We start from the raw sequence: 1089127 nt of genomic DNA, 5'->3' as shown, positions 1-1089127 counted from the left end.
AATTAACAAGCCTCTCCCACCTGCTACATGGCAGGCTTTCCTCCCCCTCTCCGACGACACAACTGAGCTCAAAGTAATTTACAAGCCTCTCCCACCCGCTCCTCCCTCTCCCTTACATGGCAGCCTTTCCTCCCCCTCTCCTACGACACAACCGAGCTCGAACAAATTTACAAGCATGAATCGAAAGAGTACTTTTCATTAGTCCAATAACGTGCCTTCCGCCGTAAATGTTTTTTGCCACTCTGACAATTATACCTGCAATTAGACGTTTTTTTAGAAAACAAATTAGTCTTCTCTGCTAAAAATGTTGCGACACGCTCAAAGGCACTTCTCCCCCTCCCTTCCACAGAGCCATCCGGATTTATTAATACGATTCACAAAGACAAATAAATATAGTCTCTCCCACCCGCTCCTCCCTCTCCATTTACAAGCTGAATTTTAAAGTTTGGACACTACCTGAAAGTATTATTACAGTGCTTGACACTGTACGAAACTTGCCACTCTGACTGCCCATTAGGTGTCATCCGGCTTTGCACTGATTCAGTTCCACCACAGATGTAACTGCTAGAGCCACTTATAAGCTCCAACAATGCACGCTGATGTTAGTTTCTTTCTGAGCATCATGGGCACCCTCCCCCTCTCCGACGACACAACTGAGCTCAAAGTAATTTACAAGCCTCTCCCACCCGCTCCTCCCTCTCCCTTACATGGCAGCCTTTCCTCCCCCTCTCCTACGACACAACTGAGCTCGAACAAATTTACAAGCATGAATCAAAAGAGTACTTTTCATTAGTGCAATAACGTGCCTTCCGCCGTAAATGTTTTTTGCCACTCTGACAATTATACCTGCAATTAGATGTTTTTTTAGAAAACAAATTAGAGTCTTCTCTGCTAAAAATGTTGCGACACGCTCGGAGGCACTTCTCCCCCTCCCTTCCACAGAGCCATCCGGATTTATTAATACGATTCACAAAGACAAATAAATATAGTTGTTTTGCCTTGCAGCACTTCATACAGTGCTCGTGGACACACAATTCACTTTAATTAGTATTTCTTGGTCTAGGTACACTTTATAAACTGTTTGTATTTTCTCGTCCATGGGGGAAGGATTAGTAAGTGCCACACACACTTTTTTTTCATTCAGTACGTATACATTTAACGTCAGCAGGCAATGAAAGCTGGCCTCGCATGGCAGTCTTTCCTCCCCCTCTCTCACACGCTCCTCCCCCTCCCTTACTGCACGGAAGAGTTCTGTGACAGAACAGACAACAGGCGCCACTGAGATTGAAACCAGACCGAGCCTTCTGTCTTCCTCAAACAGCATACCTTATTTTAGCAACAGGACGCCGTATCCTGCAGAGCGATTTCTTTGATGAAAACGCCCACAGACGAATTCACACTCAAAGATCTACATTTCACTAACATCCACCTAGCTGTCTGTAGGTCACTGGCGCCACCTAAATTAACATACGAAACTAGATGAAAGAACGCAACAATTGACAGGATCAACCGACTGGCATCAAAACAAAAACAAGCATTTGCAATGCAATAGGTCTCGCATTTTCAAAAGTGTAAGCTATTGGCATTGTTCATGACAATGCCTTTATCTATTTTATAAAACAAACACATAAATAAATGCCATTATCATTTACAATGCCAAGAGCTAGTGTTGCATTATTATTAGCAATACCAACTGCTCACACTTTTATAATGCGAGACCTATTGCATTGCATTGCAAATGCTTGTTTTACGGTTTGCTCAGTGGTAACACAAAAGGATGGCTCTCCCCTGCAGAATGTGGTGAGGTGCCCCTGTGTTTCGCATATCTCACAGATATTCATTGAGTCTGGGCTTAAAGGAGCCCCTTGAAGTGTTTAGGGCCTCCCTACGATACATGCGTTACCCCAATCGTCTGCTGAACCGTTTTTTTTAACTATTGATTATCCTGATATTAAAACAATACATTTCCTTTAGCAAACTCAAATCCATGCAGTCTTCAAAACTTGCAAAACACTTACAGTGTGTCTTTCCAAGTTAAAAACTGTCCCAGTTTGCAAACAGGCCAATTTTTAGGTCATGCCTGCGTCAGCGCATATGCTCTCTCTTGCAAGACTATGGGCCTGATTTCGATGTTGGTCGGAAAGCCATGGCCGCTGGCCGGAGCCTTTCCGACCGACATCATCGGTTTGAACACCGACCTCTGTATTACAATGACAGCGGTCGGAGTTCAAACCAGCTGGGGAATTTGACTCAGTTCCGATGGGCTCCCATCGGCCAGTCAGAAGGGCCTCATAATCTCTAACGTACGGTGTTTCCGCCGTCGGGATTAGGATGGCACTTTCCGACGGCGGTTCTGTTGTATATAGATCTCAAGACACTTCTTATTAGTTACATGTAGGTTTATTGTGAGACACAGCTGAGCGCACACCTCGCCAGCTGACCAGACATCAACTGACAAGAGTGGAACTCTCAAACAGTACAAGGTAGAATGCACACAGGTATACTACAGGTTCGATGTCGGCCGATATGGAACTGTGTAGTACTGGGTGTAGAATGTGGTTGCTGTTGTTTCCTCGGCATCATTCTCTTCCAGGGATTCTGGTGTACTATGGAATGAGGTCAGGCTATGGAAGGTAATGGTTTGAAGGACAGGTGGATTCAGACAACGATTTGTGTTGGCTGAGGAGGTCCCTTTCTACTGTGTAGCTACAAATAAATATCTTCAACTTACCTACCCTCACCGATGTCGTTATTACTACAGTTTTCTTGGTTGCTTTGTAGCCAGGTCTACCCGGCAACATCGTGACCCCCACACGTGCGAAGACCTTCAAGCTGCTGCTGTTTTGCCTCATCTTGCCTCTGAGTCCGGAGACTCCTCTTGCTGCTTGACGAACCCTGTTCTGAAAATTTTGGTTGCTAATGTCTAGTCCCTTCCGCTGTGCAGCAGTTGCGGAGGTGTGCCGATCTCAGCAAGCCGTCTTCCCCACTTTTACAGTGCACCGCAGTGCGTTCTTTTCTTCTTATGGTTTCCGCGCACTGATCTTCCTTGGGCTGGGAACTTTGTAGATTTATCAGCTTATTTTCTAGATTTCCTGGCTCGCTGTGGGAGGGTCAGCAATGACGTCACCAGGACAAGCCGTTGGCCTACGTCCTTGCTTCCCTGCAGCGTTACCCTAGCAATGTCTGCAACGTCTAGTATCTGCCGGTCGTCAAGCCGTACTCTTCACGCAGACAGTGTTACTTCGTTACCAAGGCACCCGCACACTGTGCCAGGCTCTAGGGTGTGTCCAGAGTTGCACAAACGCTGTACAGCGCTCTTACTTGCAAAGGATAATCAAACGTATATTTGGAAATACGTTTGTAACCCTGGTCCGCTTACTGAAGTGCACCATCTGTCTGCACAGCCTTCATTTCCAAGCGGATTACGGTGATTCGCACACCTATTTTATTTTCTCTTCTCCCAAGATTGTATTGTGAAGGATTTGTTACCTTCCTCCACTTTCTACAGTGTGGATGGCGGTGATTCAGACACCTTTCTCTTTAAGTCTTGTGTCAGTATTGGGTTCAAACGTTTCAAGATATTTATTTGAAGCTACACGGTAGACAGCGACGCTAGAGCACAGCGTGCAATAGGCAGAGTCATTCAACCCTTCAGCCGAAATGTTTTGCCTACTCGACTTCACCAAGTGGCAAAGTGCAGGAAATAGGAGAGTTCAGTTCAAGGAAATCAGAGTTCAGTCCAACAGTATGTCAGGCATATCGAAAATTTTCAAAGATAGCTGGCCACAGTCCATTTCGGTCAAAATCTATGGTCTATCCATGGGGTGATCATTACCTTACCCAAATGATCCGGTAATTATACGTAATACCATTGTCCGATGTTCATCATTTTACCAAAAATTAAATTTCAATCCTCCTCGGAACTAGGAAATCCATTTGTTTATTATCATGTCCGTTTCCAAGCTCTCTCTTCTGAGCTTGCTGCATAACTAGAGAAAAGAAACTTTAGCGAAAGTTCTCACAGTGGGTAGGGAAGTCATGTCAGTATATTCTAGTCTTATTTCAAGGAAATGAAGAAAAATGCATTTAAGGCGTATTTGAAAGCCTGCTAAACCATTACTATTTACTGAAAGGTGTCAAACATTTTATTGAATAAAGATGATTATATTTCTCTTGCGATTATACTGTTCATAGAAATTAATATGCAAACACCATTTTATATTCTAATCAAGCATTAACTCATACGCAAATCTTCTATAAATAAAACAGCACATTTTCTCTTAACATTGGAAATTGCAGGTTTTTTCATGACAGTGCTGACACGTGAGCAGAAATCATTTTATTCATTTTCAGCTTAGGTTAACCCATTTGTCTATTAAATGATCACTTTATTCTAGCACATTGTCATTTTGTTAACAAGGCTATATCATTACGTCACATATTATGGCATTTATAGGTTTTTATAGTACATTATTGATCGTGAATTCATTAACATAGTTAGTTTCTCTGTCTCTCATTAATAATCTTCATCTCCAACTGATTTGCGACCGTACTGCATGTTTTTACGATGTATGTTGAACTCTTGTGTGTTTTACGAGCCACACTGTTAGTCATGTCTCTTAAGTATGCATTAGTATCAAACTATCCAATGAGCAGGAATTGATTGAGACAAATCGTACTTAGATAATTACGCTACATCAAGGGCATTGGTGGAATCTCAGTAAAATTGTCAAAGTAAAAACGAGGAAGGTGGGTGAGTCTGGTGGCGTTGGGGGTGATTCTGTACCCAATCACAGTGGTAATGATGAGGGAAGCTGTGTGTTCAATGGAAATGTTCTCAGGAGGAGCTCGAGAACCAGTTACTCCTAGTAGATTTCGTGAAAAGTTTTGTATTCACTATGTATTTGCATTTTTATATTGGGTTTCTTTTCTTTATTTTTGTTTGAGAAGAAAGAAGGCTATGTAGTACTGGGAGTATAATGTGGTTGCTCTTGTTTCCTTGGCATCATTCTCTCCCAGGGCTTCTAGTGTTTCTATGGAATGAGGTCAGGCTGTGGAATGTAATTGTTTGAAGGATGGGCAGATTCAAACGGTTTGTGTTGGATGAGGAAGTCTCTGTCTACTGTGTAGCTACAAATAAATATCTTCCACTTACCTACCCTCTCTGGTGTCATCATTACTACAAACTGCTGTCGGAAAGTCTCTTTTTGGGGCCTCTAGCAGAGCCCACTTCCTCCCTGGCCCTCGGGTTGGGGCCCTGTAGTCCAACTGAAACTGCACAGTGAAGTGCCTGCCACACTGTGCAGGGATTCACACAATTTCCCATTTCTCAATGGGAGCTTGTGCTGCGGGCGGTTTCCATATTGAAATGGGAGTTTACAACCACAATTAATCAATTTATCAATCAGGGGCTTTTATAGCGTGGCTACTCACCAGCGGGTGTCTCAAGGCGTTGTGGGTGGGCAGTTGCTGGTCACACTGGGTGGAGGATCATTCGAAGAGCCAGGTCTTAAGGTCCTTCTTAAAGTGGGTCAGTGATGCGGATTGTCTGAGGTGGAGGGGCAGGGTGTTCCCAGTCTTGGTGGCGAGGTAGGAGAACAAACTTCCTCTGGTTCTGGTCTTGTGGATCCTGGGGACGGAGGGTAGGCAAGTTAGGCGGAGCGAAGTTGTCTGGCGGGTACTTGGAATGTGAGGCGGAGGTTCAGGTATGCTGGTCCTTTGTTGTGTAGAGCTTTGTAGGCTTGAGTGAGGAGGTTGAAGGTGATTATCTTGTTGACTGGGAGCCAGTGAAGTTGTGGGAGGTGTTGCATGATATGCCTGCAGCGGGGGATGTCAAGGACCAGTCTGGCTGCGGTGTTTTGAATGTTCTGTAGTTTCTTGAGCTGTTTCTGGCTGACGCTGGCGTAGAGTGCATTGTCGTAGTCAAGTCTGCTGGTGATGAGTGCGTGGGTGACCGGCTTTCTGGATTCTGTGGGGATCCAACTGAGTGTCTTTTGAAGCAGGCGGAGCGTGTGGAAGAGGAAACTGTGTTGATTTGGCAGTTCATTGTGAGCGATGAGTCAAGTATGATGCTGAGGTTGCGTGTGTGGTCCGTCAGGGTAGGGGGGATCCCGGAGCCGCTGGCCACCCGGAGTCGTCCCAGGCTGATGGGGTGGGCCCCAGGATGAGAACTTCGACTTGTCCAAGTTGAGCTTGAGGCAGCTGTCTTTCTTCCAGGTAGCAATGGCCTTCATTCCACTGTGGAAGTTGGTTCTGGTGGTTGTGAGTTTGTTGGTGAGAGAGAGGATCAGCTAGGTGTCGTTGGCATAGGAGAAGATGTTGAGTCAGTGTCTTTTGACGATGGCTGCGATGGGGGCCATGTAGATGTTGAAGAGGATGGGGCTCAGGGAGTAACCCTGGGGCACTCCACAGCTGGTCTCTGTGGGTTCTGAGAGGAACTGTGGTAGTCTAACTCGCTGAGTCTGGCCGGTGAGGAAGGAGTGGTTCCAGCACAGTGCTTTGTCGCGGATGCCAGCTTCGTGGAGTCTCGTGATTAGGGTGCAGTGAGAGACGTGTCGAAGGCGGCCGAGAGGTCTAGTAGGATGAGGGCTGCTGTCTCGCCCCGGTCGAAGAGGGAGCGGATGTCAACGGTGGTGGCGAGGAGTGCAGTTTCCGGGTTGTGGCTTTTTCAGGACTCAGATTGGGAGGTGTCCAGGATGTGGTTCACTTCGATGAACTCAGGGAGTTGGACATTGATGGCCTTCTTGATGACATTGACTGGGAAGGGGAGGAGGGAGAGAGATCTGAAGTTCTTGAGGTCTGTCGGGTTTGAGGACAACTTCTTCAGCCAGGGGTTGATCTCGGCGTGTTTCCAGTCGTCGAGATAGGTGAGGGTTTCGAAGGAGCAGTTGATGGGGCAGCAAAGCTGTTGATGGCGGAGGCTGCGCTGTGGAAGATGTGGTATGGGCAAGGATCCGTCGGTGCTCCTGAGTGGATGATCTTCATAGTCTTGAGTGTGTCCTCTTTTGTGAGCGGTGTCCAGCGGAGCAGGGTCTGCTGGGGTGTGGTGTAGTTGTGTGCGATGGTGGCGGGTGTAGAGGCCAGGTCTAGGGTGTCAAAGCTGTCGTAGATCTTCCTGATCTTGTGGTGGATGAAGGTGCTGGGTTTGTTGCAGAGGTCTTGGGAGGGAGGAACATCTGTGGTCTCGCTGTTGAGCTTGGCAAACTCCTTGACGATGGCGAAGAGTTCTTTGTTGTTATGTGCGTTGGCGTTGATTCTGTCTTGGAGGGACATTTTCTTTGTGTTTTTGAGGAGGAGGTGGTGTGCGTTGATGGTGGATTTGAAGGTTGTGTGAGTTTCTGGGGTTTTGTTGTTCCTCCATCTCTTCTCGAGTCATCTGCAGGTGCGTCTGGACTCATGAAGAGCGGGAGAGAACCAGCCGACTTTCTTGGAGTGTTGCTTGCCTAGCATTTTCTTGAGGGGTGCCAGAGTGTTGGTGCAGTTGGAGATCCATCGGTGGAGATTGCGTGCTGCAGTCTTGGCATCCGTTGGCATTGGCGGAGTGGTTTGCTGAGGGAGTTGACGAGAAGTTCTTCAGTGGCCTTCATCCAGCTGCAACGGGGGTCTGGCGATGAGGGTGGTGGTTTACGGTAGGCGTGGCGAAGGCGAGATGCACGCAGTGTTGGTCGGTCCAGGAGAGTTCAGTGGTGTGGTTGTAGCTGATGTTCCACCTGGCAGAGAAGACGGGGTCAATTGTGTGTCCTGCTGTGTTGCTGCTTTTGTCCGATATTGGCGAGGTTCTCCAGAAGAGAGGCGGTGTTCTGGTTACTAGGATTGTCCATTTCGAAGTTGAGGTCTCCTAGTAGGATGATATCAATGGATGCGAGAGCCTGGGGTGAGATGAGGTCTACAATGGCGTCGGTGAAGTGCGGTCGGGGGCCGGGGAGCCTGTAGACGAGGGTGCCGTGGAGGGTAGTGTTGAGGTTGGTCCGGATCTGGAAGTGGAGGTGTTCCATGGTCATTGTTAGAGTTTGTGGTCAGTCAGAGTGTGCTCTTGTGGACAATGTTGATGCCTCCTGAGAGGTCAGGGCAGTCCTTGCGGGTGATTTTGTGGCCGTCCGGGATGGCGATGTCTGGTCCGGAGCAGGGGTTAGTCCAGGTTTCTGTGATGAAAGCAATGTCAGGAGAGGTCACGTCGAGGAGGTCCCAGATTTCTGTGGCGTGTTTGTGGAGGGACCGCACATTGAGGATGCAGTTGAGCCAGACGTGTGCACTGTTGGTTTGCTGAGCGACGAACGGAGCTCGAGTGTTGGCGTGGGTGAAGGTGTGGTTGCAGTTTGGGCAGGCGAAGGGTCCATGGGTCTCCTTCGGTGATGCTAGATGGCAGTCAGGGTGGCGTCCAGGGTTGAAGGCGAGATGGGTGCTGGGGTCGTAGCTGTGGAATATCCGAGAAGCAGGGTTCCTGGCACTGGGCACAGTCCAGGCATGGACGTGCGCAGAACGGGTTTGCCTATGGCACATGCGTGGCGCGCCCGCACAGTGGCTGCCATGAAGTAGTGCTGTGGGGGGTCTGAACAGCTGGGAGGCGGGAAAACGTGGGAGCTGTAAGGGACACTGGAGGGGGGTGAGACCACGGTGGGATGGCAGGGGCGACGAGGGAGAAAAAAACAGAAGGAAAAGGAAAGAAACAAGGCAGAGGCAGAAATAAAAAAAGAGAGAGAAACACAGAAAAGAGTCAGAAAAAGCAGAGAGACAGAAGGGCAGTCAAGCAGCAGAGCGGTGATGCTCTACTACTGGACCACCAAGCGCAAGCATGAGCCTGCGGGTGGAGGAGGGCCTCGAACTCCTGACTGCTGGGTCAGCAGCAGCAGATTGGGACAGAAGAAGCAACCAGACGGTGCTGCACTGTGGAAGGAGCAAGTCCATTGAAGGATTGTGAACTGCAGCAGCATGTGCGGTCGCATCGTAATGAGGTGTACAGAACCGCCAACCTAGGGTTGGGCGATTCTCACACCAAAACGGTGTTGGACATTGAAATCAGGCCCTTAGTGTACACAACAAGGGGTTTGCAGCTCGCCCATTGATTACCATTCAGCGGCACTATCAGAACTATACAAGTACAGTAATTATCCTAAGCACCATGTGTCTATGGTATCCTTATTATAAGCGCACACAGTAAAAATAATGCTTGAATTCCGGACAAAAAGTATGAGGTAATCACTAAATAAGAAATAAGCACAGCCACAGACAGATATTGTAATAGGAGCTGAACAGTCCACACAATACGGAACTTAATTCCAAAGTGGCCGTAAAACGACAACAATCACTAATTTAGTAACAATTGAATGTATGGTGCTGCTCTTTCTCTCTGCATGATTTTTATTGCAATTTAAAACATATGGACATGGCATGAGGTTGTCAACCGTTTGTGATTCAATTTTTGTATACATTCATGTCTTAAAACTATTTGTGATGTCACTCGTTTTTATACTAATGAATTTTCTTTCCTCGGATGGGGTATTGAGATTATTTTTTTATGTAATATTTTTTTTATTGTGGTTCTGTTTTGGGTGTATTGTTGTGTCTTTTTTCTGGACATAAATTGTATTTTGTTTATTTTAGTCACAGTCCTGAAGAAGTTCCATAATGCTAAAGGAACAAATCCGCTGGCTGTAATGCTTGTGTACGAAGAAAAATAAAGAAGAAAATAAAATGTATTGATACTTTTCATGCTTTTCTGCTTTACATTGGAGTGTGCTCTTCTCTAATTTGATTCGTGAATTGCTTCTGCTTAGCTTTGCAGAAGTACTCTTGGCAGCTGAATACCGGGAGAATGAGCACTTCACTTTGGGGCTTACAAAAGGACTAATTTGGGGTGTGCCATTGGTTTTGGGGGTCTTACATGGTAAGTGTCTAGTGGAGTGTTATGTGGGGTAAAATGTGGTGTTGGGACTATGGCAGTTGGAGGAGGAGAATGAGGACTGGAGAGATATAGATTGGAGTGCCCTGCAATAGCTCCTTAGGAAATAAAGAAACTTTCCTGAAACTTGTGGTGTGCCCTCTACAAAGTGGCAACAAATTGTTAGTACCAGAGGAGCAAGTGAACCACACTGTGCTGCTGCGGTTGGAGATAATTGAAGTTGGAAATTACCTTTTGATAGCGTTAATGGCCACAAAATGTTGTTGGTATTGTATGCCTGTGTGACTTGCCGTAGATTTATTCCAATACGTTTCAATGCTCTGTTTCTTCCAAGTGGTAACTCTGTTTGATGCTTGAGTGGTTTAGCCATATGGAGTGCGTTTGTGCCATTACTTGATATGTGCACTGCAGCCCTGCCAAGTTTCACAGGTCCATGCGTGATGTGCTGCTTCAGTCTAGTGTTTTTCTTTAAATTTTGGGAATTGTACTCTTGTTTAATTTCTACTATAACTCCCAGACTTCTGGAAAAAAAACCTGGACTGGAGCAGCTTATCACCAATGGACTTAGGAAACTTTGTCAGCTATGATGCTGGAAGGGCCACAGAGCCCGCATAAGTGTGTGCGTGAGAAATGTCCTTGCCAGTCAATAGCCACAGCGTTATAAAAGGATTCGATGCATATCAAGTGGGGTCAGTAAACGTGACGTTACATGGCGGTCATCTAGTAAGTAATGTTATGGTTTAAATCTGTTTTATTATCACAACCTCAGTACAGAATGATGTGCACATTGCACATCTTTAGTGTTAGAAGAAATCTCTATAAGCATCAGTACAAGCGTGACTTACAATCCGCAAAGACGGAAAAAGAAAGAACAACAAAACCCCCCAGTAACGTCCCTCCCCCCTCACTTGTACCAATGGCTGTATGTTGTAACGCCCTGAACGTCTCAGGATCGTTTAACAGACACGACAATGAGGACGCAACCACTTGTGAAGGGTTAGTTCTTTTAATGAAGGCAAATAAAATACAAAGAACAAACAAAAGTTATAGTCACTGGAATCCTCCAGGCTAAGTACGTTACCAGCCCACAGCACGGATGGTCCTAACCGTCCTCTGCATATACGCCGATCCCGGCGTATGCCAACAGAGGGCAGAAATGAAATGGCCGACAATGCCAATCGGTAGGCTGTGAGGGGCACGAAGAGTGTTGGGGAGAATCGAGGAGTCAGGGAAACACCCAGCCGGGGTCTCTACCTGAAGGGAGCAGCCGCTCAACCTCTTCCTCAGACTGCACCGGGACGCGGAGTCACCTCCTGGTGATGCGTCACCGATACCCCAATCACAAGCAAGAAGACTGAACCGAGAGCAGCCGCTCGATCGATCCTGTGGACTTCCGAGTCTGTAACGCGGCAAACACCTCCTGGTGTGCGTTACAGCTGGCAGTCCCTGTGTCTCTGGTCGGGCTGGGAGTTACGACTCCAACCAGCAAAAGCGCCACTGCGCTTGGACTCAGCCGAGTCAAAAAGCGAAGCTCAATGGTTGACCGGTAGAGCTTCCGGGTCCTTCACAGGTGACGATGGGGCAAGACACGGCCCAGGGAGTAACGACTCGACCTACCTCCGTTCTTGCCTTACTGGAGCACCACTCCGGAACACTGCTCTTCACGAAGCAGGTACGTCGGTGTAAACACAATATCCGACAGCCTTGTACCTCCCGGTTCCTCCCTTTATAGGGCGTGTTTTCCTTGAGTTATGTAACAGCTCTCCTGTTTACATAAGGGCGTGTTTCCCTTGAGTTATGTAACAGCTCTCCTGTTTACATAAGGGCGTGTTTCCCTTGAGTTATGTAACAGCTCTCCTGTTTACATAAGGGCGTGTTTCCCTTGAGTTATGTAACAGCTCTCCTGTTTACATAAGGGCGTGTTTCCCTTGTATGACAGGAATTCTTGACATATGTGCAGTGATCAGTGTCTCGGGTTCTGAGTAAGGGTCATTCATTGGGTGCCCTCTTTTCTTTCATCTTGGGCTGAGTCTGCGAGTCTTAATGATCGCAAGTAGCGGGGGCATGTCAGCTCTCTAAATTCTTGGGATAGCACAGCTAAAAAGGGTCAACATGTGGTTTTGAATGTGTATCCCCAGGCTGTGAGCATAAGGGTAAGTTTCTCCAGCCCCAGAATGCCCCACTGACGATGCAGACATCCCAGTTGTGTCGGTGTGGTGGCTGATCCCCAGAGCGACAGGATGGTCTAATGAGCAGCCCCCAGCGCAATACCTATTTTACGTCCTCTGCGGGATGCGAGGTGGTAGGTTAGTGGATCAGGGAGACCCACTAACCTACCCGCTCGCATAGATGGAAATCTAGGTAGCTGAGTTAAGGACCAAGTCCCAGAATGAGGTTATCTTTGGACAGTCCCAGAGTATGTGAGTAAGCATGCCATTCGCCCCAAAATGACGCCAGCACTCGTCGCTATGAGCTGAATTACCCCGGTGGAGCCTTACTGGGGTTAGGTACCAGTATGATGTGATTTTCATGGCTGTTTCCGTACCATCTGTATTTTAGGCAGTGTGTTCTCTGTGGTAGATGTCTTGCCACTCCTTCTGGGAGAGCTGGCATCCCAGTTCTGCTTTCCAGCGGTGTTGGGCTGGGCATTTTTCCTCAGTTTGTGTGAGTTGGAGAAGAACATACAGTTCTGAAAGGAGTCGTTTGTCTGAGTGTTTGCCTAAAAGCCATTTCTCATATGGGGTCAATGTTCACTCTGCCCTGCTTTGCATTGATGGGTGCAGTAGCCAGTGCCTAATTTGAAGATATCAGAACCGTTCATCCTCGGGGATGGTAAGTAATGTTATTACAGTTTGTGAAACCTTCATTTTCCAAATTTTGTTTAAAATAGTAAATGTATGACAGTGTGGCTTCTTCATACACCACAAGGTCAATGCAGTGACATTTTATTGCTGGATTTATGAGAAGTAAAGTCTTGGATTCTATATCTTGTAAGGTTAGGAAATCACCTATTCTCACTTTCTCAGTTCTCTTGGATTAAGTTATCGATTCTTTTTGTAACTTGCGTTTGCTGGGACACTTTCTTTTAATTCCTCCTGGATCATTATTAACTCCTGCTTACCATGCCAAAATTACTATGGTGAGTGAACTAGTCCACATTCCTTGGTGAAGAGATGACACTGCACAAACATGAGCGGGCAGAAATTTACAATTTTTCCTCCGTTTTCTAACATTCTGGTGCAGAACCTCGAATGCATTGGGAGTAGTAGAAAGGTTATTCTATTAATTACTTGTTGACAATAGTTGAACATGGTAGTATGTCCCCAGATCAATGAAAATTATTGGATTACTTTCTTTGGGCCCTCTGGGTTTATGTGTGTAGAATCAATCACCTAGGGCTGCTGCTTCTGGTTATTTATTCAATGCAACCATTAAAGATTTTGTTAACTATTTTGTGCCTTAGGTCTACATTGTGAATATTGGTTTCACATTTGTACATTGGTAGCAATCAAAAATGTACTATTGATGACTATATGTCAGCATTGAAGAAATTGGTGGTGGATTGCAAGTTTGAGGGGTTGCAAGAAGAGCTGATTGGGGATAAAGTGGTAATGTATGGTTGTGATCCAAGAGCGTCTTTGATTTAATTGGAATTCATCACTGGATGCAGTTTAAGCAGTAGTACATAAGGCTGGAATTTCAGAGATGTGTGCTAATGCATTAAAGAAAGAAGTTAAGGATGATGAGTTGTAGGAAAGGTGAATAGTGGTGCACCTATGAAGTTGTTTATTAGACAAAATAGGAATAAAGAAGATTCTAAAGACAATCTCAGGTGTGATGGTAAAGAACACTTAGCTTAAAGTAAATCATTTTATGCTGTTAAGCAGAAATGTGGTGTATGTAGGGTGGTTAGATATTTTGCAGAGGTGTGTAGAAAACAGAAGGTTAAGTGTCTGGAAAGTGTGAAGGAGGAGAAATGTTTTTCAGATGACGGAAATGGTGCAGATTCAAGTTTGGTTAAAAGTATGGATGAAATTTGGTGTTGAGATTAGGTGTGAGAGCCAGAGTGCTGGATCAGCATACAAGTGGAGGTCAAAATCTTTGCTTATTACGTTTCTCTGTATACCACAGTAAATGAAGAAGTGTGGAAGGACCAGTTCATAGGTAAGGTAGGTGTTAAACATTTACCTTCGGATAGAAGTCCTGAAAGTAACACTGATGATGAAAACAACGGGAAACAGCCTTTACCACGAAGGCTTTTCTACGGTTACGTTTACAATGGTACACTTACCTCGTAAACGTCTTTACAACGGGTATTGCTTCCATGAACGTCTTTACCACGCAAGCAACGTCTTCACGGAACGTCTTCTTCCTCATCCGATTCAGTCCTTTTTTAGTGTCGGCGAAGACGTGAGAAAAAGGCAAAAAAAAGAAAAAAGGGGGCTTGGGGGGGTCTCCCTTCCCCCCCAAAAAAATGCGTGGTAAAGGAATAATCGAGGTAAAGGATATGCGTAGAAAAATCATTCCGTTGTAACGCATGCGTGGTAAAGGCATGCGTTGCAACGGAATGCGTAGTAACGACATATATTCGAAAACAACATGCTAGGTTTTAGAATTTCTTTATTCAAATTTACAAAATAGGTGTGCTTGTGGAAAATTATATATGGCAAGAACGAGACCATCTATTATGGGTTGGAGTGATCAAAGGAACTTACACATAATTTTGGATCCAACAGTAAGGGTCAGGTAATTTTGGTGGGTAATGGAATAGAACTGGGTAAATCCATGTGTAAGAAATTTCCTGATGCGTTTGTTGATGGAATTTGTACTTTGAAACGACTTGAACATAAAATCCGTTTAAAAGATAAAGCTTGTCCAAAGGTTCATGGTCTTTGAAACATACCTATGGTACTAAAGGATGAAGTGAAGGAAGAGCTGGAGAAGCTAGTTGCATCCAGAATGATAGAATCTGTTAAAGGTTCGGATTGGATTTTTCCTTTGGTAGGGGCTAAATGGAGCAACTGGAAAATAAGACTATGTATCAACATTAGTCATCTGAACAATAATATCATCATTAATAATTTTCCCTTACCTAGAATTAATAAAATTGTGTCATTTGTAAAGGATGCCAATTAGTCTTCAATGATAGATCTAGCATCAGCTTACAACCAGGTTACTTTGGTTCCATAATCCATGACTGCTTTCATTGCACCTTTTTTAAAATATTTTATTTCTCTTTCCATGAAACATAAGATAAGCCAACAAGTAACCAGGGTCACACTATCCTCCACTTTCCCCCTGCCCTCTCTTTTTTGGGGTCACACCATACAGTCGTAACACAGCCAGGCACCTCATTGCACCTTTTGGATGTTTCCAATTTAGAAATAAAATTCCTTTTGGATTAGCATCAGCTGCTGTAGTCGTACAAGGATTGGTGGTTTAATCTCTTTGGCAAACAGGGCATTATGTTCTTTCAAGATGATTATCTTATTTTCGGGTAGGACAGAGATGGGCATGATGACACAATTTACAGGTGTGATCTTAATTTGCTACATGAGAGCAGGATCATCCCATAAACACTGTCGCTCAGCCCATGGCACTCTCCTCATATTTGATTGTGGATTAGACCTTCATATAGGAAGACCAGAAGGACATAGAGTAAATTAAATCACACCTATGTGAACTATGGAGTTGCCTCCTCACTGTGTTTACTGAGCTACCGCCAAAGAGCAGCGTATTGTGCTTTTGGGTGCAATAGGTTGGGATGAAGAGTATGAGCGAGTGAAGAAAAAGGATGTTATCTCACCAGTGTGAGTGTGAGCCACTAGTACAAAGAGAGTGAGCTGCATAGTGATCGTTTATGTTTACTGTCAAATGAGCAATTTCACCAGGTGTTCCAGAGAGGACCTGTCTTTCATCATTCTTCACTCTGTTGCACCTGAGTGACTGTAAATAACCTGCCAGGTTGTGTGAGTGATTCTGATTGGAAATATATATAATGGAAGGTTTTCCGTGACAACAATTAGAATGAAGGTACACTGACTGCATTCATCATGGCCCTTCCATTCCCACAGTACATTTTACATCCAGACTATGGAGTATTTCTGCCCCTGGACACATTGGAGTTAATCAGGCTGAGACAGCAGGAGAGCCGCCTGAAGATGCATAGATTGCAGCAATGAGCGAAGTACAGCTGCAATATTTTCACCATAAAAAACATTTCCTCATTAAAGTCTCCCGTGAAGATTGTTTTTTTCAGATTAGGCTATTTTCACCAGTGCCAAGATCATTGATTTAATTTTCTACAAAAGATAGTTTTCTAGCATTGCACCCTTGTGGGACAGATATCAGACAGCTTGTATGCCACTCAACGGTGGATGTCCGCAAACTATGGGAAACTAAATCCGAACAAAAGTAAAGTCCTTCTAGCTTCACCAGAAATTCAGTTGGAGTCTATACATTTGTCCATAATGCTCACCCCAAGCCCTCCTTCCCAAAGTAGCCAGAAGTGTGCAGAACCTTGGTATCTATATAAAATCCAATCTTGTGCTTGAGTTACGTTTCTTACATAGTCACATAGTCAAAAGCTGTCTTTTTTTCACTCGAAGACTCTGCATAAAATAATGTCACTTTAAGATTGTAAAATTTAAAATACCAGTTGTTAATGCTTTCATTTAATCCCACATAGATTAGTGGAACACTGTTTTACTGGCAGTGCCCAAATAACAGGTCCCTTTGGTGCAACTCATTCAGAAAGGAACATCAAGCTTGTTTATACCCTAAGAAAACTTAGCAATCCTGACTACTTGAGTAACAAAATTCCCCATACATGTACCAGTCAGGCTTCTCTGCTGGCAAAACAAATACCTCCTCCGAATTCCCAGAGTATGCACTATCCCATATGGGGGACAAATCCTTTAATGTTGCTGCAACTAAAATCTGAAACACTCTTCTGTATAATCTGCGTATTCTTCCCTTCATTACTTCAATTTAGGAAATCACTCAAAACGTACTTATTATACTTATAACATCTACACCGATCTATGCAGTATCTTCAAATGATCCTATTACTGTTTTTATTGTTATCCACTAAGAAACTTCAGTAGTTCTTTGCTGTACAAATAAACATTAACATAATGGAGACACAGATTTGTCATCTATTTTTAATCTACTTTGGGGTAACAATCGAACTGTAAGATAACAGTGAAAGAGTTTTACTTACATTTCAGGTTACCCCCTAAATGAAAGTTGAACTTGGTGATGCTGGTGCTATATCAAGAATGTGTTCTACGTTGGTATGCCTGCTCAAAATTGCTCCATGCACCTGTTTTTGCTGCAGCGCATACAAGGAAAAACAGAGCAGTGGTCGCTTCTTCTTCTTTCTATGCTTTACTATGTGCAGCTCAAACACTAATTCGTAGCTTTTCTGGTAATTGAACATTTTTGATTCAGCAAATGGGTGATGAATATGTCTATGATGTGTGTCTTGACCCTTCTGTAAGAGGATGTGGCCAGAGGCATGCTTTTCAGAGCATCACAATGTAAACTAAGAAAAGGAGTGTTGGGTGCAGTGATTTTCAGGAGAACATTGATTCTGGAGGCATCCCAATGCAAATGGTCCTAGCTGCCACATTTCTTGATATGTGAACTTTCAGAAAGAAAAGCTCATTTCTGCTCTCAGTGAAGTAGGATGACATCATGGAGCTGTCACTTACTCTAGACTGAAACCCTGCTCAAAGTTCAGATACAAACCTGCTGGCCCCTACATATCAACATGCAGGGAAAAGGGAGCCAAAGCCATGCTACGTGACCCCTGCTCCTGATGCAGCGCGGCTATTATAAAAACCTTTCCTTGCGACACCAATCCAGAAAACACTTACACTATTTGTTCATCGGTGAGGAACATGACACCGAAACACACATTCACTCGGTTTTCTGGATCAGTGATAAGTAGACGAACTGCAAGACATACGGGGTACCTTGTTAATATTTTTACCTAAATAATAACTATATACATTATATACATTTGATTTTGGAATTGTCATTTCTAAACATCAAGGTACTCCGCTGTTTCGGTCGATGGACCAACTAGTAGGAATCAGTTGATGGCGATTAAGTCCAGCTCAATCACAATTTAAAACCTTTTAACAATTATTTTTTTTTTTTTTTTTTTTTTTTGATAAACTTCTTTTTATTGTGTTTTGCGGCATAAAGAACAATATCAAGAATAATATACAGCAGTCCAGTGAACAAGGCATCAGTACCTGCAATCAGGAAAGCATCAACAGGCAATTGCAAAAACCCTCCCGTCCCCTCCCATCCTCCGTCCCCACCCTCTGCGCTCCCACCCTTCAAAACAGGCCCCCCAACCATTTCCCCCATATCTTGCGGAATTTTTTTGGGCAGCCCCGTGCAGCGTATAGCGACCGCTCCTGGGCCGCACACCAATCCACCCCTCTACTCCAGGTAGCCACTCTGGGCGGGTCTGGCTGTGACCACACTGCCGCTATATCTCTCTTAGCCACCATAAGGGCAGTGGTGAGGAAGTACTTCTCATTACGGGACCCGTCCATCCCGTCCATGATGCCCAGCAGGGCCATTCTAGGCTCGTGGGGGACCTCCCAACCCAGGACCTCCGCTAGTTCGGCTTCGATCGCTGCCCAGTAGTCCTCCAGACGGGGACAAGACCTCACCATGTGGAAAAAGTCCGCCGGAACCACCCCACAGCGAGTGCAGGAGGCGTCCACGCGGAGGCCCGCACGATACAGGCGGTCCGGGGTCAGATAGGCAGTGTGGAGGTAATAGAGTTGGATAAGCCGCAGCCTAGCGGAGGTGGTAAGCGACCGAGGGCCCATAAGGGCGTCCCTCCAGTCCGCCTCATCCAGGGGTCCCACCCAAGCCTCCCATCGCTGTTTTAGCCCGCTCCAGTCCACCGGTGTATTGTTTTTTTTTTTTTTTTTTTTTTTTTGGAAAACCTTTATTTAACAGTATGTGCAGACAAATACGGGCCTACAACCCTCAGGCCGGCCTCGACAAAAAGGGCACATCAGCAAGCAATTATACGATTCAGCAGCATATCAATACAAGCACGAATAGACCAGATTACGTTATACACAATTGTGCCGCCGAGCGCCAGGATGATGAGGTTTAAGTTTTATAAAGTTTTGAAATAAGTCCCTAGCGACAGGTCTGGAAGGATCCGAATCAGAGCAATGCAGTTAGGACTATAGTGGGCAACGATCATCAGAAGAGTCAGCAAGCATTATCCGTAAGGTAATCAATCGCACTCAATAAAATCAGGATAGAAAAGAAGCATATCACATGACGATCCCCAAGCACTACCCACAAGTTCCCAATCCTCCCCTCGACCCAAGAAATAAGAAAGGAAAGAACAAACGCGAAAGGTAAAGAGTAGAAAGGGAGAAGAGAAAGAGAGAAAAGAAAGAAAGAAAAAGGAGGCCCATAGAAAAAAAAAAAAACAACAAGGAAATATACCCCCCACCCTACACGCATGCAGAGGCTACGGCCTACCCCCCCTAGCAGTGTGTCTGTCGCCCCAAAAGAGTACCCGAAATGTAGGAGAAGAGAAAGAGAAGAAAAAGAAGAAGAATGTCACGGTTGATCGGAGGAGGGCCAAGGATCTATTCAATACAAGCAAAATCGTTACCCGCGGTCACCCAACCCCAGGCCCCTACCTAACACCCTGCTACATGTACCTCCAACAGTCACAAGTCCCAGTCCCAGCCATATACGTATCAATGTGCAACAAGAAAAACCCCCTTCCTCAGCCTTGGCCCCTTCGAATCTGCAGTCCAACAGAGTCCAATTGCAGTACAGCCAACCTGGACGGGATGGGCCACCATGGAGTCCGTTGCAGCAATCGAGGGGTAAGAGACAAGTCAAACTGGAGCGAAGCTCGATAGTAAAGGACCACAGAATGCGCCACTGCTATGCGGTGGCTAGCACAACAGGGAGCAGGACGATGCATAAATCCCAGAGTAGCGGCCGACCGATGTACAGGAAGCAAGTCCAGGAGGACGCTCAGAGACGTGGCATCAAAGGACAAAGGAGATGGGCAAAACGGCGGCTGAGGCACAAGCTCCGGCCATACCAAGGGAGCAGGATTGTCAGACTCCTCCAGGGCAGAGCCGAGGAGTACCGCAGCGGGCACTGGGACACGTCCCCCCGTCACCGCCACATACCTCAACTCGAGTGATCCACCGACAGTCGACTGAAGACGTGGCTTAACATGCCGCACTGGAGAGTCATCATGGCCAGCTGAAAAAGTCCGATCAAACCGGTCCTCCAAACCAGTGGCAGAGTCGCGGAAGGCCAACCACAGGTCCTCCAGTGCTGCCAGGATGTCGCGAAGCCCCAGCGGTGGATCAAGGATGGAGGGTGCTGTTGCTTCCGCCATCTTAGGCAAGCAACCATCGAGCGCCCCGGGAAGCAAGCCCCCCCCACCAACCATCGGTATCTGGAAGGTGACAAGCTCTCTGCGGGGCCCCGGTGGTGCAGGAAACGTGGAGGCAGCCGGTCGTGGAAAGGCTTCAAGGACAGGGGAATCTGTGGTGCAGGGAAACCCACCGGCGAGACCAGGGCTTCCGATGCGGAAGATGGCGTCCGCTGCTGTAGGCTGCAACAAAGAAGCGATCCGGGCCCTCTCCCAGCTGGGCCGGGATACAGTGTACGGGAGCTGGATACAATGTTGCGAGCGGGGCGCGCTGGGCAGCCGAGCATGAAAAAGGCTGCTGTGAGAATCCCAGCGCCGCGCTCCAGGTCCGGTGTACCGGCTCCTCCCTCTCCACAGCGGCCGCTGCTATCGTTGTCGCCGCCGGCCGTCCCCACTAAACAATGGCCCGGCCGCGACCGCTTGGAAGGCCGGAATGGAAACCGGGGCCCAACTCCGCCGGGGCAGCTCCGTTTTCGACCGGAGTCAAAGTATCGTGGTCAGGGACGTGGCGCAGGTAAGCGTAGGGCTCGGAGGCGCAGGATTCTTGCCAGGATATCGACGAAGGGCGAAAGGGTCGGCGGAGCCGAAGAGCTAGGCGGCCATCTCGGCTGCAGGCTAGGCTCCTCCTCCCCCCTTTTAACAATTATTGATCATAACTTTCATTCTAATAACCACAGACTCAGTTTTGAGTTAGCATGAAATTTTATCTAGATTCATTGAATAAATTGAATAAGTAAAGTTGTATTAGACAAATATTAGACAAATATTCTAGACATTATTTTCGTAAAGATTGAATAGAAATGGAAAATACTCATTACCCTTGGCCTTAGGGCGATGATGACGAGAATGATTCACCAGAACATGAATCGAAGATCACAGCATAGGTTCCCAATACTGACTGACTGTCCACTAATCTCCTCGGACGTAATCCCTCCCGAGACAGAATCCTGCGACGGTCTCGTTCCTTTTCCCCATCAACATTCGAAGTCCAAAATTAACAAAGTATTTTTCAGCATCAGAAGGAAAAATCGTCTCAACAGACTCAACAGACAGCGTGTCGTGTTGAATAGATCGATGTAAAATAAGCGTTGCCACATCATTGTAAGCACAAGCTCTTTTATACCCTGTGCACTAACTTACCATACCCAAAATTGAAACCTTTTAGGGGCTACATTCATTCTGATTGGTTCATTGGAGGGGTGGTGATGGTCACCTCATTGTCCTCCTTGCTCGAACTGGTTTTGCAAACAATCAATGCATACAATAGTTCTCGTGAATCATCAGGTCCAAATGTACTTTAACTTTGTTAATATATTTGCAACATTATTCAACAGTCATGAATTAGTTCATCTTCTGGAGTTCAAGTCTCCCATCCGTTCCCATGCATTCATGCTGAACTCTTGGTACAACTCTTGTTTTAGGTCAGACTGGCTTTGGCATGTCTCACTCTGGGCATAGGCCACACACTCGTGACTGGAACTTCCACTCTTCTCATGCCCGGGGGCCATCTTTATTCGGCGCATGCAATCACGTCTCTCTGCAGCAGCCATTTTTCAGGCGAGGCCTAGCAGGCCCGAACGGAACTAATATGAAAAGAGCATAGCAGAAATTAGACATAGAAAATAAGCCCTTCTGTTTACCACCCACCATTCTAATCACCCGTGTTAGGTGTTACCTAGCATAAGCGACATTTAAAGCCATTTTACTTACCATCTGCATTCTTTGCCACAATATAATTTTACTACAAACGAAATACATGCAATTTACTTCTACTTTCTACATGATTCACAAACATATGTTAATTTAATTTCACATTTGTAAACAAATTAGATTTTTGGTAATGCCGGTTAGTTTCCCGCGTGTAGTGTCTAATTAGAGGTACATTTGTTGATTAATACATGCATTCAAACAGTTAGTATTTATTTTTTTTTTTTTTTTAAAAAACCTTTATTCGTGCATCTTAAAAGAACAAATACGGGCCTACAACCGTCAGGCCGGCCACGATACAATGAAGCACCGATACCCACATTAAATCCCCCGTGCGTCAACAGTCAGGATTAACAACAAGTTATGGATCACATACTGGAGATATCTTTGACACCCGGGAAAGGAGAAGTGAAGGTTAATTTTAAGTTTTTTAGATAATTTTATCAAGAAAAAGGTCAATGAAGGATAGGAACAAAGGAGATTCGAGTCCGCAAGATAGCATCACCACACGGGAGAGCAGCAACAGCAGTAAGAACAACAATTGAAGTAAAAACTCAAACAGTGAGGCGGTGCAGAAATATAAAAGGATAGTCACATAAGCAAGTACGCACCCCTCCGGAGCCGCCCCCACTCGATCCACCCCACACCCGGACCCCGAATCGAAGAAAGTAGAACGCAGGGACATAAAGGAAAAAAGGCCCATAGAACTAATTAAGAACAGAGTATTACCCCCCCACCCTACACCAATGCGGAGGCTACGGCCTACCCCCCCCCCAGCATAGTGCCTGTCGCCCAATGAACCCGAAATATAGAGGAGAAAGAAAGTAGGAATAGAGGAAAGAAAGTAAGAAAACAGAAAAGAAGGCGGGGAGGAGCCCACGTGACACCAGAGCGCCCCAAACCATAAGCCAATCATGGCCCCCACACACTGAGAGCCCACTACGCCAAAAAACGGCATGCGAAGATACCATGGCACCACAGTGTAAGCGAAGGGATACAAGTCGCAACAGTGCGCGCATAACATACATACAGTTCCAGTCCCAGGCCAGCCCGTCCATAAACCATGGCAATAGAAATCAGTCTAGCCCTGGCCCGATCGCGGGCTTGGGATTAAACCAGCCCCTGCATGAAGGCCCCGTGTCCCGAGCAAACAAAAGCAAGATGGTCGCTTGTGAAAGGATGGTGAAGTAGGATCACGAAATGGCCGCCGCCCATCGATTAAGGTCCCTCTTTGCACCACATAAAATCCAAACCTGGCAAGTAAGGTACAGGAGTTCCACAAAAAGTCAGCAGTGGGCCACCGCGGACGGTTCCTCGAAGCCGTTAGGCATCTCTCAACAGGATAGTCCAGTGGACGCGGTGAGGCAGGCAACAATGAAGCAGGCAGCCATGACCAGGGGGACAAAGCATCCGCAGTTGAGGTGCAGAGCGGTGTACCCTGGGCGCCGGGAGCGCCAGGTGAAGGCACCAGTGTAACACAGTCACACACCGCCGTTGCGTCCCCGCAGGCGGACAAAAGCACCGGGAGACCCACGCCCTGTAGATGGCACACAGTGCGCTCACGACCCGCGGCCGACAGTATGGGGTCAAACCGCTCACTCAGCGCCTGCAGGCCAGCGCACATCTGTAGTTGGAAGTCCCGCAGGGCAGCCAGAACGGAGCCGCATGTAGGCGGAGGCTGGGCCCCCACAGCGGCAGCAATCCGGGACGGCACCGTGGAGCTGGTGTCCGGAAGAGGGGGGGCGAAGTGGGCAGCGGGCGAGACCAGAGTGTCGCCCCCCAGCCGCAAGCAGGCACTAAACGCCATGTTTTGCCGCTATACGGTGCAATGGCCGGGGGGGGGGTCGTAGCAAGGAGTCAATTCCCCTCAGGTCTACGCCACAACGGGAAAGGCCAACAGTCGCTTCTATTCTCGCAGGTTCCCTCCGCCGCTGGCTAAGCAATAGGTGAAGGGGGCAGCTGCCTCCCACAGCGCGGTCCTCAGAGCGGGGCAGGGGACCCGCCGCACCGGGGCCCACCCCACAGCTCCAGCCCGTCCGGCACAGGGTGGAGAAGGTGTCCGGCCGTACCTCTCCGGGCTCGTCCGGCAACGATCCGTGGTGCGAGGTGAAATCGGGACCGCGGGGCTCAGGTTAGCGCTAGCTGGTCAGGCAACTGCGGAGCTTCCAGGGGGCCAGCAAAGGCCGTAATGGCGCAGGGTTTCAGTGCAGAGGACAAAAGCACCCAGAACTCGGGCATCCGGGCGGGCTGAGACTCCGGGAAAGCGGCAGCGCGGTCAGCGCGTCTTCGCACACGTTGCACCTCGAAAATCGGCGAGGATGGGCATCAGGATAGTAGTCCGAGGCCACGGACCGACGGAGCCGGGCGCTCAAGCGTCTGCTCCGGTCGCCATCTTGGCTCCTCCCCAACAGTTAGTATTTTTGAAGTTAGGAGGTCATTAATTTGGTAGGGGTACAAATAATTTTTGTATTTCCCCTGCTCCATCAATTCCCCCCTTTGGTGATTTTTAATATCACCACAAAAACCATCTCTACCAATTTATCAGAAAGCATGTTTCTTGTCCTTTTTAGTTTGTTAGCTCAAACAATTGTATTCTTCACATTCTGTCTCTTAGACTTGTTGTACATTTTCTTTTTAAATTCTTCTAATTCAATCTCTCCCATTTCTCGTTCTCTTTGTTTATTTTCTCATTTTGTCTTTTTACTTTATTTTCTCATTTTGTCTTTTTCTAATACGTACACATGCTAATCTCAGCATCAATGTCATTAATATTACTATTGTCACTGGTATTAGTATTTTCCCAACTAATGAACTACCTATTTCTGCAAACCATTTCTTTACTGAGGAAAAACTCTTACCAAGTTTCTCCAAAGCACCATCAACTTCCAGTGGGATAATTTCTTTATGCAATTTAGCAATATTCTTTATATACCTTTGTTTATTCAGACTTTTATCAGGAATGTAAGTGCAACAGTGTTGTACCTTTAGCATTCCACAGACTCCTCCCTCTTTTGCCATAAGAATATCAAGAGCAAGTCGATTTTGCATCACCATAGCTCTCATTGCAACCATCTCGGTATATACCATTAAGAACCCTCCAGCAGTATTCGTTGATAAACGATCTACTATTGTTGACAATTTCCGAATCTTATATGCATTAAAAGATATACCAACTACTGGTATCAATGCTCCAAAAATGTCACCTATTATCTCTGAGAAACTTTCCCTTCTTCTACGTGTTAGTGGTTTACCTATCTCGTGAGTTCCTTTAGCTCCTCTATCTACATGAAATATCTTTGGAAAGACCAGGCCTAGATAACATGTTCCGTACCAATGGTCCAGCAACCTATAATAAGCTTTGTTCCCACAAATAAAATAGATCCCTGGGAATACTGGATCTTTTCCTCCTTTAAATCCCCATCCCCCTATAATTCTGTATGTATCTCGGCATTCACTATCACACAAAATAGTTGTCATACATAGTGTTATCTCTACGAATGCACAATTTTCCTTGTTGTGGCAAATCTAATCCTATTGCTACATTGGTTTCACTTTTATCATAACTTCCTTCCTCAAAGCCCCAAAGTGGTGTTTTCATCTTTTCTCCTGTTACTTTTCTTTTCTTTGAAACTTAACTCTTCTATCCTCTACCATGTCTAAAAATACTTTTTCTTCTTTCCTTAATCTACAAGTAAGATTGTGTCTAAATGCGTAGTCTGATGTTAATTCTTTTGTTACTAAGAAAAAATCTCCAAAAACTTTACCAGGCTTCACCTTGTTTAGTCCAGGAACTACAGAAATTTTAGCAAAAACAGCATCCATATCAGTATAATAATATTCTAATTTGCCTGTCTTATAAAATAAACTAGCCAACACACTGCAAGTTATTCCATACGTCAAAGGAAGGTGATGATATGTTACATCCTTTGTCACAGACGCAGGTAACTGCATACAGACATAACAATCCCTAACATCCATTGTCTCTACATATTCATATAAAAGCTTTGTAAAAACATTCTTAGAAAAATCATTTATTGACCTGTCTCTATGAGACTCAGTATTATCTATCAGTGTTGCAGTATCCTTTGTGTTATGTGCCTTATCACTATTTGTTTTATTGTTCATCCCAGACATATTCTCTGCAGTTAGTCTAAGTGGAATAATTATTGCTAACTAAGCATCAGTAAACCTGTACAGTAAAAACACATTCTACACCTAGATCTTCTATTTTCATTCTCTGCCATGGTAAACTATAATCTAAGATATGTACAGAAAAATGTATCTCTCCACACTCGGAAAATATGGCCTTCGAACCAACTGCCCTTAGCGTACTGTTTGGTCCTTCAAAATTTTCTTTGATTTTGTCAGTTTGTCTTTATTCTGGTTTCTTCAGTCTCTTCAGGATGGGCACAGTTCACTCTCACCCTCCTGCTTACAATTTTCGTTTGGGTTCTCTTGACTGCTATCCACCTCTTCGATGTCAGGCAATGCTATGTAAGTCCATTCAGGTGATTTGTATTTCAGATTAGGTCTTTTTACTCTTTTCTGTCTTTGCAATTGTCCTTTATTCAGATTTATTTGATTCCTTTGACTCGTTATTTCATTCACTTGTTCTTCCTTGTCTTTGTTCAAATTTATTATTTTATATCTCAGCCTTTTACTCTCGTCGAGCCAATTGTCTCCTTTTCTTGGCCTTTTTAGTTCAGTCTCTGTTTCTTCTCGTTCCACTTTCCAAGCTCTCTTTCTTGGTCCTCTCCTTTGTCTTATTTCTTCTTCACTTTCTTCTGATTCTGTTTCAGATCTCACTTCACCTTCTTTAACTTTGAACTTTATGATCTCTGATTCGCCGTCTGATTTTAGAGTTTCAATTACTTCTGAAGGGATTTCCCCAAAACTTGTACTTGGTTGTTCAACATCACTGTGAATTATTTCTGTCTCTCCTGTTTCAATATCAATTGTCTGTCTTTCAAAGTCTTCTGTTTGCTTTTCAATGTCCTCAGTTTGTCTTTCACCAAATTCAGATTGTTCTGCTTCAGATGTCGCACTGGTGTCTGATATTTCCAGATTTCGACTTACAGGTCGATATTCAGGATCTGGAACTCTGACTGCTTCAGTTTGTGCTTCAGATGCCAAACTGGTGTCTGATATTTCCAGATGTCGACTTACAGGTCGATCTCCAGGATCTGGAACTTTGATTGTATGGCTGGCATGAATCCAATTTTTCACACCTGCACACTTTACTGCTGTGGTAGTCACCAAGATCACCTGACATGGTTTATCCCAGCGAGGAACCAAGCAATTTCTTCTTCTGTGGACTTTTATGCAAACCCAGTCTCCCGGACTCAGATCATAAGCTGGGTTTCTCTCAAGAGTGATCGCATCCGGTCCAACTTGATGAAACACAGAATGCACCACGTCAGCCAATACTTTGCAATAGTCCAGAATAAGATCATCAGTTATAGTCAGCAGTTTGTTGACAGGTACGAATGCTTGTCTCATAACTCGTCCCATTATTATTTCATGAGGACTCAAACTTGTTTTTCTGTCTGGTACACTCCTCATGCTCATGAGCACAAGTGGTAGGGCATCTGGCCATTTGAGTCCTGTGTCTAGACACATTTTCCCTAGCCTATTCTTGATTGTGCCATTTACTTGCTCAACCACCCCAGAAGCATCTGGTCTTTAGGCACAATGCAGCTTTTATTGAATGTCTAATGCTTTACATATCAGCTGGATAACTTAATTTTGGAAATGACTTCCTCTATCTGTTTCTATCGTTACCGGAAAACCATATCTAGGAATAAATTCTCTCAGTAGGAGTTTTGCTACAGTAGCTCCATCATTCCTTCTTGTCGGATATGCTTCCACCCAACGAGAAAACAAAGAGACAACCACCAGGACATACCTCAGTCTGTTACTCGGGGCATTTCAATGAAATCTAGTTGCATTCTGGTAAAAGGACCTCCTTCACGTCCTATTGTTCCCAAACTCACTACTGTTTTCCTTCCAGGATTCAACTGTTGACATATAAGACATCTTTGACAAAGGTTTTCAGCTATAGCCCTACATTTTGGGTTGTACCAAGTCTGTTTAAAAAGTCTGATCATTGCATCTCTACCTATGTGTGCCTGTCCATGGTACATCTGTGCCATGTTAGAGATCATGCTATCAGACATAACTGGTCTTTCATCCTTGTAAACCCAAACTTCATCTTCCTCTCTTCGTCTACAGCCTGATTTCATCCATATCTCTTTTTCCTCATCACTTGCTTCTTCCTGCAATTCTCTCACTTCTTCCCACGTTTCAATTATGTTAGTAAACATCAAAGGACATGAAACATGTTCTTTTTCACTCCTCCGATTCATTGAGGTCATATGTCTGGCAACATTTTTAGCTATTTTGTCAGCAAATTTGTTGTCTTCTGTAATGTAATCATCTCCATTCTTGTGTGCAGCACATTTTACTACCGCAATCTGTTTAGGCAGCTGTATAGCCTCAAGCAACATTTTTACAAACTCACCATTCCTAATTGGAGATCCTGAAGAAGTCATGAATCCCCTCTGGGACCAGATCTGTCCAAAATCATGTACCACTCCGAAGCCATACTGGCTATCCGTGATTACAGTGATTCGGATATTTCTTCCCAGTTTGCAAGCTCGAATCAGAGCAATCAGCTAAGCAACTTGGGCTGAACGTATTCCTCTCAAACAAGATGCTTCCATTATGTCTGCCACTGTACATACAGCATACGCAGCACTTAAAATTCCTTCTTTCGTTCTCAAACACGATCCGACCACAAACATCACATAATCTGATTCTTCAACCAATCATTCCGAGAAACGTTCTCACCTCTCTATGTGTCATTGGGGCTCTCATTCCTTTAATAACCCTGATGTCAGGGCGGGGCTTTGTGCAGAATTCAAGTACATCCAAGCAATTGTGATCAACGTCATCTTTGACCTCTGCGTTTACTGCATCAGGAAATAAAGTGGAAGGATTCACACTTATGCATCTCACAATCGTTACATTGTCTGCACCCAAAATCACCTTCTCATATCTGGTTAGTCAGCTATGTGTCATGAATTGGGTCTTTGTTATGGTTAGAAGGATTTCAACTGAATGTGGGACATATACCTTTAAAGGATATCCCATCACAATGCCTTCACTCTGTTCCAGACCCACACAAGTGGCTGCTACTGCTTTTAGACATTCAGGCAATGCTTTTGCTACTGGGTCCAAAACAGCTGAAAAATATGCTATTGGCCGTCTCATTATTCCATGCCTTTGTACTAGTACCGAAAGTGCACATCCGTCTCTTTCGCTACAATACAACTCAAATTATTTTTCATAATCTGGCATTCCAAATGCTAGGGCTTCACACTACCTGTTTTTCAGTTGCTCGAAAGCTTCCATCTCTTCCTCATTCAACGTAATTGGATCTTTTACATCACTTTTATTAATCGCTGTAAAGGTTTTGAAATCAATGAAAATCTATTTATCCACCAACCATTCCGAGAAACATTCTCACCTCTCTCTGTGTCATTGGGGCTCTCATTCCTTTAATAATCCTGATTCTTTCTGTTGTTACTTTTCTCATCCCTTTTTCAATCTTATGACCTAAATACTGTACTTCTTGTTGACAGAACTGCAGCTTAGATAGGGTCACCTCACGTCCTCCTTCTGCCAAATGATTCAACAATGCGATTGTGTCAGTAATAATGCCTCTTTGGTCCTTGATGCCACCAATAGGTCATCAATATACTGGACCATAACAGATTCCTCAGGCATTTTCAAACTTTCTAGAGATTTCTTCAGAATCTGATTAAAAATGGAAGGACTTTCAGTATACCCTTGAGGAATTCGGCACCATACCAAAATACGCCCGCCAAACTGGAAGGCAAATAATGGCTGGCTGTCCGGGTGTAATGGAATGGAAAAGAATGCATGCCATAAATCAATAACTGTGTACCATTCTGCATCATGAGGAATTTGATACAATATTACAGCAGAGTTTGGTACAGTTGGAACAACAATTTTATTCACCTTTCTCAGGTCCTGTACTATCCTATAGGTTCCATTAGGCTTTTTCAATCCCGTTATAGGTGAATTACATGGGCTACTCATTATTTCTCTCAGAATCCCTTGTTCAATCATTTTATCAATCACTGGTGTTATTCCTTCAATAATTTCTGGCGTTAATTTGTGCTGTGGAATATTCGGGTAACTTGCTTCTTCTTTTACAGTAATTTTTACAGGATCAATTCCTTTCATTAGACCTATATCTTCACCCGTAAAATCCCATACATCAGTCTTCACTATTCCTTTCAATTCAGTAGAGATGTTCTCTGCATCAAACACAGGGAATGTATCACATTTTTCTGGTTCAAGTGCTGACATAGTCATTTTATACAGAACATCATCATCTGATGTCTGAAAAGCAATACCATCTGGGGTACAGTAGATGGTGCAGTTCATTTTACAAAGTATATTGCGTCCAAGTAAATTTACGGGACTGCTATCGCACACTACAAAACGGTTCATATCTTTAAAGGGACCAATTTCCACCTCTACTGGTTGTGTAAGAGGGGTTTTAATTTGTCTGTTGGAGACACCTACGACCTGGATGAATTCTCCTGAGAGAGGAAGGTTTGAAATTTCAACTGATCTTACAGTAGAACGGGTAGCACCAGTGTCCACAAGGAAAGTACCATTTACACCATTCACCTTTCCATCCACAAATGGACTTGACTGATCTATCTCTAGAGTTGCGCCAAGTACGCACTCTGCTTCTTCTCCTAGGCACCGTCATAAGCTTTCATCCGAATCATGTCCATCCGGTCGTAGCCAATATTGTGAAACAGCAGCTGCGCGCGGCAATTTTGTTACCTGCTCTCCACCGTAGAATCCTGCCTCTGCACTGTATCTTTGAATATTTACACTGTTTGGGAGAGGTGGCTGCGGCACCTGACTCTGTTGAGTAACTACCTGTTGCTGTGGCGGTTGTTGATAACCCACCTCATCCTGCACCTTTGGATTTAATGATTTAATGATTTATTCTCGGTATTAACTTTTGGAGGTAATTTACACTTGTTTTTCAATGCCCTAATTTTCCGCAATCATGACATGGCCATTTCTTTTTGGCTTCTTCTATATTTATCTGACCTTTTCATTTACCAATGTTTGGTTTCATTTTGGTCTGCCCAGCTTCATTAATCTGGTTAATTATCTGGGCTTCTTGCTGTTTTGCAACCTTCACCTGTGCCCACATTGCCTTTTCTTTGAGCTTACGTTGTCTGGCCTCAATGTCATCACTACAATATTTTGCATACCTTAGTACCTCATCCACTGTACTAGACTGCCAATACAACATATGCTGCTTAATCATTTCACTTATCTCAGGTCTCAAACCATACACAAATTGATATACAAAATGACTCATGTCCTTTTCACTCAGATTCTCATATCTAGAATACTGTTTATGGTTTAAATGTGTTTATTGATTATCAAACAAAGTTACGTGCACCTAGCCGCTAACATACTTTGCTATGAGATAACCGCTAAACAGGTCATTATCATGATCCATGTAATCAGAGTGTGCATAGCTGAGTAACCACTTTGGTCGAACAGAACTCTTGAATGTAAAGAAAACAGAAACACAGGCCCCAAAAAACTCCCACTCCCCCTATCTCCAGCCCTCCTCCCCAATGCTCCGCGTCTTCCCTGAAGCCCCGTCGAACTTCTAATGCCCACCAGCCTAAGATATCGGGGGCACGTGACTTCCCTAAATTCAGAGGCCAAGAGCGACAAGAAGGGCTGCCATTTTTTCCATACCCAAGACATACCACAAACGATGTAATCACCCTGTGAAGGTCGGTAGTTGGGGTATACGCCAGTGAGTGAGTATGTTTTGTATAGCTGACCCTAGCGCAATGGCCATCAGCCGGCCCTTACGTGAACGCAATGGATAGGCCAGGGGATTGGGCAGTCCTAAGATTACATGGGAAGCGCGGTATCTCCATCTCGAAGTGTTTGTCTACTTCATCCAACACCTGCATCCAGTAGGATTGGAGATGTGTGCATTCCCACAGTACATGAACTAGACTGCCCACTTGGCCACAACCCCTCCAGCACGTCGCCTGTCGAGAGCGATCCATCGCGTGTAAGAGCTCCTGGGTGTAGTACCAGTATGTCACAATCTTCGTAAGAGTCTCCGTGAGCCCCATGTGGTATGCAGAATGCCACGCCCTGTAATATATGCCCTCCCATTCTTTATGACTCAGTGTTCTTCTCAGCTCCCTTTCCCACCGGTTTCTGCTAGAGCTATATGAGTGTTTGTATTTAATCTGCAATTGTTTATAGAGATCGGAGATGAGGTATTCGTCTGATGTGCGTGTGATGAGCCATCGCTCATAGGGGGAGAGGCGCCTCTCCACCCCGGAGCGAACCTGTGGCTGGAGCGCCCTGTGTCTCACCTGCATATACCGCAACCTCTCCGTCTCCGGCAGCCCAATGTCTCTCCGCATCTGGGCGAACGAGTGTACCCCCCCCCCTACCCATAAACATGACAAAGGGACCGGCAGCCCGCAGCTCTCCAACTCGCAAAGGCGGCGTCCTCCAGTCCAGGGGTGAAGTCGGGATTGCCTATCAATGAGGTAAGCGGAGACGGGAAGGATGTGAGTTCGTGCGTGAGGTTAGTGGCGTCCCAAACTTCAAGAGGGACCGCGTAATATAAGAGGCATAAAGGTTAGGAGGCCTGTGGTGTTTGCGTAAGAAAGGAATTTCTTGCAAAGGTCGTGCCGCTATCGCTTGGTCTTGAAACAACCAATGTTTCTCTGATTCCCATCTACTCCATTCCACTAGATATCTCAGTTGGGCTGCTTGAAAGTAGAGTCCTAGATCTGGAACCCCGAGTCCCCCGCTTCCGGTGCTAATACCACCAGCGCTTGCCGCATTCGTGGCTTCCGCCCGTTCCATTTAAACCGGGACAGATCTGACTGCATCGTTCGAATCCATCCAACAGGCGGACGGAGAGGTATAGTGCAAAAGAGATAGAGAATCTGTGGGAGAATGGTCATCTTGACCGCTGTAACCCTACCCAACCAAGAGAGGGGATAGTGCCGCCACCTGTCGAGTTCCCGGCGGATTCTGTCGCACAACAGTGTATAGTTCGTGTAAACCACTTTAGAGAGTGATGGGGCCAGTTGAATCCCTAGATACGGTATTGCGTCTGTCGCCCAACGAATGCGAAGTCGGGTGTGCAAATGATCTCGGGTGGGGCGAGATAACGATAAGTCCAGGGCTAAGGATTTCCCTGCATTCACTTTGAACCTGGCAGCCTGAGCAAAAGCATCCAATTCCGACCAGCACGCTGGGAGAGCGGACATTGGATAAGATAACGATAATAATACGTCATCCGCGTTAGACTGATTGTGTGGACGAAGCCCCCGAACCGTATCCCCGTGATCTCCGGGTTTTGTCGCAGCCTCTGAGCCAGGGCTTCCATGTAAAGGGCAAAGAGGAGGGGAGACAGCGGACACCCCTGCCTCGTGCCCCTCTCGATGTAGAAGCGAGAGGATGTGTAGCCGTTCACCCTGACTGCAGCTGTGGGGAATATTTAACAATTAAGGACATGCGTGCGGAACCGGTCGCCTATTCCTGCCCTCTCCAATACCTGTTCCAAAAATGGCCAGTGGACGCGGTCGAACGCCTTTTCAGCGTCGATAGCCAGCATCATAAATCCCCCCGGGACCCGAGTAGCCTTTTCAATAAGATGCAAAATCCGCTTCGTGTTGTCTGCCGTTTGTCATTCGGGGATGAAGCCAGCTTGGTCCGGGTCCGTGAGGCCCGGCATATGAGGGCTGAGGCGGGCGGCTAGTATCACTGTGTATAGTTTAAAAATCTATGTTAAGGAGGGAAATTGGGCGGTAAGATCCGCAGTGCGAGCAATCTTTCCCGGGTTTGGGAATTACTGCTATCAAAGCCTCTAAGTGGGTGCCTGGGATAGCTCCCTGAGTAGCAAAGGAGTTAAACAACCGGGTAAGAATCGGAGCTAACAGGGGACAAAATTGCTTATAGAAGATAGCGGGAAAGCCGTCAAGACCAGGGGCCTTCCCCAGTTTGAGACGAGAAATGGCGGACACTACCTCCTCCAGTTGAATGCTTCTATCTAGATGGTCGGCCTGCGCCGTCGACAGAGCCGGCAGTGTGACGGAGTCTAAGAGAGCCGTCCCATCAGAACGGTCCAAGGTGGCCTCCGCGTACAAAGTTGCATAAAAATCTCGGAATGCCTCTGCGATATCCCTATCCTCCGTTGCTTCTGTGCCGTCCTCCCGAGAGATCATTTTAACTCCCTGTCTTTGACGAACCTCTCTAAGCTTATGGGCCAATAGGCGCCCACACCTGTCCCCACCCGCATAGTAGGCGTGTCGCAGCCTCAATGCCGCAAACTCTGCCCTGTCTTGGTCGAGTGCCGTTAGCTGTTGGCGAACGGCCTTGAGTTGCCGCCATATTCTCGGAGCTCCCGTCCGCTGATGCATCCGTTCAAGTTCCCGGACCTGTTGTGTAAGCTCTTCCCTTTTGCACCCTTGCTCCCTATTGTCCGCCGCCGAGATCAAGATGAACTCCCCCCCTAAGAACTGCCTTGAGCGCTGCCCATTGCGTGGCTAGTGTAGTGTCTGGGTTTTCATTATGTTTGAGATAGTCATGAATGTGGCGCTGGATGCGTTTAACCACCTCTTCCTGATGCAGGAGAGCGTCTCTAAGATGCCACGCCCTGGGTGGACGCGACGTGGGCGTGAGGGTGAAAATCGCAGTCACCGGAGCATGATCTGATAAGGATGCCACTCCTATGTCGGCTGCTGTCGAGAGCGCCCGTGCCGATGCAGATACTAAGAAATGGTCTAGTCTGGCGTAGGTCTTATGCGCATTAGAATAAAAGGAGTATTCTCTGTCTCGAGGATGCATGCTGGGCCATAGATCGCATAGCCCCAAGTCCTGCAGGCGCGCAAGCCCCTCTGCAGAAATTGCCCCGGCCTGATGCGAGCGCTGGCTGGATCTATCCTGAGCATTATCGGAAACCAAATTGAGGTCCCCCCCAAGGATGACATTGCGATCAGGTGTAGCCGTGGCCTCTGTAAGTGTAGAATGTAAGAATCGCTCGGAACCCTCATTCGGGGCGTACAAGGAGCTAATCCTGAACGGCACTCCCCCGAGGGCAAAGCGGTTTGTCAGTAGGCGCCCCCTGATCTCAGCCACTTTATGCAGAACTTCCCCCCGAAACCGCTGTGCCACTAGAATCGCCACCCCTGCTGTTTTAGTAGGCCCGGAGGAGAAGAACTGCGTGGGAAACTTCCGGGACTTAAGACGATGGCAATCAAGCGCTAATAGGTGGGTTTCCTGCAGCAGGCAAAGATCTGCGTGGGAATTTTCTAAGCATGATAGGACAGCCCTACGTTTAACTGGGTTGTTAAGACCCCGGACGTTCAGGGTCAGTATCTTAAGTGTGGTGGGTGGCATGGTATGTGTCGCATGGGAGACACTGCAACTGTGAAGCGTTGTGTATTGAGCATCCGGTGTGTAAATGAATCAGAGACACGGGGGCGCAGGGGGTCGCACTAACCCTAAAGGAAAGGTGGACGCGGAGCACTAATCTCCCTCCCTCACCCACCCCAAAAAACCCCAACAAAAAAAAAGAGTACCGTAATAACTGGGAACATATAGTCCATCACTCGTCTGTGATTGGTGAAAAGTCATTGGGGTGTGTCCACCAACAGTGGAAGGAAGCCCCCCTCCCGCCAAAGATCTGGATATAAGGAAAGAAGTCTCTCAGGTACCGTGCGTAACCGGGTCAGCCAATATTAGAACCAGAAAAGTTCGTGGACACAGCTTCCAGCGCCGATAGTCGGCCCTTCGTGATCTCCGCCGCTGGTGGTTTCTTGAGACGGCATTTACAACCCTGTTGACGCCATCGAGGCCCAGCATTCTCTGTTCCTGTCGTGGAGGTCCCCTCACCTCCCTCCTCATCTGGGAGGTCCACCCCTAACAATTTGCTGGCCTTAGACAGAGAGCGCAACTGGTAGAGCTTGTCATCCTTACGAAACACCAAGCGGAAGGGGTGACCCCAGCTGTAGGGAATGTTATTGTGTTGGAGGTGTGTCATAATGGGTTTGCATAGGCGCCTTTTTTGCAGCGTGAGAGCGGATAAGTCCTGGTACAGCACCGGTTTGTGTTCGCGAAACTGAAAGGGGTGTAAACTACGTGCTTTTTGCATTATCAACTCTTTAGTGCGGTAGTCCTGCACGCACACTAGAATGTCCGATGGGGGGCCTGACGGTGCTCTAGGGGTCCCACCCTATGCACCCGATCTATCCCCAAGTCCGTGTCCAAAGGTCGGTCCAGGATGTGGTTGAAGAGCTCACTCGCATAGGTGAAAATTTCCCTTGAGGTGTCATCCGCCTTCACTCCCCTGATTTGGATGTTGTGGCGACGGGAGCGATTTTCAAGGTCCTCAAGGTGGACCTGAAGGTCCACCTTCTGATCGTGCAGTCGAATGATCTCCTGCTGTAGATTCGCTATTTCCTCATCCCTTCCATCGCTCTTGCCCTCTAGATCTGCAACCCTCTCCCCGATGCCATCCATGTCGCGGTGGACCTCTTTGAGCTCAGACGTGAACTCCTGCTTGAAGGTTTGGATATCATCCCGCAATGCGACAAACATCGACTCCAGAAAGGCCTTTGTTGATGGGCTACGATCCCCCGGCCCCCGGCGTCCCCCGCCCGAGCCCCCGGAGTCCGCAGCAGCGGCCATCTGTCCGTCCGAGGTCTTGGAGAACAGATCTTTAATAGTTTTGTCCTGCCGCTTCCTGGAGGTGGACATCGCGCTTCCCACAGGTCCCCAGGAGTGTCGTGCGGAGGCCCTATCCCTTTTTCACCAGTCCTCCGTCGGGGAACAGGACCCGGCCGATTTCTGGAAGGTAGCATAGGGCCCAAAGTCTCTGCCTCCGTGCTCAGCTGCTCCAGCGTTCTCAGCCACCTGTGGCGCTCCTGCCCCTGGACCCCGCAGGCGTGTTGTATGCCTTGAATGCGCCTCTGCCCCCGCTCGATCCGTCTGCGACCTCAGGCTGCCTCCGCGCCACCAATGCGAGTGTCAATCTCCTTGTCCCCTCTGGCACTCGGTTCTGCACTTTTATTATTGACAGGCACTCTGCCTGCCCGTCATGCCCCTGGCTCGCCAGTCCATGTTCTCCTTTGTGCGGCGGGGGCCCAGCGCGGCGCCACAATCCCAGGGGTCCGCCGGACTGCGGAGCCCAGACGTCCAGAGGCCCCGCACAGCCGCGAACGGGCCCCAGGTGATTACACCGGTACCAGGGAGGGGGAGTATAGCACACGACAGGCCTCGGGCCTCCGCTGCCCCATTCCCGGCTCGGCTCCCTCAAACAGTAGGTCCCTCTCTGGGCCGCTCGTCCTTGCACCCGCTGTATCCTGCTTTGTCGTGGTCAATGCCTCAGGCCGCGCTCGACTCCGGCAGCGAGGGCCAAACTCAGCTCTCCAGAATCAATGGGCCGCCAGACCGCAAGCCCTAGGCCCCCAAAGTCCCCGCGCCGATCAACACCAGGCCCCGGACAAGGGCGCCGCCGCCGGGGGCGGGGGGGGAGCATGCAACTAGCCCCCGCACACCGCTGTCTCCGTCCCGATTCGGCTCTCACCGGGTGTGATTCGCTCCCCTGCGCTGCCTGTCTTCGCAGCCTTCCGCACTTCTCTCCGCCTCGTCTTCTGCCTCGGTGCAGGGGGGGGGCGCAACTCCGAGCTCCGCAGTCCCCTGCCAATGCGTCGGATCTGGGCCCAGGCCCCGCAGCCCGCAACGGGCCTCCTGCTACTCCACCCCGGCTCCAGCGCCGCTCCCGGCTTTTCAAGATGGCGGCCGGGTCGCCGGCTCCCAGGGACCCTCACCTCCTTCACAGCCGCTACTCTTGGGGATCACCGTCGTTCACCTTCCGACCCAGGCGCAAGAGGCATCCGTCGCGGCTCCACAGACCTCCGGTGCTCCTGACGGGTCTGGCCTCTCCTGCGCGGTCTCAGCACCGCCGTACGCCGCCTCCCGTCACCTGAGCCGAAAACCGCCCTCAGCCGCCGAACTCCTCACCGCTGCAGGCATTTCGGGTCCCGGGACTCTGGGGAAGGCAGTTCGGGTACCGTCGATGCTAATGACGGCCTGGCGGCCGGTGCTAAATCCGACCTCGGCGGGAGCTCCGGAGCAGGACGACTGCTCAGTCCGCCATCTTGGCTCCGCGCCTAGAATACTGTTTAAAAACTAGAAGCAACCTTTCATAATAAGCGTGCACAGACTCCTTAGGTTCCTGAGTTGTTCTATCGATCTTTACCCAATCTGTTTTTTTCGGAGGAATCTTATTTTTCAAAAATGTGATTGCCTGCTCATATTTTTTTGTTGTTACCTCTGGACCTGGGGCTCCTGTTTTTGCGTCTCTAGAATATTCTTCCTTTGGCCAATCAATTGTGATTTTACATTCTGTCCACAAATCAGCAGGTACAACAATCTCAAACAATTCATCCAAATCTTCCCACAATACTTTTGAAACCTTTACAAACCTTTCCACTTGTCTGTACCATTCTACAGGCTTTTCACTCAATCTTGGAAAATCATTTGTAAATGACAATATATCCTGTCTAGACCATGGGACATCTACATAACCTCCTCCTGGAATTTCTCTCATCGGACATTCTACTACTGTTGGTTCTTTTTCTTTTACTGGGAAAGCTAATGTTGCTTTATCAGCCGTAACTTCTTTTCTCCTTATCCAGCTACTTCTAGATCTGTCTACATGTCCCCATTTTCTCAGTAACACAATTAGTTCTTTTATCTGTGTTAACCATCCTGAAGTTTTCAGATTTTTTATATCTTTCTCACTAAAATCTACTCTGTAAGGTTTCTGTAATCCTCTAACTTTTGCAAAATCTATTCCCATTTAATTTGCCGTTTCTTCCAATTTTTCATGCAAATTCTTAGCTCTCCAAGTAATACTTTTACACATAAACATTAATTCATCATCCTGATATGTTTTTAACCGATCTGTACCAATAGTTCCTAGAATCAGTTCTTCCTTTTTTTTTTTTTTAAATAATTTTTTATTTTCATCATCACAAATGACATATAAGTACTACAATGCAAAAGAAAAAAACCTAGAAAGAAAATTTAACATCACCTTAGTAATAGATCAAAAAGAACATAGAAAATTGCAAGGAGAAGGAGAGCCACAGTCATAAGTAAATCAAACAGGACCATGTAAACAAGGTTTCATATAGTGCTTAAATAATATAGAATTATATAATCAAAAAGACATAGGTCGCCACAATACTTCAAATTTAGCTAAAGAGCGAATTCCCCTCGCCTTCGCTAGGGCGGCCTCTAAGCCGTAGATTTCCTTAATTATGACCCAACAATCCTCAACCAGCGGAGGTGTGGGAGAAATCCATACCCTGGCTATAGTTAATCTAGCAGAAGCCATCAAAATTGAAAAAAGACATGCCATATCTGGATTATTCTCCCTATATCCCAGCATAATTTCTAAATCAGTAAGTGGTTGATCCATCCCAAGTTTAGACTGTAAGAGTTGTTCCATTTTCTTCCAAAAAGCCGTCAGAACTGGGCATGATATAAACATGTGTAATAAATTAGCAGCATATAATCCACATTTAGGACAGTGTTTTTTTATCACCCACCACATTTCCTTGGGCCCATTTAGCTATTTTAGCCGGGGTATAATACAACATACAAACAGTACGTAATTGCTGAAGTTGCAATTTAACAGAATAGACCGATTTTTTCAAATTCCCTAATGCTTATTTGATCATACTGGGTGAAACCACTATACCCAAAGTTTGACTCCAGCATTCGGCTAATTTTTTACTACCATCTAATTTAAAACCATGTATATGTGTATACATCAGCCCTATTAGAGATTTAGTCTTTCTTCCATATATACAATCCCAAACATTTGATTCCATAGCCACAGTTATCCTTAGATTTGAAGTCAAATAGTTTCTTACTTGCAAATATTTAAAGTAAGAATGTGATGGCAAGTTATAAATTAAACACAAATTTTCAAAAGATTTGATTCCTTTCTCACTATATATCTCGCCCAGACATGCAATTCCATACTTAGCCCAAGATTTACCAGCCTGATCCTGAAAAACCTCGGGAAAAAGAGGATTCCCCCACAATGGGCATTTGTTATGAAATAGTGATAGTTTACACTTAGAAGACATATCTCTCCAAACATATGCAGTATCCCTCACAGTTTTAAACTTGACTCTTTTAAAATAATTAGGGTCGTTTATTCCATATAAAAACATGTCCTGTTGATTACCTAAAATAAACTTAAAGAATGAATCCGTCTGGTCCAAACCCAACAAACAGCGAAAACGTCCTGTGAATGAGGCCCAAAAATATATTTTGAAGTCCGGGAAGCCTAGTCCACCTTGTTCGTATGACGATTTGAGTAGCTCAATTGCCCTCCTAGGTTTCTTATAGCCCCATATGAAGCTGCTACAGATACCCTCAAGTTTTTTAAAATAAGTATTAGAAATTTTCAAAGGTATTGAACGAAAAAGATATAAAAATTTAGGAAGTATTTTCATTTTAATTAAGTTACATCTGCCAAGTAGACCTAAAGGAAGCCTATGCCAGATTCTAAACAACTTAGTAATTGCCTGTAGGAGTGGTACATAATTAAGATCGATAATCTGATTCACTTTAGCTGTTATCTTTACCCCTAGATAGGTCACGGTTGTATATGCCCCGGAAATAGATTTATGTATCCCGGCTGTAGTGAGCACCTGAGTTTTATTAACATTTAATTTATACCCTGAGACATTCCCATATTTCTCTGCTTCTTGCTTAATCCTCATCACAGCCTCACTTGGATTAGTTGCGTAAACCGCTATATCGTCGGCATATGCTGTAAGTTTGAGTTTGAAAGTGCCTGATACCAGCGGATTAATGTGCGGACAAGATTGTAAAGTACGTAAAAATGGCTCTATATATGAAGCAAAAAGTAGTGGAGACAAAGGGCAGCCCTGTCTAGTCCCACATAGAATCCTAAAAGGTGCTGATCGGGATCCCATATAGGAAAGATTCGCTTGTGGATTACAATATAGAGCCTGTATACAAGATTGAAACTGCGTGCCTATACCGATCTTAGATAGCACTGCCCATAAAAACTCCCACCTCACACGATCAAACGCTTTTTCGGCGTCTAATAAAATCATTCCAAAATCAATTTTCTTTTGCTCTGCGTAGTCGAATGCTCCAATAGCCATATTCACGTGAGCGGTGGTATCCCTCCCTGCTATAAATCCATGTTGTCTTTCAGAAACTACATCCGGCATAAACGGAGCTAGACGGGTTGCCAAGATCTTTGAGAATATTTTTGCGTCTGCATTAATAAGAGAAATTGGCCTGTATGACCCACATTCAGTTGGTATTTTATCCTTTTTTTAAAAAAACACAATCTGTGTCTGGTTCCATGAGGTCGGTACTGTTCCACTGACAGCTACAGATTGTATTACACTAGTAAGGGGTAGAAGCAAGGTCTTCTTAAAGGTTCTATAAAATTCCAGCGGCAGTGAATCAGTGCCAGTAGCTTTCCCAATAGGCAATGTTAATAATGCTGCCTCTACCTCATCCAGCGAAACCATTTCATCCAAAGTAACAACTTTCTCACTATCTGCCACTGGAAGTTCACTATTAATAGTGTAACTTAATATCTCATCTTGATTAGAGGGCCATGTAAGAGAATAAAGCTGTTGGTAAAATAACAGAAATTGCTCCAAGATATCTGAAGCTTCAGTATACATTAGCCCGTTTACCCCTTTAATAGAGTTAATTTTAGTTTTCGCTTTTGTTTCTGCAGTCTGATATGCCAGTATGTGTCCTATATGCTCCCCATATTCATATTTTTCTAAACGATGCTTACAATAATTAACAGCCATTTTACCCTTTAGAAGCTGTTTGACTGAGATTCTTGCGTCGATTAATAAAGAAGACATCCTATCCTGGGCCATTAAATCCTTTTTTTTAACTGCTTCTACATGTTGATTCTCCAAATCTCGCAATTTATATACCAAAGTCTCCATCTCTCTTTTTCGTTTTTTATTCTGTAAGAAGATATATTTTTGTGTAATACCACGAACATACGCCTTCATAGTATCCCACACAATTACTGGAGATGCAGATCCAGCATTTGTTTTGAAGAATTCCTCCAATTGATGAGTGGTATGTACCAAATATTCGTTATCCTTCAGCAAGTATCTAGGAAAAGAAAATGGCCTAAGTTCTTTTTTCTCGTTTTTAACCCGAAAAGAAAAAATTATGGGGTTATGGTCAGAGGTTACCCGAGGGCAGATTTCCATTTTTGATGTAAAAAGCAGACTATCAGAAACAAAAACCATATCGATCCTAGAATATGATTTGTGAGGGGCCGAATAATAAGTGTAGCCCGGTATTGAAGGATATATATATCTCCAAGCATCTTTAATAGACTGAAGTCTTATCATTTGTAGAATTGCTCCGCGAGTTTTACGCATTCTTAAATTAGTACTTTTCCCAGTGGAGTCTATACTATAATCTATGGGACAATTAAAATCCCCCATAACCAGTTTTTCCCCCTCCCAATTTAGCAGTTCTAAATTAAGAAACTCAAAAATAGAGGGGTCATCCACATTACAGCCATATACAGCACAAATCACATATTTTTTCCCCCATATATCGAGCTGAGCTAACACCCAGCGCCCCCATTGATCAGCCTGCTTTTTAATCACTGTGCAATTAAACCTTTTATCTTTTAAGATAGCCACCCCCTTTATAGATACAGTTTGGGTACTGCAAATAATAATATCAAGTCCTAAATGCATCAATAAATTTCGGTCCTTATAGGCCAAATGTGTTTCTGTAAGAACAGCAAATTGAGGCTGATAGATTCGAAGCTCTTCCCGGACTAACCGTCGTTTAGTTGTACTATTAAGGCCGGCCACATTACATACCAGACAATTAATCCAATTCATGATGGGCTTCTAAATTTTTGAATGAGCCCTCCTCCTTCTATTACCATCAACATAATATCTACTATTTTTGATCTATTATTTCGTCCATTGATCAGTACCGAAAACCTTAAGAAGACTGAAAAAAACCTTCCTTTTTTAATGCCATAGTGCCATAGTGATGATGATTCCCCCCCCCCCAATTCAACCCCATCCTCCCTCCCTTGTCCTTTGAGAACAGCATCAACATCTAAGAGTGACAACTCACCCTGTCTCTTAGAAGAACCCTCCCCCCCTAGAAGCACCTGCCGCTGGAAAGGCAGCCTTTCAGAGCAGCAGCGTAGATGGTCAACCCACCCCCTTTTATTACAACCTCCTTTAACCTCCTTTAACCCCTTCTTTCCTTAAGTTTTTTTCCCTTTGTTTCCCTTTTTTTTTCTTTTCCCTTCTTCCCCTTTCCCCTTTTCTTTTTTTTCTTTTCCTTTTTTCCTTTCCCTTCCCCCTTTTTCCCCCTTTTTCTGTTTTTCCACCTTTTTGCCTTTTTTTCAATCTAAAGTGTTAACTGATACTTTAACAACAGGAAAGAGGAAGAGAAAATATAGAAAGGGCCAACGCCCCAGGTAATAATCCAAGTGATAGTCCGACATTGACATTTGACATTCTTCACAAATTCAATTCAGTTAGCTTCAGAATTCAAAAAAAAAAAAAAGGAAAAGAAAAAAGAGATGATATAAACCCTGGAACCCCCGGACTATTCTCTAAGCATTAAGCCCCCAAACTATCTTTGTTCAGCAGCTTCTGCTTGCCACTTAGCCACTGCCAAGCCCGTTTCCTTTTCTTCCAAGAAAATGTAGGTATGGCTGCCCTTAAGTACTTTTAAACGTGCAGGCTCTTGTAAAAAAGCTTGGGCTCCCAGAACTTTTATAGGGTCTATGAATTGACGTAGTCTCCAGCGTCTGTCCATTGTAGCCTTACTAAGATCCGATCTTACAAAAAAAGTAAATGAATCTATTGATATTGGAGTGTTAGGTCGTGCTTTTGCTGCCACTGCCTGTCTCAATAGATAATTCCCCAAGTAGATCAGAAAAGGACGAGGGTATTGCCCTCCCTTATTTTTCTGTGTTAATGGTAGCCTATGGACCCTTTGAAGTTGGGAGTCCCAATCCCAATCAGAGAGGTCCGGAAAAGCTTTTTGGAATAGTTTAACCATGAACCCCCTCGGGTCCGCCCCCTCCGCTCCTTCTGAAATACCAAATAGCCTCAGGTTTTGTCGTCGCTGGCGATTTTCCATGTCTTCCAGTTTGATCTGCATGCCTGAGATCTGTTCCTCATGTTTTTTAGTAGAAACATCTGTGAGCGCTGTTAATTCCTCAGTAGCTAGAACTCTCTGTTGCAATTCTGAGATATCTCGAGTTAATCCGCCAAGTTTATCCGCCATTTCCTGCAATGATTGTCGCATTCTGCTATTGTCTTCTCGAGCCTGAGTGTAATGTATTTGCGCCTCTTGTCTTTGCTCAGTTAAAGACTGTAGTATCAGGCATAATGTTGGTGTCATCGCCTGAGTAGCCTGGACTTCAGCTGAAGGATGAGCATCACCATGTGTCGAGGTTGTAAATTGTGACCGCCCCAATAACCCTTGCTCAGAACTAACTTCTTTTGCTGCAGTCGCAGAATTAGGCTTCGGCGTATTATCGTCAGAAGGGCTAGTACCCGAGAGTCGCAATGCCATATTCCTCACTCCCCCTTTTGCTTGCACCCATTTCCGAAGAGGGCTGTTGTCAGAAATAGCTTTCCCTGGTAAGAGCACGAGGGGTATATGTTTTTTAATTTATTTTTACTTTTCCCTTTATTTTTCTTTCCAATTGATGATTTGCCCGTCATCTGATCCGTTGGCTCCTCAACATCGTCAAATGAACCAGAGTCATTACCTCCGCTTTCTTCCTCCACTTCCTCCACTTCCTGCAAAGTACTGTCTATTGTACTATGAATTTTCGCCGCTAAATGAGCCAAGTCTCTACTAGACGTATTAAGGGGGTTCACACACTCAGCTATATCTGACGACTTTTCCTCAGCTCTCCTGAGCACACTGGCAGGCTCCCCCAGCGCTGTGTATTCCGCCAAACGACCGCCCTCATCTGCCACACCACTCGCACCACCCGTATTTTCAGAGCAATCACTATTAGGTGACATCGAAGCTATATCCCCGGAGAGAGCACTCCCTGCTTCGGTAGTAGCCGTGGTACAGTCAGATATTGCCATCAGTAAAGCTTCTGTAACATTGTTACCAGGGAGGTACTTGCCTGTTAGAAGCTCTGGCACTTTCCCGGTTTGTAGCAGTTGTGAGAGCGGCTTGCTGGTTGTTATGCCCGTCCTCTCCTTTTCCTTTACGCTTGCAGCACCAGCACCGGATAATCCTGTCTCTCCACCGATAGCGTTCCTGCCGGTTCGGGTGTTCCTCGGCGTGGTTTTGGGCGGCGCCATCTCTCCCCTGCTCGCAGGTAACGACGTGTTGAGCACGGCCAGACCCGACCAGTAGAGCGCTGAGCGGCCGGATGAGCGCCGCAAGGAGATCCGACAAGTTACAGGCAGCCGTCCATATGCCCTCCGCGCTGACTCCGCAAGGAAAAACCGCCACATCCGCTCAGTAAGTAGAGTCTCTTCTCTTTTTCCCTCTCCGCGTCTCTTAACCTCGCTCGGAGGTTACATCGTATGCGCTATGAATGAGGGTACAGGGAGACCATCAGCCTGCTGCTCTCCATGGCGGCTTCAATCCGCCATCTTGGTTCTCCTCCCACCCAGAATCAGTTCTTCCATGTCTATTTTTTTATGTTTGAAAGCTTTATTAAAGAATTGACAACAAAAGGAAGATATCAGCAAACATTGCAATAATACAGAATCCAATGAGAAAACTTAATACTGCTGATATCACTGTTAGAAACCCACAAAGCATTTTAAGAGATTTTAAACATTGAGGGAGACAAAAGAAGGGATAGGATAAGGGAGGAAAAGAGGGGAAAGGGGAGGGGAAGATATAAAGAAATAATATAGACCATTCATTATCTAATAAATACGGCATATATTCAAACTATATAAATCAGCGATGCAAAATTACCATCATAAACAAACAATAGTATTAAATAAACCTATACGGGATAACAAAAGGAGAGAGTTCAAGACATTCAAGGGGGCCTAAAATTTTCTGCATTGAGACGTATGGGTTTCTTTAGGGCCAAGCAGTCCAGATACGTGGTGAGAGGCAACCAGAAAAGATCAACATTACGAACAGGTTTGCAAGTGGAGGCAAAGGAGACATCCAGTCTGTGAAAATGACATAAAGAATTCCACCAGCCTTGTAGGGAAATAGAAGTTAGAGATTTCCAGTTGGAAGAAATGTGTTGGAAGGCAAGAGCAAGCGCTAGGTCAAAGAGACCGTGTAGATGAACGGGTAGGTTCAAAGGTTCAGAGAGGCTACCCAAAAAGAGAAAAGAGTTTGTAAAAGAGGAAGGGAGAGAGAAGATACGGGAGAGGCGTGACCACACTTTCCCCCAGAAGGTAGAAACGACTGGGCACAGAAAAAACATGTGGAAAAGGTCGGCATCAGAGGAGCCACAAGACCAGCATTTAGAGTCAGAGGAGGGGGAAAAACGGGATAAAGAAAGGGGAGAGAGGTAGAGTCTGTGATACAGATAAAATAAGGATTGAGTAAGAGAAGCAGAGCGAGAAATTTTTAAAGATCTGGACCACAGCTTATCCCAAAGAACAATCGGCCAAGTACTACAAAAATCTGTTTCCCAAGAAAGCTCCACTTTAGTTTTGACGCGATTAGGATTAGGAGCTATAAAAGATTTATAGATGAGAGATGCTTTAGGGAGTGTAGCAAGAATACTTAGAAGGGGAGGGGGAGGTGACGGTGATGCTGTAGAGGGGAGAGAATAATAACGATCTAGGATAATTGCCATGAGGGTTGTGAATTTCCGCAAAAAGGAGCGAGGGCATCGAAATAAAAGTTGAAATTGGGGAAAAGAGCAAGGGGATATGCCATCAAAAAGTTGGTTGACCCACAATACGCCCTTTACCCTCCACGATCTCCAAAAAATGGGTCTATTTTTTAGAAGAATAAGAGAGTTATACCAGATAGGAGAATTCAAAAAGGACGTACGTGTGACCACGGAGGGAAGAACCAAAGGATTTAAAAGAGAGGAGGTATGTTTGAATAGGGGACAGAGAGAGTAGGGATTCCTGGCAGAGAATCGTACCACCTCAGCAAAGGAGAAGGGTAGTAGTAAAGAGTGTTCAATGAGAAGCCAAAGGAGCGAGAAAGGAGAAAGAGTTGATGAGATCCATCTCGAAGCCTGACGTAAAGAAAAGGATCTGTGATAAAGACGGAAATCAGGAAAGTTAACTCCACCATTAGATTTGGGCTTACGGAGGGTGGCAAGAGAAATTCTGGATTTCTTATCTTTCCAAAGAAATCGAGAAAGAAGAGAATCGATTTTTTTAGAGTAAAATGTAGGGATATGAACCGGTAACATAGAAAAGGTATAAATTAGAATAGGAGCAATCATCATTTTAATTGAATCCAATCGACCCCACCAGGAAAGAAAGAGGGGATTCCAGGCTGAGAGTGATTGATCAATCCTGGAAATAACTGCCGACATATTTAATTTGACCGAGGATGAGATGGAGTTGGAAAACAAAATGCCAAGGTACTTAATCTTGGAGCTACTCCAGGCGAAACCAGTAGCAGAGAAAAGATGGGGGAGACAGGATGAGGTGAGAGGGAGAATTTCAGTTTTGTCCGAATTGATCTTATAACCTGAAACCAAAGAGAAAGAATTAAACTCGGACAGCAAGGGGGGTACGGAGGATTCAGGATCAGAAATAAACAATAAGATATCGTCCGCATAGGCAGAAAGTTTCAATTGATTAGAACCATATGGGAAACCAGAAATGGAAGTATTATTGCGAATGGAGGATAAAAAGGGTTCAAGAGATAAGACAAAAAGGAGTGGGGAGAGAGGACAACCTTGACGAACACCCCTCTGAAGATTAAAAGATGGAGAAAGTTGTCCATTCACAAGTACCGAAGCCTTGGGAGCAGAATATAGGAGAGAGATAAGGGATATAAATTTGGGACCAAAGCCATGCCATCGCAATGAAGCAAACAAAAAAGACCAGTCAACCCTGTCAAAGGCCTTCTCTGCGTCAACAGAGATAGCAGCAAGAGGGGTTGAGAGTGAGGGAGCCTTATTTAGGACATTAAGAAAAAGGCGAGAGTTGTCCGAAGTAAGCCTGCCCTTAACGAAGCCACATTGCTCTTTGCCAATGAGGTGAGGCATAAGGGGGTCTAGGCGCATTGCAAGTAATTTGGCAAAGATTTTGTAGTCTACATTGACTAACGAAATCGGTCGGTAATTTTTACAAAATTGATGATCGCGACCTTCCTTGGGAATCAGACAAATGGTGGCATCTTGAAAAGTGCCTTCTGCCTTGCCGGATGAGCAAAATGATTGAAAGAGGGTTAAAAGTTTAGGCAGTAAAATGTCTGAAAAATGCAAATAAAATTCCACAGGAAAGCCGTCAGGGCCAGGGGTTTTGCCTTTAGTAAGGGATGTCAAGGCTGCAGAGAGTTCATGTAGTGAAAGATCGAGGTCAAGATCCGGAAAATTGAGGTGAGAATTAGATGGTTTAGGGAGATTGTCAAAATAGCTCTGAATAAGAGAAGGAGTGGGAGGGCATTCTGGGGTGTAAAGGTTCTGGTAAAACAATTGAAACTGCTCAAGGATTTCTTTGTCTTTGTGGAGAAGGGTGCCAACGGAAGAATATATAGAGTCTATAAGAGTGCGTTCCTTACGGGATTTAAGATAATTGGCCAAGAGCTTACCAGATTTATTGCGACCTCCGTAATACCTTGCACTACTGCGGAGAAGAACCGAAGAAGCATTGTCAGTAGTTAATTTGTTGAATTCCAATTTAGCTCGCAGAAGATCCGGTGACATAAATTTGTCAGAAGATGTGTAGAACTGATGCTCCAGGAATTTTATATGGGCCAAGGAAGATTTCAGCTTTTGAGTAAACTGTTTTTTCTTCCGGGAGACAAAGTCAATGATGAATCCCCTCGCAGAGGCTTTAAAGGAATCCCACAAAGTGTGGGAAGAAATACTAGGATCCGAATTAAGAGAAAAGAATTCTTCCACAAAAGAGCGAAAAGAGGAAGAAAAGTTGGGATCAGTAAGAAGTGCACTATTAAAGCGCCATCGGGAGGGTTTAGGATGTGGTGGGAGTAGGTCAAAATCTGTTACGATGGGAGCGTGGTCCGAGATAACAATAGGTTCAATGGAAGAAGACAGAACATTCTGAGATAAAGATTTAAAGAGGAAAATATAGTCAAGGCGAGAAAAAGATGAGTGAGGAGGAGAGAAAAAGGAATAGTCCAATGTGTCAGGATGTGTGAGACGCCAAGAATCAATAAGGTGTGATTGTGAAATAGTATTAAGGAATTGTTTGTGGGGTTTGTGCGGTGTGAAACGGACTGTGGATTTACGGTCAAGGAACGGGTCAACAATCTGGTTGCAATCACCACCAAGAATAAATGATACATCCTTATATTGAATACATTTCTTTGTAATTAAAGGCCAAAAAGAACAATCTGCTTGTACAGGCCCATAGACATTGAAAACAGTCAAAGGAATAGAGTTCAGCAGTAATCTGGCTAGTATCCAACGACCTTCAGAGTCCGTCTCCTGGGACAGAACCGTACATTTAAGTCTTTTATGACAGAGGATAGCGACTCCATTCTTTTTATTGTCAGAGGGTGAAAATAAAACTGTACCCACCCAACTTCTTTTTAACTTCAGAGATTCAACATCATTAAGGTGGGTTTCTTGCAAAAGAGCTATATCTGGGTTATAGGAAGCCAAATGGGACAGAACTCTCTGCCGCTTAATAGGGTTAATGAAACCTTTTACATTCCAGGTAACAACTTTGAATTAACAAATAACATAAAATCAAATAGGACAGAAAAAGTGAAAAAGAGAGGGCATGCGCAAAAGACAAGCCGAAAAAGAGAAAACTTTGAGAAATATCGATAAGGTAGGTTGAAAAAGGAAGGAGAGGGATAAAAAGAAATAAAGGAGAATCGAAATTGATCAACCAATAAAGGGGAGAGAAAAGGAGAAAGGAAGCGGGAAAGGAAAGCGAATACAAGGAGAGACAGCACATATCCCAAAGGGATGACTGAAGAAAACATACCTGAGGGGAGTACGAAATAGGACAACGGGGAAATGGCGACACTCAACGAGACAGATCCCCCAAAACGGGAGACCAGGCCAGATCGCACCGGAACAAGGAACATAACCGAAGAGCCAGGTGAAGAGGCAGTCGGTCCATCTAGATAAATGAATAAAGAGTGTGTAACATTTGAGAATAAGAAAAGACACTATGACAACCAAAGGGTAAAAAAACCAAGAGCGATACATAGAGGAAAGAACTGAGGAAGCAAGAAGCAAAGAAATCAAAAAGGAATGATGAAGGACACTAACAAAATACAATTATTAAACAAAGGATAGAGGGAGATGAAAATTAGATACTAAGGAGTAAGAAAGTATATTATAATCAATACGAAAAGACTAATAAATGGAGAGAAACAAAGACAGGGACAAAAATGGATGACCTATAAGGGAAGCAAAAGTTAGACATTTCAAGTAATCTGAAAGTGTAAAAAACAATTGAACAATCAGCCACAAGAAGAGGAAGAGGTCTCCGTAGCAGAATTAGAACGGATATGAATGAAATTTTTGAGTTCAACAGGATCCTGGAAAGTCCAAGTCTGATTCTGGTGCGTAACTTTGAAAGTGCATGGGTGGAATAAACCATATCTAGCACCAAGAGACCTCAAAGGAGCTCGTAGAGACAAAAATTCCTTCCGACGAGAGGCAGTAGCATGTGAAACATCTTGGGAGAGATACACTCTCTGACCCAACCAGGAGATCTGACGCTTGGCCCTGGCCGCTGAGAGAACAGAGAGAAGATCTGTGAACTTCAAAAAAAGGATAATGACTCCCCTCGGCTTGGTTGATGTGGACGAGCGAGGACCAAGTCTATGCGCTCTCTGAATATTGAGGGAAGTAGTGGACGGCATGTCCAATAGCTTCGGGAGAAAGGAGGAGAAAAAGAGCACAGAATCGTCCCCTTCTAAAGATTCCGGTAAACCATAAATACGAAGGTTATTCCTCCTGTTTCTATTTTCCAATTCCTCCGTATGCTGTTGAAGCGCCAAAACAGATTTTTCCAAGGAGGAGACCCTCTGGGAAGTAGATTGAAGATCCGAAATCTGTTGCTCCACAGATGTAACTCTGGTGTCCATGGACGACCATTTCTCCTCAAGAAACTGCATCTTACTGTTGGTTTCCTCCACAAATGGCCGAAGGGCACGAATTTCCTCAAAAAGCATCTCCATGGAAACAGGGGATGGTGACTTCTCGGAAGAAGAGGCATCTTGTTTGAGACGCTTAGAAGATGTTGCTGACGGAGGCGAGGATTTGTTTAAAGGCGGCTGTGTTGAGGAGGAGCGAGGGAGAGCTACTCCCGCCATTGGGGCTGCCTTGGGAGGAGAGTCCGCCGTTGAGTGAGGTGAAGAAGTCACCACAGGAGAGTTCCCCAAAGGAGTAAAGACACATTTTGGGTTACGTAACTTGCCCATAGAAGCCAATCGGAAATGACCAGCAGCAAGGAAGAGAGCGATTATAAGGTAAGATCAAAAAGTGAAGGTATTCAGTCACATATAAGATGAAGCAGTAACCATAGGAGAGCTTGTGGAGTGAATAAAGAAATGTTCCGGGAGACAGTCCAGAATAAACAGAGACAGGCCAATGCCGGACTATGCAAAAATGAAGAGTGCAGGGTCAGTGACCAACCAGGCCAAGGACGCTCCCATCAGAGGCAGAAACATAGTATGGAAGTCCTCATCAGAGGTTACCTCATTCCAGTAGCGTGAAGCAGCACAAGCAGTAAGGTAGTCATATGGCAAGGCAGTGTCCAATAAAGAGGATGAATCGGCATTCAGGAGGTGCAGGACCCTAAAAAAGGGCAGTGTGAAGTAAATGGAGGCAAGCCAGCAGCAAGAACGAGCATCGCGCCTCAGACAAACAAAATGGCGGCCGCTCTCTGAGGAGAGAACGAACGCGGTGAAAAAAGAGGCAGCCCGGTCTTAAAAATGTGTCAAAAAGCGCTCACCAGAAGCGCGCTGCATTCCCACATCAAAAACCGATGTTCATGATGTTAAAATCCTCCACGGAGAAGAACCGGCAAAGAAGAAAAGCTCCGGTGCATCGGAGGTCCCGCGTCAGGCGGCCATCTTGCTCGGCGTCGTGGCCACGCCCCCTTCCATGTCTATTTTTAATCTAACTACATCCAAAGGTTGTGGTTCTGTATCTCTCTTCTGCAAATTCTTGACCCACTCATTTAATTTTCCGCTGTTGGACCCACAGGGGTCGTATTTAAATCTACTCTATTCACTCTTTTCTCTGGTGTTTCAGTTGCTGATTCAGCTCCCATGGGAAATGTATTGATTGGACTCTGATTTATTGTTAAATCCATAGGTGGAGTTAATCTAACCAAATCTTTTGTCTCCCTAACTTCAGGATAAATCTTTTCTCATACTTTTTGCATACTGGAATTTAAGGGAATCGTTAAGGAATGTTCATCAATCTTTTGATTTTCAAATACTGATATCACTGGACCTATAGTTACTGGCACAGTTACAGCTTCTACGTTCTTTGTCAATTCTTTTATCTTTTCAGCCAATTCTTTTGTTGTTCTTGCTAGTTCAGACGCATTATGATTATCAGGTTCTACAGTCTGTGGTATTTTCTGTCTATTGAATGGACTATTGATTTCAGAAATTCGTTCTGGGTTTTGATTCATCACAGTTTCCATTAGCGGTGCATATGGTGTCACCACCGCAGAAGCCTGTTGATATGGAGGGGGTCTTTTATTTAATATGTCCCCCAGCAACTCATCATCTGTATCACTGGCTCCATACCCACACCTTTCTGGTACTGGATGCTCCTTTTTCTCTGTACACTTTTTCCCTATTACTTCTTCAGCTGTTCTAGCAGGAAACATATCATATTAGCGTACCGCCATCGTCTCATCCTGTCTTCATGACTCAAACCCCATACTCTTCCATGAACATAACTATCATCCCTTATACCTCTGTGTCTCTCTCTTTCATACATCTCATCTTCCCATTCACCTAGGGCTTCAAACTGAATCAGTCTAGGTCTAGGGTCAAGATTCATCAATTTGTTTCTCTAATTTTGTAGTGTAGCTGTGCTAAATGAACTAGTTTCTGGAAACGCCAATACTCCATAATTTTGAGTATTTTTTGCCCAATTTCCCAACCAAATACAAGTATGATAACCATATTTCGTTATCATGTAAGATGTTGGTGTTTTTGGTGGAGGAAGCACTTCTCTCTTTCTTGTTACAATCCTTTTATCTTTCTTAAAAAGGTTCTTGAATTTCGTAAACCATGAAGGTTTCTCTATCTCTCGTCCATCCTAATAAGCCATATTTCACAATTATTTGCCGAAGCGAATTCACACAACTCTCCTTTAATCTGCTTGACTAGTCTGTCCTATCCCATCGCGAATCACACTAACACACCAATCGGAAAGCTTTACGTCACTCTCACACTGACCTATTCCAGCGCGAATTACACTAACGCACCAATCAGAAAGCTCTTTGTACTTCTGCGACTGTCCAATCCCAGCGCGACTCACACCAGCGTACCAATCAGAAAGCTCTTCGTACTTACGCAACTGACCAATCCCAGCGCGGTTCTTGTTAACGTGAGCCCTACTCCTGCTTCTGCTGACCCCTCCTTTACAAAATTATCGGCTGTTTTATAACTCGTTGATTTAACAACATTGGTTAATTATGACATAAAACACATTACCATTGTGCGTTACTCTAAACAAAAGAGATAGTTTATTCAAACATTCAAGAATACTGTTTCGTTCGATAAGTGTAGCACTTTCCTCTACTTTACCCTTCTCTCAAGCAAGAGGTAAACCTGTTTCTCTGGGGATAAAACACATGTGGAGACTATACTGCTCCTGAGAATTAAGGCCAAAGTTTCACAAGAAAACCTGTTGCTATGTCACTCAACGCAATTCACACATGAATTTCCCTAACATAACACAGTCCTGTGTTATCACCAAATTGAAATTAGACAACGCACAATTCCATGTGACTTCTCTTGTCACACATATCCACTTCCTACTTCCCGGAAGCTTCAAAATTCCACCTACATATAACATAACACAAACTCAACATGGAGTGTTAAATATAGAAATTAATAATCAATAATCCCCTAAACTGACCTATAGAAACCATAACGTGCTACCAAGAAAACTGATGCAGCGCGGCTATTATAAAACCCTTTCCTTACAACACCAACCCAGAAAACCCTTACACCATTTGTTCATCGGTTGGGCCCATGACACCGAAACACACATTCACTCAGTTTTCTGGATCAGTGATAAGTAGACGAACTGCAAGACATACAGGGGTACCTTGTTAATATTTTACCTAAATAATAACTATATACATTATATACATTTGATTTTGGAATTGTCGGTTCTAAGCATCAAGGTACTCCGCTATTTCGGTCGATGGACCAACTAGTAGGAATCAGTTGATGGCGATTAAGTCCAGCTCAATCACAATTTAAAACCTTTTCAAAATTATTGATCATAACTTTAATTCTAATAACCACAGACTCAGTTTTGAGTTAGCATGACATTTTATCTAGATTCATTGAATAAACTGAATAAGTAATGTTTTATTAGACAAATATTTTAGACATTATTTTGTAAGCATTGAAGTAAAGATTGAACAGAAATGGAAAATACTCATTACCCTTGGCCTTAGGGTGATGACGAGAATGATTCACCAGAACATGAATCGAAGATCACAGGATAGGTTCCCAATACTGACTGACTGTCCCTCTAACCTTCTCGGACTTAATCCCTCCCGAGATAGGATTCCGCGACGGCCTCGTTCCTTTTCCTCATTAACATTCGAAGTCCAAAATTAACAAAGTCTTTTTCAGCATCAGAAAGAAAAATCGTCACAACAGACAGCGTGTCGTGTTGAATAGATCGATGTAGAATAAGAGTTGCCACATCATTGTAAGCACAAGCTCTTTTATACCCTTTACACTAACTTGCTATACCCAAAATTGAAACCTTTTAGGGGCTACATTCATTCTGATTGGTCCATTGGAAGGGTGGTGATGGTCACCTCATTGTCCTCCTTGCTCGAACTGGTTTTGCAAACAATCAATGCATACAATAGTTCTCGTGATTCATCAGTTCCAAATGTACTTTAACTTTGTTAATTTATTTGCAACATTATTCGACAGTCATGAATTAGTTCATCTTCTGGAGTTCGAGTCTCCCATCCGTTCCCATGCATTCATGCTGAACTCTTGGCACAACTCTTGTTTTAGGTCAGACTGGCCTTGACATCTCTCACTCCGGCATAGGCCACACATTCGTGACTGGAACTTCCACTCTGCTCATGCGCGGGGGCCATCTTTATTCAGCGCACGCAATCACGTCTCTCTGCAGCAGCCATTTTTCAGGCAAGGCAAAGCAGGCCCGAACTGAACTAATATGAAAACAACATAGCAGAAATTTGACATAGAAAATAAGCCCTTCCGTTTACCACCCACCATTCTAATGACCCGTGTTAGGTGTTACCTAGCATAAGCGACATTTAAAGCCATTTTACTTACCATCTGCATTCTTTGCCACAATATAATTTTACTGTAAACGAAATACATGCAATTTACTTCTACTTTCTACATGAATCACAAACCTATGTTAATTTAATTTCACATTTGTAACTAAATTAGATTTTTGCAATGCCGGTTAGTTTTCCGTGTGTAGTGTCTAATTAAAGGTGCATTTGTTGATTAATACATGCATTCAAACAGTTAGTATTTTTAAAGTTATGAGGTCATTAATTTCGTAGGGGTACAAACATTTTTTGTATTTCCCCTGCTCCATCACTCCCGAAGTGAGAATGAAAGTAAATGCTGGGGGTCCAAGGACTTGTAGATGGTCACATGGGCATATTAATAATTGCATAGAGGTAGGGATTGCACTTGTATTACACCAAAGGGAACCAAAGCTGTAAAATTGCAGTAAAATCCTATGTTTTCTGGTTTTTACTGAAATGAAATATTCCCTTCAGTGGTGTTTTATTATTAATGGATGTGTTTTTACTGAACAAGACCCCTGAGGGTTTCAACATTCTTTAACTAATTCAGAGTTCTGGTGTCGGGTCTCACTCCTGCGAGAACGCTTCTCAGGATCAGTGCGATGCAAAATATGGTCCACCGCTTGACATCCCCAATTCCGCTTACCACAAAGGTTCGGAGTTTTAGGATGATCAAGCGAGAGGAAGGGTATTGGGAATGGAACAACAAGGAGAGAGATCTGCAAGAAAATAGAAAGAATTATAAACACAGTAATCCTAAATCTTTCGCAATGTGATATTATGGAGTGGCTATGATCAATACCTATCATCATGCAGTACACTCTTCCAGGGGTAGTGGACAACCATCTGTGTGATACATGTGGCAAAGGATTGCGCTCACATGGCTGTAAACCTGAACTAAAAAAATAACAAAAAATGTGAGTCACCCCACAGACATTCTTCTCATGACTCATAAATACATTTTTTGGCCATACATACTGGAACTGGCATACATACCTCAAAGACAAGTCATCTACTTCTTACGCCAGAAATAAAGGATAATATGCTCCTATTTTGGTTGATGGAAATACTCATTCTCAAACACAAGTAAAATGGATGTTATTTTAGCACAATAAGAACCGTTGAGGTCAGACGTAGACCAGTTGCTGAATAACAATGTACTTCAAAAAGTTTTTCTTTTTAAATACATATACAAATAAAGTTTTCTAAGAGGGCATAAAACCCTTTCTTGATGAAACGAAAATGTCTTGCACATGCTCTCATCAACACAAAGCGTTACAACAAACAAATGATGGACGGAATGCTGACAATGCAGACATTCTCCCCCAGTCAAGAGATCTGGGTTAAATCCATCGTTCTTTTGCCCACTACACCACCCCAGTTTAGACATGGCCATATGCAAATCAGTCTTGACCCTGTGCCTCATGGGAACAGTCCAGCCCGAACTGCCAAGCCATGTCTTCCCTGGACCGGAATCAAGCATCCTAGGACCGGTTTCTGGCTATCAGCCATCATCAGCCAGGATAGCTTGACTCCAGTGGCGTAGTGAGCACGGGTCCCACGTCTGGTAATACCCATCCCACTTAGGGCAAAAAGCGTTACAACAAACAAATGATGGACGGAATGCTGACAATGCAGACATTCTCTCCCAGTCAAGAGATCTGGGTTAAATCCATCGTTCTTTTGCCCACTACACCACCCCAGTTTAGACATGGCCATATGCAAATCAGTCTTGACCCTGTGCCTCATGGGAACAGTCAAGCCCGAACTGCCAAGCCATGTCTTCCCTGGACCGGAATCAAGCATCCTAGGACCGGTTTCTGGCTATCAGCCATCATCAGCCAGGATAGCTTGACTCCAGTGGCGTAGTGAGCACGGGTCCCACGTCTGGGAATACCCATCCCACTTAGGGCAAAAAGCGTTACAACAAACAAATGATGGACGGAATGCTGACAATGCAGACATTCTCCCCCAGTCAAGAGATCTGGGTTAAATCCATCGTTCTTTTGCCCACTACACCACCCCAGTTTAGACATGGCCATATGCAAACCAGTCTTGACCCTGTGCCTCATGGGAACAGTCCAGCCCGAACTGCCAAGCCATGTCTTCCCTGGACCGGAATCAAGCATCCTAGGACCGGTTTCTGGCTATCAGCCATCATCAGCCAGGATAGCTTGACTCCAGTGGCGTAGTGAGCATGGGTCCCACGTCTGGGAATACCCATCCCACTTAGGGCAAAAAGCGTTATAACAAACAAATGATGGACGGAATGCTGACAATGCAGACATTCTCCCCCTGTCAAGAGATCTGGGTTAAATCCATCGTTCTTTTGCCCACTACACCACCCCAGTTTAGACATGGCCATATGCAAACCAGTCTTGACCCTGTGCCTCATGGGAACAGTCCAGCCCGAACTGCCAAGCCATGTCTTCCCTGGACCGGAATCAAGCATCCTAGGACCGGTTTCTGGCTATCAGCCATCATCAGCCAGGATAGCTTGACTCCAGTGGCGTAGTGAGCACGGGTCCCACGTCTGGGAATACCCATCCCACTTAGGGCAAAAAGCGTTACAACAAACAAATGATGGACGGAATGCTGACAATGCAGACATTCTCTCCCAGTCAAGAGATCTGGGTTAAATCCATCGTTCTTTTGCCCACTACACCACCCCAGTTTAGACATGGCCATATGCAAATCAGTCTTGACCCTGTGCCTCATGGGAACAGTCAAGCCCGAACTGCCAAGCCATGTCTTCCCTGGACCGGAATCAAGCATCCTAGGACCGGTTTCTGGCTATCAGCCATCATCAGCCAGGATAGCTTGACTCCAGTGGCGTAGTGAGCACGGGTCCCACGTCTGGGAATACCCATCCCACTTAGGGCAAAAAGCGTTACAACAAACAAATGATGGACGGAATGCTGACAATGCAGACATTCTCCCCCAGTCAAGAGATCTGGGTTAAATCCATCGTTCTTTTGCCCACTACACCACCCCAGTTTAGACATGGCCATATGCAAACCAGTCTTGACCCTGTGCCTCATGGGAACAGTCCAGCCCGAACTGCCAAGCCATGTCTTCCCTGGACCGGAATCAAGCATCCTAGGACCGGTTTCTGGCTATCAGCCATCATCAGCCAGGATAGCTTGACTCCAGTGGCGTAGTGAGCATGGGTCCCACGTCTGGGAATACCCATCCCACTTAGGGCAAAAAGCGTTACAACAAACAAATGATGGACGGAATGCTGACAATGCAGACATTCTCCCCCTGTCAAGAGATCTGGGTTAAATCCATCGTTCTTTTGCCCACTACACCACCCCAGTTTAGACATGGCCATATGCAAATCAGTCTTGACCCTGTGCCTCATGGGAACAGTCCAGCCCGAACTGCCAAGCCATGTCTTCCCTGGACCGGAATCAAGCATCCTAGGACCGGTTTCTGGCTATCAGCCATCATCAGCCAGGATAGCTTGACTCCAGTGGCGTAGTGAGCACGGGTCCCACGTCTGGGAATACCCATCCCACTTAGGGCAAAAAGCGTTACAACAAACAAATGATGGACGGAATGCTGACAATGCAGACATTCTCCCCCAGTCAAGAGATCTGGGTTAAATCCATCATTCTTTTGCCCACTACACCACCCCAGTTTAGACATGGCCATATGCAAATCAGTCTTGACCCTGTGCCTCATGGGAACAGTCCAGCCCGAACTGCCAAGCCATGTCTTCCCTGGACCGGAATCAAGCATCCTAGGACCGGTTTCTGGCTATCAGCCATCATCAGCCAGGATAGCTTGACTCCAGTGGCGTAGTGAGCACGGGTCCCACGTCTGGGAATACCCATCCCACTTAGGGCAAAAAGCGTTACAACACTGGAGTCAAGCTATCCTGGCTGATGACGGCTGATAGCCAGAAACCGGTCCTAGGATGCTTGATTCTGGTCCAGGGAAGACATGGCTTGGCAGTTCGGGCTGGACTGTTCCCATGAGGCACAGGGTCAAGACTGATTTGCATATGGCCATGTCTAAACTGGGGTGGCGTAGTGGGCAAAAGAACAATGGATTTAACCCAGATCTCTTGACTGGGGGAGAATGTCTGCATTGTCAGCATTCCGTCCATCATTTGTTTGTTGTAACGCTTTTCGCCCTAAGTGGGATGGGTATTCCCAGACGTGGGACCCGTGCTCACTACGCCACTGGAGTCAAGCTATCCTGGCTGATGACGGCTGATAGCCAGAAACCGGTCCTAGGATGCTTGATTCTGGTCCAGGGAAGACATGGCTTGGCAGTTCGGGCTGGACTGTTCCCATGAGGCACAGGGTCAAGACTGATTTGCATATGGCCATGTCTAAACTGGGGTGGCGTAGTGGGCAAAAGAACGATGGATTTAACCCAGATCTCTTGACTGGGGGAGAATGTCTGCATTGTCAGCATTCCGTCCATCATTTGTTTGTTGTAACACTTTTCGCCCTAAGTGGGATGGGTATTCCCAGACGTGGGACCCGTGCTCACTACGCCACTGGAGTCAAGCTATCCTGGCTGATGACGGCTGATAGCCAGAAACCGGTCCTAGGATGCTTGATTCTGGTCCAGGGAAGACATGGCTTGGCAGTTCGGGCTGGACTGTTCCCATGAGGCACAGGGTCAAGACTGATTTGCATATGGCCATGTCTAAACTGGGGTGGCGTAGTAGGCAAAAGAACGATGGATTTAACCCAGATCTCTTGACTGGGGGAGAATGTCTGCATTGTCAGCATTCCGTCCATCATTTGTTTGTTGTAACGCTTTTCGCCCTAAGTGGGATGGGTATTCCCAGACGTGGGACCCGTGCTCACTACGCCACTGGAGTCAAGCTATCCTGGCTGATGACGGCTGATAGCCAGAAATCGGTCCTAGGATGCTTGATTCTGGTCCAGGGAAGACATGGCTTGGCAGTTCGGGCTGGACTGTTCCCATGAGGCACAGGGTCAAGACTGATTTGCATATGGCCATGTCTAAACTGGGGTGGCGTAGTGGGCAAAAGAACGATGGATTTAACCCAGATCTCTTGACTGGGGGAGAATGTCTGCATTGTCAGCATTCCGTCCATCATTTGTTTGTTGTAACGCTTTTCGCCCTAAGTGGGATGGGTATTCCCAGACGTGGGACCCGTGCTCACTACGCCACTGGAGTCAAGCTATCCTGGCTGATGACGGCTGATAGCCAGAAACCGGTCCTAGGATGCTTGATTCTGGTCCAGGGAAGACATGGCTTGGCAGTTCGGGCTGGACTGTTCCCATGAGGCACAGGGTCAAGACTGATTTGCATATGGCCATGTCTAAACTGGGGTGGCGTAGTGGGCAAAAGAACGATGGATTTAACCCAGATCTCTTGACTGGGGGAGAATGTCTGCATTGTCAGCATTCCGTCCATCATTTGTTTGTTGTAACGCTTTTCGCCCTAAGTGGGATGGGTATTCCCAGACGTGGGACCCGTGCACACTACGCCACTGGAGTCAAGCTATCCTGGCTGATGACGGCTGATAGCCAGAAACCGGTCCTAGGATGCTTGATTCTGGTCCAGGGAAGACATGGCTTGGCAGTTCGGGCTGGACTGTTCCCATGAGGCACAGGGTCAAGACTGATTTGCATATGGCCATGTCTAAACTGGGGTGGCGTAGTGGGCAAAAGAACGATGGATTTAACCCAGATCTCTTGACTGGGGGAGAATGTCTGCATTGTCAGCATTCCGTCCATCATTTGTTTGTTGTAACGCTTTTCGCCCTAAGTGGGATGGGTATTCCCAGACGTGGGACCCGTGCTCACTACGCCACTGGAGTCAAGCTATCCTGGCTGATGACGGCTGATAGCCAGAAACCGGTCCTAGGATGCTTGATTCTGGTCCAGGGAAGACATGGCTTGGCAGTTCGGGCTGGACTGTTCCCATGAGGCACAGGGTCAAGACTGATTTGCATATGGCCATGTCTAAACTGGGGTGGCGTAGTGGGCAAAAGAACTATGGATTTAACCCAGATCTCTTGACTGGGGGAGAATGTCTGCATTGTCAGCATTCCGTCCATCATTTGTTTGTCGTAACGCTTTTCGCCCTAAGTGGGATGGGTATTCCCAGACGTGGGACCCGTGCTCACTACGCCACTGGAGTCAAGCTATCCTGGCTGATGACGGCTGATAGCCAGAAACCGGTCCTAGGATGCTTGATTCTGGTCCAGGGAAGACATGGCTTGGCAGTTCGGGCTGGTCTGTTCCCATGAGGCACAGGGTCAAGACTGATTTGCATATGGCCATGTCTGAACTGGGGTGGCGTAGTGGGCAAAAGAACGATGGATTTAACCCAGATCTCTTGACTGGGGGAGAATGTCTGCATTGTCAGCATTCCGTCCATCATTTGTTTGTTGTAACGCTCATCAACACAAAGCATTTCTCACTGTGGAATCTGGAGAGTCTTACCAAGACAATGTGGCACATGCAAATTCTTACGAATTGTCAAAGTACAACATGTTGGCAGGCTTCAAATGAAGGTAAAAACGATAATCTTAAATGCTGATCCGAGCCCTGACCTGGATAATGCGTTGCGCGCAAGCATGCACTGTGAAAACATGAAGCCCTTCGTCCAGCGAGCTTCAAAAGATATGCAAGAAACACCTTAGCACCTTTCTTAAGTAGCTGTGCGCTTTACAAATGTATTGTATTGTATAAGTGTGTCCTCTTTACTTGTGTCCTTCCACTTCTCACTTTTACGTAACTACGTATTTCTTTTTGCTTAAGAACACCACAACAGTGCATGTGTTTCCAGATATCTCATCTTCCTCATGTGCTTCTCTGCCCTGCTCTATGTTGCTCTCACTTGCCTGTCTGTTTTTCTCCCCCTCCAAGCTTTTCGCTCTTGTTTATTTTTGTTTAAGCATTCCACAAGTGCATATGTTTTTCAGCTGTCTCCCTTGTGTGCTTCTTTGCCACCAACACATTGTGTTGCTCTCTCATATGATCATGCTTCTTCTCTCCCCCTTGTGCTGATCTCTCTCATCCGTGTGCTTCTCTCCCTCACTCCTTGCTCTGGATTACTCTTTCTTTTCCTTGTGCTTCTGTGGTGTTCTTTCCCTCTTGTTCTACTACCCCGTACTCTGTCTGGTGCTTTTCCCCTTCCCTTGCCACACACGCTCCTTCATTACCCCAAACCCTGACACCTGCGGTCCTTTAAAAAAAAAAAAGTGCACTTTTGTAATAAAATATCTTAATTTTTTTTTATTAACTCATCCAAGTGGAGTCTGCCTGCATGAATCGGTGAATAAACCATCAAGCAGATAGTGCCTACAACATTCCCCTTGGCATTCTGACACATGCAGGCGTCAGTGGAATGACGTGACCGCCACCACTTCTTTTTTTTAATATTTTGACTATGCTGCACACCGTCCCAAAACTGTACAGCACCGCCAAAAGCAATTGGCAAAGCAAATACGTCCCAAATATGAGACCTACTGACTTTGCTAATGCCTATTTATTGTGCACCCTGTAGTTTTGCAGTTCAACAATGACTTGCAATTGCTGGTTGTCTATGAAAGTGGCAGTGGGGCTCATAGACATCCTTTAGGGGTTGCCAGGGGTCGCAGCGTGACCCCTGGCTTGTCCCTTGCGACCCCAGGCACTGGCTTTGCGACCCCTGGCATCAGAGGCAGCAGAATACATAGAGAACGAAAAAAGGGTTTGCGTAAAGGTTCAGGACAGACATGTGCCTAGAACTTTCTCTACTGATATATTTATTAATGCATGATGAACATCAATATTGATTTAATCTGCATGCCTTAGTACTGTGATTGCAAGGTGCACTGCTACAAATGATGCTGCTGCAAATGTATACTTACACCTCTACCATGTGGACCACAGTAGAGGTGTAATAAAGCACAAGGTGTGAGTATTTGGAGACCAGGGTACAATGCAAACACTGATGGGTGCATTGGAATAGTTCAGTAGTTGACACTGGTCAGAGGCGCAACTAGAGTCAAAATTAGGAGGGGGGGCTACTAAAAATGTCGGGGGTGCTGATTCTTCCAGTAATTTGCACAGGAGAGACGCAGGGGCTCTAAGTGAACATTTAACAAAGCCTCATTAGCAAGTAAATGGTCTTTTAAAGACCTGTGAAATACTTGGGTGCGGCTGTATGTGTTCCCCGGGAAGCTGTCTCAGCCGGGCTGGCACACACGACGGGGGGAGGGGCTGAAGCCCTTTGAGCCCAATGGGCATTGCGCGCTTGGCACTGGTGGACTAATGTTTAACGAATGCCAGGATCGTGGCATATTTTGAGGACTTTCTTGGTCACTAAATAGCGGGAAATTTAAAATAGGCTTAAATTATAACACCTCTCTGAATGTCTCAATGCTGTGAATTAAATGTATGATGTAAGCACACAGGGTCGACTCATCCGTTTGAGTTGAGGAGAGTCATCCCTCAAGCCCTAGAGCTGAAAAATAAAACAGTAATAAAGTTTTATATTTCAGCAAACTGTCCTGAACTAAGAGTAAATGTAAATGTAAATGTGTAAATGTAAATGTTGTAGACTTGTAAAGCGCACAGCTGCCCCAGCAACGGGGCGTCCCGGCGCTGTAGACCGCTGGGGAACCCGTCCTGGCTATCCCTGTGAGATGGTCCCTTTCTGGGTATCTCCAAGGTGAAACCAGGCATCCCCGGCGTCTGTGGGGGGCCGTTGTAGAGATGAGGCAAGCTTAATGCCCAGAGTTGCCGAGTGTGTTCCTGGTTAGAGTAGGTACCGAAGCGAGAATTATCGAGTCCGTTTTGACCCTGGTCCAGAGTCAGTACTAGGCGGGGCCAGCACTGCCAAGTGGCAGCAGCAGGGAGCCATGTGCTTTAAAACAAGCATGTCTCTTTGGCCGGCTGTCCTGGGACAGCCAGCAAGACATGCACATTTTGAAGCTCTCCAACCTAGCTGTCATAGACAGTTGGGTTAGAGAAACCTCAGGCCTCCAGTGTTCTTAGGAGCACGGGAGAGCCTATTCTATCCAATCCTGGCACTGCTTTCATTCTGTGAAAGCAGCGCCAGGATTGGGTAGTGCAGTTTCCTGCATCAGGGGCTTCCTGGAAGACACCCGAGGGAGGAGGACGTCGCGTTAGGTTTTAGTGAATTAATTTTATTATTTTTTGTGCCCCTCCCACCAAAACCACCCTCACAAACCTGCCGCCACTGTAAACGCAATTTATTGTGTCTGGCATATGATACTTGTACCCGGATGTTTGATGCATTCTGGCCATTTCGTGCATTGTATCGCATTTGGAGATAGTAATTGGGCTGAGCCTACAACTGGGCATACAATAGTTAATCCAAGACATTTAAGATTTCACCTAGGTATGCCATGTTCTTATCCGGCATTTAATGTTCTACTTGGGCACATGATAACTTCGAGAATGTTACTTCTGGGCCTGACTTGGCTATGCATGTTCTCCTACTTTATCTTTGCTTCTCAAGCTATTTTCAAGTGGGGGCTTAAACTATTCCTATGTCTGTTTTAACAACTTTTTGTTATTTCATTTTGAATTGATCTTAAATCTATTGTAGGTTTTTGTCAGGGATTTCCCTTTTCTGATGCCAGCAGGGACAACTGATGATGGACGGAGTGCTGAAACTTTTCAACCACTCACCCCCAGTCACAGATCTGGGTTTAATCCATTGTTCTTTTGCTCAATATGCCAATCCAGTTTAGACCCAGCCATATGCAAATCAGTCTTGACCCTGTTCCTCAGAACAGTCCAGCCCGAACTGCCAAACCAGGTCCTTCCAGGACCAGAAACAAGAATCCTGGGACCGGTTTTGGGCTATTACCCCTCATCAGCCAGGCTAGCTTGAATCCAGTGGCACAGCGAGCAAGAGACCCTTGTACCCACAGGCTATTCTATACTTAGAAATGACAGAATTGACAAAGTTGGGGGAGGTGTTGCAGTCATCTTTAGAAACTCCCTTCAACTTAAGGCTCTTCCTAACAGCTCCTTCCACACTTTTGAATGCCTATCTCTTGAGCTTCAATTGCACCACCGCTCACCTCTCAGATTCCATGTTATTTACCACCCGCCTGGTAGCAGCCCTTCGTTTATGGAGGAACTCACGGACTGCATCAGCGACCAATACTCGCAAAGTGACAATCAGATCTTCGTGGGTGACTTCAATGTCCACTGGGGCTCGCCTCAAGACACCTATGCAAATTTGCTGGCCACCTTCCTCTCTGCAAGCGATCTTATCCAACACTGCACTGAAACAACACACTCTAAGGGCTCAACCCTGGACCTTGTTATTTCTAAAGCAGGCTTGCTGACCATCGCTACTCCTATTCATGTAGACTGGTCTGACCACCTCCGCATCCCATTCTCTCTTCACCTATCACACTCTATAACTCTTGGCCAGCCTAAGAGGGCTACTTCCTGGTTCCGTGACACTAAAAATATTGACCTCAGTACCCTCTGTGATTCTGCTTTGCTATCACTTCCAAGGCTAGACCCGGACCTAGATGTTAACGAACTCACCTCCCAATGCCTCACAGTCCTTGCAGTCGAAATCAATAATGTCGCTCCTCTCCAAAGCAAAAAGAAAAGGCCCACTCCCTCAGCACCTTGGTTCAATAAATCCCTCTATGAAGAAAGGAAGTACCTAAGAGTCCTTGAGAAACAATGGAGACAAGCGCCCTCCACCGAAAATGTGGCCACGCTTCGTTCAGCAAGATCCAAGTACCACAAGCACATCTTCCTTGGAAAAGCGTCGCATTTCAAATCCCTCCTTGACTCAGCCAAAAATAGACCCAAAAAACTATTCAACCTCATCGAGAACCCAAACAGCTCTCCCCCAACCTCCAAATTGGAGGATTCCACAAAGGGAGCAGCGGAATTCGCTATATTCTTTGACAAAAAGGTGAAATCACTTGTAGATCAGGTAATTCATCCTACCCCTACAGAGGAGCGCAAATCCTTAACCATTTGGCAAAACTTTGACCCCATCTCTGATGATGCCCTCCTTAAATGGATCCTCGATACAAAGCCCTCTAACCATTCTCTTGACCCCATCCCTAGTGCCATTGTCATTGACTTCTATACCCATTCTCTTTCCTATTGGACCACTCTGGTCAACCTCTCCCTCAGTCAAGGCTCCCTTCCTGTTTCCTTCAAAACTGGGCAGGTCAGCCCACTGCTTAAAAAACCCACCGCTGATGCGAACGACCTCAACAACTACCGTCCCATCACTAACCTACCCTTTCTTGCGAAAATCACAGAAAAATGTGTAGCGAAACAACTCTCTCACCATATCAAGGACAATGATCTTCTTGACAATTTCCAATCCGGCTTCATTCAAAACTGCAGCACTGAAACAGCCCTGCTGCTAGTGATTGATGACGCGCTGCGGATACTCGATTCAGGGGAGTCTTGTCTTCTAATTCTTCTTGACCTTTCTGCAGCCTTTGACACTGTCAATCACAACACTCTCCTTAACACTCTTCAACAGAGAATGGGCATGGAGGGCACTGTGCTTAAATGGTTTGCCTCCTTCCTCTCTGATAGATCCCAAATGATCAAAATGGCGAACAGTCTTTCATCTCCTTTAGCGGTCGGTCAAGGTGTTCCTCAAGGCTCTATACTTGCACCCACACTGTTCAATCTCTATTTAGAACCGTTGGGAAATCTCCTAAGTAAATCCGGGATCCACTATCATCTATATGCGGACGACACTCAAAACTACCTTAAGGTGGCCTCCTCTCACGATCTCTCCTTCCTAAGCTCTACTCTCAACTCCATACAAACCTGGATGTTAACTCATCAACTGATCCTGAATCCCTCCAAAACTGAATTCCTCCTCCTCTCCTCCTCACTTTCTCCTCCCCCAGTGAAATCATGGATGGATCAGATTCATCTACTGAACAATAAACCCATCATTGTCGAGAGCGCAAAATCCCTTGGTGCCATACTCGACAAAAAAACTCAATCTACTCTCCCACATTGATTCCATTGCAAAGTCTGCTCGATACCAACTGCGCCTTCTTTGGGGGATTCGTCGCTTCTTCCCGGAGCACGACCTTAAAACCCTGGTCCAATCGCTGGTTCTCTCCAGATTGGACTGCTGCAATTCTCTTCTTACTGGCCTCCCCAAATCGCACCTGTCCCCCCTGAAGTCTGTTCTCCATTCAGCAGCTCGTTTCATATATGGGGCCAAAAGAAGCGACCACATCACACCCATTTTATCCACCCTCCGTTGGCTTCCCATAGAGGCAAGATCTATCTACAAGACTGCCTGTATCACCCACAAAGCCTTGCACTCCTCCTCCCCTCGCTACCTGGCGAATAAACGGAAACTCTCTGGAGGCTCCAGAACATCACGTAATGCAGAAAATGTATTGCTTGAACCTCCCACTTTCAAGAAGGAAAGATCGATGGCCCAATCCTTTTCAGGCAACGCGGTGAGAATCTGGAACTCACTTCCGCCTCAGCTCCGGACCACCACCTCTTCCCAGGCCTTCAAAACTGACCTCATAGCTCTCCTCCTTCAAAGACACTTCCAAATTTAATTCAAGCCCTCTATTTTCTGAAGGAAGTCCTTCCATTATAGGAAATTCTGTTCTCCATGCCTATAGAAGTGCCTTCCCAGTGTGTTTTTGTGTTTTGAGTGTCTGCCATTTAGTGCAGTATCATACCTCTACTTGTACTTTGTACTCTTTTGTAACATGCACATATGTCACCTTTCCTTTTGTAACGTAGCGTTTGCTACCTCTTGTATGTTTTTTTGCTTGTGATACATGCACAACGGCCACCACTGCCTCATGGAACGTAACCTTTGTTTTAGTGTTTTGAGTGTCTTCAATTTATTGCAATTTTTTACCTCTACCTGTACTTTGTATGCTCTTGTAACCTGCACACGTCACTTTTTCCTTTTGTAACGTATTGTGTGCTACCTCTTGTATTTTGTTTGCTCTTGATAATTGCACAATTGTCACTATTGCCTCATGTAACGTAACGTTTTATTTTGCAACATGCTCACTTGTAATTTTTCTCCTTATGTATCATTACTGTTCCTATTGTGAAGCGCTCTGACACCTTCGGGTAAAGTCCACGCTATATAAAAACGCATTAAATAAAATAAATTAAAATAAAATAAACGTCTGGGTTTACCCTTGACCACTTAGGGCGAACAAAGCAAACACAACACGATGATGGACGGAGTGCTGAAACTAGGAACAACGGTCACATGAAGTAATGCCTGTGATGTCAACAGATTGAAAAATGTGTGATGTCACATCCTGTGATGTCATCAGTGTCAAAGGGCATGTGATGTCACTTCTGTTACCCTCTGACATTTTGATTAATTATACTTGGGAAACGAACAAGGGGAGCGAATCAAGTGTTTTTCTTTGGCAGCACTTGAGGTGCTATCAAAGATATCCTGCTGTATATCCCTTAGTGATCTGACGTTACTGCCAGCACATCCACTCCAAAGATAGTTCTAGCACCAATGGCGAGTGGCGCACAGCTGACATGTTTTTCGGTATTTATACAGTGTTGTCTGTGTTGAGCATAATCTTGTCCTTCTTAACACGAAGTGTTTCAGACAATGCCTTTGACTCTTCTGCCCCCTGGTGGATTGTCACAGAATTCAAAATTAAAACCTCCAGTCCAGTATAATGAACAAGGAAATCGGTTGTGCTGATACTGCTGTTCAACAAGTGCTGACAAATCCAAAACAGGAGCGAGCCGGAGCCAGACAGCGCACGGGGGCGGCGGTAACGGGGGCCATCCTGCACTGGAGCGGTGGGGACTGACCCAAAAATAATTTTAACAAGTATTTAAAGACAATGCTAGTATGGACTTCGTTTTAGTATCCTCAAAATGCAGTGGACTGATACTAGCGGTTCCCTTTAATCCAAGAGAAAAAGCCAGCTGAACCACAGTATCTATTGGCTGAAAAGTCCCAGAGCGCCTGTGTATGGATGTATGTGTGGTGTGTGATGACGTGCTCCCACCAGACCGATAAAGCTGTCTGTACAGTACCTAAAAAAGGGTGAGGGACCAGGGTGTAGCCTTACGGCTAGAGCTGCCGACCTTGAAGCGGGGAAGCAGGCTTGAGCCTCGGCGTCGGCTCAACATCCTGTGATTCTTTACCCAAAAACCTTTTCCACCCATTCATACATGCAAACATTCATCCATACAAAGCCTCAGGTAAGTCTGTGCAAAGACATTTGTAGGGTCCCAACGACTTTTTGTTCAAAGCCCAAAACTATTAATTTGGGTTCCATTTTTAGGTCTCGCCTGAGCCCGCGCGCATGCGCTGCTAGGCAAGGCTTCTAGTAAGGGCTTTTCAACTCGCACCACACGCTCGTGCGTGTGCTTTTTTTCCCATCACATCTATTGGCCATTGCGTGCGTCTTTCTAAGAAAGACAGCACGCAATTGGCAAAAGGTGAGTGCATGTCCCGCCTTCTCTCTGGCCTGGCCTAGGCTGCTCAGGAGCGAGCGTGTCTTTCCTCCCTCGTCATGGCTCATTAAGCACAGCGTGCACTTTCAGCTCCAAACGCAGTCGCTTTCACTTTCGCGTACCGCGCTTGTTTTATTTATTTATTTACTAGAGCGCCATAATGCCTGTCTGCACAGAACACCCCTTCCACTTTCCAAACATCAACCAGAGCGATGCCGTGGCTTGTTCACTTCATCTCACCACTTACTTTTTTCTCCTCTCCCTGCCTTCGCTCCATCCCATCTGCCACTGTCTTTCGCTCCCTTTCTTTTCTCTACTCTCCGCATCTTCCCCCGTCATCGTTTCACTGTCCCTCTCAGAGGTATTTCTCCTATTGTTTGTCTGCACTGTCATGGATTAGCTCCTGCTTCCTTTCTGTCCAGCATGGACCATTCTACCCTCAGTACCTCTGCTCTCCTCTGCCTTTTTCCCTTTCTCCCACTATCCCGATTTTCCTCCCCTCTCCTGTTCCATTGCTTTCCTTCTCCTTTCCTCAGTTTCTGTCACTCTTTTATTTTTCTCTCTCTCCTTTCGTGCTTCTGTCCCTGGCATCCTCTCTCTACCGCTTTGCCTCTCTCCCCTCCCCTGGTCTACGCCAGGCCCTCATTTCATGTTATGCTTGTGTGAAAGTGGCGGAGCGCCTCCGTGCACGTGCTGTGACTGCATAAAGCATTCCATGTATATCACACGATCAATCGACAGGCGAAATACCAATACAAAGCACTGCTTGCCAGGTAACCGGGTCTGTACCCTGCTGGGCTGCCAGGGAGCTCGAGCTTCAGCCACGCAGGAAACGGAGCGGCATTCCAGGGCTGCCGTCACCCGATAAGGCTGAGCAGGGCGTGCACCGGAAGGGGCCAGCGACGGCCGAGGGGCTTGGTGAAAGGTCGACAAACCATTTGTAAAACTGGCTTTATGTCTTGTCGCTGAACAGCCCAATGAGTCTGCTGGGGAGGTCCGGGATCTGCTTAAGTGGGCGCTGTTCTCCACGGTGACTGAAGGAGATGGTTTCATGAAAGCTGAACTGGTTACAGCTTCTAGAGGCAGTAAGGTAGCCCAGTGGGTGGAACGCTCGCTGCTGCTAGACTTTCGCAGGCACACATGCTACAGGGGTGCAGTCACCTCTGGCGTTAACGTTGCCACCACGCTCATTAGAGAATAGAATGCATCGTATCTGCACTAACCTTAGAGAAAATAGTGTACACCTGTGCTGGGACAGGAATGTACCCTGCATGAGGTACAATTGTGTCCACTGCTCTGTAATCCCAAACTGCACACCAGCGATCCTGTTTTTTTAAAACATTTTTGGTAATGCCACATACTAGTATCCTGTGGGCGTGTGTTGACCTAGCCCTGATCTTTTGACAATGGTAAGTTCTGGACCTAGTCCTGAACCAGGAGGGATGCACCAAACACACTCTCACAGTGACTCACGGGACTGCCAACCCTAATACGGGTTTCATGCGTGGAACGCGGTGGTGGCAGAGTATCATGGTTGGTGAATTATAGTGGTGGGCTGATGCTGGCTCTCGCGTATTTTGAGGCGGCCGGTGGGGCTTGGCAGCCCCCGCTCTCGCCGCCTATCGTTGCTGTGGTATCTGGTGCCTCTGTGTATGGAGCCGGGAAGACCTCACTGACCTTATGTAACACAGCCCCTTATCTGGGTGTGCGTCACCCCTCCGTGCAATGCAACCATTAAACACGGGATACTCACACATATGCTGATATCTTCACTGCCCAGAACTCCACTTTTTAGATCACTGTTGTTAGTGCACATCTCACTGAGCTGTTTGACTTTGGTTTGCATTAACTGCCAGGTATTACGCAGAGATTGTGATTGTGCACGCTCATGGGTCGCAGGTACCATAGATCATTGCAGCAAGCACTGAACCCTCTATCGAACCGGTTATTGAGATTACAGCCTTTAATAACCAGGTCTCTCTCCCACCCTCATCCACACAAACACACACTCTGCTGCAAGTCCATTAGTTTACTGAGCCGCCTTAGGATTGTGTCAGACCTTTGACGAACGGCTTGCATACAGACCCTCGTAGCAGGTGCATTAGCCCTTTGAGCTGTCTTTGAGGCTGTTGTTTACTGGGCGCACCATGATAGACGCTCTACTCAATGCAACATAACTACACTCCATATAATACCACACAGTGCCACATAATTATATGCTACATAATTACACTGCACTAAATGCAACATACACACCACACAATACCACTCAGTGCCACATAATTATATGCTACATAATTACACTACACTCAATGCAACATACACACCAAATAATACCACTCAGTGCCACATAATTACACACCACATAATTACACTCTACTCAATGCAACATAAATACACTCCATATAATACCACTCAGTGCCACATAATTGCATGGCACATATTTACACTCTACTCAATTCAACATAAATAGACTCAACATAATACCACTCAGTACCACATAATTACACGTCACATAATTACACTCTATTCAATGCAACATAAAAACACTCCACATAATACCACTGTGGCACATAATTATCCGCCACATAATTACACTCTACTCAATGCAACAAATACACCCCACATACCACTCAGTTGCACATAATTACACTCTACTCAATGCAACATACACTCCACATATTACCACTCAGTGCCACATAATTACATGACATATAATAACATTCTACTCAATGCAACATAAATACACTCCATATAATACCACTCAGTGCTACATCATTACATGGCACATATTTACACTCTACTCAATGCAACATAAATAGACTCAACATAATACCACTCAGTACCACATAATTACACGTCACATAATTACGCACTATTCAATGCAACATAAATACACTCCACATAATACCACTGTGGCACATAATTAGACGCCACATAATTACACTCTACTCAATAAAACATAAATACACTCCACAAAATACCACTCAGTACGACATATTTACACGCCACATAATTACACTCTACTCAATGCAATATAAATACACTCCACATACCACTCAGTACCACATAATTACACGCCACATAATTACTCTCTACTCAATGCAACATAAATTCACTCCACATAATACCACTCAGGGCCAGATAATTACACGCCACATATTTGCACTCTACTCAATGCAACATAAAGACACTCCACATAAATGCACTCTACACCACATACCACCAATCACCATAAATGCACTCCACACCATGACACAATTTCACTAAGCATAATTTCACTCAACACCACAGTTCCAGGCCACACAATTCAACTCCATACATTTCCAATACATACCGCATAACTACACACCAAACAACATATTTCAGCTCCACAATCCACAACGTACCTCCAATCCACAGCATATAGTGTCACCACCTGAGCACCAAACATCATTCACCACCACCATTGTGCATCAGTGCACCACCTAAGCATCACGTCAGACTGCCCTTGGAATCTGGCATCTGTTGATTCTCCGCTAGTGTCCGTCCGCTGCTCGTGTTCTAATTAAATTACTGTTTTCCAAACTCCACTCTCCCGTTATTTATGTCCCGCTCCCCCATAACAATTTTTTTTATAACAAACAAGCATGAGAACAGGCAGGAAAAGTTGCCAGCAGTGCAAGTACAAAAAAACTAGAAGACATTTTTTATGTTAAAATCTTTTTTTAATCAGGTTTTTCAGTTGTATATAATGTCGTCTTCATTTGTATAAAGGTAACAAAAATGCTTAACACTTTTTATTATTACTTTTCAACATAATGCACAGCAGCCACAATGCTCTACTACATAGCCAAAAGTTCTGGCTAAACACATAAGGTCCCAAAGGCGAGACCTATTGGCTATGCCAATGCTTGTTTGTTTTACCATCACATGTATTTTATTAAGGAGTAAGGCCTATATTAATGGAAATGTTTGTCTTTCATCTACTATATGAACAGTGTACATTTGTGTGAAAAGTGAAAAGCAAGATTTGAAAGCCCATTAACATGCCATGTCTCAGCATGCTGTAAAGTTTCAATATTTTTTGTGGTTCCAAAAATTATAACCCAGTTGTCATTCTAATAGAACAAATCCTCTAATTTGTAATGGGTTTCTAGTATGTTTCTTTGTGTTATTTTTTAGAATCTTTGGGTGGTTTTCTCATGTTCGTTTCTTGCATTGCAGAACAGACGAGACAGTACCAACCAGAAAGTACACAGGTCTGTGCGGAAAAGGCTGCGTCAATGGAACTGATATGCATCACATTATACAAAAGCCTTTACCAAACTCGTATGGACTACGTGCAACCCTACTAAACAGATAATAATCTTGCCCGAAACTACCATACTTACATTTCCCATGAACCTTCTAACATTGAAACTTCCCATCCCCCATTACACAAATTCCCCCAGGTGCTACCTGTCCTGTGTCAATTCCCCTCCCCTGTTCACGGTCTTTGCTCTTTCAAAAGTGAATCTCTTTCAATTCAAATACCCAGCACCCTACTCCACGAGCCAGTCCTCCTGGTCTGTGGACCAACTGTTTCTCAAAGCTAGTGAATACCTGAACCTACCAGCCAGAAAAACCCTCCACGGAGGAATGTTTCTCCCCCAAACCCTAGCAACCATCCAAATTCCCTGCCACCTAGCACCACACATCTTCCTTCAGCAACACAGCTAGGTTTTCCTTTAGTTCCAACAAACAAAATGTAATTGCCATAAAAGATAGGTGCATACTGTCTTCCCAAAAACACTCATATATATGCCTCAGTAATAAGTAAAACACTGTCATTATGCTCTTTACCATATAGCAGGCCTTAACAATGGCCTAAGGTGTCCTTGCCTCAGGCACACCCTTTGTGGTTTGAGCTTCGTCAAGACTACAATGGTAAGGGCCCACACAACTTTCACCTCCCCAATGCCCCTCTTCATCTCTTTCAATGGTGCAGTGCCCTTCAACTGAATGCAATCGTTCTCACTGTGGTCAATCACTAAGATGTCGGGACACCATCTCCCTCTAAGGAAGTCCGTTAACATTGGGAGAAGTTGACCCCACCGTATCCAGACCTCTTTTATCGGCTCTTCCGGAAATCTGCTCTATTCCACTCTGTCGCTGCCCCAATCCTAAATGAATGCATACTAAACTCCCTTGCTTGCAAACCCAACTTTGCGTCCCCTCAACGCAAAACCCTAAAAAGCTGAAAACAGGACATACGGGTACCATCAGCACATGTGCCAGAAACTAAACCCATCTCCAAAAAATGATGCTAGCATCAGACGAGACAAATCAAATCTATTTACAGACCCACAGCTAAACCTCCTCCCTTTGATAGGTTTTCGATTGTTTAAGCCACACCTCAGTCACATCCACTTTTACCACCACGTCTTGCCCCAACAGACCAACGCCTCCAGCCCATCCCAATAATTTTTAAACCCTGGTGCTTCGCAATGTGCTTTGTTGTAAGGCTCACTTTTTTCACCATTAGCAGTCTTGCACTTTTGTTGCTTGCCCTTCCCTTTTCTTTTCTTGTTTGTGCTCTTTTTCTTGACTTATAAAGCTGCCCCCAAAAGGGCTTCCAAGACCTGGAGGACTCGGCTACTCTTAGACAGCGAACAGGCATGTGCACTTAAAAGAGCCTGGTCTTGAGCTGTGTATGGAAGATCTCTACACATGGGCTGAGATGCAGGTGGTGAGGAAGGTTGTGCCATAATTTAGGCCCAACACCCTAAAGAAACACCTCTCCCGTCTCACCTGTTTGATCTGGGGAAATAATACCAGCCTCAGAGTGGAAGATTGTAAGTTTCTAGGTAGATAATATGGCTGAATAAGGTGCCTCAGGTTGCACAGACCGGCCTTGGCCCAGGCCATGTAAATAAAACAAAGAACTTTAAATTGGGCGTGTTTCTCTATAGATAGCCGATGCAGGTCGCGGAGCTGTGGTGAAACCCATTTGTGTTGGGAATGTGGCCCAGAAGTTGAGCTACCACATTCTGGATTCAAATCAAATCAAAATTGACTTTATTTCGGATATATTGCAGTCCATAAAAGTACACAACTTTAAACAATTCATATTAAAAACATCACAATAGTTACAAAGTCAATCTAAGTTACATACAACACATATGTTTCTAAAAAGAGTGCATAGACAAAATCAGTACAAGAAGAGTGCAAGTAGTGCCTACATACAGAAAAAGTGCATTAGTGCATTGGGCTGGAGAGGATTCACCGTTACTCATCTAAACATTTTCTTAATCTCAAGGTTAGTTTTAAAAATTCTAGCACCTGGAGGACACTATCAGAGTGCAGCAGCTGTAAGTACATAAGGGCTGGTCTAATTTGTTTAAAATTTAATTTCTTTAAGAGAGTAACAAGATACCGCCTACGGGGATATTCATAAAATGTACATAAAAATATAAAATGCAGCATATCCTGTGGAGACTTCCCTTCGCAGCCACAGGGAGCTGCAGGTTTCTTAAAAATATCCGACTTGGGTCTAATTAAAAGATGATGAAAGATGTTAAACCTGAATCGAGTCAGCAAAAATTTCTCATGGGAGGTAAAGGAGCATGTTAGGTACATTTCCATAGAATCACAAGTTCTCAACATAATATACTTTCTAACATTGGATTTCGAAAGCTCAACTTCATCTCTTAGGGCATTACAATCCAAGAAAAAAGCTCTCTTAATTGCTGCAACATCACCCTTAACTATATCCCTCGGGTTATCAAACAGGTTCAGGCGACCAAGCTTCAAAAATTGGGACTTCAAATATTTAAGCCAAGGTACACACATTGCATGATCGAGTGATACAAGATCTTCCACTATCATGTGTGTTAAAGGAATTTCATCACTTAACCATAATTTTACCCAGCATAACAGTGGTTTCAATCCAACTATGTCGGATAAGTGCAGGCAACCAAGTTCTTCATGTACAGCTAAATTCGGTGTGCTGCTTGGGACACATAACAGACGCTTTAAGAAATTATTTTCAACTATTTGTAGTTGTTCGCCATTTATGTAGCCCCAAATCTCACTTCCGTATACTGCAGTGGCTATGGATTTAGTGTTGTATAATTTCATCATAGCCACAATTGGCTTTTTCCCCAATTTAGAGGCAAAGTTGAAGATGGAGGCATTTACTCTAGTCATTTCCCCCTTCTTCTTGGCCAAATGTGGGGCCCAGCTAAGCTTCGTGTCAAATAAAACACCCAAATATGAGAACGTCTGGGTGATGGGGATCAGAACATCATTCAGTTTAAAATTGAACTTCTTTTTAGATTGACGGCCAACATGCATTATATAGGATTTAGAGTTGTTGACCATAAGGTCCCTGTCAGACATGAAATTATTAAAAGCATTCAAAAGTGCCTGGAGACCTAATTCTGTTCGTGAAATTAAAACCGCATCGTCGGCATATAAAGGTAAAGGAATACCCCTCGCACCAGCTCTAGGACAATCTGATTTTACCTCTTGTAATTCAGCCTCTAAATCATTTATATAAAAATTAAAAAGAAAAGGGGCCAGGATACACCCCTGACGTACTCCTTTATTAATACTAAAACTTCCAGTTGTTTCCCCAGTCGAAGAGAACCTCACATTGGCTCTTGTGTCATTATGCAGATCCGCTAGGAACTCCACGATCCCCCTATCAATACCTTTATCCTTCATGGTCTGCCACAGCCTCCCTCTGTTAACACAGTCGAAGGCTGAGGACAGATCCATGAAGGCAAGGTGAATTGCTCCTTTCTGTACAACAGTATATTTATTCAGAATAAGAAACAGGTTGAGACACTGAGTTATGGTAGAGCGCCCTTTACAAAAGCCATATTGAGAAGTCGACATGATATTATTTCATTCGTCCAACTTATTAGGCGTTGAAGTATAACTCTCCCCAAGATCTTAACCATTGAATCGATTAGGGATATTGGTCGATAACAAAGAGCACTTCCCCTATCTCCCTTCTTAAAAACAGGAACTATAGTTGACAGTCTCCACGTTCCCGGACAACCCACTATGGCCGCAGCATTAAATACAGCAACCAGAATGGGAGCCCAGAAAGCTGGATCAGATTTGTAAAGATCCGGTGGTATTCCGTCAGGACCTGGTGCTTTATTTGCAGTGAGACCCATTATGGCAGCCAAGACCTCACTTTTGTCAAAAATAATGATGCTGTCCCTATCATAGGGGGCAGCAGCCATAGTTCCAGAACCCTCAGAATAGTACAAACTTTTAAAATGACTTTCCCATTCCTCTTTGGTTATGTAACAAACAAGTTCATCTCCAGGGTCCTCGGACAAAAAAGGTTTCTTAACCAGGGCCCAGAATTTGGTACTGCTATTGAGGGTGGAGGGATCAAGCAGTTCCTCCCAGGCCTCTTTCCTCAGAGACTCCTTGCGGGCAACAGTAATAGCCTTATATTCCTTTCTACAGAGTTTTACGACCTCCCGATTCCTCGGGGAGGCTGACAGTGCAAGCCTCAGTTTGCGAGCAGCTATAGTGCAGTTGTGGCTAAACCATCTCGGGCCTATATTAACCTGAGTTTTATTAGGGACCGATAAAAACGCTGCCACCTTCTCCGAAATCTTTTGATAAGCCTCTAGAACCAGCCTAGGTTCACCCCCCCATTGGTACAGACTATGATATCCTCTGCACACCCTACAGAGATGTTCTTATAGAGGATATCCGCAGAGACCATAGACCATTTTAGCCGCCTCCTCCCATCTGTTGTGCGCAATCTACCTTGATTGATGATCTTATTACCTTTTTTTAACCAGGGACATTTTAAACAGATTGTTAGAGGGTTATGGTCACTGAATTCGCTAGGAACAATGCAGAAAGAATCTACAAAAGTTTGCATCGTCCGCGAAACAAGTATGTGGTCTATAAAGGTACCCCTTCCATGCCCCTTAAAGGTAGGGGTATCAAAGCAATATAGAGGGTCCTTTAATGACATAGCCAGAGAGAGGTCATAGTCATTCAGTATGTCGTTGCACATTTCCCCCTCCTTAGTGTGCTCCATATGGAGACAATCCGCACGTTCACAAGTCATTTCTGGTAAACACTTGTGCAATGGGTCTATACAAGGATGCAGATTAAAATCCCCCATAATCATAAGGTTATGGCCCACATTTTTCATAAAATTAGAGACAAAAGAATTTAATATATGAATGTGATTCCTGCCAGCACTAACATAAGCAGCATTGTAAAAATTCACCAGGCCCACAAGGACATTACCTCCAGATAGAGTTAAACCCATTACACCTGTATATTGTGCTTCAATTCTTCGTACTTCACAGGGTATTAGTATGGAAACAAAAATTACAAGACCCCCCTTGGGCCTACCCCGCAAAGATGGCAAGGCTGGCACAAAGAAGGCCTTATACCCTTCTAAGAAGAGGTTACAGCCCAGCTCCCAGGTCTCCTGTAAACAAACAATTGAAAATTGCTTAATGTAAGTCACCCAATTTGCATCAGACATTTTGGCCGCAAGACCAGCAATATTCCAAGAGACAGCAAGACATCCTGGCATTTTGACCACCTGGTTATCTGAGTTTATCAATTCACCTGTTGCCCTAATATCCTGAGCCGCAGGTGCCCCCCGTCAATCACACAGCTCAAGACCGGATAGCACTTCATACCTATTCTGTGTGATTAAGTTCGACCCACGTTGATAGTGTCCAGCACTGGGGCTCCTGTTATAGGTTTCAGTGGGTCCACCTGACCCACAGGGATTAGTGATATTATAAAGGAATTGAGTCTCTTGCACAGGAGTATAAGGTTCAAACCCCCGCCTGGTTAAACTCTGTAGTGGTGAAGGTTTGCACAAGAGCGCATAAAAGTAACCCAGGGGGCGTACACAGATACTGTTCATATTATATACCAGTGCAGAAGCTCTCAGAAGAACAGTTGCCACATGCTGGGGGTGTTTGAAATTTACAACTATACAATCCCCAGACCCAGATTTTTTAGACGGCCCCACCCAGTTTACACGCCTTACTGTCATTATCTGGTCAAAGTATGAAATGGGGAAACCACAGTTTTTGTTGAGCCATGACACTGTCTTATTTATCAAAGAGGTTTGAGATTCATCAAAAGGAGATGCAGGATGAGTGCCACAGGGGGGGGCACATTAGTCAGTACTACCACAAACGGAGCACAGTCTGGTGGTAAATTAAGATAGCGGTTGTGCCTCGGGGGTCTGGGAGCTCTACTGGTTTGGGGGTTCGTAGATGGTTGTTGCTGCAAAGCAGTTGCCACAGGAATATCCGGTCGAATAGATGTTACAGATCCTGGGGCCACTGCAACAACAATATCCCCCCTCCCCTCATTACGTGTATCATTAACTTCAGCAATTTCTCTCCCTTTCCCCCCAGAGTGTACATTTCCACTAGATGTTACAATCTTCTGTGACAATAACAGACCACCCAGCCTTGTCACTTCCTTGACTAGGTTATCTATCTTAATGGTTAATGGTTGAATAAGCTCCTCCATTTTTGCTGTTAACGAAACTTCTAAGTTTTTTATGAGTGAAGCAAGCAAATCAGGATTTAAATTTGCTCCATTACCATTATCATTGGTGCCCGTGAATACAAAAGGGGTTGTTATAGCAGGAGTGATGATTGCCTTGCCATCCTTTTTTTTAGACTTAGAATTGTTGTATTTCCCATTCTCCCTTTGAGACAGTGTTCTACAAGTTCTCAAATGTCTGATTTCAGGTTGGGTCTCATTCAGCACACCAATGTCTGAACTTAACGGTGCCCGTGAGTCAGGATGAACCTCCACATTCACTAAAATGGGCGCTGGGGGGTCAGTAGAGATGACATCACTCGTGTTAATTTCACAGTCTTGGATCTGACTAATGGGGAGGTTTTCAGATAGTGTTTCCCCAATCACAGTGCCTTTCCCCAGAGATGCACGTCTATCATTATTAATCTGATTTACTTTCCTAACCAGGAAATTGTCTAGGGTTGCAGGGCCCACCATCACTTTATCAGTTTTGGATTTAGGCATTTATAAGCAGTAGTAAAGTTAAACTTCCACGCAGGTACCCTAAAGTCTAATCACTCACAAAACAACAAACACGAATAACATACAGATAATGTTTAAAATGTCTTACACGCTCATAGCTCGTTAGAGGTCCGAAAGGGGCAATATAAAGTTCCTGGCCCAGTCCAGTCTCCTCAGGCCTCTGAGGGCCACAGAGGGCCCGCCCTTTGCCCGGGCTTAGCCCGGCACGTCCCGCGCTCGTCCCGCGACGCGGTCCTCAGCCGGTCTTATGCGCGCCTCCTGGCGAGGCGCTGCGTTCACTGAGTGCGCCGCCGCTGGTGCTGCCGGGAGATGGAGTCCCGGTGCGGCGACGCTGACTCTGGCTCCGTATGACTCTTGGCGGTGGCGGTGGCGGTAGCGGTAATGGCGTGGACCGGGTTCAACCAGCTGTCCAGGTAGGTTTTTTTGCAGCTCCCCCCCGCTCTGCCGCCCTCAGCCGGTCTTATGCGCGCCTCCTGGCGCAGACGCTACGTTCACTGAGTGCGCCGCCGCTGGTGCTGCCGGGAGATGGAGTCCCGGTGCGGCGACGCTGACTCTGGCTCCGTATGACTCTTGGCGGTGGCGGTAGTGGTAATGGCGTGGACCGGGTTCAACCAGCTGTCCAGGTAGGTTTTTTTACAGCTCCCCCCCTGCTCCCCTGGATTATTTTTGGGTTTGTTCAACGATGCCTTTGCAATACCAATGTTCAGCACTTTCCTATAGTCCATTAACATTTTCTGAAGGCCTGGACTATGGTCATTTGGGTGCATGGTGGAAGGGTCCATAGGATTGCCTGATACTGTCTGGGTTAGTCACAATCCATGCTCTTGAGCAAGGGGAAAGTCTAATATCATGTGGTTGTCATTCCCCTGAACTTCTACTGAAACCTGTGGACTTAACCTTGCTACTGGGAAGCACGTACCATCATGTTTGTGCAATGTAGAAGAGGTTACAGCCCAGCTCCCAGGTCTCCTGTAAACAAACAATTGAAAATTGCTTAATGTAAGTCACCCAATTTGCATCAGACATTTTGGCCGCAAGACCAGCAATATTCCAAGAGACAGCAAGACATCCTGGCATTTTGACCACCTGGTTATCTGAGTTTATCAATTCACCTGTAGCCCTAATATCCTGAGCCGCAGGTGCCCCCCGTCAATCACACAGCTCAAGACCGGATAGCACTTCATACCTATTCTGTGTGATTAAGTTCGACCCACGTTGATAGTGTCCAGCACTGGGGCTCCTGTTATAGGTTTCAGTGGGTCCACCTGACCCACAGGGATTAGTGATATTATAAAGGAATTGAGTCTCTTGCACAGGAGTATAAGGTTCAAACCCCCGCCTGGTTAAACTCTGTAGTGGTGAAGGTTTGCACAAGCGCGCATAAAAGTAACCCAGGGGGCATACACAGATACTGTTCATATTATATACCAGTGCAGAAGCTCTCAGAAGAACAGTTGCCACATGCTGGGGGTGTTTGAAATTTACAACTATACAATCCCCAGACCCAGATTTTTTAGACGGCCCCACCCAGTTTACACGCCTTACTGTCATTATCTGGTCAAAGTATGAAATGGGGAAACCACAGTTTTTGTTGAGCCATGACACTGTCTTGCCGCCCTCAGCCGGTCTTATGCGCGCCTCCTGGCGCAGACGCTACGTTCACTGAGTGCGCCGCCGCTGGTGCTGCCGGGAGATGGAGTCCCGGTGCGGCGACGCTGACTCTGGCTCCGTATGACTCTTGGCGGTGGCGGTAGTGGTAATGGCGTGGACCGGGTTCAACCAGCTGTCCAGGTAGGTTTTTTTACAGCTCCCCCCCTGCTCCCCTGGATTATTTTTGGGTTTGTTCAACAATGCCTTTGCAATACCAATGTTCAGCACTTTCCTATAGTCCATTAACATTTTCTGAAGGCCTGGACTATGGTCATTTGGGTGCATGGTGGAAGGGTCCATAGGATTGCCTGATACTGTCTGGGTTAGTCACAATCCATGCTCTTGAGCAAGGGGAAAGTCTAATATCATGTGGTTGTCATTCCCCTGAACTTCTACTGAAACCTGTGGACTTAACCTTGCTACTGGGAAGCACGTACCATCATGTTTGTGCAATGTACCTGGCAATGCCCCACCAATGAGGGTCCGCAGAAGTGGTGTTATCTCTCTCTTCCCTTTCTGCCCTTTGCCGCCCCTTTGAGGTTGTAGTGGTGAACTTGACTCAACAGCACTCAGCAACCTACCTTCTACCAGACAGGATTGGAGGAGTATTGTCTGAAGCCTCTTTCGACTCATCTTTTTTGTTTTTATTTTAATACTTCTTTATTGGCATTTTACATATTACATCAACTATTTCCATTCACGACCATACAGTAGGATGTATTACATCATATACTTATCATTCCCCATTTAACATTTTGATAAATTAGAAAAGTGTATTTTAATATCTCCTATGCCAAACCGTTGTATATAACAAAGGATACCATCAGAACCCCTTAACTATTCAAACTCCTTCCACCCCACCCTCCCAACACTGTGTCACATTTCCAGCATCACCTTCTTTCTGGTTTCACCATCTGTCTTTTCCTTATTAATATGTCTTTGTCTACCTGGTGTCTATTTTGGTCTTCTTGTGTGCAAATCCATGATAAGAGGGACTGTTCATGGTCAGTGTTGTTGCTGGCGTTTGCAAGTCCTTTATATCTGTTAACGTAGTTGCCCATGCCCGGAGGTCGTCCTCTAGTTTGTCGTCCCGCCTAACCGCCTTTATTCGTATTGCTTCTGCCGTTGCCCATTCACATATATCCTTTAGCCACATCCTAAGATGCGGAGGATTTGGTCTCATTGACGATATAGCAATACATCATTTAGCTAACACAAGCCCTGGCATTACAAATTTCCTACTCAGTTTTTTATTTTTGGGGGTAGGTAGTAGACCCAGCAGCACCTCACGTATTCCTTTGGGCACGTTCCATCCTGTGGCCTCCTTTATTTTTTCTAATATTTCCGTCCAAAACGGAGATATGATTGGGCATGACCATATCATATGCTAAAAGTCAGCTTCTGCAATTCTACATCGGGGACATCTATCCGACCGAGTCGGGAGGATTCTACTTAGTGTTTTTGGGGGTGAGGTATGTTTGGTGTATAAAGTTATACTGGATCAGTTTAAACCATACATTTGAGTTTATCGCTTTGACCCCTTCATGGACTTTAATCCAATCCTCTTCAGTCCTGTTTCAAATCATTTTGCTTCCTGCCACTTCCTGCTAGCCCAACAAGCGAGACATGGATTCAGACTTTAGTCCACTTCAAACTAATGTTTCAACCATTACCAACATTCGAGAAGATCTTAAAATAGCCCAACAAGAAAGGTCTTAACTTTTAAGCAAAACCTTGAAGTTATACAATGATCCTGATACATCAGCTTTATCAAATACCACAGTGGCATCATGCAGTCTTGTGGACTGTTACTGCTGGTGTTTCCACGAACTTGAATATCCCCTCTCCTCAAATAATGGGAACTGGAGTCCTAACCCTGCCAGAGAATTATGCAGGGACCCTGTAAACTCAAAAAATTTCTACTGCATTGTAAATTACACTCTGTGAATTATTCTCAGTTATTTCAAACTAATTCAGCAAAAGTGATGTTTTTGTTATTACATTTAATACATTGAGCATTGGCTAGAGCTACACCTCTACGTAGCAATAATATTACGTTATCAGCCAACTTGCACCAATATTTTGGATACATTTGGAAAGACAGTATATTTGGAGGATCTGTCCTTAAGACAAGGTTCTTGACATATCATTCCATACATAAGCAATATCCAGCAATTATGGTCCAGGTCTAATTGGACTGACGACTGCCTCCTTTTATATTGGGTTAAGGGAGGAACTAAAGGATGTTCTTGTTTTAGTGTTTAACCGCCCTCCAAGAACAGATCATCTGAATAATCTTACCTTAAAAATTGAGGCTCCAAAAAAGGCAGTCTAGAAAGAAAAAGATGGAGTTCTTTCCTTTGGAGTGAGGCTCTTCCAGCCAATCTTCTAAAGGCACGGAGGAAAAGGAAGAACCAATTCAAACTGGATTGGTACAAAATACATTTTACTTACAAGAAAAAAAGAAAATAATTATTATTTATATTGCTGGAGAAAGGAACATTGAGTCTGGAATTGTCTCCAGCTGCAGGAAAACTAGAAAGCTAACCTATAACCAGCAAACCCAAGGTGACCGTATCTTCTTTCAAATAGTTTCCTACGAAACACACTCATTTCAACCCTTAAAGTGTAGATAAATGTCCCAGACAAAGGTACGACCTTGATTGTCAGCGGGGACTTAGGATGCTTCATTAATCAAAGATTTTGCCAAGTTCTCAGCCTGTCGTTAAGAGCAAAGACAGTTGCTGAAGCATTACAAGGTATTAATGGAAAACTTTTAATATCAATCAGTTTGTGCTGGGAAACAAAACAATTGCTTATGGTATTAGAAATGGGCCTGAAGAGTCACTTACCTTTGGTATAATAGCTACTCCTATGTTTCCAATCGTTCTAAGCACTTCATAGTTAAGAACTTGCAATCATCAAACCCACAAAATGTGATAGGCGGAATCCTTGTAACTTGATTACAAGTGTAACCACTGGCAATTACTTGGGGTAGCATGTCAACCTATATTTTTTTTGTCCACCATGCCACCTCAGTGTCAAGCGACAAGTTCTGCCCACTTGGCTAGAGAGTGCAGTCGGGTTAATTGCGCGGACTGCGGGCAGACCCGTTGCTTACCTGTGGTGGTGTTCAGCCACATGAGGAGTCCCTGAAGCTTGGGGGCATGGCAGCTGCCTGGGGAATCTCCTTCCCACTCCGTCATTAAGGAGGTCGCTAGAACTGCTGCATCACCTTTTTGATGCGCACGAGGACGCCAGCTTGAAATCTTATTGTAGCCCAATCTATGATGGCACCCTAAATTGCAACTATCCATCTAAAATGGCGGGGAATTTATTCTTGTTTTTCATCTTCGTCCTGGGTAATTTGCACTCTAACTATTTCTGTTTGGGTAGCTATTTTCTTTGTGATTTCCCTATGCTGATTCCTTGTCTATCAGATTCCTTGGTGTTGCTCCAGAGTTTGGTTCCTCCTGCTGTGAGGTTTATGCCTCTGCTTTTTCCCTTCTCAGCAGCGATTTCTTTCCAGGGCATTTGACAGCTTCTGTATTTTTCTTCACCTGTCAGTACAGTGACTACAGAAAAGAATCTCCATTTCCTCGGGGCCAAGTCCTTGAAAATGCAAAGACTTCCACTGCATCTAGTTCTTTACACCCATATATAGGCAAATTCTTCTTGGTCCTTCTTCAGTAGAAGCAGTCCAGCTCCAACTGTCAAACCAAGTCCTCTCTGAAACTGAACACAAGGAACCCAAAACCTGTTTCCATCTGATTGGGCCTCTTTAGTCATGTGTATCTTGGTTCCGCTAATACATTGAGCAAGGGATCCATGTCTGGGCATACCCATGGCCACTTAGGGCAGTGCATCAAACACACAAAAGGTGATGGGAGTAATGCTTGCAATAAGTCTAACCTCAGGCTGATGATTTTTATTCTTCTCTTGATTTTCTCATGACATCATATGTAGATCTATAAATCTTCGTAATTTTATTATGGAACACCGAAAGGACTGGGTATGCTGCCTAGGTACCGCTAGCCGAATTTGCTTGCAATAAATCATTACAGATTGTTTTCAGTTTCTCATCATTGTATTGCACATATTGGCTTCATCCGAGACTCTGGCTAGAATCATTTGAAACTGTAGAATTACCACTAGTCAAGTCTTTATTTTTTGATTTAATATTTTAGTGTCTGTTACAGTAAAAAGGTAAAAGCAGAATACAAGGAATGATAGACGTAGGTCATACCACCAAACTGTCAAGTGCGAGGAAGGGATTGGTTGTCAACTACACATGTATTAATTTCTAGAACCGATCCAAATGTGCACCGTGTTTTATAGGCCATATTTCAGATGGTAAGGAAGATTGGTCAGGCAACAGTACAAATAACATTGTCTTCCAAATGGAAGATACATCCAGTTTTTCATGTCTCCAGGGTGCAAAAGGCAAGAAAAGTTGCATGATCACAACCTCCCTTTAATGTACAAGTAGAAGGACACTCAGAGTATGAAATTGAAGCCATACTACATACTCCAGATACAGGTGAGGACCATTGGAGTATTTGATATCTTGGAAGGCATAATACCTATCAGAGGGATCTTGGGAAAAAACTTCATTTGAGCATGCACTGCATTGAATCAAAAGATTCCATAAGACTTTCCCTAAAAAGCCAGTATCTAGTGATAAGGGAGGGAATTTTTGATGGGGGTCATTGTTGAGAATCAGAAATTAGTGTAATGAATTAGTGAGAAGGACTAGTGCACAAGAGGACATTGTATTGTATTGTAATAAATACAGAGACAACAACAAACAAGGTCAGTTTGGAGAAGATGGAGGATGGGCCTCTCAGAGCTGAGACCAAGAAGGGATGACTGGCCTTACATATAATCCACTCTCCCAGGTCACAGATTTTGGCAGGTGCTTCAAGGTGACTTTATATATCAGCAGTCAGAATTACCTGTTGTCCCACAACGTGCTTTGTTGTAAGAGTCCCGCTCTGCTCCACTCCACCGTTAACACTCCCACTCTTTTGTTGTGTTTGCCCTTCCCTTGTGTTTACTCTCTTTTTTTAAGTGTTTCCTCCTGAATGCTGCGTGTTCCACCTTCATTGTGTTACCTTGATATCTCCTGTGCTTCTGAATCGCAGATGGTTTCCTGGGTCTGGGTCAGTCACGACTTGTGCTCTGGCTCATAGGATAATTCTGATATCATTTGAGATCATATGGTTATGATTCCCCTTGAACAACTACTAAAACCTGTATTCTGTTTCTTAAAGACTTTACCCCATTCTGGAAAGTATGTGCCTTCTTACTGGAGCAACTGTGCAATTCATGTGATGACATCCCACATATGCGAGTCTACAGCAGTGGTGTTATCCCTCTCTCTCTCCTGCTTCCCCCATTTTCCCTCTTTGAGGTTGTGGCGCTCTGCAACCTACCTCCCAAGGGACTAGGGATTGACTCGAATTTGTAGCCTGCCTCTAATGATCTTGCTTCCACCCACGTCCTGACATCAACAACACCCCAAAACATAATCTGTACCTTCGAAAAGACATTAATATACTTAAATAATGCACTTTTCTTTCTAGAAATTTCTCACAGTTGTAGGTGATGACGTATGTCAAACATGTTGCAGTCCAACTGCTAATTGTGATCAGTACCATAGGTTGCCTGGATACCTCGTAGCCATCTTCTTTTGCAACAGCTTAAATACTCTACATATTCCTCTTACCACACTCTCTTTTTTGTCACCACCATTAAATACACGTCTAGTTGTTTTGTAACCCTCATACATGGTATATATGATAAATTTATGTTAACTATATACTATATCCAACACCTATGGACTTCCAAGTTTTCCATGAAGAAATTCCTCCATCATCCTTGTTCCCCTTCCCTTTCTTACCCATACTTGGGTTCAGCGTACACTCCTTCCAGTTGCCGACACATTTGTGTCACATTGGACTTCTTTATGAATCCTGTAATCCACCAGACCATTTCTCCCTGTTTGTGCATTGCATCCCCTTCCGGCCAATCAAATGCTCTTCCCGCCATCTACACTTGTCACCACCATCAGATCTACTGCAACATGCCTCCACAATCTTACCTTTCTCTTCTGTAACTCACCCATGTCTTCATAGTCCAACAGTGTATAATGTTTCTGCTCCTTGTCCCAGCCACTTATACCCAGTTAACCCCATAACCCTTATGACCATCAGAAAGGGAAAAATGACTGTTCATGGGGTGTGGTGCTCCGACCAGCTCCCATCCTCAAGATACGGATCCCTCGCAGTTTTAAAGCTAGATGCTCTGGACCATACACTTGCTTTGGTCCTAAGACCCTGAGCCTCACAGGACTTTCCTGCCTTCTTCACACTGCTGTTGTATGCCTTCATTGTCCTGGTACAAGTGCCGTAAACTGCGCCACCTTATCCATCTGGGCCCCATCGTACCCGTTATCTGCACGTATATTTAACCCTACTTCCTCCTCTGGTCAAACTCATCTGCCTTACCTGTGCACTATCTGTACTGTCTGCATTTGCTTTCCAGCTGCCCAGTCCTAAAACTCTAAGGATTCAGCCATGGAAACACTGCCTAGAGTGCCTCCCATGCTCTCCCACCCAAGTTAGGCACATTATTATATTCAGTTCAATGTAGCATTTAATCATTTTTGGCTATTATTCTCACACTACAATTTTTCTTATAGTATAGTAGGCATTTCTTAGTTGTGGTTTCACCTGTGTCTTTTATTTGGAAAAGGAATTGCATCTACACAACATAGTTTTTTTGCTCTTTTTGATAAGTTAAATGAACTGTTTAATTTTTTATTTTTTAGGTTATGCTCACTGTAGAAAATTTAAAAATGGCATTTCAAATCGTCCTTTTCCTGTTTAGAATGGTATGGAAATGTGTATGATCTGCGTGTATGCGAAACCAAACTCTGCTTGCCTCTTTAATACGACTGGTGGCACTATGAGCTTTAGAGAGAGACACTGGGCTTGACTCACAACGATTGGTGGTGAGTAGGAGTGGGTTGCCCTTGACTGGCTTGCACATCAGTTTTTGAAACTTTGGAACTCTTTGTCCTAAAATTCACTAACCAGATTTAGAGGGCTTCTCAAAACCTGATCCTTTGAACAAGCTTTTTTGTCCCTTATTTGATTAAACAAAGCACCTAGAGTCCTAAGCTTAACAATTGCAGATTAACACTACATTTATTTCTAGATGTCAGACGGGAAGGTTTCCTTCCACTCGCTCTATGAACAATCACAATAGTACACAGACCAGGTAAACCGAATGAGCATTGCTGCTCTTTCAGTCCAATGCCACTGATAAAAATCGAATCCGAGGTGGTGACCAAGATGCACTAAAAGGTGGCCCACCCAGCGGCCCACCCCAAGCAAAAATGTGTATGCCACAAAGACCAACACTACTTAACCTCAGCAGGCGATCTGTTTAGAAAACTCATGTAAAGGCTTCAGAACCAATAGTCATACAAGCATTAACATGGAGAAAGCATGTGAATTCTCAGTTGCTGTTTATACTAGTTCTAAGATGTGGATTTGTCTTTGGTAAGTACTAATCTTAGGTAAGTCTGCTTTACAACAACCCACTAACAAGTGTAACATTAAAGGTGCCTTAGTCCACACTTTGCACTACAATACAAGACAAGAATACCACATGTCTCCTCTGCTCTTTGCAGTGACCATTGGACCAATGGCCTATTGGATCAAACAAGGCATATTTGTCAGAGGCAGCACTATTCAAGCACCTGTGATGGACATATACATTTATCTGTTGCTGATATACTGCTTTATGCACAGACACACACTCAACTGTAAATAGACTGCTTTACATTATTAAAATATTTGGCAAACATTATATATATATATGCAAAAGTGGGTGAGACAAGGTTATGATGTGGGAACTGTAAGACGCTATTGACATAGCTTGCACTTAGCATTGTGCCCTAGGTTTGGAATCCAGGACAAGTGAAACGTCTGGGGTTAAGGGAGGGAGAGTCTGACAATATATTACCATAATTATGGTACAGCAAAATCAGTGTCCACATTGAGCTCATATGGATAGGGAACCCTACTCCGGTAACCATGCTTCAAGGAATTCAATGTTTTGAACATGGGTATTGGGGCCACAGTGCTCGAATTTGCCCAAAAAAACAATCAAAGGAACCTGTGGAAATAGGATTCATAAGAAATCATGATAATAACGGAATATCCTGTTTAAGTACCTTTGTTATCAAATAGGAAGCAGACGCAGCCCCTCGTGAATACAGGCTGTATGTAAACAGTCATAAAAGGGCATTTGGTGCAGCACACTCAGATGGAGAAAGACCCCGGTGTAGATTACTTATATAAATGGCGGCCAGAGTAATTATCCTACTGCCTCTATAACCCTTTAAAGAGGCAATCAATTGATAAGAGCAAAAGTGGGCATAAATCCTAGCTTTTAAGAGAATTCTTTTGTGGCACACACCATCTGCACTGTAAGCAATGCCTCATTAACATGTTGGATGAGGGGAAGAGGTGGCTGCAAGAAGCCCCATATTCCAGAGTGGATATTCTGTTACCCCCAACATGACAAAAGAAAATACGTAGAGGAAGAACAAACGAGAAAGGGAAAGAAAATGAGCACTTCTACATTATACATAAACTAAAATCTATGTGTGATTTGGAAGCAGGATGGAAGGGAGACACACACCTGCAATCAGAGCTACAGGAAGATCCAGCGCTAAAAGAGGGTCTTCAAAAGACATCAAAAAAGTATAATCCCAATCAAATCTTACTCTTAATGGAAAATGGGTTACTCTATCGAAAAATATCTGCTACTAACAAGAATCATATCAAAAGCAGGTATTTTATTTAGCACACATCTATTTAGCAAAGGACACTTTGAGAGAGGAAAAATAGGGCAGGCAATCCTAGAAAGACAAGGGATTTTTGTCCACATAAAACAGCATTGTGGGGAATGCCCAATCTACCAATAAATTAATCCACATTAATTAAGGAACACATAAACATTAGGCAAATTCTTAGAGCACCACACCAATCTTTACGAATTATTGGAATACACTTACAGAAGGTAGGAATAGATATAGTGGGTTTATTAATTCCCTCTACACGAGGATTCAAATACTTTTTTTTAATTGTGGAGTACTCAATTAGGTACATTCAAGCGATACCCGTACTAAATACTACAACTAGAAAGTAACCAGTGGTATGATAGAAGTCTTTTTGCAAACAGGGTTCCCTGTGGAAATCCTTATAGATCAGTGTACTCCATTTGTTCCGAACTTTATGAAACATCTTTGTAAATTAATTCATAAACTCAGAATGCTGGCTTATTATCTGAAATTAGATAGTTTATAGTTTATATAGTTTATAAAGCGCGTGAATCACCCCCGAAGGGGTCTCTCAGCGCTGGCCACTGAGGTATTATCATTCCGAGAAGAGAGTGGTCTTAAGAAACTTTCTGAACCCGAGATAGTCGGAACATTGTCTGAGCGGACGGGGTAGTTGGTTCCATACCAAAGGAGCTTGGTAGGAAAAAGATCTGCCACCCAAACGCGTTCTCTTAATCCTCGGGACGAGTAGCAGCGATTTGACCTCAGATCACGGTTTGGGATATACAAATGAAGCCTTTCAGTCAGGTAGGGGGGGCCAGGACCCCACAGTGCTTTGTGGGTCAGGCAACAGAGTTTGAACTTGACTTGGCTTGCTGTAGTGTTATAACGCCACAATCAAACCCATATCGAAAAGCTGGAGCAGAATTCTTCATTCGGCTTGTTCACCTTGAGCAATCATGTACAATCCTTTACTGGTTGTTCCCTATTCGAGTTGTTGTCTGAGAGTAGATGTCTAACTTTATTAAATATGGCTAGGAAGCAGCGGATGCAGCAATCTAACACAGAGAAGTTCCTATTAAAGTATGATTTTCAGTGAAAGAAAAATATCAAAAACCACACGCATATAGCGAGAAATTATGGAGAAAGTCCAAAGTAAGCAACAACAGTGTTATAATCAAGGGGCTAAACTAAAAATAGTTCAGGCTAATGATTGGGTATTATTATTACCCTTCCATTACAATAAAATGCTGTTCAAATGGCGAGGTCCCAACAGAGCAATAAAAAGAATAGTGGAGGTAATTTATCAAGCGGAATTTTCCCAAAAACCTAAATAAATGTAAATATGTCAATTTATTGAAACAACGGGAAGGCCCGTAAACACATTATCCGGACTTACAATACCCCATTACTGTACTGAAAACCTGCGGTAGTGAGTCCTAAGATTTAGTGCCCACAGAGGCAGAGTGCAAAATAAGTTTGGTAACAGCCAAGTTTTGATTTCCACTTCCCAGAAGCAAGGAACATTTCAAATATCTTCTAATTTTAAACCTTTAAATCTAGACACATTGAAAGTCAAGCAGCAGGCATTTGATAAGAAGCCTTAAAAGAGTTTTCCAGTATGTCGGCCTATCTCATCATGTGTGCATGGTGCCTCAAAACAATCTTGGAACATGCATAACCAATTGGAAGTTCCAATGACATCCTTTTACCACTGAAAGACATAGGTAATGCAGGACCAGTGGCTTCTCTAAATACTGAAGGAAAAATGAAAGATGCCATAATCAAAACATTTAGCAGAAATAGAAGCAGAATTTGGGAGCAATAGTTCATGAGTTTAGATATTATTTAACGCACCTGATAAATAACGATACCATAGGGTACATTATTTATCGAGTGAGATAAATACCTGTTACGAGTTCGTGATGAGTAACACATGGATTTCACAGTTTAGCGCACCAAAATCTGCATGATATGGTAAATACTGTACACTTTTCCCCGTTAAATTTCAGCGCATTTGACCTGCTGAAATTTAACAAAGGTTCATTTATTTAACACATTCCATAGCTATCGGTTGCTTTAAATACTTTTAAGCTCATAATTCCACCCATGTGCAAACCGGGGTTTATGCATAGGTCGGAATTAACTGACCCACTCATAATCAGGTCCCTAGTCTATTTAATATTTTCAATCTGACTGAGTTTCTCTTGATGGACACATTTCATTTTGGTCATGCCACTTGCTGACATGAGTAGATCTCCAAGATGCTTAGTTCCATATTTCAATCAAACAAGAACCTAATTTTTACCTAATGTTTGCAATCAGAGATATAATTATCAGCCCAGATGCCTTCACTACTGTGGCTTGCTCTCACTCCCCAGAGTTTTCACAATGACGGTCTATCTTCATCTTCAAGGGATCCATCATTACACATACTTAAAATATTGCCCAAGTGAATCTCCCTCTGGTAGTATAATTAATTTGGTATTTTCCTTTAGCCAGAAAACTTGGTCCCATCTGAGAGGCATCAGTTTATAGGAGATGTGATAGACTTCTCTGTGAGTGAGGCTAGCCTTTGTATCACCAGGGAGGATAAACATCCTAAAGCAGGCAGAGCTGCATTTCTCCATCCTCCCTGTTGCCTGGCCTTTTTTCTGAACTCTTGGGTCTAATGGGCTTGGGCATTCATGTGGCATCCTTGGCTCAAGTGCATGTTCTGAATACTCTATGGTCTCTCGACAACATTCTTACCTTCTTCAGAGGAAGAGGAATTAAAGTACACCTCCTTAACTGACTGCAACATACCCCACATGAATTGAAAATTAATTAGAAGGTCTTACTACACATCTTCAAGATCCAGGGGTTTTCGGGGATAGGCCTGTTCAGCATTAAAACAGCTCACAGTGTCTAGAATTCGGATTGTGTCTAAGGTTTGGGGTAAATTCCATAGAATATGCTCTTCTAGATTAGTCAGGGAATTTTCTTTATGCATCTCCACCACTTCTCCAATTTCTGGTTATTCTGAAATGCAAGGTCCATGCTAATTCTGATACTCCAGGTTTATCCATGCCAATATGGCTTATGGAATTTCATCTCCTTTTAAGTACAACTTCCTGTTGCTTCTTTATGTCATGGATCTTCTTGCGCTGAAGGGTAGCCGATTCTTTTGCCCTCCCTTTCATCTTTAAACTTGAGAGCCTGGAATATAAACAACAAGCATACACACATTTAGGGGTATCATTAAAGTTATGATATGTGCAGTTAAGAATTACTCAACATGGAGGCAACATGAAAGGAAGTTCCTGAACTGTTGTTGATGGGCCTGAAAGAAGTTTCTGCAGGTATCATTAAATTGTAATCTGGTCATGGCCTTGCTTAACAATAAGACATTTGAGCATGTGGCCTATTGTAATATATAACTTATTGACATGGAAGGGGGCTTTTTGCTTGATATGACGTCCGACAAAAGAACTCCTGTGCTCCAGTCTTTTTCAGAAGAACCTTACATCGTCTCACACAATTACATGCTTATTCTCTTTATAGAACCTTCCTTTTTCTGAAAGTTCTAAAAGAATCACATATAAATCAACACATTTTCCTCCCACTCTTTCAACCAAGATCCCTTGCGAGGTCCAGAGTTTTAGCTTCAAAGGACAAAACACTCAAGGGCAGAGTCACATAGTGAAGATTCCGTACATATAGATTCCCGCAGAAGTCTGGATGTGAATCTCCACCTAGATGCAGTTCTGCAACTCCAGGCACACATATGTATATATATGCCTGTAGTAGGAGTATGTGTCTCACCCGTCTTACATGAGGGGTAGGGACACATACAACTTTAAAGATGACTGTAAAGTTACTTCTATTAGATCTCGAGTGACAAATTAACAACTTCAGTAGATGCAGATCTAGGATCTTTTATTTGATAAGAATCATAATTAGCAAATACCTTTTAGAAAAAATATATGCAAATGTATATTACACCTACATCTACAATAACAATAATGATACCCTGTCCCAACAATCATGCTCACACATAGACACATTAAAAAATAAAGGTCCCTTGTCACAGATAGGCCCTGAACAGTGAACAATCCATTTTTACAGAATTTAAATACCCACAGGTCAGGACCAGAGGACCAATTTAAAAGACACTGACACACATTTTGGTGGTTCAGTATCACTTTAGGCCACCTTCATCAGGACAAACAACTACAATAACAGATGCTGAAAATAGTGAGAGTTTGACATGTATTATGAGGGATCCTCAAAATACACAAGGAACAATAACCATTCATATTACACAACATTTTTAAGGCAATGTTCATAAACAATAAAAGACTGCAGCTCATCTATAGTTTATATAGCTGAATGAATCAATAGAATTTCAGAAGATATGAATATTTTTATAGCTAGGTGGTTGTAAAGAGCAACCAGTGCCAATACAGTGTAAAGAACCATGCTACTTAACCACTGTGAAAAGTGACCAGAGTAGGTATAAGTGAAGATCCAAAGAGGATCTTTATATGACTCCTGCTAACCATTAAATCCACAAACGTTCCTGTTCGAGGGAAATTATATATTGTTTGCCACTATACATACCACTGTCTCGCCTCACATGAATGTCTGCCTCTAACTGATCTCATCGTCTCGGGAGCTGCTTCAACCACTGCATAGCATGGACATGTTCCTTCACCCAAATTACATGCGTATTGTGATACTTTAATAGTCTGTATGTGTCTCTCTCCACAGCTGAAAATTCGGCTAATATGGATAAATTCGAAAATCAGTAACCAGGGGAACCGGGGATCGAACCCGTGGTTCTGTAGTTCGCAAATAAGACTTAAAAACTACGAAAATGGCGGCCGAAAACGATCGAAACTCGGTCTGAACAAACCGGTGTGCCCAGGAGGAAGTTTACAATATTAAAAGAAAAGGGGACAGTGTTATAAATAAATCAGAAATAATAACAGTCACCAGCTTAAAATTCGGCAAACAGGAGGACCCGGGATCGAACCCATGGACCTGTAGTCCTTAAAGGATTGATGCAAAAAACTACTAAAATGGCGCCGATAGACGGCTACCTTAATTGAATGTTAAATACCAATGTGGCAGGTAATGGGCATCCAATTAAGTATGCCTAGGGGTATTTAAAGCCTGCACAAACGACTGCATTCACCAGTTGCGGTGGAAGCAGGACGTTGTGACAAGCAGGCTCGCCGACTTTTAAAGGTAAGGACCGCTTTGGTGCAAACTAGATGGATAGAAGACTTGAGTAAGCAGTGGGCACTCGAATGTATGTAGAGTGAGGGAGAGAATCTTTTCTCCTATGCAGGATTCCAAGAATGAAATCCTAGGAAAGGGGGAAAGTTGTGGTACTCCTTTTCTGAAGACCATAGTCTATCAGCTTGCATTACGTGACAATGAGAGTAGAGGTCATACTTGTAATTAGCAAATTTGACAAAATCTGGGGAATGCGATAAGAAGATTCTTCTATGCGAGGATCTAAATAAAACCTCCTCCAATATGACTTTTAATACACAGGTTGGGAGTAAAAGTAAAAACACCCCCAAGAAAACCTACAGTGTGGCTGACAGCGCTTAAAGAAAAGAAGACAGCGTTGTCAAGATTCAGGCTGCCACAAGATATTGCAGGCTCTAACTGGTATGTACTGAACCCCTTTCTAATTTAGAAGGAGTAGGAGATAGGTAGATGTCTAAAGCCATGATCTATGGATAACTGTACACTTAAATTGAACGTCATGCTATTCCGGTACAGGTATCAGGACACCACTTGAAAAGGTGCAGGGAAGGACAGCCTGAACTTAAACATTAGGCGAAAAACCTATTGGTAGGTATATGGATGTATTTGTTGAGAATAAACACCAGTGCCATGACATCATTATTTGAAGTATATAGCATTATCTATGTACCTTACAGGCACAGCTAAACAACTGAATACAGGCGGTGCATATCGAAAGACGTACCTGCTTTAAGACACCATTGAACATGTGTCAACGTGACTTTTTAAAAGTAAGTGTTTTGCTTAAGAGCATGAGAATAGTCTAATAGGCTCAAAAAGTATGGTGAAATAACTCCATGCTCTTTTGGTAGAATTCTATGACTCCACTGACTATGATGCAAGTGGTCTAAAATCACAAAAGTTGAGAGGTGATAAAGTCGTCCTGAACACCCACAGAAGGACTTCAACCCCTACACTTAAAGTAAGGGCAGACAACATGTAATAGTGACATTAACAGCATAGCCCAGAACTAGAATCAACTCTCCATAGGGAAATGGTATTAATTATATGCATTCTCTTTTTTAGAAAGAAGAACAAAACTTTGGTTTTAAATTCTCGTCCATCCTGAGGAAGGTGCTACTATTGTAACCTATGCACCGAAACGCGTCGACAGTGGGACTTTTTAAAGCATATGAAATGTATTTGTGTAGTATTTAATTTGCAATTTTGAAAGTACATGATTTGAACTGTGTGTGACTCTGAGATAGATACCGTAATACGGAATTGTTAGATAGCATATATAAGATTGTACCAGAGCACCCAATCAGAGTATATATTGAATGCAATTTTAAAATATGATTTTATTGAATATAAGTGTTTTCCTATGAAAAATAAATTTTGAGAGTAACAAAAAGTATATTCTAGTCTGGAGTAATAATATTTGTCCAGTGTCACAGTCAAAAATCAAAGGTTATTAAGCTAAATGTGTAGGCCTCATGGTCCCCAACTAAAAGAGTAATACACAGAAAGGAATCTTTTTTGATAAATATCTGACACCCAGTCCTTTCTGGTCCCTGGGAAACTCTCTTTTTTGAGATTGATCTCTTTCCACAGTTACAATCCTGTAAAATGTAAGTTATAGTTCAGAATTTCATGCTTGGAATGTTTCTTTTCTTTAGTTCTGTCTAATATAATTGGTTCATTTTATGTTCAAGTTATGTTCTAAATTCTGAGCCTGTTACTCACTCACTCTTGGATATGATATGCACTGTGTAGGTGCGCCTAATAAATAATTTATTTTATTCATTTCAAGCTCATAATACTACCACCTTTTGGTGACAAGTAGTTGAACCCCCACTGACACCTTCATCCTTGGGGGTGCACTGCATTTCTCTCAGCTACAAATTGAATTTTTCTTACCATGCTTAAGTCAAGAGGTATGATCGTTAGTGGACTGAAGAGAGCATTCCTCTCCACTTCTCTTTATTGGATTGGATTTGCAGCCTTTGGATCTATCCAATGTTTGTGCCAAGATGTTGGGTTTGTGAGGAACATTTATATGCACAATCATTTTGAGGTACAACCTGTCATAGTGAGTCTTCCAGCAGCTGTGTCACAACGCACCGCCATCTTCACAGATAGTTATGTATTGCTTGTAGCACCTATTTTGGTGCTACTCACTGCCATTATTCCTTCACGTATCAATGTCTCAACGTATCGCCATCTCAAGGGACATTGCACTGATTGCAGCATCAATTATAGTGCAGCTGAACACTGTGAGGCCTCTGGCATCAATGTGACAATGTGCTGCCATCTTTGTAGATGCATTACTATACATGCTGAATGGTAACCAGTGCTGTTTCTACATGTTTCAAGGATAGTTTGGAGGACGCATAGATATTTGTTAAGCTCATGATTTGGTACGAACTCATGAGTTTACAGTGCTTTCTAAGGGGCAATTCTGTGTCAGGGCTTGAGGCTCAGATTATACTTCACTCTATTTACTGTATAAATTAACAGCAGCCAATTAGAACAATACAAAAGAAACTACATAACCCATGAACCACCAGTCCATAAGTAGTCACATGAACCAATCACTGATTAACCCAGTTGTTAGACTTGGCATCTTTTGGCGTGTTTCCCCTGAGTTTTTGCTTTCTGACCTCCTGGTTTTGACTCTGTTTTTGCTAGTGTAATGATTCTGCGCACTTTCCTCACTGCTGTCCAGTGGTAAAGTGCAAGTGCTCCTGTTATAAAATGTGTTATGGATTGGTGTTTCCATGATTGGCCTATTTGATTTACGTGTCGGTCCCTAGTAAAGCGCACTGCGAATGCCAGGGCCTATAAATCAAATGCTGTTGGTGGGCTGCAGCACTGGATTGTGCCACCCACGCAAACAGCCCGTAAAGTGTAACTCTGGCCTGCCATTGCAGAGCCTGTGCACAGTCTGGGGCTGCCATGTCGACTTGGCAAGTGCACACACTTGCCAGTCCCTAAACCTTCCCTTTTCTACATGTTAGTCACACCTAAGGTAGGCCCATGGTACCCCTGTGAGCAGGGTGCATTGTATGTGAAAGGTAGGACATGCCCTGGTGTGTGTGGCATGTCCTTATAGTGAATCACAGCATATTTCACTTTTCAATATTGCAAGGCTACTTGTTCCCCATAGGCCAGAATGGGCAGTTTGATTATAACATCCTATAATCCTTACTGACCCAGGGAACATGGTAGAAATTTAACTTTAGTATGCCTGAACTCAGAATGATAAAAGACATCTTTTAGTGTAGATGGTTTTAAGATTCTGTGTTTGAAAATACCACTTTTAAGAAAATAGGTATTTTCTTACCTAACCTTCCAGCCTGCGTCTGCTAGCTTGTGTATTGTCTGTCTGGTTTGTGAGTGACAGGGGCTGGGGGAGACTCCAGGAGACATGGTGAGTCAGCACAGGGCTGAATAGACCTATCTGCACATAGATGGGTGGGAGGAGTGGGACCTGGGTCTGAATAGGGCTGTGCCTGTCTACCACAATGCTGGCTCCACCTCCTGTGGTGCATCTGATGACCCTGGCCTACACTGACAAAGGAAGAAGGTGCACACTAGCAGAAAGCACCCAGAACTGGTTTGAACTAGATACAGTATCCTCTGCCTTCAGAGGACAAAGGATTTGCTAGTATAAATATAGGGGCCCAAACCCCAAGACTTTAGAACTCGCTGAAATCAAGGAACCTGCCAAGAAGAAGAGCTGGAAGAGCTGCCAGGAGGAGTACTGCTCCTTTGCTGTGTTGTCGCTCTTTTGGGTTGGCTTGCAGCTGCTGCTTCTGCCTTGGGCAGTGAAAGGACTGGACTGAACTTTCTCTACTTGTGCTGAGTATCTCCAAGGGCCTGAAATCGAGCTGGCCTCCTGTTCAGAAGTCTCAGGAACTGCAAGGACTTCACCAACCTCTGGGTACCGCTTCTGGAACCGTTGTTTCAGTTGCCACAGAGAAGGGAACCGCGACCGACTCTCTCACCGACTCCGTTGCTGGCCCTGTGTCCTGAGGGCATCGCAGACCGCACCGTCCACATATTGCACCGCAACCCTGGTCTCACCGATGACGACGACCGCCGCCATGCACCCTGACCTGTGGACACTGTAGCCGGCACCGCCTCGCTTCACTTCGCCAGCCTGGTCTCACCGACACGGTCGCCACTAGCTCAACAACCGTGACCGCCTCGTCCCGCACAGCCGTCTGGGTTGACCAATGCCAATTCCCGCCAACCGGCTCTGTCGCCTGCATCGCAACCTGCCAGCACCGCATCGATCATCGTCTCACCCTGCACCCCATGCCTTGGTTTCACCGACGCCGTCTGGACGATCGTCACCAAGCCGCTGCCTGCACCGCATCGAGAGGACACCGCGCCCTGCATCGCTTCCACTTTGCATCGCAACCTGCCAACACCGCATCGAGCACCGTCTCACGCTACACCGCACGCCTTGGTCTCACCGAGCCGCTGCCTGCACCGCATCGAGAGGACACCGCGCCCTGCACCGGTTTAACTTTGCACTGCAACTGTGACAGACGCCACGACCGGCTCGCACCTCTGTGTAAGCCGCAATAAGAAAGGTACTGTTACCGAGTCTGTTCACACTGTTGCTGGCCCGTACCGACGCGGTCAGCTGGAACTGCGAGACTCAGTTGTTTTCAGCATCGCGGTAGGTTTGGACCGAGCTACCGACTCGTACGAACTGTGTTTTAAACGTATTTTTGCAATTTAAAGACATCTTGTGAACTATCTATTTTTAAAGTACTGTATTGTTAATTTTTACTCGTATTTGGTCTTGTCTTAAGTCTATAAAAATATTAGATATTTTCCTAAACTGGTGTGGTGTCCTTTTGTAGTGCTTACACTGTATTACTGTTGGTTATGTGCAAATGCTTTACACACTGCCTCTAAGATAAGCCTGACTGCTCGTGCCAAGCTACCAAGGTGGTGAGCAGGGGTTATTTTAGGAGGGTAACTCCCTTATCCTGACTAGGAAGAAGAGTCCCTATTTGGACAAAGGTGCAAGCTCTTGCCAACTAGAGACCCCCATTTCGAACAACAGTCCTTTAAGATCAGGAGCCTCCATTTAAGAACCCTCTTTCTTTGCTGCTACGCAGCCAGTTTAGTGCTGCATTTTTTTGGGGGTAGTTTATACTATATAATAATTTGTCCGTTGACTGTTGCAGGGTGAGTGAGTGCCTCCCTCTTGGGATGTGACGTCCACACTGCTCTGTTGCAGTGAATAATAACACTGATTTAAATTACTATTAACTAAGCGGGAGTGTCTCCATCTCAGGACGCGTTGCCCGACCTCACAGAACATCTGATATGTCAATGATTGCCCGATTGAGGGGAGATCGACCTAGCCCCTAAGTGTAATCCTTGATTTTTCCTTTTAGGGGGAGTGCGTCTGTCTCCCAGCCCAGCAGTCTCCTCCGTGGGCTTCCTTCTGTGTGGAGCAGGAGTAGGAGCGGGTTGTGGCAGTCAGATCCAACAGCCGCAGTCCCATTTCTGGGTAGGGCACAAGCGCGCATGCACAACCAGCGGCGCTTCACATTTGAACATGGCGGCAAAGGAATTTGAAGCATCTAGCGGTGTGTCACTCCGCTAGTGGCTCATTCTTTGTCAGATTTCGGTCCATGTGTGCCCATCTTAACAGTGATTGACTCCCTTCATGCCCTGGTGCATCTGAGTGTGCCCAGAGTTGTAACATTTTTCACTGGCTCTCCCTAGAGTGCTCTACAAGTGACTCCACGTTTTATCACATATTATTCGCCTGCTGGGGTTCTGCATTCCCCCTGACAGTAGCCCATGGCTACCCTGATTGCGGCACTTCGCTGCCGGCTTGACAGCATACAGTGCACTATGGCCCAAAGGAGCCTTTTGAGGATGCCGGATATTATCAGAAGCACACACAGGCCTCCTTAGAGAAGAACGTCATCAAAGCCTTGAATAGCAGTGTCCAGTTATCTGTTGACAAGCCCTGGCCAGGGCTCTGGGCCCCCTCAGTCACCAGTTTAAGAGCTTCGCTCGTCATTAGGGTTGTCTCCCCCCTCTCACACCTGCAAGAGATTTACAGGTCCCTCTTGGCAAGCCTAGTAATGGAAAGGATAAGCCTAATTGATGGGTGCATACAGAGGTCTTTGAGAAGCTGTCTACGACAGTCAAGAAGGACCATGGTTATAGTGCCACTCAACCCTGTGATATGGATGACTCCCTTTATCCTTCTGGCCTGACGGATTTGGTCTCTTCGATCGCTGACCCCGGTGATAGCAATGAGGAAGATGCTCCTGGTCCGCCCCTCGGCATTACATTCCAACACCCCTAAGATACTAACCTTCAATCTAGGGGATATCATTCACCGTCGGTCCTCTAGCTGGACCCCTCCCCAGGAGTTTGCTGACTGTGTTCAGGAACACACCAGGCAAGGTTTTGACAAGGATGTGAGCACCAAGTTGTACTCTGAATGCCCTAGGCACGACCTAGTGGGGAAAGTCATGGAAGCACCAGATGTTGATCCCACTATGGTAACTTTTATGAAAAAATGGGCCAAATACCCATGGAAAGGACTGGATTGAGCCTGGCGTAACGGCCAGGACAAGCCCCTGGACGTCACAGGGCAATTTACAAAGATTCTGGAGCTGGCATTTTAAGCTAAGGAATACAACACACCCATTGATCCAGATCTCCTTGTTGGGTAGGCACACCCTGCAGTCTGCCAGCTGGGAAACGCCAATGTGGCCATCTCCTCCGAGCGCTGGCATTCCATCTTGATGTGAATCGACCCGTAGTAGAATGAGTTGGCTTCTTCAGAGGCAGGGTCAGTGCACAAGGCCTCCTCTTTGGTGGTCCTTTCGTTAAGGATTTGGCAAAATTCACAGCAACCTTCATCTCCATTGACAAGGCCCAATTGTCCCTGTAGAAGGTTTTCCTCAGCACTCTTTTTTGCAGGGCCCGATGATTTGGGGGCCGATCGTCAGGCCGTAGCTACTACCAGGGTCCCAAGCGAGATTTTTCTTACCGTGGACAGGGCCAGTCAGCTGACAATACGTTTTATCCCACCCGAGCAGGTGGGGGTGACAACGTTTCTGCAAGATTTAATTGGAAGCTACGGCTTATTAAGTGTAAGAAGGTAACTCCAATGTTATCCTATGGGAGTGGTAGGCCTTGTAGTAGTGAAAAACGAAGTTATGAGTTTTTCGCTACCAGGACATTTAAAATTAAAAGTACAATGTTTTCAATACACTGCACACTGTCCTCTGGACTGTTTAGAGCCTACCTTAGGGGTAATGCATATGAATCAAAAAGGAGGGATTGAGCCTGGCATATTGTTTACTTGGCAAGGTTGAAATGGCAGTTTAAAACTGCACACACAGGGTTTAATGGCATGCCTGAGACAAGTTTAAAGGGCTACTTAAGTGTGTGGCACAATCAGTGCTGCAGGCCTCTAGTAGCATTTAATTTACAGGGAGTACCACTTTACTAGGGACTTACAGGTAAAATAAATGGGCCAATTGGATGTACTTGAGCACTGGTTAGCAGTGGTAAAGTGTGCAGAGCCTGAAAGCCAGCAAAACCGAAGTCAGTAGAACTGGTGGATTGAAGGGAAAGTGTTAGGAGAGAACTACGCCATGGATCCAGGTCAAGAAGATACTTATATAAGAGACCAATTAATTATTCATTGTTCGAATAAGAAAATACCAAAACAACTACTGCATCATCACATTCCATCTTTATTCAAAACAATTTTGAATAAAGTGTTGAATATACAGTTGTTTTTTTTCAAGATAGTAATGTTGATAATTTGGGGGAACTCAAAAACTTTGGTCACTTGCTCACCTGCTGAGGGAATCTCCTGCTGCCACGCCATTTCAGCGTTGCTGTCGCGGTTTCTGGGCCTCCTCTTGCTGTTTCTCTCCCCCGCCGCCGCCACTGCATCTTGCGGCCGAGAGCGGGGGGAGACTACAGCCCCCAGGCACCCCTGCGGCCGCTGACGCCGCCAACGCGCCCGTAGGCGCTTAAAAGATCGCGGCTCCCTCGGGGGAGCGGGGAACTCAAAAACTTTGGTCACTTGCTCACCTGCTGAGGGAATCTCCTGCTGCCACGCCATTTCAGCGTTGCTGTCGCTGTTTCTGGGCCTCCTCTTGCTGTTTCTCTCCCCCGCCGCCGCCACTGCATCTTGCGGCCGAGAGCGGGGGGAGACTACAGCCCCCAGGCTATCTCGAGGTCCACTTGACCATAGACGATCATCGTTGGGCCCGATAGCTTTGGTCCCCTCCCCAGTGCGATCATTGAACTCATCTGCCCCCGCCCCTTCCCCCCTGGACCACCCTCGTGTGGCCGCCTTAAGAGCTAGTATAGATGGGTTAGAAATATTGACAGCTGCGGCACTCCATGCTGAAAACAATTTGGCCCCTGATCTAATGGCAAATGAGACAACTGTTTCCCCGTTGCCTTTGGCTAATCCTCCTACTCACTTGATGCTGCCCCCACCTTCGGCCCTTGTGGTGCAGGCAGAAATACACTCAGTCCCAACTAAAAGGAAAAGAGTGCCTACCCCACGGAAAGGCAGACTGGCCAAAGACCATAAGAGACCTAGGTGGGTTGGCGTCAGGACGGGTGGTTTACGTAAGGCAGTAGGGCGGGATCCCAGCCCGCTACAGGGAGAGAAGGGGGAGGGCACATCTGGGGGGCCAGTGGCTAGTGTCTGCGAAGAACAGTCTGGTGGCCTTGTAGTGTCCTCGCCCCCAGAGTCTCTCCTAATGGAAAATATGGAGAAAATTATGAAATCCCTACTCCTCCCGGTGTTAGATAAAATCAGGGGGCTATCAGAGCGGGTGGACAAAATGGAGCAGGCAACTCTAGACAACTTTTTCTCCCTAAAATCATTTATTAAATTGCATTTAAGAATTAGGGAGGATGGGCTGGGGGGGGGGAATTGACAGCAGGGAGACCCCCATAGTCCAACAAGGAATAGCTACTACAGCAGGCATTAAGCCAGCTGTACCTGAGGTGACTGATGGTAATTTACATTCTACCGTTATGGCTGTAGGGATAGCAAGGAAACCTGGACTACCAGCACTAAAGTCTGCAGAGAAATTAAAGCCCCCTAAGGCTGTTAATAACACCATAGGTAAAAGGTCGGCATGTGCCACAGCTCCTGGCACCCATGACAAAGTAAACTCTACCACCTCAGCCGCCATCCCAGCAGCCCCTTGCACATCTGAGACTTTAACTCCTAAATCAGCCAATTCTGTAAAGACCTATGCACAGCAGGCAGGTGAGGGTCTTAAGGGTGGGAGGGTCCACAATGTTAATCTCCCCCCTGACTGTCAGCCCTACGTAGTCGTACTGACTGGGGTGCCCGTGCTTAGCCCGGGTAAGCGTGAGACATTTGCTGAATTGCACAATAAGACTCTATTTTGGCTTAAAGAAAATAGACCCTTGCCCAAATTTTGGGAGGGACGGATCATTCACGTAAGGAGAGTTGGCTGGATTGGTACAAAGCAAAAAACTATAAGTGGGGATTGCATTATAGTAAACTTTGAGGATCTAAGGGTTGTTAGTTTTGTATGCAGTGGACCTGTGAGGGAGCATAGCCCAACAGGCAGCGGGGGAACAATTGGTATCCACGATCTTAGCTATTTTAATCCTCCTAATTTGTCAGCGAGGCCAGCTGGAACCCTTATGTGGGAAGATTGGGATGGCAGACAGATTCGTGGAAGCCTTTCCCAATTTAGCCTACCTGGTAATACCCCTTGTCAGCCGCATGGTCGTTTCTGGCAAGGTTATTGACATGCAATTTGTCCAATACAGGAGATCGACAACGCGGACCCCGGGGAGAGATTAGCTAGCAGCTTAATATTTGGAGAGGAGTTGGTAGGGGTGCCCACTAGTACCCTTTTTCCACCAAGTAACCCTAGGGGGCATTCACCGGTGGCTTCATCCGAAGCACTCGCGCCATCACTGCTTAGCAGGGAGTTAGTTGAGGGGGACACTTTAATCCCGGATGCTGTGGCGTTGCCTATTATTCAGACGGCCACTGCCATTGCTAATGCCCCTCTCGTAAGCGAATCAGCAATGGGGCAGGGAGGGGCTGGCAGTGTGTCTTTGAAGGTAGCCAGTTGGAACATAGCGGGTCTTGCACGAAACATATGCATACCAGACTGGAATGTATTTATAGAACCGTTTGGGATCTGCTTGTTCCAGGAAACCTGGTGCCTGGAACCTCTACATAAGATGGGTTATACCACCTACTTTGTTCCTGCCATACGACCAAGTGGAGGGAAGGGGCATCCCTCGGGAGGGCTACTAATTTGGGTAAGCATCTCCCTGCGGTACTCCGTTAAATGTACAGCTACTAAGTCCCCTGACCTCCAGAGGTTATCAGTGAGAGGGCTACGTGGAGGGAGAGTGCTTGAAATTTTTAATATATATGTCAGAGGCACACGGGGCGGCTTGTCCAACCTGTCCTTAACTGGCATTGATGAGGAACTCAGAAATTGTAGCGCTGATTCCCTCGTCATGCTAGCGGGCGACTTCAACTGCACATTCGAACCCTTACTGCGGACGATGTGCTAGGCACCAGAGACGACGATGCAAGGAGAGGTATTCCACCGCTACAGATTACGCCAATTAGAAGATGGACCCAAAGTGCCATTGACCTTAATGCCCTTTGTTTGGAGCATGGCCTAAGAGCAGCTAATGGCAGATCGAATTCAGATCAATTGGGGGCCTATACGTTCAACAGAGTAGGGCATTCCTCACGGATTGACTACATTCTGCTGAACTATCGTTTGTGGGCTTACATGTTAGATATGGTGGTTTTGCCGTCCATCGACAGTGACCACAATCTTTTGTCTCTGTCTCTGTCCCCTCTGTGGACGGGAGGCTCCCTACCTCCAATTCCCCACGTGTGGAGAACAGCACATGAAGTGTGTCCCTCCAACGATGGTAGGCGCCTGGAATGGAAGAACATTGTTGGCAATGAGGGAAAGATCTCGGAGGTAAAATCCATAATGGTTAATGTCATCCCCCGATTAGATTCCCCCTCAATTAGTGCGCAGGAGGTACCCACACTGTTTGCCCAAACTATGAACGCACTAGGTGAACTGTTCTTAGTCCACAATGTGGGAAGAAGGGCTCATAAAAGAGGCGCTATGAAGGGCACTCCTGGGTGGTTTTCACCTGCTTGTCGCGACGCCAAAGGGGAGTTAATAAAGGCGGTGAAATCCAAGAATGGAGCCCTGATAAGCGCTGCTAGGGGCAATTACAGGAGGGCTATATCTAGAGCAAAGGTAGAATGGGAGAACCAGTTTTGGTATGACCTGAAGGCTGCAAGCTTAAGGAAAGATCCGAAGGGTTTCTGGGACCTTCTAAGAGATAGGGACAAACCCGTGGACACAATGCTATCATGTAACATACCGGAGGATGCGTGGTTTGACCACTTTTCCCAGCTCTACACAATGCTCCCGGATAAGGGGGTAAGTTTGTTAGAACAGTATCCCTTAGTACCCTGTGAGCTTAATGATGAGCTCCTGTTCACAGTCAAGGAAGTGGTAGGAGCGATTAAATGCCTTGTCCCCAATAAAGCAGCGGGTCCGGATGGCGTATCAGGGGACTTGCTACGCATTAACCCGGAGGAGTGGGGAAAACTTATTGCTGCCCTATTGAATGCTAGTTTTGATGGGGCAACCCTCCCGGCCTCATGGAAGGGTGCTGAGGTCGTCCCGATCTTTAAAAAAGGGAGTCGGAACGACCCTGCCAATTATCGCCCCATAAGCCTCTTAGACTCTTCGCAGAAGGTGGCGGGAAAGGTGGTTTTGGGCAGAGTACTGCAGTGGGTCGAGGAAAAGGGCATTCTTTCTGACTTCCAGGCCGGCTTTAGATCGGGTATGGGGACGATAGAGCAATCTTTCCGGCTTATGATGCTGTATTGGAAGGTGGTCGTTCTGGGCAAAGGCAGTCTGTATCTCGCTTTTATAGACCTGCGGACTGCCTTTGACCTGGTCCCACGCACCCAACTCTGGAGTGTGCTCGAGGAACTAGGTATCCCATCATACCTATTAAACTTGTTAATTAAATTACATGCTGACAGTTTCGCACAGATCAGGTGGGGTAATCAGGGACAAAAAACAGCACGAATACCTGTAAATAGAGGGGTACGCCAGGGATGTGTTCTAGCCCCCACTCTGTTCTCATTGTATGTTAATGGAGTGGTGGAGCACCTGCTGTAACACCCTGCAGATGCACCATCCCTGGCTGGCAGAAGAATACCTACCCTCCTATTTGCAGATGATACCCTCCTGATCTCCAAGACCCCGGTAGGCCTGCAGAGTTTGTTAACTAGCTTTAAATCTTTTTGTGATGCAAGGGGGTTAGTTATTAACACAGGGAAAACTAAGTACTTGGTTCTTAACCCCCCGAAAAAGTTAGCTAAACCACCGACCTTAGATTCTGTTCCCCTCGAGAGGGTCACGGAGTTCGACTACCTTGGTATTCGCCTCTGTGACTCTATGAGTTGGAAATGTCACCACCAAAAGATGCTGCTGACCCACAAGAGGGTGGTGGGTGCCCTTCTTAAGGAACAACGTGCCTCAACCATCAAACCCATTGCCCCTATTAGACATCTACAGGGCTAGGGGTGTTAGTGCAGCACTTTATGGAGCTGAACTCTGGGGGGTACATAATGTGGATCAGTTATCCCGCTCAGAAAGCAAATTCCACAAAGACCTAATGGGGCTCCCCTATAGTACCCCAACCCTTCCACTGCTCTTAGATATGGGTACTCGGGCAATCAGTGATCAGGCCAGGCTCCGTCCTCTCCTTTTTATGGGCGCGAATCTGAAGAGTTCCAGAAATGTCAAGTTATGCGGAAGGCTTAACTGCTGGCTTGGCTCTGCCAGGCTGGCCAAAGATTTGTTGGTTGAGGGAAGTCAAGCGCCTTCTCGGCAATCTTGGCCTAGGCGACGCTTGGAACAATAAAACTGCCCCCCCAAAATCTGTTCTAAAGAAGATATATTGGAGATGGGTAGCCGATGGTAGAAGTAGTAATGCCAATTTGTGCAGGACTACCTTGGATTTCCTCTTGGTAAAGGATGTGTCTTACTGCGAACCATATTTGGATATTATCACAAACCGCAGGGACAGGGCTCTATATTTCCAATTTAGGGTAGGTCTACTTCCCGTTGGAGAATTGACCTCTAGGTGGAAGGCTCCGGCCCAAACAATTTCCTCCTGCCCTTTTTGTGAAAATAGAACAGAATCTGTTCCTCACATGTTCTTTGAATGTCCGGCTTATGTAGTTCCTCGTAGCAGATGGTTAAAACCACTCTGCAGAGAACTTGGAACTAGACACTACAAAGAGGCCCTACGCATACTGAAAAATGACCCACGGCCCCTCTTTGCTTGTGGCTTAGCAAAGTTCTTAGGATGGGCTTGGCGTATTAGATCAATCAGGCTTTTGTATCTTGTTTAATCTGTATTTTTAACTGTTTTTATCTAATTTATTGGGGCCACTTGTAGTATGAAATGTATGTTTATTTTTCTATGTATTGGCCTCTTTTTTCTTTTTATTGTTCATTAGTCTATGTACTGCTTTTTAAGATATTCATTATATCGAAATAAAGCTGATTGATTGGATAATTTGGTCCCAGAAGTTGCTTCAGTATCGACCAAGCATATTACTAACAAAAGAAAGTTTGTGAGGCAAAAGCACACTTTTTCACAATTGTCATATAATCTAAAACAGTGTGTAATTGTGTTGGGTCAGAAAATCACTCATCTCAATTTAAGCCATGTCCTACCAAGGGTAAAGAATGTTTTAAGTGTGGACAGATTGGTCAATTCAGGAATGTTTATATGACTAATTTTAATAGAAGTTCAAGAGTCTAAAAGCAATGACCAAATTGTTGAAAAAAATATTGTTTTATGTATGTCAAATGTGGTACAATCTTCTGATGAAAGTATAAGTTTGAATGTACTCTCAGAAATATCATCACATTAATACTGAACAGTTTGGTGACTTGGTTCAAATGGTGGATGTAGCTTCAGAAGATTGTATGGTTGGTGTGACTACAATTCAGGATAATAAGGAAGTGGGGGTTTAAACAAATTCAGTGTTTCAATGTTTGGCATTGATGAAGGACTCTATGTTCCATCTCTGCGATATGGTAGGCATATAGAGGTCACAATAGACTCTGAGCCTCCATTCAGTATTTTTCCAGATACTTATTTTTATAAGAATTGGGTTAACAAAAGACCTGAACCTAATGATTTTAGAGTGTTTGCTTTTGGTAAAAAAATAGATTTCTATGATTGGTTACTTTATTTCTGATATTAGTTTACATCACAGATCTATTTTATGTTAAGTGTATGTGGCAATTGACGGTCAACATGTTATAGGTTGGAGACATCATGGTAAGCTAAGTATGTCTTTTAATCCTAATGTTAAAACCCTATGTACATCACAGATGATGAATATATTGTTAAAGGATTGGCACACATAGATGATCAGTTGGAAAGTCACAAAGCTTTATTTCGGGATGAGTTAGGTAAGGTTGTTTGTTTTTCACTTCAGATTTGGCTTAAACACAATGCTTGTCCCATAAAACACAAACTCAGACATGTTCCTCTTTCCGTCAGAAGTGAGTTGACTATGATGCTTAGAGATATATGTAAGGAAGGTATTATTGAATCAGTTGATGCTGCTGAATGGATTTCTCCCATTGTTTTAGTTAGGAAGAAAACTGGCAAATTAAGAATGTGTTTTGATCTTAGGTCTGTTAACAAACAGATCTTTGTTGATTGTTATCCCCTTACACACCTACAGGACATTTTTGCAAAGTTGGATGGTGCTAAATTCTTTTAATTTGAAGTCAGCTTATCTTCAAATTGAATTGACTGCGGATTCTTCTAAAATCATCTATTTTATTACACCTAACATACCATTTATATATCCCAGAATGCTGTTCAGTCTGGCATCTGCTGCATCGGTGTATCAGAAACATATGTTATGTCTTTTTGGGGACATTGATGGGGTAGTTACATTTCAGGACGGTATCCTGAAGTACACTGATTCCCTTGAAAATCATTATTAACTTTTAGATAAAGTATTATCTATTGTAGGTGAAAAAGGTATGACTGTTCAACTTGACTAATGTATTTTTTTGCATAGGCGTTAGAGTACCTCGGTCATATAATTTCAGAAAAAAGCATTTCACAGAAGAAAGATTTATTAAAATCAATTGAGTCCATCCAGGCTCCAAATGACAGAGACCAAACTCAGATCCCTTTTAGGAATGTGTGCGTGTTATTCCAAATTTGTTAAATATTTCAGCGATATTGCACTACCCTTACAAATGTTATTGAAAAAAGGAACCAAGTATGTATGGCAACAGAAATAAGAAGATGCTTTGGCGATTTTGAAATTTTAAATAATTACTTCATCTCCCTAGTCTGTGTTTTCTCATACAGCACATTATGTGGTAACAGTGGATGCCAGTGCTACTGGTTTAGGTGCTGTTTTGAGTTCAGCTTAATGGGAACATGGAATGTACCATTGCCTTTGAATGGTACAAGTAAAGCCTCCTGTAGAGTGGTTAGGACACTTGCCAAACTACATAAATACAATTTTAAAGTCACATATTCACCGAATCCACCAAATGTTAGAGCAGACTGCTTGTATTGATTGTCAGAATATCAAGAAAATAGTTATGATTCAAACAACATAGAAGAATGTGTCATAGGATCTGTTGATAATGTTATCATGTCAGTTGCACACAGCAGAACTTTGGAAAATCAAAGATCAGTTACCTATAGAGAATTATATTGTAAAGGAAGGACAATGTTTAATACCACCTAGTGGCATTAGATCTTGTATCATTTCAGTTGCCCATTTGGGATGTATATGACAATCGTCTCTATTAAAAAAAATGCTAGATTTATTTTGGTGACATTTTATGGATGCAGATATTGTCAACTTTGTGGAACATTGTCTTTTATGTCAAAATTCAGATAAAGTCTTGAAAAACTAACAACTGATCAGGATAAAGAAACATTTCTGGAAAAACCTTGGAAAGATTTTGCCATAGATTTGTTGGGTCCATCTGACAGTTTTGTTCTCTGTAGATTTTTTGCCTTAGTCAATATTGATTATTTATTCAAGTGGGTGGAACTCAAATAATTTTCCACGCTTAACACAGATGTAGTTATTGAATTCTTACAAGAGTATTTCTATCACACTAGACAATAGTGTTCAGTTTATGACAAGTCAAATCGTTCTTCTACAAATAGTGTTCAGTTTACATCATTAACGTTATAAACGGATTTTGCTGAGTTAGGTATTAAACATTTATGCACAACTTTGTATGCCCTCAACATGAATGGTTTAGTGGAAAAGTTCAATAAAATAATTGTTGAAGGAGTTCAACTTGCCATTAAGTTCAGGTGTGATGTAAGGTAACATATTTCTGATTTGATTTGGTATTATCACTGCATTCCTCATTCCACTTATGGTTGTTGTCCCTTCATGCTGTTAAAAGGAAGGAAACCAAGATAGGGTTTAAATCCCAACTGGATGACATTTATTCTAGGGCAAGGGCATCCAACATGCATGGTTTAGTGGAAAGGTTCACTAAAATAATTATTGAAAGAGTTCAACTTGCAATTAAGTCCAGGATTGATGTAAGGAAACATACTTCTGATTTAATTTGGTCTTATCATTACACTCCTCATGCCACTAATGTTTTTTGTCCCTTTATGCTGTTAAAAGGAAGGAAACCAAGATAGGGTTTGAATCCCAGCTGGCGTGCTGGATATGTTTACAAGCTATGTATGAAGTACATTTATTCTAAGGCAAGGGCAAATATTAATTCTCAGGAAAAGTCAGTTGATCTTGTCTCAAGAGTTAATCAAGTCAGATTCATAGACTCCCCAGGGCCTAAACTGGGCCCGTCTTTACCCGCCATAGGCTGGAACAGGCCAGGTTGGGCCACCCCTCTTAGTCCCTGGTTTAGGACATTTTAGCAGCGTGTAGACTTTTACATTTTCTTGTACAGACAGAGTCTTCTGCCTTTTCCTAGGCTTACACCTTTTTATACGTCATGTTCTAATCTCTTCCTCCCATTCTGCTATATTGTTCTACCCTCCTTTATTATACAACAAAAAATAATAATTTATTTCACCTGAGGGCTTTGCATGGGGGTCTTTAGGGAAGAGAAAGTTACCTGGGAGGAAGGATTCTGAGAATGCTTCTGACAGAACAATAATGCCAACCATACTACTCTGGACTCTTTCCTGGTGATGGAGCAGGATTTTCGTAATTAAACCTGCTTGGATTATACCTCCTACTGAGTGAAAATTATTAACAAGAGTTGTGAATTTAACAGAGAAAAATTAACACGGGTTATTTAGAAAGAGAATCTGAGAAATGTGCAGGAAAATGACAATTGTGTTTTTGTAGGCCACAGACGACTTCTGCACGAGAGACAGCAGAGAAATAATACTGCAAGGTTTGAGTTTTCATGTGCAACGTGAATGAAACATGTTAATAAAAGAGTTATATAGAATAATTGTTGAAAATGTTTGTGTTTATATTAGAATAATAGAAGACTAAAATGAAATAATGAAATGGAGCTTTTTATGTGAACAAATAACTGAGTCTGTTTATTTCCCCAAGAGAAAACTGCACGCTTTACAGAGAAGGCCTCAAACCACTTTTAGGATTCATTTGATTTTTAAACATGGGCTGCAGAAAAAATTATTTTGTCCTTCGTTATGATTGTTGTGTTCTTTTCTTGTCTACGTGGCTGGAATATCAGTGGAACTTCCTACTGTCCGAGGAAATGTTTAGTTTTGTGGATAACTGCTCTAGTAAAATGTAGGGTATGTTTCGAAGATGTGCGCGAGCCTAGGAAGGAGAATATTGGATGTCCTCTGCTGAAGGACTATGATGACCGAATGGCTCTAAACAAAAAACATTTGAGAGCAAGGTGCGACGGAAGAGGTGTGACTGAACACCCTAACTGTGAATTGCTTGGACTTTTGATACTAAGTAGGTATGGACTTTAACATTTATGGCATAACTATTAGAGTTAGAATCTAGGTTTTACGTGGGCTTGAGCTGAGGCTGCGAGGGTGTGCATCTTCGTGTCAGCTGTTTCCTGTATGGAGAGAGCTGTGTTGCTGTTTCCTTCAGCTCCTTTTATGACTGCTGCTGTCTGATCCTGACTCTTTAACTTTAATCCTCATAATCTTTGTCAGGTTGCCCCAGCTTTCCCTTCTGCTGGAGGGTTAGCTCTTAGCACGCTGTGCTATAGTTTCTTTAGGTTCGTATGATACTTTGAAATTGCATTGATCTTGTTATAATGTCTTTTGTCTCTCTTCCTATCCACTCACTCATGCTCGTTAAATGAGATGTTATTGTGTATTACTTTGCTTCCACTTGTGTGATGAACTGTGATTCTGTGCTGTGATACTGTACCTTTGTTTGACCATTTCATATGCTTTCAAAGAAATAGATAAAGCTAAATGAATAGTTAAACTGAGTCTGTCATTATTGATGATTGTGATTAATGAGATTTGTACATTGTGATGTATAGTTGGTTTGTAGAATATTCCCTTTGTTGTAGGTCCTCATAAGGGGGTTGTTATCCATCTTATCAGTTGTCAGTCCATGATAACTCACAAAAGGTTCATCTGAAGACCAGTTATAGGTATGGGCTAAATTTAGTTTCATAAGGAGAAAAGATTAGTAGTTATTACATTGGTTACGTGTAATGAATATATACTTACCCCACGTTTTCCGCTGCATCACTGGCAAGAGCAGTCGAGGTCATCTCTAAAGAGATTGAACTCAAGGAGAGGTGTTTATCCCTGGACTGGGCTTGGGGGAACGTCCTAATACCTCTCTCCCTTCTTTAGAGCATTCAGGCAACCCACAATGTGCTGGTCCCAGTGACTCCCGGGCTATCCACTGAACTTCTCCAAAGGGATTCATGTCTGAGAAGCCCCAGGGCCATTCACTTCTGTTGTTCCCAGTGGCCATTTTAATGAGACAGTTGCTTCGTGTGAGAGCGAGAATGGTCTATGCCCCGTGCACAGAGAGAGACACAATTTAGAATTCTCTCGGTGTTGCACATCAATCTGGTTCCCCTCTGCTTTCTGTCGCTGGTGACTTTAATTTTAACTGGGAGGAAATGTTAGATAAATTCAAAGTCACTATTGTTGCTTGTTTAACCCCCCTTGAGGAAAGGATGAAGAGCTTAGAGAGCTGTGTCTCGACCCTAACAAGACAATATGATGGGGCAAGGCTTACCTTAGTTGCAGGCTCAGCAGGTTCTTCTGGCTCTGCCGGAGTTGCAGAGTCCGAGGGCTTTGTGGGCCTGTGCCTGTGCCTGTTATTGCTTGTTTGCCCAGTGCAGCAGCGTGACCACCCCCTGCTAGCAAAGATCTTATTGTCAATAATCCACCAGTTCATCAAGCCCACCCAGCTAAGGCAGTTTTGAGGGCATCGAGTGGGTTAAACGGTTCACTGTGGGGGGCTGAGGGTCAGGGTACCCTCTTCGCTTGAGGAGCTGCAGGCTCTGACAAGTTGGACAAGGCCAAATTTCCACGCTTGAACCGTCCTCCTGATTGTTGTCCACATGTTGCAGTAATGACAGGAGTGCGGTCACTTCCTGTGGATACTGAGGAATCATTTACCCAACTTAAGAACAAGGTGTGTTATTGGCAAGACAAAAACTCAAACTTTAATATTGAAGAGTATAATGACAATATCTTTGTACGGAGGGTAGGATGGATCGGCCCTACACCAACAAATCTGGAAGTAAACTGCATGCATAGTTATTAACTGTAAGCATCCGGATCTAGCTCAAAGTTTAATCTCAAGTAGCAGAAGCAATAATTTGTGGGCTGGTCTCAACAATGTTCTCCCTTTAGGGTTCTTCTATAGCTTCTTTCAGCCTAGGTCAAAGTCTGGTATTTTGCGTTTTTCATAGGTGGCTGGTGGGCTTGTGAGATCTCTGATTCCCACCTGCATTGATTCTTTCCTTTGATGGATTTGGAAGCTAATGACTGACTTGATTTAGATCTTCTTCCTCGTAGAAGTCAACTAAGCTATCAATGGCCTGTCCTATCCTCATTGGCCTTTCCTCTGAAGATTTGGTCTCGATTAAAGGACCAGCTACAAATCTGATCAGTTGGAATCGTCTTGGTTGGATTTTGTCACCAAATGAATCATTATCCTACGAGAGACTAGGGGCCAGATGTACTAAGGTGAGTGTTTGCGATTACCAAATAGCGAATTTTTGTGATTCGCTATTTGATAATTGCAAACAGCAATGTACAAATGTGTGTTTAACATATATTATGATTCCCAATAGGTCGCAAATAGACCTACCTCATTAATATTGATGTGGTAGGTCTCGGTTTGTGACCCATTGGGAATCGCAAAAATCGCAGGGATGGTGGCCTGTTGGGGTCAGCAGACCACCATGTTTGTGATTTCTTTTTAATAAAGCATTTTTTTTAAATGCAGCCCATTTTCCTTAAAGAAAAATGGGATGCATTTCAAAAAGAAAACCAAAATGTTTTCTTTTTTGAAGTATAGGTATTGGCCCGTGGGACCAATGCCTGGTCTTAAAAATGTTTTGCCAAACATTACTAAATGGAAAGAGGCCCCTTGGGGACCCCTTACCATATGCAAATGGGTTACCACTTACTTGAAGTAGGTGATAAAATGCAAATAATTTTGCAACAGCATTTCGTTTGCAAAACATTCACACATACCTCTGCAATTTGGTATTAGGAAGGAACACCCAAAGACGTGCCTTCCTATAAATGAACAGCAAACCCAATTTACAAATCAGTAATAGGTTTCCGAATCACAAATTGGACCTTTGTACATTAAAAATGCTTTTTTGTGGTCGCAAACGGCCCACTTCTGCGAATCGATCCCCTTGCAACCTCAAAAAAGCTGTTGTACATCTGGCCCTTGGTCCGTAGAGGAAACTGTGTGGGATGCATTTGAAAACTATTCAGTCCCTGCTGTTGCTTTTTTAGGCCAGGGAGCTAGGGGTGGTCTAACCACCCTTTTTAGTATCTCAGTGCTCTACAGAGTCACCCCAATTGTATGTAAGCATGGGGAGATACAGATTTTTTGGATTGTGTTAACTAACAAATTACAATTTTTCCTTGTTAATTTTTACAATGCAATCTTTAATGTAGGATGTCAGTTGATATTTTGTTTAAGGTACACTCAGTTTTAAAATCGACATCTTTAAGCTTTTTAAACTATTTGTATGTGATTGAGTGATTTTAACACCAAGCTTGACTGAAATTTCACAATCTACAATCCTTTTGTGACAGCCAATAATTTACCATGTACCCAGGCTAATCATAAGGGTCTGGAGCTGCTTTATAGTTTACGTAATTTTGGGTTATTTAACATAGTGGAAAGCATGGGAGATCTACATAAGCAGCCTCCTACGTTTGTTGGATGGGGCACATGTTCAGTCATTGACTAGATCTTCATTTTCAAGATCATGGAACCTTTTGCCATCTCAGGAAGGGTGACTGAAAGTACCTTCAGTGACAATAATCCACTTCAGTTTATTCTTAACATACCCGATTGCATCCAACCATCAGTTACTTCTATTTATGCTCAAGTGTCATCTGTGCTGTTAAGTTGCAGTACCTCTTGCAGTTTGACAAACTATGCCTCTCCACCGTTTCAAACGTATGCGTTCCAGCTGTCATTTCTCTTATATTGCAGCACCTAGGGACAATCAGCCTTAGAAGTAATAATACAATCTTTATTAGTGTGATTACTTAAAACCATTGCAGAACTAAAATAGTAGTATCGAATTATCCATGTTAAAAGAACCATGGTTAAAACCTTTACACTAATAAAACAGTGGTAGTCAAATTTTCCAGATGAAAGTTCATGGTTAAATACCAGATTTTGCAGTTTATTTTTGCAGAAGAGAAGTTCTGACATTAAAAGGGTTAGTTAGAATCAAAGAGTCAGAGGCTACAGGGCTATAAGAACCGATATTAATAACAATGTGCAAAGCCCGCAATGTACTAATCTTTCTCCTTAGGCAGCACGTTCGGGGGCAGCGGACTATGGAATGGAACTCCCAACAGCCTAAGCGGGCAATGTGTAAAGTCAGCAGCGGGTAAGATGGCTCTCTTGAGCACTGGAGCAGTAGTAGCTTGACATTTAGTTGCCTGTTATGAGAGCCCAGTTGGCCAACTAGGTACTGGTGTTTAGTATTTTTTCCGCTTTGGCCATAAACTGGACAAGGCAGCAGGTCAACTGAACATCTCCGCCTTCGAAGCATGTTTTCACTGCCTGCCTGCATGTTCTTATCCCCTTAATCTTTAGGGCAGGTTTTAACAGGAGTCTACGTTCCTTTTTTAGTCTCCTGCATATGCACAGTAAATGTATGACAACCTCTCTTGATTTTCCACATAGTCAACAGTTGGTTGTTGTCTTTGGTCGTTTCCATGGAGGCAGATGGAGCAGTGATGGAAGAATGCACAGACGCAGGTGAAGATATTTTTCCTTTGTCGCTTTTGTAAAACCTGCTCCTAAGTAAGGTTGAGGGGAGGCGTTAGAATAACTCTGTAGGACAAACCAACCGTGTTCCCTTTCTTTTAGTACAGCTTTATCCTTCACTAGAGACACCATTTTAACTGTTTTGTTTACAATTTGTTTGAAGCTTTTGTAGGTCATGGCGCCTCCCAAAGATTTCGTAGGCCCAGACGATCTATTGATTCTTGCAGATAGATCATGGCTGCGCTGTCTTTTTTTAACTTGAGCTCCTTCCAACGATGCGCATTCAGAGTCCGAGGTTCCGCTATCTTGATTTTTTGTCAGCATTTGGCAAAGGTACCTTTGCGTGCTATTTGTTGCATCTGCAGGCCAAATTCTAATCTTATTTGTGACGGCGACGTATATTTAGGTAAGTTAAATATTATTCTCAAGGCCCTTGCTACCGTGCCATCCAGTGTGCCTGCGTCTCTTCCTCGTAAGCATTCGCTCCTGTAAGTGATGGTTGGAATAAGCTTTGCTTTGATCACCTGTAGCAAAGGTGTGAGGCTTGGGCCAGTTGTTTTGAGTTTGATATTTTTTAATGCAACCACCGTTGCGTTACCACTTCTTACTATGGCTTATTTTTGTGCCAAAAACGTACATATGTTGTCCATTATAACGCCCAGGTATTTGTACTCTTCAACTGTTTTCAGCAGGAGTCCTCCCATTTGCCAGCGATATCTGTGTGCATTCTTTTTTCCGTTTAACCACATCACTTTAGATTTGTCTAGGTTTATACGTAATCCGTTGGCAATAGAAAAAGTATGCATGGTGTCTATTAAGTGTTTTTGAACAAGATCATCGGCATAAAGTAAGTTTGAAAGGATAAGTCCTCCCATCTCTGGAGCGTGGGAGTTGCAACAACTCAGCCGAAAAGTCTGACATAAAAAGATTAAACAAGGTTGGGCCCAAAACGCAGCCTTGTTTCAACCCGTTCTTTTTTGGTATCTTTCTGGATAGACGGTCACCGGTTCCCAACTTTATTTGGACCCAAGTATCAGTATGTAGGAGGATCAACTGAGTCAGGAGAGCAGGTTGGATTTTTCTTTAGGATAATTTGTTCCATAATTTCTTCCTGTCAATGTTATCAAATGCAGATAAATAGTCAATGAAGCAAACAAAAAGTGGCAGGTTGGCATCTTTAACTGCATCTATCAGAAGAGATAAGGCGAGAATGTTAGTTGCTGTTCCTGTGGTTTTGCGCTATCCCGTTTGATTGAGGGGGATTATTGCCATTTCGGTCACCCAGTCTGTGAGTTCTTCCAACAGAAGACCAGCATAGTATTTGGCATCATTATCTATTAAGGAAACCCACCTATAGTTCTTTGCTTCATTCCTGTTGCCTTTCCTATGAATTGGGGAAATAATTGACCCCTTCCAGGAATCTGGTATTCTTTCCACTTCAAGAATCTGTTTGAAAAGTGGTGGTAATGCTGCTGCTAGTCAGGGTCTTGCTTGTACAAGATTGGGGGGGGGGGGGGGGGGGGGGGGGCGCCGGGGCCCGGTGCCCCCTCAGCCCTGCCTTTCACTATCCTGGTGGTAATCTGTTTGGCAATGGGTGCAAAGCGTGCAATTGCCAACTGTTTTTCCAAATCGGATAAGTTGCTCCCGGACATGTGTCCAGAACTCTGCTCTTTGTGCGTGGTATCAGCTGGTTCTGTGTTGAAGTGATCCCAGAGATAGTTGGCCCAGGCTTCTTCCGTGAAATGTGAATTGATACCAGCTTGGGTTCTGTAGGCTATTCACTGTGCGCCAGAATCTTGTACTGTTATTTGTTTTTGATTCATGCAGAAGTTTGGCCCACAGCTTATCTTCTGTATCCTTCTTTGATTGCCAGATGAGTCTCTTCTCGCTGATTTTTAGATTCCTTAGTACATTTTGGGTGTTGTCGCCTGGGCCTGTTTGACAGAGCTTCCGTTATGATCTATTTATTGCTTTCTTGAGATGCCTAAGACACGTCTTTTGCATAATTGAAAGTTGATTACATCTCGTGCTTTGTGGCACAAGGGTGATCCTTCGTTGTAGGCTTAGTCCTGTTGTTGAGCGAGACTCCTCTCTTGTTTTGTGTGCTTTGCCGAGTTTCTTGGTTAAGTTTTCGCAGAAAATTAACATGCTTTTGTTGGTCGCTTTGTTTTCTAATACCAGGGTAGAGTTGCGAAAGTATGATCTATTGTTATGCTACATGATGCATTACGAAAGGTCGCCGCCGGAGGGCAGTCCTCCGGGTAGCGTCCATTTAGTGCAACAAGGATCAGATGTTCCAGGTTCTTTAAAAGTTCTTTTGCTAACCTGTTTTGTTTGCCCCATTTACAGTCTTCTTGATGTGGTATGTTTCATGCTGAAAATTGTTCTTCCAATAGTTGATCCCTATCTGGTGACCCAAAGGGTGCATGCTAAAGTCGCCTGTTGCAATCAGATTTGGAGTGGACTGTCTGAAAGTATCCTCGTTATTTCGGATCCCAGGAGTTTCGCTCCACTTTTTTTATCCCGTGGGTGGAGGTATATTACTTGTTGGTTAATGTTGTCTCCTCCTAAGTCCATGTTAATTGCTTGGATGGCATTTGTTGATGTAGCTTTAGTATCCAGTTCCTTAATTGTGTTTATACTCTTGATTGAGGTGTAGATTATGAGACCTCATTTTAGATGCCCACAATAGCGCTTCTGACAGCCGGAGATGGTATGTTTTGTAACCTTGTAAGTGGTGCGGTTGGTCTAGCCAGGTCTCTTGTAAAAGGATGAGGTCAAAATTTTAAAAATACAACAGCAGCTGTGTGATTTTATTTCCCAGTCCATTTATGTTCCAAGAACATAATCGTAGCTGAGGGATAACTGTTGCATATTGTTTCACTCCCTACCAGGTGTTCTTGCTCCTTAGATTAATTGTTCTAGCTATCCAGATCCAGTCATCTGTTCTGGTGATTCCCCTTGATCGCAGACGACTCCAGTCTTTTGTCTCCGTCTGTGATGCCGAGGGACTGCGTGCCACTTTAAGCACAGATTGTATCTTCCTCGTGTTGTGCATGTGCATCAGCCCGCAGATTTCCTGCTCTTGCTGATTTCGAAGCAGGGGCTCTGATTGGCTATTTTTTATAGGGTCTTAATTGAATCTACCAGGCATTTAATTGGTGTTCCTCATTCATAATTCTCTTCGCTATTTTCAGTGTGGGCCAGGTTGTCTTTGTTACCTCTTGGTCAGACCGATGTTTGAGCTCCTTGAACTCAATGGACTCCAGGTTATGTGATCTTATATCAGCCAAGTTGCTGATTGATGTTAGTAATCGCAGAATAGTCCCTATATCACCCCGGCCTTTGGACATATACTCAGGGACGAGCAAGATGGTGCAGGTCTTAAGATCCTCCTGGCCGCGGTAGCTTGGGATGGTTGATAAAGCTGCCAGTTCGTCCTAATTAGGAGGGCTCATTTCTGTAGATATTTATGGCAATTCAGTCCTTAAAGTGATTGAGCTGCTATAGATGACTCAGTTTTTGATCTCTTCCATTTGTTTGGGGGTATTGTCGGCCTGGCAGTCTTCCTCCTTTTTTCTCCAGGCTTTATGCACTCAACGGTCACTCGAGCCGGCTGGCTGGAAGGAGTTTCAGTAATCTGGGATTGTGTGTTGTTGGTAGGGTTGTTGGTGCCCGGGTCGACCTCGCTGATGGACTTTCGTCAGTTGGGGACTCCATGCCAGTTTGAAAATATACCATTATGTTGCTGTTCCTGTTCCTCCCCTGCCTCGTCTGTTTCTGGCAATGTTTTATTTCATGCAGTTTCTTGCCTGCTTCTTCTTCTCCGTCGGGCCATCCTGATGGGCTATAGTCTCTAATGACTGCTTGTTCTTTCGCTTGTTGTTGTAAGGCACCGGTGGACTCTAAGTCTCTGATGCCTAAGCTTGCTTCAGGCTGGACCTTTAAACTTTGTTCAAGACCTGTGCCTGCTCCTGCACCATAGGCCTTTTTGCTGGTATATTCCAATGTCTTGCCGGTGGCCTGGACCAGCGTCCCGTTACTTTTTAGGGGCTCATTAAAAAATGATTGCACCTTGTACAATTGAGATGTAGCTCTTGTGATGTTAGATGTTGATCCTATAGCGTCCTTTTCTTCACTGGGGGGGCACACTGCATTGTTTGTTGCCTTTTTTATATCAGAGAGAAGCTCCCCCATCGTGGCAGGTAGAGTTGAGAGTTTGTCAATGATGGTGAAGCAACATGACTGGGTTATTTGTGCCTCTACTTGGGCCCTCTTAAACATGTTGCTCATATCAGATAGTTTGCCATCAATCATCGCAGCTACGGGTAGGCATGTCGTTTTGAAGTGAGGGTGCAGCTTTGACGACTGTGTGACTACAAGTGCCCCTCCCCTCCCGTGAAAAGCTCAAGGGGCCTTAGTTAGGCACCTAACATATTATTTAAAAGAGATATACTGACTGGGTATTGTATTCATGCATGTCATTATGCACATTCCACCTTGATATTTATCAGGGAGACAAAATAGGTTATTTAGGAGTGGTCAAATGGATCAACCACTTTGGTCCTAAAGAAAAGCCTTAGGGGAAGGCTTGAAACATGTAGACCAGGGAGAAAATCACCCAATATAGTGTATTTTTCTCCTCTACCCCTTTCAATAATACCAGCCACAGGAATTAATAAAGTGTAGGTTCCACGTAGCCAGGTATTTTTTAACTCACAGTATTTACTTGACCCTTCCACTCTCACAGTAGAACATAGTAATCACTTCATAAAAGTGCTCCCATGTCTTTGTCAGTCGTAGCGCGCCTCGTCCGGCAGCGGGCGGGAAGAACCCAATGATGAAGCATGCAACCAAGGGACCTTTTGGAGGGTGAGGGTTATTTTAGGAAAACTCATCGTTTTCCCTGACTAGAACTAAGCAACTACTGGAAGGATAGCCATTTTGTCACATACGGGTGGACTTTCTTTGTTTCTCTCATGTAAGATAGGCAGCTGAATCCACAGCGAACCAAACCTCTGTCTCCCCCCTTCTGTTTGTTTTTGAGATAATTGAATAACCATTTTATTTGAGTGATACTGCATTGCTTTTATTGATTGTTTAATAGCGATGACCATAGACTTTCTGTACCTGATGGCATTTCCTTGGCATTCCTGTCCAACCCCAGAAAAGAGGTAGTAATATCCGATGATGAAGTCAGTGAGTGCGATTCAGTCATTTCATTAATGGACTTTCCAATAAGGGAACCAGTAATTGAAACCTCAAAAAGAACCACACCCGGTAGTTCGAAAGAAAAAGGGTCTATGGTATCTACAAGAACCAGAAGCACAACAGCGGTCACTCCAGAAGATTTAGAAAGGTGGGCACAGGGAATAGAAGAGCGAAGCTCACCTCCAAAGATCTTAGATATTTACAGATTGAAAGTGGAATTGGAAGAGATGATAGCTGGAAATGTGGGAATAGAAAGGTTGAATCATTACAATGAAGAAGAGTTGTTGTTTATATGTAGGAGTATAACCAGAAATGCAAAATTGTTTCACGAGAAATTGACAGAGCTTGCTTCAGAGATTGGAGTAGATATAGGGAGATCGAAATTGTTACAGAAACCATATCGAGTGGAGTTTACTGACAAGGATTTAGAGAATATGAATGCATGAAGTTACAGGTAAAAGAGTTAATGAATATTTTGCAAAAGTGGGGAAACATTGACAAGTGGAAAACTAGGTGGACAAGAGAGAAGGAGGAAGCACAATCAAAGGAAGCATCATCTACATTCTTACTAAAAGAATCAGAAAAGACAGAAAGATTGTTTCTCATGAGAGAGGTTCCTGGAGGTGGATATGTTCACGTTCCATGGATTAGACAGGATATTTTGTCATTTACAAATGTTTACCCTAGGTTGAGAGAAAAGCCCGTTGAGTGGTTAAACAGGCTGAGAGATTTGTGAAGGTTTCAAAGGTTCTGTTGAAGGATCTGGATGGGTTGTTTGATATTGTGGTACCAGCTGATTTATGGACAGAATGTAAGATTACGGTTGATTGGCCAAATGAAGAATATTCAAGAGATTCCAAAACAGGAGCACCCTCAGATGAGGTGATGAAGAAATATCACCATGTAATTACTATTCTGAAATCGAAAATCCCTCCTAAAAAGACAGATTGGGTAAAGATAGATAGAACAACAAAAGAGCTAAATGAGTCTGTGCATGCATATTATTAGCGGTTATTGCAGGTGTTTAGGGAGTACAGTGGTTTTGAGAAAATTGGTGATAAGGATATGGAACATTTTGTGTATAGGTTTGTGTATGGTCTGAAACCGGAGATTAGTCAGATGATTCAACAGCACATGTTGTGCTGGCAAAGCAAGAAGATAGACGAGATTTTGAAATATGCCACAAATTGCGGAGACGATGTTGAGGTAAAGCATAGAAAGCTAAAAGAGAAAATTATGTGGGCACAAGTGAAATTGGCAGAACAGCAGGAAAATAAGTTGAACAGTCAGACTGATAGTCAGGTGAAAGCGCAGAATCAGAATGATCATGCGGCAAATGGTGGTAAATTAAGAGGATGAATGAATAGAGAGGAAGCGAAGAAGAAGATTCCTTGTCATGCGTGCGGAAAGCTTGGACATTGGAACAACGAGTGTAAGAGTATTCAGAATAAGAATGGGCCAAATCAAAATTTAAATCCACAGACGCAGAATGAGGTGATTATGAATCAGCCGCAGCAGGTAGTCACTCCACTGTATCAGGTGCCACCAGCTCCTATGCCCAACTTTGTGAACCCTCAAAGACACAGTGTGAACACCAGATTTCACAGAGAAGGTGGTAAGAAAAATCCTGTGGTTACACAATATTTTTTACAGAACAATGCTGATGAGATGGACTATGCGCAATGATGGTGCCTGAGGGGGGAGGAGGAGGAGTGCGTGCTTGGCGCATCCTTGCCGATAGATCAGTCAGGTCCATTTATTGACGAGAAAGTGGAAGGTAGTGATATCACTTTTCTATTGGAAACTGGTGCTACCCGGTCTACTGTGACAACAGCAGACATCCCAAAACTACCCCTCTCGGGAGAATCAATCCAAGTTGTAGGAGTGTCAAATCAACAGATTAGAACCCCGATCACAAAACCAATGGAAGTACATATCGGGAATTTTAAAGACATGCACCGGTTTGTAGTTTGTGATTCCAGTCCAGTAAATCTATTAGATAGAGATCTATTGTGCAAGATGAATTGCACGATCTACTGCACACCGGCTGGTATTACTTTTCAGACCCCTGATGAAGATGTTATATATAAAATGATGCTTGCTAAGCAAGGTACTGAGGTAGATGAGATGTATTCATTGATGACTAAAAATGAATTACCAGAAGAATTAAGAGCAACTGTGAATCCAGTGTGGGATTTTACAGGAAAAGAGATTGGGCTGATGTCAAATGTAGATCCAGTGAAAGTAACAGTGAAAGAAGGTGCAGTTTATCCAAACACCCAACAGTACAAAATGAGTCCAGAAGTAAAAGCAGGAGTTGCTCCAGAAATTGACCGAATGATTAAACAAGGCATTTTAAAAGAAATAAGGAGTAGTCCTTGTAATTCGCCCATAATGGGACTTAAAAAGCCTAGCGGAAAATACAGGATAGTGCAGGATCTGAGAAAGATCAACAAAATTGTAGTGCCTTCTTGCCCCGTAGTGCCAAAACCAGCAGTGATTCTTTATCAGATACCCTGAAATGCAGGCTGGTTTACAGTAATTGATTTATGCCAAGTATTTTTGTCTATTCCTTTGCACCCAGACAGCCAATATTTATTCGCATTTAGGTTCGAAGACTGTGTCTTGGCATGGTGCTGAGTTCCTCAAGGGTATACAGAGAGCCCCTCGATTTTTTATCAAATTCTGAAAAAAGGTCTAGAGAAATTGGTCATGCCCAGAAATTCACTCCTGGTACAGTATATTGATGACCTACTAGTGGCATCAAAATCACAATAAGATTGTGTCACTGACATGATTGCATTACTGAATCATTTGGCCGACGGAGAACACAAGGTGTCTCCAGAAAAATCGCAGTTTTGTCAACAAAAAGTTAGATATTTAGGCCAACAAATAGAAAGAGGAGTTAGAAAAGTGACCCCAGAAAGAATAAAAATAATAAAAGAAATGCAACTACATCTGACACAAAGGGAGGTGAGAATGTTTCTCGGAGTAGTTGGGTACTGTAGGCAGTGGATTACTGGGTTTTCCCTGCTGGCAGAACCCCTGATTCAGTTAACCCGGAAAAGAGAGAACTACCCGATTGTCTGGGACGATGTGTGTGTGGAAGCGTTTGTGAAATTGCAAGATTGTCTGTGTAAGGCCCCTGCCTTAGGCATGCCTGATTATACAAAATAATTTGCACTGTTCTGTTGTGAGAGAGAAAATTGTGCACTTTCAATGTTGGCTCAAAGACATGGATTAAGCCGACGTCCAGTAGCATATTTTTCTGCTACTTTGGATCCCGTGGCTTCAGCTTTACCTGGCTGCTTAAAAGCAGTAGCTGCTACTTGTATGAGTCTGGAGCAAAGCGAATCGATTGTGATGGGACATCCTGTCGAAGTTTACGTCCCACATTCAGTTGAGATTCTTTTAACAAGAACTCGAACACAGCACCTTACCCCTAGTCGGATGACTAAGTATGAAAGAGTGATTCTGGGAGCAGAAAATGTGACAGTAATACGATGTACAATGATGAATCCTGCCACATTATTGCCAGACCCATGTTGTGAAGAAGTGAAAGATGAAGTGGATCATGATTGTGTAGATGTGACTGATATGTGTACCAAGCCCCGTCCCGATATAAAAGAAGAGCCCCTGAAAGAGCCAGATCATGAACTATTTGTAGATGGCTCATGCATGAGAACAGAGGGAGGAGGACTCAGTGCAGCGTACGCTGGATGTAAAGTATCGGGGGTCATAAAAGCATCCTGTTTACTGGTAGTCAAGTCTGCACAAGTAGCCAAATTGGTGGCTTTAAGAAACGCATGCAAAATTGGGAACAATTGGAGAATAGCCATATATACGGATAGTCAATATGATTTCGGGGTTGTGCACGACTTCGGCCAGCTCTGGATGCAGAGGGGATTTCTGACTTCTTCAGGATCTCCTATTAGAAATGGCAAAAATGTAAAAGAGTTGTTGGAAGCAATACAATTGTCGAAAGAAATAGCAGAGGTCAAGTGTGCTGCTCACCAGTCAGGAAATGACTATGTGGCGGCAGGTAACAGATATGCTGACCAAATAGCTCAATATTGTGCAAGAAATAACAGGGCACTGACCAGAAAAATTGAAACAAATGAAATCAGCTGCCAACTTATTTTTTTCTCACCTCTAGAGACATGGGATGAGGTTAGACAGTTGCAGGATGAAGTTGAGGCAAATTAAAAGGAAATCTGGATGAAATCAGGTTGTGATAGGAGGGCAGAAGATGATGTATGGGTATACACAGATGGCAGACCAGTTATGCCAGACTGCCTACTCTCTCAAATGGCAAGAATGTATCATGGAGACACACATGTTGGTAGGGACACAATGATTAGGCTATTCAGACAATTGGTACAATCCAAAGTTCAGGGTAGTCGCAGAGAGCCTTTGCCAGAGATGCTTAATTTGTCAGCAGCAGAATCCAGGCAGGAAGACAATGGTCAGTTGGGGAAAAATTGAAAAGGCAGAGGGACCATTCACGAGACTACAGCTTGATTTCATAGAGTTGCCTCCGAGCAATGGAATGAAGTATGTACTTGTCATAGTGTGTTTGTTTTCACGATGGGTGGAGGTATATCCCACTAGGAGAAATGACAGTCTCACAGTTGCTAAGTTACTGTTGAGGGAATTGATTCCTCGTTTCGGTTTCCCAGTCACTTTGGAATCAGATAGAGGACCTCAGTTTAATAATGAGATAATTCTATTAATCTGTGAAGCATTCAATATTGAACAGAAATTGCACTGTGCATACCGCCCAGAGGCTTCTGGAGTGGTTAAGCAACTAAATGGCACAATCAAGTCAAGGGTAGGTAAAGTGTGTGCATCAACATCACTGAAATGGCCAGATGCATTGCCTCTTATGTTGATGGGACTCCGAAGTATTCCTGACAGAAAACCAGGATTGAGTCCCCATGAAATACTTATTGGAAGGGCAATGAGACAAGCATTTATTCCTGGACATAAATTGATGAGTATAACTGATGATCTGGTATTGAACTATTGCAAAGGATTGGCTGACCTAGTGCGTCCGGTCTCTCACCAGGTTGGAGAAGACGCAGTTACCAGGCAGCCAGCACAGGCGCATGATTTGAATCCTGGAGACTGGGTGGTAGTGAAGAAACACGCCAGAAAGTCGTGCCTAGCACCCAGGGGGGATAAACCACATCAAGTCATACTGGTCACTACAACAGCAGTGAAGTGTGCAGGTTAACCCAATTGGATTCACGCTAGCCAAACCAAAAGAGTTCCAGGCCCTACTGAAGAAGAATAGCAACTGAGTGAACCAGTTGACACAGCTAAAGGTTGTGAAGTTGAAGAATCTAGGGTGACAGATTCTGAAGCAATAGACGAGGAACAACCGAGCACATGTCAGGAGGGTTGGATACCAGAGATTGACATACCTGAGGTTATTATTCAAACAAGAAGCAGAACCAGATTAGGGAGACAGGAAAATAGTGAGGACCAGATAGGTGTAGAAGAATACGCTCAGGAAGAAGTGAACAAAGCTACTCGAGACCCTGAGCAGGACCAGACAGGGAAAGAAGAACATACTCAGGCAATGGCAAACAGACCTACACAAAGACCTGAGCAGGGACAGACAGGAAAAGAAGAACACGTTCAGGCAGAAGAAGACCCAATTGCAGTAAGACCTGAACATAACCAGTTGGATAAGAAGAACAAGTTCAGGCAGAAGAAGAAGATGAAATTGAAATAAGACCTGAACAGGACCAGTTAGGAGAAGAAGAACAGGTTCAGGCGGACGAAATAACAAATATAAGACCTGAACAGGAACAGTCAGAGAGTGATTCAGAACAAGAACAGATTGTGCCTAGACATACTGAAAATAAAAGAGCCTCAGGAAAAGACGAAGAAGGTGAATGTGCAGTTCAAGTTAAAAGGGTCAGAAAAGGTGATAACTGGCTGAGTGGAGTCAAAAGATTGAGATACTATCTGAGACAAACAAACGAAAGACCAGAGCAGGTGAATGAGGTTACTAGTCAAACTCAGTCTAAACAGTCAACTGAGAAACACACGAAGAAGCCCAAGACTGAGAATTTTGAACAATAAATACAAGGCTCCTGAGTGGACCTATGTAATTTTAAAAGAGTTTGAAAATTTAGATTCAATTGAGGAATTAATCAGAAGAAGTAGATGCTGTACAGATTGATGAAAGAAAAGTGAGACCACCTTAGAAATAAGAGCTTAAAATTCCCAAGTGAAGAAAGAAAGAGGAGAAAATATCTTCCCAGATTAAAATGGCGAAAAATTAATTCACTGAGCGACCGAAACGAAGTTTAACACGGAGATATTGTAGAGCTTGCATATGTAGTATTCTATTAGTGATCTCGGTATGGTTATTTCTAGCAGTGGCAGTACCTTTATTAATGATATCAAATAAGAAAAATGATACACTTACTAATGAGAAGACAGCTACAATAAAAGGAGATAGAGTAGAATTAGAAGCAGCAGATGAGGCAGATTTTTATCACACAGTATCAGATAATGACACGTCTTTAAATGTTTTAACAAAATTCCTATTTCAATATGTAGATACAATGGAGTTTAGTGATTGTTATGTCTATATGAAATTACCAGCGTCAGTATCAGAAGGAGTTACATATCACCATTTACCATTAACATATGGTAGATCATGTAGCGTTTTAGCCAGTCTGTTTTATGCCACGTGAAAACTTCAGTATTATTATTCAAACTTAGATGTAGTGTTTTCAGAGCTTCCTATTTGAAAGAATATGAATCCAGTACTTAATAGTCAAGATGCACAGTTTATGGGTGGATTTTTATTAACAATGAAGTCAAAAGGTATAGTGAAGGCACACAAGAATAATTTAACATGTATATTGCGTGAAGAAGAGAAAGTGTTTTTGAACTTTAGTTGAGAAACGGAGACAGGATTTCCAAAAGAAAGCTGCTGAACAGAAAACCCATATACCGCCATGGGCTGAGAAAGAGGGGAATTATGCATCTGCCAAAGCTCATGCAGCGATGTCCCTGGACTCTATGAAGAAAGGGAAAACCTGCCTCCATAGATGAAAGACAGATTATAATAACGTATTTATTGGTTCCAGTGACTGTGAACATAGCTTCCTAATTTTGGGAGGTTGGAGATTAAAAGGGGGAACAGATCCAGTATTTCCTGGGGTTTACTACGTCTGTGGGAATAATGATTACTATAAGTTGCCTGCACGGTGGTACGGAAGCTGCTATTTTGGGATTGTATTTCCGAAAATGTACTATGTAAAGAGAATCACTGGAAACAATGAAAAAACGAATGGACTAACACGAAGAAAGAGAGCTAGTTTTTCTGAAATAGTAGGGGACATATTTGGTGTATTGATACCTTCAGTGGGAGTCATTCTAAATTCACATAGAATTTGTCAATTGTCAACAGTAATTGATCGTCTCCCGACAGATACTGCTGGGGCTTTCTTGATGATAAATACAGAGACGGGTGCAATTAGGTCTATGGTTTTACAAAATTGACTTGTGCTTGATATTTTATTAGCAAAAGAGGGCGGAGTCTGTAGAATGCTGAACGTTCAACATTGTTGAACTTACATTCCTGACAAAAGTAAGGAAATTAGAGGGTATATTAAGAATATTACGAAACGTAATGAAAATTTGAAACCACTGGAGGTTGACAGTGTATGGGAAAGACTAACAAAGAGTATTTCTTCAATAGGGACCTGGTTTACTGATTTAGAGGAAAGTATTTTAGGTCAAATAATTCTTCCATTAGTTAGTATAGTGATGATAGTTTTAGCTAATGATTTGTTGTAAATGCTGCAGAAACAAAGGAAAGGTAAGAAAATATGAAGTTAATGGAAAAGGAAAGTGAAGAAAGAGGGAATACGAGGAGATCCAAATGGAGGAAATGAAAGGAAGGATATACAAAAAGATGGAAGATTTAGAAGATAAATATGAAATTAAGAAAGAAAAAAGAAGAAATTGAAAATGAGAAATACTGAAAGTTGGCATCTGGTTAGGGATGGATAATTTTGTGATGGTTAAAAAATGCCATCAGAGAGGGGATTGATGGAGCAAGGACTCGTAGAAAAGAGACTTGCTCGTAAGCAATTTGGTTGTTTAGCTCACTAACATGTTATTAATTATGTTTTGTGAATAACTAATACGCACCACATAAATACGCGGGTTAGTGAAGCTTGCCTATGTGTTTACTGACGCTAATAACATGAACGAAGGACTAAAATTGCTTTAACGGGGAAATCCTTACTGCACATTCGTCAACTGCATCTAGGCAATATGACGAGTTAATGCTTGGAGGGAAATGAGCAGAAGGCACTAAAATGGAGTCTTGAAGACTCGCGTGCATGGCACCTGCTGAGCTGAAACAAAACGAACTATTTTAATAATTGCTAATGCGGGGAAAGTATTAATAAGTAAAGGGGAATAGAGTAGAGATGGGTCGTATACAGTGAAATCATTTATTTTTTAAAGTAACATTTGTCTTTCTGACTTTATCACTAGTGCGCATTTGGGCCTCTCGTGTATAACTGAAGTAAGCTGAGTCATGTGACAGCTCCGCATGTGTACTGAAAGTAAACCCCGAATGATGAGTCGGAGTTTAAACCAAAGCCAAGGTCGCAAATTGTCCTAGCCTGAGAACGGACTGTGAAAAGTTCAACGGAATGGGCCTACATATTAGATTTTTAACAAATGTTGCAGATGAAATGTGAATGCTGGTGAGAAATTAAATTCTGAATAAAAATTAAGGGGATGGGTGTGTGAACAATGGTTTAATTGAATAAAGTGACATGTAAGCATGGTGTGATGATCTTCCCCCTTGCCTGACCAATTAGATTTAGAATTTTTACGATATTGAAACTTTAGTGGGTGGTACATGAAGAACGAAAGGTATAATTGAGGTAGTTTTAGTTAGGTAGTAGAGAAGATTTGCTGAATGCTGCAGAGCTCGGGATGCTGTTGGTGTAGCGGGTGATGCTGATGCTAGGAGAGATGCTGTGAGATGCTGATGAAGAGCCGAATGTAGAACTCTCTATCCTAATTTAATTGGGTTAGATAAGAAGATCTCGGAAGAATCTCGAGGAGGCAGAGAGTGTCAGAGAGGGGTGCGACGCAACCGTCGGTATTAGAGAGGTCATCTATCCTGTCCTGAATCCTGTCCTGAAGTCTTTGTCACCTGATCTTTCCCGGGGGACCCTTACCAGCCCTTTGGCCAGGGGGTTGGTTTTCACACCATTCTTGGTAATTATATTTTCGCGATATTTGCAGATGCTCTTTTCTCTCTGTCCTTTCCTTTTCAGAGCATTGATCATTGCATGAGTCCAAAGTATGTGTTTGATGAATAATTAATTGAATTTTCTCTCCTAAGAATGATGGTGAATGCACTGTGTATTTGAGATGGTTCACATGAATTTGATTTAGATAAAGGTTTTAAAACTTCCCTGTGGTTATGTACTTTAAATGAATAAGATAGAGTTAGTGTTAATCTTCACCATCAACTAGTTCAACTAATGGTCCATCGACCAAAGGAAATAACTTTTTGATCAGTGAAAGGTTAGTTAAGAGTAGGAAATAACGAATCTTGAATTGTGGAAAATCATAAACTTTGACTCCAGCGGTTTACTCAAATTGCGTGTGTATATGGGCCCAGGTGAGTATATGGTAGTGGAGTATCTGTTGTTGGTACACCGCTGGATCAGCAATACTGTCCAGAGCCAGCAGAGGAGGTGGGTGGAGGCGTGCTCTATGCTGGTGCTTGCGCTGGTGCCTGAGTGGAGCAATACAATGTGGTGCAGAGCAAGGGTAGAGAGCCGACTGTAGCTGTAGCTGTGGCTGTCTGACTGTGAATGTGCAGCTGTGCAGCGTGATGACGTGAGGGAAGACAGGGAGGCGAGGTGCAAATACAGGTATCTGCCTCAGGCCTCCCTCTGTGCTCCAGATTGCTTACCTCCTGAGGCGAGCCTCCGACTTCTCCGACCTCTCCGCCTCCACCTCTGTGACCCCCACAGTAAATCTACTCAGCCGCCGCTGTCTTTTTCCATATTGCCGGATTGCGGTGGGGCAGCAAAGTCCTGGCCCCCCCTTCTCGCCCTATCGTCACCCTTGCAGCATGCTGGCCTTTCACGACCGATTACAAACGAACGGTTGCCGCAGCAGCATTTCCCCGCAACCGTGAGTTCCACTGTACCGCATTTGTGCCACGCCCACTGAAACTCCGCTTTACTGTCACTCTCAATTGGCCCTCGCTGTGTTCAGTCAATGAAGCTAATCAGTACAAGGTAATTCCTACTCCTAGCCGCAAATAGAAGCACTGGACAACTTTACTGCCCGCCAACAAACGTCCTCATTGGGCAGTCTTTGAGATTGCAGGTCCCCAAGAACAAGTAAAAGTCCATGAATGCTGGTTCAGGCTACCCATGACTCACCTCCACCCATGCCCAACTATGCAGGTACCCCCTACTCCTCCATCCCACCCATGTGCAACTTCGTTTTTCTCATCATCTTCTCATGGAGGAAATCCCAGATGAGGCAGAATTGCCTTCCGCAGAACAAACTCCATCCCAAAACCTCTCCGGTGTCAATTGTCAATGTGGGGGACAGCAAGTTGGTTGTGTCAGATAGCTGCACATGCATGTGGGGTAGGTGGGTAGGCATGGGCAAAATTTGCCCTCTGAAAGGATGAGTTCCTTGAACAGCAGTACTCTGTATATTGTTATATCAGTGTAATGGGGGAGGGGGGCTTATGCAACATTTCCACTCACCTGGGGAGCATTGCACCCTAAAACTAAGACATCCCAAAGTTGATAGGGAAACATACCCAAGTTTTGGAGGACATAAACAAAAGGTTCTCGGACCTCATTAAGTTAGGTCGGTAACATTTCTGGGTGTCCAGGGAGGAGGAACTCATACAGACCTCCGCTCACAGAGACCTGTCTAAAGCCACACGTTTATGTCAGATGCCTTTGACAACTAGTGATCAAAACCACCTGTAGGGCACACTACATCAATAAGCCCACCAGCCTCTGGTGCACAACCTCATCCTCTATCCAGTGCGGGCCCAGTGTTGCATAGCCGGAGACGTGGACGACATTCCCAAGGGTATGAGTACCCACCACTACTCCTATAAATACTGCAATCTCCATTGAAACACCCATCACCCATTCACACATGCTAGCACCCTACACATGTGCCAGCCCATGCCACTAATGTAAATGTGTGTTGATACCTTCCTTGCACTCACATAAAAACTTAAAAGAAATTGCAGCTACTTATCTGGTGCTTCGTATTACATATTTACCTGTATCTAAAAATGGGTGCATATTACTACTGTAATTTAATATGTGAACCAATCTTGGTCATGCGCTGTATTCAATCAGGTAATCAAACACTCATTCATCAACAGACACGCTCACACAGAATGCACACAAATGAAAACAAACAGACTCAAGTTAGATTTATAAAATGTTTTTACATAGAAAAGATTAGAAACAAATGTGATATCTAAGGCCTAAATAGAGGGGAGTAGATGGTAGGAGTTGGGTGAAAACTATCAATGAGGAGGGGATAACTAAAATAGTCTCTTGTCCAGGAAGGGTAAATAAACTTGGCGGTGGGGAGGGGAAAAGCAGGATAAAAGTTAGGTTAGTAGGGAAACTTCTCTCTATACAATGTTCAAAGGGGAAATGTATGGAAGCAAACGTCCAAATGAAAAGTCCCACAATATGCCTAAATGTCCCAAATCAAAGTAATTGAAACAAAAAAGTACTAACAAGTCCAAATGAAAGATAAAGACAGTCCCTCAACACACATAGAGTATGGTCTGAATCCTGGGTTGGGGTCTGGAGGACAGGAGGTAGCGGGTGAGTAAAAACTGTCCATGAGGAGGGAATAACTAAAATAGTCCCCTAGGATAAATTGACTTGGAGGTGGAGGGGCAAAGATAAAGTTTTGGCTAGAAGGGAAAAGTCTATATACAATGTCCAAAGGGGGCATGCATGGAAATAAAAGTCCAAAATGAAAAGCCCTAAAATGTGTCTAAATGTCCCAAAGTAATTAGTTCAAACTTGCCCAAATTAAGGATAAAGTCAGTCCCTCAACACGGACAGGGTATCATTGTCTGAGTCCTGGGTTGGGGCCGGAACTCCTAGTCATCCTTTATGTCAAACGTGAGCATCACCTTTACCGCTTCCAAGGGCTTAGACTTGGTGGTTTGCAGAGCAAGACCTGATAACTCCTGAGTACATGGAAATACTGGTTAAATGGATGGGGCCGTCATGGTAGACGAACGGACTGACAGTGACACCGGGTGGGGAAGAGTGGGTGAAGCAGGGAAGACAGGGAAAAAGTTTAAGAAGGTATTCTGGACTGCCTGGCAATATTTCAGGGTTTGTGAGTGCTGCACCCTCTACCCAGAGAACTGGGACAGTCTTGCTAGTCAGTGTGCAACTCCACCCACATTCAAACTCTTGGATTGAGAGTGTGTCACCTTCCAGGTGGGCACACTGTCATGTCATTGAAGTCCACCCCCTCCTTCTCCGTGGTGTTATCCTCCAGTGCCCACCGTGTCTCTGGGATGTGTCTTTGGCTGTCCCCCGGGTTCTGTGGCTCCCATCCTAGGTCTTGATTGCAGCTGCAGAGGATTAGTCAGAAGTAGGTCTTCTGCAGGATGTTCTTTTGCAGTGCGTTAAGCCGTGGGTGCCTGTTGTGTGTCTGGGTGTACTTGTCAAGGGTAGTCTGGGCATTGACCTGAACCCGGAGGAGTTACTCCCAGTGTTTGTGACATTACCAGACACTGCGGGTGTAATGCTCACTGCATTGCAGTGTCTGGTAATGTTCTCTCAGATGCCCAGGTGGGCATTCTTCACCAGCTGGGTATCTCGCTTTAAATAAAACTGCAGATATTTCTGAAGGATCCGCGCCCTGATCACCTCAATTTCATCCTGGATGAAGTTGGGGCCCTCTAGCTTTTATGTTCAGCCATTTTGAGGGCACCAGAACGAAAAGCAGAAGCAGGATGGAGAAGGATTGTCATTCCCTTCGAGGGTGGCTCATGAATAGCTGTTTCTCTAGTTCCACAATGGACCTTCCAATAGGCCACAATTGGGCTTAGAACTCCTCCTAGGCTGTTAAGCTCTAAGTAGCATAGACATAACATTTTGAAAAAAGTTGGAGAATAAGTAAACCTGGAGTAGCGGGTGTCACCTTAACAGGAGTTGTTGCTAGAAGTGCTGGAAGTGTAACTCTGAATCATGTAGACCTATATAGACGTATATTTACATGTGGGCAGTGTACAACTAATATTTGATGATTTTGATAACAACTGTTGTGTTTTTATTTTAGAATGTGGTAAGAAGTGGCATTTTACTTCAAAATGTACTGGCTGTTTTGAGTGTTGTGTGTGTTTTTGGAAATTGCAATGTGAGATAATGTAGCTAAGACTGTGTGTGTAGTTATGAGTGACGTCAGATGTGTTATTTGCATTTTTAGGAATGTTCTACAAATGTACATATTTTGGAACATAAGTGCATCTATACTGTTTGCATTTTTTAAATGATTTATGTAGCGTCTGTAGAGTGTAATTTATATTGGACCAATTATTTTTTAATAGTGATTTCTTTTTTTTATTTGGTTTCTATGCATGTCTGCAATGTGGCAATGAGGCTCCTTCGAGACTCCATGCCTTTTCCACTAGAGCAACGGTTACACTATTGTCCTTTGAAAGACGAACACTCATCAGAGACAGATGCAGGGTAGCAAAACTGCATAATTCCCTGGGTGCTTCTTCTAGGAAATATGTGTTTTGGCCACAAAGGGCTATGTGACTTGCTCCACTGAAGCCAAGAGGGCATATGTTGTCTTCCCCCTACTAGCACGTGAATCTGAAAATCATTTTCCTACCCAGATAAGAAGGAGGGAGAGCTGGACTACAATGCAAGGGAAATTATACACACGATGATTCAGTACTCTTACTCATTCCACACCAGGCTTCACCTTCTACATAGAAAAACATGTAGAAACAAGGGGCCCTGATGTATGTACAAGCAGGTCACAAATAGGGCTGCAAATTGTGGACTAACTTCTCTGCTCTGGTCGCCATTTTGGTATGTGACTTGTGTACTAATAGATTACATCGCAAATTGGACATTCAGAGAGGGTTAAAAAAACAACATGCCTAGTGAATGTTAATTAGTCAGGTCGCTATTTGCATGCCCCGTGATTGGTTATGAACACAGGGACACCAAGAGACAACAGACCTTCATCCCCCTTTTCACAATTTCAAAGCCTTTTTTTTAAGTAGCCTGTGCCCCTTGAGGACAAGGCCTGATTTTCGAAAAAATGTTTAGGAGCCCCACCAATATGCTTTTCAAAGGAGTTATCCTAAAGGGACAGCTTGCCTTTGCAAATCATACACCAACCCAACTCGAGAGGCATTCACAGCCACATGTAAGTATTAGAAATATGCAGCTATTACCTTTCATGTCTCCTCCTAATTGTGAGTAAGTCTCAGAACTAACTATTCTAGCAGGAAATGGATGCTAAATATATTTTAGAAAGTCTAAAATCACATTCTCTAGTGTAATATTTCTGAGCTATGGATTATTGGGTGAAGCCAGAATTTCTAGTGAAACCACTTGTTGATGCATGTGTTTTCAGAAAAAGATTGGATGACTGCCCATGCTGACATTTTGGTACGTTTGCAAGCAGGCCTTATAGATTAAAAATCCATGCACTCAAGGGACAGTAAAAGTTACAAGAGCAATAGAGTTTTTCCCATAGATGCTCCTAGAGAGCACAAGATTTAAAGTTTGGGATGTCCCCTTGGGATCAACTGCCCTGCAAACTGATCCTACAAATTCAAAATACAAAGGAACTTGGGAGATAAAAATAGAAAAACTGTCAGGAAGAGCACAGCTGCACAGTTACTTGATGACTTTCGTCCTCACACCCTCGCCCACGAGACCTTACATGACACAGACCCGAGTATGGTTCCCAAACCTTTTACACTAAACCGCTCAACCAGGCACCTAAAGCAAGCCACCCAAAACTGCCCCTCGGTATTACCTTCGAGGTACAGAGTGATCAGGGTGAGCTGAATCAAAGCTACTCTAATGCCTCTACATTTGCCTTTCTGCCTTAAGGCAAGCATCCAAAGATTCCACAAAAATTCAAAGCTGCACTTTCGCTGGGCTTTTGGGCATGAATAACTGTCAGTTCTGTTGGTTTCTTGCTACTCTCCAATGCCCTTATTCGTCCTGACGCCGGAATTATCCATTGATTACACCACTTCTTTAATCAATAGTATATAAGCAGATGCGCTGAGTGTAATATGCTATTTATTACCATTGTTGAGTACGGGGAGGGGCCATGACTTACAAGAGGCGAAGGCTCGAGGGGAGTCATGATACTTGTTTTCTTCCTGCGGCGCTGTACATGTTAATATATTGTTAATGTCATGGCATTTTTCCTGTGCATTTGTTTTTTCTAAAGAAATTTACCAAAAACCAGGATGCAAGGGGTTAAATATGTGTAGAAATGTAAAATCACACTGACAAAATAGGTCAACTATTAGAAAAGTTCTTTCTCTATGTCAAATTATTGTTACATGTAATCTGTGAGGCAGAAAAAAAGTGTTTTTCTCTTTTCTAATACACTTACAGAGCGGAAGCAAACTGAATAGGTCACGTCTCTCCTTATGGTAACGATCGCTTGAGGGCGGCGTTGTTTAAATCATTTTCTATCTCGTCTCCAACCGGCTGGTGGAGTGTGCACGAGATAACTTCGTTTGTACATACCACAACCTCCTGGTGTAGGTCTACCAGCTCCTCAAAATTAGAACCAATTAGGATCCTAATCCACTTACCTCCCAGGATCCCTGGCATTTACTCCTTTAGGCTGTCAACACTTGTTTCCCTACCCCCCATTCCTGGTGAAGACCCGCCTCTGACGCATATTAAGCTGCGCTTCCGCCTAGGGTCGAAACGTCGATGTTGCAGTCACACTAGTCCATGCAGCTTCCCTGACCCCAATAGAAAGTCACATTTGGGTCATGTATTCATGCTTTAAGGAATGGACAGTACAACATAATTGTTTTTCGTTTTATATGTTACCTATTTGAATAATATATGTATAGCACTTTTTTCACGTATCACCACAAGTCACCTTTCTTGCACTGCAATCCCTTTAGTGCCTTGTATTGCCATGTATTGTATTGTTTTATTGACAGCCATATTCATTAATATGTGTACATAATACTCATACAATGCAATTGTCATTTTTGAACAAAAAATACTTTGTCTTTGTGGTGTGTTCCATGTATCCCAATCTGGTTCTTGAATAGTGTTGTTGAACCATTTTTTTTAATAATATGTATGTAATGTTTTGAACATACATTAAACAAAGGAATTGTTACTCTCCCGACAGAACCACTTCTTTACATATCATACATACCCAAGTTCCGAGGGACACAGGGTTACTCCATTATTGCTAATGGTACTCCAATAATAAACGTGAAATCTAAGGGCCTGATTTAGATCTTGGTGGTACTACCACCGTTCCGCCACAGCAGCAGTCCCAAGTACTCTGTCAAGTTGAGGGCGCTCCACCCGCCGTATTTAGATGTATGCCGGCTGACTCTCCGTCCATGTTCACTGACGCAGTGTTCTCAAATGCCAGTGAATAGTACTCCGTCGCCGGCAGGGTGGCAGGATTGCGGCGAGCCAATTTAGATTTCCCAGTTGTGCTGGCGGTGTCCCAGCGGCGGGTTGCTGACGGGGTGAATCCATCGCGGGACGCAGTCAGCCATGGACTATTTCTGTGACTGTAGCCTGGATTCATTTTGCTTTTCCTACTACTTGTTCATTCTCTCTCTTTTCTAAATTTGATTGGGTTGGGTAAATACAATCAGTAAATTTTATAATTTCATAATGCCAGGACACAAAAATCTCCGTTTTACTGAGGGAGAATTGTCTGTCATGGTGGATGAAATCATAAGAGTAGAGCCACAATTGTTTGGAGACCACGTTCAAAATATCCCCCTATCTCAGACAAGGCAAATGTGGGCCATAAAAGTCGAAAGAGTGAATGCTGCAGCAAACAACCTCGCATACTGGAAGGAATTAGGAAGAGGTGGAATGACTTGCAGGGGAGAGTGCGTGGTCTCCAAGCTTCACCCGGAGGCCCAGAGGACTGGTGGTGCTTCTCCCAGGCCCCCCTTACAACTCATGCCCTAGGAGGTCTTGCAGATCCTACATCCTGAACGCTTGACAGGAATCCCTGGTGGAGTGGAGACTGGTAAGTTACACTTTTCAATGTGTCACCAAACCTAAAATATCCTGTTTTCTTTCAAGTTAGCTGTTGCTAATGTGTTCTGCACAATTTATTTCGCATAGAAACCTAAATATATCAGTGTTTGGCTTGTTTGTTTGAGTGTATTGAGTTTTATTTATGGTAACTGGTTTCAATGGTTTCACATGATGTTATGGTGCTTGTAAGTGTTTGTACTCCGAATAACATATGTGTTTCAGATAGTAAATGTCTGTTCGCTTTCTAAAGTAGATTTACACAAGGTATGTTCAAGTCACAATTTTGCAAGTGTTGTGAATGTTTCAATGAAATAGCTACAACTACCATGATGCCTTGTTTCAGTTTTGTGATAATAATATTGCCATCTCATTTTGTTTAGTATCCCTTTTCGATCATATTTTTACATATGGTAAAGTGTCATTTATTGATCAATCTCTATTAAATGCTCTCTTTTGGAAATTGTTTGTTTTGAATTTTGTACGTTGTCCTTTTCTTGTAATGTGATTGAATTGATGTCATTAGCTTCACAAATCAACGTTTGTCGAGCTTTAAAATTTAAGCTTGCAAAATTGTATGCTGAATAAAGTGGCCTATGTGAAAACTGAACTCTACACTGTTTATATGATGCCTAATGCTAAACATCTTTCTAAGTATAAATGCCTGTTTTTTAGCCTGCTAGGCCTCGGAATATTAAAGTTCACATTTTTCCACTCTACTTTGTTGGGTTCAATGGTTGGTATATTTTATATATACTTATTTATCTTTTTTAATTTCAGGACATCTTCTTACCTGTTTATTTGAAGTAGCTTTGTATGAAACATAAACTGATTGTGTAATTACGTATATTTCTATTGAAAGGTCTAATAATTATATTAAATTCCTTCTCCCTTTTAGGTTGCTACATTTTATTTGCTTATAACCCATTGGGTGTATAATTCACACTTTTACTAAATATTTTATTTGTCACAATCACTATAGGTCCAACAGCCAGAGCTCATGTTCAAAATCTCCACTCCTGAGAAGTCCAGATGAAGCGGAGCTGCCTGGTCCATCTGGTCTGCCAGGCCAGATTGCTCCATTAAGCCTCCCTTGGTACACACCTACACCTCCCACCCCAGCTGTTACAACACTTCAGCAGATAGATACCTTCACTTCCTGTGTCCAAAGCAACACAACACCCATCTTGTGCCTCCCCAGTCCTGGTTGATGGTGAGACAACACCACCACCACCTTCATTTCAACCAAGATCCAGTGGGACGGTGTACACTGGCTTAAGGCCACAGGTTAGTTGGTGTAGGGGTCGTGGGAGGGATCCTGTGGGCCAGCATAGTGGCCACTGGGGTCACTGTCTCCCAGGCCACCATCATCCAAGTCTTGGGAGCCTTCTATCAGCCCTAAGACATGATGAGCCAGGTCCTTAAAGAGCTCCAGGACATGAAGCAGTTTCAGAGGGAGCACAAAACTCAGATGGAAAATCTGAACTCCAATTTAGGCTCCATAACTGGGGTGCTGCTGGACATTTACCCCCATATGTGCAGGGCTTTTCTAGCACCATCTTCCCCTTACTGTGGCCCAAATAGATCTGGGCCTACTACATCTGCCTCAGCCATGGAAAGGAAGGCCCTGTCACAAGAGGCAACACCTGCACCCACCTCAGTCTCTGCAACTGTGGTTCTACCATCCACCCGCAAGAGCACACGTTCAACCGGACCTCCAGGAGGGGATAGTAAGACGCCCACCATCAGCAAGAGACGCCACACCTAATTTCCTCCAGTGTGTGGTCTATTTTCTGGTCAAATTTTCCTTTCTGAGGCCAGTTGCATTTTGGTCATTGGTCTGCAAACAATGTAGGCTTTAAACTTATGGTTTCATTCACCATGACTGACTTTTTCTTTTTTTGTTTGCTATTTTGGTTGACCTCCACTCTTACTTTATTTGCTTTTGTATAATAAAAGAAAAAAACTAAAAATTCAAAGACTGGTATTTTAGTTATTTTCTATATTCTATTGTTTTTCCCTCCATCATATATTTCAAAATGTAAACAACCAAAGTATTGTCTATTCATAAATGAATTGCAAGTAGGTAATGTTACTCACTACTTTCTACCATGACTACAAAATACAGATACCACAAACTCCTAAAATAGCATTTCATTCAATTAACAGAGTGTTCTGTCCAATTTATATTGAACATAACAAACCATACATAACACAAATACCATTTTTACATTTGCAGTTTCACATCTTGCCACCAGGGAAGAGGGGGGTAGAATATAAATATTCAGATTCAATAGACAAAATATTAATGTATTATTGCATGAGCTGGAGACAGATATTCTGCCTCACAATAGGAACTGTACAACAATAACACCAATAGTCATAAATCCTGGCAGAACTCATTTTTGACATTGATGACATACGTCAACATATTCATACACTTAATACAAATTGTGCATTTGGCCAGTGTGAAGAGGGATGACTATGCTTTTGGTTGACTACCACGTTGTTAGAGCAAATCAAGCAGCACATATTGGCTTGGTGCCATCATTCAACAGGAAATAAAGTCTAATGCTATCTAAAACACTTCTATTCAATTACTGTGCAGGTTGTCTCAGTACAAGATATGTACACACAATGTCTATGTGTGTCTTCCACAGAAACAAACCATGGTCGCTTTGTACTTTAAAACAGCACCATTTAACTGAAAATGTCACAATTTTGAAATGTCCAAATTAAGATGACATGGTGAAGCTACATAAATAAAGATTAAAACGAAAAGATGAGTAATGAAACATTATAAAAAAAAGACACATTACAAAGTCATGCTTTCCAAATACCAATCCAAGTTAAACAATGAAAATGAACACAAAAGTCAATGTCTCCAAACTTTGATCAACAAAGACTTGTGGCCTGGATTTCCCAGAACTTGCCCTTCCTAAAAAAAAGTCCAGCACATACTTTAATACCCATTACAGCAATAGTTGGTTTTACAGGTATTGTAATAATATGTAAAGAGATACTTAAACTCATGTGAAGAAGTTGTCAGTGACATCCTGACGTAAGTCAACTCCTTCCTCCTCACTATTATCATCTTCATTTGGCATTTCAGGATCTTCCCCCGGTGGCTCTTCATTGTCTCCATCCTCTGCAATCTAGGGGATGTTCCTTCACAGGGCTATGTTATGCAGCAGGCCATGGTGATTTGGCACACCTTATCGGGTGAGTAGAGGAGGGCTCCACCATTCTTGTCCAGACAACAAAACCTTACCTTTAAGAGCCTGAAAGCCAGCTCCACTGGCCTCTGTGTTCTTCAATGGTCCTCAGTGAAGCGGACTTCCCCTGGCATTGTTGGATTCTTCAGTGGTGCCAACAACCATGGTGAGTTAGGATAAGCTGAGTCTCCTAAATGGAAAAAAAGAAATGATCCAAGATATGTAACAACATTTCAGATGATTCACCTTGAAATTACCCAAAACAATATTATGTCAGATTGTACTTACCAACAAGATAGGGCCTCTCAGGTCTAAGTTTTAACATTTGCAGCTGTATGCTGCTATTCCGTAATACAAAGCAATCATGGGCTGATCCGGGGAATCACGCACAGATGATTGTGATGTACAAATCAGTTAAGCAGACAACTTGTACATTGATTGAATGGAAGTGCTTCCAGTTCCGGTAGACTTGTTCTCTGGAGTATGATGGCACAAAGGCAATAGGTGTGCCATCAATTGCTCCAACCACATGTTGTAGGTGACCCAAAGAATAGAAATTGCCCTTCTTATTCACAAAATCTTCATGTCGTGGAACCTGGATGAAGCTGGTGATGTGTCTCCCAATGATGAAAGAGCCTCTTGTAGCACACCACTGAAAGTAGGTTTTGACATTACACCAGATACTGTCACAGTGTATTGGAATGATCCTGTCCCCACAAAATGAAGAACTGCCATGAGTTTGACAATAGGTATAGTAGATGTGGGAATCTGTTGTGAGGCCGAAGATCTGGCTCCAGCTGGTGACATAAATCCAGTATTGTTTGCCTATTCAATTTGATTATTTTGATAATGTCCCATTCTTCCATGGTGGCAAGGTCTGGAAATGGGTGGTACAATTGATGTTGTCATGTCTTCTCTCCCCGGTTTCAAATGTCTACATTGAAGAATTGTGAACATATTTTCACAATGTCCATGTAATTTTTTTTTTTATTATTGACACAAATGTAATATTGTGCTAAAAAGATATGTGGTTTCCTAACATATTTAAATCTAACATTTATTTTATTGTAATTTCTACATCCCAAATGCAGTTTTTTAGCTGTCTATATTTTAAATCTGAAAGAGTGTGTAAAAAATATATTACTAATGTATTATTTACACATCCAAATATTTATAAGATGGTTTTCTGAAAAAGTACCATCAACGGGGGTGTACAGAACACCATGTAAATATTGCATTTAACCACAGTAACGCACTACATATATATATTTGTTCAATACATGAGTGTCAACCCGCCCACCATTTTCAGTGGTGGTGACGCACTTAACAGTCACAAACACACTATTGACCATCTAAAATGGCAGTCGCCTGACCTCACTGTCAGGGCATTTGTAATCAGACATCTGCGGTAGAAGTCGACTGCGTAGTGGGAGTTCAACTCCGCGACAGACGCAGCCATAGGGCAACATGTGTGAAAGCAACATATGAAGGCCAATGGCTGTGTCCGTCTCCGCTGAAGACCGCTTAATCCCATTGTCTTATTTATCTACATGAAAATTGCTGAATAAAATCTGTTTTAAAAAAAAAATGAAAACCTTCACTCGGTGCACAAATATTATCCTTCCAGTGATTGCTACCAGTGTTCCCAAGAAAAAATTAATGTCTTCAGGGAAAATGATAAGTTTTCTTAAAATAACCCTCACCAACCAAAAAGTCCTTTGGTGGCAATCTTCATCATCGGGTTCTTCCCGCGCTGCTGCAAGCTGGGGCGTGCTACGACCAACGGAGACGTGGGAGCATTTTTTGTGAGATAATTCTATGTGATGTTGTGAGATTGGAAGGGTCAAAAAGAGTAGTGAGTCTAAAAAATACCTGGCTACACGGAACCTATACTTTATTGGTAGCCCTGGTCAACCTTTTTTCCCATTTCAATTGACGTTCTGCTTCTTTCCAGGCTTCTATTACTCCTCTTGTTGCTGGTAATAGGCCCTGTATCCCCCCTCCGTATACATAATATAGGTGAGCGTGTTTTCGAAATTGGAGTCTCTCTAGGGCATATATGGGGTGGTCTTCGGGTGCATGTCCCCATTGGTTAAGTACTGTGAGGTGAGCAGCCCGATAGTATGCCCGGATATCTGGTAACGCTATTCCCCCATTATATTGACTGAGTTGTAATGTCTTGAGTGCTACTCGGGGGTCCCCTCCATCCCACAGTAATGTTCGGACTTGGTCATTTATTGCCCGAAAAATTGCCTCCAGGATCTTGTGGTACATATTTTGAAGAATATATAGGAGCTTTGGCAGTGTGATCATTTTGTACATGGTGGCCCTTTCGAGTAATGTCAATGGGAGGCGCCGCCATCTGGCCACGTCCTCCCAGATTTCTACCAGGGCACGTTGAATATTATGAGTGAGGCAATCGTTGTCAATAATGGAGATAAACAGACCTAGATATTTAAAGCCCTCAGCTGCAATTGGAAGACACAGCGGTATAAGTTGTGTGTCAGCAGGGCCACCAATGGGGTATATGCTGGATTTCCCCCAGTTGATGTTATATCCAGCTCATTTGCCATATTCCGTGACTAATTCATTCATTCATTCACTCATTATTATCTTTATTCGGATATGCATTATCAATAAAAGTACAAACATTAATCATAATCACATACATAGTCCTAAAAACTCATCATTAAAACTAATCAGTTAAAATATTACTAAATTATCCATAACTTGATATCATTCAAATGAATGTATGACGTTACAACGCAAACATTTACAACGCATGCCTTTACAACGTAGTTTTTACATCGCAACATCCATTACAACGCATGATTTTACATCGCATGTCATCACAACGCATTTTTAGAAACTACATTTACAACACATTCCATTACATCGCATTATACCATTAAAAACGCATACCATTACAATGCATAGCATTATAGTGCAATTATAGTAAGTGTTTGATATTGTAAGGGTAAAAAATACTATTCCTACTCCAGCGAGTGCAACAGTAGGGTAAGTGTTGGATATTGTATGGGTAAAAATTATTATTCTCACTCCAGTGAGTGCAACAGTAGGGTAAGTGTTGAATAGTGTAAGGGTAAAATCTATGCGTTGTAATGGACTCTGTTGTAGTGACAAGTGTTGTAGTGACATGCGTTGCAGTGACATGCGATGTAATGGCTGCGTTGTAATGGCATGCGATGTAATTGATGTTGCGTTGTGGGAAACGTGTAATATTTTACTTGGCATAAGCGACAGCCATTTTGGCTGTGGTGTCCATTTGAGTTTCTTTCGTAATTCTTTCGTCTTTTCCCTCTTCCTGTGCTATCTATTTTAGTTGACGTACAGCTAAAAGCAATGTACGTGCTGAGAGTTTGTAGCTGCCAGTACATCTGTTAACTGTCAATCATTTACTGCTGCCATAAGAACTCCTGCTCCCCGTTCCACTTTGCTGACCAAGTGGTTATTCATCTGCCCTTGTTGGCTGAAAACTATTTCAAAAACTTGTCCTTCCTATTTCTGTTCACATGCTCACACTGCAGAACACTTGTATGAAACTCCCTGTGTTCTGTGACTTCAGTGTACTACCTCAGGCAGCACTTCAGAGTGCTGTGTGGATGTGGTCCCACTCATGAGTGATTAATAAACTTGTTATTTATTCCGAACTCCAGTGCTGGTCTCTGCTTTGTTGGTCTTTGAACCCATGGACAAAAGGGTGACCCTGCACCAGTGTACCCCTAAAACAAGCAATTTGCAATAGGTCTCGCATTTGCAAGATTTTGAGCTCTTGGCGCTGTAAATGGCAATGCCTTTTATTTATGTTTAAATAACTGCAAAAATAGGGGACATTGTCATTTACAATGCCAATAGGTCGGAGTTTCGAAAGTGCGAGACCTATATATATGCATTGCAAATGCTTGTTTATGTTGTGAAGCAGGCTAGTGTGCAGACCACCTCCTTTTCACCTCCAGCTGTAGTGCTTAAATTTCCCCAGCGTGACTCGAAACAACACGAGGAAAAGTACAGACAGCTCCTCTGCAGGACTTTCTGCAAATGCCTCCGTAATAAAGAGGAGCATCGCTGCTACCACCGCTGTCCTAAGCTGGCCATGGCAAGGTTGAGCTGCTGCCAGTAATGGACCTCCATACCGACTCACCACACTGTGGGTATCAGGGGTGCGGGCTTACAAGCCACACTTACAAGTGACAGGGCAGATCGGACTTCTAACTGCCCTAAATCTCTGGCCACTCAGCTGTAGGGTGCCCCAGCCGGAATGCACAGCTGTACTCTCTGCAGGGGCCGGGGATGGCGTGAGGGTTCTGATGCGGACAGAAGATCAAGGAAGCAAAGCGACAACAAACAGGACAGACTAATGGATCCCACTGGCTGGCAGGCAGCAGTCAGATGCTGGAAATGAGACCGACAGGCCTTAGGAAGAGGTGGACGGCGGTCGGACAGAAAGACAGACTACAGGTTTTAGAACCGAATTACCCCATCATTATTCACTTTATTTCTGCAGCTCCTTCTAAACTCCCCCCTCCCCCTGATTCACAAATATTTGGCTGCGAATAGGTATGACTTGTACTCTTGCAGTCCTGATTTACAACTGCATTTCAGGAGGAAGCCATTAGTTCTTTTGGTTTGCATCTGTTTGAAGCCTCAAGTACTCCAAGAGTACCCAACAGCAAATCTTTGTACTATAACCCCTTACAAGAAAGGGAATCTTCTGTTCTTCAACTCTAATGGTGTAATATTATGTGCGAGTAAACCCATTTACAGGTGTAGACTCATGTTTTAGGAATTTCCATTCACTAAAATTCACTCTTTCTGCAGTTCAACTTAGGGTCTCAAACAAATTTGTAAACTGGGTCCTCACTGTCATTTAAGTGCAAAAATGAAAATGAAAAAACAAAGAAAAAAAAGTCTTTAATTTGAAATGACGTTTACGATCAATGCTGACATTAAAAAAAAATCAATCCAACATTTTGTAGAGAAATGTGATTTATTGTGATTTTTCAAAATGTTACACCAGACCGCCAATGCTGCGAGTGTGAAAGTGAAGAAGTCATAAACAGAAACAACAAAAAAATGCAGCCTCATGGTCATCTGCAAAGACTTAAAGCAGCCTTAAGATTCGCCACCACACCATTCACAAGCCCACACGACAAGGGTGTGTTCGCATGAGACTAAAGGAGGAAGACCTAAATAATGTGCAGTCCGTGAAACAATGGGCGACTGCACAAGGGAGGGTCACGGGAAAGGTTGGCCAATAACCAGATTAGGAAGCAGACAGCATGGCACTGTTTTAAGGTTCCTATGCTAATAAAAACATGTGCTCTCTTCTTTATATGTTAATTTAAACCCTTATACAAGCGCTATATCGACTGCACAAAGCGGCATATGTAACGTGAACCACCACGTATCGCTGCCGCGTTTATGTTATTTTAATTCACAATGTGTAAACGGCCCCCAAGAGAAAGAAAACTCTATAAATGGAGGCTATGCAAATTATGTTTTCTTGCATAGGCTCGCCGCCCGCCCCCCTCACCACATCCTGCTTGTTGTTAGCAAGCACTGAAAACACTTCTGCCTGCAGCTTATGAGGCACCATCTCTGCGATGTTTTGTTTAACTAAATAAACATGCAGAAAAACAAATGTAAATAGAGTAACTCTGGGCATGTTATCGGGGGAGGCGCTGAGGTGCAGACGACACTCGGCGCCTTGCTGGGCACTACGGATGCACGCATGCTTTACCTGCTGTGCATTACTCAGTGCACCACCCATGAATACTCCAGGGGACACTGTCACAGCACACAGCCCTCCAGCAACAGACACCACAGATCGAAGCACACAGAGCACCACGCGCACATATCCCTGGGACTGCTAAACCAGCATACAGAGCATATGAGGGCTCTCGTGAAGACATTTCTTATCAGCTTGTTAAATAAACAAGCTGATAAGAAATGTCTTCACAACAGACGCAAAGCAGGTGAACCAGTCCGGCTCGGAGACAAAGGGCATGAACAGAAAACCCTAATTTCCAATGGCAGGCCACCGTTTACCATAAACAGTGACGCCGGCCAATGGAAATGTGGGGCGGGGCTTAAAGCCCTTTTCTGAAAGTCCTCTCCTACAAAATCTCTCGCTAAGGCGTTGCAGGGCTCTGCCCTGCAACACACGCAAAACCTAAAAAGGGGTAAATTTCCACAGTTAGCGCCCGACTCGTGGGGCCTCATTGGAGACGCGACCGTCCGAAGGAGTGGTCTTGACGGAGGATTGGAATTTTGCTGAGGAAGCGCACTGCACGAGGAGACCTTTGTCTTTGCAGGCCGACGTGACTTTTCCGGTTTTCCCGATTTGACCCTCCAGGTGGTATCCGGTCTCAACTGGGGTTTTCTTTGGCGTAATTTTGGAGAGACCATTAGGTTGACCGGAGATCAGCAGTCTTCTGTTTGGGAAGGTCGCTAAAGCGGCACTCTTGATTTGTTAAGCCTGGGCTTTTTGTTTGAATTTGTTATTTATTTTTGCAAAAATTGAAGGCAGGTAATGTGGAGATTTTTCTCCTTTTTAGGTATTTTTAGTAGTAATATTTTACATATATTTATGAAACATGCCTGTTCTCAGCACACTTCGTAAATGGTGTTTCTGCTCTTGTGGTACCAAAACTAGTTTAGAACAAAGTCAGCCGGCTCCCCCAGAGGGGACGCCTAATCGAGATATGTATGTCAAATATGGTATTTCTTCCTTAATGTACGGTCCACTGTGGAACGAATATACAAAAAAAGATTCTGATCTACAATGGCCAGTGAATGGGTCATTTGATTTTGAAAAGGTTCAATATGTAGAGCAGTGTTTATTTAAAAGAAAAAGTAGACAGGATATGTTTGATTGTGTGCATATGTGGGAGAAAGAAGTGTGAGAGAGAGCAAAAAAAGCAGAAACTATAGCAGAAATAGAACAACGAAAAACGATACATCAAAAAGCGCTAGAATAAAAAAATAAAGAAAAGAAGGAAAAAACAGAAAAAGAAGATAGAGAACGTGGATTAGAGATAAATGCCAGTATCCTATTAGGCGACCTCTCTATTCCCTACTTGATACATCTAAGGATGATTGCATCCTATTAGATCGTCCCCCACCCCGTATAAATTTCCCACTCCAAGTGCCCCCGTTGAGGTTTCTGACGACGAGCATTTGTCTTCAGATGACAAAGAACAAGATAAACAAGATGGGCGACAGACTCGCTCTACTTTGACTAGAGCAGAAAAAGATACATTGAAAAAGGATGCTAGGGAGGAGTCTCGTCGATCTCACGTGGCATCGCTCATTGTAACTATTGTTCAACAGTGGAACAGTGCAGAGCAATTTTATTTTATAGAAAAATGTGTTTGGGAGGTAATATTTGATTATAGACAAATTTCTCAGGAACTAGAGCCAGCTGATATAAATACTGATTACAAACGATTAACAGAGGGGACTTTTCCTTTTTCAAACCTATCTGATATAATTAGACGAGTGGTTAAAATACGAGACGCAACATTACGTTTACGAAAGGAGCAAGAATTAGCTAGAAAACAGAGAGGTATGGAAGCAGTTTAATCTCAAGCACAGAATGGAGATGCTCCGGAGGAAGAGGCTGCACCCAGTAGTACTACAGTTACTGTAAAACATATGCGTGAAGCTGTACCCCTGTATGTTCCTCCTAAGGGTGCGGGAACAAATGATAATAAAACTTCAAATGATGCAAAGGGATATTTTATATATAATTGGGTTTACACACCTTGGAGTAGAGCTGATGTGATGGCTCTTAAAGCTGCTTTGCCCGACCCCCGGAAAATCCTGCTGCCTTCTATGAGGAGGTAGAAGGAGCCATTAGCTCCTGCACTATGACCTTGCCAGATATTGATATGTTCTTTGGGCTTTTTTGCCTCCTGATATGTGGAGAACAATACGTAAAATAGATGACAATGTAGCATATGGTGATACCTGGGAACATGTAGAACAAATAGATGCGGAAGGGGAGCCTGCGCAGAAACCTCAGAAGGAGATATTAGATCTTCCTAAAGCTATTGTGACTAAGTTAAAGACTCTCATACCCCCTAAGAAAATAGATTGGACTACGTTAGAGTCCTATAAATCGAAAACAGATGATTCAGATTCTCACTTCTTTTCAAGGTTTGAGGAAACATTCCATGATTTTAGTGGTCAGTCATTGGCCGATGATACAGGTAAGCATTTGTTTGTTGATAAATTTGTCGCTAATATGTTACCGGAAATAGCTAGCCGCTTAAAGGACAGCGAGAGTTCTTGGACCACGTCTTCCCCAGTTTCCCTTTTGACTATGGCCAAATATTATGAGCGGCAGGAACAGGAAGCAAAAGGCAGGAAGGATAAGAAGGTTAAGGAATTAAAGACAAAAGTTATGTTGGCTCAAATATATGGTCCATAGTTTAGGGGAGGTGGAAGAGGCGGACGTGCAATGTATACACCTGGATCACCCCCTCTCCCTCGAGCAAATTTGTCCCCTAATCAGTGTGCTTATTGTAAAGAAACTGGGCATTGGCGTTCTGAGTGCCCTCTTTTGCGAGGTCAGCAGTATCAGCAGGGAAGGGATAGTATGAGAGGACGCCCAGGTAATTCAGGAAACAGAGGTGGTATGGATGCTGGTCCCAGGTTTGAGGCAGTTGAACAAGGACCAAATTACTCTAATACTTTTGATAGACGAAATCAATATCAAATGTCTGATTGTTCTGCTGATGTCCTTGCGGATTACGATTATGCATAGGGATGCCTAGGATGGGGTAAGGAACCGGTTGAAGTGGCAGTAGATCAAATGGGTCCTTATATTGACGCAAACGTCTTAGGATCTACTGATCGGTTTCTGGTTGATACAGGGGCTACTCGTAGTGCTCTGTCTAAGACACTGGTTCCTAGGGCTCCCCTGTCTGGCACAATGATAACGTCGATAGGATTCGATGGGACACCTACACCTAGCCCACTTTCACAGCCACTTAAATTCAGGCTTGATAACTCACTGCAGCATGTCCATTTTTGCTTTCACCTACTACACCTGACAATATTGTGGGTATCGATATGCTTAAATATTTTCGTGCCACAATATGTTGTTCTCCGGAAGGTGTGCGTGTTATCTTGAATGACAATTATCCAATGGTTGAGAGATCTTGTCTTATCAATGAGGATGTCGCTCTGGCATCCTTACCCAGTACTTTGTGGGCTAAATCAGATACTGATGTGGGGCAAATGTTTATTCCACCTGTACATGTTTAAGTAAAGGAGAGTGTCTCATTGCCTCGACTGACCAATATAAAATTTCCCAGGAAGGTGAAGAAGCATTGGCACACATTGTTCAGGATTTGATTAAAGTGGGGGTAGTGGAAGAGGTTCCCTATAACACTTGCAATAGCCCTATCCTTCCTATTTTGAAAAAAGACACTGACACTAAAATCTACAGATTCATTATTGATTTGCGAGAAGTTAACAAAATTGTGGTGCCCCAATATCCAGTAGTTTCTGATATCACTACACTTCTCACTATGGTCCCTCCTACTGTCACTACATTTTCGGTGATCGATTTGAAGATTGCTTTCTTCTTGATACCCATTCACCCTGACAGCCGTTATTTGTTCGGGTTCACCCTGAAAAATAGATCATATTGGTTCTGTAGAGCTCCACAGGGCTATACAGAGTCCCAGCATTTACAGTCAGGCATTAAAAAGGCAGCTTGATTCCTTTCCTGTACCCAAAGGGGTGGCTCTTATCCAATACGTTGATGACATCTTGTTAGCTGCAGATACCCCTGAGCAGTGTGAAGAAGAAACACTGTTATTGTTATCATTTCTTGCCTCTCACAATCACAAAGTCTTGCAAAAGAAATTGCAATTTTGTAGACAGCAGGTTACCTATTTAGGTCACCTCCTGTTTAAGGAGGGACGTACACTTACACCAGACCGCAATGAGACTATTTTCGACACTCCTGTGCCCCATACGCAGAAGGATGTTCGTGCACTGATTGGCCTCACTTCTTTTTGTAGGCAGTGGATCCCTAGTTTTTCACACATTATTAAACCTTTGTTTGCCCTTTTGACTAAAGACACTCTGATGTCCCTCCCATGGACTACTGAATGTCAGAATGCCTTCCAACAGTTATGCCAAGCTCTTTGCTCTGCACCAGTATTAGGAACTCCAGACTACACTAAGACTTTCACACTCTATGTCCACGAGAGGGAAGGTTGTGCCCTGTCGGTTTTAACACAAACACACGGTGATAAGCAACGTCCTTGTGCATATTTCTCAGCTGTCCTTGACCCAGTCGCCCGTGCGCTGCCTGGATGTCTCTGAGCAGTGGCAGCAACGGCTGTATCAATACGTCAGAGTGAAGGAATAGTTTTATCACATAAACTGCTTGTGTTAGTACCTCATTCTGTTGATGCTTTGCTAAATCAAACGAAAAAACAGCATTTGACTAGTGCTCGCTTGACAGAATAGGAATTGACACTTTTGGCCCCTCATATTACATTGAAAAGATGTTTGACACTAAACCCTTTCACATTGTTGCCATTTCCATCTACTTACCCACAGTCACAAGAGTCACATGATTGTATATTCCTTACTGAAGAGCAAACAAAAGGCCGCATTGACCAACAAGATACACCTCTCTCTAGTGTTGATGGGGAGTTATGGGTTGACGGCTCGTGTCTAAAATTGCCTGATGGCACCACATCTGCTGCCTATGCGATTACAACACTTCAGACAGTAGTTGAAACAGCTCGCATCCCACAGAAGTCAGCCCAAGCGGCCAAATTGATTGCACTAACGAGAGCGTGTGAGCTTAGTACAGACTTAACATTTTTACCGACAGCCAATACGCTTTCGGGGTGGCACACAATTTTGGTCACTTATGGAAAGAAAGGGGCTTTCTCACCTCACATGGAACACATATAGTGCATGGAGAATTAGTACATAATCTCCTTACTGCCCTAACCTATCCTAAGAAAGTGGCAATTGTTAAGTGTAGTGCACAGAAGAAAGTGACTGATAAAATAGGAGCAGGTAATGCCTTTGCAGAGCACACAGCTCGTGAAACCACAATGCAGCGAAGTACCACATCTATGTATGTAGTGAAGTCACAAGCTGAATGTTGGCATGAAGGCAGGCAAGAGGTGCTGGACATGCAACGATCTGGTTCCGCTGATAAATTAGACCAATGGTCTAAGGAGGGAGCACTGGATGATGAGGGCTGCTGGAGGAATAAAGATATGACCAAATGGAAGTTACCCACAGCTAACTTATACACCATGATTGACATGGCACATGGGCCGGCACATGTTGGTGCATCCTCAATGGCGAAACAACTCATGCAAGTTTGGGATCATCCTGATATTGCCGGCACTCCTAAAAAGATGGTCCAGTCTTGTTTGGTCTGTCTTCAGTATAATCCTGGAAAAGGAACACGAACTCCAACAGGAGGGTTTGCGACACCAACTGCACCTTTTGAGGTCCTGCAAATGGACTACATTCAGTTTGAGCTGTGTAATAACTTAAAATATGTCTTGGTAGTGATTTGTGCCTTCAGTAAATGGGTGTGGGTGTATGCTACAAAGGATAATACAGCTCTCACATCAGCGAAAGTTCTCCTAAAAGAATTCTTCCCTCGATTCGGTATTTGTCAGGTATTATGGCGTGACAACAGACCTCATTTCATTGGGCAAGTTGTCGAATATGTCATGAAAGGTTTGGGGAGTAAGCTGAAATTTCATGCAGCTTTTCATCCACAATCAGCAGGCTTGGTGGAGAGTTATAACTCCACCCTGAAATTGAAATTGACTAAAATACAGGCTTCCACGTCTTTGAAATGGCCTGATAACCTGCCCCTAGCACTACTTTCTATCTGATCAATACTACATACACGATCTGGCCATACGCCATAAGAGATTGTGTTTGGCAGGCCTATGAATATTTGGGCAATCCCTAAGCCTCGCCCTATACATGATGTATCCCATGTGTTGATGAGTGACTATTTGTCCCAGTTAACTGACAGCTTGTACGGTACGGGAAGCCCTTCCAGACAGGTCGCAGGGTGATGGCCATGATCTGCGACCTGGCGACTTTGTCTTGACAAAGTCGTATCAATGAACCAGTTCCCTGGCACCCTGTTGGCGTGGACCAGAGCAAGTCCTCTTGGCTACCAGAACTGCGGTACGAGTGACTAACCGGAAGAATTGGGTGCATGCTACCCACTGTCGTAAAGTTCCGTATGCCCTTGTGAGCTCAGCTGTGCTGACAGATCACCGCGACATCCTGGTAACAGAGAGAGGACAAGCTGTCTCACCTGAAAGACCTGAGGAAGTCTTCCTGGACCACACGATCCCTGGTACATCTAGATATCTGCTTCGATCCAGGAAGAAAGACCTTTCAGCGCAGAAAAAAACTGTTTGAGCCACTGTCCTGGGTGGTTAAAGACTGACTACAAAGGGGGGTAGCTTATTAGCGACTACTCATCTCAATGTTAGTGAAGAAACCAACGCCTGCCCAGGACCTTGGGGCACCATCTGTTTTGCTGTTTACCAACGAAATGAACATGCCGGAGGAGAAGAAATCGAATGCTGCAAAAGTCTGTCATAAAACATGATGCTCGCTATTGGACTCACTTTGACTGTTGTCATCTTTGCTGTCATAATGTGGGTTGTAGAGGAAGTAGCTCCGGCTCAAAACTTACTGACTGATACTACTCCTGTCCCCACCGAACATTATTATTTTACTCTTCCCTATCATGAAAGAAAACACAGAATGTCGTACCTCAATAACACTTTCATACAAATGTTCCATCATACTCATAATGCTACGAACACTACCAACTGCTGGGTATGCGGAACGATGCCAGCGCATCAGAAGGGAGGAACACCTTTCATTCCCTTGCTATTCTCGCATAATGGCTCCTGTAGAGCCTGGTTCGCACTGTTGTGGTCTTCTGAAATTGCTAATATCACTCTAGCTGATGTAGGAGGACTTAATGCAAAGCTTAATAAAGTTTGTTACCCCGATGAGGAAGGGGACCCACAAGCCAAAGGAACTGTATAGAAAATGGAGGAGTATCGCAGAGGAAATTCCTCCGCATGTTATGTTTTTCTCAACACTCGAACGGCCAAGGGTAACGGGCCTTTTGTCAGCGCTGTTACTAGAGCCCGAGCAAATCTTTGTGTGCGCAGTTTTGGTAGTATCCCAGTGGGAAAAAGTGACTGTACCACAGTATTGAACATTACTGGAACGAATAATAGCAGTTTTCTATCCTCACACAACACTTATTTCATTTGTGGGAGTAAAGGCTACAATCATTTACCAATTGGATGGTCCGGAACATGGCAGGTGTCCTTCTTGCTTCCTCCTGTGTTTCAAGCACCTGCATCTTATCATAAAGATCAAAAACTGTTTAATGACATTTCCTTGAACCGATTCAAAAGAACTATAAATAATGATGAAGTGGATCAAACTGACACTGCATTACAGCAATATGTTGACTTTAATTTGGGACTCTTTTTCTTTGTTGGTGCGGCTTTAAATAGCAGGAAAATCAGGCGTTTAACCCGTGTAGTAGAGGCTGTGACTAATCAGGCAGCAATGGCGCTTGGAAATATTACAGAAGAACTCCAAATTACGAGAATTGTGACTTTGCAAAACCGAATGGTGCTAGACGTGGTTCTAGCTGGTGGAGCATATTGCATTATCGGTAGTAGTTGTTGTGTCTTTATCCCTGACCACGCCCCTTCTGTTTATGATGCCATTTCCAAAATGCATAAAATAGCCACTGAGATACATCAAGATTCAAGATTCAGGAACATGGACTTGGGCTGGATGGTTCTGGAGCGTATTGTCTGTATGGGGATTGAAAATACCATCGGCCTTGTTCATAATTATAGCTATTCTCTTCTTTTATTGTTTATGTATCCAATGCTGGCCAATGCTTTGTTCCCTCTGTATTTTCACTAGTACTACTTGTCTACCATCTAAAACAAATGTCTAAAATGTAAATGCCCATTTAGCAATAGACCGAGAAGTCAGCGATATGATGCTGAGTGATATCCATGATATTTATCGTACCCCTTTTTTAGCATAAGAAAATGTCTTAGCTTATGCCAAAAGGGCGTCTGTGGAAAACGTGTAATATTTTACTTGGCATAAGCGACAGCCATTTTGGCTGGGGTGTCCATTTAAGTTTCCTTCATAATTCTTTCGTCTTTTCACTCTGCCTGTGCTATCTATTTTAGTTGACTTCCTGACTCAGCTAAAAGCAATGTACGTGCGAAGAGTTTGTAGCTGCCAGTACATCTGTTAACTGTCAATCATTCCCTGCTGCCATAAGCACTCCTGCTCCCACTTTGCTGACCAAGTGGTTATTCATCTGCCCTTGTTGGCTGAAAACTATTTAAAAAACGTGTCCTTCCTATTTCTGTTCAAATGCTTACACTGCAGAAAACCTGTATAAAAAGCCCTGTGTTCTGTGACTTCAGTGTACTATCTCAGGCAGCACTTGAGAGTGCTGTGTGGATGTGGTCCCACTCATGAGTGATTAATAAACTTGTTATTTATTCCCAACTCCAGTGCTGATCTCTGCTTTGTTGGTCTTTGAACCCATGGAAAAAAGGGTGACCCTGCACTAGTGTACCCCTAAAAAAAGGGGTACATTTCCACAGCGTTGTAATGACTGCATTGTAAAGGTAGTGTGATGTAATGACTGCGTTGTAAAGGTTGTTTCCCCTTCATATACAATAGGGAGTGTTATGACCGGACTGGCAATGTATAGTAGGATATCATCTGCATAGAGGGAGAGTCGTTCCTTCCTCGTCTGCCCTTCCTCATCCTGAAATCCCTTCAGTGCCGGGTGTGCTCTGATTAGGCAGGCCAATGGTTCAAGAACCAGTGCAAAAAGCAGAGGAGACAGTGGGCAACCCTGTCTGGTCCCCCGTTGGATGGGAAAGGTCGCTGATTTGACTCCATAGACCTTAATTCTGGCATTAGAGTGTGTGTACAATATATCTACCCACGACCGTAAGTTACTCCAGAACTCGGTTTTTAACAGCACGTGTCTCATGAAAGGCCAGTGAACTGTATCAAATGCCTTTTCGGTGTCAAGCGATAGGAGTGTCCAAGGCCTTCCTCCTCTTTTAGCCGTGTTCATCCAGTTTGCCAGTCTACGCAAATTAAGGCATGTGGAACGTTTGGGCATAAAGCCTGACTGATCCTTGTGAATCAATGATGTGATAATCGTCAACAGTCGCGTGGCAAATATAGAAGCCAAGATCTTAGTCTCGATGTTTAGAAGCGAGATGTGACGGTAGGAACCACAGTCTTCTGGGGCTTCACCAGGTTTTGGTATGACCATCATCATGGCCTGACAAAGATCCGGGGATAGCGTTCCCTCCTCTTTGGCCGCCTGAAGCATTCGTAAGATGTATGGGGCCAGCAGACTATTATTCAGTTTGAAAAATTCTCTAGGTAGCCCGTTGGGACCCGGGGTTTTCCCTGATTTTTGTTTGGCTATAGCTGCCTGTACCTCTTCAAGAGTGAACTCTGCTTCTAGGGCGTCTGTGTCTTCCTGACAGAGGGTGGGCATTTCAATTTCACTAAGATAACTGCTTATATCACCCTCGTCAGCTGTTGTCTTTGCCTGATATAGGTTGGTATAATAACGCTCTAACTGCCTAAGCGAGATCGCCTCGTTTTCAGGGGTAGTATTGTGTTCTAGGTCAAGAAGTTGGCCTTCCAAGGTTTTGCTATTGTATCCTGCAGCCTAACTCGAATAACTGCCTTGTAGGCCTCCCAAAGGGTGACCACGAAGGAGACTGAGCCGTCATTCTCTTGAAAGAACAGCTTGGTTTCTTGTTTAATAACCTCCATCACTGCCTCATCACGGAGCTCCCATGTACTCAGCCGCCATTCTGATAGTGCTCTACGTGCAGTCCCTTCTACACGTAACCTTAACAGTGAGTGATCAGAAATACCTCTAGCCAAGTACTCTACTTCATCTACTGTCCATATTTCCCCCGCTGGAGCGAATAAGTAGTCAACCCTAAAAAAGATCTTATGTGCCCCCGAGTAATAGGAGTAGGTACGTTCTAGTGTATGGTGCCTACGCCACCAATCTATTAGCCCCATTGACCTCACAAATTCAGCCAGCTGGGTATGGACACGGGTCCCCGCTGTAGTTTTGGACCGGTCACGACTCTGGTCTACGACAGCATTAAAATTTCCGCCGATAACGTGAGTCGGGGTAACCGAGTCCAACAATATCTTAGCACGGTTCACGGAGGGCATGGATAGCCCAGGAGTCTGGGCAGATATGAACATTAAGGACGATTGTGAATTGGTGCGGAGCAATCATTGAAATGGCTCCTCTTCTGAGGGGGTCGGGGGTCGGTGGGAGACAAGCAAAGTGGATGTGATGACCAGTGATGACCTGTCTGTTTGGTTGTTCTTGTTTTGTGATAAGAAAAATGCAAATAAAAATAATACAAAAAAAAGAAAAAACAATATCTTAGCAACTGCGCCTAGCGTTTGGGATTGCAGTCTTGGCAGAGCATATCCATTAACTAGAGTGATATCCGTCTGTCCCTGAACAGCGGCATATGTACCGTAGAGATCTATCCAGGATTTAATTATACGAAAAGACAAGGTTTTCCTGATCAGGATAGCCACCCCACCGGCCCCAGGTGAAAATCGGGTGTGTGCCAGTGTGACATATGTCCCCCTACTTGCCGCGGAGATGGGTTTCTTGTAGGAGGACATCGGGCCTGATCCTCTTAATATACTGATTAACTAAACCTCTCTTAATTTTGCTACCCAAACCGTTGACATTCCATGTCATAACTGTATAAGGTAAGTCAGCCATTGTGTGTGTGTTTGGTGTTGACACTGTAGCAGTCGACCTCTTTCCCTCCACTCCCCCATTCCACCTTTCCTAGTCCCTTATCTTGAGATGCCCTGCTACTGTCTAACTTAAAAACAAATTGAATCTTTAAACTAACAATGTCCCTCCCCAAAACTGAACTCCCACCCCACTTTCTCCCGCACTGTACGCCCATCCCCTGAAGTGTCAACGTGACAACTCTGCGTATGTGTCAATAGAGAAGTCCGTCGATCCCACCCCTCACCTCCGCCCTAACTTTAAATATCGATCAAACCACTAAAGGATATACAGAGACAGAGAGAAATGTGTTCGGTCTCTCTATAACTAGGCCCATCTTGTTGCAATTGAGGATCATTGTCCTTCCCCTGAATCTCGACTCCCGACTCCTCCGCGTTGTTGATGGCCTTAAGTAATGGGTGATCACTATCCGTGTCAACCAGGGAATCTTTGTCGGAATGAACCGTCTGTGCACTGTCTCCCTGGTTTGAGTCTCCGTCTGTGTCTCTGGTCTGTTTAGACCCATCTGCATCTCATACATTATTGCGCATTATGCATCATCATGCCTTCATTCAAAATGCATGATGTTACACTTTCAAGAGTGGATTTTCAACACCCTCCTCCTTTGTCAGACACTTCCCCCACCTTCTTTGTATGCACTGTCCCACCACGCTTAGACTCTTCAGCAAACATGGTGCCTCAAAAGCACATCAAAATTAAAGGCGTTATAAAGTAGTGTGCCTAATTGGGAATCTTGTGTGGAACAACATATCTTACCAGTAACCAACATCTCATTTAACATCCAGAATGCCTAAATGTATGAATGCCTGCTTTACAAATGCAGATGTTACATTCCAAATTAAAATATGACTCCATCAATCACTGCTCCTCAAGCAAAACTTTCCACAATTCAAAATCGATGCACTTCATCCATGATAATCTCTTAAATGCACTCTACACAGTGACATTTCCATTTAGTGGATTCCAAGACTTACAATGCAAGTGAATCTTTTCCGTAGCACATCTCCTAATCACGCATTTCAAGACACTCTTATGTGTGAATGGCCTCACTAGCACATGACAGTGCCTTAAATTACTTAAGCACAGTATGTGTGCTGTTAAATAGAGATGGGCAAATCAACAAACTATCAGGGGCGGGCAGTGGCTTGAGGATACCGTACACGAGCCCTGCAAATAATTACCAAGTAAATGATGCCACAAACATGTTAGAATATGATGAGGTGTTCTAAATTCAAAAAGGTGTAAGTCGTTAATACACCAATAGACCATAGAAGGCAGGAGAGAGGGGCCCGTGCATGAAAATGGAGTGCAGGGAGCAGACCAGGAGCAGCAATCTGACCAGGTGGGGCAGGCGGGATAGGTACTGGAAGCATACCATGGAAGGTTACATGGAGACTATCATGACATACACACAGACAACGAAAGGAAAGTGGGAGGGGATCAGAGACAACAAGCTGTCCACAAAGGGCAGGTGGAAGGGGCTGTGGCAGCACAGAAGACCATGCATGGCGAGCAGGAGGATAAGTGGCAGCATAATGGCAGGCAAGAGGGAGGTGGCAGGGCCATGCACAAAGGACCATGGAGGTCAAAAAACTCACTGAAAAAAACAAAGGTTAAAATGACGTTATAGTTAGAAATTGTAAAAATATCTAACAGTACATTAAAAAATCCTTAGAAATTCACTGAAAAGAATAAAGGATAAAGGGATTTTATAATTAGGTGACAATGTCATGTAAAACGTACCATTATAAACTAACAAAACAACTGAAATTCACTCCAAAATAACGATTACTTGCAATCTCACCATGCACTGCTTCTGCCCTGGCATATTAAATCACTCATAACATTCAATGACTACATTTAGAACATCCCTAATCACATCTCAAATGCTCGCACATATGACCTAAGTATCTCACCAGATATTAGCGATGAATCTCTTTGCTATCTTACTCCTACATATCAACTAAACCCTCTACTGCTTACCTTCACAGTCCTCTAATTTCATGTACTTTATAAAGCAGTTTTTTTTAAACCCACCAAATGCTCCATAGCGATGCCTGCACGGCATGCACTCTTGTTGCTACATATAATTCTGTTATTACCCCACTAGGATAGGTTTGTGCAATATAAACACCTAAAATAAACTAAGCGCATTGCGTTACCACCCAACTAAGTACCCGAAAAATCAACTTTTACATTTATTTGTTTTAAACTGCCAAAAAGATATTGGCAACAAGGAGAACATGGCAGTACATCTTTTACATTTAATTGGTTGCAAAGTCTGCATTTTAAAATATCTTATGGGGTTAAGATACCTGCTGCCAACTAAGTCTCAGGGGATAATAATAATGGTAAGAAAGGATAACATATTTGCTGGAAAGATCTGTGTTTTGTCTAGTCCCAGTTTTGAATCTAAGTAGCATAGAGGGTTAATATGTCTCCTGCAAAGCTAATTATGTAACATACAGATGACAGATTTTTATTTTATGTAGATGGGTAAGTGGGATTCTGATTTTAATACAAAGATCCTTTTTTTACTTGCAGTTCATAAATTGTAGTCCTTTTAATAAAACACAGTGAGCTATGAAGGGCATGTGACTACCACACGTGGTAACCCTCACTGTCTTATCTAACACATCATGTACATTGATTTACACACAGAATTTATTGTCAATGTACGTGTGATGTAAGGCGCTCTGACACCCAGCATTGGGATGAGCAGCGCTATAAAACAAATTCGTTGGTTACCCCTGCATATACCCCACACAAAAAAGCAGGGAAGACAGTCTGGTGCCCTATAATTGTACCTTCATTAAACTCCGGCGGGCGACAGCAATTCCTGAATCTATACATGATACATTTAGGATGCGGCGCGCATGGTGTGATGATCGTGTGTGCAACATGCGGTGGGTGAGGTCTGTGTGTAAGGTGCGCAGGTCAGAGAAGACGTTCAGCTCAGTTGTTCCTGCATCTAAGTCGGAGAGATGTGTGGTGGCGTAGGTGCTCTCCTTCTATCTGCCTTCTATGGCAGTGCTGGTGTGATGAGGAGTAAATATGAGGCTACAATGCATGAGCAGGCAATGCAACATGGCGTGGTCTTAGGAGGGCACAGCAAATCTGTGCAAGATCACGAACCATCAAGATGTGTTTTTAGTTGAACTTGACATGCATGAGACACAACTTGCTGCCCCCCTGCAGCTGTGATCTCCATTACACATCTGCGAGGGAAGAGGTGCACTGTCACCTTACATCACAAGGAAGAGGCCGGTGCCGGGTAAAGTTGGGTGTGTGGGGGCCGGGATGGTGTAGGCCTGGAGGAGCGAGAGTGAGAGGAACTTGGAAGGGAGGCTTGGACAGGCACTAATTTAAGGGAGAGGAGCATGTTCCCGAGAGGGCAGCATTGTGTGAGGGAAATATGCTAGGGTCGGGAAAGTGAGAGTTCTCAGTGTGAGGTCGAGGAAGGAGTGCGTGTGTGACAGGTAAGCGGGAGTAGTGTGAGGAATGAGCTAGTCTGTGGGGAAAGAGCTACACGTCACCGTGAATCAAAATGAAGAGACGAGTGTGAGGTGAAGTTGGGTGGGGGTCCGGGACGGTGTAGGCATGGGGGCGAGAGTGGAGAGTGGAGTGAGCAGCATGAGTGAGGAAGGGAGGAACGCTTGACAGGCACTATTTTAAGGAGGAGCGCACGTGCCGGAGATGGCACAGTGTGTGTGAGGGAAATACAGTTACTGCGGGGATTCAGGGAAAGCAAGAGGCAGGATCCATGAAGTTACTAGCAGGCAGGCGCAGCAGGTATTTCCTTCCCAGTGGTGTGTTGGCTACTCTAGTAGATAAATGTTACTAGGTGTTAGACTGTTCCCTACTCCCTACATGTTAACACACTTACTTACTGAATTTGTGCTTGCTCGTAGGGGGTTTGCCGCAGCTGAGCCCACACATGTCTGTTATAATCGCTGTATATAGCTCCTGTTCTTCCCCCACCCCTTTCCTCCCAAGCTGCAGTGGTCTCTCCCATGAGAGAGAAGCAACTTAGAATGTTGGCAGTTTGAGGCGTTTGGCACCAGCTGCTCTGACGAGCTGAAGATGTTTATTGCTGACTTCTGAATAAAGCTTTTGACTTTCTTTCCGCATCTTTGTTATTTCATTTGGTGACGAGGATGGGATGGTGTGAAAGGGACAGCGCAACATCTTCACCCTGTTGAAATTCGTCTTGCCAGAGGTGTACGATTAACGGTGAGATTGTGTTGGAGTCCATTTACCAGCACACATAAGGGGATTTCCCTCCATTCTGGTTTGTTGTGCATGTGAGGTAATTTAGATGCATTTTCCAGCATATCCCGGAGCGAGCGTGAATTAAGGGGCAAGCACAGATTGAGATAAACTGCAGGACTGTTGATGGTCCATCAACGAAACTATTTGTGTCCGTGTACCCACTCAGGACCCTATTCCACAGAAACTGGAGCTGACTTAAAACTATTTTGGCAAACTTTCTGGGAAACGTTTATTATACTGAAAGTACATCCCTCAGCAAGGTGTCCTGCGCATTTAGCTGTCTGTCGCGGTATCGCGCTGAACGATCGTGCAGTTTTTGGATTTCAATTATTTATCGCGCCTGTACTGTCCCCAAGAGGCCTTTCAGCCAGTTCTACGCTGGTCAGCGTCAGGATATAAACTCAATTTACAGGAGACTTCAATCAAGATCAGCTCAGTTGTTCTTACCGTCATCCGGTGGCAGGGTGCATTGAGTAACGTTGAAGAGGAAGGATTTCCGCCTACCAGTTCATTCGCCTATGTGTTGAGGAGGCAGCACCAGGGTCTTCTATGTGAGAGACAGCAGAAAAGATCATAGGAGTCAAAAGGACTGTTCGTTTACATATTAGGGGAAATGTTGAAACTTTAGTATAACTGTGAGAAATTGCAGTATTCAATTTTTTTGTTAGTTTTTTTTTTTTCAAGTACAAATCATAGTCAATTCTCATACAAAGTTGTCACTTATACATATTTCGAACAGTTGTATACTGGTACATTTAAGTTTCAAATTATTGGAGTTATACAGGTAGCAGGCCGAGGGTAACTTCAATATGGCTGTAGCCAGCCTGAATCAGCCCCCACCATTTTTGAATGAGTTAGGAGAACCAGACATACCCTGGCTGAGATGGCTTAGAATATTGAAATCATATCCAATAGCAATAGGAGGATGCAATTTCTCTTCAGTAAGGAAACAACACATTCTTCTACATAATTTAGGGCTTCAAGGGAGGAAAATATATGAAGACATTACAGGAAGAGAACCTGATGAAGGCAATGAGGAAGATGTTACTGTGGAATGGAATAGAATGGAAGTACATTTATAGAGCGCGAATTGCTGCCAGGAGGCGTCCAAGCGCTTGAAGATAATAGAAGGAACCTAATAAGGTAACTGAAAGGGGATTAGTAGGGAAGATTGAAAAGGAAAGTTTTTAGCTTCTTTCGGAATGAGGAAAGGTTGGAGTTGGCTCTGAGATGCAGAGGGAGAGCATTCCAGGACTTAACTGCATTATAGGCGAACGTCCTGCCGCCTGTCCTGGTCTTTTTTATTCTAAGGGGTATAGCTAAGAAGGTTTGGCTAGAGCGGAGGTTTCTGGTGGGTATATAATGGGTGACTAGATCGCGGGTGATCAAAGGGCCCGTGTCCCAAATGGCCTAATGAGCAATGCACATGGCTTTAAATCGGATTCTTTGACGAATTGGCAACCAGTGAAGTTTGACCAGACCGGCCCTCACAGATTGACTGCGAGGAAGTTCGAGCAGTAGACGGGCCGCGCAGTTCTGCACTGTCTGAAGTCTGCGTAGGGTGTAGTCTGGGGCGCCGAGGTATAACACATTGTTAAAATCCAAGCGGGACTGTATCAGACCCTGTGTGACTACCTGCTTGGCTTCCATTGGGAGGAGGGGCAGGATTTTCTTAAGCATTTTAAGGAGGCCAAAGCAGGTTGCCGAAAGTTTAGTGGCTTGGGTCTTAAATGAAAGGGAACTGTCCAGCCATACCCCAAGGCTCTTGATGTTGTCCTTAGGTGCTGGGGGGGGGGGCTAGATCGAAGGGCCACAGGGAGTTGAAAAAAAGGGGGTCGGAGGGGCCCAGGAGCATCAGCTCCGTCTTGTCCCCATTCAGTTTAAGGCATGATGAGGACATCCAGTTTTTTACTTCTTTTAGGCAGTCTGTAAGTCCGCCTGACGTGGGTGGGTTGGCTGCCTGTGCCAGTGAGACCACCAGCTGCGTGTCGTCTGCGTAGGAGATGATCTTAATCCCAAAAGGGCGGACGACATCGGCCAGTGGCCTCATATAGATGTTGAAAAGAGCGGGACTTAGAGAGCAGCCCTGAGGGACTCCGCACCTCAATGGTCTGCTGGTGGACACGGCCTCACCGTCAAAGACTCGGAAGGATATGTCCTCCAGGAAGGATTTGAACCAGAGCCAAGCTTTGTTCTTAATTCCGAAGCTGGACAAACGGTGCAGCAAGGTGTCATGGCTGACCGTGTCGAAGGCTGCGCTGAGGTCAAGGAGGATCACTGCCACTGATCCTCCCTGATCTAGGATTTTTCTGGATTCCTCCGTGACCATGAGGAGGGCGGTCTCAGTCCCGTGTTTGGGTCTAAAGCCCGTCTGGGTGGCGTCTAACAATTGGGAATTTTCTAAGAAATTTACCAGATGGCAATTAATGTATTTTTCTAAGATTTTGCTCACCCACGGGAGCAGGGAGATGGGCCGATAATTGCTGAGGTCTAACGGGTCGAGATTGGGCTTTTTTAATAGTGCGCGAACCATGGCTTGTTTCCAGGCCGGAGGAACTGAGCCAGAAATGATCGAGGCGTTCAGTACATCCCTGATGATTGGAAGTGTAATTAGAGATGCTGACATTAAGATGTCTGGAGGGGCTGGATCTTCAGGGGAACCAGTTTTTACTTTCCGAGCTATGGCTTCCAAAGTGAGAAGATCCAGAAGAGGGAAGTGGTCCAGAATAGGATGGGACTGAAGGGGGGGGGGGTAGTTAAGACTGCGTTGGACTGAGCTAGGGAGGGGATATTGCTGGGGAGAAAAGTGGAGTAGATGTTATTGACTTTTTGATGGAAGAACTCAGCTACATCGTTGCAGTGAGTTGAGGATTTTGTATTGTGCAAACTAGAAGGGGGTTTGGTTAGTTTTTTTACAATCTGGAAAATTTCTTTGGGTTTTGATTTAGCTAGGAGAATTTTGTTGGAGAAATAAGTAGTCTGGGCGAGTTTGACTTCTGCTTTGTACTCGCTGATTGACTCTCGATAACCGATTTTGCTTCCTGGTGAGTAGTCTAAACGCCAGCGTCTTTCATTTTTTCTACACTGGCGTTTTTTGTCCCTGAGAGCCTCCGTCTACCAGGGAGCCGTTTTGTGGGAGCGTTTTAGCGTGATTTTGTTTTTAGGGAGGGTTTTTTCGAGAGTTTGCGTAATCCAGTCAGCATATGCCTGGTTGGCTAGGCCTGGGTCCTCATTGTAAAGAGGTTGATTGGTGGCAGTCGTCGACTGAGAAGCGGGACCAGGCTCGGGTGAATTTAGTGGTCAGTCCACTCGACAGAGACTTAAATGTGGTCCATGGGAAGGGCACCAGAAAATGATCTGTCCAGGGGAGCGGGGAAGGTGGGTCGGCTATGAAGTATGAGCAGTTGCTAAAAACCGGGTCCAATAAATGACCCTTGGCGTGGGTAGGGGTTTTGACGTATTGGGTGAGTTGCATCGCGGCTAGGTCATCTACCAGCGTGGTGACTACCTGATCTGATACAGAGTCAAAGTGAAGGTTAAGGTCACCTAGCAAAGTGAAGTTGGACGTGGTGCTAACGCGTTCTGCGACAATCTGAGGGAGAAGAAGGTGGAATTGCTTAAGGGGACCTGGGGGGCGGTAGATAAGTGTACCGGAGAAACAGTTATTCGGGGAAAGATCAATGCTAAAAGCAAGGCTCTCACAGTCGGGAATGGTTTCAGGAATAACACGGCATCGAAACTGTTCTTTATGGATAATTGCTAGGCCTCCACCTCTCCCATCAGGATGGTCCTGCCGAGTAATTTGGAGGCCAGGCGGGAGAGCGCTAACTAGGGCAGGATCGGAGTCTGTGGTAAGCCATGTTTCCGTCAGGAAAACTATGTCCGGAGAGAGTTCGTCTAATAACAGGGCAATTTCTGTCCTGTGTTTCCGCAGAGATCTGCAGTTTAACAGGAGCATATGATAATCGTGGGTTAGATCAGCTGTGGGCTTGGGTTTAAGAAGTGAATTACATTTAGGACATGTTTGTGGAATGTTTTCGGCTGAGAGGAGGTGCCGGGAGCAGTTCGTAGCAGGGGGCCTTAGGCTGTGAAGAATTTCGGCATTGTAGTACCTGAGCTCTGGTGTCTGAGGGATAGGGGGTACGGCCCTGTGCCCGGACTCGGCGCGGACGAGCGCAGACGAGCTTGCCTTAAGCGCGCCTCCAGCGTGCAATCGTCGCGCCCGCTGCGCTCGTCCGCTGCGCTTCCGGTAGATACACATGTATAAAGTGTAGGGGAAAGTACAGGGGGCGTGGCCTCAGAGTGGGCGTGTCCCTGTCTGGGCGTGAGTGATGGCGGGTGGAGTAGGTCAGCGATTTCCCTTACCAGCGCTCGTACCGCTGAGTGGGGGGATGCCTGCACACCGAGATCGTGTGACAGGAGAGAGGTGAGTGAATTTTTAAAAAAAAACAATTTCACAAGTTTAAAAAGTGCACAATGCGCTGTGTTCTGCCTACTCCCGGCTGTGCCTCAGGAGGTTCCGTAGTTATCTGACGCGCTCGTGATTCAGCGCGCTTTTTATGCTGGTTGCAGGGGGCGTGGCCTCAGAGTGGGCGTGTCCCTGTCTGGGCGTGAGTGATGGCGGGTGGAGTAGGTCGGCGATTTCCCTTACCAGCGCTCGTACCGCTGAGTGGGGGGATGCCTGCACACCGAGATCGTGTGACAGGAGAGAGGTGAGTGAATTTAAAAAAAAAAACAATTTCACAAGTTTAAAAAGCGCACAATGCGCTGTGTTCTGCCTACTCCCGGCTGTGCCTCAGGAGGTTCCGTAGTTATCTGACGCGCTCGTGATTCAGCGCGCTTTTTATGCTGGTTGCAGGGGGCGTGGCCTCAGAGTGGGCATGTCCCTGTCTGGGCGTGAGTGATGGCGGGTGGAGTAGGTCGGCGATTTCCCTTACCAGCGCTCGTACCGCTGAGTGGGGGGATGCCTGCACACCGAAATCGTGTGACAGGAGAGAGGTTAATGAATATTTAAAAAAAAACAATTTCACAAGTTTAAAAAGCGCACAATGCGCTGTGTTCTGCCTACTCCCGGCTGTGCCTCAGGAGGTTCCGTAGTTATCTGACGTGCTCGTGATTCAGCGTGCTTTTTATGCTGGTTGCAGGGGGCGTGGCCTCAGAGTGGGCGTGTCCCTGTCTGGGCGTGAGTGATGGCGGGTGGAGTAGGTCGGCGATTTCCCCCACCAGCGCTCATACCGCTGAGTGGGGCGATGCCTGCACACCGAGATCGTGTGACAGGAGAGAGGTGAGTGAATTTTAAAAAAAAAACAATTTCACGAGTTTAAAAAGCGCACAATGCGCTGTGTTCTGCCTACTCCCGGCTGTGCCTCAGGAGGTTCCGTAGTTATCTGACGCGCTGTGCAAGATGTATATGAATATATTTTGAGGAAATTAGAAGCACACTTTAAAGAAAAGATTAACGTGTTGCTAGAACGTCACAAATCCTTTAGGAGGGTTCAAAGAAAGGAGGAAAGAGTGTCCACCTATGTAGCAGTTTTAAGAGGTCTGCAACTTGTGATTTTGGCACACTTACAGACTCTTTAATAAGGGATCAGTTAGTCAGATGTACAAATGACCCGAAGATACAAGAGGAACGATTAACTGGGAACCCAGACCTTTCTGAACCAATTAATATAGCGAAAAGAGTAGAACATACACCTATATGTCTTAAGGAGATGAGATTAAGTAGTGTAACTCATAAAGAGAGAGAGAAAGTGAAGGTGCTTGCTGAGGAGGAATTTTTGTGTAAAATTAATGAAATAACCCCAAACATGAAAAAAATTACCTTGTTACAGATGTGGTAGTCAGAACTATTTGGCTAACAGTTTTAAATGTCCAGCAAGGTGTATAATTGGCAGGAAATGTAACAAAAGGGGTCAATTTGCCATGGTTTGCAGAGTTCAAGGTGACAAAGTACATATGGTTTCTGATTCTGAGGGCAAAGTGAAGGAAACAAAAGTATACATTTTTCAAGTAAAACTAGGAGTGGGTGATGAGAAAGTACAATACCCAACAGGTGATATTTGGCTTGATGGAGTATCTGTACAGGTTTATGGTGATTCATGTTCACCATATACCTTGATTGATAAGAAAACATTGGAAGAACATTTTTACAATGAAGGCTATGTATTGGAGGTACCTGACATTCAACCTGAGGGGTACAATAAGGAACCTATTCCTCTAGATGGAATGGTGAGAATGCGTATAACATTCAAGAACAGGCACACAGTAGGGCATGTTTACTATGCTGGAAACACCATAAAGAGTTGGGGATTACTTTAGAACACAACAATGTGGATCAGGAGTTGCTTGTGGAACAACCCATAGTGGGAAGGAATTTGTGTAAGGAATTTCCAGAAGTATTTTCCAACCAACAAGGAAAATTAAATAATTAAATGCACAAGATCACACTCAAGGAAGGTGCCATTCCAGTGATGCACAAAGCCAGATCAATCCCACTATTGATGAGGGAACCTTTAAAGCTAGAACTGCAGAAACTCATGAGTCAAGGGGTCATAGAAGAAACAGAAAGCTCTGAATGGTAGGCACCCATTGTTATCACAACAAAAGATGGAGGAAGGAACATTCAGCTTTGTGTGGATTTGAGGGATCTCAATGAAAATATTTGGGTGGAGAGACATCCCCTCCCAAGGATACATGAAATGCTGAGCACAATACAAAATGCCAGTCATTTTAGTGTACTTGACTCATCTTCGGCCTATCACCAGATCATTCTCCATCCTGAGTCACATATGTTAACAGCTTTCACAACCCCTTTTGGTAATTTCAAGGTCTTACGAATGCCCTTTGGGTTAGCTTTGGACGCTGCAGCCTTCCTGAAGATCATGCAACACATACTAAAAGACTGTGAGAAGACTATGTGCTTTCAGGATGATATTTTAATGTATGGTTTTAGTGAAGAGGAACACAATTGTAGAGTGAGCGATGTTTTGTCCAAGCTAAAAAATGCAGGTTTCACCACGAGAGAAAGTAAATGATAATTAGGTGTCATATCAGTAGATTACTTGGGGCAAACAATATCAGAAGAGGGTATCAAACCTAAAATAGATCAGGTAGAGTCAGTGTGCATGGCTCCCATACCTAATTACAAAGAAGAGATAAAATCATTCTTAGGTTTGGCACAGTACGTAGCCAAATACATAAGAAATGTTTCAGTTTTGGTTCAACCTCTTAAGGACTTATTGAAAAAGGTAACCCTTCCTGTGGAAGGGTGAGCATGATGCAACATTTTAAGAAATAAAGAAAGCTATTGTAAATCCAGCTCATATAGGGAACTTTCATGTTGATAGAGAAACCATACTGACAACAGCTGCAAGTAATACGGGTTTAGGAGCTACTCTTTCACAGAGAGTAGAGAATCAAGAGAAAATTGTGGCATTTGCCTCCAGGACCCTGGTAGGCTCTGAGGTCAATTATTCAACAGTGGGAAAAGAGGCGTAGGCGTGCTATTGGGCCATCAATCATTTTAAATCTTATTAGTGAGGTTTACCATTTTAACTAAGTACAGATCACAAACCTTTACTACCCTTGCTGTCTAAGAAAGAAATGGAAAAAAACACTCCCCGGATAGCTAAATGGGTGTTGGGACTCCAGGGTTTCATTTACAAATTGCATATGTTCCAGGTATCAAACACTGTGCTGCAGATTTTCTGTCAAGGTCCCTAGGGGAAAGATTAGAAGAGTCCAGAGAAAATGAAGGTACAATATTGGAATTTACAGTTCCAGCTACTATAAAAACAGAGTGGGAAACACAGATGGACAGAGTCCTCACTCTTAAAGTGGTTAGAGAGTCCATTGTGGGGTGATGGCCCCCCAGGAGTAAAGAATTATCAAAAGAGTTACAACCTTTTTGGAATGTAAGAGAAGAATTATCTCTAGAAGGAAACATAATCTTAAGAACAGGAAAGATTGTATCACTTTTGGGTCACGAGAAAAAATAATTAATTTAGCCCATGAGGGACATTTGGGGACGAATCTCACCAAATCCAAGCTAAGAGCAGATTATTGGTTTCCCTACATGGACCACTTAGTGGAGGAAAAAGTCAAAGCTTGCCATGCCTGCAGTTTAAGTGATAAAACCAAGAGTCTAAGAAGGACTCCCCTTATTCCGATTGAGGTACCCAATGTCCCGTGGAATAAGTTGGGCTTGGATATTGCAGGACCCATCCGAGGACTATACATACAGGATAAATATGTATTAGTTCTCATTGATTACTATCCCCACTGGATTACCTCAAAGTTAATTAACATGGTCACAACCAAGACCATCAAAAACCTATTAACTGAGGTGTTTTCCAGGGAAGGTATTCCAGTTACTTTGATCACAGACAATAGGGTTCAGTTTGTTTCGGAGGAAATTAGGAACTTCCTAAAAGACTTATCCATTACACATGTTTGCACACCTTGTATTGTCCCAGGGCCAATGGGAGGGTGGAAAGAGCCAATAGAATGATTAAACAATCCATTCAGTTGGCGGTAGCCTCTTGTAAACCCCTAGAAGAAACCGTAAAAAACATGTTGTGGTCTTATCACACCACTCCAAATTTGATACCGGGTTTGTCTCCATTTGAGATGCTGAGGGGCAGGAAAGCAGGTACAAAATTGTTCCCACATTGGCTCTGTGAAAGTAAGGGTATTTCGATCAATACAGAAGAAGTTGGGGAAAAAGTGAGTAGACAACAAGCCTTGTATAAAAACAGATATGACAAGAAATGGGGGGCAAAGAGGAAAGATTGGAAAATAGGGAAATGGGTTCTAGTCTGAAAGCCCACAATGTATGTGGAAGGAGGGATACATTTTACAAACTTGAGAAAATCAAGGAAGTCAAAAACAATGTGGTAATCCTTGAAAATGGGAAACTGTGGCGCATGGATAGGCTTACCAGTTGTCCTATCAACATGCTCCCATTGGAGGTAGCTGAGATGGTTGTAGGTAAAGCCCCACTGAGTGGCGATCCAAGAGTAAGAGTAAAAAGACAACTTCATCCTTCAGGTTGGTACAAAGATTTCATGATGATTTAGTTTTGCAATATTATTTTGTATTTCTTTAATTTTTTTATTATTCAGTTTTTCAATAAAGAGAAACAATGACAAATAGACATTAATTCAAAGCAATTAACAAACACAAAATACAACACAGGAGAGGTCATAAAGGGGGTTGATGGGGAGGCGGGGTAGATGGGGAAGCCCTCTATTGGTGCATATGATACATTGCATTCTATCAGCCGCGCTGGGGGTACATTATGTATGTCTCTCATGGTGGGACCCAGAGAGACTAAAGGGTACTTGGTCCACATGGGACACAATCGTTATAAGCAGGAACGTGTAAGGTGCTATGGCGTCTAAATGTCGGCTGGTGCTGGGAGGGTGTTGGGGAGGAACTTTCCAAGGCCCGTTGATCGTCAGAAGAGGGGGTTTGGGAGGGGTCCTGCATCTGTCGTAAATAGCAACGATAGACGTGCCATATGTCCTTTGGTCATGAGGCCGGGGGTTGGAGCGTAGCGTATATCTCGGTTTGCAAGCCACAATATGACATGCTGCGTATCCAACCTGTTTTTGTGGGGTAGTGTTTGGTTCCCCAGTGTACTGCTATTTCCCTTTTTGCCAGCATCAATGCTATGGTGACAAATCTATGGTAGCAAAGTTTAATGTTGCTGACCATCCCTAGCAAAGCTAACTTCGGCGAGGGAGGGGTGTGGCAATTATGTTGGCCATTGTCTGGAATACATCTATCCAGTATGTATTTATATGGGGGCATGTCCAGGTCATATGAGCAAAATCAGCCTCCGACGCTTGACATTTGGGGCAATGTGATGACTTAGTGGGGTCATATTTGGCCAACTGACATGGGGTGATGTATACTCTGTGTATGAATTTAAAATGAAGGAGTTTGTGTCTATGATTGGGGGACACAATCTGTACCTGGTCAAGAGAATAGGCCCATTCTTTATCAGTCAGCAAATAGCCCAAGTCTTCTTCCCATCGCCGCCTCACTCCCCTGTCTTGGACCTGCTTGAGTGCCATGCACACCCGGTACAATTTAGTAACCAGATGCGTTCCTTTCTTATCAGTTATAAGTAATGTAAGTGGCGTCAAATCCGTAGGCGGGGCTGGGATCGATGAGCGGAGTGCCCCAAGTAGTCTGGCAGCTATAAATGTATCCATGTATGTCAGTTCGGCGCGTGAGGATATATCCGACATGGTGAGTGCCCGACCGTTAGGAAATAGTGAGCCTAGGGTACATAATTCCAGTTTAGTTAGGGTGTGTTGTACCAGGGTCTCGGACGTTAGCATAAAAAAAGTGTTGTTTTGCAGTGGAATAGCCGTTGAGTACAGTAGTCTGCTACCCAGTAGTTTATTGAGTTTACGCCAAGCCCAAAATGTAGTAGAAAGGGGTTGAATGTCATGAGGATCCAGGGGTAAGCCCATTGGGAATATAGCTCCCAGATTATTTTATATTTCTTCTGTTTCTAGTATTAATAAGTGGGGGTTTCCCCTTTCTCTTCCCTGACCCCCCCTTTTTTTCTTCTTTCTTCTCCATTAATGCTCATATTGTTTTTACTCTCGCATCATATCTTCATTTGTTCCTTGCTCTTTTATTATAGAAGGTAGATGTGTTATAATCTATGCATATAGCTCCTGTTCTCCCCCCACCCCTTTCCTCCCTAGCTGCAGTGATCTCTCCCATGGAACTTTGAGAGAGAGGCAACTTAGAATGTTGGCAGTTTGAGGCGTTTGACACTGAGCTGCTCTGGCGAGCTGAAGATGTTTATTGCTTACTTCTGAATAAAGCTTTTGACTTTCTTTCCGCATTCTCGTTACTTCAACGTCACAAGTGGACGTCGACATGCACAGCACAGGGCGCACCACCACAAGGGCCTGACAGTCCGAGTCTCTGAGTTAGTAACACAGTGAAGTCATGGGCCACCCGGTCGAGGGTCTCTAGAGCAGCACTCTCAAAGTCTGTTGCCGCCATGGCCACATTGGTGGTCACACTTATTCATTCACTCAAAGAGGGAAGAGTAGAAGTATCAGTAAAAACACATGAGTGACGAGTCAGTCAGTGACAGTGTAGTGACGATGACGAATCCCGGTCCGCCAGTGCCGAGAGACCAGCGTGCACGTCATTGCTGCTTTTAAAGAGCACTGCGGGGTCTGGCCAAAAACTATTGCCAGGGCCGTCATTGATAGCGCGTGCATGTGCACTACATGATTGACAGCCATGTGACCCAAACAAACTGTACACCCACCGCAGCACTATGCTAGAGTGGCAATGTTCCGTGAACAGCAGCAGCAGGTGCACTTGCAGTTACACACACATGCTGCTGGCTTCAGCAGCACATGTGTATAGTAAATAATAGTCACTAACTCCATCCCAAAACTGTGTCATGTGTCCAATACTATCCAATTGTGTCCCAGCTATGCAGTGCGCTTCACGCTCATTCACCTCTGACCTCTCATGCATCGCGTGCCACTGACAGTGAATTGATAGGCATTAATGCATCATCATCTCCAGGGCTACCTGACTTGCTGCGCTGGCTGGTTGGCTACCATCCATGCCTGCCAGTGCACGATGAGTGTCAGCCCCACCTCAGCTACAAATGTACGCACAATGGGCTGATATACGCCCAGAAAATAGTCAACCGCCAGGTGTGGTTTTTTCCCGCACAAATTGGAAAAATGTCACCCATCTGTGCGGGAAATAGTCCAATCTTGCAACACTGATTACCCTTCAAGTCACCAGCTCGTCTTGTGTAACTCCTCCTGCTGGCCTCGCATGGGAGTGAAGTTGTGGTAGGACTAACACCTGGTGAATTGAGGGGTAGACGCTGAAGAAGGACTCATGTTTCAAGCTCTCTTCCAGATTAGAGGTAGGCATCTTTTGAACTGCATTCACTTATTGAAAAGCATCAAGTTTCGTTGTTGTCAAAGAAAACACGGACCACAAGTGTATTTGAAAGACTATGTAGAGAAATAATTTCTACTTATTGTTTTGCGACTTGTCTTTTTATGCACTATTGTATTAGTGGGAAATGTGAGTAGCGGAAATAATTTTACAGATTTGTTAGATTTTCTTTATACAGTAGCAGCTCCTATGCTAAGGCGGAGGAGCTTCGCCCCACTTTCGCCCCTCTGCTTTGCAGCAGTGTAAATGAAGGAAAAATAAAATGATAATAACTCAATGTTAATATCTTGTTTTCTTTTCCTACTGCGGCAGCTTGGTGGGGCCAGGCTAGGCTGCTCTGCTCCCAGAGCAGGGGAGGGATGGTAAGCACTCTGTAAGTGTGCATGAATGTTTGGCAGTACATCTTGGGCCGGCCAAAGAGACATGCACACTTTGTATGTTCTCCACCCAGGCTGCATTAGAGCCTGGGTGGAGAACATTCCCAGGTTTCCAGTCCCTGTTTGAGCGCTGAACACCGGTGCTCAGACCAATCACAATACTGCATTGCAGCGTTGTGATAGGCTTAGGGGAGCCTGGGTGCTTCCTGTTCTGGCCCATGTGGAGGAGAGAAGGAGGAGAGACATGGCGATAAGGTATGTTTTTTTTTTTACTTTTATTACTCCACCTTATCCCCCTGCCACCCCAGACCCATGCCGGCCACCCCTGCCTTTATACCCTTTATTTTTATGTCGATTGGTTCCTTTTTCTTGTTTATCATATATTACTATAAATTGAACACAAGTTGGTCGCACACTGCTCGTCACACCAGCAAGTTGCCCCAAAGGACTGTGGTGAATGTAGTGGCGACGGCGGGTACGCCTATGCCACGATGTGTAAAAAGAAAAAAGTATGTGTTGCATTTAGCCATCCCTGGACACGTGTTTCGAGGTAGTTGCCTCTCGTCAGCAGGGAGCAGGACAATGTAAAGGGGTGCCGAGTGGACTGCCAAAATGTAATTAAAACAGGTCAAATACCTCTCATGGCGCGCAGGTGCAGAACCAGGGCTCGTCAGCCCGATAGCTCACGGGAGCCGTAATAATTTGAACACAAGTTGGTCGCACACTGCTCGTCACACCAGCAAGTTGCCCCAAAGAACTGTGGTGAATGTAGTGGCGACGGCGGGTACGCCTATGCCACGATGTGTAAAAAGAAAAAAGTATATGTTGCATTTAGCCATCCCTGGACACGTGTTTCGAGGTAGTTGCCTCTCGTCAGCAGGGAGCAGGACAATGTAAAGGGGTGCCGAGTGGACTGCCAAAATGTAATTAAAACAGGTCAAATACCTCTCATGGCGCGCAGGTGCAGAACCAGGGCTCGTCAGCCCGATAGCTCACGGGAGCCGTAATAATTTGAACACAAGTTGGTCGCACACTGCTCGTCACACCAGCAAGTTGCCCCAAAGGACTGTGGTGAATGTAGTGGCGACGGCGGGTACGCCTATGCCACGATGTGTAAAAAGAAAAAAGTATGTGTTGCATTTAGCCATCCCTGGACACGTGTTTCGAGGTAGTTGCCTCTCGTCAGCAGGGCGCAAGACAGTGTAAAGGGGTGCCAAGTGGACTGCCAAAATGTAATTAAAACAGGTCACATACCTCTCATGGCGCGCAGGTGCAGAACCAGGGCTCGTCAGCCCGATAGCTCACGGGAGCCGTAATAATTTGAACACAAGTTGGTCGCACACTGCTCGTCACACCAGCACGTTGCCCCAAAGGACTGTGGTGAATGTAGTGGCGACGGCGGGTACGCCTATGCCACGATGTGTAAAAAGAAAAAAGTATGTGTTGCATTTAGCCATCCCTGGACAGGTGTTTCGAGGTAGTTGCCTCTCGTCAGCAGGGAGCAGGACAATGTAAAGGGGTGCCGAGTGGACTGCCAAAATGTAATTAAAACAGGTCAAATACCTCTCATGGCGCGCAGGTGCAGAACCAGGGCTCGTCAGCCCGATAGCTCACGGGAGCCGTAATAATTTGAACACAAGTTGGTCGCACACTGCTCGTCACACCAGCAAGTTGCCCCAAAGGACTGTGGTGAATGTAGTGGCGACGGCGGGTACGCCTCTGCCACGATGTGTAAAAAGAAAAAAGTATGTGTTGCATTTAGCCATCCCTGGACACGTGTTTCGAGGTAGTTGCCTCTCGTCAGCAGGGAGCAGGACAATGTAAAGGGGTGCCGAGTGGACTGCCAAAATGTAATTAAAACAGGTCAAATACCTCTCATGGCGCGCAGGTGCAGAACCAGGGCTCGTCAGCCCGATAGCTCACGGGAGCCGTAATAATTTGAACACAAGTTGGTCGCACACTGCTCGTCACACCAGCAAGTTGCCCCAAAGGACTGTGGTGAATGTAGTGGCGACGGCGGGTACGCCTATGCCACGATGTGTAAAAAGAAAAAAGTATGTGTTGCATTTAGCCATCCCTGGACACGTGTTTTGAGGTAGTTGCCTCTCGTCAGCAGGGAGCAGGACAATGTAAAGGGGTGCCGAGTGGACTGCCAAAATGTAATTAAAACAGGTCAAATACCTCTCATGGCGCGCAGGTGCAGAACCAGGGCTCGTCAGCCCGATAGCTCACGGGAGCCGTAAAAATTTGAACACAAGTTGGTCGCACACTGCTCGTCACACCAGCAAGTTGCCCCAAAGGACTGTGGTGAATGTAGTGGCGACGGCGGGTACGCCTATGCCACGATGTGTAAAAAGAAAAAAGTATGTGTTGCATTTAGCCATCCCTGGACACGTGTTTCGAGGTAGTTGCCTCTCGTCAGCAGGGAGCAGGACAATGTAAAGGGGTGCCGAGTGGACTGCCAAAATGTAATTAAAACAGGTCAAATACCTCTCATGGCGCGCAGGTGCAGAACCAGGGCTCGTCAGCCCGATAGCTCACGGGAGCCGTAATAATTTGAACACAAGTTGGTCGCACACTGCTCGTCACACCAGCAAGTTGCCCCAAAGGACTGTGGTGAATGCAGTGGTGACGGCGGGTACGCCTATGCCACGATGTGTAAAAAGAAAAAAGTATGTGTTGCATTTAGCCATCCCTGGACACGTGTTTCGAGGTAGTTGCCTCTCGTCAGCAGGGAGCAGGACAATGTAAAGGGGTGCCGAGTGGACTGCCAAAATGTAATTAAAAGAGGTCAAATACCTCTCATGGTGCGCAGGTGCAGAACCAGGGCTCGTCAGCCCGATAGCTCACGGGAGCCGTAATAATTTGAACACAAGTTGGTCGCACACTGCTCGTCACACCAGCAAGTTGCCCCAAAGGACTGTGGGGAATGTAGTGGCGACGGCGGGTACGCCTATGCCACGATGTGTAAAAAGAAAAAAGTATGTGTTGCATTTAGCCATCCCTGGACACGTGTTTCGAGGTAGTTGCCTCTCGTCAGCAGGGAGCAGGACAATGTAAAGGGGTGCCGAGTGGACTGCCAAAATGTCATTAAAACAGGTCAAATACCTCTCATGGCACGCAGGTGCAGAACCAGGGCTCGTCAGCCCGATAGCTCACGGGAGCCGTAATAATTTGAACACAAGTTGGTCGCACACTGCTCGTCACACCAGCAAGTTGCCCCAAAGGACTGTGGTGAATGTAGTGGCGACGGCGGGTACGCCTATGCCACGATGTGTAAAAAGAAAAAAGTATGTGTTGCATTTAGCCATCCCTGGACACGTGTTTCGAGGTAGTTGCCTCTCGTCAGCAGGGAGCAGGACAATGTAAAGGGGTGCCGAGTGGACTGCCAAAATGTAATTAAAACAGGTCAAATACCTCTCATGGCGCGCAGGTGCAGAACCAGGGCTCGTCAGCCCGATAGCTCACGGGAGCCGTAATAATTTGAACACAAGTTGGTCGCACACTGCTCGTCACACCAGCAAGTTGCCCCAAAGGACTGTGGTGAATGTAGTGGCGACGGCGGGTACGCCTCTGCCACGATGTGTAAAAAGAAAAAAGTATGTGTTGCATTTAGCCATCCCTGGACACGTGTTTCGAGGTAGTTGCCTCTCGTCAGCAGGGAGCAGGACAATGTAAAGGGGTGCCGAGTGGACTGCCAAAATGTAATTAAAACAGGTCAAATACCTCTCATGGCGCGCAGGTGCAGAACCAGGGCTCGTCAGCCCGATAGCTCACGGGAGCCGTAATAATTTGAACACAAGTTGGTCGCACACTGCTCGTCACACCAGCAAGTTGCCCCAAAGGACTGTGGTGAATGTAGTGGCGACGGCGGATACGCCTATGCCACGATGTGTAAAAAGAAAAAAGTATGTGTTGCATTTAGCCATCCCTGGACACGTGTTTTGAGGTAGTTGCCTCTCGTCAGCAGGGAGCAGGACAATGTAAAGGGGTGCCGAGTGGACTGCCAAAATGTAATTAAAACAGGTCAAATACCTCTCATGGCGCGCAGGTGCAGAACCAGGGCTCGTCAGCCCGATAGCTCACGGGAGCCGTAAAAATTTGAACACAAGTTGGTCGCACACTGCTCGTCACACCAGCAAGTTGCCCCAAAGGACTGTGGTGAATGTAGTGGCGACGGCGGGTACGCCTATGCCACGATGTGTAAAAAGAAAAAAGTATGTGTTGCATTTAGCCATCCCTGGACACGTGTTTCGAGGTAGTTGCCTCTCGTCAGCAGGGAGCAGGACAATGTAAAGGGGTGCCGAGTGGACTGCCAAAATGTAATTAAAACAGGTCAAATACCTCTCATGGCGCGCAGGTGCAGAACCAGGGCTCGTCAGCCCGATAGCTCACGGGAGCCGTAATAATTTGAACACAAGTTGGTCGCACACTGCTCGTCACACCAGCAAGTTGCCCCAAAGGACTGTGGTGAATGCAGTGGCGACGGCGGGTACGCCTATGCCACGATGTGTAAAAAGAAAAAAGTATGTGTTGCATTTAGCCATCCCTGGACACGTGTTTCGAGGTAGTTGCCTCTCGTCAGCAGGGAGCAGGACAATGTAAAGGGGTGCCGAGTGGACTGCCAAAATGTAATTAAAACAGGTCAAATACCTCTCATGGTGCGCAGGTGCAGAACCAGGGCTCGTCAGCCCGATAGCTCACGGGAGCCGTAATAATTTGAACACAAGTTGGTCGCACACTGCTCGTCACACCAGCAAGTTGCCCCAAAGGACTGTGGTGAATGTAGTGGCGACGGCGGGTACGCCTATGCCACGATGTGTAAAAAGAAAAAAGTATGTGTTGCATTTAGCCATCCCTGGACACGTGTTTCGAGGTAGTTGCCTCTCGTCAGCAGGGAGCAGGACAATGTAAAGGGGTGCCGAGTGGACTGCCAAAATGTCATTAAAACAGGTCAAATACCTCTCATGGCACGCAGGTGCAGAACCAGGGCTCGTCAGCCCGATAGCTCACGGGAGCCGTAATAATTTGAACACAAGTTGGTCGCACACTGCTCGTCACACCAGCAAGTTGCCCCAAAGGACTGTGGTGAATGTAATGGCGACGGCGGGTACGCCTATGCCACGATGTGTAAAAAGAAAAAAGTATGTGTTGCATTTAGCCATCCCTGGACACGTGTTTCGAGGTAGTTGCCTCTCGTCAGCAGGGAGCAGGACAATGTAAAGGGGTGCCGAGTGGACTGCCAAAATGTAATTAAAACAGGTCAAATACCTCTCATGGCGCGCAGGTGAAGAACCAGGGCTCGTCAGCCCGATAGCTCACGGGAGCCGTAATAATTTGAACACAAGTTGGTCGCACACTGCTCGTCACACCAGCAAGTTGCCCCAAAGGACTGTGGTGAATGTAGTGGCGACGGCGGGTACGCCTCTGCCACGATGTGTAAAAAGAAAAAAGTATGTGTTGCATTTAGCCATCCCTGGACACGTGTTTCGAGGTAGTTGCCTCTCGTCAGCAGGGAGCAGGACAATGTAAAGGGGTGCCGAGTGGACTGCCAAAATGTAATTAAAACAGGTCAAATACCTCTCATGGCGCGCAGGTGCAGAACCAGGGCTCGTCAGCCCGATAGCTCACGGGAGCCGTAATAATTTGAACACAAGTTGGTCGCACACTGCTCGTCACACCAGCAAGTTGCCCCAAAGGACTGTGGTGAATGTAGTGGCGACGGCGGGTACGCCTATGCCACGATGTGTAAAAAGAAAAAAGTATGTGTTGCATTTAGCCATCCCTGGACACGTGTTTTGAGGTAGTTGCCTCTCGTCAGCAGGGAGCAGGACAATGTAAAGGGGTGCCGAGTGGACTGCCAAAATGTAATTAAAACAGGTCAAATACCTCTCATGGCGCGCAGGTGCAGAACCAGGGCTCGTCAGCCCGATAGCTCACGGGAGCCGTAAAAATTTGAACACAAGTTGGTCGCACACTGCTCGTCACACCAGCAAGTTGCCCCAAAGGACTGTGGTGAATGTAGTGGCGACGGCGGGTACGCCTATGCCACGATGTGTAAAAAGAAAAAAGTATGTGTTGCATTTAGCCATCCCTGGACACGTGTTTCGAGGTAGTTGCCTCTCGTCAGCAGGGAGCAGGACAATGTAAAGGGGTGCCGAGTGGACTGCCAAAATGTAATTAAAACAGGTCAAATACCTCTCATGGCGCGCAGGTGCAGAACCAGGGCTCGTCAGCCCGATAGCTCACGGGAGCCGTAATAATTTGAACACAAGTTGGTCGCACACTGCTCGTCACACCAGCAAGTTGCCCCAAAGGACTGTGGTGAATGCAGTGGCGACGGCGGGTACGCCTATGCCACGATGTGTAAAAAGAAAAAAGTATGTGTTGCATTTAGCCATCCCTGGACACGTGTTTCGAGGTAGTTGCCTCTCGTCAGCAGGGAGCAGGACAATGTAAAGGGGTGCCGAGTGGACTGCCAAAATGCAATTAAAACAGGTCAAATACCTCTCATGGTGCGCAGGTGCAGAACCAGGGCTCGTCAGCCCGATAGCTCACGGGAGCCGTAATAATTTGAACACAAGTTGGTCGCACACTGCTCGTCACACCAGCAAGTTGCCCCAAAGGACTGTGGTGAATGTAGTGGCGACGGCGGGTACGCCTATGCCACGATGTGTAAAAAGAAAAAAGTATGTGTTGCATTTAGCCATCCCTGGACACGTGTTTCGAGGTAGTTGCCTCTCGTCAGCAGGGAGCAGGACAATGTAAAGGGGTGCCGAGTGGACTGCCAAAATGTCATTAAAACAGGTCAAATACCTCTCATGGCACGCAGGTGCAGAACCAGGGCTCGTCAGCCCGATAGCTCACGGGAGCCGTAATAATTTGAACACAAGTTGGTCGCACACTGCTCGTCACACCAGCAAGTTGCCCCAAAGGACTGTGGTGAATGTAGTGGCGACGGCGGGTACGCCTATGCCACGATGTGTAAAAAGAAAAAAGTATGTGTTGCATTTAGCCATCCCTGGACACGTGTTTCGAAGTAGTTGCCTCTCGTCAGCAGGGAGCAGGACAATGTAAAGGGGTGCCGAGTGGACTGCCAAAATGTAATTAAAACAGGTCAAATACCTCTCATGGCGCGCAGGTGCAGAACCAGGGCTCGTCAGCCTGATAGCTCACGGGAGCCGTAATAATTTGAACACAAGTTGGTCGCACACTGCTCGTCACACCAGCAAGTTGCCCAAAAGGACTGTGGTGAATGTAGTGGCGACGGCGGGTATGCCTATGCCACGATGTGTAAAAAGAAAAAAGTATGTGTTGCATTTAGCCATCCCTGGACACGTGTTTCGAGGTAGTTGCCTCTCGTCAGCAGGGAGCAGGACAATGTAAAGGGGTGCCGAGTGGACTGCCAAAATGTAATTAAAACAGGTCAAATACCTCTCATGGCGCGCAGGTGCAGAACCAGGGCTCGTCAGCCCGATAGCTCACGGGAGCCGTAATAATTTGAACACAAGTTGGTCGCACACTGCTCGTCACACCAGCAAGTTGCCCCAAAGGACTGTGGTGAATGTAGTGGCGACGGCGGGTACGCCTATGCCACGATGTGTAAAAAGAAAAAAGTATGTGTTGCTGTAGGAAGGTGGATATCTGACTATGGTTACCCCCAAATTTTTGCCTAGTGTCTAGCTGGTTTTTCGACTTAGTTGGCCTGAGATCCTGCCATTCAGGCTCTCAGGCTATCTGCTCTCTCTGTAAAATGGACTCCATGTACCCTAGGTACATACCCAATTGGTTGGATCACCCTGTCAGCCCCTGTACCAGTGTACACTAGGTACCCAGGGCATTGGTGTATCCAAGGCCTGCCAGGGGCTGAAGCATGTATTATGCCACCCCAGGCTTGGCCTAACAATCTGACACAACTGGCTGATCACTCAGCTGGGGTAAGTTGGTGTAATCACCTCTTACTTAGGTGTAGTATACCTATACCTAAACTTAAATGGGACACCTGGTAACCTATAAGTCACTCCTATGGCAGGCCTTAACAATCCTGAAGGCAGAGTGCTTGGTTCCATGTGAGATGGTGCTCTGGCATGAGCTGAGCCTGTCTGCAGTGGTCGGAACAACTTCCTTCTACTGTTTCCAGATATCGTCATACCATATACTCTTAAGTGCATTATGAACCTCGCGGTTAAATGCTATCTTTGGTTTGGCTTTATCAAAACATGTCGAGTAAGGTGTCATACGAATTGGAATACTAACCCCTCGCCAATTCTGGCGACGGGGTTAGCATTCCACCCTTCTAGAGGGACACGACATGTACAGTGCCTGAAACCCGGGTAAAATCAGACATAGCCTCAGCTCCACAAAATGGATGCTGCCACCACAGACACAAGTCTGCCCTCCTGCTGCTGGGAGTCCTTCCAGCTTGGGAGGTGTGGACAAAGGGTTTCCTGCCAGGGGAGGTGCATGCACCACCCCAGACAGGATTTTGTGTATTGGTCAGGTAGGGCTTGAAAGAAACCAGACATGCCTGTGGCTCACAAGGAGCCTCGGGGCATATGCCAGTTCAAACCGGTCCTGGGGCACACCAGTCCCGGGCCTGGGGCGAGCTGGACAAAGGATTGGGGGTGTAACCACCCCCCTTCCTGGTCCCACCCATAGGGAGGGACCTAGCAGGTAGTCCGGCCCCTAGAATCTGCTTAAAGGTAGGAGCTGTGTCCTAAGACTTCAGACATCCTGGAATCAACTTGAAACTAAGAAGAAGACGGGAACTTCGACATTCTGCTGCACAGAAGACTGAAGAAAATCTCCCCTGTGGTCAGGGAGTGACCACCTTGCTAACGCAAGCACCATCCAGCGCATCAACGTCTGCTTTGCCGCCGCCTCCCGCCGGAGCCCGAGCCCAGAGACTGACAAGACCTGGACCTCCAGACCTCTCACCGCCCGATCCACAGTCCCTGAAAAGAGGAGACCCGTGGAGGCACCGAGACACGTGGAGCCAGCCATCTTGGAACGACTACGACAAGCTGACAAGTGCAACAACCGAGGCTCCCTCCAAGTTGTGCTTTGGGTCCTGAGAAGCCCAACCCTCGAGCAGCATCTGCACCAAAGGTGAGCCCTCCAGCATCTCCACGATCTGCGTGGGGCCCTTCTGCATTTTGCCACTCGACGCGCCTAACCGGTTGCTGGCCCGCTGGCTAGTGGCCATCTTGGCGACGAAATCTACGACAAACACCGCTGGTCTGGTTGCTCTAGACTGGCCCTTGCTCCCCTCCAAAGGAGCAGTTCCTCTGACCTTGCTGGTCAGAACCATCAGCTTAAACTCCTTGCCTACAACAATTGCTTTTGCCAAGGCTTGTTTGCTTCGATCAAGTCGCCGACACCGCCGACAGCGAGAGCCTGCGTGGGACAGCTCGTGACTCGACTCCTGGACGTCGTCGACCTTCAGGGACCACGTGGCTGCAGAGTCAAGCTACACCTTCCTTCCTGTTTGCACCCGACATCGCCTGGTACCCACCTGGTGCCACGCTGGTCACTGGCTAGTGACTGTGAACACTGTCCCCTCTGCTTACAGGTCTTCAACATCTCCGATCCACTCTTGGATCCACTGCATCTCTTCCCGACCGACCGCCTGCAGCACTTTTGTCTACAGGCCCCACGGAACAGATAGAAGAAACCCGACGCACTTCGAGGCCTATGCACCCGCTTCCTGTGGGTGAGGTAAAGCTGGCACACCTGTGCCCAAGTGTAGTATTACATCTCTAGTGCCTGTGTTCCAAATCTTAAGTTCCTAGGTCATCCGGAAGATTCCTTTTGCAGTAACTTTGTACTTTTTACGCACCCATTGAAACCTATGGGAGCACGCGTGTGACTATTTGCTCTGCACACGCCACCCGTGGACCTCCTGGTCACTAACTGACGTTAGCTCCTTGTAGGCCCAGCGATTCTAGAGGCCCTAGGCCTTTTCCCTTTTCTGTTCGTGGTACTTATACCACTATTTTAGTATATGGTTCGAGTGGCCACCAGGGCCTATCCATATAAAGTGCAACTTCTGTGTATTCTGTGATAATCTTGTTTGACGATTTGTGCTCCTGTGCTCATAAAGAGACTAGGGGTTACTTTGAGAAATAAATACATATATATTTTGAATATATATCTGTGTGGTGTCCTTTCATTGGTATAAAAGGGGGTTACTATTGGTAAAACAGCTTGCTTAACACGCATCACGAGTTTAGCCTCAAAGACTGCTTAGCCTACGCTACCACTAGGGCAGCTAGTCCGAAAAGGTTGACTTACAACCACACCATAAGGGTTGCTTGGCATGGTACAAGGTGGTCACTAGAACTAGTGAACAGCATATACCAGGCCAACTTCTCACATTGGTGGCAGCGGTGGGATTTGAGCTTGCTGTGTTTTACCATTGTAATCTCTTGGTTACCAATTGAAAGATCACATAGTTACCTGTAGGTACATATAAAACAAGATTAGATATACATAAGTTCTACTGAACTTAGTTGTTGTAGAGCAAAGGGAGTAGCACACCCTGACTACAACTACTAGATAGGTTTAGTAGGTAAACACAAGTGTAGGTAGATTGCAACACATCCACCCACACTTAAGAGCAATGGCCGGGGCAGAGGGGTCCACTGTACCCATCTCTGTTGAGAGTGACCCCCAGAGGGCAACATCCAGCTTTGCTACCCTTAACCAGAATGAGCTCAGGCATTTGGCAACTCTTAGAGGCCTTAAACAGCCCAAGAACCCTACCTCTGCTGAGCTCAGAGAACTCTTACAAAATGATGAGAATCAGAGAGAACTCAGGAAAGCTTCCCAGTTAGCCCCCTTAGGGTCAGGAACAGGAGGCCCCCCTTCTGAAGATGCCACAGAGGTACCCCCTTTCAATAGTCACCCCTTAGATGGGATGCCTACCACAGAGGAAGAAAGTGATGGGGATACAGATGTGAGTGGGGATGAAGGGAGAACTAGCCCAGTGCCAAGTGTTATACTTGGCCCAGCTAAACTAAGGCTATTGGGGACTGACAGTGGGTTCACCCCATTGGATCTCCCCAGTGGACTTAACACAGGGCTTGGAAGGCAAAGGAATCGCTCAGGTGACTCCAATGCTTCCCATGGCTCTAGAGGCTCTCAAGGTCACTCCAGAAGGAGACTGACCACCCCTCAGAGGAGGGAACATGAGGCCAGAATGCAGGAAGCCCAGCTGAGGATCAGGAAGCAGGAGCTAGAAGTAGCCCTGATGGAAGAAAAACTGAGCAAGGCTAGGCAGCATAGAGAGAGTGGGTCTATACCCACTGGTGGCAGCAATGTCCCTAGGGACAAAGATAGGGTCTTTGACAATAGGAACCTGTCCAAGATTGTGCCCCCCTACAAAAGTGGGGATGACATCCACAAATGGATGACTGCTCTTGAGAGAGCCTGCAAAGTGCAGCAGGTTCCTGAAGACCAGTGGGCAGCAATCTTATGGCTCTCCTTTGAGGGGAGAGGCAGAGATAGACTCCTCACTGTTAGAGAAGAGGATGTCAGAAATTACAGAGTCCTGAAGAGTGTCCTAGTTGATGGGTTAGGCTTAACCACTGAACAGTACAGGTTAATGTTCAGAGACACCCAGAAGACACAGACTCAGGACTGGTCTGAATATGTGGAATGTGCCACTAAGGCTTTGGAGGGTTGGTTGCTGGGAAGTAAGGTGTCTGATTATACAGGATTGTACAATTTGATGATGAGAGAGCAGATTTTAAGTAATTGTCAAAACCAGCTTCTCCATCAACACCTGGTAGACTCAGATTTGACCTCTCCCCAAGAATTGGGAAAGAGGGCAGATAAATGGGTCAGGACCAGGATCAGGCCTAAAAACCAGGGTGGTGACCAAAAGAGACTAGGGGTTACTTTGAGAAATAAATACATATATATTTTGAATATATATCTGTGTGGTGTCCTTTCATTGGTATAAAAGGGGGTTACTATTGGTAAAACAGCTTGCTTAACACGCATCACGAGTTTAGCCTCAAAGACTGCTTAGCCTACGCTACCACTAGGGCAGCTAGTCCGAAAAGGTTGACTTACAACCACACCATAAGGGTTGCTTGGCATGGTACAAGGTGGTCACTAGAACTAGTGAACAGCATATACCAGGCCAACTTCTCACAGTTGCATTTAGCCATCCCTGGACACGTGTTTCGAGGTAGTTGCCTCTCGTCAGCAGGGAGCAGGACAATGTAAAGGGGTGCCGAGTGGACTGCCAAAATGTAATTAAAACAGGTCAAATACCTCTCATGGCGCGCAGGTGCAGAACCAGGGCTCGTCAGCCCGATAGCTCACGGGAGCCGTAATAATTTGAACACAAGTTGGTCGCACACTGCTCGTCACACCAGCAAGTTGCCCCCAAGGACTGTGGTGAATGTAGTGGCGACGGCGGGTATGCCTATGCCACGATGTGTAAAAAGAAAAAAGTATGTGTTGCATTTAGCCATCCCTGGACACGTGTTTCGAGGTAGTTGCCTCTCGTCAGCAGGGAGCAGGACAATGTAAAGGGGTGCCGAGTGGACTGCCAAAATGTAATTAAAACAGGTCAAATACCTCTCATGGCGCGCAGGTGCAGAACCAGGGCTCGTCAGCCCGATAGCTCACGGGAGCCGTAATAATTTGAACACAAGTTGGTCGCACACTGCTCGTCACCCCAGCAAGTTGCCCCAAAGGACTGTGGTGAATGTAGTGGCGACGGTGGGTACGCCTATGCCACGATGTGTAAAAAGAAAAAAGTATGTGTTGCATTTAGCCATCCCTGGACACGTGTTTCGAGGTAGTTGCCTCTCGTCAGCAGGGAGCAGGACAATGTAAAGGGGTGCCGAGTGGACTGCCAAAATGTAATTAAAACAGGTCAAATACCTCTCATGGCGCGCAGGTGTAGAACCAGGGCTCGTCAGCCCGATAGCTCACGGGAGCCGTAATAATTTGAACACAAGTTGGTCGCACACTGCTCGTCACACCAGCAAGTTGCCCCAAAGGACTGTGGTGAATGTAGTGGCGACGGCGGGTATGCCTATGCCACGATGTGTAAAAAGAAAAAAGTATGTGTTGCATTTAGCCATCCCTGGACACGTGTTTCGAGGTAGTTGCCTTTCGTCAGCAGGGAGCAGGACAATGTAAAGGGGTGCCGAGTGGACTGCCAAAATGTAATTAAAACAGGTCAAATACCTCTCATGGCGCGCAGGTGCAGAACCAGGGCTCGTCAGCCCGATAGCTCACGGGAGCCGTAATAATTTGAACACAAGTTGGTCGCACACTGCTCGTCACCCCAGCAAGTTGCCCCAAAGGACTGTGGTGAATGTAGTGGCGACGGCGGGTACGCCTATGCCACGATGTGTAAAAAGAAAAAAGTATGTGTTGCATTTAGCCATCCCTGGACACGTGTTTCGAGGTAGTTGCCTCTCGTCAGCAGGGAGCAGGACAATGTAAAGGGGTGCCGAGTGGACTGCCAAAATGTAATTAAAAGAGGTCAAATACCTCTCATGGCGCGCAGGTGCAGAACCAGGGCTCGTCAGCCCGATAGCTCACGGGAGCCGTAATAATTTGAACACAAGTTGGTCGCACACTGCTCGTCACACCAGCAAGTTGCCCCAAAGGACTGTGGTGAATGTAGTGGCGACGGCGGGTACGCCTATGCCACGATGTGTAAAAAGAAAAAAGTATGTGTTGCATTTAGCCATCCCTGGACACCTGTTTCGAGGTAGTTGCCTCTCGTCAGCAGGGAGCAGGACAATGTAAAGGGGTGCCAAGTGGACTGCCAAAATGTAATTAAAACAGGTCAAATACCTCTCATGGCGCGCAGGTGCAGAACCAGGGCTCGTCAGCCCGATAGCTCACGGGAGCCGTAATAATTTGAACACATGTTGGTCGCACACTGCTCGTCACACCAGCAAGTTGCCCCAAAGGACTGTGGTGAATGTAGTGGCGACGGCGGGTACGCCTATGCCACGATGTGTAAAAAGAAAAAAGTATGTGTTGCATTTAGCCATCCCTGGACACGTGTTTCGAGGTAGTTGCCTCTCGTCAGCAGGGAGCAGGACAATGTAAAGGGGTGCCGAGTGGACTGCCAAAATGTAATTAAAACAGGTCAAATACCTCTCATGGCGCGCAGGTGCAGAACCAGGGCTCGTCAGCCCGATAGCTCACGGGAGCCGTAATAATTTGAACACAAGTTGGTCGCACACTGCTCGTCACACCAGCAAGTTGCCCCAAAGGACTGTGGTGAATGTAGTGGCGACGGCGGGTACGCCTATGCCACGATGTGTAAAAAGAAAAAAGTATGTGTTGCATTTAGCCATCCCTGGACACGTGTTTCGAGGTAGTTGCCTCTCGTCAGCAGGGAGCAGGACAATGTAAAGGGGTGCCGAGTGGACTGCCAAAATGTAATTAAAACAGGTCAAATACCTCTCATGGCGCGCAGGTGCAGAACCAGGGCTCGTCAGCCCGATCGCTCACGGGAGCCGTAATAATTTGAACACAAGTTGGTCGCACACTGCTCGTCACACCAGCAAGTTGCCCCAAAGGACTGTGGTGAATGTAGTGGCGACGGCGGGTACGCCTATGCCACGATGTGTAAAAAGAAAAAAGTATGTGTTACATTTAGCCATCCCTGGACACGTGTTTCGAGGTAGTTGCCTCTCGTCAGCAGGGAGCAGGACAATGTAAAGGGGTGCCGAGTGGACTGCCAAAATGTAATTAAAACAGGTCAAATACCTCTCATGGCGCGCAGGTGAAGAACCAGGGCTCGTCAGCCCGATAGCTCACGGGAGCCGTAATAATTTGAACACAAGTTGGTCGCACACTGCTCGTCACACCAGCAAGTTGCCCCAAAGGACTGTGGTGAATGTAGTGGCGACGGCGGGTATGCCTATGCCACGATGTGTAAAAAGAAAAAAGTATGTGTTGCATTTAGCCATCCCTGGACACGTGTTTCGAGGTAGTTGCCTCTCGTCAGCAGGGAGCAGGACAATGTAAAGGGGTGCCGAGTGGACTGCCAAAATGTAATTAAAACAGGTCAAATACCTCTCATGGCGCGCAGGTGCAGAACCAGGGCTCGTCAGCCCGATAGCTCACGGGAGCCGTAATAATTTGAACACAAGTTGGTCGCACACTGCTCGTCACACCAGCAAGTTGCCCCAAAGGACTGTGGTGAATGTAGTGGCGACGGCGGGTACGCCTATGCCACGATGTGTAAAAAGAAAAAAGTATGTGTTGCATTTAGCCATCCCTGGACACGTGTTTCGAGGTAGTTGCCTCTCGTCAGCAGGGAGCAGGACAATGTAAAGGGGTGCCGAGTGGACTGCCAAAATGTAATTAAAACAGGTCAAATACCTCTCATGGCGCGCAGGTGCAGAACCAGGGCTCGTCAGCCCGATAGCTCACGGGAGCCGTAATAATTTGAACACAAGTTGGTCGCACACTGCTCGTCACACCAGCAAGTTGCCCAAAAGGACTGTGGTGAATGTAGTGGCGACGGCGGGTATGCCTATGCCACGATGTGTAAAAAGAAAAAAGTATGTGTTGCATTTAGCCATCCCTGGACACGTGTTTCGAGGTAGTTGCCTCTCGTCAGCAGGGAGCAGGACAATGTAAAGGGGTGCCGAGTGGACTGCCAAAATGTAATTAAAACAGGTCAAATACCTCTCATGGCGCGCAGGTGTAGAACCAGGGCTCGTCAGCCCGATAGCTCACGGGAGCCGTAATAATTTGAACACAAGTTGGTCGCACACTGCTCGTCACACCAGCAAGTTGCCCCAAAGGACTGTGGTGAATGTAGTGGCGACGGCGGGTACGCCTATGCCACGATGTGTAAAAAGAAAAAAGTATGTGTTGCATTTAGCCATCCCTGGACACGTGTTTCGAGGTAGTTGCCTCTCGTCAGCAGGGAGCAGGACAATGTAAAGGGGTGCCGAGTGGACTGCCAAAATGTAATTAAAACAGGTCAAATACCTCTCATGGCGCGCAGGTGCAGAACCAGGGCTCGTCAGCCCGATAGCTCACGGGAGCCGTAAAAATTTGAACACAAGTTGGTCGCACACTGCTCGTCACACCAGCAAGTTGCCCCAAAGGACTGTGGTGAATGTAGTGGCGACGGCGGGTATGCCTATGCCACGATGTGTAAAAAGAAAAAAGTATGTGTTGCATTTAGCCATCCCTGGACACGTGTTTCGAGGTAGTTGCCTCTCGTCAGCAGGGAGCAGGACAATGTAAAGGGGTGCCGAGTGGACTGCCAAAATGTAATTAAAACAGGTCAAATACCTCTCATGGCGCGCAGGTGCAGAACCAGGGCTCGTCAGCCCGATAGCTCACGGGAGCTGTAATAATTTGAACACAAGTTGGTCGCACACTGCTCGTCACCCCAGCAAGTTGCCCAGAAGGACTGTGGTGAATGTAGTGGCGACGGCGGGTACGCCTATGCCACGATGTGTAAAAAGAAAAAAGTATGTGTTGCATTTAGCCATCCCTGGACACGTGTTTCGAGGTAGTTGCCTCTCGTCAGCAGGGAGCAGGACAATGTAAAGGGGTGTCGAGTGGACTGCCAAAATGTAATTAAAACAGGTCAAATACCTCTCATGGCGCGCAGGTGCAGAACCAGGGCTCGTCAGCCCGATAGCTCACGGGAGCCGTAATAATTTGAACACAAGTTGGTCGCACACTGCTCGTCACACCAGCAAGTTGCCCCAAAGGACTGTGGTGAATGTAGTGGCGACGGCGGGTACGCCTGTGCCACGATGTGTAAAAAGAAAAAAGTATGTGTTGCATTTAGCCATCCCTGGACACGTGTTTCGAGGTAGTTGCCTCTCGTCAGCAGGGAGCAGGACAATGTAAAGGGGTGCCAAGTGGACTGCCAAAATGTAATTAAAACAGGTCAAATACCTCTCATGGCGCGCAGGTGCAGAACCAGGGCTCGTCAGCCCGATAGCTCACGGGAGCCGTAATAATTTGAACACATGTTGGTCGCACACTGCTCGTCACACCAGCAAGTTGCCCCAAAGGACTGTGGTGAATGTAGTGGCGACGGCGGGTACGCCTATGCCACGATGTGTAAAAAGAAAAAAGTATGTGTTGCATTTAGCCATCCCTGGACACGTGTTTCGAGGTAGTTGCCTCTCGTCAGCAGGGAGCAGGACAATGTAAAGGGGTGCCGAGTGGACTGCCAAAATGTAATTAAAACAGGTCAAATACCTCTCATGGCGCGCAGGTGCAGAACCAGGGCTCGTCAGCCCGATAGCTCACGGGAGCCGTAATAATTTGAACACAAGTTGGTCGCACACTGCTCGTCACACCAGCAAGTTGCCCCAAAGGACTGTGGTGAATGTAGTGGCGACGGCGGGTACGCCTATGCCACGATGTGTAAAAAGAAAAAAGTATGTGTTGCATTTAGCCATCCCTGGACACGTGTTTCGAGGTAGTTGCCTCTCGTCAGCAGGGAGCAGGACAATGTAAAGGGGTGCCAAGTGTACTGCCAAAATGTAATTAAAACAGGTCAAATACCTCTCATGGCGCGCAGGTGCAGAACCAGGGCTCGTCAGCCCGATAGCTCACGGGAGCCGTAATAATTTGAACACATGTTGGTCGCACACTGCTCGTCACACCAGCAAGTTGCCCCAAAGGACTGTGGTGAATGTAGTGGCGACGGCGGGTACGCCTATGCCACGATGTGTAAAAAGAAAAAAGTATGTGTTGCATTTAGCCATCCCTGGACACGTGTTTCGAGGTAGTTGCCTCTCGTCAGCAGGGAGCAGGACAATGTAAAGGGGTGCCGAGTGGACTGCCAAAATGTAATTAAAACAGGTCAAATACCTCTCATGGCGCGCAGGTGCAGAACCAGGGCTCGTCAGCCCGATAGCTCACGGGAGCCGTAATAATTTGAACACAAGTTGGTCGCACACTGCTCGTCACACCAGCAAGTTGCCCCAAAGGACTGTGGTGAATGTAGTGGCGACGGCGGGTACGCCTATGCCACGATGTGTAAAAAGAAAAAAGTATGTGTTGCATTTAGCCATCCCTGGACACGTGTTTCGAGGTAGTTGCCTCTCGTCAGCAGGGAGCAGGACAATGTAAAGGGGTGCCGAGTGGACTGCCAAAATGTAATTAAAACAGGTCAAATACCTCTCATGGCGCGCAGGTGCAGAACCAGGGCTCGTCAGCCCGATAGCTCACGGGAGCCGTAAAAATTTGAACACAAGTTGGTCGCACACTGCTCGTCACACCAGCAAGTTTCCCCAAAGGACTGTGGTGAATGTAGTGGCGACGGCGGGTACGCCTATGCCACGATGTGTAAAAAGAAAAAAGTATGTGTTGCATTTAGCCATCCCTGGACACGTGTTTCGAGGTAGTTGCCTCTCGTCAGCAGGGAGCAGGACAATGTAAAGGGGTGCCGAGTGGACTGCCAAAATGTAATTAAAACAGGTCAAATACCTCTCATGGCGTGCAGGTGCAGAACCAGGGCTCATCAGCCCGAAAGCTCACGGGAGCCGTAATAATTTGAACACAAGTTGGTCGCACACTGCTCGTCACACCAGCAAGTTGCCCCAAAGGACTGTGGTGAATGCAGTGGCGACGGCGGGTACGCCTATGCCACGATGTGTAAAAAGAAAAAAGTATGTGTTGCATTTAGCCATCCCTGGACACGTGTTTCGAGGTAGTTGCCTCTCGTCAGCAGGGAGCAGGACAATGTAAAGGGGTGCCGAGTGGACTGCCAAAATGTAATTAAAACAGGTCAAATACCTCTCATGGTGCGCAGGTGCAGAACCAGGGCTCGTCAGCCCGATAGCTCACGGGAGCCGAATAATTTGAACACAAGTTGGTCGCACACTGCTCGTCACACCAGCAAGTTGCCCCAAAGGACTGTGGTGAATGTAGTGGCGACGGCGGGTACGCCTATGCCACGATGTGTAAAAAGAAAAAAGTATGTGTTGCATTTAGCCATCCCTGGACACGTGTTTCGAGGTAGTTGCCTCTCGTCAGCAGGGAGCAGGACAATGTAAAGGGGTGCCGAGTGGACTGCCAAAATGTCATTAAAACAGGTCAAATACCTCTCATGGCACGCAGGTGCAGAACCAGGGCTCGTCAGCCCGATAGCTCACGGGAGCCGTAATAATTTGAACACAAGTTGGTCGCACACTGCTCGTCACACCAGCAAGTTGCCCCAAAGGACTGTGGTGAATGTAGTTGCGACGGCGGGTACGCCTATGCCACGATGTGTAAAAAGAAAAAAGTATGTGTTGCATTTAGCCATCCCTGGACACGTGTTTCGAGGTAGTTGCCTCTCGTCAGCAGGGAGCAGGACAATGTAAAGGGGTGCCGAGTGGACTGCCAAAATGTAATTAAAACAGGTCAAATACCTCTCATGGCGCGCAGGTGCAGAACCAGGGCTCGTCAGCCCGATAGCTCACGGGAGCCGTAATAATTTGAACACAAGTTGGTCGCACACTGCTCATCACACCAGCAAGTTGCCCCAAAGGACTGTGGTGAATGTAGTGGCGACGACGGGTACGCCTATGCCACGATGTGTAAAAAGAAAAAAGTATGTGTTGCATTTAGCCATCCCTGGACACGTGTTTTGAGGTAGTTGCCTCTCGTCAGCAGGGAGCAGGACAATGTAAAGGGGTGCCGAGTGGACTGCCAAAATGTAATTAAAACAGGTCAAATACCTCTCATGGCGCGCAGGTGCAGAACCAGGGCTCGTCAGCCCGATAGCTCACGGGAGCCGTAATAATTTGAACACAAGTTGGTCGCACACTGCTCGTCACACCAGCAAGTTGCCCAAAAGGACTGTGGTGAATGTAGTGGCGACGGCGGGTATGCCTATGCCACGATGTGTAAAAAGAAAAAAGTATGTGTTGCATTTAGCCATCCCTGGACACGTGTTTCGAGGTAGTTGCCTCTCGTCAGCAGGGTGCAGGACAATGTAAAGGGGTGCCGAGTGGACTGCCAAAATGTAATTAAAACAGGTCAAATACCTCTCATGGCGCGCAGGTGCAGAACCAGGGCTCGTCAGCCCGATAGCTCACGGGAGCCGTAATAATTTGAACACAAGTTGGTCGCACACTGCTCGTCACACCAGCAAGTTGCCCCAAAGGACTGTGGTGAATGTAGTGGCGACGGCAGGTACGCCTATGCCACGATGTGTAAAAAGAAAAAAGTATGTGTTGCATTTAGCCATCCCTGGACACGTGTTTCGAGGTAGTTGCCTCTCGTCAGCAGGGAGCAGGACAATGTAAAGGGGTGCCGAGTGGACTGCCAAAATGTAATTAAAACAGGTCAAATACCTCTCATGGCGCGCAGGTGCAGAACCAGGGCTCGTCAGCCCGATAGCTCACGGGAGCCGTAATAATTTGAACACAAGTTGGTCGCACACTGCTCGTCACACCAGCAAGTTGCCCCAAAGGACTGTGGTGAATGTAGTGGCGACGGCGGGTATGCCTATGCCACGATGTGTAAAAAGAAAAAAGTATGTGTTGCATTTAGCCATCCCTGGACACGTGTTTCGAGGTAGTTGCCTCTCGTCAGCAGGGAGCAGGACAATGTAAAGGGGTGCCGAGTGGACTGCCAAAATGTAATTAAAACAGGTCAAATACCTCTCATGGCGCGCAGGTGCAGAACCAGGGCTCGTCAGCCCGATAGCTCACGGGAGCCGTAATAATTTGAACACAAGTTGGTCGCACACTGCTCGTCACCCCAGCAAGTTGCCCCAAAGGACTGTGGTGAATGTAGTGGCGACGGCAGGTACGCCTATGCCACGATGTGTAAAAAGAAAAAAGTATGTGTTGCATTTAGCCATCCCTGGACACGTGTTTCGAGGTAGTTGCCTCTCGTCAGCAGGGAGCAGGACAATGTAAAGGGGTGCCGAGTGGACTGCCAAAATGTAATTAAAACAGGTCAAATACCTCTCATGGCGCGCAGGTGCAGAACCAGGGCTCGTCAGCCCGATAGCTCACGGGAGCCGTAATAATTTGAACACAAGTTGGTCGCACACTGCTCATCACACCAGCAAGTTGCCCCAAAGGACTGTGGTGAATGTAGTGGCGACGGCGGGTACGCCTATGCCACAATGTGTAAAAAGAAAAAAGTATGTGTTGCATTTAGCCATCCCTGGACACGTGTTTCGAGGTAGTTGCCTCTCGTCAGCAGGGAGCAGGACAATGTAAAGGGGTGCCGAGTAGACTGCCAAAATGTAATTAAAACAGGTCAAATACCTCTCATGGCGCGCAGGTGCAGAACCAGGGCTCGTCAGCCCGATAGCTCACGGGAGCCGTAATAATTTGAACACAAGTTGGTCGCACACTGCTCGTCACACCAGCAAGTTGCCCCAAAGGACTGTGGTGAATGTAGTGGCGACGGCGGGTACGCCTATGCCACGATGTGTAAAAAGAAAAAAGTATGTGTTGCATTTAGCCATCCCTGGACACGTGTTTCGAGGTAGTTGCCTCTCGTCAGCAGGGAGCAGGACAATGTAAAGGGGTGCCAAGTGGACTGCCAAAATGTAATTAAAACAGGTCAAATACCTCTCATGGCGCGCAGGTGCAGAACCAGGGCTCGTCAGCCCGATAGCTCACGGGAGCCGTAATAATTTGAACACATGTTGGTCGCACACTGCTCGTCACACCAGCAAGTTGCCCCAAAGGACTGTGGTGAATGTAGTGGCGACGGCGGGTACGCCTATGCCACGATGTGTAAAAAGAAAAAAGTATGTGTTGCATTTAGCCATCCCTGGACACGTGTTTCGAGGTAGTTGCCTCTCGTCAACAGGGAGCAGGACAATGTAAAGGGGTGCCGAGTGGACTGCCAAAATGTAATTAAAACAGGTCAAATACCTCTCATGGCGCGCAGGTGCAGAACCAGGGCTCGTCAGCCCGATAGCTCATGGGAGCCGTAATAATTTGAACACAAGTTGGTCGCACACTGCTCGTCACACCAGCAAGTTGCCCCAAAGGACTGTGGTGAATGTAGTGGCGACGGCGGGTATGCCTATGCCACGATGTGTAAAAAGAATAAAGTATGTGTTGCATTTAGCCATCCCTGGACACGTGTTTCGAGGTAGTTGCCTCTCGTCAGCAGGGAGCAGGACAATGTAAAGGGGTGCCGAGTGGACTGCCAAAATGTAATTAAAACAGGTCAAATACCTCTCATGGCGCGCAGGTGCAGAACCAGGGCTCGTCAGCCCGATAGCTCACGGGAGCTGTAATAATTTGAACACAAGTTGGTCGCACACTGCTCGTCACACCAGCAAGTTGCCCGAAAGGACTGTGGTGAATGTAGTGGCGACGGCGGGTACGCCTATGCCACGATGTGTAAAAAGAAAAAAGTATGTGTTACATTTAGCCATCCCTGGACACGTGTTTCGAGGTAGTTGCCTCTCGTCAGCAGGGAGCAGGACAATGTAAAGGGGTGCCGAGTGGACTGCCAAAATGTAATTAAAACAGGTCAAATACCTCTCATGGCGCGCAGGTGCAGAACCAGGGCTCGTCAGCCCGATAGCTCACGGGAGCCGTAATAATTTGAACACAAGTTGGTCGCACACTGCTCGTCACACCAGCAAGTTGCCCCAAAGGACTGTGGTGAATGTAGTGGCGACGGCGGGTACGCCTATGCCACGATGTGTAAAAAGAAAAAAGTATGTGTTGCATTCAGCCATCCCTGGACACGTGTTTCGAGGTAGTTGCCTCTCGTCAGCAGGGAGCAGGACAATGTAAAGGGGTGCCGAGTGGACTGCCAAAATGTAATTAAAACAGGTCAAATACCTCTCATGGCGCGCAGGTGCAGAACCAGGGCTCGTCAGCCCGATAGCTCACGGGAGCCGTAATAATTTGAACACAAGTTGGTCGCACACTGCTCGTCACACCAGCAAGTTGCCCCAAAGGACTGTGGTGAATGTAGTGGCGACGGCGGGTACGCCTATGCCACGATGTGTAATAAGAAAAAAGTATGTGTTGCATTTAGCCATCCCTGGACACGTGTTTCGAGGTAGTTGCCTCTCGTCAGCAGGGAGCAGGACAATGTAAAGGGGTGCCAAGTGTACTGCCAAAATGTAATTAAAACAGGTCAAATACCTCTCATGGCGCGCAGGTGCAGAACCAGGGCTCGTCAGCCCGATAGCTCATGGGAGCCGTAATAATTTGAACACATGTTGGTCGCACACTGCTCGTCACACCAGCAAGTTGCCCCAAAGGACTGTGGTGAATGTAGTGGCGACGGCGGGTACGCCTATGCCACGATGTGTAAAAAGAAAAAAGTATGTGTTGCATTTAGCCATCCCTGGACACGTGTTTCGAGGTAGTTGCCTCTCGTCAGCAGGGAGCAGGACAATGTAAAGGGGTGCCGAGTGGACTGCCAAAATGTAATTAAAACAGGTCAAATACCTCTCATGGCGCGCAGGTGCAGAACCAGGGCTCGTCAGCCCGATAGCTCACGGGAGCCGTAATAATTTGAACACAAGTTGGTCGCACACTGCTCGTCACACCAGCAAGTTGCCCCAAAGGACTGTGGTGAATGTAGTGGCGACGGCGGGTACGCCTATGCCACGATGTGTAAAAAGAAAAAAGTATGTGTTGCATTTAGCCATCCCTGGACACGTGTTTCGAGGTAGTTGCCTCTCGTCAGCAGGGAGCAGGACAATGTAAAGGGGTGCCGAGTGGACTGCCAAAATGTAATTAAAACAGGTCAAATACCTCTCATGGCGCGCAGGTGCAGAACCAGGGCTCGTCAGCCCGATAGCTCACGGGAGCCGTAAAAATTTGAACACAAGTTGGTCGCACACTGCTCGTCACACCAGCAAGTTTCCCCAAAGGACTGTGGTGAATGTAGTGGCGACGGCGGGTACGCCTATGCCACGATGTGTAAAAAGTAAAAAGTATGTGTTGCATTTAGCCATTTCTGGACACGTGTTTCGAGGTAGTTGCCTCTCGTCAGCAGGGAGCAGGACAATGTAAAGGGGTGCCGAGTGGACTGCCAAAATGTAATTAAAACAGGTCAAATACCTCTCATGGCGCGCAGGTGCAGAACCAGGGCTCGTCAGCCCGAAAGCTCACGGGAGCCGTAATAATTTGAACACAAGTTGGTCGCACACTGCTCGTCACACCAGCAAGTTGCCCCAAAGGACTGTGGTGAATGCAGTGGCGACGGCGGGTACGCCTATGCCACGATGTGTAAAAAGAAAAAAGTATGTGTTGCATTTAGCCATCCCTGGACACGTGTTTCGAGGTAGTTGCCTCTCGTCAGCAGGGAGCAGGACAATGTAAAGGGGTGCCGAGTGGACTGCCAAAATGTAATTAAAACAGGTCAAATACCTCTCATGGTGCGCAGGTGCAGAACCAGGGCTCGTCAGCCCGATAGCTCACGGGAGCCGAATAATTTGAACACAAGTTGGTCGCACACTGCTCGTCACACCAGCAAGTTGCCCCAAAGGACTGTGGTGAATGTAGTGGCGACGGCGGGTACGCCTATGCCACGATGTGTAAAAAGAAAAAAGTATGTGTTGCATTTAGCCATCCCTGGACACGTGTTTCGAGGTAGTTGCCTCTCGTCAGCAGGGAGCAGGACAATGTAAAGGGGTGCCGAGTGGACTGCCAAAATGTCATTAAAACAGGTCAAATACCTCTCATGGCACGCAGGTGCAGAACCAGGGCTCGTCAGCCCGATAGCTCACGGGAGCCGTAATAATTTGAACACAAGTTGGTCGCACACTGCTCGTCACACCAGCAAGTTGCCCCAAAGGACTATGGTGAATGTAGTGGCGACGGCGGGTACGCCTATGCCACGATGTGTAAAAAGAAAAAAGTATGTGTTGCATTTAGCCATCCCTGGACACGTGTTTCGAGGTAGTTGCCTCTCGTCAGCAGGGAGCAGGACAATGTAAAGGGGTGCCGAGTGGACTGCCAAAATGTAATTAAAACAGGTCAAATACCTCTCATGGCGCGCAGGTGCAGAACCAGGGCTCGTCAGCCCGATAGCTCACGGGAGCCGTAATAATTTGAACACAAGTTGGTCGCACACTGCTCATCACACCAGCAAGTTGCCCCAAAGGACTGTGGTGAATGTAGTGGCGACGACGGGTACGCCTATGCCACGATGTGTAAAAAGAAAAAAGTATGTGTTGCATTTAGCCATCCCTGGACACGTGTTTCGAGGTAGTTGCCTCTCGTCAGCAGGGAGCAGGACAATGTAAAGGGGTGCCGAGTGGACTGCCAAAATGTAATTAAAACAGGTCAAATACCTCTCATGGCGCGCAGGTGCAGAACCAGGGCTCGTCAGCCCGATAGCTCACGGGAGCCGTAATAATTTGAACAAAAGTTGGTCGCACACTGCTCGTCACACCAGCAAGTTGCCCCAAAGGACTGTGGTGAATGTAGTGGCGACGGCGGGTACGCCTATGCCACGATGTGTAAAAAGAAAAAAGTATGTGTTGCATTTAGCCATCCCTGGACACGTGTTTCGAGGTAGTTGCCTCTCGTCAGCAGGGAGCAGGACAATGTAAAGGGGTGCCAAGTGTACTGCCAAAATGTAATTAAAACAGGTCAAATACCTCTCATGGCGCGCAGGTGCAGAACCAGGGCTCGTCAGCCCGATAGCTCACGGGAGCCGTAATAATTTGAACACATGTTGGTCGCACACTGCTCGTCACACCAGCAAGTTGCCCCAAAGGACTGTGGTGAATGTAGTGGCGACGGCGGGTACGCCTATGCCACGATGTGTAAAAAGAAAAAAGTATGTGTTGCATTTAGCCATCCCTGGACACGTGTTTCGAGGTAGTTGCCTCTCGTCAGCAGGGAGCAGGACAATGTAAAGGGGTGCCGAGTGGACTGCCAAAATGTAATTAAAACAGGTCAAATACCTCTCATGGCGCGCAGGTGCAGAACCAGGGCTCGTTAGCCCGATAGCTCACGGGAGCCGTAATAATTTGAACACAAGTTGGTCGCACACTGCTCGTCACACCAGCAAGTTGCCCCAAAGGACTGTGGTGAATGTAGTGGCGACGGCGGGTACGCCTATGCCACGATGTGTAAAAAGAAAAAAGTATGTGTTGCATTTAGCCATCCCTGGACACGTGTTTCGAGGTAGTTGCCTCTCGTCAGCAGGGAGCAGGACAATGTAAAGGGGTGCCGAGTGGACTGCCAAAATGTAATTAAAACAGGTCAAATACCTCTCATGGCGCGCAGGTGCAGAACCAGGGCTCGTCAGCCCGATAGCTCACGGGAGCCGTAAAAATTTGAACACAAGTTGGTCGCACACTGCTCGTCACACCAGCAAGTTTCCCCAAAGGACTGTGGTGAATGTAGTGGCGACGGCGGGTACGCCTATGCCACGATGTGTAAAAAGTAAAAAGTATGTGTTGCATTTAGCCATCCCTGGACACGTGTTTCGAGGTAGTTGCCTCTCGTCAGCAGGGAGCAGGACAATGTAAAGGGGTGCCGAGTGGACTGCCAAAATGTAATTAAAACAGGTCAAATACCTCTCATGGCGCGCAGGTGCAGAACCAGGGCTCGTCAGCCCGAAAGCTCACGGGAGCCGTAATAATTTGAACACAAGTTGGTCGCACACTGCTCGTCACACCAGCAAGTTGCCCCAAAGGACTGTGGTGAATGCAGTGGCGACGGCGGGTACGCCTATGCCACGATGTGTAAAAAGAAAAAAGTATGTGTTGCATTTAGCCATCCCTGGACACGTGTTTCGAGGTAGTTGCCTCTCGTCAGCAGGGAGCAGGACAATGTAAAGGGGTGCCGAGTGGACTGCCAAAATGTAATTAAAACAGGTCAAATACCTCTCATGGTGCGCAGGTGCAGAACCAGGGCTCGTCAGCCCGATAGCTCACGGGAGCCGAATAATTTGAACACAAGTTGGTCGCACACTGCTCGTCACACCAGCAAGTTGCCCCAAAGGACTGTGGTGAATGTAGTGGCGACGGCGGGTACGCCTATGCCACGATGTGTAAAAAGAAAAAAGTATGTGTTGCATTTAGCCATCCCTGGACACGTGTTTCGAGGTAGTTGCCTCTCGTCAGCAGGGAGCAGGACAATGTAAAGGGGTGCCGAGTGGACTGCCAAAATGTCATTAAAACAGGTCAAATACCTCTCATGGCACGCAGGTGCAGAACCAGGGCTCGTCAGCCCGATAGCTCACGGGAGCCGTAATAATTTGAACACAAGTTGGTCGCACACTGCTCGTCACACCAGCAAGTTGCCCCAAAGGACTGTGGTGAATGTAGTGGCGACGGCGGGTACGCCTATGCCACGATGTGTAAAAAGAAAAAAGTATGTGTTGCATTTAGCCATCCCTGGACACGTGTTTCGAGGTAGTTGCCTCTCGTCAGCAGGGAGCAGGACAATGTAAAGGGGTGCCGAGTGGACTGCCAAAATGTAATTAAAACAGGTCAAATACCTCTCATGGCGCGCAGGTGCAGAACCAGGGCTCGTCAGCCCGATAGCTCACGGGAGCCGTAATAATTTGAACACAAGTTGGTCGCACACTGCTCATCACACCAGCAAGTTGCCCCAAAGGACTGTGGTGAATGTAGTGGCGACGACGGGTACGCCTATGCCACGATGTGTAAAAAGAAAAAAGTATGTGTTGCATTTAGCCATCCCTGGACACGTGTTTCGAGGTAGTTGCCTCTCGTCAGCAGGGAGCAGGACAATGTAAAGGGGTGCAGAGTGGACTGCCAAAATGTAATTAAAACAGGTCAAATACCTCTCATGGCGCGCAGGTGCAGAACCAGGGCTCGTCAGCCCGATAGCTCACGGGAGCCGTAATAATTTGAACACAAGTTGGTCGCACACTGCTCGTCACACCAGCAAGTTGCCCAAAAGGACTGTGGTGAATGTAGTGGCGACGGCGGGTATGCCTATGCCACGATGTGTAAAAAGAAAAAAGTATGTGTTGCATTTAGCCATCCCTGGACACGTGTTTCGAGGTAGTTGCCTCTCGTCAGCAGGGAGCAGGACAATGTAAAGGGGTGCAGAGTGGACTGCCAAAATGTAATTAAAACAGGTCAAATACCTCTCATGGCGCGCAGGTGCAGAACCAGGGCTCGTCAGCCCGATAGCTCACGGGAGCCGTAATAATTTGAACACAAGTTGGTCGCACACTGCTCGTCACCCCAGCAAGTTGCCCAGAAGGACTGTGGTGAATGTAGTGGCGACGGCGGGTACGCCTATGCCACGATGTGTAAAAAGAAAAAAGTATGTGTTGCATTTAGCCATCCCTGGACACGTGTTTCGAGGTAGTTGCCTCTCGTCAGCAGGACAATGTAAAGGGGTGTCGAGTGGACTGCCAAAATGTAATTAAAACAGGTCAAATACCTCTCATGGCGCGCAGGTGCAGAACCAGGGCTCGTCAGCCCGATAGCTCACGGGAGCCGTAATAATTTGAACACAAGTTGGTCGCACACTGCTCGTCACACCAGCAAGTTGCCCCAAAGGACTGTGGTGAATGTAGTGGCGACGGCGGGTACGCCTGTGCCACGATGTGTAAAAAGAAAAAAGTATGTGTTGCATTTAGCCATCCCTGGACACGTGTTTAGAGGTAGTTGCCTCTCGTCAGCAGGGAGCAGGACAATGTAAAGGGGTGCCAAGTGGACTGCCAAAATGTAATTAAAACAGGTCAAATACCTCTCATGGCGCGCAGGTGCAGAACCAGGGCTCGTCAGCCCGATAGCTCACGGGAGCCGTAATAATTTGAACACATGTTGGTCGCACACTGCTCGTCACACCAGCAAGTTGCCCCAAAGGACTGTGGTGAATGTAGTGGCGACGGCGGGTACGCCTATGCCACGATGTGTAAAAAGAAAAAAGTATGTGTTGCATTTAGCCATCCCTGGACACGTGTTTCGAGGTAGTTGCCTCTCGTCAGCAGGGAGCAGGACAATGTAAAGGGGTGCCGAATGGACTGCCAAAATGTAATTAAAACAGGTCAAATACCTCTCATGGCGCGCAGGTGCAGAACCAGGGCTCGTCAGCCCGATAGCTCACGGGAGCCGTAATAATTTGAACACAAGTTGGTCGCACACTGCTCGTCACACCAGCAAGTTGCCCCAAAGGACTGTGGTGAATGTGGTGGCGACGGCGGGTACGCCTATGCCACGATGTGTAAAAAGAAAAAAGTATGTGTTGCATTTAGCCATCCCTGGACACGTGTTTCGAGGTAGTTGCCTCTCGTCAGCAGGGAGCAGGACAATGTAAAGGGGTGCCAAGTGTACTGCCAAAATGTAATTAAAACAGGTCAAATACCTCTCATGGCGCGCAGGTGCAGAACCAGGGCTCGTCAGCCCGATAGCTCACGGGAGCCGTAATAATTTGAACACATGTTGGTCGCACACTGCTCGTCACACCAGCAAGTTGCCCCAAAGGACTGTGGTGAATGTAGTGGCGACGGCGGGTACGCCTATGCCACGATGTGTAAAAAGAAAAAAGTATGTGTTGCATTTAGCCATCCCTGGACACGTGTTTCGAGGTAGTTGCCTCTCGTCAGCAGGGAGCAGGACAATGTAAAGGGGTGCCGAGTGGACTGCCAAAATGTAATTAAAACAGGTCAAATACCTCTCATGGCGCGCAGGTGCAGAACCAGGGCTCGTCAGCCCGATAGCTCACGGGAGCCGTAATAATTTGAACACAAGTTGGTCGCACACTGCTCGTCACACCAGCAAGTTGCCCCAAAGGACTGTGGTGAATGTAGTGGCGACGGCGGGTACGCCTATGCCACGATGTGTAAAAAGAAAAAAGTATGTGTTGCATTTAGCCATCCCTGGACACGTGTTTCGAGGTAGTTGCCTCTCGTCAGCAGGGAGCAGGACAATGTAAAGGGGTGCCGAGTGGACTGCCAAAATGTAATTAAAACAGGTCAAATACCTCTCATGGCGCGCAGGTGCAGAACCAGGGCTCGTCAGCCCGATAGCTCACGGGAGCCGTAAAAATTTGAACACAAGTTGGTCGCACACTGCTCGTCACACCAGCAAGTTTCCCCAAAGGACTGTGGTGAATGTAGTGGCGACGGCGGGTACGCCTATGCCACGATGTGTAAAAAGAAAAAAGTATGTGTTGCATTTAGCCATCCCTGGACACGTGTTTCGAGGTAGTTGCCTCTCGTCAGCAGGGAGCAGGACAATGTAAAGGGGTGCCGAGTGGACTGCCAAAATGTAATTAAAACAGGTCAAATACCTCTCATGGCGTGCAGGTGCAGAACCAGGGCTCATCAGCCCGAAAGCTCCCGGGAGCCGTAATAATTTGAACACAAGTTGGTCGCACACTGCTCGTCACACCAGCAAGTTGCCCCAAAGGACTGTGGTGAATGCAGTGGCGACGGCGGGTACGCCTATGCCACGATGTGTAAAAAGAAAAAAGTATGTGTTGCATTTAGCCATCCCTGGACACGTGTTTCGAGGTAGTTGCCTCTCGTCAGCAGGGAGCAGGACAATGTAAAGGGGTGCCGAGTGGACTGCCAAAATGTAATTAAAACAGGTCAAATACCTCTCATGGTGCGCAGGTGCAGAACCAGGGCTCGTCAGCCCGATAGCTCACGGGAGCCGAATAATTTGAACACAAGTTGGTCGCACACTGCTCGTCACACCAGCAAGTTGCCCCAAAGGACTGTGGTGAATGTAGTGGCGACGGCGGGTACGCCTATGCCACGATGTGTAAAAAGAAAAAAGTATGTGTTGCATTTAGCCATCCCTGGACACGTGTTTCGAGGTAGTTGCCTCTCGTCAGCAGGGAGCAGGACAATGTAAAGGGGTGCCGAGTGGACTGCCAAAATGTCATTAAAACAGGTCAAATACCTCTCATGGCACGCAGGTGCAGAACCAGGGCTCGTCAGCCCGATAGCTCACGGGAGCCGTAATAATTTGAACACAAGTTGGTCGCACACTGCTCGTCACACCAGCAAGTTGCCCCAAAGGACTGTGGTGAATGTAGTTGCGACGGCGGGTACGCCTATGCCACGATGTGTAAAAAGAAAAAAGTATGTGTTGCATTTAGCCATCCCTGGACACGTGTTTCGAGGTAGTTGCCTCTCGTCAGCAGGGAGCAGGACAATGTAAAGGGGTGCCGAGTGGACTGCCAAAATGTAATTAAAACAGGTCAAATACCTCTCATGGCGCGCAGGTGCAGAACCAGGGCTCGTCAGCCCGATAGCTCACGGGAGCCGTAATAATTTGAACACAAGTTGGTCGCACACTGCTCATCACACCAGCAAGTTGCCCCAAAGGACTGTGGTGAATGTAGTGGCGACGACGGGTACGCCTATGCCACGATGTGTAAAAAGAAAAAAGTATGTGTTGCATTTAGCCATCCCTGGACACGTGTTTCGAGGTAGTTGCCTCTCGTCAGCAGGGAGCAGGACAATGTAAAGGGGTGCCGAGTGGACTGCCAAAATGTAATTAAAACAGGTCAAATACCTCTCATGGCGCGCAGGTGCAGAACCAGGGCTCGTCAGCCCGAAAGCTCACGGGAGCCGTAATAATTTGAACACAAGTTGGTCGCACACTGCTCGTCACACCAGCAAGTTGCCCCAAAGGACTGTGGTGAATGTAGTGGCGACGGCGGGTACGCCTATGCCACGATGTGTAAAAAGAAAAAAGTATGTGTTGCATTTAGCCATCCCTGGACACGTGTTTCGAGGTAGTTGCCTCTCGTCAGCAGGGAGCAGGACAATGTAAAGGGGTGCCGAGTGGACTGCCAAAATGTCATTAAAACAGGTCAAATACCTCTCATGGCACGCAGGTGCAGAACCAGGGCTCGTCAGCCCGATAGCTCACGGGAGCCGTAATAATTTGAACACAAGTTGGTCGCACACTGCTCGTCACACCAGCAAGTTGCCCCAAAGGACTGTGGTGAATGTAGTGGCGACGGCGGGTACGCCTATGCCACGATGTGTAAAAAGAAAAAAGTATGTGTTGCATTTAGCCATCCCTGGACACGTGTTTCGAGGTAGTTGCCTCTCGTCAGCAGGGAGCAGGACAATGTAAAGGGGTGCCGAGTGGACTGCCAAAATGTAATTAAAACAGGTCAAATACCTCTCATGGCGCGCAGGTGCAGAACCAGGGCTCGTCAGCCCGATAGCTCACGGGAGCCGTAATAATTTGAACACAAGTTGGTCGCACACTGCTCATCACACCAGCAAGTTGCCCCAAAGGACTGTGGTGAATGTAGTGGCGACGACGGGTACGCCTATGCCACGATGTGTAAAAAGAAAAAAGTATGTGTTGCATTTAGCCATCCCTGGACACGTGTTTCGAGGTAGTTGCCTCTCGTCAGCAGGGAGCAGGACAATGTAAAGGGGTGCAGAGTGGACTGCCAAAATGTAATTAAAACAGGTCAAATACCTCTCATGGCGCGCAGGTGCAGAACCAGGGCTCGTCAGCCCGATAGCTCACGGGAGCCGTAATAATTTGAACACAAGTTGGTCGCACACTGCTCGTCACCCCAGCAAGTTGCCCAGAAGGACTGTGGTGAATGTAGTGGCGACGGCGGGTACGCCTATGCCACGATGTGTAAAAAGAAAAAAGTATGTGTTGCATTTAGCCATCCCTGGACACGTGTTTCGAGGTAGTTGCCTCTCGTCAGCAGGGAGCAGGACAATGTAAAGGGGTGCAGAGTGGACTGCCAAAATGTAATTAAAACAGGTCAAATACCTCTCATGGCGCGCAGGTGCAGAACCAGGGCTCGTCAGCCCGATAGCTCACGGGAGCCGTAATAATTTGAACACAAGTTGGTCGCACACTGCTCGTCACACCAGCAAGTTTCCCCAAAGGACTGTGGTGAATGTAGTGGCGACGGCGGGTACGCCTATGCCACGATGTGTAAAAAGTAAAAAGTATGTGTTGCATTTAGCCATCCCTGGACACGTGTTTCGAGGTAGTTGCCTCTCGTCAGCAGGGAGCAGGACAATGTAAAGGGGTGCCGAGTGGACTGCCAAAATGTAATTAAAACAGGTCAAATACCTCTCATGGCGCGCAGGTGCAGAACCAGGGCTCGTCAGCCCGAAAGCTCACGGGAGCCGTAATAATTTGAACACAAGTTGGTCGCACACTGCTCGTCACACCAGCAAGTTGCCCCAAAGGACTGTGGTGAATGCAGTGGCGACGGCGGGTACGCCTATGCCACGATGTGTAAAAAGAAAAAAGTATGTGTTGCATTTAGCCATCCCTGGACACGTGTTTCGAGGTAGTTGCCTCTCGTCAGCAGGGAGCAGGACAATGTAAAGGGGTGCCGAGTGGACTGCCAAAATGTAATTAAAACAGGTCAAATACCTCTCATGGTGCGCAGGTGCAGAACCAGGGCTCGTCAGCCCGATAGCTCACGGGAGCCGAATAATTTGAACACAAGTTGGTCGCACACTGCTCGTCACACCAGCAAGTTGCCCCAAAGGACTGTGGTGAATGTAGTGGCGACGGCGGGTACGCCTATGCCACGATGTGTAAAAAGAAAAAAGTATGTGTTGCATTTAGCCATCCCTGGACACGTGTTTCGAGGTAGTTGCCTCTCGTCAGCAGGGAGCAGGACAATGTAAAGGGGTGCCGAGTGGACTGCCAAAATGTCATTAAAACAGGTCAAATACCTCTCATGGCACGCAGGTGCAGAACCAGGGCTCGTCAGCCCGATAGCTCACGGGAGCCGTAATAATTTGAACACAAGTTGGTCGCACACTGCTCGTCACACCAGCAAGTTGCCCCAAAGGACTGTGGTGAATGTAGTGGCGACGGCGGGTATGCCTATGCCACGATGTGTAAAAAGAAAAAAGTATGTGTTGCATTTAGCCATCCCTGGACACGTGTTTCGAGGTAGTTGCCTCTCGTCAGCAGGGAGCAGGACAATGTAAAGGGGTGCCGAGTGGACTGCCAAAATGTAATTAAAACAGGTCAAATACCTCTCATGGCGCGCAGGTGCAGAACCAGGGCTCGTCAGCCCGATAGCTCACGGGAGCCGTAATAATTTGAACACAAGTTGGTCGCACACTGCTCGTCACCCCAGCAAGTTGCCCCAAAGGACTGTGGTGAATGTAGTGGCGACGGCAGGTACGCCTATGCCACGATGTGTAAAAAGAAAAAAGTATGTGTTGCATTTAGCCATCCCTGGACACGTGTTTCGAGGTAGTTGCCTCTCGTCAGCAGGGAGCAGGACAATGTAAAGGGGTGCCGAGTGGACTGCCAAAATGTAATTAAAACAGGTCAAATACCTCTCATGGCGCGCAGGTGCAGAACCAGGGCTCGTCAGCCCGATAGCTCACGGGAGCCGTAATAATTTGAACACAAGTTGGTCGCACACTGCTCATCACACCAGCAAGTTGCCCCAAAGGACTGTGGTGAATGTAGTGGCGACGGCGGGTACGCCTATGCCACAATGTGTAAAAAGAAAAAAGTATGTGTTGCATTTAGCCATCCCTGGACACGTGTTTCGAGGTAGTTGCCTCTCGTCAGCAGGGAGCAGGACAATGTAAAGGGGTGCCGAGTAGACTGCCAAAATGTAATTAAAACAGGTCAAATACCTCTCATGGCGCGCAGGTGCAGAACCAGGGCTCGTCAGCCCGATAGCTCACGGGAGCCGTAATAATTTGAACACAAGTTGGTCGCACACTGCTCGTCACACCAGCAAGTTGCCCCAAAGGACTGTGGTGAATGTAGTGGCGACGGCGGGTACGCCTATGCCACGATGTGTAAAAAGAAAAAAGTATGTGTTGCATTTAGCCATCCCTGGACACGTGTTTCGAGGTAGTTGCCTCTCGTCAGCAGGGAGCAGGACAATGTAAAGGGGTGCCAAGTGGACTGCCAAAATGTAATTAAAACAGGTCAAATACCTCTCATGGCGCGCAGGTGCAGAACCAGGGCTCGTCAGCCCGATAGCTCACGGGAGCCGTAATAATTTGAACACATGTTGGTCGCACACTGCTCGTCACACCAGCAAGTTGCCCCAAAGGACTGTGGTGAATGTAGTGGCGACGGCGGGTACGCCTATGCCACGATGTGTAAAAAGAAAAAAGTATGTGTTGCATTTAGCCATCCCTGGACACGTGTTTCGAGGTAGTTGCCTCTCGTCAACAGGGAGCAGGACAATGTAAAGGGGTGCCGAGTGGACTGCCAAAATGTAATTAAAACAGGTCAAATACCTCTCATGGCGCGCAGGTGCAGAACCAGGGCTCGTCAGCCCGATAGCTCACGGGAGCCGTAATAATTTGAACACAAGTTGGTCGCACACTGCTCGTCACACCAGCAAGTTGCCCCAAAGGACTGTGGTGAATGTAGTGGCGACGGCGGGTATGCCTATGCCACGATGTGTAAAAAGAATAAAGTATGTGTTGCATTTAGCCATCCCTGGACACGTGTTTCGAGGTAGTTGCCTCTCGTCAGCAGGGAGCAGGACAATGTAAAGGGGTGCCGAGTGGACTGCCAAAATGTAATTAAAACAGGTCAAATACCTCTCATGGCGTGCAGGTGCAGAACCAGGGCTCGTCAGCCCGATAGCTCACGGGAGCTGTAATAATTTGAACACAAGTTGGTCGCACACTGCTCGTCACACCAGCAAGTTGCCCGAAAGGACTGTGGTGAATGTAGTGGCGACGGCGGGTACGCCTATGCCACGATGTGTAAAAAGAAAAAAGTATGTGTTACATTTACCCATCCCTGGACACGTGTTTCGAGGTAGTTGCCTCTCGTCAGCAGGGAGCAGGACAATGTAAAGGGGTGCCGAGTGGACTGCCAAAATGTAATTAAAACAGGTCAAATACCTCTCATGGCGCGCAGGTGCAGAACCAGGGCTCGTCAGCCCGATAGCTCACGGGAGCTGTAATAATTTGAACACAAGTTGGTCGCACACTGCTCGTCACACCAGCAAGTTGCCCCAAAGGACTGTGGTGAATGTAGTGGCGACGGCGGGTACGCCTATGCCACGATGTGTAAAAAGAAAAAAGTATGTGTTGCATTCAGCCATCCCTGGACACGTGTTTCGAGGTAGTTGCCTCTCGTCAGCAGGGAGCAGGACAATGTAAAGGGGTGCCGAGTGGACTGCCAAAATGTAATTAAAACAGGTCAAATACCTCTCATGGCGCGCAGGTGCAGAACCAGGGCTCGTCAGCCCGATAGCTCACGGGAGCCGTAATAATTTGAACACAAGTTGGTCGCACACTGCTCGTCACACCAGCAAGTTGCCCCAAAGGACTGTGGTGAATGTAGTGGCGACGGCGGGTACGCCTATGCCACGATGTGTAATAAGAAAAAAGTATGTGTTGCATTTAGCCATCCCTGGACACGTGTTTCGAGGTAGTTGCCTCTCGTCAGCAGGGAGCAGGACAATGTAAAGGGGTGCCAAGTGTACTGCCAAAATGTAATTAAAACAGGTCAAATACCTCTCATGGCGCGCAGGTGCAGAACCAGGGCTCGTCAGCCCGATAGCTCACGGGAGCCGTAATAATTTGAACACATGTTGGTCGCACACTGCTCGTCACACCAGCAAGTTGCCCCAAAGGACTGTGGTGAATGTAGTGGCGACGGCGGGTACGCCTATGCCACGATGTGTAAAAAGAAAAAAGTATGTGTTGCATTTAGCCATCCCTGGACACGTGTTTCGAGGTAGTTGCCTCTCGTCAGCAGGGAGCAGGACAATGTAAAGGGGTGCCGAGTGGACTGCCAAAATGTAATTAAAACAGGTCAAATACCTCTCATGGCGCGCAGGTGCAGAACCAGGGCTCGTCAGCCCGATAGCTCACGGGAGCCGTAATAATTTGAACACAAGTTGGTCGCACACTGCTCGTCACACCAGCAAGTTGCCCCAAAGGACTGTGGTGAATGTAGTGGCGACGGCGGGTACGCCTATGCCACGATGTGTAAAAAGAAAAAAGTATGTGTTGCATTTAGCCATCCCTGGACACGTGTTTCGAGGTAGTTGCCTCTCGTCAGCAGGGAGCAGGACAATGTAAAGGGGTGCCGAGTGGACTGCCAAAATGTAATTAAAACAGGTCAAATACCTCTCATGGCGCGCAGGTGCAGAACCAGGGCTCGTCAGCCCGATAGCTCACGGGAGCCGTAAAAATTTGAACACAAGTTGGTCGCACACTGCTCGTCACACCAGCAAGTTTCCCCAAAGGACTGTGGTGAATGTAGTGGCGACGGCGGGTACGCCTATGCCACGATGTGTAAAAAGTAAAAAGTATGTGTTGCATTTAGCCATCCCTGGACACGTGTTTCGAGGTAGTTGCCTCTCGTCAGCAGGGAGCAGGACAATGTAAAGGGGTGCCGAGTGGACTGCCAAAATGTAATTAAAACAGGTCAAATACCTCTCATGGCGCGCAGGTGCAGAACCAGGGCTCGTCAGCCCGAAAGCTCACGGGAGCCGTAATAATTTGAACACAAGTTGGTCGCACACTGCTCGTCACACCAGCAAGTTGCCCCAAAGGACTGTGGTGAATGCAGTGGCGACGGCGGGTACGCCTATGCCACGATGTGTAAAAAGAAAAAAGTATGTGTTGCATTTAGCCATCCCTGGACACGTGTTTCGAGGTAGTTGCCTCTCGTCAGCAGGGAGCAGGACAATGTAAAGGGGTGCCGAGTGGACTGCCAAAATGTAATTAAAACAGGTCAAATACCTCTCATGGCGCGCAGGTGCAGAACCAGGGCTCGTCAGCCCGATAGCTCACGGGAGCCGTAATAATTTGAACACAAGTTGGTCGCACACTGCTCATCACACCAGCAAGTTGCCCCAAAGGACTGTGGTGAATGTAGTGGCGACGACGGGTACGCCTATGCCACGATGTGTAAAAAGAAAAAAGTATGTGTTGCATTTAGCCATCCCTGGACACGTGTTTCGAGGTAGTTGCCTCTCGTCAGCAGGGAGCAGGACAATGTAAAGGGGTGCCGAGTGGACTGCCAAAATGTAATTAAAACAGGTCAAATACCTCTCATGGCGCGCAGGTGCAGAACCAGGGCTTGTCAGCCCGATAGCTCACGGGAGCCGTAATAATTTGAACACAAGTTGGTCGCACACTGCTCGTCACACCAGCAAGTTGCCCCAAAGGACTGTGGTGAATGTAGTGGCGACGGCGGGTACGCCTATGCCACGATGTGTAAAAAGAAAAAAGTATGTGTTGCATTTAGCCATCCCTGGACACGTGTTTCGAGGTAGTTGCCTCTCGTCAGCAGGGAGCAGGACAATGTAAAGGGGTGCCAAGTGTACTGCCAAAATGTAATTAAAACAGGTCAAATACCTCTCATGGCGCGCAGGTGCAGAACCAGGGCTCGTCAGCCCGATAGCTCACGGGAGCCGTAATAATTTGAACACATGTTGGTCGCACACTGCTCGTCACACCAGCAAGTTGCCCCAAAGGACTGTGGTGAATGTAGTGGCGACGGCGGGTACGCCTATGCCACGATGTGTAAAAAGAAAAAAGTATGTGTTGCATTTAGCCATCCCTGGACACGTGTTTCGAGGTAGTTGCCTCTCGTCAGCAGGGAGCAGGACAATGTAAAGGGGTGCCGAGTGGACTGCCAAAATGTAATTAAAACAGGTCAAATACCTCTCATGGCGCGCAGGTGCAGAACCAGGGCTCGTCAGCCCGATAGCTCACGGGAGCCGTAATAATTTGAACACAAGTTGGTCGCACACTGCTCGTCACACCAGCAAGTTGCCCCAAAGGACTGTGGTGAATGTAGTGGCGACGGCGGGTACGCCTATGCCACGATGTGTAAAAAGAAAAAAGTATGTGAAGCATTTAGCCATCCCTGGACACGTGTTTCGAGGTAGTTGCCTCTCGTCAGCAGGGAGCAGGACAATGTAAAGGGGTGCCGAGTGGACTGCCAAAATGTAATTAAAACAGGTCAAATACCTCTCATGGCGCGCAGGTGCAGAACCAGGGCTCGTCAGCCCGATAGCTCACGGGAGCCGTAAAAATTTGAACACAAGTTGGTCGCACACTGCTCGTCACACCAGCAAGTTTCCCCAAAGGACTGTGGTGAATGTAGTGGCGACGGCGGGTACGCCTATGCCACGATGTGTAAAAAGTAAAAAGTATGTGTTGCATTTAGCCATCCCTGGACACGTGTTTCGAGGTAGTTGCCTCTCGTCAGCAGGGAGCAGGACAATGTAAAGGGGTGCCGAGTGGACTGCCAAAATGTAATTAAAACAGGTCAAATACCTCTCATGGCGCGCAGGTGCAGAACCAGGGCTCGTCAGCCCGAAAGCTCACGGGAGCCGTAATAATTTGAACACAAGTTGGTCGCACACTGCTCGTCACACCAGCAAGTTGCCCCAAAGGACTGTGGTGAATGCAGTGGCGACGGCGGGTACGCCTATGCCACGATGTGTAAAAAGAAAAAAGTATGTGTTGCATTTAGCCATCCCTGGACACGTGTTTCGAGGTAGTTGCCTCTCGTCAGCAGGGAGCAGGACAATGTAAAGGGGTGCCGAGTGGACTGCCAAAATGTAATTAAAACAGGTCAAATACCTCTCATGGTGCGCAGGTGCAGAACCAGGGCTCGTCAGCCCGATAGCTCACGGGAGCCGAATAATTTGAACACAAGTTGGTCGCACACTGCTCGTCACACCAGCAAGTTGCCCCAAAGGACTGTGGTGAATGTAGTGGCGACGGCGGGTACGCCTATGCCACGATGTGTAAAAAGAAAAAAGTATGTGTTGCATTTAGCCATCCCTGGACACGTGTTTCGAGGTAGTTGCCTCTCGTCAGCAGGGAGCAGGACAATGTAAAGGGGTGCCGAGTGGACTGCCAAAATGTCATTAAAACAGGTCAAATACCTCTCATGGCACACAGGTGCAGAACCAGGGCTCGTCAGCCCGATAGCTCACGGGAGCCGTAATAATTTGAACACAAGTTGGTCGCACACTGCTCGTCACACCAGCAAGTTGCCCCAAAGGACTGTGGTGAATGTAGTGGCGACGGCGGGTACGCCTATGCCACGATGTGTAAAAAGAAAAAAGTATGTGTTGCATTTAGCCATCCCTGGACACGTGTTTCGAGGTAGTTGCCTCTCGTCAGCAGGGAGCAGGACAATGTAAAGGGGTGCCGAGTGGACTGCCAAAATAGTAATTAAAACAGGTCAAATACCTCTCATGGCGCGCAGGTGCAGAACCAGGGCTCGTCAGCCCGATAGCTCACGGGAGCCGTAATAATTTGAACACAAGTTGGTCGCACACTGCTCATCACACCAGCAAGTTGCCCCAAAGGACTGTGGTGAATGTAGTGGCGACGACGGGCACGCCTATGCCACGATGTGTAAAAAGAAAAAAGTATGTGTTGCATTTAGCCATCCCTGGACACGTGTTTCGAGGTAGTTGCCTCTCGTCAGCAGGGAGCAGGACAATGTAAAGGGGTGCCGAGTGGACTGCCAAAATGTAATTAAAACAGGTCAAATACCTCTCATGGCGCGCAGGTGCAGAACCAGGGCTCGTCAGCCCGATAGCTCACGGGAGCCGTAATAATTTGAACACAAGTTGGTCGCACACTGCTCGTCACACCAGCAAGTTGCCCAAAAGGACTGTGGTGAATGTAGTGGCGACGGCGGGTATGCCTATGCCACGATGTGTAAAAAGAAAAAAGTATGTGTTGCATTTAGCCATCCCTGGACACGTGTTTCGAGGTAGTTGCCTCTCGTCAGCAGGGAGCAGGACAATGTAAAGGGGTGCCGAGTGGACTGCCAAAATGTAATTAAAACAGGTCAAATACCTCTCATGGCGCGCAGGTGCAGAACCAGGGCTCGTCAGCCCGATAGCTCACGGGAGCCGTAATAATTTGAACACAAGTTGGTCGCACACTGCTTGTCACACCAGCAAGTTGCCCCAAAGGACTGTGGTGAATGTAGTGGCGACGGCAGGTACGCCTATGCCACGATGTGTAAAAAGAAAAAAGTATGTGTTGCATTTAGCCATCCCTGGACACGTGTTTCGAGGTAGTTGCCTCTCGTCAGCAGGGAGCAGGACAATGTAAAGGGGTGCCGAGTGGACTGCCAAAATGTAATTAAAACAGGTCAAATACCTCTCATGGCGCGCAGGTGCAGAACCAGGGCTCGTCAGCCCGATAGCTCACGGGAGCCGTAATAATTTGAACACAAGTTGGTCGCACACTGCTCGTCACACCAGCAAGTTGCCCCAAAGGACTGTGGTGAATGTAGTGGCGACGGCGGGTATGCCTATGCCACGATGTGTAAAAAGAAAAAAGTATGTGTTGCATTTAGCCATCCCTGGACACGTGTTTCGAGGTAGTTGCCTCTCGTCAGCAGGGAGCAGGACAATGTAAAGGGGTGCCGAGTGGACTGCCAAAATGTAATTAAAACAGGTCAAATACCTCTCATGGCGCGCAGGTGCCGAACCAGGGCTCGTCAGCCCGATAGCTCACGGGAGCCGTAATAATTTGAACACAAGTTGGTCGCACACTGCTCGTCACCCCAGCAAGTTGCCCCAAAGGACTGTGGTGAATGTAGTGGCGACGGCAGGTACGCCTATGCCACGATGTGTAAAAAGAAAAAAGTATGTGTTGCATTTAGCCATCCCTGGACACGTGTTTCGAGGTAGTTGCCTCTCGTCAGCAGGGAGCAGGACAATGTAAAGGGGTGCCGAGTGGACTGCCAAAATGTAATTAAAACAGGTCAAATACCTCTCATGGCGCGCAGGTGCAGAACCAGGGCTCGTCAGCCCGATAGCTCACGGGAGCCGTAATAATTTGAACACAAGTTGGTCGCACACTGCTCATCACACCAGCAAGTTGCCCCAAAGGACTGTGGTGAATGTAGTGGCGACGGCGGGTACGCCTATGCCACAATGTGTAAAAAGAAAAAAGTATGTGTTGCATTTAGCCATCCCTGGACACGTGTTTCGAGGTAGTTGCCTCTCGTCAGCAGGGAGCAGGACAATGTAAAGGGGTGCCGAGTGGACTGCCAAAATGTAATTAAAACAGGTCAAATACCTCTCATGGCGCGCAGGTGCAGAACCAGGGCTCGTCAGCCCGATAGCTCACGGGAGCCGTAATAATTTGAACACAAGTTGGTCGCACACTGCTCGTCACACCAGCAAGTTGCCCCAAAGGACTGTGGTGAATGTAGTGGCGACGGCGGGTACGCCTATGCCACGATGTGTAAAAAGAAAAAAGTATGTGTTGCATTTAGCCATCCCTGGACACGTGTTTCGAGGTAGTTGCCTCTCGTCAGCAGGGAGCAGGACAATGTAAAGGGGTGCCAAGTGGACTGCCAAAATGTAATTAAAACAGGTCAAATACCTCTCATGGCGCGCAGGTGCAGAACCAGGGCTCGTCAGCCCGATAGCTCACGGGAGCCGTAATAATTTGAACACATGTTGGTCGCACACTGCTCGTCACACCAGCAAGTTGCCCCAAAGGACTGTGGTGAATGTAGTGGCGACGGCGGGTACGCCTATGCCACGATGTGTAAAAAGAAAAAAGTATGTGTTGCATTTAGCCATCCCTGGACACGTGTTTCGAGGTAGTTGCCTCTCGTCAACAGGGAGCAGGACAATGTAAAGGGGTGCCGAGTGGACTGCCAAAATGTAATTAAAACAGGTCAAATACCTCTCATGGCGCGCAGGTGCAGAACCAGGGCTCGTCAGCCCGATAGCTCACGGGAGCCGTAATAATTTGAACACAAGTTGGTCGCACACTGCTCGTCACACCAGCAAGTTGCCCCAAAGGACTGTGGTGAATGTAGTGGCGACGGCGGGTATGCCTATGCCACGATGTGTAAAAAGAATAAAGTATGTGTTGCATTTAGCCATCCCTGGACACGTGTTTCGAGGTAGTTGCCTCTCGTCAGCAGGGAGCAGGACAATGTAAAGGGGTGCCGAGTGGACTGCCAAAATGTAATTAAAACAGGTCAAATACCTCTCATGGCGCGCAGGTGCAGAACCAGGGCTCGTCAGCCCGATAGCTCACGGGAGCTGTAATAATTTGAACACAAGTTGGTCGCACACTGCTCGTCACACCAGCAAGTTGCCCGAAAGGACCGTGGTGAATGTAGTGGCGACGGCGGGTACGCCTATGCCACGATGTGTAGAAAGAAAAAAGTATGTGTTACATTTAGCCATCCCTGGACACGTGTTTCGAGGTAGTTGCCTCTCGTCAGCAGGGAGCAGGACAATGTAAAGGGGTGCCGAGTGGACTGCCAAAATGTAATTAAAACAGGTCAAATACCTCTCATGGCGCGCAGGTGCAGAACCAGGGCTCGTCAGCCCGATAGCTCACGGGAGCCGTAATAATTTGAACACAAGTTGGTCGCACACTGCTCGTCACACCAGCAAGTTGCCCCAAAGGACTGTGGTGAATGTAGTGGCGACGGCGGGTACGCCTATGCCACGATGTGTAAAAAGAAAAAAGTATGTGTTGCATTTAGCCATCCCTGGACACGTGTTTCGAGGTAGTTGCCTCTCGTCAGCAGGGAGCAGGACAATGTAAAGGGGTGCCGAGTGGACTGCCAAAATGTAATTAAAACAGGTCAAATACCTCTCATGGCGCGCAGGTGCAGAACCAGGGCTCGTCAGCCCGATAGCTCACGGGAGCCGTAATAATTTGAACACAAGTTGGTCGCACACTGCTCGTCACACCAGCAAGTTGCCCCAAAGGACTGTGGTGAATGTAGTGGCGACGGCGGGTACGCCTATGCCACGATGTGTAAAAAGAAAAAAGTATGTGTTGCATTTAGCCATCCCTGGACACGTGTTTCGAGGTAGTTGCCTCTCGTCAGCAGGGAGCAGGACAATGTAAAGGGGTGCCAAGTGGACTGCCAAAATGTAATTAAAACAGGTCAAATACCTCTCATGGCGCGCAGGTGCAGAACCAGGGCTCGTCAGCCCGATAGCTCACGGGAGCCGTAATAATTTGAACACATGTTGGTCGCACACTGCTCGTCACACCAGCAAGTTGCCCCAAAGGACTGTGGTGAATGTAGTGGCGACGGCGGGTACGCCTATGCCACGATGTGTAAAAAGAAAAAAGTATGTGTTGCATTTAGCCATCCCTGGACACGTGTTTCGAGGTAGTTGCCTCTCGTCAACAGGGAGCAGGACAATGTAAAGGGGTGCCGAGTGGACTGCCAAAATGTAATTAAAACAGGTCAAATACCTCTCATGGCGCGCAGGTGCAGAACCAGGGCTCGTCAGCCCGATAGCTCACGGGAGCCGTAATAATTTGAACACAAGTTGGTCGCACACTGCTCGTCACACCAGCAAGTTGCCCCAAAGGACTGTGGTGAATGTAGTGGCGACGGCGGGTATGCCTATGCCACGATGTGTAAAAAGAATAAAGTATGTGTTGCATTTAGCCATCCCTGGACACGTGTTTCGAGGTAGTTGCCTCTCGTCAGCAGGGAGCAGGACAATGTAAAGGGGTGCCGAGTGGACTGCCAAAATGTAATTAAAACAGGTCAAATACCTCTCATGGCGCGCAGGTGCAGAACCAGGGCTCGTCAGCCCGATAGCTCACGGGAGCTGTAATAATTTGAACACAAGTTGGTCGCACACTGCTCGTCACACCAGCAAGTTGCCCGAAAGGACTGTGGTGAATGTAGTGGCGACGGCGGGTACGCCTATGCCACGATGTGTAAAAAGAAAAAAGTATGTGTTACATTTAGCCATCCCTGGACATGTGTTTCGAGGTAGTTGCCTCTCGTCAGCAGGGAGCAGGACAATGTAAAGGGGTGCCGAGTGGACTGCCAAAATGTAATTAAAACAGGTCAAATACCTCTCATGGCGCGCAGGTGCAGAACCAGGGCTCGTCAGCCCGATAGCTCACGGGAGCCGTAATAATTTGAACACAAGTTGGTCGCACACTGCTCGTCACACCAGCAAGTTGCCCCAAAGGACTGTGGTGAATGTAGTGGCGACGGCGGGTACGCCTATGCCACGATGTGTAAAAAGAAAAAAGTATGTGTTGCATTTAGCCATCCCTGGACACGTGTTTCGAGGTAGTTGCCTCTCGTCAGCAGGGAGCAGGACAATGTAAAGGGGTGCCGAGTGGACTGCCAAAATGTAATTAAAACAGGTCAAATACCTCTCATGGCGCGCAGGTGCAGAACCAGGGCTCGTCAGCCCGATAGCTCACGGGAGCCGTAATAATTTGAACACAAGTTGGTCGCACACTGCTCGTCACACCAGCAAGTTGCCCCAAAGGACTGTGGTGAATGTAGTGGCGACGGCGGGTACGCCTATGCCACGATGTGTAAAAAGAAAAAAGTATGTGTTGCATTTAGCCATCCCTGGACACGTGTTTCGAGGTAGTTGCCTCTCGTCAGCAGGGAGCAGGACAATGTAAAGGGGTGCCGAGTGGACTGCCAAAATGTAATTAAAACAGGTCAAATACCTCTCATGGCGCGCAGGTGCAGAACCAGGGCTCGTCAGCCCGATAGCTCACGGGAGCCGTAATAATTTGAACACAAGTTGGTCGCACACTGCTCGTCACACCAGCAAGTTGCCCAAAAGGACTGTGGTGAATGTAGTGGCGACGGCGGGTATGCCTATGCCACGATGTGTAAAAAGAAAAAAGTATGTGTTGCATTTAGTCATCCCTGGACACGTGTTTCGAGGTAGTTGCCTCTCGTCAGCAGGGAGCAGGACAATGTAAAGGGGTGCCGAGTGGACTGCCAAAATGTAATTAAAACAGGTCAAATACCTCTCATGGCGCGCAGGTGCAGAACCAGGGCTCGTCAGCCCGATAGCACACGGGAGCGGTAATAATTTGAACACAAGTTGGTCGCACACTGCTCGTCACACCAGCAAGTTGCCCCAAAGGACTGTGGTGATTGTAGTGGCGACGGCGGGTACGCCTATGCCACGATGTGTAAAAAGAAAAAAGTATATGTTGCATTTAGCCATCCCTGGACACGTGTTTCGGGGTAGTTGCCTCTCGTCAGCAGGGAGCAGGACAATGTAAAGGGGTGCCAAATGGACTGCCAAAATGTAATTAAAACAGGTCAAATACCTCTCATGGCGCGCAGGTGCAGAACCAGGGCTCGTCAGCCCGATAGCTCACGGGAGCCGTAATAATTTGAACACAAGTTGGTCGCACACTGCTCGTCACACCAGCAAGTTGCCCCAAAGGACTGTGGTGAATGTAGTGGCGACGGCGGGTATGCCTATGCCACGATGTGTAAAAAGAAAAAAGTATGTGTTGCATTTAGCCATCCCTGGACACGTGTTTCGAGGTAGTTGCCTCTCGTCAGCAGGGAGCAGGACAATGTAAAGGGGTGCCGAGTGGACTGCCAAAATGTAATTAAAACAGGTCAAATACCTCTCATGGCGCGCAGGTGCAGAACCAGGGCTCGTCAGCCCGATAGCTCACGGGAGCCGTAATAATTTGAACACAAGTTGGTCGCACACTGCTCGTCACCCCAGCAAGTTGCCCCAAAGGACTGTGGTGAATGTAGTGGCGACGGCGGGTACGCCTATGCCACGATGTGTAAAAAGAAAAAAGTATGTGTTGCATTTAGCCATCCCTGGACACGTGTTTCGAGGTAGTTGCCTCTCGTCAGCAGGGAGCAGGACAATGTAAAGGGGTGCCGAGTGGACTGCCAAAATGTAATTAAAACAGGTCAAATACCTCTCATGGCGCGCAGGTGCAGAACCAGGGCTCGTCAGCCCGATAGCTCACGGGAGCCGTAATAATTTGAACACAAGTTGGTCGCACACTGCTCGTCACACCAGCAAGTTGCCCCAAAGGACTGTGGTGAATGTAGTGGCGACGGCGGGTACGCCTATGCCACGATGTGTAAAAAGAAAAAAGTATGTGTTGCATTTAGCCATCCCTGGACACGTGTTTCGAGGTAGTTGCCTCTCGTCAGCAGGGAGCAGGACAATGTAAAGGGGTGCCAAGTGGACTGCCAAAATGTAATTAAAACAGGTCAAATACCTCTCATGGCGCGCAGGTGCAGAACCAGGGCTCGTCAGCCCGATAGCTCACGGGAGCCGTAATAATTTGAACACATGTTGGTCGCACACTGCTCGTCACACCAGCAAGTTGCCCCAAAGGACTGTGGTGAATGTAGTGGCGACGGCGGGTACGCCTATGCCACGATGTGTAAAAAGAAAAAAGTATGTGTTGCATTTAGCCATCCCTGGACACGTGTTTCGAGGTAGTTGCCTCTCGTCAGCAGGGAGCAGGACAATGTAAAGGGGTGCCAAGTGTACTGCCAAAATGTAATTAAAACAGGTCAAATACCTCTCATGGCGCGCAGGTGCAGAACCAGGGCTCGTCAGCCCGATAGCTCACGGGAGCCGTAATAATTTGAACACATGTTGGTCGCACACTGCTCGTCACACCAGCAAGTTGCCCCAAAGGACTGTGGTGAATGTAGTGGCGACGGCGGGTACGCCTATGCCACGATGTGTAAAAAGAAAAAAGTATGTGTTGCATTTAGCCATCCCTGGACACGTGTTTCGAGGTAGTTGCCTCTCGTCAGCAGGGAGCAGGACAATGTAAAGGGGTGCCGAGTGGACTGCCAAAATGTAATTAAAACAGGTCAAATACCTCTCATGGCGCGCAGGTGCAGAACCAGGGCTCGTCAGCCCGATAGCTCACGGGAGCCGTAATAATTTGAACACAAGTTGGTCGCACACTGCTCGTCACACCAGCAAGTTGCCCCAAAGGACTGTGGTGAATGTAGTGGCGACGGCGGGTATGCCTATGCCACGATGTGTAAAAAGAAAAAAGTATGTGTTGCATTTAGCCATCCCTGGACACGTGTTTCGAGGTAGTTGCCTCTCGTCAGCAGGGAGCAGGACAATGTAAAGGGGTGTCGAGTGGACTGCCAAAATGTAATTAAAACAGGTCAAATACCTCTCATGGCGCGCAGGTGCAGAACCAGGGCTCGTCAGCCCGATAGCTCACGGGAGCCGTAATAATTTGAACACAAGTTGGTCGCACACTGCTCGTCACACCAGCAAGTTGCCCCAAAGGACTGTGGTGAATGTAGTGGCGACGGCGGGTACGCCTATGCCACGATGTGTAAAAAGAAAAAAGTATGTGTTACATTTAGCCATCCCTGGACACGTGTTTCGAGGTAGTTGCCTCTCGTCAGCAGGGAGCAGGACAATGTAAAGGGATGCCGAGTGGACTGCCAAAATGTAATTAAAACAGGTCAAATACCTCTCATGGCGCGCAGGTGCAGAACCAGGGCTCGTCAGCCCGATAGCTCACGGGAGCCGTAATAATTTGAACACAAGTTGGTCGCACACTGCTCGTCACACCAGCAAGTTGCCCCAAAGGACTTTGGTGAATGTAGTGGCGACGGCGGGTACGCCTATGCCACGATGTGTAAAAAGAAAAAAGTATGTGTTGCATTTAGCCATCCCTGGACACGTGTTTCGAGGTAGTTGCCTCTCGTCAGCAGGGAGCAGGACAATGTAAAGGGGTGCCGAGTGGACTGCCAAAATGTAATTAAAACAGGTCAAATACCTCTCATGGCGCGCAGGTGCAGAACCAGGGCTCGTCAGCCCGATAGCTCACGGGAGCCGTAATAATTTGAACACAAGTTGGTCGCACACTGCTCGTCACACCAGGAAGTTGCCCCAAAGGACTGTGGTGAATGTAGTGGCGACGGCGGGTACGCCTATGCCACGATGTGTAAAAAGAAAAAAGTATGTGTTGCATTTAGCCATCCCTGGACACGTGTTTCGAGGTAGTTGCCTCTCGTCAGCAGGGAGCAGGACAATGTAAAGGGGTGCCGAGTGGACTGCCAAAATGTAATTAAAACAGGTCAAATACCTCTCATGGCGCGCAGGTGCAGAACCAGGGCTCGTCAGCCCGATAGCTCACGGGAGCCGTAATAATTTGAACACAAGTTGGTCGCACACTGCTCGTCACACCAGCAAGTTGCCCCAAAGGACTGTGGTGAATGTAGTGGCGACGGCGGGTACGCCTATGCCACGATGTGTAAAAAGAAAAAAGTATGTGTTGCATTTAGCCATCCCTGGACACGTGTTTCGAGGTAGTTGCCTCTCGTCAGCAGGGAGCAGGCAATGTAAAGGGGTGCCGAGTGGACTGCCAAAATGTAATTAAAACAGGTCAAATACCTCTCATGGCGCGCAGGTGCAGAACCAGGGCTCGTCAGCCCGATAGCTCACGGGAGCCGTAATAATTTGAACACAAGTTGGTCGCACACTGCTCGTCACACCAGCAAGTTGCCCCAAAGGACTGTGGTGAATGTAGTGGCGACGGCGGGTATGCCTATGCCACGATGTGTAAAAAGAAAAAAGTATGTGTTGCATTTAGCCATCCCTGGACACGTGTTTCGAGGTAGTTGCCTCTCGTCAGCAGGGAGCAGGACAATGTAAAGGGGTGCCGAGTGGACTGCCAAAATGTAATTAAAACAGGTCAAATACCTCTCATGGTGCGCAGGTGCAGAACCAGGGCTCGTCAGCACGATAGCTCACGGGAGCCGTAATAATTTGAACACAAGTTGGTCGCACACTGCTCGTCACCCCAGCAAGTTGCCCCAAAGGACTGTGGTGAATGTAGTGGCGACGGCGGGTACGCCTATGCCACGATGTGTAAAAAGAAAAAAGTATGTGTTGCATTTAGCCATCCCTGGACACGTGTTTCGAGGTAGTTGCCTCTCGTCAGCAGGGAGCAGGACAATGTAAAGGGGTGCCGAGTGGACTGCCAAAATGTAATTAAAACAGGTCAAATACCTCTCATGGCGCGCAGGTGCAGAACCAGGGCTCGTCAGCCCGATAGCTCACGGGAGCCGTAATAATTTGAACACAAGTTGGTCGCACACTGCTCGTCACACCAGCAAGTTGCCCCAAAGGACTGTGGTGAATGTAGTGGCGACGGCGGGTACGCCTATGCCACGATGTGTAAAAAGAAAAAAGTATGTGTTACATTTAGCCATCCCTGGACACGTGTTTCGAGGTAGTTGCCTCTCGTCAGCAGGGAAAAGGACAATGTAAAGGGGTGCCGAGTGGACTGCCAAAATGTAATTAAAACAGGTCAAATACCTCTCATGGCGCGCAGGTGCAGAACCAGGGCTCGTCAGCCCGATAGCTCACGGGAGCCGTAATAATTTGAACACAAGTTGGTCGCACACTGCTCGTCACACCAGGAAGTTGCCCCAAAGGACTGTGGTGAATGTAGTGGCGACGGCGGGTACGCCTATGCCACGATGTGTAAAAAGAAAAAAGTATGTGTTGCATTTAGCCATCCCTGGACACGTGTTTCGAGGTAGTTGCCTCTCGTCAGCAGGGAGCAGGACAATGTAAAGGGGTGCCGAGTGGACTGCCAAAATGTAATTAAAACAGGTCAAATACCTCTCATGGCGCGCAGGTGCAGAACCAGGGCTCGTCAGCCCGATAGCTCACGGGAGCCGTAATATTTTGAACACAAGTTGGTCGCACACTGCTCGTCACACCAGCAAGTTGCCCCAAAGGACTGTGGTGAATGTAGTGGCGACGGCGGGTACGCCTATGCCACGATGTGTAAAAAGAAAAAAGTATGTGTTGCATTTAGCCATCCCTGGACACGTGTTTCGAGGTAGTTGCCTCTCGTCAGCAGGGAGCAGGCAATGTAAAGGGGTGCCGAGTGGACTGCCAAAATGTAATTAAAACAGGTCAAATACCTCTCATGGCGCGCAGGTGCAGAACCAGGGCTCGTCAGCCCGATAGCTCACGGGAGCCGTAATAATTTGAACACAAGTTGGTCGCACACTGCTCGTCACACCAGCAAGTTGCCCCAAAGGACTGTGGTGAATGTAGTGGCGACGGCGGGTATGCCTATGCCACGATGTGTAAAAAGAAAAAAGTATGTGTTGCATTTAGCCATCCCTGGACACGTGTTTCGAGGTAGTTGCCTCTCGTCAGCAGGGAGCAGGACAATGTAAAGGGGTGCCGAGTGGACTGCCAAAATGTAATTAAAACAGGTCACATACCTCTCATGGCGCGCAGGTGCAGAACCAGGGCTCGTCAGCACGATAGCTCACGGGAGCCGTAATAATTTGAACACAAGTTGGTCGCACACTGCTCGTCACCCCAGCAAGTTGCCCCAAAGGACTGTGGTGAATGTAGTGGCGACGGCAGGTACGCCTATGCCACGATGTGTAAAAAGAAAAAAGTATGTGTTGCATTTAGCCATCCCTGGACACGTGTTTCGAGGTAGTTGCCTCTCGTCAGCAGGGAGCAGGACAATGTAAAGGGGTGCCGAGTGGACTGGCAAAATGTAATTAAAACAGGTCAAATACCTCTCATGGCGCGCAGGTGCAGAACCAGGGCTCGTCAGCCCGATAGCTCACGGGAGCCGTAATAATTTGAACACAAGTTGGTCGCACACTGCTCGTCACACCAGCAAGTTGCCCCAAAGGACTGTGGTGAATGTAGTGGCGACGGCGGGTACTCCTATGCCACGATGTGTAAAAAGAAAAAAGTATGTGTTACATTTAGCCATCCCTGGACACGTGTTTCGAGGTAGATGCCTCTCGTCAGCAGGGAGCAGGACAATGTAAAGGGGTGCCGAGTGGACTGCCAAAATGTAATTAAAACAGGTCAAATACCTCTCATGGCGCGCAGATGCAGAACCAGGGCTCGTCAGCCCGATAGCTCACGGGAGCCGTAATAATTTGAACACAAGTTGGTCGCACACTGCTCGTCACACCAGCAAGTTGCCCCAAAGGACTGTGGTGAATGTAGTGGTGACGGCGGGTACGCCTATGCCACGATGTGTAAAAAGAAAAAAGTATGTGTTGCATTTAGCCATCCCTGGACACGTGTTTCGAGGTAGTTGCCTCTCGTCAGCAGGGAGCAGGACAATGTAAAGGGGTGCCGAGTGGACTGCCAAAATGTAATTAAAACAGGTCAAATACCTCTCATGGCGCGCAGGTGCAGAACCAGGGCTCGTCAGCCCGATAGCTCACGGGAGCCGTAATAATTTGAACACAAGTTGGTCGCACACTGCTCGTCACACCAGCAAGTTGCCCCAAAGGACTGTGGTGAATGTAGTGGCGACGGCGGGTACGCCTATGCCACGATGTGTAAAAAGAAAAAAGTATGTGTTACATTTAGCCATCCCTGGACACGTGTTTCGAGGTAGTTGCCTCTCGTCAGCAGGGAGCAGGACAATGTGAAGGTGTGCCGAGTGGACTGCCAAAATGTAATTAAAACAGGTCAAATACCTCTCATGGCGCGCAGGTGCAGAACCAGGGCTCGTCAGCCCGATAGCTCACGGGAGCCGTAATAATTTGAACACAAGTTGGTCGCACACTGCTCGTCACACCAGGAAGTTGCCCCAAAGGACTGTGGTGAATGTAGTGGCGACGGCGGGTACGCCTATGCCACGATGTGTAAAAAGAAAAAAGTATGTGTTGCATTTAGCCATCCCTGGACACGTGTTTCGAGGTAGTTGCCTCTCGTCAGCAGGGAGCAGGACAATGTAAAGGGGTGCCGAGTGGACTGCCAAAATGTAATTAAAACAGGTCAAATACCTCTCATGGCGCGCAGGTGCAGAACCAGGGCTCGTCAGCCCGATAGCTCACGGGAGCCGTAATAATTTGAACACAAGTTGGTCGCACACTGCTCGTCACACCAGCAAGTTGCCCCAAAGGACTGTGGTGAATGTAGTGGCGACGGCGGGTACGCCTATGCCACGATGTGTAAAAAGAAAAAAGTATGTGTTGCATTTAGCCATCCCTGGACACGTGTTTCGAGGTAGTTGCCTCTCGTCAGCAGGGAGCAGGACAATGTAAAGGGGTGCCGAGACTCGGAGAGCTGACACCGACGGACGTTGAGCGGGGGAGCGGACTGGGCCGTGATCCCCGGGCTGTCCTGTGGCTCTCCCCAACCTGCGTCGCGCGACGTGCGGCCGACTGGCAGGGCGAGGACCCGACCGCCCTGGTCCGGCAGCTGAGACCTCGGGAGTCGTCGGAGAGGCGGAGACGGACGCCCCGGACGCACAAGCGGAGGGCTGTGGACCTACATGGGGTACGGGGAAGCGGATGCGGTGTCCCCCCCCCCCCTAGCTGGATTGCTACCTGGGCTCCTGGACCCCCTGGCAGAAGCGGCTGCCCACGCCGTGTGAGACCCTAGTCGCCCCTGGGGTTCGGGCCCGGAGGCCCCCCCGTGACACCTTTGACTCGGACGGCGGGGGTGACGGGCGTGCTGTTGTGGATTGCCCCCCCCCCCCTCTGGCTGACCTGGGGAGCAGCATTGGCCGTGGGGCCACCCTCGAGACGGGAAGCGACAGGGAAGCGCACTGGTGCTGCGCCCGGGTGGGCACTTGCGGACTTGGCGCCCCCCACCCCCCCTGCGCCATCGGAGCTGACCCAGGCCTGCGGAGAACTTGGAGGGATCGCCGTTTGTTCTCCCTAGCTGAAGATCTGTGACTTACTGCGGCGGCGCCCTACTCTGCTTCCCTCTGCCTGGTGGGAGTCCGACGTCTGGGCCGTGGACGTTCCGGTGAGTGACGGCGGCGACCTGGAGGAATAGACTGCGTGTCTGGTGCTGTGACCTGGCTGCGGGTGCTGGAGGGGCCACTGGGGCTGTCGTGCGGAGCAGTACGTCCTGCCGCCGCGGCCCTCCGGAGTATAGCCAACGTGAGTAGCAATCACCAGCAGTGGCCCCTGGGGCGCCCTCCCTGTCCCGGATAGCGACGAAACACGTGGAGGAGAGTGGTCTCACTGGCTCGAGCGGGGAGCGCCTCACTCTCACTCGGGCCTGAGGCGGCGGCCGGACACTGGGAGTGGCGCAGGCAGAGATATGACTCTGTGAACAGGATGGAGCTGTAGCTGGGGAGCGACCAGAGTGCGGAACTGCGACACGGGGTGGTCGGCGCCCCGGACATCTGCGAGTCGTGGTGGGGGTGCCCCGCAGTGCGGTCCCCCCAGGATCGGGACTTTGCCCCGGAGAGACGGGCGTGCGGCGGCCGCTGACCCTCAGCGTCGCCATGGGCAAAAGCGATAAATCCCAGCCCAAACTGTCTTTTGACCCCCGCAAGCCGAAGGGGCCCGACGAAGCACCACCGGCGCGGCCTCCAGATGGAGCGGCTGCGGAGAGCTCTATGTGCGCCGACATCAAGGCAATGCTGGCGGCAATGGAAAAAGGGCTGCAGGGCAGTCTGACCGCGATAGACACCAAGCTCGATGCGCTCACATACCGCATGGACCGCATGTCGGAAAGAGTGGATAAGAATGCTGAGCGGCTGGATTTGTCCGAACAGAGAATAACGCAGGTGGAGGAGGCGCAGACGTCGTGGGACTCGGACCGCAGGCAATTCAGTAAGCTGTTACAGGTCATTCAGGACAAGTCCGAAGACTTGGAGGCCCGTTCGAGGAGGTCAAACGTCCGCATCACCGGCGTGGCGGAATCGACGCACACCGGGCGAATGGAACTTTTCGTGGAAAAATTGCTGCGGGCATTGCTGGGAGAGGACGTGTTCTCCCCGATGTTTGTTGTCGAGAGAGCCCATCGTTCGTTGGGCCCTCGCCCCAAGCCTGGTGCGCCTGCAAGACCCATAATAGCAAAACTACTGAATTATAGAGATAGAGACACAGCCCTGCGAGTGGCGAGGGAAAAGGGGAAACTGCAATACGAAGGGATGGACATCTCCATCTATCCCGACTTCACGGCGAAGGTTCAAGAGGAGCGCAGGCAGTTCGCACCCTACAAAAAGCAACTCCGTGACTTGGGCCTAGACTATGCCATGTTATACCCGGCGAGGCTCCGCATCAACAGGCAGGGGCACTCGCACTTCTTCACGGACCCGAGGGAGCTGCAGCGATCTCTGAAGGAGTGGTCGAAGGAGCAACGGCGAGGGCAGCAGGACGGCGCGGCTGCCCGGGCGGATGCATCTGGCCTGGAGGAGCAGGACTAGATCGCTGGCGATGGCCGCTTGATACGCTCTGTCTCCTCGTGGAGGGCCGTTGCCCTGTCGTGGAGGTAGCCGCTTCCCTGGCGGTATCGCAGAGGCTGGAACATTGTTGTTGTGCAGGAGACGACGACCACCCCAGAGGACTCTGAGGCTGTGGCTGGGTGAGAACTTTCTGATGTATTTGGGGAGAGGCCCGGGTGCTGCGGCCCTGGACTTGGAGGGGAGGCGGGGGCAGGACCCTTTTCATGGTTTGGGCAAGGGCAGGATAGCCCTGCGGACTTAATATCTGCGGGACTCTGGTTGGAGTGGCGCCTGGACCTCATTGCACGGGCCGGTCTACGAGACAGATGGGTCATGGCCTAGATGGCAACTTGGGGGCGTTGGGAGGGTGCCTTGCAAGTTTAGATGGGAGGGGTGGCTCGCTGCTGCTGGGAGTGTTGGGGTCCCCCCCTTGCACTAATGGTGGGGAGACGATAATGACTCGAGCTGCACTGAGACTGGGGGCTTGGAAGTGGGGGCACGGCCATATGGTGGACAGTTGAGAGTTTTAGGGTAGCTGTTCGTCGGAAGCCCCTGCCCCAGTGCTGATAGCTTTCGTGGGCCCTCTGAGGGCTGGTTCGGGGATGGTTTTGTATGTTTGTTGCGGGGTAGGGAGGGGGGTGGGATTGGGGATCTGTCTGGCCAGGTTGGGGGTGGTCGGCTGTGGGTGGTGGGCTGGGAAGTTAGGGGGAAGTTCTGCCGTGGGGGCCTGTGATCTGCACTGTCTGTTGAGTGGCAAGCTTTTAGACTTACTGTTGTATGGCTGTTTCAGACTTTCTGGAATCGAGTGGTGGGAGGGGACTCCCACTTGGCCTGTGCGCAGCGGTGGTTGCTGTATGTTTCTGCCCGGATGACTGGAATAGGTGAACGGAAGGGGGACACCGGAGAGGGGGCCATTAGAGCACTGACGTGGAATGTCCGGGGGCTGAACGATCATCGCAAACTTAGGAAAGTTTTAAACTATCTCCACCGGCACCACATTGATCTGGCACTGCTTCAGGAGACTCACCTTCCTCTTACAAGTAGACTGTTAGCGGCGAAGGGGCTAGTGGGCACCAGCGCGGCGGCAGGCTTTACATCACATTCCAGAGGGGTGGTTACTTGGGTAAACCCACGATCGAACTTGCGGTTGACGTCGCTGACCTCCGACCCGGACGGGCGTTACTTAATAGCGAGGTGCACTGGTAATGGCCATGACTTGATCGTAGTCAATGTGTACGGCCCCAATTACGACTCCCCTGAGTTCTATGACACACTGGCGGCACAATGTAGGCTGCACGTGCACACAGGCATGGTATGGGGTGGTGACTTCAACTTCACATTCAATCCAGAGCTAGACCGCTCCTCGGGGCCGGCTCGCCGCCCGGCGACCGCCGCCCAACATATGAAGGCAGAATTAATCAGGCTGGACATGCTAGACATCTGGCGACATCGCCACCCTGGTAAAGGGGGATTCACGCATTATTCGGCATTCCACGACGTACATACAAGAATAGACTATTGGTTGGTGTCGCGGACACTGCTCGCGTGCGTCAAGGACTGCGAGGTGCTGCCGCGCACACTGTCGGACCACTCCCCTCTTCTGCTCGTACTGGCTACCCCGCACAGACGAGTGCCGCCGTTCACGTGGCGGCTGCCGCCTTACTCACTGCTGGATGACGTGTTCCGGGGGGAACTGGCGGACGAAATAGACTCGTACTTTGAGGTGAACGCAGGCTCGGTCCAGAGCTTCCAAACGGTGTGGGATTCGTTCAAGGCTTATATTCGCGGAGTTGCAATGACTAAGCATTCGGGCGTGCTTAAATCCATCCGGCGGCGCCTTGGGGCCCTGGAGATACAGATTGCGCAGCTGGAGGAGCATCAGGGGGCTTCGGCAGACCCCGAGGTGGCTGCGAGGCTGCAGAACTTGGTCACTGAGTTCAATAGTGAGGCGGACCGTGAGGTGCAACATATGGGGAAGTACGCCACGGCTCGCACTTATGGGGAGGGCGAGCGACCGGGATCCTTACTTGCGGCGATACTCCGTAGCTCTAGGCGACCCCTGGTAATAGACGAACTCGTCACAGCCTCGGGCGATGTGATCACAGATGAGGCGGGGATTACAGAAGAATTCAGGGCCTATTATGCGGGACTGTATAAATCTCAGTCCTCTAACATGGAAGAGGAGATAGACGACTACCTCAGCTACATCAAAATGCCGTTTTTGTCCAACTCGCGGCGGGAATTCCTGGCGCTGCCCATACAAAAGGATGAGATCTTGGAAGCTCTGGGAGGAATGAGAGCTGGCACTGCCCCGGGAGCGGACGGGCTTACGGTGGCCTTTTATAAGGCCTTCCAGGACCAGCTCCTCCCGCACCTCATGGCTCTTTTCGACGACATATGTCTTGAAGGCTGCATGCCTGACACGATGCGGGAGGCCCTGCTTGTCACAATTCTAAAACCTGGGAAGCCTTCCAACTTGTGCGGCTCCTATAGGCCTCTCTCCCTGATTAATGTCGATGCTAAGATATATGCAAAGGTGCTGGCCACGCGTTTGGCGCTTCTGGTGCCGGAGCTCGTGGCGCCGGAGCAGGCAGGATTTGTTCCATCCAGGAATCTTATGTACAATATCCGCATGGTCCTTGGAGTCATGCAGCATGTGCGCCCAGAGAGTAAGGCCATAGCACTTTTCCTAGATATGGAGAAAGCGTTTGACTCTGTGGAATGGCCGTTTATGGTGCGGGTGCTGAGGAAGCTTGGGCTGGGAGAACCCTTTCTGCAGATGCTTGGTGCTTTGTATTTCGGGCCCACTGCCCGGCTGCGCCTCGGCGACCGAGTCACGGAGCCGTTTGCAATCACTAGGGGGACCAGGCAGGGCTGCCCTCTCTCCCCGCTCCTCTACGCGCTAGTGGCGGAACCTTTAGCGTGCGCAATAAGAGAATACCACAGATTTGAGGGAATCAACTTTCCCTCCTATAAGATCGGTATTTCTACCTACGCGGACGACACGCTGCTGTACGTCCGAGACCCGGAGGAGAATCTCGCTTCCATCTTGCGGGAGGTGGTCCGGTTTGGGGCGCTGTCGGGCCTCAGGGTCAACTGGAACAAATCGCTAGCGTTCCCGTTGACTCCGGCTACATTGCAATTCCCTATGGAATACCCTTTGCAGTGGACAACGGACTCAATCCGCTACCTGGGAATTCGGCTGCATAGGGACCCGGAGGTCTTGCTGAGGGAAAACTATGGGGTAGCTTATTCAAAACTTGTAGACGAGGTGGAAGAGTGGAACAAGCTCCCTTTGTCGCTGATGGGCAGGATTGCCATCATGAAAATGATCGTCCTACCGCGATTTCTGTTCCTCTTTAACAACATCCCTATAGTGCTCCCCAGGTCTTTCTTTGCGCAGCTGACACAGACCCTTACCCGACTGGCCTGGGGTGGTAAACAACCTAGAGTCCAATGGAAAGTGCTTACACTGCCATACGAGATGGGGGGGCTTGGTGCTCCGGATCTGGAGAGCTACTACAGAGTGGCGCAGGCGTCCCATTTGCATACGTGGATACACGCCGAACCTGACGTACCGCATGTGTTGCTGGAGCGCTTGTTTGCGGATCCGCTCCCACTCCCAGCGACGGTCTTTCTACCCATGGATCGTAGGGTGGGTCTATTGGACTCGCTCGGAACTACTAACCATGCGTGGCACACGATTATGAGAAGGCAAGACCGTGACCTTTTATACTCTCCGTTGATGCCGGTGGAGTGGGCGGTTTGGCTCCCCCCTCTGAGGGAAGCGGGGGTGAAACGGGCACTGGGTGAGTTGGGAATCGTCAGGATGGCGGACCTGTTTCAGGATGGAGGGGCCAAGACGCTGGAGAGTGTGGCCTCGACTCACCCGGGGATCACGTTACTCCAGCGCTTTCAATTTCACAGGGTACGGGGCGCGCTGCTGTCTCTTTTGGGGCCTTCTGGTGAGGAACCCCCCGAAATCCCGGAGCTCTCCTATGTCATTAAAACTGCGGCGCCGTCCAAAATGGTCTCGACCCTCAAAAAACTAGGTGACCATCAAAGGGAGCACCAGTGTTCTGCAGCGCGGCGAGCCTGGCAGACGGATCTTGAAATGGACATTTCGGATGAGATGTGGAAGTACTGCTGCTCTAGCACCAAAAAGATTTCCTTGAATGGTCGACATCGATTAATACACTTTAAGTTTTTGCAGCGGGTCTACTACACCCCGGAAAGGCTGCATAGGTACGGGTTGCGCCCCACGGCGGATTGCGAGCGTTGCCATGTTCCCGTGGCTGACTTCCTACACATGGCCTGGCTTTGCCCAGGAGTTGCCCGGTTTTGGACGGCGGTGTTCCGGGAGTTGAGCCAGATCTTGGAAAAAGAGATCCCCCCAGATCCGGCCCTGGCATTGTTGGGCTACTCCAGGCCTCTTCCGCGGGCGCTGAGGCGCCTGACGGACATAGCGTTATTGATCGCGCGACGCGTCGTGGCGGCCTGCTGGATGAGAGGGCCGCTTCCTACTAAGAAATGATGGGTTAGCGATATGCTGTATTGCAGTACGCAGGCGGAAACGTACAGCGAACTGTTACCCCCTAGGAGTCGCCCCAAGAACTTCTGGGCGCTGTATAAAACATACATGACTGCCGGAGACCCTGAGGAGGTTGGTCAGGAGGAGACACAGCGCGAAGCCCCGGGGGCGTGCAGTGGGGAGGCGGGCGGAGTGCAACAAGAATAGGACTCTATTGCGGTGTGCATGTCAGTGAACCGCCGGTGACGGTGGCCGGGTTGCGGGAGGGGGGCTGGGGTGTCCTCTGTCTGCAGCGTGTGCTTCTCAGCAGTGTGCTTGCGGGACGGAAACGAGAACGGCAGGATTGGAATGGCCTGGAAGCAAGGAGCGCAGTGTCTGGTTGGAGTTCAGTGCCTGGGTTTGCGACAGCGTGTGCATGTAGAAACAATAAAGGAGGAGACAGTGGCATGGTGGCGGACGGGGGGGGGGTTGGGTGTTGAGATATGGTTCACGAAACCTCAGAGGTCTGATCACACTAGCGGCAGGTTGGCCATGCGGGGAAGTTAGACTACTGTGCAGGCTGGGGGCGAATACGTGTTTCACGCATCGGTAGTGATTCGGTCTGGTCTGCTTGATGTAGAATTGCAACGCCGCCGGTCCTCAGGGATGTCGGCTAAATGGCTGTGTGAGAGATACTGGACCGGTTCAGTAGAGCTCGTTGGAGCAACCCATTGTATTAGGAGCCTATGGCAGCCTGACACGGCTATTTACCATGTCTCAATAAAGGTTTTCCAAAAAAAAAAAAAAAAAAAATGTCCAATGGTGGCTTGACAATGCTGAGGACACAGATGTCTGTAACAGTCTGCTGCAAAGGAGGACGACAGATGGAAACACACCAAGCCAAAGCTGGAGTAGACTTGCACTAACCTCCTCAAACACAGTATGCTGTAGCGTGACTCCTTCTGTCTGCTTTGGATTTAAATAAATTAGGAAATTGTCAAAAAAAAAAAAAAAAGGTAGTTGCCTCTCGTCAGCAGGGAGCAGGACAATGTAAAGGGGTGCCGAGTGGACTGCCAAAATGTAATTAAAACAGGTCAAATACCTCTCATGGCGCGCAGGTGCAGAACCAGGGCTCGTCAGCCCGATAGCTCACGGGAGCCGTAATAATTTGAACACAAGTTGGTCGCACACTGCTCGTCACACCAGCAAGTTGCCCAAAAGGACTGTGGTGAATGTAGTGGCGACGGCGGGTATGCCTATGCCACGATGTGTAAAAAGAAAAAAGTATGTGTTGCATTTAGCCATCCCTGGACACGTGTTTCGAGGTAGTTGCCTCTCGTCAGCAGGGAGCAGGACAATGTAAAGGGGTGCCGAGTGGACTGCCAAAATGTAATTAAAACAGGTCAAATACCTCTCATGGCGCGCAGGTGCAGAACCAGGGCTCGTCAGCCCGATAGCTCAAGGGAGCCGTAATAATTTGAACACAAGTTGGTCGCACACTGCTCGTCACACCAGCAAGTTGCCCCAAAGGACTGTGGTGAATGTAGTGGCGACGGCGGGTACGCCTATGCCACGATGTGTAAAAAGAAAAAAGTATGTGTTGCATTTAGCCATCCCTGGACACGTGTTTCGAGGTAGTTGCCTCTCGTCAGCAGGGAGCAGGACAATGTAAAGGGGTGCCGAGTGGACTGCCAAAATGTAATTAAAACAGGTCAAATACCTCTCATGGCGCGCAGGTGCAGAACCAGGGCTCGTCAGCCCGATAGCTCACGGGAGCCGTAATTATTTGAACACAAGTTGGTCGCACACTGCTCGTCACACCAGCAAGTTGCCCCAAAGGACTGTGGTGAATGTAGTGGCGACGGCGGGTATGCCTATGCCACGATGTGTAAAAAGAAAAAAGTATGTGTTGCATTTAGCCATCCCTGGACACGTGTTTCGAGGTAGTTGCCTCTCGTCAGCAGGGAGCAGGACAATGTAAAGGGGTGCCGAGTGGACTGCCAAAATGTAATTAAAACAGGTCAAATACCTCTCATGGCGCGCAGGTGCAGAACCAGGGCTCGTCAGCCCGATAGCTCACGGGAGCCGTAATAATTTGAACACAAGTTGGTCGCACACTGCTCGTCACACCAGCAAGTTGCCCCAAAGGACTGTGGTGAATGTAGTGGCGACGGCGGGTACGCCTATGCCACGATGTGTAAAAAGAAAAAAGTATGTGTTGCATTTAGCCATCCCTGGACACGTGTTTCGAGGTAGTTGCCTCTCGTCAGCAGGGAGCAGGACAATGTAAAGGGGTGCCGGGTGGACTGCCAAAATGTAATTAAAACAGGTCAAATACCTCTCATGGCGCGCAGGTGCAGAACCAGGGCTCGTCAGCCCGATAGCTCACGGGAGCCGTAATAATTTGAACACAAGTTGGTCGCACACTGCTCGTCACACCAGCAAGTTGCCCCAAAGGACTGTGGTGAATGTAGTGGCGACGGCGGGTATGCCTATGCCACGATGTGTAAAAAGAAAAAAGTATGTGTTGCATTTAGCCATCCCTGGACACGTGTTTCGAGGTAGTTGCCTCTCGTCAGCAGGGAGCAGGACAATGTAAAGGGGTGCCGAGTGGACTGCCAAAATGTAATTAAAACAGGTCAAATACCTCTCATGGCGCGCAGGTGCAGAACCAGGGCTCGTCAGCCCGATAGCTCACGGGAGCCGTAATAATTTGAACACAAGTTGGTCGCACACTGCTCGTCACACCAGCAAGTTGCCCCAAAGGACTGTGGTGAATGTAGTGGCGACGGCGGGTACGCCTATGCCACGATGTGTAAAAAGAAAAAAGTATGTGTTGCATTTAGCCATCCCTGGACACGTGTTTCGAGGTAGTTGCCTCTCGTCAGCAGGGAGCAGGACAATGTAAAGGGGTGCCGAGTGGACTGCCAAAATGTAATTAAAACAGGTCAAATACCTCTCATGGCGCGCAGGTGCAGAACCAGGGCTCGTCAGCCCGATAGCTCACGGGAGCCGTAATAATTTGAACACAAGTTGGTCGCACACTGCTCGTCACACCAGCAAGTTGCCCCAAAGGACTGTGGTGAATGTAGTGGCGACGGCGGGTACGCCTCTGCCACGATGTGTAAAAAGAAAAAAGTATGTGTTGCATTTAGCCATCCTTGGACACGTGTTTCGAGGTAGTTGCCTCTCGGCAGCAGGGAGCAGGACAATGTAAAGGGGTGCCGAGTGGACTGCCAAAATAGAATTAAAACAGGTCAAATACCTCTCATGGCGCGCAGGTGCAGAACCAGGGCTCGTCAGCCCGATAGCTCACGGGAGCCGTAATAATTTGAACACAAGTTGGTCGCACACTGCTCGTCACACCAGCAAGTTGCCCCAAAGGACTGTGGTGAATGTAGTGGCAACGGCGGGTATGCCTATGCCACGATGTGTAAAAAGAAAAAAGTATGTGTTGCATTTAGCCATCCCTGGACACGTGTTTCGAGGTAGTTGCCTCTCGTCAGCAGGGAGCAGGACAATGTAAAGGTGTGCCGAGTGGACTGCCAAAATGTAATTAAAACAGGTCAAATACCTCTCATGGCGCGCAGGTGCAGAACCAGGGCTCGTCAGCCCGATAGCTCACGGGAGCCGTAATAATTTGAACACAAGTTGGTCGCACACTGCTCGTCACACCAGCAAGTTGCCCAAAAGGACTGTGGTGAATGTAGTGGCGACGGCGGGTATGCCTATGCCACGATGTGTAAAAAGAAAAAAGTATGTGTTGCATTTAGCCATTCCTGGACACGTGTTTCGAGGTAGTTGCCTCTCGTCAGCAGGGAGCAGGACAATGTAAAGGGGTGCCGAGTGGACTGCCAAAATGTAATTAAAACAGGTCAAATACCTCTCATGGCGCGCAGGTGCAGAACCAGGGCTCGTCAGCCCGATAGCTCACGGGAGCCGTAATAATTTGAACACAAGTTGGTCGCACACTGCTCGTCACACCAGCAAGTTGCCCCAAAGGACTGTGGTGAATGTAGTGGCGACGGCGGGTACGCCTATGCCACGATGTGTAAAAAGAAAAAAGTATGTGTTGCATTTAGCCATCCCTGGACACGTGTTTCGAGGTAGTTGCCTCTCGTCAGCAGGGAGCAGGACAATGTAAAGGGGTGCCGAGTGGACTGCCAAAATGTAATTAAAACAGGTCAAATACCTCTCATGGCGCGCAGGTGCAGAACCAGGGCTCGTCAGCCCGATAGCTCACGGGAGCCGTAATAATTTGAACACAAGTTGGTCGCACACTGCTCGTCACACCAGCAAGTTGCCCAAAAGGACTGTGGTGAATGTAGTGGCGACGGCGGGTATGCCTATGCCACGATGTGTAAAAAGAAAAAAGTATATGTTGCATTTAGCCATCCCTGGACACGTGTTTCGAGGTAGTTGCCTCTCGTCAGCAGGGAGCAGGACAATGTAAAGGGGTGCCGAGTGGACTGCCAAAATGTAATTAAAACAGGTCAAATACCTCTCATGGCGCGCAGGTGCAGAACCAGGGCTCGTCAGCCCGATAGCTCACGGGAGCCGTAATAATTTGAACACAAGTTGGTCGCACACTGCTCGTCACACCAGCAAGTTGCCCCAAAGGACTGTGGTGAATGTAGTGGCGACGGCGGGTACGCCTATGCCACGATGTGTAAAAAGAAAAAAGTATGTGTTGCATTTAGCCATCCCTGGACACGTGTTTCGAGGTAGTTGCCTCTCGTCAGCAGGGAGCAGGACAATGTAAAGGGGTGCCAAATGGACTGCCAAATGTAATTAAAACAGGTCAAATACCTCTCATGGCGCGCAGGTGCAGAACCAGGGCTCGTCAGCCCGATAGCTCACGGGAGCCGTAATAATTTGAACACAAGTTGGTCGCACACTGCTCGTCACACCAGCAAGTTGCCCCAAAGGACTGTGGTGAATGTAGTGGCGACAGGGGGTATGCCTATGCCACGATGTGTAAAAAGAAAAAAGTATGTGTTGCATTTAGCCATTCCTGGACACGTGTTTCGAGGTAGTTGCCTCTCGTCAGCAGGGAGCAGGACAATGTAAAGGGGTGCCGAGTGGACTGCCAAAATGTAATTAAAACAGGTCAAATACCTCTCATGGCGCGCAGGTGCAGAACCAGGGCTCGTCAGCCCGATAGCTCACGGGAGCCGTAATAATTTGAACACAAGTTGGTCGCACACTGCTCGTCACACCAGCAAGTTGCCCCAAAGGACTGTGGTGAATGTAGTGGCGACGGCGGGTACGCCTATGCCACGATGTGTAAAAAGAAAAAAATATGTGTTGCATTTAGCCATCCCTGGACACGTGTTTCGAGGTAGTTGCCTCTCGTCAGCAGGGAGCAGGACAATGTAAAGGGGTGCCGAGTGGACTGCCAAAATGTAATTAAAACAGGTCAAATACCTCTCATGGCGCGCAGGTGCAGAACCAGGGCTCGTCAGCCCGATAGCTCACGGGAGCCGTAATAATTTGAACACAAGTTGGTCGCACACTGCTCGTCACACCAGCAAGTTGCCCAAAAGGACTGTGGTGAATGTAGTGGCGACGGCGGGTATGCCTATGCCACGATGTGTAAAAAGAAAAAAGTATGTGTTGCATTTAGCCATTCCTGGACACGTGTTTCGAGGTAGTTGCCTCTCGTCAGCAGGGAGCAGGACAATGTAAAGGGGTGCCGAGTGGACTGCCAAAATGTAATTAAAACAGGTCAAATACCTCTCATGGCGCGCAGGTGCAGAACCAGGGCTCGTCAGCCCGATAGCTCACCGGAGCCGTAATAATTTGAACACAAGTTGGTCGCACACTGCTCGTCACACCAGCAAGTTGCCCCAAAGGACTGTGGTGAATGTAGTGGCGACGGCGGGTACGCCTATGCCACGATGTGTAAAAAGAAAAAAGTATGTGTTGCATTTAGCCATCCCTGGACACGTGTTTCGAGGTAGTTGCCTCTCGTCAGCAGGGAGCAGGACAATGTAAAGGGGTGCCAAATGGACTGCCAAATGTAATTAAAACAGGTCAAATACCTCTCATGGCGCGCAGGTGCAGAACCAGGGCTCGTCAGCCCGATAGCTCATGGGAGCCGTAATAATTTGAACACAAGTTGGTCGCACACTGCTCGTCACACCAGCAAGTTGCCCCAAAGGACTGTGGTGAATGTAGTGGCGACGGCGGGTACGCCTATGCCACGATGTGTAAAAAGAAAAAAGTATGTGTTGCATTTAGCCATCCCTGGACACGTGTTTCGAGGTAGTTGCCTCTCGTCAGCAGGGAGCAGGACAATGTAAAGGGGTGCCGAGTGGACTGCCAAAATGTAATTAAAACAGGTCAAATACCTCTCATGGCGCGCAGGTGCAGAACCAGGGCTCGTCAGCCCGATAGCTCACGGGAGCCGTAATAATTTGAACACAAGTTGGTCGCACACTGCTCGTCACACCAGCAAGTTGCCCAAAAGGACTGTGGTGAATGTAGTGGCGACGGCGGGTATGCCTATGCCACGATGTGTAAAAAGAAAAAAGTATGTGTTGCATTTAGCCATCCCTGGACACGTGTTTCGAGGTAGTTGCCTCTCGTCAGCAGGGAGCAGGACAATGTAAAGGGGTGCCGAGTGGACTGCCAAAATGTAATTAAAACAGGTCAAATACCTCTCATGGCGCGCAGGTGCAGAACCAGGGCTCGTCAGCCCGATAGCACATGGGAGCCGTAATAATTTGAACACAAGTTGGTCGCACACTGCTCGTCACACCAGCAAGTTGCCCCAAAGGATTGTGGTGAATGTAGTGGCGACGGCGGGTACGCCTATGCCACGATGTGTAAAAAGAAAAAAGTATATGTTGCATTTAGCCATCCCTGGACACGTGTTTCGAGGTAGTTGCCTCTCGTCAGCAGGGAGCAGGACAATGTAAAGGGGTGCCAAATGGACTGCCAAAATGTAATTAAAACAGGTCAAATACCTCTCATGGCGCGCAGGTGCAGAACCAGGGCTCGTCAGCCCGATAGCTCACGGGAGCCGTAATAATTTGAACACAAGTTGGTCGCACACTGCTCGTCACACCAGCAAGTTGCCCCAAAGGACTGTGGTGAATGTAGTGGCGACGGCGGGTATGCCTATGCCACGATGTGTAAAAAGAAAAAAGTATGTGTTGCATTTAGCCATCCCTGGACACGTGTTTCGAGGTAGTTGCCTCTCGTCAGCAGGGAGCAGGACAATGTAAAGGGGTGCCGAGTGGACTGCCAAAATGTAATTAAAACAGGTCAAATACCTCTCATGGCGCGCAGGTGCAGAACCAGGGCTCGTCAGCCCGATAGCTCACGGGAGCCGTAATAATTTGAACACAAGTTGGTCGCACACTGCTCGTCACCCCAGCAAGTTGCCCCAAAGGACTGTGGTGAATGTAGTGGCGACGGCGGGTACGCCTATGCCACGATGTGTAAAAAGAAAAAAGTATGTGTTGCATTTAGCCATCCCTGGACACGTGTTTCGAGGTAGTTGCCTCTCGTCAGCAGGGAGCAGGACAATGTAAAGGGGTGTCGAGTGGACTGCCAAAATGTAATTAAAACAGGTCAAATACCTCTCATGGCGCGCAGGTGCAGAACCAGGGCTCGTCAGCCCGATAGCTCACGGGAGCCGTAATAATTTGAACACAAGTTGGTCGCACACTGCTCGTCACACCAGCAAGTTGTCCCAAAGGACTGTGGTGAATGTAGTGGCGACGGCGGGTACGCCTATGCCACGATGTGTAAAAAGAAAAAAGTATGTGTTGCATTTAGCCATCCCTGGACACGTGTTTCGAGGTAGTTGCCTCTCGTCAGCAGGGAGCAGGACAATGTAAAGGGGTGCCGAGTGGACTGCCAAAATGTAATTAAAACAGGTCAAATACCTCTCATGGCGCGCAGGTGCAGAACCAGGGCTCGTCAGCCCGATAGCTCACGGGAGCCGTAATAATTTGAACACAAGTTGGTCGCACACTGCTCGTCACACCAGCAAGTTGCCCCAAAGGACTGTGGTGAATGTAGTGGCGACGGCGGGTACGCCTATGCCACGATGTGTAAAAAGAAAAAAGTATGTGTTGCATTTAGCCATCCCTGGACACGTGTTTCGAGGTAGTTGCCTCTCGTCAGCAGGGAGCAGGACAATGTAAAGGGGTGCCAAGTGGACTGCCAAAATGTAATTAAAACAGGTCAAATACCTCTCATGGCGCGCAGGTGCAGAACCAGGGCTCGTCAGCCCGATAGCTCACGGGAGCCGTAATAATTTGAACACATGTTGGTCGCACACTGCTCGTCACACCAGCAAGTTGCCCCAAAGGACTGTGGTGAATGTAGTGGCGACGGCGGGTACGCCTATGCCACGATGTGTAAAAAGAAAAAAGTATGTGTTGCATTTAGCCATCCCTGGACACGTGTTTCGAGGTAGTTGCCTCTCGTCAGCAGGGAGCAGGACAATGTAAAGGGGTGCCAAGTGTACTGCCAAAATGTAATTAAAACAGGTCAAATACCTCTCATGGCGCGCAGGTGCAGAACCAGGGCTCGTCAGCCCGATAGCTCACGGGAGCCGTAATAATTTGAACACATGTTGGTCGCACACTGCTCGTCACACCAGCAAGTTGCCCCAAAGGACTGTGGTGAATGTACTGGCGACGGCGGGTACGCCTATGCCACGATGTGTAAAAAGAAAAAAGTATGTGTTGCATTTAGCCATCCCTGGACACGTGTTTCGAGGTAGTTGCCTCTCGTCAGCAGGGAGCAGGACAATGTAAAGGGGTGCCGAGTGGACTGCCAAAATGTAATTAAAACAGGTCAAATACCTCTCATGGCGCGCAGGTGCAGAACCAGGGCTCGTCAGCCCGATAGCTCACGGGAGCCGTAATAATTTGAACACAAGTTGGTCGCACACTGCTCGTCACACCAGCAAGTTGCCCCAAAGGACTGTGGTGAATGTAGTGGCGACGGCGGGTATGCCTATGCCACGATGTGTAAAAAGAAAAAAGTATGTGTTGCATTTAGCCATCCCTGGACACGTGTTTCGAGGTAGTTGCCTCTCGTCAGCAGGGAGCAGGACAATGTAAAGGGGTGCCGAGTGGACTGCCAAAATGTAATTAAAACAGGTCAAATACCTCTCATGGCGCGCAGGTGCAGAACCAGGGCTCGTCAGCCCGATAGCTCACGGGAGCCGTAATAATTTGAACACAAGTTGGTCGCACACTGCTCGTCACACCAGCAAGTTGCCCCAAAGGACTGTGGTGAATGTAGTGGCGACGGCGGGTACGCCTATGCCACGATGTGTAAAAAGAAAAAAGTATGTGTTACATTTAGCCATCCCTGGACACGTGTTTCGAGGTAGTTGCCTCTCGTCAGCAGGGAGCAGGACAATGTAAAGGGGTGCCGAGTGGACTGCCAAAATGTAATTAAAACAGGTCAAATACCTCTCATGGCGCGCAGGTGCAGAACCAGGGCTCGTCAGCCCGATAGCTCACGGGAGCCGTAATAATTTGAACACAAGTTGGTCGCACACTGCTCGTCACACCAGCAAGTTGCCCCAAAGGACTGTGGTGAATGTAGTGGCGACGGCGGGTACGCCTATGCCACGATGTGTAAAAAGAAAAAAGTATGTGTTGCATTTAGCCATCCCTGGACACGTGTTTCGAGGTAGTTGCCTCTCGTCAGCAGGGAGCAGGACAATGTAAAGGGGTGCCGAGTGGACTGCCAAAATGTAATTAAAACAGGTCAAATACCTCTCATGGCGCGCAGGTGCAGAACCAGGGCTCGTCAGCCCGATAGCTCACGGGAGCCGTAATAATTTGAACACAAGTTGGTCGCACACTGCTCGTCACACCAGGAAGTTGCCCCAAAGGACTGTGGTGAATGTAGTGGCGACGGCGGGTACGCCTATGCCACGATGTGTAAAAAGAAAAAAGTATGTGTTGCATTTAGCCATCCCTGGACACGTGTTTCGAGGTAGTTGCCTCTCGTCAGCAGGGAGCAGGACAATGTAAAGGGGTGCCGAGTGGACTGCCAAAATGTAATTAAAACAGGTCAAATACCTCTCATGGCGCGCAGGTGCAGAACCAGGGCTCGTCAGCACGATAGCTCACGGGAGCCGTATTAATTTGAACACAAGTTGGTCGCACACTGCTCGTCACCCCAGCAAGTTGCCCCAAAGGACTGTGGTGAATGTAGTGGCGACGGCGGGTACGCCTATGCCACGATGTGTAAAAAGAAAAAAGTATGTGTTGCATTTAGCCATCCCTGGACACGTGTTTCGAGGTAGTTGCCTCTCGTCAGCAGGGAGCAGGACAATGTAAAGGGGTGCCGAGTGGACTGCCAAAATGTAATTAAAACAGGTCAAATACCTCTCATGGCGCGCAGGTGCAGAACCAGGGCTCGTCAGCCCGATAGCTCACGGGAGCCGTAATAATTTGAACACAAGTTGGTCGCACACTGCTCGTCACACCAGCAAGTTGCCCCAAAGGACTGTGGTGAATGTAGTGGCGACGGCGGGTACGCCTATGCCACGATGTGTAAAAAGAAAAAAGTATGTGTTACATTTAGCCATCCCTGGACACGTGTTTCGAGGTAGTTGCCTCTCGTCAGCAGGGAGCAGGACAATGTAAAGGGGTGCCGAGTGGACTGCCAAAATGTAATTAAAACAGGTCAAATACCTCTCATGGCGCGCAGGTGCAGAACCAGGGCTCGTCAGCCCGATAGCTCACGGGAGCCGTAATAATTTGAACACAAGTTGGTCGCACACTGCTCGTCACACCAGCAAGTTGCCCCAAAGGACTGTGGTGAATGTAGTGGCGACGGCGGGTACGCCTATGCCACGATGTGTAAAAGGAAAAAAGTATGTGTTGCATTTAGCCATCCCTGGACACGTGTTTCGAGGTAGTTGCCTCTCGTCAGCAGGGAGCAGGACAATGTAAAGGGGTGCCGAGTGGACTGCCAAAATGTAATTAAAACAGGTCAAATACCTCTCATGGCGCGCAGGTGCAGAACCAGGGCTCGTCAGCCCGATAGCTCACGGGAGCCGTAATAATTTGAACACAAGTTGGTCGCACACTGCTCGTCACACCAGCAAGTTGCCCCAAAGGACTGTGGTGAATGTAGTGGCGACGGCGGGTACGCCTATGCCACGATGTGTAAAAAGAAAAAAGTATGTGTTACATTTAGCCATCCCTGGACACGTGTTTCGAGGTAGTTGCCTCTCGTCAGCAGGGAGCAGGACAATGTAAAGGTGTGCCGAGTGGACTGCCAAAATGTAATTAAAACAGGTCAAATACCTCTCATGGCGCGCAGGTGCAGAACCAGGGCTCGTCAGCCCGATAGCTCACGGGAGCCGTAATAATTTGAACACAAGTTGGTCGCACACTGCTCGTCACACCAGGAAGTTGCCCCAAAGGACTGTGGTGAATGTAGTGGCGACGGCGGGTACGCCTATGCCACGATGTGTAAAAAGAAAAAAGTATGTGTTGCATTTAGCCATCCCTGGACACGTGTTTCGAGGTAGTTGCCTCTCGTCAGCAGGGAGCAGGACAATGTAAAGGGGTGCCGAGTGGACTGCCAAAATGTAATTAAAACAGGTCAAATACCTCTCATGGCGCGCAGGTGCAGAACCAGGGCTCGTCAGCCCGATAGCTCACGGGAGCCGTAATAATTTGAACACAAGTTGGTCGCACACTGCTCGTCACACCAGCAAGTTGCCCCAAAGGACTGTGGTGAATGTAGTGGCGACGGCGGGTACGCCTATGCCACGATGTGTAAAAAGAAAAAAGTATGTGTTGCATTTAGCCATCCCTGGACACGTGTTTCGAGGTAGTTGCCTCTCGTCAGCAGGGAGCAGGACAATGTAAAGGGGTGCCGAGACTCGGAGAGCTGACACCGACGGACGTTGAGCGGGGGAGCGGACTGGGCCGTGATCCCCGGGCTGTCCTGTGGCTCTCCCCAACCTGCGTCGCGCGACGTGCGGCCGACTGGCAGGGCGAGGACCCGACCGCCCTGGTCCGGCAGCTGAGACCTCGGGAGTCGGCGGAGAGGCGGAGACGGACGCCCCGGACGCACAAGCGGAGGGCTGTGGACCTACATGGGGTACGGGGAAGCGGATGCGGTGTCCCCCCCCCCCTAGCTGGATTGCTACCTGGGCTCCCGGACCCCCTGGCAGAAGCGGCTGCCCACGCCGTGTGAGACCCTAGTCGCCCCTGGGGTTCGGGCCCGGAGGCCCCCCCGTGACACCTTTGACTCGGACGGCGGGGGTGACGGGCGTGCTGGTGTGGATTCCCCCCCCCCCCCTCTGGCTGACCTGGCTGGGGAGCAGCGTTGGCCGTGGGGCCACCCTCGAGACGGGAAGCGACAGCGAAGCGCACTGGTGCTGCGCCCGGGTGGGCACTTGCGGACTTGGCGCCCCCCACCCCCACCCCCCCTGCGCCATCGGAGCTGACCCAGGCCTGCGGAGAACTTGGAGGGATCGCCGTTTGTTCTCCCTAGCTGAAGATCTGTGACTTACTGCGGCGGCGCCCTACTCTGCTTCCCTCTGCCTGGTGGGAGTCCGACGTCTGGGCCGTGGACGGTCCGGTGAGTGACGGCGGCGACCTGGAGGAATAGACTGCGTGTCTGGTGCTGTGACCTGGCTGCGGGTGCTGGAGGGGCCACTGGGGCTGTCGTGCGGAGCAGTACGGCCTGCCGCCGCGGCCCTCCGGAGTATAGCCAACGTGAGTAGCAATCACCAGCAGTGGCCCCTGGGGCGCCCTCCCTGTCCCGGATAGCGACGAAACACGTGGAGGAGAGTGGTCTCACTGGCTCGAGCGGGGAGTGCCTTACTCTCACTCGGGCCTGAGGCGGCGGCCGGACACTGGGAGTGGCGCAGGCAGAGATATGACTCTGTGAACAGGATGGAGCTGTAGCTGGGGAGCGACCAGAGTGCGGAACTGCGACACGGGGTGGTCGGCGCCCCGGACATCTGCGAGTCGTGGTGGGGGTGCCCCGCAGTGCGGTCCCCCCAGGATCGGGACTTTGCCCCGGAGAGACGGGCGTGCGGCGGCCGCTGACCCTCAGCGTCACCATGGGCAAAAGCGATAAATCCCAGCCCAAACTGTCTTTTGACCCCCGCAAGCCGAAGGGGCCCGACGAAGCACCACCGGCGCGGCCTCCAGATGGAGCGGCTGCGGAGAGCTCTATGTGCGCCGACATCAAGGCAATGCTGGCGGCAATGGAAAAAGGGCTGCAGGGCAGTCTGACCGCGATAGACACCAAGCTCGATGCGCTCACATACCGCATGGACCGCATGTCGGAAAGAGTGGATAAGAATGCTGAGCGGCTGGATTTGTCCGAACAGAGAATAACGCAGGTGGAGGAGGCGCAGACGTCGTGGGACTCGGACCGCAGGCAATTCAGTAAGCTGTTACAGGTCATTCAGGACAAGTCCGAAGACTTGGAGGCCCGTTCGAGGAGGTCAAACGTCCGCATCACCGGCGTGGCGGAATCGACGCACACCGGGCGAATGGAACTTTTCGTGGAAAAATTGCTGCGGGCATTGCTGGGAGAGGACGTGTTCTCCCCGATGTTTGTTGTCGAGAGAGCCCATCGTTCGTTGGGCCCTCGCCCCAAGCCTGGTGCGCCTGCAAGACCCATAATAGCAAAACTACTGAATTATAGAGATAGAGACACAGCCCTGCGAGTGGCGAGGGAAAAGGGGAAACTGCAATACGAAGGGATGGACATCTCCATCTATCCCGACTTCACGGCGAAGGTTCAAGAGGAGCGCAGGCAGTTCGCACCCTACAAAAAGCAACTCCGTGACTTGGGCCTAGACTATGCCATGTTATACCCGGCGAGGCTCCGCATCAACAGGCAGGGGCACTCGCACTTCTTCACGGACCCGAGGGAGCTGCAGCGATCTCTGAAGGAGTGGTCGAAGGAGCAACGGCGAGGGCAGCAGGACGGCGCGGCTGCCCGGGCGGATGCATCTGGCCTGGAGGAGCAGGACTAGATCGCTGGCGATGGCCGCTTGATACGCTCTGTCTCCTCGTGGAGGGCCGTTGCCCTGTCGTGGAGGTAGCCGCTTCCCTGGCGGTATCGCAGAGGCTGGAACATTGTTGTTGTGCAGGAGACGACGACCACCCCAGAGGACTCTGAGGCTGTGGCTGGGTGAGAACTTTCTGATGTATTTGGGGAGAGGCCCGGGTGCTGCGGCCCTGGACTTGGAGGGGAGGCGGGGGCAGGACCCTTTTCATGGTTTGGGCAAGGGCAGGATAGCCCTGCGGACTTAATATCTGCGGGACTCTGGTTGGAGTGGCGCCTGGACCTCATTGCACGGGCCGGTCTACGAGACAGATGGGTCATGGCCTAGACGGCAACTTGGGGGCGTTGGGAGGGTGCCTTGCAAGTTTAGATGGGAGGGGTGGCTCGCTGCTGCTGGGAGTGTTGGGGTCCCCCCCTTGCACTAATGGTGGGGAGACGATAATGACTCGAGCTGCACTGAGACTGGGGGCTTGGAAGTGGGGGCACGGCCATATGGTGGACAGTTGAGAGTTTTAGGGTAGCTGTTCGTCGGAAGCCCCTGCCCCAGTGCTGATAGCTTTCGTGGGCCCTCTGAGGGCTGGTTCGGGGATGGTTTTGTATGTTTGTTGCGGGGTAGGGAGGGGGGTGGGATTGGGGATCTGTCTGGCCAGGTTGGGGGTGGTCGGCTGTGGGTGGTGGGCTGGGAAGTTAGGGGGAAGTTCTGCCGTGGGGGCCTGTGATCTGCACTGTCTGTTGAGTGGCAAGCTTTTAGACTTACTGTTGTATGGCTGTTTCAGACTTTCTGGAATCGAGTGGTGGGAGGGGACTCCCACTTGGCCTGTGCGCAGCGGTGGTTGCTGTATGTTTCTGCCCGGATGACTGGAATAGGTGAACGGAAGGGGGACACCGGAGAGGGGGCCATTAGAGCACTGACGTGGAATGTCCGGGGGCTGAACGATCATCGCAAACTTAGGAAAGTTTTAAACTATCTCCACCGGCACCACATTGATCTGGCACTGCTTCAGGAGACTCACCTTCCTCTTACAAGTAGACTGTTAGCGGCGAAGGGGCTAGTGGGCACCAGCGCGGCGGCAGGCTTTACCTCACATTCCAGAGGGGTGGTTACTTGGGTAAACCCACGATCGAACTTGCGGTTGACGTCGCTGACCTCCGACCCGGACGGGCGTTACTTAATAGCGAGGTGCACTGGTAAGGGCCATGACTTGATCGTAGTCAATGTGTACAGCCCCAATTACGACTCCCCTGAGTTCTATGACACACTGGCGGCACAATGTAGGCTGCACGTGCACACAGGCATGGTATGGGGTGGTGACTTCAACTTCACATTCAATCCAGAGCTAGACCGCTCCTCGGGGCCGGCTCGCCGCCCGGCGACCGCCGCCCAACATATGAAGGCAGAATTAATCAGGCTGGACATGCTAGACATCTGGCGACATCGCCACCCTGGTAAAGGGGGATTCACGCATTATTCGGCATTCCACGACGTACATACAAGAATAGACTATTGGTTGGTGTCGCGGACACTGCTCGCGTGCGTCAAGGACTGCGAGGTGCTGCCGCGCACACTGTCGGACCACTCCCCTCTTCTGCTCGTACTGGCTACCCCGCACAGACGAGTGCCGCCGTTCACGTGGCGGCTGCCGCCTTACTCACTGCTGGATGACGTGTTCCGGGGGGAACTGGCGGACGAAATAGACTCGTGCTTTGAGGTGAACGCAGGCTCGGTCCAGAGCTTCCAAACGGTGTGGGATTCTGTCAAGAATTCCTGTCATACGAGGGGAGGAAAACGGTAACCAGCGAAAACGGACTACATCTCCCAGGATGCTTAGCGGTTGAGAGGTTATGTAAACAGGAGAGCTGTTACATAACTCAAGGGAAACACGCCCTTATGTAAACAGGAGAGCTGTTACATAACTCAAGGGAAACACGCCCTTATGTAAACAGGAGAGCTGTTACATAACTCAAGGGAAACACGCCCTTATGTAAACAGGAGAGCTGTTACATAACTCAAGGAAAACACGCCCTATAAAGGGAGGAACCGGGAGGTACAAGGCTGTCGGATATTGTGTTTACACCGACGTACCTGCTTCGTGAAGAGCAGTGTTCCGGAGTGGTGCTCCAGTAAGGCAAGAACGGAGGTAGGTCGAGTCGTTACTCCCTGGGCCGTGTCTTGCCCCATCGTCACCTGTGAAGGACCCGGAAGCTCTACCGGTCAACCATTGAGCTTCGCTTTTTGACTCGGCTGAGTCCAAGCGCAGTGGCGCTTTTGCTGGTTGGAGTCGTAACTCCCAGCCCGACCAGAGACACAGGGACTGCCAGCTGTAACGCACACCAGGAGGTGTTTGCCGCGTTACAGACTCGGAAATCCACAGGATCGATCGAGCGGCTGCTCTCGGTTCAGTCTTCTTGCTTGTGATTGGGGTATCGGTGACGCATCACCAGGAGGTGACTCCGCGTCCCGGTGCAGTCTGAGGAAGAGGTTGAGCGGCTGCTCCCTTCAGGTAGAGACCCCGGCTGGGTGTTTCCCTGACTCCTCGATTCTCCCCAACACTCTTCGTGCCCCTCACAGCCTACCGATTGGCATTGTCGGCCATTTCATTTCTGCCCTCTGTTGGCATACGCCGGGATCGGCGTATATGCAGAGGACGGTTAGGACCATCCGTGCTGTGGGCTGGTAACGTACTTAGCCTGGAGGATTCCAGTGACTATAACTTTTGTTTGTTCTTTGTATTTTATTTGCCTTCATTAAAAGAACTAACCCTTCACAAGTGGTTGCGTCCTCATTGTCGTGTCTGTTAAACGATCCTGAGACGTTCAGGGCGTTACAAAATATCCGACCTTAATAACACTAACTGTCTCCCGGTCGATAACAGACATGGCAACACTTGATGATGTGCTGGCTGCTTTAGCGGCCATGCAAGTTGAAGTGGCTGCCTCTAGGCAAGAAACAGCCGATGTAAAAGCCAGACTGGATGCTATCCAATTGGACCCGCTCACGCCCAGCACCTCCCTCACGAACCAGACCCCTGCGGTAGTAGTGGAAATGCCGGTAGCCATCCCCTTGGCAACACCAGAGAGGTACAGTGGGGATCCTAACACAGTGCAGGTATTCCTCACACAAGTGGCGCTACATTTATCGTGCAAACCAAAGGCGTTCCCCACGAGTCAGGCTCGTGTGGCTTTCCTTATATCCTATTTGGCTGGAAACGCGGCACAATGGGCCGTACCTCTGGTGAGCAGGGACGACCCCCTCTTATGTGATTGGGGTGCTTTTCGCGAGGAATTCCTGAAGGTATTCGACAGAAGGGCTGACTCGTACACGGCGGACCGTGAAATGCTTGAGTTGAGACAGGGATCCAACGACCTGGTGCAGTATCTCAACGCGTTCCGAAGGCTGGTTGCGGAAACCAAGTGGCCTGTTGCTAAACAGACGGCGCTCTTCCATCAAGGGCTGTGCGATGAGCTCAAGGACGCCGTGGCTCATATTGACCCTCAACCCAAGACATGTGAGGGCCTTATCAACCTGGTATTACGGCTGGAACATAGGCTAAGTGAAAGAAAGGGGGATCATGGGAGAAAAGGAAAATCCCTTCCATCCTATGTGACGGTGGGAAGTCCTGAAACTTCCACCGCATCCAAGGGAGAACCCATGGACATCAGCGCAATACGAGCGAGCCTCACAGCCACGGAGAAAGAGTCACGCCGTAAACAAGGATTGTGCCTATATTGTGGCAAAAAAGGCCACTACGTACGTGAATGCCCTGCCAAACCGAAGACGTCACGTTATCGGGCCAACCGGTCGGTAACAGCCGTGGTGGACATACCGGCGGAAAACTAGAGGACTCCAAGACCAGAGAAGGGGCATCTCGGAGTCACTCATCCATCCCTTCACTTTCCAACTCGGTCACTAAGGGACAACGACACCTGTTTATCACGGTGCACGTGGGAGTGCATGACCAGTGGATACCCGTTGTGGCCATGGTGGATTCAGGGGCCACTGGCATGTTTATGGACCACAACGAGGCATGCAGGCTAGGGCTAGTGCTTCTTCCCAAAGCAGTACCCGAAGACGTCTATGCGGTAGACGGAAGGCGATTGGTGACGGGGCCCATCGGACAGCACACGGGGGTCCTTCCGATGAGATATGGGAGGAACCATTTGGAACAAATCGATTTTAACATCATCCGAGCGCCCCAATATGGCGTCATATTGGGATTGCCATGGCTACAGAAACACAACCCCTTTGTGGATTGGCCAACACATCGCATCGAAATGACGTCACCGTATTGCATCCTGCATTGTGGAATAAGAACGGAATCCCTTGACGCAGATGAGAGCGGGAGTCAGACGGTGGCTACAGCGGCAGAAAAAGATGTGGCTCTCCCCCAGGCTTATCACAGTTTTGAGGATGTATTTGATGAGGTGAAGGCGGAAGTGCTACCACCACATAGACAGTTTGACTGCCAGATCGACCTGGTGCCAGGGGCCAGCGTTCCCAGCGGCAGGCTGTATGCCCTGACGGAGCCTGAAAACGTGCATCTCCGGGGGTACCTGGATAAACTCCTCAAGCTAGGATTCATCCGCCCGTCCAAGTCTCCGGCCGCCTCGCCACTCTTCTTCATCCCGAAGGCTAATGGGGAGCTGAGAGCCTGTGTGGACTTTAGGGCATTGAATGCGATAACCATAAAAAATCGGTACCCCTTGCCTCTCATCAGTGTACTTCTGGAACAGGTCAAGAAAGCTCGTATCTACACCAAGTTGGATTTGAAAGGGGCATACCATCTGGTGCGCATGAGGGACGGAGACGAGTGGAAGACCGCCTTTAAGACCAGGTTCGGCCTTTTTGAGTACCTCGTCATGCCGTTCGGTCTGTGCAACGCCCCGGCAGCCTTTCAGTACTTTTTGAATGAGGTATTCAGAGAGGAGTTGGATATCTACGTGGTCGTATATATCGACGACATCCTCATCTATTCGTCCAGTCTGGAGGAGCACGTACACCACGTCAAAGCTGTGCTCCAAAAGCTGAGGGAAAACATGCTGTTTTGTAAACTCAGCAAGTGTGACTTCCACGTCACATCCGTGGAATTCCTCGGAGTGATGCTGAGTCCAGAGGGACAGGAGATGGCAGAACGAAAGATCAAGGCGGTGAAAGAATGGCCGGTGCCCCAAAGCGTGAAGGACGTCCAAAGTTTCATTGGCTTCGCCAACTTTTACAGGCGGTTTATAGATGGATTTTGAGGAGTGGTGGCCCCAATCACACAGCTACTGAGGAAGTCCAAGGAGTTTGTCTGGTCCCCTGAAGCGAACAAAGCCTTTGAGGCCCTGAAAAGCGCCTTTGGTAAGGCGCCGGTGTTGGCTCACCCCGATCCGGATCTCCCCTACGTGGTGGAAGCGGACGCGTCGGATGTGGCGCTGGGGGCTATCTTGTCCCAACGCAACCACGACACAGGGGTGCTTCATCCCGTTGCGTACATGTCCCGCAAACTCAACGACGCCGAACGCAACTACCATATTGCGGAGAAGGAGCTTCTCGCAATCAAGGACGCCTTCACCGAATGGAGGCATTGGTTGATGGGGGCAAGACATGTGGTATCGGTGTACACGGACCATCGGAACCTACAGTTCATGACGGCCACTAGACACCTTTCTCCCAGGCAGCTGCGGTGGATGATCTTCTTTGCGGGGTTCAACTTCCGCATCACATATCGGCCGGGGACGGAAAACCGGAAGGCGGACGCCCTGTCCCGTCAATCTGCAGTTAAGGAACCATTGCCTGCAACCGAGCGTTCCATCATTTCCCCGAGGATGGTATTGGGGGTTATCCAACCGGATACTTTCCTGAGGGGAATAAAGAGAGGGATCAGGTCATTCGCATGGCGGAGGTGGCTCCTCAGTCACAGAGAATGGCAGCTGAAGGACGGGATACCCCTGAAGGGCAGGTGCCTATTGATACCCACGCCTAGGCTAAGGAAACAAGCATTCATCTGGTGCCATGACTCTCCATGCGCAGGTCATTTGGGCTTTGAAAAAACGGTGGCTAGCATGGGACGGCATTTCTGGTGGCCAACCATGAGAGTGGATGTCAGGAGGTGGGGACAGGAGTGTCCTACGTGTGCTACCATGAAGGCCGACCATGGCCGAACCCAAGGGCTCTTACATCCACTTCCGACCCCGGATAGACCATGGGATAGCATATCACTGGACTTCGTGGTGGGCCTACCGGTAGACCAGGGGATGACGGCAATACTGGTGGTGGTGGATTACTTGACGAAAATGGGGCACTTCATCCCCTGCAAGAGAGTCCCTACGGCCGGGGAATTGGCGTCACTACTCCTAAAGAATGTGGTACGACTGCATGGATTACCTGGGGTGATCGTGTCGGACCGGGGGTCGCAGTTTACTGCGCAATTCTGGAAGACTTGGTGCACTGCGCTGCATGTTAAGACCGCCCTGTCCACCAGCTACCACCCTCAAACGGACGGCCAAACCGAGCGCCTGAACCAAACGCTCAAACAGTATCTGCGATGTTTTGTGGACCAGGGCAGGGAAGAATGAGTCGACTTGCTATGGGTTGCAGAGATAGCCTATAACAACGCCACTCACAGCTCCACACAGTCATCTCCGTTCTATAGCAACTATGGCCAACATCCCAGGTTCTTGCCATTTCTACATCCGTTCAGAGAGGACAGGATTCCCGCCACAGCGGACAGGGTGGCACACATAAAAGACACGTTGATGCGCTCAAGGGCTGTCCTAATAGAGGCCAAGAGAAGATACAAGGCTGCGGCAGATAGGAAGAGAAGGCCCGGGCCACTGTACCGCACTGGAGACTACGTCTGGATATCCACAAGAAACATGAGGTTTCGAAAGAACAGTGTGTTCCATCCCAAGTACATGGGCCCCTATCGAATTACCAAGTGTATGGGTCCCGTGAACGTGAAGGTGTGCTTGCCCCAGTCATTGCGGATACACCCTGTCTTTCATGTATCATTGCTCAAACCAGCACCCTCCAAGCCGTCTGGGACACCTAGGCCGGTATGCGTGGAGTCGGAGGTGGAGTATGAAGTGTCGGGCATACGGGCGTCCAAATGGCGCAGGGGGAAGCTGTGGTACCTGGTTGCGTGGAAAGGCTATGGCCCGGAGGAGCATTCATGGGAACCGGCTGAAGGGGTTCATGCTCCGCGCTTGGTCTCCTTGTTCCATCGGCGTTTTCCTGCCAGCGCTGGACCCGTGGGGAGCCGCTGAGAGGGAGGATGTACTGTCAAGAATTCCTGTCATACGAGGGGAGGAAAACGGTAACCAGCGAAAATGGACTACATCTCCCAGGATGCTTAGCGGTTGAGAGGTTATGTAAACAGGAGAGCTGTTACATAACTCAAGGGAAACACGCCCTTATGTAAACAGGAGAGCTGTTACATAACTCAAGGGAAACACACCCTTATGTAAACAGGAGAGCTGTTACATAACTCAAGGGAAACACGCCCTTATGTAAACAGGAGAGCTGTTACATAACTCAAGGAAAACACGCCCTATAAAGGGAGGAACCGGGAGGTACAAGGCTGTCGGATATTGTGTTTACACCGACGTACCTGCTTCGTGAAGAGCAGTGTTCCGGAGTGGTGCTCCAGTAAGGCAAGAACGGAGGTAGGTCGAGTCGTTACTCCCTGGGCCGTGTCTTGCCCCATCGTCACCTGTGAAGGACCCGGAAGCTCTACCGGTCAACCATTGAGCTTCGCTTTTTGACTCGGCTGAGTCCAAGCGCAGTGGCGCTTTTGCTGGTTGGAGTCGTAACTCCCAGCCCGACCAGAGACACAGGGACTGCCAGCTGTAACGCACACCAGGAGGTGTTTGCCGCGTTACAGACTCGGAAATCCACAGGATCGATCGAGCGGCTGCTCTCGGTTCAGTCTTCTTGCTTGTGATTGGGGTATCGGTGACGCATCACCAGGAGGTGACTCCGCGTCCCGGTGCAGTCTGAGGAAGAGGTTGAGCGGCTGCTCCCTTCAGGTAGAGACCCCGGCTGGGTGTTTCCCTGACTCCTCGATTCTCCCCAACACTCTTCGTGCCCCTCACAGCCTACCGATTGGCATTGTCGGCCATTTCATTTCTGCCCTCTGTTGGCATACGCCGGGATCGGCGTATATGCAGAGGACGGTTAGGACCATCCGTGCTGTGGGCTGGTAACGTACTTAGCCTGGAGGATTCCAGTGACTATAACTTTTGTTTGTTCTTTGTATTTTATTTGCCTTCATTAAAAGAACTAACCCTTCACAAGTGGTTGCGTCCTCATTGTCGTGTCTGTTAAACGATCCTGAGACGTTCAGGGCGTTACAGATTCGTTCAAGGCTTATATTCGCGGAGTTGCAATGACTAAGCATTCGGGCGTGCTTAAATCCATCCGGCGGCGCCTTGGGGCCCTGGAGATACAGATTGCGCAGCTGGAGGAGCATCAGGGGGCTTCGGCAGACCCCGAGGTGGCTGCGAGGCTGCAGAACTTGGTCACTGAGTTCAACAGTGAGGCGGACCGTGAGGTGCAACATATGGGGAAGTACGCCACGGCTCGCACTTATGGGGAGGGCGAGCGACCGGGATCCTTACTTGCGGGGATACTCCGTAGCTCTAGGCGACCCCTGGTAATAGACGAACTCGTCACAGCCTCGGGCGATGTGATCACAGATGAGGCGGGGATTACAGAAGAATTCAGGGCCTATTATGCGGGACTGTATAAATCTCAGTCCTCTAACATGGAAGAGGAGATAGACGACTACCTCAGCTACATCAAAATGCCGTTTTTGTCCAACTCGCGGCGGGAATTCCTGGCGCTGCCCATACAAAAGGATGAGATCTTGGAAGCTCTGGGAGGAATGAGAGCTGGCACTGCCCCGGGAGCGGACGGGCTTACGGTGGCCTTTTATAAGGCCTTCCAGGACCAGCTCCTCCCGCACCTCATGGCTCTTTTCGACGACATATGTCTTGAAGGCTGCATGCCTGACACGATGCGGGAGGCCCTGCTTGTCACAATTCTAAAACCTGGGAAGCCTTCCAACTTGTGCGGCTCCTATAGGCCTCTCTCCCTGATTAATGTCGATGCTAAGATATATGCAAAGGTGCTGGCCACGCGTTTGGCGCTTCTGGTGCCGGAGCTCGTGGCGCCGGAGCAGGCAGGATTTGTTCCATCCAGGAATCTTACGTACAATATCCGCACGGTCCTTGGAGTCATGCAGCATGTGCGCCCAGAGAGTAAGGCCATAGCACTTTTCCTAGATATGGAGAAAGCGTTTGACTCTGTGGAATGGCCGTTTATGGTGCGGGTGCTGAGGAAGCTTGGGCTGGGAGAACCCTTTCTGCAGATGCTTGGTGCTTTGTATTTCGGGCCCACTGCCCGGCTGCGCCTCGGCGACCGAGTCACGGAGCGGTTTGCAATCACTAGGGGGACCAGGCAGGGCTGCCCTCTCTCCCCGCTCCTCTACGCGCTAGTGGCGGAACCTTTAGCGTGCGCAATAAGAGAATACCACAGATTTGAGGGAATCAACTTTCCCTCCTATAAGATCGGTATTTCTACCTACGCGGACGACACGCTGCTGTACGTCCGAGACCCGGAGGAGAATCTCGCTTTCATCTTGCGGGAGGTGGTCCGGTTTGGGGCGCTGTCGGGCCTCAGGGTCAACTGGAACAAATCGCTAGCGTTCCCGTTGACTCTGGCTACATTGCAATTCCCTATGGAATACCCTTTGCAGTGGACAACGGACTCAATCCGCTACCTGGGAATTCGGCTGCATAAGGACTCGGAGGTCTTGCTGAGGGAAAACTATGGGGTAGCTTATTCAAAACTTGTAGACGAGGTGGAAGAGTGGAACAAGCTCCCTTTGTCGCTGATGGGCAGGATTGCCATCATGAAAATGATCGTCCTACCGCGATTTCTGTTCCTCTTTAACAACATCCCTATAGTGCTCCCCAGGTCTTTCTTTGCGCAGCTGACACAGACCCTTACCCGACTGGCCTGGGGTGGTAAACAACCTAGAGTCCAATGGAAAGTGCTTACACTGCCATACGAGATGGGGGGGCTTGGTGCTCCGGATCTGGAGAGCTACTACAGAGTGGCGCAGGCGTCCCATTTGCATACGTGGATACACACCGAACCTGACGTACCGCATGTGTTGCTGGAGCGCTTGTTTACGGATCCGCTCCCACTCCCAGCGACAGTCTTTCTACCCATGGATCGTAGGGTGGGTCTATTGGACTTGCTCGGAACTACTAACCATGCGTGGCACACGATTATGAGAAGGCAAGACCGTGACCTTTTATACTCTCCGTTGATGCCGGTGGAGTGGGCGGTTTGGCTCCCCCCTCTGAGGGAAGCGGGGGTGAAACGGGCACTGGGTGAGTTGGGAATCGTCAGGATGGCGGACCTGTTTCAGGATGGAGGGGCCAAGACGCTGGAGAGTGTGGCCTCGACTCACCCGGGGATCACGTTACTCCAGCGCTTTCAATTTCACAGGGTACGGGGCGCGCTGCTGTCTCTTTTGGGGCCTTCTGGTGAGGAACCCCCCGAAATCCCGGAGCTCTCCTATGTCATTAAAACTGCGGCGCCGTCCAAAATGGTCTCGACCCTCAAAAAACTAGGTGACCAGCAAAGGGAGCACCAGTGTTCTGCAGCGCGGCGAGCCTGGCAGACGGATCTTGAAATGGACATTTCGGATGAGATGTGGAAGTACTGCTGCTCTAGCACCAAAAAGATTTCCTTGAATGGTCGACATCGATTAATACACTTTAAGTTTTTGCAGCGGGTCTACTACACCCCGGAAAGGCTGCATAGGTACGGGTTGCGCCCCACGGCGGATTGCGAGCGTTGCCATGTTCCCGTGGCTGACTTCCTACACATGGCCTGGCTTTGCCCAGGAGTTGCCCGGTTTTGGACGGCGGTGTTCCGGGAGTTGAGCCAGATCTTGGAAAAAGAGATCCCCCCAGATCCGGCCCTGGCATTGTTGGGCTACTCCAGGCCTCTTCCGCGGGCGCTGAGGCGCCTGACGGACATAGCGTTATTGATCGCGCGACGCGTCGTGGCGGCCTGCTGGATGAGAGGGCCGCTTCCTACTAAGAAACGATGGGTTAGCGATATGCTGTATTGCAGTACGCAGGCGGAAACGTACAGCGAACTGTTACCCCCTAGGAGTCGCCCCAAGAACTTCTGGGCGCTGTATAAAAAATACATGACTGCCGGAGACCCTGAGGAGGTTGGTCAGGAGGAGACACAGCGCGAAGCCCCGGGGGCGTGCAGTGGGGAGGCGGGCGGAGTGCAACAAGAATAGGACTCTATTGCGGTGTGCATGTCAGTGAACCGCCGGTGACGGTGGCCGGGTTGCGGGAGGGGGGCTGGGGTGTCCTCTGTCTGCAGCGTGTGCTTCTCAGCAGTGTGCTTGCGGGACGGAAACGAGAACGGCAGGATTGGAATGGCCTGGAAGCAAGGAGCGCAGTGTCTGGTTGGAGTTCAGTGCCTGGGTTTGCGACAGCGTGTGCATGTAGAAACAATAAAGGAGGAGACAGTGGCATGGTGGCGGACGGGGGGGGGGGGTTGGGTGTTGAGATATGGTTCACGAAACCTCAGAGGTCTGATCACACTAGCGGCAGGTTGGCCATGCGGGGAAGTTAGACTACTGTGCAGGCTGGGGGCGAATACGTGTTTCACGCATCGGTAGTGATTCGGTCTGGTCTGCTTGATGTAGAATTGCAACGCCGCCGGTCCTCAGGGATGTCGGCTAAATGGCTGTGTGAGAGATACTGGACCGGTTCAGTAGAGCTCGTTGGAGCAACCCATTGTATTAGGAGCCTATGGCAGCCTGACACGGCTATTTACCATGTCTCAATAAAGGTTTTCCAAAAAAAAAAAAAAAAAAAATGTCCAATGGTGGCTTGACAATGCTGAGGACACAGATGTCTGTAACAGTCTGCTGCAAAGGAGGACGACAGATGGAAACACACCAAGCCAAAGCTGGAGTAGACTTGCACTAACCTCCTCAAACACAGTATGCTGTAGCGTGACTCCTTCTGTCTGCTTTGGATTTAAATAAATGAAGAAATTGTCAAAAAAAAAAAAAGGTAGTTGCCTCTCGTCAGCAGGGAGCAGGACAATGTAAAGGGGTGCCGAGTGGACTGCCAAAATGTAATTAAAACAGGTCAAATACCTCTCATGGCGCGCAGGTGCAGAACCAGGGCTCGTCAGCCCGATAGCTCACGGGAGCCGTAATAATTTGAACACAAGTTGGTCGCACACTGCTCGTCACACCAGCAAGTTGCCCAAAAGGACTGTGGTGAATGTAGTGGCGACGGCGGGTATGCCTATGCCACGATGTGTAAAAAGAAAAAAGTATGTGTTGCATTTAGCAATCCCTGGACACGTGTTTCGAGGTAGTTGCCTCTCGTCAGCAGGGAGCAGGACAATGTAAAGGGGTGCCGAGTGGACTGCCAAAATGTAATTAAAACAGGTCAAATACCTCTCATGGCGCGCAGGTGCAGAACCAGGGCTCGTCAGCCCGATAGCTCACGGGAGCCGTAATAATTTGAACACAAGTTGGTCGCACACTGCTCGTCACACCAGCAAGTTGCCCCAAAGGACTGTGGTGAATGTAGTGGCGACGGCGGGTACGCCTATGCCACGATGTGTAAAAAGAAAAAAGTATGTGTTGCATTTAGCCATCCCTGGACACGTGTTTCGAGGTAGTTGCCTCTCGTCAGCAGGGAGCAGGACAATGTAAAGGGGTGCCGAGTGGACTGCCAAAATGTAATTAAAACAGGTCAAATACCTCTCATGGCGCGCAGGTGCAGAACCAGGGCTCGTCAGCCCGATAGCTCACGGGAGCCGTAATAATTTGAACACAAGTTGGTCGCACACTGCTCGTCACACCAGCAAGTTGCCCCAAAGGACTGTGGTGAATGTAGTGGCGACGGCGGGTATGCCTATGCCACGATGTGTAAAAAGAAAAAAGTATGTGTTGCATTTAGCCATCCCTGGACACGTGTTTCGAGGTAGTTGCCTCTCGTCAGCAGGGAGCAGGACAATGTAAAGGGGTGCCGAGTGGACTGCCAAAATGTAATTAAAACAGGTCAAATACTTCTCATGGCGCGCAGGTGCAGAACCAGGGCTCGTCAGCCCGATAGCTCACGGGAGCCGTAATAATTTGAACACAAGTTGGTCGCACACTGCTCGTCACCCCAGCAAGTTGCCCCAAAGGACTGTGGTGAATGTAGTGGCGACGGCGGGTACGCCTATGCCACGATGTGTAAAAAGAAAAAAGTATGTGTTGCATTTAGCCATCCCTGGACACGTGTTTCGAGGTAGTTGCCTCTCGTCAGCAGGGAGCAGGACAATGTAAAGGGGTGCCGAGTGGACTGCCAAAATGTAATTAAAACAGGTCAAATACCTCTCATGGCGCGCAGGTGCAGAACCAGGGCTCGTCAGCCCGATAGCTCACGGGAGCCGTAATAATTTGAACACAAGTTGGTCGCACACTGCTCGTCACACCAGCAAGTTGCCCCAAAGGACTGTGGTGAATGTAGTGGCGACGGCGGGTACGCCTATGCCACGATGTGTAAAAAGAAAAAAGTATGTGTTGCATTTAGCCATCCCTGGACACGTGTTTCGAGGTAGTTGCCTCTCGTCAGCAGGGAGCAGGACAATGTAAAGGGGTGCCAAGTGGACTGCCAAAATGTAATTAAAACAGGTCAAATACCTCTCATGGCGCGCAGGTGCAGAACCAGGGCTCGTCAGCCCGATAGCTCACGGGAGCCGTAATAATTTGAACACATGTTGGTCGCACACTGCTCGTCACACCAGCAAGTTGCCCCAAAGGACTGTGGTGAATGTAGTGGCGACGGCGGGTATGCCTATGCCACGATGTGTAAAAAGAAAAAAGTATGTGTTGCATTTAGCCATCCCTGGACACGTGTTTCGAGGTAGTTGCCTCTCGTCAACAGGGAGCAGGACAATGTAAAGGGGTGCCGAGTGGACTGCCAAAATGTAATTAAAACAGGTCAAATACCTCTCATGGCGCGCAGGTGCAGAACCAGGGCTCGTCAGCCCGATAGCTCACGGGAGCCGTAATAATTTGAACACAAGTTGGTCGCACACTGCTCGTCACACCAGCAAGTTGCCCCAAAGGACTGTGGTGAATGTAGTGGCGACGGCGGGTACGCCTATGCCACGATGTGTAAAAAGAAAAAAGTATGTGTTGCATTTAGCCATCCCTGGACACGTGTTTTGAGGTAGTTGCCTCTCGTCAGCAGGGAGCAGGACAATGTAAAGGGGTGCCGAGTGGACTGCCAAAATGTAATTAAAACAGGTCAAATACCTCTCATGGCGCGCAGGTGCAGAACCAGGGCTCGTCAGCCCGATAGCTCACGGGAGCCGTAATAATTTGAACACAAGTTGGTCGCACACTGCTCGTCACACCAGCAAGTTGCCCCAAAGGACTGTGGTGAATGTAGTGGCGACGGCGGGTACGCCTATGCCACGATGTGTAAAAAGAAAAAAGTATGTGTTGCATTTAGCCATCCCTGGACACGTGTTTCGAGGTAGTTGCCTCTCGTCAGCAGGGAGCAGGACAATGTAAAGGGGTGCCGAGTGGACTGCCAAAATGTAATTAAAACAGGTCAAATACCTCTCATGGCGCGCAGGTGCAGAACCAGGGCTCGTCAGCCCGATAGCTCACGGGAGCCGTAATATTTTGAACACAAGTTGGTCGCACACTGCTCGTCACACCAGCAAGTTGCCCCAAAGGACTGTGGTAAATGTAGTGGCGACGGCGGGTACGCCTATGCCACGATGTGTAAAAAGAAAAAAGTATGTGTTGCATTTAGCCATCCCTGGACACGTGTTTCGAGGTAGTTGCCTCTCGTCAGCAGGGAGCAGGACAATGTAAAGGGGTGCCGAGTGGACTGCCAAAATGTAATTAAAACAGGTCAAATACCTCTCATGGCGCGCAGGTGCAGAACCAGGGCTCGTCAGCCCGATAGCTCACGGGAGCCGTAATAATTTGAACACAAGTTGGTCGCACACTGCTCGTCACACCAGCAAGTTGCCCCAAAGGACTGTGGTGAATGTAGTGGCGACGGAGGGTACGCCTATGCCACGATGTGTAAAAAGAAAAAAGTATGTGTTGCATTTAGCCATCCCTGGACACGTGTTTCGAGGTAGTTGCCTCTCGTCAGCAGGGAGCAGGACAATGTAAAGGGGTGCCGAGTGGACTGCCAAAATGTAATTAAAACAGGTCAAATACCTCTCATGGCGCGCAGGTGCAGAACCAGGGCTCGTCAGCCCGATAGCTCACGGGAGCCGTAATAATTTGAACACAAGTTGGTCGCACACTGCTCGTCACACCAGCAAGTTGCCCAAAAGGACTGTGGTGAATGTAGTGGCGACGGCGGGTATGCCTATGCCACGATGTGTAAAAAGAAAAAAGTATGTGTTGCATTTAGCCATCCCTGGACACGTGTTTCGAGGTAGTTGCCTCTCGTCAGCAGGGAGCAGGACAATGTAAAGGGGTGCCGAGTGGACTGCCAAAATGTAATTAAAACAGGTCAAATACCTCTCATGGCGCGCAGGTGCAGAACCAGGGCTCGTCAGCCCGATAGCTCACGGGAGCCATAATAATTTGAACACAAGTTGGTCGCACACTGCTCGTCACACCAGCAAGTTGCCCCAAAGGACTGTGGTGAATGTAGTGGCGACGGAGGGTACGCCTATGCCACGATGTGTAAAAAGAAAAAAGTATGTGTTGCATTTAGCCATCCCTGGACACGTGTTTCGAGGTAGTTGCCTCTCGTCAGCAGGGAGCAGGACAATGTAAAGGGGTGCCAAATGGACTGCCAAAATGTAATTAAAACAGGTCAAATACCTCTCATGGCGCGCAGGTGCAGAACCAGGGCTCGTCAGCCCGATAGCTCACGGGAGCCGTAATAATTTGAACACAAGTTGGTCGCACACTGCTCGTCACACCAGCAAGTTGCCCCAAAGGACTGTGGTGAATGTAGTGGCGACGGCGGGTATGCCTATGCCACGATGTGTAAAAAGAAAAAAGTATGTGTTGCATTTAGCCATCCCTGGACACGTGTTTCGAGGTAGTTGCCTCTCGTCAGCAGGGAGCAGGACAATGTAAAGGGGTGCCGAGTGGACTGCCAAAATGTAATTAAAACAGGTCAAATACCTCTCATGGCGCGCAGGTGCAGAACCAGGGCTCGTCAGCCCGATAGCTCACGGGAGCCGTAATAATTTGAACACAAGTTGGTCGCACACTGCTCGTCACCCCAGCAAGTTGCCCCAAAGGACTGTGGTGAATGTAGTGGCGACGGCGGCTACGCCTATGCCACGATGTGTAAAAAGAAAAAAGTATGTGTTGCATTTAGCCATCCCTGGACACGTGTTTCGAGGTAGTTGCCTCTCGTCAGCAGGGAGCAGGACAATGTAAAGGGGTGTCGAGTGGACTGCCAAAATGTAATTAAAACAGGTCAAATACCTCTCATGGCGCGCAGGTGCAGAACCAGGGCTCGTCAGCCCGATAGCTCACAGGAGCCGTAATAATTTGAACACAAGTTGGTCGCACACTGCTCGTCACACCAGCAAGTTGCCCCAAAGGACTGTGGTGAATATAGTGGCGACGGCGGGTACGCCTATGCCACGATGTGTAAAAAGAAAAAAGTATGTGTTGCATTTAGCCATCCCTGGACACGTGTTTCGAGGTAGTTGCCTCTCGTCAGCAGGGAGCAGGACAATGTAAAGGGGTGCCGAGTGGACTGCCAAAATGTCATTAAAACAGGTCAAATACCTCTCATGGCGCGCAGGTGCAGAACCAGGGCTCGTCAGCCCGATAGCTCACGGGAGCCGTAATAATTTGAACACAAGTTGGTCGCACACTGCTCGTCACACCAGCAAGTTGCCCCAAAGGACTGTGGTGAATGTAGTGGCGACGGCGGGTACGCCTATGCCACGATGTGTAAAAAGAAAAAAGTATGTGTTGCATTTAGCCATCCCTGGGCACGTGTTTCGAGGTAGTTGCCTCTCGTCAGCAGGGAGCAGGACAATGTAAAGGGGTGCCGAGTGGACTGCCAAAATGTAATTAAAACAGGTCAAATACCTCTCATGGCGCGCAGGTGCAGAACCAGGGCTCGTCAGCCCGATAGCTCACGGGAGCCGTAATAATTTGAACACAAGTTGGTCGCACACTGCTCGTCACACCAGCAAGTTGCCCCAAAGGACTGTGGTGAATGTAGTGGCGACGGCGGGTATGCCTATGCCACGATGTGTAAAAAGAAAAAAGTATGTGTTGCATTTAGCCATCCCTGGACACGTGTTTTGAGGTAGTTGCCTCTCGTCAGCAGGGAGCAGGACAATGTAAAGGGGTGCCGAGTGGACTGCCAAAATGTAATTAAAACAGGTCAAATACCTCTCATGGCGCGCAGGTGCAGAACCAGGGCTCGTCAGCCCGATAGCTCACGGGAGCCGTAATAATTTGAACACAAGTTGGTCGCACACTGCTCGTCACACCAGCAAGTTGCCCAAAAGGACTGTGGTGAATGTAGTGGCGACGGCGGGTATGCCTATGCCACGATGTGTAAAAAGAAAAAAGTATGTGTTGCATTTAGCAATCCCTGGACACGTGTTTCGAGGTAGTTGCCTCTCGTCAGCAGGGAGCAGGACAATGTAAAGGGGTGCCGAGTGGACTGCCAAAATGTAATTAAAACAGGTCAAATACCTCTCATGGCGCGCAGGTGCAGAACCAGGGCTCGTCAGCCCGATAGCTCACGGGAGCCGTAATAATTTGAACACAAGTTGGTCGCACACTGCTCGTCACACCAGCAAGTTGCCCCAAAGGACTGTGGTGAATGTAGTGGCGACGGCGGGTACGCCTATGCCACGATGTGTAAAAAGAAAAAAGTATGTGTTGCATTTAGCCATCCCTGGACACGTGTTTCGAGGTAGTTGCCTCTCGTCAGCAGGGAGCAGGACAATGTAAAGGGGTGCCGAGTGGACTGCCAAAATGTAATTAAAACAGGTCAAATACCTCTCATGGCGCGCAGGTGCAGAACCAGGGCTCGTCAGCCCGATAGCTCACGGGAGCCGTAATAATTTGAACACAAGTTGGTCGCACACTGCTCGTCACACCAGCAAGTTGCCCCAAAGGACTGTGGTGAATGTAGTGGCGACGGCGGGTATGCCTATGCCACGATGTGTAAAAAGAAAAAAGTATGTGTTGCATTTAGCCATCCCTGGACACGTGTTTCGAGGTAGTTGCCTCTCGTCAGCAGGGAGCAGGACAATGTAAAGGGGTGCCGAGTGGACTGCCAAAATGTAATTAAAACAGGTCAAATACTTCTCATGGCGCGCAGGTGCAGAACCAGGGCTCGTCAGCCCGATAGCTCACGGGAGCCGTAATAATTTGAACACAAGTTGGTCGCACACTGCTCGTCACCCCAGCAAGTTGCCCCAAAGGACTGTGGTGAATGTAGTGGCGACGGCGGGTACGCCTATGCCACGATGTGTAAAAAGAAAAAAGTATGTGTTGCATTTAGCCATCCCTGGACACGTGTTTCGAGGTAGTTGCCTCTCGTCAGCAGGGAGCAGGACAATGTAAAGGGGTGCCGAGTGGACTGCCAAAATGTAATTAAAACAGGTCAAATACCTCTCATGGCGCGCAGGTGCAGAACCAGGGCTCGTCAGCCCGATAGCTCACGGGAGCCGTAATAATTTGAACACAAGTTGGTCGCACACTGCTCGTCACACCAGCAAGTTGCCCCAAAGGACTGTGGTGAATGTAGTGGCGACGGCGGGTACGCCTATGCCACGATGTGTAAAAAGAAAAAAGTATGTGTTGCATTTAGCCATCCCTGGACACGTGTTTCGAGGTAGTTGCCTCTCGTCAGCAGGGAGCAGGACAATGTAAAGGGGTGCCAAGTGGACTGCCAAAATGTAATTAAAACAGGTCAAATACCTCTCATGGCGCGCAGGTGCAGAACCAGGGCTCGTCAGCCCGATAGCTCACGGGAGCCGTAATAATTTGAACACATGTTGGTCGCACACTGCTCGTCACACCAGCAAGTTGCCCCAAAGGACTGTGGTGAATGTAGTGGCGACGGCGGGTATGCCTATGCCACGATGTGTAAAAAGAAAAAAGTATGTGTTGCATTTAGCCATCCCTGGACACGTGTTTCGAGGTAGTTGCCTCTCGTCAACAGGGAGCAGGACAATGTAAAGGGGTGCCGAGTGGACTGCCAAAATGTAATTAAAACAGGTCAAATACCTCTCATGGCGCGCAGGTGCAGAACCAGGGCTCGTCAGCCCGATAGCTCACGGGAGCCGTAATAATTTGAACACAAGTTGGTCGCACACTGCTCGTCACACCAGCAAGTTGCCCCAAAGGACTGTGGTGAATGTAGTGGCGACGGCGGGTACGCCTATGCCACGATGTGTAAAAAGAAAAAAGTATGTGTTGCATTTAGCCATCCCTGGACACGTGTTTTGAGGTAGTTGCCTCTCGTCAGCAGGGAGCAGGACAATGTAAAGGGGTGCCGAGTGGACTGCCAAAATGTAATTAAAACAGGTCAAATACCTCTCATGGCGCGCAGGTGCAGAACCAGGGCTCGTCAGCCCGATAGCTCACGGGAGCCGTGATAATTTGAACACAAGTTGGTCGCACACTGCTCGTCACACCAGCAAGTTGCCCCAAAGGACTGTGGTGAATGTAGTGGCGACGGCGGGTACGCCTATGCCACGATGTGTAAAAAGAAAAAAGTATGTGTTGCATTTAGCCATCCCTGGACACGTGTTTCGAGGTAGTTGCCTCTCGTCAGCAGGGAGCAGGACAATGTAAAGGGGTGCCGAGTGGACTGCCAAAATGTAATTAAAACAGGTCAAATACCTCTCATGGCGCGCAGGTGCAGAACCAGGGCTCGTCAGCCCGATAGCTCACGGGAGCCGTAATATTTTGAACACAAGTTGGTCGCACACTGCTCGTCACACCAGCAAGTTGCCCCAAAGGACTGTGGTAAATGTAGTGGCGACGGCGGGTACGCCTATGCCACGATGTGTAAAAAGAAAAAAGTATGTGTTGCATTTAGCCATCCCTGGACACGTGTTTCGAGGTAGTTGCCTCTCGTCAGCAGGGAGCAGGACAATGTAAAGGGGTGCCGAGTGGACTGCCAAAATGTAATTAAAACAGGTCAAATACCTCTCATGGCGCGCAGGTGCAGAACCAGGGCTCGTCAGCCCGATAGCTCACGGGAGCCGTAATAATTTGAACACAAGTTGGTCGCACACTGCTCGTCACACCAGCAAGTTGCCCCAAAGGACTGTGGTGAATGTAGTGGCGACGGAGGGTACGCCTATGCCACGATGTGTAAAAAGAAAAAAGTATGTGTTGCATTTAGCCATCCCTGGACACGTGTTTCGAGGTAGTTGCCTCTCGTCAGCAGGGAGCAGGACAATGTAAAGGGGTGCCGAGTGGACTGCCAAAATGTAATTAAAACAGGTCAAATACCTCTCATGGCGCGCAGGTGCAGAACCAGGGCTCGTCAGCCCGATAGCTCACGGGAGCCGTAATAATTTGAACACAAGTTGGTCGCACACTGCTCGTCACACCAGCAAGTTGCCCAAAAGGACTGTGGTGAATGTAGTGGCGACGGCGGGTATGCCTATGCCACGATGTGTAAAAAGAAAAAAGTATGTGTTGCATTTAGCCATCCCTGGACACGTGTTTCGAGGTAGTTGCCTCTCGTCAGCAGGGAGCAGGACAATGTAAAGGGGTGCCGAGTGGACTGCCAAAATGTAATTAAAACAGGTCAAATACCTCTCATGGCGCGCAGGTGCAGAACCAGGGCTCGTCAGCCCGATAGCTCACGGGAGCCATAATAATTTGAACACAAGTTGGTCGCACACTGCTCGTCACACCAGCAAGTTGCCCCAAAGGACTGTGGTGAATGTAGTGGCGACGGAGGGTACGCCTATGCCACGATGTGTAAAAAGAAAAAAGTATGTGTTGCATTTAGCCATCCCTGGACACGTGTTTCGAGGTAGTTGCCTCTCGTCAGCAGGGAGCAGGACAATGTAAAGGGGTGCCAAATGGACTGCCAAAATGTAATTAAAACAGGTCAAATACCTCTCATGGCGCGCAGGTGCAGAACCAGGGCTCGTCAGCCCGATAGCTCACGGGAGCCGTAATAATTTGAACACAAGTTGGTCGCACACTGCTCGTCACACCAGCAAGTTGCCCCAAAGGACTGTGGTGAATGTAGTGGCGACGGCGGGTATGCCTATGCCACGATGTGTAAAAAGAAAAAAGTATGTGTTGCATTTAGCCATCCCTGGACACGTGTTTCGAGGTAGTTGCCTCTCGTCAGCAGGGAGCAGGACAATGTAAAGGGGTGCCGAGTGGACTGCCAAAATGTAATTAAAACAGGTCAAATACCTCTCATGGCGCGCAGGTGCAGAACCAGGGCTCGTCAGCCCGATAGCTCACGGGAGCCGTAATAATTTGAACACAAGTTGGTCGCACACTGCTCGTCACCCCAGCAAGTTGCCCCAAAGGACTGTGGTGAATGTAGTGGCGACGGCGGGTACGCCTATGCCACGATGTGTAAAAAGAAAAAAGTATGTGTTGCATTTAGCCATCCCTGGACACGTGTTTCGAGGTAGTTGCCTCTCGTCAGCAGGGAGCAGGACAATGTAAAGGGGTGTCGAGTGGACTGCCAAAATGTAATTAAAACAGGTCAAATACCTCTCATGGCGCGCAGGTGCAGAACCAGGGCTCGTCAGCCCGATAGCTCACAGGAGCCGTAATAATTTGAACACAAGTTGGTCGCACACTGCTCGTCACACCAGCAAGTTGCCCCAAAGGACTGTGGTGAATATAGTGGCGACGGCGGGTACGCCTATGCCACGATGTGTAAAAAGAAAAAAGTATGTGTTGCATTTAGCCATCCCTGGACACGTGTTTCGAGGTAGTTGCCTCTCGTCAGCAGGGAGCAGGACAATGTAAAGGGGTGCCGAGTGGACTGCCAAAATGTCATTAAAACAGGTCAAATACCTCTCATGGCGCGCAGGTGCAGAACCAGGGCTCGTCAGCCCGATAGCTCACGGGAGCCGTAATAATTTGAACACAAGTTGGTCGCACACTGCTCGTCACACCAGCAAGTTGCCCCAAAGGACTGTGGTGAATGTAGTGGCGACGGCGGGTACGCCTATGCCACGATGTGTAAAAAGAAAAAAGTATGTGTTGCATTTAGCCATCCCTGGGCACGTGTTTCGAGGTAGTTGCCTCTCGTCAGCAGGGAGCAGGACAATGTAAAGGGGTGCCGAGTGGACTGCCAAAATGTAATTAAAACAGGTCAAATACCTCTCATGGCGCGCAGGTGCAGAACCAGGGCTCGTCAGCCCGATAGCTCACGGGAGCCGTAATAATTTGAACACAAGTTGGTCGCACACTGCTCGTCACACCAGCAAGTTGCCCCAAAGGACTGTGGTGAATGTAGTGGCGACGGCGGGTATGCCTATGCCACGATGTGTAAAAAGAAAAAAGTATGTGTTGCATTTAGCCATCCCTGGACACGTGTTTTGAGGTAGTTGCCTCTCGTCAGCAGGGAGCAGGACAATGTAAAGGGGTGCCGAGTGGACTGCCAAAATGTAATTAAAACAGGTCAAATACCTCTCATGGCGCGCAGGTGCAGAACCAGGGCTCGTCAGCCCGATAGCTCACGGGAGCCGTAATAATTTGAACACAAGTTGGTCGCACACTGCTCGTCACCCCAGCAAGTTGCCCCAAAGGACTGTGGTGAATGTAGTGGCGACGGCGGGTACGCCTATGCCACGATGTGTAAAAAGAAAAAAGTATGTGTTGCATTTAGCCATCCCTGGACACGTGTTTCGAGGTAGTTGCCTCTCGTCAGCAGGGAGCAGGACAATGTAAAGGGGTGCCGAGTGGACTGCCAAAATGTAATTAAAACAGGTCAAATACCTCTCATGGCGCGCAGGTGCAGAACCAGGGCTCGTCAGCCTGATAGCTCACGGGAGCCGTAATAATTTGAACACAAGTTGGTCGCACACTGCTCGTCACACCAGCAAGTTGCCCCAAAGGACTGTGGTGAATGTAGTGGCGACGGCGGGTACGCCTATGCCACGATGTGTAAAAAGAAAAAAGTATGTGTTACATTTAGCCATCCCTGGACACGTGTTTCGAGGTAGTTGCCTCTCGTCAGCAGGGAGCAGGACAATGTAAAGGGGTGCCGAGTGGACTGCCAAAATGTAATTAAAACAGGTCAAATACCTCTCATGGCGCGCAGGTGCAGAACCAGGGCTCGTCAGCCCGATAGCTCACGGGAGCCGTAATAATTTGAACACAAGTTGGTCGCACACTGCTCGTCACACCAGCAAGTTGCCCCAAAGGACTGTGGTGAATGTAGTGGCGACGGCGGGTACGCCTATGCCACGATGTGTAAAAAGAAAAAAGTATGTGTTGCATTTAGCCATCCCTGGACACGTGTTTCGAGGTAGTTGCCTCTCGTCAGCAGGGAGCAGGACAATGTAAAGGGGTGCCGAGTGGACTGCCAAAATGTAATTAAAACAGGTCAAATACCTCTCATGGCGCGCAGGTGCAGAACCAGGGCTCGTCAGCCCGATAGCTCACGGGAGCCGTAATAATTTGAACACAAGTTGGTCGCACACTGCTCGTCACACCAGCAAGTTGCCCCAAAGGACTGTGGTGAATGTAGTGGCGACGGCGGGTACGCCTATGCCACGATGTGTAAAAAGAAAAAAGTATGTGTTACATTTAGCCATCCCTGGACACGTGTTTCGAGGTAGTTGCCTCTCGTCAGCAGGGAGCAGGACAATGTAAAGGGGTGCCGAGTGGACTGCCAAAATGTAATTAAAACAGGTCAAATACCTCTCATGGCGCGCAGGTGCAGAACCAGGGCTCGTCAGCCCGATAGCTCACGGGAGCCGTAATAATTTGAACACAAGTTGGTCGCACACTGCTCGTCACACCAGCAAGTTGCCCCAAAGGACTGTGGTGAATGTAGTGGCGACGGCGGGTACGCCTATGCCACGATGTGTAAAAAGAAAAAAGTATGTGTTGCATTTAGCCATCCCTGGACACGTGTTTCGAGGTAGTTGCCTCTCGTCAGCAGGGAGCAGGACAATGTAAAGGGGTGCCGAGTGGACTGCCAAAATGTAATTAAAACAGGTCAAATACCTCTCATGGCGCGCAGGTGCAGAACCAGGGCTCGTCAGCCCGATAGCTCACGGGAGCCGTAATAATTTGAACACAAGTTGGTCGCACACTGCTCGTCACACCAGCAAGTTGCCCCAAAGGACTGTGGTGAATGTAGTGGCGACGGCGGGTACGCCTATGCCACGATGTGTAAAAAGAAAAAAGTATGTGTTGCATTTAGCCATCCCTGGACACGTGTTTCGAGGTAGTTGCCTCTCATCAGCAGGGAGCAGGACAATGTAAAGGGGTGCCGAGTGGACTGCCAAAATGTAATTAAAACAGGTCAAATACCTCTCATGGCGCGCAGGTGCAGAACCAGGGCTCGTCAGCCCGATAGCTCACGGGAGCCGTAATAATTTGAACACAAGTTGGTCGCACACTGCTCGTCACACCAGCAAGTTGCCCCAAAGGACTGTGGTGAATGTAGTGGCGACGGCGGGTACGCCTATGCCACGATGTGTAAAAAGAAAAAAGTATGTGTTGCATTTAGCCATCCCTGGACACGTGTTTCGAGGTAGTTGCCTCTCGTCAGCAGGGAGCAGGACAATGTAAAGGGGTGCCGAGTGGACTGCCAAAATGTAATTAAAACAGGTCAAATACCTCTCATGGCGCGCAGGTGCAGAACCAGGGCTCGTCAGCCCGATAGCTCACGGGAGCCGTAATAATTTGAACACAAGTTGGTCGCACACTGCTCGTCACACCAGCAAGTTGCCCCAAAGGACTGTGGTGAATGTAGTGGCGACGGCGGGTATGCCTATGCCACGATGTGTAAAAAGAAAAAAGTATGTGTTGCATTTAGCCATCCCTGGACACGTGTTTCGAGGTAGTTGCCTCTCGTCAGCAGGGAGCAGGACAATGTAAAGGGGTGCCGAGTGGACTGCCAAAATGTAATTAAAACAGGTCAAATACCTCTCATGGCGCGCAGGTGCAGAACCAGGGCTCGTCAGCCCGATAGCTCACGGGAGCCGTAATAATGTGAACACAAGTTGGTCGCACACTGCTCGTCACCCCAGCAAGTTGCCCCAAAGGACTGTGGTGAATGTAGTGGCGACGGCGGGTACGCCTATGCCACGATGTGTAAAAAGAAAAAAGTATGTGTTGCATTTAGCCATCCCTGGACACGTGTTTCGAGGTAGTTGCCTCTCGTCAGCAGGGAGCAGGACAATGTAAAGGGGTGCCGAGTGGACTGCCAAAATGTAATTAAAACAGGTCAAATACCTCTCATGGCGCGCAGGTGCAGAACCAGGGCTCGTCAGCCCGATAGCTCACGGGAGCCGTAATAATTTGAACACAAGTTGGTCGCACACTGCTCGTCACACCAGCAAGTTGCCCCAAAGGACTGTGGTGAATGTAGTGGCGACGGCGGGTATGCCTATGCCACGATGTGTAAAAAGAAAAAAGTATGTGTTGCATTTAGCCATCCCTGGACACGTGTTTCGAGGTAGTTGCCTCTCGTCAGCAGGGAGCAGGACAATGTAAAGGGGTGCCGAGTGGACTGCCAAAATGTAATTAAAACAGGTCAAATACCTCTCATGGCGCGCAGGTGCAGAACCAGGGCTCGTCAGCCCGATAGCTCACGGGAGCCGTAATAATGTGAACACAAGTTGGTCGCACACTGCTCGTCACCCCAGCAAGTTGCCCCAAAGGACTGTGGTGAATGTAGTGGCGACGGCGGGTACGCCTATGCCACGATGTGTAAAAAGAAAAAAGTATGTGTTGCATTTAGCCATCCCTGGACACGTGTTTCGAGGTAGTTGCCTCTCGTCAGCAGGGAGCAGGACAATGTAAAGGGGTGCCGAGTGGACTGCCAAAATGTAATTAAAACAGGTCAAATACCTCTCATGGCGCGCAGGTGCAGAACCAGGGCTCGTCAGCCCGATAGCTCACGGGAGCCGTAATAATTTGAACACAAGTTGGTCGCACACTGCTCGTCACACCAGCAAGTTGCCCCAAAGGACTGTGGTGAATGTAGTGGCGACGGCGGGTACGCCTATGCCACGATGTGTAAAAAGAAAAAAGTATGTGTTGCATTTAGCCATCCCTGGACACGTGTTTCGAGGTAGTTGCCTCTCGTCAGCAGGGAGCAGGACAATCTAAAGAGGTGCCGAGTGGACTGCCAAAATGTAATTAAAACAGGTCAAATACCTCTCATGGCGCGCAGGTGCAGAACCAGGGCTCGTCAGCCCGATAGCTCACGGGAGCCGTAATAATTTGAACACAAGTTGGTCGCACACTGCTCGTCACACCAGCAAGTTGCCCCAAAGGACTGTGGTGAATGTAGTGGCGACGGCGGGTACGCCTATGCCACGATGTGTAAAAAGAAAAAAGTATGTGTTGCATTTAGCCATCCCTGGACACGTGTTTCGAGGTAGTTGCCTCTCGTCAGCAGGGAGCAGGACAATGTAAAGGGGTGCCGAGTGGACTGCCAAAATGTAATTAAAACAGGTCAAATACCTCTCATGGCGCGCAGGTGCAGAACCAGGGCTCGTCAGCCCGATAGCTCACGGGAGCCGTAATAATTTGAACACAAGTTGGTCGCACACTGCTCGTCACACCAGCAAGTTGCCCAAAAGGACTGTGGTGAATGTAGTGGCGACGGCGGGTATGCCTATGCCACGATGTGTAAAAAGAAAAAAGTATGTGTTGCATTTAGCCATCCCTGGACACGTGTTTCGAGGTAGTTGCCTCTCGTCAGTAGGGAGCAGGACAATGTAAAGGGGTGCCGAGTGGACTGCCAAAATGTAATTAAAACAGGTCAAATACCTCTCATGGCGCGCAGGTGCAGAACCAGGGCTCGTCAGCCCGATAGCTCACGGGAGCCGTAATAATTTGAACACAAGTTGGTCGCACACTGCTCGTCACACCAGCAAGTTGCCCCAAAGGACTGTGGTGAATGTAGTGGCGACGGCGGGTACGCCTATGCCACGATGTGTAAAAAGAAAAAAGTATGTGTTGCATTTAGCCATCCCTGGACACGTGTTTCGAGGTAGTTGCCTCTCGTCAGCAGGGAGCAGGACAATGTAAAGGGGTGCCGAGTGGACTGCCAAAATGTAATTAAAACAGGTCAAATACCTCTCATGGCGCGCAGGTGCAGAACCAGGGCTCGTCAGCCCGATAGCTCACGGGAGCCGTAATAATTTGAACACAAGTTGGTCGCACACTGCTCGTCACACCAGCAAGTTGCCCCAAAGGACTGTGGTGAATGTAGTGGCGACAGCGCGTATGCCTATGCCACGATGTGTAAAAAGAAAAAAGTATGTGTTGCATTTAGCCATCCCTGGACACGTGTTTCGAGGTAGTTGCCTCTCGTCAGCAGGGAGCAGGACAATGTAAAGGGGTGTCGAGTGGACTGCCAAAATGTAATTAAAACAGGTCAAATACCTCTCATGGCGCGCAGGTGCAGAACCAGGGCTCGTTAGCCCGATAGCTCACGGGAGGCGTAATAATTTGAACACAAGTTGGTCGCACACTGCTCGTCACACCAGCAAGTTGCCCCAAAGGACTGTGGTGAATGTAGTGGCGACGGCGGGTACGCCTATGCCACGATGTGTAAAAAGAAAAAAGTATGTGTTGCATTTAGCCATCCCTGGACACGTGTTTCGAGGTAGTTGCCTCTCGTCAGCAGTGAGCAGAACAATGTAAAGGGGTGCCAAGTGGACTGCCAAAATGTAATTAAAACAGGTCAAATATCTCTCATGGCGCGCAGGTGCAGAACCAGGGCTCGTCAGCCCGATAGCTCACGGGAGCCGTAATAATTTGAACACATGTTGGTCGCACACTGCTCGTCACACCAGCAAGTTGCCCCAAAGGACTGTGGTGAATGTAGTGGCGACGGCGGGTACGCCTATGCCACGATGTGTAAAAATAAAAAAGTATGTGTTGCATTTAGCCATCCCTGGACACGTGTTTCGAGGTAGTTGCCTCTCGTCAGCAGGGAGCAGGACAATGTAAAGGGGTGCCGAGTGGACTGCCAAAATGTAATTAAAACAGGTCAAATACCTCTCATGGCGCGCAGGTGCAGAACCAGGGCTCGTCAGCCCGATAGCTCACGGGAGCCGTAATAATTTGAACACAAGTTGGTCGCACACTGCTCGTCACACCAGCAAGTTGCCCCAAAGGACTGTGGTGAATGTAGTGGCGACGGCGGGTACGCCTATGCCACGATGTGTAAAAAGAAAAAAGTATGTGTTGCATTTAGCCATCCCTGGACACGTGTTTCGAGGTAGTTGCCTCTCGTCAGCAGGGAGCAGGACAATGTAAAGGGGTGCCAAGTGTACTGCCAAAATGTAATTAAAACAGGTCAAATACCTCTCATGGCGCGCAGGTGCAGAACCAGGGCTCGTCAGCCCGATAGCTCACGGGAGCCGTAATAATTTGAACACATGTTGGTCGCACACTGCTCGTCACACCAGCAAGTTGCCCCAAAGGACTGTGGTGAATGTAGTGGCGACGGCGGGTACGCCTATGCCACGATGTGTAAAAAGAAAAAAGTATGTGTTGCATTTAGCCATCCCTGGACACGTGTTTCGAGGTAGTTGCCTCTCGTCAGCAGGGAGCAGGACAATGTAAAGGGGTGCCGAGTGGACTGCCAAAATGTAATTAAAACAGGTCAAATACCTCTCATGGCGCGCAGGTGCAGAACCAGGGCTCGTCAGCCCGATAGCTCACGGGAGCCGTAATAATTTGAACACAAGTTGGTCGCACACTGCTCGTCACACCAGCAAGTTGCCCCAAAGGACTGTGGTGAATGTAGTGGTGACGGCGGGTATGCCTATGCCACGATGTGTAAAAAGAAAAAAGTATGTGTTGCATTTAGCCATCCCTGGACACGTGTTTCGAGGTAGTTGCCTCTCGTCAGCAGGGAGCAGGACAATGTAAAGGGGTGCCGAGTGGACTGCCAAAATGTAATTAAAACAGGTCAAATACCTCTCATGGCGCGCAGGTGCAGAACCAGGGCTCGTCAGCCCGATAGCTCACGGGAGCCGTAATAATTTGAACACAAGTTGGTCGCACACTGCTCGTCACACCAGCAAGTTGCCCCAAAGGACTGTGGTGAATGTAGTGGCGACGGCGGGTACGCCTATGCCACGATGTGTAAAAAGAAAAAAGTATGTGTTGCATTTAGCCATCCCTGGACACGTGTTTCGAGGTAGTTGCCTCTCGTCAGCAGGGAGCAGGACAATGTAAAGGGGTGCCGAGTGGACTGCCAAAATGTAATTAAAACAGGTCAAATACCTCTCATGGCGCGCAGGTGCAGAACCAGGGCTCGTCAGCCCGATAGCTCACGGGAGCCGTAATAATTTGAACACAAGTTGGTCGCACACTGCTCGTCACACCAGCAAGTTGCCCCAAAGGACTGTGGTGAATGTAGTGGCGACGGCGGGTACGCCTATGCCATGATGTGTAAAAAGAAAAAAGTATGTGTTGCATTTAGCCATCCCTGGACACGTGTTTCGAGGTAGTTGCCTCTCGTCAGCAGGGAGCAGGACAATGTAAAGGGGTGCCGAGTGGACTGCCAAAATGTAATTAAAACAGGTCAAATACCTCTCATGGCGCGCAGGTGCAGAACCAGGGCTCGTCAGCCCGATAGCTCACGGGAGCCGTAATAATTTGAACACAAGTTGGTCGCACACTGCTCGTCACACCAGCAAGTTGCCCCAAAGGACTGTGGTGAATGTAGTGGCGACGGCGGGTACGCCTATGCCACGATGTGTAAAAAGAAAAAAGTATGTGTTGCATTTAGCCATCCCTGGACACGTGTTTCGAGGTAGTTGCCTCTCGTCAGCAGGGAGCAGGACAATGTAAAGGGGTGCCGAGTGGACTGCCAAAATGTAATTAAAACAGGTCAAATGCCTCTCATGGCGCGCAGGTGCAGAACCAGGGCTCGTCAGCCCGATAGCTCACGGGAGCCATAATAATTTGAACACAAGTTGGTCGCACACTGCTCGTCACACCAGCAAGTTGCCCCAAAGGACTGTGATGAATGTAGTGGCGACGGCGGGTACCCCTATGCCACGATGTGTAAAAAGAAAAAAGTATGTGTTGCATTTAGCCATCCCTGGACACGTGTTTCGAGGTAGTTGCCTCTCGTCAGCAGGGAGCAGGACAATGTAAAGGGGTGCCAAGTGGACTGCCAAAATGTAATTAAAACAGGTCAAATACCTCTCACGGCGCGCAGGTGCAGAACCAGGGCTCGTCAGCCCGATAGCTCACGGGAGCCGTAATAATTTGAACACAAGTTGGTCGCACACTGCTCGTCACACCAGCAAGTTGCCCCAAAGGACTGTGGTGAATGTAGTGGCGACGGCGGGTACGCCTATGCCACGATGTGTAAAAAGAAAAAAGTATGTGTTACATTTAGCCATCCCTGGACACGTGTTTCGAGGTAGTTGCCTCTCGTCAGCAGGGAGCAGGACAATGTAAAGGGGTGCCGAGTGGACTGCCAAAATGTAATTAAAACAGGTCAAATACCTCTCATGGCGCGCAGGTGCAGAACCAGGGCTCGTCAGCCCGATAGCTCACGGGAGCCGTAATAATTTGAACACAAGTTGGTCGCACACTGCTCGTCACACCAGCAAGTTGCCCCAAAGGACTGTGGTGAATGTAGTGGCGACGGCGGGTACGCCTATGCCACGATGTGTAAAAAGAAAAAAGTATGTGTTGCATTTAGCCATCCCTGGACACGTGTTTCGAGGTAGTTGCCTCTCGTCAGCAGGGAGCAGGACAATGTAAAGGGGTGCCGAGTGGACTGCCAAAATGTAATTAAAACAGGTCAAATACCTCTCATGGCGCGCAGGTGCAGAACCAGGGCTCGTCAGCCCGATAGCTCACGGGAGCCGTAATAATTTGAACACAAGTTGGTCGCACACTGCTCGTCACACCAGCAAGTTGCCCCAAAGGACTGTGGTGAATGTAGTGGCGACGGCGGGTACGCCTATGCCACGATGTGTAAAAAGAAAAAAATATGTGTTGCATTTAGCCATCCCTGGACACGTGTTTCGAGGTAGTTGCCTCTCGTCAGCAGGGAGCAGGACAATGTAAAGGGGTGCCGAGTGGACTGCCAAAATGTAATTAAAACAGGTCAAATACCTCTCATGGCGCGCAGGTGCAGAACCAGGGCTCGTCAGCCCGATAGCTCACGGGAGCCGTAATAATTTGAACACAAGTTGGTCGCACACTGCTCGTCACACCAGCAAGTTGCCCCAAAGGACTGTGGTGAATGTAGTGGCGACGGCGGGTACGCCTATGCCACGATGTGTAAAAAGAAAAAAGTATGTGTTGCATTTAGCCATCCCTGGACACGTGTTTCGAGGTAGTTGCCTCTCGTCAGCAGGGAGCAGGACAATGTAAAGGGGTGCCGAGTGGACTGCCAAAATGTAATTAAAACAGGTCAAATACCTCTCATGGCGCGCAGGTGCAGAACCAGGGCTCGTCAGCCCGATAGCTCACGGGAGCCGTAATAATTTGAACACAAGTTGGTCGCACTCTGCTCGTCACACCAGCAAGTTGCCCCAAAGGACTGTGGTGAATGTAGTGGCGACGGCGGGTATGCCTATGCCACGATGTGTAAAAAGAAAAAAGTATGTGTTGCATTTAGCCATCCCTGGACACGTGTTTCGAGGTAGTTGCCTCTCGTCAGCAGGGAGCAGGACAATGTAAAGGGGTGCCGAGTGGACTGCCAAAATGTAATTAAAACAGGTCAAATACCTCTCATGGCGCGCAGGTGCAGAACCAGGGCTCGTCAGCCCGATAGCTCACGGGAGCCGTAATAATTTGAACACAAGTTGGTCGCACACTGCTCGTCACCCCAGCAAGTTGCCCCAAAGGACTGTGGTGAATGTAGTGGCGACGGCGGGTACGCCTATGCCACGATGTGTAAAAAGAAAAAAGTATGTGTTGCATTTAGCCATCCCTGGACACGTGTTTCGAGGTAGTTGCCTCTCGTCAGCAGGGAGCAGGACAATGTAAAGGGGTGCCGAGTGGACTGCCAAAATGTAATTAAAACAGGTCAAATACCTCTCATGGCGCGCAGGTGCAGAACCAGGGCTCGTCAGCCTGATAGCTCACGGGAGCCGTAATAATTTGAACACAAGTTGGTTGCACACTGCTCGTCACACCAGCAAGTTGCCCCAAAGGACTGTGGTGAATGTAGTGGCGACGGCGGGTACGCCTATGCCACGATGTGTAAAAAGAAAAAAGTATGTGTTACATTTAGCCATCCCTGGACACGTGTTTCGAGGTAGTTGCCTCTCGTCAGCAGGGAGCAGGACAATGTAAAGGGGTGCCGAGTGGACTGCCAAAATGTAATTAAAACAGGTCAAATACCTCTCATGGCGCGCAGGTGCAGAACCAGGGCTCGTCAGCCCGATAGCTCACGGGAGCCGTAATAATTTGAACACAAGTTGGTCGCACACTGCTCGTCACACCAGCAAGTTGCCCCAAAGGACTGTGGTGAATGTAGTGGCGACGGCGGGTACGCCTATGCCACGATGTGTAAAAAGAAAAAAGTATGTGTTGCATTTAGCCATCCCTGGACACGTGTTTCGAGGTAGTTGCCTCTCGTCAGCAGGGAGCAGGACAATGTAAAGGGGTGCCGAGTGGACTGCCAAAATGTAATTAAAACAGGTCAAATACCTCTCATGGCGCGCAGGTGCAGAACCAGGGCTCGTCAGCCCGATAGCTCACAGGAGCCGTAATAATTTGAACACAAGTTGGTCGCACACTGCTCGTCACACCAGCAAGTTGCCCCAAAGGACTGTGGTGAATGTAGTGGCGACGGCGGGTACGCCTATGCCACGATGTGTAAAAAGAAAAAAGTATGTGTTGCATTTAGCCATCCCTGGACACGTGTTTCGAGGTAGTTGCCTCTCGTCAGCAGGGAGCAGGACAATGTAAAGGGGTGCCGAGTGGACTGCCAAAATGTAATTAAAACAGGTCAAATACCTCTCATGGCGCGCAGGTGCAGAACCAGGGCTCGTCAGCCCGATAGCTCACGGGAGCCGTAATAATATGAACACAAGTTGGTCGCACACTGCTCGTCACACCAGCAAGTTGCCCCAAAGGACTGTGGTGAATGTAGTGGCGACGGCGGGTACGCCTATGCCACGATGTGTAAAAAGAAAAAAGTATGTGTTACATTTAGCCATCCCTGGACACGTGTTTCGAGGTAGTTGCCTCTCGTCAGCAGGGAGCAGGACAATGTAAAGGGGTGCCGAGTGGACTGCCAAAATGTAATTAAAACAGGTCAAATACCTCTCATGGCGCGCAGGTGCAGAACCAGGGCTCGTCAGCCCGATAGCTCACGGGAGCCGTAATAATTTGAACACAAGTTGGTCGCACACTGCTCGCCACACCAGCAAGTTGCCCCAAAGGACTGTGGTGAATGTAGTGGCGACGGCGGGTACGCCTATGCCACGATGTGTAAAAAGAAAAAAGTATGTGTTGCATTTAGCCATCCCTGGACACGTGTTTCGAGGTAGTTGCCTCTCGTCAGCAGGGAGCAGGACAATGTAAAGGGGTGCCGAGTGGACTGCCAAAATGTAATTAAAACAGGTCAAATACCTCTCATGGCGCGCAGGTGCAGAACCAGGGCTCGTCAGCCCGATAGCTCACGGGAGCCGTAATAATTTGAACACAAGTTGGTCGCACACTGCTCGTCACACCAGCAAGTTGCCCCAAAGGACTGTGGTGAATGTAGTGGCGACGGCGGGTACGCCTATGCCACGATGTGTAAAAAGAAAAAAGTATGTGTTGCATTTAGCCATCCCTGGACACGTGTTTCGAGGTAGTTGCCTCTCGTCAGCAGGGAGCAGGACAATGTAAAGGGGTGCCGAGTGGACTGCCAAAATGTAATTAAAACAGGTCAAATACCTCTCATGGCGCGCAGGTGCAGAACCAGGGCTCGTCAGCCCGATAGCTCACGGGAGCCGTAATAATTTGAACACAAGTTGGTCGCACACTGCTCGTCACACCAGCAAGTTGCCCCAAAGGACTGTGGTGAATGTAGTGGCGACGGCGGGTACGCCTATGCCACGATGTGTAAAAAGAAAAAAGTATGTGTTGCATTTAGCCATCCCTGGACACGTGTTTCGAGGTAGTTGCCTCTCGTCAGCAGGGAGCAGGACAATGTAAAGGGGTGCCGAGTGGACTGCCAAAATGTAATTAAAACAGGTCAAATACCTCTCATGGCGCGCAGGTGCAGAACCAGGGCTCGTCAGCCCGATAGCTCACGGGAGCCGTAATAATTTGAACACAAGTTGGTCGCACACTGCTCGTCACACCAGCAAGTTGCCCCAAAGGACTGTGGTGAATGTAGTGGCGACGGCGGGTATGCCTATGCCACGATGTGTAAAAAGAAAAAAGTATGTGTTGCATTTAGCCATCCCTGGACACGTGTTTCGAGGTAGTTGCCTCTCGTCAGCAGGGAGCAGGACAATGTAAAGGGGTGCCGAGTGGACTGCCAAAATGTAATTAAAACAGGTCAAATACCTCTCATGGCGCGCAGGTGCAGAACCAGGGCTCGTCAGCCCGATAGCTCACGGGAGCCGTAATAATTTGAACACAAGTTGGTCGCACACTGCTCGTCACCCCAGCAAGTTGCCCCAAAGGACTGTGGTGAATGTAGTGGCGACGGCGGGTACGCCTATGCCACGATGTGTAAAAAGAAAAAAGTATGTGTTGCATTTAGCCATCCCTGGACACGTGTTTCGAGGTAGTTGCCTCTCGTCAGCAGGGAGCAGGACAATGTAAAGGGGTGCCGAGTGGACTGCCAAAATGTAATTAAAACAGGTCAAATACCTCTCATGGCGCGCAGGTGCAGAACCAGGGCTCGTCAGCCTGATAGCTCACGGGAGCCGTAATAATTTGAACACAAGTTGGTCGCACACTGCTCGTCACACCAGCAAGTTGCCCCAAAGGACTGTGGTGAATGTAGTGGCGACGGCGGGTACGCCTATGCCACGATGTGTAAAAAGAAAAAAGTATGTGTTACATTTAGCCATCCCTGGACACGTGTTTCGAGGTAGTTGCCTCTCGTCAGCAGGGAGCAGGACAATGTAAAGGGGTGCCGAGTGGACTGCCAAAATGTAAATAAAACAGGTCAAATACCTCTCATGGCGCGCAGGTGCAGAACCAGGGCTCGTCAGCCCGATAGCTCACGGGAGCCGTAATAATTTGAACACAAGTTGGTCGCACACTGCTCGTCACACCAGCAAGTTGCCCCAAAGGACTGTGGTGAATGTAGTGGCAACGGCGGGTACGCCTATGCCACGATGTGTAAAAAGAAAAAAGTATGTGTTGCATTTAGCCATCCCTGGACACGTGTTTCGAGGTAGTTGCCTCTCGTCAGCAGGGAGCAGGACAATGTCAAGGGGTGCCGAGTGGACTGCCAAAATGTAATTAAAACAGGTCAAATACCTCTCATGGCGCGCAGGTGCAGAACCAGGGCTCGTCAGCCCGATAGCTCACGGGAGCCGTAATAATTTGAACACAAGTTGGTCGCACACTGCTCGTCACACCAGCAAGTTGCCCCAAAGGACTGTGGTGAATTTAGTGGCGACGGCGGGTACGCCTATGCCACGATGTGTAAAAAGAAAAAAGTATGTGTTGCATTTAGCCATCCCTGGACACGTGTTTCGAGGTAGTTGCCTCTCGTCAGCAGGGAGCAGGACAATGTAAAGGGGTGCCGAGTGGACTGCCAAAATGTAATTAAAACAGGTCAAATACCTCTCATGGCGCGCAGGTGCAGAACCAGGGCTCGTCAGCCCGATAGCTCACGGGAGCCGTAATAATTTGAACACAAGTTGGTCGCACACTGCTCGTCACACCAGCAAGTTGCCCAAAAGGACTGTGGTGAATGTAGTGGCGACGGCGGGTACGCCTATGCCACGATGTGTAAAAAGAAAAAAGTATGTGTTGCATTTAGCCATCCCTGGACACGTGTTTCGAGGTAGTTGCCTCTCGTCAGTAGGGAGCAGGACAATGTAAAGGGGTGTCGAGTGGACTGCCAAAATGTAATTAAAACAGGTCAAATACCTCTCATGGCGCGCAGGTGCAGAACCAGGGCTCGTTAGCCCGATAGCTCACGGGAGGCGTAATAATTTGAACACAAGTTGGTCGCACACTGCTCGTCACACCAGCAAGTTGCCCCAAAGGACTGTGGTGAATGTAGTGGCGACGGCGGGTACGCCTATGCCACGATGTGTAAAAAGAAAAAAGTATGTGTTACATTTAGCCATCCCTGGACACGTGTTTCGAGGTAGTTGCCTCTCGTCAGCAGGGAGCAGGACAATGTAAAGGGGTGCCGAGTGGACTGCCAAAATGTAAATAAAACAGGTCAAATACCTCTCATGGCGCGCAGGTGCAGAACCAGGGCTCGTCAGCCCGATAGCTCACGGGAGCCGTAATAATTTGAACACAAGTTGGTCGCACACTGCTCGTCACACCAGCAAGTTGCCCCAAAGGACTGTGGTGAATGTAGTGGCGACGGCGGGTACGCCTATGCCACGATGTGTAAAAAGAAAAAAGTATGTGTTGCATTTAGCCATCCCTGGACACGTGTTTCGAGGTAGTTGCCTCTCGTCAGCAGGGAGCAGGACAATGTAAAGGGGTGCCGAGTGGACTGCCAAAATGTAATTAAAACAGGTCAAATACCTCTCATGGCGCGCAGGTGCAGAACCAGGGCTCGTCAGCCCGATAGCTCACGGGAGCCGTAATAATTTGAACACAAGTTGGTCGCACACTGCTCGTCACACCAGCAAGTTGCCCCAAAGGACTGTGGTGAATGTAGTGGCGACGGCGGGTACGCCTATGCCACGATGTGTAAAAAGAAAAAAGTATGTGTTACATTTAGCCATCCCTGGACACGTGTTTCGAGGTAGTTGCCTCTCGTCAGCAGGGAGCAGGACAATGTAAAGGGGTGCCGAGTGGACTGCCAAAATGTAAATAAAACAGGTCAAATACCTCTCATGGCGCGCAGGTGCAGAACCAGGGCTCGTCAGCCCGATAGCTCACGGGAGCCGTAATAATTTGAACACAAGTTGGTCGCACACTGCTCGTCACACCAGCAAGTTGCCCCAAAGGACTGTGGTGAATGTAGTGGCGACGGCGGGTACGCCTATGCCACGATGTGTAAAAAGAAAAAAGTATGTGTTGCATTTAGCCATCCCTGGACACGTGTTTCGAGGTAGTTGCCTCTCGTCAGCAGGGAGCAGGACAATCTAAAGAGGTGCCGAGTGGACTGCCAAAATGTAATTAAAACAGGTCAAATACCTCTCATGGCGCGCAGGTGCAGAACCAGGGCTCGTCAGCCCGATAGCTCACGGGAGCCGTAATAATTTGAACACAAGTTGGTCGCACACTGCTCGTCACACCAGCAAGTTGCCCCAAAGGACTGTGGTGAATGTAGTGGCGACGGCGGGTACGCCTATGCCACGATGTGTAAAAAGAAAAAAGTATGTGTTGCATTTAGCCATCCCTGGACACGTGTTTCGAGGTAGTTGCCTCTCGTCAGCAGGGAGCAGGACAATGTAAAGGGGTGCCGAGTGGACTGCCAAAATGTAATTAAAACAGGTCAAATACCTCTCATGGCGCGCAGGTGCAGAACCAGGGCTCGTCAGCCCGATAGCTCACGGGAGCCGTAATAATTTGAACACAAGTTGGTCGCACACTGCTCGTCACACCAGCAAGTTGCCCCAAAGGACTGTGGTGAATGTAGTGGCGACGGCGGGTATGCCTATGCCACGATGTGTAAAAAGAAAAAAGTATGTGTTGCATTTAGCCATCCCTGGACACGTGTTTCGAGGTAGTTGCCTCTCGTCAGCAGGGAGCAGGACAATGTAAAGGGGTGCCGAGTGGACTGCCAAAATGTAATTAAAACAGGTCAAATACCTCTCATGGCGCGCAGGTGCAGAACCAGGGCTCGTCAGCCCGATAGCTCACGGGAGCCGTAATAATTTGAACACAAGTTGGTCGCACACTGCTCGTCACCCCAGCAAGTTGCCCCAAAGGACTGTGGTGAATGTAGTGGCGACGGCGGGTACGCCTATGCCACGATGTGTAAAAAGAAAAAAGTATGTGTTGCATTTAGCCATCCCTGGACACGTGTTTCGAGGTAGTTGCCTCTCGTCAGCAGGGAGCAGGACAATGTAAAGGGGTGCCGAGTGGACTGCCAAAATGTAATTAAAACAGGTCAAATACCTCTCATGGCGCGCAGGTGCAGAACCAGGGCTCGTCAGCCTGATAGCTCACGGGAGCCGTAATAATTTGAACACAAGTTGGTCGCACACTGCTCGTCACACCAGCAAGTTGCCCCAAAGGACTGTGGTGAATGTAGTGGCGACGGCGGGTACGCCTATGCCACGATGTGTAAAAAGAAAAAAGTATGTGTTACATTTAGCCATCCCTGGACACGTGTTTCGAGGTAGTTGCCTCTCGTCAGCAGGGAGCAGGACAATGTAAAGGGGTGCCGAGTGGACTGCCAAAATGTAAATAAAACAGGTCAAATACCTCTCATGGCGCGCAGGTGCAGAACCAGGGCTCGTCAGCCCGATAGCTCACGGGAGCCGTAATAATTTGAACACAAGTTGGTCGCACACTGCTCGTCACACCAGCAAGTTGCCCCAAAGGACTGTGGTGAATGTAGTGGCGACAGCGGGTACGCCTATGCCACGATGTGTAAAAAGAAAAAAGTATGTGTTGCATTTAGCCATCCCTGGACACGTGTTTCGAGGTAGTTGCCTCTCGTCAGCAGGGAGCAGGACAATGTCAAGGGGTGCCGAGTGGACTGCCAAAATGTAATTAAAACAGGTCAAATACCTCTCATGGCGCGCAGGTGCAGAACCAGGGCTCGTCAGCCCGATAGCTCACGGGAGCCGTAATAATTTGAACACAAGTTGGTCGCACACTGCTCGTCACACCAGCAAGTTGCCCCAAAGGACTGTGGTGAATGTAGTGGCGACGGCGGGTACGCCTATGCCACGATGTGTAAAAAGAAAAAAGTATGTGTTGCATTTAGCCATCCCTGGACACGTGTTTCGAGGTAGTTGCCTCTCGTCAGCAGGGAGCAGGACAATGTAAAGGGGTGCCGAGTGGACTGCCAAAATGTAATTAAAACAGGTCAAATACCTCTCATGGCGCGCAGGTGCAGAACCAGGGCTCGTCAGCCCGATAGCTCACGGGAGCCGTAATAATTTGAACACAAGTTGGTCGCACACTGCTCGTCACACCAGCAAGTTGCCCAAAAGGACTGTGGTGAATGTAGTGGCGACGGCGGGTACGCCTATGCCACGATGTGTAAAAAGAAAAAAGTATGTGTTGCATTTAGCCATCCCTGGACACGTGTTTCGAGGTAGTTGCCTCTCGTCAGTAGGGAGCAGGACAATGTAAAGGGGTGTCGAGTGGACTGCCAAAATGTAATTAAAACAGGTCAAATACCTCTCATGGCGCGCAGGTGCAGAACCAGGGCTCGTTAGCCCGATAGCTCACGGGAGGCGTAATAATTTGAACACAAGTTGGTCGCACACTGCTCGTCACACCAGCAAGTTGCCCCAAAGGACTGTGGTGAATGTAGTGGCGACGGCGGGTACGCCTATGCCACGATGTGTAAAAAGAAAAAAGTATGTGTTACATTTAGCCATCCCTGGACACGTGTTTCGAGGTAGTTGCCTCTCGTCAGCAGGGAGCAGGACAATGTAAAGGGGTGCCGAGTGGACTGCCAAAATGTAAATAAAACAGGTCAAATACCTCTCATGGCGCGCAGGTGCAGAACCAGGGCTCGTCAGCCCGATAGCTCACGGGAGCCGTAATAATTTGAACACAAGTTGGTCGCACACTGCTCGTCACACCAGCAAGTTGCCCCAAAGGACTGTGGTGAATGTAGTGGCGACGGCGGGTACGCCTATGCCACGATGTGTAAAAAGAAAAAAGTATGTGTTGCATTTAGCCATCCCTGGACACGTGTTTCGAGGTAGTTGCCTCTCGTCAGCAGGGAGCAGGACAATGTAAAGGGGTGCCGAGTGGACTGCCAAAATGTAATTAAAACAGGTCAAATACCTCTCATGGCACGCAGGTGCAGAACCAGGGCTCGTCAGCCCGATAGCTCACGGGAGCCGTAATAATTTGAACACAAGTTGGTCGCACACTGCTCGTCACACCAGCAAGTTGCCCCAAAGGACTGTGGTGAATGTAGTGGCGACGGCGGGTACGCCTATGCCACGATGTGTAAAAAGAAAAAAGTATGTGTTACATTTAGCCATCCCTGGACACGTGTTTCGAGGTAGTCGCCTCTCGTCAGCAGGGAGCAGGACAATGTAAAGGGGTGCCGAGTGGACTGCCAAAATGTAAATAAAACAGGTCAAATACCTCTCATGGCGCGCAGGTGCAGAACCAGGGCTCGTCAGCCCGATAGCTCACGGGAGCCGTAATAATTTGAACACAAGTTGGTCGCACACTGCTCGTCACACCAGCAAGTTGCCCCAAAGGACTGTGGTGAATGTAGTGGCGACGGCGGGTACGCCTATGCCACGATGTGTAAAAAGAAAAAAGTATGTGTTGCATTTAGCCATCCCTGGACACGTGTTTCGAGGTAGTTGCCTCTCGTCAGCAGGGAGCAGGACAATCTAAAGAGGTGCCGAGTGGACTGCCAAAATGTAATTAAAACAGGTCAAATACCTCTCATGGCGCGCAGGTGCAGAACCAGGGCTCGTCAGCCCGATAGCTCACGGGAGCCGTAATAATTTGAACACAAGTTGGTCGCACACTGCTCGTCACACCAGCAAGTTGCCCCAAAGGACTGTGGTGAATGTAGTGGCGACGGCGGGTACGCCTATGCCACGATGTGTAAAAAGAAAAAAGTATGTGTTGCATTTAGCCATCCCTGGACACGTGTTTCGAGGTAGTTGCCTCTCGTCAGCAGGGAGCAGGACAATGTAAAGGGGTGCCGAGTGGACTGCCAAAATGTAATTAAAACAGGTCAAATACCTCTCATGGCGCGCAGGTGCAGAACCAGGGCTCGTCAGCCCGATAGCTCACGGGAGCCGTAATAATTTGAACACAAGTTGGTCGCACACTGCTCGTCACACCAGCAAGTTGCCCAAAAGGACTGTGGTGAATGTAGTGGCGACGGCGGGTATGCCTATGCCACGATGTGTAAAAAGAAAAAAGTATGTGTTGCATTTAGCCATCCCTGGACAGGTGTTTCGAGGTAGTTGCCTCTCGTCAGTAGGGAGCAGGACAATGTAAAGGGGTGCCGAGTGGACTGCCAAAATGTAATTAAAACAGGTCAAATACCTCTCATGGCGCGCAGGTGCAGAACCAGGGCTCGTCAGCCCGATAGCTCACGGGAGCCGTAATAATTTGAACACAAGTTGGTCGCACACTGCTCGTCACACCAGCAAGTTGCCCCAAAGGACTGTGGTGAATGTAGTGGCGACGGCGGGTACGCCTATGCCACGATGTGTAAAAAGAAAAAAGTATGTGTTGCATTTAGCCATCCCTGGACACGTGTTTCGAGGTAGTTGCCTCTCGTCAGCAGGGAGCAGGACAATGTAAAGGGGTGCCGAGTGGACTGCCAAAATGTAATTAAAACAGGTCAAATACCTCTCATGGCGCGCAGGTGCAGAACCAGGGCTCGTCAGCCCGATAGCTCACGGGAGCCGTAATAATTTGAACACAAGTTGGTCGCACACTGCTCGTCACACCAGCAAGTTGCCCCAAAGGACTGTGGTGAATGTAGTGGCGACGGCGGGTATGCCTATGCCACGATGTGTAAAAAGAAAAAAGTATGTGTTGCATTTAGCCATCCCTGGACACGTGTTTCGAGGTAGTTGCCTCTCGTCAGCAGGGAGCAGGACAATGTAAAGGGGTGTCGAGTGGACTGCCAAAATGTAATTAAAACAGGTCAAATACCTCTCATGGCGCGCAGGTGCAGAACCAGGGCTCGTTAGCCCGATAGCTCACGGGAGGCGTAATAATTTGAACACAAGTTGGTCGCACACTGCTCGTCACACCAGCAAGTTGCCCCAAAGGACTGTGGTGAATGTAGTGGCGACGGCGGGTACGCCTATGCCACGATGTGTAAAAAGAAAAAAGTATGTGTTGCATTTAGCCATCCCTGGACACGTGTTTCGAGGTAGTTGCCTCTCGTCAGCAGTGAGCAGAACAATGTAAAGGGGTGCCAAGTGGACTGCCAACATGTAATTAAAACAGGTCAAATATCTCTCATGGCGCGCAGGTGCAGAACCAGGGCTCGTCAGCCCGATAGCTCACGGGAGCCGTAATAATTTGAACACAAGTTGGTCGCACACTGCTCGTCACACCAGCAAGTTGCCCCAAAGGACTGTGGTGAATGTAGTGGCGACGGCGGGTACGCCTATGCCACGATGTGTAAAAAGAAAAAAGTATGTGTTGCATTTAGCCATCCCTGGACACGTGTTTCGAGGTAGTTGCCTCTCGTCAGCAGGGAGCAGGACAATGTAAAGGGGTGCCAAGTGTACTGCCAAAATGTAATTAAAACAGGTCAAATACCTCTCATGGCGCGCAGGTGCAGAACCAGGGCTCGTCAGCCCGATAGCTCACGGGAGCCGTAATAATTTGAACACATGTTGGTCGCACACTGCTCGTCACACCAGCAAGTTGCCCCAAAGGACTGTGGTGAATGTAGTGGCGACGGCGGGTACGCCTATGCCACGATGTGTAAAAAGAAAAAAGTATGTGTTGCATTTAGCCATCCCTGGACACGTGTTTCGAGGTAGTTGCCTCTCGTCAGCAGGGAGCAGGACAATGTAAAGGGGTGCCGAGTGGACTGCCAAAATGTAATTAAAACAGGTCAAATACCTCTCATGGCGCGCAGGTGCAGAACCAGGGCTCGTCAGCCCGATAGCTCACGGGAGCCGTAATAATTTGAACACAAGTTGGTCGCACACTGCTCGTCACACCAGCAAGTTGCCCCAAAGGACTGTGGTGAATGTAGTGGTGACGGCGGGTATGCCTATGCCACGATGTGTAAAAAGAAAAAAGTATGTGTTGCATTTAGCCATCCCTGGACACGTGTTTCGAGGTAGTTGCCTCTCGTCAGCAGGGAGCAGGACAATGTAAAGGGGTGCCGAGTGGACTGCCAAAATGTAATTAAAACAGGTCAAATACCTCTCATGGCGCGCAGGTGCAGAACCAGGGCTCGTCAGCCCGATAGCTCACGGGAGCCGTAATAATTTGAACACAAGTTGGTCGCACACTGCTCGTCACACCAGCAAGTTGCCCCAAAGGACTGTGGTGAATGTAGTGGCGACGGCGGGTACGCCTATGCCACGATGTGTAAAAAGAAAAAAGTATGTGTTGCATTTAGCCAACCCTGGACACGTGTTTCGAGGTAGTTGCCTCTCGTCAGCAGGGAGCAGGACAATGTAAAGGGGTGCCGAGTGGACTGCCAAAATGTAATTAAAACAGGTCAAATACCTCTCATGGCGCGCAGGTGCAGAACCAGGGCTCGTCAGCCCGATAGCTCACGGGAGCCGTAATAATTTGAACACAAGTTGGTCGCACACTGCTCGTCACACCAGCAAGTTGCCCCAAAGGACTGTGGTGAATGTAGTGGCGACGGCGGGTACGCCTATGCCATGATGTGTAAAAAGAAAAAAGTATGTGTTGCATTTAGCCATCCCTGGACACGTGTTTCGAGGTAGTTGCCTCTCGTCAGCAGGGAGCAGGACAATGTAAAGGGGTGCCGAGTGGACTGCCAAAATGTAATTAAAACAGGTCAAATACCTCTCATGGCGCGCAGGTGCAGAACCAGGGCTCGTCAGCCCGATAGCTCACGGGAGCCGTAATAATTTGAACACAAGTTGGTCGCACACTGCTCGTCACACCAGCAAGTTGCCCCAAAGGACTGTGGTGAATGTAGTGGCGACGGCGGGTACGCCTATGCCACGATGTGTAAAAAGAAAAAAGTATGTGTTGCATTTAGCCATCCCTGGACACGTGTTTCGAGGTAGTTGCCTCTCGTCAGCAGGGAGCAGGACAATGTAAAGGGGTGCCGAGTGGACTGCCAAAATGTAATTAAAACAGGTCAAATGCCTCTCATGGCGCGCAGGTGCAGAACCAGGGCTCGTCAGCCCGATAGCTCACGGGAGCCATAATAATTTGAACACAAGTTGGTCGCACACTGCTCGTCACACCAGCAAGTTGCCCCAAAGGACTGTGATGAATGTAGTGGCGACGGCGGGTACCCCTATGCCACGATGTGTAAAAAGAAAAAAGTATGTGTTGCATTTAGCCATCCCTGGACACGTGTTTTGAGGTAGTTGCCTCTCCTCAGCAGGGAGCAGGACAATGTAAAGGGGTGCCAAGTGGACTGCCAAAATGTAATTAAAACAGGTCAAATACCTCTCACGGCGCGCAGGTGCAGAACCAGGGCTCGTCAGCCCGATAGCTCACGGGAGCCGTAATAATTTGAACACAAGTTGGTCGCACACTGCTCGTCACACCAGCAAGTTGCCCCAAAGGACTGTGGTGAATGTAGTGGCGACGGCGGGTACGCCTATGCCACGATGTGTAAAAAGAAAAAAGTATGTGTTACATTTAGCCATCCCTGGACACGTGTTTCGAGGTAGTTGCCTCTCGTCAGCAGGGAGCAGGACAATGTAAAGGGGTGCCGAGTGGACTGCCAAAATGTAATTAAAACAGGTCAAATACCTCTCATGGCGCGCAGGTGCAGAACCAGGGCTCGTCAGCCCGATAGCTCACGGGAGCCGTAATAATTTGAACACAAGTTGGTCGCACACTGCTCGTCACACCAGCAAGTTGCCCCAAAGGACTGTGGTGAATGTAGTGGCGACGGCGGGTACGCCTATGCCACGATGTGTAAAAAGAAAAAAGTATGTGTTGCATTTAGCCATCCCTGGACACGTGTTTCGAGGTAGTTGCCTCTCGTCAGCAGGGAGCAGGACAATGTAAAGGGGTGCCGAGTGGACTGCCAAAATGTAATTAAAACAGGTCAAATACCTCTCATGGCGCGCAGGTGCAGAACCAGGGCTCGTCAGCCCGATAGCTCACGGGAGCCGTAATAATTTGAACACAAGTTGGTCGCACACTGCTCGTCACACCAGCAAGTTGCCCCAAAGGACTGTGGTGAATGTAGTGGCGACGGCGGGTACGCCTATGCCACGATGTGTAAAAAGAAAAAAATATGTGTTGCATTTAGCCATCCCTGGACACGTGTTTCGAGGTAGTTGCCTCTCGTCAGCAGGGAGCAGGACAATGTAAAGGGGTGCCGAGTGGACTGCCAAAATGTAATTAAAACAGGTCAAATACCTCTCATGGCGCGCAGGTGCAGAACCAGGGCTCGTCAGCCCGATAGCTCACGGGAGCCGTAATAATTTGAACACAAGTTGGTCGCACACTGCTCGTCACACCAGCAAGTTGCCCCAAAGGACTGTGGTGAATGTAGTGGCGACGGCGGGTACGCCTATGCCACGATGTGTAAAAAGAAAAAAGTATGTGTTGCATTTAGCCATCCCTGGACACGTGTTTCGAGGTAGTTGCCTCTCGTCAGCAGGGAGCAGGACAATGTAAAGGGGTGCCGAGTGGACTGCCAAAATGTAATTAAAACAGGTCAAATACCTCTCATGGCGCGCAGGTGCAGAACCAGGGCTCGTCAGCCCGATAGCTCACGGGAGCCGTAATAATTTGAACACAAGTTGGTCGCACACTGCTCGTCACACCAGCAAGTTGCCCCAAAGGACTGTGGTGAATGTAGTGGCGACGGCGGGTATGCCTATGCCACGATGTGTAAAAAGAAAAAAGTATGTGTTGCATTTAGCCATCCCTGGACACGTGTTTCGAGGTAGTTGCCTCTCGTCAGCAGGGAGCAGGACAATGTAAAGGGGTGCCGAGTGGACTGCCAAAATGTAATTAAAACAGGTCAAATACCTCTCATGGCGCGCAGGTACAGAACCAGGGCTCGTCAGCCCGATAGCTCACGGGAGCCGTAATAATTTGAACACAAGTTGGTCGCACACTGCTCGTCACCCCAGCAAGTTGCCCCATAGGACTGTGGTGAATGTAGTGGCGACGGCGGGTACGCCTATGCCACGATGTGTAAAAAGAAAAAAGTATGTGTTGCATTTAGCCATCCCTGGACACGTGTTTCGAGGTAGTTGCCTCTCGTCAGCAGGGAGCAGGACAATGTAAAGGGGTGCCGAGTGGACTGCCAAAATGTAATTAAAACAGGTCAAATACCTCTCATGGCGCGCAGGTGCAGAACCAGGGCTCGTCAGCCTGATAGCTCACGGGAGCCGTAATAATTTGAACACAAGTTGGTCGCACACTGCTCGTCACACCAGCAAGTTGCCCCAAAGGACTGTGGTGAATGTAGTGGCGACAGCGGGTACGCCTATGCCACGATGTGTAAAAAGAAAAAAGTATGTGTTACATTTAGCCATCCCTGGACACGTGTTTCGAGGTAGTTGCCTCTCGTCAGCAGGGAGCAGGACAATGTAAAGGGGTGCCGAGTGGACTGCCAAAATGTAATTAAAACAGGTCAAATACCTCTCATGGCGCGCAGGTGCAGAACCAGGGCTCGTCAGCCCGATAGCTCACGGGAGCCGTAATAATTTGAACACAAGTTGGTCGCACACTGCTCGTCACACCAGCAAGTTGCCCCAAAGGACTGTGGTGAATGTAGTGGCGACGGCGGGTACGCCTATGCCACGATGTGTAAAAAGAAAAAAGTATGTGTTGCATTTAGCCATCCCTGGACACGTGTTTCGAGGTAGTTGCCTCTCGTCAGCAGGGAGCAGGACAATGTAAAGGGGTGCCGAGTGGACTGCCAAAATGTAATTAAAACAGGTCAAATACCTCTCATGGCGCGCAGGTGCAGAACCAGGGCTCGTCAGCCCGATAGCTCACAGGAGCCGTAATAATTTGAACACAAGTTGGTCGCACACTGCTCGTCACACCAGCAAGTTGCCCCAAAGGACTGTGGTGAATGTAGTGGCGACGGCGGGTACGCCTATGCCACGATGTGTAAAAAGAAAAAAGTATGTGTTGCATTTAGCCATCCCTGGACACGTGTTTCGAGGTAGTTGCCTCTCGTCAGCAGGGAGCAGGACAATGTAAAGGGGTGCCGAGTGGACTGCCAAAATGTAATTAAAACAGGTCAAATACCTCTCATGGCGCGCAGGTGCAGAACCAGGGCTCGTCAGCCCGATAGCTCACGGGAGCCGTAATAATATGAACACAAGTTGGTCGCACACTGCTCGTCACACCAGCAAGTTGCCCCAAAGGACTGTGGTGAATGTAGTGGCGACGGCGGGTACGCCTATGCCACGATGTGTAAAAAGAAAAAAGTATGTGTTACATTTAGCCATCCCTGGACACGTGTTTCGAGGTAGTTGCCTCTCGTCAGCAGGGAGCAGGACAATGTAAAGGGGTGCCGAGTGGACTGCCAAAATGTAATTAAAACAGGTCAAATACCTCTCATGGCGCGCAGGTGCAGAACCAGGGCTCGTCAGCCCGATAGCTCACGGGAGCCGTAATAATTTGAACACAAGTTGGTCGCACACTGCTCGCCACACCAGCAAGTTGCCCCAAAGGACTGTGGTGAATGTAGTGGCGACGGCGGGTACGCCTATGCCACGATGTGTAAAAAGAAAAAAGTATGTGTTGCATTTAGCCATCCCTGGACACGTGTTTCGAGGTAGTTGCCTCTCGTCAGCAGGGAGCAGGACAATGTAAAGGGGTGCCGAGTGGACTGCCAAAATGTAATTAAAACAGGTCAAATACCTCTCATGGCGCGCAGGTGCAGAACCAGGGCTCGTCAGCCCGATAGCTCACGGGAGCCGTAATAATTTGAACACAAGTTGGTCGCACACTGCTCGTCACACCAGCAAGTTGCCCCAAAGGACTGTGGTGAATGTAGTGGCGACGGCGGGTACGCCTATGCCACGATGTGTAAAAAGAAAAAAGTATGTGTTGCATTTAGCCATCCCTGGACACGTGTTTCGAGGTAGTTGCCTCTCGTCAGCAGGGAGCAGGACAATGTAAAGGGGTGCCGAGTGGACTGCCAAAATGTAATTAAAACAGGTCAAATACCTCTCATGGCGCGCAGGTGCAGAACCAGGGCTCGTCAGCCCGATAGCTCACGGGAGCCGTAATAATTTGAACACAAGTTGGTCGCACACTGCTCGTCACACCAGCAAGTTGCCCCAAAGGACTGTGGTGAATGTAGTGGCGACGGCGGGTACGCCTATGCCACGATGTGTAAAAAGAAAAAAGTATGTGTTGCATTTAGCCATCCCTGGACACGTGTTTCGAGGTAGTTGCCTCTCGTCAGCAGGGAGCAGGACAATGTAAAGGGGTGCCGAGTGGACTGCCAAAATGTAATTAAAACAGGTCAAATACCTCTCATGGCGCGCAGGTGCAGAACCAGGGCTCGTCAGCCCGATAGCTCACGGGAGCCGTAATAATTTGAACACAAGTTGGTCGCACACTGCTCGTCACACCAGCAAGTTGCCCCAAAGGACTGTGGTGAATGTAGTGGCGACGGCGGGTATGCCTATGCCACGATGTGTAAAAAGAAAAAAGTATGTGTTGCATTTAGCCATCCCTGGACACGTGTTTCGAGGTAGTTGCCTCTCGTCAGCAGGGAGCAGGACAATGTAAAGGGGTGCCGAGTGGACTGCCAAAATGTAATTAAAACAGGTCAAATACCTCTCATGGCGCGCAGGTGCAGAACCAGGGCTCGTCAGCCCGATAGCTCACGGGAGCCGTAATAATTTGAACACAAGTTGGTCGCACACTGCTCGTCACCCCAGCAAGTTGCCCCAAAGGACTGTGGTGAATGTAGTGGCGACGGCGGGTACGCCTATGCCACGATGTGTAAAAAGAAAAAAGTATGTGTTGCATTTAGCCATCCCTGGACACGTGTTTCGAGGTAGTTGCCTCTCGTCAGCAGGGAGCAGGACAATGTAAAGGGGTGCCGAGTGGACTGCCAAAATGTAATTAAAACAGGTCAAATACCTCTCATGGCGCGCAGGTGCAGAACCAGGACTCGTCAGCCTGATAGCTCACGGGAGCCGTAATAATTTGAACACAAGTTGGTCGCACACTGCTCGTCACACCAGCAAGTTGCCCCAAAGGACTGTGGTGAATGTAGTGGCGACGGCGGGTACGCCTATGCCACGATGTGTAAAAAGAAAAAAGTATGTGTTACATTTAGCCATCCCTGGACACGTGTTTCGAGGTAGTTGCCTCTCGTCAGCAGGGAGCAGGACAATGTAAAGGGGTGCCGAGTGGACTGCCAAAATGTAAATAAAACAGGTCAAATACCTCTCATGGCGCGCAGGTGCAGAACCAGGGCTCGTCAGCCCGATAGCTCACGGGAGCAGTAATAATTTGAACACAAGTTGGTCGCACACTGCTCGTCACACCAGCAAGTTGCCCCAAAGGACTGTGGTGAATGTAGTGGCGACGGCGGGTACGCCTATGCCACGATGTGTAAAAAGAAAAAAGTATGTGTTGCATCTAGCCATCCCTGGACACGTGTTTCGAGGTAGTTGCCTCTCGTCAGCAGGGAGCAGGACAATGTAAAGGGGTGCCGAGTGGACTGCCAAAATGTAATTAAAACAGGTCAAATACCTCTCATGGCGCGCAGGTGCAGAACCAGGGCTCGTCAGCCCGATAGCTCACGGGAGCCGTAATAATTTGAACACAAGTTGGTCGCACACTGCTCGTCACACCAGCAAGTTGCCCCAAAGGACTGTGGTGAATGTAGTGGCGACGGCGGGTACGCCTATGCCACGATGTGTAAAAAGAAAAAAGTATGTGTTGCATTTAGCCATCCCTGGACACGTGTTTCGAGGTAGTTGCCTCTCGTCAGCAGGGAGCAGGACAATGTAAAGGGGTGCCGAGTGGACTGCCAAAATGTAATTAAAACAGGTCAAATACCTCTCATGGCGCGCAGGTGCAGAACCAGGGCTCGTCAGCCCGATAGCTCACGGGAGCCGTAATAATTTGAACACAAGTTGGTCGCACACTGCTCGTCACACCAGCAAGTTGCCCAAAAGGACTGTGGTGAATGTAGTGGCGACGGCGGGTATGCCTATGCCACGATGTGTAAAAAGAAAAAAGTATGTGTTGCATTTAGCCATCCCTGGACACGTGTTTCGAGGTAGTTGCCTCTCGTCAGTAGGGAGCAGGACAATGTAAAGGGGTGCCGAGTGGACTGCCAAAATGTAATTAAAACAGGTCAAATACCTCTCATGGCGCGCAGGTGCAGAACCAGGGCTCGTCAGCCCGATAGCTCACGGGAGCCGTAATAATTTGAACACAAGTTGGTCGCACACTGCTCGTCACACCAGCAAGTTGCCCCAAAGGACTGTGGTGAATGTAGTGGCAACGGCGGGTATGCCTATGCCACGATGTGTAAAAAGAAAAAAGTATGTGTTGCATTTAGCCATCCCTGGACACGTGTTTCGAGGTAGTTGCCTCTCGTCAGCAGGGAGCAGGACAATGTAAAGGGGTGTCGAGTGGACTGCCAAAATGTAATTAAAACAGGTCAAATACCTCTCATGGCGCGCAGGTGCAGAACCAGGGCTCGTTAGCCCGATAGCTCACGGGAGGCGTAATAATTTGAACACAAGTTGGTCGCACACTGCTCGTCACACCAGCAAGTTGCCCCAAAGGACTGTGGTGAATGTAGTGGCGACGGCGGGTACGCCTATGCCACGATGTGTAAAAAGAAAAAAGTATGTGTTACATTTAGCCATCCCTGGACACGTGTTTCGAGGTAGTTGCCTCTCGTCAGCAGGGAGCAGGACAATGTAAAGGGGTGCCGAGTGGACTGCCAAAATGTAAATAAAACAGGTCAAATACCTCTCATGGCGCGCAGGTGCAGAACCAGGGCTCGTCAGCCCGATAGCTCACGGGAGCCGTAATAATTTGAACACAAGTTGGTCGCACACTGCTCGTCACACCAGCAAGTTGCCCCAAAGGACTGTGGTGAATGTAGTGGCGACGGCGGGTACGCCTATGCCACGATGTGTAAAAAGAAAAAAGTATGTGTTGCATTTAGCCATCCCTGGACACGTGTTTCGAGGTAGTTGCCTCTCGTCAGCAGGGAGCAGGACAATGTAAAGGGGTGCCGAGTGGACTGCCAAAATGTAATTAAAACAGGTCAAATACCTCTCATGGCGCGCAGGTGCAGAACCAGGGCTCGTCAGCCCGATAGCTCACGGGAGCCGTAATAATTTGAACACAAGTTGGTCGCACACTGCTCGTCACACCAGCAAGTTGCCCCAAAGGACTGTGGTGAATGTAGTGGCGACGGCGGGTACGCCTATGCCACGATGTGTAAAAAGAAAAAAGTATGTGTTGCATTTAGCCATCCCTGGACACGTGTTTCGAGGTAGTTGCCTCTCGTCAGCAGGGAGCAGGACAATGTAAAGGGGTGCCGAGTGGACTGCCAAAATGTAATTAAAACAGGTCAAATACCTCTCATGGCGCGCAGGTGCAGAACCAGGGCTCGTCAGCCCGATAGCTCACGGGAGCCGTAATAATTTGAACACAAGTTGGTCGCACACTGCTCGTCACACCAGCAAGTTGCCCAAAAGGACTGTGGTGAATGTAGTGGCGACGGCGGGTATGCCTATGGCACGATGTGTAAAAAGAAAAAAGTATGTGTTGCATTTAGCCATCCCTGGACACGTGTTTCGAGGTAGTTGCCTCTCGTCAGTAGGGAGCAGGACAATGTAAAGGGGTGCCGAGTGGACTGCCAAAATGTAATTAAAACAGGTCAAATACCTCTCATGGCGCGCAGGTGCAGAACCAGGGCTCGTCAGCCCGATACCTCACGGGAGCCGTAATAATTTGAACACAAGTTGGTCGCACACTGCTCGTCACACCAGCAAGTTGCCCCAAAGGACTGTGGTGAATGTAGTGGCGACGGCGGGTACGCCTATGCCACGATGTGTAAAAAGAAAAAAGTATGTGTTGCATTTAGCCATCCCTGGACACGTGTTTCGAGGTAGTTGCCTCTCGTCAGCAGGGAGCAGGACAATGTAAAGGGGTGCCGAGTGGACTGCCAAAATGTAATTAAAACAGGTCAAATACCTCTCATGGCGCGCAGGTGCAGAACCAGGGCTCGTCAGCCCGATAGCTCACGGGAGCCGTAATAATTTGAACACAAGTTGGTCGCACACTGCTCGTCACACCAGCAAGTTGCCCCAAAGGACTGTGGTGAATGTAGTGGCGACGGCGGGTATGCCTATGCCACGATGTGTAAAAAGAAAAAAGTATGTGTTGCATTTAGCCATCCCTGGACACGTGTTTCGAGGTAGTTGCCTCTCGTCAGCAGGGAGCAGGACAATGTAAAGGGGTGTCGAGTGGACTGCCAAAATGTAATTAAAACAGGTCAAATACCTCTCATGGCGCGCAGGTGCAGAACCAGGGCTCGTTAGCCCGATAGCTCACGGGAGGCGTAATAATTTGAACACAAGTTGGTCGCACACTGCTCGTCACACCAGCAAGTTGCCCCAAAGGACTGTGGTGAATGTAGTGGCGACGGCGGGTACGCCTATGCCACGATGTGTAAAAAGAAAAAAGTATGTGTTGCATTTAGCCATCCCTGGACACGTGTTTCGAGGTAGTTGCCTCTCGTCAGCAGGGAGCAGAACAATGTAAAGGGGTGCCAAGTGGACTGCCAAAATGTAATTAAAACAGGTCAAATATCTCTCATGGCGCGCAGGTGCAGAACCAGGGCTCGTCAGCCCGATAGCTCACGGGAGCCGTAATAATTTGAACACAAGTTGGTCGCACACTGCTCGTCACACCAGCAAGTTGCCCCAAAGGACTGTGGTGAATGTAGTGGCGACGGCGGGTACGCCTATGCCACGATGTGTAAAAAGAAAAAAGTATGTGTTGCATTTAGCCATCCCTGGACACGTGTTTCGAGGTAGTTGCCTCTCGTCAGCAGGGAGCAGGACAATGTAAAGGGGTGCCAAGTGTACTGCCAAAATGTAATTAAAACAGGTCAAATACCTCTCATGGCGCGCAGGTGCAGAACCAGGGCTCGTCAGCCCGATAGCTCACGGGAGCCGTAATAATTTGAACACATGTTGGTCGCACACTGCTCGTCACACCAGCAAGTTGCCCCAAAGGACTGTGGTGAATGTAGTGGCGACGGCGGGTACGCCTATGCCACGATGTGTAAAAAGAAAAAAGTATGTGTTGCATTTAGCCATCCCTGGACACGTGTTTCGAGGTAGTTGCCTCTCGTCAGCAGGGAGCAGGACAATGTAAAGGGGTGCCGAGTGGACTGCCAAAATGTAATTAAAACAGGTCAAATACCTCTCATGGCGCGCAGGTGCAGAACCAGGGCTCGTCAGCCCGATAGCTCACGGGAGCCGTAATAATTTGAACACAAGTTGGTCGCACACTGCTCGTCACACCAGCAAGTTGCCCCAAAGGACTGTGGTGAATGTAGTGGCGATGGCGGGTACGCCTATGCCACGATGTGTAAAAAGAAAAAAGTATGTGTTGCATTTAGCCATCCCTGGACACGTGTTTCGAGGTAGTTGCCTCTCGTCAGCAGGGAGCAGGACAATGTAAAGGGGTGCCAAGTGGACTGCCAAAATGTAATTAAAACAGGTCAAATACCTCTCACGGCGCGCAGGTGCAGAACCAGGGCTCGTCAGCCCAATAGCTCACGGGAGCCGTAATAATTTGAACACATGTTGGTCGCACACTGCTCGTCACACCAGCAAGTTGCCCCAAAGGACTGTGGTGAATGTAGTGGCGACGGCGGGTATGCCTATGCCACGATGTGTAAAAAGAAAAAAGTATGTGTTGCATTTAGCCATCCCTGGACACGTGTTTCGAGGTAGTTGCCTCTCGTCAGCAGGGAGCAGGACAATGTAAAGGGGTGCCGAGTGGACTGCCAAAATGTAATTAAAACAGGTCAAATACCTCTCATGGCGCGCAGGTGCAGAACCAGGGCTCGTCAGCCCGATAGCTCACGGGAGCCGTAATAATTTGAACACAAGTTGGTCGCACACTGCTCGTCACACCAGCAAGTTGCCCCAAAGGACTGTGGTGAATGTAGTGGCGACGGCGGGTACGCCTATGCCACGATGTGTAAAAAGAAAAAAGTATGTGTTACATTTAGCCATCCCTGGACACGTGTTTCGAGGTAGTTGCCTCTCGTCAGCAGGAAGCAGGACAATGTAAAGGGGTGCCGAGTGGACTGCCAAAATGTAATTAAAACAGGTCAAATACCTCTCATGGCGCGCAGGTGCAGAACCAGGGCTCGTCAGCCCGATAGCTCACGGGAGCCGTAATAATTTGAACACAAGTTGGTCGCACACTGCTCGTCACACCAGCAAGTTGCCCCAAAGGACTGTGGTGAATGTAGTGGCGACGGCGGGTACGCCTATGCCACGATGTGTAAAAAGAAAAAAGTATGTGTTGCATTTAGCCATCCCTGGACACGTGTTTCGAGGTAGTTGCCTCTCGTCAGCAGGGAGCAGGACAATGTAAAGGGGTGCCGAGTGGACTGCCAAAATGTAATTAAAACAGGTCAAATACCTCTCATGGCGCGCAGGTGCAGAACCAGGGCTCGTCAGCCCGATAGCTCACGGGAGCCGTAATAATTTGAACACAAGTTGGTCGCACACTGCTCGTCACACCAGCAAGTTGCCCCAAAGGACTGTGGTGAATGTAGTGGCGACGGCGGGTACGCCTATGCCACGATGTGTAAAAAGAAAAAAGTATGTGTTGCATTTAGCCATCCCTGGACACGTGTTTCGAGGTAGTTGCCTCTCGTCAGCAGGGAGCAGGACAATGTAAAGGGGTGCCGAGTGGACTGCCAAAATGTAATTAAAACAGGTCAAATACCTCTCATGGCGCACAGGTGCAGAACCAGGGCTCGTCAGCCCGATAGCTCACGGGAGCCGTAATAATTTGAACACAAGTTGGTCGCACACTGCTCGTCACACCAGCAAGTTGCCCCAAAGGACTGTGGTGAATGTAGTGGCGACGGCGGGTACGCCTATGCCATGATGTGTAAAAAGAAAAAAGTATGTGTTGCATTTAGCCATCCCTGGACACGTGTTTCGAGGTAGTTGCCTCTCGTCAGCAGGGAGCAGGACAATGTAAAGGGGTGCCGAGTGGACTGCCAAAATGTAATTAAAACAGGTCAAATACCTCTCATGGCGCGCAGGTGCAGAACCAGGGCTCGTCAGCCCGATAGCTCACGGGAGCCGTAATAATTTGAACACAAGTTGGTCGCACACTGCTCGTCACACCAGCAAGTTGCCCCAAAGGACTGGGGTGAATGTAGTGGCGACGGCGGGTACGCCTATGCCACGATGTGTAAAAAGAAAAAAGTATGTGTTGCATTTAGCCATCCCTGGACACGTGTTTCGAGGTAGTTGCCTCTCGTCAGCAGGGAGCAGGACAATGTAAAGGGGTGCCGAGTGGACTGCCAAAATGTAATTAAAACAGGTCAAATACCTCTCAGGGCGCGCAGGTGCAGAACCAGGGCTCGTCAGCCCGATAGCTCACGGGAGCCGTAATAATTTGAACACAAGTTGGTCGCACACTGCTCGTCACACCAGCAAGTTGCCCCAAAGGACTGTGGTGAATGTAGTGGCGATGGCGGGTACGCCTATGCCACGATGTGTAAAAAGAAAAAAGTATGTGTTGCATTTAGCCATCCCTGGACACGTGTTTCGAGGTAGTTGCCTCTCGTCAGCAGGGAGCAGGACAATGTAAAGGGGTGCCAAGTGTACTGCCAAAATGTAATTAAAACAGGTCAAATACCTCTCATGGCGCGCAGGTGCAGAACCAGGGCTCGTCAGCCCGATAGCTCACGGGAGCCGTAATAATTTGAACACATGTTGGTCGCACACTGCTCGTCACACCAGCAAGTTGCCCCAAAGGACTGTGGTGAATGTAGTGGCGACGGCCGGTACGCCTATGCCACGATGTGTAAAAAGAAAAAAGTATGTGTTGCATTTAGCCATCCCTGGACACGTGTTTCGAGGTAGTTGCCTCTCGTCAGCAGGGAGCAGGACAATGTAAAGGGGTGCCGAGTGGACTGCCAAAATGTAATTAAAACAGGTCAAATACCTCTCATGGCGCGCAGGTGCAGAACCAGGGCTCGTCAGCCCGATAGCTCACGGGAGCCGTAATAATTTGAACACAAGTTGGTCGCACACTGCTCGTCACACCAGCAAGTTGCCCCAAAGGACTGTGGTGAATGTAGTGGCGACGGCGGGTATGCCTATGCCACGATGTGTAAAAAGAAAAAAGTATGTGTTGCATTTAGCCATCCCTGGACACGTGTTTCGAGGTAGTTGCCTCTCGTCAGCAGGGAGCAGGACAATGTAAAGGGGTGCCGAGTGGACTGCCAAAATGTAATTAAAACAGGTCAAATACCTCTCATGGCGCGCAGGTGCAGAACCAGGGCTCGTCAGCCCGATAGCTCACGGGAGCCGTAATAATTTGAACACAAGTTGGTCGCACACTGCTCGTCACACCAGCAAGTTGCCCCAAAGGACTGTGGTGAATGTAGTGGCGACGGCGGGTACGCCTATGCCACGATGTGTAAAAAGAAAAAAGTATGTGTTACATTTAGCCATCCCTGGACACGTGTTTCGAGGTAGTTGCCTCTCGTCAGCAGGAAGCAGGACAATGTAAAGGGGTGCCGAGTGGACTGCCAAAATGTAATTAAAACAGGTCAAATACCTCTCATGGCGCGCAGGTGCAGAACCAGGGCTCGTCAGCCCGATAGCTCACGGGAGCCGTAATAATTTGAACACAAGTTGGTCGCACACTGCTCGTCACACCAGCAAGTTGCCCCAAAGGACTGTGGTGAATGTAGTGGCGACGGCGGGTACGCCTATGCCACGATGTGTAAAAAGAAAAAAGTATGTGTTGCATTTAGCCATCCCTGGACACGTGTTTCGAGGTAGTTGCCTCTCGTCAGCAGGGAGCCGGACAATGTAAAGGGGTGCCGAGTGGACTGCCAAAATGTAATTAAAACAGGTCAAATACCTCTCATGGCGCGCAGGTGCAGAACCAGGGCTCCTCAGCCCGATAGCTCACGGGAGCCGTAATAATTTGAACACAAGTTGGTCGCACACTGCTCGTCACACCAGCAAGTTGCCCCAAAGGACTGTGGTGAATGTAGTGGCGACGGCGGGTACGCCTATGCCACGATGTGTAAAAAGAAAAAAGTATGTGTTGCATTTAGCCATCCCTGGACACGTGTTTCGAGGTAGTTGCCTCTCGTCAGCAGGGAGCAGGACAATGTAAAGGGGTGCCGAGTGGACTGCCAAAATGTAATTAAAACAGGTCAAATACCTCTCATGGCGCGCAGGTGCAGAACCAGGGCTCGTCAGCCCGATAGCTCACGGGAGCCGTAATAATTTGAACACAAGTTGGTCGCACACTGCTCGTCACACCAGCAAGTTGCCCCAAAGGACTGTGGTGAATGTAGTGGCGACGGCGGGTACGCCTATGCCACGATGTGTAAAAAGAAAAAAGTATGTGTTGCATTTAGCCATCCCTGGACACGTGTTTCGAGGTAGTTGCCTCTCGTCAGCAGGGAGCAGGACAATGTAAAGGGGTGCCGAGTGGACTGCCAAAATGTAATTAAAACAGGTCAAATACCTCTCATGGCGCGCAGGTGCAGAACCAGGGCTCGTCAGCCCGATAGCTCACGGGCGCCGTAATAATTTGAACACAAGTTGGTCGCACACTGCTCGTCACACCAGCAAGTTGCCCCAAAGGACTGTGGTGAATGTAGTGGCGACGGCGGGTATGCCTATGCCACGATGTGTAAAAAGAAAAAAGTATGTGTTGCATTTAGCCATCCCTGGACACGTGTTTCGAGGTAGTTGCCTCTCGTCAGCAGGGAGCAGGACAATGTAATGGGGTGCCGAGTGGACTGCCAAAATGTAATTAAAACAGGTCAAATACCTCTCATGGCGCGCAGGTGCAGAACCAGGGCTCGTCAGCCCGATAGCTCACGGGAGCCGTAATAATTTGAACACAAGTTGGTCGCACACTGCTCGTCACCCCAGCAAGTTGCCCCAAAGGACTGTGGTGAATGTAGTGGCGACGGCGGGTACGCCTATGCCACGATGTGTAAAAAGAAAAAAGTATGTGTTGCATTTAGCCATCCCTGGACACGTGTTTCGAGGTAGTTGCCTCTCGTCAGCAGGGAGCAGGACAATGTAAAGGGGTGCCGAGTCGACTGCCAAAATGTAATTAAAACAGGTCAAATACCTCTCATGGCGCGCAGGTGCAGAACCAGGGCTCGTCAGCCCGATAGCTCACGGGAGCCGTAATAATTTGAACACAAGTTGGTCGCACACTGCTCGTCACACCAGCAAGTTGCCCCAAAGGACTGTGGTGAATGTAGTGGCGACAGCGGGTACGCCTATGCCACGATGTGTAAAAAGAAAAAAGTATGTGTTGCATTTAGCCATCCCTGGACACGTGTTTCGAGGTAGTTGCCTCTCGTCAGCAGGGAGCAGGACAATGTAAAGGGGTGCCGAGTGGACTGCCAAAATGTAATTAAAACAGGTCAAATACCTCTCATGGCGCGCAGGTGCAGAACCAGGGCTCGTCAGCCCGATAGCTCACGGGAGCCGTAATAATTTGAACACAAGTTGGTCGCACACTGCTCGTCACACCAGCAAGTTGCCCCAAAGGACTGTGGTGAATGTAGTGGCGACGGCGGGTACGCCTATGCCACGATGTGTAAAAAGAAAAAAGTATGTGTTGCATTTAGCCATCCCTGGACACGTGTTTCGAGGTAGTTGCCTCTCGTCAGCAGGGAGCAGGACAATGTAAAGGGGTGCCGAGTGGACTGCCAAAATGTAATTAAAACAGGTCAAATACCTCTCATGGCGCGCAGGTGCAGAACCAGGGCTCGTCAGCCCGATAGCTCACGGGAGCCGTAATAATTTGAACACAAGTTGGTCGCACACTGCTCGTCACACCAGCAAGTTGCCCCAAAGGACTGTGGTGAATGTAGTGGCGACGGCGGGTATGCCTATGCCACGATGTGTAAAAAGAAAAAAGTATGTGTTGCATTTAGCCATCCCTGGACACGTGTTTCGAGGTAGTTGCCTCTCGTCAGCAGGGAGCAGGACAATGTAAAGGGGTGCCGAGTGGACTGCCAAAATGTAATTAAAACAGGTCAAATACCTCTCATGGCGCGCAGGTGCAGAACCAGGGCTCGTCAGCCCGATAGCTCACGGGAGCCGTAATAATTTGAACACAAGTTGGTCGCACACTGCTCGTCACCCCAGCAAGTTGCCCCAAAGGACTGTGGTGAATGTAGTGGCGACGGCGGGTACGCCTATGCCACGATGTGTAAAAAGAAAAAAGTATGTGTTGCATTTAGCCATCCCTGGACACGTGTTTCGAGGTAGTTGCCTCTCGTCAGCAGGGAGCAGGACAATGTAAAGGGGTGCCGAGTCGACTGCCAAAATGTAATTAAAACAGGTCAAATACCTCTCATGGCGCGCAGGTGCAGAACCAGGGCTCGTCAGCCCGATAGCTCACGGGAGCCGTAATAATTTGAACACAAGTTGGTCGCACACTGCTCGTCACACCAGCAAGTTGCCCCAAAGGACTGTGGTGAATGTAGTGGCGACAGCGGGTACGCCTATGCCACGATGTGTAAAAAGAAAAAAGTATGTGTTGCATTTAGCCATCCCTGGACACGTGTTTCGAGGTAGTTGCCTCTCGTCAGCAGGGAGCAGGACAATGTAAAGGGGTGCCGAGTGGACTGCCAAAATGTAATTAAAACAGGTCAAATACCTCTCATGGCGCGCAGGTGCAGAACCAGGGCTCGTCAGCCCGATAGCTCACGGGAGCCGTAATAATTTGAACACATGTTGGTCGCACACTGCTTGTCACACCAGCAAGTTGCCCCAAAGGACTGTGGTGAATGTAGTGGCGACGGCGGGTACGCCTATGCCACGATGTGTAAAAAGAAAAAAGTATGTGTTGCATTTAGCCATCCCTGGACACGTGTTTCGAGGTAGTTGCCTCTCATCAGCAGGGAGCAGGACAATGTAAAGGGGTGCCGAGTGGACTGCCAAAATGTAATTAAAACAGGTCAAATACCTCTCATGGCGCGCAGGTGCAGAACCAGGGCTCGTCAGCCCGATAGCTCACGGGAGCCGTAATAATTTGAACACAAGTTGGTCGCACACTGCTCGTCACACCAGCAAGTCGCCCCAAAGGACTGTGGTGAATGTAGTGGCGACGGCGGGTACGCCTATGCCACGATGTGTAAAAAGAAAAAAGTATGTGTTGCATTTAGCCATCCCTGGACACGTGTTTCGAGGTAGTTGCCTCTCGTCAGCAGGGAGCAGGACAATGTAAAGGGGTGCCAAGTGTACTGCCAAAATGTAATTAAAACAGGTCAAATACCTCTCATGGCGCGCAGGTGCAGAACCAGGGCTCGTCAGCCCGATAGCTCACGGGAGCCGTAATATTTGAACACATGTTGGTCGCACACTGCTCGTCACACCAGCAAGTTGCCCCAAAGGACTGTGGTGAATGTAGTGGCGACGGCGGGTACGCCTATGCCACGATGTGTAAAAAGAAAAAAGTATGTGTTGCATCTAGCCATCCCTGGACACGTGTTTCGAGGTAGTTGCCTCTCGTCAGCAGGGAGCAGGACAATGTAAAGGGGTGCCGAGTGGACTGCCAAAATGTAATTAAAACAGGTCAAATACCTCTCATGGCGCGCAGGTGCAGAACCAGGGCTCTTCAGCCCGATAGCTCACGGGAGCCGTAATAATTTGAACACAAGTTGGTCGCACACTGCTCGTCACACCAGCAAGTTGCCCCAAAGGACTGTGGTGAATGTAGTGGCGACGGCGGGTACGCCTATGCCACGATGTGTAAAAAGAAAAAAGTATGTGTTGCATTTAGCCATCCCTGGACACGTGTTTCGAGGTAGTTGCCTCTCGTCAGCAGGGAGCAGGACAATGTAAAGGGGTGCCGAGTGGACTGCCAAAATGTAATTAAAACAGGTCAAATACCTCTCATGGCGCGCAGGTGCAGAACCAGGGCTCGTCAGCCCGATAGCTCACGGGAGCCGTAATAATTTGAACACAAGTTGGTCGCACACTGCTCGTCACACCAGCAAGTTGCCCCAAAGGACTGTGGTGAATGTAGTGGCGACGGCGGGTATGCCTATGCCACGATGTGTAAAAAGAAAAAAGTATGTGTTGCATTTAGCCATCCCTGGACACGTGTTTCGAGGTAGTTGCCTCTCGTCAGCAGGGAGCAGGACAATGTAAAGGGGTGCCGAGTGGACTGCCAAAATGTAATTAAAACAGGTCAAATACCTCTCATGGCGCGCAGGTGCAGAACCAGGGCTCGTCAGCCCGATAGCTCACGGGAGCCGTAATAATTTGAACACAAGTTGGTCGCACACTGCTCGTCACCCCAGCAAGTTGCCCCAAAGGACTGTGGTGAATGTAGTGGCGACGGTGGGTACGCCTATGCCACGATGTGTAAAAAGAAAAAAGTATGTGTTGCATTTAGCCATCCCTGGACATGTGTTTCGAGGTAGTTGCCTCTCGTCAGCAGGGAGCAGGACAATGTAAAGGGGTGCCGAGTCGACTGCCAAAATGTAATTAAAACAGGTCAAATACCTCTCATGGCGCGCAGGTGCAGAACCAGGGCTCGTCAGCCCGATAGCTCACGGGAGCCGTAATAATTTGAACACAAGTTGGTCGCACACTGCTCGTCACACCAGCAAGTTGCCCCAAAGGACTGTGGTGAATGTAGTGGCGACAGCGGGTACGCCTATGCCACGATGTGTAAAAAGAAAAAAGTATGTGTTGCATTTAGCCGTCCCTGGACACGTGTTTCGAGGTAGTTGCCTCTCGTCAGCAGGGAGCAGGACAATGTAAAGGGGTGCCGAGTGGACTGCCAAAATGTAATTAAAACAGGTCAAATACCTCTCATGGCGCGCAGGTGCAGAACCAGGGCTCGTCAGCCCGATAGCTCACGGGAGCCGTAATAATTTGAACACATGTTGGTCGCACACTGCTCGTCACACCAGCAAGTTGCCCCAAAGGACTGTGGTGAATGTAGTGGCGACGGCGGGTACGCCTATGCCACGATGTGTAAAAAGAAAAAAGTATGTGTTGCATTTAGCCATCCCTGGACACGTGTTTCGAGGTAGTTGCCTCTCATCAGCAGGGAGCAGGACAATGTAAAGGGGTGCCGAGTGGACTGCCAAAATGTAATTAAAACAGGTCAAATACCTCTCATGGCGCGCAGGTGCAGAACCAGGGCTCGTCAGCCCGATAGCTCACGGGAGCCGTAATAATTTGAACACAAGTTGGTCGCACACTGCTCGTCACACCAGCAAGTCGCCCCAAAGGACTGTGGTGAATGTAGTGGCGACGGCGGGTACGCCTATGCCACGATGTGTAAAAAGAAAAAAGTATGTGTTGCATTTAGCCATCCCTGGACACGTGTTTCGAGGTAGTTGCCTCTCGTCAGCAGGGAGCAGGACAATGTAAAGGGGTGCCAAGTGTACTGCCAAAATGTAATTAAAACAGGTCAAATACCTCTCATGGCGCGCAGGTGCAGAACCAGGGCTCGTCAGCCCGATAGCTCACGGGAGCCGTAATATTTGAACACATGTTGGTCGCACACTGCTCGTCACACCAGCAAGTTGCCCCAAAGGACTGTGGTGAATGTAGTGGCGACGGCGGGTACGCCTATGCCACGATGTGTAAAAAGAAAAAAGTATGTGTTGCATCTAGCCATCCCTGGACACGTGTTTCGAGGTAGTTGCCTCTCGTCAGCAGGGAGCAGGACAATGTAAAGGGGTGCCGAGTGGACTGCCAAAATGTAATTAAAACAGGTCAAATACCTCTCATGGCGCGCAGGTGCTGAACCAGGGCTCGTCAGCCCGATAGCTCACGGGAGCCGTAATAATTTGAACACAAGTTGGTCGCACACTGCTCGTCACACCAGCAAGTTGCCCCAAAGGACTGTGGTGAATGTAGTGGTGACGGCGGGTATGCCTATGCCACGATGTGTAAAAAGAAAAAAGTATGTGTTGCATTTAGCCATCCCTGGACACGTGTTTCGAGGTAGTTGCCTCTCGTCAGCAGGGAGCAGGACAATGTAAAAGGGTGCCGAGTGGACTGCCAAAATGTAATTAAAACAGGTCAAATACCTCTCATGGCGCGCAGGTGCAGAACCAGGGCTCGTCAGCCCGATAGCTCACGGGAGCCGTAATAATTTGAACACAAGTTGGTCGCACACTGCTCGTCACACCAGCAAGTTGCCCCAAAGGACTGTGGTGAATGTAGTGGCGACGGCAGGTACGCCTATGCCACGATGTGTAAAAAGAAAAAAGTATGTGTTGCATTTAGCCATCCCTGGACACGTGTTTCGAGGTAGTTGCCTCTCGTCAGCAGGGAGCAGGACAATGTAAAGGGGTGCAGAGTGGACTGCTAAAATGTAATTAAAACAGGTCAAATACCTCTCATGGCGCGCAGGTGCAGAACCAGGGCTCGTCAGCCCGATAGCTCATGGGAGCCGTAATAATTTGAACACAAGTTGGTCGCACACTGCTCGTCACACCAGCAAGTTGCCCCAAAGGACTGTGGTGAATGTAGTGGCGACGGCGGGTACGCCTATGCCACGATGTGTAAAAAGAAAAAAGTATGTGTTGCATTTAGCCATCCCTGGACACGTGTTTCGAGGTAGTTGCCTCTCGTCAGCAGGGAGCAGGACAATGTAAAGGGGTGCCGAGTGGACTGCCAAAATGTAATTAAAACAGGTCAAATACCTCTCATGGCGCGCAGGTGCAGAACCAGGGCTCGTCAGCCCGATAGCTCACGGGAGCCGTAATAATTTGAACACAAGTTGGTCGCACACTGCTCGTCACACCAGCAAGTTGCCCCAAAGGACTGTGGTGAATGTAGTGGCGACGGCGGGTACGCCTATGCCACGATGTGTAAAAAGAAAAAAGTATGTGTTGCATTTAGCCATCCCTGGACACGTGTTTCGAGGTAGTTGCCTCTCGTCAGCAGGGAGCAGGACAATGTAAAGGGGTGCCGAGTGGACTGCCAAAATGTAATTAAAACAGTTCAAATACCTCTCATGGCGCGCAGGTGCAGAACCAGGGCTCGTCAGCCCGATAGCTCACGGGAGCCGTAATAATTTGAACACAAGTTGGTCGCACACTGCTCGTCACACCAGCAAGTTGCCCCAAAGGACTGTGGTGAATGTAGTGGCGACGGCGGGTATGCCTATGCCATGATGTGTAAAAAGAAAAAAGTATGTGTTGCATTTAGCCATCCCTGGACACGTGTTTCGAGGTAGTTGCCTCTCGTCAGCAGATAGCAGGACAATGTAAAGGGGTGCCGAGTGGACTGCCAAAATGTAATTAAAACAGGTCAAATACCTCTCATGGCGCGCAGGTGCAGAACCAGGGCTCGTCAGCCCGATAGCTCACGGGAGCCGTAATAATTTGAACACAAGTTGGTTGCACACTGCTCGTCACCCCAGCAAGTTGCCCCAAAGGACTGTGGTGAATGTAGTGGCGACGGCGGGTACGCCTATGCCACGATGTGTAAAAAGAAAAAAGTATGTGTTGCATTTAGCCATCCCTGGACACGTGTTTCGAGGTAGTTGCCTCTCGTCAGCAGGGAGCAGGACAATGTAAAGGGGTGCCGAGTGGACTGCCAAAATGTAATTAAAACAGGTCAAATACCTCTCATGGCGCGCCTGTTCAGAACCAGGGCTCGTCAGCCCGATAGCTCACGGGAGCCGTAATAATTTGAACACAAGTTGGTCGCACACTGCTCGTCACACCAGCAAGTTGCCCCAAAGGACTGTGGTGAATGTAGTGGCGACGGCGGGTACGCCTATGCCACGATGTGTAAAAAGAAAAAAGTATGTGTTGCATTTAGCCATCCCTGGGCACGTGTTTCGAGGTAGTTGCCTCTCGTCAGCAGGGAGCAGGACAATGTAAAGGGGTGCCGAGTGGACTGCCAAAATGTAATTAAAACAGGTCAAATACCTCTCATGGCGCGCAGGTGCAGAACCAGGGCTCGTCAGCCCGATAGCTCACGGGAGCCGTAATAATTTGAACACAAGTTGGTCGCACACTGCTCGTCACACCAGCAAGTTGCCCCAAAGGACTGTGGTGAATGTAGTGGCGACGGCGGGTATGCCTATGCCACGATGTGTAAAAAGAAAAAAGTATGTGTTGCATTTAGCCATCCCTGGACACGTGTTTCGAGGTAGTTGCCTCTCGTCAGCAGGGAGCAGGACAATGTAAAGGGGTGCCAAGTGGACTGCCAAAATGTAATTAAAACAGGTCAAATACCTCTCATGGCGCGCAGGTGCAGAACCAGGGCTCGTCAGCCCGATAGCTCACGGGAGCCGTAATAATTTGAACACATGTTGGTCGCACACTGCTCGTCACACCAGCAAGTTGCCCCAAAGGACTGTGGTGAATGTAGTGGCGACGGCGGGTACGCCTATGCCACGATGTGTAAAAAGAAAAAAGTATATGTTGCATTTAGCCATCCCTGGACACGTGTTTCGAGGTAGTTGCCTCTCGTCAGCAGGGAGCAGGACAATGTAAAGGGGTGCCGAGTGGACTGCCAAAATGTAATTAAAACAGGTCAAATACCTCTCATGGCGCGCAGGTGCAGAACCAGGGCTCGTCAGCCCGATAGCTCACGGGAGCCGTAATAATTTGAACACAAGTTGGCCGCACACTGCTCGTCACACCAGTAAGTTGCCCCAAAGGACTGTGGTGAATGTAGTGGCAACGGCGGGTATGCCTATGCCACGATGTGTAAAAAGAAAAAAGTATGTGTTGCATTTAGCCATCCCTGGACACGTGTTTCGAGGTAGTTGCCTCTCGTCAGCAGGGAGCAGGACAATGTAAAGGGGTGCCGAGTGGACTGCCAAAATGTAATTAAAACAGGTCAAATACCTCTCATGGCGCGCAGGTGCAGAACCAGGGCTCGTCAGCCCGATAGCTCACGGGAGCCGTAATAATTTGAACACAAGTTGGTCGCACACTGCTCGTCACACCAGCAAGTTGCCCCAAAGGACTGTGGTGAATGTAGTGGCGACGGCGGGTACGCCTATGCCACGATGTGTAAAAAGAAAAAAGTATGTGTTACATTTAGCCATCCCTGGACACGTGTTTCGAGGTAGTTGCCTCTCGTCAGCAGGGAGCAGGACAATGTAAAGGGGTGCCGAGTGGACTGCCAAAATGTAATTAAAACAGGTCAAATACCTCTCATGGCGCGCAGGTGCAGAACCAGGGCTCGTCAGCCCGATAGCTCACGGGAGCCGTAATAATTTGAACACAAGTTGGTCGCACACTGCTCGTCACACCAGCAAGTTGCCCCAAAGGACTGTGGTGAATGTAGTGGCGACGGCGGGTACGCCTATACCACGATGTGTAAAAAGAAAAAAGTATGTGTTGCATTTAGCCATCCCTGGACGCGTGTTTCGAGGTAGTTGCCTCTCGTCAGCAGGGAGCAGGACAATGTAAAGGGGTGCCGAGTGGACTGCCAAAATGTAATTAAAACAGGTCAAATACCTCTCATGGCGCGCAGGTGCAGAACCAGGGCTCGTCAGCCCGATAGCTCACGGGAGCCGTAATAATTTGAACACAAGTTGGTCGCACACTGCTCGTCACACCAGCGAGTTGCCCCAAAGGACTGTGGTGAATGTAGTGGCGACGGCGGGTACGCCTATGCCACGATGTGTAAAAAGAAAAAAGTATGTGTTGCATTTAGCCATCCCTGGACACGTGTTTTGAGGTAGTTGCCTCTCGTCAGCAGGGAGCAGGACAATGTAAAGGGGTGCCGAGTGGACTGCCAAAATGTAATTAAAACAGGTCAAATACCTCTCATGGCGCGCAGGTGCAGAACCAGGGCTCGTCAGCCCGATAGCTCACGGGAGCCGTAATAATTTGAACACAAGTTGGTCGCACACTGCTCGTCACACCAGCAAGTTGCCCCAAAGGACTGTGGTGAATGTAGTGGCGACGGCGGGTACGCCTATGCCACGATGTGTAAAAAGAAAAAAGTATGTGTTGCATTTAGCCATCCCTGGACACGTGTTTCGAGGTAGTTGCCTCTCGTCAGCAGGGAGCAGGACAATGTAAAGGGGTGCCGAGTGGACTGCCAAAATGTAATTAAAACAGGTCAAAAACCTCTCATGGCGCGCAGGTGCAGAACCAGGGCTCGTCAGCCCGATAGCTCACGGGAGCCGTAATAATTTGAACACAAGTTGGTCGCACACTGCTCGTCCACGCATTTTGGCAGTCCACGCGGCACCCCTTACACTGACCTGCTCCCTGCTGACGAGAGGCAACTACCTCGAAACACGTGTCCAGGGATGGCTAACGCAACACATACTGTTCTTTATACATTGTGGCATAGGCGTACCCGCAGTCGCCACTACATTTACCACAGTTCCTTGGGGCAACTTGCTGGTGTGACGAGCAGTGTGCGACCTACTTTTGCACAATTTATTACGGCTCCCTTGAGCCAACGGGCTGACGAGCCTTGGATCTGCACCTGCGCGCCATGAGAGGTACTTGACCTGTTTTAATTACATTTTGGCAGTCCACGCGGCACCCCTTACACTGACCTGCTCCCTGCTGACGAGAGGCAACTACCTCGAAACACGTGTCCAGGGATGGCTAACGCAACACATACTGTTCTTTATACATCGTGGCATAGGCGTACCCGCCGTCGCCACTACATTTACCACAGTTCCTTGGGGCAACTTGCTGGTGTGACGAGCAGTGTGCGACCTACTTTTGCACAATTTATTACGGCTCCCTTGAGCCAACGGGCTGACGAGCCTTGGATCTGCACCTGTGCGCCATGAGAGGTACTTGACCTGTTTTAATTACATTTTGGCAGTCCACGCGGCACCCCTTACACTGACCTGCTCCCTGCTGACGAGAGGCAACTGCCTCGAAACACGTGTCCAGGGATGGCTAACGCAACACATACTGTTCTTTATACATCGTGGCATAGGCGTACCCGCCGTCGCCACTACATTTACCACAGTTCCTTGGGGCAACTTGCTGGTGTGACGAGCAGTGTGCGACCTACTTTTGCACAATTTATTACGGCTCCCTTGAGCCAACGGGCTGACGAGCCTTGGATCTGCACCTGCGCGCCATGAGAGGTACTTGACCTGTTTTAATTACATTATGGCAGTCCACGCGGCACCCCTTACACTGACCTGCTCCCTGCTGACGAGAGGCAACTACCTCGAAACACGTGTCCAGGGATGGCTAACGCAACACATACTGTTCTTTATACATCGTGGCATAGGCGTACCCGCCGTCGCCACTACATTTACCAAAGTTCCTTGGGGCAACTTGCTGGTGTGACGAGCAGTGTGCGACCTACTTTTGCACAATTTATTACGGCTCCCTTGAGCCAACGGGCTGACGAGCCTTGGATCTGCACCTGAGCACCATGAGAGGTACTTGACCTGTTTTAATTACATTTTGGCAGTCCACGCGGCACCCCTTACACTGACCTGCTCCCTGCTGACGAGAGGCAACTACCTCGAAACACGTGTCCAGGGATGGCTAACGCAACATATACTGTTCTTTAAACATCGTGGCATAGGCGTACCCGCCGTCGCCACTACATTTACCACAGTTCCTTGGGGCAACTTGCTGGTGTGACGAGCAGTGTGCGACCTACTTTTGCACAATTTATTACGGCTCCCTTGAGCCAACGGGCTGACGAGCCTTGGATCTGCACATGCGCGCCATGAGAGGTACTTGACCTGTTTTAATTACATTTTGGCAGTCCACGCGGCACCCCTTACACTGACCTGCTCCCTGCTGACGAGAGGCAACTACCTCGAAACACGTGTCCAGGGATGGCTAACGCAACACATACTGTTCTTTATACATCGTGGCATAGGCGTACCCGCCGTCGCCACTACATTTACCACAGTTCCTTGGGGCAACTTGCTGGTGTGACGAGCAGTGTGCGACCTACTTTTGCACAATTTATTACGGCTCCCTTGAGCCAACGGGCTGACGAGCCTTTGATCTGCACCTGCGCGCCATGAGAGGTACTTGACCTGTTTTAATTACATTTTGGCAGTCCACGCGGCACCCCTTACACTGACCTGCTCCCTGCTGACGAGAGGCAACTACCTCGAAACACGTGTCCAGGGATGGCTAACGCAACACATACTGTTCTTTATACATCGTGGCATAGGCGTACCCGCCGTCGCCACTACATTTACCACAGTTCCTTGGGGCAACTTGCTGGTGTGACGAGCAGTGTGCGACCTACTTTTGCACAATTTATTACGGCTCCCTTGAGCCAACGGGCTGACGAGCCTTGGATCTGCACCTGCGCGCCATGAGAGGTACTTGACCTGTTTTAATTACATTTTGGCAGTCCACGCGGCACCCCTTACACTGACCTGCTCCCTGCTGACGAGAGGCAACTACCTCGAAACACGTGTCCAGGGATGGCTAACGCAACACATACTGTTCTTTATACATCGTGGCATAGGCGTACCTGCCGTCGCCACTACATTTACCACAGTTCCTTGGGGCAACTTGCTGGTGTGACGAGCAGTGTGCGACCTACTTTTGCACAATTTATTACGGCTCCCTTGAGCCAACGGGCTGACGAGCCTTGGATCTGCACCTGCGCGCCATGAGAGGTACTTGACCTGTTTTAATTACATTTTGGCAGTCCACGCGGCACCCCTTACACTGACCTGCTCCCTGCTGACGAGAGGCAACTACCTCAAAACACGTGTCCAGGGATGGCTAACGCAACACATACTGTTCTTTATACATCGTGGCATAGGCGTACCCGCCGTCGCCACTACATTTACCACAGTTCCTTGGGGCAACTTGCTGGTGTGACGAGCAGTGTGCGACCTACTTTTGCACAATTTATTACGGCTCCCTTGAGCCAACGGGCTGACGAGCCTTGGATCTGCACCTGCACGCCATGAGAGGCACTTGACCTGTTTTAATTACATTTTGGCAGTCCACGCGGCACCCCTTACACTGACCTGCTCCCTGCTGACGAGAGGCAACTACCTCGAAACACGTGTCCAGGGATGGCTAACTCAACACATACTGTTCTTTATACATCGTGGCATAGGCGTACCCGCCGTCGCCACTACATTTACCACAGTTCCTTGGGGCAACTTGCTGGTGTGACGAGCAGTGTCCGACCTACTTTTGCACCATATATTACTATAAAGGAGGGAGATGTGTTATGACTTTGCCATCTCCTGCTTGGATGTTCCATTCCACGTGTCATTGAGAGTTTTGGGGTCTCAAGAAACTGACGAAAATTTTAATAAAGATATTTAAATTTAAAAAATTGAGAGTTTTGGGGTGCGTGGATTCCACCTCTGTGAGTTATCTGTGGCTGGCATGAGGGAAGCCACGTGAATAAAAGGTGTTTATTTGTAACATTACACGTCTTTAGTGTTTCTCATTACACAAACCTTTGCATTTTACGGTTTTTCAGCAAACCTGCATTTGAGATAGTGCAATCCCACACAAGTGCTGCGATGTCCGATTCACAATTCTTTATAAGAATTTCACATAAAATGACATTGAATACAATCATGATCAATAATTAAAAGTGCCCCCCACCTGCCCAGCAACAACCTGGGAAGGTCACAATGGTTTTACTGAGCGACTGTAATAGAAACTCTACAGTATCAAGAGTAGGTTGGGAACTTAGTGAAGTCAGGATGCGATGTCAAGGCCCGATTCACAGAACTAGCTTGAGACAAAATCCTAAACTTACTACCATTTTGGTATTCACAGAAGGCACTTACTCATTTCGGTATTCACAGAAGGCACTTACTCATTTCGGTATTCACAGAAGTTAGGAGTCCTAACTTTAGGACTCTTAAATGCCTTCTGTGAATAACGAAAGTCTAAAGTTAGGATTTTTCTCAGTTTAGGAGTAGTAAAGTTAGGACTCCTAACTTTACTACTCCTAAACTGAGAAAAATCCTAACATGGTGGGGAGATTAGTCTGTCGATTGGTGTATCAGAATTTTGTGGTAGGGTTGCAGTGAGGAGGTGGATTTGCATTGTTCAAGGCCTGAGATTACGTGTGGAAGGCATAGCAAGATTTTAAAGAGTCTGATTTTTTTACCCACGTCTTAATTTACAGTCAGTGAACGTCCTAGAATGGTGCAGTGTTAGCTCATGCCTGCTGCTGCGCATTGGGAGAAGTGAAGAATTGTGTAGACTTTGCACATACCAAACTGTCAAAACATCTGTGTTAAACTGGAAGGTAAACCCTGTGTCAGACTCAGGTATCATTAGTGCTAGGCTTTCCCTCCTGAGTTTCCATTCTGGTAGAAAAAATTTAGAATAATGTGCAATCCAACTTGAGTATCAGAGTCCCGCATACAGTAAGGAGCATTACCCCAAAATTGTTTGCAGATTTATCCCACGCACACAGTTGCCACCAGCCATTTGCTGGTAGTCCTGGGACAAGGTTTGAACGAATGAGGCTGTATCACAAATTGTACAATAAACACAAAGTGGAAAATGTACAGTGATCTGGTGTGTTGCTCTAAATGATCACCATCTGACACTGGTAGTCTGTAATGCATTGTTCGCTTGGGCCTCTGTGCACTGCACTGCAACTTAAAGGCCAGTCAGACACCTTTAGGGTGTTCAGTCAAGTATGCCGGAATATGTGGGCCATGTTTATTAAATACATCCAGTGACGTTTTCCAAAGGGAGAAGCAATTAGGTATCAAAGAGGGAGGGGCGGGGGGTGTTACGCAACAGTCCACTTTAGGGCATCACTAAATCCCACCAAATATGGAATAGAATGGTAGGTCAAAAAACTCATTAAACCAGGGACATCAAGAGTCATCTTAGTCACAATACTTCTAGGGTGGCTTCAAATGAGAGCTTAGGGAATATGGATGAGCAGTCCTCCAGGCACATCGACTGCAAACGCAGGTTTTGTATGTCTCAATGTAGGTGGGGGGGCTGGCGGCCTGGCCATCAGATGGCAAACAGGGTCTGAAGTTAATGGTACTGCTGGGAACCTCTTGAACGGGTCCTGATGGGGCACCAGAATGTCACTTTCAGCAGCTTGGGGAGTCATCTGCTTGAAGTGTGAGACATTCCGCATGACTACAGCACCTTCCTGCGTGGCCGGCACCAGGATCCCATCAATTTTTATGACTGTCACTGGACGTGGTTCAAACGGAGATATGAATTTGCTTCGCCTGTGGTGGTTGTGCAAAAGTACTGGATCTACTACTTAGATGCAGCAATGTCTGGCTTGCCTCCGCTTGCTTACATCAGCATCTTTCATTTTCCGCCGAGCCTGCACAGAGTCTGACGAGTTTGAGGAAGGCTCCCACGAAAGGTGACTTAGAATGACATCTGTGAAAGGTTGTTGGAACAGGAACATCACTAGGGAACTATTGGTAGCAGCGTTTTGTGTATTTCTGTAGCCATAGAAAATGATGTAGATGGCCCGTTCAGTGTAGTCGCCTTCTAGGTCTGTTGTCCTCAAGCACTTTGTTTATCAAGCGCATAATCCATTTCTTGCCCTTGAAAGGAGGCCCATTGTCAATTTTATCTCCAGGGGAATTCCATGGGTTGCAAATATCCTCTCCAATTTTTTAATCATTTCTTCTGCAGACATCGATTGGATGAACCTCAACATCAGGGTATTTATTTTAGTCATCGACAATGACTAAGAGGTTGTGATTTTGAGGCAGAGTATAGATGAAAGGTGAGAGGCGCAGAGAGCCGAACCTGCACTAAGATGGACCCATGGAAGTGTGGGAAAGTCCTCTGACAATATAGGTGCTGGTGGGTCAGGCTTGAACCACTTGACATGGAAGGCAGTCGGCAACTGTTTAGTCTTCTTGGGTATCGACTATCGAGCACAAGAAACCAGACTTTATTTCACAGTCTCATGGCGGGTATGGTATGCATTTGTGTTTCTAACTCCGAGGGAATGACCACTCTGTGGCCTCTCACTATCTGTTACAGATAACTCTCCTTATATTATAAAAAGCTTGGACTTTAGACTTTGCCTCAGGCATGCGGGTTGGTTGGTCTTTGAGAAGCTTCCACCAGTTGTCTTTTCGGTTTGCTTCTTCAATCTGTGTGAGGTAGTCATCCTTTTGTAATGCTTGTGCTACTTCTGTGACTGTGAGTGCTCTCAGGTGGCGCTCGAAATTAGGAGTCTCAGTTTCTTTTACCTGTTTGGCTTCTTCTCGTGTGGCATTTCGATGTTTTAACAATAGATAAAATATTAGACGGGTTGTTATGGAGTGATCAGTACACTAGCTCAAAGGAATACTGCTGTCACTGGAGAATTCACTTTTCGATGTGTGGTGGTGGTTTAGATGTTGTCCCCTTGAATAAGGGTATGAGTGACTTGTCATCGGTGTACACATGACATTTCTTACCATGCAAGTAGATTTGGAACCACCTTTAGTCCCACAAGACTGTAATTGCTTCCTTCTCTATCCAACAATACCTTAGTTCAGCCCCACCCACATTAGCGACTAGCACCCACTATTCATGAACTTGTCGCTGAAGAAGCACTATTCTGAGTCCAATAGGGCTTGTATCCACAATAACTTCTGTGTCTTTTGCCAGATAATAACATTTCATGGTGGTGCTTGTATACAGGGCTTGTTTTGTTTCTTTGAATGCCTTCTGTCTTTCAGGAGACTAGTCCCACAGTGTGTTTGCCTTTAGGAGTTCTTGCAGGGGACTTGTGGGGGCTGTAGGGATCTGTATAAAGCGGCCACATTACGTGACCATATAAGGGAAGCTGCGAACTACAGACGTTTGTTGGGGGAAATGCGTTCTGAAATTTGGCAACTTTCTTGGAATCTGGTGACATCCCCTAGGCAGAGAACCTGTATTGATAGAACTCAGTGCTGTCTGTCAAAAACTCAGATTTGTCTCTGTGGAATAGCAACCCACTGTGTTGCATCATTCTAGGAGGGCTTGGAGCCTTTCATTGTGTTGTTTAACTGACGAAGCATACACCAGAATGATGTCACATACATATAGCACACCACATAGCCTTAATAAAATTCTGGAATACCTCAGCTGTACTCAAGATACCCAAACTGAGACACTGGTATAGTTTCATGCCTATGTGTGTTGAGAAAGTGCTATATCTTGAGTCTCTGTGGAGCTTAAACTGGTGGTATCTGGATTTCAGACTGATCTGGGAAACCTGATTGATGCTGGTGATTTTCAGTTATAATAGCATCAACTGTGGGAATCAGGTTGTATTCTCGTTTTAGAGTTTAATTTGGCATCTGCATGTCGATAGATAATAGAACTTCTGCAGGCTGTTTTGGATTTGCTTGCAGCAATTATGGGTGACACCCACGAGGTACATCCATTTACCTTTTTAATAATACAGATGTACTCTAACTTGATTATTTCTTCTTTGACTTTTCCTCATACATGGAATGAGACCCACCAATGACTTAAGGCAAAGGGGTTTACGGATGGGTGGATGTGAAGTTGCACTTTATCTCCATCAGCAACCTTGTGCAATTGCAGACATTGACATACTCTTCCAGCATGTACAGTTGGGTCTGGTTCAGGATTCCGAAGGTAAACGAGATTAGTTTGAGGTTCTCAGCAGCTCTGGGGGTGGTGCCAATGGTCTTGGAGCCAGACAAATTTTGACCTATCCTGATAGGAGATTGTGGTGAGAAAAGTCCATTTTAGCTGGAAGGGTTTGGAACTCCTTTACGCGAGATGCGGGTGGTTGTGGGTGTCAATGTTAACCTGGGTCATAACGCTTGATAGTCTTTTTTGGACCTGACGCACACTGTTGCGCCGATATCAATCCAGCTGACATGGGTGGTTGTCCTGGGATAACATTTAGGTTTCAACTGTCTTTTAGCTATTAAATGTGCTATCTATGGTTGAGTTGAGGCGAATGTGCTTTTTTTCTGATGCTGTGAACTCATCAGATTTGTTGGGAATTATGGGGTCATCAGCCAACTGTAGGTGTCTTACCGATTTTCTTGCTTTGTCATTGCCTTTTCTGTTGGTACATTCGGATTGACCCCTGAGCGACATACGTTTTCGAAATGGTTCACTTTTCCTCAGATGCGTCCTCTCTGTGCAGAACATTGTGACCCTCTGTGGGATAGGTTACCACAATTGAAGGAAGTAACCCGAAATGGGTCACTCGTGACCACCTCTCGACCTTCCAAGAAATGAAGAGTTGGGACGACAGTAGAGAATACAAACCAAGCAATTTTATTAGTAGTGCGCTGCAGCGGAGTCTGGCCTGACCAGCCTCATGGGATAGCTGCAGAGGGACTGACTTCAGAACAGTTGGTAACACATAATAGGCTTTCCAACACCTACTAAAGCACAGCCCCAGGTAGAAAACTACAGCTTGGGCAGAGGCTGAACAAAGGAGGCACAGAAGGATGAGCTACCACCGGCAGAACGGGTACACGTTATCAGACTCCCAAGGTTGTCTTATTCAGGCTCAGCTCTCTCTCGTGTGGGAGCAGAGCTACTATCAGGTATAAAGCAAAACCAAAGGGGATGATGGACAGAGTGTTGAACATTGCAATCACTCACCCCCAGTCAACTGATCTGGGTTTAATCCATCATCATTCTTTAGCTCACTCCACCACCCCAGTTCAGACATGGCCATATGCAAATCAGTCTGACCCTGTGCCTCATGGGAACAGTCCAGCCCGAAATGCCAAGCCACGTCTTCCCTGGACCGGAAATAAGCATCCTGGGACTGGTTTCTGGCTAATCAGCCGTCATCAGCCAGGCTAGCTTGAATCCAGTGGCAAAGTGAGCAAGGGACCCACGTCTGGGCATACCCTGCCAACTTAGGGCAAACAAAGCAAAACCAAAGAGGATGATGGATGGAGTGTTGAACATTGCAAGCCACTGGATTCAAGCTAGCCTGGCTGATGACGGCTGATTAGCCAGAAACCGGTCCCAGGATGCTTGTTTCCGTTCCAGGGAAGACATGGCTTGGTAGTTTAGGCTGGACTGTTCCCATGAGGCACAGGGTCAGATTGATTTGCATATGCCCATGTCTGAACGGAGGTAGCGGAGTGAGCTAAAGAACGATGATGGATTAAACCCAGATCAGTTGACTGGGGGGTGAGTGCTTGCAATGTTCAACACTCCGTCCATCATCCCCTTTGGTTTTGCTTTGTTCGCCCTAAGTTGGCAGGGTATGCCCAAACGTGGGTCCCATGCTCACTTTGCGACTGGATTCAAGCTAGCCTGGCTGATGACGGCTGATTAGCCAGAAACCAGTCCCAGGATGCTTGTTTCCGGTCCAGGGAAGACATGGCTTGGCAGTTCGGGTAGACTGTTCCCACGAGGCACAGGGTCAGACTGATTTGCATATGGCCATGTCTGAACTGGGGTGGCGGAGTGAGCTAAAGAATGATGATGGATTAAACCCAGATCAGTTGACTGGGGGGTGAGTGCTTGCAATGCTCAACACTCCGTCCATCACCTCCTTTGGTTTTGCTTTACTATCAGGTATAGGCATGTGAAAACTGAGTAGGTTATTGATTAGTACATTAGGATGTCAGCCTTGAATGTGATAAGGAGAAGCAACTGAACAGTAGTTTTCTGCTGAGGTAAACAGCAAGGGTAACAGAGGCTTAGTTTCAATCACAGTGCAATATGGCAGCTGAAAACAGTAATGGCGCCGCAAACGCTAACTTAACTTGCACAATGCTAGAAGGGGCTGGCCACACGCATATGCAGTGACTGCTATTACAAAAATAGCTACATGAATGCTAACATAATACAGTGTAAAGCATGAGCAATGGGGCAATAACGTATTCCATTCTAACAGACCCTCCTTTTAGCATTCATAGCTAAATTTCTATTACTGCCATCAGGTAAGGGTCTTTACAATTCTAAAGGAGGAGGGGGAAAGAAAAGACTCTAAATGGATAACATTTTGCAGCTCATTTGACCATAAGCAAGGTCAATTCTTCTGGCAGCTTAAGAACTAGGTACACACTTTAATATTTGAAAATACCCTCATCAATATTCATCAACTCATGAACAGCTTGCACCATCATAGCGGAAGACTTAGCATTTTGTTCTGGGACTCTAGGTGGGGGTGTTAGTTTATTCATACAATAAGTACAGCAGGTGGGAAGGCAATTAATACACAGGCAACAAGTGAAGATGACACCTGCAATGGCTACTAGGAAGAAGAGTATTTTCCAGTCCCAAGACGCTATCAGACCCCAAATCCATCCGGACAAGGACCAGGTGCCATTCTCTTGGTGGATATCGGATGCTAGTCTGTGTAACTTTTATATTGCTGCATACACATTCGGAGCGTGGTCCGGTATGTACACACAGCAACTGCTACCAATGACGCAACAGGCCCCACCCCGATCAGCAAGGATGACGTATAACACCATCCAGTTTTGAAGGGCAACAAGTCTCGTAGTCTGAAGCTCAGCTGTGATATTTGTCAGTATTGCTGGTGTTGTGTTGAAAACTCCTTCTACAACCCTTGTGAGTCGGCGTATATTGAGGCTATTGTGCATGGGACCACAGAATGGCAAAATACCCTTCATGGCATCTGTAAATTGCTGCAGAGTGGTGTCCGTCTGATCTATATCCTTTGTATCAATAACCCTTCTAACTCAGGACCGGTACAAACTCCTGCGCTGTAGCCTGTGATCTCTGTGATAATTGGATGGTGCAATATATACGGGGGGCAGAAGGAAAGACACATAGCAAATACCAGACCACCCCCTAGGAAGCCATACATAAGCCTGGGAGCCACAATCAAAATACACATTATACACATTATGGGGCCGAAGTAGTGGTGGGCTACTAGTGGTATTCAAATCATAAGTATAATTGCAAATACTCTTTCCCACCTGAACATGTCCAAAACATCGGACACAGAAGTTAGCCGTTGTATCAATTACTGGTACTGGCATGTCCTTGTCCTGAGTAATATTACGCAATTGAAAGGACGTAAAATACTCAGCGACGTTAAAGTCCTGGAATTTCATCATTTCATTCTGGGGTCATGTTACATTCTTTTTAACCTCATACACATTCATGCAGGCATCTGGGTACAGAGTACCAGTAGTCGCATTCCTCCCCGGGGTAAATCCTTGGTGTGTCACTATATATCCTAATACAGCCTCATAATCGAGGTAAGTTATGTTCATTGCATCAGAGTGAAAATGGATATACACCATGGTGAACAACTGAAACCAGGCCTCACAGCTGGCTAAATAAGCTAAGGGCAGCAAAATGAATAGGTCATTCCTATGCATCACAGAGGGGAGCAGGCTACTAACCCAGCAATTAGTGACATTGATGGTATGATGAGCCTGATGGAGCATCTGCAAAAACACAATGTCTGTCGGTGCCTCTCCTTCTGGGGGCCAAAGTGACAAATATATGTTGTGGGGTAACAGGAGTAGTACCAATCAAGGAATGCACAGGATGTCTTTCTTCAAGGAACCATATGATCCCAAACATAGCCACCAAAGCAATCAAAACAATTATTATACAAACTGCCTTATTTTGGTGGACCAACTAGGACTATTTTGTTCAAAAATGGGCGTTGCCAAAGGCTGCTCTTCATCCATGATAAGGCGGACAAAGGGATACATTTATTTTTTTGTATATATCCAACTACCAGAGGAAAGTTTGTACTATGGAGCCAGGAATTATAAAAAAAAAAGGAAAACACAGTCCAGAGTCCATTCGAGCCTCACTGGTAGACTTCTATTGTTCATCAACGATGGTGCTATTGAGCACTTCATGGTGGGGCCGTGCTATCACAACCCTTTCTGTGTCTTTTGGGCAGGATAGGGCACTCTCCCTCCTGGGAAGACACCCTCCAACTTATCCTGTCCAGTGTCTCAGGCAATGCACCAATCTCCCTTTCCCTGATCTATCGTTGGTACCGCAGACAAGGTACATACACCCTATTCTTCATCCATGAAGTCCATCCCTACTAATCTGACTTTTTCTTTGGTGCACTGCCCCACTGCCGGGGACGCAAATTGTACATAGTCACTCCAGGCACTGTCTCGTCGCGGAAAAGGATCTTAAACTTAGAGGGGGCAAAGGATTGAGACTCAAACTCCTGTGGGTTAGATAGAGGAGGATTCTGGGCAGCCCTTATTTCTGAGCGTACCGCTTCATTCAAAGCAGTGTCGTTCTCCTCCTCCATCTCTGCCCAGGTCAGCCGGGGTGTCAGAAAAAGGAACAAAGCGTGGTACCTTCTCCATCTCATGGTCCCTTATGCCATCGAGGACCCACTGGTCGTAGGGGAGAGGCAGCAGGATTCGCCGGCAATGCGATGAGTGAATCCAGTGCTTCCTGCCGTCCACCTTCACTGCCATCCGGGTAGCAAGAAGGACCTGCAGAGGTCCTTTCCACCGTGGCTCTAAGCACCCCTTCCTCTGGAAGTTACAGACTAGGGTGAAATCGCCAAGCTGAATGCTGTGCCACGGCCCCTCAGGTATTGGCGGTAATGCTTCATGAATCTGTTGGTGATAGAACGTAAATTTTTAGTCAACTCACATAAATAGTCCACAAGTAACGGGTATTTCATTTCGGAAAAACGTCGGACCGAGGGATGCTCCAAACATTTGCAGGATGGCCGAAAACATATGGGGACAATCCAGTTCTAGAGTGAGCTATCACCCTTGTGGACAATAGGGCAAGAGGTAATGCATCTGGCCATTGCAATCCTGTGCTCTCCTTAATCTTGGCCAACTTCAGCTTGAGAGTACCATTATACTTCTCAACCAGACCTGACTGGGGGTGGTTTGCTGCATGAAATTTTTGCTGGATGTGCAGACAGTCACACACCAGCTGAATAACCTTTGAGTTGAAGTGACTTTGATTATCACTCCAAATCAAGCAGGGCAAGCCAAGGCGGGAGGAACTCCTTTAAAAGAGCCTTCGCCGTTGCTAAGGCTGTGTTCTCTTTAGTGGGATATGCTTAAATCCATTTACTGAACGCACAAACAACCACCAGCACATATTTCAAATTGTTTACTCGTTCCATTTCGATGAAATTCATCTGGAGAACCTCGAAAGGGAAGGAGGGTGGTGCAAAATTACCAGGAGGTGTAGGGGTACCCTTTCCAGGGTTATGCATCATACAAATCATGCAGTACTTCACTAGATGGGCAGTTACCTTAGGGATATTATAATTTTGCCATACGGGATCCAGTAATTTGCATATTCAATTTGCACTAATGTGAGCCGGGCCCTGTGCCATGGTTCCCACTGAGAGTACATATGCATCTGGAAACATCCATCTCTGCTTTTCTGACTTGTCAGTCCAGCACCCCTCCTCGTCTAAGCATCCTGTACTCTCCTGCCACGTTGCCAACTCTTCAATTGTTGCCTCGCTCTGTATCAACTTCATGTTTTCCAGTGTGTCCTCAAACATATCATTTTCAGGCACCCATCTTGCTGGACCTGCCACAAACATTTTCTTAATCCTAGATCTGGCTGTCTCTTTAGCTGTCTGGTCTGCAAATGCATTTCCCCTGCCCAAATCATCAGTAATCACCTTCTGGGCACTACACTTCACTATTGCCAACCTTTCGGGAAGTGTCAGAGCTGATAAAAGCCTATGTATCAGAGGGCCGTGTTGTATCTTTGTAACATGGGAAGTCAAAAATCCCCTCTCTGCCCAGAGACTCCCAAAATTATGGGCTACCCCGAAGGCGTATTGGCTGTCAGTATAAATATTGACAGCCAATCCCTCACTTAACTCACATGCTCACAAAAGAGCAACTAGTTCTGCAGCTTGGGCCGATTGATAGGGGACACGTGATGTCGCAACTATGGTGCGCAGCGTTGTAATAGCATAAGCTGCGGTGGTGGTGCCATCTGACAATTTGGAACAGGAGCCATTGACATATAGTTCCCCTTGCAGGTCGGATTAGGGAACATCAGTCAAGTCTACCCGTCCCTTTGTCTCTTCTTCCGTTCGAAATAAACAATCATGTACATCTCTGTCCTCATTTTTCGAAGGGAGGGCTAGTAACGTGGCTGGGTTCAGAGTGGCACATCGTTTTATGGTGATGTGTGGTGCAAATAGGGTCAATTCATAGCCAGTCAGACGAGCACTGATAAGGTGCTGCGTCTTTGTCTTGTTCAGAAGTGTGTCCATAGCATGAGGTACATCAGTGTTAAGAACAAGCCCTGCCGATTGTCGAATAGAGACAGCCACGGCCGCAGCCTCTCTCAGACAGCTCAGGAGGGCTCTGGCGACCGAGTCAAGAAGGGCAGAGAAATAAGCACACGTCCTCTGCTTACCTCCAAAGGCTTGTGTTAACACAGATAGCGCCCATCTAGTTGTTTGTGTACGTACAACACAAACGGCTTCTGGTAGTCAGGCGTACCAAGCACAAGTGCAGAGCAAAGCGCAACTTTTAATTACTCAAAAGCTTGATAACATTCATGTGTCCAGGGTAAGGGTTCATGCACATCTTTAGTTGTTAAATGCAACAGAGGCTTTCTTATTAAAGAATAGTCAGGTATCCAATGACGACAACATGAGGTGATGCCTATGAAAGCACGCACATCCCTCTGAGACACAGGGACAGGCATCCTAACAATGGTATCACCTCGCTCAGCTGTTAGCCTCAATCCCTCCTTTGACAGTAGGTGGCCTAAATAGGTGACCTCCTGTCGACAATATTGAAACTTTGAAAGGGACACTTTATGTCCGAACTGCGCCAAATGTAATAATAATTTGACCATTGCATCTTTGCAACCCTCTTCAGTGTCCGAGGCTACCAGAAGGTCATCCACATACTATAGTAATACATTACCTGAGGGAAGAGAGAGGGTATCCGGCTGACTTTTCAGAGCTTGACTATATATACACTAGGACTTTCAGGATACCCCTGAGGAGTGCGACAGAATCGGAAATTCTTGCCTGCCAAAGCAAACCCAAAAAGGTGCCTGCTATCCGGATGAATGGGGATGCTAAAGAAAGCATTTTTTAGATCAAACGGGGAAAATATTTTGCCGTAGAAGGAATCATTGTTAAGAGAGCAGTGATGTCATGAACCACCGGGAACTGAGGGAGCACTATTTTGTTAACCTCCCGCAAATCAATCACAAAACGATAGACATCAGAATGTGCATCAGAGGAATCCAAGGGTGCCTTTTTAAGGATGGGGAGATTAGGGCTGTTACACACATTCGCTACTGTTTCCTCAACCACCCCGAGTTGATCAAGTCCTGTATAATCTGCATCAAAGCTCATTCCCCCGCCTGTGGTATTTTGTACTGGGGAATACGAGGTAACACAGCATTGTCTTTAACCTTAAGAGAGACTGGCGGTATCTGCAACAACCCTACGTCCGCATCTTCTGTTGCCCACAACGTGGGTGGCACGTCACTAAATTCAGCAGGAAGCGGCGCATCTTTTGAAAAACACTGTTTGATGCTAGCAACATTTGGTTCTATCGTCATATGTTATGTTATGTTATGTTATAAAAACTTATAGAGCGCTCTAATACCCAAAGGTGTCCCGGCGCTGATGCAGAGTCTCTGGAGAAGCAGTGAACAAAATTATCGCCAGAGGCGGAGAGATAGCCTAAATAGAGAAAAGCCAGGTCTTCAGACCTCTTCTAAAAGAGAGGAGATCAGTAGTGGACCTAAGAAATAGAGGGAGTTTGTTTCAAGAGTGGGCGGCCTTGCGCACAAAACTCCTCCCGCCCCAGTTTGCCTTTTTGGCCCTGGTTATTACCGCCAATTTGGCATCGCTAGAGCGAAGAGTTCTTCCCGGAGTATACCACTGGAAACGCTTTCTGAGGTCAAGAGGTCCAGTTCCGTGGAGTGATTTGTGAGCTATACAGAGGGATTTGAAAATAACCCGATGTTTCATGGGTAGCCAATGCAAATCACGTAATCCTTTGCTGACGGACACAAATTTGGGAGTATTCGTTAGCAGCCTGGCTGCTGCGTTCTGTGCCATCTGGAGTCTGTTAAGATGTTTAACGTGAACCGTAAAAAAGAGGCTATTGCAGATAGTCATATAGACTCTGTCAGAGGCAGTGCTCAGGTTTCTTCACAGAGGCAGAATGATGCTAAATCCCCTTGCCCACCTTCCAGAACTAACTGCGTAATTGCAGCCGCTCCAGGCAGGGGGAAAGGGGGAATGGGACAGAGAAGAGACACTCGTGCACCTGGACTTCTTCTTAGCTGGAAGTATTCCTGGAAACCTAATGCACAGATGAGACAACTATTTAATTCTGCACTTACTGTACATCCAACTTCTATCAATTAACCTTATCATATTTCCTACCAGGTTTCTGCAGGAGTTCTGACCCTCTTCTTTTCAGCAATTGTATGGCTGACTTTCGACTGAGACCTAATGCGCAGGGAGATACAATTGGTTAAACAATCCTACTCTTCCTACTTCTCTCTTGTTTTCTACCTTGTCTTCCCTTCTCTCTCCTTACCATAGAACTTGGTATATAGCTTTCTGTCCTTGATAGGTTTTAGTTAATATTATTTATTCCAAGGACTACAGACTGATTTTACTTCTTTCTCAATCTTTGAACTTCTTTTACTTGTAGACAGTTTCCTGGTCTTCTCAATTTTTAGCGCAGGCCCAACTTCCCAAGGAGTCGCGCAAAAAGGGACTGGGAAGGAGAACGAGGAAGGAAAGAAAAGGTAAAGCGCAAGGAAGGTGAATTGAGAAGCTTGAGCGCTGGTTAGTCTTGTGGTAAATATATACTGTGAAGATAGTCTCGGTCACAGGTGCTTACTTGTTCCGTATTGCTGCCTGCTCTGGGACCGGTCTCCTCAGCTCGACGGTAAGCCTACCGGAGCAAGGAGACCCTGCTGTAGCGTGGTAGTCAATTCCGCGATTAAGCGAGTGACTTCCTTCAACTCGCACTCACCATGTACTTGAAGAATCCGTTTGTGGAAGTTTTTGGCACGACTCTGTCAGTCAAATTCTCCTCACAGTTCTAATTAAATAACATTGGAATTTACCAATCTTTACTCTAAGACTCGTTCACTCTAGCGGACATAACGACCGCTTGAAACTAAAACAGATGCAGCGCTCAGGAAGTATTTTACTGAGAACGCGCTACAACCTTCCTTTCACGACTGAGGCTAAATCGAAGTGCGCGGTAGAACGCTCTCTGTTCCCACACAAAGCCTCCTCTCTCGCGAGATTTCAAACCCCCCCCCACTATTGATATTAAACAGTCTGGGAAGCACGGCGGCCATCTTGGAAAGGAGTCTGCCACCCACAAACTGTAATCCAGTTATAATGAAAAGAGGGTTGTGAAATTACTCGATGTTTGCCTACAGTCTTTTTCTGTATTATACTAATATTTAGGCTTTTCCTGACAGTACCCCCTCTCTAAGACCGATTTATCGGTCTTGGTTTCAGAGGATGTTGTGCATGGAATTGTCTTAACAATTTTGGGGCATCTATGTTTTCAACCGGTTCCCAGGATCTCTCTTCTGGACCATAGCCCTTCCAGTCAATAAGATAGAATAGCTTGCCTTTAGTTTTCTTGGAATCTAAAACCCCTTTTACTTCATACTCTAAATGTTTCTCAATCAATACAGGGGTTGGTGGTTTGTCTAATCGTAGATTGGAAGCAGTCTTTTTCAAAAGAGAAACATGGAACACTGGGTGAATTCCTAGTTGACTGGGTAACTTTAACTTTACAGTGACTGGACCTAGGATCTGTTCAATAGGAAATGGACCTATGTAGCGAGGTTGAAATTTTCTATTTCCTTTTAGTCTAAGGTGTTGTGAAGACAACCATACCGACTCTCCCACTTGATACTGTGGTGCTTCTCTCCGGTGCTTGTCTGCCTGTCTCTTGTACCCATCCTTAGATTTTAATAGATTACATTCTGCAGATGTACGAACTAAACTCAAGTCAGATAACAGAGTGCTACCTGCTGGAACCCCAAAATCTCCCTGATTGGTGAATGGATTTGGATGTCACCCATAATTTAAAAAGAATGGGGAATATCCTGTGGAAACATTTTTGGCGTTGTTTTGTGCAAATTCTGCCATCCAGAGTAAGTCTGACCAATCTCCACCCTGATCCAAAAGGAATAGACGCAAATATTGTTCTAACTCTTGATTCACTCGCTCAGTCTGACCATCTGTCTCAGGGTGATAACTAGTGGAAAGCCTAACCTCCACTCCTATTCCTTTCATAAAAGCCTTCCAAAAGCGCGACACAAACTGGGGGCCTCGGTCGGAAATCACTACCTTAGGGACCCCATGAATCTTTACTATATTGTCTCTGAAGAGCCGAGCCAGCTCAGGAGCCGAGGGAACCCCTTTCACTGGGATAAAATGACTCATCTTGGTGAAGGTGTCTACAATTACCAATATTGTGTCAAATCCTTTACTCAGCGGGAGGTCAACTATTAAATCTAATGTGACTGTATGCCAAGGATCTTTTGAAATGGGTAATGGTTGCAAATACCCCTGTGGCGCTTGTCTACTTGCTTTCCCTCTTGCACATAGTGCACAGGACTCCACGTAACTCTGAATTTGGGAATTCATATTTGGCCACCAAAAATGTTGTTGGATTAGATCTATTGTTTTTAAGGTCCCCTTATGACCAGCTAAGGGGTGATCGTGACAGTCTTTCAGAACTTGTTCTTGGATCTCTCTAGTGGGTACATAAAGAGCTCCATTTCGATAAGGCAAGGAATCCACTATCTCTCTTCCTTCTTCTTGACTTGCACACGTGGTCATTTCGGCTGCAGTCATCAGACTTCCAATCTTTTCTTTATAACTGGTTACTGATAAGGTACACAATATTTTTGCTTCTGGAATGATGGGTTGTGAAGTCACCGAGTGTTCCACACTTTCAGTCTGAATTCTGAACAAGGCATCCGCCTTACCATTCTTATTTCCAGGGCGATACGTTATCACAAAATCAAAATCTGCGAAGTAAAGAGACCATCGCAATTGGCGTGGAGTTAATGTTCTTGCAGATTTAAGAAATTGGACATTTTTGTGATCAATGAACACAGTTACTCTGTGGCGGGCACTGAGCAAATGATGTCTCCATTCCCCAAAAGCATCCTTGACAGCCAACAGTTCTTTCTCGTCGATTGTATAATTTAGTTCGGCAGGATTTAGTTTCCGTGAATGGTATGCTACTGAGTGGAGCTGCCCGGTGGATTTGTGCCGTTGAGACAGAACTGCACCAATTGCTTGATCCGAAGCATCAGCTTCTACGAAGAAAGGTTCAGTTGGATTTGCGTGAAGTAAGATGGGTGCCGAAGTGAAACTGGTTTTAAGATATTCAAAAGCTTCCTCGGCCTCTGCTGACCAATGGAACAGGACTCCTTTCTTTAGCAATTTGGTAATTGGAATGATTTTCTGCGAATATCCTTGGATAAATCGCCGATAAAAATTAGCGTACCCCAAATATCTCTGAATTTCTTTTACATCCCTTGGTGAAGGCCAGTCGACCACTGCTTGAACCTTTTTTGCCTCCATCGTTATTCCTCCAGGAGAGAGCCCAAAACCCAGGAATTCTACCATCTGCACACTGAAGGCACATTTCTCTAATTTTACGTAAAGATGATGCTCACGTAACCTCGCTAGGACTGTTTTGACATGGTCGGAATGTTCTCTTGGGTCTTTTGAATATATCAAAATATCATCCAGATAGATCACCTCTATACGATCCACTAAATCTCCCATGATGTCGTTAATGAAGTTGTCACGACCGCCTTCGTTCCTGGGGCTTCGATTGAGGCACAGGGTTCCACCTCCCGACGTTTCCGGCTCTGATTATAAATACACAGAGTACCAGAACAATCAGGCGAGGGACAGGGATGAAGACCTGAGAGGATAGGTAAGAAATCAAGTAAAACGGAAAACAACTGAAGAGTTAAACACAATAACAGCCTACTCTCATAAGGTCTTACTAAAAGTATTGTGTCACCTCACACACTCTGTTTCATTCACAGCGATCACTCACCCTGAGAGGACACACCCTCTCCAAAGTCCAAACTAGCTTCATTCTCCACAGGGTTTCGGGTGCCCTCTTTTCCTAAGTACTAACCCACCTCCCTCCGTGCATCGGGAAGATCCCTTCCCTGTGGTTCCCAAACAATAGTCTTGCACCGAGTTCCAGGGAGCCTCTTTGCCCAAAGTCTCGTATTAACTTGTCATACAGCTTATAGCATAGTCCCCCTCAAACGAATGTGGAAACGTCTTGCGAGTAGCGCTACTTGCCAGAGGTCGCGTAGTCTCTCGCTCTCTCTCCGAAACCTGTGAGAGTCCGGTGCTCTTCGAACGCGGCGACGCTTCCCTCAGCGCCCCGCTGGGAGAGTTCCTAGATTGCGAACCCCAACGCTCCTTCTCGGGAGTCAGGTGCTCTTCGAACGCGGCGACGCTTCCCTCAGCGCCCCGCTGGGAGAGTTCCTTGATTGCGAACCCCAACGCTCCTTCTCGGGAGTCAGGTGGCGGTGTTTGCAGCACGACCCAGATACCGCTCTCTTCCCGAAGCCTCAGACGCGGACTCCTGCGCCGTCTTGTCTCGGTAACGGGTATCCTCCAATGTGCTTCTCAATTCAGTATTACGCGCCGTGATTGGCCCCCGCGACGCGTATTTCAATGGTTTCCGCCCCGCCTCCATACCGCCGCGGATTCTGGGCCTCGTAGTTCTTTCCTGGCGGAACGTGCGGAAGGCGCTCTGGATCAGCGCCTGACAGAAGTGCTGGAAAGCTGCTGGAGCATTACAAAGGCCAAAGGGCATGACCTGGTATTCAACCAACCCATATTTGGTTCTAAAAGCAGTCTTCCACTCATGACCTTCCTTCATACGAATGAGATGATAAGCTCCTCGGAGGTCTAATTTGGTAAATATTCAAGCATCCTTCAGTTGGTCTAAGAGGACTGAAATCAAGGGCAACGGATAGCGGTTCTTAACCGTCACTCGATTAATTGCGCAATAGTCTATGCACGTCCTCAGAGACCCCTCCTTTTTAGGAATAAAAAAAAGCGGCAAAGAAACTGAGGACTGAGACGGTCTGATAAATCCATTGGCCAGATATTTGTCTAAGTATTCCTTTAAATAGCCATTTTCTGCTTCTGTGAGTGCATAAATCCGACTGCAAGGTAGTGCGGCCCCTGGTTCAAGGTCAATGGTACAATCGTAAGAACGATGTGGGGGAAGTTTCTCTGCCTCTCGTTCACTAAAAACTTCTCGAAATTCTTGATATTCAAGTGGAATTTCTTGTACATCTATTACTCCAATCGATGCTCCACTCTGGGATAACAGAGCCGCCATTGATGGTTCTTGAGCATTTTCCTTAGAAGAGAAACAATGCTCAGCACAAAATGAAGAATCCATATTACAGTTCTATCCTCCCAATTAATGGTAGGATTGTGCAAGGTAAGCCAAGGAATTCCCCAAATTATCTGGAATTGGGGGGCATCAATCAAATTAAACTGGATATCCTCATGGTGACCATTGGGCTGGACTAATTCCACTAATTCAGTATGATGAGGGATTGGGCCAGAGGAGAGATTTGTTCCGTCTACTGCCCAAACCGATTCCTTTTGTTCCTTACGTACTGCTTGTATCCCGATCTTCTTTGCGTACTTGATATCGCAAAAATTTCCTGTGGCCCCTGAATCGATCCTTATAGCCACCCTAAGAATCTCTTGCTTACGAAATTTCAATTTCATTTGTAGTATCAAATGTGGAGTCTGGGTCTGTAGGGTATTTATGATGTGACAAAGCCTTGGAGTCTGGTCTTCTGCTTTCACCACCTGAGCGACTCCGCCTACAGATGGTTTTGGTAGTTTCCCACATTCGAAGTTTTTGGCTTCTTTGGACACTCTCTCACAAAGTGTCCTGATCCCCCGCAATACACGCATAGCTTCTTTAACCTCCTCTGTTCCTTTTCTTCCTTACTTAAAGGGCCTCTAACTGTTCCAATCTGCATGGGTTCACTTTCTGTCGTTCCTCCGGAAGATTTACTAGTCTCTGTCTTAGTTCGGTCAAAACGTGGAGAATTCCAACGAAAATCCTTGGTCTTCCTCTCACCTCTTCTCTCCGAACTTCTGAAGTCAATCTCCAATACTAAATCTACCAATGCTGAAAATTCAGTGGGACGATTTGGAATTTGCGCCAAAGTATCTTTTATTTCATCTCGCAATCCCCGATAGAATAAGGCAGACCTCTTCTCTTCTGGCCAATTAGTTTCTACCAATAGTTTATTAAACGGAGTCAAATAGGTGATCAAATCCTTATTCCCTTGAAGCAATTCTAATAATTCATTATCTGTAGCCTGAGATACTCTGCGCCTATCAAATATCCTAAGAAATTCTGTCTTGAATTGTTCCAAATGATATAAAAAAGGGTCATCTCGGGAAACCAAAGGCATGGCCCAATTAGCTGCATCCCCTCCCAGATACGACAAGATAAAGGCCACCCGTGATTGAGCGTCAGGGAAGAGATTGGCACGACACATGAAGTGTAACGAACACTGAGTGAGGAAGAGTTGAGCCTTTTGGGGATCCCCACAATATATTTCAGGAGGGGCTAAGGGAATGATGGGGGAAACAGAGTGAACAACCTGAGCTACAGTGCGAGGATCTTGAACTGACTGGGCATTACTAGAAAAGGTTTGAGCCATGGAAGCTCTGGTGGAAATTTCACTCACCCTCTGAGATAATAATATGGTTTCTTGTCGTGAAGCTGCTACGTCCTGTCTTAAACTCTTGTTCTTCGCTTAGTACCCCTAACTCTCACTGAATCCCCTCCAACATTTCTCCTAAAGCTGTTAAGCTAAAGCTCTCCGTCATTCTGCCCAGGTGAAACTAATTTCGTGGGCACTTCAATCTGTCAGAGGCAGTGCTCAGGTTTCTTCACAGAGGCAGAATGATGCTAAATCCCCTTGCCCACCTCCCAGAAATAACTGCGTAATTGCAGCCACTCCAGGCAGGGGGAAAGGGGGAATGGGACAGAGAAGAGACACTCGTGCACCTGGACTTCTTCTTAGCTGGAAGTATTCCTGGAAACCTAATGCACAGATGAGACAACTATTTAATTCTGCACTTACTGTACATCCAACTTCTATCAATTAACCTTATCAGATTTCCTACCAGGTTTCTGCAGGAGTTCTGACCCTCTTCTTTTCAGCAATTGTATGGCTGACTTTCGAATGAGACCTAATGCACAGGGAGATACAATTGGTTAAACAATCCTACTCTTCCTACTTCTCTCTTGTTTTCTACCTTGTCTTCCCTTCTCTCTCCTTACCATAGAACTTGGTCTCTATCTTTCTGTCCTTGATAGGTTTTAGTTAATATTATTTATTCCAAGGACTACAGACTGATTTTACTTCTTTCTCAATCTTTGAACTTCTTGTACTTGTAGACAGATTCCTGGTCTTCTCAATTTTTAGCGCAGGCCCAACTTCTCAAGGAGTCGTGCAAACAGGGACAGGGAAGGAGAACGAGGAAGGAAAGAAAGGGTAAAGCGCAAGGAAGGTGAATTGAGAAGCTTGAGCGCTGGTTAGTTTTGTGGTAAATATATACTGTGAAGATAGTCTCAGTCTCAGGTGCTTACTTGTTCCGTATTGCTGCCTGCTCTGGGACCGGTCTCCTCAGCTCGACGGTAAGCCTACCGGAGCAAGGAGACCCTGCTGTAGCGTGGTAGTCAATTCCGCGATTAAGCGAGTGACTTCCTTCAACTCGCACTCACCATGTACTTGAAGAATCCGTTTGTGGAAGTTTTTGGCACGACTCTGTCAGTCAAATTCTCCTCACAGTTCTAATTAAATAACACTCCGATTTACCAATCTTTACTCTAAGACTCGTTCACTCTAGCAGACATAACGACCGCTTGAAACTAAAACTAATGCAGCGCTCAGGAAGTATTTTAATGAGGACGCGCTACAACCTTCCTCTCACGACTGAGGCTACATTGAAGTGCGTGGTAGAACGCGCTCTGTTCCCACACAAAGCCTCCTCTCTCGCGAGATTTCAAACCCCCCCACTATTGATATTAAACAGTCTGGGAAGCACGGCGGCCATCTTGGAAAGGAGTCTGCCACCCACAAACTGTAATCCAGTTATTATGAAAAGAGGGTTTTGCAATTACTCGATGTTTGCCTACAGTCTTTTTCTGTATTATACTAATATTTAGGCCTTTCCTGACAGACTCCATCCGGTGAACATGAAATCGGAGCATGTAACTTCTTCAACAAATCTAATCCCATTAAATTCTTTCTGCAATTAGTGGTCAATAAAAATGGCAAGTCCACAGTAAAGGGGCCAATAGTCAAAGCAAGTTGTTTGGAAATGGGGCTCACAACAGGTACGCCTGATAAACCTACCGAGACGTTATTATGGCCAGGCATAGCTGCCCAGGAGACCAGTGAAAGAGAAACAGAGCTATTCATTGCACCTGTATCCACCAAAAATGTCTTTACTGAACCATGCAAATCCACTGTGCCATAAGGACCATGCTGATCTACAGGGTTTGAACTGGTCCCTTGCCATAATCATCGTGGTAGTACTGCCTTCCCCGGGAGTCATCAAAGTAGTCCTGATCAGAACGACCCAGCGAGGACTCACCTGCTTGGACCTCGTCACGACCACTTCGACCATGACCCCGTCCTCTAGAACCCCGTCCTCTGGGGGCCGCGACTTTCTGCAACAACTCCGGGCACTCACTCTTGTCAGTGTCCCTCCTTTTTACAATACACATATTGGTTCGGCCCCACAGGTGCGCTGTTTCTGCCAGTGCCACGCAACTGCTGTGCCGGACCAGTGCCACGTTCCCAGCCGGTCCCCCTCGTTGCCTGCTGCATTAATACCCTAGTCTTCAGCTCCTTATTCTTCTTCTCCACCTTCTCCTTCTCCTCATTTTCCCTATGCTCATAGTTATGGGCCCTACTCAATATCACTGAAAGGGAGGAGGTAGTCCAGGTGCTCTCAGAAATGCTCTAATCTCATTCCAAGTGCCTCCCAACTCCACCACGTGGTCCTGCGTATGCACCTGCCTCCATATATCCACTGGTACCAACAACCCGAAAAACATCTCAACATCTGCCAGCATCGTCACTGTCGAGGAGGCGGCCTCTGTCAATTCTTTGTAATAGGCAGTTGGATTTTTCCTAGGGTCCGGCAGCTGACTCTTAAGGGATAACACTTCACTCCTTCTTCATGGAGTGTAAACCCATTGTTCCTAAAAACGAGCCTCTACTCGTTGCTGAACAACAACATCCTGTGCATTACGCTGCTCTGGAATCTCGGGATGAAAAATAGGATGCACCTCCCTCATCAGGAATTGGGACACTGACGATCGTGTTTTCTGATACAATCTACCTCAGTAACCAATCAGCGTCGCTACATTACTAAAAACATCATTAGGGGCCAGGTCAGCAGCATACACGCGGTCTCGGATGTCATAAAGTATTTAGGGTGCCACACCATTGAAAGACTGATCCCACAACCCTTTCAATGTAGCCGACATATGCTTGAGGGAATGCTGTTGTACGAACAGCTCATAATCCTTCACCACACTCTACACATCCTCTACACTGTAAGACATATTTCGGGCCCACTGTGCAGCCTGATCAGCCACCATCTTTTTCTCCTCATTCCCTACATTGGATCGGATTAGTACTTGCCCCATTCGCTCTTGTGCCGCTGCCCAATTCCCTTCGCCCAATCCACGTACCGATGTCCCAGCACTCGGTAATGCTGGGGATTAAATAACCGAGGAAGACACACTGGATTAAGGGACAGGCACTAATGTTAGTAATGACTGTGTCGAGGGCGTGAGAGAGGGGGGAGGAACATGAGAAGGGACAGCAGATGGAACGGGAAGACCTGCAGACACTGCACACGCAGCTTGCAAAGCCAGGGAGGAGACAGGCGGGGCTGTAGCTGAAGCAGCCGAGTCAGAGATAGAAGGGCCAGATGCAGAAAAAGGAGAGGCGGAAAACTGAGATGTCAGAATGACAGGATATATCTTCTGTGGGGCATAGGGAGGTGGAAGTCGAGTGTCTAATAGTTCCTCCACAAAGGCATCACCTTCCTCTCGGGCAACATAAGACTTATCACATTGCAATTGAAACTTCCTATCAGCACCCTCTATACCTTTCTCTATTTTCTCTCTATCATAGGCCACTATTTGCATTTTCCCTCTCTGGGCCTCCTTCTCTGCTCACATGCGCCTCTACCTAGGTTCCTTCTGCCATACCTGGAGGGAATCAATCATCAACTGCCTGCTTCATCTGGCAAACAATTTATCCTGCAAGAAATTCAATTTCTGTTCATCAAAGGTACTTGTTAGTGGCCACTGAATTTCAGCATTGTCCCTCGTATATTTGTGCCACAATGTACTTAACATAATAGGGCCAATGCCGTGCTTGGTGTACATGGGCCGGTTTTAATCCCAGTTCCTTTTCACAGGCATTGGCAAAAAACAGACCAACATTAGGAACGGATATAAATACAGCCAATGATCAATTTGAGGAGTGGGTAACAGGGGCCATAGATGGGATAGCCCCCTGGACCACTAGGAGTCCTAAGAGACAGACGGCATCAGCTCCTTGGTATAATGAAATTCTTGCCAAATCTAAGAAAGAGTGCAAGAAATTGGAGCGGATTTGGCGTAAAAACTTTTGTGACGAGGCCAAAGATCAATATAAAAGTGAAATAAAAAAATATCATGCATTAATTAAGAAAACAAGGTGCGAATTCTATACGGAGAAAATAGAAAAAGCGAGGAGTTCACCCAAAGAAATGTTCGCTATATTAAAGTACCTCAAATCATATGATAACCAAAAGTAAGAAGGTACTGCCTCAGTGGAAAACTGCAATAAAATTGCTGAATTCGTTGCGGAGAAAGTGGCGAAAATATATAATGCCTTCCCAACTAAAGTATGCCAGGAGATGAGCTCTGAAACTAAGAAGGAGAGGAATCCCACAGGGGACAGGTTCAGGAATTTAAAATGCCAGAACAAGAGGAATTAATAATAATAGCCAAAGGAATTAAATCAGGCTCCCCTCGAGATCCGGCCCGACCAGAACAACTACTGATGGGAGCAGATCTTATTATGCCTTATGTTTATGAGCTTATTACTACCTCCTTCCAGAAGGGAGAAGTCCCCACTAGCTGGAAACAAGCAATAGTACGTCCACTGAAAAAAAAAACGTCAGTAGACCAAGCAGTTTTTGAAAATCTGCACCCAATTTCGTTGCTTCCATTCGTAGCAAAGATCGCAGAAAAAGTAGCCAATAAACAGCTTACTAACTCTATCCAGGAGAATGATCTTCTACATCCCTCCCAGTCTGGCTTCAGAGCAGCCCACTCGACAGAATCAGTGCTGCTCCTGGCCACGGACACAATGAGATGGTGTGCGGATGAGGGGCAGACAACGGCAATGATCTTGCTGGACCTGAGTGCGGCGTTCGACACCGTCTCACATGGGCTACTTCTGCATAGACTAGAGTTTCCACGTTTTACAGCAGTCACAGATTTCTAAGAGTATCATGCTGCCCCAGAGAGTCCCACAAGGATCAATTTTGAGTCCTACGCTATTTAATCTGTATGTGGGACCACTGGCAGAGTTAGTGGAAAAACGTCATGTTACTATTGTATCGTACGCTGATGATACTCAGTCAATTGTGACATTATCTGGAAATAATGAACTGAAAGCGCTTAATTTCACCAGGTGCTTAGAAGAAGTGGCAGGATGGCTGTCCGATCATTGTCTGAAATTGAACAGCAGTAAAACTGAGGTAATGATAGTGGGCAATGCACCGAACATATGGTCCTCTGCATGGTGGCCGGAAACATTGGGACAAGTCCCTACTCCCAAAAGGGAAGTTACAAATTTGAGAGTATGGTTTGACTTGACTTTCGAGGCCCAAATAAGGAAAGTAGTGGGTAAATGTTTTGGAATCCTAAAAATCTTGAGGAAAATTTTGAACCTGCTACCACCTAACGCAAGGAAAACCATAGTGCATGCCCTGGTGACAGCACAACTGGACTACGGAAATGTACTGTATTTGGGAGCACCTAAAAGGGGGCTAGCCAAATTACAGGTGGTGCAAAATGCAGCTGCACGGCTCACTTTGAGTCTCCCTAGAAGAGCTTCCACAAGGAAAGCCCTGAAAGATTTGCATTGGTTGCCGGTGGAGGAAAGGGTCATTTTTAAGTCAATGTGTTACTGCCATAAAATACTTCCAAAAAAGGGACCACGCTACCTGCATCATTTAATCTCTCAATATATCCCAGGCCGCAATCTGCGATCAAAAGGAAGGTCGCTAGTGAAGATTCCTAGAGCTCGGAGTGCAAGAATGGGGGCAAGGTCCTTCAGTTATCTTGCGGCAAAATATTGGAACGGGCTCCCGGAAACTATAAGAATAGAAGTGTGCGAAGGTAAATTTAGGAAGAAGCTAAAAACATGGCTTTTTTCCTTTGCGTACTAAAGTAAGGGAGAGCCACAGGAATGTATTAGTTGGTAAATTTGTTGTGAGATGTCCAGTGTTGTTGTTAATTAGCGAGTCTGTCTCAGCGCGGGGACATGTCGGAGACGTAACCATGCGCTTTAGAAATGTTAAATAAATAAATAAATGTCAAAGTTAGGGGTGCCTTCCGGAGGTGCAGGTTGCATTTTCTCCAGCCGGGCTTCGGCAGAGCAACAGCGGCACCCCAAACACCATAGTTTGCTCAAGCAAGGCATCTTAATATAAGACACGTTCACTGTTCATACCAAACAAATAACACACCGACAAAGAGAACCAACAGGCAGCCCGCAGACTGTACGAAAACCAAGACAGTCCAGAGACTGTACCAAGAAAAGAAGATAGGCTCAAGCCCCAGGCCTTTTCAAGAGGAAGCCAAATTCAATATGTTGCCTGGCAGAGTGTCCGCAGATGCTCTGTATCTTAACGGTCCGCAGACCCACCAAGTTCAAACAAACCAAGGATGGTTCTTAGACCATATTAAAGATTATTCAAAATGGCTCCATGTTTACCACAAGTCAAGACAAACTCACCTGGTGCACACATGTCAAGCAAAGTTATTCTCCACTACTGACTCTTCGGACCAAACGTTCAGATCCAAGGGTTTCGCTTTTACGGACCCCATTCGGGAGGACCACTGGGCGAGGCACCGCCCGACCAGACAGGTAGATCAGCTGCGAGAACTAAGCTCTATCGTATGGGGATCCCCGATCCGCCCCTCCGACCGGACGCGACCCCGTCCTCTCCACCCATCTGCAGGCGGAGATGGGTCACCTGGTGGAGTCCCTGTTTGGGTGCCAACTGAAGGAATTGACCCGAAATGGGACACCCGGGTCACTCGCGACCACCTCTCAGTCTTCCAAGAAATGAAGAGTTCAGACGACAGTAGAGAATACAAACCAAGCAATTGTATTAGTAGTGAGCTGCAGCGGAGTCCAGTCTGACCAGCCTCATGGGACAGCTGCAAAGGGACTGACTTCAGAACAGTTGGGAACACATAATAAGATTTCCAACACCTCCCAAGCACCGCCCCAGGTGGAAAACTACAGCTCGGGCAGAGGCTGAACAAAGGAGGCACAGAAGGATGAGCTACCACCTGCAGAACGGGTACACGTTATCAGACTCCCAAGGTTGTCTTATTCAGGCTCAGCTCTCTCTCATGTGGGAGCAGAGCTACGATCAGGGATAGGCATGCAAAAACAGAGTAAGCTATTCATTAGTACATTATGATGTCGGCCTAGAATATGAGAAGGAGAACCAACTGAACAGCAGCTTTCTGCTGAGACAAACAGGAAGGGTAACATAAGCATAGTTTCGATCAAAGTGCAATATGGTGGCTGAAAACAGAAATGGCGCCTCAAACGCTAACTTAACTCGCACCATGCTAGAAGGGGCTGGCCACACACATATGCAGTGGCGGCTATTACAAAAATAGCTACATGAATGCTAACATAATACAGTGTAAAGCATGAGCAATGGGGCAATAACGTATTCAATTCTAACACAATAACCACATGTTCTGGTTGTTCTTCTGCGAAATGATTTTTTTTGCTATAGAACATCCCTCCTCTGCTGATTCGTGGGGGTCAGCTTTGATTAGGCACACATTCAGAGATGACTCAATATGTATTGCTTGGGTATCTGTGAGTTCAGAGGAGCGGCCTACTTATAGCATGCCAGCTAGGCACATTCAGGCGTTCCATGGCCAGCTTTAGGGGGATGCAGTGGTGCTGTCGCACTTGGCGCTGGACTCATGGTATGCTCTGTTTAGAAATAACTTATGGATTTAAAAGCACCTGCTGAACAGTTCCTTGTGTGTCCAGCAGTTTTTAGGCAACAATAAAAATTTCAAAATAAATCTGGTTATTAATGTTTCTGCTGAAGAGATATTGAGTTTTGTCTAGTGGCAGCTTTGACTCGTCATAAAGTAGCGCAGAGGGTTAATATGTCTGCTGCAAAGAACGTGTACCATGCAGATCACAGAACTGTATGTTATGTGGATAGCTCAGTGGGTTACTTCTTTGCAAAGAGATCCTTTTGTTACGTGTAGTTCATAAGTTACAAACCTAATATAGCACAGTCATCAAAGAGCTGCATGTAAACTGCATGGTACAGGTTAGAACAATATGTTTTTCCCCCAGTCTTTCAATATTCTAATGTTGCTAAAAAGGGGTCGTTTGGTTAGAAATACACCGAGGTGGAGGAGCGTCGCCCCACTGCTCTTTGAGCAAGAAAAATAAAATGATAATAACATAGTTATTATCATCTTATTTTTAGCAGGTTCAGGGCTGGTTTAGGGCAGGGCGGGCTAGAGGCACAGGGAGAGGAGTGGCTTGCACACTCCAAGTGCGCATGACTGTCTTGGTCCGGCCAAACAGTCATGTGCACTTTGCATGTTTCCCACCTGGCTGCATTACACAGCCTGGTGCGGAACATGACACAGAAAGAGATGGTGGTATTGTATAGAATGTCAGCACCCACGGGGTAAGTTCAATAAGTGTATCGCGCCCTATCTATATTGGTACGGTGCCACAAGGTGGAGAGAACCACCTACCTCCCCAAATCCTGCGGCCCAAGCGGCAGCCCTAGTACGATCAACTCCCTAGCACACGTAAAATTCAATTTATACAGTTAATGACAGCAGTAGCAATAGTGTGTCAGCACAAATATATACACATATCATAGTAGTGTCTTCATTCTTTTATTCTTGTATTGTGGAATCTTCATATGCAGTTTAGTAAGCCAGATCGACAGGCTGCATATGAAGATTCCACAATACAAGAATAAAAGAATGAAGACACTACTATGATATGTGTATATATTTGTGCTGACACACTATTGCTACTGCTGTCATTAACTGTATAAATTGAATTTTACATGTGCTAGGGAGCTGGTGCGGAACATGCCCAGGCACCCAGTCCCCATCTGAGCGCGGATCCACGGCACTCAGACCAATCACAACGCTGCATTGCAGCATTAATAATGGCTATGGGGAGCCTGGATGCTTCCTAGTTCCGGGACAAACCGGAGAAGCGGAGGAGGGACGCGGACAAGCTAAGTAGTATTTTTTTTCTATTGTCCACCCCCCGCCAACCCCAACCCATCCACCCTCACTCCCTGCCAGCCGCTATTGAAAATACATTCTTATTAGTAAAGCCAACCCCAACCAATGTGATTCTTTTTAAATCCCGAGTTTGTCCTTCTCTAGACAAAACACTCTTAAAATATACAGCCTACTAGCATAGATAACATGTGATTCCTACACCTTGTAATCCTCATTGTTTAATGTAACATTTCCTAAAGACTGATTTACACATGTGCGATTCATTGTCTCTGTATAACGTGTGTGATGTAAAGTGCTCTGACATTTTACACTGGTATGAGCAGCGCATAAAAAAACAAATGAAATACATGTGAGAGAGGGGCTACGGAGAGAAGAGGGCCACTGTTGCACTGTGGTAGTGATAGAATCCATGGATAATAAGGTCATTGGGGGGGGAGGCGGCAAAAAAGATTTGAGTTTAAAAAATTTTTTGAGGCCCAGGGATCCCAAGTTCTGGAAAGAATTGCTCAATTTGTTGAAATAGTTATTAATTTCTTGGAGGAAAGACTCAAGGCACTGGACCTCTATGGCCTTAAAGAGTTTGTGAATACTTATAGTAGTGAGTCAATTTCACTCCCTCTGTAATTAGCAACATCCAATAAATTGGTAAATAAACAACACTCTGGATTTACCAATTTATTGGATGTTGCTTATTACAGAGGGAGTGAAATTGACTCACTACTATAAGTATTCAAAAAAGATTTGAGTACTGGGCACCACCAGTGCTAAAGACAGCCCCCTCAGGCAGTTTGCAGTATGTCTTTGCAGAGGAATAACGAGTGGCACCCTTATATAATCTGCACTCAAATCTCCTCGTCTACATTGGTGAGCTCACACATGCTGGCAAGACCTTTGAGGTGAGCTTAGAATGTGTCAACTGTTTCTGGGGGCTTTCTTTCACTTGATGCAAGATAAATTGCTCATGGTCCCCATTGGCTTGCGAGCTGAACTGGTTATAAGAGCTGTTAGAGCATCATAGCAATTGGTGTTGAACCCTGTGTTTAGACGGGTCAGGAACATCTTGTGCACTTGTTCACCAAGCAGGTGGAGAAGGGTGAAGCACTTTTTCTGCTGGGTCGGTTTCTTTCACAGCTGTGACATCATTTTCGAGCGTGGTCACCCTATTTTCTGTCGGGCAGCCACTGATGATGGTGAGGTTAGCATGTCAAAAGGCTGTATAGCATTTGGTGCACTGTGCAACATGGTGTCGAAGTCTATAGCGTTCCTGTTGGTATCGCACTTCCTAATAGAAGTGGCTGCAGGGTGAAAAATGTGGGTGTACACTCAAAGTTAAATAAGTATACTTATTTGATGCTATTGCCTGGTAAACTAATTCATTATGACATGTCAAAGTGTCTTTTCCTGGCTTATGTTAACTAAGCCTCAGTTAGTCCTCAACACCATCTTTTTCAAAATGGATGTCTTCCTCTTGCACATTATTAAGTTTGTCCTGCCATCTCCAGATGACATGCGCATAGCGAGACAGAATCAATATTCATTTTGTGGGATAGTGCATAGAGGGTAAGGTAATAATAGATCCGTGTTATGATTTGCTTAAATGATAACTCTTTTCTTCAAATCATAATGATTTAGCACCTTCAATATTAGTCTATGAGAATGTTTCCTATATGAACCCTAGATTTTTGTTGTGAGTCAGAATTTTTCTGAGACTTTTCCTATGCTGCTAGGGATGGGGTCCGATTTCTTATTGATTTGCTGCTCATTTGAGATTTAGAATTTTTCTAGTTTGGTGATTTACTGTTCTATCTCTGAGAACCCTTATGGTATTGGCTTTAGGCAATTGCATTTACAAAGTCTTATACAGCACCTCAAGATTTATCTAATAAATCTTTATAAAGTGTTCTAATTCTGCCCTAGAACATACCTATTGAGTTTATCCTTACTTAATCAACTGTATTTTTTTCCCATATGCAGTGTGGTCCCTTGTTTCTGGACCCAATGCCTCAAGAAATTGAGGTTTTATATGGTCCTAGACACCCGTGGACGTGCTACTGAAGTATATTTTAGGCTGTAAGAATTTAGGGGTTTCCTGCACCCACACTAATATGATGTTAATGCCTTTGAAACAATTTTAATATGACATGCTAAAGTGCAATTTCCAGGCTTATGCTAACTAGGCCTTGACACCATCTTGTTCAAAATGGATGTCTCACTCTGCACATTCATTGTTTGTTATTTCTGCAACACAGAGTCGAGCAAAGTCATATTTGTTAATTTCCAAACAACATTCTCAAAGACTTTTTAAGCTTTCTCAAGGTTTCTACCGCTTGCATGCAGTATTGCATTCATTCACAATAGTTCACAGTTGTTTTTGTGACTAGATTGTTCTGCCATCTCCGGATGATTTCAGCCTCCTCTGGTTGAATCAATATTCATGTAGTGAGATAGTGCTTAGGTGGTAAGGCAATATGGCGCTGTTAATTTTCTGTGCTCTTATTTGCTGAAATTGTATTCTTTTGCTCAAAGCATTATGAATTACAGTCTTCATTATAGTCTATGAACAGTTTCCTATATAAACCCTCAAATTTGTGGGTGAGCCAAATGACTTTCCGATGCTACTACGGATACTGTCCGATTTCTCTCAGATTTTGCTGTGATAAGGCCAGGTTCCACTATCAAAACTTACCAAGGAACCCCAGGTCGATGTATCTTTTCTACCTGCTGAGAAGTGTAAAGGGGAGAAAAATTCATTTTAGTCAATTTAACAGTCTGCAGTAACTATGGCTCAAAAGATCACAGACTCCGAACTCCAGTTTAGGGGGTTTATTACAATGCCAAAAACAACTTAATGTACAAGCACCTCAAGACGAGGTTGTAAAAATACATGGGAACTAATACAAAACAATATCTATGAATGAGCCTAATCCGATGGATCATAAAGAGAATAAAAAGTTCCAAAAACAAGACGCAAGCAAGGACAGCTCCAATATTTAAGTCAGGCTTCATCTGTGGCTGAAAAGTAAAATCATTAAGCTATACCTACTCTATCTCTAAAGTGACATCCCTACTTAGCATTCCCAGACAAAGTCAGTTAAAGGTGTCAGCTTGTGAAGTCTTCCTAAGAAGCACATTCACGATGTAAGTCAGGTAGCCAAAGCTACAGAGCTCGTTCTAAGATGCTCCTTTCAGATCGATCTCCTAACCCCTTCTCCTAACTCAACCTGTCTCCTTCTGTCTCTCCTCCCTCGGGACAATTTCCCTAATACAAAATGCAAAGATGTAGACCACCTCATTGTAACGGACACCTCTCCTAGGTAGTTTTCCACCGTCTTCCTCACATTCTCCAAGTTGTCTGATGACCTTGCTCCCCAGGCTTCCTCAGCGAGAAAGAACACCGGCTCCCAATTATCGACCTTCTGTTTACAAAGTAAATCTTCTCCTCCATGCCTAACTCCTAAAACAAAGAACGTTAGTGCTAACTAACAAAGGCAGCTTCTTCCACCTGCAACTGGAACGTGAGAACAGAACATCCTTGCATGCACATGAAATTCGCTGACTACCTCTAAGTGTGAGAGTTTACCAGGGAAATTACATTTTCAGGCATACACAATTTAGCCAACATAAGAATAAACAAATAGGCCTTTCATATACACAACGTGAACACTTCATTTAGGCCTTTACACATCAAATTACACACACATGTTAATAATGCTTTGCTTTGCAAACATCTACAAATATTACATCATTAAGCAGAACTTGTCATTTCCACGTGCAATATTCATCATGGTGCACATTTAGATCAAAATGCATTACATTAACATAAGCTTTTCGTTAGGCAAATGCAATATACTAGAGGTTACAGTTTCAAATATAAACCCCATTTCATTTCTTTTCCATAACACAAAATACGTTTCTATTCATTCACTTCACATTTTATTATTAAGACACAATTCTAAAGATATACGTTAATACAACACAAGAATATATGCGGGTGCGGACTATCCATGATTTTGATGTACCCCTACCATTTTAGAGTACCCCCTCTGTGTCATCACACCAAATCACACTCCCTGGAGAAAGAACCGACCTAAACAGAACTCGTAGCCACTCTTCCTTGTCTGAACCTCTCCAGGCTTTTGATATTCTCATAATGACTGTCCTGCAGTCTCTCCATCCTTCTCTCTTGCTCTCTAAGTGACCTCTCAACTCAGTTTGCCTTATGCCACTTGTAGACTCTAACTAAACCTCACACTATTATCACACAAACCACCACTATGATAATAGGCTTCAAGATGTAACCAAGGATTCCCTTTCCAAGGGAAGCAAACAAACTTCCTACCTTACTAAATCCTTTTCCAACCTTGTCCCAAACTCCTTCTGTGGCCAAATCATGCAGCTCATGGTGAATTTCAGCGATGTTACCTATATACTTCTTCAGATCCTTACTGTGGTAATATATATAAGTACAGCACTGTTGGACCTTCAACATTTTAAAAACTCTGCCCTCTTTTGCTGGTAAAACATCCGAAGCAAGACGGTTCTGTATCACCATAGCTCTCATCGACACCATCTCTCCATCTACAAGCAACGACTGAGCTGTGTTTGATGACAACTTGTCCACAATAGTCGTCAACTTTCTAATCTTAATATCATTCAGCACTACTCCCACATTTGGTATCAATGCAAAAATGTCCCCCACAATCTCTCCTGCACTTGCACCTCGCTTCCTTCTATAATGTAAGCCACTATCCAAAGGTCCTAAGTCCCCCCTACATGATAGATTTTCGGAAACACCACTGCTATATAGCACGTACCATACCAGTTCAGTGGCAACCGCACATAGGCATTTTTCCCGCACACATAATACACATTTGGCACCTGTTGTACTGCATTTTGCAAAAACTTCTTCGCTGTAGCCTCAATGGTGAAAGTATGATTACACACACTCTCTCCCACATAGACCTTATCATAATATGTTTGAACTTGTCTCACACACAATTTCCCTCTCTGCTCAAAATCCAACGCAATTGGACCACTACTCCCTTTTGCTTTATGCGCTAACTCCTCCTTGGTCCATTCAACTTTACCTTCCTTGTCGTAACGGTTTCCTGTTAATTGTCTATGTCTATCTTCTACCTGATCTATAAACTTTTTCTTTACTTCCGTTAATGAACATATTAGGTTGCGACGATGTGCATAAGCTGCATCTAAAGCTACAGTAGGTATGAAATACTTTCCTACTCTGTCTTCCTGCTTATAATAATCATACTTATTCAAATGCTTATAAGCTTGAACTTCTGAAAGCACTACATCATAGTTAGAAAAATAATACTCATAAGGACCTTTATCATAAAACATACTAAGCAATAAACTACATGTAATACCATACGTTAAAGGGAGATGATGGTATTTGTTAGAAACCCCCTCTCCCACACCGGAAGGGTGGTAGTGGGTCTCCCAGACATACACTGTGGTAGCTTGGCTCGAGTGGTCAGGGGTCAGGCACCATGCTAAGCATACGTCATACCCACACAATAACCATGCGTGCATCCGTTCCAAAAACGACACTACACCTTAAAAATTATACTGAAAATATATCTCTTTATCTTCTTTTCTCTTAGTTGCTGATTAAATAAATAATAATACAATCACAGTACACAAGGCTTTTTCTTAAAAAGTGCAGGTCAAATAAATAATAACACTTTACAGGTGCAATAAATAGGATCAGGTCAAATAAATACTGTGAAGCAATAAATACTGTGCAGGAATAAGTTAGCTCAGGACAATAAATACATCACAGGAATAACTTAGATAAATACAATAAATACAGTACCCTCAATAAATAATATCAGCCAACAATGACATTTGTAAAATCAGATCACATTTAAAATACTATGGGCTGATTTGGCCCAGTCACAGCTCGTGGTTAGGTGGATGGCCTGAGGGGTATACTCCCTGGCTTGGACAAGGCTGAGGCCTAAACTGAGGTAGATCAAGGGGGAATCTAGAGATCTGGCTCTCCCACACTACACAACCCCTCTGTATTAGTCTCAGCTCACCCCTGGCACAATCAAGCTGGTTCCAGCACCTCTCTAGCCCCTAGGATAGTCTCTCAGGGCTCCACAGGGCCTTAGGCGCCCTCTATTCCACTTACTGCCCTTTTTATGAAGCTCCGACGCCGCTGGAGTCGTGTCGACGCCGTGAGGCGGTTCCGGTTCGATGTCGGCGGCCTCGGCGCTATGTCAGTTCTTGACGACGTCGATAGGCGGTTCCGGTTCGATGTCGGCGGCCTTGGCTCGATGTTGACCTCCGGTTCGATGACGTCGGGCAGTCTTGGCTCGATGTCGACTTCCGCCGGCTCCGGTTCGATGTCGGCGGCCTCGGCTCGATGTCGACCCCCGGTTCGATGACGTCGGGCAGTCTTGGCTCGTTGTCAACTTCCGACGGCTCCGGAGTGCGATCTCCACTCCCGACCTCCGGCACGATTCTCTTCAGGTTCCGGCGACTCCGGAGTGCGATCTCCACTCCCGACCTCCGGCACGCTTCACCTCGGTCTCCGGCGACTCCGGAGGGCGGACTTCACTCCCCCGTCGACGCCCCTCACTCGACCTCGGGTGACTTCCTCCTCGACCCCTGGTACTCTCCACGACCTCCGTCGGCGCCCTCTCTCGACCTCTGGCGGCTCCGGGTACGACGTCTGCTTTCCAGTCAGCGCCGCTTCTCCACCTCGGGCTCCAGGTCTCTAGGCTTCTCGACGTCGGACTTCAGGTAGTTACCAGTAACCAGGTCAGGTACTTGCTGTTCTTTACTTTTAAGGCCTGTTCCTGCTGTCCAGGTCCTTAAGATGGTTTTTCTTGCTTTCTCCCACACAGGGCTCCAGGCTGGGCTCAGTCAGTAGGGACTAGTATCAAGGGTGGGTTTATGGGCCCCACTCCAGGCACAAGTTTCCACCCCTGCTGCCTCACTCCTTCCTCCTTCAGGTTTCTGCTGCTCTCTCTTCACCAGTCAGGTGCCAACTGCCAACTCCAACTGTCAACTCTGGCTTAGCTTCCCAACATTCCAAACCGCCTCCAACTGTCACAGGGTTCCAGAATGTTGCAGAAGGTTCTAGTAGGTTCCAGTGATGTCACCGGTGACAATGGATGGACACCATTTTGTGCTCCAGGCCCTCAGACAGAAGTTCCAGGGGTAGATAAAATGGCTCCCTGAATCTGCATCAATACTAAAAAGTCTGGTGGTTCCCAAAAAGGAAAAATACTAACAGGGTTTGAGGCAAAAGTGGGACAAAATAAATAATGATGAGGAGGGACCACCCAAAGGGCTGACAGGTCTAACACGCGTCCCCCCCAGCTGAAAGTGGGGAGAGCTACCAAACCCCTTGGGAGTTCTCATCACTAAGGCGGAAATACCTTGAGAGACCGTCTGCATTGGCGTGGTCCACTCCAGGCCGATGTTCCACCTGAAAGTCCATTCCCTGTAGGGAGATAGACCACCTCAACAACTTGGGATTCTCCCCCTTCATCTGCATCAGCCAACGAAGGGGTCTGTGGTCGGTCTGAACCAGGAAGTGCGAGCCAAACAGGTATGGCCGCAACTTCTTCAGAGCCCATACCACTGCAAAGGCTTCACGCTCTATTGCACTCCACTTCTGTTCCCTGGGAAGTAGTCTCCGGGATAGGAAGACCACGGGTTGATCCAGACCCTTTTCATTGAGTTGCGATAACACTGCCCCAATGCCATGTTCTGATGCATCTGTCTGGACAATGAACTTCTTGGAAAAGTCTGGGGCCCTTAAGACCGGGGCCTCGCACATGGCTTGCTTCAGATTCACAAAGGCCTGCTGACAAGCCTCCGTCCAGACTACCCGTCGAGGTTGTTTCTTGGACGTGAGCTCCGTGAGGGGGGCTACAATGGTTCCGTACCCCTTCACGAAGCGGCGGTAATATCCCGTGAGGCCCAGAAAAGCTCGGACCTCAGTCTGTGTCTTGGGGGGTTCCCAGGCCATGATGGCCTCTATCTTCGCCTGGAGGGGTTGCACCGCTCCCCTACCCACCAAGTGTCCAAGGTACACTACCGACCCCTGCCCGATCTGGCACTTGCTGGCCTTGATCGTTAACCCAGCTTGTCTCAGGGCCTGGAGAACAGCTTGCAGGTGACGCAAGTGATCCTCCCAGCTGTTACTGAAGACGGCTATGTCATCCAGATAAGCAGCAGAGAAACTCTCCATTCCGGTGAGGATCTGGTTTACCAGGCGCTGAAACGTGGCAGGTGCGTTCTTGAGCCCAAAGGGCATCACACAGAACTGGTAGTGGCCATTGGGCGTGGAGAAGGCTGACCGTTCCCTTGCTCCATCAGTCAAAGAGATCTGCCAGTACCCAGAAGTAAGGTCAAAGGTACTTAGATATTGGGCAGCTCCCAGCCGGTCAATCAATTCATCCGCCCTAGGGATCGGATGAGCATCAGTTTTGGTTACTGAATTCAGTCCCCGGTAGTCCACACAGAACCTCAGTTCCGATTGGGCACCCGGTGGTGCAGCTTTTGGTACTAGTACCACCGGACTGGACCAGGGGCTGCTAGAAGGTTCGATCACTCCTAGCTCCAGCATCTTAGTGACTTCACTGTGAATGCTGGCCTTCACCTTGTCTGACATCCGGTAGATCTTGGACTTCACAGGTGGGCTGTCTCCTGTGTCCACATCATGGACGCACAGGTGAGTCCTACCCGGAACAAGGGAGAACAACGAAGAGTACTGTCCCAGGACCTGGCGGCAGTCCTCCTGCTGTTCAGGAGTTAGAGATGGGGAGAGAATCACTCCCTCCACCGACCCATCCTTCTCTTGAGACGCAAACAAATCGGGGAGAGGCTCGCTTTCCGCGTCCTCTGCTCCGTCAGTCACCATCATCAAAATGACTTCGGGCCTCTCGTGGTGGGGTTTGAGGCGGTTGGCATGCAGCACCCGTAGGGGCTGACGAGGGGTTTTAAGATCCACCAAGTAGGTAGCCTTACCCTTCTTCTCCAACACCTCAAAGGGTCCCTACCAGCGATCCTGGAGGGCGCTAAGCTCTCCCGGTTCGATCACCCACACCTTCTGGCCAGGCTCCAACTCCACCGGGTGAGCGTTGTGGTCATACCACGCCTTCATTACTGCTTGGCTGGCCTCCAAGTTGTCAGAAGCTTGCTTCCACAACTTAGCCATTTGGCTCCGGAAGGCCAGCATGTAGCTCACCACGTCCTGGGGAAGCTTTCTGGGAGTTCTTTCCCATCCGTCTCTCACCAGGTTGAGAGGTCCACGTACAGGGTGCCCATACAAAAGCTCGAAGGGGCTGAAGCCCACTCCCTTCTGTGGCACTTCCCTGTAAGAAAAGAGTAGACAGGGTAGGAGGACGTCCCATTTCCTCCGCAGGCTTTCAGGCAGACTTCTGATCATGCCTTTCAAGGTTTTGTTAAACCTCTCCACCAGACCATTGGTCTGGGGGTGGTAAGGAGTTGTGAACCGGTAGGTCACTCCACACTCCTTCCACATGGCCCGCATGTACGCTGACATGAAGTTGGTCCCCCTGTCGGACACAACTTCCTTGGGAAAACCCACTCGGGTAAAGATTCCCATCAGGGCCCTAGCCACAACAGGTGCTGTAATGGTCCTCAGAGGTATTGCCTCTGGGTACCGTGTGGCATGATCCACCAGAACCAGGATAAACCTGTGACCAGCTGTAGTAGGTGGATCTAACGGACCCACAATGTCGATGCCCACCCTTTCAAAGGGGGTGCTAACGACAGGAAGTGGTTCCAGGGGAGCTTTCAGCTTCACCCCTGTTTTCCCACTGGCTTGGCAAGACACACATGTCCGGCAGTAGGTATCGGACGACACTTTCATTTGAGGCCAATACAAGTGTGGGACAAGACGGGCGAAGGTCTTGTCTTGCCCCAGGTGTCCTGCCAATGGGATCTCGTGAGCCAACTCCAGAAGGAAGGCTCGATAACGTTGAGGGACTACCAAGGCTCATGACGATCCATGTAGGGGTGCCTTGGGTTCACTGTAGAGGAGGCCATCCTCCCAGTAAACACTGTAGTTCCCTTCAATGTTCCCTGCTGCCTGGGCCTCGGCCTGTCGCCTCAGTCCCTCAAGGGTAGGGCACTCCCTCTGGCCCTGGCAGAATTCCTCCCTGGACGGGCCTCCCTCCACGTGCCACTCGGCCGGGATGGGTAGGTCCTCCAGTTCGGTGACATCCCCCACCGCAGACTCCTGGTCCACCACCTCCGGTGGCCTATCCGTCCTACGGGGTGCGGACGCCGAGGCAGGCTCCTCCTGTCCTCGGTTCTTCCCTTGACTGGCAGCTGGCTGGGCCTTTGTTCCAGGCTCCAGCCTGAACGAACTCCCTCTCCGGGCAGTCCCGGACCTTGTGCTCACACAGGCCCAGTCAGGTGTACCCAGCATCTCAGTGTGAGTCCGGTATTCCACCTCTTTCCAAGCATTGTGCTCCATGTCATTCCCCAGTAGACAATCGACTGGCACGGCAGGGCTTACGGCAACTCGAAGTGAACCTGCAACCCCCTCCCATTCAAAGGGAACCTCGGCCACCGGATAGTGGCCTGTTCTGCCGTCAGCCATTGCGGCTGGGTGGAGTACATCGGGAATTACCTGCTCTGGAGACACCAGTTGGCTACGTACCATAGTCATACTGGCTCCTGTGTCTCTCAGAGCCTCCCCTCTTTGGCCGTTGATGGTGACCCACTGCCCATACTTTACGGTATTTGCGGGCACCTGGATCTTAGGAACCATCTCCCGTTCTCCCAGGGACACTAAAGTGACACCCGCCCATTCCCTTCCCTTAATTAAGGGCATCTCCTCCCCGAGCACTGCACTAGCTACTCCGGGGGTCTTTCCTCCAATGGGAGGGGGTGGTCGTTTCGGGCACTTCGCATCTCCCTTATAGTGTCCAACGCCACCGCACTCGAAGCAATGGACAACCCTTGGCTGCTGACTCTGGCCAGGATTAGGGTTTCTGGGTGGGTTAGCCCTAGGGGTGAATCCTGTTCCCTTCCCTTGGAAGTTATTTTGGGGGCCTTTGGAGAACTCCTTTTTCTTTTCCCCTCCCTCTTTCTTCTGGGGGGCGCCCTGTCCGGCCTTTTGAGTATCCCCTCCAGTCCCCCTTGTGGACACCCGGGTACTAGCCCAAATGTCCGCCTCCTCAGCAAGCTTCCGGGGATTGGTCAGCTTGCTATCCACCAGGTGTTGACGCAGTTCAGGGAAACATTTTTCGAGCAGGTGTTCCTTCAGTACTAAATCAAACAACCCCTCGTAGTTCCTCACTTCACTGCCCTGAATCCAAACCTCTAGTGCCTTCTTTGCATAGTCCAGGAAGTCCACCCAATTCTGTGTGCCCAGTTTGTGACTACCCCGGAACTTCTGTCTGTACTTTTCGGGTGTTAGTCCAAACTTTCTTATGAGCGCCACCTTCATGGTGGGGTAGTGGGTCTGCTCATCCTCCTCTAGGGCCAATAATGCATCCCTACCAGCTGGAGGCATGTACCTGTACAATCCCCCTCCCCAGTACTTCTCTGGAACCCCATGGGCCCTTAACGAGACCTCATAGGCCGCTAGCCACTTGGCGATATCGTCACCCGCCCCATAGCTAGCTACTATGTCCTTTGGCAGGTAGGGTTTGGGTTCCCTGGTGATTTCTTGGTCTTTGCTGCCACCATTAGGAACAGTGTGTGCCCCGACTCTTAGGATCTGAAGATCTATCTCTTTCAGCCTTAACTCGTGAGCCATCCTCTGTTCCTCCTTCTCTTTCTCCAGCCTTGCTAAGTCCCATGTGAGCTGTCTTTTCTCCCTCCGGTCTGTTAACTCCACTTCAGATAAGCCACCGCTAGAGACAGTGCTGCCCTTCCTGGAAATGGTTCTGGGCCCCGCTACTAGGTTCCCCACCTCAGGTTGGTACATCCCAGCCCCCTCGCTGTCAGGCTCTCCATCCCTGTCTTCCTGCTCAGCCTTACTCTCTCGTCGTGCCTCCCACCAAGCCCTCAAGCTGGTCTGGAGTTCAGCCTTCTTGGCACCTGGGGGACAGTACACCCCCTCTCTCTGACAGAACTCTCTGAGTTGGGCCACAGTATAGGTTTCCACATTTTCTAAAACAAATTCCATTTTGCCCACTCAGAACAGAAGACAGGTTTTTACAGAAGCAATGCAGGGGGGTACCTTTTATAATACCTCCTCCCACCACCAGAGTAAATTTGGAAAAACAAAAACTCACAATTAGGAAGGCCGCTTTGAGAAAACTCCAGGTGTAGGCCTATGGACTACCCACAGTTATTGTCGAGTATACGTAGGCACAGCTCTATCCCACCGCTGAACACCAATTATGTTAGAAAACCCCTCTCCCACACCGGAAGGGTGGTAGTGGGTCTCCCAGACATACACTGTGGTAGCTTGGCTCGAGTGGTCAGGGGTCAGGCACCGTGCTAAGCATACGTCATACCCACACAATAACCATGCGTGCATCCGTTCCAAAAACGACACTACACCTTAAAAATTTTACTGAAAATATATCTCTTTATCTTCTTTTCTCTTAGTTGCTGATTAAATAAATAATAATACAATCACAGTACACAAGGCTTTTTCTTAAAAAGTGCAGGTCAAATAAATAATAACACTTTACAGGTGCAATAAATAGGATCAGGTCAAATAAATACTGTGAAGCAATAAATACTGTGCAGGAATAAGTTAGCTCAGGACAATAAATACATCACAGGAATAACTTAGATAAATACAATAAATACAGTACCCTCAATAAATAATATCAGCCAACAATGACATTTGTAAAATCAGATCACATTTAAAATACTATGGGCTGATTTGGCCCAGTCACAGCTCGTGGTTAGGTGGATGGCCTGAGGGGTATACTCCCTGGCTTGGACAAGGCTGAGGCCTAAACTGAGGTAGATCAAGGGGGAATCTAGAGATCTGGCTCTCCCACACTACACAACCCCTCTGTATTAGTCTCAGCTCAACCCTGGCACAATCAAGCTGGTTCCAGCACCTCTCTAGCCCCTAGGATAGTCTCTCAGGGCTCCACAGGGCCTTAGGCGCCCTCTATTCCACTTACTGCCCTTTTTATGAAGCTCCGACGCCGCTGGAGTCGTGTCGACGCCGTGAGGCGGTTCCGGTTCGATGTCGGCGGCCTCGGCGCTATGTCAGTTCTTGACGACGTCGATAGGCGGTTCCGGTTCGATGTCGGCGGCCTTGGCTCGATGTTGACCTCCGGTTCGATGACGTCGGGCAGTCTTGGCTCGATGTCGACTTCCGCCGGCTCCGGTTCGATGTCGGCGGCCTCGGCTCGATGTCGACCCCCGGTTCGATGACGTCGGGCAGTCTTGGCTCGATGTCAACTTCCGACGGCTCCGGAGTGCGATCTCCACTCTCGACCTCCGGCACGATTCTCTTCAGGTTCCGACGACTCCGGAGTGCGATCTCCACTCCCGACCTCCGGCACGCTTCACCTCGGTCTCCGGCGACTCCGGAGGGCGGACTTCACTCCCCCGTCGACGCCGCTCACTCGACCTCGGGTGACTTCCTCCTCGACCCCTGGTACTCTCCACGACCTCCGTCGGCGCCCTCTCTCGACCTCTGGCGGCTCCGGGTACGACGTCTGCTTTCCAGTCAGCGCCGCTTCTCCACCTCGGGCTCCAGGTCTCTAGGCTTCTCGACGTCGGAGTTCAGGTAGTTACCAGTAACCAGGTCAGGTACTTGCTGTTCTTTACTTTTAAGGCCTGTTCCTGCTGTCCAGGTCCTTAAGATGGTTTTTCTTGCTTTCTCCCACACAGGGCTCCAGGCTGGGCTCAGTCAGTAGGGACTAGTATCAAGGGTGGGTTTATGGACCCCACTCCAGGCACAAGTTTCCACCCCTGCTGCCTCACTCCTTCCTCCTTCAGGTTTCTGCTGCTCTCTCTTCACCAGTCAGGTGCCAACTGCCAACTCCAACTGTCAACTCTGGCTTAGCTTCCCAACATTCCAAACCGCCTCCAACTGTCACAGGGTTCCAGAATGTTGCAGAAGGTTCTAGTAGGTTCCAGTGATGTCACCGGTGACAATGGGTGGCCACCATTTTGTGCTCCAGGCCCTCAGACAGAAGTTCCAGGGGTAGATAAAATGGCTCCCTGAATCTGCATCAATACTAAAAAGTCTGGTGGTTCCCAAAAAGGAAAAATACTAACAGGGTTTGAGGCAAAAGTGGGACAAAATAAATAATGATGAGGAGGGACCACCCAAAGGGCTGAGAGGTCTAACAGTATTGAATACCTTCCTCCAAAGACGCAGGCAACTGCATACACACAACAATCTCTCACATCCATCGTGTTCACGTACTCATATAGCAGCTATGCATATGCATTAAGTGTGTAATCACCTCTAGTCAAGTCTACATGCAACATACGACTAGTCTGATCTAGCACAGGCTTTTCAGCTCCTACGATACCCTCTTTTGTGCTAGAAGTAGTAGGTGTGGTTGTCCCTTGTACTCCCACCTCCCCAACTTCTGCATCGTGTGAAATAGTTACAAATACAATAATAACTACTGCTATTACGACTATCACCCCTACAATGAATGTACCTATCACACAATTAGACCTACCGTTTGAATTTCCACACTCTATCTTTAGCTTGTCGGATTAGTTCAGCCGGAGGATACACTAAAAGTCTCTTTTTCTTCACTTCAGATTGCTGTTCAAACAGTTCAAACACAGTTCATTGAAGTACTGGAAATTCTTTCACAGTTAGTTTCTTCCAGTTTTACAGTTCAAAAAGACTTCCCTAGCCCCCTTTCTTCTTCTACGGAAAACCCTAAATGTATTCTTCTTCCACTCGGACCTAGGTTATCTTCTTTGAAACATTTATTTACAGTTCACAGTTGACTAACAGTCTCTTATAAGCTGAGAAACAATTTCAGTCAGCACATGCTGAAAAATCTCAAGACGAACAGCTGCGATCTCCTGAGCTGGTGGCTGATATCCGAAGGTTGGAAAGGACAATTCCTGAAGGATCAGAGTCCGCACTCTGCTCCATATTGGAGGTCTCGGAACAGTTATCGTCAGCACTCCTTCGATTTCCAGTCCAGGAACTATCAATCCCACATCTATTTTCAGCTCGGGCGTTCAGCTCATCACTTGTGAAGACCTCAGTCTCCCGGTCCCCACCACTTCCGGCATCAGTGACCATATAAGTCCACTCCTGGCAAGGCACTCTTACGCTCCTCGACCTCCTTGGACCCTCCTGAGCTTGCTCTACTTCACTCAGTTCCGAATCAGATATCTCCGACACAGGAGCAAGATCTCTCTCAGGAGCTAGTGTCAGATTCAACCTTGTCTCCCAGGCCACGATTCCTCTGCAGTGTCAGCCTTTCTCCTCTGTACCCGACCACCTTGCCCACCAGTTACTTCAGCTGAGTCTGACTCTATACCATTCGCAACCTTACCTTCTCCCTCAGACTCAATACCTGGGTCTTGTGTAGCGTGACCCCCCCTCAGCTTGTTCTGGTGGACCAGCTTCATCAGCAACCCCCACAGCTTGGCTTGTCCTCTCGAGTGGCCTTGCTGCCACAGCTGGATTTTCTTCTACGAGAGGAGCTGTTTCTTCCAGGGGTTCTGAAACTCTGTGAGTATGGGAGGCATGTATCCAGTTCAGCAAGCCTCCGCACTTCACCGCTGTATTCGTCACCAAAATCACTTGGTAAGGTCCTCTCCAATGGGCATCAAGGCAACTCTTCCTCACATGCTTGCGAACTAGCACCTAATCACCCAGACACAGGTCATGGCAGAGGTCCCTCGAGGTCGGGGCAGTTGCAGCTTCCACCTGCTGATACACAGAACGGACCACGTCAGCCAGTCCTTTACAATAGTCAAGGATCAAATCATCTGTGACGTTTATCAAGACTGTGGATGGCACTGCTGGTAACTGCATAGCCCTCCCCATCAGGATCTCGTGGGGTGAAAGGCCAGTCCTTCTATCAGGGGTACTACTAACACTCATCAACACCAGTGGCAATGCATCCGGCCATTTCAAAGATGTAGACAAACACACTTTTGCCATCCTCATCTTCAAAGTCCCATTAATCTGTTCCACAATGCCAGAGCCTCTGGTCGATAGCTACAATGCAGTCTTTGATCAACATTTAAGGCCGCACAAAGTAACTTCATGATTTCACTATGGAAGTGTATTCCTCTATCCGACTCCAATGAAGTTGGAAAACCGAACCGCGGAATCAGTTCCCTAAGCAACAACTTTGCGACTGTGAGGCTATCACACCTTCTTGTTGGATACGCTTCCACCCATCAAGAGAAAACACACACAACAACCAGAACGTACCTCAAACCATTGCACCTAGACATCTCAATAAAATCAAGCTGCATTCTGTTGAAAGGCCCTCCAGACTTTCCAATATGACTCAATGCAACCACAGTCTTCTTTCCAGCATTCATTTGCTGACACATAACACACCTGTGACACACTGCTTCAGCAAACGCACGGAACCGTGGATTGTACTACGTCTGTCTAAACACTCGCACCATAGCATCCCCTCCAAGGTGCACTGCTCCATGAATCTGTCTTGCCATAGGACTTAATAAATCATCTGGTAATACTGCTCGACCATCACTTGAAACCCATACCCCTTCATCCCTCTTTTCACATCCTGCTCTGTTCCACACAGCCTTTTCCTCTTCTGAAACCTCTCCATGCAGACGCTTGAGCTCATCCCAGGTGTCTGCCATGGTTAACATCATGCTGAACTCGGTTCTTTCTGGGCTCTCTCCTGTATAATCTTCAGTAAAAATACATCCTTGTTCAGCGCAAAAATGTGCAACTTCATCAGCATATCTATTTCCCAGAGAGACAAAGTCATTTCCCCTCCCATGGGCTGCACATTTTACCACAGCAATTTCTCGTGGACGCTGCAAAGCTTCTACCAATTGTCTCACATATTCCCCATTTCTAATGGGAAATCCTGATGAGGGTGAGAAATATTCCGGCCCTATTTGTTGAAGTACGCCAGTTCCTGGAGCGGTGGTCGCAGATTGCGAACCATTGCTCCAGGGACTGGATGATTCTCATCATTGAGACAGTTAAGGAAATGATTCAGATTCTTAACCAAGAAATCCTGGATCTGGAGGAAAGATTGAAAAAGAACACTAGTGTAGAAGAAGCTAAAGATAAACTACATAATATTAACCAAGAACTTTTGGAATTTGAAGAATATCTTATTAAGAAAAAAACAGATAAGTTGAAGAAAGATCTTCGCTGGTTTACTCAAGAAAAAGTATACCCCTATCTGCAAAGTTCGTTTTATCAGGGAGATTACTCTGATTATGGGACATACAATTCACAGAATAATAGAAGACAAAAAATTGTGACTTTTTCTGACACTAATTCGTCAGACTCAGAATATGAAGGCCCCAACACTAGCGAGGGCACATCGTATAACCACAGACAATATACAGGTCAATCCCGTAACCAATATCCACAGGGACAATCTCCTTTTTTACGGGCAGGGAGGGGCAGAGGACGAGTAAGATTTCAGAGACAAGAAAGGAACCACTATCCTCAAACAGAGCCAGTACATCCACAACAGTACATGAGGACACGGAACCATCAGTATTGGAAATCCTAGATAAAAATGATCTCAAACATGACAACATTCCTATCTTTAACTTGTCCAGTCATCTGCTCTCCTCAGAAGAAATAAATATCTTGAGTAAAGGGCTATCATTTGTGCCTAGCACACAGCCTGATATTTTCAAACTTCACAAAGACCTTTTCTCTTTCTTCTGTAAAATAAGGCTGAAAAAATATATGTCTGATACTAACCCATCAGAACAAGAGACTAACTACTCCGGCTGCAAGCCGCTCTCTAAATTTACTCCATCTTTAGATATGGTAGGGCTAGAAGTGGCAATCTTTGAGAAATCAGTCTTAAAGGAAATTGAAAGAATCACTAAACATGTTCCTCATACCAACTCTAATTTGACACTCTCTGAGAAGACTGCCCTCAATGATTTGCAAAACAATTCCTCTATTACAATCAAACCCTGTGATAAAGCAGGAGGGATAGTCATCATGGATAGTGACATTTATACAGAGAAAATGAGATCCATGCTGTCGATACCAGAACGTTATCGCAGAACGCATAGATCGGCCTTGCTAGACTTAACAATACTCATTAACAACAGTACAGCCAAAGCCTTTAGCGATGGATATATTTGTCAGAAAGAGTTGGATTTTCTCACTAAAAAACACACAGTTGTTTCTGCCTTATATGGGGTCCCTAAAACACACAAAAATGTCACGGATCCACCTATGAGACCTATTGTCTCATCTATCAACTCTTGTACCGAACCACTCTCACAATATGTGGATTCTTTCCTCTGCCCACTAACCAAACTTTATGCCTCCTACATCAAAGACACTGGACACATGATAGCGATTGTAGAACATCTACCTTTTAATAGCAAGACACAATATCTGGTCACTCTGGATATAGAATGATTATATACGAACATCCCCCAAGATCAAGCAATAGAAGCAGTGGCAACGCTATTAGCTAGAATCCCGGGTGAGAGACCTAATGAATTCATTCTGGAGTGTCTTGATATTGTATTACATAACAACTACTTTGAATTTAGAGATGATCTTTTCCATCAGATCAAAGGTACCAGTATGGGCGCTTCATGTGCTCCTAGTGTAGCGAACATTTATATGGGAGAGTTTGAACTAAAACATATTTTCAACGAAATAGCCCCCTTCTATGAAAACATACAGGTATGGTATAGATTCATAGATGACATTTTTTTCATCTGGTCAGGTGATGAGCAAGATCTATTACAATTTATTGAGTGGCTCAACCTCAGTGACAATAATCTTAAGTTCACTGCCAAATACTCAGCAGATAAAGTGGAGTTCCTAGATATTTGGATCAAAAATGGTAAAGGCAACATTGAAGTAAGTCTCTTCAGAAAACCTACTGCTAAAAATACCATCTTGCAGCATAGTAGTTTTCATCCGAGTTGCCAAAAGGACTCTATCCCCTTTGGGGAATTTCTGAGAATCAGGCGTAACTGTACCAGCTTAGGAGAGTTCATTTCTCATGCTGAAGAACTTCAAAAGAGATTACTTCTCAGAGGATATCCCAGACGATTAGTGAGACAATCCATGAAACGCGCCAAATATTACAACAGAGATGCGCTGATTTCCGGGAGAGAAAAACAACCACTTGAGAAAATCGTCTGTGTAGCTAACCACTCGAGCCTTAACAACAAAATTCAGAAAGTACTACATAGAAATTGGAAAATCCTCAATGCTAATGGAGAAGATAGTAATCTGACCCAACCTATTGTAGCATTCAGGAGAAATCCCAATTTGAGAGACAGATTGGTACATAGTAGACCATGTGTACATAAAAAAGAAGATCAAATGACCATTGATGGACTCCCTCCTATTCTAGGTAATCATAGATGTGGCAATTGCCATGCGTGTCCTTCAGCCATCATTACTCAAACATGGACCTATGGCACCAAAACAGGAAAACTGAAAAGCCATACTAACTGTAGAAGCAGCAATATAGTTTACCTAATACTCTGCCCTTGCGGATTAGGGTACATAGGAGAGACAGGGAGAGAGTTCAGAACGAGACTATCTGAACATAAATCAGCCATCAAAACTGGCAAAAGACAAGCACCTATGGTAGGTCATTTCCTGGATTTCCATCACAGTGAAAAAGAGCTTCAATGGCTTATCTAAGAGAAAATCATCCCTAAGGCAGGACGGGATACAGATAAAGTTAGAAAAGATAGAGAATCTTTTTGGATTTTTCACTTTGATACAGTCCGGAGAGGTCTCAATGAAGAAATCGTGTGGTTAGTCACATAATTCTTGGATAGAACACCTTATGTGTCTTAATTACACACACCTACGACAAGACATATTGATTACCCACATGTATTCTTAGCTTAGCTGATCTAACTAATGAGCTTGGAATAAGGAATCCCATGGATTTCTTTTAAAACGTTATCATTAGCTAATGCCTGCTAGGATATTCTGTCCATCCATAGCATTAAACATCTTTCAGGCCTTATAATGTGATAATACCATCTTTCAGGCACTGTAGCCCATTTCCGTTCATTTCAATATGGCGGCCTTACTGATATGCCTCGATTCTAAGAGTTACTTTGAATAGATAAGTCTCGCGAGATTTCGCAAGAATTTTTGTACATACTCACAACGCGTTAACGTTGCAATATTTTAGGTCTGTTACGAGGGAAAAAATGTTTTTTTAAAATTTACAACTAACCATGAGATATCAGTATTTTTGTTTTAAAATACAAAAAAACGTTGATGGCAACAACAGTATTTTCTATTTAAGGCGGCGCTCCCCTATACTATTATACATTGTTAACTTGTTACAGTCTCTAAAACGTATGTGACATGCTTATATATTTGTTGCTTATCACGATTAAACATCTAGGGAGCGTTCTACAGTACAATATGGCGCCCATGTTTTCATCTACTATTTAATAGACCGCAGTGTTCGCCTACACGCCCCTCTTTGAATTCCCGCGAGCTTTCTCTGGCCAATCAACACATACTCTTAGACTTAAGATCCGTTGGTGGCTCGCTCCGTCATTACTCTCGCTGAGGTTTCCGACTGCGATGCGTGAACTTTGCTGACACACTGCTTTAATTAGGTAAGACTCTAGGCAGCTATCTTTTGTGAGGAACGTGTTGCCAATCTTTTCTTAGTCTCTATAGAGAAAGTCTTGTACAAAGAAGTAGTTATCTACTTTCCGAACAAGTTAGCGTCTGATTTACTCACGCAGTTATTGTTTTTCAAGTTGCAAATCTCACACTTGCTTTATCTGTATCCATACTGATACAATATTTTTAGTCTTCTCGTTGCATTTACCTTTTGTCAAAATACACTTTTGGCTATATAGTTCTTTGAATCGGTATTACATGCAGCGGCTGCATCACTGCTTCCAGATAACCTCATTGCAGCGCCTTACTTGTTCTTTGACCGTTGCGTTTGGTCTTATGTTCGCAAAAAAGTTGACTGATAAACAACTAGAGGACTATCGTTCCATATGATGCAGCCTGATTTCGTGTCACCATTGTTTTATTAAACATTGCCCTATTAATATGATACTCTGTTTGCCAATCCAACTCCATCTGTCGAATCGGTTTAAACCTCGTAGACTTTTAGCGTGGCTTGGCCGCTTGTATAGATAATGTTGATGATGGCTGTGATAAAAATAGGTTTGTTTGGAACCTTTTTCAAAATTCTGTATACCTAAATTTAATATTGCCATTACTCTATTCAGTTAGTTATAATAGAGGTCCACACCACTACTTTTTTTTAATAATGACCTCTTTGTAGAGCTCCTAACACAAACATTAATGAACTTACTAGATGTTTCCTTCTTTTGTTTAGCTGTTGTGAGATTGAATCGCTCTACACACAGCTCATCAGCCTATCTCATTGGAAATTGACAGAGGTTGCTGTTTCTGCTAATTGTAGATTGGCCAGTAAAATTCACTACCCATACAAATAAAATAGGGTAAGCATGTCCTCGTGATCTTTAGCCTAAACGAGATTGTGAATCTAAATGAGATGTTTCTCACTAATTTATTGCCTTACTATTTAGAAACAGACTGGCTCAAGTGGGAACTGGATAAATATGAGTGTTCCTGACACTACCAAAACGACTAGCATGTACAGTTGAGATAACCTGTTGTTTCTACTTCAGGTAGTTTACTCAGTTATTCACACAATATTAGCTTTCAACCTATTCTTAGATCTATTATGATTCAATTCTATCCATGCACACAGGTGAAGGCTTCCTTTTCTTTCATACTCAAAACACACTTGTTTCACTCTTCCTAACACGTTGGGTGTGCAGTATCTTACCGGTGATACGACTAATGTGAACTGGTGATTCATCTGGGATATATGAAGTCAAATGCATTATTAAATATGTTTTTCCTGCCTAATATTAAAATTATTGTATTTAATTTTCTACAGATACCCCCCCTTCATTTTAAGGGTTTCATTCCCTCTTATTGTTGGTCCTGAGGAAGGTGGTTCTCCACCGAAACGCGCGTAGGCCAAGACCCTAAATACTACCATCATTATAGAGGAGAGGTCCCAGGAGATTCAGTACCATCAGAAACAATCATTAAAGTGCTTGTTCTCTCTCCATTTGATTTTGTTGGACCTTGTACAGTTTTTGAATTTTTGTTATTTTAAGAGTTTGAGGATGACTGATGTATGTTTGGAGTGGTGAGTATGATGAGAATACTTTTGTGTTTAAATTGTTGGGGGTGTTTACATTTTTGAATAAGATATCTGTTTTTGGTGGTCTAACTGTAATATATGTCCATTGTATATAAAGTATTTGATGCTATTATTGAAGATAAATTCAAAAATTGAAAAAATAGAAAAAATAAAATGACTGTAAAAATTATTTTGTATCTTATGTGTCTTTAACCATAGATCCTTTGTTGGCAGGATGGAACCTGTATAGGTCTTTGTAAAAGCAATATAGGTCCTGATAGAGGTTTTTACTGTTTTTCCCTTGTTTTTTCCCCCCTTCTCTTGGGCCTCAAGCAACCTTAGGGGGGGGCTTTCCCTTATAGTATAGGAAACCCCTCTGTGACCATAGCTGTCCGAAGTCATGAACCACACTGAACCCGTACTGACTGTCGGTATAGACGGTGACTCGGATTTGATCAGCAACCAAACAAGCACGAGTCAAAGAAATGATTTCAGCTACCTGTGCGGAGTACACTCCCTGTAAACAAGCAGCTTCCACAACTCCAGAAATAGTACATACAGCAAATGCTGCTCTCAAGTGACCCACGTTGTCTCTTAAACATAAACCATCTACAAAAAAGATTTCATCAGACTCAGGTAGAGGTTCATCAACAATGTAAGGCCTCGGTTTGGTGCAAAGGTCAGTCACATCAAGACAGTCATGGTCCTCACAATCTTCATCACTTACATTTGGCAAAGGCATCAAAGTAGCAGGGTTCAACATAGAACAACGTTTCAAAGTCACATTCTCCGAAGCAAGTATAAACTGCTCATAACGTGTGAGTCTATTACTGGTCATATGTTGTATCTTAGTTCTCATCATCAGGAGCTCAACTGAGTGTGGGACAAAAACAGTAAGTGGGTAACCCATAACAATACTCCCACATTTCTCAATGCTGACACTGGTTGCAGCAACGGATTTGAGACATCTGGGCAATGCTGAAGCTATTGGATCTGAAGTAGCTGAGAAGTAGGCAACTGGTCTACGGACTCCTCCATAACTTTGAGTAAGAACTGATAATGCGCAACCTTCTCGCTCATAACAGAACAATGAAAAGGTTTTGTTATTGTCACCCGGTAGGTAGGACAAGAAGGGAAGGAGCCAATACAGCGGGTGAATTCTACGTGGGTGGTTTATTAAAGCAGTAGTAGTCCAGTGAAACAGTTCATTTAGCTCTGATCCGGGACTGTTCCGTCTCTTGGGTCCCCTCCTTGTTCCCCCGACTTCAGCGTCCCTCTCTCTGGTAGTTCTCACGGGTGGCAGTAGATGCGGAAAGAAACAAAAGAGAACAGGGCTTTAGGCGGACGTTCTGCGCGTCTATTATATGATTGGGAAAGGGAGTGCGGGAAGTACAGAAATCACCATGGACCGCCACCAAGTGTGAGAGCATAACCGTTTTCCCCCAAGGCGAATTACCCCTAAGCGGTCAGGCCCCTCAACCCCCTCCGTCTGGACAGCCCGTCGGCACTTCACCCGCTTCCCCCTTTGAAGGAGAACAGCCCCCGGATTCTCTTGCGTAGCTCTGGTAGCCACACTTCTCCTGAAGTGTGGCTGGGCGATGCGCGGTGTACTCGGTTTCCTGGCCCTTCCTCTGTTGCTTCCGCGCTGCTCCCGGGTTCGGTCCAGTCATCCTTGTCGGGTTCCCGTCGTCTCCGCTCCTCCGGCGTCTGCTTCCACTCTCCTTCGCTGGGTCCGGCTTTCGCGCTGGCGTCTTCCGGGTCGTCCTTCTTCAACGACGTGGAGGACACTGATAGGTCGACAAAGGCTGATGTCACAGGGGCGAACTCCACCTCCCCCGAGTCCGTATCTTCGTTAAAGGGCCAGTCCCTAGTCTGCAATAAAGATAGAGAGTCACTGTCCCTGTTATCTTCCTGAGCCCCGTCGAACCTGTCACAGTTATAGTCTGGCATCCCTAGAGCTGGAGCACGACATAGGTCCTCTCTCAACTCCAGGAAAGCAACCAGGCAGTCGTGATCCCACAGTACTGGATCACTCACATCCTTGTGCGTCAGCCTCTGTAAAGGCTTTGCCTTCAAGGAACAGTTTGGGATCCAGTGATGACAGTACCCAACCATTCCCAGAAACATTCGGACTTCCTTCTGAGTGGTAGGCACAGTCATGTTCATAATCGCCTCAATTCGATCTGGTGACACCTTCCTTTTGCCTTTCTCGATTCGGTGACCCAAATACTGAACCTCAGTCAAACAATATTGTAACTTGTTTGGAGACACCTTGTGTCCATTCTCTGCTAAATGATTCAGTACAGCTACAGTATCGATCCTGCAAGCATCCTCCGTCTCGGACGCAATCAGGAGGTCATCAATGTAGTGCACAAGAACTGATTTTTGTGGCAGTACGAGACTCTCAAGATTCTTCTTCAAAAGCTGATTGAACATCGATGGAATCTCTGTATACCCTTGAGGGATACGACACTATGTTAACACACCATCTTCCAGCCGGAAAGCAAATACAAATTGGCTCTCCTCATGCAATGGCATCGAAAAGAATGCCTGACATACATCAATCATTGTGAACAACTCAGCTTCACATGGGATCTGGAACAGTATCACTGGTGGATTTGGTACCACAGGACAACATGGAACTACAATCGTATTGACCTTTCGCAGGTCTTGCATGATTCTATACTTCCCACTTGGTTTTTGCAATCCCATGATTGGTGAGTTACATGGGCTTCCCACTATTTCCCTCAGGATTCCCTGTTCAATCATATACTCAATCACGGGCTTGATTCCTGCAATCGTTTTCGGTGACAGATTATACTGAGGTGTTCTCGGAAACTCAGCATTTGGTTTCACCTGGATCTTAACTGGCTCAACTCCCTTGATCAGTCCTAACTCTTCCCCTGTGAAATCCCATACATCCAAAGAGACAGCATCCCTCAAGTCAAGTGGGAGCTCCTTGACTGTTAACATAGGAAATACCTCTGTACACAGATTCTGATTTACCACTTTAAATTCAGCATCGTCATCCTTTGTCTGCAGTTCCACTCCCTTGGGCGTGCAATAGATGGTGCAGTTCAATTTGCACAAAAGATCACGACCCAACAAACAAGACTGGATTTGAGTCACATACCACAAATTGGTGTCGATCGTGAAAGGTTCCTATTCTCACAGGTATTGCTTCAGTCAATGGATTAGTCATGGTCTTATTTGCTACTCCTACAATTTGCATTCACTGTCCCGAAAGGGGTAAATTGGGAACTACTGCAGATCTTACAGTAGAACGGGTAGCACCAGTATCAACCAAAAAGGTAGTTTGATGACCGTCAACATACGCCTCTACATATGGTCCTTTCTGGTCTACCTCAAAGCTGCTCCAAGGGTACAGTCTTCCTCCCCCTCAGTCACCGTTGTTGCAAGGGGTCTGAATCTAATTAATTGAAGGTCTCGATAAAGGGCATCTGTTGGTATGTTCGATTTCCCTGTGTGATTCTTGGTGGCTGGATAACTCGTACCTGCGGACCGATTGTCCCCCCTTGTACAGATCTGGGTCTCGTCACTTTATTGACGACCTCAGGTGTCTGCACCACTTTCTCCTCTTGAATCTGATTAACTGGATTCGATCTACACTCGCTCTTCCAATGCCCGATCTTGTGACAATTATGACATGCAGTAGTTTTCTTTAGCGTGGCAACATCTATTCCTGACTTAGGATCTATGGGTTTCCTCCTTCCCTGACCTGATGCATTCTGAGTCCCTCCTTGATTGTTTCCCTGCCTTCTTCCTAACGTCCCTCCGTTTGACTGTGTCTGATCTTCCTTTTCTGCATTCTGCATTTGGACCAGCATCAGCTTATCCTTGAGCTTCCTATGCTTCGACTCCACTTCATCACTACAGTACCTGGCATGCCGTAGAATCTCATCCACGGATTTATTCTGCCAGCAGATCAAATGCTGCTGAATCATAAGGCTATCTTCTGGTCTCAATCCCAAAACAAATTTAGAGACTAACTGTCCCATAGCCTTTGGGTCAAGAGTATCCAACCCACTGTACTGCTTGAAGGCTGGCAAGAACCTCTCATAATAGGCCTGTACAGTCTCTTTTGGCTCCTGAACGGTTCTGTCTATCTTAACCCAATCAATATCTTCTGGCGAAATCTTGGATTGCAACCATGTGATTACCTGCTCATAATTTTTCATAACCACAGGTGAAGGGCCATGTGTGACAGAATCTCGCTAAGGTTCTGAAGACGGCCAATCGACCGCAATTTTACAAGCGGACCACAAATCACTTGGTACCAAAATAACAAACAACGTATTTAAATCAATCCACAACACCTTTGAGATCTTGACGAATTGAGCAACTTGTTTGTACCACTCTACAGGTTTTTCCCCTTAGCCGAGGAAAGTCATTGGTAAACGCTGCCAAATCACCTCTACTCCAAGGCACATGCACATATCCTCCACTCGGTACTTCTCGCAATGGATAAGCCTCTACTCCTAACGTCCCTCCTCCTGGAGCTGGCATTTCTCCTATGCTCTTCTTGGCACTCTTCTTCTTTGACCACCTTTCCTCCCATTTGTCACACATGCGCCACACGCGTATCCCCACAATCAATTCTCGAATATGTGTTTTCAGAACTATGACCCTTTTCTCTTCCAGTTCCTGATCACTGTAATTTAACCTGTGATTTCCCTGTAACATTTTTGTTTTGGACAAATCAAAATCATACCTCTGTGCCAAGTCTGTCAATTTCTCATGTGCTTTCCTCGCCTTGCGAGTTACATCCTTCGCCACAAACAGCAGTTCATCTGGCTCATATAGTTCGATTCTTTCTAAAGGCAAATTCCCACTGATTATCTCCTCTACTTCTGCTTTTAATCTCACCACATCCAACACTTTAGCTCTCATAGCAGCTTTAATCGTTCCCCGACTTGATGCACTACTCGACTCTCCACTCTCACTACTCTGATCTTCCTGCTGATTCCCTTCCATTATGTTTCGTGAGACAAATTGACTCCCTGAAACTCCCTGGCCATCATCACCTCCCAACATCCTTCCACTAGGACCTCTCACTAGGGGTTCCTACATCCTCAAATCAGCGCATGAATCGTCCAATGACCCTGTCCTAGCTGCTCTCTGCTCCACAGGTCCGGACTGGGAACCAAAACCGGCCCTGGCAAAGTGCTTGGCCGCCCTCCTCCTCCCCCCCACGGGGGGGGGGGTTGGGGGTGCCGCCGAACTCTTTGCCAGGGCCAGTTTTCGCCCGATTTTGTTACAGGGCCGATTTAGCAGCTATGCTGAAAAAACGGCCCTGTAACAAAGTCGGCCCCCAGGGACCCAAAACCGGCACCCACCCGTGCAGCGCACCGGGGGATTGCCCGGTGCCCGCTATGGCCAGTCCGGCCCTGCTGCTCCACCTGTCCTCTAGAAGAATCTGCTGTGGCTGGCAACGGTGTACTCGATTCTATGGGCCTCAAAGGGTGACCGCTTCCACTTGCTGTCCCATTCTCCCCAGAACCAGTACTTTCTCCCATCGCTGATCGTACTAGGCTCCCATTCCCTGCCTGATCTGGAGCGTACACTGATACTATAGGACCAATGGTGACCGGCCCTGTAAGAGCATCCAGTAGCCTCGTTACATATTCCCCTGCGCTTCCGTTCCCCCTCAGTGGTTGTCCCATTCGCTCTGTTCCCGCTGAAATCCTTGCTCTTACTCCTACACTAGAGTTTGTCTGCAGCTCCCCAATTTCCTCTGTAAGAGCTCTCATTCCCTCCTCCGAACTTGGGTTATATGGAGGTGAACGCTCTGCCAGTAACCTTTCCAATAGACTGTCATCTGTGTCACTATCATCTTCCTCTTCTCTTTTCGTTTGGGCATCTCCCACTTTTACTAACAAAGGAAACAATCTATCTCCCTCAATGGTGTCTACCCTCCATTTTTTCACCAATTCGACCCATCGCGCATCCTGAAACACCCTGAACGACTTCTTCACCCTTTCCTGACTTCGATCTCTTTTACTTGCATGCGCTGCTCTTATCCATGCATCTAGCGCTTCAAAATGAGTTGGTCTGGGTAAAGGTCGCACTGTAGTCATCACCGACTTCAAGTGATACAACACATCAAATCTGAATGAACCATAACGTGGAAACGCCAAATCTCCCTCCTTTTCAGTAATCTTTTGCCAATTCTGAAGCCAAATTATAGTATGGAGCCCTACGTTCGTAGCCATGTAATGAGCTGGGGTATCCTCGGGCGCTGCCTCTTCCCCCACTCGAGTTACCACTCCTCTATCTCCCCTACAAAGATCTTGCAATACCTCAAAACATTTCATGATGAAATCAACTATTTTACCCACAATGTTGTCGTTTTACTTCCTGATGTCAATCCACCAATACCAGCGCGGCTTTACACCAACCGATATATCACAGCATGGCACACTTCAACGTCACTCTTCCTCCTCTCTCAGCAGTTCCCCTCCATCCGTCTCGAACACCCTCACACATCTTACTCATACAGCAAGTAATTGTCTGTCCACCATACGACCAGACAATCACTCAATCGACTGGCTGTCCACCTTTCGACCGGACAGTCACTCATAATGGTCTACCTCAATCTGACAATTGTCTGTCCGCGAAATGACCGGAACAACTGTCCTTGACCATCTGTCCATGAACGGCCGGACGGTCACATATATAATTGATAGGATCCAATCACTTGATTTTAGACACACAGTGACCAGTGACCTGCGTTGGTCACTCAAACACTCACTCTCTCGGGTGGGATTGTCGATGACGTCTCACGACTCCCACGATCAATGGTTGACAATTACAGCTCTGGGTGTCTTCTGCACAACAATACATCTATCCCGGGATCTTAGGCTATTCGTCGAGCCCGACATCAAAATCACATGGACCGGGCGTGCTCACAGTCTGAAACCACAATCACTCAACTCTCATTCCAACTCCGCAAGACATCACACAATTATATCATCACCGCAATCTAACAAACATCCCTATTCATACTCACTCCTCCTCTGAACTGCTGTTTCCGTCGCACCGTCACTCTCCGTCAGTCTCTGCCAAACACTGTCGTTCTCCACTCTTGATCCTCTGGACAACCATCTCTTAGGCTCTATGGGGTTTTTAACTAACCTTTCCCTAACTTTACACATCAAATTATACACACGTTAATAATGCTTTGCAAACATCAACAATTATTACATCATTAAGCAGAACTTGTCATTTCCACGTGCAATCTTCATCATGGTGCACATTTAGATCAAAATGCGTTACATTAACATAAGCTTTTCGTTAGGCAAATGCAATATACTAGAGGTTACAGTTTCAAATATAAACGCCATTTCATTTCTTTTGCATAACACAAAATACGTTTCTATTCATTTACTTGCACATTTTATTATTACAACACAATTCTAATGATCAATGTTAATACAACACAAGAATATATGCGGGTGCGGACTATCCGTGATTATGATGCACCCCGACAATTTTAGAGCACCATTGCGCTCCATCAGTTGCTCATTTGTAACTTTGAATAATTCTTGTTTTTGTCTATTTTTCTGTATTGTCCAATCACTGAGAGATTTCATGGCAATGATTTATGCATCTGAATTTCATAGTGTATGCATTATTCTCTTTAAATTTCTGTAATAAATCATTCTAAATGTCCAATTCCGCCCTTGAACTCACTTATTGAGTCTGTCCTTCCTTAATTAACGTGTTTTTGAGATTATGTTTTGTATCTTACTGCGGGACACACTGCCTCATGAAATTGAGGTTTAACACCGGCCCCAGTCCACCCAGCTTTGGGCATGTTGTTGAGGTGTCTTTTTTGGGTGTAAGATTCTAGGTGTAACCCTCGCTCACAGTTGCAACGAGTTGGCGGATTGCTTGCACCCCCTTCTTTGTATGTGAGCTACACTGCTGACCTGCCGCATCGGTTGTGCTATGCTGCGGCAGGTGTGCATAGTCCACTGAGGCAAGACGGGCCGTTTGATGAGATAGCTTGGCCTTTCAAGGTCATGGGGTGGAAGGCAGAAAAAACTTGCCAATGTCAGGGCAGACATGTCTGGTGTGTGAAGCAACATGGCAAGCAATTCTATATCTTGCTGCCGCTTTTTGGTGTATCGTTAGCTCAGGCAGACGTGTGCAGCGCAGCAATTTAAGGGCCACTCAGACAGTGTCAGGGATTTCACACCCGACTGCCGGAACTAACCGGGCATGATCAATAAATACATACGTTAAGAAAAACAGTGGTCGCATACAAAGTAAATTGGTAAAATGTCACAGTTTTACAATTCAAAACTGGGATTACGAGTGTATCAAATGGAAAGATAGAAACATTTATTAACAATTAAATTCAACCCACAAATTAATTACACGGAAAGGTGAGTGAGCAGGACGTGACAGGGTAATGGGAAATCAGCCGATTTCCTTACCACAGGCAAGTGACTTAAAAAGTGACTTTTCAATTTCTGAGAATGTAGATAAGCAAAAAGTCACAATCAGATTTACATCTCATACTCCACAATTGGATACAAATTACAGTATAGAGTTGAAGATGTATGTGTCGACGACGTTTCGATCCCAGCTAGGTATTGGGATCTCATCAGGACTAATAGATTAAACAAGTGCCTGGGAAGTTGCTGTGAGATTTAGTCGCAAACAATCAGGGTGGATCCTGATGGGAAGAAGGAGGTGAAGCAGCGGGGGGGCCAGAGGGGTGATAGCGGCGGGGTGGGATGGAACCTGGAAAACCAGCAAGAGGAGATGATGTCCCGTCAGGGATTGAATGGGCAAATTTTTCCGGTGGGGTAGTGTATTTACAAGCCTGAATGGGCGGCAGATGAGAGGCGGAGGAAGGATGGTAGTGTCCCGTCCGGGACCGAGGGGGCAAATTGTCAGTAGTGATTAATGGATCCAGGCCTTAATGGGCGATATGCAGGACTGAAGGTTGAGACCTCCGTGCGCTCTGGCCACGAGGGGAGCAGTGAATGCTCCGTGTTGTACCCGCAATCAATGATATGAGCCTTAATCAATAAATACATACAACACGTCTCACGCTGGAAGAAGCCATTAGGTATCAACATACGTGCCAACAGACCTGATTCAGATGGGAGGCTTCGATTTTTTTTTTAGTCCCAAATGGCTTTATTTTAGATGTCTCCCGCCTAAAATCTCCTCTGCTTAAATGTAGGTCAATGGGGAAAGCCAATTACCCCGATTTTGTTTTCAAAATCTCCCTCTTGCCAATTTCAAAATGTTGGCATGTATTTATCAAGGAAGAGACTGCAGTGGGTCATTACAGTGGTAAATAGAAAACGCACTGCGTTTCAGTGGAATGGCACACTGAGCACACCGCTTCTTTTTAATTCCCAGCAGATTAAAGCGATTTTGAGGGCAAACAGCAGTCACAGGCTCCAGCGCAGTTAGGACTGCCTCCTTCCTTGCTGCTAGGGGCGCGGCGCAGACCCCTGCAGGGCAAAGGGGCCCATTTCAACACAAGGCTTATGAATATCCGTGAGAAATGGGGCTGTCAGATGCTCCTAGCACATTCTGCCGGGGAGCCCCATAATGCTGGATGCCTGCATCCGGTTTCAGAGCTGTGCTGCGAAGAGTTGTGATCACTCCTCTAGAATAAAATGTATTTTCATTTCTTATTCAAAACAGTGACAAATGTTGACAGATGTAACGGGAGACAGTACGAGACTCCAACTAATGGTCTTTAAACAGGGCACGTTCAACTGTTGCTTTAAATAGACAAGCTGTGAGCGAAGACCGCAGCCTTGGTGTGTTTTGGGAAACATTTTAAAAACAATTTCCACACAAGCAGCGTGCACGCTTGCTTCTTTCTGTCCCGTTTAAAAATAAGAAAAGTACAGTGCAGACCACTGAGCATTCAAAGCAGCGGCTGTTATTTAACCCCCAGAGCCGACAGTTGGAAGGGGAGGGGAGTGGGGAAAGTAGAAGCAGAACAGTCCGAGCTCTTTGGGAGGGATTGGGCGAGCTCGCGAATTTCTGCTGGGGCCCCACGTGAAGCAGTGGGAGCGCAGCGCGAGGCTGGCGGAAGCGTGAGGCGCTCGCGCCCCAGCTGCCCTCCGTTTGTCTGTGCGCCCGGCGCGAGCTGCCCGGGGTTCGGAGAGGGCACTTCAGGAGGCTGTGCCTTCTAACCGGGCTCTCTGCTGGTCCGCTTGTCAGACGCCGCCTCGCAGCTGGCTCTGCTGTCAGCCAAGTGCAGCATGGTCATGAACTCGCAGCGCCCCCGTCCACTCCCCCAGCGGACCCACCTTCAGTGCCGAAGTTCAGCCCGATAAAGAGCGCAGCCCTTGACTGAGCTCCCCTGCTGCCTTATTTATCTTCTTGGCGCAGCCTCGTGTTTATAATTTGCAGTCGGGGCCGTGTGTTGCTTTGTGATCCAGCGGCCTGATGCAGGGGGAGCGCGGCTGCCTGGGACTGGGAGGATTACAGCAAGGCTCTCCCCGCGTGCACGGAGCTGCTCCCCGAGTGCCCGGGTCCGTCTCCCGCTGGCATTAAAAAGACGGGACAGGAACACCAGGGTGAGTAAAACACGCCACCCGCCGAATCGCCTATTTATAATATTATGCCCGGCTTCGCGTCAAGGTGCATCAGACGCGCTGGTTGTGCTGTTCTCGCGTGCACGGTTGCAAACAAAGAGGCAGCGTGGGAAGCTGGAAAATGTCATGCAAGGTTTATTTAACGAAATCAGCTAAAACAATCTTATTTGTTTTGTTTTTGCTCAGATCCTTGGTATGTGGGCATTGCTGGTAACCGGGATTTCACGCTCTGCATGAGCACAACTCTCATTTGCCATGTGGGAGCAATCTCACAGGTATTAATCGCTGCAGCTGTAAACTGACAGCCTCGTGCACGCTCCAGCAGTTCGAGGTGGGAGGAGGGGGGTCTTTGATAAGCAGCAGTAAAAGAGGGATGAGCTCGCGCGCAGGCTGGCAGCCGGCCCCGTGCCCTCTTCACCAGTCGTTCTGTTGTTGCTCACAGGTTGTTCGTAGAGGCGCTCTCTGGGCCCAGGAGTGGCAGCGATGGACGCAGTTGTGCACAATATGCAGAAGGTGACCGAGCTGGAGCACATGGCCGAGCTGCTTATCACCGGGGAGCAGTTAAGGTAGGGAAGCCTTCTGTGTACAGACCTCACTTCACACATTCACCCTTTCCAGCCGGGGAACAGAGGGAAAGGGCCAGATAAGGCCTGCAGATGTAAGTGGACGAATACACTGAGCTGACATGGTGGGCGTGGCCGAACCACGTGGTGGGCCACACAATTAAGGATTGGTGCGGGAGGTATAAATTTAGCATTCTGATTTTTACCCTCACAGCTTGTTTTTTAGGAGCATGTAGAAGGGGTGATTTTTTTTTAAAACGTATTTTTATTTGCATGTTACACAAAATCACATTGTACAGTTTGCTACACATAGATACAGCAAACAGTCTGTTGCAACCATAGGGTGCCTTAGCATTACATTGACACAGATGTTGCTCAGCTGTTACAGTCTTTGGGCAAGAAGGGGTGAATTTAGCCATAAGTTCTATTTTGTTTAAAATGTATTTATCACAATTAGGGAATCCTCTGGATAGACAAGCAAAGAAATTAATAGTCAAATCTAACCACACACCTGCCACCAGGGCTTTAAGTAGTATGAAAAAACTAGGGGGTCTCTCAAAGTGGCGTGGCCGATGTAATTAAGGGCGTGGCTTAAAAATATGCAAGATAAAAATCTGTGCTTAGCATAGTGTGCCGCCCTACTGGTATTTTGCTGCTTCAGTCATTGCATACAGATATATAATACAAGTAACAGGGGCGGCTCCTCCACTAGGGCGGAGGAGCGTCGCCTCACTACTTTCTCACAGTGTGAGAGAGCCAAAACATAAAATGGTGATAACTTTTGGTTATTACTATTGTATGTTTCTTTCTGCATTGCGGGTGGGCGGAGCTGCCGGGGAAGAGCAGGAGTGGTTTGCCCACTCCTGAGTACGCATGACTGGTTTGGTCGGCCCTCTAGGGCCGCCCAAACCAGTCATGCATGCTCTGCACTTCTCCATGGAGGCTTCATTGCAGCCTACATGGAGAATATGCAATCCCCTACAGCCCCTAGCTGGGCGGCGTCCCGACCAATCACAATGCTCCACTGGAGCGTTGTGATTGGCTAAGGGAAGGGGATGGAGGCTGCCTGCTTCCTGTTCCTGCCAGAGGCAAGAAAGCAGGAGCAGACCGAGCAGTGAAGACGCGGGACCTGGGAAAGGTAAGTTGAAATTTTTAAAAATTATTTGAATTCCCCCCCCCCCCGCGACCCCTCACTCGTCTGTCCCCCCCCCTTCCTTACCCCCTCTCACCCGTGAGCCGTGCCGGCCGCGACTGACAAGTAACATTACACCTGCAACAGGTCAGGGCTATTGGCTTTCCCAATGGTTGTTAGTTGTGAAAGACAAATAAGCTACAACTTGTTGTATAGAATAATGAAAATGGTTCAGGGCTGAAATGATGAGACTTTAAATAACCTATAATGAGTCTCTCTGAAGTTACCTCAAAGGCAGTGAAGGGTGCCACTGCTGTAGAGTTAAGATTTTTTTTTCACCCTAAGGATAAGGGCAGAAATGGAGGGTCCGAAAGGGACACGTCTCTGCACCTGCTTTTTAGAACTGCTGGTGCTGAGCACCGGAAGGACCCGGCCCTCTTAAAGCCCTACCTGCCACCTCCAATCTAAATCTTCTGTACCTTAATGCACATATGTTACCATTAAATGCTGTTAGTTTACGCCACTTCCCTGCTGTACTTCTCTGAATATGTATAATATCTCTTATAAGTAATGCTATTTAATATCCCTTATCTTAGACACACACTGTACATAATTCCTAATTCTCTTCTTATCATAAAGGTAACCCATACATGCCAACAGACCCGAATCAAGGGGAGACTCCCGAATTTTGAAGCTAAATGCGGTTTTATTTTAGCTGAAATTGCCTGTGTATCCATAGACGTCAATGGGGAAAATAACTTCCCCAGTTTTTTTTTCAAATCTCTCACTTACCTGTTCTGAAATATTGGAATATATGCATTCAGCTATTCCTGTTTATTCCCCGCAGCACTATTGCTAAGCTTGCTGGAATAGTAATTGTACTTTTCTTTCTAGAAGCAAGTTCAATTATGCTTTTTCCTCTACTTTCACATATTTATTACAAATATATCCTTATTAAAATACTGCAGTTGATTTTAAAGTAGATACGTTTTGCAGCACAGTTCCTCCATTTGTGAAATTCACATTGATTTTTGCCAAAGGCTATAACGATTTCAGTGATAGTGGTGTTCTACTTGAGAAAATTGGTTGTGTTTGGAGAGACAACTCTCCAAAGAGCATTAGAAGCATTACCACATTATACAAAAGGAATCTGGAATTTACCTGCATCCTTATAAACAACGTTAAATCGTATCCATGGGCTCTTGCTTGTTGTTCAGCTTACTGTTGCTTCACAGCTACGTCTGTGATGTGTAAATACCTACATTCGTATCTTGTTTTATATTCTTTTAATTTTTCATTGTCTTTTTTTCTCGTCTTCTTTCTCAACTATTTTTAGGTCTCGCCTGGCGAATGCAGCGCATGCGCTGCTTTTCGGTTTTAAAGCTTTATTCGACATTTGTCATAAAAGCATTCCCCTATCCCTAATACAATAAATACTACATATAAAAAAATACTTCTAAAAATACATATTAAACATGAAATGTCGAATAAATACATAATAAGAATACAAGTACTTTAATTTATCAGATTTCTTAAAATATAGATTTTTCTATAAATAAAATACAATAATCCATATGGCAAAGTGCAAGATTAGGAATATACTTAATTTCATTACGATGCAATTGCCATAAGTGAACGAGTACGAATTAACCATGACCAAGCCAGAAATTTTGCTACCCCAACCACAAGCAATATGGAACAATCTGTTTCAAGTATCCTTAGGGCTACGGATTGGCTGCGGGTTCCCAAACTAGAGCACACAGGTTTTAACCATTTACGTCTGGGGGACGAGTACAATGGGCAACAGAACAAAAGATGGGAAATGTGCTCAATTTGTTTATTACAGTGGTGGCAATGTTCATCCCATGCTGGGGACCAGTGCTTCTTAAACGCATTCACCGGGAGTGTACCTATGCGAAATTGAAAATAAAGTTTTCTATCATAGGGTTTTTCAATAATATCCCAAAAAATTTCGCAAGAAGGGTACATTTTTATGTCTAAGAAGCGAGATGTTAGGCTTGTGCTTGTGCCGTCACTAAACATTGTAAGATATACCATTTCCCAATATAGATCTTTCAGCTTTGCCTTCGTAGGAAAGCAGGTTACGTCTTTGGTGTCCCATAGATGATTCAAGTTCAATTTTATAAGGAGTCCCCGGAGCTCCCTTAGCCATGGGATAGTATGGAAACGGTCGAATTTAATAACGTCCGTCAGTGCCGCCGCATAATGGCTTAATTCTGGGGTCACCATAATCCGTCTCCAATATAGAAGAGGGCGTAGCCTCGCTATGTCCTCTATTCCTTTTCTTCCCATATCCAATTTTAGTGGGATTGTGGGTGTGCTTTGGGGGACCATCACAATCCCTCGTAAAAACCTGTTTTCTGCTCGGCCCAGTTCTCTCAAATTAGAAAACCCCCATAATTCAGAGCCATATAAGCAAGCCCCCAGTACTTTCATAGAATATATTTCCAACACACAATTTACTGGCTTTGTCAGCGAGGAGCGGTGTTTTAGGGTAATTGCGCCTGCTAGCTGCCTAAACTTTAGTAAAGTTGTGGTTATGTGTGGTTTCCAACTCATTTTTCCTTGTAGAGTGATACCTAGGTAAGAGAAAGAGTCCACCCTTTCTAAGGGTGTACCTTTATATTTTATTACACCTTTGAAGGTGGACTGCTGGTTGAGGCACATGAATTTTGTTTTGGAGGTGTTCAGTTCAAGGCCCCTCTCGTCACAAAATATACCAAAGGCATCAACCACTTTTTGAAGCCCACTGGGGGTGCGGGAAAGTAAGAGCGTGTCATCCGCGAACATGAGGACAGGTACACGAGAGCCTGCGATTACTGGGGCGTCACTAGCAATCTTCTCTAGATGCTCAACGATGCCATTTATATAAATTGAGAAGAGAGTCGGTGCTAGGACACACCCTTGCCTCACCCCACGTTCTACCGGAAAGGGATCAGTTACTTCTCCTTGCTTGCCCCACCTTATTCTTGCAAAATTATTTTCGTGGAGACGAACAAGGAGCGTAAGCAATTCCTGGCTTAAGCCCACGTCCGCCAAGGTCTGCCAGAGTTTTTCTCTGGGGACCAAGTCGAAAGCGGCTTTTAGGTCCACAAAAACTGCATACAATGTCCCCTTCTTTAGAGTAACGTTTCTCCAGTAGATGGTTAAAAAGTGGAGGACTTGATCAACGCTGCTAGTTAGAGGGCGAAATCCAGCTTGATAAGATGACAAGATATTATTTTCGTTGATCCATTGCTGCAGTTTATTTTGGACTAATCGGCCCATTAGTTTTTGTGCTGTATCAATCAGACTAATGGGTCTATAATTTTTGGCCAGGGTTCTATCACCTTTCTTGAATATGGGAATAATTTCGGCTCCCTTCCATGAGGCAGGCACTTTCCCTCCCATTGCCACCGCATTAGCCAGCATTGCAAAATAGGTACACCAGGAATTACGATCCGATAAAAATATATCAGCCGGAATTCCATCCATGCCTGGAGCTTTGCCCCCAGCCACACAATCCAGTACAATATTCACATCCTTTTCAACAAATATTGGAGATTTGTAGAAGACTTGTGGAGGCGGACAACCAATGATAAATACGGGATTACAAGCATACTGTGGTTGGAAGTATTCCACCCAATTGCTTTTCGAAACATGGTTCGTAGGATGGAGTGCTGTGCCACCCTTTTCCCATTTTACTGTGGTCCAGAAGCGCTTAGAATCCTTGGTGGCACACGCCTCCTTGAGTTCGCGCCAACATTCCTCATCCCAACGCTTCTTTGCCAGTTTTTGGACCTGTCTATACTGGTTTCTCGCCAACCTTACTGCTGTTGCATTTCCTGTTCTCAGTTCCACGCTAAGGTTATCTCGTGCTATCCTGCAACTCCTGTCATACCACCCTTTACTCTCTTGGACTTTTTTCTTTTTATTTGAGGCTACTGTTTTGACAAAGAAACTTTGAATTTTCAAAAATAGTTTCTCGTGGGCAGCCATCATGTAGTCTGTAAAATCAGTCCTCCCATAATGGCACTTAATCTTGAATACCTCGGTCACCACTAATTCCTTTAGAGTCTCTAGATTGACAACATCTTCTAAGAGCATACTCCACTTCAGGTGGCGAAGATTGTTTGAGCTTACAAGATCTTGCGTCACCATTTGGTTCCCTCTTGGAAGATCGGACATTTCATGGTAGGGATGGAGTGTCAGGCACAGTGGATTGTGATCACTTTCTATTTTGTCTTTCACTTCCATATCCACCAATTTATCCCAAGCCCTTACGTCCAGTAGTATATAATCTATTCTGCTGGCTGCTCGACCGTTATCGAATGTATTTTTCCCCATTAAATCAGAGGATGCCCGTCCATTTACTGCTCTGAGCCCTCTTGATAGACAAAGACTCTTCAGTTGGATTGCTACTGTGCTCCATTTTCTAATTGCTGGGATATCCAGTTGGGGAATTCTCCACTTGGTATCCTCATCTTCGGCCAGGGTCCTATCCTCTTCGCCCAAAGGTTCGAAGGTGGTGTTAAAATCCCCGCCTATTATTACATGGGGTAGCACTGGTAGCATTTCAATATAGTGCTCGAGGGTCGTTAGGGTCTCTGATGGTTTACCCCTACCAACTCCCCTGGAATAGAGATTGAACAGGGCTAGTTGTTGACCATTTTGCCAACTAATGTCAAGAGCTATAATATCATTAGAGGGTATAGACCTTTGTTTAACTGAGCAATTCAATGTTTGACGTACCCAAATTAACAGGCCCCCAGAGTGTCGACCCACTCGGTTTCTTATGGCTGGGACATGAAAGTTCAAATACCCTTGCCGGAAAATTGGGGAGAGCGCCCAAGTTTCTTGCAACATTATTATATCGTAAAGGTCGATAAAATCGACCCAATCTGGGATGTTTAGCTTGTTTGTAATGCCAGCTATATTCCAAGAAATAATAGATAATGGCAATATGCCCAGTTGGTGCTGAATCTGATCAATATCAGAAGTGTATATTCGATCTTCGAGTTCTATACCTGGCACTAAGTCACCATTCAATATTGGTGGATTCTCAATTACCTCTAGTGTTCTTTTTTGCCCCATCCAAACTCTACTTAGATCCTCTGGGGAGGGAGTGGGGGATGCCTTAGAGACCTGGGTCAATTTATCTAATACAGGCTCATTAGAAATAAGAGTCCTATCATGTCCCTGGTGCAGCTGGATTTCAGGAGCGACAGGAAAAGCACATGCGAGTCAATCACACTCGTTTAGGTCAGATAGCGCGGAGTAGTGGTTATCCAACCTTAACCCCCACTCGTATAATGGGTCAGTCCTGGCCCTTCTATTTCCCACAACTGTCCACTTTGTTCTCAATATGCTAGGTTTAGCTACTAGTCCTCTTCTACTATAGAAGAAATCCAGTGTCAGTGGTATTATTTCTGATGTTCTAAGTTGTGGAGGGAAGATGTTCCGTAGGACATCAGATAAAACTTCAGGGCCCTTAAAATTCAAAACCACACAATCCCCTTGAAATTTCTTTGCCTTAGTGCCTATCCACTTGACCCTTCTTGCTATGAGCAGATCATCAGATAATTTTTCCTTACCCCAGGGGGATATGTGCATGTTATTGCTAAGCCACTGCAAAGCCTTATTTCGTAAGGAGTCCGAGGACTCGATCTGCCCTATTTTCAGCGTTGGTGTGTTTGCAAGTACTAGAATCAAGGGGGAAGCTTCAACGATTAATTCAACTGGGCCAGTTTCTGGATTAAGAGTCTCAGAGGCAGTATTGCCTACTGGTTGTACTGTTTCTAATGTTGAGACGGTATTAGGAGTCTCACCATGTCCAGAGCAGGCTTGATGAATATGGTCAGGTGGAATTTGTAGGCCTGTATTTATAATTCCCCCAAGTGTTTTCCCTGCAGCCTCTATATGTTCAAATTTGGTTATTATTAGGTTTGATATTTCCCCCACCCCCTCATTGGTTTTTCTTAGGAGGGTCTCTAATTTATTAACTTTATTAGCTAATTGGTCTACTTTTGATATAAGAGGTTTCATTAACCCTGATAATTTGGACTCCAGTGTTCCCATGAGCTTATTTAAAAAGGTATCCTCCCAATCTACACTTTCGTTTTCTTCTTTCCTTAACCCTTCTTCCACCCTTTTCTTTGCTCTTCTTGGTGGGGTTACAGATTTAGTTTTACAGGAACGTAGGCCACCTCTTCTAGGAGGTACCTTAGTAATCCCTTTTTTAGCTCTTGGTGCAGGGACAGGAGTGGGAGGAGTATTGCTCACTGGATCTAGCTCCACAATTGTGTCAGATTTATTTGGCTCTTCTAGGATGAGTAGATCAACAAAGGGATCAAGTTGTTGAACAATAGAAGCCGTGGATACATTTATTGTGGAAGAATCATAGGGGTCCTCAATCGGGTCGATGGTGGTGATTTCATCTCTAGCAGACTGGAATATCCCTGATTGGTTAATTTGGGCACAAGGTGGGGAATCCATAAGTCCCAGGGAAGACCTCCGATCATTATTAATCTTTGCCACTACCTGGACCAAATAATTGTCCATTGTGTTTGCCAGGGTGACAGGTGTTTTTTGTCTCGACATTATGATCAGTCAAACCTGAGCAGAAATGCCCTGATGGTAAATATAATAAGTCAATTACACTTTGAATATGAATATATATCGTCTTACCACAGGTGAATTTGAGGTTAGGGGAAAGAGGGCTGGCCCAGTCCAGTCTCTCACAGTCTAGAACGGGCTAAAACGGGCCCGCCCTTGGCCCGGGCTTTGCCCAGCGTCCCGCTCGCGTCCCGCGAGACGGGGATGACAACAATTTTATGCGCCTCCTGGCGCTCGATTGACGCGGTCAGCGTCGCCGGGAATGCTGGGAAATGTAGTTTTGGCAAGCCGCAGCACCGCGCTCCGCTCAGCGGTCCGACCCACAGATGGAACAAGGGTCAGGCGGCGGGAGACGGGTGAGCGAAGACTCGGCTTCCTCAGATGCTTGTTCTAGGCAGCAGGAGTACTTTAGCAGCAGATAGGTTTCTGAAAGGTTCCCCACTCGACCGGGGTGACAACAATTTTATGCGCCTCCTGGCGCTCGATTGACGCGGTCAGCGTCGCCGGGAATGCTGGGAAATGTAGTTTTGGCAAGCCGCAGCACCGCGCTCCGCTCAGCGGTCCGACCCACAGATGGAACAAGGGTCAGGCGGCGGGAGACGGGTGAGCGAAGACTCGGCTTCCTCAGATGCTTGTTCTAGGCAGCAGGAGTACTTTAGCAGCAGATAGGTTTCTGAAATGCGCTGCTTTTGCCTTGGCGAGACTCTATTGTTGTCGGTTTCGTTCGGAAGGGAGACAAATCATGTGCGCGCATGGACAGTCGATGGGCACGCGCATGGTGTCTCCTCTCTGGCTTCATTCAATGCCGCTCGCACGCATGCACATCTCCTGTCCCTCCCTTTCTCCTGTTCGCTGTGCCTGCATGGACAGGAGATGTGCACGCGGAGACAGCTTGTTTAATGTTTTGCTTGAACCCGAAGTCTGAAATCAATGATTCGCCATTTCATAGTCACTCTAGTACTATGGCCGTGGCGTTCATAATGCGAGCCTGGCTGTTATTTTCAAGGGATCGCTCGCAAACGAGAACTTCAGCGTCAGTAAGCTGTGGGGCCTCCTTTCCTTCTGGTTTGGATTTGATCAGTAGAATACACTTTTAAAGATATGTCCGGGCCAGCCTTCAGCCTCTGAGGTGACGTGTGGCTGTGGTCCAGCAGAGGCTCAGTGACTGAGTGTCCAGGAGACCGGCTCTGACAATGCTCAGCCATCTGGTGATTGAGGGGGCTCCAGGCCAGGTTCAGGGGGAGAGACACGCCCCTCTTCCCCCACGTATGCGGGACTAGAGGCATGGCTACAGCTTTGGGGGCGTGCCTTCTTGCCTCCTAACCTCGACACGTGCCTTGTACTCCTAGGGGTCGCCAAACTCTGGGAAGAATGGATGCCAGGATGGTGGCATGTGCGGGTGATCGCGAATGCGAAGTTCATTCATAAAACTTGACTTGTAGAGCGGGCTAAAGTAGCGGAGTAGATGCGCTGCACTTTATAAATCTTCCACTTAAAGAAAGCATTAAAAAAACATTAGAGCAGATTTCAAACCTGATAGTGACTGAAGGGGCCGTACAGGAATCTAGCATTGACAAGCCATGCTGTCTTCAAGAGGGACAGGCGCTTAGCCCTATCAGTAAGCTGGAATTACAAATGCCAAGGGCAGTGTGGCTTCCTGCTTCTGTGCCAGGCTCCATCTCGGTGCCATTTACAAAAATCTTCAAGTTTAGATACTGAAGTAATTGAGGTATAAGATTTTAGAAGTGCATGTGAATCAAGCCAAGGAGGTTTTGTCCAGTGCAGAGATGAATGTTTATTCACGCCTTTCTCGAAATGTAGTGGTGGAGCCGGTACCGCACAGTCACCCAGTCAGGGCTCGAGCCGGTGTACCACGCGGGTGGACGGCGTCCCCCCACTTATTTTACCGGGAGCTCGATACCTGGAGCAAATGGAGACAAAAATTCACTCTTTGGCCTCTCTGGGGCGAGATCGGAGCTCATTCAGAACGCTGCTCACGTGCTGGCTTCTCTGATGCAGTCGCATCTAAGGGGTGAGCGAGGGGAGGCAATGAGTCTGATGAGGCAAGCCACCATTCGTGACGTCACTTCCTGTCGTGACATCAGCGTCCCCCCACTTCTTTTTTTAGGACTTGTGCCCTGCACCCAGTAATGCAGCATTATGCGAGTGCTAAGGGGGGGACCTCTTTCCAGGGACAGGCACAGTACAGGGGACTCTGAGCCCCAGCAATCCACGTAAAAGGATGAGCTTCCTTTATCTTTGTAACATATTTACCTTGAACTATTGAAGACCCTTGAACTCTTGCGCATTGAGCTGAAACTATGACATGTGTCTCTGAGAGTGAATTGTGACAGTCAACACGAGGGTTGTATCAGGCGAGCTGCTGCTTTGTGTACATTGTCTCTGCTTAGACTTTACTAACTGTGTTCGAGGAGGGACGCTCGACATCCTGTGATTCTGGGCAAATCACTTCATCTCCCCGTGCCGAACAAAATAATTGTGTCAGTCTGTAAAGCGACTGGTGCTCATGTAAAGCGCTCCGATACCTTCGGGTCGAGTTTGTGCTATATAAAACCCCCACTCCCCCAAAAAAAGACAGTTATTGTGTGCTAACTGACACCCTTCTTAGAGCCCTGTAGTGAGAGTAGAGAGACACTCATGTAAACCAGTGGGGTCTGTATTTGGCGCTATGTAGGATCGGGTGTAAGAAAGCTTTAAGTATACGCACTATAAATGAAGCCTTGGGAGCCCTTGTTGTTCTCTTCTCAGACTCCCCCTCATCATTCAGAAGCAGAGAGTGAAATAGATCAGTTTTTATTTATTCAACAGCGTTTATGCCCTGCAGTGAAAGGCTAGCATGCTCTAAGATAACAAGCATTTGCAATACAATAGGTCTCGCCTTTACGGAACTCTTGTAAATGCGAGACCTATTGCATTGCAAATACTTGTTAGGTCTGGCATCAGCTAAGACCTTTTGATTTTTACTAAAATTATACATTTGATGGATGTGATGTGGGATGGATGTGTGGGCGGGGGGAGGCGGGGGGTGGATGTGGCGGGAGGGGGATGTATGAATATTGGTTTTTGTTGCATGTCAGGACTGGCCAATATGCTACCAGAGGTACTGCATTGAAATATTCTGTAATGACGAAAGGTTCATTTTTGTTTTTTGTATGTGTTAATAAAATGTTTTCACAAAAAAAAAAATTATACATTTGATACACGTATAAGTGTTTTTTCCAAACTTTTTTATTCATTGGTCTGTTATTGTGTCATTCACGTTTTTTCTCCCCACTACAGCATGGAGCATAGGGCAAAGGGCCAGCCCACTTCAGCCAGCTAACTTCACTATAAATGACTGCATTCTTCCCTTTCACAAGTAGTACGCCCACCCACAAAGTAGTTCTTAGAAGTGCTAGGAACGACTTACTTTAGTAATGCATGCTATTTGAAACTAAAAATATTTTTGATTTTGCACTTTTTCTTTTACATTGATGAGGGCCCGGCAGCTTCCCCTGCAACAAAGTTTTGCATAAATCCAGAAAAAACAAAGTATTGGCAAAGCTTAAAAGCTGGTTGCCAACACAGACCTATTGCTTTGCCAGTGCTTATTTGGTAAGCTGCAACTTTGGTGTCTTCATCTCAGGCTTTGGAAATGCCTCGACCATCTCTGTTGACATCTCCTTGAATTCTTCTGAATATTCTCAGTATCCACTTAACTAAGGAAATACCATATTCTTCTTTTGAATGCCCTCTATTTATAGAGCATGTCAGACCTAATCAAGTCATCATCTTAGGTCTCACAGTGATGCAGCTCTGTGGTTCTTTAACCACTGGGGTTATGCCAGCATAATTTCTTGTCACTGTTACAGTGGTCGAAAAACAGCCTTTCCTCTTGAATAGTGTTCTTAAATAGATTTTTCTTTCCAGTCCCTACATGGTCTCAATGGGAGGTGTTCACGATATTGTGTATTCTAGTTCATCCATTCATTGTACTTCTGCCTGTATTATGGCCTTTGTAAATTCCTCTGTGGCAGATAACAATGAGCTCTGAAGGCTGCAGGTTTTAAAAACTGCAGGATTAGGAGTGAAGATAGATCCCCTGCATTCATACGCCATTTCGGTTTTGTGTTTCCAGATCTCCACATTTTATTTCACTAAGTTTATCGATACTTATATTGGTGTCACAACAATGACACAATTGTAACATTTAATCATTGCTAAGCACAGAACTTCAATAGTCAAAAAGCTCCAAGTAACTATTCCAAATTTGATGAAAAACGGCCAATTCAGACATTTATTGTTTGGGCAAGAATAGCCTTGTTCAGGAGCCAAGTATTAATATGCAGTGTGTTACTCAGTCTCCAATTTGTAAGAACAATTTTGTTTTTGCTACTGTAAGGCCTTATTATAGCCACATTATTTTTTTCCCAACATTTTTCTGTGTCATTAAAAAATATTTCTTTGGCTGATAATGCCAGATTGTGTTTAAAATCAGATTAATTTTGATATTGATTTCTTTCCATCATTCTGATACTACGTCACCATTCATAAATGGGTGAAGATAATCTGCCTGTGATTTTGACATGTCCGGTACTTCCCTACCAATTGTTTCCTTTTTAAAATTGTCTAGTATATTTTTTTTAGAATTGTTTGTTGCACTCTGTCGATTGACTATTAACTCTGGTTCTTTTTGACCATTCCATGCCTAAGATGTTGCCGTTAAGCTCAGCTTCCCAACTCCTTTCGCTTTTTGGATGAAGGTGTACATTACCACTTACTATAATTTATACATTATTTAACTTGAATTTTACTGCTGTGACAGTTTTAACAACGTCATTTCTGACAAAGATTAGAAATAGTGGGATAGAAGTAACAAACATTAGAAATGATGGGCTAGTAGTGGTAATAAATTGAGACTTCTCGACCTCTCTTTTCTGAAGGCTATAGTGTTGGGTGAGTTAGCAAAGATGGAACCCTTGTGGCTCCTGATGGACTCAATAGAACTGTGACATAAGCGTTAGAGCCTAGCAAAGTGAAGACAGGTTTAGAATGTTTAGTTTGCAGTTACACGCAGAAGAATAAAGACATGTTATACTAAGCTCCATGTGTTGCGTAGTCATTGGCGAGTACCTGGGCTGCGGAATAGGCTACACCTGGCGATGAGGTAGGAGATAAGTAACCCAAAGATAAACCGTGCGCTCCCAAAGAGTTTGCCGTGCTCCAGCAAACTGCTCTTGCATGCCACGTGTGTCTCAGTCGAACGCGGAACCAACGTTTGGCATTTGTGGGGTCATAGCACAGCTCCAGTCTGTGTGAAGCATTTGACCATAACGGAAGGTGTCCTGAGAAGTCTACCCATTGTTGGCCGAGAACCTGCTGGGAAAGCCATATAGGGAGGTGCCATGCTGCCACGCAACCTGAAGTTATACAACTTACAGAGTGATAACCCTAAAGGCGGATGCAACCAGGTTTTGAAAGAGCAGCAAATTGCAAGGTAACGCTGTGAACACAAGTGCTTCGAGGCAGAGATCAACTATGTGTCAGACAGCACAAAGGTACGCCTAAAGGCAAAGTGATACAGATATAAGAAATGGTCATCTGCTTACCAGAACTGAGTAAGGAGAGTCATCATGTCACAGTGCTGGAGCGAGTGAACTCAGAGGAAGCACCCAGGGTTGTGTTTGCGGAGCCGTCCATGCCCAAAGTGGCACACCATTAAAGCTGCAGAATGGGGCTCAGAACAACTCCAGAGGTCTCCGAAGATCAGAAAGCTGAGCGTGGTGAACAGAATTGTGAAAGTTTGCTTTTCCAATAGAGAAAGAGGCCATGTTTCCTGTCATTATCAAAGATGACCCAGAGGCCAGCACATCACAAGGCCTCAGCGATGGTTTGCATAAACAAGATCACCAAGCAGCGTGAGAAGGAACACTACTCTCCACGTCAGTAAGTTCCACCAATGGTTACAAATTTACCGCCTTTTCTGAAAATCACCACTGCCATTGGATACCACCAAAAAGCTGAATATTGGCGACGAAAAAGAAGGCAATAAGAAGATTATCAAGTACCTTAAAAATATTGCTGGTGAAGGTGTAAAAGAAGTCATAAAGAAAATGCAGCGAGCTGATAATATTACACACAGTAAAATCAAAGCAGCATTGAATCTCAAGTTCAATCCAATGCTGAATGTAGATTAGGAAAGGTACAATTTTAGTCAAGAATGACAGAAGGTTAGTGAAACCATCAACAAATTTGTCGAGAGGCTGGGTACGCTCATCAAAGTCTGTAAGTTCAATGAATTTATTGATGAGGAAGCTATATACCTCAGAGTGATTGACGAATGCTTGTTAGATTCATTCAGATGCCGAATGCTGAGAGAAACTCTGAGTCTGGAGCAAGTTCTCATGGCTGCCAGAGCTGAAAAGCGTTCTGATAGACAAGCTGCTGACATGAAGGCTGTAGGTGCCCAGAGTGAGTCAGTCATGAACCTGAAAAGCAAGCCAAATCACAAGACCAAGGGACGCAGAATGATGCCTCCACAGAAAAAGAAGTTGTGCTTCAGTTGTGGATTTTAGTTTCCACATGAAGGTAAATTTCCAGCAATTGGGCAGATCTGCAAAGGCTGAGGAAAGGAGAACCATTGTGTAATGGTCTGCAAGGCGAAGGAAAAAGCAAGTGCATCTCGGCGTGAAGACAAAATGTCTGCCCGAATGTTCCTGAAGCGTTGTTCGAAGCATGCCAACAGGGCCAAGTGACCACAGCAGCTGAGGCAAGTTGACACCAAACGAAGTAAATCGTCACCTAAATCATCGTTGCACAGATCTTCAGTATCAAGTGAAAGTGAAGAACATGGTTATGCAATGTTGATGTTTACCTCAGAGAAACGGGTGCATGTGGGACTGGCTGCATGTGAAGAAAAATACCAGTCTAAGAAAAGTTGACCTGACAAAGCACCAAAGCCATTAACAAATTGTCAGAAAATCACACTAAAAATCAGCGGTTACTCAATACCTTTTGTTATCGACAGTGGTGCGTCGATAAACGTCATGCCTTAGGAGATATACAATAAACTATATCTCTATTGCCCCAACTTATGCCATTGAAAACTAAAATGTATGCATAGGCTGCATCAACACCATTAAAGAGTCAAGGTTCCTTTGTAGCAACAATGAAACACAAGAAAACAAAAGTACAAGCACCCATTCTAGTACTTCACTGTACGGCGTAATTTACTCCGCTTCAACACAACTGCTGATATGGAACTGATCTCACTGAACTATAACATGAATGCTCATCACTAAATAGTAAGTTGGTTCCCTTCATTATTTCATGAGTTGGGAAGACTGAAGACTATGAAAGTTCAATTACATGTCAATGAGGACGTCCGTCCTATTGCTCAACGACTCAGACAAATTGCATTTCATTTACAGGAAGCTGTTGAAAAGGAACTTGAATCCTTACTAAAACATGATATAATTGAGTGTTCCACTGGTCCAATGCCATGTGTTTGTCCCATAGTGGTAGTACCCAAAAAGGACAGTCAAGGGGCTGTACGCATCTGGTTTGTCACGACGTGCTCCCTGTGTTTTCATATCCACCACCAGGGGGCTTAACTGTGGGACTTTCCAGTGTCACAACAAGCTTCCAGACCCTCCCCTTCATGTACATACTGACTTCCAGCCATTTGGACACTATTTGGGAATTGATATCCATGCCGGGTTTTGTGGAAGCCATCCTGCTCATGCCTGAAACTCCATTACCCAGAATTCCCTGCTCACTGCTTCATCTCCACCCCTGCAGGCCAAGGATGGGTGGAGGAATTCAGCTCACCTGTGGCTGGCTGCTGCTAGCTTGCTCACACCTGATGCATGTGATTAATGTGAGCTCTTTTAAGCCCCAGCTCCCTTCAGGCCTAGGTTGGTCATTGTAGCTGTGTACCGGTGAGACCGATCCTTGTTTCCAGTGCTCCCTAAGCTTATGATATTCCTTGATTCCTGAGCTATAGTTAATCCTTGTTCCTTGATTCCTGAGCTATAGTTATTCTTTGTTCCTGGGCTTCAGCTATTTCTTGTTCCTGATTTGCACTGCTTGTAGTGCTCTCTTGACTCCTTATTTCTCGAGCTGTAGCTATTTCCTGTTTCCTTGAACCAGTACTGCCTGCAGTGCTACCTTGACTCCTGAAGCTTTGTAATTCCCTGTTCCTGAACTAGCACTGCCTGCAGTGCTACCTTGACTCCTGAAGCTTTAGTAATTCCCTGTTCCTGATACCCTTGTAGCCTCCCCTTCTGAATATATCCTTTTCCAGTCCCCGTCTTTCTTCCCATTTCCTTGGTTCCAGTTCCTAGTTTGCTGTCTTTCTATTCTGCTGTCTTGCTTCTCTTTCCTTGTATGTTTGTTATCTGCTTTCTGCCAAGTGTGCCCTGTGATTTACTTCCTTTCATGTTAAGCACTCCTCCTTGCTAGCTCCTTGTCTGTTGTGCTTGTGTTTAGTTCTACCCCCTTGCTGTTACTGCCTTGCATGTTCCTGTTTGATCGCCAGGATCCATGGGCACAGCTGACTACCCAGGTGGTGCTTCTTGTTCACTGTGAGTATTGTCTTTGCGTTGCAATTATACCATCACCATAGGTATAAGCTCCACAGACTCTACCTTTGCAGGCATATCCTATATGAGGGTATTTGCAGTCAGTATCTGTAACAGCAATTGTGGGTGAGAAACTTACTGAGCTTGAGTCTTACTGTGTGGAGCTCCAGAGTGCTTTACCCCACACTCCCCTTTATTGTTAATGTTGTATTATATATATGTCTTGCACGCCCGTCCTGGGTGTAGTTAGTCTGAATGCTAAATTGCCTCGTGAGTGCCCTTCCTTTCTGAGTCTTAGCCATCTTGTTCACTTGTACAGGCTTCCCCTTTGGATCCCTTTTCCTCCTCTGACTTCCGATGTGATCCTGGGCAGCGCTGTACTCCTCTCTGTTTTCTACCCCGTTCCCAGTCCTTGCCCAAGTCCCTGACTGTGTTCCTGACATAGTCCCGGACAGTCCCTGACATGCATGTATATACGTCAATTGAACAAGGCAATTGAAAGAGAACAACATCCCGGTCCGCACATTGCTGACTTGATGACCCAATTGAATGGTGTAAAGATATTCTCACGCCTTGATTTGAATCAAAGATCTCATAAGTTGGAACTTGAGGAGAATTGTAGGTACATTACAACCTATTCTACACATATCGGTCTGTTCCGTTGCACAAGACTATGTTTCAGTGTGTCATCAGCTGCAACTTCAAGATGTCATTTGACGTATCCTGCAGTCTGTCATGAATGCTTTCAATTATAGTGATCCCATGTTGGTTTTCAGAGCTACACAAAATAAGCATGATAAAGCTCTCACGCAAGTGTGTCTTTTGCTTGCTGATGCAGGTTTGACATTGAATGCTGAGAAATGTGAGTTCCATAAGACAAAGTAAATATTCTCTGGCCATATTTTTTCTAATGGCGGTATGGCACCAGATCCTGCTACGGTGCAAGCGTTGTCAACTGCTAGTCTCCCACAATGTTACATTAATTTCCTGGCATACTGTTGAAGATATATATGAGACTCTGTCACTGTCAGTGTGCCATTAAGAGACTTGACAAAAAAGGAATGTTTAATTTCATTGGTCACATGAATGCGAGAAAAGCTTCCAGAAAATCAAAAAGCTATTGATAATGCTACTGAAATGGCATACTTTGACCCAAACCTTCATACCGAGGTTGTTGAACGTGCTTATTCACAACCTGAAAACAAAGGCTTAGCAATGGTGTGAGCTTGTGAGTATTTTCTCATATTCTTGTATGGAAAGCCCTTCACGCTTGTGACAGATCATCAAGCATTGTTTTGTTTTTTTAAAACATATGTTATTAGATTTTTCTAGTTTTCAACCCATCAATTACGGGATTTTGCAGTAATACACAATATGGTAGTACATTGAAGTCATCGTACAGTGTACGTGCATTATCATCAACAGTAAGTGTTCGACATAGGAATACAACTATCCCATCCATCATCAAGCATTGTTAACCATCTTTTACAATCCAAAGGCAAAGATGTCTCCTTACATTGAACGTTGTGGTCTGCGATTGCAAGAATACAACTACACTATCGTGCACCGTCCAGGGAAAGGTCAAAACTCTGCTGACTACTTCTCAAGAGGGCCTTTACAGTGCCTTGGCACCCTTTGAAGACAGCTGAAGCTTACATAAATTTCATTGTGAAATCAAGCACACCAGCTGCCATTTTGGTGGAGCAAATCGTCACTGCCATAAGTCAAGAAAGTGACATGTTAAAACTAAAAGGCATTATTACACATCGGTCTTGACACCAGCACCCTCGACCGCTTACCAGTGACCGTGAATACCTGAAGTTTAAAAATGTCAAAGATGAGCTGTCCATTACTCAGGAAGGTATTATCCTAAGAGGTTCAAGAATTGTTATTCTGTAGAGTCTGCGATAACAGATAATTTAAGTGGCCCATGAAGGATATCGTGGAATTGTGGCCATAAAAAGAGCTCTCAGAGACAGAGTCTGTGTTCATACATCACCTGCGCAGATCATGGACACTTCTACTGCCTGTCCCCAGTTTTTCGAAGACACGGTTTGGGATGTGTTGTCAAAGCACCATGAAGACTCATTAAAGAGCTGTTATTGTTTATATATTTGCAAAAACGTTAAAAAAATTATTTAACACATGCGGAGATGTAGTGTTGTGTGAGTGAGCAATAACGGAACCCTTGTGGTTCCAGATGGACTCTGTAGAACTGTGACATAAGCGTTAGAGCATAGCGTAGAGAAGGCAGGTTTAGATTGTCGAGTTCGCGGTTACACACAGAATAATAAAGACATATTATGCTAAACTCTGTGTGTGGCGTAGTCATTGGCGATTACCTGGGCTGGGGAGGATGCTACAATGGTATGTGCAAAGATTAAAATAGTTGCCAAGCTCATTTTGTGAGAAACTATAACTGTCTCATATTCTTGAAAGGACCTTGTTTTCTTCGGACGTAACTTACACTACCATCTCTCCAGACTTTCCAGGAGAGAGGTTTGTTATGCACCTTAATGAATGGGATGTTCAAGAAAAGAACTGCCTGTAATTCAAAATAATTTATGTTATTTTTTTCAGTTTACTTCTGAAAGTATATTTATTGAAGGTCATACTGTTTGTTCTCAAGATTTGTGACCTGAGCCTGCCTACAGACAAATGTGAATATTATTTTTTTTATGGATTACTTCCCTTTACTAAGATTGTTATGGGGCCTTTTCATCATGGTCTGAAAAAAGTAAGCCCAGTAGGTTTTTGAATTTAGAGGATAAGACGTTTTACCTGACACGTGTATGTTCTTGAACACTAAGGGGCTGATTACAACTTTGACCGTGTGGCCAAGCCTGCATGAGAACCGCTCGCCATATAATTACTTTTTTAGTCATTGGCGGGCTATTCTTTTGGTGTTCCCATGGCAGTGCATATAAAATAGGCACTGCCATGGGAACGTCAGAAACGGTTCCAGCACGGCATGAACTGAAAAGTCCATGCTGGAACGTCTGTGCAGGCACACAGGGGGTGCACATGTTGTGCCCCACTGTGTGCATTCACAGGGTATGAGTCACAAGGGGGCCCTGTAGGACCCCCTTCGCTTCCTCTCTATTAGGTCTTTAATAGAGGAGGAACCGCCATGTAACCCTGGCGGAGAGGAAACTCCTAATACGCTTGGTGAGACCACGGCAGACCCGCCAAGCATATGGATGACTCTGGACTGCCACTCCAGCTCCAGGGATCGGCGGTTCCCTGGCAGTGTCAGCAGTCCCAGGATGGCATGACCACTAGGGTCAAAAACAATGTGATAGAATGCATACCTCCTTGTATTCTCCTTCACACTGCTACTTGCTGTGTTATGGCGTGCTGACTGATACCGTGGTCTGCCCCAGATGCCACGGGTGAAAGATTATCAATTCATGTGGTACGTGTCTTGCGTGCCAGTCAGTTGCACAGCCTCGTGCATGCAATAAACCAAAACTCATCCAATGTTCACGTTTAATCATTCTTTTTATTGATTGTTCCAAACTTCTTTCGCTTTTTCCACTTCAAAGACAGCTTAATTCCAAATTTTTTTCAAATGCCATATGCATGCCTTTCCGGGCCTTAACAGTGGCACGTAGGAATCAGATTAACAGTTCACGGAGCACTTGATTTAGAATTGGTAATCTTTGTTTCACAAAGGCAAGGGGTCTCCTTTTTATTTTCACTTCTGGCATGATTGTTCTCTTAAAAATTTCATAACAACAATGTTTTAAAATAGCACGCCTGATAAGGGGGTCACCAGGGCAGTTGAGATAGGAGTACAGTAGAATATTTATATATTTCTTTATTCATTGCAGCTACCCCTGACGAAGGGCTGTAGAGCCCAAAATGCATTGGGTCACAAAAATGAGGCTAACTGGAATTATTCTGATTCCTCTGCTTTGTGGCCTGGGGGGCACATATGGTGGCCCCCAAACATCACATGGTGCCTGACTCAGTGTATAGATGTTTAGAAACATACCATTGCAGCTTGTGCTGTGGCCCTTTTCCGAGCCGCAGCACAAGTCGCATTGGTAAAGGTTATGTTTTCGACCGCTGTGCTGATAGTCACATCATAATATTGAGTGGAACTGCCGACTACTTGTTAGGCGCTTCCACTCCCGAAACTATGTCGGTCGGACGCTCGTCCGAATGGCATCGTAATAAGGCTCTAAGAGTAAATTTGTTCACATTTAAAAAGGGACTTGGGTTGGGCTTTAAGATTTTAAAATGTAGGTGTATCTGGAAGGTTGGTTCTGCGGGACTCCCCTAGAAGTCTCACAGTACCAAAAATCTTTAAAATATAGGGCCCTCGGATTTGCTGAGGGAGTTTTTCTCCTATCGGTCATTTTGCTATAGCAGGGACTGGGACCTGTCTTGTGGTACAGATCAAACTGATTGGCTGACGGCAACCAAGAAGAAAATGTTGAAGCTGCCATTACAGTACTCCGGGTCCTAGCCTCCGTGTTGTGAAATAATAGTGTACGGTGGCAGGACAGAGACACCTTACCTGCCACGCACCTTTAGGAAGCATCCAGAGGGATCTGGGGGTGCTTGGACAAAATGTTGGATTAAAAATACTGGGAGGAAGAAATATCAGAAACTAAATATTGTGATACACAAATATCGTGATGCACAAATATCGTTGACAAGAATATAGTTTTTCAGGTAAGTAGTATAATTTTTTTGATAATATTGATTTTTTTTTTAATATCGTTTTCAATAATATAGTGGTAAAAATATATTTAGTTAATTGTTTGAATGTGTTTTAGTTGATATATTAAATGTATGTGTTACGATTGTTTATATAAAGTAAAAAAAATATATAGCTTGTAATTTTAAGCAATTTAGAGTTTTCTATACTAATTTATAGTGTTTAAGCAGGTTGTTGGGTTTGTAAGGGGATGGGTGGAAGTAAATTAAGTATTAATTCATTAACAATTGCTTATAAATTTTTTTCTTTAACACAAACTTTGAGTTTTTCAGTTGTACATACAAACAATTGCACCCTTTCCAGTACATGCATATGCTCATGCGGCTTACCTTCGTAAACACTACAAATCACATTTTGGCTCATGTTGCCAGTCCTCGAGAACAGTGCACATGGTTATTTAACATCAACATGTTACGGTATATGTACCCTCTTTTGGTGTGTACCACATTCTATATTGCAAGCTCACAGTTTGCAATTTTAATTAAACACTAGTTGACCACCCTGGATCCCTCCCACCTCCCCCTCCCGCAGTTAGCTAACTTGGAACACCATTGATAGCCGCTCGAACAGTCAGAGTAGCACAATTGCAATTCGCAGTTGAGTATGTATGTAAACCAGGACAGACAGTCCACTACCGCATACCATAGCATACACCAGTGTATCATAGGAACAGTATCCACCTCCCTCACACAGTTGTCCGCCCCATCAGGGCGGTCTGCCCAACAGCATACCTCCCAAGTGTTAAGAACCAAATACCGCATCTAAAAACCTTGCCGTAATCATACCTCCACAACCTGCGTTGGCTCGTCCCAGCTTTTGAACGCCTCTGTAATAAAGAGTGGATCCATTTCATATATTAGCGGTGAAGGTTTATTCACAAGTACAGCAGGATCAATATAACAGCACCAACTGTTCATCCATCGTCTCCCCTCTGGAATGGATGATACATCACTCGATGCATCACTCCATTCCATGACATGGAGAGAATTCCAAACAGTACTGATACCCAGCTTACAGATCATAACAGCCTCACATAGCATATCCCATGCCACTGCTATCGGTATTTTTCTCTGCCCCCTTTGCTCTTCCCTACATATCGCAGGACTTTCGACAAGGCTCCACTTAATCACTTCCTCCCTCCAAGACTCTAGGTTTGGTGGGCTTGCTGCCTTCCACCGACTGGTGATGTGTCTCTTCGCTAGTTTTAACGCTAGATTGGCAAAGTGTGCCTGAACCTTATATCTCTTGGGTTGAGGGTATAACCCTAATAGACAGCTCTTTGCTGTGTTCCAAGTGTTGCCGCCTACTATATCCGTTAACACTTGCGTGATCTGCGCCCAGTAGTGTGCCAGTGCTTGACATGTCCACAGCATGTGTACGAACCCTGCATCAGCCTCTACACATCTCGGGCATGCCTATTAATTGTTAATTGCTCATTTAATTGATTTAAATTATGTAATTTATGGAATGCTTATTTATTTTACTTATATTTTAGTTGGGGGCTGCTAGGATTGTAGGGATTTAGGATGAGAAGTTAATTAATAATTAATTAATACTTAATAATAATTGTTATTTAATTTTATTATGTAAAATATGCAATACTGAATTATTTTGCTAATATTTTAGTTAAGGGATACTAGGTTTCTAGCGATATAGGGTGGAAAGTTATTTATTTAATAATCTTTATTTTTAATTATTATTTGTAAATTAATTATTTGTTACATTTTAAATATATAACTTATGGAATATTTAATTATATTTTGAGGTGGGCTGCTAGGTTTGTAGGGGTCTAGGCTAGGAAGTTAAGTAATAATGAACAATTCATTATTAATTGTTAATTATTTACTTGATTTTAAATATATAAATAATGAAATACTTATTAATTAAGTCATATTTAGGTGTGGGATGCTAGGTTTGTTGGGGTAGAGGGTGGAAAGTTAATTAATAATTGAATAACAATTATTTATTAATAGATAATAATTTTAATGCATAGTAATTATGTAAATTGAGTAACATTTTTTATTTATTATTATATATAATATAATGAGAAGGCCATGGAAAGGTTGTCTGAAAGGGACACCATAATCCCTATGGCAGTGCCTGAACAGGCACCAGCCCTATTGTAGGGTATCACGCTCTGACCGACGGTCGTATGGGCTCCTTGAGCCCGTTGGAAGCGTTGGTCGGTCCCTCTACCCACTGCCTCTGACCGCTCGCAGTATGATGCGGGCGAGCGGACCGCGGCACCATACTGGGTACCTGTTTGAGCCCGCCAATATTTTACCATGGGTGCCACCCAGGGCACCTGCACCATTAATAAATGTTGGGGAACATGGGGGAAGCCCCAAGACCCCCGCGGCTCTTACCGGCTCGCCTGCCTCCACCCATCCTTGGTGGCGTGTGAGCTGGCAATTTTTCTTTTACCATGGTTGACTCAGTGCCCACCAGGTGCACCCACATCCTTTTGAAATGTTGGAGTTCGAGGAGGGAGGCCCATGCAGCTCCTGAGGGCTCAACAGCCAGCAACGATCCTGGGTATGGCTATGATCCTTTGCTCCTGATGGCGAGAGTCTTCTATGTTCCTTTGCTCCCGCCCAGCAGGAGCAGATTTTTCTCTGCTCCCGCTGGTTAGGAGCAAAGTTGGGAGGGTGCGGGCAGGAAGACAAGTCTATATTCCCTGCCCCCACTCTCTTCAGCGGGGAACAAGTCAGTACCCCTGAGCATAGGGTTCCCGGGACACTGTTCTATTCAGGCCCCGGGGATGGGTTCCTCGGAACTCCTGTGGCTCATGGAAGGGGGCAACACCCCTCCTCCTCGACATAACTAAGTTATAGTCACAGGGGTGGGGTATTAGGGGCCTTTCAATGGCTCAGACAGAAGGGGCGCACGCCCCCCTCCCAATATAACTAATTCGGCCCCAGGGGAATCCCCAGGAAATGGGTCCCCGGCTTCCTGGAAATGCTTCAGGTAGGGGAGCTGCAGGTCGCTCTCACTAAAATGTTCCAATGCACCAGCCCCCAGGGTCCTACTCCACCCGGGTTGTTTAAAATTAAAAATTGTTTATTGGTGCCGCAGATCCTTCCCCCTCACCCCCAACTAGGTATAGGCGTTCAGAGTATTCCTACTTTGTCCTCCTATATGCTTTCTTAACCTTTTTGCAGGACAGGGGACCGAGTCCCCGAGTCCTGAAACTGCTGTAACTGCTACATTTTTGTTAATGTGGTGGCAGCCAATTAGATCTATCTCTAGATCTGTCACATCCTTGGATTTTCTGCCTTACCCTAATTTCTCAAAAACGACTCACCCATACAAGCACTCACACACAACTTACATACCCATTCACACATCCATGCAAGAACTCACATCCGCTCACTTTCCCATGCAGCCACTGACACAGACACTCTTCATTCTGCAATACAGCCACTCAAACACCAACTCACTTAACCAAACACCCACTCAAAAAGCCACTCACTCATACAGCCACTTACGCACCCATTCAGACACCTACTCACTCACCCATACAGTCATTCACACATCCACTCACCCACCTACACACTCTCCCACAGAACCACTCACACACCCACTCACTCACCAATACAGTCACTCCTTCACCCACACAGCTAGTTACACACCCACTCATACACTCATACAGCCACTCTCACACATATACAGCCACTCAAACACCAACCCATACATGGGTACACACAGTCACTCCCATAATATATGTTAGAAGGAGTATCACTCATTAGTAGTGCACTTAGTATACAAATCTAACTTTTGTAGTAGGTTAGTGTATATCTTTAACGCTCATAAACTCTTAGAAAACACTTACACTCACTGGATGATGTCATTCGTTTTGTCCTCAGTAATGTCATGAGTGATGTCATTTGAGATGGCATCAGTGATGTCACTGACCAGATCATGAGTGATGTAATATGTGAGGTCATAAGCAGTGCATTGCAGGGACATAAGTTAACTATAACTGCTGAATTTCACTGGTTTTGTATGAGTGAAATCTGAGCCTAACTATAATGTCCCTGTAACCTTTGTTTTTTTTAGTGAATTTCTTAGTTTTTTAAAAATTCTTTTTCCTAGCTTGTTTTTTTTCAGTGAATTTCAAAAGTTTTTTCTAATGTTGTTTCATAACAATAACGTCCCTTAAACCTTTGTTTTTTTAGTGAATTTCATGTATTTTCAATTTTATTTCCTAAATGTAACCACTAACCTTTGACTGTGAATGAGTGCATGAGTGTCTCAGTTAGCCTGTGAGTGGGTGTTAGAGTATCTGGGTGTGTTGTCAGTGGGTGTGTGAATGTCTGAGTCGGTCTGTGAGTGGGTGCGTGAGTGTCTAACTGGGTCTGTGAGTTGGTGCATGAGTGTCTTTGAAGGTCTCTGAGTGGGTGAGTGAGTTTGTGTGTGAGTGTCTGAGTGGGTCTGTGAGTGGTTGTGTGAGGCTCTGATTGAGTCTGAGTGGGTGAGGGAGTGAGTGGATTAGTCAGTGCGTGCATGACTCTCTGAGTGGATCTGTGAGTGGGTGCATGAGTCTCTGACTGGGTCTGTGAATGGAAACACAAGTGAGTTGGTCTGTGAGTGGGTGGATGGGTGTCTGAGTGGGTCTGTGAGAGCATCCGAGAGTCTCTGAGTGGGTCTGTGAGTGGGTGGGTGAGTGTCTCGGTAGATTTGTGAGTGGGTGTGTGAGTCTGAGTGTGTCTGTGAGTGGATGCATGAGTGTGAGTGTGAGTCTCAGTGGGTCTGTGAGTGGGTGAATGAGTACTTGAATGGATCTGTGAGTGGGTGCATGAGTGTCTGAGTGTGTTTGTCAGTAGGTGCAGGAGATGTGAGTGGGTCATCGAGTGGGTGCATGAGTGGGTCTGTGAGTGGATGTGTGAGTAGATATGGCAGTTGGTGCATGGTAAAAAGAAAGTAGGGGGCACACAGGAGCAGGTCCTCGTGGTAGCATCCCCTGTGATGGTCCTCCTGTCCACCTTGCCTGCAGTCCGCTATTCTCTGCTGCCTTCGATGTTGTGCCTCCTCTGCTCCTTTTCTGCTTGTTTTTCTGCCTCTTCTCTGCTAATTTTTGTCTTTTCTCTCCTCACTCCTGCCCTCTATTTTGCCTCTTTATGCTTGTTCTGAACCATTATTTTCCCTTTTTCTGCATGCTCCTAACCTTTAGTCTGCCTCTTCCTGCTCATTGCTGACCTCTTTTTGCCTCTTGCTGCTCGTTTCTGACATCTATTTTGCCTCCTTCTGCTCATTCTGCCCATTATTTTGCCTCTTTCTGCTCGTTTATTACATTTATTTGCCTCTCGCTGCTGGTTTCTGACCTCTGTTCTGCCTCTTTTTGCTCTCTTATGACCTTTATTCCGCGCTCTGCCTATGGAGACATGGTCCTAACTATAACTACCTAACTGAGAGCGTCAGTATGTAATTTTGTGCATATATATATATATATATATATTATATGCAACAATGTACCCAAAACCAACAAATGGATACAGACGAACTCCTCGGAAAATTGTGCAACAAATGTTTATTTGCTCATATATATATATATATATATATATATATATATATATATATATATATATATATTCACTGAAAAAAACATAGGTTTCAGGCACGTTATAGCTAGGAATTAGCATTTAAAAAACCTTAGAAATTCACTGAAAAAAACCATAGGTTTCAGGGGCGTTATAGTTAGCTGGACTTTTCACTCGTACAAAACCATAGAAATTCCCCCGTTATAGTTAGTTCAGCTAACTATAACTCGCGCGCCCGCAATGCACTGCTGATGACGTCACATATTACATCACTCATGACATGGTCAGTGACATCACTCATGACATCACTGATGACATCTCAAATGACATCACTGATGACATCACTGATGACATCATCTAGTGAATGTGTGTTTTTCTGAAAATTACATATGTTTTATATATGTATATCTCAAGGTCGATGGAAGAATAAATGGGTATATAAGTGTCTAAATGGATGATTTGTTTTTGAAAAATTAATTGTATAACTGACTGATTAAGTGTATCTTAGTGAATACATGGCTTAGTGAGTAATGTTTAAATATGTAAATATCTGTATCAGTCTCTCACTTTGTGTATAAGTGGCTGCATGGGTTGGTGAGTAGCTACATGAGTGTCTATATAGGTTATTAGTTGGTTTTTTGAGTATCAGTATAAGTGTCTGATGTCTGTATGGTTCGGTGGGGGGTATTACGTAGTGCATAGGTGCATGAATGAGTGACTCACTGTTTGTATGTTTCGATAAGTGATTGTTAAAAAGACTAAGTATGTGTAAGTTTCTGTAGAAGTAAGTGTGGTGGTGTGTGTATAACTGTATATGCAGGTAAACGGATGTTTGATTCTTTATTAGCATGAGTGACTATGTGTGTGAGTAACTTCATGGATGAGTGGCGTTGTGTAACAGGATGTATAGGTGATGAGTGAGTACATGTATGAGTGACTGTATAGGACTGTTAGTGAATGAGTGGATGTGGATCTTACAATTACTGAATAGGTTGTTGTAACTGGTATTGGTATGTCCATTGTTTTGAAAATTTTAATTTCTATTTTTGAATGTGTGTATCAAAGGTTCTATTAGGGGGTGAGGAGGTCTGCCACTCTATCACAAGGATGATGTCATCAGTGATGTCATGAGTGATGTCACTGACCATGTCATGAGTGATGTAATATGTGACGTCATCAGCAGTGCATTGCGGGCGCGTGAGTTATAGTTAGCTGAACTAACTATAACGGGGGAATTTCTATGGTTTTGTACGAGTGAAAAGTCCAGCTAACTATAACGCCCCTGAAACCTATGGTTTTTTCAGTGAATTTCAAAGGTTTTTTAAATGCTAATTTCTAGCTATGCCTACAGAGATAGGACATGTGAAGAAAGAAGGAAAAACGCACAGAAAGAGAAAAAAAAGAAATGCAGAAAGAAGCAACAGAAGTCCTCAAAGACGAAGAAAAGTGCAGGAAGAAGTATAACGTGCAGAAAGAACAAACAGAATAGCAGAAACAAGCCTTGTTGCAAAATCATCCTGTACCCTCAACTTTTTCAGACGGATACTGGTGGTAAATGAGTCTGACTAACCAGTCCTAGAGCCAGTGCTATGTTAAAAGACACTTAGAATACAGTGAAAACACCTACATACACTAGGGCACACTATGTGTTGGGGTCCCCCTGTGATTAGCATGACCTCCTCTGTAAGCCCCTAGTATATAATAGGTCAGGGGATTAAAACTACCTCTTAAAACGCACCACAGGGCATGTTTGAACACGTCACCTCATGCCCCGTCCCCTCCCTTCCCCACTAAACACGCCCTGTAGCCGTTTTAAGTTGGGAGATTAAGTCCCCTTGAATCCTGAGGGTCCCTAGGGTCCAACTGGACCACTAGGTACCTCCAGTAAGCGCCACAGAGCCGCGTTGCAGAGAGGTGTAAATAGTGGCACGGCCTGCACCACCTCTCTGCAACGCAGAGCAGTGGTGCTTACTGGAAGCACCTGGTGGGCTAGTTGGACCCCAGGGTCCCTCAGGATTGAAACGGAATTATTTCCCCAACTTAAAAACGCGCCACAGGGCCTGTGGGCGTTCTGAGTTGAGAGATTAAGTCCCCTTGAATCCTAAGGGTCCCTAGGGTCAAACTAGCCCACTAGGTACCTCCAGTAAGCGCCATAGAGCTGCGTTGCATGGAGGTGTAAAAAGGGGAGTGGCCTCAGAACACCTGTCTGCAACGCAGCTCCCTGGCGCATACTGGAGATAACCTGTTGGGCTAGTTGGCCCTCAGGGACCCTCAGTATTGAAGGGGAATTAATTCCTCAACTTACAACTGGCCAGGGGGGACGTTTGCAGAGTGCTGCAAGGAGGGGGCGTGGCCTCCGGCGCGATGCCGGTCTTTTATTTCAGGGGTGTGGAATTTTCCAAATAATCTAGTTGTCCAAGGGACAAAATGCCACTGAGATCTACATGTCCTGTAAAATCCACTTGTCCCACCTACCCCCGTTCCACATCAAACCTAAGGGCTCCGGCTGACAGAGAAACATTAATATATTTTTGCTTTATTAAAATCAGTAAACCATTGAATGCTGTGCAATAATAATGCTAAAGGAAAACTTGTCAAGCGATATTATCGCATCCATGCCCCCCTGCGCCCCCTCCCCTTAACCCTGACGGCAATTCTTTTATTTCTATTCCCCTTTTATTCCATTTTTTTTGGCTGTGTATTTATTCCCACAAAATACGTACATTTCAAACCATACGTAATGTACTAATTTACCGTCACCCTTGGCTGTGTATTTATTCCCACAAAATACGTACATTTCAAACCATACGTAATGTACTAATTTACCGTCACCCTTGTAAAAACGTGTGGGTGGGATATAAAAGGTGTCAGCCAGCGTGCCTCCTGCCATTTCCCCCTCACTTTTGCAGCTGGCCAGACATGAGCCCTACGTTCCTTGTGAATCGGTAAGTTGTATCGAAAAAGAAACAGCAAAGTTGGGAGCTTCCTTTAATAATAAGAATCGTTTTTTCGCCAAATGTACCCTCTTTGCAACAGTAATCAATTGTATAATGTATATTTGTCGGTGTGTTTACGCAGTTATGGGCTGAAAGTTAATAGCTCACTATTCTATATTAGGACTTTAAGTTATAAATTGCAAGACACCAACGGATGTCTCTTTTGAAAGCATTAATCTGCAGATCTGTTCCCATCCTATGCACTCTGTAATCGACTTTGTACATGTTCTTTGCAGCAGGCATATTAACCCTCTGCACTAACTTCACCGAGGTCACAACCTCAACTATACAAAACACGGATCTCTTTCCAGGATGGTAATTCATCACACAAGTTTCCTACACATTTCTGTGAGGCCTGGTAATTGCCGGCGGAAAGAAACGCTGCAGCAGGTGCTTCGAAAGCTTTTAGTGCTGGCTGCGCCATGTGCGACAATGTTTTTTTGCCCATAAGCCAAAGGAGTGAAAGTGTAGGGGTCACATGTCACCCATACTGGTAGGCAGTAGTTTAAGAGTGCCTGGTGTGGAGAAGCACAAACGCAGAGTCGAAAAAGAAACGGCAAAGTTGGGATCTTCCTTTAATAATAAGAATCGTTTTTTCGCCAAATGTACCCTCTTTGCAACATTAATCAATTTTGTAATGTATATTTGTTGGTGTGTTTATGCAGTTCTGGGCTGAAAGTTAATAGTTCACTATTCTATATTTGGACTTTAAGTTATAAATTGCAAGTCACCAACGGATGTCTCTTTTGAAAGCATTAATCTGCAGATCTGTTTCCATCTGCGGTATGAAGGCTCCGGACACGCGATGTTAAACCCGCGTTGCGATGGCAGCGCCTGAATCTGAATTCGTTGTAATGGGTGTTTCCCCCTTGAAGCGGTGGTAGCGCAGGGCGCCTGCTTGCGATACGCTTTTTTGACGTCCTCATCTGAGGCGCCGAGGCGGGCCAGGCCTAGGCTTTTGTACTAATTAATCTACCCACACACGGTTGCTAAAAATTTAAATAAAAGAAAATCGCAGCACCTCCGTCACAATATCACACAATTCAAGCGGGCAAAACTGCTTATTTTACCTGAATGCTTATTGCAAGCCTCGTGGCGGCCACGGACTACTGCTTGCTGAGTCTGAGTGACGTTTCACTCCCCCAGCCAATCACTGGCTAGAGCCCAGTCATGGGCTGCTAGCCAATCAGATGCCGCCAAAGGCTCTCTGCAAGCTTCGGATTGGCTGTGAGCCCCAGAGTGCCCACAGCCTGTTGTTTTAACGTGATTAATGTCTACATGTCTGTCGGACATAAATAGACAATAAATCTTCTTGCCCGTCAATATAAACAACATGGTTCGGGCGTCGGGCGATATGATTCCCCCACCCCTGTTTCTCTCAAACATGGTTCGTGATATCACAGCAGAAGGCTTTTTCACATGGTAAAATCACCTTAGAACACACCACAATTCCTAAAATGAGTATGGTTCCATCAACAAATGATTTATAATGTAACTAAAGTCTTAAAACCTTCTATTAACTGCAATGCTTTTTAATGAGGTGCTATCATGTATATTGGACCCAAGATGGCTGCCAACACTTCTTGGATGAAGTACTGACAGCCAATCAGATCTCACGATGAGATGTGTGGTTAGGCTCCGCCCAGATATGTATATGATTTTACTTTTGATTTTCACAGGAACTACTGAACAGATTGACACCATATATGCAAAAGGCACATGCCTGACCTGAGGACTACCTCTTTGCCAAATTTCAAGTAATTCTGTTCAGCCGTTCGGGCTGTACCTTGGACTAAAGGTCCCTATGGAAAATTGCATGGGGAAAACGTGTTTTGGGACCCCCCTTTTTTCTCAGCCCCCGCTTGACGAATCCCCCCGAGACTTTCAGGGTAGGAGCAGAGCGCCCCACCTATTTTGAAAATTTCGCGAGGATTCGACAACCGGCGCCAAAGTTATTCCAAATAGAATGTTGCGGATTTCCTATGGAAACACGGTCCTAACTATAACGATCTACTGGCGACCGCCAGTAGATAATATATATATATATATATATATATATATATATATATATTAATATGAATTGCTTAGTTCTTGTTGCCATTTTTATTGATTCTTCTGAATCTGTGCATACCTAGCAGTAATTTATGGATATCAAGTTAATAGTAAAATCTGTGAATGAGATTTATGATGTTGATGTTCAATTTGTTTACATGTTTTGCAGGGCTTTGCACAACAGGGAGAGGTTTGTTTACAGTCAAATCTATAATGGAAATATTAAGTGACTATTTATTTTTACCCTGGGTGTGATGCAGTGCAATAACCTGTATATAATGTATATTTATCAAGAAACTCCTGGAGACATATTAATATATTTAGATATTTTTATATTTATTTATATATATTCTGTTTGCAATTTATCACACATTTTGGATGTCTAAGTATGGGTAATGAGATATATTTGTGGAATATAAACTGTGGCTCCACCGTGTATCATATGTCAATGAGATTAATGAGAGTATAACCATTAGGAGATTAAATTTGGATTGAATTTATGATGTGTAATGTAGATATTGTGATTTGGGCACTGGCCGTAGATTAGCTCAATCCGTCCAAGAGCCTAATATCATGAACAGTGAATAAAGTTTTTTTGAAAATCTAAAAAAAGAAGAAAAATAAAACAAATGTACTGGCACATGTGAAATTTGACATCATATATTGTCAGTGATTTCACATTTTATGAATTTCTATTCTATAGAAAAGGTAAAAAAAAGAGAGTGAAGAGAAAGGAAACAAAGTAGATAAAAAGTGCATTTGAAAGTATGTTTTTTATATCTACGATTCTGATGTTTAAAACTCTCAATGGTTTGTGGGTTTTTTACACTTTGAGAAAGACTGGGAATAGCCGAAATGTGTCAGTGACGGATGTGCTGCAATAAAGAATTGAAAATTAGATACCTGGTCTTGAGTGCTCACGTTTGTCCCGCTTTTGGGGGAAAAAAATGTAAAAAAGAAATATGAGTATTTTAGGCCCCTTGCAATTTTTATGATGAAATATAGCAAAACAAGATACGGAAACTCTTTTTACACCTTTGCAAAATACTTCACAGTTTTTAGAAAAAAGGCATGCTGGCAAAAGCATAGGCTGAGCTAACTTATCAGCTTGAGACCGGGAACCTGGAGGACTCACCCACCTATCACTACATGAGGATGATGTGTTCTGAGCAATGACCAGTCTTGTGAAACTACAGAATTATTTGGTGTATTAGTGATTTCTGAAAATCCTGAAGAACACACAAAACAAAAGAAATGGTAGTTGTGTGTATTTTTATACTATACGTTTGGTTCTGTGGAGTTGGACTCGCGGCCTGGCCAGTGGCCAGGCCGTGCATCTAACCCCTAGCACGCAGCCTACCTCCCACTGCACACCATCTTTGACTGTGTGTGGCTATAGGGCCGGCGTGCAGCCAGGCCCAGAATCCTAACCCCCTGTGGGCAGCCAACCCACAGGTTGTGCACGGTCTCAACCGTGCGATTCAGGTGTGTTAGACCCGGGATCCCTGGTTGGCTGAGGTAGGTACTTTAGCCCAAATAGCGACCCGCGTTTCCACGTTAGGGAAAGGAAGGACACCTTCTGCGATAGCCCCTGCTCACCCACTTTGTAGCTTGGCACGAGCAGCCAGGCTTATCTTCAAGGCAAATGTGTAAAGTATTTGCAACCACGCTCACAGCAACCCAATGATGACACCACAAATGAACTTCACACACGTTTTATAAAATACGAGTATACATTTTATATAAAAAGATATACGATAAGACCACACGATATAAATACAACATATGAGTATGTGTAATATTCCTCCTGGCTGGTTGTTAAGCCAGCCATCCCTTGTAAGTTCTGGTGATATTAATGAGCACTTCTAAACATTCCACTGTAGTCCTAATACAATGTTATGCAGTTCGTAATGCTAGAATCAGGCACTTTGCAATGGAAAAGTAATGCAATGCGTAACGCAACAATCAGGCACTGTGCAATGTAAAAATAATGCAATGCGTAACGGAAATAATCAGGCACTTTGCAATGTAGAAATAATGCAATGCGTAACACAACAACCAGGTACTTCGTTATGCAGGAATAATGCAATGCGTAATAGCTAATCAGGTAGTTCGTTATGCAGAAACAATGCAATGCGTCATACGAGAATCAGGTAGTTCGTTATGCACATATAATGCCATGCATAATACACTAATCAGGTAGTTCGTTATGCAGGAATAATGCAATGCGTAATACACTAATCCGGAAGTTCGTTATGCAGAAATGATGCAATGTGTAATACGACAATGAGGTACTCCGTTATGCAGAAATAAAATAATGCATAATACACCGTAGTCAAAAACAAGTCCCCTGTGGGTAGCCTTAAAACAGCAAAACCAAAACACTCATCTCACCCAATTTATCACCAGAACATAACACCACCACCATCAAAGGCCAAGTGTGTATAAATGTAAAAAATAATTTTATTAAAAAATTACAGTGTTAAAAAGAAGATAAAAACATACATTCAAATTAATCTACACAATCGATCATAGGAAGAATCTGCAAGAACAGTAATTTCTAATCTACTAAAAGGCATATACATTAGATCCAGATCATTTGTTCAACATATAATTGTTATTCATTCGTATTAACAATAAAAAGTCACAAATGTCACCACAATCTACAGTATGCCTTGACACAATTTGCGTCGACACGTTTTGGTGGATACCACTGTTCAAAACACCACCTTCCTCAGGACAAGAAATAATAACTCCCACATGGATTTTTCGATCTTATCAATCCTCTCTTGGTGTTTACCGGTCACGATATCAGGATACACATCCAATTTGAACTGCAGTGCATATAACTAGCAGGACCCTGTATGAGGAATAACTGTTCTCTCTTTCGGGCATCTATCATGGATGTGAGGATTAGTCTTCCATATTTCTTAATCAAGGTACTTCAAACGATATGGTTAAAATGATAAAAAGCCACTGCCTTAAGTTTTGTGTTCAGTTTGCTTCTTTTGGAAAAATCGATATTTGAATTATCCGTAGTTTATTTTAAAAAGCCATTTCTGTGCACTTGACAAGAGATATCCCCCGTTCAAAACCGTCCGTGTTAATTCTTGATATTACCGATACAGCTTCATACCAGGGAAAGCAACCTCCGGAGACGATGAACATTTTTTAATACTTTTTTTTAAAACATTTTTACACACTTGTCCTTTGATGGTGGTGGTGTTATGTTCTGGTGATAAATTGGGTGTGATGAGTGTTAGAAATGGGATTTCTGGTTGGCTAGGGCTTGCGCCAAAGCCAGGCAGAAACCACCACTCTAGTCAGGGCTGGGGAGTTACACGCCAAAGATAACCCCTGCTCACCCCCTTGATAGCTTGGCACGAGCAGTCAGGCTTATCCCGGAGGCAATGTGTAAAGCATTTGCGCGCGCACCCAGCAACAACACCCAAGGCCCACCATAAAAGAAACCCCACACAAGGTTATATATAAAAATAGCCTTTGTATTATACCAAAACACATTAGATAATATCCACACAATTTACACTGTGCCAACTGGCACTGGGCAGAATTTTACAAGGGACTATTTACACGGGACAGGGCCACATGGACCACTGTCAGAATCAGCACAAATCACCAATTTGTACATGTAGGACATATACTAACTGTAGCACAAATTAGCACGGTAGAGCACAACCAGTAACTACTGGCGCAATAATGACCTCAGCGTCATCACACTAGCATCAGGTATAAAACCTATCCTGCATCCATCACAGGGGCATAAACACATTATGCAATTTCTCGCAAGTCTAACGCATTAAACCTTAGCTCCTAAGTATAACTACTCCAGGGGCGTACATCGCACAGGGAAGTACAATCTCCCTAACGTCACCCTAAACAGGTAAAACTACCTCTTAGGCAGAAATGACCACATTTAGAGGTATAAAACACAGGGTGCGCAAAACATGCTATACACAGTACATTTCCTAGCACCACATCACATTAATATGTGCATCCCAATAACACCTTGATCGCATTAGGGTCCAGGTCGCACCAGAACCTAAACGTAGCAGCTGCCCACTACTGGCTGGGCAGCTGGGGACAGGAACAGGGCCTAAACGCTGCAGCTGGCACTAAGTGCTGCGCAGCTGGGGAAGTAATAGTATCCAAAAACGTTGGAGCCACCTAGGCTCTACACACACACCATGTCCCCCAGTACTGTGGAGCGCACTGGCGCTGAAATGGAATGTGTCCCCAAACATTGAAGTCCCACTCGGGGGACTCTTGAACAATAATGATGGCCCCTTCGTTGGAGCGCACTAGCGCTCTAAAACAAATATTGCCCGTGGGAGTCCCTCTGGACTCTAAACAAATATGCCCCAAAACGTTGGAGCCTCGTGGGCTCAAAACACCAAGGAAATGGCCCCGAATAAAGTTGGAGCCTCGTGGGCTCAGAACACCAAGGGAATGCCCCCGTAGCGTTGGAGCGGCTCACTGCCATGTGGGGCCGCTCAGGCAGTAGGCACCGGCACTCGTGCCTCGGTCCCCTCTTCCCCCCCAGCCCTCGTCACTCACCGGCTGGGGCGAAGGCTGGACTGAACTCCTCTCGCGGCGCGGGCTTCCCTCACTCCTGGGAGCCCCGCGCTGCAGTCTTCACCCGGGCCCCCTCCTGGGACCCGGGACTTCACCTATCGGCTTGCGGGAGGCGGGGTGGGCTTTCGCTCTCCTTGAATGATGCCGCCATGCTCACCACGCTTCACCCGGTCCCCCATCTCGGGACCGGGACTTTGTAGATGGAGCCTGCGAGGCTCCGGGCGGATCTTGGGCGGTGAGCGGGACTTCCTTTCCTCAAGCGGAAGTCCCGCCCCGCTCCAGGCGTCTGGCCGCCTGACTTCCTGTTTTGCCGCGGGCCGCAGCGGTGACTTTTCTTCAGCGGCAAGATGAGTGGGCTCCCTCGTACGTGAAAATAAATGTAGCAGCGGGGTGGGCACCCGCGTTGGACCCCAATAAGCGGGGTGGGCACCCGTAGTAATCATAAAATAAAACGAAGATGCAGGGTGGGCACCCGCGTTCAACAGATGAGCATAAGCGGGGTGGGCACCCGCGTTCACGACAATTAGCAGGCGATCAGGTGGGGTCAGCACCCACGAGGAAAATATAAAAATAAGCGGGGTGGGCACCCGCCACTGCAGGCATCATGACACCTAAGACAAAGCGCTCCCAGGCGCCAGAAGGCTGCACCAAGCCCTGGCAGAGTAAAAGGACCAGCAAAAAGGTCCAAAAGGTCCTGAAGGCGTCCAGCGGGCAAAGCAGGGCCCAGGGGCCAGCATACAGGGCCCTCCAGCAGGGAGGTAGCCCCCATGGTGGTCCCTCCTGGGCCCCACCAGTAGCAAGCCCCCCTCTGTCAGGATCCAAAGGAGAACATTTTGTAAGGGGACACAGCCCCTTTTTATACACATAATACCTTTGTCTCAAGGTGCAGGGGAGGGGTGAACCAGATGCAACTGGTTCTTGAGCACTTTGTTTTGCTCAGCCCCTCTCCCTATTCACAGGACAGGCCAGGGTCATCATTCGCACCACAGGGGGCGGAGCCAGCATTGTGTGGGGAAAGCCCAGCCCTATTCAGGTCCTAGGTGTACTCCTCCCACCCATCTGGCTGCTGATCTCCCCATTCACCACTGGGTGACTCCTCCTGACTCTGGGGATTCCCTAGCCCATCACATGACCTCAGCCAGCCAATCACGCGCCAGGCAGTCACTGCACATTTATGCCAGCGTCTAGAAGTGGCACTTCCACACTAGCTACATGGACACCGCACACATCATCGCGCAACATTTCATCACACGAGTCCGCACATACCAAACTCGCACCTGTACTCCCCACGCATCAGGAACTACCAGGGACACATATATTCCCCCATGCATTCCTATGGGAGGGCAGGCCAACCTCACTACACGCACGCACTTTACCCTGGGACACAGTGGTAAAGTGCGCAGAAGCCAAAAATCACTAACACCAGGTCACAATAAAAAGCAAAACGTTTAGGGGTGAACCTGCCAGAAGGGCCAAGTCCGACACGACCCCCTTCCAGCCAAAACGCAGGGCAGACCAATCACCACCATGATGGTCTTCCCTGCTTGGGGCGATAGAACACGGAAGCAGGCCCGCACTGCAGGGACACCCTCCGGTTCTACGCCATTCTGAATCAACGTGGTTCCATCTGAAAAAAAACAACCGAAAAAAACTCAGGCCCAACTAGGCTAGTTGTCCACGGCCAGGACCAGGCCCTAGGCCACCCAGATACCACTGGTACTTGCCAAACCCAGAGTGGGGGGTAGTAACCCCTGGCATACAAGCCATTCTCCACTCTCCCTCTCAGTGTAGTTCCAAACTACCACTGATCCTTCAACCTAGGGTCCGCACCCTCAGGCTGACCAGAGGTCACGGGCAAGAATGCCCCACCCTACCTCTACTTCTGGGGTTCCGCACCCTCCCAGGGAAGCACCCACCAGAACACAACTCTCCCACCAGTTCAGGACCTCTCTCCACCAACTGGTCTACCACCTGGGATCCACGGGGTCAGAGGCGAGGACTCCCTCCCTCTGCACCCCCTTCCACTGTAGAGCAGGGTCTCTTCACCTAAGATGAGCCCCACCTGCCCTCAGGACTACAGCTGCCCTTATGTCCAGATCCGGAAACACCGACTACTGGCTCCCCAACCGAGGGACGTACCCTTTGGTCAGATGCCTGGCGAACCAGGACTTAACGAGGGTGACACATATCTAATGGGTCTTGTGACAGTCTGCCTGGCGCTGATCTCACTACCTCCTGTCCATCTGACAGTGTGTGCAGACCCCCCAGGACAGATGTGGCGACACCACGGTCACTCAGTGGCGCCTCAGCCCTCCTAGCTGGTCCCTGACCTACTGGTTCCCACTGGGGAATCCCTCCCCCTCTCACCCCTCCCTCTGGACTTCCGCACCCTCCCAACTGGAGCGGTACCGCCAGACACCAGGACTACTGGAGCTCTGATTACATACTCTCCATGTCCTCTAGACACTGGGAGATCCTCCTCAAATGACCTATTGGTACAGCCTAGGCCCCCGACCTGATGTTCCCTAAAGAAACCATGCAGGCCCTGAGACTGGGTTTCGGGCACCTGGAGACACGCAGTCCCACCCACTCCTTCTCCGCAGAGACAGGACGTGAGCCCCTACACCGAGACCTAGCTGGGCTACTCTGAACCTCTTCCACCACGCTGGGCTGGAAGACACCTCAGCCACTCCTTTTGGAATCCCTCCCCAATGCAAGCTCCCTATCCCAGAGAACTCACACCCAATCAACCAGCAAGCTCCTTATTTCAGAGAACTCGCACCAAAGTATTCAGCAAGCTCCTTATTTCAGAGAACTCACACCATTCATCCACACACACACCCCCCAGACTGGTAAGACAGTTTCTACCACCCCTGATTTCTCAACCTGACCACCACGTGACACAGGTACCATTACTCTGGGAACTGGGAATGGGACGTTCACATTCATCCAGCGCATTACACATTCATCCCCACCCCTCCCAAGACTGGTAAGACAGTTTCTACCGCCCCTGATTTCTCAACCTGACCACCACGTGACACAGGTACCATTACCCCGGGGAATGGGAATACATGCACTGGACACACATCTGCTGCTACCACTGGATCCCACCCTTACTGGTGAATCCAGAAACACATTTCCACAGAAATGACACTTAAAAACAAACTTAGAACAATAATCCCTTTCCATGTGATTATCTAAATGCAGAGTTTTGTGGTGCAGCCAGCTGTCGCTGTGGTACTGCGCAAACGCAAGTCCTAATCCCACCGCTGATCACCAATGTTAGAAATGGGATTTCTGGTTGGCTAGGGCTTGCACCAAAGCCAGGCAGAAACCACCACTCTAGTCAGGGCTGGAGAGTTACACGCCAAAGATAACCCCTGCTCACCCCCTTGGTAGCTTGGCACGAGCAGTCAGGCTTATCCCGGAGGCAATGTGTAAAGCGTTTGCGCGCGCACCCAGCAACAACACCCAAGGCCCACCATAAAAGAAACTCCACACAAGGGTATATATAAAAATAGCCTTTGTATTATACCAAAACACATTAGATAATATTCACACAATTTACACTGTGCCAACTGGCACTGGGCAGAATTTTACAAGGGACTATTTACACGGGACAGGGCCACATGGACCACTGTCGGAATCAGCACACATCACCAATTTGTACATGTAGGACATATACTAACTGTAGCACAAATTAGCACGGTAGAGCACAACCAGTAACTACTGGCGCAATAATGACCTCAGCGTCATCACACTAGCATCAGGTATAAAACCTATCCTGCATCCATCACAGGGGCATAAACACATTATGCAATTTCTCGCAAGTCTAACGCATTAGACCTTACCTCCTAAGTATAACTACTTTAGGGGCGTACATCGCACAGGGAAGTACAATCTCCCTAACATCACCCTAAACAGGTAAAACTACCTCCTAGGCAGAAATGACCACATTTAGAGGTATAAAACACAGGGTGCGCAAAACTTGCTATACACAGTACATTTCCTAGCACCACATCACATTAATATGTGCATCCCAATAACACCTCAATCGCATTAGGGTCCACGTCGCACCAGAACCTAAACGTAGCAGCTGCCCACTACTGGCTGGGCAGCTGGGGACAGGAACAGGGCCTAAACGCTGCAGCTGGCACTAAGTGCTGCGCAGCTGGGGAAGTAATAGTATCCAAAAACGTTGGAGCCACCTAGGCTCTACACACACACCATGTCCCCCAGTACTGTGGAGTGCACTGGCGCTGAAATGGAATGTGTCCCCAAACGTTGGAGTCCCACTCGGGAGACTCTTGAACAATAATGATGGCCCCTTCGTTGGAGCGCACTAGCGCTCTAAAACAAATATTGCCCGTGGGAGTCCCTCTGGACTCTAAACAAATATGCCCCAAAACGTTGGAGTCTCGTGGGCTCAAAACACCAAGGAAATGGTCCCGAATAAAGTTGGAGCCTCGTGGGCTCGGAACACCAAGGGAATGCCCCCGTAGCGTTGGAGCGGCCCACTGCCATGTGGGGCCGCTCAGGCAGTAGGCACCGGCACTCGTGCCTCGGTCCCCTCTTCCCCCCAGCCCTCGTCACTCACCGGCTGGGGCGAAGGCTGGACTGAACTCCTCTCGCGGCGCGGGCTTCCCTCACTCCTGGGAGCCCCGCGCTGCAGTCTTCACCCGGGCCCCCTCCTGGGACCCGGGACTTCATCTATCGGCTCGCGGAGGCGGGGTGGGCTCCCGCCCTCCTTGAATGATGCCGCCATGCTCACCACGCTTCACCCGGTCCCCCATCTCGGGACCGGGGCTTTGTAGATGGAGCCTGCGAGGCTCCGGGCGGATCTTGGGCGGTGAGCGGGACTTCCTTTCCTCAAGCGGAAGTCCCGCCCCGCTCCAGGCGTCTGGCCGCCTGACTTCCTGTTTTGCCGCGGGCCGCGGCGGTGACTTTTCTTCAGCGGCAAGATGGGTGGGCTCCCTCGTACGTGAAAATAAATGTAGCAGCGGGTTGGGCACCCGCGTTGGACCCCAATAAGCGGGGTGGGCACCCGTAGTAATCATAAAATAAAACGAAGATGCAGGGTGGGCACCTGCGCACCAACAGATAAGCATAAGCGGGGTGGGCACCCGCGTTCACGACAATTAGCAGGCGATCAGTTGGGGTCAGCACCCACGAGGAAAATATAAAAATAAGCGGGGTGGGCACCCGCCACTGCAGGCATCATGACACCTAAGACAAAGCGCTCCCAGGCGCCAGAAGGCTGAACCAAGCCCTGGCAGAGTAAAAGGACCAGCAAAAAGGTCCTGAAGGCGTCCAGGGGGCAAAGCAGGGCCCAGGGGCCAGCAGACAGGGCCCTCCAGCAGGGAGGTAGCCCCCATGGCGGTCCCTCCTGGGCCCCACCAGCAGCAAGCCCCCCTCTGTCAGGATCCAAAGGAGAACATTTTGTAAGGGGACACAGCCCCTTTTTATACACATAATACCTTTGTCTCAAGGTGCAGAGGAGGGGCGAACCAGATGCAACTGGTTCTTGAGCACTTTGTTTTGCTCAGCCCCTCTCCCTATTCACAGGACAGGCCAGGGTCATCAGTCGCACCACAGGGGGCGGAGCCAGCATTGTGTGGGGAAAGCCCAGCCCTATTCAGGTCCTAGGTGTACTCCTCCCACCCATCTGGCTGCTGATCTCCCCATACACCACTGGGTGACTCCTCCTGACTCTGGGGATTCCCTAGCCCATCACATGACCTCAGCCAGCCAATCACGTGCCAGGCAGTCACTGCACATTTATGCCAGCGTCTAGAAGTGGCACTTCCACACTAGCTACATGGACACCGCACACATCATCGCGCAGCATTTCATCACACGAGTCCGCACATACCAAACTCGCACCTGTACTCCCCACGCATCAGGAACTACCAGGGACACATACATTCCCCCATGCATTCCTACGGGAGGGCAGGCCAACCTCACTACACGCACGCACTTTACCCTGGGACACAGTGGTAAAGTGCGCAGAAGCCAAAAATCACTAACACCAGGTCACCATAAAAAGCAAAAGTTTAGGGGTGAACCTGCCAGAAGGGCCAAGTCCAACACAGAGTGTTTTGGTTTTGCTGTTTTAAGCCTACCCAAAGGGGACTTGTTTTTGACTACGGTCTATTTAGTTCCCTACTCCTTTGTGGTTAAGGGGCCCCTCTCATTTCTTTTGCACAATGCATAATACACTCCAGCACCAATCACGGTGCCTAAGGCGGTCTCTCCGCCACTCATTCTGACTCAGTCAGCCTCTGTCAACAGTTGCCCCCAACACGGGTATGGTATAACAAAAATTGCAGCTCCGCACTCCGGCCCTGGTACTTCTACTCCCTTGGCCAGTACGGGCCGCAATACGAGCCAAAGCAGAGGCTTGCGCTGCTGGAATGATAGAGAGGCCGAGAGCGTCTCCCTCCGAGCCCGCACCCCACCCCAGGCATCGACACACGTTACCTGGGGGCTGCGACCTCACTCTCCTCCCCTCTTCCAGCAACTTGGGCCTCTGATGCAATCTTTATGAATTGGCAACGGCGGGCTCGGGCCGGCGGCGCAGCTCCTCCGGGGCTGTCGGTCCGGGCCGCTACTGCTATGAAGATCTCAGGCTGCCAAAGGGCACACGCACACAGCGTCGCTGAGACTCCCTTGAGCTTCGGGCGCATGATCACAGGGCACTCCTCACGAAGGTCTCAGGCTGCACGAAGGACACGCACACAGTGTTGCTGAGACTCACTTTAACTTCAGGTGCACGATAACAAGGCGAATCTCATGAAGGTCTCAGGCTGCACCAAGCACACGTACACAGCGTCGCTGAGACTCACTTGGACTCCGGGTGCACGATAACACGGCAGTCCTCACGAAGGTCTCAGGCTGCACCAAGCACACGCACACAGCGTCGCTGAGACTCACTTGGATTCCGGTGCACACGATAACAGGGCAATCCTCACGAAGGGCTCAGGCTGCAAAAAGCACACACACATAGCGTCGCTGAGACTCTCCTGGAAACCTTTGTGTTCCTGAGTTTTCGCAACAGGGAGCCAGTTCACCTCGGGCCCTTGGGGATAAGTTACTTCAGGACACAGCACAGTAAAGTCCTTTCAAGCAGGGGGACACCGCACACAGCAAAGTCCCTTTAGCCTTTCCTTGGTTAAAACAGCAAACTGCAGGCCAGCCCCAGAACACACGTTAGAACTAAGGGCAAACCCAATAGTCACTGGGACCTGGGTAACAAACAGTGGAATAGAAATGGTCCCAGAACATACATAAAATTGAGAAAGGTCAACAAAATAAGTATTGCAACAAGTAAAGCAGAACCAAAGTGTTATTTAATCACACTTGGAACAGGCACATAAATGCATATGATAAATCACACTATTTACAAAAGTGCAGGGTGCCACGGGGGAGGGGAGGGAGTGACGAATTAGGTAGGGTAGTAGGGTAAGTGACATATAAAAGTTCATAACAATGGTACAAATCAATTGCTGGGCACCTTACTGTCGTGCCAAATAATCAAAATAAGAGTCATTCATTGACAGAATTGAATGTTTTGCCAAATAACCATATACAAGTGAAAGTGCACAGTGCTCAACGCACTATTGACGGTACTGGCATGGTGAGATGTCGACGTTTCGACCCCTCTTCCAAAGTAGGTTGATTAATTCCTTACGGGTGGGGTCTTCCTCAGGACAAAGAGGATGGTGGAACGGGGAAGGTAGGCACCTATACAAAGAGATTGGGTGGGAATTAAAAAACTGATACTGCCAAGCGGAAATTCAACTGCGGGACTGGATATGGATAAAACTGCCATAATTACCAGTTTAAAGAACGAACATCTTAATCAGTGACAGCTTGGCATCAGGGCAAAAAGGCTCCACAGTCGGGTGGGAGTGACAATCACCTAAAATGAATTTGAAAGTGACAAAGAAGTCAACAATTAAGTTGACTGAAAAAGGGGGGGGGGGGGTAATGACTCCATATAAATGTAAACTCACATGTATTACTTAGCACAAAAGGGAGGATTAGATTACTCCGTCAAAACACACCGCAGCGTAGATCGGTATGTTGGGTGAAGAAAATCACCTGGAGAACAGCCTCTATAAACCAAATGGAGAGAGCGCTCTTTAAATGAGAAACCTAGTAGGTAGTCCAGACCTAGAGAAATACAAAGCCAACAGGACCTGGTCCCCCAGCCTATCATCCGAATACTAGGATTAAAAAACGGGAGCGGGAGACTAGACGGGACTGGCAATTCAATATGTGAAAAAAATAAACAAACATCGAATAGAAGGGAAAGTCAATAAAGCGAAAATCGCTGTTCCACTATGCATGGAAAGGACAGAATCATCAGTATACATGCGGACGGACTAATCGTGTAAGACATAAGGTCCTATTGACGGGACTGGCAATTAAAAAAAAAAAAACAAACATCAAAATGGGAAGCGTCAATACAGAAAAATAACCCTTGGCGTGATACGCATGGAAGCGGCAAAATAAACAGTTAGTATGGGGACGGACTGATCATATGAAACAAGAGTATACTAATCGGTCGAATTGCCAAATACAGCGGAGTGTAATTCCGGCGGTTCCCCTACCTTGAAACGGCGAACGTGGCTGGAACTGCTCAAATCAGACAGCTTACTGAGGACGCGGAGCGGCTCCCTGATATGGAGAACGCTGAGACCGCGTGACGTTACACCGGGTGCAGCCGCTAGATGCTGCCCTTAACGAGAGAATGGAAGAAAGACCATTCGAGTAGTTCGTGAGTGTAACGAAACCGAGGCTAGATGAATTAGTATTGGTAAATTAAATGAATGATCCAGAAATAAATGAACAATAAGAATACGTGTATTATTAATGAATAGGTGGGTGGAATGCATCACTCAATGAGCGTCATCTTATCCTGCATCACTCAAGGAGCGTCATCGAGGGCCGGTAGTTGGGCATGATCGGCCGGGCTAAAGGTTAGGAGAGGAGAATCTCTAAGTGAACATGTACACACGTTGGAAATCCTAAAAATGAGCGATTGTATTGGGAAGGTGCATGGTTGATTAACAAGCATATGAGCACATTTAGGTTGCACTGTTGTACAGAATAAAAGGAGTGCAGTCAAAGCTAATGGTCTGTTCTTGAGTAAACAAACAGTCAAATTAACTTCTTCACATTAGGTACATTAAATGAAGGCGTCTAAACATTAAGATGACAAATTGAGCCAGAAAACAATGATTCACTTGTAGAAAATACAAAACATAAATAAACATTAAAGAAAGGGATGAAAGAACATTGGTTGTTTGAAAGCAAGCATGTGAGCTTATGTCAATTAACATTTTCTAATGAAGATACAAGAGAACCAAATGATAATTACATTTAGAAAAAACCGTCAGATAGTCATGTGGAAACATGTCAATAGATATTAGCTTGCTGGATAATGGAAATATGGCAAAAAACAGATGATAGTTCCAATGGAAAAGAAACAGTCGAAAAAGTCATGTGCACCATAGGTACATTTATCATAAGTGTCTCATGGTCAACATCATAAAGTGTCTTAGGAATAGCGTTGACAACAGGTTAGATTACGGGCTAGGGAAACAGAACAAAATGAACCTTGTTCACTAGTTATTGAGAATAGCTAATTGAGCATTACTAGGGTCTTGTTCATTCAAACCCGTTAGAATAGTATCAAAGCGTATCATCATTTTTGACTCTCTAATGAGCAGGATAGATGATATATTACCTCCCCGAGGTCCCAGTTCTGTCTTTTCCAAGACAATCCATTTCATTTCATCAGGGCGGTGTCCCAGTTGGTGATAGTGTTCGACTAGAGGTGCACCTGTCACATTGCATCTTATCCTGCTTTGGTGTTGCAGAATTCTTGCCTTGACTTTCTGCTGTGTCTGGCCAATATATAGTTGGTCACATGGACATAGGATCCCATAGATGACGTTATTGGAATTGCAGTTTGTATGTGATTGCAATGTAATGGTCTGATGTTTATATTCAAAGTTCTTTGATTGCATAGTTGTGGCGCATGCTTTACACGACCCACACTTGAAATGACCTATGATTGGTGGTAAATTCCAGAGTGACCGAATGGTCGGTTCAACTGGGTCCTCAAGGAAGGAATGCACCACATGGTCCTTGATGCTCATTGCTTTCTTAAAAGAATGCATCGGTAAGTTAGGTTGGTCAATCTCCGTAGATATAATGTTCCAATGTTTATTGATGATCTTTTTCACTGCATTACTACGAGTGGAGAAAGTAGTGACACATATCATCTTATTATTTTGGCGTGATGTATTGGGATGTTTGGGTGAGAGCAGAGTGTCCCGTGGGTTGTACCAGGCCCTCTTCCTGGCCCTCTTTACCAGGCGTTTTGGGTAACCTCTTGAGATTAACCTGGCCGTCAGGTTCTCTGACTCTGTTGTGTAGTCTGTACGTTTAGTGCAGTTCCTGCGGATCCGCAGGAACTGTCCCACTGGGAGATTATCGCGCAAGCCGCGCGGGTGGTTGCTGCTGTACCTCAGTAGGGAATTTCTTTCCGTTGGCTTCCTATATAGGGTAGTGAGAAGTTTCTCATCTTCATAAAAGATTTTCAGATCAAGGAAAGGTATCTCCTGTGTGCTGGACTGAATAGTGAACTGGATATCTTGGTCGCACTGATTTAGCCATTGGTGGAACAGATTGAGTTGGGTAGTCTCACCATTCCAAATTATCAATATATCGTCAATATATCTCTTCCACATATTGACATGAGCCGAAAATGGGTTGTTGTTGAGGACGAAACGCTTTTCAAAGTTATCCATATACAGGATCGCTAGATCTGGAGCGAAGGCAGCCCCCATCGCGACTCCTTTCGTCTGTACATAGTACTTTCCTTGGAAATAAAAGAAATTCTTTTTCATAGCGATGGTCAAAAGAGCTATGATAAAATCCGTAGGTACCCTTGTTGGTGCTGGTCTTTGATCCAAAACTGCACGCATGACCGCCAGTGCAGGTTCCTGCGGAATGCTGGTATATAGTGAGACAATATCACAGGTGACAAGTATCTGCTCACTCGAGTTGAATGGTTGTTGGTCAATCATTGCAATAACTTGCATGGTGTCTCGAAGGTATGTTTCTGTTTCTTCTGCTAATGGTTTTAGGAAAATGTCTATGTACTTACATAGAGGTTCCAATAGTGAACCGCAGCCGGATACTATAGGGCGACCTGGTGGATGTAGGATGTCCTTATGTATCTTTGGTAGGGTATAGATGGTGGGTAGTCGTGGATGTTGTTGGTTAAGATAGTCATATTCCAATTTACTTAGAAAACCACAGTTCAAAGCGTCCAGAGTTATTTGATGGATTTCCCCCATCAGGTCCTTCGTGGGATCAGACTTCAGTAAAGAATAACTGACACCGTCTTGTAACTGCCTTAGAATCTCCGATTTATATGCAGTCGTATCTTGCACCACTATAGCTCCGCCCTTATCGGCAGACTTGATCACAATGTCTTTGTTATTTTTAAAGGTTAGGGTTAGGAGAGACGCTTTCTCAGACCATTTCTATTCCACTGTTTGTTACCCAGGTCCCAGTGACTATTGGGTTTGCCCTTAGTTCTAACGCTTAAATGAGCAGGTGCACACCTGCGAGGTATTCTTTGTGAATTTTCCTTTCTTCTATAAAATGGTGGAGAGTGAAACCCTCTCCTATACTGAGGAATACATCAACCAGCTGCTACAGGACCCCAGGAATCTCTTTCTGTCATCCGATACACCCAATATTGACTTCACCCTTAATGATAAGATAGCAAAACTCGAACGTTTGGAAAAGAAACTAATCCGTACAAAACTCCATGGTCATTTACTCACTAAATATCTACAGGCGAATATAATACCAGTTGGGCTACAGATAAAAAATGAACCTGCCATTTTCGTGGATCTACCAAAATTCAAGGAAGGTTTCAGTTTCATTGCTAACAACGCGTCGCGACATTGGATGGTACTTGGAGTAGAAACTGCGGCTGAACAGGTTCAGGTCTTGACCAGAGAAATAGCCGCCCTCAAACAAGAAATTGCAGGTGATTCAACCTTGATCAATGCCAAAAGTGCTCTGGAAAATCTTACAAAATCACTAAAAGACTTTGAAACCACTACGCAGAATAAAAAACTAGATAAACTCTCCAAGGATATCAGGTTTTATGAGAAAAAGAATACATATCCCTATCTCAACGAAGATTATTACAAACAGGATAACTCTGGTCGTTTCACGGGCAGAGGAAGAGGGGCCTTCAGAGGGAGAAGGAATTATACTACGTTTTCCGATTCCACGGTGAGTTCAGACAGTGATCCAGAGGCCCCTGGCCCCAGTTACGACTACAACTACCGGGATAACTGGTACCCCCCCCAAGGTTATTTCCCTTTTTTAGGGGAAGGCCAATGGAGACCACCGCGAGGACGAGGTGGCAGCTGGCCAAGAGGACCCCCAAGAGGCCAGCAGAATCCACCGAGCGCCAATTGGGACAGAGGCCGAGGTACAACCCCGAAACAAGTCCGATTCCAACAAGAGAACCACGGAGAGATGTCGACGAGGCGCAAAGTCTACAGATGGTAGAGCCCTGTGATAATCCAGTGGTCAACATCTCTGCATATAATCTTAACGCTGACGAACAGGCTGTACTCTGCAAGGGCCTGTCTTTCGTCCCAACTGCCCATCCGAATTCATTCAACCTTAAAACTGAACTCCATGGTTTTTTTCGTAAGATCCGTCTGAGGTATTTCTTCAGGAACACGGAAGATAGTCCACTCAAGTCGGCCACCGGATTAAGGCCTCCATCCAAGTTTGTTCCGCCTGCCAATGCTATGAGTAACAGGATTTTGGCTTATGAGAGCATGGTTCTGAATGATGTCAACACTTTACTTTCAACATACAAACACACCATACCCAACACCAGCAAGTCTGAGAAAGCGGCTCTCCTAACCCTTAAAAATAACAAAGACATTGTGATCAAGTCTGCCGATAAGGGCGGAGCTATAGTGGTGCAAGATACGACTGCATATAAATCGGAGATTCTAAGGCAGTTACAAGACGGTGTCAGTTATTCTTTACTGAAGTCTGATCCCACGAAGGACCTGATGGGGGAAATCCATCAAATAACTCTGGACGCTTTGAACTGTGGTTTTCTAAGTAAATTGGAATATGACTATCTTAACCAACAACATCCACGACTACCCACCATCTATACCCTACCAAAGATACATAAGGACATCCTACATCCACCAGGTCGCCCTATAGTATCCGGCTGCGGTTCACTATTGGAACCTCTATGTAAGTACATAGACATTTTCCTAAAACCATTAGCAGAAGAAACAGAAACATACCTTCGAGACACCATGCAAGTTATTGCAATGATTGACCAACAACCATTCAACTCGAGTGAGCAGATACTTGTCACCTGTGATATTGTCTCACTATATACCAGCATTCCGCAGGAACCTGCACTGGCGGTCATGCGTGCAGTTTTGGATCAAAGACCAGCACCAACAAGGGTACCTACGGATTTTATCATAGCTCTTTTGACCATCGCTATGAAAAAGGATTTCTTTTATTTCCAAGGAAAGTACTATGTACAGACGAAAGGAGTCGCGATGGGGGCTGCCTTCGCTCCAGATCTAGCGATCCTGTATATGGATAACTTTGAAAAGCGTTTCGTCCTCAACAACAACCCATTTTCGGCTCATGTCAATATGTGGAAGAGATATATTGACGATATATTGATAATTTGGAATGGTGAGACTACCCAACTCAATCTGTTCCACCAATGGCTAAATCAGTGCGACCAAGATATCCAGTTCACTATTCAGTCCAGCACACAGGAGATACCTTTCCTTGATCTGAAAATCTTTTATGAAGATGAGAAACTTCTCACTACCCTATATAGGAAGCCAACGGAAAGAAATTCCCTACTGAGGTACAGCAGCCACCACCCGCGCGGCTTGCGCGATAATCTCCCAGTGGGACAGTTCCTGCGGATCCGCAGGAACTGCACTAAACGTACAGACTACACAACAGAGTCAGAGAACCTGACGGCCAGGTTAATCTCAAGAGGTTACCCAAAACGCCTGGTAAAGAGGGCCAGGAAGAGGGCCTGGTACAACCCACGGGACACTCTGCTCTCACCCAAACATCCCAATACATCACGCCAAAATAATAAGATGATATGTGTCACTACTTTCTCCACTCGTAGTAATGCAGTGAAAAAGATCATCAATAAACATTGGAACATTATATCTACGGAGATTGACCAACCTAACTTACCGATGCATTCTTTTAAGAAAGCAATGAGCATCAAGGACCATGTGGTGCATTCCTTCCTTGAGGACCCAGTTGAACCGACCATTCGGTCACTCTGGAATTTACCACCAATCATAGGTCATTTCAAGTGTGGGTCGTGTAAAGCATGCGCCACAACTATGCAATCAAAGAACTTTGAATATAAACATCAGACCATTACATTGCAATCACATACAAACTGCAATTCCAATAACGTCATCTATGGGATCCTATGTCCATGTGACCAACTATATATTGGCCAGACACAGCAGAAAGTCAAGGCAAGAATTCTGCAACACCAAAGCAGGATAAGATGCAATGTGACAGGTGCACCTCTAGTCGAACACTATCACCAACTGGGACACCGCCCTGATGAAATGAAATGGATTGTCTTGGAAAAGACAGAACTGGGACCTCGGGGAGGTAATATATCATCTATCCTGCTCATTAGAGAGTCAAAAATGATGATACGCTTTGATACTATTCTAACGGGTTTGAATGAACAAGACCCTAGTAATGCTCAATTAGCTATTCTCAATAACTAGTGAACAAGGTTCATTTTGTTCTGTTTCCCTAGCCCGTAATCTAACCTGTTGTCAACGCTATTCCTAAGACACTTTATGATGTTGACCATGAGACACTTATGATAAATGTACCTATGGTGCACATGACTTTTTCGACTGTTTCTTTTCCATTGGAACTATCATCTGTTTTTTGCCATATTTCCATTATCCAGCAAGCTAATATCTATTGACATGTTTCCACATGACTATCTGACGGTTTTTTCTAAATGTAATTATCATTTGGTTCTCTTGTATCTTCATTAGAAAATGTTAATTGACATAAGCTCACATGCTTGCTTTCAAACAACCAATGTTCTTTCATCCCTTTCTTTAACCCCTTCAGCGCTGCGCGGATTCCCCCGCGGTGCTGAAGGGTTCGAGCGCGGGCGGGGCCATGACGGAACGGTTCCGTCATGAGCACAGCTCAACCGATGCTCATGACGGAATCGTTCCGTCATGAGCATGGAAGGGGTTAATGTTTATTTATGTTTTGTATTTTCTACAAGTGAATCATTGTTTTCTGGCTCAATTTGTCATCTTAATGTTTAGACGCCTTCATTTAATGTACCTAATGTGAAGAAGTTAATTTGACTGTTTGTTTACTCAAGAACAGACCATTAGCTTTGACTGCACTCCTTTTATTCTGTACAACAGTGCAACCTAAATGTGCTCATATGCTTGTTAATCAACCATGCACCTTCCCAATACAATCGCTCATTTTTAGGATTTCCAACGTGTGTACATGTTCACTTAGAGATTCTCCTCTCCTAACCTTTAGCCCGGCCGATCATGCCCAACTACCGGCCCTCGATGACGCTCCTTGAGTGATGCAGGATAAGATGACGCTCCTTGAGTGATGCATTCCACCCACCTATTCATTAATAATACACGTATTCTTATTGTTCATTTATTTCTGGATCATTCATTTAATTTACCAATACTAATTCATCTAGCCTCGGTTTCGTTACACTCACGAACTACTCGAATGGTCTTTCTTCCATTCTCTCGTTAAGGGCAGCATCTAGCGGCTGCACCCGGTGTAACGTCACGCGGTCTCAGCGTTCTCCATATCAGGGAGCCGCTCCGCGTCCTCAGTAAGCTGTCTGATTTGAGCAGTTCCAGCCACGTTCGCCGTTTCAAGGTAGGGGAACCGCCGGAATTACACTCCGCTGTATTTGGCAATTCGACCGATTAGTATACTCTTGTTTCATATGATCAGTCCGTCCCCATACTAACTGTTTATTTTGCCGCTTCCATGCGTATCACGCCAAGGGTTATTTTTCTGTATTGACGCTTCCCATTTTGATGTTTGTTTTTTTTTTTTTAATTGCCAGTCCCGTCAATAGGACCTTATGTCTTACACGATTAGTCCGTCCGCATGTATACTGATGATTCTGTCCTTTCCATGCATAGTGGAACAGCGATTTTCGCTTTATTGACTTTCCCTTCTATTCGATGTTTGTTTATTTTTTTCACATATTGAATTGCCAGTCCCGTCTAGTCTCCCGCTCCCGTTTTTTAATCCTAGTATTCGGATGATAGGCTGGGGGACCAGGTCCTGTTGGCTTTGTATTTCTCTAGGTCTGGACTACCTACTAGGTTTCTCATTTAAAGAGCGCTCTCTCCATTTGGTTTATAGAGGCTGTTCTCCAGGTGATTTTCTTCACCCAACATACCGATCTACGCTGCGGTGTGTTTTGACGGAGTAATCTAATCCTCCCTTTTGTGCTAAGTAATACATGTGAGTTTACATTTATATGGAGTCATTACCCCCCCCCCCTTTTTCAGTCAACTTAATTGTTGACTTCTTTGTCACTTTCAAATTCATTTTAGGTGATTGTCACTCCCACCCGACTGTGGAGCCTTTTTGCCCTGATGCCAAGCTGTCACTGATTAAGATGTTCGTTCTTTAAACTGGTAATTATGGCAGTTTTATCCATATCCAGTCCCGCAGTTGAATTTCCGCTTGGCAGTATCAGTTTTTTAATTCCCACCCAATCTCTTTGTATAGGTGCCTACCTTCCCCGTTCCACCATCCTCTTTGTCCTGAGGAAGACCCCACCCGTAAGGAATTAATCAACCTACTTTGGAAGAGGGGTCGAAACGTCGACATCTCACCATGCCAGTACCGTCAATAGTGCGTTGAGCACTGTGCACTTTCACTTGTATATGGTTATTTGGCAAAACATTCAATTCTGTCAATGAATGACTCTTATTTTGATTATTTGGCACGACAGTAAGGTGCCCAGCAATTGATTTGTACCATTGTTATGAACTTTTATATGTCACTTACCCTACTACCCTACCTAATTCGTCACTCCCTCCCCTCCCCCGTGGCACCCTGCACTTTTGTAAATAGTGTGATTTATCATATGCATTTATGTGCCTGTTCCAAGTGTGATTAAATAACACTTTGGTTCTGCTTTACTTGTTGCAATACTTATTTTGTTGACCTTTCTCAATTTTATGTATGTTCTGGGACCATTTCTATTCCCCAGCCCCAGAACACACAGCAAGGGTCAGTCCTGTCCTTCAGTCTCTTCAGTTGTTTCTTCCTTGGCAAAGGTTCCTCTCACCACGAAGTAGCTCCAGTCTTGTCCCAATCTTGATCAAGCCATTCTCCAAAGTTCAGGAGCTTCATCTCTCATAGTTATACCCCACATGGTCCAGGGAGTCAGGACAGCAAGGATAGTGAGATGGTTGATGGGGAAAAAAGCCATTTTGGCCAATCAGATTTGCGTGATCGCGCAACTCTTGCAAACCTCTCAAGAACCCAAATTCCAGATGTACAGAGTTTTTTTAACTTTAATTTCTCAAAAACTAATAAACTGATTAACACCAAATCTCAAAAGCATGCTTTTTAGACCAAGATCTAGCTTTTTGCCAAATTTGTTGTAAGTGCGGTCAGCCATTTTTGCGTTAACACTGTTTAATTGCTCTATGGAAAAATTAATGGTACAATTGCGTTTTGGGACCCCCTTTTTTTTCTCGGCCTCAGCTTCACATATCACCCCAAAACTTTCCAGAAAGGAGTTAAGATGGATAAACGTTAAGATTCGTCAAATGGCTCCAAAGTTATTCGCAAACCAAACAGTCCATTTTCTATGGTGACTAGTCCCTACCTATAACTACAGAGTAGCAATCGCCACTCTGTTATATATATATATATACATTAAAATGAAAGCAATTAATAATCAAAATATTAAAAAGAATTGCAATATTGTGGTGGTATTTCATTAATTCATTACATTGAATGATGGAACCAGTTATTTGTAACCAACCCCTCCCTTCTAACCACTAACTAAGCTGTCCTGTTGTCTTAGTTAGCTTCTGTATTTCGAGAAGGTTGCTCTGTGTCTTATTTATGACGTTCCCAAGCTGATACAGCTTCGTTGGCTCTATTGAGCTGATTACCTTTGCTAGGTTTGTTTTCAACTCAGCCTGCTCGATCTCTCCGTCTCCAAGGAAGATGAAGATTCCTTTCTGCCTAATACTTATTTAGAACAGGTTAAAATACACTTTTTCTGATTATTTTGCAAAGAGAAGACCTTCTGATGAATGATGTGAACTGGAAGAATTATCATATGAATTCTGTTTCACCTTCACTAAATCTATCACATATTTAAATCCTATTAATACCTAAATATGAATAACTGATGCGCTATGACACTGTAATAAAGTAAACGTTGTATGGTGTACACGCGGAATCCATACTAAATGCAGCACACGTTTATAATGAAAAATGTGCACTGAGATTCATGAACATACGAAATGCAGTGGGGATTCTTAAGCAGAAAATGCAGTGTCTTTACAGAATGGTTAATTGCGGGGATATGCTTAACTCTGTTCGATAATTTTCTGGTATATAGAAGTCACACTAAAGAACAAGTATGTTTGTTAAGGTAAATTACATTAGGGACTTGGATATACAAATGAAAACGAATTCACAAATTAAAACTGAAGCATTTTTTAAAAATTGTTGTTAGTTTTAAGATACAAATAAAACAATGAAATGAACACAGTTACTTGTGAATTAATGCTTGGATGTTACTGAGAAAGACAAAAAAGTGACATTATAAATATAGTAAATTCCTAGAAGGGAGGTCTTATGCATAGTCTCTATTCTCTACTCCTAGGCCTCTGAGACTACAGAAGCGCAGCACCAAATATTTAGACTCTTCCTTGATCATAGGAGGCCACGAGAGGCCTTGATCATCCAGCTCAAGGTGGACAACAGTGTGTGTTATGTAGAGAAAATTGTGGATTTGGAGTCATGAGGGTACTTTTATAGTGTATCCCAATCCTTCCAGACGCTGTACAAAATTTTTGAAGGGATGCATGTAAGCAAAAAGATTTGTGAACTGAAGGCCTTCATCTTAAATGAGGTCCATTGCATGCAAAGGAACAACAGAAGTTTAATCCCAAGATGTACAGGGAGACACTGGGGATTGCTGTGGCTAAAGAAACGTATTTAGCGGGAACATTTGTATATGTTTGGGAAGGCCGTTATTGTGGGTCTTCGCAAATGTACATGTAGGCTGTTGAAGAGTTTGGAGCCCTAAATTGAGGAGCATCTTTTACCAATTATGATGTGCTTGAAGGTCAGAGGACCCGGACGGGTGCATTTTGCTGATTGCAGAAGTTGTCTTATGGTGTGCATAGACGTCCTGTTCCAGAGATATGCTGGGGCACCACTGTTGATGCACTTGTTGTTGAAGGCAAATGTTAATTCTTGGAATCACTGGAAGACCGGCGGCTCGGGGAGGCAACCCGACAAGGTCTATTAGTCCTTTTACTTTTTGGCTAGTCTTGCCAGGCATTTTGTACTTTTTGGAGTTTATTAATTTGGGTGATGAAGTGTTTGGATAGTCCAGTGTCTATTTTGAAGCTGATGACCAGGCTGACCACTGCAAGCTGGACTTTTTAATCAGTGTTGGGAGGGGTAATTTGAGCTGCGCCCATTGGTAGTTTCTTCCTTGACTGTGGCACTGACATGACTGATTAGGTTGAGATAATTGAATATGTAGAATTCCAGATTCTTCAACATGGGATTTTTCAGTAATCCTAAAAGGTTGAATATCTCCAGAACTGTGTAAGATCTCAGAACACATCTCAACAAATACATGTTTTCCAAAATCAGTAGCACATCTAGAAAACATGCCCAAAGACGTGAAACATCTGCTTAAGAAGAAGAATACAAGTACCATGACCGCAATATCTAATCTCACTGTGTGACATAAAATGATCTCCTCGTGATGCCTGGGAAGAACGAGGCAGACATTAATTTGGCGAACAGTGTACTCCTATTATTGTATTTTTTACAGCTGTATATGTTATGTTATTGGATTTTGTAACACGCACAGCTACTCCTAGGAGTGTCCCGGCGCGAGCCTGCAGGGTCCGAAAAGAAAAAAGATTAGAACAGGAAAGTTTTGAGCTGTTTCTTAAACTGACCCGGCTCTTGGATAGCGCGCAGAGAGAGAGGCAGCGAATTCCAAGCCGTAGCTGCCCTAACAGCCAATGATCTGCCCCCCATTCTTTGGAGACGCACACGGGGAATTTGCGCAATCAGCTGAGACGACGATCTCAGATGCCTGGTAGGCAAGTAGAAAGCAAAACGCTTTCTAAGATAAGGAGGACCTCCATCATACAAAGCGCGATGCGCTATGACCAAGGCCTTAAACTCCACACGCTTCCTAACCGGGTGCCAATGCAATATTCCCTCATTCTAACTGGTTTGGAATTACTGTGAGGTAATTATGTACCAGCTGAAGTCTTATATCACACCTTCCACAATTATCTGTTATTTCTCTCTTTTCAACCTGTTTTCAATGAACACATTTTGCCAGGCAATGCTTGGTAAAAGTTAAATGTGAAAAAACCGCTGTTGCAGAATAACTAAATTTCTTGTAATCCAGATTAGGGTGCAAACACCTTTTATAAACCGTGTCTAGATCTATTATTTTGAAATTCCGGCTAGTATAATATTTGTTATTTCCATATTTTTAATTCATGAGGCAGGTTTTATATACTAGCTGGAAATGCTCGTGAGCTGTTCTGCGTTTTTTCTCCATGAAGTTTGCGAACCTTGATGGACGATTAGCACTCCGGTTTAACTTTTGTTCCCATGCTACACACTGTGTACGAAATATACTGACATTTTACTTATGTATGGCTTTAATAAATCGGAGCTTGATCGGCTCATAGTTTGCACCTTAACTGGTCTTGGCACTGCTCTGTATATTATTTTATATTCTGGATGAAATTAGTAAATTTTAACAGTGTGTTTTTAATTTTTAGCTTTTTAGATGGTTTTTATCTGTATTTATTTATTCATATGTTGTGGAAATGGAATATATAACTGAATTTGTATTTTATGATTTATTGTACTTTTATGTTTTTATTGCCTAAGGTCGAATAAAGTTAATTGCCTGACTACTGACAATTATTTCCACTAACTGTGTAATTCATTACATTGGAAAACAAATACACAACCCCCCTGCCATGTTCCTGCGCTCGTCTTGTATTCACATATAAATGGAGCGCAGTACTGCTGGGCACATTGCAGCTGTGCCACCTCCATGGCTAGTCTGGAACAAAAGGTTTCTGAGTCACCCGGTTGTGTATTCACTCTTGAGTGATTGGCTTGTCGTACAGAACGGCCGCTTGTGAAAAATGCTGACTCGGCAGAAGCATCTCTCCGTTCCTGCAATTGGTTCATGTGTGAGCCGAGTCACTGCATCTTTGTTTGGACGCTAAGCACCAGCGGGCTCGAAAGAGGCCAAAAATAAACCCACGATGTTGTGCAAGGGCTTTTGTTTCTTTCTTGCTAACAGAGATTTCATCACGCAGATGAAACAATATTTTGATTATTCTGTGATAAAGGGTATGTTTTCGCCTGGCAGTCTACAAGATTATTTGCACAACAGTTATGCTTGAGGACAGAGGCAAGATCATTGTATTGTATTTGATGCAATAACCATTGAACAGAAACGCTGTACGTGGTTTTATGATGGCATATACAAATATAAGCAGCGTGGTGGTGATATCGATTAGTGGTGATGTTACGTGGAGTGGGTTGGTAAAGTTCAGTGACCCACACGACTACGATGATTACATGAATGACATAGGCAGATGGAGAATTGTGATGGAGGTCTCCCATGCTCTGAAGATTAGAGGGAGGACTTGTACGCTGGAAGGGAAGGTATGGCCGAAACATTGCTAGGCATAGGTGCCAAAAGTCAAAAGGATCTCACCCTGATGGATTTACTCAAAAAACATAACCAGACACCACAACTGTGGCTTTAAAAAGCAGAGAACATCTTTTTTTTCTTGGTGGAAAAACTTCCCCCTTCTGCACTTCTTCAGAGTGTAAGCAATATCTGCCCTTGAATTTATGAATTATTGAACCAGGAGCAAAAACATCTAATGAATTTGGATATTTTCAATTGTATACATTACAATCGATGATCATACACTTTATACTCATTGCCATCACTAAAATTATTTCACTTTATCATATAAAAATATATTATAAAAAATGCATTACTCACTGTGGTTGGAAGAAACCTAAAGTTCTCTCATTTAAGAGAAGGCAGAAAAGGCAGCGCTTTCATCTTAATGGATTTAGGATTTGGAAAATGTGTATTCTGTGTGTCATCTTTCAGACCGTGTGAGGACCTACATGTAAAAAGTAGTAAAAGCGGTGGTAACACAAAGTGAATTCTGTGTCAGATGGAAGCCAACTTGATTTTGGAAATTATCTTGTTGGACATTGGGGATCTTAATGTTGAGTGATGATGATGATGAGTGAGGTATGCACTTTCTACTTGATAAACTGCCAGGATATTTTAAAATACAAGACATTAGTATCTTTTCAAAAGCTATGAGTGATGATTTCCTAGCATAGTGGTACATTTTTTAATAGTACAATATTATTCTGTTGAAAACTGTACTGTGGAGAAATTAGTTTTATATGACCGATACACTGACAGATGTGAAAATCTGTTTAAAATGTATTTATTTTTGTTTTACAGTACATTTTTTTTCTATTTTATAGAACTGAGCAACACGCACAGTGCTCAGGTGTTGCATACAGTAACAAAAGCAACATTCCTCCACATGGGACATGGTCAGCTTTCTACTCCATAAAAAACCCACCATTTCCCTCAAAGTTTCCAATACTTTCAAGGACAGTCCGTGCAACGTATAAAATCTCTTCCTGTTTCACAAACCAGTCCGTAGCTGTCTGACATTTGCCCAAAGGTAGGAGAGATAGGTACTCTCCATTTTTTGGCAGTCACCATCTTGGTGATCACTGTTCCAATCCCCACTATGATGCGGTCCCAACTGGGACCCTTAAAATCCTCTAAGATACCCAGGAGCACAACTCTAGGTGAGGGCTCCAAAGTGCTTCCCAAAAGGATCGACAGGGTGGCGAAAACACAGCCTCCTGTATGTTCCGGTAAGTGAACAGGCCCATCCACATTGAAGACATCCCCCTCCTTCACCGAGCAGTGGAAACATATAGGTGCTGGGATTTGCTGGCTTGCCACAACCTCAAGGGCATAAGGTAGGTAGTATGTAGCTAACTAAGCTGTATAAGCCTACGTCTCACTGAAACAACTAGCGATTTCGGGCCATACATGCACTCTTTCAATTGATGATATCAAGGGATCCTACCCCCCCTCCCACTTGGTTTTCTGCTCTAGGAAGAGGTCTGGGGAGTGAATCACTAATAACTTGTAAATGTACGATTTCTCCTCTTTTCCCATGGGCCCATGCAGATTTTGGCTTCCAGTGGACTATATGTAGGGACTTCAGAAAGGGCGCACAAATGCTGTTCCAGGGCTTGACAAAGTAACAGATACTTGTATTATTGCGATCAGTAAAGCTGAAACTCTGTGTCGAGGTCATGAAAGGGCTTCATGGGGTTGCCTTGCTAAACATCTCCCACTCTTGATATACCAATGAGGTCCCACTTCCTAAACCTGTCAGGCTGATACAGTGTTCTAGACAGTGGCCCTTCCACACTCGTGTTTCCAGGGTGATCTTTTAGTTCTGTCCGATCCAAAAAGAGCCAATCTCCAGAGTAGGAAAACTGTTCTAGTTGCTTTGGGGAGTGCCTGGGAGAGGGGGAACCCAAGCAACATTCCAGTTATATTATTCCGTCCCATGAGGGCTACTTTGAGATAGGCCCCCCACATACAGTTATACAAAACCAGGATTTGCGATGCCCAGTAGTAAAGTCAGCCTTGCCCATCCTGCCATCAAAAGTCAATTGTATGCATTTGCCAGAGACAAAGATTGGGAATGGACCTTGGTTAGAAGTGATCGGAACCATGACTGTGGAAGGAAGAGCAGGACGTTCTGGCATACATATACAAATTGAAGCAAGATCATCATCTTCAAGAGGGCTACTCTACCCAGGACGTGAAGTGGAGGTTTAGACCAGTGATGCAAATTTGTCATCATTTTACACATGAGGGTTGTAATGTTAAGATGGCAGGGCAGGGTGGGCCTCCAGGGTAGTATAAAACCCAGTTATTGGAAACTAAGCCTACAGATTGGAAGGCCTGACTGCCAATTCATATCTTCGCTGTGTCCCTTAAAAGGGCATCAGGAGATATTTAGGCCAGTTAGGTTTTCCATACCGGGACCCCAGTCCCTCATATTTGGGAATCGCACCGACCCCAGGGGTTTGATAGCTAGAGCGAATGTAATGAGGGAGAGAGAGTGCATCCCTGTCCTGTCCCTCTATGAATCTTGAACAGGGTGGAGAGTGTGCAGTTCACCCAGACCTGGGCCTGTGGGTAACGCATAGAGGACCCAGACACACGATATGAGCTACAGCCCGAAACCCATGTGCCACAACACACTCCCCAGGAACCTCCAATCCACAGAGCCAGATCCTTCTCAAGGTCTATAAGCATAAGCACGCTAGGGTCCGGCAGAGAGTGCAATCATGCCAGATCCGTGTGCTGTCTGTGTATGAAGGGTTACACACTTCAGTTTGTAAACCATGTGCATTATGGCCTTGAGCAGCCTGTTCGCAAGGACTTTAGCATAGAGTTTGTCCTCTGAGTTAATGAGCGAGATCGGCCTGGAGGCGCAGGAGACCAATGCGCTGGAGACCAATGAGTGCCCCTGCTTAGGGATAATCACGATGGTTGCCATGTCTAGGCCCCGAAGGAACCAGAGTGCCTCTGCCATTTAGGTACATGGCCAGGAGGGAAGGCAGCAGTTGATAATATTCGATAGGATATCTATCTGAGCCAGGTGTTTTGTACAAATTCATCTTCATACTGAATGCTCTACCTCAGCCTGCATGATTGGGCTGTTGAGTTCCAGTTCGTCATCCAGGAAAAGTCTTGGGAGGGGAGCTCGCCAACAAGCAGAGCGAGGCATTCTCAATCTGGCCGGTCACATGTTTCGTAGAGCTGGCAATAGTAGTTTGCAAAGGAGGCCGCAATTTTGTGGGCTGTGGACACCCTTCTCCCACTGCTATCACAGTGGTAGGGGACAAGCCTGGACGCAAGGACCCTAGTGGCTAGCCAATACAACCATTTACTTGGCTAGTTTCCCCACTTATATACCCGTTGTGTGGAGGCCAACCAGCATTGGCACTCCTTTCCAGAGTTATCAGAGGGAGACTCTTATCAAGCTCAAAGCCTCTCTGCACATGTTCAGGGTATTACCCACAGTCATCTCTGTCCAATATCAAAATTCTGGTCTCTACCTCGTGTATCTGTTTCCCACTCGTTATCTTGCAAATATGTCTTCACAAGTCTTCTCATGACTTCTTTCTTGTTCACCGTGCTCATGTTCAGTTTGAGGTAGGCCTTCAGTTCTTTACCCAGGAAATGGGTGCAAGATTTGTCCACCAGACGTTCAGGTGCCAGATTGGTTAGAAGCTGCCAGCCAAAGTAGAGGGTAACCGGGGCATGATCCGAGATGCCCTGAGTTAAGATCTTTGCTGCCATCATCTTGTAGATATCTGCCACCAGCAGAAACAGCAGGTCAGTGCATGACCGTGTTTTGTGAGCTGCTGACGTGTGTGTATATTCAAAGGCGCATCGGTGCAACGCATGCCACGCATCGCAGAGGCCCAACACATTGACATAATTGGCCAAGTTACTCCCCCTCCCTACCTCATCTTCCTTGGGTCCGCTGAATTTAAGTCAGGCACCATTGTGTTGTTAAAGTCTCCTATGACTGTGGTGTCATGTGGAAATCCCAGTCTGGAGCATTGCAAGGGTCGAGGGTGAGCAATGGGGGGATATAAACACTCAGAGGTTGTGTTGGCAGTCTTCAAGGGAGCTCTTAACAGCAACCAGTGGGCAAGAAAGGAGCATTTGGTGCCAAGGAGATGGGTCTCAAGGAACATGATTGCTGCCGGAGCATTAAGCTACACAAATTAAAGGACTGCACCCTGTTTAATACACTTGTCTGTTCTATGATAAAGTGGGCCTGTGTGGGTGGAAAGCATAAGAGTAGTGCATGTCAAATATGGAGAATCAGTGTAAACAAGCATATCAGGTAGTGTGCATGAGCAAAGGCCATGTTTTCAATGTTTCAAACAAGAAATGAACAACTATCCCATCCCCCCACCCCATGCTTCCACCCTAGAAGCATCTGTTGCCCCACCTGCAACCAGTGAACTGGGAAACTAGATGTAAAAGGATTAGCATTAGTAACAAGCATTTGCAATGCAAATTTTTCTTGCATTTGTGAGAGTTAGAGGTATTGGCGCTGTAAATGACTATCGTTTACTATTGTCTTTTGGATTGGCATGGAGTGGATGTATGTGGTGTGGAGTGGAATTATGTGGGTTGGATTGGAATTCTTGTTTAATTGTGTGGTAGAATTGTGTGGTGTGGAGTGGATTTGTGTAGTGGAATTGTGTGGAATGGTGTTAAATTGAAATATCTGGATAGGAATTATGTGGTATTGAGTGTACTAGAGTTATGTGGAGTGTAATTGTGTCCTAGGGTGTAATTATGTGGAATGGCAGTTTGTGTTGTGGAGTGGAACGCTGTGGATTTTAATTATGTGGTGTGCTGTTGAACTTTGTGACATGATGTGGAATTCTGTGGTGTGGTTTGGATGTATGTGGTGTGTTTTGCAATTGTGTTGTGTTGAGTTGAAATATGTGGTTTGTTGTCGAATTAAGAGGTGTAGAATGAAAATGTGTAGAGTTGAATTTTATGGTGTGAAAGTGTGTGGCGTTGAGTAAAATTATGCTGATTGGAATTTTGTTGCATGGTGTGGAGTGTATTGATGTGGATTGTGTTACCAAGTTATAAAATGGTGAAACATAATTAAGAAAGGTAGGGTTTCTCTGCACACAAATTTACAAAACCGTATAATATGCAAAGACTTGACCAAATATCTCAATGAAAACATGCAGTGTTCCTAGTGACATTTGTGATGATGAATTTTAGGGGGGGTGGGCTTAAAAAATGTGGGATTATGCTTGGGTAGCTAATGGTGCTAGGGTTCTGCACATCTGTGGGAAGGGGAGGGGGCACGTACCATGTTCATCTAAACTCAGCCTGTTAGGGCAGTTCTGATTCCAGGAGTTCAAACCATGCATCCATAGATGTGTATGTGATGCACAGAATTCTGAATTAATTCACTGCTCAGCAGGCGAGTTGCTTGTGAAACTGTAAATGTATTAAATGCCTCAGCATTAGATAGATATTGAGTGAGGTAAAAAAACAAGCATAAACATTTTTGTCAGATAAAAGAGGCAAGACACCCGCATCATTGCTTCTGGCTGCGTGGAGTTGGGTTACAGTTATTCCTGAGCTTTTCCTCGCTGCATTCTCGAGCTGTTATTGCTATGTTTACCTTATGAGATGTGAGATGGGGGTTGGATCTCGCTGGGGGCAGTCTTGTTTCTTTTATAATCATGCTGCCCCGCCTCAATGCCAATGTGATTGCTTTGTGTGTTTACGGCTGGTGTGTTTAAGATGGTCATTCGCCACAAGTGACTTAGATCAACTTCCAAAAACAATAAATCATACTTTCTTCCACAGGGCTCAGTAGACTGGCGATTTCATTATTACTGTACTTCCTGAGAAATGGTCTTATTCAAGTGGGATTCTAGTCTTTCTGCACAATGAACCCTAGTTAGCGTGTCTGCTCAGTAGGTTACCTGTACCCTGCTGATATTACTGTGTGACATGCCAAGTTGAATTCCAGCTCAGCCTTGCATCTATCCAACATAGATACAATGATTAGCATTAAATTGGGTAACACTTGTTATTACTGTGCCTGCAACTGCAAACCTGTGGCATTACACACCATATACAACTATTTATCATCATCATTGTTATTATAAACTTCCTAGTCATAGGATTATAGTGGAAGGGCCAACTGATCGTTACGTAGTTCTAAAATAAGCTAAGTGAGTTGGGTAATGATGACCACTTGTTGTTCACAGCGCTATAAACCGTAAACACCTTCAAGCACTGTAAAAATAACCATGTTCTTATTTGATGGTAAGACCAACGAGTACACCTAGCAGGTAATCTGTTTTAGATATCACCTGTGCTCATCTATTTGCAAAATCAAACAGAGAAGAAATGTGTGGATTTGTTTTTGCTCACATGGCTATCGAGCAACGGTACAGAAAACAGATGGCGAGTCAGAAGGGTAACCGAAAGTGCATTTGGGAAGAGGTGGGAGGAGGGAGACGCCTGCCTGCCTGGTATCGCTTTGACAACAGTCTGACCCAAGAGCCACATCACCACTACTGTAGACAGATCCCAGCCATATACGAGGGCATGCTGTGGAGTGGGGGCTCCGCGTCAAAAGGTATGGTCTTTCCCAATCAGTTTCAAGAGAAGGCAAGAGTATGCCGCTGCCTTAAGTCTAGATGAGCAGAAGACCATCTGCATTATCGTAAAATTAGCAAAGAGTACAGGGGGTGAAGAGGCTGAAAATATCACTTTGCCAAGGGTGGCAAAAATCCATGCACTGGCCTGGATAGCTTTCTTTGGTACCCACTGTTTTCCTTGGATAATTTTTGGAGTGGATAGAGGACTGCAACACACTTTAAGGTGAACTACACAACACATCTTACATGGTGCGGAGTAGTTTCATAACAAAACACAAATTTTCCAACCACTCCACACGATAGCTTGGAGAAACAAGGGATTATGTGTGTTAATAGTTACAGCTCTGAAACGGCGTCCCTTCTCCAGAAGCAGTCTATACTCCCAAGCAAGCGAGACACAGAGTGCTCTTTTGTGCTTCCGGTGACCAGTCTCTCAGGTTTAAACATAAGACCACCGTGCAGATCCCCTCCCCCACGTGACTCACAATCGCCGTCTGTGAAAAACGAAAGGAAACCTAAACTGCAATAATGCTCACTTGAGCAGAAACATGCCAAATACAGAGAGAAACATGCAGTGGTCAAGATGTCTGTCTGTTTGAAGCATGAAGTTTAAGTCGGTGTACCAGATGAATGGATAAAGTGCTTCGTGCCGCGCTGATCAAGGGGGAAAGAGCAGAGGAAGCGCGTGTTGCTTTGGCCTACCATAAGTAACCATGAACGTGTGATGACCAATCAGAAGGAACAATTAGTAAAATCGCCTGAGAGTGAACCAGGCACCCAAAGGAGGGATAATCCAAGCAATGGACCAATAAAAAGGCAACATTTCTGTAAGGCGCAAAAAGAACGAATGGCAATCGATAGGCTTATTGTAGATATATCCTGCCTCGCTGAGCAGCGCATGCACGCTCACTCGAGACTCGACCTAAAAACAATATTGTGCTGCTAGTTTAAGATTAAATTAGGAGCCGGTTTCAGCACAGTCTTCAGTTAGTCACCAGATCAGTTTCTCCGTCTGTCCCGGAGGTCTGGGGTGTTGACAAACCCTCTACTCAGGCTGCTGCTGTCACACAGGTCAGCTCCCTGGGGCTCTCTTTCCACGTTTGCTGAGTGTACATTTTATTTAATGAAACCATTGTATCCCTTTTTTATATAATGAATTTCAATGAGAGCAGTAAGTGCATATTTTAGAGGGAAACCAGTAATATTCGTGGCGCTACAAGTACCAGAATTCCACTGCAAGTGAATACATTTGAAGCCAGATATCAATGATAGTTAAGGAAGCCAAATAGGGCAAAGGGGCAAGCTTGTATTGACTTAGATACATTTATGTAAATTTTGTATTCTGGTCATTCACCGAGTGTAAGTAATAATGCATTTTAAGCTGTGTGTTAGTATTTTATACAGCAATTTAGTCAATTTTTATGATGCCAGTGAGTGCAAATTGTATAATTGACTTATTATGTTTGGCGCTGCAAGCACCATAGTTCGTTAGGTGGTTTTGCTCCCAGTTTAATATTTAATTCCACTCTTAGAACTAGGGCAAAACGTGCATTTCCTGTGACTCTAGTTTCAAAGTATGCAGAGTCAACACATGATTGCATCTAAAAGTCAAGTGTGTGCTACACTGATGGTGCATACGTCTATTTTGGAATCTTGACAGTTTGCATTGGAAATATACCATAATTTGAGGCAGAAAGAGGCACTCCAGTAGATTATGTCACAATTTGACAAAGACTGAGGTTCTTACAATTGCTAGTAGAGTCTTCGTGACTACTGTAAAGTAAAGTAGTTAAATCAGTTAACATTAAAAAATGAGGTACAATGATGTAAACAGCCAGGCATGTTCTACGATGCATGCCACAAAGTACAGGCTCCACTTTTAGGGTACCCTTAGCTAACCCAGGAGCTCAGGTCACTCGTTGTGGCCAGTGTGTCATAAAGGAACCATGGGAACACCAGCCTGGTGTTGGTTTTGACTTCATATGATTACGGGTGAGATGTAAATAAACAGTGCTCCTCTCTCCCATCAGTACCAATAAGAGTGTAAACAAGTTTGTCCTGCCTCCTGTAACAGCAGCTCTGACCATGCATGACAGAGCGCAGGTATGCAGCAACAGGAGGTGCATGGACAAGGAGACGAGAGGGAGCTACGGAAAGTTCGAAACAGTGTGAAAGCCTGGAGTAGTCCTAGAGGAAGATATTTGCTATAAAGGGGGCTATTTGCTATTGTAGTCAGTCTTAATTTAAATACGTGGGACAGCTCTTCCTTGGTGCCCTAAGAAGTAACGCACGCAAGTGGTGGTGCTAAAGTGAATAGAGGTGAACATTCTTTGAAGAGAGCAAAAAGACACTGTGAGCTACCTTGCTGATCTGCTGGGGAAAGTAGGCAAGATTTTGATGGACAGAATTAAGACGGGGAACAACACCAACTCGGTAGCACACCAGACCATGAAGGCACTCCCCATCACCTACTAAACCTCTGATGTTCTAAGTGCAGGCCACGTTGGTGAAGACGATATTAAAAACAACATGCAAATGTTGCTAAAAGAAGGTGTATGGAGGCGTCCATATTATAAAAGAAAACAGTTGTTTATTGCTTTGTATAGGATGTGTGCATTACTTTATTTATTTAAAGTGATCTTTGAAAGTGATTTAAACAAAAAGAAAACTGAGAGCCCCTATAAGAAGTATGAGAACCCGTGAGTCTGAACTTTTCTTTTCATATGTATGAGAGGACAACTATCTTTAGAAGTCACTCATTTTGCTTAGTGCAGCGGACTGTAAATGTCTGGCTTTGTTGAATTTTCATCATCTACACCTTCATTCAAAGCATACAGTGTCAAGTTGAGTGCAAACAGCGGTTGCCAAGACTACAACTCATGGGTTTAACATAACTCACCCTCAGTCCAGATATTCATATATTCCTCAAGGTACTAACCGGTGGAAACGGTGCTGGTAAACCCCTGAGGTATAAAAGATACTGTGCTTGCAATGCTGGTTGTGCATCTGAATGACTATTGCAGGCTGCAAAACTTGGAATCAGGTGGAAGAATTGACCCAAAACCAGTATTTCACAGGTTAATTTGTGTACAGTACTGTCTGCTTGCAGGGCACAGAAAGAGGCTCACAATAGCTTGTCTTAAATGCGTGCAATAGGTGCCTCTTGCAGAAAGAACAGAGTGTGAACTGATGACACCAGTTCAAGAGCACTGTATGACCATTTACGTGAATACTTCAGATGAAGTGAGCTGATATATATTTAGCTCTGGAAAGCGCCATGACAGTTGTAAGTTCCAGAGTCAGTTGTTCAGTTAATAAAGGGAGGGGCTCTCCCGTCACAGGTCCCCTGTTCCATCGAGCACGTCTTTGGAATTTACAAAGTATCAAAATAACTATTCCAGTTGTTTGAGGCTGTAAACATGGCTGAACTCCAGAAATGTCCCAGCTACACTGCTAGTGTTCTGAAGTGATCTGAGTAGGTACATTGAGATGTAGAAAATATAACAGGTTTTTAGAAACCGTTCTGTCCAGCATTGGGAAGTGCTGTTTAATTTAATTCACTGTTAGGTTGTTAAATAAATTATCGCGTCTAGAGGAGTCAAAAAGAATGTCAATAAGATGTGCACCATTCTGACACTTTTTGTTTCTCAGTCTGGGGGACTATTCTTTAGCCTACAGTGTGTTTGGTAGACAGAAATTTCACTTTCTGTGAAACGAACTAACACATCATGTATTTAAAGCCTGGTGGATTAATCTCAACCTTTCATGGATTAAAATAATGATGTATTTAAATAGCAAACAGCGGTGGGTAAATGGAATCTATTTGCAGCATAAGCAAAGGTTCAAGACTGTGTATCTCATAAGTCCATGCATTTCCAAAAGCCATTATTGACTTATGTGCAAAATAAATGTACCTCAATGGTTATCGATTCACACTGTTGCTTTTCAAGATTCACACATTCGGATGGATTGCCAAGACGGAATTTTACTTTCCTCAAGATGATGCTGTTTTGAGGTACCTAGGTCCCCCTTTTTGAATATTGTGTAATTTTTATGAGGATGGGATATTTTCTGTGAATTTTAAGTGATGAAAAGGTGCAGTCTTTTTTTTGTTGTCAGAGCAACATGTAGTAGGTATTACTCAGTGTCCTAAATTAAAAAGAAATTGAATCCAGGCTTCTTGTTGGCTCCAGGCCCTTCAAGCACTGCTGCTTCGCCAGACCCTTGCAGTGGACACAACCATGTGCGGTTCCAGGATAGTGCAAAGCCAGACCTGGCATTGCGATACTGACGAAGCAGAGGCCACTGCTTGAGACTTGGGTAACAAACCCAATAAACCCTGGTCCAGCTATTTTCGTTTGCACAAGTGTTTCTCCTGGCGAAAGTTCCTTAAAAGAAAGGAATGAGAGCCCTCCTGTGAACCCATTCCATGCCGCTATGTAAGTATTAAGTATTTAAGAAGTTCTTGGTCTTCAAGAGTCTGAAGCATTACTTACCAAATAAGGTTGATACCCAGATTTACCAGACACACATGAACTAAGACTACTTGTACCATCTAAGAAGCTGTGTCGACCGTGTCAGAAACAATATTGAGGTCACCTGTAGCCTTTTCTGGACTAGCCTAATGGGGAAGCTTAACATACATTATATAGTCTGTTTGAGATGTTACAGGCCTGACACGGCTAGGAGTGAAACCAAGGTGGTGCTTCATGCTGCCTGATAAAAAAAGCTCTAGTTAATGCAACTAAACTATTCAGGTCTATGGTTAACAAAGCGCTTTCTCTGTCTGTGTGTCCCCCTATATATGTATGGTTTAGGAAATCAATTTAGGCTCAGTTTACACAGTTCTTTTGGCGCACACAAGTTGAAAGGCACACAAGTACAAAGATTGTGTAGGGGACCCCACATTCCCTGACTTGATTCTCAGGATCAGTGAAAATTCTTGTTCACCAATCTGATTTGCAAATGTAGACAATAAAGCAGTATAGCACATTGTTGCATTCCTAAAAGTGGGCTTTCAAAGTGACCCGCATGCAAATTGAGAATACCCACAAGCTTGCCAGTTTGAAGGAATTCACAAACAATTTGCAAGATATTTCCCACACTGACATACTTACACATTTTTTTTGATAACCTATGTTATTAAGTTTTAGTGAGATGAAAAAAATTCTGCACTTTTCACATCATCGCGGGCATGAAGCATTAATTTCAATCAATGTAGTTGTTTACAATACACACTGTGGTCTGCGCCAGTCCGAGGGGTCTTGCACATTATTAATATCTCTCTACACAACCTGACCCAACCATTTGTCCCACACCCAACCATGCTTGGTTGGACATCCTTTGACTTCGTACAATGGCGTCTCTTGTGTCGCACACCAATCTACGCCCTGGCGCCGTTTAGCTACACTAGGTGGGGTAGGGTTTTTCCATGCGGCGGCTAAGTCCCGTTTAGCCACCATGATGGCTGTACCCAAGAAGGGTTTGTCCTCCCGGGACCGGTCTAGACCATCGATAACTCCCAGGAGCAAGTTCCCAAGGATTACGTGGCACCTCTGAGCCCATGACGTCAGTCAGCCCGGAAACCAGTATCTCCCGGTACGCGAAGAGATGATGACATACACATACAATGTGAAAGAAGTCTGCCGGTTCAGACCCACACCGCGTGCAGGACGGGTTGGTCAGAAGGCCCGCCCGGTTGAGACGATTAGGGGTGAGATTTTCACAGTGGAGATAGTACAGTTGGACCATATGGAGCTTAAATGGTGATGGTGTTAGGAGCCATCTGGGCGTCCCCCCAATCCTCCTCCTTCAGCGGGCCCAGCCATGCCTCCCATCGGCGCCTAAGAGGGTTGAGTGTGTTTGGACTGTTATTAGCCAATGACCGGTAGATCCTCAACACCCCGCCCCTCCCTTCCCCAAATTACCCATCATGATCTGTGCCGACATACTAACACATTTACACATATTCTTTCTAGGGTGGGAAAGTAAAAAGTACTCATGTTCGATGGGAGTAAAAGGTGAGGGTGTTTCCCCTGTGAAAACAGTTTACCCTTGTGGAAGACTACTTAAACAAAAAAACATATGTTTTTGCACATTTCCACCATGGATGCTAGAATGGTTTTTACCTCTGGTGGGAAGAGTGTTCCTGGAAAATCTACAGTTTGCATAGGCTTCCGAGTGTAAATTACGTGGATCAGCAAAGAGGCGTAGATTTTTATAAATTGTACACCGAAGTCTTTGATTCATATGTGTGTATGAGGCACATACTCTCAGACACAGTTTCAAGATGCAGATAATTTATTTAAGTAAACAGCATGAAGAAAGGGAGGAAGATAAGGCATGTCCTTCAAACTTATGCAGTCCCAGTTGAACCACCAGTTGAACCCTTAACCCCCGCACTCCACATTCTCCCCAAGAACATGAGCACAGGCTCACAAGCTTTTCAAACAGGCAGCATGAGACAGATATAACAATATGTTTCTGTCTTTTTATTTTTAATAAGTGAGGCCATTTATTTCTCTACCAATGCTTCTTTTATGACAAATTCAGAGTGTGTTTAGAAACAGGCAAGGTAGTAAATCCATACCTCCCTATACAGGCATATCTTCAATATATCACAGTAATTAGTATACCAGAAGCAATATATTGGCAGGACATTGTGTCACTCAGTAGCATGAATTACAAGATTGCTGGATTGTTCAAGTTAAATATGTCCTCTTTTGCTGTTAAGTGATTTGCCAGACAGCTGCAGAAATCAGTAGTGACCAACTTCTTCCAGAAACAAGTTTTAGCTTCAAAAAAGAAGAAGCACACTTTTGTATAATTTGTATAGTTTTTTAAATACTGTCCCACACAAAGATTAGAATGGTTAGAAAAATAGCCCAGTTTTTGGTCTTTGCAAGATTATGACACAAACCATCTAAGGAGAAAAATTTGTTTTTTGGATCTAAAATGTTGCCATCTGTTAGACCTGACATCCTTGGCGTGGGTTTTTCCCCTATCTTTTGCCTCTGCTACCTGGATTTTTGATGCTGTGATTGATTTCGTTTTGCTGGTTTAGATGCTTTGGACACTCTGCCACTGCTAATCAGTGCCAGAGTGTAAGTGCTCCCTGTGTAAAATATTGTATTGATTGGATACACCTGATTGGCATATCTGTATCACCATGAAGTCCCTAGTAAAGTGCACTGTGTGTGCCAGGGCTGGTGATGACAGATGCTACTAGTGGGTCTGCAGCGCTGATTGCGCCACCCACCTGTGTAGCCCTAAAACAGTGTCTCAGGCCTGCCGCCGCAGGCCTGCCTGCAGTCCCCGGACTGCCATGTCCGCCTGGCCAGTGTCCACACTGGCCGGGCCTAACCCTTCCCTTTTCGTACACATCAGTCATCCCTATGGAAGGCCCAAGGTACCCCCCTGGGCAGGGTGCAGTGTATGTAGAAGGTAGAGCATGTACTAGTGCAGGTAACATGTTCTGGTCGTGAACACCGGCCATTTTGTGTGTTCACTACTGCAAGGTTATCTTGTTCCGTAGGCTAAACATGGGGGAGGCGGGTGCCAATGGCTATCCGCCTATCTTCTCATAGGAACAAGATAAGACATGAGTGTTTGATATCCCTGAGCTCAGCATTTAATAACACATCTTTTAGGAGAGGTTGTTTTTAAATCCTGAGTTGGAGAATAGTACTTTTTAGAGAGTAGCTGTTCTCTTGTCTGACCCTTCTGTGTGCCTGGGCGCGCTTGTGGATTGACTGTCTGGTTTGAGAGTGACAGGGGCTGGGGATCCCCCAGGAGGTTGGCTGAGTCAGCCCTCTGCTGAATGGCGACATTTGCAAGGAGAGTGGAGGGAGGAGATAGCACCTGGGATTGAATAGGGCTGTGCCTGCCTGCCACTCTGCTGGCTCCACTTCCTGCTGGGCGGCTGACGACTCTGCCCCTCGCTCTGAAAAGAATGTAGAGGCCAGGAAAACAAAGTGCTCCAGCAACACCCAGAACTGGATCAGACCGGGCTCAGGACCCACTTGCACAAAGACTTCAAAGACTTTTAGGGGTATAAGTACAAGACCCCTGACAACAGATTTTTAGATTCGACCATCGAGAGGAACCTCTGCTGAAAGACGGACCGCCAAAGAACTAAAGGAAGATTGCCGTGCTGTGTGCTCTAAAGGCTGACCTGTTCTGCTGTGCAACTGAAGCTGAGGAGGAGAAGGGGTCTTGCTGTGTGCTGACCCTATCCACTTGACCAAACCAGACTTTGCTGTGTGCTGTGTCTTCAACTGAATCTCCAAGGGCCTGAGAAGAGCTGGCCTCCTGTTTCGCAACCCAGGGATAGAAAGGTTGCCAAGAACCCAAGACTCTGCTGTGTCCCACCTGCGCTGCTGTGTGCCGCAGGGACCGTGGGCTGTTCTACCAAGCTTCTCAACATCTGCCTGTGAGGTGGGCTGGCTGCTCTCTGTCTTGCTGGAGAGTACCGCACCGAACCGGGCCTGACACCGGTTTCCTCATCAAGAAGACCGACGTGCTCATCGGCACGTGCCTTGCCGCGACCCGGAGGCCTGACGCAGACTGAGAGTCGTATTTCCCTGCTCTACGAAGCCGCGCTGTGAGTGGCTGACTCCGGTGACGTCGACATCGTCACTGGGGGCTCGTCGAGGGAGTTGTGGAACCCTTGCACCGAACAGCCCGAGGAGCGCTTGTACAACGAGTGCAGCGACACCGCCGGAGCAACGTAGCTGCCTAAACATCGAGAGCCTACAAACTGATTCATTCTCAGTGAGTATCAAATCACACAAGAGACTAGAGACTATCGTCTGACGATCCCGTCCAACCAAGAAAGCGAATATTGTGTAAACCTGTGATGCTTGATTTCAACTGCGGAAACTAGATAAAGATATATTATTTTTGATATAACTCACCTGTGTGGTCTAAGTTTGTGGTGTGCGGAGGGGGGATCATTGTGGTGTCTACGTGCAAATACCTTACACATTGCCTTGGGGATAAGCCTGTCTGCTCGAGCCAAGCTACCTAGAGGGTGAGCAGGGGTTATCTACCGTGTGTGTCCCTGTACCCTGACTAGAAGCAAGGGTCCCTATTTGGTCTAAGGTGTATACCTCTGCCAACTAGAGACCCCCAGATCTAACACCATCCAACAAGAAATGTGGCGGAGGAGTATAGTTAATCTAGCAGATGATTATTTGAGGGAAAGCTCATCAGTTTCTATCCAGGAACAAACAGTTTTAGAGTGAAAGAGTTCTCCTTCATGAAACAGCCCTCAGGAGTAGGAGAATGGGACATCCTAATTCCACTGATGAAACAGCATATTAAACATTGTTTGGCAGTCAATTTATTGCCCAATCTGGTATGTTCCATTGAGGTAGCTGAATTACAACAATTTACATTTCTGTAGAATTTTTCCCGACTGGATAAGAATGCAGGAGAATTTGCTAAATATGTCAAATCTGCTGAACCGGGATCAATTTGTCTCTCTATGGCCAACTGTGGAGACTTTTATTCCTTAGATTTTCAGAAGAACAAGTGCTCCAGATGATGGTAGCATGCATGGGATTCTCCAGGCTGACCGGGTGTATGAGGCAAACACCGGGAAAGTATTAGATCTTGACTTTGACACTGAGGAATCCTAAGTAGATTGGAAAAACTATTGAAAACATCAAAGGATAGTACACAGACATTGTAGTACACTTGGGATCCACAACCGTGACTATAGAAGCTTGTTCCCATTTCTGCCAGGGATCTAACAATCATTGTGAAATAGGGAAATGTATTGTGAATCACTTCCAATAAGTCCTGTAAGAAAGCATCTACAGCCAGAGTCTGCGGATATGGCCTGTAGCTGAAAAATATACAACTGTATTTTTAAAGTCGATCAAAAAACATCTACTTTAATAAAACCCATAATTAAGAAATTCTTATAACATGAAAGCATGAAGACTGGTTAAAAAATGGTGATATCTTCTGAAAAGCCTTTCTGCTACCATGGTTTGAATTCCCAGTAGGTGTACTGCTTAGTCTGGAAATATTGTGATTGAGACAAAGGACCTTATTAACAATTTGGCGAATGGGATGCTTAATCAAAATGTGATGAATATCCTGGCTGCTTTTTTAGCAGTGGCATAGGCTATAACCAGAGTGATTCTGCGCCTGCCGTGTTTTTCGCACAAACATGGTTTAGCCACCTAATGCATCTTCTGCTGCATATTCTGCAGATTTTAACAAAAGTAAAAAATTAGTTTTTAGCTCAAACTGACCAAAAGTTACTAAAAATGTAGTGAAGGGCTGCTGACAGTGGAGGGTACAACGTAAAAGTTGACTGCTCACCTTTCAATTGCCTATTGCTGTATTTGATTGTTAAACTATTATTAAAATGTACTAAAAAAATTCTGTTTTATTGTCACAAAATGTTGCATTACGCTGCATAATTTGGGCTTCCTTGCCACTAACTGAGTCAACTCTGACGCATAATTTGCTCATCCTGTGTTGCATAATTCCATTGGCTTAGGCTGTAATGCACATGTAATACAATGGAAAGGACATCCACCACATTTATGACATGAATGCCAGACCCAAAATGAAACCCAAAATGGGCAGCTAGCCCTGTGTACCTCCTTCCTGCAAATAAAGGTTTTTGAAAATTAAAAAAAAAAAAAAAAAATGAAACCCAAGATGTATTAAAATACTTTACTAACTATGCTAAAGGATTTGCCCCTGCCCTTCTCAGATGATGATGTATAAGCATCTCTAAACAACTTATATGCAAAGATAACTACTACTTTAGCCATAATATTCCATTTGGGAATGGGATACACCTTGTGTCCCAATTTATGTGCATAGATGACTACTTCATTGGCCATAGTCTTCCATTTGAGAGTGGACACACTTTCTTGATCTAGGGGAATTACTTCTGAGTGTACCAGGACTTATTTTAGATGGCACACCTTCAGTCTCTTAAGAAGTCTGTAATGTAAGGATCCCAGAAAAAGTGCTTAGATTGAGGATAAATGAAAGGTTTGAATAAAGTTAAATACATTTCTTACTTCATTCTTAAGATCTTTGACTCTGGGAGTTACAGGTTCAGAAGATGCAAATTCATTTTGAAAGCATGGAATTCCATCATTCTCGAGTGAGATGTGTCTGATTTGTTGTTGATTACTAAATCAAAAGAACTTTGCTATCTGTGTATGTTCCTGTAATATTAACTGATTCCGTACCACAAAGATGATGTAAACATATTTTTTAAACTACTTGCGAGGAAAGTATTGTGGAAACTGTTTTTCAAAACATTGTAAATATTCTAAGGCTAGACTGAAGACAGCCTGAATGGAGATAATCTCAAAGGAACTACAGATATTTGTGAGATACATTCACAACATACCATGAGATTTGCTTCTTGAAGATTGAAACTTGTCATCCATTTCCCTGGAAGAAAGGGAGTCCCTCAACTACTCTGTTTTTGAAATGTTGTTAGACAACAAAGAAATTGACACCTTTATGATTGATCGATTTATCACTGAATAGATTTTCCTATTCTTTTTCTGGACCAGGAATTTTGTACTGAGGAATCTAGAAGGTCAGAGAAATGTTTGCTCGATCCCCGCCCTTCTATAATGGACTTTAGATCTCTGGAGTTACTAGATTGGTATTTGGGAAAATTGGGTTTGCTTGATTGGGAGGTTTCAGTGGAGCTGCATAACACTCTATCTGAAGCCCTTTTATTCTTTTGAGATCCCAAAGATCCCCTGAAGTCCCTACCCATTTTGAATTAAACATTGGTAATCCACCTCCTATGTAAAGAGGTGTTGTCTATGTTAAGCTTACCCCCAGGGACATGACCTCTCTTTTGACCTCTACAACCAAAGGATCTAAAACTTCATCCACTTAACTGGAATTAGTTACTGAATAAGTCTGTTATCTTGGGAGCCAGTTTGAAAACCATGAAATTGTGAATACAACTTGTTTAGTTGGAAGCAAGAGTTTTACCAAAACTGACCATAGAAGCTTTGCAAAATACCAATGGACGCAAGTCAGGCTGAAAAGAGTGCATTAGAAGCAACACCCTAACAAATAAATTATAGATATGTGCTATGTTATAGGTATGCTTCTTAAAGGTTGAGACATGCCATCCATTCCTCTGGAAGAAGGATAGTGGAGTGTCTCGGGTGTAATATTTGCACTTTTAAATGTTGGTAAACCACAAAAAAATGGAAGCCCTTGATAATTGTCGCTAAAACCCAAGAATCAGCTGAGATGAAGGCACATGTTGAAGAAATCATTGCCAATATTAAGAGCATTTTGTGCTAACCTTTAGAGACTTGTCCTTTGCCTTGACCTTTCTGACAGCAGGATTTGAGACATCTTCCACTTTGCGGACAGAATTGGGGTCTGTGACGCTGATAGCCAGTTTGAGAACCCTGGAATTGTACAGGTAACGTGAAATTTTGTTGGAAGCAGCTGGTAGAGCGGTTCCTCCCACTACAGGCCTTTGCTAATACCTTTGAGCCAAAGGTGTTTAACAAAGTCCTTCCTACCTTAAGAATGTTTGGATATATGCTCCTTTCGGTGGCAGGAGTGATACCTTTCCAGGGTGGGATTGAAAACAGAACACCCACAAAATTGGTTGGGATTTATGGAAAGTGATTCTTTACAGAGGAAAATATTTTCCTTGTTTTTTTTGTGGAGAAAAATGAAAAAAGTCTCTAAGTGTATTTGAACTTTCTTTGATTATTTTGCATGCAAAAATATGACTTTGTATATTTGTGTGTGCAAAAGAAAAATTCACAAAAGTTTTCCAGGAGTACACCTGGAAACCTGTGACTTGGGGGTGTTTTTGGGCATAACCTGGAAAACGTTTGTGAATTCTGAAAATGAGTAAATGTATATTGATGTGGTGTCCTAAATCACAGGGGGCAGATTTACACATTTTCTGTGAATCGGACGCACTAGGACGAGCATTTGGTGAATAGCTTCATATTTGGTACATTAGAGCTACCAGGTATAATGTGTGTTGTTTTCTTTATGTTTCTTGTTGGAGGAGGAAGAGAATTCTGCTAATGACGAGAGAAATCCGACACTGCCTTTCCGACTGGGAGTCCTGGCACTCGACTTCCAAGCACATAATGCATTTATTAGTGGAGTGACACTCAAAGCACACCCTGAAGCTGCACTCCTGCCATTATGATCATTATTTTGGTAATCTCTGCCCAATTGCCTGAGGATATTTGTGGTTCACAACCAGAAGCCAGATGCAATTTACTAACCAAAGTTGCATTCAAAATAAGTTGATATTTTCAATAGGTGGTTATATGTTTTTTCCTCATGTAGTGTGTCTGCTCTATTAAAAAGGGTCCAAAACAATAGTAGCACAAACAGTTGTTGGTACACTCAAAACTGTGGGCCTGATTCACCAAGGTAATTTCTGAGTAGTAAAGTTACGAGCACCGAGTCTCTGCACTCACGGAAGAATCTCTGCACTGCAGGGAGTGCACATTGCAGAGATTCCACCCGAGTGTGGAGACTACGCACTCGTAACTTTACCACTCATAAGTTACCTTTGTGAATCGGGCCCTAAGTGAGAAGGTGCCTAATGTTTCCTGCTTCTATTAGTAGGAGGGATCATGGCAACCTAACCAGTAGCTCGAGAGTCTCTGTTTCTTTGGAGTTTGATTTCATTGAGGCCATCATAGCCTGTTTAATTGAAGATGACCTAGGGGCTATAATGAAATAGATCAGGTTATGCCTGAATATTTGAGCTTCACCAGACTTATAATCGGGAATTGTGCCTACACATTCATCATAAGACATTTTTACCTAGAAAGATGAGGCTCAACAAATTGTGGGCAAATTGACAGTATGTCAATTCGGAAATCTGAATGGACCTACTCCGTTGGCAATGGATACTGCAGAGGGGGAAAAGGAGATGTGCTGCAGACGGCAATGCGATACGAAGCGGAAAGCAAGTCTTATGAAGGAAGAGAGTCACTGAACTTTTCAGATACTCGCAGTAAAATTATTTTTAGGTCGACATGCTGTATTCAGTCAGGGGGCTTACAACCTGCCTCCAGCTTCTGATTGGCTTTTGTCAGTGTCCTTTAAAAAACGTTGCATCTAATTGGATAATGGTTCCTGCTTGTCCCACCTTTTTTCTCAATTGTTGACTCCCATGGATCACCCCCAGGACTTGTCACTTCTCCTATTTTACTTTCGACACAGCAATTTTTTTTAATTTTTGACCAGCGCTTCACGCATGCGAACGCTCGCTCCCTCTCCTCGGGCTGCAGCTGCCTCCTCGTCCCTCCTGCTTGTCGTGTTCTTTTCTCTCCTTCAGCCGGTGTGGCATTGTTGATCCCCCTCCCATTATTTATTTTGATGTACAGACGCTTGCTCCCATGGATCAATGTGTGTTTTTTTACAGCCAGTAATGGGCGTTTGCTGCGCACTTGCACCGGTATCCAATTGCTCTTTGTTGCTTCTGGTCTATAATTGCCTTCACTGGTTTATGCTTTGTGTCTGTAAAATCATTGCTCTGTTGTTGCTTGTCTCCTGCTCTCACCCTGTTTGTGCTTGCAATGCGCCCCCTCCACTGCTATTTGTTCTTGTCCCATGCCCCATTCCGCGCCCTCGTTTGGCTGGTGCCCATCCCACATTCTTCCTTCCCCGTTGTTTGTGCTTGCCCCGTGGCCCTCTTTCCTTACCCTTTGTTTCTGCTTGTGCTGTGCCCAATCCCTGCGCTCAATTTTTTGCTTGCCCTCACCCGATGTTGCTTGCACCTCTTCCACCTGCCCTTTTCCCACCCACAGTACCCCCCGTCCCCCACCCAGAAAACAACTCTGTGACACAGCTGCCACTGGTTGCATCATAGCGCGTTTTCCTTACTTTCAGCTGCAGCTTTGTAAATGCTTGAGTATTCTTTTGGGTGGCTTGCCGCTGCTCGATTCCCCACCAAAATGTGATTCACGCTTATCTTGTTTTTTATTAATTAGTCATTTTCAGAAGGCACAGCACCCGGCTGCTCCTGCTCGATTATTAGTTGCTTTCTGGCTGCACTGCTCCCAGCTGATCGTGTCTTCAGCGTGCTGCTAATAAACTATCTTATCTATTTGTTTACTCTTTTATGTATGTGTCCCTTAATTCAGCCATGTATTTATCCAGTTACAAACCAATTACAAATTAAAAATTGCTTATGCATGTATCTTTAATTCTATATAAAGTTAATCTACTTAGGCATTTGTCTATTATTCCTTTGCCATGCATTTCCCTTCGGTTATTTGTTTAATGTTGTTTTAGTTACGCACGGTCAGCGATGCATGGGACTGCGAGTTGTTTCATCGCACTGAGGTCGGGGACTCTTGCTCACTCATCAGTATTTCAGGAGTCCGGGAGGCGGGTGGGCAGGATTAGCGGGAAAGGCATGGACATTCCTCGCTCCTCCTTTGACAGCGAATCTAATCTGAAGAGCTGATTTATTTATTTGTCTTTGCAGAGCGCTATTATTTCGAAGCACTTGACTGAGTCTTTAATATGGAGAAAGACAGTATTTGGCAGGTAACGATGCCTTCTATAGACAGCTGCCTCCTGCTGTCTACGCCCAAGCCAGTCCGCAGAGAGGCTTGTCGGCACCACATGAAAGAAAATTAAAAAAACACTTTTTTTTTATTTCTGTGTGTAGTGAAAATTAATTTGGACTTTTTTCCAAATGTATTTACTCTGGCCCCTTGCAGAGGGCAAAGTCATGCCAACCAGGTCAGCTTGCCCCTGACCACACATACTGGAATATGTAGAGATGGTGATCAGATTGTGATCTCATTGTTTTATTTGTCGCCTTATAAGGTGGAACTATACCCAATCGGGTTTCAGGGCGCTGTATAGAGAAAAGGTATGAAAAACACCACGCAAAATCAGCCGTGCTTGATTGGCAACAAAGTAGATCACATTGATCACAGTACATTGGTCGGACGTTCTAGAGCATTATAATGAGTCACTGAAATAATGCGGCAGGGAAGGACCAAATGCTTCTGCAGGGTAGACTAAACTATGCAGCAAGGAAAGAAAATTATGCAGCGCATTGCAACACATTTTGTGATGGTATTACTTCATTGTTTTGACATGATTACACTCTTACCTGTCAGGGCTTTCACCTCAGTGCCAGTTGAACACCCAAATACAGCAATAAGTCTACATAGTTACCCTCGCAAAAACATACATACTTCAATGTTAAAGAAAGATTTGAAGCAGAGGGAACACTCTGCTATCATGGGATATTTTTCCATGTGGTAACATTGCACATCAGTTTTAAGGGGTGGGTTAACTTATTACACACACAATTCCTCAGCACACAATTCGCCAGCACACAATTAAGCACCACTCAACATAATTACACTCCCCATAATAGCACTCAACACAACATAATTCAACTTCACGTAATTACACTCACCTCAATACCAGATAATTACACCCCACATAAACCCTCTTGATACCACATAGCAACAATCCACAAACAAACACTGCACAACTTGCCACATAATTGCATTCAGCATAATTTCACTCAATGCAACACAGTTCAACGCCACACAATTCAACTCCATGCATTTCCATTCCACACCACATAATTCGAAAACAAATCACCCATTTCAACTCAGCAACACAATTACACAACACGCCACATGCATCCAAACCACACCACAGAATTCCACATCATACCACAAAATTCAATAGCACACCACATAATTAAACTCCATTACATATCACACCACAACACAAAATAAAAATTCATGTATTTACACTCCACACTTAATACCACATAATTACTGTCCACATAATTCCACTACACACCATGCCACAACAGTCCCAGCAGCACAATTCCACAACTAACAATTCCAATCCAAACCACAAAATTCCACTCGGCACCACATACATCCATTCCACTCCATAACACATGGGTAAAATACATTATCATTTACAACGCATATGTTTAGTTTTAGGCAAACACAGTCCACATCGCACCCAGCTCCTCTGTAGTTCATCTAACTCCCTGTTGTTGCTGCAGCCCCTACGTTTGTCTTCATAACTAACCTTTGTTTAAATAATAGCAGGCTGACAGAATAAATGGACACTAGCAAATACAAACTTAACTCGTCTGCTAGTAGAAGGGAAAGAGTATCTTCTTTTCGTAGTGGAGTGTTTTGGTATACATATAAGATTATCTATTGGAAATTAATTTTCGTAGTTTTCTTCCCTTGTGTCTCGAGGAAGTGTTGTTTAAACGTGGCCTCAATTAACGAAAGCAAGAAAGGTAAGAGAAATAGGAGCCTATGGTCTTGCTGTAAAATTATGCACATCCTAAATCAAGACAAAACACAATGACAACGGGTTCACCTCCTTTCAAACCTGAGTACTACTAACCAGCACAAGGGAGTGTTTACAGGCAACAAATGTATTCCCACACACAGTGAGTGGTATTTCACAGTTTTCTGACATTTGTTTCCTGTAAATATTCCTATGTGCATGTTATTGTTAATACGTTTAGTGTCACGAAAATACTAAATGCACGTGTCGCTGCCCAATTCAGGTCACCCTTTATACTTGCTGCTTATATGTATATTAGAGCTCTTAATAAACTTTATATTGGCAAAGTGGTCGCAAACTTACAGCAACAGATGGTGGACCTCTAGGTATTGGTGAGAAGTAAACAGCAGTTTCCTTGAAACTGCGTGATGGAGACAAGACACTGTTAACTCCACTTAAAGCTTGGTTCTTTCAGGTCATGATAGGTAATCTTTGTCACCTGTAACGTGACCACTGCACGCACCTTGTAGTTGACATGGTCAGATGCATTTATGATTCCACTAACTTAGCAAAGTGATAATACCACTGCAAAGAGCCCAGAGAATATCCGGGCCCTGCAGAGGCTATGCCAATGAAGATAAGCTAGAACATGTTATTGAACTCATGGGAGTCCAATGCTCATAGTGGGACTTGCACACTGTACTGTACAGTTAGTGCTGGAGTAAAGCATTCCCTTCTAAGGCAAGAGAATCAATCTCTTTATTAATTCCAAATGTGAGGTCTGATCCATTAGAAGACTTCTTCCTTCTTCTCTTCTCACCTCCTTTGCAAATGGATGCATGCATCATACAGCAGGCAAGCATTGGCATAGTCAAAAGGTCTGACTCTTGTCTGAATTGTCTCTTCAGTCACTGGTGAGATGTGGCACTCAATAAGTCATACATACACTTTTTCAATCTTCACTGACCTCTTACATCCATTTATGCCCAGCCCAGCTCTCCCTCGCCACTATACCTCGCTTCAGGAAGACCAGAACAGGAGGTTGCTCCTTCTCCTTCCTCGCGGCCAAAAGCATGGACACCAACTCTCTCCAAGTTCCTGAAGGACCTCAAGACCTAGCTCTTCTACGAATCTCCATAAGCGTCTGACACCACACGCACCCTGATGAACTATGGCAGCCCTCTGATGATTCCACCGCAAGCGCATTGAGCCTACCTCCCCCTCCACCAGCGTCTTGAGACACTTCCGGGTGAGTAGCTGCGCTTAATAAACCCTGATTGATTATCCACCACGGACTTATTCTTGCATTCATCCACTTAACCTGCCATATTAAAAGAGACAAACATCAACAGGCATATGCAAGATAAATTGAAAGAATCCAAGTAAAGCAATTGGCCTGGTAGGACTGGCTGGGGATGATGTTCTAACAAAAAAGGAAAAAAGAATAGAAATGAAAGGGGACCTATAACAGGAAAAAATTGAATGCTAAATGACGTGTCCACTAGTCCTAAGAATGAAGCTCATTCCTTTTCAAGTTGCATAATAAACTGATATAACCTTTCATAATAAACTAATCAGACCTAAAGACTTTATTAATGGCTCATCGCCATCAAGGGAGAAGCTTAGGCAATAATTTGGTGAGGGGGTGTGTGAGTCTGAGTATTCCCAACAAGCAATTGGGTGTACCCAACTAAAAAGGACAGGGGCAACCTGGGCAGGCTGGTGGGAAGGGTAATGTGCAAAGCAAGGAACATTCTTGTTACCATGTTTATGCACAAAGATCCATAAGCTGTTGGAAGCAATCCTTTTTGCACCGCTTTCCAAGCTGTACAAGTTATACTAAAAATACATACTATAAGCCAAGCATGTGTCACAGTTCCCTGTTTACAATGTGGCACAATGCAATGACAAATATACAATAGTAGCTATGCACACAAGGTATGGCACTGTGCCACTTTGGAACTATATTATGTGCGAGGCGTGGGACACTGAATTGTGTGTTTTTGTTTTTAAAAGGATGCCTAAATATAGGTCCCAGTTTACACAATACCCAGTACAGGGTCACAGGCCTCGCAACCATACACTGCTTTAAAGGAATCCAGAGGTGTACATAGGCAAACTTAAGGAAATACAGTTAACACAAAACCCCTTATTCACTTTACTCTTTCCATTCTCTTATGTGAGCTAGGTGCTCAGCTGGGAATTCAGGTTTTATTTGATACTAGTCATAGAATTATTTGCAGAGTAGACAATTGGCTATTTTTCTCGCAGGGTTAATCTGTTTTTGGGCAGTCCATCTCCTCTTGCTTGTAGGTCAGGTAGCCAGCACGGGTCCCCAATGAGATAGTTGGTTGGTGGACAGTGTTGTACACTCCAGTCCAGTCCCCCGAAACAGCACTGTATGGCATGGATTCCATGAAGAGCAGGTCTAGTATTAGCCCAGACTAATGCATCCACTGCAGGGGCCTGTGTTCGACCTCATGGTCACAGGTTCAAATCCCAGCAGGTCCACTCAGTCTTTCATCCATCTGAGGTCGATAAAATGAGTACCATTGAATTGGGTAACAATAAATATCTGCTATACAGTGCCAAGAGACCCCGTTGGGGTGAACCTGCGCTTTACAAATACACATGTTATGTTGTAGACCAGAAGCAGTAGCAGACAAGGCTGTAGGTTGGGAGGGACACGAAGAACTATCAGAGGCTAAATAAGGAACACAAGATACACATTTCCCAGGTGAACTGTGCAACATCCGGAAAAGCGTGCATACACCTACCACCAAGTAACAACATGAGGCCTCTAAAACTCAGGAAATAATACAGAAAAGTGTAATTACAACCTGCATTGGCAGCTGTTGACCTTTGAAAGTGGTAGGAAAAAATAGCTGAACTGTCATTTTTTTTGGGAAAACCTTTTTATTGGATTTTTTAGTTATCATACATGTTATACAACAATCAGGTGCATTTTTCAATGTATTACATCTGGTATCAGCATTTCAACAGGGGATAGCTGTGTGCCCGTTGATGGGGGGAGGGTGGGGGGGTGCCGCTCTGCTTATGTATGGTATGCTGGAAACATGCCTGTAGGTGATATCGAGAGGGCTACTGTGTCACCCATTGCCTTATGACGATTGCTAGACCTTTATTGTCTGTATGTGGTAGTGTAGAGGGGGTAATCCATGTTCATAACCGAACTGGGAATATATAACTCGGGAAGATGTGGGGCAGGGGAGGGGGTAAGGGGGCTAGGGGGCGTCGCTCCTCTCTGGTCAGTCATCTACGGGCAATGGTTCCCGTCATTGCTGGTGGAATGGTCTACTGGCGGTGGCTGGAGGGGTGAGAAAGTGTGGGGGGGATTGTGAGGGTCGATGTGCGTTGAGTCCTGGTTCCTTTTGGGTGGCCTGTGGGGTCTCCCCGTGGGTAGCCTGTGTTTGTATGAAGTTATGGAGGATCATCACCCAGTCCATTGATATGGGGTTTCGTTGCGCACGTGTGCTTCTTCCTGCCTGATTATATCTTCTTCGGCCGCGCCCCATTTCTTGACTGCCCGCCACCATGTGGTTATTGGGTGGGCCCCCCGTGAGCGCCAGTGCATAGCTATGCTACGTTTAACGAGGAGTATGGCTAGTGTTGCAAATTTGGTCTCTACCTTTTTTTGCTTATGTCGCTTGAAAGTGCAGAGGGCGCACGCCTCCCATGTGTGAAGTTCTGTCAGGCCCATGACTTCTTGTAATGTAGTGTGCACTGTTGCCCAGAAAGCTTGTGGCGTGGGGCATGTCCAAAACGTGGAGAAATGGGGCGTCAGGAGTGTGGCAGCGGGGGCAGTCGAATTGTGTCGCCGGAAAGAAGCGCTTAAGCCGCGCCGGCGTGAGGTAAGTGCGGTGTAGAACGTTAAACTGGATATTTTTGAATCTTTGGTTGCGGGACACTTTTTTGTGGTGTTCTAGGGCTGTGAGCCACTCTTTGTCATGGAGGGCTCGGTCAAACTCCTCTTCCCAGTGGAGTTGCATTCGCATCAGTGTACAGCTGAACTGTCATACAGCGACTGAGCAAGACAAATTTCTTTAAGAAGGGATCTCCCACCTTGCTACCAGGGAATACCATGTAAAAGGGAGTAAAACAGTACATTTGAAGGCCCACGTTTGCTATGGTGTCATAGGCTCAGAGAGGGCACCATTGATTTTTTTCCAGTTCTTTCCTGGTAACCAAGCCTGGCAATTTCCTGGCTGTAGTGGTTGCAGGTTCATCAGCCACAAATAAGTTTGAGAAGACGATGTTAAAATTGTGTAAGTAGACACTCAATAGTATGTTGTGACTGAGATCATATAAGATCATTTATTTTGTGAATCATTGGAAGCTTCTAATGAGCAACACTGTTCTCTAAGCTTTAGGACCAGCTGAGTGAATCTGTGTGTTTGATTGTGGAACTTACATCAAGTGAGTGAAGCTGTGCTCCAGAAAATGTGACTTGCAAAGAATCAGATACACTCTATTTCTGAAGTGAAACTCATGCCCAGTGAATGAAACTCTTCTCTAAGGTATGAGACTTCCACCAAATGGAAGAGACGGTGCAGGAATGTCTGAAATTTACACTCATTGTAAGATATTGTCCAATACATTATGGGATTTGCATTAATGCAAGACTATGCTCTAACACAGCTCTGCAAATGCACCACGTTCCCGGCATTGAAAACCTCATAGATGGTAGTGCTGTGACACTTCCTCACATGTACAGTAAATAACACTCCTCATTATCAGCACCCTCTGGTATTCAGTCCGGGTACACACAGCTTTGCAATGAAATTCAGTTATAACAGTCAGGGCTCCATGTTATTCCATTCCCTAATTTTATGCAAAGGCGGCTGCCAATGCATCTCACTTGCAACAACCCCTGGTGTAGTCAGACAGAACTCTCCAACTACATCTCGGGCCTTACCTGTATCAATGAAACCAGCAGAAGGTGCACAGTCCGTGGCAGAACAAAATAGCAAAACAATAGTTAATGTAGAGAAACGCAAGAGATCCTACAAATAATTGGGGCAACCCCTCACAGGAGGTAGGAGTCCATCAGCCCACCCTTATTGGCGGAGCATCGTCATCTGGTACTCCTGGGAATCACTGTCTAGGCCCATATATGCAGATCCCCAGGGACTCTGCCTAGGCGCACCGACCAGTGATACCCAGAAAAGGAATAAACTCCTGCCAGGGTGTGTACCCAAGTAGTTGAGGGCTCCAGTGGTGTGCAGTGCAAGAAAGTGAAGTGGAGTTAAAAATGAATACTTGGTCAAAAAAATATGTTTAATGTGGGTCAACCAAGTTTCATGTCTAAAAGAACCTATAGTCTGATATATATTTTTACAGGCTAGTCTTTGGTTCATGTGAGAGTGTGGTCGACATGTTTCAGCCGTTACGGTGACTTAACCCGGCTTTCATCAGGACCGAAAGAAAGAGCTACTGCAAAACTAATTATAAAGTAATAAAACTAACCCCATACACCAAATGTGAGTGTGGGATACTGGTGTGGCAATTGCCACCCTACCACAAAAGGCTCAAACTAGAGCATAAGAACGATGTCCTCATTCCTAAAAAAGAGAAAAAAAATATATATATATGAACCTCATGCATATCAAAACACAACTACTGATTGCCACAAGGCAAAGCTGATTCAGCATCACCCAGATTAACAACTAAACTCCGAAATGATGTTTTCAAATACTAAATTTGTATAAAAAGTTGAAAAAAACTCACCCAGCTTTGTGTGGGAGAACCGCCTCACCTCACCCGGCTGACTGCTCGGAGAAGGAGGCACCGCTCTGTTTAAATGTGGAGAAAGAAACCAGACAGATTGCCAATGGATACCCATCTGCTCAAAGCTCAACACACATATTTTAAACAAGTTAAAAAGGAACCAAAATTGATTAAAAAAGTCCGAGACCTCGTGCCCGCCCATATAAGTCAAGTGGTGTTAAGGTGATGTCTCTTTAGCACCAGCCTATCAGACATCCAGTATGAGCAAGGTCAAGCATAACTATGAATGATTGTTATTAAGTTGTTGAAAGAGCTATCAACAGAATTCCAACAACCAATTCTGTTTTATAAAACATAGAACATGCTGTCTTCCACCTTGCCTATCTGTCGACATCTCTGACTAACTCGCAGGCTATCTGAGAGGCGTTTAGCAGGACAGAGAGGGTGTTACTTAGTAGCAATCGTGCTAGACGTGCGCGTTCTGAAATTACAATCAGCTGTATGTGCGCGCTTTAGAGAGACAAGTCCAAGACCTCATGACTAGGTCTATGTAGTAAAATTGATGTCTCTTAAAAAGAAGAACCTGTCAGGCATCCAGTATGACCAGGGGCAGATATAACCAAAAAAGATTGTTGATGGGTAAAAGAGAAACCAACCCTGGAATCTGTCACCAGAAGTCAAAACAACCAGTTCTATCTTAAGGAGTATATCTAACAATGAAGTAAGCACAGAGCGCAAGCAGCCTGCCTCGTTACCTGTCCGTCGATACCTCTGACTAACTCGCAAGCTGTCTGGGAGGTATCGGCAGGAAGGGGAGGCTGCTATTAATAGCGCTTGTCTGAGACGTGTGCGTCGTAAATTGAAATCAGCTGTGTGTTCACTTCCACGGAAGCAGCGTCTATGCATAGTGGAGCGCATGCGCCTAAGGCAAGTGCTGATTGAAACGCGCATGCGTTAGTGCCAGACATTACGCCCATGTACCTAGTCAGTCCGAATTAGACCTCATGTGTCTAACGAGCATGTCTAACGCGCATGCGTCGGGAAGTAATAGAATCGGCCCGCGCATGCGCGAGACATCGTAACGCCCCGGGGAGATGGAAAGCCCAGTCTTTAGTGCCAAGCAATAGGAGCACTCAAGTATACCTGATCAGTAGTGTTGGACAAAAGTGCTAATGTCGACTGGCGATTTGGTTAGATGTAAGTTATTTGTTCTTTTGGCAATACTAAATTAGGTCCTATAAAAGGCACAGGAAGTGGTTTACCCCCCATGACTGTGGGACAGTGGTAATGTATAATCCCCAAGAGTTCGAGTGTATTATGAAATAATCAAAACGAGGCGAGTCACCACAAGAAAAGACCGCCTGCGTTTAAGGTGCGGTATGGGGTATGAATCGCGCCACTAGTCGGGACCTCGTGTGTCTATCGCGCATGTGTCGGGGAGAAAAGGGAATCTTCCCGCGCATGCGTGAGACATCGCAACACTCTGAAAAGATGGAAAGCCCAGTTATTAGTGCTTAATCAATCGGGGCACTTGAGTATAACTAATCACTGGTGTTGGACAAAGGTAAAATGATCATGTCAACTGGCGATTTGGTCAGGTGTGGGTTATTCATTCTTTAGACATGAATATGTTAGGTCAGGTGTGGGTTATTCATTCTTTAGACATGAATATGTTAGGTCCTAAAAAAAGGCACAAGGAGTGGTTTACCCGCCATGACTGTGGGACGGTTGGTAATGTATAATCCCTACTGAATTACATGTAGTGTCAGTGTGCACTAGGCTACAGAACAAGGTCTCGTGAAGCTGAACATATCAGCACACTGTGGGATGTTGTAATGGCATCGGTTCAGTAGACAGATAGCGATGTCTCTAGGAAAAAGGTTTAACGACTGAATCCTCGAGTGCCCACAAGGCTATAAAGGAGCTTGTTCCTCCCGCTGAGAGAGGCTACTCGTGATGATAGAGTAACTGAACTGGATCAAACATCAGTGTTTGCTAAAATGATTAACACTGAGACAATCTAACTGATTCAAGTATAGACCGAAGCCCATGGTATGTTGTCGTTCAGTCCTTTGGTGTCAGTCTTCAACTTAAAAATCCATTTTTGTTCTTTGGAAAATAAGAACTGGGCAACGTCCGTTATGTGTTGAGGAATAAACGGGCGTTCTAGTACTAGCCACCTTAGATCCTCAGCCTTGTGTTTTTTGGCTAGGAAATGCTCCGTCATCCGAGTGGATTGTCTCATGCAGCGGATGGTACTTTTGTGCTCACTTATGCGGAGCTTCACTTTACGTGTGGTGTACCCTATGTAGTGTAGGGTACACGGACACGTAATTCTGTAAATTACGCATTCTGAATTACAGTTTGTGTGGTTGCGTAATATCCAGGGACGTTCTGTGCCTATGTCCACTGAGGTGGTCTTAGTGGTTTGTGGACAGACACTACAAGTTCCGCAGGGAAAGTGGCCACGAACTGGGGGTAGTGACCACAAAGTGTTGGTCTCACCTGTGGGATGTGACAGCGGTCTGGTATGGACCAGACTAGCGCGCAGACTGGGACCCCTCTTAAAGGCAAATAAGGGAGGCAAAATCTTGCCATCCGCTATGTTCAGTATTTGCCAATGTCTCCGTACTGTTTTCTGTATTTGGCTGGACATAGTACAGAAAGTGGTGACAAATGTGAGTCTCTCATTAGTAGTCTTGGGCGCGTCAGTGTCCAGTAGGGCATCACGATTGTTATTGGACGCCCGTTTCCAGGCTTTACGCACCAGACGTTTCGGATATTGCCGTGATTCTAGTTGTCTGGCAAGTGCCTCAGCATGTCTGTCGAACAGTTGTCTGGTCGAGCAGTTCCTGCGAACCCGCAGAAACTGGCCAACTGGAAGGTTCTCTCGGAGTGCCCTCGGATGATGGCTGTTGAAGGACAACAACGAGTTTCTGGACATGGGTTTCTTATATAGTTCAGAACTCAGTGAGTTATCGTGAACAAAGATAGAGATATCCAGGAAAGCCAAACGATGTTTGTTGTACTCAATGGTGAAGCGCAAATACGCATTCTGTTGGTTTAACCATGAGTGAAAAGCATGAATTTCGTCACCTGTGCCCCGCCAAACCACAAGGATGTCATCTATGTATCTCTTCCACAGCAACAGATGGTGACGGTACGGGTTGCTGTGGTTGAGTACAAAGTCCTGTTCGAATAGATGGACATAGAGGTTGGCGAGGCTAGGCGCGAAAACACTGCCCATCGAAGTCCCAGATGTCTGGAGGAAGATCTGATCCTCAAACTTGAAGTAGTTCTCCATCATGGCTAGTCTGGCACAATCCATGATGAAAGGCACAGGGGTGATACTGTCCAGAGAACGTGCTTCCAAAAGGCCTCTGATGGCATCGAGGGTCTCTAGCTGGGGAATACACGTATAAAGTGACTCAACGTCCAAACTAGCCAAGAGATCGGTGTCAGAGTTGAACTCTATCTCCGGTAAGAGTCGTAGAACGTCTGCCGTGTCTTTAAGGTAAGTTGGCATCTCACTGACCATAGGTCGTAAAAACACGTCTACGAATTTGGACAGAGGTTCTAGTAATGAACCGATCCCAGAGATAATGGGACGGCCAGGAGGCGGTCGTTGCTGTTTGTGAATTTTGGGGAGGCAGTAAAAGTAGGGCATCACTGGGTTGTTGGTCACCAGGAATTTAGCCTCATGTGAAGTTATCCATCCCTCTGCCTCCCCCTCCTCGACCAGCTGTTTGATCTCTCGGGAGAGTCTAGATGTGGGATCTGACTCTAGGGCCGGTAGGATTTAGAATCCGATAAGTGTCTAAGGCATTCTATTTAGGGGCTTGGGTTTCGTTCCTACACACTCAGGTGATCCTTTCACTCTGAGATGTGAAATGAAAAATTTTTTAGGAAGATTCGGTTGCATTTCTTTTTTAAAGAAAAAGATCCCATAGCACCAACCCTAGACAACGAGACCAACATTGTGAACACTGGACTTCGTCCTAAAAGTACTTTCACACCTCTACCCCATCAGGTCCCTACACAAGTCTCTACCTTTGAAAAAGCGGTTGTTCATGATCTGATGACTTTGCACGACACCCGTCCCCATGCCTTTTGTAACTTCTCTAAGAAAGAAAAGACTGCCCTCCAGAACTTTACCAAAGACACGTCGATTACTATCAAACCGGCAGACAAAGGCGGGGCGATAGTCCTGCAGGACACTGTCGTCTATCGGGCAGAATGCCTTAGACACTTATCGGATTCTAAATCCTACCGGGCCCTAGAGTCAGATCCCACATCTAGACTCTCCCGAGAGATCAAACAGCTGGTCGAGGAGGGGGAGGCAGAGGGATGGATAACTTCACATGAGGCTAAATTCCTGGTGACCAACAACCCAGTGATGCCCTACTTTTACTGCCTCCCCAAAATTCACAAACAGCAACGACCGCCTCCTGGCCGTCCCATTATCTCTGGGATCGGTTCATTACTAGAACCTCTGTCCAAATTCGTAGACGTGTTTTTACGACCTATGGTCAGTGAGATGCCAACTTACCTTAAAGACACGGCAGACGTTCTACGACTCTTACCGGAGATAGAGTTCAACTCTGACACCGATCTCTTGGCTAGTTTGGACGTTGAGTCACTTTATACGTGTATTCCCCAGCTAGAGACCCTCGATGCCATCAGAGGCCTTTTGGAAGCACGTTCTCTGGACAGTATCACCCCTGTGCCTTTCATCATGGATTGTGCCAGACTAGCCATGATGGAGAACTACTTCAAGTTTGAGGATCAGATCTTCCTCCAGACATCTGGGACTTCGATGGGCAGTGTTTTCGCGCCTAGCCTCGCCAACCTCTATGTCCATCTATTCGAACAGGACTTTGTACTCAACCACAGCAACCCGTACCGTCACCATCTGTTGCTGTGGAAGAGATACATAGATGACATCCTTGTGGTTTGGCGGGGCACAGGTGACGAAATTCATGCTTTTCACTCATGGTTAAACCAACAGAATGCGTATTTGCGCTTCACCATTGAGTACAACAAACATCGTTTGGCTTTCCTGGATATCTCTATCTTTGTTCACGATAACTCACTGAGTTCTGAACTATATAAGAAACCCATGTCCAGAAACTCGTTGTTGTCCTTCAACAGCCATCATCCGAGGGCACTCCGAGAGAACCTTCCAGTTGGCCAGTTTCTGCGGGTTCGCAGGAACTGCTCGACCAGACAACTGTTCGACAGACATGCTGAGGCACTTGCCAGACAACTAGAATCACGGCAATATCCGAAACGTCTGGTGCGTAAAGCCTGGAAACGGGCGTCCAATAACAATCGTGATGCCCTACTGGACACTGACGCGCCCAAGACTACTAATGAGAGACTCACATTTGTCACCACTTTCTGTACTATGTCCAGCCAAATACAGAAAACAGTACGGAGACATTGGCAAATACTGAACATAGCGGATGGCAAGATTTTGCCTCCAATATTTGCCTTTAAGAGGGGTCCCAGTCTGCGCGATAGTCTGGTCCATACCAGACCGCTGTCACATCCCACAGGTGAGACCAACACTTTGTGGTCACTACCCCCAGTTCGTGGCCACTTTCCCTGCGGAACTTGTAGTGTCTGTCCACAAACCACTAAGACCACCTCAGTGGACATAGGCACAGAACGTCCCTGGATATTACGCAACCACACGAACTGTAATTCAGAATGCGTAATTTACAGAATTACGTGTCCGTGTACCCTACACTACATAGGGTACACCACACGTAAAGTGAAGCTCCGCATAAGTGAGCACAAAAGTACCATCCGCTGCATGAGACAATCCACTCGGATGACGGAGCATTTCCTAGCCAAAAAACACAAGGCTGAGGATCTAAGGTGGCTAGTACTAGAACGCCCGTTTATTCCTCAACACATAACGGACGTTGCCCAGTTCTTATTTTCCAAAGAACAAAAATGGATTTTTAAGTTGAAGACTGACACCAAAGGACTGAACGACAACATACCATGGGCTTCGGTCTATACTTGAATCAGTTAGATTGTCTCAGTGTTAATCATTTTAGCAAACACTGATGTTTGATCCAGTTCAGTTACTCTATCATCACGAGTAGCCTCTCTCAGCGGGAGGAACAAGCTCCTTTATAGCCTTGTGGGCACTCGAGGATTCAGTCGTTAAACCTTTTTCCTAGAGACATCGCTATCTGTCTACTGAACCGATGCCATTACAACATCCCACAGTGTGCTGATATGTTCAGCTTCACGAGACCTTGTTCTGTAGCCTAGTGCACACTGACACTACATGTAATTCAGTAGGGATTATACATTACCAACCGTCCCACAGTCATGGCGGGTAAACCACTCCTTGTGCCTTTTTTTAGGACCTAACATATTCATGTCTAAAGAATGAATAACCCACACCTGACCTAACATATTCATGTCTAAAGAATGAATAACCCACACCTGACCAAATCGCCAGTTGACATGATCATTTTACCTTTGTCCAACACCAGTGATTAGTTATACTCAAGTGCCCCGATTGATTAAGCACTAATAACTGGGCTTTCCATCTTTTCAGAGTGTTGCGATGTCTCACGCATGCGCGGGAAGATTCCCTTTTCTCCCCGACACATGCGCGATAGACACACGAGGTCCCGACTAGTGGCGCGATTCATACCCCATACCGCACCTTAAACGCAGGCGGTCTTTTCTTGTGGTGACTCGCCTCGTTTTGATTATTTCATAATACACTCGAACTCGTGGGGATTATACATTACCACTGTCCCACAGTCATGGGGGGTAAACCACTTCCTGTGCCTTTTATAGGACCTAATTTAGTATTGCCAAAAGAACAAATAACTTACATCTAACCAAATCGCCAGTCGACATTAGCACTTTTGTCCAACACTACTGATCAGGTATACTTGAGTGCTCCTATTGCTTGGCACTAAAGACTGGGCTTTCCATCTCCCCGGGGCGTTACGATGTCTCGCGCATGCGCGGGCCGATTCTATTACTTCCCGACGCATGCGCGTTAGACATGCTCGTTAGACACATGAGGTCTAATTCGGACTGACTAGGTACATGGGCGTAATGTCTGGCACTAACGCATGCGCGTTTCAATCAGCACTTGCCTTAGGCGCATGCGCTCCACTATGCATAGACGCTGCTTCCGTGGAAGTGAACACACAGCTGATTTCAATTTACGACGCACACGTCTCAGACAAGCGCTATTAATAGCAGCCTCCCCTTCCTGCCGATACCTCCCAGACAGCTTGCGAGTTAGTCAGAGGTATCGACGGACAGGTAAGGAGGCAGGCTGCTTGCGCTCTGTGCTTACTTCATTGTTAGATATACTCCTTAAGATAGAACTGGTTGTTTTGACTTCTGGTGACAGATTCCAGGGTTGGTTTCTCTTTTACCCATCAACAATCTTTTTTGGTTATATCTGCCCCTGGTCATACTGGATGCCTGACAGGTTCTTCTTTTTAAGAGACATCAATTTTACTACATAGACCTAGTCATGAGGTCTTGGACTTGTCTCTCTAAAGCGCGCACATACAGCTGATTGTAATTTCAGAACGCGCACGTCTAGCACGATTGCTACTAAGTAACACCCTCTCTGTCCTGCTAAACGCCTCTCAGATAGCCTGCGAGTTAGTCAGAGATGTCGACAGATAGGCAAGGTGGAAGACAGCATGTTCTATGTTTTATAAAACAGAATTGGTTGTTGGAATTCTGTTGATAGCTCTTTCAACAACTTAATAACAATCATTCATAGTTATGCTTGACCTTGCTCATACTGGATGTCTGATAGGCTGGTGCTAAAGAGACATCACCTTAACACCACTTGACTTATATGGGCGGGCACGAGGTCTCGGACTTTTTTAATCAATTTTGGTTCCTTTTTAACTTGTTTAAAATATGTGTGTTGAGCTTTGAGCAGATGGGTATCCATTGGCAATCTGTCTGGTTTCTTTCTCCACATTTAAACAGAGCGGTGCCTCCTTCTCCGAGCAGTCAGCCGGGTGAGGTGAGGCGGTTCTCCCACACAAAGCTGGGTGAGTTTTTTTCAACTTTTTATACAAATTTAGTATTTGAAAACATCATTTCGGAGTTTAGTTGTTAATCTGGGTGATGCTGAATCAGCTTTGCCTTGTGGCAATCAGTAGTTGTGTTTTGATATGCATGAGGTTCATATATATATATTTTTTTTCTCTTTTTTAGGAATGAGGACATCGTTCTTATGCTCTAGTTTGAGCCTTTTGTGGTAGGGTGGCAATTGCCACACCAGTATCCCACACTCACATTTGGTGTATGGGGTTAGTTTTATCACTTTATAATTAGTTTTGCAGTAGCTCTTTCTTTCGGTCCTGATGAAAGCCGGGTTAAGTCACCGTAACGGCTGAAACATGTCGACCACACTCTCACATGAACCAAAGACTAGCCTGTAAAAATATATATCAGACTATAGGTTCTTTTAGACATGAAACTTGGTTGACCCACATTAAACATATTTTTTTGACCAAGTATTCATTTTTAACTCCACTTCACTTTCTTGCACTGCACACCACTGGAGCCCTCAACTACTTGTGTACACACCCTGGCAGGAGTTTATTCCTTTTCTGGGTATCACTGGTCGGTGCGCCTAGGCAGAGTCCCTGGGGATCTGCATATATGGGCCTAGACATTGATTCCCAGGAGTACCAGATGACGATGCTCCGCCAATAAGGGTGGGCTGATGGACTCCTACCTCCTGTGAGGGGTTGCCCCAATTATTTGTAGGATCTCTTGCGTTTCTCTACATTAACTATTGTTTTGCTATTTTGTTCTGCCACGGACTGTGCACCTTCTGCTGGTTTCATTGTGTCTATTTGGGATTGGAGGTGTTTCAGTCCTTAAACCAAGTCCCTTATTTTGACCCTCGTTTAAATTTGTTGTTTGGCCTTACCTGTATCACCCTTAACTCTTTCACATTCACACACACATACTCTCCAACCCTTAGACACTTTTCCCTTCCAAACTGACACACACAGCTCCATAGACACACTCCCTGACTTGCAGCACCCATTGCTATTCACTGGGGTAACACACATCTCTACCACAGCAACTGATTCCTGACTAGAGCTCTTCATTTAAAACACGCTTCTTTGCTGGTAGATTTACTCTGGGTGTGTCTCTTGACACAAACATACACACATGCACACTGTATTCTGCTGATGCGCTCACGTCTTAACACCTGATGGAAAGATTGTGCTACTAGAGTTCCTCAGTCACTTTAGTTATTACCTCTACGTAATGTTGCAATGTCGAGTGCCAAACAGAGCTTTCATAATCCAATCAGTCCTGACCTCCAGTCAGTGTTATTCCAGTGCTCGGTATGTGTGTGCGCACACACAATCGCACGCATGCACGCACACGCGCACACACACACATTATTATGAGCAGGGCCGGACTGGGAACTGAAAGCAGCCCTGGCAAAATTTGCCAGACCAGCCCCCGTCCGGCGCGTAGCGAGCGAGCGCAGCAAGCGAGCCCGACCGCTACTAGCGGGGTTTGGGGAAAATTTGGGAAAACAACAGACCAAAATGGTGAATCTTACAGCACATTTTTCATTACATATTCAAATTGTATCAACTTTCGAAGCACAGTAAATAGTAGATGATGACCTTAAAGAACATCAGGTTACCCACCCGGTCATATGTACCCATAGACATTCTTTCAGAGAGCATCAAAAATAGACACAAGTAGTGAATCAGAGAGAACAAAGTAAAAGTGAGACCAGCCCCACATGGTGTGTAGCGAGCAAGCGCAGTGAGCAACCGCTACTAGGGGGAGTTTGGGGGGTTGAACTTCTCCCCCCCAAGAAAATTTGGGAGACAGAAAGGCCAAAACAAAGCATTTTTCAACACATTTTTCATTACATATTAGATTTTATTAACTTTTAAAGCATAGTAAATGAAATTGCATACAATGCTGCCCAGGACTCTTTAAGGGGCTGTACATTGATGATCACAACACCCTTCGGGCCACTATGGACTTTTCAACAAAAAGTGCTATGCATTTTAGGCTTTTTTTTTTTAAGACTGCTTCAACGTCATAACTTTACAGCATAAAAACTACATTCTGATATTCTTTTTTGTATTTTCAATAAATTATCACTCACGTTGTCATACATTAAGCACTGAGATGTGATGTCACACAGACCACCGAGGCCAGAAACTGGGGAAATGTCACTCATAAGCACCTAGGCACTGAGGGCAGAAACTGTGGAAATGTCACACATAAGCATCTGATAACTAGCACCAAGGGCACAGAGGCCAGAAACTATGGAAACGATCACACCCATGCAGTGTAACTCTTAATAATGATTACAATTATTCCTCTAAATGTAAGCAGTTTGTGCAAGATCAGTTGTTTCGGGTACACGTGTTCTGAATAGTGATGAGGCTCCCTGCCCCCTCTACCCCAACCCCCAGGCGGATCCGCCAAGAGGTCTGAACACTCATGAAAAACAAATGAAAATGTCTGCATAATACATTCATTGACAAAAAATATTGTATAGAAACGCTTGGAGGAGCATGAACAAGCACTGACTGCGGCAACAGGTCTGGCTATTTTTTTACGTGGGGAGGAGAGAGAGGGGGGAAGGAAGGGAGAGAGAGAGAGAGGAAGACAGAAGAAGAGAAAGGGAGAAGAAGAGGGAGAAAAAGAGGAAGAGAATGAGAGATAGAGGGAGGAGATGAATGAGAGAAAGACGGGTAGAGGGATGGAAAGACTAAAGAGAGAGGGAGCAATAGAGAGAGGGATGAGAGAGAGAGAGAGGAAGGGAGAGAGAGAGAGGAAGTGAGAGAAATACAGGAATAGAAAAGAGAGAGAGAGGGATCGAGCGAGGGAGAGAGAGAAAAGGCTAGAGAGCAAGGGATAGAGAGCGAGAGAGATAAGGGGATAGAGAAGGAGAGAATGGTGATAGAGGGAGGGAGAGAGAGGGGGAGAGAGCGAGCGAGAGAGGGATAGGTAGAGAGAGAAAGATTAAGAGGGAGAGAGGGATAAATAAAGAACCCGTGAGGGAGCGAGAGAGAGGGAGAGAGACTCGGCGGCTCCACATAAAAAAAAAAATACTATGCCAATGGTCTTACATATTTTACACTAAAATGATTCTAGCACCAGAGAGGCAATTCATAAATGTAAAATGCAACCCAAAATGCAACCCGAGATCCAACACTTTTAAAAACAATTCATAAATGTAAAAAGCAACCTGCGGAAGGGACACATTTAGAAAATAGAAAGCTTTATTTCTTGTTTGTTTTGAGGGATTGTGGAACCTTGGTGGTGGCATTAACTTTTCTGTTTCCTGCTAATTTACAAGCACATTCATGTATTGCGTGTTGTCTCACTCCACTTGTGATGCTGCAGGCAGCCAGTCACGCGCACTTTTAATTGAGCGAGGCCCAATGTGCATGCGGCATGATGACATCAGCCGCACTCTAAGGCGCGCAGACGCAGCGGAGGAGGAGACAGTGCATCATTCTGTACGCTGCGCTCAGGCACCTCCTCCTGAAAATGGGGGGTAATCAAAACAAGGCCTAGATGAATTGTCAGAGTCTTTCCTAATCCTTGCTGCTCGCTCCCCTTGTCTTGGTGTCATGTCACGTCACACATAATAGCAAGCAACGCATGAAATGGGATACAGAACTGCAGGTTAGTCCGGGTCCCACCCTGACCCAGTGTATCTGCATGTGCCTGAGAAGCGTCTGTACTGTACTCTCCCATTAAATGCATTTTCTTACACCCCTGCCGAGGTGAGCCCTTGGTCTCACTGTAAATTAAAGTAGTGTGGATACTAGGTAAGGTACCTGACTATACCTGCCCATTTAAAGCAGCTTTCTTTAGACCTTCGGTTCATGTGCCTTCAGGCTGCTTCTGGTTAGCTGATCTAGGCCTCCCATACCCGAGACTGACGCTAGCTCTCAGTTCCGGCCCCAGGCCCAGGCCCAGACAGAGCAGTGCTGTGGTAACCGTCTCACAATGAACCGAAGATCGTTCAAATCAGCTCTCCTTGTCCCAACCACATCAAAAAGAAAAAGACACGAAGTAAGAACCACAAAGTGCCCTGGCCCAGACCTCTAGAATGGTCCTGACCTATTGATAGCCAATAAGGACACTGCTGTCTCTTCTGGAAAGATTGGAAACCCTTCCCCTCCAGAGATGCATTCGACCCACAGTCGTGTGGATAGAAAGTCTCAACCAAGTGCTCTGAAGTGGTTGCTGGCATACATGTTATCACTGTAGAAAACGGCTTCACTAAATAAAGAACTATCAGAAACAACATGCACAAAGAATAGATAGCAAGTAACAACCTAAAGCAAACTGGAGGGAAGAATTAAAGATTAAGATGTGAAACAGTGCCCCAGGCCACATTAACAAAAAATCGGGCGGCGCAGCATTGAATGCAGTTTTACACTGAGTTCAAGTTGTATCATGAAATGAAAAAAAATTGTGCGGGCCCGCATGCCGAATATTTCATTGGCTGGATGCACTCCTGCTAAAAATGTCTTTAGCACAGTAGTGCTGTGCCGCCCACCACCCATAAATCAGGTCTGGCCCCTAACCAATGCAAACAAACAAATAGAACTCACCTGCGCTGCGAGCGGCATGAATGCAGTTTTACACTGAGTTCAAGTTGTACTTGTAACTTGTATCATGAAATGAAAAAACTTGTGCGGGCCCGCATGCCGAATATTTCATTGGCTGGATACACTCCTGCTAAAAATGTCTTTTTAGCACAGTAGTGCTGTGCCGGTGGAATTTTTATTTTTCATTTTTTTAATATATAGTATACCTCTGACGGAACTGTAGACTAAACTCCCAAAAAGGTTTTCACGACTAATCTGCTCATCATACAATCAGCTGAAGCAATCGGTGAAGGGTTAAATGGAGAAATAATGAACAAAGACATCCCAGATGTGGTGAAGGCAATGCCAAATAGGAAATCACGGGGGAAGATTGAGTCAGAGCAATGCCTCTGTGAATCAGACCTTATGAGTGCAATTTTATTTTTTAATACCCACGAGTGTTATTTCACATGTATGATATGGGTAAATCCTAAATATGGTAATAGATTAGCTATTTTAGGATCGTTTGGAACTCCGGGGTTTCTCAAACTCTCCAAATACCCCATCTCACCCTTGGAAATATTCATAAATTCACTCCTGTAAAGGTTGACAGTAAGCCCCATTAAAGGGTGTGCCTGGGAAGGTTGTTGAGATTGTCCGAGAAGGGGTTTCGCCAAGAGAAAAATATTTAAACTGTGGAAAAAATAGCAATAGTGTAATTGCACTCTTTCAAGAGCATTTTTGCACGTTCAATTGAGTATATGTAAAGTGATGTATGTCAGTATTGTGTAAATAATTTCGGATGCACCTGTATAGAAGGATAAAACCCCTTTCTAGGGATACTCCTGGAAAACATCCTACTGTTACAGCTTTGCTGGGGTGCTCTTAGAAAAGTTTGCCATTCGCTGAAGTTTCTAAATTTGTACCCATGCAAGATTTATTAACACGTTTATGAACTGGGCTCTCTGTTCATCAGACCCTTGCAGTTATGGGAAGCTGAACTCGTTGTGTAAGATCTGTAAATGTCTAACCCTTACACACAAACAGATTAGGACTGCTCTCGCATAGAAATGCTGATAAGATTCCTTTTTATTTACACATCCTCAGAAAAAATGGTAAGTACACAGGATTGGAAACAAACAACAAATAGCACTCGCCTGCGCTGCGGGCAGCAGACAGGGGACGTTAAATTACGGGGTGCTCAGGGGTGCGGATCTCTTTCTCTTTCCTGGCTGACCTGTCCTGCTCTGAAATGCCTGCGCCGACCTCGCCTCAATCACACGCACTTCCCAATGCGCATGAGCATCACTGCACATACCCCCACCCTAAAAAAAACAGCGGCGCCGCGGAGACGGTGACATATGCTCACTGCGCGCTTCTTCAACAACAACAACAAAACATCATCATGGTCAGGTGACAGGAGGTGAGGTCAGTGGTGACATAGTGTGTGTGTAATATACATTAATGAGTAGGGCCGGGCGGCGCAGCGGCAGCCTGATCAAAATGAAATAATAATGTATTTGAAATCGGTGCAAAAAATTATTATTTCATTTTGATCAGGCCTCTGCAGCGCCGCCCGGCACGACGCGCAGCACCGCAGCTCACACCAGGCCTCTCAGATCTGATTGTGCTTAATGTACAACTGCTGCCTGTAACTGTAAGCATTGTGTTCTGTGGTCAACAGAACCGGCCCCCCGTCACGAAACCGGCCACCACCCCATCCAGCCTACCGGGTGATTGCCCAGTGCCCGGAATGACCAGTCCGGCCCTGATTATGAGGACAGGCCATTGAACTTAATGAAGTGTGCATTTACTGTTCTAACTCCACACGCGCTTTGATAGTAGGGTAATTTACAAATCAGACAGAGGCAAATATACCTTCACTCCTAATGCACCATTCCTCACAAAGATAGTGTTTGTCTGCTTCTGTCTGTGCTTACCCATGCTATGAGGACTTGAGTACTAATCCAGTCCTCACAGCGTGTTTTTATATATCTATATCTGTGTGTGTGTGTGTGTGTGTGTGTGTGTGTGTGTGTGTGTGTGCGCGTGTGCGCGCGTGTGTGTGTGTGTGTGTGTATATATATATATATATATATATATATATGATGTAATATGTGACATCATCAGCAGTGGATTGCGGGCGCACGAGATGTAGTTAGTACAACTAACTATATCGGCGGAATTTCAATGGTTTTGTATGAGTGAAATGTCCAGCTAACTATAACACCCCTAAAACCTATGGTTTTTTCAGTGAATTTCTAAGGTTTTTTAAATGCTAATTCCTACCTATATCAGGCCTGAAACCTATGGTTTTTTCAGTGAATTTCAAAGGTTTTTTAAATGCTAATTCCTAACTATATCAGGCCTGAAACCTATGGTTTATTCAGTGAATATAGATATATATATATATATATATATATATATCATATTTTATATTTATATAGAACAGACCACAGAAAACTGGCGGGGGATTGCCATTGTTTTTAAAAAACTCTTCAATTGTAAAATTGAAGCACTCACGATTCCTAACTGCGAAGCCCTGTTTGTTTCTATTCTTTTCTCCCGTAAATTCACCTTTTCTGGTGCTCTTATCTACCTCCCACCTGGGCCATCTAACAACTGGGGTTCTATGCTTACTGAATCACTAACCCCCCATGTTCTTTGGGTGGCAAATTTCTCAGTGGTTTACATTTCCATTTTGATGATCCTAACAATAAGTCTGCTCTAACCCTCAGGGATGATTTGAAGATCCTGAACCTCTCGCTTACCGATTCTCTACCCACTCACGCAGCGGGGTATCTTTTGGATCCGATTTTGTTGAATCTTCTTAAATTGTCTACCGCACCTCCTATTCAACTTGGTTGGTCGGACCACTTTGCTGTTCCTTTTTCTATTGTTTCTTCTTCGGCCCCCCTTGCTTCGTCCTCTGTCTTGCCTAAAATGGAGAACTGGTCTCTACTTGATATGAAGGCCCTTAATAAGCAGCTTTTAAAGACCACTCCCTCTATTACATCTCAACTGGACCTGGATCAGCTTTTGGTAGATCACTGGCTGTCAGAATCTATTGATTCTACTCTTCCTCTCTCCACCAAATCTCAACCTAGAGTGCTTCCCCCTGCTCCGTGGTTTACTGACTCTCTTAGACTTGATAAAAAACGCTGTAAAGTTTTGGAGAGACAGTGGAGAAAGCACTATGCGCCAGAGGCCAAAGTTGCCTATCTGGAGGCACTGTAAAAATACCGTGCTCTATGCAGATCAACTTGTGCTTCCTTTTATACTGATAAAATTATGACTGCCCAAAACTGCCAGAAAACCCTATTTAAAGTTCTGACAGAGCTCTCTCCATCAAGTACGTTCTTGCCGTCCCCTTCACTTTCGTTACATCATTAGCAACAAACTTGCGCTGTTTTTCCGTAATAAAGTTGTCTATCCACCGCCAGCTTGATTCAGATTCCTCCCTTCATGACAGCTTCATCTTCCCTAGCATTCAATGCTCTGATCAGGTCAAAATTGCCCCTTGGACCTTTCATCTGTTGAGTCCTGTCAATTAAAGGCCTGGCTCCCACTTGGTTTGATCTCTCTGAAAAACCTTCTGGGAACCATCAAGTCTGGCTCCCCACTTGACCCTCTCCCTCCATCTAAGTTCAGACTTTTGGATGTGTCTGCCCTTGGTGTGATTCTTACCCTTCTCAATTTCTCTCTAAATCTTGGACAGGTGCCCCGAAATTGGAAGCACGTTCTTGTGCTCCCATTGCTGAAAAAGATGCCCTCTGCTGGTCTAATTACCGGCCCATATCTCTTCTTTCTACCTTTTCCAAAGTACTGGAAAGACACATTAACTCTCAACTCTCTGCACATGTGCATACTGCATAAGTTATTCCATCCGTCACAGTCTGGCTTTCGCCCTGGTCAGAGTACCGAATCGGCCCTGCTTGGGGTCATGGAGGACCTCAGGCAGCTGTGGTGGTACAGCAGCGCTCATCTTATTGAATTTGAGCGCAGCCTTTGACACAGTCTTGCATTCCATTCTGGTGGATTGCCTTGAAGCCTCAGGAATTGGAGGTGTGGCCATGCAGTGGCTGATCTCTTTTTAGGAGGATCCCTCCTTTCAAGTTTTTTTACACACCTCGAAATATAACTCAGTAGCCTTAACATCAGGAGTATCGCAGGGCTCCAACCTGAGTCCTCTACTTTTCAATCTTTATGTTCGCCTTTTGGCGGACATTGCAGAAAAATCTGGGTTGACCATCTTCTTTTACACAGACGATACGCAGATTATTTTTTCTCTTTCATCTGCTCAGCATCAGGACCCTTCACTACTTCAGCTTGGACTTCATAATATTTCCTTGTGGATGTCCAGAAATGCTTTAAAGCTGAATGGCTCCAAGACTGAGGTCCTCATCTTGGGGAACAATCCAGAGCTCTGGGGAGCGAGGCATTGGCCTGCCTCTTTAGGACCGTTTCCGGCTCCTGTCCCGACGGTTAAGAACTTGAGTTTTACTATTGATAGTAAGCTTTCTCTTGGAGCCCAAGTGTCTGGAGTCACCTTGGCTTGCTTTGTGGTCCTTAAATGGCTAAAGAAAATCCTTTGGCTAATTCCACCGGCTGCCCAAAGAACCGTCTTTCAGGCCTTGGTGAACTCCAGACTTGATTATGGTAATGTACTGTATTTGGGAGTGGGCGACGCCTCCGTCCGCCGTCTCCAGCTTATTCAAAATGCGGCGGCCCGTCTGCTTTTTCGCTTGCCTCGGTACACCTCTGTTTCCCCTCTGCTTCATCAACTTCACTGGCTCAAGGTACACAAACGTATTGAGTTCAAGGCCCTTTGTTAAATGTTCCGAGCTCAGCACAACTTGGCCCCCTTCTACATACAAAGCCTTGTCAAGCCTTACCAACCCACTCGTAAACTGAGATCGGCCAGCCTTTCTTTTTCTCAGTTCCTAGAGTGCGGCGGACCCGTATGCGAGGCCGCTTGTTCTCTTACCTGGGCCCTAAATTGTGGAATTCCCTTCCGTTGGAACTCTGGACCTGTCGGTCTCTCCTGGCCTTTCGTAAAAAGTTGAATACTTTTCTCCATAGTCAGGTTTAATTCCTCGCTTCCAGCTTACTTCAACCTCTCTTGTCCTGCTCAGCGCTGGGAAACCCTATTGGGTAGCTGTGCGCTATATAAATCTTTTAAATTAATAAATAAATGTTATATATACATACACACACACTCTCTCTCTCTCTCTCTCTCTCTCTCTCTCTCTCTCTCTCTCTCTCTCCCAAAAATAGATATGTCCTTGTGCAATGCAACTGTTGCTCATTTAAAGCGCTCCAATACCGTCGGGTCGAGATTGCGCTATATAAAACTACAAAAAAAAGCACTTGATTCTTACTCCATGCTAGCCATGCCTTAGTGTCCAGCTGGGAGCTTTTGCCAACAGCCTCTCCAGACACACCCAAACACGCATCTAATTCCAACCATTGGTACCCTTTCTCTATGCCAAAGAACTAGCTTTGCCAATTTAGAAGGGCAGAGTGCGCATGACTGGTTTGGTCGGCCCCAGAGGACACACCACTCCTCCCCTGCCCAGCGGTGCTCACAAAGCAGCCCCGCCCGCCTGCAACCAAACCCTTCCGCTTTCTCGCAGTGCGAGAAGCAGAAACATAAAATGGTAGTTATTGCCATTTTATGTTTCTGCTTCTCGCACTGCGAGAAAGCAGTCGGACGACGCTCCTCTGCCCTAGTGGAGGAGCCGCCCCTGCTAACCACTTTAGCTACCGAGTACAAATAGGCACTGAAACACTCTTGTTTAAAAAGTTGTAGCAACTTCTTATCACAATATGACGTGGCTGTGGGGCCTTAGGGCTGTGGTGGGGAATCCATGGATATGGTGCGACGCAGGGGATGGGGTGGGGGGAATTTAGGGGGGGTTGTTATTGTTCGAGATATATTTCAGTGGCATTGCTGGATGGCAAGCGTACAAATAGATTGCTTTAGAGATATGCTGCAATGTGATTTTGTTGACGACTCTGATATTCAGGGTCCTGTAACATCTGTGCAATCGACCAATAAAACATGTTTTAAAAAAAAAAAAGTTGTAGCAACAGACCGAGAAAGAGAGTGCTAATACAAAAACATCTCATTATTATTACCATAGACCCCAACTCCTGTTTAAAAAAAATCACATACTTGTCTCTAAGGGCCTGGCATAAATGCTGCGCTGAAATGTTTAGGCCTCGTTTAATCAGAAACTCCTGCATCCCTGTTCAGTGACAGACAGGTGACCCCTACATCCTCAACAGTCCGAAGAAAGCGGTAAGTGACGTTATTTTGGGGATACATAGACCTGACTGTTTAAAGGAAGACTCCATGCCCGAGCTTCACACTACCAGAAATCAGATGTTACACTGCTACCCAGCTCCGGCGTCTAACTAGATAAAGGACGAGTCATGACACAATTCTAAATTGGACCCCTGCCCGACCCCATTGGCCTCTCCTTCAAATAAATTGCTCAGCAGTGGGAGGGTGACAACACCTTTGAGCATCCAGCAGTAGTTTGATACACAGCCCTGCTGTGACCAACCACAACAGGCATCACATCTGACTGCGAAGATATTAAGGGGGTGTTCCCCCATGTATGTCCCTTAAGCTACGCCACTATCTCAGGCCTACTTTATTGAGCACCAGGCAGCCATTAGGACACAGTCAACAAAATCATAAATATGTATAAAATTACTATTGGCTCAATAACATACAACTACTCCTAAGAAGGTCTTTAAAAAAAAAAAAATCTTTATTGATTTTCAAAAAGGAAGCAAAACAGAACGATTGTGTTACACTGCTTGCAGACACATCTCCAGGATTTCAATAATCATGCTAATACACGGATATCATCAAGAAACACAAAGGCACTAAGCTTATAGGTGTGTGACAACCAAGCCAATGAGCCGGATTACGAAGGAAAAGAAATGTGAAAACCAAGGGGCGGGTTGTGCTTCACGGTGAGGGTGGGGTGCCTGGGGCTAATGTATGGAGGTGGTCACGCAGTCGCCCCCAAATATCCATGGAACGGGAAGAAGGGGGTTGCAGGACGGCGTAGTAGAACAGTACAGTGCCACCCCAATGAAGCTCTATCTCACACTTAGCCAGGAGGAAGCACATGGAGACAAAGTGCCGCAGGGAGCGCGGTATGTCTTTGCTGTATCCCAAGAGTGCAAGAAGAGAGTTCGGGGAGAGCTCCATGGGAGTCATTACAGTGACATATACAATGACAGAGTAGTCCAGTATGTATGTATCTCAGGGCAGGGCCAGGCTAGATGTGCATAGTCAGCCACATGGACATGCCATTTGACACACAGATCAGATCTAGTGGGGTCAAATTTGGCAGTATCCGAGGGTAAAAGATAAATGCTTTGAAGGAATTTGAAATGTAACAATTTGTGTCTGTAGTTGAATAAAATGCTTTTTATTTGTGAACAGCAGTATGTCCTTATTTTATCTGTGAGGGGGGACACCCAGCTCCTCTGCCCATACCCCGAACCATAGCAGTGGTATCAGTTTGAGTGAGATGCATGTGCATGTTAATATAGTTGTGAGACTAGGCGATCACCATCCCCATCGGTTGCACCAAGCGTCAAGGGAGGGATATCCTTAGGGGGCAGCAGGAAGGTAGGGAGCAGAGAACGCAATGTGTTATGGAGTCTCCGGACAATAAAACGGTCCATGAAGGGTAATTCATGTAGGTGAGGCTCCGCAGTCGGCTGTACAACATGGCCGACTGGGAATAGATCCCGGGGTACAGAGGTGATGACAGCGGAACACGAGCTTTTCTCTGGCCAGCGGGAGCCTGGGATTATCGGGAAGGGGAAGAGCAGGGGAATAAAGAAGGCCCCCACCCAGCAGCTGCCGCAATCTACGCCACACTCAACATGTCGTGGACACCATCTGGATGTCCTTGGCGTCTAGCAAGATGCCCTTCGGCAAGATTAAAGCGTGTGGAAGGTCACCCAGTTGGGACCGCTCTGGTCTCAGATAGGGAATGCGAGCATCTGGATGGTACCAGCGATAGGAATACTGGCATTGGATAGCCAGATAGTACAAGAAGAGGTTGGAAACCCCAAGTCCTCCGCGCTCAACGGGAGAGTGAGAGTGTCCCAGTGGACGCTTGGACGACCCCTCAGCCCACACTACGTGCAGAAGGAGACCACGCAGGGAGCAGAAAATGCTGGGTTAGTGGGATAGGAATATTCAGAAATAAGTATAAGAAGTGAGGGATTGTGACCATTTTTATGATGGATACACGACCAGTGATGGACAGGGGCAGCTTGATCCAGCGGTCAGCCTGTGAAGCAAGTTTGCCCATTGCCGGTCCGTAGTTTAGTTGTAGAACTTTGTCCCTGTCTCTATAGAGCCATATATCAAATTATTTAGTATGGTCTGCTGCCCAGGTAAATGAGTAGTCAGCCGGCGTCGGCAGCGCCTCATCAGTCAATTGGAACTTTCTGATTTGGCCCAGTTAATTCGGAGCCCTGACAAGTTGCCAAAACGAATGACCTCCTGTAACAAGGGGGCTAAGTTTTCCGATGGATGACAAATGAAAAGCAAGATGTCTTCCGCATATAGGGAGAGTAAGAGCGGTCCATGGGTAAATTGAAGACCACGATGCAAATGGTGGTCCTGCAAGTAGCACACCTGTGGATCCATGGGGATGAGGAAAAGGAGGAGAGAGAGGGGGCATCCCTGCCTGGTCCCCCTCGTGATAGGGAACATCTTGGAGAGTGAACCATTGACACGGGTACGAGCCAAAGGGGTAGTATACAAAAGCATGCTCAGGGAGATGAAAATTGGAGGGATACCCAGTTTACCAAGGACCACTCTTAGGAAGGGCCACTCAAGTGAGTCAGATGCTTTTTTAGCATCCAACAAGGCCACGACTGTGGATTTAGATGGTGAGATCTTGTTGAGGATGACAAAGATGGTGCGGAGACCGAGGTAGGTGCATTGATGTGGGAAAAAGCCTGATTGCACAGGTGAAATGATGTGGTTCATAGAAAGGGACAACATAGTGACGAGGACCTTAGCAAGGTTTTTATTGTCAAGGTTCAATAGTAATAGGGGGTGGCAGGAGGATCATAAGAGGGGGTCAGTTCCTGGTTTCAGCAGCAGGACAAGAATGGCCTCACGTAAGGATGAGGGCAGTGTGCCAGTGGCCAAGGATTCTCTACACAACGCCAGAAGGTGGGGAGCCAGTATGTCCTTAAAGGACTTTTAGAAGACCCTCTTTGAACTGTCAAAAGTGTCAATGGCAAATGCTTTTTCTTTTTACTGTAATAGACTCAGCAAGAAATTAGCATTGGTTGCCGTCAGCCAGACCATCGCCACCTCCTCGAGGTAGGAGGACATTTCAGAAGGAAGATCAGAGACATGTGAGGAGTATAGACTATGGTAATATTGATGAAGTTCTGCACTACAGCCTCACAACCAGATACCCATTTCCAGATTCTGAATGCAGCTCTGTGATGTAATTATGTGAGGGGTTGGGTCTCAAAGGCGGGCAAGAGTGCGACCGGGACACTCCCCCTTCCCATACCGTCGAGCACTGGTATTCCTTCCCATAGGGGCGACCTCTCTGTCAGCAAGATCTCGGAACTCTGTTAACAAGGCTGAACGTCGATGTAAGCAGGGCTCCCTGCCCGCGGTTTTGTCAATGTCTGGTAAAGGGGACTCAATACCATGCAGCTGCGTGCGTATGTCACGTAGAATTCCCATGTGTTTGGATTTACACACTCCAGGGATAAAGGCCTTAAAGGCTTCCCAAAGTGTGGCCTGCATCCCCACATTGAACTAAAAATATTGTCAGATATAGCAGCGAGCACTTCCCTGCAGAACACCGGGTCCCGAAGGGGCTTGCTAGGCAGTCTCCAAGTACGTTCTGCGCCGAAGCCATAAGGGACCTGCAGGTGAAGAAGAACCGGACTGTGATCCGACAATGTGTATGGTAAGACTGTAACTTCCCACAACCATTGGCTGAGAGTATCTAATAGTCCAGATGGAGTGGGGAGCAGAATAAAAAGTAAATCCTGAGGCAGAGGTGTAGCGGGATCGTTTTCACGCCAAGGGCTTACCACTAGGGTGTGTACTATTGGAATCATTTTGGGCGCACATCGGCATATTTAGGTACCCACCCAATATCCACATGTGTCAACAGGGTCATGAAAGAAGTTAAGATCATCCACATTAGGGGCATAAATATTCAACAGCAACACTTGTTTATCTGGAATACCCTGAAGAAGTATGTACCGACCATCAGGTCTAAGTGGCTGGATTGAAGAGTGAAAGGAACGCTTGTATGTATGAGAATACAAGTGCCCCGGGAATATGAACTGTACTAGGAGAAGTATTGATGAGCACTCCATGGCCCATCAGCAGTGGGAGGCACATGCAATCTCTTACGGAAAGGTGATTTTAACGCTATGTCTGTTCAAGTACGACAGAACCTATTTCCTCTTCCTATGGTTGTTGATTCCAGGAATGTTCCAGGTAATAAAAGTAAGGTCCACTGACCTGTTACCTTGGGTGGGCGGCATGGCAATAACAAGGGAAATGTGCATGAGGGTGCATAGGTAATGAAGCTGGAGGCATCACAGGAGGTGTTGCAGCAGTAAAATATGAGTGAGCAAATATACAAAAGCTTAGATCAAAACCTAAATCCCCACCCCCCACCCACACTGGAACATAAGGTATCCAGTGAGACCCAACAAAGTGAACCAAAAAAACAAAACCATCCCAACAACAAGAATGTGGTGTCCACCATGGGAGCATAGCGACAACACGACGGGCAGTGGCCCGTTATGAAACATCATGCAACAATAGAGATTAATCAACCACAGTTCTGCTAGAGCAGCAATCACAAAGAATACAAGAAATGCACAGGTGCAGACAACACCGGGGTCCTGGGGGGAGACACAAGCAGGCACTGAGCTTGCAGAAATAGAGCAGTCACATGGGAGCAGGGTTGTCTGGGGTGACGGACCGTGGGCAAGCAGGGGATCCAGTCATGTTCAGGACAGATCGTCCAGGAGAAGTGGACTTGGCCCGCAGGGACTTGCAAAAGGCAGAGACATCCAAAGGGGCATCGAAAATTCGGGTTCTTCCATTGTGCTCACTCGCAGACGTGCTGGACAGAGCATTGCATATCAGGTGCCCAGCTTTCGAAGATAGTTCTTGGCATCACTGAATTTGCAGCGGCCCTCCTTGACCATAGGAGTGAAGTCAGGTTAAAGGTAGATGTTGGCACCCTGATAGCGGAGGGGACCTTTCTCACAGGCCCGATGAAGATCAGTGTCCATATAGTTGAGGAGGCGTGCAATGAGAAAACGAGGTGGAGTGCCCTGAGGATGTCGGGGGGGAGGGTCAAGGGACCGATATGCACGCTCTACTGCAAAGGTGTGAGAAAAACAAGAGTGATCAAATAGTTCAGTGAGGAGTTGCCTCACAAAGGCATCCGTTGGCAGCCTCAGCAATGCCAGATATGCATATGTTATTTCTCCGGGACCTAGCCTCCAGATCTACATTCTTGACCACCACCTGCTTCAGGATACGTTCCATCTTGTCAAGCCTCTTTCGCATCGTTGTACTATTGTCCTCTAACCCTGATATTCGCTCCTCGGCACCATCTAGCCGCGATCCAGGCGCTCCCTCAACCTATCTATATGACCTGCGAGGGTGTCGAAACATGCGTCCATTGCACAGAAGCCCGCTTTGAGCTGCGACATAATGGCAGTCATATCGTTGGTCACTAAGTTGTCCGCTTAGCGGTCTGAGGACTCCTACGCGTCAAAGTGAGCGGCGGTGTCTAGAGCAAGTTTTGTGTGGCATAAGGTCAGGCCTGCGTGGATTGCAAGAGGAAGATGGGCCCCAGTGGGCGACTACAGTCACGCAGCAGCGAAGCTCGGAGTGCAATGTAGATGGAGGGGGCCCTAAACAAATCCCGGGCCGGGCGCTAACAGCGACGTGGGGTGCTACAGCGGTAGAGAACATAACAGGGAGCGCCAAGAGTCCCAGCAGGGCCATTCCCGCACTCAAGGAACCACCAAATTCGGTCAGAAGGGATCCCAGCAGTCCGCATATAAAGGGGGAAGGTTGGACACCTGCAGTGATCTATCCGCGGACCCCCTACAGCAGAGCAAGAGAGGGGCCCGCCAGGAGGAACCACGCATAAGTCCAGGAGTCCAATGTGTGGCAGGAGAATGCAATCGTGCCAGGCGACAGGGCGATGGCGGTAAGGTCCAGGAGGGTGGACGCGGTAGGCGAGCGGGCGGAGGCCCCGACTAAAGAGGTGAGAACGGGGCCCAGCGGGGAGGAAATTGTACAGTTTACAGGCTCCCCAAGTGCCACCAGGGCACTCCACTTCAGGTGAGGCAGGCATCATAGGCTCATCCAGTGCAGGGCTGCCACTGCAGCTGTTGAGCGCCATACCGGAAGGACAAGGAGGGTATCTGAACACTGCCCCCATGGCCCCCCCGATTCATGCGGTCCCACAATGCGGCAAATCTCAAGCCAAAGGAGTCCGCAGAGGTGCAGCTACAGCCCCTCGAGCCCAGAGGGCAGAGAGACCACTCAACAAGGAGATGGGCCGCTGCGGGCAGATCCTCAGCTCCGAGGCCGGCAGGCGCGCAAGGATCAGAGCAGGTCCGGGAAGAGGGCGCGTTCCAAGCGGGTCCGGGTGGACTCGGCCTCAGACTCGCCCACGGCCCCTGTCGCAGCGGGGCCTCCGAGGCAGTGATGGGCCATGCCGCCCCAGCAGTCAGGAACAGTGATCCCGGCCGATAGTCACTGACCTGCAACAGGCCCAGTCCTAAGGTGTTGTAGCAGAAAACAGCAGTGTCTGCTTGGGACGATGATGGTGGAGATTAAAGGTAAGAAAGGGCAGACCCTGCCGGAGCTTCACAAGATTGCAGCCATCTTGGTGGTCGTCGTAGCCACGACCCCTCTTAAAAAGGTTTAACAAGAATTATCAGAACTTCTACCCCATAGGTTTATAAAAAAGGGGCACCTTAAACAGAAACCGTTCCTTACGAACTTAATATGTAGGATTCTATGTAGCAAAATACCAGTCTCCAGCCTTCAATGCATTTTAATAACAATCCACCCTTAAATGCTTTTTGGCTATTATAAATCCATTTCAGAATAAGTAAGTCTGTCGTTGCTTTACTTTATAAACAGATGGTACCTGTGGCACCTGACATATTTTTTCCGATTAATTGATCTAGCCTGTATCCTTTTATGTTTAAAACGTTTTTATTGAGACAAAACAAACCATGGGGGAGGGGGACAGGAGGCAGGATACGTGGAATACAGTCAAAGAAGAAGGGATGCATCTCCAGAGGGTTGGCAATAGGTGAAGCGTTGGCTCAGAGGGAAGAACACAGTAAATGAACGCTAGAATTACAAGCTGTGGAATCCCACGCGCGTATCCGACACCCAAAAGCAGAGCAATAAAACCCCCCCCAATCAACCCCTCAACAGAACACAGTCCCCCCCCTCCCATCCCCCATCCTCCCAGTACAAAAACAACAACACTCCCCCCTCCCCCCGTCCTATGGTCCCGCAGCAAAGTAGCCCTAACCAGGAAGCCCCGCACAGCCCCCCCCCCCCCCGCCGGGGGTCCCCATCTCACATGTAAGCTAGTCCGCCGGGGTCACCGGCGGCCGCAGCCTGAGAAGCCTAAGATACCTCGGGCAGGTGAGCTCCCGGAATTCAGTGGACAGCAGCGCTAGAAAGGGTTGCCATAGCTCCTCAAATTGGTCTATCTCCCCCGCAACCGTAAGCGACAGCTTCTCCATCCCCAGCACATGCCAGAGTCTGTGCAACCAACCGGTGATGGAGGGGGCGGTGGATGTGCGCCAGTGGATCAGAATGTTCTGAACCGCAGACCCCAGCGCTATCGCAATCTGCCTACCCCTGCGGGACTTCAGTGGGTACATTAGGTCATTGGGGAGGCCCAGCAGGACATACGCCGGGAGGCGCGGCAGCTCTATGCCAAAGTGCTCATCCACCTCGTCCAGAACTTCCTTCCAGTAGGCGGTCAGCACTGGGCAATCCCATAGGATGTGTGTAAGGGTACCTTCCTGCCCGCAGCTCCGCCAGCACCCCTTGTCAGTGTGTCTATGCATTTCATACAGTCTCTCCGGGGTATAGTACCAGTATGTGGACACTTTAGTGAAGGTTTCCGTAAGGCCCGTGTGGTATGCAGAGTGCCGCGCCCGATACGCAATTTTGTCCCATTCCTTGTGGCTGAGTGTCCTACCCAATTCCCTGTGCCAACGCTCCCTCCCCGGATTGTAGTAGTGAAACGGCGGGGGTTGTAGGTGTTTGTACAGATCAGTGATCAGTTTAGCGTCGGAGGTCCGAGTAGCCAACCACCGCTCATACGGTGTAATTGGACGGGCAGCGGCGGCACGCACCTGAGGCTGGAGGGCCCAATGCCGAACTTGCATGTAGCGCAATCTGTCCAGCTCCGTCAGGCCGAACTCCTGGCGGAGTTGCTGAAAAGGAACCACTCCTTCCGGGCCATAGATCTGGAAGAGTGCCCTGCAGCCCGCCTGCACCCAGTGGGAGAAAACCCCCGGCTCCATCCCAGGGGAGAAGTCCGGGTTGCCCGCAATGGGCGTGAGCGGCGAAGGGAAGGTGGTAAGGCCCCGGGCCTCACAGACCGCGTCCCACACACGCAGGGGGACCCGCGTAACAAAGGAAGCGTAAAGATTAGCGGGGCGGTGCGCGCGGCGCAGGAATGGAACCTCTTGTAAGGTGCGGCCCGCCACTGCCTGGTCTTGGAAGAGCCAATGTTTGTCGGACTCCCACCTGCTCCACTCCACCAGATAGCGGAGCTGTGCCGCCTGAAAGTACTTACGGAGGTCCGGAATGCCGAGACCCCCCGCTTCCGGAGCAAGCGTGGAGAGGACCCTCTTCATGCGTGGCCTGCGGCCCTGCCAGACAAAGCGGGAGATGTCAGCCTGCATTTGTCGTATCCAGCCCACCGGGGGTTGGAGTGGAAGGGCCCGGAAAAGATATAGTATCTGGGGCAGCACCGTCATTTTGACCGCCGCGATTCGCCCCAGCCAGGACAGCAGGCCCTTGTTCCAGCGGCCAAGCTCGTCCTTGATCTTCCTGCTGAGGGAGGCATAATTGGCCGTAACCATCTCCGACAGTGTAGGCGCCAGCAGAATCCCCAGATACGGCACCGTGGACGAGGACCACTGCATGGGGAAGAGCCGTTGAAGATCCCTCCTGGTTTCCGCAGCCAGGGACACGTCCAGTGCCATCGACTTGCTCATATTCATTTTGAAGCCGGCCACCCCCGCGAAGGCGTCCAACTCTCGGAGGCAAGTAGGCAGCGACCTCCTAGGGTCGTCCAAAGTCAGCAGGACATCGTCCGCATAGAGACTGACGGTGTGGACGTACTGGCCCATCCGGACCCCGACAGCATCCGGATTGTCACGAATCCTCTGAGCAAACGGCTCCATGTAGAGGGCAAACAGGAGCGGCGAGAGAGGGCAGCCCTGCCGCGTGCCGCGCTCGATGGCAAAGCTACCAGAGCTACACCCGTTTACCCGCACCGACGCTGAAGGATGCTTATAGCAATTAAATACCATGGTGCGGAACTTATCGCCGATTCCCAGTTTCTTAAGGACCCGCTCAAGATACGGCCAGTGAACTCTGTCGAAGGCCTTCTCTGCATCAACGGACAGCAACATCCGCTCCCCCGAGATCCTTGAGGCCTTCTCCAGAACATGTGTCACCCTCTTGGTGTTGTCAACCGTCTGTCTACCGGGCACAAAACCAGCCTGGTCCGCCTCCACCAGGTCGGGGAGGTGTGGACCCAGCCTGGCTGCGAGAATCCCCGTGTACAACTTGAGGTCGACATTTAGGAGAGAGATGGGCCGGTATGAGCCGCAAAGGGCCCGGTCCTTCCCAGGCTTCGGGATTACCGCGACCGTCGCCCTCAGGAGATCCGGAGGGATGGCTCCCGGTGCGGAGAAAGAGTTAAACAGCCGCGTAAGGACAGGGGCCACGGCCGTGCAAAAAGTCTTGTAGAATAGCGACGTGAACCCGTCCGGGCCCGGGGCCTTGCCATGTTTCAGCCGCGCAATAGCTGAAATCACTTCCTCCACATGGATGTCCCGCTCCAGGTGGTCAGCCTGAGCCGGGTCCAGTACCGGGAGGGTCACCGACTCCAAATAGCTATCGGTCTCCCGTGGCGGGGAGGGCTCCTCAGCATACAGCGCCTCGTAGAAGCCGCGGAAAGACTCCGCTACTTCCGCGTCCCCGGAGACAACCCCCCCGTCCGCGCCCACCAATTCTTTCACGACGCTGCGCTGTTGCGCGACCCGGAGCCGGTGTGCTAGGAGCTTGCCACATCTGTCCCCCCCAGTGTAGTAGGCATGTTTCAAACGTAAGGCGGCGTACTCCGCCCTATCAAGATCCAGAGCCGAGAGGAGCTTCCTCGCTGCCTTCAACTGCCTCCAGACCCTCGGCGCTCCCGTACGGCGGTGGACCTGCTCAAGCTCCCGAACTTGAGCCGTCAACTCATCCCTCTTCAGTTGTCGCTCCTTATTCTCGGCTGCAGAGATAGAGATGAATTCCCCCCGTAGGACGGCCTTCAATGCCGCCCACTGTGTCGCCTGCGAGGTGTCAGTGTTGCTATTGTGAGTGAGATAGTCCTGTATGACCTCCCCGATGCGTTGCACCACCGATTTTTTGTGTAGAAGTGTGTCCCGGAGGCGCCACACCCCCCGAGAGGGGGAGGCCGCCGGCCACTGGAAAACGCCGATAACTGGAGAGTGGTCAGACAGGGTCAGGACCCCGATGTCCGCCGCCGTGGCAGCGGCACGCATCGGTCCACTCACCAGGAGGTAGTCCAGCCGTGAGTAAGTGCGGTGTGCGTGCGAGAAGAAAGAGTAGTCCCTATCCGTGGGGTGCAGGGAGCGCCAGAGATCATGCAAGTCCATGTCCGCAATTCGGGCCTTCCCAGCCTGGGACAGTTCCCCCGTCTGCGGGAAGCGCTGCGCCGATCTGTCCATCCCAGAGTCAAAGACAATGTTGAGGTCTCCGCCCAAGATAACGTGTCGGTCCGGGGAAGCAGTGACATCCACCAGCGCGGAGTCTAGGAAGCGCTCCTGGTGCTCGTTTGGGCTATAAACGGAGCCAACCGTAAATGCTATGCCTCCCAGGCTCATGCGATACGCAAGGAGCCTCCCCTTCTGTTCAGCACACTTATGCAACACCTCCCCCCGAAAGGAGCTCGCTAGGAGAATGGCTACCCCTGCCGTCTTGTTCGCTGCCGAGGAAAAGAACTGGGTGGGGAACTTAGCAGAGCGCATCCTGTGGCAGTCTCGGGGCAATAAGTGTGTCTCCTGCAAAAGGCAAATGTCCGCCTGCGTCCCCTCCAGCAACGACAGGATCGCCCTGCGCTTCACCGGGTTATTCAGACCCTGAACATTAAGGGTCACTACCTTTAGGCCCGGCATTCCTCGCAGGGATCGGGAGCGCCATGCAATGGGTAGGGAATCAGCGGGTGGGGCGCGCGGGGCCGCAGCGCGGGACAAGCCAAGACAAAGCGGGCAAAGACAACATCGGACGGGACCTTCCCAACCCCAAAACAACCCCCTCCCCCACCCAAAACACAACCTTGGCAACTAGCCATCCCCAAGCCATCCGGGAGGGTCACCGACTCCAAATAGCTATCGGTCTCCCGTGGCGGGGAGGGCTCCTCAGCATACAGCGCCTCGTAGAAGCCGCGGAAAGACTCCGCTACTTCCGCGTCCCCGGAGACAACCCCCCCGTCCGCGCCCACCAATTCTTTCACGACGCTGCGCTGTTGCGCGACCCGGAGCCGGTGTGCTAGGAGCTTGCCACATCTGTCCCCCCCAGTGTAGTAGGCATGTTTCAAACGTAAGGCGGCGTACTCCGCCCTATCAAGATCCAGAGCCGAGAGGAGCTTCCTCGCTGCCTTCAACTGCCTCCAGACCCTCGGCGCTCCCGTACGGCGGTGGACCTGCTCAAGCTCCCGAACTTGAGCCGTCAACTCATCCCTCTTCAGTTGTCGCTCCTTATTCTCGGCTGCAGAGATAGAGATGAATTCCCCCCGTAGGACGGCCTTCAATGCCGCCCACTGTGTCGCCTGCGAGGTGTCAGTGTTGCTATTGTGAGTGAGATAGTCCTGTATGACCTCCCCGATGCGTTGCACCACCGATTTTTTGTGTAGAAGTGTGTCCCGGAGGCGCCACACCCCCCGAGAGGGGGAGGCCGCCGGCCACTGGAAAACGCCGATAACTGGAGAGTGGTCAGACAGGGTCAGGACCCCGATGTCCGCCGCCGTGGCAGCGGCACGCATCGGTCCACTCACCAGGAGGTAGTCCAGCCGTGAGTAAGTGCGGTGTGCGTGCGAGAAGAAAGAGTAGTCCCTATCCGTGGGGTGCAGGGAGCGCCAGAGATCATGCAAGTCCATGTCCGCAATTCGGGCCTTCCCAGCCTGGGACAGTTCCCCCGTCTGCGGGAAGCGCTGCGCCGATCTGTCCATCCCAGAGTCAAAGACAATGTTGAGGTCTCCGCCCAAGATAACGTGTCGGTCCGGGGAAGCAGTGACATCCACCAGCGCGGAGTCTAGGAAGCGCTCCTGGTGCTCGTTTGGGCTATAAACGGAGCCAACCGTAAATGCTATGCCTCCCAGGCTCATGCGATACGCAAGGAGCCTCCCCTTCTGTTCAGCACACTTATGCAACACCTCCCCCCGAAAGGAGCTCGCTAGGAGAATGGCTACCCCTGCCGTCTTGTTCGCTGCCGAGGAAAAGAACTGGGTGGGGAACTTAGCAGAGCGCATCCTGTGGCAGTCTCGGGGCAATAAGTGTGTCTCCTGCAAAAGGCAAATGTCCGCCTGCGTCCCCTCCAGCAACGACAGGATCGCCCTGCGCTTCACCGGGTTATTCAGACCCTGAACATTAAGGGTCACTACCTTTAGGCCCGGCATTCCTCGCAGGGATCGGGAGCGCCATGCAATGGGTAGGGAATCAGCGGGTGGGGCGCGCGGGGCCGCAGCGCGGGACAAGCCAAGACAAAGCGGGCAAAGACAACATCGGACGGGACCTTCCCAACCCCAAAACAACCCCCTCCCCCACCCAAAACACAACCTTGGCAACTAGCCATCCCCAAACTCAAACACCCCATAGTCTCAGTCAAGCCCCAAAACGGGCAAGTCCGTAGAAAATAGCAAAGTGGACGTCCAGCCACTCACCTCCGCCCGCTCCCCCCCAACCCCCCCGCCCCGTGCCAAGCATGTTAAGAAGCTAAAGACATCTCCCCCCGGAGTGTATGTTAGGCCGTCAAGGCCACGCTAGAGGAGCCGATCGAGTCCCCGGCCGCCGCCCTCAGGGCGTCTGCCATGTCCGCCCTAATGGTAGGGGAGTCCGGGCGCCCTGCACTGGTCGCTGAGCGCCGCCTCGATGACCTCCGCCGATTCCGTCCCTCCGAGGACCTCCACGACGGCGTAGCTCCCTCTTCCTCCGCTGCCGTGAGCCCCAGGACACCACAAATGTCTTGCAAGGAGCGTAGCTGATGCAATACCCCGTTCCACCGAAAAATCAAGCGGAAGGGGTGACCCCAAGAGTACGGCGTCTCATGCTCGCGCAAAAAGTCAGTGGCAATCCTAAAGGACCTGCGTTTCTGGAGAGTGATGGCAGAGAGGTCCTGGTACAGCGCCACCGGCCGATCCCGAAAGGTCAGGGGCTGTTTCCTGCGGGCTTCAGCCATGATACGCTCCTTTAGTGGAAAGTCGGGCAGGAAGGCCAGAATGTCCGGTGGGGGTGCCGATGGCTGGCGCTGGCGGCCAACCCTATGCGCCCTGTCGATGCTGATGGGAAAGTCCGCGGCCTCCCCCAGGATTTCTCGGAACAGGGCCCGCAGATAGCCCCCCAGATCGGACCCCTCATCCGCAGTCGGCACGCCACGCACTCGGATGTTGTTCCTCCGAGATCTGTTCTCGAGGTCCTCAGAGTGGGCCTGGAGCTCCACACACTGTTCCCGGAGGCGAAGAACGTCCTGCTGGAGGTGGACTATCTCCTCCGCTCGCTGTTGGCCCTCCGTCTCCACCGCCTCCACACGCTCACCTAGGCCCTCCACCTCTCTGCGCACTTCTCGGACCTCGCTGGCCACCTCCCGCTTCAGTGTCTGGAAGTCCTCCCTGAGGGAGCTAAACAGTTCCTCCATGAAGGCCCTCGTGACGGGTGGCTCCCCTCCAGTCACATCCGCCGGAGCCCGGGAGGGCCCCGGCGAGGGCTGTGTCCTGTCCCGCAAGTGCTGGGCCCTGCCAAGCATGTCCGGCAGAGTACGGTCCCCTTTCTTCGGGCCTCCTTTCCCAGCCATCGTCAGCTCCGCAGTCGGGCCCCGATCCAGGCGCCCCAGAGATGCTCAGCCGCCGGCAAGCACTCGGGCCGGGGGATCCCCCACAAGTGAGGTCGCTGCGTCACAGGTGACAAAATGGCGGCCGAGCCCGGTCACCGTCAGCCGCAAGAGCTAGCGTGAGACAACCAAGGGGGCCGCAGCGAGGGGGTCCCAACAGCTCATCCCTCCGGTAGTCAAGACAGCAATATCGGGAGGTCGTGTGCAGCCAGCATCCAGGGCTCAGCGGAGGTCGCCACCACTGCTCCTTCGGGGACAAAATGGCGGCCGGGCGGAGCAAGCCACACCGACTAGGCCCGGCGACACCCCCGGGGCCTCCGAGGTGCCCCGCCGTGAAATAAGTTCCACCACCGGCCCCCGTTAGTCACGCACAGGGGGCCAGATGACCTGGCCCCAACAAGGAGTCCGCCGTACCTCGGCTAGGGGTCAGGGCCTCCGCAGTGCCAGGTGTCGCCGTCACCAGTCCGAGTGCCGGGGCACCCGTCCCAAGCCCTCCACACCGTCGGGCCCCTTCCCGCCAGGCTCCTTCAGTCACCGTCGAGCGGCGGGCCAGATCCCCTCCAGACCGCAGCTTTCAGCACCAGGCCCAACCGAGGCGCCCGGACAGCTCTCCAATACGCTCCGCCCCTCGGGCTCACCGCCGTCGTCCCCTGATCTCAGACGAACTTTTGGGGGGGTTCCCCCGGGGCGATCCGGACCAAAACAGCACCGATGTGTGCCCCTGATGTTCCGCCACGCTCCTCTCCCGCGCCGAGCCTCAGCGGGGGGAGAAAAGCATAACAAAAAGGCTTTAGCTTGGCCGGGCCGGAGGAGCTACGGGAGGAAGCGTCCGCTCACCCCGCCATCTTGGCCACGCCCCCGCCTGTATCCTTTTAAATTGGCTTGTCCCCATTCCTAACTGAGGTGTCCAGTATTGCACTTTCACTGGCAACAATCAGGCATAGAGTTAAACAAGCATTGGCATTGCCAATAGGTCTTGCCTTTGGGACCTTATAAGTGTTTAGCCATGCAGCACATTATTTTGGGTGCTGTGCCTCCCTCACCAAATACAAATGTAGTTTAAATGTAAATCTGCACCAGACTTTTTAATGCTTTACCACACATTAAGCATGTATTCCACATGGTTAATAAGGGAAGCTTTAGAACGTAACTTATTGAGTATAAAGTGAATCCACATAAACCACGCTTAGCCCTTTACAACTTGCAAGTATCAAGGTATGAATGCAGTCCTGTCACTGCTTTACACAGCCATCCTCACACAATCACAAAAAACAACAAAAACACAGTTGATATGTTCATAGTGTTTAACAGCAGCCAATGCAACACTGCTTTTTACAGTGCACCCTACAATGCAGCACTTGTGACATATAACGTAAATAGAGGTCAAGTACTTTACATCTAGGTAATGTCAAATAACATCTTTTTTTTATGCAGAAAGGCCCCACAACCTGTGAGTCTTTCTTGAAAGTTGTACAAAACTTGTTTTCAAAGGTAACAATGACCCATTTAACACGCAAGAGTGTACATATTTCCATCAGTTAAGTGCGGAGCAGGTGGCAAAAGTTTTTTGCAACAGAACAAAATCCAGAGAAAGCAAATGCCTCCCCGAGCAAGTCATATTGTCATTTTGATTGCACAGCTAGCCGAGGCAGCTTTTAGACAGGATTTGGAATCACACACAAAAAAGCTTCGTTTTTTTTGGTTGTTTTTTTTAATACAGATTTATATAGCGTGAACTCGACCCGAAGGTATTGGAGTGCTTTACATGAGCACCGGTTACGTTGCACAAGGACACATTCAGGCACAGGGAGATTAAGTGATTTGCCCAAAATCACAGGATGTGGACGCGACCGCGAGGCTCGAACCTTGGTTTCCAGCACCAAATTCGGCAATCTAGCCATCAGACCACATCTTTTCCCCTTAGGCCTTCCCGAGAACAGGCTCAGGCGAGGCCAATTCACAGTCAGAAGCTGAAAGAGTGGCACCCCCTTGCACACATACACAGGCCACTGAACCCCGGGGGAGTATCTTCCCCCACTAAATACTGACAACCCGGATGAGTACCGCCTCCCACACGCACTACAACACTTACTGAACGGCGAGGGCTCCCCACAGAATGAAGGCGCCACAGCTCCGAGTTGACTGAATGCTCCTCCATGCATCAACCACTGCATCCCAAGGACTGTCCACACAGGACCATACTCTGAGACTCTCCGAGATCCCCCTTTCACATCTAGCTCCCCCTGTACCCCAATAGGGGGATTCCCTAAATTATGCAACAACATTGAGCCCACTCAAGTTTTCCAAGTCCACTTGGGAGCTCGCAAACAGTTTTTTTATCTGCCTTTTAGGGACTTGCAGTATCCAATCACAGAAATGGGACTTAGTTAGTCATGAACTTCTAAAACGTGAGAGCAACTCCCTATGGGCCACCCAACCTGTGCACACCGATTAAATCCAAGGGCTGTCCCTACAAATACATCACCGACTGAACTAGTTCTCACAAACCACGGTAACTGAAACAAGAGGCACATGTACTCGGGGTGCGGGGGTGGTGCGCAGGAACAAGGGGGCTGAGTCCTCAGTGACCAGGGCATGACTCGCTCAAGATATCTGTTAAAATACAGCGAGAAGAAATATCATGGGAACCAAATTGTGTGGTAAATGACACCACCCCTCAAAATAAAGTTTCCTGCTTACTTTTACAAATATATTTATTTATGGAGGCCCAGCGCAGACTCACCCCGGAGTCCGCATCAATGGGCATTGCTGCGCATGGCAGGGTGTAGAACGGAAACTGCCCATTCAGTGCCAGCCTCGCATTTCCCCCTCTTCATAGAGATTTAGAGGTTTTGCTGGTGAGTTTTTGGCTTGTTCTTCTTTTCTTCATTGAGGTGAAAGGTTTCCTCAGCTTGTCTCCCGCGGGAATTAAAGGATGAAACGAGTCAGGCGTCCCTAATGAACCGGCTTCAAAGCGCTTTCACAGGCACAAGATGGTTGTGAACTTAAACACTCCAGTAGGCTTGGACACTAAAGGCGATGCCCAGATCCCGCAGGACTTTATTGCCTTGTGAATATACGGATTCTTTAGTTCGTTGTGGTCTGTAACAAGGTTTCGCAATAAACCCAGGAGAAAACAAAACCTGATTTTGGTTTTTTTCAATCGGAAAATCCACATGCACCCAGTTACTTAGGGACTCCTCTGTGGTGGCTTAAACGCAGTTTTTTTTCTTCCAAAAACTTTTATTCAATAAGTCATTTAAACAAGCAAAAAACAAGCGCGGCCGCGAAAGTGAAAGCGACCGCACTATGTTAAATTAGTAACCTTATCCAGAACCAGCTGCCAGCCTGCGCACCGCTGCTTGCTCCCGAGACACAAAGGCATGGGAGTGAACATTTAGAGGGAAGGCGGGACATGCACCCGTCTTTGGCCATTTGCGTGCTTTCATTATTGAAAGCCACAGGCAAAGGCCAATGGAATGTGTGGGAGGAGTCCGACCCACACGGAGAAGTTTCTGGGAAGTCTGGAGTGATTCCATGAGGCCCTCCATAGAGCAGCGCATGCGCGCTGCGCTAGGCTCGACCTAAAAAATTACAAATGTGTACAAAATTACATGTGGCAAAACTATATACAACTCATTGAAAAAAGCCTAAGAAGGATTTTTACTTTGCAAATCTTCAACTACAACTGTTAGAGGGCATATCAAACAACCAAAATTGTTGCTTGTTAAAGTAACACGTGATATTTCATGTGAGAAAATATCTGTCTGTAGCCTTTAACACATTGCAATGGCAGACTACTCTGAAAGCCCTATTGGCTTTAACAAATGATTCTCACAATATATTGATCAGGCCTACTGCTTTTATCATAACGTTTCACAATAAACACATCAGACTTATAGCATCTAAGATAAGTTTTCCTAATGCGCCAATCAGACCTGTAGTTTTTCCTCATTGGTTTGTCTCCATGACCAACTCAGGTCTGCAAAATTCTGTATAAGATTTCCCTCACATCAACTCTCAAACCTATGGTCACAAAATTATAAACATACACAACACTTTAATTGGCAAAACATTTCTCAACCATTCCTAAGAGAGGTAACAAGGATTATCAAACTAGAAATCATGTATGCGCAGGAGTTGTCAGAAGGTTTTACCAACACCAAAACTCTTGCTTATTATGGTAATCTGTGAGTATCTATGTAACACAGTCTACAGACTGTCTACAGGGTTTAACACTGTTTAATAACACTCCATCCTTAGAGGCAAAAACTCATTTTCACTGGATGTGCATAACTTCTGCCTAGTGAAAATCTATAATCAAGGCGATCAACTTTAGGGTGGAACTAAAGACACTTTAACAGCAGTGTTTCTTAAAGCTCTTTTAAAGTTGCTTACACAACTTTAGCAACAGCTGCCCTAAGCAACACCTAAAAATTGCTTTTCAATCCCACAAATGCTGACAACTGACAAGAGAGTTGTTCCAGGTCTTCCTCAAATAAACAGATCATTTGCAGACAACTGTCTCACCAGTCCTATTTCTGCAGACGTGTGACAGCCTCCTGTTCCAATTTCATAATATTGCACAACTCCATTCTAGAATTCCAACACACCACACTCTCATAGTTTTGTAATTGGGATCAGAGTCCACCTGCCTGGTGCAAGATCCTCCTGCACCAGATACTCCTCATGTGCCTTATTTTTATATCACAAAGGAAATATGTAACTTGGAGGAAATTAGAAATTCAAAATCAGGTAGTCAAATGTCCAGGAAGAAAAAATGTAGATGGAGAAAAACTGGATCCTCGGTCAAGAGTTCCTTGGTATGGACTTTATTTAGCAGTTCCAAATATTGCTTCATGAAAGCTTGGTATAAACTTCAGAGTGCGTAGAAATTCTAGAAATTGTGCAAGAGTTATCGTGAAAACAAACAAGCCACAACAGACATGTGTTTTATGGAGTATCCGTTTCCTCTGGGCCTCTGAAATTATCATGGCATCATCATTGAAAGTTCTTCTTTATTTTAAATACACATCTAAATGAGTCGTGCAACTCTGTGATTGTTTCCTTACTAGTTGGCCAATTCAGCATTAGCTTAAAAGGGATCAAATCAGATCCTGTCCTAATTTTTTGAAGAATTTCAGGGTTTGCTATTCCATGATTATGATACAGCAGCCCATGGTGGAGACGCGCTGTCCGTTCTTGCTATAGTTGCAGACTGAAAAAACAAAGCCCGACCCATTAGCCTTTGAAGAGTTCATTTCAGTCTCTGAGACAGATGTCACATGATGCCTTAGTTATCGCATTTATCATCTCCACCTACTCACATTTCCAATGCCAAAATCGTAAAACCCCTGGTACTTCTCTTACTTGCCTTTCATCTCTCTTCTCATGTTCAATTGGTCAAATACTTAAACATCTTATAAACACTCTTTTGAAAAACATCAGCACCAAACATGATGTCCAAACCAGTCATAGACCTATCACAGATCTTCCCTGCATTGTAAATGTGCTGGCAGTGTTCTGTGTCCAGCTTCTTATCGTTTGGAGGTTAAATGCTTCCTGAGCGACTACCAGTCGCACTCAAATCCTATCGAGGGTTCTTTGGTGGTCAGCACTGTTGCTAATCTTTTACATGGGTCACTCGGCAGACTCGCAGTCCCCACCACGCGGGCTTTCACAGGAAGGCTGACGAAATCCAACCACAGCTCAGACTTCTTGATTATCCAAGCACTTCATCGCCAGCTGCATGGCAAACACCCAAAATTGAATGCAACAGAACAGGCTGTGCCTAATTTCAAGCTTGAGGGAGATCACATTAATTGGCTCAGAAAATTACTCCCAGTCTGACGCAGCCAACATCCTTTGGCAGACAGCCCTCCACCACCCAGAACAAGAAAGGCCTAAATGTCACATTTCCCACGGACCTTTCATTCAAAATATTTATGAAGGCGATAGCAAAATGTGCCTATCTTCAGCTTCAACGATTCCACCTCCTGATCTTGATTTCTCATTAAGTCACACTAGTGACTACCACTCAAAAGGATCACTACTGTTTCATCTAGAGTCTGATGTGCAGAACACTTTTGTGGTTGAAAAGCATTCAGTTGATAAGATCACAGGCTTTGCAAGTGCAAAAGAGTGCTTTGGGATGTACAAAATCCCTTTTGTGAGTTGGAAAAGACTTTCCAGCTTGTAAAAGAGGTTCTGCAACTCATTCCAATTCACAGTTCGGCAGGGGCATCGCTGCCTAATCGCGAGCTGCACTGGTATAACGGGGGTTTATGAACACAAGTGCATTCACAAACAATTAATCGGACACCTGAGATGGGTGGTGTCTGTTTCCAAAGGAAAGGCTATCCCAATGGACAGGTTCTGCTTTGTGAATCTCGTCAGGGGACGGCAAAGGAGCATACAGTGGTTCACAAACCACTGTGGGACCACTGTATGGTCCTCAAGGTGTCTGCCAATATTGAAATCTTTTTTAGGTCTTTCCTAAGACAGTGAATGTGTTGTCTGGTGCAAGACATTTTGTGAGCGTATAATGGGGTTAGAGCCTGCACATTTCTTACAATTGGTTGGCTTCATTGTCACTCTCATTCGCTTGCGTATTATTCTTCAGCTTTCGTAGACTTTCCTTCCTCTTTTGTGCTTATCCCTCCCCTGGAACATGGACACATTACTTGTGTCCTTTCACTGCTCATTTTTCAGATGCTACTTTTTTCTTTTTATGTAAGCAGTCTACGAGAGTGCTGTGTTTTCCAGATGTCTCCCTCGGGTAAACCTCTGCAAGTGTGTTCCTCTTTCTTGCCCTCACTCAGTTGACATTCTTGCTTCCCCATCACTCCCTTCGCTGTATGTTGCCCCAATTACTGCCTGCCCACTCGCTGTTATCAGTTTGCTTCCCAGAAACTCCTGTCTACCCTCCATTTTATGCGTGTTTCTCCATCACCTCCTGGCCGCCATTGTTAGCTTGCTGCGTAGCCCCTCCCGCCCTACCTCTGTTGTCAGCATGCTGCCCTCAACCATTGCCAGCTGCCCTCCAGTGCAGCTTGCTTCCCCATCTCTTCCCGCCCACCCTCCATTGTCAACCATTGCCAGCTGCCCTCCAGTGCAGCTTGCTTCCCCAGCTGTTCCTGCCCACCCACCATTGTCACACTGAAGTATACAAAAAGTGATGGATGGAATGCTTGGATTCATCTCTGCCACTGGTAATTACTCTGGGCTGCATCTTTGTCCGTTGTTATTTTGCATACCATGTGGGACCACTGTATGGTCCTCAAGTGTGGAGAAGTGTGGAGAAGTGTGGCTCAATGATTCGAGCGGCAGACCCTGATGCAGAGGTCTAGCCCGGGACCAGGGTTCAATTCCCCGCCTCGGCGGGTCTTGGGCTCAAAAATTCTACGGACCTGATAATTCTCGCCTCGGTGCCATTCCAATCATGGAGTCCCACTCTGCAACTCTGGGCAATAGCTTGCTTAATCTCCACAACGGCCCACACAACGCTAAGGATGCCTGGCCTCCACCTTGGGGGTGCCCAGGAGTGGATGCCTCACAGGGAAAGCCAGGATGGGTTCCACAGCGGTATTTGTACAAGCGCCTTGAGACCCTTGCGGGTGAGTAGTTGCGCTATACAAGTATCAATGTACCATGTGAACTCATTTTGGACTCCGCCACATGCAAATCAGTCTTGACCCTCCTCCAGTGGAAACAGTCTAGCCCAAACTGCCAGGCTAGGTTCTCCCTGAAACGTAAGACAAGCAACCCAGGTCCAGTTTTGCCCTGATTAGGGCTCCTCATTCAGGTATAGCTTGGTTCCAGTGGTGCAGTGTGCATGGGACCAAAGTCTGGCCATAACCGTCCCACTAAGGGCAACACACTGAAGTATGCAAAAACAATGATGGATGTAATGCTTGCATTAATCTCAGCCTCTGGTAATTACTCGGGCCGTATCCCTGTTCTTTGTTATTTTGCACACCTTGTGACCTCAGTTTGGGCTCAGACATATGCAAATCAATCTTAACCTTGCTCCATTGGGAACAGTACAGCCCAACCTGCGAGGCCAGGTCCTCCCTGAAAGGGAACACAGGTAACCCAGGATCGCTTTCACCCTGATTAGGGCTCATTGCCCAGGTATAGTTTGGTTCCGGTGGCACAGTGTGTACAGGACCCACATCTGGGTATATCCATCCTACTTAGGGCGACATACTTAAGTAACAAAGAAGTGACGGATGGAATGCTTGAATAAATCGCCGCCACTTGTAATTGCTCTGGGCTACATCACAGTCCATTTTTTTTTGCACACCCTGCCACCTTGGTTTGGACTCAGCCATATGGAAATCAGTTTGGTTGCTGCTCCAATGTGAACAGTGCAGCCCGAACTACCAGGGCAGATCCTCCATGAAACTGAATGCAAGATGCCCAGGACCGGTTTCAACCGGATTCTGTCAGTTTTCAGGCCGGACTGTTCCCGTTGGAGCAGGGTCAAGACTGAGTTACAGGTCTTTGATTTATAATCTGCCAGACACTCTACTGACTCTTCTTGATTATTGGGTAGAAGATACAGGTTCGATGCAATACAAGCATTGGTAGGAGTCCCTTACCCAGCCTAGTAAGCATGCAATCCAGTCAAGCCTGAGACTCAGTTAAATCAACAAACTAAACAGGGTTTATTACAATAGGTAAAAAATATGCAAGAATAATCTGGTGTTTAAGATGCAAAAGGGAAGAGAATATGTTCCATCACACAATATGGGGATGTGATATGATGTGTTTTGGGAAGTGACTCATTCTCAGCTGATGGAGATTCTTGAGACTGGGATATTCCTATTCCTTTTCTACGTCATTGTCTTTGATATTGCACTGATGATAGGGGACATCGCCAAATAAAGGGGCAGCTCTGTACCACCAGAACTTGGCATATCAATAGGAATGGACTGCTGAGCAGTATTTTTCTGAAGGGGATGGGGTATGCCACAAGAAATGGCAAACGAGCAAAGGCAATGCCAATAGGTCTGGCTTTAAAAAAATGCCAAATGGTACCTTGAAGCACTGCAAGTAGATAGCATGGGAATGGATATGTATTTGTGCGGAAGAAAAGAACTTTAGAATAATTTTCGTGTAGGTTAAAAGTTCAGGTGACAGTTGCACTATCAACACAGGCCTAAAACTCCATGTACGCTAATGACATCCTCCTCTCATCCCTAATAATAATAATAAGAAGAAGAAATTGTGTATTTACTTGATTAATTAAAAGCATTGTAAAAACATATAAAAACGGGATTCATCTAACAGCAGTCACAACAAAAATCTTCCAAAGCAATATAAGTGATAAAAAGAATATAAACTGAGCCACAATACCTCTATTATCATGGCAGTGCCAACATGCAGCCTGGGAAAAGTAAATTGCATTTGTGCCTTGCTTCTTCACGATGCTAACCGTTCAGTACATAGTGACTACAGAATATTCAGCAGCAACACATTCTGAGACCTATCTAGAGTGCTTACAATTTAAATGAGCAGTAGCTTTTTGATATAAAGTGACATTAAGCATGAAAGGGACGCTGCTATGCAGGAATTAGTTGCAAGGATATAAAATTGCTTTGCTGCCTAATCTGCCTAGCGTGATTCATACAAGCAGGCACTTTAACTGTGTTGGGCAAATCTTTTGGTTAGTCTTAAAGTGACTCGAGCACAAGAAAACCCCTGCTGTACTTCCGATAGTGTAATAAAAATAAAAGTGCTTTAGTGCCCAGCACATGCTCAGCTCAGACCAACAAACGCTTCTTAAAGTGCGTTGTACTAATCTTTTGGTCAATCATTTCAGGCAGGCGTGTTCAGGTCCCCACAGAACAAGTGTGTTATCAGTTCTTGTGTGGCAATACTCTGGCCTTCCCTAATTGCACGTTTCGCCGTCTTTAACATCAGGGCAAAAGATGTTTTGTTCTGATGGGTTGGTGGTTCCATTTGGCTTCATCTTGGCTCGTCTTATGTTTTGGTTTTTGCGTCTGTTACCAAGTTCAGAGCATTCTTCTCTACCCTCTGAAGATATTTTACAACCGAGTGATTTAGACGAGGATCACTTGGATTAAAACAGGCTACAACAGCCTTTCTACAAAACCTTTTTCTTCTTTCGTTAAATTTCCTGTGTGGGATTGATCGTCGATCCACTAAGGTGGCCTTGCACAGACACAGCACATGAACCCTGTCTTCAATACCCTGACTACATAGCCTGTAGTTGCCCTGGCCTTCTGTTCTTCCTCATGGTAGGGCATGCTTCAGTGCAGGCAGAACTCCCAGCCTATATTAAACATTTCCTTTAGTGGGTTGTTTATATAGCTCTCCTAGATAGCACCGGAACCTGAGCTTCATGTAGTTATTTTGAGTGTGTGCCAGCCATGACTGCGCCTAGCTTGAGCACATTTATTCTTCATGAGTGACAGGGTTTTAGTGCTGGATTTTGTTAATTTTTTAAACCCCTGCCTGCTCAGTTGTAGCTCTCAGGCTGATGAAAGGCCCAAATTAGTTATGGAATCCCACAAATTGTAGTGCACCGAAAAGTTACAGTCTCTTTAACAAAAGTTCAGTTCCAAATTCCATGTGTTCCAAAACTACTTTATTTTCTTCGATGATTAAAATAAGACCGCCAATGCGTTTTGTTCACCACATGTGAACTTCCTCAGGCCTGTAAAGAGATATATAACATATATCTGCGTGCTCACGATAAAACATACAAAAACATAACTTCACGTAATACAATAAATACAAAACCATTGTTCCTATGCCATACATACACCTAACAACCACATAATAACTATACAAGGAAATACGATGGGTCAAACATTTGCACGTGTGGTTTGCACTTACTATAACACACCTGACATGCCGTTGGCGATTTCCATTTTACACTTGTGTCTCTGTTGGGCTGCACCTTATAGATCTCGGGGGAATACCATTTGGGCCCGGAGTCCCTTCTCATCACCCCTTAGCTATGTGTCTTTGAATGATGCCCAGACTGAAAAAACATTTACTGCTGCAAGACTCTAGGGGGCCATGGGTTGAATTTTGGAGGACACCAGCAGTGGGATTGTTACTCAGTTTGCTCTGTTCCAACTGGTTACTTGTGGGGAGATCTTTGACCACAAGGGTGCTATTTTGGAGCTCCCTAGCAGAGAGATTATGCATCTGGTTACTCCACTCAGACTGATTGTGAAAGAAGAGGTCTTTTCCTGTATCGGTTATACTCTCCTTTGTTAAAATGCTTCATTAGATACCCTACCCATGCAGCTTGTGAAATGTTTGAGTTTATCGCTCTGGTTTAAAATCTATAAATATAATTCACTGTGCACCAAAAGGAGACCGGGTTCCTCTTGATGTCCTATGACAATTTTGCCCAGAAGGTGTCGTTTCGATTCCTTGTCAGTTTTGCTTTAAACTTTTAAGCCTTTCTTTGCTTTCCTAAGTTCGAGTTGTACCTCTGGATCTCTTGGGGGCCCTCCGCGGTACCCTTAGAAGTTTTTGTATCTGCTTTTTCGATTGCTTAATAATTGTATTTCCCTCCCAGGAAATAGGCTGGGTGCCCTTATAATTGGTGACCGCCTCTCATCCCTGCTGCTGCCAGAGAAAAACACCATAAATGATCTAGTTATCTAAGACACTTTAATAACATTACAATGTCATGTGTGTGCCCCTAAAGTTCAGCCTCAGACAGCTGGATGAATAAAATGATCACAGCTGTGTGGAGGCAAAAGCACTATTTTATGAAAGCACACAATGTCTGCCCAATCAAAACATGTACTCCTGGCTTCCAGCATGTGGACGGAGCCAAAGCCCCTGTTCTGGTGGTTCCCACATAATTGTCTGGCGACAGCTGCGCTGTCAAGCCAGACCATAAAAATATGGGCACCATGAAGTGGTTTGTGTTGACTGATATTAAGGAGCCTAAATGCTAAGTGTGTTGCAGTGGATAGGCGATAGGGATTGGATTGCCTGTGTGCCTGTCCCATTATGGAATGTATGCATTTTCATATGGTGAGCTGAAGTTCACATAATTTTGGTGTTCTACTGATGTACTAAAAATGCTTTTGAAAAGTTAAAATGTCATAATCATACTTTGCCTAAAACATCCTCCTTTTTAGTTAACAGTACAGTGCAAATTAAATATGAAGGACATTCTGTATTGCTGAGCTTCATGGTGTGTGTTTTTTTCCCTGGAGGTCATCGCCTCCTCTGTTGCTCCTGCCATCTTTTAGTACAGATTGCTGAGTTTATGCAACTAGTAATCCCCGATTTTTGCACAAATTCTGGTTCACGGCCCACCGGTGCTCCCATCCCTTCCCCTTTGGAGTGATCATCCAAAAACGTGCGTTAACTGCTGTTCATGCCCTGGTTCCCGGGACTGATGGGGGTTCTTGCGTGGTGGTTTTCCGTCGGGATGCGGACCTCCAGGAGTGGAGTTCATTCATCCGCCCGTCAATGCGTACAGTGTCTCAGATTAAGATTAAAATCGACCCTCTCGAAAACTAACGGATATTATCTAAAATTCCAGACTTGTTTTCACGGATCAGCTTTCCTCAGGTTGTGCCGTTGTTCCAAGACTGTGCGGCATAATTCTGAATGAACAATGCCAGCGGCGCGAGCCAGCGTTCTGTAATGAGAGCTCTTCCTTGTTTTTGGATCGGATTTGACAGTTGCCTTCACAGATCAAATTGTCTGTTTCTTGGCTCGAGCCTCTCGTCATAGGGAAGTGTGCCAGCACCTCCCCTCGGCGTCTGCTGCCAGCCTGCCGCAGGACACCCCGCGGCTCCTTCCTCTCTCTCTGATCCACGCTCTCTTATTTACTCCACCTCTTCCCTCAGTTCCGCTCTCTTTGTTACTTACGCCACGCCACCCATTCCCTCAGTTTCACTGTCCAAGTTTCTTACTACTCCGTTCCCTCAGTTCCACTCTCTCTGTTACTCACTCTACATCTTTCCTCGGTTCCACTTTTCCTCGTATTTACTTTTCCCTTTTCCTCGGTTCTATACTCTCCGCACTTACTTCAGCCCTTCACTAGATTCTCTCTCCCTGCTACTTACTTGCCCCTTTCCTCAGTTCCATACTTTCTGTTAACATACTCCATCTCTTTACTCAGTTCTCTCTCTGCTACTTAATGATCCCTTCACTCAGTTCCTCTCTGCGTTACTGACTCTCACCTTCTGCCTGTTCCATACGTCCTTTTTCTAACTCCACCCCTTCCCTTAGTACATTTCTTTATCCCACCCCTTCTCTCTGCCTTGAACTTCTCACATATTAATATTCTTTAAAGCATCACTCACATAACCGGATGGACTGAACGCTGAATTTACTCTTAGCTATAATGAATTGATGACGACTTCTTCGGAAAGCTGTACTATAACTACTTTCCCATTCCACCAATGAACACCCGAAGCCTTCAGCAATCCATGGACACTGAGTCACCAAAATGCCTGGGGAGGGGGGGGGGGGGGCAGGTGTGAGATCACATACACATTGTTACAGCCCCCAATGACGTCACATCACAGGGTTTCCCCTTGAACAGAGTTTAGTCTCTCAGGAGACTCACTCTAATTTCTGAGTGCCTATGAATTTGTTACTGAGTGCAGAGGGAAAGGCAGGGGGTGGAAGCATCGGAGAGTATACAGGGCTCTTCTGGCCATCGGGCCGAGGGGTCTCAAGGGCACAGAACCAAAGGGCGAGGCAGGGCTAGCAGCGGCTACTCCTGGCGAACCCTAATGGACGACTGAGCAACAATTGCTGATGGATCATTTTCCTGTATTTTCCCTCCTCATACAATTGTCTCAGCCTTCATACCATAGTATGTATGATTGTGGAGTGTATGGTATTCCACCTGAATATCGACTATGTATGTAGGTAAGTGCAGGTTTACTGTAATTAACTTCACAGATACTTACCATGATGATACACACATCTTCAAGGTGCATAGATGCGGATTCAAGCATAGTAAATCTATAGTTTCCTTATGCACATTTTGGTCCTCGATATTTTGTGTCCATAATATTTTTGCCTTTGATATTCTATCATACAACCAAGCCTATTAAGATGCACCGCACACTGCTGTGTTGGTATACTTAGGAGAGCGTCTGCTATTGGAGAGTCCTAAAATCATGAAGATTTAAGGTTTGGCGCCAGTGTACAGGGCAGACACACCACTTTCCTCAATATATAAGTACATTCATTGACTCCACACCCCGCTCTCTGCTGTCCCTGCCCTACTCTGCGCCGGATCCTGTAGAAACATGGGGGAGACTGCTGATCCAGTGCTATGTGCACTCTCAGGGTAGATGACATAGAACTTCTGAGGTTGTTTCACCAAGTTTGCACAGTTAGTGGAAATCGAATACATGTCTCTGCCACAGTTGTGGGTTGACTGATGGCCTAAGTAGTTGTAGAGCCATAGCTTTGGACCTTTGCTATTTCTTAGGACCATCCTAGTAGTAAATGGTTGCTTGGCACAGGAACTTTAAAGGCATGTGCCGCCTTTTGTTTGGAAATGTACCAGTATTTTTTGACATATCTAAAGTAACCAGCAGAACATAACCCAATAACTTCCACAGGGGTGGCTGGCAAGTTTATGCATCGGTGGGCGAGTAACTAATTGGTGGGTGGGTGCCTGCATGCAGGCAAGGCGAGTGGCAAATAATATAGCCTTATAGTCTGCCGTTGCGGGCTATGCCGGCTATTAAAGGCCCGCTCCAGCATCAAAGGCCCGAGCCGAAGGCGAGGGACTTTAACAAGGGAGCGGGACTTTAGTAGCCGGTATAGCCCAGCTACGAAGGGCTATAAGGCTATTAGAACATTCTGCCTCTAGAGGGCAGAATGCTCTAACAAATTAAACAAAGGCTTCAGGGAATGCGAGGGGATTGAAATCTCCTCAGGCTCCCTGAAGCCTTTGTTCACAGCCAGAGCTGTGAACAAAGAAGAATTGGAATGTTGGCGCTCCGGGCTTATACCAGCCATTATAAGCCTGGAGCACTCCATTGTTTTCAATGGAGCTTCCAACATTCCAATGTTCTAATAAAAAATAAAGTCACTCACCGTGCCTGCTGCACGTTTGTTTGACGTTCTCCTCAGTCCCTTTTCTGTCGACTCCATGGGCTCCAGCCTCCAGTAAATTCCACTAACTAATCCTTGCTCTACTCTAACCAACATGAGAGCTGCTCCAGGATTGGATGGATCGTCCTGGCTGGATGCCCCTTCAAGCACTTTAGGCCTGTGCTTGGTCTCCACCCAGCTGTGTAAGACAGTTGGGAGGAGAGCTTCAAGGTGCATATGTCACTTTGGCCGACACAAGGCAGCCGGCCAAAGTAACATGCGCACTTTGGAGCATCCAGTCAGCCCTGCTTGAGTACGCCTCTGCTGCTAATCGACAGCAGAGAAGGCCATGCCCCTATTTCCCCCGACTGGAGGCAGGCAGGCAGCTGCTGCGTGCTAAATGTGAAAATAAAATGGCAATGAAAGGATTTCATTGCGATTTTATTTTTCACGTTTAACACCGCTACAGCGAGGGGAGGATGGGAGGGGTGAGTGGGGGCAACACTTCCCCGCTCTCATGGAGAAACCGCAGCTGAACTTGCACAAAGCAACATAGGAGCACAATTCAAGTATAACTGCACAACAAAAAAGTCAAGTTTGCTCAGACATTCTTGCCACGCATTACTACCTCAACAAACAAGCTTTTATGATACGGTGGTAAAAGGTCTTTGTACCCAGCACTACCTTTCCTACACCCCCATCACATGAACTAGCACCAGTCAAAAATGTTGTGTGATTCGGCCTCGGGTTGTCATATGCTTTTCAAGTCAAAGCAATGGCAGCATATTTTCAGTGAGCACTAGATTAAATAAAACAAGTGTTCCTGAAGCAGTTATGTCCTGCACCACTGTGATTAGTCGGCCAGTGCTGTTGGCCAGGTGCGTCACTAGGTGGGTGCGGGGGGTGCGGACCGCACCGGGTGACACCATCACATGGAGTGACACCGTGACGGGTGCAACTTGCAGGTCAGATTCAAGTGCAGGTGGGGCGTGAGCCTGCTTAATACCACACGTGTCTATTCAAAGCGCTTTAAATAAAGCTCTTCCTTGTAACCAGTTTTAATGGTCCTAAGGTTTGTAACTGCGGGAGGATGGAAGTCTGGGTCAGCCCTGCCAGAGTTTGAAATTGTGACCTAGTGACTCTTCATTTTTCAGCGGCGAGCAAGATTAACTCGCTGAGCCATCCTGCAGTCCATCCAGACTTCCTTTGGCTAAGTCTCTCCCAGCGTTCGCTCCTCATTGGCTCCTATGAGTCGCTGAAACTGCATGGAGAGGATAAGAGGAAATCTACAAACAACTCTCTTAAATCCCTCCTTATTTGATGTTCCCTCAGCGAGGAATCCTGCGGAAAGAGGTCGAGAGGAGTCCCGAAGGGGAAGAAGGTGTAGCGGGGGGCTCCCCTTATGGACGTATATGATGGATAAATGTGCAGCCCAAGTCTGACCCTAAAGCTCGCTTTTCGAATACAACATGAAGCATTTTAAGTCTTTAGTACCAGTGAGTACATCAGGAGCTGGCCTTTGTGTGCTCTGAGGACGAGGCGCGTGCCCGTGAGTTTGGTTCAGGCCATCACTGGGAGTCTGTCCCAGCTTTGGTACCATGATTCCTCCGCCCAGGTCTCCTGCCAGACGCACCACAGCTCTTGGGGGGAGTTGGCCCTCAGGGACCCTCAGGATTGACAAGGAATTCATTCCCCAACTTAATCCGCGCCACAGGATGTGTTTGCACACATGTGAACTCAGGCCCCGTCCCCTCCCTTCACCACTGTGCAAACGCGCCCGTGGCGCGTTTTAAGTTGGGGGATTAACTCCCCTTGAATACTGAGGGTCCCTGGGGTGCAACTAGCCCACCAGCTGCCTCTAGTAAGTGCCTCAGACCCACTCTCTGCAACGCAGCCCCCTGGCGCATACTGGAGGTTTCTGGTGGGCTAGTTGGCCCCCAGGGACTCCCAGTATTAAAGGGAATTCGTTCCCCCTCTGGAAACGCGCCAGGGGGCGCGTTTGCAGAGTGCTACAAGAAGGGGGCGTGGCCTCCGACGCGATGCGGTCTTTTTCTTTTTTTTTTTTGTGCTTAAGAAGGGGGGCTATGTGGCCCCAATTATTTTCCTAATATTTTGGCCCTGGGGACCCCATCCCCCAGGGCCTGCCCCCTAATTTATTTTTTTAAATTAAAAAGTCGGGAAGGGGTCCGCGTGGCCCCCCTCCCGAGGTCATAATCGGCCCCGGGGGCCCCATCCCCCGGGGCATGGCCCTTTTTTTGTAATTATTTTTTATATAGGAGGGGGCTGCCTTGCCCCCCTCCTTAGGCCATTTATGGCCCCGGGGACCCCATCCCCTGGGGCCAGCCTTTTTTTAAAAATAATTTACATTTTGGGGAGGGGTGCGCGTGGCCCCCCTCCCGAGCCGCTTGAGCCCCGGGGACCCCATCCCCTGGGGCTGGTCCTCTCCGTTGGGGACTGTGGGGGAGTCTCCAATCCCCCCACGGTCCCGCTGGCTCCTCGCCTTCTGCGGGAGCCGGCATTGCTTTTCCACATGGGGAGCTGCTAAGATGCAGCTCCCCCTGTGGAAAACCAATTTTCTTTGCTATTGCTATTTGGAAGAGAGAGCAGGTTTACTGCTCTCTCTTTCAAATAGCAAAGCAGTTTGCTATGACAGGGCGGGAGCCGCGAGGCTCCCGCCCTGCCACAGCAAACTACAGTGTCCCAGGGGTGGGCACCCCAGGACACTGCAGGAGCCGGCCCTGGGGGGTGGTTGTCCCCAGGGCCACAACAAGGCTACAGGATTGGGGCCGCGCGGCCCCCATCCCATATTTTACCATGCCCCGGGGGGTGGTGGTCCCCGATGCTGGGGGGTCCGTCACGGATTTGAAACAATTGTTTATTATATTTTCTACTTTAACACGTGTTACTGTGTTACCCATACTAGTTCTCATTTTGGCAATTAAACTCATTTTTTTTCAAATCCCAGCTTGCCTATTTATGAAAATATGCACATCTTGTCATAAAATACAAGCCCTCCAATTTTAGTACATAAATTAGTTTGATCCCAAAAAATTAGAATCTAATTTTTTTTCAAATACTCGCATATACTGCCGCTCAACATGGACATCTTCTGCCTCGCATGCCTATGCGTCACCACCAGATACCAGAAATACCATGCTATGCCAGGGACACTTAACTTATGGCACGGATAGCCACCAGATTTTAGGATTTAACACCTAGCTGGTGGTGGCCATCCCATTCCCCTTGATTCCTCCCAATAGTCAACATGCCAAGCATCCTCACATTATAACAGCAATACGCGCTTTATGCTGGACATGGCCATGAGATGTTCAGGACGCTGACCATATGCCACAAATGTCCCATTTTGGCCAGGAATGACCACCTTCTATAAGGGTTAGTGACCCCAAGGTTAATGATGTCCACTTTACCACCAGAACTTTCTCTTTATGCCAGAGATTCGTACCTTGTTTCCTAGGTGGCCACCAGATGGGTTTTCAAATATTCATGGATGTTCGGCAGGTATCGGCACACTGGTTCGCACATGTGTGCGCTCACATGCACAGGCATACATGCGGACACACGGCACGCCGTCAGCCTCATCTTTTGCCATCTGTCACCCCACGCTCCTGTAGTGGCACTAGTTGGCCATTAGCCTGTTCACACCACTCCTCCTCGTGCTTGCTAGCACACCACGGCCCGGTCTAGTCCCAGGAAGAGGGGGCATCTGTCATTGGTCTGGTCAGCCACAGGACTTGGTTGTATGCATCTACTGGATGCAGGAGCAAGAGAGCCGAGGTTTACATCACTCTACCTTTTGTGCCCTAGAAGACTTAAGAATGAGTTAAACAATTCATTTGACAAAGCCTAAGTATCTGCCAAGAATACAAAGTTTGTGTGGCTTTCTGGCTGCATGGTCAGAGCACCCTCTAGCTCTCCAACATTGATAGCAGCCCCCAATCCTTCAGTCTACCACGGTTTTAGTTGTCTCCTGTGCAGTCTCCTATGCAGAGAGCCCCTGTTGTTGTATTCTGAATATTCGGCGAGGCTGAAGGGCGGCGTGGCTGTCTTGACCTGGGATTAGGAGTATGATTTTGCCATCATGAAACTTGCTGTGAGCTGTGGCAGGTCTTAGGGCAGGAGGTGGTGGCCTTCCTTTCTTATTGGGTTTCACCCTACGCTGCTTTTATCCACCAGATCTATGAGTGGAGCTTTCCTTTGTGTTTCAGAGACACATTTTCTGTTTGCTTGACGGACATTACCTCTTCAGCTGGTGCAGATGCCTCTGCAATGGCCTGAACAGCAGCCAGTTCACAGCTGGCAGTCTGTTGTGAACACTTTAATCCGGTTAACGATGCGCTCTGACTGCCTTACACAGATGTGTCTCCTCTGTAATATTTGTAGATTAGTTGCTTCTTTTTTTAGCCTCCTTGAGAAGATTATTTGCAGTTCTGCTCTTGATAGCGTTGCAGAATACATGTCATCACTGGGCATACTATTTAATAGATTTTAAAATAAATAAATGTTATTTCCGTCTTCTTCTTTAGGCTTTTGTGTAGAGCAATCTACCGCAGTGGTGGCTGCACTCTTAACCCTAAACAGTACAAATGACCAAGGCCGAAACAGCTTGGATAGGTACATCACAAAAAACTATAGGTTTGGCACCCATTATTTTTATCGCGGGCATAAAGCACTCTCTGATGTGATTTGACATTTTTGATGGTGAATTTTTTACTTGATTAGGAGGTTGAGACGTAGTCTGTCATCTGTTTTGAGTTTGGTGAGGTGAATTGCATTTTCAGTGTAACAAGGGGCTACAAACTGTCATTTTTGTTGTCGCATTGTTATTTTATAAATCTGATGCATGGTTTTACTCTTCTTGAACTAGCACTTTAGCTCTCTTTTCTGGTCTCTTGAACTGGAGAGAGCTCTGGGAGCCGGTTGTGATTTCTCCTCCCTCTACACTTGGGACGATGCCGTTTTGGGTAGTTCCCACTCTACTGATCTGCCTGTGGTCACAGGGATGCACCTGGTTGATCTCTTTTAAAGATAGGTTGCGGCGCAGACGCGCGCAGCAAGTACTTTGCCGGCACACCAAATCCAAGCCCATCTATATTCGTACCACGGCCAGTGCTAGCCAAACTGCCCATGTTGTCAGCCAAAACACCAGAAGATTGGTCTCCACTCTGGCTGAACTTAAACGTTGGGGCAGTGAAGCACATTCAGTGGCGGCTCCTCCACTAAGGCGAAGGAGCGTCGCCTCACTGAGCAATTCAAAACGGAAAAATAAAATGATAATAACGCAATATTATTATCATTTTATTCAACCGTTCTGGCTCAGTTGGTTGGGGGGTGGGGCTGTTTAGAGCTGGGGGAGGAGTGGTAGGTACTTCCTAAGTGCTGATTACATTTTGGCCGGCCCTCTCAGGCCGGCCAAACAATCATGAACACTTTGCATGTTCTCCAACCAGGCTGCATTCCACTACAGCCTGGGTGGAGAACATACCCAGCCTTACAGCTCCTGTCTGAGCGCTGAACCATGGTGCTCAGACCAATCACAACACTGCTGTAAGTCAGCATTGTGATTGGTTCGGGGAGTCTGGGAGGCTGTGTGCTTCCTGGTTCCTGCTGCCCAGGAGTGAAGGGGATGGAGGAGAGACTGCGGCCGGCTGGCCGTATCCGGGTAAGTGTTTTTTAATTTTATTTCGAACCTTTTCTTCATTCCAAAGAATGTAACTCAGCTAATATACCCTCCGATGAATTATGCTATGATCACTCAGATTTCATTGAGAATAAAAAAAATGCAATCTGATTTTTCGCCTATTACTCAACTAATTTTTCCTGAAGCTCTCTCTTGTTTTTTGAGGTCCATAACTAAATCTTGATTTTGCAGATTTGATCCATTACCCTTCAGCAATCTAAACCTACTATGGTCGGTTGTAAATCCGGCTCCCCTTGGCCTCGTGCCCCCCAAAAGGTGCTATCTCAGGTGATCAATGTTCTTTATACTGTGATAAATGAACTAGTTAACACAGAACTAGCCTCTGTTGGAGCCATTTGGAAACAAGCAAAGGTATGACCCCTGGTGAAAAAAACATATCAACTAAACTTAAATTTTCGAAAAAATAATTGTCCCATTTCTTTGCTTCCTGCCCTTGCTAAAGCCTTAGAAAATTTGGTTAATAGTCAAATATCTGACTACCTGGAAGGGCTGGGCGTCTGCTACATCATTTACGATCAGTATTTAGGCTTCTTCCACGCAGTGTCAGCAGTGCTGGAAGTATCTGATTTAATTGAAATTGCCTTGAATGAATGGGAAAGAGCAGCCCTCACTCTTCTTGATTTGTCAGCTGCTTTCGACACAGATTTCACCCCTTACTTATTCAATGGCTGGCCCAACTAGGCATTTGTGGCACGGCGCTTAGGTGGCTTGAGTCTTTTTAGGCGGACAGAGGCCAATCAGTTAGCTTAGCCAACTTTTTTCAGACAATAAAAGACTCCACTTTGGTGGTCCTCACAGGTCGGCCATGTTTAATGTTTACATGTCTCCTCTGACGTTTGTAAAACCGTTGGTATTAAGGTAATATCATATCCTGATGATACCCAGCTGCTTTTTCGATGGACAGTACAACTAACACCTCAGTTGCATCTTTTAAAATGTGTCTTACCAAAGTTGTGGATGGATAGCAGTTGGTATGTGTGCCTGTTAGATCGCGTGAACAAGCTTGGGAAATAAGGGTGTATCTCAGTTTACGATGTGTCGTTTGTATGCAGATTGCTCTGATTCTGGGTATGGTGTTGTCTTTATAATGATTTCTATTCACCTGTTCAGTGTGATCAGTGGTTCATCTCTGGATCTAGAAGTGTCGCTCTTCGTATGTATGTATCATGCCTATTTGATTTGATTTGATTTTATAATTTTATATAGCGCTGAATCACCCCGAGGGGTATCTCTGCGCTAGCAACAGCGAGCTGTCTTCAACTATAAAAGATATGTCTTCATAAGCTTTCTGAAACGGAAAAGGGGCATTTCCATGCGGAGGTAGAGGGGAAGACTGTTCCAAAACATAGGGGCCAAGTACGAAAAGGCCTTACCACCAGAACGGGCTTTCTTTATTCTAGGAACAGAGAGAAGTTTTTTTGATCCTGATCTAAGAGAGGATATAGGATGATACATTCCCAGTTTCCTAGTAAGATAGCGAGGACTAAGTTCATTTAGAGCCTTAAAAATCATGCAGCCTGTTTTAAATTGCACTCTTTTCCTGATTGACAGCCAATGTAGTTCATGCAATAAAGGCAGCGAGGGGGTCCTAGCGGGAGAATTGGTTACCAGACGAGCAGCCATATTTTGAATAACCTGCAATTTGTCCAATGAGGTAGCATGAGCAGAAAGAAGAAGAGCATTACAATAATCAATCTTGCTCACGAGCAAAGCCTGAATTAAAGTCTTCCTGGTGGAAAGTGGAAGCAATGGAAAAACTCTTCTGAGTAAACTTAAAATGTGATAGCAAGACCCAATAGTGATATTAACATGGGTTTGCATCGTAAGTTTCTTATCAAGCTTAATGCCTAGATTTTTAACTACCTCTTTCGGAGCAGGGGCTTTACCCAGCTCCTCAGGCCACCATCTAGGTGACGAACAGATGTCAGCACCTCCGAACAACAGGATCTCAGATTTCTCAGAGTTTAACTGGAGATAGTTAGTTTTCATCCAGGAGGCAATGGCCATCATACCCTGAGAAAAGATGGTTTGTATATCGGATCTCGTTTTATCGAAGGTGAGGAGGAGCTGGGTATCGTCTGCGTAGGAAATGGGGTTAAACCCCAGATCCCTCATCAGTTTAGCCAGAGGCGTCACATAGATGTTAAATAGAGTAGGGCTCAAACATGAGCCCTGCGCGACGCCTCTGGTAACCTGTGTGGGAACCGATGAAAAAGGACCCATTGACACTGCCTGAGTATGGTTAGACAAAAAAATTGACAACCAGCTCAATGCAGATCCGTCAATGCCGAGCTCCAAAAGTCTATGTAGGAGGACTTGATGGGAGATGGTATCAAATGCTGCTGATAGGTCAAGCAGCACCAGAAGTGCCGCTTGACCTTGATCCAGAGCCATTCTGATATTGTCCACTACCTCCACCAATGCAGTTTCAGTGCTATGTTTAGCACGAAAGCCTGACTGAGAGACATCCAGAGCCCTAGAAGACTCGAGAAAAGCAGATAAATGCTTATTGATATATTTCTCCTTGATCTTGCTCTGTAGCGGGAGCAATGAAATCGGGCGATAGTTTGACAATTCCTCAGGGGAGATGTTAGAATTTTTGCGGATGGGGATAATTTGGGCGTGTTTCCATCTTTGAGGGAGAGTAGCAGATTTTAAAGAGGCACTGATTATAGAGCAAACTGGGGATGCCAGCTGGGCCGCAAATCTAGAAGAGATTTTAGCAGGGATAGTATCCAGGGGGGATGCAGGTCTGGTACGTTCCAAAAGTGATTGCACTTCAGTGATGGTAATGTGGTCAGGCGAGGTCCTTCAATAGTGGGGTGTAACACGACCTCTACAGGAATCAGAGCAAAAGTATTAGAGAGGGTGATCTTTTGATAAATCTTCTCAATTTTTTGTACGAAAAAGGAGGAGATATTATCACATAATGACTGAGAAAAACTATCCCTAGTCTGGCAAGATTTGGGGTTCGTAAAATCGTGTACAATTTGAAAAAGCAATCTGGCATTGTTACCTGCCTGCTCCAAAATCTCTGCAATGTGAGATTTACGGGCGAATTTGACATTTTTATGATAGATTACCATAGCTGCTTTATACATAGTTTTAGCATGCTCATCATGTGAGCGAATCCGCTCCAATTTTTTACAAGCGCTTTTCTCAGCACGTAGACCAGACGTATACCAGCCAGTAGCAGAGCTTTTGGGTGAGTATCTAAGAGGTTTAAGAGGAATTACTTTATCCAGTAGATTGCTAACTCTCAAATCAAAAAGATCGAGCTGTTGATCTACATCCCCTTGCATACTGTTCCAATCCCACTCAGCGAACAGCAGGGAAAGATGATTGGCAGTTAATTTATGCCAAGGTCTGTACTGGCGAGTGACAGAAGTATTATTTATCACCGGAGGAAGGTCCATGGGACCCAACACTTGGAAATTTATCATGGAATGGTCGGACCATGTAAGCGGAAGAGTCTCACCACATTTGATATCCAAGGAGTTAGAAAGGATAAGGTCCAAAGTGTGCCCAGCAATGTGGGTAGGAGCGGTGTTAATAATCTCTAAACCTCCTGCAGCTAGGTCTTGTAGGCATAATGTGGCATCTTGATTAGAGGCATCTTCACTGTGGATGTTAAAATCCCCAAGCAGGAGAAATTTACGTGTAGCAATTAAGTGAGGAGAAATAAATTCGAGCAGCTGATTGGTAAAATTTGATATTGACCAAGGCGGTCTATAAACTAGTGCACCTTTCCAGATGCAACATGTAGAGAGATCCAATCTAAAAACAATGCATTTGAATGCTTCCGTCCCCATCTGATCAAGAATGGTAACAGCCAGTTCCTCTTTGTGAATTAAGGCTATACCCCCACCCATTTTGCCTATTCTATCCCGCCTGAGAATCCGATAGCCCTCAGGTATAGCTAAAGCAATAGCCGGGGTGGAGGAAGGTTTAAGCCAGGTCTCAGTAATGAAACCTATGTCAGGCTTCTGATCGGTTAAAACATCCCATATATTTGCAGAGTGCCTAACCAAAGATCTAACATTGGCTAGGATACAGTTCCATACTTGATGCTGCACAATAGGAGACGACTAACTAGGGGGCTCCAACCTCAGAGAGTTAGGTAAGCAAATACAATCAAGTGAGGATGAGATGAGTGAGATGGGACAATGGCAATGCATGCTTTGAAACTTACAGGTCAAACATGAAAAGGGGCCCTCAAAAAGATTGTAGCACAGATCCTTACAGCACACCCTATTTAAAGACAGCAGATACTCACGTGAGTTTGTCCACGCTGGGTTATACACAGGTCTGGATAGTAACTGCAAACTATCAGGGTATCTGGCGGCGTCCTGGCGCGGACGGGCGTGTGCGCTGCGCGCTGGCATGGGTGTGATCTTAAAGCCCCCGCAATGTGAACGCTAGAGCGCTAAATAAAATGGCGCTGTGAAATGTCCTAGTCCCTCAGAAACCCCGAAAAACTCGCGAAGTAGCGAGGAGTGAATCAAATTTTAATGTGCGGTTAAGAGAGAATGAGCACAAGAGTAAAATGCAAATATTAAAACAGAAATAATGCACTCCGCATGAAGTACACAGAACACAAACCAATACGCTGACAAGCTCCTTCCCTACACATTAAGGGAGGGAGGGGAGCCGAGGATAATTAAAACAATTTTACAACAATTTTACGAGCAGCTACAGCGTTTCTGTCTAGCAGACACGATTTCCTTCGAAGAGTTAGCTGTTGCGCTGCGTGCTGGCATGGGTGTGCTCTTAAAGCCCCCGCAATGTGAACGCTAGAGCGCTAACCAAAATGGCGCCGTGAAATGTCCTAGTCCCTCAGAAACCCCGAAAAAACTCGCGAAGTAGGAGTGAATCAAATTTTAATGTGCGGGTAAGAGAAAATGAGCACAAGAGTAAAATGCCTCTGAATGACTGATTAGCTCACCACCTTATCCCCAAACGTAGCAAAATGTATTCTTGTTCAGGATATTTTACAAAAATTAATATTACCATTCTCAGGCCATTCAAGTATTTCCTATTACCCTGTTTTAGCAGTACATCAGACTCTTCCTATTCTTAAATTTTAAGTCTTCATTTTCATGCTTTATGATTTTTGACACATTCAACATCAATTATTAACCAGAGTGTTAAAAGATACTCTCTGGTGATCCCCGTTAAAATTCACTTCATCTTTGTTTTCTGAGTTTTTTAAAGTCAACTATTAGTCATATCAATTCTATCTAAATAAAATTCGGAGTATGAATCTACTGTTACTAGTGACTTGCATGCCAGCTTTCTGCATTAATTTCAAGTAGTATTTGCTTCTGTGGACTTCATACCACTCATTTACCAACTGGCGCATTATACTAACTATGTCCTTCTACTTTCACCTTTCTGGTGTTATTATTCTTGTTTATATATCTTTTTTTTCATGCAGTATGTAGTCTTTTAGCAGTGATCTTGAACAGTATCTCGTTTTTTGCTTATCCTCTTGTTATTCTTGTCACTCTTTACCAGTCTCCATCATTCTGTGGGGACTTGGGTTGTGTGAAGTCCTTTATTTGTTCCTATGACATCTCTGTCCATGTCATCCAACGAGTCCAACAATTAATTGTTTCTCCTCTCAGGAGTCTTCATTTGCTCTAGTCATTCCTTCTAAATTCACCAGTCCCGATCGTAAATCATAGTTTGTCATCCTAGATCTAAGTGCCAAGTCTTTTCTGCTTCAAGTTTGATTCGTTAAAGAAACTCTGTGTAGTGTAACTAACTTGTATTTTTCATTCCCATATCTCCACTGGTAATGTCTTAGAAAATCAATTGCCGGTGCTCTAGGTTTCAAGTTTTTATCCTGGGCGCTCTTTAAAATTCAAGTATCGGAGTATATTTTATCTTTGTGAGTTCTGGTTTGAAGTTCATGACGAATCCTATTATATCACCCTCTTCCAGCTTTTCTACTGGTTTGGGAAACACATATCTTGTCTTAGTGTTTTCTGTCTTCCAGTTCTATCATTTTTCTTTGTAGGTTGCAATGGTCCTGCTGTAGCAGGGTAACTGCAGTTAGTGTGTTCACCGGTGAGTGCCTGAGAAGGTGGCTGGCAATTCACCTACTAAAGACTGGCTGTCTATTCTGCCTCAGAATGCTGCCAAATAAAGACATGCAGTAGCAAAGCCGGTACATCTGACCATGCAATGGTTAGTGTTAGTTGTGCTTCCTATCATGCTAAAGTACATAGAACATTTTTAGAAACCCTTTTTCGTTTTAAGGCACATCACAGAAACATATGATTCTTGCTGAAGCAAAGAAAAGATACTACTGGATTTAAATTACTTTAACCTGAAGTCCTAGTTTAAAGGCACCAAGATGATTCTTGGGACAATGTTCCCTGCATAGTATAAAGACATGCCAACCTGCATGTACATCTGATATCCTGAATCTTATTTTGGCTCTAGCATCACACTAACATAAATATGTGGTTAGAGACCTTGGCCTGTCACTGACTATGCAAGGTCCTGGGCCTGTCCTCTGAGGGTCCTGAAGAGGCACACCAAACATGCACCCATAGTGGGCAGAGGAGTACTATTACTCTCCTGGGTATAGTTCATAAAGTGGTGGTGGCATCATACCACAATTTTGAGAGTGAGAGCAGTGTGTTATGGAGAGGATGGCCTACAGGCACCTCTTGTGTGAAGTTCTGCTGTTCTGTTTATGCCCAGAACGTTGCACTGACATCCTTTGTGTATGTGGAGTGCATGTGCGTGCATAATGTGGGTGTAGCACATGGGCTCTCTTTGTGAGTGAGCCTGAGTACTGAAGCCATTGGAATCTACTTCAGATGACCCTGGTATGTCACAAAATGGAGATGAGGACATCTTCCCCAGAACTGAATTGCCTGCTTACCTGTGTTTTCATGGTCGATATCCAGGCACTGAATTGAGGAGGATGGAGACATAGGGCTACCTTTAAAAATTCCATTACTTTTGTTAGCAGGGTACTGCTGATTAGTTCTTCATGGGTACTGCCATTTTGTTGATGGTATGGATAAGGGGTAGGACTGAAGTGTCTGTTATGCTTAGATTAATTTGTCTGGGTCACGGCTTCCCTTTTGTCTGTCCATGATTCCTACTTAAGAAACCTCACACTTCATTGTGACTGCGTTGTAGGTGCTCCAGTTTGGAGACAGCCACAGTGCTTTCCGCTATAGGAGGCACCACTCTACACAAAGGCTGTGTTTGAGAACCACCTTAAACCAGTTCTCAAATTTAAGACAATGAATTCTCATCTCCTGTCTAGGAAATGTTTATAAAAGTTTAAGGGCCTTAATACGAGTTCAGCTTTCCTGTGGACCGCCGAACCCGTGGTGGCAGTCTGTGTACTTCTAGAGGGGCAGTCCACCCGCCGTTTAGGACTGTGGCGGTTGGACCGCCACAGAACCGCTGCTGCCACCAGGGATCCATTATCTCTAGTTGTGGTGCAGCGGTCTGAGCCCCCTAATATGCTAGCTGTTCTGCTACTGCACTGCCAAGCATATTAGGAGTTTCCTCACTGCAACACTTTTAATGGCAGTGCAACCACCATGAACCGCATGCATCTGCGCCATGGAGTGCATGCAGGGGGGCACATGGTATATGGTAGGCCTCCTGTCTACATGCACCTCCATGTTCCTGCACGGAACAAAATGCACAACATTGTGCATTTCGGTCCGTGCAGGAACATGCTTTGACGTTTCCATTGCCTTGCCTATTTCAAAGGCACCCCTGTGGAAATGCTAAAGAACTGCCCACCAGCGATGTAAAAAGTAATAATCTGCAGGCAGTTAGTTTTGGCTTTGGCAGTGTGGGGGCAGTGTGGCAGCTCCGCTCCCACACCGCCAAAGTCATAATAAGGCCCTAAGCCAAACCAACCGATATGTTTCCAGTTCCAAGTCCTTCATGTCCAAGGAAGGGAGTGTTCCGTAGAGTACTTGCAGGACTGGTAGCTCCAACCAAGGCACAATGGTTTCCCTGCCTACACTGGCAGTGATGCAGACAGGGAAACAGATCAACAGATTGCTCCAGCTCTGAGGGAGCAGCATAAATAGCTGCTCCATCCTGGCGTGAGCAAAACCAGCTCCCTCAGCATGCGGGGAGCTGCCTGGGCTCAGGGGGCCCTGCCCCCCACCCACAACCCCCAACGAGGTGCTTGTTGAGTACCCTGGGTGGGCACCAGGGCACCCACCTTAAATAATGTGGACCCTGGGGGATGGGGTACCAGGAGATTGGGCGCCACGCCTGGCTGACTATGCAATGTTACACCCTTTACGTTGTAAGGCAGACTTACTGACTTTGTCAAAGGATCAGAACACCAAATTATAAAAAGTTAGCATATCAACATAGATAAAGCACTCCTATTGTCTTTGTCAAATTATCACCAATATTTATAACCAAATGTATATTTCATTTATTCACACAGTGCAATGTTTAATAACAGAGACTGTCATAATTAAATTGTAACGAAATGTTACATAAATATTCAACATGTCTGAGTATTTTTTAACAGCATTTAAGCTACACCCTGCAGCCATTGAATCAACCTCAAGGAAACTCTGCACTCTAGCTGAAGAACATAAAGCTCTAGCTAGAAATATAGTAAGTTTTCCTGGAGTCATGCATTTAAAGACCCAGGAGACTTGCTGTTCTTTTAAATGTTGGCGGGGGGTGATGAACTCACTGCAGCTCCCCACAACAATGAAAATACATGCCTGGTAGTGCTCCTGCCCTTCTAGGGACCACACCAAGATTTCAAAAATGTAAATAGGAAACCCCTGCAGGGCATTATGGGGCACTCCTTGCTTGGAGCAGTGAATAATTGCTCAGCCTGGATGGCACTATGCTAATCCTATGCTTAGAACTCTACTAGAAAAACAGACATTTGAGGTGAACAGTATTCGAGTGTCAGTGGTGTTGTAGAGTGCTCCATATAAAGGAGCTGCTGTCCACCTAAAACCTTACGCAGAGTTCCCTTGCCTTTTTGCATAATTTATCCAGCACTCTAAGCCTGAAAGGGTATTCGCTTTTATATATAATATTTCTTTCATGCATTATTTTTCTAATAATTATTTAATAAAGGAAGAATTTAACTGTTTAACAAGTTTTTCATTGTAATTTAGTCTCAAAAGTTATTTACAGTCCCTTTGTAAAAAGCATGTTTTGGCACTCAGTGCAGCTCTACCAAGTGTTTTAACTGTAGGAAGTCAGTGAGGAGCCGTGTTTTTAGCGAACAATAAATAAAACTGGATTGAAGTTTAAGTTTTGAAATATTTTTTTCTTTTGGAGTATCAAATTCATATTTGGTGGTAATACTGCATTTAAACCAAAGTGTTTACATATCCTTTTTACAAGGACGTTTTTTTCACCGCTGGAGTAGTTCTTTCCTGATATTCAAATGTTGGAGGTCACTGATTCTGAGAAGGCGTGTTTTCAGTAACTGCTAATTGAATATATACATTATAAGTGCCCATTATTTCTTTCAGAGTATTTGGTGTTAATTCTGTGTTTACAGTTCATTTTTGTAAGATATGTTTTTGTGTCTCAGGGCAGGGTGAATAGCTTTAACAGTAAAGAAGCCTTTTCGTCCGGGGAGCGTTCACAGACTTGCAGGCGTGACGAAAAGGGTAGAATGAAAAGCCTGTGGGTAAGATGCATTTGAAGTGCTTTATGGCAGTGAAAGGTCTTCATACAATCTATAGAGTATTGGTTTGCATCTGTTAATGTCCATTACTTGGCTGGTCTACTTCTTTTCTCCAACCTGTTCAGTGTTATCTTTGATTTGCAGAGCTTCATATCATACTCCAGTTTTTTGTGAATCTAGCTGTGGCTAATAAAGTAATTGAACTCTGTGGAAGCTTTCGTCTCACTTCAATCTACAACATTCAGCGGTGTAGTACATAGCATTTCACTCTCATGCACTGCTATACTGCAACACTTTTGTGGATAAACATATAACAATTTTTCTAGCTTATATGCCTTATCAAAATAAGATTTACGCTTTGGCTGCCTGGGCTGTTCCAAAATATAGATCGTTTTTCTGGTCTTCTGAGAGACGATGATCGTGTCATTACTTGTTGGGTCGAGCCTTGGAAGTCTGCAAGTCCTGTTATCTCCTCTATCAGCTTTTGGCATGCCCGTGAATTGCCATTTGTTCGTTGTTGTGCCATTTAGAAATGCGGTGCATTGGGTCTGATTCTCCCGCCTTTGCATGCTTGGGTCACGTCCAGGTGATTTCACTCCTAACTTTACTACTACTAAATGCCTTTTGTAAAATACCAAAAGTAGTAAGTTTAGGATTTTATCTCAGATTAGTTCTGTGAATCGGCCCCTACGTCTGCAGGTTTGTGCCAAAGAAAGAACTGTGGCGGTGGCTCTGTTGTGCAGAAGTAGGTCGCTCCAGGCTTTGGGAGCGGGGTAGGAGAAGGCATGGCCACTAGATCTGGGTCTGCATATGTGGAATGTGTGTGAGTAGGAGGAGTCCGGCTAAGCGGAGGTGTTGGGTGTGTTTGTGGAAGTTAATGCTGTTGTTAAGGTACGCAAGTCTGATGTTGTGCAAAGCTTTATATGTGTTTGTGAGTAGTTTGAAGAGTGCCCATTTGTGGATGGGGAGCCAGTGGAGGTCTTTGAGATGTGGGGTGATGTGGGATGGGGGGCCTGAGGGTGAGTCTGACAGCTGAGTTCTGTATGATCTGGAGTCTTCTAGTCAGCTGTGTGTGGATTCCTACTTAGTGTGCATTGCCATAGTCCAACTTACTGGTGATGAGAGCCTGGGTGACGGTTCTGCAGGTGTTGAAGGCAAGTCACTTGACAATCTTCTTGAGCATCTTCAGTTTGTGGAAACAGGAGGCAAAGACTGCATTCACTTTGACCTGTCATAGCGAGCTGGTTATCGACTAGTATTCCGAGGTTCTTCACTTTTGTGGTTGGGTGTGAGTGTGGGCCCAATATCAGAAGGCCACCAAGTGGAGTCACATAGCGAAGTGTCTTTTCCAAAGATGACTACTGCTGTCTTGTCTGTGTTGAGCATGAGACAGTTGGTTTTCATCCATCTAGTGTCTTTGGACTTGCAGGTAGAGAAGTTGGTCCGTTGTTCCAATGTTTGTCAGAGAGAGAGAGGATGAGCTGGGTGTCGTCTGTGTAAGACATAACTTTGATTCCGGGAGCACGAATGATGCTGTAGAGTGTGGCCATGTAAGCATTGAACAGTGTGGGACTGAGCGAGGATCCTTGTTGTACTCCCCTAACAGTAAACTTGGTACTACAGAAATCTTGCCATACTGATGTCAACATATGCTTTACTAAGATCCATCTGTTCTTATAAATATATCATTCTGTGAATCCAGATATCAGAATCTGCACTAACAGGGGTTTCTGTCTGTCTCTGGTTTAAAACTATCATAGGAAAGCATGAATTTCGAGTTTTGTACCACACACCTTTTAGATGTGCAAAATAGGAAGCTACTATTTAGGGAAAAGTGCTCAGAAGCAGAAACAAACATGTGAAAAGTGGTGCACAAACATCAATTCCTGTAATTATTGGTCTTTCCAGGTGGTATGGTAACTACTGTGACCCGCTGTAATTCCTGGGGCAATGATGCTGCATCAATTTTCTCTGGATACTCATAATGAGCCCCCCTATAGTAATCCTGCTATTCAGATCATGGTTTCTTATAACATCTGGTTTAAATAAAATCGCTTATGTGAACAACCACATAATAGTTTCCCTAAACTTAGTTACAGAAAACGTAAGGGCATTTTGGTCGTAAATATAACTTTCTCATAGGAAATTATCATCATGAATGCTGACCGATAAACTCGCGTTACTTGCACATTATCCACCCTTGTGCATGCTGTTATCACACGCTCTACTTGCTAAACTTTTTAGAGAGTGTGTTTGACATTGAGAAGACAGAATAGTTCTGTATTATTTTTGTGGAACTGGACAAGGTATTCATAAGTGCAGCACTGTAAGCGGACTAAATTTAACCAAGGGTTATATTTTATTTCATTACTTGATACTTTCACTGCCAGTAAGGGAACTGGACACAGATAGATTGCACATTATGGGTCAAAGCTCTTATTTAAATCTGCAGTTTAACTTCGCTAAGTGAAAAGTGCACAACAGCCTTGTTGTTTGTACACTGTAAACGCTCAAGTGGTGTCTATTCACTCTATATTTGCGTCTGTTACTCTGCATTTTTGCATCAACAGCTTTGGAGTCATAAAGAGCTGAATTCCTCTCTTCTGGGCAGAGGTGGGTCTGGGGCACAAGAGTAGTGGGCACAGTCTCCACCATCCTCTGCTAGCTCTGTTGTCCCGAAATCTCTCTAAATCGCCCCCTTAAGCCATCACCTCCATCTCCGGACTTCCCTCCTTCCACCAGGATGTGCTATCCAGCGCACACCTCGATTTGGGGGGCAGAAATTCCTGCCATGCTGAATAAGGGGCTATAGAGGTGGTGCCTCTGGAAGACAGGGGAATGGCATTTTACTTCTTGATCCCCAAGAATGATAGAACACTAAAGCCCATCCTGGATCTCTGCCTCCTGCAATTTTTCATTCTGTAGCACAATTTCAATATGCTACCCTTTTTCTAAGTCCTTTTTGGCCCCTAATGCGGGAGATGGGTTTGCCAACCTGGATATCCAGGATGCCTTTTTCCATCTCCCAGTTCTTCCCAGCAACAAACATTACCAGAGGTTCATGTTGGGATCCCAGCACAATCAGTCCACAGTGATGCCATTCGAACTGACAACTGCTCTGTGCATCTTTACCAAAGTGCTTGCAATTGTGCTGGCTTTACTCAGATGGTCTGGAGTCCATGTATTCCTGTACTCGGACAACTGGCCGGTGAAAGAGAAGTCACTGGTGCTGGTCAAGGAACACCTTCAGCAGAGAATGACTGTCCTCCACAATATGGGCTTTACCATCAACTTCATCAACATCCAAAAGTCTTACCTCTCTCCAGCACAGCTCGGCTATAGGGGCGGCACTGACCATGCCATGCATGTGCATCCTGTTTGTGCCACGTGCTAGATGGCAGATGAGCACCATTCAGTGGTGTCTGAGGTGACAGTGGCTAAAATATGAGGGAAGTCTCACAGCTCAAGAGCAGAAAGGCAACTCTGCTCATCCGGATCTGCCCCTCAAACCATCTGATGGGTCGTTCTTTCAGTCCTCAGAGGCTCAGTCTACCGTAGTCATGGACACCTCTTTGATGGATTGGGCTGGACGACATGATGACACAGGACTTTGGTCAGCATTGGAGCGGCACTTTTACATAAATCTGTTTGAGGTGTGGGTGGTACATCTTGCCTTCTCCTTTCCACCTTGTGGAGCCTCTTTCAGATTTCATGGCACAGTACCACAACAGTCCATTATATCAAAAGAGCGCTGTGGGGGGTGGTGGACCCTATCTTGGGATGTGCTTCAACTGTGGAAGTGGGCTCTTCAATGAGGAATTTTCCATATAGCTGTTCATTGAGCAGGCTCCCTCACAGTGAGGGCAGATGCGGTCAGTCACCTCTCGCTGGAATATCACGATGTGGCAATAATACTCCGCAGAATCGAGTCGATTGATGAGCTTTAATTTATATCCAGAAAGCCCACAAAGCGGCACATCCTGGCAGTTCAGAACCTAACAGCAAACTGACCGCTGAATAAGAATCCTTGCTGACCGTTTATGAAGAGCATGGGGAAGTATATTCAAAAACAACAATGCACGCGTGTACACATGTGCATACAGCACATGCCCTACATTCCCAAAACATTTGACTAATGCATGACGATACATTCATCACGTCACCTTCCCCCCCTTTAAAATTGAATACCAAAATTATGATAAAATAAAATAATAAAACGAATCAAATGCAAAGTATATATATATCATAGTACGAGTATATCCAGGATAATCACAATTTGCACAAACAATTACAAGAATACAAAGTCATCAAACCTCTTGGAGCCCTTCTGGTGCGGTACCCCACTAAACTGATACCTTCACCTTCTCAGGAAAACTCGCCTCCCTTAGAACAATTTTCATCCACGCGTACACGGTCATCCTCTAAACAGGTGCCTAAGTCTAACTGATCACTCATTGATTGGAACCACTGTGCCCAATCAGCATTGTGAACAGAGCCTGTCCTACCTGCTCTGGTGTAAGCTTCACTAACTGCCTCCTGTTCCACCAACCTTTTCCCAAAATGGGTGCAGCTCCTTTACATGTCCACACGTATAGGCGCAGAAAACTTGGAGTCACCTTTCCTTTCCTTTGATGGGGTTCTTCATCATTACCCAGTCACCTACCTCGAGATCTGCTCCCATTTGACCATGTTTTTTATAACATTTTTTCTTCATGTAAGATTGTTGTGCCAACACCTTTGAGGCTATATCATCTCTGGAGGGGCCCACATCAACACTTTTGTGGACTCTTTTTTTCAACCATGAGGGAAACAACGACATGTGTACGTCTCTACCCTTAGTAACGAAAAAAGGATCACCCCTGCGGTGCAATGTGGGGACGTATTATAACCACAGACCTTCTGAGTAACAAACGTGCCCACATCTAATTCTGGTGCCAAAGCAGATTAATGATTTTGCTGCCACACTCAATAGAATCATTAGATGTAGGTGAATACAGGGCCACTTTCAGCGGTTGAATATCCATGCTGGACAAAAATCTTCTCATACAATCGGACACAAAGTGTGTACCGTTGTCAGTAACCACAATTTTCGGCACACCTTGCAACACAAAAATATGTTTCAAGAATTTAATAACTGTCTCAGTTTCAGGCGATTCTACAAATGAATGATACATCCACTTTGAAAAGTAATCAGTAAGAAGCACGGTGTACCTCACATTACCTGGTAGCATGGAGTAAGGACATGAAAAATCTAATCCTACTTTTTCCGACGCGTTCTCAGGAAAAGGTGTCAGGTGTAAAGGTGTATGCATGCTCTTTCAGCGCTTGTCAGATAGCAACCACTCAAGACACCTGTTAATCTTGAGATTTACTTGACTGTCCAAAGCAGGCCACCAGTAGCGTTCTTCATGCATAACTCGATGGACCCCAAATTACTTAATTGCGTTCTGGGATATTATGATATTGCGCAGTTTTGTGGGTGGAACAAAACGATCTTCTCTGAGTATAACTCCATTAACCACATACAAATTGTCAGCAACCTGAGAAAAGGTCTTCAAATCTCCATCAAAACACCTCCCCTACCCTCTGGCCAACCCTGTACAATGTACCAAATAACCTTTCCCAAAATACCATCTAATGCATAAGTATTTGTCCAGTCTTTCTCACTCATAACAGAGTGATACTCAGCCACTGCGTTTACCAGCGCCACACACGTCATATCATCCAGTAAAAGATCATCATCATTATCTATTGCCATGAGAGACAAACAGTCCGCACAAAAATTCTTTCTGCCTGAAATATGTTTGATGATGAAATTGTACTCCTGCAATTTTTAGACCAGTCTGGAGAGTCTGGCAGACATGTTACTCCGAGTACAATTTGTGAAAATGTGCACTAGCGGTTTGTGGTCAGTGTACAACTCAAACCTGGTACCCCATATATACATCCTAATCTTATGTACGGCCCATACGCATGCCAGAGCCTCCCGCTCTATGGTACTTTACTGGCATTTGGATGGCCTTAGGGACCTGGACGCAAAGGCAATAATTTTTTCGCTACCTGTGATCTTTTGGCTACGCACGGCCCCCAAATCACGAGTACTAGTATCCACAGTGATTAAAGGCGACGACTTCCACAAAAAACACTTAAAGCCAGAGCTGTAACAATTACATTTTTCACGTTCTCAAAGGCTTTAGCCAATTCATCTGGCCATATTAACTTCTGTCCCTTCCTAAGTAACACCCTCATAGGTTCAACAGCCTGTGCGTATCCAGGGGCAAAACGTGCGTAGTGCTCAGCTAACCCCAGGAACGAGTGTAATGTATCTTTATCCACCTGTGCCTTTACGTCCTTGATTGCCTTGATGAGGGATATGACCAAGATATTCTAGATCGTTAGTGGCAAACTTGCACTTCTCCAGTCTGATTGTCATACCTCTTTGCTTCAAAATAGACAAAACCTTTCTCAGGATATAATTGTGTTCCTCCAAAGCAAAGTCTAAAATTTTATCTTGGTACACCTCCACGCAAGTGATGCCTCCAAACAAATTCTCCATGGGTTTTTGAAACACGCTGGCAGGAGACGCCAGACCGAAGGGCAATCTAAGATATTTGTAGGCATCATAAGGTATCACAAAGGTTGTTAAATCCTGTGACTCAGTAGTCACGGTGACCTGATTATAAGGAGACCTTAGGTCGATTGTGGAATCCATATTGCCCGACCCAGGCTTGTTAAAAGATCATGGATCTTGGGAAGTGGGTGGCAGTCCACTACAATGTTTTTGTTGAGGCCATGCAAGTCGGCACATAATCTGATCCACGATGGGTGCCACCCACTAGGAAGAATCCATGGATTGAATGATACTTTGAGGCAATAATTCATCAAGTGTTTTCTTTAACTCTTCCCTTACACTTAGAGGCACTGGTCTTACCTTGTGAGCTATTGGTTGTGCACTTGGGATCAACTTGATGTGATGTACAAACCCTTTAACTTTTCCTGCGTGCTTACAGAACAGTGGTTTAAAATCATCTAATATGTTGTCAACAGTTTTCTGTACATCACCAACAAATGACACTGGAACATCACCAACCACTACAGGGTTGTCAGAACCTGGAACTAGATTTAAGCCAGTTGTAGCCAGGACCTGCCCCCCCATAATATTTCTGCCCTTGACAGCAACATAAACTGTGGTGTAAGTCTCCCTGCCAAGACAAGAGACTTTGGAATTGAAATAGCCTAGCATTTCAATGTCCTTCTCCCCAAACACTTTGGGATTAACATCCATGGGAGACAAGGTGCAATTAGCTCCCCAAAACTCATGGAACGTGGTGTCTGTCAAAATGGTTATGGGCGAACCGGAGGCGGCCATAACCAATAGTGGAATATTAGCAATGGGAGCCTCACACATAGGGCTTTTAACAGGCGTGATATCACTAGTACAATCTACGGTAAGAAGAAAGTTGGAAAAGTTTCCCAATTTTTTACACAACAGACCTCTTTTGCCAACTGCAGGACAGATGGCAAAATTGCTGAGGTGATGTTTGGAACTACATCTGTATCATGAGCCAAAAGTTTTCTTGCCACTGTTTCTGAACGTCTTCCCTTTAGTGTTAACAGCACATAAGGATTCCGAGTAATCCTCTTTTGACACTACTGTGTTGACAGCAGTGCTCAGGATGAAGAATTTTAGAGGAAATCGGCGATCTCTCGATGCTCTTGGCTAGGTCAAAAACTTCAACCAATGTTGGATTCCTGCAACTTAAAAGTCTCTCCTGAAAAACAGTTAAAAACAAACTGGTCTTGACTGTAAGTGTTAAGGATGGGACTACACTTGCAAGTTACAGCTAACAGTCTAAGAGCTGACACGTTCTCCTCAGATTGTTGTTTACGATTGAAGAAATTATGACGTTCAAGCATTTTGTTAGGCTCATCAGAGAACTGTTTGTGCAGCCTAGCAATAGACTCCAGATAAACATTTCATTGGGCATCTCCAGATGATGTGGATTCAGATGGTAGACTGTCAAACATGTGTTGGGCTGTGTGACCAAAGCTACCAAATAAAAAGGCAAACTTGCGTGCATGACTTAACCATTAGCATATTGCAGCAAGATGATTCTCAAATAACCTAAACCACTGGATCCATTTTATAGGTGGTTTACCAGGTTGACTTAAGAATGGAGGTGGTTGTGTGATTTGCTGTGGAGTAGTCATAATGACATGTGCAACAGCAGGTAACCAACAATATACAGTGCAATGACAGGAGCCCAAACTGTCTACAGTATCAGAAATAGAGTGCAATAATATGAGCAAAGTCAGACTAAACAGGGCTGAAAAATGCCAGAAATGTACATTGAATGTATTGAAGTAGTGAGCTCTGAAGTACACAGTTACAGGATAGACATATCTGGAACCAGAATAAATCAGGACTTGCCGTGGATACTGTTGCTGTCGTTGTTTTGATGTGGTGAGTGAAAATGCACAAAAATATGGCTGCCATGCAATTAAGGGATGTTGTCACTTCCTCAAAATAGTTACCAAATTTAAGATGGCTACCGTGTGACGTGACTAGGCTCGAGGCTGTATGTGAGGTTGAGTGGCCCAATCAAACAGCGCGACTCATGTGGCCCAATCAAACACCTCGCAGAAAACAGGCACAGTAAAGTATTGGCCAAAAACAGAAGCTGAGGCTAGTGACCTGCGCAGAGGGGACAAATGAAGAGATGTGTCGTCAGTGACCAGTGCAGAGGGACCAGATGTAGCAGTGCTCCTTCGCTCTTGAAAATACTCCATAGTGGTGGCACGTCCGTTGGAAAAGCTTCAGAAGAAATGTGCCAAAATCTTGCTGAAAATCATGCTTAAGTGGGCATAAAGAGGATCAAGCTCGTCACCTAATGTAGCAGTAATACTCGGCAGTGGCAAGTAAATTGATGAGCTTTATTTTATATCCAGAAAGCCCACGACACAGCACGTCCTGGCAGTTCGGATCCTAAGAGCAAACTGGCTGTTGTACAAGAATGGTTGCTGACCTTTCGTGAAACGTGTGAGAAAGTACATTAAAACACTACAATGCATTCATGAACACTCGTGCATGCAGCATATACCCAACGTTCCCAAAACATTTAAATAATGCATGACGATACATTCATCACAGATGAGACATCCCTTGTATGAAGATCTTCTATGCCATGGACAAGAAAGACACTCCAGAGGGCATTCATGGCCACTAAATTAGTAGAAAATCAACAAAGAGAGGGAGTAAAGAGGATTATCTGTAGAACCTTCCTCCTGTCAAGCTTTTCATAAACAATGTGGTTCTACCCTATAGTGATATAGAAATTTATTTTTATATATTTTATTGCTTTTTAAATTGTGAATAATAAAGCGGTGCCTCATGAAATGTCATGAAAAGCACTAAGTGTTTTTAAAATACCCCTCACACACTATGAATTCCACTTCCACTTCCACTGACAGTACCAAGCGGGTGCTAAACAGAGCAGCACGGCGGTAGGCTGAGGTGAGGAGAAACCTTCCAAAATTGATTGGTATAAGGCGCCCCCCCCTTCCCCGATGCAAGCTTAAGAAGTCGGATAATCATTCCAGACAAAATACCAAAGAGGCGCTATTTCTAACTAATAAAGGTCAATGTACCTTTCATCGCCTTCCACAATTTTTGAAGGTCTTGAATTCAAGCAAATAGGCATACAATTCAATTAATTTTCGAGTGCAGTAGGGACATATTTAGGTCCTGATGAGTAAAGCAGTGGGGACTGCTTACGAAACATGTTGACCCAGTAGGGAGTATTTAATTGATATACACCCCCTACGTAACCCCATTTTTAACATTCTCAGCTAGGGAATTGAATAAAAATGTGTTTTTTCCACTAGCCAGAGGATTTTTAATTTTTGTATTCACTCACTAACCCTACCACACTCACTATTACTTAACACATAGCCTACACATAGTTAATTCCTTCACCTAACAACAGTGCTCCCATATATTTATTGGTCGTAGCACGCCCCGCCCCGTAGAGGGACGGGAAGACCCCTATGATGAAGCATGACACCATGGAATTCATAGTGTGTGAGGGGTATTTTAAAAACACTTAGTGCTTTTCATGACATTTCATGAGACACCGCTTTATTATTCACAATTTAAAAAGCAATAACATATATAAAAATAAATTTCTATATCACTCAATTAGTAGGCCATGGTTGCTTCCACAGCCCTCTTTTGAGGCATCCCATTTGGGGAAATATGAGTGCCTTCCTGGTTATCTTAGCATACTTGTGCTAAACACTACTGCCTCATGTCTATGATACGAAATGACAGATACTTTGCCCGAGTTGTGTTGGATGACTTTCTTAGCTGACCGGCAGTACTCCGAGCCACCTCCGAGTGAGCTTTTGCTTTAGAACTGGGTCATAAGGTAAGGAACGTGAGGGAATATGTAACCATCAGAAGACAACTGTACTTACTTTTGTTAATGATATTTCTGGTGGATCTTCTCACAGATTTCTCACCTCCTACCCTCCTCACCTCGAAGTTAGTGATTAATAAGATCCCAAGGTTTGCAAATATGATTTTTTTTGTATTTACACTTTAATTACTTTCTTGGTTCCATTCTGTCCGCCTTGCTGTGGTGCAGAAAAATGCTACGCAAACAAATGATGGACGGAATGCTGAATAAATCAGGTTAGCTTGAATCCAGTGGCACCGTGCGCAAGGTACCCACGTCTTGGCTTACCCATCCCACTTAGGGTGAAAAGTGCTACGTAAATAAATGATGGATGGAATGCTGAATAAATCATACATTCACCCCCAGTCACGAGATCTGGGATAAATCCATCATTATTTTGCTCACCATGCCACCCCAGTTTAGACCCAGCCAGATGCAAATCAGTCTTGACCCTGTGCCCCATGGGAACAGTCCAGACCGAGCTGCCAAGCCAGGTCCTCTTGGGACTGGTTTCTGGGTATTACCCTTCATCAGCCAGGATAGCTTGAATCCAGTGGCACAGTGAGCAAGGTACCCACGTCTGGGCATACCCATCCCACTTAGGGTGAAAAGTGCTACGCAAACAAATGATGGACGGAATGCTGCATAAATCATACATTCGCCCCTGTCAAGAGATCTAGGTTAAATCCATCTGTTTGCTCACCATGCCACCCCAGTTTACGTTGGATTTAGGCCCAGATCTCTGTACTGGGGTGAATGAATGACATTGTTCTGCATTCTGTCCATCAATTGTTCTTTTTGCATTTGTCACCCCGAGTGGGACGGGTATGCCCAGACGTGGGTCCCTTGCTCACTGTGCCACTGGGGTCAAGCTATCCTGGCTGATGAGGGCTGAAAGCCCGAAACCGGTCCTAGGATGCGTGTTTCGAGTCCGGGGAGGACCTGGCCTGGCAGTTCAGGCTGGACTGTTCCCATTGGGCGCAGGGTCAAGACTGATTTGCATATAGCTGGGTCCAAACTGGAATGGCACGGTGAGCAAAAAAATGATGGATTTAGGCCCAGATCTCTGTACTGGGGTAAATGTATGACATAGTTCTGCATTCTGTCCATCAATTGTTCTTTTTTACGTAGTTCAGAAAAAGTCCAGGAACTGATGTATGGTTGCCAATTATCACTTTTCAATACTCCAGTCGATTGTCGTCATGTCCAAGGGCGGAGTTGGGGATGGAGAAGAATGGGCTAGAGAGCCATTGGTGGGGAAAAGGTTCATAAGGTGATGTGTCTGAAGGAAAAGTATGCATATTCTAGATATATTGTTACTGAAGAAAAGAGATTTACAGAAATGTTTCCAGCAACAGCCAGGCCGAAGAAAATACAATTTCCTGTATCCGTTTTCGAAGATTCCTAATCTTCAGGTGGTCCTATGGACATGCAGTCTTCTGTAAGAGCGCAGAAGTGTTTCTGAGGAGCAACAGGTGCATGGTGTTTCTGTGGAAATCTAGTGGTTCTCGGTTGGATTTCTTTTTGGGGATATAGTTCCTTGCTATGAGGATGCTTCCTAAGCTTGATTTGATGTTTTTTTTCCCATTTATATTCTGTAATTCCATTTTTTTCAGAACGTTTTCTAAGATATTCGCATGTGGCAGTCCTTAATTAACATTTTTATTGAAAATCCTTTTCCTTGACTTCTCCAAGCTCACAGCTTGTGCAAGCCTCAGGTCTCTGGATTTCACAACATCACTCACACCAAAAGCATTTCTAGGTCAAAAGGGCCATGTGCTGAACCGCAATTGTGTACTATAAGTGGCCCAGAAAGATGTCGCTCTCCACTCTGTGCCCAGTGTTTCAAGCTGGTGACATAACATCCTTAAGGAGATCAGTGAGTCACTTCTCCTTAAGTGCTACCTGTTGACAGTTTCTGCAGACATAATGGAAGCAGGACCCTGGCAACATTGAATTATTTGTTTACTGCGAGTAACTCTTTAGATTGAGACTGTCGTGCGTGTGGCCGAGCGCTTCCTATTAACTGACAAACGGAGGAACGAGAGAAAGGGGTAGAGACCGAGTGTTACGTATTAGGAACAGTAAAGGAGAGAAAGGGGTAAAAGTAGCGAAAACTACCTGGAATACAATTTATTCTGTTTTCAGAAACAGATCAAACGTTAGAACCACGAACAGTGACATTCAAAAAAAAAATCGATCAAGTCATTTTAACATAATTTTACTAGTAAAGTGAGAGTCATCAGAGTTCTAACACTAAGGTTACCGTTGTCAAATCATGTTGATTTTCTATTGCTTTCCTGTGATAGCTGTCAATACCTTGTCAGAGTGTGGGTCCCCTCTACTTGTCTCGTATTAGGTCTCCTCGTGTACGCTGCACCAGCCCTATCATGGTTGGGGTAGTCCGGCTTCTTTTTAGGGTGTCACGGTTATAGTTATAATCTCATATGCTACTCCTCTGCCCCGTAGGTAGAATATAGTACGGGATTCAATGGGGATAATCCTCAGGGCCCTCCATTTCCATACATAGGAATTTGCTCATGCATGGAGGTCTAGAATCTGCCTGTCCGTTGTGTTTAAACAGGATGGCCTCCTGCGTCATCGCTTGCTCTGCGTGCCTGCTTGTGGACCGGCAGTTCTCAGACTGCGTATTCTGCAGTGGCCCACCTGTGGATGTCTCTCGTCCAATCAGAAATCCTGCAACTTGCAAACAAGAAAGCCAAATCTGCCACTCTCTACTCTGTTTCACTTTTTTGGGACATACAAAAAGACCAACCAGGCATGTTTTACGTAAGTGCAGGTTTAGTTTGTGCATAAGGCCAAAACCTTTGTCAGTCAACTGGCTTCCAGTGGAGCTAAATGATGGAACTGGAAGAGTTAACTAGATTTGGGTAGTGGAATACGATGGTGATTGCTTGAATAGGTGTATGCTTTGAGATTAATGAATGATTAAGGATGAGGTTCCAATAAAAAAGTTAAAAATTAAACATTTGGTTAAGCATGTCATGCTGACACCAGATTTCGATGACATTACGTATCACTGCAGGATTTTTAAATGTCACTAACCCAAAGCAAATCAAGTCTTTGGTTAAAGCAATAACACAATACCGGGCAGATCATTGAGACGTTGATCTGCGTGTCAAACCTACTGCCTCAAACTACATAAGGAAGTTTGAAGGGTCCAGAAAACAGATATTTTTGGGGGATGACGCAAAATGCCCAGCTCCATACAGTTGTCATCAATTCTAGCAAAAGTCTTTTTTCTGAAATGTGAGTCCCTGAATAGCGCTATAGATGGGTAAATGATGCTGTTTGACAATTGTCATGACTATGGGCGCAGCAGTAAGATAATAAATGGTAAACTGCTCTCATCCCCAAAGGTTCCCCTAAACCTGAGGAAAACAGGGTGCTAGTAGCCAAAAGGCACGAAAGGGAAAATACTGCTGGACTAGCCGTTATTCCACTCTTTTTCTCGCAGTGAGAACCAGTAATGTTGGTGGAATCAAAGAGCAGGAGTTGGAGCTAAATAGAAAAAGTTGTTACAAACTGGAAGATCCTGTACTTTTCAGAACATGGAATAAATAATATGCACACATAAGAAAGCTAATATAGAAGTCATAAACAAGAAGAATCTTACCCATTCGGCTCATGATGGGCTGTCACTACTCTGCAGGCATATCCGAAATCCTGAAAAGAGACTAAAACCGGTTGTAGGAGATTCTGTATATGTCAAGAAGAGGAATGGTGTCCAGCAGAGAGGCGCTAGGTTTATGGAATGCCAAGGGAAGCCCTTCCATGAGGGGACAGAAGAGGAAGAACATACAAATGGCGAGGGGTCGCCAGCAAATTGATGGAGGAATTCCAACATCTGTTTCATCTTTTTAACTCTTGTGATAGACCTTATATGCCTTAAAAGTACCTCCATCTGAGCTAAGTCTTTCCTACGCATCCCAAAATGCACCATATCCCTGATCTGTTCTTGCCTGTATGCAGTTAGCCCTTTCCCATTGCTTGCACCCTCTTGCCACTGTCCTGTCCTCCAGTGGTCCAACTTCTATGTGAGATACCGCAATGACTGCTGATTCCCTTCCCTTTCAGACAGCTGAATCTGTCCCTGGTGCTAGTGTTGTGATGTGGTGAAGCAAGAGGCACTTGCCGACCATTCCTGCAGCATCTATCCTGAGACACAGTATGGAGCAATTAGAAAGGCATCACAACCAGTTCTTATCTTTGAGGAAAGCTGCGCCAGATAGCAATATACTGTTATCAGCAAGAGTCAGGACAAGTGACTCAAGTTTAGGAGTACCCAAGTTGGGGTAGTGGCTGCTGATGAAGGAAATCTCAGTTCAGGTAGAGAGATTGCTGGTCGAACAGTTGGGCTGTCAGAAACAAGAGTGACTTCTTGAGAACTACTGAATTTGAGTTGAGGAGGTTTAAGTTTGGTTGATGAGTTTGAATGATAAACAATGTAGTCTGAGAGTCATTGAAAATAATTCTGGCGTTAGGGAAGGGACATTCTGATTGAGGAATGCAGTGGTCATGTGAAATAGTGATAGAGGAATCATTGATTCAGGGACACAGAATGCTAGTTGAGGAATCCTGGAGTCAATCGGACATAGTAATAAAGGAATCATAAGGATAGGGCTACCTATAGGTTACTGGTGAAGTCCAGCCAGAGACGCTGATGTCTAGGAAATACTGAAATCAGGATGCAGGAGTACTGATAAGGAAGAAATGTCAAAGAGCACAGCGGCATAGATGGGGAATAGTGCGGCTCAGTAGAAAATGCTGAGATGTGTACTGTAGGCAGGGAGGTGAAACTGGGACATGTCAGGCTAATATCTATGATAGCAGTTGTGTAATAATGCTGACTGGTGCATATACAGAGAGGTAGTAATTAATATTTGAGGGGAGTATTGATGCTAAGCTGTTCTCCTTTTTCATTTTTATAGCCAGCCTCTGGCCACCAGCTGTGCTTTATGGGTGGCTCATTAGATAGGTATGGACAGTGGCGGCTGCTCTATCCTCAGAGCCGTGGAGCATCGCGAATGCCGGGGTCGGGGGGTCTGGGGTGAGAAGGAATTAATAAATTAAAAGAACTTACCTGCAGCTGTGGTCTCTGCCTCGGTGCTCCTCTTCTGACGCTGTGCACACTGCACAGGCTCCCAGGAGCCAATCACGGCACTGCTCTTCTGCTGGTAATACCGGGGCTGAACTAAAGCTCGCTCAGGCCCTGAAAGTCTGTGTGTTTTCTCCACCCGGCTGTGCAACACAGTTGGGTGGAGAAATGTAAGTGCGCATGTCGATTTGGCCACCCTAAGACGACCGACCAAACCGAGATGCGCACTTATAGTGCACAATTTTCCTCCACCTTGCAGGTCAGTGACGCTCCTCAGGATAGCTCCGCTCCCACCCTAATGCTGGCAATTGGCTCAGCAAGAAAAATAAAATGATAATAAACTGGTTTTATTGTCATTTTATTTTTAGTGGGGCAGTGCTCCTCCACCATAACGGAGGAGCCGCCCCTGGGCATACAGATGATACCCAGCTCCTATTTAACCTGGCTCGTAAGTGTTGGGAAGCAACCAGTGACGGTGTCCTCAGTTCTGCAGCTCTTACTTTCTGACTTTGAATAAGCCACTGGTGGACATTTGATATTTTACTTTTAAATTAAAACACTCTAAAATGTAAATTCTGCCATCTAACATAAATTCCTCCTTTCGGGCATCTTCATTTGGTCTCTTCAGTGAGGTTAAAGCGTACTCCATCGAAAAGAGGACAAAAACTCGGTATAACATTTTAGATCTCTCTAGACACCCATATGGTGAATGTTTCTTCCTCCTGTTTTTCTAATCTTAAAACCTTGAGGTGGAGTTTGCCTTTTTTAGAGGCACATACTGGTTGTTAGTGCTGTGGTCCCATTACGATTGGTGTGCGGAAATAGAATTTTATCGCATGAATAGAGAGTTTTAAACTAATTGCAAATCGTGTAGAATACAGACGCTGCACTGATTGTAGAGCAGAAGAAATATTATTTCAGCTTCTCTGTGTAAATGACACTAGCTGCCAGTGAGTCCGAAAACACACTCCAAAGCGCTGACCATCGGTCATAAAGCTTTTTTAGGAAATGTGCAATGCCACATTTTCTGGCTTCAACTTTTAGGCGCTTTGCAGCGGTCCTGTTCATAAGATCGACCGATCCAAAATCCCTTGGACTAGCTTAGTAAAAACGGATGGCAAGGGTTTCTTCAGGCACTATATTCGGTTCCAAAATCACTTCCCTTCACTGCTACGTGCAGAAACAAACCAAATGCATGTTCGAAATAAAGGTGAGAACCCGCCTTTGCAGTCAGCCATCAAGCTAAGTAAACTTGTGTTGTGCTACAATATGTGGTCTACCACCCTGATTCTTTGGTGTACATGCGCCCTAGAAATAGAATATATTAAAGAGTAACATAGCTAATCATGCCTTAAACATCTAATTATTCGCAATTTCCTGTTCTGATATTGATTTGTGTTGGTCCTTATTTCAGTCAAGAACAGGCATTAAAATATACTTTTTTTAATACTTGGTTGGAGACATCGTAACAAAATACTAACCACACTAGGGACACAAGCAACTGGCCATTAAACAGAACTATGGTCCTGATTACGAGTGCAGTGTTCATAAGACCGCCGCATTCGCACTGGTGGTGGTCCATCCGCTGCATTACGACTTTAAAAGTCGTTGCAGTGTAGGACCACCAGCTGCGCCCGGGAACAGTCGTTTCCTGGCAGTGGCAGAGCTGCGTCACAATGTAAGTCCCGCTGAGCATATTACGAGTTCCTGCACAGCCAGCCATTTCATGCAGGAGCCTCGCCATGAAAAGGATGGCAGTGCAGCAACAAAGGGGGCTCTACAGGGTCCCCATTCCCCCCCGCCATGGGGATACATTCAGGGGGCACAACATGTTCTCCCCTGTCTGTATTCCCCCAAAGTTCCAGTACGTCATCGATGTCACCGTCCATGCTGTGCTGGAACTTTTTTTGCCGTTCCCATGGCGTTGCTTGTTTTCTAGTCACTGGCATTGGAAAGGCAAAGGACCATCTGCCTTACACAAGTTCAACTTGTAATAAGGCGGGCGGTCCTTGCGGGGCTTTGGCTGTGCTGTGTAGACAGAGAGCCGGCGCCGCACCGCCAAACTCTTAATCGGTCCCAATGTAAATCAGTGCAGATACTAGAGTTGCAAACACGGTTTGATTACATGCTGTAATGATCCTTTGAGGCAAAGGGAAAAGATATAAGGGATTTGTCTTGAGTAGGGTTTAACTCGGACAGAAGCACGGTATCAGGCAAAACAATACATATAGTAAGGTTAAAGCCAAGAATTTGATGGACTTGATAAAAAAACAGCTGTGTAACATGTTGTTTGGAGTTACCTGGACACAGGTGAATCAGAGTCTGAGACACAGTTTTTTATATAGAATATATTTTCTAGTTTATACTAAATAGAAGTAGCCTCAAATAATGATTGCTAATATTACAAATTTAACCCAACAACGTATCCAGGCTAATAAACAAGCAATATTCAGTATGTATGACACTTTTTGCTGGTTATTGATTGGAGAAAAGGCGGGTCAATAACTAAGTGCCCTGCCTTTCTGGGCTCTATTACCATTTCTGCTTTTAGCTCCATTTGACAAATAACTACATTATGGAAATTGAACCCCTTTTGATACTCCACACTGAAGTCATTGTATTGTTTTAGTATCTATATAGCACTTTCAAAACAGCTTGCAAGACCCAAAGCGATTTTCTATTTTGAGTACATAGCTACTTAATATGTATTTGTTTTTATGAAGTGCTTTGGAACCCCAATAGCTCTAGCAAGGCTCCACTATTCATAGAGCGTCTACGGTCTCATCATAGTGTATGACTGAAAGGGTGTTGGGAGTATCTCAGCGCGTGAGCTAAGGAGGCAGAACAGTATTGCTGCAGAGAATAAACGTTGATGTTGCAGAGATTTTAAGGATAAACGCAGCTGCACATACGAATACTTGTCGTCTTTGTGTATAGATTATTTTAGGGAGGAGTAGTGGTTGATGGTGTAGGTCTGTAGGTTGGCACGCTGTGTTGGTCCATACACTGTTTTGCAATCTGACTGGGGTCCTTGAGATGATTTCAGGTCTGTGTGGTGATGCTAAGGGCTTCCCAACATACATCTTTTTCTTCATGGCATTTTGGATGTATTATTTGGATCCGTTTATGCAATTTTTTAAAAACTGTTATTGTATATGATCTTTGGTTTGTTGAGTCATGTTTGGGGAACAACCAGGTTTTTTATTGCTTTTTTAAGGTCGATGTTGTTGCTGATTGTCTTCCCCATTTTTAGGTCTCGCCTGATCCAGCGCTTGCGCTGATCTGGCCGAGACATTTTGTATACAGGCTTTTCAAAGTGCTGCCATGGCCCAAAGCTTCAGTGCACGTGAACGTGCACGCGCGCAGCGCCATGTGTCTTTCCTCCGTAGCACGCGATTGTAATCGCGATCACTTTCACTTTAGCGGCCACCGCGTTGCCAAAGCTTGTTAATGCTTGTTTTGTTTGTTGCAGAATCTACTTTAGAATTTGCTTCAAACTACGCCGTTGTCATTCCCCCACCCCCTTGCAAAAAACCTCACAGCCTACGGCAACTTTTCCATCTACTTCATGTTCATTTTTTCTGCTATTCACATCACCCACCCCTCGTTCGCCGCTTCCCTACCACGTCCTGCTTCTCGGTTACCCCTTGCACCGTCCATACCAGCGGTCTCCGGAACGCACGTTTCCCCCCCCATCTCGAGTCCATTCAGCTGGTTCTGCGCACCCCGTGGGCCTCCCTCACCTCCACTGACGCCCTGACAGTCGCTAGAGGCGCCCCAGACGTCCTTCCTTCACGGCCTCCACACAGTCCGCGTCGCGCGCCACAGCCCACACTGCTCCAGTGTGTGCCTCTAATGGGAAGCAGCTGGGCTGCGGCGTCTGCTCGGAAACGGAACGGGAGGCATTATTCCTTTGAAAATGAATGGAACGGTGGTCTCAAATTATTTAACATTGCTTTCAAGGTGCTGTGACTTCTGGAGGGGCAAGTGACGGGCGAGGCAGATGGATTTATCTACAAGAAAGTCTGACATGTAAATTAACAGCGCTAAGCATTGTGGGACTTGTAGTTTTGTTTTCTGATTAATTGTATAAATCTCCACTTGCTTTAATATATTGCTTTTCTGCTAACTTGTATCTCGCCCAGTTACTCATTTACAACTGGAGTTACTCGATGACACACAACAGAAGTAGACAAAGCCAACAAAAGAAAAAACAAGCATTTGCAATGCAATAGGTCTCCCATTTCCTCGAGTTCGAGCTATTAACATTGTAAATAACAATGCCTTTTATTTTTGTTTTTGTTTTTAAAACATAAATAAAAGGCAGTGTCCTTTACAATGCCAATAGCTTAAACTTGCGTAATTGCGAGACCTATTGCATTGCAAATGCTTGTTAGATTTGTACAGAGAAGGACTCACAACCTAACTGGTATAATCAGCAGTGATGCCATTCTTAGGTTCTTCTTTTGGGTGTAGCGTTTGAAACTGTATCCTACAAAAATGGGTCCGATGCTATGGATAGCCCTGTCAGCTATGCAGAGAGCTTTGAGGGAAATTCATCTAGCAGAAAGTGCCCAGTGTCTAGCTACGGAATTCTGGATTTGTTGGAGTTTGTGGTTAGGCATTGTGTAATCCCCATGAATAACAAATTACCATCATAAATCCATGGCTGCATTAATGCAGTTGAGATCTCTATCTTATGTAGTTATCCCAGGTAGGGCAAACAGTCCCATTAAACCCTATGTAAGTGCTTTTTGTCACATTGTTGAATTGTGTCCCATAACAGAGGGATTAGAAGAGAAGCGGACTGTGAGAGTCAGGGCATCCCATAAAAAACAGGAACAAGCTCTGAAATATGTAACAATGATCATCTTTTTGTCACTTGCCCAAGTTTTACTGAGCACTGTTTGATCATACTGAAGCACCGTATTAATTAGCATCAGTTACATGAAAGAAGGCAGAACGCAGTGGGATTTTCCAGTAATGAAGTGTGATGGAAAGTATAAATGTACCACTTGTACCATAGAGTGAGGTAATGATGCTGCTGTTCAGCATATGAAGTTTACTATCTTGTATTGCTCTATGTAGGCAACACTTCCATCCAAGGATGCTTCCAGAGTTTTCCCTTGTTATCATTTGCAGTGAGGAACAATCCGTTCATCCATGTTTTAATGCCACCCCTTAACATTGAAACTAGGGTCCGCCAAACAAAGTCATGATTAAAAGATTTGTTCTTGAAGTAATTTGTTTTTTTTCTCTGTACATAATGATTATGCTTGACAATTATTTTTCCAATTTACTGTTTTTTAAATTATCTATATTAAATAAATGAATACCTTCTGTTTGCATTGGATGGGCAGGGGTGCCATGTTAGGTCTGGCAGTTAGCATTTGCATGCCCCAGTGCAAGCTGTGGTTTCTGAGATTATGAAATCACTGAAAACATCCATCATCCTGACAGCAAAATATTCCTCTTACATCACAGCCTGTATTTGCTCTTGCAGAAAGCTGCCAGGTGAACTTATTTACATCAATAGGGCAGCAGTGATTAGGCTGTGGTGAGAGTCAAGTTCTGTGGTAGGTACTGACTAGCTTTGCAGCCATTCAGCGTGTTGCATTGGTAGGCACTGTTATTTATCGCAGTATGTTAATGGTTGACTTGTATAAACAGGCCTTCTGAAATAAACGTACACAAACCAAAACTTGGACAGAAACTTTCAAGTTATTGGATGTACTATGGCAAAACAAGAACAAAAGTAAAGTTGTTGGCAAGAATTACACATAGACGAAGGGAATCTTGTGGCTTCTGTATGAGGTCATGGAACTTCTCAGTGGCTTGCAGTATACTTAAAATGTACAGCAGCAGATATTGTATTCCTTAAAATACATGGCCATAACAACAAACTTCCTACAAATCCCTTAAATCCTTGGTGTCTTGTTCTTTCATGTTCGTTTGAGACAAGAAGAATACAAGCAGAATTTACTGTGAAATTAGTCACAGTATAGAGTAGTTAGTTATGTTTGGAAAAGAATATTGGAATCCTTTTTTACGTAAGTTTTCTTAAAAAAAGGTTTTGGCTGAGATTGTGTGAAACATGCAGAGATTCTGTCTTTCCAGCAATGGTTCATTGCTGGAAAGACAGAATCTCTGCATGGAATAAACATAAGCATGTTCCCATAAATATCTCCTTTCTGCTGATCAGTTTTTCTTTTTAGAAAACGGTATCAGAAGAAGGAAAAGGCAGTTCCAGTTTTCCATATTTAAACTACAGCTATTATTATGGTACCTGACTTACCTTTGACCCTGGGTGCTGGCTCTGGCAGCATTTCTTGTGACATTAGAACTCAACTGTAATAGCTCATTACAGTTGAGCATCTACGCCATTTCATGACTACAGGTGACTAGAGAGGTCACAGTTCGACTGTAATAAGGATATTAGAGACCGCTTTTTTTACAGCGATGGCAGGCCCCCTTGTATTATAATTACCTTGGCTCTTGCCCAAAAATGTTGGAGCATGGACGAACTCAAGTTAGTTAATGCCTAATGGAGCAAAATTAGAAACAGCAATGTTTGTCACTCCAACTCAGTTCAATAACCTATCTATCACTGGGAAGGTGGCATAATTCAGTTACACGTGGTGAAAAGTCTAATGGTTATTTGGGACAAATTCACTCTCGCCTTATACAGGTGAACTTTAGTTTGATGGAAAAGTTCAGCTTTGACAATGCATAGGGCGACGCTATTTTCTGATTGAAATTATATTTGCATATTAATATGAATCCATGGATATGCAGAACTATATTTTTCTGGCCTGTGCAAAACTAGGACTCAGCTCCATTTTGTGTTCATATTGTTGCTGCTTCATAATATTCCTTTTGTGTTCATATTTCTCATTGATACCATACGTGGCGAAATGTGCACTTTTTGTTTTGTAGTTACATTCGAGAAGAGCTCTGGAAGGAAGCCTTTCGATATGTTTCAAGGCTCTGCCTTCTCACTCACCATAGGCCATTCATTTATGAGTCTTTTCATTGTTTATGATTTGTTCTGACACTGCTGATGACATTAGGTCAGAGGAGCTCATAATTATATAGGGGGATAGTGCTTGGAGGGTGGGATTATATGATGTTTTTTAAGGTTGTGCTTTGATTTGTTGTGTATTCTTACATTTGCTCACCCCATGCCGGCAGGAATTTCCAGTGCTTTCTGTGGTGAATTTTTTTATAAATGGCCCTCAGTTTGGGGGTGAGCCAAGCTCCTTTGTGAGCTCTAGGCTTACTGCCCGATTTCCTGTTGATTTGCTGCACATTTTGGATTTAGTCTATTTCTCAGATTTGCTCATTGCTCCATCTATTTTCGATGCTAGCGAGTTTTTAGGGTAATTCATTTCTATGTCCTGTGACTGATTTATTGAGACTGACAATATTTTTATCTTATGTATGGCACTTTATTAAACCATAGTTACCCTAATTTACTGATCTCAAACTCCTTTTTTGAATCAGTCCCTACTTTTTGACTTTATTTTAAAATCCTGTTTTTAATCTTGTCTTTAGGGACGCACTGCTGCATGCTTTCTCGCGGGTAACAGTCCCCGACTCTGCTATGGGTTCTTCAGTCTTGCAGGTTATCTAAGAGATCGCACCAACACAAATAATCAATATTTAGGGTTACCTATGTTTTGCGCTACAGGTTGCTTAATCCTCAGGTTCCGTTCTGTTAACTGGGCTTCTTTGTACAGATCATGTCTAAGAGGTTATTTGCAGCTTCTGTTTCCTAAAAGTGGGGGATCGTGCAGCCTTTCAATTGTATGCACTGTCCACCAGTTTATGAACATCTGTATACCTTCATACCTCAGTGCCAACCTTACTCTTCCCCCAAATCTTACATTTAACATGAGCGTATACTAAGAAACTTGTCGCTATCCTGTGCATTTCTTGGAGAAATGAGATGGTAACTGTTTTTCATGTTAAACTAGCTTTCACTTCCGTTGCGCTTAAATCCTTCTAAATTCAGATCACTGATCATATTCAATGCACTGAAAACCCTTATTTGTTTAGAGCTCAGTGTCGCTGTTCTGGCATCTTGCATACCAGTGCCTAGACCTATTGAACATAATGTAAACATCTTCAGTCAGTCTTTTCAAATGCTAAAGTAGTAAAATAAAATTATTAAAGAGGTTTTATCCATATTTACAGTTAAAATGTCATTACGACCTCATACAGCTTTTTGGTCATCTGGTTTGAACGGCATAGTAAACTATGGGATGTTCATGTTTAGAAATGTTTCTGCTAATTGTAGAGAAAAGAGTGAGCATTTGAGTCGGTATATGGTTCTGGATATGTTGTTTCTGTACTTTTACAGAAACTAGTTCAACAAAATAGTTTTTATACACATATTTTTCTCTAGCTGAAGAAAATGAATGTTAAAGAGTTGTGTGGAGCTGGGTTTCAGTTTATCCACACCTTGATACTTGGTGCCAAATGGGAGGGCTACTCCTCAAGCCAGAAACGTCTGACATTATTACTTTTTCTCATGGCTTAAAGTATGTGTAGGCAAATAGAAGGATATGAAAATAATGAATCATTTATGGAGGAGAGGCAATGGTCATAGTCTCAGAAGCATTCATAATTTGTGAGACTGAGCTCTTGAAAAAGGATGCCAATGGCTCAATGTCATCATCGACGTAATCTTCAAAACCGGTTGACCTTCCACAAATCATGATAGGGTAGAACTTGAGCCCACTTTAATTGCTTGAGATGAACCAGTATTAAAATCTCCAGAGTATATATTAGATTGATAAATGCATGCCTCCAATGAAATGGTTACATATATTTACCTTAAGACTTTTCTAAAAATTAGACCTTTAGAATATTAAGTTTGACAGACACATAGCAAAAGCATGGATGGAATATACATTTCTTGCCACTTGTAATGCCCTCATCCAGCAGATATAAATGTTCTAGTAAATCCAATATAGATGAGATGTCAATCTGTCACTGGTGGTAAGGCTCATACAGACGAGATATACATTTGCTAACCTCTGGGAAAGCCCATATGAACGGAATATCTGTAATGTCTGGTAATGCCCAAACAGATGGGATATAAATGGTACACTCTGGTAAAGCCAATATGAATAGGATATACATCTGTAAATACTAGACAGGATGGAATCTTAATCTGTAACCACTGTTAAAGACCACACAGATGGGATAGAAATGTTTAACCTCTGGTAAAACCAATGTGGGCAGGATATAAATCTGTAACCTCTCGTATAGTAGCAAGGATGGACTATTCCTGGCAAAGCATATATGGAAAACAACCATTTGAATGGATTCATAAATCTGGAATCTTTGATAAGGCCTGCATATATCAAATGTAACTCTGTAACCTCTAGCAATGTCCCTACTGATGAGGTATAAGCATTTACATATGGACACCACACATATGAGTGTCTTATATGATAATATGTTGACACAGATATGTCAATATATGGAGACTCAGATATGTAGTTGTGTTGACCTTTGTTGAGTAAGTTGTATTGCAAGTTACTTTATATGAATGGTTGTTTTCTCAGAAATGCAGGCAGATAGCAATGTGGCTGTTGTCTGCTTATTAACTGAGTCAAAGGTCTGATGAGAATTCTTTTATTGAGGGCTGATCATAGCTTCGAAGTTAAGTATTGATAAGAATTTCTCCCAGAGAATGTTAATGATTGAACTCACAGGTTGTTTTTTTCAGGAGGTGTTTGTTGCACTTTGCTGTTCGTGTGCTTGCTTTTGCTGTTGTTTGTATCTGCATGCAATGAGGCTTGTGCATGGTCACGTCAAATGACTGATGCCTACAAGTAGCCACAGGACAGATTATTACGAAAGGAACAAATTCTGTCATAGGTTAAAACTAATTGTTCTGGGAGGGATTTGCGAGGGCGCAATCTTGTTTTTAAGGCAGTCTTAAAACTGGTTTAATGGAGAGAGAGAGAGAGTCTTTTATAAACCAGGTTCTGTGTCTTTATAATGGTAGTTAATTAGTAAATTAAAGACATACCACATCTAATTTCAGTGTGCTACATGATGACTATAATCGCTGATGAATCAGTTTCAGGGTTAGACGCAAGTACGCAGAAATCTTTAGCCCCCGAGCTCTCTGGTCATTATCATCATCAGATATCCCTTAAACAGAGCGTCTCTAAGGCTACGCCCTGATCGTTATAAATAGAAGCATTAGACTTCAAAATCACAGCATCATTGTGGATTCGGCTAGCGACGATAGCAACATATGAGACGGATGCCTCTCCATTTTAACTGTTCCTTATTCAAGACACACAGTATTATAATTTTACCACTTGTGGAGAAAGTATCTAATATCCTTGAAGCAATCACCTTTTTATAACTCTCCAAAAATCCAGTATAGACCGGTTTTCATACTTGAATAACCTTGGACACCAGTTGCCCAGCTTAGGACCATCAGCCATTTAGATCATTTCCATTGGCCTTGTTTTTTCCTGACGAAGCCACCTTGCAGTGCTGAAACGCGCGTAGAACCATCTAGTCAACTCAATTGTGCCACTGTGATTGTTTCTCCTATTTTTAAACCTCTTGTGATATTTTAATTACAATTGTTAATATTAATCTTGTTTTTTATTGATGTTAGTATGTCTGGCAGTATACATGACGGATATGCAAGATGATGAATGAATGTCTTCATTTTGACTTGTTTTGTTTATAAAATCAATAAACAGCTCATTTTTGTATTTTCATAAAATCTTTTGGTTGTTTTTGGTTCATTTTGACAGAACTTTAATCACCTTAATTTTGTACTATAATCGCTGATGCAGCATAGTAAATGTGTTAAATAACAATTTAAGGCATGCTCAATTTCAACCTGCATCATTTCTTTTTATTTGGCTGGAGAGAGAGTCCCTGGCATTCGGACAGTTTTGCCGGTTTAGACAACATTGTGGATCTGCTTGGGTTTAACTATATGGAAATCATGAGACCTTTCTAAAAATGATATTGTTTGTAAAGTGGCTGAACATGCTACAGCGGTGGCGTTTGTTCTACTAGAGTCCAAAAACTGGACATTTTCTAACATTATGGGAAGTCGTTCTAGAGTGTACAGCTAGGACTTTCAAAAGTAATTTTCTGACATTTTAATATTTTATAAATATGGGTAGAGATGAGTACTGACAGCATAGCTCATGTTTGAGCTATAGGAGAGTAGAACAGGCTCTTCGGAGGAGGTTAAATATGTGGCGCCTCTTTACGGTAATAGTTTTCCCAGTGCGCATGTTAATAGTTTGGCTTACAGTTTTTCATGCATATCCTTTCAAGACATCCTCGATTTTTAGATGCACAGACAAAACAACTTATTGTTGTTTGTGGCCCCTCTTACACAACACATCGCCATTTTGAGGCCATTTGTTGCAATCTGGTGCCGTGAGGTAGCTGCATACAGTAGCCTGCAAGAAGTAGTGGCCCTTCTCACTGGGAGCCTCATCTGTGCCGAGAATAGAATGGAGATCTTTCCAAAGGCCCTGTGCTGGCTGAAGAGGAAGTAGCATTGATGGCATTGTTGTGCTGATGGCTAGCGCTGCCAGAAATGTCCTGGTGTCACATTTGAGGCTGCCTGGAGGGGTGTTTTGCTATGTGAGGAACAGGAAGTGAATGGTGGCGGGAGGATTGCAGAATGCAGAGCAGGAAGTAAGACGCTAAACTTCAACTTCTTCCCTTCTCATGCGAATACCAGGATTGCCAGAATGAGGCATGGTCAATCCGTATAAAAAGCCCTTTCTGAGATGGTGGGCAGTCAATAGGATGTTGTCCAAGGATCCCAATCCTAGAAGAGTAATGTCTTTATCCTGTGATGTGAGTTTCCGTTGAAATGAAAGTTACAAGTGAAGGATGCCTTGTAAAGCATTTGCTCCTTGCAGCTGGAACTTCTACTGGATTTTCCTCCTGGAATTTGGTCCAGCTCTTTTCTCCTTCCTATTATTACAGGTGAAGTTTGATGCTTTCTCAATTTCTTCATTTAGAATCTTTATCCTCGATCAAAATTTGTAAGAGTTCCAAGGAGTTTTTTTTCCCTTTATGGGATTTTCCTCCAGTTCCCACTTGACACATTTCATGCATACTGTTCTTTGCAGGGTATCACCGCGAGTACTACGAAAATACACCTTTTTTTCGGGGACTGTAGAAGGGGACTAAACAGACCGTTCAAGTGTCCATTCCTTGACACTAGTATTCTAACTTCACAATTCATTCTTTACTGGCCCGTTTCACTTCAGTGTCAATAGCCAATGATTATAACATTGGGATACTGGTCAGCACAGCTGCTACTACTTTCAGGCCATTGTAGGTAGTTGCCTTATGGTTGTATACTAAAATATCGGCAACAAAAATATAGTGATGCACAAACAATGCAACAAAAATATCGGGAACAAAAATATTGAGTTTACATACTTTGTAGTTACAAAAATGTTGAAAAAAGATATTGTGGACCAGAATATCGTCATAAAAAGTTAAGTATATCTATATAGAGCATTATATTTAAATTATTAAAAATGTTTACGTCTAAAATATTAATATGCTTGATTAGAATTATAAAACATATTTAAAATAATTAATGTACAATAAAATAATATACATATATGCTAAAACGTTAAAACAATTAAAAGTATTACAATTAATAATAAAAAATAACAAACATACTTAACAAAAACATATATCAAATTATATAAAAAAATAATACAAAAGCAATACATTTAAAATAGAAATAATACAATTACCCATTATTTATTTTCATAAATAATTTTGAAATGAGTTAAAACAATAGAACAAATATTAATAATCCTAGCTAAATTTTGGAGCGTGTTGTGCTTAGAAATAGTCAGATTTACTATTTCCACTCCAACGTAAGCAACAGCATGGAAGTGTTGGTGTCGAGAGGAATTAGATCTACTAGTCCCACTCCAGTCTGAGCAACAGTAGGGAAAGTGTTGGTCTTTGAAGGGATTAAAATTACTATTCTCACTCCAACGTAAGCAAAAGCAGGGAAAGTGTTGGGCTTTGAAGGGGTTAGATTTACTATTTGCACTCCAATCTGACCAACACTATGGAAAGTGTTGAACTTTGGAGGGGTCAAATCTACTATTCTCAGTCCTGCCTGAGCAAAAGCAGGGAAAGGGGCTCACTTTGTTGGGGTCAGGCTTACTATTCTAACTCTTAAAGGTTTTATAAAAATCATTTAATTATAAACAAAAATATTTAAACGTACTAAAGACATTTAAAAGAAAAATATATTCAATAAAGATAAATAACACATTTTAAATTCTAAAAATATTTTGTTACAAATAAAATAAAAAGTATACAAATATTTTAAATAAGGGCATTCATCCAGGTAGAAGAGCTGTTGGGCTGCCAAGAGGAGCTGCCACTTTGCTGTCTGCTTTGCTGTGTAGGCCTGCTGCTGTTGTCCTGGGTGTGAGAGGACTGGACTTTCAAATCAATCAGGATTTATAAAGCCCACCAAATTACCAGCGAGGGTCTCAAAGCACTGGAGTTGCTAGCTGCTTTGCGTAGAAGGCAGTTAAAAATGATCAAAAGCAGGGGAAAGCACTCAGAAAAATGGAGTATAGGAAGGAGAAAGCAATAAAAAAAACTAGGCAAAAGCAGGAAAAAGCAGCCAGAAAATCTTGGCGGAAGAAGAACGGTGTAGCAGTACTGGAGAGCTGGGCCTGGGGACTGCTCTATGGGGTTTCGCTGCAGTCTCCATGAAGTCTCTGGGAGGATCGAGGGACTCTTGAAGGCGGTGGGTGGGGCTTGGCAGAAGGTGGAAAAGTATGGGGGCAGGTGGAAGCTGCAAATGAGGAAAGAAAAGGAGAAGAAGTGAAAAATGAGGGAAAGACGAGAGAAAGCATTCAGAAAAAAGGGGATAGGAAGCAGTAAAAAACGAGGTAAAAGCAGGAGAAAAGCACTCTGAAAAACGGGGGGAAAGGAGGGAGAGAGCAGCAAAAAATGAGGCAAAAGCAGGAGAACGCCACCGAAAAACAGGGGAAAATAGGGAAAAGTGGTAAAAAACAAGGCAAAAGCATGAAATAGCATTAAAAAACGTAGGAAAACAGGAGAAAGCAGTAAAAAATGAGGCAAAAGCAGGAGAAAGCACTCAGAAAAACATGGAGGAAGAAGAGAGGTGCATCAGCACAGGATAGCTGGGCCTGGGGACTTTGCTCTCTACATCCTGCTTTCAAAAAGTTTCTCCAAGGGATTAAGTTGAGCTTGCTGCCTGTTGGAAGTCTCAGAGCTATCAAAGACTTCACCTGTAGCACCTGGGCTCATCTGCTGAGAACCCCCTAATTGCCAAGTGGTGCCAACTCCACTTCCTGGGCCCTTGGAATGGAGTTTCGGTGCTTCAAGAAGAAACTGATGCTGAGCGACTTCGAAACCGACACCTGTCTGCAAATTTGACGCCGTGGCGCTGTCTGCACTTAAGCCATGGTCTCTTCACGATGCAACGACTGTGACTTACAATAGAGGTTCCGACCATGCCGCAGCGCCTCTGAAGTACCGCTACTGCGGGAGTCCCGAGCACCACATCACCAATGTCTGTGATGCACCGCTCCAACCCTCAGCTGTGGCCCAGTGGTTCGACCTTGACACAGTGAAACTGAGGCCTCGCGGCTTGACTGACGACTTCATCATTGATACCGCAAAGCAGTAAGAAAATAAGGTATCACACCTGCAACCGACATATCACCTCCCCTGTGCCTCACATCGTGCCTGGGCGTTAGCAGCTCAACGACCCTGCACTACCTCCAGGAACCAATGCCTCTATTACTACATTGATGCCTCACCTCCGTTGCGCAACGCATCGTCCCCGTATGCCAACGTGCCAACGACCCTGCCCAGCAGTAGGGAACTTATGCATCCCCTGCTTTCGCTAGGCCTCACCATCCTCCCTGCACCTCATACCATCTTTGATTTTTGACACATCCACGTTACTGTGATGGGTCTGCATGACTCTTGTATGCGGCCTGCATGCCCTCACGGTCTGACTGAACTTGTGGATTGGTCCTGGTCAAGTGCGACCCCATAGCCCCAGTCAGAGCTATTGTTTCCTAAGAACTAGAACTTTATTTAATATTGAAGACTTCATAACTTGATTTGTGTATGTTGGATTTTTGTCGATTTTGGTCTTGTTTTACTCAGATAAGTATTGGCTATTTTTCTAAGCTGGTGTGGAGTACTTTTGTGGTGTTTTCAATTGTGTTACTGTGTGCATGTACAAATACTTGCATCTGGGGATAAGCCTGATTGCGCTTGCCAAACTACCAAGGGGGTGAGCTCGGGTAATTCTTAGTGTGTAACTTACTTACCCTGACTAGAGTGAGGGTCCCTGCTTGGACAGTGTACATACCACTGCCGGCTAGAGAGCCCACTTCTAACAGTATAGCAATTAATCCCATCAAGTTAGTAACTCAGGAATCGTTCCTTTGGAATTGAAGCCCAGGTAAATAGGAGATTGACTTCTTAAGAGCTTCACCTTTAGTGCTGTTACGTAATAGCTTGGATCTGCACTTTTACCCTGCAGCGTATAAAAGGTCAGGGAGCTCAAATGAACCAGATTGCTGTGGCAATTGTAGATGGCACATAGGATTTCAGAGGAGACAAAGAATGAACCATAAGTGAGATTTCCAAAAGGTAGCAGCAAGCACATTGACCAGACATGTTTCTGTTCTGGTCATTTGTTGGTGGTTACAGCTTGGCTGTGGTTGGGGACTGCAAGAGAGACTCGGAGAGTATATATAACTGCCTCAGCATGCCCGAGACCTCAGTGTGCAGGACTATATGTCGTACTTCTCACCTCTGGAAACCACATTTATTTCAGAAGACACACATTTTTACAGTCTACCAAGCAACTTCACATCCACTTCCCATCATCTATGGAAAAACCTTCCAGCACAAGGTCTCCTGGATAAAATTGAGATCATCCTGGGCATCATTATATTATTGGAATATGTATATATGGGATAAAGTACCCTCATCCACCAGGGAGTCCTTGGCTACATAGAGGAATGAGGCCACAGGTCTCCAATGTGACCTGCTATGTACATGTAAGTTAAAGGTTATTTTATTTCTTATTATCATAAATAGTCACACTATCCATGTTCTCTATAGTATTTTAATACTTGCTTTCTTACTCTTTCTTATGAAAGATATTCTATAGTTGCAGAAACACAGAATGTAAATATAACTTGCACTGTGCAAAAACTATACAGCAATAGGCAAATTAACATTGGTTGTTAAACATAATAAAAAGCAGTTGTGGTTTAGTATACATAAAAATATGTAAATTGATTCCTACTTTCTTTCACTGAAATCCAACTGTGCAATAGATAAGCACCCTGACATAAATACCACTTAATCAACTAAAAAAGTTTTAATGGAAATAGGCAAGAGATGAAACGTTAGCTGCCCATTTCACTGTTTATACACAGTTGTAATTCTGCTCAGTGACCTGGCTTTGACACTATTTAATGACTCCTGTAGCAGACATGTTGATGTCACAACTTACCTGTAATAGCCTATTACTGTTGAGTAGCTAAGTGATTTTCAAATTACTCGTGAGCAGTGAGGCCACATCTAAGCTGTAATAAGAACATTGGAGACAGATTTTTATACCTGGGTTATGGTCGAGTTGAGTGTTTCACAAACTCTGGTTCACGACCCACTGGTGGGCCGTGAGCCAATGTTTGGTGGTCGCGAAAGTTAACGCAACAAAGGTGCCTTTAAATTCTGTATTTATGGTGTCAAATTTGCTACGCGTCAAAGACAGAGATCAAATGTCAGGATATGTCTTCTAACAGACTGCAGCTTATGTTTCTTAACATGAGGATTGATTTTTACAAACTCTTCTCACAGTCAGAGAAAGAAAAGTAAAGCGAATTATGCGGTCCAGAGAGTGTGAAAGGGAAGGCAAATTGTTTCATTATCATTTGTGTACAATATAGTTATATCAGTAAAACTGCAGTGCGCTACCTCATGATTCTTTAGTTACATTAAAAAATCACCCACCTTATGTCAATTAAAGCCACGTGGGTTGCGAAAGTTTGTTGTTCTAAACATTTAGTTGTGCTTTTAAAATGTTTGGAAGCACTGGTCTAGTTACTTCCATATAGGAGAAGGAAGTAAGAGCTAATCACATGGAGTCCAGAGATGAATTGATTCTCTTATTTCTTTAGATCATGCACGATGTATTAATGGTTGCCTCTTGGTAGATAACTGGTCGATGGAATAGAAATAATTCACCACTATGTGGCAATCCCAAGAGTAAGGGCAGGAGCATCTCTAGAACTTGAAAATGACTTGACTTGACTGTAGATTCTTGTTCTGTGTACTGAGGAATTATGGGTTTAGTAAGATTTGGTTGGGTAGTTTAAGCTATTGTATAGCATGCATAAGCTGTGCTGTGGTGCTTCATTAGGCAGAAGGCTTTAAGCTTTCTTCCACATTCCCAGAGTACTTAATAACAACTAAATGAATGATTCTGACTTTTCTGCCGAATCTCCAAGAACTGATATACTGCTTGGATTGAGTATTCCCTGAATAGATTCATAGAACTAGACTTCTGATGGAGTGTGGATTGGGAAAGCGGAGATAAATACATTGCCCCACAAGTACGCCATCTTCCTGCTATAAATATCTCTGTCACACCAGAAGTTACGAAAAAAGATCAACACATTAAAGAAACCTATTTGATGTTATACAACAGCATAAGCATGCACTTAAAATACTCTAATCTATTAGTGCAGGTGGTACGTTCTGCCTGACCTGAAGCTACTCCAGACTGCTTTTAATGTAAGAATTGGAATGTACCATCTTGACTTGAGTGTCTCTTCCCTAGTACAAAACATCTTCCAGTGTCTTAGGTCCTCGTGTAGTTTTGGACAGACGTGTTACTCCGCCACGAACATCTCGTGCTATCTCGTCTGCCTTATTACAAGTCCATTATAGCATATGGCACTTGTAATAAGGTAGACAGGATATCACTCCTGTTTGTGACAGAGTATCCTGTCTGCCAAACACTAAATCGGGCCGTAAGAGTGCTGATCTTCTCTTCGCCGTTCCAGCCTAGTGTTGTATCTATTAAGGCAAGCCTAACCAATTTAGATCCACTAAAACTAGTTTACTGTTGCATCAGAAACACCCACGTTTTTCCAGAAAAGGGATTGGCATGGTAGATGCAAGTATTCCAGATTCATATCCGATTTTCAGGATAATCCCAGACTATGTAAACAATTTCCATTTAGAATTATTGTACAGAAGTTTACCATGGGTAAATATCCTGAGTAGCTAGTGTGGAGGCAGCCCTACTGGATCTATGTTGGGCCTCCCTGCTCTAGAACATAATTTATTATTGCAGCATTATTATTATTTAAGACCCGTTCACGCTCAAGCATAGTTAAAAAAACAAGCCATAAACTACGCATTGGAGCTAACTCCAAAGTATTTGAGTTTTACTTTGTGGTGCACATTCAGGTAGTATGGGATGACAAGATGTGGCTAATGTCGCACTGTGGCCCACATCGTCCACGCCTGTGTCTCCTTGACTTCGGGACTTCTGCTGTGAATGTGGCGGTACTTGCAGCAAGGTTCTTTTAGAGTAGTCCAACTACAGAGAGGCTTCATCATCTATCATTTCAGCCATTAATAATAGCGTGTTTTTGATAAGGAGCTTAACGCCACAGTATTTGCCGCTCCTATTAAATAGTTGAATGGTGCCTGCTTGATCAACCTCAGACAGATGAAACTTTGAGCTGAGGTTCACATTTTTGATCTCTAGATGGCGATATTAGGAGCGAGGAGTTCCCTTACTGAATTGGCTTGCCTAAGTGATCTAATGGTGGACTTTTGAGTTAGGTTAGAGTTATAGTCAGTATTAATAGTTTTTCAAGCTGTTTCCGAGTATTCATTTTAAATTTACATTTTGAAGTTCTAGATCTCTACTAACAAGTAAACTTTGAGATACCTCCTCATATTCTGAACATTAGCAGTTTAAATTAGTCAAGGAAAGTGGCAAACCCTCCCATGACCTCCACTTGGGTACCTTCTGTGTGGGCATGGGCTCAAGCCAAGAGTGCATTGCTACTCAGTGAGGAGATGAAGGGTCTCCTCAAATACCCCAGCTCAGAGACGCAGGACGCCCTCCTGGAGAAGTTCTGCAACAACTCCGCCCACCCATTAACTATACATGTGGATCATGTCCTTCTCCTTCCCCTCTTCTTCCCTTCTCCGCATTGTTTTAAATTCTTCCTCTCTTCGCCCCCACTGACCCTTGTTGGCTCCGCAACATTTATGTTATGCTTCCTCAACACCATGAATGAGCGCAACCTCTGTTTCAGATGTATTACCTTCTTTCACACAGTTCAGTTATTGTTTAGAACTGTTCTCTCCTTTTGACATCCATCATTGTTATATTGAGGTTATGTTCAGTGCGTATGACCACACTGAACAGGTTCCTTGCCACCTCAATAGTTGACACCATTGATTTCTATATCTGTTATTCGTGCATAGGTGGCCCACATATCCGCACTGCATTATTCTATGATGCAAAACTGTTTTTTTTCTCAATTATCTTGAACATATGTTTTGTACACAGCTTGTACTATGCTGTATCAATCACACTGTACCGTATGGAAAGTGTCAATAAGAATTATTCAAACTAAAAAAAGTAGTCGTTTAAATTAGTCATGCTGTTATTGCTTAAAAATATTTACCTTTTCTTTTAACTAGGTGAATATGAGACGATACCATCATTTAGAGGGTGTGGTAAACGTGATCAGTAACGGGGTTAGTGTGTATTTTTATATTAATGCACATTTTATTAATTCACGGTACTATCTTCCACCACGCGTTATTCCCCATGTTTTCAGACTGGACCCTAAAGGCAGCAGTTGCACAGTGCTTCGCGGAAGCGTCCATGCAGTGCGGGGAAATACAAACCGTCCCGCGCTCTTGACTGAGCGCGGAGACGCACTACAGTTCCTTCCGTGTCTGCGATAGAAAGTCCGCGTGGTCCAGTCATACTTGTTCTTGTTTTATTTTTCTGAAAAAAAAAGATCCGGGCTGATGGTGACCCCTAATAGCACTGCTTGAGAAGTTACGTAACTGAAAAGTGAACTGGTGCTTTCAAGTAAAACAGGAGCGGGCTGAGGGGCCCACACACTCGAAAAGGGAAGGAACACGTGTTTAGAAAGCTTTCACAAGCAGGGCTTTCATATTATTTCTCTTAAAAACGCTCCATGCTCTTGCAGTGTGTGTCTGTACTTAATAGAAAATGTTCAACTGCAAAAGGTACTGGTTAGACGCCAAGGTCTATAATTCACCCGTATTAAGACAAACCACCCCAGATTCCCAGAAAGTGCATTCATTGAACGGATGTTACGATTAAAAACACAGAAATCTGCCAGTTAGGTAGAGCTAAGCATCCCAGAACTCGTTCTCATAATCCGTCTGTACATTATCTTGGGGTCTTATGTGTTAAAAGTTCATACAAACAAGAAGCGCGCAAACGTTTAGTGAAATTGCATTAAAAATAGGTATGCACATGAAGCGTTACTGGAAATGCTTTGGCCAAGGTTAGGGAATTCGGTTATTTAGACTTCCGGTGCGTCTTGCAGATTGCCTAAACAGATGAAAACATCTGGAGAGATCCAAGATTCAACAGCTGCTGGCCTGCAAACTTTCACTGGGAAGTTTGTTGACTGCTCTTCTATGTCATCTTTACCTCCTATACAAGGCCGGACTGGCCAGCGGGCAAGCGGGCAATTCCCCGGGAGGCTGGAGCCCCAGGAGGCCGGTATTGACACTTGGAGGCCGGTTTCAGCCTCTGGGAATGATCGTGCTCATTACCGATTGCGGCCGCACTGGAAAGAGTTGCTCTTGTTCTAGCGCACATTAGCACGTCTGCCATTTCCAGTCCCTGCTCCTATAAAGCTAGGTACCTCTGCAGTGCTTTATATGAGGCCGAAAACTGGGGTCAGCACGGCATGTTTGCCCAGCTGAGATCTTTAATGATTACTTTACAGTTATAGATGGGCCTCTGTAGTAATCATGATGGAGAAACATTCAGAGGCACTTTGAGATATTTACTTTGGGGGGGCATTGTTTCGCTCCATTGATCTCCAACCTTTTCTGTAGTTAGAACTACTTCTGTTCAGTGAAAGTCATCATGAGCTACTGAGGTCTAAATACCTCGTGCATTATTACCAGACGCTCTGATGCCCAGTTTCATTGACTTTAAGCCTAATGGTTACTGCCAGATACTATGGTTTGAACAAAATACTTTGACTTGGGGGACTATGACAGGGCTGCCATGTGTGTCAGTGAGAGCGTGGTTTTTGGGATTTATGAACATGCATGCTTATGAACACGATGTATTTTTATGCGTTACTGAGAGCCTGTGTCGCATGTACTTGCAGGACAGGAAATGCCTTTCGCCATATGTGGCACAGTTACATGTTACAAACATAGAATTATTATTTTTTTTTAAATAGGAGAAATTTAAAGTGTAGAAAAATGCTCTGCTAAATTGTTCGTAATATGGAACATTTTTGTGCACTTTACATTTTCCTGTATTTTTCAGTTATACTTAAGGCACAGTTTCAACTGGCCACTGGAAGCAAGAGGCCTGCTGTTTATAAATGTGACACTTTGAAATAGGAGAAAATTTAAATGAAGAGTTAATTTAATCATTAAGGTAACATTTCATTTTAATTTTCTCCCATTTAAAAGCATGAAGAAAAAGTATTTTGTTCACAGCTTCAATAGTTATTTGACAACAACTTTTATTTAAGAGTTAAATACCTCAGTGCTTCAGTTGTTCACCTCTGTGCCTCAGCCCCAGTCATAATTCTGACTGACCACTGCTCATTATCAGGCCCTGCTATCTGCAGCCTCATAATAATAATGTAAAATTAACTCAGCCTTCCCTTAACTTTAAAAATAAAATACGACCTTGTGCTTATTTAAAAATAAACACAGTGCTCTTAGCTACTCTGAAGGTGTCTGGAAGCTACTGGTAGCTCACCATGGACTGGTTGAAGCCACCTGGTTTAAACACATAAAATGTTTGTTATACCTTAGACTATCTCAGGGTGTGGCTCTCCTTTGATAATCTACAATCTAGACACAGACGGGTTGCTAAAACAACGTTTTATGAATGGATAGATTATTTAAACTGAGAGTAGAATTTATTGACCTCCAGAGGCAGCACATATCATGCACACAAAAATACAGGAGCAGCGAGTTTTATCTGGAGCTTATGCCCCACTGCACTTGTTCACTTTATGCCAAATTCAGCTTGGTAGTATTACCAGTAGCTGTGACAGGGAACTGATGCCCTGCCACATATCAGTATAGAGATACTTGTTTCCTGGAATATGAGATTGAAATCACTTGTACTCCTTTATTATACTGCCCCCTTATGACTGCACTAGGATAAATGGGGCTTACCTCTGTTTAGGGCTTTTAATATAAGAGCGGTGAGGGATGCTTATGTGCCGTGCAACTGTACTGAATAATCTTCCTGCCCCTTTACAGACTGTATATTTTTAAACTTGGCATGCTCATTGAAATTTTCAAATTGAAACGATTTATGAATAGTGCAAAAGCCATTGTAACTGAATGCATGTTTTTTATGTGTTAGAATTGTTTTGTTATTTATGGAATTATGTAATGTAATGGTTCCACTAGTTTTCATCTAAATGAATCCAGTTGTCTTGAGCATACTTTACAGTGGGAAAACTCTTGGTCCAACCCTACCTGTGGGGTATGTTTTAACAAACCTGCCACACTCAGCGTGACCCTGCAACTGACTACAGTGATAGATCATGGTTCTCAGATGATTCCATTTCATCTGGATCATCACTGGCACGCCACTTTTACAAATCATTGAAGTCGAGAACTTTAATCCACTTGGCTCTAGGAAGGGGAACGAGGACTAATACAATTAGTTGTTAAATGAAAGCCCGAGACTGTTCACCATGACAGTGTCATCTGGTAACTCTACAAGTCGTTGTACTCTCACTTTAGCATTTCTGCATGCATGCAGAGTTGGCAGGTGGCTCTATTTTTTATTTGTAATGAGGCATTCTGTCAGTATACAGCTAAAAATAGAAATTTCAGCAGCAATGGTGAACTGTATTTTAACTTCACTTCATTTGAATACAAATGTTGAAAGTGTTATCTAATGCGGATCGGACCGCCTGGGTGGGTGGGTGGGTGCCTGTTGCAGGCGCGTTGAGGAGCGCATGTTAGCCTTTGACTAAATTTCAGCATAAGGGCAAATTTCTTGTTTGCTCCTTTCACCTACTTCATCTCAGTTCGAACATGCTTATCAGCACCTGCGCTCAGGGGTGCCTCCCAAGGGTTATCAAACTCCATTAATCGTGTAGGTATGTCCTTGATTCCTAGCTGTACACCCGTTGAAGATTTATTTTTTTTAGACTTTTTTGTTGATTTTGAAACATAGTCGTATTCCAACTGTACATGGTTACATGTTAGTGGGGAACAAACACGAATATTGTAACCATCTTGAGACTTGGGTCCTCCCCAGTTGGATATTTACAAATTATTTCAAGAGGCCATGTGGAAAACAGACTCCTAAAGGAGGAAAGGACTTTGTTTTGTCCTCGAATTTTAATATTGTGGTTCAGACCTTTGTGTACCTCGGTGCCTTTTGGATTTAAGATAATTTTGTGGATATCTCAGACTATCCGACATCCAATAAAGAGTTTGAAAAAGAATGATGGAGGGTGAAGGGAGTATCTACCAGTGCTTCGGGTCTGTCAAAATCTGATGGTTTATACATGACAGTAACATGATGGCATCGTTTAATCTGAGTGCTAAATTTGTAATATTATGACTCTATTCCTAATGATTGCTTTCGTTTGAAATCATATGCTCAATTCAATAGGCTTGAAAAGTTACAAATAAGGCAGAAGTCCTGACTTATTTATTATGAACAGTAAATGTTATAGACAATAGACTCCTAATAGAGGTTTTTTTATTACACTATGTTTAATCCTGTATATAGGTGTTTCATCACATGAAAACTCACAGATTACCATATTGGATAAGAATTTTGTTGTTGATTACTTAGTCTGACAAAGCCTGAGGTAGAAAATTTGCAGTCTGATAATCTCTGTTGGGCTCACTAATAAGGGGCTGTATGCTGTTTTCCCAGATGTAATTTTGTAAATATTTGCAAATAATAATAATATTGTAAAAATGTGTATATTATTAATACATGATAATCATTCTATGCTTGGTGACTGCCTTTTGGGAAAGTTTTTTGTCAATACAAGACCCCTTAGTTGGTTATGTTGACAGGCAACCATAAAGGCTATAGGACTGATTGGTTCTTTGCCCTAAAGTTATATCAGATGCCATAGATCTGATCCGTTTATCTTGAAAAGTTACGGTAAAGGCTGTAGGTGTTGTGTGGCCTTCTTTGGCCCACTTTGGTTCTCCATTTTAGTTTTACTTTTTACATATTTTAGGTTAACATTATATTAGTAATGTTATTTTTACATGTTTTGCTTGTACAATATTATTCCGAAAAGACGATGTACATGCTTCATGTTTTTAGAAAGCCTTTCTCGTCATGTTAACCTAAAATGTGTAAAAAGTGAAACTAAAATGGAGAACCAAAGTGGGCCCAATCAGGCCACACGACATAAGCATGTAGTCAAATACTTATATGTTTTTTATGTAATGGCCTACATACATTTTAATAATAAATATAAGGAATGTATATATATAGTAATATATTCATTTGTGCATTTGTTAAGCATAAATATAAAAAAGGGATATATATTTATTCATAAGTAACGTGAATTTGTTAAAAGAAAATCACATATCTGAATACATACATATAATCAAAGTATACAAACCAATAAACCTTGATGGATCGATTGTTTCTACACTCTGTTATAACCTGTACAAGTTTTTTTGTGTTATGATAATTACAGACTACTGCAGCAGGCAATGGTTTTGGTGTTGGTTAGCTCCTCTGACAAACATTGGAGGTAGATTTTACCTGTGAGAACCCATGTTAGGCTCTTTTAAGAGTGGTTGGGTAGTAAGTAATAAGTGTATCGAATAGTTAACATTTATACTTACTTTCTCTATAATCATGTTTATATGTTGTGATATGAGTGATCATAATAAATATAGACCCATAAGCATGTAGTCAAATATAATATTTATATAATGGCTCATATACATTTTAAGCATAAATATAAGGAATGTATATATTTAACCATAGTAATATATACATTTGTTCTTTTGTTTAGCATAAATATAAGAACGTATATATATATATATATATATATATATATATATATATATATATATATATACATATATATATTTATTCATAAGTAATAGATGCATTTGTACAAAGAACTGCACACATTTGAATACATACATATAATCAAAGTACAAGCCAATTAACCTTGACGGCTAGATTGTTACTACACTCTGTTATAGCCTGTAGACTTATTTTGTGTCATGCTAATCACAGACTACTGTAGCAGGCACTGGTTTTGGTTAGCTCCCCTGACAAACATTAGAGGTAGATTTGCACTGTGAGGACCCAGGTTAGGCTCTTTTATAAGTGATTGTGTAGGTTGTTTCCTGTTGCAATATTGTACTTGTTTGTAATTTTTGTGACTGTGTGCCTGATGGTTGGTTACTTTGTGGTTACCTGGTGGGAAAGCTTTAGGTCAATATAGTAGGCTTGGAATGGTTATTGTGACAAGCTAATGATAAAGGCTAAAAGACTGAATGATTTATTGAAATGTTAAGACAAAGCGAGTAGGCCGGACATGGAAATACCATATGTTTAAACTAATATGCATTTTATGGTGGACTGTTATTACACTGTCTATGCACTATCAGCAATACCATTTCATGATAGGCGGCTGCTGCTATCTTTATTCCGTGCTTGGATTTTATTACATGCTTTTGCCCCTTAAGTTTAGGTAGCAGCAGTTTTTTTATGGCAATTTTATTGTTTCAGCTTATTGAACGTTGACTTGTGTTGTTTTTCAACATTTGCATTAATTTTGAACAGAAGTAGTCTTATATGATTCTAGTTTGATAATATGTTACAATTGTTACATAGAAGTCATATTGCAAGAGTCTGCTAGCATCTTGTTTGTCATGTAGGTAATAATTGCAACAGGCTACTTTCTAATTAGCAGAATTCAGCTAAATAACATTGGATGGGTTGGGTGGGTGTTTGGTGTAGTTCAGTCATAGTTATATTAGATAACTGGGTATTGTCCTTGGAAGGGAAGACAGCACGTTGTTTGTAGGGGGCAGATGGAGCAAGCCTGCTTTATCAGTCCTTTACAGCTCATCCGAGCCTCTCCTCTGGTATTCACTCCCTGTTGTTCTCTATATCAGTGATAATGCAGCATTTGGTGTTTGTTCATGTCTTTTTTGAGTCATCTCGTCTGGTCCGGTATGCATCCTTCGTAAAGTCAATAGCACCTCGTCCCAAAGGTGAGCTAAATGGCATTTATGTACCCCTCACCTTTTTTCTCCTGTTGAGTGCCATTCGCTGACTATTTGCTCACTTTTTGACCGACTTGATGCCACCGAATATGTTGGTGGTTTAGACCAGTTTCCATGACATGATGAGAAACAGTCCAGCAACAGTGCCAAGTCCAAGTCCATTATCTGCTTTTTCCTTGTAGGGCATAGAAATTGGCCAAACAGGTGCAAAATCGTCTGTGATTAGCTAAATTGATTGATTGATTGATTGATAGGCTTTATTTCGATACATAAAATATCTTAAAAGCAGTTCAACAGTTAAGAAAAACAACAAATAAAACACATTACCAGAAGAAAAAGAAGGTAAAAAACAATAACTTAATAAATACAATTAATACAGTTAAAACCAGGATTAAATTGATACGGAAAGCCTTTTTGCACGAATCAACCAGGTCCACTTTAAGAATTTAGACACACCACAAGCCACCAAAGTGGATGTGTCGGACAATAAGGCCACAGTGTGATAGCGAGTTCCCAACTGTCTACAAAGTGGTGTGAGCCAGCGCCTCCTGGGTGAGCAATAGTCAAGGCATTCAAAAAGAATATGTGCCACCGTCTCGACCCGCGTGGAACAGAGGGCACAAAAGGGGGAGGACTGGGGGGGACAATTTCCACTGGGATATCAGGTCACCAACAGGTAGAATCCCTACTCTAAATTTAAAATATAAAGCCCTATCAAAAGGAATGGAAATCATGTCGAGATAGGGTTCGTAAGCTACCACGTCTTTAATCCTCAAAAAAGCTACAGTTTAATTACATAGGCGTGGATCGACAGTGAGTTTAAACGAAACCCAATCCCAATACAATTTCTTTAAAGTGGCTTTAGGAGGGGCAGATCGAGTAACCCAAGCTTCACCTAAGCCCAGCTCCCCCAAAGATGTTTAACGTCCCTCAACCATTTAATCCTATGCCAGCCCCCCATTGACATCACCTCGGACAGTCCCTCCGCATAGGAGGCTAATTCGGGCACCCTCCACAAGCGGGCCCACAGGAGCAAGGGACGAAGTCGAGCTTGGTCCGCAATTGATCTGCAGCCTAGATCCAGCAGCACTGGAACTGTGGGTGTGCTCAAAGAGAGAGCCATCAGATCTTTCAAAAATTTGCTCTCCGATTTTGCAAGTACATCGAGATTGCTTGTACCCCACAGCTCCGCCCCATACAAGGCAGCACTAACCCCTCTAGCTTTATAAATCTCCACAACTGGGGCAATAAATTGTTTTGTGGAAGAACGATGTTCCCTAAGCAACACACCAACCACCCTTTTGTGGTTAAGGAGCATCTTGTGGATGTGCGGAGTACAACTCATAGAGTCGCTAAGGCGGATTCCCAGGTAGTCAAACTCTGACACCCTCTCCAGGTGAGCAGAGTTCAAGACCGGGGGGCGCCCCAGTTTCCCAGGAGGATTCATGATCAAATATTTGGTCTTGTCAACATTGATCACCAATCCCCTAAGGGAACAAAACTCCTGGAAGCGGTTAAGAAGTTTTTGGAGGCCCTGGGGGGTCTTTGCAATGAGGAGGGTGTCATCTGCAAAGAGCAGTGTGGGGATCCGAGTGCCCGCCAGGGAGAGTGCATCAGCAGGTTCTTGTAGCAGATACTCAACCACACCATTCACATAGAGAGAGAATAGGGTGGGTGCTAACACACATCCCTGGCGGACGCCCCTACTCACTGGAAATCTGTCGGTTTTCTCCCCATTCTTACCCCATGTCAGGATTGTCAGGTTGTCAGCAGCACACGGTATTTCAAATAACGCCACTAACCGTAATTCCAGGGCTCCAGCAGGGACGATGAATTGTTCCCTGACTCCCTTGAACAGCGCCCCCAACAGAGGAATAGAAAACCCTCCCGCGTGAGACGCTATCTGGGGGATGCAGGGAAGGGGAAACTCAAGGAAGGGGTGCAATCCTATGCTTGTTTCTGATTGAGCAGGAATGGCGAAGGTCCTTGACACCGCAAGGATTCCTGTAAATAGTCTTTGTTCGTCTAGCGGGGATAGTGATGACTTCTCACTAAGACCAGGGCCAAGACAAACTGTACAGGAAAGAAAACAGAACAAGTGAAATTGCGGAGTGAAAGAACCAACACGAGGGTACCCTAGAACATAGTAAAATGGCAGCTGGATAGAAGCCACTTCATGCCAAACTCCACATAAAACGAACTTCTGTCCATAGTCTTGCTGCCAAGCATGCGAGTGAATACCGATGTTTCTATCTGGTCCTTTCTAACTCCAGGAAATGAAATAATCACCAACCGGGAACAGTCTCGAAAATATGCACTCTATCTCAGCGCGCACGGGGAAATATGAACTGGACTTCTCGTTCCTCCTGCACTCAATGTTTGTACACGGAAGGCTCTCAAAGCCACAGATCGCTGCAATCACGGGGAAGGAACTCGGAGAAGCAGGAAATGTTACGGAGCAATCTCCGTGTTACCTGACTCCGGTTTTTGAAGGCTCTCCCACTTCTCTCACGCTTCCTGTGAGGAGACGGGACTCGGATTCTTCTTTTTCGTACTGTTCGAGGTTCTCTAAGGAGACGGGACACGGCCCGACACTGGACTATATGCGGAAATGCTTCAAGCTGAATTCCGGCGGGGAGCACCATCCGCCATTACAATCCTGATATGCTTCTTGTTGTCAAGCACCTTACCCTCCCGGCGGCGGTGCTTATGTATTGCAGGCGTGGAGATGCGCCCCATGGCCTGCTGGGAATCGTAGTCTTTGGGGCATAAACTGTGAAAGTGGCGAAAACCGGGCATGGGTGTGTAGCGAGGCCTTGTCTTATGGGTGATCGCTACAGTACCCCTTCTCAAGGACCGACGACTCGGCGGTTGGCCTGGTTTGCCCGGATAAGCCTCATGAAAGCGTTTTAGCAATTCTGGGCAATGCAAATTGTCTTCCGGTTCCCAAGTTCTGTCCTCCACCCCATAGCCTTTCCAGTCCACCAGGTAGTGTATTCGCCCGCGAACCAAACGGGAATCTAGGATCTCCTCTACCTCGTATTCCTCTTGCCCATCGATATCGACGGGTAATGGCTTCCGGGGTAACCTCATACCGGGTAAGCAGGGTTGAAGAAGGGACACATGGAAAACCGGATGGATTTTCCATGAGTGAGGTAGAGACAATCGCATGGCTACCGGGTTGATACATTCCTCAATACCATACGGCCCTATGTATTTGGGTTTGAGTTTATTTATACCCCTTAAATGTAAGTTCTTTGTTGAAAGCCAAACCTTGTCCCCCACTTGGTACTCGGGTTCCTTGGATCTTTTCTTATCGGCATGGGTCTTTTGGGCCTTCTGAGCACTGGCTATGTCCTGTTTGGCTTCTATCAAGATCGCTCGGAGATGTGCATGGTGTTCGTGTATGCTGGGTACCGGGAACGGAGCTGGCCATTCAAAAGGGAGCATATTGGGGTGATGACCATAAACACAAAAAAAGGGAGAACAACCCAATGTGGAATGTGTTGCGTTATTGTAGGCGAACTCTGCCAACCATAACAATGTGGGCCAATGTAAGGTGTTTTGCATGGTAAAACAGCGGAGATATTGCTCTAATGTCTGGTTTAGGCGTTCTGTTTTGCCATCAGTTTGGGGGTGGTAACTAGAGGACAGTCGTGCTTCCATATTCAATATTCTGCAGAGGGATTTCCAAAAGCGAGAAGTAAACTGCGTTCCCCTATCAGTTATAAGCACATTTGGAAGTCCGTGTGCTCTGACCACATGTTGGAGAAATATCAAAGCCAGTTCAGATGACGTGGGTAACCCCTTGAGGGCGATGAAATGACCCATCTTGGTAAGATGATCGACTACCACCAGGATTACTGTTTTTCCTTCACTGGGGGGCATTTCAACAATGAAGTCCATGGAGAGGGTGTGCCAGGGAGATGGGGGAATCGACAAGGAACGGAGTAATCCCGTTGGTTTGTTGTGGGTAGCTTTTCCCTGTACACACACCACACAATTCTTGACATAGTCTTTGACATCCTGGCGTAGCCCCATCCACCAAAAGGAGCGTTCCACACAGGCAATGGTTTTGTAGATCCCTAGATGCCCTCCCAGTACCGAATCATGCGCCCATTCCAATACTTGGTGTTGTTGTGTCTTGTGAGGTATGTATAAAGCATGGTAGTGATAGACCAATTCATCCCTTTCCGCTCTGTGTTCCGGTTCCTCCTGGATCCAAGCAGGGATGTCTACATCCGTCAAGGAGATTTTCACGTCCTCAAGGAAATCCGGGGAAGTTAGCAGTGCCAGGGATCGTTGAGGATTTTCGACTTCGGTGAGTATGAGCGGTTGTGGCATCGGGTTGTGAGCCATTGTGTCTTCTGATTCCCCGATACGGGAGAGCGCATCCGCTTTCCCGTTCTGAGGTCCCGGTCGGTATTTGATCACAAAATCATAGTCCGAAAAGAACAGGGTCCACCTTAACTGACGAGGGGTCAAGGCCTTTGCCGTTTTCAAAAACAATAAATTCCTGTGATCAGTGTAAATCTCAATGGTGTGAAGGGCACCCAGTAGATAATGTCTCCATTCTTCACATGCTCTTTTGATCGCTAGCAATTCTTTGTCGGAGATGGTGTAATTGATCTCACTGGGAGAGAGTTTTTTAGAGTAGAATGCCACTGGGTGAAGTTGGCCGCTTTCGGGGTGTCGCTGGGAGAGTACACCTCCTAAGGCATGCTGGAAAGCGTCTGTTTCCAGAATAAAAGGGAGTTGTGGATCCGGATGGCGCAAGACGGGGGCCTGCGTGAATTTGTTCTTCAGTATTTGAAATGAGTGTGCTGCCTCTTTCCCCCAAACAAACGGAACATGCTTTCTTAGTAGGCTGGAGATGGGATGAATCACTGCAGAGAAATCCCTTATGAATCGCCGGTAGAAATTGTCGAAACCGAGAAAACTCTGCACTGCTTTTACGTTCTGAGGGGTTTGCCATTGGGTGATCGCTTCCACCTTTCTTGGATCCATGCGAAACCCCTGAGAGGAGATGATATAACCTAAAAATGCCACTTCCGTAACGTGAAAGAGACATTTCTCCAGTTTGGCATACAAGGAATGTTGCTGGAGTCTCTCCAACACCTTTTTCACTTGAGTGATGTGTTCCGTGAGGGTAGAGGAGTATATTAAAATGTCATCGATATAGACAACGCAAAACGTGTCTAAGTACCCTCGCAACACCTCGTCCATTAAAAACTGAAAAGCCGCGGGGGCGTTGCAGAGCCCAAAGGGCATCACCTGATACTCATAGAGCCCAAACTTGGTTCTGAAGGCAGTCTTCCACTCATCCCCCTTCTGAACCCTCACGAGGTGATAGGCTCCTCTGAGGTCGAGCTTCGTGAAATATCGTGCCCCCTTTAATTGATCCAGAAGCACCGGGATTAAGGGCAGGGGGTAGCGATTCTTAATAGTCACCCTGTTGAGTGCACGGTAGTCAATGCACGTTCGCAACTCCTCGCAATCCTTCTTCGGTATAAAAAAAAGTGGAGAGGATGCGGGAGACGAGGAATGCCTGATGAACCCAGAGGCCAAATTATCGTCCAGATAGGTCTTCAAATACTGCGTTTCGGGTTCCGTTAAGGCGTACACTCGGCTGCACGGAATGGCCACTCCTGGTATCAGATCGATACGACAATCATAGGGTCGATGAGGTGGCAACCGTGTTGCTTGTTGTTTGTTAAACAGAGTATGGTACACCCGATACTCGTCTGGCAGAACCGTAGAACAACAGTATTTCTCTGGAGTGCAGGCGGTAGCAAGGTATGTCGCTGGTGTACTCTCGTAGTCTGTAGGATAAACGTCAACTGGTTTGCAATTTTCTTGGCAGTACATTGATGACATGGCGATCGTTCGAGCGGTCCAACTGATTACAGGATCATGCAAGGTCAGCCAAGGCATTCCTAAAATCAACCCGAACTGTGGTGCGTCTATCAAATCAAAGTGGATGTCTTCATAATGGTCCGCACCTATGGCCATGCGGAGGGTCGGGGTACGGAATCGTACCATACCCGAAGAAAGCGGTGTTCCGTCCACAGATTTCACCAGTTCTGGGAAGTCCTTCTTTACACATGGGATTCCCATTCTGAGTGCATATTCCTAGTCGATGTAATTACCTGTGGCGCCTGAGTCCAGCAAAGCGTCCACTTGAACTTTGTCTGAGGCGGAAATCCATAAGGCCACGGCAATATGGAGGTGTGCCACGGCGGATTGTTGTGTGTTTGCTAACACCGACGAGATCATGTTAGGTGACATGCTCAAGCCAGAGACCTCATCCTGACTTGGGCTCCTCAGTTTTCCGTCGGCTCTTCTCGTCTGGGAGCAGATGGCCCTCGCGGACTAGTATTTCTACTGTCTCCTGAGGTTCGGGCTCGGCATTCCCTTATGAAGTGGCCCCCTTTACCGCAATAGAGGCATAGTTTTAATCTCCTCCGTTTGTCTCTCTCTTCCTGGGTTAGAGGGCCTCGAATTCCTCCCAACTGCATTGGTTCGGGTCCCTCAAGGGCTTTGGACTGGTCGTCCAGAACTGCTCTCGGACGTAGATAAGGTGCTCTTGTTTCACTCTTAGTCTTGTCCCCTTTGCGTTCCAGCAAGCGATGATCTAACTGCACCGTCAGGTCGATGAGCTCTTCGCAGGTTTGAGGCAGTTGTACAACCTGAGCGAGGACGTCCTTCAGTTCCCCTCTCAACCCCTGGTAAAACAGAGTGATTCTTTTCTCCGGGGGCCATTCCGTTTCAACCACCAACCGATTAAATGATGTGATGTAGGATAGGAGATCTTGAGATCCTTGCCGTAAGGTGAGTAGTTCGCGGTCCAAGGTCATCATATGATTCTTCCGATCAAACAGTTTCCTTAGTTCTTGGCAAAAGCCTTGGAAGTCATGGAGGATTGGATCGTTTCTTTCCATATGAGGAATAGTCCAACTGGCGGCGTTTCCGCCCATATACGACATCATAAAGGCCGTCTTCGATTCCTCGTCCTGGAACACGGCAGGTTTGCAGCGGAAATGAAGTCGACATTGATTCAGGAAGGTGTCGAACTTCTTCGGATCCCCATAAAACCTTTCCGGGGGTGCCAAGGGGATGCTAGTGTTTTGTACTATGTGTACTGTAGGTACCGTATCCGACGTGGAGGGTGGATGCGGATTTGGGGTAAAAAACCCCACTCCTGAACTGCCAGGGTTGGGAGTGTGTATAGACGATACAGGAGGGGGCAGAGTAGCGGGTCGGATGTATGAACCCTCCCACGGGCCTCTACGTGAAATACCCGCTACTTCCCTTCGTAACGAGCTTACTTCTTTATGCAAATTGTAATTCTCTGCTCTGGAGGTCTGTACCTCTACTCTGGAGGTCTGCACCTCCTGCTGCAGAGCCGTCAGACTCTCCAACAAGGAAGCCAATACCGTATTGGTATCCATCGTCCGGGCTGTGCGTCTTTTCGTGGGCTTGACAAACTGTCAGGATTGTCAGGTTGTCAGCAGCACACGGTATTTCAAATAACGCCACTAACCGTAATTCCAGGGCTCCAGCAGGGACGATGAATTGTTCCCTGACTCCCTTGAACAGCGCCCCCAACAGAGGAATAGAAAACCCTCCTGCGTGAGACGCTATCTGGGGGATGCAGGGAAGGGGAAACTCAAGGAAGGGGTGCAATCCTATGCTTGTTTCTGAATGAGCCGGAATGGCGAAGGTCCTTGACACCGCAAGGATTCCTGTAAATAGTCTTTGTTCGTCTAGCGGGGATAGTGATGACTTCTCACTAAGACCAGGGCCAAGACAAACTGTACAGGAAAGAAAACAGAACAAGTGAAATTGCGGAGTGAACGAACCAACACGAGGGTACCCTAGAACATAGTAAAATGGCAGCTGGATAGAAGCCACTTCATGCCAAACTCCACATAAAACGAACTTCTGTCCATAGTCTTGCTGCCAAGCATGCGAGTGAATACCGATGTTTCTATCTGGTCCTTTCTAACTCCAGGAAATGAAATAATCACCAACCGGGAACAGTCTCGAAAATATGCACTCTATCTCAGCGCGCACGGGGAAATATGAACTGGACTTCTCGTTCCTCCTGCACTCAATGTTTGTACATGGAAGGCTCTCAAAGCCACAGATCGCTGCAATCACGGGGAAGGAACTCGGAGAAGCAGGAAATGTTACGGAGCAATCTCCGTGTTACCTGACTCCGGTTTTCGAAGGCTCTCCCACTTCTCTCACGCTTCCTGTGAGGAGACGGGACTCGGATTCTTCTTTCTCGTACTGTTCGAGGTTCTCTAAGGAGACGGGACACGGCCCGACACTGGACTATATGCGGAAATGCTTCAAGCTGAATTCCGGCGGGGAGCACCATCCGCCATTACAATCCTGATATGCTTCTTGTTGTCAAGCACCTTACCCTCCCGGCGGCGGTGCTTATGTATTGCAGGCGTGGAGATGCGCCCCATGGCCTGCTGGGAATCGTAGTCTTTGGGGCATAAACTGTGAAAGTGGCGAAAACCGGGCATGGGTGTGTAGCGAGGCCTTGTCTTATGGGTGATCGCTACACCCCACCGAATCTGCGCATTATTGCCTGTGTGTAGTTTTATCAGGAGTGATAGGATATAAGAAGGCACCCCCAAACCCTGCAAGACCCTCCACAGTTCCTCCCTAGCTACCAGGTCAAAGGCAGTCTTGAGGTCGATAAAGGCCAGATAAAGACTGCCCTTGCCCAGCACCACCACCTTCCAATGCAGGAGCGCCAGTCTGAAGGCTTGCTCTATGGTCCCGGTTCCAGAGCGAAAACCAGCCTGGAAATCTGACAGAATCTTATTATCATCCACCCATTGGAGGATCCTCCCCAGAATTACCTTCCCTGCCACCTTTTGGGATGAATCAATAAGGCTTATGGGCCTATAGTTAGCGGGGTTGTTCCGACATCCCTTCTTGAATATCGGGACAACCTCCGCCCCTTTCCAGGATTCAGGTACAGATGCTCCCCCCATAATAGTATTCAATAGAGTGGAAACCAACTTCCCCCATTGCTTGGGATTGGTACGTAACAAGTCGCCGGGTATCCCGTCAGGCCCAGCAGCTTTTAGGGGGACCAGGGACTTGATTACGACCTCCACTTCACTGTCAGTAAAGGCATCGACCTCAGTGTCCCTTGCCTCGACCAGCAGAGCAAAGGAGTCATTAAGGACCCCCTCGGCAGGGGTATAAAGGGACAAGAAGTGGCTAAACCAATTCTGAGCTGGGATATTACATGTCAGCAATGTGCCAACAGGCCTTTCCCTGGATCTTACCAAACTCCAAAATCCCCTAGCGTTCCTGTCCAAGCTTGCAGCCAAGAGGTCCGCCCAGAACTTCTCCTCCCCCTTTCTTTTTGATGCCTTTAAAGTCTGGGAGTAATCTTTCCTTGCGAGCCTAATTGCAACCTGGGATTTAGATTTGACAGCCCCTACCAGCGCTTTTTTCTTGACTGCATTTTTTTGTAAACCAACCCTGCGTTTTGGGCAGCAACTTCCTGTTGTTAGCACGAGGAGCCATGCTAGGGAGAATAAATAGGTTGCTCAGCGCCCTAGTTAAGTCGCAGAAGGTCAGCGTGATCTCCTCAGGCGATCGGGTCAGCAACTCCAATTTGCACTGTGCTGCAGCCAGAAGTGCCCCTATATCTGCCACTTTCTCTTCGGACATGATAAGCTTAGCCCACTTCAGCCGTCTACAACAATTGGATGGGAAAACTTCGTGGGGGTTTGGAGCTATATAAGATGATAATCCCCCCTTATCAGTTGACCACTGGGGAAAGAGAGCGAGTGAGAGGAGATTATGATCACTCTCAGTTGTCGGTATGATCTCCATATCCTTCAGGATGCTCCATAGAGTTACGTCAAGAAGAATATAATCTATTCTAGATGTATGATTCGGCCTATTATAAGTATGAGCACCCACTAGGTCAGACATGGACCTCCCATTAACAGCCCTAAGGTCAAATTCCATGGTGAGGGAATTAATCTGTATTGCCACTTGGGTCCACCTCTTGATGGGAGGCAGCTCTAGGGCAGGAATCCCCCTCCTGGAGTCCTCCTCACCACTTCCCACTGTATCGTCCAGGCCCAAAGGCTCGAACGTACAATTCAGGTCTCCTCCCACCAAGATGCGAGATTTATTGGGGCGCTGCCTGAGCAGACCTTCTAATAGGGATATTGTGGCCGATGGTATACCACCCTTCGTGCCTCTGGCGTAGATATTGAAGACTCACCTGTTTCCTCTGTAGGTTCCTCTTGGTGCCATGGGGTAGTGGCTCAGTGTATTACCTAGCGCTGGGACGCTCAAGGGCAGCCATGCGCTTTATAAATCTGTTTTCATTTCATTTCATTTCATTTCATATTAAAGATGTCCAGGAGGAGGCCACCCCGTGCACCCTTTACAGTAATATTGAGGAGATCGGGAGAGTTGGTGGGGTGCTGAACCACCTGGCAATCAAGAGCGACATCAACCCATATGAGGAGACCGCCCGAATGGCGTCCCTTCCCTGAAACAGGGGGGACAGCGGGAACAAAATATGTTGAATATCCTACCTTGTTGCAGGGCTCCCTGCACCATGTTTCTTGAACAATGCAAATGGAATAACCCTCCACAAGCACGTTCCAGTCTGGTAGTCCCAGCTTCCTTGAGATACCCGCGACGTTCCAGCTAAAAATCTTAAAGTCTGGATCCGCCACAACCGGCTCCCTGCGGGGCTCGGTGTTAGGTGCCCCCTCCGTCAGATCTATAAGACTTAATCTACTGCCCCCACTTAGTCTTCCTGCAAGCGAGTTAAGGTCCTGGGGTAGGGTAGTGGCTTCGTCTAACTGAGAGGGAAGAAAGACATTGCTTTCACCCGACTCGTTTGGCACAGGAACATCACCTGGGTTTTGGTCCCTGAAGGCCACCCTATGGCAAGTGTCGGTTCAATATCCCGACGGCCCCCCATAAGACCCGGGCCAGACTGCCGGTTGGAATAATTGAGGGATGACAGGATTTTCAGGATAAATAGGGTTATTGCTCCAACCCCCGCCAGAATGTAAACCATTATTATATGCTGCAGTCCTAGAGTAAAAATAGGTTAAATCTACTACACCAATGCTTGCCCCCCCAATTACATACTTTTGATTGCAAATAGTTTGAGCAACCCTATTGTCTTTGAAGTTTACCACCACACAATCTCCTTCTAGGTGCTTGCGACCATATCCTACCCACCCTACCCTTCTCACTCCTAGGATCAACACATCTAGACCCCGAGGTCTTTAACCAGTGCATGGTTTTATTTTTTAAAGCCTGGTGGGATTCATAATGATCATCCTTCAAAGTGGGTACGTTAGTAAGTATGGCGACATACGGGTGGCACTCGGGGGGCAAATTCACCGGTGGAATAGTTGGAGCCGCTATGGGGGAAGATTCTTCTGGCTGGGTTTCTCTGGGGAGGTTAGTACAAGTTCTGGTCGAGTGGGCTTGATCGGGACCATTGCCTTTGGCTATCCCATTCGAGGTTCCCTTATATTTAAGAGGTCCCTTCCTACCCGGCAGCTCAGCCCGGATAGGCTTCTTTAACGGGACTTTAAGAGGCTTAGGTGCACTCGGTTGTGCTAGGCCTGAATGACTAGTACTGCCTGAGGTATCCGCAACCTGTGCAGCAGGTACATTAGCCACAGCCAACATATTTACAGTGTTTGCTGTATTAGAGGCGGTAGGTGTGGCCTGTGTGGATGCAGAGAACATCCGGGTGCCACTATCCCCTCCCTGTCCATCCTCCCCGATCTTCGAGTGCAGTTTGATAAGGGTTTTCAGAGAGAAGAAATTATCCAAGGTTGCCTGTTCAAATCTATCCAACCTCTCTCCCAACCCTTTTACTCTCTCTACAATCGGGGACAATAATGTTGTCATCAGGTCTTCAAATTGTGTAATTGTTACAGCGTCATTAGGTGGAGCTAAATGACAGACTGATGTTGGATCTACACATGCTTCCTCAATCATATGACCTGAATGATCACCCCCCTTTTCCATCCCGGGGTTTTTCGCGCCCAACCCCTCACCCGCTTTAGTTCCTATTCCCCTGGCACCATACTTCCTTTGTCTCTTATAAAGTTTTGGGAAGCTGCCTTTACGTGGGCTTGCAATCCTTTTCCTTTTGGTATAAGTTACATTCTTGGATACCGTCAGTGGTAAGGCAGGTGGCTGAGGGATATTAACTTGGATAGTAGGAATGATAGGACGAGTTGTAAGGACAGGGAATTCACTGGAGCATGGGTCAAAACTACTACTATCAACGGGAGGGGGAATAGATATGGCTGCCAAGCTCTCCAACCTATCTATACTGGCCCTCAGAGATGCAACCCGAAGAAGCTCCAGTGGAGGGGATGTAATTGAGAGGGGATGTGAACTACATACAGGCGAGGTAACAAGCGCCTGGGAACCCAATGAGGACCGTTTCGACGGAGGAAGTTCTTGGGAGAGACGCCGCTCTGTCATTACAATCTCCTTCTCTATGACAGCAGCTACCCGTGTAATGAACTGATCCATAGTGCCTATAATACAGCTGGCTCCACCCTCTCCTCCTCTCCTGAGGCTCTTCCCTGAACGGGTGGACATTAACACAGGCTATAGTGGTGACCAGATATTAATAATAATAATAAACCCCTATGTGTCTAAAGATACCAGTGATGTTGTCAGGGTGGTGGCCCGACCCGGCCCTGGACAGCCCCGGACTGCCACAGACTGCCCGCCCTTTGCCCGGGCTACGCTCCGAGCTTCGACCCGCGCGCGACCCGCGTTCGCGGACATGAGCGTGATTATGTACGTATACGCTGGGGGCGTGGCTTGCAGGGAGAGCGGGCCAGGTGTGAGCTATTGGCCAGGCAGGGACTCATGGGAGATGGAGTCCCTGCAGTAATGCTCGCAGCCCTGCTGTACTGCCACAGACCTCCCCAGCTGCCGTAGAAACTACAGGTTCTCCTCTGATTTTTCCCGTGAAGCGGGACCCGCGAAGCGGGTCCGGCGAACAGTGATGGCAGATACAACAATTAGGTCCAGGCACAAGATTCCTTGGGATGAGGGTCCACTTGCCCAGGGTCCGAGTAAAAGCACACAGAGTCCCACCAGCACCAGGGAAAGAAGGTGTTCTTAAGTGTAGCCGGTGCGCTGGGGGCGTGGCTTGCAGGGAGAGCGGGCCAGGTGTGAGCTATTGGCCATGCAGGGACTCCTGGGAGATGGAGTCCCTGCAGTAATGCTCGCAGCCCTGCTGTACTGCCACAGACCTCCCCAGCTGCCGTAGAAACTACAGGTTCTCCTCTGATTTTTCCCGTGAAGCGGGACCCGCGAAGCGGGTCCGGCGAACAGTGATGGCAGATACAACAATTAGGTCCAGGCACAAGATTCCTTGGGATGAGGGTCCACTTGCCCAGGGTCCGAGTAAAAGCACACAGAGTCCCACCAGCACCAGGGAAAGAAGGTGTTCTTAAGTGTAGCCGGTGCGCTGGGGGCGTGGCTTGCAGGGAGAGCAGGCCAGGTGTGAGCTATTGGCCATGCAGGGACTCCTGGGAGATGGAGTCCCTGCAGTAATGCTCGCAGCCCTGCTGTACTGCCACAGACCTCCCCAGCTGCCGTAGAAACTACAGGTTCTCCTCTGATTTTTCCCGTGAAGCGGGACCCGCGAAGCGGGTCCGGCGAACAGTGATGGCAGATACAACAATTAGGTCCAGGCACAAGATTCCTTGGGATGAGGGTCCACTTGCCCAGGGTCCGAGTAAAAGCACACAGAGTCCCACCAGCACCAGGGAAAGAAGGTGTTCTTAAGTGTAGCCGGTGCGCTGGGGGCGTGGCTTGCAGGGAGAGCGGGCCAGGTGTGAGCTATTGGCCATGCAGGGACTCCTGGGAGATGGAGTCCCTGCAGTAATGCTCGCAGCCCTGCTGTACTGCCACAGACCTCCCCAGCTGCCGTAGAAACTACAGGTTCTCCGCTGATTTTTCCCGTGAAGCGGGACCCGCAAAGCGGGTCCGGCGAACAGTGATGGCAGATACAACAATTAGGTCCAGGCACAAGAGATCCTTGGGATGAGGGTCCACTTGCCCAGGGTCTGAGTAAAAGCACACAGAGTCCCACCAGCACCAGGGAAAGAAGATGTTCTTAAATGTAGCCGGTGCGCTGGGGGCGTGGCTTGCAGGGAGAGTGGGCCAGGTGTGAGCTATTGGCCATGCAGGGACTCCTGGGAGATGGAGTCCCTGCAGTAATGCTCGCAGCCCTGCTGTACTGCCACAGACCTCCCCAGCTGCCGTAGAAACCACAGGTTCTCCGCTGATTTTTCCCGTGAAGCGGGACCCGCGAAGCGGGTCCGGCGAACAGTGATGGCAGATACAACAATTAGGTCCAGGCACAAGATTCCTTGGGATGAGGGTCCACTTGCCCAGGGTTCGAGTAAAAGCACACAGAGTACCAAGCCTGCTTTATCAGTCCTTTACAGCTCATCCGAGCCTCGCCTCTGGTATTCACTCCCTGTTGTTCTCTAGATCAGTGATAATGCAGCATTTGGTGTTTGTTCATGTCTTTTTTGAGTCATCTCGTCTGGTCCGGTATGCATCCTTCGTAAAGTCAATAGCACCTTGTCCCAAAGGGGAGCTAAATGGCATTTATGTACCCCTCACCTTTTTTCTCCTGTTGAGTGCCATTCGCTGACTATTTGCTCACTTTTTGACCGACTTGTGCCACCGAATATGTTGGTGGTTTAGACCAGTTTCCATGACATGATGAGAAACAGTCCAGCAACAGTGCCAAGTCCAAGTCCATTATCTGCTTTTTCCTTGTAGGGCATAGAAATTGGCCAAACCGGTGCAAAATCATCTGTGATTAGCTAAATTATATATTTTATATATATTATTATAGAATTGTAATGGTGGTCAGCTAGGTCTTGTGTAAGCCATTACATTTAATATATATAAACCTAGTGTTCGTGGTGATTTTGTGTGGGTATTCAAGGTATGTAGCCCATTCTCTTTCTCCCCAATCATGTCCAAGATCTGGTTTTCAGCTGGACTTTAGATTAGTCTGCAGATTTTCCTCATGTCAATGAGGGCTTTATAAAACCAAGTTAGAATTTCCTTACCGTCTACGATAGTAAAGAGCAGTTGTAGTACCCCAATCTCAACTTGCTGGAGGAGTAACACTCCACTACAGTCCCATGCAATCACCTTTCCAACCCTTGTCTATCTTACCAATTGCCTGGGAGTCCAGAAAGCCTGCCAGTGGTATGGCAGGGGTATAGAACTGTACGGCTTGGTTCTAAATATACATTAATACCAGCACTTTAGGACAACATGGAGAAAACAAGGCGACTCCTTGGCTGTTACTCTGCCATGTATGAACAAGTTGGCTAACACTCCAGTTTGCACCTAATGCCAGTGCCATCATCTGGTGGCCCACTGCAGTTACGTGGCTAGGAAGCAGAGTGTAACGTTCCGCCCCCCAGTCCTCCCTCCGATAGTAGGAATTTGAATTTGTCAAGAGCTACTCTGTGTCTGCCTGTTCCGAAGATCAGCTCAGTATCTGCAGCATCCAGATCTTTACAAAAAGCTCAGCAGGAGCCACAGTAGTAGGTTGAAGAAGAAATATATTAGTCGTGTGAGCATTATTATCTTGGCCAATGCAGCTTGCCCCATAACCAAGAGAGGCTACTTCTCCCCAAAGTTGACACACCACTCAATAATTGCACAGCCTTGTTCAGATTTACAGGTCTAAGGTTATTGCCTAAATGATAAATACATATCTCCAGGTACCTAAATGAATCTGAATTCTCGTGATAATTCCTTGTAAATCAGTCGCATGGATCGCTACCTGTTTACAGGGCAACTGGGGAGATGCAGGTATTTCCCAGTTGGTCTTGAGTCCTGACACACCTCCAAATTCATCAAGGCAATTAAAAGAAGGCCCCACTCTTGTTTTGCTGCCCCTCATGAACAGCAGCAGTTCATCAGCGTACAGCTATATGGTGCGCACACTGTCAGCTAGTGACGCGCCTCTCTCCTCCTATTCTGAGTAAACCAGCAACGTGCTCCATTACCAGCACACACAGCAATTGGAGACAGAGGGCTTCCCTTCCTAATGCCTCACTGGATTGCGCATGAAAGGGATATCAGGTTGTCTATCGGCATTGCAGCTGTTGGTGCAGTATATCTTACCTTTGCTTGTTGAGTTTGTGTTTATGGTTTATTGGTGATGAGGGAATGCAGGGAATGCAGGGATGTGACAGTGTGCATGCATGATGATATTATTGAGTGCCTTAACTCGGCAGTGCCTGAAAATGCATGTTCATTTATAAGCCAGACGATTTTATTTATTTTTTCTCCTCTATTTGCGTTAGCATATCCTCACATTTTTTAATACAGGCTCCCACACACTCTCTTCTCTTCTTGCATTGAAAAGGCACTGAGTTACTCTAGCAACAAGTTTTGGCAAAGCCAGTAGCTATGGCTAATGTGCCATCTCTTATAAACAAAAGACACACAGGTGATGGACGGAATGCAGAGTTAATCAAACATTCACCCACAGTCAAGAGATATGGGTTAAATCCATTGTTCGTTTGCTTATCATGCCACACCAGTTTAGACACAGCTATATGCAAATCAGTCTTGACTCTGTGCCTCATGGGAACAGTCCAGCCCGAACTGCGAATCCAGGTCCTCCCTGGACCGGAAACAAGCATCCTGGGACCGGTTTCGGGTCCTCACCCCTCATCAGCCAGGCTAGCTTGAATCGAGTGGCACTGTGATCCCGGGACCCACGTCTTATATAAACAAGCTTTTCCAAATGCTGTTTACAAGCTCTGCATGCACAAACGCTGCTTATCACATTAGAGCCTGCAATAGTGGATTTGCCAATGATGTTTAAAAAGTGTTGCGTTATGTGTGGAATGCATATCGGACATAAACAACTGAAAGCAGCTAATAGTATTGTGACTGAGTGTACTATTCAGATGTCAAATAGTCCCTCATGCATTCCAATGGATCCACTTCCTGGAAGGTGGGATAATACAATAAATAGCCAATAGCATAATGTGAGAGTAAAAGTCCTTTGGTTGGAGCCAAACGCGTACTTTGTGGATTAAACTAATTGGTAACAGTATATCTGTAAAGCCAGACTGAAAAACTAAATAAGCCCGTGCTCACCCTCAGGTATTTGATCCTCACTAGATCCCTCATACTGAGTGCGATCATCCTTACCGATGACTTGCCCAGTGATAAACTTTGTATTATGCTTTGTTTGCTCCCACCCTCTTTCAAAATGTCTTACAATCAAGCTGCAGGGAGAGGATGTAGCCTTACGGCCAGAGCAGTCGACCTTGAAGCTGGGGAACCAGGTTCGAGTCTCGGCAACGACGCTCAACATCCTGTGATTCTGGGAAAATCACTTAATCTCCCCGTGCCTAACAACAAATAAATGTGTCCTTCTGTAATGAAACTGGTGCTCATATAAAGCGCTCTTGATACCCAATGACTCGGGTCTAGTTTGCGCTATATAAAACTCTAAAATAAAATAATTTTAAAAAAAGACCACTCGGGCACATTCCAATCATGCTGGGCATCCCATAGAATGAAAAATAAAGCTTGCACATCCTCATTAGTTCAAATGGAGGCAAATGTGTTAAATCATTCTTGGGTGATCAGTAGTTGTGAGCTATTTCCTCAGTTACCACCGTCAATCTTTATCCTCCCACATCAACCAGTTTTTCGCATTCCATGTTGGTCCTATTGAACCTCTCTGCTAGCCTATTAGATTCAGGATGGGACAAGTATTAAAGTTCTGTCAACCATCTTATTCTTCTCTATAAAGCTGTGCCTCTCTGTGTAAACTAAATCCCATTTTCAATCAAGTGCTCATCAGAGAATTTCTTTACTGGAAATACTCTCCATAAACTTAAACAAACACTTTGTTGTTACACTGTTTATTTTATTTGTTGCGGTTTTGTTGCGGAATGAACTAGAGCTTCATGAGGTCAAAGAGTGCTTTGCTTTTCTACCTACAATGCAAGAAAAAAAAGAAAACCAAATTGTTTAGTAGTCATTGCTGGTTTAAATGTCCAGAAAATGTGTAGATGTCCAGAAAATGTGATTGTTACAAGTATCAATCTGTCTAGAAATATAAATCTATTCAGCAATTGATGGCATTATTTGGAAAAGTTCCATTGGAATACCAAAAGTTTTGGTTTTCTTTTGAAGTTGTCATAGGAAATGATTGTCCTGAAGGCTGGTTGAATGGAATTCCAGACTTTTGGTGCACTTCCAGAGAAAGATTGTTTTAGCAGTTTCTCTTTTTTGAGCAGAGGGGCACCAAGTCTGAGGAAGGCCGCACTTCAGAGTCTGCATTGACCCCCCCAACATGGACAGGTTTTGAGTAAGGTGTTACGCAGATAGGTAATGTATGCTACTTGGAGAAACTTTTTTCTTCAGTAGAGAGCCATTTGAGAGTAATTAGAGGTGGTGTGATGTGGCCATAATTCCTCAAGGCAGTGGTCATCAACCTGGCAGAAATCTATGCCGTCCTGGAGGGCTAGCAACACACCCCCAAGAGTGCCCTCCCGAAACTCTGTCCCTTCGTGGTACACCCGCATACTTCTGGGCACCTTGTGTAGTGCTTGCGCGAGAGAAATAACCGTCCTCTGTACTTAGCCTAGACATCAGGTTCCTCAGACTGCCTCAGCTAATACGGCGCCCCAGCCTTGCCGATTTGCTGGGGCAGTGCGCTGCCACACACTGTGGCCAAACGGAAGGGCACGATTACTCTGACCCCCTCCGCGGCTGCCGACCGATCGGGTGCCTTGCCAGCGCACCCGGTTGACCTATGACCTCGTGTGCCGTTCACCGTTGCAAATAGCTGGGGTGATGTGCGGCAACAGCCAAGCCCCTTCAGGCCATACCACCGGCGGTTAATGGCACAAACGTCCGCCCCACAAGACCAAAGCACTGCTCTGTGCAGGTAGCTGCGGCTTACGCACTACCCGCTCAAGGCACCTCGCAGCAGTAACAGAGGGCAGCCGCAGACACCGCATCTTCACAAGGGGACTCTTTGTTAATTCCACAACGCACTGGACGCTACGCTGTTTGCTGGGGGCTGGACGCTGATCAACTCACCCACGGGACTGCGAGGACCACGGAGCATTGCGCTCCTCTAACTCTGCTCACCTGGTTCCTCTTCCCGCCTGGTTCCTTCCTCCACCGCCACGCCTCGCGGCCCCCGCTGCGCGGGAGCCGCTCGTTGACCCCAAGAGTATAAAACCTTGGCTGGGGCTCTTCAACAGTGGGACTCTTTGTTAATTCCACAACGCACTGGACGCTACGCTGTTTGCTGGGGGCTGGACGCTGATCAACTCACCCACGGGACTGCGAGGACCACGGAGCATTGCGCTCCTCTAACTCTGCTCACCTGGTTCCTCTTCCCGCCTGGTTCCTTCCTCCACCGCCACGCCTCGCGGCCCCCGCTGCGCGGGAGCCGCTCGTTGACCCCAAGAGTATAAAACCTTGGCTGGGGCTCTTCAACAGTGGGACTCTTTGTTAATTCCACAACGCACTGGACGCTACGCTGTTTGCTGGGGGCTGGACGCTGATCAACTCACCCACGGGACTGCGAGGACCACGGAGCATTGCGCTCCTCTAACTCTGCTCACCTGGTTCCTCTTCCCGTTCACGCCCCTTACTCCTCCCCCGGGCTTAACTCTGCCTTCGTCCTAGCGCGCTAGCGGTACGCGCGCGGGACGCTGCCCGGGGCGAAGACCGGGCAAAGAGCGGGCCGTTTGTGGCCGTTCGTGGACGGAAGTGGACGGGACGGGCCCATACTTTGTATTCTGGCTGAGCATAACCCTAGCCTACCTGTCTCAGACCCTATTTTTATCTTTTAATTGTCGTATACAGCGATGTCGTCTCTGAGGTCAGGTAGGAAACTAGCACAGAGTAGTACTGGGGGTTGTGTTTCGGGGACGTTAGACAACTTTATTACTAGAGCTGCCCGGATCCTTGAACGCGAAATTGATCTAACAGAAAAAAGACTGTCCCTTGACTTGTCTTCCAAAAGATCCTCTTTGGGCAGCCTTATGACAGTCTCCTCTCCTGTCCCTAGGCCCCCACAACCTATTTCTGATCTTACAGAGCACATCGAGCTTGGTTTGGATATTGGCGTAGCAACAGGTCCTCTGGTCAATACTCTAATTACAACATCTGGCTCTCCCCCCCTTGGCTTGCCCCTTACTGTTTCAGATAATCACTTACAGCCCCCATTTGATTTGCCTGGTCCCGTAACCTCCTCACTGGGTGTCCTGTTACCGTTAACCCAGGGGACGAACTCATGTAGGGAAGGGCTTCCTAAGGGCAAATTAGTTAATAATACCAAAGTGCCCACAATCTCTGTTCCCTGTCCTGATCCCATCCTCCCAGCGCCACAGGTTACTTCTGCTGCTGACGTGAGTTCCGTGCCCATTTCTCGCCCTGTGCCCTCATCCACCACATCCCCTTTGCCTGCCGTCCATGTTGAGGTCTTAGAGCAGCTGTTCAAGGCCTTTCTTACTCCACTATTTGAGAAAGTTAATCGTCTCTTTCAAATGGTCGAAAAACTAGAGGTTATGATGCATGCCAACATGGTAATAACTGAGAAGCTTTTAGCTTCCCCACTGTCTTCTGGGCCCACAATATCTCCTGATGTAACCACTGTGATTGAGGTTGTCCCCAATGACAATACCCTTATGTCAGGAGCTCCCTCAGGTCCCCCTGCTCCCACTGTCCTTCCCACAAACACTCCCCTCCAGCCATCTTGTATCACTTCCCGCCACGCTCCAGATAGTAACGTAAATAACAATAGTAATCAACCCATCATTAAGTATTCCCTCGTTCAGGGTACTTCTCCATTTTCCGAACTCCCTCGTATTAACCTTCCGCCTGAGTCTCATCCTTATACTGCCATTCTGGTGGGTGTTCCCAGTCTTTCGCAGGATAAGGCTGAGTCTCATAGTGAGTTAAAAAACAAGGTTACTCATTGGTTAAATCGTAATAGGCCTCTGCCCGCTTCTTCTTGTGCTGAAATATTGATTGTTCGTAGGGTTTGTTGGCTGGGCAGTGGGGTTAAGGGAGTAGAGGGGGACTGTGTGCTTGTAAATTTCCGTGATCCCAGGGTGGTGCGTTACCTATGTTCCTACCCTAACATCTCGAGTGCCTCAGGAATTTTTGTTACGGACCTGTCTTATTTTTATCCCCCTGCACCTCACCAACAGTTCAACACCGGATCACTTGGTTGGGAAACGGTCCCTAGGGGTCCTCGTAGAGTACAGGGCTTGGATTTCCACCTTCCATTATTCAACCCATACGCCCCGCTGAGTGATTTGGATGGGGTTGATTGACCTCTTTGCAACCATGGCCCCGTGCCTTATAGGTCCAGTGGTCGGGGTATGTATGGACGATCCTGTACGGACAAGAGGATCTTATCCCCTGGTTTTCCTTGTGACCGTTTACATACACACCCCTACAAGTCCTATGTTCCATCCGCAGTTTTGGAGAGCTCGGATATATCCCTGTCATGTGCGCCATCAAAGCCTACGGGCTTGGATGGCGTTGAATTCCCTCCTGTGTCTACAACTTCTTTATGTCCCCCAATTCCCCTGGGATCCCCTAGTTTTCCAACTTTACCTTGCACTCCAGTTTCCCTGGCCCCCCCTGGCTCCCCTGTCCTCTCCCTGGCTTCCTGGAACATTGCGGGCCTTCGCAGCAAACTAACCAACGAGGATTGGTCCACCTGGGTCTCTACCCATGATATCCTGGTTTTCCAGGAGACATGGGCTGTTGACCCTGTATGTTATCCTGGGTATGTAAATTTTTTTAAGGGGGCAACTAGTAACCCCAGGGGTCGTTCCTCTGGTGGTCTCTGTTTCTGGGTTAGGCAAACCTTGAAGTATAGCCTAACAGAACTGTCTATTGACAATCCCGACCTTCTGATCATCTCTCTGCAGAGCAACGATGAACCCTTAATATTATTAATTAATATTTATAATCGGGGTCTTCCAGGAGGGCGTGGAACTAATACATTCCTACAACTGGACGAGTTCCTGGAGACAGTTGACCCTAGCTCCAACGTATTTATTATAGGTGATTTCAACTGTTGTTTTGAGCCATTATACCCAGAATGCGACTCTCTGACCACGGAAATTGATATTATCTGGAACATACCTTTTCTCGCCCTCACTCCTATTAAACGCTGGAGTGAATCTGCTGTTCAGTGGACGAGTTTATGCCTTGAACGTGGCTTTAGAGCAGCCAACGGACGAACCCCCTCGGATCCGTCTGGTAAAGTGACCTTTTCCGATGGCCGAGGACGTAGTAGTCGAATTGATTATGCTCTAATAAAAGTGGAGTACTGGCATACTCTGGGTGATATGATGATATGTGAGCGAATTGAGAGTGACCACAACCCCCTGGTTCTGACACTCCTGCTCAGTCCCCAGTTTAGAAACACCCAATCCGAGATATTGACTGCAAATGCCCTTTTAACCAATAATCATCGCAGAGTGCGATGGGATAGGGTTGCTCTTGACAGTGCTATACTTTCTGAGATTGGTGATAAAGTCTCCTCAGCAACTGTAGCCTTACAGTCACTTAGGCTTGAAAACGGCGACTTTGTCGATGCTACTAACATACATACCAATCTGTTTTTGGACCTAAAATCCATCTTCTCAAAACCCTGCAAGGCCATGCCCCCCAAGATCCCCAAGCAAAGCTCTTGGTATAACAAAAATTGCCGAGATTCTTATAATGCTTTGAAAGCTGCTATCGCTTCTAAGGACCAGGCCACCATAAGATCTACGAGAAAACTTTACACCAGGGCCAAAGTCCAGGCGAAGCGCGACTGGGATAATGACCCCTGGAGTGCCCTACTGGCAGCCAGTAAATTAAGGAACCTAACACTGTTCTGGCACACCTTGAAGTGGGGTAATACTTCAAACTCACAGGCTCCCTCCAACAATGTTTCTCCGGACAACTGGGTATCCCATTATGAATCCCAGTTTTCCGATGCTGATATGGCCGTTACATCTTCTGAACCGCTTTGCTGGGATCCGTTTATACCTTCTAACCTTGAGTTTGATGTTGATGAAGTTAAGATGGCAATATCGAGGGTTCCTAATGGCAAGGCCCCAGGTATCGATTGTGTCCCTGCGGACCTTTTTAAATCCGACCCTGGTATTTGGGCCCCATACATCGCCCTCTTGGCTAATGCACTAGTTAAAGGGGCCCCTATCCCCGACTCATGGAAGGGCGCCGAGATCCTGCCCATCTTCAAAAAAGGTGATCGTTCGTGCCCGGGCAATTATCGCCCCATTAGTCTTATTGACTGTGTTCAAAAAATTGTAGCAAGAATGATTTTGGTAAGGATCCAGCTCTGGGCTGAGCAGCTTGATATCATTTCGCCCCTACAGGCAGGCTTCCGATCGTGCATTAGTACCATTGACCAGGCTTTTAAATTCCAACTAATTGTCTGGAAAACGGTTTATCTTTGCAGTGGTACAATTTATGCAGCTTTTGTAGACCTTCGGTCTGCTTTTGATTTGGTCAATAGGACTAAACTCTGGGGTGAATTAGCGGAGCTTGGGCTATCTTCAGACCTCTTAAACATCATAATTAGGTTACATGATAATAACTTTGCCCAAGTCCGCTGGGGTAACCAAGGGCAGGTCACTGATAAGTTCAATGTCAACAGAGGCGTCAGACAAGGGTGTGTCCTCGCACCCACATTATTCCTACTATTCATTAATAGAGTTGTCCAATATTTCTCCAACAAATCTACAGATGCCCCCACACTAGGAGGGTCCAAGGTTCCGCTCCTTATGTTTGCGGACGACACCCTTCTCCTCTCACAAACCTTGTCCGGGCTGCAGTCGGCTTTGAATTTATTTTCTTCTTTTTGTTCCGACTGCGACCTGTCAGTTAACGTTTCAAAAACCAAATATATGGTTTTTAACAAAGGGAAACCTGTGAGGGGCCAGGTGACCATGGATAGTGGTGTTCTGGAACGCACAAATGTTATGACCTACCTGGGTGTTTTGTTTGAAAATAAGTTGAACTGGGGACCTCAAATTGACGCTCTTTCTCTTAAATTTGCTCAATTATCGGGCTGTCTGATCAAGGAGCAAAAACAATCCCAGGCAAAAATGATAGGTCCACCCATCAAAATTTTTGAAGCTAGAATTAATTCAGCAATTTTATATGGTGCTGAATTATGGGGTCATACAGATCTTTCCTCCCTGGTTATAGCCCAAAACAAATTTTTCAGAAAGTTAACGGGACTCCCCAGCTCAACGCCAGTGAAACCACTTCTTTTGGACCTTGGTTGTCGTTCGTTTGATGACATTGCCAGATTTAAACCTCTGGCTTACTGGAGGAGGCTATGGACAGTTCCCGAATTGGCTTCCTTTGCCAAAGCTTTTATGGATGTTCGTTGTATTTTGGGGGCGGGTGACCTCCCCTGGTGTAAACATGTTAGTCTCTTATTGAACTCTATGGGCTTAGATACCCTTTGGTCTGACCCAGCTAACAGTTCTTTTCCCCCGAAACAAAGTTTTAAGACCCTCTATTGGTCTATGATTACCCAAAAACATATGCTATCTGTTTCCCCTGAGTCCCTGACTGGCAAGTTTTTTGGATTTAAACAAACTCCTGTTCTCGAAGAGTATTGGGATATCATCACCAGGCCTAGTGACAGGAAACTATACCACCAATTCAGGGTAGGCTCCCTACCCACCAACTCATTCACTAAAAAATGTAAGGGTGGCTCTCGTGATACCTGTAGGTGGTGTTCGGACTGTGTTGACTCTGTCGGCCACATATTCTTTGCCTGCCCGGCCTACGTTGCACCACGGGCTAAATGGCTAAAACCACTCTGCCAGAATATGGGCACCCGGCAAGGTTTTGTAGCACTCAACATTTTGCGACTCGATACTAGTGAGTGCGTTGTAATCGCTGTGGCTAAATTCCTTGGCTGGGTCTGGATTATTCGTAATAAGTCTTAATAGTTGCCTGGTATGATGCTGTGACCTTCCTCTTCCTTCTCAGTGTCTTATGGTTTATGTTTCTTCCTGTTTTTAATGATATTGTATTTTAAATTTTATGCCTGTAAAACGTCTTTCATGATGAAATTTTATCGAAATAAAGACTATATGAATTGAATTGAAATTGACTAAAACATAAATCTGGGCACCATAATTTTCGATCACAGTGAAACCTATATGTACAAACCAAAACCTACTGCATGACATGATCGGCAAGGGGAGAGGATTTACAGAAATAACCACCTCTCAGTTACGATCCCTTCCCACTGTATGCACACGCTGGCTACACAGACACAGCCTCTTACACTACTAGCAAACATTCTAGGATTCCATAAATCACTCTCCACCATCTACTTGGTTTATTTAATCCTAGATGAGCCTTGTATGAAATATGGCTCAAACATTGCCTTTCACCTGCTGGTGCCAATACTTTATCTCTCCCAAGTGGTTGCTCCTCTCTCACTCAGTTGGTTCTTCCCAGACCAGAATCTAAGTTCTTCTTCACCTGGCCTTGTACTTAGCATAAAGCCTTTGACCATGTTTAAATCAAGTCTTTTCCTTCTCAGTCTTATAAAGCAACTCCTCCACTCTGCACTTCCCAACTTCCAGCGCTGGTGATTCTAATTCTGCTCCGATACCTGTGAAAGGGGTGGGTGCAGGAAACCAATGAACAGTTTCTGATTCCAAAACATTTATATTACCATAAAAACACATTTGCTGCCCCAACCAGAGACCCAGCCTCAAAGTACTCAAATTAGAAATATAATAATCCATCCGTTTAGTCTCTCTTACATCAAAACATCCTATTTTAATTTAAATAAAAATTAGTCACTCCTAAATTAATTCCTATATATGTAAAGATTCCACCCATCCTAAGGGTTCTGCTTGAGTCATTTTGTAGAAATCTACACTCATCTTCTCCAGCACCAACATTCAGTACTTGAGTCACTTTGTCTCCAACGTCCTCTAACTTGTCACCAGCATCAGCTACTTCTCAGTCTGCTTGGCCAACTTGAAAGAATGTTCTATACATTTCCTTGTTCCTGGTAGATATATAACTCCAAAAGAGTACTCTTTTAACCCACTTACCTATTTGCAAATTTATGTGGACATGGCAACTAACCCTGCGTTGATAAAACCAGCCCTGTGTGCTGTTTTCTGTCCTCTTAAAAAAAATGTGCCCCCTCAAGGCAGGACCAAAAGATTCTCGCTGCATGAGAACCTATTTCCCGGAGACCAGTCCTCCGCTTCCTTCATGCAAACTCTCTTGATAGTGTAACGCTCTTACATTCCTCACGTATCTGAGTTAAAAATGGCACCTTAATCTCTTCAGTCACATTAGCGGGTGTTATGGTAATTGTGTCCTTAAGAATCGATTCAAGATTAGTGCTTTTGCAATATTTGTAGAGATCCCCTTTAACTTTTTCTGTTAGTCAGTTGGTGATGCACAACTTCTACAAGAACTCTTTTAGATTAAGCATTCACTCAAAACATGAATTGTAGTCATTCATACTGATACATTTCTGTTATTGAGTTCTTGTCCTTGAATCTCACAAATAACTTTTAATATGCCTAGTGCATGGGGATGGGCGGTGGGGGGGGCAGGGGCTGCCTTGCAGCCGCCTTTCCCTGCAATGCAAATCTGTGACATTGCCGTATTAGGTGGTTTCATGGCGCTGCTCTGTTAACTCCTCACTCTCCCTGGTGGTTTGTTTATCTCTGCAATGCCGCCCTGACTGCCTTGTTTCAACGTGGCGTTGCCCTGCGGCATGCACTTTGTAGTTCTGCCAAAGGCAAAGCACAGGTAATGCAATGTCGAAGCGGTTTTCTCAACTCTTGGGAGTGGAAATGTAAAGCTCAGAAGCTGTGTTTATCAGTATTCACACAATGGGTCTCCTCTATTTCTACAAAGGCCCACAAAATTAAAAAAGAAGCATGTTCCCCAACGATCCCTCCTCTACTACGATCTCAGTCAATTAGAAACTTTATGCAGGGGATTTTACTCAAAGCCATGCTGCTACCTTCTCCCATAAAGACCGATCTGTTTGTTGCTCCCTCTGGAGTCCCCTGTTTTGGTGCCTCTCTCACCTCCATCTGCCTTGCATTAACTCCTGCTCATGTCCATAATTCTTGGCAGGTATAGCACCTGCCAGAGTTTTAACTTGACCATCTAAAATTTCCTTTGGAAAGACTCTGTATTACACTATGATGTCTGTTTCATTTAAACGTTGGAAGTTTACCGTTTCAGGAAGTGTAAAAATTCAAATTGACAGAAGGGAAAGAAGAACTGGACTGTAACTCCACAATGACAAGCACATCACACTGTGTTAAATTGCACAACATCCCTGGTCAATCTAGAAAACTCATATTAAATATGCATCGCTTCTCTCTGCTTTTGACATTGCACAAGAAAACTCAAAGGACTCTCCTATAGCCCTTCTATTGCACGTCACTACAATGAACAACAATATCGTCCTGAAAGAGAATAATCCTAAATTAGCCTTTCAGTAACAAATTTACGGCATACTGAAACTCTATGCCTATTGATACCGGGTAAAATTCTTCTGTATGCGTAAACTCCCACTGATGTCACAAGAGCAATGGGCTTTACGAAGAAGGGTGCATCTCAAACTGGTGGTACACCAACAATTGATCCAATTTGCCTTTACCTTAGCCCTGTCCAATATGGTACTCACCTCACAAAAAGTAGTCACACCTGGAAGGACATAACCTCTTGTTTGTAGCTCATTCTGAGCAGTCAGCAGAATCATGAAGCTAGCTATGCTGCACACACGCTTGTTTATATCTCTCATTTCAGATGTATATACACAATCTAATCTCTCTCTCTCCTCGAAACTGACTTCGTTTTTAAATGAACTATCTTTATAGGTGCCTCTTCATTCCTCTTTGTCACAATCGTGGCTTTTTTAAAAATTACCATCTCTTCTTCATACACTTTGATAGCTGTGTCTAATGACAGCAAGGTGACAGTGACCACAGGAATCCACCAGCATCCTAACAGGTTTACAATGAACACGTAGATTGACCAACGTTGCCTCCTTTGCGTTTCATGGTCACCATCAGTACTACTTCCTCCTTCTCTTTGGTGACACTTCCAAGAATTTTATGTTTGGGATTTAAATACTTCTCTAATGCCCTTTGACCTGTTTCAAATGCATGCAGCACCTTTCCTTGGTGATCCCTTCATTGAGTAGAGCCCACTATACTTGCTTCTACACAATAGCACACTCCTACTATTGGTGCACAATTTGGGCCCAGTCTGCAAATAATTGTGTTCTGTGAACTGACCAACTTTGCAGGGCTTAAATCCCCAGCAGTGGACGAGAGTCTGAAAATAAAGACGGCATAATTGTTGCTGGTGACAGTGAAACTGTGGTAGACCCAGCTGGTGTGTGATGGTACCTGAAGCTGAAGGGCAAGCGATAAAAAATAACGGTCAAGCTGGCAATCACACGCGTGATGAACCCAGCTGCATGTAGGATTCCAAATATTTATTGAAATTTGATAATGAAGGATGCAAGAGATCTATAGGCCTGTAGGGGAGCATCCCACCAGCAAACATTTCACTTTTATTCTGTGCCCAGGAATAATGAGAGAGTCACACCCTTCAGGGCTCTATAAAGTAACATAATATTATAGTAAGAGGAAGTCTGCTGAAATGGGGCCTCTTTTTTAAATGAGGTTGACATTCACCTTGGGAAGCACTCTTATCCTGGATCAAGTCTTTATAACAGGGGAACAACTAATATCAGGAATCAGGGAGAGCTATTGTGTCTTCTTTCTCTGTCCATTGTTCTTCAATGGTATAGCTGACTCTTCCCCCAAACAGAGCCGTACCATGTTCACCTATTGACCCATGCAGTTACATTGTCAGGTGACTGACTGATCCAACCTCCATGGATTCCTGGAGGGTGCTGCACTGCAGCAGAGATTGTACTTTTTCAAGTGTGTGGCTGTCCTCCTGATTTCTACTGGAACTTTCACATGCCAGGGATTAGCCCAAGGAGAACCAGTGCGTGGTTTATAAGGATTGATGTTGTCTTCCTCTGCAGCCTCTTTGCATAATAGTTTTTTTCCCCGTAAGGTACTGTGCTTTGTCGGATAATGCCCTTGCAACGCCGTTATCACTTTAATGCTGTGAGTCGTTGAGACCTAATGAACTATATTGTCATTGTTCATTGAACACAATGAGCATTAAATAAAAAAAAGGGTAGTGTCCGCTCAAATTATCACTGAACACGACATATTGGAAACTGGAAGACACATCTTGGATGATGTTTCTAGATTGATGCGCGGCACCCTGGGATTGACATGCGTATCACCACACAAGGTGAAGTTACGTGGCCCGACGTGCACCATCTTGTCGTGATCCTGTCTGAAATGTATCAGGGTGAGTGTCCCTGCTCCCCAGCCGGCAGGTTCCTGATAAGCTTTGTGTGGGGAAAACAATAACAATACATTATCCTCCTCCTTTCCATCAATCAATCTATCTATCTATCTATCTATCTATCTATCTATCTATCTATCTATCTATCTATCTATCTATCTATCTATCTATCTATCTATCTATCTATCTATCTATCTATCTATCTATCTACCAACATAATCCTATTTTCTGATATAAAATTTTAATTTGCGAGATTTAGCCCTTCTCATAAGTGAATGCATTATAAAATAAACATCAGCAAAACCCATCGGTTTGGCATTGGTTGCCTGCCTGCCTTTTGGCTTTGTCATTGCATGTTTTGTTTTGTCCCGATTTTTGTAACATTTCTTGAGGTACAGTCAGACCTCACCAATATAAAAAATAAAAATAAATAAAAGCAAAGCATTTTTTGGCTTCACAAAGCACAATCTGCTGTAGTAGTCCCTGACACTGAACAACTGGTTTCGGCCAAAGTGCTCTTTGTCAAAAAGCAGAATGCTGTCTCTCACAGTGTAGGTATCCAGTGGCTGAGAGGGCTGACCCATTGCCCCATGCTGTACGCTGTAGTGGAAGGAATTAAAATGTGAATGACACAACAACAGACCAATAGGTGGAGAGGGCTGGCTAAAAACCTCTCTCTCTCTCGCTCTATGTATATATATATATATAGCTTTTTGGGCCTTTCTGTGTTTAGCACGGTCACACGCCTTTGGGCGTAACCATGCACTTTATAAATGTGGCTATTATTATTTTTATAAATCTGGATAATATATTTATATGTGTGTACAATCAAAAGGCCTTGTCTAAACCCATAGTACTTCAAACAAGGAGTTACAAAAAAGGCTATTCACATATAAAATCTGCACGTTTTTGAGGAAGTATAATCGCCCTCCTCACCCTTCATTCACCTGGGGCAGCTTCAGAAGCTCTACAATTAATTCTAAACCTTTTGCCATTTCAGATAATACAGCTGCTTTTATAATTTTTTCTGAAATGTACGTATCCACCTAATTTCTTCTTCTATACTCTTGGTGGTTAAGGAAAAGGATGTGCAGTGTCCCTCTCACTGCACTGTGCACCGCCTTCTACAGAGTGTATTGCACATTTCCCTTTGCGCATTCTATCCTCGTTTGATTTCATGGTGCGTATTATAGCTATTTTGTAAGGACGAGGGCTATTGACAGCGTCTAAACAATTCTCTTTTTACATAGCAAATTGTACTTCCTTTGAAACAGATGTATTCTTGTCACATCTTGCTTAAGCCCTATAGTTAGCAAATTTTGGGTGGTTGGCTCAGGGATTAGAGAAGGCAGCTGTCGGCGCCCTCTAAAAGCTCGAATTCTCCGACTGCCTTGCCTTTCATATCACGAGATTGAGCAATACTTTAGAGGGATTATTGCTGTTTTTGTGAAACTGTAAAATTGCTTCCAAATGCTTTTCTTCTGCATTCGTGGGTTACATTGTTTAATGGGTTGAAATGCAGCACCTTTTTGTGAAAAGCTGCCCTGCGTTATAAGCCTGAGAGTGTAATTAGAATGAATTTGAGGAACAAGAGACAATGATATTTGGTGTTAATGTATTTTCTGAACGCAGGTCTATCCTTTCTTCTTTTGTGATTTCTTAACTTCTTAGACCTGCCAGCTTGAGCAAAAATCTCACTGTGTGAGAAGGGTGCAGTGCCTTGGAGGGGGCAGGGCCTTGTGCCAGAAGCACCTCACAGACACTTTTGCCCTCACCCTGCACCCAAGCCCTATCCTCCCCCCCCAAAAAAGAAGCTTATTGAGGCTGGTGCTGATGTCCGAGGATTTTCACAATCCTTAATGGACGTCAGCAGTTTAAAGGCTCAGAAAACAAGCTGGAAATCCACTATTTTTAATGTTTTTCAGCTTATTTTCCATGCCACCATGTGATATCGGCTCTTCACTGGGTAACCGTGTGAAAAGATCTGATATTGCGTGTCACATGGTGGCACTGTGTGAGTTGGCAGGTTTGGACAGGTATCTAAGCCAAATTTGCGTTTTTGTTCCCCACATGTTGTGAACTCTAAAGGACCCAAGGTTTGTTGATTCCCCTGGAGGCAACAAGAAAATTGCGAAAATATAACCATTTCTTTGGATAAATGGTAAAAAAAAAGTGCTGTGCAAGAAAATGTATGTTTTTTCTAAAGATGGCATCAAAAGTTTTGCTGTGCTAACATTGCAATCTTCCCAGGGTTTGCATTTTTTAGGTCGAGCCTGGGCAGCGCATGCGCTGCTGCAAGGTATACAGTAGTGGAGTATGGCTTTTAAGCCCAGCCCACTCTCCGCCCATATTTTTTACGGCCTTGTGTCATTGTCCTTCGTAAACGCTGGCTTCTGAGTCGTTCTTAGGCTTGTTAGTCTCTTCTTGGTACAGCCTTGTCTACATTTGTTACCGTCCATAACGACTGGACCTTTAACTGGTGTTGTTACTTGGTCTGCTTTATAAGTCGGTGAGCGCTATTTTATTTAATGCGCTTCCCATATTCCACCCACTGCAGCAAACCGCCTGCTTTTATTTTAATTTCTACTAATGGCTGTCCGCTTTAACTAAAGCGGACGCGTTTATTTATTTTAGCAGCACGGTCCGCATTTAGCAGCTGCTCTTATTTATTTATTTATTTGGTTTACTAGTGCCGATGCGGCACTTTCACATTCATAGAGGCTGCGCCCCATTTTTTACACAACCCATGTCTAAAGAAAGGTATGCGGCCGACATTAAAGTGAAAGCGTGGCATGGGCGCTTTTACCAAAAAAAAGCCATCTATTTGTCAACTTGACATGCAGATGTTATTTTTTTTTGTCAAAGGCCCCATGCCAGGGTTTCACTTTAATGTCGGACACGCTCTTTTCTTTAAACACCGCTTGTTTAAAGAAAGGGGCGTGACCTTAATGAATGTGAAAGCGCCGCATGGGTGCTGGTAAAAAAACAAATATTTGCAATGCGATAGGTCTCGCAGTTACGAGAGTTTAAGCTATTGCATTGCTAATAGCTTAAACTCTCGTTAATGCGAAACCTATTACATTGCAAATGCTTGTTTAAATGATAGTCCATCTTTTTGGTGTGGTTTCAACCTGCTTGCAGTTTGTGGGGAGAAACAGTTGTGAAACCCATGGCGGAACCTAGTAAGCTATACATTTCTGACAAGTAGACACAGTTCCAATGGTCATTTATGTAATTTGTCATGGTTTTCCAAAATGAATGAATCACTGAAATAAACAAATAACAAAAATAAGTAGGAGAAAATAGAAGCTGGTGACAACATTTACACCTTTATTTTCTGCCCCTATGGCCAGTTTCCAAAATTGATGTACCATTCTATCTGTTAGACCCTTCTGGTCACAGTGATATACAATGTTTTTTGGCTGTCCAAAAACACATGGTAACAAGAGCCAACTTTAGCTGAGATGCAGGTTACAGTGATTTTTCATTGTATCCCATATTTGGGCCTGAGCTTAGCTGCCACAAAGTGAAACCTACTAAACCCAGATGTTTCTGAAAACTAGACACCCAGCCAGTTCAGGGTGTTGTGACTTGTGTGGCTTCCAATACATTTTCTTATCCAGATCCTTATATATGTGTGAGAGAAAGTTCCAAAATCTTTAGAGATCCTCAAATGTTCTACTACCCACCATTTCTAGACTCCTGATAAAAACTGTAACCCACGTGTGTGGCTGGTCCAATCGTCTGTGACACAATAGGCCTTAAAACACAACATGGAGACATAATTTTTTCACAATGAAAATTAACCCATTTTGATGATGTGGGTGTATTTGAGCACAGGTTCGGCAACCACCCCGCAAAAACTACCAAACCTAGACATTTGTGAAAACTAGACACACTGGTGAGTTCAGGGTGGTTTGACTCATGGGTCTTACAACTGTTACTCAGCATGCCCTGCAAACATCAAACTTTGGCTAAAATTACGCACTTTTCTCTCAAGTTATTAAAGGCAGGACTTTATGCTATCTCGGCTTGGTTGCTTGGAATAAACTTAATTTGGAGTTACAATCTTCAAGAAAAAACGAAAAACCTGGATGTTCCAACTGGAATAGTGCCACTGTTTGCCTGTGCAGATAGCCTTGAAGCCAGCGCTGAGACACTCACCGGAGTATCTGTGCGCTTTATAAATATCAAATCAAATTCTGGAATGTGTAGGGAGCCACAAAATTCCTATCACCCAGCATTTTCACACATCTGCCGGTAAAAACGGTATCCCACTTGCGTGGCTAGGCCAATCGCCTTTTACAGGAACAGATCAAAACTGTGACAATATGAAGTCATTGTGGCCTTCAATGGTCCCTAGTTTGATGAAGTGTCATTTAACAAAGATATTAAGGCAACTGCAATCATGCCCCAATTGAATGCTAAAATATGGTGCAGGTTACCTAAATTCTGCTGCAAGAAAAGGCAAATTTTCCTGCATAATTGGTGGCAGTATTTCAGTATTTTGTCATTTTATCACATGTTAATAATGCCTGAGGAAAGATTTCACTGTGTTAGCATAGTACCAGCTTAATACCTTAATGTAGCAATCAACAATTGAAATTTGATCAGGTATCAACCTTTGCAAAGGATCTCTCACTATGTGGCACCGCATATGGCACTTTTTTGTAACGTTTGATCAGTTTGAGCAAAAAACACAATTTGTTTGTTGAAAACTTCAGAAAGTGAATTATGGGAATTAAGTCCATATAATTATGCGAAAATACGGTCAGAGAGCTGCATTCTTCTTGTGGCCCTGGCTACATTCAACCACTCCTATATAAGGAAGATTTATAGTACCACTTTTTGATGAATCTCTTCACTTATCTGAGCCTAAAATTGCCATGTATGTAACTCCAAGCTACTTATACTGATCTTACCAACTAATGTTGATGGTAATTGATATTTATGAACCTTTTACATCTTGTGTCTGGGCTGGATTCTGCTTTGTGACTTATTAAAATGAAATGAGTACATTGGCAGAACTGCACATGCGTATCATTGTGCTCACTCTTCCAGTGTGCTAGACCTGTAAACCTTTAAGGCAACTGGCATTCGATGGAGTTCTGCGCTGTTCTTAGGTTGCTCCTAGTACCACTGAAGAATGTTCTATATCAAATGAAGAACAACAATATAGGAGACACTTGCTTTTTAATGAAGTCTTTGGCATTGACAAATAAGTTACCTCCCCATGTTGAATGTTTATAACCTGTCAATGTAACTGCAGACTCAAAGCAGAGATACATCCTGTTGGGACTTGCCACTCACTCATCCTAATCTTTGCAATTCTGAATGAGGCAGTTTGCGACTCAGAAAGATTATTTGGAATCTTCCGACGCACACAGTGTCTTAAAACTCTCTGAATTTGCATCGACGTTGCATCGCCTTTATTTGTTCAAATTGAAGGCTTAGCTGCCGTATAGGATGCCGTATAGGATGTATGTTCATCATGCCATCAGATATTCATTTAATTTTTGGCTTCCAAATTAACCCATGTCAACATTTGGTTATCTATATCATATGCATGTTAACATTTATGCATGTCAAGATTTTATTACAGTCATTTGTTCCTATATGAATTTAGGAGTTGAGACCATGACCTTAAGCTGGATAGCTCCTCATTGTGTAAGAACGATCTTGTAGGAAAGTAGGATCTGCTTTCATGGTTACGCCCTATTTTTTCTGGTGTCATTATGTTTTGCTGACTAGGTTGACTGGGATCTTGCTAATCAGGACCCCAGTCTATGTGCTTCTAAATTGGACCATGGTGAATACTTAGGTACCCCCCAGATCGGCTACTGGTGTACCCTTGTAAGTCCCTAGTATATGGTACTAAGATACCCAGGGCATAGGTACACCAGGGGTCGCCCATGGGCTGAAGCATGTATTATTGCACCCATGGGCGACCACTCAAATTATGACTACAGGCTTGCCATTGCAGCCTGTGCAAGCTGGTGCTAGCACCACTTACGACAGATATACGTTTTCTTCTATCTGAGGTCACTTCACTTAAAACCTACAAGTCAGGCCCTTCAATCCATCCTGAAGGCAGGGTGCTTAGTTATAAGTGGGAGGTTGCCCCTACATGAGCAGGACACCTCTACAATCCTCGGAGTCCATTCTCCTGGGTTGTAAGTGCATCAGCCATTAGGATACATATAGTGGCCATGCAAACAGTGTTGGAGGTATGATTCCATGCACTGTGGAGACCCTCCGGGAAGCCCTCAGTACTCCACATACCAGTCTTCCAGACCCAGACAGCAAACTATGGCTGCTGCCGACCAGAGACATGATTCTGCCCTTCTGCTGCTGAGCCACGCTCGAGCAGGGGAAGGCAGGACAATAGGTTTCCTGTCACAGGGAGGTGTGACCACCTCACAGACAGGAATTAGTGTATTAGGCCTAGGTGGGTGCACTTGCCAGCACAACTAGACTGCTTTGAAGGACACATTTGGTGCCCTCCTTGCATACTCCAGTTGGAACCAGTTCAGGGAGCTGTTGGCTCCCGCTCTGGCGCGAAACTGGATAAAGGACATGGGAGTATCTTCCCCACTGTCTAGCCCCTCTTGTGGGAGGGAAGCCTGAATCGTCCCAACTCTTTCTTTAGGGTTCTTAAGGGCTTACCTGTGGGTGGTTTCTTAGATTCTTCGTTGGACAAGATCAGATCCGAAACCACTTCATCTTAAACAGTCTGAGCACTTTGGACTTTGTTGGACTTCGCTTTGGGAGCCGAGACTGCAACTGGGAAGACTCCTGCTGCTCCCGGTCTCGTCGTTCTGCCAGTCTTCTGTGTCATCTGTGCCTGCACTCCGTACTGGTCCTTCTTCAGCCCTGTGACATCCAGGGTCCTCTGGGAAGGATCCTTCTTGTGTTACTTGCGTGTTCTATTACTAATGGATTTTGTGTATTGTGATTATATCTCCGGGTAGGAGATATTGCAAGATGTTAGTGATTGTTTATAATCAATGCATATTTTTATAACTACACTGTGTGCTTCTTTTTTACTTAACCTACACTAGATGATTAGTACTGGTAAAACAAGCTGCTTTACACTCCTCCTGGACTAAGCCTGAAGGTTGCTGTCCACAGCTACCACTATGAGAGCTTTCTAAGGTTGTCTAAGCCCACTAAAATCACCATAAGCATCGTCTGTATTAGTGCAAAATGCTATACTTACGTAAGTGAGCACCATATACTAAGCCAGCCTCATACAGGGCGTATTTATTTTGATCATGGGAGAGCTTACTCAACTGTAGAGAGTTGATTTTGACACCCTTATTCAGCATGCCTGACTTGCCTTTTTTTATGCAGGGCGGGATTTAGTGATTTACCTCTTGATGTAAAAATGTCTTCTCCGTCTATGGATGAACTTTGCTGCAAATCGAATAAGACCAAACGACCTACAGTACACGAACAGCTGAGAAGAAAACTTATTTTATTTCTAGTGTAGCTGTTCCGAATTTGAATTATTATTTAATATAATGCTAATTATACTTTGAGACTTTGGGCTTTATTTAAAGTGTGGTAGCCTGGGTACTTAGTCACAAACGTTGCGGATGTCTCGTCCACTCTATTACAAGTGCATTAAAACCTGTGACACTTGTAACACAGCAGACGGGCATTAGTCACATTTTTTGTGTGTACCCAGTTCACCAAACTCTAAATAAGGGCCTTTGTAGCTGAAGTTGATGGTCACAACGATCTGAAAGAAACACGTTAGTTAGATTCCTCACCTTAGAATATCCCCAGGCGTCAGGCTGGATCCGGAAAGATTTTTGTAGCAATTCCCCTTGCGCGTCGGTCGGCGTCGTCTGCGGCTCCGCGTCCGTCGTCGGCGTTGTGCGCTGGAATGACGTCGTCGGAGTACTTAGACGCCGCCCTCACGCGCTGACGTCAGTTCTTCTTTTTTCCGCGCCAGTAAGCGCCGATCCGGGAAGAGCTTACCCCTAGTCATTTTTTTACTACGTTTTTTTTTAACTTCTTTTCGTCTTTCGACTCGACTCTGGTGCCGGTAGGATGCCTGGTTTCAAGGCCAGTGCTGCCTGTCATCGCCTGATGTCGGTGTTGGATCACCATCGCCGGTGCCTTTATTGCCTGGGGGCCGACCATGACGCGGAGTCGTGCCTCGATTGCCAGGCCTTGACGTCGAAAGCTAGGCGGGAGCGGTCCCGTAAGCTTCTCGAGCTTCGGCACTATGCTCCGCGCCGCTCTCGGTCCCGGTCCAGGAGGAGGTCCAAGGACCGATCGCAGAGCCACTGCCATCGTCATTGCTCGTCGAGGTCTTCGGGTAAGTCGAAGCACTCCAAGAAGTCCAAGAGACAACATTGCTCTTCGGACTCCCCTCGCCGGTCGCGCGACTCGGCTGAGGGTCAGGGTGGTCCCACCCCCGTGGCTCCGTCGGAGCTGCAGGAGCCGCGTCCATCCCCATACACGCCGGTCCCTGGGAGTGACGTGACACCGGAGGAGGTCAGTGCCTTCCTCTCGGCCATGAGGGGCCTGGGTCCGCCGTCGACGCCTGTAGGCGCGCCTTCGGGCCCCGCAGGTTTGACTGGGCGACCTCGCGTGCCGGCGGCTCCGGCCCCGGCGCCGTCGACGGCTCCGGCCCGACGCCGCAGGTCCCCGAGGGATCCAGGCCTGGATCTCGGTCGGCGCCGGTCGACCTCACGACGCCTCCTCCGCCGGCGCCGACACCGGTTCCACCTCCGGCGCCGTCTCCGGACGACGCGTTCCCCCGGTTTAGCCCCTGTCCGGACCCGACGCCGGCACGGCGCCGTCTGGCCCCGCACCCGACGCCGATGGATGACCGTTTCATCTACCGGCCAGCTCCGATCGTTCCTCCTGTTTATCAGGAATCGGATGACGGGGGCGACTGGGAGGGGTCTGAGGACCCTATGGCCCTCCAGGGTCAACTTTCACAGGACTGGGCAGACGAACTGGGGGATGCCAGCGGTCTGGATACCTCCCCGGATGCTGGTTTCATCTCTCCTCCGACTGTGGCCTCGGAGGAGGGTGCAGCCTTTTCAGTGGTGCTGCGCAATGCGGCCGAAGCCCTAGGGCTGTAGTTGCCTGCTGTGGCCGTGAGGACTAACGTCCTCACAGAGGTCCTTCAACCGACAGCAAACTCCACTGAGCCTCTGCTGCAGTTTAATGAGGCCCTCATAGACGTTCCGCAGGGCACTTGGTCCAAGCCCTCCACAGTTCCTCCTGTGGAACGGAACGTTGCCCGGCACCACCGCCCTGCTCCGGACGACCCTAGTTTCCTTTCCCAACACCCCACCCCGAGAGTCTGGTTATCCAGGCCTCAACCTCCCAATCCTCCTTCCTGTCCGCTCCTCCGGATCGGGAATCCAAGAGGTTGGAACAGTTTGGTAAGAAACTGTTCTCGTCCCTGTGTTTGGGGCTGCGGTCTTTAAATACCGCTTGCCTTTTGGACCGTTATTCCCACTCTCTGTGGGATACGGTGGAGGACGTACTGCCCTTGTGCCCGGTGGAGGCCCGGACACGACTCACTCAAGCACTTGCTGACGGTCGAGATGCAGCACGGCACGCCATACGATGTGGACTCGACACCACGGACTCGCTTGGTCGGGCGATTTCCACCACGGTGGCGCTTCGGCGTCACGCCTGGCTGAGGTCCACGTCATTTTCGGGGGATGTCCAGAGTTCCCTCATGGACATGCCCTTTGATGGCACTCGCCTTTTTGGTGAGAAGGCTGACAGTGCGCTGGCTCGGTTCAAGAACTCCCGGGCCACGGCCAAGTCCTTGGGTCTTTCGGCCCCGGGGCCGCAAACTTCCGCCTTTCGTCCCTTTCGTGGCCAAGGAAGGGGCGCCTCCTCACGTCCGACCAGCCACCGGCCGCAGAACCAACCTGCACGCGGTCGCGGACGTGGATTCCGCTGAGGCGGTACTGGAGGTCAACGTGCCGGTCAGTCCACATCCACCCCAGCAGCATCCGCCTCAAAGCCCTCCTAGTCCGAGCTTTCAGGCCCATTCAACGCCAGTGGGCGGCAGAGTTCGCCATCACCTGCTCCACTGGCGCTCCATCACGTCGGACAGGTGGGTGCTGCAAATCGTCCCTTTCGAGACGACCCCTCCAGCCATGCCGCCGCTGAACCACCGTATGTCGGGGGATCATTTGCATCTTCTACGAGAGGAAGTTTCGGCCCTCTTGGCCAAAGAGGCCGTCGAGCACGTTCCTGGTCCAGAAGTAGGTCGTGGTTGTTATTCCCACTATTTTCTGGTTCCCAAGAAGGGCAAAGGGGGCCTACGCCCGATCTTGGACCTCAGGAGCGTGAACTCCTTCCTCCGGAAGGACCGGTTCAAGATGCTCAGACTGGATGGTAGCATTGGACTTGCAGGACGCTTATTTCCACATCCCCGTCCTGCCGGCCCACCGGCGTTACCTGCGGTTCACGGTGGGTCAGGAGCACTTTCAGTTCACCGTGCTCCCCTTCGGCCTCACCAATGCCCCTCGGGTGTTCACGAAAGTGATGGCGGTGGTCGCAGCTCATCTGCGCCGATCAGGGGTTCCAGTCTTCCCCTATCTCGACGACTGGCTGTTGAAGGCGGGCTCGCCCCAGCAAGTCGTCTCCCACCTCCAGACTATGGCCGACCTCCTGCACTCGCTGGGGTTCTCCATGAATGTGCTGAAGTCGCACCTGAGTCCCTCCCAGAAGCTCCTTTTCATTGGGGCGGTTCTCGATTCGGCGCAGTTCCGGGTCTATCCGCCGGAACAGCGGGTCCGGGACATTCAGGCCCTGATTTCCATCTTCCGGCCTCTGTCCTGGGTTTCGGTCAGGTTGGTGCTGCGGCTTCTGGGGCTGATGGCCTCCTGCATCCTGTTGGTACCTCACGCCAGGTGGCGGATGCGGGCTCTGCAGTGGGACCTGAAGTTTCAGTGGGCCAGCATCGAGGCAACCTGTCCGACCATGTCTTGATCTCGGAGGGCACTGCGAACCAGCTGCAGTGGTGGCTCATGAATCGCGATTGGGTCAGCGGCAGATCCCTCTCCCTACCCCAACCGGAGCATGTCGTAGTGACGGATTCGTCCCTCCTGGGATGGGGGGGCCATATGGGAGAGGCGGAGATCAGAGGACTCTGGTCTCCGGCGGAGACTCGGCTCCATATCAACCTATTGGAGCTGAGGGCGATCCGACTTGCACTAAAAGCCTTCCTTCATTCTGTCCGGGGAAATGTCGTGCAGGTGTTCACGGACAACACCACCGCCATGTGGTATTGCAACAAACAGGGCAGGGTGGGGTCGTGGACCCTTTGTCAGGAGGCTCTGCGCCTCTGGACATGGCTGGAACATCAGGGCATCACCCTGGTGGTTCAACATCTGGCGGGCTCTCTGAACACCAGAGCAGACGAACTCAGCCGCCGGTGCATGATGGATCACGAATAGCATCTGAACTCGGACGTGGCGCAAGTTCTCTTTCTGCAGTGGGGAGAGCCTTGGTTAGATCTATTCGCCACCGAAGAGAACGCGCAATGTCAGCAGTTCTGCGCGTTGGAATTTCCAAGGCGGCACTCGCTCGGAGACGCTTTTCGTCGCGAGTGGAGTTGCGGTCTGTTGTATGCCTTTCCGCCTATACCACTTCTGCCCAGAGTGCTGAAGAAGATCAGGCGCGACCGGGCCCAAGTCATCTTGGTGGCTCCGGATTGGGCACGAAGGTACTGGTATCCCGAGCTACTCAGTATGTCCATCGATCCCCCGATACGACTGCCTCTTCAGGAGGACCTTCTGTCGCAGCAACAGGGGACGGTCCTCCACCCGAACCTGTCCAGCCTCCACCTCCATGCGTGGAGATTTAGCGGCGACAGTTGATGCCATTTGACTTGCCTCCTGAAGTCTGTGATGTCATTCTGGCAGTCAGGCGTCCCTCCACAAAGACGGTATACGCCTGCCGGTGGAACAAATTTGTGGCATGGTGCACAGCAAAGGCTGTGGATCCCCTTTCTGCCCCTCTTTCTGAGGTTCTCCTCTTTCTTCTTTCTTTGGCCCAGCAGGGCTCTGCTCTGGGCACCTTGAAGGGTTATCTTGCTGCAATCTCTGCTTTCTTAAGGCTTCCTGATCAGCCTTCTCTTTTCAAGTCCCCTGTTGTTTCACGTTTTCTCAAGGGCATTCTCCATATGTTCCCTCCTGTTCCATTCGTAATGCCTCAGTGGGACTTGAACCTTGTTCTCACTTTTCTGATGTGCGCTCCCTTTGAGCCCCTTCACAACTGTCCCATTCGTCTACTAACTCTGAAAACTGCCTTCCTGGTGGCTATCACCTCCGCTAGGCGGGTGAGTGAGCTCCAGGCTCTGTCAGCTAAGCCTCCCTTCATTTCGGTTCATCTGGATAAGGTTGTCCTCTGGACACGTCCTTCTTTTCTTCCTAAAGTCGTGACTCCCTTTCACATCGGGCAATCTGTCATGCTGCCCACCTTCTTTCCGCCTCCGCATCCTTCAAAAGATGAAGAGAGTCTCCACCGTCTGGACCCAAAACGTGCACTGTCCTTTTATTTGGACCGCACAAAACAGTTCCGGGTGGACGACCAACTTTTTGTTGGATATGTAGGTGCTAAGAATGGTAAAGCTGTGCACAAGCGGACCATCTTGCGATGGGTCGTGTTGTGTATTAAACTCTGCTATTCCTTGGTGAAAAAGGTCCCTCCTGTTGGGCTGAGAGCCCATTCCACCCGGGCCACAGTGGCGACAACTGCCCTGGGACGGGGAGTCCCCTTGCAGGACATCTGTCAGGCGGCGACGTGGGCTTCACTGCACACGTTCGCCAAGCACTATTGCCTGGACAGCCAAGTCCGGAGAGATGGCCGCTTTGGCCGTTCTGTTCTCCAGGACTTTCTGGTGTGATCTTGATCCTCTAAGGTGAGGAATCTAACTAACGTGTTTCTTTCAGATGCACAAGGTACTTACCTTCGGTAACGATGTATCTGTAAGAAACATTAGTTAGATTCCTCACCGACCCACCCAGCCTCCCCGTTCTGCGAACCGACATCTAGGGTTAAGGTTCTCCCTTTCAGGGCCCTAGATTTTTTGGCACCAGTGTCGGTCTCTTGCATGGCTCAGCGTCCCTGGCGCGGAAAGCTATGTACAAGAACTGACGTCAGCGCCCGAGGGTGGCGTCTAAGTACTCCGACGTCATTCCGGCACACGACGCCGACGACGGACGCGGAGCCGCAGACGACGCCTACCGATGCGCAAGGGGTATTGCTACAAAAATCTTTCCGGATCCAGCCTGACGCCTGGGGATATTCTAAGGTGAGGAATCTAACTAACTAATTTTTCTTACAGATACATCGTTACCGAAGGTAAGTAACTTGTTCTTCTCTTTCTTTCCTGTCTCATTGGAGCCCTTTTTGTCATATCAAGGGTCTAATATTGAGGGCATGCAAGCCTAAAACATGCAATGTTGAAACAGAAACAGAGTGTTTGTCTTGCTATACCACTTCGAGAGATGTTTATACATTGAATTTGCCTCTGAATCAGCTTTCTCCACACATAGGGTATCTATCTTTTCTGGTGGGGGGCCTGGATGAATATGGTTCTCCAGCTCTCAGATCTCTGTGACCTGTTCTTCATAAACCAACTAATTATGTAGTTCACTTTCAGTTTGTCATTGTACTGTTATCAGTTTGGAGCATTTAGCCACACTTTGATATGTTCATGGGATCATTAGCACATGCCGGAGTGATAGCTCAATGAGTTGAACGTTCACCGCTGGATTAAGCAGCCCGCAAGTCATAACATTTTGACCCCATGATGCTTTTAGGTGAAAAGTCATAACATGGCTAGATTTCTTACCCTATGGTAGTAGTATGTCACAGGCATCTACTCTAATGAGGAAAGTAAACTTCACCTTTATCTTGTCAACCTTTCACCTCTTTGGAAGAATGAACATTTGAACAAGCCATTTTATACACGTTACATACTCAAAAGTTATTATACACGGAATCTCCGGTACAATGACTTTGGAAATAAGAGCATACACCAACAATTGTATATTGTGTATTCAACTATGCTTTAGTTACTGTAACATCATTTGCTGTATCAGGATAACACTAAAACATCTGTTCTAGAAGGGAAAACAGGTATGGCAATTAAAAATCCATCATACCTGCTAGAGATGCAGTATCACTCTCCTGAAAGGTGTTACTAAGTTTTGGATCCAGGGCTTAGCATTCAAGCAGAATGAAAGATGTTGGATCAGGTTGTAGGCTTGCTCAGGTTTATACATGTTGCTTTGGCTTCTCTTAAGTAGCATCTTGATTCAGCACCAGATCTCTCTCCTTCAACTTCTAAAAGCAGAACATTGCCCATCAACTGCTCCTCTAATTATGGATGGACATTACCCAGGCATTTACATTTGATCAGATCCAATTACAGTTATATCACACTTGAGCTGATCAAATCAGAAATTATAAGAAATCACCTTCAACATCTGTATGCGTTTTAGAATGTTTCAATTTCTCTTTGACCTAAAGAGACCTTTATATGAATGTTCAAACTGAGGGCATCACCTGATGTTACCTTTGTACTGGTGTCTTGGCTTCATACCTAGGTTGCATAAGTACTTGGAATATATCCCAGAATCATAAGATGTCCTTCTTACCAAAGGATGCTTCCAGCTCACCCTGGACATTGGCAGCCTTTCAATAACCTTGGATGGCAGCCAAAGCAATTTCTTGCTCGGGCAGAAAAGGGAGTAGGGACTCTATGGGGTGAATGTAGACTCTGTTTCTGAATTTCCTTTTTCTCTAACACTGTATATATTTTAATTGTGCAACTTAGTAGGTTAGTAAAAATACACAATACATAAAATACACCTTTCTGGTTAATTCACAAATACAATGCATTATATGTGTAATAGTTCTAGCTTATGAATAATACTTCCACCATGCTATTATGGTGATACTTTTAACACAGGCATGTCTCCGGCTCACATCTCAGTGAGGTCAATTTAACCTTCCATTCACCTGAAGATTGGTAAATTGAATACAAAAAATTGGATAGCAAAATCATCTTTTATTTACACAATTTTGAAACAGCATAAGTGTTGCATGAATGAATAAGTGCATTTGGAAGGCACACCATCTGTGAAGGTCTCTTGGTGAGTTCCATAAAAAAGATCTTTATATAAATAACAAAGTTCTTATTCTGCCCACATGCTGAATCGACTTCTCCATTGTTGTCATTATGGTTGAACAAAGTAATACTACAATGCTGTTGGTTTGTACACTAAGGCCATCTGCTTTTCACACTTACTTGTACATTTAGCAGTATTTTGGTAGTAGTATCTGAATAGCTGTTCCCAACTCAAGCTTTTTCACTGGTTCTTCCAGCTTTGTTTCCATCCATCATGGTATTTTACTTTGGCATTCAACAACTGCAGTTCCTTTATACGTATACAACTCATGTAGTCTAGTGTAAGAATATCTCAAGGTATTGAATGGAGCAGAGGTCCAAAGTATAAAATGCCCCTATATGTTCTCTTTGTGTTATTTAAACTATTTTGTGTTGCCTATGTGGTCTTCAGCACCCCGATTCATAAGTTTGCTTGCTATTTAAAGTGCACCACTGCCCTTCTGTCCAGTTCCCTTCTCTATAAATGCTGTTAATACAATATAAAACAAGCATTGACATAGCCAATAGTTCTCGCCTTTGGGATCTTATAAGTGTTTAGCTATATATTTTGAGTTTGCGTAAGTGTTTAAGCTGTTTAAATGCTGGTAAGTTGTATGTACCTGTGTGAATGTTGACTTGTTATGGTTTTTTTGTGTTATGGGGGGGGTGCATAAATAATAGGAGGGTGAAGATTAGTTAGTTAGTGATAGTGAGAGAGTTAGTTAGTTATTGAGAGAGAGTGAGAGTAAGTTAGTTAGTGAGAGAGTTAGTGAGTGAGAGAGATTTAGTTTGTTAGTTAGTGAGAGAGTTAATTAGTCAGTTAGCGACTGAGTTAGTGAGTGAGAGAGTTAGTGAGAGAGTTAGTTAGTGAGAGAGAGTGAGTTAGTTTGTTAGTTAGTGAGAGAGTTAGTCAGTTAGCGACTGAGTTAGTTAGTTAATGAGAGAGTCAGTTAGTCGGTGAGAGTGAGAGAGTGAGTGAGTTAGTTAGGGAGAGAGTTAGTTAGTAATTGTGAGTGAGAGAGTTTTTGTTTTTAGTTCATGAGAGTGAGGCATTTTGTCAGCCCCTGGGATTGTTAGTCCCTGGAGAAGGCGGTCGCGACGGAAGGAAGTTGGCAGTCTTGAGGGGTTGTGGCCCGTGGGTGGGGCAATCTGACTAACGGGGGGTTTGGAGTAAAAGCAAACTCACTGGAGCGTTAATAAAAGCATAGGCAGGCTCACGGCGGAATAAGGGGGGGGAGTGGCTTCGCAGGGGCAGATTCACGGGGTCGAGTTGAGGTAGACTCACGGATGGTAAGGGAGGAAACAATTGGTTAGACGGACCCTGGGCTTGAGACGTGGTGATATAGGTATTTCTTTGCCTCTCTCCCTCTTGTTGTTTTTTTTTGTTTTGCTTTTCTTTTCTTTTCTTGTTCTCTGCCCCCCCCTGCAATACCCCGCCTTTGTTGGGGGGATCCACACTGATGGTAATGCATGTCTCTAGAGGACCATGGGATAGGGGTAGGCTCCTGGCGGGATTCAGTTATTGTTTGGTGGTTTGGTTACCCTATAAGGGATTGAGATCAGTGATGAATATTTTGAGCATATACGGAGTGTTTTGGCCTTATTAAAATTGTCATGTAAGAAATAGAGTTAAGGAGACACTTAGACCTTGTCAACCCCCTTGAAGCTGTGAATAGGGGGGAATTCTGGCAAAGATCCCTACATAAACCATATGAGGCAAAGGAATGATGGCTTTCTGAAACTGTACTCAAGGTAACAGGGATTTTCTTTGTTTCCTTCTCCTGCCTAATCTTGGTATAATGCAAAATGTACTGTATCACAAGGATCCTTTCTTTTTTTGTTATATGATAACTTGTTAAAATGCCAATAAAAATAATTTAAAAAAAAAAGTAAGGGAGGAAACAAAGGTGGTGAGGCAGACTCACTCATCTCCTAGAGCAGCGCATGCGCGCTGCTTAGGCAAGACCTAAACGCCTGTGAGGTTATCATATACCCCAGAATAGACTTTATCTCCTACTTCAGCCCTTATGGTGGAAACAGTGCATAGATATTCTCTAAAGATGTTCTTAGAAATATGGAGAGACATAAATGAGGCCAGTCGTCTTCAGAGATGCTCTGTATGGTCATCTGCTTTCGAGCCCTTTTACCAGGTTGTTATACTACCAGGTCGGAGTGATTGATAGGACAATCAAGGAGTGCCTGATGGGTTGTCTAACAGGTCAGCGTGTAGGCTGGTTTTTTCTGACTGTTTGTGGGCCTACAGCGTGTCTTTGCGCGTTCAAAACTGCCCCAATTGGAAGCATGTGCCTCTCTTTTAGCTTCCTAATTCACTAATGAGGGCCACGTTTATTTTGTTTCCCAGGACTATTTTCTGTTCCAGTCAAACCCTGTGAACACTGCACAGGCCTTCTTACCAGTAAAGGTGTTAGTAGTCATTTTTAGATTTTGCCTACGCTGTCAACAAAATCATTTGCCAATAAAAAAAGCTTAAAAACAACCTTAGAGTCTGCCCATTATTTAACATTGGTTGTCTTCGACATCACTCGTTTCCTTCCTTCTTATTGGTCACCACCTCCTGCTCGCATTCTACTTCCTGCTGTGTCTTCAAGCATTTGACACTGCAATGGAGCATGGACCAAGTACAGTTTCCTGTCTGCGGCCAGTGTCCTTCCACAGCTCACACACTCCTGCAGTTACTTTTTAAAAATGTTTCTACATGCACTCTAGATGGTGTATATGTCTCCAGTCCCTCCCTCCTCACACCCCTGCTTGCTCTCCATTCTGTTGGTGTTCCCTCCCTGCTCCCCCACACCTCACTTGTGTTGCTTACCCCCAGACTCCTTTGCCCTCTATTGTGTTGCTGTTCCCTCCCGCTTCCACCACACTTCCCTGATGTTGCTTCACCTGCACACTCCTCCTGCCCTCTCATATTTTGCTGCTCCTCTGTTAAAATCTGGTTTGCGATGTCAACATAATCGGCGCCACCTTGTCCCCTCTCAGGCCCGTACGCTCACTTAAGCAGTAGCCATTTTGAAAGCGCCATGGCCCCTCTGCCCCTCGCCGATCACCAGCGTGTTCCCTTGGCGCTGCGAACACCCCCCCCCCCCGCTCTCTCGTGCATTGACCATACACCCCTCCCCTGCGCGACCCTGCCATGGAACCACATCCCGCGCCTGACCAACACCTCCTTTCATCCCATACATGGTCATACATCCTTTTGATAACCCCCTTCCTCTGCGCTCGATTGTTCGAACCGATCCCAGACCATCACCTAGCCCTGCGGATGCAGTTTATTGCCCCTACTGTAAGGGAAACACCTCACATCAAAGGGATTACAGTAGATCAAGGCCCCCACCCCCTGAGACCCGACCAGTCGCACACACCCCCGGGAATTGGCGGAATGTCCAGCTGTGTGATAGCCATCTCCTACTGTGGGTGGGATGGGGACTTCCACTGTAGTTATGTGTGGGAACGAGCTTGAAGTGGGGATTCCAAGGATGTCTTTCCGTACATCAAAGTCTCAACAAGAATGTGTCACGTGTAATAAAGCAATAAACTTGTGTATAAGAGGCCAGGCCTCAGAGATGTGGTTAGAGCACCTCGAGATGATACCTTGCTGTCCGATCTGACGTGTTCTGCTCCGACGGAATAAAACTTTGTTTCCTGCCTTCCAGTCTCCGGCGCCTGCCTCTTTTGTTGTTTAATCATCGAATGGTATAAGAGGCGATTACCGCCGGGCAATACTTGAAAGGTTATCGACTGAAACTGCCGCTACCATTTAACAATTGGCGTCCCAAACGTGGGGCCCATCAGCGACACGTGGATCCAACGGGAGAGGTCCTGACGACAGAGTGAACGACTGCAACGATCGGAAAGAGCTCCTGCCCGATAGACCCTCGTCTGGCAGCCGATCATCCGAACTTCACTGGTTCCGAGCAGACCTCTCTCGAGTGATCTACGGTCCTGACTGGGAACCATCAGGAGTGCCGCGGCAAATACGGAGAGTAGAGGACGATCGGGCGCTGGAGGCGGAAGACGAGAAACTGTCCATGCGGTCCGGGTAAGGTTGTGTAACACGACAAATTGCGAAACGATTGATTGATTGATTGAAAATACTAGTATTGCTTATTTGATTGTTCTTTTTGAGATATTCGCTGCCTACAAACGGGGAAGAGTAGAAATACTCTCTCTCCCTTTGCAGATAGTGAAGGGTAGGTAACGCGGACTTTTGTCCCCCTTTGTAACCTGTCGTGCCTATTTTTCTCCCCACTGATTGATTGTCCGAACATTGATTGTCTTTGACGAATAGTGCTTTTTGAGATATTCTCTGTTTGCAAATAACGTAGAATAGAAATATTCTGTCTAGTCTTTGCAGATAGTGAAGGATAGGTAACGCGGACTTTTGTCCCCCGTTGTAACCCGTCGTGCCTGTCTCTTTCTCACCATTTGATTGTTTGATTGTCCGAACACTGGTTGTTCGATATTGGTTCTTTGGAGGTATTCTCTGCTTACAAATAACGTGGAATAGAGATATTCTGTCTAGTCTTTGCAAGCAGTGAAAAGATAGGTAGTGCAGACTTTTGTCCCCGTTGTAACCCGTCATGCCTATCTTCTCCCCACTGATTGGTAGTTGGTTCTGCCCGGACCGCTTATTAGAGATGAACCATCCGGCTCCACTGGAAGGCACTCCTAATAAGGACATGTTTACTAAATATGGACTAGTCGCTGTAGCTTATAGCAAACTATGACATAAAAATCGCTATAGAAAAACAAAAGGAATCGAGCAAAACCAGTAGGCCACTGGTGGGATCCTTTTGACCCTGCAAAAATAAGGAACACTAGGAAATAACCCTTCGCGAAAAATATGAAACTAGGCGAAGGAGCCAAGCTCACGGTCAAGATGGCCACGAGGTAGCTCGGCTCCGTCGCTCTCGCTGCCTAAGCATGACTGCCCTACCACCCACCCCGCCCAATAAAACGACAAAACCCTACACGAATGGAAGTCTGCTGACACCCACCATCGGCGTCGCCAAACTGGGCTAGATCGCGCACAATTGGGCTATGTCTTTTTCTGGTTATGCAGTAACATCTTTGTGCTCGTTGCCAGATTACAAATATGTACAAACACTCCAACAAAGTAGTATGATTAAAACACTTTAAAAACTTGTAGGTATATGCAACACTCCAACAGGGTAAACACGTTAAAACACTCTTTTTAAACAACTATCTACATGGCAGCCTGCTGCAACATCCATCCCAAAGCATTCACCGTCCGCTTGACACAGTCCCCGCCCCTCCTTCCTCGGAGTAGCAACATTGGGCTGCTTTGGTCTGTCTTTTAGTAGGATTTGGGCTATAAACACGCCTACAAAATCCATCGGCCTGTGAGGCGGCATCAGTGGCGGACTGTTGTGCGAATAGGCCGGAGGCAACACGGCGCGCCGAGATCCGGACGGCACCGAGGTGGTGTCCAGCAAGTTGTTGCGCTGGTCTGGCCATCCTACAATGCTGCGCCGAAAGACGGCGTGGGGTGCCCTGGGGGGAGGCGACGCGAACGGGCCTCCCCAGGTGGAGGCTCCTCAGTTGCAGTAGGGCACCCCTTAGCGTTTCACTCGCCGACCAGTTGCAGTAGGGCACCCCTTAGCGTTTCACTCGCCGACCAGTTGCAGTAGAGCACCCCTTAGTGTTTCACTCGCCGACCAGCTGCAGCAGGACAGCCATTAACGTTTCACCTGCCGGACAACCACCCAGGCGGAGGTTCCTTTCTGCACCAAGTTTCCATTAGCGTTCCACCCAAGAAGTGGGCCCCCGCAGTTGGTTGGTCGGGGGACCCACTCCGGTGGCTGTGGTGGAGAACTGCTGCTGCCACAGGACTCTCAAAATGGCGGCCGGCTTTTCGGACTCAGGCCTGGTCCACTAAGATGGCTCTGGGCTACCTTGGAACTCGGAAGCTTGCCTGCTCGGGCATGGGCCCCACCCTTGAAGACGTCCTCTCAGCTTTGCAGATTCTACGGGATTCATTGGCCCTCGACTCCCGCGGCCTTCCGGTGGGGGCAACCGCCACTATTGCTCGATCATTCCACATTAACTTGTCTTTGCCCCGGGCGGCAGCCATCTTGTCCCCATTTGGTGCCGTGAGAGAGACTGATTCAGGGCGTCGGCAGAGAGACACGCCTGCTGTCCCGCTCTCCGAAAGGACCACGGCGTTGCTGCGAGATGGTGGTGCCTTCATGCTGACGCCAGCTTCTGTTTGAATTACCAGGAGACACTGTAGACTACCAACTCGAATCAGTTCCGGTGGAACCTCAGCATGACCCGGTAGGAAAAAAAAAACTTTGCTTTCCCCACCTTCGAGTCACGGTTCATGCTGTCTGTTCTTTCTGTTGGCGTTAATGAAAATTTTTGAACTCCGGCTGCTAGTTAGTGGAAACATTTAGACTGTACCCTGGACCCACCCGACCTCGCCCCAAAATGGCGCCGATGTAGGCGGGACCTACAACTCCTTATGGCGTTCCGGTTACTTGGCATTGATGTTAAGGGATATGTATACGGTCTTTTTGCACATGGCGGGCGGGGGACGGGGAGGGTACTGACTGGGCATGCGAACAACCTTATTGATGCTGGTCTTCTCATTATTGATTATTTTTATTTTCGCGTTAAGGTAGTGTTGCTCATGATACTCGACGCCTCTTGCACCGTGGCCGGCCTATACGGTTGTAGGCCCGTATTTGTATACTGACATTTTCACAATAAAGAGTTTTCGAAGGACTTATGGAATCAGCGTCATAACAATCGCCTAGGTTGGTAAGGTTTTGAATAATGGCTGTCATTCCCAAACAATAAAAGACAGATAATGCAGACCCTTTGCCTGAATTTTGGATTGATGAAAATTTGTATCCATCACACCTGCCTTTTTCCAGAATTGTTAGAAAATGGTTGACTGTAGCTTAAGGTATCTGCCGAATATAAGGTATGGTATTTTGTCCCATAATATACGACTAATTGAGAAACAAATGCACGAAGAGGGAACTCGAATTTAGGGACAAATAAAATGAAGCATTTTTGGTATAGTAGAAAGGAAAGATATAGTACACAGAAAAAAAAAATGTGAAAAGGATAGTCAAGATCTGTGGTATTATACGTTCAGCAGCTAGTCTGGTACGTGGTAAGTAGAACTTTTTCGTGTTTATGCGCGCTGATGTGCTTTGAATGCTGCCCCCCCGCCCTTCTTTCCTTCTCTGTAGGTTACATCGGAGTTCCGACTGAAGAATGGAGTGGACATGGACCGCACCGTGCTCCATGTAGGGAAAGACATAGACAAGGGCTGTGAGATGGTGCGTGGAGTGCAGACCATCACTGGGAACGTGAAAAACTGTATGGTATGACTGTGCGTACGTGCCCTGATTGTACGGTATGAATGTGTATGTATTGCATATGCCTGGGTCGCTGGAGAGAACGTCTTTGTATGACTGAAATGCTTGTCTATCGATCAAGGGGATGGGAAAATAAGCCCGAATATGGTAACTCCTCGTTTGAATAAACGACTCTCCCTCTCCCGGAAGCTAGTAAATTGGAGGGTGACTTACACCAGAAACTTGAAGGGTCATTTCAGTACGACGAACCCGACTCCAACTGATAACCCAAATGTACCACCAGTGAGTCGATTCGTGTGCTGACTAAATAAGAGAAGTTAAGAATACCCCAGGTCGGGGTTCATCCAAAACCCCCCCTCAGCCCAGAGGTTAGGGATACTGGCATGTTTTAGATTCACCACTTCTTCTTCAATCCACTTAGAAAATAAGAGTTGTACCATTGAACGTCCGACCGATACCCCTCCTCTGCCTCAGTTTGGATCACCGCCTGCCCAGGGGTCGGAAGGCTCCACCGTGAGTATAAACACGACTGGACTAATGTCCGACCGGAAAAAGAGGAGTAAGTATTTTTTTTAAAATGAGGCCTCCAACAAAATTGCCCAGAAAGGGAGGGGAGTAAAAAGTCCGACCCCCCCCCCCCCAAAATAAATTACGGAAAATACTGAAAATACGCAGCACGCATAGAAAAAGGACAGGAAAGGAAAGGTCCCCTTACCCAAAATAGCTCTGTGTCTTCGTCTTAGGTTTCTGTGCTTGATGTATGTACTGTTACACCCTATCCGGTATTTGTGTGTACGTGAACGTTGAATTTATGTTTTTCCCCACCTTGTGTTTTTGTACGTAAAACTGACCCGTGCTGCTCTATGTTGTGTGCACACCAAGTAGCCTATTATCGTGCACGTTTGTCTCTCTCTCTCTCTCTCTCTCTCTCTCGTTTTATGTCGTACGTGTACCAAATAGCCTACTTGATGCGAACGCCTCTCTCTCTCTCTCTCTCTCTCTCTCTCTCTCTCTCTCTCTCTCTCCCTCTCTCTCTCCCTCTCTCTCTCTCTCTCTCTCTCCCTCGCTGAAGGCTCCCTTGCCCTCTTTTTGAATAGATGACGACACTGTACCTCGTCAGTATATGTATAATTGGCCTAAACACGACAGTGTTCGAACAAATTGACAGAAGCAAAACGACCTTATTTTGCCACACTACTACCTCTCCTTTCTGTAAAATGATGGAACTTAATTGGCTGAGAAAGAAAGGACAGGTAAGACGACTGATGTCTCCCAATCTGGCCCTTATAACGGGAACTATATGTCAGTGGTTTTTGTTGTTTTAGGGCTCTAACGACTCCACCTCCATCGCTCAGAATCGCACCGCCCATTGCACAGAAATAGAGCGTCTAAGCACCCTGTCCTTCCAGAATAAGTCCCAGTTCTGTACTAGCCGTCCCTGGATATTTTAAGCAATACAGCTGATGACCTTGTTTTTAAAGATACATCGCCTAAAACTGATAAAGGTTAACTATTGTCTCCAGCAAGAAAAATGTTTAGCTTGTGTTCCTCCCCGAAACAGATATTTGTGAGCCCATGACAGTAGCACCTCGCACTTTTTCATAAACTTAGCAGTCCCTGGAGAAAAATATGAATCAACAGGGCTTGTGTTAGAAAGACGAGTCTCTACCGGAGAAGCCGGTTCGAATTTTGATAGACCAGGAAGTTGATAGATGTCAGACTTCTTGCCACGTTTATAAGGTACAGGAATCAACACCTAGCAGACCTGATGATGGAAATTTGCAGGAACACTCGCAAACCTGCACCACAGCAATGATTAATGAGTTAGTAGCATACACCGACATAAGAGTTAATAGACATCCACCATAGAGTGACCGATAAACGTTTCCCCGACTACTTGGGGTTGGGAGAGAGAATGAAGTGTGTAAACGTCTTCCCTACCAGTTCTCTAAGATTTTTGTTTCTTGTACTCATTCAAAGATAACATGCGGTCATCGGAGGAGAGGGGTCGGACGTGACGCACAGCCTGGCTGCGGATCATGAAACATCTATGGCCTCGACCAAGGGGGAGCCACGGAGCAAAAAGATGCGGGACGAGGCACCATTCTCAGCATGGAAAGCGATAGAAAGAAGGGCTATCCCGAAGCCCCCCTGCTCACTGATCAGCTCGTGCCTGAAGTCCCAGCCCGTCGAGCCCGATTGATGGGCTCAGTGCTAAAAGATTCTGCTCTCCTTGGTCCGCTTTTTGATCCGATCCCACTCCACCCCCTCTTCCCTCGGCCTCCCAAAGCACGCCCCTATCCCCCCCCCCCCTTTTTCATATGGGATTTTGAACTTGACTTGACAAAAGAAGAACGAAATGCGAGTACCTCGTCTCAAGGTACCTATGATAAGATCAGTTAGGGAACAGGACAAAACAGGACTTTGATCCGAGAGCAAAGAATGGTCACACCCTGCAACGTGAAAACCTGGATTTGAGCTGGACCTTAGCTCCACCGCCGGTGCTCAACAGTGCCAACGAAAGAAGAAGAACAATGAGAGCTTACCAGTGAGGGCTCGCTGTAATAGGACACTGGAAAGAAGAACTCTCTTTTGGACATTGTCCCCCCCCCCCCCCCCCCCCTCTGACTGTGACTCATGTTGAGTTGAATTCCTCTCCCAACCACTTTCGTATTGACTATCTTCCAATCGAGTTTTCAAGATATTACATCGGTCACTCCCAACTGTACACTGATAGTTAAGAAACATTAACTTTGTATAATGACAATTGTATAACATCAGCCGTGCACATGACTATGCTGTCTAGTTTGATCCACACGAAGTCTAGGCCTTAAGTAATGTACGCAGTATTCCTTGTTTTGCCAGAACATTTTTACGGTATCATGTTTGTGTTCAAGCGAGCTTCCTTCCTCCTATCTCCGGGTCTGACATATGACGCAGCTGATGTAATTTTATATGCGCTACCTCCTCGCCTATCACATCAACTACATGTAATTATGTACAATTGTGTCAGATTATTCCTGTCTGTCCTAAGACTCTGTACTTTGAAAACAGGAACGCATGAAAGCATTTACGATGTCGTGGCTAAGAATTTAACAGAGGTGGATGTCGGGTAGACAAGCTGGCTAGATATGTTGAAAAGGGAGGACTGTTAAAATCTGGTTTGCGATGTCAACATAATCGGCGCCACCTTGTCCCCTCTCAGGCCCGTACGCTCACTTAAGCAGTAGCCATTTTGAAAGCGCCATGGCCCCTCTGCCCCTCGCCGATCACCAGCGCGTTCCCTTGGCGCTGCGAACACCCCCCCCCCCGCTCTCTCGTGCATTGACCATACACCCCTCCCCTGCGCAACCCTGCCATGGAACCACATCCCGCGCCTGACCAACACCTCCTTTCATCCCATACATGGTCATACATACTTTTGATAACCCCCTTCCTCTGCGCTCGATTGTCCGAACCGATCCCAGGCCATCACCTACCCCTGCGGATGCAGTTTATTGCCCCTACTGTAAGGGAAACACCTCACATCAAAGGGATTACAGTAGATCAAGGCCCCCACCCCCTGAGACCCGACCAGTCGCACACACCCCCGGGAATTGGCGGAATGTCCAGCTGTGTGATAGCCATCTCCTACTGTGGGTGGGATGGGGACTTCCACTGTAGTTATGTGTGGGAACGAGCTTGAAGTGGGGATTCCAAGGATGTCTTTCCGTACATCAAAGTCTCAACAAGAATGTGTCACGTGTAATAAAGCAATAAACTTGTGTATAAGAGGCCAGGCCTCAGAGATGTGGTTAGAGCACCTCGAGACGATACCTTGCTGTCCGATCTGACGTGTTCTGCTCCGACGGAATAAAACTTTGTTTCCTGCCTTCCAGTCTCCTTTGTTGTTTAATCATCGAATGGTATAAGAGGCGATTACCGCCGGGCAATACTTGAAAGGTTATCGACTGAAACTGCCGCTACCATTTAACACCTCTCCCACACCTCCCTCGTGTTGTTTGTCCCTCCTACCTATGTCCATTGTGTTGCTAACCTCCCCCACCCACCCACGGTTATCCCTGCTCGCTCCAACCCTCCCATTGCTGCAAAAAAATGGAACAAAGCCAAATAGCTCTCATGGATGCGAGTGCAATTTGGCTTTGTTTAGTGTTATTTTTTTTAGAAAAATTGCACTGCAATGTGGGCTGCTATGCAACATAGTGTAAGGAAAAAAAGACACTATGACTTGGTTAATGTTAGCCAAGTCATAGCACTTCTTTTTTAATTTTCACTTTAGGCAATGTTGTACTGCAGGGACGCTTCTTTGCAACGTACCTAAAAAAAAAATGACAATCAATAGATTTCGCATAGGTGAAATCTGAAGGCTTTACCAATGCTTATTATGTAAGCCTGGGATCTGGTTTGTGATTTGGTAAAGAACAAAGGTTCCCCTTCTAAATAAATAGAATATTTCATTCTGTTTGTGTGTATTTATACTATGTATTGGCCACATAAGAAGGGGGATTTGCATTTCATGGTATGTTCCGCTTGGCTATTTTAAGATTGTAGTTTGTTTATAGTCAAATAAAAAGCAGGCTCTTGGAGGAGTCCTATTTCCTCTCTTGAATGATGTCTATATTTTAGGTGTACTTGTGTAACTTGTTTTGCAATACCAGTCTGTTAATTTCATGCACTCTGCTTCATTCCATTTCAGGCAAAATTGCAGGTCCTGATAACAGAAGTGAGAACTACATTCTGTAACTCAACACACAAAACACCACATGCTTCCCACATGGGCCACAATCAAAATTACCCCCCTTTCCAACCAGACACAACAATGATCTATGTATGTGATTATCTAAACGCTTTAGTCCAGCGACATATGACAGGATAAGAGCGCAACCCTGGTCATCACGCATGACACCAAGAGATATCCCACTGAGATAACACTGTTATCCATTATCCTTGCACAACCCACTCTGTATCTAGCTACCTGGGCATCAGGGCATATTGTTCCTTTGTAAGCGGCATATGCATCCATCTACAATACGGTACAATAGAAACAGTACTCTATGGTATGATGGATCAGTTCAGGCTGTTGAGTGCTTCCTATGAACAGCAAAAGACGCAGGACTGAGTAATAGCAGGACACAGTCAGCTTTTTTTAAAAGGTTGATACTATGAGTGACATCACTTTCAATTATATTAGAACCTAATATATAAGCACTGAGATACAATTTGATTGTTATCGGTATTAATAATAGTATAGTGAATATGGACTCACCTGCAAAAGACACATCGCTCTTATAATTGCCCTACAAAAACGTTGTGGACTGACATTCATTGTGTATCGTGTATTCATGCTTTGTTTGACGTTTTGTTTTATTTTCAAAACATATAAAAATATTTATTAAAAAAAATAATAATAGTATAGTGAAAAATGAATCAAAATAAGAAAAGAAAAGCAGCTAAAGGTAATGAACAATAATTACTTGAACAGATGTTTTCTTGCTGGCAACAAACATAAACAAAATTATATTAATAAAAAGCATGTCACTTAGGGTGCTTTTTTGTGCTTTTATAAAAATATTTTTTATTTGCATTTTATCAAACAAAGGATGCTGGTCTATGTATCACAGTGGGGTGCTGTAGGCATTAATAACAAATCATTCAGCACAGGAGCGACTGGTGACATAGATGCCATCAGTCCAGTACTGTACAAGAGGACCAGCAGGGGGTCTGCTTACACAGATCATCACCATGGACTTGGAGTGATCGGGATTTGACCAGCTCAGATCCCGATCTGTATACATCAGGGCCACAGGCTGATTTCCAGTTCATCCTCAGCTGTCTGCGAGTAAGTATAAGCGCCAGATCTGCAAATCTGTCAGACACCTTTCTGGATGCACTACGGTCATGAAGGCCTTATAAACACAACTGGGGAGTCAGCTCAAAGCTCCGATCAGTAGCCTGACAAATAACATGGAGGACAATGGTCCAGTACGGTGTCGGTGTCTGGCAAGACCACACCATATGAAAATAATCTGCATCGTCCACATGGCATCAGAGCAGGGCGGCGCTGCGCCGGTGAACTTGGCATGTAGACATAGGGGGGAAGGTATGCCCTCTGGAAGTACTAGAACTGAATGAGTTTGAAGTGAGCATTTCTAGACATCTTGGGGGTATATTCTCGTGCCCTTCTCCAAGCTGTGTCAGATAATTGTGTCCCTAAGTCCTCCTCCCAGCGCTCCTTCAACAAAGTCCTGTAGAGTAACGTAACTGCCCTTGCCTGGCCCGTAATGAGGAATAGAACATGTAGGCACTCATGTCCCGGAGGTTTCGCAGTGCCTTAGCCCCACCATTCATGTACCCCATGCACCAGAGCCCTGTGGAGAAAAAAGTACTCTACTGGGAGGCCATACATCTCCTGCAGCTTAAGAATAGAACCGGTCTCGCCCCCAAAAAATAAATCACCCAATATTGTGAGCCCCACCTGTGTCCACCGGCGCAACCCTGACCAACCCCCAAGGCAATGCCAGCGATGAGCAACCTGCAATGGCCGTTCACTTGTGTATGGTATTTTAGTGCGTGTTCTTTGTAGTGCCCTATCCCGTACATAGCAAGCCATTCTAATCAGTACACTCTTATCTTGAACCATGCAGGAGGGCTTAGGTTTTAACTAAATGCTAGCCAAGAGACCCTTAGAGGGCAATCCATGTTCCTGGTATCACACCCTGTCCCACTGCACAGATCTCCACGGAGCCACTCACTGCATTTGCCCCTCCAAATAATAAAGTTCGAAATTGGGCGCCACCAACCCACCTTCCTCTACCTCTAAGCTCAGTTTCTGTAATGCTTCACAGCGCTGTGATGTTCCTCAGTATAGTGTTAGTAGGATACCGTCCAATTCTCAATAGAACTGCTGTGGAAGTTCTACTGATAGGGCCACAAACGGAGGAGTCGTGGCAGTACCACCATCTTAGAGACAGCTATCTGCCCACCCACCGACAGTGGCAGAGGGGTCCAGAAGGCCAGTGAAGGTCTTAGGGCAGCAATGGCACTGCCAAAAGTGCCCTCATAGAGCATGTATTCGGGATGGTACATGGGCACTCTCAAATAGCAAATGGTGGCTGGTTCCCAGCAAAATGTCTGTGCAGCTGGAAGGGGTCTGATGCAGGATTTACTCCAGTTTACCTCCAGGCTAGAGAAGCGCACAAAATACATCAAAGCTGGCACCACCCCCTCCAGGTCAGGCTTCAACTCTCATTTATAAATGCATGTCATATGCGTATAAGGAGAGATAAAGTCAGTCAGTGGAAAATTGCAAACCTGATAATGGCAACCATGCAAGGCTGTCTGGGCAAATGGATTTAGAGCAAAGCGAACCTCAGAGGGGATAAGGGGCACCCCTGCCTGGTTCTCCATTTGAATGGACACACCTCTGAAATCATCGAGCAGTGCAGACCCGAGCCAATTGGCCAGTCTACAAGAGTTTGGCCACCTGACAAAGGGCACCCCAAAGCCCATGCCATGCAAGGTAGCATACAAGAACTCCCAGCGGAGCGAATCAAACGCTTTTCAGATATTCATGGAAATGACCAAAGAGTCTGGCGTAAGCCATTCCCAATGTTCCAGGAAAAGAAACCGCTGACGGATGTTAGGCTGGGTACTACGGGTAGGAATAAAACCAGTCTGGCTAGTGTGGACCAGAAAGAACAAGTGAGGTAGCAGACGGTTTTCCAGCACTTTACTCAGGATTTTATAGTTGGTGTTGAGCATCGACAGAGGGAGAAATGAGTAAAGGAAAAGTGGTTCCTTATCCTTCTTAGGTATAGACACAATCGTGGCCTCGAGCAGAGAGGGAGGGTTTACTCCCTGCTTCCGGGGGTCGCTAAACAGGGCCACCATCTTAAGGAGGAAGTCTGTTGGCATACATAGGAAAGAATTCAATGGGCAGGCCATCCAACCCAGGGGCCTCCTCCTTCGCCATCTTCTTAATCGCACTCACGCCTCCTGCTCAGTAATATCCACTCCCAATCGCTTCACCATGGCGGCATCTAACACTACCGGAGAGGAGTCCACGATGTAGTTCACCACATCTACCTTAATGACCCCAGGCCTTGCGGAATATATTTATTTATTTTTATTTATTTATTTATAGAGCGTTAAAAATGATCCCGAAGAATATCACTGCGCTAAGTAGCAAGAATTTGTTGTACAGTTACCAGCAGGAGTAGTGGATCTGACAGATATTAGGTTTTAGGAAGCAGCTGGGTTTTAAGTTTTTTCCTAAAAACCAAATAATCTGCTGTAAGGCGTTGGTCTTGAGGTAGTTCGTTCCACTTTTTTGCTGCCAGATATGAGAACGAATGCCCTCCTGGCCTCACTTTCCTTATGCGCTTTGTCCTGGCCTGCGCCTGGTAGAGCGACCGTAGGCACCTCGTAGGAGCGTAAAATTCGATTTTATTCTATAAAATTCTTGGTCCACTGCAGTGTAGTGCCTTATGTGCGTGACTGAGTAGCTTGAACACTGCTCTCTGTCGCATGGGTAGCCAGTGGAGTTGTTTCATGCACATGGATGCTGAGCTCAGTCTGCTTTTATTGCATACCAATTTCGCTGCAGGTTTTGTAGTACATGTAGGCATGTAAAGAGGTAGTCTGCCATGCCTACGAACAAGGCATTGCCATAATCTAGCTTGCTAATGAGCAGGGCCTGTGTGACTGTTTGTCTGCACTCCAATGGGATCCAGGGAAAGAGTCTTCTTAGCATTTTCAGAGTTGCAAAGCCTCTTCCACACAGGGCCCGCACATGGTCCTTCATGGAAAGTGTATTGTCAATGAGGATGCCTACATTTTTAGAACATTGCTTGGGTACTGGGGCATCTCCCAGGGTTTGTGGCCCTATAGAACTCGGAAATAATGAAGGAACGCAGTATTTTTCTCCTTCGTAATAAAGACATCCCTCCCCAAGGTGTCATGGACCTGGAGAATAGTATGCCCTCTCACCTCTTCCTGCAGAAGCCAAGCAAGCATTTTCCCAGACTTGTCTCTCTCAGCATGAGGCCTAGTAACATATGCTGTATAATCATATTACTGCAGGCGTTCCACCGGAGCGTGCAGTTTCACCGGTTCATCTAGAGTGCGTTCCTTGCCCTCCACAGTCCACTCCAGGTCACGGGGAAGCTCATAATTCACTATTTCCCGTTGTTTAATATCAGAGTGCAATTGAGCAGGAACCCTAATTTTGTTAGAAATGCAGTAATCCTGTTTCACCACTTTCATAGCTTCCTACTCCATCCCTTCTGAGGAGACCAAGCCCGCCTTATGGAGCCATTAACGGGTAACTTCCTGACTCATAGAAGCCTGTAAGTCCTGGTCATCAAGCAGAGTGGGGTACAAGGGCCAATTGGAGACACCCGACCATTTAAAGGAACACTGCAGGGGGTAATGGTCCGAATACTTTCTTGCCAAATACTCTGCGTCAGACACTCTTGTACACATCGGCTTACAGCTAAATATGCCATCCAGTCTCACTGCCAGGTCGTGCAATCCAGAGCAGGAGGAATACATACTGGTCTATATAGAACACACTCCCTCACGACCTCTATTTCTTTAACCGTTAGCAAGCATCTAGTATGGGCTAGGCATTGTAGTATAAAAAGTTTGACACTTCAGCAGTATAATTAATTTATCATAGTTTTATTATTCAAAATTAGTTATATCAAAATACGTATAATTTTTTTCCCATTTTTTTTATAAAACAATAAAGACATACATTTTCATTTAAGTATAATCTTTTTTAACATAGTTGCACACTACCAACACATGGTAGACTGAATATAACATGTTACTCCAGACCCCTGAATAAAAATAGTGAACACAAATTCACTCAATCACAACCACACGCATTCATACATTATTCAAAACCAATAATCATATTTGGATCATGGGGGGACTTTAGACCTGCTTAGTCTCTGCAACCCTGTCGGGTAAGCTGATTTAACAGGGTTTGGCCAGAAGGTCGACGCACGTTTCGGTGTGTTAGAAACAGTTGGAAACCACCTTCCTCAGGACCGTACCAAATAGAGTGGTTTGTTACAACCAACCAAGGGGTACAGAGGGAATACTTATGCACCTGGAATCTGTAAAAATGCCGACTCAGTTGGGTTCGAGCACTACACATAGGTGCTAATATTTTCTAATTGCTCTCATTTCTGTGTGGTAATTATACATGACCTTGAAATCAGATAACCTAAGCGGTTTCCTAAGACATGTATGTCGTGTCCTCTATGTAGGTAAATTGTATCGCGGTGTGAATGTATCGTTGGAAAAGTATTTGTACTGAGGGGTGAATGGTTCTTAGTTCATGCGATCCCTCTCAGAATATCCCGCAATGAATTTCAAAAGGCTTCGTGTCTCACTTAGGGTCGTCCCGGCACCATATGGTTTTGCACCCTCCAGTAAGCAATAAAGCCCCACTGCGATCCCAGGCGTGGAAAGCCTCTGCCATTCTATGCGCCTGTGCGTGTGCGATCTATCCAAGTCAAGGTACGCTACACATTTCATATCGCCTCCCACTATGCTCAAATAGGGAAGCACCAACGTGAGGAAAAGGGCGAAGCTGAAAGGGAAACTTGACTGGTCCACATTCGGGGCATATACATTTAGCAAGGCAACGTCCCATCCAATTGACCTAGCAGCATCCTGGTCAAAAACTGTCCTATTCAATTGGAAAAAAAAATATTATTATATGATTGCTTATGTAGTGTTTCCACTTCACAAACAAGTACCTGGAGCACCGTTAAAAATATTTCAAGCCCGTCCCCATTAAACAAAAACACTAAATCAAATCCTGAATTCTGTATAAAATGTCTTCTTCCTTCCTTGTATTGAAACAAAACTTTTCAATACAATGGAAAGGAGGAGCTATCTGTATACATTTTAAAAGCAAAAATAATTATATGGACTCAAATACAAGGACAGGGCATGACTGCCCAGGAATGTGTTGTTTTTTTAGGACTACCTCCATGGGGATTGCACAGTAAGTATTTTGTGCAGCCACATTTTGTTTCAATACAAGGTGTACGGTGGTCCCTGTCATAAAAATGTAGAATGCGGGCCACTACTGAGCGGGATGGGGTTCCAGTGCAAGGTGGTCGTGCAGGTAATCTATGAGGCCATTCCAGGGCATAAAACTTAGATAGGCCCTCCCGGGCCACTACATCTTGAAGGCAACCTTCCAGGAAGCCCAGCATGAAGTCACCCTCAATTTACAACAGTAGGCCCAAAACCCAGATACTATTCCGACTGGCTCTCTTCTCCTGATAATCCAGTCGAGCAGCCAGCCGTCGTGTGTGGGCCTCTAATTCCATGAGGCGAGGTTCCGTGGTTTGGGCTGCAGATGCCACGGTCTGCACAGAGACCTCCAAAGTGGTGCCCCTTTCAGATAGTTTCTTGGAGTCCTCTCAGATGAGGCCCAGTTCCACTGTAATGGAATCTATCTTACCTTCCAGGCGTTCCCCAGAGGCATCGATCGTGGACCCAGAGTGTTTTTTAACTTACTTTCAATGTGAGATGTATCACCTTCACTCTGACCCTGCTTGATTCCCTCTTGGGAGGCACCCATTGATATATGCACCCCACAACAAGAGTCACGGGTGAAGCAAGGGTGATCGCCAATCGGTCCAGCTCAGGCCCCCAACAACTATATCAGAAACATCAGTCCCCAAGGGGATTGGAGATTACCAGGAGTCCCTGGCAAGTGCAGCCGTGTTGGGGGGTGGGGGGAGGGGAGGAAAAGGAGCCCAGTCGAGGTAACCTGCCACAGTATCCATCCCCCTAGAGGCCACAATAGCTCCGCTCACCTAGGCTGTCTCCAAATACCCCCTCAGGGCCAAAACACTGGTTGTGGGTTCCCAGCTTCTCCCAGTGACACCAGTAGGGTGCGGTCAGGGGAATGGCCTCACCTGGCACACGAACATTAAGTGCGCTGAGGGAGGACCCCTGGTTCCCTACATGTATACCTCTAGGGGGAGGTAACCCCCTTTTCAGGGGTACTCATAACACTTTGTTCCAGGGGCTCTCTCTCTCCAAACTGGGCTTCACCCGGGGACAACGCCCATAGTCCCTGTGGCCCCCGCTAGCTATGTGGCTCGCCATCTTGGTCGTGTCGGGCTCCTTACCCGATCGGGCTCCCTTGCTGCCTACCACGGCGGTTTGGTCCTCCTATCGTCCACTTACCCCCACTGTGGTCAGTGGTCCAAGAGCATCTCTGTAGGGTCGGAGGGGTGTGCAGTACAGCTGCAAGAGGACTGAGCCTTTCAACTTCGTGACCCTCGCTAACATTATAGGCCACCATCTTTAGGAGTGTTGGACGTCACAACTGATCCAGCTCCGTCTTCTTTTACAGTTGCATGTTAGTCAGTCAAGCTACCGCCCGCAAGCCCCACCGGGTTCTCTGCAGGCCAGGGGTGTGCCGCCGGGGCAATCTGGGCACGTATGATGGCTGCAAGTGGTTGGGGGTTCCTGGTTGGTGACAAGCTTGCACCGTCCATGTCCTCACCCCCCCCCCCCCCCCCCACTCTTCTTCAGGGTGTTCTGTTCTGTGCAAACATACTTTTCTTAATATGAGAATGCCAGTGAAATTGTAAGACAACTAAACTGTTTCTAGATAAGATGATTCCATCTTGAATAGTATTGGCGCTGACTGTGATATCTAAATAATTTGTAGAGACTATTTACACAGATGTCTTTTGTTGCAGGCTTAGGCTTCACGAGGAAAAGGTCATTAAAGATAGAAGACATCATCTAAAGACATATCCAAACTGCTTTGTTGCCAAAGAACTGATTGACTGGCTGATTGATCGCAAGGAAGCCGCGGACAGGGAGACAGCAGTCAAGCTGGTTCAGAAACTGTTTGACAGCAGCATCATTCATCACGGTAAGTACAAGGCAATGTATCCGTTTGTACTACATATGGAGAAAAGTTAGGATTCATGAGCAGTGGTACTTTAATATCAAAAGGGAAAAGTTACAACTTAGCAAGAATATCCCTAATAAATACAAAATCAAAGTAACTTTAAGCAGGCATGGTAGCTACTATTATTTTGTGAATATATTATTTGGATGTTATTCAATATTTTTCGCATTTTCTAAATTCTACTTAATTTTCATGTGGAATAATATTGACGAAGGATGTCCAAGGTGTATATATTTGCATTTTTCTTGATGACCACTAGGAAACTGTCCGAATATATGTAATTGAGAGAGTTGCATTAGAATGGCTTTTTAATTAATATGGAAATCTCTAAGGAATTGTGTTGCTTCAACCTAGCTGCGTAACAACAAAGTAATGCAGTTAGAGGATGTTGGGTGACTATTTGAAATCGAACAAAATTCTGGGGTATAGGGCTGGCTGTTCTGTGTTAGGCCAAGGAAGGCAGTGGGTGCAATGAGATCTCCATCGCTAACTGATAATGCGGTCCAGAAGAAATTTCATTAGCAGCAATTCGGAGAAACCGATTCGTGGAGGATTGTTGCTCATATTCTGCATGCATACATGATGAATGCTTACCTCTGCATTTTTTAGGTCTCGCCTGAGCCAGCGTGCATTCGCTGCTCTGCGAGGCTTTTAGTAAAGGCTTTAAACTCGAAACAAACGCTCGTGCGTGTGTTTTTTTTTTAATCTCCCGCTATTGGCCTTTGCATGCGTCTGTCTAACAAAGACAGCACGCAATTGGCCCAAGGCGGGTGCATGTCCCGCCTTCTTTCTCCCCTGGCCTTGGGTGCTCGGGAGCGAGCATCAGCGCCATCTGTTTCCAATTATCGCGCCCGCGTCAAGCGTTCGTGTTAATTGGAAACTGGAAACAGATGGAGCTCGTGCTGGCCCTGGTGCACTTTTGCTACAAACGCGGCGCTTTCACTTTTGCTGCTGACCTGGCACGTGCGGCCGCGCTTGTTAATGGGGGCAGTAGTGGCACTTCTCAGCGTGTTTGAATGTGGAGGATCTGCTCACTTTCAATTAATTACTCATCTAGCCACGCCACCCATTCATTTACGCGCATACCCATGTATGCACTCACCAGAGACATTACTAGAGGTAAGTACGCATAGAGAACTCTGCTCCTGCAAACTTTCACTGATTGTAATGAACAAAATACAACAATCAAGCTATTTAACGGCCACGTTTTGTATTTGTCATCCATTACAGCATTCATATTATGGGTCTGTGCACACAGCACGTCTGTAGTTGTTACAGCAGACTGCTATCGCTGAGTTTGGGAGGTCTGGTTCCCGTGAGCTTATTGATTCATTGTATGACCTTCGGCATTTGTTTTCTTCCTCTATCTTGCCATCTCATTTACAAACTGGTAGGTCGCGGGGCAAGGAACCTGAAGCGACGTCACGATACTCAGATGTGTGAAAGCTGAGAGGCCAACACTTACTTTCCTTACCAGTTTAGTTTACCGAGCTCTGAGATGCGACACTCTAATTTACACCCATTCCACGCGCACCCTTCTGGGGAACAACGAAGGATGACGTGGGTGTGGGCCGCGGATGCGTTGCACGTAGGTCACACATACTTTCAGACTGCCGTTACTTTTTAAGTTCGCGACAGTAATTTTTAAAGCCGATTTAAAAAAAATATAGTATTAGATCTATATTGGTGGCACTTTGCTTTTTACTCAGATTGCAACTGATGGATGTATCGTGTATTCTAGAAAGATTATTAATGTCCATAAACAACGTGAGCTTCATTTATAGACCTGCTGTTGAGTTGTCTGCCAATGTAACCGATCTGTGCTATATGTGAATTTTAGTGGAAGTATTCTATAAAAGGATTTTCTGTTGCATTATGAGATATTGTAAAATTATGTGAGGCTGTATGTTGGGTATTCGAATTTTTACTGTTTGAAAGACAGCGTCTCAAGTAAATAAATATATCGATTCTGATACCCCCACCCCGGTGTCAGCTGTCTTTAGACACAACTTTCGATACTGGCCGATACGTTTTAATTCGTGCACTGATGCCCCGCCCCCTGCTGGCCAGGTGCACAACCGCTCTCGGCACAGCTTGGAGGTCAATGCTCGGCCATTCACCAAAACAACCACATGCACTACAGCGCCGGCAACGGCAGTGCACTGCAGCGTCCCTTGCTGCAGTGCTGGGCACGGTCTTCAGTTCATTGTAGAGCTAGGGATGCGGCTTCACTGCAACTCAGCAGGCACTATGGCGCTTTGTGTTACAGCACACCACACAGCACTAGATGGCAGAGCACTGCAGCACCCCCCTAGTGCAGTGCTGTACATCATCCTCAGCTCTGTCAGTCGATCTGGGAATGAGAATTCACTACAACCCAGCGCAGAGCTCTGAGACAGGGCACAATCACCAATGCACTATAGCGCTTTATATTGCGACACACAGCGCTAGCGGCAGCGTACTGCAGCATCCCCAGTGCAGTGCTGTGCATCATGCTCAGTTCTTTGTCAAGTGGGGGATAGTGCTTCAATACAACCCACATTAGATGATTTGCCCAGAAGCACAGGATGTTGCTCTGAGATTTGAACCCTGACCCCCAGCTCCTGAGTGGGCAGCTTAGGCTGCTGCATCGCCCCTCCCCCTCCATCTCCACCCCCCTTTTGAAAACAGCAGTTGGTCTAACACTGTGCCGCACAATATGGAGTTTTTGGGGGTAACTATCATTTTAAGATGGAAATCATGGTTTGCTAAAACGAGCAAATTATGCAGCAGATAAAGTACTACGCAGCAGCTATCGTATATCCATAATTGTGATGTAAACTCTGCGGCAGCCTAATCACATTATTCTATAGGTCCTGTGTCTATATGACCCCTGCTCTGGCTATGTCAAAAACTCAAAGTGTGGATACAATCTCTACTGCAAATCTCACCACCAATGAGGCCTGCTCTTCCAACTCTTTAATCTCGCCTATTTAAAACTGACCCTAAAATCTTTTGACTTTGACTCTTTCTTAGCAAAAATCAAGACAACTTAATTGCTTCAGCGCTTAATAAGCTCATCATTTTTCCCATCCAAACCATCACTCATTCACCAACAGAAAATCAATTCTAAATCATTCACTGCCTTCATGAAATTCCCCATCCACTTACTTCCTCGTTCACTGTAATCTGCTTTTTCAACCTGTGTACGAGATTGAGCATTGTTCTAGCTGGTGTTGGATCTGATGTAGACATTCTTGTTTATTATAACTTTTCAACATGCTGCCCAGCAGCCACACTGCTCTACAACATAGCTTAAAAACAAATGCAAAACCAAAACCTCTGACTAAGCACTTATAAGGTCCCAAAGGCGAGACCTATTGGCTATGCCAATGCTTGTTCTTATTTGCATGTCTTAATTTCCAGTCTCTTAGTATTTGAGCCTCTTGTGTTGAGTTGGCCCATGGAAGTGTTACATTTTACTGACAAGTAGGGTGGGACTGTGTTTGGCGCTTCCTTGCTTCATCTGTAACAGGTCCTGGACATTTATGTTGTCATATTTTTCAGTTTTAGTACCTTATTTCAAATACATGTTCTATGTAACTATGACGGAGGAAAACTGATTACAGACATTTAATAAAAGAAGGGAACTGTTGCTCCTTTCACGGAGTCTGTGACTGCAGGCGCATGCTACCTCAGGGATCTGTTGCATCCTACCCTTTATTCCTCAGTTCCTTCCGGCAAAGATGGCTAGAATGCCTTTGTAAATGGATGTGAATATTTTTTCTTTTTTATTGATAATTTTGGAGCAGTGTCAGAACACTCTAAGTCGACTTTGAAGAGCCAGGAAGTGAATGGGGTTTTGTACAAACAGGAGAAGTCACAAAGGGGTTTTCAGGGTTCATTAACCCCTTCCATGCTTCCGGCCGTCGTGCGCAACGGTGCTCGTGTGCGCACGACGGCTCCCGGCCGTCATGGCATATGGCCCGGGAATCCGTCTGGTGCAGGCACCAGAGTGATTTCTATTTCACCCCTGTAGCCTTTGGAGCTAGGGGAGAGCTTCCTCAGCTCCCGAGGCCCCCACCCCACCGTTTCAGTGAAATGACGATCAGCCCCCACCCGCGCCAGCATTACAGCCTTTCTGCCCCTCCCTGGGGGGCAGTAGCCCCCAATTAAAGCCCACTTGACGCCAGGGATTTTTCATTGCCATATATAATTAGGGTGGGGGCTGCCCAAAACTGGCACGCCAATGCCCCCACCCCCTGCCACCATTACAGCCTTTCTGCCACCCCCGGGGGGCAGAAAGCCCACTAGACGCCAGGGATTATTTATTTTTATTCGTGTAGGGGTAGGGGCTGCCCAAAATGGGCATAACAATCCCCCCTCCTCCACCCCCAGAGAAATTCCAGTCTTTCTGCCCCCTGGGAGGGCAGATGGGGGCAGTGGCCCCTGATCTGCCCCCTGGGGGAGCAGAAAGCCCACTAGGCGCCAGCGATAATGCTGGCTTTTTTATGCGTGGGGTGGGGGGCTGCCCAAAAGGGTCATACCAACGCCCCCACCCCACAAAAATAGCCACAGTCTTTCTGCCCCTTGGGGGCATATCGGGGCGACCCCCCCCCCCCCTCCCCCGATTTCCCCCCCACCCCCAGGGCAGCAGAAAGCCCACTAGGCTCCGACCTTTTTTTTGCAACCTGTGGATTTTGGGCCCTAGCGCAGCTGGCATGTAGGGAAACCTAGCAAACCTGTAAATGTTTTATAAATAGACACCAAGGGAAATGTTGGTTTTCTGACAAAAGTCTGCTTGTCCCTAAAAGTTGGGAAGATGGTGATTTCAGCACCACAACCCCTTTTTAGGTCTCGCCTAGCGACGCAGCGCATCTGCTGCTCGCCTTGGCGAGATCTATTGCTGTCGGTTACTTGGCCGAAGGGGGACAGGAGATGTGCACGACTACGGACAGGAAATGTGAATGCGTGCACATCGCCAGTCCCTCCCTGTCTCCTGCACGCTGTGCCAGTGCGGACAGGAGATGTGCACGCGCACGGCCGTCGGAGGTTAATCCAGGCGTAGGAATCAGATTGTAGATTTATAACACTAGTAAAGAGATTTACTTCCATATATTGTGCGACCAAGGGGCGGGGCGCGGACGTTACGTGGTGGGAATGCTCTGGGACTGGAAGTGTTTCCCCGCCAAACTTACGTGTTTGTGGGAGTTCTCGCAATCCGTTCCCTCCTGTGACACGGTCCAAAATGTAATATTGTCCGGGCAGGAGTACGTCTTTAAGGACTCCCCCAAAAAATTTTGGGATGCAGGGGAATGGGTTTCTGTAATTGAGAGGGATTTGAGCATGCGTAAATGTACGTTACCTATATCTGTTTCCAAAAATATCCATATACGCATGTGAGAATGTTGAGATTTACAAAGAATTCCACAACTGGCGTCACGAAAGTGTGATTGTCATCATGGTTTCCCGGTAGTACTCCTACAATCCTCTGCCAATTCCAAAATGTCAGAAATTTACTCCTGGGTGACTTTTCTTCAGAATCGACCCTATATCTGTCGCATCCAGGTCAGCAGAGCCGTTGTAGAGCCAGAGAACAAGATCAGCAGAGCTGCTCTAGAGCCTGAGAACCAGATCAGCAGAGCTGCTTCAAAGCCAGAGAACCAGGTCAGCAGAGCTGCTCTAGAGCCAGAGAACCAGGTCAGCAGAGCTGCTTTAGAGCCAGGGAACCAGGTCAGTAGAGCTGCTTTAGAGCTAGAGAACCAGGTCAGTAGAGCTGCTCTAGAGCCAGAAAACCAGGTCAACAGAGCGGCTGTAGAGCCAGAGAACAAGGTCAGCAGAGCCGTTGTAGAGCCAGAGTTCCAGATCAGCTGAACTGCTATATAGCCAGAGAACCAGGTCAGCAAAGCCATTGTAGAGCTAGAGAACCAGGTCAGCAGAGTTGCTCTAGAGCCAGAGAACTAGGTCAGCAGAGCCGCTGTAGAGCCAGAGAACCAGGTCAGCAGGGCTGCTTTAGAGCCAGAGAACCAGGTCAGCAGAGCTGCTCTAGAGCCTGAGAACCAGGTCAGCAGAGCCGTTGTAGAGCCAGAGAACCAGGTCAGCAGAGCCGTTGTAGAGCCAGAGAACCAGGTCAGCAGAGCCGTTGTAGAGCCAGAGAACCAGGTCAGCAGAGCTGCTGTAGAGCCAGAGAACCAGGTCAGCACAGCTGCTTTAGAGCCAGAGAACCAGGTAAGCTGAGCTGAGCTGCTGTAGAGCCAGAGAACCAGGTCAGCAGTATATACATTCACACTAGGATGTTTTTCTTTTCTTCTCTTTTCTCACCCTTTCATAAACTTAGATGCCGTATCACTGGCAGTTAGCATGAATTTAGTTGAATTTATGCAGCATTGTGGTGCGGTCTGGATATTTAAGATCACTTTTTCCAACTGTGTATATGTCTTGATTGTGCTACTTCTCGGGCTACATTGTGATGAGGCTCTGAGGGTTATTTATACACCTTGGCTTTAAACTGTTTGCCAATAACGTATGTGCCCTGACTGAAGGATTTCCACTGCCACAGGACATTAAGGCCCAGGGGGATTTTATTAATGATGTATTAAATTCCTTGCTAATACCAGATGATTCAAGCTTCAATGGACACCAAAAGGTTGCAACACTACTTAAGAGCAGGATTTTCTCTGGGATATATGTGTGCTCATAGAGTGAGTGGCAATCGACTGGCATCTTTAAAGCATTCTGCCAACGACATTGGGGCTTATTTAAAAGCCCCTTCCGCCGCCGCTGTGTCACTTTTTCCCACACAAAAGTGAAGCACCGGCGGTGCAAGGGACTTGTAAATAAGCCCCATTGTGCCCATTTGAACGCAATAAAACAGTTACGTAACCTTCACACCACGGAAAAGGTGAAATAAAGCACCAGTTTCTAAAGTTATTGCTCTTTTCACAGTTACTGGTAACTCAAGTCTCCTGCCTGAGGTCTACTACATTTATTGGAATTTAAAACTTCAGGTATCAAAATGCAAAGTTGTGTGAGCTATTAGCCTTACACTGGCTGATCAACTGCCTCCTACCATAGGACTGTTACGAGTGTCTACAAATCTAAGATTGTATTTTGGAAAGTAGATGATGCACCTCATGCCTGCAACATAAAACGAGCATTTGCAATGCAATAGGGCTGGCATTACTAAAAGTTTGAGCTATTGGCGTTGCAAATGATAATGTTTGTTAGTTTTTGTTAAAGAATATTCCAGCAGTAGCATAAGTATTGAAATATAATCCACGTAGACCACCAGTACCACCACCACTAACAACACCATTACCACCACCACCAGTACCAATACCACCACCACTACCACCACCGCTACAACCATCACAAGTACCATAACCACCACTACAATTATTACTATTACTACTCTGTGGTGATAGTAATAATAATAGTGGTAGTTATGGTACTGGTGGAAAATTACTATTATAAATTACAATACCTGTTAATTTTTCAAGAGGCATTGCCATTTACAATACCAATAGCTCTAAAACTCGCAGTTGCAAGACCTATTGCATTATAAATGCTTGTTTGATACTATTTGCAGAGAAAAAACCAGACGCTTTCATCTGGAGCCTTTTTTTCCCATTTTGCCCCCCAAAAATCCAAATTTAGAGGTATTTTGGCTAATTTCTGGGTCCCCTCCTGGGGAATCCACAAACCCTGGGTACCTTTAGAATCCCCATGATGTTGGAAAAAAAGGACGCAAATTTGGGGTGGATACCTTATGTGGTCTAAAAGTTACAGGGGCCTAAGCTCGAACTACCCCAAATAGCCAAAAAAAGGCTTAGCACAGGAGGGGGAGGCCTAGCAGCGAAGGGGTTAATAGCATGGGAAGGACATTATATAACACCTACCAATAATCTTTCTTTTTTTACATATATATTTTTAATATCATTTCACAGGCCAATAATTTGTTTCTTAAATTGTATTACTTTGCAGCTGATACTGACTCTAGATTTCCAGTTCTTAGAGGAATGGTGGGAAGGGAAGGCTTGGAGCTCCTTGTGTATTTTAAGTAGTCTTACTTTACCTGTAAGACTTTCAGGTCTCTATTGCTATGCTGTTTTAATTTGAGTGTTGATGGAACAAAGTTTCCATCTGCTACAGACCTTCCTAGTATATCCCACTTTGTAGTGTTGTGTGCATTCACTCTGGACCTTATGGTATCTGGACCAGCGTCCCTTGTGTATGATACATAGTGGGGCCTCATCGCATAATAGTACCATCCACCTCGGTGGACGGTATTCTTAATTTGCTGGGCAGTAATCTATCGTAACGCAGTCAGGGACCTGGCAGCCAGTTTCAACATAACAGCATTCTTCATTGAACAAGTGGATGTAGAGGCGAAAAGAATCTCCTACACTGTGTTTGCTAAATGACCTTCAACCTATATTTGTCTGCAAATTCAAAGGGGACCATGTTGAAACACCGGAGTGGTGACATTTCAACAATTGCTTAAACCAAAGAAACAACATAGCTAGCCGCAGCTAGTCAAAAGCAGACCTGCCTGGTTGATGCTAAGACTAAAAAGTAAGGTTCACCTTACAGCAGCCCTTCAATGTTCCAGAGAGGGATTACTTTCTATAATAACCTATAACCTGGTATTTGTAAAGCGCAAACTAATCACCTGTAGGGGTCTCAAGACGCCGGGGACCGTGGGGGATAGGTGAGATATTGCCCAGAGTCACATGATGCTGAGCTGAGCTGCCTCCGGTGCTGGGGATTGAACCGGGAGCCCCACGCTCCACAGTCAGCCGCTCTGGCCGCTGCGCCACACCTCTCCCTTTTTTAAAGAAAAAAAACCTATAACTTTCTGCAATCCTTTATGCAAAAGACGAATCCGCTAGATAGCCCATAACTGTGACCAGCATCACAATGGCTGGGTGGATGATCTCACTACCTTCACCAGTGACCACATGTAGCAAGAATATGAGGTCCATCGGTAGAACCTCTGAAAGAAGAATGTGATAAAAGAGAAAAGAGAGACACCGGACCTGCACTCTGATTTGCCACTTGTACTGGACACAAATGTATGCAGGTTGAAGTGGTAGTGACGAGAGAGATGTTAGTAACCTGTTAGTGGTCCTGCATGTATCTGTAACGGTGAAAAGGTTATATTTTAGCTATATCTCTGTGTAACCAGCTCTCTGTATTCCAATATGAAACGTGCTATTCTTGAAACTGAAGCAATACAAGACATGAGAGCCTTTATATATGTATCATCATAACTTCTGACTTCATGATAAAATGACTACCTCACACTTCGCAACTATGCGCTCTCTCATGAAGTTAAGCATAGTTTCTACTTGACTCTTATGCTAATTGAAAAGTAGTTATGAGTTATTAACTTTCTGTGGTTACTATCATTAGTAGTTGATATACCACCCTTAGTACATTATGCATAATTATATACATACACATTTTTTGTTAAGCATATCTTGACATGAGAATACTTCCTGTTCCATTCTAGTTTAAAACTAAAAGTTAAATACAAAAGTTCCTAATATCTTTAGCAATGGGCTAAGTCAAATGCTCAGAGTGGTTCAAAAGTCTGTTTTTCGACACACCTTGATTTTTAGAATCCTTTGATACTCCCAAAGCAGCTGTTATTGTTTAATAAAATCTTGAATCCATGTGGCAAGGTCTGGCAACATTTTCGCCCAGATGTCTAGCTATCATGCTGTGAAACATGAGGATGGTTATACCCATATTTCAAGATGGGCACCATCAGCTGGACTGCTGGAAAATGTAATTTATCATCAGGACGCCATTGTGTAGGGTGTTCTCCACGTCTGTAATCATCACACCAGACAGCGTCGATGCTCATGGTAACACTGCTAGCCTTTTCTTCTCTGAAATGGATTTAGTGTGAGCTGGTTTGGAGTATTGGGCCTCCACTGAGCGATAAGCAGTAAGGTATGCATTCTAACATTCCCCCTAACTTTCTGGTGCCAATTCCAACAGGGGTGCAAATTGCATGCTCAAAATTGCACCCACTAATTACTAATATCAGTGATGTGGTAATTAGTAGATGCAATATGTGCAAGATTTTAACCTTTCTGGACAGTGTAAATCAGAATTTGCCATTCTGATTTGTGGCAGGTTCAACCTGGTGAAAATTGCCAGACTAACACCCATGTTAGATGCATATTGTCTGGAAAAATGCATACTCCCTTTTACTTTAATGCACTCTAGATTTCCCAATCAGACTGGAAGGAATATCATGAATATGTGGTAAAACAGGAAGCGTGCATTTTTTTGCAGTTTTAAAGCTTATTTACCACCTGTGTAGAATAATAATCAGTTGGTTTTAAATAAAATTCAATCAATCAGTGGCTTTATATAGTGTGCTACTCATGCGTGAGGGTCTCAAGGCGCTGGGGGAGGGGAGGATGGCGGCTCCGGGTCAGTCAGTCAGTCAGTCGAAGAGCTAGGTCTTGAGGTCCTTCCTGAACGTGTGCAGAGTCGGGGAGTGTCTGATGTTCACAGGGAGCTCGTTCCAGGTTCTCGCTGCGATGTAGGGGAAAGCTCTTCTGCCGGTTCTGTTTCTGCGGATGCAGGGGACCTCTGCCAGGGCGAGGTCGGCAGAGTAGAAGGTTCCTCTTGGGTACATGGAAGGATAATCTCTTGTTGAGGTATTTGGGTCCGAGGTTGTTGAGGGATTTGTAGGCGTGGGTGAGGAGTTTGAAGGTGACCCTCTTTTCGACGGGGAGCCAGTGGAGGCCTCGTAGGTGTTGGGTCATGTGCTCGTGGCGTGGTGTCTCGAGGATGAGTCTGGCTGCGGTGTTCTGAATGGTTTGGAGTTTGTGTACAAGAGTTTTGTTGATTCCGGTGTAGGGCGTTGCCATAGTCCAGTCTGCTGGTTATGAGTGCGTGGGTGACGGTCCTTCTGCAGTCGGGGGGGATCCATCTGAGGTTTTACGGAGGATGCGAAGGCAGTTGAAGCTGGTGGAGGCGACGGCATTGATCTGGGGGTTAATGGAGAGGGAGGAGTCAAGGATGATGCCGAGGTTCCGAGCGTGGTCTGTAGGGGTGGGTGGGCTCCCGAGGGCGGAGGGCCACCAGGTGTTGTCCCAGGAGGCGGTGTAGGGTCCGAGGATGAGGACCTCGGTTTTCTCTGAGTTTAGCTTCAGGCAGCAGTTCTTCATCTAGGCTACCACGTTCTTCATTCCTTCCTGGAAGCAGAGACTGGTGTCTTCGGGATTCTTCGTGAGCGAGAGGATGAGTTGAGTGTCATCGGCGTAGGATACGATGCTGAGCCCATGCTGTCTGACGATGGCGGTGAGGGGGGGCATGTAGATGTTGAAGAGCTTGGGACTGAGTGATGATCCCTGGTGTACTCCGCAGCTGATTTCTGTGGGTTTGGAGAGGAAGGGAGGGAGTCGGACCCTCTGGGTTCTGTCAGAGAGGAAGGATTAGATCCAGTCGAGGTCGGCTCCTTGTAGTCTCGTGTCGTGAAGCCTGGCTGCTAGCATGCGATGTGAGACGGTGTTGAATGCTGCGGAAAGGTCTAGAAGTATGAGGGCCGCGGCTTGTCCCTGATCCAGTAGTATGCGGATGTCATCGGTGGAGGCGAGGAGGGCGGTCTCGGTGCTGTGGTTGCTGCATAATCCAGATTAGGAGGTGTCCAGGATGGAATTCTCTTCTATGAAGGCGGTCAGCTAGGTGTTTATGATTTTCTCGGTGACTTTGGTCGCGAAGGGGAGGAGAGAGATGGGCCGGTAGTTTTTCAGGTCCGTTGGGTCGGCCGTTGGTTTCTTGAGGAGGGGTTTTACCTCTGCCCATTTACAGTCGTCTTATCAGATGCCTGATCTGAGGGAGGCGTTGATGGTTCGTCCTAGTTTGGCTGCGATGACGGCGGCGGCCCTGTGGAATATGTGTGGTGGGCAGTGGTCCATTGGGGCTCCTGAGTGGGTTTTCTTCATGGTCGCGGTGATGAGTTCAACGGTAGCGGGATCCCAGGACGTGATGGTGGGCTTATCGGCGGTGGTGGGTAGGGGGTGGTGTTCGTCATTGGTTCGCTGAAGTTGTCATAGAGGGCCTTGATCTTCAGATGGAAGTGGGAGCTGAGCTTGTCGCAGAGTTCCTGGGAGGGTGTGACGTCCGTGGCTTCGCAGGTGGGTTTGGCGAACTGCTGTATGACGTTGAACAGTTCCTTGGCGTTGGTCACGTTGATCTGGACTTTGTCTCTTATGAGGGTCCATTTGGTGTCTCTTATGCGTTGGTGGTATTCCTTCAGGGCGCTCTTGTGGTTGTTCCGTGATTCCATGGTTTTCAGGTTTCGCCAGGTTTTCTCTAGGTGTCTGCAGAAGCGTCTGGCTTCTTGAAGTTCTGTGGTGATCCAGGCAGCTTTTAGAGGGCGTTGTTTAGCGGGGGCGGAGGGGTGCGAGCTTGTCAGCGCAGCAGGAAACCCAGCTGTGAAATTCCCTGGCTGCGGAATTGGTGTTGTTCGTGGTGATGGGGGGTTTGACGGAGGGTGGTGCTGAGGTGTTCCTCTGTGACCTTGCTCCAGTTCTGTTGTGGCTGGCGCGGGGCGGGTTTGAATGCGGTGGTGGTGTTGAAGGTGAAATGGGTGTAGTGGTCATCAGTCCAGGGGGGCTGGGTGGTGTGGCTGAAGCGGATGTTAGTTCCTACCGTGAAGACGGGGTCGAGGGTGTGACCCGCTCTGTGGGTGGGCGAGTTGACGAGCGGTTTCAGTCCAAGGTTGTCGAGGAGAGTGGTGGGGTCGTTGCCGTTGTCTATGTGGAAATTCAGGTCCCTGAGTAGAATGTAGTCCATGGAGGTGATGGCGTGGGGTGTGGCGAGCTCGGCCATGGTGGTTGCGTGGTGAGTGCGTGGTCCTGGAGGTCTGTAGATGAGGGTGCCGCCTAGCGTGGTCCTGGGGCTAGTCTGGATATGAAAGTGGAGGTGCTCTTAGTTGGAGGAGGGGTCTTGTGTGCGATGGCGAGTCCTGCTCTGGATCGTAGTCATCAGGGATGGCCGTGGCGATGCCGGGGCCAGAGGTGGCGTTGATCCAGGTTTCCGTGAAGAATGCGACGTCGGGCAAGAGGGTGTCGATGAGGTCCCAGATCTGTACGGCGTGTCGGAGCAGGGAGCGCACGTTGAGAAGGATGCAAGTCAGGGTTTCGGTGGTGTGTGCATCGGGTGTGCGTTCGGCGGTCGTGGGAGCTTTGTCGATGGTGAAGGATCTGCGGCAGGGTCCTCATGAGAACTGCCCGTGGGTTGTGTTCGGCGAGGATCTTGTGCGGTTGGCGTGTGTCTTCTGTGGTTGATTGCATGGAGGGTAGCAGAGTCGTAGCGATGGGGTCTCGGAGAACCAGGGTTCCTGGCGCTGGACGCGGACAGGCGCAGACGGGCTTGCCTTAGGCGCATCTTCGGCGCGCCAGCGGCGCGACCACACAGCGGCCGCCATAATGTAGGGGAGGGGGGAGGGACTTGCAGCTGGGAGGCGGGGCGGTAGGGGGAGGGGTCAGAGGTCAGCGGCCGCGGGAAACGGAGAGGAGACGAAGGGGAGCACCAGCAATGGGCAAAGAGCAATGAGGGAAATCAGATGAAACCAGGCACACTAATGAACAGATAAACAGCAGGAGGCAAATACAGTTTATCGGACCTTGTGACCAATAATAAATCCCTACCTCATGTAGCCGATCGTCTTTCTCCCCCACAGCCACCGGACATCGACTGTCGGAGGAGCAGCGGTTTCCAGCTCTGCCGTATAGCTTGCCCTTTAAGGAGGATGACCTGGAGGACCTCTGTTCCTCCCCTGGGGGGTGGAGCCTGGCAGCGTCATCGCCAGTAACATGGAGAGCAGCCACCGGAAGGAGGAAGACTGCGTTCGCGGTGATCCAGAGAACCGGAGGAAATCGGAAGGAGCAGTAGTCCCGGAGCCCATCCCGATCCAGGAAGGAGGAGAGCCAGGAGGCCAACATATCTATAAATCGCCCTGCCGCGTTCTCTGGGTGTTGGGAGGAGGGCGGATATAGCGTCCCCGGGAGGGCCTGGGCAGTCTCCCTTGCAATCTCCCTAGCTTGTGGGCAATTCCACTCCCTACCCTGAATTTGCTCGTGACGGAGCCCTCTTCCTACACGACCCGACCCCATAACTACAGTGCTATCTCCACTCATGAACCCCTCCCTTGATGTCGATTTGTGCAAGGCACTAATCGCTGTTTTCTTTCTTTGCTTCTTTTGAAACACCCTCCCACCTCCGGACCCTCTACCCGACACCGCTGTGAGGGAGAAACCAAGCAACGCCAAGGAGGAGAGAATATCCCCCTGCAGACGACGTCTACCGAAACTTGAGCACACTACTTCCCCTTGTTCTTTTGTGTTGTAAAAGAAGAATAAAGCCTTTCACTACCCTATACGTGTGTCGCGCTTGTCTGCCCGCTAACACAATTACACCAGTTTAAAATAAAATTCTAATCTATTTTCAATAAATAAATAAATGTGAATCTTGAAGTTCAGCACACCAAATGCAAAACCAAATTACCTAGCATTAACCATCTTTACTCCAAGTCCTACTCAACCTTCACAGTCCTATGTTTTCTCCCAGAACCTAGCGGCTGATTGTCATTGCTTTGCTAGTTATAAAAAGAGGTGTTATGGAAGAATAACAAAGTAGACAACCATTAGCAAAGCTCGTGGGTCACAGCTTTAAAGGGGCAAACCATTGGCTTGCTCAGTGCTTGGTACCAATGGCAATGGCAAGCAAATGTTTTTGTCAAGATGCATGCGCACACATGATCTCCAAACTTGGATTGGGTTTTCTTTAAAACTAAACCCATTCCTAGATGGTCATCAATGTGCATGCATGTGTTGTTGTGCATGCCTTTTGATGCATGCACACGTATGCGTCATCACGCAGTAACATGCATGCAGGGTGATGCAAGTGCAGGGATAATTCATGATGCTGCATGTGTCATGATGCATGGTGGCCATTTTTTATTAAAATAGAAAAAAGTGCATGTGAAGCATAAAAAAGGAAGCGAGCGGCCAAGTAGATCTTTGCCACTACAGATCCTTGGAGAAAGAAAAAGATGACACGGTCGTAGCAATGGGTAGCGCGAGTTGGGAAGGGGGCATTTAGGAGTGGGTGTTGGGCATGCAGCATCAGGAGATGGGGGAGTATAAAGAGAGTGTGTGGGCAGATGAGGAGTGGTTGAAAAAGAGTAACAAGCATTGGCATAGCCAATAGGTCTTGCCTTTGGAACCTTATAAGTGGACTACTGGTAAAAAGTAGGCAGTAGCGCTTGTATATGCTATGCCTGCCACAGACCTTATGCAATCAAGGAGAATGGGTCCCAATCAAGGAGAATGGGTCGTCAGGCAATGAGTTTTCCTGGTTAAAATGCACCGTGAGCAGGTCATGGACACAGTCCGTGTATGGATGGCAACAGCCTGACAAATCCACGCGGCTGATCCACTGGTGACTGAAAAATTCATCTGCGGGGTTAAAGTTAAATGTTCTACATTTAGTGGGCGAGTGGCATAACACAAATGAGCCAGGCGTGCTCGTGGGAAGTTTATACAGCATTTGCTGGTCACTTTCCCTACTTCTCTACAGCTAGTTGCTGTTGTGTTGAGTCAAACTTACTCAGCCATATACCGTTTTCTTAATCTTATTATGTTGTTAAATTATTAATGTCATTAACAGCGACCCTGACATACAAATTCCCTGACATACACTTATAAATTAAACAGTCTTACCTCTTGTTTTTTGTTTGGAAAAATAAAAAATAAATGTTATTTTGTCTCCTAAAATCCCTGACGCTTCAGACTGAATTGTTTACCTGCGTTTTGAATGGCTGCTACAGATGTTTGTGGTGTGTGTGGGTGTCGAAATATCTGCGCGCTTAAAACCACATCAGACAGAGCATTAAAATACGGAATATTCACAACTGGTAGAACAAAACTATTTATAACTGAACTATCGAACAGGCATCAACATATCCAACCCTTTAAATAATTAAACTTCGAAGTTGAAAAGGTCAGTTTTATTGGCCTAGAAAGTGAGGGGCCGTTCACACACAACAGGAGACCGGTACGTGTGCAATGAAAGTTCACTGAACACAGCCTGTGCTCAACAGCTCGAGTCGTGCTCTGAAGTCATTTAAATACATTACAAACGTGAAGACATGATCTGATCTTAAAAACAGTTCCTCCACAATGTGAAAACAAGCCATACCATTATCTGTGCAAGCCTGTCGAATGGGAGCTTGGGGGGCAGCCGAGCACAGCGTGGTCTGCCCCCCGGGCAGATTGGGAGGGGGGAGGGGGGGAGTGGCCGGAGCGGCCATTTTGGAGGATTTGGGCTACATTTGGGAATAGCCCAAATGTAGCCCAATTTTGGAATATGTAGCCCAAATTGGGGATATAACGTAGTTGCGCGCTAACCCAGCCACCATTTTAGGTTTGGTGACTTGGTGGCTGGGAGCGCTTGTCCTGGGCAGTTTTTTGTCAGACCTAGTGGAGTTTGCTTGGTGGTTGTAATCGTTTTCTGGGAGTCGATTAGATGGCTGGCGGAGATTATCGCTTGCTCAAAGCACTGAGGCTGCACAGCGAGGCTGGGCATATGGATCTGGTGATCCCTGAAGTGGCGAGGGCCATGCGAGAGCATGGGAAGGACAGTATGTAACACCTACCAATAATCTTTCTTTTTTTACAAATATATTTTTAGTATCATTTCACAGGCCAATAATTTGTTTCTTAAATGGTATTACTTTGCAGCTGATACTGACTCTAGATTTCCAGTTCTTAGAGGAATGGTGGGAAGGGAAGGCTTGGAGCTCCTTGTGTATTTTAAGTAGTCTTACTTTACCTGTAAGACTTTCAGGTCTCTATTGCTATGCTGTTTTAATTTGAGTGTTGATGGAACAAAGTTTCCATCTGCTGCAGACCTTCCTAGTATATACCACTTTGTAGTGTTGTGTGCATTCACTCTGGACCTTATACACAAGGGACGCTGGTCCAGATACTATATTACATAGTGGGGCCTCATCGCATAATAGTACCATTCACCTCGGTGGACGGTATTCTTAATTTGCTGGGCAGTAATCTATCGTAACGCAGTCAGGGACCTGGCAGCCAGTTTCAACATAACAACATTCTTCATTGAACAAGTGGGTGTAGAGGCGAAAAGAATCTCGTACGCTGTGTTTGCTAAATGACCTTCAGCCTATATTTGTCTGCAAATTCAGAGGGGACCATGTTGAAACACTGGAGTGGTGACATTTCAACAATTGCTTAAACATACCAAAGAAACAACGTAGCTAGCCGCAGCTAGTCAAAAGCAGAGCTGCCTGGTTGATGCTAAAACTAAAAAGTAAGGTCCACCTTAGAGCAGCCCTTCAATGTTACAGAGAGGAATTACTTTCTATAATAACCTATAACCTGGTATTCGTAAAGCGCAAACTAATCACCCGTAGGGGTCTCAAGACACCGGGGACCGTGGGGGAGATTAAGTGAGCAGTTGCCCAGAGTCACATGATGCTGAGCTGAGCTGCCACCGGCGCTGGGGATTGAACTGTGAGCCCCGCGCTCCACAGTCAGCCGCTCTGGTCGCTGCACCACACCTCTCCCTTTTTTAAAGAAAAAAAACCTATAACTTCATGCAATCCTTTCTGCAAAAGACGAATCTGCTAGATAGCCCATAACTGTGACCAGCATCACAATGGCTGGGTGGATGATCTCACTACCTTCACCAGTGACCACATGTAACAAGAATACGAGGTCCATCGGTAGAACCTCTGAAAGAAGAGAGGGATAAAAGAGAAAACAGAGACACCGGACCTGCACTCTAATTTGCCACTTGTACTGGACAAAAATGTCTGCAGGTTGAAGTGATAGTGAAAGGCGACGAGAGAGATGTTAGTAACCTGTTAGTGGTCCTGCATGTATCTGTAACGGTGAAAAGGTTATATTTTAGCTATATCTCTGTGTAACCAACTCTCTGTATTCCAATATGAAACTGGCTATTCTTGAAACTGAAGCAATACAAGACATGAGAGCCTTTATATATGTATCATCATAACTTCTGACTTCATGATAAAATGACTACCTCACACTTCGCAACTATGCGCTCTCATGACTCTTATGCTAATTGAAAAGTAGTTATGAGTTATTAACATTCTGTGGTTCCTATCATTAGTAGTTCATATACCACCCTTAGTACATTATGCATAATTATATACACTTTTTGTTAAGCATATCTTGACATGAAAATTCTTCCTGTTCCATTCTAGTTCAAAACTAAAAGTTAAATACAAAAGTTCCTAAGATCTTTAGCAATGGGCAAAGTCAAATGCTCAAAGTGGTTCAAAAGTCTGTTTTTCGACACACCTTGATTTCTAGAATCCTCTGATACTCTCAAAGCAGCTGTTATTGTTTAATAAAATCTTGAATCCATGTGGCAAGGTCTGCCAACATTGTCACCCAGATGTCTAGCTATCATGCTGTGAAACATGAGGATGGTTATACCCATATTTCAAGATGGGCACCATCAGCTGGACTGCTGGAAAATGTAATTTATCATCAGGACGCCATTGTATAGGGTGTTCTCCACGTCTGTAATCATCACACCAGACAGCGTTGATGCTCATGGTAACACTGCTAGCCTTGTCTTCTCTGAAATGGATTTAGTGTGAGCTGGTTTGGAGTATTGGGCCTCCACTGAGCTATAAGCAGTAAGGTATGCATTCTAACATTCCCCCTAACTTTCTGGTGCCAATTCCAACAGGGGTGCAAATTGCATGCTCAAAATTGCACCCACTAATTACTAATATCAGCGATGTGGTAATTAGTAGATGCAATATGTGCAAGATTTTAACCTTTCTGGACAGTGTAAATCAGAATTTGCCATTCTGATTTGTGGCAGGTTCAACCTGGTGAAAATTGCCAGACTAACACCCATGTTAGATGCATATTGTCTGGAAAAATGCATACTCCCTTTTACTTTAATGCACTCTAGATTTCCCAATCAGACTGGAAGGAATATCATGAATATGTGGTAAAACAGGAAGCGTGCATTTTTTTGCAGTTTTAAAGCTTATTTACCACCTGTGTAGAATAATAATCAGTTGGTTTCAAATAAAATTCAATCAATCAGTGGCTTTATATAGTGTGCTACTCATGCGTGAGGGTCTCAAGGCGCTGGGGGAGGGGAGGATGGCGGCTCCGGGTCAGTCAGTCAGTCAGTCGAAGAGCTAGGTCTTGAGGTCCTTCCTGAACGTGTGCAGAGTCGGGGAGTGTCTGATGTTCACAGGGAGCTCGTTCCAGGTTCTCGCTGCGATGTAGGGGAAAGCTCTTCTGCCGGTTCTGTTTCTGCGGATGCAGGGGACCTCTGCCAGGGCGAGGTCGGCAGAGTAGAAGGTTCCTCTTGGGTACATGGAAGGATAATCTCTTGTTGAGGTATTTGGGTCCGAGGTTGTTGAGGGATTTGTAGGCGTGGGTGAGGAGTTTGAAGGTGACCCTCTTTTCGACGGGGAGCCAGTGGAGGCCTCATAGGTGTTGGGTCATGTGCTCGTGGCGCGGTGTCTCGAGGACGAGTCTGGCTGCGGCGTTCTGGATGGTTTGGAGTTTGTGTACAAGAGTTTTGTTGATTCCGGTGTAGGGCGTTGCCATAGTCCAGTCTGCTGGTTATGAGTGCGTGGGTAACGGTCCTTCTGCAGTCGGGGGGGATCCATCTGAGGTTTTACGGAGGATGCGAAGGCAGTTGAAGCTGGTGGAGGCGACGGCATTGATCTGGCGGTTCATGGAGATGGAGGAGTCAAGGATGATGCCGAGGTTCTGAGCGTGGTCTGTAGGGGTGGGTAGGCTCCCGAGGGTGGAGGGCCACCAGGTATTGTCCCAGGCGGCGGTGTAGGGTCCGAGGATGAGGACCTCGGTTTTCTCTGAGTTTAGCTTCAGGCAGCAGTTCTTCATCCAGGTTGCCATGTTCTTCATTCCTTCCTGGAAGCAGAGTCTGGTGTCTTCGGGATTCTTCGTGAGCGAGAGGATGAGTTGAGTGTCATCGGCGTAGGATACGATGCTGAGCCCATGCTGTCTGACGATGGCGGTGAGGGGGGCCATGTAGATGTTGAAGAGCTTGGGACTGAGTGATGATCCCTGGTGTACTCCACAGCTGATTTCTGTGGGTTTGGAGAGGAAGGGAGGGAGTCGGACCCTCTGGGTTCTGTCAGAGAGGAAGGATTAGATCCAGTCGAGGTCGGCTCCTTGTAGTCTCGTGTCGTGAAGCCTGGATGCTAGCATGCGATGTGAGACGGTGTCGAATGCTGCGGAAAGGTCCAGAAGAATGAGGGCCGCGGCGTGTCCCTGATCCAGTAGCATGCGGATGTCATCGGTGGAGGCGAGGAGGGCGGTCTCGGTGCTGTGGTTGCTGCGTAATGCAGACTAGGAGGTGTCCAGGATGGAATTCTCTTCTATGAAGGCGGTCAGCTAGGTGTTTATGATTTTCTCTGTGACTTTGGTCGCGAAGGGGAGGAGAGAGATGGGCCGGTAGTTTTTCAGGTCCGTTGGGTCGGCCGTTGGTTTCTTGAGGAGGGGTTTTACCTCTGCCCATTTACAGTCGTCTTATCAGATGCCTGATCTGAGGGAGGCGTTGATGGTTCGTCCTAGTTTGGCTGCGATGACGGCGGCGGCCCTGTGGAATATGTGTGGTGGGCAGTGGTCCATTGGGGCTCCTGAGTGGGTTTTCTTCATGGTTGCTGTGTTGAGTTCAACGGTAGCGGGATCCCAGGACGTGATGGTGGGCTTATCGGGGGTGGTGGGTAGGGGGTGGTGTTCGTCATTGGTTCGCTGAAGTTGTCGTAGAGGGCCTTAATCTTCAGATGGAAGTAGGAGCTGAGCTTGTCGCAGAGTTCCTGGGAGGGTGTGACGTCCGTGGCTTCGCAGGTGGGTTTGGCGAACTGCTGTATGACGTTGAACAGTTCCTTGGTGTTGGTCATGTTGATCTGGACTTTGTCTCTTATGAGGGTCCGTTTGGTGTCTCTTATGCGTTGGTGGTATTCCTTCAGGGCGCTCTTGTGGTTGTTCCGTGATTCTGTGGTTTTCAGGTTTCGCCAGGTTTTCTCTAGGTGTCTGCAGAAGCGTCTGGCTTCTTGAAGTTCTGTGGTGAACCAGGCAGCTTTTAGAGGGCGTTGTTTAGCGGGGGCGGAGGGGTGCGAGCTTGTCAGCGCAGCAGGAAACCCAGCGGTGAAATTCCCTGGCTGTGGAGTTGGTGTCGTTCGTGGTGATGGGGGGGGTTTGACGGAGGGTGGTGCTGAGGTGTTCCTCTGTGACCTTGCTCCAGTTCTGTTGTGGCTGGCGCGGGGCGGATTTGGATGTAGTGGTGGTGTTGAAGGTGAAATGGGCATAGTGGTCGTCAGTCCATGGGGGGCTGGGTGGTATGGCTGAAGCGGATGTTAGTTCCTACCGTGAAGACGGGGTCGAGGGTGTGACCCGCTCTGTGGGTGGGCGAGTTGATGAGCGGTTTCAGCACAACTTCGGCGCGCCAGCGGCGCGACCACACAGCGGCCGCCATAATGTGGGGGAGGGACGTGCAGCTGGGAGGCGGGGCGGTAGGGGGAGGGGTTAGAGGTCAGCGGCCGCTGGAAACGGAGGGGAGACAAAGGGGAGCACCAGCAATGGGCAAAGGGCAATGAGGGAAATCCAGATGAAACCAGGCACACTAATGAACAGATAAACAGCAGGAGGCAATTACAGTTTATCGGACCTTGTGACCCATAATAAATCCCTACCTCATGTAGCCGTTCGTCTTTCTCCCCCACAGCCACTGGACATCGACTGTGTTTCGGAGGAGCAGCGGTTTCCAGCTCTGCCGTATAGCTTGCCCTTTAAGGAGGATGACCTGGAGGACCTCTGTTCCTCCCCTGGGGGGTGGAGCCTGGCAGCGTCATCGCCAGTAACATGGAGAGCAGCCAAAGGAAGGAGGAAGACTACGTTCGCGGTGATCCAGAGAACCGGAGGAAATCGGAAGGAGCAGTAGTCCCGGAGCCCATCCCGATCCAGGAAGGAGGAGAGCCAGGAGGCCAACGTATCTATGAATCGCCCTGCCGCGTTCTCTGGGTGTTTGGAGGAGGGGGATATAGCGTCCCCGGGAGGGCCTGGGCAGTCTGCCTTGCAATCTCCCTAGCTTGTGGGGAAATCCACTCACTACCCTGAATTTGCTCGTGACGGAGCCCTCTTCCTACACGACCCGACCCCATAACTACAGTGCTATCTCCGCTCATGAACCCCTCCCTTGATGTTGATTTGTGCAAGGCACTAATCGCTGTTTTCTTTCTTTGCTTCTTTTGAAACACCCTCCCACCTTCGGACCCTCTACCCGACACCGCTGTGAGGGAGACACCAAGCAACGCCAAGGAGGAGAGAATATCCCCCTGCAGACGACGTCTACCGAAACTTGAGCACACTACTTCCCCTTGTTCTTTTGTGTTGTAAAAGAAGAATAAAGCCTTTCACTATCCTATACGTGTGTCGCGCTTGTCTGCCCGCTAACACAATTACACCAGTTTAAAATAAAATTCGAATCTTTTTCAATAAATAAATAAATGTGAATCCTGAAGTTCAGCCCACCAAATGCAAAACCAAATTACCTAGCATTAACCTTCTTTACTCCAAGTCCTACTCAACCTTCACAGTCCTATGTTTTCTCCCAGAACCTAGCGGCTGATTGTCATTGCTTTGCTAGTTATAAAAAGAGGTTTTATGGAAGAATAACAAAGTAGACAACCATTAGCAAAGCCAGTGGGTCACAGCTTTAAAGGGGCAAACCATTGGCTTTCTCAGTGCTTGGTACCAATGGCAATGGCAATGGCAAGCAAATGTTTTTGTCAAGATGCATGCGCACACATGATCTCCAAACTTGGATTGGGTTTTCTTTAAAACGAAACCCATTCCTAGATGGTCATCAATGTGCATGCATGTGTTGTTGTGCATGCCTTTTGATGCATGCACACGTATGCGTCATCATGCAGTAACATGCATGCAGGGTGATGCAAGTGCAGGGATAATTCATGATGCTGCATGTGTCATGATGCATGGTGGCCATTTTTTATTAAAATAGAAAAAAGTGCATGTGAAGCATAAAAAGGAAGCGAGCGGCCAAGTAGAACTTTGCAGCTACAGATCCTTGGAGAAAGAAAAAGATGACACGGTCAGAGCAATGGGTAGCGCGAGTGGGGAAGGGGGCATTTAGAAGTGGGTGTTGGGCATGCAGCATCAGGAGATGGGGGAGTATAAAAAGAGAGTGTGGGCATATGAGGAGTGGGTGAAAAAGAGTAACTAGCATTGGCATAGCCAATAGGTCTCGCCTTTGGGACCTTATAAGTGGACTACTTTTAACAAGTAGGCAGTAGCGCTTGTATATGCTATGCCTGCCACAGGCCTTATGCAATCAAGGAGAATGGGTCCCAATCAAGGAGAATGGGTCGTCAGGCAATGAGTTTCCCTGGTTAAACTGCACCGTGAGCAGGTCATGGACACAGTCTGTGTATGGATGGCCAATAAAAAACATTTTCAACAAAAGGATTGTCTCCATAACCCAAATTTTGTGTCTCTATCACCCCTAAGTGATGGAAAAAAGTGTGGGAAATGGAGTGATGGTGCCTCACGGTAGCACCACCATGGAGGATAAAGCAGGAAGGTACTCGCCTGCTACCTCAGATATCATCATCAGCTACCACCACTCCAGAAAATGAAAAGGTGTTGGAGAAAAGGAATGGGTAACAACCCAAAAGACAAAGTGCTAGGCAATTTCTTCAGGGCATGGGGTATTGTCAATCCACCCTGCACCATTTACGACTCACTATAGGAGTTGTCAGAAGGAGCCTTGAAGGAGTGATCAGAGTGACACATACACACGCTCCAGGGTGAAGGTATGCCCGCGTCGGGCATTTTCCCGAGTTTTTAATAAGACAAGTGACGGTGCAGGGTGGATTGACAATACCCCATGCCCTGAAGAAATTGCCGTGAGTTTTCCCTAAGGCAATGAAACATGTCGGCATTTTTATTTGAGCAGACACACAGCACAAGAATAAAATAGCAAGCCAGTGTGTACTAGCTCACAGTTGTATATAGTTGTCACAGCACAGCTTTTTCTTTCACACACCCTAGCACTTTGTCTTGTGGGTTGTTACCCATTCCTTTTCTCCAACACCTTTTCATTTTCTGGAGTGGTGGTAGCTGATGATGATATCTGAGGTAGCAGGCGAGTACCTTCCTGCTTTATCCTCCATGGTGGTGCTACCGTGAGGCACCATCACTCCATTTCCCACACTTTTTTCCATCACTTCGGGGTGATAGAGACACAAAATTTGGGTTATGGAGACAATCCTTTTGTTGAAAATGTTTTTTATTGGTGAATAATACCTACATATAGCATAGATGGCGCAACCACTTGCTTCAAAAAATGTCTAATATATTTTGACAACTAGAATAGGTATCCAAACAGTATTTTCACCGCGTGAACAGGTCAACTATTGTTTATTAATTCCTTGAGTGGGGGAAGACCTGTTCTCTGCCCCTACAGCTCCTTTTTGTGATTTTGTGTATGGATGGCAACAGCCTGACGAATCCACGCTGCTGATTCACTGGTGACTGAAAAATTCATCTGCGTGGGTTAAAGTTAAATGTTCTACATTAAGTGGGCGTGTGGCATAACACAAATGAGCCAGGCGTGCTCGTGGGAAGTTTATACAGCATTTGCTGGTCACTTTCCCTACTTCTCTACAGCTAGTTGCTCTTGTGCTGAGTCAAAATTACTCGGCCATATACCGTTTTCTTAATCTTATTATGTTGTTAAATTATTAATGTCATTAACAGCGACCCTGACATACAAATTCCCTGACATACACTTATAAATTAAACAGTCTTACCTCTTGTTTTTTGTTTGGAAAAATTAAAAAAAAAACTGTTATTTTGCCCCATAAAATCCCTGACACTTAAGAGTAAAATGTTTACCTGCGTTCTGAATTGCTGCTACAGATGTTTGTGGTGTGTGGGTGTCGAAATATCTGCGCGCTTAAAACCACATCAGACAGAGCATCAAAATACGAAATATTCACAACTGGTAGAACAAAATGATTAATTATAACTGAACTAGCGAACAGACATCAACATATGCAACCCTTTTAATAATTAAACTTCGAAGTTGAAAAAGGTCTGTTTTATTGGCCTGCAAAGTGAGGGGCCGTTCACACACAACAGGAGACCGGTAGGGGTGCAATGAAAGTTCACTGAACACAGCCTGTGCTCAACAGCCCGAGTCGTGCTCTGACGTCATTTAAAAACATTACAAACTTGAAGACATGATCTGATCTTAAAAACAGTTCCTCGACAATGTGAAAACAAGTCATACCATCATCTGTGCGAGCCTGTCGAATAGGGGATTTGAAAAACCGTGTCCTCTTGCCATCACTAATGCCACTTTGCCTTGAGGGGTTATTTTGTAACTGTGCATGTTTGAGGCCATTGGAACAAATAGTTATAAGTTCATTGCCAAAAGAGATGCTGCGTTCCCATTACCCCGTCCTACAACGCACTAAAGCAATGGGTACCATGTGCTGACTTTATTAGGTCTCGCGCCTAGCAGTGCACTGCAGAGCAGTGCTCGCGCAGCGCGAGGCATTTTGTAGCTGAAAAACGGGGCATCTGAGCTGACCTACGAATCGCACATGCTTGTGCGTGTGCGTTTCCTTTTGAGCTCCCCCATTGGCCTTTGCGTGCGTCTTATTGTAGAAGACTGCACGTAATTGGCCCGAGGCGAGTGCATTGCTCCTCCCACGGCCTATTGGTGTCTATTACGCGCTTGGTGCGTGTAATAGACACCAATAGGCCATGGCTCACAGTGGAGCGCACGCACCACTCGTGGGCTTCTTCTGTGTTTGGATCCATTTCACGGGGAAGCAACGAAATGATCAAATGGAGAGTTTTGTCCTACTTGCTCCCATACTTCTCTGCAGCTCTTCAGATCACTTGTTTGACGTTCGCCTGAACTTACGCTGCTGTGTCCATATTGCTAGCAAGGGTTGGCTCTTAGTTCCTCTTACGAGTTATTTATTTCCGTTGTCAGTTAATGGTTTTTATATAATCAGTGAATCGCACTTGCAGCGTTAAGAGTGTGGCTTCTAGGAAGCGGACATTTATTTTCTTTGGGGCAACTGGTGGTAAACGGGGTGAGGGATAGGTAAGATACAGTTGATTTATCTTCTTGTATGGATTACGCTGATCCATATTCCGTTGTGGCTTTGTTAAATCCTCATGATGCAGCATGGGTTTTTTGATAATCAGGATTCGACACACACCTTTATTAGGTCGACTTATTTTACGGTGTTTTTTGGATCTCTCATGTGATTCTTGGTCGGGATTACATTGACTCACAGACCATTATGGTTTTGTGATGTCTTGAAGCATCTATTAGTAACACGCAGCAGCAAAACATCACGATTTTTCCGCTTGGTCATATCACACCAGAAAGCATGGAGGTTTGTACAGCGTATTACCAGGTCACGAGCAATAGAGTTGTTATCTGTTACATTTAGACAGTATTGAACTGCAGTACATTTTAGAACACTGCAGATCTATGTTGCACAATAAAGTTTGTTGACATTGCTGCACCTGATTGGGCCTAACCCATGGGTTGATAAGGTAACGTCATGAACGTGTCATCTTGACGTCGGGATCACGTGTACGCAGTGAGACGCATCGAGAACGGGTGAGCTTACAGATTGAAACTGCCGGTAGCGCGTCGGCATAAATGGTATGTTTTTGGTTATAATGTAATTCTTTGCATGGTTTCTTTTTTGGTTTAAAGATTTGGCAGAAAGCATTTGAAACACTCGCACAAAGAACGTCCTAGAGCTAAGGCATTCCGCCTACATACTGGTCTGGGCACTTGCTAACACTATGGAGGGTTATAACTGCGAGCTTCTTATACTACAGGGGAAAGCGTAAGAAATTTTGAAGACCTGGCTGCTTCAACTTGAAAGTTATTTTACCTCAATAGCGTGGAGGTACGCGGTATGATTTAACGTTGGGATTCTTGCTCACCAAGCACGTACGCGTAGTGTTGGTTGCACGCCCTGTTATTATTTTACCACGACTTAACACAGTGTATTATTTCATCACAACTTATTACAGCGCATTTTACATTTGCATGTTCACACTAAGAGTCGTTGTGGATATGATGAGATATTGTTGAACATTTGTTTTTTCATTAGCAAGTCGTTCATGTAATCCTTCCTTTTTTACATTTATATTTTTCACTTATTGCACGAACAGCACGGTACTAGTCGGCACACTGGTCGTTACTCTTGAACACATCGGTGTGGGGTCAGTTTAACATGCCTGCGAACAGTGGTAAATGACTTATGTAACCTGGAGCGTGTACTCCAATTTGAGATAGTAGTTCTTTTGTGTTCCAGCAGGAGGCCACCGACGATTGGTTTTGCATTATAAATCATCCCCCTGAAGAAGGGTGTTACCCGAAATGCATTGGGGTCGTTAAAAATGCACAACTTACAAGACATGGATTCACTGTTAGATTTGATTTGTCAATCATGTATTGTATTACATTGGTTTGTTATCATTAAGAATTCATTGAAAATATAACGGAAGAATTAAATTACTTGTATGATTCGGGTTATAAAAATTGGTGTTGAACATATGTTTATATGTTTTCTCCACACTCATTCTAGTAACTTGTTGTTGAGGTGCATTGGCAGATCCCCACACGAAGCAAGCACGCACTGATTAATTTTGTAACCTCAGAATAACACAGATAAACACACATTCACTAGGTGTGCAGGTTGAGACCATTCATTAGAGTTCAAAAGGTGACCATCTTTTAATCTGATGGGCGCCGATCGGACTCTGCTGTGCCTGTGTAGGAGAGTGGCATAGTTGCCCCCAACTTTTTGCCGATGTTTTGACTGTTTTATGACACTAGCCAGGCTGTGGCCCTGCTATCCAGGACCCCAGCCTATCTGCTTCTTCTCTAAACTGATGTGAGTACCCTAGGTACCTTCCAATTGGATACTGAGGACACCCTGTCAGCCCCTTGTAGATGGTACCCTAGGTACCCAGGGCATGGGTCCCTCAGAGGCCTACCAGGGGCTGCAGCACTTATTGTGCCACCCCTGGGACAGCCATACAAAATGACACCACCAGACCACTTCTGTAGTCTGGGTAAGGTGGTGCTTGCACCCCTTACAGGGATATAGGTATCCTGTATCCCACTTAATACAACACATATATCCTCATAGGTCACCCTTAAGGCAGGCCTTGCTAATCCTACAAGGCAGGGTGCTGAGATATGTGTGAGGGGGAACCCCTACCTGAGTAGGGCCCCTCTGCAACCTTCGTAAAACTACTGCTGGGTTGTTTGTAGTGCAGCCATACCATAAACTGTTAACCGCATTATAAGTAATCGCGATAGCGTGATAACTTGAGAATGGCTACACAGAACCATATCCTCTTTGGTGTCAAACATGTAGGAATCATACCCCCAATCCAGCCATGGGAGTGAGGGCATGAGTCCCCCCTGCTAGAGGGGCGATATGGGAAAAGCAGCAGAATTTAGACACCAATTTAAAAGTGCACACGTAGTACAAAATGGATGCTACCCGCCACCCACACAACTCTGGCTGCCTGTTGCTGGGCAGAACTCCAGCCACGGCAGCTGGACAATAGGGATCTTGTTGCAGGGAGGTGCTCCCACCTCCCCAGACAGACTATGTGGATTGGAACTGGGTGGGTGCACCATAGGATGTCTTTCAGACTTGCACGTAGGCTTCTCCAGTGCCTACTTCTGCATACACTGCCTCAAACCGGTCCAGGGGCATCCTGTCCCCTGCCCAGGCGAGAAACCACACAAAGGGGAGAGGGTGTATCCACCCTTTCCCGCCTGAACTCTCATTGGTGGGCTCCAATCTGGACACTCCCCTAATCTTTGGATAAAGGTGAATACAGGGTCCCCAGAACCTCAGATTATTCTTGAACTTCACAGACTTGAACTTCGACTTGATGCCGCACAGCTAATGGAAGCGATCTCCCTTGGGGTAAAGGAGTTACCCCCCTGCTTGGCAGGCACCTGAAACACTGCAAGTGACCCAGTTGGAACCTCGCTGCTCCTACGGACATCGATGACTCTTTCCTACCTTGAGGTGGGTTTCCAAGCATCCCAGAGGCCAGTGAGTGTGCACAGCAAAGCTCAGCACCGTGGACCCTGTGGGTGCCGAGATCCCCATTACCCCAGGACACCAGCCACCTCTTGCACAGCACCCGACCCCGACGAGTGGGGAAGTTGTTCTTTGGCCCATTATTGAGCCAACCTCTCAACATCATCTGTGCCAAAGATCGACGCCCTAGCCCGCTCCGGCGACCCATGGGCGCATCTTTACGCACGCCAAATTGTTGCCTCCCGTGGTCCCTTGTCTCTCGACTGGTGGGCCCTAGCGGAGGTCAATCTTCACTTCCAAGAGTTCCCCTGGTTGCTCCAGGCCTGCTCTTCAGTCTCCTCGCTGGAGACCTCTCTTTTGCTGAGCTTAGGGAGATGTGCACTACTAGACAACTGAAGACAAACAAAGGTGCCAACACTCAACGTCTCAGGGAAATCCTGCTCATTGCAGACTTCAAGCAGACTCTAGTATCTGAGGGGGTAGACAGGTTGGTGGGCATCCCACAGAAGAGGACACCCTGGTGGTGGACTCTGATGAGGACCAGGAAGAGGAAGTTGAACTTGACCTGGATGAATCGGACCACTCACAACATGGAGGTGATGGCCCAAGAGGCACTCCCTCCATCACCAATGGGAGAGTGGTGGATCCAAACAGAAGGAACAGATCCCCCTCAGAGGGTCTAACCATTCTGAGAGATCCAAAAGGACCTCTACCTCTTCTCAGAGAAGAGAATCCTCCCAAGTGAGGAAATGCAGACTGATCCAGTTTGAGCAAGCCAAGCTTCAGCTCAGGAGAGAACAGTTAGCATTAGATAGGGAGTCCCTGGAGCTTCAGAAAGCTTCAAGAAAATGGGGTCTAGAGACCCCTGGTGGCAGTAATAATACCCCTAGAGTTAGAGAGAAAGCTCCTGACAATAGGAACCTGCATAAGATTGTGCCCCCCTATCAGTTAGGGGATGACATCCATAAATGGATCACTGCACTTGAGAGGGCCTGTAAAGTTCAGAGGGTCCCAGTAGAGCAGTGGGCAGCAATCTTATGGCTCTCCTTTGCAGACAAAGGAAGAGACACGCTCCTCTCTGTCAGAGAAGAGGATGCAGATGATTATTATATCTTGAGAGATGCTTTAATAGATGGGTTTGGCCTAACCACTGATCAATACAGGTTAAAGTTCAGAGATACCCAAAAAGCACAGAATCAAGATTGGGTAGACTTTGTAGATTGAGCTACTAAGGCTCTGGAAGGTTGGTTAACTGGCAGTAAAGTAAATGATTACCAAGGATTGTACAATCTCATCATGAGGGAGCAGATCCTTAATAATTGTCAGAATCAGCTCTTGCATCAGCAGCTGGTGGACTCAGATCTGACCTCTCCACAAGAATTGGGAAAGAAGGCAGACAAATGGGTCAGAACCAGGATCAAGCAAAAAGTCCAGCCCTTGGGGGGTGCAACTAAAAAGGAAGATGACAAAAACTCTGAGAAGGGTGGGTAAAAGGGAAAAGACCAGCAGTCTTCAACAGGCCCCCAAAAATCAGCATCTGATAATTCCCAATCCAACAAAGCTAAGCAGCCAAGGAAGCCATGGTGTAAAATCTGTAAACAGAAAACCCATTGGACTTCAGACTGTAATAAGGCCAAAGACTCCACAAGTACCACTACACCTGCCCCTAAGGCATCTGTTCCCCCTAGTCCAGCTATAGGTGGTGGTACACAGAACAAGGGGATAGTAGGGTTGACCCTCGGATCTGGAGAGGAATCTGGCCTAGTCAGAATGCCTACTCATGCTGTATTGGTTTGTGATGGGGACCTATCCCTATTTGTGAGTCCCAGTGGTCTGGGCAAATACAAGCAACAGCCTAGAATAAATGGAAGGGAGTCTGTAGCTTACAGGGACACAGGGGCTAGTGTCACCATGGTGACTAAGGACCTTGTGGACCCTAGCCAGATCATACTTGGAGAAACTTACCAGGTGACCAATGCAAGCAATGTCAGTACTAACCATGCTCTGGCAGTTGTTAACTTCTCTTGGGGAGGGGTAACTGGACTAAAGAAGGTTGTGGTGAGTTCAGACCTACCAGTAGAATGTTTGCTATGGAATGATTTGGAGACCTCAGCATGGGCTGAGGTGGAGCTAACTACCCATGCAACGATGCTGGATATCCCTGCAGAAGTGTTTGCCCTGACAAGGTCAAAACCTAAGCTGACAGAAACTGAACAGGCCTTGGATCCTGGAAAAATGGACCAAGGACCTTCCAAGAGGAGGAGTAGCAGGGGTAAGGCAGTGCCTTTCCCCCAGGATCAGTCTGAAGAGACTCTTATAGCAGAAGAGGATCTGACACCTGATGAAGGAACTGTCCCAGATGAGCTTGAGCCTGATCAGGTTAAGTTCTTGGGGACAGGGGGACCTTCTAGGGCAGACTTGAGCCTGGAGCAGCAGAGCTGCCCCACTCTTGAACCCCTCAGACAGCAGGCTGCTGTGTTGAGGCTGCTGGGAATGCTAGTGGAACCCATAAGATATATTGGGATGATGGACTCCTGTACTCTGAGGGTCAAGACCCCAAGCCTGGTGCAGCCAGGAGGTTGGTCATACCTCAGATGTTCAGGGGTTTCCTACTCACACTGGCCCATGATATTCCCTTAGCAGGACTCCTAGGCCAAAATAAGACATGGGACAGAATTGTCCCTCACTTTCATTGGCCTCAAATGAGTGAGGACTGTAAGAGTTTCTGTAGCTCTTGCATTACCTGCCAGGCCAGTGGCAAGGCAGGTAAATCCACAGAGGCCCCCCTGATACCACTACCTGTGGTGGGGGTTCCCTTTGAACGGGTAGGGATTGACATAGTTGGTGCCCTTGACCCACCAACAGCATCTGGGCACAGGTTTATTCTGGTGATAGTGGATCATGCCACCAGGTACCCAGAAGCTATTCCCCTTAGGACCATCACAGCACCTGTGGTGGCAAGGGCCCTCCTGGGAATCTTTTCCAGGGTAGGTTTCCCTAAGGAGGTCTTATCTGACCGAGGAACAAAATGAGTAGTTACCTCAAAGCAATGTGGAAGGAGTGTGGTGTCAACTACAGGTTCACCACCCCTTATCATCCTCAATGCAATGGGCTTGTTGAGAGATTCAACAAGACCCTTAAGAGTATGGTGAAAGGGCTCCCAGAAAAGCTTAGGCGAAAATGGGATGTTCTTCTGCCCTGCCTTCTCTTTGCATACAGGGAGGTGCCACAGAAGGGGGTTGGTTACAGCCCTTTTGAACTTTTGTTTGGTCACCCTGTTAGAGGGCCACTCTGTCTAGTGAAGGAGGGATGGGAGTTACCTCTCAAACCCCCTAAACAGGATATTGTGGACTATGTACTTGGTCTCCGCTCCCGGATGGCTGAGTATATGAAGAAGGCGACAAAAAACCTTGAGGCAAGTCAGGAATTGCAAAAAGCCTGGCATGACCAAAAGGCTGTACTGGTGGTGTACCAGCCAGGACAGAAGGTATGGGTGTTGGAGACAGTGGCCTCAGCAGTCCCCCAAGACAAATGGAGTGGACCCCATACCATTTTGGAAAAGAAGTGAGAGGTCACCTACTTGGTGGACCTTGGCACTCCAAGAAGTCCCTACAGGGTACTTCATGTAAATAGACTGAAGCCATATGTGGACAGGGCTGACATGGGCTTGCTCATGGCAACGGATGAGGGACAGGAGGAGGAGAGTGACCCTCTCCCAGACCTGCTCTCTCACAACCCTGATGATGGGTCAGTAGATGGTGTAGCCTTGGCAGGCAGCCTCACTGCCCAGCAACAGTCTGACTGCAGACAAGTTCTCCAGTCATTCAGGCATATGTTTTCACTGACTCCAAGTCAGTCCACCTGGTGCACTCATGAAGTGGACACTGGGGACAGTCTGCCTGTGAAGAATAAGATCTACAGGCAACCTGAACATGTCAGGGACTGCATAAGGACAGAAGTCCAAAAGATGTTGGAATTGGGAGTCATTGAGCCCTCAGACAGCCCTTGGGCTAGCCCAGTAGTCCTGGTACCAAAACCTCACACCCAAGACGGTAAGAGAGAGATGAGGTTCTGTGTAGACTACAGAGGACTCAATGCAGTCACTAGGACTGATGCACATCCCATTCCCAGAGCAGATGAGCTCATAGATAAATTGGCCTCAGCCAAATATCTGAGCACATTTGATCTGACAGCTGGCTACTGGCAGATAAGGTTAGCTGAATCTGCAAAAGCCAAAACTGCATTTTCTACCCCTGGTGGGCATTATCAATTTATTGTGATGCCCTTTGGTTTGAAAAATGCACCTGCCACTTTTCAAAGGTTGGTGAACCAAGTCCTCTCAGGCCTGGATGACTTTAGTGCAGCATATCTAGATGATATTGCTGTCTTTAGCTCCACCTGGGAAGATCACCTGATCCACCTGAGGAAAGTTTTGGAAGCCCTGCAAAAGGCAGGACTCACTATCAAGGCTACTAAGTGCCAGATAGGGCAGATTCAGGTTGTGTTCCTGTGCCACCTTGTAGGTGGAGGCCAGGTTCAACCACTACAGAGCAAAATCCAGACCATCATGGACTGGGTTGCTCCAACCACCCAGACTCAGGTCCGAGCTTTCTTATGCCTGACTGGTTATTGCAGAAGATTTGTCAAGGGATATGGATCCATTGTGACCCCCTTAAATGACTTAACCTCCAAGAGGATGCCCAAGAAAGTTCAGTGGACTGTCAGCTGTCAGAAAGCTTTTGATGACCCAAAACAGGCAATGTGCTCTGCTCCAGTGCTCCAAAGCCCTAACTACTCCAAAGAATTCATAGTTCAAACTGATGCTTCTGAGGTGGGGGTAGGTGCTGTATTATCACAACTGAATGAAGAGGGCCAGGATCAACCAGTAGCTTTTATTAGCAGAAGGTTGACCCCCAGAGAGAATCGTTGGTCAGCTATAGAGAGGGAGGCCTTTGCTGTGGTCTGGGCCTTGAAGAAGCTAAGGCCATACTTGTTTGGCACTCACTTCATTGTTCAAACCGACCATAAGCCCCTCCTATGGCTCAAACAGATGAAGGGTGAAAACCCTAAACTACTCAGGTGGTCCATTTCCCTACAGGGGATGGACTATACAGTGGAACATTGACCTGGGAGCAACCATGCCAATGCAGATGGCCTCTTCAGATATTTCCACTTAGAACATGAAAACTCCACTGGTCAAGGTTAGTTTAATGTCCCTGCGTTTGGGGGGAGATTGGCATCGACTGCATAGTTGCCCCCAACTGTTGCTGATGTTTTGACTGTTTTATGACACTAGCCAGGCTGTGGCCCTGCTATCCAGGACCCCAGCCTATCTGCTTCTTCTCTAAACTGAAGTGAGTACCCTAGGTACCTTCCAATTGGATACTGAGGACACCCTGTCAGCCCCTTGTAGATGGTATCCTAGGTACCCAGGGCATGGGTCCCTCAGAGGCCTACCAGGGGCTGCAGCACTTATTGTGCCACCCCTGGGACAGCCATACAAAATGACACCACCAGACCACTACTGTAGTCTGGGTAAGGTGGTGCTTGCACCCCTTACAGGGATATAGGTATCCTGTATCCCACTTAATACAACACATATATCCTCATAGGCCACCCCTAAGGCAGGCCTTGCTAATCCTACAAGGCAGGGTGCTGAGATATGTGTGAGGGGGAACCCCTACCTGAGTAGGACCCCTCTGCAACCTTCGTAAAACTATTGCTGGGTTGTTTGTAGTGCAAAAGCAGAAAACTCGGCCACCACCTGGTGCACCCTCCTGTCGCACTGCTATATGGAAAACTTCCCTCATATTCAACATTTATAAATTCATCCATTTTCACCTTTTTTTCATACATGTTTAGGACCAAAAAAATATGCAGTTCCTTATGCCATCACTCTCCAGAACTCCATAAATCACTGCAAAGACAGCGTAGTTCCATCCTGTTTCTTTATTTAATTTTTTCATATGTCCACTGAGTGCTCAAAAGGCTTTTCACAGTAACACGTTCAAATAAAGGTCAAGATAAAAACTTGAGGCAAAGATGACTCATAACTATCGCCCAATGCATTTCGAGCCTAACCGGCTCTTCGTCAGGGGTCTCTGTAACGAAATAAAAAGCACATCTCAGCTACCCATTCACTGCTGACATAAATGATACAAAACAAAACAAAACGTGTCTCTCTTATTAAACTTGCCCTCATTATCCCACACCTTTTATTTCTACTGTATTGCACCTCAAGTATCACGGAAACCAAACAAATCTTCTCCCTCCCACGCCTCAATCCCCTTCACCCTCTAATGATTACCACACCCACTACTAAAATTAAGATGTGACCAGCATATTGTGTGACCCTCCAAACTGATAGCATTACTCTCTCTCTCAATTTAACTTATGGTACTCCCTTGTTTAAACCAACTGTCCTGTTTGTCTTTATCTTCAAACTTATCAAAAGTACCTGATGCGAGTCACTGCCTGCAGCCTGACCTCTTCATGCTCCTCTCTCTTTCCTGGTAACGTTATCAACTCTCGCTGGTGGTCAACCATTGGTTATAAAGCAGAAACCTCCCCCACGTGTAATCTCTCAAACCCCTCCTCGTGACTCAAAACACCTGAAACTGTGCTCAATAGTTTTTCAACACCTGGCGTAAACTACAGATCCCATAATGCATTCTCCAGTGCCATAGTGCTACTAAAACGGACCTAAATTCGTGAAAACCCACTCTTAAAGTTTACTAAACGAAAGGACACTTTCATTCTGAATATAAAGTAATGAGCGTGACAAAAAATATGTAATGATAATAATGCATAATTAAAAATCACATTGCTTCAGAGAAAGAAAACGTGCAAAACATAATACAACAGTCCAATGAGTCCACTGCTATGATGCAATTTTGATAGATGTAATCATCATTTTATGAAATCCACTTCCTGCTACACCGCTGTCTCTTTAGTGATTGGAATTCTCCTTGGCTGAAGTTCGATTTTATCTCGCTTTGTCATGGGGTGCAAACCAAGTTAGGACGGTGCGTTTCTTGAAAAGACAATTGATAAGTAGGAATGCACTCCTTCCCTTGTCATTTGTACTTATGTTGCTATTGTTCAACTTATTTATCAATGAATGCGTGCAGACAGGCCCTGTGAACCGTCCCGGTCACAGTTGTTGCAAAAGCAGAAAACTCGGCCACCACCTGGTGCACCCTCCTGTCGCACTGCTATATGGAAAACTTCCCTCATATTCAACATTTATAAATTCATCCATTTTCACCTTTTTTTCATACATGTTTAGGACCAAAAAAATATGCAGTTCCTTATGCCATCACTCTCCAGAACTCCATAAATCACTGCAAAGACAGCGTAGTTCCATCCTGTTTCTTTATTTAATTTTTTCATATGTCCACTGAGTGCTCAAAAGGCTTTTCACAGTAACACGTTCAAATAAAGGTCAAGATAAAAACTTGAGGCAAAGATGACTCATAACTATCGCCCAATGCATTTCGAGCCTAACCGGCTCTTCGTCAGGGGTCTCTGTAACGAAATAAAAAGCACATCTCAGCTACCCATCAATTGTCTTGTTTGTAGTGCAGCCATACCATATACTCTTAACCGCATTATAAGTAATCGCGATAGCGTGATAACTTGAGAATGGCTACACAGAACCATATCCTGTTTGGTGTCAAACATGTAGGAATCATACCCCCAATCCAGCCATGGGAGTGAGGGCATGATTCCCCCCTGCTACAGGGGCGATATGGGAAAAGCGGCCGAATTTAGACACCAATTTAAAAGCGCACAAGTAGTACAAAATGGATGCTACCCGCCACCCACACGACTCTGGCTGCCTGTTGCTGGGCAGAACTCCAGCCACGGCAGCTGGACAATAGGGATCTTGTTGCAGGGAGGTGCTCCCACCTCCCCAGACAGACTATGTGGATTGGAACTGGGTGGGTGCACCATAGGATGTCTTTCAGACTTGCACGTAAGCTTCTCCAGTGCCTACTTCTGCATACACCGCCTCAAACCGGTTCAGGGGCATCCTGTCCCCTACCCAGGCGGGAAACCACACAAAGGGGAGAGGCTGTAGCCACCCTTTCCCGCCTGAACTCTCATTGGTGGGCTCTGATCTAGACACTCCCCTAATCTTTGGATAAAGGTGAATACAGGGTCCCCAGAGCCTCAGATTATTCTTGAACTTCACAGACTTGAACTTCGACTTGCTGCCGCACAGCTAAAGGAAGAGATCTCCCTTGGGGTATAGGAGTTACCCCCCTGCTTGGCAGGCACCTGAAACACTGCAAGTGACCCAGTTGGAACCTCGCTGCTCCTACGGATATCGACGACTCTTTCGTACCTTGAGGTGGGTTTCCAAGCATCCCATAGGCCAGTGAGTGTGCACAGCAAAGCTCAGCACCGTGGACCCCGTGGGTGCCGAGATCCCCATTACCCCAGGACACCGGCCACCTCTTGCACAGCACCCGACCCCGACGAGTGGGGAAGTTGTGCTTTGGCCCATTATTGAGCCAACATCTCAACATCATCTGTGCCAAAGATTGACGCCCTAGCCCGCTCCGGCGACTCGTGGGCGCATCTTTACGCACGCCAAATTGCTGCCTCCCGCGGTCCCTTGTCTCTCGACTGGTGGGCCCTAGCGTAGGTCAATCTTCACTTCCAAGAGTTCCCCTGGTTGCTCCAGGCCTGCTCTTCAGTCTCCTCGCTGGAGACCTCGCTCAGATCTTGTGGGTCTGCACCAGTAGCAGTTTTGTGTTTCTTGCGTGGGTTGCGGTTGCCAAGGCTTAGTGGATCCAATCCGGACACTAACACCGCAGCGCCACTCATCCTTCGTGGGATAGTCGCCCTCCAGAAGCTGGCCTTCCTTCATGCCTCCTGGACCCCGTGGCTGACGATCCAAGCTACACCTCTTCCACCTGGAAGCACCCGACATTGAAGGGCTCCTTCTCCTGAGCCCCCTGGTCACTGTGCCGTGACCCAGACTCTGTCCCCTCTGCTTTCAGGTCCTTCTCTTCAAGATCTACATTTTCAATCTTCACGACATCGACAACGCTTCTTGCTAGCAGCAGTTCTTCATGTTTTGCCATTCAAAATCAGCCCGCGACCCGACATCGAAAACGACCTATGCACCCGGCTTCCCTGGGGCAGGTAACAGTGGTACCTCGGTACTCTCGTGGGTGTGGGCCCTTCAAAAGCTTAACTCTAAAGTATTGAACTTAAACTCCTGCTAGAAGTGTTTTTAATCTTGTAAAATTCAACCGCGACATTCTCCATAGGCTTTAATAGAGATTCTGACAGTAGCTTCAGCCACTGCACGCGTCTCCCGTGGGTCTCCTTCCTCACTACCTTGGGTGGTTTCACAAGGGGCCAGCAACCCTAAATGCCCTAGGCATTGTCTGTAGAATTGTCGTGGTTCTTATACCACTTTTTTGATATATGGTTTGGTCCCCCCCCTGGGGCCCTATGATTCCAGTGCTATTTATTGTAACTATCAATGCTTGTTTGAATTGTATCTTTACCTCCAGCCTCATAAAGAGACTAGAGGGATTCTTCTCAGAATAAATACATATATTTTATATATATATACCTGTGTGGACTACTCTTTCATTTGGTTATTCAAGAGGTTATCTATGGTAAAACAATAAGCTTAACACTCCTTCAAGACTTAGCCTGAAGGCTGCTCTCCACAGCTACCACTAGGATAGCTTTCTTTAAAGGTTGTCTTTAACCTATCACCATAAGAGTCGAATTGGACTGGTGCATGGTGACCCCTATAACTAGTGGACAGCATATGCCAGGCCAACTTCTCACAAGCCTGCGATCTCTTCAGCATTCTATGGATTTTGGCAACTAAATACACACAGAATGTAACAAATGCCGCTACTGCAGCAAACAAAGTCAATGACAAGAATACAAGAACACCAACGAAACTCAAATGGCAACACAGAAACTCAAGTAGCGCCCACCTACCAGACACCGGCACAGGCAGTCAAACAGGAAGAGTTTTGAAGGCCTTGGTGAGCGCAATTATTCACCACCACCACCCGCTTGCAAGTACCACCAATACACCACCATTCTTATTAAGACCCGGGAGGCGGTGGGGGAACTCAATGCTCTTCATCTTTTGTTAAAACTTCCAATGCACAACATTTAAAAGGCACCACATTGCAGCCGCAGGACATTCAAAAGAGCTGCTCATTTTGTCACTGGGGATCCAGGTTCGAATCCTGGCCTTCTCCCAGCATCCTGTGATTCTGGGTACATCATTTAACTTCCCTGTGCTGGTAATATGACCTTGTGCAATGTAATTGGTGCTCATGTAAAGCACTCCGATACTATTCAGGTCGAGTCCGTGCATATAAAACTGCGCGAAAGAAATGGTGGAATCTGACAACATTTTATCGTGAACACGTTCCCTTACTGATAACAGACACAGGACTAAGTGGGGTCAGCTGCCGCCACTACAGTTCAAGACACCTCTTATTTGAAGACCCCAGCACACAGAATAAGTGCTTAAAAATGTCCACGTGTAAAGGGTCAAGAAATTTGAATGTGCCTGCCATTTCCAATTTCCCCCGTTCCCATGGACCAGCCACCCACAATGTCAGAGCTGGTAATGCAGAAACTACTCTCAATAGGTGAGCAGAGCTTCATCAAATGAGTGCAAGGATTGGGGAATGAGGGGGTTTACCTAAGGGCAATGACCTGTGGGGGGCACACAGTGAGAGAAATGCTAGATTCGCCAGTCGAGTTGAAGATCCTAACAGGAAGAAGAGCTTTTCAGCTCAGCCGTTGTACATAAGGGAGCAGGAAGAGAACACAAGTAGCCTGCGAACGTGAGGGCAAAGCGAGTTCTATTGGTAGGCTGGAGGTGCTGTATTTTCAGAGCCTTCAACCCTATGTGTTCTTGCAGAAGTGGGCCCTGGTTTGAATTCACTGCTTTCCTAGCATGGCTGAATGCCTCCTCTGAAGCTTGTTTTCAAGCGACAGGAGGCATTCCCAGGCCACTTTCTACTGCTGTACTGCTTGGACACCCGTCCTCTCCCCCTCTCTGGATGCTCCTGCTGCAGGCCCTGTTCTGCGACCTTCTGTATTGCCGAGCCCATGTACCTTGTAGTCACAGATGCTGCACCGCAATTTTGGAGTGAAACCAACTTTTAATATTGCAAGACCTATTGCATTGCAAATACTTGTTTTTTTTTTTTTTTACAATGTCTGCTTAACATGTCCCGGCTGTCCGTAAAATAAACGCACACTTTTTGTTTAAAATATAATTTTCGGTCATCTAGTGTTTTAAATTTTGTTTGATAACTTACGTGCATATAATCTATAAAACCAAATGCAAATATCTGCAGATTATTAAATGTTTTTGTTTGCTAAAAAGATTTAGTAGTATAGAAACCTTTACCCGTTTCTTTAAATTAAACTGTTTGTGGGATGCTAATGTGAAACAAAAAGACTCCCAGTGAAGTTTACAAATAGCTCCATGTTAGGGGTATTAAAATGTTTCTGAGCTTTTCCAGGCTGCATGCACTTGTCACCCTCTTCAGTTAATGAGTTTCACAAACTTCACGCATGTGGCCTGCACTAATCATAGCCGGGCCTCTTTCTACCCGCCTGAAGTATCAATGCCGTAACTGTGTGTAGTACTTTTCTATTACAGAGCTCCGGCGATGTTGTGGTTTACTTTTTTAAAACAGTTGGGCGCTGTTTAGGATGCAAAGAACTAAGATGACCTATCCTAGTATGTGTTGAATTTTTAAAGGCCCTTCGAAGCCGCCATCTTGTTTGTAAACACAGAAGTGAGCCTGGGTTCTGTTTATGGAAGAGTGGCGTGTAAGTGGCTTCGATGTTGTCCACAACTAAAGCCTTTCAGCTGGCTTCCCTCTGGTTTCGAAAACTAGAAGCCAAATTAGTCATCTTGAAAGAGGTGGACATATTTTTGGAAATTTTGAAAGCACACCATTTTGCCTGGAAAAATACTTTGCCATCTGAATAATTAACTATTCGTCTACACAGTGTTTAATCTGTGGGCTTGTTGTTTTGGTAAACTTATTCCTGCTACGAGCCTAAAAAAGGGCGCCCAGACCCAGCTTTAATCCGTGCCATTACCGAGTGTCTGTAAATTACATTTCATCGTACGCAAACATGAAATGCTTATTTAATTTACAAAATTCCCATCACATGGTTGATTTTTATAACTGAAAATTAAATGGACTTTGTTGAACTAACTAATTTTTTTAATGCAGTTGAATATTCGACCAGTACACTTGGGAGTTACTTGCCTGCGCTAATTAGCTTTTTACACCTTTCCTCAGTTGTATGTTTTTTTTTTACACTCCATATGACTGTTTGTTAGATGACATAGGATTTAAATGAGTGTTTAATAGTTTTGTGGGATCTAACCTAAACAGGCGTTTGGCCCAAAATAAAACATTTAAAACACACCCTATTAAATGAATTCCTGTATGCGATTGAATAACGGACATTGCCGAAATTCGTGGTACTTGTTCCCCCTTGGAGGAAACAAGCACCAAGTTGGACCTGTCGGGATTCTAGCATTGTTTACAGTGACCTTAAAATACGGGGAGGAGGAGGCTGTCTTACTCTGCAATATTTCATTACAACTATTTTGTAGTGCATCCAATCGTAACTTTACCTATTTTGAATCTGTAATGTATGGAGTTTATGTTGCGGCTGTGAGGTTTTCTCTGGAGTTTTGCACGTGTCTGAGGCGAAGCCTTTAGTAAATGTCACTGGGGGGTTAGTGTTCAATCAAAGGATTGTTTTAAAATTAAATGACGTGTGGCTGGGATCTGCAGAGAGGAGGAGCCTTCCAACATCCGAGCGGGTCGGCTTGGGGTCGTCACTTAAGTCCAAGTCCGTCCCTACATGGGTCCTTACACCCCAGCTTCCTTAATCAGTGTCACGAGCGCCCCAGCTTATGGTGTGACCTCTTCGCCACTGTAGACCCTCTTACTCTTCCACTGGCTGAGGTCGTCTGAGAGCCTCGTCAACAAAGTTTTATTAACATTTATTTTCAATCGCACATTAGATTGCGCTTGGGGAAGGCGAGTGACTTGAACAAATATTCGTTCGAGTCTAGAAGAAAATAAACTATTCAAGAAGACACAAAGAAGTCTAGCAGTGAAACATCAGGCGTGTGGGGCTGGTTTAAAAAAAAGCGCTTTGCCGAAGCGCGTGTCAGGCAGGACAAAGGCAATTACAGAAAACAGTGCAAAACAGATGGTCCCTGCACGCGCCGCTGAATGTAAACAAGCGCGCGCGTGAAAGCTCATTAGAAAGAAGAAAAAAGATGCCCCCTGCGCGCGCCGCTGCTTCCAAATGCCTGAGCCAACTAGAAAGTGAAAGTGATGAAAGTGACGTGAGCAGGGAAATGTAAACAAGCGCGCACATTGCTTGCTCCCGCAAGGTGGATGCCACCCTGAGAAGAGCTGACCGATTTCTAAAGGTCATCTCCTAGAGCAACACATGCGCGCTGCCTAGGCGAGACCTAAAAAGTGGAACAGAACAAGAAAAAACATACACACCAACAGAGTGTTGAATACAAATAGACTCCTCAACTATTCTGTCAGCTGTTCTGTGGAAAGATACAATTTATCCAATCAGAATACTGTCAAGTCATGAGCAAGGGGCTGATACTAAGCAGAAGCAAAAGTCAGTTTTAAGTATATGTTATGTATTGGAAACAGTAGATGTGCCTAAAGACAGCTAAAGATGTCTGTAGCTGGGAGCTAAATATTCTTGTATCAAAGAACAAACATACTTCACTCATCCTTTTTTCCATTAGCTAAGGTGGAGGGAAACGGGGCTCTATTGGCTTCATTGGTATTAGCAAAAGGTAGTTAGAATAGCTCTGAGGGTTTTATTCTCTGGTTCGCTGAGTTGTGGGGGGCAGTAGGGTTAGTACCGCAGGAGCATCCAAAGTCTTGTCAGTCTCCAGCCCTCCTGGGTTTTTGAATGCATTCAGTATTACCTCCGAAGGCCTTCGCTACCTCCATGTTTCCCTTGCCTTCCCACTCGATGTTGCTGTCCCACGCCCACCCTCCCACTCCTCGTTGCTGCCCACACCCGCCCATCTGTTGCTGCTCCCATCCTCCCACTCCCTCTTGTTGTACACCCTGTTGCTACTAGTCCACCATCCCACACCCTGTTTCTACCCCCACCTTCCCACTCCTTCTTCCTGCCCTCCCACTCCCTGTTGCTACCCTCCCACTCCCCATTGCTACCCTCCCACTCCCCGTTGCTACCCTCCCACTCTCTGTTGCTCCCCCACCCTTCCATTCCCCGTTGCTACCCTTTCAATCCCTGGTGCTCCTCCACCCTCCTACTCCCTGTTGCTGAACTCCCCGTAGCTGCCCCCACTCTTCCACTCCCTATTGCTGCTCCCTCAACCCATCTGCAGACTTTTATTAAAGTTTATTTGTTTATTTATTTACAGCAGAGAACCAGGTGGAACATTTCTGCTGGCCTATTTGCCTTAAGAAAGCTTTTGTGCTACTTCTGTATTTTGTTTTTATTTAACAAGCCATCTTGCATCAGTAAATAAAAATAACAGCACCTGGATAATTTTGTAGAAATGCAGGCATAGTAGAGCATGCACGCGCCTACAAAATGACGTTTTATAATAGGTTTCCGCCATGCTGCACAGCATTTTGCAGATGCTGTATAGCATGGCTATAAGGCATTGGCGAAGCTAATAGGACTGACAGGCGAGACCTATTGACTTTGCTAATGCTTGTATCTGTAGGGTCCCAGTATATCAGATAAACAATGTTTTACCAGTGGAACAAACATATGTTTGAGGCATATGAGCTGCAGATTGTATACTTTTGTATAGAACGCCATCTGGTGTTGGGCCCGGATGTTTGCAGTTTGTTTTTCTTCTTGGACAGTCTTTGGAAGTCACGAGTTCGGTGACTCCTCCTTCGGTCCGTACTGCGCATGGGCTTCGGCTCCATCCTCAGATTGTTTTTTTCCGCCATCGGGCTCGGATGTGATACTTCGTGCTCCGGCTTCGAACCTTTCCAGTTCGACCTTCGACGGAAAATCCTCGTCCATCGAGATTCTTAAGAGAAATCATCTTCTTCATCTCTCTCGGCTGCACTTTTCGATTCCAGACATCGGCACCGGCCTACGGGCCTCCCTCGACTCCGGTCTCGGCCGATGGAAAGGACTCCCTTCAAAAAGTGCCCAAAATGAGGGTCTAAATTTCCCCACACCGACCTCCATCAGGTGTGTAACCTCTGCCTCTCTCCCGAACACGAGGCTCGAGACTGCCCCGCCTGCAAGTCTTTTCGATCGAAAAAGACCATCCGGGATCGAAGAGCTCGACGCACCATGGCGCACTCATCGACTTCGGCTCCACCCGACATCTTCGGAGATGACACCGGAGCTTCGGGGCAGCAGCACACAGAGCAGGAGGAAGAACTCGTCAGCGCTTCCGAGGCCGACGACTCTGACCTGGAGGAGATAACACCGGCGCAGAGGGTCGTGAGTAATTTACCCCCTCCCACTCCCGTACCCACACCGAAAGAGACTCCGGTTACACCTTCGCCTCCGGGCCTAGGGAAAACCAAACATACAGCTTCTATCACCCCACCTTCGGGCCCGGTGTCGAAGCATCATAAGTCTCCCGGCAGCTCGGGCTCGAGCCAGCCTACTCCTGGTGCCGAAAAACACCGTTCGGCACTGAAGAAAACCACGCCCAGTTCGGCTCCGAAGTCATCGGGCTCGAAACCTGCACTCTCGGTGCCGATAAAGCATAAGCATAAGCCCCTCAGCACCGACGCTCCGGCGCCGAAGACCGCCTCGGCACCGAAGAAATCGGAAACCCTGAAAAAGCATGGCATGGAGAAACCATCGAAGCCCTCGGCTCCGAAAACATCGGCACCGACAGACGATTCGGTGCCAGAAGAACTATTTACGCCTGATCCTTATCAAAAAACTTTAACAAAGGATCCAAAGACTGGTCATTTAACTTTGTCTTCCAAAAAAAGACATTTACACAAGCCAGATTCTCCTCCACCGCCAAAACGGAAGGACTCTGCCACATCTCCCTTCAGAGTACCCTCCCCACCACCTCCTCCACCTCCTCCACCTCCCATATCTCCACCACCTTTGCATCACCGCTCTCCAACCCCATCTCCAGACCCTGATTATGGAGATCCAGATTATGACCCGGCAGACGCCCCAATAGACCCCACACCTCAAGGGACACCAGACCCATGGGAGGATTACCACAACCCCTGTGTACCAGATGTGCCTCAGGATGACATTTATCCATCCAGGCCGTCTCCTCCAGAGGACTCCCTGGGGTTCCACCACTTAATACAGCGGGCGGCACACTACCATGGGGTAGAATTACATAGCGAGCCAGTTGAGGACGATTTCCTGCTGGACACTTTTGATATACAAGATAAGGCCTCAGCAATATTGCCCATGCTAAAAGGGGTAACCAAACATGCTGCAGAGGTGTTCAAGGACCCAGTCAGAGCTTGGGTACTAAACCCCAGGATAGAGAAAAAATATAAAGCAGCCCCCACAGATCCTGCATATATTAAAGGACCTGCTCCCTTGGACTCTTTGGTGGTATCCACAGCTAGGAAGCTGTCTAACTCTCAATCCTCTGGGGAGGCTCCCCCACCAGATAAGGAGTCAAAGCTCTTAGATGCGTCTGGTAAACGCACTGCCTCGCAGGCCGCAAATATGTGGCGCATTGCCAACACACAAGGTCTGCTTGCACGTTATGATAGAGCACATTACGATGAACTGGAGGCTATCATGCAACACCTCCCAGACAAACATAAACACAGGGCTCAGGAGCTAATACAGGAGGGAAAGCTCATCACCAATACCTCAATTAAATGTGCCCTCGACGCAGCAGACACAGCTTCTAGAGCGATAAACACCAGTGTTTTGCTTCGTCGTCATGCCTGGCTCAGAATCTCAGGGTTTAAGCCAGAAGTCCAGGCATCTATATTAAATCACCCCTTTGACCAACAACACCTATTTGGTCCAAAGGTGGACGAAGCATTGGAGAAAATGAAAAAGGACACGGATACGGCAAAGTCTATGGGGGCATTACAATCCCATACCCCTAGACGTTCATTTCGTCGTTCCTCCTTTCGGGGCACAGGCAGAGGTTACTCTGCCGATAACGCCTCTACTTCCTACAAGTCCCCACCTCAGAATACCTTCTCAAAGGGCTATCAGAGAGGTGGTTATAGAGGAAACAATAATAAAGGCAGGGGCAAAACCAACAACACCTGTTCTGCCACACCACCCGCCCAATGACTTTCCCCCGTTTCCCCCAGACCATTCCACTCCAGTCGGGGGCAGGCTACAACATTTTCTTCACACCTGGGAGACCATAACATCAGACAAATGGGTGACACAAATTGTTCAGTCAGGCTACTGTCTCGAACTAACATCTACCCCACCCAATATTCCACCCAGGCACCGTACAATGTCGCAAGAACACACCATACTGCTCAAACAGAAGGTAATCTCCCTCCTCCAAAAACAAGCTATAGAGCAGGTCCCCGTCAATCAGCAAAATCTAGGGGTCTAGTCTCTGTATTTTCTAATCCCAAAGAGAGACGAGACCCTACGGCCCATTCTAGACCTCCGGCCTCTAAATGCAAACATACATTCGGACCATTTCCACATGGTCACCCTCCAACAAGTTCTCCCACTCCTCTGTCAGGGAGACTTTCTCACTACACTGGACTTGAAAGACGCATACTTTCATATTCCAATACACCCTTCTCACAGGAAGTAACTCAGGTTTGTGGTGGACGGTCAGCATTACCAATTCAAGGTTCTCCCCTTCGGGGTCACAACCGCACCACGGGTGTTTACCAAATGCCTAGCGGTAGTAGCAGCTCACCTCAGAAGACAACACATTCACGTCTTCCCTTACTTGGACGACTGGCTCATAAAAGCCGCGTCCTACGGCCAATGTGTGCAACATACAAACAGCACCATCCAACTGCTCCACCGGCTAGGCTTCACGGTGAACCATCAAAAGTCCCACCTCATACCATCTCACACAAAGCAATATCTCGGGGCCACTATAGACACCTCCAAGGCTATAGCCTATCCCAATTCAGCCAGAATCGCAAGCATACAAGCCTTGCGCCAAACATTCACTCTTCAACACTCTCTCCCAGCACGAGTGTTTATGAAGCTAATAGGGATGATGGCATCTTGCATCTTCATAGTGCCCCATGCAAGACTCCACATGCGTCCACTCCAAGAGTGGCTAGCACAGCAGTGGAGCCAGGCCCAGGGACAGCTAACGGATCTGGTGTTGGTGGACGGCCGCACCCATCACTCTCTGCAGTGGTGGAACACCACAAACCTTTCCAAAGGGTGGCCGTTCCTGGGCCCGGTTCCTCAGGTGATTCTAACAACGGACGCATTGCTCTCCGGCTGGGGAGCGCACCTTCTACACCTCACAGTGCAAGGTCTATGGACGCCACAGCAAAAATTACTCCACATCAACCATCTGGAGTTATTGGCGATCTTTCTAGCCCTGAAATCCTTTCAGAAACAAATTTCAGCCAAAGCAGTCCTCATTCGCACAGACAATATGACTGCGATGTATTATATTCAAAAACAGGGGGTGACACACTCTCCCCAGCTCTCCCGCTTAGCACAGAGCATATGGAGATGGGCAATTCCACAAAAAATCTTTCTCCTGACACAGCACGTCCCAGGCATACAAAACACCATTGCAGATCTGCTCAGCAGACAAACGCAACAAATGCACGAATGGGAACTGCATCCACAAGTTCTTCGCCCATTCTTCCACAACTGGGGGCATCCTCAGATAGACCTCTTCGCCACCCACGAAAACAAAAAATGCCCAAGCTTCGCTGCCAGATACCCACACCCATTGTCCAAAGGCAATGCGATATGGATGAACTGGTCAGGCAAATTTGCATACGCCTTTCCACCTCTCCCACTAATTCCGTTAGTGGTAAGGAAGCTACAGCAGCACTCCCTCACACTCATTCTGGTAGCTCCAACATGGGCCAGGCAGCCGTGGTACACCACACTACTACAGCTATCGGTAGTACCACATCAAAAACTGCACCTGTTCCCATGCCTCCTAACACAGAACCATGGAGAAATCAGGCACCCGGACCCAGCTCAGCTCAACCTTGCGATCTGGCTCCTCAAATCTTAGAATTTGGATACCTTAACCTTCCCCCTGATTGCATGAACATTATCAAGGAAGCCAGACGTCCTACCACTCGAGCATGCTATGCCGCAAAGTGGAAGAGATTTGTTGTTTACTGCCGTAACAATACAATCAACCCTTTACATGCATCCATACAGCACATCATATGCTATCTGCTCCATCTTCAAAGGTGTAACCTGGCATATTCATCCATACGTCTACACCTAGCAGCAATTGCTGCTTACCTACAAAACAGACAGCATTTATCACTGTTCAGAGTGCCCGCTATTAAAGCCTTTATGGAAGGCCTAAAACGAGTAATTCCACCGAGGGCACCACCTTCCCCTGTATGGAATCTAAACGTAGATCTTACACGGCTAATGGGTCCGCCTTTTGAACCAATGCATAAATGTGAGCTACAGTTCCTCACCTGGAAAACAGCTTTCCTCATAGCTATCACTTCCCTTAGAAGGGTTAGTGAAATACAAGCGTTCACTATACAAGAACCCTTTTTACAGATACATCGCAGCAAGGTGATACTTCGTACAAACCCAAAATTTCTGCCCACGGTCATTTCCCCCTTCCATCTTAATCAATCGGTGGAATTACCGTTTTTTTTCTCGCAACCTCAATCTGTTGCGAAAAGGGCTCTACATACACTTGATGTTAAATGGGCTTTGTTGTACTACATACAAAGAACGCAACCTTTCAGGAAGACCAAACAATTGTTCGTCTCCTTCTCTCCACCGCATAAAGGCAACCCCATCTCTAAATCAGGGATAGCTAGGTGGATTGTAAAGTGCATACAAATTTGCTATCACAAAGCAAAAAGAACATTATCTGTTCCACCTAAAGCCCACTCTACAAGAAAGATAGGGGCTTCTATGGCTTTTCTAGGGAACATACCCTTAGATGACATCTGCAAAGCAGCCACATGGTCAACTCCGCACACCTTCACAAAACATTACTGTGTAGACGTGCATTCCAAGCAACAAGCTAGTGTGGGCCAGGCTGTACTAAAGACACAATTTCAAACCGCTGCAACGGATACCGGTGGTCGCCGCTAGGGCTGGGTACTGCTATATAATCTATGCAAAAGTGTACAATCTGCAGCTCATATGCCTCGAACGGAATATGCTACTTTTTTTGTTTTTTTTTTTTAAAGTTTCAAAAACCTTTATTTAACAAAAAATAGGCATACAGGTCAGCACAGCAGGAAGTCACATAGCCATGTGTTACCCCCCCTGATCCGCAGGAGGTGGGGGGGGGGAAGGAGGGAGGTGCAGTATACAGGTACACGGCCATTTAGCCGACATCCCGGAGGACCGGCGGCGTTTCAGGGGGATCTACCCACAAGGTATCCCATTGCCTATACTGCAAATATCAGTGGCAGCACCAGCCCTCGGACCCCGCTACAGACCCTCATGTATGTGGTGCGGTTCCACCAGCAACCTCCTTCACCAGCTAACCTGAGCCAGTCCCTGAGTTTCTGTTAAACAAGACCCAACTCCCCTCCTCCCATCCCACCCACCCCGCGCACGTCGTCGCATCACACTCGCATCAGCGTACTGTCCTATCCGCCGTCCCTGCATCTGGCTTCAAGCAGGCAAAGCAGTGCTCCACTCTCAGTTCGCCGTCCACTCCGCATCCACTCTCCATCTCCCCCGCGGTTCCACTCAAAGCATGCCACGCCCCTCCGGGTAATGCCCCGCAACACACTCAGCCCACAGGCTCGCCTCCCAAGCGTCACGCCAACCCGCCATCCAGTCAAGCTTCCGCCAGCGCGCTCTCCAGTATCACACCTGCCACCGCCTCGCCGTGTGCATCAAGTCCGTCGTCCTGTGGCGCCCCCTCGGCTTCCCCAGCCGTCAGATATGTTCTGTACAGTCCCCAAAAATCCTTGGGCCGGCTCTTCGGGGGCAACAATTCACTATATGTCTCCGCTGCCACCGCCTCGCCGTGTGCATCAAGTCCGTCGTCCTGTGGCGCTCCCCGGCTCGCCCCCTCGGCTTCCCCAGCCGTCAGATATGTTCTGTACAGTCCCCAAAAATCCTTGGGCCGGCTCTTCGGGGGCAACAATTCACTATATGTCTCCGCTTGCGTGCAGCAGTACAGCATATCTCTGACCCAGCGTTTTTTAGTGGGGAGCGGCCCCCTCATCCAGCACGACGCCACCACTCGCCGAGCCATCAGAAGCGCTATATCCGTCAGGCGTCTGAGCGCCCGCGGGAGCGGCCTGGAGAAACCCAGCAACGCCAGCACCGGGTTAGGCTGTATGTCCTTTTCTATTATCTTGCTCAGTTCCCGGAACACTGCTGTCCAGAACCGGGCTATACCCGGACAGTGCCAGGCCATGTGTATGAAGTCCGCTACCGGGACATGGCAGCGTTCGCACTCCGCCGATGGGCGAAGCCCATACCTGTGTAGTCTCTCTGGGGTGTAATAGACCCGCTGCAGGAACTTAAAGTGTATCAGTCGGTGCCTACCATTTAACGACACCCTTTTTGTGCTAGAGCAGCAGTAGGTCCACATCTCGTCCGTTATTTCCATTTGTAGGTCGGCCTGCCACCCCCGTCGCGCCGCCGAGCACTCAGGCGCCCGGTGCTGGTCTCCAATTTTCTTGAGAGTCGAAATGAGTTTGGCTGGGGCCACCGTTTTGATGACATATGTGAGTTCCAGGACCTCCGGCGGTTCCTCCAGGCCCGGCCCCAGCAGGGCCGACAGCGCACCACGGATCCTATGAAATTGGAAGCGCTGGAGCTGGGTAGCCCCAGGCCGGGCCGAGCAAATCTGTTCCCACGTTTTAACCACCCCGTCCTGGAACAGGTCTGCCAGTTTGGCGATGCCCAAGGCGCCCAGTGCACGCCTCACCCCCGCGTCCCTCAGTGGGGGGAGCCAGATCGCCCACTCCACTCTCATCAGCGGGGAATACAGCAGATCGCAGTCCTGCGCCCTCCGAATCGCATGCCATGCATGATTCGTGGCCCTCAGGGAGTCCAATGTTCCCACCCTGCGGTCCACCGGCTGGAAGACAGTAGCCGGGAGGGGAAGCGGTTCCGCAAATAGCCGCTCCATCAGCACGTGCGGTATATCCGTGGTGGCGTGGACCCATGTATGTAGGTGGGCCGCCTGCGCTATCCTATAATACCTTTCCAGGTCAGGGGCCCCAAGCCCCCCCATCTCGTAGGGGAGCGTCAGAACCTTCCACTGCACCCTGGGCTGCTTACCGCCCCAGGCCAGCCGAACCAGAGTCTGGGTCAGCTGCGGAAAGAAAGCCTTAGAGAGTACAATGGGGATGTTCGCGAAGAGGAACAGGAATCTCGGCAGAACCACCATTTTCATGATGGCCACTCTGCCCATCAGCGACAGAGGGAGTTTAATCCACACCTCTACGTCGTCGACAAGTTTGGAGTAGGCTACCCCGTAGTTTTCCCGGAGCAGGACCTCCGGGTCCTTGTGCAGCTGGATCCCCAAGTATCGGACGGAGTCAGTTGTCCACTGGAGGGGATATTCCATGGGGAACGGCACTGTGAGCGGGGTCAGTGGGAACGCCAGCGACTTATTCCAGTTCACCTGGAGGCCCGAGAGGGCCCCAAACCGGACTACCTCTCTCAGCACGGAGGAGAGATTCTCCTCCGGGTTGCGGACATAGAGTAACGTATCGTCCGCGTAGGTAGAAATGCAAATCCGATAAGAGGGGAAGTTAATACCTTCAAATTGATGATACTCCCGCATAGCGCACGCCAGCGGCTCCGCCACCAGGGCGTATAAGAGGGGAGAAAGGGGGCACCCCTGCCGAGTACCCCTGGAGACCGCGAAGGCGTCCGTGACTCGGTCCCCTATGCGCAGCCTGGCCGTAGGTCTAAAATATAGTGCACCCACCATTTGCATGAACGGTTCTCCCAGCCCTAGTTTCCTCAGGACTCTCACCATGAAGGGCCACTCGATAGAGTCGAACGCCTTTTCCATGTCGAGGAAAATCGCCAAGGCCTTACCTCCCGGGTGCACATGCTGCATGGCTCCAAGGACTGTGCGAATGTTATAAGTGAGGTTCCTGGACGGGATAAACCCCGCCTGCTCCGGGGCCACCAGCTCCGGCACCAGCAACGCCAGACGCGTAGCAAGGACCTTTGCATACAGCTTGGCGTCAACATTTATCAGGGAAAGCGGCCTGTACGAGCCGCACAGGTTCGAGGGCCGCCCCGGTTTCAGAATGGTGACGAGCAGTGCCTCTCGCATCGAGTCCGGCATGCTACCCTCCTGGCAGATATCATCAAAAAGGGTCATGATGTGTGGGAGAAGTTTATCCTGAAAGGCCTTGTAGAACGCCACCGTTAGCCCATCTGCGCCCGGGGCAGAGCCCGCCCTCATGCCCCCCAGTGCTTCCAGGATTTCGTCTTTTTGCACCGGCAGCGCCAGGAATTCCCTCTGCGAATCTGACAGGAAGGGCATTTTTATATAACTGAGGTAGTCGTCTATCTCCTCCTCCATTTGGGAGGATTTTGCTGTGTACAGCCCCGCGTAGTAGCCCCGAAATTCTTCCACTATCTCCGTTTCGTCGGTGATCACCGACCCAGATGCAGTCACCAGCTCGTCAACGACTAAGGGCCGCCTGGTACTACGGAGTATCCCCGCTAGTAGGGAGCCCGGGCGCTCGCTCTCCCCATAGGTGCGAGCCGTGGCGTATTTGCCCATGTGCTGCACTTCCCTATCCGCCTCGCTGTTGAAGTCTGAAACTAGCGTCTGAATCTGGGCGGCCACCTCGGGGTCCGTGGACCCCCTGTGCCGCTCCTCCAGCTGAGCCAGTTGCGTCTCCAATGTTCTCATACGCTGCCGTATGGATCTGAGAATACTGGAGTGCTTGGCCATGGCCACGCCGCGAATGTAGGCCTTAAACGAGTCCCATACCGTTTGAAAGCTCTGCACGGTTCCCAGATTAGCCGTGAAGAAAGCGTCAATCTCGTCCGCCAATTCCCCCCTATATGCCTCGTCCAGCAGGGAGTAGGGCGGCATCCGCCACGTGAACGGCGGCAGTCGTGTGCCCGGGGCAGCAAATACCAGGAGAAGGGGGGAATGGTCCGACAGAGTGCGAGGTAGAACCTGGCATCGCTTGACAGCCGCTAGGAGCGTCCGGGACGCCAGCCAGTAGTCTATTCTGGTATGCACATCGTGGTATGCCGAGTAATGTGTGTAACCTGCCTTTCCGGGGCTTCTATGTCGCCAGACATCTACCATGTCCAGTGTGGTCAATTCCGCCTGCATATACACCGCGGCCGCCGCCGGTCGGCGGGCCCGCCCCGAGGAGCGGTCCAAAGTCGGGTCGAATACGAAGTTGAAATCGCCCCCCCACACCATGCGCGCCTGGGCGTGACGCCTGCACTGCGCAGCGAGTGCGGCGTAGAACTCCGGGGTATCGTAGTTGGGACCATAAACATTGACCACAATGAGGTCATGACCTTTGCCGATACACCGAGCGATCAAGTAGCGTCCGTCCGGGTCAGCGGCCAGCTTCTGCAACGACAGTTTGGATCGCGGGTTCACCCATGTGACCACCCCTCTAGAGTGTGAAGTAAAGCCTGCCGCCAAGCTGCAACCAGACAGACCCCTGTGGGAGAGCAATTTGCTAGTGAGTGGGAGGTGAGACTCCTGCATGAGTGCCAAGTCTATGTTGTGCCTATTGAAGTAGTTCAGTACTTTGCGCAGTTTGCGAAAATCGTTCAATCCCCGCACATTCCATGTGAGTGCTCTGAGGGTCACCTCACGGCCATCCCCCGTCAGCTCTCCACTTTCAGGCATTCCTGCAGTCATACTTCATAGCTTCCATAGGGGGAGAGTCAGCGGAGGACCCCCCCCCCCCAATCACCGCCTGACAGCACATCTCGGGCGCGCAAGAACATAGCAGAAGACCCTTTTATCGACATACCGTGCGTTTCCCAGTCTCCAACCCCAAAAACAACTCCCCAACCGCCCAGCCCCCCTCCCACAGCCGACCACCCCCAACCTGGCCAGACAGGACCCCATCCCCACCCCCCCCCCCTCCATTCACAACAAACATGAGATAACTTCCCCAAGTCGGCCCTCAAGAGGGCCACCCGAGCTTAACAGCGCTGGGGCAGCGGCCACCGGGGATCGAACGTCCCTACCTGACGGGACACCGCTGTGCAGACGCACCCCCCGCACCGTTACCCTCACTTGTCTGCTTGGCTCGAGCTGGTGACGTTCCCCAGTTAATAGTTCTAGGGGGCCCTTGAGTAGTCCTCTCAGGGGTGCAATACCCACGCCAGCAGGCCGAACCCGGCCGTCCCAGGGAGCCGATGCTTGGGCATCTAGTTCAGCCGCTGGCCAGGGCATAAACAGGTCATCTCCGCATCCGGATAGAGCCACCCCCGTGGAGGACCCCGCAACTATGGGACCCCAAAGCACCGCGCTGGCGGCAGTCCGCAACTGCTAGCGAAACCCCCCTCCCCAGGTCCAGTGTCACAATAGGAAGGCGCCCTCCACAATTTAGAAAGATCTCACCCAGCAGCGACCTCGTCGAGGGCCGTCGCCATCACCTCCATCCGCACACAGATCCAGTAGGCAGGCCACTCTCAAGGGACCCAGACGCCCCCGGGAGAGGGGGGCCACAGATCCGCGCCGGGCAGCCGTCCACCGGGGTGGGCCGACTCCCGACGGCTAGTCCTGCTCTTCCAAGCCAGGGGCCCCGGCGCAAGCGCCCACGTGTACCCGCGAGCCACTGCGTTGACCCCTGGACCAGTCCTTCAAGGATCGTTGCAGTTCTTTCGGGTCCGTGAAAAAGTGCGACTGGCCCTGCCTGTTGATCCGCAGCCTCGCTGGATACAGCATCGCGTAGTCCAGCCCTAGTTCGCGCAATTGTTTCTTGTAGGGGGCGAACTGTCTCCGTTCCTCCTGCACCCTAGCCGTGAAGTCCGGATAGATGGAGATGTCCATTCCCTCGAATTGCAGCTTCCCTTTTTCTCTCGCAATCCGCAGGGCAGTGTCCCTGTCCCTATAGTTCAACAGCTTTGCTATGATAGGTCTCGCAGGAGCGCCCGGCCTGGGGCGAGGTCCCAGCGAGCGATGGGCCCTCTCCACGACGAACATGGGCGAGAACACGTCCTCACCCAGCAGAGTGCGAAGCAGTTTTTCAACGAAGGGCTCCATCCTCCCCGTGTGCGTCGTCTCGGCAACTCCTGTGATGCGGACGTTGGACCTCCGCGAGCGGGCCTCCAAGTCCTCTGACTTGTCCTGTATGACCTGGAGCAGTTTACGAAAGTGTTTGCGGTCCGAGTCCCATTCCGTCTGCGCCGCCTCGATCTGTGCTATTCTGTTCTCGGACTCGTCCAGGCGCGCTGAGTTCTTGTCCACCCTCTCCGACATGCGGTCCATGCGATAGGAGAGTGCATCGATCTTGGTGCCTATCTCCGCCAGGCTGTCCTGCAACCCCTTTTCCATGGTCGCCAACATTTCTTTAATGTCCGCACAGATAGAGGTCTCCGGGGCGGGTCCACCGGGCGGCAGCGCCGGAGCCGCGACATCAGGCCCCTTCGTCTTGCGCGGGTCGAAGGACAGCTTCAGCTGGGTCTTGTCCCCCTTGCCCATGTTGCTTCCGGAGCTCCGCACTCCCTAGGGTCTCAGCACCGCACGGCCGGTCCCGGTATCCGTCCGGAGGCTCCCGCGTCCGGCGACCCCCACGAGGCCAGGAGGGGGCTTAGCCGTTTCTCGTCAAGGCGCAGGCCCGGAGGCCCCCCAGCGCGGCCAGGTCACCAGAGGCCCAGGGCTCCCGGGTCCAGGCCGCGTCGCCCAGCACACCGCTCCTGCCCTATGTCCGGAGGGCACCTCCCGGCCGTCTCCCCCAAGGGGGCAGCTATGTTCGCTTCAGCAAGGCTCCCCCTGCCCCTCCAGGCCGCACGCCGCCGTCCGATTCCTGGCCGGCGTCCCGAAGGGGGCCAATCGGTCTCGGTCTGCAATGCTCTCCACACTGGTCCAGCAGTCGTCAGGAGCGCGCTCCGAGTTTCCCCAACGCTCCGCCAGGCTCCTCAGGGCTCGCTAGGAGGCCGCAGCCGAAGCACCGGTGCCGGTGCCGGTCCGCCAGGCGGCCGCGGCGTCGCGCCACTTCGCGACAGCAGAGGCTCGGGTCCTCCCTATGCTGGGGCTGCATATGTGGGAGCGCCCGCCCGGTGTCCTCCCAAAGGGGGCTAGGGAGGGGGGGGGGGCAGCAGCAGGTTCTGAAGCGCAAGGGCTCCGCGTGCTCCACGAGGTCCCCGTCCGTCTGGCTGAGGCCCGACTCAGGAGGGGGGGGAGGCAGATCCGTCAGTTCTCAGCCCCTATCCTCCACTGGTACTCGTATCTCCTAGGTCCCACCGGGTGTCGTCCGCGTCCTAGCGTCTCCGGCTCCACCGCGGTCGTCGCTCCCGGGGGGTACGGGTCCTCCCCCTCGCCAGTGACCGCACGTCGAGCGACGCACACCGGGGCAGGTCCCAAGGCAGGTCGGGGATGACGGCCCAGTCCGCCCGACCGAGCTCCGCTCTCCGCTCCAACTCACCGCAGCGATGTAGGAGTATTCCGGGGTTCCCAGGCGAGGCAGTCTGGTGCGGGAGGGTTTCCCCTCGTGTAGGCGCTCGAGCTATGCAGAGAAGAGGATAAATGAAGGATCGTTTGAGGGTTGATGCCGGGAGCTACGCGCTCACGCGTCCGCCATGATCCTCGGCAAGCTCCGCCCCCCGGAATATGCTACTTACCAGTATGCATCTGTTCTTGGCATGTCGAGTTGCAGATCTGTACACGCCCACCCGCCTCCCCGGCTACCTGTATCCGTTCCAGTCTATCTTATTTAGATACAACACACATGGGTTTCTTACTGTTATCACTACGCTCCATCTTTTCCCTGCTGGCGAAAAACAATCTGAGGATGGAGCCGAAGCCCATGCGCAGTACGGACCGAAGGAGGAGTCACCGAACTCGTGACTTCCAAAGACTGTCCAAGAAGAAAAACAAACTGCAAACATCCGGGCCCAACACCAGATGGCGATCTATGCAAAAGTGTACAGATCTGCAGCTCTACATGCTAAGAACAAATGCATACTGGTAAGTAGCATATTCCTTATCGGCTGTACACCCGGTGTTTTGTAGTGGTTGTGTGACGTAAGCACGCATGTGATTACCACGCATGCCAGTTCAAAGCAGTCTTAACCATGCTTATGCCTTTACAACGAAATATAAGTTGTTACGGTATATATGACAAAGACATATGCGTCGTAAAAACTCACCAGGTAAGTGTAATCATAAAGTGTGTGTGCGTGCCCGCACGTGTTTGTGTGTGTGTATGCTAAAAAGAAGCAGAGAACTCTGGGTAGTTCTCAAGTTGAGGTGGAAAGCAGCTCCATTATAGAGCACTCTCAACACCAGCGACCGGCTACACTCTAAATTTGCACACCTCAAATGTCTGCTTTTCTGTCAAAGTCTTTATACTGCTTTCTACCTAAACTTGAGAACTACCCAGAGTTCTCTGCTGCTTTCTTTGCATACTTTATGCGTCACTCTATGCCTGAAATATATGTCAGTGGTTGCTTTTGTTCTTTTCAGGTTGGCTTAGATGGTACTGTACCAATCCATAGCTGTAATACTGTACCTGAAGTGGTAAAAGCTTATGGTCATTTTACAGCTCGGCATGGATAGAACTGTGCCAATCCTACCCTTAAAGACTTTGCTGTAGAAAGTGCAAAATACTTTGTTCCTTTCTATCTCAGCGTGGATGGCACTGTGCTAATCCTATGCTCAAAAACCTTGATAGAAAAGCAGACAAGTGAGGTGAGCAAATTTAGAGTGTCGCTGGTGTTGAGAGTGCTCTATACTGGAGCTGCTTTCCACCTAAACTTGAGAACTACCCAGAGTTCTCTGCTTCTTCTTTTGTGCATAATTTATGCATCACCCTATGCCTGAAGGGGTATTTCTTATATATTTATATATATGTATATATATATAGATAGATAGATATAGATATAGATATAGATATATATATATATTATCTACTGGCGGTCGCCAGTAGATAGTTATAGTTAGGACCGTGTTTCCATAGGAAATCCGCAACATTCTATTTGGAATAACTTTGGCGCCGATTGACGAATCCTCGCGAAATTCTCAAAATAGGTTAGGGCGCTCCGCTCCTTCCCTGAAAGTCTCGGGGGGATTCGTCAAGCGGGGGCTGAGAAAAAGGGGGGGTCCCAAAACGCGTTTTCCCCAAGCATTTTTCCATAGGACTTTTAGTCCGAGCTACAGCCCGAACGGCTGAACAGAATTACTTGAAATTTGGCAGAGAGGTAGCCCTCAGGTCAGGGATGTGCCTTTTGAAGGTCTCCTGTAAATCTGTTCAGTATTTCCTGAAAAAATAGCATTTAAATCAATATATATATCTATAGGCGCGCTCCGAGCGCGTACCGTAAGCTTACCGTACGCGCACGCCGCCGTGCGCGAGCGCGATTCTGATTGGTTGTTAGATCTTAGTAAACATTCGAATCGGTCGAAACCAGGAAGTGTCGGCCGCCATTTTGTCTCTCGCACTCTGAGGGGGTGAAAAACAAAGGTGGAGAACGTGAAAAGGGGGCAGGGTGGACAGTTCCTGACCCCCTAGCCTTTGTCAGGGGGTCCCAGAAGGACCCCCAAGGGCAAAAATTAATTGTAATTTTTTTTTGAAAAATCGCGGAATGCGCGCAGCGTACGCGCATGGTGTAAACGGAAAAATTCCGCGAACTTCGCGTAACGATTCCGCGACTACGCGTACCGTACACGCACGGCAAAAAAATCCATAAAAAAAAATAATTTATATCTCAAAAAAAAATTGCATTTAAAAAACCTTTGAAATTCACTGAAAAAACCATAGGTTTCACACACGTTATAGTTAGGAATTAGCATTTAAAAAACCTTGCAAATTCACTGAAAAAACAATAGGTTTCACACATGTTATAGTTAGCAGGACATTTCACTCGTGAAAAACCAATGAAATTCCCCCGTTATAGTTAGTGCAGGCAACTATAACTCACGTGACCGCAATCCTCTGCTGATGACGTCAGATATTACATCACTGATGACATATGTGTTTTTCTGAAAAAAAAATATTTGTAATATATGTATAGCTAACAATTAATGGAAGAAGACATGGGTAAATAAGTGTCTAAATACAGTGATTTAATATCTGACGTCATCAGCAGAGGATTGCGGTCGCGTGAGTTATAGTTGACTGCACTAACTATAACGGGGGAATTTCATTGGTTTTTCACGAGTGAAATGTCCTGCTAACTATAACATGTGTGAAACCTATGGTTTTTTCAGTGAATTTGCAAGGTTTTTTAAATGCTAATTCCTAACTATAACGTGTGTGAAACCTATGGTTTTTTCAGTGAATATATATATATATATATTATCTACTGGCGGTCGCCAGTAGATAGTTATAGTTAGGACCGAGTTTCCATAGGAAATCTGATAATTCTATTTTGAATAACTTTGGCGAAGATTTACGAATCCTCGCGAAATTTTCAAAACTAATGGGGCGCTCCGTTCAGCTCCTACCCTGAAAGTCTCGGGGTGATTCGTCAAGAGGGGGCTGAGAAAAAAGGGGGGTCCCAAAACACGTTTTCCCCATGCATTTTTCCATAGGACCTTTAGTCGAAGGTACAGCCCGAACGGCTGAACAGACTTACTTGAAATTTGGCAGAGAGGTAGTCCTCAGGTCAGGGAAGTGCCTTTTGCAGGTCTGGTGTCAATCTGTTCAGTAGTTCCTGAGAAAACAGCATTAAAAAGCATATAAATATCTATAAGCGCGCACCGTGCACGCACCGTGCGAGCACCCTAACGTGCGCGAGCGTAATTCTGATTGGTGGTTACATGTTAGTCAACGTTCGAATCGGTCGAAATCAGGAAGTTCGCCGCCATTTTGTTTGCTTTCAGTGCGAGAGTGAAAAAGGAAGGTGGCGAACGTGAAAAGGGGGCAGGGTAGAGAGTTCCTGACCCCTAGTCTTTGTCAGGGGGTCCCTGAAGGACCCTGAAGGCAGAACATTTTTTTTTTTTTTAAATCGCGGGGGTGCGCGCACGGTGAAAAACCAAAAAGAAAAAAAAAAAAAACTCGCGCGACCGCCACTCTATTACAAGGATGATGTCATCAGTGATGTCATGAGTGATGCCACTGACCATGTCATGAGTGATGTAATATGTGATGTCATGAGCAGTGGATTGCGGGCGCGCGAGTTATAGTTATCTGAACTAACTATAACGGGGGAATTTCATTGGTTTTTTACGAGTGAAATATCCACCTAACTATAACATGTGTGAAACCTATGGTTTTTTAAGTGAATTTGCAAGGTTTTTTAAATGCTAATTCCTAACTATAGCGTGTGTGAAACCTATAGTTTTTTCAGTGAATATATATATATATATATATATATATATATATATATATATATATAATTCACTTAAAAAACCATAGGTTTCACACATGTTATAGTTATGTGGCTATTTCACTCCTAAAAAACCAATGAAATTCCCCCGTTATAGTTAGCTCAGATAACTATAACTCGCGCGCCCGCAATGCACTGCTGATGACGTCACATATTACATCACTCATGACATGGTCAGTGACATCACTCATGACATCACTGATGACATCATCCTTGTGCTAGAGTGGCGGTCGCGCGAGTTATAGTTATCTGAACTAACTATAACGGGGGAATTTCATTGGTTTTTTACGAGTGAAATATCCACCTAACTATAACATGTGTGAAACCTATGGTTTTTTAAGTGAATTTGCAAGGTTTTTAAAATGCTAATTCCTAACTATAACGTGTATGAAATCTATGGTTTTTTCAGTGAATTTGTACGGTTTTTTAAATGCTAAGTTATGTATGTATTATTATTTTTTTTATATATTTATTTTACAATAAACTACGTATTAAATATTTTTTTTTTTTTGGGGGGGGGGGTTTCACCGTGCGCGCACCCCCGCGATTTTTTTGAAAAAAAATTTAAAAATTTTCTTCTGCCTTCGGGGTCCTTCAGGGACCCCCTGACAAAGGCTAGGGGGTCAGGAACTCTCTACCCTGCCCCCTTTTCACGTTCGCCACCTTCCTTTTTCACTCTCGCACTGAAAACAAACAAAATGGCGGCCGACACTTCCTGATTTCGACCGATTCGAACGTTGACTAACATGTAACCACCAATCAGAATTACGCTCGCGCACGTTAGGGTGCTCGCACGGTGCGCGCACGGTGCGCGCACGGTATGCGCTTATAGATATTTATATGCTTTTAAATGCTATTTTCTCAGGAACTACTGAACAGATTGACACCAGACCTGCAAAAGGCAATTCCCTGACCTGAGGACTACCTCTCTGCCAAATTTCAAGTAATTCTGTTCAGCCGTTCTGGCTGTACCTTCGACTAAAGGTCCTATGGGAAAATGCATGGGGAAAACGCGTTTTGGGACCCCCCTTTTTTCTCGGCCCCCACTTGACGAATCGCCCCGAGACTTAGGAGATGAGCGGAGCGCCCCATTAGTTTTGAAAATTTCGCGAGGATTCGTCAACCGGCGCCAAAGTTATTCAAAATAGAATTTTCAGATTTCCTATGGAAACACGGTCCTAACTATAACTATCTACTGGCGACTGCCAGTAGATAATATATATATATATATATATATATATATATATATATCTATCTTGATGAACTGCTTCTTGCAATCCCCAATCTCCGGGATATAAAGCAGGCACGGACCACGTTTCTGTGCAAAAGTTTTTTCTTGCTAGTCTGCCATAAATATATATATATATATAATATCCCGACCCCTGTCACCCCCCCCACCCTGGACCCTAAAACACCCTTAGGCCAAAATTCTACCCCAGCCCCCCTTCCTCCTCGCCCTGAGACCTAAAACTAACCTAGCTCTCCTGGAAACCAATCTCCTCACTCCAGCCCCAAAAACTTCCCGAGCCCTAAAATCTTTCCCGATTCCCCCCCCCCCTGAGTCCTAGGAACATTCCCAATCCCTCCAGCCCTGAAAACATCCCGACCGCCCAGCCCTGAAAACTACACCCAACCCTTAAAAATGACCCCCACCCTCCAAAACCCGGCATCAGCCCCACTTACCTCACTGTGTCCTCTCTCAATCTTTCCTGTTCATGAGCCCGCCCATTCCAGCAGCTAGACCATGCATGTGCCTTAACCATGCATATGCGTGGTTAAGTCAAGCGTGGTTGCGCTTGCGTAGTTCAGGCACGCGTGACTGAGCCCGCATTATTCCTGCCGTTTCCTCTTTGTAGTGGATGCACAGTTTCGTGTTTGGCATGTGCTTGACTTTTTTTTTCCAGTTGAAAAATAGTTTCTCTTTACTGTGGTTGATTCTTAAGTATTTACTGGATCGGCCCTTGCAGGTAAGAGTGGTGGGGGGATGGGGAGGGGACTCGACAGACGACAACAAGGGAAAATTAAATAAATAAATAATTTTCCCTCGTCGTCGTCTGTTGAGTCCCTCCCCACCCAGCACCACCGCCCCACCGCACTTACCTGCACGGGCCACTCCTGAGTACTTAAATATTTAATTAGTTCCCCTTCAGATCCAGTGAAACATATGTATCTTTTAAGCTAATATAGTTTAAAAGTGAGCTGTACAAATTCAGTTTTCTCCCTGTTTTACCAAAATCCTGGGGTAGAGATGTGTAAGCCCTCTACAAAGTAAAATACTTGTTTGTTATACTTGCTTTGTTGATTCAGTGTGGAACCTGTCTAAACAGGTTTTGTTCCCAGTTCTGCACTGCATGATGCTGATATCCAGTGGTGGCTAAAGCATTTATAGATTGTGAAACATGTTGACTCTTCGTTTGTTTACTTTGACAGTTGTTACCACACTGAAGGCCTGTAGGATGAGTTTCAAAATACAATCTTGATGTCTCAGGGAGGCTATTTTTGTAGTATGCTGTTAATGACATTCCAGAATTAATTGATCGCAAAAATGTGCAAAATGTTTACTGGATGATTTAATTAAATGCCTTTTTACTTGTGTCAGAGTGTGTGCCTCACGTTTATTAAGGCCCAGGGGCATCAACTTCGCAAAAACATTGTGCCCAGACAAGGGTTGTACTCAACTTTAAGACAGTCCCTACATCACATGTAAGTCAGTCGTGTCTTACAGAAAAAGACACAAATGGCCTACTGCATTCAGATACGCCTTCCCTTTGCTGGACACCTCCCAGTTGGTTCAGAGATTCTCATGTGCCATAAAAAAAATGTACTGCAAAAACCCACGTCCTCTGTCCTTCCTGAAGATTCTAGTGTTTACAGCTATCTCTCCGGAGCTTTTACTTCGCAGCACACACAAGAAGCCTTTGAGATGATACGAGGACATTAAGTCATTAGCTGTTTTAAAAAAAAAATCATATTTATTGGGTTTTACAATATTGACAACAATTGCAGTTGACAGTGTCTATCACAGTGTTAGACTGTGGCCATGGAATATGAACAGTTCATGAATAGAAGAGCACATATCGATAAATGAACATTACATACAAAACAGCAACAGTTGTAAAGTTCTAGTCAATATGCACCTGCAAATGCCAGCGGTATACTGCCGCAATGTCGTGAAGTGGGGATAGAACTAGGAATTGGGGCAGAGGTAGGGTGGGTGAAGGAGATGGCGCGGGCAGGCCATAGCAGTCTAAAAAGAAATGCGCATGCACTTGCTGCCAGGTGTGAGGAACAATGCGTTCTAGGTAGAGGAGGGTAGAAACAGTGAACAGGCGCAAGTGCGCAGACCCCTAACCGCATGTGTGATAAGTGGTGTTCATGGGAGAGGCGCGCTCAGGTCATGGGGAAATATCATCATTTCTCACCTCCTGTAGGAGGTGCATGAGGAGGGTAGTCCATTGGAGACTGCTCCACGCCCCTACTGGTGGAGCCGTGGGGGATCATTATGGGAGTGTGAGCGCACGTTTGGCAAGGAGGAGCGCTAGGGCCGCAAAACAAGTGCACATCTTCTGTTGCCTTCCATGGTTAAATATGCCCAAGGAGAACGCTTCCCACATGTGGGTATCGGGTAAGTTTGTGATCGCACACAGGGTGGTGTGTACCGAGTGCCAATAACTCTGTAGGGCCGAAGAGGAGCACAACATATGCTTGAGATCCACGTCCGGGATATGGCAATGGGGGTCGTCCACCTGTGCATCAGGGTAATAATTATTAAATTTGGTTGGGGTAAGATATGCTTTGTGTAGAAGAAAGAATGTTATATTTTTAAAGCAAGAATTACGGTAGACGAGGCGGGGGGAATTCTAATGCTTGTTCCCATTCCCTATCATGCAGCGCTTTCTCAAAATCGTCCACCCACTTTTGCCACAGCACTGCAAGAGGGACAGCCATCAGTTCATGGATGGCTTTAAACAGCCAGGTGATAAGGTGCTGACCGCCACCCATGGTAAAAATGGCCTGCAGTACTAGATGAGTGGTAGACTCTCCCTCTGAGATGCTCCAAAGGGTACGACAGGTATGGCTAATTTCCCTGTGAAGAAGGAACTGTCCTGATGGTAGGCCATGTTACGCCATCAACTGGTCGAACTTGAGAAGGTGGCCATCAGAGAAGAGGTCTCCCAGCATAAGCAACGAGTGTACCATTCCAAGTTCTCAGGCCCCTGCGAGAGAAAAAAGCCTGCAGAATCTCGCCCTGCATGCAGACAGTGGCACCCAAAAGTGTGGCCACTTCCATAATAGGGCTGACTGTGGACTCCTGTCTGATCTGCTAGGCCAGTAGTCTGCCCGACCTGTCAGCCTATCTGTGGAGGGCCATGTAAGAAGACTTTGCATCCGGGAGTTGCAGGATTGCAGTCCACTGCTTTACCCAGTCTGGCAAGGTGCTTCTCAGTGTCTACTATTTCCCTATCCAAAGTCCGGCGGACTCCTACATTCTTCTGGGAACAAAACCTCTTGTCACCACCTTAATGGCTACCCACTCCAGTGCCCTGGTAGAAGCCGTGTTATGGTTCTCAGCAAAGTACTGCTGAATATGGTTTGCTTACTTTTCACAGAAAATTGGGTCTTCCAGGTAATCCCTCGAGAGCCAACACAAGGAGGAGATGATGGACGGAGCACTGAAACATTTATGACACTCAGATCTGGGTTTAATCCATCATCGTTCCTCAGTTCATACCCAGCTACATGCAAATCAGTGTTGAGCCTGTGCCTCATGGGAACTGTCCAGCCTGAACTGCCTGAACTGCCAAGCCAGGTCTTCCCTGAACCGGAAACAAGAATCCTGGGACCAGTTTCAGGGTAACACCCCTCATCAGCCAGGCTAGCTTGAATCCAGTGGAAAAGTCAGCAAGGGACCCACGTCTGGGCATACCCTGCCAACTTGGGGCAAACAAAGCAAAAAGAAGGAGATCATGGACGGAGCACTGAAACTTTTCAGACACTCACCCCCAGTCACCGATCTGGGCTGAATCCATCATCGTTCTTTAGCTCACTTTGCCATCTCAGTCCAGACCCAGCTATATGCAAATCAGTCTTGACCCTGTGTCTCATGGGAACAGTCCAGCCCGAACTGCCAAGCCTCCTGGGACCGGTTTTGGAGTAACACCCCTCATCAGCCAGGCTAGCTTGAATCCAGTGGCAAAGTGAGCAAGGGACCCATGTCTGGGCATACCCTGCCAACTTAGGGCAAACACAAGGAGATGATGGACAGAGCACTGAAATGTTTCAGACACTCACCCCCAGTCACAGATCTGGGTTGAATCCATCATGTTTTTTTAGCTCACTTTGCCTCCTCAGTTCAGACCCAGCTATACTCAAATCAGTCTTGGCCCGGTGCCTCATGGGAACAGTCCAGCCCGAACTGCCAAGCCAGGTCTTCTCTGAGTCGGAAACAAGAATCCTGGGTCCGGTTAATGGGTAACACCCCTCATCAGCCAGGCTAGCTTGAATCCAGTGGCAAAGCGAGCAAGGGACCCATGTCTGGGTATACACTGCCAACTTAGGGTAAACAAAGCAAACACAAGGAGATGATGGACGGAGCACTGAAACGTTTTAGACACTCACCCCCAGTCACAGATCTGGGTTGAATCCATCATCGTTCTTTAGCTCACTTTGCCACCTCAGTATAAACCCAGCTTTATGCAAATCAGTCTTGACCCTCTGCCTCATGGGAACAGTCCAGCCTGAACTGCCAAGCCAGGTCTTCCTTGAACCGGAAACCAGCATCCTGGGACCGGTTTAGGGGTAACACCCCTCCTCAGCCAGGCTAGCTTGAATCAAGTGGCAAAGTGAGCAAGGGACCCACGTCTGGACATACCCTGCCAACTTAGGGCAAACAAAGCAAATATAAGGAGGTGATGGACGGAGCAATTAAACTTTTCAGACACACACCCTCAGTCACAGATCTGGGTTGAATCCATAATCGTTCTTTAGCTGACTTTACCACTTCAGTTCAGACCCAGTTATATGCAAATCAGTCTTGACCCTGTGCCTCATGGGAACAGTCCCGCCTGAACTGCCAATCCAGGTCTTCCCTGAACCAGAAACAAGAATCCTGGGTCCGGTTAAGGGGTAACACCCCTCATCAGCCAGGCTAGCTTGAATCCCAATGACTCAGTGAGCAAGGGACCCATGTCCGGGTATACCTTGCCAACTTAGTGCAAAAAAAGCAAACACAAGTAGATGATGGACGGAGCAATTAAACTTTTCAGACACTCACCCCCAATCACAGAGCTGGGTTGAATCCATCATCGTTCTTTAGCTCACTTCGCTACCTCAGTTCAGACTCAGTTCAATCCCTCGAGATCCTCTTCGTAGATGTTGGTGGATGTGGAGGTACTCACCGGAGGTCTACCACATGGGCATCATGATCGGAGACTATGCGACCCAGATAATCCAAGTGTTGGATAAGGGGTGTCAAGGAGGCGTAGCAAAGAAAACGGTTGAGGCACGCATAAAGATCATGAGGCACAGAATGAAAGGAATAAAGCTGAGTCCTAGGGTACTGCGATCGCCATACATCCAACAGTGATCAATGACTTACTTAGCTCCTCAAATGCAGAGGAGCGTGGCACTGGAGGGTGGGTTCTGTCCAAGTCGAGGTCTAGCACACAGTTGTAGTTGTCGCCCAACTCCCAGGGCAACACTGTCTTATGGGCTAACATGGCAGATAGGGTGTGCCTGAAGGCTTCCAGATTTGTGTTGGGGACGTAGATGCTCCCTAGAAGTCTTGGCTTACCGTCTAAGTGACCCTCAAGGAGTACATACCAACCTTACCTACGGTCATGGCCACTTGGAACATAGGGCCTAACCCAAGTCAAGTCATTGCTGTAAACCACTCCTTTAGAGTGAACTAAGCTTTAGAAAAGAATCTTAGTGCTAGGATAACTTTCCTCAGTGTGTTCCTGCTCTTTTTCCCAGCAGTGGATGTTGGTCCTTGACCTTCCAAGAAAGCCCTTAGTAACACATGAAATTTCTTGTTGACTTTTGTCTTCCATCATAGCATTTATTAGGTTCTTATAGTAAATGTGTACCTTCGGTGCAAGGGTTTTCACTAGTCTCTTATGGGACTGTGAAGCTTATTTTTATTTGTCTTGCTATTATTTCCACCCTTGGTATATAAATGTTAACTGGTTGAATGAAATGTACTCTTTTGTGATGTCTTTTATCTGCCTTTTAAATATAAACGAGGCTTGGAGAAGAGCTTCCAGACTGGCTTGGTGCTATTCCTGGCAGTTACCGGTTACCAGTATCCCTCTTGTTGAGAAGTGGAAGAAAATGTCCCAGGTTATGTAATTGCCCCCTGGAGACCCTCTACAGCATAAGAATCCCTCTGTTATTACCTGGTGGAGTTGGGGCAGAAACATACAACGGCACCAAATAAGCATGCTGCCTAAGAGGCTTGACATATATTTGTTGATGAAAATATGATGTTTTGCAGTGTGCTTGTTAACTTAAATCACCCAGCACATATTGCAGAGCTAAACCTTGAAGTCTGCAGAACTGGTAAAGGGAGAGTCAAGAAATGATTCATCTCTGTCTGTGAGCACCTCCTTTCCACGCTTGGATCTAGTTTATTAAAACTTTACCCTATCTTAAATGGACAGTATCTTTTCATCGGGATCTTTCAATATATGCATTTAATAAAGGAGTTGAAGGACAAGGAACCAGAAGGAGAATGTTTTTTCCCTCAAAGTTGACATCAGTGGAATTCTGGCGCTTTCTGACCAAGCCGTAGGGATCACTTTACTTTCCAACTTAACCCATAAACTCTGGCTGGCCATCTTGCTATGTACTAAAATGTGGTTTTTCGGCTACAGCTGCCGACTTTAGAACTGGGAAAACAGGTTTCCCTACCGTCGCCGCCTCAACATCCTCTGATTCTGGGCAAAATCACTTAATCTACCCGTTAAATTAATGATAACACCTGCTAATCATATCAGAGATTGCATTGGTTGACGTTGAACCCCCCCAATGTGCAAGTTGCTGTTATTGTTATTATTGTAAAACCTTCTGTGTGAAATGTTATTTCTACCATATAAATAAATACTTTATCTGTACAACAGTTGGCCTCAACTGTACAAGCTCTCATTTAAAGCAGGAACAGACAATCATTTGACTCAGGCGTGCCATCTCTAGTTTTAGGTGTTCTGCTGTAGGGCCATACTGCAGATTTCTTGGTGCCAGTTTGCATGGGATAACTGGATTCGATGTTATGATGTGCAGTGTATTGCTTAGTTACTTTTTGTGGATGTTAAGAGCTGCATGGCGCGTTGTACTGCAAACTATCACATGGAGCGGTGTCTTCGTTGTTTGCTCCACGGAGCTGTGCAAATGGCTTCCAACTCTTATGACAATTTCTGAGGTTCTCATCGAGAGCAAGGCGTTTCATATGCAAATGGAGATATTCTAAGCCCTTTGAGGCCCATCTCTATCTAACTATCCAATGAAGTTCTTTGCACAGTGGTCATTACTAGTTGAGTTACCTCCTATGTTCATAGAATAATGTGCAATATTGCAGTCGTGTCAGCTGGCCACTCATTATCAAACAGCCCCGAATATGCTTTCTAGAATGATAACCAATTGTAGAGCTACAAACGTTGCTGTAATGTGTCACCCACTGAGGAAAAACAAGCATTGGCAAAACCAACAGGTCTGGCTTTGGCTTCCAGTCTTTTGGCTTTTTCAATGCTTGTTTTGTTTTGTCATTGGTTTTCAAAAACCTTTTTTGTTGAGGAAGCTGCTGGGCCCTTTCCAATCTGAAAAAAGTGGCTAAAAGCTAAAATATTTTTGTAGTCTCAAAATTAGCAAAATGTCATAGTAGTCCCTAGCACTGAGGGAACTGCTTTGTGTGCAGATGTACTCATTGTGAGAGAGCAAAATGCCATCACTCACAGTGAAGTTAGCCAATAGCTGAAGTAAACTATTGTCTCATGCTGAATGCTGTATGCTGTAGAGCACAGTCCTAAAATTTGAATTGCACAGGATGAAGAGGCTGACTAACATGCTTTGCTACTGCCAGACCTAATAAATAGGCCTTCTTCACCTGTATGTACGATAAGTTGAAAACTCCTGCCCCATGGCAATGTTCACTGAAATTTTTTTGATATGATGGTATGTAAATAAAGTGTGTTTTAAAAAAAAAAATAGGCCTTCTTCACTGCCAGATGATTCTTGCTCTTTTGCTCCTCTGCCAGGGTGTGACGTCTCTGATTTGTACTTTTCTTCCTTTACTTCTTAGTGTGTGATGAACATAAGGAATTCAAGGATGTCAAGCTCTTCTATCGCTTCAGGAAGGATGACGGCACCTTTCCCATGGACAATGAGATCAAAGTCTTCATGCGAGGACAGAGGATGTATGAGAAGTAGGTTGCATTGAATGACCAAATAAGTGACCAAATGAATGAAAAGATGGAGTGGAGAGGGACTTGTAGATACATAGCAACTTTGGGTCTCTCCTTAGAGAGCCTCCACAGAGTGCAGAAGTCCACAGTACAACTTGACCACACTACCAGGTCATGGATTTGCAACCTCACATGAAACACTAAATGGTCTGCCGCAGAGTCCCTGGTGAAAACTCATGGGTTTTTCAAACTGTTTTCAAGGACCGGCCTGCATCTAGCTCTTCCAGGCCATGGTCACAGAGGCAAAGTTATTAGCAAACTTATTTAATATGAACCTCTATAGTGAATTCACAATGAATTACAAGCTCTTCGTAAAGATCACTGTTAAAGGAGAAGTTGTTGGGATTGTTAACGATTTAAGTAATGGGGCTGATTCACAAAGGTATGTACGGAATTCAAAAGAGTGCTACTGTAATACTCTTTTAAGTATTCTTACATCACTTTGTGAATTGGCCAAAAAAATATCTCAAATGTTATTAATTTATTAATAGTGAGTTAGATGTTTCAGGGATGATTCACACAAGCATGCAAGAGTAAGTATAAGATTACTTCTGTAGTACTTGTTCCTGTACTCATAAATGATTTTATGGTTTGGCCCCAGTGCATTTGGCATTCTCTGAATTCTGTCTGGTTAAGTTATGTGGAGGCTGCTGTCTGAGAATTAGTTTGACTAATTTAAACTCGTGGCCCTGTTTTATTGGTCATCGGACACATTTGTGTGAGGGAGGGGTGTGTTGAAGAATACCTTGATAGAAGCTTAAAACACACCATAAACCCACAGTGACATCTATTCCGACATGCTTCTCGGCCACTGAAGTTGACACATTATTACATTTGATACCTTTTGATTTAGAAGGAACTAATAATACTTCTGAGTGACCCTGTAGCTCTTCTTATTCATATGGGTCTGAGAAAGTGCTCAGTAGTGGGATATCTCAGGCCTCTGCAGGAGCCCCCACTGTTGATAGAAAGCTGACCATCTATAGCCAGGCTGGGGATGGAATCAATGCTTGCCTTAGATTTACCACTCATCACTCTCCGTAGCTCTCATTGACCAAAAGCAAAAGGATGTGACCTTCTTGAGAATTATAACTACATATTGAAACACTGCATATCTCAAGAGCCACAGGGATGTTTCAAATGTAATAATGTCATTCTGCTCTTCTATATTATTGAGTTGCAAGAGGCATGGTCAACTGGCAAACTTTGGCTTAATGGCAATGAGTTTGTTATGGTAAAATCCAAGCCATCAAAGAAAGGGAGATCATTAGATGGGCTATGTAATTTTATGAAAAACTCATTACACAATCGGTTACATTTTCTGCTAAGTACAGTGGCCTTCTGGCTCTTCTCTTGCTGCAAATTGGAAAGACTCTCTTTTCAATAAATGCATGTATGCAATCCCGGATAATAAACACTTACACCTCTTTGACGTCTCTGGCTCTATTTAGAAGCTTATGAACAGCTGTAGCAAGAACAGTATCATAGTCCTGCATAATTTGAATGCATAATTCTCTGAGATTTGTATTCTGGATGATGATTGGGCCAGTAACTTGAATATCCCAGGTACCCACAACATAAATAAAAGTTATATCTTAACAGTGTACTACACTGCAAAGGTTTAATGGCTGAATGAATACTGTACCAACCTAAGCTAAGTTTTAATCAGCTGCTACAAACGTGTTGTTGACTATGATTTGCTTGATTGTGGTTTACTCGATAATACTATTGTTGATCATTTTTGTGCTAGAAGACAAAAGTGACAATTAATCTATAGGAATTGCTCTTAAAGCCGAGGTGACCTCACCTAAAGGACCAAAACTGTTATAACTACTAGGTTTAACATCTGGGGAGTGGCATATTTGCCCAAAAGTCAAAATATCTAAAGGGAGGCCTGATGCAGCCTTTTCTCTGTACCAGCTTTAGTAAACTCACTAAAAATGCTGTTTTAATTGCCTTTTTATGTAAAGTTAAGTGTGAACTGCTTTATGCTATTTTCATTCAAAATGGTGAACTCAGAAACTGAGCTTGAGCACTATGGTCCATAAAACCTGTTCCTCTCTTTCGAATCCCAGTATTGCTAAGCACAGTTGTAGGAGATCCCTTTAGCACCAGAAATCAGAAAGTGTTTGTGGTGCCCCCTTTGTAGCAATTCAAGGTAAAGTTGTTTCTGTATTTTGGAAGTTGTCATGGGTTGTGGATACTTGGCTTTACCATCGAACCATACAGTCACCGTTGCTCTGTGGCTCCTCTTAACTATGACCGATGCTGACAGTGCAAATACAAACCGTCTAATGATATGTGTTAATACTGACTCAGTCAGGAGAGGCAAACCATCTGATCAGTACCTTCTGTCTGATTTTTCACTAATAACCCTGAGTGGAAGATTTGTACGCTACCATTGGTATGGCAGTTGGACAATTAAATTTATTTCCCAAAGTTGGACAACATGGGTACCTGTTCTCTTAATGACCCAGATGGATTTCCATCCATTGCCATGCTTGACATTGTTGGAAAAACTTATACTAAGTGGTTTATCAATAATATGGAGAGATAGGTGGTCCATAGTGATGTAGTGCTAGCTTGTCAAGTTGGCTTCTAGGAGTATGTAGCACTTATGTTTACACTGTATGGTTCTTGAAATCCTTAACAAAATTAAAGGATTTGCTCACCAGCTGGTAATTTTGAGAGAAAAGTTCAGCAGTTGTATTCTGACTGAGCTCCCATTTCTACTTCTCTGAGTCTTAAAAGTGAGGCTGCAATAAAAATCTCAGTGCATCGTTCAAAGATATAAATATCCATCTACCAAAGCTCTTATGATAATTTGTTAATGCTTCATAGTGGCTCTTGCAGATAGAGAATTGGAAAGAAATCATATAACAATACCTGCAACATTCAATAATCCTATTCACTTTCTCCTGCACTATCCACCAAAGCTCATTTGATTGCGGAAAAAGCAGTTGCACTGTTGTTTTTCTGTTAACAGCTAAATATGACTTCTATTTTTGATGATTTTATTACTAGTCTATCTGCCGAAAGAACAGATCTTCAACCAGTTTTTGCTATTCTGCTGTCTTTATTGCTTTGTAAGTTGGAAAATAGGGGCCCTGTTTGAGAGGTTTTGTGTATAAGTTATTGATCTAGTCTAGTCTAGTCTGTATTTTAAAGACAAAAATTAAGTATAGAAGCAAGTTTTTTAAACATGAAAAAATCTTTTTATTATTTTTTTTGTATTCGAAACAATGATTTCATGTTTCAATAAGATTGAAGTTGTTCAATCCATTCAGTAAACAAGTAATTGAATTTTACTGAAAAAAGAGCTTTTCTTAAGTTTAACAAACTCTTGTCTAGACCACTTTTTTGTGTGTCTAAAATACAAAATACAGAGGTGCCATGCTCCCCTTGGTATGGCATTGCTTACTATGTTGTATTCTTGTGGTCACATAATGTCTGGCATTGCGTCAAAGCACAGTTTTTTTTAAGGATAATGCAAATTATGATGGTTACTTTTTCACAGGGCAGTCAAAACTATTATAAAATGTCCCACTGCTTAATCCTTATGTCTAGAAATGAAAAAACTTTTTTTTTCTGAGCTTTTCTGCCTGTTATATCAATACATATTTACAAAGGGAGGATTGACACATTTTTGATTACTTAATAAAAAAATACTTGGTCTTGATTCTGTCTTAATGAACCCTTCAAAGCTGTCATCTTGAGCAGGGTTGGCAAAAACACGAGAGCTGTTTCTTTTGTCCTGGGAACCACAGTGCACAATTTTATTCTTAGTGTTTTTACTTGTCTTAGCATTCAAAGGCTTTGTTTGATATTGGATAAAGCTGTTTAAATAGATCAAGTGATTCCTTTGCTGCAGATAATATTTAGGAGTGTTCTACTTTTTATTTTGCGATGTTAGGAGTAAAATCAATTTTAAATAAATGAAAGGATGCGTTCATTACCTTAAAGCTATTCTTAACATCAGGCAACACAAATAGTAGTGGCCCAACTTGGAGAATGTAACTGCGAAATATAATGACCTGGACATATTTGTAGAGCTGTGGTCAGATTTTAGCTAGTGATCTTTCTATCTATATTTTCCCTATTTTTTCGATTAAACACGTGAATGCAAGGCTTATCTTAGTGGACTGAGTGCTCCAAGGAACAGTTTCAAAATATAAATGTGGGAGACATAGAAGCTGCCAAGTGGTGGGGTTCAACAGCTTTTGTGGGTCTTAAGGTGCAACAACCTTTTTTTGGGGCAGTTCTTGGATATTTTCAAAGATAAAGAATTCCCTTTTGTTGGAGATAAAGAAATAAATTATAGCAGATTCCTAAAGCAAGTAAATCGTTAGTTGACAATGTTTTTTCCACTCGCCAGTTGAGATTTAGGGCCACATGTACGACTGTCAGGTTTTGCGACTTGCATATTGTGGTTTTTAGTGAATCGCAATTTGCGAGTCATAAAACCTGATGCACAACAGTGTCTCAAACACTGTTTGTGTTTCCCAAATGGGTCACAAGGGACCTGCCTCATTAATATTCATGAGGCAGGTCGCAGTTTGCAACCTTTTGGGACTGGCCTTCACTCACAGGGATGGTGGCCTGCTGGGGTCAGCAGACCACCATGTCTGTGACTGCTTTTTAAATAAAGTAGTTTTTTTAAAATGCAGCCCGTTTTCCTTATTCTTCCTTAAAGAAAAACGGGATGCATTTCAAAGATGAAAAGTTTTCTTTTCTTTTTTTTTTAAAAGTGGGCAGTGGTCCGCGGGACCACTGCCTGCTCTGAAAAAAAATGTGAGGGCCCCCATTCACAAAGGGGAGGGATCCCTTAGGGACCCCTTCCCATTTGTGAATGGCTTAAAACCAATTTGAAATTGGTTTTAATGTGCGAATGTTTTGCAACCGCATTCTCGGTCGCAAAACATTTATACATACAAGTGCGACTCGCTATTAGGTGGGACGCCTTTTACACGCCCCTTCCTAAACCCTATTTTGCGAGTCCGGAATGGTTAGCAACCCGCAAAAAAGGGTTGGTATGTAGAAATGGGCTATTTACGACCAGTATAATGCATCGTACATCTGGCCCTTAGTGTTGTTGAGTGAGTTCTATGAAATAATTGGACTTTGTTTTGATTATGCACTTTTTTTGTTGTTGCTGGCGGTGCATCTTTTTTCAGTGTTTGTTTAAACAAAAATGGTAAGTGATACTTGCATATTATATTCACCTCTAAAGAAGACCGATAATTTTTTTTTTACAATGCTGTAATAAGTTGCTGGTAGTATTCAGGGTGAGACAAGACTGGGAAAGGGGCAGCAGTGCTTTAAATTTATCAACAATATTTTAGCCCCTCTCCAAGACATAACAAGCATTTGCAATGCATCGGTCTCACCTTTGGGACCTTATATGTATTTAGGAATGCAGCTTATTACCCTGGGTGCTGAAACATCTACTGCTCTTTAATATGGTGGGAAAGTAAGCACCAAACTGCGTGACACGCCCGGTGTCGGAACACATGGAGAGAAATATTGCCTTTTAGCGGGAAATGGTATAGTCCAAAGCTGTGTTTTAATACAAGATTTTAAGACAATTTCTATGGATCTAGGTCTGTGTGGGCAGAAGGACATGGAGGAGGTAGGTAGTATGGGTGGCAGGCAGTGTTTGGAAAGCTGGACACAGGAGACCTTAATAGCACTTAGCATGAATTAATGTACCACACAACAGGATCTTTGTAATTGGGTATTTATGTTTTTGCCATATGTTTTTGCCATAGCTCACGCCGACTTGTATTCAGCACCTGCTTCAGTTCAGTGCTGAATAATCATGTGCCACTACTTGCGACCTACTGTAAAGTCTCAACCCTTACACATTTCTCTGGAAGCCTTGAGACGAAAAAGCAAATTCAAACTTGATTTGCCATCTTATAAAAAAAAAAAGTAAAATGCAAAGAATGAAAAAGAAAGGAATGAGATTGATGGTAGTCCTTAAAACAGCAATCCTGTGATGAAAAAGAACAGCTCTTTTTTAGCTAGCTCCGCATCACTTAGCGTAAGAGATCTAGAATACTGCTTTGTTTGACGACGTCTTCTGGGGCATTGAGATAGTACCAGTTCTCTACCACACCCCTGGAGCCCATTAGCTGGAAACAACAGTGGGAGGCAAAACAGCTCCCTAAGATATGTTCTGGATGGGCACGGCTAATGGTGTTATGCAGCAGCAGAAGACCAAATTATGTGGCAGAGTTGACCAAATTATGTAGTTCAGTTGACCAAATTATGTAACAGAGTCGATCAAATTATGTGGCAGAGTCGACCAAATTATGCAGCAAGGGCAAAGCATGCAATTCCATTGTCGCGACCTTCCCATCAATAGAGGAATCCTTCGGGTGCAGATTGAGGGGAGATGACATCCAAGCATAATGGGGAAAATATTCCACATTAAATAATAAAAAGTAAACATGCACTTCAATAGGCAATTGAATGATCCATCTGATTCTTGTTGTATGTGTGGCTGAGCTGTGTCTAATGTGTGTTCTATGCATGTCTTATGGAGGAATTGATGTAGAAATCCCGTGTTCAGTCAGATATGCCTTGTAGGAAATAAGAGAATCATCTTTAAATAGGAGGTGCTGTAGAGAACCGTGCGGTAGTTGGCTGTCTGGCACACTCGGCTGGGCTGGACGTCTGCAAGATATCTTCTCTAGTAAGTTCCTCTGCACGTTGGAGTTTCCCGTGGGAACATAGACAGTACAAAAAGTCCTGTTTATGACCCGAGAAGGCTGTCATTATGTTACGGTGTGCATGGAATGAAAACAGTTATAAAAGGTAAGAGTGGTCCATTAGAGGAAAGAATGATGTTTATGTGTCAAGTTTTTGCACCACAACATATCTAAATTCGCTGCGCGGAGTATGTTGCAAAACACATCTCATTACATTTGCAAAGTATTTTACTAATTTATCTTAAACGTTTGTCTGTGCAACATATTTTTTGTACCAGAGCAAACGCTCAAGGTAATGTCACACGCTGTAAACTAGACAAGGCACTCTGCCAGCGAAATAATGTTTACAGTGCTTAATTAAAGCATATAGGCACCCCCATGTCTGCTCTTGGGTACATTTTGTTCTAAGCCCACCCCATATAAACACAATATCCCATGGCTGAATGTTTGTGCCAGTGGTTGTAGGTGGTGGACGACAGTGTTCATTTGGGAGGAATGGGAATCATTTCTCGTCCCTAAACTCTGACCCAGAACAACAGAGAGAAGGGAGGATGAAGAGAAAGATAGAAGACCGTGAAAAGGGATGAAGGTGAGAGTGAAAAAGAACTTGCAAGACTGAGACAAAGAAAGTGTAGAGTGGTTGAAGAACCCAGACGGTGGAGTGAGGGTTCTCGTCTTTATAAATGAAGACTCTTTCTCTTTATTGTTCCCTGCTGATAGACACAGTAGTGGCCATATTTGGTTACTAGCATCCCATTACTTTTTGTGAGATACATAGTTTGGAGTGGTGATGTGGATGCAATTACTCACTCCTTGTCGATTAACCCCCTAGTGTGATATAGAAAAATACCACATGCTAGTATGAAAAAGCTGTCTGCAACTTCCTAAAGGTGTTTGTTCCCTTCAACATTCTGAATTAACTTTTTCTTAATTTAAAGCTACAATAAAGTGTCTATCTAGCGTTGTGCTCTGCAGCAGTAAGACACTGACTGACCTTTACATACATGTCAAGACTAACACAGAGATCTCAAGCAACCCTGTGTCAGGTGTGAGGAGTTCAGTCAGTCCAGGCTTTAAATGTAGTCCTAGATTCCTAAAGAGAATTTCAAGACGGCATGTACCAGAATGCACAGCCGACGCCAGAGCATGTTGCGTTATTTGGATCTGACAAGGAGCAACGTAAGATCTCTCAGAGTGGATGCTAGAATTACAAACGGAGCTCTCCTGTCAATCGAAAGTGGTTGCAAGAGAGAGGCATGCAAATAATGCCTTCATAAACTATCTGTATGCATAATTATCTCTCCTCTTAGCCAGTCCAACGTGCCTCTCTCTCGGCTTCCCAGCTGAATACAGGGAATACATACACAGATCAACAGTACTTCCCTTACTGTACAGTTAATGCACGTTCAAGTGGAAGAAAAGGAACGACTCCAAGTGAGACTAAGAAAGGAAGGGAAACCATCTGGACAGCGCATCCCACGCTATTTTCTCTTGTGCAGAGTGAGCAAGTCAATGACTTGCGAGACTGGCGGTAAAAAAAAGAACCCCCCCCCCCACACACACACACAAAACACTGACAGCCTACCCCTAAAGTGGTAATCCTCATTTTGCCAGCTACTTTATGAAGTAATTTTTATGCAATCGCCCTTCTATAAATCTATTGCACAAAGCATTTTAATGAGACAATTTGCAGATGGCATTGTTTTAAACCGTCTGACCTGTAAATATAAAGGATCGCTGTGTATTCAAATTTCTCTCCCCACCACCTCGCCGAAAGAGTTTCTCCTTGCAAAATTGTCCAAGTGTCTTAGGGTCCGGTCTGCGAGCTGCTATCATCCCAAACTTTACAATTGGGGTTGTTTTAGACAGTGCGATGCTCACAGACAGAAAGGAAGGCATGGTAACTCATTTAACCTCAGAATCGACACAGAAAGTGTGCGCACGACCCAGCAGCATGTCCGTATCAACAAGAGAAGGGGGCTGGGGGCTCCCTCTCCTTCCATCTCTACAAGACCTCCGCAGACCCCGGGCTTCCTCCTCGGTACTCACTGGGGATAGGGCGGCTGCTGCTGCTGCATGGCTCGGGGGCCTCCGGGGGAGGCGAGGCTGGATGTCTGTCTGGGCGTGGGTGTCCGGCTTCCTCCTTGCCGCGCCCTCGGAGCCTGCTGTCTACGAACGTTCTCTCTCTCTTTACCACGGTATCTCAGCTTTCCTCCCGCCTTGGCGGATTGCAGGAGTCTGGCCGGAGAAGAGGGGACGCACTGTGCATGCGCAAACTACCCCTCCTAGGCAGCTGTTCACGCTCTGCAACAAGCGCTCGCCATTCCCGCTGTTTATTTTTGCATCACGCTTTCACTTTAAAGTGAAAGCAAGATTCAAAAATAAACACGCGGCGCCATGTCTCCTTTTTTGTCTGGCCCAATCAGAGAGCAAGTCAGCGTGACGAAGCTTCTGATAAGAAACTTCGTCACGACAGCCGTAATGCAGGCGAGCCAGTCCGGGTGGGCCAGAACAAAAAGCCAAAGGGAGGCAACCGAAAACCCTCCTTTTCAATGGGAAACCAGCGTTTAACATAAACGCTGACGCTACCCAATGAAAATGAGGGGCGGGGCTTCGAGCCCCCTTCTTGAAACTGACTTCATGACTATAGCTCTCGCAGGCGAGGAGCGCATGCGCACTTCAACGCCAGGCGAGACCTGAAAACATTAATACCTGACCTCTTAAGTGCAAGTCCTCTATTTGTACTACTTGTTCAGTACCACAGTGGTTAGACACACAGACCACGCAGGCTGCAGGTGCGAGGAATTTCATTGAAGACTGATGAGAAAGTGTGGCATATAACATAATATCATGACTATACCACTTTATCCCTCTTTCTTATCATAGTCCTGCCAGCATAAGGATTGATTAAGAAGGGACAAGTGAATTCGAATGGTATCTAACAGGTGATAACCTGGAGTCACGCTCCAGCCACAATCCATGTGGAAGAATCCATATTAATCCACTCTTAAGAAAAAAGAGCGACTCTCAGAAAAATCTAAAACTTCACAGATATAGAGGTTTAAGAAAACACACTCACACAGTGATTCCACATCATGCATGATTAGAACATTGTCATCAAATCGGTAAAAAGTACCTAAGATACCAGAATGATCAAATCAATACTACTATGATGAGGAACATGAATGCTTCCAGGATAACCTAGGACCCAAATCTCCCTCACAGTACTCAGACAACCTTTGGAATCACAGTGAGGCCTTCAACCAAGGAAGGACCATATAGAAACTGGAAATATGGGAACACCTGTTCACAAACAACACTAACCTCCACAAACAACTATTGTGAACAGAAACAAGTTGCCAAAGCCCATAATAAAAGTGCTGTTCTTTTGAGGACTGACATATAAACATAAGGCCCAGGCACAGCCACTTAAGAACAACAGTCATCTGACACCTCTTGCACTAGCTCACTGGACGTAAGATATTGAGGAAGCTTAGCACCAAAATCTGTCTACAGAAACCTTAGTTTTTCACAACATAGAGTTCTGTGAGGGGCCATAATGTCAGAACAGGGAAAGCAACGGTACAGGTGAGCATATACAACAACAGGGGGATGTCAGTGACTTGGATAAAGAGAAAAGGGTACAGGTACATATATCCTCCTCAGTCACAAGCCTATATGTGCAAATCTCAACTGTCGACATTATGCCATACAATCAATATATTGCCCAATTGCCCACATTTAGCAGTATAGCCAAGTAGTTGGGGAGCCATATTCTAAACCCTAACGTATTTATATTTATTTTTAGAGAGTCTCACAGAGTGCTAACATGTCACCTTGTTCACTGCAGAACATTAAAAAGTGACAAAAAGGGTTTTTGAGTCCAGCTGGAATAGGTGAGGAGTACTTAAGCCGGAATTCTTCAATCGCTCCCCCGGTATAGAAGGTTCTAATGTAACGCTGCTCAGAACAGATCTCTTTTTATGCTTCTGAATTGAAGGTAGTTGACTCCCTGCTCGAGCTGAGGGCCAGGATTGCTCCACAGTTTCGATCCCAGGATTCTTATGGATCTTCAGGCATGTTTTAGTCTTGTGAAGCGGTGTTTTTGGGTCAACTGAGAAAAGCATGCTGCAAGGTCATGGTTGGCATCATTGTGGCAAGTCATCTTTTGAAGGTAAATATTGCCTGATCTGCAAAAGAGAGAAAGTGAAAGCAAAACAATAAATTCTCAATATAACCTTCTCAGGGACCTAAAAGAAGGTATATTGAGTCTGCCAGAATCCACGAAACTTGCAGGGAGAAAGACATTTACAATCTGCTGGAATAGCTTTCGTGAAATGGAAGAAAATCTTAGCTGTTACAGCAGTATTATGAAACAATCAACTGCAAAACCATAGGTTAGCACCACTCATCAAGGTCAGAAAGATTCAGTTGGCAGTGGGACACAAGGAAACCTGCGCGTAAGAACAGCATGTAAAAGCCTTATCATATGTGGTAGAAAATAGCAACCACCAGTGTCATAAGACCTAATCCACGAGGCGATCATTATTGAAAACTTGAGCCACTTCTGGCATCCAGCCTACCTGTCTTATCTCCTTTTCGTCTATATCATTGAAACAAAACTGATTACAACACAGAGTACAAAAACAAATCAACATGAAGTGAAAACGAAGTTACTTGTCTGCCACTTCATAAGACAGGCAGTTCCAATATCCTGTTTGAGAAAGGATCCATTATCGAATATCAAACCGTTGATGTACCGTAGGGCAAAACCTTAGAGTTAACAAGCATTTACAATGCAATGGTCTCGGCATTGTTAAAGTTAGAGCTATTGGCATTGCTCATGACATTATTTTTGTTTGTTTTTGTTTTTAAAACATTTAAAGAAACGGCATTGCTATTTACAATGTCAATAGCTTAATCACTCTCAAATGCGAGACCTATTGCATTTGCACCCACACACAGAGCCACACACACAAAGCCACCCACACACACAGAGCCACCCACACAGAGCCACTCACATAGAGCAACCCACACACAAATGGAGCCACCCACAGAGCCACCTACACACACACAGTTACCCACACACAGACAGAGCCACCAGGCATAGAGCCACCTACAAAAAAAGCCACACACACAGAGCCTCCCACACACAAACAGAGCCACCCACACACACACAGAGCCACCCACACACAGCCACACACACACACAGCCACACACACAGAGCCACACACACACACAGCCACACACACAGAGCCACACATACATACACAGAGCCACATACACACACACAGCCACACACAAACACACAGAGCCACATACAGAGCCACACACACACACATAGAGAGCCACACACACAGACATAGATCTAGACGCATACACATTGATCTTGGGAGCCAAAGCAGAAGTGGCACCCACTTCACCTCCTGTTCAAATGTTAAGCTCCATACTCGCTGCTACCAGTAAGTACACCAAGCTTACACTGATCAGTCTGCTAAACACGTCTCAATGCCCGTCAACCGGCACCAGGGGCCGCGTACTCTCCGGAACACTCACTTTAACAATCACACCCAACACAAGCTAGAGGCGGGTTTCACTTGGTGCCGATGGAGGAGCACGAACACGCGCAATTGTGCAAACACCATTACTTTGTGCAAGCATTACAGCACACGCACACACGACAGCCTCCAAGCATTACCGCCACACGCACACACCACAGCCTCCAAGCATCCACAGGCACACACGACAGCCTCCAAGCATTACAGCCACACACACACACCACAGCCTCCAAGCATCCTCAAGCACACACCACAGTTTCTGTCTTGGTATCCCTGGTTCCGGGTCGTGCTCTCATTTACAGTAAGACATCATTGTAAGGCACATAGGCCCCCCTTGCGATTGCCTCGCCCCACCGAGGTGGTGCCCTGGAGAGGACTGGATCCAGCAGGGTTGCGGCCTCGGCTTCTGCTCGCCGCCCTTGCTCGGCAGCAGCAAAGGGACCGGAGTCCAGGGCATCCGAAGTGAGGCTTTCAAGCCCAGGTTAGAAGTCAAAAGCAGCATTTTCAAACACACCAATGAAAGACGGCTACGATTTCTAATACAGCATTATTTAAATAATTATTATTGGCTCCGTTACGGAGCTCTCAACACAAACTAAATTGTTGCTGCTAAAGATCAGGAATTTAGTTGCTGACTCACCTGGGCATCCTCCAAAATAAATTGACGCCGGGACCCCGAGGGTCTCACTTAACCCGGACAGGAGCGTAGGGTGGGGGGGAGCCCAGGAGAAGGGAGGGGCCGAGAGTATGCAGCAGCGCTGAGGCGAGAGAGGTCGAGGGGACAAATCACCCAACCGGCAGGCCGCAGATTCTCCCGGAGCAGGCCCAGCCGTCAGAGCTGCGCGTCACGTCACGGGGTAGCTTCGGCCCGCCATGAACACCACCATCTTTAGCCCGAGGAGAGGGAGCGAGCGCCAGGGGGAGGAGAGCGAACAGCGCCAGCCGGAGAGGACAGGAGAAGGAGACCAGAGCAGCAGCCGGACACAGGAGCACCGAGGGAGCCGAGAGCAGGAGGAGGGGACGAGCACCAGCCGGGCCGTGTACGGGGTACCATGGTGAATGGGGATGACGCCATGAACACCACCATCTTTCTCCGAGGTCAAGCAGAAATGCCTCGGAGAAACGCAGCGTCATTTTCGGATTCGGGGGCGTGTTTTTCGTTCTCTCCTCTTCCCATTGGCTGGAATGTTTACATTCCAGAGGAGAGAAAGAAACTAAAAAACACACCACCGAATCCGAAAAAGACGGGGCTTAAATGGACTGGCCTCCGTTTAGGAAGCCAGCCAATGGAGAAGAGGGGCGGGTTCAAGGCCCACACTAAGAAACATAAGATCTCGCCGGCGAGACTGCGCAAGCGCAGCCTACGCAGGCCGAGACCTAAAAAAGGCTAAAAACTGATATACAGATAGGCAAATAATACAAAGGCACAGATAGGCAAAAAATAGAGGAAACACAAACAGTACAACAGAAGGTTGAACGGACCTGCAGAATAGCAAGGCTCTCCCACTGGACCATCAGGGATGAGGCGCAGGCAGGAGCCTGCGGGTGGAGAAGGGCCTTGAACACTTAACTGTGAGCAGTGAGGTGCTGGAGGCAGCTGCGTAACAACAGAACTGCCGAGGGGAGAGCAGAGTTCCCTGACCAGGAGGTCAGAGATATTTCTCAACTGCTCACGTAGCGGCCGCCATTAAGTAGGGGACGGGGAGGGATCGCAGCTGGGAGGGGGGAGCAGGCACCGGCAGGGTGGGAGGAGCCACGGGGCAGCAGCGTCTGGAAGGGCGTGAAATGAAAACAGTAAACAGGAAAAACAGTGAAATCAGGAAAAACTGTAGAAAAACAGACAAAAAGGCACAAAAGCAAAAAAGGCTAAAATGGAGACACAGACAAAAAATACTAAGGCGCCCATAGACAAAAAATAGAGGAAAAACAAACAGGACAACAGAACACATAGCAGGCTAGCAGAAGAGCAAGCCTCTCCCACTGGACCACCAGGGATGAGTAGCAGGCAGGAGCCTGCGGGTGGAGGAGGGCCTCGAACACCTATCTGTGAGCAGTGAGGTGCTGGGGGCAGCAGCGCAACAACGGAGCTGTGTGAGGGGAGAGCAGAGTTCCCGGACTAGGAGGTCAGAGGTCTTGCCCCTGCCAATGCCGTAAATCACAGTACTAACACAACTACTAATCATGACACTCCTACAAGTGTAACAATTCAGACTGTTCTAGACCACCCAAAGCTGTAATAATGATTGGATGGCAGATATTAGTCCTTTTAAATGTATATTGAATTACTAAACAGCTGTTATTGTGCTCCCCTCAAAATTGAACAACAGCACCATCATGTGGCAGACTGCAAAAAGTGCCGGTGCTGCAATCAAGTCCCATAGCCCAGCACTGGAAGCCACCAGCTCAAATTAAGTATTGGGGCTGCAATAGTTTCAAATACAGAAAACAATTCTTGTAGTAAAATTTAGCGCTAAAATCTGTTCTGGGCAGTCAAAATGTACCCGTTCTGGTAGGAACAGCGAAAAAATTCTTCAAGTATTAGACCATTCTCACTGAGTTGCATACCTGCCAACTCACACGGTGTCACTGTGTTATATACGATATCGGCTACCATCACACAGTCTCCCGGTGAGCCTCCAATATCACAGAGTGGCAGGGAAAACGAGCTAAAAACCAATGTAAATTGTAGTTTTCCAGCTCGTTTTCCAAGGCTTTGAACTGCGACTTCCATTAAGGGGTGTGAAAACTCCAGAGGACATAGGCACCAACCTCAACAATCTTTTTATTTTTTGGAAGGAGGGAGATTGGTGAGGTGGAGTTCAAAAGTGCCTCCTAGGTACATATCGGCACAAGGCCCCGCCCCTTTCAAAGGCCGCCCCCTCCTCATACGGTGTGATTGTTCTGCAAGTTGGCAGGTAAGGAGTTGTGATTCTCTAGATCATGGGTACCCACAAACATTTGCTCAGGGGCCACAAAGTACGGTCTATGGTGTGACCGAGGGCCGCACTAATGCCAGCAGGGTGGCGGTAGGGGGTCTGGGTGGGTCAGTGATTTTGTAAGCAGGTCTGAAAAATGTTAAATAAGCATTTCTTTGCAGATTGATAAATGCTTGCTCGTTTATTTAAAAAATGTTCCTGGATATTAGTGCTGTGCAACTAACAGCAGCTCGAGCTGTTGCTCACCAGGGGGGCCGCATGTAAAGGTCAGGAGGTCCGAAAGCGGCCTCCGGGCCGTACTTTGAGCATCACTGCTCCAGATGAACATTTAACCTAAATCATCGAAACGCCAAAAAGCGCATTCATACTCGGGAAAGAAAAATGAGGTGCCCGTCTCCTAAGAATTTGGATTTGACCGGCACCTCAATTTCCCCTTTGTGAGTCACCCTTATTAGAACGGGTAGAGACAGAGTTAGCTACTTCGCCAAGCTCTTGTTTTGGTAGAAAAAAAAAACACATGATCAAAAGTTCACTTTCCACACAACTCTTTGCTGGGTTAATCTCCTCTAAACTTCCTTTCACATGTTCATCTTGCTTTGTTTTATCTTGGTGTCCTATCGAAAAGACAGGTATCACGTGTTCAGGCTTTTGAAAGGAAACCTGGTGAAACCAGCCTTGATTCCCCTCATCCTGGCAAAGCAGGAGTCATGGCTGCTGCTCAAGGGAGGTGCCAGGGCCGAGTCATGCCCAGCACTTCACCACACATCCCTAAAACACGCCCTAAAAGGCATTGGGGCCCACCTTCAAGTGAAACACAACATGCTGTTCGGGAATCTCTTATTTGAGCCTCAGAACACCTCGGGGCAGGCTCAGCATAGAGGCCAAAGATAGAATGGGCAGCGAGTCCACACAGTAGCCATCTCGTCCGCTGAAGCAGTTTCAATGCGCATTAGTGGGCAGTGTGAGGGAGCTGTCAGTGCTACTACGTTCTAAGAGTCCTGTGGGGTCACCGTTTCAGTAACGCCATCACACAGGTGTCTAGAGGTGATTCGGTTCAATCTGCATTATAACACGCCATTTATGTCTGGTGGCCAGCCCGAGCTAGCCACTTGGCACGTGGCCCTGCCCTCCTCTTTAGAGCCTCCCCTTTACCCTCCCTCCTTCTTAGACCCCCGCACACCTCTTACCCTTCACCATCACCTTTCTATCACGGCAAATGGAGACCTGAGTTCAGAGACGGGGAGAGCGGAGGGTGACAGTTCGGGGGGAGGGGCCGATCGATGGGTCAGGGGCAATAGTGACCTCTCCCCAGGAGCTGAGCTGCTACAGGCTGCATGCTTCACTGGCCTCTGTTTGTATCAACCAAGAGCAGATTTACAGACATTGTGTTCCCGGTCACCCTCATTAATTCTGACTCTTGTCCGTTTGCAGGCGCGCAAGCGTGAACGTGCCTGCGTGTGCATGTTAACGAGGGCGTCTGTGCGCGTGGATCTGCGTCTGTGCGTCTGTGGGCCTGACTGTGTTGGTGCATCGGAGGTGGGAGGGCTGGATACAGAACCGAGCCAGGGAAAGGGTCCGGCTTGGCTCTCGGAGGCACGGCACGACCGTCCTGAGCCTAGAACAAGCCTTAAGTACCGGATTGAATCCTGTGGTGGCCCCTAGTCAGTCGAAATTTCGGGGCCCATTCGCAGATTCCCCCTAATACCTTTTTCGCTTTACCAACCAACAATTTTAATAAACCAATGAGCACCGAGGGAGCCGAGAGCAGGGGGAGGGGACGAGCACCAGCCGGGCCGTGTGGACGGGGATGACGCCATGAACACCACCATCTTTCTCCGAGTTCAAGCAGAAATGCCTCGGAGAAACGCAGCGTAATTTTCGGATTCGGGGGCGTGTTTTTCTTTATCTCCTCTTCCCATTGGCTGGAATGTTTACATTCCAGAGGAGAGAAAGAAAATAAAAACACACCCCCGAATCCGAAAAAGACGGGGCTTAAATGGACAGAAGCCCCTCTCCTCCAATGGCTGGCCTCCGTTTAGGAAGCCAGCCAATGGAGAAGAGGGGCGGGTTCAAACCCCACACTAAGAAACATAAGATCTCGCTGGTGAGACTGCGCAAGCGCAGCCTACGCAGGCCGAGACCTAAAAATGGAAGAATAAGGTATCCTAACACCAGCAGAATCAAACCAAGGTGCAGTGTATCCATGATATCAATCTAGGACCGATGGGAAACTTGCCTAAAAAAAGAATGCTGCCTTAGTAGGCAAACAGTTAAAAAAGAATGATGACTGACTCATGAATATGCATAACCTCTCGAAGCTCTTGCACGGCAAACCCTTTTCTACCAAAATATGAGTGACTGTGTAGTACACTCATGTTAATGACATGTGGTCTCCAAAGGTTCTGACAAACATACTCCCGGGGTCACATGTATCGGTGATCAATCATGAATAGTCGCATGCACTTCCCACACTCCCACCCCTACTCGTGGTAGCTGAACATCTCCAAATGTCCTGAAATAATCATCTATGGAAGGGGTGCCTTCCATTGGTCGTGCCAGAGGGATCCCCCTATATTGGGCCCAGACCGCCCATATTTTGTGGTGCTTTTGTGGGCAACCCTGAGCGGCATACACAATTTGGGGTCTCTGGGCAAACTCCATCCCAGTATCGACCCCAAGCAAGTAAGCAGGAATACCTTCTTGAATTATAAACAGAAAAGAAGGTAGTTTATCCATGTGATTGTAAGACATTGGCATGTCAAAAAGACGAAACGCTACCATGTCCAGGGCAGTGCATACATGGTGTAAAAGTAAAATCCATACAGCCAGCATATGCAGAATATGGCCCATACTGTCACCATAGAGCCTACAGTGAAGGTGCTCTATGCACAGTGCAGGACAATGACATCCATGAATTATAAACACATTTAAAAGAAGTTATACATCTTTGCGTGACAAGGAAGAAACTTTAATTGAGAACGCATTACTGTATTTAGCAAATCCAGAGCACTGTAGTACCTACTGGCCTTGGAATGACGTCAATGAAACCGTGTACAACAGTACCACCCAACATAAAGCCATCATAAAAAGAATTATACTTGTACATGTGGGGCTTATATGTTCTTGATAGTCCCAGGCACTTTTGGAGGAAGGACCAGCACATGCATCTGTAGGAGGTCTTTGAGAGGTATTACGATGCTTCTGCTTTAATAGTGCATCCCTGGTCTGGCACCCATTGTTATGCACTAAAGTGCTTCTTGCAATGCACAGAAATGTGTACTTAATGTATCAGGGCATCATGCGACTGAAGGGAGAACCTATGACAGCGCTTGCTGTTACAGGGCACCTTCTTGTTGATCCTACACAAGGAGCACACAGATAATACACAGAGCACAGTCCCAGAGGACCAGCAGAAACCTTCCACTGACCAGTAGTCATACAGCTGTGCTCTTAAAGGTTCCAGGCAAAACTATGGCGGCCAAACTAGTGACCATGGAAGGACCTAAGACCAAGCCACACTGCTGGCATGTGGATCTGGTTCCCAGACCTCCCCCCCCTCCCCACAAGCACTAGGTACAAGTAGCGAGTGTATTCATTTGATTTATCCTTGTAGGTAGCAAGTCTATTTAAAATATAATTCGTCATGATTTTAAAGAGCCCCTGTTATATCGTAGGTATAGTAAACTAAACAATGTATGTAAAATGGGCTGCTTGAAATATCCATGTATGCCTCGAGCAGGCCCCATCTTAAGCAAAGAACAAACACTGCAAGGCAACTGGACATTGGGTGTGAGGTTTGTCTGGTCAGGAAAGTACATAGCAACGCCACAGTCAAGACAAATTAGGTAAAATGATGACCCCACCAACCCTAGAATGCTGAGGAGACGTGAGAGGCAGATCGATGCCAGCGAGGGCCCCTGCCGGAGCTTCATTGCCTCTTCAGTGTCTTTCCTCTCTGGACTGACTGACACACGTCCAGCCAATTGAAGAGGGTCATGTGACTACACTATGCTCCTACCACACCGGTGCTTCGTAACACAGTCTGTGGCACACACTGAGATAGAAAAACTTCACTTCAAGAGGCCACAAGTGTCTGTGGTGGGAGGCTCCTCTTAGGTGGGAACTAAAATGCACTAATGGAAGGGCCTCCAGTGCTGAAATCTAAGGTGGGCTTCGTTCTATACATATGACCTAAAGTACCCTCTGCCATACATTATAAGAATATTGCAAGTCATTGAGGAGTTCCATGATCATACAGAGGAAGGAGTCTGAATTCCTTTGTAAAGTAATGGAACTCCGAGGTGACTTGCAATATCATTTTATGAAATGACAGAGGGTAGTTTTTCCTTACTGTATACGGTCACTACATTACCATTGTCCCATAATGCCTATGTGCTTGCCTCTTGTCCCTTCATGTGAATAAGGCTGGTTGCAAATATGTAGATTAAATGTAGGGAGAAATTAAACACACCAATGTACAACTAGTATATTGTGGCAAAAGCATATTAAATATAGTTTAATGTAACGCAATTTCAAAAAGTTCAGTAGTTCATAATGGTTGATAACATGCAGAGAGATTTCCTTCTTGCTGCACATACAATCGACATGCTGCCATAAGTAGCTGTGTTTTGCTAAATATAGTTAATTTCCGGATAGCAGTCCAGAACTGAAAGGCTAGTTCTCAAATAGCAGTTGTGGTTCTGCTCCTTGACCTGACCTTCATAATGTGTGCTGGCTGGCAGCATACATTGTGATGTCACAACTCAACTGTAGTAACTTAGTACAATTGAACAGGTATGTCACTTTCGTACGACAGGTGACTAGCGATGTCACAACTATAAATCATAAGAAAATTATAGGCATGATTTTATACAGGAATAATGGCCTTTCATGTATTATACTATTCTCTTCAGTACCTCAATGGAAAGGATTCGATGTGGACTTAATTAAGAGTAGAGAGACTGAAAAAAAGATCTTTCGTAGGGAAAAGTAAATTATAGCTAATAGCAAGGTAGCACCCAAAGGAAACAAATGGGCCTTAAAATTCAGTGACGAGGCAAAAGCCCAGAAGCGATTCAGAGCATCCTGGCTGCCAGGCTTTAAAAGGGTCGCTGAAAAGATGAGCGTCACAGATACACTGCTTGGGTTGACAATATCACTGGTTCCTTCTGGGCCCTGTAAACCAAAGCAAGGGGATGGTGAAGATCAGTCTCCCGGGGATGCATCAGTAAATCAGATCCATCCTTCAAACAAAGCAGGTACTCTGTTGCTAAAACAGTTTCTAGGTGCTGATGGGTTGATACAGTGGATGCTTGAAGACTTTAAACTCTTCTGCAAGGATGAAGCATTTTTGAGGCATTTGCGCTGGAAAAACTTTCAGAGAGGTTGTTGCCAACAATGTTACATCACTAAAGTCATAGGGGTTGTTAAAAATCTAAGCGCCACAGAACAAGTATAGTAAATGAGCCACGCCCATTCAGCAGGAAAGAGAGTTGTAAGGGTGTGGTATGTAGCTGATTGTGCATTTTGGAGGACACTGTTGCAAATATATTACCACAGCATAGTGTGGTAGCACACTGTCTTTTACAGATGGCACATTTCCCACTGAAATGTCAGCACAATTTGCAGTGACATGCGGTTTTACTGATAAAGCTATATAGCATACAAACAACAGTGTGTGGAATTCAGATTTCAACTTATATTTATAATTTGCAGATCACCAAGTAAAGTTTATTGAGTTGTTTTGATCCTATTAAAATCTTTGTTTCCATCACACTTTAGAATTACAGGAGAAAAATGTGCTTCATTTATGCTTTCATAGCTACTGATACATTTTCAAATATGTGTGCAGTTTGTGTTAGGAAAAAAAACTGACATCCTACAGACTTTCCTTTCACATTCTCCCAGTGCCCCAGCAAGATGTGTCAGGAAGTTCAATTTACAAAATCCTCAATCTTTGGAGTCAGAGAAAGAAAAGTAAACACCAATCTACATGTTAAAAGGCAGCAGACATATCCTGACAATTAACCTCTCTCTTTGAACAACAGCAAATGTGACAAGATAAAATATAAAGGCTTCATTATGACTCATAAACCTTCTGAACTTCCGCATGTTTATTTTGGGGGTGCTGCAGCACCCCGAGCACCTACCTCTACTTCCAGCTCCTATGTTTTGAGGACTTGAGATGTTCTCACTGTGAAATTAACCGTGGCAATACAATATAATAATAGTAGCATTGGAGGGCAGCATGCACTGTAGCAGGAGAGACATTTAACCTGTGTGGACTGCTGCAGTCCCATCAGCTGAATACTGCCTGCTAGAGAGGAGGAAGGGAATGAGTACTATTGTTCGGAACAGTAATTAATAAATAATGATATTGAAGACACTCAGCTAATGAATGCCGGGCTTCAAAAGAATATTTGCCTATGGATAGTATGCCTCTAAAAACACATCCATCATTCAATATTGGCACATCAATTTCCAGGTACCTTCTCATTTCGATATTCTTATTCCAATAAAGGAAGGCAATCAATCATGAGTTAATACATAATATTTCACCGTGGATGTTGACTGCAGTGGTTTATGCTGAAACAATTGCATTCCCCTCTTCGTCTTGTGCATATTGTATCCTTTATTATCAATAATAATAACTTGCATGTCACACAGCACCGTCTACTGCAGATTTTGCAAATACCAGGGTTTTCTACCAAGCAACTTAGTGAAATTTATGGTATCAACCTCTTAAGTATGAAAGGCTGAGTCAGTCCTGCTGTGGTTCAGTCCAGTGGCTGCGGGATGTACACTGAACTCATCGGCGTATTGTTAATCCACTGAGCTGTCTTGCAATAAATAATACAAGATAAGACATTTTAGAAGGTATGGGGAGATCAGTCCTTAAAACTCAAACAAAGTTGTCACAAGGATGTCATAGCATTTGTGTACACGCAAGGGCATAGCTTACCATATACAGGGAGAATGACACCTTTACAGCAAAAGGCAGATTAACCAGGACAGAGTTCCGCCCGCTGTGGCTGGAGGTATTCTCCATGGAGAATGGCTTGTTATTGGGCTCTGAATCTCATTCTGAAATTTAAAAAAAACGGAGCCCTCGCTTGGAGCACTGTGTGAATTCCAAAATGCAGCAGACTCTGAATTATCCTCAGAAAATGCTGCATTTGCGTATGTAAAGTTTGATCGTATGGTCCATTACCAGTTGTACGTCATATATGTTAGTGCCTCATGTGTAGTAATAACCCATGTGCTGCTGCACCTAGCGAGTAAATCAACAGCTTGTATAGGTTTTTCAAGGTCCTGTTTTAATCCGCCCTTAAGAGGGGATAGCGTTCTGAATGAGGGTACATGTAGGTTTGGCACTGAAAGAAGCATGTTGGACATGATCTGCTGTCTATTGCTGCTGGGTCCAACTGAGAACAGACTAAAGGATTCAGGGTGCGAGGAGTAGGTGTGGAAGAGGGCACTCGTGTTTTGTCTGTTGTATATGATTATCTTTTTAAAGGGACCATCGTGTGAATGATGTCACAGTACATCTCATAACCCAGCTGATGTCATCAGACAAACAAGGGTTCTACAACACCTGGGGCCCTATTGCACTTACGTTGCACGTTAAACCATGTGTGCCGGGCGCAAACAGAGAAAGTGCGCCCTATTACATTGAATGTGTTGCCCTACCTCCCGCCCCCGGGCAGCTGCAAAGTCGCGCTGTCCTGGGGGCATCGCATTCAAGTGAAATACAGAGCGGCTCTGTGTTTCACTTTGTGCGTCAACCCACCTGCACTTTTAAGAGGAGTGAGAGATCCCCGTGCAGGCAGGTGCAGTGAGTGACTACACCTGCCTGCAAGGTGATGTCTATGGGGTCCAATGGACCCCCTGTCCCCCCTCCAGAGGGCTGCCATCACATTTTAGGTGGTGCACTTTCAGTGCTCCTCCTGACAGCTTCTTTGCCTCTGTGCCTGCGTCTATAATCTGGCGCGGGCATAGGGGCAAAGGTATTCCCTCATTTGCATGGGGCGGCGCTCCTATGCAAATGAGGAACACCCTCTAGTGATAGCGCTGGCACTATGTGTGTGCCAGCGATATCTGTATTACAGAAGGAGACGCACAAGCATCTGCAGCCCCTTTCTGTAATACCAAAGTGCCCTGGGGCGGCGCAAAGCGGGCTCACATGCCCATTGCGCCACCGGGGCACTTTCCATAATACGGCCACTGTTGTCGGTGACTTTTGGAGATGCAAGGCTGGGTAGAGAGAGCTGTTTATTCTCTACATCTACACTGGATGGCCCCTTCAAGCATCGAGGGTTATGTGCTCAGAATCACACATTTTTGTTGATTAACTGGTACAGACTAGAACTTTGGTCTTCGTTTTTCAGGATTAAACCTTTAATTAGTTACCTTAGTGTTACAACTGCTTTACTGGCAAGATGGCCCAGTAAGTTAACCCGCTCCGCTGACTTCTGCAGTTACCCTAAAATTATGCGTTTTCAAACTCGGCAAAGCACCGTGAGCTTTCTTTCCAGCCTCATGAGGTGAATTGCAGTTAAATCGTGTTACAGCAACAACTGTTATCGACAACATTAAGAAACTGCAAAAGGAGGCATGGCATACCATTTGAATCAAGGTATTCCTACTATACAGAGAATTGCTCAGAAAATTTTGAGGTTGCAAAGACTTTGGTGCCAATTTGCAGAAGCATTTATGAGTAGACAAAGAAATACTACAACTGCCGGTGTTAAAATGATTCTAAATAAGTGGAAAGACACATTCAAGGCATTGTTTAAAGGGTGGTTCAACTGGGTGACATACCTTAGAGATGCGGACGCGATGTCCGTACGAGACTCACCGTGGAGACAGCCCAACAGAGGAATGTGGGCATCTATGGACAAGTACCTAGGCCCGTATGAACCGCCATGAAGAAGGCAAGATCAGCACCTGTCTCCTACCTTTCCGAACAAACGCGAGCAAGTTCTCTCTCTCTCTCTCTCTCTCTCTCTCTCTCTCTGCTCTCTCAGGCCCTTTTTCCTCCTTCATACCCGTGACCGCTTACTAGAATAGAGGGGGTAGGGCAGTCTATAAAGAAACAGCGCAAAGCGGAAGGTACCTCAGACTGTATACTTTACAGGTTTTTTCTAGACAGCATCACGCGAGACACTGTGCATGTTCTATGTTTTTTCATGTCTACGTGTTTAGTTTTGTGAGTTTCTGTTTTGTTTTATATGACAAAAATCTCAATAAAATCTTATTGAAATAAAATAGAAAGAAATACTCAATTAAGTACTTGCTTTCGTGAATCGGCCCGAAAATGTCCAGCATTTTAGTAATAAAATTGTATGTTTAGTCTCTGAATATTTCCATTTAATTCTCATTTTAGATGTTTTGGGGCAAATTCACAAAAGCATGTGAGAGTATTTAAAACAGAATTATAGGAATACTGCGTTACGTATTTCAAAATGCCTTTATAAATAGGCCCCAACATGTCCAACTGCCTCTTAGTAAAAATGCAAAATAGGCACAGTCCTTTCTGTTTGTACTAATTGTATATAACTAGTCCTTGAATAATCCCATTTTAGATGTGTTGTGGTCCAATTCACAAAAGCACATAACACTATGTAAAACAGTACTATTGAGGAATACAACTACTTACTCTAAATGTCTTTGTGAAAAGAACTTCTAGAGTGCTGTGTTACAAAAGCCCCTAAGCATTCAGGCGACCACTCTGTATTTATATACTGTTGGTAATTGCAGTGAACTCAGGATGGGGCTACTGTGCACATAAAAGCTTCACACTTAGAAAAGGTTTTAGCCAAAGTCAACAGAGCAGCTTCCTGTGCTGGCGAAATAAGTGGGTGCATTCAGTCTCACCCTGACCCTGCCACAAATGGATTGTAGTGCGGGAGCACACAGTTCACAATAAGTGCTTCAGACAGTTTCCGAAGTAATCTGAATGCACTGTAGTGCAGGTGTTCTCATCTGGTTCTTACTAGTTACATGTCTATCACCAGCAATTCTAGTGCACTGAAAAGTGAGAACTTTAAGAGGTCATTCGCTGACATCTGGCATGTAAGAACGTGTTTTAGCAACTAGAGAAGGTTGTAGAACACAAACTACATATAACCAGATAAAAGAAGAATGAATTCAGGAACTCCAGTGGCTGGTGTAGGAGAATCGACACCACTGGATAATCCCTTCCTTTGCAATAACATATCCTGGTTATAAGGTGTGATTATATATGGGCTAAAGTACCAGAGGAGATCCTTTATAAAGTTATGTAACTCTGAGGTGACGTGCAACATCCTTATCATGTACAGTAGGGGGTACTTTATTCCTTATAATACTTGGTCACACCATCACCTTTCCCTCAAACTACTTAAATTGGTGCGTAGCTCTTTCATTTGAAAGAGAGACCATATTTGAAACATGAAGAATAAAAATAGTGCAAAACAAACTTTGATATGTGTTGCAAAAAGATTTTTAAATCAGTGAAATGCTGGTCACTTCTTTAAAACAAAGGTGAGGTAGCTCGGAATGTGTAGAAATATGCAGAAAGATTCTAACTTTTGTATAATTACCTAAGAAGTGTACAAAGTAAATATGTTGCCATAAGTATCTCTTTTCTGCTCGTCAATGTACACCTAGAAAAACTAGAAGAAAGAAAAGCCATGTTTGGTTTTCGTTCGTTAAGCAGTTGCCTTAATTATGCTTTGTGACCTGACCTGCCTTTCCTCTAAGCAACGTGCTCTGGCAGCAGGCATTGTGATGTCAGACCTCAAATGTAATGAATTATTACAGTTGAGAGGTTATGTCATTTCTTTGTAATAGGGATATGTCACAAGTCGCCTATTTTATATGGGATAAAGTACCCTCTACCGTATAGTGTAAGAATAAAAGCATTTATTTATTTTATTTATTCATAAAGTTTTGTATAGCGCAAATATGACCCTAGTGGGTATCAGAGCACTTTACATGACACAAAGTAGAATGAACAATTGGACTGGTAAACAAAAAAACATTTGCGCAAGAGCCAAACATATAAGAAAGTTAAGTAGGATAAAAGGCTTGGTCTCCATTAAAGTCAGTAATAGGATGGTCAATCATCATAAGAGGTTAATATGTATACATTTTGATTGTCACATATATATTGTCTTAGGGTAAAACCTTAGTCAGCAGAAAAGATTTTGCTTCTTTTTTGAAGGAGGCAGTGGCATGTCACTGAGGAGTTCCATGAGTGCCTTTATAAGTTTATGGAACTCTGAGGTGGCTTGAAAAAGCCTTATCATATACGGCAGATGGTTCTTTATTCCTTATACTACATGGTCACATCATCACCTTTCCCAGAAACCACTCAAATCCTTGGTTAAAAGCCTTGTTTCATTTTCATTTGTTAAACAGCAACTTTAATTATGTTCCTTGACCTGACCTGCCTTTCCCCTCAGCTGCTGGCTGTGGCTGCAAGCATTGCTATGTCAGAAATCTACTGTTAAAAGCTGTGTAATGTCTTTATAATAGGTAGCTGGTGTGTCACAAGCTTAGATGGGTTCTTAAACAGGGATTGCAGAATCCCATGTATTAAAGCACAGCTACACGTTTGCCACATTGCAATGAGAGCCCATTTTGGTCATAAGACATGGTACTAAACCCCTTCCCACACAGTGTTGCAGCATGAACCCTCAGTCTACGAACAAAACTCAACGATGAGATGTATGAGCGTAAGTGACTTTCACTTGCTCTCTTCGCTCCACTTCACCCTTGAGTTCAGGTACCTATAGCAAGTTAAGAGCTCCCGTCTGGTCATCCTGCTTTATACTGATAATCTTACCAGATAGGCCACACCATAAACCCACATTCTACTAATGACGCACAATTACGCTTTGTCTACAAGTAAGCAATCACATCTCTAACTCCTCTTTGCCCCTCACCACACTCAAGCACAGCCTCATGGGACCTGTTAGGAGCTCTCCTCTGGACCACACTATAAATCCAGTCTTTCAACCACGCACAATCTGAGGAGCAGCTAGTCATCCGTCCAATAAAAGTCCATCCGTGTTTCATGAAAGGTGCGAGGAGCTACACGCATGCAAAAATATACAACTTTTGAAGAAAATATATGAATTTCTTGCTACATCTTGTTCTTGTAAGTATATGGTAAAGGTGCATAGACACATATTTCATCTGCTATCTGTCTAGAGTGAAGTTAAAGTGTAAACCCAGCAGAATCGTCCGTTTCAGCGTGCTTTGCTCATTTTTACCTTTTACTAGGTCCCTCAACCACCTTATCCAGTTTATTCAACACCACTTTTACTACCCTTGACAGAGCTTGTATGTAAACTGGTGGGCTAGCAGGCTGGTGTCAATGGGGTGGGCATTTCATCTTGTCAGTTCTGCTTTGAAGTGGCAGTAGCAATGCCTTCTGCTTGGGCCAGAATGGTACATAAGGAGTCATGTGTTTCCACGTGAGGATGGTCGGACGATGTTGAGGTCTTTGTCATTTCCTTTGTGGTCAGATTTGCTTGTGACTGATCTCTCTGATGCTCCTGATTCATATTTCGCCAGATGCAAGTGACTGGTACTTGCCACTGGAAACAACTTGTGCTCGAGGGCATGTGCTGCTGAGGATTGTAGTGTTGTACCATGATGGACATGCTTTTTTTTGTGTGCATTTTCTCTCTTTGAACTGTTCGGAGACCTTAACTAAAGTTAAGCGAGAGAGGTACGTAGCAACAAAGCATATGGAAGTCAGTTAGTGGTAGCATCTGTCACCCTTGACTCCCCTGTTGCTGGCTCTGTCCTTATCAGGAGCCATGAAGACAGAAGCATGAGCTAAATGTAAACATGGCGCCTAGAGCTCTTTGTGTAGTTTGCGCTCCTTGTTATTCTCCAGCGTGGGGCTGCTCAGGATGGGACATGGGGTAATTCATCCCTGAGATCTCCTTGGACGGGTCGATGGGGACCGAGGTGCATTATGTTACTTCCGTTATCTCTGGAACTTTCTTCATTCATCATCCATTTGTTTTGTTTTTTGATAAACAAATTTTTATTTTCGGCATAAAGGACAATATCAAGAATGATATACAACAGTGCGTTGAACATGGCATCAGGAACTTCAATCAGGGAAGCATTGACAAACAAATGTAAACCCCCCCCCCCCCCTCCTCCCCGACCCCCTGTCCCCGCCCTCTGCGCCCCCACCCTTCAAAACAGGCCCCCCAGCCATTTCCCCCATATTTTGCGGAATTTTTTGGGGCAGCCCCGGGCAGCGTACAACGACCGCTCCTGAGCCGCACACCAATCCACCCCTCTACTCCAGGTAGCCCTTCTGGGCGGATCTGGCTGTGACCACACGGCCGCTATATCCCTCTTAGCTACCATTAGGGCAGTAGTGAGAAAGTACGGGACCCATCCAGCCCGTCCGTGATGCCCAGCAGAGCCATTTTAGGCTCGTGGGGGACCTCCCATCCCAGGACCTCCGCTAGATCGGCTTCAATCGCTGCCCAGTAGCCCTCCAGGCGGGAACAAGACCACACCATATGGAAGAAATCCGCCGGAGCCACCCCACAGCGAGCACAGGAGGCGTCCACGCGGAGGCCAGCACGATCTAGGCGGTCCGGAGTCAGATAAGCGGTGTGTAGGTAATAGAGTTGGATGAGCCGCAGCCTAGCGGTGGTGGTAAGCGATCGAGGTGCCATAAGGGCGTCCCTCCAGTCCGCGTCATCTAGGGGTCCCACCCAGACCTCCCATCACTGTTTTAAGCCGCTCCAGTCTACCGGGGTATTGTTAATCAGGGATTTATAAATGCGGGATATTCCCCCCTTCCCCAGACACCCCAACATCACCTGAGCCTCAGGCGGGCTATGAGAAGGCAATCTGGAGTCTAGAGGGACGTGGGCCCGGACCGCATGGCGCAGCTGAAGGTATCTATAAAATTGGGAAGGCTGTAGCGAGAAGCGGGTCTGAAGCTCCTGGAAGGAACACATGTGGCTCCCCCGTTATATATCGCCCAGGCTGGAGATCCCTAGAAGATCCCACTGCCGAAATCCCGCAAATCCCGCCACCTCCCGCAGCCATGTCCCGTGCCAAAGCGGTGTGAGCTGTGTTTTCTTCCCCGACCAACGGGTGTGCCTCAAAGCTGCGCGCCATGCCAGAAAAGGGGCCCGCACGACACCGGGGAGCGACAGGGGGACCGTTGCCCCATAGAGCATGTTCTGGATAGAGGAGAACCCAAGACATTGCACTTCGAGTTGATAAGCCGGATCGTCCCATCCACTCGAGAACCAGTCATGAATCACCAGTAGCTGGGTGGCCAAGTAATATAGATATAGGTTAGTCATGCTCAGGCCTCCGTCATAGGAGGGGACTCTGCAGCGGTCTAGGGCCAGCCGGGGCCTGCCGCCGCCCCAGAGAAATTTAATCACCATCTTATCCAGTTCCCGGAACCACGGGCGCGGAAAGGGGCACGGAGTGTTTTGTAGCATGTACAGAAACTTGGGGAGGATCATCATCTTATAGAGGGCGACCCTCCCCAGCGGATTCAATGGGAGTGACTGCCACCTGAGCATATCTGACCTGGTCTTGTTGACTACGGGAGCCACGTTGAGGGCCCAGCAGAGTTCCGGAAGGAGGGTGACCCAGATCCCCAGGTATTTAAATGAGAGTCTCCGGAGGGGAATATCATATTGCCAGTCGAAACATTCCTTTGACGGGTGTAACAGGACTAGGACGGATTTTTTAGGGTTCAGATGAAGACCCGACGCTTGGCCAAACCGACGGAGAATCCGGCGGACCTGGGGCCCCGAGGTCGCTGGATCAGAGAGATAGAGGAGGACGTCGTCCGCGTAGAGGGCGATCTTATCGGGGGTCATACCTGGCCAGTCCCACCCGCGGAGAGCGGGATCCGAGCGAATCAATACCGCCAGGGGTTCCATGGCCAGAGCGAAAAGGAGGGGCGAGAGCGGACATCCCTGGCGCGTTCCTCGACCTATGGGAAAAAGGGCGGGATAGTGCCCCATTGACTAAAACACGGTCCCGCGGGCTCGCATACAGGACCGCAACCATGGCACGGAACCGGGGACCGAAACCCATGTGCTCCAGGACCTCACCCAAGTACGCCCACCCCACGGAGTCGAAGGCCTTTTCAAAGTCGACCAGCAGGAGGGCCAGATAAGGGGAAAGGCGGCCGCGGTGCGCCAGGGCGAGGTGCAGGCGCCGCAGGCAGTGTCTGGTCCCCCGATCCGGCATAAATCCACATTGGTCCGGGTGGACCAGGGAGGCAAGAGACGGGCGCAACCGCTGCGCGAGGACCGTGGCATAGATTTTGAGCTCGGTGTTAATAAGGGATATCGGCCGGTAGTCCGAGCAGGACTGCGAAGGGGGCTTCGTCTTGGGAAGGACAACTATGGTTGCTGTGTCCGTTTCCGGCCGGAACGAGCCCGTCTCCACCACTTCCTCAAACAGGTCCCAAAGCCTCGGGGCCAGAGTCTCACGATAGTGAGCGTAGTATTCCTGTGGGAACCCATCAGGTCCTGGGGTCTTCCCGGGCGCCAGGCGGCTGATCGCTTCCTCAATCTCCTGCAGCTCGATAGGCGAATCGAGGGTCTCAGAAACCTCAGGCCCCAGCCGCTCAAGCACCGCCCCATTCGTCCCCAGCAACTCCTCCAGGGAGTGCGCGTCCATTTTTTTTTTAGTATATTGTTATGTTTGAAAACCCAGCACAAATAAGAGGACTTTGAGGTGTAACATAGTGCTTCAGGGTATGACCCATCCCAATTCTGTTTCAGCACTTGCACCCCCCCCCCCCTCCTTCAGTATATTTTGGCTTGATATGGATATGACTCCCTCATACTGAAAATGCAGTAACCAGTGGCGGCTCCTCCGCTAAGGCGGAGGAGCGTCGCCCCACTCACTGCTTTGCAGCAGTGAAAGAAAGGAAAAATAAAATGATAATAACTTGATGTATTATCATTTTATTTGTTCCTGCTGCGGTAGCATGGGGGAGGGGCTGCTCTGTTCACAGGGCGGGAGAGGAGTGTTGGGCACACTGAAGTGCGCATGCCACTTTGGCTGGCCGTCTCGGGTCAGCCAAACACTCATGCTCACTTAGCATGTTCTCCACCCCGGCTACAGTACAGTACCCATCTGAGCACCAAACTACGGCACTCAGACTAATCACTTAGGGGAACCAATCTCAACACTGCATTGCAGCATTGCGATTGGCTCAGGGGAGCCTGGCTGCTTCCTTGTCGGAGGACGAGAGACGACGTGGGTCAGAGCGCGAGGAGGTAGGTGTCTTCTTCTTTTTCTACACAACCTTACCCCCTCGCCACCTCAGATCTGTGCCAGCCCCTACTGACAGTAACCGGTGTCCTGCATCGTTGTGCACAAATTGCAGTCAGTGAATTAAGTAGCTAGAAAGTCAGAGGAAAATCTGAGTGAGTGAAGTCTAGGCAAAACTCTGTTATTACAGACATATTTCAGAAAGTCATCTATGCCTCAGTAAGCCAGAGACTCTTTCCAAAAGTCCTTAAAACTGTTTCAATGTTTCCATTGCTAACTAAACCGAACGTAGAGCCAGGGGACTTAAAAACCTGAGGCGAGTTCCTAAACCACTCATCACAGCATCACGACTAACAGAATTCCAGCACCTTTCTGTGCAACAAATCCACTGCGCCCCAACCAGTCATGCTATAGGCCAAATCACAGTGCAGAAATTCCTAGCCAACGATGCTATGCCCGTCTTGGATGCTGACGATTCACCTCCAAGAGGGGGATACATCTTTCCTTTCATGGATAAATCAACACCTCCTGGTCCTCAACTCTGTATTTACATCCCATGATCATTTGGAGGTCTTCAACCAAAAGAAGGCAGAACCATGCACGAATATGTTGTTGACATTCTCCTACCCCTGAGAGTTTAATCTTACAAGGCCACCAAGGAACTGAAATAATTGCTTGCTAGATTAGAAGTGAGGATGGTGCCCTTTTCGCTAGTTCTTACCCAAACAAAACAGAGTTCCTTCAACTGTTTGACAGAAACTGTTCCCCTAACATATAAACTTGGTGTACTGACTAAAACATGTAGGACCTTGGTACCAGCCTCTACATCACTGCGCTGCGTTAGAGATGTGCACATTCAACTCCAGGATCAGGTTCATCTCCTCTTACAAAAAAATCTCATGCTGGCAATTCCACCTGAAGTCTTTATTTGATGTGCTACCCCTAGTGCCACCACACTTTGTTGCATGAGAGGCAATCCTAGTTGGCCACCCAAAAGCACCCATGTTCCCGCTCAAAGCAATATTCAGTGCAGCAGCTTGCCTAATTACCAGAGCAAAAAGAACACATATAACTCCATATATGATCGATCTAAATTGTTCCACCCCTGAAACCAGATTCGATTTTGAGAAGGACTGCATCTCTCACAAAGCAGTGTCTCTGAAACAACCAGTCTACCTCACCAACAGCAACGTGTGCTCGCGAAATCAGGAGCAGGTACGGACCCCTACCATAAATACCTCTTGCAGAGACCCTAAAAATCGAATATACTTGCCCTAAATACAGACTCAGCAGGACGCTCTTTTTGAACAAAAGAATGAACTTTAATAGTACTATCACTAGCCTGCTTGTTTGAAGACTCCAACCTCCCTGATGAATCTAGAAAAAATAAATAAAACAGGGGTAGGGGAGGTGATGAATAGTTGTATCTTAAGATAATAAAAGATGTTGGAAGGGATAGGAATGGAAAGGGGGTGAGAGGGGATGCTAAAAACAAAGCCGAAGCTGGAGGAAGGATGTGGGAAGGAGGAAACTAGATATGGATGAAGAAGGGCGAAGGGATAAACTAAGAGGATCTCAGGTAGGGTGAGTGTTCTGATATCGGTGACTGCATGTGAAGATATGAATGGATAAAAGAACAGAACGTGGGAAAGATCTGAGGATCGTCAGCTGGAAGTGTGATGCCAAGCTAGCAAAGGAACGTATGCAATACATAGATGAAGCAGTTTTTTATCAAAACATTTAATGGGTTTCACTCCCTTTTTGATCAACAAATAGAAAAGCTGAGGTTAATGTTTAAACATATAGAACTTTCATAGAGTGGTTACAAGAGTGACATATTTTTTTGCAAACGGCAAAGTAAACTCGCAGTGACGACTCTGTTTGCTTCTCTTAAGCAGCCCATATTCAAAGCAGACAGGGCCGTCTGTGCGAGACAGTATGTGTTTTGGGATAATGAACGAGGACTGCCCTCAAAGGATATATGAAGTAATGTTCATAGTAATCAGATTCAATGTTAGTGGTCTTATGGTTGTGGTGATAAAACTGGTACTAAGAACGCGTGAGGCAATTTTTGAGCAGGTGCTCCGTGTACCCCAAGACATAGCATGTTTTCAGAATATGAAACAGACTGACAGCCTCATGTGTATGTGGTCTAATCAATAGCCAGCTTTCAATAAGCAGTTCATAAGCGATGTCCACGTCCTTCTCTGCGATTCCCTGCCTCTGTATTATTCAGAAACTATTAATCCGCTATGGGGTCCACTGTGACCCCGTGGTTTGCAAAATCCAGAAAAATATCACAAAGGCTTTTCATGTTTAAGAACATTTCTGGATAGCCAAAGAGAGTAAAAGGATGATGGTAGAAGCTGAGAAAGCTATGTTCAAGTCGTCTTCCTTACATAACCACTTTATGATGGGGCGCTAGGGGGCGCGCGGACAAGATGGCTGCTAACGCCTAAGGCTCCCGCAGCCTGTTGCCATTCTCCTACAATTTTCCTGCCCGCAGCACGAGACGGGGCTGTGGAACGTCACCCGCTGCTACATGAGGGACTTCGGCGGCCTTGTGGGGAAAAATCGGGGCTGAGGTCGGTCTGACGCCGGAGATATCAGCCTCGAGGACACGCTACGAGCTGTGAGTGGCAGCCGGCTGCGAAGGGCACCCCAGCCCGCGGCTCGCCACGCGGCGCCCAGGCCGCGCAGGCCACACCCCACGAGGCGGGGGGAAAAAACGCTGACGGCGGCCTGCAGGGACCTTGCAGCTTACACAGGTGACGGCTAAGCCGGCGGCCGCCTGTGCTGTGACACCGCGGAGGAGCGGCGCTGGAGCAGAGAGAATCGACGCGGTGGATCTCGTCCTGGGGAGGCGCTCTGGACCATGGAATATGGCGGCAGTGTAGGAGGGGAAGCCTGAGGAGGCCCCATGGGGAGTAGCAGGACACCCCGATTGGCTCCGGATCCCCCGATGAGGCCTATAGTCCGCTTGTCGGAGCGGCCCAGGTGAGACGTGCGGGTCTGGCATCCGGCGCTGGAGTGACCTTTGCATACGCGGCGGGGAGGCCTGGGAGGAGGAGCGGGGCCCCCCATGCGCAGAATTGACGAAGTGACCTTGGAGGAGTGCACAGTGTACATCTGGAGTGAGGCGGGCCGCCCCGGCTCTGCGGAGCGCGCTACTGCGACCCAGAATCGGAGTGCCTGGCGAACTGGGGCCTGGCGGAAGGCCGTTGTTCTTGAGGCGTGTGGTCACAGAGGATCTGGAAGCTGCAGGCACCCCGAAGTGGGGAGGTTACCCGGCGCTAGTGAGGGGTGCCTCCTGGGGAGCCGACCGGCTGTGGTGGGGATCTGACCCTCTTGCACCAGACGCATGCAGGAGACAGTGAAAGACCCGTGAGTTCAACGGTGGGGACTGGCAGCGATCGACCGGCGTGCGCTTTGTAAAAGGGATGACAATAGCTGCTGGGGGGCGCTGTGGCCCCCTTCCCTGTTCCCTCCGGCGATGGCGGTGGGGAGCAGATGTTAACTCCTCCGGCGACATGGCGTAGAGGGGGCGGGGATTGAACTTACCTGTTGCGCACTGGGGAAGATCGTGAATGCCTCAGCACAGCAGCTGGCTATGGGGCGGTTGCGGAACAAGCAGAATGAGACCCGGCTGAGGGTGGAGGGCCCCGGCCTGGCACTGGGGCGCACTGGTGGAGGTGCGGAACAGACGGCGTCGACATTGGAAGCCAAAATGGACGCCATGCTGGCGGCGGTAGACCGGCTGGGTAACACCTTGGAACAGGCGAGGACCTCTTTGGAGTCCCGCATCGACAAAGTTACAGTGGATTTCACTCTCCTTCATGCTGACCACCGCAAATTGGCGGACACTGTCGCTCATCACAGCCAAACGCTTCAGGACGTTCAGCCGGTGGTGCGCAGCCACACCGCCACTTTACAGGACCTGCTCGACCAAGTTAATGCCCTGGAGGACCGTGCTGAGGACGCGGAAGGCCGCTCACAGCGCCATAACGTCCGAGTGGTAGGCCTGCTGGAAGGCGAGGAGGGACGACATCCAGAACAGTTTGTCGAGGGATGGCTGCGTGACATCCTCCCTTCAGGGGTGCTCTCTCCACAGTTTGTGGTGGAACGGGCGCACAGAGTCCCGGCGCGGAGGCCAGCCCCCGGGGCTCGGCCGCGTCCTTTTCTCTTCAGACTCCTCAACTACCGCGACAGAGACGTGGTGCTCCGTGAAGCCAGGAAGCTGAGCTCCATTGTAGTAGGCGGTAGCCCGGTGATGCTGATCCCGGATTATACGGTGACGGTCCAGAAGCGGAGGAGCAACTACTTAGCGGTGAAGCGCCGGCTGCGCGAGCTGCAGATCATGTATTCTCTGCTGTTCCCTTCACGCCTCCGTGTGGTCACGAAGGAGGGGACACGTTTCTTTGACGCCCCCTCTGATGTCTGGGACTGGTTGGAGGAAACAGGGCTGCACAGTGGGCAGAGGCCCATGGACCCTGGTACTGGCAGACAGCAAGAGAGAAGAGCGCAACGGAGGCGGCGGAGGGACACCCGGGGAGAGATGGGGTCAGGCCTTGTTGTGGCACCTAGTCCGGAGAAGATGCGACTGGAGCGTCAGGAGGCTCTGGAGGCGGTGGCGACCTTGGGGTCCGTGAGCAGCCAAGGGGACACGGCAGTTCGCGAGCCTAGCGACCCTGAGACTAGTAGATCTTCCTCACCGGCTGCCATGCTTTCAGACGATCAAATGCTACCAGTGGTGACACCTCAGACAGCTGATATCATTGTGTGAACATTGGCACATTGGGGCAATGACATGTGCAAGTGATTGAGGTGGAATGAGTGAGGCTGGTTGTGGGGGTGGACTGTGGATCCCTCTGCTCTCCAGTCTGATGTATTGTGATCCCTCGGGCCGGCAGGCGCGGGCCGGCTGGGGCGCCTGGGCCGTGTGGGATGCTGAGCGGCTGGGGAGGGGAGGGGGACGCACAGGTTATGAGCAGTCGGCGGCGGGTGGCAAAGGACGGCGCAATATGACCACTCGCGCGTGCGTGGCACTGCTAGAAGTTTAGAGGGCACATAAGGTGAAGGTGGGGGTAACGCAGTGTCATAGTAACTTGTGACTGTTCCGCTCACCCTGAGCACCCACTAGCTTCCATCTGGCTTAGTTTCTCATAGACACTTAGTTTGTAGTTTGGACGAACACCCGTTCTGGGGTTTGCCCTGGCAGTTACGCAGTTCTTGCTCTTTGTTAGGTGCGCCCGGCAGCGCACCGAAGTTATCTTATTTGCTTTGTTGTTACAGCATGTCGGCATCACATCCAACCCAAGGTCTTCCCCCCTCGACCGACCCGACCCTGGTCCTGAGTTCTACACAACCCTTGCTTGCTCCAGATGGCTAACACTGCAGTGATCACATGGAATATAAGGGGTATGCACACGCCGGCGCGTCGTTATTCTGTTTTCGCCTATTTGCAGTGACAGAGGACGGCCACCGTGGCACCTTTATTTGGGTAAGGGCGCTTGCGCCGTTCACATACACCGATGTAGTGGTTGACCCCGCCAGACGGTACACCTTGATCCGTGGGAAGCTTAACGGGCAGCACATACTAATAGGCTCTCTCTATGCTCCAAACGTTGACCAACCGGCGTTCTTGGATCACTTATCTGTGGTACTAGCTCCATATGTGGGTCTCCCCTGGCTGCTGGGTGGGGATTTTAATGCAGCACTTGACACGCACCTAAACAGGTCATATCCGCCCCTCCGCAGCACACAAGCGATTTCGAATGCAAAAAGCCTCGCCGATTGGCTGTCGCTCGGCCTAAAGTGATGTGTGGCGCAGCCTGCATCCTGGCGACCGCATTTATTCGTATTACTCGGTGGTACACGACCTTCATGTCCGACTCGATAGAGTGGTAGGCTCTCGCTCTTTGACTCCTCTGATAGATCAGGTAGAGTATCTAGGCCGGACCCACTCGGATCATAACCCTCTTAGTTTGAGTCTGTGCTGGGACCCCGGGTGGCCCCCTGTGCCCACGTGGCGATTGCAGCCGGCCGCTCTGGAGGATGCTGAGTTCCGCGCCTCCCTAGGCACGGCGGTTGAGCAGCTCTTTGACCTGAACGAGGGGTCGACGAGTAGTGAGCTGACGGAATGGGATGCACACAAATCCACCATACGGGGACATTGTCTAGGTGCGGGATGGAATATCCGTAGGCAACTTGCACTGTCCCTTGCTGCCCTGGAGTCTCGCCTTCTGTCGTGTGAGCGCCTTGGTGAGGGAGGAGGCAGGGACTCAACCCAGTTGACGCGGCTCCGAGCGCGTCATGCTGCGTTGCTTGAGTGGCTGAGATGCCACAACTATGCGGCTTATTCGGCCCGGGTTCACGCCACGTCTGATAGGGCAGGGCGGTTGCTGGCCTGGTTGCTTCGGCAGGAGGCGGTGCATGCCCGAATAGAATCCATCCGAGGGCCTGACGGTGTGCTGGTCCACACACAGTGGGAGTTTCACCAAGTACTGATGGCACACTATGCGGCCCTCTATAGATCGGCAGGGCGTTGACAGGAACAGGATATAGATCTTTTTCTGGAGGCTGCTCAGCTGCCCACAGTACCAGATGAGCACCAGGAGTCACTGGAATGCCCCCTTACAGTAGAGGAGATAGGAGATGCGGTGGCCTCTCTGGCTTTGGGAAAGGCGCCGGGTCCGGATGGACTCCCGGCGGAGTACTATAAGGCTTACCGGGAGTCCCTAGTGCCCAAGCTGCATGCTCTATTTCTTGCGTTCCTGGAGGAGTCCACTTTGCCCGCCTCCATGCGGGAGGCCTATTTGGTTTCTCTGCCCAAGCCTGGGCGTGACCCCACCAGCCTGGGGTCATACCGCCCCCTCGCCCTTCTTAACGCAGACTATAAAATTCTGGCCAGGATCTCAGCGGAGCGGCTGGCCCCAACGGTATCGGCTTTGGTGCACAGGGACCAAAACGGTTTTGTGCCAAAGCGTAACACCTCTCTTAATTTACGGCGGTTCTTCCGGGTAGCTACCGATGGGGTGCAACACTGGCCTCGGGCAGGCTGCTTGGTTTTAGATCTTGAAAAGGCCTTTGACTGTCTTGAGTGGGGGTATCTAGTGGCAACACTATCGCATTATGGACTGGGCCTTGGGTTCCTCCAGATGGTAGCACTCCTCTATAAGAACCCCGTGGTAAGGGTGAGAACTGGTCCATACATTTCTGACGCCATTCCGATCGGCCGCGGCACCAGACAGGGGTGTCCTCTCTCGCCCCTCCTCTTCGCGCTCGCAATAGAGCCCCTGGCCGCTACGCTACGTAGAGTACTGACGGATGGCATCCCCCTGGGCGACGCGACGCGACTCACCTGGTATCATTATATGCGGATGACCTCCTGGTCTTTATCAAAGATGTGGCGTGCATCCCGGGGGGACTGGAGCACGCCCTGTCTGACTTTGCCACGCTTTCCGGGCTTCGGGTGAACGCCACTAAATCGTGTCTCTATGCGTTTCGAGCAGAGACTCGGGACCCGCAATACTATATTGGGGGCGTGCCGGTAAAGTGGCAGCCGGATACCTTTCGTTATCTGGGTGTTCAAATATACCGACAACCGGCGGACCTGGTGGAGGGCAACTTGGGCAAAGCGGTAGCCGTGATCAGGGCTCAGATGCGGTTCTGGAGTGTCCTCCCCCTCTTGGTTACGGGGCGCATCGCCTTGGTAAAAATGGTGATTCTGCCCAGGCTTCTATACTACTTCGCTAATTTGCCCATGTATATACCGGCCTCCTTCTTTGCAACCTTCGAGCGATTGCTCTGAGACTTTGTATGGGGTAATGCACGTCACAGAGTCGCGTTATCCAAACTATACCTCCCCCCTGGCCAGGGAGGACTTGCGATGCCGTGCTTTGCACATAATTATCTGGCGGCACAGCTACAGTGGGTGGCTAGGTGGCTGGCGGACAGAGAGCGAGACGACACGGCGACCGCAGCGGCGCCCCCCATCTCTTTGGCTGACATCACCGAGTTGTTCCATCCGGCCGCAAAGGTGTCAAAACCGGTGCCCCTCCTTGTCAGGGTAGCATACCAATGTTATCGCCGTGTTCTCTATCTAACCCGGAGCCGTACCCCATATGCCCCAGCCATACCAATAGAGGGTTCTCCTGGCGGAGGGAGGGTGCTGCGTTCTGCTGAGCTCACAGACTGGCATGCGGCGGACATCCACACATTGGGGGACCTTTACCGGGACGGTGCTCTCCTTTCATTCACCTCGTTGGCAGATGAGACGGGGTTGCCGCCTGGCCACTTCCTTCATCATCGCTCACTGATGGCGGCGCTGACGAATCGGTGGGGTGATCTTAGGGAGGAGCCAGAACAGCACCTCACGCTGCAATACCTTCATGTCATGGGGCGCGGGAGGCACATGATTCGGTGGTTCGCAGCCTCTCTGCGCATGCATACGGCTATTAGTCTAGTCCCGCTGTGCCGTAAATGGGAGACGGACTTTGCCCAGCCCATGGCTGACAAGGAGTGGGATAGGGTACTGCAGAGTCCGACGCAGGTCCCCAGAAACATGCGATTTCGCCAAATAAAATACTTTATTCTCCACTGGGCGTATCTCACACCGGAATCCATCAATCGGTATTTCCATCGCGCAGACGCGGGCTGTTCTCGCTGTGGGGAACTGGACGCTGGGCTGGTCCACATGTTGTGGAGTTGTCCCGCGCTGGATTTGTACTGGCGGATGGTTCATGGAGCGCTTGGTGCGTGTACGGGCCGTTTGAATGGCCGGTCCACTTGCTGCACCTTTTTCACAGGACTCCCCCCACGAAGGTCACATCTAGGTTCCTCGATCTGGGTCTGGTGGTGGCGAAACGTTTGATCACAAAGCGCTGGAAGGCGGCGGAGCCCCCCCATGCGCGAGCATGGCGGGGTTCGCTACTGGTGTGGGCAAGGACAGAGGGCACGGCCCTCTTGCGGGAGGAAACACTAGGCCTCAGGCGGACGCCAATAGCGGGCCAATGGGAGGCGCAACTGCACGCCATGACGCGACTGGACGGGGACACTGTGGGGCCCTGCGGGGAGCGAGATGGGGGCGACCTTAGTGGGGGACGGGGCGCCAATCAATCTGGGGGCGAGGCGTGATGTGTTGTACTAAAGATCTGGTGGCTCAGATGGGGCACAAGGGAATGGAGATGTTAGTGATCAAACAGCCTGTACGGGGGCGGGGGGACGGTGGGGACGGTGTGGGGGATCGGAGCGAGGGACAGACTAGGGGGATGCTGAAGCAAAGGCCGGAATCTGCTGCTGTTGTTTTAACTGGGCATTTGTTGTTCTGCCCTATTTCTTTATGGTTAATCAACTGTTTATGGGAACACGGAGGGGGTGAGCGGGCGAAATATTTGAGGATTGTTTTGGGAAGGTCATTCAATGTTATGATAATGAGGGGGATGCTGTGTTAATGGTTTAGGTTGGGAGACCCGAGATACTCCTCTTTAGAGATCAGGTGTAGAACCCGCTCCCTCTACTCACTGTGCACGTGATCAGTGATGTATCATTGAGTTTATACCGAATGTCAGCCAGCCGGATCTTACAGTGTACATTGTATTTGTTTTAAACTAAGAAATGCCAATAAACAGATTTCATAATATTAATAACCACTTTATGATTCCACTGACATCTTAGGGAGTTGAGGGACATATGAATGACCAATGCATTGCTAGTGGATATTGGAGTGACCGGAGAATACGTTTGTCTTTTGTCTGAAATCAGATCTGTAATGGTTCCAAAAAGACCATTGTTATCTATTAACTTTTATTTAAAAAATGTGTATGGTTACGCACTTCACCACATTCAGTCAACCACACACACACAGTTGCAATATGTAGACTAATCATAGTTACTAGGAAAGTGGAATGGGATAAAAACAAGACGAATATTTAGCAACTTACCCTTACAGCATACCACCTATCCCTTTCCACAGAAGTGATATACCTTCAGAATAGCTCTATTTTTCAGATTCTCAGTTTTGAAGTGGGATAATATTAGCCCTAAAAAACTGGGACATCAATAACATCTTTGTAATCAACGATCTACAACATTCAGCATGAACTCACTCTCTATAATAAAACGGTTACATATAGAGAACTCTACTTTTGTTGAGGATAATTGAATCGAGGACTTGAAGCAATGGAAAGGATTTTTCTTATTTTCTAAAGAGTCTTGAAATATGTCCAATGAACAACACGTTTATTTAAGATAATGGTGATGTACAGTTCAATAGGAATAATATCATATAAAAATTAATTTTCATTGCATTACAGTTTACCAAAGCCTGTCTCTATCATATTTCATAAGAGCAGAGAGTGTGTACTCACAGCTACTCCTTCAAGAGATTTATAAAAATGTACTCTTATTCCGATCTGTTTCTCCAAATGCGAGAACTCTTCTCTATGTTCAGAATCCGTTATTCCTCAAAAGCTTCAGGTGCTGAAACTGGAATAGTAAACATCTTTAAAGTGTCTATAAGAACTGGAATGGAGGTCCTGAGTGCAGCAACAATGTATTTTGTCAAAGTTGCCTATCCATGTGAACCCTGATCATACTTACACCCAATGCTCTCAACATGGCTGTTGCCTTTTCCAACCAATGCGAGACATTAGTGAAATCATGGCAAATGTAGTTTGTGTTGAGACACCTATGCATACTGCATCTCCAAAGGCGCAACATTTCGTGACCACCTCGACTTCTCTCCCTTTGAATGTGATTGAACTGTGACTCTCGCGCAGTTGCCCAGAGCTGCAAGAAAAGTCACAGATCATGACACGCACCTCTGGATTTAACAAACGTAGCCATGCCCTTAAGTCTTACTATAAGAATCAAAACCGTGTACCTTCCTTTTTTCAGAAAGGCATTGTCGCTTTATTCTTCTAGCTGGCAGAAACTATAAAAGTGATTCCAGTTTGTCAAAAGTTTTTGTTTTTATCTGTTAAGCCCAAGTCTCAAAATAGAGAGTGACCTGCCCAGAACGATTATTTGTATTCCCATGGAATAGCTCATTTTACTACTATCTCATCTTCTCTCCATCCAACCTTACTCGCTTCTTAAAGTAAGGCAAAAAAAAATCTACACAGTATCATGATAGTATTTGCAGCTTTGACTGGTACTGCTCACTCAGTACAATTTTATTTTGGTTAATAAAATGTTACTATAAAAACAAACATATGTATAAACCTTGCAATCAAACTATACTCCATACAGTTATAATGCAATATTTTAAATTCATCATCATGATTTGGATTGAACTGCTGTCACAAGGACACAGAATAACTGGTTCAGTAAAACTCCATTCTAAACCCTGTTGGTAAATTACAATCATATTAATTCAATTTCAACCCTAAATATGCCCATAATGGTTTTAAGAGAAGTAAATGATCTCACTTTTAATTTCTCTATTTCAGAAGAATTCCAGAGTAGACACTGTTAGTGTAAAAATGTGTGTAAGCTCTTGTCTGATTTGACTTTGCTCCTGTTAGACCTGTGCAGAGAATTGTTCCTTGTGTTCACCTGAGCTTACTTCGATACACCCAGGAGAGGAGGGAGCACTCCTCGCGCTCTCAGGCAACATGTTGTTGGATGCCAGGCTCTGCGTGTGGCTGAGCTTGGTCAATGCCTAGGCTGCGCTGGCGTCTCCCGGTTCAAGGACGCTCAAAGGGGTGTTCCGCATGGTGCGCGGAGCATCAGACAGGAAAGGCGATGGCAGGACTGTGGAATTTCGTCTTCCAAGTATCTTTACCACAGTTCATCAAAGCATAGGGGATGTAAAATGCTGTGGGCAGTGCTAGCTCATTTTTTCTGCATGTTCTTTAGTAACATCCATATTCGTAAAGGAATTTGTGACCCCCCCTTTCTGTTTTAGAGGTTCACCACTCTTCAAGAAAAAAGTGAACAGAAGACATCACTTTTAGTATCTTTTGTGTATCTTTTTTTTGGGTTACTTTGCCATTCCAGTGAATTGAGCAGGGGGTTCAACATGACCGATGCCATAATTGCTTTTAGAATATGAACAGACAAGCATTGAACTCAGAAAATCTCTTGTCCTTTCTTTTTCTCCTGGCTATGTTATTCTCCTGTCTCTAAAGGAGAAACATTCTGTATCTCTCTTATATATTAGCATAGCGTTCCGGAAGGGCCTTTGGCAGCCATGGTTCTCCTCCTGCTATTCATACTTCTAAATTACATTATTGCAGTGGTGGAAAAAAAACGATAGAGCTTGTTTTTGTTGGTAGAATCTATTGTTGAGGAAGGCCCTTCCTCAAAAACTTTCCTGAGGGTACCAACTCCAAACTTTGCATCCACAAAATCAAGAGATGTGGCTGCCCCCATCCTCAGGTTCAAGGGCTATCTCGCCTTAATCCATACTTCGCTGGTGAAGATCAATTTGATGTTAATGGTAACATTTGCATTGCAACAATCTGTACGGCTGAAAAATGATGCCAAGTAGAAGCTATATTCCTCATGAAACACGTCTGAAATATGATCCTCCTTTATCAAAGCAACAAGATTTCTTCCAAATCTAACATTTCAAGAGTAGCACCATGAAGGCTGATGTTGCTGCTTGATGACCCGTACCCCTCTCAGGCTCTTTTGAGAAATCTGATGATGTATTCATTGGAGACCATCTCCTTCTGTGCACTTCTGTTTCAGCAGTCCATCCCATGCCACACACTCGCCCTAAATTGTTAATGTGCAGTTAAATAATTTACTGTCTTTACCTTTTATGCCATAGCAGGGGAGGTATGTAAAGCACTGGCTTTACCCTTTCTTCTGCCTATATCCAGGACTCATACGAAGAGATGATTGTGATTATAGTTTTTAATATCATTATTCCATAAGATTTGACCAATTTTGATTATAGTTGTAAATCTCAGGACGCGGACACTTATGCGTTGCAGACGGGGCACTCTTATACAGTAGCGAAAATCCTAGGCTTATGCACGGCTGTGTGCGTCTTTCAAAATAAAGTTTCTCAGATTTGTAATTGTGTTAAAACCACGTTAGTATACGCACACAAATTTGATTGAAGCTAAATGTAAACATGGCAATTAAAATTTGGAAAAAATTGTTGAGTGGGTGAGGGGAAAGGAAGACTGAATAAATTACTAGATTAAAAATGTTGCAACATTTATACCTGCTCCTAATGCAACAAAATAGATATCATGAAAAATACAGTGCGATAATTATGAAAAGAGTATTTTAGAATTTGACCCCTGCTGTTAATGCATGAGGGAGGGCTTTACATGGGCCGGGTCACTCGGAGTCGTACACCAAGTAATAATTTAAAACAGACATTGAAACGAATTCCTGTATTCATGCCCTTAACTTTTCATGCAAAAACACTGATCAATTTCTGAACAATGAGTGTAAATAACATTAAGGTAATCCATGTCGTTTCTGCTTATATTCACATGCTTTAGTTAATCTTGCATTCCCTGTGAGTTTTTGCTTTTTCCAGGATGTTGTATTACTGTTTTTCCAGGCAACATATTACTTATGTCTACTGCATAATTTGAATTGAGTCGCATCCATGTGTTTATAACAGGGGACAAATTGTGTCTGAAGTCAGTGTGAGTTTCTCTCGGTGCCTGTCCGGGGCAAAAAAGTGCTCAGAATGCGCGGTCATCCAATCCGTGGCCTCAATTCAAAGCGCACAGAGCAATGATCACTTATACCAGTTGCATTTGTAATTCTACACAAATGTGTGGGTTGGGCGAAACTTTACACTAATTTTAGTATATATGATTAACCCATGCCATTAATTATAAAGACCCCTTTTAGTGACCCCTCACTATTTTATTCCAATTTAAAGCCCTGGCAGGTGGGAATATGGGTCATTGGTGCACATGCAGTTGGTTTTCGAGGAGCTTAAGTGGATTTTGCGATGAGATATGTGGAAGGAATACTTTTATTGCATGTGAAGAAATACCAAAATTAAAAACCCTGGCAATATTACATTACCTTCCATCATAGATTATCTTTCCCAAGAGGGTAAGAACATTAGTAAAAGCAAATACACTAACACTTGGCCACTGGAAACAGCCTCACGGCTACGATCGAGGACTGGGCATGAGGTGTGAGTAGGTCATCAATTTAAGGACCTGGTGTGTGTGTGTGTACATATTAAATCCAAAGATGCACTGTTTCTCACACTTGGATTCAGAATGGAGGCCTTCGCTCTTACTACTGGCACCATTATGTTTTACAGCGCACTGTTAGGGTCAGATTTACTAATATCCTATGCAATGCAACGCAGCAAGGCAACTAGCTGCATTACATGAAAGGGAGGAAACTGAAATGCTCCATATCTACTAAAATACTATGCATTTCTGCTCTCTCTTTGCGCTGTCACAGTGCGCTGCCTAGTGCCAAAGCAGGCACCCTCGGGCCATGCAGCAAGGGTTCCTGTGTTGCAGGCAAGATTGTGTTTTGTACAGGAAGAGGTACCTTCCTGTATAGAAACAATCCTTAGAGGCAATTTCCTTTTTCTAGGCATGATGCAAAATGTGTCAGGAATAGAAAGAGGAAGTAACAAGAAGAACTAAAGATATTTCTCCTCCTTCCTCCTTTCTATGGTAGGCACACCATTTTGGTGCAACTTCAGCTTTTACTGTTTTAAATAAATCTGGGATTGCATCAGATTCCATGGGTGGATGCACCAGAACGCCCATCCTCCACCCAAGGAACTCCTACCACTATGAAATGAAATGCAGTGCAGTGCAAGCTGTTGTATTACATTTCATTACAAAGTCAAGCAAGGCAGCGCAAATTGCCCCTTGTGTGAGTTTGTATATCTTACTTAAGCTTTTGAGTGGACTTGTGTCGCCATGCGTTGCCTTGCGCAACGCAAGGACCATGCAAAGGCTTAGTAAATCTTGGCCACAATGACGCCCTTACTGATGTCTCTCCATGCAAAAGTATGTCGATCCTCTACCTATGTTATACATCAAGAGTTGGGCAGTGGCTTCGTGGAGGACCTGACTGGTCTGGGTGGTGTGGGATGCTGGTTAATGATTTGGATTAACCCAGATTTGGCACTGAACAGAGAAATCGCCAGGGACTGGCTTACTTTGGATAAAGTAAGTAAAATCCAATAGTTACAATATGTTAAGTCAACGATGGACAAACTGGGACGACCTGAACTTTTTACCATCCCTGAAAAGATAGTGAAAGAGGACCTGGCATGGGTTAAAGCAACATTTTTAAATGTGTTGTCTGTAGAGAGAGAGGCGTTGAAAATTATGAAGCCTACGGTGAAAGCGTATTTTCTGTTAAAAACTGTTCCACAGATCAAACCATATTTGATAATTGTTACAAAACCTTTTCACCGCTTTCTCTTAACTAGATTTCGCCTCAATCTCATTCATTGCTTTTTGGCAGATGTTCAGGGTTGGAGTGGGGTAAATGATTTAGGATCCTGCACATGTGACAACTTTTCAGCACAGGATACCATGCGCGTTACAATGTTTTGTGATCATTTTAGCTCCATGCGGAGAAAGTTTTTAAGTCCTATTTTAAAGGGTAGTGGTTTTATGCAAGTTAGACCGGCCTTATTATACTTGCAGATGTTAAATAACCCCTGGGAGATTTTTAATGTTGCGAACTTTCTGGTAGTGGCTGTTGGACATAGAAAAACGGTGCTAGATATTTGCGATTTTGGTTCGATTTTATATATTGATATAATTGCCATTCTATGTAATGTTTTTATATTTGTGAATAAGTCACAGAGGAAAAGGATTTATTGATGTATTTGTTGCTCGACCTATGAATTATGAGTGTTTCGCCCTACAGGAACTTTTTAAGTTTTTCTGTAAATGGCATATTTTATCCATCCCAAAATGTATTTAGATATTTTTAATTGTATTTTTTGTATGAATATTGTTGTTTTTTGTGTACTTTTATGGCTTTTATTAGCCGAATAAAGTGGTTTTGACTGACTGATGTCGATCCTCTCTTTGTGAATCAGGGTCAAATTTTGTGAGAAGATTTTGTTTCACTTTAAAGTCAAGTCTGATGCATGCAGGATAAAGCTTTGTGGATCTGGCACACTGTCTTTACATCTTCTACAAAAGAAAATATGTCCTGGGGCAGAAAATGTGAGGGCTGTTAGCAGTCAACAGAGGATTCTGTGACTGTGGTTGTTTTGGGTTTCAACACAACCAGCTTCACCAACAAACAACCACCTGCCCAGCAGATAAGTTGCTGGCTTCAACCCTTGCGAAGTAGGACAGCCATCCATCGGGACAGCTTTTAAAAAAAGAAATATTGTCTTTTGCCAAAAGTATTACTAGTAATGTTCATGTTTTCAAACTCTAAGGACCAGAAGAACTAAATACTGGATGTTAATGCCCCACATCGACTAATGCTTGCTGTGCAGAAAGCATCGCGCAAATCCACAGCGCAAAAGAAGTCTCTTTTTGTTTGGTTTTTGAGGGTCAGTGATTTTTGAGGAAAACTTAATCGCTGTTCTTTTCCAAATGCAGACGTCTTTTTTTCTTTACTGCCATTGGACTTGCCTTATATGAATACTGCTCTTCAGACAGTCTCATTCTTGATACCGACTGCTTAGGTTATAGTGAATTTAAAGCTTTGGTGTAGTGGTTCTTGTATGCGACTTGCCTAAAACGTGTGGGGAAGAATTGGATGGATAGCTGATGGATTCAAGACACATTCCTTACATCTCAGAAACATCTTCTGCTGTTTACGAAGAATATACGTTTTTTACATGTAAGTACATGTTTGAAGCAGTGTAGGCGCATTGATCTATTTTATGCAAATGGCTACTTTTCTGTCTTGCAATGTCAGATGAAGCAAGCGCCTAACACAGTGCATTGGGGTGCTGCTCTGGGTGCAGGTATGAGTTTACTGCCTGTTACCTGCTGTCTTGTATGGCCCCCAATCGCTTTGTTCCCTGGCACAAAATGTAAAGTGAAATGTATGTGGCTCTCAGTCAAGTAAGGAATTACAGGGTTTTTTTCTTCACCAGGTTTTTGCACCTAATGCTTCGCTGCTGGTGCAAACAATTAATGCCAGAGCTGTGTAATGGCCGGCAGCAGTTGTCGGAAATCAAATGCAGCACAGTTGCAACCAGATTTAGCAGCTCCTCAGGGGTACAAAGATGCACGGTGTGTTACTACACAAGTTGACCATCGATAAAGCTCTTTAATTTCTCAAGCTCTGTAATATGTAAAGTAAGTAACTCTATGTATGGAAGGAATGCAGGGCTATATATGTTATTAAATTAATTGTGGCTGTATATGTACCACACAATATAGTCTGAATTATATTAACACGTTCATATAGTGAGTAATTACTATCCCGCTCTCGGTAGCCAATTTATCAACCTTGAGAACCTGAGGTAAATAAACCCTGTGAGGATTCAAACTTTTGACGATCAGGTGACACCCAGTTGTGTGCACTGCGGTTGGCACATTACCACTGGAAGATGTTTTTCATGCTGATATTCGACCAAATGTTATACACAGATGTCCACTGCAAATGCATTAACCAGTTTGGTGCGGATGGTGGCTCTGTGCCATCCTCTCCATCAGTCCTCATGTGTTGAGAACGGATCCAGGCCGTCCTCGCACCTGAGACAGGAAATCCCTCTGGTGCAAGCACCTGGTGCAAGCACCAGAAGGACTTCCTTTTACCATATTCAGCCTCGGGTGCTCGGGAAGAGCTTCCCCAGCACCAGAGGCTGTATTTTTTTCCTTTAAAATGACAATCAGCGCACATGGTGCGCTGACGTCATTTCATAGAAAACAAAAGTGAAATGAGCTGATTGGCTCATTTCACTTTCACTACATCGATGCTCGGGGGTGATCTTAACCCCACAGCACCGATTCAGACAGGAGAGGTATCAATAGAAAGGGGAGAATTTTCCATTTCCAATGGTATCTTTCCCTGGTGGTTCCCTACTAGGGGATTGCCGCAGGAGGGTGAAGCTGTTCTTTTTTGTGATAAGCTAATGTATTGTAGTGTCGTAGTCTTGTTTTGCTTCCATTGACCTAATTAGATTAACACCTGAAATCAATGACATGTGGATGAAGTGTTCTACACTGGCGCCGATGTCCATAATGACCTGGAGTGAAGTCTTGTGGCTGTAGCTTCGTTCAATTAAAAAAATTAAGATCAGCTGATAGGACGGTCAAGAAGCTGTTCAGATTGGCACTGGCTCATAGTAGAACCCAAGAGACATCCGACAGAAACAATGAATTCAACGAATGTAATTTGATTCTGCATGGCAGATACTTGGGTTCAGATCTGGAAGCAATGGAAACCACAATTGCTAATATCACCGAATTTCTAGTTGCCTTCACTTCAAGATTGCAGCCCGTCTTTCCTGTCCACAGCCTTTTATAATTTAAGCCTCATAATGTTACTGAATTGGCTCGGGAAATGGGCCAATATCACCAAAAAAAGCTGCCTGAGTGTCATTCTTTCCTTTCAAACTGCAGCCAGCAAATTTACATTTGTTCTGCATCATCTGTGAACCTGTCACATGCAGAGTTTGCAAGGATCGTCACTTTAGCCACTACTTTTCAGCATATCCATGAGTCCATTCACCCAATTGATATTGCAAAGCAGCTTCCTTTCCAAATATACATAGATGATATCCAGCTCCAGCTGCAAACTCAATTTGTCCTATGTCCTGTGCAGGTCCATTGTCGTTTTCCCTATGTTAGCATGAGCACCTTGCAGACTGCCCTCTGCTTTGCGCTTGTAACTATACAAACATATTTTGCTTTGTACCACTTTCACACAGAACCCGCTGTTGTTTTCACATTCTGTTCTTTCGTGGGATTTTGTCTGAACACTGTAGACAAAAGGTCAAACAAAAATGCCCTTTATTATTCTGTTCTGGTCAGGCCCTAGCACCTAGACAAAACACACAAATGCAGCTGTTGTTTGGGAACACTTACTTTTGTAATATTGTTATGCACAAATAGGTAACAGCACGCCTTGGAGAGGGATCTTTCCAGGGAATAGATTGTGACAGCACTTTAGATGTAGAACTTTCATCTGTATATACTAAGGTACGGGGTCTGCTGCCAACACCCAGAGATGTTTAGATATATAATCATTTTTACTTCTGTAGAAGGGGAGGGAGGTTAGGCTATTCTTTTTTTTTTTTTTTTTTTTTTTTTAAAAACCTTTATTCGTGCATCTTAAAAGAACAAATACGGGCCTACAACCGTCAGGCCGGCCACGATACAATGAAGCACTGATACCCACATTAAATCCCCCGTGCGTCAACAGTCAGGATTAACAGCAAGTTATGGGTCACATACTGGAGATACCTTTGACACCCAGGGAAGGAGAAGTGAAGGTTAATTTTAAGATTTTTGATAATTTTGTCAAGAAAAAGTCAATGAAGGATAGGAACAAAGGAGATTCGAGTCCGCAAGATAGCCTCACCACACGGGAGAGCAGCAACATCAGTAAGAACAACAATTGAAGTAAAAACTCAAACAGTGAGGCGGTGCAGAAATATAACAGGATAATCACATGAGCAAGTACGCACCCCTCCGGAGCCGCCCCCACTCGATCCACCCCACACCCGGACCCCGAATCGAAGAAAGTAGAACGCAGAGACATAAAGGAAAAAAGGCCCATAGAACTAATTAAGAACAGAGTATTACCCCCCCCACCCTACACCAATGCGGAGGCTACGGCCTACCCCCCCCCCAGCATAGTGCCTGTCGCCCAATGAACCCGAAATATAGAGAGGAGAGAAAGTAGGAGTGGAGTAATGAAAGTAAGAAAACAGAAAAGAAGGTGGGGAGGAGCCCACTGGACACCAGAGCGCCCAGAACCATCAGCCAATCATGGCCCCCACACACTGAGAGTCCACTACGCCAAAAAACGGCATGCGAAGATACCATGGCACCACAATGTAAGCGAAGGGATACAAGTCGCAACGAGTGCGCACATGACATACATACAGTTCCAGTCCCAGGCCAGTCCGTCCACAAACCATGGCAGTAGAAGTCAGTCTAGCCCTGGCCCGATCGCGGGCTTGGGATTAAACCAGCCCCTGCATGAAGGCCCCGTGTCCCGAGCATACAAAGACAAGATGGCCGCTTGTGGAAGGATGGTAAAGTAGGATCACGAAATGGCCGCCGCCCATCGATTAAGGTCCCTCTTTGCACCCCATAAAATCCAAACCTGGCAAGCAAGGTACAGGAGTTCCACAAAAAGTAAGCAGTGGGCCACCGCGGACGGTGCCTCGAAGCCGTTAGGTATCGCTCAACAGGATAGTCCAGTGGACGCGGTGAGGCAGGCAACAATGAAGCAGGCAGCCATGACCAGGGGGACAAAGCATCCGCAGTTGAGGTGTAGGGCGGTGTACCCTGGGCGCCGGGAGCGCCAGGTGAAGGCACCAGTGTAGCACAGTCACGCACCGCCGTTGCGTCCCCGCAAGCGGGCAAAAGCACCGGGAGACCCACGCCCTGTAGATGACACACCGTGCGCTCACGACCCGCGGCCGACAGTATGGGGTCAAACCGCTCACTCAGCGCCTGCAGGCCAGCGCACATCTGTAGTTGGAAGTCCCGCAGGGCGGCCAGAACGGAGCCGCATGTAAGCGGAGGCTGGGCCCCCACTGCGGCAGCAATCCGGGACGGCACCGTGGAGCTGATGTCCGGAAGAGGGAGGGCGAAGTGGGCAGCGGGCGAGACCGGAGTATCGCCCCCCAGCCGCAAGCAGGCACTCAACGCCATGTTTCGCCGCTATACGGTGCAATGGCCGGGGGGGGGGTCGGGGCACGGAGTCAATTCCCCTCAGGTCTACGCCGCAACGGGAAAGGCCGACAGTCGCGTCTCCTCTCGCAGGTTCCCTCCGCCGCTGGCTAAGCAATAGGTGAAGGGGGCAGCAGCCTCCAGCAGCGCGGTCCTCAGAGCGGGGCAGGGGACCCGCCGCACCGGGGCCCACCCCACAGCTCCAGCCCGTCCGGCACAGGGTGCAGAAGATGTCCGGCCGTCCCTCTCCGGGCTCATCCGGCAACCGTCCTTCGCGACTAGGGTGCCACCAGGGAGCCACAGAGGACAGAGGCGTCAGTCTCAGCAAAGATGTAGCGCCGCGGTATTTTCCCCAAGGCCAGGGCCGCCCGCAGCACGGACTGCAAAATCACTCTAGCAGCACTCCAGGGCCTCACTCTCAGACACATTAACGCAGGAGTCAGGGCAATCAAGGAGGGCCCGGCCCAGTATTTTTGCCCCTCCGCGGTCTGCCCCGCACCCCTACCTCGGTCAGCAAGGCTCCACTCGCTCTCCGCGTCTGATCACCTCCATTCAGCCCGGATCCCCCAGCTCCTCGATCCGCCGAGAGCAGCGCCCCCCCCCGCCGCCTCCAGGAAAGCAGCAAGCTCTCGTCAAAGTCCTCTGCAGAGGAGGGGGCAGGGACCTCCACCAACGCCAGAGGTCCGCAGGTCACTCAGAGGCAGCACCGGAGGTTCCGGCAAGGCACACCACACCTACGGGGCGCCGCAGCTCCGACGAGGCCTCCGCTGGGCCCACCGACGCCGATGCTTTCAGGCGGGGGCGTGGGTGGAGAGCAGGGGCTCCGCGCTATATGTCCCTTCAATACAGGGGTCGGGGGGCCGCCTCCGCAGACGCCGAGCACCCCGAGTCATACAAGGGCGCTCCGAGGCTCGGGGACTTCCGGCAGAGGGCGGCCGCCACGCTCACCGCGTCGCGCCGATTGAGAGGCAAACTTCAGCCCCAGGCTTCAAGATCTCCCCCGGGCCTCAGATGACGGGAGCTGCTTCTCGGTCCAGGATGCACCGCTGGGGCTCAGCGAGGTATGTACCGGTGCCGCTCATCCCAGGGACTCCGATTCCAGCGTCAGATTGCAGGATATTTTACAGGATAATAGTGAGGGAGAAGGATCTCGGCGGAGCTGATGGACTACGCAGCCATCTTGCTCCGAAGCCAGGCCACGCCCCCCAGGTTAGGCTATTCTGTCTTCTACAACGACAGCTAGTTCATAATTTATGGACTACTTACTATACTGACCATATTTGTTTTAGGCATTTTCTTACTTATTGTGGCACGTATACTGCATGCTAGAGCATGATAGTTAAAATAAACATTTTAAACTTTTCTCGTGTCTCTGTCAGAACTTTTTGTGGACTAGACCCAGTGTGAGAGTGAAAGGGTGTGTCCTGCATCCTCGATTCCTGAGCGGGTCGGGAGTGTTGTGTTCTGGGGTGTCTAATCACTTGTGAGACACTATAGCTAGTTGGTCCTGGGGTCATGGGTACTCAGGTTGTAGGATAACTCCGTCCCTGCCTGCTAAGGTTCCATGATCCCAATGATAGTTCTGTGACTCCACAGGATCCCTGCAACAGCAATAAGGATCACTAGCAGATTATCACCAACTGCCTAAAAGACACTCATTAGTAAATGAGGGAAAGCCCTCTGTGCCTGATTTGATTAAGAACTGAAATCTTGAGAGATGGAGGTCCCTCTGCTGATATCTTTCTTTTCAGCTAGCCAGAGATACTCAGTGTGGGGACGAATCCTGCTAAAGCAGCAAAAATCTTGCAGATATCCCCTCCATGTGCAGCTTGATCCCTGCCTCAGGCTACAGCTGATATTTCTGACTTCACAACCATATACTCCACAATTTCAGTTGATTAGTTTTACCTGAAACAGCTACCCTCACTGCTATCAGTGCAGCAAAGTGGCATTCTATCACAAGCCAGCACTTTACTAAATAAGAAAAAATATTTTAATAAAGGTCCTTGTACTGGAGACAGGGAGAGAGAGAGAGAGAAGAAAAAAGAGCCACATATTGCCTCAGCTTTTTTCACCTGGAGTAAGTGAGTTAGTGTGTTTGTGTGTGTCTTTCCCTTGTCCTGCTGCCCATGCTCAGCCTTAATTGCTTGTTAGCAAGGCTTAGTGAAAAAAAAACCCTTACTCTATACGAATCAAAATGATTGGCATTGAAAATATTGGTTTCTAGTTAAGATTGCTATGTCTTTTTAGGTCAGGATATGTCTAACTCTCCATACTCAATAGTGCAAACACCTGCACCCCTTCGCCTCTTTGTATAATCAGCCAGTACCATCCTCAAATTCTGCATTGTGTGTGAGAGATATCAACTACAGTAATCTTCGCATTTAAAAACACTCATGGCTCTGAATCAGCCATGGTTGCAGCTTAAAGCAAAGTTGAAACATATAGAATTGAGTTCACAAAATGGTAGACATGGGCAAAGCATATTTTCTTAAGATTTTAAAAGAAAATATCTCTTCCAGGCCAGATCACTCCACTCTCCCGCTCCAGCTTCCTGATTCCTGCATCGCCGAGATTTCCCGCCGCTGCCTGCCGAGTTTTTCCCGCCGCTGCCTCCCTGCGGCCCGCCCCCCTCCAATCCCATTCGCCGCCCCGCTCCCGCCAACCAGCTGACCCTCCCTCCCGGCTCCTTACTTAAGGGGACCTAGGGGACTGCTGCAGTGTGACCGCTGCCTCTTCCAGGCCAGATCACTCCACTCTCCCGCTCCAGCTTCCTGATTCCTGCATCGCCGAGATTTCCCGCTGCTGCCTGGCGAGTTTTTCCCGCCGCTGCCTCCCTGCGGCCCCGCCCCCCTCCAATCCCATTCGCCACCCCGCTCCCGCCACCCAGCTGACCCTCCCTCCCGGCTCCTTACTTATGACGCCCCCTGAGCGACCGCGCAGTGGACGCGCGCAGCGGGAGCGCCGAAGGTGCGCCAAAGGTAAGCCCGTCTGCGCCCGTCCGCGTCTGGACCGCGCCCAGCGCCAGACCCCCTGGTCCGCGTCGCCGCCGGCGCACCCAACTCACCTACGACGCCACAACCCTCCTCGCACTCAACGCCGGACAAAACAACGCCTGCCACCACGCCACCCCGAGACGCACCCACGGACCCTTCTCCTGCCTTGACTGCCGATTCTCCTGCCTCCGAGCCTGCACCGCACCAGCCAAACCGAGCCCCAGCAACAACCATCTGAAGTGCATCCTGCTCAACACCCGCTCCATCCACCGACACGCCGTCGAACTCTGGAACCTCCTCGACTCGACATCACCAGACATCGCCTTCCTGACGGAAACCTGGACGAACGCCTCCTCAGCGCCCTACATCGCCATAGCCATAGCCATCCCGGACAGATACAAGATCACCAGGAGGGACCGCGTCAACCAGACGGGTGGAGGCATCACCATCGCCCACAAGAACACCATCCGCATCACGACCAACTCAGATGACACCCTCACCTCCGCCGAACACCTCCACTTCCAGATACACTCCGACCCCAAGACCACGCTCAGAGGCACCCTCGTCTACAGACCACCGGGACCACGCACACAATTCAGCGAAGACATCACAGATTTCGTCAGCCCACACACCATCAACTCCACCGACTACATCCTCCTAGGGGATCTCAACTTCCACCTGGAGAACAACAAGGACCGCAACACCGTCGCCCTGCTGGACAACCTTGCCAACCTCGGACTCAAGCAACTGGTAACCACCCCCACCCACTACGCCGGCCACACGCTTGACCCAGTCTTCTCATCCAGCAAGCACGTCGCCTTCAGCCACGCCACCAAACTCCAGTGGACCGACCACAGCTGCGTTCACTTCAGCTTCAGAAAAACGACGACCCACCACCACCCGCAACAAGCCCCTCGAAGGAACTGGAACAAGATCACAAACGACCAACTCACCACCTTCCTCAGCCAGAACCCCCCCACCAGCTCAATGGACCCCAACGAAGCCGCCAGCAACCTCACTCAGTGGATCACCAACTGCGCTGACGCCCTTGCACCACTGAAGAACCCCCCCAGCAGACGCGGCAGCAAGAAAACCCCCTGGTTCACCGACGAACTCATCACCTCCAAGAAGAACTGCCTCTCCCTGGAGAATACCTGGCGCACCAACCAGACCGCAGACAACATGACTGCCCTCAAGCACGCCACCCGCAAACACCACCAACTGATCCGCGCCACGAAGAAGACAGCCTTCAAGGAACGATTGGACAACAACGCCCACAACAGCAAAGAACTTTTCACCATCGTCAAAGAGCTCTCCAACCCCGACACTGGAAACAATGACATCACTCCCTCGCAAGACCTCTGCGGCTCTCTCGCTGCCTTCTTCCACGACAAGCTCGCCAACATACACAACAGCTTCGGCCCTCCTACCACGACCCCCACCACCGAACCGATGCCCCCCACCGCCACCCTCCGCACCTGGACCCCGGTCAGCACCGAAGACACAACACGCACGATGAACACCATCCACTCCGGATCCCCCACTGACCCCTGTCCACACCACATCTTCAACTCGGCCGACCACATCATCGCACCCCACCTCCGCGACATCATCAACGCCTCCTTCAATACCGCCACCTTCCCGGATAGCTGGAAACACGCCGAGATCAGCGCCCTGCTGAAGAAACCTACAGCTGACCCCACCGACCTCAAGAACTTCTGCCCCATCTCGCTCCTCCCGTTTCCTGCCAAAGTCATAGAGAAGACCGTCAACAGACAGCTAGCCGCCTTCCTTGAGACCAACGGCTCCCTCGACCACTCGCAGTCCGGCTTCCGAGCCAACCACAGCACGGAGACCGCCCTCATCGCAGCCACAGACAACATCAGATCCCTACTGGACAACGGGGAAACAGCGGCCCTGATCCTCCTGGACCTCTCCGCAGCATTCGACACTGTCTGCCACAGCACCCTGGTACAACGCCTGAACAACACCGGAATCCAGGAGAAGGCCCTTGAGTGGATCACCTCATTCCTCGCCGGAAGAAGCCAGAGAGTCCGCCTCCCCCCATTCCGGTCAGCAGCCACTGAAGTCATCTGCGGCGTTCCACAGGGGTCATCGCTCAGCCCCACCCTCTTCAACGTCTACATGAGCCCCCTCGCAGCCATCGCACGCCAACACGACCTCAAGATCATCACCTACGCCGACGACACCCAGCTCATCCTCTCCCTCACCAACGACCCGGACACCGCCAGAGCCAGCCTACACGAAGGGATGAAAGACGTCGCCGAATGGATGAAGAACAGCCGCCTGAAACTGAACTCAGACAAGACGGTGGTTCTCATCCTGGGGTCATCACCCTCTGCCTGGGACGACTCCTGGTGGCCCCCTGCCCTGGGCGCCACCCCCAAGCCAACGGACCAAGCACGCAACCTAGGCTTCATCCTGGACTCCTCCCTCTCAATGTCCAGACAAGTCAACGCCATCTCGTCTTCGTGCTTCAACCCCCTGCGCATGCTTCGAAAGATCTTCCGATGGATCCCCACCGAGACCAGGAAGACGGTCAACCAAGCCCTCGTCACCAGCCGGCTGGACTACGGGAACGCCCTCTACGCCGGCACCACCACCAAACTCCAGAAGAAACTCCAACGGATCCAGAACGCCTCAGCTCGACTCGTCCTGGACATCCCCCGTCACAGCCACATCTCCGGACATCTGAGAGACCTTCACTGGCTCCCTGTCAACAAAAGGATCACGTTCAGACTCCTCACCCACGCACACAAGGCCCTCCACGACCTGGGCCCCAAGCTCCTCAACAACCGCCTGACCTTCCACCAGCCCACCCGCCAGCTCCGCTCCGCCAGCCTCGCCCTTGCCGCCGTCCCACGAATCCACAGAGCCACCGCCGGAGGAAGATCCTTCTCCTACCTGGCGGCCAAGACATGGAACTCCCTCCCCATCCACCTCCGGACAACCCAGGACCATCTCGCCTTCAGGAAGCAACTCAAGACCTGGCTGTTCGAGCAGTAACTCCCCCCCCCCCCTTCCCAGCGCCTTGAGACCCTCCGGGTGAGTAGCGCGCTATACAAATGCCATTGATTGATTGATTGTTGAAACCTGATGCTCTGCATCTGGGTGAGATATACTTAAAAACTAGATGGTCTGCAATCAAACAAATGTCTGGCTCTAAAGTTGTAACCTGGAAGATGAGAATCTAGCACAGGAAAAAAATGTCGTTTGGATTGTAAAGAAAAAGAATGAATTTCACTACTCATATCTTGCTACTCCCCGAAAAAGCGCTTTGACGCCTCGTCAGAGGTAGTAAGCGCTATACAAATGCAATTACAATACAATACAATACATCTTGAAGAAAATAGACACTTTGGGGCTGATTTGAAGTTTCCTTGGTTGTTTCACTTTTTAATATAGAGCATTTTATTGATATTTATGAACACCATGAAAGAGAATCACGGCAGGTACAGTTGACGATACACATTAGCCGCTGTATGCAGTTCAATACATTTAAATTATTGCCCGACTTGATCACTACTTTTATAGTGAGGGTTCAGCTTGTGTCCCAAGAAACTGTTCCTTGAGTGTGATGCAGCTTGGATGTCTAGGTCGGTCCCTACGTAACAATACCAGCCCCCAAACCTTAAGATGCTTCTACGGACATCCCCTTTCTCTGTACACCAAGATCTCCACACTCATGCAAAGTTCCAAACCTTGGCACTTCGTTTCCAAAGTTGACGGGTTACCAGATACCCCTAGAGGTGACCGTTCTGCGCTATACAAATGCTTATTGATTGATTGAATGAGGGGCCTGGATTTCGCTGGTTCTTGGCAATATATTGCCTAGTGTTGAGTAGCCCACCCATAAGACTGCTAATGTATAGCGATCTGAGTCAGTATCTATTATTACTTGCAGTCAGGGCCGGCTTTAGGGCGGTGCGACCGGTGCCACCGCACCGGGTGCTGGCTTCCTGGGGGCGCCGTGTTTGAAAGTTTATTATGCTTTTGAAGCACCTGCTGCAGCGTTTCTTCCCGCCGGCAATTGCCAGGCCTCCCATAAATGTCACGAAAACTCGTGTGATTAATTATCTTCATGGAGAGAGATCAGTGTTTTGTAAAGTTGAGATTTTGACTTAGGTGAAATTAGTGCAGAGGGTTAATATGCCTGCTGCAAAGAACGCGTACCAAGTGGATTACAGAGTGCATATGATGTAAACAGATCAGCAGGTTACTGCTTTCAAAAGAGAAATCCTTTTACTTGCAATTTATAACTTAAAGTCCTGATATAGAATAGTGAGCTATTAACTTTAATCCCAGAACTGCGTACACACCGCAAAATATACATTATTAGAACATTGATTAATGTTGCAAAAAGGGTTAATTTGGCTAGAAATCGATTCTTATTATTAAAGAAAACTCCCAACTATGCTGTTTCTTTTTTGACTCTGCGTTTGTGCTTCTCCACACCAAGCATTCTTAAACTATACTGCCTACCAGTATGGATGACACGTGACTCCTACACTTTCAGTCCTTTGGCTCATGTAACATTTCCTATACACGGATTTACACGCGTATGATTGATTGTCTCTGTGTAATGTGTGTGTGATGCAAAGTGCTCAGACACCCTACAGTGGTATGAGTGGCGCTATCTAACTAATTCAATGCATCTGAGAGAGTGTGGTTATGGTGACTTGGTCACTGTTAAAGGGTGCTAGTGAGAGAATCCGTGGTGGAGCTGGTCGTTGGGGGGGCGCCAACAAACATTGTCTCACAGGGCGCCACCAGCACTAAAGCCGGCCCTGCTTGCAGTAATGCCAGTTTTGGGTCATCTTCGAATAGGATTGGGGCTGCTGAAAGACCCTGATCATGCAACAATACCATTTGTACTTTAATGTCAAGAACTTCAGTTTCAGTGCCAGACTACTCTTGTAACTCTTGCAACAAGCACACGCACACAGCGCCGCTGAGACTCTCCTAGAAACGTTTGTGTTCCTGAGTTTCCACAACAGAGAGCCAGCTCACTTCGGGCCCTTAGGGATAAGTTACTTCAGGTCACCGCACAGCAGAGTCCTTTCAAGCAGGGGGACACATCACGCAGCAAAGTATCTTCAGCCTTTCCTTCGTTAAAACAGCAAACTGCAGGCCAGCCCAAGAACACACAGCAAGGGTCAGTCCTTTCCTTCAGTCTCTTCAGTTGTTTCTTCCTTGTCAAAGGTTCCTCTTGACCACGAAGTAGCTCAAGTCTTGTTCAAGCTTGATCAAGCCATTCTCCAAAGTTCAGGGGCTTCAGCTCTCATAGTTATACCCCTCAATGGCTTTGAAGTCTTTGTGCTCAGGGGGGCACTGATCCCTGTTCGAACCAGTTCTGGGTGCCTCGCTGCCAGTGACACCTTCTTCCTTTGATTAGTGGGAGTCTGGATTCTCAATCATTCAGCAGGAGATGGGACAAGTGTTTTATAGCAGCAACCCAGACCTCTAGGGGCTACTCCTCCCCCTACAGTCCAGATGCAGGTCAGCCTGTTGCTGTCTCACCTCCTCTCCTGGCTCAGGACATTCCCCAGATCCTATCGCTTTCAAATCCAGACAGTCAATCCACAACCAGGCAGAGACACACAGAAATGATAGAGCACAAAGATCCAGTCACTTCTAAAAGAGTGGCTTCTAAACACACAATGCAAAAACCACCTTCATAAAAAGATATGTTATTACATTGTGAGTTCAGGCACACTAAACTTCACCTCTCCATCTTAAGCCTTTGGGAAGATAGGCTGGAAAACATATTGCACAGCCTTCCCATTCAATCCTATGGGCAAGATGGCCTTTCAACAGTGAAAAAAGAAATGGAGATTATTTGACTGTCAGGACATAATACACACCTTAGTACATGTCCTACATTTCACATGCACTGCACCCTGCCCAGGGGGTGCCCTGGACCTACCATAGGGGTGTCTGCTCTACATAGAAAGGTACGGGTAAGGTCTGGCAAGTGGGTGCACTTGTCAGAACGACATGGCAGTTTAACAAACTGCGCGCAGGCACTGCAATGTCAGGCCTGAGTTCCCTTTTTAAATCTCGCCTAGTGTTGCAGGGCGCACGCGCTGCACAATCTGCGAGACATATTGTTAATTAAGAGATTTGAGAAGGGGACCTGAAGCCCCGCCCCTCTTTTTCATTGGCTGGCGTCATCGTTTATGTAAAACGTGGCCTCCCATTGAAACTGAGGCTTTTGGTTGCCCCCCTTTTCGTCCGACCCATCCGGACTGGATCATCTGCCTTTTGGCTGTCGTGAAGCACTTTCTTATCTTTAGGAGGCGTGTACTGCCGGCTCATGTTTCCCACAGCTTGTTTTATAATCGCGCAATGGTGACAGCTTGTTTTGTATTTATAACACGCTATGCGCGCTTTCACGTTTACAATGCGGCCACACGCGGCGCATGATCATTAGAAGTGCGGCGTGCTGCAGTATTTATTTTTAATTATTGTTGACAGCGGGCCATGCCCGCTGACACTTAGATAGTAGCGTGCACAACACGCCGTGCTTTCGTTTTCTTATGTGCAGCTTGTTTTTGGTGAGCTCTTGCTACGCTGCCCACGAGCCGTGTTCAGCAGCTCGTCAGAGACTGGAGGCAGCAACAGTGCTCGGGCGACTGGCACTCTTCCTCACTTCCGCTGCCGGGGACTGGAGCGCCACGTCATCGCAGTGGGCTGGAAAAAAATATACAACGCCGACACAGCTGCTGAACAGTACCTTGTAGTCCCCCGCAGCACCGCCTCCCTTGCACACGGGCGAACACTTGCGGCTGCTGCAGGTATGACGTTGGTACGGGGCCTTGTAATTTCCGTGATGCTGCATTTCAACCCAGCAGGTCCTCGGCGACAAATGAAATCCCAAGTGGAAATCAGGGGAGTTCTTGTGCTGCCCCACACAGCGACCCAACTTCAAAGTGGAACCGGCTTGCGGAGGCACCACCACTGTAGGCGACGATCCGATAAGGGAAACCACTTCTTACTTCCAAAAATTGTTAAGGCGCCTCCGGTGAGCACATCATAGTATTGCTCACTCAAGAGCAAGAAATTTGTCTAGCGTTGATTTCAAGAGTTGGTCTTGATGCTCTTGAAAGGCAGGTGGTGTCAGCACTGGAGCCTGTAGCTCTCTACAACAACGACAGCTTCTCTGACTAGTGAATAGCATGGATCAAGCTGCTGCAGAAAATACGGAAGCTCAAGCTGCATGGTCATTTACTCCTGTGGCACCAAATCAACAAGAGGCACTCTTACCAATAAAGAAAGGGAACCACATACATTGCAGTTCACTTCCTTGGAGTTCTCACCAATAATAAGCAGAGAGCGCCATACCAGAGCAGAACCAATAGCATAACAGCTAGTTGACCCACCAAATCCATCACAAATTTCATCTATGCTCTCCCTAAGCGAGACAGATGCTCACTTTGAATAGAGGGGCTTTCCTGGTTTATAGTCTTCTTTGCATTCTAACCAGTCAAACAGGTGTTCTGACCTCCATGGTACCTTGCCGGGATGGATGCAATGGGGTGTAAAAATGTGCATACGTAACATACCATAGCAGTCTACATACAGCAGTGGCAAATCTGTGCCAGGTATGACTTTGTGCACTGGTAAAACCAGGTGCAGGCCACAGCACCAGTAGAACATGAGCAGTACAGGTCATGTGTGGATGCGCAAAGTTTCGTAGACAGTGTTGTTCTAAAAGAATGTGTACAAATGTACAGGAAGTGGTGTCATTTTGCAAAGCATCGGTGGGATGCATCATTCTTTCAAACAGGATATTGTAGGAAAAAACCACACACTCTTTTTAAAAAAAAAAAAAATTTACTTTAATAAGCGCGGTGCTGTCTTCACGGACACCGTGCTATGCAATGCAATAGGTGTTGCTTTTGCTATTGTAAATAACAATGCCTTTTAATTTTTTTAAAGGCATTGCCATTTACAATGTCAATAGATCAAAATAATGTCATTGCGAGACCTATTGCATTGTAAATGCTTGTTAAGGCTACTTGTGTGGGTGGCACAATTAGTGCTGCAGGCCCACTAGTAGCATTTGCATTACCTGCCCTGGCACACATAGTGCACTTTACTAGGGATTTTACTAGTAAGGCAAACATACCAATCATGGAGAACCAATTACCATTACAATTTATACAGGGAGCACTTGCACTTTGACTCTGTTTAGCAGTGGCAAAGTGTCCGAAGCATCTAAGTTAGCAACACCATGTCAGGAAAAAGGTCTAGGGGAAAGCAAAACGTTTAGGGAACTTTAGCCAAAAAGGGCCAAGTCCTACAAGCACCATACGCAAACAGAATTTTACAGCATATCCCTCTGTATATAAGCATTTATTTTCACTATAGATATGTACCTATGATTGGGTATTGCTTTGAATAAACATGTAGAATAATTATGTTGTTAAAAAAAGAAATCATCTTTGGTCTACATGTACTTGCTTCCATTGTGCATCTATAAAACTTCCATGTACTTGGATCTGTGTGTCTGTTACTTTTCTCCTGAAAAAGCATATCCAATGCACTACCCTATCTCTCATCCTGTACCTCTATCAATATCTTTAATCTACATATACTTACCTCCTTTATGCATCTATATACTTTCAATATACTTATGGATCTATATATTTATCACTTTACTCTAATTTAGCATTTCCAATGCACTACCCTATTTCTCAGCCTATACTTCTCTCAATATATCTTCTAGCCCAACTTTCTGACTCATCTCAAACTTCTTTCCTTCCACTATCCTTTTCAATCAAAATAACAGACTAACATGTTCACTTCTCAAATTCCATCCTCCACTATACTAATTCACCACTAATCCTTTATGGGTTCCAGAGTAGCGTTCTATTTGCCAATAAAGCGTTTCAACAACCCGTCAGGGTTACAAGCGCTATATAAATGCAAATCTTTTTCCCTTTTCTGCCCCTCCCCAACCCTTCTCTATCCAAATAACTGACTAACAACATATCCACCACTCAAATTACTTTCATGTTTCACCATACTAATTCAACACTAATCCTTATGGGTTCCAGAGTAGCGTGCTACTCGCCAAAAAAGTGCTTTAAAACCCATAAAGAGTAGCAAGCACTATTTAAATACAAACCTCTTTCCCTCTTCTATCCCGCCACCTACCCTTCTCTATCCAAATAACTGAATAACATATCCACCACTCAAATTACTTCATATGTCACTATACTAACTTTCAACACTAATCCTTATGGGTTCCAGAGTAGCGTGCTACTCGCCAAAAAAGCGGTTCAAAACCCCATCAAGAGTAGCAAGCACTATTTAAATACAAACCTCTTTCCCTCTTCTATCCCGCCACCTACCCTTCTGTATCCAAATAACTGAATAACATATCCTCCACTCAAATTACTTCATATTTCACTATACTAACTTTCAACACTAATCCTTTATGGGTTCCGGAGTAGCGTGCTAATCGCCAGAAAAGCGCATCAACACCCATCAGGGGGTAACAGGTGCTATATGAATGCAAACCTTTCTTCCCCTTCTATCCCTCCGCTATCCTTCTCACTCCAAATAACTGAATAATATCCACCACTCAAATTACTTTCATATTTCACCTTACTAATTCACCACTAATCCTTTATGGGTTTCCAGTGAGCGTGCTGAAAAAAAAAAAAAAAGAGCTTCAACACCCCATCAGGGTTAACAAGCGCTATATAAATGCAAACCTTTTTAGGTCTCGCCTGGCGTTAGCAGCGCGCATGTGATGCCCTCGTCATGCGAGGGCCTTTTGGAAACGATACGATTTCAGAAGGGGGCTTTAAGCCACGCCCTTCTTTTCAATTGGCTCGCGTCGTCGTTTATGTTAAACGACGGCGCGTGATTGTCAACCGGGGTTTTTGGTTTCTGCCTTGTCCACTTTTAGGATGGCCCATTTCGACTGGCCGACGCCATCTTGGTTTGCCGTGACGTGGGAGGGTTAGGGTTCTGACAAATGCTTCCTCGTGATTGGAAATCACTTCCATTGGGCGCGCATGCCCACTTTCACTTTTAAAGCGCAGATGGGCAATGCGGACGTTTTTATATGTCTCGCATTGAAATGCGAGACATATAACATTAATAAAAATATTGGCTAGGGCAATGCTTGTCTTTCCATTGCATATTACGCTATTTTTTTCGCAGTCTCTCTGTACTTTCCAACGCTCATTGTCTTCCCTTGCACTTTCTTTCTCCTTTATTTCTTTCGTTGTGTGCCTATGTGTCCCTTGGTCTGTGTTGCTTCTCCGCCTCCCTCTCTTTCTTTTGCTCTCCGTTCTATTCCCTTTCTCCTCCCCCTCTCTTTCTTTGCTGTTCCGCTGCCCGTCTTCCCTTTTCTCTCGATCCCCACTTATCTTTCTATTCTCCTCGGCCCATCTTGCTGCTGTCTCTTTCTTTCCCATATCTCCCCCTCTCTCTCTCCCCTTCTCTTTTTCTCCACAATCTTTGATTCCTCTTTGCTCTTCTTTCCTCGCTCACTTCCCGTGCCCCTATTTCCCCATTCTTTGCGGTTTCTTCGCCCCGCTCTTGCTTGTCTTTCTCTCTCTCTCCTCTGCCTGGCTTTGTGTCAGTGGGAATTCTTTGATTTGGGAGCGAAGCCGGCCTGCTCAGTTTTTCCAGACCCTCATGGGTAGGAAGAATGTAGTGTCAGAATAAGAGTCCTTCTCGCTACATACACCTTCCTTCTCTTACCTCGGTGTGTCACCCTGTTCGCGCGTGTGTGCATGTCTGCACACGCATATCGCAATCACTGTGTGGTAACGTATAGTACCTGTCACTTTATCTCTAATTCTGCATGTGCCTGTCACCGTCTGTCTAATAAACACGCATAACTCCTTGGAACGTGCGCTTCTCTCGCCCACAGTGGGTCGAACACTCCTTTATTCTCCCCGAGTGTTACGTGGTGGCTTAAAATCTGCGTGTCTGCATGTTTGTGCCCCACACGTAGATTCCGTGTACGTGTTTATAATCATTTCTGTGTGGCCAGTAGTCTGTCCATGAGTGTCTGAAGTTGTGCAAGCGTGAGTGCACCCATAGCTGCCAAGCTTTCAGATTGCTATGAGTGACATTTTCAACATTTCAATGCAATTATGAGTGACATTTCGATGAGTAAGAGTGACACTTTTTTGCGAGCAAAAAAATCAAGCAATGAAGAAAGGGAAACATAAAAATGTCAGAAATTAATAAGACCGAGAAACTCAAAGATTTTAAAACTGGTGCAAACAACTGCAGTGGCTGACCCATAATTACAATGAAATTCTGAAAATGTCACATATAGCCATCTGAAACCTTGACAGTTATTGGCAGACTGGCCTGTACCCTCACCCTGGAGAATGCTTGACCAAGAGTTAATGAACGCCTTTGCCTCACTTATGCTTCAGTCCTTCTGAAACAGACAGATGGAATCAGGAGCAGAAATCGAAGCTCTCAGCCGGCGGGGCCCATTCACCAGTATCCTTACTTAACAAGCATTGAAAATGCAATAGGTCTTGCCTTTGATTGAGTTAAAGCCATTTGCTTTGCTAATGGTATTGTATTGTAGCTTTGCATTATTTAGTGTATATTTGTGATATGTTGTAGTTGTATGTAGTTAGAATTGTTTTGTTAGCTGTGTAGTAGTTTAAAGCATAGCGTTAGTAGGAAAAGAGCAGTGTTTCAGATTTGGGAGGTGAATGAATAGAAAAATAGTATGTGTTTAATTTCGTATAGTGAGGATTACAATAGCATGAGGCAGACGAAAGGGGCGAGGGGAGAGCAAATATATGCACATATCACAAATATACACTAAATAATGCAAAGCTAGAAAACAATACCATTAGCAAAGCAAATGGCTTTAACTTAATCAAAAGCGAGACCTATTGCATTTTCAATGCTTGTTTCCTCTTCTATCCTTCTGCTATCATTCCGAATCCAAATAACTGACTAACCTATCTACCACTTAAAATTACTTGCATGTTTCACTATATTAATTCAACACTAATCCTCTATGGATCCCGGAGTAGTGTGCTACTCGCTGAAAAAGCGCTTCGACGCCTTGTCAGGGGTAGTAAGCGCTATATAAATGCAATTACAATACAATACATTTTGAAAGCTGGCAAGTTAATATAGATTTTATTAGTCAAATCTACAAGACACTTTTCTCAGGTAACACCAGGACACACATTTATGTAGGAGCACCAAGGTAGTGTGTTGTGTGGAGAACATCGAACTCAGTCCTGAAACTGAAGCCAGTATTTATAAACATCTCCACGTTCATAAGTCATCTGCTTCCTCGTAAGTTAAGGCCTGCATAAACATAGCATTTTATGGCTTAACAGGTATGCGACAAAATTCATGAAAGGATTCCTGCAATTAGAAACAGTTCTCGCGTCCAAGAACATGATAATAAGTAAATTGTTTAACCTTTAGCCTTGTTTAGTGAACTACAGCATGCAATATATGGGGACAGCAGAAGTCTCAAAGCAGAAACAGCTAGCTTGCATTCTTCCAGGATGAAAATATATTAGTGGTGTTAAAGAAAGGAGCGCCAGTCAGAAGGTCCTGTGTCTTGATAAGTTTAGATCTGCTCGTACACTTTTTTCATCATAGGCTCCAAGCAGAAATCCTCTGGGATCTCCCTTCTAATAATGCATTCTGTCAGGTCCTTGCTGTATGTACTACTGGGCAGTGCTTGTACCATGCATTTAAGTGAGTACCCCCAAGGCGAAACCGCCTTTCTCATGACAATAGGGGATACACAGTTTCAAGTAATTGGGGAGACCCAAAACTGGAGCTTGAGAGAAAGCTTGCTTTAATGCATTGAAAGCCTGTTCAGCCTTTTCTGTCCAGTGTATATATTTGTGTATGTAGGTGAGTGAGCATCTGAAAGGGTTTTATTAGACATTTCCCAGGATCCACTAGTGATAATAACCTGCCGTCCCAATGAATGTTCTCATTTGGGAGGCCATGGTGGGAAGGGGACATTTAAGAATGGCTCCAATCCTAGAGGCAGACGGATGCCGATGTCCTGTTGATGTATAGTGTCCCAAATAATAGATATTTATCTGGCAAAGTTGCAGTTTCTCTCAAGATGCTTTATGAGCCAATACTGGAAGCGGTATTAGTGAATCTTCCATGCAAACCTCTAGGGTTAGCAAGGCCATGGGGCAGTCATCCACAGACTATATCAGTACAGGCCTGCTAGTAAATTTGACCTCATCTAAGTCTTTTTTCAGAATATGCGAAAACTCGGATTGTGGTTCGATGAACTCCTGTGGGAGCCTTGTAAAGATGTACTGGACAATCTGGAACGTGAAAGCAAATAGGAACTGGTTTTCTGGGTGTATGGGAATAGAGAAGAATGCAGAACATAGATATTCCACTGTGAAAGGGTTGCTGTCCCTGGGATGCATGAAAAGATAGTGGCTGGGTTGGGGACGACAGAGGAGGGGAGGACAAAGGCATTTACTGCCCTACGGTCCTGTACTAATCAGTAAGGACATAAGCTGCAGGACAGGTTGGTGGATATTATACCCATAAGAACACTTTGGATGAATTTAAACCAAACTGTACATGCTACAAGACATGTACAGTACTTTTCAGTAATGCAGCATCTGCCACAATACGAAAGAGCTCTGTTGGTGCACAGCAGGCAAATATGCTGTTGCAAGAATGGCAATCCCCAATCCCACATCATGAAAAATAACATTGTGTGGCTCAATCCTCTGGACTCTACTACTGGGAATGCTAGGACAGTTGCGTATTACCTATCAACCTCAGGTTATTGTTCCTTCAGGCATAGTACCCATTACATGCAGTAAACATTGGCAGTAGTTTCCAACAATTCCCTTGCATTGTATATCAATGGCAGATTCAACTATGCCTCCTCTATTTAACACCAGGGCTGGTGCAAAGATTTTTGCTGCCCTTTATGAAGTAACATTTCGTTGACTCGCTCCCAAAGCAATGGGGCAACAAACTAGTGCCCCCTGCTGGTAATGCCCGAGGCTGCCACATAAAATTATCTAAATGGAGGATCTGCGTGTGTAAAACATAGTTTGCAATGTCAGTTTCCATAGTGCTTCTTATGTGTGCACAATTGTCATGATAATTTTTTTATTGACCTACATGTAATAAACGTTACTCTCCCTATTATTACATGGCACGGCTTGCACAGCACTCACAATGGCTGTTCCCCTGTTGCAAGGCATTCGCCGCATGCTTGTTTCAATGTGCCCAGAATGCAGAGCACTCATTACCATGTGATGGCACTGTGTGCCCCATCTATTGGGCAGTGGAAACAGACATGAATTGAATGCATGCTTTACATACAGGGCTATGTGTAAATATATGCTGTATTGCTCTGTATGTAAAACGAATATGAATCCTTATTACGCATGCCTTTACTCTGCATTCAATTACAATGTAATGTAATGTAATGAGGTGCTTATATAAAGCTCTATCACCCAACGGGTATCCTGACGCTTAAAAGGAGAGTCCCCACCAGAAGTTAATAGGGGCAGCCGAGGTGTGACACAGGAAGGGAGGAAAACGAGAGATAATATCAGAAGGAAAAATTACTCCAGCCTAGGGAATAAAAACATTTTCAACTTTTTCCTGAAATCCATAAGACTTTGGACCTGACGTAGATCCAAAGGGAGAGTGTTCCATAGCCGAGAAGCAACGGCAGAGAAAGATCTGCCACCTGTTCTGGACCGCCTGAACCTGACTACATTCATCAGAAATGCAGAAGCAGAACGAAGGTTTCTAGTTGGAGAATACAAGCTGAATTTTCTTTGCAGGTTCTTAGGGCCCATTCCATGAGCTGCCCTAAAGACAGTGCATAGAGCTTTGAATTGAATTAGCTGGTGGATCGGCAGCCAATGCAAATCACGCAAGGCTAATGTGGTTGAGGTCCCTCGCTGCCTATTTAAAATGAGTTTCTCTGCAATGGCCTGTATTCTGTACAGCTTTCCGATAAGGGTGTTAGGCGCACCCAGATATAGAGAGTTGCAGTAATCAAGTCTGCTGAGAATTACGTATCTCACAACCTGCGTTCTAGCAGAGTTAGGCAAAAAAGGGAGGATCTTTCTCAGCACTCGGATTGGCGAGAAGCAATTGCCAACCATTTTGTTATCCTGAGAATTCAGTTGGAGGTCCTGATCCACCATCACCCCCCAGATTGCGTACTGTGCTAGAAGGGGTAATAGGTGCACCAGTAGGGGACAGCTGAAAGATGGGTAAAACAGGCTGATCAGATCTTCTGGAAGAACACAGGACCACTTCTGTTTTAGAGCTGTTAAATTGTAACCAGTTCTTCTTAAGCCACTTCGTGGTGCTAGTCATACACTCGTGAAATCTTTCAAAGGAAATGGAGTCATTCCCTCCCAAGGAAAACACGAGCTGGGTATCACCCACGTAATTCACCACCTCCACTCCAAAAGATCTAATAAGCGGAATGAGAGGCTGCAAATAGATGTTAAAGAGTACAGGACAAATCCCTGAGCCCTGCAGGACCCCCTGTCGTAAGGAAGACTTGTTAGCGGAGAACGGCTGAAGGCACACTGTTTGTGTCCTGTCTGTTAGATAAGAACAAAGCCAGTCAAGGGCGCGACCGGTCACACCCTGGTCTATAAGTCTCTCCAACAGTATACCGAGGTTTACAGTGTCAAAAGACGCTGACATGTCCAGCAGCACCAACATCACTGACTGGCCACTGTCCGCCCGCATCCTCATATCATCAAGCACGGTAACAAGTGCTGTTTCAGTACCGTGCTTGGGCCGAAAGCCAAATTGCATCTCGTCAAGGAGCGAATACTCCTCAAGATACTGGGATAGAGACTTACTGACGATGCGTTCCAGAATTTTAACAGGATATGGCAATAGAGAAATTGGCCGATAGTTGGCCACACACCCGGGGTCAAGCGTGTTTTTTTTTAGAAGAGGGGTCACAACTACTTCCTTCCAGTTTTTAGGGACCTCCCCCGTACTCAAGGATAGACCACAAATCTGTCGTAAATAGGGAAAGAGCTCGGCCCGTATTCCTTCCAGATTCTGTGGGTAAGGGCGTCCAAGTGGGACCCAGAGGAGACACCCTTGGCTAAGGTATCAAATGTTTCCTCGTCCGGAATGCGGAAGCAATCCAGAGTATGCTGGCAATGTTTTAAAATGGTAGGGTTGCTGGACTTAGAGTCTGGTGATGGCATAGAACACTGCTCAGCATTGGACAACTGAGGGTCAGGTTCTTCCAACGCTGTTCGTGGATCAAAATCCCTAACTATCTTGTCGATTTTATCCTCCAGATAGGAAGCTAACTCATCGCATAAAGCTTGAGTAACAGGAATTTTGTTATTAGCACAGTCAGGTTTAGACAGACTCTTTACTAAGCTGAATATAGCTTTGGTGCTATTAGCTGCTAGAAGAATGGTATTAGCAAAATACTCGGCTTTAGTTTTCGCTATAGTGTTTTTGTACAGATTAAGTTGATTCTTAAAAGCATTTTTATCTGAATCACTATATCCTTTTCTCCAGGCTTTTTCGGCCACTTTACAACCCATCCTGAGTGCTGGCAATTCCTCGCTAAACCAGGGGGCTGGGGGTTTCTCTTTCTTTTTTAGCTTCTTTGCAGGAATATGCTTATCAAGCCTGTCTCGGATCTGCACACAGTGGAATTGGTAATTCCAGTCCACTGACCTACTGGGGTCCAGGCTGTCTAAGTCATTCCAATGCAAGGAATTTTTAAGCTTACTCAATGTGGCCCATTCTCTGCCCAGCCGATATTGTCTCTGATGATAGATTTTACAACACACATTAGGCAGAGTAAGCCTAAAATTTACCAGACTATGATCAGTCCAGCACAGTGGTAGAACATCTGTAATTGTAGCCATGTTAGAATTAGCAAACAGTAGATCTAATATATGTGCACCCTGGTGTGTAGGTTGCAACACCAGCTGGAGCATATCGAAGCTTGCGCAAGCTTCCGACAATTCCTTAAACGCCGTGTCCAGCGGGCCATCAGCCCACAAGTTGAAATCAGCCAGGATGATCAGTTTAGAGTGTGTCAAGGCCAGGTTACACACCACATCAATCAGGGCAGAGCACTTAGAGTTAGATCCTCCTGGGGGTCTGTCATACCGGTTAATAGATGGCCGTGAGCTTCCCTTAAGGAAAACCCCAGGAGTTCGAACCCTTCGGCCTCATCTAATTCAAGAGGGGTGAAGTTCCATTTATCTTTGAAGATTACTCCCAACCCTCCTCCTCTCCCTGATATACGGGGTTTGTGAAAAACATTATACCCAGGGGGGCAAGCAAGTCCTAGTTCAACTAAAGAATCAGTGCGGGTCCAGATTTCTGAGATAAAAAGTACGTCCAGGTCGTGACATTCCAGCAGGGTGTGTATTTCCTGAAAGTGTTTAACTAGAGACCTGGCATTCACAAGACCGCACATTACCTCAATCAGTGAGCCATCAGTACGCAAGGCCTGGTCCCCCTCCCTCCCAGCCTTAACCCCTACCTCGGACTTCTGCCCACCAAGCCTCATGAGTTGGTCCTTGGAATAGCAAACACTAGCAGGGCGTGGGGGCTGGGAGAGCGATCCGGCAGCATGACTGGCACTGTGCACGGTCAGTGCACGGACGGGCGCAGACGGGCTTGCCTCTGGCACGCCGTTGGCGCGCCCGCTGCGCGCTTGCATGGGTCTCCCTTTTAAAGAGGGAAGGATCGTTATTGCGCTAAAATGCTACAGCGCCAACCAAAATGGCTCTCACCCGGTGTCTCAACAGGAAGTGAGGGAAAGAAGACACACCGGCTAGAGCGTCTACAGGGATCGAGCACACTCAAGACAATTGCAGGTAAATTTTAAAAGCAGCATAAAAAACGATTCCCAGCAGCAGTCCCCGCAAAGTAGTGCAAATAGCAAAAATAAGATCAGTAAGTAAAAATTTAGTTTTTTAAAAGGAAATGAACAGAGTTTCACACACACAACCGGGCTCTCAATTTGATCTGAGGCGTGCTTGCATGGGTCTCCCTTTTAAAGAGGGAAGGATCGTTATTGCGCTAAAATGCTACAGCGCCAACCAAAATGGCTCTCACCCGGTGTCTCAACAGGAAGTGAGATAAAGAGGACACACCGGCTAGAGCGTCTACAGGGATCGAGCACACTCAAGACAATGGCAGGTAAATTTTAAAAGCAGCATAAAAAACAATTCCCAGCAGCAGTCCCCCCAAAGTAGTGCAAAAAGCAAAAAAAAGATCAGTAAGTAAAAATTTCGTATTTTAAAAGGCAATGAACAGAGTTTCACACACACAACCAGCAAGTAAAAATTTCATTTTTTAAAAAGCAAGGAACAGAGTTTCACACACACAACCGGGCTCTCAATTTGATCTCGACAATGCGACTGCGTTGTAACAACACATACCATCTTAACAACGACTTGCGGAGGGGGATGCTGGATGTTGGAATAGTATAATTTTTATTCCACCTCCAGTCTGTGCGGACAGTAGGGAAGGTGTTGGATTTTAAATCCAACACCTTCCCGTCCCTCGCAAATCGTTGTTACGACTTGCAGGATAATGGTATGCGTTGTTAAAACGTGGTTGTTGTAACGACCGCGTTGTAATTGCATGTGGGATTCGTTGTAAGGGCTGTTTACCATGTAAAACACACATTCTTCACATGCATGTTTCCTCTTGAATATAAAGCACATAGTTCTATGCCTATTATACAGTAACAACAGCCAGCAGTCTAGATTCTGCTTCACTATGACCAAGGTGAGGTTATACTAATGCACACCTTTTCTATGTAGTATGACATCTTACTACGATGCTTTATCTGTGTACTCAGTGATACCCCACAGCGGCACAGGTAGCTGTCCCTTATAGAAACTGCTTCTCAAGATCAATAGTCTACTCATTTTCCACTTCATCCTACTATAGCCAATAAAGCAAGAGATGCATGTAATCACACCTCAAAGATCCCGTTTGCCCAGGCCAGTCTCAATCTACCCACAAATAACCCCCAAAACCCAGCCCTGAGAACCACTCAAGAAATCTTAATCAGTGCCAAATATTATATCTCAGACTGGGCTCCTTTAAAATGGACATAATATTTGGTTTTTAATAAAGACATTCCCTCATTTACCGATAGCATGATTTTTTTTTTATATATATTTCTGTTTATAGAAAAAACAACTTTGTCATGTTTACATAATTCTGCTTCAAATGAGATCTTAGTACACAGGGCTTAGAGGCAGATACAGCTTTCCCCGGCCGTTCCCGGAGTCACCAACTTTCCATGCAATGGTATTTACAACATACAGTGTTCTTCGGGTGTAGGGACCTCCGGAGGCGCACACAGTCCTCCCCGGTATACATTCCATTTATTCCATATTTCAATCCATTTTTTTGGGCACCCCCGCGCCACATAGACCGTTTTCTCTTTCAGCATGCACCAGTCCATGTCTTCCTTCCACTTCCTCAGTGTTGGCGGCGCTGTGGCCCCCCATGCCTGTGCTATGGTACGTTTTGCAATCATCTGCCCTAAAGTGACCCACAGCCTCCCCCGCACATCCAAATCTGTAGGCTCCCAAACGTTCAAAAGGCAGCGCCTGACCTCGGGCGATAGCATGATTTTTAACTACACAATGTAATGGTGCTTGCGGCTAATATATTGTATTCAATGAAAACTGCACATAGTGAAAGGCGCTTCGGTTCAGCTTCCAGCAGCCATTGGCTTCTTTGACTTTAGACGCCTCAGCCGTTGTCTTGAGTGATAATCAATAAAATCTTAGATCCGCGCACTGGGGTATTTTATTCACAAACATTTTCTGTTGGCTGTTGGTGTGTGTCCTTCCACATCCACTGGAATGCATGAGGAATTACTTTACATCCGTCATCACATATGCAAGACGCCAATGTCTTAATACTTTAAGCAGCAATACATGTTCACCTTATTTCCATATTGAGTCCATGTACAAGTATTCCATAATCTACAATGGCAGAGAACTCTGTGGTGAGCAGCGCGTTCAGTGTGCACTCTAAGCTACATGCTGCCATGGTACTAAATTGTATACACTACACAGTGCTTTAACGGCCATTCTAAGGATGGAAACTTCTTGCAATAAATCTTTCATGCTTGGAAGTAGAGGAGGTCAGTCTGTTGACAAGTTTATGATGGAGACCATGCAGTGATGATCAAAAACATTCCTTCAGAAGCAAAGTAGGCCTGGCTAACACCAGTAGTCATTTCATCTCTGAACATGTGAGAACACCATCATCTGTCTAAAGCGAGGTTTAGACTTCCACACTTAGATTACACAAAACAAGTCCAGAAAGATAGCAAAGTGGCCTGTGATGATAAACGAAATAAATGATGACAATTAAACCTGGTTCATTCTAGTGTATTTAAGCAGACATGCATATACAGAAGCACATAGACATATTCATACACATATGCAGACAGACCAGCATACCTTCCAGCATCCATACATGCAAAAGCCAAAATTGTTAGTAACACCCACACATAGAGAGACATAGATGCAAGTACACATATACAAGAACCAACATACACATTGGCACAAATGCTCTTGCAAAAAAGGTACAGAAAGGCACCTATGTATGCAGACACCACAAAGCAGCACATGCAGACAGCACATATGCAGGCAAACATGTAGTCACTGACTACAGGAATACACAGACACAAACGTAGACTTCTTTGTTCCACTCTATCCTGCCTCCCCTTCTTCTTTCTTTCTCCCTTCCTTCCTCTTCTTTGTTTATCCCGCTTTCCTTTCTCCTAATTCTTTCTCCCTTCGTCTTCCTTTCCTTCCTCCACTGCATTCGTTCTCTCCTTCATCTTAGAAAACATGCAAACACATTGGCATTGACAATGCTTGTTCTTCTTTCTCTTAAAGAACATGAAAGGCTCGTTTGGGAAAAAAATACTATTGCCGGTTAAATGTGATCTTCAATCCTCGGATATTAACCTCTGTGTAGTCCCATCATTGGTTGACACTCTGAGAGCCCTGAATGCTTCGTCAATAGTTAGAGATGGTAGCAGCGCCGTCTGGTGCATCACTAGGTCGCCCTCCTTCACTCCCACATCTCCCTTTTATCACCCACACAGTGTCAGGAGGAAATTAAACCAGATAGCTTAATTATAGCAGAAAACTACAACTGGTGCCTAAGCCTTAGCATATTTATTACAAAAAGGGAAACTGCCAGTAAGTTGTGGTCCCTGCTATGACAGTCAGTCCAGCTGTTAATTAGTGACAATTAAGAAAGCACGCTGCATGAAATACAGTGTTCAAATCAGGGCTCGTGTAATCAACATACTACAGACTCTTAGATTGAGTCTCTTAGATTAAGTATGGATGGACCGCCGAGTGAAATCCCTTCCTATGTTGAGCACCAACCCTCAATATAGCCCCTTTCTGTCAGCCAACCTCCTAGCTTTGTCAAAACAGCACACAAACTGACTCACCACAGAAGGACTCGACCACTTGTAAGCATGATTGACTTGAATTACTCGCAGTATAATTCAATTGAGCCATTTACTACTAACCGGAACCCAAATCCCTTATCTTCTCCCCAAATTGAATTGTGTCACATCAGGCTGAAACAAGATTCCCTGCATGAGATGACACAAAGTCTAAAAACCCACACTCTCCATCTCTTTCCTTTCATTTTTGCAATTTCATACAGTGCATATAAAACTCGAATGAATGATAGGGGGCCTTCATTAAGAAGAGTGACAATACATAAGCACTCATATTTTTAATATTTTACTGTACAGAGGCCTGGTTCTGGATAAAAGGCGCAATCAACCAAGAAAGGCAGTTTATGTAATTCTTCAGCAAACAAGAAGTGTAAATGCTGTAGGATGACATTAGTGTTCCCTTTCACTTGGTGCTAACTGATTGTCACCATGGAGCCGCCGTCAGCCCTGACGAGGCTTATCTGCCACATACGATGTCCCTGCTAGGATCTTGTGGAGTTGCATCTCACACTTTTCTAGTTCCAGGTTGACTCATTCACATATAATATTTATGTATTTTAATGATTTTGCCTTCCTTGGTTTGAGGTAATTATTGTGACATCTGTAAGTAAGCAAATCGCCATTACTACTTTCAAAATGGCAGGCTCTGTTCGTGCCCAGGGTAGTTGTCTAGTTTGCCATGCACAACACATCACGTCAATGCTGCCCTCCTGGACTGTAGGTCTACATCTCAAATGCAATTTTGCTATCTGCCCTCATCTAAAACTTTGACTTTGGCCCTATTGTACTCACAGATATATGATACTACTCATCCTTCAGTTTTTTGTTTGAATCTGTTTTACCAGAAACAAGCATCCTGGGACCGGTTTCGGGGTAACACCCCTCATCAGCCAGGCTAGCTTGAATCCAGTGGCAAAGTTAGCAAAGGACCCACATTTGGGCATACCCTGCCAACTTAGGGCAAACAAAGCAAACACAATAAGATGATGGACGGAGTGCTGAAACTTTTCAGACACTCACCCCCAGTCACTATTATAGAAACAAGCATCCTGGGTCTCTTACTTACTTTTCCACTGCATTCAAGCTAGCCTGGCTGATGAGGGGTGTTAACTCGAAACCTGTCCCAGGATGCTTGTTTACAGTCCAGTGAAGACCTGGCTTGGCAGTTCGGGCAGGACTGTTCCCATGAGGAACAGGGTCAAGCCTGATTTGCATGTGGCTGGGTCTGAACTGGGGTGGTGAAGTGAGCTAAAGAACGATGATGGATTCAACCCAGATCTAATAGTGACTGGGGGTGAGTGTCTGAGAAGTTTCAGTACTCTGTCCATCATCTTGTTGTGTTTGGTTTGTTCACCCTAAGTTGGCAGGGTATGCTCAGACGTGGGTCCCTTGCTCACTTTGCACTGGATTCAAGCTAGCCTGGCTGATGAGAGGTGTTATCACGAAACTGGTCCCAAGATACTTGTTTCCGGTTAAAGACTGATTTGCATATGGCTGGGTCTGAACTGGGGTGGCGAAGTGAGCTAAAGAAGGATGATGGATTTAACCCAGATCTAATAGTGACTCAGGGTGAGTGTCTAAAACGTTTCAGTTCAGAACTCTTTTTTTATGTGGCTAGCTCAGTGGGTTACTGCTTTTGTCACAGAGATCTGTGTGTTACTGTTCAGTTCATAAGTTACTATCCTAATATAGCACAGTGGACTATGAACAGTCATCAAAGAGCTGCATGCAAACTGCATGGGATAGGTTAGAACGTTATGTTTTTCCGTCTTTCATTATCCTAATGTTGCTAATAGAGGTTTGGTTGGGTAGAAATACATTCTTATTAGTAAAGCCAAATCCAACCTGTGTGGTATGTTTTTAAATCCTAAGTTGGAGCTGCTTCAGACCAAATACTTAAACAATATACTGCTGACTAGTATGGATGACATATGACTCCTACACCCTGTATCCTCATTGTCTCATGTAACATTTACTATAGAAAAATGTACGCAGATAGGATTCATTGTCTCAGTATAATGTGTCTGTGATTTAAAGTGCTTTGCGACCCTTCAGTGATGGAGTAGCGCTATAAAACAATTGAAAAGGATATTAGAGATTGGTCATGGAGAGATGTGGGGCACTGATGGTGAGTGGTACTGAGGTAATCCCTAGAGAAAGAGGTTCTTGCAGAGGCGCCAAAAAATACTGTTGCGCTGGGCGCCATAGCGCTAATGCCAGCTCTGAGAGAGTGAGTCAGTGATGTCTGTCACTGCGCTGGTTGAGAATGATACCATACTAATGTTTAGCACTGTATACATAGAGGAAAGAGGTTGGATCACAAATAAGGTGTGCTGAAAAGTGTCTATGTATCCAACAGTGGCCCACCAATTTTACCCTGACTGTTCGTAGACACCAATGACTGTCATAATTTGTCCATGGTACTGCAGGCAACTCAGCTGAAGTGGTCGAAAGAGATGTAAAATCATGTATGATGTGAGGAGGTCGTGCAAGTTCTTAGGGTTTCTTGTTGCCTAAATGGGCATAATTGCTGATATTTATGTTTCCCGCATCTTCATTGCTTGATTTTTGCTCGTGAAAAAGTGTCACTCATAGTCTTTGCATGTCAGTCATAATTACACTGAAATCATGAACATGTCACACATAAGCAATCTGAACCCGTGCCAGCTATGTGCAGCAGGATACAAGCTTCCTTTCTGACCCGGAGGAGCTTCCATGACCCAGCATACCCTCTCCTGGACCCATTATATTTGCGGCCTCCTGCAGAGTGGAGCCGGCTGGGACATTGTTGCTAGAGCTAATTTTGGTTTCCAGCAGGGTCTGGCTGACGATAATATTTTTACTTCGTGTCTGCAAAGAACTGATGTCCAAGAAATACAGTACCACGCCGCGCTATAAATCGACAACCAAACTCCCCGTTTTGTGTCGCATCTGACCCCCGAGTCAAGCGGCTCCTCGCTGCGATCATACATGACAACTTCCGGTCATCTTTTGGCCGGCCGCCCGGCAGCGCGAATTTGCTCCGTGATATCAATAATCTAATTAGTGCCCTTCCCACTGCATTTACTCCTCGGAAACAGAATCTTTTCAGTTTGAAGCCACAAAGCACTGCTGAGCCCGAGACCCGGCCGCTGCCTGGTAGTCAAGCTCCGGGGTCACTGGGGTTTGTTTTTTAAACCTCATCCATATTTTCCAAGAATTTGTGGGCAGTTGTGTTCAGAAAACAAGCATGTGGGAGGCGCGCACAGAATAAACACGACACAGATGAGTACTGTCTTTCTACAGCTCCTCAAACGTTGCTTTTGTGTTGGAAAAGGGTTTCCTGAAAGCAGTGTGCTTCGGATTTGTAAAAGTTAGAACCTTTCTTTATTGAATTGGAACTTGACTCCTTTTGCAAAGTTGTTATTAGATTACCTTATCACCCGTTATCATATATTGTAACGGTGTTCTGTTTGTAGTTCCCAACTCTCCGTATCGACCCCTTGTTTCCAGTTATGGCTTTGGTTTTGTCTGTTACTCTCGCCTCTGCCGGTAGAAATGGTGCCATGGCAGCAGACCAAGGGAGCAGCACGCAGAAAGCATCATACTGTCAAATAAATTGATGCACCAGGCAGAACTCATGATGCCTTGACAACATGACGTGAGATCGCAGACCTAGAGCTGTCCTACTCTATCTGTGCAGCAGCAACTGCTGTTTTGCCACAGCAAAAATTAAATGTGCCTTATTCACTAAGGGTCACATATATCAAACAATTTGGGCCATTTGCGGATGCAAAATAGCCTTTCAAGAGGTATGAAAGGGTTTGCAGTCACAATTTTAGGTTATCGCAAAAATTGCGATTACCTAAAATTGCGACTACAAATAGGGAATCGCAATTTGGTATTCCCTTAGCGCATGTACCAAGCATTTTCTAAGTACAAGCTGTGCATGTAGGAGATGCTATTGGTATAAGTCGATGGTAACCATATGCAAATTTTGCAAAATGCACAAACATGAAATTTTCAAAGTGCAATGTAGCGCACACATGCCCCTAGAGCATGTGTGCGCTTTACATGTGCATATTTTTTTGGGGGTGCTTCAGGGGGACTTTAGGCCCCCAGGCACCTTTGGTATTGCGTTATCTAATTTTCGATTACCAATTAGGTAATCGCATATTAGGTAATGCAAAACCAGTCGAACCTATGGGCCTTAGGCCCATAGGAACGAATGGCGTAATATTACCTAATAGCGATTACCTAATTGCGATTGCAGATTTTTAGGGATCACTATTACGTAATCATTATTTACTGAAATACCATTTTGCATTTCTTAAATACCGATTACCTAAAATTCGCTGTTTAAGGAATGCAAAATGGATTTTTGATACATGTGGCCCTTAGCTTTTTTTCTGCGACTTTGACTCACTCATGGAAAATCAGGTGAAAACCATATCTGTTTGAAAGCAGGAGTAAATCACTACTACTACTACTAGAGCAAACGTTGTTAATCGAATACATGTTCATATTCATTCTACAGACAAAAATCAATGGGATCTTTCCACAAAGGCAAATTTGCAGGTGTAGGTTTACTTCCATGTAAATCTACTCCTGCACCCAGGTGTAAGTGACTTTTTCACTATTCACTATGAATGCAGGGGTGGAGTGTAAAGTTACTAATAGTGATAAATAGTACTTATTAATTGTAAACAAATATAAAAAATGTTTTATTGTAACATAAAATGTGATTTTATTTATAATACATGGGATTCTGCAATCCTTGTACAAACGTATGTCTCAAATTTCTTTATAATCCGCGACTTATGGCGGACCCATTCACCCAATATAAAGAAAATACATCACAATACCTGCTGCCAGTGCCAACGGCTGAGATGAAAGGCTGGTCAGATCTGAGAGCAACTGTTTAAAGCGATGGAAATGAAATGCCGCTTTTCCTTCCTTCTGCTTTATTTTTCTAGCTTTAAGAGACTAGCAGAAAGAACATTATTATTTTTTGCGTGCCTTAGATAATTATAGAAAAGTTAGAATCTTTCTGCATGTTTCTACACATTCTGAACCACTGCAGCTTTTCATTTTGTTTTTTTAAACAGAGCTGTATTGAACTGTTTTTAATATCTTTTTGGAAAAAAATATCTAACGGGTTTTTGACGTGTTTCGTTTTGCACTTAAAGTTCTATTTTTATTCTTCGTGTTTGCAAACATGCTCTCTCTTTCATATAAAAGAGCTATGCACCAAGGGTTTAAGTGGTTTGTGGGAACATAATGGTGTGACCATGTATTATATAGGATAAACTACCCCCTGCCATACATGATAAGGAAATTGCCGGTCATTTCGATGTTCCATAACATTATAAAGGAACTCAGCCTTAGGCCTCATTCCTCTATATGGTTATGGATCTCCTCAGTGACTTACAATAACCTTCTAATGTATGTCAGGGGGTACTTTATCCCTTAAATAATGTTAAAGTTGAAATACTATTATTTTCAATGGGCTATTATATTAAGTCCCTGCCTAAATTATTTTCAGTGGGACAGGCTTGTAATTCCTGTGAGTAGCCATGTGTGGTGCTAGACTTACCCCAAGGCTGGATTACATTTACCACTGTTTTGTCATCTTTTGGGCTGAAGTAACTTTAGAAGTGTCATTTGTGAAGAGCAACGATCTTTTGTGGGTGGATGTTTTTATTTGTATGTTCCTACCTAAATCCCTCCTTATTCCGCCATAAACCACTTCCATTTAGGAGTGAGGAGTCAACATTTTTCAGCTACTCTCGTTCTCTGCGTGGAGTGAAGTTTCTGTATCCACTTCGGTGGATACAGAAAATTTGAGATGCAAAATTCTTCACATGTAGAAAAGTGAATAGCATTTTGTAGCATGTGAGTGATACTACTGTGGTACTACTTTACGTACTACAAAATGTCGTTTGAAATAGGCCACAATATGTATATATTTTGTTTAGAAGCAAACTAAGAATCAACCAACAACATTATATATGCTTTCGCAAAACACTTCAGATCAGTGTAAAATGAGAAATGAAGCAAAATCAGCATATGATATTGTGCTCAATAGCACCCTGGTGCAAATTAGTAACAGTAATGAAAATTAGTGCCAGTCAGGTAGTAGTTGAAGTTCGGATTTACAGTACATTTTCTGTGATTAATTTGTGTTTACTCCAGGCTTAGTGTTGATCTACTTTTGAACTTCCAGAAGAAATGCATGCTCACTCATAGCTTTGTCAATGAGTGAGTAAAGATGTCTTACTGCTAGAAATCCTTCAATACGTTCCACCTAAGCCTGCCAAACTATCCGGGCGTCTGGACTGTCACCTGCATTGGTCAGGGAATTCATTTGGGTGCACAGATTGCAGAAGCTGTTAAAAAATGAGACACGATTGACCATAAATTAAACATACAAGTACCTAGTTGCCTCCTAAGAATATCAGAAGGCATGTTTTTAAGTTGTTCAGTGCTCCAATTCAAGCACCGAATTAGATTTTCCTTGAAACTTTGTGTGATGGTTCCTGAGTTTGATCTCTTTTCCATTTGGGAAGGTGGCAGGACAAGGGTATCACCCCTAATCTTAGTTTTAAGAAACAGAGTTTAGTGCGTGCACTGAATGGTAAAGTTAGATAACTCTGAGATGTCAACTGTTCATATGATCTAAGGGTCATCCAGCCGTGGCTTCTTTTTGCAAGACTTGCCTTATCTTCCATAGAGGAGAGCCTTTTTGCGCTGACTAGTATGGATGACATATGACTCCTACACCTTGTAATCCTCATTGTCTCATGTAACATTTACTATAGACAAATTTACGCAGATAGGATTCATTGTCTCAGTATAATGTGTCTGTGATGTAAAGTGCTTTGCGACCCTTCAGTGATGTGAGTAGCGCTATAAAACAATTGAAAAGGATATTAGAGATTGGTCATGGAGAGATGTGGGGCACTGATGGTGAGTGGTACTGAGGTAATCCCTAGAGAAAGAGGTTCTTGCAGAGGCGCCCAAAAATACTGTTGCGTTGGGTGCCATAGCGCTGATGCCAGCTCTCAGAGAGTGAGTCAGTGATGTCTGTCACTGCGCTGGTTGAGAATGATGCCATACTAATGTTTAGCACTGTATACATAGAGGAAAGAGGTTGGATCACAAATACGGTGTGCTGAAAAGTGTCTATGTATCCAACAGGGGCCCGCCAATTTTACCCTGACTGTTCGTGGACACCAATGACTGTCATAATTTGTCCATGGTACTGCAGGCAACTCAGCTGAAGGGGTCAAAAGAGATGTAATTTCATGTATGATGTGAGGAGGTCGTGCAAGTTCTTAGGGGTTCTTGTTGCTTAAATGGCATAATTTGTGATATTTATGTTTCCCGCATCTTCATTGCTTGATTTTTGCTCGTGAAAAAGTGTCACTCATAGTCTTTGCATGTCAGTCATAATTACACTGAAATTATGAACATGTCACACATAAGCAATCTGAAACCTTGCCAGCTATGTGCAGCAGGATACAAGCTTCCTTTCTGACCCGGAGGAGCTTCCATGACCCAGCATACCCTCTCCTGGACCCATTATATTTGCGGCCTCCTGCAGAGTGGAGCCGGCTGGGACATTGTTGCTAGAGCTAATTTTGGTTTCCAGCAGGGTCTGGCTGACCATAATATTTTTACTTCGTGTCTGAAAAGGCCTGATGCCCAAGAAATACAGTACCACGCCGCGCTATAAATCGACAACCAAACTCCCCGTTTTGTGACCCATCTGACCCCAGAGTCAAAAGGCTCCTCGCTGAGATCATACATGACAACTTCCGGTCATCTTTTGGCCGGCCGCCCGGCAGCGCGAATTTGCTCCGTGATATCAATAATCTAATTAGTGCCCTTCCCACTGCATTTACTCTTCGGAAACAGAATCTTTTCAGTTTGAAGCCACAAAGCACTGCTGAGCCCGAGACCCGGCCGCTGCCTGGTAGTCAAGCTCCGGGGTCACTGGGGTTTGTTTTTTAAACCTCATCCATATTTTCCAAGAATTTGTGGGCAGTTGTGTTCAGAAAACAAGCATGTGGGAGGCGCGCACAGAATAAACACGACACAGATGAGTACTGTCTTTCTACAGCTCCTCAAACGTTGCTTTTGTGTTGGAAAAGGGTTTCCTGAAAGCAGTGTGCTTCGGATTTGTAAAAGTTAGAACTACCTTTCTTTATTGAATTGGAACTTGACTCCTTTTGCAAAGTTGTTATTAGATTACCTTATCACCCGTTATCATATATTGTAACGGTGTTCTGTTTGTAGTTCCCAACTCTCCGTATCGACCCCTTGTTTCCAGTTATGGCTTTGGTTTTGTCTGTTACTCTCCCCTCTTCCGGTAGAAATGGTGCCATGGCAGCAGACCAAGGGAGCAGCACGCAGAAAGCATCATACTGTCAAATAAATTGATGCACCAGGCAGAACTCATGATGCCTTGACAACATGACGTGAGATCGCAGACCTAGAGCTGTCCTACTCTATCTGTGCAGCAGCAACTGCTGTTTTGCCACAGCAAAAATTAAATGTGCCTTATTCACTAAGGGTCACATGTATCAAACAATTTGGGCCATTTGCGGATGCAAAATAGCCTTTCAAGAGGTATGAAAGGGTTTGCAGTCACAATTTTAGGTAATCGCAAAAATTGCGATTACCTAAAATTGCGACTACAAATAGGGAATCGCAATTTGGTATTCCCTTAGCGCATGTACCAAGCATTTTCTAAGTACAAGCTGTGCATGTAGGAGATGCTATTGGTATAAGTCGATGGTAACCATATGCAAATTTTGCAAAATGCACAAACATGAAATTTTCAAAGTGCAATGTAGCGCACACATGCCCCTAGAGCATGTGTGCGCTTTACATGTGCATATTTTTTTGGGGGTGCTTCAGGGGGACTTTAGGCCCCCAGGCACCTTTGGTATTGCGTTATCTAATTTTCGATTACCAATTAGGTAATCGCATATTAGGTAATGCAAAACCAGTCGAACCTATGGGCCTTAGGCCCATAGGAACGAATGGCGTAATATTACCTAATAGTGATTACCTAATTGCGATTGCAGATTTTTAGGGATCACTATTACGTAATCATTATTTACTGAAATACCATTTTGCATTTCTTAAATACCGATTACCTAAAATTCGCTGTTTAAGGAATGCAAAATGGATTTTTGATACATGTGGCCCTTAGCTTTTTTTCTGCGACTTTGACTCACTCATGGAAAATCAGGTGAAAAACATATCTGTTTGAAAGCAGGAGTAAATCACTACTACTACTACTAGAGCAAACGTTGTTAATCGAATACATGTTCATATTCATTCTACAGACAAAAATCAATGGGATCTTTCCACAAAGGCAAATTTGCAGGTGTAGGTTTACTTCCATGTAAATCTACTCCTGCACCCAGGTGTAAGTGACTTTTTCACTATTCACTATGAATGCAGGGGTGGAGTGTAAAGTTACTAATAGTGATAAATAGTACTTATTAATTGTAAACAAATATAAAAAATGTTTTATTGTAACATAAAATGTGATTTTATTTATAATACATGGGATTCTGCAATCCTTGTACAAACGTATGTCTCAAATTTCTTTATAATCCGCGACTTATGACGGACCCATTCACCCAATATAAAGAAAATACATCACAATACCTGCTGCCAGTGCCAACAGCTGCGATGAAAGGCTGGTCAGATCTGAGAGCAACTGTTTAAAGCGATGGAAATGAAATGCCGCTTTTCCTTCCTTCTGCTTTATTTTTCTAGCTTTAAGAGACTAGCAGAAAGAACATTATTATTTTTTGCGTGCCTTAGATAATTATAGAAAAGTTAGAATCTTTCTGCATGTTTCTACACATTCTGAACCACTGCAGCTTTTCATTTTGTTTTTTTAAACAGAGCTGTATTGAACTGTTTTTAATATCTTTTTGGAAAAAAATATCTAACGGGTTTTTGACGTGTTTCATTTTGCACTTAAAGTTCTATTTTTATTCTTCGTGTTTGCAAACATGCTCTCTCTTTCATATAAAAGAGCTATGCACCAAGGGTTTAAGTGGTTTGTGGGAACATAATGGTGTGACCATGTATTATATAGGATAAACTACCCCCTGCCATACATGATAAGGAAATTGCCGGTCATTTCGATGTTCCATAACATTATAAAGGAACTCAGCCTTAGGCCTCATTCCTCTATATGGTTATGGATCTCCTCAGTGACTTACAATAACCTTCTAATGTATGTCAGGGGGTACTTTATCCCTTAAATAATGTTAAAGTTGAAATACTATTATTTTCAATGGGCTATTATATTAAGTCCCTGCCTAAATTATTTTCAGTGGGACAGGCTTGTAATTCCTGTGAGTAGCCATGTGTGGTGCTAGACTTACCCCAAGGCTGGATTACATTTACCACTGTTTTGTCATCTTTTGGGCTGAAGTAACTTTAGAAGTGTCATTTGTGAAGAGCAACGATCTTTTGTGGGTGGATGTTTTTATTTGTATGTTCCTACCTAAATCCCTCCTTATTCCGCCATAAACCACTTCCATTTAGGAGTGAGGAGTCAACATTTTTCAGCTACTCTCGTTCTCTGCGTGGAGTGAAGTTTCTGTATCCACTTCGGTGGATACAGAAAATTTGAGATGCAAAATTCTTCACATGTAGAAAAGTGAATAGCATTTTGTAGCATGTGAGTGATACTACTGTGGTACTACTTTACGTACTACAAAATGTCGTTTGAAATAGGCCACAATATGTATATATTTTGTTTAGAAGCAAACTAAGAATCAACCAACAACATTATATATGCTTTCGCAAAACACTTCAGATCAGTGTAAAATGAGAAATGAAGCAAAATCAGCATATGATATTGTGCTCAATAGCACCCTGGTGCAAATTAGTAACAGTAATGAAAATTAGTGGCAGTCAGGTAGTAGTTGAAGTTCGGATTTACAGTACATTTTCTGTGATTAATTTGTGTTTACTCCAGGCTTAGTGTTGATCTACTTTTGAACTTCCAGAAGAAATGCATGCTCACTCATAGCTTTGTCAATGAGTGAGTAAAGATGTCTTACTGCTAGAAATCCTTCAATACGTTCCACCTAAGCCTGCCAAACTATCTGGGCGTCTGGACTGTCACCTGCATTGGTCAGGGAATTCATTTGGGTGCACAGATTGCAGAAGCTGTTAAAAAATGAGACACGATTGACCATAAATTAAACATACAAGTACCTAGTTGCCTCCTAAGAATATCAGAAGGCATGTTTTTAAGTTGTTCAGTGCTCCAATTCAAGCACCGAATTAGATTTTCCTTGAAACTTTGTGTGATGGTGTGCTGAGGAACAGTTTGCCATAAATTGGATATGTGATTAAGTAGATAACAGGATTTACATAGATTAAAAAAAGCAAATTATTAAAAACAATGTTACTTCCAAAAATCTTTAGTTTGTTCTTTGTCTTGAACATGTAGCTGGCAGGGCTCAAGGACTTCAAAATTTGGATTTTCACCAAAAATGTTTTCTCAACCAGAATGTGTTAGCCTCTGATGTTGTTTGATTGGGGAAATATTACTGCTGCCTTTTTAGGTCTCGCCTACGCAGCGCACATGCGCTGCTTAGGAGGACCTTTAGCCATCGCTCTGCTGTTTTTGGAAGCACATACGCGTGCTTGTGGCGGCATCCACCTTGCGGGAGCGAGCAGCAGCGCACATGCTAATTTGCTGTTGTTCGCTCCCGCAAGGCGGATGGTGCCACAAGCACGAGTGTGCTGGAAAACAGCTGCTGCTTCTTAGCGCAATCACTTTCGCAGCCGCGTCGCTTTCACGGCCGCACGGCCAATGCTTTTTTGTTGTTGTGTGGGTTCTCTAAAATGAACTGAAATTGTATCCCAGGCCTCGGAGGCTCTCATCTCATTGTTCCTGTGTGTCTGCTTTCTATACGACCCAAGGCCTCAGTCTATTATTCTGCCAGTTTGTTCAAAACGTGTTTGTAGTAAAAAAAGAAAAAAACCTGTTAAAAAAAAAAAAAAACTTTCTGCCACAGCGTACTTAGTGATCGGGCACACGGATAGTCCTCTGAAGGCCAGCGGTGACAGAGAGGAGGTGTGACATTTTTGCAATGGTTTTTCATTACTGGCTAATTTACACCGACTTTAGTGTGCTACTTTGCAGCTCGGCTCTCTAAATACCCTATTTTCCCCATCACATGAGAGATATGAACAGTGTTGCTTGGAGTGTAACAACATCTCCGCTTTCCATTATTCTGCCGATCTGTTTAGCATATAAATGTACTCGCCACGTTCGTTCGCAGGCTGTTTATTCCTGCGGGTGGATCGGGGTGTGTGCGGACCCCACTTTGTCCTCCCTCTGTCTAGGCGCCCAGTAATAGCCTGGGGTGAATCCTCGTGTGCCCCCCTCACCTCTGGTGCACACCTCCGAGTCCGACCCAGGGCTTCAAGGCGCTTCGTGGTGTTCCTTCCCGTTATTGATTCCAGACTGGTTCCCGTTTACCTTTCTCACAGTCAGGCCTCGCCAGCTCGCGAGTGGTTTATTCACATGACTGGGCAAATGCAGCGCTCAATTTAACACAGATGACAAGACTTCTGGAGTACTGGGGCTATTTGTTGAATTCAGCCCAACATAGTTTTTTTTGTTGACAGTTATTGGCGAGCGCCAAGCTTGTAAGGATTGGTAGAATGGACAGGGTTCGAGCTGTAGGGGCCGTGGTTAATGAAAATTACTATTATATGCAAGAATATTGCAAGCGTTCCTCCAAACTGCAGGTTATGCCTGGCATTTAGGGGCAGTGGGCAATAAGGTAGAAAACATGGGAATCGGGTAGGCTGTAGTTCAGGGCAGTAAATTAAACCACACATAAACTGCAAAAAATCGCTTCCAGCACAATACATCATGGGACAGTGTGCATTGTAATATGGTCCTGTTTTATGCAAATCAGTACATCTGCATATTTGAACATCAACAACTGTGACCAGGAGCTAGGGCATAGGTAGATTCCCCAATGAGTCCTCTACAGTCTTGGCTGCTGCTCATCGCTCCGCCCCTATAATGCTGAATTATACTTAGGGCTTACGGTTCTATGGTATTTCTTTTTTTACATTTCCAACTGTATTTATCCATTTTAGCAGCCCTTACTGGGTGGTGGTGGTGTCCCTCCCCCGTTTAATTCCTCTGTCTTCACCCGGTTTGTTAAGCTTTTCTATCGTACATCATTTTCTTTGTTGCTTATCTCCTATCGTAAAGCGCCCAGCCATCCACAATGGTTTCTAGAAAGCGCTACATAAAAACTTTACATTGCAGGTACACTTATCTGTATAGCCTGTCTCACTGCCCTTATCTCGCTCTGTCTGTCTATCCCTGTCTATGCTTCCGTATCTATCTATGCCTGTCTCTGTCTTACTGCTCCTTGTCTCACTCTCTCTGTCTTTATACACGCCTTTCTATAGTTTAGTACCTCACCCTCGCAGCTTCTTCACTCTCTTGTGTCCTTTAAAAGCCCCACCTGGCTTGAATGGTGACTCTGCTCCCCATACACCAGTGGCACATGAAGTATTAGTAGATGTCGTAGCACCCAGGATATTGTGCTACATGGCTAAATACTTACAAGGTCCCAAAGGCGAGACCTATTGGCTATGCCAATGCTTGTTTATTTTGACTCTGTGCTGCTTGCATTCCTGATCAGCGTAACAGCATGTGTTCTCCCATAAGCATACCTTCCAATTGGTTGCTACCAGTTGAACTTGTAACTTCCCAGTAAGGCCATCTTAAGTTGATGCATCTTAAGTTAATGCAGGAAATACACAACTGACAAAGTTTAATGTCATTTGTGTGCTGCAGTGTGTATTTTCACTGCCTACATATATGAAAGTATGGCTTCAAAGGAAACCATTTCGCTGTGTGTAAACACACTTTTAAAACAACAGCAATGCCTCATAAAAAGTGAGTTAGCGTGTAGGAAACATTATTTAATAGATCAGATAATTCTTCCCTAAGTGTACCTGTAAGCCCACAGGGTGGGTGCTTAATGTATAAAAGTGGGCCATACTAAATATTAAGGAAAAGTATGTACCCACAGAGAACAGTTCCTGAAAGCTGTTTGTCAATGTGTAGGTCAAACTACACTTTCCATGAACAGGCCTGAGTGTGAATAAAAATGTACTTTCATACCTCAGCCTGGAAAAATAGTAGGGGAACAATTCAAAGTTCTTTGTTTACATAACAACATTTGTTTTATTAAATATACAATTAATTGGTGAAAGCAGATAATTTGGATTAGTGTAGTGGAAAAGCACATTTTTAAACATATAGTTTGCATTTCCTGAGAGCAAGCTGTAATAAAACAGTTTAGCTGGTAGCTATGCTCCTAAGACTGCAATAAACACCTTAGAATAGGTTATAAATTTATAAAGCAGGTATTCGATTGATAGGCAGATCTCATCGTATCCCATTTTCATTGACTTTATTTTATATAGTGTTAAGTGCTTTCCATGCCTATTGTGGTACTGTCTGCCATGCTACTAGTTTAAAAAAGTTAGAAATTTAATTGGGAGGGTGCATATTTTTTTGAGCAAATATGTGAAATTGATGCATAAACGTTCTTTTTTATTTCTTGTTGTTGTGTTCCTTATATGTAATGTTTAGCCTTGAAAAAGCACTGACTGCTGTGGGTGAAACATGTTGGCTCTTTACAGGATTCTTTTAATGTGTTGTGACATAATCAATCAATCAATCAATCATTTGTAGAGCGCACTAATCGCCTGTGAGGGTCTCAAGGCGCTGGGGGGGTGCAGCTACTGCTTGAACAGCCAGGTCTTGGAGACGTCTCCTGAAGGTCAGCAGGTCCTGGGTCTGGCGCAGATGGGTGTGGAGGGTGTTTCATTTCTTGGCGGTGAGGTAGGAAAAGGATCTGCTGCCGGTGGTGGTCCTGTGGATGCGTGGGACGGTGGCGAGAGCGAAGTCGGCGGAGCGGAGCTGGCGATTCGGGGTGTAGAAGGTGAGACATATGTTGAGGTATGCTGGTCCGGCGTTGTGGAGTGCTTTGTGAGCGTGGGTGAGGAGTTTGAAGGTGATCCTCTTGTTGACTGGGAGCCAGTGCAAGTCTTTCAAGTGGGCAGTGATGTGGGTGTGGCAGGCAATGTCGAGGATGGGGCGTGCGGAGGGGTTCTGTATGCGTTGAAGTCTTTTCTGGAGTTTGGCCATGGTTCCTGCGTAGAGGGCGGTGCCATAGTCCAATCTGCTGCTGACGAGGGCCTGGGTGACCGTCCTTCTGGTTCCTGTGGGGATCCATCTGTAGATATTGTGAAGCATGCGGAGGGTGTTGAAGCAGGAGGAGGAGACGGCGTTGACTTGTTGGGTCATTGAAATGATGAGCCCCAGGTTGCATGCGTGGTCGGTGGGTGTCATTGCGGTTCCCCGAGCGGCTGGCCACCAGGAGTCGTCCCAGGCGGAGGTTGTGGAGCAGAGAATGAGGACCTCTGTTTTGTCTGAGTTAAGTTTAGGGGACTGTTCTTCATCCAGACGGCGATGGCCTTCATTCCTTCATGGAGGTTGGTTTTGGCGGTGGCGGGGTCCTTGGTAGGTGAGAAGATCAGCTGGGTGTCGTCGGCGTAGGAGACGATGTTGAGGTTGTGAGAGCGGACGATGTTGGCGAGTGGTGCCATGTAGACGTTAAAAAAGGTAGAACTCCAAGTTATTATTTTTTTTTGGTGGGACCCTGGTTGGGGGGGGTTCCAGGAGAGGGTGGGGGGGGGGGGTGGGTTGGGTGGGGGGGACGGGAGGGTCCAGTGGTGGCGGCCAGGGGTGGCGTGTGCGAGCGGTGTGGGGGGTGTCTGTTGGGGGGGCAAGGAGGGAGGTTCTGGAGTGAATGGCTGTGTACGTCTTAGCTGCAGACGGGGGAGTGGGAGGTGGAATTGGCTGGGGTCCTTGGTCTACTTGCCATGTCAGGAGGTGAGGCGACTACTGGCTGATAGGTCCGATGGGACGCATGACAACTTAGGAAATGACCTGGAGTCTCCCGATGCTGTGCTTCGAGAGCAATGGTTCCGAGGGGCGCTGATGGTCCTAATTTGGGGAGGGAGTCTTGGTCGCGCTGGAGGATGTGTGCCTGTGCGGAGGAGTGAAGGGGGAGATCTGGCGGAGAAGGGAGAGGGGAGCACTGTAGGATGCCTGTTACCTTAGGTACCTGGAATGTGAAGGGGCTGAACTCTCCACAGAAACGCCAGAAGGTCTGGAAATACATTCTAGATCACCACCTGGATGTGGTGGGACTCCAGGAGACGCACTTGGCCCGGAGAGACGAGTCCCGTCTCAAGCATAGGTACTTCCCTCTTATTTACAGGTCTTCAGCGGCGTCGAAGCACAGGGGAGTGGCCCTGATGGTTCGTTCGACCCTTCAGTTTCAACCTCTGGGGGTGCGTGGCGATAAGGAGGGCAGATGGCTCATTGTTAAGGGAGTGCTCCTCAGCAGGACTTGCACGTTCCTTGTGGTGTATGCTCCCAATGCTGGGCAAAACCGGTTCCTCCTGGAACTGTTGCACTCGGTGGAAGACTTTGTGGAGGGCGGCATCTTTTTAATGGGCGATTTCAATTTGGTCTGGGACAGAGACTTGGACTGTTCTCACCAGCGGAGGGCCGAGGCCGGCCTCTTCTCTGAGGAGACGCGTCAGCGGTTTGAGGAGCTTGGTCTGCTGGACGGGTGGCGCTCTCTACACCCCCTTTCTCGTGATTACACCTTCTTTTCTCACGTGCACAACTCTTACTCCCGCCTTGACTATGTTTTCTATAGCTAGTCCCTCCAGGGGTCTCTGAGGGACGCGAAGATATTTCCCCTCTCCGTCTCTGATCATAGCTTACTGGCGCTGGGCCTTCAGTGGGCTCCGGAGGGGACTGCGCCGCGCAGATGGTATTTTCCGGCGTCACTGGTGCGGGACGAGTCTTCTTGCAACGACCTCCGCAAGGCGATCCGGGAATTCTTTCAGCTCAACCCGGTCCGGGACACATCGATCTTCACTACCTAGGACGCCTTCAAGGCGTCAATCCGGGGTAGCTGCTTGTCCCTCAATGCGGCGCTTAATCGGCTGCGGAGGGTGGAGCGGGAGGCACTGGAGGGGGAGCTCTCAACACTGGAGCAGGCGCATAAAGCCAACCCGTCCAGGCAGACTTTGCGCTCTCTTACGGCTATCAGGGGCAAACTTCGGGCCCACTATACCAACAGGGCTGAGTTCACCCTTCTGAAGCTTCGTCATCTCTCCTACTCCCAGGGGAATAAGGTGGGGAGAAACTTGGCCCGTCAGCTACGCCACAAGCGGGAGAGGGAGTACATAGGGGGCATAAGGGATGCCGCCGGCTTGCTGCAGCACGACGACGCGACCAAGGCAGAACTCTTCGGGGACTTTTATGCTGTATTGTACTCAGGGGACGCCCTGGACCCCACTGCCCAGGAGGCCTATTTGCGCGCTCTCCCGCTCCCTCGAGTATCTCCCGCATGGAATGACCAGCTCTCCGCCCCTATCACTAGGGAGGAAGTGTTGGGCGCCATTAAGTCTCTGAAGCCCCGCAAGGCGCCTGGCGCGGACGGGTTCACGGCCCTTTTCTACCAGACGTTTGCGGTGGAAATCTGTGGGTTTCTAGTTCGCCTGTTTAATGAAATGGCCCACTCGGGGATGTCCTCCGTCTCCATGGCGGAAGCGGTCATCTCGGTGATCCCCAAACCAGGCAAGGACCCCTCTGTCTGTTCGTCGTTCCGACCGATAGCTCTTCTCAACCTTGATGCTAAACTCTACTCTGCCATTTTGGCGTCACGCATGCAGGAGTTGATGCCGGCATTGATTCATCCTGACCAATCCGGTTTCATTAAGGGGCGGCAGACCCATGACAACATCAGACGGGTGGTCCACCTTATTGAGAAGGCCAACCGGTTTCATTTTCCGGCGGTGTTGCTTGGGCTGGATGCCGAGAAGGCGTTTGATCGGGTGGATTGGCAGTTCCTGTTCCGCACTCTTCAGGCCTTTGGCTTCTCGGACAGGTTCGTGACCATGCTTAAAGCTAACTATAGCAGCCCCCGATCTAGAGTCGTGGTAAATGGGTACTTGTCCCCCTTCCTCTCGCACTCGCGGGGTACGCGGCAGGGTTGCCCTCTCTCCCCTCTGCTGTTCGCCCTGAGTATCGAGCCCCTTGCACTGGCGATTCGGGAACATCTGGACGTCCGGGGACTGCCCTTCACGGGGGACAACACAAGATTTCTCTGTTCGCGGACGATGTCCTCCTTTCCCTTGCGGATCCGGCGCACTCTCTCCCCCATGTGCAGGCCGCCCTGGCGCACTTTGAGGTGGTTGCAGGGTTCCGGGTCAATTATAGCAAATCTTACATCCTTAATCTTACGCTCTCCCCGGCGGAGGTGGAGCGGCTACGTCCGCTGACGCCCCTATCGTGGTCTCACTCCTCTCTGTTATATCTGGGGGTCCGCTTGACCCCCACGGTGGGCAAGCTGTACTCGGCTAATTCCCTCCCGCTCTTGGCATCTATCCAGACTGAGTTGCAGCGCTGGAAGCCGCTCTTTATCTCCTGGCTGGGCAGGATCCACGCGATCAAGATGACACTCCTCCCGAAGCTTTTATACCTCTTCCAGGCCCTTCCTATTGTCTTAGACGGGGACTTTTTTCGCCGCATAAAGACTCTCATGCTTCGCTTCGTGTGGCAGGGGGGCAGGGCTTGTTTTTCCTTTACCACTCTTCGACGGCCGCGGGCGGAGGGAGGGGTGGGCCTCCCTGACATGCATCTCTACTATCAAGCAGCGCAATTGAGGGTCCTGGTGGAGTGGACCCAACCCCTTTCGGAAAAACACTGGCTCCACATGGATAGGAGTGTGGCGGGTTGCACGATCTGGGACCTGGTGTGGAAACCTAAGGGGGACAGGCCCAAGAATGCTTATCTTAGCACCCCTACCGGCACCACCCTAAAGGTTTGGGATGCAGTCTCCGGAGACGAGCGATGGACCACTTTTCCATCGCCCTTCACTCCCATACACTTCAATCCGGCCTTTCCGCCTGCGCTGCGGGAGGGCCCCTTTGACGCCTGGAGAGAGGGAGGCTGCCTGGCCCTTACACATTTGTTCCACGGCTCTGCCCCGCTGACTTTCCCGAACTGTGGGCGGGACTATGGGATTGCTGAGAAGGAAAGGTTCCTTCACGGACAGTTGCTACACTGGGCCCTATCTCCGTCGGTTCGGGAGGCGGCGTCTCAACCGCCTACTCCCTTTGAAGCCTTTCTTTCCCGCACTTCGACCATGCGTGGGGCTATCTCCTTCATCTATAGTCACCTCCTGACCACAGCGGTCTTGCCTAGGCCACGGTATATGGGTCAATGGGAGAACCTTGTTGGGCGAGACATCTCGAATGAGGAGTGGTCCCATCTATGGCGAGATATGGCCAGACATAATCATTCGATGGAACTGCAGGAGGCACACCCTAAAACTATGATGGATTGGTATCTCCCCCCTGCCAAGCTCCATCGCATTTTTCCTAACACCTCAGACAGATGTTGGAAGGGCTGTGGTTTGTTGGGGGACTTCCGCCACATCTGGTGGGATTGCCCGGTTATCCACCCTTATTGGGAAGAGATTCTGTCCCATATTAAAGACATCCTGGGGTATCCTATTGTGGATTCCCTGGAACATGTGTTGTTGGGTCTTAGGGACCCGCTCTTAGAACATCAGACTCGAGCGGACAAAAAAATCTTCTGGCTTTGTATTGGGGCGGCTAAAATCACCTTGGCAGCGGCCTGGAAAAAGAGGGAGGCCCCAGCGATCTCTCTATGGCATGCGAGGCTGTGGAAGTTGTTGAGCATGGAGCGAATGGCGGACATCTTTCTGGGGGATTTCAAAAATGTTGTTTTCCGCTGGGGGCCTTTAGTGCGCTTCCTTTCTCGGGGGCTACCAGCTGCGGTGTGCCCACCGTCGAGCCCTGCATCTGTTTCTAGTGTGAGTAGCATTGGAAGCTTGCAATGGGGTGATTGAGTGCTGCCATCACTGGAGGGTTGGGGAGGGAGTTGGGTGGTTGTTGGAGGGTGGGGGGGAGTTTTCCCGGTTTAATTTTTTCGTTTGGAAAGATAATTGTGACAGTCCTAAACGATGAGTGGGGAGGGCCTGAGATGATGGGCCGTGCTGGTCTGGCCCTGGAGACTTGCCTATTGGTGTACTTTCTAGAAGGGCGGACTTCGCACACTTGTATTGCATCCGTACTGGCGGCCTGGACTTGGTCCCTTTTCACCATCTTTAGAGTTGAAGCCCTGCTGGGCCGGACAACAGGACTTTTCCTAGTCATAGCGGCCCCCCTCACCTTGTGCATCTCCCCTGCGTGGGAATTGTGGCGGGATTGCCGCGTGTCTTTCCTTGGTTTTAGATCTTATTCAAATAAAAACAACTTTGAAGAAAAAAGGTAGGACTGAGGGATGATCCTTGGGGCACGCCGCAGGTGATCTTGGTGGCTTCGGAACAGAATGGGGGAGGCGGACCATCTGGGTTCTGCCGGTGAGGAAGTGGGTGGTCCAGTCCATGGCTTTGTTGCGAATTCCTGCATCTTGGAGGCGTGTGCGTAGGGTGTGGTGGCAGACGGTGTCGAAGGCGGCCGAGAGGTCCAGGAGGATTAGGGCCGCTGTTTCGCTGTTGTCCAGCAGGGTCCTGATGTCATCGGTGGCGGCGATGAGGGCGATTTCGGTGCTGTGATTGTTGCGGAATCTGGATTGGGACGGGTGCAGGATGTTGTTCTCCTCGAGGAAGTGGGTCAATCGTTTATTGACGATCTTTTCGATAACTTTCGCCGGAAACGGGAGCAGGGAGATGGACCGGAAGTTCTTGAGGTCTATTGGGTCTGCGGTGGGTTTCTTGAGTAGTACGTTGATCTCGGCGTGCTTCCAGCTTTCCGGGAAGGCGCCGGTCTCGAAGGAGCTGTTGATGATCTTCCGGAGTTAAGGTGCGATGATGTGGTTTGCTTTGCTGAAAATGTGGTGAGGGCAGGGGTCGGATGGTGAGCCGGAGTGGATGGTGTTCATGGTTTTTATGGTATCGTTGACGTGGGGTCAGGAGACCAGGAGGTTGTTTAGGCTGCTGGGTGGTGAGTCTGCAGTGTTGGTGGCTGTCGGAAGGGACTGGGTGATGAAGCTGTTGTGGATGTCTGCTATATTGCGGTGAAAGAAGGTGGATAGGGAGTCGCATAGGTCTTGCGATTGCGGGATGTCATTGGAGGAGGAGCTGAGGTTGGAGAGTTCCTTCACGATGTTGAAGAGTTCTTTGCTGTTGTGTACGTTGTTGTCGATGCGTTCCTTGAAGGAGGTTCTTTTGGTGGCTCGGATGAGTTGGTGGTACTTGCGGCTGGTGTTCTTGAGGGCTGCGTGGTTGTCCGGTGTCTGTTCGTGGCGCCACTTTTTCTCGAGTCTTCGGCAAGTCCGCTTGGATTCCTGGAGGTCAGTGGTGAACCAGCTGGCCTTTCTGTCAGTGCGTCTGTTTGAGGATATTTTGATCGGGGCTAGAGTGTTGGCACAGTCGTCGATCCATTGCCTGAGGTTGCAAGCGGCAGTGTCGGTGTCGGTGGTGTCGGTTGGTGGGTCTCGGGCGAGGGTGGTGATGAGCTGGTCTTCGGTGACCTTGTTCCAGCTGTGGTGGAGGATATGTTGCGGGTGGTGGTGCGTGGTGGGTCTCTTGTAAGTGAAGTGGACGCAGCGGTGGTCGGTCCGGTGGAGTTCGGTGGTGTGGCTGAAGGTGACGTGGTTGCTTGCGGAAAGGATAGGGTAGAGCGTGTGTCCGGCAGAATGGGTGAGGGTCGTGACGAGCTGTTTGAGTCTGAGGTTGGTGAGGTTATCGAGCAGAGCGATGGAGTTGCTGTCGTCGGTGTTCTCGAGGTGGAAATTCAGGTCCCCGAGGAGGATGTAGTCTGTGGAAGCAAGAGCGTGCGTGCTGACTATGTCGGAGATGGCGTCGATGAACTGTGGCCGGGGTCCGGGGGGGGGGGGGTCTGTAAACGAGTGATCCTCTGAGGGTGGTGTTGGGGTCGATGTGGATCTGGAAGTGCAGGTGTTCGGCGGTGCTGGAGGTGTCTGCTGTGCTGGTCGAGATTCTAAGGGTACTCCTGTAGACGTTGGCGATTCCTCCTCCTGGTCTGTTGGTGTGGTCCCTTATGGTGATCTTGTAGCCATCTGGGATGGCTATGGCAATGTCGAGTGCCGAGGAGGAATTCATCCAGGTCTCTGTTAGGAAGGCGACGTCCGTGGAGGCTGAGTCGAGTAGGTCTCAGAGTTCTATGGCGTGCTTGTGGACGGAGCGGGTGTTGAGTAGTATGCATCTGTGGTAGTTGCGTCCTGGCCTGACGGGTGGGGTAGGACGTGCAGGTGTTTGGCGGCTAGTGAAGCTGCAGCTTCGGCAGGATAAGGGTCAGTGGGTGAGTTTCGGGGTGGCCTGAAAGCAGTTGGATGATCGGCCGGTGTTGAGTCCGTGGAGGAAGGAGGCGTTGTAGCGTCGTCGGGTGTCGTGCTTCTCGCGAGGGCTAGGGTATCTGGCGCTGGGCGCGGTCCAGGCGTGGACGGGCGCAGATGGGCTTGCCTTAGGGACGCCTTTGGTGCGCCAGTGGCACGCCCGCTGTGCGACCGCGCAGCGGCCGCCATTAAGTAGGGGAGGGGGCGGGGCTGTCGGTGGGAGGGGTCACAGGGGCAGCAGCAGCGGGATAAGGCTGCCTGCGGTTGAACGGGGGATGTCAGAAGCTGACCTGTGCCCAAAAATAAAATTAAACAACTGAAGGCGAGTCTCCTAGCAAGTGAGGAGCAGACCAGGAGGTGCTGTGTAGATCGCGGGGGCGGCGCAGTGCCGGCGCGAACCTGGGAGGTGGGAGGGCTTTTGGCACTGAGGCAGAGCGGCGCTGTGAGCGGAGCTGCTGGGGAGGGTGCTGCCTGGACCGGAGGTCTAGGTGTCACATAGTAACACAATTAAATTTAGATTGATCAAACATTAACTAAGTTAAAGAAATAAACTACTGAAACCATACTATGGAATAGAGCTATATTTTAACACAAAAAAATATAGTGGTAAAATAACTTTTGAAGTTCAAATAATGACAGCATACGTTAGTACACTGTTTTGGAACGTTATTTCCTCAAAAATACTCAGGGTGCATCCTCAAATAAACAACACATCCCAGAATATGTGATAACGACTGGCCTCCTGGTGGACAATGATCTGCCTTGGCAGTAGAAACGCTGAAGTGGTGTCAACCAATTCCACTTAGCAGGGATCAGTCATGTGGGAGGCAGGAACAAATAGCAACATTGCCACAAGATTACCACAGCAGCTGTTCCTTTGAAGAGAAGATTCCAAATTGGGGTCCAGGAACTGAAACCATTCACTACCAGAGCATGCACTGGCATATGACTGGGCATCCAGCAGAAGGGAAAACTGGTTTCAGGACAAGGAGAAGGGGTATGAGCGATTTCCCCACTGCAATAGAGGTGGGGCTGAAAAAGAATACCAGGTGTTTTGCAGAGCGAAGAAAGCTAGGGCTATATTGAATGAGGGGCTCCTAGAAGATTGGCAGTAAGATGCAAAAGTAAGTGATGCAAAAGGAGGTGAGTTTTCTGTGGGAAAGTTGCATGACTAGGTCTAGGGAATAGTACAATTACTGGTTAGTGCACAGTATAAGAACGTTAAGTTCACTTTGAGATTGTCATTCGAAATGATGACTCCTCCTAGTACCCTAGAGGACACCCTGCACAGAGTAGTAAATGTGAATGTGTCAAGTATCTCTTTACGAGAGAGCCAGATAGGAGGGAAACCCCACAAAGCATAAAAAAACCTCCTTGCAGTCGTATGACTTTTGATTGAAAGTGATGATTAGAAATCACGTGAATGCCAAGCACCAAACTCCTCCTGAAGGAAAAAGAAGGAGAAAAGCTAGGCCAAATATCAGGAGAAGAATTCATTAGAAGTTACAGCTGCAAGAAGCAAATATCAGAGACAAGATGGAAGCAAAGAGGTGAAGAATGTGATGAAACGTAAGGAAACAAATGAGTTGTAATGCATACTTCACTTAGAACTGCCTCCTAGATAGTCTAACAAGAACAGACATCACAGGAAACTAGGCCTTATTTCATCTTAGATTGAGAACCTCACATGAATTCCAATGGACCGACTCCCATCTTGGAACTGGCATGCTGTAAGGCATGACTAGTCCCACATCCTGGAAATTATTGTGTTTGCTTGGGAAGCGAAGCGAAGAAGACGCCCGAGTTTGAGATTCTTTTTCCGAGCACTGTATTCTGCAATCCTTCTGACACCATTTACACCCTGAATTCTAAAACACTAGATGAACATTTCTCTAGGCACCCCATAATAATGTAGCCACCAGGGCAGTTCTCAGTGTGAGATCTCACAATATGTTGCCTGACAGAGCGATCAATGATTTTTCCTCAGGCCCGCCAGGGGCTCTGGTAAGCTTTAGACTCCATTTTTTAACACTGCGTTAAACTCAATTTTCAATACACCCCTCTCCCCCAAAAGTCCAAGCTTATCAAGGTATTGTCAAAAGAAGCAGCAAAGAAACAAAGTATCGACTTAAGAAGCATCTTCCTAAGAACTCTCACAAGAACTATAAACTTTTAGGTGGATGAAGAACTGAAGTTGGCTCGAAACGTCTGTGGATCATAAATGTCTTCAAACTTCTGTTCAGTTGCCTGTGAACCATAGTTGGTGGACAAAAGCCGATGATAGGGATCGGCAATGTATGGTTTCAGTTGAGCTGAATGAAATACCTGTGAATCTTCAAAGCATGAGGAAGATGAACTCAAAAGGATTCATCTAATGAGTTTTCACAAACGGACTAAAAATAGTGGTTAGCAAAGTATGTTCAGGCAGAAAATGAGAAGACAGCCCAAGCATCTTTCCAGTAGTAAAAGAAGCAAAATTAGTTCTTGATTTACCAGCAAATTCATTCATATTAACCTTTAATCGACCCATACTTTCAGAAACAAGCGGCCTATTTCATTATAACTAATTAAAATAATCAGCTTATGCAGGAACGAAAGAATCAATAAGAGTAGAGCATGGAAAAGCTATTAGATGAAATTATTGCATACAGAAAAAGGTGAAACCTTAATAGCTTTGTGAGTTGCATTGTTATGAAAAATATTCTGCATTTACCAAATGTGAGGCCTAATTATATTGAGTAGCAGTACAATAAAAATGCAAATATTGTTCCAGGCTTTGATATGTTTGCCTTGTTTGCCCATTTGACCAAGGATGGAAATCAGAAAAAAGTTGAGTACCTCTATCAGAAACGATTGCAATCCACGAAGTTGAAAGATATCAGTGAGAAAACATTGGCCCATTTCTTCAGCTGTTGGTAAATAAGATAACGGAGGAACACGGGTCATCAGTGAGAAGGTGCCTACATTAACCATTATCACATGATACCCTTTTGAGAATGGACATTCTTTAGTAAAATATGTATAAAGCAATAGCAGGGTTTTGTCGCCACTGGCAAAGGTTGTAAATATCCAAAGGAACCAGAATCTAAAGATTTATGGTAAACATAAATTGTTCAAGAAAGGGAATATTCCTGAACATCAGAATGAACGGTTGACCACCCAAAACATTTCAGTACAACATCCAGAGTAGTCTTGGTTCCTCTGTAACCAGAAATTACTGAATCATTACATATTTTATTTACATCTATTTTCAATTATTTTCTAGGAACAAAGATGGTTTGTGGAATAACAAACAGTTTGTTTTGGCAGAGTTGTTCTTCCAACTCTCATGGATCCACCTCTTCCTGTGCATTCTCGATTTTCTCTAGAAATGAATGTTCAATACCAACTGTACACTGAAAGCGCATCACATGCTGATCATAGATAACTTATTCCTCAAGGCAGCAATAGATAGAGCATCAGATAACACATCCTTAGAAACAAGAATGTGTGTGATAGTAATATCAAACTGCAAAAGAAAATGCTTATCTAGTTTGAGGACTGTTCTTATACTCAAGGGTTCTCAAACAATCAAATTCCGATGAGTTGTTTGAATTTCAGGTGGCTTATTAGTGCTCATCCGCAGATGTCTCCATTCAGAAGAAATTCTCAACATGGCTAAAAGTTATTTCTCAAATACCAAATAATTCCTTTCAGACTTTGACAGAACCTAAAAGAAATAAAAGGAAGGATGCTTTTGTCCATCATCTTCTTGCTTTTGTAACAGAGTTGCCTCAATAGCTCTTTCAGAGGCAAAAATATGTGCTGGGTAGAGGTTTACTTGAGCACCTTAATAGCTGTTTCAGCTTAATCATCCCAACAAAATCATCTGTTCCTATTTTCTTTCTTCAAATCTTCAGTAATGTCCCTGGTTACGTCTGGTAAATTCGTAATAAATTGACTTTCTGTGGATCTGTACAACGTGATGAGGGGCTCCCAACGAGGGCGCTTCCTTGTCTAGAAGACTTTTGGGTTAATTCCGCTCAGGCCTCTTTGCAGCAAAGAACCAGTCTTCAGTGGGACTGCGCAGTCAAGGTGCCTGGCCTTGATGGGCCCTGCCTGGCTACAGCATCCATCCATGCCCGGTGGAACCAAAAAGGTGTTGTAGTTTGAAGCTAAAATATGAGAGGTGGCAAATGTTCACCAAAATTGTCTCAAGCTGAGCTTTAGTGCTAAGGCTGAACGTTTCTGCAGGAGTTTGTTGATGGCACATCCAACCTGGAGATACCCTCCCCAAATTGATCATCCACTTGAGTATTTTGACAACTGGAAAACAAAATTCCAAGGTAAAAACATTCACCTTTGTGACCCGCTAGGCTTACCTGACCTAGCTGCCATTGCTGCCAGTCTAAAGTGGCGCCCCAGTCTACCACAAACATTAACAAAAAGTGGCCATTTGTGTATTCTTGTGGCAATTTTTGCCTTAAAACTGTGAAATCCATAACATTCGTCTTATCTGATTTTATCTGTTAGGTGTCTCTTTGCTCATCATTTTTTTTGATTTTTCTAAATTGGCTTTAGAATTTTATTGTGCTTTGTTCTTAAAATACTGCTTTAACTTTTCTCTGGGAAGTTGCCTATTCATTTAGAATTGGGCTGTGACTTAACCAATATATGTTTATTAAGTTGGCAACAAGTGTGTCAGAAATAGCCGTTACAACAACATGGATAACTGCATTATGTCAAGAATAGGCCACTATTCTGCCAAAGGATAACCAGATTGTTACAAAGAATGCCAACTGTTTCAAGGATGATTACTGGTGTTACACCAGGCATAACAGAAAGTCTTCTATAGTGTTATTAAGAGTCACCACTGTGTTCACTATGGTCCATTTGGGCACCATTGGGCTGCGGAGAGGCACATAGTGCTCTATCCCGCAGCAACCACCTCCCAACTTTCCAACACCTACAAAAAACACACTCACGCACCTAGTTCAGTTCAAATAACTTTATTCAATTCTTTAGAATCATAAAAGTTTACATATATACATAATAAAAAACAATTAAAAAGCATTTAAAAGGTTTGCACATGTTACCTTCCATAAATCTTGATTTGCCAGCAATAATTAATCAGCTTTAAAATCACATTTATACAATTGACTAGTTGTTGGTGGTGCCTACAATAAGTATTTTTTTTTCTTTTCTTTTTTTTTAACTTTCAAAAACCTTTATTTCAGCATTCCACAGTCTTACAGTCTCGTGCCTACAACCTCACGGGCCGGCTACAAATAAAACTACCCTCCCATCATTTATCACCATTTACACAGCCACTTGACCGACAACCCGGAGGTCCGGCGGCGAAACCTTGCAACACATTCCTGATATCGCATCTACTGGGAGCGCTGCAACCCAAAGGTCCACGAGATGATTTCCTTGTCCTTCGTGCGCACCTACACTGCACGCCAACAGCGAGGGCAGTCTCGGGGTATGGCTGTAAAGAATCCCACTACTAAACATTTGACATAGTCACGATGGGCACACAACTATAGTACTACTCAGCACGGGTCCCTAAGCCATGTAGGTCCCACGCATCGGAACAGCCCCCGCACCAGTAACCTAGAAAGCAGGCAGCACTAAAGGGCTAAACTCCAATATGCCATACCAGAATACCTGCAGTGCACACTTCGCCACCCACGTCTGTGGTTTAGCTACCATGACATTCATGAAAGCATGCATACCAGGTCCGAGTATCTCTTCTACTTCCCCTGTCAGCCCTCTTGCTTGGCAACATAGCATCCAGCACCTTCTCATCTTAAATGCCACCCCTGCCATAATTCCTACCGCAGGCAGATCATCTCAACACTGTATCCTCCACTCCAACAAAGTGATTCCCCACCTACTGCGAAGCCGCTATGAGCCGCTCCTACATCGATGCTATATCTGTTGTCACTGCACCCGCTGTCTCCTGTCTTCCATCTCCAACTGAATCGGAGTGAGCTGCCAGGTATGCTCTAAACGGATCCCATATGTCATTGGCCCTGCTATGTAGTGGTTGTGTGTCAGCGTACACTGTGTTCTGTTCTTGGCAGTATAGCATGTCCTCTATCCATTCCTTAAATTTCGGTGCACGCCCCTCCCCCATCTACATACAACCTTCCGCTTTTCCAGTAAAAGTGCAATGTTCCCAAATTTCCGATTCACCTTGGGTATCTGCCTAGTACAGCCCAATACCTTCATGAGTGGGTCCCGTTCAATCGTGTCACCCAACATAGCCGTCAAAGCAGTGTGTACCTGCGTCCAGTAATCGGCCACCTTTGGACACAGCCAAGCCAGGTGTAAAAAACCAGCTCCTTCCGAGTGACACATTTTTCGTTGTCCGATAGTCGGAATCTTCGCTTTCTCACGGGCGTGCAGTACAATCTCTGCATGAACTTGTAATGGATAATCCGTAATCTGCAACTAGATGAGATCTGTGAAGTTAGCTCACAGCAGTACGCCCACTGCGCCTCCGTTATGTCCCTGCCAAGATCAACACTCCATTGCCGGAGCGCTCTACATTCCACACTCCCACTTTGCTCCCGAATACTACTATATAGGTGAGAGACTAAGTGCCTACCATCCGCCGAAGTAAGCAAAACTTGCGAAGGCCTTACTATTTCAGGTTCGTCCGGGAAATGCGGCATAACAGTCCGCAGCCCCTGCCGCAGCCGGGCATAGTAGAAGATGTCTAACGGAGTAGGCTGATACCCCTGAAACAATTGTTCTCTCGTTTTGAACTGACCGTTCAGAAAAAGATCGCCCCAATACCGGATTTTGATCTTAGCGCACAACCCCTGGAACCCTCCTTCCTGCAGCAAGGAGAGATCTGAATGATAAACTAGTGGCAAGGTGGGGGCATACAAGAACTTAAGTGCAACCGTGCGTAGGACTCGCTGCCACGCATCTATCGTGCACGTCACCGTAGTAGATGGTGTCTCAATTACACGTACGGGTCCTTGAATAATGCCGTTCAATGGCAGAGGTCGTACTATCCAGTCCTCCACCGCTAGATGCGGCATGAATGGCGTAGGCGCAAACCAGTGGTAAGCGAATTGGGCTTGAGCACTCAAAGAATAAGCTAGAAAGTCAGGAACATCAAACCCCCATTACTATATGGCCGGGTAATAATCGACCACGCCAGTCGAGGTTGCTTACCAGCCCAGAACAATCTTAGTAGCTCGGAACAGAGCGTCCGGAAAAAAAACGCACCTGGGTAGTACGGTATGTTCTGGAACAAGTATAAGAAGCGAGGTAACACCACCATTTTAATGAGCGAGGCCCTACCAGCCATGGTAAATGGTAAAGATATCCAACGAGTTACATCCTCCGCCAACTTAGTGATGGCAGTGCCATAATTCAATCGCAACGTCTCCTCTCTAACCTCTGAAATTTGAATCCCTAAATAACGAAGATCCGAGTCGCACCATTCAAGCGGGTAGTCCAATGAGAATCGGCCCACCGCAGGCGTCAGGGGAAAAAACTGCGACTTCTTCCAATTGATTTGTATTCCGGATAATTGCCCAAACACTAAAAATTCTCGGAGCAACGGATTAAGGTTAGTCTGCGGATCCACCACATACAGCGTTATATCATCCGCATAGAGTGACACATCTATCTGACGTTGGAAACACTTAAAGGTACTTTGCTTGTGCAACTGTCGGATACGGCATGCTAAGGGTTCTATCGCTATCGCGAATAGCAATGGGGACAACGGGCACCCTTGTTTGGTACCCCTGGTTAATGAGATCTGGTCAGACATCACACCATTTATTAATACTCTCGCTTTCGGTTCAGTGTAAAGCAATTTTATCCATGACACAAATATTTTGGGAAACCCCATCCTGTACAAAATAGCAAACAAGTAGCTCCACTCAACCGAGTCAAAGGCTTTGGTAGCATCAAGAAATATGGCAGCCATAGGAAGTCCCGGCGCTATCGTTGGCATCAATGCGAATAGGGTTCATAAATTATTAGCAGTAGATCTCCCCGGGACGAACCCAGCCTGATCCGGAAGGGCAATCTTAGTCATTAGCAGAGAGAGCCTAGTGGCTAGCACCTTCGCCAGTATCTTAGCGTCGCAATTTATCAAATAGAGCGGCCTATACGCATCGCAGTCAGCCGGGTCCTTGCCTGGTTTCAGCAGGGAGGTAATCACCACCTCCCTCATTGACCCCGGCAATACTCCTACCTCTAAAGATTCCTCATAAACCTCCTTAAGCACAGGAGCCATGACATCTATATAGCATTTATAAAATTCCGCCGGTAGTCCATCTAGGCCTGCCGCCTTACCATTACTAAGAGACATAATCGCTTCACGGATTTCATCAATTTCGAATGGAGCTCCAAGAAACTGTCGATGGTCATCACTCAACCAACATAAAGCCACATCATCCAGAAAATCTCCAAATATAGCCTCCCCACCTCCGCGGGCAGCATATAACTCCTCATAATGCTCAGTGAATAAACCCAAAATTCCCTTCGTATCTTGCAGCATGACACCCTCCGGTGCTCGCATCTCTAATATATGCGTAGTGCACCGCGAGTGTCGAGTGATCTCCGCTAAGGCACGTCCCGGTCTCTCTCCTTCACAGTATCTACGGGCTTGCCAATATTTACCTCTAAATTTGGACTCTCTATCTGCTTCCTTCTCAAATTGTGTAAGCTTTTCTCTAAATTCCTTATGGAGGGGTCCCAGCGGCTCCCGGGTCATTCGAGAATCAAGTTCCTTAAGTTCGGCTTCTAATTTTGTAAGCGACCCTCGGATAGCCTTAAGTACCCCAAAGCTCTTTGAGATGTAGTACCCCCTGACCGTCACCTTAAACGCCTCCCAGATGGTATCAACACTATCTACCGAACCTTTGTTGCGGGGAAAAAACTCGCCAATCTCCTCTCCTAGCTCTGTCTTGAACAGTGGATCCAATAGTGCCGTGGGTTGCATACGCCACGCTGGTGTAGCCCTTCCATGGCCTGGGACTGCTATCTGAACCAGAACCGGACAATGATCCGAATAAGACCTCGGCAAATGCGTCACTCTACCTAAGTCAACCGCTAATCCGCGAGACAGAAAACAATAATCAAGCCTTGCCCAAGTGTTGGCGTACGCTGTAAAGTGTGTTCCTTCCCGTAGCCCAGCATGTACTAACCGCCAACTGTCTATCAGTCCTCCTTCCTCTATTATTCCCGCCATAGCGATCCTCGCATTTTTGTTATATTGTGGGCTACCATCAGACCTGTCCAAACCTGGGGTCATTGCAACATTAAAATCCCCGCCCCATATGATATGCATGGAGCCAGTGTTCAGTATCTTACCCCACAGAAGTGTGAAAAAGTCCGGCGAATCTACGTTTGGCCCATAACAGTTTACTATTGTAATTGTGTCAGTACCTAGCCTACCCCATAAGAGGACAAATCTCCCCTCAGCATCCGTATGCTCACCTAACTTCACAAATGGCACCGTTTTCTTGATTAGAATCGCTGTTCCCCTGGCATACCCCGAGTACGAAGAAAAGCTTCGCACCACCGCCCATTTGCTTGCAAAACCATAAGTAGCTCGGGGGCTTAGATGCGTCTCCTGTAATAGTGCGATTTGCACTTGATGCTGCTCTAAATAGGCCACCACCCTCCTACATTTTCTCGCATCATTTAATCCTCTGACATTCCAAGTTAGGACCGCAACTTTCGCCATCCATGCGACGTCAGCCATCACACATCCAATTCCCAGTATACAAGTTGCCACATGACGTAAAGAGCCTGTATGCATAACAGTAGCACCCACAGCAACCACAACATTGGATCTTCATGAATAAGCAGATCAGTATCCCAATGAACTTCTGCCATCTCCCTCCTCTGTAAACAAGAACCTCACAACCATCTCGCGTCTCCCTCCCACCTACGTGAACTCCAAACATCCGAACCATCACTGAACCCCTTGTACCCTCCCCCCTCCCACTGAAGCTACCCCAACTTGCCAGTCTTGTACCCCCCCCCCCCGCCCCTCCCACAAGTGCCCCAGAAACGTGGGCAGTACACTCCCATCCCCCAAACATATTCTAGGGTATTTCCCGTCGGGGATCATATCTAGGGGGCATCGCTAATTCCCCTCATGAAGGCCAAACACACAATATGACTCGTAGTCTGGCCGGGTGACCCAGAGGGGTGTCCGGCGCTATTTCCATAGGCACCTGAGGTACCACATCAGCTAGCAGTACTGTCACTAGGCAATAAAAACTAAACAACACCCAATATACCCAGAGAAGCTCCCAATAATGCGGAGACCTAAAAAAATCCCACCCTCCCACCCCCCCCCACTCCCGACCCTGGAGCAACAATCATTATGCGGAGTCCGGTGCAATGTCTCTCAATCAGGTACCCCGATCACAGCACTCGTGCATCATTCTCATAACAACCTTCATAACAATATGTGTTCACTGTCCACCCCACTCACGGTTCACCATCCACCATCTCCCCATGCAGTGGGTCCGGTTCTTCGTCCGCTCCATCCGCCGACCTGTGAGCACGCTTATAATGTTTGAGAAAATCCTCCACCTGCTGAGGATTCGTGAATTGTTTTTGCCTCCCTTGGTACGTGACCCTCAGCCGAGCCGGGTAGAGCAATGCGTAGTCCATCTGTAAATTCCGCAACTTGGCCTTTACAGCCAGAAACTTCCTGCGTTCCTCTTGGACCATCGGAGTAAAGTCCGGATACAGCATGAAGGAATTCCCCTCATAGGACAGCGAACGCGTGCTTCTCGCCGCTCGCACGGCTGCATCCCGGTCCCGGTAATTCAGCAGCCGGGCAATGATCGGCCTGGGCGTCACACCCGGCCTGGGCTTGGGGCCCAGGGCCCAGGGCACGATGCGCCCTTTCCACTATAAACTGGGGGGGAAAAGGCTTCAGAACCAATCGCCGCCACTAACATCTTCTCAACGTACTCCTCCATTTTGCCCACATTGGTCGTCTCCGGAATTCCTACTATGCGTACATTATTCCGCCTACTTCTCGCTTCCAAATCCTCGTTTTTAGCCGCAATGATTCGCAGCAGGTTGTCCATTCTGGATAACTGTGAGGTATGTTGTGTCATCGTGTCCTCTGAATCCGATATCCGCTGTTCCGCTCCTTTCAGCTGTTCCTCGTGTGCGTCCAATTTATGCACCACAGCGTCCATACGCGATGACATCCTGTCAACTTTATCCGCAATCGTCGCAAATCCTTGACGCATCTCGCGTAAGACATCTTGTAGATTTGTCGCTGCGTCCGTCGAGTCCCCCGATGTTCCACTCGGTTCCTCCGGACTGTGTAGCCCCTCCCCAGGCTTAGTCGACTTCTTACTAGGTGCAAACATGAGTTTGGGCTGTCTCGTGTCCGTCCTGCCCATCTTGAGCCCTGGTCAAAGCACTTTGTCGACACCAGTAGTGGACGTGGAGGGGCGCAATCGTCTCCCGAACAGTAATGGCGCCCACCACCTTCCGATCCTTCGTGATACACTACACAACACCAACAGGCTGATACGAGTGATTCACAGCAGAGGGGCGCAGTGTAGCGCTCCCCTCACCTCAGGCGACAGCGACAGCTCCCTCTCGGGGCGACAGTCCACAGCATCCAGCCAAGCCCCCACTCCAGGAGATCAGTCCACGTGCGGACTCATCCAGCCAGTCCAGGAGATGGCCACAGCGCCCACAACCGTAGGAGCACCAGCCTCAATACTCCCCTTTAATTTAGGGATGTCATCTCATGTCCACTCTCGTAGGAACCCAGCGAGCCTCACTCTCCTGTCACAGTTTCAGGTACCTCACCCCCTTTCCGTAGGGGATCGCATTAATGCTCCAGCGCTTTTGGTGCAGGAAGGGGGGGGGATCGAGGTCTCGTCCTCCGAATCCGGCCGGCAGGGGTCCGCTCACCAGCCAAGACGCGCGACCTCCACGTGTGGTCCAGAGCCTTGCCCTACCAAGGCAGTCTCAGCCGTTCAGTCTTCTCCTGCTCTCCCGAGCGGGTGGGGAGGAAGGAGCCCCTCCGCCACCCCAGCGCACTGCCCGGCTCTTCAGCGCAATACCGGTAGGTGCGTCGCTCACCGCTCTCAAATCAAAGGCCTACAGCCGGCACCGCAGCCTCGGCGTCTCCTGTTCTCAGCAGCCGGCTACGCGTTTCAATGCCTCCAGTCACTGCGTCCGCCCAGAGCTTCCGCGTCGTCTCTCTCCGTCCCCGCGCCCACGATAGCGCTCAATCTCGGTCAGTCTTCTCCGGATACTGCACCTATGCACCGCCTTCAATTACAGCACCCAGGTTTGCCAGTTAAGGATATTTTAGTCGGATAATTACCGCCGGACAGCGGTAGCCTCACTCGAAGGCTGCCATTCGCTAGCGCGCCACCTAGCGCCCCCGCCTATAATAAGTATAAAATTCAGGTTCCTTTCACAGTTCATAGCGTTTTCTAATTGAAAATGCAATTTTAATAAAACTAAGCACTGCACTTGAAATTACAGCCGTAGATAATGGCCTCAAATAGTCAAAACCCTCCTGATAGGAACAGGGCTGAATAGCTTTTATTTTTTGAAAACGTAGTTTATTGGTTTTTTGTACAAACATATACAAATCCTTACTCGATATTTATCAACATACTCACTAAGGATTAATCAAAAGCCCCCCACCAGTTATACAGTACATGGTATGAGGATATGTAAGCCCTTCACGAGCTGTGCATCGGATAAAACGGAAACCTTCGTAACTTAGGCCCTACACTTAAACACTATGTAGGGCCGAATAGCTTTTGGTATAGGCTTAATAAAGCATGCTCTAGGATCTGTATAAAGTGAGCAAAACAACAAAAAATGCATTGTAGTCTGTTTGGCCAGATTATTACAGGGACAAGGGGCTAGTCTCTCACACCAGCCAGCCTGTTTAGGATAAGCCACTAAAAAGTGCAGTGTGCCCAACCGAAATCTGGTCGACAAAAAACACGATTGTACATGCAAAGTAAAAGACAGGTAAAATTGCTGAGGTCTTAACGCCTCACCATCTGACATTCCCCGGTCCTGGTTAGACATGCTTAATTCAATACGGTGTGCATTTCTTATAATCATTTTCATGTTAGATTGGATGGTTTCTGGATTATTATAATATTCATCTAGGCCAATTTTATAAAAGGTGTCCTGAACATAACATAGCCACGGGAGTGACATTGCGTTATCCAAAATCATACAGGCTTTAAGCATATTCCTAGAGAAAGTCAAATCTTCTGAGGACCAGATTTCCCCCCATAAAAGAAGTGGTGCGATATTTATCTTGTCTTTTACATATTCCAGGCCCACCTCGGAATGACAAAATGATGTTGAAGAGCTACTAGGGATCATTAATAATTTTTAAAAAAATGTGTTCTCTAAAACCTGAATCTGGTTACTCTTATGGTAACCCCATACTCCGGCCCCATAGGTAGCCACCGATAAACCTTTTGACTTGTATAGAGTTATCATTTCTGCTACCGGCTTGTGTCCTAATTTACAAGCGAAACAAAACAGCCCCTCTGTTATTCTACAGGTCTGTTGTGCCCTTGTCAACACAAGGTCATCCCACCTCAAATTATTTATAAAGACATTGCCTAAATAAGTGAAATTGGGCACCTTCTCAATAGTTTTTCCTTTCACAGTAAATTTTCTAGTTTTTTTTTTTTTTGGACCGCAGACCATGGTAGAAGATTTACTGAAGTTTACTTTAAGGTCTCATGCTAGCATAAAATCAGTGAAGGAGGTCAGGGCTTTTTGTAGACTATTAGCCATAAGAGTCATTAAGACCGTATCATCGACGTATCATAACAGGGGGAACAATTTACCATCTATTCTTGGAAAATCCAGTTGCTGTTTAATCAGGAATGCTTCTAGGCCGTTAGTTTATATAAGAAATAAAAAGGGGGCCAGGATGCAACCCTGACGAACCCCCTCTGTGGAGGCAATGGACCCAGTCTTCTCTACTCCTGGACCAAAGCGAACTGCAACAGCGGTACATTCGTGCAACCTACGTAGCAGGGTGATGAGGGATTTGTCAAACCCCATTCCCCCCATCATCGTCCATAGTTTTCCCCTACTCACAGTGTCAAAAACACTGGACAAGTCCATGAAGGCCAGGTGGTTCGAGACCCCCCTGCCCATAATCGGGGACAGTTTGAGGCACTGCTCGTTTGTTCCCATCCCGTTTCTAAAACCATATTGGGTATCAGCCATTAAACCTGATTCATTTGCCCATGATTCCAACCTGGCTAAAATCACACTCCCCATGACCTTACACGTAGCATCTATCAAAGAAATTGGCCTGAAGCTGGTACGGTCGTTCCTGTTACCTTTTTTAAAAATTGGTACCAACACTGCTTCCTTCCAAGAAGATGGGATGTGACCAACTATTACCGCCTTACAAACATTAAGCAGCAGAGGCGCCCATAGTTGAAGATTGCTTCTAAGCAAATCTAAGGTAACTCCGTCTGGGCCAGGCGCGTTTAGAGATGTGCCCTTAATTATTGCATCTTCGACCTCACTCAAGGACATTGTTAAACTTAGTTCATGTGCGGTTTGTAAATTGATAACTGTCTCATCCCTTTGCTCTTGTATTGATATGCCCCGTGGATTAAATATTTTTAAAAAGTGAGCTTCCCAAGCTTCACCTGTTATGGTCGAGTCCATGCTCCTGGCATCATTGGAGAAGAGCCGGCGATTTATAATCTCCCAAAAACTCTTACAGTCCTTGAGAGAGATAGCTTTCTCCAGGTCCTCCCAAGCTGTTCTTCTCAGTTCATTTTTCCTACAGTTAATAACTTCTTTATAAGTCTGTCTCGCTATCTTTATCAAGGCCATATTCAGAGGAACTGTTTGCAGAGCTTTCTTAAGTTCTCTTTGCGGCCTGGAACACTCCGCATTAATCCAACTAGTTTCAGGTAAGTCCCGTTTCCTAATTGGTTTATTTAATTTTTTGGCCACATCTGCACAAATTAATTCGAAAGACTGTATGACTGTCTGGGGGGGAATCAAAAGTTAGGCAACTCATAAATTTACTTTTGTTTTCTTTAAGAATGGCCTCCTCAAATTGCTTGGAGTCTATTAAATTCCATTTGAGTCTTACCCCTTGGTTGCGGTTATACTTTAACGGGCACTCATCCCCCCTAACTTTCTGTGCTGTGACATACCTGGAAAGAATAAGGGGATTATGGTCACTGACGGGATGTGGTTCAACTGCTAAACTATCTACAAACCAGGTGTATTTGCCAGTAATTAGCATAAAGTCAATTGTACTCCCACTACCTCTCCCCTTGTAGGTTGGAAACTGCACAGAGGGATTGCTATCCAGAGAGTTCAACATACAAAGATCGGTTACCAAAATAATAGTATTCAATGCATCGCCCTTCGGTGTATGCTTAAAATGGGGCACGGGTTGATTTTTTATGTCAGCTACACCACATACTTTGTGTGAGCTATTTTGGCAAACGGTGCAGTTGAAATCCCCTACCCAGATTATACACAGAGGTTGGAATTTTGCAGCAACATTATCAATCTCCTCTTAAAGTGAATCAATAACCTCGGTATTATTTGTATAGAAAATATTGTAGTACCAATTAATAAAATTGTAGTATCAGTTAAATTAAAAATTAGAATACACTGGTACCGATGGGAATTTATTATATTCTCTATCTTTATCGAGTCGTACGTAAGCGAAATAAGAGTCACTAAACCTCCCTTAGGTCTTCCTGCAGCTGATGGGTTTGCATGAGTATTTAATGCGCAATATCCATCTATGGTGACATCAACCCGACTCCAAGTTTCCTGAAGACAAATAATGTCAAATGTTTTCACATATTGCAACCAAGCCTCGTCTGTTAGTTTTGAAGAAATACCCGCGATATTCCATGTTGTAAGCCTAAAAGGCTGTCTATTAGAATTCATAAGCGCTATCAGTGTCATTAACATTCAGGGTCCTAAGTGCCTCTTCAACATTATTATTGACAATTGGATCATCCATATCAATTTTTGGATCCATCCCCGTAGTTCTTACATACTCAAAGTTCAAATATTGAGGGTACTGTGAGCTGTCATCATGGCAGTTTCTAGGTGGTATAACCACTGTACAGCCTGATTCCCTAGTAGCAGTCTCTGAGGTACTGACCGGTATAGCGATTTCCACTGTATTGTTCCGGGCTGAGGTTAGTCAGTCTATTTCTGTACGGTCACTCAATACCTCATAACGGTTGGTATGGAGCCAGGAAGGAGGAGGGAGATGCTGTGATGCCCCTACAGATCTACCCTCTTCTACAGTATTCCATCTAGCTCCTGGTGGCTGGTAAAAGAACCCCAAGGGCAGGACAGACATCCCCCTCAAACCCTCAAAACAGTTCTCGATCCTATTTAGTATGGTCCTAACTAATCTTGGAGATCCAAAAGTCAAAATGATACAATCTCCCCGAAATGATTTGTTAGATTTCCCCACCCATCCTATGCGGCGGGCCATTTTAAATTCAGAAAATAGATGCCTATTATTAATACCCGTCCTAGTACTCAAAAAGTGAAGCGATTTATTCCTTAGTGTTGACCAATGCTCAATGTTTCCAGACAATAGTATTGGAACATTGGCCAGCCCCACAGTATATGATGTTGCCACTGGAGGTAAATGTAAGTTGGGGTGCGGGGGGCTAGAGGATCTTTGACCAAAAAACTGTGCCTACATTTCGGGGTCCATCTGCTAGGTTAATGCCAGACTTATCTTTTGAGATATTTCATGGTATATTTGCAATCTGGCCTTGCTTATGGCTCGACCCTTCTGTCGGACGTGGTATATCAGTGCCATTTATAGGGTGATGTACGACACTTGAGTGAGAGGGGTCAGCCTGGCTCACTGATCTAGGGGCCGATTCAGGGTGCTGTATATCACCATTCTCAACAATACCCCTGGCCACATTTTGCCCACCGGCTACAGAAGATACAGAGGTACTAAACACAGGTTTTACCAAACTGTTTATCCTACCCTCGATATCAATTAACCTTTTTAATATAGGATCTAAATGGGCTGAAATTACAAGTTCCAATTTTTTCATAAAAGAGTCTTCCATCTCTTGAATAGTGGAGCTTCCAACGATGCTATGTTATCCAGTACTTGAAAAGCCCCTTGGTTGCAGTCTGACTCAAGAGGTTTACTCCTGGGACCTGGAGTCTTAGAGAAAGAAAAACTCTGTTTACTTTGTTTTTTTGGGTTGTTCAGAGCATGCCCCTTTCTTTTTTTGGGGGGGAGGTGCATTACTGGACCCATAGTTAATTTTTGCTTTTTGACCTCGTGTAACAACGCTCGGTCTCAATGGAGTGTCAATCTTTTCAATTTCAACCGAATCGTCAATATTTTCAGAGCCCGGTGACTGTATGGTAACAATTCGTGAAGGACCCAATTCCAAGTTAAAATGTGTCGCAGAGGTGACAAGGGCAACAGGAGTAACAGGGGCAATTGGTTGTTGAAAGTTTTGTGGGTCCATGGACAATCTGCGTTCTGTCTGCTCGATTTCAACAGAAAGGAGTCCAGTGTCCCAACTACCCCTTGCCCATTTCTAGATTTGGGTCTATTCATCATATGTGGCCTTAACCCTACTATATCAATATGAGCAATATGAACAGAGTCAATGTCAATACCACAGTACAACAATAAGATGTACATCTGGAAGGATGTTAAAACCAGATGTTAATGACATTAAAACCAGATGTTAATGACGTGGCCCAGCCTCTGTTGGGCTAAGACGGGCCCGTCTTAGCCCGGTCTTTGCCCCGCTGCGTCCCGCGCTGCGGGACCGCATTGTTACTTTTATGGCGTCACTGCTCCTTCAGGGGCCGGGAAGAAAGTGCAGGCGTGCTTAGGGGTCCAGGGACAGCAGCAAAGTCAAGGTACTGGTGGTCGCGGTCTCCCGCACTGCGGGACTGCGTTGTGCCTCTTATGGCGTCACCGCCCCTTCAGGGGCCGGGAAGAATGTGCAGGCGTGCTTAGGGGTCCAGGGACAGCAGCAAAGTCAAGGTACCGGTGCTCGCGGTCTCACGCACCCATTCACAGACGTATACACTCACGAACATTAAAACCACCTTTTCTTCACTTCCTGCCAACAAATCTTCCTAGGCCCTCTACCCAGCATGTGATCAAGTTTTCCTCTGACCAACAACCCCCTTCCTCCTCTTCCCCCTGAGACCTAGTAGCATCAATAAAAACACAACATCAAGGACAGGCGGAAGTTGTCCGTATTGACAACATCAACTTTCCTTTCCCAGGCCACTGCCACCTCTGCCTTAGCAAACTGCTCAATTCAGTTACATCCTGAAAGTGGCAGGAGTCTGCCTACCACGCCCTAATGGTCAGCTTTTAAGTGTAATAACATTAAGTGTATATACATATGTATAGTTAGGTCAGCTGTTCCAAAGGAAAATTATGTTTTGTGTTGCTAATAACTTTAGACCCATTTGTCAACTCTCCACAAAACTTTCCCAAAAGGTGCTACTTTTTGAGGAGGCGGGTCTGAGCGCAGAGCGGAGCTCACCGGGAGAGATCGAGACAGGTATCGCTTCGTGGAGAAGGGCATCGCGACGTTGCAGAGTGCTGTGTGGTGCTCACTTACCCGGAGGAACTGCGGGGGCAATCAGGTCTCGTTGCTGGTGCAGAGCGGCTGGTGCACGGGACTCCGCTGACCAGGAGTCCGTGCGTGGCTTCAGCTGCGCTGTGGTTCCGTCCACCCGCCCACCTTTCATTGAAATAAGCTCGCGGTACCCGCTAGCGCGGGTCCCGCTTCGTGGAGAAGGGCATCGCGACGTTGCAGAGTGCTGTGTGGTGCTCACTTACCCGGAGGAACTGCGGGGGCAATCAGGTCTCGTTACTGGTGCAGAGCGGCTGGTGCACGGGACTCCGCTGACCAGGAGTCCGTGCGTGGCTTCAGCTGTGCTGTGGTTCCGCCCACCCGTCTATTGGATTACGCCTATAATTTACGTCTTGGTAGCCGCTGTGCGGGACGCGAGCGGGACGCGCCGGACGAAGCCCGGACAAAGGGCGGGCCGTCTGTGGCCGTCAGGGGCCGAAAGAGGCCGGGCTGGGCCACATCTCTAAGTGCTTGCCTAAAGATACATCTGGTTATAGCCGTTAAGGCAAGTACTCAACCATTGGCACGGGACCCAGGACTCTGAGACTGTCATAGCCGATGTTGTCACTTTGGTTGTATTAACTGCCTCCTGTTCACTGACCTCATTAATTGCCACAGTATTGCATTCATCATGCCTTTTATATTGGCCCTGAGGTGCTCTTAAAAGGTAGTGGTGGGGGAACTTGGTCTGGGGTCCGCACCCCCTCTCCTGCCCCTAGTAAATCAAGAGCCGGCCAGCTTATCAGATCAAGATCATGGTAAAGACTAAGAACTCCCAGCCTAGGGTGGAGGGAGGGGTAAAGGGTACCCTCGATGCCTTCATTGTAAGAGCGGAGTCCCTGCTAGCACACGAAATCTTATTGACGGAGCGGCGGCTCTCTTTGGACTCTTTAATAGCAAAGAAACGGTCCTCTTTGGGCAATATAGCCCTTAGCGCCACGCCGGGGGGAAACCCCCCCCGACTCTGCCGCAGCTTTATTGACGGCAGATTCTAGCCCACAAGGGGCCTTAGAACTAGTAAGCCCGTCTGCTAGAGTTACTTCCCTTACACACAGGGCGCCGCAAGTGGTCGGCTTGACACACACTGATACTGTGTTAGGAGAAGCTGAAAGGGGGGGACCTAGTGCATTTCCAATAGTACCAGACATCGAATCTATGCAGTCGCCCCTCAGGGAAGTGGTAACCCGATCCAAAAAATCCCAATTGCAGACAGGGCCTTTAGCTAAAGGTGGGATGCATATTCCTAACACCACTAGTAGGCCTACCCGTAGAGGACCATCAAAGTCCACTAAAGGAACCACTAAGAACCCCGAGTGTTCAGAATGCCCAACTTGTAAAATAGCAAATGGGTCGGCAGGGCTGCATGAAATCATTACAGCATTGGAGGGAAAAATGGAACAGCTGCTAGTCCAACATTTAGGCCCAGTACTAACAGCAATCTCTAATTTGGAAGGCAAATTAAGGAGGTTGGCAGACCCGGTTCCTGGAAAGCCAGCCGGGACCAATCTACAGAGGAGGCAAGAGGGAGGTGGGTGAGAAGAGGAGTCACATATGGTTGCCAGTGGTAAAACGGTCACCATCAATATTGACCCCGAGCCCAGAAACCGTAGGGAAGTTGCTCCAGAACAAACAAACACTGGTAACAGGAATTCTGGACAAAAAACCCAGGGCAATATGCGGACTCCCCTTGACCCAAAGGCTGCTCTCCGGGGACCAAAGGAGAACGCAGTTTGGCTTAACACTAGCAATAACACTACCTGCGCTCAGAATACCCCAGGTCTCCCGATATTGGATTTACCCCCCGCATCTAGCCCTTACACGCTAGTGTTAGTAGGCGTTCCAGGTCTTAATAAAGACATTGAGGAATCAACTTGCACTTTGATTAATAAGACCTTACATTGGGTGCATAATAACTCAAACGGGACGAGGCTCCAGCGTAGGCATATTTTAATGGCCAGGAGGGTGGCCTGGATCGGAAATAGAGAGAAAAGATTTACAGGCGACTGTATCATAGTTAACCTCAAACACCCTGAGATGGTAAGAGAACTGCTTGATAATCGATACATGGGTGGGGGTTTTGGATCATGTATAAGGATGCTACCCCTGCACTTCTTCTATAGGAATAGTGCACCTGAGACTGGGCAGAGATGGCTGGGGCCCTGGGATGCCAAAAAACGGAGGGAGGTGGCACCTGCACACGACACAAATAGATTTGCTCAGCTCTCTTGTTTCTCTGCATTGGACGAACAGGACTGACTGATGGAAATAGAGAGTATGGAGCCCGAGTTGGTAAATGACACCCCGTGTAACATTGCAGACACCAATATCTCAGGGGTCCCGGACCCAGCTTCAGTAGTCGTCCCCATGGTAGGGCAAGGGACGGAAATGGAAGTCAGGCCGAAATTGCCAATTGGCCTTGACACTAGCCCCTTCCCAAGAAAGACAACCAGAATGATTAGGGGTTTAGATCCAAACCCTCAGGATCTGAGGATTATTTCCTGGAATATTGCAGGACTCGCAGGTAAGATCCAAAATACTGAATGGTTAGCCTTTATCACTAAATTCCAAATCATTTGCCTACAGGAAACATGGGAAACTAACAAAACTGTCCCATTCCTGGAAGGATATAAATTGTTTTTTGTGCCAGCCCGGAAATCCAATATGGGCTGTGCCAAGGGCGGACTAACAATGTATGTAGCACTGTCACTGCAGGGGAAATGGCAAGATTTGGGGTGGGACTCCGGCTGCCTTCAGGGTGTTAAATATTCATTGACGGGCTTAAAGCTCATTTTTATAAATTTTTATAACGTGGGACAATTCTTAACAAACTTGATGGAGCTAGAGGACAGACTGGTCAACCTCCAGGACTCAGGGGACGAAGGCTCTCAGTTAATCCTTATGGGCGATTTTAATTGCCACCAGTGCCCATATTTGAAATGGGAAGGTGGTATTTGGGATGATTGCCCTTCCACCAAGGGTTGGCACTTGGAGCACACCAGAGAGGGTCTGTCACTGAGCTCAATATTGAGTGAGTTCGCCCTAACTCAGACGATGGACATGATCGAGCGGGGGAAGTCTGACAATATCGCCCCCTCCTTTAAGGGAAGGGGCTGTAATTCAATAATAGATTATATTTTCGTTTCCACCGTCTTAACAACTAGGGTAGGCCACTTTACGATAGTGCCCAGTGCGTTTAGTGACCATAATCCCTTGGTTATGTCACTGGTGGACATTATTCCCTGTACTAAAACGGACAGAAGGACCACTACGGGTGAATTCAAGGCAAAGGATCAGGGAAGAAGAATTAAATGGGATAATATTGATGGGGAAGAACTCCACAGAGTACTCCTTGCCAATGCCGAGAATCACTTGTGGAGGTGTCTAGATCTTACTGTCGAGGGGACGGACTTGATTGCAGCATTTGAAGGCACTGCCCAGCATATAGACACCCTCTTAAGGAGCAAACCAAGGCCCCAGGTAGATCTCTGCCCTAGATGGTTTGATAAGAGCTGCTCTAGAGCCCACAGGGACCTAAAGTCGGCATTATCAATTGCCCCTAGGGACAGAGGAAAGATTGCTGATTGTAGGGCCCGGTATAAAAAGGCAATCAAGTCACGGAAAACATCCCTACAAATAGAGGCCTGGGAATCCCTGAGAGAGGCCGCGGAGCTCCACGATATGACCAGTTTTTGGAGGATCATAAATGCCCCTTGCTTCCAACCCCCAAATAAGTCTCAGCTGGTTTCCCATATCCTGTCAAATGAATGGGTGGCACACTTTAGAGGCTTATATAACCGGGGCGAGCCTGAGGAGCTGCCAATTCTAGCTGCAGGATCCCTCGGCGGTGATTGGTCACCCTTCACGGTTCACGAGGTTAAACTGGGAATAGAGGGTTTGGTGGCGAGGAAGGCCCCAGGGCCAGATGGGATACCCCCTGACCTCTTTAAAAGCCAGGTAGATCTCTGGGCCCCGATACTGACCAGGGTGCTTAATACAGCCATTGAAGCAGGTATGCCCAGATCCTGGTCCACGGCTACCATTGTGCCAATATTTAAAAAGGGCAATAGAAATGACCCACAGTGCTATCGCCCAATCTCCCTCATAGACGTTACGGCGAAAATTCTGGGGAGAGCCGTTTTAAATCGTCTACTGATCTGGGCCGAGGAGTATAACACTATCACGGACGTACAGTACGGGTTTAGAAACGGGCGTTCCACTACTGACCAATGCCTTAACCTGTACCATCTGGTAGCGAAGTACACTGTGGCCAGGGAAGGCACTGTTTACTTGGCATTTATGGATCTCTCAGCAGCATTCGACTGCGTAAACAGAAGAAAGCTGTGGGAGATCCTGGATGCTTTGGGCATTGATCCGGGCCTGGTCCACATCTTACGAACACTTCATCTAAACACCACGGCACGGGTCAGATTTAGCGAGAGGGGGGAAGTCACAGAGGACTTTGGGTGCAGTGGAGGGGTGAGACAAGGGTGCATCCTTGCCCCTTTCCTGTTTACGCTCTATATCAATGGGCTTGACAAGGCGCTTGGAGATCTGGAGGCCGATTGTCCCTGCATTGGAAGGAGAAGTATACCAGTCCTCCTTTATGCAGATGACGCGGTACTCCTGGCGCGCACAGGAAGGAGCCTGCAGATCCTCATCAGCGGATTCGTACGCTTCATGGCAGATTTAGACTTGGTTCCCAACCTTTAAAAGTCTTACGTCATGGAAGTAGGCAAAATGCCTCTAAAGAACTGTACCTTCTCTATAGGCACCTATAAACTTGAGAAGGTAAAAACTTTTAATTATTGGGAATCATGTTTGATAAGGATCTCACCTTTAAACCCCTTGTAAAGCACAAATGCAGTCAATACCTGAGAGCTGTAGGGTCAATCATGAACTATGCAGCAGACTTGGCCGTTGGTCGCCCAATGAAATAGTAAAGCTATATAGGTCAGTTTGCTGCGCAAAGACACTGTATGGGAGTGAGGTGTGGGGCCTTACAGACGGACAAAAAATCCAAGTGGAAGAAAACAAGTTTTTAAGGAGACTTCTGCAAGTGCCCCAATGTATCCCCTCATATATTGTCCACGAGGAACTGGGCATCCCCCACCTCAGTGACAGGGTACAGCTCAACCCGATAATCTGTTGGGTCAAAATCTGGACAAATCCTGAGGCACTGCTAACCAGACAAATTTTGGAGGATTGCATGAGGGGGATAAGGGCTTGCAAATACCCTGGCTTAAATATGTAAGGGATGTACTAGATATATTGGGCCACGTACATTTTTTTAATAATCCATCCACATTGGCTAAAAAGGACCTGGGCCTTATAAAGGAAGATTACCTACGATACACAGTCAGGGCCAGAGAGGACAGAGAAAGGCGGAAACGTAATGTTAGTGATTATCAGCTCACAAAAACCTCTCTAGGGATGGAATTCTATAGTCTAATATATATAATAGACAGGACAGATTCCTGATGACTAGATTTAGGTTTAACCTCTTGCACCACATCCTGTCAGTCCCTGCTGGTTTCGTAAGCGATGTTAGGATAAAAGGGTGCTGCGGCTGCGATCTACGATCTCCGCAAGACACCCTACATTTCGTCCTACTGTGTCCCTTTTATGCACTCCCAAGGTCCCGGTTCCTAAAAACTGTCTTAAGACGAGCTAAAATCAGACAGGCCAAAGTGGCCCTTCTGTTCCTTAAAATGTCCACCGACCCTTTTGTTTTATTTAGCACTGTGCACTTTCTGCGATTGGCAGTTAAATTAAGAACGACCAGAGGAGAGGCCCATTGAAGTAGGCAGTGGATAATTGTGTAGGATTTATTGGCTGCTTACAGATAGATACTATGTTTTTTAATGTATGATAGTCGCACATAAAGGTTTACTGCAATTGATTGTCCCGTTTTTTGAACTGTTTGTACAAAGAGGTTTTAATATTACTGATTTTACACAGTACGTGCATAATTGATTCGAATTCTTTTAATGGATTGTACGATTGTTTTATGATGTGTATCTTTTATGGATATTTTTTTTTTATCCGAATAAAGATTATTGAAATGAATGAATAGTCTGTGCATGGAAAGGTTCAGGGTGATCCATCAAGCGGGGCTGAGAAAAAAAGGATGACCCAAAACGCAAAATCCCAATGCATTTTCCTGGCCCACATTCCCGTTAACCCTCATGGGGCACTCGGGCATTTTCAAATTGGTCTCATGACCCTGGTTTCTATACCACCTACAAAACTACCCATTCCCATTCCCTGCATCCTTCTCTCCGATAGTTCACTCTATGCTCAGCAGCTTCCTATGGAACAATGGATGAGACTATGGTATGTTTGTGCACAGGTGAGCCGGCAAATTCTTTGGGCGATTTGTCAAGGCTAATGATTGAACCATTGTTTGCCATAAATAGTTGTACTTCTTAAATTAAAGCCTGGTGGGTTAAAACTTTGTAGGCCTTCCTGGTCGGTCAACAAACATTTAATATTGTGTTTTGTTTTTGTAGTCATACTCCTTTTGTAAATTTCTCTAAATGGGTAACTGCTATCCTGATGCTGTAGTTGCAATCGCCAAGCATGCATGAGTAATAGCAGAAAGAACCGGGCTTCAATGCAGGGGTATGCACATTGTTTATGAAGTTGAGTGTGCCATTTTTTCTTCGACTTCACCCTGCAAAGTTTTTTTGCACCCTTTTACTTTTACCAAGGTATTTTTTATGAGGATAGAAACTAGCTAAGCCCAACACGACGTACAAAGTACCATTCACACTTCTTGTATATTTGCATCATAACTCCATTTCGCAAGATGTATGCTTTATTGATCAGAAGATGTACATTTCCATTCAGAATGACATTTTGGAGATGGAGAACGCTAGCAGGGTTGTTTAGACCCAGTGGGTGGCTGACCTACTGCCATCAGCGGAGGCCAGGGGGGCTGCCCACCCCAATAGAGATCCCCACCTCTGTGACTGTGATATCGAAGTTTCTGGGAAACAGGCATTCTCCGGACTTTTGTTTTGCCCACTTTGCAAACATTTTTGTTTTCAAGAAAAAATTCCAAAACCAGCAGTTGTTCTCCATGGCCCAGGCAGAGGGAGATTTCTCTCCCTGCATGTAGGGGCATTTGATGGATTTCTCTGCTTTGGGCCATCCTTCCTTTCCAAGCAAATGTAATACTGATGGTGCCACCCTACAGAGGGCGGGTGATGCACGCTGTGATACACACTGTGCCAGCAGCCCACTGGTAGTTGAAACACCAAGTGAAGAGTTTTCACGGCCATAGCTCAGTCGGTGCAGACCCTGCACTTCACCCACTTATAAACGAGGCATGAGATGGGTCACAGCAGGGCTCCACTCCCCAAGCTCGAAGCGAGGCTCCCATCTGTTCCGCAAAGTACTCCTTCCACAGTATCTTTTAGCATTAAATAATATACGTGTCGTAAATTATTTCTAAAATCACAGTCCACTTAAGAGGCGAAAATCTGCCTAAGCTACACGAGGCTTGTATTGTTTGCTCCAGAGCTTTTCTAAGATAGCAACTAAAAAGAAAGTGTGAAGTGAGAACTAGTAGTAGCTTAGTGACTGAGAGGCGGCCTCTCGTCTGTGTGGCCCTGTGCCATGGAAAGTCCTGTGGCCGCCCTTTGTGCATGGAGGAAATGGGGAGCTTTGTCTGATCCTTCCACTGCCCTCCTCCTGCCTCCCCTTCAGGCCTGCTAATTACCAGCTTACAGGGGAGACGGGGTCCCGCTGCTGCTTCTCACACATACTTACTGATTACGGAAGCCCAGCTAACAAGGGCGTATTGTGCAATCTCTTCTTCGGGGCAGACGCCGCAGGCGCTGATAATCACAGGGCAGCTCCTTCCTCAGTCCTCGTGACTTCTTCAGTTTATTAAGAATCCCAGTGCCCTAGAGCACGGCTGGGGTTGTCTCATGTGCCCCTGCAGAGAAGCATGTGCCGAGGCAAACCACTGTACTAACCAAAACATTCTAACGTGGAAGTCCTAGCAATATGTGTTGAGGCCTTTTCAGAACATAGCATACTACTAAAAAGAAACTAAAAGAAAAGAAATATAAGAAAATATAAAAAAACAGCAGTACGCGAAGCAAAATCAAATACACCCCCTCATTAGAGCAATGCAGCCGGAAAGTGGGGTGATTGGAATAGATGGGAGGGGGTAAGTTTGGGAGTGCACGGCACCTGAATTGTAAACTGAAGTAACTGCATCAGAACGTGTGTTCTTTTGCTCTGCTTTTACGGCCTAACAATTTATGATTTGAAAACACCTAGTAACAAGTATAAGAGACTTACTTACCAGGTAATATGTTATATTAATTTATGTCCGATTTTTTATTTGCCTTTATAAAAGAAACGCTGCCTTGTATCCAATAGCGGAAATGAACAATACAACTAAACAAGCATTTGCAATGCAATAGGTCTCTCATTTAGGCGAGTTTGAACCATTGACTTTGCAAATAACAATGCTTTTTATTTTTGTTTTCGCTTTTAAAACATAAATAGAAGGCATTGTCATTTACAATGCCAATAGCTTAAACTTGCGTAAATGCAAGACCTATTGCATTGCAAATGCTTGTTATTTTGTGCCAAACGCTTGCATCGGCCTGCAAGGCAGGACCTATGGGGCTTGCCAATGCTTGTTTCAAGATTTTTTACAAAGAACGGACGATAACTTGAGGTCCAGCGCTGCAAATGGAAGGTTGTTCCTTTTGTTCCAAATAGTGAGTTGTTTTTGGAATAGAAGTGAGAAAGGAGAAAAGAGTACAGAGACCTCAAAGTGTTTTCAAACTTGCATTGTTTGCATCAAGGAAAGAGCCCAGCCAGTTTGGCGCTGAACCCGTTACACCCACATGTTTTAGCCTGAGCAGCAGGATGTTATGATCATAATTTGAAATTGATTGCTGGTGAACCGATTGTGAATCTTATTGTATTGTGACATCCTTCATTAAACAAAACCTATTGCGACATAACTCACTGAATGACTTCTATTGTGACATAATTCACAAGATTAACCTAACTAGGACGTTACTCTCAGCATGGATATAATGTTACTTAACTCACTGGCTGACACCTATTATGACATAATACGCTGTATGAGACCTGTAACACAATTCATTAGATGAGACCTATTGTGACATCACTCAGTGGATAAGATCTATTGGAGCATCACTCAATGGATGAGGCCTATTGTGACATCACTCAATGGATAAGACCTATATTGACATCACTCAGTGGATACAATTTATTCTGACATGCTTAATGGATCAGACCTATTGTGACATATCTCAAGGATGAGACCTATTGTGACATTGCTCAATCGATGAGACCTATTGTGACATCACTCAATAGATAAGACTTATTGTGACATCGCTCAATGGATGAGACTTATTGTGACATCATTCAATGGATGAGAATTTTTGTGACATCGCTCAATGGATCAGAACTATTGTGACATCACTCACTGGATAAGACCTAATGTGATGAGACCTATTGTGGCATGCCATCGCTCATTGGATTAGGTCTATTGTGACATTACTATTGTGACATCACTTAGTGGGCAGCCCCATTAGTTTTTAAACTCCATTTAATGTAGCTGGCGCTGCTCAAGGGAAGTAAAGATGTCTTTGGGGGGCCCCTGCAGCCCCTTCCTCGCCTGGGCACCACCTCCCTCCTCGCCGCATAGCCCTCAAAGGGAGTGAGGGTGGAGAGAAGCTGCAAAGCGGATCAGAATTAAGGGGGCGATTACGGGTGGTTGGAGAGTACTGATCTCATTGGAAGGGTAATCCCCACAGCCTGGGGGGGGGGCCATTGTGTGTGCTGGGTATTACATCGACCAGGCGGCAGAGATAAAGACCCCTCCCAGGAAGGGTGCGGCGGAGGAGGCCCTGGGAAGGATGAGGGAGGCCGCCTGCAGCTGAACGCTGGCCAGTCGGGGGAAGGTGACAAGGTGGCGGAGTAAGGGAGCATTAGAAGGGCAGTATGGCAAGGGGGGGCTCTGATTCTACAGAGACACGTGATGCACAACCATAACTACAAGTCCCAGGATGCATTAGGAGGGTGTGCGAAAGCTCACCCCTGCTAATGGTGCCAGTGGGCGATAGGAAGCTAACTGTTGGCCCTGCTGTAGAACTACAAGTCCCAGAATGCAAATGGACGTTAGCCAAGATCTGGACTAAAAAAGATGTCACACAACTGACATGGGGCCACAATGTGCACTATAGACTCCAGGCCTGGTGAGCCTGGTCTTCACACACCTGGCACTTTATTCTACTCTATAGAGAAGTATGTCTACGGAAGTCCTCAAGAAGACATTGTGACTGAAACGTTGAGCCCCAAACGTCACCCTTCAAGCGCATCCGTGACCTCCCTAGTCTCGAAGAGAAGCCCATATATCGTTCCATTCAGCACACAACTTGTGGAAACATCCTTGTCGCCTTAAGACCACCATACCTAACATGGCTGAGGGGAGAGCCTTGAGTGGACTTCAAGTGGCTTCAAGCCTGGCCTATGGCCCGTGTAATATAGAAGGTGCCTGAGTGCTGGCCTGGGGTCCCTCGGGCTGAAATCTTCAGTTCAACCCTATCTTGCTGTTCTGTGGTTGAACGTAACATAGGTACTTCTGTTGGCAATGTCAGCAGAGAGGCTAAGGATTGCCAGGGAAAGGAGAGGGCACCCTCCTGAGCCAGGCTGCTGCTGGGAACTGTCAGAAGCTGGCACTGCATGGGCAGTGTGAGGGACTTTCCCTGGTAGGCACTTCAAGAGGGTGGCCCCTGTGAAGAGTGTGAGAAGCAAGCATTTTCTGGGGGGGACATGAGAGTAGTGTGAAGGAGAGACACTGCTGGGCAGCTAAAGAAGTAGTAAGAGTTTTGAAAGGTGAAAAGAACGTTTTATTTATTTTACGAATGTAAATCACTGCATTTTATTCACTTATTGAGAAACTACCTCATGAATGAGTCCAAATGACATTTTAAATCGATCGGTGCACTTGCCTGGTGCATTTAAAAGGGGCTGACTTTTAACACATAAAGAAAATATTCTGCTTGAATATTGCAATGTATTGGTGCAACATTTATGAGGAGTGAGAGGGGTGGCTTTAAGTGGCAGCCTTGTCTGTCCCTGACACTCCTCCCCAGCCCCATGTCTGACAGTACATGAGCCTCGCGCAGAGTCAGGCAGTAAACAATGTGTAAGGTCCTGGTCCAACTCTTGGGCGAATCTTTTTGTGCAGATTTCTAGAGCGCCATCTTTTCCCAAGGGTATTGGAGCGCTTTGCACAAGCGCCAGATTACATTACACAAGATCACATTCATTTTTTTTGTATTTTTAGGCACAGGGAGTTTAAGTGATTCGCTCAAGATCACAAGCTGTGTAGCCAACGCTCAGACTCGGACTTGGTTCCCAGTTCGAGAGTTGGCAGCTCTGGCCGTTTGGCCACATCTCTTCCATTAACTATTGGCAGGGCACAGCCAGGTGCCATGCTTGCCGGGCCCCAAGTCTGCCCATATTTCTTTTTTCCTAGGCCCTCCCATCACAAGAAGGGCCGCACCTCTCGACCGCCCCATCCTATTCCCCACAGATGAACACTTGTGTGTGATCGTGGACACCGCCTTAAGTGCTTTGCAAACAACAAGACATTCACATGGGGACGGGGAACTTCGGCTGCTTTTAAGAGCACTGCGATGAAAGGCAGTTTACTCACTGGTAGCTCATAAACGGGTGAATGGAGAGTGCAGGAATAAACCGCTCTATAAACAAGCATTTGCAATGCAATAGGACTCGCATTTACGCGAGACCTATTGCATTTGAAACGGGATTGCGGGGTGGGCAAAAAGGCACAAACTGGAGTGCGGAGGTTGCGGCGGGCCGAGAAGTCATGGACTGCGGGAGGGGAGAGGGGGAGACACAGGAAGAAAGTAGTGTTGAAAGTAAAGGGGCCAGTAGCCATGGAAGGATACAAATGACGACATGCTCGTCATAAGGAGGGACTAACAAGCCTAAAACCAATCGGAAGGCAGCATTTAGGACCTAAGCCAATGAAAAAGAGGGGAAGAGAATGGGCGGAGCTTTCACTAAGCTTCCACGCTATACTGAATACTGCATGCCTTGCAAAGCGATCAGCGCATGCGCTGCAACGCTAGGCTCGACCTAAAAGGGTTACTCAACTTGAGGCCATATTTAAAGTTTAGTGGACAGGGTACAGTTCTTCAGGGTTGCAGAGGACATTATGCCTGCCACCCTGACAAACTAGCACCTGCCACATTTAGAGATCATAGCTGTATCTTGATTCAAAGAACTAATGACACTCAACCCCAGGGAGTATTTCGATGAATGTGTAGGTCATTATTTATGTTTTTTCTATCCCTCAACTTCAGGTTTTACCTGGTGGGGATGGACAGAAAAAAAGGACATAACACCGTTCTCCGTAAATAATGCGGGTGCTATAATCCGCCATCTCCATCGGGCTATCAGAGGAAGCATTCTGTCAATGGAGCCAACTGGGACTTCGCTGATAGAAAACAGACTGTCTGCCTCACTCTAAATGAGGCATGCACACCAAGGGGTTTGGTTGTGACAGTGTAGTCTGCACATTTGTGAGTACCCTGTCTGCCAAACTCTAAATTTGACGCTTAATCACTTAAACATTTTGACTCCTTACTTCTCCAAGTCCAACCAGGTCGATATCTCAGTATGGTAGCCAAGTTAACTGAGTCTCCCTTCTGCATCCTACATCAACTCTCACTGCTCACTGCTGCTTGGCCTGGTCCCTCAACCCTGTAGCTGGGAACATTGCCAGTGAATGATTCTTAGTAGGCATGTGCACTCTCTAAACGTGGCTTGCAACTAATCTTCGTATCCTCACACTATGACATATCCTTCAACCAGTTGCGAAATGTTGGTGCCCGTCTGCCACCCCAATGCATTACAACCCTGCGCCTACTCAAAAGCAAACCCGTTGCAGTGAACTTCCAAAATGTTTTTGGTACCTCTTTTACGTAGCCCAACAGAACCATCATTGGAACCAGGGGGAAGGTATTTTCAGTCATAGCAGTCAGTGATGTGAGTCCAGAACAATGCCACCACCGGGCAGGACCAAGGCAAATGAAAAAAGTCAGCCCCACAAAGCGCCTACACCTGGTATCGTCAGTGTGATTGTAACAGGCAATAACTGTAGGTGGGAGATAGGCCTGCACCAGAAATTTGTAATGTATAAGGTGGTACCTACCATTAGGGGACACGTCCTTGGTCTGTTGACAACAATATTGGCCACTGGTCATCTAATATATCATGGCTGAGATCCACGCCACCCGGGCCTTGGGGAACTCTATTACTATGTTATCCATCTTTGCAGCATATAATCGTGTCATAAGCCTAAATGGCTGCGGGTTGGAGAGCTGTATCGTAAAAACAGGCCACACAGGGGGTCACTCCGGGAACGTAGAAAAAAGATCACAAACAGCACGTGAGGTTCCATCATACGCCAGGACATCCAACAGTGTAGCAGACTGGTCACCTAGATATTCACGGTACAAGTTAAATCACCCATTGTTTTGATATGGTTTTTTCAAAAGACAGTAAAAACTCCGGGGCACTGTTAAACCATGACCAACAGCAATATTTAATAGGTATTTGAGGTGAATACGGGACAAGAACACCACAGAGTAAGGAAAGTTTATTCCAGGCCCAAATAGTACATCGAACAGTGTGAATTTTCTGGGAAAGTCTTGAAAGCAGCTTAAAAGGGGGTGCAGAAAGTGAAGTGGGAGAAATTATGCCACTTTCGATGACATGTGGGGCAGGCCTGCTATTATGAATCCAATGATGAATACATTGCACCTGTGCCACTAAATAATACACTCCGAAGTTGGGGGCCGCAAAGCCCCCATTGTGGTATGGGAGCAGTAGTATATACCATCCGATTCGCGGCTGTCAGCCTGCCCACGCTAGTTTAATCATAAGGGAGCTCATTTAAGTCAAAAGAAGGCCTTGTTCAAGGGGATGGGGATGTTCTGAAATAAATAAAGTAATTTAGGCAAGACAATCATTTCCATTAAAGCCACCCTGCCCACCAAAGAGAGTGACAGAGTAATCCAACGACCTGTGTGGGATTTCCGGGTCTCCATGTAGCGTCTATAATTTTCCCTAAAGATAAAAGGGATATCCGTATTTTTGAAAATACCCAGATACCGAATTGGGTCCATCTGCCATTGTACCGGGTATGATATGTCTGGACAAGTAGTAGAGCTAGTGAGAGGGAACCTAATAGATATATTCCAATTAATCTGAAGACCAGACCAGCGACCAAAGTCTACTATTTCCTCAATAATAGTAACTAGATTGACAGCGGGATTTTTAACCACTAGCATGGTATCATCTGCTACATGGATAGAAGAGTATATCGGAATGCCATATTCACTCCTCGCTGATAGTGGTACTCTCGTAGAGTACATGCCATGGGCTCAACAGTCAAAGCAAAAAAAGGAGAGGTGACATGGGGCACCCCTGTTGTGTATCTCGTCTGATCATGAACGGCTCAGAGAGCTCATCATTGAAACGCAAACTGGCAGAGGGAGCAGTGTACAGGAGCTGAACCCATTTGACAAAAGGCCTCGCCCAGTTCCAGTCTAGACAGCACAGTGAGTGAAAAGGGCCACTCGATGGTGTCAAACACCTTAGCGGCATCCAAAAACACAGCAACAGTGAGCATGCTGGGTTATAGTTGGTGTGTGAGAGCAAAGCGTGAGCACAGGTTGTCTGCCATGGATTAGCCCATGATGGATCCAGACTGGTCAGGTCTAATCAGTTGCGGCATCAGTGGTAACAGTCTATTAGCTAATAGCTTGGCTGGGATTATACCATCAACGTTGATAAGAGATAGGAGACGATACGATTCACACCTAGATGGGGGCTTGTTGGGCTTAAGAAGAGTAGTTATGATGGACTCCCGCATCGTCAGCAGCAGTTGACCTATCTGAAAAGCCTCCTCATAGACAGCTAAAAGAATGGGTGTCAGTTCTTCCACATATACCTTTTTAAAACTCAACGGGAAGGGAGACGAGCGAGCGTGCGAATTCAAGATGGCCGCCACCCGGTGAGCTCCTCCGCGTTTTCGCCCGTTTTTAAACATATTACGACGAAAATCTGTTGAAATTTTATTTAAAAAGAGGTCGCTGCAGTGTTAATAGGCTTACCTGTGCTGGGAAGCGATTTCAAGCCTATCTGGTTGTGGGAAGTGGTGTTTCTGGCTCCCTGGTTCCTGCTCCGGGCTCTGCACTGGGTTTCTGCCTGGTTAGTCTGTCAGGGCGGCGGAGCATACTTCAGGAAAGGGCCTGGCTTGGGCCTAGCCACACCCCTAGTCCAGTTTAGCTGCTGCACCAGTATTTTTGAGGATTGCTTTGCATCTTTTTGCTCTTTTTACTCATAAACTGTTCATTTTTATTCAAATTTCATTATTTATTTATTTTTTCTCAAAAATGGATAATAAAAATCCTCTCAACAATAAAAGGAAACAGCAGATTTCACCGCCTCCAATAAAATCAAAAGTGGTGGAGTCATCTGAACCTTCGCTTTCTTTAATTTTGGAGGAAATTCAGGCTCTTCGTGCTAATACAGAAACTATTGCGACTGAAATAAAAAATGTACGAAAAGAAATGGCGAGTATGTCGATGAAAATCTCAGACAACTCAATTAAAATACAGGACAATAAAGTTAAAGTCGACGCTTTTACTCCACTTGTGGCAAAAATATCACCTCTGTGCTCACATCTTTTGGACTTGGAAAATCGCAATAGACAATACAACCTTCGCATATTTAATTTACCAGAAGAGGTTGAGGGAACTAACTGTCGACTATACTTAGAGAACTTAATTCCTGGACTTTTAAATGTCAAATTTCCAGAAAAATTTGAAATTGATAAGGCTCATAGAATTCCTTCGCGTCGCAATCCTCAGCATACCAAGCCTAGACAAATGATATTTAAAGTTCTTCGTCACCATCATTTGGTTATGATCAGAAAAGCAGCTAGAGAAATTCCTACATTGATGGTCAATGGTCACAAAATCTTTATTCATCAAGATTTTGCCAAGGAAACTGTTGCAATACGTAAGGGATTTACTGATCTTCGTCCACAATTAAGTAGCCTTGGATACCAATATGGCCTTTTTGACCCTTCAACTATGCGCATTTGGAAAGATAATTTTTCAAAATCCTTTCAGCGTCCTGAAGATCTGCGACAATTTCTGGATCAACAATTACAGCAAACTATGGACATTCAGGGTCCTACGACTTGATTCTTTCCTGTATGATCTTCTTTGACAGATTTATATAACTCATATTATTTTGGGCTCCAGCGGTTCTGGCCATGCTTGTAGAGCGTGTGTGCGTCTCAATGTTCATATTTATGTATTTTGTTTGTCTTTTTTGCTATGTTTTATTTCTTCCATTCCCTTTTGTGTGTTCTGGAGCTACTTTCTTCTTAACATTTGTGTCTTTTTCTGATCTTCTTCTTTCTAACCCTTCTATCTTTTTATTCTGTCATGGCTAATATTAAAGTAGTGTCACTGAATGTTAAAGGTTTACGCCATCCTGTGAAACGTACAAAAATTTTGGATTATTTGGGTAGTTGCAAAGCTGATTTTTGTTTCCTACAAGAAACTCATATAGATGATAAAATTTTAGACTATATGAAGAAAAAATGGGTTGACAATATTGTTTCTTCTCCTGCTAATGGCAAGAAAAATGGTGTAGCTATATTATTTGCGAAAAAAGCGCATTGCAAAATTTTGAGCAAAATTACAGATACGGATGGGAGATATTTAATTGTTAAGGTTAAAGTTCATGATTCTATCTTATTTTTATTAAATGTTTATGGCCCTACTGCAGATGACCCTGTTTTTTGGTCTACTCTTTCAACGGAGGTTGTAAAAATTGGTAATGTACCTTTAATTGTTGCAGGTGATTTTAATGTCATATCTGATCCTTTGTTAGATAGATTATCTTGTACTAAATTCCACCCCCCTAAGGTTTATTTTGCTTTTAAATTATTTCTTCAAACCACTAAGTTAGTTGATATTTGGCGTTTACACTTCCCTACAGACAAATGTTTTACTTTTTTTTCTAACCCACATAGTTCTCATTCCAGGATCGATTACATATTAGTTTCGAAACAGCTGATCAACTGTGTTAGTACCCCTAAGATTGGCAACATTGACGTCTCTGACCATGCTATGGTTTCTTGTATTCTAAATTTAAATTCAACCTTTACTAACCAGCCTAGATGGAGAATGAATTCTGGTATAGCTCTCAATGAACTTAATAAACCAAAGCTCCTCTCTGCCATTCATGATTTTTTTCAATTTAACCCTGAAGGTTCTACTTCAATGGTTAATAGATGGGATGCTTTTAAAGCTTATATTAGAGGGGTTACTATTTCTATTATGGCTCACGAAAATAAGATTTTTAATGCCAATATTAAAAAGCTAGAAAAGCAAATAGCGGAACATGAACGACTTTTTATTTCGTCTAATGATCCTCAATATAGAACTAAGTTGCAAAAGCTTCGATATGAATTTAATACAATTCTTAGTAAAAGAGCTGGCGTTCAGATTTCTAAGGCCAAAGCTAAATTTAGTTTTAATGCAAACCGATCTGGAAGATTGTTAGCGAATTACTTGCGTATTAAAAAAGATAAAACTCAAATCACTTCTATTCACGGATCCAATGGTAAAATTGCTTTATCTCATAAAGATATTGTGAATGAATTTTTGGATTTTTACTCTAAGTTATATGATAAACCTGATTTTCATAATGAATCTTTAGTTGATTCTTTTTTATCTTCATGTGGTCTACCTAAAATTTCTCCATCAGATAAAATGGGGCTTGACTCTCCAATTACTAAGGATGAAATTTTAGCTGCTATAAAATCTCTTAAAAAAAATAAATCTCCGGGTCCTGATGGTATCCCGGCGGAGTTTTATAAAGAGTTTCAATCCCATCTCTTACCCTTATTATTTCAACTTTTCACAATGTTTGGCTCTACGGGAATTACTTCAGGATCCTTTACTGAAGCTTTAATTATCGTGCTTCCCAAACCTGATAAAGACCCCACCCTTGTATCTAATTATCGCCCTATCTCTTTAATTAATCAAGATTGTAAATTATATGCCAAAATATTAGCCACACGATTATCCCCTGTACTAGATTCTATTATACATTCAGATCAATCTGGTTTTATGAAAAATAGACACTCTGCAAATAATACAAGAACTTTATTACATGTCATTGAACAGGGTCATACGTTAACTACTCCTTCAGGAATTATGGCTCTGGGTGCTGAAAAAGCCTTTGATAAATTGCATTGGCAATTTTTATTCCATGCTTTATCATCATTTAACTTTGGCGATGATTTTATTCGTATGATTTCAGCTCTATATTGTGCTCCTACTGCTCGTCTATTTATTAATGGCCAAGTTTCAAATCAATTTTCCCTCTTTAGAGGTACTAGACAAGGATGTCCCCTTTCCCCGCTATTGTTTTTAATTGGCATTGAACCTTTCCTTACTTCTATAAGAAAATGTGATAATATTAAAGGAATTATTATTAATGAGATTATTATTAAAACTTTAGCGTATGCTGATGATGTACTTTTATTTATTAGTGACCCCTTATCCTCATTTCCTTCTTTATTAGAGATTATAACAAAATATTCTATGGTGTCTGGTTACAAATTAAACACTAATAAAACTGAATTTTTCCCTTTAAACATTTATTGTACTCCTGATATGATACCTATGAATGAAATTGTCTGGCAAAAGAATAAATTAAAATATCTTGGTATTTTATTTTCCTCATCCATAAAATCTACAATGACTTTAAACTGTAATTTTGTCTTAGATTATATTAAAGATAAAACGTCTAAATGGGCATCACTGCATCTTTCATGGTGGGGTAGAATGGAATCTATTAAAATGAATATTGCTCCAAAAATATTTTATACTCTTTCCATGATTCCTACTCAGTTTCCATTAAAATTTTATAAAGATATTGATAAACTTCTCTCCACATTTCTTTGGAATAACAAATCACCTCGCATTAGTTATAAAAAATTAAAAATGTGTAAATGTAATGCTGGATTTGGTATCCCTGATTTTTTTCTTTATCACAAAGCTTTTATTTTAAAACAAAGTGCCATATGGTTTATTCATTCCCCTTTACATAATCCACCTTCTTGGCTCCAAATTGAAAAATCTATTGTGAAGCCGTTCCCATTACCAACTCTGTTAACTATGTCTAACAACTCATCATTTTTTCATAAATCTATCATTCTCAAATCCACTAAAATGGTTTTTAATGATCTAGATTCCATTTTTCTATACCCCATGTATAACACTGTTGAATTATCATTATGGTATAGCAATATCATTAAATTAAATAGGAACATTAGATTTTGGTTTTCGTGGATTAAGGCGGGTATTTTTTATCTTAAAGACATTTATTCCAACAATACTTTCATACCGTTTGAGGATCTACAAACAAGGTTTGGTTTAACTCAATCTGATCTTATTAAATATGAATATTTAATTAATTCAATTTTAGATTCCTTTCCGCAAGCTATTCCAACTAATGTTACAGCTGATCTATCCGTGTATGTTCAAACTATATCGTTGACAGCTAATGGTGTTTCCATTTTATATAAAAAATTATCTAACACTTTAGGAAGTAACATAACGATGATTGCAACCTTCTGGAATAATGAACTTTCACTTACATTGTCTAATGATTCATGGGAAATTATATGGATTAGAAATATTTCCGGTTGGTTACCTGTTTCACTTTATCAAACCAATTCCTATATTTTATTTAATTCTTTATGGACTCCATTACGTTTATTCCAGGCTAAACTCCTTCAATCTGACACTTGGTGGCATTGTAAATTACATCCTGGTTCGTTACGACATATGCTTTTTGATTGTCCTTTAATTTCAAAATTTTGGACAGAAGTTTGGGATTTTATTAAGAAGTTGTTAAATATACATGAAGACTTATCATATAAAATGTTAATTTGCAAATCAGTTACATTATCACAATCTCTAAGTAATCTTGAATGTAGGCTTTTTGATTTTTTGATTTCTGCTGCGTTAAAATCTATTACCTTTTGTTGGAAAGATGTTTCTAAGTTATCAGTTCATGCTTGGTGGTCTTGGGTTATCTTTACAAGAAGAGGTGCTCAGTTATCTTTATCTGGGGTTAATCATAATCCTATTTCCTATCACTCTTTTTGGATTCCTGTTGATATCTATTTTGCATCTTAAGGGTATATTTATGTATTGTACTGCTTTTTACGATTTTTATATTAATCATTATGTCATAGTAGCTCTGTTTATTGCTTACACAATAATTTGTTATTAGATGTTTCCCTCCCCCCCTCCTTTTAAGTTCATAAGAATATGACTATTTTCTTTTCTATTGAAATGAATTTGATAATGATTTTGTACGAATTGTATTCGATATTTTAGTTTATTATTACTCTTTTTTGTATGTCTATGTTGTTGCTGTTCATTATAAAATTTCAATAAAATATTTTGAACACAAAACTCAACGGGAAGGCCGTCACTACACAGAGCCTTTCCATTGTGTAATTCATGTATGACACACTTAATCTCTGACTTAGTAGGAGGTTGACATTGCAGTTCACGCTCCGCCTGATCCAGATGCGCTAGGGTCACTCTATCTAGGTAAGCTGATATGTTAGTGGGATCTGCCGCCGACTGCGGGGAGTACAGGCATTGATAGAAAGTGACAAACTCACTCATTATATCCTTAGGAGCATATTTCAAATGCCCATTGGTTGTATCTAGACCATAGACATGATTGGCAACACGCCTGGGTTTAATCGACATGGCTAAAGTGTTCCACGGCCTGTCGCCCTCCCCATATCAGTGTGCCAGCGAATATTTACAAAAGAATTTTACCTCCCGGTCAGTCTCGTCTTGAAACTCCGCCATGAGCGATCGCGTTGGGGCCAAGAGAGTAGGGTCCCTGGATTCCTTATAGTGTCCTGCTCTAGCCTAGTCAGCCTACCCCAGCTGGACTTGAGGATGCAGTGACTCTTAGCAATACATGCCCCTCGGATAATGGCCAAAATGTGGCAAGTGATGTAATTGAGCCCTTATTTAATGCAACATAGTCCCCAATGGCAGCAAGGATTTCCTCCACGAAGGCGGAATCTAACAGGTTTTTGGGCTGTAGGGGCTACAATGGTGTCCGTACCCAATCGATTGACAAGTCAAAATGCAATATCACCCAGCAGAATGGTTGGAAAGTGTTCCTGGGAGATGTTGGAAATTGCTCACCCATTCCAAATGTCCTGTGATGTCACCCAAAGGTCAAGCCTTGACGAAGTATCGTGGATGGTAAAGTGAAAAGTATGTTCTTGGGTCATGCCATATCTCACCCGCCATACATTTAGTCAAGCTGTTCCATGATAGAAACAAAGGCTCTGCGAGTCTTGGTGAGGCGTTGTTCATGGTGCTCAGAGCAATCTAAATCTATATCCATTACCAAGTTATGACGCCCCCCCAGATAAGCGAGTGTGGGTCAAGTGCCATCTACATTGGGACTATATGTATTGATTAATGTAATGCGTATATGTCCAATGAGACCCTGCACCACCAGGTATCGCCCATCAGGGTCAGCAATAGTGCGAAGATGACGCAAAGGAACATGTTTCCTAATAATAATGGCAACCCCTCTAAAGTAGGAGGAGTAAGACACAAAGGGCCCCAAGTAGCAAGTGGTTTCCGTTCTTTACCAGGCACTAAATGTGATTTCTCTAAAAAAATTATATCCACCTTATGGCGGCACAGATAGGCAAGGACCTGCCTGCATTTTCCCTTTCCCCCAAACCGCATACACCAGGACACAATCTCCCAGTGACAATCCCAAACATAGAATACAGTGATATTTGAAGAAACCATATAGGACATACCAAAGGACAGCAAACATTAGAACAGAGAAAGGCGAAAAGCAGGGGGCGGCCAGAGCACTAGTACAAAAATGGCAGTCCGCCAGCAAGTTGAGCAAGTGTTCAACAATCATATTTATACTCAGCTGCAACACATGTAAATCCGATCGGGCGAGCCATCACCAACAAATAATGTCAGTAGAAGAAACATCATCAGTATATCATCAGGCATAGCGAACACCTCTGAATAACCAGTAAATTATGAATAGAAGGCAACAAATCAAGTAACTTCATCACACATGATGACAGTTAATGATTATAGTGAGTCATTCCACTTCATCTTGGGGCGAGTTATGACCAGCAACTTCACAAGGGGGTGAGGGTCTCTGTGAAGGAGAGCACGCCTTCTGCAAAAAGGCCAGTGCTGCAGAGGGGTCAGTAAAGAGTTTGGTTTACCCTTCCAGGAGAAGCGCAGCTTGGCGGGCTATATCGTAGCATAAGTAATGCTGTGCTCTTGTATCTTCTTTTTGACCAGGAGGAACTTTCGGTGGGCATCTTGCACTGATTTCCTAAAGTTAGGAAAAAATGTAAGGCGCATTCCTCCGTGCGTGACTTACCTCCCGCGCCTCACTGGCCAAGCGGAGTACCTGATCTCTATCACTATAATGCAAAAATTTTACAAAGATGGGCCGAAGGGGTGCCCCCGGAATGGGTCGTGGGGCCAGTGACCGATGCACCCACTCCAACACAAAAGACCTTGAGAAGTGGTCTGCACCAAGCAGAGTGGGGAGGAGCTTCTCAATATAGTTTTCAGTGTGCCCCATTACTTTAGATTAAGGAACACCAAGAATGCAGACATTGTTCCTCCTGGACCGTGCTTCCAAGTCCTCTTTCTTTAATTGCACCTTTCGAAGTCCCGCCCTCAGCTTCTCCAAGGTCTTAACCTGCTGCACGTGAATGTCTTTAGCATCCGAGATGCGCTGCTCAGCATCAGACAATAGCGTCTGCTGCTTGTACGTACGGTCCTTTATATCATCCATGTGCCTGGTGAGGTAATCCAGCCTACGATTGATGGCGCCAAGACTCGTATCCATTTCCAGCAACAGGTCTTTGATATCCTCAGCTGGGGGGGGGGGGGGTTTCGCTCCTGGACCCTTCCCCTCCACCCAGCGGTTGCTCAGAGGAGGTAGCAGGGAGGCATGACTGCTTCCGGGCCTCAAAGGTGAGGCTTTGTTGTTTAGCATCAGTCTTGCCCATGATGGGTGGCAAATTACAGGTAGCCCCCAATCTACTTTCTAGTATAGAGCCCAACCGCGGTCAAGAAGGAGTTGGGGCCGAAGGGGTGCAACGCAACCTTGATTTAGTGCCCAAACAGTGTAGCACACCTATCACATGGTGGGGGAGCGACGGATGAGTAGGAATCACATGCAGGCAGTACAGGAGCAAATGTCGCAATGCACCAATGCGCGTTCAGCTCACCCAAGTCCAGAATGCCCATTATACTGGTAGGCCTTAACTAGGCAGCAGAAATGCCCAGCAGTTGGCAATCTGACGACACAGGCCCTATCCAGGGGGGTCCTCCTTCGGCGCAGTGGGTTTCAGTCACATCTGCTGAGTACAGGCTTTCTGGCTGAGGATTAACATCCCGATGTCACTGAAAAAAGAAGCAGCAGAGCGGAATTATGCAGATAATAATTTCTCCGACCAGCAGAGCAAAATCAAAAAGCCACCATCTTGGGCCAGTGCAAAGCCACGCTCGAAACAGGCATAAAAGTTTAGGTAGCTTCATCATTTTGATGGCTGAATTTTTGCCAAACAGTGAAATGTTCCCCAAATGCCAAGAGTGCAAGTTATTTCGTATAGATGTATGAGTGGGTTATAATTAAAGGGGATGAGAAATTTTTGCCCAGTACTACACCAGACTGTATCGTAGGGCCTCCCAGTGCAGGGACGAGACAATAGGAGAATATTTAGAGGGGCTGAGACTGCCACGGCTAGAACCAGAGGAGGCGGAGGATCTGGGGGAGGCTAACTCCTTACAGGAGGTGAAAGTAACTATCAAGCACATGGCACATAACAAAACGCCGGGAACGGATGGATTGCCTGCAGAATTCTACTCGACATATGCGGTTAAATTAGCCCCTAGGTTGGTTTTGTTGTACGAGACGGTTAGAGAACTGCAAACACTGCGGGCCACCACTAGGGAAGCACTAATAGTCACAGTCCTTAAACCCAGGAATCCAGCCCACAACAGAACAGCTTATAGACCGCTGTCCATGCTGGATTATAAAATATTGAGTAAGATAATAGCGACCAGATTGTTAACGCATATGACCAAGCTGGCCCATGGAGATCAGGCGGACATCATTCTGCACAGAAACACTGCCTTTAATGTCAGACGCCTCATGGCCATTCTGGACGCAGAAGACTATTCTAAAGAAGACACCACAGTGTTTGCGATCGATATAGAAAAAGCGTTTGACTGTTTAGAGTGGCAATACCTATACTAAGTCCTGGAATGGTTGGGACTAGGTGAGGGCCTCGTGAGATGGGTGAAGTTATTATATGCAGACCCCAGGGTCAGAGTGCGTACGGGAAAGGTTATATTCCAGAGTAAGAGGGTGGAGAGTGGCACAAGATAGGCATGCCCTCTGTCCCAGCTGCTATTTGCCCTGGCCATGGAGTCACTGGCATGGGACGGAACTATGTAGGGCCGAAGGTAAGGGAGACCCGCCATCATATTGCGCTGTATGCTGACAACCTACTCCTCTTTCTCCGAGACACAGAGGAGGACTTAGGTGGGGTCAAAAGTATGTGGACCTACTGAAAATTGTGGCTCTCCCGCGTTTTATATATATTTTTGGGACCCTCCTGATATGGATCCCAAGCGCGACATTTTGAGACCTGAACTCATAATTAATAACGTTTATTGGGGGTTAAGTCGCAGACAATTAGCCCTAGCCACGATGCAACACTCCACAGCGACGGGGGGGATCGGCGGTCCCTGACCTTGAGGCATATTACCTCGCAGCACAGCTCCAATGGCTTGTGAGGTAGTTGGCGGCCTCTGACATTGTGTTAGTGACCGATCTAGTCTCAGGGAAGGAGCTGAAAACCCTAGATAAAATGGGAACTAGGGTCCATCACCAGGTAGGTGTCTGGTAACCAGTGATGCCAGTTATCAATTCCTCCACCCTTTTTGGCTGATCTAAATGCTCCTCTTGTTCTGATGTAAATTTCTGTATTTGTGTTTGGTTCAGATAATCATCAACCTGAGAGAGGGAGACGTCCTCCACTTGGTGCATCTTAAATTAGGAGTAGCAGCCGTGTCAGCATCTCTGTGCTGGAGGTTCTCCCTTTGATCATTTACTGCTGATATTCTTTTCTTGACTGGCCTCACTCTCGATTTACAGACTAATCATTTCCTAATTTTATTACCTCAACTTTAGTAGCGTTGTTTCAATCCAAGCAAGGCGTACTTCAATTTATTTAGGTTTAAGGCTCTGACTTGTGCTCTTACTGCTATAAATTGGCGCCAGATTTTTGTTGGACCTGTCCTTTAATGTACATCTTCCAGCTCCCGCTACCGGGATTCCATTCACTCCTTTCTTTACCACTAATCTTTGTTTGATTTAGGAAACGCTGAAATCAGATGGCCCCCAATCACTACCTTGAGTGCACCCAATAATGCGCTATCTCCCACATCCCCCTTGTCATTCTCAGAAATGCAGGGTGGGACCAATGCTATCTTGAATTTATTTTTTAATCTTTTTTACCTTGTCGTCAAATTCTGAGATTCTTGATCCAGAGAAGGGTAAGAATGTGGATGTTTGATCTACTAAGGCTATTTTGGCTATGCCTACGTCTTTCGCTCAGGACTTTACACTCTCGCTCATTAAGAAATTACCCAACTTTAACATTTGTCCAGTGCATCATGGAAAAGAAGGTAGAATCAGAATTTCTGGGCGTTCAGACCACCAGGCATCTCTATGTTGCATGGTTCTCAACCAGTCATGACTTATGGTAGTAAGCGCCTCAGTTGGACCTGCTCTTATGTTTGAGTTAACTTTAAGAGTGTCCATTACTTGGAGGCGTGGCCAAGATAACGAACGGGACAAATGCTCGGTGAAGAGCTCCACAGACTTCGCCCGCCCTACAGCATCTGGAAACCGACAAGTCCCACCTGACGGCTGGAGGGGTCACCTTCGAGGTCAGAATGCATTGGTGAAGGTGTGGTCCCCTGGGGCCGCGTTGATGCCCTTGGCTAGGCCAAAGCCAAGGCTTCGCACGATCCCACTATCTGGGTACGCTGGAGGTGGGTTCAGCCCCCGGACCGGCAGGCGCTGGCAGAGTCATCTTTCCTGTGTGGCAGCACTGATGAACTGCTTTGGGTCTTTTTAATGGCTAGTTGTAGCCCGTGTGGTCAAGCCTGGGCATCAGGCCTTTGATGATACAGCCTTGTGCTGTCCTCTCCCTGCCAGTGGTTGATGATTGATGGTTCCCCTCCTGCAAAATGGAAGGGGTGAACCTGTTGCTGCTTTATCGTCAAAGTGACACTTACAGGTGAGGCAGACAGGTGACTTTGAGGACCCCCCTCTATTCGAATTTTGGCTGCACAATTGACCATGGTCCGTCGGTTCCCCTGCTATGTTGGGCCTCCTGGCGCTACTCTGCACTTACCCACATTGCTGCAGTTGATGAATGGCACCCCACACGGTCGGTTGCTTAATACAGTGCTTGATGGACCGAGGTCCATTTTCTTCTCAGTGGTACGCACCTAGAGTATCCGGTAGGCCACCTCCCCCTAGGGCCCACCACGACCAGTGGGGATGCGAATCTTCAATTATTGTGACCACATACTACAGTTTGCGCGCATAAAGGGCCCCTGGCAGGTGGAGAACATCCCCATGAATATATAACTGGACTATACGACTGATGCGCAGTCCCAGCGCAGCTCTTTCATGCCAGTCCTCGTTGGAGGGGGAGCAGACATGCACCCTGGTTGACATTCCTCCTGAGATGCTGGCTGGCCCTGCCTTCACCCGATGTCCGTAGACCACATGTTTTGAACTGAGGCCCTATATCCTTTTATTGTGACTTTTTGGTACAATGGTTTGCTGTGCATCTCTGTGATTGGGGTCTCACTTGACTCTGGTGTGGCGGGCAGGCCTGGCCCCACACACTCTTTCTATTGCTGGATCTTCCGCCCTCCCGACTGTGGCGGACTGTGTCGGTTTTGTTTTGCTTTATGGCTTTTTATTGGTCTTGGCCTTATTTTTGCTTTGACCTGGGGAGGGGAGATGGGGTTGGTATTACTGTGTTTGCCTTTTTTTGCTTTCTTGTCTGTGAATGATTACTAGGGCTTTATCAGAGGGGGATAGGTTGGGGTTTATGCCTGGCTTGAGGCAGGGAAGCAGCACTCCGGTGACTCACTTATGGCTTCACATTTTGCTGATTCCTCCTGCCCTACAACTTGCTATTCTGGAATGTGTGGGAGATGGGGACTCTCAGACGTAGTGCACTCCTTACTGAAGCGTATACACATTCACATAGTATACCTCTAGGAGACTCACATGACCTCAGCGGAGTTGCTTCGCTTGCAGCGCCACTGACTGGCACAAGTTGTGAGCACTGTCTGTTCAGCTTACGCCAGGGGAGTGTTGATTTGAGTGGCGCCTATGGTGCCACTTCAGATCGTGCGCTGGAGGGTAGACCTTGATGGGCGTCATGTGGTGGTTAAAGGGCAGTTGGATGGTGCTCCGATAGCCTTTGTGGTACTGTAGGTTCCCAATGTGAATCAGTCCCATTTCCTGGATACCCTCTCACCGGTGATGATCCATGGCCTCCACGTACCAAGCCTTTGGGGGGAAGAATTTCAATTAAGTACACAACACTCAGCGGCCCAGACCGTGCACTCCTTTGCAGACTGGTTGACACACAGTAGACTTCAAGACGTTTGGTGCTCCCTGAATGCTCTTGCATGGGAATATTCCTACTTTTCCGTGGTCCACCAGCTCCATACGATAATTGATCTCTTTCTAAGTAACCCTGCAATGACTCCCTTTGTTTGGTTCGCTGAATATTTGGTTTCACTTTGTCGCACCACAACCGTCTCCTGACGACGTTGTATTGGGGTAGGCGACGGACCGCAGTGCCCATGTGAAGACTACATACTCATTCTGGGATGATGCGTTTCATGAGACTGAGGGCGCTCATGTTGTTTGAGCTTAATGGGGATACTGCGTCCCACAGGGGGTGGAGTGGGATGCTTTCAATGTGGTAATACGGGGCCTCTATATTAAGACTGAATGTGGCGTGAAGGTGACATTGAGGCGGTAAATGACCGCAATGGAGGCTGCCTTTCGGGCGGGTGCTGGGGAACGCCAGTTGAATGAACGTTCTTCATCCAGGGCGGATTAGAGTGCCTATTTGACAGATTAGGGAGGCTGGGCTATGCAGACTGTCGCCAAGCATCATGCGGAGGATGACAGGGCAGGACGTATTTTGGCGTGATTGATGCACTCTGAGCTTGAGATGCCCCGAATGACCAACACTGGGTCCCTGGCAGGTGACATAATCACTACACAGTCGGACATTACAGCAGCCTTTTTTTACTATTACAGCACCCTTCTTCAGCAGGACGTTGTGGTTGGGAAGCACGCTGTCTCAGCGTACTTAGATAGTTTGCCAATCCCCTGCCTAGACTCTCTCCACCGCTGTGCCCTAGATGAGCCGCTTACTCTTGCTGAAGTTCGCTTGGCATTGGACTAGATGGCACGCAATAAGACCCCAGGGATGGATGGACTCCCGGTAGAGTTATATTCAGCATATCGAGCCACACTTGCCCCGAAGCACCTGCAGCTGTTTCAGTCCGCCAAGACCAGGGCTGTCCTTCCGACGTCTTTGAGAAAGGCCTTGATTGTGGTCCTTCTCAAGCCGGATAGAGATCCGTTGGAGGTGCACTTCTATTGGCCGCTCTCTCTGCTCAATACAGACTGTATGGTCCTTGGGAAGATGGTAGCAAATTGGCTGCTACCGTATGTTACCAGTTTGGTCCACCCGGACCAGAATATCTTAATTCCTGAGAGAAATATGTTTCTCAATCTTTGCCGTCTATTTCAGCTTGTGAATAAACAACCTATTGAGGTGCCCCCAGGTGTGTCCCATTAGTTGGATAATGAGATAGCCTTTGACACCCTGGGTTGACCTTAATTGCTTGGAGTGCTGCAGCGCATGGGTGTGGGCCCAGAGATATTGCTGTGGATCGATCTCCTGTATAAGGAACCCGGCTGCTAGAGTGCACACCGGCAGAGAAATGTCGGCGCCATTCCGTGTGCACAGGGGCACCCTAGAGGGGTATCTGCTATGCCTATTTATCTGTTCTTCGGCTCTGGAGACACTGGCAGGTCTGTTTCGTCATTAAGGCAAGCAATTGGGCATATAGAGCAGTCTGTCCAGGGAGGTGGTCTTGCTTTATGTGGACAATGATTTAATATATCCCGGGGATTTCCATAGGGACTTGCCTGAGGTGATTGAGGTGCTGGATGCTTTTGGTGGAGCCTCTGGCTTGAGGGTGATCTGGACTAAGTCTTGTCTTTAAACCCCACACAGATTCCCTGAGTTGGAGCAAGAGAGTTCATGCCACTCGGGTTTGCTTTGGCAATATGACACATTCCGTTACCTCGGAGTGAATGTTTTCCACAATCCTGACAGAGCCCCACCCAGATTACCATCAATTAGATCCTATTCTGCCTTTTGAAGGAACTCTGCTGTGGTATTTTTGAATAATTTCTCCCTTCCTTAGTTGGTAGCATACATATTCACTACTGTCAAGGTATATTCCCCTAATTTAAGCATCAACACTACTGGTCTTCCTACGCCACCTGTTTTCACATTCAAAACCTCATCCAGGAAGTCTCTATATGTTAGTAGGGCTACCCCACAAGATTTTTAATTACTGGTGTGGGAACTATTTTGACTTGTATAAGGCAAATATACCCCCCTTCGACTTATACAACATGTTCAACATGGCTAAAGGTCGCACGTGCTCGGAACTCAAATAAGTCACCATAGTTTGCAGAACTCAGATCAAACCCCACATGGATGGGGCAAGAGGAGAGTTAACATTCAACAGTACAGTTAATAGGAAGCTGAGTTATAAATGCAGGTAGCAGAGCTGTTTAGAGACAGAAGATTATTAAATTGCCTTTCAATGCCACAACATTCATAAATGTGTAAACGCTGCCTCTTGTCACTGAGCCATCTCTAAAAGAATGTTGCTGTTCCTCTGCATCCCTTACTAGGCCTGGGACATGCTTTAGGGTCAGCAGGCCCGATTTTTACTAAAGGAAGTCTTTAATTTGTTCCTTCAAGTCTAGAACCTTTGACAGTCACAGGCTCCAGCTGTGCTCTCGGAAAACATTTGTGAATTCCACTTTCTCACGAATAAGTGCACATGGGAAAATCTACTGAGAAAGTGCAGTACACTGCTAACTTTTATGTTTCTTTTTTCTCCACAAGGAAAATGACATCCCGCATGGAGGATTCCCTCCCCCCACATTTCCATAATTTTTGAGAATGTTCCCTTTCCCTTCACCTTCTATGCAGGAAATACATTCAATCCCGCCCTTATCAGGAGTAAGGAGTCAAAAACATAGAATGCTTATGTTGCTAGCCGGGGAAACAGAAGTCAGAATGTCAGGAGGGATTTTGATTTTGGGTGTTACTAGGAAGTAATGCACTTGTAATAAGACGGACGGGATATCCTTCACATTTGTGACGTAGCGCCTGTCTATCAAAATCATGCCCTGGTAACTTAGGGATTGCACACTCCAGCTTTTTAATTAAAAAATGTATCTAATAATTCATTTCTAGTACTTATGATATCACTGTCTTTATGTGTTTACTTTCTTTGCAGACTGATGAATTCAGAAAGTGTGCTCCTACAGCCGCGGGAAGAGGAAGGTGTGAAGTATGAGCGGACTTTCATGGCGTCTGACTTTATTGATTGGTTGATCCAAGAAGGGGAGGCCACAACAAGAAGTGAGGCTGAGCAGCTTAGCCGAAGACTCCTGGAGCATGGCATCATACAGCATGGTGAGCAGCCGAGGGATGCACCAGTAGGGTCCATGTATGGTATACTGCACGCCATTCCCCGCATGCAGGCCAACATCACAAGAGGATCTCTTTGTGTTTTGGATTTGGTCTAAGTTCTCTGGAAAAGTCGCAGCGCCTGCAATTCTCTCTTAAAATCAAACAACATTATGGATTCATAGAATGATTTTGTTGCAATGTATGTTCCAGAATCGTTTTTATTACAGTTTTTTTTATTGCTCAATTAAGTCCACATAGTGAATGGTGGTGCCCACAGCTGAAAAAGAATACATTGCCTAAACATAAGAAGTTACTTACCATAATAGTTAAATAGAATCTTGACACAGTTAGGAAATGATGATCCCTGTTTGGTAGGGTAAATGTGCACAACAGTGTGATTTGGAAGATAAGATAATCATGGAAATGATTATCTTGAATCTCTGAATGTCAAAAAAGTGAATATTATTGTCTTAAGAACGCATGTTGTGTAATGGTAGCTCCTGTCTAGTACAGTGACAAGAAACTGCAGCAGTGTGGTACCAAACTCGGTATAATATACACATTTCAAAAGTAAGTCATCAAGCTCGGATTTCAGTAGAGTCCTGCTCTGATGTTAAATGAGTTTTCAGATTATGCTGTACATCAACTGACTTTTCTGGCCTGATCCACAATGCCATATCCCATCCATAAATAAACATATATTCCCGGCAGACAATGGCTCCAATAACACCTGTCAAAAATCCACAAATTAATACTTGGTAAATGTAAATGGTTTTAGTACTGCACTGCTTCCCTTTCAGGAGGGAATGGTGTACGGAACACCCCGAAAAATGTATGGCATAGCAGAGGAAATTATATTTCCTGATGTGCAGAAAACAAGGGGAAAGAAAGCAAATTTACATTGGTAAAGAGCAGATGTCACATCTCTAGACGGATGCGTGGCAAAATATCATATATGAAAATACTGCCCTACACGAATATCATAGCCAGAGTAACGCCTACCTTGTATTGTTAATGTGTGTGTGTATATGTATATATATATATATTAGATTACTATTCTTAACTCTCTATATATCTTCAAGGTACATATATATGGAATAGTAAATATAAAGTTGACCAATATTTAAAACAATATTATAGTAGAGTATGTTCCAGGTGTACTACGGAGAAAATGTGTGCAGTTCAAAAAATCATAAATTTACACCTTTTTGTAGGAGTAGGTGTATGGATGTTATGTATGTGTATTCTTTGTAAATCTGATCTATAATCTTTTAAAGTCAGTATTTTTTACAACAGCGCCAGGGCAGCGCTGCCTGTTTTAAGCCAAGTGTTGCTTTTCATTTTACAGGGACGTTTCCATAAAGACACTACTCTTGTTTTTATGGTCATAGCACCCTAGAGACCCACGGGAGCAACTGGGGCTTCCCCGTCACCCACTTACATCAAGCACTGCAACTTGAAAACAGCAGCAGCACCCTGACATGCACATAGGTGTGTGCATGCCCTGTCAGAACTTAACTTCTCAATAAGGAGGTCTGTGAAATGGCTTTTATCCACAAAGAAGAGCTACTAACTGAATGGACACTAAGATTATGGGTTTGGTGGTCCTGGAGCGGGCCGCCACGCCACAGACCCTCTCCAAGACCGCCAAACCTGTGTGCACACCGCCGGCCAGATAAACGATTTCCAAATTATTTTACATATTTTTGAATGTTTAGTGCTTTCCGAAGTAAACAGCAGCCCTGTGTAGTCGTTCACCTGGTGGCCTCATATAAAGGTCAAGAGGGGGCCGCATGTGGCCCCCGGGCTGTACTTTGAGGACCACGGTCCTAAGGCCTCCCCTTAGCATGGCCATGTCAGGCAAAAATAGGTATACTGCGACAAAAATAGGTATACTGCGATGCCTGGTGCAGCACTTTAGTGTCCCCCGATCTCAACAGCCAAACAGAATAGGGCTAGGCAGAAGTGGTGCTGGGCGTAGTCCCAAGAAGGGTGCAATGTCTTGTCTAGCTCCATGTTCTCACAAGATTATTAAGGTTATTTTGAAAGTGCACCAATAACATCCCAGCTTCAATCCACAAGTTGGTCTCAGTTAATTTTCAGGCTTTGTTAGCAGTAATGTTTTACTGTCACATTTTCATGTCTGTTGTGGGCAAGTTGTATGGATGGATCCAAACTTTCTCTTCATATCTTGTTGTTTGTCTTCCTCAAGACGCCAGGTTAACGGCTTCTACCTGCTTGAAGATAAGCGATTATTGGATATCAGCTCACAGCTCTACTGACCAGCCCAATCTCAATGAATGATTGCAGCCAACTGATGCACTACTTAGGACCCGGCTTCATACTGATGACTTCAGTATTTAAAGAAAGGCCTTGTAACTATAGCTTCATTTTCAGACAAGTGCAGTCTTCACAGCTCCGCATAAGCAGTGGTTGGGGATCCTCTATGATGGAAAATTGTTCCCTCTATGTGCTGGTTCGTCGTTCCTTTAGCAAGCTTACTAGACCAGCGACACTTCTGGTAGGCCAAAATGTTTGACTCTCGGTGGATACAAAGCTGGAGATCTTAATAATCCCGGCAAATGTAGATTTATACTTGCCAATACTCCCTTGCGAGGCACATCCATCTAAGACTTCACAATTGGTACATTTAAACAAATATCTGGGTTTCTAATTGGTAGGTTTGTTGATCTAAGAATAACCTAAAACAATTGGGGCCATGGAACCTAAATAACTATTCCCAAAAGGAATCTCTCAGTATCTCGATTCTACTGTACTTACATTCCAGTAGGCTTAGAGTATGCCCATGAGAAGAGTTTGGAAAAAGTATTGGTTCTTGATCACCTTCTTCTTTTAAGTCCTAGTAAAACAAATATCTGATCTCTAGGACTGGTAATTATTGTCCATTCAGGTTGTGGTCTTGGCACTAAGTGGAGACACTGGAGAGCTGGGGTTACAGATACTTGATCGGGATTATGTTTGGGCACCCAGCAGGTTAGTTGATGCCCCTGCCCTTGGCTAAACAGTGAATATCCTCTTCTCATTCAAGTTTGACCTGACATTTTCCTCCCCTCCTGCAATATAGTCCAAACATTGCACAGTTCGAATGTGCTGCAGAAAGTTTACTTTGTGATTCATTTGGTTTCTTGACCATTTGACTTCTGTTGACTCTCACTGAATCATTAATGGATGCTGTGCACATAGCCTAAGCAATTTCTATTATTTGCCTCTGAAACACACAAGAATACAGAAACAAGTGTAGATCAAACAAATACAAGTTATTGAAATATTTTATTTATTTCACACAAAAAAATCCTACATTAAAATTTTAATACTGACTTAAAAGAGCTTTTCAAAATGTGACGGTCTTTATAAACTATAATGAAACATGCTAGCATCTAGTCTATCACTTTGTCTTTTTTGCTTCTAATGCATCTCTTCAGTTTGTCAGATTCCCGTACTTCAACTGAGGCTACCAATCGTCTATGCTAGATTCTGTTTGCTGTGCTTTCTGTGCTACCACAAACCAAGCCAAGGATACCAAGTAAATGATTAGCTTCCAATCAGTGGCTGCTCCTCCGCTAAGGCGGAGGCGCGTCGCCCCACTGCTATTTCAGCAGTGCAAAAAAGAGAAAGAAAATGATATTAATATGACGTTATAATAATTTTTATTTTCTATGCGGGAGTCGGAGCGGGGCTGGCTCCGTGACGGCGGAGCAGGGGAGGAGTGGTTTGCACTGTTCATGACGGTTTGCCCAGCCCTAAAGGGCTGGCCAAAACGTCATGCACACTTGGCATGTTCTTGTTTGGGCTGTGTTGCACAGCCCCGTGGAGAACATTCCCAGCCTCCCAGGCACTGCCTGAGTGTTCAAAGGACGCTCAGACCAATCGCGACGTTGCTCCTGCAGCGTTGTGATTGGCGTGGGGCCCCCAGAAGCTTGAGTGCTTCCGGAGCTTCCAGCAGAAGGAGAAGATGCTTGTAGCGGCTGGCGAGGCGTGCAGTGACAAGGTAAGTTCATTAAAAAAATCTAATGTTTAATTACCCCACTCCCCACCACTGTTCCTTGCGAGCCGCCACCTCTTCCAATTTCAAATTCCTTTACATTTACAGATCTTTTTAACATTTTCAATTTAGCACTTTGGATGTATATAGGCTTTATTAATCAACGAATAATCCTTAGGTTTCTCAAGTAGTGAACCCCTTCAGTAGGTGTTGTGAACCCCAAGGGGTCTGCAGACCAAGAACCTTGCATTTATTGTAATAGTTCTATTTAAAATCAGATGTTTATATCAGACATTTAGTAAACATGCACTCTGTCAAAAGGACAATAAAAAGCTTTTAAAAGGTTGTCCTTCCTTCACGTGTATACATTCTATCCAGATTTCTAGAAAACAAACATAAATGTTTTGAGATGCAATTTACATCCCTAATACATAGGCTGAACTAAAATGCACCATTGGTTTCTTTACAAATATCTATTAATGTTTATTTGTTCTATGCTGTTATCATGGTCAGAGGGTTGTATGACGGAACCCCACATGCATTTCCCCCACATACCTTTACAATTCCCCGACTGCGACATTACCACATGTTATTTCACCACGCATGTCGTTACAATGACTTGCCATAGGGGGCGCTAGACTTTGGAATAGTATAAATTGTATTTCAACTCCAGTCCACGCAACAGTAAGGAAGGTGTTGGACTTACAAATCCAACACCAGTCCAACAACGCGCCCCCTAAAGCAAGTTGTTGTAAAGACTTGGGGGTTAAAGTAACCGGTGGTAAAGTCGCAGTCGGAGTAGTGACTGCGTTGTAAAGGCAGGTCATTTTTTAATTTTTTTTTATTTTTTATAAATGTTTTTATTTGTTATCATTCCTTAATACCAAAATCGAGCAATACATCATTCTAATTAGTACAGTCATTGGTTAACATCACATACATCGCGCCATCCATTTACAGTCTTCAGTATAGATTGAAATACGGTCAGATCAACTCTCTTATAATACAGTTCGCACAATGTATTCCTCCCCTTCCACAGGGACCCCCAGTGGGTATCTCATCGCAAATTTAGTCGCTCAAGTCCGGTTCTGAGTCTTCGGGTGGGGGGGCACATATGTTTCCCCGAAAGGTGTTCCATTTTCCCCATACCCGTGCCCATTTTCGGGGGCATCCCCTATTAATAAAAACTGCCTTTTCCGCCACCATGGCGCCATAAAGGTTTTGGCACCATTGCTCATGGGTGGGGCTTGTCAGTGCTCCCCAGTGTTGTGCGATGTTTCGCTTGGCGAATGCGATGGTCAGTGTCACCCATTCCTGCGCTGCATGGTCGAGAGCCGTTGGCTCCCACATATTAAGTAGACATCTGCGTGGCTCAGGGAGGACATCAACCCCACAGACTTGGGTCACCGTGGCCAACACCGCCCCCCCAGTACCGTTGAATGCCTGGACAGTCCCAGATCTTGTGGTAGAATGTACCTATAGACCCACAACCTCTAAGGCAAAGTGGCGTGTCTGCCTTCCCTATTTTGTGAAGTGTCGATCTTGTGTAATATGTTCTATGTAGTATTTTTAGCTGCACAAGCTTCAGTCTGGAGGGGGTCGCAACTTCTCGTGGGGACGCAAGCACCTCTTGCCAATCCTGCTCGTCAAGCACACCTATCTCCGCCTGCCACCTCTCCCTAAGGGTCTGCGTGGGGTCCTTCTGGTTATTGACCAGTTTCCGATATGTTAATGAAATTGATTTTTTGGCTAAAGTGTCAGTTAGCAAACGGTCCTCCAGTGGTGAGGACTCGGGCAGAGCACTTCCTGGAGGTATGGCCCTAGTAAGGGCATGTTTTATTTGTATGTATCGGTATTGCTCTGGCCCTGCCATTTGATACGTGGATTGGAGTTGCGCAAAGGTGACCACCTCTCCCTTTTTCCAAAGGTCGCCCACCCTGGAAATGCCCATCAGGTCCCACTGCTTAAAACCTTTGCTCTTACGCAGCCTGCCAAACCGGGGAGAGTCCCATAGTGGTGTATGTTGAGTTATCGTCCCTTCCCATCCCAGTGCCCTTTGTTCCCTGTACCAAACCTGCACCGTGTGTGCCATTGGACCGATCAATTTGTTTATCTTGGCTTTATCATAAAGGGCGCCCATTATTCCGTCCGTACCAAACAGGTGTCTATCCATGCGGAGAGCCGGTTCGTCCTGGGGGGCGTGTAACCATTGATTGATCACTAAAAGTTGGGAGGCCCAATAATATAGATGGATGTTTGGTAGCGCAATGCCACCGTCATACCAGCTCCGCATTAGTTTACTAATAGCTATACGGTGAGGCTTCCCCTCCCACAGTAGGTGACCCACCTCCGCCGCAATGGCTTTGAAGTATGAGTCGGGTATTGGCATGGGTGTGTTTTGTATTGCATAACGAAACCGGGGGAGTTCCATCATTTTAAACAGTGCAGCCCTCCCCAGCATTGTCAGCGGGAGGGAGTGCCAGCTTCGAACGTCACTCTTCAGCCTCTTCAGCGGCGGGAGCAAGTTGTGCTCTGTAAAGTGCGCGTGGTTCGACGTGAGGTGGATGCCAAGATACTTGAATCCGTCAGTTGCTATCTGTATCTCAGCCCCTCTGGGCAGGCGTGGGGAAGGGCCGTTGAGTATGTATAACACTGATTTGTTCCAGTTAATGGAGTAACCAGAGACTCTACCATATGCGGCGCAAATGTCTAACAGGCAGTTGAGGGAGCGCTCCGGGTGTGTCAAATATAGCAAAATGTCATCTGCGTAGAGGGAGATCCGGTCCTCCCAGTCATCTGTCCATTTCAGTCCTTTTACCACCGGGTCCGCCCGTATCCATGCGGCTCCAAAACCAACGCAAATAGCAAAGGGGAGAGGGGGCAGCCCTGTCTAGTCCCTCGCCCCAGCGGATAGTCTTCCGACAGTCGCCCGTTGACCGCTACCTGCGCCAGCGGCTGCGAGTATAGCAGCTTTATCCATGCGCAGATTTTGGGTCCAAACCCAAAGCGCCGCAGTACCGCAAAAAGAAATGGCCACTCTACCCGGTCAAAGGCCATACTGGCATCTAAGGATAGGATGACCGCCTCTTCCTGTATGTCCGGCGCACTGGCTAATATACCGTGTAGGCGTCTGAGGTTCATTGCTGTGTTCCTGCCCGGCATAAATCCGGACTGGTCCGGATGTATGAGCGTCTTTAAGTGGGGTTGCAGTCTGGTCGCTAGCGCCTTTGCTAGTATCTTCGCTTCCGCGTTGAGGAGTGAGATCGCCCGGTAGGAGGAGCACTGCTGAGGGGATTTACCGGGTTTGAGTATCGCTATGAGTGTAGCCACCCTCTGGTCTCGCGGGAGCATTCCTTCCTCTAAACTAGCCTTGTACATTCTTAATAAGTGCGGTACCAGTGTGTCCGTCTCTCTTTTTATACCATTCCATTTGGATCCCATTGGGTCCCAACGCCTTCCCAGGCTGGAGGCCCCTGATGGCCGCGGCGATTTCCTCAGTGGTAAGATCCACTTCTAGTAGTTGTGCGTCTTGTGAGGTTAACCGTGGGAGCTGTATGTCTTGTAAGAAGTCTAGATTTTCTTCGACTGTTGTCGTTGCCATAGGAGTGTATACTGTCTCGAAATGATGCGCAAATGTCTTTGCGATATCATTTGGGTCTACTATTGTCTCCCCGGTGGATAACCGAAGGTGCGCCACCCATCTACTGGCCCTCTCCTTTTTGTCTAGCCATGCCAGTAGCTTTCCAGCTTTGTCCCCAACTTTGTATATCGTATGACGTGTTTTCGTGATTCGTGTCTTGGACACCTCCCATACATGTTCCCTGTACGCTTGTCGAGCTAAGTGTAGAGCATGGGTGTTGGCGCCATTGGGGTTGGCTGCATGATCACCCTCCGCACGGTCTACCGCACGTTCCAAGTCTAATACTTGTTACGCCTGCGCTTGCTTATGTGCAGTGATCGTTGAGATGGCCTGCCAACGTATAACTGCCTTGTAAGCCTCCCAAAGGATAAGTGGAGACTCTACTGTATGAGCGTTGTCCTGAAAGTAGTGCTTCGTGGTCTTGTGCATAATTTTCCTAATCTGTGGAACTTTTAGATATCCTGGGTAGATAGGGTAAATTCGTCTCCTACCCAGGAGGCGAGAAGAGTATGTTAACAGTAAGGGTGAGTGATCCGAGATTCCTCTAGGGAGATGTTTGACCTCTTGTATATCATCTAATCCTGTTTGGGCAGTGAGAAAATAGTCTATCCGGATAACCGAAGGTGTGCCACCCATCTACTGGCCCTCTCCTTTTTGCCTAGCCATGCCAGTAACTTTCCAGCTTTGTCCCCAACTTTGTATATCGTATGACGTGTTTTCGTGATTCGTGTCTTGGACACCTCCCAAACATGTTCCCTGTACGCTTGTCGAGCTAAGTGTAGAGCATGGGTGTTGGCGCCGTTGGGGTCGGCTGCATGATCACCCCTCCGCGCGGTCTACCGCACGTTCCAAGTCTAATACTTGTTGCGCCTGCACTAGCTTATGTGCAGTGATCGTTGAGATGGCCTGCCAACGTATAACTGCCTTGTAAGCCTCCCAAAGGATAAGTGGAGACTCTACTGTATGAGCGTTGTCCTGAAAGTAGTGCTTCGTGGTCTTGTACATAATTTTCCTAATCTGTGGAACTTTTAGATATCCTGGGTAGATAGGGTAAATGCATCTCCTACCCAGGAGGCGAGAAGAGTATGTTAACAGTAAGGGTGAGTGATCCGAGATTCCTCTCGGGAGATGTTTGACCTCTTGTATATCGTCTAATCCTGTTTGGGCAGTGAGAAAATAGTCTCGCGCGGGCAGAGCTCCGGCATGTGTACCTAGCTCTCTCCACACTGAATTTGTGTGCGATTCAATTGCCTGCAGCTATTTCCCTGGAAGCTAAAGCTCTGCATTCGGAATGCAATAAGGGTAGGTAACAACTGTCATGTACCCTCAGCTCCAAATAATCTCCTGACCTGCACACCGTTGCATGTGATACCCGTGTCGGAGGGGGCTGTCCTCCCACATCGCTCTCAGACTGCATGTCAGCTGTGTAATTGGAGCAGTCTTCGTGAACTGTGCACGCAGCTTGTGATAATGTGACAATATGTCGAGTGTGTACTCACACTGCCACAACAGAGATATGTATTCACTTTGCCATCATACGAAGTTAGTGCATTTTCCCCTGTTTTTTTCCCCGCTGTCTCTCTCATTTTTTCTCGCCCTCTGCCTCCTGTTTCTCCTTTTTTCTGTTATCGCCCGTTGCCTCCGTCTCAACCTAACTGTGGTAACTAGCGTCTGTGCGTGCAGGGACCGGAACATTTAATTATGCATGGCCCTTCCTTAAAGGTAACGGGACGTTAGGAAAAATGAAAAATATTCCGATGTGCTACATTTAGACTCCGTTCTCGTCAGGAAGAAGGATGTTGGTTTGTGCATAACACCCACCTTAGCTGTATCGTCTCCTGGGTACATAGCTGAGTTTTAGTGCCCATGACAATAACTTGTCCATGCATTCCCTGGAGTAAATGTGTAGGGAAACCCATGTGAGGTCACAGACTCGTAGCCTGAGGAACAAATGCAGCAATCCTGTGGTTTAGTGTTTACATCATTCTTTATGTGACTGGGAAATCTGTATTATAATCTGTCTTCCTCGCTCAGGCAGGCTGTGTGATCCTGGGGAAGTTCCTTTATCACGCTGTGCTTCCGTTCTTTCCCTCTCAACAAACTGAGAGCTCTTCAAAGCGGTGAAACCCTAGAAGCTGCCAGCAGTCAGGACGTTACAGGTGCCATGGGTTGGAACGTGGAACGAACAGACCTGGTATGTACTCAATCCCGCCTCAGAAGACTGAGCAGTGTGCTCTTCCGCACACGATCACATGTGGGGCTGCCCGCCTCTGCTTCTCTGCCGTGTATCGAGGGTCCGATGAACCCTCCCGGGGTGCTACATACTTACGGTAGGTAAATGACTGCAGAGTGATCCGGAGTGTCACACCCAACCTACCCCTCTCCAAAGTGCTGCACCTTGGCCCTGTGCCTGCTGACAGCTGCTCGGTGCCCGGCTCGATACCTCGAGGGCACCTCGCCAAGTGTGGCACGGGTGAGCCCAGCACGGCTTACGCAATGATGTCCAGCGGTGTCGAAATCCAGCCCGGGGCTTCACATGGGGTCTGAGGGTGCACAACAGACCAGACCATGCTCTCGGGTGGGGGAAGGGGCTTTTCATAGGGTCTGAGAGTGCACAACAGACCAGACCATGCTCTCGGTGGGGGAGGGGGCTTTTCATGGGGTCTGAAGGTGCACAACAGACCAGACCATGCAAAAAACATTTCCATTTACAGTACCAACAACTTTAAACTTTACAAATGCCAGACCTATTGCATTGCAAATGTTTGCTGTTTGTTAAAGCTTAACTCTGGTCCCTGGTCACTCCTTGAGAATGATTTCCTGGAGCAGACTATAAAGTTGTGCGGAGGTGAAAAGGGAGGTCATTTCAGGTCTTGACCGCAAGGTAGGAGAGGAACCGACCTCCACTTCGGCTTCGACCTATGCGAGGGGTGTGAGCAAGGTGGAGGGAGGCAGAGCAAATTTTCTGGAAGGTTGGTGGAAATTCAGGTAATGGTTGATGTATGCTGGTCCTTTGTTGTGCAGGGCTCTGTATTTGTGAATCAGTATCTTTAAGTGGCATCTCTTCAGAATGGGGAGTCAGTGAACCTTCCTGAGGTGAGGCGTGATGTGGGTCTGCTTGGAGAGGTCGAGGATGAATCTGGCCGCAGAATTCTGTATGGTCTGTAGTCTGCTCAGGAGGTGCAAGTTTATTACTACGTAAAGTATGTTGCCTTTGTCTAGCTGGCTGGTGATTATGGCTTGGGTGACGGTTTGTCTGGTGTTGACCGGGAGCCATTTGAATATCGTGCGGAGCATGCGAAGAGCGAGGAAGCAGGTGGAGGAGATTGTGTTGCTCTGGTTTTTCATGGTGTGTTTGCTGTCCAGGATGATGCCGAGGTTGTGGGCTTTGCTTGTTGGCGTGGGTGATGGACCTAGTTCGGTCGGCCACTAGGAGTTGTTCCATGTGGAGGTGTTGTTCCCGAAGATCAGTACTTCTGTTTTTTCTGTGTTGAGTTTCAGGCAGTTGTCTTTCATCCAATCTGTGATGCTCGTCATGCACCTGTGGAAGTTGGTCCTCGTGCTGGAGAGCTCTTCTGATAGCGAGAGGATCAGCTGGGTTTCGTTAGCGTAGGATATGATGTTTAGTCTATGGGTTCTGACGATGTCGGCCAAGGGGGTCATTTAGTTGTTCAACAGGGTGGGCTGAGTGATGAGCCTTGAGGGACATCGCAGATGATGCTTTTGTTTTCTGAGGTGTAGGGAGGCATGCAGATTCCCTGGGATCTACTGATGAGGGTGTCCCCTTGCATTCCGGTGTGGTGGAGTCTCTTGATAAAAGTATGGTGGGATTCGGTGTCAAAAGCTACTGAGAAGTCGAGAAGAGTCAGGGCTGCTTTTTCTCCTCGGTCAAGAAATGCTCTGGTTTTGTTGGTGGAAGCGATGAGGGCAGTTTCTGTGCTGAGGTAGTTGCGGAATCCAGACTGGTAGATGTTGTTCTCCAGGTGTTCCGTGAGTTGGCACTTGATGGCTTTTTTGTGGACCTTTGTGAGAAAGGGGAGCAGAGAGATGGGATGGAAGTTTTTGAGTTCACTGGCGTAGACAGACGGTTTCTCGAGGAGACGTCTGACTGCAGCATCTTTCCATTCATCGGGGTAGATGGCCCTGGCGATGGATGCATTGAAGATGGTGTTGAGTTTGTTGTTGATTGTCTTGCTCTCAGGGTTGAAGACATGCTGGGGGTAGGGGCCCGTCGGTGCTCCTCAGTGGACAGAATTCATGTCAGCGGTGATGTTTTGAGTGGTAAGCTGGTTCCAGGTGGTTAGCAGGTGGTGAGGAATTCCCTCTGTGGGAGTAATGAGGATGTCAGTGGTAGTAGGTTGGGGCTTGAAGTTTTTATAGATTTCGGAGAGCTTGTTGTGGAAGAAGTCTGCCAGGGAGTTACACAGTTATTGGCAGGGGGTGATGATGTTTTCAAAGGCTGAGGGTTGGAGAACTCTCTGACGATATTAAATAGCTCTTTGCTATTATGGGTTGTTGGTATTGATAGAGCGATGTATTGTAGGCTGTTCGGTCTGTGGTGTCTTTGCTGGTGCGCCATATTCTTTCCAGTTACTTGCAGTTGAGTTTTATACTTCTTAGTTCCATGGTATACCAGTATGCCTGTGTGAAGGGTCTGTTAGGTTTTGTGGGCTTGATGGGGGCATCTCTGTCAGTGCAATCAGCGATTAAGGCAGAGAAGTTCTTGACAGCCTATTCTAGGTTGGTCGAGATGTTTGGGTAGGAGGAGTTGAGAGCATTGGTCTATTGGCTCTCTGATACTTTATTCCACCTTTGGTGAGGGGTGCCGGGCGGTTTGGTGGTGGTGCCCGGAGAGCCTATGATGGTGAAGTGGAAGAAGGCATGGTCTGTTTAGGTGAGTTTGGTGACGTGACCATACTTGACTCTGCCGCTGGCTGTGAGAATGGGGTAGAGATTATGTCCTGCGATGGGCGTGGGTTTGGTGACAAGTTGAGTGAGGCCGAGGGTGCTAATGCTTTTAAGGAGTTTGGCTGCGTTGGTGTTGTCAGGGTCATCGAGGTGGAATTGAGTTCTCAGAGGAAGGAGTAGTGCTTGGAGTCGATGGCGAGCTGTGGTGGGAAATCAGGGATGGCATTGCAGAAATTGGCGTGAGGTCCGGAAGGTCTGTAGGCAAGCGTGCCTCTGATGGCGATTTTGCCATCAGTGTGGGAGTTGGAAGTTGAGATGCTCCATGATCGGGGTGGCATTGTCTGTGGTGGTGGTGCAGTGTATGGCATCCTTGTGGATGATGGCTCTTCCACCTCCATGTTTGTTGATACTGACTTGGTGTGTTATCTTGCAGCCGTCAGGCATTGCTGAGGCAGTGTCTGGTGCAGATGCGGCGTTAAGCCAGGTCTCGGTAAGGAAGATGATGTCGGGGGTGCGGGAGAAGATCGTGTCCCAGATTTCAGTGGCGTCTTTGCATAGAGATCGTGCGTTGATCAGAAGGCAGTGGAAATGTTCTGTGGTGGTAGTGGTTGGCATGGTAGTGGTTGCCGTGTGAGCGGGTGCCCCGGTGATGCCGGCGAAGAAGCAGTGCCTGGCAGGCAAAAGGTCCTACCATAGATCGAGACGAGGTGTGGCAGCAGCTGTGGCGGGGACCATGGCATGGAACTCGGTGGTGGTGTAGATTCTGGTGGTGCGAGAACCAGGGTTCCTGATGTTATGTAGGATGCAGATTGGACGGGTGCAAATGGGCTTGCCTTTGGCGCGCCGGTGGCGCTCCCCCTGCGTGGACACGCTGCAGCCTCCATTAAGTAGGTCCTGGGAGGACGGAGGGGCGCTGGGAGGGTGTAAGTGAGTGAAAAACTGTGGGAACAGCGATTGGCAGCAGGGGGAGCGGCGGAGAAATCCGAAAAACAGAAAATACCAAGCATACAGTGAAAACGGCAAGTAAAAACAGAGAGTACAGTTCGGCTAAAGAAATACAAAGTTAAATGCTATTCAGAAGGAGAAACAGAGTTAAACGTCTAGATTCAATGTTAAAGGCAAGGACATAATGTTACAGCAGAAAAGGCTATCTACAGCAAATACGAGGACCATAACAGCAGTGTAAAAATGGCTATGAGAACGATAACAACAGTGTAAGACCAACCAGGCAGCTGGGGCGAGCTACACTTAGCAAAGAGGGGAGCTGGCATGTGGGAGGCCATCCCTTCTTATCATTCTTCTCATAGCCCGTACTCTTTTTTTTAATTTTTTTTTTTTTTTAAATAAAAGCAAGTGAATTTGTTCTAAACCGAAGTCCTAGGACGTTAAAGCCTCAGATCACTAACTGAAATCTACAAAGGTCCCGCAGAGTCTGTCACCCACCTTTGGATGAGCCAGTCCGTCTCACGTGTACACAGTGCCCTGATTGTAGGATGAACCATGAAAATATAGGGGTAGTTAATGTACTCTTCCAGCTCTCGTGTTTTTGAGTCAGGCTGTTTTTCTCCATTAGTTCATATCATTTTCTAATGTGCTGTTTACTTTGGCGCTTATGGTTTCTTTGCTTTGTATCACATGCTTAAGAAGAGCTGAATAAGAAAGTAAACAGAAGGCCAAGGTCACTTTTTGTAATAATGATCCTGGGCAGAAGCAATACAGGTGGAAAATGAATGTGCATGTTTTTTTTTTTTGGTCATTCAAAAAAGGTTTCCATTTTCTCAGAACTGAGAAATGCAGAAAGAAGAATGAATGCAATGTTCTGCCCTCTGTGCATGTATAGAGAAACTGACTGGCAGAAAGAATTTGTATTTTTATATGCTTTGTCTCGAACACGCCCATTTTACATTGTTGGCCTGATTAACAAATAATAATTTATATTTACTCTTGTAGGTTTACACCTACTTTTTGAGTAAATGTATAATTTTCTTGTGACTCTCAAAAATTCTAGGAGTAATCGCGGGAAGCAGCGACAGTCCGAGCTTTCTGTGAGTATTCATAGCCATAAGCAATTAGACATGTGTAACTATACTTGGGGTACTTTTACATGTGTGTAATTGCAGGCAGAAGTGCATTACCTTTCTCGCCAGTCCTCCTCATCCCAGTCCTCACAGGATGAGCAACTGCTCCATATACACATTTTCATCCCAGGTATCAAAACTTGCGATTGACCTATCCAAGCCACCGGTCATGATCACATGACCATAAAGGAGCTGCCATCACTAAGCACTTCCTGTTTCGTTTTCGGTGGCTGTATGCCAGATTTATGCCCATAAAAAAGTTGTCTGTTTTCTTTGTTTAAAGTTTATTTAATTTTTTTGTTGATACAGACCTGCTATAGCAGCCTGTACTTGGTAGTTTTTTTTTGCTAAACAGATTTTATTGAATTTTTTGCAGAGGAAAGTAAGAACATAGCACACATGATTAGCTTGTTTGATATAGATACACAGCAATTGCTCAGGCCATTGGCATTCATTTGATATAGTACTGTGTTACAAAACAACAACATCAGCACTCCTGGCTCTAATCAAAGCCACAAGGTTATTAGCCCAGCCATTTCCCCCACACTCGAGTGTGCTTAAGGGGACACCCCCTTGCCTCAGAGACTTGTTTTTCCTGCTGTTCACACCAGTCCACCCCTCTGCGCCAGTGTGAAAGTGTGGGAGGAGAAGGGGAATTCCAGCGAGTGGCGATTGCACGTTTAGCGACCGTAAAGGCTGTTCTCAGGGGATCGATTAGCCCTCATGCCTCCAGAGTCCTCTAGGACACTCAACAGAAGCCTTAAAGGAGTCCCATCCAAGTACTTCAGTTAATTCTCCCACTACCGCAGCACAGAAGTTTTCAAACACAGGGCATAGCAAAACCATGTGATAGAAATCGACGGGAGTACCACCACAGCGGGGACAGACAGGCTCAGAGTGGAGTCCAGCTCGGTGGAGCCTAGCTGGAGAGAGATAGGCGCTAGAGAGGTAATATGTTTGATTCAACTGCAGTCTGGAGGAAATTGTGATAATCCTTGGTGCCATCAGCGCGTCGCACCAGGTCAGTGATTTTATCAAACAATGTTTGAAATTGTGTATTAGATCCTGCGGGTCTATAGCAGAACATGCCCGTAAGTAGTCTGCACTTAGTCTCCTGAAGTGAGAAGCCCAGTATCTCTATCCCTATGAAATCATCTACCTGTAGAGGTGCAAAGTTCAATTTTTCCTTAAATATCACCCCCCCCCCAGCCTCAGTTTGTACAGAAGACTCCCTCCACTTTTAAAGAACATAATAATAATTTGTTCTTGCACCAAATACACCATGGCAAATAGGTGAGCTTTTCAGAAAGTACTGAAGGGATACAGAATATTCTAGAATTGAAAGCATTATTATTATTTTTTTTTAAATATCTTTTTTATTAAACAAATAACAAAAGACAGTGGCATACAGGCGTAAATTCCTGTCCGCAAGGTACAGTTTAGGTCACAGAATTGTAACAGTTCTATAACATCATGTTCACACTATTGTTCCATCTCGGTTCTGGGACTGCTAAGTATTGCTAGGTCTTCCAGGGAGGGGGCCAGTGGGGGCTCACATATATTTCCACGGTATACATTCCACTTAGTCCATAACTGTGTCCATGTTTGGGGACATCCACGGGCCACATACACCGTTTTTTCCCTCGCCATACACCAGTCCATGTCTTGTTTCCAGGCACTGACCTTTGGTGGCGCTGCCGCTCCCCAATTCCTTGCAATGTTCCTTTTGGCGACCATCTGCCCCAGCGTCACCCAGGTCCTACCTCTAGTGTTTAGGTCCGTGGGCTCCCAGATATTTAGAAGACATCTTTTAGCCTCAGGCCGCAGCCGCAGCCCCCAAATCTCCTCCATGCATTCATGTATTTTCCCCCAATAGTTTTGGATCAATGGACACTCCCAGATCGTATGTAGAAATGTCCCCTCTTGGTCACATTTTCTCCTGCACCTCCCATCTGCGCTCCTCCCCATATGTAATAATTGGCGTTCGGAAAAGTAAACCCGGTGGAGAATTTTCAATTGCACCAGTCGAAGTCTTGCCGATATGGCCACTTCCCTAGGGGAGGACAAAGCCTCTTGCCACTCCTCGTCGTCTATTTCAAGTCCATCTCTGCCCCATTTCTCCCTCAGTGCCAGCAGGGGGTCTGGAGTATGGTGTATTAGTTTTTTGTACGTGAGGGAGATACTTCTTTCGAGAAGGTGCCCGTCTAAGAGCCGGTCCTCAAGTGGGGAGGACTCTGGCAGTGTCGATCCCTTTGGAATATTGGCCTGCAGGGAGTGTCTAACTTGCACGTATCTGAAGTGCTCCGAGGGTGCCATGTCATATGTCTGCTGCAGCGACTCAAACTATACCATTCCATTCTTCCCCCAGAGATCCCCTATACGTGAGATCCCGCTGAGATCCCACTTGTCGAACCCTTTCGTCCGTCTCAGCGTTCCCAGTATCTCTGAGTCCCAGAGTGGTGTCGCCCGTGTAAGCCGATTCGTCCACCCCAGGTTGCGGTTAACCGCATGCCAGAGATGCACTGTGTGCCTTGTCGGCCCTGTGAGGGGGTACCGCTTCTGTTTTGCATATAGCGCCCCGGCGAAATCGCCCCCCGGGAGGAGCCACTTATCCATACTGTACGCTGGATCGCCCCCGTCGCTATACCTACACTGATTGATGGCCGAAAGGTGGGCTGCCCAGTAATACTTCCTAATGTCAGGGAGGGCAATACCTCCATCGTACCATCCCAAGGTTAACTTTCTAAAAGCTATTCGCGGTTTCCCATCCCACAGTAGGTCCCGTTGTGCGGTTTCTATGGCTGCAAAGTAGGAATCCGGAACCGGGTCAGGGTAGTTTTGTAGGGCATAAAGAAACCTGGGCAATGCCATCATTTTAAAGAGCGCGGCTCTTCCCAGTAATGATATAGGGAGCGTCTTCCATGCACTGGCATCGCGTCGGAGTCTCTGCAGGGGTGGAGTAAGGTTCCGCTCATAGCGGGTCGCAGCGTCGGTGGCGACGAATACCCCAAAATACTTGAACCCTTCCCTCGCCACCTGGATAGGGCAGTCAGCCGGCAGGGCAGGGGGTTCACTGTGTATGGCATAGATCACTGATTTGCCCCAGTTAATTTTGTAGCCCGAGTTCTTCCCAAAGCTGGTGAAGATATTCAACACCACTCTTAAGGACTTTCGGGGGGAGGCCAGATAAAGGAGGATGTCATCTGCGTAGAAGGATATCCGGTCCTCCCACCCTTCGGCCCATTTCAGTCCCCTGATCGACGCGTCGTCCCGTATCCAAGCCGCCAGCGGCTCGAAGGAGAGCTCGAAAAGCAACGGCGACAGCGGACACCCCTGCCTTGTTCCCCTCTCGAGTGTGAACGCTTCCGATATCTTGTTGTTAACCACCACTTGTGCCAGAGGCTCAGCATACAGTAGTTGTACCCACCCGACAAAATTAGGGCCAAAACCCATCCGTTTGAGTACCGCCACAAGGTATGCCCATTCTAACGTATCAAAAGCCATGGTGGCGTCCAAGGAGACCACCACTGCATCTTCTTGTATTGTGTGCCTGCGTCCCAGTACTCCATTCAGACGTCTCAAATTGAGGGCGGTATTGCGGTGTGGCATAAAGCCCGATTGATCTGGGTGCACCAGTACTGGGCGGAGTCTGTTAGCCAGAAGCTTCGCCAGTATCTTCAGTATTGAAAGCATTATTAATGTGGTTTACCGTTTGCTGCATACTTATTATTTTTTTTTTTTTAAATCAAGACGATTGTGTAACTATGAAGTCTTTACGAAGGGTGATGCTAAGGTTTAGAGTCACTCACTGCCCACAAGGATTGATCTAATGTTCCCCAGCCAACACAAACTCTTCAGTTTACAGACAATTCTCATTTCTATGATAAAATTAAAAAATCGGAAGAAAAGGATAGAGAAAACTTTCTGACTCATATAATATGGAGAGGGTGTCTTTTTTTCAATGGTGGGAGTGTCTTGGCGAAACTGAGGCTCTCTCCTGTAATCTGACCCTGCTTTGTGCCGCAAGCAACCTACATCCATGCCCCGCCTCAATGACTGACAGCTAAGCCACGCCCATGAGATGTTCATGCCTTGGCATTTTGTCACTAGGGGAGAATAATCAAACACTTTTACTGCGTAACACAGAGTCCTTTATTTAAAGGTTTGCACTATATATGGTTAATGTGTAAGAGGATACATCGGTAAAATAACCATTAGATTTTATTACACTCACCGCCATGATACCAAGCTGACTGGCAGGAAGACCTGTTTGCCCACAAACACAAAAGCAGACGCTGTGCACAGTAATGAAAGAATAATGGTGAAACTGGGCGCTGTGCTCAAATATGAAGTGTGGCGCCTGTGTTGTAAATATAACAGCGGGCGCCGTGCTAAAACAAAGCATGTGCCCGTGCACAGTAATGAAAGAATAATGCTGAAAGTCTGTGCCATGCTAAAATATGAAGCGCAGCACCCGTGCATATTTAACTTATGTGAATGGCAGCCCATGAAGTGGTCGCCATGGTTATAAAACAAAACTTGAAATGTGTGCCGTGGTGACAAAATATCAGTTGCACATAATAAATCAAGTAGTCCCTAAACACAACACATGAGCGCTTACAGCATAATAAAACAGTAGTTGGTCAGTGCTCCTTCAGATGAAACTGAAGTGATGTATCGGGAGCACCAATAAATAAGGGACCAGGAGAGAAGAGTAGCGCTGGAGTTAACCAATGGCAGGCAGCAGTTGGGATTACACTCGCTATACTGCTTATGACAGGTCTTGCAGACAGCGCATACACGCTGCCTAGGCTCGACTTAAAAATAAACTGTTCAGCACTAATCCTATTCCCAGTGCAAATAGGTACAATCATCTTATGCCGATGTATGGCCGCAAATGCCCACTGCGATTTAGGGTAACATCCTGCCACAAGACACTTTCATCCCCGATTTATCTACGCCACCACGTATTAGTACAAGATTCCTCAGTTTACCTCGGTATTTATGTATCGCTGTTGGCTACAAAAGGCAGCACTGTTGAATGGGCCTGGGCATTGTACTTCAGTACCCTCCCTTGCACACGAAGATAACAAAGTGTCCACTAGCCGTAGAAGAAGATGCTAATCACCGATAGAGCCAGCAAAGGCTGATGATTTCAAACCACTTTCTGACAAAGGTTGGATTACATTCCTAACCCCCATACAGTCACACACCTTTGCATTGCTTTTGGAAGGATTAAAAGTTTGGCCTTTCTGACCAAACAACACATGTAAGCGACTACTCGCAGAACAGAGCAAGAAAAGGAGAAAAAAAGCAAGTGTCTCCCAACCACAATCTACATTTCATGGATGCCTATAGAGACCATGAAAACTTCACATGAAGTGGACATAAGGAGAATAAGCAGCTGCTCTAAACGACGCTCTTTCTTTTTGCAACTTGGCAAGCCACAGGATGACTTTCACTTAAGAGGAACACACATGAGCATGTAATCCTCAAGGGCAATGGGATGAGCCGCCAGTTGCTTGTTCAAAATTACCATTCTCTGTTTCTGCTTCAGCCACATTTAGTTTGCAGAAAAAAAAATTCTCTTGTGTTGTAGAGAAGAACAAATCCTCCATAAAGTCACAGCTTGAAAAAGGCTCCATGTAATGGGCATACAGATATAATTTTTATTTTATATGAGCGCACTTTGTGGCAAGGTGTGTATGTTCCAGGGGAGCAGTGGGATACCCTTATCGGTTCCTTCACCAATGTGCTCTGTATTTTGATCTCTCCACCCCAGGGACTGTAAGATAAGATCAGAACCCTTCTCCCAAGCATCAACACTCCCCTCCATCTCTTCCTATCATGGGAGCATGAGATCTTATATGCATGCCTTGAAAGTGTAAGGCCATCACTAACAAGCAATACACTGAGGAGGCGTAGGCCCTGGAGCACTCACCGCTGTTACATGACGTGATATACCGGCTCTAATGCAGAAGATGTCTCACTCGCCATTGACTCATCCCGAGGGGAGTAAAGCTGTGGAAGCGGTAAAGTAGAACCATTCTGGTTTTGTACAGGTGGTCCACAATCCACCGAACCCAAGTGCTCTGTGTTGCAATCACTTTTGTTAGAGTTCAACATCAGCAGCTCACCACAGCCCTGTGCTCAGGCTCAGCAGCTGCATGTACATCACACCCAGGAAAGAGGCACTGCCACTATTTTACTGCTCTCTTGCAGTGCTCTCCAAGTGGCGGGTGTCTGCGCATTAGCAGAAATGGGGATGGCTCATGCATTGCAAGGACTTGCCCTTTATCAATCGTTTCCTCCCTTTTCAAGCCCCAAGGAAAAGATCACATTCCTTACCTGTCCCCCGTCCATCACCAGCCAATAAGAGGATACTAAGAGATGTGGATTGGCGACTATTAGTGGGAGGTCCCATCTTGTGGCCCGCCCTTAGGCCAGCAAGAGCCTCCTCTTGGATGCTGAGGGGATAAGGGAAGGGCAAGAGATGAGAACTGCAGAAAGTCAATGCGACTGTCATTGAGCTATGTTTGCCGTCTGTTCCTGAGACAGCCCAAGAGATCTTAGAGCCAAGAGCCACAAGAACAGTACAAGGGTTATAAAAGTGTTTGTCAGGGGTAGCAGCTACTATATCTGGCGATCCCTAAATGATGTCTATGATGAAGCTGGATGAAGCTGTGTTTCAGCTTATAATCTTTTCAGAAGACATCCTGGTGTCAGTGACTGATCCCAGAGAATCACTGCAGGAACTATTTATGGTGCTTTGACAAGACTGGGAGGTCTTGAGATTCAATATAATCTTAGCTAGATCTGAGGTTCTCAGAATTACTCTGAAGCCAGCACTATCTAAGGAGCTAGGCTACAGATACCATACAATCTCGGAGATTCATACCTCTAGAAAATGTTAAGGGGATCGTTAGAATAGAAAGGGCAGATGTGCATATGTGAAAGCATCACAGAGCACCTGGGTGGTCTTGTTAAAACATCTATAATCCTGTCCTATTTCAGACAGTACCCTATTAACCTAATTATTAGGTGGAAGAACATTAAACAGCACCAGTACGTATGGCATATGTATGGGCATTGCAAAGAGCCAGGATGGGCATTCTGACATAATGCTTAGAGCAAAGGAAGGGATTGGGGACACTAAATTTGCTGTGATAATATCATGCAGGACACTGACTTTATCTATTGGATTGGAGAAGGATAGAGGCATATAAAGAATGGTGTATTCTAGATAATTCACTCGTGCGGTACTCTCCGAGAAGCTCATGGCTCCCAAGATTTCACAGATAAATGCAGCTCCATATGTCACTAGTAACCAGAACAGCAGTGGGGGTCTGAGAGAAAATGAGCCTCAAACAAGATCTGACAAGCTACTTTTTCTCTTTCACACTGCTATGGGGCAGTCAGTATTTCTCCCCAGATCTATGTAGTAGACTGTTTGGAAAGTGGAAGGAGGGGGATCTTCCAAGATAGTGGAAATGTTTGTGGATGGGACAGTTAAGTCTTTGGAGGCCATCAATAGGGATGACAAGATCCCTGAAACAGGGTTTTCAGTATTTCCACGTTAGGCTGTGGGTTGAGCAGCCCACGGTAGTGACACGGCTTACTCCACATTGTGTGAGAACACTCTCCATATTTCTCAACTTAAACTGAGTTCCATTATCTGTAATTAAATCATCAGGACATTCTTGCTAGCAAAAGCCCCCTTAAAAAACTCAATTGCTACTAAAGTGATGATTTGCACAACAATTTTTACTTCTGACCACTGGAGTGATAATCTGTCATCACTAAAGCAAACCTAGCTTCTTGAGGTAAAGAAGAAAACAGACCAGAAATTTCAAAGGCTATTTTGTCCCACGGGAATTCCAGGCACGCAATAGGTTTCAAAGATGCAGTTTGGAAAACACTGTTTTAGAAAACTAACCATAATTCCGATCACAAAAAGAACCCCTTCATTTTGTTAATTTGTAAAGGAAATGCTTACGTTTTACAGCTTTGATTCCCTCAAGATGGCTTCAAGTGTGCCATGCTTTTGTCATAAATACAGAATGCTAGCCCATCAGTGTCTCACCTGTCATAAACTTACTGTCCTGGGAACGGCCAGCAAATCCACCACCAGTGCCCAATGCAGGAATAATTCTCTGTATTTTTTAATTGACCCTTACTAATCATACTATTCTTCTTAGTCGTTTTTATTGTGTTTTCATGCTTCCAACCAAGTATGACAGTCGACACGTGTTTTGTCCCGTATGGGACTTTTCCAAAGCTGTGTGTAGTAAACAAATATGGAAACAGTATATGTGAGACTAATCTGACGTGAAATTTGTTGATTTCATACAAGAGTCACATTCATTACCTGCTGTCAATGGTACAAGCCGAACTTAAAAATGAATCAGAGAGAGATCGCCAAAGCAGACTTATGTTCCTTCACATGCAAAGTACTACAGAATTATTAGAACAATACCTGACCGGACAGTCAAAATGTAAAAAGAAAATACCCATTCTGTGTATATAGGCCGTATCTGTGATAGAGCACCTGTGTTCTGGGGCCAAACATGGACTGAGTCCATGAAGCTTGCAACAGAGAGAAAAGGAATTGTGACTCAAACAGAATAGAATATCCTCAGGTATTGTTTCAATAGTTGCATAGGTTGTGATGCTTGCTCAGAGTTTGATGACCAATTTGGCCAAGTAGTCTTAAGAGATGTGCTTGCTCAAGTCAATATCTGATGCTGCTGTTCTCATCGTAGTCTAGGATCTTGCTTTGCAGTCTACCCACAGAGGGGAATAGGAGAAAGCAAGGGTATAGGAGAAAGTTGTCCTTATGGTGATGCATAGTACTCCTAATTTTAGGCTCTCTTCTATTCTCATCTCCTAATAGTCTACACCCTCTTATATCAGTCAAACTTCTCATAGCAATTGGCTTCTTTGTAAAGATGGAAGGGGTAAGTGTATACACCCCTAAGGATGATACCGGTTGCACAAGGCTTGAAAATACTTGCATTTTTCTGTCCTACCACTTGATTGCAGGGTGCCCACAGGATGGAAATAGTGAGATTTGGCTACACATATGAAGTCCTAAAGTTAACCTTATCTTATTACTACCCAATTTAATGGTACTCATTTTAACATCTTTGGAGCAGTGAGAAGCTAAGTAGCCATGTCCGGATTTAATCTGTGAGTTTCATTCAGGTTATGCACAGATCTCTGCAGTAGATACAGTCAGTCTACAGACATTGTTTTCTGTAGATCTGAGACAGTGAGAAAAGGGTAAAAATGACACAGTTCCCCTTGCTTTCCTTAAGCAGCAAAGAAGTCCGAGTACCCATACAGTAGTTAGAATACAAATGGAATGTTTAATATGCACCAGTAGTGTGTCACAAGAAGTAGCTTGAACTGACGGAAATGTTTCTATACTCATTATACTAAATGTGCCACTGGCATATTCTATAATATTGTCTACTATGCAGTATTCCTTCAATAGCAAAATTTCAATTTTCTAAGCTGTCCTTGGAGAAAAATTGAGCTCTGGGCCGATGCCAAGTCTTGCTCATGCCGGTGCAGGATTTCCGCTCCAGAGTCGGTACTGATTCTTGTTCACTCTTCTGAGGGATGGACTGTTTCAGACTCGGTCTGAACACCTGCACACTGACTATACATATGCAGAGGCATGCAACTGCAATGCACTTATCGGTATATTACCTGTTTTCTGCTAAATCATCAGCCCCTCAGATTCCTGGGACAAAGTTGCATAGCATAGCTTTTAGATTAATTTGCTGGTGGCCATCTTGTAAATGTTTTTTTTCCACCTGCAGATCCTCTTCTTTCAAAGGACTATTTTCCATTCCACATCTTATCGTAGGTTAAAGAGTTTTGATGTTACTTATTTTACTTTTCCTACACAATGCAGTATGGGGAAAATCTGCTTTCTGTCTTTTCTTGGTTTTCGTCCAGGTTCATGTGCGTTTAAGAAGACAGGTCGATTCCTTTGTCATTTTGCAACTTTTCATTTTTTCAGCTTGTTGCTCACTCCAGAGTAACTTTCCTGCTCCTGTTTTCTTACTTTCTTTGGTCCTGGCCTTCATGCTTTGCTTGATTCCTCACAAAAGGTTTTCTGATCTTCATTTTTTTCCTGCTGTGGAACTGAACTTTCTTCAGTCTGTTAACCTTAATTTCTTGTTATACTGTATCCATTCTGGATTTAGAGCTGGCGAGGGAAAGTAACAAGTCATATCTTCTCTCAAGAAAGCATCAATCTACATCGAAGACCTGCCCTTGACTGCAGAATGTATAGGTTTCACACTAACAATGTGTGTAACTTTAAAAAATGTTAAAACATACAGCAAGTTTATAACTGCTATGCGAATACATATTCGCTGGTCCATGAATGACATTGTGTAAACAAATTATTTTTGCACCTAGCATTAACAAACAACAAAAGCATCAATAAAAAAAGTGGGGGGTGGTGGGGGCTAATAATTGTGACTATAGAGTTTCGGTATATTGCCCTTCAGGACCTAAATATATATTTGGTGACTTATAAATACACAACCCTCTGAGAAAAAACTTTACAATGGCCCTATCTGGAATTAAAGTTGGAGAATTCCTGCATGAAATGTACTCGATTCCTCACTTTTAAAACTACATTCAGGCACCCTGGTCAAGTAAGTACCAAGAGTAACTGCGCAATAACCTGTAATTGTACGGAGGGGGGACCGAGCTACATTTAAGACTCTTTTTCAATAGTATGTATTTATTTAGGTGTTGTGTAGACGATGGAAAGAGACATTCACAATCAGACGTCATCCCCGAACCTTCAGCTACACATGTTGGGCATTAAAGATAGAGAAAATATTTTGCATGTTGGCAAATTAATTGTTCTAAAGCCATTGTCAATTCTAGATTGTTGTATTTATTTCACTATCTATCTCTATTTTCAGTATCCAACAAGCACCATTTTATGGACAGTAACCTCCTCTACCAGTTCAAAATGAACTTCCGACGGCGACGCAGGTTGATGGAGCTCCTCAGCGAAAGGTCCCCCACGGTATCTGAAAGCCAAGACAGTCCCTTCTGTCTGCGCAAGCAAAGCCATGACAATAAAACCACAAGTTTCCTCTCAGGTGAGGCATTAAGTAGCATTGAGTGCATCCAACTATATGTGAAGCATGAAGATTGTGACAGAGTGACTTGAAGTCTATAGATTGTGCCAGCGTGTGGGTTAAAGGTTATAGTGAATCTATAAGCCATGGGGTCCATATTGGTTAATTGTACTGTTGGCAAGGTTTCTCAGATTTTCTGTTTTGACTGTGCCTAGCTTTGTATGCTACATGCTTTCCATATCAGACTAAAGATGGGAGGTTGATGTAGATTACACTAAACTAATGTTAGCCTGTGTTCAACTTTGCTTAGCCCTTGTTTCTAGCCAGAACGTGGTATGCTTCAGAGGGTAACACCAATCACACAATTTGTCAAAAACTCTTACACCATGATTCAGCAGGATAATTTCCTCCTTTTTAAATGACAACCTGCTCATAGACTACCACAATCTTGCATCAGTTGATCACTTTTCTAGTACCATATGCTGAACACAATCATTAACTAATCTTTCCATTCAATTGCATGGTAAACTGATTGTGCAAGTGATAATAAATACATATTCAATTGCATGGGGTATGTTTGTATATCGCCAGATAATTTATTTACTTAAGTATTTATTTAGGTGTTGTGTAGAACACAAGTTGTTACTTGAGAAAACTTTGCACCCCTTTTTGTACAAAAAACATGGCATGGTAAGAAATGTACAGTTGACAATGAGCCTTCAACGTCCAGATGTGGTGAGGACCATCAAAAACATGTGCTTCGAATATAATGCTGTGGGCAGAATAAGGAAAAGTTTTGTAGAAGCCTTTAGTTTAAAGTAGACAAGGCTGTGTCCTGGCACGTTTTCTATTTTTAATTTATATTAATTTCCTGGGAGAATACCTGATAACGGCCGGGAAGGACCTGCCAAAGATCCATGATAGAAAAATCCCCATGCTGCTTTACGCAGATGACGCTGCCCTAATCCGACAAACTGCTAATGGGCTCCAGGTCTTACTAGATGCTTTTAATCGTTTTGTGAGTAGCTTGGGACTGAAAACAAATCAAACTAAGTCCTTCATAATGAAATACGGTCCCAAACTAGCCAAGACTGAAAGGTTTTTACTAGGCGGGGAAGAAATTATGAAAACTCCACATTTTAGATATCTGGGAATTCCGATAGACATAGATTTTAACTGAAAATTTCTTTCGAATGTAAGAGCCATGCAATTCCAAAGAGCAGTTGATGCAGTTATTAGGTTCTCTAAAAGACTTGGCCATAAACCACTTAGAGAAATTCCATGGTATCTTTAAATGTAAATGTGTGTCTGTCGCAACATTTGGTGCAGGTTTATGGGGGTATATTAGTGGCAAACCTCTACAAATTGTGGAGAACAAATTTATAAGAAGACTACTGGCAGTTCCACATTCGAGGTCGACGGCCTTTTGCCACGAAAAGTTTGGGCTTGATTATAAAGAAGGTTACATCAAGTTGCAACCACTTCTGTTATGGAATCTGGAAAAACCCAGAAGCCCATCTATGTAGGTCAATCTTACAAGACTGTCTAAAGCTGGACAACTCTCTGGATATCCCATGGCTTAAGTAGAGTAAAAGAGTTTTGAAAGGACTTGGTATGCTTAATTTGTTTCTTAACCAGTATAGTCTGGTGACCATTCCTCTAAAGCACAAATGACATGGCAGAGAATAGAGCAAGATGGCCAGGAAACACTCTTAGGGTCTTACCTGCCCTGCCCGCATTTTATTTACATAAAATTATAAATGGGAGACACCAGTTTCTTCTGACACGGTTCCGTCTGCAAACTATACACTTTCAGTTAGCATTCCCAGTTAAAGGTACATGGTTTTCGTCTCTTCCTCTTTGTCACCGCGAATTCCCAGTGGAACAAAGCACCATGCACTTTTTGCTTTTTTGCACATTTTACACCGCACAAAGAGTGTGGTTTCTCCGTCCTATATTACGAGCATTAACAATAAGATCCCATGTTGCGGCCTTTACTTATTTGCATTGTCTGGGAAATGGACCTATTATACATGCTGTTTTAAATTACATGCTAAGTGCCATAAAGGTACGATCTTATTATTGAATGACTCCTTTGTGGTATAGATGTCTTTTAATACCTGTTTTTAGTATATTTAACAAATGTTTTCCTCAGTTCTATGAAATGTAATACTGTATATGGTTTTCTTTTGTTATGACTTTTATGGCTCAGTGGAGCCAAATAAAGTATTTTGATTGAATGAAGTAGCCCCATGAAATAGAGGTTGTTTGGATTTAGAAGTGATTGTTTTCAAATCATTGTTTACTTTGTACATTTATGGAAACATCCCCCATTTGAATCATCCTGTTGAAAGTTTATGTTGTGCAAACTAACTGGGAAGCAACAGAGCACTGTAATGCAAGTGAGGTTGGAAATGTGTTCCTCGTAAAATACGTAAAGCGGGAAGAAGTCGACGGAATAAAGACTTTTCTTTGTTGGATGCAGGTGAATGGTGAGAGCTTGGAGGCTTCTTATCAACGATCGTTGAAGTGTTTCTTAAGAGCTGTATTTTGTGAACTACAATAGGGATGCAGCAGGTCTGACCGGGTATCGACCGGGCGGAAAAGGGACTCAATATGGTGGCGGTGTTTGCAAGACACCGCCATCCATATTACTATGGGGCATTTCTCATGCCTTTCCATGGCGGAGATTCCGCCATGGAAAGGCATGCAGTAAATGCTACGGGGGCCCATTGTGGGCCCCCAGTGGGCTGGGAGGTGGGGGGCTTCAAGTGCAGCCACCTTGTCCATTCCAATGCAGGGGGATACCATAGGTACCCCCCAAGTACCTATGGTACCCCCTTGCATTGGCATGGACAAGGTGGCAGGCACCGTGTGGTGCCTGTTACCTTGTGCATGGCAATGCCCAACGTGCATTCCCAGCATTGTGGCGGGTGGTGCTGTGAGCACTGCCCGCCACAATGCTGGGAATAGGGGATGCCACGGTGGCGGTGGCATCCATCGTAATAGACCCCATAGTAATGATAAATCTAATGTAAATAAACTTGAAGCAGGCACCCTTATAGTACCAGGTTTTCTGCTTAGATCTGTCACGTATTTTGGATATATTTTGTATTTTGTATTGATTATTAAGATTTACTAACTGGAGTTTTAAATTGAAACAGCATCCCAGAACCTGAATATTGTTATCAATAAGTGAAGTTAAATTAAGGTGTCTATATTAATGTGCTGCTGTTGTTTAAAGAAATGGGGGCCGATTCACAAAGGCATTCAAGATGATATGAGGCAGTGCCGCAGGTTTACTACTTGACATGCCACTATGAATCAGTTCAGAAATGTCCAGCTCCATATTAGTAAAACTGCACAGAGGGCACATTTCTTTCTAATTGTCTATGAATAGTCCCTGAATACTCTCATTTTATTCAAAATGTTACATGTTTTGGGGCCAGTTCTTATATTTAAGAATACGTACAGTAGTACAAGATGTGAAGTAGTACTGGAGGATTACTATTTCACATTCACATTAATGCCTTTGTGAATCAGCCTCATGGCTAATAACTCGTTCATTGACAGTATCACTCTGGGGCTGATGTTTATCCTGATGCAGATGGCTTGACTGATGGATCAGTGACAGAGTACATTTGCTCCGTAAGGTAGGACATTGTCAATAGAAAAAGGCTCATGTCATGGAAAATGATCTATCCGATATTGGCTGGCATTAATTTGCTGGGACAGTGGCACGCTTATGCCCTGACATGGCATGTCTTCTCTTTCACATTCTACATTGGCACCACACAGGGCTATTTCTTGTAGCTCCCCCTTGGCATCAACATCTCAGAGGCTTTAGAGAGTAACAGCAAGAAAATATTACTGTCAGCACCTAACTGGAATGACAGATGTCTTGAAATATAACCTTTATATGAGAGCTACGAAAAAGTGTACAAGACTTACTTTTAACTTGATTTGTTTTATGGTCTTGCTTATTGCTGACTTGCATTAGTCATTGATGTCATTTCAGTGCTGTCTTTAGTGAAAGAGAATTCTTACTCAAATATAAGGAGATGTTGATGGCTCTCTTCGGCCTGTTGCATACTAGCACAATTCCAGAGTAACACTGACACTTAACAAAAGCACTAGCTACAAATGCCATTAACATATCAAGCTGCAAAACGCTTGCAATTTGTGGACCCTGCCCTGTTGTGCATCTTGGTAAGAGACTGAATAATATACTCTTAAGCAGTTGCTACATATTTAAGGAATCTGTGAGTACAGATAATACTCCCATTTACCTTGCCCTACACACAGTCACCTTGCTGTTTTATCAGGCTTATAGTGACATTTTATTTGCATAGTTGAAATGCTTGCTGCACAAGACAGGCCCAATACAGTGTATGTTCGCTGACCCACTGTATTTGCTTTTTGATTTCCACAGTAAGTCCTACCAAGGAGATCAGGATAGTGTCGGCAGTGAGACGGAGCAGCATGAGTAGCAGCAACAGTAGCGGATACTTCAGCAGCAGTCCCACCCTGAGCAGTAGCCCGCCAGTGCTATGCAACCCCAAGTCAGGTAAGAATGTGACATTCGGTTGCCTCTGCTGCTCATAAAAAATGTTTTGGGGAGTATGAATTGGGATTATTCTGTTACCCATCTAAACCATTTAGCTGTATTGAAATGATATTCTTTGGCACTTACCACCCTGAATGCAGTGAGTATTGAGCGTTTTTTTATTCATGGCTGCTAGCATACAACATAGCTCTCAATATTTTATGATTGAGAAGCTCCACCAATGCTGGTATGTAGCAGGAAGAGGTCAGACTCAATTTACAGCAGCTATTTTTATGCTGGAACCTGAAGTCCCCGGCTAATCATTCTGCTCTGTCTTGCTACAGTGTAGTGGCAAGCACCGTGGAAGGGCATTAACACATTCAGTGTCTGGTGTAATTATGAGCAGCAGCTGCCAGAGGTCTGAGCGAATTCAAGGCTTTCACTCCTCCACTCCGAGGGCTTCACCTCAAGGACAATTTCTAACTCTTTTCACAGTGTTCTGGCTGGATGCAACTGTTTGAATCTGGGTCAAAGGAAGGCCAGCCCCAACAAGACCACTGTTGGCCTCCACACCCACAGAGCTATTCACAAAGGTTACTTACACTTATGAGTAACTTACACATATCATTTACTCTTACGCTATTGAATAAGGGTACCATTTTTGGCTATTCACAAAATCTGAGTGCAAAGTTGCTCAGAAGTGTAAACTTACACATCTCCACCCCCTGAAAAAGGGGGTGGAGCCAAATTTACTAGTGCAAGCTACTACTGCAAAAAAACAAAGACCAAGTGGCCAACTACTGATACTGCAACACCGTTACATAGAAAATAATGGTGGTAGGTACTTAAAATGAAGTCCAACAGGAAATAATGTGAAATTGAAATATGCAAAATAGTTAAAAATATAATTAAAGTTATTATTTAATTGTAAAATAATTTAACAACCTTGTTTGAATATATAAATTAATATTAACATATTTTTTTATTCAAATACAAATAGCTTCCTTTTATTGAATTCTATACATTAATTATTAGTGATGCATAACAAAAAGAATATTAACTATTTTTCTTTAATAGGAAATTTATTTTTTAATTTAAACTTCAGAAAAAAGATGCTTTATTTTTATACTAAATTAGTTGAAGATTTAATTCAAACTTAAGTTAATGATGGTGTAGAATTCTTTTATTTTGTTTTACATTTATAATAAATATATAATTAATTTACATTTATATTTAAAATAGAAATATTTCTACTCATTTATGATAAAGCTTAATACACTTTTTTATTTTAGCTATACCTTACCCTAGGTAGATCTCCACCAGAATGGAGTCTCCCTATGGTAAAGTATAGGGAAAAGTAAAAAATGTTTATTTAACTGAAAAAATTAGCTAATGTATTTTACGTTCAATATTAATATGAATCAAGTGTGTATATGTATTTTAAATGAAGAACAAAATTAAAATAATGCTGCAGCTTTATTAACCAAATTTTGAATTAATTTAAATATATGGCATTAAATAAAATTATTTTTCCAAAGTTTAGATTAAAACATAAATTCCCATCTAAAGTGATTTTATTTTCTTTATTATGCATTGATAATTATCAAAAGTGTTACTAAGTATTACAAGTAATCTAATTATATTTTCATATAAGATAATGTTACATTAATTTATACATTCAAAAAAGGTAAATAAAATATTTTATCATTAAATAATAAATGTTTCATTTTTATATTTTGTAATTATTTTATTTTAAACTATTTAAAACATTTTTTTTACATTTAAGAGATCTTAAGGGATTTTATTTTAAGACCCAACCACCAATATTGTCTATTTTTATTTTTGTTTTGCATAATCAATGAGTGGCCATGTGTGTACTTGACTTACTCCAGCTCTGAGACAAAGTAATATACTACGGTTTGGGTACCTTTTTTGACTGTAGTAACTTTAGAAGTGCAGTTTATGAATAGTAGTTGGCATACTGTTTTGTGAGTGGGTGCATGTCCCTCCCTAAAACCCTCCTTTCTCTCCTTAAACCCCCTCCTCCCTAGAAAACTCCCATTAGTTTATTATAAGTACGCCACTTTTTACAGCCATTTTTCCTGGTCCCACCCATATTTGATACTAAGTAGTAAATCTACATATGTGAGGAACTCCCCGTACAAAAGATGGAAGCTATAGAAGTGGACAATTACACTTGTACTTTTGTTGTGGGTAACATTTGGTAGTAGTTTAGTACTACTACTAAAGTACCTCAAAATGCAGTCTGTAAATAGGCCCTTCTGCATCCAGTCTGTGCAAACAAGGATGCCCTGTGTATCTGTACACAAACTGGTGAAGAGTTTAACTAAGGCATAAAAGTGGGGAGTAAGGAACTCAATACAGGATATCCAAAAACACTTGTGGAGCTCAACTCCCCAAGCACTATCTACAGGACCAAATAAAAATGGGTTGTTTCGAGGTCACATTTTTAATAGATCATTAGATCTCTCTTCTTTTTGAGTAAAGTCTTAATTATTAACTGATGATCCTTTTTTCATCAAAGAATAAATGTCCAAAACCTGGTTAAGTGTATAAACTAGCTAGAGTACTGTAAGACCTGCTGGATGACCGAGATTTCTGCAGTAGTAAGTTTAACTCCTTGGGTTATTAAGATAATGTGGCTCATTTAATAATCGTAGAGCTGTTAGATTGAAAAATCGATCACTTTGTGATAGAAAGCTGAAAGTTGGTACAGACATTCGTCTTTGTAATAGTATTCATATAAGAGCAAAACCCCAAGTAAATCTTGTCTATGATATCATATAGTCTATTCGAAATCCAAGATGGCCGACAAATATCACAAAGTGAATTTAAATTTTCGATTTGCATCAAAATTGGCACAGAAGTTTATGTGTACACGTCAGTGCATGCCCACGTTAGATCTAGACTGTGACATCATAAATATAAAACCAAAATGGCAGCCAATAAGGACGGCAGGAATAAGTAACATACACTATAGCAAAAGTAAATGTATAATTTGCATCATTTTTATCCTTAAAACACTTACTATGAACATGTGGATAATGTTGCCATTGTAATTAACAATACAAGAATATATATTAAACCCTGATAACATTTATAAAATACGAAATAATGATGATTCAAGTTTGATACTGTCTTAGGGCCTTATTAGGAGTTTGGCAGTCTGACCACTGTATAACCTCATTCGTCCCTTGCCAGCAGCCCACGGCGTTGGCAGTTTAAAGACCACTGTGTTATGAGTTGTCCACTTGGCCAGTGGTGTGGAGGCAGGAATCTTGCAGCGGCAGAGAGTAATTTTTCCAAATATATCCATGCCTAGGTGTGCATTTCGACTGCATATGTGTCGGCTGCACACATATGCATGATATATGTGGAAAAATACCATGTACCCATTACCGGGGTTCAGCCCATGTGATGGCAGTCCTGGCAATGGGTATATGGTTCGAAAAAGTCTCACCTCTATATACCGCACACAGGGTAGTAATCCTCGAGGTGAAGATCCTTCTGTGAAGGGGGGACCTGGAGGCAGGGATCCATGCCAGACTCTGCCTAGAAGAAGAAGAAAGGGGTGAGTACGCACCCCAAATCCTTCATATCAACCACCTTAAAGAAGGTGGTCGGACCGCTGCGGTACGCTCAGGGATCAGGCAACTCATAATACGCACATTGGTGCAGCTCCCCCGTACCGCCCTATGGTGGCTGCCTTTCCCCGATTGCAAACCCAGCGGTTGGGGTTCTCGGTGGTCCAGCGGTGGTCAGACCGTCGAGCTCTCCATGCTCGGACCGCCAATATAATAAGACCATTAATCTTTTTTTTTTAAATTCTTTTTATTAACATATGCTCAGCAATTAATACAATCTGGAGACTGTTACATCGAATTACAGTATTTCCTGTTCTCATGTCATCAATGGTACATAAATCATTACAATAGCAACTCACTCCATGTCTCAACTTACCCTAAACTACTTCCCTCATAGGCCTCGGTAGGTCTGCCAGGTTCCCCATATCTTCTCCAATTTCCTCGAGCAACCCCTGCTCTTGTATATTGTATATTGTTTTTTCTGCTTGCCTGTACCAGTCTAAGTCAGTTTTCCACTCACCTATCGTCGGAATCTCGGTTGCTCCCCATTTCATCGCAACGTTCCAAAGCCACCCTCTGTCTTGTGTATCTGGGCCAGTCTTCTACCCTGGTAATTATAAGTAAAAACCATTTTGGTGTCAGCTGCACGTCTATTCCCGTAAATACCGTCAGTTCCCCCCCCCCCACACTCTGTGCCAAAACTCTTGTAACCTTGGGCAGCCCCATATTAAATGATAGAAGGTCCCCTACATTCCACACCCTCTCTGACACTCTGAATCTTCACTTCGCCCCATTCGATGTAACACTGTTCTGGGATAGTATACTCGGTGAAGGACCTTCAACTGAATCAGTCGGAATCTTTCCCTAATCGCCACCTCTATTGGGCCTCGTAATACTTCCATCCATTCCTCATCTTCAAGCGGACCTATGTCCCCCTTCCAGATTGCTCTCAGTGAGCTCAATATTTCAGGGTCTTTTTTAATTATTGTTTTGTATATCAGGGAAATGGTCTTTTCATGCAGTGGCTCGGTCAGTATTCTGCCCGCGAGGCTTCTTCCAGGATCTGCCCTTCCCTTAGATAATTGCGTATAGCATGTCCTAGCTGCAAGTTCTGCAACCACTCTCCTTTTCCCATCTCAAATTCCTTTTGCAGGGTTGCAAATGTAATGTAGACTTGACCCCTTCATATATCACCTAACGTCTCAATGTCCAAAAGCTCCCATTTCGCAAACCCCTTTAGTTTACTCACTTTTCCCAACCAAGCGCCATCCCAGAGTGGGGTCATCCCTGTAAACTTACTCTCCCATCCTAAGTATTTCATGGCCGCCTGCCAGGCCAATGCCACTGTCTGGGTGTGCTGTGGTACGTTCCTCGCTAGTTGTTTGGTGTACAGTATTGATCTAGGCCCCCCTTTGCCTATGGCTAGTCTGTCCACCCTGTAGGCCGGTTCCGCTCGCTCTCCAAACATCCACCCATTTACTGTTACTAGTTGGTCACCCAGCAGTAGCTTTGGGTGTCTGGTATTGCTAATCCTCCCTCATAGACCGCTCCCTGCAATTTGCGTAGCACTATCCGTGGTGCACCTCCACCCCACAGCAAAGATTGCAATTCCGCCTCCACTCTTTGAAAGAATGGTGGAGGTACATTGTATGGTGTGTTTTGCAGTGCTTATTACAAATGGGGGAGGGCCATCAATTTAAACAAGGCCGCCCGCCCAATCAAAGTGAGGGTCAGGGTCTGCCAGTGCTTGGCATCCACAATTAATCTAGCTAGCTGTGAACCCAGGTAACGGCGATAGAACTCCTGAGAGCTTCTTGTTACGTATATTCCTAAATACTTGAAACCCTTCATCACAACTGGCACCATACATCTTGAATTTAACTCTGGGGCACCCCCTGCCTGTGGGAAGAGCATTGACCTATTCCAGTTAATTTGATATCCGGAGTATTCCCCGTAGATTGTGAATATCTGCAGTATTATTTCGACTGACTGCCGTGGTTTCTAGACATACAGCAGGACATCATCTGCATATAATGAAATGCGTTCCTCCCCAATTGAGATCCCCAAATCAGAGGGTCCCGACGTACCCATGCCGCCAGAGGCTCCAGAGCCAATGCGAACAGCAGTGGGGGACAGTGGGCATCCCTGCCTTGTTCCTTTTCAGAGAGGGAACACCCTTGACAACGTGGCGTTGACTCGTACTCTGGCAGGGGCTGTTGACCGAGCAGTCTAACACACCTTATGAACTCTGGCCTGGATTCCAGTGTGTCCAGCACTGCAAAAAGATAGTTCCTTTCCACACTATCAAAAGCCATTCTGGCATCTAAAGACAGGAGCGCCACCTATTCTGCTGAGATTGCCTCTGTAAGGTGGAGGACCCCAAACAATCTACGCAGGTTAAGCCTGGTTCCCCAATGGGGCATAAACCCTGATTGATCCGGGTGTACAAGGGAGGTAATCACATTGCACAGTCTCAGGGATAGGAGTTTTGCCAAAACCTTCACTTCATAATTAAGCAGGGAAATTGGTCTGTCAAACCGCATTCTGTACGTGGTTTATCCTCTTTAGGTATTACAGCTATTACTGCCTTTTTTTGATCTGGGGGAGTATTCCCTCTTTTTTTCCTCTTTCAGCATATCTAGCATATGTTCTGCTGTCCCTTCCAACAAACATTTATACAATTCCACTGGGAGACCATTCGATGCCACATGCCTTACCCGATTGCAGTGAGTGGGAGGCTGCCTTTATTTCTTCCGTCATTACATCTCCCTCTAGCATCTCTCTGTCTTTCTCAGACAGTCGTGGTAGAGCAATATTGTGTAGGAAGTGTTAGACCTGTCAGCCCTTTGGGTGGTCCCTCCTCATCATTATTTATTTTGTCCCACTTTTGCCTCAAACCCTGTTTGAATTTTTCCTTTTTGGGAACCACCAGACTTTTTCGTGTTGCTACAGATTCAGGGAGCCATTTTAGCTACCCCTGAAACTTCTGTCTGAGGGCCTGAAGCACAAAATGGTGGCCACCTGTGACATCACCAGCATCCACTGGAACCTACCAGCACCTTCCAGAACATTCCAGGAGATTCCAGAACTCTGTGACAGTTGGAGACCGTTTAGAATGTTGGGAGGATAAGAGAGGCAGTTGGCAGTTGGAGCTGGCAGTTGGCACCTGACTGGTGAAGAGAGAGGAGCACAACAGTGAAGGAGGAAGGAGTGAAGCAGCAGGGGTGGAAACTTGTGCCTGGAGTGGGGTCCATAAACCCACCCTTGATACTTGTCCCTACTGATGGATCCCAGCCTATAGCCCTGTGTGGGAAGAAGACAGAAGAAACTTATCCTAAGGACCTGGACAGCAGGAACAGGCCTTAGAACCAAGAAAGCAGCAAGATCCTGACCTGGAAACTGGTTTCCCTGGAGTCCGGCGTCGAGTAGCCTGAGACCTGGAGCCCGAGGTGGAGAAGCGGCGCTGACTGAAGTAGCAGACGTCGTACCCGGAGCCGCCTGAGGTCGTGAGAGGGCGCCGACGGAGGTCGTGAGGAATACCAGAGGTCGAGGAGGGAGTGAACCGAGGTCGAGCGAGCGGCGTCATCGGAGGAGTGAAGTCCGCCCTCCGGAGTCGTCGGAGACCGAGGTAGAGGAGCACCGGAGGTCGGGAGTGAGGATCGCACTCCGGAGTCGCCCGGAACCTGTGTGGAGGAGCACCGGAGGTCGGGGGTGAGGATCGCACCCCGGAGTCGCCGGAAGTCGACATCGAGGCCAGGCCGGCCGACGTCATCGGAGCCGAGAGCGCCATCGGACCGGAGCCGCCCGAAGTCGACATCGTGAAGAGACTGCCCGACGCCGTCGAATCGGAGGTCGAGATCGAACCGAGGCCACCGACATCGGACCGGAACCGCCTGCCGGCGTCGTCAAAGAACTGACATTGTGCCGAGGCCGCCGAGACCGAACCGGAACCGCCTCACGGCGTCGACACGACTCCAGCGGCGTCGGAACATCAGAAAAAGGGCAGTAAGTGGAGTAGAGGGCGCCTAAGGCCCTGTGGAGACCTGAGAGACTGCTCTAAGGGGCTAGGGAGGTGCTGAAACCAACCTGACTGTGCAAGGGGTGAACTGGGACTAACCTAGAGAGGTTGTGTGGAGAGAGAAAGCCAGGGCACTGGTATTCCCCCCTTTGATCTACCTCAGATTAGGCCTCAGCCTTGTCCCAGCCAGGGAGTAGCCCCCCTCAAGCCTTCCACAACCCTACCAGCTGTGCCTGGGCCAAATCAGCCCATAAGAATTGAAGTGTCATCTGATTATATGAGGGTTGCTGTATACTTTTAATTATTTATTGGGGGTACTGTATTTATTGAATTTTTACCTATTTATTGCTGCACTATATTTATAGGTCCACAGGACTTGATGGTGTACAATATTTATTGGTACAGTATTTATTGCCTCAAAGTATTTAATTGTCTGTATATATTGCACTTGTATTTATGCCCTGTTATTTATGATCACCCCTATTTATTTCATCAAACAGCCAGTATTTATTTGACCTGCACTATTTAAACTTGTATATTGTGATTGACCTATTTATTTTTCCAATCAGCAACTAAGAGAAAAAGATAAAGAAAGAATATTTTCATAATTTTTACGGTGTAGAGTCGTTTTTGGAACGGATGCACGCATGGTTATTGTATGGGTATATTGTATGCTTAGCACTGCGCCTGTTTCCTGACCACTCGAGCCAAGCTACCACAGTGTGTCCGGAAGACCACCACCACCCTTTCTAGTGTGGGAGTGGTTTTCCAACAGGAAGTCACTACAGTTCTGCTCTGTTTTCACTGAAGAGGAGGCATAAATTCCTTGATAGTAAGTTGTGAATTTCTCCAACGTCTTTCCCAGTGACATAATTGTGACCCTTATCATCTATTAGTCCAGGCACCCATCTACCTTCCGCCCTGCTCTTATCCAACCAGGCAAGTAATTTATTTACTTTGTCTCCTGCGTCATATAGTCTGTGCTGTGTGGCTAACACCTGGAATCTGGTGCTATCTTCCAGCAAGCCTCGGATCACTGTTTTAAATGCCTTCCACAGTACCACAGTATCACTTTGGAGTCTACTGGACCCACATTTTCAGCAAAAAAATAATTCTGCTCCCTTCTTCGCATCTTCCCTGAAATCACCATATCTGAATAACCATGGGTCGAGTCGCAGGGGTAATGTATAGTCTCTCCTGGGACCAAGGAGTCCCACTTCCACCAGGGAGTGATCCCACACACCACGAGCCCTGTGGGTCGCACCCACAAATCCTCCCAAACCTGTGAGTTGTGTTATCATGTAGTCCAGTTTTGAAAGGCTCCCGCTTACGGCCGACAGATGTGTGTACTGTCTCTCTATGGGATGTTGGTTTCGCCATATGTCACCCAGTCCCATCACCCATAGGAAGCCTCCCAATGGGCCCACTCTTCCGCCTGTTATTGTCTGACCGGTAACATCCATCTCTATGACTATAATATCATTCATGTCTCCTCCTAAAATTAAGCGCCCTTCCGGAAGTTCCAGTAGCAGAGGGCCCAGCGTCTCTAGTGTGGTGGCCTGCAACCCTGGAGGAACATAGACCAAGCATAGGTTTAGACCTTTCCCTTCCCATGTCCCACTAACCGCTGCGTATCTACCCAATGTATCTGCCCATACCCTCTCTTGAATAAATGGAAGTGTTTTCCTGATGAGCACCTTTACTCCCCTGGATCCTGTAGTGTACCCTGCATGCGCCAATAAGATATAACCAAATCTATTCAGAGCTTTACATTGGTTGCCTTTTAAGTGCGTTTCCTGAAGACCCTTAATCTTTATAACAGTTTCCACTGCAAAAGCAAAGGTCGATGCACAGGAGTCTTGCCTTTGAGCATTTGCATTGATTTTGGCACAACTTTTTGTACCAACAACAAATACGTTCTTTGCATGCTTTAGATGCCTCTGGAATGGTTGTCCAATGTGCTACCATTACTCCATCAATCTGCTTCCAGCCCAATCATTTACATTTGGCAATTCTTGCATGGGCACTAAAGTATGAAGCCAAACATGGCGCCCTTGGTACGCAGATCGTTTAACATGTTGAAGAAGAGCATCTGGTGTAGGTGGGATGTTTTCATTAGATCTGTTGCCACTTGCAAACATGAATTGGCAAGCACCAATTACTTCATGCAATTTACAAGTGTGGCTATACATTAGTACAATGAATCTATTGACAGTTCCAAGTGTTAGAAGCTGCTTTCTTCACTCTCCCATGAAAAGCAGACATGGTGTTGCAACCGGTAATAGCATGGAAAAAGGGCAGAGACTCACATATATCAATGCCTACGCTTGCTGCAATACTTTGAGCTGGTATGTAGTGAAAGCTATTTCCTGTACCAAATGCTAACCACAATTCTTAACATACAATGTTTTAAATGATCAATTGCAATAACTATAACGGTATCTACTGTACAAATCATTATTTTGGAATGACATTCAGTTGCTGCATGGAAAGAATGAAGCAAAACTTGTGTGTAGGCTTCCTCATGATTGCAAAGTAATTGCATTTGGAAATTCGTAACTGGTGTGAAACTTGCAACATTATCATGACGGGTGACAATTACTTGCTTCCATTTGAGATTAGTGTGTTGCACACGCCTATTCAGTAAGCCAAACAACTCTGTCTTGTTCTTGTCTACGGAAACTATGCCAATCTATGGGTACAGATGTGTTAGATTCAACTCTCTTGTGAAAACCAATGCCTCTTTTTTCTCTAACACTTTGCTTGATGCTTCTAGTAATATATATATATCCCACACAAGATCCAATTGTTTCATGTTTCTTGCTTGTGTTTCTAAGTAGGGTGTTAAAAACTGTTGGAGCGTAATCATCAATTGTTTTAAGAGACTTGGGAGGGAGGTTGTTTACTATAGCTGCACCATCTAATATATTTACATCCACCTCTGGAGCAGTGTTGTGTATGGTGGTACAGTACTTCCTGAAACGCAGTCCAATAGCTGTGACTTCTGACCTTGTATAAGTTTTCCATTCACAGATTTAGATGGCGTAAAAAGACTGATTCCTGTGCTTGAACAATTCGTCCAAATTGCCATTTTTTGCCTGACACCTGATATATAATCTAGCAAACAGATTGCATTTACTTTTTAATGTATTTGGATTCAGAAGTTTCACGCAGGCAGGTGCTGAGTAATTGAAGCTTGTTCCTTGGTATTGTATCTGATATGGGCTTGGATTACTTTTGCAACACCTCATGAAAATAGGAGTTATGTTGTGATCTACCTACTTCATTTACTGTTTTCACTGACTTGATAACTGTAGCAGGCATAACGTTGTTTCTCTCCAGACTGAATAGGTCACCACTCTCCTCCATAAACGTACTACCAACTTCCTCAATTGTTGACAGTAGACATTTGACATCTTACACAAAAGATTTTTGTACACTAGGTTTTTGTTCATGGTGGCAAAGCTTGTGTATTTTTTTGGCATCTATAAATGTTTTTCAAATTCATTTACAACTCTGGAAATCTCTGGTCCACATATCATCCATCTTTTGATAGCTCCTGGATTTTTCCATCATACCTGCAGCCTCCTCTATCTCCCTTGATTATTTTTTTTAATATCTTTATTTGCATTGTTAGTCTTTTCCCAAAGTTACAGATAACAATATATACATGTGCAATAGGAGACAGTTAACCACGTTAAACGTGATAAGGGGTGACATTCTTACTGCTAAGTCATGTTCCACTGAGGCGGATATCTGTTCCACATAGCAAGAAAATGTCCCATGCTCTGAGTCGCGTGCTAGTGTACAAGGAATTGCGTTTTATGTCCATCGGAATAAAAGGATGTTATTCTCTTCCTTCGTGGAATTTCCTTTTAATCATGTTCCCCATTGATGCAATTTATTAATGTCTGTACCTAAGCATACAATTGCAGTAGACGGATGAGGCAAAATATGATACTTTTTATTTTATAAAGCAAACAAACTAACAGGGCCATCATCTCTCTTTCATCTCCCTTGATGATAGCATTTTCCTGCCCATGATTTTGATCTAGAGCCATTGATTAGTAAGTGTCGTTACTTTTATTGACAACAAACTTTACTTTTCGAAACTCTGAGTAAATGTGTGGGTGGCGTTCTGCTTGTGTCATCCATGTTGTGAATGTGGACAGACTACCATCAAGAATAATGACTATGATTTGTAGCAAACATCCACAGAGCCATATGATCAAGTACTTGTACATACAAATCAAAGCTGCCCTCTCTAATTGAATTAACTAATTCAAGTGCAAGTATCCACGGATCCTTAACAATTGCCCAAAATTGGAAATGTGGGTTTTCGTTCGATTTTCACTTAATCCAGTTACAAAATTCCCTTATTTCTTCATAGGACTTTTAGATTCAAGATAACTTTAATAAGCCTTACTCTGTAATATATAAACCGCAGCAACAGTAATTTGACGAGCATGACGTATATGGGGTAAGGGGCAAACCTTCAATGTAGCAGCAGCCTTTCTTATGGCAGTGATGTCAGCTCGCACTAACATACTGGTCCATCCACTGTTCAAAAGCCAGTCTCCAAGCATTTTAAGGAAAGTCATCTTGATAAGAAGTCCCTCATCATCACAACATATTTATCTTCACCATATAGATGTGGTGCATCCCATTGAATTTGTTTTGCTGGGGCAAAGAGAGGTTGGTTCATTGAAATAATGGGTGTGTGTCCTGGATTGAGATAATGAACAGACTCTTTAATGACTTTCATGCATTACAAGACCATGGATTTAGAATGAGCACTATATGTGAATAGCTGCAACAATGCAGTAGTTAACAGTAGTCTTCTGATAGGTGGTAGCAACGATGCATGATATACTGCCCAAGATATACTTTCATCAGAAAAAAATATTTCCACTCTCAACATTGCGCATTACCCTTTCAAGCCACTTATATTCAAAGGTGTTAGCAGCATTGTCATTGTCATTTGTCAATCAACTACTACAGATAGTAATGGAACGTGATAATCTGCATTGTTCATTGAAGCTCGTTCGATATTTGTACACAGTACTGGAAGATTTTAAATCTGTTTTGACTTTGCCATATTAATATCAATCACAACAATACCACTATTGATTCCTCCAAGTTTTCGTTATGGGTGTTGTGTCAGAGTTATTGCTGTTCAATGGAAGGAGTCTTTAGCTGTTGTGGAACTTGGGTTGTGAGCTATGTTATCAATACTTTGACTGGTGAGTAGTTGCAACTTCAGTTTTGGTGGAATCACAACTTGTTCACCCTCATACAGTGTGCAAATGCTACTTCCTTAAGCAGCAGATATTTGCAAAACCATATCACATGAAATGCAAATACCTAGCTCGGCTGGAGCTATTCCTTCTACTGAGGTCTCACTAGGTGATTCATTTGTATTCTTTCAACACTGCATGCTCTGTTATAAAGTCCAGATAAACATTTATGATGGTATTCAGCATCCTGTGCATACATATCGCCCATAGCCAATTTTGCAGTATCTTGAACTAACTTGTCACTCTTACGAACATTAGCATCCACATCATCTGTTTTCACTTTATTCATTACAGATGTATCTGATTAGTTGCAAAAGAAACATGCTTTTTTTCGCGGAGTTTTATTTGGAACTGGAATTGCAGAACATGTTTTAACTGGGCTACCATATAGATCCGCATCACTGTTGTTAGACCTGGCATCTATTGGTGTGGTTTCCCCTAACCTTTTTGGCTGCTGACCTCATGTTTTGACCATGTTTGGCCGGCTTAGGACTTGAGAGTGTTTGGCACTTCTGAGCAGTGTCAAAGAGCTGTGCTTGTCATATACATACTGTTGATCGGTGTATATATTTTTTTAATGTTTTTTTTATTTTTTATTTAAACAAAGTTTCTCGACACAGCTGTTTGCACACAACCCGGAGGCCGGCAGCACCAATTGCAATATTGCTTGACTACTAGGACACAGCTTTCATGCCTACAACCCAACGGGCCGGCAGCGAAGACAAATATTTGTGTAGCAGCATCCCACTGTCTTTTGATGAGCCTGTCACAGCATTTGTCATGAGTTTATTCACAGCAAAACCTAATGTAACTTACCAGTAACCCCCCCCCTCCGCCCCCTCCCGCCTACCATATACAAATGGACTGAATTGCTACCCTGTGTGTCGTGTGATGCATTTGAGTGATACAGTTTATCTGATCTTCTATACCCTTACATGTCCCTTATCCTGGATTCACACCTCTTATTCCATTTACCCTACATCCCCTTCAGATACGGTTAGTGACCATCTCCAGTCCCAGCAGCCCAACCACCACATATATGCTTAGTTCCTGCAAAGGTCCGAACCTCCCGCGTCCAACCAAGTGGCAAATGGTTGCCAAATATCCAGAGGTCTGGATCTGCTAGGCATTAATTCCCAATAATTGGACAGCTGATCCTTGCAATATATTACATTATTCAACCATGCCACTATTGTTGGGCCCTGTCGTTTCTTCCAAGTAAGCGCCACCTGCCTTTTAGCTAACAAGAGCAGCATGGACGTAAGTCTACGGGAGTTTTTCGGGACGTCTGCCACGTAGCCCAGGAGTGCTGTCAGCGGGGATGCCCTTACCTCGGTGTTAGTTATCTGCCTGATATGCCTCAAGACTGCCAGCCAATAGCATTCAACAGGTCTGCAGTAGCACGCCAGATGGGAGAATGTGGCCTCCTGGGCCCCACATCTCCAGCATTTCGTGTCTTGGTAGATGCCCATACGATGCAGTTGGGAGGGCGTCCTGTACAATCTATGTAGAAAATTAAAATGAATTAATCTAAGTCTATAATTGGGGGATAAGTTTTCTAATTGTGAACAGCAATATTGCCATTGTTTTTCCGTGATGGTGAAGTTAAAGTCTTTCTCCCAATCTGCCCTGGTGGTGCATATGATTAGGGGTGACTCTTTTTGTGTTATGCTGTAGATTCGCGTAATCAATTTACGGGGTGAGGGGTTAGCCAGTATATTCTCTAGTGCAGGCAGTGCAGGGGGCGCTTGTGGAAATGACAAGTATCTAGCGCGGCATGCAGCCCTAATCTGATAGTACAGCAACGCGTCGGATGCCGTAGGTGTATCTGGGTTACACATCTGCTGTAATGACAGAAATGTGTCTCCCGGGAATAGATCGCTACCTCTATCCAATGCACGTGCCTTCGCTCTTAATGCAATTGCTTTGTCCATTAACAGAGTTAGTAGCGGGTTTCCTCCTATTGGCATGGATGGGGCGTAAAGTTCCTTAAGCTTGGCTCTCCGCGCGATTCCTGTCCAAGCCCACCTCACGGTTTCCACCGTGTCTATTTCTGAATGTGGTCTCTTGTAGGGCTGATAGACAGCTGTGCTCAGAGGCATGGGGGCTACTTTATCTAGTTCTATCGCCACGTGTGGCTGAAAAGGTATTGGGTGTTGCCAGAAGTGCAAGTACTGCGCTTGTGCGCTATATGCATAGAGTTCGTAATCGGGAGCTCCCAGTCCTCCTTGAGCAAATGGTAAGGTCAACAGCTTCCAGGCAGCCCTAGGCTGTTTGCCCGCCCACACCAGATCTATCATATTGGATCTCAATTTCCGAAAAAAGTGTGTATTCAATGGCATCGGAATGTTTACAAACAAATATAATAATTTGGGCAGGATTACCATCTTGATGATGGATATACGACCCATCAGTGATAGAGGGAGTTGTCTCCATCCCTTTATCTTGCTCTCTATCCAGTCCATTACTTTCCCATAGTTCGCAACCCATATTTCCTGAAGTGATCTGCTTACCCATATTCCCAAATACTTAACTTCACCATCTGACCACTGAATAGGAAATTCTACGTCCACTGGAGTGGTTTCCTCCGTGAGTGGGAAGATCACCGATTTTGACCAGTTAATCTGGATTCCTGCGAGCCCACCATAGCGGACTATCTCTCTCATTACAGCTGTAAAGTTTTCTTTCGGGTTAGTGAGATATATTATCATATCGCCTGCATACATAGAGATCAACAGTCCCCTGGACGTGAATCCTATGCTCCGCTGCGCATGGTGCTGGCGCAGCCGGGCCGCCAGTGGCCCAGTGGCAATGGCAAACAACAGGGGCAACAGCGGGCATCCCTGTCTAGTTCCCCGTGTTATGGCAAAAGGCTCCGACACTTGTCCATTATTCTTGACTCGTGCTATAGGGCCCGCATAGAGCAACTGTATTTGTCGGATGAATAGGGGGCTAAACCCTAAGCGGGGTAGCAGTGTAAACAGGAATCGCCACTCTAGCGAGTCAAATGCCTTTGTGGCGTCTAACAGCGTGGCTATTGCCTGAACATGTGGAGCCAGATAATGTAGCAGACCAAACAGCGTACGCAGATTTTGGGCTGTTGAGCGACCCGGTATAAAACCAGATTGGTCCGGCAGCGCTATCTGCGGCAGCATAGGTTGCAGCCGGTTTGCTATAAGTTTGGCATATATTTTTGCATCTAAATTTATTAGGGATAGGGGCCGGTACGATTCAGGTGCAGTGGGATCTTTATCTGGCTTCAGCAGGGTGATAATGGTGGCCTCACGTAGGGTGGGCGGGAGGAACCCTGTCTCCATCGCCTCCAGATATACCTGCAGGAGGCGTGGAGCTATTATATCAGAATATTCCTTATAAAAGGCTGCAGTCAGCCCGTCCGCTCCCGGAGCTTTTCCCGCTGGCATGCTGCCGATCACTTGTTTAATATCTTCAACCGTGATGGGAAGCTCCATATACTGTTAAGCACTGTCACTAAACCACGCCAGCGCCACAGTGTCCAGATAGTCCACTATGTCAGACTGTGGAGTATTGGATTGGGAAGTATAGAGCTTCTCATAGTATCTAGACATAGTAGCGAGGATTTTTGGCGGTGTTCTGACCCTTACACCGTCTTCTGCAGACAGTTCAGTTATGTAGTCAGCTCCCTTGGGCGTTCTCAGTAGACCTGCTAACGTTTTCCCGGCTCTATCCCCTTCTCCATATCGTCGCGCTTTGGCATGCTTGTGTAAATATGCTGTTTCCCTTTCTGCTTCTGCTTGGAATTCCGACGTTTTATTTCTGATCTGCGCTACAATAGCCTGGGATGGGGCGTGCTCCCTGGCACGTTGAATCTCACCTATCTCCCTCTCCAGTTTTTGTAGTGTGTAACGAATATCTCCAAGTACCCCTTCCTTGAGCGCTATGCAGTCACCGCGTATTACCGCTTTAAACGCCTCCCAGAGCATGCCGTGGGATTCCACTGTACCTTCGTTAATTGTAAAGTACTCCTCTATCTTTCCCCGTAGTTCCTCGCGGAACACCTGGTCTAGTAGCGCCCCTGAAGGAAATCTCCAACTGAATGGGGTTATATAGGGATCTGGTATTTTAAGTGTCAGTTGTGCAGGCGCATGGTCCGAGAGAGTACGCGGGTGGTGAACCGCTTCGGTTACCCATGTGTAGATGTCTCTAGACAATAGCCAGTAGTCAAGCCGCGACCATGCGCTTCAGTGGTGTGACACGCATGTTCCCTCTCCAAGTGTTGGGTGTAGCGATCTCCAGGAGTCCACCAGCTCTAGTTCAGACTTAATGTCCTGGAGCATTGCGGCTGCCCTCGGATGGTGTTCACGAGATGATCCACATCTATCCAACTCCTCCGAGAGGACCACATTGAAATCCCCGCCCCAGAACACAGCAGCAGGAGCCGATGACTGCACCAAGTGCCTAATATGTTGAAAGAAGGTTGGAGCATCAATGTTCGGGCCATATGTGTTAATGATCACCATGGGCGTATTATATAGGGTGCCTTGCAGTAGTATATATCATCCGTCGTTATCTAATGCTGTGCTTTGTGTGCACCACTGCAGTCCCCTTCGTATAAGTATAGTTACCCCCCGGGAATAGTTGGAGTAACCGCAGTCCACCACCTCACCCCATCTGTTAAGTCTAAGCATGCGTACCATATCTCCCGTTAGGTGTGTTTCTTGTAGTAGACGAATGTCCACTCCATGTCTAGCGAGGTATGAGTGTACCAGTCTCGCCTTCTTACGGTCGTTGAGACCTCTTACATTACACGTGAGACATCTTAGGTGTGACATGTCGAGTATTTAGATGGAAAAGCTGGGCATATTACAAATGTCATAGCTCCCTCCATATCAGAGTGCTAGCCCAGGTATCAGACTCCACAACTTCGTTAGCAATAAGCAGCAGGTAAGCAAATATATTTGTCAACAACAACACACATCGAGGTGCACAGTTTCCTCGTGGCATATGTTTCAGGGTATGCGTTTCAACCCCCTCCCCACCCACACCAACCCCCCAATCAGGTTGTGATACCTACCCACCTAAACCCTTCAACTGTAAATAAGAGCTCCATATTAGGAACCCTAAGGGAATCATCCCAGGGGGAACGTGGGTCTGCCAGCTTTACATCCCTGCACTCATGGCAGGGTGGCCGAGTATAGCGCTAACTGCCCCAAAACATAAAGCGTTTACATGATTATTTCAAGCCCCGACTGTGCTTCAGACAAAACAGAGGTACACAAACAGCTTAACATGAGCCAGCATCGCAGTTTTATATGTGGAGGGACCTCACTCTGTCAACCTCCTTCTATATGTAAAAGGGCTTTCTATTTGATACTTATCTGCACATCCACCTCAGCCTTCCGGAATCCTCAGTCATTGTCACTTAGATTGTTTGTCTCGGTAGGGTCCGACGGGCTGCCGCCCGGCCTCTGCTCCTTGGCAAGCGTTTTTGCGTATGGCAAGGCTGCCTTCGCATCAGTAAAAAATGTAGGCTTCCCGGGACCCTGGACTCTCAATTTGGCTGGATAGATCAGTCAATATCTAGTGCCCATCTGTTGAAAAATCTTCTTGACTGGCAGAAACTCTCTGCGGGCCGGCTGGACTTTTAGCGTGAAGTCAGGGTAGAGCGCAATATTGTTACCACTGTATTGTATGTCCCCTTTTTCTCGCGCCATTCTTAGTATCGTGTCTCGATCCCTGTAATTTAGAATCCTTGCTAGGATGGGACGTGGTGGCGCTCCAGGCCGTGGCTTAGGGCCCAGCGCTCTGTGAGCCCTCTCCACCAAGAACATAGCGGACAAGGCACTCCCGAAGAGGTCCTTCATCATAGTCTCTACGTATTTTTCCATGTTTTGTATGTCTGTTGTTTCCGATAATCCCGTGATACGTACATTATTTCTTCTGGACCGGGCTTCCAAATCCTCGTTCTTCAGCGTGATGGCGTGCAGCACCCCGTCCATCTCGCGCAATTTCTTGTCCAGTTCCGTATGTCCCTCTTTGGTCTCCGCAACCCTGGTTTCCAGCGCTGTCATTCGGCCTTCCTGTTTGTCTACCCTTTGCGACATCCTGTCCAGTCTGTCCGCCAGGGAGTCCATCTTAGAGTCCAGGCCCTGGATACTGGATTTCAGATCTTTGAACATAGAGCGGATGTCCTCTATCGGTAGGAGCGCCGTGGTTGCATCCTCTGTTTGATTCTGCTGGCTGGGTTCACCTTCAGGTGTCTTGTTGGCTTTCTTTTCAAAGGTTATTTTTGGCTGGCGTGTATCCGGTTTGCCCATCTTGGCTGGCGCCTAGCGACTTGCAAAAATGAGGGTCAGAGGCAGATCCGCCTTCCGCTCCGCTGTCCGTCGCCCAGCACAGGAGCACGTACTGCAGTGCAGCACGCCGAGCCACTGGAGATGTGCTGCAATCTACCCCGGATTGATGGGGTCTAATCGAGTCTGGTTGGGCAGCTACCCCGCAATCACAGACGGACAGACCATGATCGGCTGCAAATATCTCAACTGTTGTACACTTAGCGCAGTACGCCCATTGATATTGTCCACTCTCAGGCACCTCCCTCCTCTGGCACACACCACGACTGTCCACTCGTCCGAGGCGTGTGGTGTATTTTTTACACAGGCTACGCACTTACTGCGCGAGTAGTCCAGGAGGGCCCCTACGCAACCCGATTTAGCCAACATCCATCACAGGCTACTCCCCGTCCGGTAGCACAGGGCCGACTGCTCTGCTGCAGTGTGTATTGACTGCTTTACAGCCCCAGCTCACCGGGAGTATGTGAGGGTGTAGGAACACTGTGGCCACTCCACTAGCATGGCATGCAACAGCCAGGGCCGCTATCCTATGGCCAATCACAGGGGCCCCGTATGGCGCGCTGGTCACCGCCCCCCCCGCTTTGTATACCTGCAGTGCCTTCGTGAATCCTCAGCAAACCGCAGCCTTCCCTCGCCCAAGCAGCTATCTTCGCCCTGCAGGCACGTTATGCACTCTATCTGCAGGGTACCTCGCGCGGAGATCATCCAGAGTCGCCACTCACAGAGGGTTCCCAGCAAGATGGCGGCTTCAGGTTCTGGTGCGCAGCTGTGCTCGCTCTTCCCGCTGTGGTGCCTCCAACACGCTGGGTCTGCATTTCATGTCAGGCGGCCTCCATACCACGCGAGTAGCGCGCCACTCTGCCCCTCACCGCCACCTTCCCCGGGGCTCACCTCATATTCCAGGCGGCAACGCGCGGATCGGCGCAGCCACCCGCATTCGGCGCTTCGTAACTGTGTCGCGGTGATACTCCGGGGGCCCGGCGAAGGTCCGATGTCAGGTCCACACACGGGCAGCCAGAACGCTGCTCTCCACCTCGGGCCGACACCTGCCGCACCCCGGCGCTCCCTCAACACCAGTTCCAGCGTTCCGGGGCATCAACCACTCGAGGTCCTGGCTTCGCCATCCCAGAGTCGGAAAGGGCCGCGCCCGCTTCACCTCAGACATCTGCTATACTGCATTCATTTTACGGGTCCCCGCACTTCCGCCACTTCCACAGGTCAGTCAGCCGGTGGGCGTTTGGGGCAGTATTGAAGATTATTTATCGGATTAATTATACTTGGCCGGCGGAACCGAGCTAATGCACGGCCATTTCGCAGCCCTGCGAAGCCACGCCCCCCGTTGATCGGTGTATATATGATTCGCTGATTTGAGTTAGCTGCAAGTCCCTTGTCATGGGGTAAGACATATACCCAGGGCATGTCTCCCAAATGTACCTCCTTGGGCCTTCCACACTAGTGCCATCCACGGGGGTGCCACAGGTTTGTCCTGGTTGGGGCTTGTGTGCCCGGATTACTGTTACTCAGTTTGTCATTTTAAAAGCTACATGCTAAATTTCTGCATGTCTCCTGCTATATCGGAGTTCCACCTGGTAACAGGGTGTGGTGTTGGGAAGTCTTTGGGCAGTTGTGTGTATGCGTTACCTGCATGAGTTGTGAGTGACATCGGATGGTGTGGTCGGTACGGTAGGGCAAGCTTCTCGCATTGGATTAGCATGAGGGGGTGCAGGGAAAGGCTACAGAGCATTATTTACTATGGATAGAATAGTAACAGTATAATGTTTGGTATCAATGAGTTCGTGATGGTGAATCCTGTCCAGTAGTGGGAGGAAGGTTTTACATTACAATTATGGAAATTTCACTTTGAGAAAGTGGACATCTCGATGTTCGTGGCTCTGTGTGACTGTCAGTCTGTCTCCTAATTCCAACTGAGTGCTAGGGGGAAAACCACAAGTGTGGATATAAACTAGGGGTTCGCGGAAACTGCGGACCTCTGACTCTGAGGGAGGGGCCTTTCTGGGACGGTTCCGTGGGGGAGATTGTGATCAAAATTCCCAGGGTAGGATGGCAGACAGGACAAAATCTAAATAGAGAGGGCTTGTGCATTTCAAAGATAGCTTTTTGAACTGATTGTATCTTCAAAGGCCATGGTGGGTATAACTATTGGGGCGTCGGCCTCCGAAGGTAGATACACTTTTGGATTTGTAACCATACTATGCTTGTTTGATACTGAGACTGACTCGAGGAATCATTAGGGCATGAGGGACAGCAACTAGACTATCCGCAGATGTCTTGTGGCATGGAGCTTTTCGTGCTCCAGGAAGAGGTCTATCACTTGGTGGATTTTGCCTGGACTGTGCTTGCCTGTAGCTAAGTGCCACCTGTCGTGGCCTCGGTCTCGAAGAACTCTCCAAGGGCCGGTGAGCTGGCCTCCTGTCCACGAGATCTCAGGGACACAAAGGATCTCACTGTCTCCACAATATCATAAGGACCATACAGGGTGCAACTGAGACAGATGGGATCATCCTGATATACACAATCATCTCGCTGTGCATGAGGAGTGTGCGCACAAACATCAATAGCCATCTGAGGTGCCGGCACATGAGGAGTTTGAGGAGTGCATGGGAAGCTTGCAGAGTCCGAGGGACCCATGCCTGCAACCAGGGGACCCGTGCGAGCTTGTGCTCCAGAGTGTGTGGTATCCGAGGGGTGTTGGGGGAACCTGAGCCTGGAGCAGAGACTAGCTTTGGCCTTCAGATCGAGAGGGCGACAGTTGTTGACATCACGGCTTCTGTCCGAGATCGTTGGCTCACTCTCTTTGGACCCACGCCACAGGGTGCTTTGTTGTGGAAAACACCATGACAGGACCCAAGGTGGTTCGCGTGCTTTGTGGGCTTCTGCAGCTGACTGTCGGGGGTGTACGGCAGGTCACACCTTCACTTGAGGGGATAACATTTCTCCAGACCTTCGTATGAGGAGAAAACATTTCTCCAGACATAGAAGCGCGCCAGCTTCCTGGGCCACAACTTTCTGTCTACTGGAGGATAACGATCCCGCACTCGTGCAGCTGCCATCGGGTGCCTGGAGGTCTAATCCAGATTGACTAAATTAAGTAACTGTTTTCTTCCTTGTTATGTGGTTCCAACTGTCTGGTCAGCAGGGCTCCAGCGGTGACAACATGTATCATTTGATGGATATGAAGGACTGAGGGGCTGTGTCACGAGGTGTGGTCAGAGACTGGTGACTGTTAGACCTTTCTGCAATGGCAAAGTCCGACAATTACATTTAACCGTAAAATCTATATACAATGTCTGTTTTGATTTCAATAGAGAAGTTTGACAATTGCGTATAACTGTAGAGTGTATATACAATTTGTATCTTGTTTTGATTTCAGTGTGTGTGCGTGTGTGTGTAATACAAAGACAAGTGTTTTTATACATACGGTGTGGATTCTTTTTGTAGCGTATGCATTGTATTACGAAAGGGGTATTGTGCCAATACTTGAAACTTGAGCCCTGAGGATAAGCCTGACTACTCTGTGCTAAGCTACCAGAGGGTGAGTACAGGTTATTGTACTCATACTATTTGGAACAGTGGACTCTGACTGGTTTCGATGCTCCTCAGCCAGCCTGAAATTACTGGGTCCAACAACTATGGGGGTTTTTCTGAGTCTGTCACAGCGTTAGATTGTTGTACTTTGTTAAAACACGATTTATGCCACACTGCATTCTTAGTCCCTAATTGCTTCTCAATACCAGAACCATCATTAAGCTGGCCATAGGGCTTGGCCCTTGGGATCCCAACCCCCAGAGCCATTTGTTTTTTAATTAAAGGGGTGGGGCCGCGGCCCCCCTCCCTGAGACTTGTTTGGCCCTGGGGACTCCATTCCCCAGGGCCATTTCTAAAAATGACATTTTAAGCCCTCCTCCCACCGAGTCTCTGGGGACCCCATCCCCCAGGGCCCATGGCCTCCCCACCCTGGACCGATTTCAGCCCCGGGTAAACCGTCTCCTGGGGCCAGTGTTCTTTGGAGGGGAAGGGGGGCACGCAGCCTCCATCCACAGGCCGACTTCGGCCCCGGGGTCCCCATCCCCCATGGCTCTGCATCATTCTTAGTGGGAGGGGGCATGCAACGCACCTCCCTGGACAGATTTTGGTCCCGGGGCCCATCCCCCAGGGCCCAGTGTACATTTTAAGAGGAGGGTGGCACACGCCCCAGGCCGATTTTGGGCCTGGGGACCCCATCCCAAGGGGTCCAGTGACATTTTGTAAGGGGTGGGGGCATATGGCTCATTTCCCTAGGTCGATTTTGGCATGAGAACACCACCCCTCAGAGCCCAGCAACATTTTGCAGGGAGAGGCCTATTCCTGTGATTATTGCCAGGAATGCTGGAGAGTAGTAGTTGTTTGATATCTTTTAGGGAATAGCCGTAATAGAAATGGGGCCTCGAAGTCCCTGTGCACCCAGCCAGTATACCAATCTGATGGAATTTACTAACCCGGCACAGCTTCTTTGTGTGTCTTGGAACATTGTATACTAGGTAGGTCAAAAATCTGAGTTTTGTTTTACACCCATCTCACATAATTCTGCTACATGAATATGACATTCCCTTTAAAGTAAATGTTTTCTCTACCCAGACCGTAGAGACTCTTCTCTCCATACTCAAAGACAGGATAATCCAGGTCATGTATTCTACCAATGCATCTGCAGAAAACACACACTCTTTACTGTCAATCGCAAACATATGTTATCACACTCCCTGCAACCATGCATTAGCTACTAGGCATTCACCTGTTCAACAGGTCAATAGTGTAAGCCTGCTGGAATGCAGTGTACCAAACTGAACACTTTGGATCCACTGTCATCTTTCCATAACTTGGCAGTGCTCAGATATTGAGTGCTTACTTCCTCTGACCTCGACCACGAAGAAAGATGAAGTTATAATGCCTCTCGAAAGAGCAGAGGCAGTCAGTACGCCATTGCCATCCCACACTGTCTATGGCCGCAGTAGCTGGGAGGACACCCTAATTATTCTCCACTACTGGTCAGAAGTAGATGTAGTGAGTACCAGGATCATCTGAACTCCCTTGATGTGTCGGGATCAATAGGATAAAGATGTTGCCAGGAGACTTTCAAACCGGCCCCTCTTTCCACGCCCAGCATGTCAAGCAGCAACACCGAGACATATCAAATGAGCCTGCCAAGGTCGGTTCTTATACTGACTGGCCTATTACACATCTCCATGACGTCATTTAAAGGCTACTGCAGTGCAGGATGGCTTCAGGAAATGACACTACAGTAGTAGGAATATTGGGAAACTCATTGGCACCAAATTACATTTGAAGGCATCATCCATCTGTGGTGAACGGAGGGCTTTCCTAGCAACACAAGCAATAGCAAAATTCATGGATTTATACTTCCACATCCAGGTGGATCTGAGACACTGCAAATTACCTGTTCTTTGTGATATGTGGGAAGAAGTGTCATCTGCCACAGCTTATGGTTGTTGGCAGTGGCAGTACTATTACCCACAGAAGAGAAACATCTGTTCCTAAGCCTAACAATTAGTCACGGAAGAGCAGCAGGGCTGGACTGGGAACCAGATTAATCCCAGCAAAAACCTCCAAACCAGTGCCTCATTGCACTGCCTGAGAGGATGTAGCAAGCAAGCATGGCAGTCTCTGTTGGGTTTAGGGGACCCACCACCGGGGAAGTTCATATTAGATAACAATATTGGATACCATTAGTTCACGGACAAATGGCATATTGTCTGAATGGCTTGTCCAGTCCCGAATGCGGATTCTTTACAAAGTATCAGAATGGTATTAACAGGACAGTACAACAGTTTTACCTCATCAGCTTCACAGTCAGTCTACAGCAGAAGTAATTTCTAGGGGTTGCTGGTGGAAGCTGTGGCTAGTCCCACACTAAAGAGAATTTCCGACAGTGAGAACAGTGATGAAATTTGTCTAGAATGGCTTCCTGTATTAACATCTTGCTACATGCAAAGGTACACATGAGATGTTTGCAAGAATGGCTGCTCGGTGACTAGTGATAGAGTAGATCTGACTAGGAGATTGCAGCAGTTTTAAAACTGAGAGCACACAACTGTCTAAGGTTATGGAGAAGCAAATATGTATTACTGGCAGTTACATCATTCTGATCCCCCATACGTACAGCTGCTGCAACCCTGGGCGGTAGGGCTAATGAACCATCAAGGGTCAATCTAACACAAGAGAGTTTCCAGTATACTTCCGTTGAAAACAGTGGGCTTTGCTCTGAGAGCCTGTCAGATACAATCGCCTAGCCACATGGGCCAGAATCAGCATTTCACGTGAATAAGCAAGGAGAACAAACTATATTCCTTAGTCTCAGATTGCACAGAAATTGTGTCACTAGGTAACCACAAATAAACTCAACAAAGAACAAGAACATGGTCATGAATGGCAGCTAGGTCAAGACAGCACTATGTCGTCTGAGTATGGGAATTCCTACAGATAGGCTTACTTAGAATTAAGGAAATCTACAATTGCCCAGACTCCACTTCCAGGTGTTCTCTGCGTTGATCTGAGGACATCAGTAACATGAAAGCAGATTCTCAAGGAGGTCAGAAAACCAGCTAGCAGAAAATACTAACAAAGTGGAAATGGTTTGTACCATGTTGTGTACTCAGAAAACACAGTACAATGCATATTATTATGTTGTCTATATTTACTGGAGTTACAAGTAGGTTATGCATCAGTTTGGCACGTGTAATTGCATGAAAAGGAAGTCATATCTTCACATTTTATACGTTGGTTTTAGAGTGGGTAAATATGTCAAACCCTCATTAAAACACCACCACGACCGTGTACTACATACAGCATGGCATACATAAAAGAACCTCAGACTGTAATAAGGCAGGATTATTTCCCACAGATACATAAGAATTGAATGGTTTTGGAAACACATCCTACATTTTAGTCTAAGATTGTATCTACTTTCCATGTGAATAAAACTGTCAAGTTGCCGGCTTTCTTTCTAAATCCACAATCTGCATTCGTGGGGTATGTACACACACGAGATGTCAGAAGGGTCTAATATATTACATTGATACGATAACATTTTTTTAGAAAATAGACACATCTTAATATCCTTTGCTCATCACACAGGGACATTCCTGATACCAAGGCAAGTGCTGCAGACTCTTTCGTGAATTTTGCTCAGTTTAGTTATCCATTAGCTCACAACTAACTGCATTTATTTCTCTTTAGTGTCTGCACTTCAGTGTCACTAGATTACTCGTTGAATAATGCAACAGAATCTATATCCGCTTTAGGTATTGTTTGCGTTGCATAAATAGAGGGTACATTATGCACCTATCTTTAAGTGGTTGTTTTTCCCAAGACGTGATGCTCGTCAAAGCACTCTAGAGCGTGCCTTTCACGTTTTTATAGTTTATTTAAGAAACTCGTTGTACAAATCATGCAGCTCCGATATAACATGCATTTTACAGTACAGCTGAGCAGGCCCATTTTCTTTTCCATTTCCTTTTAATTGTGTAATGTTTATTGGACGGATTGATGGCTACTAAGGCGTTCGAGAATATACAAGTCGTTTTTAGTCAGAGGGAGACCATGTATTTACTCTCATCCTTTCTCTTCCCAAGGCAGTGACGTTAACAGTAGCGATGCTATTCCTTCTGTTTTGGCTTCTCTATGGTCTGAGTGTGTGAAATGTCGTTTTTCTTTTAACTAATATGTTTATTTTACTCGTGCAGTACGGTTGGGTAATCGTGCTCACCTCACATCGGCTGATATAAAGTTGGCATTGAAAGAAGATGGACAGCAACTGTTTTGTAGGGAGCCAACACAATGCTGATTCAACCCTTCGATGTTTTATCACTTTATCTACGCCTGTATTTTTGTCTTCTAGGAGTTTTCTAGTCAGCCCTGTTAATTGTCTTGCTGGGAAATTGGGTTGGTTTGTGGGAGTCACTTCTGGTAATTAAGTTAGATACATGTTCCCCAAAACTTAATTTGTTCCTTTTTCAGGAAGATCTCTAATTGCTACACTCATTGTCTTGGTGGTTGTTCCATTCAGTCAGCGTGTTCTTGCAAGGGATGTGCCAGACACAATCCACAAGCCTTGCGTAATTTTGGGGCAAGTTTGCTCTCCTGGCCAAGAATAGACCCATTTAAAGACCAGCTTTACTTCCGGGATCATTCCTTGGGCAGGCCACTATATTGACATACTATGCAGCCAAATGTTGCATTTGATTACTGGAAACCATGGGTCACCATTCAACAACGAACGGTGAAGATCCTTGGTAGTAGAACTAATGCAGTGTCTTTGGAGCCCAGAGTGGAGTACTTTAATTCTCTGACCAGCAAATAAAAATAGGCACTACTTAGCCATAAAAATAGACAACTTATCGTTATTGGCACTAGGCAACTATAGTTCTTGGTTTTAGTTCTGATACCAGGAATACCATGTCCTTGCCCATCGCCACTAAAGCAGGCTGAAGCCATGATCTTTTGCAGCTGCCTTGGGAAGTAGAAGAAAAAGAGTTTCGGAAAAATCTACATTCACGTGTTTTCTATGAACTTAATGTTAAGACCGAAAGTAACTTGTAGAGTCCAGTCAGGGTTAGAGCAACTTGGCTTTCCACTTGTGCACAAGTGTTCATTCAGATACTTTATGATGCCAACGAAGGGACTAACTAGTAATCTACCTTTGTACCTGTCTTGGGACCCTCCATTCTGCTTTGGCCACTGGCTTCCTTTGCTTCCATCTATAACAGCTTTCGCAACAAACTTCTTCATTGCCAGCACCGATTCTTTTGACCTATTAAGGGACAGAATTATTTTTATTCTCAGGATTCACTTGAGAAACTCTGACAGACCTTAGTTCCACAGAAAAGCTTGCAAGAAAGTTAGAACCTTTGCTGAATCAGTCAGAGTACCATACTTGTTGCTTTTCCCTCTAATTTTACCTGCACCATCTAGATCTGGGATACTGGGGTGGAGAGCTCCTTGTGTTTGTTGCTGGTGGTGGTCTGCTCAGTGGTGGGAAACTACTTTTGGCTTCCTTTTTTACTAGCAAAGGCCTCATGACAGCAAGTGGATGGGAATTTCTGTTATGAGCTGTCAGTGAGCAGGCTCCCTGCCTGAACTGAAAATGGGGGTGCCTGACCTTGAGTCAACTTCTGGGATGCTAGAGGATTATTGGTGAGGAAGGAGAGCCTCCTCCACCCCTTGCCTCAGACCCTCTTGGTGCAGGTGGTGGGCTGCGACTTTTTTCACGAGCCATTGGTCCTCCTGGAAGCAGGCAGGTAGGACTTCCAGTCTAGTCCATCAATGGACTGCCAGCAGTCAGGCTATTTGCCTGAACTAGAAATTGTGGTTTTTGGCCTTTAGATGACACCTGGGAGGCCGAAGGATGAATACTCAAAACAGTCTGCGTTGCACTTAAAATACTGTACTCCACATCATCCAAGCACCTATTTGGAAACTTAATCATTTCTGGAGGCCACCGGCTACAGTGCATCTCTGGCCAATACTTATCGGGATGTGCCCTGAAAATCTGAACTTGCCCACACCCCCAAGAACTTCGAGTGACTGCATCACAGCTGATCTTACCAAGAATTGTAAAGGACTTCTGCTTAACTGCCACTTTCCACTCTAACTTATATCTGCCCAACCTATGCTGACACAGCCAGTCTTCAGCTCACCATCAGGATCTGTGTTCTCCCCGTCAGATTCTCTGCTTGCAAACCTGTTTCCCTCTCAACTCTCCTTTTGGATTCTGCCCCCAATTTCTCAGTTCCTGAAGCTTTACTCTCTCCTCCTTGGACTACGTCTCTCTTCCTTTGCCTACCAGCTCCTGCTTAATGTTCGGCTCAGACACTGACTTCTTCTAGGCCACCGAGTCACTACATTTTAAATGACTATTGTGATTTTGTAAGTAACTGCCACTGTTCTAACTTGCTTCTATACTTTAGCTTACTGTATCTGTGAGTATTGGGCTCAGACCTGTCGATCTATTTAGCCCCCTAAACACCGTCTATTGCATACCTTGTAAACTCTGTCGTCTCATGTATCATTTTCGTTTATGTCGCAGTGTGCCTTTCATCATATCTCTCCCCTTCCATCATATGTGACTGTTTGTTTTCACAACCAGTCTACTTGTTTTCCTATGTACTCTGATTAGCCCCATGTAATAACATATATTCTGCACTTGTACAACGCTCTAATGTCTGCTGGGCCTGGTTTGCGCTTTATGAAAACCTGAATAAATAAAATAAATAAAAATAAGAAAAGCAATAAGGGGCAGCAGAGTGCATATGATGTTTCTCCATTCTATTCAAAATAGTGTGTAACACCATGGCAATGTAATGATAAATCTCTGCTTCTTCCCTAGTGGGTGAAATATCTGCATGTAATATAATTTTATCACCCGTCAACTTACATATTTGTCCAGTGAAATTATAATGATTCTAGCTCACAAAAACTTCAGAAAACATCCCACTCATTTGCAGAGTATCCTTTTCGATGTTTGCATTATCGCCCCATACACTCTCTCAGGTTGCTATGATCCTGTGGTTACTGTTGCCTTTGAGTGATGCCTAAACCTCTAGATTTTTCTCTGTATATTATGTCAGCTATTACTTTAGGCTTCCAGCCCCTAAGCTGATCAATTGTTCTTGCTGAAATGGTGGTCTAGTGGTGGACTCTTAGCGAATAGAATGTTTGCTGATTGTAGTGTGTTTCAAAAGTATCTAATATAGCACTGTCTCACAAGCTAATAATGTTGCCGCCCTTTACAGTTTTTGCATTGCATCCTATAATTGCATACAATCTCAAAAAGCTCCCTCTCTAATCACAGGAAAATTTACATTGTCTTTAAACTTTGAATTCTTGCCTATCCTTTTTTTTCTAATGACCCACTACTTACTTTCCTTCCTCTGCACATCTCCTCTCTCTGAGCACAGCTTACCCTAAGTCACAAGCATGTCTGCCTTAATTCATATTATTGCATTTTTGCAAAGTGCCCAGACCTCATTTGAAAGATCACAACCTGTCCTTTAAAACGTAATACCCAACCTAACAATAACAAATCACCTGCTGCTCATCTATTATTGCTAACCATATGCATGAATTGACATACTCCCTCTCCCACTAAAGATCACGCCTAACTACTATTAATTTAATCTATTGCATAGAAAGTGGAGTAAATACATGGAATGGATTCTTAAGAGCATAGGACTAATCCCAATAACCAACAGTAAACACTGGGGGGAAAAATAACTTTGGGTTCTGGAGTATCATGCTAATCAGCGTAAATCTCTTTAATGCCTCGCTATATAAATGCAACTACAGTACATTATATAACCCTCCTGGCTCATGCTAATACCATAACACTCAGCGGTTGGGCAATCAGGTAGAGTTCATACAGGCTGCATAATAATTTCCTGCTTGACTGTAAGACTGCTTGACAATCATATACTCACATCAGATAAAATTGCTATGGGCCCTCTCCATGGCCCCATAGTGTACCAGCCCACACAATTAAACCACCTATCGCCAATGAACTGGCATAGAATAACAGAAGAGATCTTCCACATGCTACTTGCGATCAAAGGACTTTAAAAGAGTTCATTACTGCAGATCCTGACAAGTTACGCACTACAACCACTCCAAGACACCTCACAGTGCAATCAGATATGGGATGGAATTAACAAATTCTATCCAAGCAGCTCGCTTCACTATTTCTCCCTCCAACCTGTGCCTGCTCAGGACCATACATTTTAAACAAAATATCTCAGAATAGGCGATCTAAGTGGTCTCCGATCAGAAGAATTACCATAAATGGGCTTGCCAAGCTGCTAAAAGCCGCCATATTACTGAAAACCATAAACTGCGCTCCCGTCTCTAACACCTCTTCATTCATCACATTGCTAAGCGCTGCGTCCTATAACAGAGCATGAAAACTCTTCCCACATAGTATAAAAAAAAAGACAATACGGGAGAGGTGCCGCTGCTGTCTGTATGGGGGCGTGACATGGATAGGGCTATGATAGCCGAGCGCTCAGTGTACATAGGGAGGGGGTGTCCCCAAAAATGGTCTAAAATATGGGGGGCATGGAACACATATCGGGGAGATATATGCGAGCCACCACCAACGCTTGATGATGAAACCCTTGATGCGGACTGAGGTGCAGGCCTCTATTGTACACATTTGGGGTGTGACTGTTGGGGATGGGCGCATGTGTGGGGGGATTGCTGGGAGGTGGGGGGCTGAACCGCTTCAGATTTTGTTATATGCTGGACAACGACTAAATGAACGATAATTGCTGTACTGTACTGTGTTAAAAGAAAATAATAAAAATTGTTTTAAAAAAAAAAAAAAAAAAGACATACACTATCAACCACACACCCTACTTGGTGTAGCTTGCTACCGATGTAGGCAAGTGCTTCAGTGCCCCACATAGGTGTAGTAAGCACTATATAAATGTTGCAATACAGTACAATTGGCACCAATGAAACATAGTGGTTCTTGGGCAGAAACCTTGTACTCATTTTGTACATTCCTATTCTCTACGAATTTTTTATCTCATTTTGAATCAGCTTCTTAGTCTCTTCTTTTCCAAACAGTGCCTCGTTATGATGCCATGCTTTTTCCGCTGTTTCAATCATGTTGTTCTCACCACACAATGTAATTTTCAAATCAATGGACCACAAGACCGAGGTTTTGATTAAATGTATGTTGCAGGAAGCAAAAAGGCGAATTTGATCCAGTGGGAAGCAGAAAGGCTAATTTGATCCAGTGGGAAGCAGAAAGGCTAATTTGATCCAGTTGGAAGCAGAAAGGCTAATTTGATCCAGTGGGAAGCAGAAAGGCTAATTTGATCCAGTTGGAAGCAGAAAGGCTAATTTGATCCAGTGGGAAGCAGAAAGGCTAATTTGATCCAGTTGGAAGCAGAAAGGCTAATTTGATCCAGTTAGCTGTTGAAAGAAGGATCAAGCAAACATTCTAATGTTTGTTTGTTTTTTGACATCAAGACAAGAGTTTATTAAGATCACTGTCAATGTTCCCTATAATTATTTTTGCCTGTGTGCGGCAACAAATTGTCAGTGTGCACACTTTCTCAGCTGAATGCAGAAGAACATCACCAAGTGAGCTGCAGGTAGAGATGAGGGGAAAGTGTCAAGAACAGGTAGCTGTATACTCCATTGCTTATTAACTGGAACTAATTGTACCATTTGAATGCTTATTTCGGATTAAATTACCTGAAAGAATTTGCGATTGATGGTTATCAGCACTCTACACAGATCATTTTTAAGCTGATTATATTTTACCTCCTACCGTTAGTTTTCCTTTTTGGTCCAACTATCACTAACATGTTAACATTACCCAACTCAACGACACTCGTGTCATCAATCTTGTAAGGATAAAGATATGTGACTGCCTCACACCATGCAAACTTGTGGATTACACTCGGCAGTTAGAGTTCACTTTGCTGAGCTAGCTATAAGACGGACTCTTCTTGTTCAGAGTGAGGTCTGTTCAATCCAGTAACAGTTAATTTAATAAACAGATAACACCAGAGCTATTCAGTATAAACTGTACATGACTAAGGACCAAATCTAGGCAAGATCTAAAAAAAATCAGAACTTCTGTTTTGTTGCTTTTCAATTTGAAGGAACATATGGCATCTAATTTGCCACTAGACGTGCATGCTTGATATTTGCCAGAAATACAAGTTAAAAGATGATTAAAGGATTTAGCAACGTCTTAAAAAAATTGCTTTCTTAGTGTTCATATAATATTACATTATTTTGGAGTGCTTGTTATATATCTAGCTTAAAGTAGCCCATCTTGTGCCTGTCTCAATTTCACAAAAAATCTAAAGGCCCTCTAATGTGCACCTAATGTTTAATATGGAATAAAGGAGACAAAGTCCAAAATAGTTCATCACATCACTTCAGAATTTTAATTCTCAATAGGTTGTGAGAAATACCAATCAAAACAAGCAATGGCTGCAGTATCCTACCTTGTTACTAGAGGTTACTTTTCTCTCTTGCTAACAAATAGCATCTCCAGAATGAGAAAAGGTTAAAGTGATTGATACTGGCTTCCATTATTAGCATACATGCTAACCCTCCCCATTCAGGCAGGAGTCTCATTTTAAGGCCTTTCGATTCCTGCATGCAAAAACGGATTCCTCGGCGGGCTTCTGACGGCAGACACTGGTCTTGTGTAACTCAGATTATGCACTGACAGTAACCTGCTCCTGCAGGCCATTGCTTCTCATTTTTTGTCACGCTCTCTCTGCCTGTCATAGGACCTCTCTATGGGCCTGACAGGTAAGGAAACAAGCATCTGCAATGCAAAGGGTCTCACAATTACGCGAGTTTGAGCTATTGGGATTGTAAATGACAATGCCTTTTATATATGTTTTGGTTTTTAAAACATAAATAAAAGGCATTGCCATTTACAGTGCCAATAGCTTAAACTCTCTCAAATGCGAGACCTGTTGCATTCAAAATGCTTGCTTAAAAGTGTGTGTGGGGGGGCCAGCAAACAGAAGGTGGCAGAAGGAACACACAGATGGGTAGTGTGTGTGAAAGCAAAACTGAGGGTGCGGGTGTGGGGAAGCAAAAATGATGGCACGGTGGATTCACAATGCGACGCGCACTGGACACATTAGTTTTGTCTGCCGCCAGATTCACGCTGGCTCCTCCGCTGAATTCTGGACCCTAACACGGGTGCAGTACTTTTGACCGCCAGCCCCCAAGACGATCTCCGTCTTTTACCTCAGTCCACCAAATTGAATCGGACCTCCAGAGGTTGGAGGGCAATCGTTCAACCGATACAAAAAATGTGAAAGTAGCTGAGGTCCCCGGTTAGATTAGATCAGGTTAAACACATGTATGTATCATGTGTGTATAATACTAACACAGCCAGGCCTCCCTATGTTTAAAAACTCTGTAGCCGTTTTCACAAGCACCACTTGGATAACCCAAGAGCTCACAGTGTAAATCTATTTATTATGTTGATGGCTTTTCATGGTCTTGTAGCTGATCCTTAGGGGCTGTGGAGCGTGCGTACAATCCAGATAGCTCATGATCCAGACATAGTTAGCTAAACACAATTGCCATCAATCTGTTGTAGAATATGAATCACACGAGTTGACTGATGTTTTGGCCAACATCAGTAGACAGGAGGTCTTCATCAGAAGCAAAATCAAAACATCTTGATTCCCTGCAGAAGAGTGAAACTAAGGTCCCATGTAGTACCATTAAAATAGTTTGTTTATTCGGTAGGTAGGCTTCTCAAAAACATAGGCACCTGTTAAAGCTGCAAAGGCTAAATACAGAGAACGGTTTGAGGAGCCTGGAGTGCCCTGATTTACAATACATATATTTAAAGGTGCAGATTCAATTCTTTCTTCCAAAGGCTGAGCAGAATACAGTCAATTGTAAGTTTGCAAGTAAAGCCAGGCAGCAGTTCCATTAGCCAAAGCAGGACTGTCCCTTTAACTTGTAAGGCCAGTATCACATGTTCATTGATGATGTTAATGTCACAACTATAGTTATGCATCAGTATTCAGCCGGGAAAGGACACGCAATCCTCTGTGGAAATAAAGGGATTCGTTGTAAGCAAAAAACATGTTGTGAGAAAGAGAAGCTAACTGAACATTTGAACAGAAACAGACCAAGTACACCCAACCCGCCTGTACAACCACCAACATCCTTCCATTAGCAGAATAAAACCAATACCAAAACATGTAAAGGCCCTTTGTTTGTTTCTAAAGAAAAATACCTGGTGTGCTCCTTCCCAATGCTATAATTAATTATTTAATTAGAAAAACAGTTGTCGGCAGCCCAGGTCCAGATGTAGAAATTCTTTACTTGCCTATGCAGAGCGCCTACAAAGGTAGCACGTGTTCTCCTTTGTTTATCCCTTGCTCACCTTCGTTAGCTTGGCTTGAGTGACAAGACAGTCCTCCAGAGAAATGTGTGTGAGGCGTCCTTAAAAGGATAATAATTCAATAAGTAAAATACCCAGAAAAATCCGACAAATGGCTCAGTTTTCTGCTGCAGACTTCCAAAGTGATGACCACTGCATCTTAGAAGAAATCCCAGGTTGTGCCATCTTGTCTGTGAAAAGACCCTCACCGTAACTGGTCCAAGTTGAGGACCCTAGTTTGAAACCTCCATTCCTTCCACCACTAATTAACACTACAGAGCACTCGATAGACCACCACAGGTTGAAAAAAATATTCAAATGACGTGGAATTTCTTCCAATGCTAAGGCATTATTAGCATTTCTAAAAAAATGGATTTACGCTAATACATGTGAGTCGAAAAAGCTTTGACGGCGTTCTCTTTTTTCAAGAGAGTTCCTGGCCGCTCGACAAAAATGACATGTTAGACATTTTTTTTTTAAAGTAAAGGGTTTTAATATTTGTTGAAATGCTGTCTTTTGTTAATTTTTTCTAGGTTGGAACCGGACCTGGAATCGCCCGTCCTCCGCATCCTTCTACAGTATTTACATTCGCAGAATGTGTCGGGACACGACGGGACGGTTGTTCCTTTAAAAATAAATAAACACGCGTGTATGAAGAGACGCCGTGGGCGAGCGTGCGCAATCCAAATCTCCAGTCGGGTAGGCGGGGTCTAATGCCGACAGGGCGGACACCAACCCCGCTTCCACAGGCCCCGGACACAGAAGCAATGACAATAGATCTCGCCGAGGCGACGCAGCGCATGCGCTGCATTCGCAGGCGAGTCCTAAAAGCATATATTTGCATTTCTCTTACCAGATCCTCCAGCAGCACACTTGCAAGTAGGCCCATACATGGCAATCAACTCTATGCAGGCAGCAATAGCAGTCAATGGCCAAAATACATTCTCCCGATTAAAAAAAAAAATTAAAAAAAAAAATCTCCCACTTTCCTCTTCCAAAATGTTGGCATGTATGAGGCACAGGGTTAGACTGATTTGCATATGGCCATGTCCAAACTGGGGTGGCAGAGTGGGCTAAAGAACGGTGATGGATCAAACCCAGATCTGTTGACTGGGTGTGAGTGTTTGATTGGTTCTGATGCTTCGTCCATCACCACCCCCTTTTGTACCGCTTTGTTCGCCATAAGTTGGTAGGGTATGCTCAGACGTGAGTCCCTTGCTCACTTTGCCACTGGATTCAAGCAAGCCTGGCTGAAGACGGCTGAAATGCCAGAAACCGGTCCTAGGAAGCTTGTTTCCGGTCCAGGGAAGGCATGGCTTGGCAGTTCGGGCTGGACTGTTCCCATGAGGCACAGGGTCAGACTGATTTGCATATGGCCATGTCCAAACTGGGGTCTGTTGACTGGGTGTGAGTGTTTGATTGGTTCTGATGCTCCGTCCATCTCCACCCCCTTTTGTACCGGCATGTATGTAGTTGGCATGTATGTATTAGGCTCTTATTAAAAGGACGCTGGAGCAGATCTAGTGGTGAGAAATGGGTGAATTCACCCATTTCTGAATAAAGCAGCAGTATTGGGTGAGATCAGTCCACATAAATTATAATGTGATTGTAGCCTATGGAGACTTGCTTTTACAGACATGTACCCTCTGTGCTTCACATGTACCCCACTGCTCTTCCCCAACTTTAACCCTATCTGGAAAGGCCAATTTTCAAAGTACACACATTGCAGTGTCCTGTTTCCTTTAGTGTTGAAGGAAACTGAAACACCGTATAAGAGGCCCTGAATGAGATCCTAATGAGAACCATATAGTGGGTTTAGTAAATGTATCCTTGCCAGTACACCCACTATCACTCGTAGATACAGCCAGGCTTCACCAGGGGAGGGCAGCAGTGCAGGCAGTGTTTGATCAGGTGACTCCTTATAGTAACCTGCCAAACTGAGAAAGAAAGTAGAAGTTTTGCAGAAAAGCAATAGCCGTGAATTTGTCTCCCATCATATATTAAACAGAAGCCATTACAAGTTCAGAGGAAATACCTCACACGTGGCGCTTCCTTTTTATTGTTATTTATAACTTATGGACAAAGCTACATTGAAGTAAAGAAAATGCGAATAGTTTTGCAACAGCTTTATTTGTTAATGGCCTGGAATAGTTCAATATTTTTATTGGTTGGGACACTTTTATCATTGTGGGGCTTTAGTAGCTGGAGTGGAGAATTTATTTTTTCCTGCAGCACAAACAGCCTCTTTACTGTGCTGAGCTCCAATCCTCACAGAGCTGGGTGAGCTTTACTAATGCATTGTACAGTGTTCCCCTCTCATCAGCAGGGAAGACTTGAGAGGTTGTAATGCCTGCACGAGTTGTGTATCATGTGTTTACACTGCATGAGCCTAGGCCCTATGGCCATCCCAGTAGGTGTTCCAAGGCAGACTAGTAACACACCAGGGCCTCACAGCGCTATTTTTATAAAGTTTGCTTTCTGGGATGAGAAGGATGATAATTTCCGATTTCCTGTCATTTAGATAAGTACCATGAATGCTGGATGCTTTTTTCAAAGGATGTCATATTGTCAGCAGGATGGCAACTCGTGCATTTGCTTCACACTCCTAAAAACACACATTGCACAGTTGTTTGTTCCTTTCTGCCCAGATACTGCAGAACGATTTCTGAAACCGAGTTTTACGAAAGAACCAGTCCACCCAATTGATTTAGACATTTGCGTTCTGAAGTCTATTTAGTACCAGGCTTCTCTGGGCATGTGTCTGAATTTATAAACCTGTGCCATAAAGTTCATCTGCTGCCTTCTCAGCCCCCATTTTTCTGAAAATAAAACAGAAAGGGAGAGGTATTCTCAAGATGCAGAAACCCAGGCCGAATGCTGATAAGAATAAAGACGAAAGTGCCTTGCAGCTTGTTCACCTTTTTTTTTCTTGTAAACTTTATTTATCATTTTGTGGTAGTACAACGACCGACAACAAACAGTGGCTCAGCGCAGTAGTCCGGCGTCATACATAACTTGTTCACCGTTGAATGTGCGCGCTCAGAGCCTCCTAGCGCGCCACATGACAAGGAAAGTTGGGGGATGCGCTTGCGCTGCTTGGAGGGAACATAGATCAATATATACATATTGCAATACATAACAAGTGGGTCTGTCAGTCCAGCCTTCATTGTTTTAAAGGTTCAACAAACCACTGCTACAAGATGTACAATCAGTGTTAACTCTACTGAACTCTAGTCTAACTACAAACCACTGACTGGAAATTGAATGAAATTATTCTATCAGAGATTAATTTAATAGATATATACTTGCTTGTCGCAGAATGTTTAACAAGTTCAACAGCTATAAAGTTAGCAATTGTCACAGAGATAGAGGAAATCACCCCAAATGCATTGGAAAGTTTGCTATTGTTTTGCATTTTGTATATGGTTCGCTCGGTGATTGCCAGATACACCATTGCAATAAACCAGGATTCTAGGCTCAGAGATTCAATGGTAATATCAAAAGACTATTGAATTTGCATGAATTATTAGCATCTCTTATTTCGGGGTAAAAACCTGAAACACGAATAACGAGTGTTTACTAGAATTACTGTCCACTCCCTTATAATTAGTAAAAATACAAAAGCAGAATTACAGAGCTGAGGCACTAAAACTACAGAAGAACTAGGACCGATTAATCCTAAAACATTTGCAGAGTAAATATTGCGCAGTCTGCCACATTTCGGGACATTTCTAGTTATATCATTGAAAAGGTTCACTCTAGTTTAGCATAACATATTGGCTATTATCACATGCCATAAGGATCCAGAAATAATGTATTCCAAAGTTCTATTATGTGGTGCAAAGAAGTTTCTATTTTTTAGATTCGAGCAGATTGTTATCCTATTTAAAAAGGATTTGGACATGAAAAAACGCTATTTTCGCTAGCAAAAAGTCGCACATCTGAAACTTTAATCTCTTAGGGAGGTAACAGATAATCACTCACTTGCTGGTAGTCACAGCTGTTTTAATGTCCCATGTTTCGACATGTGCTGGTGACTGTGCAGCTGGAATTGAATTATAATAGGAGTGAAAATGTGAGGTATCCTCTGCAGGGGTGTCTACATTCAACCTGATGGGCATACACCGCCGTGTCGAGTTATTTCACCAACGTGATGGTAATGGAAACTCTTTTTCCTGGCTCTGGGAGAAAGAGCACATGTTCTGAGATCTTCCAGGCAGGTGGAGGTATGAACTGCTTCACAAACCTTCCTATATTCATATATTAAGCAGCAATGGTGCTAAAACAGAGTTGTATTCCGAGTTGTGTTCATTTAGTGTTTCCTGTACATTACACCCACTAATAGGAGATGAAGGGGTGGGAAAAATACCTAGAAGCAAATGAGCAATAATATGATAGGGAGAAGGAACCAAATGTTCAACATTAGACCCGCGCAGGAGAGGATAGGCGCTCTGTAAGGAACTTCTTCTACTTACCCTTATGTTATTTCTTCAGTTATTCATATAGCACATTGTACATCATTAGGTGGTATCCTGTGCATTGACAGACCGGAAATAGAAATGCCTGAAGGCCCGCCTATTTTCCAAGATGCTAGGTGTGGATGTTTTTATCAAAGATCAGGTGATCTGTCACGATAACACATCATCTGAGGAAGCTGCTCCCAGGTACTCCTGCTAAAAAGCCCAGTCACCCAAGTAGAAATATTGAAAAGTGACATAACGTCTATTTGTAAAGAGCACCTTCACCCAGAAGAGTATTTTGATGCTGAATAACACATGTTTATTGTTACTCAACTCAGTGGGTCTTATTTGATCGACCTCAGAAGGATGAAAGGCAGAGTGGGTATTTCAGAATTTAAGCCTTTGACCATGAGGTAAAACAGATCGCTGCAGTGGATGAGGTTGACACTTTCAGGAGGGCATTAGATGAAAATCACAGAGTCCTGGTAAGGACTTTTGTTAACTTTTACCTGAGAAAGAAAGGTCCATTTCCATAACAGCCCTGCAGAGAAGAAGAAGATTTTTTTATTTAATTAATTTTCTCAGTGTGAATCAGCAGAGCATGTCAGAATGTGTTTTTTCGTCAGGAGTACCGTAGCAGTGGTATTTTGCACTCTATAGCAGTGGCTTAATCCAGAAAACCAAGAGAGATTCCAGTGTTATAGTTCAAGATCAGTTTAATATTATGTGTGGCCGAGGTGCATACTTAGAATTATTCATTTATAGTTGTATGCACAAGGTTATATTTGTATTTCTAACTAATTAGAGTACCATATGAAAAGGTCTGGGGGTGCTATGAGTGTTTAAGGTGACGACGCAGTGATAAATTGATTTAACACATGAAACAAAGCAGTGATTTAACACGGTAAAAATGTTGACTGAATGCTATTTTCGAGTGCCATTCGTATAGAATGGAAATAATAGGTTCAAGAACAAAACATTTTTATATGACAAAGCGTTGAACTACAAATGTCAAGTTGTCAAATACTTAGGTCTTCACTAGGATAATGATGACACATCATTCAAGCGGTAACCCTCCAAAGGCAAACCACTGTGTTAATTTTGAATTTTTATAAAGTGGAACTCAGCCAGAGCAAACTGTACATAGAAACAACATGGAGCTGCAGGGCACCCATTACAGACAGAAAGGTAGTGGTATAGTCCAAAAAAAAAAATGGATAATAGTTTAATGACAACCTTATCTCAGAGCAAGACCGGGCATAACTCTCAAACTTACAGGGTAAAAGGAGGTTGAGAATAGTATGGTGGTATAAAGAATGCAGTAAGTGAAGCGAAGCGTAGAGTTATACGCCTGTGAACACAATAGCATGGAGATAAAAGAGAAAGGGATCAGGAGGGGGGGAAGGCCTAAATACGAAGGTCAGAGACAATTTACAGCAGAGGGAGGGGAGCGGCGAGAATCCTCAAGAAGAAGAGAAGCATGGAAGGTAAGAGTGGCATCAGACAAAATGTAGATAGTTGTAGGAGGATATTGAAAAGGCAAAAGATAAGTGCAAGAAATATAGCACGATTTTAAAAAGAACTGTACTGAAGAAAGTCAACCGCGGCTAGTCCAAGTAGAAGAGAAAGGAGGAGGTGAAGCAGTTGCGTGCAGGAGGCGTGGTTGTAACTGGAATCAACTTCAGGGCTGAAAACACCCTTTCTAATATATAATAGTTTAGTTTTGACCTCAAATTTTGACTCCTCCGCATTGGACAGCTAATTACATATTGTTTACATAAACTTCAATTTTATTGTTAATGTATGTAAATATGACATTCTCCCTCAAAATCTTAGAGACCTTAGTATTGCCATATAGTATATACATTCATTCGCAAATGGGTAGCAACTAGGCTACCTATGTGGGAATGGATGTATTTTTCTGGTCACCCATCCTGGTAAGGATTGCACAGCTATCTTGTAGGCCACAGAATGCTTAGATAAAGCGTTTATCGGACCTCCAAGAAAGTGCTCAGGTCTGCTCCTTGATTACACTCAAGCATATTGGCATATTTTACCTACATGAGAGTTTTGCAGTAGTATATGTACCAAAGCTTTTTCCATGTGGTTACGAGTGGTTGGCCAGGCAGAGTAGGCCCACTGACAACCACCCTAAGCTCCATCACATCGCTAGAACAAAATCGCGCCAGTCACCTGAAACCATGATGATGTTTTGAGAAACAGCTTAAAGTCCCATCATGAGAGATGTGTGTGATCATGCTGCAGGGTCTGGCTAATATATCATCTCAAATGCGATTTTTGCTCTTGAATACATTTAAGAGAGATCCAGTTCCTTAATATTGTTCTAACAGAAATTTTAAAAAAATCCCTTTAAGCCTGCTAAATTATTCATACATGAATTCATAGCGTGCTGTTTTCAACCAAAGTCCAGGGCCTGCGGCCAAAGGTTTGTCGGCTTCAGGAGAGGTGAGCAACTATAGTGTTGGTAGCCTTGTGCTTTTCTTCCATACTAAAGGACACTTGTGCACTATAAACAAAAAATAACAGTACTAACAAATCAATACGTGATTGTGCCAGTGATGTAATTAATGTTGTGATGCCATCATGAAATGAAATGAAATACCAGCATTTGTAAAGCGCACAGCTACCTCCGGAGAGGTGTCCAGGCGCTGGGGGCCATCGGGAAGATTAAGCGAGCTATTTCCCAGAGTCACATGGTGCAGGGCTAACCTGCCGCTGGCACCAGGGATCGAACCGTGAACCCCGTGGTCTGGAGTCGGGCACCCTGGCCGCTGCACCACACCTCTTCCACTCTTCATGTGTGAGGGCATGAGCAGTGCATTGGAAGAGTTATGATTGTAGGTTCGAAAATGTATGGAAGTAGCTTATGTCCAGAGAATCCAATAATGCTTTCTTGACTAATGGGCTGAATTTGCTGATGCAGAGCAGTACAGGGCGCTCCCTTGATAAAGCAAAGTATTAATCATGCTTGTCCAAAACAGTGCAATTTAATGAGAGGTTTCCTTTAAGGCTGATGTTTGTTTTAATAGGTTCAGAAGGTTTGGGAGGTTAGTTTTGTTCCCCTGATAATTTGCTTGGTTGTGATGAGCGGGACTTCTCTGAAATTAGCACAAGAGTACTTGTGTTTTTTTGGCTAGAGTGTATGTTATCTCCTTATCTGGGATGGTTAGGATTGGGATCTCAATCGATTTCACCTGTTCTTTGAAGAAGTTTGCACATTTCTCAAATCTCTGCGAGGGCTGACAGCGTGTTGGAGGGAGCAGCATGTTTTTCACCACCTCAAATAGCTTTCTGTTTTTTTGATAATCAAGTTTATTGGTATAAATAGCAGACAAAAAATATATAAAAACAGCAGACAACAGCACATCGGGCCCTGCCCTGTACAGACGCGCAGGGGTAAGGTATGCCGTGTGTCAATAATAAAGTTGCACAAGATGTAATTTATAGGAGGTCGTCAGGGTTTTAGGGGCCATGAGCTCGACGCGCCAGTCCGCCTCTTCTAAGGGGCCCACCCAACCCTCCCAGCGGGTGCAGAGAGAGTCTCGGGTCGCAGGGCCATTGTTCACCAGGGAGCGTTAAATCCGTAACACCCCCCCTTTACCCAAGTCGCCCATCATGACCTTGGCTTCCAGAGGGCTGAATTCAGGGAGGGAGATGGCTGGTGGAACGTGGGCATTAAGGGTGTGTCAGAGCTGCAAATATTTATAAAATTGGGAGGAGTGAAGGGATTGACTGTGTTGCAGGTCTGAAAAGGTTCTTATGTGATCTCCCACTCAAATATCCCAGAGGAGTGAAATCCCAATCCGATCCCACTGCCGAAAACCCTGAAGGGTCGATGCCTCACGAAGCCAGCCAGGTAATACAGGTGGAGGTTTGTCACGCCCATACCTCCATCAAAGGGAGGAATTCGGCAGCGAGTCAGGGCCACACGAGGCCTCCCGCCTCCCCATAGAAACCGGGTAGGTATACCGTCAAACTCGCGGAACCAACCGGCTGGAAGATGAAAGGTAATATTTTGAAGAAGATACAAAAATCGGGGGAGGATCTTCATTTTGAAAAGCGCCCCTCTTCTGAGGGGGTTGAGCGGAAGAGACTGCCAGCGTTTAAGATCAGCCTTGGCCTTCGTGACTAGCGGACTGAGATTAAGAGCCCATTCCAGCTCCGGAGCAGGGTTATCCAGATCCCCAAATAATTGAACGATTGGCGTCGCAGGGGGATAGTCGCTTGGCAATCAAAGCAGGCCCTAGACAAGTGGAGGGTAACTGAAGTGGACGTCGCCTGATTAAGCGGAAGGCCACAGACACCCTCAAAGGCCATGAGAAACCTCTAGGCAGCGTGGGCCAGAGCCCTCCGGTTCGGCCAAGAAAAGGAGGACATCATCCGCATATAGAGCAATTTTGTCAACATGGTGGGGATCCCAGGACCAGCCTCGAATTAGGGGGTCAGCACCTACAAGACAGGCCAGGGGTCCATCGCCAGTGCGAATAAAAGTGACGAGAGGGGACATCCCTTACGAGTGCCTCTCCGGATAGGGAAGGCTGTGGAAAAGGCTCCGCTAGTTACGACTCGTTCTTTAGGGTTGGAATACAAGACTCGTATAGCCTGTCTAAAAAGGGGGGCCGAAGCCCATTCGCGATAAAAACGTCTTCCAGATAGCTCCAGTCGACCGTGTCGAAGGCCTTCTCGAAGTCCACAAAGAGCAGCGCCATATACGGGGTGAGGAGGTGACTGTGTGCAAGGGCGAGGTGGAGGCGTCGTATGCAGTGCCGGGTACCCCAAGCGGGCATGAAGGCACATTGGTCTGGGTGGACCAATCAGTGTAGCAGGAGGCGGAGGCGCTGGGCCAGAGCAGTGGCAAAGATCTTCATCTCGGTGTTGATGAGAGAGATCAGGCGGTAGTCCTCTCAGGAGAGAGAGGGCGGTTGAGTCTTTGGAATGACCACAATAGTAGCCACATCGGTCTCCAAAGGGAAGGAGCCGCTGTCCGTCACGTATTTAAAAAGATCAACTAAGTGGGGGGACCAGGACATCGCGGTATGTCGCGTAGTATTCCTGCGGAAAGCCATCTGGCCCAGGTGTTTTGCAATAGGGAGATAGCTCCCTGCACCTCCTCGGGGGTAAAGGGCAGGTCGAGTTCCGTGGATTCCTCCTGGGCAATGCAAGGGAGCCGGACCTCGGCGCACTCCAGCTGGGCTGACAGAGAAATCTCTGGGGTTCGGCCGTAATAGTCTGCGAAGGTTTGGGCAATAGCCCGGTAGGTACAGAGATGGATACCATCAGCATCACTGATTTCAGGGATAATGCGGTGAGCCTTGGGATATGAAACCAGGTTGTGGAGCAGTTTCCCATTTTTGTTCCTCTACCCATAAACACGGGCCACAAAAGAACACCATATCATCTTAGCTGAGTCTAGGGAGACCTGTCGGATCTCTTCCCGGAGCATCGTCAGCTGCCGGGCGAAGAGAGCATCGTCCGCAGCCTCCTAAGGTTCAGGCAATAGCCCGGTAGGTACAGAGATGGATACCATCAGCATCACTGATTTCAGGGATAATGCGGTTAGCCTTGGGATAGGAAACCAGGTTGTGGAGCAGTTTCCCATTTTTGTTCCCCCACCCGTAAACACGGGCCACAGAAGAACACCATAACATCTTAGCTGAGTCTAGGGGGACCTGATGGATCTCTTCCCGGAGCATCGCCAGCTGCCGGGCGGAGTGAGTGTCGTCCGCAGCCTCCAGGTCTACTTCTAGTCGTGTGGCCTGGGCCTCTAGCTGGGTCAACCGGGCCGTCTGTGCTGCCTGTTTCGTGTGGACCAGACCCCTAGCCACTCCACGCATGGTAGCCTTACCAGCCTCCCACAGCCTACCCGGTGAAGGAACCGAGCCCTTGTTAGTCAGGAAATATTGTTCTGGTTCCCCAGTGAGGGCGTCCCTAATCTCCGCACCTTGCTAGAACCAATCTCTCTCCGCTTGGGACACACCTCTGGGGAAGTCCCCAGAGGTGTGTCCCAAGCGGAGAGAGATTGGGGAATGGTCCGAGATGCTGCGGGGGAGAATGGAGACGTCAGTAACCAATTGACAGTCAGTGGCTGGCAACAGGAGAAGGTCGATGCGGGAGTGGGTGTGGTGAGCCGCAGAAGTGCAAGGGTATTGGCGCCGGCGGGAGTCCAGATCCTCCAGGCGTCGCACAGGCCCAGGGTGGTCGCCCAATCTGAAAGTCGTTTGGACGAGGTGAGGTGCGAGGAGGATGGTTCTCCCGTTGCATCAAGGGAGGGCTGCATAACTGCGTTGAAGTCACCCCCTATTATTGTCATACCCAAGGGAAAGGCGGAGATAACCTCTGTGAGACTCTGAAGAGTAGAGGGTAATGTGGCTGGAGGGATGTATGTAGATAATAGGTTTAGGGTCTGCCCTTCCATTTGACCAGATAAGGCCACATAACTGCCCTGCGGGTCGGTCGTCACATGTATTGGGGTGAAGGGGAGAACCCTTCGAGTCAGTATGGCCACCCCTCTGGATCCCCGTGTGAAACCGGAATGCCAAACCCTCTCGAACACCGTAGGTGGTGAGAAACGAGCAATGGGTCCCAGGAAGTGAGTCTCTTGTAGGAGAAAGACGTCGGGTCCCTGGCGTTGGGCGCTGTGAAGGACTGCTGTGCGCTTGATCCGGTCCAATAGACCATTTACGTTCCACGACAAAACGTGGAGGGATCTACCGTGGGAAGGCATCTGTGTCGTGGATGGTGTACGAATAAAGGGTTGTCAAATAGCTTTCTAGGGTGATTTTGGCTTAGTTGATTTTATATCTGAAAGCAGTTGATTTGGCTTTAAGGTAAGTGTGTTGTACTGTTTCCTTTTCATTGTCAAATGTACCAGGTTTGTTGGCTCTGGGTTATGCCGTCATAGTCTCATTTAATATATTTAGTTAACATGTAGAACAAAATAAAAAAAATACACCATCATTACATTTTAAATACAAAATACATCATTTTAAATAAATTAGATTAAAATGACATTATTTTTCAAAAGTTTAAATGAAGAAAATCCCACCTAATGTAAACAATTATGTTTTATTATGTGGTAAGAATATTTAAAGTAATGTGTAAAATTAATTCAAAGTATTTTAATTATTGTTTAATTACTGTTACATTACTTTTTAAACTTTAAAATGGCTAATATAACAATTATCGGATAAAGCAGTGATGATTTGCATTTCATCTCAAACCATAATGTTTTCACTCCTTATTATCATATTTTGTGAGCTTTTCTTTACCTCACTCTTTTCTACGGTCCTCACTTGGGCGTCCAAATGGTGTAAGTGGAGATTAGACATGTTTTTTGTATTTTTTCTTATGTGTTTAACGTTCATGAACATCACTGTGATGTTAAAAAGTCTTGGACACATTTATATGTAAAAAATGTATTTACATTAACATATCAATGAAAGGGTAGCTCTTTGGGTTTGGTGGAGAAATATTAATGTCACTGACTAAGGGCCTGATTACGAGTTTGGCGTTCCTTGAGTGGGCCGCCACGCTCCAGGATCACAAAACCCGTAATCAGACCACCCGCCAGATTAGTAGTTTTCTCCTGGTCTAGCCGGGGTCCTTTGCCGTTCCCACGGCAGTATCTTTTAAAAAGGCACTGCAATGGGAATACCAAACCCCTGTTCCTGCACTGCATGGACAATAAAGTCCATGACGTGCAGGAAAGGGGGTGCATGCAGATTGGGAGCAAACCATGTGCCCTCTGCGTACATCCCATGGCCCCCTAAGTTTCCTCACCACCGTACTTTTAATGTCGGGCTCAACGCCATTGAAAGTGAGGCAGTCAGGAAACTCCTAATATGCTTGACGTTGCCGCAGCGGGCCTGCCAAGCATATTCGGGCCTCTGACTGCTGCGTAACCAACGCGGGATCCATGATCCCTGATGGTTGCGGTGATCTCACTGCCCTATTCGTAATACAGCGGACAGACCACCAGTCTGGCAGTCCAGGGACCGCCACCATGGGTTTGGCGGTCTGATGGACCGCCGAACTCGTAAACAGGTCCTAAGTAACATGCCTGTAAGCACTTTGCAAATTACTTAAAAGACGTAAATGAAAGCATTAACACCTTCAGTAAGATTGGCACCATCTCTCCAAAACAAATTTGGATGTCATATCTTATGCTATCAGGATAAATGCTTCCAAATTGATCATTGCCAAAATGTGCAGACATGACACGATTGTCATTGCGACAGGCATGCTCTGTCTTTGGGTTAAAGTCAGAGACACTTTTGAAGTTGGGCAGTGCATGTAAAAATGAAGTTTGTGTTGGGGTACGGGGTTACAAGATGTCCCTTTATTACATAGCACAGGTGCCTGGAATATATCCTTGATCTTTCCCTCCTACATGTAGAATGAATACTTTAGCATTGTGCAGACTCGACGTATCCTGTAACATAGGAACGACTTTCTCCATCTCAAAAATGCTAAACTCTTTACCTTAACTCCAGTACAACCCAAGTCCATGCTCCAAGGTCTTCTGCACATCCTAATACATACAATAAACTCCTGCAAGTCAAATTAGAGGACAATTGTGGTAAACCATATGTACTTTTCCAGCAATAAATATAAATTTTTGAAATTAAGGCCCACTGTAACGCTTAAACACTCCAAGCTAATGCTCTAGCCACTGATTGGCTAAAACAATTAGGTCACCATATACACATGGTAAGTTAAAATATGTGACTTACTGTGGAGTTTTTTCCATTGGTTACTTTTTATTGTTCGTTATGTGACATCATTCAAACGTTTGTGAATGGGAACTGACACATCATTGATCATTTAACAAATGCACTTTATTTAATATGATAATGTTCACGTACACTAAAAAGAAATAAAGAAAATATATAAACTGGAATATAAAAAATGTTCACGCCATTACACATGCACAGCAATACTGTTATTAGGAGGAATCCACAAGATTTTCCTCTCCCTTGATTTCCCTCACAAGACCCAATCATGAAAGCCCCTTGTGATGTCAAGGGTATATGAGGCTGTTGGGACCTACCTGGGACGTCCTTAGGGTTTGCTGAGTCAGTTGCGATTGCTCAGTGCAGCAGCCAGATGTTAGACTGGCACCAGTGAAACGAAAATTGAATTCAAAGCAGGGTGCTGGTCCATAAGACAGTGTTTAATGCATACAATTACTTCTGAAATCAAAGATTAAGCAGTATGTCACAGGAAGAAGGATACGGTCTAAGTTCCAAGGTTTACTACCCATCTCAAAAATTGCCAGAATGTATCATTGTAAGAGCAGGGAGGGGATTCTTTGAGGTTCAGGCAACACAAGCATGGAATGCATTTCCCTCAACATATACGAAGAATAATAATTCATTTATATTTCTGGAATATTTTTAAAATCCATCTGTTCAGAAGATAAAGGAGAGACTTACAACTTGGATTCTGTATTGGCTAATTTAGGATCTGCAGTGCTAAGGAACCCTTGGGGCAGCGGTGTGCTATATGAACCTTGTTAATATAACATAATATATTGCATTCCATTGCATAACTTTTCCACCCCTCTTGACCTCTCTGTGATGATATGTGCTGACCCTGACATCGGATTTTATAGCCTTGAAAAGCAGTGGCGGACAGTAATTGTAGCAGGGAGGTGGGCTGGGGGCCATAAATGCGTGCATACACACTCACACCCATGCATTCACCGGTGCGCACACTCACTTCCATTCACAACATGCACTCAGAAATACACATACATACATTCATACACCTTCCCTGCAGGTCCCATAGAGGAAACCCTTGGAGGTCCCAGGAGGGTTGTGACTGTTACCTTCTATTGGCTGACCTAAGGTCGCTTAGCTTCACTCATCATAGAGTGGGATGGGGTCAGTGAGTCTTCAGACCCCATTCCACTGTGACGAGGTGTCACTGATTGACACTCAGTACCTGGGCACTTCAGGGCTTAAAACTGAAGCACCAAGTTCAGAGGCTATCAGTGACCCTCCCCCTCGTGACGAAAGGGAGGGCCTCGAGGCACTTTTGCTAGGCAGAGGAGGCCACAACCCCAGGGCTATGAAATCCGCAGCCTGGCAAAATTCAGCTCAGGCTGCCAGGAGCCTGCGCATTTAGCACAGGTACTGCTCCTGGCTGCCGGAACAGAACAAGATGAGTGTCTGTCAGGCTGGCCTTTGTTCACCCTGACAGATGGTCTTCTTGTGGGGGGAAAAAGGTGGGGTGAGTGGCCCCTCTGCCCATATGGACAGGCTGTGGCTGTTGAGAAGACGGACAGAGCAAAATGTTAATCCTACAGAGCGCCATGCACTCACAGCATGTGCACCAAACAACCACCACACATTGCACCTGAATGCATGCCTATAAATTGCACTCCACTCACATTACACCCTTACAATACAATCCGCATATTACAGACTCTCTCAATGTGGCTACTGCAGTGTACCCCAAAAATACAGTGGCCTCATAATTCACCTCCTAAACATTTTCTTCTTAACCCTAGATCCACTGCAGACAGATCTCCTTATGAGACACTGCCGTTCATCCTGCACATAGAACCCAAACGCACATGCTCACACACTGCACCACTGCAAACTACACCTCTTCCAAACTGAATCCTCCCATACTGACTGCACCACCTCAGACTATAAACCTTCACAATGCATCCTCTGAAATGCGCCTCTTCACCAGTGTATCCCTCCGCATGCAACTCATCCTGCACGCTCCCAAAGTGTGTGTGCACTGCTTTCCATTCTGGGTGTTTCCACACTGCTCTCTTGAAACATCTGCAAAGCTCCCACACTGCAGTACGTCAGCACTACAACTGGAACACTCCACACTGCAACTCGCTCAGTAGCACCAAAGCGTGAACTCCCTGATCTGAATGCCCACCTGCGCTGTTGCCCTTTGACCTCCTGAAACCCCTTCCCATCACCGTCCTATGCATCACTAAATCATCTACTCTAAACATGTACACCAAAAACATGGCACAGAACCGACCATTTTACTCAGGCAAACAAATAGGCCTGTTTGTTCTCAGTGGCATGTACCGAAGGTGGTGGGGCAGGTGGCAAAACATATTAAATAAAAATAAAACACACCAACCTCCATAAGCGACGTCCTCCTCCACCGGTCTTCTCTCTTCCAGGCAGGTTCCAATGTGGGACCCAGCCAACTCCCCTAACCCATCTTGGATTGCTCCACCAGCATGAGAGCAGCACCAGGATTGGAGGGAGCAGACTCACTCAGCACTCTTAAAGCCACTGGAGGCCTGCGCTTTTTCCAATCCAGCTGTCCCAGACAGCTGAGTTAGAGAAGTTGTAAGAAGGCACATGTTTGGCTGGGTATCGCAAGACAGCCAGTCAAGGGACTTGCACATTTTTAACTTGAGCACACACCTCCTTGCTGCCACTCAGCGGCAATGGCCCCGTCCGGTCCTGGCAATCAGTTTGGGATGAGATGGTTACTAAAAAATTAAATGGTAATAAATCAAGTTAATTATTATTTAATTTTCCAGCTCTGGCCTTGGGCTTTTCTTTGTGGGGCGACGCTCCTCTGCACAAACGGAAGAGCCACCCCTCCGCTCAAACGCATTGAGTAGGTTTGGTTGATTGCCAGGGCCGGACTGGCAGTAGTGGGCACCAGGCGTTTCCCCAGTGGGCCGCCAGGGTGGGGGCCGTTTTTGGGACCCTGGGGGCCGTTTTTAGGTCTCGGCTAGCGAAGGCTGCACTTGCGCAGTCTCGCTTGCGAGATTTAATGACTTGGAGGAGAGGGGCTTGAACCCGCCCCTCTTCTCCATTGGCTGGCCTCTTAAATGCTGGTCAGCCATTGGAGAAGAGGTTTGTCTCTCCAAACAAGCCCCATCTCTTTCGGATTCGTGGGCGTGTTTTTTACTTTCTTTCTCTCCTCTGGAATGTAAACATTCCAGCCAATGGCAAGAGAAGAGAAAGAAAAACACGCCACCGAATCCGAAAACGCCGCTGCGTTTCTCCAAGGCATTTCTGCTTGACCTCGGAGAAAGGCGGTGGTGTCTCCGTGTGTTCCTCCTACACCACTAACTGGATTGCCGCGTTCAATGTAGGTGGCGCCATTATAGTCTGCTTTCTATGTCATCTCTAGGCACTAAAGCGGCCATTATGCAAGTAATTATTTTTAATATTGAACTTTGGTGAAAGGCGAGCAAGAGCACGAGGAATTACTGAACGATTCTCACACCCCCTCGGTTGTCTGCAAAATATGGTCATCGTTGAGGTGCAGTGATCCTCAGAACCCAGGGACTCGGTGCCGCTGCACCAGCTGCGCCAATGATAGCCACGCCCAAAATAGCCAGCAATCAGCTGTTCAGGCTGTCTCTTTGGTGACCACTAATTGGCTGTTCAGCCCTACGACCCCCCCCTTCACCCCACACACACACACAGAAAGTCCCTTTAGCAGTCCCTCTGCACTGTTAGGGTGGCAGCCGCAGCCCTCCGCGCAAGACCTGTCATGCCGTACGCAGCTCTGGCACCCAGACTTCTGCCGGAGTCCATTAACAGACGTTAATTTGCTTGTTCTTCGAGGCAAAGGTGGGCCTAATTGGCAGCGCGAGTTGAACATAAGTGGGGGTGATTCACGCTCCGGATTGTCAGAGTGATACAACTGCACTTAGAAAGCATTCTGTCTTCCGAGCAGTCCGGGCCGGGCGCGAGCCGCCCCCACCCCTGAGCCCATTGCCTATTGGTTTATTGAGCATTGCTACGCATACAATTGGTATTCATCCTAAAAGTGTAAAACCCGCAAGCAAATCAACTATGTCATATAACGTATGTTTATCAGGAACATGTCGATTGTGAACCTTGGCTTAAAAAAATGGTATTCTATGACGGATGAGGTTTTAACTTTTCACACTCCTCGTTCGTGTAGACGGAGGTTATCTTTAGTACTCTTTCCGTGTCATTCATACTATGGTTCCTCTAATTTGCCATGCGGGTTGCCGACGTACTGACCCTCGCCTCGCGCTTCCTTCTCTCGATGCATATTTAGTCACGTGATGAGGGTTGTGCAGACTTTTTCCGGGTGGTGGTGTGAGTTGGGGAGCCCGGAAGCGGTGGGGTTCGGAAGGTTTGGGGGTCCTAGCACAGCGTCATGGCGGCGGGCAGCAGCAACTGGTTGTCGGGAGTAAACGTGGTGCTGGTTATGGCGTATGGTAGTTTGGTAAGGAAAGAACAAAATAGTGGGGGTATTGCAATGCTTGAAAGTTCTTTTCAGAGGAAGAGTGGGTTTTGTAGGTGGATGCACAACATTGTAAAGGCGTTAATGTGTGAGGGAGGGTTTCTCTTCTAGAAATGAGTGCATCATTAAATTGGGGAATAGTGGTATGAGGTGGTAACGAAGTCAAGTATGTATAGTTGGAGAAATGTGATTGTAAAGGTTAAGGAGTATGAACAGGATTAAGGGATTACCTAGCATGTTATCTGTGCTCAATCAGAGAAAGAGCAGCGCAATGTTGAGCTTTTGTACTTCTTGTAATGGAATAAACACGGTGAGGTGTATTCTCTGTCCTGCAGGATACGATCAGTAAGGCTGCTGCTTTGTGAGCCGTTGTCATTTGTAACCCCACCGTTTAAATTATTGCTTTTTAGTCTAAATCACTTTTCATTCCTTTTTGAAACATGATATTAATAGCTAAACTGCAAGTCTCATAATATTGTGCTAGGACACCCGCGAAAATATAATGAACATGAGGAGGGGTGTTCCTGCCCTGCAGGAGGCGGCCAGTAGTAATGAAAGCATGTCATGTGTAACTCCATTTATTTCTTGCTTTTTAGCCTACATTACTTTGCCTGCTTTTTTCACAAATGATAACGTTATTATTGAAACTGCAAGTCCCATAATAATAGTGTGCTAGGACACCCACGAAACATTGTTTGGGGCTGCACTGCATTGTGTGGCCGATTAATGCTGTCAGATGTCCATGTAAGTGTACAATTGTCGTATGTGTGAATGAGAGGGCTTGAGACTCATATCGATGCTTCACCACTATCATGGCCACCGTACTTTAAAAGTGATGACTAGCCTACCTACTGGAGTTATAAAATCGTGATTACCCCCTCTCCCCCGTCTAAACAAAACCCCTAACTTCTAATTAAGTACAATTGGTTACGCTACATATTTCTGTGTGGAGGAGTTCAAGTGACACTCCATATTTATGAGTGTGTTTGTCAGTTAAATGTGTGCCTTATTAGCTATTTACATTTTAGAAAGTGAGCTAATACTACTGCATTCTTTTTTTTTTTTTTAAATAAAGTTACAAATTCTTGCGAGGTAACTCTTAATCAGCCCTTCCTTTGCCAGTTGGTGTCATTAGAATTATTTTACAAGTAGATCCACTGTTGTTCCTGCTTGATCTGTAGTGTGTTGAAAGCATGCAACGTTTCATTCACATGAATGAGGCTTGATGACGAGTGCATTGGTAATTATCAATCCCCTGCGCAAATACGATTACACGGGTCAAAATGACAAGTTGGTCGGAGTTTACAACGCCCAGAAATTACAGAGTGCAATAATGTCCACATCCCTGGGAAAGCATGTCGAAATTTACTTGTAGCTGTAAATGCCTGGAAAATACGAGGCAAGCTGGTTTATGGTGCGGAAACCCAAGTTTCAGGTGCATGTTCCAACCTGCTACGCATTCTCAGGAATGTTTTTCCTTTATTCCTACTACATGTGTGCAAAACCATAGCCCTTGTCCTGATTCCAACTTGCGTCAGCTATAGCGATTCCATCTACTGAGGCCTCCCAGGTTTCCTCCTACGTCGCCTGCAGGTCGTACAGAACTCTGCCGTTTCTTTAACCCCTTGGCTGCGGCAGGAATTCCGCCGCAGCGCTGGGGGGGGTTGGGGGCAGTGCGGTGGTGCTGTGCTCATGACGTAGGCACTCCGTCATGAGTCACGGTTGAGCTGTGCTCATGACGGAGTGGTTCCGTCATGACTCCACCCACTGCGCCAATCGCCCGCACAGGCGGGGAATTAGCGCCGCGTGGGCGGAGCGGCCGCCAACGGCCGCAGCATGACGGAACCACTCCGTCATGAGCACACAGCGCCCGTGGCTCATGACGGCGTGGTTCCGTCATGAGCACGGAACGGGTTAAATGTTTTGAAAACAAAAACATAAACAAAAATAATGTTATGAGCAATGCCAATAGCTCTAACTTTAACAATGCCGAGACCGTTGCATTGTAAATGCTTGTTGTTGCCAGGGGCCTGCAATTCCGGCCGTGGTAACAAATTCGGCCGAAACCGGCCCTTGCAAACAGCTCGGCCGCACCCCCTCATCCCCACCCAGGTGGGGCGGCCGAGCAGTTTGCCAGGGCTGGTTTTGGGTCCCAGTCCGGCCCTGTTTGTTGATTGCCGCTTCTAAGAGGAGGAGGTTCCTCCTGGCTGGTGGGAATCGGTCTAATGAAAAGTGGTAGAAGGCAATAGGGTAATGTCAAAGAGGGTGGGTGCAGGTGTAGGTGGGGTGTAGGGTGACAATTAAGATGGAAATCTCTGGCTATAGCTATAGGGGCTGAAAGAGCAATCCGGCAGAGGTGATGAGGGTAGCAGGAAGGACATTTACATGGTGATGCGATATAAACCACCAGCAAGAAGCTGGACTCGAGGCCAAGTTGCATAATTGAGTCGGTGCCACTTTCTTTTTTACTCACCGCTCAATATTGCTGGGGTGCTTGTTGCCACGTCCACTCGGTGCTATGTTGGGCAAATACACGTATTAAAACCGTTTTTATTGTTGCAAAGTACTACGTTTTGTGAAGTGCTTAATGCGGCCGGATTCAAAAATTCCTTGAGTGAGATTCATTCATGAAAATTCAGGGAGTTAGCGAAACTTAAATCTGAAATAAATCATACTGAATGTAGCCATTTAGGCATTTCTATATAACCAGCCCAAATGTAAAGTTCACTTTCTAATCAGTAGCAGCACATTGTTCAAGGTCTTAGAAATTGCAGTCTTTGTGATACACGCATGCTAACAACATGGAATAAACTATACTACTCGTCCTTCTGCAATGGTTTTTGTAAACGGAGCACATACTTACCTTCTAGATAGTACCCATTGAGTGCATTTTGTTCTAAATATGTTCCATGAGCTATAAATAAGGGAAGTGTTATTATACATTGAACATGTTTTAGGGAAAAAACTAAAGTATTTCTTTTATTTGACTAGATCTCTAATAAAAAAAGTATGGAATGTTAAAAACGTGTATTTTTCTTTCGGTCTCTGCAGTTTTAAAGAAACAAATAACTCCGGATGAACTTCTGAACCCGGGGGCCCCATACGTGAGACGAACGCTCACGGTATGTAATCTCATCTCCCTATTCACGCTGCTATTGTTTCCACAGAGGGTGGGTTCTTATTTAACTCTGAAGAAAAAAGTAAACAATTCCGCGATGACCTCCACTGTAAGTGCGTTCAATGTATAGAGTTTTGTTTGACCTCTTCAAGGGGACATTTCCAGAAATAGACGGATGCCACGAGATTTATAAATGAATAGAAACATTACTGGGCACTGCATCTTTGAATGTTGAATTACAGGCATGCTCGTGACCATTTTTCAGTGGGTTTTGTTCTCCAAGTCAAGCTTCCATGTGTAGAATTTTGACTCGCTCAGGAGCACGCAGGAGAGTAAGGGCCTGGTTTAGAGATTGGTGGACGAGTTACAACGTCACAAACGTGACAGATATCCCATCTGCCTTAAATCATCTTCATCCAAGGTGAACGGGATATCTTTTATTGTATCCTGAAAGTAGTGGTGGACGAGCCACCAAATTAACAGGGCGAGCCGAGCCAGAGCCGAGCCAAGGGTCTGGGTTGACTCTAAGAACCCATGCACGAGCCGAGCCCTGAAACTGTTAGCCATGTAAATCATACAGCAAACATCACATAGAATATAATAAAGTCTCTTCAGAATTCAAAAACGTGCATTTCTTTATTAATATGTCACATCGAAGCACTGTACTGAGAAGTGCTTATTAAAAGTGCTTCCCTTAGGCTGATGATATTCAACTTCTCCCTTCATTTGCCAAATCTCCTTTGGTCACGGCATGCACTGAGAGACTGACTTGTCGCAGAACATGTTTGATGGCCACCAGCTTTCTTAAATTCAATGGGGGCAAAATGGAAATCTTGCTCATTGGCGGAGACCAGACATGCTGGTACTACATGGCATGACTGTAGTCTTTGGTCAATTTGCAGACTGCATTTGTCCTAGTTTTAGAATCATGGCATCGGATTCAATTTCAAATTGCAGGTACAAAATGTATTTTGATTGAAGATTCAAAGCCTTTAGACCTCCTGACTACTGAGATTATGCATGTAGAGAAAAATCCTTGCACGGGCAGATCATTTAGGGCCCCATCTCGACTTTGGCACAGTTGCGCCAGGTCTCCGCTGGCGCAGCTGTGCAGAAACCGCGTGAGGCCCTATAATTACTTTTTTAGTTAATGGCAGGCATTTCCTTTGCCGTGCCCACGCTGGTGCCTATAAAATAGGCACCGCAATGGGAACTTCAAAGGAAGTTCCAGCACGGCATGGACTGGAATGTCCATGCCATGCTGGAACTTCTGTGCATGTACGGGGGCACATGTTGTGCGCCCCTGTGTGCATCCACAAGGTGTGAAGCACGAGGGGGCCCTGCAGGGCCTTCTTTCATTCCTCACCGCCACTGTTTTCATGGAGGAAAGGCCTCCATAAGATCAGTGGCTGTGATGAAAGTTGTTATGTGCTTGACAGGTCCGCGGCGGTCCCGCCAAGCTTATAGATACCGCTGCACCACTGCCAAAGAACGGTGGTTCCCTGATGGAGTCAGCGGTCCCAACATGGCACGACCACTAGGGTACTAAACAAACACAATAAATAACAAGCATGGGTAAGAAAATAGGTCTGGCCTTAGTAAGCCGGTGCAATGGTTACATATGTTTTATAATATGTTGCAAAAATAAAAACAAGACAAAATGTGTTGGCTATATGCTTCCCAAAAATTTAAACAAAAAAAATAAACCATTGCATGTCATTTTAATAGGAGAGATGTTTACCAGTAGACAGGTGAACTCAAACAGATATAGAAACTATTTTTAGTTTTATTACACATCATCGCAAAATGTGATTACTTTAGTGAAAAGAAAATGTACTATTGACTTTGAACTACTGTAATGTGAAGGCATACTTTAACACATTGTGATGTATAAAAAAAAAATAATGGTAAAGAATGAAAATAAAAATTATTGGCAAAAGTAAAGTATTAGCCCATCAGCTCTGGCACTGAAGTTCACGTATCTGGAAAAATGTCATCACTCAGAGCAAGAGAGCCAGTGGCTGAAGTGGGTAACCCACTGCCCTGTGCTGGATGCCTTGGTAGGTGAAAGCAAAATGTGATTTGCAGTGGAACAGGCCAGTGGATAAAAAGAGCTGACCCTAATGCTCTCTGGTGATTTATGGAGGTACGTATTTTATATGTATGATTTTGTTTTGTTCACATAAAGCTGATGAGACTGTGCCAAAGAAAACTAATTTCTAATATGTTCGAGTTCCTACAAGGTGCTTGATCAACATGTTGCTCACCTTGTTGTGTGATAAATTTGGCCAGCCAGCTACTTCTTAAAATGCAGCCCATTTCTAGACAGCACAAAGAGTTGAAGGCAACTCTTACAATTCACAGTAACAAGGCACTCCTCATTCACAGCAATGAATCAGTTGTAAAATGTATAGCTAGTCTTGTTTCAGGGCAGTAACCCATGCATGCCTATTTCTTTTTAGGTTGTTGGTGATGCAGTAGGGTGGGGCTTTGTTGTTCGAGGAAGTAAGCCATGCTTTATCCAAGCAGTGGATCCCAGCGGCCCTGCCGCTGCCGCTGGGATGAAGGTATGTTTCTGACTTTTTCTAATGTCATGTTTTGGTCACTGATATAGATCCATCGATACGTTTTATCCATTGTTTTGCATTTCGTCTCTTCTGATATAGATGTGAAAAAATACATAAATGTCTTTGGCAAATGGAATAAAGATTGTGCTGGAGGAAAGGTCCACCATTAAAGACATTGGGTCGTATCGTATAAGGTGTAAACTGGGTGCGCTAATTTAACCCCTTCGCTGCTAGGCCTCCGCCCCTCCTTCCCCCACCCCCCATGCTGAGCCTTTTTTTGGCTAGTTGGGTTAGTTTGCCCTTAGGCCCCCATAACATTTTGTCCAAATAAGGTCTCCACGCCAAATTTGCATCCTTTCTTTCCAACATCTTGGGTATTCTAAAGGTACCCAGGGTTTGTGGTTCCTCCTGAAGGGGGACAAGAAATTAGCCAAAATACAGCTGAAATTTGGTTTTTTGGGGAAAGATGGGAAAAAATTGCTGCAGAAGAAAGCATCTGTATTTTTTCTTTCAAATGGCATCAAGGAAGGGTTTGCGGTGCTAAAATCAACATCTTCCCAGCTTTCAGGAACAGGCAGGCATGAATAAGAAAACAAAAATTTTAAACACGGTTTTACTGGGACAGAGCCCATTTTTCCTATTTTTTCTGCTTTCATCCTCCTTCCAGTTAGTGGTAGAAATGGGTGTCAAACCAATAGTGGATCCCAGAAAACTATACATTTCTGAAAAGTAGACACCATTCTGAATTCACCTAGGGGTAGTTTGTGTAGATCCGTAAAGGTTTTCCTATAAAATAAACAGATGAAATAAATAAATGTTGAAATTGAGTTGGAAAAAACAGACATTTGTGTCTACATTTTCATCTGACTTGTTCGAACTATGGCAGATTTTTTAAAGCAATATACTGTTACGTCTGCCTGACCCTACTTGGTGCGGGGTTATATAGAGCTTGTAGGTTCACCAAGAACCCAAGGTACCCAGAGCCAATAACTGAGCTGCACATTGTAATGGTTTTTCATTTTGTAACGGGTATACAGCAATTCATTCGGTAAAATATAAAGAGTGAAAAATAGGTATCAAGGAAACCTATGTATTTCTGAAATGGGCACAAGATATGGATTTTAGAATCATGGTTATTTGCACGTCTCTGAATTTGTGGGTAGCCATACTAGCATGTGATTTACAAGCATTTCTTAAAATTACTTCTTTCTTACACACTGTCTTACATTTGGAAGGTGCAAATGCAGAGAAAGACAATTGGTAATAACACTTGTTCTACTATTCTGTTTTCCCCTAAGACTCCCGATAAAAATGGAACCTCACTTGGGTGGGTAGGCCTATTGCCTGTGACAGAAAACAGCCCAAAATGCAATGTGGACCTATCGCATTTTCCACTCAAATTCAACCCTTTTTTTGCAACGAGCCTAGCTGTGGATTTTAGGCCGTAGCTCAGCTGGCACCTATGGAAACCTAGCCAAAATGTAAATTTTTTAAAGCTAGACACCTAGGGGTATAGACTTGCATGGCTCGCACTACGTTTTTGTTTACCCAGAATCCCTTGCAAATATCAAACTTTGACTAAAAAAAATCATTTTCCTTACATTTCTGTGATGGAAAGTTCTGGAATCTGCGGGGAGCCACAAACTTCTGCGCACCTGGCATTCCTCCAAGTCTCCCAATAAAAACGGTGCCTCACTTGTGTGGGCCTGGTGCCCGCAACAGGAAACGGCCCAAAACACAACATGGACGCATCACATTTTTACACCGAAAACTACGCCTTTTTTTCCAATGTGGGTAGTGCTAGATTTTTTACCCTAGCTCAGCTGGCACCTATGGAAACCTAGCCAACCTGTACATTTTTGAAAACTAGACACCAAGAGGTATCTAGGGTGGATAACTTGCGTGGCATTCACCATGTTTCTTCACCCAGAATCCCTTGTACACCTCAAACTTTGAGTAAAAAACACATTTTCATCACATTTCTGTGATGGAAAGTTCGGAATCTGCAGATAGCCACAAACTTCCGTCCATGCGGCATTCCAGTGCTTAATTTGAGCCAGTGGTTTCCGGTGCCCAGCACCGGCACTTACTCATCACCGGTGCTTTTCACGAGCACCAATTAAGGGCACATTAATTTATGGGGAGATTGAGTTATTTGCCCAGATTGAGTTATTTGCCTAGAATCATAGGATGTTGAGCCGACGCAGAGATTTGAACCTCCGAAGTCTGCATCTCTGGCCATTATGTCACATCCTCCCCCCACTTTCATAGTTACCAGTTGGTTCTGTTTTAGGCGGTGCTAACTGGAGAAATGGGCTGGTGCATGCTGCCTCCTGACGAGAGCCCAGGCACTTATTTTTTTACAAATTATCCACTGCAGCATTCCCCCAAGTCTCCTGAGAAAAACGGTGCCTCACTTGTGTGGGTAGGCCTAGTGCCTGCGAGAGGAAGGACCAAAAAAGTGTAGGTATTGCCATTTAGAACCCACTTTGGTTCCCTCTCAGTTTGTAATTTTATATGTTTTTAGGCTGACTCTGATTTGGGAACCCACAAAAGTGAGGTATCATTTTTATCGGGAGACCAAGGGGAATGCTGGTTGGTAGGATATTTGTGCCGGCCCACTGATCCCACAACTTTCCCACACAGAAATGTGAAGAAAGTGTGACTTTTTAGCTGAATTTCAGGTTTGCCGGGATTTTGGGTAAGGTAAGAAAAGTGGGGAGCCACGCAGACCACACCTCCCTGGACTCCCCAGAGTGCTTAGTTTTCAGAAATGTCTGGGTTTGCTAGGTTTCCCTAGATGACTGCCAAGCCCGGGACCAAAAACGCAGGTGCCCTCTTGCAAAAACAGGTTGTTTTTGATATATAATTTTGATGTGTCCACAATATGTTTTGGGCCCTTCCCTGTTGCTGGTACTTGGTCCACCCACACAAGTGAGGTAGCATTTTAATCGGAGACCTGGGGGAACACTGGGTGGCAGGAAATGTGTGGTTTTCTTTTGATTCTGGAGGAATACGGCACAGAAATGCAGGAAAAATGTGTGATAATAGTCACATTTTGAGGTTTGCAGTGCATTGTGGGTAAGAAAACTTGATGGGATTCAAGAGAGCACACCACCCTGTACTCCCCTGGGTGTCTAGTTTGCAAAAATATCTAGAGTTGGTAGATTTTCCGTACAGACTTACTAACTCTGTTAGAGAAAGACAGAAAAGACAAGTATTACTTCACAATCGTCTGTTCCTTAAGTACACACCCATACTTGTTGGATTTGGCATGAGGGTGAGTGACAAGTTTAAAAAGTAAATTTTATTAACAAGAGAGTTTACAAAAATGAAATACACTGTAAATAATTGAAAGGTCAGAAAATGTGAACCAATGACTCACAGCTCATGAGCTGTAAAGCTGCATCAAGGCAACAACCGCTTTACAGGCAATTCACACACTTTGAATGCATGACACACACAAGACCATTCACACCACCAGCCACAGGACCATCACATTACAACACTCACATCAACAGACAGTGCAATTCAAGGGCCCATCACTTTTATACGCCCACATGACTGACACAGCAATCACACCGGCTGTCAATTGACAGAGTGTGTGGACTGGTGTTTTGCTAGCAGTGTGTGTAGTGACCAGCAGTAAGTTACTACTCGCAAACCCCCAACCAAATGCCAGCTCATGCACACCGCCAGCCAAGCGCCAGTCAGCGCACACTGCCAGCCAAGCACCGGTTCATTACCACTGACAGCAGAGCATGAGTCCACACGCACCGCCAGCCAAGCGCAGCCATGCACACCTCCAGCCAAGCGCTAGTCCACGCACACTGCCATCACATTTTTTTTTAACAAAAAAGAAAACACAAACCAACTGAAAGCACATGCAACACTATACCTACAAACACAGCAGCTCTAACTAAATACATCACACTAATGAAATCCATGAAATCTGATCAAAAAATATAGAATGATACAGACCAGTCAGTTCACTTTTACGCACACGGTTGCTCCCAATAACTCTGTTGCATGTGGTACAATTTAAACCATGTGGGTACAAATAGCCCAGGATTAGAAGGACACTCGGGCAGTACATACGACTCTCCTTCCGAACGCCTCTTCTGGCACAGACTCTACATCTACTGGGAATGTTTTTTCTTGGCATGGGAGGAATGTAATCAGGAAAGTGGCGATCTTTAAATCTAGCCACATCCTCCACCACTCCAACTCTAGGAACACTTGCCTGTTCCGCTCCAACAAGGCTGCCTATCACAGACTGCTGGAACTGAACAAATGTCATCTTTGCACCTGAATAACAATCCTTCAATACAACAAAAGCATTCAAGGTTGCTAGATTAAACAAATGGATAGCCAACGCCTTATTCCAAATGTAAGCCTTACGAACAGTAGTGTAGGGCTCCAACCTCTGATCTAATCTATCAACACCACCCACGTGCTTAGTGTAGTCTAAAATGCACACAGATTTGCGCCCTCCAGCAACCTGACCCCAAACAGTCACAGGTGAAGTACCTTCTTGAATGGTTATCCGCATGTGGACATCTCTGCGGTCTGAAAAGCTCACAGCTAGATGTTCACAACTATGCAAGGCACTGCACTGTCCCTTCTGAAGCTTTTTACATACAATCTCTTTAGTGTAGCCTTTACAGTTTAAGCGGATTGTGCCACAAGCAACAGTGCTTACTTTGAATGATTCACTGAGCAATTGCACACCAGTATAGAAGTTATCTGCGAATAAAAGGTGACCTTTGTTAAAAAGTCCTCTTACAAGTTTCCATACAATTTTCTCACTAACTCCGAAAGTGGATGGACAACCAGGAGGGGTTAATAGTGGAATCCCTAACAGTGTACCGTGCACTCTTGCTAGGAATGTACTGCCTAAAAACAAAACGGCCCTTGAACAGGACCAAAGACTCATCCACAGCTATTTTTTTCCCTGGCACATAGATCTCTGAAAATCGATCTACAAACTGATCATGGACAGGCCGATCTTAAAAAGACGGTCACCACAATCAGGTTGATCTCATGGCAATGCTGAAGCATTATCAACAAAATGCAGCATCTGAAGCAGAAGTCCAGTACACGCAGACCATCAGCCAAAGTCCACTTCAGACAAACAGAAACTTTCCCTGGTGTCTAGTGGGTCTAAAAATATCACCAATCTGCCGCCAAGTGCATAAACGGCCCAAATATGTCTCGAAAGACCTAAGGGGCCGCTCTGAATAGCGCTAATTGTGCAAAGTCCCCTGTGTATAGTGGATTCCCCAAAAACGACTGATCTGCCCTCTGGGGGGTGCGGAATACAAAACCAATGCCCCCAGGGGATCGACAGTTGCTCAAGGGGTCACTCCCCGAACAACAACAAAATCCATAGTAGTTAGTGGGCTTCCACCCCACCAGAGGACAGATTGGCCTAAAAACAGCCGATCTGCCCTCGGGGAAGGGTGAGGGAGTTGGGGGGGGGGGGGTAGAATAACCAAATAAATTCTATCTTAAGGGGTCGCTCCCCTAACATCATCAAAATCCTTGGCAGTTTAGTGGACTTCCACTTCTCCAGAGGTTAGATCAGCCTAAAAACCGCCGATATTCCCTCTTGAGGGGTGAAATAACCAAATAAATTCTCCCCCATGTGGAGCGACCCTTGCCCAAGGGGTCACTCCCCTAACAACAACAAAAATCCCTGGTGGTTTAACCCCTTGCATGCCCGCCCCTTTCCCCGCCCAGTGCCGCGCCTTGCGTTAGCGGGCGGAGTTCATGACGAGCTGGACTCGTCATGGGCACAGCGCCACCGCAGCCCATGACGAGTCCAGCTCGTCATGGGCACTGAAGGGGTTAATGAGCTTCCCCCAACCCCACTCACCCCCCCCCAACCCACCCCAAGAGCAGATTGTACTAAAAATGGCTGATCTGCCCTCTGGGAGGGCGGAGTGGAATAGACAAATGAGTTCTCCATTAAGGGGAGCGGCCCATGTCCAAGGGGTCGCTCCCCGAACAGCAAGAAAATCCCTGGTGTTTTAGTGGGCTTCCACCCCCCAGAGGGCATATTGGCCTAAAAATGGCCGATCTGTCTGCTGAGGGGGTGGAATAACTAAATAAATTCTCCCCCAAGGGGAGCGACACTTGCCCAAGGGTTCGCTCCCCTAACAACAACAAAATCCCAGGTTGTTTGGTGGGCTTCCAAACCCCCTCCCCCCCCTCCCCCAGAGGGAAGATTGGTTTAAAAACGGCTGATCCGCCTTCTGGGGGGTGCAATAACTAAATAAATTCTCCCCCAAAGAGTGCGATCCTTTGCCCTTTGGTCGTTTCCCTTTTATTTATTTATATTAAAATATCTCTGGTGTTCTAGTGTGTTTCAATTCCCCTGGGGGCAGATTGGTCAAAAAACACAACCGATCTACCCCCCCAGGTGGGCCGAAGCATGGATATATTTATTGCCCCTTTGGAAGCAATTCCTGTCCAATGAGTTGTTCACCCCCATATGTCATCAGATCACCAAGCGGAGGATGGGGGGGTTTGGGGTGGCAGAGAATGCTCTTCCGCTGCCATCACCGGTGGGAGCCCGTAGATAAGCCGCTCACGGGGGAGCGCCAGCACTTCTCCCATGGGTGGGTGTGAAGATGGAACGGTTCCGTTCTCAGCACATGCCCACCAAGGCTGAGGACAAAACTGTTTCGTCCTCAGCTCGAAATGGGTTAAGACATAGGGCTGGATCAAAAAAAAAATTGTCCCGCAGTGACCCATATAAAGATTCATCGGTGCCTCAACACGGGACTCCGGCATCCTAATAGCCGCAAGGGTTGCTGGCTGGAGGAGCATATACAGGCCGATGAGGCAAGAGGGGGGGCCCTAGTACCTTTTTCAGACTCTATATAGTCGAGGGGAACGCCCTCTGTTCATGGGCCGGTTAAGGGGTAATCACTGGCGGGGGTGGTCAGGGGGCTCCCGTTGGGGTCCGTGCGTCACCTCCGCCCCAACAGGTACTTCAACAGTTTTTAGGTATAGGGGGGAAGATGGGGAATCTATGTTAGATAGTTGCGCTGCACCAATACACCATATTGCTATAGCCCACCTAGTAGTCACTGCATACCGCTTATACTTGCAGTCACAGATCTGCCTAAGGTGGTCCCTATAAATAAGGTACATGTTCCTGGGGGTGAGCTCTGCATAGTCAGTTGGAATGTGAGAGGGGCTCTGGATAAAATAAAACGAGGTGCCATACTCCAGCAAGCCAAATGATATCAAGCCAATATCCTAATGCGCCAGGAGACCCACTTGATGGGAACCAAAACACTGTGTCTACTTAGATATGGGTATACCCAAGTGTTACATTCAGGTTTTACCGTGGGGGTCCCGGGTAGTCGCAATCCTGATTCATTGCAGGGTCCCATGTAGGCATGATAAATTGTGGACGGATACACAGGGACGATATGTCCTTGCTATTGGTATCCTACACGAGGAGCAATTGGTACTTAGGTGTGTATATGCCCCCCTGCCACTGTCGTGGGCTCTGGTGGAGTGTCTCATGACCCTTTGGTCTGAAATCCCAGAGGGGCTCGCGGGTGTGGGAGGGGACTGGAACAACGTCATGGACCTAGCAAGGGACAGATGGCGAGCAACAGGGAGCATTTCCACACACCGAGTCTCAAAGCTGGGCTCCCTGGTGGAGGGATTGGGTTGGACGGATCCATGGAGGAGACTTCACAGAGAGGACCAGGGGTACACTTATTACTTGGGGACGCAAGACTCCTTTTCCCGCCTTGATTATATTTTTACGCTTTCCAGGGCTGCTAGCAGAGTGAGGTCCGCAGAGATCCTGCCAAGGAGTCTGTCGGATCATACCTCAGTAATACTAAAGATACAGCTAGGCCACGAGAGATAGGCCTTTCGATGGCACCTCTCCCCTTGGCATTTACAGAATGAAAAATACCAGCTACATATGCGCCAGGCGAATGAGCGATATCTGGAGACCAACGTAGGGTCGGTGGATGCGGCCAAGACCATATGGGAAGCCATGAAACCGACGATATGGGGTATTGACATCTCCAATTGCGTGGCGGTACGTAAACATCGGCGGGAGTCACTTCTGAGGTCTGAAGCCCAACTGATAGACCTCGAGCAGCTTAGCAGAGGGAAGAAAGGGGGTCCGGTGCGACGCCAGCTGCTATACGTGCAGCAGACTCATGCTAGCACAGAATATGACGTTACATTGCAAACAATTACAACGCATGCTTTTACAACACGGTTTTTACATCGCAACCACCATTACATCACATGATTTTACAACGCATTTTTAAAAACTTACCATTACAACGCATTCCATTACAATGAATACCATTACAACACATACCATTACAACACATAATACTTTTAGGACAACAGCAGGGTAAGAGTTGGATAGTGTATGGGTAAAAATTACTATTCCCACTCCAGTGAGTGCAACAGTAGAGGAAGTGTTGGATAGCGTAGGGGTAAAAATTACTATTCCCATCTACCCCAAAACTCATACCCACCCTAAAACTAAAAAATCTCCATTACTTACCTTATAATGCGTTGTAATGGCATGTGTTGTAATGGTATGTGTTGTAGTGGCATGAGTTGTAGTGACATGTGTTGTAATGGCATGCATTGTAATGGCATGAGATGTAAAGGCAGTTGCGTTGTAACAGTTGCGTCGTAAAACCAGTACGATGTAATGACTGCGTTGTAATGGATGTTTCCCGCTGGCACATTGCTTGACGAAGCCCGCTTGACATGGCTGGCATCTCGTAGCAGGATTTATCAATGAGGGGACAAGTCCAGTAAACTATTGCACAGGTTATGCCAGGGAGCGCTGCCACCCCAGTCTATCCTGAGTATACTTGGCCCAGATCGTGGGGTTCTTAGTGACCCAGCACTGATTGCGGCGATCTTTACGGACTATTACGCAGAGCTTTACGCACCCAGAGAGCTCCTACCGGAAGACACGATACAATGCTTTATAGACAATTTGCCGCCACAGGCCCTTTCCGATGAAGCAAGAGTTGACTTAGACGTCCCCCTAACCATGGAAGAATTAAGCGCTGCACTGGGAGATCTAAATTCCATTAAGGCGCAGGGACCAAATGGATTCCCATGCAAATTTTTCAAGAAATATTTTTCCCAATTGGAATCCCATTTCCTCGCGGCCTTGGACAAAGCAGTGGACCAGGGCCGCCTCCCGCGAGACTCGAGGCATGCCGAGGTGGTTGTATTTCACAAACCAGGGCGGCCCCCGGAACAGCATGTGTCATATCGCCCATCTCTTTATTGAACGTTGAGGCCAAAATACTGGCCAAGGGGCTGGCCAATCGTCTCCAGCCGCGTATAGCCCATCTGGGGCTGGCTTCATGCCTCAGAGAGCCAAGCGTCATAACATTTGTCGTGCCCACAATGCCATCATGGCCATCGAGGCGTGTGAGGATCCAGCCGCGCTGATGCTAGCAGATATGGATAGGGCGTTTGATTCCCTAAGCTGGGTTTATTTATTCGCTCTACTGAGTCTCCTCAATACTGGGCCCCGATTTGTATCGTATCTCAAACTATTAGAAACGGGCCTCAGTGCGCGTGGTGGGATCCACCTCCCACACATTCGCAATTGGGAAGGTCACCCAGCAGGGTTGTCCCCTGTCACTATACCTATTCGCTCTGGCAATGGACCCCTTGGTGGGATAGGTGCGCATTGATGTGCAGGTACGGGGCTTCGAGTGGTCGCACGGGATCTCAGATCGCATCGCACTATATGCGGATGATGTTTAATTTTCTTAACAGTCCTCAATCAGACGGGCCAGAGACTGCTCCACATTATGCAAACTTTTGGCGAATCCGCGGGCCTTTTTATGAATCCCCGAAAGTCTACCCTTTGGGCGTTGAAAGGGGCCAGCGGACTGGGCCCCTGGGTGTCGGCTGTACAGATGGCTACAGAGGGGGTGAAGTGCCTGGGGGACCAATTATCGGCCACACAACGCACGTCGTGGGATAGGAATATTGCTCCGGTCTGGACACGGGTAAGAGAGGAGATGAGAACCTGGTGGCATACACCTCTTTCTATCTATGGCAGATCAGCTATCTTCAAAATGGTATCCCTTCCGCGTCTGCTTTACCAATTGCAGAATCACCCGTACCCGATCTCACAAACCTGGCTTCAACAGGTTAATGCGGTGCTCTGGCAGTTTTTGGGTTGGGCGGGGAGTGTCCCGGGTCGCCATACGAACCTGCTTTCAGTCTATGTATTGTGGGGGTCTCGCCACAGCGGACATCCAGACTTATTATGCGGCTTTGCACCTATTAGTGCTTAACGAATGGTGGTATGGGAATGGGCAAGACCCCGCATATGCAATGGAGTGGTGGCAGATGGGGGATGCAACTTTCCACACTATCCTGTATTCGGCGTCTCCACGCCGATTCCTGCCGCCAGCGACGCAGGTGGTATTCCAACTTTGGAAACAATCCCTTCACAAGATAGGCTGGTGGGGAAGACTGACTTGGGAAACTCCACTGTGGCATAATGGTGGACTACCACAACTGGCTACATTAGCTGGCTTCCTTGGTTGGGACAACATAGTCATATATACATTAGGGGATGTTATGAGGGGTTCCACCTTGAAATCATTTTAAGATCTTCAAAAAGAATATAATATGCCCCAAACCCAATTTTTAAGTATCTCCAATTTAGACATACCATGTCCCCTAGCATCTCGGAGCTGGATGCCCTCCCTGAATTCAATCCCATTGAAGCAAAGGTGTTTATGGGGGACTTGAGCGAGCACAAAATTGTGAAAATATATCAGTTCCTGGTGACCAACAGCTCCATCACACTAGACAAAGTTAGGTAGGTGTGGACGCTTGATCTGGGCCAGATGGATGGGGATGACTGGGCAGAGGTGTTGAATACAGGCCCCAGCTAGGCCCGCAGGACACAAGGGTTCGCTCTCCTGTAGTGGAATCTATAAGGAAGTTGGCACGGAAACTGCAAAGTACAAAGACAGCATTTATTAACCCTTAAGGGTGGTCCTACAATCCACACAACACTCTTCAGTATTGCATAGAGTAGCACAAAGAACATTCGTACATGGTCCCCTTTTATACACAGTAGAGGGGCTCATAAGTGGGTGGATACAACATGAAGACGAAGAACATTACCATTTATGGTCATTTTCGATACTGAATCAATAGGTGGGCGGAGCTAACGCACTCCTTGAGCCCGCGAAAACATGGTCAAGCAAGGCTAACTGATAACAGATGTGGTCAAGTCTGGGCATGCGCCAGATGGACAAAGGAGCTATTTATAGACTGTTACTAGGCAGATTACGAGGGCAACTAACACAGAGGTTGGACTCTTCTCGTGAGGAACACGTGGAGGCATGACAATACAAAATGGAGTCCAAGCTTCGGTCAACATAGCAGAGTAAACACGATCTATAACAGAGGAACTAATGTCTTAAGTAAATGCTTAATCACATCGTTGTTTCAATTTACAACAGACGACCCTTTCAGCATTTACTGAAGACATCTGGCTTGTTAGGATAATCATCATATATATCAATTGTCATTATTTCTTCAACTTCTTTAGCTAAACGTTTTTGGTGGGCAACATCAGCAATAGCTTTCTTATCAGGGATACAGAATGATACACATAATGAGCAGAGTAAGGGACCACATTGGATACAAATACAACATGAGAACAGAACCGCTACAATAATACAGAGACCAGTTAGAACCTTCCATCCCCAGGCAGTAATTAACGCCCAAAACCATCCAGAAAAAGACCAAGTGCCGTTTTCTGTATGGATCTCAGCTGCAATTTTATGCAGTTTATTGATGGCATTATAAACTGATGGCGTATGATCAGGGATAAACACACAACAGCTACTTCCAATAATTTTACATGCTCCTCCTCTGTCAGCTAGCATAACATCTAATACCATACGATTCTGCAATGCAACAATTCTCGTGATCTGCAATTCCTCCGTGAGATTCCCAAGAGCAGCAGCAGTCTGATTTGTCACAGCTTCTACCACTCTTGTTAATCTTCGGATCTTCCTACTGTTCAGAGCAGCTCCAACAAAGAAAAACAGTCCTAAGTTAAAATCAATATACTGTTGCAGACTGGTGTCGGTCTGATCTACATCATCAATTGATAAAGTACGTTTATACCTATTTACAGTCACATTATTCAATAATTTCAAATCCTTATGATAAGATGCAGGAGCTAAGAATACAGGAGGTAGTAGAAATGATACATAACATACCCCAGACCACCCAGCCGGCAGACGGTAATAACCTTTATTTCCACACACAAAGTACGTATTATGGGAGGCTAAAAAGGTACTGTTGTTCAACCCATCAATATTTAAAACAGTAATGCAATCACTGACACCAACAGGGATGAAACCCACACTCTGGACACACAGGTCCGCGTGAGCTTGTGCTACTTGAATTACAAATTTATATTTTCCCACAGTGTCTCTTGTGTTCGTAAAGATGTAGGGAATGGATTCATTGTCTGGTCGGTACTCTTCCCACTCCCAAATTGTCCCATTCGCTTGTGGATACCCATTCTTGTCTTGATGACATTCTTTATTGAGTCTAAAAAGCAATCGTCCCACTGTCGGTTTCCGCGTGGCAAAAAGCAAAGTATACCATGCTCTACAAGAGCCATTATGAGAGAAAGGAAGTGGTATAAATGGCGTTCCTCCTTTCTTCTGATGAGCTGGCATCATCCCACATATCCAACAGTTCGTTGCATTCGTAGCAACGTGGGTATGATGCAGCATCTGGATGAAAGTGTTATTCAAGTAGGATTGTCGATGCTTCAACTCTTGATACGGTAATGTATAAAAATAGTGCTCCTCAGGCACCGGAGTTGTCAACACAAGAATCTTCCGAGCGGGAGTTACATCCTCCACGAACCATGTGGTTATCCCAACAATGGCTACTGTTAACATGAACCCTAATGCACAAAGGATTTTCTTTTTCTCCATGTCAAAGTAAAAATGAAACCTAATATCTTCCTGAAACTAAGAGTCTGTCAGAACACTTCCCCTTGGGCAGCGGTTGGTTTCTTCACCAGCGGGCCAAGACGGGTGTCGCTACACTAATGCAGGGCTGATCCCCCCCCCTTGCCTCATCGGCTCTCCGTTTCACTAACCCAAGGGCCGTTCTGACAGTGTGTCCCGGTACTGGAAAACTCACTTCCGTGGTCGAAGATGATATCGCCTTCCTCCAGAAGTCGCGTGGTCCGGAAAGAGCTCCTCAGTGGCGTTTGGCTCCGCAGCACGACCTGTCTCTGCAGCCAAAATATCTCGTTGATCGGTCAGCACGGCAGGTTCCACCAATCCGGGCGGCACCTTCCTACAGTGCAGGGAGTGGATCCAATTATTTCGGTTGGAGACTCGCACAGCCGTCCTCGTTGCGAGGAGGACCTGTTCAGGGCCCACCCATCTCGGTTCCAAGCTGTTCGTTCTGTCGAAGACTTTCACCATGACATGGTCCCCAGGCCGGAGACCATGTCCTTCGCCGGTAGACCGATCAGGGAGCGCCTCTCGGACCTGTTGGTGGATAGAAACCAAGTTATCCGTTAACTGTGCCAGATAATCGCTCATCATTACACAAGGTACATCATACACAGCCTTAGGTCTTGGTGGACCCCAAATATTCATTGGGCGTCCAAAAACAATCTCGTACGGCGTAAGGCCAGTTCGAGAGTGCGGTACTGATCTGATTGACAATAACGCCAGTGGCAGAGCGTCTGGCCAAGTCAAAGACGTCGAAGCTTGAATTTTGGCGATCTTAAGCTTCAGTGTACCATTATACTTCTCAACTAGGCCTGCAGACTGAGGGTGAAACACGGCGTGGAACTTCTGGGTGATGCCTAGACCCTTCAAGACATACTTTATAACATCCGCTACAAAGTGAGGGCCATTATCACTCCACAGAAGTCTACAAACGCCATATCGGGGGAAAAACTCCTTCAGCAGCAGCTTCGCAGTAGTCATTGCAGTATTGTCTTTCGTAGGGTACGCTTCAACCCATTTGCTGAAAGCGCAGACCACTACTAGAACATACTTCAGATTATTACAGCGCTCAAGCTGGATGTAATCCATCTGCAGAACCTCAAAGGGTGCAGTGGGTGTCACAAACCCTCCTGCTGGAGTTCGAGTCCCCTTTCCTGGGTTGTACCTCAGGCAGATCATACAGGTCTGCACCACCCTCTTTGCCGTGCTAGCAATCTCTGGATGCTCCCAGACTTGGGTAAGCAATTTCACGATTACGGAAGCTCCAACATGTGCTAGCCCATGTGCCATCTGAACCATAGGTTGTACAAAGGCCGTGGGTAATTTCCATCTATCCATCTGCTTATTTCTCCAGCAACCCTCGTCATCCAGTTCTCCCTCGCTAGCCCATTGTTCCCGCTCTTTGTCAGAAGCGGTCCTCTGCATTTCTCGCACTTCCTCCTTCGCATCATGCCATCTCTCCACCTGTGACTTCACTACATACATGGCAGTAGTACCGGGCTGCATCGCAGTCTCCCGTGCTACCCGATCCGCTAACGCATTCCCTTCTCCAACTTTATCAACCACTTTCCTATGGGCGCTACACTTAACAATGGCAATTTTCTTTGGGTATGTCAATGCAGTTAAAAGATTATGAACTAACTCTCCATGCATTATCTGCACTCCATGTGACGTTAAAAACCCTCTCTCCTTCCAGAGTAGGCCGAAGTCATGCGCTACTCCGAAGGCATAGCGGCTATCTGTATAAACATTCACACATAATCCTGTACTGAGCTCACATGCTCGTGTTAATGCTATCAGTTCCGCTGCTTGAGCTGATTTCTGTGGTATGCGTGCTGTCTCCACTATCGTTTGTAATGTGGTAATTGCATACGCTGCTGAAGCCGTACCATCTGGTAGCTTCAGACAGGATCCATCCACCCACAGTTCTCCATCTACATCTGGAAAGGGCGTATCCTGGAGATCAATACGACCCTTTGTTTGTTCCTCAGTCACGAGAATACAATCATGCGCTTTCCGCGCCTCAGGCTGAGTTTCGGGGTATGGCAGCAATGTTGCCGGGTTTAGCGTTACGCACCTTTTCAACGTAATATGAGGAGCCAAAAGCGTCAACTCATATCCCGTTAAACGGGCACTGGTCAAATGCTGCGTCTTTGTTTGATTAAGCAGGGCATCAACAGCATGGGGAACTAATACCAACAGTTTATGAGATAACACAATTCCCTCGCTTTGGCGTATTGACACAGCTGTCGCCGCAACCGAGCGAAAACACCCTGGTAATGCTCGGGCGACAGGATCAAGTACAGCCGAAAAATATGCACATGGGCGCTGCTTATCACCGTGCATCTGCACTAAAACTGACAATGCACATCCATCTTTCTCATGCACATACAACGAAAAGGGTTTTGCATAATCAGGGGTCCCTAACACTGGTGCTGAACAAAGGGCCTGTCGTAGTTGCTGAAAGGCAGTATCACACTCATCTGACCAAGGGATTGGGATAGGCGTGTCCTTTGTCAAGAGAGCTAACAATGGCTTAGCTATGTGTGAGAACCCCAATATCCACTGTCTACAAAAGGAAACAAGGCCCAGAAATGCACGCACATCCTTCTGTGTGGATGGTCTCGGTGTATCCAAAATTACTTGGATACGATCCGGTGTGAGTGCACGTCCCTCCTTAGACAAAAGGTGACCCAGATAAGTCACCTTTGGTCTACAGAATTGCAACTTCTTCCTAGATACTTTATGATTGCGGGACGCTAGAAAAGAAAGTAAGGATAACGTACTTTTTTCACATAACTCCAGGGTGTCAGCCGCCAGTAAGATGTCATCCACATATTGAATGAGGGCGACACCCTCGAGCAGGACAAAGGAATCCAATTGTCGTTTCAAAGCCTGACTGTAAATACTAGGGCTTTCTGTGTAGCCCTGGGGAATCCTACAGAAACGATAAGATCTATTATTCAGTGTAAACCCAAAAAGATATCGGCTATCAGGGTGAATGGGAATGGAAAAGAAGGCATTCTTCAAATCAATCACTGAGAACATGGTCGCCGTAGGCGGGACCAAAGTAAGCAACGTCGTGATATCGGAAACCACTGGGTATTGAGGTATCACGATCTTGTTCACTTCTCTCAAATCAATTATGAACCGATAAACTCTGGCATCCGTATCCTTTTTCAGTATGGGAAGAATCGGACTGTTACAAATGTTGTAGGGGACTTCCTCGACTACCCCAACCGTTATCAAATCCTGCACTATCTGTATGAGAGCCTCCTCGCCCTCCTGGGAAATACGGTACTGTGGGAGGCGTGGTAACACCGCCCCCTCCTGGACGCTAATATGGACCGGCGGAATCACCATTTGTCCCACATCAGTATCCGAAGTTGCCCACAAAGCATGAGGGAGGGTAGCTAACAGCGCATCCTCTGACATCGTACACATCCGTTCAGATCGGGGGTAATTGTCATTCAATATTACTCGCACACCAGCAGGGGAGCAGCGGATAGTAGCCCTAAAGTGATTTAACATATCAAGACCCATAATATTGTCCGGTGTGTACGGGGCAAGCAGAAACGGACAGGGTGCAGAAAAAGAATCAACCTTAAACATGAGGGGCTGTGAAAGAGGGCTTCGGGAGAGTGTACCATCAAACCCTACCGATGTGACCATTAAGCCGGATGGGGGAGCCCCCGGAACCAATTGCTTAGATAGCGCACTACGTGTCGCTCCAGTATCCACTAGGAACTGATCAGTAGAGCCCAAAACCTCAGCCGATACATAAGGGCCCTTCTGATCGACCGGCACCTCAACTGATTCTAACCCCCATCCAACGCAATCCTATGCATGCTGAGAGTCATGGTACCCCGACCGGTCAACTCCTGACGCTTGATACTGGTGCTGGCGATCGAAAACATTTGATCTATCTCGGTGCTGCCCAGCAGACTCAAGACGAGCCTGTTCGTTAGAATTCCCTCGAAAGTTCGAGAAACCCCCTCTACCTCGCGGGCCACCGTGGGTATACCCCTGGCGCGATGCATGCAACACCGGGCAGTCCCTAGCCCAATGACCCGATTGCTTACAATACGCACATTGATTCCTATTCAAATCAGACCGGCCCGTGGGAGGACCATAAGATCCTCCCCTACCCCTATTACTACCTCGTCGAGGCGGGCCATAGACTTGCGCCAACATCACCTTTGTTTTCAAATCTTTCGATTTCTTTTCCTCCTGGCCCTTTGCTTCTTGCTCCTGACGCTCATAATACTGAGCGATAGTCAGGAGGGCCGTCGGCGTAGCGGAGGACCAAGAACTTTCACTCGCTTTTAGACGGGCCGCAACTGCCGGCAGCAGATTAGCTACATATTTATCCGCAAAAAGGTGGCGCCCCGTATCGTCGGTAAGCGACTGTCCGCTAAAATCATGAAACGTCTCCTCAAAACGCGTAAAGAAGTCCGCAACTGACTCGTCAACTTTCTGTTTACATGCAGCTAACATATTCCAGTCAATCTTTTTAGGGGGGATAATCGTCTTCAACTTAGTCACAATAGCAGCAGGGAGATCTAAAATACTCTGCGGCGGTTTCTGCGCGGGCTTCCGCTCCCTATCCTCATCCTCAAGGTCAGACCACCGGGCCTTAAAGGCAACTATATCATCTACCTTTCGTACAGATCGCCACATATCCGGTGGTAGAATAAGGCCAAAGAACAGGTCTATATCTGCTAAAGTCATAACGCAAGAATTCAAGGCCCCCTCGACTTCTTCATAGAAGGCCGCTGGATTCTTACGGGGGTCGGGCAACGCATTCTTCAATGCCATAACATCAGCCCTATGCCACGGAGTGTAAACCCAATTATACACGAAATATCCCTTAGCATCGGCGGAGGTAATGTCCGAGCTAGTCCCTGCTCCCTTAGGAGGAACATACAAAGGCGCTGCCTCTCGCATTGGTTTAACATGCACTACGTCATCCTTATCTGACTGGGAGGTGGATGAGGGGCCGTCTGCCGTGCACGAATCCGACTGCTTCTCCTCCTCCGTTTGTTGGCGTGCTTTCTCTCTAAGGGCCAGCACCTCGTCCCGCAAGGCGAACAGCCGCCGAGCCGCCTCAGGAGCCTTAGGGGGAGAAAAAACACCATCATGCAATGCTTTAGCAACCGATGTCACATCGTCAGGCTCAAAGACACTAGAATATTTTCGGAAAGCAGCAATCACTTCCTCAGCGAAATGAGCCAGAAAATACACCCTTTCTCTATCTTGCCACGACCCCCAAGTATGGAGCAACTCCTCCCTAGACATCTTGCCCTTAAGTGCACGGAGGGAAAGTTTCCGAAGCTCAGCCATATGCTCGGCCGATAACATGGACCGCGTATCTACCTTACCCGGACCCGGGCCAGAATCTTGCGGCCTCGGAGCAGATGCGCCGACATAAGGGGGCGGAGGGCGATCTAGTAAAGAAAAATCATCATCAAGATTATTAAGGACAGGATAAAGTGGCTGCCGAACAACGTATTGACCCGAAACTTGTAGCCTACGCTCCTTCTCTTGCCTGTCCGTCTGCTCTCTGTCCTCCCGACGCTTCGCTTCCTGTGCTCGCACATGATCATTCTTCCGTTGTTCTTTATCAAACAGCGCTTTCTCGCGCTTCTCTCGCTCACGCACCTCCTTCACCCACAACCGCACACACTCAAACATATCCTGACGGGCACGCCGCTTACACATACACTGTTCCACATACTCAATCTTACGTATATCAAACGATCCATACAAAGGCCATCGCAACTCAGGATCTTTTTTCGTATATTTCCTCCATACTGTGCTGTACATTATGGAAGAAAGACCATGCTTCACGTACATATCCCTATTAGGCGTCCCCTCTGGGGGAGCTGGAGCAGATTCCTCGAGGTTCAACCGGTTTCCAAAACAGCAGCACCACTTACGGAGTGCGCTGAAAGCAGGCATGCTCAGAAATAATGCAAAATATGCAATATCATAAAAAATGGCGCTTAATCGTTGCGCCGTTCAAAGTTACACAGCTCTGGAGAAATCTCTCCACATTACCTGCCTATATGTGTTGCAACGCATATATATTCACAAAGACAAATCCAAAATATGACTAGTCATCACAAATCAAACTCAAATAGCCAGATCAGGCTTCAAAACTCGGAGCAAGTACCGTACACCGGTTCTTACCAATCAAGAGTCCAGATTCCAACTGCCAAGCTCCACAATCGCCCAAACGGCTTTCACGGCAAGACCGACAGAAGAGGTCTCAGTCGGGGACCGGCGCCACCCAGACGGTCAGCTCGGAAGGGAAGGAAGAAAAACCTTGGGATGCCAGGGCTAAGGCGCCGCTGGCAGTGATCACGTCCCCGGCCCAATTCCTCACCTTCGTCGCGACCAATCCTTCGAGCATCCGAGTCGCCGATGAGCCCCACGTGACGGGCGCCAATTGTTGAATACAGGCCCCAGCTAGGCCCGCAGGACACAAGGGTTCGCTCTCCTGTAGTGGAATCTATAAGGAAGTTGGCACGGAAACTGCAAAGTACAAAGACAGCATTTATTAACCCTTAAGGGTGGTCCTACAATCCACACAACACTCTTCAGTATTGCATAGAGTAGCACAAAGAACATTCGTACATGGTCCCCTTTTATACACAGTAGAGGGGCTCATAAGTGGGTGGATACAACATGAAGACGAAGAACATTACCATTTATGGTCATTTTCGATACTGAATCAATAGGTGGGCGGAGCTAACGCACTCCTTGAGCCCGCGAAAACATGGTCAAGCAAGGCTAACTGATAACAGATGTGGTCAAGTCTGGGCATGCACCAGATGGACAAAGGAGCTATTTATAGACTGTTACTAAGCAGATTACGAGAGCAACTAACACAGAGGTTGGACTCTTCTCGTGAGGAACACGTGGAGGCATGACAATACAAAATGGAGTCCAAGCTTCGGTCAACATAGCAGAGTAAACACGATCTATAACAGAGGAACTAATGTCTTTAGTAAATGCTTAATCACATCGTTGTTTCAATTTACAACAGAGGTACTGGCATCCCCGCGGGGTGCGGCTATAGCAACCCGGTTACGCCTTATCCGATTTAACTATCTCCACCAGGCCTATTACACCAGGCAGAGGCTATGGAGGGCAGGCTTAATATCATCTCCTGATTGTCTGCGTTGTGGACATGAGGAAGGGTCCCTCATACACACAGTCTGGCACTATACAGCGCTTGCATAGTTATGGCGGGCATTCATGGTGTGCCTCTCGGAAGTCCTGGGATGGGATGTCCCTATTTCACCAAGACTTGGACTTCTACATATTATGGAGGGCATCAGGGGCAACTTTTATAAGCGGCACTTACTGTTGCTGGGGCTTACCCTGGCCAAAAGGGATATCGCAAGGCTTTGGAAGGCACCTACCTCACCATCGTTGACGGCCTGGAAAAAGGGAATAGACTTCTGCAGGGGCATGGAGGTATCAATATTTAAGGCTAGGGGTTGCCCTCAGAGGCACCCCAAAAACTGGAAGAGATGGGCAGACTACCGGGGCCTATATCTGGAGCCGGTGCCTCTGACTGGAACACTTGCGTCATCATTGCTAATGGGGGTTACTGGGTAGCGGAGGGGGTGGGAGGATTGCACATGACTCAATTGGGGTGGCAAGGTAATTTATGTGAGAAGAGATGTAGATGTGGAGCAGCGCAAAGGGCTTGGGTTCAAAACTTTCACGTTGTTATGCTTTATATAACTTTGGCTTTTGATGAATGTAAACGAGTTGTCAACATCAATATTCTGTGGTGTATGATATGGTGGTTGCCCTCAGTCAGAGGGGGCCCCAAACTGTATGTGACTACTGACACAATAAAATCTGTTGATAAAAAAAGAATTTTTTTTGCCTGATGCTATATCTTGTCCTTGGTGAAATGCTTAAGCAGTGCTTGTTACAAACTCCTTTTACCACTGCATTGTGAAAGCAGGTTTTTAGAGGTCGAAATGCGCAACAAAAATGTTTTTGGATATTTTTTGTGGTGCATTTTGTTGTGCCACAGATTTATTCTGTTGTTATTGTGCTGCTCTGCTTTTGTGCTCTATTATTGCAATGTGATGTTATTGTATTGCATCGTGGTTGGTGAGTTGTGTTCTGTTTTGTCTGTTTTGTTGTGCCCTGGTGTGTTTAGTTGTGTTGTAAGGTTTCATTGCGTACGTTATTGTGTTATGTTCTGTTGTTTAGTTTAGATATGCCAACAAATGTTGCTAGATTTCCAACCAAAAGCAGCACATACTGTTAAAGTTCCTGTGTCTACCAACCCTTCACTACTGTCTAACATGGTAAAATCATGCTGCTCAAGTCCTTCAACTACTTAAGATACCAGTCAGCCCAAAACTATGGCAAAGACTGCCTTAATTTAGCACCCCATGTGCTAATTTTATATGATAGTGCCCTTGGTACCTGCCACATTTTTGGGCTGATTGATGTCTTAAATAGAAAGAGAGCTGGAGCGGAACTATTTTACCACCTTAAATAGCGATAAATGGTCACTTGTCATTGGGACGTTAAAAGCATCTGCTGCTTTTGGCTGAATGTGTAGCTTTAGTTCTTGACATATCTAAAGTAAACACCAGCGTTACACAATAACGAACACAAAATAACATTTTAATACAATTAATACATATCACGGAACAACACAACAAAACAGAACCCAACACAGCAACCATACTATATCACCACAACATCACATTGCAAGAATACAGCTCAAAAACACAGCAGCACAAAAAACAAAAGAACACATCACCTTCACACCAAATCTGCACAGTTTCGTCACACAATACCACCTCAGCAATCCTTTATTTTTGTGTAATGATGTCTTCAGTGAGGAAAAGGTCCCTTTGGCTTAAAAACCGTCATGGTGTTTATGAACAATGGATAAGATGAAAAAAGCTGCAGCACAGCGGGAGACCTGCTGCTGCTTAATAAACAAGCATTGGCACTGACAGTCTGGTGTGCTTGTATGCAAAGGTAAGTAAGACCAATTGGCATTGACAATGATTGTTTATAGTAATCTTCAATGTCTGTCAAGATTGATGTTACATCTTCCACATTTCTGCTGCTGTTTTACTAGTGACCACTAGGTGGCACTGAAATGCAGCAATTTGTTGGCTCTGTTTCTTAGATACACTGCTGCTTTCGGATCAGGATGAATGACAGATTCAAAAATCTCCGGTGTGCGGGTCAAAGGCAGAAAGAGGGAAAAACAAAAAATAGGAGTAGGGTAACTGAGATTCACAAGAAGCCTATCCAATATTCAGTAACGATTGGCTCTGTGGAGTATTGTATACAATGCCGCTACCACTGTCTGTAGTGAGACCGCTAAAATGAATTACTCAATGGGCTCACACATTTGTTTGTTCTGTCTCCAGCCTGTCATGATGGTTGGTGAGAGAAATTTATACTAAAGAGGGCTTTGGGTCCCTGGCATGCCCAGGGCCATCAGAGATCCCCCAAAAAAGGCCAAGGAGCAACATGATAGCGTTCATTTCAGCTCTTGCCCCTCTCCGTACTAGCAAAAGGGCAAGGGAACGTTGCATCAACCAACTACAAACCATGCCAGTACTTTGCCATGCTCAAGGGCCTGGGAAGTAGCATTGCCTTGTACATCGGCCAGGGAGTGATTCGTGCATTAAGCCTTTCCTCTCACGCAACCTTCCACAAGGGCTAGAGAGGGACCACAGTCACCACAACTGCAGGAGCTGACTGCTACCCCGGTGTCCCTATTACAGTTTTCAACAAGCTACTGGAAAAGCTGCCTCCCAGCCGCTCTGTCATTGTCCTCCATTGAAAAGATAGGAGGAGGAGAACTGGGGCAGTGAATTGCCACTGTAGTGTCCTATCAGTTATTGCTAATGGAAGACCAGGAAACCTGTCAGCAGTCCAGGTTTTCACCTCTTGTACATAGATGCTTGGGATGGAGCCTGTCGCATCTCACTGTTACATTGGTCAGAACTGCAAGGGATTGACATTGAACTCAATAAAAAAAAAATAGAAAAAACAACAAAACCAGGGTTTTGGGGCATGAGCTCCACAAGCATGCCAAACACCATAACCCTCGTTACCGTCCACCCCTCAGATCCTGAAGTAAACAAAGACATTTGCAAATTGGTAAATTTGTTTTTTTACCATGAATTACACTCTGGGACACTGATCACTGTCTGTATATATTTTTTTTTAAAGTATAAATCCACTACACTACTGCAGTTGCTGACTTTGAACTGCAGTCACAATCACATTACAATAGTAGAAGTTCATGAACTGCCTACGCCATTTGAGAACTGCAGTTATGCTAATGGAGTTTTTCGGCACAGTGCCATACATGAAGAATAGATGCAGGGTATGGCTGACGGATCTCCACGTCCAGCACATCAGTTTGGGTGGCTTGAGGATTTATTGCATAGTGTTTCTGAAACCCAAGCCCATAACAAGAGCAAAACCGGTCCTGGGTTGCTTGTGTTCTGGTTAGGAAGGACATAGTTTGGCAATTTGGGCTGGACTTTTCCCATTTGGAGCAGGGTCAATACAGATTTGCATATGGCTGGGTCCCAAGTGAGGTGGCATGGTGTGCAAAATAATGATGGACTGGGATGCGGCACGAGTAATTACCAGTGACAGAGATTAATTCAAGCATTCCATCCAGCACTTTTTGTATACTTTAGTATGAAATCCAAGCGCAGCACTCGCAGTGCATGGCCAAGGACTGTGAAATGTTGGTTGGTGCATGAGGACTGGGTAGAGGGTGTGAATGCCCAGGGCAAAGTGCTGACAGTGCACTACTGAAGGCCACGTGCAGTGGTTTTGGATGCATGAAGCCTTGTGAAAGGTGTTGCCCATTAGCCACACTGTGCCCAATGCCCACTGTGCATAGACAAAAGATATGCGCAGCGGGTTCGTGACCACGAGGACTGTCCAGAGCATGGCTGGGGACCATACTGTGCCCATCGGCCACATCAAACAGCTGAAGGTTGTGTACACTGCGGTTGGGGACATGAGGAAAAAGTCATATATTGTGCTCAGTGTCTGTTGTGTAAGGCCAGTAGTTGGGGTGCCAGGAACGGATGAAGGATGTAGGCTTTGTTCAGCCCCTGCAGACATTTCTTTCTGTATATATGGCGAAAGGAAATCTGCAATGGTTTCGAAAGCATGAGCACTGGGCCACGGATCTAGGTGTTTTCACTGACGGTTGAGGCGAACGACTGGGTGAAGGCTATGGTCTATCGCAGCTCCCTATATACTGAGGCAGTTGTGCAGATCCAAAGGCTGTGTGTAGGGACTTTAGGAACGCAAGAAGTGGGTTCAGGGAATGTATGTTGCCTCGTCCTGCACACACTAGCCACTGTGAATGACCGATAGCTGTGCACAGTGGGGTTGGAGACATAATTATTTTGTGCTACTGCGTCACCCTGCACCTAACGGCTGCAGCGCATAGCAAAAAGTGCTGTGCAATTGTTCCAAGGGCATGAGGGTTGAGGCAGCTTCCAGTGCCATCTATGCTTTTCTGCCATCTATGCTTTTTCTGGCCATAAGTAGTGAGTTTGGGTTGCCATGGATGAGCACAGGGCACCCTTTATGCAGTGGCCATATGTGTGGTGCATACATGCCAACCCTTTCGATTATACTACAGATTTCAAGACTAGTCTCCCGCCTCCTGATTCCTGAATGCAGAAACCCCGATTCGGATTGCTGAATCATGATCTGCTAGAAACAAGGCAAAAGGGGAATGTTGAAGCCTGTCACACACTCTCATTTTCCCCTCCAAGAATTACCTCTGACATCCAGTGCTTAATTTGAGCCGGTGGTTTCTGGTGCTCGGCACTGGCACTTAATTGCCAACACCGGGTCTTCGGACAGTCTGCCACATGGTGGCACTGTTTGTGTTTTTTAGAGATGAGCGCAATAGTTGTTTATTAATTCAATATACATTAAAATGACTAAACCGGCCACCCAAGCCAATCCGATTGCTTTGGGTGCATGGAATAGTCTAAAGTGTCACACTTAAAGGAGTTTGATGTTCGTAGGTGTGTTTGTACTGTCACTAGCAGTGCTGGGCAGGGCAGAGGGTGGTGCAATTTGCAGAGGCCTTCTGACGACAGCCCTGGCACTTATGTTTTTACAAATTAAGCACTGCTCACATCAAAGGTTAAAACTTTGTCCTTAATTCTTGGAGGGGGAGATTAGAACCTGTGACAGGCCTCAACATTTTATTTTTGGCACTCTTACATGGGAAACAACCTTTACAACGCAACTATTACATCGCACTACACTTACAACGCAGGCATTACAACGGAACATCCTTTACAACGCATGACACTACAACGCATACCATTACAACTAGGGCTCCCGGTTTTCCGTTTAAACGGATTTTTACATATAAATACAGACGGAAAACAAGTTTGCCTTTGTCTGTATTTATATGTAAAAACGGGAAAATACTAGTATTTCACTCTGGCGCTGCTGTTTGTCCCGTTCAGCTCGTCATATTGTGTTGTGTGCAGCCCCCCTCCCTGCGTCTAACCCTCACAATGTCTGCTACATTGTTTTCACGCTCAGTAAGTGCCTGCACAATGGGGGGGGTCATGGCAGGAGGATCAGTGCCCTGAGCTCCTGGATGATCTGTGGCTGCTAGCGCCAGGAGGCCTGCATTGTTCTCAGCGCCCCACCTGTGCGAAGTGAATCACTCTCACAGAGGGCGCATTCAGCCCCCCTCCCTTGGCTCGGGCTGAGCTCTCACTCTCGCAGACACACCTGGGGTGGACAGGGGGTAGTGGGCAGCGGAGAGAAGAAACCGGATCCTTGTATTTTCAGCCCGGGCTGCGCTGGAAGGCAGGGCTCAGTCAGACACACATACAGGGAAGAGGGTGTAAGTGAGACACAGAAACAGTCTTTGCAGAGTTTGTGACCTGACTGTATTGCCCAAAGCCATTGCTGTCTCTTCATTCTTGCCTGGACAAGACAAGGACAGTGTCCAATTCTGCTGCCCCCCCTCTTTTTTCCTTTTCCTCCCTCTCTTTGTCATGCTCCTCACTTGTAGAAAACCGTGACTGTTCTTTCCTCTCCTTTCCGTCATTCGTTCCCCAGTGAAATGGATCCAAAAAAAGAGGACACGTCTTACAAAAGTCTTTTTCTGACATGTTTCTATTCCAAAACGCGGCCTCAGGAGGAGAAAAAAGGTTTTAAAATACGAACAATAAACACAACTAAATAAAACGAGACAGAGTCGTCGTAAAGTGGCCAGATTGGTTTTATTCACACCCAAACACATTAGCGCCACCTTACAGAGTTTGCCATTCTAACGCTACTTTTCTTTTCATGTCCTTAGCTTTCTGAATAATGAGTGTACAAGCTTTAAGTTGTATTCCCTATGAGTGTTTGATTTTTCCAGAATGTTGTTACTTTTTTCAGGCAGCAAATTACTCTGGTCTAGTGCATAGTTTGAATAGAGTTGCTTCTAGGTGTTTATAGCAGGGCACAATTGGGTTGTAGCTGAAGGGAGTGTGAGTTTATCTCAGTGGGACAGTATGGTGTTCAGTGGGGAGAGGATACAGCACTCTCTGCAGATGACAGAAACTGCAAGGCTCTGAGACAAATGGCTTGTGATAGCACTTTTAAGCGTATTTGGGACATTCTGCGAATGGCAAAGTTTTCAGATGAATGTATTGTGTTGACCAAGAACAACCAAATGCATGTGTGCATTGTCAATTTAAATAAATGTGGAAAAATACTAGCTCCAGTGTTGCCTTCTGCTTGTGGCAAAAATAAATGTGGATAAATACAGAAAAAATGCCCAAAAAATAAATATGGATAAATACAGACGGAAATGGCAAACAAATAAATAGCATAAAACCGGGAGCCCTAATTACAACGCATACCATTACAACGCAGACACTACATCGCATGTCACTATAACGCAGGCATTACAACGCATACCATTACAATGCATACCATTGGAGTTAGAATATTAATTTTTAACCCCTACACTATCCAACACTTACCCTACTGTTGCACCCCCTGGAGTTAGAATAGTAATTTTTACCCCTATACTATCCAACACTTACCCTACTGTTGCACCCCCTGGAGTTAGAATAGTAATTTTTACCCCTATACTATCCAACACTTACCCTACTGTTGCACCCCCTGGAGTTAGAATAGTAATTTTTACCCCTATACTATCCAACACTTACCCTACTGTTGCACCCCCTGGAGTTAGAATAGTAATTTTTACCCCTATACTATCCAACACTTACCCTACTGTTGCACCCCCTGGAGTTAGAATAGTAATTTTTACCCCTATACTATCCAACACTTACCCTACTGTTGCACCCCCTGGAGTAAGAATAGTAATTTTTTACCCCTATACTATCCAACACTTACCCTACTGTTCCACCCCTGGAGTAAGAATAGTAATTTTTACCCCTTTACTATCCAATACTTACCTTAAATGCAATGTAACATTATGCGTTGTAATGGTATGCGTTGTAAAGGTAGTATGCGATGTAATGGAATGCGTTGCAAGGTAGTTTTTTAAAATGCATTGTAGTGTCATGTGATGTAATGGAATGCGTTGTAGTGGATGTTGCGTTGTAAAAATTGCGTTGTAAGTGCATGCGTTGTAAAAGTATGCGTTGTAACGTCATACATCCCTCTTACATAGTACATACAAAAACAGAGTTTAGAACTCTGTTTTTGTTTGCGCTATGTTTCATAAACTGCCAAAAATGACATGCTGACTGTCTGGCACCATACATGCCAAGAGACCCGATTCAGGCAGATTGCCTCTGCTTCAATATAAGTAATTGGGGAAAATAGATTCTCCCGACTATTTTTTCAAAATATCCCTCTTGCCTGCTCTAAAATGTTGGCATTCATGGCGGTGGCACTACGGCAATGATGTGCCTGGCTGAAGCCTGTGAACAGTTGATTGTGTGGGTAAAGTTAAGGCTGTTTTGAAAAGAGTTTCATAACTAAATCGTTGTGGCTCCAGCACCTGCCTTCCAATGCTGGCACAGCACATCTGTGGCTCGGCGGTGGCCACAGGCCAACGCCAGGGGCGCGGCTGTCTCGCTGCAGGCACTAATGAGAACATTGCGTGGGGTCCACAGAGCGTCGGTTCTTGCTGAGATCTCCCACTAGAGGACAACCTAGGAGGACAACCTTAGCCTCAAGCCTGTTGAGCAAGAGCACGCAGGACCGGGAGAATTGTGGGTAGGCCCTCATTGTACTTCTACACTGACTGTCAAGTTTGCAGTAGGTGACTTAGAATTGTGTCAGGCTGAAACTCGGTGTTACAACCATCTCAAATCAAGAGCGACAGATGACACTTGTAATGTTCAGAGACTGTTCTTTAAGGAGTAGTTATACTTTATGTATCTATAGGACCTTCTCAAACATTGAAATGGAGTACCCTTATAACATAAGTACACAGGCTGTGGGAGAGGGGTAAAAAGGTATAATCAAATATAGAAAAAGCCTGCCCAACCTATATTTATTTCTTACTTTCTTTATAGAGCTACAGATGAATATAACCGCAAGGGGAAAAAAGTATCTAACTCTACTGCTCCACACAATCTTCTTTTATTGTTTTTCTTTAAATATACTTTACATGACAATATTGAAAAAAACAAATATGTGTGTGTGTATATATATATATATATATATATTTGTATATGTTTAATAATTATATATGCATAATTGTTACAAAGTAAGTACAAACTCATGTGACATGCATACATAAATTAATCAAAATATGAATTTCATTTATAGTGAAATATCATCAATTATACATGATGACAATTCACTCAAAAACAATATTTGTTTTCATCAAGATTACACACACATCTATATCCATACTCTCTTGCCCCCTTCATACACATTCACTCCTGTCTCATTCTTTCATACATAGCCATACTCATATAAAAAAATAGAATCGCTAAAAAACATCAATACCAAATAATTTTTTATTACATTATCCCCTCTTTCTTTCTATTTTTATGCCCAATTCACATCTCCCTTGGGGGGGAAATATAGGGTTCAGGTGTATAGTGTCAGCTAGCGTATCAGTGTACGAAGCCAATAAGCGACCACCTTCATCAGGACACGTATAAATGGATAATTCCTTTAACAGAGCTGAGGGTAAGGAGTGACCTAAAATATAATTCATGAAAAGAATAATAAATACTTCATACTCCATGGGTTCAGAACTACACGAATCCTTCTATATATCGCACGTAAATACAAACATTCAAAATACTTTGAAAACATATCTTAAATCTGTGCGAGGAAGTCACAGTTATTACAGATAGCTCCACCATTTAAATGACATTGACTAGATGTTTCCACTACTCAGACTTAATCAACGTGAGCAGCCTCCCTATATGTTAGTCACATGTTGAAAAATATGTTGTGCCATGTACCAGGTCACACAAGCTATAATTCCATGTATCACTTTAAACCATCACCACCGTTTCATGGAAACTTATTTAGACATGCATACACTGTATTCGTCCTCCTGCTTCAAATGCGCTTAGTAGTTTAATTTCTGTGGCTAGTGGAATGCCCCAACTGGTTTGAAACATCCATGGACAGACCCCTTTAGGCATCATCCATCCATGCACTCAGACAGTCCTTTCTCTATGTACGTTCATCCATTCATGCACTCTGTCATTCATAAAACAATGGTATTATATTGTAGTGGCAATTATGTAGCGCTTTCTGTCCCTGATTTGGCACAAAAATACTTTGCATATGGGTAGCACACTACTCAATGGGTTACTTATCACAGTAGAAACCTTTGTCATGTATATTAAGTTACACTCTGTCTGTGTTTATCACGTACTTGTTACCCTGTTAGTAAGCACCCTGCCAGCAGTTTGCCTTGCTAGTCTTTCACAAACTCTCATGTAATATTTCATTAGAAGGTGATGCAATATCTGATGCAGGCGATAATTCAGATAACTGCGCATGTTCTCACCTAGTGATTGTGCAAGAAGTCCTCCTAGCATGTACGTAGCATTGGGAATCCAGGGGAGTCAGCCCAGAAGCGGCAGAAGACCGCCCCCTGGTGGCACTGCTAGCAATCAAGAAATACTACATGGTGTCAATCCAGGAGTGAGAACAGGCCACCCCCTGGCGGCACCGCTGAGCCAACAGAACTACTATACGCTAGGCCCTCAGGAAATACTATTATATGGTCCAACCCAGGAGTGAGAGATGCTGAGCTCCTGGCGTCAGTGCTAAGCCAGCGGGAGGAGCTACTATGAGGTGAGACTGAGACATCTTGGTAGGGGGTCTGTGGCTTAACCCGAGAAATATAACTTGTTAGGTTATCGCTGTAGCTGGCGGAGGCGACCACTTGCCAATGGAATGTATTGAAATTGTATTTGCGTTTATATAGCGCGTGCTACCCCTGACGAGGCGTCGAAGTGCTTTTCGGCGATTAGCAAGCTACTCCGGAACCCAAAAAGGCTTAGTGGTGAATCTGCATAGGGAAAAATGTATTCATTTGAGCGAAGGACATGTGAGTCTTTTAGTTTTAGGCTAGAAATGGAGAAAGCAACTAATAGATGAGGGCAAGAGTCAGTGGAGAGAGACCCTTAACCGCTCTTCCATCCTCCTACGACCACCCCCCGGGAGGAGGGGCTTACAAAGGTTTGTGGAGAGGAGGAGGAGTGCACTTCAAACATGATGCAAGGAAGGAGGCATTTCCCAGTATAAGTGGAAGACAGAAGCGAGTGGGGGTGGCTAAGGTGACGAACAGGCCCATGGCAGCTGCATTGAAGCTAAAGAACCCGGGAAAATAACAATACAAAATGCTAAATCACTCATACATTTGTATATGCAGTTTCTCCTTGAACATAACATTTTTCCAAATTAAATATGAAAGAACAAAAATTGTGTCTGGTCAGGGGACTGACTGTACATTGCTCAAGAAGGAGGGTGAGGGCCCGCCACCACCATGTGAAAATCATTCACCCACTCACACTTCTACCAAACCAAACTTGCCAATCAATAAAGAAACATTTTAACTTGATAACAAACACTGATAAAGGATTTTTTTTTATGTGCACTCACTACATAGTGGGCTGCAAGAGCGTCTCACTCTCAGGAGTAGTTTTAGGTCTCTGTTTTTGCCTAATTTCACGATTATAACTTTAGGACCATATACTGCATGCTGCAATGTCTAACGTGTGGATTCATTGATTTGTTACCATTACGAATAAATGAAGTCCTGGCTATATCCTTGGAAGACTCTTTGAATAGCAAATGTTCTCTTTGAAAGGAATCTTTGTTGCACTTGCAGGTGGTGCTGCCCGCCTTGAAGCTTGTCCCAGGTTTTTCTTCATCATAAGTGGCTGTGTGTTCGGCCTTGAGTTTGGACCATGCTTCTTGGATGGACCACGTGCACAAGGGTGATTGGGGTAGGCAGAGGCACAGACTGTGTCTGAGCCTCAGCTGACCTTACCGTTATTACAATAACTTCCATTTCACTACGGACATCTTACAAAGCGGCCTTTCTAAGCGAGTACATCAAACAGAATTGTGCCGATTTACCAGTGACATGGTCATGTGAAGTTTCAGTTTTCAACCAAGAGATTTCTTGACAGTAACAAAGCGTCCTTCCTGTTGTCTCACCCATGTAATGTCCAATACTAATGTCAGAAAACCTTTCCACATGTATGTCGGGCTGTCACATGGGGAAGCTGCCGGGCTATTTGCCCCAGGCCCCGCCCACATCTTCAGGGCCCTGCACTGCCCTTCTCAGTGTATTTCTATAGGACATAAGCAGGCTTAGCTTGAAACGGGATCCTGCGCTGTTCTTATGGTGTCATCATAAAACCAGGGAAGGGCCCATATCACATTTATGACTGGAGCCCCCCCAAACCCGGCTGCATGCATATGTGTTTTTCAAAATTGACTTAGTTACTAGTACAAATACTCGATTAAAATATTAAAAGTGGTGCAGGCAAAAAATGGATAATCCTTTCTGGCATAACCGCTCCAACTAGCTGTTGCTTTGATGGAGTGTGTTAGCCTGAGCGCTTGATGTTCACATGGCTGCATAGTCGCTATTTACATCAGAGTAAAGGCAGGTCAAGTACTCATTTCATCTCTGCTTGTCCTAAGTGACTCAGTGCAGACAGTATTGCGTATTAGGCAGTCCTTGACATTCAATGGGGCTGATTCAGAAGGGGCCTTTTGGAGTATGTTAAGTAGTATTCCTGTAGTAGTCTTTTGGTTGTTCTTACATGCATTTTGTTATTGACCCCAAAACATCTCAAATGGAAATATTCAACAGAATATTCATATACAATTAGTACATAGTGAGTGGTCTGTTCCTTTGGTGCACTCTTACTTATAGGGATATGTATGTTTTGGGGCAGATTCAGAAAGGCACGCAAGATGTACTTAAAAGAGTACTCATGTAATCAGAGGTTGAAGTGGGCAGGGGAATGGGGGAACTGTGGGCCATATGTATGAAGGCAATTTTGCGATCGCAAAACCGTAGTGTCATATGTATGACACAAACCACTCCTCGCAAAATAAGGAATCCCTAATTTTGCGATTCCCTATTTTGCGATTGCATTTAAGGACTCGCAAATTGCAATTCCTTAAATGCAATGTAAAAAGCACAGAAAAAGTGCAATTTGGACTTAAGGAATCGCAAATTACCATCAACTTCAAGTTGGTGGTAATTTGCGATTCCTATGAAAAAAGCATTTTATGCATTTTTCAAAGTGCCATTTGACTCACATACATGCGCTTAGGGCATGTATGTGCGCCACATCCGCACCCATGCTCATTTCAGGGGTGCAACAGGGTGTCCTTTTGACACCCTGGCACCCTTGAAATTGCATTCGCAATTTGCGATTCTCTAATTGGGAATCGCAAATTGAGAATGTCTTCCCATTCATCCCTATGGGCCTCTAGGCCCATAGGAATGGATGGGGAGGTATTCCTTAATTGCGAATCGCAATTTGTGATTCGCAATTAAGGAATATGTAGGATTCACAAAATGTATTGCAAATCCTACATACATAGGGTTTTGCGATTCTCAAATAGCAATCGCAAAAAATCGCTATTTGAGAATCGCAAATAGGCATTTTCATACATATGGCCCTGTGTTCCCAAACTTTTTTTATGTTATCAAAACAGTCCCAAACCTTTTTATTAAAAGACAAGCATTCCTGAACGGATAAGCTGCCTTAGGTGGAAAGAGGACAAGAAGGGACTCCTCTCTAGGAAGTGAGAGAAGGGAGAGGCGGATAAAGAAGAAACGAGGCTTCTCTCGAGGGTGCCCACTGCCTGTAAGAAATGTAAACGTGTGCAGTTGCTTAATGGGCAGATCAGAAACCTGGTTGGGAGTCAGTATAAGCTGTCATTGACGGAATCTGGAATTTGTTCTTTTAATGCAAACCTATGAAAAAGGTTTCCACTATGTACAATCAGCGTTTAATGAAAAAATGACTTTGGAAAGCACCGTACACATTTGAACATTTCGCGCCGGCCTATATACACTGTATGAACCCCGCCTTCTACTGCGTCTGATATATTTTTTTAACTAATGACTTCCCTATTCGCCGTGCGTTCTGTCGCAGGCTTGGCCTCTTCGCACCATGTCAACGCTTCCTCATGCTAAAGACATCAAACTATTTTGAATTTTAAAGTGACTGTATCGTGATTTACGTGCTGTTTGTTGTATGATTTCCATGGTAAATATTTTAAGCCAAACCCTTGGCTTGGCTCCAGCTAGGCTCTCCCTGTTGGCTCGCCCACCTCTGTGCTTTTGTGAATCTCCCCCTCCCTCCTGTGTTTCTGCATCTTTGGGTGACCCCACACAAGAGAGGCGTCATTCCCTGCAACCATCGTGTTGCTCTTCTTAGTGGCACGCGCCAGTCTCCTTGATCTTCATCGTGTAGGGGTCCGGTTGATACATGTCGCCTGCCATGAGTCCGCGGGAGCTGCAGCCAGAGGTTTAATGAAACTGTGAACTCTGACCGCAAACAAGCCACATGTGTGACTCCAGACTACAACCAGAGAGAGGCTAAAGAGACGTCAAAGGGGAGGGACGGCTGATGTCCGTGTATACGGAACCCACGTGAGAGCGGAGATCTGAGGCACGGACAGGCCGCTCTCCCATCACCCCCGGAAGCCATTATTTACTGCTCGGCCTAATGTGGTGACACCTGGAAACTGTTCCGCTTCACGCTTAGGGATAAGAAACAATATTTGGTCGATATTCACCTGTTCTTGTACATATCACGCATTCTGTTCTCTGTGTGCTTTTGCGTAGCCTTATTTTGCTGCTTAAACCTCATGTATGTTTTTAACCGAGCAAGAAAACACCCGTTTTGTGACCCGTTTCCTTTTGAATATTCGGGTGTGGCTCTCATCGTGCAGTGTGCCTTCCACGTGATCCTGGACTTTTGTAGCCAGGGTTTCTGGATGGTGTAGACGAGCTCCCTGTGCCTGAACAGGTGCGAAATCCTTGCCGGGCAGCATCAGCGAGGCCTGTTCCCGCTCCACCGCACCTCTTTCTCTTCCAAGTGGGGAGCATTCAGTGCCCCTCGACTCCCACCTCAAGAACTAAACCTCCTCTTCCCCCCCTAACCGTCTCTACCTTCCTCCTGACCCCACCCAGAATTCCTGAACACATTTTTCACCTGCTCAGAGACGGTGGTAAAGCAAGCCTTAAACCCCTGTCTTCGGGATACCGCACGGTAATTCCGTGTCCATGCAGACTGCACCAAAATCAACATCCATTGTGTGCTTCATTCACAAACAAAAAAGAAAATCAGCTCATAAATGTGGTCTGTGTGCATTATGGATAATGTGACTAAGGCTGGTGTTTCTGCCAAAATGCGTCGTCCATTCATAAGGGATGAGGTAATGAAATAAACACGTTATAACTGAATCACATCCTTGTTCGAGTGCAACTTTCTGTTGCTGGGGACTTGGAACTGATTTTTAGAAGCATTTTTGTGTATCGCGGGCTGTTGCTGAAATGGGTTCAATTTGTACCCGCTGTGGTCGGGTGCCCACGGACAAGAGGCATAGTTTTCATGAGTGAATGTATGAAATGTGTGCATGCATGACGTTTAATTACATTTCAGATGGTCCTGGAAAAGTGAGCTGACTCTTGAGCACCCCAAACCTGGCTTACACTCACAATGGATTACACCACACAGCCTTTTCCCAAGGAAGGAGCATGCAGTGTGTACTCCCTGGTACTAGAGTACTTCAGACCCTTAGGAATTTTACAAGGACGAGTATCGGGGAAGTAATGAGATACTTTCAATTGTTTTTCCTGAAGGAGAAAGACTTCAAAGGGAACTGATAACCATCCAATTTCTGGAGTAAATTCTAAATACGGAGTAGAATCTACCAAAATTATTTTCCCCGCTCCTTGCATAGTATTGTTGAGGAAATTGAGCCTGCGGATTCTACTCAGTATTTTGAGTTTCCTCGAGAAATTGGAGGATTTTAATTTCTCTTTAATTACTTAATGAGGGCCACAGTCTTCTTGTAAGAAACCAGATTGTCAGACTTTGTGCGAGACCGGCTCAGTCTTGCTGTGGCCGACCAACCACACAGTCAAGCACTGTAGGCTAAAAGTAAAACCATGAGTTTTTAAGAATCCTGAGCTTACTCTAGGTCAATTAGCATAAACAGAAGGAGCTTCCTCAGAGAAAAGTGCATGCAATACATGTAGTGCAACATCAAATGTTAAGAAGTAATTAAGTTAAAATTATCAAGCCAAATGAGTTAAAATGGGAACAAAATGTCAAAAATAGGATGTAGAAATAAGGGACCTAAAACAACATTACAGAGCAGATGTAGAAGGAAAAGCTAATGTTATCATTGGGGGTAAAGTAGGCTGGGTCCTAGGAACCCTCTGCAGTAACTGGTCATGGAGCGAAGACAGATAGAGATCCATAGTTCTCTGCAGTCAAGATGTTTAACTTAGGACTTTATCACAGAAGGCAAAATCCTCCTTTTGGACAAGATTGGAATTAGTTCCTAGAGTTCAATTTGTGCCAAGAGTCATCTCAAGGTGCTACAGAAGTTTGAAAGCATTCAAGAAGCAAAGAATCGTCCCTGGTATTGAAAGCCTGTATGTTCTTGGAACATTGCACTCATTGAACGGTGAACGCTCGCACCACCCAGACTGCTCTGCCATCTCAGTGCTAATGGTCACCGGCAGAGGTGTTTTACGAGTTGCCTGAGACGCCAGTCATTAACTCTTCTGCGATTTCCAAAAGAATGCATGACCTTTTGAAAAGGGGACAAGTCTTACAAGCAGCCCTTCCCAAAATGGTGGATTGACCATATAACATTATTTGAGATTCCCAATCTAAGATGGAGTGTAGGTCTTTTTCTGTGATGTCAGTTCTTGTCATGAGAGGCAGATGGATTTTAATACATTCATTCTCATAATTTACCTCTTGCGTCTGTTCTTTTGCAACATTTTTGCCTTCAGCAGATTGATCTTCTGAAGTTTTTCTCCTGGATTCTTGATAGGCTTTTCTCTTTTCAGACGTCAGGAAGGGTTTAGTGTATTGCTAATTTCTTAAATTCCAATTTTCATCTTATATCAGTGGCTGTAAGATCACAAATTATGTTTTACCCTTTTATGAGTTTTTCGTCCTTCATGGCACTCTTTGAAGGAGATAGTTGACACCATTCACTTAATATGATCTGTGCAGGGTGGCACTGTGGCTAGTGGAATGGGTTGCCCTTTTCTCAGGCAATCAAGAAGAGAACTCACCAGACCTTTTTAGCATCCAGTCCTTGACACCAAGTTGCGCCCCACAGTACTGGGTATGCTGATTTTACAGTCCCTCTGAGGCTCCAACTCGTGCTGCAAAATGCTCTGTCGTACAGCGTGGGAAATCGTCACTTTGAGATTGTGGCATCATCAGGAGCACTTATGCAGTTCATCTTCTGACATTTTCTGAAGCTGGAATCCATCAGCATGGCAAAGCTAGAGGCTGCGGACTTGTATAGCACAATGATCCCATAGCCCACCTAAAGCCTTGCTACTTGCAGCAAAAATCCCCCAATAGAACAAGCCAGGAAATCCTGCTGATGTTGCATCTTTGTCAGGTAGGTTCGGAATCTTGACCAAGTCTCTGGATACGAAAACGTTTCCGAGTCCAGACTTTTAGATTTTCTAGCAAACGTTCTGTAACTTCAGTTCTGGAGCTGCAGATGTCCCAAAACATTTATTGAGCAGGTCGTGAGTTTGACAGGGTGTTTCGGAGACAGAACGCACAGACAGCCAGGTAAGCCTTTGATCAAGGTACATTGACTTTGGCAGATGGGTTTCAACCAGAGTGTGAGAGGGCTTTCAGGAAGCCTTTTTTGCCAGGAAAGCCTCTGATCTGCTACAGATTCACATTTCTGCCCGGGTCAGATGACTTGTCATAGAAGTTATCTCCTGGTGAGCGTTAGGAAGCCTAAACTGAGCCAGAGATTACAATCCCTAGGTATAAACTGATGTATTTTAATGTGCAAATATGTTTAAAAACAAATTTGTGTGACATGTAAAATAAACATCCATGTTGACTGATGAGTTTACTTTAGATTAGGTGAAAGACTTCATGTTTTCTAAGCCAGTTAGACATATTCTTCAAAAAGTGCACATGTAAAGTGTCTACCCTCACTTGCATCTTAGCACTTTAGCCCATGTTACCCCATCAAACTTGCAAGTGGGTCCATTTTATCTGATTTAAATGTAATTACTGTGCAGGTAGGTTTTACTTTTGTAGGGCATAATGAGTCAACCAGTGAAAAATGTAGTATTTTGAATTTAGAAATTTTTTCTTAACTAGTACCAAATGTAGTTCTTTGTATTCAGAAAAGGGTTTTCTCTGTGTGTTTACACAGGTCAGTGTGCAGTGTGACATGGCCGCATCTCAGCCCATGGGCTAGGTTTCGACTCACAAGTGAGTGGCATAAAACGTGCTCTGGCTCATATGTATTATATCTCTTTTACTCAGCTTGCACATATTGTGCACAGCCACAGCTGGCTAACATAAAAGTCAAATATGCCAGTTAAATGAGGAAAAAATGATGCTGCCATAGTTTGGGTGAGAGGCTGTCTAGCATTGTATTCATCTGTGGTTATTGATTTCACACTTTTATACAGTGCCACTCAGCCAGGAAGGGGTCAGAGTGCTGTACATGCGTCCAGCATAGGGTTGCACGGCAGGCAACCTCTTAGCAAAGAACCCATCATGAAACCATTGTAACCAAAAGAACATTAAGCTTTTATCAAGTTTTCAGAATCAGTTGCTACCAAATTCAAGACAGTGTTTCATTTGATTCACAAATTAAAAGGAAAGAGAAAATTAGGCTTGTGGGAGTGTGCTCCATGTGCATAAACCATGATGTGGTTGTAGGGTAGGAGATGTGCCGCAGGGACTGTTCTTGCAGACGGGTCTGTTGTTCGCCGGGTGTAGATTGGTGCTTCTATGGATGTACACTTATTCCCCAGTGTTCAAAGGGTGCCTGATAGTTGTATCTGTCATGGAGGACCAGATACAATTGCGAATGGCTGTGATGGACATAGAGGTATTGACAGTTTATGGCATAGATTAATAGAATCTTTTATAACTATGCGTGATCTGAATGGTGGGTCGCACTGCCGGTGTGCTGCCTTAAATTAATAATGTGACATATCCTAGTAGCGAGGATGGTTGATGTCTGAAGTGGCATTGATTTTGGCTGTTCTCTTATGGCTCTTTCTGGTTTGTTAACTAATCTCTGATTCTTTATTAGCTGCAACCATCTTTTATGCTTTTATTCTGATATGCTTTCTGATGACACGGTTAGCTGGCTTTGTCTTTTGAGTGTGGCTGGGGTGGGAAGAAAGGTGCCTGTAGCCGGACTGACATTTGAAGAGTTTTGAAGTGCTACATGGTGGCTCCTGCTGCCTTCTGTAGCTCTTCTGGCTGGGCTGGTGGCCTGGTCGCCTGAGTGGTTTTACTGTGCCATGCAGCAACCAAACGAATTCCTGATTGGTCATTTTCCCAAAAAGGTTGCAGCTATTGTCAGGTTTGGTAAAAGTACCTGTTACCACCAGGGAAGTATGCATTTATTCTTCATTTCATTTACAGATGCTAAAAGACGCCATTGTATCGGTGTCCCCATTGTACACAGGTATCATTTGCTGGCAAGGCCCGGTACAAAATGCAAAAAAAAAGCAAATGCAGGGAAGGGGGAATTTCTCTCCATGTCTATTTTAGGAGTACTGAGGTGCTTGGCAGAGGCTTTGTGCCCACCTGCACACAAAAACCTTTTCAATGTGCATCTTAATCAAAATGGCGTCCTTAAAATTAGAGGCGGGCAACATGCCACACTTGTGCTCCTATTATGTATAGGGGAAAGGGTGCTGCCGCTTTACACGGAAGCCCGCTGGACAACAGTATAAGCCTCAGTCCTTAGTGGAGGTTAAAACTGAATTACAGAAAAAGCTACTTGTTTCGAGGGTCGAACAGATGGCGTTCTTCTACCACCACATCAAGTAAACAAAGATGTCGGGCAGATCCTTCGGGGTTCAAACAGCCATTGTATGGAATCCACTTCCCCAAATACAGGATATGAACAGAATGACTTGTAGTTCCAGAAGGGCCTCAACTCTTGCCTACTCCCAAAGGAACATCAAGCATACCGCCCAGTTAATAACCAATTGTGGTATCCTTGGTGAATCTGCACTGATAAACTAACCCATTAAAATGTAACCTAGCTGCTGATTGTCCAAGTGAGGCAAAACGTGGAGTGAGTAGCGTACATAAATGTTAAAATACTAATTGTCCTCCATTATAAAGTGTCAAAATTATTAGTTCAATTTGAAGCCGGATTTACTTGTTAACCATTATTTTTGGACACATGAATGAGGAAGAGAGTTTGCAAATATTGAACCGTATCCAGCTTTGCTTAACTTCTCAGCGTCCTCCTCCCGCTGGTATGTATCGCGATGAAGATAAATATTGACAGTTGCTTTCATTGCGTTATTCATTATAATCTAATGTTTTCTGTTCTTATTAGATTATTTTTTTAACACGTGCTCATATTTTCTGTTCTACAGCCTTCAGTATTAAGAGAAACAAATTTAAGGAAAAACATATTTAAAACACACAGTTTGGCTATCACTTTCCTCTCGTTGCATAACAGAGCGTGAGAATATGAATAGGTTGAACCATTAAATAAAAAAGATACGAAGGGCTCTGAGGAAAAGGAATTTATCAAGCTGACATATTTATCAAACATTGGCAAAGTCAGTAGACCTCACCTGTGAAACTAGGAAGCAGACCTGTTGGCTTTGCCAATGCTTTGTTTTGTTTTTCCATCATAGGAACATGTGTGTGCATGGACGTTGTTTTCTTTAAGCTTTTTAAAAAAACATGCAAAGATGGGCATCTGCCGTTGTGTTTTTGACGGGCAGCTTACAAAACACATGGAGAGTGGGGCAAGTGGTCGCTAGGTGGGAGTTCAATTTTAAATAAAGAGAGTGGGAAAGGAGGCAAGCAGGGAGGACAAGGAACGAGAGAAAGAAAAGAGTCCCTCATGCAGAAAAATGCATTGTTTTGACGTCACCAGTAGAAGGATGGAATTCATCCAGTCAAAATAGTTTGAGAGCGAAATGATCCTCGGACTAGACAAACAAAGGAATATGGAGCAAAGTCATTGATTCATGAGCGTGGGCCAGACCCAAAGCCCACTCTATATGCATATTATGCACAATAGGACTGCTGCCAGCAGACAACTAAAACTGTCTATAAATGTGACCTTAAAATAAGGTTAGAAAAAGTTCCCTTCAGACAGAAACATAAATGACATCTTATACCATTACTAGTTGGAAGCATCAAAACCAATTCTTATCTCTTCCCTTTTCTATTAAGATATCTCAACCCAAATGAACCCATCCAATTAAATTCTAACACATAAAATTAAAGTATTACAAGCATCTGTTTTATTAACATCAGAAAAAATAAAAACCAATGAATTCATGTTTTAAAAAAAAAATCATTACATTTCATAAAAATCACTATAACATATATCACAAACTACACAGAACAATAATACATTACAAATCCACATAAGAGAGAAAACACAATTTCAGACACTTACATTTGTCATTAGTTGTACATATACCCTATACATATGAAGGTGCGATCTGGTAAAACTTCAATTTGTACAATCCCATAACCGCGTTCCAACAGGGATTATGTCACAAGAATAGCATTGACGTGTTTCAATGGTTATTTAATATGGGGAATTAACTTCTATTTATAAATCGTTGGATCTCCAATATTCCAGTCAAATGCTGTGATAAGTCTATTTGAAATTCTAAGCTGCCGCCTTCATGTTTCATAGATGACAATCGGTAGAGTATTATATTGTTGTATCGGTAGTTCTACTAATTAAACTGCCAGCTGTCACCCCTTTTTATCAGTGGTTGATTTTATAATGTGTAGAACCAGGCTCTTCACAACAGCACGGGGCAAATATGTCCTCCTCCTTAGCGATATGCTTCTCTATTGCCGCCTCAGTCCTGCAGCGTATGTCCTCTCCATACGGATCTGTCGGTCGGCATTTTCAAATTTGATGACGGCTCCTTTTCTTTTCCCCCTAGATTTCATAGATTTCTATTCACCAACATACAGATTACATTCTGAGAGCAGATCAGCTTCACCAGGCTGATTAAGTCTGTACAGTTTATGCGTGCTTCCACACCGGAACATACTTAGTTCCTGCTAAGTCTTGGCTTCAGTGCTGCAATTGATCTCTGTGTGTTTCTGTGTTATTAAGCGTAAACTGTCCTTTGTTCGTCCCCGCTCTGTGATATACATTTTGTGCTACCACTACCTTCAACCACCACACTCGATGCTGAACTTGAACCAAGATGAAGGTGGGTATAATCAAAATCAGTTTGATCTAGTGGTTCTGCTGGTTGAATGTTTAAGTCAATGATTTAAAGCATATTCCTTGTCTTTTAGAAGAAGATGCTCCTTCACTGAATTGGCTTAGTATCCCAAAAGTGAATCATGGAGTATTCCATACTGGTTTCCCTAGTTACCTCTCTGCCCACTCTGCGTGCCAGAATCTCGTCCGCCTTGTCTGCTCTTCAATGGTGTAATCTGCTGGGAACTTCATTTCAGAGTTATCAGGCTTTAGTATCATCTTATCTTTTCTTTTAACTATCATGCTATAGAGGATAGTGTCAAGCAAGGGATACCGAAGGCGATCATGCGATTTCCCGGTTCTTCTATACTAGGGCAGAGAAGAGATGTTTTGACTTTGTTGCCAACTACAGGACCAGAATAGCTGTCTTCAAATACAGGCTTCTCCACTGGGGCAAATTAGTTGATCTGGGGATAATCAATGTATTTCTCTTCCTTATTTCTGTTACTTACGAACAAATAGGAGTTCCACAAGGCAATTAAGTTCCCAGTGCGTTGTTGCAAGAACCTTCAGTTCGCCTTCTATTATGTTTCTTGCTTACATTTTATTTGACGTTGCTTCACCCTGGATTGGAATCGCTTCGCATTGTTTACAGTATCTTCTTTTTTAAGTGAGTTTCTTTGTTCTAAATATTTACGCTCATTTGTATTTCCTTGCTTTACCATCACAGTTTGCATTAGTGGCTGTGTGTTTTTCACATAATTTCGGCTTCAGGGTTTTGCTTGTTATGGGAGACCTTGTTTCCTGTATGCATTAGTCTATGGTAGTAATGTCTGGTTTGTTTTAATTTGATTTATGACTAACCATTGTATCTGCTTCCTAAAGAAACAGATAGGAAATCCCTGTAATGAAAGCTATAATTTGAATAGTGACACATTTATTGCTCCTTAACCAATGTAGGCATCCTCAAAGAGGTCCCAAGTACGCTAATACATGCTGTGCCTGAAAGAAAACTTATTTTCGGAAGGGGCCCTTTGTAAGGGACAAGGGTCTCCAATGAACCTCCCCTCTGATGAGGGTAGCAACTTTGCATCTCTGTGGCACATCAAGCATAAATGACATAGCTACAGCAGAGGTTACCTGCCTAGAATGGATTCCTGACATGGTGAGGGAATTAATGTCTCCAGATGCTTTAAACTGCACTGCGTAAAATTATGCAAATCCTCAATTATTGCTGAATGAACCCCGCAAAATGCAGAGTAAGTAATGAGATGGGTAAAACAAATTCCAAACAAGCATTGGCAAATCCAATAGATCTTGCTTGCAATTTGAATTCCAACTAAAATGTTTACAAAAGCCTGCAGTAGTGAAAAACAAAATAACCACCAACTGCTTTCTGTATATTATACACATATGAAGTAAATAACTGTTAAATATGTGGTGATTCAGTGTACTTTTTACATGTAAAATTGTCCCTCGTGGATGGCAGTGCAAGCACTTTATAAGAAATGGAAGGATACATCCCAATGGTCATTAGCATGTGGGTGAGAGTAGTACTGTTCTGGGTGGAGCCGAAGCCCTCCATGTTTATATTTTATAAAAATGTTATTCCTAGATCTTGCAGAAAGTTGAGCTATCAAGCTAGCAAAGAGACTTCAGAAGAAGATAAAATAACATTTAATGGAAGATTTTTTTCATTAGCTGAGGCTGTGGACAGGGGAGTGTAGGAAGGTGGAAGGTGGACTATGGTTACCCCCAACTTTTTGCCTAGTGTCTAGCTGGTTTTTCGACTTAGTTGGCCTGAGATCCTGCCATTCAGGGTCTCAGGCTGTCTGCTCTCTTTAAAATGGACTCCATGTACCCTAGGCACATACCCAATTGGTAAGGATCACCTTATTGGACCCTGTACAGTGTACCCTAGGTACCCAGGGCATAGGTGTACCCTAGGCCTACCAGGGGCTGCAGCATGTATTATGCCACCCCTGGCCTGGCCTTCCATTATGACACAACTGGCTGATCACTCAGCTGGGGCAAGGTCGTGTAATCACCCCTTGCTTAGGTGTAGTATTCCTATACCTACCTTATATATAGACACATGTGTACCTATCAGCCACTCCTATGGCAGGCCTTAACAATCCTGGAGGCAGAGTGCTTGGTAACATGTGAGATGGTGCTCTAGCATGAGCTGAGCCTGTCTGCAGCTTTCTGAACCATGTCCTTATAGCTGTTCTATGATATAGCCTACCATATACTCTTAAAGTACCTTATAATCTTAAACGGTTATGGTAACTATGGTTTGGCTTTATCAAAACATGTCGTGTAAGGTGTCTAACACTTTGGAATAATACCCCCATACCATTTCTGGTGATGAGGATATTATTCCTCCCTTCTAGAGGGAGAGACATGTTAAAATCCTACTTTGCTGTTTAACTCTCACCAAAGCCTCAGCATCACAAAATGGATGCTGCTGCCACAGACACGAGTCTGACCTCCTGCTGCTGGGAGCCCTCCCAGCCAGGGAGGCCTGGACAATAGGTTTCCTGCTTGGGGAGGTGCTAGCACCTCCCCAGACAGACTTTAGTGCATTGGGGCAGGGAGGGCTGAAAGGAATGAGACATGCCTGGGGCACACAAGGTGCTCCATGCATAGTCCAGTTCAAACCGGTGCTGGGGCACTCCAGCCCCAGCTCTGGCACGAAACGGGACAAAGGAAAGGGGGTGTAGCCACTCCCCTTCCTGGTCCCACCCATAGGAGGGACCTTGCAGGTAGCCCAGCCCACTAGCCCAGTATATTAGTAGCTAGTTGGGCCTTGCTAAATTGGATTATCCTGAACCTGCAACTTGAACAGAAACTCTGGACCTTCGACATTCGACGAAAGAAGAAGACTGAAGAATCTCCCTTGTGGCCAAGGAGTGGCTACCCTGTGCAAACAGGCACCATCAAGAGACTACCCTTTGCAGACTTCTCCGACCCTGATCCACATCCACAGCCGAGCTGAGATCCGTGGAGGCGATGAGAGACGTGGGACCGGCTACCTGGGAAAAGTGGCGAGTATCTTCCAGCGCAGCTTCTGAGGTACCCTCGAAGTTGTGCACCGGGGATTGAGAGGCCCCAACCCCAAGCACCATCTGCACCGAAGATCAGCCCCCCACACTCCACGAGTCCTGCGTGGGGCCCTTCTGCATTTTCCTGCTTGCCGCGTCTGTCCGGTTGCTTGCCCGTTGGCTAGCGGCCTTTGTGACGACACACCTTCAAATCTTCACTGCTGGTTTGGCTCCTCCAGACTGGCTCCCGCTCCTCTGCAAAAGAGAAGCACCCCAGACCTTCCTGGTCTCCACTGGGGCAAATTAGTTGATCTGGGGATAATCAATGTATTTCTCTTCCTTATTTCTGTTACTTACGAACAAATAGGAGTTCCACAAGGCAATTAAGTTCCCAGTGCGTTGTTGCAAGAACCTTCAGTTCGCCTTCTATTATGTTTCTTGCTTACATTTTATTTGACGTTGCTTCACCCTGGATTGGAATCGCTTCGCATTGTTTACAGTATCTTCTTTTTTAAGTGAGTTTCTTTGTTCTAAATATTTACGCTCATTTGTATTTCCTTGCTTTACCATCACAGTTTGCATTAGTGGCTGTGTGTTTTTCACATAATTTCGGCTTCAGGGTTTTGCTTGTTATGGGAGACCTTGTTTCCTGTATGCATTAGTCTATGGTAGTAATGTCTGGTTTGTTTTAATTTGATTTATGACTAACCATTGTATCTGCTTCCTAAAGAAACAGATAGGAAATCCCTGTAATGAAAGCTATAATTTGAATAGTGACACATTTATTGCTCCTTAACCAATGTAGGCATCCTCAAAGAGGTCCCAAGTACGCTAATACATGCTGTGCCTGAAAGAAAACTTATTTTCGGAAGGGGCCCTTTGTAAGGGACAAGGGTCTCCAATGAACCTCCCCTCTGATGAGGGTAGCAACTTTGCATCTCTGTGGCACATCAAGCATAAATGACATAGCTACAGCAGAGGTTACCTGCCTAGAATGGATTCCTGACATGGTGAGGGAATTAATGTCTCCAGATGCTTTAAACTGCACTGCGTAAAATTATGCAAATCCTCAATTATTGCTGAATGAACCCCGCAAAATGCAGAGTAAGTAATGAGATGGGTAAAACAAATTCCAAACAAGCATTGGCAAATCCAATAGATCTTGCTTGCAATTTGAATTCCAACTAAAATGTTTACAAAAGCCTGCAGTAGTGAAAAACAAAATAACCACCAACTGCTTTCTGTATATTATACACATATGAAGTAAATAACTGTTAAATATGTGGTGATTCAGTGTACTTTTTACATGTAAAATTGTCCCTCGTGGATGGCAGTGCAAGCACTTTATAAGAAATGGAAGGATACATCCCAATGGTCATTAGCATGTGGGTGAGAGTAGTACTGTTCTGGGTGGAGCCGAAGCCCTCCATGTTTATATTTTATAAAAATGTTATTCCTAGATCTTGCAGAAAGTTGAGCTATCAAGCTAGCAAAGAGACTTCAGAAGAAGATAAAATAACATTTAATGGAAGATTTTTTTCATTAGCTGAGGCTGTGGACAGGGGAGTGTAGGAAGGTGGAAGGTGGACTATGGTTACCCCCAACTTTTTGCCTAGTGTCTAGCTGGTTTTTCGACTTAGTTGGCCTGAGATCCTGCCATTCAGGGTCTCAGGCTGTCTGCTCTCTTTAAAATGGACTCCATGTACCCTAGGCACATACCCAATTGGTAAGGATCACCTTATTGGACCCTGTACAGTGTACCCTAGGTACCCAGGGCATAGGTGTACCCTAGGCCTACCAGGGGCTGCAGCATGTATTATGCCACCCCTGGCCTGGCCTTCCATTATGACACAACTGGCTGATCACTCAGCTGGGGCAAGGTCGTGTAATCACCCCTTGCTTAGGTGTAGTATTCCTATACCTACCTTATATATAGACACATGTGTACCTATCAGCCACTCCTATGGCAGGCCTTAACAATCCTGGAGGCAGAGTGCTTGGTAACATGTGAGATGGTGCTCTAGCATGAGCTGAGCCTGTCTGCAGCTTTCTGAACCATGTCCTTATAGCTGTTCTATGATATAGCCTACCATATACTCTTAAAGTACCTTATAATCTTAAACGGTTATGGTAACTATGGTTTGGCTTTATCAAAACATGTCGTGTAAGGTGTCTAACACTTTGGAATAATACCCCCATACCATTTCTGGTGATGAGGATATTATTCCTCCCTTCTAGAGGGAGAGACATGTTAAAATCCTACTTTGCTGTTTAACTCTCACCAAAGCCTCAGCATCACAAAATGGATGCTGCTGCCACAGACACGAGTCTGACCTCCTGCTGCTGGGAGCCCTCCCAGCCAGGGAGGCCTGGACAATAGGTTTCCTGCTTGGGGAGGTGCTAGCACCTCCCCAGACAGACTTTAGTGCATTGGGGCAGGGAGGGCTGAAAGGAATGAGACATGCCTGGGGCACACAAGGTGCTCCATGCATAGTCCAGTTCAAACCGGTGCTGGGGCACTCCAGCCCCAGCTCTGGCACGAAACGGGACAAAGGAAAGGGGGTGTAGCCACTCCCCTTCCTGGTCCCACCCATAGGAGGGACCTTGCAGGTAGCCCAGCCCACTAGCCCAGTATATTAGTAGCTAGTTGGGCCTTGCTAAATTGGATTATCCTGAACCTGCAACTTGAACAGAAACTCTGGACCTTCGACATTCGACGAAAGAAGAAGACTGAAGAATCTCCCTTGTGGCCAAGGAGTGGCTACCCTGTGCAAACAGGCACCATCAAGAGACTACCCTTTGCAGACTTCTCCGACCCTGATCCACATCCACAGCCGAGCTGAGATCCGTGGAGGCGATGAGAGACGTGGGACCGGCTACCTGGGAAAAGTGGCGAGTATCTTCCAGCGCAGCTTCTGAGGTACCCTCGAAGTTGTGCACCGGGGATTGAGAGGCCCCAACCCCAAGCACCATCTGCACCGAAGATCAGCCCCCCACACTCCACGAGTCCTGCGTGGGGCCCTTCTGCATTTTCCTGCTTGCCGCATCTGTCCGGTTGCTTGCCCGTTGGCTAGCGGCCTTTGTGACGACACACCTTCAAATCTTCACTGCTGGTTTGGCTCCTCCAGACTGGCTCCCGCTCCTCTGCAAAAGAGAAGCACCCCAGACCTTCCTGGTCTGCACCAGAAGCAAGTCCTCCATTCTTCGTGGGTTCCGCTTGCCAAGGCTTGGTGAGTCCTAGTTCAACTTCGACGCCGCCGACAGCAAGAGCCTTCGTGGGACAGCTCGCCTCCTGGTCCTGGTCGTCCTCGACGTCTCCTGGTACCCGTGGCTGCTGCGACAAGCTTCACCCTTCACCTGCAATCTTCACGACATCGCCTGGTTCCCTCCTGGTTCACGTGGTCACTGGCTGGTGACCTTGACTCTGTCCCTTCTGCTTGCAGGTACCCTTCCTTCTTGATCCCGGCCTTGGGATCCACCGGACACTCTGCACTGACTGCCTGTCAGCAACTTTCCTTCAGGCATCCATAGAAGTCCACGACGAAACCCGACGCAAGTTCACACCTATGCACCCGCAGCCTGTGGGCTAGGTAACTTGGGTACTTCGGTGCTCACAAGGGTAGTGACTATCCTAGGGTCTAGTTTCCAAGTCTCGACTTTCTAGCTACTCCAGAAGTGTCCTAAAACTGCTTATTTCAGAACTGTACTATTTCTATCAATTATACGCATTACGCGTGAGTGTTTCCACTCTGCACCTGAATCCCGTGGGCCTCCCACTTCCTAACTGTTGGTAGTGTAGTGTAGCCCCAGCGATTCCCTAGGCCTAGGCCTATTCTATTTCCGTGACAGTGGTCCTTATACCACTTCTTTAGTATATGGTTTGCGTGGCCCCTAGGGCCTAACTGTATTACTTACCTGTGTGACTTAATGTATGCTTGAATAAGACTGTGTTGTACTTACCTCAAATCTCATAAAGAGTGCTGAGGGTTTGACTAGAATAAATACACTTTATTTTATATATATATATATCTGTTGTGGTGTCCTTTCATTTGGTATTCAAGGGATTATATATGGTATCACAGCTGGCTTCACATGCCATTCAGAGTTTAGCCTAAGACTGCTCTTGTCCATGCTACCACTAGGATAGCTGGTCTATAAGGTTGACTTTACAACCAATCACCATAAGGGTTGTTTGGACTGATATAAGGTGTACACTAGAACTAGTGACATCATACATCAGGCCAACTTCTCACAGGGAGTATGTTTAGAATATTATATAATGGAAAGAAGGAATTGCTGCTCATTGCTGGGCGTCGTATAGAAACACACCAGGTATGGCTCAGGATGGGAATGTTTGTGGAGGGTGATGTAGGAATTGAAATCACTAAACAAAATGGGCACCCTGAATTCGAAAGTGCTATGGGACCTTAAAAATAAAAGAAATGCAATGTAGAAATGCTCATCACCAAACATATGTTAAAAGCGTGGATTGCACCCGAACTGCATTTTTTCTTTAGGCTAAATTGTTCGTTGGACAATATTTGTTCATTTTGCATTATTTCTCCCAATTTTTTTTTTATTTTTTTTTAAACATTTTTTATTAAAGAAAAACAGTAGCAGCAAAGACAGTACATAAGCAGTTCAGCTGTCAGTACATACATTCAAGTACAAACAAGTTGTGTAGTATCATATAAGAGCATCAACAGTAGCATCGAACATTATAATGGCCTGGTTAGAGGGTTACGCCTGTGTCCATAAGCATAAGAGTCACCGCATTCTACACATGTTTTGCTGAAACGAGGAATAATGTCGTCACGTCTGTAGCCTCTCCCTCCGGAATTGCATTTCTCGCACGTCTAAGTTCCACCATGGGGGAGATACAAATGTCCCCCCTGTATTTATTCCAACGCCCCCACTTTTGATCCCATTTTCGAGGGCAGCCTCTACCTTTATATACAGTTTTCTCCGCAACCATAGTATGGTCCATGTCCTTAGCCCAATCCTGCAACCGTGGTAAAGTATCCACACCCCACTTCTGGGCAATATTTCTTTTCACTATGCTCCACCCCATGGTGGCCCATGCCTGTTCGGTGTGGGTGAGATCAGTTGCCTCCCAGATGTTAAGGAGGCATAGGCGAGGAGTTGGGTGTATGGGTTTATCACAAGATATAGCCATTTGTCGGGTAACATCTACCCAGTATCGCTGTATGTGGGGGCATTCCCATATGATGTGTATAAATGTACCTAATTGAGTGCAGTGTCTAGTGCAGGGCTGAGGGTACCAGCAGCTACTTCTGAAGTGTATATGGCGAAAGCATTTGTTTGATGTTCTAGGATGTATTGTTCTGTTGATAATACGCCAAATATTTTCTCATACAGAACATTGTATTTTAGGAAGCAAATTCAACAAAAGTTATGCAATTATTTTTACTTATGAGCTATCCGCTAGCGCCGGGACGCCTCCTTCGAGGTAGCTGTACGCTCTATAAATGCCATTAATTGAATTGAATTGTCGCAGACAGTTTGTATCCTGTCTCCTCCCCAATCTAAATAGTAATTTAGCATCAAAATATGCCCGGTGTAAGATCTTAAACTGGACCAGCCGGAGTCGCATTGGGATGGCCACTTCGCGGGGGGAAGCCAGCACTTCACGCCAGTCCTCATCAGTGATATCGCCCAGATCCCCCTCCCAATTAGCACACAATTGCAGCATTGGATCGGGCTGGTTGTTGATGAGTTTCTTGTATGTTAGGGAGACAGCCTTGCTGTCCATTGGGTCCAGCAACAACCTGTCCTCCAGAGGAGAGGATTCTGGGAGGGAAGTGTCTGTAGGAAGGGCGCAATCTATGGCATGGCTAATCTGAAGATACCGGAAGTGTTCTGATGGGTCCAGCTGATATTTAAGTTGGAGTTCTGCAAAGGAGGCCTTCTTGCCCTTAATCCAGACATCGCCCACTTTGGAGATGCCAATCATGTCCCACTTATCAAATCCTGCACAAGCACTGAGGCATCCCAGGATGTCTGGCTCCCACAGGGGGGGTCGCTTTTGTCAGGCGCCCACGCCACCCCATACGCCGTTGGACACCATGCCACACTTCTACTGTGCGGGCCGTAGGGCCAGTCAGACCTAGTTTCTTGGGGTTTGAATAAAGCGCTCTATTGTAGCCACCCTTCCCCATTAACCACAGATCAGTGCGGAAGCTTGAGTCAGAATGAGGTCCAAACGCCCATCGGTTAATGGCAACCAATTGAGACGCCTGATAATACAGACGCATGTCCGGTAACCCGATACCTCCGTCATACCAACCCATAGAGAGCTTGTGTGTGGCTATACGAGGCGGTCTGTTTTCCCATAACAAATTCCTGACTGTTGAGTTGATCTGCGAAAAGTAGGAATCGGGGACCGGGTAGGGAGTATTTTGCAGGGCATTAAGGAAGCGTGGTAGGGCAAGCATCTTGAATAGAGACGCTCTGCCCAGTAGGGTAAGGGGCAGCGTCTTCCAGTGGGTGGCATCCGATTTAAACCTGTGCAACGGCCCCAGCAGATTCCGTTCATAGAACACTGTCTCATCAGTTGTTCTAAAGATACCCAGGTAACGAAAGCCCTGGGCCGCCACAGGGATGGTATATCCTCGAGGGCTCTGTGGCCGATCACCCCAAAGGGCATAGATCTGGGATTTGGACCAGTTTATCTGGTAGCCGGAGTGGGCCCCGAATATATGGAAAATGGGAAGGACGCGGTGAAGAGAGCGCGCTGGCGAAGTGAGATAGAGTAAAATATCATCCGCGTATAGTGATATGCGGTCTTCGTGTTCGTCCGTCCATTGAAACTCGCGGATAATGGGGTCCCCCCTGATCCACACCGCTAGAGGCTAGAGGGCCAGGGCAAAGAGGAGTGGCGACAAAGGACAGCTCTGTCTCGTGCCCCGACACAATAGGAAGGAGCACGACCGACGGCTATTCACTGAGACGTTAGCGATGGGATGGTTGTATAATAATCTGATCCACCCCATCAACTTTGGCCCTAGACCAATGCGAGCCAGGACCACAAATAAATATTCCCATGCCACTGTGTCGAATGCCATTTTTGCGTCGAGTGCGAGCAAGATTGCTTCCTCCTCTATAGTCGCCACACGACCCAGCGCGCCGTGTACGCGCCGTAAGTTACGTGCAGTGTTACGGCCTGGTATAAACCCCGACTGGTCCGCGTGAATTAATCCAGCGAGGTATGGAAGCAGTCGGTTAGCCAATAATTTGGCCAGGATTTTGGCCTCTACCGTTATCAGTGAGATAGGATGTGCACTCGTCCTCCGGTTTGCGGATAACCACAATAGATGTCGACCGGGAGGAGGCCAGTTTCATAGCATTCATTGTACAAATTCAACAAGTGTGGAGCGAGCTTCGTCGCCATGGGTTTCATGAGTTCAATCGGAATTCCATTAGGGCCCATCGCCTTGCCGGCCTGGATATCCTGAATTGCTTTCTGAATCTCTTCAACGGAAAGATCGACCTCCAGGGCCTCCCTATCCTCCTGAGAGACAGTCGGTACTTCAATTGTGGCCAGGAGCTCCGCTGCCCATGGTGCCTGCGAGTCCTGTGGCACTTTGTAAGTTTGTTCATAGTATTTGGCGAACGTCTCTGCGATGTCCTGAGGGTCAGAGACCAAGACGTTATCTGGCCCCTTGATTGCACGCACCCATCTGGCCGCCAGTTCTTTGCGTTCCAGCCATGCCAGAAGTTTTCCCGTTCTCTCTCCTTGTTCATATATCCTATGACGGGAGGCGAGAGTGCACCTATTGGCATCTTCTAACAGCAGTTGTTTATAATCTTGTCTCTTGATATTGAGGTTATGTAGGAGATCTTGATCGGGGTTCTGTGAAGTGGTGTGTTCAAGAGTCAGGATCTCTTTTTCCAGCTCAGTCATACGCCGGTTGCGCTCCGCCCTGTGACCTACCATCAAGGACAGTGCTCTCCCCTTGATAACTGCCGAAGGCACCCCAGAGTGTTATTGCCGAACGGACTGATCCTATATTCTCCTCAAAATAGAAGTCGGAGTCCATCCGCAAGCTATCCCTAACATGTGGGATTGTTAGCGCCCAGGGCTGAATCCTGATGGGGCCTGGTTGCACTGTTCGGTGCCCGCCGAAAACTGCAGTGACCGGGGAGTGATCTGATACACCTCTTGCCAGGCAGGCTAAATTGGTGAAGTCCTGTATGTGTTGTGCTTGGGTAAACAAGTAATCAAGTCGTGATTGGCTACCATGCACCCATGAGTGAAACGTGTAGAATGTGTCTTGGGGGTGAGACCATCTCCAGATGTCCACCATCCCGAGGGCATTAGTGAAGTCGTGTAGTTGCGAATCATGTGCTGAGTGACGTCTAGGAGGGGACCGGTCTATTTGGCCATTCATCACAAGGTTAAAGTCACCTCCCATCACCAAGATGCCCATGGGTAAGTTCAATAGCAACGCACCCACATCTGTAAGTGTCAAGCGTTGGAGGCCCGGTGGGGCATACACTGAGATAACATTAAGAATTTTGCTCTCCCAGATGACTGTGCAAGCTGCATATCTGCCCTGTGGATCGGTCCAAGTGTCTTGTATCATGTAGGGACAACCCTTACGAAGGAGGATCCCCACCCCCCTGGACCCTGACGTGAAACCCGCGTGTGTGACAATACGATAACCCTTCCTATCCAGGGCCTTGCAGGAGTTGCCTATTAGATGGGTTTCCTGAAACAGGACCATATCTAGTCCCTGACGATGAATATATTGTTGCAATATTCCACGCTTAATCTTGTCTCCTAGCCCATTGACATTCTATGTCATGAGTCTAAGTCCTTGACCTCTTGCCATAAGATTTTGGCAGTGGAATAATGGGTTGCACAAAATGTACTAGGTGAGTGAGAGCCATAGCGACGATCTCCCATGCCACTACAATTGTGTTGAGGCACCCATGAACGTCATGAAGCGAGAAATCAATGAGAGGAGCGGGAGTGTTGACCAGAATGCACAGATGTTAGATACAATTTTGTACCAAGCTGTAGATGTGTTAGTGGGTACTGGGACCTGCTGCAAAGTAACTTCTAATAGCTGCTTCCAAACAAAGTAAACTCAAAAATACCCTAAGAACAACCAACTCTCCCCCCTCCCTGCTCAGCGGGACTAAAACCGCCCACCACCCCCAACATGCAGAGTGCCTGTCGCCTACCCATGTACAATATCAGGGAACGCGGGTGACCCCACTCCCGGTTTACATTACGTCATATGACTTGTCGTCGCTCCCCGGCCCTACCCCACCCTATTAAAACAGTGAGTTACACACACATTGGCTCATATTACCCCCCCCCCCCCGAAGTGCCCCGCAGCAACCACCCCACCCAGAACAGTATAATAACAATTTTCCACTGGTCTCAAACTGCCCAAGACACCAAAAGAACATATTTCACAGCAGCGTATGCCATATATGCAAACCCCAGGGCAAGTCCCCCAGGCCAGGCAACCGCACCGGCCCAGGCAACAGGCATCTGCCTTCGCATCCCCCCCACTTGCTGTTATTAGTACCGAGTCACTTTCGGGAGGCTGTGGCGCAATGACCATGAGTCCGCCAGAGAAACCTTGCCAATTTTGCACCATCTTACCAGTCCCAGTGTCTGCGCCCGCCTATGTGGTCCTGCAGGTCCAAATCTGAATGCGGTGGTGATCGCCTCTTCTGGCGCCAGTCAGTAGTGTCATCCGCTGCTGAGACAGGCTTTTTCCCCTTCTTTCCGACCGTGCTCCAACCATCAAGCCATTCCCAAGCATCCTCAGGGCGGATGAAAAATCAGGCTTTACCATTTGCTTTCACACGGAGCTTGGCGGGAAACAACACTGCGTACTTGACTTCCTGGTCACGCAGGGCCCGTTTCACCTCCAGGAAACTCCGTTGATGTTTCTGAACTCTCACCGTGAAGTCTGGGAAGAACATGAGTTTTCTGTTCTCCAGGATGAGTGGCGGGGCCGCCCTTGCAGTCCGCAATATGACATCATGATCTCGAAAGTTGAAGACCCTCGCCAGTAGTGGTCTTGGAGGGGCTCCAGGCTTCGGGCAGCCTCCGTGCACTCGGTGAGCTCTTTCGATCATGAAGCATTTAGAAAGTCCTCTGGGTTGGAGATGTTTGATGACCAGTTCCTCCACAAAGAGGTCTGCAGCCTGCCCTTCCACGCGCTCCGGCACGCCAATAATGCGAACATTGTTCCACCGCATGCAACCCTCGTAGTTATCCAGTTGCAGGACCATTGCCTCGTGGGAGGAGCGGAGGTCTTTGATTTCATTCTTGAGCAGCGCGGTATCAGCAGCCAGTTCCTTGGTGGTATTCTCTACAGTGCCGAACCTGTCTGTTATTTTCTTCATGTTCTCTCGAATCAGTGCCACATCTGTGGCCAGTGTGTCAATCTGCACCTCAAGGGAGGTTCTTATCGCCGTTATTGCTTCCAGTAGGTCTTTATTTGATGGTTCTGCCGCCTCACCCGGCCCCACCACCTCCGTTCGGTCCTCTGCTTGTTGTTTCTGCCAGGCGAACTTCTATAGCTTGGTCTGAGTCGTCCCCCGGTTCGACCGGCCGGTCGCCATTTTGTATTGTTGCGAGGACACCACCGCCGATCAGGGCGCCGCCGCTACTCCCCGCTGCCTGCGGTGAAATACTCCACCCGGCCTGTCGGTTTTCGCAGAGGCCCCCCACACCGAGGGGTATCTAGTCAGGATCGTCCCGCAAGGGCCGCCGCAGGAGGGTCCACTCGTGGCCGTGCCATAAGTGGTCTGCCGAAGAGCAGAGGCGCATCTCCCGCAGCTGCGGGAGTTCCCTAGTAGAGGCAGTACTCCGAATCCGTGCAGATGGACGTGCAGGTCTCACCGACCAGGGGGCTCCCAGGTAAAGAGCGGCTATGTTGGGTTCCGCAGGTTCACAAGAACTTCAGTGAATCAACAATGTCCAGGTCTATAATGGCTGAGCCGGCGCGTCCCGCAGCTGCCAGGCCCAGTTTCGGAATTTCGGGGCCACACAGTCACAACTACGCAGTCTCAAGGCCCTGGTCGCAATCGTTTCGCTGCACACCGCCCCACCGGTCTAATTTCACTGGGCTCTAGGTCAGGCACGCGAACTATGGGGCGGGTGGACTGCGGGGCCCGAAAGTACCTCCAGGATAGGCCCGGATAAGCTGTGCCTGGTAGGCCCTCAGGCGTGGGACCGCAGAGAGGCTTCACACAATGGAGATCTCGGGCCTCCGTCAGTCCGTGACTCCCAGACCAGCACCGCTCCCTTGTCACAAAGGCAAAGCCGGCCAGTCCATACGCCTCTTCAGTCAGATGGGGGGGGGGGCCAAGTGTCTATGTTCCAGTACCCCGTGGATCGCCTCCAAGAAAGGGCCTGACAACAGGTCACAAAGGTGGCTCAGGGGGCCCCGTGCGCACCCCCTCCGTAGGGGCCGCCACCCTTACTGTACATTTATGGCCGTAGTTGCTGACACCGGCCGGTGCTCCCACTTATGCGTGGCCATTATTTCGCCCCACTGTGCTCCACGGGGGCCCACGCACCATCCAAGGTGCCCCCGTCACTCACCAGCTGTCAGGGACGATCCACACAGCCTCCGCCGGAGCTCCGATGTTACTGTCCCGGCTGTGGGCGTCGCTCCGGCACACCCAAGAGGCACTCACACGGCGGTACACTCAATTGGCGCCAAAGTTGAGTTAGCGGCCACCGGACACTGCCGGAACATTTCCCTGGTGTTTGGGCGGGGACCGGGCCGGCTGGAGTGATGTAATTTCGGATTGTTCGGGAGTGGCGCTCCGGAGAAAAACTAAGGAGCGGCCATTCCCGTTGGCGGTAAGCCACGCCCCCTATTTCTCAAAATTTAATGTCGGTTGAGATGTTGGCAAATTTTATCTCAGGAAACAGGGAGAATTTGAAAGCAAATCCGTTTTGCTTTTGTCTCAGATGGTTGAAGACAGTAGGCTAGTGGCCCTTTTTGCTACCTGCACTCTGATGAGGCTAACGGTTGACTGGACCTCTAAACACAAGTGTCTCTGCCACCGGAGGAAGTTTGTGAGGATTCATCCTTGGGGGGAATTTTATGCGGTCACCTTCTCAGGGTTGAAGACCTCTACTGTGAACTGCCACATACTGGCGGGTGCATCCGCATCAACCACAAACACCTCCTAAATGTAGACGAGCCATATTCAGCCTTGCTTCGCCAGTTCCATGATGCCGATGAGACATATGACGTTGGTTGGCACCGAGTGCGGGACCAAATCTAGCGTTGGTGGCTTCCCATACTAATATAGAGCCGCCTGTCCACAGGCAGTAATGGACAGAGGGATCACCGGTGTGTGCCTCACAGCATCACCGCTGGGTCCTGTGTAGTAAGGCTGTTGCCTACTTATACTTAGCACCATTTACTTAACACGGTGCACCTCAGGGACTCTGTGGGCTCCTAACCCTCTCTGAATGTCTGACAGCTCTGCTGCTTCTTTTTATCTTGAAGAAAAAGCTGAACCCACCGAGCTTAGACTGGCTCGGAGTCCACCGCAAGGCCGGTCCTCTGTGACAAGACTTACAAGCCTTCCATTGACGTCGAGTTCTTGAGCAGTCGCGGGCGTCTCCTCAGCAGCACAATGAAAGGCGCATTGATTGCAGCTGCCGGTGCTTAGACACAGTTGCAAGTGTACGAGTTACAGCTTCAAAACCTTCCCTCTGGACTCCAGCCTGCTCGACGGAGGGGAACAGCTGCGGTCACAGGCCCCTTGAACCTCCTGGCACGAGGGCCTGGCTCCTTGGCACAGCAGAGGCGTCTTGCAGCGGGGAGGGAGCAGGCTGTACGCTGCACTTGTATGGAGTCACTGACACGGTGTTTATTCCTTGGAAAGCGCTAACAAGCCTAAAAGACCTTCCAATCAAACAATCCATTAAACACACGGCTTGTAGTTACCTCATGACACTTCCTGGTAATTGAGATTTCATGGCCTAGCTGTATACAAGCCTTGTTAACATTTCATGTGAAACTGTCCCCAGAGTTTGCCTAGAAAGAGGAGCATATGATACACATGGCCTGTGCTTGGACAATGACCAGCTGTATTTACAATAACCGTGTTATCGAAGTTATCACATTACTCCTGTGATTCTGGGCAAATCACTACATTTCCCTGTGCCTACCAAAAAAAAAAAAATGAATGTGTCCTTGTCTAACGTAGCTGGTGCTACTGTAAAGCGCTCCTAAACCTTCGAGTCGAGCTCGCGCTGTATAAATCTGCACAAAAAAAAGAGTTGACTGGGAGATAATCAAGGACTTTAGTGCGTCGATGGCAATGGTATCCGTGCACCCATTTAAAAACAAAAGTCGCCATTTTATAGACAGATACCTTTCTTTATACTGACATTCTGGTGGTGCTATGCAGTGCTTTAAATGGGAAAAAATAAGTGCAGGTACTCATTAATGTGAGCTAGAGGCGTGGTGAGTGGGCGGGGCTAGGGGCGGGGCTTAGGGCAACATATGACGATACATAATGACTTCTATATCAGTTGCAGCCACTATGAAAAACACATGAGAAATGTGTTTATGTAACCAAAACAGGTTAACTCATTACACAAAATGAAACCCAAAAAGGATGATATGTTAACAGTTTATCGTTCTGTAATATTTGCTGCTTCTTAATGCCATGCTGTTATGTGGCACAATACTATATGCTCTCAAGCGTGCACACACGCACACGCTCTATCTCTCCACATTCCCTCTAAAATCTACTGAGTGTCCTGATTCAATCAATCAATCATAGGCATTTATATAGCGCACTACTCACCCGGAGGGTCTCAAGGCGCTAGGGGGGTGGGGGGGGGGTCTGCTACTGCTCGAACAACCAGGTCTTGAGCTTCTTCCTGAAGGAGAGGTGGTCTTGGGTCAGGCGTAGGTCGGTGGGGAGGGCGTTCCAAGTCTTGGCGGCCAGGTGGGAGAAGGATCTTCCTCCTGTTGTCGCTCTGTGGATGCGGGGGACGGCTGCGAGGGCGTGACTGGTCGAGCGGAGGTGGCGTTTGGGAGCGTAGAAGTTGAGGCGGCTGTTGAGGTAGGTCGGGCCTTGGTTGTGTAGGGCTTTGTGTGCGTGGGTGAGGAGCCGGAAGGTGATTCTTTTGTTGATCGGGAGCCAGTGCAGGTCTCTCAGGTGTCTGGAGATGTGAGTTCGTCTGGGGACGTCGAGGATGAGTCTCGCCGAGGCGTTCTGGATCCGCTGGAGTCTCTTCTGGAGCTTGGCGGTGGTACCGGCGTAGAGGGCGTTGCCATAGTCCAGTCGACTGGTGACGAGGGCCTGGGTGACCGTTTTCCTGGTCTCGGTGGGGATCCACCGGAAGATCTTACGTAGCATGCGCAGGATGTTGAAACAGGACGAGGAGACGGCGTTGACTTGTCTGGTCATGGAGAGGGAGGAGTCCAGGATGAAGCCCAGGTTGCGTGCGTGGTCTGTAGGTTTGGGTGCGTTGCCCAGGGCGGGGGGCCACCAGGATTCGTCCCAGGCGGAGGGTGAGGAGCCCAGGATGAGGACTTCCGTCTTGTCTGTGTTCAGTTTCAGGCGGCTGGTCGTCATCCACTCGGCCACGTTTTTCATCCCTTCGTGTAGGTTGGCTCTGGCGGTGGCGGGGTCGTTGGTCAGGGAGAGGATCAGCTGGGTGTCATCGGCGTAAGAGATGATGTTCAGGTTGTGTTGGCGTGCGATGGCCGATTCTCTCCCTTTTATCTCCATTTGCCTCTAATCTTCACCCAGCCTATAAACTTCTCACTAGTTCTGCTCCTCTTTTGCTTACTCTCCACAAGTCTTACATTTTCTCCCTGGTTTTTCCGTACTTGTCTCCTGTTCACCCCTCCATGCTGCACTCATCCCCTAAATTTGCCGTCTGGAAAATTAAAGTTAAGAAATGCACCAGATTTGACTTTGCAGAAATGCAAAATACAATTTCTGAGACGATTCATGATTTAAAAACTCAACCACCTCACGTCTTTACATTCATCCCTACTCCTTCCGTCCACAAAGAGAAGCAGCTCCTGTCCTGAACAAAAAGATGAAAAGAAAATCGGCTTTGGCGAAGGCAGAGGATTTTGTTGGGCTGTCACTGCTTTAGAATGGCCAGTGCAATCAATATCCTGACTGACTGCCCGTCCCAACACATTTACACACCTGATGGAGAGGGGCGGGGTGAGGCTAAAGCACTTTCAGCAGAATAGCCCTTGGGCATGATCGACAGTGAAGGGTCTGTCTAGACCCTGCACTGTTAGTCACAGCGTGACGCACGGTAAGCCCTCTGCCCCCTGCAGGCTCAGGCCATTCACATGGGTGCTGCTGGAATCTCCAGAAGGGACTCAGCATGAGGCTTGGCGCTCTTACAAGCTCCTGAGAAGCAGAGCGGCATCTGCCCTGTGCTAGAGGAGATAAATAACCGGAGCCTGCAGTGCCATCTACTAGGGTACCGGTACTCTCCCTGGCGAATGAGAAGTGCCGGTACTGAGGGCCAGAAAATTCAGAAGTGCCGGTACTCAGTACCGGTGACTACCGGCCCATTTAAAGCACTGGTGCTATGTGAAACTGTTTAGATTTACCAGCAAAATAATACTTTTGTGTGCGGAAATCCTGAAGGTATGTAAAACATTTATTATTTCAAGTAGGACACCATTCAGTAATGGTGCCCCTGATTGGCTGGCCAGAAAAATCTGACACTTCTCCTGGACCTACTTCGGGATATTCTTGCCCGGCTCTTTCATATTCCCTGATGTCAGAGCGAGTTTTGGTGCCTTGCTTATTATCTGTGCATTCACCTTAATCTTCAATCAAGAGCTACACGATTGGCACTTGTGTTGTTTCCCCTTAACTGGGCCCCTCCTTAGGAGGCACTTCACAGCTTGGACATGTAATGTTAAGTGTGGCACTTTGGCTACTGGGAGGAGCCGCACTTTCCTTGTGCCATCAAGAAGGGCACTCGAGAGACACATATTTGTGAGGCAATCATTGAAAGAGGAAATGAGAGTGCTGTTAAGTACTCTGCATGATCTTTTACAGCAGGCTCTATGCCATTGTGTCATTCTCTGTGTAGTCATGATGCCTTATACTGAGATTATTATTAAGAATAGGGAACAGCGTCCATTATTTCTGACGCAATAGGGTGGAATTTAAGAATCCGGGAATAATTGCAAACTTGCATTTTATGGCAAATGCAAGCACACATGTGCAATCTTTTCCCATGAGGGGCTGTTATTTCGGCTGAATTTGTGAAAAGAACAACCTGCTTTTATTATAAGGTACGTATAGCTCTGTTGATCATTATTTTGTCAAACATCTTTCTCTGAGTCAATAAGATGTGCACTTTTCCTTCTCGCTGTGTAAATCCCCTAGTGTTTACTATGGGACATTAGCCAGCCCGAAAAGCTGGCCAAGAGAATACTGAATGCCATATTTTCTCTTGAGATATGATCCCTTGTTTACTTTAGAAATCCTGGACCCTGGCCCATTCCCACACTGCCCACCATATGTACAGCCAGTGGCGCATTTGGCTGCGATATTTATAGCACCACTAACACATAGTTGCCGCCTATCCTGCAATGGTATTTTGTCAAAAGCACTTTCGCTTAAGCTGAAAAATATGTCTCTCCGTTTTAGTTTTTAGTTGCATTAGTGCAAGCGTATGAGCTCTTAAAGAAATGTACAGTTAATTTCCTGACTCTACAGTAATGTAGAATTGCATTAGAGCATAAACATTTCTTAGAATTCACAGCGTGGCCATCTCAGCCGATTAAGTAACTTTTTTTTTTTTTTTTTTTAGATAATGTTGGTTATATTTATTCCTTTTCATGACCTCTTAAGTATTCTATTAACAGTCTTGTTTTGTGTGAACATCCTATCTTTACAAATTTTTGTATAGCTTTTATCTTTTTTGTTAAAAAAAACCTTTCTCAACATTAAAAGTAAACATTTTCTAATTCGTCTATTTAACTTTGGCTATACATCCATGACAGAAAGTAAAAATGATCCCACTATATACTGATTTTCTGTGGCTGTCACCATTTTTGGATCTGTCTCAGGCGCAGCTTTAATTGACGCACCAGCTTTGTTATAACATCGATAAAACATATCATATTCTTAGTGTTAGTGCATACAGAAAGGGGCTTTGGGTTAGCCTGCTTCACCATTGCACTTTTGGACTGTCAATCACACGTAAATTAAGTCCCCAGAACAGCTTACATACTGGATTATTCCCCTTCAGCTAATGGCTTGTAGGCAGTGTCAGTCAAATGTTATCTCTACCTTCAGGACATCCATTCAGTGTTTGGCTTTAGAAGCGCGTGCATGTTGCCTTCTTACTTTCTGTATCAAAGAGGTTCAGCCAATGACAGGCACAGGAGTTTGCGTCAATCTGTGAACTTCTGCTCTGCCCCACCCTCATTATCACCGCTTCACTGCAGTTCACAGCATCCCAGCTCCTGCTCCACCCTGCCCTATTTGTTACTGTGGCTAATGGTAGTCACAGCTTTTAGTCTGTTCTGCCTTCCTTGTCAGCAGTTCCTTCCACACTCAGGCCCATATTTATCAAGGTTCTACGTGGCCCTTGTGCCACGCAAGAGCAATGCAAAACCAGAGTGAGATTTATCATGCCACGCACAGCATCCTTGCGTGGCCCTGTATGGCTTGATAAATCTAGATATAGGAGAAGGAGTCTGCAGTTCCTGTGGGGGAAGTGGGATGAGGAGGTTGGGTTAGTCAACACCCCTACCCTAAAGTGGAGACAGGATGTCTCCCAAATCGGGACGTGGGGCCCTCACACACCCGCTTGGGTGTCATGCTTCATCATAGGGCTTGGTCCTCGTCAGGCCGGCGCTGCAATGCCTGACGGGTACCGTATGACGGGCTCTTTGGCGGAGATCTTTTTCCCAAGCTGTTAGCTGAAGTGCGGGTGTGGGGCCTCGTGGTGTAGGTGTGGGAAAAGTGCATAGTGAGGTGGTATGTAGAAGGCTAAAATGAGGCACAGTGATCCTCCAAAACCAATTTATTCTCTGAGCCCAGTGGTCTCAATTAAAAGCATGGTAAGTGTCACCGCTGATGTAATGGTCAGAGATGACTAAGTGTGAATGGTCAACATGTTTATCGCCTGAGGTGTAGGAAATTACATGCCGATTCGTCAGGACCTGGGATGCTACACTACCTACACAGTGGTTGGTTACCAAGCACTCTAAAACCTAGCAATGAGGTACCTTTTCAATATATTTAGAATTGACCAACCCAACTTGGGTATTGGTCTCGCTCCCTTGACTAGCAGGCAGAGGAATGCACGTGCAAGCCCTATAATGAAGCATGACACCCAACCGGGTGTGTGAGGGCCCCATTTCCCAATTTGGGAGACACCCTGTCTCCAATTTAGGGTAGGGGTGTTGACCAACTCAGCCCGCCTCCTCCTCCTTCCCCCACAGGAACTGCATACTCCTTCTCCTATACGTATTCTTTGGGGCTCGCATGCGGTACCTTAAAGCTCCCTTAATCTCCCCCTTTGTTAAGAGTTGATAAAGCTAGAGAAACGCAATGCAGCACAAATCGCTGCCTTGTGTTACTCTGACCCAGGGCTAGAGCAAAAGTGTTTCCATGCATCCTCCCATGGATTTTGGCGTATTCACAGATTTACCATTAGTAGTAGCTTTAGGAATGTATCAAAACACTATGCCTCCCCAGGTGAGGCATAATGAGAAGAAATATCTTTATTTCTCCTCGTTTTTTCCTCTTTATATCTGTGCTGCATTCTATGTGTGCTGCATTTAGCATAGAAAGAGGGAAATGCCTCTCAGGATTGTTTTTGTGCAGGAAGGTGTGTCTTCCGGCACACAAACAATCCAGCCTGTAAGGCAGGCACCGTTGCACGGTGACTTAAGGGTGCCTGCATTGGCGCTAGGCTGCTAAAAGTGTGCCAGCGCTAGGAAAGGACAGGAATGTGCTGTATTATGTTAATTTGCATTCCTGCCCTTTCACAAAGCGCAGTGTGGCTTGCTGCATTGCGCTGCATGAAATATTGATAAATTTGCCCCTCACAGTTCTCTCAAATGCTTCCGGACACTCCATTCTTTTGTAATGGTGAGGCTCAGCAGCTCCTCTGACGTGCTTGACAGGTAGTTTTTTGTGATGCAGAGAAACCTGCAGCCACTTTGCATGGTAATGTTTATCAAAAGATTACACAGTTCCAATGCATAACCTTTTGAGATCTTGACAATATGTTAACTTACTAGGAGAACCACCACCATTACTGTTACCACAAGCATTACCACCATCACCATTACCACTGTTACTACTACCACCACCACATCTAGTACCACCATTTCCACTACCACCATTATCATTACCACCACCACCATTGTTAGCACCACTATGACCACCACTTTTACCACCATTGCTACCATCACCATTAACACCAACATTATCATGACCACGAATACCAGAATCATTACCACCATTAACCACAGTACAACCACCATTAGCAACAGCACCACCTCCACTACCAAACAACATTCACCACCACAGTTACTCCAGCTTTACCACCATCAGTATCATCACCACTATCAGCACCACAACCACCATTACCACCTATTGCACTACCATTAGCATTATCACCACCATTAGCAAAACACCACTTCCACCATTATCACTTCTACACCCAACACCCTAATTATCACTGCCACTATCACAACTGCCACTATTAACACCACTACCATCAGCACCACCCGACACCACCATCCTCACTACTACACAATCCATACCACTATCACCACCAGTACCACCAAAACTGTTGCTACCACAATCACCTTGACTGTCATTATCATTATCACCATCATCACTATCATAAAAATCACCACTATTATCACCACTATCAGTTTTATCACCACTATAACATTCTCGTTGACTTGACCAAAACAGTTTCTATCTCATGTTTTGGTTGGAAGGAAGACAAGGGGTATAGCGATTAGAATTAGTCTGAGTGTTCCCGGTGAGTGTGGCTTATACATTTACCAAGATATTTTTCATTACAGACTCACTAGATGTTCTAGATTGAGACTGGGTGTCTTCAGGAACAGGAATATAGACACCATTTATTTAGGGCCCATGGCACAACCTGAAGAAATAGGAAGGGATTAACTGTCACAGAGATACACCCACACGTTAGATCTGTAAACTTGACTAGAATTCATCCAGAGCTGGTGTTACTTCTATGCTGAGAGCAATATCAAGACCTCACAAGAGGCTACATGCATTCAGAGGTGGAAGGAATGCTCCACGCGAAACAACAGTACATTGCTGGACAACCACACTCAGCGTTTGGGTGAGCATCCTTGCTGCCTGAATAGTTCTCGTGTCGGTACCCCGGTATCGGTAACTCCAGGGGTGGGCATATTCTGACCCATTAGAAGTTGGGCACTTAAGGTCTACTAAGAAATAAGGAATTACCATAATCTGTTTTTCTGGGTCCGATTCCCCTGTTAATTCCTCATTTTCCTCAGTACTTTCACATACAGATTTTTACTGTTTTCAGCAACCCAAATATCCGTGTGAAAGTAAGTGGATCTGTGGTGTTCACGTTGAGGCCACTCTTAAAGAGTTCCGAATTAGTTAGATTTATTGTTTTAAATTACTGTAAATGTTGACAGTTTGTGTCTAATGACCTTAAAGGTACCATCCGGCATGTGATGTCATAATGTGTCAAAGCTCGATCAAACGTCATCAAACAAAGGAATATTCTAGAATGGCAGTTGTCCGCAATGGAGAACGTAAAAAGACTTTTTTTCCTCTACACTGGATTATCGCTTTCATATGACTGAATCAAATTAAAGTATCCAATACAACATTCACAATGCTGTCTGTATAAACATGTGCAAAAATGGCGATAGGCTATTAAAATACACATTGTTTCGATTCTTTGAGTTCCAGGGCTCCAAACCAACCATTTTCCAAAGAAGTAATTTGCTTTCAGGTCACAAATTGGCTTATGTGCATTTTTAGGAGCTGTCTATTTAAGTTGAGTTGAAATGTAAACATAACTGTGAATGAAAGCAAACTTATTATCCGCCTGCCCTCATCTACGCTCTCATCCCATTGCTACTCAATCCAGAGCCTTTTCTGTGCAAAGACAAAACAAGCACATCTCTGCTGGGGGCATCACGGGAATCCCTAACTTCTACAACCTATCCACTGCTTTGTTTTTTAGCACCCAAAGGGGATGGGGAGGTGACCTAGATGTGCCTTATTTAGGATGGTAAAGTACCTTGAGGTGCCCATGACTCTCTCTACTCAGATTTGCACTCTACTCATATAAATTGTCCCTCAACCCCATATTTTCGCAACCCCATCCAACCTATCTGCTCAACAGAATCCTATACTCTGCTTCAAATCCTATTTCTTCAAACACAGATTTTTAACAGTCTTTCTTACCAGCCAAAATGGAATGGGACAGCAACAACATCTCACAGAGGCTAAGTTTTGATTATACTCTACCAGATGTTTCTTCTTTCTCTCCACTGCAGCTTCCTAATACGCCCATGCTGAAGATCAGTATAGATTATCATTGCTACGATTAAGATTGATTGTGGCCAAACAGGACAAAGCCCGCACATGGAAAGACAGCAACCCTCCCTCTGTAGAGGATCGGCTGGAAGAGGTCCTGGATGGGGAGAGCGATGGGGAGGGCCCTGGGGGAATAGTCTAGAGGTAAATATTAGTCAAAAAGTCCCTTCCACAGTAGCTTGTCTTATTTGCTGAGCTCAGAGGAAGGGAACAGAATACTTAGGTGATTCACTGTCCCACAGCAGAAATCTACAATCCTACCAAGAGCATCGGCATTTTTTTAAAAAAAAGTACCCGATATGTGAGATTTGAGCATGAATTGACCTTTAGTGCAAATGAGTTTCCCAAGGAAGAAAAAATCCACGTCCAAGCCCTTGAAGAATGTCCAAATCTGGCCTAGGATGGTCACAACAGTTGCAGCCCCCAAACAGCCCAAAGGCAGGAGCAGCCGCTTGTACTATGAAGTGGTAGGGCGCAGGGGAGTGGGGATACACAAAAAAGACAATAAAAAATTAATACAATTTCACTTACCTCTTCTTGCCGCTGCCTTTCACCCAATCCTTGCGTCCTCATCAGGAACTTGGTGCACACTGCACAGGCTCCCAGCTCCCAATCCCAGCGCTTGCATTTTATTTATGTCCTTGCCTCTGCTGACTTTTAGCGGGGGGGCGATGCTCTTCCACCATAACGGAGGAGCCGCCCCTGCACAACCGTACAGCAGCTTGTAACGGTTCCGGCCAGGAACTGGCAGTGAGAGACCAGGAAGACCCACTGTCGTACTGGTCACTCCCAACTCGCTCTTGTATAGTGAGCACAACCTGGATGTCACGTAGTACCCTAGGCCTCTTTTCTCCTGGACAGTCTATCCATCTAAAGGGCCAGACAGACTCACAGATCCTATAGCAGAAGGTACAGATTTTAAGTGATATCCCCTAACCTCTGGGAGACTGGCTTCCAGACAGACACCAGCCCTGGTTGCACAGAGTCCTATGAGTATTCTGTAGAGCACTCCCATGCCTGGTCTTAAATGGCTTGGAACAGGAACCAGGTGGGATGGTTTGGGGCCCACTTTGATACTCAACATTTAATCCAGGGATGTGAATCCATTGTCTAAAACTGCATAACCGGTATGGTTCTACCTCATACACTTCCACTGTCTGGGACAGGAGTTCTCAATCTCGATCTGTGCTAGGACAGGCCAGGTGCATCCAAAATGGATCCCATTGTCCCCAGAACTCAGGCTCACTCTCACACAGTTCATCACCACACATGTCATTCCCACAAAACATGACAAACACCTGGAATGCCGGCACAAGGTCCTGGGCATACACAAATAACAAACCTTATAGAAGTGGAACCAGAAGGCCTCATTCCCAGTGGCACAGATAAAAAGGTCCAGTCACAATATTGATCCTTCTAAATGCAGCCACTGTCGCTTTATGTACTATACCCAGGGCACGGGCAGTTGTCCTCTGCCCATAATGGGAGCACGCTTGGTGCACCCCTCCCAGTCACAGGACTGGTCCACGATTTCACATAATCAGGGACAGACCTGGGTCTCTGTGTACACGCTTAGATTAGTGTGACGCTAGGGCCAAAATAAAAGTAAGGATACCCGATAAACGTGTTGCAGGGATTCTGCTCAGGAACAGAACTATGCTTGGGACCATAGAACATCATTATGTAGGCAGGGCCGGACTGGGAACCAAAACCGGCCCTGGCAAAGTGCTCGGCAGGCCCCCCGGGCGGTTGGGGGTGCCGCCGAGCTCTTTGCCTGGGCTGGTTTTCAGCCGATTTTGTTACAGGGCCGATTTTGCAGCTATGCTGTAAAAACGGCCCTGTAACAAAAACGGCCCCCAGGGGCCCAAAACTGGCCCCCACCGATGCGGTGCACCGGGGAATTGCCCGGTGCCCGCTACGGCCAGTCCGGCCCTGTTGAGTCTCCATTCCCCATCAACATCCATGGGCTCGAATCTGGCTAGCTCATAGTGCCTCACTTGCCCTCTTAACCATTCCAGAGAGACAAGTGATTTGGCACCCCAAAAACAACACTCCCGACCCTCTCAGGATCGCGGTAGCAGGTCACCCCCTTTCGTTCTCTCACTCGTACTTGTCCACAATAAATAGAAAAGAGACATGAGGAAAGTTAAAGATGTTTGTTTAAACTATTGTGCTCTGTGCATTAGTTTCATCACAACTAGCAAACAAATACAGGTCCGTAAGATAGATACATTTAGGAGGAAATTACTCTTTCTCTTGTTCCGGACTCACAATCCAAGAAGGGCAAGAGGAGTATACAGACTATGCTATTAGACCCAATCATCTGTACGCTTTTATGGTGCCCTAAATATTTAACTCTGTTTGGCACATTGGAAGGAAAATTCTGGCTGTGAAAATATTAATTGAGGCATTATCTTATGAATGCATGGATTATATATTATTACATTATTGTATTAAGCGCATTTTTATTAGTTTGTGTTTTTAATGTTTTATCGCATTATGGATTGCCGGAATGTTGTGTGGTTTAATGGGTCATTTATTTGAATTAAACAAATAAAATTGAAAAAGATAGAGAGACCATTTAGGGTTCATCATTTTGCTAATGATACAAGCATATATTGACTCTACAAGCACACACATTTGCATACACACACAGACACTCTTAGTTTAATGCTGTTGAAATGTTAAAATGTTTCCATATATGGAATCTATATTTGTCCACTGTTCTAAAGCCTCTCTTACAATTCCCATTGCATTTGATTAGGCAATCTGTATAATTATCTTAATTCTGTAACCATCTCATGCCACTTTCATAATGTAAACACTCAGAGATGGTGTCCCATAAACCAAATGTTTTATTGCATTTTTCATATGTTCTTGAATAGCATGAATTAACAAACAAAGCTTAATATGCTAGCAATAAGTAGTAGCCGTCTGGAGCTCTGTGTTCCATATATTTCACAATTATTCTGATGGTGTTTAAAACCGTAGGGTCCGGTGTCACAAGCCATATACATCCAGGATTTACAGCAGGTCCACTAAGTATGTATATGATTCCAATACATATCTTAAACATCTAGTGTGAATCCGGCCCTCGTCAACCAACTCTAGAAACCCTGGGCTCCTGCTAACTTTTCAATGTTGACCTAAAATAAACCATCTTTTCGGAATTTTAAAAATAAAATAAAATGGATTTTAGCTCTCCATCTAAAAGTATGTGAATGGGGTGCAGTGAAAGCCCTTGATAGAGACATAGGAAGCAAGATGGCGACCGTGTGAAGCGGTCGTTGGTGACTCTCGCGAAAGGGTGACATGATTTTTACTATATGATCACCCCTAGCCCCCTCCCACCCCCCCAGAATGCAAGCATATCCATTAAAGGAATATCAATCACTGTTACCGGGTTTGGAGGAGTGGATCACGGCGCTTGTTGAGATTACGGAGATCCTGATTGCGGGGTTTGGAGGTCTCCGGCGGGAGCTCTCCAGGTCTTCGGATCAGTGCTGGCTCTACGGCGGTGTTCCAGTTTCCACCACGATGCCACCCAAATCCAGCGCAAGGGGCAGGGGGGGCACCCTGCGGGCTGCTCCAGAGGATCCCTCGCGGAGAGAGGTGACTGGACCGGAGACGACCCTTGGACGAAGGCTGAAGCCTCGCATCGAGAATCCCACAGACGGGAAGGGGAGGGACGCCAGCCCGCAGCCCCAGCCACCGCGGGTCGTAGTTTCTGCAATTTATTTGCTTCGCGGAGCCCAAGGTGAAACACGATCAGAGGAGCAGCCAGGGGCCAGCATTCAAAGCATTCAAAGCAGAAAAGTAATCGGTAAGCCACCGGTGGGGCTAGAGGAAATGGCACGCCTCGAGGAGGGAGAGACGACTCGAGGGATACCACAGGGGGAGATCCACAAGACCCGGTATGTTTTCTCCCCAGATTGCCCAGACTTATCCCCAAACCTCGCAGAGGAGCGTAATGATGAGCTGCCTCTCCGGGATATAGCTATTGCTCCTAAGCCTACTGGAGGGGGCCCTGTTGGCACTTTGCCCCAACAAGAAGACACAAATAGGCTCACCCAGGGGGGCTCAGGAGGTCTTGCCAACAAGGGGGGCCCCCCGAAAGAGGTGGCTGATGAGGCCAAGGAATCCCCGGTTGAGAACCCAGGGGGGGCTGGACACCATATAAAGCCAAACCTTAGGAGAAAGGAGTTGGTGAAGGAGCTAAAAGGGTCTGTAAGGGCACATAGGCCCCCTGGGGAGAAAGATGTTGACTCAGAAGCGAATGACTTCTACTCCCTCTCAGATGCTACGTGGTCAGGATTGGGGTCAGACACTGGATCTAACATTGATTCAAGTGAGGAGGATAGCGGCTCTAGTAATGGAATTAGAAGTAAGCAGAACACCTCCGCCACTCGTAAAGCAACCACTAGAACCCCTAGGGTAGAGAGCTCCAGGACAGACGAATTGCGATGGGACTATTCCCTTGGGGATCAGCTGGTAGGCAATGGTAAACAATCAAACAATCAACCAACTAAGGAGACAGTAACCTCCCCTCCTCCCCCCACATTGGAGTCAATCCTACAGTGTGTTGTAGCACATCGGGAGGAAGCTAGAACGGAGAGCAAACGAGCATAAAATGTAGCAAGGAAACTTCAGGGAGCTGTTAGAAGAATCGGGAAAACATGTAATAACATCTGCGATCGGATGACAGAAGTCGAATCTAGAACTGCTACATTAGAGGCGGATCTCGCAGGCTCAAAGGGGCAAATGGAAGCGCATGAGGCGCAACTGGTAGACATTCAATGGAAGCTCGAAGAGAGCGAGAACCGCCAAAGAAGGAACAACCTGCGATTCCTTGGGATTCCGGAAGCAAAAGAAGGGAATTTATGGTACGGTTGTTGAAGGAAACCTTCCCTGATCTAGAGGGTTGGAGTTGGTCCCAGGAAATCCAGAGGGCGCACCGAGTTCCATTTAATCTGCGCCAGCCAACTCGCCCCGATGCTAAGCCTCGGGCAATACTTGTCTATTTTGGAAATTTCCTCTTGAGGCAAAAGGTTTTCGAGAAGGCTAGACCAGATGCACAATATACAACTGATGGGTATTCTTTCTTTACCAGGCCAGACTTTTGCCACACCACAGTGGAGCGAAGATGGCGTCTACGACAAATGATTAATCAGTTCCAGGAAAAGGGGGCACAAGCCTTCTTATTAAATCCGGCCCGTCTTAAGGTCATTTGGAAGGATCATGTTAGAGTCTTTATGTCAGAAATTAAGGCCAAAGAATTCTTGGACAGAGGAGGGACTTGATCTCTGATGTTTGCTCGCTGATAGATAGATGTCGGAGACATGCCTGATGCTAGAGAATAATATCTTGAATTTAACCAGAATTGTTCTAGCTACCCCCCTCTAGCCACAATTTGGGTATGGTTTGGTTTATTAATTTGGTGCTAAATATGGTGTGGTCTCAATAAATAGAAAGTGGTTAAATTAAATGAGGGAGTGGTCGGGAGAGGTTTGGAGACGGTGATCAACGACATAATTTGTTTTTTTTTTCTATATATGTCACCCTAGCGAGAATTTCACCATTCATCACCCACAGACCTAGACAGGTCTGTTGTTTCACGATACAGGGTGGGGGGAGAGTGGGATGTGGGGTGGGTGGTTTTCGGGGGGGGGGGAAAGGGGAAGGGGGGGCTGAGGGGGGAGGGAGGGAAGGGGAAATAAAAAACAAAAAATTCAGGAAAATAGAACATTGTCTTAAAAACAAGCTTGGATGTCAGGAAAATCGAATGTATGGTTTAAGAGGGAGAGCAGGTAATAAGGGAAAAATACAGGGATGGGTAAGTTAACTCTCTGTACTATAAATATTGGGGGATTAAACGACCGAGCAAAGAGAGGCAGGACTGCAGAAATGCTCCGCAGTCTGGGTATGGATATTATATGCCAGCAGGAGACTCACATGCCTTGGCAGAAGAGAGATCTTATTAATATTCCAGGTTATACTCTAGCTATCTGCTCATTGCAGACTTTTAACACCAGAGGGGTTGCCATCCATGTATCTAACCGGCTTCTTCCTATAAAACGGACATTATCAGATAAATGGGGTAGGTGGGCTATCGCCCTAATTCCCAGCCTCGGCACGCTCTGCACTATTTACGGGTCTAATCTAGACGATAAAGCTGTCCTGGTAGATTTAGAAACTGAGCTTGCTTCCTGGCCATCCCCACTGATTATCTGCGGAGATTTTAATGTTCATATTGATGTTAATGGGGTGGGCAGGGGTGGATATCAAGGTAGGAAACCTCAAGTTTTTCATGCCCTACAAACATTAATAGATAGCCATGGACTGGCAGATGTATGGCCGATTAAAAAAGCAGGAGACCCAGGGTATACTTATTATTCATGCCCACACAGAAAATATGTAAGGCTGGACTACTTTCTTGTGTCCACCCCCTTATTAGGGAAAGCTCAGATTAAGAAATTACCTAAAGTCTTCTCGGATCATAATCCTCTGGTACTGGATTTAGAAATCCCGGAGTATATCAAAACTCCTGTAAAATGGACCTTTGATAAAAAGCTACTGGTTACTAAAGCTTTCACTGACCATATCAAAAGCTGGACTACACAGTTTTTCGATGTCAATAGATACAGCACATCAAGGGAAAATGTATGGGACACTTTCAAGGCAGGATTTAGGGGGGAGACAATCAGTTTTGTGGGATATCACAGGAAGAAAAAGCGAGAGGAAATAATTATACTCATGAAAGAACTGAGCAGGTATGAAACAGAACATATGGCAACTATTGTTCACAAACAGACTCAGCTGCAATCGGATGTCGAATTAAAAGTAATTTGCACCAAGGCTAAAATAAATGGTTTCTATAATAAAATCATAGCCGAAAGGTTTCAAACAGGTCGCCAAGATCACTATGAATATGGAGAAAGGACAGGGAAACACCTCGCCCTTCGGATCAGACAAAGGGTCGCTGCAAGCCATATTACGAGGATGAAAAGAAAAGACGGCACTATTGCCACTGAATCCCAAGAGATAGTTGAAATATTTCAAGATTTTTATCAAGATCTTTATAACTCTAGGCTAACTGATTCAGTAGTAGGGAGTGTAAACACAGGTTCAGATCTATTGCCGTGGATCCAAGACTTAGAGGCGGATATTACGTTGGAGGAGGTCAATGATGCACTAGGGAGTATGGCTTCAGGGAAGGCGGCAGGCCCGGATGGGCTACCGATCGAGATCTATAAAATCTTGCACAGAGAGCTCGTCCATCTTCTTCTTGACTTGTTCTTAGCAGTACAGCAAAAAGGAGTTCCACCTAAATCATGGCAACAGACTAATATAGTTATCTTCGGGAAGGCAATGGAAGACCCAGCTTCCTATAGACCGATTACTCTGATAAACTCGGATGAAAAGCTTTATTCTAAAATCTTAGCGCGTAGGTTATCCAAGATAATTGACTCTTTGGTAAGCCCGTGGCAACACGGTTTCATCCCGGGGAGAGGCACAACGGACCACATCCAAAGGGTAATCTCTCTATTTAACATCGCAGAGATCTCTGGGCAACAGATGTCCTTAATCTTATTGGACGCTAAAAAAGCGTTCGATCAAGTAGAGTGGGCATATCTTTGGCAAAATCTAAGGCTAAACGGCTTTGGACCACGCATCTTAACAGCCCTAAGAGCCATGCATGTTCAATCCAATGCGAAAATATTATTGATGGGGCAGGAGTCGAAGAAGGTTATGATTGCTAGAGGTACAAGGCAGGGCTGCCCATGCTCTCCAATCCTCTTTGCACTATATATAGATCAGTTTATCAGAACAATATTAAATGACCAGTTAATTAAACCGGTAGTGGTCAGAGGGTTTAACACTAATGTCCTAGCTTACGCTGATGACATCGCGGTAATCACCTCGGATCCCCAGGCGGCTATAGCAAGGATTGAAACTCTTGCCTGTGAATTTGGGAAGCAATCGGGGTATGGGCTGAATACTGACAAAACTACAATGGTCTGCTCCAAGGCGATTACTTGGCAGGACCCTAGGAGGACGGAGGCAGCTATGTATCTAGGTATCTCTATTGCAGCAGATGTTGGATCAATCTGGGATATTAATGCAGATCCTCTCATTAAGAAAATAGAGGCTGATCTAAAAAGAATGGATAACTTGCATTTATCCATTATTGGAAGGGCGAATGTTATAAAAATGACAATGTTCCCCAAGATACTATATTTGTTACGTTGTATACCTATCGAACCACCGAATTTATATATCAAAAAAATAGAGAGGATTTTTTCCCAGTTTATTTGGGGATACAAGAAAGCCAGGAGATCGCTAAAATTAATGACCCTACCCCAAAATCGAGGGGGGCTGGCGGTCCCAAATGTCTTATATTATTACTGGGCTATCATGCTACAGCAGATGACCATCCTATTTAGACCGAGGCAAATATCAGTACCTCAGGAAATCGAGATACCACCTACCATTTTTGAACTGGCTCTGGGGGATTTAGCACCAGGGCTATTATTTAGACAACTAGAGGGGAGCTACTACAAGAAAACTCGCTTCAAACCCCTCAGGGCAGCCTGGAATGTCTGGCAGAAGACTAGTAAACTATTAAAAATCCCGAAAATTCACCGCTATCTATTATTATGGCGCTCGTCATTCTTTTCAGCCTCACTGAACGATAAAACTGGTAGTAAGTGGGAGCAGGCGGGAATTAACTACGTCGGAGACATTGTCAATTCAAATGGAATGATGTCATTCGTCGAGATCCAAGAACGATTTGGGATTGACCCTCAAATCCCATTTAAATATATACAGGTCAGGGAGGCAATTAAATCCGCCATCAATCATTTTACCAACCAAACTCGCTTCCCAATCTTAGATACATTAATCTTTAAAAAGCCCCAACTAAAAGAGCTATATATAATGATTATGGAAGCTAGTCATGATGATATAGCTAAAATGGAAAGCAAGTGGGCGGACAAATTGGGAAATCAAGATGTGGATCTATGTAGATCCCTGGAATTGTCTAAGAAGGTCCTTTTATCTGCTAACCTCAAGGCTCAGCATTTCAAAACAGTCTTTAGATTATATTTTACACCTGCTAAACTCTGGGCATGGGGGAAAAGGGAGACTGATAAATGTCCAAGATGTGGGCAAGGCCCGGCTGATATGGCCCATATGTTCGCTCAGTGTTTCAAATTGGGTTTGGTTAAACAGGGGATTGAAACATTTCTGCATAATGTTTTGGGGCGGGTGGTTCCATTAACTTCAACTTTAATCTTACTTGGCTACGACGAGACTTTACAACTAGAAACACCTCAAATTTATTTCTGCTTTGCCGCTACAGCAACTTTTCGTTTAATGATTGCTTCAAAATGGAAGGACGAAGATCCCCCGACTTATCAAGCATGGTATGCCAGACTGCACCACATATTTAATTTAGAAAATGCATTATATAAATGTAAGGGAAGCAGAGCTAGGAAAAGGGGATTACAAATATGGGGTCCCCTGATAGAGTAGGAATGGATAAAGGAAATCCTTATCTGTGAAGCTTTAAGAAAATGCATGCATCTTAATTTACTGTTACTCTGAATCATGTATATATATTTAGTTTCATTGTTATTTTCCTGATTAATAACAAAAAAATTAAAAAAAGAAAGCCCTTGATAGATTTACAGCAGTTTTTCACTGGTTTACTGTCCTCTCTCACCTTCTAGGTCTGCCAGTTTGTTCTCTCGGTGAACGGCCTCAACGTACTCCATGTTGACTACAGGACCGTTAGCAATCTCATATTGACCGGCCCGCGGACCATCGTCATGGAAGTAATGGAAGAGCTAGACCTCTAGCAAGAAACCACCAACAGATGAAGAAGGGCCTCATATTGTCAATGTTGTTCAACAACAACTATTAGTACTTAGAGCAGGCGGTGTACACGGAGACCGCCCCAACCAAAGTAGCGCACAGGGTAAAAAATATGAATCTGATTAAGAAAAGGCAGTTTCTTACACTCACCTGCCAATTTCTTGCATTAGCCATGATAAAACTTGAAAACTAGAAGTACTTAAAGTGCCACAGGTGAACCTTAGCTTCGAGGGTTGCATAAACCCACACAAACACGTTATATATATAAAAACTGTGATGTGATCATGTATCTGCTAAAAAGATAATATATTGTGTAAATATATTTTGCAAATATTCAGGAAATTTATGAACTACGATTACCTCTTGTCAGAGAAAATCAGTCACATTGTCTCCAATATGTTAACAGTGATTCACATAAGGGAAACACCCTATTCTTTGGCAGCTTCGAGAACGCAGCTTTCTAATCTTTAAATGTATACGTTAAATTCTCACATAATATTTCTTTTTATTTGAGGAGTAAGGTTGTGTGGCATAAGCTCTAATGCACCACAAGGACTCTTTGGTCGTGGAAGAAGCCAGAAATGTTAAGACAATACCAGACTGATGTGAAAGGTACCAGTAAACACTGAATACAAAAAAAGTGATGGATGGAATGCTTGAATTAATCTCAGCCACTGGTAATCACTCAAGCCACATCACAGTCCATCGTTATTTTGAACACAGTGCAACCTCAGTTTGGACCCAGCCATATGCAAATCAATCTTGACACTTGTTGCAATTGGACAGTCCAGACGGAACTGCCAGGACAGGTCCTCCCTGTACAGGAACACAAACAACCCAGGACAAGTTTCACCCTGATTAGTGGCAGAGTATGCACAGGACCCATGTCTGGGCATACGTATCCCATTTAGGGTGCCACACTGAAGTATACAAAAAAGTGATGGATGGAATGCTTGAATTAATCTCAGCCACTGGTAATCACTCGGCACCCCATCCCAGTCCATCCTTATTTACCACACCATGCCACCTCAGGTTCAACCCAGCTATATGCAAATCAGTCTTGACTATGCTCTGATGGGAACAGTCCTGCCTGAACGGCCAGGCCAGGTTCTTCCTAAACTGGAACACAAGTAACCTAAGACGTGTCACCATGTGGGTGAAAAACAATGGATTGGAATGCGGCCCCAATCAATTTCTAGTGGCTGAGATTAATTCAAGCATTTCACCCATTATTTTGTTTTTGATGCCCCCAAATTACAAGTAAAGGCAAAAAATATAGCCTCATTGCCAAGTGAGGCTGGGGTGCACTATGCCTATGGCACCAAAAATCCAAGCATCAACCCTACTTGAAGATGACCTCATGCCATATATATTTGACTTATTTGAGGTGTGTTGACCTTCTTGCCTCCTAGGCTCTCAGGTGGGAGACATTATACCTTTCCAAGCTCCTTTTTTATACTGATGCTTCTAGCAAGCAGGATAGTTTACGAAATCATGGAATTTAGGGTACAGTGAAGACAGAAGTCATGAACATCTGACAGAAAAGGAGTATAGGGTGGAGAAGGACATGCCTCAAGGCCCAGCCTGCTAGATAAGCTGCTCATTGCACACATTCAAAAGGAAGTCAAAGGTCACATGTACAATAGTTCAAAGTAGGACGCAAGGCACATCTCTTAGTTCAAAACATGTTTTACACCGTTTTTGTGCCTTCATTTATATGTGCTTATTTGTATTTTCTTGTTCTTTCTCTTTTCCTAATATTGCTCATAGCCAGCCTTCACCTTGTGCCTAAGATATTATTGTAAATTTACAGCCAGTTGTACTGACATCTGATCCCAGTAGTTTCTGAAGACACGTGTCTCTGTCACATCAGTTAAGGGACTGTGGTTAAGTTCTGTTGCTATCATGACATTTTTAGGTGATTTTTCCCTTTCTTCTATTACTGTGATTTCTCAAAGTTGATAAGCGTACCATGCCATGTGTTTCCATAGTCCCTTTCACAAGGCTGTGGTGTGACTTATATGTTTGCGCCTCTGAGTATCTGGGTGGAACTTAGTAGATAATCATGTCTTAGCCTGCTGGCCGCACACCACATTTGCTGGGGGGTGGTTGTCAAACTTGCTGAACTCAAGGGTTCTTGCACACCAGTGACCATCATTCGCTGTTCATGGAGACGTGTGGTACAGAACAGGTGGTATTTAACAATAGTCGCAAAATCTGTTGTTACAAAGTAATTGTCTCCTTTGTGCATATTTTTATTCTGGGCGCAAAAAAAAGGTTGCACACTGCACACCAACTTTTTGCGCCTAGTCTTTACTTTTGTGATATGACCTGTGTAGCAATTGATCGCATCACAAAATGTCCAGTTTCAGAGGGTTGAAGAACATTCTGTGTAGTCAATATAAATTAGGCACTTTCTATGTGCAGACCCCTGTAATTGGCAATAAATACAAGGACGGTGGCCTGCTAGACAAAGTCAGATCAAATCGGTCATGGACTGGCTACGGGCTTGCAATCACATTGGGATGTGACAAAAAATGTAAGCGTTCTGATGAACAGTTCAATAGTAATCATTACATGCTACCTCATTTCAATTCTGAAATACCCTATCTGGGTGTGAAATTTTCCATTAATATCATAAAGGGTTGACATATATATCTATATGCTGCATTTTTTGGTGCAATTACTACATATTTCCAAGACATGCTAAATATATCAGGCACCACGATTCAACTGTAATGAGGACTACATTTAAAAAGATCATATATGACAATATTTTCATATTGTTTTTATGATGGGGACCTGTAATCTCTTCATTCGCCATCTGTCTCCTTTCATATTGTTTTTATTTCTAAGTGTCCTATTCTTATTCTCAGATGCTCAACCTTGCGATTCCACTTTCTGTTTGTACACATCCTCTTATGAAGGGGACTCAGCACTTCATCAGAGGTCTTAAACTTGCTCTGTTGCCAGCTTCAGATGCTGTAATATGCTTGCTTCAGGGAAGAGGCTACTAGTGACTTTTGTCCCAGGACAACAATAATACTCATGCTTCTGTATTGTTTGTTATGTTTGTAAATTTTTTATGTAGACATTTGTCATTATTGATTAGTTATTTTGTTGTTTATTGTTTTAGCTTTGTCATCATTGCATGATTCTGATCTGACAGTTCCTGAAAGGGGGCTCAGTCCCTAAGGCTACCTTAAAGAGGGATTGTGTGTTTTGGTGTAAAAAGTTCCTCCTGCCCTCATCCTAAAGCATCACTAGTCTGCCTCTTGATCGGTTATTTATTTTAAAATAGTGACAAACAGAAGCAGGGTTTCAACTTTCAAGTCATTGAAGAAAAGGGTTAGCATGGTAGTGGTGAGCGAAATGAAAGGTACCTCAAATCGACCAATAACATTAGTCTTTTGATAGTAAACTATTGAGCAATCTAAATTCATGGACAATCATCGAGATGTTAGGTTAGATTTTCAAGCATATGGTCAAATTGTATTCTGAGTCAATTAAATTATCATTAATATGCATTAAATTCTTATACAAATGTAAAAGAGTCATTTTGGAAAAGTGCAAAGCTTTTGTCGAACATATCTTGTGCTAGACACTAAACAGAACCCAATTCAGCATTAATACATGTAGCTTTAATAACATTTATTTAATAGATATTAGAAAATTGGAATGCTGTGAGCTCCATTGAAAACAATGGAGTGCTGCGGCCTTCTAATGGCTGGTAGAAGTCCGGAACTCCAACATTTCAGCATTGTCCTTCACAGCTGTTGCTGTAAACAAAGGCCAAGGGCTCCGGGAGACCTTTGTTTTATTTGTTAGAACATTCTGCCCTCTAGTAGCGGAATGTTCTAATAGCCTTATAGCCCTCCGTAGCTGGGTTATACCGGCATTAAAGCCCTACTCCCTTATTAAAGGCCCTTGACTTCGGCTCAGGCCTTTAATACTGGAATGGGTATAGCGGGTATGGCGGGCATAGCCCGCTAGGGCGGGCTATAAGTCTATAGTGGATCACATCTTCCATTGCGGCAACAACCAACACTAAACTATTGTCTATTAGGAAGAATGGCCGAAGTCCTAGTTTAAAGTTTGTTATCTTTCATTATACTCTTTTGAGGTGCTATGTACAATGGGACAATCAATGCAGGATGAGCATTGCTGGGTAACTGAAATCAATGCTAAGGATGCATGTTTCTAACAGTAAGGCCCTGAATCCGAGGTTTCTGCATAATTCCTGTTGGAGCAGGAATTTATTTGTTTTGCGATAAATATTGCAGCCTTGCTGTTTTCACCTGACAGATCTAGGCAGGTGAAACGTTGAATTTTGGGCAAGTTTTGGGGAATGACCCTGACGAAGTGCGAAATTCAGTGTTTTCTGAAGTAACAACTCCGAATGTTATGCTGCTTTTCCAAGTGCAAAACTTGGAATGAGAAGTGTTTACCACACCTGGTAAAATATCTCATCATGTTCCCACCTAGTTGGAGTGGGGCCTAAATGTATCAATACTTTAGCTAATTTGTGGAGGAAAGCTAAGATTTCGAGGGCCTGAATTCTACACTTTTTTGTGCGGCTAAGTATTGTGAGCGTAATATCACTGACCCTTATTCCCCAAATCAGGACCCAAGAGGTAAAACTGGAGGAATTTTCACTCTTGGGCCACCTATACAAATTGGATGAAATAGGATGTCATATTTACCACAAGTGGTAAATACTGTCAGCCGACGGTGAGGCATTTTACTATGTGCTAAACACCTCCAATTTAGAGTTTTCAACACTAAAGTCTGTATGTTTTGCCTTTTGGCAAGCCTTTTTTCCCCTGGTATAGTATGGCAGTCTTGACCTGCAGGAATCTATCGGGAAAACTGTGAGGGTGTGAATTTATCATCCAAACTCGAATTCAGATCCCTGATCAAAAAGGCATTGGAATTCAACACTTCTTTTGTAATGAGGGCTATAGATGTTTAGGCATGGTTTTGTAAAAGAGGTGTTGTCAGGGTGAGCAATGATTGTGAAAAATCCATTGTGCACCCATAAAACCAAAACTTTTTTGATGTTTGTAAACATTTTGCCTGGCCATTCCCACTCTAGAAGCACTCCTATATCAACTCCAGGAAGCGTTGAAGTAACTGTTTCCATACTGTGAATAGGTAGGGAACAGACCCCAAAATTCTTGGCGATATGAGGAATGGGGAGTCTATCCATAAACAAAAGTGAAATACCCTACTGCTTATCTTACTGCACTGACCATCCACAGAAACGTTTTAATGGAGAATGAAGCCTCGTGGAATTCAAAGCCTTGTGTAGATGTCAATGATGGCTCAAGGGTATTTCTCAGAATTTTCTGAAAGTCACAAATCTATGTTACTCATATGTGTATGAATTATAGATTGCCAACGTTTTAAAAATCTGCCTCTTGGTTCCTACCTTAGAGCATTAATTAAACATTGTCATCACTAATACCACAATTGAAAGGAAGGGAAATAGAAGTAATTTGTAAAGCTTTCATTTTTTTCTTGTAAAATACTTCTTGATTATAAATAAAGATGATGTTCTATGTTTTCTCCATCCATCCTGTGACTTCTACCAAATTCGTGCAGTTAACACCTGAAGCTTCCATGTGTATGTTAAATGTGAAGATGGAAGTTGATAATGCAGTAGGTCTGAGTGTTTGCAATTGCCTACAAAGTTAGGTTTGTGATGCTGTTCAGACCATTTGCATTGGGTTTCCTGAACTGTTTCACTGGCATGGGTACTGGTCTGTACTGCGTTTAAAACTGCTTGTGAATAGTGTTCACATTGATGTGTACGCTAAACAATTCTTCATCGCATACATATGGGATTCTTTCATTATTTTGGATTAAGGCATAAACTATTATCTTTCCCAAGTGTAAGTCATACTTGCACCTGGTAAAGCTTGGTCTATGATGAGCTAAGAGTTTAGCAAACTGAGTATACTTAACTCTCCTAGAAGGGAGCGCTCCATGCTCATGACGGGCATCCATTTCGAAATGGCGGCGTTAGACAGTAGAGGCCCTTCTTAGCCCTGCCTGTCTGCCAGGATGAATTAGAGGTGAATGTCTAACAAGAATCACTTTCTCATCAGAACAGACTCCTTGTTCTCTTATTGTCTAGTTAACACCATTTATATCTTAGATTATTTACATCAAAGGTGCAGCAGAATTGACCACCAGAAGTCAATCGCACGATCACCTAACACCAGCCTTCGTCTGGCTCCTTTGGGTGCTTGTTGAACAGCGCATCGAATGTAAAGTCTTTCCCTGTGAGATGCATAAAGGATCCGTACCAAAAGATTCTGTCCTTATTGCCCCACATGGAATGTATACTCTTCAGGAGAAGTCCTCCTTCGACTTGAGCCATTTCAGAAAAGTTCGAACTGGAGGACATTGTGAGGTGTGCAGTTTTTCTTATGCCTGTGAAGTCTCTTTTCCTATTCCTCGAGCCACAGATGTAGCGTGCAAACTACCCTGTAAGCCCCTTCATTGGAAGCAAGGTGCCATACATACATCTCATGGCACTCAGTTGACTGAAACCCTCACACAATATGTGAATGTGATATTCTGTGTGGATTGAGCACTCGCTCCAGTGGCATGGATTATAATAAAGCCAAACACGCCGCTCTACTTTAAAGGGAAAGAAGAGGTGTGGCGCCGCGGCCAGGGCGACTGACTCCGGAATCTGGGGGATCACGGTTCAATCCCAGATTAGCCCAGCACCATGTGACTCTGGGCAATAGCTTGCTTAGTCTTCCCGACGGCGCTTAGAGACCCTTACGGGTGAGTGTTCGCGCTTCGCAAATGTGGATATATATAATTGCTGTCTCAGGATGAAAACAGGGAGGGCTGCTTATGGTGCAGTCGCAGGCATAATTCCTAAGCCAACTCCTTCCTTATTGTCGAAAAATATGCATAACACTAGAAATGGAAATACATCAGCTGTTCTGTGTAGCCTGAAACCTGTGACAGCACTGTGTTGATTGATATTGGTGGGTTGTTTTAGATGGATACCTTCAAAAGGGGTTATACATGTGCATACATGATAGTGAATGCACTTAGTGCTTAACTTACCTCAAATTGTTGTTGGACAACAACGGGCGCCTCCCTGTCTGTAACTTTGGAAGAATAATCACTTACATTAATATTGATAGGACACTATTATAGAGATAATATATAGGACAGGCAACGTGCCTTGAGCAATGTGAAACCAGCAGCTTATGATGCCAGCATTATAAGGTGTGCGTGGGGTAGGGTAACCAGTGATAACACGGTTTCCCTTGCTATCCTTTACTGACAAATGTTCTGGAAAATACATTTTAGCAATCTCATGTTCTCATAAAACCTCACACTATAGTGTTTGATTCTGTTGCACACAAAAATCTTTTTTTTTTCTTAAAAATTGGTATTTATAGTTGGAAGATGAAATCTCCCAAGTTACAATTTATTGACAATCATTAGAGAAAATGCTGTATATATTTAAAGACATAAAAAATGCTAATAATTCTTTTAATTTTAAAACCAAACGGTAAAATGAAAATCAATTCAAAATAACAAAATAAATTGTTCAGTGTTAATCATTTTGAACAGGTTAAATTGAATTATATACAATTGAAAGGCTGTGTGCTTGGCAAGGTAGGCATGACGCATGAGGTATGAGGGCTCTGCTGTAAGAAGGTGTAATGGAGAGGAATTTAGTGAAACTTATTTCAGGTACATGGGAGATGTCACCCTCAACCTCGATGAAAAGCTTGCTGGGGCTATTTACAAAAATGTAAAATTAACCATCTTTTGTATTTTAAAAAACCTATATATAAGATGCAAAAAAAAAAAAGATGAAGCTAAGGCGAGATATATAAAACCATGTTTTCATCAAAATTATAGTACACGTAGAACAATAGACCATTTTAAGAGATGTTTTGGGAAAGAAATGTTGGCAAAATATGGTAAGAAAAAAGATTTTAACATAAGAAATCGAGCTTGAAAAACACTATAGAGACAGTGGCAAGTTTAATGTGCAACTGCTGCTGAGCCTTGTAAGTATTTAGCCATGATCACTTCACCGTTCACCTCGAGTAGTACTGTAAAATCCCTCTATAATTTTAGCAATGTGCATATTTGGGGGTCCCTCGAAGTCTCCAGCTGTCTGATGTTCTGTGAGATAAATTGCATGTACCATAGTCTGAAAGGCTGCTCAGATTTTATGACTACATCTTTAGAACCAGTGTATTCTGCTATCTTAATTTTATGACTTTTTAAGGAACCAAAAATGTCATCTTTTCTAAACTGGGAACGGCTTGAAACTTATTTGTAGCACTTCTACTGACATTGATTGCAGTGGATCCGTAAAACAGCACATGCAATGAAGGGAAAGCAGGATTTGTTTGGTAGATATGCATCTCCCCCTAGTGCTTAATGCTGCTCATAGCAGCTCTTTGAATGTGTTCATGACACTGTGCAGTAACAAACGTTCTTGTCTGTGTTAAAAGGATGTATGTTGAAATGATCATGCCACGCTGTACTTTCATATTCTTCTTCTTTTTGTCACTTGAATGTCTATTTCCTAACATGAAATTTTAAGGCAAGCTGTCAAAATAAAATGTGCTCTTGTGACAAAGTACCATCAGTTTCTAGTTCTTATTATTCCTCTTTATTAACCAATGTCTTGTTTTCTTATACGCACGTGGGCGTATGACGTAAACTCTGTTAAGTTGGAGGTAGTGGCCTAAACAAATGGGTTAGCAGTATTTGAATTCGTATGGACTAAACACTGTGTTTGAAAATTGAGCCACTCAATGTATCTCCATTGTTGCCACTGGCATTTGAGTGAATTCGTTTAAAAAAAATATATATTAAAATCATATTTTATTGATGTTACATTTACAAAAGTACAATCTGAAAATATTTTACAACAATTCTTTACATTTTAGAAAACAAAAAGGAAAACATGAAAAGAATTAAGGACATCAAAAGAAGTTCTTAAATAATAATAATTTTGAAATAGACTCATTATGCTCTCCTTATCATTCAGACACTTCTGAACTCCTCCCTGCGTGAATCTACTGTTCCAGAGGAATGGAAAAGGGCCCTCGTAGTGCCACTGTTAAAAAAACCTGGTGCAGACCCTAAGATACTGGCCAACTTTAGACCTATTTCTCTGCTGCCCTTATTTTCAAAAATCCTGGAAAGGCATGTCAACATTCACCTCACATCTCACGTGGAGACCTCAGGCTTTCTTCATCCATCCCAATCGGGTTTCCGCTCCCATTTCTCCACCGAAACCACTCTTCTGGGGGGTCACCGAGAACCTACGCTCCCGCCTTGACCATGGAGAGACCATGGCGCTTATTCTTCTAGATTTAAGCGCTGCATTCGATACGGTCTCACATTCCATCCTTCTGAATGCCCTAAGATCGGCGGGAGTGTTGGGCCCCGCTCTTGCCTGGTTGGCCTCCTTCTTAAATCAACGTACTTTCCAGGTGGTTTCCTCCGGCTCCTCCTCCTCCGTCCGCTCATCCGCGTATGGTGTCCCGCAGGGGTCCTCACTGAGCCCAACGCTCTTTAATATCTACGTAAGACCCCTAGCTACCATCGTGGAAGACGCTGGTCTTTCCCTTTACTCATACGCCGATGATACTCAGATCCTTTTCTCCCTCTCCTCGGCTGCTGCAAATTCTCCATCTGCCCTTAAAGTAGGCCTCAGCCGAGTAGCAGAGTGGATGCAGGCTAACCTTCTGAAACTTAACGGAGATAAGACGGAGGTGCTCATTCTGGGCAAGCAAAAGCATCTCTGGAGTTCTGCTCATTGGCCATCAGAAATGGGCCCTCTACCCATCCCAGTCTCCCAGGTTCGTAACCTTGGTGTTATTCTGGATGACTCACTTTCCATGCGACATCAAGTGGTTAAAGTGGCAGCCACCTGTTTTTCCATCTTAGGGTGGCTCCGCAAAATCCTATGGATACTTCCACCCTCTACCAGACGCTCAGTGGTCCAGGCCTTAGTCACCTCTCGCCTGGACTACGGCAACGTGTTGTACCTGGGAGCCACTCTGGAGCTTCAGAGGAAACTTCAGCTTGTTCAGAATTCTGCTGCCCGTCTCCTCTATAAGGTCCCGTGGCGATCTTCCATCTCCCCTTTTCTGAAAGATCTCCATTGGCTCCGTGTTGACAGCCGCATTAAATTCAAGGCCCTTTGCCTTTTGCACAAAATCAAGCATGGCTCAGCTCCCGGCTACCTGAGGGCCCTGGTTCAACAATACTCCCCTTCCCGTTCCCTCAGGTCATCCACTCAAGGCAACTTCCAGATCCCACGTTTTAAACTGACGAGAATGGGCGGACGCTCCTTCTCCGTCGCTGCGCCTAAGCTGTGGAATTCTCTTCCGACCATGCTCAAACATGAACCATCTTTGTTAAAATTCCGCAAAGACCTTAAAACCTGGCTCTTCTCCCATTAACAACTCTATGCGTAATCTTTATTCTACTGGCGCCGGGAGACCCCTTGTGGGTAGCTGCGCGCCTTATAAATCTAATTACAAATACATACAAATACAAATTAGAAATGATAAATATTTTTGAAAGTTTGTGTTGCTTTATCGCTGAGAAAATATTAATTTTCTCCCAAATCATATTTACGTAATACAGGCAATTTCGGAAACACATTCAAATACTGCCAACACAAAACGGTTTGCGTGAAAGGGCTCTACAATAGAACAGTAAAAATTGTCTTTTTGAAGTTTGTATCCACGGTTATTCCAAAGCATGATTCTTCATAAATATAAGCTTTGTACTTCGGTAAGCTTCATATTAATACCACCGATAGAATGCCATGATGGCAGCACAGAGCAGTGGGATGTTGACACGCACAGGATGTTCATTCAATAAAGATGTGATTGAGAGTAGAAGAGAGTGCAAGACACAAATAGCACTAGTTGTAAGTGTCCCCCAAAAGCTTTCTTTTATAATGAGTAAGTCATGTCTGTGCATGAGTAAGATACTATCATTGTTCTAAATTTATAAATAATGCTATTGGCACCGAAGGTAGGCATGCAAAACATGCTCATTACATACCCACCTAGAGACAGTTTCTGGCATTCACATAGATTGGCAAATTAACAACTATTTCTATAGCCCTATAAATGTATATTACAAATTGCAAAGATCATTCATGCTTAGGGTTTTGAAATGTAAAATGTTTGCATTTAGTGTTTTCATTCTTGTTTTCCTAAACATACTGTCCCCATACCTTCAACCCTTTCCCACTTACATTTTCTGAATTTCAAATTAATTGGTGCACTTCACCTGCGTTACACCATTTCCATTTGCTTTTCATAAAACCGTTTTAGGAACTTTTGTAAATCTTTAATGAATGCTCCTAAAAGTCTACAAATGTGTGGTGGTTGACAAACTTTGCATAGCTTGTCCTCAGGACAGGACACCAAGGGGCCTATTTATATGTTGGCCCTTCGAACACAGTGGCTTGCCCGCCTGATTTAAATGCGGGCAGACCATACGTTTGGTAACGGTGGTGACTACTCCGACACCCTGATGGAGTAAGGACCATCAGACAATTGGCTATATGTCCATCCGCCCAGTTAGGATGGGCAGACATATAGCCGTATGTCCCCCTTGCCATGGGAGATGACTCCAATGGCAAAGGGGGGCATTATCTTTTTTATTTTCAAAAAGAAAATCTCACTTTGGGAAAATAAATATAAAAAAGCCAATGCTCCTCACGCTATGGGAGTTACCTCCATGGTGAGGTGGGCATTTTTTTGTTTTCCGGGCAGTGAAAATTGACCGTTAATTCTGCCCATCTAAATTAGGTTGGCGAAATTAGAGGTCAACCTCCAACGGCCCTTACTCCATCGAGCCGTTGGAGATGTTTAATCACAGTGGAGATGGAGTAGTTTCTGCCGTGATTAGACCAAAAGTCTGCCTGTATTTAAATCGGGCAGATCACAGTCTTGGTGGTTTGGATACTGCGCCGCTGTTGTGACGGAGCTTCCATACCATTAAGATATAAAACAGGCCCTCAACCTTATTTAGAAAGTGTACCTTGAGAATTCTCCAAATGGTACTAGACCAGCACATGTTCAGCTTAAATAAATCGAATTTATTGTTTTTTTGGCAAGACTGTGATTTTTTGCTCTGATCGAAGTTAATGTCCTGAAATGAACATTAATGTCAACTTCAATGGCACAAGAATAACATGGACCTCTAACATCACTCCCAATTTGAATTGAAGCAAATACTACCTTAATATAGGTCAACCTCTTTAAGCTATCCTCTTTGAGCCTTTTGGAGCATCAAGTAAAAAACAATCAGAAGGATTCATTTTATTTGAGCTCTCATTGGTATCCAATATTGTTTACTGCACAGTCCTTCTTAAACACCTCCTAGATGGCCGCCATGTTTTGAGTTGTCAAAAGGGTCATACTCAACATGTAAAACGGGGTCCCTGTCAACTAAAGGCCCAAATAATGGGGTATCCTTACAGTGCTTAATTTGTAAAATATGAAATGCAGGTGCTCACATTTTTTAGGAGGCCACACCCACTTCCCCAGCTCCACCCACAACCTCCAGTGGCTCCACCCACTTCCTTTATTGACCACATCCACAAGCCTAAGAGCTACCTCCTCACTTGAGTTTTGCAAGGAGCTGAAGACCTAATTCTTCACATAGCACATCAAAGATCTCACCTGATTAGTGCGCTATACGAATCAATATAACATATTTTAACATTTGAGAAGCCTATGGCAACAACTTCAAAGTGAACTCAAATTAGAAAATTTGTGTAAATCTCAAAATGTACCATTAGTAGGGTCATTCGAGGGCTTGAGGCAGCTTTATAAACTGAAGAGAATGTGCTTGTTCTGTGCTGTTTAAAAGAAAGGAAGGTATGAAGGAAGGAATACATTAAAGAAGACAGCAACAAATTCAGGCAGGAAGGTGAGTAATTGAATGAGGAATTAAATGAGTAATGGATAAAGAGGAAGAAAAGAAGAAAAGAATGTGAAAGGAAGACATGAAGGGATATAAGGAATGAGGGAGAAAGGAAGTGGATGATGTGTGATGGATAAATAGAAAGAAGAAAGGAAAGGAGGAAGAAAAGCAGAAGGAAGGGTTGAAGGTAAGAAAAGAAGAAATTAAAGAAGGGATGAAGGAAGGACCAGGAAAAAAAGAAAGTATGGGATGAAAGGAGGAAGAAGGACCAAGGGAGGGAGGATTGGGAATTGATGAGGGTGTAAGGAAGCAAGAAAGGAAAGAGGAAAGGAGGCATGGCTGGAGGTGCTGAGGGAGAGAACAAGGAAAGAAGAAGATGACATGAAGGAAAGAAAGGAGGTCAGGGGAATGGATATGTCTATGAAAGGTACTGGGTCAAGGAAGGACAAAGGGAATAATGGCTGGGTAATATTGCAAAGAAATTGAAAAAGAAACAATTAAAATACATATCTGTGTCCTTAACGCACCGTTTATGTTTTCAAAGCACATATTCACCAGAGGGGGCCTTGACCCCGAATAAAAATGTTGTTATCCAGCTCAATGGCACTAATTGTATCGACCTCAGAATGAAAAAAGACTGAGTGGTCATATCAAGATTTAAATATATGACCCTGACATCAAACACAGATTCCTGGACTGGATATACATATATGCTCAAGAAGGAAAAACATAAAAGGGAGAGTGAGGAAGGAGGAAAGTTCTGAAGGCAAAGATAGATATAGTAGACAAAGACTGTGAAGAGAAGTGGGGAAAGCAGAGATTGGGAGTGCAAGATTGAAGTTGAACATAAAGAGAATGAAAAGTGGAAAGAGGAGAAAGGCAAGGGAAGAAGAGCAGACAGCATGTGAAAGGAAAGTGAAAGGGAAAGAGATGAAGGTGAAAAGGCAGTGATTAAGAGGAAACACGGACATAAGGCAGATAGTGAAGGAAGAATGGAGAGAAGGGAAGGAGTGAGGTGTGAAGGGGAGAAAGAAAAGTAGATACTGAGGGAAAGCATGAAAAGAGTACACCTCTGCTTTATTACCTATACAGTAACTCATTATGTAAAGTTGAGGGGTGACAGGGCTGTATCATTCTTGGCCTGTCTCATCAATGCATTGCTGTGCTGTCCAAGACACACAATAGCAATTATTTAACCAGTGAAATGGTTTAATGCTATCAAAAGATGTTTTGTGGCATCACAATTGGTAATCCTGATAAAAGTGTCAGTTAAAGTCCCAAGTTCGGGGCTCAGGTGGCACAGCAGAGCTGTGAGTGAAGGGCCACTGCCCAGCCAGTGAGAACTACGGATGAGGAGTGAGCAGCACTGGCAGAGACGTGGGGATGCCCTGATACTCTGGAATTAGCTGAATACCCAGTGTGGGTTTATTGTGCTGCGGCCATCGGAGGAGAGCAGTAAAGCTGAGCTCAGCAATGCCTTCGAACATTGATTTACCAGTGTAGTGCAGGTTCCTAAACTAAGCTGCAGCATTAGGGTCCACAGATGAGACAAGGGCAACACATCCTGGGCATAGACACCCTCTGAAATGTTATCACTTGGTGTAGGCCAGACTGGGCCCCTTCCATCTCTGGGCCCCGGTGCATTGTACCGGCTGCACCAATGGTCACTATGCCCCTGCTATCATCCATTAAAACCACCTTTTCTTGCTTCTGTTCCTCACCTTTTGTGAAACGCATGTTCACTCCTGTGTTTCTAACTCAAGAATACTCCTATTGTTTCGAGGATGAAAGCCTGCATGGCCTCGCAACCCTTTGAACTTATGACTAAGAGGCCAAACACAAGATCGATGCAATAAAAACATTACTCTACTGACTCACCAGGCCCTGCATCCAGGCACTCTCTCAATCATCACATAATTTGGAAATTGCTGACTTTCCTGTTATTTTCTCAACAGTGCCTAGAATTATTTTAGGCTAATGGAAATACCACCTCTCATCTCTAGATTTCCCTCCCCAAGTCACCTATCTGATGTGCTTCATCTTTTCTATTACTTCCCTGGGTTTTTTTAAGCTCACCCTTCCAAAAGTTGAAAGAATTGCAGCCTACACTATGTCTCACAGATTGTGAAAGTTTTGATTCAAATAGTAGGTACATCACATTCTCCCGCGTGGTATGTGCCCCGCTTGTGCACCTTCCACACTGGGCCAAAGACAGCCCAGCAGCCATGGAAAGACACTGTGTGGACCCTCTGCAACGATTGCATGAAAACAAGGAAAAAACACCATCGCGCAGAACACTGACATGGCAGTTGTTGGACGCTCCCATTGCCCATTTACCACCAATAAATATCACCATATAAGCAACGCTCTTGACGCAGTCTGCCATTCAAAACAAATAGCGCTATGAAAATGACATATTTGCCAGAACAGCTTCAAACCTGAGCACCAAATGTGACATCACATCTGGCATAAAATGGTACCCTGGACCACTCAGCTCTTAAGGAGCATTCTGTAGCATCTCAGAAGAACCCTGGGCATGTTTTGGAGGGGGGGTGGAAATAAGGGATTCATGCTAGGCCTGGGCTAAAATTTCGTTCCGTTCACGGAAATTGCGATAATTTGACATTTTCGCGTTCCGCGGAAAGCGCGAAAATGTCAAAATTTCCGCATTCCGCAGCTTAGCGATAATTTGTATCTTGCTCGCGCTGTAAAATAATACATTCTTGCACGCGCGCGATCGCCTTACCTGAATCCCTGCGTTCGGCGACAAGTTTTCTTGATCCGGTCGTGTTCTCCATGAGATGTTGTATTGTTTTTAGCCATTTGCGCTGTCTCGCGACAGTTCGCGCCCGCAGTGACGTCATGCGTCGCGCGATCACGTCTTTCTTCTTGCGATCATGCACCGCGAGACAACTGAAAACAAGATGGCCACGCCCGCGAGCAACCACATGGGTAAGTTGGCGAGCCGCAACCATGCAGAAAATCTCGCGAACATGCGGGAAAAAAACTTCCACATCTTCGCGATATTTCCGCGTGTTTGCGATAATTTTTAACATTTTCGCGATAATTTGCGAAAGTGGATTTCGCAAATTCCGCCCACCCCTAATTCATGCTCAAAAACGACATCACGTTTTTTTTTCTTCCAGCAGTTTAATATAGCGCAATCTCGACTGAAGATATTAGAGCGCTTTACATGAGTGTCCCTGGCTGGGCAAGAATGCCCTTCGTGCAGAGGAGCATGCCAGCAGTGAGCAGCAGTTAATACAAGGTGCGAGTGAGCACATGTGCTGAATGGTTTCAGTTTCTGTTCTCTGCCGTTTCCTTCACACTGCATGAACTGTCCAGGGCAATGTTAATAAAATAATCTCAGACCTGCCGGTGTTTGGGATCTGCTGGTGACTTTGAACTTCGGGTGAATGGAGAGCAGAGCTTAGGAGGCACCGCTGTAACTCCCAGCCTAGCCTGTAGGTATAGCGCCTGGCTCTGCTGTTCCACTCATACACTTCTGTGTGTGCATGGTTCACGGCAGTGGGTTGTGTGTTATTTCTCTCCTGCTCCACTTGTATTGTTTTTGGCCAATACAGTACATGGCCTCGCCCCTCAGCTGGTCTAGGAGTTAGTGCTTTTCATTCAAAGCATGGGTGCCGGCGCTCCTGCCTCGGTGATCCACCATTTCTTTAATCCTCCCCTAGCCTGATAAAAAGTTAAAACAAGCGCAGGACTTACCAGAAGAGCCGAAACAAGACTGACCCCACACACCGAGGAGAACAGGTTAGATTGAAAGCATTATGCTTGCACCAATTTGGATTTCCCGTGCTGAATTTTTACAAATGATTCATTCTGCCCACCTCTACGATAGACCCGGCCCTGAGAAAAAAGTGCCGGTGCTCAGCACCGGCACAAATTAAGCACTGTCTCCTTAGGATCTGCCTCTTCGCCTCACTGCAAAAGACACACAAATGATGGACGGAATGCAGAACAAATCAAAACATTCACCCCCAGTCAAGAGATCTGGGTTAAATCCATCATTCTTTTGCTCACCATGCCACCCCAGTTTAGACCTGGCCATATGCAAATTAGTCTTGACCCTGTGCCTCATGGGAACAGTCCAGCCCGAGCTGCCAAGCCAGGTCCTCCCTGGACCGGAAACAAGCATACTAGGACCGGTTACGGGGTTTCACCCCTCTTCAGCCAGGATAGCTTGATTCCAGTGGCACAGTGAGCCCCGGACCCACGTCTGGGCATACCTGGCACACTTAGGGCGAGAAAGCAAAAGACACACAATTGATAGATGGAATGCAGAACAAATCAAAACATTCACCCCCAGTCAAGAGATCTGGTTAAATCCATCATGCTTTTGCTCACCATGCCACCCCAGTTTAGACCTGGCCATATGCAAATCAGTCTTGACCCTGTGCCTTATGGGAACAGTCCAGCCCGAACTGCCAAGCCAGGTCCTCCCTGGACCGGAAACAAGAATCCTAGGACCGGTTTCGGGGTTTCACCCCTCCTCAGCCAGGATCGCTTGATTCCAGTGGTTCAGTGAGCCCACTGTTCAATGAGTACTTGCAGCCGTCGACTAATATGACCAACCTTTACAGAGACTATTCAAAGCATACGTAGATGATACCCAGCTAAAATTCAAGGTAGGCAGTAGACAGAAAGAAAAAACAGATATCTTACCCAGTCTAACCCATGTTCATGAAGTGTATATGGGGAATCCGCCTGTAACTCAACAAATCATTAAGGGCCTTGAGACCCTCACAGGTGAGTAGCGTGCTTTATAAACCCTTGATTGATTGATTGAAAGTGTCAATCTTTGACTTGATGAGCTCAACTCAACTATCATTTCAAGTGATTAACTTTAGTCGGTGTTACACACTAAGGGATACTTCTAATTGCGGATTCTTCGCCTTCAGGCTATCCCCCAGGTGCCAGGCTGGATCTGGACACTTTTTCAGCAGTGCTCCCATGCACTGGTAGGTGGCATTGTGTGGCTGCCCACTGGTTCCAGGCGTCAGAGTGGAGTAGCATAAAATTGCCATCCATGCATGTTACATCAGTTCCTTTGTTTCTCCACCTTCTGGCGTTGATCTGGAGCTCCACTCCAAACTTTGTTGGTCTTCTGACAGTTTTGAAATCCTCAAAAGACAGTGAGCTGTGAAACAATGTCACCATGAAAACAACAGGCTTTAAGTCGTGCTGCGAATGCTGAAAGCAGATGTTGGTCACAGACCTCCACATGTTATGTTTTAGGTGGCTAGGCTCAGGTCACGACTCCAAGTTATTTGACCAATGCGCCTTAACACTGCCTGCCCACTTGATTGATTTCAAATTTTATAAAGCGTGTGATTACCCAGGAAAGGGGTGTACTGCCATTGACTTGATCTTAAAGCACAGAACAGTTTCTAACATAAGGTGGTTAAAAAGGTGTGTTTTTAGTAATTTGTGAAACTAAAATTTTTTTCAGATCAAAATGTCATGGGTATAGCATTCCAAGCCTTGGCTGTCACCACCGCAAATGACCAACCACTCTTGGATTTTCTGAACCTCTGGACAGAGATGAAGTTCAAGGAACTGGTGCTCAGAAAACATGGAGGCGCGTAAAACGAAAATAAAAATGACATAGTTGCCTGCAGAAAGATGGTGCAAGGATTTGTGATGGTGGCAATCAACTTTGTAAGTGCGTTGCTTGGAAATTGGTAGCAAATGAAGATGGGTCAGGTAAGCAGAAATGTGGGAGCGCTGGCTACAACCTAGTATCAGGCGGGCCAAGACATTGTGCACTAACTAATCTGTAGGTCCGGTGAGATGGAAGACCTATTACTACAGAATTGCAGTCGTCTAGGTGTTAAGGCCTGCACCAACATTTTCCTGGAGGAATTGGGCTGGCGAAGGCAGGATTTTATTGATGCTCAACAGTCGAAAGCAGGTGGAAGTCATATTGCTAACGTGAGCATAGAGAGAGAGCTGTTTATCAAAGATAATCCATAATGAGTCGGTGTGGTAAGGGGACTGAGAAAATCTCGCCTCCACTTTGAAGTCCACATAGACCGCTTACAAAAAATAAGGACCTCTGTCCTGTCCGAATTCATTAGCTTTCATAAAGTTGGACATTTCCCCAGTACTAGTTTTGAATTGTTTTGGAAGCAATATAATATTCCCATCAATTCTGAGAATAATTTGAGTACTGTCAGTGTAAGCAAACATATTTTAGTCCCAAAAAATACCTAAGGATCACCAAAGGGCAAAAATAAAGATGAAATATGGTTGGACTTAAAGTAGAACATTAACTCATAGTGTTCATGAAAGAAACCAGTTATAGACTGTGCCTCCGACACTGATGTCTTCAAGCCGCTTAAGCAGGATCTAATGAGACATGGTGCAGCACCACTGGCATATAAAATCATCTGAATATCAGTCAATGGAACTGCATCTTAATCCTGAAGTGCAGCACGCCATTGAGCAGATCATCCATTGGTTGGACATTGATGTAGACGAGGAGCAGGTGAGATTAACAGACGGGGCAAGAGGAATGGAGCAATGTGGAGCAGTGCGGAGCAGATGAGTCAAGCAGTGTGGGGCCATTACATCCCAGGAGGATTGAGGCATGCTGCTAGACCGTTACTAGAGCTACGTCGGTCCCTGGAGTCTGTGCCAGATTATATCACCAGGAATTGCTAGGCCGTTGGCGTCGGCTGGATTTATTGTGTTGGACACACCGGCAGCTCTAAACTGAACCTAGCTGAGAGCTACTTATTTCAGAGCTGCAATTTAATTGCAGCTCAAATACAACCCAACTACAGCTCAACTACAGCCCAGCAAGAAGGGTGCCATGAGTGCAGCAGGGGGTGTCAATAAGGGTGGTGAGTGAGCCACTGTGAGCTAGCCACAGTGGTGGTGGGTTCAGCTCGCTGAGCACAGACGCGGCCGACCTAGGAGTCAGTGTGGCTTTCGGAAAGTAGAGCTCCCCCATCCTTGCAACTCTGTTTATCCAGCCCAACAAGATCAAAGCCAATAAAAACACCTCTCCCAGCTCCAGGCTCTGAAACGGGTCAAAAGTCAAGTTCCAAATGGAAGATCGTAATCCACCTAAAATATTGCGAACAGAGTTTTTGACGACCAATCTAAACTACGTGTGGCAAGCGGGAGCACCGGACCAGGACGAATCGGTGCTAGATAATATGTATTCATAGGAGCTCTCAAAAGAGCACCCAACGGAACCATAGCCTAGCACACAAAAAGCAAAGGTATAGAAAAGTCAACCTCCAATTATACCAACATTTTATAAGAGAGCATTTTAGCTCCTGCCCCATCGACTGACCTAGACCTTGGCCACTGCCTGTTCCAACAGTATGGTATCGCCTCAGATGTGAATTGAAAGTCATAATACGCCTACATTGGAAACTAAGCATGAAAGGGTAAATCACAGTAACACAGATCCTTCCAACAATTCATGTTGGCTTCTCTTTTGGATGCACTTCAAGCGTCAGTCGCTGCCCTAAATCACCACTCAAAAATAGTAGACCTGCTGGTTGACCTATTAAACAACCTGACTGTGTCAGATATATACACTAAATTGGAAAGTTTTAAACAGCCTGATTAGGAGGGCACAGGTAGGGGAAGTTGATGTTGATCACAGATGTGCCTGCTCTCCTATAATAGGCAAACTAGAGCAGTTACCAGATTTTCTATTGTCAGTTTTTACAGACTTAACAAATTCAATTTCACATATTAATTGATAAGAAATGGAGTTGCACAGTGACCTAAGCTCCACTTCTCATGTTATGGGACCAAGCCTTGAAGCTTAAGCTCTTGCCACAACCACAGATTAAGGGTGACGGAGCAGTTAACATCATCAGTGCACCCATTAGTAGTCCTGGCATTACAACTTCAACCGGATTTAGACGCGACATAGAGCAGACAATCTAAATTTCGCCGTCCTGAAAAGCCCAGCTCTTTAAGCGACAACAAATCATTTCCTAAAACTGATAATACATCTTAATAACACCTTTAACAAAATGCGAAAGAAAGAGAAACATAACAGCTAGAAATAAAAGCTTCAGGATAAGTAAAACCCTGAACGGTTCAAACGGGGAACACATCTTCCCAATATTTCATTGTTGGGAAGGAAGCTCCTTGGCATAATGCCTTTATTAGAGTCTTCAAAGGCAAGGAGCACATATTAGATCAAGCAATACATTATAAAGGATACTCATATTCATATAAGGATACATTGCACACGGTGACCACCTGTGCAACCCTGTTGTAGCAATTACATGTAGTCTCCATTTTAGTTTTCTCTTCTAACTTAGCATCTTTTTAAGCTGGTAGTTTGAATATGTTTTTCACTAACATGAGACAATGTCATGCACGCATTTATTTTGGTAGATATTCAATCTGCACTGTTAGCTTCAGGAACACACATACTAGAACGTGATGTCCTTGCTTTATTATGTGCTCGTAGGTGACAACTTTTTCTTCCAGACTAAGGGGTCCATTACGATAGTGGTGATGATCTGCCCCCAAATGTCCCCGGTTCATCCCCCGCCATATTAGTATGGCGAGGGGCACCGTGGCGGACGGAAACACCATCCGCCGCTTTTCCGCTGGGCAGATTACCGACCGGGCGGAAAAGGGACACAATATGGTGGCGGTGCCATGATGCTTGCCTTTCCATGGCGGAGACTCCGCCATGGAAAGGCATGTGGAGATGGGCATTGGGGGCCCGTTGCGAGCCCCCGGAGGTGCTGGGTGTGGGTGGTTGCACTGGGGGGTACCCTTCTTTGGCATACACATGGTGGCAGGCACCGCACGGTGCTGGTCACGTTGTGTATGTCAAAGCACAACAAGCATATATTGCATTGCGGCGGGTGCTGCTTCCATCACCGCCCACCACAATGTAATATATGCGGGATGCGACCGCCTTGGTGGTGGTCGCATCCTAATTGCCATAGCGGGACCGCCGCAACCCTGTCGGTCGGTTCCGTGTACCGTTACGGTGGCGGGCGGGCATAGTCCGGCCGCCATCGTAATGGACCCCGAAGTAAAGTTGTTATTCTGTGTCTCTAGCAGAATGCGATAAGACAGGTGTTTGATTAGTTAAACCGTGCCTGTATTGAAGTTGGTGAAAGGCACCTCACAACGGAGTTATCAAGAATACTAAGAAGGAAGATAGATGTGCAAGTAGAGATATGTGCAGGCTTTACACACTCAGACGGTATGCATTCAATAATGCACTGAGAAATTACACCAAGGTATGGGGTTAGATCAGTCCAATTGGGTCTGGCAGAAGGATACTTCCATTATGCTCTCGTTAGAGTAGGAGCATTGTTGATAGATATGAGTAACATTAGGAACAATTAACATGAGAATTGTTTGTGTATTTCACTATTCTAATAATGCTTATAACAATGATGTGTCTCATCTGTATGATAATCGCAGTTCATGTTTTATTTACCAGGATTAGATCTTTTCAATAAACCTTTGAAAATGTATTATTGTTTCTCTTCTTTATAAAACTTTGAGCATGCAAAAGTGACAACAAAAGGGTTAGATCTGTTTCCATGAATTCATTGGTAATCAGAGTTGTCATGTTCGAGGTCACCGACCGCATCTACAATGGGAGGTTTAGGAGTTTAGATGTGCTACTGTGAGCTCGTCTAACAAAACATTTACTGATGATATGAGTAGACTGAGTCTCTATATTGGGAATTTTAGTTGACCAAATACACAGTCCTACTAAATTTGTAGGAACCGTATAACAACCCAAATTGATAACAAAGCAAGCATATCCAATTTAGCAACCAATTGTTCAAAAAGTCATCATCTTCAAAGAACTTTATTCAGCTTTCATAAAACCATCAAAGTATACAAAAGTCAAATAAAAAACTATCATTTACAACCATCTTATACTAAATTCAGTTACTTGGATGGAATTGATACACAATAAGGTATAAGACACTTAAGAATGAACACAACTCCATAAAAGACAGTTGTACAATCTGTACGATCCTATAATCTCAGTAAAAGTATAAAATACAATATACATATAAACACTAAAAACAAAGTCCAGTCATTGGTTGCTTTTTATGGTAAAATTTATCACAGGATGGGTAGCCAGGTCAACAGTCAAATACTAGCATACCAGACGTATTTGCCTCCTTATCTGCTTGTGCCAAAAATTTCTGACGCCTGTACCAAACACTCAGTACACAAGCATTTGCAATGCAAGAGGTCTTGCATTTAGGAGAGTTTAAGCTATTGGCATAATGACAATAACTGAAATTCTCACAAATACGAGACCTATTGCATTGCAAATATTTTTTGTTTACAAGCGCCCCATGCTGCGCTTCTACATTAATAGAGGCCACAAGCCGTGTCTAAAGAAAGGTCCGCGGCTGCTATTAAAGTGAAATTGCGGTATGGTGCGCTTTTACCCAAAAAAGCATTTGTTTGTCAAGTTGACAAACAAATGCTTTTTTTGGTAAATCCCATGGCATGACTTCTAACTCACTGAAAACTAGTGTCTCAGTTCTACTTTTTGGAACATTCATTGGTATGCCATGCCTTGTAATCTTGAATCTACTGTACGTAAATATAGGCTCTAGATTATACTCTATGGAACAACATCAGGAGAATTCCATTCTGTGGAAGACGTGTAGAATTATAGGTAGCTAACCGTGAATAGCGGGGATGTTTTTCATCAATGGGCTCTAAGTGACATCAAATAGACAACTAGAGAGAATGTTATCTTATGCATGCCTCACTACCCTCCCCATATCATATCCACCTGCATTCAATAGCAAAGTAGAGGAGTAATGAGGGAGCCATATAGAATACGGCCTCCCCTCACCCTACCAAAATGAAAACCAGATACACGTCCTCCTGCCACCCACCCCTTCATCATCTCCATTTACCCTCTCTCCCCCAAATATACAACAGAATCTGAAATGTGGCAATTGGCACAGGGGGGGCACTGCCCGCCTCCTGGTCCGTAGACCCAATCGTCATGGATCCACCCTGTGGCGTTACTTAACACTTTCAGAGTGAATGATTCCATGGGCTCCTCGGTAGCCGTGCCGTTTCATAGAAAGGGACTGCTTCTCACCACAGAACCAAGACCCTAAGCATAGGAAGTGTGTGCTCACCATCCCATGTGAAGACTTTGGCCCCTCTTTCAAATGCATTACAAGTGGTTTATTTTGTCCCACCATATCTCTAGAAGGTATAGCTCACCAAGCTACACATCTATCAAGCCAGTAATTTCAGTAGGCCATGCCCTAAAAGAAGTTGTAGTTCTTAAGGAACGCGACCTGCCGGTGTAGGCTGGTCACACTGTAGGGAACATCAGTGCAAAAGCAGTTCACCCTTCGAGATGCTGAATTAAATCTCCCTCAACTAAAGATGTGAACATGTAACTTACATTTATGGGAAACGCTGTCAACTACACTTACAATGCTTCTTTGCCTTAAGAAGCAGGATGGGCCACTGACACATGCTGTGATCTGACAGGTTTTCCAGCAAGGCCAACTCAGCCCTGCATCCTCACGAGGTCGGTAAAATGAGTACCATTGATTTGGGGACTGCTACCACAATTCAATTCAATAAAAGCTTTATTCGGTATGCTTAGCAAAGCCATAAAAGCATAATACAAATACACAATAAAAATTTGTCAGAATTTACACAATATAGGTATAATACTCAAGAGTTTTTTTTCTGTTTTTTTTAAGAAGAAACCAACGTTTTCATAAGGACTTGTTAGTTCTGTATTGGTGTGGATGAGTACAAAAGTAGCAAAGCTAATCAAAGTGCAAAATAGCAAAACTTGAATACATAATTCATTTAGAGTTTGAATTAAGCAGATGGTTATTAAGACAAATTATTGAAAAATTAGTTTGAAATGCAACTGACAATCGCAAGATCAGGATTTATAATTGTAAATTTGTTCGATGCCTGATGCAAAATTCATCAAAAGATATCAGAGGGGAGTCCAACATTTGTAGTGCCAACAATGCCGGGCGACATTCGCGTAGGGCCATTTGTAGCAGAAGAGGTTTCAGCCACCGTTTTCTTGGATCAACATAAAATTTACAGAAAAAAGTGACTTGTAGAAGGGATTGTGTGGAGGTGTCATCACACGGGCAACAGGAAAGCTCCTTTGACCAGTCATTGATATTGGGAAAAGTAATAAAACGGTGAAAGTTATTGAGTCTAAATCTGGTGAGTAAAAAAACGTCATAAATTGGCAAATTAGAGATTAAATAAGGCTCAATATTGTGTGAGGTTTGAATTTGTAAGGAATGCTGGACGGCAAGTTTATTGGCTTCAGCGGCCAGGCGAAGATCGCCTAGATGTTTTAGGCATTCAGCCTTTAATAGCTTGCGTGGGATCGTTGCCAAGTCCAGAGGATCTGTATAAAAATGTGGATATCCCAGGTCGGTGAAAAATTTCTGTACATAGTGCAGCCAGGGGATTTTATGGTAGTATTCTAATTTTTGACAGTCCTTGATGATTTCTTGAGTAAGAAGCAACTTGTCTGAAGTCCAGATGTGATGCCACAACAAGATTGGTTGCATCCGGATGATGTCAGAAATAAATGGCAAGCCCAATTCTTGGTGACAGGAATAAGTAGATGAAGATTGGGGGACTGCTAGTAGATATCTGAAAAAACTATTTTCGATTTTTTTGGATGGGATCCACTTGAGCGTGTCCCCACATACCCGCACCATAGACGGCGGTGGTGATGCACTTTGGGCGGTAAACTTCAAGAATCTCTTTGGGGGATCTCTTTCCTAGTCTCTGAGTGAAAGAGACTAGGGCCATCGTTGCTTTCAGAAACTGAAGTTTTCTCACCTCAATTGCCCTTTTCCATGTCCCTTTTTCGTCAATCACCACTCCTAGATAAGGATAAGTTGCGGAGTAATCAATCTTTGTGTTTGTGATGTAGATGCCATGACCCTTTGGTGGATTATTGCCGGACGACATTAAAAAGGTTTTGGTTGTATTGATTTTTAAATCTAGGTCAGACATGAATTTATGATAACGGTTTAGGGAGCGTTGTAGTTCTAGTGGAGTGCGTGCAAGGATTACCGCGTCATCCGCGTATAATAGAGCGGGGATTGGGCGGTTGTTAATCTGTGGTAAGTCCTGGCTCCCCTCCAGCATGGCTACCTCTAGACCGTTGTTATATATAGTAAAAAGGAAAGGAGCCAGGACGCAGCCCTGTCTGACTCCCCGCTCCACCCTGAATGATGTGGATAGCTGGCCCCCTATGCCGAACCTAACTCTAGCAGTAGCATTTGAGTAAAGTTCTCTTATTTAATTGACTAGGGTCTTGTCCACCCCTATGTCAAGCAAGATGGTCCATAGTTTAGCGTGTGAAACGCAGTCAAACGCTGCAGAGAGGTCGACATAAGCCATGTAAAGTCTTCCTCCCTTCGCGTTTACAAATTTGCCTCTTATTAGGACCAGATTTAGGACCTGCTCAATGGTGCCCAGGCCCTCCCTGAAGCCATATTGGAGGTCAGAAATGATGTCATTTTCCTCCGTCCAACATTGCAGCCGTTCGAGTAAGATTAGACCCACCACCTTACCTAATGAATCAAGCAAAGAGATGGGTTGGTAGCAGGTCGGATTGTTACGGTCTCCCTTTTTGAAAAAATGCACCAAAATGGACTCCGACCAGGAGTCCATCGGTCCAATATCTCTAGTGGCTTCCAGCACTCTATGTAGGAGGGGGGCCGGGGCCCATAGATCGGTGTTGGATTTATATAGGTCCACAGGGACCCCATCCAGTCCAGGAGCCTTCCCTCCCCGGCTAGCTTTGAGAGCCGATTTTATTTCTACCAAAGTAAAGTCTAAGGAGAAAGGATTGGGAGCGTCACTGGCGGGTAGTATGGTCTGTTCGGCGGGACCTGGGGACATCAAGGATGGGTCTGTGAGACTGAACATGTGTGAAAAGTAATTGATCCATTCATTCTCAGTGATAGTAACCTCTATGGTACCTCGCTCTTTTGGGCCTGATAGAAATGAAGAATTTATAACCTCCCAGAAAGATGAGGAGTCCTTTAATTTGCAGCTCTTGTGGAGAGCAATCCAATGCTCTTCTTTTAGTTCTTTCCTACGGTTTTTTAGAATCTGATTATAAGATTTTCTACATTGAGTGACCTCTATTTTATCTCTGGGGACTTTCTTTAAGGCTAGTTTAAGTGCTTTGTACGCCTTTGAGCAAGAGGAATTGAACCAGCTGTCTGTCGTTTTCCTTTTCGTTTTAGGGAAGATCGTCAGAGCCTTGTTTATTTCACTAGTGATGGTTTTAAAATTTGCTACAATCTCCTGGGGTGATGAGGACTCCGCCAGACAGATTATAAATGCTGCCGGGTTCCCTTTTATAATCTTTTCCAGGATTTTGTCTGGGTCAATGGATGACCATTTTAGAGCGTAGCCGTTTGGTCTATTCATAATGAGATTATCTTGTTGTAGAGGGTTTTTTACGTAATTGATGGGGCCAGTTATTTCCATTGTGATGGAAATAGGGAAGTGATCACTGCAGGCACAGTCATGAGTAGTGAAGTTAGTAAGTAGGTTGGCGGCGCAGAGTGCCAAGAGTATGAAGTCTATACAGGTCGAGGCTCCTCTGCCATGGTATGTGGGGGTTAGCTTGACAGTGGGTGTTAGTAGCTCATTAGAAAAGGTCAGTTGGAGCAAAGACATGGTTTCATTCATGAACGAACCTTTTGAAGAATGCGAGAAATGGGTGGAGATGTTTTCTTGGTGATCCATAAAACCACAGGTGAGATTATTTTTCTCACATAGTGAAAGATTAAAATCTCCTCCCCAAATTAGGATTGGATTTTTCACTTGGGGGAGATTATAGTATTCCAGGAGAAAATGGCGCATTTCTTTCAGTGTGCCTATCAATTGAAGATCTTGCAAATTATTATAGAAGTTTACTATCAACACTGAAATAAGTTTGTTAAATTTTATGAGTAGAATCTGGTAGTTTGGCTCATTTTTTAATACGCTAATAGTTTGTTCTGGGATAAGATTGGAAATATAGATCACTAATCCTCCCTTAGCCCGCCCTGAAGTTGAAGGGAGCGCGGGAGAAAGAAAGGTTTTATAACCATTTAAATGAGTGGGAGAAGGTGCCCAGGTTTCCTGCAGGCAGAGGATGTCATAGCGCCTTGCAAATGCTAGCCATCCTTCATGATTAATTTTTGAATGAAGGCCTGCGATGTTCCAAAATATTACACTAACTGGGTGGCCGGCAGTGAGTTTTAGTGGTCTCTTTAGTGGAGTAAGTGGTTGATTAATTGGGACAAGAAAAGAAGAATTCTCAGGAATAAGAATCAATTTAGGGTCTAATTGGATTGCAGTTTGTAAGTTAGTTGAACTTGCTGTAAGATTGGGGGGTGGGTGTGAGATGACTTCTGAATGTGTAAAAGATGGCAGAGGTTGATGAGGGTGTGAGACTGAGAAATTATTCAATGACGAAGACTCAATTTCAGAAGTGGAAATTAGGAGAGGTCGCGTTTTATTAGTTACTGACACAGGTTTTGGGAAGTTAGCAAACTTTGAGAATGTGGATAGTCAGTCTACCTCCAGTATTAGTGACAATGAGGCATACCTGTTTTGCGTAATAACAGAGCCATTTGTTTTTTTAACTGGGTGGGTGAACGGGCGGTAGAAGAAACCGAGTGGGACAGGAAGAATTGCTGTGGGATGGGGCGAAGACTCTTCCTTTTGTGCTAAGAGGGAACGGACGGCTCGTGGGGTATTAAAGTTGATAATGATGCAATCACCCTGGATGGTTTTTTGCGAGGGACCGATCCATCCGTCTCTCCGTACCATGATTATTTTATTGGAGTTGAGCACATTGAAGTGTCTATGTTTTGCAAGCCAATCCACTGCTTTGTTTCGCAGGGAGGACCAGGATTCTATCGCTCCTTGAGGTAAGGGGGGAACACCTGTTAGGACAATGATGTAAGGGCAGGTGGCAGGCGGGAGTTTTGGACAGTCCAGGTTTGGATGAGAACTTAGGGTGGCTATATTGGAAAACCTTTTTGGCTGGACTTTCTTCTCTTGAGCGAGTGTCGAAGCTGGCTTCTTCTCATTCATGGTCCTAACAGGGGGAAGTGTGTTTGAGCATTCGGGAATGTCAGTTTGTGGGGAATTAGTATGTTCCTCAGAGTGACAAGAGGGGTTAGTTAAGGAAATAGTGTGAGTGCCAAGAGTCAATAGGCTGTCAGCTCTTAATGCTTGGGATCTAAGTAGATCATTGGCTTCTAGAATTTGGTTCAACTTGAGGTCTAAAGACCTAAGTGATTCGTTGAGCTTAGTGGAAAGGCTAAGAGCCATTGCCTCGAGTTTTTGGTCAAAAATACATATTATGTCTTCTGTTGAATAGTTGACGTGAGTTTGAAAAATAGAGTCGGGAGTGGTTAGATTGGAAGTAGACTGAGCGGTAAGGTAAAGTTGCCTTTGATCTGTTTGGGTGCCTCAAGTGCACATTTTCGGTTTTCCGGTATATTTACTCTGTTTCTTTGACTTACTACTCTTCTGAATAATCCCTGTGGCTAGATCTAATGAATGCTTGGTTTTCCCCCGAGTTTGTGGGCCCTTCACACTGGGTGGAGCAGGGGGTTGTGATTGACAGTGGTAACAGGTTGGGATTGTGTAATTTGAGCCACAGATGTAGTAGGGGGACTAAGTGAAGGAGTCTTACTCAAAGAAGAGAGGGTACTTAGCGGAGATTCTCTAGGCAGGGACAAACAAGAATCTATTGAGAGTCCACGTTCTATTAGATGGATCTCTTTGCTTATTAAGGAATCAGCCCGTAGGAGGTATGCTTCCAATGTCCCCGCAGTGCACATACGTTTCTCCATAGATCGGTGCGGGAGTTATACTGGGGTGTAAACAAGGAGATATGGCCAAATCTTTTAAAACGGGTATATCGTAATCCAACAAGTACTCACAAGTAGCTGTCTTGGGTGAATCTAGCCGTAGCAAATGTTAACTGCAGAGGAAGCAGGATATAGAGCCGCAGATTACAGAGACGGGGCCCAGCCCAGCCTCTGCCAGCCCACGACGGCCTCAGACGGTCCCGCCCTTGTCCCAGGCTTCTCCCGGCGCATCCCGCGCGCGTCCTCGCGGGACAAGGGACCGGGCTGTGCTTAGTAGCGCCTCCTGGCGCGCTGAGGTTTCTGGGGCGGCAGCATCACCTGGCTGGGAGCTGTGGGGCTGCTGGACGTGGTAGTCCCGGTCAGGGGGCGGAGCCTAGCCCGGCCGGTGCTGGAGCCTAAAGATATTGCGCTCTTGCGCCTCAGCGGGGCTCGGCACAACTGCTGGCAGGTAAGTGCCCCAAAGAGTGATGTCCCACCGGGGACTCGGCCCCGGGCTGTGCTTAGTAGCGTCTCCTGGCACGATTATGTTTCTGGGGCGGCAGCGTCACCTGGCTGGGAGCTGTGGGGCTGCTGGACGTGGTAGTCCCGGTCAGGGGGCGGAGCCTAGCCCGGCCGGCGCTGGGGCCACCGGGGACTCGGCCCCGGGCTGTGCTTAGTAGCGCCTCCTGGCGCGCTGAGGTTTCTGGGGCGGCAGCGTCACCTGGCTGGGAGCTGTGGGGCTGCTGGACGTGGTAGACCCGGTCAGGGGGCGGAGCCTAGCCCGGCCGGCGCTGGAGCCTAAAGATATTGCGCTCTTGTGCCTCAGCGGGGCTCGGCACAACTGCTGGCAGGTAAGTGCCCCAAAGAGTGATGTCCCACCGGGTACTTGGCCCCGGGCTGTGCTTAGTAGCGCCTCCTGGCACGCTGAGGTTTCTGGGGCGGCAGCGTCACCTGGCTGGGAGCTGTGGGGCTGCTGGACGTGGTAGACCCGGTCAGGGGGCGGAGCCTAGCCCGGCCGGTGCTGGAGCCTAAAGATATTGCGCTCTTGCGCCTCAGCGGGGCTCGGCACAACTGCTGGCAGGTAAGTGCCTCAAAGAGTGATGTCCCACCGGGGACACGGCCCCGGGCTGTGCTTAGTAGCGCCTCCTGGCGCGCTGAGGTTTCTGGGGCGGCAGCGTCACCTGGCTGGGAGCTGTGGGGCTGCTGGATGTGGTAGTCCCGGTCAGGGGGCGGAGCCTAGCCCGGCCGGTGCTGGAGCCTAAAGATATTGCGCTCTTGCGCCTCAGCGGGGCTCGGCACAACTGCTGGCAGGTAAGTGCCCCAAAGAGTGCTTCTCACCACAGAACCAAGACCCTAAGCATAGGAAGTGTGTGCTCACCATCACATGTGAAGACTTTGGGCCCCTCTTTCAAATGCATTACAAGTGGTTTATTTTGTCCCACCATATCTCTAGAAGGTATAGCTCACCAAGCTACACATCTATCAAGCCAGTAATTTCAGTAGGCCATGCCCTAAAAGAAGTTGTAGTTCTTAAGGAACGCGACCTGCCGGTGTAGGCTGGTCACACTGTAGGGAACCTCAGTGCAAAAGCAGTTCACCCTTCGAGATGCTGAATTAAATCTCCCTCAACTAAAGATGTGAACATGTAACTTATATTTATGGGAAACGCTGTCAACTACACTTACAATGCTTCTTTGCCTTAAGAAGCAGGATAGGCCACTGACACATGCTGTGATCTGACAGGAATTCCAGCAAGGCCAACTCAGCCCTGCATCCTCACGAGGTCGGTAAAATGAGTACCATTGAATTGGGGACTGCTACCACAAGATATTTACAGTGGTTACTAACAGCAGAGGCATGAGGTAAAGGAACAGCATAACAAATTATTTTTACTTCTTTCTTGGGGTCTCTCTTTTTTACCTGAGGCACTTGAGTTGGGTAATGGCTCCCAGTCTGTAACAAAACGTCAACTTTCAGCCTTATTACTTTGCACACATGTATAAGTATCTTTGAAAGTGGTCTGAGGAAAAAAAAAACGTTCAAAATGCACACAATCCGCTTATCCTTGGTAGACCATTATTTTACACCAGTCAGTTCTGTACATTAAGTATTACTGTTTTATGTGACACAAACACTTATGTGACAGGAAGAGCGACAATGAACCAAAAAGATGCCATGGGTCGGCTGCCAGCACCACAAAGAGCTCTCTCTACAAATCCGCGTAGCCTTAGAGCACAGGGAGTTTTTGGAGACCTCCTGATGGTGCCAACACATAAAATAAAAACAAATGACGTCTTGCCAATCACACCGAACTCACTGTGTGCGTTCCTGGCAAAGTCTCTTCTAGATAATCATGTATTTGCAATGTAATAGGTCTCCAATTTACGCGAGACCTATTGCATTGCAAATGGTTGGCAACTTGGCATCACGAACAACGGTAGGGAGGGCGGGGGGAGAAGGCACAGACAACGGGAGGGCGGGCGGAGGGTGAGGGAGGAGAGGAGAAGGCACGGACAGCGGGAGGGAGGGGAAAAGAAGGGACAGACAATGGGAGGGATGGTGAAGAGGGGAAGAAGGCACGACAACGGGAATCCAGGCTGTTTCAAAAGTGAAAGTGGGCATGGCCGCTAAATGTAAGCGAAGCGCGTTGTCCGCATAATGAAGAAACTAAATAAAGGAAATAGTACACACCCCGTGTAACAACCAAGTAAAGGGGCCAGTAGCCATGGGAGGATACAAATGACAACATGGCTGTGCTAAGGAGGGACTGACAAGGCTCGTAATGAGTCAGAAGACAAGATTTACAAAGGACAAACACACAAGCCAATGAGAAATAAGTGCGGTGAGTGGGCGAAGCATCTCTCTGTACCACAGCTACCTAAATACAGCATACAGCAAAAACAAATCTGAATTGTTGGACCTTAAGATCCCATAGACGGCCTGGTGCTGTCTGACTGCCATAATCAGGCATATTGGTCATATCCATTTCCTTCGGGAGAAGTAGCATTTGGTACAGAAAACAAATATATACCTCTAGTAATTGTTGCGGTCGGAGGCTCATATGATGGAGATGGAACGGGCTGGCAGGAGGGGAAGGTGGTGCCCTGGCGCATCGACAGTTGATGGTGGCGAGACAAACACACGCAGATTTGTTGAAGGACGAGGCTCGGCTGGCGTCTCGTAGCAGGATTTACCAGTGGAGGGATACATCTAGTAAGTTACTCCATCGTTTGTGTCAGGGAGTCATGAGCCTCCTGGTTCTTCCTGGGCTTTTGCGTCCCGATGGGAGGACTCTGGGGGATCCCTCTGCCATAGTGGAGAGGTTCGCACAATACTATGCAGAACTTTACACCCCAAGGGAATCCCTATCAGAGGATATGGTCCTTCGTTTAATAGGGAACCTCCCGCCCCGGACACTCACCGAGGAGGCTCTGGCGGAGCTTGATCTCCCGCTCACAGAGTAGGAGCTGGGCTCAGCTCTAGGGGATCTTAATTCTGAGAAGACCCCAGGTCCTAATGGGTACACATGTGAGTTTGTTAAGAGATACACCACGAAACTGGGACCTCAGTTCCTTCGGGTGGTGGAGGAGGCGCGGGAATTAGGGTGCCTCCCGCAAGACTGGAGACATGCCGAGGTGGTCATGTTTCATAAGCTGGGCCGGCCGCCCCCGACCAGCATGCATCGTATCGCCCCATTTCTCTACTCAACATTGAGGCTAAGATCTTGGCCAGGGCCTTGGCCAACCGCCTCCATTCCCATATGGCCACGTTGGTGCACTCGGACCAGGTGGGTTTTATACCTCAGAGGGCGACGCAACATAATATCAGACGGGCACATATTGCCATAGATACTATTTGGGGGCTGGAGGTGCCAGCGGCTCTCCTATTAGCGGACATGGACAGGGTGTTTGATTCCCTTAGCTGGACGTACTTATTTTCCCTTTTGGATCACTTGAAAATGGGTCCACATTTCTTGTCCTATTTAAAATATACTAGCATCACGGCGTCGGTCTGCGTCGTAAGGTCTGTCTCCTTCACTTTCCCTGTTGGACGGGGAACCCATCAGAAGTGCCAGCTGTCGCCATTTCTTTTCGCCTTAGCGAGGGAGCCTTTGGCGGCATTGGTGCGATTGATGCACTGGTAACTGGTTTTGAGTGGGCCCAGGGTCTATCGGATCGCATCGCGTTATACGCGGACGATGTCCTGTTTTTCTTGACAGACGTCAATAGAATGGGACCAAGGTTGCTGCACATCATGGAGATCTTTGGGGAAACATCTGGATTGTTCATGAACCCGAGTAAATCCGTTCTATGGACGCTTGGGCAACAGGTGGAATTGGGTGCATGGGCCTCTGAGGTTCAGGTCACCGCGGTAGGCATAAAGTATCTGGGGATATTCTTGTCTGACTCGTTGGGGATGTCCTGGGAAAGTAAAATTGTACCGAGTTGGGCGTGTGTGCGTGAGGAGTTGTTGGCTTGGTCCCATATGCCCCTATCCCTCCCTGGGCGTTCGGCCATCTTCAAGATGGTCTAGCTGCCACGCCTGCTCTACCAGCTACAGAACTATCCCTTCCCCTTCCCCCCCTCGTGGTTTCGCCAGGTTAACTCAGCCCTAGGGCAGTTTCTGTGGGCGGGGAGGGCACCCAGAGTGGCGTTGCGGACCTGCTTTCAGTCCACCTATTGCGGTTTTGACCGATTTGGATGTCCGCTCCTACTATATGTCCTCGCAACTCCTGATATTGAATGACTGGTGGTATGGGGATAGATCTGACCCTGCTTATGCGGTGGAGAGGAGGCACTTGGGGGTCCCAACTTTACACACTATTTTATATTTTTATATTTGGCTCCCGTACACAGGGCACTGCCATCGGCCACGAGGGTGGTATTTCAGGTGTGGAGACAGGCCCTGCGTAGGATGGGATGGTGGGGCAGGCTGACGAAGCAGACTCCCCTTTGGTCTAATGGTAGGTTGTGGCAACTGGCCAGTTTTTATGGGTGACCTACAGCACCATAAAATATCCAATATTTAGCAGTTCCTAGTGACGAACTGCCCCACTACACTAGATACACTTAGGGAGACATGGGAGGAGGACCATGGCCCTCTGGATGGAGAAGAATGGACAGAAGCACTGGCTTCCCCTCGGGGGGTTGGCAAATGCTATACCAAACCCAGAGGCAGAAGAATCACTTAATCCGATAACGGGCCAACATCTTGGAAGAAAATATAAATATATCGTCCTGCATGCACTGTGTGCTACATGCAGCGCAGTTGCATCTATTGGAGGAGAATTATACAGAATTGCTCAGATAACCCCATGTCCACGTGTTTGTTTGATATTGACCTAATACTTATCTGGTCCTGATGAAGGTGGTTTACATGCTATCCACCGAAATGTTCGTAGGACCTTTATCGAAGTACAAGGGAATACTACCAGAGACAGTAACAAGAGAAAAACTGGATGGGAAACAATTGCAGAAAGGAATCTAACCCTCAATTGTCTCTATCAGAAGGATATAGGATCCCATACATGTTCTAGAAAAAATTCTTGATAATGTGTATGTTGTGTGAATGCTAGTATGACTGTAGATTTTTGAGAGGTGTGTATGCAGGTCTGATGGGCATTCTGTGGGGTTATGAACAATCTTTCAAACTGGGTTTCAGGACAATGTTTATATTAAAATTGTAAATATATGAATGTTTATTGAATATGATAAAACAAATATAAATGTGAAAAATGATTAAAAAAAGATAAAGAATAAAACACTATATATATTTTTTTTTATAAATAATAGAATACAGTTGTACTAATTAATCATGTTGTAGGAATGTGTTTTTTGGGGATATGCCTATAAGAAGAGCATTTAGTCAGCTGCAAAACAAAGTGGGTTAGTTTAGAGGTTTCTTCACATTTTTAGCTTTTTCCCCCTCCTCTATAACCCAAAATCAAATAGGGGGTACCTTCCTTTGCATACATACCCCCAGCTCTGAGAATGATAAAACGAGAACTAAACCGGCAATTAAGAGCGTGCATGTCAAACAGACAGGATCAAGCGCATCAAGAAAATGCTAACATTTTGTGTCAAATGTACAAAAATGGCAAGTTGGTCTGCACAATGTAAACATCTTGATGAATTCTGGGCAAAGATTGTTAAAGCCAGTGAGATAGGGAACTCCAAAGAATTTTGTTCAATTGTAAACAATCTGGAGAAAGGTAATTTTGCATCAAACTCAATCATCAGTGAAAGTGAATATTCTAGATTCTTTTATAATTCCAATAACCGCAAGAACTCCAAGGAGGCCATCATCTCACCCGATGTGAACCCTTTCCTCTTCATCACATCATGCTCTGCATTAGAAATTCCAGAAGATCGGAGGAGCCTAGCGCGCAACCAAGATGGCCGCGTAGGTGCGAGGCTCCCGAGGACCACCACGACCTCCTGAATTAATCCTGGCTATATCCTGTCCTTGTTGAGGGGACTGCATCGGTGAACCCGAGCTGAGGCGCCATCCGTTTTTCTTTTTCGAATCGGACCCCGGACACCGGTGGGAGCACCGATTGAAGGTTGCGGCCTTCTCCGCGCTGGCCCCCCGGATTGGAGTAGTGGGGCGATCCGGGGACAAAGCGAACAACAGCGGCGGGCAGGGCTGGGCGACTCGAGTATCCCGTGCTTTCACTTTCGCTTTTGCGCTCTCCTTGCCCTCAAGCGAGGTAGGGTTGCAGAGCGGGGTGCGGTGGTGTGGCCTTGTCCAGGTGCCCGGCTGACCCACCGGCCGTGAGTCGTCCTGTGGCCCGGTGGTCGCCCTCCCCCCCCCCGGAACCCGTGAACTGGTTTATCGGCCCTTTCGAGGAGATTGGCACGACGGTGGGAGAGCAGGCATGTCCACCAAACAAGATGGCGACCGGGCGAAGGTGAAGGCGACCCGCCGCGGCCCGGCGCCTCAATCCAACAGTATGGACCGCTACACCCTCCAGAAGGGATCTCCGGAGACATCGCGCACATCCCCGGCGGGCCCGACGGAGGCATCTGCTCAACCGGTGGATCTGACCCTCCGGGACGTCATGGGCGCCATCGCGGAGATGAAGGCCTCGGTGGACCAGCGCTTCGACACCCTAGCGCAAAAGATAGACTCGGTCCTGGTGGATGTTAGCCTTGTGAGGGCTGACTTGTCCAAAACCAACGACCGGGTCGATTCCCTGGCCCACACCACAACGAGCCTCACGACGGACGTGGTGGCCCTCCAAAAGGAGGTGCGCCGGCTTGGCCAGGCGAGCGCCCTGATGGACCGGCGACTGGAGGATTCCGAGGGTCGGGCCCGGAGGAATAACGTTCGCATTGTGGGAGTGCCGGAGGGACGAGAGGCGGAGGCGGCAGATCTTTTTGTGGAAGAATTGATCCTTACCCATCTCCAGCCCCGGGGGCTGAGTAAGCTTTTTGCGGTGGAACGTGCTCACCGGGTCCCTCGGGGCAGACCTAAGGCCGGTGCCCCGCCGCGGCCTCTCATTGCCCGGATTTTTAATTTTCGGGACAGAGACGCTATCCTGCAGACCTCCAGGCAACAGGGACCGGTCAAGCTTGATAACATGGATGTGCATTTCTACCCAGACTTTACTCCGGCGGTCCAAAAACTGAGATTGAGTTTTCTCGGAGTTAAACGTCGCCTACGGGACCTGAACCTTAAGTACTTAATGCTTTTTCCAGCTAAGCTAAGGGTGGAGGTGGATGGGCGCACGCACTTTTTTGACCGACCCGAGGCGGCTGGGGACTGGTTGGACACTCTGCCTGGAGATCGGGGCCGAGGGGGTGGGGGGGTGCGGTTGGCGGGGAGGGCCCGCCGGATCAGAACTGAGGGGTGAAGAATAGGCCTTGCTCTGGACAACATTCCTTTACCATTTACTGATCGTTTATGTTCCCCTCCGATGGAGGTCGTGTGGGGTCTGTTGGGGGCTTCCCTCCTCCTCTGGGGGACTAGTTAGTTTTTCATCTATGGGGCGACAGGCACACTGCACTTTGGGGGGGCTGTCTGGGCTCATGCAGGGGTGCAGGGAGGGGGGAGTTCTGTTGGGATGGGGGGGTGGGGGGGGTGTGTTGTTTGTTTGCACCGCAAGGCAAGCCCTTTACTGTATTGTTGCTCTCGAGATGCTCTGTGGGGGACGACTGATTGCTTCTACGTATGATGGGGGGTAGGGATTTGACTGTGTTGTCATGGAATGTTAACGGCCTGGGGGACAGGATTAAGCGTGGTGTGGTCCTGCAGTACCTGAAACGTATCTCACCAGATGTTATCTTCCTGCAGGAGACACACCTTATAGGTAACTCCTTTCATGCCATGAATCGGCGAGGCTATCTTTTGGTGGCCCACTCGGGCTTCACCTCGGGCTCGCGGGGGGTGGGTATCATGATTAAGAACTCGCTCCCGTTGGAGATTGATGAGGTGCGCCATGATGAGAGGGGACGCTACACTGTTCTGGTGGGTAGAATGGAGGGTAGAGTGTTTGTTTTTATATCAGTGTACGTCCCGCCTGGGTTACAATCTACTACATTTGCGGATTTGGGGCGCCTCCTCCTGGACCTCCCGGGTGGCCTGCTGGTGGTTGGGGGGGACTTTAATGCGGTAGTTTCTGGGTCCATGGATCGCCATCCCCCTAGGGACCTCCCCCGGGCACAGGCCTGGCTGTCCGGCCTTTTAGATACTCTGGGCCTGGTGGATTGCTGGCGACTAAAGCATCCCGCACAGCGGCAATACACCTTCCACTCGGGGGCCCATGGTAGCCTCTCGCGGCTTGATTACCTCCTTGTCCCGGCGGCCTATGCTGGGAGGGTGGGAGAGGTGTGCCATCTGGCGCGGGGCATTTCAGACCACTCCGCAGTACTGTTACATTTCGATGTCTTCCATAGGGGGGAGGGCAGGGTGGCTCCAATCAATGCTTGGTACTTGCGTGACCCCACTATTCGTGCCGACTTGATCAAATCCTTACAGCGATACTTTGATGAGAATGTGGGGTCTGTCCCTTCGGCCATCTCCCTGTGGGAGGCTTTTAAGGTAGTTCTCAGAGGGGAGGCCCTCTCCTTTATCTCCCATGCCCGGAGGCGCGAGCGGGAGGAGGTAACCCGGGTGGAGGCCGAAATTGCGGAGCTGGAGGGTGACCTGGGGAGCGGGGTAACAGACGCCAAGTTGCATGTTCTGCACCTCAAGCAGGCGGCCTATAGGGCCCTCGTCACGGAGGCGGCCAGGGGCCTCAGTAGAGAGCAACAGGGGCGACTGTATGATGTGGGTGATAAGGCTGGTAAATTGATTGCGTGGTTGGACAAGAGGGAGAGAGCGAGTCGTGTGGTTCCTTTGATTGAGGGGATGGATGGTGTGCCTGTCACCGAGCCGGAAGCCATTGTCTCCTGCTTCGCGGATTACTTCCGCGAGGTGTACTCCCCGGTTTCTCCCTGCTCGGAGGAAGATTCCCAAGCCCTGCTTCGGGACATCGCGCTGCCCTCCCTTACGGTGGAGGACAGGGATTTGCTGGACGCTCCTCCCACCTCGGACGAAATTGCCCTGGCTATTCGCTCGGTCGCATCCGGCAAGGCCATGGGCCCCAATGGTATCCCCATCGAGCTTTACAAGCTGCGACCGGATGTACTGGCGCCCCACCTGCGCGCCATGTTCCTGGCGGCCCACTCGCGGGGCTCTCTCCCGCCGGACCAGCGTCTGGCCACAATCGTGGTGATCCACAAGGAGGGGAGACCCCGTGAGCGGGTTACATCCTATAGGCCTATCTCGCTCTTGAACGCGGAGCCCAAAATCCTCGCCAAGGTACTGGCCAACCGGCTGGTTGGCGTGGTGGGCGATTTGGTCCACCAAGACCAATCTGGCTTTATACCCCATCGCAACACGGCTCTTAATCTTCGACGCTTGCATGGGGTGCTCGCGCGTGTCCCGTTTGTGCGGGAGCCGGCCATCTTGGCGTCCTTAGACGCCACCATGGCGTTTGACACGCTTGAATGGCCATACATCTGGGCGATGCTGGCGAAATTTGGGTTTGGACCGGGATTCATTAGCTGGGTCAAATTGTTGTATTCGGGCCCATTGGCGCAGGTGGTGGTGAATGGGCGAGTCTCGGCCCCCTTTGCGCTGGGGCGGGGCACGCGTCAGGGTTGCCCCTTGTCACCGCTCCTGTTTGCATTGGCCTTGGAGCCCTTGGCGGAGTGGCTGCGGTGGCACCCCTCTATCCGTGGTCTCCGCTGGACCCCCGAGCATGAGGACCGCGTGTCCCTCTACGCCGATGATATCCTTTTGTATCTCGCCTCCCCGCGTAACTCGCTGATTGTCCTGGTTGATGTTTTGCGCTCCTTCGGTCGTAACTCAGGCCTTGTCATCAACTGGGCGAAATCCTGCGTGTATGTGCTCTCCGGGGAGGCTCCGGCCCTACCACGGGACTGCCCGATCCAGATTGCCTCCCAGGGGTTCCGGTACCTGGGTATATATATTACTCTAGACCCGGAGGCCCGCTACGAGCGGAACTTGCTACCCCCCCTCCAGCGCCTGCGGGAGGACGTTGCGCGCTGGCGGCGTCTTCCGCTTTCACCGCTTGGCCGAGCGGCCTTGTTTAAGATGATGTCCTTGCCGCGCTTTCTGTATGCGCTTCAGAACACTATGGACTTGGTTCCGGCGCGCTACTTCCGTGAGGTGGAGAGCCTGCAGCGGCGCCTGTTCTGGGACGGGAGGCCGCGTATTGCTCTGGCTAAATTGACGCTCCCGTGGTACGATGGGGGGGTTGCCCTCCCGGACATTAAACGGTATTACTGGGCCTCCCAGCTAGCTGCGATTAATCATGGCCTTTACGGGCCCGCCCTGAACCCGGCATTTGAAATGGACAAGATGCTCCTGCCCGGTGGCGACTACAATCGAGCGCTCTACTCTGGCGCGCCCGACTCCCGTCTGACGGGACCGACGCGTGTCATGGTGCGTGTCTGGCACGCGGCTAATGCAGCTATGGGGTGGAAGGACCGTTTGACCCGGGCGACACCGCTATATGCGTCTGAGAGGTTGGGCTCCCTGTGGACATCGAAGGGCTTCGAGAAGTGGGACACGATCGGAATCAGTACAGTGGGAGACCTCTGGACAAGGGATGGATTTAAAACTTTTGAGACGCTGCGGACGGAATTTCAGCTGCAAGGCAGTGAGTACTTTCGGTACTTACAAGTCCGCCACGCGCTGGGCTCCGTCTTCCCTGATGTCGCGTCCATTCCGGAGTCTTCCCCCCTGGAGGACAGAGTGCTGGATGGCCATGTCCCAGACAGCACGATCTCCCTTATATATAAAAAACTGATCAACGACAGATCGTGCCTGCTGACTAGTCTCCGCGAGGCCTGGGTTGCCGATGGGCTGGAACTGGACGACGAGGACTGGATTTCCGCTGTGGCCTCTCCGAAGGAGGTGGCCATCCCGGCTCGCCTTCGCTTCGTCCAGCTTAAGATCCTCCACCGGGTTTACGTGACGGGGCCAAGGCTTCTACGTATGGGCTTTGTTGGTGACGGATTGTGTAAGCGTGGCTGTGGTGCCTTGGCAACTTTCATGCATATTCTGTGGGAATGCCCACAGGTGGAGCGATTCTGGCGTGGTGTGCATGAGGTCCTGCGTGTGGTGACGCGTGTTGCGCTGTTGCCTGAAGCGAGGAGATGCTTGCTGAATGTGTGGGAACCAAATGACTATTCGGTCCCGCAGACGCGGTGGGTGACTCTGGGATACATGATAGCTAAGCGCGACATTGCTCAATTGTGGGGATCCCAGTGGCCCCCAGCGGTGTTGGCCTGGAAAGAACATATGGATTGGTGTATGTTTCGTGAAAAGGTAGTGTATGTGGCGAGGGGTAAGCCTGGGGCGTGGGTGAAAATCTGGGGCCCCTGGAACGCCTATCGCGGGGGTATTTGTGAGCCGCCACTGCTACCGGCCGCCTCACCAGCTCCGTCCCCCTAGCCGACCCCCTCCCCCAGCCACGGGCATGTGGTTCCCCTGTCCCTGACCTATTCCCATTCCCCTCTTCAGAGTTTGGCTGCTGGTTGGGATCCCCCACTTAAGGAGCACGTGCCGTCACTTTGGATGGCGGGTTGCCTTGCGGGTGTGGTTTTTTGTGTTGTTCTGTTTTGAAAAAAAGGAAACCGTATTGTGGGCTTGGAGTTATGTGGCCTGCGCTATTGATATCTCCTGATTTACCGATCTGCACCGCCAAGACTGTAGGTATGTCATATGCTTCTGCCACTCTAGCGGCCGGCCGGATGGTTGTAGGCCCATACTTGTAACCTTTTCAACCTGTAATAAACGGTTTAAAAAAAAAAAAAAAAAAAAGAAATTCCAGAAGATCTAGTCATATGGGTGCGTTAATTGCCCCTAAATTCTACACAAGACACAGTTTGAAAGGATTCAGCACACCATGTTCCGCTGCAGGAACTCCAGGCGAATCAGCAAAGGGTGCGACAATAGCCATCAAATCGTCCTTGCAGTTGCAGGTGGAGAAAATCATACCTAAAGGCTGAGCAGAAGATGCCCTGTGTCCAAAGGGGTTCCCTAAAGCGCTCTTCAAACCGAATCCAAGGTTCTTGTCAAAAACATTAACCCCACTCTATAATCGCGCAATAATAAATTAGCAAGATCCAGAATTATGTCATCAAGTGATAATTCACCCCATTTCTAAGGGCGGTGATTGCAGACGTTGCAAACTACAGACAGATTTCATTACTTGACATCGAAGCCAAATATTTTGAAGGCCTCCTCCTAAAAGACCTGAAGAAATGGGCCAGCAACCGTAAAATAGTTCAAATGAACCGAACTGGATTTGGAAAAGGCATGGACACCATATCCAACTTATTGGCCTTATCAATTCTGATAGACAAAAAGAAGATTTTAAAATTTTTTATTTAATTTAACTTAGATGATTCTATCGATACATGTTCATATCATTCAATCAATCAATCAATCATTTGTGGAGCGCACTAATCACCCGTGACGGTCTCAAGGTGCTGAGGGGAGGGGTGCAGCTACTGCTCGAACAGCCAGGTTTTGAGAAGTCTCCTGAAGGTCAGCAGGTCCTGGGTCTGTCGCAGCTGAGTGGGTAGGGTGTTCCATGTCTTGGCGGCGAGGTAGGAGAAGGATCTGCCACCGGTGGAGGTCCTGTGGATGCGTGGGACGGTGGCGAGGGCGAGGTCGGCGGAACGAAGCTGGCGGTTTGGGGTGTAGAAGGTGAGATGTTTGTTGAGGTATGCTGGACCGGCGTTGTGGAGTGCTTTGTTAGCGTGGGTGAGGAGCTTGAAGGTGATCCTCTTGTTGACTGGGAGCCAGTGCAGGTCTTTCAGGTGGACGGTGATGTGGGTGTGGCGGGGTATGTCAAGGATGAGGCGTGCAGAGGAGTTTTGTATGCGTTGGAGTGTTTTCTGGAGTTTGGCCGTGGTTCCTGCGTAGAGGGCGTTGCTGTAGTCCAGTCTGCTGCTGACAAGGGCATGGGTGACCGTCCTTCTGGTTCCGGTGGGGATCCATCTGTAGATCTTGCGGAGCATGCGGAGGGTGTTGAAGCAGGAGGAGGAGACGGCGTTGACTTGCTGGGTCATTGAGAGCGATGAGTCCAGGATGAACCCCAGGTTGCGAGTGTGGTTGGTGGGTGTGGGTGCAGCTCCTAGGGCGGCTGGCCACCAATAGTCATCCCAGGCGGAGGGGGTGGAGCCGAGGATGAGGACCTCTGTCTTGTCTGAGTTAAGTTTCAGGCGGCTGTTCTGCATCCAGTAGGCGGCGGCCTTCATTCCGTCGTGGAGGTTGGTTTTGGTGGTGGCAGGGTTCTTGGTGAGTGAGAGGATCAGCTGAGTGTTGTTGGCGTATGAAATGATGTTGAGGTTGTGCGAGCGGACGATGTTGGCGAGTGGTGCCATGTAGACCTTGAAAAGGGTGGGGCTGAGTGATGAACCTTGGGTCATGCCGCAGATGATCTTAGTGGCTTCAGAGCGGAATGGGGGGAGGCGATCCCCCTGGGTTCTGTCAGTGAGGAAGGAGGTGGTCCAGTCCAGGGCTTTGTCGCGTATTCCTGCATCGTGTAGGTGTGTGCATAGGGTGTGGTGGCAGACGGTGTCGAAGGCGGACGTGAGGGCCAGGAGGATGAGGGCCACGGTTTCACCTGATGTCGTCTGTGACAGCGATGAGGGCGGTTTCGGTGATGTGATTGCTGCGGAATCCAGATTGGGACAGGTCCAGGATGATGTTCTCCTCGAGGAAGTAGATCAGTTGCCTGTTGACGATCTTCTCGATGACTTTCACAGGGAACGGAAGCAGGGAGATGGGCCGGAAGTTCTTGAGGTCCTTAGGGTCTGCTGTGTTTTTTTTGATTAGGGCGTTGATCCCGGCGTGCTTCCAGCTTTCCGGGAAGGTGGCGGTCTCAAAGGAGCTGTTGATGATCTTCCGAAGTTGGGGTGCGATGATGCGGTTTGCTTTGTTGAAGATGTGGTGAGGGCAGGGGTCGGATGGTAAGCCAGAGTGGATGGTGTTCATGGTTTTGATGGTGTCGTCGGCGTTGAAGTGGGTCCAGGAGAGCAGGCGGTTGTAGAGGCTGGGGGGTGGTGAGTCTGCGGTGTCGGCGGTTTTAGGGAGGGTCTGGGCGCTGAAGCTGTCGTGGATGTCTGCAATCTTGCGGTGAAAGAAGGTGGCTAAGGAGTCACATAGGTCTTGTGACGGCGGGATGTCGTTGGAGCTGGAGCTGGGGTTGGAGAGTTCCTTCACGATGTTGAACAGCTCTTTGCTGTTGTGTGCGTTGTTGTCGATGCGTTTCTTGAAGGAAGTCCTTTTGGAAGCTCGAATGAGTTGGTGGTGCTTGCCGCTGACTTTTTTTTAGGGCTGCGTGGTTGTCCGGAGTTTGTTTGAGGCGCCACTTCTTCTTGAGTCTTCGGCAAGCCTGCTTGGATTCCTGGAGTCCGGTGATGAACCAGCTGACCTTTCTGCCGGTGCGTCTGTTTGAGGGTTTCTTGTTCAGGGCGAGAGTGTTGGCGCAGTCGTCGATCCATTGCCTGAGGTTGCGGGCAGCTGTGTCGGTGTCAGTGGTGTCTGTTGGTGGGTCTCGGGCGAGGGTGGTGATGAGCTGGTCTTCAGTGACCTTGTTCCAGCTGTGGTAGGGGATCCGTAGTGGGTGGTGGTGCGCGGTGGGTTTCTTGAAGGTGAAGTGGATGCAGCGATGGTCGGTCCAGTGGAGTTTGGTGGTGTGGCTGAAGGAGATGTGGTTGCTGGTGGAGAGGATGGGGTCGAGCGTGTGTCCGGCGGTGTGGGTGGGGGTCATGACGAGCTGTTTGAGTCCGAGGTTGGCAAGGTTATTGAGCAGAGTGAATTCAGGTCTCCGAGGAGCATGTAGTCTGTGGAAGCGAAGGCGTGCATACTGACGATGTCGGAGATGGCATCGATGAACTGTGGCCTGGGTCCGGGGGGTCTGTAAACGAGTGTTCCTCTGAGGGTGGTGTTGGAGTCGGTGTGGATCTGGAAGTGCAGGTGTTCGGCGGTGCTGGAGGTGTCTGCTGTGCAGGTCGAGACTCTGAGGGTATTCCTGTAGACAATGGCGATTCCTCCTCCTGGTTTGTTGATGTGGTCCCTTCTGGTGATCTTGTATCCAGCTGAGATGGCTATGGCGATATCTGGTGCCGAGGAGGGGTTCATCCGGGTTTCTGTTAGGAAGGCGAAGTCCGGGGGGCTGAGTCGAGTAGGTCCCAGAGTTCGATTGCGTGCTTGTGGAGGGAGCGGATGTGGAGTAGTATGCATCTGAGATGGTTGCATTCTACTCTTACGAGTGGGGTAGGACGTGTAGGTGTTCAGCGGCTGGTGAAGCTGCAGCTACAGCAGGTGAAGGGTCCGTGGGTGAGTTTCGGGCTGGCCTGGAAGCAGTCCGATGAATGGCCGGTGTTGAGTTCACGGAGAGTGTTGGTGTTGTAGTGAAGTCGGGTGATGTTGCGTTCGTGGGGGCCAGGGGGTCGCAGCGGTTGCCATATGTAGGGGAGGAGGGTGGGGGCAGGGAGGTGGGAGCGGCTGGGTCAGGGGTGGGGCCGCAGCGGCGAGAACAGGGGAGAAGCAGAGCAACAGCACGGGCACAATAAGCAGGCAGTAAGTAAAACGAAAACGAGTAACAAAACGAAATAACAGTGAGCAAGCGGAAATCAGGGGCAGGGCAACACTAGAGGCACAATAATCAGACAGTAATTGAAGCGAAAAAGAATACCAGTAAGCAAGCGGAATCAGGGGGGAGAAACCAGGAGAGCCTACAGCGAGCCTGCGGCGCAGGGGCGGGCTGCTGGCTCGAATCCTGCACGGGTGGAGGGCTCGGCTGTGAGCGCGGTTGTCAACCAGGCGGCGCTGCTGGGGAGAGTGCTGGCCTTGGCCCGGAGGTCATTATATGATAGTATTCCATAGCGTACAGTACAAATCCTTTATATCTGTCCAAGTGTGATTTACATGAGCACATTATCTTCACAAAGCCGTGTAGCGGTAAATTGTATACATTTATGGCTGTTAATCTCTTAGCACTTGCAGGATGTTTCATTTACCATTGCTTACTGCATTAATAGGGACTCATATATAATTTGGTCTATATTAAGAGTAACTTACACCTTGCTTCCATTGCACCATTACATTTCAGTGTTATCCTGGCCATCCGGGGTGGCTACTGCATCTTCTGATGAAGACAATAAGTATGTCTTCAGGGGGTCCCATATATCTCTCGGCCTGGAAGTGGGCGGGAGCAATTCTGCATAGTTAAACGACTGCTCTTGCCACATTGTGAGATCATGCAGCCATTCCTTAAATTTGGGGGCTCGGCCCCTTCCCCACCTGCAAGCCACTTTATGTTTAGCAATTAGGAACCCTAATGCCAGGTATTTCTTATATACGGTATCAACTTCATCTGCATACCCCAGTAAGACTGTGTTGGGGGATAACTGAAGTGTTGTACCCTCCATCTGTGCCATTCCTTCAAATATCTGTTGCCAGTATTCAAAAATTGCCGGGCATTCCCAGGCTAAATGGATAAAATCAGCTCCCTCTTTACCACATCTAGAACATTTGTCGTTATCTCTAAGCTTAAATTTGAGGAGTTTGACTGGGATGTAGTATAGTCTATGTAGAAATTTATAATGGATCAGTCGCAGCCTGCTATTGGCTGTAAGGGCCTCTGCTTACAGCAGAATTCCCACTGTTTGTCTGACAACTGTATACCCAGGTCGGCCTCCCACTCTTAACAAGATGTCAATGCACGTGGTGTAGTCGCTTTTTGTGTGTTGTGATAGATAAGCGATGTGACATGTTGAGGTGGTTCAGCTTGTATAAGCTTATGGAGTGGTGGGAGAGTGGGGAGGTTCATGTGGGAATGTCGGTGTGGCCGCTTTAACACTTTGTCTGAGTCTAACAAGCAAATATAGCTGTAGGTATGTCTGTGCCAAAGAACTGTTCCTTGGACAGAAATTGTCCGTCTATGTATAGGTCTCCCCATGTTTCCAACTGGAGTTTTTCTAATAGTGATCTGCATTGTCGTTCGTAGGTAACCTGGAGATCTAGGTGACGAATCAATGACAATTTCGGAGAATACAGCATTGGTCTATCGAGCTTGGTGGCAATCTTCCTCCAAGTGGAGTTGGTGCATGCAACAGTAGTGGGATCCTGATCGCGCTTCTTAGGGGGGATAGATATGAGGCCCGAGAGTGGGGTGGGAGCCATGTATCCCATTTCTACTGCCAGGTGTGGCATGAAGGGGGGACAAAAAAAAGATTAATTACTCTTTACTTTTCTTGTGTTTTGTGGATTTTAAATCTGCCTAATTCCCAGGACAGCATTTTTGGCCAAGTTAGCAAGATTGGGGATTTCACCAGCTTTGCTAGAGGCACAGCAAACACAAGAAGATGATGGACGGAGCGCAGAAACATTTCAGACACTCACCCCCAGTCACAGATCTGGGTTGAATCCATGTTTGTTCTTTAGCTCACTTCACTACCCTAGTTCAGACCCACATTATATGCAAATCAGTCTTGACCCTGTGCCTCATGGGAACAGTCCAGCCCAAACTGCCAAGCCAGGTCTTCCCTGGACCAGAAACAAGCATCCTGGGACCGGTTTCAGGGTAACACCTCTCATCAGCCAGGCTAGCTTGAATCCAGTGGCAAAGTAAGCAAGTGACCCACATCTGGACATACCCTGCCAATTTAGGGCAAACAAAGCAAACACAAGAAGATGTTGGAAGGAGTACTGAAACTTTTCAGACACTCATCCCCTGTCACAGATCTGGGTTGAATCCATGATCGTTTTTTTAGCTCACTTCGCCACCCCAGTTCAGACCCAGCCATATGCAAATCAGTCTTGACCCTGTGCCTTATGGGAACAGTCCAGCCCGAACTGCCAAGCCTGGTCAACCCTGGACCAGAAACAAGCATCCTGGGACCGGTTTCGGGGCATCACTACTCATCAGCCAGGCTTGCTTGAACCCAGTGACACAGTGAGACCGGTACCCAAATCAAGCTAGAATCTGCTTTTATCAATAGGTTCATGACCTACTACACTCCTGCGACACCAGGAACTATGGGCAGGGCCAAAGGAGGACTAGCTACACTGGTGCCCCTCACTTTTCCAGGTCGGATTATGTGGACGAACCTGGCCTCACCCCCCTACCAGATTATACATACAAACTGCAACAAAGCATATATATTATTGGTGAATTTTTATAATAATGTCTTTAATTATGCCATATTGAAATCACTGCATGAGGATACACAGCACAGCCTGAGTAAATATTACGGCAGTTACGTGATTATGTGGATGGGGGATTTCAATGCTAAACATTGTCCTGCGTCCCCAATGTCATGTGGCCGGCTAAGCACTGATGGGTAGCCCGTCACATATTTTGCCCACAATCCATATGGGGACGAACTCAACCTGTTGCTAATTATAAAATCTGGAATTAAAAATCCAGAATGATTCATTTATAACTAATCTACTCTCCATTTTTGTTAGTCAGCAGTACAGTTCATGATACAAAGCTAAAGCAAGTACCTGTAAGCTTCCTGATATTGGCAGCGCTTCGTGATGTCAAGGTCTTTCATTCCAGATTGTATCCAGTCCCAAGGCCCTGAGAAGAAACCCAAAACTGAGATGGGGCTCGAAACGCGTCGGTGTTAATTTCTACTGGGATAAAATAATAATTGAAAATTACTTTACTGTTGGGAGTGAGTTGTAAAAATCACCAGCCCCTGCAGGTTTGAAATGTGTATCCAGTAGGCAACAGCCATTGCAGTTAGAAATGAATAGTTGTAAGGAATAACCACCCACATGGCTGTTGCATTGAATTTTGACTGTATTTAACCTGAATGCAATCTCATTTATGTTGTACCTTGTAAAGAGTGTTTGTGTAAACTGTATGTTTTGCATATAGTGTATATAAATGTAAAGAATTGGTGACCATTAAGACCATTCGAATCAGCGAATGTCCTTAGTCTGTTGAAATCAATACAGCACCCTAAATGTGATGGTTGGGTATCTTTTTGTTTCTAAATTTTTTTTAAAATCAGCAGGTGACTGCTTTTTCCCCCCCTAATAAGGGGGTTATCATGAGCTAGGCGAAGGTGAATAAGGACTCTTTCTTCTCGAATTGAATTGTTGCATCTTATAGCGATCTTTTGATATGTCTGGAGGAGATTAAGGATGGGGAATTTTAGCAAATTAGTAGTTTCTGCAAAATTTGCTGAACCGCAGGGGAAAAATGCTCACTGTCACGCTGAACACTCACCACAACAAAAGCTTTGGGGTGGTTTGACACAAACTACATCAAAGCCCACAATCTTTTATTGTTGACACTCAAACCTGTGCCAAACGATATCTTGTAACATAGCAGACCCATAGTAGTTTCCGTTTACCGATCTGTTTTGCAGCTGGCGGCACATTTTGCCTTATCACATTATGTCGTTATTTCTCCCTATGCGCTTAGTACAGGTTGTTGTTATGCACATTCTGCATATATTTAATTATCATTGTAGGAACGCTCCTATGCAGTTCCTAGTTTTAAGTATGATGTATTTGTGCAATTGTACTTATATGATTTAAATTAAAATCGAAGAAAGATTTTGACTGGGCAAGACCTTCGAAGTGATCTAAAAAATCTCAAAATAAACAACATCTTAATTATTGGAAATAAAATGAAAACATGGTGCTTGGTTCCCGAATGGCAATCATAGAGAGGGAATCGGAATATAAATATCTAGGAGTCCTGATAGACAAAAAGGCTCTTTTAGCCAACAATACACCAAAATCAAAGCCTCTGTATTCCTCCATGCATTCTGCGTTCTGTCAAACCAACTTCACACAGTGGCATAGCAAGGTCAGGTGGTATCCGGTGCGGAAAATCTCTTGTCACCCCCAGCTTGACAAAATGGCAGGGCCCGTCCTTGCCCGTCATCGACAGGAAGAGACTGGACTGGGCAACCCCCTAAAAACATATTTGTGGTAGATGCTTTCAGGTACCACTTATTGCCTATTCAAATTGTGTATGCTGTAGAGTGCAGAGAAAGGGATACATAGTGATAATCTAACAATATATTGAGCTCATATCTCCTGTGTAACCCCGCTGACTAGCGTAGCTAATTACATCTTAATTTGTGATCATATTTGTGCTTTACTATGCCTGTTAAAGATACGAAAGGGAAAGCCTCCAAAGTTCAATATTCTGGAGCTATGGACCAATTTATCACTAAAGTAAATTCTGTTATTGACCAGGAAATCACGCTCCTGGAACGCCGCGTATCACAGGATCTCGCGGTGGCCAGGAGGTCTTCGTTGGGTCATATAGCCAATGTTTGTACCCCCGTTCAACATATTATTACAAGCCTCACAACGCCATGTTCTGATGCTGATGTATCGACTGTGGACTTGTTGCCTAGCGGAACAGTCGCAGTATCAGCGAGTGAACAGTCCATGGTTTCTGATTCACTGTTGAGCTCTCCTCGTCTGTTACCACCTACACACAGTGTAATCACAGAACCATGCACTAGACAATTGCGAGATAGGAATCCTGGGGCTGTCCCTAAAACTAAACATGGCTATACTCCCATAAATGGTGGTAAGGCCAAGAAAGGAAGTAAAAAAACAAAGCCTGTGAACCACTTGAGTAGTTCCAGATCGTCTAATGCCCATTTAGAGCAGCATATATTGGCCGCACCCGTCAATAAAAATGTACCTCCAGCCCTTCCTTTACCTGTTATGCAGGTTGCAAGTGGGGGGGCAAACGTCATAACTAGAGAGGAGGGAATGTGCCATGATTTGTCCAAAATTCTTGACACAATTAGATCTCTCCTTCGCCCTGTAGAGGATAGAATAAATAAGATCGAAGATCACCTATCCAGGATTGAATTAGGGCTCAGGGGTTTTATCGATTCCAGAAGTAATACTGGCCATCCTGGTGTTTGCAAACCATTGGATAACACTCGAGTAGAAATTGTTTCGGCTGCTCTCCAAAACTTGCCAGGATTGCCCATAACTCATCAGGATCTAACTACAACTAACAAATCTATAGCTGTGCCTGATTATGAGCAATCTGCCCAACGCAAAGCATTCCAACATAAGCACGATGCCAAGTCTTCTACTCCAGAGACATCAAGGGGAAAAATATTCCAAACTTACCACCTGAAGCTGCCCCATTTGTTGTTATCTTAACAGGGGTTCCCTTATTGGGCAAACATGAGGAGGTTGAATCCCCAATAACCTTGAGAAACAGGGTTGTGCACTGGCTTAATAAAAATAGACCACTCCCATTGCACAAAGCCTGTAAGATAACTATGGTTAGGAGGGCGCCATGGGTTGGCCATTTGACAAAAAACATAGAGGGGGATTGTATTCTAATAAACTTTGATGACCCCACTATAGTTGACTACATTTGCAACTGGAATGACTCTAAAATAGGTATGTCAATTAAGGCCTTTCCTCTGACTTATTTTTACCCCCCTGGCCATTTTGCCACTAAATTTGATGGATGGGAAATTGTGCATAGAAATGGGAGGGGCCCGCCACAAGGACAATGGCCTAGACGCCCCTTTTTCTTAGATCCTATTCCCTTGCAAAATCGGTTCAGCAGCCTGGAGTCTGTCGATTGACTGAGGGGCGATGGAACTACATTGGGTTGCTGTTCATCCGATGATATATACACCCATCTGAAGGTAACAGATGTCCATAATAGTCATATTACCAGTAGGGAAGAGATATCGGGGGTCAGATTAAGTGTTATATCTGGTATGCCGCATGAGGTGAAGCCAACTGTATTACTTTCGAGGAGCTCAGTCGAAGCAAGAAGTATTTCTGAGGAGGGTGTTGTTAAATCTAGAACTAGCCAAATAATACCCAAAAATGCTATATTACCAGAGGCAGGTCTTAACATCACGACATGGAATATAGCTGGCTTAAGTACAAAATTAAACACCCCTTTCTGGAATGATTTCATTGCACAAGGGTTCGACATTATATGTCTTCAAGAGACCTGGCATAAAGAAGCTATTTATGTGGAAGGCTATACCTCATATTGTGTACTGGCTGTGAACTCGACAGCAGGAAGGGCTAAAGCCGGACTATTAATTTTAGTATCAACTAAATTAACTCAGTTCAAACCTAACATTTATTATGAGGTGGCCCCTTATGCCCAGCTATTACGTCTGGAGCATGCCGTAGGTAAGGACTTAATTATTATTAATTATTATAATAACACCTTTGATGCACGCAGGGGTCCCATTGTTCATGAAATAGGTAGAGAAATAGACAAACTGCTGGCTGGTTCTAGGAACCAACCGATTTTACTTTGGGCAGGAGATTTTAATATACAGGCCTGCCCATATGCAAACCAAAGGATTTGTGGCTTTTTGGGGTAAATAGGTGATCATGTTGGCTCTTCACATATCCATCTCCCTCACGACGATTATGGAAACTCTCTTAATAATTTGATAGCTAAATTGGATTTAGAGTTACTCGACTGTTCCCTGAAAAAGGGCAATATTATATGCCCAACCTTTACAGGCAGAGGTGCCCACTCTAACATTGACCACATACTTCTCTCTTGCAACACTGCCTATACCGATTTATGGATAACAGAGCAAGCAGTAAGTGATCATAATAGTATTTCAGTAACTTTACTGATGTGGGGAAATGTACATTCAGATCCCACCAGCTCTGTTGGAGATATTGTTGCAGAGAGACCAAATGGGGCAAGAATTAAGTGGGCTAATGTTAATCCTGTTAAACTTCTGGGAGAAGTTATTATTAAATGTACATTAGAAATTGACTACTGCCTAAGTAATGAGACAGTACCCGCCATACTGCTTTCCAAATTTTATCAAATTAATACTGTTATCAAAGGCTTACTGACAGGTAGGAGTAGGCCATCAAAAAACAGGTCAGTTGGCTGGTTTGACAAAAATTGTATACAGGCTTTGTCGAGATTAAAAATTGCCCTGGATATCAAACCTAGGGATAATACTCTTATTAAAGCTGAACGCCATAACTATAAGACTTCTTTGAAAGTCCGTAAAAAAGAAATACAGGAGGAACTATGGCATAAACTAAATTTAGCTGCCAATACAAATAATAATGGCCTATTCTGGGAGACAATCAATTGCCCTTTCCTTAAGAATGATACCATTCCCGAACTAACATCTCATGTTAATTGCAATGATTGGATTGATCATTTTACTAATATTTTTAATCCTGATAGGTTGGTTTTAGATCTGTTAGTTAATCACAACTCTGTATGGCTATCGTTACCTTTATCCATTAGCCTGGATGAGGTTTATTTGGGGCTGATAAAAAGTAAAGGGGGGAAAGCCCCAGGCCCGGATGGTGTCCCCGTGGATTTATATAAACAGGAGATGGATCTTTGGGCACCTATTTTAACCCGTATTTTTAATGCCGCTATAGAAGGTAACCTTCCTTTGACCTGGGGACAATCCATTATTGTTCCCCTATTTAAGAAGGGGTCCAGGTCCGAGGCACGGAACTATCGCCCTATCTCCCTCCTGGACTCATCAATCAAAATTTTGAGTAGAATACTCCTTAACAGACTAGGGATATGGGCAGAAGAAAATAATATTTTATCACCAGTTCAATATGGGTTCAGGAGGGGAATGGGTACGATGGAGCAGTGCCTGAACCTTGACCTCATCATAAACAAATATGTTATGGTCAAAAAAGGTAATCTGTTTTTATGTTTTGCTGATCTCAGCAGTGCCTTCAATCTGGTCGAACACTCTATTTTATGGCCAATACTACTGGAAATGGGTGCCCCAATAGAAATTGTACATTTTTTGGCCAGACTATACGAAAGGCTCTCCTGTAAAGTACGTTTTGGGCCTGATGGGGAATCTACCCCCTTCTTTAGAGTGACTCGAGGCATCAGGCAGGGCTGTGTTTTGGCCCCTTTGCTTTTTTCTTTATTTGTTAATCAAATTGATTCAATCCTTAGGCAAGTTCCTGCTGATGCCCCCCGAGTAGATGGCGATCCCATCCCAATATTGTTATATGCGGATGACGCTGTCCTCTTGTCACGTACTCAAATTGGCCTCCAACGTTTAATTAGCTGCTTCTGCAGGTTTATTGACAAAAGGAAACTGCTAATTAATAAAGAAAAAACATATGTAATGACTTGCGGGAACAAGAAAGGTGCTAAAAGGACCTTCTTCCTGGACGAGAATAAAATCCAATCTGTGACTAGTTTTTGTTATCTTGGCGTCACATTCTCCGGTGATGGGAGATGGGATAATGAATGTGAAAATGTGCGCCTTAAAATGGAAAAGAATACTAACGGAGTGTTTAGATTTGCCTCCAAGCTTGGGAACAGTAGAATCAATGATATGATTTCAATTTATAAAGCCAGATGTATTCCTTCCGCTTTATATGGTGCTGGTGTGTGGGGGCACCATACCCTTTGTGGTAATCACATCCAACTTGACGAGAACTCATTTTTGAGGCGTCTATTGTGTACCCCCGCATCAGCTTCCACAGAACTAATTCATAGAGAGGTGGGGCTAGATTATATTGAAGATCTTGCAGTCCTTCGCCCTCTGACTTTATGGCGTTCCATCTGGTCCAAAACTGAAACCATATTTACCCAAAGAGTAATCAGAGATTGTCTAAGGCTGGACCACTGTTTGCATATTTCTTGGCTAAGACACATTTATTACTGGTTTAAGCTCCTTTTTAATCTAGATCCTTTTTTAATACCTGAGGAAGCTGCCAGTATATCTAAATTAGATCTCAAGATGTCTCTTTTACGTCATACAAGACAATCTAGAGACTCTGTTTGTCTTAAACAATGTACTTATGTTTTTTTTACCGTGAAAACAATTTAAGTGAAGGCTTCCAGCCATATTTGACTGAAGTTTTGTTCTTACCCGCCTAAGGCTTGGAATAGTACATCACCTTGTGTCCTTCCCCATCACTAGGCAGCATAGTAATACTTTATGCCCCTGTGATGATTTATCCAAACAGAGTTGTTGTCATTTTATGCTTTTTTGTAAATTTTATGTGTTTTTAAGACGACATTTTTTAAAACCCATCTTTTTAAAATATAATGTCCGGTCTACAAGGAGTGCAATGCAGTTAATGTTTAATCTGGAAAGTGCAGATATTTGTTTTTATATAGCTACTTATATTTTGAAATGTATGAGTGCCAGGAAATCCATTGTTATGTAATTTACTTGGCTTCTAGTAAGTTGTATTGTCACTCTACCAAGCATTATAAGTGACTCTTTGCACATGTCCAGAACTGCGAATTGCACTTTACCTTGCATATTTTGCACATTAACTGGCATGCTAGCTTTTAGGATATATAAATTTTAAGCCTATCAGAACTATTTTATCTGTTCTATATTGCTCATCCTATCATGCACTGACTTTTCTACGGGGATGGCAACATAATTAATCTTTCGGGGATAGTATAATAATTATTCTTGTTTTGTACCTAACTTTGTAACTGGTCTATATTCTGCCATTTTACAGTTTTATTGTATGATTGTTGTATGTCATTTTATGTTTGCTATGTGGCTGTATATACTTGCCGAATAAAGCATTACTTGAACTTGACAAAATGGCAAAAATGTGTTTAAGGGCCAGATGAATGGACACATTTTCCCATAGACACAGAATGGGTAAAACTGTATGATACATATGGCCCTAAAACACACATTTTTGCCATTTTGTCACCCCCCTCAGTGATGACACTTGTCACCCCCGGCTTGACAAAATGGCAGAAATATGTGTTTAAAACACATATTTTTGCCATTTTGTCACCCCCCCTCACTTCACTGCTCAAACATTACAACGATTTTAAACATCGTCTGAGCAAAATTCCAACTATTGGTCACGGCTCCGAAATCCTACTGGGAACAGACACAAAATACTTGGATACTATAATGTCAAATACATACAGGAGGATTTTCTGCCTCCTGTGCCACACCTCTCTTGCTCAAATATGCCTCGAATTCGGACTGGTCAACTAAACTATTGCTCAACGGGGGCTTTTTGAGGATGTGTTTTAAACTCTGGCAAGCACAACACAACACGCTGGGTCACCTGTTGTGGCAGAAAATAAAGTCCACAGGTGATAAGATTGTGCTTCGACACTTCCTGGAGAAAGCCATGTCAACCTTGCATAGAAGGAGCCTCATACTTTTAAGAGTCTCCTCAGGAAGAATATGCTTGATTTTTCCTTATTGAAGGACAAAAAACAAATTTGCAAATTGGGCCCATGCCTTGACAGTGATTCATAACCATACTTCACTCACGGTGCAGCTCTCCTGGGCATAAGCTATTCCTGGGCCCTAAAAATGAAATTGATGCAGTTACGATTCGGAGACCACCAAAATCCAACTTCTTACCAAAGTGGCCTAATAGAACCCTAGAAAGCGAAGTAAGCTTTGTGAGTGTGCTAGAGAATCCACTGAACACAAGGAGCCTGATTCACAAAGGAAAACTTATACCTGAAGTCTAAGTTTAGACCCGAAGCCTAACTTTAGACCTGAAGCCGAAACTTAGACTTCGGGTCTAAACTTAGACTTCGGGTCTAAGTTTATCTTTGTGAATAGGGCATTTGGTATGTACCTACCATGCATTGTTATATGAAAGAAGGTTCTGGCTAAAATAGTTTCTATCATACTGGACATTGGTTCATGAAGGAAGGCAGTAGTGGTATCTATGCAAGGAACCTATGCCATGCTAAGTGCCCTTTTTGTGAAGTTCTTGATCGTTGCTGGAAAGAAATTGAAACGTATGTGGGTAAATAAAGATTGAAACAGACTTTTTAGCACAACATTTTTAACTTTGTCTTTCTGTTATTTAAAAATTCTTGTTTTAAATGCAATGGTTTCAATAAACTAATCATTAATACATTTTGTAACTTTCTAAAACTAGTGATGCCATGAGACTAGTAGAACCAAGCCATTCAATGCTTTCACTAGGACTGTTGCAGTGCTGATGTTTTTCCAGAAGCCAGATGGCAAAGGATCTTAGAAAGAGTGGTCTTCTAAGTAAGAAGACAATGATAGATTAACCACATGTCTAGTAACTTTAGCAACAAAAAGGAGTAGAGACCTCTCACCGGGCGTGTACTGAGGCAGGTTTAAGCATCCACACTGGTCCCATGGTCCACGCCAGCTTCTGATACACTGGCACTAATTGATGACCTGGTGCTTACACTCATGTTGGACCCCAAACAGACACAAGTCCAAACTAGACAAATGTTGCGGTATGAAATAACTAAAGCAAAACTAGTTGTTATGATGCCTGATTCAAAACTTTTGTCTCTACCATGAAGTAACTATCATCAGAGATACCATTCTCTTTTTGGCTCTAACTTAGACCCTGTACCAGAAGAGGGAGCACCTCAGGATACTGATGGGGAGGGAGTTGGCTTGCTTTCCCCCTCATTATACTGCTGTATACTTTGACTTACAAAATGCAAGTGGGCTTGAAACCTCTGCTGAAACAGAACTTAGGTCACTGACAGAAGAAAGTGACTTGTTTGTGGTGGTAGCTCGGAGGACAGCTGAGGCACTAGAACTGCAGTTGCCCTCCAATAGTTCGAAGACAAATGTTCTGAAGGCGATTCTTCAACTTGGGCCTGCAACATTGGACCCATTACTCCTATTCAGTGATGCAGCACCCTCATGAATACCTTGATGGCTACGTGGTTGAAAGCATGTTCTTTACTGCCCGTTAGTTGACAAATAGTCGAGTGACACAGGCCTGCATCCAGGGATCTAGATTTCCTCACCAAGAACTCTACCCCACAAAGAGTTGTTATGCAGACTTCGACTAGCAAAGTGAATCCTTTTAATTTCCAACCAAGCCCCACAGAGAATCTAAAATGATTTATGCTTTTGGCAAACATATGTTGTCTTCTGCCAGCTTGGCACTATGCAGTCTGCTTGCCGGGCCGATATATGCATGACTCATAGGACATAGTCAGTGATATCTTGCCTGGTCTCGGGGCCTCCCCAGCTCAGACATTCCATGATGGGCAGGATGTGGTGAAAGTAAGGCATCAGCGCAGGCCTGTAAACAACAGACTTCATTGGTAGAACAGTTTGCACCGGTGAAGTACTTTGACGGCACGTACGGTTGAGGTTGACCTGGTTTGCTGATGATGTGCATAATGAACATGCGTTTGTTTGGGTCTAGACTCTTTGGAGAAAAGGCAGAGCCGATGCTGGAAAGTTTTAGAGACAGTTGGTCTAAAGAGCGCTCCTTGATGGCTACTGACTCCTGTGAAACAATTCCCCAATCGATTCCTCAAATGTAAGGGATATTCCAGGGGGATAGTCTTTAGACTATGCCAGCCTTTCGAGCCAGTGGTGCAGCAGTCCGCTCAGCATTTATGGACCTGTGGGCATAGCATCATCATACTTTGCACAAGAGAGTAGGAACACCAGTCCTCCAACTCCTCATCAGCCACTTCTACAACTACAGAGCCGCTTTAGTTTGGTCTCAGCGACTTATGTCCAACTGGTGGGAGGGCAGATTCATTATTTCCTCTGAGGTTGGAGATCCATCACGCACAACAGATGGGTCTTACAGATTGTTTAGAGGGGCTATGCCCTACCTTTCATTTTCTACCAACTCAACCTTCCAAACTACAATAAAGAATTCTGGAGGAGCAACTGCCGGAAATATATATTGTTCTCTCCAACAGTGCAATTGCATGGTATTGGACTCAGTAAAATGGGAAGGCTATTTTTTACGGGATCTTCCTCCTTCCAAAAAATTCAGTGGACTCAGTTTATGGAATCGGTTTAAACATTTATGCCAAATAAGAGAAATTGAGCTTTTACTAACTTAGGACAATTTCTGCTCTGACGTCTTTCTTGGCTGTGACACCGTAGTATACCACGTGACCAGCATTGCTGCTAATATTCTGTTGTAAATAAAGAACCTTGAGTTTGCTATGTGTTAAAACTTTCCTAGCTTTCAAATTATGTTTTTCAAGGACAGACTAACTGTCCCAGGCCTGCCATACAAGTTGACCCCGGAAGCCATTGCAGGAATAACGCCCATCTCCAAGCATGTGATACAACAGGGCATTCAGAAGGAGTTCATTAGAAGTCCATGCAATTCTCCAATGATGGCCTTGGAAAAAGCAACCAAATAAACCGGCGTATCAGGAAGGACCTAAGCACAATCAACCAAATCGTTGTTCCATGCTATCAAGTGGTACCGAACCGTGCCATAATCATGTCCCAGATTTCCCAAGAAGCAGACTAATTCATGGTCATTGACTTAGGCCAGGATTTTTTTCCATCCCCCTCCACAAAGATAGACAGTTTCTTGTTGCATTCAGATTCCAAGAGAAAACTCTTGTGTGGTATTGCACTCCTTAAGTGTATACTTAGACTCCTTCATATTTCAATCAGGTACTAAAGAAGAACTTAGAGACTCTGCAACTACCATGCAACTCTTCCTTAGTTGAGTATAATGATAACCTACTCATGGTATCAATACAAAAGAAGCTTGTAGGCAAGACACCATCACCCTGCTCAAACATCTTGCTGAGAACGGGTAAAGAGAAGTCGAGTATTGGAGACATCAAATGTAGAAGTGAGCTAAGAGAGTGTCCCATGAGCACATTGAAATGGTTCTCAAAATGAAGTTTCCAACCACACAGAGAGAAATGGCAATGTTCTTGGGCATAGTTGACTATTGGCAACAATAGATCCCAAATGTTTTCCTCATGGCGAAGCCCTTGCTGCGGCTGACATGCATAGATGTCAATGAACCGGTACCAGAGGATGGCTAGAGCATAGACGCATTCCAGGTGCTCAAAATGTATTCTGCAGTGTGCCCACTCTTGGTATGCCAGACTACATCATAGAGTTCATTCTCTTCTGCCATAAGTGTGAAGGGTGCACTTTATCTGTGTTGACGCAGACTCATGGAGATTTGAAACCCTTGTTGCATACCTTTCGGCAACCCTTAACTGTAGACGCCGCATTGCGTGGTTGTCTCAAAGCGGTTGCAGTGATCAGCCTGAACATTCAGCAAACTGAGTGCATTGTGATGGGTCACCCGCTCATTGTCATGGTGCCATATTCATTTGAAATTACCATGACCCATATGCATGCAGTATTTGACTAATAGCCACCTAACCTGCTATGAGAAGCTATGTTAACTGCAGATAATGTCTCTTTGAAAAGATGTAATTCATTGACCCTGCCACCTTGATGCCTACTCCTGATGAGGATGATGAGTGAGTTTGACTATAATTGTGTTAACGTAACAGAATTCTGCACAAAGCTGAGACCTGATGTACTAGATATGCCCTTTCTTGAATCTAGCCACACTTTGTTAATTGTTGGCTAATGCCTTAGAGACAGACGTGGTGTTTTAAGAGCAGCATACCACATATGTACCCTACGTGGAGTTGTAGAAACTTCCTACCTCTGCCATGTGACTTCTGCATAAGTAGCTCAACTGATTATCCTTATCAGAGTCTGT

At 46.4% G+C, this 1089127-nt stretch overlaps 1 protein-coding gene and 1 long non-coding RNA gene across 2 annotated transcripts; one reads left to right on the top strand and one right to left on the bottom strand.

The window, feature by feature from the left end:
* Positions 1-383650: 383650 nt before the first annotated feature.
* Positions 383651-1036067, top strand: DEPTOR (DEP domain containing MTOR interacting protein). The gene is made up of 10 exons (XM_085605045.1): positions 383651-384235; positions 384696-384819; positions 643321-643499; positions 713699-713822; positions 862687-862865; positions 888444-888626; positions 893038-893172; positions 949109-949179; positions 951638-951742; positions 1028132-1036067. Exons 2-10 carry the CDS (start codon positions 384737-384739, stop codon positions 1028258-1028260), a joined length of 1188 nt encoding a protein of 395 aa, XP_085461171.1. The 5' UTR covers positions 383651-384235; positions 384696-384736; the 3' UTR covers positions 1028261-1036067.
* On the bottom strand, positions 678670-679247 carry LOC146830855 (uncharacterized). The gene is made up of 2 exons (XR_014961490.1): positions 679193-679247; positions 678670-678836 (listed from the first exon to the last, which is right to left on the bottom strand). It is a non-coding gene; the product is annotated as an uncharacterized LOC146830855 (long non-coding RNA).
* Positions 1036068-1089127: the final 53060 nt, after the last annotated feature.

This window comes from Triturus cristatus, chromosome 5_1 (genome assembly GCF_964204655.1).
Source record: "Triturus cristatus chromosome 5_1, aTriCri1.1, whole genome shotgun sequence".
Lineage (NCBI taxonomy): Eukaryota > Metazoa > Chordata > Amphibia > Caudata > Salamandridae > Triturus > Triturus cristatus.
This window is presented reverse-complemented; position numbering and strand designations above follow the sequence as displayed.

What these genes read in the sequence shown, in the direction of transcription:
- DEPTOR (XM_085605045.1), top strand. Translation starts at nt 384,737, where the DNA reads ATGGACGCAGTTGTGCACAATATGCAGAAGGTGACCGAGCTGGAGCAC. An exon ending in GCATGGCATCATACAGCATG is followed by an intron (nt 862,866 to 888,443) that starts GTGAGCAGCCGA and finishes CTCTATTTTCAG; the next exon opens with TATCCAACAAGCACCATTTT. An exon ending in AACCACAAGTTTCCTCTCAG is followed by an intron (nt 888,627 to 893,037) that starts GTGAGGCATTAA and finishes TGATTTCCACAG; the next exon opens with TAAGTCCTACCAAGGAGATC.